This window comes from Struthio camelus, chromosome 4 (genome assembly GCF_040807025.1).
Source record: "Struthio camelus isolate bStrCam1 chromosome 4, bStrCam1.hap1, whole genome shotgun sequence".
NCBI lineage: Eukaryota > Metazoa > Chordata > Aves > Struthioniformes > Struthionidae > Struthio > Struthio camelus.
This window is the reverse complement of record NC_090945.1, coordinates 13,043,034-14,022,824: the sequence shown is the minus strand read 5'-3', so window position 1 is coordinate 14,022,824 and position 979,791 is coordinate 13,043,034. Positions and strand designations below refer to the sequence as shown.

At 37.8% G+C, this 979,791-nt stretch overlaps 2 protein-coding genes and 1 long non-coding RNA gene across 9 annotated transcripts; 1 reads left to right on the top strand and 2 right to left on the bottom strand.

Annotated features, from left to right (window-relative positions):
- Nucleotides 1-152,339: 152,339 nt before the first annotated feature.
- Nucleotides 152,340-858,233, bottom strand: CCSER1 (coiled-coil serine rich protein 1). Of its 7 annotated transcripts, XM_068941561.1 has the most exons (12): nucleotides 857,974-858,225; nucleotides 789,396-790,736; nucleotides 786,581-786,768; nucleotides 735,789-735,882; nucleotides 683,133-683,253; nucleotides 580,359-580,569; nucleotides 521,701-521,778; nucleotides 474,616-474,699; nucleotides 420,012-420,089; nucleotides 288,632-288,677; nucleotides 246,469-246,516; nucleotides 152,340-155,393 (listed from the first exon to the last, which is right to left on the bottom strand). In XM_068941561.1, the coding sequence occupies exons 2-11, from the start codon at nucleotides 790,690-790,692 to the stop codon at nucleotides 246,491-246,493; spliced, it is 2,223 nt and encodes a 740-aa protein (XP_068797662.1). In that variant the 5' UTR covers nucleotides 790,693-790,736; nucleotides 857,974-858,225; the 3' UTR covers nucleotides 152,340-155,393; nucleotides 246,469-246,490. The 7 variants fall into 7 exon arrangements, with proteins under 7 accessions (XP_068797662.1, XP_068797655.1, XP_068797656.1 ...); XM_068941556.1 differs by lacking the exon at nucleotides 246,469-246,516 and having other exon boundaries at nucleotides 155,167-155,393; XM_068941559.1 differs by lacking the exons at nucleotides 152,340-155,393; nucleotides 246,469-246,516; nucleotides 288,632-288,677; nucleotides 857,974-858,225 and adding exons at nucleotides 410,431-411,691; nucleotides 792,641-792,753; nucleotides 857,827-857,865.
- On the top strand, nucleotides 858,130-889,568 carry LOC138067138 (uncharacterized). The gene is made up of 5 exons (XR_011140831.1): nucleotides 858,130-858,201; nucleotides 861,629-861,757; nucleotides 865,887-866,024; nucleotides 888,455-888,565; nucleotides 889,429-889,568. It is a non-coding gene; the product is annotated as an uncharacterized lncRNA (long non-coding RNA).
- A 29,346-nt stretch (nucleotides 889,569-918,914) lies between these two features.
- MMRN1 (multimerin 1) lies at nucleotides 918,915-967,254 on the bottom strand. Its single transcript, XM_009674502.2, has 8 exons — nucleotides 966,596-967,254; nucleotides 949,126-949,245; nucleotides 946,543-946,649; nucleotides 940,902-940,997; nucleotides 936,664-936,837; nucleotides 929,759-931,741; nucleotides 921,812-921,958; nucleotides 918,915-920,620 (listed from the first exon to the last, which is right to left on the bottom strand). The coding sequence occupies exons 1-8, from the start codon at nucleotides 967,138-967,140 to the stop codon at nucleotides 920,199-920,201; spliced, it is 3,594 nt and encodes a 1,197-aa protein (XP_009672797.2). The 5' UTR covers nucleotides 967,141-967,254; the 3' UTR covers nucleotides 918,915-920,198.
- Nucleotides 967,255-979,791: the final 12,537 nt, after the last annotated feature.

The following is a 979,791-nucleotide window of genomic DNA, read 5'->3' as shown; positions in this document are numbered from 1 at the left end:
CTCTCTTTTATATTTACCTTGCTTCACAAAGCAATATTTCAGCCTAGTACAAAGACACTTAGCTCTAACTAAACAGATGACAGTATGAGCCATGTTCATGGGAGCCATGAACAGTTAGGCCCTCTGATGCTGTATTAAATTCTTAGATTAACACTTCAGTCAGCATAGTATCTTGTAGGGCTCTGCCTAAATCACTAGGACATAGAAATTACAGAAAACCAGTTTATGTATCATTCTTGGGTTTATTTCCTGTGGCAGGAAAACTTCAAATTACATGGAAGTAGAAAATTTCAGATCTTGCTTATCTATTTATCACAGATTTTCCAGGAATAGCATCAGAGTCTGATCTCAGGTGTGGTTTTTGAGAAAATACTTTTGTGCGAACAACACTGGAGATTCCATGGGCAATATTTTTCATCAACTCCTCTATAAAATATTTATAATTCATAAATAAATAAGTTTTCTCTATCTGTTAGCAGTGCGAGCTCCTTGGCATATGATGATCATAACAGCTTCTTTCCACAGAAGACGCTAAGATAAAAGAGGGACTGCAGACCCATAGATACATCTGTGAAAGCCTCCCTGACTTCAGCTCATTCACTCAGTTACACACATATATACTATTAAACGGGTTTGCACCCGTATCACAAGGGAATAATCTGAAAAGACTGTAGTTGCACAGAAAAAAAGTCATGGGAAGCCATAGGCTGCAGGTCTTCAGCTACTGTGGATAATACACAAAACGGAAATAAGTCAGTTTGCCTGTTAAATCCATGCTATGCTTGTAAGACAGATTTTATGTTACAAATGAGTCCATTTTAAAAGAGGAGAAAAAAGAAAACAAGTGAGATATAACGAACACAGACGCCTATGAAATAAGTGTACAAATAGCCCATGTTTAACCTCAAGTGACAATTTAGAAAAACACACTTCTGACATCTTTCTTATCTCCTGGCAAGAGCTCACTGTATAAAAATCTAACATTAAAATGCCTGTAGGTTTCAATTTACAGTGAGCTGAAGACTATGCAGGTTCATCCAGCAGTTACATCCTTCAACAAGAAAACAATAGGTCACTAAATCCATAGGCTTTTATTTATTGTCACGGTTTGTGAAAAAGATTTGAAGATTATTTTGCTCTGTGCATTTCAGTGAGCAGATTCTGCTTAATACCAGTTTAGTGGGAAACCATGTGAAAAAATTGAGGTATTCTCTTTGCTCAAACTGCTGGTGCTTTCGAATGTGTCACTCTGTATTAGCAACAGAGATGAGGATTTTCATTGGGATTTGTGCTCCTAAATCAGTTAGGCTTTTTTAAAAAATCCTATAGAGAGCCTTGCTGGTGAAAATTATGTTGTAAACTGTAAATAAATAAAGTGGTCAAGCAAGACCCTATCAACCCATCACTTCACTCCAAAGCTGAAGGAGTCTCTTACCACAAAGCATGTACCATTCATCAATATTGAATTTCAAAATCTTAGTAAAGCACATGACTCCAATTTCTTGGTGGCTCTCCTGATTGATTTTGTGTCAAGTTTACCAGATCTGCTAGAAACCTCTCCAGGGAATCTTTTCTTGGCATTACCGTTTTTCCCCACCATACAGAAACCCCTACGAATAGATCTACATCATCTAACAGGGTAGACTGTGGAAAAAGGACTCCTCCCTGTTCCTGCATCAACACAGGGATTTTAATTCCTTGTTACTGTACCTAAGGAAGATAACACATTCAACAAAATTTTTAGGTAGATATTGCTTTCAATGTTTCTTGTTCGAATATTTTGGCTAAGAGAAAAGCATTTAAGGCATTCAGCTGAGGTATCAAAGCCCAAGACAAAAATCTGCGCTTCAATAAATATATAATTATTTTACAAAATAGGTCACCACACATCCGTATGAAAGACCTGGGTTCACTCTACTTGTTTGAATTATACAGCGCCCAAACTTTAACCCTTCGTCTTTAAGTTACATCGGCAAGGTTTAACCATTGAGCCATTGACAGACTGGCTACACAGGCTGCAGAATAACTAGCTAATCCAGCTTCTCATTATTCAAGGGGTGCAGGTTCAGAACTCTGTGGCATGCCGGCAAAATAACTGAGCTGATAGAGTAACAGACAGCAATCACTCTGTGAGAGAGCAACAGACAGCATATTTTGCCATTGTATGTCATTAGTACTTGCTAGCAAAAGATGAATAGAGAGACTTGAAAGATTTGAGTTTCATTCTATACTTTGGAGGAAACGATAACAAATGGTACCGCCCATGATTTAGGAAGTCTCTGAACAGCAGTTTGGAGAAACTAAGAGCATATTCTCGGGAGGCCCTATTGCATGACTTCCTTTTCTCTTACTTCTCCTAGGTATTCGCTGTCGACTGCCTTTGTGGATGAGATGGTAAGTGAACCTCTGATAGGATCTGCAGTGGCCCCTCTTTTATTCCTGTGTTTTTGTCTTCATGAATACTAAGTCTTCTTTGTAAATACCATAAGCCTGACACTTCTGCTTCATCCCATCTATCTTCCCTGTCCTTTGTTCTGGCATAAGTACCATCTTTTCCTCCTTCCTAACTCCTTGAAGTAGTCCTGTTTGTCTCGACCCGATAGCCTCACTCCTCTTTCTAGTCCCCGTCCTCTAGCCCAGTCAATGTTAGAACTCTCTCTCCTGGATCTCCATCCAAGATCCCAATTCTCTCCTGCCTTTCAGTCTTTTCATCACACCTAGTTCCCTACTCCCACACTTCCATCAGATCAGTTCCTGCAGTTCCTCACCCCTTCAGCTTTCTGTTTTTATTTCTCAGTCCATGTGCCTCCTCCAATCTAGGCCACTGTTCACATTGAGGCAATAATTTACAGGTACATTTTCTTTACCCATGCAGTTTCTGTTCTGCTTTAAGTCAGTTCTCTTGGAGATCTATTTTCCTTCAGACCTACCTCATACTCTGCCTATATTCTCTCTTTGTCTATCCAGTCCCCCTCTTTCCTCCCATTGTCTCCATTTTTGTGTGTTCCCTGACACCCAACATCTATCAAGTCATAATACTAAACCCAATCAGGTTACTACATTGGATCGTAGTCTCATCTGTGTACCAAATTTTTCTAATCTTTTACTTCTTATCTGATGATTCAGATGGAGGGCAGTGTGTATTATAGAAGACAGAGAAGACAGAGCCAGACTCTTCTCGGTGGTATGTAATGAAGGGACAAGAGGCATTGGGTACATATTGAAATACAAGAAATTCCATTTAAATGTAAAAAAAAAAAACACCAAAAAAAAAATCACCAAAAAAATGTTTTCACTGTGAAGGGCAGTCAAACACTGGAACAGGTTGCCCAGAGAGATTGTGGAGTCTCCATCCTTGGAGCTATTCAAAACCCAACTAGACAAGAACCTGAGTAACATGCTTTAGATCACTCTGCTGTGATCAGTGAGGGTTCAACTAGATAATCTCCAGTGGTCTTTTATAACCTCAGTTGTTCTACGACTCTATGCGATTCTGAATATTTGAAATTTTATCCACGATGGTGCCATGGAGAAGACTATCAGGAGCACAGAAGGGGAAACACAACTCCTGGATTGCTATTAAATAAGTTACAGGATCCAATGAAAGTGGAGTAAGCACCACTCTGCAACAGTGACCACAGGATCATATGGTCTTAGATTTAACATCCCTACAAGATCGATCACGTCCAAAAAAACTACTATAGCTGTGCTCATATTCAAAAATGCAACTACCTAAAAAATGAATAAGTCGCTAAAAAGAAGCTGAAAGGGACACATATGAGAAAAAAGAACTTACAAATATTGTGGAAACTACTGAAAAATGTCATCTTAGAAGTAAAGTGCCAGTAGATACCACCAGTTAGGAAGGGCTTGAGATATAGCTAGACAGAGTAAAAGAGGCTATTAGACATAAGATGATGATCTTTGGAAAGCTAAAGATCTAATTGAAAAAAGTAGAAAGGATCATAAATTCTAGCAGCTTAAATGGAAGATTATATAATCAGCAGGCCAACAGCTGTGTCTGAGGCACAGCTAGCTATCTGATTCAAAACTCATACTAAATCCTTTTTCCAACAAAATCAGGAGCTCACCAGAAAAAAAAAAATTCAGGTCCCACATGAGAATCTGTGGAGTCAACTGATGAGCCTAGACTAGAAGGAGAGCTCAGAAAATAAGGTCACTATAGAGAAGTAACATGAATTCTCTGAATCAGTGTTTACTGCAAGAAAATCAAGAATATTTCCAAATGCTAACTCTTTCTTTTTGAGGATGGAATAACACTGATTCTGAAATCAAAGTGTCTATGGAGAAAGTTTATGTAGAGATAGGCATAAAAACAACCACGACTAGATGATATTCATTCAAAACCTTTAGAAAACTCAAGGATGAGATAGCTGAAGTGGTAATATGCAATACACTATGTCTTTAAAACATCCTTAGGACCTGAAGGCTGGAAAGTGGGACAGGTGATAACAATTTTGTTTTTTTTTTTAAACACAAGCTTGAAAATTTGCTATCTGAACCAGACAAATTAACAGAGACAATGAGTAGAATTAATGGATATCTCAAGCAAATATGATATACTTGGAAAGATGTTATGGCTCCTGCAAAGCTTCAAAAATTTTTAAAGTCCTCTGAAGGTGTCAGCATGTACATGGATAACAGCAATCAGGCTGGTTCAACTCTCTGGGATTTTCCTAAACCCTGTGGCTTTTAAGACATCCAAGCGCTTAGGTATTGGTGGATACAGATAACACTGATTTGGGGCATCTCTAAAAGGGTAAAAACATGAGAAATCACAGGATTTTACAGATAACAAAAGGGGAACTGAAGCATACATAGACGGCCCTCCCTGACCTGTGGCTCCACTAACAGTATAGCAACATGGGAAACTGCAGGACACTACAGAGAACTAAAAGGAAACATTAGTTTAACAGAACTGCTGGCCTAAGTAGAAATTACCAGGGTAAACATATCATAAATACCAAATAAGGATATAAAACCAACAAAACTGGGCCTAGTAGGGAAAGGATAAAAAAGATCAGCTGTTTATTTGAGAGGGGATACATAATACAACGAAAGAAATTGGAGGCTGGAAGAGAAGAGGAAGCAAATAATGTGATCAGGGCAGTTTGGGGATACCTGTCAAACAGCCCTACGCTCAGTCAGTGCCCCTTGAAGCAGGACAACCAATCTGTGGATGCTCTAACCGTACTTCCATTCAACTTACTCTCACAGTTGGGGGAACCTGGGTGCTTCCTTTCTATTGGCTAGGGAACAGGCAGAGGGACATCCTGATATCCTAATGCAAAGTAGCCATGACTTTAGGGGCAAGGACCAAGAAAGGTTAAATAACGTGTTTATAGTTAAGAAACAAAAGGTAGAGATAAAGGTCAGTTTTCATAATGGTAGATCTGAAGGGTTCTACGTCGCAGCATGTTTACATTTGTGAATTTAACTTATTTATAAGTGACCTGAAAAAGCAGTTGAGCAGCAAGATGATGAAGGCTGCTGATGATGCAAAGTTATTCAAGATAGTAAGAATGAGGGCAGACTTTGAAGAATTGCAGAAGGACTTTGGGAGGCTAAACGACCAGGCAACAGAACAGTAGGTGAAATTCAGTGTAGGTATACTTAAGATGATGTACACATGAAAATAAGTCCCAGTTTCACGTATAAAATGAACTTTTAGGTGACAACTAGTTGTTCAGGAGTGAAACGTCAGGGTTATGCAAGCATCACAGCAGTACTCAACAGCTGTTAAAAAAACAAGCTAAAGGAATTCTTGAGAAAGAAATGGGAGCCAGAAATAAAACAGCACTCTTTCACAAAATCCATGGTTCACCTACATCTTACTACCGTGTCCACTTTGGCCTTCTCATCTCCAAAGACTGTATTAGACTTGAAAAAGAATAAGAGAAGTAGAAAAGGGATGAGAGGAAGGCATGGAGTAGCTTGCACACAGGAATAACTGAGAAGGCTAGGGCTCTTTAGTTTAGGGGTGTAACAGAGGTTTATGAAACCATGAATAAAGGAGAAAGGGTGAGAATCAATTATACATCGTCTCTTCCAACAGAGGAGCCAGAAGTGCAACTATAACCCAGTTCAAAATACAAAAGCAGAGATGGTTCTTTTAGCACAACTCACCTCTCGAATTCCTTGCTTCAAAGACACACATGGCTATGAAACTCCCATTGCAATCCCTACGCTACGATTGCATATGAGAATGTGCCAATGTGAAAGTAAAGTGGTCTCTATATGGAAGAATAGTGGCCTCTACTCATAATTATCCCTCTACAGTATAGGTACAGTCTCCTCCTTTTCTGCAAAAAATATTTTAGCTGACTTTTTCCAAAGCAACAAACAATAAGCTGGTTGCTAGCTTGCAGTCCAGTCAACGCTCATCTCAGTCTCTCTCTATTTCTTCTTTCATTTAAAGAGAACACATTGCAACCTGCTTCATCTTATGATTCTTAACAGACTGAGCTAACCAGTCTTATCTTCACTATGTAGAAAAATGGGGTCCTGGCATATTGACAGTGTCTAAAACAGTCTACTCACATCAGCTCAAACTAAAGATGGCCCAGTTAATTAGAAGTTTCATCAACAGTTAATGGGGCTGAATGACCCTTCACTTAAAAATTCTCTGCAGTTTGATGAAATTTCTTAGCAAATCTTCCTGTGGCTCATTCTTTTTGTAAATGATGGAGAGAAAGTTTCAATAATCAGCCTGATATTTTGGATTAATATGGTACATTACTTCAGGTAACTGTGGAAAGAATTTTAGGTTTGGTATTACAGATTTCCCTTTAAAAGATTTATTTTATTGGACAACAACAGTTCCCAGTACAAAGTTTCCTATTTGCTGTAAGAGTAATTGGACAAATCTCAGGCAGAGAGAATACTGATTAAATTGTTACTAGTAATTTGCCAACTGTTTCACGGATCTGGGCCCTTTCAGTTGCATGTACAGGTAGATAAGAATCTTTATCTTCACTGCAACAGGCTTCGTTTCAAACCCTTTATTTTAAAGGCATTTCTGATAGAGAATTGACATCATTGAAATAGATGATCAGCTACCCACTCAACAGTGCACCATGTCACAGACAGCCTAATATACTAATATATTCTAATATTCTAATATACTAGTTTAAAAGATTAAAAAAAAAAAAAGCACACACAAACAGAGAAAAGAAGAAAGGTCAAAACATACCATATAAATCTATCCCATCACAGATGACACTGATATTCAACACAGGCAGTGAGTAAAGTGAAGAGCTACCAGGACTTTTGCAAGAGAGAATTTTTCTCACAAGAGAATTAAACAAAAATAAAGCCATAATGCCACAGGGTTTCATTGGTTTCAACGCACTAAAGATCACTTCACAGACTTACAGAGTGGAAGAGAGCTTTTTTGAGAAAAATGAAACTTCTGATATAGCTGACAATTGCATAATTAAGATTCCTTTGGAGTGGAGGAAAAATACATCCAAACTATACTGATCCTACTACTGAGTAGAGATTTTTCCCTTATATAATAAAATAATCATCTCAATGAAGTTCTTGCCTTAATGATGAGATTAAGGCACTCTTCAAACAAGCTCACAAGTGAGTAATGGCCAAAGCAAAATGACTTCAAAAGGTCAGGAAGAACCCTGTTTGCTATTGGTGTGAATGCTAAAAAATGAGGGGGAAGCAGTCTTAAGCTAAAATGGTCTCTTCATAATATACCTGTCTGTGTGAAAAATACTAGACAGGTTCTGCTCTAAACTGCTGGAGGAAAAGGACAGCAGCCCCACTATAGTACAGAGAAATCTGTTACTGTTGCAGTTTGTGGGCAGATTGTTGGCAGATGCTATTAAATTAAGTTTCTCACAAAAAAAAATTATTCCCAATAATTTTTCTCACTTGATATTGCTAAAGAATAGTAGGAAACGGAGGTGGTTTTTTTGTTGAGTATACTGGCCTACCATGTCAATAAACAGTAGCTCTGTGTCTATTTCAATATGTCACATAGCACAGAGATATTCAAACGTCTGAACATTGTAAACAAGGATTATCCATGTTGAGGAAAAATTCTATATACCAAAGACTAGCATTGTTAACTTCTGCAGCCTCATTCAAGAAATAATTCTACAGGCCAAATCCCAAACTGCATTTCCATCTAGAGACCCTCTTGAAGTTTCTGAATAACTCTCTGCTACAGAAACTGCACTGCATGTGTCTTCTACAGGATTTGCCTTCCCTTAGAGTTTTTTTCCAGATCACATTACTTAAAACTGGAATTGCAATTGTCAGACACATTCAGATCAATTCTGTTTTAAAGCTACAACATGCTGAGTTCAGTAGGGTTTGTGGCTTTTCCTCAATTTGTGGAATCATGTCTTGCAACACGAAAGTCATGTCTACTTCTCTTCTCTTAAATTACAATAAAATTATATATTAACATTTTGATTCAGTGTCAAACACTTAAACTAGTTTATATAGGTTATGGGTATTAAATAGTATCACTTTGTAAGTTACTCCACTTACTGTATTTCCCTATGCTTCCTTTCTTAAGTAACTCTCTTTTATTCTGCACACTTTTCAGGGAAGAAACCTTATTTTTACTTTTGTTAGTTGTCCGTGACAAACAAATAATACTTAATTTACGTGATTAAGCATTCTCCCATAGTTTTTTTTAATATTATTTTCATTCTTTCTAATTTAATTGCTGCCTCGTAACTCTCCAGCAGATCTTTACTGATAGACGAATATGCTATGCTATTTTCTGGCTAGAGTATGAATTCTAGTAAATTAGTCAGCAATCATTGCCATACATTTTCTTCCTCAGCTTTCCAAATATGTGAATTCCATATTAATTGTAAAGATAGCTTATCTGCAGACTGAGGTGTCACATGTCAGAAATTTCTCTTATTTTATGTTCTCATAAATAACTTCTAGCTTATTGTATAAAAATTGTTTATTGGGCTTTTCACAATGTAAACAATGTGGAGACATATCGCTTGTCATAAACTTTAGCTAATCACCTGAAAAGATGAGTATCTGTATTAGAAAAAGCATAATTATAGTTCGCATATGCAAAATATAGTTTCCATACGCATCCAGATATAAACATGCAAGAGACAAAGTTAATGCAGAGCATGAAATATTAACTTGATCACTTCCTGCCATCTAGATACTTTCCTTAACCATATTATTTTTAACTTACGACGACAGCATACGATTTGCATTATTTGTGTTTTGGAAATAAGATTTTTTGGCACATTCCAATTAAATTTATAATCACTGGAGCATTCACTTGACAGATTATAAACTACTATTCATTATAAGCTAAGTCATTTCAGAGCTATAATTGCTGAAAAAGTTTTAAAGTATTTTCTTTTGTTCTGAAATGGGGAAGTAGCATTTCATCGTCTTACTTATATTCTAAAGTGACTTAGCTTGAAAGAGCTTATCAAAAGTTATCTGCCTAAAGTGCAACAATTCAAAAAGTTTTCAGTTGTGATTAAAGGGAATTAAAAGTGAAACTTTAATTATAGTGATTGGCACAGCTCTTACCAGCTCAGTCTCTGGTACAGATAACTGTCCTCTCTTGGACGGCCTTTTGATCGCTTATGTACCTTCTACGTTCTATAGCGTGCAGAGGCAACTAACTTATTGTTGCCTTGGGTTATAGACAGTTCTATACAGAACTTTGAACTTCGACTGCCAAGTTTTTCAAAGCCAGACACTTATATGGATATACATACATATTATTTTTTAAGCTTTGTAAGGGAAAAAAAAAAAACTTGAAAGGAGAAAAATATGTCCAAAGTACACAGGGCTGGGGGCAGGATCCCCCAAACCTTGAAAAGTAATTTTCCATCTAAATTTTTTTTAAGATGATCATGACATGGGATTTGCATCTCCTTTTAAGACTACTGTTCAGCTATCAACCAAAAAGAACTTTAAGATCATGCTGCAAGTTACAGTCTGCAACTTTGAAATGGAAATGAAACTTTGAAATGTATTTCTAAAACAAACCCTGAAATGACTTATCCCTTTTTAACTTGACTAATTAGCTTTACTTCCCCTGAGTCCATCTTTAGTAGTTTCTTTAAACTTCAATGTCACCCTTTCACGATGGCACAACCTATCTGCATACAAACCTATTATCACAAGTAGGTTGATGTTTCAGCAGTTAATACAGAGAAAGAAAGGAAATACACAACAAACAGGAGCATCAGCTTGACAGGTGTAATGAATGAAAAAGAGTCTTAAAATAAAAATTAGATCTACCAGCAGAGATCAATCATAAAATTTGTTAACATTAGGACTTGACATATAAAATCTTATCTTTCCCATTTTGGTCCATGGAAAGAACATATATTCACATGAACATATTCATTACAGATTAAATTAGAAGTGACAAAAAATGGTTTATGTACTCTAGTTAGTACTGTATGCTGTCCTAATCTAGCTGTTTTTTTCATTAATACCTTTCTGAATGATTAACAGTTGTTTTCAGATATATTCACAGTATTCACTAATCTATGCAGACTCCTTTCTACAATCAAAGTATCTATTTAATTTGCCTTTAGGGCTTTCCCTCTCAGAATACATTTTCATGAAGCAAATATATTTTAATGGTTCAGAAACTAATGCATGCTTTTGTAATAACTAGAGTTAATTGTTTCTATGAATTTTTCATCTGTTTTGTTAATTTAACATACTTTCCATACCTAAATAGGCCATAAAAAGACTGTGGTAGAGAGTAATTCGTTATTTACAAATCTACAAAGTAAAAAAAAAAAAATCTACAAAGAGAAAAAACTTTGTCCAATGAATTAGTAACAGCTGGTAATGGTAATTTATTCACTTAACTCCTTTGCTCTCTAGCTACTTGCTATTTGGGATCTATTACTAACCTGTTAGGTTTCTTGTTTCAATCATACACTATTATTTCTTCATTTTGATAGGATGACCTAACTTTGCACAAGGGGTTTAGACCGTACTGTTATAATGCACCCTGCTCTGTGAGCAGGGAGGAAAAAAAAATAAAAAATAAAAAAAAAAAGGGAATGCCTCAGTTTGCCCAAGTCCTTGTTTGCTCAGACAGGAAGGGAGGAACTTTATTCTTATCCCTGGAAAGACATCCCTCCCTCCTCCTGTGTGCAAGGAGGGCAGTCAGAATTCTGTCTGACTCCATTCCTCTCCAAACCTATTTGCTCTCACTCAGGAAGCTGGGAAATTAGCTGAGGCTTTTTTTTGGCTTGGCTGGAGTCACAGAGGCAGCTGGGATATGCCAAGTGCTTACTCCTTGATACTCTTTTTTTTACCTCTGGTTAAGTGCTAAGACAGTCTATCCTTAACCGTTAAAGTTATTCTAACCACACTCAGCAGTCACCCTAGCAAAACATTATCTTCACTAATATTAGTAAAAAGTAAACAAACAGTGAGTAGAAACAAAGCTAAGTATTTAGAAGTGATTCAAACATCCAAAAATAAGTTTATCTTTTTCCTTTGCCATTTCTTAAGTTCCAAGTAAAAATTCTGTTCCATGCTTATCAATTAACTGAAAGCCTGATCCAAATTTTTAATTAGCTAATGACAGAATTTCAACTTAACTGGAGTTTTCATTGCTTCCTAGTGACTGTTAAAGATGCTACATCGGGATTCTTGTATTCTATGGCATTTAGATTCAAGTTTTAAGCTGTAAATCAGATGCAATTTTTTATTATTATTATTTTTCAGATGGGAAAGGCATTTACCACTGGTGCAGAATTCCAAGGAAAAGAGGAGTTTATAAGTTTTCAAAATGAAACCAAATACCTTTCTGGAAATTATGCTCAAATGGAATAAAACGTATTGAGCTTTAAGCAGTGGTAACAGGGAAAAATGAAGAAGTGGCCTGTAATACAGGGGATTAATCTAAGCAATCCTATTTGTAACCTGTGACTTGAAATGCACCGTGTTGCTAATCTGCTAGCAGTACCTCCAGTTTCAAAGTTTCTGCCCTGCTGCTCAGGCTTCCAGTCGTTCATTCAGCTTGTCACCTTTGAGCACTGTCTCCTCAGCTGAACTGGTTCAGGAATTTGCACTGCTCATTCTAAACCAAGACTATGAAATAAACTCCTGTGTTGAAGGAGGGGTGGTTTTCTCCTTAGACAAGTAAGCCAAAAAAGCCTCATCAGCATAAAAATGATCTTCAGTAAATCAGAGATATTGGGAGATAAAAACTGAGGACTGCCAAAAGGAGAATATGGTAAGAGAAGACAGAAATGCAGAAGGAGGACACAGAGCTCTTCATGCATTAGCAGGAATAATCAGGCACATAGTAAGCAAGACAGTATTTGAACATGTGGGAGTAAATGTGCAAAAGCCAATTAACATTGTGGGTTTACTGAAATCTCTAGTAGGTCATGCCAAAAGAATATAATAGCTGGATTGTGCGTATGTTAATTTCTGATTTTACTGTAAAAGAGGAGGAGTAGGTACTGACAACTGCGTTGGGTTTGGATTAGAACATGAGAGCCGTTACAGGGTAACAATACAGCATCATATAATAGTGATATTACTTCACGAATACATAATAGGATTCAACCGTAATACAACGTAACATGCTGCTGCCATTGTGTAGTACTGCGTTTGTTTCAATGAGCCACCCTTAACAAGGGCAGCAAAACAAGACAGGAGCAAAGATGAAAAATGTCCTAATGAGATCCAAATTTATTGCATCCGCTACCTGCTTTCTCTCCACAGTCAACTAATTGCCACAGGTAAAAGAGAAATTCGTTTGGCATGGCTCAGTAGAAATGTTATAAACTCATGGTGTTTATCATTTAGACAATTCTTGTTCCCAAATTTTTATATGCTGGCATATACAGAAATGGTTTCAGCCACCAGGAAAGTACACTTGCTTGCCCAGTACACAGCTCATTTACATTGTGACATAGTGATAAAGAATGCTGCATCCAATTGGAATTTCAAAAAAAGTTTTAGGCTGTTAGAATCTGAAAAAAGGCATCTGAAATCTCCCCCTACTAGTATTCTGATGAAAAATTATCAATTATTTTAATTTTTAGAAGTGGTGAATACCTCAAGATTATCTCTCAGTAGAGAGTCAGGATCACAAAGCTGCACATTATTTGGGGAACTTGGCACATGTAGCACACGTCCAGGAAAACATGTCTTTAACAGTAGATTTCTGTCTTAACCATTTTCTACACAGGCATTAACCAGAGCTAAGGGTTATCAAAGAAGGGTTTCAAGGGGTTTGCTTTTATCAAAGGCGGCCTGGGAACTTAGATTTCACAAGACAGTATAGACTACGTTGCCTTCTAAAATACTGATTCCCAGAACTATATCAAACTAGACCAAGACAGTGAAAAAGACCTAATAAAGTAAATGTAACTGAAATTTTACCAAAGTGTTACAGTAACAAAAAGACCTATTTTCCTTCTATTGTACCTTTCTCATCTATCTACTGACTGAACACACCATTCCATCCATAACATGCTAAAACTAAATCAGTATTTCTGCACCTACAAAATATCACTGAAAATGCTTTGCTTTCGCTAACTGTCATTTATGGAATTACAAAGCAATTAAAATTATGTACACTTACAAAGAAATTATATATTGATGCTATTGCTTCAAGTATATGTTGTCTGTAGTGCATCATCTCCTATACCATATGGTATTGCTTTTGCTTTCCAGAGAAGGCTGAAAAGCATACAGAAAAGCTTTTCAAGATTGCCACTAAGCACAATATAATATATCCTATAGATGATGCCATAGAGTTTAAAGCAAAACTGTGAATTCAAGATTAATCAAGTACTATAACAAACGTGTCTCTGAAGTTTAATTCAATTTCATGAGAAAACAAAAAAAATTGAAAGCACATTTCACGTTGGCATGAAGAAAATCTAGAAGCATCTCACTCTTTTCTTATTTTAATTTTTCTTTCATATTTAAAGGCATGCTTCACAAACTCTGTTTATGAACATATAGGCATCTTTCCCAATTGTTTTAAAAGTACTCTGAGTAGACTGAAGGGAAAGAACCCAAGTGAGATTTACCAATCCCATTTAAAATGAATATGAAAGGTCCTATTAATTGATAATTACTTTAATCGCCAAGTACAGGCACCCAACATTTTAGTGAATTTCACAGGTTCTACAGAGCTCTCCTACAGAGAAATTTTCTTCTGAGAAAGGGTCTTTGGTTTTGTCAAAAGTATATACTTTAATAAGATACATATTGATTCAGTTGGAACATTCCTTCCTGCCACCGCAGCCATCAGTTCCTGATTTAACACCTCTTTGTAGTTGCATCAGACTTAATGGGTAGCAGCAATTTGTTCTGTCAAGAAAACCAGAAAGTGAATTTGACAAAGATTAGATGTCAAAGCTGATGGAGCAAACTGAAGCACTAAGAACAAATATGGGACACAACCATGGAAAAACCATTCATCCTTATAAAAATATTTCAGTTAACTGTGTATTTTTTTTTTAAATAAAAATAGGCAAGGACTGCTAAAAAATATTTCAGGTGACAGTGTTAGACAAGTGAATAAATATGTATCTTATTTAAAGTAAACACAACACATGAGAAAGTTTGAAGCTAAGCTCTCAGTACTTTTGCTCTATGTATAATACAAAAAAAAAATTAGTGCAGAAAAAAAGGCAATCAGACACTCTCTGGGTAAATTATGACCTTCAGTACTAGGAATCACATTTTAAATTTAACCTTCCTGAAGTCAGGAGGAAGAGGGGAGAAAACAAACAAACAAACACACACACACACAGGGATTTTTTTGTGTCCTGTAGCTTAATTTCCTGTGCAGAGGATAAAACTCTGAAGTCTAGTTCCACAAGTGAGTATGTGGCCAGAATCCTTTGACCTTCAAATGCAGGGGACACTACTGGGAATTCTTTACTGACTCTGCTTTTGGCAGTGTGCCTTAGCAAGGAAAGCAGTTTCCTGAAGAGGGAAACCCAATACCATTTAAAGTTCTGTAAATTCCTAGCTAAGGCTACTTGTAGTTCAATGGCTATTCAGTGCAGATTGGGAATTACCAATGTGGTTCACATATGGTCTGGAACACCCCTCTCCAAACGAAAGTGTGATGAAAGGAGAGCGAGTAGAGAGCGAAAGCAGAGCAAAAAGATCTTCCTTAAAGGAACAGCAATAACTGTAAACACAGAAGTACCTTCAAAGTACAAACTGCAACAGAAGACACTCCTTAATGATAACTTAATGATAATGAAGTAATAATAATAAATGACTATCATACCATGAATCACATGCGCTTCCTCATTAACTCCTCCAGTCATTCTACATGCACATTGAAGACTGGTGATAAAGAGCTTTGTCTAACCAAATATAAGAAAAAATCCTTACAACCAAAAACAATTTCCCCAAATCTTTCCCCATTTTTGGGGATTCTGAGGCAGAAATATTTTTGAAAGTCAGTGTTGCCTCCTTCCTTTGGCTAATAAGTTAACTCTTTGTTACATTCAGCATATGTAAGACAGCATTTAATAGCATTTGCATGGACATGTGATGGCTTTTCATTGCAAGTAGGATATTGCCTGCCAGTTTCTGAACCACACCAAGGGCTGTCCTAAAACTGGTGTCACATTTGAAACAGACAAATATTATGAATACATCTCATTTCATCTTTCTCTAGAACATAAAAGGGAAAAGAGGAACGTAAGACCGATAATTGCTGAGATCAAATTTTTTGACCACAGTCAAAAAGGAAAGGTCTTTGACTGCCTGACCTTCCTAAAGCATTCACTGACAGCGGCTACAAATGATAGAGATGCATTGCTTTTCTCAAAGAATAAGAAGAAAAAGAGAAAAACGTAGGCATTTAATAAAAACAAATTATGAGTTGCAAACATGTAGCACGATACAACTTTCAGTCTGTCAAGACTCAGATGCATCACATGCAAATTCAAGTGGTAGATGCCCCAAAGACCAAGATAGCTCTTGAAAACTTCCTTACCTCTTTGTCCCCTTATAAGTTTATCTGAGAGTGTTTACTTTACAAAACCTGAGAGCTGATGCACCTTCTTTGTGATTTGCACGCAAAAATCTTCACCTCTAAATTGGATAGGTATATTTCAAGGGCAACTTAACTAAGAGACATCTAGCTTCATCAAATTTGGCTTCAGTAACTCTTTCCGAAAACCGAACTCCTTCACCTCCAAGCTTTCACCTGAGCTTTCATCAGCTTTCGTAAGTTAAGCAATGGGGGTGGGGGGAGGAAATTACCCGACAGTGTGTCTTATTTAATCTGACCTTTTAAATAGCTGACCTTTTTCTAGCTGCATTTGGTCTTTTTGTATCTTTATATGAGTGACCTTTATTTCTTCTGACTAGCTTTTCTTTCCTGGCACCTGTTAAACATTTTATGAAACTACATAAAATAGTTCAGTGATAAGTAAGGCAGGAAAGCAGGTGACAGAAGTTCTGATTAACAGCTGCAGAATGAATTTAACCCTTGACATTTAACTAGAGATTGACCAGCCTTGTCTAACTCAGACAAGAACTGCATCCAGATAAGGTTTGTAAACCCAAAGACATTAAAATAGACAAGATGAAGAATACACATGGATTTAGGATATGCAGGAGAAAGGTAAACAAAAGGCATCAGGTAATACAGCATCAGAAAGTATTATTTTAAAGAGATTAGAAAAAAGACATGGTGAAACCTTAGAACATGAGCACAACTTCTTTCAGTCAGGAATTCTTAAAATAGAAATTTGGAGAGATGAATCTTTTCTCTTTTTACTGTAGGATGCTGTAGAGTAGGCCAAGCGAAGCATTTTACAGAAACCTTCCCCAAACTTTAAACTGAAATGCTGCAAGAAAGATTCCTATCACCACTTACAGAACTGAAGAAAGATCCGTCTATCCACCAGTTTCCTGAACTTCTTGCATTCTTCGTGCAGCCATGAAGGTACAGGGAAATCCAAGTAGGAAAGACTGGCAAGGGCCTTCTCCCCTCCTTCACTGGTGAGCAGGGCTTGCTGTTCTCTGCTAATGGCTCGTTCAAATACGAGTGCCAGTCTCACTGGAAAGGCACACGTGCCTGTGCAAGAACTCCAGCACCATACTGATCTGACCTTTTATGCTTTGGATAAGAAATGAAGGATTATGCTCCCTAAGTAATTAATCCTAAAAATATAACTGTGAGGGAGAGATTCCTATCTACGCTATGCTCGCCGTCCCCCTCACTCCCCCCAAAAATGGTTAAATAGCGTGCTGAAGGTTGTCTGGGAAGTCAATGCCAAAACCATGCCAACTTAACGTTAAAAGAATACTTAACGTTTTGTTATAAAACATTTTTATTCCACTTGCTTCCATGCCTGTTTCTCCCAACCCTTTCTTTGGCAAGCTCTTCCACATATACATTCCGTTTCATGCAAAGCCTCTGGGGGGGAAAAAAGGTTATTCTGTAAGTACATCTATTCCAAGATGGAAAACTCTCTTTAAACTTTCTCAGAAAACACATAACAACCCAGATGAATGAGAAACAACAATAAAAAAAAACAGTAAAAGTGAGGAATCAGTAGCAAATCTATTTGTTTTGCTGGCTAGATGGATACCTCAAACATCTAAGGGAATAAAGAATCCCTTAAAAAAGGGTTAAAACCTCAAGGAAAGCAATTACCTGCATTATAGCAATTAGTAATTTTTTCAGTTATTGTATCCACCAACTGCAAGCCACTAAGTGGTAATCTTGGTAACCTGCCATTCATTACCATAAAGATACAAGAGAAAAACTCAATTCTCAGTCTGGTATAATAGAAGTTATCTCACAGCAGAGATGGATAACAACTCCAAGTCCCAGATGTTAAACCAAGTTCTGCAGGAAAGAATAATCTAAGATTTGATAATCTATCTTTGTAGAGATTGATGTGGGTCCACTCTAGTATAATGAAGCTAGACATATAATAGTAGACACAACACCTGAGCACTTCACATGTTGTTAGGTACTAGTAAGCAGTGCTTATACCCTCTATATAATTTTAGCTCTTTATAGTGAATAAAATTTAGTAGCACCCATGAATTGAAACTCAGAAGTTAATTGGCTAGATATTACAGTCTTCCTCTCATGCATAGTTCATCAGCAGGGAAAGAAAGTACAGAAATGTGCTCAAGATTACATAGTTGCTCATGCAGAGCTGGGAGCAGGAGCAAACAATTATTAGGCCCATCCTTAGTCCTTCAGATTAAACTGCTGTAAACAGGTTTTGAGTTACTCTATGCTTGAAGAGCACAAATACATAAATCTGTCACCTATCCTGTGAGATGAGGGAACACCTTTGCCTGTTCTGAAAACTTCTGAAAGAGTTTCTGAAGTCCATCCTTTTCCCTTAGGGTTTTCTGGTAAAGTATAGAGAAGTAAGAGTCTTTGTGGTGCAGTCTTCTTTGAAGCATTCCCTTTATTCCTTCCCCATATGCCTTTTCACAAGGCATGAGAGTCCAGTCTTTCTTACTGATAGCATCAGTGTCAAACCTCTCAGTTCATCAGAATTGCTGCTCTGCTGCCTCTGACCTCTACTCTGCTTCAAGTAGCAAGCAACCTCTACCTCAAGTGTAGAGTTTAAAATGATGAGGTGGGCAGGAAAGAAGTCATCTGCAGCAAACTGCAGCATCCAATGGCCTGGATATACATCTTGGGGAGACATAAGCACTGTCAAGGTTTTCAGCCTGGCTGCTTTATCTTCTCTGTGGCTCTGTTGCTCCCTGGACCTCATCTTGTATCAGGTTATTGGGAGCAGAATACCTCAAATGTCTTTCTGCAAAAAGGACTTGTGACAGTTACAGCAGCCAATAGAAGATATCGATGTAGAAACCAATGCAGGGAAAGGCTGGGGGCTATGAGAGCGTGTCATAGCAGGAGTTTAGGAGTCCAGGTTATAGGAGAAATGCATTGTTTAAGTCAAACTCCTAACTATTCAAAGTGCAATACATTACATATACAAGAGAAATGCCTGCCTAGGTCAGGAAGCTGAATCAATATTAAAAGGGATCTGAATCAATATTAAAAGGGATCAACTAGGAAATGTCTAGCTGCACTTTGGATAGCTAATTTAAGGGAGATGAATCTTATCCTTAGGGCCACATTTTGCATTCCTTCTTCCTTCTGAGTAGTACATTGCTTAATCCAAAATGACTTCTTGCAAAGTATTTATCTTTGAAAAAGGAGCAAAGGTATTACAAGCTGATACTTAAGCTATAGCTCCGGAGCCAAGGACTACCATTTATTGTATGCAGAACAAGCTTTGATTGTCCTGCTAGGCAACTACTGAAAGTACACATATTAACTATGAAGTACATAATCAGTCTATGCAAGCAAAGAATCCTAAACTTAATATTAGTTTCCAAGTTCTCATATTGACAAACTGAGCAAGGAAAGAAAGATATTTATTACTTTCTGGCTTCCTCCTTCTGGTAAGCTTACGCTTTTAAAATGCTGCTATATTTTTACACATACCAAAGGTCACCGAACCACTGGAAAAAAAAAATCAAGATCTTTGCTATTGTGACTACAGCCTTAACGACAATCGAACAGTTTACAGCAGCTTGGTGATCTGTATGTTGTGTAATTGCATTGGGTTGATTACAACACTGTACACTATAGTTAGGGTTAGAGCATTGAATTTAGTACTATGCAGAACATTAGATTTAATACTGAATAATGAGATGGCATATAAAATATACAGTGTAATTCACAAGTGAACTTTAACGCACAAGATGAAGCTATCCTAAAATGAAAAATACATGTTTTATTACCTTTTGTTGCTTAAGAAATTGACCTATAATAGCATTAAGTCAAGAAAGGTGCAAAATATTAAATAGGTATAATTGTGCAATTTCCATCTCCTTGTAGCTGGATATGAACTGATTAATATATTTATTGACTTTAAGGTATCATTAGATCATCTGATCCGATTTCCAGTGTTTCACCAATTAAAACTTTGGTCATTTTCCCTATAGTACGCCAATAACTAAGATTTGATTCTAATCAATGGAACAAGAAGGAAATTACACTCTACGCTTATTTTAGTCCTCCCACCTCCAAATTCTGGACCAGCGCCACTGCTTCCTATGACTCACTGCTTCTCAACTTGGTTCTAGCCTCTGAACTAGACCAGGGGCTGGTATCAACTAGAAATTACAAGGGAAGTTGGTGTATGATGGTTAGCATTGTGGTTGCAACAGGGTGACTGACAGAGCCAAGACAGACCAGGACAACTGTTAGTAATAGAAATAAAACAAAAATAAACAACACCCCCACCCCAAGTACACATCTATTTGATTTGTAATAAAAGTTGGACTATTTGTGGACTGCTACTAAGCCTAACTGGCAGAAGGAACATCTGGTATTAATGTGAAGTCTTCGGGAAATACACAATTCACACTTCCCATTGGCAGTTTGTTTCAAAGGTTAATCACTCTCGCCACAAAAATGCGTGTCTTATTTCTAATTTGAGTTTGTATCTTCTTTTTCCAGCCATTATTTTTTGTTATGATCCTTCTATTAGATTAATATAGCCCTTTAGTACATTTCCTCAAGTCTGTCAATCCTTTTCTATGGCTCTTTTCAACATTTATCTTGAGGTTATTGTTCCATTAAAGACCAACATCAGATTGTGCAGTGCAGCAGCATCAGTCTCAATATTACTTTTATCACAGAGTAATTGAGGTAAAAATCACTTCCTTACTTCCAATCTACTATCCTATTTACAAAATCTATAGCAAATGTATATTCAAGTGACCATCCCCTGATGCCAAGGTTGAAGCGATTAATCCCACTACATTTCAGTAACCTCTTTCCAAAACCTGTAGTGATATAGATCGTGCAGCCTTTCTTGCAAGGGCTTCAAAGCCTTTTCTAATATATGACCAAAAAAATCTTTACCTCACTTTAAGCTCATTATCTCTTGTTCTCTAGGAGAACTAGGAGAAGAGTTAATTCATCTTCTCACTGCAGTCAACCCCTGTGTATTTGGAACTCATCACCGTGTCTCCTTTTATATCTTCTTGCACTCTAGAATCCGTTGCCTTCAATACGTCTCCAAACCTTACAGCTTCCTAAGCTTCCTACCCTTTCATCAGTGATGTCTTGCAGGCCTTTTTCTCTCAGAGTAACAACTTTCATGAAGTGTTGTGCAAAAAGTCAGAAACAGTAATAAAGCTAGCTTTTATTGGTACCGATAGAGCAGTAGCCAGGTCATATTTGCTCATTTTGCCGATGATCTGTATCCACGTAGTCCAATATCTATCAATTACCAATAATACCACGTCATTCCTCAGAGGGCTACATATGTGACATCAAAGAAAGGCCCAGACATGGTGCACACTGGTAAATAAATAAAATTTATATAAAAATTAGAGAGCATTCAGCAACACCCACGACCAGCACCAAAACTCCGTTCAGATACAGTTCTATAGATTGGTGAAAAGGTATTGTTTCAAAGTGCTTATGCTGAAGAAGTGATGGTGGAATATGAAAGGATGAAGGGGTGAATGAACTGTACACCTGCACCTGTCACATCTCTCACAGCATCTATATCTGTATAATCATGTACAGACATGATATCAGAGATATAGAACTACAATTTCATAAGAAAAAATTTTAGATTTTCTACAGAGTGTGATCATAGTTTTGCTATTTGCAATACCTCCAACAGAAGTCTTGTGTGGATAACGAATTCTATGGCTTAAACATATGCTGTGTTATTCACTGTAAAATGCTGTAATTTCACCCTCTCCCTCAGTTTTAAAAGTAACTGAGGGAGAGTTTTTCCTCTGATATAGTTCCTCTATCATTTTCTATCTTTAATACCGTGTTAAGTACAAGGTCTTGTCTTTTAATCTTATGTCATTATCTTAAGAGTAGAAAGAGTTACTACTATTCTTACAAAGCTTGGTTGAAATGATGAGCTCTAAACTGGAGAGCAGCATATTTTATATGTTGAGATTTTCAATCACTACCGTTATTTTAACTGGAAAAAAGTTTGCACATGTTTTTTCTTCACAAATACAAGTTTATCATGTATAAAAACTTTTCTTACATGTCCTACAGTTCAAAAAGATTACTTAAATAAAGCAGATGGTTACAAACATCTAGAAAAGGAATAGAGAACAAAGACGACAATGTCATTTCGTCACAAATTCATAGTGAACTTGTACCTCCAAAACTGTATGCAGTATGATCTCCTATCTACATCATCTCTAGTAAAACTGGAAAGTGTTCAAAAAGGCTAGATGGAAGGATTAGATGGCTCCCATAAAAAGACCTCCAGAAATCCTTCCAATCAGTCATTATTCTGAGAGTGACTGAATAGATACAGGTTTTTTACCCTGGAGAAGGTAGTCTGGGAAAAGATATGCAACCAAGGGTCTATTAAATCATGAGGGGGCGTGGGGGTGGGGAGAAAACCATGGTATAAACAATCACCATGTCTTTTGATACAATGACTAAGGTGTGTCAAATGAAATAAGTAGGTGACAGGTTTAAAATAACAAAAGAGAAGCGATTCACACACAGCTTGTAGCACAGCTGTGAGATTCCTGAGCACAGAATGCTGTAAGTTTGTACAAGTTCAAGGAAAGCCTGGATTCATGGAAGAAAAAAAATCTTTTGAGGGTTAAGAAATACATAAAAATCAGTTCTTGCTCAGGAACTTCCTGAGCTGCAAACGCTTTGAGGCTCAGAGAGTATTTCTACTTGCCTCAGTCTTATGTTCTTCCTCAAACATTTACTTTTCCTCCCCTGGCCACTGCCAGAAACAGCATAGGGGGCTACATGAACGTTCAGCCTGGCCCGGTACCCAGTTCATTATACCATCATCTTTTGTTCTTACCTAAAATATTGACTAACAATATTTTAACCTGAAACTTGTTTTTGAATCTTTTTGGAAACCCTTTCATTTGTCCACCTAAAACAACCTTCCCTCCCAAATCTTGTCTTCATTTTTGATCCAAAAATAAACTTTGTCAAACCAGGTTTTGCAATTCATTAGTATATTTACACTACACTTAAGAAGTTTCTCAAAGACAATTTATCTGCAAGTATGAGGGCCTGGCAGATTTTCACAGTATGCTGCTAACAGACTCCTACAGTTATCAGGAAAGACTCCTCTGGCATGGTTCACTGGAGTCGAACATTGCTCTCACTGGAGTTCTTGTTGATCAATAACAGGAGCTGGATTAGGCCCATTGAGTGAAATCTTACACTCTTTAAAGACAGAAAAGTCAAATTACAGTTGCAGTTGTGCCCAGGAGGAAAAGGTCACTGGCCACAGGGAAGCTGAACAAAGTGTCTCTAGAGTGCTATTGCTTGGCACCAGAATAGACAGTTTTACTTTGACTACCTTCAGCGTTTCTGTCCTTTCTATTGGGTCTGTTCAATTTACTTCTATTGACAAGACTCTAACAGCGATAGCAACTCCAGGGCTTTCCCTCCAGCAGCTCTACATTATTTTGTGCACCTTCCTTTATATATGTACACACACAAACATACATATATATAAAACAAAACAAAAAAACACTGCTATGGAAGATACATATTCAGAAAACCTTTCCGTAAACCCCAATGGTATCATGGTCATGAAGCCTAGAAACTATTCCTGGCACTAGTTAAATAAATACCTTGATCCATGATTCCATTTTTCTCCTAAGCTCTATACGTTGTTATCTTATCCTCTCTCCTAGCCCTCTGTGACTGGTCCACCCTGTTCTCTCTGCCACGTCCTTTCAGCTCCTTGAAATAGCAAATATATTAGCATTTGTCAGTAAAGTACCTAATACAGTGGTGTCCTACTGTTTCCTGCAGTTTGCAATTACGCTTAATACACACTTTAAGAGCGAATTTAACCTTCAAATTCTTGCTGGACTGTATGCAAAACAAAAAACAAACAAAAAACCCACACACAGATATTTAATACTATCTGAAAATTTTTACCACCAGTTCAATCCAGCTCAACTTCAGGACCTCTTTCCAACTTCAACTTCAGTTCATCTTTTCAGCTGCAAGACTTTGAACATCAGTCCTCTCTTAAGACATACATGGGATTTAAAAGGCACTTAGCTTGTTTGAAAAAACGAAGCACAGCGCAGGGTTCAATACACACATAAAGCTTTGCCTTCTAGCAGTATCTGGCTATGCTAACCCAGCTCTTAATAACTGGTCTTGACAGGATTGAATGCATGCATGCATTTCTTACATTAGTCTTTTCCTTACGTGGCAAAAATTAGGGTAAAAGTATAGGAACAGCTACTAAGGCACTATTCACGTGAGCAATCCTCTATGTTAAGGTAAGCCTCCTGTAGCTGGCTAAGCTGGCTTTAGGATCTGTCCCTCCGTTAAGGTCGATGAACGCATCTGAGCAGTGAAAATAGATTTTAATTAGTATATATTAAGTAAAATGCCATGTTCTATACCATTTTGCTGATTTGCCTTTGATTTCTAAATCTGCTCAAGTTCCTTCCTTTCTGCCTAGTGATGGCTAAAAAACAAAGAAAATGACAGAGCTCTGCACTAATAGTACCAAAGGCCAAACAACACTGCTTTTTTGTTTGAATCCATTCTTATGGACAACAAACCCTTTTTTCCTCACAGATCCATGCTTTCAAACAGCTTTGAGGGACGATGACATCAAAATGTGCTCTTTAAGTTTAGGGTAAACAAAATAAAGGTAAATTTTCTTCGGTTTGCATCATAAATCACAGCTACTGTCTGCAGAAAAGTCTATTCTCTTTCCTGGGTCATCCAATTTCATCACCTTTTATATCTCTCTTGTTGATAAGCCTGAAAAGCCTCTCTAACAATCTACGGCTTCCACGATGCTAAGCGATAAATACAGAAAACTAAATAAAATTGAAGTTTTGTGGCCGCAAGTGAAGAGACAATATTATCCACTTAGAAATTTCATATACTCAGTTGTACAGAGGTCACATTATACACTTCGAGTAGAAGGATTCAGGTAAAGGTCTCATATATGACTGTTTTAGTACTTCAGTGGTTATTGTGGGTTTTATCCTTTCATCAAGTTTTAAGGCACAAGTGTCCAGACATTTAAAAGCAAATTTGTCATTTTGAACACTAGGGAAATTACCATTTAAAATGAAGCCATCTTTCTACTGTCCTGTCTTGCACAGCAAAACGTACCCACATGCATGAGAACATGCATACATAGTTTAACATACAGAAAATACAAATTCTAAAGTATGTTGAACATTTTAAAAACTCAACATATCAGCTGTCTAATTGTGAATCTATAATTTTCTTTAAACAGTCACTTGGGATAGTAATTCTCCCAGGGAGATATGCATTTGCTTTACTGGTGCACTTGGTTTGAGCTTATGGAAAGATCCTTCACTGCTGTAATATCCCTAATGAATTCTACTTCTTCATTAATCTCTGAGATAGTATCTTATGTCCCTACTATTATGAAGGAAAGGTATCATAAAGTATGAAATGTGTGTTATAAGAGAAAAAGTGAACAGACATACTTATATAAGTGTATATAAAAGTAAAAAATAGACAGTTATATTCTGCTTTCTACACAGTAAACAGAAGCTTTTCAGTTTTCCTCTGCATGGTGATGTTTTATAATCAAGATTATACATATAAAATATTTTTCCATTCTGATAGACAAATTCATGTTGTGATATAGAAGGAAACGCTCGTGATTTTGGGAGCAGAGAATTAGAAACAAGAATTTCTATTAGCAACTCTGCTGACTCTCAGGAATGTCACGTTGAAGCAAATTCAAGAGAAATCAACAATGACCAGATTTTCTGTAGCCCTTTGCCTGATAGGAAAAATATCTGTGCAGACGATGGTTGAATTCATCCTAAAAGTTAATTTGGTTTCCTTTTTACAAAACCATAAGTCCGAGACAGCTAGAATTCTCTTATTTACTTGCAAAATCAGAAAATAAGCCAAACCTTTTAAAGGAGGAATTGACACCTTAAATGCAAGCGATTCAGTTATACTCATACCCTTTGTACTTTACCCTAGGTAGCCAAATATTTTAGCATAGTAGTTGCCCCCCTCAAAAAAACCCAAAAAACAAAAAAAACCCTTAAGAAAGAAAGGAAGTTCTAAGTAAACAATATAGAATAATTATAAAAGTTTTTTGAATCTGAGTTATTTTTTGCATTGGAATTATTTTTCCTACTGCAGTCATGAGACTACTTTTGCAATATTGTATTAATATTAACAGTCTGCAGGTTCTTGGCAGTACTTTTGCATCATGGAGCTTTAATAACACACTTGGATTCAATTTAGACCAGAGTCTAATACAGTCATTTGGAAATCCATGGTTTTGAGATTTAAACAGAAGTGCATATTGTGAAAACAACTGATGATAAATTAAAAAAAAAAAAAAAAAAGGCAGAGCTGATTTATATTAGGGATGGAAAAGCCTTTTTTTTTAAGTTACTAGCCTTTTTACAATTGAGGAAATAGAGCTTTAGAGACTAAGTATGACTCTTACCTAACTGTTAAAGTGAACGAAGGTAAGAGGAAGAGCAGATAAGGCTTGACATAAAGTTGATAAAGGGCAAGATCCAGTCATTTTCATGTTATATGGTATATAGGAGCAAGAAAAGCCAAAGCTTTAAGTGACTAAAATCATATATATTGACTGAAGATACAATAGCATTACAATCAATCATTATAATATCATATTCTGCCAGTTGCCCAAAGGAAAAAAAAAAAACCACTGAAAATCCCATTTATCTTTGCATCACTAATACCTTGGAACAATCAGTTGCAGATGATCGATGTTAGCATCCCAGTACATGACTCTGAAGTAGTAAATTAATCAGTTAAACACACATTTTCATTCCTATGGCTCTGAATTACACGGGCTCAAACTGTAGAAGAATCCATGGTTTCAACTGCTGTTGTTCCCTTGAGGGAGGTGCTGGCCACTGGTAGGGTTAACCTTACCAGCCAGAGCTCAAGCCACAGCTCTGCTAAAGAAGTTCCATCTATCTGTAACAATCTGAGCCCTCGCAGGAGAACAGTGCTTCCTTCTCCATTGTGGTCTAGATGGATTATTATTTTAAAGGTGCAGCACCTAGAACTCAAGATCATCAATGTTAGTTGAGATGGTTACATGCTGTTGTATTACAAATAGTAGTATTAAATAACGTAGGACAGGGTTTACTGTTCAGCATAGAAAGCCAAACAGTGGAAGTATTCTTATAATCTATGCTGCCTGCAGCTACAATGGCTTAAAACGCCTTTGCATTCAGTAACAGGAGATTGTGCTGATGAAACAATTGCTCACAAATACTTGAGGAAAAAAATCTCTAGTTCAGAAATTTCAAGTTACTTAAAACAGTAGTTAAAATAATGTCTCTTTCTTAGACAGTTCTCATGCTGGGTACCCTGTAGTGCTTGTAAATAATCACCTGCTTCAGGGGAATGATTCTTATATTTCTATTACAGTAGACAGTGACCAGATGATTATTATAAACCTCTTTCTTAGTTTCACAACACACACATGGGCTTATTTGACTTCTAAAGTAATCACGTTTTAATCTGTTTAAGCTGAAAAGTTCCTACAGCATCCTACAAACACTGACACATACTTCTACATGTTCTAATTGTTTTCTATCCTCTAGTGTTTTGATAGTGTTTTGAGATGTCTTTTTCAGGGCAAAAAAAAAAAAAAGAAGGAATCCCATTTTACTGAAATCAGAACTGACTCATTCTATTAACAAGTCCCAGTTACTGAGGGCCATATTATGCAATTGCTTATGCTATAGCACAAAAAGTTATATATGATCGTAATAGTTTTTGATTAACGGTGCCTAAGAAGAGTATGACATGCCCACAAGAATAGCTAAAAAACATTTATAGTGCCATACTAGAGGTCATTTTCAGAGATAGGTGAAATTCTGCAAAGCACTTGCATTTTGCACGGCTCAAGTTTTTGAAAGAACAAACTCCATGCCACTCACTTTAAAGAAAAGGTAAATATCTCTTTAGCTAAACTACTATTTTTTACAGTCTTGGTAACTATCTTTTTCGCTCAGTTATGAAAAATAAATTTGGTATATCTAATTTATTAATGTCCGCCAGATGACTTAATAAGACAGTTGCTCAAACTGAGAACAGTAAATTAAGACATTTGTAATTTATTAATTGGTAAGTCTGAAACTGCAAATATCCCTGAAGCTAATGCATAGCACAGCTCCTCGTTATTTCGAATATACCTTGTTAAAGAGCCAAGGTCTTGTCTCTTTCCCACGAGAACAATGTTACTTCACATTGTGCACTTGAATTTATAGACGCAGTAACTCAAGTGAGCCAATGTTTCAATTACAGGGCATCAGATGAGTATCAAAGTACTATTTTCTTCTTTCAGTTACTGAGGTTTCAGTCTCAACGGATCCGTGACTTGCTCTACATTGTACTTCCTCTTCTCACATTATAAGTGATATTCTTCAAAGTCAAAGTTCTGCTTGAGCAAAGTATTTCTAGGTCATAGAAACAACTGGGATAAAACACGTGTGTATAGGACAGTTTTACTTGACATAATCGGTCCAAGTCAGGCAAGCAAACAGTATCTGTACAAAAGGAAACCTATTCACTTATGTTCCCAGAGTTGATGAGGTGACCTGGACATAATCAATCTTTACGTCGGTGCCTTTCCACCACAGTAATGAAACACTGTAATAACGCACTAGCAGATACCAGTGCTATGTCCTATGACTCCTAACCCTTGCATTCTGCTCTAGAATCATACTCTAATAATCATCATTATCCTCCTCCTCATCTTTAAGGCTCCCTGCATGGAAGGGCTCCCTGAAGTCCTTCCCTCCCTCTGTTTTCTAATAGTCTTCCAATCTGTTCTATAGAAATAACACATTAATCTCTCCTCCATGTGTTGGGGCTATATCCACTGTGCTTTTTAAGATTTGACTATTTTGGGATTCAGCTCTTCTTCCTTGTCTTAAATGATTTCGGAAGTAAAGAAAAAAAAAAAACAGAGGGAAAGGAAGAATGCAGCACCTACTTTACCTGGATTTTCATTTCTTTTTCCTTGTCTTAAATTTCATTTTTGTGGTAGTCATGGTGAAGATACTTAGTTCATATGAGTGAATAGTCATCCTTTGATGTAAGAAATCCACCCCTTTAGATGAACGCATAGTCTTATTATATTCACATTTGTTAGCTCATTCTTAATACCAACCAAACCTGCCCATCATTTTTCAACTCAGCATAAATCTTTTGTTTCAGAACTGACTTAAAACTATGCAGCATGTATACATACATATATACATGTGTGTGTTCAGATATATATACACACATATATACAAGCAGATATATCTCAACAAACGGTTCCTAATCAAGTAAGTACCTCTAAAATTTACCAGATGCACAGTCTTGCTTCTGATAGTCACTGTTCTCTCCCATTTAGCTCTGTACAGGAACATAATCCTTGGCATAATACTGAATAAGAACTGAGTAATTATTTCTGAGGCCTCAGTTGAGAAATTTGATATGGAAGGCAGGGGAAGCTCTTCAAAAAAGTCAGAGCAAGTTCTTCTACATACTTAAGGAAGGAAATGTTATGATGGATGGCAGCCCTCTTTCTTCAGGTTGATTGGAAGGTCACTCTCCATAATCTCTCTAATATCAATAACTGCACTCAAATCAAGCTTCCACTTGTTTTCCGTTTGACAGATCATCCAGCCTGAAAGGTATTTCTAAGCTTCCTAAGACATTTTTTTACCCATTCTGATGTCTTCTAGATGTCACTCTGAATATAATGTGTAGGAACACCTACATGCTGTTTGTAATGCAGGAAGAAACACTGGAAGGCTGAGATCATTTGGCCTTTTTTTTTTTTTTTTTTGATAATACCAAGTTTTCTGTTGTTTTGATGGGTTCACATGGAAATAAAGAGTTCTTCTATCATTTCTTTCTTTAGATTTTGATCTTCAATTCATCTGCAGTTAAGTGTACAGCTTGCATTTTGGAAAACCAAGAGATTCTGCTAGGTGCTGTTAGTATACAGCATTATTAATAATAATATATTCTTCTGGAGAACATTTTAAAGCCTCTGCTAAATAGTGACATTTATCCACAAGAAATAAATGCTAACTGATGATGGCTTAACTCAGATAAGGTTACTTTGCTTGATTTCTTCAGTGCCCCCATAGTATAATCCACCGCAGTCGATCAACAGCAGCAGATCTTGACTGAAAGTGTTATTTTTGTCTTATTTGGCAAAATACAGGAATGGGCACAGTTAGTGACTGGGGAAAAAAGAAAAAGAAAAAAAAAAACCCTAAAGCAGTCTTGCCTGGGACTGTCTGGAAAATGGTATACGACCCACCAGAAGGCTGTGCTGCCATTCAGAGGGACCTGGATAGGCTGGAGAGCTGGGCGGAGAAGAACCTCCTGAAGTTCAACAAAGGCCAGTGCAGGGTCCTGCCCCTAAGGAGGAATAACTCCATGCCCCAGTACAGGCTGTGGGCTGACCTGCTGGAAAGCAGCTTTGCAGAGAAGGACCTAGGAGTCCCGGTGGACAAGTTAAGCATGAGCCAGCAATGCGCTCCTGTGGCCAAGGCGGCCAATGGGATCCCGGGCTGCATGATGAAGAGTGTTGCTTGCAGGTCAAGGGAGGTGATCCTCCCCCTCCACTCAGCCCTGGTGAGGCCTCACCTGGAGTACTGTGTCCAGTGCTGCACTCCCCAATACAAGAGAGACATGGTACTATTGGAGCAAGTCCAGCAGAGGGCTACAAAGATGATGAGGGGACTGGAGCATCTCTCCTATGAAGAGAGGCTGCAAGAGCTGGGCCTGTTCAGCCTGGAGAAGAGAAGGCTTGGGTGGGGGATCTGATCAATGCATACAAGTATCTGAAGGGAAGCTGTCAAGAGGATGAGGCCAGACTCTTCTCTGTGGTGCTCAGCGACAGGACAAGAGGCAACATAAACTGAAACACAGAAAGTTCCATCCAAACATGAGGAAAGTGGGCAGGTTGCCCAGAAAGGTTGTAGAGTCTCCTTCACTGGAGGTATTCAAAACCTGCCTGGATGCGATCCTGGGGAACGTGCTCTAGAGGACCCTGCTTGAGCAGGGGGGGGTTGGACCAGATAGTCTCCAGAGGTCCCTTCCAATCTTGGTCATTCTGTGATATATATAAAATGAGATTGCTAATATCAGGCATATTCAACTGCTCTTGATTCTGGATCTATATTTAATCAAGGTAAGAAGTCCATGCTAAAATCTTAAATTTTCATAGAAGGACACCTGCTTTCCTACTTCAGACATTGTCTCATCTCTAGAAAGCTAGGGAGTCTTTCCTCTGACCTCTGTTGCCTTCCCAAATTTGAATAAAACAATTAAGACCAAAACAAGATGGCCAACAAAGGTTTTTCTGCTTTACCTGCATTTAGCCCTCTATTCTCTTTATTCAATTAAGAATAGCGCTGTTAGTCTCCAAAACAGCCATAATTTGTCAACCCAAATGCTATAGTGTCCGTCTTCTTGAAGAACTGTGATAGAGGTTTCTACTAGCAGGCTTTGCATCTAGCAAATAGTACAATATGACAGACTGAAATAATATAGATCACACACATCACTGATGGTCAAATGTTACACACAGAAGAGTGAGATGCAATGCTGCATGGCCATTTTTTTTCTGTTTCATGACCTTTTGCTTGAATCTGGGTAATTTTAATGCAACTTTCAATAAATTTTTCAAGTATTCTTATTTTGAACCACACTATTATATAACTAGATTAAATTACATTGATTGAGTTTGAGATTTGGGTTTGTTTCACTCAAAAATTCAAGGCAAAATTCAAGGACTCAAAAATCACTCTTGTGTCTTGGGAAAAAAAAATTAATAAACCTAAGCGTAACAAAATCAACTAAGATCCAAAATAAATACTTTAACACAGCGTTTTTCTCAATACAATCTCCTTACTTTTTTTGAAGTTAATCTAGCAGTCATTGGAAAAAAAAATAAAAAAAAATCATGCGATTGTCCTTATATCCTCTGTAGGCTATATAAATTTATAAAAAACCATGTAAATAATGAATTAAAATCATCAAATAAAGTATAATTTATTCCCTTCATCTGAACACTATTTTAAAACAACTATTTGAAATCAAAACATACTCATTCTTTTCATTTTCATTCATGCATTAGAGACAATGGGATATAATTAGAGAACTGTGACCATTTTAAAACCTTAAAAATCTAACCAACGGTTTCATAATGAACTACATTTATTTTCCTGAGCAACTCTGTCTTTTGTTGCACTGTTTGGCACTTTTTATGCTCACTCAATTTCATTTCTGTTCCTTCAATTTGTTTGCAAGAAAGTCTCTATTCATCTCCTCTGACACCATTTGAACTGCAGTGGAGTCTCTGTAAACAATTATTTGTCCAATAGGTGTGTTAGTTGCTGAAGGTCTACATAAATTTTTATGCCATTCATGAAGTAAATTAACTCAAAGAGAATTTAATCCAAAAATCATGAAATTAACTTTTGCCATTCAAGATATTCTCAAGTGAGTATGCTTTTGCTTTGTCAGGTTCTGAATACAGGTCAAAACCATTCTTTTAGGTATCAGCACCTCTTATGTGCATAAGAGCAAAAGGAACGGTCTTGATCAGGCAGCCATGCCAAATAACACATTTTCAAATACTAAACAAGTTCATTTTCAAAACCAGATACATTTTACCTTTACTGCACATACTGGGTGGCCATTCTAGAATCTTGTTTGATGGCAAGTTTTTCATGTTTGTATCAGTCCTTGTTTTCTGCAGAGCACACATCATCTCGTTTTGATCTGGTGATAGGCCTGTTACCAGGGTTCAGAGCTGTTTACAACACTTCCTCTTGATACTGCTGTGAATCTCCTGTCTTTCTCTTTCCGCTTTTGGTCTGTAGGACATCTAGGCTTTCTATTCTCTTTTCACATGCATCTATTTATCATCTTTGTTTTCCTTTCACTCCTCCTCCCTCTTCATTTCCTTTCCTTAGCCTTTGACTAACTCTAATCTTCAAGTCCTCTCTTCCTGCTACCAATTTGTTTCCACCTTTCGAGATAGCCTATTTCAAGCTTCTGTTTTCATTTGTTCCTCAGCGTAGGCTGCTTATTTGACAATTGTATTGTTTTCTCCACTAGGCAGTCTCTTCATTTGCCTTGTTCTCAACATAAACCATTAATCTCTAGAGTTCTGTCCCCTGAATATTTGGTTCAGTCAGCATCTGCAAATCTTAAGACCTATCATCTACTCTTCTCCATCATGTTCTTTAACTGCAACATGTCACTATCTCCACCTGTGTCTAAACACAATATAAGGAACACTTTATCACCAGTAGAATTATAATGGTATGTCTATTGGCAGTCAAAAACCACATCACGTTTTTGTTTTCCTTTTGAAGCTCTTGCAATCTGTTTACATGGCACAAGTGATGCCTATGCTCTGTATTTCAACAGACATTCAGTAGTTTAATAGTTTCACAAAGGGCACAAGTTAGTCTAAATTTCCCTCTATGTGATTTAATACACATATAGGTAATAAAGTCCTGCACATTTTCACTGAGTAACAATAAAATATAAACAATATATCATACACGTAAGACTCATACCTATCAGGCAGTTTTTCATGAGTAATATCTTTCCTGAAATACTTATTTACATGAGAGCTTTGCATGCAGTCAAAAGTAAACGGGAATCTAAGGAAAGAGGACGTTTCAGATGCGTAGTTGTGACCCAGAAACTGACGCACTGTCACATACAATTAACCTTCCCGCTATATATTTATCTAACCTGCCTCATAAAAACTACCACTTTGCCTCAGTATTTTACTTTCCTCAGTCTGAACACACTGTCTGAAACTCATTGTCTTTCACTACTTCACCATTGTTTTCTTTTTCTTGTCCCTAAATTCAAAGAGGGAGGAGAAACAATTGCCTTTCTAGTTCAACTGCAAACTTCCTTGTTTCCTTCACCCTGCTGGATCCTGTCATTGCTGATTCGCTGGCATTTTAGGCTTATAGTCTAGTCCTACCTTGTTTTGCCCAGAAGCAAATTATTGTGACCTAAAGGAGGTAATTGCCTTCACAGCCAAGTCACTTGGACATCTGAAGAGGCCCATGGCAGGATGTCTACATTGCTGTCAGCCCCTATTCTGCACACATGTGTATGTGCATACAGCACGTCCGGATACTGACACTTCAGCTTCCCTGCATGCTCTGTAGATCATAATTTGTAGCTTGATTAAAACACAGTAAGTCACCAACCAGTGGGTCAACCGTTCACTTTTCCCAAAGGATCCAGAATTAGTCTTCCTCTGCTCTCCATCCCCTGTTTTCTACTCTTTGTCTAATGATCCCCTAAGGCATTGGAGCTATTTACAGCTTCAAATTAACTTATATCTTAAGTTAACTTATATCTTATATAACTTAAACAATAAACTTACATGTTTATTGTTTACATATAGCTCGCTTGTGCAGAAGATTAGTTTGTTTTATCACTATATCTGTAAAAAATATTAAATTTTTTAAAAGTTCAGAAGTAACTAGAATATATACCCTAGATTACTACTCAATCTAAAAATAAACCTGAATTTAGTTAGATAGAAACAACCTGAACTACATGGGGAGGGGGACCCAAACCCCATCATTCCCTCCCATTGTGAATATTCCAATATACGAATATGCGGTCTTAAATATATGGTATATTGCTTAACTTTTAGTGTAGTACATCAGGGACAATGTCTAAGCCTTGATTGCTATATGTGAATGTATAAAATCACAGAGTTGATGTCCTTTTCATATCTATTAGACTACTAAATGTCTACTGAGATACAGAGCAGAAGTGTCACTTCTGTCACATCTACATAAACTGGACTAAACAAAACACATTGAAGGTGTACCTGTATATAAATTAAATTTATTAATGTTTTCTTATTCTAACCTACTTTAAGGAAGGGAGAGAGGCCCTCTACTTCCAAAAACAAAAAAAACCTCCAAATTTGATAGAATTTGCACAAGATTAACAATATAGGGTGATTCAAATAATCATGATGAATAAAACTTTGCTTTGCAAGTGCCCTGAGTTACTATTTGCAGACAAAATTATTACCCAACAGCAGAAAACATGGCAGATTTTGAACCTGAATTTCAATAAACCCCAAATTTGGAAAAAAAAAAAAAAAAAAAAAGCAAAGAAAAGAATGCAATTTGATTATAATTTCTATTAGGAATACCATTATAATAAAATAGTAGTAGAATATTCCTTACACATTGGTTAGACTGAGACCAGCAATTCAACATGCACAGGACTGTTGTGTTTGCACTGAACTCTAATGAATTTGTTGAATCCTATTGCTGAGGAATTATAGATTATTTATTTGTACTTGTTTCTCATGACAAGACTGAATTCTTACTAGGGAAAGAAAAGTTGTGTCCTGTAAGGCTGGATGTAAGCGTGCCTCTAGGAGTCAAACAGCATTTTGTCCACAATAAGGACAACGGGAATAGGTTCAGTTTAGGAGGTTAAATGAAACTTAAACTGTATTTTTTATTTTTCAAGGTCTAGTTTAGAAGTGTTTCTGGAAGGCTGAACTGTCAAACTAGCTGGGTCTCCTTCCTCATTTCTTGGCTTCTGTTATTTGCAGAAGAACTAAAATGATAGTTTTCAGTGGTTACTTGCATAACAAACCTTAATGAGACTGAAGAATTATTATTAGCTTGGAAGAGAGTCTAGGAGGAAACTGGTACACGTTAATTGAAAAATCACTTATAATCACATTACATAGCACATTCCTTGATAAGGGCATAATGAAATCTCATATCATTAGCTGAGTGCCCTGCAATGATCCTAAAGACCTCTGTTGAGCAACGTGCATCATTTTCACAGTGGTTGCGCTAGGCACATTTCCAAACATGAAGAAAATATATCAAAGAAGGATAGACTGATTATGTCAGTTATGTCAAAACATAACAACCAAGTTTCATAATTATTCAGGAAGTTATGTTCTTTTCTGAAAATTACTAGTTTCAAAACAGGTAAGCATCTATAGGCAAAGTTACAAATGTTTAAGACTATCAGCAAGCCCAGGATTCTTTTTGATCAACAATTCTTCATTTTTATTTAAGTAACTAAATAGCAAAAGGAAAACTTTCAGAAAAGGCAGTTGCCTTGCCACTCTCAAGAGAGAAAACTAAGAAAATGTGTTTTCCTTTTACCAATGAAAATTTTAAACATACAGATCTGAAAAAGCTGTTATTTACCAAAATGAAAAAGTGAAAAGGAAAACATGAAAATATTCTCTTACGTGTTGTCACTGCATTCAGAAAAAAGGAATAAAAGGAAAAACCGAAAATGCCAACATGCAAAATATATGTATTTCTACTTTAAAAGTTCAAGAAAATCCTAATTTTTATTATCATCTTCCTAAAAGACATGGAAACTGAAGGACTGTAACAAGAGGGCGTTAGATTACAAATCAAGCACTAGTTTATGTTCTATCCTGCAGGCCCTCATTAGTCATTCACATCCTCTGTTTGTCTTTCCTACAAAAGCTGTCCTACCTTTGGGATGCACACAAAAACAGGGAGAAACAAGTCTGCATGTAGAATACTAAATCTTGCATTTTCTTGCTATCAAATACTTAATTTTTGGTACACATTTTTTGAAGAAAATGCATGACATTATGCATGACATTTTAACCTGGAAATCCATCACACGCTCACTTTAATTTAAAAGCTTAGAATTAATAATATCAGCTTTACAGAGTCACCTTCCCTCAAGGAATCCTGAATCTAACAAACCTAGACTACTGTAAGTGAAAGTTACCAAAGAGGACTCTCTATTAGATCTTCTTTTTATAGGTGAAAACTGCCATGAACAGTTAGCTTAGTTATTTCACTATGAAGTCATAAGCAAATCCTTCAAATGTAGGTACCATATTACTCACATGGATAGTAGTAAATAAGCATCCATCTGTGCAAGTAGTTTAAAAGCATTTCACTGAGGCTTGGATCAGGTGCTTGTCTAGCTAATGCGTTCATGTCACACAGAAGCTAGAGGTAAGAAGGAATCCCTGAAATAATAGCTCAACTGACTGCCAAAAAACACAGAAAAAGAAAACCATAGATTTAGTAACTACCTACACATCCATTCTGGGAGACATCTACATTCTGTATCTTAAGACCTAGAAACTTCAGCAAAATATCCCCTACCAGGCACACTGTGTCATCTTACACACACTTACCTGCCCCTATGCCATCTCCCAAATAGTCACGGAAGTCACATTTGGCAGAACATCTGAGGTCTCTCTTGACCATACTGAATGGACTCTTATCCACACCTTTCTTTTCATTGCTCATGTTATATTGAGGGATAATATAGCTTTCCTACCCAATTCAAACCTCTGTTCAACCTACTACCACATAAAACGCTTCTGATCCTTCACTTCACTGTTCCTTGCATTTTACCAGAGCGTCAAACCACAGATCCATTAGCTGACGTTCTCCTGCAGTAATGCAACTATTTTGGTAAGTGGCTTTTTGCCCCAAACATTAACGAAAGTGCAAGAGAAGATGAAAAGGACAATACATTGCCTGATTGCTCTATTTCTGTTAAGTATTCTGTAAATATGTTAAATATCATGAGTGCTACCTTACCGTGTGAGCATTCTCATGTTCACGGAGCAAGAGAACAAGCACTATGTTTTGGCACATGTTTTTGCAGACCTAGATTGACCAATTACACCTTTAGAACCTATGTGAGGAACCTACCCCAACTTTCTGGAGCTACAATAAGCAACAAAGAACCAAAAGAGAGAAGCAGCCTGCTGAAACCATGATGTGTTCGTGGGCTGCTCCAGAAAGTTGCAGAGCCCTAATTAACCAGCATGGTTCTAGTAACACTAACGCTAGCTTGCTGGTAGCACACATTTGCAGCGCTATTCCGAAAGTCCTTTACCTATCAATTGTGAGTACATACAGCATGCTTTGACGGAGGGTGGTCTTAAATCGTAGGGGCCTAGGGATAGAGAAGAGCGGGCACACTGAACGAGCCGGTATAGTAACTTTAAGTGTTACTCGTTAGTTCTGCAAGGGTTGTTTGGCTGTTCTTACCCTTTTAGCATTGTTACACTGGCAAGGCACAAATGGTCAGGGTCCTGCGGAGCTCTGATATGCTCGAGATCGTTCAGGCTTATATTCTTTACTGATGGCACTAACACATTAATATCTTAAATCTCACTGATAGTAGTGTCAACTATTTGCCTATCATTCTTTCAGGGACTCCACTTTTTTCATGGTTGCAGATGATAAAGTAGAACTCAGCAGCGGGGTACAACAGTCAGCCCCATCAGGAAATATAGTTATATACTAAGCAGTTGCATGAGGTTGATGGAGTGAGCACTTGGAAGGCTGAAGGCAAGATGGCACTAGCTCCCAGTTTATTTGGATTCAACAGCTCAAAACATTATTTACAACTCTAGCCAGCTACCTATCATTAGCACAGCTAAAAGTGGATGTTTTCACATGGCATGTACTCTGCACGCTACTGGTTTGTACAACTGGAAATCTACACAAGTAGCAATATCAGGCTAGGTCCAAAGGAAGCATTCAATGATGGGCACAATATCTGCACATGTTCTAATAACATAATTTAATGGCTATACATCCCGTTTTGTGCATTACCACGGGATATGCAATATCTGCACGGTTTAAGAGTTTAAAATCCTACCCATTCATTTTAAATTTCTGGGACGGTGTAAAGTGTAGTTTTTACAGAGCATGTTGTACCTGTATAGCTTAATCAGCTTCAGGCAAGCGTAGGTGATTGCTACACCAGAATCACAGATTCTTATAAAATTAACTTCCACATGTAATGTAAAATTCTCTCAATAGTATATTAAAAGCTTTTGGCTTAACTACGTCTACGAATTTCCTTACAGATAAGCTAAAAACAGCTCGCTAATAAAAGCAAAACAAAGCACTTGACTTTAATATATTAGAATATTGTAGAAAAAGGAAATTCACAGCAGTGTAGCCCACTCCAGGGCTCTGCATCCCATCCCCAGATTTCAGATAGGTGTATTCCAAACACCATGCACGGTGTCACTGTCCTCCAGGTAATGACTAAAATTTGTGGATGCTCTTCTGACCAGCTACCTATTTGCATTCTCCATCTGGTAAAGCAGAAATTATACTGAAACCCAGGGTGACATAAATAACGTTTCCAGTCCAGAATCCTCCGCAAAGAAAACCTAGACTGAACAAGCCAACACAGAGTGCCATCTGCCTGCCAGAAAAGTGGGTGGAATGGCTGGAAGATATTGACACAGACTCTCCAAAGGAGTCTCTATAGTCATACTATGCTACTGGGATCAAGACAAAACCTGCATCTCTCAATCACTGCTCTTGAATAAGCTAACAAAAAAAAAAAAGTCTTTATGTTAGAGGTGGCACAGACCAGGATACAAGCACAAATGCACAGGTAATTTGGCACTGTTGATACTTGGTGGATCAACAAACACAGAAAGCAATTTGCGAACATAGAAAGCAAATTCTGCTTTTGCAGAATCGTGTTTCATGCTTCATTCCTTTTAAAAAATTGGAAGATGGAGACACATTACTACTTCCTAAAATTTACTTATCAGAGTTGGATAAATTTCTGTGATGTGGAGAATAAACCCTCTATTGCCATTGAAAAAAAATGCTTAAATAGATGCCCTGAATGGAAATACTTACACACACACACACAAAATGTAGAGGAGGAGGGAAATCAGCCCTTCAGAGAGACAAAGAACAAGTGACAAAAAGACAAGATATAACATTTTCTTACTGTGTTCAATTATAGGTGACCAGAGAGTGTCCAGAGCTGGATAACCATTTCACACAAGTTATTGGCTTACAAAGTGACCTTTAAAAAGTTTGGATTCACCTTCCCCTCTCTACCCTCCAGCCAATGCCTGAAAACCTTAGTTATTTATCTAGTTAGTTTATTTAGTTATTTATTATTTAGGTACAGCTTTTTAAGAGTAGTGTATGTACAGCAGACTGTCTTCCTTATGATAGATACAGTTGTCAAAAAACTCTTAAAAAACATACATAAGCTTGAAGAAATCAAGCAGTGGTTATTGTGTGGTTCTTTTTAAAAGGCATTGCAATTAATTCCAGCTGTGAGTTTACAGGGAAAGTGCTTTACACTGTAGTATACTTCTTTTATGTATGACCTTACAGAGAAAGGAGCTCATCACTATTATAATTATATAGATTAGATATTTAATCTTTGGACTACATTGAAATCAATGCCACAATCCTCCTCATGAACTGGTGCATAGCAGTCTGATAGGAAGAACAAGCTATGAATAATGCCAAGAATTCACATTTTCCTCCAGGCCCCGTGAAAAGCGTTTCTCTAAAATTAAGCAATTACAGAAGACTACCTCACACAGAGGTCCCTACCTGGCATTCCTAAGGTTCCCAAGGACAGCAAAGGCAATGCTAAAAATTCTAGCTAAAATGAGAACTGTGGGAGCTGACCTAAAGTTGTTATTATTTGTAGACTTCCTGAAGATCCCAAGTGGTTGTATAGCTATAGCTTTTCCACTGAAGATAAGCAAAACCTCTCACCTCCTCATGTGGTGACAAAGTAGAGCTGATCTCTCCATGGAGAGACCATTCTTTCCAAGCCTTTCTTTCTATGAGTTTTACAAGAGGAGTCAATTTCCCTCATATACTTCATATTAAACATCAAGTACCCTATAACTATGTTCAGAAAAACAGCTCAGGAAAAAGGTGGTCCATCTTCAATATTTAATGTCCTCATTTTAACTTACTTTAAAATATTTTAGAACATTTGATCATGATTATTCTTTCAAAAAGCATTACATTTGTAATATATTAAAACAAGCCATTTTCTGGACATACAAAATATTTTATCTGAAAGATATCAAAAACTGATAGTGACAAGAAAACTGCAATGTGGATATTCATATACTTATAGTGACATTTAATTATTTGGAATAATTTCAGTGCTTGTGTTGATATCTACTGTTGATATCCTCTAGGAAATATTTACAGGGTAACAGTAGTGAAAGCACTGATCATAAAGCCAAATTGCTAAACTAACTGTCATCTTTCAAATCTTCTATAGAAGTTCGAAATTCAAAAGATTTATTCCCACTTGCACCATTAACAATAGTGAAATAAAATGTCAACCAGTGTAATCCTGTCTCCTAAGAAGAAGAAAAAAAACTCATTGTTTTTAGGCAAAAAGCAAGCACAGAAAATTTCAGCCTGAAATAGGAAGACATTGGGAGCTCATGACTTCTGGATGGGGGCAAGGGGAACCCAAGACTGCTACACCACAGATCTAGTATAAGTCCTAACAGGAAACTACAACAAAAATAAAGAAAAATATCTACACTCTGTATTACTACATTCTTCACATATACAATAGACCTCACTAATTAGCATTCTCATAAACGTCACACCCCTCTAATTGGGGCTCCTGCCAGAGAGCAGATTCATCACAGAATATTGGAATGGCTCTAAACAATGGATAAATAGTACACCTGCTCATGACAGACCCTTAATTACAACCCTGCGCCAGGACAGCACTAGACGATATCATTATTTACCCACAAGGGAAGAAAGGCCTAGTAATATGATCTAATAAGTTGGAACATGGTTTGATATAATGCATCTGGCTTTAATTTCCCTGACACAGAGTGCTGAAAGTAAAGAGATTTATAAAATGAATGAGTAGCACCTGCTGAATCACTACTCTTGTTTATTGAAAAAGTATTAAGTAAGCAGCCATGCATTAATAGAGATTAGGTATTGAAATGTCTGATTTTTTCAGAGCTTGGCCTCTCAAGTGGAACCAAAGCCAGAGTTAGGGGCCAAGGCTTTGCATACAACGTATGGGGAAGAGCTGGGCACCTTAAAAAATCCGCACAATGTGTAACAAGGATATCACACTGATCAAAGAAAAACACTAAGCTAACAATGTCTATGAACTACTTCCTGCACTGGGGCAAGCCCCTGAGCAGGGTCAGCAGTGTTCCTGCCCGTTAGCTGCAATAGCCCAAAATCCTCTCCCAAGAGTAGAGGTGGAGGATTGCTTGCAAGGACCTGATCAAGGCTCATTTTCCCCCTCTTAAGTGGGCACTGACTCCGGTGACAGTAACTTTGACTCCCTCATCATATTGAAAAACAGTTATTAATACCTTCATTAAGAAAATTGAAGACCAAGTTCATTCTCTTCCAGAACTGGAAAAGAGCATGCCGCCATATCATACTGCCCAATTAGGATGAGAGAGAGGATAAAAAGTTCTGTTCTCTTTCCAAATCATTTTTCCCAGACATATGAACAGCTTAAAATGTTTGATAAAAACTAAAAACAATTCAGAGAGCAGTATGTAGACTTCCTTTTGTTTCACATCTGGATGTCTTTGCCACTAGCCTACATACCCCTCTTTGTTTCTTGCTGAAGGACCTAGCATGCATCTATGCAGAAAGCATTACACAGCACAGTTCTGTATTAGTTCTGCAACTTTTTCTTTTCAGGCATTTAGGAGATTTTTTGGATCTGCCTATCAAATGAAGCAGCTCTCACTTCCTGATCTCTATAGCTATACCTTCCAAAGGAGTACTGTAAACACAAGCAGAAAGATTATATACCACATTTTCTTCACCAAAATAGAAGATGCGCCCCTGGTGTTCACTCTTATTTTCCTTGCTAGTAACGGACAACAAATCAAAATGAGACTAAAAAAACACAGAAGAGAATGCTATTTTTGTAGATAAACAAATACTATTCAAAATTCTGTTTACAAAGAGCACAGGAATGATGCTGAGAACAGTGTAGTTTCAAGTTACAAAAGACAAGCTGTTTCAATTTGCCCTTTGGTTAGACTTAAAAGACTGGAAATTTTCTGAAGATTCCCAAGTAGATTTAGGAGCAGCCAGGCCTTAGAAAGTAATTAGAAGACTGATAAAGAAAAGAGTATCAGAAGATGGATATCACTCCCAGGGAAAAAGAGAAGGGGGGAGTCAAGGGTGAGTAATGTAGTAAGAAATGATTACCAGTTCTGTGACTTAACTGTCCCTCAATATCTTTTTTGACTACGAGTAAAAAGATCTGAACTAATAATTTGCCAGTATATTTTTGTTTCAATACACTTTGCTATCTTCCTGCATACCAACTGAAAATAGACTGTGGTAAAAATATTGGTAAGGAAGAAAGACTAGAAAACAAACAGCTGCAGCTGTGGTAGCAAATAGTAATATATGTAAATATAGAAAAAGACAAAGTTCCCAAAATAATTATCAAATTAAAACAGACAGTAACTAGCTTTTTATTCTACTAACTGCAGCTTCCCCTGAAGCTTTTCTTGCTCTTCCTGAGCATGTTAGTTAGTGAGCCACAAATAATATCTAGGTAGTTCAGGCATGTAACTAAATAATAGTTTAGAATAGAATAAAACAAGGTCAAACACTAACTAACCAAATAAAATAAAAATACACAGCCCCTAAACATCCACTAAAGTAAACAATTTCAGTCTATTTCATTTTTAAGATGATTTGGGGTTTACTTGTCAGGCGGAACAGTACAGCTGCAACTGTCTCCAATTCTGTTCTCAGCTTTCTAAGTAAAAGGGCCTGGGATCCAACAGATCACTTTCTAAAGGCTTAAAGCTTTGAAACATCATTTTCTTTCATGAGCCTTCACTTCAAGAACTTCCTCCACTGAACTTAGGGAGAAACAGAGCTCTGCAGAATTGAGGAGAAGGGAAGGGCTGGAAAGGTGCATGCCATGCCATGCCCTGCTCCCTCGAGGCCCTGTGTGCTTCCACTTGGAAACATAACAAAATGAAATAGCGGCAGTTCCCCTTAAATCCTTTTTACAGGTTCAGTTAAAAGGCTGGCAAGATCTCTGATTGACCAAAACACCACAGTTACCATGGCATGGAAAAAGTACCTTGCCGCTATGTAGACAGAAAGATTTATCAAAAAGATGAGAAAAATCATTGTATTTAAAGGCTATTCCTCATCAGTCCTCCAGGAAGGGATAGCCTCAGAACGATTATTTGGGGCTAGATCTTATGAAAGCGCCTGGAGATAATGGCAATAATTTTTCACAAGTTCTAAGATAATTTGAAAAGATAATTTAAAACTGATGAGGTAAAAATATTCTGCAGACTTTTTTTAATCCTGTTATATTAATGAATTTGAAAAATACTGATTTGTAGTGTTTGACAAAATGTGGTTTTTCTAATAGTTTTTTTTTTTTGAGTTATTTTATATCTACAAAGGCAACATGCTACTTTGGCTTGGTATCACAGCTAGAAGGAAGATATCATATTCATCCTCAGTTAAGAGTAATGTATTTACTCCAAAAACATGCCATTGGTTAATATTTGAGTAACAACACACTTTTTAAACTTCATAACATTCAGCTTAGAAATGAATTCTCCTATGAAAGGAAATGTTACCTGAAATCCTCTTATGAAAAATTATAATGCAAAAAATTATAATGCAAAAATGACACCTTTCAACTCTCTTTACAAGTAGCCAGTCTCATATCATCTGCTATCAGGCCAAATAAAAAGGTAATACATTTTACTTCAGTTAGTCCTACAGAATTGCCATAGAAGGAACAATCTGGATTCTATTTCTATATACCACTAACAGAACAGTCACTAAGTACTAATCAATTATACTTTGCAAATGTATTGTGTGGCAGGTTTAAATTAGCTTGCAGAACTCCATTTTTTCCAGTGATCGTATGGATGTTTCACAGATGTAATCATGACTGCACCCATAACTGTTTACAGAGCTGGCAGTTAGTTTGCAAGCTGAATAATTTCTAAATTAACTGTACTCAGTTAATAGAAGTAGATGTAGTTGACAGTTATTTAACTCAGTAAATAGCTAATTAACCCTATTGATAGAGAGGCGTATGTAGAATAGATAACTTTCTATCAAAGAAACCAAAGACAGTGATATTTTTACCTGCATGTCTGCTGTCTAAATAAAACTTCAGTTTCCCACCACTGATAACATCTAGGTGCTGAATGAAACAACCACCTTAAAATGTGATTTTTCCTATAACCTCTATAGTGCTGCACAGTCTTCCAAATCTCAGTCGGAATTAAAGCTGTTATGTCAAACAAAGGAACAGCCAGTAACATACAGACAGTGCAACCTCATGGTACTGGGGTTTGCTACGTGACCACAAGATTTCACAAAAATTTTCCATCAGACAGGTGCAAAAGGAAAAAAAAAAAAAACACAGCCAAGAAAGTGGGAAAGTTAAAGTTGGTAAAACCCCATTAAAGCTCCGCTGTGGGTTTTTCTTGCAAGATGTCATTGGTTTTTTGAAAGCATTTTGGAGCTCTTACTGAACAGAAAATTATTTTGAACGTACAAGACATACCATACAGGGAGGTTTTTGTCCTCTAGGATGGACCAACAAAGCATTATTTTGAAAGTCTATTCTTAAGGTCTACTTTCCTTTATAAGGTCAAGTTTTAGAATCACTGATAACTGCAAAAAGAAAGGCTTGCATATGCCCAGATTTCTCCTAGCTACATTTCACTGTGATCACTGACCTGATTTAAGGAAGCAGAGGCTAGACAGCAGCTTCATACAGAATTTGCCTTCAGCCAATAAACTGAACGTACTAGAGATCACAGGTGTGATAAACTGGCTACCTGCATTATCCATCCATGTCCTGCACCTCAGGTGCATTCACACTGTGCAATCATATCACCTTCCAAATGGTGTGCCTATTGTAGACACCTCTAAACTCAGCAGCTGCTGTCAGATCAGGGACACGTGCTTCCTTATGGTAGATCCCACATGTTCATGCCTAAGTGCCAAGAGTACCTGAAATCTACAGGAGAGGAAGACTCAGGATTCAGAGATAGATCTAGCTGCCAATGAGACAGGTTGCACTACAACAGCCGCCAAGAAACTCTGACAACCACTTGTGATATTGAACGCAAAACAGAAGGAGACTGCTGCCTGCCAACACCCTGAATGGAAAAACAATAGCTTGAGGAAAAAATTTAATTGCAAAATTGAGACTCTACCTCATATTTTGCTTTCCTCATGGCCGATAGCCACATCTAATGCATTGACATTATATTTGAACCGAACAACAGCTGCATACCACAAACTCATCAGTGTAGCTTGACTCTAACTAAAAGGTAATAGACCTGCTACATTACACAGAGCTCATGGCAAGGTACAAAACTTATCTGGGAAACATCTTGCCATGATTAACCCACTTCTAACCAAGTTACATTTACTGAAATACATCTGCTAATCCAAAGTCATTGCTTGGGCTATAATATTAGCCTAGCTTTGAAGTGCTGCAGGCTTCTATGTTTAGAAAATGAAGAACGTATCTGTCACTTGACCATACCACCCTAGCTTAGATGTAGCATGCAGATATACTAAGAAAAATGCTAAGAGGTGCCTTACAAGAGAAATAGGGGGCAATGACTTAGAGTTTAGTTGTGCCCTTAACGTGAAGGCTCAAAACACCCATTGACAAAATGGAATCTTGAGAGAAACTTTCACAGGATGGTGACTTTTCCATTTAAATGAAAATGTATGCAGGTTATAAAAGTTAGAGGAGAAATGTTAGGAAGATTATATCAATATCTAGAAATACTGTATAGGGCCATAATTCTTGTAATGCTGACTTAATTATGCTATTTTCTTCCTCTGCTCTGTAGCACTTGAATTAGGCCTAACCTTCTACGCACTTCCTTTAGTAACACTGTCACTACTTACTAGACTGACTGACTGACTAGATTCAAATTACAATTAAAAAGTTACAGGGGAAGGCTTTAATCTTCATATCAACTCCTCAACAATCCATGGCACAGTAAGCAAGCAGGAGCTGTGTTATTGTCACATAGTATCCTAAACACTGTCAGTGACAGGACTGCCTGTAAGGGAGTCCAGGAAAGTTATAGCACCTGAGTGCTAAGGCACTTAAGACTGCTTTGATCCCAAAACAGCTTAGGACTAGGAGAGCACAAAGATTATGTAATGTTAAAGCCTGCTTTGTTTTTCATTACCCAAAGTTCAATCATGCAGTTCTGTGAAAGGCAAGGCAGACTTCCGTCCAAAGTTGTTTTTCAGTGACTGAAATAAAACCGACACTGTGCAATACAAATAGACCAGAAGTGTTTCATACTCTTTCCAGGTGCCCAAAATTCACGTGGTTCCAAGCAGCAGAGGTACAAAGACAGCACACCAAAATTAAGTACTGAACATAACCTGGCAATCAAAGTTGATTTGAAAATGCATTTTATTTCTCCCAGTATAGCATGGCTTCTTGCAGGAAATCATAAAGAAAAACTGTTAGATAATGTAGTAGCACCTGCAGCAAAAAGTTATCCATAAATGTATGACTCATCTTCACAGTTCCATTCATAACATTGCTAGCACCTATTTCTCAAATACACGGCTTTGAGAAAAGCACATGCCACTGAGCAGGCAGAACTAGTTAGATTCACTACATAGCATGCAGTCAGCAGAGGGCAGCGGGAAAGTATCTTCTTCTTAGCAACTTCATTTCTACTTGTAATGCTTCTCTTAGCCTCCTTATTTAGAAATGTTTCATGATCTTTTGTCCTGATCCTGATCTCTCCACCATCTTAAAACGCACTGGCTAGAAAAGCTCCACATTTTTTGGTCTTCTCTTACACCTTTGGGCTTTTGGATGAGGTATCCACCCCCAAACCCTCCTTCTTTTTGAAGTCTGTATCATAATCATCAATAATCTAGGTAATAAACAGAGAGTGACTTTTAAGCCTGCTCAGGTATTAATTTTACCACATATTAGATTGTGACTGTAAAAGACACAGAGCTTTAGATATAAAATAATTCAAGGCTCCTTAGCAACCTATGGCAAGCAATTTCCCCAGTTTGACACTGTCATAGCATTTCTGTAGGCAGCAGCAGTCAAAGTATGACTTTAAACAGGCCGAGTGACTTCATCAGCATAGACACTGCATGATTTAGATTTGCTAAAGCTAAAGTCTCATCCCAGCTATAACAGCAACTACTAATTAAAATAGACCAATTCATCATACGTGGAAATACTTACAGAGCATTATTACATGTTATTTGCCCAAAATCAGCTATCTGCACTGGTAATTTTAATTTTAGAAAGGGCAAATTAAACAAAAGAACAGCAGTATTACCTAATCCACAATTCCTATCTCTACTGTAAGACAGCATGTAACAAACTGAAGTAACTGGCTTTTTACAGAGGAATAATTTAAAAGCAAAGGAGAGAAGACAGCTCCTTCTGCAGTCTCCAAATAACAGATATTAGCCACATTTGTAAGAAACAGCCTTTCCTGGCTGAATTGTCTTCTAGGCTGCTTAAAAAAATAAAGGTTTGAACAGCAGTTTGCCGGGGGGGGGGGGGGGGGGGGGAGGGAGGGAACGACCCAGAATATTGCTATAAGAAAAGCAAACTATTAATGTTTTGCTGTTTAAAAAAAAAAAAAGTTTTTTACTAGCAGCATATGCAGGCAGAATGTCAAGAGCCATCATAGTGACAACTCTGCATCCCTGGAAAGAACTGTAACACTTTAAGGGCACTTCATCTTCTCAGACTTAGAAAACTGATATTTTACCATAAGGCAGCTATCTTAAATGGAGGCACCTACTTTCTGAAAAGTCTTTAGCATGTCTTTTTATCAGAAGACCTTTAATTTTGATTTGATTCATAAGTTGTGGAAGAGAAAGAAGGGAAGAAAGACAGGCCTATCTCACAAGAGAACAGACCTACCACCAGCATCTTCTCTGTAGTACTTTTGTCTTCTGTTTCTTTTCAAACCTCTATCCTGTTTTCAGTTCCTAAAAGTCTGAAGTTTTGTGCAAGTGTCTGCACAGACATTTGCCATCCAAATTCTTCTGTTAATATTTTCATACTTACTCTTTTCTGTAAATAGTGTGTAAATCAAATGAACAAAAACAAAAAAGGAAGTGCTGTGACCAAAACAAAATAGCATTCAACTACCTTGAATAGCAAGGTACAGATAGATTCTGTAACTTGAATAGCATCCTATTCAGCTATATATTATAATATTTGTAGCCTGCACAAATAAAACTTCTTAATTAAGAGAAAACTATTACTGATGATACCAAAATATCGAGTAATTTTCAACCAGGGCCACACAGTGCTAAAACTTCTGCAATATGGACTGCAAATTCTCCTTAGATTTTTATACTGTCACCTGCTTGCCATGAACCCTAAATGCCTTCTGCATAAAATGGATAAGCAAAGGCAAGCCCTATAGCAGGTTTTTTTCTTGATATCCAGATAGAAAAATTTTAAACAACTTTGTCCAGCTAAAATGTAATTTCATTCCACTAAACTTCAAGTTTTATTAGGAGATGAACATCATTTTATGTAAATTGTCTTATCTTGGGGGGTCAGTGCAGACAAACAGACTCCTTTACAGCTATCGACTCCTTTACAGCTATCCTAAACCCCTGATACCCTAACATTATTCCAGAGTCATAAAGCAATATCAAAAGCTTGTCTGCCTACTTTCCTGAGTTTTTTTTTAATTACATTGATATAAAAATCAGCATTCATGTCAGAACATCTTACAAATAAAGCTCTACAAAGATATCAGTAGCTGACAGCAAATATAGACCACAAAGTCTAATCTGTGGAGCAATATACCTCAATGGGGATCGCTGTTATCTCCTCAGAAGCACCACAAAGAGCCAAAATTAACTCAGCCTAACCTTTCAAAGTTAAGCAAGTAGGGCTGGGCAGCCAGGTATATAAAGAATCACCAAACAAAAAAATAAAGAGAAAGAAAAACCTTAAAAAAATACCCCAATCCTGCCAAGTATTAATTTTTCCCCTAGCCACCTCAACCTCAAGGTTTCGAGGTCTTTGAAAGGCTTTTCATCTGGAAAGGAAAATATTAAGTTTTGACATTTTAAGACTAAAGTTAAAATTAATAAAATGCACCCAGTTCTGTTAAGAGAGCTTACAGTCACAGCCATAGCAAAAGAAGGTAATGGGAGCACAGAAAATCTGTCCTATTCTCTATCCCCTTTCCATTGCAGGGTGGAAAGTGCTCTCTTCAAGCAGTTACCAATAGTCTAGCCAGCAGACTTGCTGAGCCTTACCTAAATCTAACCTTGCTTATTTTATAGAAAGTCTCAGTGGAAGTCCCGCAGCCTGTGGAGCAACTCCCCTTGAATAAGCTTACCCGCCAAAACAGCTTCAAAGATATCCATCACACTCTATGAGTTTGTCTCATTCTGAAAGAGCGTGTAGGCACTCATCTGCAAAGGTAATTAAAACTACAGCTCCAGAACTAAGCTAGCAGCCATAAAGAACAGGTAGCGTAGCAAGGGAAGCAGAGTTTACTCAGGATATTTTTTGCTACAACCTGCCTTAGATAAGTCCCCTGTCAGTGCTTGTGTATAGAAAGCTTGCTATTTTCCATGCCCGTGAATCCTAGAGATCTCGTCTCACTAAAATTTAGACTACCATATCTACAGTACAAGGGTTCCTACAGCCATATAGCTGTATTGTAACTTGAACCTGGGGGAGGTGGAGAGAGAGGAGGTTGGTACTCACTTCAAGGTTATATATTCCACCTGCAGATAGTGCTATTCAAGTTAGATGTTGCAAAACACAAATCTGCAGCACCGAATTAATCCAAGACGTCAGCAAAATTCAGATTTAAAGCTTAGACTTCTTTCTCTTGTCTTAACTTTTCTTCACATGCTACTAACCAGAAGGTAACTAGTTTTAAAAAAATTTTTTTTGAAAATTATACAGACTATTTAAAGCTACAGGAAAGAGCGCTTGAACTTTTTCAGTATGCTAAACTATGCTGTGCCTGAAATAGTCACTGAGAATGAACTGCTTTCCAAGCTGGAGTTTACATAGTCATTCACTATTGCACATAAGATTTCTCATATAAAAAAAAAAAAAGGCATTGGCTTCAAACAAGCATTTTTCGCTGTCTAACTTTTAGATTAAAGTTTCCTTTGCTAGGTGTTGCCGCACTGCAGATCTCAGATTTTCTCCATTTCCAAGCATCTGTAGGGTCTTAACAGATTTGAGTAGGCAAGTGAGTCTCTCAACGTATCTTGTTCATATTTCAGGTAAGGGCAGGGAAGGGGAGGGGAGGGCAGGTTTACCCTTGCTAAACAGCATAGCCTCCGTTTTCATGTCAGCAGCATTTGATACTGCCATTTTTAGGCATTATTTGGAGACTCTGCTACAAAGGAACCTAGTTTAAGTAAGGGATTATCTCCTAATACACAGAACCTCTGCAAAATCATCCTATTCATCCAGGGAGCGGGAACAGCATTTGAGAGTTTAAACATGGCAACAGATAAGTGCATCTCTATAAACTCTAGGGAGTTTCACGGAGCAGCTACACAGCTCTCATTGGGAGGACTCTTGCCTTTCAGGTTATCAACTGCCTGCTGTGGCCAAGAGGTACAGCTCCAAAAAGCGTTCTGTTATGGATTATGACAAATCCATGATATGACCTGTAGATAGCAATATGAGAACTCACTAGGGCTCAAGCTTTTTTTTTGTACTCCCCAATTTTCTCCAAGAGAAAACACAATATATTAAAGCAATCTAGTTGAATATTAGATCATCTGATTATCAATGTGTATAAATATCTGAAGGCAAAGTGTATAGAAGACAGAATCTCGAACACAAGAAAAGCCTTTTTTACCATGAGAGTGACTGAGGCCTGGAACAGATTGTCCAGAAAGATTGTGGAGTCCCCATTCTCACAGATACTCAAAAGCTGTCTGGACATAGTCCTGGACAACCTGCTTTAGGTGATCCTGCTTGAGCAGGGAGGTTGGACTAGATGACCTCCAGAGGCCCTTCCCAACCTGTGTGATTTGGTGATATACTAGAAAGTGCCTGTACAAGGAAACCAAACCATCATATAGTATCATGATCATTCAGAATAGGCTCTCATAGTTTTGCCATGAAAGTCTTAAAATATAATCATTGCGAGGCGAATTACCTCATGAGTTAGAGACCTATTTGGCATTGGCTCCTTCTAGTGTTCATGACTTGCCTCCTCTCCCCCCTTCAGTGGCATCTGCTTAACAAGCTAAGCCAATAGTTGTAGCTACACCTTTGGTAAAGAATACAACCTGTACCTAGATGCCAAACATTTAAACACTTTGCATTTTACTCCACCTCTCTACCACCTCAGGGACAGACTCAGGGTCCGTAAATGATCTTTTCTGACCAGTTACTTGGCAAGGTCTTTGGCAAAAAATAATTTTTGATAGTACAGCCACAGTGACAGTAAAGAAAGCTACAGAAGAGTCCCACAGTTGGGTCTGATACCACTTTTGCATAGCCTCTCTGCCTAAAAGAGGAGGTTCTACCACAGAGCAAAATACAAGAGTGTCCTCGAGCTCCAGGATATTACAAAAAGAAAGAGATTTCATGATAAATCTGTTTTAGCAGTCACACCCATTTCCAATAGAGGTATTTCTTTTTCTCGAGCAGACACAGTTGGTGAGAGGAACATGCCAGCCACATCATTCAGTTTTATACTCTTTATCCAGTACTGGCTGACCAATTCCCTTTCTGGAATATATCCATATACACAACACTCGGAAAGATTATGCTCTATGCAGTAGAATCCACTTTATTCCTGTGTATTTTCAGCACCTAAAACCTAGAAGAAAGAATGGATGGGAAATGCCAAAGAAAAGAGTAACCAGGAATGTTTTTTTCTGATCTTTGAAATTAGCCTGGTCAATTGGGTCTCTGCACTGCAAAAGCATGTGCAGAATGGGAGAGAAGCAGTCCTTGTAGCTGGAAAAGGTTTGGCAGTGGCTGAAATAAGTGCTCTTTTTACACCTTGACTGAAAGCAAAGGTGTAAAGTACATGCTATCATTTAAGAACTCACCCAGTTGTTAGAGGTAGCCAGTATACAACAGCGTCTGTGCATAGAGTCTGATATAAAACTATTTGGCGGCAGTGTATCCATAGTCAGAGTTCCTTAGAGTCAGTTTACTGCAGCCAAGGAGAGCCAGAGTTGCACTGTGCCTTTCTGATTCAAATAACCAAGAATTATTCATATTCAGACTACAGTGAACAAGGTAACATGAAGAACACTATTTACAAACTGAATAAGGGATCTGGGTGTGCTCATGGAGTAGGTGCACACATGTACGCAGTCCATTAACCAAAAAATCCGCAGCAGCAGTGACACAGGCTCTTTTTGCATGTAGCATTATCAAGTCACTTTTAAATAGATTAAAGTAAGACTCTAAAGGAATGGATTTGTACACAAGTATCTGTATTAGAACCTTTATGGGGAAGGTTATAAATAAAGGTCATTTTTCATTTCAACAACAGCAAAATCTATCACGCCCTTGAGTCATAATAGTATGAGAATTTTGTTATTTAGTTACAAATACTCTACATGGAATCACAGTAGTAACAGAGGAGGAGACAAAGCCACAGCAGCCTATAATAAAGTAGCAAGTGCTAAGTAAGAGGAGGCAAACAAGTCAGTCTACCATGAGATTAAACCTGTAACATTGTGACTCAAAAAGCCCATAAAACATCTGCTTTTTGAACCTAAATAAAGAGGCTCTGCTGGACAGAAAGCAGGCTCTGTATGAGCAAGACTTCCGCACAAAGCAAAAACAGAAGAAAACAATTTGCCACTAATTTTTATATTTAACTGTAAAAACAAAACAAGTTTAAAAATAATTTTCAAGAGAATTCTATTTCTGTAGCAAGTTTTAAAGAGGCTCTATTTTTGCTGCCTTTCAGATCATTGACTAGAAGCTACTAAATACAAAATATCATCGTTCCTCTACTATGAAAAAATCTGTTTGTTAACCTGATTTTTTTTATTAGGAGAAAAAAGAAAAAAAGTATGCAGCACTTTTTCCCAAAAATCCTTTCCAGACTGGTGGGCCAAACATGAAGCATTCTCACACAAACACTGATTTAGTCCATAGCTCTGCTACCTAAGTCATAAAATGAAGTTGCACTGCCTCTGCTGTGAAAGGAAAGAAACGTACTAACTCTTCCTAAGCAAACGTTAAGGGGTGAAGATTTTTACATCCCAGATATCATTTCGTACTTGATACAAGAATGTATTATGAATTATGTTAAATAGCACTAATGAAACTTATTTTGCTAATCGTATCTTTCTATCCTATGCAAAAAATAGGCTATCAAGTGCTGCATTTTTTCCTTTAGCAAGTCATTTTTAAAAAGCATCTCCTCAATTTGCTGCAACTTGATTTGAACATAATTCGTACAACGCTTTCTAGCCAACACAGCACGCAACCTTCTACCAAGTTTCACCTCATAGCCGCTTACGGTGAAAACTGTAGGTCTAGATACCAACATGCTAAAGCTTCACATATTTATTTACAGCCCGATACAAGACATTACAAGGCATAGGGTCAATCTTGTAGCGTTTCTTTGGGTGAATTACTAAGATAACTTTACCCTCTCAGGAAAGACCAGGCACTGCACCTGCCCACAGAAACACACAGAAAAGGCGTCACCTTTATCATGAGCAGGAATAAACTCATTCAGAATTACCTAAACATACAGGAGGAATGCTTTTAAATGGTTGGACTCCATATACTATTTGTTGAGAAATTAGTTAGGGTGAAGAAAAATAGATGAAGGCTACGGAAACCAGAGCGTGAGAACAGATTATAACGACACCAGAGCAACTCAAAGCAAACTTACTTTAGCCAAGAGCAGGATTTCTTTGTTCATGTACTGCCTTCACTTCTTGGTCCCATAGGCTGCAAACTCTTCCATTTCACTTACAAGTTAAAAAAAATGCCTCCCAAACACGTCTGCTCTCCCTCACCAAGATCTACTCCGTGGGTGCATATTCAAACCATAACAACATTCACCTGTCTTAGGAAACTGACCTAATCTTTTCTCTTGCTTTGCAGGTGTTTCAATTTCATCCATTTAGTTCCTACAGGAAACGCTCATAACCTGACATTGACAGCACACTATCTTCAGACTTCATTATGTTCTTCCCAAGGAGAGTTTTTGTCCCCTAATGCTTTCCACCTGTTTTCGCAGCACACAAACCTCTCCCAGCTTTCTGCCAAATAGGTATCCACAGATACCTGACTGAAGTTAGACTTCATAAATTGTCAGTAACCTCAGAAGACTTCCCGACACATTACCTACCTGATAGCTATGCAAGCATTTCAATACTAGCATAGACATGGGACTTTTGGGGGCACGCAGAAAATGAGAGGGGAAAGGGAAGAATACCTCAGAAAGCCTGAACTATATTAAGAAAACATTACATTACTACATTACTTTTTCTGCAATAATAGTAAGAACAAAATTAAATATATAGCTTATGTCTACAGTGAAATTAGAAGTTAGAACCTCAGTACATACAGACATACTTGAACAAAGCCAAACCTTGCATAGACACAGAACAGTTCTCAAACTCACAACATTGACTGCTTAGAAAACTATCTTAGACAATTATCTCACAATCTCTTTCTTCTCAACAGTCAATTATCTCACAATCTCTTTCTTTTCAACAGTCTTTCTGGTACGTAAGCCTCTTTCTATCAGTCAGAAACTAAAGTGGTGCAGGCTCAAGCCCACTGGAAAGATGCAGACTGAAATAATATCAAGGAGGAGTTGTAAAAGACAAAAAAATAAACAGATCAAGTCACTGTGACCAAAATATAATCTATAAAGCAACAGATGAACTATAATAATAAATCATCTATCACTGAAACCAGTGAAGTATGCATATTTGTTGGAAGGGAATAGACTTTGTTACAAAGGACGAAGCATCTGTGATGTCTTCTATAAGCCTGTAGAGGAACTCTACCTGAAGGGCTTCCCAAAAGAGTGGTGTGGAGCACCTTGGGGAAATGCTGACAGTGAGAGCTTTAGCGAAATCAAGACAGAATTGCATGCAAGAATAAACCAACACATGGCAGTCATCAGCAAAAGCCTAGCCAGCTCCCAGCTAGGAAAACATGCCTTATCCACAGGTTATAGAATAAACACAGATGCAGCAAAATGAGTCACCAGAGGAAAACAAAAATTTAAATTGGAAGCAAATGAAGCTTTTTGCACATGCATGACAAGAAACCCATTGAGCAAAACTAATTTTATATCTATGCTGGAATAGCTGTTTTGCATGTTAAAAATAAAAAGACTACAATGGGTAGAAGGAAAGAACCATAGAGCCTCAGATTCTAGAAAAAGATTAGAAATCAAAAAAGGCACCCAAATAAAAAGGAATGTATTTCTGAGAACTTTATTTCCTAAATAAAAAAAAAAAGAAAAGAATAAAAAATGATTGAGCATTGTCAAAAAATGTGTGAAAGAAAAAATTAGGTTTCATATAAAATAAACATTCATACTACTTTTGCTCATTTCTAAAAATCTTAAATCCCTTTCACAAAGGCTCACATTAATATATCTTACTTCCTGCTTGCTGCAGGCTAAGAACATAGTATGGTCATTCACTACACCTCCATTGATGGGCAGTAACTAATTAATCCACGATAACTCTACTGTGGATCTAGTACACATATTTTGTCTTTTCACACAGACATATCCTACTTTGTTTCAAATGGCAAAGCATGACTAGTGCTACCCTAATGTCCTGAGGCATACAGAAAATAACTGATTTCCAAAACACAACAATACAGCAGGAATACATAGTATTAAAAAAACCATAATGATTATTTTTGTAATGAATACCAGCATTGGTCATGGAGTCAGACCCTTATTCCAGTTGGTGCTTTACAAACACAGAATAAAAAGTCAAGCTGAGTTGCAAGGAGCTTACTTCAAATATTAATCAGGCATCTTCTGAAATGAGTGTTACAGAAAACAAATAATTTCATAAAGGCTCAAGTAGGAGGGCCATTTCCGAAGAATGCAGTGTTTGATGGGGGTACTTCATGCACATTAGATCCTAACCCTGCATTCTCTATCAAGAGGAGTGAAAAACGCTTCCAATAATCTGAGAACATTCCCACTATAAAGTAAAGAGGATTTATAAACTCTTTGAAAAAAAAAAAAAGGAAAATAAAGGAAATAACCTACCATTTACAGAAGTATCTTTTACACTATTATGATTTTATAGCACTTTTATAGCATCTTGTAATAACCTTTCTAGCAAAAAAACTATGTACAGGGCAAGAGCAAACTGCTTGCTACAAGCTAGCGCTACAGAAGTCTGGAAGCAAAACAAGCGTTTCAAAGTCAGTGTCACAAATGGGTTACCTTGCTTTACTACACTGTTTTGAAAAATTGCTCCAACTTTTGGTAGCCATATTACCACCCATGTTTTGTGATGGTGATTCTTGCTTGTCTAATAAACAAGAGAAGGAGCTGAATAAATATTTTGAAAGCAATCAGATATTCTCAGATAAAGGAGGAAACACAGCCAGATTTTAGGAAATATACATGTGCTTATATATACTTACATTTAGAGCATTCTTGGCTAATATTTCACATATTTCGTTCAAATATTGCAGACTTTGGATACCTAAAAAAAAAAAGATATTGTTGTAAAGGAAAGAAGCTTTTAACTTAGATACATCACTTACTTTTAATGCGTGTAAAATCACAACCAGTGAATGAACATACGAATAGAAAACATCCAGTTAACCATGAATAATTGGACCTTAAAAAAAAAAAAAAACCTCTGCCTTTTTATTTGTGATAAATAGTGGTACCTGCAGTGTTATAGTCTTGATTTTGGGCAGAGACCTGTAGGAACTGCTATATATTCTGTTAAAAGGCAGGTCTGGGTTTTGGAATCTCTCTATTTTGTTTGTTTGTGTTCGAAATGGACACAAAATTCCAGACAGACTTGTTTGGGGATATACTTGCAACAAAGAAATAATTGAGAACAGTAAAGGGCTAGTTGCTAAGCAATATACTTTTCATAGTCCAGATGGAGTGCCATCCTGCATAGGAATCTTACTGTTTCCCTTTAAATACTGTATAATACCATGAGTTGAAAACATACTCTCCAAACAGCATCCTGTGAGGGTGTAAAGTGGAGTGCTTAATTCAGCCTCACTGAAGTCATGAGTGCTGCCTGACGAAAGCCCTTCTGTCAGAAATTTCCTGCGCTGAAGTGGTTCAGCAGTCGTCCCATTAGGATCTTGTTGCATTTACTGGGATGGACAATGGCAATCCTAACTTCTCCATTTTCTGTGGTTTTGGTGAGCGTGAAGAAAGAAGAAAAAGACGAAAGGCCCACTGGTTCACCTTAGCCTCAGCACTGCCTAGTGGAATATATTCCTTCTTACCTCTTTATGACCACTCAGGACAAAAACCGAACAGAAAAACTGAAATGGGCACATGCAAAAAACAACCATACAACAAAAAACAAAAACAATAATAATAACAAAAACAGTGTGGAAAAAAAATAGGGAACTGCACAACCCACAGGTTCAGCCTTCGCCCGTTTGCTTCCAGCATTGAAGATGCACCATAGTTTGCTATTATGTTTCAAATAGAAGATAGTAGACCATACAAATGTACCTGCGTATAAGAAACCCTTTTAGATCACCTTTGGCCAGTTGAATTTTCTGAAATATTTAGCAGTATTATCAAATTTCCAACCAGATTTACCAATAAATAAGTTAAGCTTAACAGGCAGATATTTAGTTACCGACATGATTCAAATTTCCTGAATATCATTCATACAAAAATAACTATAAGGTTTAAATATCACAGTGTGTTATTGCTGAGAGATGATGTGTAACAGCTGGCAATCTGCATTTTATGGGTGTTAAATATTACTAAACATGTTAAAAAAACAAACATTCTGGTCTCCTAGGGCCCGATTCTGGAAAATCAGAAGTCTGGCTCCCACGCACTTCACTGGGAGCTAAGAGAATTCATCTCAGAGGAATGCCTTGGAAGGGTGAGCTTCAGATCAGATTATTTTTTAATTATTATTGCATTCTGGATCTATAATAAGCACAGCTGTTTACTTATATGAAAGCTATGTTTAAAAATACATTAGAGGTTAAAATCTAATTTTCTAATTTCAACAGTATGTGCAAATGGGTTTGCTGCTGCCAAAATTTACAGCATGCTATAAAAATCCATAACTTTCCTTATCTCTCTTTTCATAGTGTGAAATAGTTAGAATAGATAAATATGTGCTGACATCAAGCAGCAGCAATGAGCTTTATGAAATGTCTGTTCAAAAATGTATATTGTAGCCAAAATATGACACACGGTATACCATATTTTGCTATGTTTACTGTTATCCAATACTTACACCAAGTACAAACCAGGAAGAGTTCACCAATTCTAAAACAGTTTCTTCTGTTGTTACTCTCGTTCACAAAACACATTGCGCTACATGCAGTCCTTTTAGCTAGATGCATGTAGAGTAATTCATTACCGTATTATAGTATAGGTGTCAGAAGAACCCTTTTTTTTCCCCAGAAACGGGGTATATTCTATCACAAAAAAGGAAGAAATGGATTTTTCCTAATATCTCTTTATTGCAGTTTCCTTATTCTACATGTTGTGCCTGAATGTGTTACAGTCTTCTTGTTAAATAAGGAATTTAGTGAATGTTTAGCATTTGCCTTTTTTTTCATTACAAACAATTCAAGCAATTGGAGGAAAGAATACTCATGCAGTAGTTTCTGTTGCTAAAGCTGGTCTTCTTAAGGTTACTGATGTAAAAAGATGTTTCTTCTCTTTAGAATTCTATTACATTCTGAAGAGCTTGTAAAAGGAGTTTGGATCCTCTCTGTTTTGTAAGTCGTAGGGATACCTTGGTTGGATTTTCACCCCTTCATAAATGTGGCATTTTGTAAACATTGTGTTTTGTATCTAAATTAATATACATACATGTGTTCATGTATAGATATACAGTAGGTAAAGCATAAAGTTTCTGTTATAAAAGGCTAAAATATGACAAACTCATAAATGGTGTCATAAAGCAGTGATAAGGACAGCCTTTGAAGGTTCACAGTTTAACCACGGAGATAAGACTTTTTCAAGGATTAATAATGTTATCACAGCTTTTTTAGTGTCGTAACGTTTCCTTTGTTTCAGTATTTACAAAAGCTTTATTTTTCTGTAATGCCGAAAGAAACATCACAGAAAAATGAAGCAGTATTGAAGTACAGCAAGGCAGAACAATCTAACCTAGGACCACTCATCATCAGAAAATAAGGCTACTGGAAGAGGAGTAAAGCATTCCTTACTCCAAGTGCATGAGTATACTTATATGAGAATATATATGAGAATATTTTCACCTATGTGCTATGTAGGTGGAGTGAAGGTTTCAGACTCAGGCTGTGTAGCGTCACGAAATAGCTGTGAGTTTGGGGCTAATAACTGAGCATGTAGGAAAACTGAAAAGGGAAGGGGTTAGAAGAGGAAATTTAAAGGAGGAGGAGGGTAGGAAATTGTGTGAAGGATCTTAAGTGAGCAGACAATAGCGACAGTTCTTAATGCAATCACAGATCTGGTAAAATTCAAGTACATAACTACTAGATAGTCATGGAAAGAAGGGGCTGAGATCAACCAGTCTTTAAGCGCTGTGCTTAGCAATCTACTCTGCTCTGTGAGCACAGGTGCCAGAACATGGCTCAGAGAATGAGTCCCAAAAATAGTCAAGAAAGAAAAAGAGGAAGGTGTGAAGGAAACAGAAAAGAGAGAGGGCAGCGTTAAGTTGATCAGAGAACACTAGTATTGCATTTCAAAACTTAAAAACTTGCAGAGTGCAGAACTGGAGGTAAAATAGAACACCAACCCATCTCAAGAAATTACAGGCAGGTACTGCGAATAGAGAGATGAAAATTAATTCCCTTGTTACTGAAACTGAGGGCCATTCTAAAGCTGCAGAAAAGGAAGCAATGCAAATGTAACATCAAGAAATTTTTAAAGGGATTGTACCTTACTCCTACTCAAAAACATGGTGAGTGTCTTAGTGTGACATCAAAGGAAAAAAGGAGGAAAAGGCATTACAAAGTTTGGTTCATGGCAATCTTATAATAAAGAGTCATGAGGTGAAACTGAACAGAGAAAAATTCTGGGCAGTAAAGACTATTTCCCAGCAACATTTATTTGATAGTGGAAATTGTTAGAAAGAGGACAACTGCTAATGTAGTCATCAGAGTTCTTTAAAATGGAAATCTACCAAATAGAAAAACATAGGCAGATACAGGCTGGAAGTGGATTCTCTAAACAGATAAAAAGCTATTATATTAAACACATGTAATAAGCAATAAAGTCTAACTTTTGGTGCCCTTCTACGTGCAGGCAAAGACATATTCACATGAAAAATCGCTGTAGCTTCAGATTGACAATTTGGAAAAGTACATTTGTGGATTTTGTTTAACATTTTTATTCATCTGAAAGTTCAAATCACTAAATTATGCTACTGGAAGGGAAAGATTGTCAAGCTGAGCCAAATTCCCTTCTTAAACAACTTCTTACAGAAGAACAGCTTGTTATTGTTCTTCAAAAACTTTTGAAACATATCCTTATAAGTGTTAAGTTCTTCAGAAGACTGGAGCTGTGTAAGCTCCACTGTACCGGGGCCTCTTTCTGTCAAACCAATCAATACTGCCTCCGTTTGCTGGACTCTACAAATTGACTATATTCCCCTCTCTTGTCCTTTGCTGTCCTTAGTTGTTGTTCCTTGCTACCTTATTCCTTTGTTATCCTTTGATTGGAAGCCGTTTGGGCAGGAATTCCCTTTTTGGTAATACTTCTGCAAACCTAGCACAATTTAGACCTATCCGAGAATAAGGATTTTAGATATGGCCATAATCAGCACTAAGAATGACAGTGGCCGGAGTAAAGAAGCCTTTCTCCAGTAAAGCCATGTTGCTTGGAGCAGACCTTAGCAAAACAGTAACTGTTTTTCTGTCTTATCTTCACTTTATCGGTAATAAGAACATAGAACCGTGCAGTACATCACATGCTAACTGTAAAAGAGATAAAGCATCTCCTCACTGGAAAATAGTTATATTTTAAGACTTACTTATGTCACACAGAAGCACGAACACTCATTTCTCTGCAAATGTAAGAAGATACTTAAGACTTAAAGATGTGAATTGCAGTTGAGATATGTACCGTTTCAACGAATTTCCAAAGTTTAGGGAGGAAAAGAAAAAATAACTGCAGAATTACTTGGTTTAAAAAGTGTAAACTGAAATACTTCTTCCCCAATTCATAACTTTGTGAGATGATGTTGGCCATTAAAGTGGAAAGTAAAAACAATTTGTGCAAACTGGCATAGTTTAAATGGAAACAAATGCCAATTCGTGTCAACGTGCAGGAAAATGTATTTCAGTTAGAAGAATGTGAAAGACGATCTGGTCAAAGAAGGTGACCAGCAGGGGGAAAAATATCCTCTTACCAGCGTTTCACACCATGCTAACTTCGAGTTAAAAAGCCTCACTGAAGCTTAAGGTAGCAATCACTTTCTAAGGGTTTAAACTGTTCGAAAAACTGGTGGTAGTGAACGCTTGTTAGGAGGCCCAAGGCCTACCAGAGGGGTCTGCAGTAAAGCCAAAACTAAAGTAGCTTTCAAGATCAATCAGAAATCACTATTTCAGGAGCTATGCCAGAATTAACGCCAAATCAAATGCATGTTACTCCACAGAGATTTTAATGAGCCTGCTTGGAGGTAACAAAATGAAGGTGCTGTTGGCATGGAGTAACCTGGAGCTGGTTGCCTGAAGTCCAAACATTTATAATAAGGCTGAAAAACAGACAAAACAGGACCAGAAACTGAGAAGTTAATGAAGTTCTATACGTAGCATAAATCTCTTACTAAAACATACAGAGAAAACAAGCTACATTCAATTTTTTTTCAAATGGCGTGCAAGAAATTTGCTTAGCTCCTTTGAACAGCTTTGAGCATTTATATTCAGTAAATAAGACATCCAGGGACAATTCAAGCCCTCCTGTCCCTCCAAGCTAAGGTCTTTGGTAATTGTCTCTCCTTTTCTTCTCCATCCATTCCACACTCCTTTTCATCTGTATTCCACTTTCAACATACCACTGGGATCAGCACACAGCAATAGCAGCAGTGTTTCAGTATAACTGTGCTGTGCCAGAGCTAGTTAAGAGTTTATTCACCACTGTACCTGAGCAGTAATTCCAAGGCATTCCTCAATTCAGGTTTTCTGTTTTCTCTTAAGAAATTTCCTTGCTACTCCTGGAATCTGAAACATAAAGCCAAAATTAGAAATGGCACTCTAATCATTGGTACATTTTTCAAGCATCTCAGTATTAGTAAAGTCGATATTTTCAAAGCCAGCACTGAAGAAAAAAGGGGTGCTACAATATACTTCACTTGTCTTTCCCTACTTACGCTGTATATGTCCTGCTCTTAAGAGAAAATGAGCATCATCATCTGGCACTTACAGAGATGAGCTGCTGTTGCTAAGATGAAAATGCTGCTTGTTTGACCCTTGAAGGTTGGGCCAAGTTATTACTCCAGTAGTATTAATGTTGATGAGTTTCAGTTGTACCAGCCGCAATGAACACTGAGTCTTTGTATAATCCTCAGAATGGCTTCTTTATGATATTGTCTACCAAAGCTATGAACACTGCAGCTCAGCTAGTGAAAGCTATGGGAGGAAAGTCTTAGAGGAAGAAGAAAAGCTAGGCCATAAATTGCAGCTTGTTAAGCTACTGCAAACTTTCTAATCTCAGATTTTCCAGGGTAGGCTTTTAGGAAGTTTATTTTTGAGAATAGTCTTTTCCTTCTTTTTCATGCAGGTAGTGCAGATGATACAAATGCATAAGATATGGTACTTCACAAAGTATCTTGCTCTGATGGAACAATTTGTTTTAGAAGAGTTCAGCAGTTAAGACTGTCATCCTGTTGGTAATTAAGATCATGTTATAAGTTTCAGACATCAAAAGTGAGTGTAACATAGCTGAAACAAGCAGAGAATATGTTCACATTTCAATTATATTTTTTATTCAACTTTTTTCTTGTCCTTTTAAACAATGATGTGTTACAATGGAAGAGCGCAAAAGCATTAGACAAAAAATTGCAACATATCAATATTATCACCTCACGAGTGAAGTACAAAAACAAATGACGCTCAAATAGCAAAAAAGTAAATGAAATCTTTGAAATCTTTAATTTTTAGTACTCACATTAGCAAACTGATTTTGCCAATACTCACCGCACACCTGTATTTGAATCTGGGCTAGCTGGAGTTAACACTCTTCTTGAACAACAAGAAACGATAATAATTGATCTGTGCAGCTATTCAAGCCTGGCTGAACATGGTAGGGATGAATGCATTTGGAACAGGTGTTCAGCAGCTCAGACAAACACAGCTTGTTTGGTCAGAATAAGGGAATCTGTTCAGTTATTTTTATAAGTTAGGAACATGTAACAATAAACAGGGAAATACTCCCCATAGCAAACAACTATGTTCTTGACTACATGTGGCTAGCACAAAAGTCAAATGTATCACAAACAGAACAAACTGCAAAACAAGAAAAGTAGAGGCTATGAATCCAAGCAGCATAAAGGAGAAAATACTGTGAGAAAATAAAACACATGCTTTATAGTGGTTCCTGCGTGAGGGTTGGTGAGATCAGTGTGGTTTTGTTGTTGTTGTTATTTTCTCTCTCTTCCTTTTTCAAGCTTTTACAAGCACTGTAATGAATTAAAGTTTGATAAGTTTCTGGATTATTTGTATGGCCCATAACAGGAAAGCTGTGGGAAGCAGTAGTTCTTGGCAAGCAGACAAATGTACAGAAGCTATGAATATTCTCAATAACTATATCCCAAGGGCTACAAACAATTATCAAACACAGTTGAAAAATGTTATCTTATTTGTATTTAGATTCACATTAAGAAATCTCCTTTTGTAGCAGAGACAAGGAAGTGCCCAGGAAGAAAAGAAATAACATATATATGTATACAATGTATGTATGTTACATACATACGTAATGAAATAATCAGAAACTGCCAGCAAAGCAGCAAAGCCTCTTATTTTCTTTAAAAAAATGCACACATGTAAGTCTTGGGGACCAAGCAAAAGTCACAAAGAGCCTTGCTTAAGATGTAGATGGTATAAACAAAATCTCTCAAAAGAAACAGCAGACTGGGTGATGTCAGGCTTAGGATCTCAACAGTCTTTAACCACAAACCTAAAGGATTTCAGGACTAGGCTGCAAAGGCCTTATGAGAGAAATATTCGTTATTTACAACCTTGGATGAGGATAAACATAAACAAAATACTGAAAAACAAACAAAAAGCTCAGCAGACATTATACCATGTGGTTTACTACATTAGGAGTTTGGGTTAATAAAGTAATCTTTTTTAGCAACAATGTAGCAATTTAAAATAATAAAACCTAATAAAAAATTGAACGTAACATGAAATGTTTTAGTAATGTTCCCTGTAATGGCTGTTGACATGGGAAATAAATCATCAAAAGGATTTCTGAAGAACAAATTTAACAAAGAAATATGTAATAAGAGTGGCTTAGATGGTTATATTCGGTACATAGACTTAAAATGTAATTCTATTTCTCCCACATTAAATATTTAAATTCTCATAAGGAACAAAGAGCGTGGGAGTCTGTCTCTCTCTTCGGGCATATTACATTTCAAAGAAAGGATGTTCTTAGGATCCAGCTAAAGTCTAGATCTGCAACTGTTTTACTGTTTGGCCTCAAACTAATTGTAGCAGAAATTAATTATGTCCAACATTTCAAACTTAAATTTTTAAAAAGAAGTTTGATTCTGAAGGGCAGGAGTTGCTCAGCATGTTACATATTGAAGCTCTAGGTGGCCTGATTTCTCAGAATTGCTTGACTTGTCTAATACATTAGCTTTTGATAGAACCAGATGGCATTTAGGTCTCAGTATTTCAAGGCACCTTGACACAGATCTTTAAATGTGTTCCTGTATAATTCAAACTGATTTTAATGCCTCTGAGAATCTGGCCCTTGGGTACATAATGGCAGGTACTAAATGTACCTAACTGTGTAGACACCAACATTTGGAAACTTCAGTATAAGCATTAAAACTTTCTATGTGCGTGCATGTGTCTACATGCATGTGTGTGCAAGTGCACATGTGCATGCACACATATAACAGGTAAGCAGAAAAACACAATTTGAGCAGTAGAGAGCAAAGGAAATAGGTCTTTTTGTATAAATCTAAGTGAAAGATTCTACTAAAATTTTGTGCTGTTTTTTCATTTTACAATCTATGGTTTTTAAAAGAGATTGCAAGGTTAAAAAAACTGTGTGGTAATCTCTATCTGAAGAATTTCAAATGTTATGTCAGAGATATCAGAGCATGTATTTGACTTTTACAATCAATAACTGCACTGGCAAAAAAAAAAAAGCCAAAAGAAATACTATGTATGTAATCACATCATATTTATTTTTACCCAAACTACACAAAAAGCCCAGATTTTAACCATTAAAAGGAAAACAGCTTAAAATTAGGACTTGTAGACTTGCCAGGGTAGTCCAAATTCTTCCAGAATATCTTGCATCCAATAGGTGGAAGAGTCTCAGTTCCTTCAAGAAGGCTCATCCTTGCAAAATGGTTATGGTGAATGTTCTCTAAAAGGACTGGTTTAAAATATAAATATCCTGTCCTTGACTTGACTTGAAACTCCAGCAGTTTCTGAAGTGTATCCTAAATGCACACATCTTGCTTATACTTTCTGGAGACTTTGAGGTTTTTATGAAAGTATTTATAAATCAAAATCAAAAATAATCTCAACTATAGCACCTACTTTGCAAGTGAACCCAGTGTTGTTTTTTGTAACTGAATCTACCTCAAATATCATTTTATAGGCCTATTTGGTTTAATAATTGTGTATAGTTTCATACGGTTTTCTCAGGTTGTGACTTAATATTGAATTGATAACTTCCAGTAGCAGAAAGGTAAAAGATAGATTGTCTGAATTTAACTGAAACAATCAATGAAGTAATGCTAAGATCAAAATCAGAGCAATCTCTGAAGTCCACCATCCATCACAAATAACTCTGTGCATCTTCAGCTTCTTTCCTTTACTACAATAGTCCAAATATCTTTAACAAAATGACTCTCCACACTTCATCCTGCTGTGCAACGAGTTCTATAACCTTTATAGACATACTAAGGACAGCATGTAGCTTGGAAAAAAGTGAATGGAAATAAAATGTCCTACTGTATTTTAATTTTTCTATTGGCCTTTTGAATACTCCATCTTCAGAAGTTAGGTATAAGCAGTTGTCAAGGATAGTAGTTTCTCCAGCTAGCTGTATTATTCACAGCACTGCAGAGTTTGTAGGTGACTCCTTTGCTTTTGTTGCAGATAAATATTATTGAGTTTTATTTTGTATTTTTGTTGTAGACATAATAAAGTAAGGAGGAAACAGTACGTTGCAGAGGAATCAAGATGAAGCACCAACATGCGGGCTGAATAGCATATGCTGAACTATAACCAATCCTATTTTCAGTGCAACATCAAACTAAAGATTTATCAGGCAATAAATGCCTCACTAGAATATCTGTTGTCAGCAGGATTCTCAGGTGGCCCTGAGTGGACATAGCAGGAAGTGTTCACCTCCTTGCTGGCTTTCATGAAAAATCAAATCCAAATGCAGAAAGGCTGCTTGGGTCTCTCAAACTGTCTCAAGCATGTTTTAAGGCTGACAGATTGGCAGCATTCAAACTTTTTTTCCCTTTAATTTTGCTGGATTCTTGTGGCTTTGTGAGCAGATTATGTCTCTGAAGAATTCTACTGTAATAACTTTATTTAATCTTATTTTTTATTCTCAGATTAGTCATAAAATATTTTACATTTAAAAAAATCCTGCTTTCGACTTCAACTCTTCACTCGGTATCCCAGCAGGAGAAAATGCATTTCCTTATTTTGTTTTAGTGAAGCTTTTTTTTTTTTTTTTGGTAACTGTCTGTGCATTCATTTCATAATAGCTCTGACTTTTTATTCAAGATATCAGCAATATAAAAGCATTTTACTATGTTCATTCATTTAAAATTCCCATCAAGGCATCACAAACAAACTATATTTTCTTCTGAAATGTAAGAATTAATGTTTATACAGAATGACCTGCAGAGCATAGAGATTTTAAATTGACACCCACTTTATTTTGAAGGAGAATTATGGAGGCAATTGGAGTTTCACTATAGAAGAAACGAAGTAGTTGACCTTTTTTATGCTGTTCAATATGATCTGTACTGTGAAATAATACTGATAATGATGGCAATGATGACAACACTTACCGATTTGAGCTACTCAAAATAATGAGGAAAAATATATGCTTAGTTCTGACTTACAAGTAAAAATGGACTGTTAATCCTCACAGGATCTCTCTAGTATACAAACAATAAAATTGCAACTCATTTTTTTAGATCAGTATTCCTCATAAAAGGCAATAGATAAGAAGTGAGCATAAGAGCTAAACATACTACGAAGTATTTGTCTAAGAATTCAGCGTTTAAAGCAACTTTTGGGATTAACAAATACAACAATCCATGCAATTTTAACTTACTTAAATGTATGATGCATTTGAATTGTTCTAACTCTGCTCTCATGAACATTGCTAAAAATAATTCAAAGTAACCACTTCACTGTAAAACTGGAGAGAAGCCAGAATCAGGCCCTTGTTAGCATGCTCCACATCCATACAAATAATTATATCTATTAGAGCCTGCAATATTTTTTCCGGTAGAGCTTGGTGAGACACTGAAAATTGGCCTTTGCAAAGTGCTAAAAATACATAGTAAGGAGTGTTAAATGAGCAGAGATGGACAATATGATCTGACAGGCCTTTTCAACCTCTACTTTGATATCTTATGGTTTTATCAATAGGAAATGGAGAGAACTTCGATGACTTGCCCAACCTGAGCATGGCATTGAATGTCAGACTCCTTAAAAAAATAACCAATCTTTAAGGTGTGATAAGCTACATCCACAAAAGGATTTCATTGTTATGGTTGCTTTACGCTAAATATTATATCAATTTCCAATTCTTAATTTGTTCCATTCTGACTAAAATAACTCCCCCTTTTCTTGGTATCATAACTTGGGGAAGAAAACATATGGGGTAAAACCCTGCTTGCCAAAGTCCACTGCAAAACTGGACTTCACTCCGGTAGAATCAAGAGTTTATAGCACTGATGTTAGAAGGTATAGTCTTGTGCCTCAATTCAAAAGTCTTAAAAATAATTTTTTGGTATTTTACATGTCTATAGATGTGGTATACTGATGCAGCACAACTTCAGGAATTGTATATTTTACAGAAGTGTTTTACAGAAGAACATCAATTAGGCTATATCAAAGCTGAAAAAAGGGGTTTCTCAACTTTTAAATAAGCAAATCAGTGATTTTTTAGAAAGACTGAAAGTTCTTCTTTAAGTGTTGCTTAACCCTCGCTGTACTGTGGGGATGACATGAGCTGAATTTTGACTGAAGGGTGGGCAGACAAGGAAAGAGATCTTCTCTCTCTAGACTACTGCTAATGTTGTCTCAGCACCAAACGATAATCCATAGGTGTTTTGATTAAAGAGAGGATAACTCTGCGCAACCTATTTAAAATTTTATAAACCAATCAAGTTAAACTACTTAATATTGGCGAAGAAAGGAAAGCAAGCTAAAGATGATCAGAACAGTCAAGCTCAGGAGTGACAATGCTACTGCATTCTGAACAAGCAGCAGACTGACATGAATAGGGCTTAGCCACCAAAGCTTGAGGTTGGAGAAAATGAGCTATCATGTCTACACTGATACAGGTTAAATACATAGTATTTGCCTAACAATATTTACCTAATACAAATTATTTACCTAAAAGTGTAATCCAAAACAAATATATTTCAAAGGACACATTAGTCAAAAATGACATCAAAGTTTTCTAATGAGACTAACAACCTTGAAGAGAGTCCCCTCTACCTGTACGTAGACAAAACTGCTCCTCTCACAAGAAATAATTCTTGTTCAATTCCATCAGTTCAATCTACACTCAGAACTGGTAAAGCAACTCTGAAGCATTTGGTAATGATGTTATTTAGGCATTCCCATGGAGCCAAAACCAACACCACAAGGTTTTTATATTACAAACTACAAACCAGGCATCCTCCATGTACCAAAGATCTACAGGCTTCATGGCCATATCTGCAGCTGGATCTGTGTAATGACACAGCATATGGAATAAGATGAAACCTTATGGATGCATTATCAACAGCTGAAATTTATAAGGGCAGCTCTATGTATTATATTCAGGATAACTTAAAACCCGGCTGGGAACTAAATGTCATTTATGTGCTATTAAAAGGCCACATAAGCATACATTTGGCATAACTCATAAAAAAAAATCAGACATGGAAAATTATGCACCATCAGGAGGAAGGTTACGTTGATGTTTGTATTTTCTCACTCTTTTGTTTTGTACTTTCTTGCAAAGGCTGAATATTACATTGCTTACTCAGAATAATTATCAGCCAGGTACTTCCTTGATATTCATTAGTATTTTGTTTTTTTCTTTGGAGAAGGATTCATATATAGACATCATCTTTTTCTGCTTTATTATCTTGTACGTAAGACTAACAGAATAATGTTAATTACAGAAAGAATATCATGATTTAACATAAGAAAACAAAACAAAATTGCTTAATTCTAAAGTTTAATATTTAGAAAAATGCTTAATAGCCATAAATGTGATGCTAATTAGGCATAATTTCTTCATATATTATTCTGAATCACTGATGACAATTTGTGTGAGAAAACTAGGCTCCTCTGCATGTTACCATATTTATATTCTATAAAATTTAGAAGATTTTTAAACTGTATGGATTACTATAGATCCACTTTCACTCTTAGTCAGAAATAAAAAAATGATGCTTCTGATCTAGCTTAACAAGTTTTCTGCTGGCAAATGAATTTTGTAAATTGATAAAGGAATGGGTAACTTCAAAAACCCCCGATTTTTGATAACATAACGATGTAGATTGAATTCTCTTCTTATGTCCACAGGAATATAGAACTGGTCTGAAAACTACTGGCTGAAAGCTACATTCACGTGATCTTAAAATAACCAAGATAGCCAGGCTGAATATATACTAGTTCTTTAGCCAGCCATGTAAGAACTATGTATAGTGCTAAATAGTATCTCTTTCCCGAAAAACCTATACATATCAGTAGTTTCAGTTATGTCCCTTGAAATACATTTCTGTAAAAGCTTTTCCACAATTAGCCAACGCATGTGTAAGTAATGGAACGGCAATCGGACATTATCCTTGATTATGTTTTGATCAGCTATAATAAAAATAAATTAAACTTCCTGTTCCCTCAGGTGTGTGGAGAGGCCAGTACCTGCAGATTTATATGTTCTAAGAGACTAGAACACTCAGTATGAAATAGATATTTAAACCCTCATTTTTCTTGGCTTATGTTTTCACATGTCAATAAATGGTTCTCAAAATACACTTGAAATCAGAAATGTTTATATCATGACCTTGTATTAGCTGCATTATACATTATCTCATAGCCTTGAAGCTCCTTGGTGAATTTACACTATGCAGCAGGCATTTTTGTTTGGGCCAGTTTTCTCCTGAACTATTTATTTTACATCTCCAAAAGATTCTTAACTGACAGCAAAAGAATGATTTCCTCTGCCAAAGCGAATAGTTTGATAGGAACTTTGCTTTTGTTATGAAGTAGCCAAGAGCAGAGCCATATAAGCCATTTCTCCTCAAAGAAAATGAAGTCCAGCAATGTTTTGTATTGCTAGAGCTATGTTACTAGCATAAAAAGTCTTTACTGTGAACACCAGACGACTCAAACAGGGTTCTCGAGCACAAAAAGAAGTCAGATAGTCCAGGTATGACTCAAGCTTTAAGCATCAGTGGAGCCTCACACACAAAATGACAATGGTGCTGAAGTAAAAAAACAAAGGAACAAAAGAGTTAAAACTGTTTTGGGATCACAATGCACACTTGAGTCAAACAACAGTAGGATTCTGACCATTTGACTACACAGTTTCCTGCTTTTTCCTTTTCAGTAAATGCTGGCATCTTTTACTTTTGACATAAAACATTCAGATTTTCTATTCTTAACCAACCCTAGCTATTTATTAGCAGCTGGTGAAAAAATAATATAAACTGTATGGTAATAAGCTGAAGTAAGAAGTTCAGAATAATCGTCTTTCTAAAAAGCAACTATTGAGCAAGTCGAGGAATAGAGAAAATAGAAGAGAAGTAGAAAGACACTTCACATAATCAAAGTGTATCGTAAGGCAAAAGCCGTGGAGCGAGAGCACTACTTGCTTTAGATAAAGCATCATTAAAGTATCAACAACTGAAATGAGAAAGGATTATTATTATTACTACTATAGTAGCATTTGGGTATGAACATTGTATAAAATGTATATGCACAGAACAGTGGTAATGATAGCCTCCAAAATCCATATTTTCATACCACTCTATAAATGACTGAGCCAGGAAAAGATTTCTCCCAAGAATACCTATCATGTCAAGTAAAAGGCAAACCTGCAATCATTACAATTGTGTGCAGCCACGAGATGGCACTCAGAGTGATAATCTGTAAAACGGCACTTCATGACTGTGGGATGCCTACAAACTCATTAATTACTGTTTCCACTGAACCACACAGAATTCTTGTTTAGTCAAGGCAGTTGCGCCCTCTGATACAGTAATGAAGGAAGACGGGAATACAATCTTAAAATGCTTACCAGAGACAGAATACCAAATATAAAGGGAAGGGAAAAAGACAAAAAAAATTGCAAAGCAGATGGTGAAATGCATAAAAAGAAGAGAAAGCAATGAATAATTAGAGGGAATATATTCAACCTTTCACCTCAGTCATACCACTTTAAATCTTGCATTTTCCAGAACAGCAGTATTACTGAAACAATAAAAATAAATATAAGACTGAGCCTTTAGCCTGATTATCCCTTGACACAGTACTGGAGAAATTACTCCTTGGGGAGTGTCAGCTTAAAGATAAAACTGTTTCTCAGGAATTTAATAATTACTAACATGGGTGGAAAGAATGGACTATCACAATACACATCATAATTCCAAAAGATAATTATTTTAGACTTAGACAGAGATAATACAATACGAGTATTTTTAGTCTGAGAATGACATGATGTTCCAGAACATGCATTGCCTTTACACAGAAAGTGAAATGAAGCACATTCTTTTCATACGTGTTGGTATAGCTTTTAACTGTTAATATACATGGTCTCTGCAGTAAAATGTAGTTCCTTTACGTTCCTTTTTTTGTTTGCCAAGCATCATCCACCCAAAGGATGCTATAAAAATGAAAACAGTAACCATGGGGGAAGGAAAAAAAAAAAAAAAAAGAGAGAGAGAGAAAAAAGAAAATTCAGATTTCATTGCTAACTTTGCTTTAATTTCTTCTCCATGAACATCAATAAATTTGTCTAAGGAGTCTGATAAGGATCACTCCTGAATATCCCAATTTTAAGGGCCCTTCTATCATCTTATACTATCGTTCCTCTTGCACACTGATGGTGGGCGAGTCTAATCCCTGTCTAGTGAAGCCATTCCTTATAGGCTGCTTACAAATGGCCCGAAATCTAGAAAATATACAGGTGGCTTAAAAACACTGAACTTCAGCACTGATTTTCTGCTAGGCAGAGCTTGGACAGAGGCAGAGTCTCCTGAGACACTTCCTTCCTATTATGCCAAAATCAGTTGTTACAATTAGAAATATAGCAACTCTTTTCAATACTAGTTACTGTGTAATGTCCCTAGCCTCCACAGTTCTTCATTAGGAATGGAACAGAAAAGATATCAAAACTAAAATCTAAATAAATAAATAAAAAGGAGTCCTAGGTGTGAATTCTTTAATAAAATAATTAAAGTAAAATCCATTACAATCTCAAAATCTGCAAGATCAAAGCCAAATGAGCCAAGTCAAACTAAAATAACTCCTGGTCAGAATGGTGCTCATTCAGTATCTGAGATGTTCACTTGTCCTTGATCATGATAATGAAAAAAGTTTCACAACAAAGGGATTAAGAGGCTTGTTATTTCCTAGCACAGTTGCACTCTTCTCCTGAAACAAAGGCTAGAATTAATGATCCGCAAGCATTTACTTTCTTATGATATAACAAAGCAAACATCAGAGGCTGTGAATATTGGCACAGCTATGATTTGATGGAAAATTATTTTAGTTGATAAAAAAAAAAAAAAAGTATGAGGCTATCCTAAAGATTCATAAACTGGAGACGTCTTCTTTTGTCCCTACTAAAAAAATACTATCACATTCAAAGTTGCTTTTATAACTGTTTCAAACCTATATATAAATAAATCATAGATTTACTGCATCATGGCCTACAAAACTCCTGTGAGTTAACGCCCAGTTCCTTTCAGAAGACTGAAAACATAAACCAAAAAATTGCCCAACAATATTAAAATCAAAGGAAAACCTTCCACTGACTTTTATGAAGCCTGGATTTTACCCAAGTTTTCCAAACAAACCAAAATACTTCTCTACTAAAGGCAATAATCATTGATTTCTAAAAAATAAAATTGTCAGCATGAACATCCCAAGCAACATTCAGGTAATGAACAGTTAGTCAGCTAATGCCTGTAGAGAAACGGACTGCTCTTTTTGCAGTAGCACCCACTCATTCTGACTGAGATATATCTTTATGTTTCTTGGCACTCAGAAAAAGGGAGCACAGTCTCTGTTCTGGAAGATGAACCAAGTCGAAGAGGGACACACAATCACATTAAAAATGACTTGTCCAGATTAACAGAGCCGTTAGTGACCAGCAAAAGTAAAGAATCGAAGGCCTTCTAAAGTCCTTTCCAATGAATCAGATTGTCTTTCAAACATGCATACGTATCACTTAGAGGGTAACGCCTTCCTTTATGTTTCGTTATACTGATTCTTCAGAATATAAAAATCTTTCTGGGGAAGTAGCTACTAATGTGGAAATCAAAGATGTGCTGGGCTAAAAGGCATCCAGTGAGATTATGTCGTTCATCTTTCTCCTCTAAGGCAAGCTGAGGTGTATCCCTAGAACACCCCAGAGATGTTTTGAGAGACCTGTTCTTAAAAACTGCAAGGTTACCTCCTTACCTAAATCTTCTTTCTACAAGCTAAGATTGTTATTTCTTGTCCCATGTGCAGACATGTCAAAACCTCCTGATAGCATTTTTTGAGGTGCTGGAAGACTTCTGTTTGTCTATCAACCTTTTCCCATATCAAGAAAGCAAATCCAGTACTTTCAGTTTTCTAAATCTTACTCAATTTTTATTATATTAACCCTATTGCTCTCCTCGAAACTCTACATCATTCTTAAAGAGGGATATCCAAGAGCGGTCATGATACTCTTGGGTATAACGAACCTGTTGTTACATTCCATGCAAAAGGGAAAATAAACATCCAAAGCAGGGTTTCGTGTTAAAAGCAACACAACTACATACCTTAAGCATTATTTTCTCTTACCTGCTTATGGAGATAAAGAAAAATTAACTGAGGGAACTTTCTGGAAAAAGCAAATGCTGCACAGATCAGATAAAAAAATAAGAAATTCGGAAGAGAAGCAATGACAATATCAGCAGCAGGAGAATGTGTTTGTCTTTCTCCCTTGGGAGCAATAGAACATGTGGAAACGTGAGGGCTCTGTCATTCACAGAAAGTGCGGCAATTTTACTAAACGGAATCCATCTGCTTCAAGATGAGAAGTCTGTTTACATGATAACCTCTTTGCATATTGTAGATGATCTCTGGTGCGTTAGAAATATGGAGGAGAGATACAATACTACATTTATTTAATTAGTTGTATGTCAGAGGTGTCAATATTATGGAGAATTTTATATATATTTGAGTTGCATTTAAAGAAAAAAATAACATTTTGAATTACATGAGATTGGGGTTGGAAATAGAAGAACAGACTATTTTCTACTGAAACTTCTGTTTGATGGTGCTTCACCTATGAAGTTTGCCCACTAGTCACAAAACAACCTTTTCACTAATCTCATCTACCATGACAAACATATCCTGAATTCACCTATTTCAGATGCTATGAAGAAAATCTTACTGCAGCAATAGGATACTGGATCAAACGCAGGTGCAGGAGACACATCTTAGATTTGTAACATGAAAATATGAAAAAGCAGTTGTTCTCCAGATTTCTCTGTTTTACTGCACACTATTCATCTGCTATAATAATCACCTCTTATCTCTCCATTAATTTATGCCTAGAATTAGCTTTTGCCTAGTAATCGTTTTAAACAGTATGGACCAGTTATATTCAAACTAAGTTTGGTGGGGACTGTAGTAATACATGTTAAACATGCTTGGTCAATCATTTTGATCTGTAATATCAGATAGAAGTCTAGGAAAAAAAAAGTAAATAAGCCACTGAAGAGCCAAATAAGGCACCATCAAACAAGGCACCAAAACCACCAGAAGATCTTACTTACAGTTAACTTGTATATTTGAAAGCCATTTTTGAGATATTTCTCAAGACTCATGAATTAATTAATGAATTATTAACTAATGTGCATACAAAGGATGGATTCTAACTCTCTTCCACCAAGATACTATGCAAATATACTAACTAACAACTACTCATTCAGTGCTGAAAACATCATCACATTAAGGTTGTGCCCCTCCTTCCTTTCGGGAAATGTTTTGCATATTGGTATGTTGATCTCTCTAAATTGGAGAATATGGTGAAACAGCGAAGCATTATGCCATGCCACAGTGCATCTAATGATACATATGCTGGTTGAGGTTTTTTTTTTTTTTTAAGCAAGTATATAACCTGGCTTTTAGCTGCTGAAGCATGGTTCATAAAGCATAAATTATATTTTTAAAATACTTTGCATTAATCCTCTCCTGGAGTATGAAGAACATGCATAGTCATCCCCACTGCTGTTGGATTGTCTAGTACTGTAAATTTAGAATGCCTCTGATATAGCACACTATTCTATATGACAGGCTCTACAAGAGATTTGCTGTGCATTCCTCTGTCCTAGTAGAAGGCCTTATGCATTCTGCATTTTTACTTATTTCCTCCTTTTTTTTTTTTTTTTTTTTAATAGCGCTATGGACTAGTTGCAAGACTTTCTTTTCAGGACATTAGCTGCTCTTTCAGCATCTGTTTGTAACTCATTTTACTTTCTATTACTAATCTATGAGAATTTCCTTGCATATAGAGTGGTAGTAAACGCTTGCTTGCTTGTGTATACCTGAGCAAATACATTTGGAATATTAAACACTTGCTAATTAGAGGCAGATTTCCAAAATCAACATGTGTGTCTACTTATGTGGGTAAATTGCAAATTTCTCTCCAGCTGGACAACAGAACTGGTTCAAGGACTTTGTTTTGGTAGAGAGATCATAGCTATATTCATCTGGAACTGCTTTGTATATAACGGTGACTTTAGATAGAAAGGATTTAGACTAGCTATTTTTCAATAGCTGCGTCATTAGACTAGCCAAGTGTAAGACAAATTTTCTTCACAGTATTACCGAATATCTTTATTTATCGGTTCATTTTCACTGTCAAACTGTATTTCTTCAATCTCAGTGTTCTTCCCAGGAGACCTAATCTTAAAAAATGCCAGCAAAATGTCAGCTCCTACTGAAGTGCATAGGCACCTTTCACTGCTTGGAGATTCTGAAACAACTAGCAATAGCTTATGATGTTGCCTTTTAATAAACTACTGTTATCTGCTAAACGTGTATCAAGTCAACAGAATTTTAAATGAACAAGACATTACTTTAAAAGAGGGTTCTGGGAATAATATTAGTATACTGTTTGCATAAAGAAAAAAATTTGCTATGAATTAAAAATCAAATCTCTTTTCAATTCAAAATATTGCAAAATTACTCTACTTTAAAACTACAGGTATATCTTTATTTTTATGCCACTTCCCATTTTGTTCCTTGCCTTACTCCTGGTCATACACTACTGAATGCCATTGCTAAACTCAGAAAAATATAACTCTCTGGCTTTTTCCCTTTGCAAATGCATTTCAAGAAAATAATTTTCTTAAAAGAAGAATTGTTGCAAATGTTTTTATAAGGCAGGCTTTTTTTATTTTTATTTTTAAAGTAAATTGCAAACATACCCAAAGGAACACTAGGTTTATCTATAAGTATTTTGCAGCATTTTCATAACATGTGCCAAGCTTTTTTCTATACCAGAATGAAAGAAGGATTTTACAGAAGAAACACTATCTTGCATGTGTTCTTCAGAATAAATATGATTTTTAAAAATATCTATTGTTGAAGGGTGGCATTACTTTCCAAGAGCAAAACATACGTATTCAACCTCTCTCCCTCTCTCCAAAACGAAATGCCAGAGGAAAGAACTGTGGTTCTACCGCCCCACATTTCGAACTGCAGAGAGAATATGCTCCAGAAACCTAAAAATTTCTGCACTTACTTGCTTCCTCTCCCTCTCTTGGTGCCTCTCACTGCCTCACACCTATTTGCTGATAACTCAGTATGGGCAGCCAAAAAAAAAAAATACTGGAGAAGAAGGGAGAAAATTTGAAATGGTACCCAAATTGTTGAGAACAAAAAGTAAGCGACATAGACTAATGCATGAAGACACAAAACCAAGGTGTATATGAATTGATGGATGAATTAAAATGTTAAAATTAGAAGAGTGAGGAGAAAGATGGATAATCTGTCATTTTCATAATACATCAACATTTGCTCATGAGCAGAGACTTTTTTTAAAAGCCAATTTTAGCACAAACTTCATCCTTCTGTTTGACTTAGTAACAAAGCTTCTGAATAGAGGGGATACAGCACAAATGTCTGATCAGTCTTCACAGAACATTACAATTGGATGTTACTATAATAAAATTGCAAAACTGCTCTGAAGTTGAGACAGAACCTCATGTCTGTTACTCGATAAATTTCTAAAAGATAGGTTCAATAAAAATACATACAGTTTTCACACTGCAGAATCTCACAAGGCCACAAAAGCTGTATATGTTTTATTGAATGCTGCCTGAAGCATAGATTTGTAAATGAGAAATTATCTGTTCTTGAAACCCAGTAAGAAGATACAATTTTATTCTTCAAAGTTGATTGTATCCCATTTTTTCTGGACTCTAAAGAGCAGAGTAAAATAGCAGAAGATATTGAAGACTTTCTCAGCTATTTAAAATACTTATCTACTGATCACAAAATTGCAGATGGGTTTTTAAAAGTGAACCCTGCCATGGGATATTGTTACGCTAACATAGGCCAGTCTTTTTAATGCTCTTACTTTGATTTTAAGTAGCTGAGAGTATTGTGTACAGCACTTACTCTGTTGGTGAAGCACAAATACAAAGATTGTTGCTGAGATACAATTACTCTTTTAAAAAGCCTGTAGGAAATTCTTCTTGTTCTTTTTGTTTCCAGCCCTAATGTTCCTTTTACATACATCCATGGGTTATGCCTTTGCAACTGTGCATTCATGCACACTAGTAAAGAGTCAAGTTTACTCTCTGTTTTGAATAAAAGAATACTAAAATTATTTGTTTATCACTCCTGTAGGCTACTTGCTGCCTTGGAATCAGTGGACAACATTTACTGGGAATAGCTATGACAAAACTGCAAGAAATAATTATCAGAATTCATTACATCTTAGCTACTAATATAATAAGACTTTACCTTTCAAGAAATTCAAGGGAGGAAAGAAAAATCATCTAATGAAATTTGGATGCATCTTTCTGAGTTTCTAAACACAGAGTTTAGAAACTACGCTGAGTTTCCTGAGTTCAGAGTTTCTAAAGTATGGAGATTCTGTCTTTTCAGAAGTCCAGAAAACAGTGCTGTAGCCAGAGATTACTGTATGTCCTCTGTAACTTTACCCAATTAGGGGCTGTACAATTCAGAGAAGCAAATAAGAAGACTGGTGCCTCCCTGTGGAAACGCTGCTGTATTTTCACAGACAAATGCCAGACTGCTCCAGCCATCAAAGGCAACGCTGCTGACTGATGCCTGAGCCAAATGCAAACAAACAAACAAATCTAAAGATAACTTGAATGGAGCAAATGTAAAAAGGATCAAAGATGCAGAGGAAAGGAGGTATATGCAACAGTAGCACATGCTTGCAGTTAAACTGAAAAACAAGGAAATTCAAAGAGAGGGAGGGAACATGATTTCCTACTTTCAAAATTTAGATACAAGCATGGCACCTTAAAAACATGGCATCAGGACACAAATCTGGTTCATTTCTCCAACACCACAAAGAGCGCACAGGCAGTGAAATCAGTACAATACCACTGCACTCTCTGATGTTGTTCAGTCTGAGTGCTGGGTGAAAACTGCAACCCTGAAAGCATATTAAAGTCTCAACTACTACCAACTAAATGCTCCATGGGGCTGTCCTGCCAAGAAGTCAATCTCTCCAGTTTTCCATAAACACCACTCGTTATCATGGGATTCTTTCCTAGCCAAGAGATGCAAAGTCATGGGTCTGATGTGCATATGCTACAGGGAAACTGCTAAAGATATGATAAAGATGGAGTTTCCATTGAGTAATAGGACAGCTGGAGAATGACTGTGGATTGAAACAAAAACGGACATGAATATAGTCAAAGCACCATTTAGGGGTTACAAAAATGAGTTGTTTTTAAGGAGTAAATTCTTCAGAGTGCTGTGATCACTGCACACCCTTCTGACAATGCAGGAAGAGCATAAACAAAGGTCGCCCCACCCTAATTCAGGGCATTCACAGCAGAAGTGAACTGATCCCTGCTTAGCTGACTCCTGCATATTCCCTGCTGATGAAAGCGAAGCTTTTGCTCCAGGTAATGTCATCTGAAGAATGGTCTTTTAAGGTCAAAACCAGATACTATTAGGATAAACTAATCTCCTGATCTCTACTTATCTCCATGCTAATAGCAAGAGAGAGCAAACCTCAGTATTTTTGTATGAGCCTTATCATTATTTTAAACAGGAAACCTCAATTTCTTACCTGAAGTTCTTTCTAAACTCATCCCAACTGTGCTCTGCCTAGCTCTGCAGCTAACATATTCCTCACCTTAACAGTAGCTATTTAGCTCTTTAAATAGAATACACAATTAAGATACAATAAAATCAATTTGCAAGTATTCTTATCCCAGTAGGCAAATGGAAATTACTTCTCACAGATTTAGTGCATTTTTTGTAGTAAGAATCATGTTTGTTGACTACAAACAGAAAAAAATGTATAAGTGTAATCTACTCTGAATGTGTTACTTCCTGCTCTTCTTTCATTAGAAAGGGCACTTCAGGGGGACAGTTTGTACCTTGTGACGTTAAGGATGCTAATAAGCCACAAGTTGCATGCTGGGTATTGGCCAATTCCATAATTTACATATCCTTTCAGTAGGGTGCTAAAAAAAAAATCGATGCCGAACAAGGCTTTTGTCAGAACAGGGAGACATCACATGAATTCTTTTTCTCTGGTTCCTTTCAAAGCATTTTGGAATCAGACTCTTTGAGCAGGTCTATTAGGAATGTCTATGCATTACAGTGATTCTTTGGTAAATTCCACTTCCTCTGAGACTGTAGACAGAAATTAACAGATTTTAAATACCTGCCCTTTTTCAGGCTTTAAAAGTAAATTTAAAAACTGTGTTTAGGAGGGAGATGGGCCAATAGCCAGGTTGACAGGAAGTCATAAAAGACCAATTGGAAAAGGGAGTCAGTCTCGCTCACAAAAAATATATATATATATTTTAACACATTTTCAGGAATGTAGTGCACAGAATGAATTTAGGATTGTCTTTCAAGTAAAAGAGAGTTATTTTCAGATTAAATAGTTAAACTGTTTGGAAATAAATCATGATGAAGTCAGTGAGAACACAATAACCAATTAGCAGACAAGTGGAATCTGAAGATAATACTAGTTCTCATTTTTCATTTTGTACACCTCCTTATGTACTATGCAGAATATAGTGGTAGTTAATCAGTCTACAGTCCCATCAAAGATTCAAACATCCAAAAAATTGTTTAGACACTATGCTCATTATATATGTTATGTATATATAATGCTTACCTTTCATGTGTCTTTACTTTCATGAGATGTTAAAGTTCAAACTTTCCAGCTTTTCTCTACAACCCTGAGGTCCAGAACTTTAATGAGTTTCTTCTTCTCCTTCAGCTAGATAGCAAGTTGATATGTGCGAGGAACTGAAAGAATGAAACAAAGTGTTCTTTGTGACGCTAGAACCAGTTCTAGAGAAAGCAAGCACGGTAGGATAAGAACTGTGACTGCTTGCTTGAGTATTGCTTACTGTTCAGGCATTTTTTTCCTCACAATTTCTATACATCCTAAGTAAGTCTATAAAACGTGTAGTTCATACTGCATAATACCTTGATTAAATGCAGTATCGTGCAAATAGTAGTAACAGAAAAGAGAGACTGCATGACTTCAAGAGCTGGCAATTTAATATTACGAAGGTGATGGTAACAGTTACATAAATAGATAATGCTAATTCCAAGCCCCTCAATTTAATCCTCTGTCTCTCATTAATCTCCAAGTAGTCATCAACATTGCCTTGCATGCATTGTATGAAGACATAACAATTACAAGTACAGTAGTCCAGAAATGCTACCTATGTACAATAAAAATTAAATTAGATTGCTGTAGGAACTAAAATTGTGATTAAACATTATGCAGCATGATAACGTTAAGTAGTCCCTTTAGGTATTTGATGCTGAATATTTAACACCAAATTTTCTTCTTTTTTAAAATTAGCAGAAACATTCACCCCCTTTTTTTTAATTAAATTGTGTAAATTTTGTGATAGATCCAAACAGGCTGAAGTTCTAAATTTTTTTTTCACATATTAAGATACCTGTAAGGAATGAATAATATTTTTACAAGTCATATTTCTTTGTATTTCCACATAATGAAACTGTTATTGAGAATGCCATACCCACTGATGATGAATAAAATATTGCCATAGTAAAAGAGAGAGAAAAACAAAATTCGGACCTTATATAGACATAGGAGGTCATATTTAAAATAAAATCCTCATCTAGAGATAAGTTTTCAAGAGCTTAGAATTCAGTAACTTGTATTTTGGTAATTGCTAGCAGGTTTTGCTAACTTTTCAACACCTGAATTAAGTTTGGCTGAAAATACAGCTTCAGCTGTGACGACCGAGTTGTTGAAATCCGGGTTTATCCAGCTGTCAATTATATAATCTCAAGCTGCAATTATGCTTTGTCTGAATGTTATAATAAAGACCTAAAGCAACACTCCTAGTTAATATTGCCTGAAACTTCCCACTGTAAGAGCTTCATTCCAGTAAACTAAAACTAAGATTGGTAGGAACATACGTGCAAGTTTGTAAGTCCTCGTGTTTTCTCCTTAAATTAGGGGCAGTTTGGATCCTTTCTGTCCTAAATTAGCCTAGAAACAACCACAGACAAGCTGTTGAGGTTGAAATTTTCTGTGCCATGTCTACCTTGGGACAATTTGGTTTTCCTTGCAAGTTTAAAACAGCTCAGCTTCCTTTCACGGGACAAAAATGTGGTGCTTTAGACTACGCCGAAAAGCTTTCATGCTTTGAAGCAAAGACTTGAAATCAGGATCTTTGCTACTTAAGGAGCAATATAGAGAGTTAACGTGAGCCATTCAGTTAAAAAATACGTCTTTTTCCACTTTCCTCCATCCCTGCTACTTTTTCCCCACCTTTTGGCTGCAGCTCGCTCTCCCTTAAATTGAGCCAATATATCTGTTCGCGACACCCCGCAGCCCGCTAGATCACAGAGTTCCTCAGCGCTAAACAAAAAAACCTCCCATTTCCCAAAAAGCCACCACATCCATCCCTTCTTCTCCCTTTTCCCCCCAAAGCGGGGAGGCTTTTATCAGCCGGGTTGCGCTTCCCGTCAAGTCACCTCAGGGCGAGCGAGGCCCCCGCCACAAAGACGCGGGAGCAGAAAACCAGGAGCTGCCAGCGCCCCTGAGAGATGGCAATGCCGCCCAGACACGGAGGGAGGAAAAAGCTACCATTTTTTACATGTTTTAAACCAGTTTAAGTTGGTAGTACCTGTCAGAGCCTACCCCCCACCCCCCCGGCCACGAGGAGGTTTCGGTGTGGTGGCCGGGGCGGGGGTTCTGCCCTGGGCCGGTCAGAACCGGTTCCAGCAGGTTCCAGCAGGTTCCGCGGCACCTGCCAAAACCCGCCCTGCGCCACGGCTTGGCCAAAACGGGGCACGGATATACCCTCACAGCGTCTCCCCTGAGGGAGCGGAGGAAAATAAACAGTAAGAAACTAGGAGGGACAGAAAGACCTGAGGGTGCAAGTGCTCAGGCCCCTCCATCTCCTACGCCGCCCCCCGGAGGGATTTGGATGGACTCAGGGACGGCAGAGACAAAATCGAGGCAAGTAGAGCGCGTCTGGGGTGGGGGGGAGGATCTGCGTTTGCCTCAGTGTTTGGGAAAGGGTTTGCATCCTTCTTTTTCTCAACATCCGAATCGATGATCAGGAGTTTGTGTGAATGGGCAATAATTTAAGTAAAATTGCCCAACTCGGGCTGTTTTGCCTGTAATGCTTACTCCCTCAACCCCCCAGCAAGACCAGCCTTGCTCTGCTGCTGGATGCTGACATTAATAGCGCTATACCTAGCCAAGGAAACGGGGCAAAGAAATGGTCTTCGCTAAAAGCTAACCCAGACAGAACAAAAATGTGGGTTTGGGTTTTTTTTTGTTTTTTATTTTTTATTTGTTTTAATCTAGACCTACCCTCCAAACAGAAACTGCTTCTTTTAGAGAGAAGGGCAGTTTATGCCAATTTACAGTGTACACAAAACTGTGGCCTTAGATTTGCCTTTCAGAAGAAGGGGGAAAAAAATCATATTTTAAGTGGCGTTTAACCAGGTGCTAATTAGGTGTGAAACTCCGAGCTGGGCTGCTAGTAATGAAGTTGCCAACTAAAAATTTAAAGAAGCAAAGATCAAGTAAAGATGAAACAGACTGAATCTTGTTTTTATTCTTGCATCTTTATTCAGTAGAGTATTTTATGTTATTTAGTCTTTTCAAACTTAAAGGAAAAACATCACACTTTACAGTTTTGGGAAAGCTGTTCGACAGGACCAAGAACTATCCTTTGAGGTATTTCCAATTATGGAACTGCACCCCTAAATGGTCATTCTGACATGCAGTCCTGTGTAGGGGAGTGTTTTCCAAAGGGAAGACCCAGTTCTTTATAGCTTACAACAAATTTAGTCATAAATATGTGTACCATGGAAAAGGCGATCTTTAGTATAAGTGAAGATCTCTCATGGGATTGTATTCTCATTGCAAATGTGGAAACAAGAATCAAGGTAATACCTTGTAATTCAAGGTACAAATGCATGTCCCTTTCTATTTTTTTTTTATTTTTCATGATGATGGCGTGTTAACAACAAAACATGTAATGACAAGGCATGTGTATAAGAGTGTAATTCACAGGCTGCTTTGTAAGAGCAAGAGCTAGGTTAATTATTTTAGGTAAGTCCCTCCTCCCTTTTTTCTTGCAGTGAAAAATGGTGTAAATGAAATAGGCAAAGAAAAGAATAACTTCTGGTTTGGCGTTTATTTTCCTCCCAGACACTAAGTTCCCTGCGTTCTTCTCATTTTCTTTTTTCCTTTTCCATCCCCTTTTATACTCAATGGAAAGAAGAAAAATGTAAAAACAAAAGAATCATAAACAGTAATATGTTATGTACTATGTATTGTACTCAAGCGCATTGCATTAAAAATCATATTCAAAATATATTTTAGAAGTGAACAAATTTTGCAGCCATTTCAAAGAAAAAAATCATTCTCTGGTTCTGTTCAAATTTTCTAGAGATGACATTATATTTGATGACATTATAGCATTTGCCTTCAGTTACAAGTTTTCAATACAAATTTACAGGTTAGTGACTCATTGTTTACATTTGCATTGCAAATATGCTATTATATTGTAGTCTAATGCCTTTTTGAATCTATTTTGTAACATAATGTTGGTGGTGGTTCTAATAATCCTAATTTTTAAAAGATAGTAAAATTTTTGTTATAATATTACAGAAGACACAAAATTGTATGCTTTACATGCTGTAGTGATCTAACCTATACAGGTCCCAGTAACATTTAATAGTTAGATTTTTTTTTAATTGTCTAAAAATATAGACAGATACTAGAATGTATTTTTGAAAGTACATGTTTGCTTCAGAATCATTGAAATCACAAGAAATGGCAACAACCTTCCCAAGATATACCACTGCAGGAGCCAAAGGACTGACTTGTGTTTTGGATGACTACGCTCTATTAGCAGCATTCAGACTCTTCAAGGAGAGCAGTCTACTGAGAAGTGTCGCAATCTAATTAGGATATCCCTTCTGCAGGGTTTGGACGTGATAAATTAAAAGGTTTTTTTCCCATGTTCAGTGACCAAGCGTCGTAGCTAAACAAGCACATGCTCAAACAAAAAAAGAGCCTACATCCAGCTTGCTTTTCAGTAATCAGGAACTGCTAACTGGAAAGAGATATCAAAAACCAGAGACAATCTATGACAGAATTATGGAGCAGTACATTTCCAATTATTGTGTAGCTGCTATGCCAAATGCTTCTGCAACCCAGATGAAAAATCCTGTGGGAACAGGGCACATAGGTTGCAGCGCATTTTGACTGGCTTAGGGAAACGGTACCACCTTCATTACTACTGCTTTTTTATCTGTATCTTAAATTGTCCTCAAGGAAGGAAAGTGTTGTTCCCATTTTCCAGATGAGAAAACTGAAAAGATTTGTCACTGAATAGCTGGAAGGAGTAGTAAGAGAGCAAGGAAAGTATTTCTTCTATTTACTTGGGTTTTTTTCTGTTTGAATCCTGCTCTCCTTTAAGCTACATAGCATATTCCTTTTTTACAACAATAAGCCATGGCTACTATTATAAATTTTTCTGATCAGAAATTACCTCATTGGAATACTGCGTAATAATTCTTGCAGAGGAATTAAAACCTCCTAGATCTCTCTGTGTCCTTTGCTTATATTGGAACCTCAACAGTCTGAGAGGTGCTAGAAGTACATAGAAGCCTAGTAATTATGTCTCTGTTAAATGGAATTCTAAAGAGAGTTCACCAGGGATGTTTAGAAATTAACTAATCCACAAGATAGGCTTATGAATCTATTTACCATCCAAACATGAATAAAAACATTAAACAGATTATGGTAAATTGCAGCAACTGTAAAATACTATTGTAAACAATGAAAGGAACAAGGGATGACAAGAACAGGACCCAACATCTATGGGGAAAAGGCAATCCTGTATTTACTTCCTTTCAGCTAAAAGGTCATGCTTAAAAATTACTAGACTAGCATTTCCTCTGTCAGCTCTTCCACACCAGCCTGGAAAAATAGCCATAAAAATATCTGAATAGTTACACAATACGACCATTTTCCTACCCCTTATCCTCGGAACACAAGATAACATAGCTAAGATACTGTTGGAACTGGAGTTCAGGTAAAGAAACAAGGACTAAAGAAATATCTGCTACTATACTCCAAAAGATTTCATCTGAGCTTTGGAAGGCTCAGCTTTTATTATAACCTTTCCTTTGAAATGTTTTAATCCTTCTCATTGTAGAGGTGCAGAGAGGTATAATAACATCTGAGCTATTTTGTACTCTGATTCATCTCATTTTTACCTATGTTCTTCAGAGAATGACAGCAATTGCTACTGCAGGAGCATTAGTACTGTTGTTGAATTAAGTAGATAACCCCCAATTTTAAATATTGCCACATTTCTACATGGTAAAATGGATCATGACTGCATGTCACCCTACCACCGCCCTGAGACATTCGGTTTTCCCCAGGATGCTCCTGAATTCCCAGCAGTGCCTGCTAGCAAAGCCATCTGTCTCCAATCTGCCCTCCTCCTTCAGACTCCCAGTGTGGCTGCTGCACCAAAAGGTTGTTGGGAGTTAGACCTGAGCACCACAAAAGATAAAATCACACAGGTGTTTTCAGTAGGGAATGGTGATTTGAACCTGTAGTACAAGAGATCTATGTTTTATATAGGATTTTCAACACCACCACCCCTTCTCCTTTTAAGCCTTGTTCCCTTTTGCAGTCTATGTTAACATCTGTACTAAAATGCAAGAAACTTTTCTACCTCTTCTTATATCCTACAAAGGAGTTGTATAAGCAAAGCAGGTATGTTAAGGACACTTCAGAAGCAAGGAAACTTAGTTATAACCACACATTCCACACATCCAAATTTCCACAGACACCTACCCAAACTACACAAGCTGTAGAATATATTGTGTGTCTCATTATCAAAGTGCCTTGGCTCTGCTCTTCTATTAAACCTGAATTGTTTCTCTTTAAAATACTGCCAGTCTCTTACAGTTTCTATGTCAGTTAGATCACTCTTGTTTTCAATAGCTAATTATCTTGTCTCAGCTTAGAGATATATTGTTGACCCTTCCTGGCCTGAGAAAAGTGCTTCAGGTTTTTTTCTATTCACAGAAAACATAACTAGTAAAATCTTGTATTTCTTTGGGGAAATGCTGTTTGTTTATACAGAAGATACAAACTGTCCTTTTCCCTTAAAGGCCGAGAAGCAAGTTAAATACCTTCTTTTCATAGTAAATACTGGGCTTTAAAGTAACCCCAACAAAGAGACCCTTCTGGAACTTGCTTCAGGGTGGCACTGGCATTGATGCACAGCTGAGAATGATTGACCACTCAGCCTCAGCTGCATTTGTTTTCAGTCCTAGAGCAGTGCCTTATCTCTTGGGTTTTGCTGTCGATCTTCTGAATCAGCTACAGTATTCTAAAAACAAACAAACAAACAAAACCAAAACAAAACTAGTACATAGTACTCTGGTGGTGATGCTATTTGGTGCTTGGAAAAAGAGGAAAGAACTGCCCTTTACCTGAGTACATGACTAGCAGTGCTTAGGAAACATAGACAAAGGGGAGGAAAACAGCACCGTTTTCTCAGAGGAATTCTTGCTGGGAGTGGTAGTCTATTTTAGTAGAGGGTAAAATGGATTTTTGCTCTGGAACTCATTAATTTCAAGTTAGACTAAAGGATGTAAATCTACAATTGCCAGAAATATTGATAACAGCATCAAAAGAAAATCCACATGTGTAAGATTGTATGTTTTATAGTGGGGCTCAACACCCTTAGAAATGAAGGAGAAGGGAAGAGAAAAAGACAGAAGCGATGACAATAATGAAGCTCTCTTCGTACCTTGGCTATATGGAGCAAGAGCACACAATGTCTTTGTGAATGAAACCTTTGCTGCTAGAGGAAAATAGAGAAAAGAGCTCAAATTAATAGGGGAGGGCAGTTTATACATTTGAGTGTCTTTTTAGAGTAAAAGTCATTAATAAGCCTTAGAATAGGAAATGGAACTTAGGCTCCTCTTGCCTCAGCCAAGTGCCTTAAACTATGGTATCATATTTTCCTTTTATTCTTTTCATAGTTTCCTCCATTCCTCTCACTGTGAGAGTGTGATGGAAAACATCATCTTACATAAAAATAGCTCCAATCTCCCCTACAGGGACATGAGAGTTGCCTCAGGTAGAGAGGGAAGCTGAACTGGGTCTGTTACAGTCCTGTACAAAGACATTAAACATGGCTATTGTACGAGCAGGGAAGTAGCAAGAGATGATCCTCTTTCTCTCTTAAATGACCTATATCCTCTAGTAATGACTACTGTGTTAAGGTCCGTGAGGTAGAAAGTGGCAAGGAAAGAAAATAACTTGTTTCAGGATAGTGACCCTTTTAAGCGTTAACTAGAGTATTCAGTTCTATCAAAATTGAAGCCTTTTTAGGCATGAATAGAAGCAGCCTTCTATGTGCTTGCAGAAAACTGAGATAGAAAAGGAAGTATGACTGTATTAAAAGAGTGAGACTGGAGCTGTTCTAAGATTTTTAGGATTGTAATTTAGATTTTTTTTTTTTCTTTTCAATCTCTGGCTTTAATGGGTTTGAGATATGTGACATGCTTTAACGATACTAACACTGCCTTCCAAGTATTGGCCCAGAGGAATTCTAAACTTCTGGAGGTTAGCATTTGTATCAAATTTGGATCCTAAAGGCTGTTACTTGAGCCCTAGATAATATTCACCAAAGCACCTATACGACTGAGAACTTAAGTCGTATTTTCAAAAGGTATTTGGCTTTATTTTCCTGACAAATGAGCGCTTAGTCACTGGGAGAAAGAGATGGACAAAGCAGCGGTAGAGAGGACATTTAAAGAATATATCACTTTTAAAAATGAGCCCCATCTGTACTGTGCAAGGGACTACTGGAGATGTCTGCCTTTGTATTAATTCAGCTGTTATATCCACAATATACTGTGCCTGGAGAAAAAAACCAACTCATGACCTAACATCACAGTGCCTGAACCCACACTGCTTCTCAGATTTAGAAGCAACCTAGCTGGTGCTAGAATCGGGATTCTCTAAGCAAAATAGATGTACCTTTGGTCTCTTTTTCAAAACTAGTTTAAGTACTGAGCCTCTACATCGCTTTTGAAGTAGCAGATAAACAAAAATAATTCTGTCAGTGGGACAAAACCATGTCTGTCTCTCTCTCAAGAAAAGGCGGGGGGAGAAAGGGAAGGAGTGGGTGCTTCACTCTAGTTTATTAATAAGTTTCAGGTTTCTGCCCAGAGAAGTTGATTTCTCTCATGTTTTTGGACTAAGTTTGCTTTTCTAACAAGTACTTTTATGGATAAGGTTTGGAAAGAAAGCCGCTATCAGTTATGTTTTAGAACTTGGTTTTGGCAGAGACATTTATTTTTCTGAGAATTGCAGCCAAATCTGTCTAAGAACTGATAGGCCAAGGTCAAACTGCAGTCATCTTTGGAAAGTAAATAATGAATTTTTTTCAAGTACTTTGACAGAAAACCAACATTTCCAGCTGAAGGTACATGGAGATGCAGAAGATGGAGTTGTGTACATATATATACACATGATTGTGCATTAAGAAGTGGAAACAATTGTGGTTTTTGCTTCTCATGTCATAGTCTAGGGAATCCTTGCCAAAATGTAGTTTTTGTACTATTATGCCCTCATTTCTTTAGAAGTAGGAATGTGTGTGGAATACACTATTCCAAAAATGTTTGGAATGTATCTTTCAGGAAAGTGTTTGTTCTATTTATTTGTTTATTTTGTAGGGATCGGTGCATCTCCTGCTAAAGAGAAAAGTGAAAGTTAGAAATAACAGGGAAAATAGTTTTCCAAGATTCATAGCTTATAGCATTTTAAGAAATGATTGATAAATCAAAAGGATTGTGGGTTACGTGTAGACAGTGTAATCATCAAAACTTACAGACCTAAATATCTATATTGTAAGTAAACCTGAAGCATAACAACAAATCTATGGCAGATGGGTAGTTCTGCCCTTCCGGTTCATGATTCTTTGGGGAGTTATGTTAGTATTGATAGTTCTGTTGTCTTCACAGAAGAAACTGTATAAGATAATGCTGCTTAGTAATGAGACTAGCAAAAAGTAATGCATGGGAGATGAAGCCCTATCCATCCATTCTTGCCTGGGGCTGCACTTCCACACAATCTGTTAGTCTCCTTACAAACTGCAGTGTTGGTGTGCCACAGAGTCCTGAGGACTAAGATGATGAATAGGATCCAAAACTTCTGTTACCAGTTGTAAAGTTCTAAAATTCATTTCCTCCTACTCTGAAAAGCAAGAGACTATCCTTTTTCCGACTCAGGTGGGGGAGTGGGAAATGATCATTGTTGCATTCTCATTCCCAAATATATTGATTCAGTTAAATGTCCAAATGGAAACAACACCAGCAACATTTCTGTTATCCCCTATAACCAACACATAACAGATACCAGCTGGGGGAAAGGAGAACAATAACAAAAACAAATATCCTGACATTTAGTCACATCTAGAAAATGATAGAATGTTTAGCCAGCTTTAGAACAGAAGTTATTATTCTCAAGGCACACTGGACATCTTTTTATTACATGAAATATGCATTTACAAGAGTCAAATGAAAACAAGGTAATATAGACGTTTTTGCTTGAGAAGCAGGCAAATTGCTCCCTTTTTACCATGCCCGTATATGAAAGATATGTTAACCCAGTTTCTTCTTTAAAGTTTGCTCCTGATAGTTTGTGAAAAATATATATCATACCGTTCACAATACATATTTCAAGAAATACTCACAGTATTTACATGGATATTAAAATTAGCAATATGCTTTTGTATTCAGATTTTAAGGAGACTTGAACTTTGGAAGTGCAAAGTTTTAGCATGTTAAAAACACCAAGTACTTCTTCTAGCATCACTGTCAAAACATCTTTTGATTGCAAGGAGTTATTAGACATATAGTTACAGTCAAGTATCACAATGGTATTACCCTTTTATTTTTCCGGTTTTCTTAAATTAGTCAGCACTAGAAATGATGCTTTTCAAGAGCTTCTGGCTTCTGGCAGTTTTCTGTAGCCCCTTAATATTGGCAAAGTTGAGCTTCTTAAAAGAGGTATATTTAAAAAAAAAAAGTCAAGACTTATTTAAAATTTGTCTCAGAAAGAATGATAAAATGCGTTGGCTTGTCTTTGCATGGAAGAATGAGTGATAGGGAAGATGGCAATAGAATCCAGACAAGAAAGACTTGAAACCTGAGGCATTCTCTTCAATTTTCCCACTACCTCCCTTGCTGCTAGTTTGTGTGGAAATCTCCCACTAGTGTATCCCACAGATCCATGAATCAGGCATTCACTTCTGTGTTCAAAACATTAAGAATAAGCATCTGCTACATTTCTCAGTCTAAAAGTTAGCATTATAATTCAAATTATGACACGTTGCACATGTATCTGTACCTATATCTGTATATCAGGAATACTTCCCGATATCACACTGCCAATAACTTTCACTAATCTATGATAAGATATGCTCATTGTAATGAGCATTTGAATAGTAGAAGTAAAATGGCTATTCTACTTAGAAATTCCATTTCATCCATCTAAAATCTTACTAAGAAAATTTGCAATTTTCCTGCTTTTTAAATTCCTAATTCAGGCAATCCTTTCCCTAGCTTTTACGGCTACAGAATCAAATACATTCCTATGATATTATTCCCTAGAGAACATGTAATTTTCTCTAAGATTTCAACCTTTTTGCATATTTAGGGGACATGCAAAGGAAAATGATACAGATCTTGTTTTTAAACTGGAAAAAGGGGCTAAACATGACTCCTAGACCACACACCAAAGTAAGAAAGGCAGGTTACCTTCTTTTTCCTCTACTCTCCTCATCCTAAGGGGCAGGGTTACAGAAATTTAAGTTGTGCTTCACTCTCCTTTTCTCTTCCTTAATTTCTTTGAGGTTCAAAATAATACATTTCATTAAATGGAATAGCAGGAAAGAAGACCACCATAATGTTCCATAAATGGAATAGCAGGGAAGAATATCATAAAACTTTTTTTTTTGCTTTCCTCCACAATATATTCAACTGCCAAGCTTCCCAGCTCTATTCTAATTCAAATGTTTGCTCTTTTCATGCTAATAATTCATTTACTAACTCACACTATTAAAAACAACCAATGTAGAACTCCAACGGAAAAAAAAACAATCTTTTAAGAAAACTTAACAAAAAGAACTGGTCTGGCAAAAGAAAAGAAACGACGGGGATAAAAAACAAAGGTAATTCTTTCTCAGATGCTGCAGCCCTCAATTATCTGCAACATGAAATAGGATACCACAGGGCAACACCGTGCTATGAAAATCAGATCGTAGATCAGAGAATCTGCACTAATGCCACTAAATTGCACAGATTGCTTTATGTAATCCCTTACAGAGCTTTCTTTTTAACAATGTCAGAGCGAACTCACTTGACTTTTGTCTCCTTCTAACAACTTCTCCTACTAGAGAGTAACATCAATAGTTAAAAATGTTCATTTTGGCACAAATGACATCGCACTTCAGGATTCTTACCTCTGCCTGCCCCTCACAGACCACTTAATGAGCCTTGTAAATGATGCTTTTGTATTTCCATTGACCCTGAGCAACGAGCGACTGCGTCGAGATTCTGCTTAAGCCAAATTTCTTTCCTTAGCTTTTTTCTGCTTTATGTACTTCCTTAGGTAAGTGATAGGAAATTTTGTATACAGCACATTTTGAATTTTATGTGACAAATGGCAATTGCAAATAACTATTTTGATACTTGACATAGTAATGTAGGTCGGGAAAGAGGACATAGACTTTGCCAAGTATTCCAAGAGGAGACAGCTAAGGAAAAATAAAAACTTCACAGTGAAAGTCACAAGTCTTTAACTTGTGTCAAATCAATACAAAGTACAAGGTGTAAGCAAGAATAGCTGTTTGAAAGAATGAAACTTTGATATAACCTCCTGGATGCAAACTTTACTATGGCTATTATCACTTTTTGGCTTGTTTTTTTTATGTGAAACCAGAAACGCTGTGCTTAACTCAGTTTTCATTTTATTTATTAGTAGTGGCTTAATATTTTAAAACATATGTTTTTCACAGCCTCAGAAAGGCATAGTCACATTTTATATGGATGCCCTGTAAACTATGTGAATTTTACTTATTATCAATTTAGCTGTTAAAGTATAAGTGACATGCCGTGGGATGCCTTCCAGATTTGGAACATACACTGTCTACCATGCCAAATGCTAGGTCTGTGATGCTTTGAAAGAGCTAAAATTTCGCACAAATCCTTTAGCCTCTAGCCTCAGTGATCAAATCTCAATATGGAGATTTGGAATGCCTAGATATAAATATCCAGGGTTTTTTGCTTTGCCCCCTAATGATGAGAAACTCTGGTCTTTTAATGTCTCGAGTGAAAATATTTCCAATTTTTTTTTTATTTTAAATCCCCTATATTGCATGCCAAAGTTTCACCATACAATTGAATGTGACTGATCTTCTGCCAAGGCCTGGAATAGCAGGGAGAACTGCCTGCAGACATTTTTCACAATTTCTGCTGGTAAAGCACTTGACTCAGAACAGTTTCATATATTCGTGTGTAAAAACTTCATCCCCAAATTGAGGGGGAAAAAAGATTCTAATGCTTATCTTAATTACAAAGTAACAATGTGGTCAATACTTCAGTACAGGTCTGTCAGTGACCTCATTATAATCTCAGAAATTACGCTAAGTTAACTATTGTTTATTTTCAATGATTTTTTTTACCCATTTTTTCCTGCCAGTAAATTTACTGACACTGCTCTGACTTCAGAGGAAGCAGAGTCTGTCTCCTGAACGGCTAGCAGTTTGTTGAACCGGGACAAAACCAAGATCCCGACAGGATGCTCACAGTTCGTTCTAACGTATGCACAATATTATTGTTCCCCTTACTCGTAGTACAGCACTGCTTGCTGCTACCACAACCATCTTGCATTCAAACAGCGCAGGGCAAATCTGGCATGCTGACCCTACTACTGAATAGGCATCTGTCTGTCTATCTCCCTGACACTGTCTTGTCCTGGAAACGTTAACTAAGATCTGTAATGTTCCAAGAAAAATTTGTTACATTGTTGCCTTCCAAACCTTACTCATTTCCTGTTAGCAATAATTTGTTATTTACTTTCTAATGTTTCTAGCTACAGTTTTGTTTTGTGAAGCCTGAAGTTTTTACCAGCTCAGTTTAGAGAAGCATCACTGAGAGTCCATACTTGACAATTTCTGTAGAATCATAATTTTACTTCTTTTGCTCTTGCACAAAGATTCATTGAAGAAATCATTTGGGAATGGTGGAGTTCAGTGAACAACTTCTGGTCGATGAAAAGCCAGCAAAACCAACCTCTTGTTACTGCTGTGGTAGGCTTCTGAAACATGACAAAAGCTACTTAAGGAGATGCCATCCACTTATTGTAATTACATCGTCCTTATAATTCTGTCTATAGCTATTTGAGAGAGGAGGAAACTAGAGGAGGAAAGCCATATTGACTCTGCAAACAGAACTCTCCCCAAAATAATCTGTTTCTTGTTAATCAAATCTGTATCATAAAATTAAAACCCAGTATTGTTCCTTGTTACTCCTGTTAGAAATTATCATATGATCAATACCTTTCTCCCAAGCACCAGTGGGTACCTCGGTATTGGCATTCCAGAAGACCTGTGCCTACATGCCTACAGCAATCAAATTCACACTACTGGTGACAAAGGAGAGAATCTTACTGGCAAGCACCTCTCTGTTATATGGGAAGAAAGCCCAGTCTGGAAACTCTGCTTACCTGGGCAGGGACAGCACACTGTGGGCACAACAAACAGTTATCTTAGCCATGTATATTGCAAAATCTCTGATCAGGGATTCATGCACTCTCTTTCTGGATATTTGAATATGCAGCCCATCATAACTGCACATCTGTGTTTTAGAGTAACAAAAAGTCAGAGGAAAACTTAATTTGGAAAAAAGTTGCAAGTCTGCTATTTCTACAGTCAAAACCCAGTTATTTAAAAGACATATCCCATACAGCATGGTTGAATAGTGCCCAATATAATAAGAACAATACAGTAACAGTGCTTAGTCTTTCAGAATGCTGAGTGGGATCAACTCTAACTAAAGACTTTAAAATTACAAATAAAAATGATCAATTTGAGGAAGTTGCATTGCTGAGAAGTTTTTAGTAAAAGTATATTATACCATGTTAAATTGTGCTGTCAGTACAGGTTCAGCTCTCAGGTTGAGAATAATAAGCTAAAATATATGTTACACTGTACTATATTTATTAAAATCAGATCAATATAAATATCTAGCTTTTTTTTTTTTTAACTGTAACATGAGCTGACCAGAGCAGCTTATCATACCGACATGAATAGTCTACAGTGACTTATATTTCATGTCATGCAGCCCTTCATAGCTTCTTAATGTTAATACTGGGATTCAGCTAGAAAAGAAAACAAAACTCTTTTGGAAGGAAAACATAATTTAGTATGCTTCTACTGAATGTTTTTGATAGACCTTATACAGACTAGGAAGAAGAAAGTCACATTTTCTTTGCATATCCTTGTCAACTCTCTCCTCCCATCATTAAAATGTTTAAACAAAAGAAGCTTCCAAATTCACAAATAACAGCCAGCTGTTTGATTCATCTGAGAAGCATAAGGAGTAAGATGTCTACTTTCCATTGTGGTTTTTTTTCAAAAGTCCTACTTTGAGCGTTAGGAAGAAATTAATATAAAAGGTACAATCCCAAACAAAAGATTGTGGCACAAAACCAAACAAAAGACTGTGGCACAAAACTGGTCATTAGGAGTCCTACGTGGCATCACAAGCATCAATGAGAAACAAAACGAGAAGGGAATGCAAAACAGATTTATCTGAAATTTAAAAAAGATACGATGCAGAAAATGAGTAGAAAAGGCACAGTCATATTATAGGAATATTTGCTGAAGAAATTTTTCTTCTTCATCTTGAGAGAAGGGTCAAAGGTTGGGAGGATCTTTGCCCTAGGAGCTACAGATACCACAAGGAGTTCCTGCAATAAAGGACCATGTTGTGATAACAAAGCAGCTTTGCGTGCACACTGCAGATCTGGCTGAACAGGCCTGAAGAACTCCTTAACTCTCGCTCCTGACCAGTGAAAGTGGGTTGCTGGCTGTGAGCTACTCAACTGCCCTCTCTGCCTCTCTGTTAGTCTGCCAAATGGGGTGAAATGCTTTGGAGATGAGACGTAGCATGTGCTCTTCCTCTGCATGAAGATGCAAAAAAGAGGAGTGAACCCCACTGTCCTGCCTGCTCAAAATCTGGCTCAGCCTGCAACACCTATTTAACAGGGAATCTCTGAAGAGCACACAGCTAATGGTGTTTATTTCATGCTGTCAGTTCAGCAAGGATGGCTGTGCAAAGCAAAGCAATGCAACCAGAGTAGTGCAAGTGTTGGAACTTTTTTTTCTCCACTAACTATATTACCATCTAGATACAGGTCAAGTGAGAGAACAGAGCCTCATTGTACTGGACTTTTCCCAGACACGTTGCAAAGATATTCTTCACCTTAAAGGCATAATAGAAAGATGTGCAGGTAAACAGAAATGAACATGCTGAAATTGAGGAGAGAAGGGAAAAGGGAAATCGACTTTTGGTTTTCTTAGTGTATGCCAATACTGAACAGTCTCAGAATCATATAGTACAATCTGCTTAAAGTCCACTTTACACCTCATCCTCTCAGTGCTAATTATTTTCCTTCCCTTTTCCTAAGAATTCAGCTCACAACTTTAGCATTCTGCAGGAAGACTGGCTTAGTTAACCCTAGTGGCACAATGAAGCAACCGAGGCATCCCTGATGGCCTCATAAAGAATGCCGGAAAGAGAAGCATTCTGATCTCCAATCCCACAACAATTCAGTGCAAAGTCTTTCCTCAGACACCAAGTCTCAGATTTTTAACTACGGACATCACTTATGTATAGCGCTATTGTTATACTGCTCCTAAACTCCTGTTATTTCTCTCTATAGCTAGAAGAACAGCTTTAGAATACATAAATCTACATCTGTATCTCGATACAAAGGTAAACACTCGCTATAAGACATTTTTGGCTGAAGGCCACCAGCAGTGGCTAAGCCGTAAACCTCTGTCTGAGTAATGTGATTTAGAATAAAAACGCTACCAGAGCAGAAACGAATCTCAGTCTTAGGGGTGTGAACAGGAACTGCTGTTGTAATGAATCAAGACAATAATCTGGATAGTCTTGAGAGCAATATGCTCTGCAGTTTTTGGATCGTATAGCGAATCCTATCATATCTTTTTCTATGACTGAAATTTAGAGAGACTTATTCTGCAATTTACACATGGGAATTTAACTATTTCTAAAACCTTACTGTTGAATGTCATTTTATTCCTATCCAGATTTATGCTGTATAATATTCTATTGTCTGTGAGACTGTTGCTGCTAGTGGAACAAATCACATCAGCTTTTCATTACTATTATGGACAAGAATGTAGGTGAAGCAGCAAAAGCAGCACATATTAGTGGCTGGTATTTCAAAGGATTTGTGAAAACTTATTCTGGTGAGAGGAAGGACTAGAGCACATTATTAGGATGACACATCACACTTGAAGAGAAGCAAAATGATCCATTTTGTTTACACTTACTAAGAAAGTGTTTGGATCTCAATGGATCTCTATATTCTTTCCTCCTGTTTAAAGGTTAAATATCCCAAAGGTGTTCCGGGTTTGTGTACCTGCAAATGATTTTTAGTAGGGAAATATGTCAGAGTGGAACTGACATCACAGCAACATACCTTTAGTTATATTCAGTTAGAAAAAACAATTTCTTTACAGCAGGTCAGGAATTCCTGCCTTGAAATAGGTTTTAAAAAAAAAAAATCACATTCTAACTAGATTAACAGTCCTTCACAGGAGCTTTTTTCTACAGAATTGCTACGTAAGTACTGCACTACTTTTCAGGTATCAACCAGAAATACTTAGCAGAGGACAAGAGTTAAAAATTTCATGCTTTCTTCATTTCATTCCTCCCCCCAAAATAAAACATCTCATTTCATTCCTCCCCCCAAAATAAAACATCTCACCTGAGTTTTAGAATCTCCCCAGGGAGACAGGTTGTACTGCTAGCACAAATAGGAACTGTTTCTGAATGCACATGTGTTGAACTGGGCTGTAGTGCTGTGATATTGCCAATGTTTAATGCACCACATTGTTTTGCAGTATTGAGATTGTGAGACTACAACTTGATAAAGGACAGAGGAAGTCAAACGTGCAGGATAGTGGTTGCCTATCTAAACAATTCTTGCAGTTTTCGTCAGTCTGGAAGCGTGGCTTTGCACGGCACTGTTCAGCCCTCTGAACAAGCAGTGAATGGTCACTGGAAGGAACGTTGTTGCCACACTGATTCCAAAGTAGAATTCAGCCTCCATTTCCCACTTTTAGACCATTATTTTTATTAAAATTACCTCCCAGAAATTACAGTACAGAGAATATAATTTCCCTTAAAAGGTCTGGAGATTAATAGAAGAAGAAAAGCTTGCTTGTTGACTAGAGTATTTTATGTTTGACATACTTGACTTGAAAACGGCCTAGTTGGATGATGATTGTTGCTACTTGCCTTCAGAATTGCCTCTCCAGTGGTCACTACTTCTATTTAAGAGATTTATTCCTGACTACATTGGCTTTGCCTTACACCATTCGCCTATATTAGATTTGTCATAGCGATTTCCTTTACTCAGGCAGTAGAGTCAGTAACAAGCATAACACAGGTTACCAAACAGTAAGCCTAGGTCTAAAAGATTTGAGCCTCAACTTCCCTTTCTACAAATTGTATTAAGTTGTTAAAATTTGTTGCCTGGATTTACCTTCTGATTATCTCCCACCATGCAGTTATCAATAGTTTTTAAATTCGCTAATTGCTTTTGCAAGTGAAACACTCACTGAAGGTCCCAGTTATTGGATGTAGTTCATGCAACATATCCTTATATGCTGCATAAGAACAATTGTCAATGTGCACATTCATATTGCATAATACCATAGCCATCCTTATTTTGGCTGTGAGGTACTGTTAATGGTGCAAATGGATGTCAAATGAGCTACTGACTGAATTCTGTTTATGGTCAATTATCTGACAAATCAAGTCTACTACAGGAAAATTTCCCTACGCTTTGACTTCTGCTGTCTTTAGTTGTCAGAGAGTTTGTTTCCTGGGAGCAACGAAATAGTTCAATGAAACGTTGCTTTAAAAAAGTAGAATACAAAAAGAAACCTTAATACATTGAAAAACAAGAGGTTTGCTAATGTTTACATCTACCACGGACTGTAATAGTATATAACGTGATACTGTATAGAAGGCTAGATTTCTTTGGTAATACACTTAAATGAAAGAGAAAAAAAGGGAAAAGGGAGGAAAGGAAAGACCAAATAGCTAGAGGATACAAGAAATAATAGCCTTAAACTAATATGGAGTAAATTGAGGTAGAAAATAGATAGCAGATTGCCCTTTAGGACTTTAAAAGGTTCTACTTTTTGAAATAAATGCCTTGCCTATAGCAGTCTGGGAATTCTGCCCAGAAGCCCTTTGTCCTTCAAGAAAGGTTGTTTATTGTTGTCACTGCTTTGCCACAGCTTGTTACAACTACCAGGTGTCTCCCAGTCTTCAAACCACATAAGCTTCCAGGTGACTTCCATGGCAGAGAGAGGATGTCATAAGAGATTTGAGAAGATCTAATTTAACAAGGCCTGCCAGCTCTTTTCTGCGCATCAGGGAATAACAAAACCAAAACAAACCAAAACAAAAAAATCCCGGAGAAAACAGTTGAGGTAGCTGCGGAAAATTAGTAGCTTTCAGTATCTGGTGATTTCCCTAATACTCAGTTCAGAATCTTCCTCTAGATTCATCTGTCCCTGGATTCACATAGTGATTGCTTACATCTCTAAACTTTTTCTTTGCTGAGCTAATTACCATTCTTCAAATAACACATTTAATATTTTGGTTATCCGTTACTATAGTACTTCTACTTTGTTTCCAGACTATATTCATCTTTGTCAGTCTTTTCAGATATTTTTATTCCTTCAGCCCACCGCTGTGCATACCTTTAAAAAGCTGCTGACTTTTCACTAGGTTTTAAATATATTTGCAATAGTGAAGTGCTCATAAATATAGGCAGTATGATTTTAATGAATCCTATCATTTTCCTGTGCCTTGATTAGAAACACACATCATGTGTTCAGATAGTCTACCTCATCCACAAATACATGAACTGCAAATTTTCAGTAGTTTTCTCTCAACATCATCTCTACTGGTATCTTATGGGAGAGAGGAGGCATACAAAAAGTCACCAGAAGGGAAGGAACCTAGCATTAGAAATAGGAGGAGGGTACAGTCCTAAAATGCTAGAAGTATTCAGTGGTGCCACATACTTATTGAATAAAATTTGACAAAGGTTTCTAAGGGTAGGTCTACAAAGGCATGTAATTGACTTAAGAGTGTATATCCATTGATTTTTTTAATAGGAATGCCATGTAGGGGCTTTGGAAAAATCCTGTTTGAAATGTATTTCATGTCTTGATCTGATTACCAGATGTATCTGACATCTGTATCAGAAGTCAAACCTCTTTAATACTTCTGTCTTATGCATATATACCTGGAAATATTCTCAACAGCAAAGCAGTTTGGAAAAGTTTGAAAGTCAGGAGGAATGCAATTAGTTCAGTTCCCAAGCCCCTGTATGAGTGGTGCTAAGATATACACCTTTCAATAGCACTTTTTTATTAGAAAAAAGAATTTTCTACCATTTTTATCTTTAGTTTCAGTATATTCTTCCTGAACGCTCATATTGACTAACTAGAGCTGTATCATGGTTAGAAATTCATTTCTGCTTTGAATCATTACAGCCATGACCTTTATTTGTTCCATCAGTTTTCTAATATAACTCTAAGGAGTTGTAGTTTATTTTTGAAAGTCCAGATTCCAGGGTGTTTCATTTATTCTTGTCATCTATACTTTAATTAATTTATCTTGCAAACAGGAGATGTTTATTAATTTAAAACACAGTTTCATTTAGGATTTTTTTTTGCTGAGTCTAGTATGCAAAGTTGCTTATGAATTTCTGTGCATAGACAGCCAGAGACAGCCAGAGACAGCATATTAATAATCTTATTAATTATAAGATTATTAATTATATCTATTAACAATCTTATTAAATTATTCATATTATTATTAAATTTATTATTAATAATAAATTAATAAAGTGATATTTGTATAGTGCTGTTTTGCATAGTATTACTCTTGTAATTTTTTTTTGAATTTGCTTTCCTGTCTCTATTTATGTTTCTATTTAAGATTACTCAGAAAAATGTGTTGACCATTCAGTCCAGAATCTTGACTTCCTTTACAAAATTCATATTTTCTTCCCGTGTTCTAATATCTCATGACACATGGTTAGTGCATATAAATTTCCACAGTATTACTGAAGTCAGTGGGCAATTTACACCACTGCTGGAGCTGTACTTTATATGCTGATGCTTTATGGCTGATGAGAGTATGGAATTTCACTGCACAAATGGGATAGACAGATAAAGCACTTTTTTCCCCCTTTTTTTGTGAATGAGAGAGTGTGTGTATGTATGTATAAATATATATGCACACACGCGCACACATACATACTTGTAGACATACACACACAGAGTTCTAACAGAGAACACGAACTTTAAATCATGCAGCTCAGGTTGAAAAAGTAAGTATGAGCTAATAAAAACAAAAGAATTAGGGATAATGCTCAAAATTCCTAAATAATCTGTGAGTTAGGATAACAGAGAAATAAAAGGAGGTAGAAAAGTGTGTCTGGTTAGAACCTAAAATAAGCATTACATTAAGAATGAACCAGAGTAAAATAAAAGAACCACAGTAGTGGCTATACTGAAATCTGCATACAAAATTTTCAAGTCTTTGGGGGTGGGGGAAATGATTGACCCAGGATTTTTGCCAAATGTTGCACAGGTCAAATCAAATTTTACTGTGTGTCTGCTCCCAGTGTCAATAATGTGTGTACTGTTCAGGAATTTGCTCTGTAAGCAAAAATTGTTCCTTACACTGAGAGCAGCAGGTCAATGAAAAACGTCCTTCTTGCTATAGCGTGTCACATCATCTTGATCAGAATTTAACAGGTAACTGGAGAAATTCTCATTTGGAACAGTCAGTTCAGATGTATGCAGAGTATAACAAATGTCATGAGCTAAACTTAAAATAGAAAAACTCAAAAACGGAGACGGGGAAAGCAAATTGAAGCTTACTTTTCTGATCATTGACTAAGAACTCATTTGTGTTTTTGGTTTAAGAAAGGCTATTAAATAATCTAGATGAAAAGTGGTGAAATGAGGTCCTTTTACTCCTCATTCTTGTTGCTAGTTTTTGGTTCCTATCAGTAAGACCCTTACACAGGTTCAAAAACTAGGCTGTGTATCTCTCTAGCACAAAAATAAGGTTATGATCTTTACTACTACCCTTCTCATGTAGTAGCTGTTGGCTAGGAAACCTGTTGACAGGCAGCCTGTGAGAATGACCAAGCCTTCTCAACATTTGCTGAATATAGGAAAAAAGCAGAAAACATACTTGCCTAGGCAAGTACGAAGAGTTTTCAGAACTCTTTATTTTGCCTCAAAATAGCAGGATGGAAGAAGTGAAAGAAATTGTTGTCTTCAGTAGAAGGGAAAAATCCTGTGTAGAAAATGGGAGAAGTGGGTAGCTGCTTATCTCTGCTCAGACCTTGCTTCCCCTTCTGTACCATTAGCTGCCAACAGAGATATAGGTTACCAATTGACAATTGAGTAAGAAGTCAGAACCAGAGTTACCAATCCTATGTTTGATTCTGTTCTCCAAAAACCAACCTTTTTTTGGTTATTTTTTTCTTAAGCTGGGGTTTTTTTTTTCTTAAGCCATTTATTTTATTAGAATTGCAAATTTCTCAAAGAACTCCATATAATAGCCTCATGGAAAAATACTGGCATTTTATAGCCTATGACTAACGCTAACAACACATTGAGGGGCATTACTACAATCTTGTTTAATTAGGACAAAAAAAGGAAAGGAAGTCTTACTTTTTGTAAATTTGTTTAATACATTGATTTATGATGCTACGTTATATAACGAACAATAAGCTTTTATTTTCTCCCTGGGGGAGCCTTTTTTGCCCAGCTTCTTTCAACATGCAATGCTAGCTGACCACCAAAAAATCCAAACCAAGACAAACTAACAAATCTTCTCTTGAACTCTTCATAAATACTATACATTGATTACTGGAGTAAGTTAACAAATTTGTCAAATTTCAGAAATTGGATTGATGGACAATTTCATCACAAAATTTCTTGTAATATATCTTTTTAAGAAGGTTAAAAATAAAATATTAAGTAAAACTAAAGCACTTCAAAGAATATAAATACCATATGAGTCGGCACTTTCTCAGTATTAAAAGCTAAGCATATGCATATGAGAATGACATATTAATGAGAATTTAATTTAGAATAAATCTCATTATATACAAATCATCTACAATTATTTTGTAGCCAGATATTCAACCAAATATGTAACGATAGTCAATTAATGAAATTATATTTGTATTAGGCTGGCGGATAAGCTTTGAGTATCTCAAGTTCTAGTTGAACAGAACTCACATTTCCAATGCTTCTTTGAAATAAAAAAAATTTGATTTGTCTGCCTTCAATATTTCATGGCCCTTAGAGTATTTTCTTAGTGATTATGCTGTACTAATAAACTTGAAGTACTTTAAATCACATATTCCTATCAACTTTTTTTTTTTAATTTACATACTATTTAACACATTTATTTTTTTTTGTCTTGCTTTATTTTTGGCAATACCTTATTAATGAAATCATTGTCTGGGCTTATTTCATTAGTTAGGGATCAATCCTTTTCCAGTTAAGCCAATGGTCAACTTATGCTAAGCAGCATCTAGTCTTTTCATTTTATGAAGCATACTTCAAATATATAAAAGAACAAAAAAGAAGTTTACTCTGATTCATCCCAGAAGAAACAAAAATATTTTCTCTAAGAGATACGTTCATTAAATCAGTGATCCACAATTTGAATGGCTATATATGCATCTCCATCCGTGATTGCGTTCAGACGTGGAATGAGGACCAGATCATGAGGCTGACACTATTTTTCTACAGAAGCACCTGTAACAAGTCTAAGTACTAAATAAAGCACACACGCGCACATACTCAGGCAGCCTGGTCAGTTCAGCTGGTGTCAGTACTGCGAAGTCAATAGAACTGTGCCAATATAAAATAGGAAACAATTCAAATTTGGGCTTATGTATGTATATACCTCTAAGGATATCTTAAGTCTGTATGAGTTATGTATAAATACGGTATTAGTGTGTGCATGTGCAAGAGAGTGCAAGAGATGAGTGAGCGCTCATTGTAAAATAAGTTGTTTTTTTTTTTTTTTTTTTTTCTGGTAGCACATTTCTTTTGTTGATCTCAAAGACCTTTGAAATGAAACATCCAGCTAAGTAAAGTAGTACCAAGCTAATTTCAAGAGTGATTTGAAAAGTGCTAGAGGATGCTTTGCTACAAGCGTATATAGACAGACAAGCAACAGGGAGAACTATCACAATGAATAAGGAGCAGCTTGGCAATTTACTCTTAAGAGAAACTGTCTTTATAGATTGTGAGGAAGAGTTGTCTACTAAGAATATAAATAAAGAAAAATTAAGGGTCTCCAAATGCATATGAAGAAGATTACATCTCATCAAATCATGAACTCGTTTTTACATGATGAAAATGATAATCCATTTCTGATGCTGGTGATTGTGAATGCAATGTAGAAGCAATATTTCCATTCTAGACAGAAGAAAACAGTATAAACTGTTATAAAGTATTAAAGTTAACTGGAAAAGGGAGGAAGAAAAAAGTACATGCTAATAACAAGCAATAGGAACTACACTCAACAAATGGAAAAAATTTAAAACAGACTGTAGTGTTATTAGTACTGGAACTGAAAACTCTGTGGAACAGATTAAAAAGTCCATGAAAAGTATGAGTGCAAACTTATCTTGTCTTATCTTAATATGAATATTGTATTGTATAAGTCATCTATACACTTTTAAAGTAAACCACAAGCTCATATTTTTCTTCTCCCTACCAACAGCATTATTCTGTACACAAGCTAAATTTTGAAACATTTTCACATAATTGACGGGAAGTTTAGAGTGAATAAAAACACAAAATAGGTAATGTGTTTAAGGTGCTAGGCATTTAATAACTTTAATAGCATTTACCTTCCCACAATTAAAGCAACTAAGCCAGTCACTCAGAATTCATCCCTAAATCATCTTCAGAATCAAATTTCAAGCAGGTACTCTGCACTCATTAAGATAACAAGTGTCAAAAACATTAATTTATTTCATTACTTTATAGATCAAGATTCTGTTATTGTTAGAGCTGCATTCCAACTAACAACAAGCATCTGTTGTACCAAAATGTATCTTTGACATTCCTCAGTCTACTAGTAAAAGTGTGAAATGGCAAGCTGCCACTGGAGTTAAATAAAAGTTTTTATTAACTCTTTTTTTTTTTTTTTTTGGTTAAATCTGAGAACACAAATCAGGTCTCATTTTATGCTTGGTGCTTGAAAACTGAATCTTTTTTCAGAGGTAACACAATGTGCAAAACATTATGAAAACATTTTCTGAAGTGCGCTTTCATCTCTCTTTGCAGAAGTTAGGAAGGGCATTCTGTATTGAGAAGAGGAGGAGGAGGAGGGAGAAGTGTCTCATTGTAGTGAATCACAAAGCATATTGGGACAGATTGTCCAGGACCAGAACAACACAAACTGCTACATTGGGTAAAGCACACCTTTAAAAGTTACCTTTGGAAGGAGTGATATGGATGCTGACGTCAATGTTTCTAGCCGTAGTAAGGGTATTTTGCAATAGAGTTAGAGGAGGATTTTAGGCAGGCTTTGCTTCATGGCATTAAAAAAGTATATATTGGATTTTAGAAAATGCCTTATAATCTTCCCTCTTGTCCCCGCCATCTCAGCAACAGGTAAGACAATTTGTCACTGCTGTAGCTGTCCATGGAAGCTAGGAGCTACCTGTAGGTACACAGCCAATATCTCTTTACTGATGTTGTGCACTGTTCTTTCTCTGCAGCATCATGCTAAAAAAGCAAAAACCAGTTCTGTGAAGTGCTTCTTCTGGCAAGGTATATGCAAGATGACCTTGTTCATTAGGCAGGGCCTTTTCATTTCAATGTAATGAGTAGAATCAGCGAGGCACTACTTTATTCAATTTTCTTGTTAAACAGACTTAACCTCGTGCTGCTTTTCCTTTAAGTTCCTTTTAGGTGTCTTGTCCTTTTGACTAGTAGATACATAGTTTCATCAACCAGTTGCACAACAATTCGCAAACAAATGAAAACGCAGTCTTGTGCAACTGGGCACTTCTCTTGGAAAATAAAGAAGTCTTGCAGTGTATTAACAATAAACAGTATTGCTTTCATTCCCTTTTTATAGCAGCTGGCTAATATTACACTACTAGAGCCAAAAAAGTTTGGATTTTAATTTAATCAACAGATTTTTCTTCCTCTCCTTTCAGGGATTCTTTTCTGTACATTCCAGGCTTACAACTAGCTTATATTAAGTAAGATTTCTCATAGAAAAAGCTGTTTGGGGAGTGGAATTTAACAAAACTGAACCGATTTCATTCACATTAGAAGAAGGTCTGTTTACCTAATGCGGAAAGCAAGCTAGTTTGTCATGTCTAGACTTTCAGAAAGAAAATTGTAATCATTCTTGAAAAACATCGTTATTGTACAACAGATAGAAGAGTCAACCCCCCACATATTGCGACTTCCTCATTATTAGTTTTCAGTGCAGTTAAAGTCTGAAAAAAGAAAAAAAGCCCATGTCACTTTTTGGGAAGTAGGTGAGGGTGGGAATGAGATCAAAGTGTAGAATATGAAGTAATATGTTTATTTTAGTGGAAGAAAAAAGTTTATGACTGCAGTAGAAAATGGCAGATGAATTTTACTGCATGCATATCCATTTCTCTGAAGAGATACAGACTCCAGTTTAATCATCCCCAGAAAATACATTAATACATATTAATCAAAAAGGATTCTGTGTGTTAAATATGCATATAATGATGTGAAATGTGGAGACTCTGATGCATGATTGTTGCAGGAATTCACAACATGTTTCACTGACTAAAACAATCAGACAGCTGGAGCTTATTCAGCCTCAACAGATTCACAGCAGACAGCTGCTGGGTATTTTGCTCTTCAGCATAAAGCACCAAACACTATTTCATAAGTAGGTGACAGTGAGTAAAATCAGCTGATGTTCCATACCTACAAACAGTCCTTTGGCAATACATCATTCATTGAATTATGTACAGAAATCACTGAAAGAACCCTTAGTGTAGTTCATTTAAATTGACTTTCTATTTCTCATACTCAATTGTATGATACAGTACAATAAAGCACTTCTAATGCTATAGAGATTCCTTATAGTCAGTATTCTGTACAGTAAAGTAATTGATAGAAGTTTATCTCTAGGTGAATAAGCTGAGTGTAATACTCTAAATAATTTTAATGAAACTGACTCAAATCAACAGTGGGATGTTAAAGCAGAATCAATTTAAATTTAATATGAGGCTGCAAGTGTCAGGTTCAGCCTAGAAAAACATTATTTAAAAGCCTTATTAGTTTTTTATAGGATAGACATAAAAATTAAGATAGCTCTATCCAGAGATGTAGCTAGTAAAATGGCATTCTGTGAGGTATGTAGACAGAGTGATTTTTATTTACTGTATCTCAGCGCCCTTCGTATAATGCTTGCTTGGCTTTTGGAGTAGTGTTGTAGGTTTTAGATTGTTTCCTTTCCTTATTTTGTTACCTGGAAGTGTGATCACTGATGCTAAGCCCTGAAATCCGAATTAGATAATGTTCTTCTCCTGCATCTCCAGCAGTGACGAAGATGCAGCAGGCCAATGAGTGACCCTCAAGGACACACACTTTTGCAGACCCATTGGCCATTAACTCTTATTGTCATAGACCAGGACTGTAAGAAGATAAATTGAAAGGCAGCTGGATCTGCAACAGCTCTACAGAAGTAAATAAATTGCCAGGACTCACAGAATATAGTGAAAGGATTAAGGAAGAATGAAAAAAATGTGTGTGTCAACCATGCTTATTACTGTAAATGCCCTAGATTTCCATTTTAAAAAGTACAAGCTGGTCATAGATGAGAATGAGTGGTTAACTGAAGAGATAAGAACAGGTTCTAAAAAACACATTTTTTTCATTCTTTCTCTGTAATATTCTCTTTTATGTTCCCTGCAATCATTACATATGTTGTATATTCAGATAAACTTCTCTGATTTCCAAACGAGTTTCTCCCACTGTTGGCTTAATCTAGTCTCTTTCACATAACTCGCAACACTTAGTTTCCCTCTCTTCCCCCTTACAAGAGTTCATTTAACCCTCACTACTTTTACATAAAATCTGGACATTTTAATGCACTTAATGTCATCTCAAGAGAGAGTGTCAAAAGCAATGATATCTCAATTCTGTTCAGTCAGAATTGCTTTGTTCTTGAAGCAGGTCAGCATCCTTACCAGTATGTGCATGAGTTTTTGAAGGATTTATGTGCAATTCATCTGCACAATATGGAGAAGTCACGCTTCAAACAGTATTTAGCAATTTTTCAGGTATGTGCGTCTTTGGTGTGAGATTACTGTGCATTATTCTATGATTACAAAAGTATCTAAAAGACAGAAATACCATGTCCTAATCTAGTCTCATTCTGAGCCTCTTCCCACCTCATCCTTCTTTCCCATGCACAGTGAGAGATAGGGTTTGGTTTTTTCCCCCACATGTGCACTATTTGTGAACTTTCAGTTCTTCATTTAAACATATTCTTTTAACCTTCCCAGTAAATAATTGCTGTCTCTAGAAGTAATTGAGCACATTTGTAATCACTGCAAATTACTTTTAGTTACGCCAACTGTATTGCTAATTAAAATCTTGCCATACCATTTGGCAAAATATACAATAATAAATATTTCTTTTCAAATATTGTGCCATTAAACTTGTTAATCACCTATCTAGTGAGAATCAATTCATTCCAGCCCTTTCCTTTCTTCTGGCAACCTAATTTTCCGTCCCAAACTATACCATTTTCTTTATTGTTCCTCCAGTGTCTTCCTCCCCACCTTTTTTTTTTCCCCCCCAGTATGCTTCTTTAGAATTAGAAAGCTACTGCTTTGCATAGACACCAATCAAGGCCTAGATAAAAGTTACATACCATTTGCATCTTACGCCTTAGGTGAGACATAGTTTGGGCACTGTAGGGTTTTCCAGAAGGAGAGAGATGGTTTTTCTTTACCACAGTTGTGCTCCTTGTATTCAGGCTACTTTTTAAATAAAATATACCTTTTTGCATTTTATAATTTCTTCAGTAACACTTTTGGTCTGTGTGTGATGCAAATAAACGTAAAGTTACACTGGAACAAGCACTTAGCAGACACTATGAGTGTACATGCCGTATCTATGCTGTTCTCTTCACCTTTTATAACTTCACACCTTCTTTTGATGGAAAGTAAAGATGTGGAGCAAACAAACAAAAGAAAATCACCCCAAAGTTTTCAAAAGATCCCTCACATGATGAATGTAGAATTACTACAGGAACATCATAAGAGTTTCCTCCAAAAAAAGTCAATGTTCTTGTCATTGCCAACAAAAATAATACATAGATGTTGCAGTACAGTCCAGAGAAAGTAGTTTATTTTCTCTGTTAATTCTCAGAGAAAAACTTGTGGAAAAAATGAAGAGTAAACTACCAAGAATATATTTCTGAGAGTCATTCGTGTTCAGTTCAGAAAAAAAAATGGAAGAGTTTTTAAATGAGCAAAGTTCCTGACATTGTGGGGAGAGGGGTTAGCAAATCAGTTCAGGAGAAGTTCAACAGTGAATAATACTGTAAAGGGGCTAAGCCTTAATCCTCGGTGATTTACTAAGAAGTGGGCTACATCAGAAATCAGAAGGTGCCTAAAACTTTGGGTATACAACATGAGATTCTTCAGAGACCTGACTTTTCAAGGTAATTGGTCCTTGTGTAAAATCAGGCAATTTTAAAACCTTAAAAGTTGAGGAACACTCAAATTACTCATCCGTTTAAAAAAAAAGTGGATGTTAAAAAACCCTGAGAAGCTCCATGTTTCTAGAACTTAATACACCTTTTGGCATACTAAAAACACACTTTGCATACTAAAAAAAGCATACTATGCTACTGCAGTAGCATAGTAAGTGATGTGACAAATAAAAGGTTATGAATAAAAAGCCTGACAGCATACAGGGTAAATACAAAGGAGGCAAGTTGTTATTAAAAAAAGAAGAAAGATGGAAGGTTGACAAATTCCTGTTCGGTCCTTGAGATACACTTTTTAAGTCATTTTTATATAGTCTATATAAAGTAAATATATTCTGTGTACACAAAGCTTAAGTCCTAAGTGGAAGAAACTATGAAGAGATCATGCATTTTAGGTTTCTGGCTAAATGCAAGACAAGGTGGAAGAATCCTGTATAACAAACAGCTAAAAACATAGTCATATGCTTTCCAGTTTTAGTCCCTTCAAAGCTTCCTGTTTTAAGTGCCTGTGTCTAAAAGGTTTTTGAGGGTTCTCAGTACTTCTAATACTCCATACAGAGGCATTCATTTCAAATGAGAAGTGGTCAGCTAGTAAGGCTATCTCCATACAGGGCTTCCGTTCCTACCATTCTTGCCCAAGGGCTGTTGTAGGTTACTATTACCCTGCACAGGTAGACACACTGATTCCTTGGTATACAAAATACTGATTACTGATGATGGAGATGGACATACTTACTCCCAGTGGAGATACGTTTTACTTTTTGAGGGAACTTAGAATAGGGCTTATATCTTTTGGAATAGCGCTGCCCAAAACTTCAAGAAGTGTACTATGGTCACAGGCAAGCAGTCTGGCTAATTATCCACCTCCTTTCATTTAAGGGTGTTTGCAATGGCTTGTAGCAAGGTTCAATTTGTACCAAATTCCCATCTCTTAACCTACTGCAAGAGTGAGGGTAAGAAGGCCCTAAATGCCATTTAAAAGCAGAGAATACACTCAAATGGGCAAGATACAAGAAATGACAGCAGTCCGTACCACCGCTATCCGCACAAAAAGGAGGGAGAGTTTAGATACTTAGTAAAACTGTTTTAAGTATTCATCTCAAGTAAGCAACTGTATTCTAAATAGAGTGTGAATTAGCTATGAATGGAAACACAGATAGGCAGCAAATCCAAAGTCGCAGTGTCAGAAACAAGGCATTTATACAGTAAGTGCCAGACCTGTGGATTCAGACCCCTTGAAATCAGTGATGAATTTTGATCCAAGTGAGTGTACAGTTGTGTATTATGAACTATTTAAGATGTCTCTATACCCACTGCTGTGGTTGTGAACAGTGAAACATGTATTTCACCATGTTAGGACGCCTAACTTTCCAACAGACCTACTAACAAAAATTCTCAACATTTTGCGTTTGAGATGTACTACAGCAAATCTCTGCCTCTTCTGCAGAAATCACTTTAAATTAATGTTTCTCTCATACTATTTTTAAAAAAATCCAACTCACTGAGAAGCAGTCCTACACAGAATAACATTTTTGAACTGGACTGCTGAGATGCACCAGAAGGCTTGTCAAGGATGTGTTTTGCATTACAAATTTTTTAAAGCATCAACCATTGATAGATTGCATAGTGAGATTATATGCTTTTATTCTTTTGCTCTGTAGGCAACAAATCACTGAAAAGTTCATAAGACTGTAGCTTAGAAGTTAAAGTGTATCACACCACATACAGCTACACAGCAGCTGGTGTGTGAATGAGTTAAAGTATGTATTGTACCCACTATCCCATTTACTTATAGCATAACTAATATATGAATTATTTTAAGTGACAAAGCTCCTATTAAACTAAAAATCTCAATGCTTTCCTTTTTTGAAAAGAAAAGGCTTCAAGATATTTATTTACTTTCTTGTTATACATTGAATATGCTAAGAAATGGGTCAGATAACTCACTGGACCTGGATATTTGTCAAATAGTTCAAATTTTCACCATCATGTTAAAGCGAAGCTTCACTTAAAACTAAGTAAAATAATTTGTGATGCTGTCCTGCTTTGAAATTCTGTCTTGACTAAAGTCACCTTCTCCAAATTGTGCTCCCAGTTAGAAATTCTAACAAGATTTTATTCTGGAAAATTGATAAACCTGGACTGTTCATGTACCATCTAGGTAGTTGCAGACCTTGACAGTCCTTCTAGAATTAATCCATTTGAGGAATTCTAGAGTAAGAAAGAGCAAATATGCATATATTTACTATTATAATATGCATATGCATTCAGGAATATATTTGCAGCTTGTCAAAAAATACATCTGTTTCATGATGAACCAGGGATCATTTGTAAGCTTCTCTTTTTGAAGTACTTATAACATGGTATTTGGCCTGAGTATCACAGTTCACAAACTCCCTCTTCTACTACATTTTTCTGTGTCCTTTGCCATTTCAAATTCGTCCTGTGAAATTCATTTAAAACTTCATGACTAGTTTAAGTGCATTTTTTTCCATTGATAATGCATCTCATTCTAACCTGTTTTGGCAAAGAGGCTGCCTTAGTGAAAACAAATATTGCTGTACTGTTCAGTTTCACTTTCTTTCCACAGTTCTTTAAGTACATACTGCCCTGGGTGTAAAAAAGCACTACAAATACTGAATGTCCCATCTTCCAACTTAACTAATAAGATTGTTTTCTACTCTAATCTCTTACAGTACCTTAGGGTTTCAATAAAGGGTCAGAGTTTATCATGCCATGTCCTATGCTAGAACTTCTATTTTGTTTTTCAAAGAACATCCATGGAAACGGTCCTTACTTCAGAGAATTTACAGTTTTGGTGTATTTTCCATGTTTCTACCTTGCTGACAGGAGAGAAGAGATGGCAATAAAAAAGAATGGTCCTGATCTTAGTGGGTGGCTGACTTTGCATCATTAGGAAATACTGTCCAAATGTGCTACCTTTGTAATGTTCTTCACAGATAGAAAATGACCAGTTTAAAAAAGCATTCCTCACATGCTCATCAGAATGCTAGATACAAAGCAGATAAGTCTAAAGTAGTAATTTTTTTTTTTTTAATATTCTATATTCTAGGAAAACTTGGAGGTAAGTATAAATAAGGGGAGAAATCAGCAAGAAGAATATTAATAGGTGCAAAAGAAGCACCATTTTCTGTCTTGATGTACCTAGAGTTAGTATGTAGCACTAGAGAAGAGATTACATTTTATAGATTTAAAAAAAAAAACCTTTCAGTTGTTAGTGCCATAGCTCGTTAGTTTAAAATTTGTATTAATCTGAATAGTCTGAACAGAAACAGCTATTGCACTGAATAACAAGGCATAGAAAGGGATGATAATTAGAAGTGAATATATAGAAGGTCTGTAAGAAGAGGGGAAGAAGTTTAAAGGTTATAAGATAAAAAGTACATTTTCTAAAACAAATACAGTGAAAGTCCATTAAAAAATTTATTCCTCTTAAAAAGATGATTTGTATTAATATTGCACCCTATTCCACGCAATCATCAGGTAAAAAAAAAAAAGCTCCACCTTATAGCATATTTTTCATTTAATATGTGTTTTAAAGGTAGGGCTAGGTATCTGTGTGTTTTTGTATAGGAGTTCAGATGCAGCAGTACCAAAAAAGAATCATTCCCCTTAGCTTTATGAAATGACTCTGCATGGACTGCTATATAGTTTTAACCAAGAACAGGCTTTGTATAGGAGTTTATTGTATACTTCCTGTAGATGACATATTGTAATACTTAAGAACCAAAAAACCCAGTTCTTCACCATTCATAAAATACCTACAGAATTATGTTCCATCATTAAAAATAAAGAGAGTATAGGGTTTTGTTTGTTTAAGTTAATGACTTAAAGCAATTTATATATGTTTGAGATCTGGCATAAGATGTGAAACCCTATAATGAGATTAAAAAAGGACTAGGATGAAAATATATATTTTTAAAGTGCTGATAATAAATACTAAAGCCTTTGCCATGTTTGTTTCCTCCCCTCACATTATATTTTTCAGGTCCACCTGCAGAGACTTCACCATTCAAAGCAACAGCAATGCAGCAAAGGAAGAAGTAGAACGAATCCTAATAGAGAGTTTGATCAGAGTGGGAATGAGAGCAAGAGCAGTAGGCAGATTGAGGTGAGTGACCAAGAGGAGAGTTAAAACAATCCATAGGAAAAAAGTAGCAAGATGACAACAAACATGAGAATTACAGAAGATAGCCTGCGGAAACAGGTGCAGATTTTATACTTTGTGTGGTCAATGATGGGGCTGGGCGTGGGGGCAGGAACTGCGGTTTGCTGAACAGTTTTTATAGCTGGTGAATGATGTGCTAAGCGGGCTTTAACAGATTTGTTTAGGAGCAGAAACTACAACATCCCATAGTAAGTAATTACAAATAAGTGGGAGGATTGAGCAGTGGGGGACCCTGGCATTGAACTTCAGTCAGCAAGTGGCTAAAACCTCAATAAGAAAAAGGAGTAACCTACATAAGAATAGCACAAGAGAAGGGAAGAGACCATTATTAGAAGGTAATCTAGTTTGAAAAAAGACCCACTTGGGTTTAAGACTTGCAGAGTGGCAAGAAATAAATGCAAACTTTTCTATTTGGGAAGAAAGAGTGCAAAAATTTACAATGGCAGTTCTCATCTGTGCAGGAAACCAGGGAAATTAACACTGGACATATATCAATAGTCATCCTTGTGAACCTAGGAAAGGGAAAATAAAAATAAAGGGATATCTCAATTGAGAATGAAATCCATATTTTATTTCATTAAAGTCACATGTAACTTATGTTTTCTATCAGGCCAAATTTAAATATGATCTGAAACAACATCAAATAGTGAGACACAAGCACAGCTACAAACTGCAGACATTAAAAGAACAGGATCATGTGCTAACCGTTTGTTTTCACAAGGCTTGTCCCACAATAAAAAGAACAGGATAGAGTAAAACTATTACATCCTTCCTCAACTGCAGATCTCTATCAAAAGATAAATCACCAGTGGGAAATGAAAATCTAATGAAAATAAAAATGACTAGTAGCAAGGTAACATTTAGACTGTGTGATTAATGCTGGTTCTCCTTCAGTCATCAGCTGTAAAGAAAAATATTGAAAACCAAAGTATATATGTTTCTGTGCGTGAAATTGGAACTGGAGCTTATCTTTTTGATAAACACTGAGAGACATCCAACGTGGAGTGGAGAATAAAACGAAAACAGACAAAGCATCCGGACCGTAATCTAAAGCCAAAAAAATTATTGACCTGGGAAAGTTCTATCATGTGCACTTGAATCAGCATTATCCTACTATTTTTTTTTGGTTATTATTTAGAAAAACATCAGGGAGGTACTATGAAACTTCCAGTACCTCTACATGTTACTTATGAGGTCAGGGTCATCCAATATTCTGTGCATTTTACTTCCATGTATGTCACAAGATAAATCTTAAATAATTTTATTTCATAATGCTGCTTAGCTGTAAGACAGTTTTGTAGCATAAATGAACTTGATGGTTACGTTCAATCTCCACATTACCTATAATGTAAGTGTTGGAATAAGTGTTACTAATTAACATACAAGGCACCACAAATCTTGAAATATTTTTCAGTATTGCATACCATATCTCTCTTTCTTTCTGTAATACTATATGCACTATCCTCCTAATTTACCCTGTACTGTGCTTGTGTACTTTAAAAGGATAAAAAGTTTATACTGAGTATATTATGCATACACTTTTCTCGTTTAGGCAGACAGATACTCGTCCTGTGCTTAATATGTTGCTACATATTCTCTCTCTCAAAAAAAAACAAAGCAAAAACAACAACAACAAAAAACTTCAGAAAACTCCCAGAATTCTGTTTCCAAAGACAATGCTACAGTGTTAGATTAGCATAAGATTATATCTAAGCAAAAAAGCATACTTTAAATTTCAGCTTCCCAGTGATCAGTTTCACTTTGTGCAGAAATAATTTCTGTTAATTCTAATTTCATCTGAAATGAACGGAGAAGAGATGTGAGGTTTTAGTAGATGATTGTCGCTAACTGCAAATTACAAATGAAGTAAACGTTTCCAGCAGGCAGCATGTGGGAACAGGGCACAAGAGTTCTATTACTGACACAAGAAGTCAGGAATCAGGAGCCAGCCTTTGCATGTGACACTATAGTAAATTTCAGCTTAATAATTCAGCTTAATTTTCAGCTTTTCTGTGTTTTAAATATCAAAGGCTGTACCAGAATTCCCAGTGTTTGGGCTTTAAGCTTTCTAGCAGACTGAAAAGTATGTACTAGAACATGTTGTACAAGACAGTTCATGTTATGTTCAATGACTAACAGGTTTCCAAGACCTACTATGCTACAGGTAAAGAAATAGAGCAGTGATACTGGAATCTTTTAAGGCCTCCCCTGACAGAACTGTTGATTAACAGATATTCCTCTTGTGATGACTGGCAGGTATGTATTTTTCTCCTGCGTGCTTATACCAGCTACAAGTCAATAGCTTCAAAGTAGCTTTAATAGCAGCACAAACTATTATCCTTCATACGTTCTGGAGCATGTTTTTGGAGACAAGGCATTTTTTCATAGATTTGTCACATCTATAAAGTGAGGTTTAACTAGCTGTTATATATTTATCTTGAATCTTTACCCTTAAATCAGGTAAAGGGTATTACAAAAATAATAACGTTCATTTACAACATCCAAGAGAGAAGCAAACAGTTGTAACAAATTGTCTCTAGAACAGTAAGGCTAAAAACTACTCAATCCAAAAGCAAAGTTTCATGAGATAGCTAAGCCAAGCTACAGGCTCACTGTTGATTAAAAAAAAAAAAAAATTCTATCCCATCATTTTTCACTTCTATTCAGCTGGGCACTCCCAATGCTTTGGTTGTCTAGGTCTGGCACTTCCTGTAGTAAAATGAATTGATTTATCAAGCTGACAGAAAAGTGGTTCAAAAAAAAGACAAATTGTATGTTTTCTACAGGTTCATTGAGCAGTAGTGGCTGATCAAAGGATCGGTCAAGTGCCAAAGCCATCACAGGAAAAAGTTTGGGACCTTCTAGCTTGGAGCACAGTTTGGAATAATTAGATCATCCCTTTTGGCAGCACAGAGTTTGGCTCAGCTGTCTCATAAAACATCCCTCAAGATTAAATCTGGAAGTTTGCCTTCTCCCTGTAGCCAGCCGACCTGCTATAGATACTTCCCTGACACCCATTCTGTCAGGATTTTTGCCTTCCTGAGAACGGGAAACTTCTTTGGTTGCATCCACTAGAGAGAGCTACCACCTAGTATCTCATGTTTCATAGCTTTTCTCCATTTCTGAATGCCTCCAGGGGCTATAAATAGACTTGCCAACTGTCACCCTTCCTTTTCTGCAAATTGTTACCTTTAACTTACAAGAGTCTTAAAATTGTCTAATGAAAATAGAACTGTCTCACTACCTTGGAGGTATGAATGCAACTTCTTTAAACAGATATTATCTCACATGCTTGGCTGGATAATCAACAATTTTCCCCTTGTGCTTTCAAACTGATGACTCACCCTGAGTATAGAGTCTAGAGTGAAGTGACTCCATCTACTGAACTTCGTGTCAATCTATACAGTAACAAACACACTTGACACTACTATCTAAATGGGATTACTCTGTTGTTCATTATTGAACAGTCATTGAAATCGGAGATTATGCTAAGTGAACACTCTGGAGCGATGGGAGGTTGCATTAACACTAAAATATCCTAAAAATATCACAGTATCATTTTATGGAATTTGGTTGTGGGTGCCTTTCCCAATGATGTACTCTGCCTGTGTGTTATAGCTTCTTTCTACCACTGAGAGGATAACTAGAAAGAGTACACGATTGAAAACTGCACATTGTGCATTTTGTCATATGCTTAATACACATTGTGAACACTGGTAAGGGTTATATTGTACATGTGTTTGAAGTATATTGATAAAGGTACATTCCTATAAAATCAAGACAAGCTCCAGCATTGGTTGCCTAGCTTAAAAGATCTACACTTAATTTTCACAGGGATGAGTACCCCAAATTTCTGTTATTACCGAAAGGAATCTCAAGTGCTTGGCAGAACTGTATTCACTGGCAATCACTCCTGTGTGTAGGATCTTTCTTGTGTGACTCAAAACAGAATCAAAACAGTCTATTACTAGCATTAATAAGATAGTCTGCATAGTATCAGGTTCCACGCTGATACCTTCCTCCATTCTTACCAGAATGAATGTATTGGTACAAGTAGTGTTTTCTGTGAAGAGAATGTAGGACAAAAACCTCGTCTCCTTCAGGACACTACAAATTGTGAACAGCTCTACAGGAAAAGATGGCCCAGAGATAACTAGCCAATCTAGTGTATAGACGGAGTTCTTTTGGTAGAAGAATAATAGCAATTCTGTGCAATTTCTTGTTAAGAGAACAGGGAGATTGTATGAATAAAAGCTACAAAATCTACTAAAAGCAGAGTTTCATGAACAGTCTTAGTGCCTTGTAATACATATATGATAGGAATGTATATCAGTTCTTCCAGTAGACTGAAAGTGAAACATTAACATTCATAGAAAAATTCGCTGCATAAAAATGCTCTTTTTGGTCCCTGGTTAGAACATGCGCAAAAGCACATTGTTTGAAAAGGGGACTTCAAGTGCACTGTTTTGGAATAAACTTACTACAGTATTATGTAAGAAGCAGAATTTGCTCAGAAATATTTTCAGGAATTTTAATTTGTATAAAACCAAGCAAACGTCCAACGTCAGATTCCAAAATCCTCCTTTATAAATTAGTTCTATTTGACTATATGCGGAATAAGGGGCTTGTCAATGAATTCAAGTTCAGTAGTGAGATTATGCACTGCCACTGCTGCTTTTTCAATGTCTTATTCACATGACTATAGGAAAACACTGTGGAAATTAATTTATGCTGTACTTCAAGTATTACCTGAATTGACACTATGTAAGTGAAAGAAGAAATGGTCTGCTTCAACGAGGAAGAAATTTTAACTGAAAGTTCACTGTAATATATATAATTGAAATACCTTATTTTTGTTCAAAATATGAGTCAGAATAGGTGAATAGGTTTAATATTTATGAACTTCCTGAAAAACAAGTGCTCTATGAACACAAATATGTGTAATTTACAGGCATTTTTAAATGGAGTGAACATGATTTACCCCGTCTGACCTTCTCTGCTGAGGCTCATTTTGGTGGCAAACTGAACTTACAATGTCAGACTAAATAGCATCGTTTTTGCCAACACAGCTTTTCAGCACAGTAGCAAGGAGCACTCTGCTGGGCCCCTGCTGCTGCTAAGCTTTCCTCTTATTGTTTGAAAAGTTAAAGTTAGTAACAATTCTTAAACATTTAGGGTCATAGATCTGTAGACCCAATCTTTATACCTTGACATCCTAGTCCTCAAAGGGATATTGCAGGTGACTGAAAACATGTCACACTTAATCAGAAGTTTCCACTAGGCTCCTGAACTTGACACACTTAATTTTCTCTAGGTGAAAAACCGCTTCTGGTGCTAAAATCAGTTTGGTTTTAACATTTCCATGGACTAGAAACAAGGCAGTATCTTCTGTCTGTAGTCATAGAAAAATCTTTAAAAAGGTATGTTTCAACTATGATTATCTCACTCGAGGGCTGTTCCTGTGCACATCTCCTAGATGTCCCTGAAACTACTGTCCTGAACTCTTTTAAATATGCCTAGTCCCAAAGGACTGTGTGAAGTGCAGAGTGAAATAAGGAGACAGTTAGCCTCTTTCAGGGTCTGGCTCTGTGTCTTCATCCTCACTAGAGACAAAATAAAATAAACCCTAAAGGCATGGGAATTAATCAGAAAGCAGTCTGCTCTCCAGATCCCTTTGTGGTGCCATCACACTGTTGGAGTACTTCTGATTTCCCAGATGGCTAACTATATGTTCAATTTGCATATTGGAAGAAGGTTTTTTTTGTTGTTTTTTTTTCCTCCTCTTCTGTCAAAGAGGTGACCTTAAGTTCTGCCCACAACTATTTGCTCATTATAACTGTCCTACTGAAGATATTCTCTCCTACATTCAGGCATTTCTTGAACTCCTTTCTGGTATTAAACTTTCTTTGAAATTAAATGTGTTATTTTTCCATGCCAGCATAAGAGCACAAATGAGGCTTCAGTGCATAGTTGAGTACATTTTTCATTGCTGATCTAACCATATTTACTGAGATTTGTCATTTATATCTATACCACCAGAAAAGAAAGCTCCCTAAGGTCACTTGCTCGCAATGTGGTCAAACTGAAACATTCTGCGCCCCCATTAATAGTTGTCTTTTGTCACAGGAGATTCAATGTTTACTATTACATACACGAACAAATTTTGGAACAAATTCATCTAAGATTCAATGCTTTCTGAAAGTACTAAGCTCTTGAAGGCTTGTGGTCATCAAAAATGATCTGCATCTATAAAAAAACTTGAATGCTTGTAATGCCTGTAACGTACACAATTCAGGTGTAAAGAGCTGTCACAAGCTAGTGTTACAGTTGAATTACCATAAACCAGACAAATTTCCTTTCTGGATATGAGTTACAGGGACCTGTTGGACTGTTTGTCATATTAGTGCATTTACTCTCCTGAAGTTCAAGAACTGAATAATTATGAGTTATTTTCCAATATTTTTATGCATGTGTGGTCCTTCTACCCTCTCCTTGTTATTGTAACCTGGATGGATTAATAGTTTTGAGAGGCGTCGTCTTGAAAATTGCACCTTTTCCAGTTCAGGCTTCTTTTTAATTCGTATGGTCATTGCAAATCTTTTGCCCATTTAAAACCGTATGCTATCCAGTAACTTCCCCCTTCCTTCCTGTCACAATCTCATTGCATGGCTTCAGCAATTACTGTTTATTAAAGAGGACCGCAGACAAGGCATCAGAATGCATCTTTCCAACTTCACTACTTGTTTTTCCTCCATGTTGCTTGAACTACTCCAACTGTAACCCAAAGTTAGAAACAAAAGCTTGGCCAAATTAAATTCAGTTTCAACAAGTTCATATTTTCCTTTCACGTCTGAGTGCATTCATGTCCAGTCTTCCGTACTCATCTTTTTGCCTTCTGTTTCTCCTGGCATTGTGTTCTGCAACTCGTTTATCCCAAGACATGTTATCCAAATGCCTATGAAGTATGCTATGTAAATGAACAATAAAAATTTTCTAAAAGATCACTAGAAGAAAGGAGAAGCTGAATAGTTCTGAGTAACATCAGCAGAAAGTTCAGGTTCCTCATCTTGGTCATAGGTTAAAAGGTGGAGGTTCTCCTAGCCTTTGGCTATTCTGTGGTAAAGCAGGTGAAGCCCTTCAAAGCATAGCATTGTACTATTGCCCTCAGTTTGCTGCTTGTTCAGCAACCTTGTGCATATCAAATTAGCTCTATGAATGCCTCACCAACAAAATCAGAAATACCTAGTCTAGTCACTAGTATAGCAGATTTTGCACCAGGCTCCAAATCTGTTCACTGCTATTTGCAGTTCAAAAAAAACCTGTTTGACCTTGCTCAGGGGCTTCAAAAATACATCAAATCCAGGCATTCTTTAGAAGAGCTGGGGTGGTAACTTTTTGTAAACTAAACTGAGTAGTCACACAAGCACATGCACCTACTGTACGAAGTACAGTTTTTGGAATAAGAAGGGCAAAGCATGCAGCCAGTAGACTTTATGAAATGCTCATTTAAGTTCCTGCTCCAAAACAGAGACAGCAAAGACTAACAGTTTCCAAAATGCATGCCTCTTGAGGGAGACATGAGGGCAGGAAGGAAGAGAATGGAAGAACATCTTAGACTTAGGGAGTATGTAGAAACATTAAATCTAAATTACACCCCATCTCTAACAGTAGCCAGCAAATGAGGGTTTAAGAAGAATAAAAGAAATTGAATATGAATTCTGCGACTCTTACTCTGGCATACCCACTCAACTGACACTCACTAATTTAGGGGCTTTGTAAGCCTGCTTTGGTAGACAAAAGGAACATGTTTTCCATCAGTTAATCTAATCCCAACCTGTATCCACATTTAAAGCTTTTGGCAGCCCTCTCTGAAAAAGAGATATGTTCCTGTGCTTTATTCCTAGAAAAGGTTTCCACTTCATCCTGATACAGGCTATGTAGTTTGAGTCATGGAGTAGAAAATTTTCTGCTCAAATAACTTTTTTTTTTTTTAATACTACCTTATATTGTACATCAGCATAATAGATGTTAATCCATATGAGGTAGAGATCATTTTTGTGTGTTCACCCTTTAATGCCGTGGATTCTTTGTAGGTATTGGGGATCTGAAGTACATTACAGTGGTTTACTGTGATATACAGAGCCTCAGTAAAGAACATTTTCTGCTCTAGAGTGTCCTTACCTAGTTAATCATGAGTTGCTTTCTTTCCCATAATGACTAAAAGAGTAGTAAAGAAACCAATATTCAAAGTCTGCTGGGCTGTTGGCTCCTGTCACATGTTTCTGCTCAGACTCAACCCTTGGTAGACAAGACTGCCTTTGTGGTGCACTTTAAGCAGCCCAGGAGAATCCGTAGCTGAGAACTAGGTTTGCTGGGCTGTCCCGCAGATCAAGAGGGGTGGAGAGTGTAGTGTGGACTCCCATTGAGAGAAGATGGGTTTAAAGTTCAAAATAATTACCAACTGAATCTAGCTAGAATTTGGCTTAAACAATGACAATGGCAAATTGGCTGAGACCAATTTAAGGCCTCACTACTCTTTATTGAAAGTTAAAGGGAACATAAGGTCTGTCTGAAAGGGAGCACAAGTTTATTAATAGGTGAAGAGCAGTCCTTTTCCTTAGCAAATAGTAGAGTATTCATTGAGGTGTGAGCACATGGCCTTTCGGAAACCATAGCTATTGCGGGCAAAACTCATGTCATGCTCCCACTAGAAGGCGGCAGCTGGTCATGGGTAATCACTTAAGTGGGTGTTCAGCTGTACTTGTGCAAATCAGTCCTACCCTCAATATGTATTGAAGCTTCTGGGAAACCAGTAAGCTACTAACTTAGCAATATGAGTGAGTCTTCACTGCATCTGGAAACAGAGAGAAGAAAGTGAGTACAATCTAAAATACAAGTTGAACTTATCCTCCTGGAGCTGCTGAAGAGCGGTCAGTAGTAGGGAAAAACCAATTCCTAGAACAGGATAGTGAAGAAAAAAAAAAATCTAAAAACTAAATTTTTCTTTCATCCTGATTCAGGTCAAAGTCAAGATTTACACACCTGTTTTCTTGTTTGCTTTTATTTGGTTTGTAAAATTATCACCCTTACAAAAGGTTCAGGAAAGCTGCCCTTATTTTCCTAAAGTACAAAGTAGCCAGAAACAATTAAACTTATCTAATGATCTGGGAGTTGTATTGAATCAAGCAGTTCTGCTCAGTAGAGCCAAGCACAGAAAAACAAAGCACAACCAGCACCTGTATTTGAAGTAGCCTTCAGGAACCTAACATAGCCCTGCAGAAAAAGCTCCTTACTATCAGACCTCTTTGGCCGTAATATGCTTATTAATGAATAAAGACTATAGTGCTTACAACTGGGACTGTTGCTGATGCCCTGCATTAAATTTCATATGGCTATAGGATCATACAGCTTTGTTTCCAAAATAAAAAAAGTTAGCAATAAGACAAATGAAAGTATTATTGCTACTAAATAGGCATGCATCTTAACTATTTTCATAGTTTAAAGCAGTCAAAAAAGAGCCCTGTGTCATGGAAAAAGTGTTTTTCCTTGGTTATCTACCGATAAAAATAAGTCTCTGATCTTTGATAGCTTTTCTGAACACACACTAGTTTATTCCTCCTCCATTTCTAGTAGCAAGGGAAAACAAGAGAAAACTGGGTCAGAGTTGAAATACATATGTTATTAACTAATAGGTGCAGATTTTCTTAAATACAAGAAAAACTCTAGAAGAGTTTAGAGTTTTAGAGACATTTTTGGATATTTTGGTCTGAATCACTTTGCAGGTATTTAAGTGCAAATGTGTGCGTGAACAGAACACTAACACACACACAGCTTTCTATGTATAAAAGAAGTCACAGGTATTCCCTAAATAAGAAATGAGAAAGTTTGCTACACAGTTAACTTTCAGAATTCAGCTTTTATCATTTTATAGGTTCACTTAACAGTGAACAAAAAAGTCCAAATTACACTGCCAGTCTCCCAAAAGGAGGAGACAGACCTTGAAGTTGGACAGAGCTACTGTAAAATGAGTCATCTGTAATGTCTCAAGGTACACGAGTAGCAAATGCCATTCAACAGGCCTCCTGTAATAAACGCTGTGGAAGGGGAAAAGAAGGGAAATATGAAACTTCATGGAACAAATCTGCTTTATCCCCCTCAAATGCCTCAGATTTTTCCATAGCAGTAGAGAAGCCATTTGGTTTTTGTTACAAGTTCAGACAATGATTGCAGAACATTAGTATTCAAAGCGTCAAATAAAAAAATGTTTCATAATAAAGGTAAATATTTTTACAACAGCAGTTTAATTATGAAAGCTCTTAATACATATCCTTTCCTTTATCTGTATCTTGTACATTTGTCTACTGAAAGGTTGAATGCAACAAGAAGATCTTTATCTTTTGATTTATTTTTAAGTTGCTTTATTGTGTGATTTGGGGATATTTTTGGTTAAGTAATATTCCTATATATAGGGATAATACTTTACTGGAAGGCTGCCTCTAAACCCATTAAAGCTTTATATGTAGGGGTTTGGTTTTCTAGCCACTCTTTGTTCATACTAAACTTTTAATGAATTTTTATTCAGTTATAGTTTTGTTCTGGACTAGAAAGCAGTACAAAAAGTTAACCTTTTGATCTCAAAACAAAATACAAAAATTGTAGGTCATCTGACTCCCAGAACAGCCAAAGACGATAATTCACATCTTCAGCACTGAATGTTTATGTACTATATCACATAGCTGATGCAAGTCAAAAAATTAAATTAGGCTTTGCACAGTTTTGGTTGTTTGAATCAGAAAGCTAGCTATCATTAACCTGGGCAGAACTAGATTTGCCTTATTACCTATGACTAAGAAATGCAAAAAAAAATAATTCTACAGGAACCAAATTACAACCCTTAGCTACAGCCTAGAATACCCCAAACCCAAAAGAAAGCAAAGCAAGTATTGTTATAAGTGTTGATATGCAGATACTGGCATATCCACATTTCAGACTAATAGAGACTATGACAACTACACAAGCTTGCTTTAAACTGGCTCAGGACTCTCCTTTTCCTAAGGGATTAGCCTGTATTGTGCTTGTATCATGGTTTACACAGGTCTCAGTAGCCAAGCTGCCTTAACTAAAACTAGAAAAAACAGATGCCTTGTTCCCCTTAACTGCAAGGCCTTTCTTGAGTTTACTTATGACATATTTGACACTCTCAAAACTCATTTTTTCCTGCATAACACACCTCTGTTGCCTAACTTAGGCAAAAGGATAAGCTATTGCAATGATGTTAGACACATGCTCAGAGGACAATCACCATTCCAGATGGTCCTCACACTGAGAATGGCACTCAATTTTCTACTACAATAACTTAAGGTTAGTCATCTAAAACATACACCATTCTAACTCAAAACAGTCAGCTTTAAAGAGTTAACTTGGCCGTATGCTGTAACTTACATAGAAAAGGTTTCTCCTTAAAAAAATTTTAGAGATAGCAACAGGCTTGAGAAAGTGATATGCATTACTCATTGCTCTGCAGTGCAGGCTAACATGTCACTGCTATAATCACACATAGGTACTGGCACAGAGCAGAAAGGGCATTGTTAAAGCATGTATACCTAGAGAGGTGAAAGGCAGCATGTATACCTAGAGAGGTGAAAGGAGAAGCATCATATGCCCCTGACACAAGGGGAAAACAATTGTTAACACTACTAATTAAAGGATCAACTTTTAAAAACACTGTATCCTCTCAACATGTTACAGTACCACCTTCTATTCTGGAAGCCCTGCCTGGTATTTTAATACTTGGTGCTTTGGCCCTTTTGCCCAACCACACATGTTCTCAGTGTTCTTGCCTGAAGCTACATATTCTGCAGATGTCCGTGCAAATGAAAAAGGAAGCATATATTTCTCCTTCCTGTTTGGGTGTTCTGCCAGCAGCAAAGCAATAACCTTCAAAAGGTGACTACCAGCCAGATGATCAGCAAGCAACTTTCTTGCAATTCCAAACAGCAAAGAATAAGAGACAAGAGCAAGCACAAGTCTTCCTTTTATCTCCCAATATCGCAATCTGCTTTTGTTTTAATGCAATCACCATCATTTCCACTAGGGCCAAACTTTGAAAAGTACTTAGCCATCAAAGGATAAAACTGACAAAGCAGGATCGAGAATTGCTCCAGACACTGTAATATCTGGAAATTACATGGCTATCTCTACCATTGCACACTGATCACCTTTTACCGTAACACTGATATTGCAATACTCATCAGGGAAAAGCCAATATATATTCAAGTGCCAGTGGCAGCTTATCTTAATTTCTGTAATTGCATTCTGTAATACTATTCCTTGACCCTCAGTGCAGTTTCTGTCACTGATTGTGTATCAAAACTCCTTCCCTGAAAATTCACATCTCTTCTATACAGATTCAGGGGCCCCCAAGAAAAGGATTTCCATATAGTCATATGATTCCTTTGCCCATAGGACAAATTGTATCAGTACAAAGTTTCTTCTTTCTCCAAAAAGAACCTAAATCGATTGTTTTAAGCTAAATTCAGTTACTGTTGTAAGTGACAGAGTGATCAGGGACCTAGGCATGAGAAGTGCTAAATTGGGGATGCAGATGATTGCAGGCAAGAAACTCCTCCGGCAGATATTGTGTCCTTAGTTTTCCACTCATAGATAAAGATCTGTTTTAGGCCTCTCCCTTACTCCCCGAATCAGTACAGCTTTAATACTCAATAAGAATCTCAGTTTGGAAAAAAAAACCCAAAAAACAAAAAATAAAAACAAAACAGCCTCCATTGTTTTCCAAGCTGAAAGCAGTTTTTGACAATTCCATTCTTGTACTTCATCCCATTCAAAAAATAAAATGTTAAATTAGCATTTATTCCTGTTAAGTTTACTGACAAACAATTTCTACATTTCGATTCAAGTTTAATTTCTTGATTTGCCTCTTAAAGAAAATTCACCGAATTTTCTTCTCGAGCCATATCAGGCTCTTAAATGCCTATATTCACACACACAAAAAAAAGCAAAGAAAGATTTATATTAAAAATAAATCTGTAAGAACTTAGAATGATTCCTCAAATTGCAGTGAATGAAATAATGGAGTTTCCAGGTTGTAGTAACTGTTATCCAGATGCTTCTTGTGTGGTAGTCACCTTTAGTGCTTAAAAGTAAGAGCAGAAGTTGAATAGGAAAGTTGAGAAAAGACCTTTTTAAAAGCACCACTCCTGGACTGAAGAGCTACAACTTCAACTTCTCGCTTATGCTAGAGCCACTGAATAACTTTGGAAAAGCTATTGGGGTTAGTTTATAAAACACTGTTTCAAAATGCTGGTTAGCATCCAGTAGGCTTCTCCAGAAAACATAAAAGTCCTTGCCATTTCATTGCATAAGGCTGTTCATTTAGATTAAGCACATGTTTAAGCATTCTACTCAAAGTAAAGTGAAATTAACCTTATTCCTGTGTTGCTTATGAGAATGCAAGCAGGGAAAAAGCTGACTTTAACAAGTTTATTTGAGGCACAACTCTAGGTTGCTTTCCAGAAAGGTTATAGTAATACCCCACTCAGCCCCAAACTGGCTAATGGAAAATATTTGAGGTTTGTGTTAGACCGGGCTGTCTGCTAGAATTATTTTTATGAACTTAGTGAACTGCAAGGTTAAAGCGTGACAGCAGGAGCAGCTATGGTAATAATGTATGCAGCCAATAACAATCTACTAATCAAATGTATAAGTGACTCTTCAGTAGATAATGTGTGACAGCTACACTTAAAGGAGTTCCTCTCCCAGGCCATCCTACAATAGCGAGCCTTCATAATGCTAAGGTCAAGGCAAGTTGCCTCTTCATTTCTGCTTAAGTAAGCACATGACTTTCTGCAGTTGCTTTTGTATGAATGGTGAAAAGCGCACCCAAAGCGTTAATTAAGCCCCATCTAATCTTCATCTAATCCAGTGATTAATAACAACAAAACAGGAAGAAACAAAAGTTTTCCAAAGAAAACCAAACAGATGGAGCATTTTCTCTTTGTTTGTTTTAGAGTTAAAGTTTCTTTCAGTAGACCACACATACAAATAAAGAGACGGTCATGCTGAGCAAAGACAACCAATTTTGAATCTCCCTTCGCTCTGAAGCATTTGGTGCTATAAGGGCTGAGTGTTGCTTATGAGACTTAACTACCTCCTGAACACAACAGGATGAAGAGATAAACAGCTTTGCTTCTTCTTGTGCATTAGGACATTTAAAGAAAAGTATTTGACATTTTCATGAGCTTTGAAGAGCATGAGATAATTATCTTATTTTTTTCCACTATGCATATTTCTCAAAGGAGAAACTAGTTAAGGTGCAGCTTCACGTTAAGTAAGCTAAGGCTTGAGGCTGATGTCACAGTCACGTTTAGCTTGATAATTTTTTGTTACTATTTTCATTTGTTGTTCTTTGAACCTGAGCAAAGGCACTAAGATACAGATATTCCTGCTCTCAGGTGGCAGGAATTCCCTCCCAAGGAAGGTCCAAGAAAAGGAAGGTACTGCTTTTCCCCCTTAAAAGCTGTCAGCAGGAAACAGTGGCAAAGTGCCCATAGACTATGATAGTGTGCCCAGCTCTGTACACAAGAGCACAACAAGAGAGTAAAAACAAAAATGAAAAAACAAAACCCACCTGAAAATCCCCTTGCCTGCTTGGTACGTTCAAAAAAAATTCAATGCTTGAGGGTTTTAGGGTTCCTCCCTCTTCCCTGTCCCCCAGCCAGGAGCACTAAGTTAGTGTTTTATTCAACTTGTTCCTGGAATGAAATATACTATTTTCCCAATTCCCATATTGTAACTTACTTCACTCATCTCACCCAGCCTTTTTCCAGGCTGACCCTTAAAAGCTAGGCCAAAGCTGGGAAAAAGATGAACAAAGTGTCATAGCAGCCAGTGACAAAATACTTAGAAGCTAGAGTTTGCAGTTTTAATTTAATATAAGTGCATCGTGAATTTGACTATATGACTTAAATTGCGTGTAAAACTTTGCCAGGAGTTAGAATACAAGTTCTTATTCCAAAGAAGTATATATAAGCCAGTATATTAAGGAAGAAATTTAAGTTTACAATACTAGCAGCTTCATTGGGCTGTGATGAAATTGAATAGCTCATTGTAATTTACTATAAGAAGTGAGTGCTGTTTCAGGATTTTAGGCAGTTTTCTTTTTTCCCCCCCTCAAGCCAAATTCTACAGATTGTAGTAGTAGTTGCTTCAGAAAACTTGCATTTTTCTTAATAATAATTATAATATCTTCACCATGCTATTTAATCTTCCACATACCATAGTAAAGCATTAAATTCTGGCATTTTTGCCATCACACTGAAGAAAAGGCTTTAGACTGCCCAAAACAGCAGCCATCTTCCCTAAAAGTGCAGATGCAGCATAACAGAAGAGCAATGGCCACAGCCTTAAGACTATAGAATCCATTTGGATGACACTAATTTATCAAGGAAACTACAGTTTTTTGTTACAAGACAAATGTGAGGCCAAAAAGCTCCAGGTATTTTCAGAACTTACATAAGTGATTCCCAGATACTTGTTCTGAAGGACGATACCATTTTCTGCTATTATTACCAAAAAGCACCACAACTGCAGAGCTAGACTGAATGCAGATACAGACACAGCTGCCGGTCCTTCAGCAGGCGTTTGCACTGGCATTAGCAGAACTATTGAAGAACAGTGGCCTAATGGTGACCTTTGGGGCATCTCTTCTAGGGAATGCTGAATTCATGTGGTTCTCCAATACACAAGAAATCGGTGAAGAGTCCCAATCTACCCCACAGCACCTTATACCACTGATAATGGTGGCACTGACTTGGCGTATGACAACAAAAGGTGATGATCAAGCAATTCCATGATAGCAGCCTTATGCTGTAGGGTAATATGTTTCAGACAAGAAGTAGAAATACTGCTTTTGCAGCCATTTTTCTACCCCATCCACCCTCCAGAACACAGAGCACTGATAGGGTAAGCCAGGTTATCTTGCAAATTTTTTATTTTGAGTCTAAGTTATCAAAATATGAGAGATGTGTTAGAGTCTCTTGTGCTTTGGGAGTTCAAGTATTGCCTCCCATCTTTTTTTTTTTTTTTTTTTTTTTTTAAAGTTTAATCAAGACCTTGCTTTCCTAAGGTGTCCTGGGCTTTATGGCCTTCACTTCTGGTTTTGCTCTGAGAGCTACAATTTTGAAAATCTCCATATGAGAGAAACAAATGGTTTTCCCCCTTACCCCTCTATCTTTAAGCATGCCATACAGCTTTAAGTATTACAGATCTTGAGCAACCATTAGTACCATTTTTAGGGCAACAGATGGAAATTGTCATTATTTCTATAAATGTTTCAAGTAGCTTGAACAATTTCTATGAACATTTAGCTGCTTTATAAATACCTTAAGAAATACACTTTCTCAGTTAGCTACAATGACCACAGAAAGTAAAATAAGGGATTGACATCTTATCTTTTATGATATGCTTCTGAAATCAGAAGTGACTGTAGCTCTTGTTTTCCTGTGTGCTATATTTTAACTACACATATGTAAAGCCTATGCAGCAATATCTTTACCTCTTGCCACCAGAAGGTTTTATGCTGGGAAACATACCAGTTTCAGTGATAAAGCATAAACTACGTTTAGTCTTTTGCAGGCTAAAGGTTTGCAGTCTCAAATTATGCTCCATGTGGAAGTGAGATTTGGAACGGTATGCCGTCTCTAATGATGTTTCATTATGTCAGAAGACAGAAGGCCAAAACCACCTGGATAAATTAAACACCCATATGGCAACTCTGAATAATATGAGGTGACCTGGTGGCAACATGCTGATGCTGCCATGTAACAGGCTGCAGCTATTTCAGAGAGTAGAATTTTAAATGACCCGATACTACAGTGCCATAATATACTGGTGGCAAGGTCAGGGCAGGTACTCCTGGTACCCTCCTCTCGGTTTGCTACCCATTTGGTTGTGCTCTTACAGCCACTCATGAAACTCATGAAAAGAAAAGATCCTTGAAGAAAGGTGAAGACGGTTATTTTTAACCAGGATTGTTTATATAACTGTTTTTTAGCATAGCCCTACAGTTTACATGGAGGCAACTTCTTGGAAGCCTTGGACCCACTTTAGGGTATGACTGAAGTACAGGCCAAGTAAATCATGGGCTTGGGCTGAAATAGCCTGTTCGGAAACCTATATTGTTGATTGGGGGACTGACCTGCTGGAAGGCAGCTCTGCAGAGAAGGACCTAGGAGTCCTGGTAGATAACAAGTTGACCATGAGCTAAGGCCCATGATTGTGGCCAAGGCGGCCAATGGTACCCTGGGCTGCATGAGGAAGAGTGTTGCTTGCAGGTCGAGGGAGGTGATCTACTCCCTCTGCTCAGCCCTGGTGAGGCCTCACCTGGAGTACTGTGTCCAATTCTGGGCTCCCCAGTACAAGAGAGATACGGAGCTCCTGGAGCAAGTCCAGCAAAGGGCTACAAAGATGATGAGGGGACTGGAGCATCTCTCCTATGAAGAAAGGCTGAGAGCTGGACCTGTTCATCCTGGAGAAGAGAAGGCTCGGGTGGGGGATCTGATCGATGCATACAAGTATCTGAAGGGAGGGTGTCCAGAGGATGAGGCCAGACTCTTCTCCGTGGTGCCCAGCGACAGAACAAGGGGCAACAGGCACAAACTGAAACACAGGAAGTTCCTTCTGAACATGTGGAAAAACTTATTTCCTGTGAAGCTGACAGAGCCCTGGAGCAGGTTGCCCAGAAAGGTTGTGGAGTCTCTTTCCCTGGAGACATTCAAAAGCCATCTGGACACAATTCTGGGCAACGTGCTCTAGGTGACCCTGCTTGAGCAGGGGGGTTGAACTCGATGATCTCCAGAGGTCCCTTCCAACCTCAACCATTCTGTGATTCTGTCATTTCTTAGAAAGAAATCTTTGGGACAAGCTAGCAGTAAGGGCTTGCTGATTTAGTCCCCATAAATTATTTAGCTCTGAAGTATGGATAAAGACAATTGATCCAGTTTTTACCTCTGGACACAAGCATATAATCAGTTGAATGCTCTTTCTGCCTTCAAAGGCTACCATACACTTTATATAAAGCATTTGGCACCTGAGGGGCTCCCAAAGAAACAAATATAGAGCAAGGAAAGGATGAATTACGGAAGAGTTAAGCTCCATGGCAGAAAGACAGATCTCAGCTCTCAAGTCTATCAACCACCTCTGTCCAACATCTTCACCAATTTTGTAAGCTAGTTGCTATAGGAAGCAGCCCAGCTGCAAATCAGTCTGGCCATAATCAGATTATCTCAGAAGAAGCAGAAGTAAGATATACTACAAGAAACATTATAGAAACAGTCTCTCAAAGGATTTTGTATGAGAACTACAAATTATTTAAGTTTAGGATGGTAACTATGGAGTATAAGGAAACAAAATATTGAAGGCAGTTAAGATAGAGAGAGACATTTCTCTAATAAGCACTAAGGCAGGTAGCTGTTCTCCAAGTGAAACACATGGCTTTATGAACCTACCCCTCTCCAAGTCAGCACAAGAATACCATTTTAGTACAAGCCATCCAGAAGCTCCCAGCTGTAGAGGAGAGGGGGAAATAGAAATTCTTCAGATTTTTCAGTTAGCTACTTACCTTAATATTAAGTTATACGAAATTTCTCTCAGATTTCCTCTCCCACCTGCCTCTAAAGAAATAGACTGGCTAGAAGGAGGGTTTATAATGTTAGGGGTAATTCACTTCTAGTGGCAAAACTGTGCATTTACTACAATTAAGTTTGGTTCCAAGAGCTCAGAGGTCTGCGTACAGCAAGGCAATGGATTATCCAAATCACAATGGCAGCTAGCATGCGTGTTTTCAGATTATAACTGATGCTTGGAATAGACTGACTTGTTAACAATTAAATAAAAAAATAGGTTTACTGTCATCAGCAAATACCAGCCTGTAAAAGAGCTGAGGTGCAGAGCAGAACATCATGTGCCGTTGCTACCGGGGTAACTTAAAACAAGTGAAGTTGTTGTGAATTCCTGTGTCTCCCCAAGAATTGCTACAGCTAACAAATTCTTTTCGAGTTTTACTTTACTAACTCTATTAAGTTATATCATCACACCTAAAGGTGAGAATACATGATTCAGGGGAGAAAAATAAAAGCTTAATGTTTAGGTGCTTTTTCTCTCTCACATCAGTGACCTAAAGTGAATTGCTTTCTAGATATATCTGAACTGTACTGCAAGCACCTGTTTCCTGAAGGTATTTTATATGGCTGTCACACACAGACCACAGGGGAAGTTCTTTTAAGGTATTCTTTACAGCAAAGGTTGCTGAAGGCAGAAATGTTTCCCAATTATTTATCCATCAGATGGCTAGGTCTTCTAAAATATTTTCTTTCCCTTTCTTCGGGGAAGACTATGCTGGTAGTAATCTTTGGCTAAAAGTTTTAAACTGGTTGAGGTAGATAGCATCACAAAGAATTCCTCTTTCAGGGATGCCAAAGCAGTGATCTGCATGTGTGTGCATGTGCAGGTGTGTATTGGTGCAACAACCCTTTCCTTCCATATTTTTTCCCCTTCCTCCAGTCAAAAGAGAAGTAGTCACTAGGAAAGACTTGCAAGCATATCTGAGAAATAAACTCAGCAGTTTCCAGGGTCTGGGATTATCATTTACTCAGAATACACAAACATGGAAATTTGAGGCTGATATTAATAGGCATTCCAATAGAACTTAGGGGTTTATTATGGTTGAAGGGTGGGATAAGGAAATTCATTTGTAATTAAGCACTATAGAAACTATTCATATAAAGTTTCATTTTTGTAATACAGTGGTGCTCAGACATAGGTGTCTACTGCTACTCTAGATGCCAGAGTACCATGCCCAGTTTCTAGCTGTTGCTCTGGAGGAGAAAGATTCCTCCCCTCACCTTTTATCCAGCTGGGGTCAGAGCTGTCAATACCAGAAAAATGCTTCATGCCTTGGAACATCTGAAAGGGCACTACATGTCTGCGCCCAGGAAACAGCCCCCCCCTCCCCCCGGCAAATCGCTTTGCTTAAAGCTTGTTTGCACTGTCCAGTACAGCAGAAAAGCTTTATTTCAAAATATTCAGCTAGCTGGAGAAAAAAATTCTTTTAGCATGCCTATAAATATGGGCCTCCAACTTCCATTATCTCTCATATGGACGTGGAAAATCTTCAGTTACGTCTCATTCTCAAAGCTAACTTTTTGAGCAGGTATCCAAACCTAAAAGGTCTCTGCAGTCCTTTGGAGTCTACTAGGTGTGGAATCTTCTTTTCAGAATAGGAGCAAGAACTTTAGGGCAAATGTTATTTTGGTACATCAGTCTACATTAAAATGCCTTAAAATATTTCATTGCAAAAAGCAATTGTGAGAACAGATATTAAAAGGGCAGTAAATACTATCCAAAAAGGAGACTGGCCCATAAGTTCCTATTACTATAATTTTTCATTTTTAACTATCCTGCCATTCCACATTCCTCTCTGAACCTACTACTCAAATAGAAGCAAGCAGTATCTAACTCTATAGTCAGTCCCTTTCTTCTCACTTATACCCATTCCTCCCCATTTTTAATATATTTATACTTCAAAAATATCTAGTGTGTGCAAACCCCCAGATGAAGCTTTTGGATCATAACAACTCCAAGCTTGACAGCTGTTAAATTCAGCTTTTCTTTTGACAGAATTTGGCCCATTGGTGGTTTTGTATTAAAATTGTTGTCATGTGGTATTATAATCTGTCTTATAGTACAGATGTGGTATTATAATCTGTATTATAGTACAGTACATCCAGCATTTCAGTTTGTACTTAAACAAAGCCAGATATTATTGTGCTTTAACTTTCTCCTGAAGAGGTGCCTTGAGTTAGAGGGAAAATAGCAAGCCTGACTTTCATGAATAGGTGTGTGCAAGCCTTTCTATATCAAACTTAAACATATTAGCATGAGCACCAACGTGAAATTCAGGGATCACAGAAGTTGAATTCACTTGCTATTCTCATGAGATCTTTGACCTACCTTGACACAGATAACTGAAAAGTTCATTTTTCACAGGAATTTTATATGGCATAATGAAGTTAGGTTTGAAACGAGAACTCAAAGCTTTAAGGAAGACCAGTGCAGAATAGAACTACACATTTCATGCGCATAATGTTTTTTTGTTCTGTGTTGGAGCATTAGGTCTCTAAACTGTAGCCTGGATTTAACACTTATTTTCTACATTTTTACTGTCACATGAACTCATACAAAACTTCCGTCACTCAAAACTAACAGGTGATAACATGATCCAGAGCTCCTAACAGTACTCTAAAAGTAGGATAGTAGACATTTCATACTCATCAGCCCTTCCAGGCTCCCAACTTGTGCACCACCACGCCTGTCTTTGTAATCTGCTGTGTACTGGTTTTGGTAAGCAGGACACTAATGCCAGCCATTGCAGTCAGGGTATCGTATCTATCAGCAGAGAATTCTTTTCTCATTACTATATAACCAGGGAATACTTAGGTGAAAGAAAACAAGACAAAAAAAGTAAACCACAAAACAACAAAAAAGTAAACAAGAAAAAAAAAATCTTGGCAAAAATTGAAAGCAACAATATGATGCCAGCAGCTGCTATGGAATCATGATCAGGCTGAGGATACTAGCACACAGGGAAAAATTTAACGGACGGAGTGGCCTACCTCAAAATTCAGGACGAAAACTGGCTTTTTGGGAACAGCATGCCACAGCAGCACCCCACCCTCTTAAAAACACACACTCTTAAAACTAACAAAAAGATCTCCAAAATAACAAAAAAGATGGACCACCTCACAGCTTTAAGGGAATCGGTGGGAAAAGAGTTCGACAAGCTAAGTAACCACAGTGTACATGACCCTCTCCCCCCACAGCTCATATGGGCCAAACCATATATTACTCCCCTCAATGGGAAACAAAGCTCTGCCTTTGCAGATTTTTCACAAGGAGTTTTAACAAAACAAGGCTAGAGACAATATCAGTAAGCCTGGCTCCCTCTGGCATCTGTCATCTAATCAATATCCCCATTAGACTTCCATAAGGAGCAACATTAAAAAAGTAAGTCATATTTTGAATTTAAAAATTGCAAGCAAACAAGGCAGACACTTAGTTGAAGCTGAGGAAAAGGAAACTGGTCTTCAGAGAAAAGGTAAAGCAAGTCAACGGGACTTAGAATAAGAGTGAAGGCACCAAAATAACATACCAAGTTCTCGAGGCACAAAGATGACTATTATGTAAATACTAAGGAATAAAATCAAGGAACTGCCAATTTAAAGAAACTTAATTTATATATGAATAGCTATCATTGCCAGAAAGGAGAACGTCAGGAATTCTCTGAGCAGACATTTCAGCCTTAGAAGAAAGTCACTGAGCCAACACTGTCTTTTGAGAACTACAAAGGGAAGTTCTTTTTCAAGGTATAACCTGGGAGAGTTTCTAACGTTGTTTCAAACGGATATGCCAGAAACTAGTTAGGATTTTTTTATTCTTGGAGTCTGACTTTCAACTCAGGAAACTCATAGTGAAGCAAGAGAATTGCCAAGATCCCAGTGGAATTAATTTTGATTTTAACACCCCTGCCCCCCCTATCAAAAAAGCCCGTTATTTTGCAAGATTTGTTGTATCTACTGCACTAGTGTCAATTTTCCACCCGTCATGAGCTGAAAGGTCTTTTGCAGTGAAAGAAGATTTTTATTTTGCTTTTGTCACTTCTGTATCAAAGCATAAGCTTTATGCAAAATGGTATTGGTCAAGATCTAGCACAGCTGTCCCTATCCATACGGATAGGCCTATGACTATGGTAACGTAGTTCAGTGATACTGTCCCAGAATTCAAGCTCTTAATTTTACAATTGGATTGCTCCAGCTATATATTGCAGTTCTTTGGTGGCCTAACACATCAGGTAACCAGTGACAGTGTTCGCATGGCTGAACTAACCCTGCATTCTGTAGATATATTTCTTTCTTAGCTTCATAAAATGGCATGTTACCATGGAAACTAATAAAGAAAATTACTTATTCATATATACCTTATCTGATGCTTGTCTAGTGCAAGCTTTTCTTAAGGCCGGGTGCTGCTAAGGCACTGGGAAGACTCAACTTCTCTTATTGTCACAGGGCAAAATGGGGAGCAGGGGGAACTCCACAGAATTAGATTCTACTGTCAGAGTCAACTTTTCTCCATTTGCTCATAAGGTTTAGCTTCTTTCCCTCCTTCTCCAAGATAGATCAATAACTGTAGTCTCTTGCATCTTATCTAGCTTGAACCATCTAAAAACTATATTTAGAATCAAATAGACCTGTAAGGAATTGTATCTTTACAGCAAGAAAGCAACAAGACTTCAAGAAGATAAAGTAACAGCAAGCCACAAGAGTGCACATGTGTCTGTCCGTAGGTTAGAGCAGACCACAAATTTGGACCCTTTTCACACTTGACTCCCACAAAGAAAATTTGCCCTGAAGCCATTATACTCTGAAAAGAGAGAGTCAGGTCAAAGCTAAGACCAGCAACGTAGATGAAATAATTATTGCAGGATTATACCACTAGTTACCCATAGAATAAGGGATACAAATCCATATAATCTGTCGCTAGAGCTCTCTCCATCAAGCCATGCTAGGTAAAGAAAGACACATCCCATTTTCATTAGTCCCTGATCAGCTTTAAAAATAACAAGGGGAGAAGGGTACCCTGTAAATGACAGGCCATAAGCATATGCAACTAAGGGATGAAAACAAAGCCTGATTTTTATTTAATAGGTCCAAAAATTCTGGACTCAGCAACATGCAACCATCTCCCAATAATAAAAATTTTGTAGTATTAAAACGTAGGGCTTTAGTGACTTACCAACATCTTCTTTCAGTTGGTTTACGGCAATGTTCTTCTGATGGTGACAACACTTCAATCTTTTGTGTAGCTCTTCATCCCCTCTCCAGAAACAAGTAATTAGTCTAAACCACTGTAGTCTTAAAAAAAAGAAGACAACATGTAGTTCAGCATATGCCACTCCCATGGCTTTTGCCTTTGCTACGATCAGTAAGAATACTTCTAGGCTTTTCTCAGTTTTGACTCAAAGAAATCAACGCTTCCTGCTTTCCTTAAACTATAGAGTCCATCCCTTTCTCCAGGTCATTCTGTGAAGCAGTAGATCTTTTTCATTCTCAGTACTGAACTTCTTTCTTTCTTTAAACTGCTTTCTATGGAGAGTTTATTCCTTATTAGATGTTTTTTTAAGCTAGTTTAGCATCCTGTTTGCATTTTCATCACATAAAGCACACTTTCCCTAGCTGCTTCTGAGTTTCACTTAATCACAGTTTTTGGTATTGATAATAGTAATGGCTTCTTTTTCCCCCACCATCCTATAAAGCCTTCTTCTTAGGCTAATGATCTGGAAGTTAAATCAGGCACAGGTGAAAATCAGTTCAAGAAGCCCTCTTAAGGGGGTTAGGATACCTTACGTTACAGATAGAAATCTGTAACAAAGCGTAAAAGAGATTAAAAGAAAGAATGATTAAAATGATTGAAGCAGTTTAAAGTAGAGCCTGGATCTAGCTGCTTGTGCTCTACAGTTAATAGAAGTGCATATGTTCTATGTTGTGCAACAGCACAGAGCTAGATGCATGTCTATTATTTTAAAATAGGGCTCTGTATAACATCAATTTGCTTGAAACAGTGCTGCATATAGATCAAATTATGCTTGCAAATAAATTGCCTTGCAGTGAATCAGTGTATGTAAGAGTTTTTTTTTTTTTGAAGGAAGTATAATTCTTAGATAAAGTAGATCACATTTGTTGTTAAAACAGATGAACTCAGAGATGATGCTTATTATTAGTGCTTTTTTAACATTTGGAACATCTCTGAGCTTTTATTCAATTGTTTAATAACCTTAGTACTTTTTAAAAATCTGAACCCAGGAATTAAGACTTAGACCATCCTCTTACATGTGTTTTTTCTAAAACAATAACATTCATAATCTTTTTGGAGTTACTGTAGATCATTATAAATAGTAATACATACCAATATTTACTGCTTGTATTATAAAGGTGAACACATATACTGCTGAACACAGTAAGCCACAAGGTGTTGGTTCCACATCTGGTCAAGTAAGTATATAAACACTTCTTAATGTGTAGTTTCCTGACTTCACATATAGTTGTTCATGTAGCTTTGAATGCCTTCTAAGACATTAATTCTAATAAAATGCGACCCTTTTGTCTGCAGGCACAAACAAAAAGGAAGATCAAAGCATTTCAGAGGAACTACTTGAAGAAAATAGTTCTTATGAATATGGTTCTCACAAAAATTGAGATTGTATGAGAATTAGGAGGAGATTTAGGACCTGGTATGGTGAATTGTTCTGCTCTTTGACATACAGTCCTTAGTAGTGGAGTTTGGCAGAACAGACAGAACAATTTTTATTTGCTTACAATTAATGCATATTTTTCATACTGAACTGTCAGGCGCCTTGATATAAAAAGATTGTAACAGAGAAATTCTTTTCAGATATATCATATTAAGCCATTGTAATGTAACAAAGCAAAATGTCATATCTGGTTTAATTTTGGACTTTTTTTTTTTAACCTCATGGATTGGCAAGCAAAGTGTGCAGGGTGGTGTGAATAGGCAAGATCTTATAATCAACAAGGTAGAGATGAAAGGGGCTCACTTCAAGTCTGTGCACATAAATAAGAAAGCGCCCACAGAACAGCATTATGGAGAAGGCTTTCACACCCTTTCTGGGAAATCAACACAACTGGATGCCTCTTTGAACTGCTTATACATTAATGCACACCACATGAGGAAAAAAACACTAGGATTGGAGGGTCTGTATGGAGCTGCAGTGCTACAATTGCATTGGGATCATGGAGGTGTGGTGCGATAGCTCACAAAACTGGCGTACTGCCATGGATGGATATAGGCGCTTCAAGAAGGACAGGCCAGGAGGACAAGGAGCAGGTGTTGCCCTTTACCTGAGAGAACAATGGGAATGCATGGAGCTCTGCCTGGGGACAGGTGAGGGGTCAGCTGAGAGTTTATGGATGAGGATTAGTGGTCAGACTAATGTGGGTGCCACTGTGGTGGGTCTTTGCTGATTAGGAAGAATAAGTAGCTAAGATCTTGTTCAGACAATTGGAAGAAACCTCATGTTTGCTCCGGTCCTCCTAGGGGATTTTAACCACTCCAATAGCTGCTGGAGGGACAAGCCAGCAGGACAACACAGAAGGGTACAAGCAAGCCAGGCAGCTTCTGGGTGCATTGATGACACTGTCCTAAAACAGATGATCAAGAAGTCAACAAAGGGAGGTGCTCTGCTGGACCTGATACTCACAAACACAAAATACTTGGTTGGGAGGCAGCCTTGGCTGCAGTGACCATGACAGGGTGGAGCTCAGGATCCTGAAAGGACAGAGCAAGGCAAAAAGCAGAATCATAACACTGTACTTCAGGAGAGCAGACTTTGACCAGGGACCTGCTTGGAAGAATCCCATGGGATATGGCCCTGGAGGGAAGAGGGGAGCCAAGAGAGTTGGTTGATTTTCAAGGATTACCTCTCCCGAGCTTAAGAATGATCCATCCCAAAGAGCAGGAAATCAAGCAAAGGCTGCAGGAGGCCTGCAAGGCTGAGCAAGGAGCTTTTGACAAAAGTCAAATATTAAAAAAAGGAAGCATATAAAAGGGGGAAGCAGGGTCAGGTGACCTGGGAGGAGTAGACACTATCCAAGTGTTTAGGGATGGGGTAAGGAAAGCCAAAGCCCACCTGTAGTTGAATTTGGTGCGGGACGTGAAGAGTGAGAAGAAGGGCTTCTACAGGCACATCAGCAGCAAAAGGAAGACTAGGGAAAATATGGACCTGCTGCTGAATTGGGCAGGGGATCTTGTAACAAAGCACACAGAAAAGGCTGAGGTACTCAATGCCTTCTTCGCCTTCACGTTTAGTGGCCTCCAGACATCCCAGGTCCCACTGGGAAAGTCTAAAAGGAAGACTTACCCTCAGCAGAGGAGGATCAGGCTAGGGAACATTTAAACAAACATGGAGATGTGTAAGTCCATGGGACCTGATGGGATGCACCCATGATTGCTGAGAGACTTGATTGAAGTAATTGTGAGTCCACTCTCAATTTTCTTTGAAAGCTCATGGTGATTAGGGAGGTTCCTGAGAACTGGAAGAAAGAAAATGTCATCCCTGTGTTCATTAAAGGCAAGAAGGAGGATCTGGGGAATTAGAGGCTGGTCAGCCTCATTTTGGTCCCTGGGAAGGTGATGGAGCAAATAATCCTGGAACCCATTTCCAGACACATGAAGGACAAAAAGGTGACTAGGAGTAGTCAACATGGATTTATGAAGGGGGTAATTTCCCTTCCCCCAGTTTCCTCTTGCTTAACCAACGCAATAGCCTTCTGTGATAACATGATTGGCTCGGTGGATGGAGAGGGAAGAGCAGCAGCTATTGTTTAGCTTGACCTTAGTAAAGCTTTCGAAGCTTTTGCCCATAACATCCTCACAGAGAAACTAATGAATTACGGACTAGGTAAGTAGACAGTGAGGAGTTAAAACTGGCTGAACAGCTGAGCTCAGAGGGTTGTGATCAGCAGCATGAAATCCAGCTGGAGGCCAGTCACTAGTGGTGTACCCCAGGGGTCAATACAGTGTCCAGTATCGTTTAACATCTTCATTAATGACCTGGATGATGGGATCGAGTGCACTCTTTTCCAAGTTTGCAGATGATGCAAAACTGGGAGGAGTGCCTGATACATCAAATGGTTGTGCTGCCATGCAGGACCATGACATGCTAGAGAAATGGGCAAACAGGAGCCTTCTGGAAGCCAACAAAGGGAAATGCAATGTCCTTCCCCTGAGGAGGAATAACCTCATGCATCAGTACAGGCTGGGGACCAACCAACTGGAAAGCAGCTTTGCAGAAAAGGCCCTACAAATCCTAGTGGACAGCAAGATGATCATGAGCCAGCAACATGCCCTTGGGGCACGTAGGCCAACAGCATCCTGGGCTGCATTAGGAAGAGCATCACCAACAGGTCGAGCGAGGTGATCCTTCCCCTCTGCTCAGCACTGATGAGACACCCATTTGCAGTACTGTGTCCAGTCTGGGCTCCCCAGTACAAGAACACAGACATACTGGAGTGAGTCCAGTGAAAGGCTATAAAGATGATTAAGGGACTGGAGCATCTAACATATGAGGAGAGGTTGAGAGACCTGGGACTGTTCAGCCTCAAGAAGAGCAGGGGAACTTATCAATGTATATAAATACCTGGAGGGAGGAAGCGGGGCAAAGAAAACAGAGCTCATATCACTCTTCTCAGTGATATGCAGTGAAAAGACAAGAGGCAACAGGCACAAACTGAAATACAAGAATTTCCATTCCATAATGCAATTCCATAAGAATAAATTCCATAAGAAAATCCTTCTTCCTGCGAAGGTGATCAAACAGTGGAACAGGTTGCCCAGAGAGGTTGTGGAGACTCCATCCTTGGAGATATTCAGGACCCGACTAGACACAGCCCTAGGCAACCTGCTCTAGCTGAACCTGCTCTGCATAGGGCAGTTGGACTAGGTGATCTCCAGAGATGCCTTCCAAACTCAACAATTCTAATTGCTGATACCTTTTGGGTTCTTCTCTTATTCACTTAGCTAAAGCTACCTACTGGAACAGAAATTTTGTGAGAACACTGCAGTATAACTAAAACAGAACTGTGATATGTTTGTCTTTCAGCGTACTTGCAAAAATCCTAATTTGAACTTCACATTAGGCAGCCAAACAACTAAGGCATTACTTTGCTGTTTGCTGAATATTATTTCACTCCAAGTAATCAGTAGCTTTTGAGGCATTTATGTGACATGGAATAAATTCCTGTCATATTGATTCATTAAAGCAGTCTTAGAGGCAAGTAAAGAAACTTCTATAATATGTAAGTGTGGAAAAATTGTTAGGTACTTTACCAGCTATCAACCTAAAAAGGCGAAACTGTCCATCATTTTGGCAACACAGCAAGAAGTCAAGCTTCAATATGCTTCACAGAAGTGTTATCACTTAGGGAGGCTCCTTAATCGCCAAACACTTTGTATAACCTGTGTAAATTTCAAAGAAACTTCTGCTCCTTCAACTTGTATCTAATTTGATTTTCATTTAGCTTCATTGAGTAGAAGGCTGATAATACAGTAATCTAAATTCACAGTAAAGCCTCATTGTTCTCTATAGATATGGACTAGTATAACACTGTCCTGTATTTTTCTACTGCTATAATAATCATGCATTCCAGTTTTATAGTATGTTGTCTTTTGCAGATCTCAAAAACATGTAAAGCGTTATATTCTGGCAAGACATGCACATGCCAGAAAGAATCACTATGCAGGTACACCACTGAACTGGATCCTCTGCATAAACACTGTATAGTTAACTGTAAGAAATAGCTTAGAGTAGGATATATATTTTCAACAGTATTACTGACAGAGTACTCGGGCATGTAAACACTGCAAGATGAGCTACAGGCATTTCTGGATGCTGAGTTGCAGGCCAAGCTGAGACTTTCAAAGTTGGGACTGAAAATGGTATATTGCTAGTGATGCATAATAACATCAAATAAACCTGCTGGACTAAGAATGCAGCCCATAGGAATTATTTACATGCAGGAATAAGCTGAAGTGGCATTTGGCTAGCCACTAGATTATCAGTTATGATAGCATCAGCAATCATTTAGCTCTTCATACTTCTTTTATTAATAGCGCAGTCTTAGTGATGACAAATATTTTATAGTCTTAAAAGTGTGATAATTTGCTTATTTGTTCTATATTTGAATCAAAATAGCATTCATTATTTTGGCCTTTGAAGGTCAGACATTCATTTAGTCATGCTACAGGGAAAACAAAGCAAAATGAGTATTTTGTGACATCCTTACTTGAAACATCGCTATGGACAATAACCAAGTGCACTTCTAATGTAAGCACAGAATATAGCAGAACAGGAAGTTGGAGAGAAGAAACAAAATAAAATTAGGCCTAATTTTGATTATGGAAATTAATATTTTCATACTAAGAACAAGTGGGAAGTGGAACAAGGAACTGAGAACAGCTGTTGAGCCAAAATTACATTGATACTCAGGAAAGAGTGTAATAAGGACTTTGCGAAATTCAAGCCAGAATGGAAAATTCATTCTTTTCTTCCTACAGCAGAATAGGATTGTTCATTTTGTATATACGCTTTCAATTATGTAAAAAGTTCTGAAGAAGCCCTTATAGTTAATTATTAGCGCAGTATCAAATAGCTTCCCTCTATGATTGAAGCGATGAGAGGGCCAACAGGAACAGTAATACAAATATGTGTTTTGATTGTGTCAGATTGCTAATAACTGCTAATAAACTCATGAAAGTATCTGTATTTATTAAAGTGCAACCTGTATTTCACCAGAAAGTATGAAGAAAAGTCAAATAAACGCAAGATACTTCAAACAAAAAACAACACAGGATCATCAGAACAATAGGATTTTTATTAACCAACTTTTTTTGGAAGAAAGGAAAGAAAAACTATAAAAGCCCTTTATGTTTACTTTAAATATGGAAATATCTGAATGCTCACCTCTATAGTAGAGTTTAAAATTAAAATTCAATTTGAATATTCAAAAATAAAATATACTTTTCCCATCAAACTGAACACTAAAAATAATTGGCCTTTAAACAATTACACTGAATGCCAGCTAGAAATATGCACAAATGTCCATTAAATAATTCCAACAGAATCCTGTAGTACTGTTTTATGAGCTGCCATAAATCTTCAAAGTGGCCCACATTTATATCCCCAGTAATTGATAAAAAACCAACAGAACGCTGCTTGATATTCTTCATACACTACAGTGTTTGCATTCAAAGGTTATGTGGGGGTTTTCTTCAGTCACTGCACAAAGATTGAATCTGAAACAGTCAGGTTCTTATTGCACACAGGTTACAAAAGTTCGAAACAATTAAAAAAAAACCCTCAGAATATAGAATAAAAATCATAGGACTTGGGGTGCTGTGACACTAAAATCAAAGGTTAGAGTTAGGCCTTGAACATTTTAAAATCCTAAATAATATTTCACTGGTAAGTAAATACTTGAATTTAACATTCGTGTCTTTGTACGGTAAAAGCACCAAAATTCACCAATGAACTTAGATATCAGATCTCAGATATACTTTACAGCTTTCTACTCAGAACTTAACTGGAAGTTAGCTACCATGGGGCTAAGTAACTTCACTGTTGTCAATTCTATTCCAAACTGATTTTAAGTTATCTTTTAAAGTGTGCTATTTCTTTAAGAAATGTTCTAATTTATTTCTTTTTAAATTGACGTTACCTTCTAAGTTTTCAAAGTGAAATCCTGGACTAAATAAGGCTCACAGTAAAGGGTCTTCCACTGCCTTGCAACAGAGCTGTACTCTTTTCCATACTTTTCAATATCGCATTATTCTATACTTAAACTTTAGGTGACTATTTTCCTCCATTTCTCCTCTTTGTTACAGACCCTAATTCAAAGCCCTTCTATGCTATTGCCAATTACATTAAAAAAAAAAAATCAATGGTATGTAACAAATAGCTTTGCAGTGCACAGCTCTTGAAATAAAATGGATATTTATCAGCATATAATATAAAAGTCAATGTCTTATTAGTCCTTTCATTTTTATAGCAGTCAGTAGATAAAAAAAAATTATCATCCTGAACAGCAAGACACACATAAACAAGCGCACAATGAGAAAATGATCAGATATAACTAGTCTAATTTTAATACTCAAAGTAAAACATTCCACATTCTAAAAACATGTTTAGAGCTTTCTAATGGTCATTGACTATTAATGAATGAGGACAATTTTTAAAAATGCTCAGGCCTGGCCTAATTGTAAGTCACTCAAAATCAGTTTGAATTTCAGATAGGCCAGATAGGACTTACTCAAATATTTTGGAGATACTTCTGTACAAGTTTTTCCAAAAGAATCACAGTCCTTCATTGGAAAGTAGAAACAAAACAGTGACCATGTAAACTAAACAGAGTTCTTGATAGAGGGTCTGGTTCCCATCTTACGTATCTCCTATATACGTACATATATAGGAGTATATATATGTGTGTGTATATGTAGGCATAGTATATATACGTGTATATACATGCGTATATAGGAGTACGCATATACCTAGTGTAAGGATATTACCACATCTGTGTAAAATATAATTATACAAACTTATTTCAGATAGATAAAAATGACTACACAAAGTGCAAGGCTTTAAAGATACAATCTTTTTCTTCTGAATTGTTTCTGAGTTACAGCGCAACTGTATCGGTCTGGTTATACTTATCCTTTAGATAAAGATAACTCAACACCATGGTAATAAAAAGATGTAAATTCACTCAGATGCTACTTGATCAAAATATGGACATACCCTTATTCATACTTTCTGGTGTTACATGATCATTTTATTTTTCGTTTATTTCAAGAGATTTATTTTATAGATATTATTTCAGTGTATTTCACAGAAAACAGCTATGCACTGCCACCCTCAGAACAGAAAAAGAGCTATCAATCTGTTGCCCTTTACCCTTCCATTAGATTTTCACCAGATACAAAACATCTGTTCTCCTCTTACATGGATTTTTACGTACTGTTGAGCCTCTTGCTTAAACAACATTAGATGCATCAATGATTAAGAACTTTGATTTCTTATATTCTCCTTGTAATATTGATCATCCCTACACAGAAGGTGTAGAGTATATAGAAAAGCATTAATTCTTTTGCACTCTTTACCATGGAAAAGAAATAGATTTTTTAAAAAAGTTAATGAGTTGGAAAACAGCCTGACAGTATAATTGGAAAAGGAGCTTGAGCAGAAAGGCTGTTTCTCACCTTTGCTACTTGTCTAAGGGTTTTGCAAATTATTTATGTGTATATATAAAGAAAAATATATTTCACACATCATGCCTTTAAAGCAATAACTATGAATGGGATTGTTTATGTTAGAAAAAATATTTTTTCTTGTTTACCTTTTCAAAGAATCAGGATTTGATTGTTTTACTTTGATGAGATTGTTCACATGCTTAAAGTTAAGCAAAGATTTCTGAACCCTGTTGAAATCAAGTTTAATTAAGAAAAAGAATACAAGCTAATTTTTAATTCGTATTAAGCCCTCATATAAAGTGCATTGACCTAATGGAAAAAAAAAAAAAGACTTCAAAATTCTGCTACTACTGTTGATATCAATATACATTTAAAAGCTACTCTATTTGGGCTTTTTCAACATGATAAAACAGACTCAAATCACACAACGCATTAGTTTATACAGGTGCTTCAGTAAGTTTGCGATTCTTTTTGGCTGGATGTAAATCTGACATAACCACATCTAGTGAACAGAATCCTAAAGATACACAGCCAGGATCAGAGCCTTTAGTTTGGAAGTGGAATTTTTCTGTGACTCTACTAGCTACTACTCTAGCAGCAGCACAACAACATTCTGGGAGAAAACATTAAACATCTTAGTGAGCTGATGTTAAGAAAAATACAACCGAGCCTTCTTTAAGTGGAAGTAATGCTACTTTCTCTGTGGCTACAAAGCAACCTGTCTGCATAATCATCACTCATATTTACCTAAAGGAAACATTTGTGAATGCCAGAGAGCCACAGTGAGGATCACAACACAAAATACAAGTTGGTATTACTTGCATACTAGAAAAACCTCTGTGGAGTGTTCGCTGCTCTATATCCTCTGTATAGATTTGGGAAACCAACAGATACGACACTTGCCAGATCCATCAGCCTCTCACAAATCTTTCATAGTTAGAATCAGTCAGCATAGGTTTTCCATCCCTAGGGATCATGCAGAGACCCTCATGTAAGTTTACTGTGGCACTGCTTTCACAGAGGCAGGATTACTTCTTTTGAAACCCCCAGCAGTCCTCCTTGTGTGTTGGATGTACAGGACTGAGAGGGCACAAGAACGTAACTAGGGTAACAATTTGCTGCTAATTAGGCTAAAAAAAATGTTAAGTCCAAAATTATTTCATAGTAGTACAAAACGCAAGCAGCACCTGTTGCCTACTGAGAACGTCTGATTTATAGGAAAGTTGTGGTGGCAAAGTTAAATTTTATTCTTTTCTCCTGCCAGCCATGGGACATATTAAGCATATTCAAAAAGAATTAGCTATAAAATACTTACAGAATAGATCCATAAGTAAGTTCCCTTACTACTACCCTTGTAACCACAGAAGGCCAATGAAGTTCAACCTGATGAAAATTAAATCCAGAAAGTTACTCTAGACTAGAAAATAAATTGTCTTTTGTAATATAAGGAGTTAGTACCACATGCATCATGGTGGATACAGTCTCACAAGCTGGACAGTCAGTGAACAGGCATGATCCAAATATACACAGTTTACTAGGCATTTTTATGTTTAAATCTGTTGGCTAAATATCAGCAAGACACATTATACAGCTGCTGAAGTTTCCAAATGACCTTAAGAGTGCCTTACGTAGGACACATTAGATTACATTCAGTTTAAAGGCAGTTACGGCCTGCATGACTTGAGTATGTTCTTCACCTGAGGGATGTCTGCAAACCTCTTGCTGACTGCAGAACATTAAAATGCATATTGGAAATAATGCTGTGTAATTCTCCAAGACAGGAGAAAGTCTCCACCGTTTCTTTCAGTTTACTTTCTCACTCTGCAGTGTCTACTTCACCTGGCATGAGCTTCAAACAGCAAATCCTCATCCTGAAAACGATTTAGGAAAGACTGGTAAAATACCTAACGTCAGTAGTGAGAGTGGAAGAAAACAGACTAGAGGACATACTCCGTTCACCCAAGATGTTCGTAAGAGCATTCCACTGTATTTTTTGCTTCAGGAATTCATTTGAAAGTTTTGTTAGAGATCACTGTTACGTTACCGTGTGAGAGGACTTTGTTTACGACCTACATAGGTTTATGAGGATTTTTGTTTGTACATGTACATATACATACATATGTATATATTTTTTCTGTTTTTTACTTTTTAACCTGAAGGAGAAACATTTGCACATCTGCTACAGATTGTGAATTGGTATTTTGCTAGGTCAAATCTTTTCAGATCTTTTCTGTAAACCAAGAAGGATTTCAGAATTCAGTGAGAGCACATATTGAAATTGGTTGGATTAAAGGTCACAATCCCAATCCTCCAGTGATTTAACTCAGTATAGTCTAATTGAAGCCAATGATGCTACACTAATCAAATCAGTGGAGGCACAATGGCACAACAGTTATACAAAAGACAGGACTGATTTTTAAACAGCCTATATCCATTAGTTTACAGACAGTAACAATGTACAATTAGTACATTGTACATTTAACAGTATACAGGGAATCAGTTACAGCAGCCAGAAATCACTACTTCCAAACTAGTTTTTAGAAAAAGGAAATATGTCAATTTTTGGCTTTGCCATCATCTTGCTAAGTGACTGGAATTAAATTGTAGGACAAACATGAATATCCTAGGTAAACATTCAAATGTATATTCAAACCTCATCTGAACAGTTGCAGCCTGGAAATACTCTCTTTCAAAACTTCCAGAAAAAAAAAATCGTAAGGAAAGACCTTCTAATATTTGAGTGAAGCTTTATCTTTTGGCATGAAAAGCAGTGAAGTTAAATAGAACAATCTGAACTAGAACAGGAATCCCTTCCAGCTGTTTCATTTTGCGTAAAAGGGGATGCCCTGTGTCTAAAAGGCAGTAGGTAGCATTGTCTTAATGTTACTGAATGCTTTCAGATGCTGCTAAAGAGCCTAGATAGAGGGGATAGCAGAAAGATTTCTCCCTCCAGTATGCACAAAGTAAACAGTCTGAACTTCATTCACATGCAAAGTATATACCAAAAACCTTTGCACTCCTCTGAAAGCCAAATGAGAGTACAGTACAGGACAGATGTTTTCCTTCTACCTTAGTATTTTATAATTAGGACTGGCCTTAGCATGCTTTGTATGGCATAATACATCCTGATGAAACACATAAGTGGAGGCACTCCAGTAATGGAAGAAAGGATGATTACAGAGATAATATGGCATTTCAGATGTGGCTCTGTTAAATCATTAAAAAATATTTAGGGCACAGAAATAATGTTTCTCATGCCAAGTGATTGTTTTAAAAATGGGACACTGATTCAGATGGAAACAGCTTTTCTTTGGGGATTTCCACCTCCTTAAAACGCCCTCTACAATATGAAAAGATCTGGAAGTAACAAGAAGTAATCTGCAGTAGAAATTTTACAGTTATACTTTGCTATGCAGAAACATCAAGAAAAGGAAAAGAAGGTACATCCGTGGCAAAAACAGTAAGTGCCTTTTCCCCCGGTGTCTTGTCTTTGGATAGGTACAGACTTGGAAAAATGTATAAATCATTTTATACATGAAATTCTTAAAAAACTAGAGATTTTAGTACAAAGGAATCAATTCACTGAAAGAATGTCCACATGCTGTTGCTTTATGATTTACTATATACACAACAGGATCAAACAAAGGACCTCTGTTTTACAGTTACTGCTGTGCTGTACATTAACATGTGGCTAATACCCTTCTCTGGGTGAGATTTACACTTAGTAGTACATATAATATAACAATGCTGAAAATACTGATACAAAACAGCTTCAAGATGACGTGTAAAAATATTCCTCATTTAATTGAACTGTTTCCTCCAGTTTTTTTCTAAGTTTCAGCTTTAAAAAAGATTTTTCAAGAAAATAGTAGCATTTAAAATGTTATTTCTGAAATGTATAGACAGATTTTTTTTAACAAAGTGTAATCCAAAAGTCCATTTTTCCAGGAAAAAAACAACTATAGATACAGTACATGAGTTAAAATTGAAAGATTTTTTTTTTTTTTAAATGTAGTATAGTACATTTGTATCCTGGAAAAAAATTCCTGATTACAATGTGTGTTTATTTACAGATCTGAAATATAATTGCATACATCAACTCTTGAGATAAGCAAGAGTGAAATGTATTGGTGATAATAATCAACTGTCCTTTCAGTCTACCATAAGCTTAAGAAATTGCTCAGAGGAAAACATGACTGAATAGTGAAATTCTGTTACTAGTACTTTTATTTTTTTGGTAGACATTAAACTATGAATTTCAAAGCAGGACTGAAAGTCTTGAATACCCACAGATCATTCAGTGAAGCTGTGTTTGCAATTTCTGCATGTTTTGTTTTGGCGGTAGCAACACACACACAATTATATAAAAGCATGAAGAATTCTGGCAAATGTTTGTCTTGATTCATATGTATCCAGCTATGGACACCCCAAATGATCATTATAGAATACTTGGACAAAACCTGCTCTCCTCAACATCTGATGTCATCAAATTTACTCTACCCTAATTAAAATCCTCAATGAACAGAATACTGGAAGTTCAGGCATTGAAATGGCTTTGCAGAATCTGTTGAAGCTTGTAGTCTAGTTGTTTCTTAACCTAGCCAATGCTTAATCTGATAATTAAGTAGTTAAGTGGGTGTCATGTTTAACACTAAGTAAAATTTGTATCACTAGTTTATTTTGTATGCCTTACGGACTTACTTTTAAAAGTTACAGCATTTTTAGTAGCTACAGAAAATTCTTTTTACTCTCCTTCAATTAAGTCATACCAGGTGCTTGATTTTGTGTGTGAGAATGTGCTACGCCCTTGTCTTTCATTATTAATCACCAGTTAAAGAGAGAGGTGACTTGTCTCAGATCTGTCTCAATCATACTTCAGTGCGCCAGGTTACGTATGAGCTACTAACTATATGATCTATTGTCATTCAGACAGATTACCCGTCATCAGAGAGGTTGTAAACCAAGTGTCATGCTTAGTATATGCCACATGTTCAGAGTAACTTGACTGAGCTACCTCTTTTCAAGCCCTCTGAAAAGGGAAAACAGGGTCTTTTGTTACTGATAAGCTTTTAAGTTCTGTAGTGTCATCAGATGATTTCATATTCCCATGAGCCCAGCATACTGCATGCCAAATAGGACTAAATCCATCTCACTTGTACATAATACATTGAGACTATCAAACCTGCTGAGTTAGTGTAATTCAGGTCATTAAGTTCAGATATAGTCTGCAGAAATTCTGATTACATGGGTAGTTTGGACTGGTAATAAGACAATTGCTTTTATTCGAGTAAAATTTACTTTCATCCATTTTGGGTTTGGGAAGTATATGATGCATCAATAGCATAGAACGTCATGTTGCATCATGAGTGATATATTGTCTGTAAAATCACAACAAATACCACCACAACATCACATGTTATAATAGCACAAAAATAGTAGAAAAGATGTAGTTTAAAAAAAGGGAGGGGGGAGGGAAGGCTGAGGCATCAAGCTGCCATTTTTCGTTTCGATTCCAATTACGGAGTCCAATACCTGGTAAACCTCTATGAACTCTACTGTTGAAGGAAGAAAAAAGTCAGGCATTCCCTCTGCTGGTGCCCTGAGGCATCCTTAAAATACAGCAGGAAGTGGTAACATATCTCTACAAGTGAGCAAAATGTCATTGTATCTTAAAAAAAAACTGTAAAGAGAGAGTCCTCAGATTTCTGACTCCTTATTTCCCTAGTCTCTATGAAACTTAAAGAGTGCTTCCTAATTACTTATCTATTCATTCCTCACATCTACTTTTACAGTAACATTATTAAATGCACACAGTATTATTTACGACCGCCTTCCAGAAATTCAGTGGATCTTAGTGGTTTATAGAGGCAAAAAAGAAAAAAAAATTAGCCAATTTTAGATTAGCGATGCCAACCAAATGGTCCCATTTATTACAAACATGGTAACTTTTGCACGACAAATCAATTTAGCTATTTAACAATCTAGTTCATCCCTTTGCCACAGTCCCAAACGGGGAAGTATGGAACCTACAGACAATGCTTTTTTTTTTTTTTTCAGGTAAAGGTAGCAGCAGATGAAAACTCAGACTGAGCTCTAGATGAGTTTACGTTCCCGTTTAATCAACTCTCCTTCCATGGTAAGAATACAAGAACTCTGTTACCCATCTTGTTGACCTAAAGTCTGCAGCTCTGCTGTGTGTAAATTGTGGTGGAGGAAAACATTTTTTCTGCTGTACATGTGTAAAGAGATGGGTCCCCTCGGAGGCTGTCCAAGTCTCCCTGTGAAAGTGGTATGCTGCCGAGGTACAGCAGTTTGGTCCTTTGGAGCTCCTGAGAAAACAGGGTAGCCATCTGTCTTGGATGCTGGCTTTGCTGTACTTTGTGCAGGGCTGGCCAAACCATTCTGGGTGACCTCCGAAGCGAGGGTTTCGTATGTGCCTCTAGTATGCTTGATGACATCCACTATTTCTTTCTCTTTCAAGAGGTTACTCAGACACAAATTTGACAGCTGACAGCTTTTGCTTTCATAGGCTGTTGCTTGGTTGCCTGATGAATATCTAAAAGGGTCCTCGGTGGGAGTATGTGCTGACTTTCTGTCCCTTGTGTTGAGATTTTGGCTCCCCATTCTGTTTTGATATGTAGCCTGGAGTTTAAAAAAAAAAAAAAGAAAAAAAGGAAAAAGTATTAGCACCATATTACATACAGCACATGATGAGGAAAATGGTACAGACTATATAAAACACACCTCATAATAACTACAGATGCACAGCACACCCGGCAGGTAGACTAAAATGAAAGACAAATCTCGAATGCTAACAAAACGTTTTAAACCAGTGCCAGTGGAAGAACTGTCGATTCATACTTAACAAACCAACACTGAAAAATACTTACTATATGTATTGATTTTAGCCATTTCCTTAAAAATATTGTTTAAATAAAGAAAAGATTATTTTTTAAGAACGTAATAAATGGTTAAAATGTTCCATGTATGCAGATATTCAAGAGCATTTTATTTGACAAAACAAGAATTTTGACTGTATAGAGCTTAACCTTCAATACTTTTAGATTGTTACAAAACGTAAAGAACATCTTTTGTGAACACCTTCATGCCTCAGGTAAGCTCACAACATGCTCAACTTTCAATGTGCTTTGAATCTAGGTATTTTATAGTGTACTTATGAGTTAAATACACGCCCAAGTGCTCTGCTAGATCACAGCATTAATTTCATTCCAGCCGCCAGAAAAAAAATACTTTGTAAGAAGGATTCCAGAATTTTACATTTCTCAGTACGTGAAGTAAAATAAAATACTGAGAGGAAAGTGTTAGCACAGTCAAAGCAGCATTCTGCCTGCTCCACGACTGTCTGCACTAGGTAACTTCCAGAGGTCATGCCAAGGAACTCAGCTCACTGGGAGATGCTTTTGTGGCTGAAGAATTGCACTAGCGAAGCAGTGAAAGTTCAGAAATTTAGTCTCTGGACGAACTTGAGTTTTGAACCCAACTTTGAAAGAAAGCTTCATACTTCACAAAACATATCGGACAGCAGTATGTCAAATGAAAATTAGACATTTTAACATCCAAAATTTAAATATTTGAAGGTTTGAAATTTAAACATTTGAAAGCTACACTTAAGTGAGTTGGAAAAACTATTGCTGTAAGCTACGTAAAATCTATTTCCCTGTTAGTGATCTAACAGAGCATAAAAAAGGGGCGTGGGGAGGTGTTTCATTAATTTCTCCAGATATATATACTGTGTTGCTTCAAGGAAATCTTTAACTTACACTGCAATTAGTGTACTTCAAATTTGGTTCTTCTTTTTTTTTTTGAACTAGTCAGGTTACAGTAATTAAGCTGCAGTTCTGTGAGAAAAGATTCTAATAATAGCATCAATTGCACTTTTTTAAAAGTTATTTTGGAATATACATTTTCCCTTGTTTTATCTCTGTCCCACTTTCCCAGGTATTGTTCAAAGAACCTAGTTCTGGCATTCATTTGCAATACAAGACTAATTTATACTACATAAGTTTTCTGCAACAGAACTCTGAAAGCACTTAGTAGCAGCTTTTTGACATTCATATTGCTGTTCCTATATAGGCTAAGCCATTGCAGCACAAAGCCAAGAGAATCAAAAATACTCCCAAGCCTTATACCAATACATTGCTAAAAAATATTTCAGGTTGTTTCCATGATTCCTTAGGAAATGTAGATGTATTGTTTCAGGACAATTTCTATCACTTCACACACCCTTTGCTTTTTTTTTTTTTTTACTTCAAAAGAAGGATATAATCAATATCCATGGCTTACATTTTATTTTTGTGCTGGCATGCTAGCGATTATACTTCTGCACAGATTCATATGTAGGTATGGACATAAATATTGCAATACATTTTAGACATTAGAGGTCTAAAAGGATTAGTACTGGCGTAACATTTTTCCCACTTAATTCAGCGACGATTGCTCCCAGACTGGGAGCAGAACGCTTCTGAAAAGCATCACTTCAAGTATTCATCTTGCAGCATTATGTATTGAGCTGAAATTCAATTTAGTTCCTAAGAAACCATTCTTGGGGAGACCTAACTGTAGGTTTAATTACTTTTTTTTTTATGCCAGTAAATAAAATCTTTCCACTGGTACAAGGGATTCAAATTCAACACCTTGCCAAAAATCCCTGTTTTTGCTGTAAGGGAATATTTCTGGAGTTACAATCTGAAGATTGATGACACATTCCACAACAGCCATACCTATGTATCTGAGCATGTACTTACTAAAAGTCTTTCATGAAAATACAGGAAAGTATTTCAAGATGTTCAAGGGTCACATTCTTGAGGAATATTTAGATCATTTATTAAACACTATCTCCTTGCAGCTTGTGAACTTATGTAAGTTATGTTTCTGTAATGATAAACCTTTAGGAGCTACTTTTGTGAATGCAAATCTCTAATTTTGTGCCTGAGGGAAAGAATCTGCCACGACATAAGGACATAAAAAGTGGCGGAAATTATGAAATATACCATGCCACCATACTACAGTATCATAGCTCTCAGAGGAACCTCATGAAGGGACATCTAGTCTGTCCTATACTTCTGGTCAGGATTAGCTTATTCCTATGTCATTCCTGACTTTTTTTTTTGTTAATTAGCTGTTAAAGACCTGCGTTGATGCAAACTCTACAGACTCGTCAATATCCTATTCAACTATGTTGTCCTTACCGTTAGGACTTCCTAATGTCTGAACTGAATCTTTCTGGCTGCAAGACTATTCCTTCCATTTCTATCTACCATGGAAATAAAGAAAGGATTGTTCTTTCATCTTTCAATAACCTGTTTATGTCTTTGAAGAATGCTGTCATGCTACCCCTTAGTCTTCTCTGCTGCGGAATTAAAAATATCACTTTGATCTTTTCTTGTCAGACTTGTCTTCTAGACCTTGAGTCATTCTCACTGATCTTCTCTAGATTCTCTTCATTCTAATTCCACATGCATGTTGAAGTTGATGGCCCAAGAGTTACTGTTACGTAAGGTACTGTACCCCTACCACTACCAAGCAAAAGAAGCACTAGCAATCCTACAAAGGATTTCTTTACCTGTTCCTTGTTAATTCACTTCACTGTGAGGTTTATCTTTTTTTTTTGCAATTAGCATGTGTTGACTTCCATTCATCTGACCATCCACAATAGTTTCTAGAGTTTTTTCTACAGAACTGCTACTAAATTATTCATGGGAATAATCTCACATTTCTCTCCACTGAATTTCATCTTTTTTCTCAGATTTTTTTCTCTAATGTATCAAGATCATTTTGAATTCTCATTTTATCCATTAATACAGTCTCCATCCCTCCCAGCTTCATGTCATCTGTAAATTTAAAATGAATATTCTCTATTCCACCATCTAAGTTGTTAATGTATTGAACACTGTTAAAAACAACAGTGATACCTCCTCCTCGATATATCCTTCTCTTTTAACTTTGGGCCCCTAGTTAAGTACTTCCCAAGGACAGTTTTCCAATTTACTTCATATTTGCTTCATTTAGCCTGCCTTTCCCCAGTATGCTTATAGGATAATGTCAAAAGCCTTACTAACAGCAAGAAATTTGACATCTACTGCTTCTCTTCTAGCTAGAAAGGCTGTCACTGTGCTGCAGAATGAAACTAGACTGGTTTAACAGCTGGTTTGATTTGTCATCCAGGTTGGCCCTTGTTCATCTCTCATCGTTTTCTTCTAGATGCTTATAAATAGTTTGATTATCTTTTCCGACATTTTTTTCTGAGAATTGAAGTTAAACTGATGGAAAGCATTACATTAAAATGAATCATAACCTCCCCCCAAAAATGACAAAAGCAAACACTGATACTGCACCTGCTCAGTTTATACTTGCTCTAATAAAGATGCTTCTATGCTTTTCATGGTGTTATACATTGCTCAGTAAAAAGTCTAGGAATTAAGAACCGTTCCTCCTCTTAAACCAGCTACTGAAGTGCCAGTGAAAGCATAACTTAGCTGTTCAATCAGCAACTATTCTCAAACAGTTATAAACAGCATGGCATTTGCATAACCAGGGTTTAAGCATGTTATTGCAGATCCTTGTAGCCTTGTATGATACAGAGGCCATTTCCAGTGATAAGCAAGACCACTGCTGGAGGGGTTGGCTACCATGTGTTTTATAGTCTTAAAAATGGCTTAGCAGGTTTGTCTGTCTCTTGAAAAGCTAAAAGAAAAAATAAAACTTTAAAAAATGAAGAACGTTTTTATCAAATAAGATATGCCAACAAGATGTGCTTTAAAATAAATACAGAACAATTAACTAGTTTTGAATATAAGGAATATAGAAATATGTAAGAGAGAGTTCAAAGAAACTGGGTAGCAGTAAATGGCACAAGGCGATTACAGCATTTTGTATATTGTTATTTTAACTAGATCTAGATGAAATGCTCTGTTTTGAATACCTAAAACACTGCATTTTTTCTTTCCTGTTCCATATCAGGTTATGCTTTGTATGACATATTTTCATTTTAGAAAATAAGTGCTGGGTTTGTAGGTCTCCAAAATACAGGCTTCAGGTTGTAGCTTAAATACACTGTGTGTGTTTGCATCGATAAATGTTTAATAGTATGTATGTGGTGAGGAAAGGTCTTACTCCATTCTGTGAAGCTGCACCTTGCTGAAATTCTTCTCCTACTGAATAAATAAACAAGAACCAGGTGGTGCCAAATTAAGAGCTAATATGCTGAAATTTTAAAACGGCAATAGAAGTTTAGAAGATGTCATCTGCATTCTAAGACATTGGTTTGACCCCATCTCCAGCAGTAAGTCACAGGTTGTTAAACAAGGAAAGACAAACTCATTCCATCAGGTGTATATTTAGTCTTAGAAAGAAAAGAGATTTTAATATGAACTTTGCTAAGTCATTGCTATTTATGACAAACTGCTAAACAACAGTTTCTGATCAGGAAAAGAGAAAATGGTGGTCAGCCGGGAGTGAAAATCAACAAATCTTCCCCCAGCAAAAGAACTACATTATTCTCAGTCAAAAATATTGACAAAACAGTACCTAATGACATCCAATGCTGCTTTGAATTTAAAGGAAGTTATACTTTGCTATCATATAAACAATCACAACAACATACAGAGCTAAAGAAAACTGTATGGTGGTGTTAACTTTTTGAATTTGGATCATTTCGCTAAAAAGAATCCAGTCCAATTGCGTTTTCAACCGAGTAAGAAAAATATTCCATAATGAAATGTGGAACAGTAAAAAACAGATATGCAAGAACAACAAAAACTTCAGAAGAACTTGAGAATTAATTTTTAACACATTTTTTCTCAAAACCACTCATCGTCCTGTAACTGCATCATGCACCCTTTTCTACACTGGGCTATTAGGTGCAACAGCATTCCATATGCATTTGATGTCAGTGAGCAAAGCTACAATCCCAAAGGAGTCGTTTGCCAATCTCACGGCTGAGCCCTGGCTCAAAGCTGAAAGCGTCTCCATGCCAGCCTGGGTTTCAAACCAGCTTAGAGCAGCTGCAGGGCTGTTGTAAACTGTTTCTTGGCAGTGCTCCAAGAAGCCAATATGCCAGCTGGTGACTGCTGCAGCAAAAAACGATTTACTTGTTTCCCCTTTTATCTTTCAGTAGCTCAGTTGGAACCACCCAACTACTCTGCCCTAGAAATCCCCCAGTGCCCCCCCATTGGTCTCCTTATCTGTGAACCCAGGAAATGGGCTGCAATTAGGAGGAAAACGTTACTCCTAAATTTCTTTCAAAATTAGCCCATTTTAAAGGTACAGAAAAAAGCCTCCTTTGTTGTTTCAACAACAAAGTATGTATCCCATGTTGCATGTATCCCAACATACAACAACGCCTAAAACTGAATGTTTAAGAAGACATCTGGATTTGAATTTCCTGATCAGACTGAAAAAAAAGGATGGATGATTGGATGGATGATTTCTTGTTTTAGGTGTCTGTTTTTCAAAAAAAATTTTTTTTTAATGGATTTCCATTAAAATGTTTGGCTGTAAAATTTTGACAGGTTTGTATGTTGATCACTGCTGCGTTATGCTACATGAATATGAGGATGTTCTAAGGATTTTTAGGTTTGATGATTACACATTAGCATTAAATTCATTAAGACCAAACCAAAAACTGGAATTCAATATTCTCAAAATGTTTGTTCCATAAATTGTTTTGAGGGTTCCTCTATATGACTGTCATTCTGGCAACTTTTTCTTGCATTAAGAAAGAAACAACTCCTCAGTGACCCACTTTAAAGTAATGAAAATGTACTACCCTTATAGAAAGCTCCAGAAAGGGACATGTTATTAAAAAAACAGTGAAGCCATTCATCACTTTCCATTTTCAAACTCAGTGAGTGAAATATGACAAGAGTTAACAACAAGACGATACTGCTGCAGGACATTCAAAAATGGATATTGCTGGCTGCTGTCTTGTGATAAAGTACTGATATAAAATAATAGAAAAAGACATGAATTACAAAAACACTAAGAAAAGATGCAGATTTTTAAGATGCCTATGCTCAGAGGCATCTGGAAGTCTTAAATGCCTATAATGTGATTCTTACAAGTAGAGCAACTTTCTTAAATCATTTTGACAGCAGGCACAGAGATTAAAATCAAACAAAACATTCTCTACCCAGCGTACCCAGCGTATACTGACATCCAATTAATAGTGCATTTGAGGAACAAGATTTTCCCACCCCAAAGGATTTTTGTTTTCAGAGATGTTAAAGAAAGTGCGTTCTAGAGAGTAATTACTCTGACAGAGATCTGAAGACATTCTGGATTCCCTCAAGATTTCTACCGCTTACTTCAGTTATGTTTGTGGATATGTAAGGAATGTAAAATGTGTCCTCTAATTTAGTATTAAGTATACATGCCAGCATAGCTCACTTGTCCCTTGTCAGGTCAGCACCTTTGGCAGAACTGCCTTCATCCCCCGTCTAGCTCTGAATTCATAAATGATAAAGGAGCAGGAAGAAGTCAAGAAACAAAATAAGTTAATATGGCTCTATACTTCTCCAAAGGATGAGAAGGATGAAGCCCTCTGCTTTTGAATTTATATCCCTTCAGATGCCTTTCACAGTTCTGACAGTTTTTATAAGTGCAGATCTAATTTACCAACACAGGTTGACTCAGCACTTCGGTATGCCACATCCGTCACTACGTCAACTCCTTAATTTCTACACCTCCTCACTTTTGCGCCCATCGGCTTCCAGCCTATGAGATGATCCAATAGAAAATGTAATTTAGCTGCAGCAGGTAATTGTTCTTCATTTGAGTCTTTTAAAAAGCACTCTTTCACATTGATTTCAGGCAGCACCTGGGCCACAAGGGTAGTTTTTACAACAGCCGAATTATGCTCCTATTGATCAACTGATTCTGCCTCTGGCAACATGTGACACGTTAAAGAAACAAAGCCCCGTGTGCTGAGATAAGGCATGGACTAGTACAAACAGGTTAGGGGCAAGAACCAGCTGCTGATCAACTTGCAAGCTCTGCTGTCATGAATTACGAAAGGCAGTCAACATAAATCAGAAGCATTTACTTCTCTCCCTTTCAGATTTCTCTAGCATCTTTATCTACTCACTAAAAGCAAAAGCTATGACACAGTTTAAAATGCATGCCTCTTATCTTAATGCACTTCTAAACAACAGTCCAGTTTAACAGAAGTGAATGAATACAATGAATGAATACATCCTAAAAGGATTCTCAGATAGTGACAATACAGTGTGATTAGTAGCCCAGTAAGGGATAGAATTACCCCTGAACAATTTAATTTATGTAACTAATAAAACACAATTACAGGCAACAAGGTGTAAAAGGATATAATGCTGTTTTATAAAGTGGGAAGAAAACAGTGAAGAATTTCCCACCACCCTCCAGTAACTTACAGTAAATCATTGCTCTGCGTTCTCAATACTGCATTTCTAGGGCTAACTGGAAGATTTTTCTCACTGCTAAAGCTAATGGAAAATTTTTCATATTACAGCTGTTTATCATTCCTTTTCAAATTAAACATTTGGAACTTTGGAAGCTGTTCACCAGCATTAGTCATATTCTTCCAAAACGATATAAAATTCATTTAGATACTGAGTACCTCTTGTCATACCCTATAGCTTAAAATTCAGATAACTACAAAAACGCTAATGACAATCAAAAGCTATTGAACAGCGTGGATGTTTCAACAATATGACTACAAAGCAATAGGACATACTATGAGATCATTTTTATTTCACACAGTCCTTATGTAAAGAGTTCTCCAGGATCGATAAGTCAGTCCAGAGAGGATGTTTCTTATCAGATAGACTTTTCTTATTTTGGACATGGGAACAACATGGTAAGAAAGATACAGTCAACTCTTACCCCCATTTTAAAAACATCCTGTTTTTAGCAAACGCTAGCTCTACCACTTGCAGTAACTGTCATACAACCTCTGTCAACCTTTTGAATTCATCCTGAGAGGGTGCCTTTAGCATCTGTTTTTTATTGGCCTACTACCCTCTCAGCTTTTTCAGGAAGCCACAGCTACTGCAGCCACTGATGAGGACAGTTATCTTCACTGAGCTTGTTAAATAAGCCCCATCTTTGTTTACAGGGGGCAGAGACTAGAATAAGTTGCCAAAATTTGGCCTTGCTCACAGACCTTCTGAGCTACATTCAAGAGGACTGGACAGGCCCTATGTTCCCCCAGTACACGGGGTCTCACTATCTCTGCGCAGGCCAGGAATTAAGGGCCACTTGTGCCATGGCATGCTTTTAGCCACAGTGTTATAGGAAGTCATAGGTGTCTACACTTGAGATCCTTTTGCATAAATACAACCTAAATGAACTGACAGAAAACAGAGAAGTGGCTCCACTGGAACTCTAGGGTCATTTCAACAGACCGTATTTCCTGCCATGTGAGCAGTGAAGTATGATACAAAGGTCTCAAGGAAACACTCAGTGAGCTTGCTCTGGAATTACAAGCAGGAAAACTGCACCAGTGCTCCTTAGCCCTTCTGAAAGACAGAGCTATTCAGTTGACGTTTACTGCTATGCTACCATAGGTGTTCTGATTTTGCAAGCCAATCTACTCTTTCTGTACAGAATTTGATATGCCATGCAGACATACTGGATTATACTAATGTATCTCCAAGATCTTTACCTTGTGCCTTATGTATTTTTTGATGACCAGCTACCTGCAAGCTATGGTACCTGTCGCAGGTCTGACACTGGGACACTGTGGTCACTTGAACCTGATTATCCTATCTGTAGCTCATCCAAATTAAAGCTGACTTACAGGTGGTAATTAGCTTTGACAACTAGGTCCTTCTATACCCATGTTTAGCTTGTATCAACGTTCTATTCTTAAAGTTATTTTTTTTCCTACTCTAATATCACCTAATATGATTTTCTGATGTAACAAACATTCCACAAGTAGCATGAAGTACATATGACTATGCATTCAGTGAAATGAAATACACAGTGGTCTCAAAAAGATTTAAAGATGCAAAGTTCAATTTTATATTTATCTACATAGCCATGTATCTGAGACATACTTACAGGAAAAGAATGAAAAAATACGATGTCCGCACTAATTGCTTATAGATTCTCATCTAAAAAGCAAGAGGCATACTTAAACGTTATGCTTAGATATGTAATTTGGTTATGTTTAGGATAGGTATCTTAAATACTGTGGCATATGAGGCTTTTGCTTTATCAGCTGGACATACAGGAACTCAAACCTCTATCTCATGAGTGTATGCTTTTATTACCCTACTTTCTATGAAGAAAACAGTCATATGTACTTATCTTTAAGTTTAAGGCTTTATTATCCCTCTTTCAATTATTGAATGTCACAAATCGGATAGCTGCTGAAGGTGTGCCTTCTGAAAAAGGCACTGCTTGATCTAAAAAAAATCAAAAATCCACAAGAAAAAATATATAAACTGTGTTTAGCCTACACCTTTGTACATGAAGCTTTGTACCAACAATAAAAAACCCTTTCATTAAACTGAGTTTCACAGATTAGCATCCTTAATTTTGTCAGCAACAGGCACTGAACTTAGAACAAGGGGGGAATTGCATACATTGGCAAATGTGTTCAGCTCCTGTCATGTTAATCAGTGATGCTATCCCCTCAGCTCAATATACAATCTGCAAAGGAGAAATCAAAAGACTAACAAAAAGGGCAACTTGTATCCCAATGACAAGAAAAAAATCCTGATTACCCTTTAATTGACTTGACTCTCTATTTTTATGATAAGATTACTCAGAGCGAGAGATCCCTGAAGAGAAAGATAAAATAGTCCTTTTTTTTTTTTAAATTTTATATGAGGGCATCTGTTTTAGAAATGAAATATCACAGATTCCACTTATTCCTAAAGTGAGCTTCTATATTTAAGACTTTTTGCATGGTAAGACGAATGCATACCTACAGTCACTCCTTAGCCTTAACTGGTAGACACTGTGTTCAGTAATATGCAGAAATAGTTTAGATTCCTATTGCAGGTGTTACACCCTTTCCCTGTCAGTTTACATTTTCTTTTCTTTACTGGCCGTACTGTATGTCTCTTACATAAAAAAGTATAGATGATTTACCCACTTATATTTATGGGTTTTCAGTTGATGTAAATGCATGTAAGCCAGCAGTAGTGCTGGCTTACTAGTTACTATATACCAGCTGCTAAAGTAGTCCAGTGTTTTGGGATTCATGTGACCTAAACATCGGCTAAACTCAACCTCTACCGTTTGCAATCCTATTTTGTTAACTGCCATTTTAATGGAATTCCTAAATTTTGAAATGGTAACACAATAAGTAAAATCACGGTCCCACTGAATCCACTAGCAAAACTTTCACTGGCTTTAATATGTGGTTAAGTCTTGAGTGGGCATGAAGTTAGGCACATACCTGAAGGTACTTCCTACTATATAAACTTGAAGGGACCAGCTTTTTTTCCCTTGTCCAGGTACTATATGCCGTTGTGATACCAGCTGTTTCTCTCCCCCCATCCCCAAATTAAAGGTATAATTACTTTAAATAACTCATGATCAAAGTAATTTGTTCTAATATGTGTTCTTTGCAAAAAGAAAGCTCTTACTGAATTTTAAGAAAAAAGTAACAAAACGTTTGTTATAAATAACAGTCTCAAAAGATGAATTTCTGATTGGTTAAAGCTGTTTATCAAAGAGGAATTTCGGGGAAGAAAGGTATTTTGCTGATCTGACTGTAGATAAAGAGAATAGGTGAGAAGCAAAAGGCCTAACAGGATGGGGTTTAGGAAGTAACATACATATGAGACCTGCAGCTCACTTTCTACCTTCCCTTTTTATTTGCATCCTACAGCCAGGACTGCAGCTCCAAAATCTGCTCAGCCAGGGCATTGTTCCTAAATGGAGCAGAAGAATATGATACAGCCTAAACTGGCAAGGAAAGGAAATTTCTGTAGGAGCTGAGTTCTTCCACTGCCCCAGCCCTAAACACTGGGTTGCTGCTGTTTCCTCCAGCACCAAGGAGCTCTCAAGTAACTCTTGAGAGATCTCTGACCTGACCATCATACTTCCTCCTGTAAGCTCCCATCTCAAATCCCTATTAAGCTGAACTCCTACATTTTGTAGCATTATTAGTGTTGTAAATGGGCTCAGTGTTGTCCCCCGCCTCGTCCCCAGTCAAAACGCTGCTGTTTTAAAAACTGTGGTTTATCTAAAAAGCATCCACTAAGTGTAATCCACAGGCAAGAAACCTGCCTATTGGTTGAGAGGCCCTGACACTTAAATTAGCCAAGCAGTGTAGCTAAAGAGGCACTATGCTTACAACACAAAAGTACTAGAAGCAAAATAACAAAATATTGCATATAGACAAGGAAACTATCTAGGCCAGCACAGAAGGCATTCCAATTCACTGTACACTGAAAGATAAAGATGGGCAAAGTTTGAAATTCATGAAAGAGTACAACCTGTGCGCGCGCACACCCTGGGGACTGATAAAACATAGCCTCACATTTGACTGACATCGAGCAACTCATAAAAGCTTATAAAGCATACACAAAGCAACTCCCCAGAATATCCCAACAGCACATTCAAAACAGTACTTCTTTAATTCAAAGTGGGCTACATCGGCTATGTGTACAATGCATCCTAGGTGATCACTTTTTGGGAAGAATTATCTTACCAGGGGGCCCTGTCACCTCTGGGCCCTCTCTCTCATAAACATTGCAGAAAACAAGGAGCACAATTATAATTCAGGGCACATATCTACTCTGCTGCCTCCAGGCTTCCAGCTACTGCATGCGATCTACCTTTAAAGCCTCTCAAACACAATCTCCATTGTGATCTTGCAGCTGCTTCAGCACTAGTTTGGCAGTTCTTTGCTCTGATTCCAAAGTAAAAGGCTTCCTCAGCTGTGGAAACAGAGATTAAGCAGGGAGTCCCAGAATAAAAACAAGTATACTGACACCGTTCATGTCTATACCGCTTAGTGTGCTGCAAAATCACCCTTTTCTCCTTAGGAAAATCAGTCTGGTGTTTTGAAAATCCCAATTCACTGACTTTTCCAGATCAATCAGCACTAAAAATAAAGAATCAAGTGTTTATCAGGCATTGCAGCACAACTGAACCTATTCTTTCTAATATATATCTAATTTACTGCCACCAAGACAGGCCCAAGATTGTGTTTCCCTTCAACTGCACCAGTATGGCTGAGTGGTTGCATGCAAAGCCACTAGCAACCTCCGGAAAACTGGCAAACAGTAGGAAAACACCAACTGCTACCTGCTGCGTCTAGTAAGTAGCATGAAGTCACCACAGCAGAGCAGTCTCAACAGTTCACCTCTTCAGGCCAAACAGGTTAACAACAGACTTGTGACTCTTCACGTAGGAATAATCACATACTTCTTGGCAAACTCTCATATTGGTATGCGGCCTGTAGCTGTGCAGAAGGAAACCAAATGCAGAAGCTCTTCAGCCAAACCTGATTACCCTGGATCTGCAACGCAGTCCCTTTTCTACCACTGAGCAGTTGTCTCTTCCTCACTGCACAGAATCATATAGGGCTTTAAGAAATTCAGGCTCAGGCATCATCTCTGTTTCATCTTTCTCTTATCCTTCTTTTTTTTCCACTTAGTCATTTTCCTCAAGATGCAGCTTGAGGGAAGAGGAACTTAACGCAGTTGCTGCTATTCGAAAAATCGATTGTAAGAACAGTCACAGTGACAATATGTCAAAGATGCCAACAGAAACTGTTGAATATGCCTGACTGCCAGACTGCAGCGCAGAGCACTCCTTCTACGAGCTCCCAAGAATTTGAAAACGGGTGCCAAAAGAAGAGAAGATTATCAAAAGAGCAATCAACCAATGAGGTGGAACTCAGTGACTCCAGTTTAGTTTCCACAAGATATCCTGCCTTGGACTGCAGGAAACAGGCTACTTGAAATCTGCTCAGGTGAAATAGTTACACGTGTGGTAGTTCCTGTTGTGAAAAGCTCTGATTGAATCCTTTGCAAACTGGTTTTGAACTGAAATGGGGATCGTTAACTCTTCAGACCACTTTCCTTTAAATGCAGAAAAGCACGTGTTGGAAAATAAATAGGAAGGAACCGGTGTGTGGAAAGAAAAGCTCTCTCCTTTTAGCACCTGAAGATGAATGCTGAAAGTGTATATAAATACAAAGCTTTATATGGGAACACAAATACAATGTGTCTCATGCCTACACAAAAATGAAACTGCTTTTAAGTACCAGAAATTTATGTTCTCCTGACTCTACAGAAATTATTTAATTGAAAAATAGTTTGCATTTAACACCCTTCATTTCAAGATGGAGCACCAGTGCTTTGAAGTCTTAATAGTGGATTTAACAAAATTTATGGTATAAGCTCAACACACACAGTTACTGGAATCTGTAACCAGAATGTCTCATTATGAGTTCTTATTAATATTAAACCATGGTCTCCTCCTGAAAGCTCTGATAAAGGCATCTAATCTTTTCTTCTTTACCTTACAGCACCCATGAAGCTTTATCTTAATAGCATTTGAGTCTCACAATATCATCTTAAAATAAGCGCAAGCAGCCTTGTATGTCCACGTAAGGGAAAACTACAAATGGTACCTCCAGTATGCGCATAGAAACTTCTCTCTCTTCGTACGCAGTACATACATGCCCAGAAAAATATTAATGATTTTTACTTAACACCCTCTTTCATGAAATTACTTCCACTTGCTTCTGCGGAACTTTAACATTATATTGTTTTTAAACAATCTTGGCTGTAATAGATCTCACACATATAGAGAAGAATTTATATAGATACCAAAAAGCAGAAAGAAAAAGCACTGAAAAAAATATTCAGAAAAAAAATACTAAAAATAATTAAAAATAATAAAATACTAAAAATAAAAAAAAACCACAGGCAGGTCAGACTAAAATTATTTGTGTGTATATGTGCACACGTTTGGGTTTGTGTTGTAGGGCTCATGAGAAAATACAGATGTCCCATTATGAAACCTATATGTTGCACAGGTAACATTCCCTTAACGTTGCCAAAAACGTTTACATGATATGCTCGTCGAATTTGACCATTTCTGATGTATGTAGTCAATATAAATGCAAAGTAAAAAGCATGCTAAATCTAACTGGTCCACAGTACCATAAACAATACCTATTATACCTTATTTCAGTCTCTTAGGAAAAAAATACAGTACTTTGCTAAGCCATTTTCACTTCATTCTTTACATTTATAGCTATCACTAGTAGAAAGTAACAACAGCTTGACTTTTTAGCATACAAAATACTAGATCTGAAAAAGACATATAAAAGAAAAATGCGTGCTACTCTCCACTTGTACTGTGTCAGCAAAACCTTTAACTAGATATTCCTAGTAGATGTTGATAATTATAAGTGAGTTCCAGTGCTTACAATTGCCAAGGGAAGAAAAGGAAATGAGGTATGAGAATAAGATAAATTTGTAGGGGTGTGGCTTTAAAAAAAAGTAATGTCCCTATCTTGCCAATGTTTTGAAGGTGAATTATAGCAAATGAACAATATTCGAATGGTGTATAGGAAACGCCCTGTATACCAGACCATGCTCCATACTTAAAAGTTGGGTCTATACTGAGATGGCACATTGCTATGCTCATTATGATAACTATTGTTTTTTTCTAAAATAGCAGGGAACAGGATGTATATATTGCTGGGAATCACCTAAAGCTCATTCTAAAAAGTAGGATATAACTTTCACAGAGCTTTATTAAAACTTCTATTTCGGAGGCTTGGGCTCTTTTCAGAGTATTATTATTGGGAACCACGTTTTCGAAGACGATATATCATATAAAACGGCCGTTGCTATGGTGGCCACAGTGGGGCACAAACTGTGTTGTTTTGGTCATATGCCATCTACACTCTTTAACTTAGAATAAATGTTCCCTGCTGCTTCAGGGGTGGCCTCATCTTGTTCCCAGTCATCCATTCCTGCAGATTCCCTTGTGCAGATATTAGCGTTTGAGTGGTTACGCAGTGAGGTAGATAAGGAAACTGATGTGGCTGAAAACTAAATCCTTCAAATCTCTCCCTGCGGAAGGGTTTTTTTTTTTTTTTTCAGCCAGAACAGTTCACTGATCAAGTGCACTGTGTGGTTGTACAAATGTTTTTATTAGCACAAGGAAATCAGCCAGAATGATGAGGCAAAGGGGAAGAGGGAAAGTAAGATCTCTCCTTTTGGCCACAGGCAGCCCTGCAGTAAATGAAAGTGGTAATGCAAAGCAGCTGGTGGCGATCCCTCTCCTCCGCACCCAAGTTCTACTCCCAGGGGCAGGGCACTTCCTCCACCATGCTGCGATGCTGCCAAACGCACCAGCGGCACTCAGCCCTGAAGGGAAGTGAGACTCATGTAGGGGCAGAGGATTACAGTCTCTGGTGGGAACAGATGCCACCACCTCCAGCAAGAGCTGCCTCTGCACATAACCCCAACCTTCGATCCCCTAAGGCAGTGCCACTGCCACCTCCACCTAGTGTGCCTGGCTACAGGACTTGACGCATTCATCTCAGGGAATTTTGTTCGTAGCTCTGGTTCGTCAAGGTCAAAGTGTGGACACAGCTGCAAGTATGGTCTAAGCCCTCTCCTATATGTGACATCAGCGGGAGTCATCATCAGCTTTGTAATTTCACAAGGTCACCACCTAACTAGTAATTTTGCTGTTGCTGTTAAAGAATTTCTTATTCACTGCTGCGCTATGAAAAAGCCATAAACATTAAGCTCTCTTAGGTCCTATTAGTCCATTAAATGCAAGCCATCACCATGGTAAATTTTCTTGTTCGTGAGAAAATAATGATGAAAAAGATGCACAAAAACTAAAATACATAAGCAGCCCCTCATTTTTCTTGCTAGCATATAAATTATTAATAAACATTTTGTATTGGAATAAACATATTTGCATTGGGTTCCATTTACTTATTTATTTATACATCATCTGAACATACTAAATAGGAAATTGACTTCCACCATGAGATCAGATTTGTTCAGAAGCAGATACAGGAACATTATTCTGTCGGGTGGTTCTTTTTTCACTATCTGTAAACATGTAACGCTGTTATATTTTCCAGATTTGTAGTAAGAAAATGTAAAGATACTGATTTTAATTATGGGCTGCTGATCAGGACTTTGTCCAGATAATTAGAAATGATAAAAAAAAAACAAAAAACTATTCTTACTAAATTTAAGAGATAAAATACTTCAGCAAACATTGCTATGAAAACCTGCTGGTCATAGGAGGATGTAACTTGCTTAAAAATGCAGTTCTCTTCCACATTAGGAAAGGGTCAGTTGCAAGGAGATATCGTTAATAAAATAACACTGGTGTGCTGTATCTTTAGGCAGTTAGGTTTTGAACATTTTTTTATTTGAGCTTCCCCTTATTTTAACTTCTCTACTAATACAACCATTGTCCCCCATTATATAATTACTTCACAGATATTAATATAGTTATTCCTATGAGAACTAAGGGAAGAAGGCAAGAATTGTCAGCTTGTAGGCATACGATATACAGAGGATTGATGACTTCCCTAATTCAACACAAGGATCTTTTGATCCCAGGATTGGCTCATGTTTTGTGGGTTCCACACCAGAAGAACGTTCAAGTACTCTTCTCTCCCCTTCACTCCCTCGAAAAGATACCGGCTTTTACACAGAGTCAATGAAATGTTCATCACTTGTTATTACAAAGAGAGAATTAAATTATTAATGCACTCTTGTATTGCAATGCCTGGCTTCCATCTGTTCTGGTTTGGTAGACATTTGCTTATTTTTAAAATGTGATAGATTCTATATCAGAGTCAATGTTATTCTCAGACACTCTTTGTAGAAAAAGAATAAATAAATAAATCAGCATCACCTCCATGTCATATTACGTATATTGAAAAATGCTTCTCCAGAAATTAGGACAACTTTTAATTATTTCACTACTTCTATCTTGAGACCACAGATGTTAGGTTTTTTGCTTATCTGCATTGCTTACAATCAGGTGACATAATGACACAGACAAAGCTTCTGTCACAATTAAATCTTTCTTTTCTTTACAGATTTCTGCTGGGATATCTTGAATTTAGCCAGATGATTGCAGATAGTGATATGAAGCCATACAGAAGAGGAAGGGAAGCTATGGCTTTCAGGTGAATTTCTTTATTTTGTAGAGAGCCATTATAAGGTCTCCAAAACATTTTATCCCTGACAATAGAGCTTAGCTAGGTTTTAAGTCTTTTGTATATACAGTTGTGCTAGCAGAGAGCAGTGGCACAGTGGAGCTCTTCCTGTATGCAACCGTGTACCTCGATGACTCTTACTGAAGGTTTGGGGCTTTAAAGAAAAAACTTAAAGGGCTTTTTTGTTTTTTCTTCTTCCTTTTCTGATATGTTTTGTATAATGGGAAATATGAGAGCTGCCAACTCTCAGAAGTGTCAAGTGAGAATTTATCATCCTTGGCTTTCTAGATAGCGAAGTATATTACTTAGGAGGAAGAAATTATTTTTCCTCTCCATTATACATAGTGAAATGCATGCATTCAGATTTTTGAGGCAGATATTTTTATCTCAGTAAATGTTGAGGCAGATCGTTAAGTATACAATCACAGTTTTTGCATTTTCAGGCTAGAACACATAACGGAAATCCTTATTCACCTCCCACATTCTCCATTATGATGGAAGCTCAGACACTCTGAAGGGAAGAAATTGTTACAATACAAGACTTCTCTGTTACATTTTTATTTCAAGTCTCAGAACTCTGCACAAAGGCAGCAGAATGGTTTCCCAAAGCTTTTAAGAAAAACTGTATACAGATACATGTAGAAAAATATTCCGTGCATATATTCCTATATCCATTGCACATCCTGTATCCAAAACAATTCTAAGTGCTTATTTCAATGCTGCATGTCAAAACTATCAGTCATTTCGGTAACCTCTTATCTGAGACCTAAACCAAATTATCTGAAGTCCCTGCACACCTCCATTAATGGTCTCAGCAGATCTGGTAAAAAAGCTCAAATTTAAAGTGTTGCACTAATCCTTAAAGAAAAAAAAGTCTAGAAGTATTATAGAGGACTTTCTGCAATATCGATAAGAGTCTGTGTAACTCTAATTGACCCTTTTTGAAAGGGAGATCATGGTTTTTAGTCTTTTGAAAAATGTGAAGAAATGCAATGATGTAGCATTTAAATTCAGTTCAATTTGGACAATAAGTCCTAGGGACTCTTTAAGTAAGCAGGGTTTCTAATTATTATTTCCTGTTTTTATTTTAATAAAAAAGGAAGTTAATTAATTTGTAAGAGAAAGTCATGTTATTTGCCTTAAATTTATTCATGAAGCTGCTGGTTCACACTGGACCTAATTCAGTCCTCACTGAAGCAAATGGAAAACCTTTAACTAATTTCACTGGGTTTTGGGTCCAGGGCCCCAGTGGGTTGTTGTAATTTTGTAGCCTTTGTTTCTTCCATCTCCTTCATCAAAGACTATTAAGGAATAGGCAAAGATTGCACGTAATGCAGAACACACAATCTGTTACACTCTCAACATAAATTTGGGAACCTCATTTGATTGAAAATTGCAGTTCTCCATAATTTTACACCACATAGCAGTCAGTGTGCCATGTTTTATAAGGAAAACAGTGTTTTACAAACTGTTACCTTTTTAGAAAGTGCTCCTTGGCCTATTTTTATTACGCCTTTTTCACATCTCAGACAGACATGAAATCTGTAGGACCCTGTGCAGGTTTGTTTGTTTGTGGGGTGTGCTTGTTTGTTTTTCTGTTTTGCTTTGTTTCTTTTTTTTTTTTTTTTGCATAACACTGTCTCTTTAAAATAAGATATCTCTAGCTATTTCAGGGTATAAAACTCTTTCTTTGTGCTACTGAGCTAGGAATGCCTACCTGTCCCAGAGGTTCCTTGGTTCCTTTAAGGCTAGAAAGAAATGCCAATCCTAAGATTGCAAGTATTTGATATCTGAAAAATGACAGTCTTAGGCTACTGGTTCTTTGTCATTTCCATTGCACAGGAAGCAGGAGTTATTTAGAGTAGAAAGAATAGGGGTAATTTTAAGGCTGTTTTCAATTATAAGAGTTATACTAAAATTGCAAGGACGTAGAAGATTTAAATAATGAGCAGAGTTGTAAGTTCAGTAATTTAAAAAACTGTAAAAATACATTCAACTTTGCTTTTCCATTAAATGCGTTGTTGTTTTAAAGATCTGACATTTTAGAAATATTCCAAGGCCAGAAAGAAACGTTACATTCTATTGCCAATCTGGGAGACTCTTTTTCACATTATGAAGGGCCCCAAGGCAGAGTCCAGCTATTAATTAGCTAGAGAGACCTAACAGAGAATTCCCCATGGGTAATGGTGTTGAACATTCTCATTTCATTCAATCCACCAACTTTTAGGCAAATAGTTTTTGTTTGTATTGCATGTGTTTTTTAATTAAAAATGATTTGGCTGAAAATTATGGGCGATTTCATAAGAGAACTGTGCCAATTTCTGCTTCTGCAGAAGGCTGGCAAATGTCAGAACTGTTCCAAAAAGAGTCCACGTGCTGAGAGGCTTGGGTGGATCAGAGCTTCACTGCACTCGCAGCCGGTGCAGAATTCAGAGCAGACGCTCTGCTGCTGAGACCAGATTGCTGTGGTTTATGACCAGCTCCCTGTGGTCAGCACTCTCTCTCACAATCGAGAATCAGAACCTACCCTGTTCCCTCTCTAACACCTGAAAGTCATTGGAATTAAAATGTAAATGATTTAAAGATAGATGTTTGCCTTTCTGAAACTCCTCAGAGGATAAAATGCCAGAAACAGTACCAAAATGTTTGAGAAGTGGGAAAAACATGGAGGAAAAATTGGAATGTGGTAGCCGTCCTATGACAAACTGCAAAATCCTACAAATTATTTTTTGAAGTATATTAAAAACATCACACTGTTTTATGAAATACTAATTTAGTCAACATTCTACTGTACAACCCCTTCTTGGCCATATATTAAACTTCATTGCTGATCCAGCTAAAGAATATTTTCAGCTGATTTCTTTTTCAGCAAATGCACAAGGTGTCTCATTCTGTTGAGAAGAGCGTTCTACAGCAGCTTTGTCAACAGCCCTTAAATGAAAACAGTATTGATTTTAATGAGTTTACTGTCATATATAAAATTATACTGTATTTTAAACAGTATAGCTGCAAACCTATCATGTCATGGGTGTCCAAATTAAATCTGGACTCAAACTGCAAAACTGAAAGTTTGGAGCCCATCTATCACTCATGATATCCATTATGAAAAGAAATATTCACATTTGCAGTTTAACATCACTGCTCAAATTAGCCAGGAGAAAGACTGAAACAGAACCTCTGTATTTCAAGAGAACACCAAGAGATATAACTACTTACAGCAACCTATTTTGCCATTTTCTTAATTTCCTTCAGTTAAGCAGTAATGAGAAACGTACTGTAATTCTTATGACTAATCAATATTCTGTAATGATCTTGTCCAGAAAACCTCCTGAGAAGAAACAAAAGTCTCAGCTTATGCTATGTAATAAAACGGTCAATTTAAGCAATGCACGCTATTTTCCATTTTCAGTCTTACAATAATATATCACTAACCAAAGCGTTAGTAAAGATTGCATTCTGCAATTTAATGGGGGAACATTCATCTTTGAATCAGCAGTCCCCAAAACGGTCTTTATGCCCTTCAGCGGCTGACAGATTTTACTCTAGCTATGCAGAGTGCACCGCTGTGAAACCTAAAGGGGTTTGCTGCATCCAGGCATGGAGGACTTACACTTAGGAGGAAGCAAAGGAGAAGTCAAGGAAGCTGAAGCGACCCTGGTGTGCATAATCTTTCTGCGTACCACTTGTTGTCTTGAGGCAACTAGATGAATTTAAAAGTTTGGTCCTTAAGTTGCTTTGCTAAGTTCCCATTGATGTAAAGTTCGCTAGCTGACGCTGTCACTTAAATAAGTAGTCCATAAACTCTTCAGGCACTAAAGAGGTCTAAAAATTTTTACTTTATGTCACACAGATGCATTTCATACATCATAAACATGCACAAGACAAAGTACACCTATAAAAATATATACCATATACATACCATACATACCAAAAGTATATGTCAAAGGGAGAGAAAGAGAATATAGAAAGGAAGTGACATACATGTCTACCTATCTCAAATTCAACCTGATTCCCACATTATGTACATATCACAAAATACAGTAATGTCAGCAGGTTAATAATATGCAAAGGAATTCTGTATTAAAAAAAAACCATACCTATGACTAGAAATATCAAGAAAACCAAGAATTTCATAACTATAAATTCTTCTAGTGCTTTTACATATTTTGGATTATAAATGACAAACATTTTCCTAAAATAGAAAGACGGTTCATTCAAATATTATGTTCAAGCTGCCAAAAAATTAAAACATACTATATTATTTAATGCAAACTTCACTATCTTCCCTGGAAGGCGAGGGGAAAAAAGAAAGAGAAAGGCTTATAAAGGGAAAAATTAAAATTCAATAGAATTTTTTCCATTTCTGTGTCTACTCTGTAATGCCATCAATGAAAATTCTTGACACAGCTTTACTGTTCAACATTATGCACAAAAATACACTAAAAGCTGATCTTCAGCGAGTATACTGAAGACTTACAAAGAATAATCTTATGAGATGCATTTTTCAGTACACAAATTCAGTTTCTGTTAATTTAACAGAGTAAGAACACTCAGAGAAGGAATCGGCTTCTAGTAAACTCTTTCAAACAAAAAAAATCAGTGGACTATTAGCATGAAATAATTTCTTTATAGAAATATAAATATTTCGGTGAAGCACATCACTTACAGGTTTAGTACTAGAGCTGCTCAGTACAACCTGAAGTATATTTTCAGCGCCCCAACCCACAAACTAATGTCTTTTAGGTTTGAGAGTAACGTTCCAAACCTCACACTTGCTTTATCAGTGCAGATAATGAAAGAACAAATAAGCTTTTCATAAACCTTACATTCCTGGTTTGGTGTTTTTTTCTCATACCTATAGAAGACAGTCTTGTAGCAATTCATTTCAGTTAAGTGCTGTGCATAGGTCTTTGTTTTCCAGATTTGTTGCCTTAAAAACATTTTTTGCTTCAGAATTTTTTGCTTCAGTTCTTTATTTCATTCTTAACCTGAAAAGCAGTTTCAGTGTTCAGTGGATATGAAAATGGTTCATAATGGAGAGGAAAACACTCCTGGGATATGAAGTGCTGCAGGGAAGAGATGTAATATACATGCAGAAGGTAAATAAATTCCCTCTCACTACCCTCTGATGTGAATTTTAGTAAATATCTACAACCTATTCTGTCAATACACATGTTCAGAACATGTATCAGGCATGTGACATAGAAATGAACAAACCCAAGCAAAATCCATTAAAAAGTCTCTTTTTCTAGCCTAGTCCAAGGAAATCAAGCAATGACTTTCTCATTAACAGAGAAAGTAAATCTAATGGTGCTCTGGTAGCTTCTCATTGCAATGAGCGGTTTTCTGATCCTCTAAAAAAGTAACTGTGCTAAGCAGACTCTGGTTAAAGATTTTTTTTATCCTGTTTCTAAGCCAAAGAAATAACAGACCAGCATTACAAATTATCTTTGCAGGTACTAATATTCTTGGGATAAGACCCATCACAACATTGGTAATATAACGATCATGAAAAAAAAAAGCTAAAGTTGACACAAACGTAGGAGGATTGATTTATATGAATTTTTCCAAATTTGATTTAAACATACAGTTTTCATATGATTCCATGTGGATTCATAATCACTTAAATAGTACTGGCTTTCAAAGTTCCCTTGAGTAATGATAGGGCTATATGGATCCTTATGGCAAGCTTTTGCTAAAATAATTTGGCGTGGTAGGACCATATGCAAATACAGATTATTTCAGACGTTGAGGTGTTGACATAAAAGACAGTGATATGACTAGAAAATCATAGGTGTAAATTTAAGAGCTTTCACAAAGCTTCTTGCTCCAAGGTTACTATTAAAAAAGCATCCGGGGATTCATATAACACTAATCATTACTGTACTGTGCATTAAAAATCAGTGTACAATCACATTTGTTGCTTTACTCCCCCCTCCAGTTGCGCCCTGTTCTATGAAGCTATTATTGACTTTCAATGAAAAAAACCAAGGACATAAAGCTGTATATTGTATATTTTTGTATGTATTTTTTGTTCCAAGTTCCATAGAAAACTTATTTTGATACTTACAAATCCATTTCATATTTCTCTTCATCCATTTCTTTACCTTCATGGCCATTTGAATGCCTTACTTCTGAAAAAATATGTCTTTAAAAACTCATTTCCTATGCTCATATTTTCTATATTCTTTCTATTTGATATTGTAAAACTTAAATTCAGGAAAGAAAAAAAAAATCCTTTTGGCCATCTACACTGCAGCTTTATACATGATAAGACATCAGTGATTCTTAAAAATTACGTTTTGTTTTACACTGCCTTTGTGTGCACTGAGTAGATACTCAATCTGCATGTTCAAGGGAACAAATAAGGTCCCTGTAAGCCCATGTTTAGGGACCGCATCCACACTGCAGGCACCTGCTTTGCATGTGCCTGTTGGCTATATAGCTGTAGGAAAGACAGGCAAGTTAATGCATATAGACAATTAGGTGACTCTGGTTTTAAAAACCTGACTTAACACATAGCAAATACTTTGAGGCCCGTAGGAGACACGTTCTTCAGACAGTATTCTTCCTCAGTAGCTCTTCCAGAGCCCAAAACAAAAGAATAAAAATAACTATCAACTCCTTTATGTGATATTTGGAATACAATGAAGGATCCAGTCTTTCAGATCTGACTAAAGCTAAACTTGCATTTCTTTCAGTGAGCCATGATAACAGCACTGAATCAGATAAAAGTGAAATTGCTTCTGATTAGAGAGAAAAAGTACTCATTACAGCAAGTTCCATATATGGGTTTTCAATATCCAGACACCTTCTAAAAACACAAGCACCCCTGAAAGTGATAAGGAGAGTTAAGTTTTTCATTTCTATAGTAGATTAGACAGCTGATAAAGGTCTTTGTCACAAAGTAAGAAAATCAAACTGTGCACTTCTGTAGAACTGAATATAAGAGGACACAGTAATATCAAAGTAACTAACGGAAACATACAACAGTTTCTAGAGAAGAGTTTGTCTCAGTTTCTGACTTTTTTAAAGACATAGTTTTCCGAATTCTTTTGGCTTTTCAGAATATACAGTTTTACAATGGCAATCTTCTTACAGTAGTGAGAGCCATCATTTTTGCTAAAAGACTTCTGCTCAGCAAAACTGAATTTTCACTTTCAAGAGCAATGTGAAATACTGCCATAGAGACAACCTCTTTCTAAAAAGGAACTTGCACCAAACGTGCAAGTAGAGCTCTTTACTTGATTTTTCTTGATTTAGTAGTTGAATTCTGAAAGGCAAACAATGAGAACTTTCAAATGAGAACATCAAAAATGGGAAAGGGGAGAATGGAAGAGAGATTGGTTTCACTGGGTTTTAATTTTAGAGGTAATCTCTCTCCCCTCACCAGTTTGAAAAATGTTACTTTTCATCATGTACAGAATTCTGATATGCATATTTAAAGTTTAATTACATTTTCAGTAAGCCTCTTTCTAGTTGCGTAATTTCCAATTATCCTCTTGAGGGAGATCAAAACCAGTGCCACTCCTTGAATGCTTTACTGTTAAACCAGTGGACTCATTGCCATCATTTTCTGCTTTCATTTGTTTATATTTTATTATGTAATTCCTTGACTAGACCTTTTCATCAGCTTTTCTGGCATCCATTTCACTGGAACTTGATGGAGGAATGCCACGAAAGACTTAGCAAGTATTATTAAGCAAACTTGTAGTGCTTGCAACCCCTGCAGTTTGGAACTAGCAGAGTATGATTAATTAGAAACAGCTAGGCGTTGCAACAAGCACCTATCTATATTGCCTTGGTTGGGTGAGCTCTGTGATATGAGGGTTTTCTGTAGCTCAAAATCTCCTCTAAGCTGATTCACATAACTATTCTAGGTTGCTTTTGGATGAAAAGTGGTTTTCCAACATCTATGCCATAAAAGCGTAACATCCCACAGTTCCCCGTTCTCCTCTAAACCAAGAGCACCAAAGAAGTCAAGAATAAATGGTAAATGCTGTAGAAAGATTAGGAAGCAACTCAGAAAACTATTTCCACATTTTATTCAGCTAATAGATCTATGACTCTTATTAAATGCCAGCTGTGCCATATGATTGGTCTGAATACTAAGAGCTTTTTAAAGATTCATGCAATAATGAATCTAATCCTTCTGTTCTACCATAAAGCTCTATTAAAGAAAATCCAAAACATTCCTCTTTACTATTTTACATTTTTATCACCTACATATGTGGCATATTAACATCTATTTCTTGCTGGAGACAAATACATAAAAAGATAGATTGTTTTAGTGGCCCACAGCAGAATCCAAGTGAATTACCACTAATGTAGCTTATTGCTCATGGTCCAAAAAAAATTTTTAAGTGGTTATATTCAGAGCTATCTTCACACATTGTTTCAGACCACCATCACAGGAACGGCCTATTGACGTCTGAGCTTCTTCACAGACTAACAGCACTTTTACTGTAACCACACTCACTGTATTATATAACACTTTCACAGTCATTTTGAACTTCCTCACTGCCTCAATGACAACCATTAAATTCAATGAGAGTTGATTGGCAGTAATCCACCAGGGATCTCTGTGTCCACATCACATCTTTCCTAGCAACAAAGTTCATATCAGTTGCTGGGTCTCCTGGAAATGCTGTATAATGTAGCCTTGCTTAGGAAGCTGTTAGAATTCTTCTGCTTTTTACATGACACGCAGATAGGACACCTGTAGCACTTTTCCCACTGTTCATCACAATGTTTGCTGCAAGTTTCTAACGCTAATTTTCATCTCTTCTTTGGTGAGGTTGTGTTGGCTACAAAATTTTCTTAAAAAATTTAAATGGCACGTTGGCACGTAGCCTGCTTTCAACTATTTCACCATGGTTTTCGTAGAAAAAAAAGGGTTTCAAGGTTCAGCAATAAAGTCAAAATTACTTCTTTTTCTTTTGAAGTAAGTACACGCAGGCTTATGTCAGAAATTACTCTAGAAACATAGCACATGAAGAGTGCTGGCAATATGATTTACATATGAGAACTCTAGAAGAGGAAACAGAATTGCATTACTAGTATTTTTCATAAAGGCTCATTAATAAGAAATGATGAAATATGTTCCTTTGAAATTCAGCTAATGAAATCTGTGTTACAGAATGTGCATTACAAGAAGTTACGTTACAGAAAGAGAACCCAGTAACAAAACATGTTTGCAAATTATTTTTAATGTATGGATAAATTTGCTGATTAATATATTTGGGGCAGTGAAAGACAACCGCCTCTATTATACAAAAAATTCTTCAGTTTTTCATCTGACACACCACAATTTTCCCCCCAAAAGAAAACTGAAAAACAGTGCTCAGCAAATTCTGATAGCAATAACTCAAGGAAATGTCAGTGATGGTTCTTCTCAATGCTGCTCTGACTCGCAACCACGAGAAAGAGTTCCAATGACACAGAGCTGTAAAGCTTGAAACACTGGTCATGAAAGCAGAGTTTAAAAAAACTAGCAAGGTTTTCTTCAGGGTGAGAGAAAGATACAAAGTCAAAATCTCCTGAAAGAGCTTCTTAAACGATATCATACTCATAGCAAGGCAATAATAATGCTATAGATAAAAAAAAAAAGCTAAAAAAAAAAAAAAGCAACTGCTTTCTATGTTACACAGAAGTGTTGAACAGAAAATGCTTATGCAATTTATTCACGTGCTAAAAATAATAGTAGCTGTCAGGCCAATGTGACAGAGCAGTAAAATACTTTAGGTTCAGTGGATTTAGATCTCTACGTTTCATTGTTTTAGGATGTGGTCTTCAATATCCCTAAATTCAACATTTACTGCGGTGACTGATTGTAGACACCGTTTTTATTGGAGAGATTATTAAAAATGTGCATTTAAGTGCACTCTCTCCAGTAAAATGATTCTATGTGAAATGTAACGTTCATCTTGGGAGATTTTGCCTTAAGTTTATTTGGGGCTGGGCTGCAGTATGTTGGGCAGGATCAGCATGCTGCCAAATTCATAACTCTTTATGTGGAAAATGAGACAAGCCCAGCAGTTTGGGTTTTTGCCTACGGCAAATGATCATTTATCATAGCTGTACTTTGTAAAAAGTGATCCTTTGATTTGCATTAGCGTATATGACTGTGGAGTCATATACACTCTTTTCTCTCTTACTTCCCAGAGTACCCACAAAGCTTTTACTTAACAAAATTTGTGTCACCAAGAAGATGCTCCAACTTCTGTCCCCCACCAAAGTTCTTGTGCCTTTTGCGACCCATAGGTAACGGCAATAACCACATTTCACGTCCTTCTGAAGTAACGTAAGAGAAGCCACTACTTCCATTCTGTACCATGTGCTATTCTTCCACTATATCAGAAGCCTTTATACAGGATATATAAGCATATCACACAGGGTCTGTCTTCTTCTCTCTTTAAATACTAAATCCTAAACACCTCATTTCTTTCATGATGGAGGGCAATTATGAAGGCACGAGAGAGCACATTAGTTCACATTTAGGCCTCAGATATATAACAGATTAAAGTAATTTAGCTATTTCACACTTAAAAAAACAAGTAGCATTCAGCTATTTGATATTGCCTTTGTGACGAATTACTGGACTAATGATATTTCTGATGGCATTTTGATTTTCATCTCCTAATTATCTAAAATCCTCACAAGGAATAATCTCATATAGCGCCAGTGAATTCATGATGCTTCACTAAATTTACATAAAGGAGAGGATCTCTCTGGCCCACAGTTTTGTGGGAGTATTGCCCACAGTTTGAAGACCAAGGCCTATAAAATCTCTACTTGTTCCCAAGTTTCATTAGACTTCATAAAGCACCTACAGCACATTGAGATAGGACAGTAGCCGATTTCTGTTTCTTCTGACAATGTACACAATACAATCAATGAGCTAATTTTTGTGCCCTACCTGCTAGGTGTGAGGGCTTTGAGGAACTTCTCAATAGCTAGAATAAAGCAATGTTCACTGTTCTGTACATGTTTATGATTTGCAGAGAAAACTAAGGTCAGTCTCGTCTTATATTACCCTCTCTTGATTTCATTTCCAGCCACCACCATCTGCTCAATAAGATTTACATCCACAGAATTTCTTTCCTTTACTTGGTGGAAGCAGGAATTGGGCTCCAAGAATAAATAAAGATAAGAATGCTCAAGGCAAATTCTGAAGAAAAACAATTCCATCCAGGAAGGTAGAAATTTTGCTCTGTTTACCAATTAATCCTCTAATGCAGACCTTAAACATGAATTACCTGAGACAAAGATGACAGTTCTCGGCACTATAGTTAATTTCTTGTGCAAGGGTCAAATGCAGGATAACATGTGACCTCATTAAAAATTCTTAGTATTGGCAGAATGAAGTGAAAAATGAAATAGTAGCAATAATTGTTTGACAGTTTAAATATGACTCCATAAAGGTACTCCTTTGTTTTAGATCTGTGCAATAAACACTTCAATTCCTCACTTCACACTCCACACCCAGCCATCTGGGACTGCCTGGAGCTGCGAATAAGTATGCCACCTTAACAAATAAAAAGAAATGTGATGATAAAAGCAATCAATTTTATCCAGGCAGACCACCATGCTACATATTAATTAGTTTTACTTACTGATATGATACTATTACTCTAAATAGTCCTGTAGTTATTTTGATTTGTTTAAAATCCTACATAATAACTGCCGATAAAGAAATCAGTCACTGACATGGTGATTTGTACCGCATTTTATAAGGAAGATTTTTGAAGATTTGAAGTTTTTTTTAGTTCTGTTAGGTGTGTGTGTGTATTCTTGTATTATGCAGGGAGGGAGATAATCTTGCTAACTGCTGACAAAGATCCAGAGGAGAAGATTCAACACACACACAAGCCCCATAAAGAAAGGTGGATGTCATCTATGATCTATACATTTTGTGGGACGAATGCAAATACAGTCAAGCTCTTAATTTTACCTCAGTTCTTTTCCTGAAGTGATGTAATAGCAAATGCTCCTATCTAGAGGGGCAGAAATGTCCAGCAACTGAAACAGTAGTTGCAAAAGCAAGTTCAAATGGGAGAAAGTTGTTTAGAATTCTTACTTGCAGTTGAGAAGAACACAGAAAAGAAAACTGCTGTCAAGTAACCCTCTGTTTAAACCTGGACAGTTCACATGCTTAGATGATGCGAGTGTTTCAGCGTTTTGCAATGCCTAGACCTTTATGGGGACATTAACCTCTCCATGAGCAGTGTTGGCTCGACTAACTGCAACTTCAAAACCCACCACACATCACTGCCAAGCAAACAACCACCCAAAGCGCAGGAAATGCTCTAGCAGGTAGCATCCATTGTACACTGAGTTAACGAGTAACTTTTGCCCAAGAATATTGTTTTTAATATAATCCATCCTGAAATAACAGCCTAACTTTCATTTTTAATGACTTTCGCTACTCTCAGAGATAAGCACTCTTTCCTTTTTGAAACACAGGAAAAATAGCATACCAATGTGATGAATGTTTTTGCATTCCTTTTGGCAAGACGACTAACACGTATACACATACACACATTTAATAAGAACTGAATTCACATCAGCAATTGTCACAGATCCTGAAGTAACTATTCTATGAAGATATAGTACTTGCTGAAAGAAGTGCTAGATTTCTTTCTTTGCATCTATGTAAAGTAACGTACTGTAAGTATGTTGAAGTCATTTAAAATCCTAGGGTTTTAGGACTCTGGGATTTAGGAACCTAACAGTCTACACAAGTCATTTGCATTTGCATGTACGCTACAGCTTCCAATGCCAGAAACCTTAGGCAAAAATGTTTTTTTGCACAGGCCTACTGTGATTTTTGAACCCTCATAGGATCTGTCAAAGCAGAAGCACTTTCCGTAAGAAAACTCAGTAGTGACTGTCTTCCGGCAACTAAAATTTGTGACCTCTGAAAAACAAGCAGTTTCAGTGACTCTTCCATGACTGCAGGACTGGGACACTGTTTCATAGGAAACTCCAGCATCCTACCTCCAGGCAGTCTGGTACTGAAGCTGCTTGCAGAAGTGATTTTTTTTCTTTCTTTGAAATGACAAAAATGTTTTTCCTCTTCATTTTCTCTCTTGAAAATGGGTGACAAAACGTTTGGCCAAATACCTTGTAAAAACTAGAACGAGTAGTTTCACACATTCCAGAAGTCAGAAGAGGAGAAATGGAAGACAAAAATGGTTTAATCTTGAATACATTTTCAAAAGGGTGGCCTAACTGGGGAAGATTCAATTGAAGGTGTTCTTTCATTACTACTTCAGAACATACATTAAGTGTGATGAATGGAAATTAAAAGCAACAGAAACAGATGCAGATGAAGATGAGACATGCAGAAAGTAAGGAATGGTCCAGGGGAATGGAAAGAAAGTGGGGGTTTTAGATTGGCATTTGTATACTGGATAGACAACACAAAGAAGTGTGTAGGTACTGCTAAGGTGGCAGTCATGAAAACTCATGGAAAAAAAAACACTTGGGGACACTATAATGGACTTAAGCTAGAAGGAGGTGATCCAACATTGTCGATCATGTAAAATCAAATGCATGGGAAAACAGGAACAAAAGCATAACAAGTCAAGCCATCAGAGCTTCAAGATAAAAAGCTGCACTTTTGGGATGATAAACGTTCCTCTGGGGAGACACCTTTAAACTATGCAAAAGTCCATAGGCACAGCCTATGTGAAATCAAGAACTAAGATTAATACACCAGTGCAGAGAAGGTGTTCAGAGATTGCATGTCATTTTAGATTAAGAATCTTTTATATTGTAAGAAACGGATTGCATCTGTGATGTGTAGCAGAAACTACTTTTATGCAGATAACACAATTCAATCCATTATTCTTAGAGCTCTTCACATAGAGTTTGGAATATAGTTTGTCTGTGAAGATCAGCGTGACAGCAAGCGATCACCAGATACACTGCATGGAACATCAAATTGTGCAGCACAGAGACCATGTTTTTCATATGGCAACAGCTGCACTTTGTTCTTAAAATATTCTATAAAAATGTACACAGCTGTTGTAAAGTACTGCTCAGAAATTCACAGATACGCTTTATCTTGGACTGTCCTTTAGAATGTGTAAATTCAGGCAAACATTAACAGATGCTATCCTTCTCATAAGGCTAATGTGCAGGATTACCAGACACTCACTTCAAAGGGACTCTGTGATATAAGTTGGATTCCAACAAGAAAGACAAAAGCAGAATACATTATGAAAATGATTAGCAATATATTTAAGAAAGAGGACACGGAAAAGAATGAAATGAATGTAGAAAAAACATCTCAAGCGTGCTAATTCTATGCTTGCACTGCATCTGGGATTCAGGATCAGATTGCTTTAATAACCAATTTTTAGTGAAAATCTCATTCTAGTTTAGGGTTTTCATATTCAAATCCTCAGCTCAATCAAAAACTTAGCTCAAAAGTTCGACTCAAATCTACTTTTGCTCTGCAACCTGTTTCTGTTAAGACAGCAAATGGATTCAGTAGTTCAAAGCAAGTTTTCAGGCGTGCAGGCATGAATGTCTGGAATGTGTTTTCAGAAGAAAAACAATGTACTGGAATGAAGGCCTAACACACTGCCTTTGCAGCTTGATTAGCCATGGGATCCTGGGCACTAATGAACTGTTGCTTTGTAACGATTCTTATTAGTACCCTGTTCAGGTTCCAGCTTCACTCAAAACTAATAGAATGTAATTTTATCTATCACTTTGTATATATAACTGTAATTGTACAAAACACTGCTTCTTTTACCTTTTTTAATTATATTAGAAGATTAAAATTATACCCTGGTTTTCAATTCTGTGCAACTTTATGCATAAGCAGAAATGTATCCATCTGTGAATTGGGTGAATGCTTGAATATCTAATCGAATAATTTAGGGGAAAAAAAGGGAGCCAGGACAGAGAGAGAGGGGTTCTCTCATGAAGAGTATTCTTAAAGTTACAGAATTGATATCTTCTAACTGACTTTAGAGCTGAGTTCATGCAAGCATGCTGGCCTCGCTCTGAACCTAGAGAAAGTAAATCACTAGGAAAAGAAGATCAGGAGTACTGTAGCCAGAGTTTGGTAATTTGAAGTAAATGTCATACAAGTTGGTGGTCATACAAGTTGGTGGTCATACAAGTTGGTGGTCATACAAAGAGCTAACCGTACAACGTAACCGTACCACCGTTCAGCCTTTGACTGAGGAGGAAGACATTTCTGGAGCATTAAAAAAAAAACAGCCATGGAGAGGCTCAGGGAAAGTGAAAACTGAATGTGCTCCAGAAAGACTGAAGTTCGTAAGAGAAAGAAAAAATTCCAGCAAGTGTTTTTCCTGTTTGATTATTTTAACATTTGGAAGTTCTTAAATCTATCTTTCTAAATTCTTAAGTTTTCCTGCTCTCTCCTTCTCCAAATGTATATTCATTTCTTGAATTTACAGATTCGAGCACATTTAGGGATGAGTAGTTCCCAATTTTTAGTACCTCTACACTACAGAAAGCTACAATTACATTTCCTAATGCCTACCTCAGTTCTCTTGTAGCACCTAGGGGGTATAACAAATTTTAAATGCGAAGTCAAGCCATCCTCTGTTCAGCATCGTTGCTAACGTCCCCTCCCTACTTAAAAATGTCCTAAACATAAAACCTATGCAGAAAAGGAAAACACACGTTTACAGTTTCAAAATATCAGTTGAATGTTGTTTCTCAACATCATCTGGAAAACGTGAAGGGCATAGACTGCACTGGAGACATGTTGTTGGACAAAGATAACTGCAAGCAGGTAAGGGAGTGAAAAAGAACATATGACCGAGTCAGAAATAAAGTAGCTTGTACTAGCATCTGCTAACCTTGTACACTAATGCAGCAACAGACTATTTCTAAAGGAAATTAACATGGCATAATAAGCCATCTGCTTAACGAGAAGACTAAATGCAGTCTTTCTCCGTTTAAAACAAAAACATTATAAGCAAGGTGAAAGAGCTGGCAAGCTGCAAACCTAAATGCATAAGATGCACAAAATAACCAACTTATTAAAGCATCAACTCAATAACATTTATAATTGGATAGAAAAAGCCAATGAATTCCACACATTTTATGGAAACCATACCTAACTGCAATCTTCGTATTTATAATCATCACAGGCATCTGCTGAAAGACTTGTCAAAGTTAATGAACACCGAAAACCATGAAATAGTGTGACCTGTTTTAAGAAATAAAAAGGCCATTAAGTCATTAAATGTAGATGATAACACTTAGAGATATTGGTTTAACTGTGGGGTTTTTATAAACTACTCTGTGGTCATCTAAATCTAGTACTAAAAACAATGTTTCCGGAAGCAGAGAAGAAAACACATATGCACACTACTAAAAAGGCCACAATGCTTATAATTAGAATCCATCTCTCTAGCTAGTAAAAAAGTTTTAAGATACTGAGCACAGAGAAGGATGATGTATTCATTACTCTGGGCATACCAGGATTACGGATTTACAGGGCGAACTTAGCATACATATACCAATATAAAAGTTTTGCAGTTAAACCTACTGTTTCATTACATCTCTTAATGGAAAGAAGGGGACTGACAGCGTAAAATGGAGTTATGATTTACAAGCATTATCATTTTGGCCCACAAGTCTTCCCACATCTGATATTTAGCACGCTTCAGACGTTCTGTCTTGGAGAGAATTTCTGACTCCTTCAGGTTACTGTCAGGGTTAGTTACAGAAAAATAGCTTTGCATTTCCTTTATATTTATGATTTAGTACTCTCTGCTAGAACACGTTCACTGGATCTGTCTTAAGCCATTTATTTGTCATGCGCAAAGGGCCGTAAAGGCTTTAGAAATAATGCAAACAACAAATGAATGCATTGTTTGGGCAAGATCATCAGATACACTATTCTGAGGTGCAGAACTACGGATAGTAAAAACAGGCTGATGCATACCCAAGCAGAATTCAGTAGGAAAGACGGGATCTAGGGCACATACTATCAACAATAAAATCTCCTGCTTCAGCGCAGTCAGAGAACGATCATGCATACCCTCTAAAGGATCATGAGATGTTTCTAGGACTAAAAAAGCTTTTTTTTCTATAAACTAAGGTGAACACAGGGATGCAAAGCACAGGTTAGTACATCACTCACTGCAGTAATCTCAGCTGCGTGAAGACTGAACTTCTTGGTCCAATGGCTATGTTAACCTTTTTCATTTTTTGCTTTTTAAATTAAAAACAGAAACAAAAAATGTTGCTTTCCATTTAATTTCGTAAAATAAGATATCGAGGGGAGTATTTTTATTTGCACATAACATTGGCATCTCTCTCATCTCTGTAATATTTACTGAATTTGACTTAATTTCATGAAGTGAACTTTTCAGTGCATTTAATATTCACTGACTGCTTGTGAAGTTCTACTTAGTTTAGGGCTTTTATATTAAGTTGGATTATTTGGTGAGGGACTAACATACTTTTCTGTAACATTCTTGATCCTTCCTCCTCTAACAAAATCCCCATTTCTGTCAAGCTGGTGAGTTGTATCACATTAGGCAATATTAGAGGAGCTATTATTTTTGTAGGCTGTTTTGATAATGTAGAAAAGTCAGCCCAGTTTTCTACCTGAGCTGCTATGCAGTAGAGGTTACACATGCCTCACGTACTTTAATTCTTCTGAAAACAGGATTTGTTTAACCAGCATTAACTCTTTCCTGATAAATTATTAAGTCTTAAAATAAACATGTACACAAACAATAGTTGACCACAAGTGTTTACTACTGTAAGCCTTGTAAGAATCTTTCAGGTAAAAGCCAGCCAAAAAAAGACTGAGTATTTACTGTGACCACATCTTTATCTGCAGATAGCTAAATTATGTGAAATGAAATTAAATCAAAGTTTAGGCAAAGCTTACTCTAATTATTGATTGCTTATTTGGTTTTTAACGGTCTACATGGGTCTCTTATTTCAGCTATTGGTCATTGTAAAAATCATGAACAGCTACCGTTTGACAGATATGATGCGATTTCGTAGGGACTTGATTCTCATCTAAAAAGCAATTAAACAACACCTTCAATTTTAAGCATTTTAGCAACTGTCATTGACTTTAGCGAGACTACTTATTCACTTAAAATTAACAGTAGTAATAAGAATGGTTGAACTAGAGACTTCTGCAGATTTTTCATCATGGAAAACCAAACCTAAACGCATGTTCTTCCTAAGCTATGAACTGAAAACTGCATGAACTTGTTTTAGTAACTGGAACTCCTACTACTGCCTCTCACTGAAGGGAAAAAAATCAGTGAAAAGATACATAACATACAGCTTGCCTAAGAATTATCACTGTGCTGGGCCATTGTTATGCCTTGTGATAGAGTTCAGCTCTCCCTAAATTAAACTTTTGTCAGTGACAGTTCACAAAGAAAGCAAAATGCTTTGATTCCTCCGTAACACAGGAAGAGAAACCTGCAATACCCTGTTGAATACTGATAATTCTTTAAGCTGTTGGAATAAATTGACATTTTACTGAATTCCAGTTTAGATAAGTTAGCCAAAAAACAGAGCCAAATCAAAAGCTGTAAAACTCTCTCTGCTAACATTTATTTGTAAAATAAACCATTTACTTATCATGTCAGAACAGTTCACCTACAACTTTTCCCATTCCCTGTATATTTATTGGCCTGCATGTAGATTATGTAGGAATGTTTTCATGTCCTATTCACAAGAGAAAAGTATATTGTAGCAATTTCTGTATCTAATGATTGCACTAGGTGTACCATTATTATGCCCTTAGTTCCTAAGCCTCCCTCTGGCATTTTTAAAAGCTGCTTTTGCTAGTAACCAAAACTCTCTTACGCATTACTGGAAAGCAGCTATGAGAAGCCAAGGTAACTTTTTAAATGCTGCTACAAAGTAAAACAAAGCTCAAAGGAAAACAGCAAAAGATGAGAATCCAAGACCCATTATTAGACAAATAATTTCTGTCATGAAGATAGTTAGAGTTGGTAAAAACAATGGGGACCCTTTTTCAAAGAACTGTTTTTAAAAAGAGTTTAATTAAAATCTGTCTGACACACACAGCTTTGAACAAAGCTTTGACTTGTTTCAACTTCAGTGGCATGGCGTTCATTTATGGCATAACTTTTTACAGCAGATAGGCTCCAAATACATCGCTAAATCCATTACTATACTGCCCTTGCAGAGAGGCACAGAAAATTCAGACCAAAGCTCCTTCCATTGTGATTTTGCTGTCTTTTCAAAGTCAAGGACCACCAGCTCAAGCTATTCACAATGCTTAAAACAGGCAGGGGAAATGAAAATTATTCTCAAAAGTTAAAATGTTCACTATTGCACACAATAATTCCATACCTAAGTTCTTCTATAGTATCCCCATGAACTTCCATTTAGCCTACGACTTGCACGTTTATGTGGCAAAGAGCTCTTGCCAGACTCTCTTTCCTCCCTTGTTAACTCCAGCCCTGGTCATTATTTAGAGAGAGGCATCAAATAAATAAAAGTTAGAACAAAAACAAATAAGACAACATAATATTTAAGTTCTCAGTGAATAATATTTGCCTGAAGGCAGAACCTGGTAGCAAAAGAAAATCATTTATTTTATTAATTATGGTATGTGTTCAAGTGTGGGGATTCCGCCGATCAGGCCTTTATGAGAAATAAAACTGTTTCCAAAGACCAAAAAAAATGACAAACATTACTTGTTACTGTACTGTTTACAGAGTGACTGGAACATATGAAACTGTAGCGTTACAGCAAAAAAAGTAGCACGGCATCATGCCTACTGCCTCCTATCTCTTCCTTCCTAATACATTAAAAAAATATATTTGTCAGAGTTGTCCATGAATTTATGAAAATATAGTTTCACTTTTCCCTATTATTTTGTTAACAAAGGTCCAGGCAAAATGGAGACTAATTTATTAGTTAATATACTAAAATATTTAAACTGTAAGTCTGTCATGATTCATAAATGCAAATTCACGCCTTCCCATATATTCCCATTCCCCCCTCAACCCACAGCTTTTCGGAGCTTGTGAAATCACCCTTTTGTCCTCTAAAAGTATTCTAGAACAGTATCTTCTGATGACAGTGACATTTAGTGAAGACAGTAAAGCTGATAAACTGATTATTGAGTTACTATAATCTCCTGTTCTCCTCCTCCAAACCTCCCCTTCTTCTATGAAGCTGCAATAAAGAGAGTCCAGTACATGCACTGCATTAAGTAGTCCTTTTAGCCTACTCTGAAATACTAGCCTTGGTAAAACTGAGCCATTTGCAGACTGAAGCAAGATGACGCTACCAAGAAGCGTTCTGTCTTGTTCATATAAAACCACATGCATATCTACATGTTATCAATGAAAATACTGTGTCACTCATACTACATTTCATAAAAAAGAGGTTCAGAAGTGATTGTGCTATTTATAATACACAGGTGGGTTATCTTTGCTTATAAGGAAGAATCCATTTTTAATGCAGGAACATGCTTTCCACTAGCTACAGACTCTCCTCAAAAGTCTTGCTGTGTATGCCAGTGAGGAATTAAGTCTCTTGTACCTTTCTTGCAACTGTCTGTCTTCATATCTTTGATAAGTTTTCTTAAAACACATAAAGCAAGAAGGGAGCGAAGCACTCTTGTTTTCTGCCTAAAGGCTATCAGTGTCGTTTTTGCAAACTTTCCTTTTTTTCTCCTACTAAACTCAAGCTTCATTTTGTTCACAGTGAATGGACAGTAGGGTATAATCTCGATTTTAAAGTCAGGTTAAAATGCGGCAAAAGGGACCATTCTAGAAGGCATGTCTCATCATGTTTTCATTAATTGGGTAAATATTATTTACTGTTCATTAGGGAAATTCAGGCAGAAGGAGAATCTGACTCATCCAGTGTTGTCTGCGAGTCACTACATCATCTGAGAAAAGAACAAATCAATCCTAACTCCCGCTTGTTTTCAGACTACTATATAACGCTCTGGTTAAGTTATACTTTCAAAGTGCTTGATTAATGAGTCCATATGCAGTAAGATTTAATGAAATCTTCCCATTGCTCCATCTGGGTGAAGGCATTTATGCTTTGGCTAACTGAACTTTTCTTCTCCTTGGAGGCGGGGGGGGAGGGCGGGGGGGGAGGAGAGCAACAAAGAGCTGCAGGAGCATTTGGCAGTGTTCTCTCGCGCAGCAGAGCGCAGAATTTCTCATGAGTGTTTCTCAAAGCCTGACTCTACGGTCTTCTGGCAGTCAGTGCATATCTGCACTTTCTAATGAAAATGCATCAATTTCTATCAACTACAGGCCTGTTCCGTGAGTTTAAACGGAAAAAAGTCTTTTACACCTGCTTGTGGTAAGAATTCTAATTAGTATGAGCGCCTTGTGTAATGGGATCTCAATTAGGGACTCACCAAAGTTAACAGAAGTATGTTTGTTGTCTTCTGTAGAAGCAGATCAAGACTTTCATTAGAAAAGAACATCTTATTTTGTGCTTTGACAAGTAGCGTTACTGTTATTTCAGTGGCGCTGTTGACTTAAGTGGAATAAGATACAGCTGTGTATACTTGGGATATTAAATCTATTTCTTATTTGAAATGTCTCAGAGATGTTCTAGCTATGCGCTTTAGCAGTTCATCTCTTTCAAAAATGCTATGAAATTTTATGCTGTCATTTTGATTAATTTTACTCTTAAGAAATGATAGAAAATGTTCCACTTCTGTCACAGTAGAACAAAAAGGGGACATGTACTTTCCCATGGCAAAGGTGACCCAGGACATGTTCAGCTGAGCAAACAGTCACAACATTAAATAACTGCAAATATATTTATGACTTGAAATTTTTCCTTCTTCTAATAAAAGTAGCAATGCTTTTCAGAATAAACTGATATTATTTTTCCTCCAAGACACTTTCCTTTGACAAATAATAGAACAGTAATGTGTATTCAGTTTCTCAAAATGAGAATCAATGGGTCAGGAAAAAAAAACACATCATCAAGTTCTATTTCCCCATTTATACAAAACATAACTGACCCTATCATCAAGAAAATGACATTGCACTAACATGGTGAGTTAAACCCCAAGTTTCCTTTTACCCCGATTTTATGCATGCATGAAAAAGCAAAATCTTGTTCCTTTTTTGCTTTGTTATACCTCACTTCTCAAATCCATTCTCCCCTTCCCCTCCATACGCACAATTTTTTTCAGCAGTTTTTATTATTCTACATTTCATAACCAAAAATATGGAGAATTTTGCTTTCTGAGACCTGTGCTGTTCCTTGACCGAGTCAGACTGCCTTTCTAATGATTGGAGAGCCTTCATTAATTCCTGCAAAACCAATGCTTTCTGCCATATTTCATATCCTCCAACTAAACAAAAAAAAAATGCAGCAAAGTAGATTCTGAATGAGAGTTGTCTTGTGTTTTCTTCCCTGTCTAGCAGATTAAATGAGACATTTTAATGACAACTAATATGACGCCTATGATTGTGCTAAATAACATTCAAAGATACGCTGCCAGACATTATTTTATTGTTAAAAAATAGCTGCAGTCTTGGAACTGCTTTCTGAAAAGTGGCATACATGACTAAAATTGAAACAAAGCTATTCTGGTGGCATTTAGCCAGGTTTTTTCAGTGAATTCTATAGGCAACTCATTCACATCCACCGACTGAAATAAGACTCAAAACCTATCTCCAGACAATCCAATCCATTTTTAACATTTTAACAAAATAAAAATAAAAACTAATGCAGCATACAGACTAAGGGGTCTAAGCATTCAACTAAATTATAATCCAGTAACATTTCTTACAAAAACGGATACCTAGCTTTTCAAAAACACTTTTCATCAGCACACACGAAAGCATCCTATTAAGGGTAAATCTAACATTCCTGTTTTAGAGAACAGATAGAGAAGCTGAATGTAGAAGAAAATCTGGATCTCCTGATTCTCTCTCCAGCCACCTGTTTGCTCTGTGACACTGTCAATTCAGTGTTGTACAGAGTAACTGAACAGCCAGACTTTCTAAAGCTGAAGTACCCCAAATGCAGAAGGGAAGAAAAGACAGATGAATCTCTTTTCCATACAAGCACATACACGCATATACATGCTCTACAGTGGATCACAGTGCAGCTTCCTTCTACCTTCTCTAGTAGTCTGAGACGAAATACCAAGTTCACGGTTAGGAAAGCAAGCAGCCCTCTCCATGCTCACCTCAATCCAATATTACTCAGTCACGCTCATTATGAAGTTTTTCTACTAGCTGTTGCAAAGGAAGCTGAAACTGGTATTTTTGTAACGCAAGTAGCAAGTGTGAATGGTTTCTGTATAAGAGGTGGATGCATCAATCATAACGACTTGTGAAAAAGAACAAAAATGCAAAGAATTGCAAATATAGGACCAGCACAGAGATGGGGACGCTAGGGATATCTTTTCTGAATATTCCACTGGCGCTTTCCGCATGCAAAAGCACATTGGGAGAGTAAGGGCTTCAGAAGGCCTTAGGGGTTTTCCATACAAGGGTGAATTTGCACCTTAGGAAAGAACAGCAAGTAAATTATTTCCGAGTGCAGTCTCACATTTTTTTTCTGTATTTCAAATTGTACCTCCTATCTCAAAGTACAACATAGGAGCAAAGAAACTGTCCATCAAAAATTTGGCATCCAATTGTCTCTTGATAGTCAGGGCTAGCACTTGAAACTTACACTGACTATCAAAATCCTCTCTCTTGGAAACATCAACAGCAGGTTTGGACTAAACGTTTCAGTTTGAGGATCTTCACTGTCAATCCTTCACAGCAGACATTTTACTACTACTCTGGAAATCTTCAGCATCGTAGCCCTACAAAAAGATTCAATTATCGTAATTTGCCTCAAGATAGATGGTGAGACTTTCTAAAATTAAAAATACACAAGTTGGTGAAGTCAACAATGAAAATTAGTTAAGTGAATAAACGTATCTTCTAAAAAGCAGCGTATCTAAACAGATACTCATTACTGTAAGTCCTGAAAAAGTATTTGTGTGAAGATGTTTATAAAACATTTGAGTCATTCTTTTATTACACAATAGTAAATGAAGCTATGGAATAATAACTACAATTACTGTCGACTGTTTGACCTGCATTTACTCTATACTGACTGTTTCTGAAATATCATAGCTCCCAGAATATCTCTCACCTCTGAAGTTAAAATGCTATTTCTGTGTAGAGTCACTTATCCTGTCAAATCTTTTCCTTAGCTTACTGCCTCATCCTTATCATCTTTTAAGCCTAGAACATCCTTGTGTATTTTACACTTCCTTAAACTGTCTCCTTTTTGAGACTTTCCTCACAGTGTCCATAGGCTAAAATACCCCAGCAAAACCATTATAGCTTCCTGGTTCACTCTGAGCTGCAAACTGTTGCCCTATACAAGTTTGTTACACCAGCCAGGAAGGCTACTACCTGTGTAACAAAACAGGACTCTTCCGTGAAGACTTCCAGCGGGAACATACGCTAAATCTTTTCAGCGGTATGTTTGACATTGCCATATCCATCTGTTAAACCCAGCCTGGAGCAAGGGTCTGCAGCACTTAGTGCAGAGACTCCTATGAGTTAGGGGACTTACTGGCATGTATTCATTTTCCGATATATTCTTTATTGCCTTCTAAGGAGTTTGATACAGAGCAAAAACAAAACCTGCACTACAAAATTAGAGAAAAGAGAACATAAGTAACAGAAGACTTTTATTCTCTGACCTACACGGTGTGCTTTGCCCTTTTTTTAAAAAAGCTGTTCTCTAACGTGGCGATTCTCTCTTAGGCTTGATACTATCATCTGAGTAGCCAAAAGATGGAAACTTGCCAAAAAATCTCTGATCATACTTATAATGTTAGTCTGCTTCATCCAAGGTGTTAGTCCATGCTTTTCTCGCCCGAACCTCCAAATTTCTTCAGGGAGATACTTTTCTAAATTTCACATGGATTCAGGACACTCCTTCCACGTTTTTTTTCAGTGGTCAGCACATTAGCTTTCACTCAGCCTCCCTCCACACTTCTCCAGTCCTGTAAGAATTGTGTGTGTTTTTTTTTAATAAAAACTAAGACAAAGCATATCTTCTGTATTTCAGGTTTTAAAAACAAAGTAGTCATGCTACATATATTTAAACCTACAGGTAACAGAAAGGGCAGTATTTCTAGCGCTAGTGAAACAAAGGTGATGTGAGAGAAAGCAGGAAAAAAGACATCTCTTGAAAATAAAGACTTCTGCATCATTTTGTGAAGGATACGATATAAATAACAAAAACCCTGTCATCTAGTCCAGATTTTCTATTACTCATTCGCTCAGTTTAAAATTTAGCAGCTCCCTCCCTCCATTAGAAGCAATGTAAGATTCTCTTACAAGTGACCACACAACCTGGCATAGCACATGTCAGCCCTGTGGGAGATCATCGCAAAGTAAATCCATTTAACTCTAACTCGTCTTTTATTTCTTCAAAAACTTAGGAAAAAGTATGTACTCTGCCAGAGGAGAAACAGTATATTCATCATTCCTTGGGAAAGTGTTTACAGGAATATGAGGGTTATTGTAACTGACTACAGGTTTTTTTGGTCTGGGAATGCAAGGGAGAAACACATTCATTTTTTATCTGTAACTGAGGCCACAGTCTGCTTTTAGCTACGTACAGTTATTTCTATCTTTTTTCTGTGTTCATACAAGTTACAGGGCAGTTTGCACTGCTATTTCATTCACTACTGATAACATGTCAAAGACTAACTTTAAAGCTAATGAAAGTCTTGCTGCAACTATTAGCAACAATTGACTTTATGCCGTTTTGAAGATGCATCTCTGACATGTTTTTAAAGGAAAACATGAATTAAAAGTTTACACGAAGTATACATATTATGAGAAAATTTTTCTAAGTCTAAGAAATATTTTTATTATGTTTTATGTAATAGTTGAAAAATAATTTTTTTTCAGAAAAATATGAAGTAATTTATCAAATTATTTATTTTTTCCTTTATTTTGAAGAGAACTGAATGTTTTGTACATTTCGATGCGTGAAGATTGTTCCCAGATACAGCATAATCATTTTTTTCCCCTGTATTCTTATTTGTCACAAATAAGCTTTGGCCATATATTATAATACTTTCTCTTAACTTTTTTGCATGAAAAATAGCTATTTATTTAATAATTACACATAAAAGATTTGTCTTTTCTATGTAGGGCTTCTTCAAATGAGTAAAAATTCCTTTTCGTTATCTGCAACCCAGTAATGCTGCACAGACAATTTGAAAATGGAGCTGTCGATAAACAAGAACTAGTGCCTGCTTCATTGATTTGCCATCATTCTGCTTCAAAAGAAAAGATTTGTCAAAAATCAAAAAAAGCATATTATATCCAACCTAAACAGTAAGTACACTCAAATGCAGAAAGTCTATTTTAATGTCGCTGAAGCGAAACATGTAAAAAACTAACCTGGAACCGTCAATTTTTCTTTAAAAAGAACTTTTTGTGGGCAGCCTTCTCTAAATGAATAATGTAAAATGTGAACTTACTTGTCAAACTGAAACGGAAATAATTAGTTATATTCATTCCAGTATCTTAGGGCTAACTTCTAATGCTCTTACTGATCTTGAATACTTCCTGAAATCAGTGTTACAAGTAACATACTTAATATAAGTAACAGGTATTAAAATGGGATTTTAAACCATATTTAGCCTAGACGTTATCTAAAATACACATGCTTCTGTTATTATTACCAATATGGGTCAGGACATGTTCAAGAAATGATTCTCAGGAAAGGCTTCTGCAGTATGTTATTTTACCAAGCCAGATGCAAACAAATACTCAGTTTTGCCTGCCAGCTGCCAGGCAAATTCTTACTGAGCCAGTTTTTTGTAATATAAATGTGTCAGGTAGGTGTTAAGTACAAAGAACAGCCCAAGTGAACAACTTCTTACTGTGGAAAGTTAGATTAATTGCAATTCAGCAGATTTATTATGCCTAGAACAAAGGTAGGGCTGTTTCAGCTTACTGGGAAATACTTCGGTGGAACATAATTTCCTTCCAGTGTTACCTTAAAATTATATGAAGTATATATGCCAAATTCATTTGCTCTAAATGACGACACACTGCAACCTGATAATTCTTCTGACCTACCATTTATGCTGTATCTTTCTTTACCACAGCAGTCGCTCAAACGATTGCTGTGCAATGGCCTATGCACAATGACACTTCATCTTAAACATATGGTGAATTTCAGTGTGTTTCATTTCTTTGGTACAAACTAAGCCAAAAACTGTATTTACATATACAGGGCACTGTATATGTTTTCATCATTTGTTTGTAGAGAACAGGCTGATAGCTACTTCTCGTGCTGCCACAACACTAAACTTAGTCTTGTCCAAAGACAAAACGAAGTGCTTCTTTAATATATTGTGTTGTGTTAATACGATCCATTAAAGTTTAAGTGTTCTGGCTTTACCTGTTTAGCTTAACATGCGCTGAAAAAAATATACTGAGGTTGGGTTAACTGCTTCAGTCTCAAAATCATCTATGCAATGGACAGATTTAATGCTTTTCAGACAACAAATGTGGTTGATCAGTGCTGATTTTTAGCTCATGTTCTCTGCACTAGTATGAAAAGACTTGCGAATAATCTACAAACTACTGAGGTGCTACTGAAGGAGAGAGTAGGCAAACGATTAGAGGATGAAAATTTTTTTTAAAATCAAGCTAATTCAGAGAGTGATTTTGATAGAAATATATGGAGGAAGATTTTATAAAGTTTTATATAGGCTTTTTCCTGAAGCAAGCATTTTGGCTTTTCATTAAAATGAACAAAAAAATTTAGGTATCAATCTGAGAAAAACTTCTTCCAGGTTTTTGCTATCCACAAGACAATTTATGTTTCACCATTTTTCTGGACAGAAACTGCAGCTGGTTTCAATTTTAGTTAAGAACCAAACAAAAAGATCCATATTCACTGAACTTTATAAATCACAACTATACTCAAGTCTTGTACTTAGTTTTCCAGAAAAGTAAAGAATTTGCTACTGAAAAGGAGGCTGAAAAAAAGAGGAGGCTGGGGGTTACCCATGACGTAGCAGATCTCCCCAAATGGACCCAACATGAGTATTTTTTGAGGCTTGAAAAACATTCAATCACCATTTTTTAAAGCTCACATAACTAATACACTTGCTGTCACCCAACTAAGTGCAGTACCCATTCAGCTTCTCTTTTAGTGGTAAATATACAGTTTATCTTACAATGGACAGTGGAGAAATTAATACAGGTAAATGTGGTGCCAGTGAAGCATGAAGTACTGCCAGTGGTCGAAGCAAATTTAGCAAATGGGTAAAATGACAAGATTAATATAATATAACATGAGAAAAAGCATCTACTTTTGGTTCCTTTAACTCTTAACCTTCCATCCGAGTTATAATAAGGAAAAGGATTTTTCTAAGATCACAAATAATCTTAGTTTATACAGAGGTGTTCCTACTCTGTTTGTGCACAAACATACCCTTGGGTTGGTATGAAACATTTGTGAAACATGGCCATCATAAAAATTTCAGTATAACCCTGTATTGAATCTTGTCTAGCATATGTTCTCCTCATAGAACTTAACATCATGCCTTCCAGAGTACCCAAACTCAGATAAAGCTCTAATATTCAGTAAATATCACCTGTCAATTCCACTTTTAAAACATTTTATTAATAAGTTATTAAATTAATTAAAAAATTAAAACTCAAAAGTACATGATTACAGTTATTTTAAAATGCAAGCATCTGATGTATTCTTTGTGCTACAGAACTCTCTGCCACAACTATTTTCCCAGTGCTACTGCAATCAGGATATAGTCAATGAGTGTGACAGCACTTTGTACAGCAATTGTTAGTATTTATGATCCCGCCTTTACATGTTTCAGAGTTTTGTTACAGAGTTTGAGTTTGTCTTAATTGCAGCAGTTAGTTCAAATTAGTACCCTTAAGTGATTAATTTAAACTACTGCAGCGATAGTGGAAAGCTGTGAAACAAAAGCTGAAGTCACAGAGTGATTTCACTAATAGCACTAGAAATGCAACCTTCTATTTAAGCCTTTTTGCTTCTACCCCTTTATTAAATTGCAAAAAATACATTTATTTTTTAATATTTCTACGGCAACAAATCAGGGGAGAGCCTGACCTGATTCTATTAGGTACTGTGCAAAAAAAGCTTCCTGAACTAGTTTATGCCTTAAGGATTTCATGATTTTGGATTTTAAAAAATGCAACTGCAGAAAGCTGTAATTTGGAGGACAGTCAAGCTACTGACATCCAAGCAACCCTATCAGATAACAGCAATCTGTCAAAAGAACAGGAACACAAGTACAGTACTAAAGACTACTTTTTTTTTTGAAAGATAATAAATGCATACCTTTGTGATTTTTGATGGGAGAGAAACGGCACAGGAGAAAGCACTTGTGAAACTGAAGGAAGGGGGAAGTCAAACCTTACTTAATTTTACTGCACTGCTGAAGCAACACTCCATGCAAGTAGCCTTCAAAGTTCACCAGGAACTGCCAATATTGTCAAGCTGAGGATACTTGAAATATGTGGCCCTTGATTTATGGAAATCCAAGCCTTCACGTCTTTGAAAAATGTGCTACATATAGCAGAGAGAAACATTTCAATAGGAGGCTAGGCATACTATGCCTTTTTCTATGGGAAAAAGAAGTTGCTGGTATTAACTTGAGAGTTACTGTGCTATACCCTGGAACGCGAGATGATCTGGGTTCCCTCTCATAGTATCAACCACAGCTTAGATCTTCTAAAGAACAGCTGACATTTGAATTTTCCCCCCAAATACCCCTTCTGTTTAGGTGTGTTGACTTCCCAGTTATAAACGGCAAAGAATTATTCTCTGTATCATATGACAACAAAAATGGGCTGGAAGTAATTCATTATTACATTCCAGGTAATCAGAATATAACATACACATTCCACAGATAACAACAGAGAAAAAGAGAGAGTCTGATTTACTAAGAAGGATTTAGAAATCCTTGGAAAGGGAACAGGAGGGAAATCAGGAAGGAATAAAACTAGTAAGGATCATGGCTGAATATGCTTCAGACAGCAAGTTAGTTACAGGGATAAATTGTAGGACGCTCTCTGCAGAAAGAACAACCAGACTATGAAATGACTGCACTAATAAAGTAGCATTTAAAAAGGTGGAAATGATAGTAGCGTAAAATTTAAATTATCCAGAGAAATAAAAGCCTAGATTACATCTACTTAAAGTAATAAGACCAAGGGGCACAATATGCTGGGCTATCTGGAATGTTACTAAATTCAACATGTACATCAAATTACAAAGGAACAGAAAGGAAGACACAGAACAGATCTCATTTAAGGCAGAGGAGGATCTCAGTAGTACAATTTTGATTAAAAAACAACTTAAGTTAAAGTATTTAAAACCATACAGTTGCTAAAATGAAAGTAAACAGGAGAATGCAGAAAAATAAGAAAAAATGAGAAGGGAGGAACTGAGAATGATTACCTGAACATACAGGTAGTACTGAGGTTGCTTATAGGAGTTAGGAAATAATAGATTGCTGGAATGCCATAGGTCTGTGACATTCGGCTGGGAAGGTAGGCCGACAGAAGGACTGAGAAAAAGTCTTACTGGAAATATCATTGAAAGAGGTTGAGTGAAAGATACATAAACAGAAACTAAATCAGAATCTCTGCATGGATGTGGGGGAATAAAAACAGCCAATATAATAAAAATAGTGCAAAAAATAAAGATGAAGATCAGGCAAGTCTTTTAAATACACAAGATATGAGCACTCGGACGAAGAGACTGTGGGACCATTAAGGGACATGAGTGACATTGGCTACAGATTTTCAAGCCAAATTGCTAAGCGGTTGCATGAATTCTCTGCCTAATTTTTAAACCTTGAAAGCTGAATGTCAGCCCTCAGGAATGAGAGAGATCTTCCTGACAGTAAATAAAACACTCTTCTATTTAATTGCCACAGCGTGTAAGAATACTTCATAATGGGTCAAGATACTAGGCATGGAATAAATATTTAACACTCTGGAATCAATTAAATAGTTCAGTTGCACTGTTAACCAAGACTTGGAAAGATGTGTGGAAACAATTAGAAGGGTGCAGGCCCAGAAATTCAGGAGGGAAACATGTAAATCTTCAGAATATGGTTTTGTGGTTCACAGAAGGCTGAACGGAAGCTATGAGATGGCTATGTGCAGACGTCCCCATAATTAAGGTAAAAAACAAAATCAAGGAGCGCTTTAGCTGTCAGCTGTGTCGTGCTTCAGGACACACTAATAGGAGAAAGGTTTATATACAACACACAAGGAAATAAGGGCCAGTCAGCCTCGATTCATGAAAGAGTATCACACCTGCCAGACGCGCTTGAGGTCCTCTGATACGTTATTGAGCTGGAAGGAAAAAGGTGAAGTAACACATGCAATTTGCCAAGCATGAAAAACAGGCTCATGGTATAAAATCCATGTCTGCAAGGAGGTTTGACCGCTCATGTCAAAGTGCTATCGCAGAAAAGAGTTATCAAAATGAATTAAAAGTGAATTAGAGCCTGTACAAGAAAAAAAAAAAAAATATCAACAAGCAGACACTCTAAGAAATAGAAGATAATATGTGGACCTACCAGTGTCATGGAGCTCAGTCTTAGATTTTGGTTTTTATTCCTTACATATAAATGACCTAGGAAAATACATTACTCCCAAGTGCAGTGGAGCAAAGACAGTAATTTCAGGAAGTGGACACAGTCTCTTCATTGGTTAGGCAGGGTTAAGAGGAAGGCTGAAACTCTCTCCTTAACTGTCATGATATGCAGATGAGAGGTCTCACATGGAAATTTGTCATAAATTGAAAACTATAGCTAGGATTACGATAAGAAAATAGAAACTTACTTCTGTAGCAACAGTGAAAGCCACCTTCAAAAGTAACGATATTATTGCAAATGAGAGGATCTTATTTTTGCCAGTTATAAAAAACCCAAACACACATGCATACATACCCCTGCAACCCTCAAACGCTGAGAATTATTCCCACTTCACACAACCGTTACTGAGAGAATTTGTTCCTTTTTATGGAATTACTATGACATTTTTCAACTGAAAAGTGGCACTGAGTACAGCTTGTTTTAAAATATCCCCAAACTAGCTTTAAATTAATTGGAACAAATATTAGTAGCCACATAGCCACTATTTTCCTTGATCACAATTTAGGCTATTCCTTTTGATTCATAATACAGTTATGCACATGATAATTAAAGCTATTTCATATCCTAAACACATGCACAGCATGGGTTACTGAAACTCTCAAGTCTGTTTTAATCTGGTCCAATAGTTTTAGATCACACTGTAATTCAACTTCATTGCAACCACAGCAGTGTTTTCAGTGCTTTGCAGACAAGACAGAAAAAAGAAAAAAAAAAAAAAGGCAGGGGGAAGAAAACTGCAACTGCAGTAGGTTCTTGATTTTTCATCCTTTGATCTTCTGTGAAGTGTTTAAGGAAAGATTGACTAGCATGAAACTGTTCACAAGTAACTCTTCACAATTGTTTTAAGAAGCTAAGATCCATGCCTAAGAACGGGGTAAACCTTGAGATAATATATTTAAGAAGTGGTCCTGCTTTGGCACCTGGAAAGCCCATAAAACCAAATAAATTACATCTTTTTTTTTTTTTATTACTACATAGCATTTATCCAAAGCACTTTAGAGAAGGGTGGATATCACATACAAACAGGCATTTTTTTTTTCTGCACCCAGGACAGCTGGTTACAATCTTTGTAACAGAGAAGCTAGTGGTCAGAAAATAAAATGCAGCTCTAGCTAACTAAAATGTTTTTTTTAAGAAAATACATTGATTCCACTGAATTTCCATCAGAAGAAGTCAAAATAAATCAAATTCCTCATTCTGGTACTGTTGATGTGTTTCAACTATAATTTAGATATTCTCTTTTGATTGTTGGAAAAGATACTTAACTGTAATACTAAGCTGATAATTTTAGCATAAAATCAAAGCGAAATAACACAAATTAAACATTTTTGCTTTCATGACTAAAAATATTCAGAAGCTTTGTTCTGCAGAAAATTTCATCTTATTCTGCCAGTTTGCAATGGATAGTAAGGTTTCCTACATTTGATATTCCAGCCATATATGAAGCACCACTTCCTTCTTGCAAAAGATACACGTGCTCACTTAAATAGATGCAAGGAAAAAGAAAGAGCTCAGGAAATAGGAGTAAGTGAAAGCAAAATAAGGGAGCAGAGCAAGCGGGTGAACTAAAAGCAGTTACTGGCAAGAAAGAAATGCTTCATCAAAGGGAGAGGGAGGAAGAAAAGATAGGGTAAGAGAAGTCAAACAGGAGGAAAGAGGAATACAAAAAAAACCCCCAAAACACATACGTTCAGTTAATGACAACAAACTTTTACCTTCATCAGCTATGGCCTCATCTTACAAAAGACGTACTTCTCTCACTAATTTGTTTAAACTCTGAGGCCTAAATCATTTACGTGCTGCTACAAGAATTTGTGCCTTTATACAAAACTTGCACTCTTGGCAAAGAAAGGATTTGTGTTACTGCCAAGGGAAACACTGACTGTTTGGAATGTGGAAGGGGAAATACAGTACATCCATAATTTCAGATTAAATCAGCACTCAGTTACAACAGAACCCCACTTGTAAATCCTTACAATTCCCCATTTCACAGTTCTCCAAGGTACTAGAAGTGAAAAAAGCCAGGTTCTGATTTCGGTGCAGTTGCCCTGTACTTAGTGGCTCAGATTAGAAACTGTCTGCACTTTTGTTATTTCCAAAATAGAAGTGGAGCAGCCACTCTTGCTTTTGTTAATTTTTATATTAGCATAAATAGGAGAAGAATTTTAATCCTTGGTCAATTAGATCAATTTACTGAAATATCAGTGCAAAACTAAAAATATAATGCCTAGGTATAATTCTTCCATGTTTATAAAACATAAAAAGCTATTTTTTATTTCTCCAAATTTCCCCTCTACCGTTATTTTAAACTCTGTATGTGAACTTTGACATGTTTTTGGTCGCACAACCCCTGTGAATACAAGTGTACTGCTTTTAAATAGATAACAGGTAAAAATGACCTAATTTTCTATTCCCCTTCATATCCCTCAAGGCAAAAGACACTGCAGAATTTGGATGCAACACTTGCAAACTGCCTATCTTTTGCAAAGAGTTATTAAATTCCAGTAATGCTCTTACATTAAGTAGATAATTTTCCTACGAGCCAGATTCTGTTTGAGCTGTACTTCTTTATAAGGTCGGAAGAAGTGACCTTCCCTTAAATGTGCACTACTCCACATTTAGGAAATAATTCTGCAACTGAAATGCCCATTCAGCTAGGCATTAGATGACATATAGATCTCATTTTGGCTTCTATAACACTAGTATCCAAATTATCCAAGTCAGAATAGATGGTTTGGTATTGCTGCTGTTATATATCAGGCACAAACTATTGCCCTCCAAAGTGAGGTGAGACTGGGAAAGGATATAAAGCCAAAATTCCTGGGAGTACTCCTACAGACAAGGGGATGAATGCCATTTGGCAAAACGTGGCCTTATATCCTTGTACAAAAAGATCATTTGTACCTGGGAACTTTCCCTGACCTAATATGCTAGAGGTGCCTGGAATGAGGCTATAAATGCTGGCCCTGCTCTGCTCAGTGGCAAACCTCTCCCTATACCACCGGCTTTCATGAAATGGGGATTGCACCTAACTGGCTCAAGTGGCGTTTCAAGTCATCACACAAAACCCCTGAAAAGTACAAAACCTTCAGAGCAATATGAACTGTAAAATACTACTACTGAAAAGATGCAAACAAATTAGGAATACACTAGTGCTTTCTACTTTATATGGTATTTCCCTCATTGTGTCTGTTAGGTAATTTGACTGAATAATCAAATAAAGCAATTACTGGCTTCCTCATCATTTCTATATAAACATTCCACCACTTCATTTCATCACTATTTACAGTTAAAATAGTTAAATATAACAAAACTTTGTATATTATTTCCCATGCACTCCTGAATATGCTACTTGAAAAGAATTTTTTTTTTCCAAGAATATCCTCAGCTTGAGAGCAAGTAAAATTGCATTAGTGGCTGACCTTTTTTTTTTTTTTTTTTTTAGGAGAAAAACAGCTTGTTTGTAATATCGTTCATCACTCTTCGTCTGTACAAGCCTAGAGAGAAATATAATTTTCCAGATTATCACCCTGTTAGCACAAGGAAGGAGAAAGAATAATGTATCATAGATTATAAAACATAATTAAAGCTTGCACAGAAGAAACATCATCAAAATTAAGTCAGCCTGCCGTAAAAAAAAAGCGCAGACCATTAATTACAATGGGATGGAAGGAAGAGAAGAAAGCGGCAAGTAACAAACTTATCTTTGGATGCTTCAATTAATTTCCCCCATAAAACTGTCAGTACACCATGGCACATATAAATTCCATAAATATGGTTTGGATGCCTTTGCAAAGACCGCAGTCATGAATAATGTGAACACTAAGTATGCAAGGACTGCAGATGAAGGTTAAATCCTAAGGTCAGAAGTTACCATTGCACAGCTGAATGCGGTACTGAATGCGGTACTTACATAAAAGCTAGAAAGGGTTAATACGGATCAGTTTCCAACCACTGATGAAGGGACTGAAACGGATATGGAAAACTTACAGAAGCATCCCTAGAACAGGAAGAAATCTATTTTCCGGCACAAAAGGAGTTTGTGTGGTCATCATGTACATTATATTATATATTACATTACATATAATCTATTCATGTATATGGCTGAAATCCTTATGCATTTAAACTCCAAGGAGAGCACTGCAAAACTAGAAGACACGTACACGTGTGTGTTACGTATGGATGAATGCATATGGCCGATCTTTCTTTATTCCAGAAAGGCAAAGATCTAACCTAACATAGCAATTTCTTTCGAAGTTGCTATGGAAGAAAATGTTGCACAGCTTTGCAAACAACAAATAACTATAATAAGCAAAAGAAACACTAAGGTTCAGGAAAATGAAACATTCTGAAATAAGTTAAAACCTTCCCGAGAGGAAATGCTTTAAATATTTCTTTTAAATGCTGTACCACAAAAGCTGTCAAAACCCTGTCACCCTTCAGTTTGATTTCTTTTTTTCTACCTAGTTAAACTTATGCTACCAACTCTTAATTTCTTCAGTTCAACAGTATAATTTCAGAACACACCAAAAATTTAACTGTATGCTCTGGTAAACTGAGCCATAAATACAATGGAAAATTTTGAACACTGTATAACACATTTATCTTTATGGTAGCTTTATTTCTCTGAGAAAACTGCAGCCATGAGGGTCCCTATCAGAGAAAAAAAAAAAAATCTTTCAACCTTGGAAAAAGAAAAAAGTGCTTTAAAATTAAAAATAAACAAAACAATCCTACATATCACTTCAGGAAGAGATAACTTTCAGACGCTTCTTTTGTTCTGCAAAGAACTGGTTCTGAGAGCAGCGGACAGTAGCAAATAGCTCAAACTCCAGGCAAAAAAATGATTTGAAAATTTATATTAGAAACCTGAACACGAACTCCTGCATCTGAGGAAAGGTCTTCAGCATGGAGCTACATGACATTCTGAAACAGGCCTCACCCAGCCTCTTCTGTGGCTGTTCCTTTCTTTCTGGGTCTTCCCAAAACACTTGGGCATGCACTGAAATAGGGACTGAAGTAAAGGCATTACTTTCCAAGTGATCACAGCCACCCATATACCTTCTTTTTCCTGACTCAATGATTAAAAAAAAGTCTTTGAAACAAACTGCAGAAAAGAATCAATGGAAAAGACTGAAATTAAGTCTCCTCATAATATAACATGGCTCTAGGGCAGGATGGGAGGCGGAAAGTGTGATTTCAGATCTCTTCAGTCAAGGAAGAAAACTGACTCTTGTGCCCCATGCCTAGGCTGCGCATTGCCTAAACTGAGAACATGATGTCCTCCTCCTGCTTTCTGACATTGTGACTAGCTTTAAAGTTTAGCTCTACAATTCTATTGATTTGCTTCTATTAAAAAATCTTGAAATGAAAAAGCCAGCATTCTAAGTAAAATTAACGTTTCGAAATAAAAAGAAAATAATTGCAATTTTTTTATTTCCAGAAAAAATGGGGAAATGTTCATTGTCACTGGATAAAAAAAAAGTTAGGTGTCCTCACAGAGAGGAAACCTCTCCCCCTCCTCTCCCGTGGAAGGGAAGAAAGAGTACACACTCAGCTATGCAGGCAACAGAGAAAGCAAGGAAACCGTTCTGGAGTGGCTGTAACAGCACGTCTTTACAGAATAAAAAGGCACATCACCTCAGAGGCAAACTGAACAAAAAGAACAAATGCACTCACAAGAACACATGTATGCAGGAATCTGAGACTATAAATAATCTTTCAGAAGAAAATAAAACACAGTAAGAAAAGCCAATCCTCATTTTGTAAAACAAGGAACAATCTAGCATTCCACCTTCACCTGACTCTTCTGAAAACCCAAGCATCAGCCTATCTCATAACAGCTCTTATCTCAAATCAAAATGTTATTTATCAAACTTGCTTCTACCAACAGTTTAAAGTGAATCCCCACTGTGGTGCACAGCGGACTCGGCAGTTCCCAGTTCCCCATCCCCAAAAATCTAACACGATTTTTAGAAAATCTAATCTACTGTTGCTATTTCTTTATTTTTAATGAGGAAAATGGAAGTACCCATGCATCTCTGTTAAAAGACTTCAGTAACTTAGGGATCTGCAAGGAGGGAACTTACATTCTCTTCATTGAGCAGACACAGCAATCTTCCCCAAGGAAACGCTGGGCAATGCATCGCACAAGCGCTATGCACCTTCACCTTTTCATACATCTCCATAACCTGGAGGAAACCACTGTTAAGAATTGGGGAAGATACCAATGTGGAAAACCACAACATTATGCATTTCCGAACGCATACCATACCAAGTATTGCTGTATGACATCACGTTTCTCACCTCAGAATTTGTCTAAATTTCTCTAAACGCTATATAAAATGTTTCTCTCTCTCCATATTGGCATTCTTCTATCTCCCCCTGACATGAACCATTCAAACAGTTATACAATGTAATGCACCAAAAATCTGAAAGTTTGGAGTAAATACTTCCATTCCATCATGAAATAGAGTAATTCAGGAGATTAAGAATGTGATTTTGGAAAAAAACCATCATTTTTAGAGTGCACTGATTAGCATAGGACTTTACAAAATTAAAGTTGCCTGTGATCAGTACTAGGAGTGTTGGAACAAGGCAGCCACTTACATCCTGGTCACTGCGCGTTGTTTTGAGTTTCTGTGTTGGTACTATGCACACTGATCTTCATATGACCTTAGGAATAATACTTGCATAATGAATCATTTCCCCAGCAAACGGTTTGTTATTGTTATATCAAAACACATAGCTGCCTAAAGTTTTGCTTTTCCTAGGCACTACGCTAAGGTTAGCATAGTACGTCAATGAGACAAGCTGCAGAGAAGAGGACGAGATCCACTACAGAGCAAGTCCAAGAAAAGAACTGAGTTCATCTGAGATAAATCTTAAAAGTAGCTACTTTCAGATCCCCTAAGAAGATCTGGAAGAGAAGCAGACAGCGTTGCTTCCTCCCTCTTTTCATCCTCCACAGGCCTCCATACAGTCTCATTTATCTCTTTACGTCTATCTACACTGTGGCATCGGGATTTATTTTTAAGAAAAAAAAATCAGACATTAAATGAAACAAAATAAAAGGACGCAACGGTTTCTGAGGACATAAATAACAAAGTGTACCAGGGTAATTATAACTGACATTTTCATTTGCAAAGGTACTTCTCTAAGTCAGGGACCTGTAGTAGGTAATGGAACATGCAAGTTAAAAAATATATTCATTTAATGTTAACTCTAATTTGAACTTTAACACTGGGTACAAAAGATTGTGGTTTATCAGTAATGAGTAATCAAAAGCTTAAAAGTGTACAAGAAATCAACTCCACTTTTTTACCAGCCTGCGCTCAGTGTATCTGAGTATTCCCGCAGAAGCAGCCCTTGATTGTGTGGCATGTACTCTTACACTGCTCTCCCTTTGCAACAGTATCCATCCATCCATTCTTACATTCTGATTCAGCAAAATATGCTCTCCTTTAAAAAGAGAAAAGCTATCCTTCTCTTTTCTGCAGCACTTCATGACAGTTAGGTTTCAAGTAGTTTAGTCAGGGACAGAGGAGAAGCTCTTTACTTCAGGAACTCTGCAAGAACTAACACAAACTGAAAACAGAGTAACAAACAAACAAAGATGAAGTTCAGTACCAGCCTAACAGTTCAGGAACACAGTCACGTGAAACTCCTTCGCTTCAACAGAAGGAAATCACAATATTATTTGACAGTGCCTATTTTCTTCAAGTTCTTAAGTGGTCTTCATGGTGCTGAGATCTGAGTGGCTAACATATGTTGCACAACTGTGCTTGTCAAAGGATAAATCCTGGCTCCAGTAGCAATATATTTATTCTCATATAGTAAAAGTTGAGCTAGTGAAACAGTATCGTATTTAGGAGTTGTGAACTGAGAACGAAGGCCACAGTCCAACTCTATGTATAGCAAAGGAAAGAAAAAAAAAAAAAAGGAGGAGGAGGAAAAAAAGGAGCTTTAAAAATTAGAGAATGAGATATGCAGGACAGCAATTTTCCCTAATATGTACCTGCACATCTGAGACTGGAACAGAGCCTGCGAGCAATCCCATGCACGGATGCCCCTCCGAAGAACAACGCCTCTGTTGAGGACTTCTTAGTTTCTGCCTTCTTATCATTTCATAACAAGTGGGCTCTTGGCTATGTGATGGCAAAAAGTAGTTTCCTATATGTTGTTACAGAAGATCTGGGTTCTCCTGGCACGCACCCTTCTTTTCATACTTTAAGAAGAAAATGTTAGAGGAAATTTTGTCCACTGAAGATATAAATAACAATTTTGCAGCTAGTGATTCCATCTTTGAGTTAAGACCATCTTCTAGTCAAATATCTAATAAATCATGTTTTGCTGCTGTCATCCCTAGACCCTCAACTAATTCTCAAAAGTTGAAGTGATTTTTTAGCAGTTCTACCTAAAAGATTTTTATTTAAAACACAAGATTCCATGATGCACTCCGAAAGTATTTTCTGTGAATAATGCTATAAACTAAACCTTCATTTTATTGCTGTGCTTGTACAGGTTTGTAGCAAAGCTGTAACTAAAAAATTGAGGAGAACACCTGGTTAAGATCATTTAGTTGTCTCCAGGGATAGAAGGCATCTTTACTAGGAGCCTATATACGACACACTTTTTCCTAGTTTGGGTTTTTTGTTTTTTTTTTTTTTAGTAACTGCAAGATGAATGCTGAATATAAAAAGGCTTAAATTCACTGTCAAACACCACAGTGGATCCAACTTTGACTGATTTTGGCATAACCTTATCAGCATTTGGTAATCAACAATACTATCTGCAGTGGAAAATTGTTAAGACTAGCTTAACTATGTATCAAGGAAGATCTGAAGCGCCCCAACATTAAATGCCGCTTTTACAGTAACGTACCAAGTAGACTTTTTTGTTTAGTTAGAAAAATACATTCAAATCAATTCTTGCCAAAATTTTTCACCTATCATTAGATGCAAAACACCTATAGAAAACCTGTTTTGGCAAACTGGTGCTTTGCTTATTTGTCATCGTATTTTTCTATATTTTGTTCAATTGCATGGAACAAATTTCTATTTGTCTGGCCCTGTTATTGCTTATGCTGGCAACACAGTAATCTGCTCCTAGTATTTTAAGTCTGACTTTTCTTTACTAATGCTAACTAAAAAACAACAACAAAAAAGAAAAGGCACTAGCTTATTGTACCCATTAGAAGTTACTAGCAATACACACTATATTCTCATAACCTCATGCATTTCCTTCTTTAAGGACAAAGAATCAGAAATAATGTTTACCTCAAAGACCTTATTTATGCCAAATAGCTTTACATTATGTAGTATCAAGAACAACAGAAAGCACCAAATGAAATAAAACGCATTAAAGAAATTTAAATGAGTTTGTTGTTGCTGGTTCTGGTGTTTTTTTGGAAGACAACAAGATGACCTAAGGGGCTGGTCAGGCTGGGTTTTTGCTGGCTTTATTACCCAGCAGATGGAATGGCAAATGTGTGACATACGGAGCAAGCTATCTTATATGCCAGTTTGTTAAACAGATTGTCTTCATCATCTGACCACAGTTAGAAAGGCAATTGAAAACCACAGGCTTCTAGCTTCTCCATAATGAATGTTAAAAATGCAAATATGGAGCCATTTCTCACCCTTCAAATGGACTGTCAAAATCACACACACAGTGAAAACTCTGTGCAAGCCAAGGTGGGTCAGTATCATCCACAATCAACATCCTGAAGTCCCTCCATGGGAACCAATGAGAATTTACATCTGTAGGAACTGGTCTTCAGTTCTTCACTGGTATTCAGTGGGAGCAGATTTCATAAGTCTGCCAGTGCAAACCAACAATAAACATTGCCTTAAACTTTCAAAAAAGTACTTTTGGTTTCCATACAAGATCTCTATGTAAGGAAATCAGGGAAAGCTTTTGTATTTCTACGTGCTGATAATGTTCTAGGGTACACTGTCCCTACTGAGCAGTACTGTGCGTTAGATGTGCTGCACTAGTATTAGCATTTGTGTGCACAGTCAATGCAAGCACATGGGCAATAACTGTGAGTAACAAGGCAGTGTGCAAGTGCTCAAATACTTTGAAAAGCAGACTATGGATAGACAAACAGTATCAATAAACTAAAAACTGCTAGTCTTGCAATATATTTAGATTAGAAATTAGGAGAAGAGAGTTTTGGAACTGTCTTCCAAATACTATATATAGCAGGGCAAGAAAATCAATCGTGTTATGCTGGAACTTGAGAAACTTCTGGGAAGGACTGCAAGACAAACACCAGAATTCCTGGATGTAAAAAAATTAGTAATAGGAGCTCACAGTTACCTAGATGTTGCTCTCTCTGAAGGACAGCAGAAGTCTGTACCATGCTTTTACACCATTATTCCTATGCTTATTTATTTTTGCTGGCTCTGCACAGGAGCAACTTGTGGGATCTAGAAAAGAGTACCTTTTACCTTTTTGATGCATAGTTTAACTTCAGTTGCTACAATTACAAATACAATGTAAAGCAAGGTAAACCGGTATGGTTAGTGATACTAACATTTCTCAGATATTTGTTGCCTATCCTGCTGACACGTGTTAAACCAATCGCCAGTTCTGTGGGAACTCTTCACTCCCATCAGGCTTGGCAATATCACTGGGCCTTTATAAGCTCCATTGGATTATAAGGGAGTTTAACTTAATGTAGACCCCGATGCTGCAGAGACATAGGCCATTGCAACATTCCTGTTCTCTCATCTAGTGGCAAGCTATAGATTCAGCTTTGAGCCTCTAACTACAGGTTTTAAGATTACCAGAGACAGTTGTGCCTGTTAGAGGGGAGGGGTTGGAACTTTTTGAACATGACTACGCTTTTCCAGGGTGTTGTGTTCAATAAAGGACATACTCCCTTTCAGCCCTGCATTGCTATGTAATGCAATTATATTTATGCCACTGCTGAAATTATTTGTATTCTTCTCTAACAACAGATATTTAGAAGAGAACCTTTTCCTCACTAGCAAATCTCATCTTTAAAAGTTTCCTTCTTCCCATTAAGCCAAGCCCAAGGAGTTGACAACGGCAAGTCCTATGAGAAGGACAAAGGGCACATATATGCTCAGAAAGGTATTTAGAACTATTAGTGTAGGAGATGCAACTCAACTGTGAGCCTACAGCAATCTCTCTTTAATGCATATGTTGCTTCGCATGTGAACTGTTGCAATACCTTTTAAATCAAGAGAGTAACACTTCCCTCAGGGAATTTCAAAGGTTCGCATTGCTTCAAATGCTTGCAAAGCAAGCTATACGCAGCTCACAGGCTGTTGGTTCATAGCTGAATATAAAGCTGGCTTAAGTGTCAGTTAGAGGTATTTTCGTGAGAAATGTACCATTTCTTCCTAGCATCATTAAGCCACGAATGCAAACAATTAGCAGAACTACAACTGCTAGATTCATGCTGTCTTATCATTTATGTTAGTACATCCTAGTGCAGTGCCACAGTTATACCACCTGTGCCACTGGAATGCCTTCATTAATTTCAGCTTCTATCCATCCTCTCCACTCATGCTCCTAGACAATATTATGATTTTTTTTTTTTTAATTTCAATACCATGTCCATATTGCTTCCTTTGGTACAGGCATAACTGGGCCTATGCCTCTGAAAAAAAATGAACTAAAACTTTTCAGTTGGAAACTTGAGCTTTTTTGCTTTACAGAGACATTTAAAAGAAATAATATTATGTACTCTTTTGAAAGAGATATCTTTTAAGCTGATTCCTCATAATACTTTTATACAAGTAAATATTACTACTCTGCTTTCATAGAAGGGTAAAAAGACAGAAATCAAGTGAGTCTCTCACAGTGCTGCCAAAGGCAAAGGAAAAATAAGAATCAAGGCTACTAAATACATCTTAAAAGTCATATTTAAAGGAAAACTGTTTTTTGATAGGGATTTTTTTAAACAAAAATTTTTTTTCTAGCAAGTTTTCTTTGGAAAACTGAAAATATGAGGATTCTTCTAAAAATACTTTGTGCCTTCAGTTTTCAGTTGAATAGTTCTTTTTTAATGAGGTGGCACAATTTTAAGCTGTGTAATGATACTGAGGTATTTTCTGCCCAGCTCTAAACTAATCTTGCAATTCAATACTCCACCTTCAACCTCGTAGTCTATGTTTTGAATTAGAGATGCTCCAATACACACAAACACATATGACACCCAAATACCCTGTTTCTAAATCTAACTGACCTGTTTCTAACTGATGCTGTTTTCACCTTTTTCACACATGACTATATTCCAAAAGATCCGTAAAAGGGATCTACTCTAAAAGATCTGTAAAAAGATCCTGTAAGCAATTAGTAAGAGCAGATACTGAGATAGCTCAGGAAATATGACAGGTGAACAGAAAAAGCCTGCTGAGCCCAGATGACGACTACAAGACCTGCAGAGCACGCTGTGGGAATGTCCTGCACGCTCCCTGAAATCACAGTCTACAAACTGACCCCAGATCCTCACAGTCCAATTTTGAAGAGTTAGTCAAATCAAATACGATTTTTTATTTTGACTTCTTGGGTTTAGCCATTTTTTAGTATTGTATGATGTGTAAAACAATTACAGTTCTACCTCACTCGGTCTAAAATTAGATATCCTTATGTGGTTAGAAGACAGCCTACTCCTGAAGTACAATTCTACTGAACTTACGGGGAGTACTTTGAAGCAAGACACTATTCAACATCAATAAAGATATCGCAGTTTAAGTTACTATAAACTTCATAAAGAGTAATCATTGCATTCTCTCTTAGAAAATTTATAACCAGCAAGGACCAATAGAGATGCTCAGGATGTGCATGAACAGTTTAAAGCACCACAAAGACAGGAGAAGTAGCCAATGTTAGAACTATCATATTAATCTAATCTAGTATCCTAAATAAAGGTGGAGGGGGAAGAAGGGATTTTTAAAATCACTTAGGTGCCTCCAAGCATCTCTTTTTCTTTTATTTATTTTCCTCCTTCATACGAATTCTGTAGTCCATAAATTATAACAGAAATGCTGCCTCAGCAGCATGTCCCTTACGTGATTTTCAAAATTCTTCCTACAGACTAGATTTTCAAAGAAACCTGGTGAACAAAGCACTCAGATCTCTTTGAAATAAAGACAAATTGGACATCAAACTTCCATGGTTTTCTTCAAAAATTCTCTCCTCAGAAAACTGAAACACAGAAAGTGTCGGATGATACAACTTACACAATTTCTTTTTTTCTAACGTATTTCAGTGACCCTGCTACAAGAAATCCCCCTCAAGAGTGGAGAAGTAATTTAGTTCACTACTTTTGGATAAGCAGAATTGGAGTCGATTGCTATTTCCAGTAAGAGACCAGCTTACTTATGAGGAAAAGGTCTGTTTCTTGTGGCACAATAACTCAGAAGAGGCCCTAGTGAAGAACATCAATGATACTAAATCCATATAATTCTCTTCAAAGGAAATAAGGACACAATGTATAACTTAAATGGTGAAAGACAGTGAAATACATCAGTATTTCGCTCTCAGGTAGGTTGGCTTTAATATCTCTAACACTTACTTTAACCTTTAGTTTTAACTGCAAATGAAACGTTTCCATCATAAACGGTGACACATGCCAATTAATAGTTGCAAGAAAACATCTATTCCTGCTTTGAAGCTATAAACTTATGCTATGACAGGAGAAGTCAGGTTTATGGTAAGATGTTCCTAAGACTGCATCCTCTTCTCTAATTGGAATTTTAATTAAGTTTTGCCTCTTTAAAATTACATTCTATTTAATATTTCCAAAAGCTTTCAATTAATTTGAGAAACTAAACAAATATATCTATATTATATATATCACTCAGTCCATTTGCTGAAAAAAAAAACAAATAACATACGTCAAGGGTGGAGCTGAGGCAGCCTTTTCTTGAAGGCATAGTTGGAATTCACAGTGATTTCAGTAAGAGCTGATTTAGGCCAATGCTGAACCAATCTGAAGATCTGACTTCAGATTCACGATCAGAATCGGTACAAATTGTGATAGAGAAGAAAAAAGCAAGAAAAATCGTATGTCCTCAGTTTTTTAAAATCCCATTGTACCTGTCAATGAATCTTCCTAATTAATAAAAATTCACTTGTTTGAACATTGTATTTTGGTCCAAGCTGTCATGAAAAATCCACGCAGGAGTTGTTAACCTTTAAGGTCTGCCCTTCAGTGCAGCTTGAACTACCTTGCTCACCGCTAACCCAAGGTGCTAAATAGTACAGGAGCTTAAACCACTTAAATTAAAATTGGCAACTGTGAGCAAACATTAAAAGCCTGTCTTGATTTTAGATGCTGAGTTTCTTTTACCTGTATTGTCTCCTCTATGGACAGGTCAACATATCATGTAAGAATTTTTACTTCATTACACCCTCTGCCACTGCAGAAGTTGGTCAAAGTAACATTAATCAAAGTAAAAGCATCAACTGAAGCAGTAAAGCCTCTCTTATTGAGGCTGTGACAAATTTTCAAGCATTCATCACAATTCCGCTACATCAGGGGATTACCTTTGAACTCGTATGCTTTACACAGGAAAATAGATACAACAAATTTTTGACTTATTCAATGAATTACTATAACAAGTGAGCAGTTTTTGAGTGGGATGGAGGGTATGAACCTGAAAGATTAATGAGAAATCTCCTCCGACTACAGGAACCAAGTAGGATTCTGCCACCAGGCCATGTGTGCTTTGCTTTATATAAAACAGCTGCTTTTAAAATGAAAGATACTAAAAAATACCTACTTGTGTGTGAACCCTTTAGCAGGCAGTTTGTTATAGGCAGCTGTTAGCAGGAAACTGATATATGCATTAAGGATCAAATCTTTAGACCTGACTTGTGTGGAGTGAAATCCGATACAATCTGATAAAAGCTATGAGGATTTGGTCCCAAAGGAGCAGATATCAAGCCTGAATAAAAGTTCTGCATCCCAGAGTAGAAACCAGGGACCAAATCACCACAAAATCCTACATCATCAGTAGAGTTTAAAAAAAAAAAAAGTCAAAAAGTTGTACTGGTTTATCCAGTTGAAGCACAATCCTCGCAACTCTTTTTGACTGCATAAAAGCTATCACAGGAAATCAGGATACAGCTACCTGAATTTGAGCTGTTGGTGCCAAAGACTTCTACTACTGCAACAAAGAGAATCAAGAAATTCTGAAGAAATAAGCACGTAATTTATTTGTCGTCCTATGTCTATATAATATAGTAAGATTTATTCAGCATTAACAAATATAGCACAAACTGGCCATTGCTTTCCTCATGTATCTGAAAAACTGTTTCAGGTTTTTAAATTAGGAAGAAAATCTATTCAAGGCTCATTTATGTATGTAAAATGGCTTCTTGCTCTCAGCAGTGATCACGCCGCTGGCCTCCTGACTACTAGTGAACGCTACGCCTGTGCGGACTGGGGGTCTCTCGGTGCCCCGTGGAACGGGTGCTTGCTGCCGTGGCAATGCCACATTACCGCATTACTGGAAACACGTGTCTCCTCAGGCAGCCGAGTATTTCACAATCTGAGCGAGTTTCACTATCGACCACCTCAGCAATGAGCAACAGAGCACAGAGGTAACAACAGCTCACTTACAGACATCACAACTATTACTTACCAACAGCATATTACATATATTGACAAAGAGTATAAAGCAAATTGGGAGCTGAAATAAGATGGTTGCATTTCAATAACCAACTAAGTCTCTTTTTGAATGTCTGAATGCCCTCCCAAAAGGCACATTGCCATATTCCACCTTTAAAACTAATGTGTTTTTGATAGATGGAGAGAGAGACAGACAAGTGGCCACCATGCCAGACTTAAACTAGCTTAAAGTTTATTCCCACTTAATGTATGTGAAAAGCCAGACCAGTTAAAGTGTAACTGCATTATGGGAAGTTACATGTACATACGTACATAAATGAAGCTTTAGAGAGAAAAAAATGTCAGAAGAGGCTAAAAACATAGAATAAAGAAAATACAAGTGGAATTCATACAGAAAAGAGTAACTCACGAATGTGGCTATATCTATACTTCTGCCTTTTTCACTCCAGGCATAAATTTCCCACTGACTTCAATGCACCTCCTATATATGGGTCAATAACATGACACAGAAAACTAAAGCGAGATTTTGATAATGTCATTATCCAAAAAGCCAGTATTATTTGTAGAATAATCATTTTAGACAACTCTTCCAACATAAAACTCATTGTGTTTCTGCTGATGTCATTAAAAATAAAAAGGCTAAAAAGATCAATCACACAAAAATATAACAGTAACAGCCCATCCAAAAAGCTGCGAATTTCTTTTTATTACTGTATCAATTTACTTCCTTTTATTTCATCTACCTCTGTAGAAATAAAGAAGGACAGTAAATTAACAATTTATAGAAACAGTGACTTCCATCTGCTAGAACCTGGAATGGCTGTGTCCCAACAATTCGCATGCTTGATGAGAATCTATTTTTCCTGACGAGAATTGTACTCCGCTTGAGCAGAATATAATTAGGTAGTGTGACCGACGCATAACGTCACTTTGCTCTACAACGCACTGAAAACAAGCAAATAAACAACCCGCCCCTCCCCAATATGCCAGACCCATTGCACATGCTTGGTGTACCCAGATAAACAGGAGCTTTGAAAACTCTTAGGACATTATATGGAATATCACAGTAAATACATCTTTTCCACTTCGGAAAGCTCTAGAAGTATTCCTGTCCACAAATCCGCACGCCATTAAGACTAGCAGTAAGCAAACGCTAATAAGAAATAGTATTAGAAATTATTTAGATTGTGATACTAAGAATCTGGGGAAAACAGAATGCAAAATTCTAAGAGCACAGCTCTTCCCATTTTTAGTCTACAGTATCTGAACAAAAATTAAAATTCTCTGAAGTCCTTAAGTGACCTCGTAGCACCATGTTCCTACTCTTCATGCACCTCTGAGACTTCTAGCGAAGTATCAGTTTAATTGTTCACGGCAGTGCATGCTAGATACACTCAGTGTTGTCAAATGAAGGTCTCACCAAAAACACAACTGGCAGATAAACTGAATAAACTGAATCGTTCATCCGTCTTCAGGCAGATTAAGTACACTTTATTCCTAAATGAGTGCATCAAAACTTTGTGGATTAATACAATAAATACATAAGCTTCACACTTGCCGCTGATTTATCTTACCCTGCTCGAGCCTTTCCAAGCAGAAAGACACTAAGAAATGAGCTCTCTTGGACTTGGAGCACACTGGGAGAAGTTTGCAGTGTCACTATTTAAATTGTAACTGGGCTTTGGAAAAAGGTTCTTCCCAGCAATTTCTATCAGCAGTATTTTTTCACATGAAAGAGGAGGAAAATACATATATATTTAAATATACCTTCAGGTCTAGCAAATAATTTAGTAGCCAAAGTCTTGTAGCAGTACTCAGAAAAAAGAGCACTTCCACTCTCAAATCTGCAGACTTTTATGGGTAGCTTGTTTGTAGCTTGAGGTTTTGCTTATTCAGGAGAATCAAATCTTTTCAAGTTCATCACAGAGGGAAAACCATTCTGATTTCCAGGTGTGCTTTGAGTACTTTATTAAATCTTTTTCCTTCAATGTTAAAATTTATTTTCCCCAGACAAATAGTACTTTTGAAAGGGACCTTCTCTTTTTCTCTTGAATAACTCCAACTGTTAAAACATTTATCTGACAAGTTGGTGACTGAGTGAAGGTAGAAATTTTAGTTTAAATGCCAACAGATTTTCAGCATCCGAAGAATCCAAATGATTGCTCTGCTGAAACAAAATTAAGAGCAAGAAAGCCCACAGAAAACCAGTTTTTATATGATGCCTTCCACGTTCAAGTATATTTCTCATTTATTTAAATCTCTCAAGATATCACTCCCAGTAAGCATTTTGGATTAAGGTAAGGTTAAACAGTTATGATGTTAAATATCATTTGTTATTCACTGAGGACAGCTAACTCTCCAAATTTAAATTGTTTCAAATGGTTGTGGTTAAACCTATCAACCACTTTCCCAAAAAAATTAAACTTGAGATTTTTAATGGAATCTAGACCACTAAATCCCACTGAGTGTAGTGAGATCCAGTCTCCTAAAAGGGTCTGGCACCAGTAGATAAACCCTCGCCTTCCAATATTAAGACTAGATACAACTACCTTGACAATACTGGGAGATGAACCACATTTCACATTATGCTTACTACAGTAGTCCTCACATTTTTGATGAGGACAACTCCTCCAAACAGAAGGAGGTTAAAAAACATCCTTTCTCCTGCTAAACCCTTAGTTATTCAATGTATAATTAGCTGTTAGTGAACTGAAGAGAGTGCAAGTTAACAAGTGGCAAAAACTGTTGACAGTTAAAGATCATTTAAGTTTGTTCAGGCTTCCTCGCAGTGAAAAAAAGTGAGAGCAATACCCAAGTGTCTACCTGCCTGACTGCTTTACTCTAAAAGTAGTCCCGCTGCAATCGACTCACGTACACACAGAGAAACCAGGCCTCATAAATGAAGGACTAAATAGTTCAATTTCTCATCACAATATATGCCGCTGCTTGTGTATAAGTACATACACAGTGACGTGCTCATGACCTTTACAATATTCATCAGTAATGCTCTGCAACTCTACTATATATTTTTAAACTCCCACCCACCCATTGGTGGCCACTGCTGTAGCACAATGAGATTTGCAGGCTTTTTTTCCCCTTTATCTATTTTAACTTAGGAGGGCTGGGAAGGGCTTATTACATATATGCGTGGGTTGCTAAAGCAATTTGTATACATATTTTATTTCTTTCAGTTATTTATTTTTGCTTGTATGTATCTTAAGAAAGGCCAAGCATGAAATTAGAGCTGCAAAGCAAGTCAGAATTTATTGATATGACTCTGCTCTGAGAGCTCAATAGGTGTGCAGCAAAGCAAGAAGGGTGAAGGGGCTGAATTATTCATTGAACCTTTAAGCACCAGCAAATAACACTTGCGGTGAAGAATGTGTGTTTTGCAGCAGTAGGTGTGAGGTGTACACATAAAATAAAACAGATGTTCCAAAAAATATGTTACGAGAACATTACAAAGCCTGTTTTTTATAAGTAATTCTGAAGCAAAATACACTAGCAAGTTATTTACAGGAGGTGCATAGTACAAATGGGTTTTATATTTTATTTAGCATAACATCTTGAACACTGCAGCTACTGTATCAGCTTACAGGGAAAAGTTAAACTGATAAAACAAATTGATAAAAGGAAAAGCCTTTCTCATCAAGCAATTACAGTACTGCAATAAAGTAGCTGTTGCTAACATAAACTTAGTACGAGAAATGAAAATATGTGAACTATACCCAACACTCTCTCTCTCTCTCTCTGCATACATATATCACATCAATGTTATAACACAGGCAAATTACTTACGTTTCAGCTTCCATTCCGATTTCTATTTCTGTGATTGCTAATTTTACCAGAAAAATACTTTGAGTCTGAAATTATCTTTGAGTTCAAAATTAATTGTTTTGTTATTTTTCAGCTATTCAAATTTTAAAAGTATACTTTTCTACCATTATAATCAAAAATAAATCTTCAGTATAAATAATTTAAATAGTCAGGCATTATTTCTATTTTCAAACTTTACTGAAAATGTAGAATGCAAGACAGAAAAGCAAATAAGGTGTAAATCAGCTAAGGATTCATAAATACACAGGCATATACATACCTATTATTTCCAGTTCAGAATCTGACTGGCACAGAATCACTTTGTCCAATTCTCAATTTCTATTGAGCAACACAGAGACCCTGAGTCAGTTTTAAAAAAACACTCCACTTGTGTAAGTTTCAGGTAAAGGGCTGTGCAAATCATGAGCTGAGCTTCAATATTAAGCACTTTCTAAGATTACTGAAATTCAGACACTCCATCCGGGATGCCCAGGAGGATGAGAAAGGATGGAGTGACTTGTCCGCAGCCACAAGGCTGAGCAAATCTGTGAGTATCAGAGACCAATGCAACCCACTGCAAGAAAGGGTTGAGAATCTAAGAATCAGACTCAACATGTTAGTTGATATATTCGTGTCTGTCCAAATACCTGAGCTGTGGAATAAGCACAGAATTAACCTCTGCTGTGCACCCTGTCGACAAGGGAAGAACAAGCTTCTCTCAGGGTTTCAAATATTGACTATTCCACTGTCAACACGGCTCTTTCACAGGTGTAACAGCACAAAACTTGTCAGTTTTGCAAACACAAATTAAGTAAGGTATAAGGACTAAGACTTTATAATACGTCCATTACCTCTATCCCCATATCCACCCCCAGTGTGGAATTACAAATTAGAATTACTCTAGCTCACCTGGATCAGACCGGGGAAGCAGCAGACGGGCAGCAAGGTTTAGTCATGCTTGACAGATAACCAAACTTACTACGGACTCTATCTTTAGGCTTTTTGATTTAGGGCAAAAAAAATCAGATTTGTTTAAGATCCGTTTTGTTGCTGAATGCAAGTAAGCCACTTAGTTGCTAAACTCAAACGGGATCACAACTCCCATTTGAATTAACAGTGAAAACAATGAAGATAAAACAGTGGAAACAGGAGGTGATATTCTACAACAAGACGCAATACTGTTTTCATACTGGATTAACATTTGTCCAAAAATATTCAGCTTGCATTATTTATTCAACTTGAAAATACCTGGTTTTATTACTGTGGTATTTTTGTGACAGATCCAGAAACTGTAATATTTCTCATCTTCAAATAGGTTTCTGTCTCCATAGTTCTGGTCTTGATTTCACCTTTTGTTGGCCTAATCCTAACATCTTAACACTTGTCTACTGCTACATCTTCTGAAGGACCACTTATGGTATCGGGGCAGGGGGGAGAGGAGCATCCAGATTTCCACCTGTTTTTATTTGGGTTTCTTTGAGAATTTGATGTACTAACTGCTCTCATTAACCAGAATAAGAAAGCAAAGCACAGGAATCCTGGCTCCTGTGGACCACATCAAACTTGCTAAAAAATTCAAGTTTCTGCCTCCTCAGAGTGCGCTTACCCTGCTTGCCACTTCTGTCAGAAAGGACTGTACATCCAGCAGAGGCAGCAGGAACAAATGTGTGTCCTTATCTCAACGGTTGCACCTCCCAGTTTGAGTCAGCACAAAAATGACTTGGAGGGGGAACCACAGTCGTTTCTATCTGTTGCTTCTGCTGTGGCATTACTAACCCTTTGACAGCAAGAGAGAGAAAGGGAGACACGGAAAGAGACAAAAACAGAGAGACAGCGGCAACAGGCATCTGTAACATCTTAAACTGCAGCAACTGCAATCAGAGAAATAATGTTGAAATTTGACATCACAGTAAAGACTATCGTATTACTGGGGTAGCTTTGGGCAGAAGCAGCTTAGAGTCCTATTCCGGCATGGGCAGATAGATCCAGCTGGACTGAAACTGAACGGAAATATCAGTGGAGTGGTATTTCTCATATGTGAGATGTTAGACTACTTGTTAAAAGGATATTTAAGATACGAATTGCTTCCCATTTTCACTAGAAAACCTCATAAATTCGCTAATCACAAAAATTAGCTAAATCTCAGAAACCATCACCTCAATGTCCACATGGCACAGCTTCCCTCTTGTGACAAAGGTCACTTCCTCAGTGAGTTATCATCCCTGAATATTTGATTTTCCTATGCCGGGCCAACATACCATCAAAAAGCACAAGAGGCAGTTTATAGCTTTAAACTCTTAAATCAGAAAACAAGGTTGCAATGAATTCTCCCATTTCCTAACAACATATGTATACCTTTTATATAAAAGTAATTCACTTGTTTGGAAGTTTGTACAAAATAAATAGCTTTTCCAAAGAATGGAGTAATTCAACAGGACTTCTATCCTGAATTAACTGCAGCAATTATTTCTTATTTTGCTTTACTACAAAGAACAAGAGCTATGCAAGAAATGAAAGCCATCTAAAATACACCTCTACACTTAAATTCAGCGTTATTTCTTGGCTACAAATTTTGTATCCTCTTTGATACTACTGTTAAAACAAGCAGCTGACTCTTACAGAAAAATTCTGTAAATGACAGTAGTACCTGCGTGTCTCAAGCAAGACCAGAATCCCATTTTGGTAGGACTTTGCTAAGTCATGGCCGGGGGTCAGTTATTCAGTTATCTGAATAACTTCCAGTGTTATAACTGAGAGGACACAGAGGTACAAAACTGTAAAGTGAGGTTGTAAAGCACATCAGGAGTAAAATAGTGAGGGACATATATTTCTAAACCTGATTCACTGTTGCATCCACTAAAATGCTCTGTCCTACCCATACTAGCCCTCACGCATAACCCCCAGGATTGCTTTTAGACAACTTAAAAGGACCAGCCCTTACTAGACTTCTATCTGCTGCCATAGAAGATACTCCAGGAAGATGACAGCACTCCCTTTACAAGCCCTATCACAACAACTAAGAGAACTGGAGCAGGAACTCCCAGGGAGGCAATTCTGCTTTTGCAGAAGCGTGTGAATGACCCTACAGCCTATCCACAGAGCTGGGTAGCCTCTCAGTGTACCCTATTATACCCCAGGAACCCTTTCAGAATAAACTGAGCTAAAATAACCTTAGGAAAAGGTTGTGTGGCCCATGAAATTAGTTGATGGAAGCACGATGCTTTTCCCTCTTACATTTCTATATCATCTTTGTAGCGTGTGTAAGATTTCAAACATAGGTCTACTTTGCTACGAAGATGCAGGTCCATCTAGGATCCATTCCAGCTGACTCATTTTGAGCCAGCAGCACCTCAGCAGAAGTTAGACCTAAAAAGAGAATGGAGCCTCTCTGCTCTATGCTATCTAGCAGAAAGATTTTACAATTGCATCTCCTGCTATCTCCTGATAACACCCTGCTCACTATTTCGTAACTTCTGGCTAGTGATTGCAAGTTTCTTTTTCGTGTCCTTCATCTTGTGTTGTGGTGATTCTGTATTTCTCCATGTGTAACTGAAAATCCATCCATCTAACCTGAATCCAAGCCTGTCTAAATCATTCCAAAGTTTATTGCTTTCTTTGGCAGTTTCAGCTCAGCAGAGGATTTCATCACATTTCAAGTTCTTTCTCTTGAGTCTTTAAACACATAGCAAACAAAATCCTTCTTAATAGGTTTGTGTCTGGAACATAACCAGGTCACTTCGTTGTCTCAAACTGTGTCCACTCACGTATTTTCTGGCTGCTAGTCTATGATACTACCCTTCCCAGAGCCTCAGTCCTTTGCCTCAATTTCTACCTTTGAACTTCAGTCATTTAGGGCTGAATGCCAAACAATTATTCAGACAAATTCTCCCCTTATCATACCAGAGAAGACAGGTGAGAAGTCTCTGAACTTTTCTCCACAAAGTTTTGGAGTATAAAAGCCTCCAAAAGTTCAGGGGAAAAAAAAAGAGGAAAAATTAGATGCGGCAAACAGTTCACTCTCAGAGATGTCTATCAAAGGGATCACTATCTACGCTCCAGATGGCAGGTCTCCTACAGGAAGCAGCTGGCCCTTTGGCAGCACGTCCTCAAAAAGTGCCAATGGCTAAGTCCGTCTGTGGTAATTCAGGGCCACCACAGGAATGTTATGCTGAAATTATTTCAGCTGTGCAAGCTAAGCGAAGAGTGGACCAGAAACAGTGGCCAGACCCACTGCTTTATCGTGCATCATCCATCATACCATACTTTGTGCTCTGTGGGGAACATTCAGATGTACCGTGTGCTTTTAACTGTTTTAACATAACCATAAAAGCATATTGGTAAACTGGATTTATTGCTAGGGTCAGTGTCTGTGATTTCTTCAAGCACTGACACATATTACCGTGTGTGTAAAACTTACAGTACTAAGTTGTGTAAGAAAAAGAACAGTAGATCATCTTTTATGCACAATGGATGATACGCTTGATTCCTTGCTCAATTTTAGTCAGCTCTTAATCAGAATAAATCTTGAAATTTAAGTTCAGTATTACTTGATTTACTGCAGTTCCTAAACTTAATGCATTCCGTATCTAATGTGCTAACCTTAAGTTTTGAATTTTTTCAAAACTTTCCTATTTCCGATCAGTATATTTAAAGCATAGTTCAGCTTATTTCCTCCTTTCATTAACTTTATTGAAAGGCATAATTAATTTGCTTCACCTACAAGTCCTCTAGAATCTCCTTAGGATAGGAGATGGGTCACTTACCTCCGATCACAGTTTTCAAGCCAAACACTACGTACATCCTTTTTCTTCTATAGAAAACTCCCCTCAACATTTTTAAGATGCTGATCAGAGGTTCCTCATAACAGTGTTCATAAGATGACCACCTAGCTTCTCCAAATAGCAGTTTTACTCAGTAGGTGCTCAGCAAATGTGTTTTGTGCTCCTGTGCAATGCACACAAGATTTGTAATGCTGATTTTTTCCTACAGCAACTATATTGGTCAACAGAGAATCTAGTCCCTTAAAAATTAGAACGCCTTCTAGCTTACGTAAGTACATTAATAGCTTAGGAAACGGACAATGACACACAATGTCAACATTTCCAGTCGGGCTACAAAGCCCTGCTAGCTCCACACATCAGTGGCACCAGCTGTAGCCCAATTAAACTCAACAGTGCACAGGTGTTCCCAGAAATGAGTAACAAAAGCAAACTTCCCTTTAGGGTTCTTAAAAAAATTAGAGTCCTTCAGTTTCTTCCAAACACCAAACAAAATGAGAAAATGGGAAAGAGAAAGAGAATGACATAAAGAGAAAAAAAAAATCTGATTTATAACTTAAGTAAATTCAGTATTTTTGGTACAATTAGAAAACACATATACTTACCATTTACCTGTACAAATAAAGACTCACGAAACATACTAGAGCTTTGACACGAAAGTCCGCTTGTGTTTTGGCTCTATTTTAAAGGAGCTCTTTTAAGCTGGTAGAGTAGCATGCATCACCCAAAAGACAAAACGTAACATTTTTAAGTTCTGCTCATCTTAAGCTTCATCTTTTATCAACATTTGAAAGCCACCTGCAGCACAGAAAATTTTGGGTAAAAGTAACTCACCTAACTCCCTACAACTTTTGGTGATGGTTCAATATGTCTGAGTAGCGTGGAACCAATTCATGTAAAATATCAAATATAAAATGAGACTACCTAATTTTAGAAACTTCAAACAGCTCACAACTGCAATATTCCAAAGACCTAATTGAAAGAGGAAAACAAAGAAAATAATTTTATGAAGATGTATTAATAAAGAAAAATATTTAATTCATTAAAAGAAACCCACTTCATTTTCAAGCCAAGAAATTAATCAATTTGGAGATTTGAAGAGTTTCACTCATCAGTAAAACATTATTTCATTACGACAGTAAACTTGCTCTGACAAAATGAGCAAACGTATGTTTATTAATTAAACTACTAGAGAGCCAAGATACTACAGTACAGTTGTTAGCATATAAGAGTCACAGATTAACATTCTCTTATTAAAAATAAGAGTACTTATACTAAGCAATTGATCTTATTCTCTTAATAGAAGCTGTAAGAGAAGCTGTATGACCACATAGGCAGCATGAACAATAAAAAATTAATTACGCTGGAAATGACACAGTCTTTTCAAGTGGAGGCAGTATTTAGCTTTACTGATATGGCCAGCCAATACCATTGCATATCACTGGCAGATAGTCAATTGTCTTATAAATCATCCTAATATACTAACTGGCAATGCAGCAGATTTTCAGCTCATAAAAAGAAACTTGTTAGTAATACCATTAATACTGTGAGTTTGCTTGTGATTTAGCAAGGTAACAGCAATCCTACAAAATGGATTGGTCAGTAAACGAGAAGCAGGTGTTCTAGCATGCAAGATGCCCCAAACCATCACAGTCCACAATCTGGCTACATTTGGTAGACTGTGGGATAACATTAGCTTCCAAAATAGCCTTTACAACAACTAAAGCGTGGTAACGTGGAATATTTTCAGTCCTGCACCTCCTGGATGCAGGAGCTGGATGGACCGGGAGAAGTGCACTGGCTGTCCCTATAAAAGATCTTACAAAGGAGTTTGGAAAATTATTGATTCCAGCTAATAGGTCAGATGCCAAGCTCTGTGATGTTTTACAAATTTATCATACACTGAAATGCAGGAATGAAACAAGGCAGAAGAAACAATACCTTGTAAACTAAAGCTGAAAAAATTGTTCACTGAATCTCTGGGACTTGACACCTGAGTCTTATACTGTGCTGCTTTTCTTATGCTGGTATACATGACTTAGTTTACTGCTCCATGTCCACTGCATCAAACCAAATCCCTTTGAAAGAGGCAGAGGGAGACATACAGCTCCACAACCCCCTTGAAAACCTATTCATATAAAATCCATTTACTCTACTCTGCTGACAGACTCAGAGACAAGATGAGAGATTTCTGCCCTGAGCTCGGATCACATCACCTTCTTTGTCAGTGGATGATTTAAATCGCAATACCCGTGTTGGGAATGTTTTTCAAAGCAATAGCCATTGATAATTTGTTTTCAATTTGTGCCCCAAAATAATGATCCTTTCATTCTTAACGTCATTGCAGATACTGCTTGATGACCACTGTACTTGTGAACAACTCTCTTCTTTTAATTAAGATTGCATGGAAATAGAAATCTCAATGTGAAACTGCAAAGTAACTGCAAAGTTGGTCTGTAAATTTAACAAGACTTCTCTCCGTTCTATTTGTGATTCGGTCTGAAAATCAGTCAGGGAACTTGCTTTTCAAGAAGCATTTCACAAGCTTGGCCCTGTTCCCAGCAAAGTACAGAGCTGCAAGCTCACAGACTGTGGAAAGTAGTTCTATAGACGCCCACAACTGCTGCCTGCGCTTGGTCTGAAAAACTCAGGGTAAGAAAAATTTTAGAAGAATAAAGTCTCCACCTTTCCAGGATTTGCTTTCACTAATACTTAAATGGTCAAAGTCTCAATAATCAAACACGAAATGACACAAAATAGCCACGGAATGACTAAAAGCTGATTGAACTCACTGTTTAGAGCTTGGAGAGGCTGGCACACTGCTAAAGAGACACAGCATTTTAAGACTCTTTTTTGAAGCTGCTCCCTGTTGGAGAACTCTTTTCTAAAAACCTGCTTAACAGCAAAGATTAACTGGCTGAAAAGCAACCAAGAAAGGAATTAATTTTGTTACCCTCTGATGACTTTTTGTTTTGGTACCTGGTAAACCTATTTAATGCACTCTGGACAATTCTAGCTGCAGATGTGCCTATGAGCATTAAAAATATTCTTGAGCAACACCATTAAGAACGCTGAAGACACTACATTAGAGTAAGAATTTCTTGTCGAAACTGTTTTAAGTTCTGCCTATAAAAAAACATTCAATAGAGAAATGCTTGAGATAGCCTTAGGTATGTCACATTTCAAAATACATATTGTACTTTACAATATACTGCAACAATTGACTTTAGGTAGATGTGAACTGTTTGGGGGTTTTCTTTGTCTCCATTCCTGAGCAAGTGGCTGAGGGCAGAAAGGAAAACGTGACTTAAACCAGCAGTTTAGTCATGATTCTCACATGTACAAAAGATAAAAGTTACTAGGATTAGCATTATTATGCTACAAATACTGCCCATTAAATCGAGGAAATGGAGTCAAGTTCCACCATTAAATGCAAATCTCAGGGAACAAGGGAACCTTTACAGACTCTTGCTTCCTTGTGCAGACACAGAGCAGCATTACAATTTGGCCCTTAATTTCAAGAACAGCTCAGTGGTTTCTTCTAGTTTCATTCCACTAGTCCAGAGGTCCTTTTTTTTTTTTTTTTTTTTTAAACAAAAGTTGGAGATGAAACAGAAATAAAATAAAAATCCTTCTGATTGCAAATATAACCAAGGGAGAACCCAATTTTAGAAAGCCTTAAAAGGCATTAAAATGTTATAATGAGATTTCTTTTCCTCCTCATACAACAGTGGGTAATCCTCAGAATTACAAGTCTCTTTTTACACACAGTCATAAATTATGTCATTAAAATATTGATATAGTCAGACCTGGTTAATTTAAGCCAGTTTTGCTTCTCATTAAGGTTTAAGAGAGGCTGAAGCATATACGGTATAATGTCATTCAGACTTTGGGACGCAGGGAATACTATGAGCATGAATTAGGCTGGAATAAAACAGCAACTGAATTGCATGAGAAATAAAGAGAACATCCGATGTGGAGAAAACATTCTTCTCTTGGGCTAACGGTAAGAGACAGAAACACAGACAACCAACCTCCCAAGAGAGTTGCCATGTGCATAAGTCTTCTGCAGCCTTTCTCATCTGCCACTTTCTTTGGCCGGAGGGTGCCACGAGCTTTTATCGGAACACCTCCCTGCACTTAAAGCGCGTCTCACTGTGTGAATATATTCTCTGTGGCTGTCCGTTTCATCCGCAGCGATGCATCACGGCTCGGGGGGAAGGGGGTGCTCAGAGCCACCCAAATAGGCAATGTGATAAATCTAAATGTACCTCTAAACCTATTGTGAAATGAAAGAGCAGTTCAAAGTAACTACATTAAAAAACACTTTACTTTACAAAGTCATCACTTTGCAGAGTGGCAGTACATGCACTGTGGTTTTAGATCAATACAAGATCCAACTTCATTTACTCTGGAAGAAACAGCAGCATGCAATAATTGTGACAACAACAACAAATGTGTTTTTGAGAACTGTTGAAAAGAAGTGACTATTTTGACGCAATCTTCAGTTGTCTGCACTATCAGAGACTGCAGACTAGCAAAGGCAAAAATGTCTTTTGACTAAAAAGTTCACGGAGAGAAAATAAGCAAAACCATTTAATAGCTCAGATCTAGTACCAAGATATTCAGCCCAAGCATTACTGTGATGATGACTGTTATTTACTTATCAGAAAATTGCCTAACCTGAAACTAGGTGACAAGATACAAACTTAAAAAACAACAAAAAATAAAGTTCTACTTTCTGAAGAGTCTATGGCCCAATGACGAATAAAGACATTCACAGGAAAACTGTTTGTTACCAGAGATCTTGGGTGGAAAGCCCAAACAGGTGGGGAAAAAAGAAAATCCAACCACATTCCTAATACAACATTAAACTGCTCAACAAAAATATATAAATATAAATCAAGCATTAAAAACAATAAAAACATGCTGATCTACTCCATGGTCATGCATTATTACCACAACTTAGCTGCAGAAGCACAACAATATCAAGAAGAGATAGAGAAACATTCTGACTACTGTTATGGTTGCAGTAAAATGATGACGAAATTCCAGAGGGAAACCGCAAATAGCATTTTGCATATCAGCAAGCAACCAGTGGAAACTAAGGAAACATTTATTTGAAATTAACTTATTGCATTTATTTAAAAACAAAATTATTTAGCATAGTCTCTCCTAATATTTGTTAATTCTTAGAAAAAGACACCTCCCTTCTGCGTTCCAGAGACTGGAGTCAAGCATGCAGAAAGTCTTATGCTTTTAAACTACAAAATGTGCTGATTACAGCCATGTGTGCATGTTACAGACAGTTGCAGATCTCTGGTGGAGACAATATAGACACATTGGGAATTTAAAAGGATTGCTCAAATGAAACCACACAGCCGCAGGAAGATAGAGAGACTTTCTCTCCAGCAGAACGCCCCTCCGCTCCCCCTGAATCTTAAGTGACAAAACCAGAATTTCCCTGCTCAAACATTTTTCCTTTATCTATCCTGTTGCCTTGTAAACCAGAAGACAGAAGGAGCACATCCTCCCATATCATCAAACTACATCATCTGTTTGACAATTAAACACTGGATAAACACTTCCTTTTTTACTGTACATCAGAAATACGGTTCTTTAAAATGTAAAAGTCAAAGACTGTAACTCGTATTGGGCATGCTAAGTCCAATTACATTTGAAGGCATTTCTGGGCCTTAGAGGAGAATTAAAATTTAACTCCTCAATCTGTTCCACAAGAAGAGCTTGATCATATAGCTCTGTCATTTCTGAGTGTGGCACCACTGCACGGTTCGAGAGAGGTTAAGTGAACTAGAGGGTAAAGCTCGGGCAATCCCTCCTTCAGCAAAAAGCTATGCTGGTGCCACAGTTGAACTGTGATAAGGTTAGGAAAATTTTATGATGACGCAGCAGTTTTCACTTGAACTCTTACTTATGACAAACACAATGTATATGAATAGCAAATGAAGCACAGGCCTCCATTATTTATCAAGTAGCAAACTGGAACTTACTGCTCTGACATCAACAGAAAAGAAACTGAAATATTCACAAGCGTCCCAGTTTACCCCATACACTACCACTGCAGCGTAGAGCTCCAACGACAGCTGGGCTGCGCTGGTCTTGCACAGAAGGTGCAGCTCCCAGCAAGACAAATCCCAACAGATGGTGCCTTTAGAGCAGAATACGTTACATCAGAAGAAGGGTGTTTTCCAGGCACCACTGCCCAGTGGTTATGCAGTGCCTCTGGTTTCACTGACTTCAGTGACTTTGTCACTGGGTTAAGTTCTCAGCTGAGCCCTCCAGCTGCTATTCTTTAAATCAAATTAAAACAGAACTGTTTCAGTACCATTATAGTTTGCATTTCTATAAAAACGTAAATGACAAAATGTTTGGAAGCAGAGGTCTAGTCTCATCAAGACATGTACAAACACTTTTCCCATTATATGCTAAGTGGAATTGTATGCATGCAATAAAGGAAGAGCTGTCTAAATCTCACAGCTATAACACATTTCTTCATCCGTGTCTAAGCTTGTGTCTGTGTGATGGGATCCAGTGTAGAGTCGGAACTAGATACGGGTCTATATCTGAACAAAATTTTCCCCAAAAGCAAGGTATTATTCAAGACTAGGTTTTCTACCTAAGTACGTGTCTTCTGTCTGTTCTCTGAAAAGCTGGCATGAGATCCTTCAACCAAGCCAGGATGCAGTATTGATCATTTTTTAACTCTTTCCCAGAACAGGAAGGTAGAGGGGAAGGCAAGGAGTCTGCTAAATGGCAAAAAGGCTCTCATACTGAAATAAGAAGCTCAAAGATAAGAAGGGAAAAAAAAATCCCTCTAGGAAACTCCCTATGAAGACTAGAGAGGTAGCCACAAGGACAATAGGGAAAGGTTCAGTAAATGGGCATAAGATACACAAATGATATTAATAAGTAAATATGAAATTATCACTGTCAAAATAGATTGCTATTACCTAAAGATAATTAAATGACAGATTAGAGAACAAACGTCTCAGATTTATTGGACAGAGCAGTTAAATAGTTGTGAACAGTGTGCCAAATTAAATGACAAAGATTACATTAAAAAACTGAAAATACAGTGTTCCCAGGTTTTAAGAAAAGTTGAACTATCACCAGGGTTACGTTCATAACTGAATGCTCCTCTTGCAGCTACTTTGCCTGGTGGTTAGGGCTACTCCTTGTTTGAGGGGAGGACAGATCCTCCAGCTCCTGTCTTGTCAATTCGTTTTACAAGAAACCTTACTTTTACCAAAAAAAAAAAAAAAAAACAAAAAACAAAAAACAAAAAACCCACAAAACAAAGCAGATGATGTTACAGGACTTCTACTGAATCAGATGGGGAAACCAGGCCTCTTTTGAAGTGAATCTGGAAGGAGAACTAGGTTAATACCAGAGAAGGTGAAAAACGAAAGGAATGTAATTCAAGCTCAAAGTTTTGCATATCCTGCAAAATGAAAATGACAAACTACTATTGACAAACTGTCTTTCAGACAGAATCTAGCATAGTATACTTTTTAAAACCTAAGATTTAAAAAACCAAAAATGAGGTGTGACTCCTCCTGCTTCAAGCTTTTCAGAGACGGCTTATGCTTTTACCCTTGGTTATCCATGTCTAATAAAATGGCTGGTGTAAAGCTTGATGCTACATGTAAGTCTCATTCTTAAGCCTCATCTCTTGGTCCTTGGCCAGACAGGCTGCAGCTGTGTGACTGTTCTTAACAACAATGGGAACTCCTAGATCACCCAGTAATAGAAATTTGATGAACACCAGATATGAGTCCCAGGCCATATTTTAGCTGGAATGCACAATACAGAAGAAACGGCAGTTGTAATGTCTTTATGTTGGCATGATGTCAGTTAAGAAGGTCAGGCAATGCCTGAACCCATATAAGCCTTCTCATATTCAATTAACCTGTCAAAATTATTTGAATCAAATACTAAATTTAGATTGGATTGGTACTTTACTTGATGTAACTACGCCATTTTTCATTTGATACGAGGAAATCAACACACAGCTACAGATCTTCCGTCAGAAAGCTGACGATTCAAAATTTACTTGGGCAGAGATGCTTAGCTCCAGGTTTTGGTCACTTTACGTACGGATCACTACTGTCTGCAAAATACTTTGTCTTCCACAGGCAAAGAACTGCAAATGAACAACAACTCACCATTCAGTTTCCCCCAAGGATTTATTGTGATGATCCATGTAGAGGCACTAATAGACTGTGAGAGACGTGCGGGCTAAGCTAATTGAGAACTATTGATCCGCTAGCGCCAGAGAGATTATCATGCAACTTTCCTTGCTTAGCTGCAAAGTCTTCACAATATGGAAAATTTCACATGGAGTGAGTGAATCAGGAAAAAAAATCCAACTCTCGAGCCAACTCTCAACACTGCATTTAGTGACCCTGCTGCAATAACACTTAATGCATATGCTGCATAGCCTAATTTATCTTCAGAACTTCACAAATATTAGCTAATTGATCTCTTATCGCTGTAGTTTTACTCAACAACACATCTTAATTTTTCTTTGTAATTGAAGCTAAAGATGCTTTAACTGGTAGAGAACTACCCATTTCTAAAGAGAAAGCTCCATGATCTCATCCTACTTTCTACCACACAACAGGTGAAAGCTTTTAAAACGGACAGAGGAAATACACACGTTTATAGAATGAACTACAACCACTTCTCTGAATAATAATTAAAGTAAAATACATGTTCACAACGTAACAGGCAGTAATGCAGTTTTACTGAACGTTTTACGAGAGACGTGTGATCAAAGTTGGTAGTTGTGCATCGCAGCCAGTTGAAGCGCGCTAAAATGTCAAGCCCTGACTGACTGCTGCCTAATTACCAACCCATAAACAAATTTATATGGCTACAGAACTACCCCCCCACGTCTTCAGTGTTGCAATCGAGAGGGCCACTACTTCAAGAGGGCCGCTTAATTCATGTGCTATATTCGATATATAATTGCATTGTTAGGACTTTTTGTTATTAGCGTCAGTTAAACTCTGGATGGTGCTTCCCCAGCAACCGTTGCAATAAAACTTTCACCTCTTCCATGCAAAAAGATTTGGTTTTTCACTTCTGGTCCTTACTCGTTCTTGGAAACTGAAAATTGCATCAAGAGACATAGTGATTCGGTGACGAGGTAAACGTTCACTCAAAACAAGAAAGAAACCAACAGTTCACTGCAGCCCAGTTGTTAAGGGGCAGAAAGTTCAGTGTATTAGCTCAGTGCACCACCTCTCACTCAAAGCACTTTAAATACTAACAGGATATAATTTGTTTATCCCTACATGGGTGGGAAACCCTCTTAGCAATTCCAAAACTGTATAGGAACTCGTAATATTTTACAATACCAGCAAAGGAGAAGTTTGAACCGCGGGAAGCTATAGCACTGTTCCCTCCAGAACGCAGGTGACATAAAAGAGGAAATAAACAAGCAGAACGAGCCACGAATAATAAAAAAAGGGAGGAAATTCTCTTTTTCTGAGGACAGAAACAAGCTAGATAGTAGTTTTCAAAAGCTTGTTTTTGTAACTTTATCATAAAATCTTTGCCTAGAGTTTTAGATTATCTGACTCACTAAAGTATGTAAAAGATAACAACGCAGTCAAGCAGGGACTTGCTTGCTTAAACATTCAGAAGAAAATTATTGGACAATAGGTGTGCTAGGAAGCTCTGCAACTCTGAATGGCTCCCAAGAACAGAAAAAGCAGATCTTGGTCATAAAATAGCCTCTTATCACTCACACACACACACACAAAATTGTAAATTATTAATACATGCAACGCGAATCTTACCTTTGATCTCTAACTGGAACAAGAATTGCAAATGTAAGATGATACGCTAGCATCAGGCTTTAGGGAAACTATTTACCTGTTTTACACCTCATGGACTGAATTAACTTTTTATTAATAGATCTATTACTTATTTCTTAATGCCTTACTAAACAGCTCATCTCATTACTTGGCTATATCGTATACGTTTTAACAATGACACATTGATGGGTCAGGTAAATGTTTTGTAAAAACAATACAAGGCTGAAGTATATGTTCTCCTTGGTGTATACTTTAAAACCCAATCTCATTTCGGCGTGTTTGACTATTTCGTGTGTTGTGCAAATATGCAAATAAGCTATTAAGCACCTAAGGAAAACTTTGCATTTCCCAACACACTTTCAACTCATTTTTCTAATCTGAAAGAGTAAAGCTGATTTGAGAAATTTATTGTTTTGCTACGCCTGCTGTGTATAATGCATTTCCTTCATATAGGAAGTCTGATTCCACTATAGTTCTCTCTCATTTTTCTAACAAATAGCCTCCCTGTTCTATTTACTGCATATTACATTTTTGTTTGTGTCTCAGCAAATTTTGTTTCACCATCCACATAACGCAAATCTAGCATAAAAATAACAAAGTTTTCACTGCTCTTTTAGGAGCTCAGTACATTTTCTTAAGAACTTGGTTGACTGAATAGCTTAAAAAGTTGCCGAGCATTTGAAAGGACCAGCTTATGGCCACTGTATTCTATACTGCTGAATGTTCTGTAAATCTACAGTTTTCACTTCACTTCTACACAGTTCAGTAATTCTTCAAAATTATACTAGTAACTTTTTCTCTTTTTCTGCCCCGCCTTAACGGCTGCATTACAATTCTGATAAGGAAGCACAGCCAGTCTTGACTACTAAAACCACTGAGATGAGTTCCTATGCAGTTGTGGCACTGAAGTCTGAAGTGCTGTCACAACACTGCTATTTCAGTCTTAATCAATGTGCTTTAATCTTGGCATCTTGGCTGAACTGAACTCTTATGAAGACTTGATTGTCGTTTTCTCTAAATCAAATCCGTTAGGGATTTTGGGCACAATCTTATTCTAAGCTTTTATACACATATTAAAGAAACATGCTTTTCCCCTCTGAAGATGCAAAACCAACGTGGTTTTGTGACTGACAAGGAAGCTGGTTTAGCAAGTTCCCCATCTGCCTGTCCCTTGACTGCTCATTGCTGTCTCCAGGAATGCCAGCATTTGTCTCCACCTGAGTTGTGTTGTTACCATTTACAGTAGAGCTGTGCTGCAAACCAGATCACTGACATGATATTGATAAAAAATAAACTTCAACTTTACTTAAAAATCAGCTCACTTTATTTAAGTTTTCTGGTGAGAAAAAATGATCCCATAAAGCATTGTATCGGCATATTTGACCGTGCGGCAAACACTGCCTGGGATTGGAGACAGTATCTTTTTTTTCCCCCAATCAAAATGAACACATTCTAACTTTTTCTACTATGGTAAGTGATAAGTGCATAGCTGTATCCTTTTCTCCTACTTACAGCTTCTTTTGAAAGGATAAGTGCGTACAGATTACTATTCATACTTCAAAATTTCCTCAACTGGCCAGAGAAAGCAGAGACGTGGTACTGACTGTGAATACTTTGGGGTTTTTTTCTAAAGCTAACTTAACAGAATTACTTAAATACCACGTCTCTTTTTCCTAAGATTAGAGATGTGAGCTCATTTTTCATTTATCCTGCTCTAGGAAAAGGAATAAAATTTTGAAAGAATAACGTTATCATGAACACTCTCATCATGGATTCAGGTTACTTTCCGAGTTTTACTTTCTTATTTGAATGTTTTAGTTTGCTCTGATTATGATTCCTGGGCCTTTAACATTGGGAATAAAATATGCATTTGTGAGCTCCATTTATGAATTCACGTTCTTCCTGTCTCTCCTCTACTATTTTCTTTGCAACTCTTGCATTTTTTCCTTCTTCCTCACATCCTTTTAACTCAGGGATTTCCTTTACAGTAACGAGTAAATCCTTGCTCCATAATCAAGCTGCTGTATAAAGCTAGAATTTCAGAAATTAGCATACAGATATACGTATCTTCTTCATGCTTCTCATACCTGTTTTTGAATTCAATGAAACAATATGGTAAATCCTTTGAATACGCTAATGATCCCTTCTTCCAAATACCATCATTATAACTCAAACTCACTGATCTGCTGATGAATTTTAAATCATAGTATGACGCAAGAAGTTTTGTTGCAAAAAATCTCCCCCCCTCCCCCCCCCAAACTGCTACACAAGAGAATTTTACTCACGAATATCCTTTACTCACAGCCTTCGTTTAGCTCCCTCTCTTTCCTTCTCCAGTTGTTTGGCCCTGTTTAATCCTTTCTGCATCTGACTATGAATGAGACTTCAAAAAAGATTTAGGCACGTAAACGTCAAACAGGGTGGCAACTTATTTTCAGGTGCCTGGCCCTGGCTAAAAATCCATAGCCCTTAATCAGGCATCCAGATTCCTTATTCAGTACTTCATAGCAGTAATAGTCTTAGAGAAGCGCTTCATCAACCGCCTGCTATAGGAGGAGCTAACCCTCTCTCAAGCTACCACCACCAACTGTGAGCATGTGCAGCTCACCCATGCACTGCCAAGGGCACAGAAACCTCTCCAGAAAGGGTGACACCTGCATCAACTGTTGGAAAGACAGATAGAGGCCTCTCACTCTTTTACTGCAAAAGAGGAGGAGGAGGAGAGGTAGTCATCTAGGGGGTTATTTTTGGAATGGTGTTGCTTCCACGCTCTCCTCAGCCGTGTGGTCAAAGTTGCTCACCTCCAAGTTCACACAAAGAGGCCTCACTTAGGGCAGTGGACCAGGAAGAGCTGGAGCCCTGTCCACTCTTAAAAGCTAGTTCTCTCTCCTTGTGATTTGTCAGTTTGTTTCTGGTAACATATTTGTTATTTGTTTGAATGCCTTTGTGCAGACAAATGTCTCCTTTACATTATTTCTGTATATGTTATTCTGTTCTGTTTTTACAGAAGAATATATAAAATATCTAAGGGAAAAAAAGGCTTGGTTAGCCAAACTGGTTGAAGGACATGTTTTCCTGGATGAAATGGTTGCCTACCTAAGATAAATTTATATTTAAAAAAAAATAAAACAAGATGAGAAATAATTGCTATTTTTGAAAGTCAGATGATTTGAAAACTACCTCTGAACTGCAGCAGTATGAGCACACAATTGCAGACAAAAGCTTTTCTTCTGCTCCTGTGTGGCTCCTTACATTGACAAATCCAATTATAAAATCAGGGTGGTTTCAGCAAAACACTGAAAACGCCAGAAATTGACACTACGTGCAGGACAGCAAAAGACAAGGCCATCTGCCTTGATGCATCTTTAAACCAACAGTAAATTATGAACCCCTAAATACCGGCAGTATCAAAGGTCTATCAGCACAGCGTTAATATTACAACTGAGGAAAGGCAACACATTTTCCATGAATAAAGCTTTATTCATGTTGATCCTAACTAAAAACAGTCTTCCCCTCCTTCAGAGTATGACCTGAAATTACAAGCCACAAACACCAGTGGCACTGGTTTTTTTGACAACGTGCAAATTATCACTGAAAGCCAGGCCGTCCTGCTGAGGCCTTGAACACAGGTGCCTTTCTCTCCCCAGACATTGAGAGCTCCCATGCTACCATTCACATGAAACTAATTCTCTGTCAGTGGAAAATCTAGGTGGCAAATTAGCAGTACTCATAAATAACTTCTGTGGGAATTACAAGTTTTGGAACCAGTAACTGGCACATAGCCTAAAAGCTGATTTTCAGTTACACTGCGTGACAAACACGCGCCTGGAAAGAAGAAAACATTCAATGCGTCAGTCTATTGTAGAATCCGCCTAAATAGCTTATAGGGACGGAAATGGAAATAAAGTGATTATTCCAATTATCAAAGGCTCACAGGAAGATATTGAGCTGTAACAAATTCACTCTCATTTAATAAACTGCTTAAAATTAGTACTGTAAAAAGCAGTAAGACAGTCAAAAGCTGTATGAAGTTCAACGGATCTGACTGCAGCAGCGCAGGGAAGCAGGACGTACTGAGCAAACGGGGACGATGCTCCGCTTCCTCAGCTGCGGTGACAAACACCAACTAAGTTCTACAGAGAATTACAACCAGTCTTGAAAACACCAAGGCGACGACATTTGTATGGATGTGGAATATCCTGTATTCGTTGCTTAGGTCTCCTGAAACATTTGCCCTTTGCTTCTATCCTCTGGCATTTGTGTGTTACAGTGGTGTGCCAAAAGTGAATTGTTTCATTAAAACTGGAAATGTATGTGACTGAATCTGAGTTATAAGAACTAATCTTCTCAGAAGAGACTATTTGTTAATAGGCAACACCTGATCGCTGTGGTTCAGTTTTTGCATTTAGTGCTATTACACATTCACACCCTCAGTGCATCTTAAATTAACCCACAAGCACATTTTCAGTGAAACTCCACTAATATTTTCTTTATAAAATAAAATTACAGATAGGTTTCTGTTCTTGTCAACTTCTTACAAGTGTGCAGATTTCTGCTGTTTCATGAGTAGAATTGTGGAGGTCTCCTACTTCAAATTTTTTCTTTTAAATCACATTTTTTCTGCATAAACCCAAGGCAGCTACATAGAAAAACTATAATTTAATCCCCTGTTAGATTTTTAATGATCAGAAGGGAAAATACTTTAAAGTCTCATAATTCGATCGTAGAACGGCACCTGCATATAACTTGAACTATCAATAATATATTGTTTGATGAAAAATTACAATATTAAACATAGGGCATGACGTTTCTACAACAGAGACTTTTAGTATATGTTTTAGAAAACAAATTATAGAACAAGTGCTAACAATATAAAGTACTTAAATGCTAATATTACAATCCACAGAATCTCCTTGAGGTAACTCAAATTGCCAAGATGTGTCTGAAGAAAAAGGTTTTAAAAGTGGAAATACATGCAACAAAAAGTTAAATAGCACAGACTAGCTCTAAATAGTACTGCCCACATGTATTCTATTACTGATTACATGCAAAAAAGCACTAACGCTTCAAAATTAATCTATTCTATGAGACAGAAGGAATAGTTTAGGGGATATCTCTGATAAATGATATAATACCAAGTGATGTGATCAGAGAAGGTTGAGGATCAGGATTTAAACAAGGCCAAGATTTAAATAACCAGAGCTAAACACAACTTTCCTTTTTCTAAATGCACTGCAAATTCACGATCAACACAGTATAATCACACTTTTGTATAAATTGCCTTACTCATTAGCAACACGTAATGCAGAAATTAAGCAGAACTGTTTTGTAGATTTTATTAGCGTACTTCTGAGCAGCGCTACAAGATGAGGCGCTCTGGTGTCTGTCTTCAGACCGTTCCCAGAAACAAAATACAGACTTGTTCATTTCTTTCAGTTCTTGTACTTCTCCTCCTTTATTACGTATATCTTCATTTTACAAATGACTTTCAATACCTAAAATTTACTGAATTGTTGCCACTAGGCTAAAGGTTATGCTAAAACAATCAAATAGCTTCTATTAGGATCATATGGTCCTCATAAATCAGGGAGCAGCTTGAATTTCAAGAGTGATCTTGAGGTTTGCCAAACCCTAGTAAAGGGGGAATGCATAAATTTAAAAACAGATTTAAATCTTTGTTTAAATATATGACAGGTATACTGCATGCATCTTGTAACTCCAATACAGATTATAATGAGAAATTGCATCTACTAATCTGAATCCAAGAATTTTGCAAAATCACTTAGCCTACGGGTAGGATTAGACTCATAGTCTTTTAACTATTCATCCATCCATTATGTACGTATATCTCTAGTTACCTCAGTGTTTCCAGTTCTTCTCTAGGAAGCTCACTGTCCAAAAACAAAATCAATTTTTAATTATTTTAAATCAAATTACATTTGTCCTTTTGCAAAATGTGATTCTACAGCAGGTACCATAACACAGCTATCACCCCACATGATTACCATAACTGAGCCATGATCCTTATCCATTGGCTTAACTGAACCAATTAATATTTGATTTTCTATCCTCCATCTTTTACTTTACTAATAAGTAAGGAAAATCGATTAAGGTAATGTAATTATACAGGGTGGAACATAACAGGGAAGCAATGATAGTTCATTTAGGTTCGACCCCTCAGTAACGTACCTTGCAGTTTGCATTCTATAAAGCTGCAGCTGTTGAGGACCACATCTTATTTATGGCAATGTACATCCTGAATACCTCTGTATAAAGTTGTGAAAGAGGTACTGAGATGAACTTTAACACCTTTAAGTGTTGTTATGATGCAATATGAGAAAAAGTTGCACAAATAAATCCAGCTTTTTCAAAGTATTATTTTAAACAGAAGCTTTGCCACCTCCCTTTCTGACTTCCTAATATTTACTGCACGTTACTCCCTCTGAATTTGAGGGGAAAGACAAAACACCACCTTACTGACCTACAAAGAGAGGAACTTACATCGAAAAATAATTACATTTACATGGGAAGATGATTAGGCTATCAAACAGTTGTCACAGATGCGCTGAAGATAAGAACGGGAGAGTCTAGACTAAAGGCCATGCGGTAGAAACATGCTTTTCTTTTTCAATAACTTTTTTTCAGAAACATTGTAGTATTGAGAGTTATAAGGACTGTAATTTGTTTGAAAACAACTGTTAAAGGACTGGTATCTCAAACAGTATGAGATGTGTCACCATCAGAATCTACCGCATTATATTCATATTTACCAGCCGTGGATCTGGTAACTTGCATTTAGAATTAACTCTTGTGTAAAGAGCATCACTTAGAAACATACGGTGCATGTCTGACATGTCCACGTATGATAACCGTGCATAATAATTTCTTGAATTTAGCTTTCCTTTCCGAAGAATACGTTGTTAAGACTATTTAACTCTATGTTCTGCCATCACCACCAACAGTTTATTTACAACAACTCTTTATTACAGTTTTCTGCTGCCAACGTGCAAAGGTATACTGGCTAATCAAGCTACAAGCCAGTGATGCCCAGGAACATATTAGAAAGTTAGAGAAACTTGCATCTAAGGGAGCACCTTTAGGATCTTGTTGCTTTCTTCAGACAAAACAGTAACACCTCTAGATAAGGCATTTTCAGCTTGCTATATACCAATCCCAGAATAACATATATCTGAAAGCCACAAAAAATAATGATGAACAGTGGTTTGAATACATAGAAATAGAACAATAAGGAACAACAAAACACTTATTTATTCACCAGTGTCTATCACTGAAGAGGTGAAAAGCACAGCTGAATATCAGGCCTTTAATATAAATTGTTCAAGATGACAGTAAAAACTAACTGAATAATGTGGCTCAAGGATTTTTCTAAAGGAAACTCCATAACAGATGTCAACACACTAAAAAAAATTACAGGTCCAAGCCATGAATCGCTGGACTATGAGAAACCTGTGCAATATTGCCTACTAGTGCAGAAGAAAGACATCATGCGCTAGCTCTTCCCTAGGCAGCTAGATCCCTCTTTGCTTCAAAGCATCACATCAAATGCTAAACAAAACAAAATAAAAAAAAGCAAATTATTTTAAAAAATAAGAGTAATTGCTGGAGATACTGCAGGAATGTTAATTCATATCTAATGGGAAAGGAAGAGAAGGAGAAAAAAGGCACATCTTAAAGAGTCTTGTTAGGATGGTATGCAACATTGAAAAAGTTTGAAAACACATACACACTTGTTTTCAGAGAAATAAGACATCGTACCTGGTGATGTGGGGGGCTGCCTTCACACGGTGGTAACGATTACACACACTGTAATCAAGAACGCAATTTGAGACAATGGGTGGATGGAAGAAAAAGAAAGAAAAGGAATGAGAATGATATAAATACGTAACACAATAAAGATGAACAGCAGCTTGAAAACTTCAAAATTAAATGTCCCCTCCAATTCACTTCTGAGACCTCCAAACTAAACTAAAAATAAAACATACCTTTACATTCTGCCATTTGTTTACCTTCTGCTTATCATTTCACTGACGCCTGACTGGCCTTCTGGGCATATAACATTTCCATTGACCTTCCCCCCGCGTTATTACAGTATTATCGATTGTTGAAATGAGTTCCCCCCCTGTCACCTGAGAGCGACCAGGTCTTCTTGGTGACTATCTGGCCCAGTATGTCATATTAGCTTATGAACACACGCAGTGCAATCTTGAGCCTTTTTGTTATAAGTGGAGAAAAGTTTCATTGAATCCCAACATAAATAATCACTTTGAATTTATCTTAAAATTTTTGAATTTATCTTAAAATGTGATATGCCTTTAAAATCATACTAAGTAGCCTAACTCCTCACTTGCAACTACTTTTAAGAGTTTTGTTCAAAACACACTGCTATATAACTTTTGCACCATCTTTGCTTTGCCAGATCCGACAGTCTTCCACCAAAGTTCCTTCCAAAGTTCACTCGTGTTTAAACTGAGCACTTCTCTGCAGTTGAGATGGGGACTTAGAAGGGATCTCATAAAATGCTATTAATTGTAAATAGGTGTTATATGGTTTTGGACAGCCATTAAAGATGAAAAAAATCTTAATTTTTAAAGGAAATTCTTCCTTTACCATAGCCCTCCTACCCAGCATCCAAAATCTAATTTAAAAAAAAAAAAAAAAAAACTTCCACTATTTTACAGCATTAGTTGCAGGCATCTGTAAGAAACGAACAACAAGTAAGAAAAACACAGACCAAAAGAAGCTCTGACTCCCTGGTTCAGGGCCACGCATGCCCCGAAGGGAGCTAAAACACGGGCTGAAAGATGGATTAAGAGGTTCCTGTTGTTTCTTATGTCTCCCTTTCAGTCCAGACCACTTCGCTACATTGGACTACCTCCCCCGAAACGAGCTGCAGCAGTACCATCGGGATAACAACGCGCAGCAGGCAGCGGGAGAGGGATGAACGGCAGGGACGGGAGGAAACCTCTTAAATCAGCTTTGTCACCAAAGCAATGGCAGCATTAAGCAGTGGCAAGACTGTCCACAACTGCCCCCACAGTCTTTCAAGTAACATAGAGTTAGTCAAAAAAATACAACTGCAGATAATCTCATACTACAGTGAGCCATCAACCTTAATTTGTCATTTATATATAGTGTTATAATTGCCTGTGTTGCACTAAGATAGGATGTACAAATTTTAAGATACTGGTCCACTTAAGGAGTAGACTCCGTTTCTAAGATGTTACCACTGCTGAAAACCCTCCATAGAAAGAGGCACAACAGAAACTGTATGCTAAGTAACTCGTATTGTCATTTATTGTGCCTTTTTGCATTATTTTTCTTTCTTTAACAGTAAATAGCCAGATTACTGATGGGGGGGAAGGCAGCACCATATGACTACAGCTGCAGGATTGCATTTTTAGACTGACAATAAGAAATGCAATTATTTCAACAGGACTCCTCGCATTTCTTTATTAGTCTAGGATATAGCTTGATCAGTAATTAAAGATGGAAAAATTACTTGGATTCCTGCATCTTTGATTCTTTCGAATGATCTTTTCTCATTCTGCCATTATCAGCTTCTAAGACAAGAAAATACTAACTGTATATTTTGTTTAAAAAAAAAAGTTAGTTCACACCCAGAGAAGGGCGATTTTTTGAATCGGGACCCCTTTGCTTACCAGTGTTATCTGTATGTCATCTGTGTATATCATATGTTATTGTACGTGTACAATAACACATACACATAATCTTCTGTACACATAATGTGTGCATTTTGTGTATACACAGACCATGTGTTTATTTTTGAACACTACCAGACTGAGCATTTGGAGATAAATGTAAAACTTATGACAGGGGCCCATTAAGCTGACATGCAAATGAAAAGATAAATTCATTATAAGCAATTAAACAATTCTATTTACTAAGAACGCAGTTTGTATCTACCCTTTTTATTTATTTGTTTTTTAAGGAAACTATCATTAAAGTGCTATTTAAGGGTTTTGGTGCAGATGTTTTAGTAGTGTAATTTGAACAGCAGAACAAATGAATAAAACTGAGAAACCAAAAACTAAAATAACCATTCATGAGGAAAAATAACATGCATTTTTCCTGTTACTCAGCTGATTTACCTGAAAAATCATTAACACTATTTTCAAATTAATTTAAATTACTCTCTAAATCAGTAATAATTAGATTATAAACTGAAATCCCAGGTTCAAAGCAGAATTGCTAAATTGCTAATTGACAGCTCAAAAAAGTGAAATGCTGGAATCGCTGCAAGTTGATTCTTTTATGCTACCATTCTCCTTAGTGCATCATTACAGCTTTCACTTACAGAGAAAATAAGCCTGAAAAGAGAACACAGCGCTAAAACATAGGCGCATACAAAAAGCTATGATTTAAGCCGCGCACGGAGCAAAGAACTGAAAGCGGCTGTAGTATCATATAAAGTCCAAGGAGCGTGACAAAACAGCAGTTGAATCTACAGAGACGTAGGCAGCTAAGCCACCCTACCCTCACTCTTTCTTCTCTTTTCATTAAAATTGAGAAATTTAGCAGTAGTTTCAGTTACAGAGATTGGGCTGAAATTTTGACAGCATGCCAGTAAAGCCAAGAATAGCTGATAAAGTTTAAGGCTTTCTAATACTAGCCGGACACTGCTAAGGACTGAAGGGAAAACCCAAACCAACAGCGCTTAAGTGAGTTGCCTCTAACTGAAACGCTGTAAATTCCTCTCAAAAGGCCTGCCAAGCACTGATCAGAGGGGGAAACCCGCAGCATGAAAGAAAGTTATCCTAAATATAAAACCAAATCAAGGCTCAAATTCATCAAACTGCTTCGCACGAGTGGTCCCTCTGGAACGATTTAAAGCTGCGTCAGAGCTCACTTGGCTAGCTGCACAGCACGCGACAGCCTGCGCTGGCAGTATAACCGCAGGCAGAGCCCGCTGCCGTTTGAATACGCTTCACGTTCTTAGGTCTTGCTTTTCAACAGGTACCACCTTACCTTTGACCTTAAGTTTTTATAAAAAGATGAGACTGGCAAACAAATCAGAGAAGTGTTCACTACCCCACTCACTCCTCCAGCCTCTGCACGGGGATATGTATTTCCATACAGATACTTCAGCACTCTAGGGAGGGTTTTAATGTATGATCAGCTGGCGCATCTTTTTTATCTACTGTTGATATTCATTGTTAGAGAGGTTGTGCCACTTAATCACTGCCCTAGTAGCCCAGAGGAAGACCTGGCAGGGGTTTACTCCTCTCTCCCTGCAGACAGTTTTGGGTCAGAACCTGTTGCAACCCTCAGCCCTGGGCTGCAGCCACCTGGGATCCCAGGTCCAGGCTAAGGCAGCGCATATACGTGACCCTCCCTTACTGAGAAAACTGCTGTTCAGGTGTAATAAAGTACACCAGCTAAAGCAATGATTCAAAAAAGGAAAATCGGTTAGAAGTGTAAAGGCTGAGATGGGCATAGTTAGCAGCTGTAGGATTTAAGAGTAAACACGATCATTAAAAGGGACAAAAGCCTACAGGGATGAGGGCGGACCCAGAGAGAGACACAGAAGACAGCAACTCAGCAACAGGATCAATCTGTTCCCGGGAGCAACAGAGGGTGGCTTTTCCCTGCCTGACTCGCCAAAAAGGACTCCTTGGGAGTCTCATCCTCCTGGTGAGCATATTAGTGCTCAGCCGAGTAGGTTACCACTCCTAGCAACGTACTGTGAGTATGAGCTAATGAATGATTGCTTTGTAACCTTATCCTGTATACCCTTTCTTGAAGGCTCTCTTTATGCACAGCAGAAGTGGCCCAACAAAGCGACTCGGAGAGGGAGAGTTACCCTGATACCTTCCAGTATTTCATCACACCTCTAGTCCACAGAGTTCCCTCCCCTTGCTTTTTTCTTTCTCTTAAAGCTAACCTCGAATACCTAGAAGTAATTGCATGATTTGTGCAAACCTCTGTTGATCACAGGTTATTTTATACTTCAAGCTCTCTTGATTTAGTTTTGCTAAATACCTAGAGTAAGGAACACATCTTTTTTGCGCTGCCTTGCAATTGCTAGCAGAGCTCAGATCTCATCAGTGCAAAAGCTAACTGAGAATTCATTCATTATGTGATACAATTGAGGCAGCAAGTACAGTAAAGAAATCATAAAGGACAAGTTCTAAATCCAACTAGTTAAAATGAGTAAGCGTGTTAAAAATTATCTTCCATTTAAGGAAGATAAGAAGCGATATTTTTATAGTCTGAATCTTCAATCTCAAGACATGTATAAGAAGTAAAAAGTAAAGAAACAACGGGAAAAACAAAAGCAAAGGCTTGTAAAACAACCTGAACCACTAAAGAAATGTAAGAGATCGCCCACCTTAACTACAGAAATTATCTATCCGTCCTCAAAATCTAGTAAATTTACTTTGCATCCTATTTTTCACAGAACTTTCTTAAAACAGTATGGGGCTGATTTCCTCAGGTTGTTTTATGATGCCCTTTCAGCTTTTTCAGCCACCAATGTTCTGCATTCACTGTATCAGGTGTCAATCTATTTGACTAGTTTCTGCTGGGTGAACTCTGTTGCTCTTTTATCTGTCAGTTGCCATTCCTTTGCGTGACATGATTTCCAACAGTTTGCCTACAAATTAATTCAGGATCCTTGTTGATACTGCTCCACATCCTAAGCTACTTTTCCCATAAGAAATCATAAAAAAAAAAAAAAGATCTTATTCTAAAAGAAGTTCTGTTCCCTGTTTTTAGAAAGAGTAATCATTCTTTTCCTTATTTTTAGTGTAATTTCATTCTGTGGAATATTATATTATATTTCTTAGTATGTCTTAATTTGAAGAGTTAACAGTTATCTTGGTTATGTCTCCTTATTGGGGAGAAAATGTTTTTGTCTTGAAACATTCAACAACCACTTGGAAACCTTCCATAAAAATTGTTGCGAAATGAATATTTACAAAGACTGCCTTGATATAAATAGATTTCCTGGCACTTCATAACCAATCTCCAAATAAAAGATACAGCTCTAAATAAATACCTAACATTTGGTAAAACAACTCCTGTTATCTCTCTAATGGAGCGTGTATAATAAGTCTTTTGGCATGCAAGCGAACAGTTACAATTACTTATTTCTATGATGGTTAACAGGCATTCAAGTACTGCAAGCTTAATCTTTTGCCAAAAAAAAAAAAAAAACCATATGGCACTGCAGGAGAGAAATTTATAGGAAGACTGAGAAAAGACCTGCACTGGTAAACTGTCATCAGGAGTTATTCCACATGGAGAGTCAGCATGGAAATACAAGGTTAAGTGAAGGTGGGGAGGGATTTGCGAGTCTAGCCTTGTTGAAAGCTTTTGAATGTTTAGGGAAAGCGATAGGATGCAATTTAACACTGGCAAGCTCATGAGGATTTGTATTCAGCCTTGAGCCTGAGAGAGAGGCTTTCACAATTGATTCTCAAAGCAAGGGATCAAAAAATCTGGGGCAGTAACTCCTCATATAAATCATGCTCAAGTACCTCATTCCACAAGTAGACACACTGATTTTAAACAATCAATGCATCTGTTTACAGTCATTATGATGACTGGAAAAAATCTTCCTTTCCAAACTCACTAGGTTCCTCATTCAATTTGCCTTTTTATATAGAACTAAACAGGGATGCTTTGCGGATCACAGAGATTCATGCGCCAAGTTATACCCTTTAGTTATGTGTAATCATGCTCTGCAAGACACAGCAGTCAGACCACTGTGCTGTACAACGAGAGCTGCATTTCAGGTACGTTCAACAAATAGCAAGGTAAGCAGGCTAAAATGGCATTTACAAGCTGCTTCCGCGAGCTCCTGCATCCAGCAACTTTTACCAGGCCCTGTAGGAAGCCACAAAGCCTGCTGCTGTCACTGTATTAAAATCACGCCTGAAACTGAAAGTTTGCTTAGTTATCAGAATCCTGACTGACATTTTTTTTGGAGCTGTTTGGGCAAGAAAGATCGTCCCTTCATTCCATCTTGAAACCTCAAGGTTGCTACCTAAATTGAACTGCAGGAGCTTTTCACAAGAGGACAAATAAGTTTTATGCAGACTTTACATGTAAAGGAATTTCATTTCATCAGAATTATTCCCTCTACACTCTTTACCATTAGTACATACTTTCCTATTGAAATTTTGTAATACTCCTCAACATATGAAACTTAAATTGGACACTGGCACAACTGCAAAACGATATGCAATATCTCAGCTTCCACCAACCCAGAGGATGTGTGTGTGGAATAATGTCTATCATTGGCATGTGCCATACTGTTTCTGCTGTGACTTAAAGAATAAAAAGTTGAGAGTATCAAAAATAAAACAGAATGAAGAAGAAAGGGGTCAGAAAATTGCTCGTACGATTCCGTGTGGAGTGTGGTATAGGCTACGTCCTCTGTGCTTTGGTAGCCAGGGATGCCAAAACACTTTTGCAGAAGCTCTGGATTCTTCAGTGGGGGTAGACCGTTAGCATTAAACGTGGCATATTCTATGAAACCATTTCATAACTCTTCAGCAATAAAAGTCTGTCAAAATCATGAAAGATGCAGTCGGGTACTCTGATTCCCCAAAGCTAGAGTAGCAGTTAGGAGCCATTGCAGGCTGCAACAATTTCTAAGAGGCTTGTGGCTCGTACTAAACTACTCAGGGGACAAAGAACAAGCTGCAGGAGAATAGCTCTTTTCTAATTTCCACGCTCTTGCGGACCTATCATTTGCAAAAAATGTAAATGTCTTTCTATTAGATTCCAGAAGCTCATTAGAGCTTGTCGACCATTATGAACTACGAGCTATGTGTAAATGTACACAGAGGAACAAACTCCGTCCCACAGCGAAATGATCTCCTCTAAGCAAATACGTGAAACAAAAGAAGGTGGCAGAAGGAAGGACAACAACAGAAAAATGTCAAAACACCTCGATAATTATCTCGGGTGCAGAAGTCCCCAGTACGTCAGTGTGAGTTTCTGAAAGGCACTTTCAGCTGAAGCAAGGGATGTTCAGCCATCTCAATACACTCAACACCTTGAAGAATTGGTCCTTGAGGGGTGTTTTTGTTTGTTTGTTCTACAGAAAAAAAATCCTAATTGGGACTGAATGACAAATGGGGGCACAAGGGATCTTAATGGATGAATGGTATACATTTGATTTGTACAATGTGTCTAAACATTCAGCTTGCAGCAATTATTTCATCAGCTCTAGTACAAGATCTTGTTTTTACACTGTGCTAATGAGGCAAGCAGATGTAAATAAAAAGATATTGCTCAGAAATAAAATGTCTCTCATCTCGCTCTCCGAGGATACCGATCAGACAAAAAAAAAAAATCCTTACTTTAAAAGTTTTATTTAATTTATATAATCCTTTCCGGAAAGCTTTTCCCATCCCAGATTTATTAATCCTCACTACAGCATAAAGTCCTAATTATATTAATTTTAAACTACAAAAACTTATCAAGATTTGTTGATATTGTTGCTGTATCGGTCATTAAACTTCTGTTAATCTTATACCGGAAGGATGGTTACAGGCCTCAAACTTCTATGTCCTTTTAACTACAAAAACAAGAATAATATCAGAACCGTTAGCGGAAAACTTGACAGCTTTATCGACAAGATTTCTTCTGCACACACCACCCAAAAGATCTTACAACAGGATAACTTTGAAAACTATTATTCAGTAGCAAAACAGAAGTGTCATGCATGTATATCTTAAATAAATGTTAGGACATTTTAGTTTACACGAGTACACCCCAAACAGAGGAGGTCAGAACATGTCAATTAGTTAAATCTGGCAACCTGCAAGCTTTTTTGTACAACGGCATGCGGTGTTACTAGCTCAGTGGTTTTACTGACCTAGGAGGCCACCACGGGCCCAAGCGCTTGTTTATGTTTAAATTTTGTTGTTGTTGTTGTTGTTGTTATTTTTAGAATATGCCTTCCGAGTCTGGGCTTGAAAAAAAGCAATTTGGGTTTGCAATGTCTTTTGGAGACTAACCAGAATTTTCTTCTAAGAAAAGAATTAAGGTCACTTATTTCATAACAAGGAGCACAGATTTCCAAAAACTAAATGGAAATATTTTGAATGGTATTCAAGTTTTTATTTCTGCATTTCCTACCGAAAAAGCATTCAAGAATCACAGCAATACGTACACTCTGTTTTGTACCATCTTGCTAATTCTTCTGTTCAGCCTCACAGCTAAGCAGTAGGTTTTCCAATATGTAAGTTTTGGGAATTGGCTACATCCAAGAGTTCGAACTGCATGTCATTTCCTTCCTCAATGCTGCTGACAGTTTTATGAGCTGTGGCACACGCAGGATATATTGCACACTTAGAGTATGCTCAGTGCTGTTATTTTGAAAGCACGACAGATGTACAGCCCCGGCAGGATCTGATGCTGCAGAAGCCACAGAAATCCTGTCATGCACTTGCTTCCCTTTGGTCGAGACGCACAAGAATACCCAGGAAAGTGAACTGCCAAAATCCACGCAATCCCAGCACCATTCCTCTAAATTTATTAACCTCCTTTTGAATAACAGCTTAACTTCAGCATTGCCTGCTGCAACTTGTAAGGCCTACGTGAGACTTGCGCAATTACTGTAGATGTTTCCCTTTCACTAAATGCTCATTTGTAACAATAGGAACAAAACGGTGCAGTGCAACCCCGTTTAAAACATAGAAGCTTGGACCCTTGACTTTGGGTACTAATTTGCTGAATAAGTCTGAAGGCTCTGAAGTTCATCACCATCAGAGCAACTTGCAAACTCAATTCTTTCTTCAGAAGCTTACCCAAGATAAAGCCAGTAAAAAAGATGGTGAGTGGGAACTCACTCTATATATTTTCAATAAATATTTGATATAATCAGATGCCAAGGTGATGAACGCATAAAAGATGAACTGCCATAACCAAGAGAACATTAGGATAGGATCTTTTGTTAGCCTCTCTCCTAATACTTTTAACTCAAATACCATCTTTAAAAAAGTTTCTAATATATCCAACTACATATCAAACAATAATCTCTCTACCTCTTTGTTAGAAAAGTGCAATAGTACATTTACATCAAACAAAGACTCGTATGGGAAGCAATCTAACCTAGAACGAAAGCTCTAACATGATAAAGTATTTATTTGTTGAGAATAATTCTTTTGGAGCATTTTTCAACTTCTTCTAAACTAAGCAAACTTTCTCTCCTGAACTGGCTTTTCCCTTGCAGGGAAAACATCAAATCTCTTTGCAATGTTAGGAGGCAGTTCTTTAATTATCTTTTTCTATTGTTTATTATATTCTGGACCAGATTGCCCCAGGGATGTCTCTTCGCAATGCGAACTCCACTTGTGAGAGCAATGGTTTTGACTTTCCTATGGAAACAGCAGCACCGGAAAGGCATTTAAAGTTGTTGTAGGTAGGAGGTTAAAATCTGCTTCTCCTTCTCCTAGGAGAAGGATGCAGAAATCCATTACCCAACATGCTCCCACCTGAGAGTCAATGCAGTGGCCTATGAGCATAATGGCCTACCAAGAGCATCAATGCACAAGTAAAAAGTCCAAGGAAAATAGCTACAGTTGTGGCTTCTTTTGTTAGAAGGGGGGTATAATTCAACATGTTAGGCTTAGTAGCCCAGGGTTGCCTGAAGACCATTTTAATTCTGCTGCAGAGTTGTTAGTCTAAGACAGTAGTAAGTTAGACTTCTCATAATAAAGCCAGCTGGTTTAGAGCTAGTTTAGCATGCAATATAGACAAGCCTAAAGACAGAAACACGAAGAAGGAAACTCCCACTGGCAGCAAAACAACTGAATTTGGATTGCAACTGTTCCAGCCCAAATGGCTGTGCTAACCAACCACATATCACGCTGTTCTTACACCTAGAGTCACAGAGAGGCCAAATACTACACGCCTAAGAACTCAGTAACACTTAAAAGACTTTTCTTGGGGTTTTAACTGGTCAATTTTTATGAACTGAAACCACAGCAGCTGTCATCTACTCCAAGTTTTACTTTGTATTTGCTTAAAAAACAAATGATATAAAAGTGGAATTTACTCTAAACCAGAGATGGGTTCAAAACAGAGTTCAAAGCCTAGTGGGAGCATCTTAAAAGGATAAGGATGCAGGCACAGGACTAGCTTCAGTTTTGACTTACACGTTATGTACAGCGCACAATCAGGTTAGAAAATTCAAGTGTTGATTTTTCCAAAACATGAGAAGCTTTCAAATATTTACAATTTTGTCTCTTAAGCAGAATTTCCTAAGTTATATCCAGAAAGCTTCAGTCAAAGTCCTGGCACCATCACCTGAAATATAGCCAAGGTGTGACACTACAGTTTCAGGCTTAGTGTCAGGTGGCCCATCTTCCCTTGAGAGTGGGTCATTAGCGTGCCTCGCAGCTTCCCTCAACAGCACGGCCAAAGAGCTCTGCCCGCTTGGGCATTCTTAGCGAACGATTTGTCCAGCTGCCTTCAGAAACTTCCCCAGTTAATCAGATACTTTCCCTCCTTCCACAGCAATCCTCGCCAGGTGGATCTGCCATTTTACATTAGCCTTCAGCTGAGGAACAAACACAAACAGGTTTGATGGACCCACAAATCTGCACTATCGATTCCCTGACAGGGCTGGAGTGGTATGAGTGGCAGGATAAAGGCAAGGTCGTGCTCAGGCTCTCCAGGCAGCAGCATTTGCTGATTCAAGGAATTTCAATGACACAAACTTTTTCCACATTTGAAAAGGAGAAACATTTTAGTACTAAACTAAAGGGTGAACAGAAAGAAGGGATTTGCTCCATTTTAAAGATAGACTTGGAAACATAAATCATGGGAAGGAACTGCAGAAGAAAGTATTTTCAATTTTTTTCTTGCTTTGCAATGCTATTGCATAAGCAAAGTTAAAAACAAGAGAGAAACAGTAAGCACTGGTAGAATACTCCTCAGTTTATAGTGCCTCGCTAGCTTATAGGTTGGTTCAAAAAGAGTACTTCCCTGCTGTAAAATCAGTCACTACAGTAAGCAGTTTAAATTTTCATTTAGATGCTGCTTTGGTAAGTAAGCGTCTGAAAGAAAGGCACTGACAGCCAGTTAAGATTGTGTATTACACCGTATTCAAACTTCTCTTCCCTGGTATCAATCCAAGCGTAATGGTATGTTACAGAAACATGCACACTTGGACAACTCCTCTGATACCAATAGCATCCCAAATGTTTACGCATCTGTTTAATGAAGATGATCTTTCTGACAAGAATGGCTGGTTAGATACTTACAACCATCAGGAGCAAACACACATATCAAGAGACAACTTCTCTGTGATACAGCTACTCTTAAACATTCACTGAGTCAAAAATTAGCATGGCTTAAAAGTGCAGTTGAAAGTTTAGAAAACTTCTACATAAGCAAAAGGCTCTTTACCATCAGACCGTAATTTTACCAAAAGACACATTTTAAAATATTTTATAAAAACACTTTAAAAATCTTAATTTAATGATTATGGTATAGATTGAATGAAAGAAAATAACAATGTGGTAACTGTAGTCGGAAGATATTTTTAGCCTATCAGACCATTTGTTTTCTCTTATGCATTAAATTTGCTAGCTCTGCTTAAACTCATATTCTATCTGTTTTCACTTTTACTAGCTTATTTTTGACAAAGTTTGTTCTAAAACAAAAATAATAACAGAATCAAAACTGCAGGCAATGCGTGATACTACTTGCCTTTTAAATGGCACAGTATGCATTTATTTATTTTTTCCTACTAGCATGTAGCCCTACTACAAAGCCATTTAAAAGATGAACTGAAAATTTTAGTTTTGTGAGTTCTAGAGCAAGTCCGGATGGATCTACTTGTGTTAAGTAAACAAGAAAATCATATACATATTTTTGTTTAGAATAAGCAGATTTTTTTTTTACATGTTACACATTATAGATGATATTCTGAAGTTTGCACAACAAAGATCTCGGCTTTTATAAATTTACTGATGAAACTAAAATTCTATATTAGAAATCTAAAACATTGCCTGTAATATAGTCTATTTAGGACTTGCTATAAATTTACTCTTTTTGTTTTAAAGGTATTATTTTAAATTATAAAGATAAACTATAGTTATTTATTGATACAGTCTTTATAGGTGCTCAAGGTTACCTTGGTTGCTACCGTTATCCTGCTTCAGGCTGCACATCTTTTCAACTACGCAATGAGAACTTGAATCTAAATCCTTTGAGATCAGCTGAGAAACTCCCGGGAACGTAATAAACTTGGAATCAAGCAGAAATCCATAGTTTTTCAAAAAACTGTCAGAAACATTTAGAAATGTTCAAAGTACTTTCTCCTCATTTTCTTTGGTCTCAAAATAGCAAAACTCTTTTCCCTTCGATTTAACGGGGGGGAAAAAAGCTAACAGCAAGCAAATACATCCAGGACCAGGTATTTTCATGTTTGTGATTGCTTTCTAGCCTAGACACAGCTATCCAAATAAAGCTTAACACTGTGTTTGCACTGTGAAAACATTGTTTAGGCTGCTTTTATTTAGCACGCATCAGCAAGGACAAAACTTGTATAAACCATTCCCTCTGGTTAGGAAAGAAGCTTCAACTTCTCCCAGTTGGTAAAGCCTAATAGACGAGGAACCAAGAACCGCAGCATCAAGTCTATAATCTATGCTGCTAATACATCACAAATAGCTTTAGAGGGCTCTAGACGCAAAGCCTCAAAAAAATACGTTCACTGAAATTTTCATACGATACATGATTAATAAAATACACTGACATCTTAATTTCTGAAGCACTTTAAATAACAAATACAGCATTGCTTCTCCCAAATAAGCCCTATACGCTTCACCAGCATGAAACTGCCCATGAAATCCCTTTCAATATGAAAAAAACCAATTTAAGGCAGTAAGAGGAAACACTGCAACTCCATTTAGGAAAGACATGCAACACACCGAAAAAAAGGCATTTCTATTGAAAAAACAAATAGGCAATGCAACAAATTGAACTATAGAAAAAGTAAGACACGGGAGAACATCCTGGACAGAAGAAGGGGAGAAGAATACACATCACAGGATCAGAGAGAGTCCACCCAAGAACTCTGAAGGACCTCAAGGATGAAGTAGCTGCACTACTAATTGTGGTATATAACCTCTTGCTTAAAAGAGCCTTAACATCAAAGAACTGGAGGATGATAAATTGATTTCACTGGAAAGAACTGATAGATCTGGAGGCCTACAGATGTTCATGATATCTGTAACAGACAAATGATTAGAAATGCCAAATTGGTGTATGTCAGGATAAACGTTTTCTATTTGAGAGGAGTCAGCTGGCTGACAATTTGCAAACTTTGTTATTTATGGTAAAAAGGGCAAAGACAACTGTTCAGAATTGCAGGACATTACAAGACTCAGTGAATGGGCATGAAGTGGCCAGAATGAGACCATCTCTGGATTAGGCTACGTAGCTCCATGAAACATCAGTTCCATGCTCACCAGCAGTCAACAAAGGAAATGATACATCGGTAGGTGTTAGAGTAAGTTCGAAGAAGGGTAACGAGGATTATCAAAGGTGCGGAAAAGGTGTTCCTCTACAAGGAAGAGCTGTGTAAAGAAGGGCACTTCAGCCTGGAAAAGGAATTATGGTGGAGCATGGAAAAAGTGAGTAAGAACAATCTACTCATTCAGACAATCAAATGAACAAACGAAAGGATAGAGTTCTTCAGGTAGCACATCGCAAGTCGCAAATATGCTCTACCTAATCAATGGGAGGCCTCAAACCAACCCAGACAAATAGCTGCTAGACAGGGAACTAAGGAAAGCTGATCCTGTAACTTGCATTTGACCTAACCCAGTGATAACATAAGCTGGACCAAGGTGGTCTGAAGGCTGCAGCAAGTAGGAGAAAATACAAAGTGAGAGTTGACTATTTATGTGTGGGTGATATGATGAAACCTCTCACTAGGTGGGTATTTCTGCACAGCCCTCAGGCGCCTATGAAGAGTGACAGGTAGGGGTAGAAAGGCAGGGAGGGGGGAAAAAAAACAACAGAAAGAAAGATTCCGACTTCACGTTATCAAGGAGCAGCAGCGGGACCTAAGAAACAACACGAGATCTCAAATTCCCTTACAAAGATACGTAAGATCTGATCAAGCCTCACTTACCCACAGTTATGCTTACTGACAGCAGATACAAACTTAATTTATTGCATCCTATAGTTGTTAACTAAGTAATATCTTTGGCAACTGCTAACATATTGCGTTACCCAGTTTGCACCATGAGGCACCACAGTAAGCTGTAATACTTATTCGCCCTCACTGCAGGGATTCCCTTCCCTATTGCCTTTAAAAACCAACAGGTTCAGTGGGAGCCTGGACAAGCTCATGGAAAATAATCCACTGAGGGTTACAACATACACAAAAGCACACATGAATCACAGCTGGAAATATCTGGGCTGTGGGAAAGTATAGGGGAAGGCACTATCATACAGACTGGCTCATCACTGGCAATAACACAGGGCAAGCTGACTTAATACAGCCTTTCATATGTTCTTATTTAGAAAACTCCCTGCAGAAAGCAACCCTGATTTGGAGAAAGGAGGTCCTCAGATTCCCCAAGTCACTTTTAATTATCTCTTCAAGTTGTATTCAGGAGGCTAGGCTGAGGCTTAATACATGGACTGTCAGTGCTAAGATAATCCGTGAGTTTAAGTAACATCAGCCTCTCACACCCACATTGTAAATACCATTCCTGATATGACTCATTTTCTGTGTGTGTGTTTTAGCCAAGAAATTGAAAGCTCTTTATTGTACACTGAGTGAACTCTTCACGTAGCTCTATTTCGCAATATAATTATGTTCTGCTGCTGGGCGTACGGGTGAAAATGCTCTGCCCTCTCCCTATACATGACTAACCATGCACATAGTAGTTGCTTTTAGTTAATCCTAAGAAAGAATTAAAATTTCTCTTCTACTTAAAAGAGTTGCATTTTAATCAAGAAAAAAGAATGTCAAACAAGGGCTTTTCCAAAGGAAAAAAAAAAAGATTAATTTCCCATTAAACAATTGATTCATAAAGTTGTGACTAATGAATAAACATCTCCATTTTCCAAGATAAAACTAATGAATCATTTTACCATCCACAGTATTCTGAGCTATTAATATTTAATGGTGGTCTTAGATTGTTTTCCTTTACTTGTGTAGGACATAAAGAGAAACAGAATATTGCCAAGTACTTATTCCTAACAAAGAAAAATTAAAGTAATAGAAGAAGAAGGATCTGTGAATTGGCTCATGTATTAACAAGATGGAAGGCTGCCAACGCAAGCAAGCAATGTGCAGCACCACACAAAAACCGGGTGAGACATGAGTCCGATTCAAGACATCGCACTAGGAGGCTGAGCCACATGCTTTCATCTCGGCCTTGCTGCGGAATGCTAACAACTCTGAAAACAACCTTGCCCAACAACATATTTCTGTCTTGGTCTTTTATCTGTCTCATAAAGATGAGGACAAAAAGACTCCTCAGTTTTCACCGGCCTCCTAATTAAATAGGTGTTAGAAACAGCAGAACAGAGAATGAGCTGTATAAAAGGACAGACAGCCTATCTGAAGCATCATTAACTGCTGGGTGCTGCTGATTTTGGTGCTCCACTGCTATAATATATCTTAGTATTTTAGCAAGTCAAGCATAACACTCCAAGTCAATAAACGTGAGAGTTAATGTCACACTCATCTCAAATATATTTGAGATGTCAAATATATTGGGGGTATAGTTTTTCCCTGATCATTGATAAAAACAAACCACCCTCAGCGCTTGCAGTAGATCAACACTAATGGACATTTGCACACACATACTAACTTCATTTTACTTTTTCAAATGCTGTATTGTTTTGACTCCCTCTTTAATATAAACTACTAGGAAACAGAAATAATTAGTCTCAGGACTTGAGAAAGTATCTAGACAGAAACAACATGAGCCAGTCAAGAGCTCGTTGGTAAGCTTTCTCTTTTTCTCTCCAAGACATAGAAAAGCAGCAGCATACGTAAAACATTTGTGAATAACAGTATTGGATTCACTACACCATGACCTACAGCAAACTCCCCTGGAAAAACCTTCTACTCTAACATGGTTATGCCTCATAATACTGTAAAGGACAGGAATGAAAGAAACAATCAGGTATATCATGAGAACTTTAGGAGTTCTGGATTTTTTTGAATCCAACTGTTGCAGTAATTAAGTTAAATCAGATTTCAGGTCAAACTGCCTTGACTATCTGTACAGTAGGGGCAATCATCTGCCAAGACAACTAGTAACCTTTTGGGGTGTCTCTGAGAGCCGCCCTGCGGTTTCCATTTTAAACAACAGTGTCCATCTTTTTGTTGTTGCTCTTTTCAACAAAAATCATTGATATGTATTGCTGCCTCTCTTATTTAAAACATCAGGAAATTAACTGTACAAACAAACTATTATTTATTAGTTATCAAATGCTGAAAGAGGCCAAAGTCTAGCAGTACAACAGTCGCAGAGTTCTGGAAACAAAAGTAAATGTTAATTATGCTTGAGCACTGTTTCTGGGTGTTTTTTTTTTTTTAAAGGCATCTGGAATTATCAGTAAACACAAGGATGGCAACATTGAAACCTGAAGTAACTATCAGATTTTATAAACTGTATGAAAAGAAGCATCAAAAGAGGAAGCGTCAGGAATTACTGTTTCCACTGCTCCTGTACTTCACTTAAGTGATAGGTGTTCAGAACTGTAATTACTGACACTTTCCCACCCTCAGGCCTATTGGAAATACCAAACCGCTTTGTGGCACTGGAGAGAAGAAAGAATAAAAATGCTCATTTCTAACTTTAAGGAAGCTATGAAAGATATAGGTTACCTTATAGCTAGCCGGTAATGAAGAAGCCATACACTGATAATGTGCGAGAACGGCCTGAGTATGATTAGGACAAGCTCCTGTTACTTAAGCCCTGTGGTTACTTAGCTTGTTTTTAAAAATGAAATGGGAAAAATTAAGACATTTGTTGAACAGACATATTCACTAAGTCCATTGTGTGCCTGAGATATCACAATTGTTTCAGATTTTTCAGCAGTGGGCTTATCCAAATTCGGTTTCTGCAATATACAGGATCTACGGTATGTTGCCCCACTGCATTATTCAACAGACATATGCTGTCAAAATACGGCACATTAGAGGCAACTGCAGTATGACCACATCAAGAAAGATCAATTGTAAGTCCCATTATATGAGATTTACGGCACCTACCTTTGCCAAATACAGACAGTAACTGACTGGTATGATCTACCTCTAAGAGGCTTAAAATGTGCTCGTATTTATGTTCCTGCGTGCCTGCGGCTGACTGAGCGTGGGCCGGCACAGCTCTAGATCAGCACAAGCAGGGAAAGAGAACGTTATTCTGGAAATTTCATACAGTGAGTTCCACATATTTTCAGCAGCCTATAATTTGTTTGCACAAAGTAAGAAGAAAAAAAAAAAAAAAAAAGATCTACATGACAAGTCATTAAGAGTCCCTCACAGAAAATAGTTCAAAGAAGACGTAAGCCATGAAAAAACGTGAGATTCCTATATAGGATCCTTTCCTAGTCATTTCTCATAGTCTTACAGGACTTTTACATACCAGATCGCATTATACCTTCGTAATCCTCTTTTAAGGCTACATAATCCAAAAGATTTTTTTCCCACCCCAATATGGACATATTATTTATTTTTCAAGTTGTAAAACTGAATATAGCAACTGCTTCCATGTAATCAGATGAACTTTTAAGTAATTATCGTAAATTCAATTACTATATAAATATTTATTTTTACAAGAAAATTATATTCATCCTGAAAATTAACTTTTTTAACAGATCAAAAAGATGCTATCATTGAAAATTGCTGAGTTTGAAAGGCAATCGTTATTTATCACATTACTTTTTGCACCTCAAACCATTCACAAAACCATTATATGTTGTTCTGAAATCAAATCATTACATATAAAATTCTAAACTTCTGTGAAAACCTGAAAGGCTTTAGAAGTGATTGATGTCTTCTCTTTTTTCTGTAGTTACCACCAGTTCTTGAGCATTGCCATGTGTTAAGGAGTTTGCTAGGCTTCCGAGAATGTGCATTATCAACCAACATCCACTGTTAGATTCACTTCTCTGAAGTACTTATTAGGTTTGGTAGCCACATAACCCAAGTTGTGACAAACCTAAATAGATATGTGAAACTTATCTGGAGGGCTTACGCTATTGTTTCATGGCTTGAATTTTCAGTTTGAAAAACTTAAAATATATCAGAGAATATTTATATCCAGAATTTGACTGTTAGAAAGATTTGGTCTTTTTAATGAAAAGATACTGCCAGCACACTAAGGTATGGTACTCCAAACCCCATGTTTTCATTGTAAACAAATAAATGAGTAGGTAAATGAATGGATTTATGGAGAGCTGCTATTAAGCAAAGTCCGATGCTTTGACCAAATATCATGAAGCTGTTCCTTTGCCTCCGACGTTGTTTTGTTTACCAAGGGGATAACTATCACAGAACAGCTGACAAAAGGCAAAATCTCTCAAAACCATTGCTACAAGTAACAAAACCACCGTATTCAAAGGTGGGCTCCTCTCGAGTCCTAAAAACTGCAGGTGATTCCAGGCACATTTCTGCACGTGCAGAGAATAAACATTGCAAGACCAAGTTAATGCATACTCAGAACCGCAAGTATGCAGTTAATGCATACTCAGGTGTTTGGGCGTCCTTGCTGTTTGAAGACTGCAAAGAAATAGAAAAGGCAACATTGCTACTCTCCCCAGAGGAAGCCGTGAGGGCAGCAGCCCCACTACATATTATATCACCATATAACCTCCGAGTGCCACGAGGTGGCCGAGGAGCACCTGCTCCTTTCCCAGTTCCTAAAGCACTAGGTGTTGTGGGAACCAGAAAGTCAAGCTCATGCAACTCTCACGCATCGGGTAGTCAATCTAATATCCTTACCTTTCCTCTCTTTGCAGTACGTCTCGGGACTGACTTCAGCAAAATAAAACTTCTGTGTTTCTATGAGCTGGACTGTTCTAGTGCAGAAAACCCTGGTTCTAACTCTCTTCAGTTAATGCAAAAATTTAAGAAGCTTTTAATTATTTCAAAATATGTAACAATATTGCTGCATTGTCCTTCTTTGGAAAGGGAGACAAGGTCATGCACTTCTGGTGTATGTCCCTTACATAGAAGATTTTTTTTTTATTTCAGAGAAATATTTACATGCAATATGAGCTTTTTTTCCTGAAGAGTCAAAATTACGCTGCACGTTAGAAATACATGAGATCTACAAGAAAACTGTCTGCCTTTTAATTAAATGCATAATTATATAAAGATAACAAAAGTTTAATAAGGTAGTTTTAAAGTTAGTTTACTTCAAAAGATAGGAGATAGTGTCATTTTCTGCTTCTCATTATTCAATATATTACAGCATCTCATCTCCAAATCTTTGGTTTCATTTTGCAGTGAAATGTTTTCAATCCCTTAACGCTACCACCATCTATAGTAAATGCATTAAAATGTAACAAAAAGTTTCATTCAAGAAGTGACAAGTAATTTGTACGGGAACATTCTGAAAGTCGGATAATACCAAATCATCATTGCCTTATAACTTCAGAGAGCTGAACTCTCCTTCCTTTGGTAGGCAGACACAGTCCTTCATGTCCACGGACACAGCAGCCTTCAAGCTAAGCAGCTCAGCCCCAGGGCACAGACTGAGCGTTTACCCCGACTTTCTTCCTCTTTCATGCTCTTCATAGCACCCGGGCAGTGACCAGCACTGCCTATTAGCATGATTTCACACTTCGAACTAATATACAACTGACCGAGCTGCTGAGCTGTATCATTTCTGGAAATGGAAAACTGCTTAGAGCTAACTCACGCCCTGGTTCTCACAACACCTTTCCCACCCTGTAACCGTGGCTTGTACGCACTGTGCTGCACCCAAATTACGAAGTTATATCCTGACTGTGAATAACTTTTTCCTAGAATTCTGGTCCATAAGAAAATAAATTTTCATAACATAATTAAGAATAACGTAGAACAAGGCAGACAACTCTTAGGAATGCTTTAGGTGCTTGCACATATATATGAAGTTGCAGAACCGCCTCCCAGCACACAGCAGAAGCATGGCACTCACGATACAGATATTTATCTATGCTCTGCTCTACGGAAGAGCTAACTAGAATAATTCTAAGAGATAAGGAATACCACAAACTCCCCAGGCTCAACAACTTGTTTCAGACACTTAATCTTTCACAGGAAGAGCCCTCTGAAAGGAAAGAGGTGTAAATCACATTAGCACGATCAGTCTAGCATACAGCATCCTTTACCGACGAAGGAGCACTTCATTACATTCATAGTCTGAGAAATGAGCACTGATTAAAAAAATCTACTACAAAAAGGGTATGAAGCTATTTAGCCTCTATCAGTAGTGAGCCTCTAGAACTACATATTAACATTTGTTGGTGGTGAAAAATATACTGGACTTCATATGCCTTTTATATTTTTTGCCATCCTATTTCATAATTTTTTAAGAATACAAACTATGCAGCTTTATGTTAATAAATACAAAAATAATCTTGAGTACTTCTGTTACTGGAAGCATTACCTTCACCTAACTAAAGCAATCCTTCATTTTGGTCAGAGCCACCTGAATAACACACAAGAAATTACTTTAATGTGATTAGTGACTGTACACCTTGGATGTCACATACTATCCTGCCCTAGCACCTATACAGCAAGTCAGTACACCTAGTCAGCACCTAACACCAGAAGATGACCCACCCCAGAGCCATGTTTTCTACACTTTAAGCAGTCCACTCTCCACAATAAGCTCATCATCAAAAGCATATTCTGAGAGAATCAACATGCCTTAAGGATAGCTAGACAGTGTCATGTGCGTGCAAAGCAATACGTGCACAATTTGTTGACCCTTTTCCTCAATCACCACAGTAAATACTTCCCAGACGCTCCTCCGTCCTTTCATCCCAAGAGAACATCAAATAATAGCATAATAACCGAATGAGCTCCTTCCTACCTCCATGGTTAATGAGACATAATTTCTCATGTCTCTTTTCCTTAGGCACTAAACATCTTATTACATCTTTTTGCTACTAACATCTCCTCTGCTTCACAAGCATCAGTTACTTTTTCACTCAGACTGGTATACGTCTAAATAAACTCACAGTTGTTGTTTTTGGTTCAGATTTTGTTTTCAAATTTGCTGAATTTACTTCAGATGTAGAAAAGGACTTATGCATGCCAAAACTTGCCTAATTTTTCCTCTCATGCTCAAAGATATAACTAAAGTCATGGAAGAAATTTCATCAGCATTTACAAACCCGGTCTTGAATGCTACATACAATATTTTCGATTATTAACAAGAATCTGCCATAGACTGAGAATATCCTTGTCGAAAATGATACCATCTACAACGTGGTACCTCGATTTAAACAGGGAACAAACACCAACTTCTGTTTCCCTTCAAAAACTATTATTAAATAAAGGTATAATTTTCATGCTTGGGTTGACATTTAAAAGGGCAAGTTTCCCTGAGAGATTGTCTTTCTGCTTTTCCCGCATGAGAATCAATAATGCCAATGTGCATTGCTTTCCACAGATGAAGAACCCAGCGGTTTATCAACTAAATTCACTCCAGGATCAAATGATTGGCACAGACTTTGAAGCCTTTCCACAGTTCAGTAATGCTATCTGAGTATCACCTAATGACGGTATTATATCGGAACCCGCAATTTTCTTGTATTAAAGAGCATATATCATATGTAATGATGTTCCTCAGACGCTGAGGTTTTATAAATGTAAAATAGAATTACCTCTTAGAAGGCAACATTTAAGAAATCAAAAGATCCTTCTGCATCTTAAAGAAATAATAAAGTACGCTACTTCAAACAATCTTTATTCCTATATCCTATATTCCCCTTGTATTTATAGCTCTTATGAAAAAGACTGCAAACAGAGAGCTTCTCTTTTAATAAGCAGATTATTCCAGGATCACCACCTAGAGACACCACCTCACTTTCACTTCACTCCAAGGGAAGGCTATGAGAGGTCTGGTAAGTTATCAGAATAAACAGAGTTTAAAACATCACGGATTCAGCACAGCAGAATATCCAAGATACTTTATGGCTTGTCATGGTACTTTCAGCCACGCCTCGAGGAGTTTCTGGTTTAAGCCAACATGGCTCAAGTGAAGAAATATGTTTGAATAAATACGTATCTACCTAATTTGGTGGGTTTTGCAGGGAGTAGGGGAAAAACCAACATGCAGCTGACGGAACCTAAAATGGTGTTTGAAGAACCTGAAAGAGGAAGACGCACAAAGGTTAAGAGATGATGTAGCACGATGAACTATTTGTGATTTTGTTCTGCTTGCCCTGCGCTTAAATGTACTCCAGTACTGCTTCATTTAGGGTAAGAAATAAAATGTTTTGCAGTAGTTGCTTGTAACATAACAGTTGCATAAAAACAGTCAAATTAAGACAGATAACATCCTGTCTACATCTACTAAAAGGAACCAGATGACCAGCAGCCAGTCAGTATATAGGTAATCCCTTCCTCGGGGAGCTGGAACGGATTCGCACCCAGGAGATAACACGCGTCTGGACAGGCCACAACAGATAAACGCCTGATGAAAAAGCAGAAGGAACCATTTGGCACAGGCTGGTCTGGGCGTCCCGGAAAAGTATTTACAAACACCACTGCCACACAGGGGAGCTCCCCTTTGGGTCTGGCTTCCCTTGTGGAAGGGCTCTGGAGCACAGCCAGCTCCACCTTTGGGGCTAAGAGCTATCAAAGACCGCGGCCATTGGAGCCAACCACACGGCATCAAATCAGCTGTATCGTTTACCGAAGGCTTCACTAATATGCTTGATTAACGCTGGATTCTTAGCTGTTAACAGATTAGTAGATGGGCTTAAATAAATGCTTGTGTGAGGTTTTGACACTTGCCTGGTGTCTCAGTCTCAGAATACAGTCCTCACAGGAAGGCTCAGTTCCCTAAAAAGAACGGCGGCAACAATGATATGGAAGAAATTATTCAAGTTAAGTTTATATATGATTATACGTTTCTAAAATGTATTAAAAGTTCAAATTCGATCTAATCTTTAGCTAGAACAGAAAGATGCACTCCCATTATGGTTTAATAAGCAACGTGTTAATTTTTCCATAGAAATAACATCTTGGAGTAAGTCACGTCAAGAAAGAAAACTTTCCTGAGAATAACAAGTAGTCTGGTCTAAAGGTTACTATGTCTGACCAGGAAAACTATAACACAATATCGAGTCCTTGGGTGAACTCTTTAAACTTCATTGACAACCAGAAATATTTCTTTCATCAAAGGCCTAAATCCTCTTTACAAAACTAGTTTATCTGTAATGCTTAAGGTAAGATTACATCCCATAGACTGTGATATGACTACTACTTATACACCGATATATGCGGGCTAAGTGTTGCCTCAGACAGATGTGCACTGAGGATATGAAAGATGGTCTTTCATCTCTTCTCTTCCCTTTCATCCTGTTAAAAGACCACAGCTTAATGTATATTTAATGGCATCCAATTATATCAAATGATTTATAAGGGTGTGGGAAAGTGCCTGAACTATTTCTCATGATGACGCTTTCAAGAACAGCCATACAAACATATTCTCACTTTCCAGCCTCACCTAGTGCTGGGCACAGTCTAGTAACACAATTTGAAGGTGCTAAGCCTCATCTGAAATTATATTTGAAGTATTCTAGTTAAAAAGTGCTACCTTTCTCATTTTTAAAAAGGTATTTATGCTTCTACCTTAGGCAAGATTGAAGTAGTTCTCTGACTAGATCAGAAAGGCAAGAGAAATTCCAAAAAACTATCCTTCAACTTAGCTATTCAGTGCATAGGTCAGAGAAGGACCCTTGCTTTATGTTATTAAATAAATTGTGCATTAATAGCAGTCCCATGAATTATGGATTTAACTATAATGATAAGCATATTCTGCCTTGACGAGAGAAAACAGAATATCCAATTGCACTACCTACTATGAATCACAGTTGGTCTTATGTGGGTAGATGACGTGAAACCTAAGGAATACATATTTATAAACGTCAAGTACTCACAGAAACAAAAAAAATTAAGGAAAAACAATAACCAACCAAAAAAAACCAAAAGGGAAAACCCTAGCAATGCTGAAATCATTCATATCAGTGGACCAGCAGTTCAGTATCTGGAAAAAGCTACAAAGCTAAGCAGTCAAACTTTCTCCTTGGGAAAATTGTAGTTTATAGTTCTATTAACGTAAATTTACAGGTAAATTTACAATATTCACAGCAAAACTAAAACTCCTGTGGCTGACGGATAAAAAGAAAAATAAAGAGAACTTAAGTACAGTCTGAAAAATGCTGTTAATACATGCCTGAAGCGCAAAGACACATTTAATACTTGCGATGTCAGAATCTCATGGTGAAACCAGCAAGCAAATTTTAGATGTGAACCATCCCGAAGCCTTTGCAAAACGTGTGTTGGATATGGGACGATAACAAATCTTGTTTTACAGATTTCCATTCTTACCATCGATTTCATTTGGGAACACAGAACCACGTGATATATTTCTTGTGTTCCCTCAAGCGTTTAATTGTGTACTATTCTGTTTGCCTATCAGGACTTGCATTGTTTTTGCCTATGGCTGATATTCAAGGAGAAAAAAAGTCTGTGATGAGGCAAATTAATCCAGTATTTGCCCAAGCTTGAGGAGGTTCCCTTTTCAAACTGGTCCCAAAAATATCTTAACTGGGGATAATAATATAAAATTACTGATGAATTTTCCTGATATGATGATAAGCAGGGATACCTACAATCACATAAAAATAGTTCTCAGTAGAGCTTGTGTCAAATGAGAATAGGAGGCGATCCAGAGGCCTGCCTCCATGCTTGCAAGACTGGAATTGCAAGATGCTCATTCAGTCACAATGTGCATCTTCAAGACTGGCTGCACAAGCTTTAGATAAACATCTTAAGCTACTTGATCAGGACTCATATTTACATAGTTCTTGGTAAAGGCAATGAGGCAGCTAGCTGACCAAAACAGTATGTTAAACAAGGAAATGTTTCCTGAGGAAAACGGTCAGATGCCCTCCCTTCTTTAAAATTACATCAGCTACTTCCGCAAGCCAGAAGAATGGACCTGGCAAGAAAATGCAGCTGTGGAGCCAAAAGTATATCCAGGCACGTCTGGACTAAAGGGAACGAAAGGTGGCATTTCACCTTTCATCCTAACTAAAAGAGCATAACTTAACCTATGCTCAGTGCATCTAATATTCCCTTATAGTTCACCTTGATCTAATCAAAAGGGCCTGCATTCGTTATTTTGCCCAGAGAGCTGCAAGAAGAAACATCATGGCACTACAGGTTCACCTCTCATTTCAGCCTTTGAAATGTAAAAGGTTGATTCTAGGCCCATTTTTAACGAAGAATAAGCTGGTCAAGAAATACTGTCTTGGTTTCAGCAACAAGTGATGCAGCATTGGTACTGACAGCTCCGTTCTGACATATTTCACATTTCTGAGAGCATTACCATCTAAGCCATCTAAGTTCGCTGTATAATGGCAGAGAGTAAACTGATATTAATCTTCTCTGTGACTTTACTCATTGCTTTAATTAATTACATTCCATCTTCCCAAAGCTTACTAAAATTATTAGGCCTTTAAAAAAAGGCAAAATAAAACGAGAACTAGTGTTTTTAGAAGTTATTTCTTCCACAAAACATACATATACACGTCTCCAAACTGCAGATACCAAAATTAAGTTCTGTCAATCCAGCTTTTACTAGCAATACAGAACGGTTAATGCCTAATGGGCAATATCTTCAAACACATTAATGTCAAGCTGTACAAGAAAGGGAGGAAAAGCAGCAATTACATGCCATTTTGAGAGCGCTTGGCAAGGCTAGCAGGGGGACAAAGGGGAAGTAAATGGTCAAAATACCAAGAGAATGTTTTGCGTTCTGATTTTTTCCTTCCATTTACGAGGTCATCGGCCCAATTATTTCTTAATTTTTGGCTCAGACTGAATTGAACTACTTGAAAAATCAGCTTGGATACAGTTTTAAAGTATATTTTGTTTCAGATATCTCTAATTCAATTTCAAGGGGATATTTTATCACAAAACAGATATTTCACTCTGAACAAAACTATTCTTAAGCCTTGGATAAACCTGTATTACGAATCTAAATGAAAAGTTCTGCTACCACAGTAAAAAGAACCAAAAGCAGTAGTCATCCATTTCAAGTTATTTTAACTGTTATGATAATAGGGCTTCAACACATTCAAAAAGGTTTATTTTACAGTAAAACCGCTTGTTACAGTATATTTCTAAAAGCATTTTATATTTTCATTGATATCTATTCTGTGATGAGCGACATACTTATATTATTTATGATTTATGAGCACCATTGAAATACATGTTCCTAGGCAGTAACACATTTGAGAGATGGTGAACGTGCTTGGGGACTTCCAAGTGCTTCAGAAACAAGCGGGCCAAATCACAGGTCATAAAGAAACTGCAAAGCACAACTGCTCAAAAAGCAGCTGGACAACGTTCAGTAGGTGACCAACAGGTATCAATAGTAGTGTGGACTGCCAACGTTCTGCAGTAACACAACCATCTCTCTCTTACCTATACAAACGTAATTTAAGCAACTTCAGATTACTGGAGAATAACTGCTGCATCATTCCAAAAACCTATTCCTACTTGAACTTTATTTCATGGACGTATTCTGCACAGTCAGATCCTACCCACAATCCACACACTGATTGCCCACCATTGCATTTATGTCATATTTCAATCCCACAGTAGAAAAAACTTTAAAAAAAAAACCTTTTTGTTCTTTGTTCCATAACTCTGATAAGTTAACTCTGATAAGTTAACCTAGGAGCCAAGAAATGACTGCAATAACATGATGGCATGGCAGTAAGCTACTTTAAATGCAATTATTAAGCATACTTTGGCTTATGGATGTCAAAGTAAATACATTTTCTTCAATAATAGCTTTAAAATGGCTCCAGAGAGCCATCAGTGCCCTTTCAGACTTAGTTGTTCACTTAAAGTCTAGCCGGAGAAATTAAAGGTTCAAAGAAAAAGAAAGTATTTAAACTGGAACTATTTACTACTTAACCTGCAGATAGCCAGAAAACACCACATAGTTTTACATATGTTTTGTTTTTCATTTCCCTGATTTTATTTTACTCAGACTCTAATTTTTACTTTAGTCAGAAAGGCTGTATTTTTCCTCAAGCTAGATTAACTTGAATGGTTGAGAGGAACTAGAATACACTCGAAAATTAAGCTGAATGCTACAAGGCAACATAATTTCATGTAAAGTCAGCATCGCGAGCGTGCAGTTTTGGGGAAGATAACATCTGGCATATGTCCTGATTAAGATCCAACAAACATATAACAAAGCTTGTAAGTTCAAAGTTATATTAGAAAGTCAACAGCAGAAAAGTGATCCTACTCTGAGGAAAGACACCTCCGTAACTTCAATATTGACTCTGTCAGTAGCTTTCTACACCAAAATAATTCAGTTATTTGTTGCTACTGGTCTTTAATGAGAACAAGAATTTGAGCTTAGCATGTAGCATTAATTGGCATGAAATAATAGAGTATTTTACAATAGGAAGAGTCTTTTTCCCCCCCCCACATACATAACTTGACACTGGTCTGAAATTTATTAATGATAGCAGAAAATGAACACAAGCATTTAAACACACCCAAAAATATCAAGTGATTATCCTATAAGACTCGTTATTCTCTAAATATTCCTTTTCAAAAACTGGCAAATCTGTATGGACCATAAGTTGATTGAATTATTTTCTTCCCAAATTAGTTATTTAGCTTTTATTATTTTCTTCCCAAATTAGTTGTTTAGTTTTTATAATTTTAAAAAAACATTAGAAGTTTGCAATTTTTTGACTTCCTAAGAACACATTTACCCATCAGTACATTTTTTCATAAGCGTGCACTTCAGCTGTTCACTGGTGCAGGACTGCTGCTGAGCTACTGTTTGAGAACCGAGCGGACAACTTCACATTCGTCCTGTATATCTATCCTGTATATCTGGACTTTCTTTTTTGAAGACGAGAGCTTCAAATTTCATTGCATTCACATTTCCCTGCATTTCTTTCACAACCTAGCTTTCACTAAGAGATGTCTATGAACAAGCAACGCAGGACTGTACCATACGTTGTTTAATAAGGTGTTATAAAACACGTGCATGTAAAATACAACTTCCTGGCTGCTGATTTCTGTGGAAAAAAGAACACAAATTTGCCTTTTGTATTTCTTGACATATTTATCCAGATTCCAGGGGAGCCAAACAGCCATTTCACACCACACACTTGGCAAAATCTACAGCTGTACTGCAAATGAGGAAACTAGCTAAGCGCAGCAGAGTCCTTCCAGTGCCACTGATCCTTCTCCAACAAGCAGTACTAAACGCAGGGTTAGGAAAAGAGGATGTGCCCCGGGAGGGACTCCACATCATCAGCAATCGCAAGAACTTATGTAAAAATCACATAATATTCAGCTCATGTTATTTAGGTTAAGGACAATATTGTTGCTGACATGTTACTTAGTCATGGTTCTGCTGTACCTTCCCGAAGGGAAGTTTGCAGATCTACTTGGTAGCTATAGAAGATTTTGGCCACCAAAATTTGGATTTGGTAGCAACAGTTTTGTAGAACCTCTTGGCATTTTGTATAAAGTCAACACAGGAAAGCATAACATTTCTCCTTTGCAACTGGAGGTAAAACTAGACCTCATACCTGCAGCAGTCACGTTTGGGTGGTGAGGGTCAGCAGAGATGAATCCCTCAGTGGGATCAGAATGTTAATTGCTACATGCTCAAATTATTTGCTTTCAGCTACTTTAAATACTTCATCCATCAAAGATAAATTACAGCATTTAAATTGCCTTCTGTCTGTTGTTATGCAAGGGAAAGAACAGCCTTTCAACAGTTACAAAAAAAAAAAAAAAAAGCAATATGAAGAAATATTCCTTATCTGCCTTTCTTGATTTTCTGCGTAACTCGGAAGCAAGATAAACGCTTAAACCATACACTAGAAAAACTAAAACAATATAGCACCTCACTCTGATTAGTTCAATATTTGTTGGGTAACTCTGTTCCATGACATTCTAGTCCGTTAGGAAACAATGTAATTAGTCTGCTTTCTGCCGTGCTTCCTTTTGCACATTATAGCTCAAGGTAAACGGAGATGAAATAATACTGCAGGGTCTTTTCACGCTATTGTTTTATTCCATGCGACTTATCACACAAATTGCATTTAAGTTTATTTTAGCACTGAAGTCAAAATGAACTGAAAAATATCCTGATGCAATTCTGATTTCAGTCTGTGGCTATGTTTGACAGTCCCTTCCAAAATATTTGAGATGCTTACATTCCCATATACGTAATACTTAATATCATAACGAATAAATAATAATAGATTGCATTTACGTCCAAAGAGAGATTACATACTTCACAAAGATGACTAAAGGAATAACTTTGCACACTTTGAAACTTTCTTCAAAAGCACCCGTGTTCTGTCTGAACATCTAACTGAAATGCCCAAATTTTAAGAAAACGTTCAGTAGCCAGAAACTCCATTGCTGCTAATGGATCAGCGGGATGTGCAGCTCTCTGGGAAGTATGACAACTGGAAATCACACATTTCAAGTGTTTATAAGCATATATATGTTAATTAAAACACTTTGCTGTCACAGGAAGGCCCTCTGAATGAAGTGGCGCTGCCCCCAGCCCTGACTCCAGTGCCTGAGGCACAAGTAACACAGAATCAGCCACTGTGCGGAGATACCTCAGGACCCCTTCTAGAAAGGCAAACATATTTAGACCTAGGCAGGAATGGTCTCTGTTTGTTCAGTAGCACTATTCACATTCATTAAGTTACAGGAATGCAAGTGCCTGCTTAAAAGGCATGTTAGCAAAAAGAAACATTGTACGCAGACGTTTACAGGACTAATTCACAGCTCTGGCTCAAAACTGCAGCTGATGGCCAAGGAGAGCCAGAAAAAAGGGAGGGGGAGCAGAAAAAGGAGGAAGCAGAAAAAAAGAAAAATGAGAAAAACCCACTAAAACCCCAACCCCAATCCTGTGAGTGTCACTTCTAGGATTCAGGCACTATACCTTTATCGCTAATTCATGCCACATGAAGATGTTGACAATTTGAAATGAAAAATCTACAGCGCTTTTCTACTACTTCAATGTGAGCAATTTAAAAGGAGGAAAAGAAAAAAGAAGATACAGATTAATATTTTTATATACACTCTTTCATGTTATGCTAAAGTACATTATTGTTCCCCACCTAAGTCTTTCTCTTATTGAACCCAATGTACGCTCATACTTAACCATGCAGGAAAGGGGTGACGTAGTTACTGAAGCTAAAATAACTAGGCAGCAATTTTACTCATAACCATACACTGGTCTTATCAGTGTGCAGGCACAAGTAGCACCATAAACGTCATAGCTGAGGGCTACCACACAGAGCAAAGAGATGGGACATCTGCTTCACACAGACTTCCCCAAAGCTTGGGGCTCATCACCTTGCAACTAGCTCTTTTCCTTCTGAAAAGCCTTGGCTTCTAGAGGGAAAGTAAAAAAAAATATATATATTTTTTTCATCTCAGCCAGCGTGCTCTTTCCAGGAAAGCACCTTTTAGATCCCTTCTAATAAAGGCTGAGTGAGCTTATACTATGCTGTTTATAAATCCTTTTGGTGGGAGCGAGTAGGTGAAACTGATGCTAGCAGATGGTCGGCACATGGCTGAGATAAGTAATACTCAAATGAACTCAAACTTCAAAATGCTTCTGCAAGCCCCAGTGAGAAAAATCACAGCATGCTGAAGATCTCTGTCAAGGTTTTATCTTTAAAACGAGTAGCTCTGAGTGGGATTTCAGACACAGTCATAGCTAAGTTGTAAGCTACTCAGGCTTACAAAACACTAAGGACAAGTACAGACCAAGCTGATCTCCAAGAGACAGTATTTCTTTGTTCAATTGACACACTTTTTTTTTTCTTTAAAAAGAAATAAAATTTAAATTAATGTAATTACTATTTATTACTAATTTAATTTCAATTAAAATAGTAAGGCTTTTCACAGAATCAACTGTTATTGATGTTATAGGAGATATAACGTAGAAAAGGTTACATTCAAAGGCCAATCCACAAGTAAGCAGGAACACACAATGAAAAATGACAAAAAAGAAGGAGAACATTGACCTCCTGGGGAATGTTCTGTACCAGTTTGTGCGTATGCAAGTTGATCTGGTCTCCACCACAGCGGAAGCAACGTCCAGAAGACCTCTGCTCATACTGCTGGATTGCTCCTACATCTAACATGTCACGTGCCTTTGCATCCCTGCCTATGCTTGTCTTCCAAATTCTATTTGTGTGGATGATGGCATTTTTCTTCAGTAACTTGCTTCAATGACAGTATTTGGAGTCCTGCTTCAGTTAGCCTAACTGCCCAGTCCCTTAATTTAGGTCTAAACCTACGTATAAGAACCCAACATGAACAGTCCAGAGGAAATAAGGATAACCTGAGGAGTAAAATATGGAATGCTGGGGTAAGGCCAAATTTATACATTTACCCACTCTCCTAACACTGCTAATACTTCTTACAGTTTTAACCTGTGAAAACTAAAGAATACTGTCTCCTTTCCATTAGAGGAGAAGGACACTCAATTGTCTCTACAATAAAACTCATCTAGGATCTGTACTTTTTGGCTCTGGAGTCCAACAGGGCATTTCCAAAATTAAGAAGTAACAGCGAGCATGAGACGGCGGAATGGGAATGACAGTGACTACAAGACTCCATGCTGTAAATAAAAAATGTCTCCCACTACAGAATTGCCATTAAACAAATTTCTTTAGTTATGCTGTTGGTATAAAGGATATGATTTTCACTTCTAAAACCTATCATTTCAAAATAAGTAATAAAATCCCAGTATAACTTTACGGTATCTTGTAGATTTTACTTTTACCATGTTAACTTTTATGCATATTTTCTTTGGAATTATAGTCTTTTAAACAAAAAAGATCAGATAGGAAGACAAATGTCAAAAAATCAACTTCTGGAAGCAGCAAACTTTATATAATATATCTTTAACAACAAAACTAAGGCAATTATTAATGTTTTGGAGAGGAGGGAGACAACAATCATTACTTTACAGAAAGGCTCAACAAGGTTTTGTAGCAAGTACTGCTTTTTGTGTATCTTTTTATAATGAATGCTTAAAACAGCTTCCAGAAAACATTCAGCACATATTTACTTCCCAAAATAGATCACTCGAACAAAGCACACAAAAACCACTCATTCTCTTTCTGTGCGTCTTAGCTTCCATCTATGACCAAATGACAATAATGAATTGACTTTTCTAGAAAAGTAAAGCAGTATATTCTTTCAGGGTGTTAGAAAGGAGTGCATGAAAAGGAGGAAAAGTTTATTAGAAAAATAAATGAAAACAGAATGAACTTGAATAAATTGGGTTAATATATTAGTGTAAAGTATTTACACATTGGTACTTAAATTTGCATGATACTGAATGTTCACGTTCAGTGAATCGTAACACGTTATTTGTATTTATAGTTCTTATGGGTGAACTTGATGAGCACCCCTGAATAACTCAAGCATTTGCAAAGTCTTGCTTTACCACATTAACTCTTTCCAATTACATGAAGTAAAACATCTATCAATTTGCTTTTTCCACTGCTGGTAAACAGTGTTTTTCCTCTCATCTGCGAAAAATCGTGTTGTCTGTATTAGAAGCTGATGAACAGTAGCCAATGGATTTAAGTACAATACAGACAACTGTTAATGGTTTAATCATCAGAAGAAAGAATGAAAAATGGCATCACGGTAAATCAGTTACATTTGTAGTTATGTCAAAGAAAAATGTTTGTAATATACTCTAATAATATATTCCACATAACGGCAGTATGCCAATAAGTGTAATTTCACAGGTTTTCCTCGCCATATTTAACGTACTTCAATACGAGAAAGGCCTGCTAACTTCTTAATATTGACTTGCCCATTAAGCCATACAGTAATTCAAGTAACGATCTTCAGCAGTCCCAGATTCCATTACTCCCCTGAAGTTAGAACTACTGACCAGAACAACGAAGGAAACGGTTTTTAATTTAACTATGCACGGCAGATTCAATGATGAATCTAAAAGTAAATACAGTCTTCACTGTTATTAACACTGAACATCAACAAAGGCAACTAGGATGCAAGCTTGCAAGCTCTAAGTCCTCCTATCATAAGAGGATGGTGTAATTTCTCATATCATGAAATAACGTCACAACTCTCTGCTAATGTACATGATCCAAACCAGAACAGCATGGCTGAATATTTCCCTAAATTCTGCCTGAGGTTGCTTTGCTTCAGCCTGTTCCAGCACCCATCAGAAGGCCGGTGCCTGAAGCCATGACATATCTGACACTCAAAGGTCCTCACAGCAAGAGCCTTCCAGCTAGCAGCGGCTGCAGGCTCTGCATTTTCTCAACCGAGGGCATTCGTTGTTCACATTCACCATAAAGCAGTTTTCCCTACTACAAATTCTTTCACTGGAAATTCAAGCTTTATCTACACAAAATTCCCCCAACTGCACTCATTAATGAGTTAAAGCATCTATTTTGGAAGAGTCATTTCGTTCCTTTTCCTCACGCTCTCCCAATATAAACCTTTAGTAACTATGTAATCACCAGAATATTTACAGTAATAAAGAACTAAGAATGCTAACAGGAAAAGTTTTTGCCAGGAACATTTACAGCAGACACGTTGAAAATATATATTGCCATTATAGCATAACAGATGGTCACAAGGAGAAAGTGAAGTTTTTCCCTGTAGTGGAGTCCAGGAACAGGAACAATACTACAGTGCTCAGGAAGGGAAGCCCTGAACAAGAGAGAACGTTCCACAGACAAATCATCCGCTAACATACGCTGCCAATTCATTACAATTCCAGAGAATAAACACAGTTATAAAAAAAATCACTGCCAGCTTTTAGATATTTCACCAACAGGAAATAGGATTACTTTGACAGGTAATTTATTCAGAATAAACGTATCATTGTGTTTACTCCTGATGGTGATCTATCAGAGATTCAATTTCACTACTCAAAATAGACTTGGGTAAATAATGGATATTGATGTTTCAGTGAAAAAGATCAGATCAATCAGAAATATTTTGTTAAGCCTAAAATAAAATATTTTAAAGCAAGAATTATTTGCCACTGTAGCCTTTTTTTTTTAAGGTTAACTTTAACTGTATCACTACTTTGAAAACTCAGTCTCATTTGTACAATTTAAAACAAATAACTAACTTTAAAAAAAATAACTGACGTCAATAGCTGAAGCTGCTTAGAATAGCTTCTTAGATTAACTGCATGTGAATTTGTAAACAGAAAATAAATTCACAGTGATGATGCAGGTTTAGAGGACCGCATTTTTCCGCTCCTATTCACATCCACCTCCGCTCCCCACATTGCAGAATCAGAATCACAGAGGTGCTGGTGAGCAGGGGCCCCCGGAGGACATCGTCCCCTACCCCCTCTGCTTGGGACTATCGCCAACAAGCACAGAGATTTTAAACCTGAGTGATCTGTTAAAGAGCTCCACCGCCTGCCTACTGAAAAAGTTTTTCCTAATGCTCCCTTTAAGCAGATGAGTAAAAGGCTTCCTGTAGAAATTATTTTAAAACAGTTATAATGATGAGTTATATTTTATAGATGCTTTGCAATACTTGACAGAATGTCAGAAAACATACAATTCCAGCTATAAAATTATTTGAGGTAGTTCAGGAACCCTAGAGAAGCATCTCTCCTGTTAAAACTGTGTACTACTTTTGAATTAATTTCACAAGATTCTATATCATTTCTATAGATGCCCTTACCTTTCATCTTTTAACCTTATACGGAAGCGTAGAAGCACGTATTTCATTTTTACACATTGTAATGGCAGTGACAACAGAAACAACAAACAGAACAAGCAATTTCTCAGCTCACGGCTTCTGTGCTCTCCTTTCCTTTTGCTAAGGTACAGTCAAGCCTGCGAATACAAAGCAGGGCACAACAAACTGATGATATCTTCATTTAGTGAATCTCACTGTTTTAAAGTATTTCTTTCAGTGATGAACGACTAAGCTTTTGAATAAAAAAAACTTACCTTAATTAAACAAAAACATGATGGCTTCTCTGTGCTCAAGGACAAGCTAGCTCAGACAACCACAACATATTCGTTTTATTTCTCCTGCCATATTCATGTGCACTATGCAAACCAACCTTCTCCAAGATTTGTAACTTATCAACGTATATACACCACTCCAACATAAATGCTCTTCTCTCTCATGAAGTACATGCTGAAAATTCAGTTCCTCAGTGCTCCTAGGTATTGAAATACATCCCCTAGCGTAACACCCCTCTTGGGGAGCCCTGTCCTAGCACGCTCCAAATCCAATCACAATTCTTTTTCAGAAGAAACCCTTCCTTGTCTCTAATCAGGGAATTAAGAAATAAACAAACATAAAAACCACATGCTGAGCTATAATATAAAAAGCTTTTATTTCTGTTCTATATCCAAACTCCATGGATTTTTGAGTGGGTTTCAAATTTGCTTAAATGAATTCTCCGGTCCCCAATGTTTTATAATAACTTTTTAAAAACTTTTACTGCGCTAATGCTTGTTTCCATGGAAACAGGACTCAAAGCAGGAGCTGCTGTTAAAGGAATTAGAATTCTCGCCCACAAATGAAAGACTTAAAAATAATAATACATTAATAAAACGATCGTCAGAATATATATTTTCTCATTTTGCAAAAACAGAGCATGATCTTACATCCACTGGAGTTAATGGGACTATAACTCGTGATTACAACAGAATAAGCCTAAATAGCTCAGAACGTATTACTGAGTTAAAAAACCTGATCAAAAGCCTATTCAGTCAAATAGATAATTTTCTAATGAATTTTTAAATTAAATTTAGCAGGTGGCTATCAGATGAGGCCGCTTTTAGAAATATTATAAAAAGAATTATGAGCCAAAAATGTAAAACAATAGATCCTAAGGATTATTGCTTTTGTATAATTTATTTCTATTACTGTTCTGAATTTTTTTGAGAATGAATTACTTCATTAAAACCTGATTCACACCTTTTGCAGTTAGTCAAATATATTTCTAAACTCCAGCCAGCCAGTAAGTGATGCCCATGGACATCACCCAGGTATAAACCTAAACTTCCATAGGATGAAGACCCTACATATTTTACAGCAGTTACAGAGTATTCTTCCTCACAGAATTTAAGTGTACCTCTCCGCACACCTAACACTCATTTGATACTTCATTAAAAAAATAAATAATCTAGAAAATCAGAATTTACCTTCCCTCCAACCCTAATCTCAGTCAAAATCTTGAAAAAAGAGTCCATCCCATACCCGCTAGTAAGATTTTAACTATGCAACGAGTCCTACTGAGATTAATATAGTGTTATTCAGATTCATTTCTGCACGACCAGAATTCTGAGGTCCAGCACTGACCACTTCACTCTAGGGAAGTGCTTCTGTTACAGTGCGTTAATGCAGACAAAGCCTTAATAGCTCACATTTACATTAGGCTTGGGGATTTGCAGTCTGCCCTCTATCATACCATGCAAGAGGCTCCCAGAAATTAGCACTGATCACTGTGATAGCAGCAGCCATAGCTATTTAGCAGGACAGTTGCCATTAAGGTTTTGAAGAAATCACGGCAAACGAACAGCTTCAGGTTTTCAGCATTCTTTCAGACTTTCTTACCTCTCCTGAGTAATGAAACACAGCTACTTAATTCTCCTACACAAGTTTGCTACGTACTTTTTTTCTAGAGCTGCCTAAAATGGCATCTTCTGTGATGAAAACAAAGTATTTGTATCTTCAAAGGTTAATTCTTTACCTGCATTACAGTTCTCAGTCAACTCCATTTCTCATCTTTCTTTCTGCACATTCATTTAGTCTGCTCAAACATCTCGAGTTCTCCTGAAGTTCCCTCCTCCTCCTCCTGACTAACCTCCATAGTGCTGTCTTTGTAAATTTTGCTACACAAATAATCGTTCTATTTTTCAGAGTTAAGGACAAACGTATTAGCATCATTTTGAGTAGAAACCCATTAAACAACTGATACCAGTCTTAACACACACTTTGAGATATGCCACTCAAAGTGGTGACGCTACCTACAATTCAGACATTGAACGTTTTCTCTTATTTAGTTCAAAGGCGCATCTGGGCAATGTATCTGCCGTACGAAGAAAAAAAAGATTGTACTCTTCTGCAAAGGAAAAGTCTCCTTATAAAGCTTAAAACATGCAAAAAAATCCCACGTTCATAATTTTTATGATAAAAAACTCTAGTCTAATAGATAAATATTTGCAGAAAACCTTGTTATCGGACTCTACGAACTTGCAGCTATTTTCAACATGGTATTCTTAGGCGTTATTTTGACCAATCTACTACCAATACATCTTGACTCTATATACTGTGATCACCTCTGTAAGAACTGGCTGCCAGTACATTACATTTTCCAAGTGAAGAGAGTCTGTTTTTACTGATAGGCTAGCCTGCTCATTCCTAAATTATTTTAAAATTTTGAAAGATGTTTTGAATCTTTCAATTTGCAACTTTTACATTTAGCAATTATCACCACCTTAGTTTTTCCTCTGTTTTAAAAATCAATCCACATGAAAAAGGTTTCTTTCCCATACTGTCCAAAATGCACAGGGATTCAAAGGAAACAGTTAACTTATCAGCAATCTACCTACCTTCCTCATTTTCTCCATCTGGTTGACCAAAGGAGCCATCCATCCTTTTGAAATATCTTGACATTGAGGAAGTGCCTGTTTAAGATTGCTGTATACCTTGAACTATCCCGGCTAAGAATTTAACTCTTGTAATTTCCATCCTACATATTTTCTGCTCTAATTTACACTTAAAAAAAAAAAAAAAATCACTGCAGCTGAATTTAAAACACTGAAATATTTCTGTTTGCCTCAGGTAATTCAGCTTTGCCTTGTGAGATTATAACATTTATCAAGAATCCAAGGGTAAAGTCTTCGCTGTATGAAATGCCTAAAGGTTAGTTTAACTGTGTTAGATTTTGGCATTTTTCTTCTCATTAGAGGCTATGAAATTCTTTGGATATGATATGGCGATTTCAAGTGTCTGATCCAATTTGTTCTGCCTGTAAAGTTTATTGTCAGGTACGGTAGAACTGTATTGATTTTTGCCAAGCTCCTACTGTGTTTCAGTAACACCTGTTCCAGCAAGGTTCGCTCTCTGCCTGGGTATTCCTTCTCACTGATTTCTGCTTCTAAGTAGTGCTAATCAAAAATGGTAATCGTTTTTCATCCCCTAAATTACATATAGATGATAATGTATTTTCTCAGAGAGTACTTCCAACTGTTGCCCTCAACTGGTATTTATAGTTGGAGGACATTTCAGCTTAAACTAGAAAAAGGCTTGAAATAAAGGTGCCTTCATAAAAAGTACCACAGATACAGAAACGTTAAAGCTTTGTCATCCAGCACAAGGTCCATCAGCTTAATTCAAAGTTTTAATAGTGGATATAAACTTAACATTGACTCTCGTATGTGTCTTTGCAGGAAAAGAGTATAGGTTTTATTCTTAATGGAATATGTGAATAAATTACTCTGACAGTTTAAATTGCACAGTATACCAGTTTCACTGGTGCGCTTGTGCTTCTGTTTCAGGTAGTAGGTATATACGACTGGAGAAAATATGAATGATCTTCTTTTCCTAGGGCAATTAAACTGCCCCTGTACCTAAGAAGCTGAAGCTGCATTTTGTTTTGATACATTTTGTTTGGTCATGAGTATGTTCTGTAACTTAATTCTATTTTGCTTTTAGGCCAGCAGCACTCAAATGAACAAAGCCAGGCCACACAATTATGGGACTTCTCATGAAGTATATATTCCCCTTGGGTACCCCATTCACAGACACTTTGTTGTCCGTCTTTGCATCTTATTTGGTTGCTAAACACAGACCTCCTCATACATACGGTCAGTTCTGATTGTATGTTCCTCTACTTCCACTTCCGTTTCTGCATTTTATGCAAAACAAAGTCGCAACCTATTTGTATTCAAAGGTTAAATTTTTATCTTGTGGAAAGGAGTCTTAATGCCTATACTGAATTTTTTAATTTTTGCCATTGCACTCACAGTTTACAGACTGAGTGTTAAAATGCACCATTAGTAGAAACTTGTTATTTTAAAATATTATTTAAACAGTATCTTAATCTTGACTACTCATTAAGTTGCCACATTTCACCAGCAGCTTCTCTAGGCCCCGAGCTACCGAGGGCACTGTGGTAACATGGCATTAGCACAGATGCCCCTTGATGTCTTTGGCACCTCTGGTGCCCAAAAATGCGTGACCTATCTGTGACTGTCAAGACCGCCACAGGAGCAGTGGGACATCTCCTCTGCCCATAGCAGAGGCAAAACAGCCACAAGTCCCCAGGTTGAGTGGTAAACCACCTTGCGTGAAGTCAAAGATCAAACTAACCTTGTTTCTTCTACAGCTGTGGTGTTATTCCAGGATCTCTCACAGCACTCATTAAGTTGCCACAGAAAAGATGGAGCCAACTTGTGAGTTTCTGCATAGTAGGACATTTGTCCAGAGTTCCTGGGTTCCTGGACATCTGTCTCTTGTGTTTGTCAGTAAACAATCTGAATTTTCAAAGCTTCGCAAACACCAGAACAATTGCCACCAACGGCTAAAAGACAAGTTTAAAGAGGCCAGACTTAGCCCACTATTAGAAGGGCTTTGCCACAATATATTTTCATGTTGTCTTTGCCTTATAGGACATGTAAAAGCAGAAAATAGCTGGCTGAAATAGCTCCTTTTTTTCCCCCTTCTCTGATATTATTGATTCCCTTATTTATATTTTTCTTTTACTCCTAATGGCTTTATAATTAAGCCATAGACACATTCTATATATGCAATTCGAAACCTACTTCCTACATTTGACCAGTTCAATGATTTTAGTTTTATCCTTGTTTCATATCCTTATTCATATCTTTATTTCACTGGGATTCTCACTGCTGTTTCCTACCTATCCCTTCATACATTGAATCTGGTCATCAAACATTTCTCTCTGTTTACATCACAGTTCTGCACCCTTAATTACGTTCACAAGCCTAATCCTGTCTTGGCCGGAAAAGCACATTTTCTGCCCTTCCCAAAGCTTTCCTTACGTTCCAGTCCTGAATACTTCAGTACATGATACCTCATGTTCACTTCAACCACAGATTCTATAAAATGAAGTAATCAGCAGTGACACCATGCACATTTCTGATTACTTATAGCTAAGCATGTTATCAAGTAGATATGCTTTCAAAGCCCTCGCTGATTTTGTTAATCACAGAGACCAGTAGCAGGACTAGCTTAAATGAAAGTAAGCCAGACAGCAGTTCAAATTTTCATTTTCACAGATTGTTAAAGTGTAATGCATCTTGGACAAAAATAGTACCTTCAGAATATTATTTTTCCCACCATAACTTAAATAAGCATAATGGGAGCACAATTCCAGTATTTCATCTTAATATTTCTTTTATATTTCTTTCCCCCCCACCCCTTAGATATATCCAGTAGAATAAGAACCTCTTAGATAACTGCACAAAAGAAAGGACAGTGAAATACAGCTTATAATTTTTATTACTTTTGCAAGACCCAAATTCACAGACAAATGCTGCATGTTTGCCTACGAATACAGAGAGGAGAGCAGCACTAGTGAATTTATGCAAGCAACACGTTTTAAGATTGCTAGCAATGAAGCATCATTCAAACTGCACTGTATTTCATGAATAAGCCTATAATGTTATATTATGATGAATCTATTTGACGTGCAGTGGTGGTGTGATGCAGTGCATAGTAATTTTATTAAAGTGCCTGGGCAGGGGCTACAGCTTATTATATGCACATGGAATACACCAATGTCTTTAGGATGGACATACAGGTCAAGGCAGGAGGAGAGAGACAGAAATAGACTCAAGGAAGGTAAGAAAGTCCTCATCTCAAAGTCTGATGCTATTCTGAAAATCTACATATTCAGTATACACACACACACACCATGTTAAAGCAGCAGAGAGATCATCTTGATTTAGAATCTAAGCTTTTCTCTTCCCTTTAAAAAAAATTTATACAGCACATTACGCTTGTTTTCTGGTGGAGAGCTGGAGGAAATTTTTTATATATAAAATAAATAATATCTATTGCCAATATTTTTAATGGATTTAAGGAAAAAAAGGAAAAAGATCCCTCTATAAAAGTCCCCTTTCCTTCCTAGCTCAGGGGACTGACTTGCTCTTCAAACTAATTAGAAGGAAAGTCTTGTATGAAATACAGCTGGTCTCAGCAACATCAGCCTTGCACCATGCTGTTTGATTTTTCCTTTCTTAGCTTTCTGAGATCCAGATTCTTTTTGGTTTGTTTGCACAGTGTAGAGATTAATTTGAATTCATGGGTTTTAACAATGCTATTCATTAATATGTTCAAGACCCGATTTTAGGATATTATTCATATTCCACCCAGACTTTTGAGTCATCATGATATTTTCTTCCCCTCTTGCAACTCCATAGTGCATAGCACAGCCTCAAATTATGTGTTGGACAAACACAACAGAGAAATAAAGAGGGGGTCAATAGAAGCTCATAGCTACGAACACATTACAGGCAATATACAACACTGGTGGTTGAATATTGACCTCAGGGCATTAACTCTATTTTGGCATGCCATGCTACAGCACATGAACACATAGTCATCTTTACAACACAGAGCGGAATTTAAGAGACTCACATAATTGCCTGCGAGAAGGTACAGGAGCACTTCCAAATGCTGTGCCCTGTAAACAAAACACATTTTTTTTTTTTTGGAGCAAAGGATGTCAGATTAACAACAGCAGCAAATGAAAAAAATGACAAGACATGAAGAAAATGAAGGCAGTGAAACAAAATAGAGACTGTTTAGATAGAGGAGCTTGTTATTACTGAAGAACTATAGTTCCTATTTTCAGATAAACATAAATCATAGTAGAGAAAGTTTTTATGAGTAATCCACCCATCAGCAGACACAATGAGCCAGAAAAAAAGAGAGAGAGAGAGAGAGAGAGAGAGGGAGAGGGAGAGAGGGAGGGAGGGAGAGGGAGGGAGGAGGACAGAGAGAAAAAAGTATCAGCCTAAGACAGGCATGCTCACACTTGTCAGAAATTAAATTTGATGGAAAGGACAACATACAGAGTATATATTTAAATAGATCCCTTTACCAAAATAAAAAGGCTCCATTACTTCAGTGTCTTAGCTGATACTGTCACTGTTTGAACAGAAATTTCAAATAGGTAGGAGAACTAGTGCAGGAATAGTTTGGTGCCTGTCACTCCCTCCTCATCTCTCCGTAATTCTTGAACAAGTACTCACTGGGGCAGTTTGATGATAGCTAATAGGAAGCAGCTTTATTAAGCCCCTGATCAATAGAGGCAGTGTGCTCTTTCAGTAAAGCGCTACATCTTTTCTTATTATGCCAGTAATTGCCATGCAGCTCTGAAATACCAACTATGCACACAAAGAAAATACGAATCAAATGCCAAGCAAGTTATATTGGTTGGGATGTGCTGCTAAGCCTCTTCTCACCCCCTAACCCCATGCCTCCCCCAAAGACAAACCAGTAACAAAAAGCTTGAGGAAGAAGAGGATTAAAAAAAGAGAAAGTCTACTGCCTCATGTTTGAGGAGCAGTATTAAAACAAACCAGGTCATCTCATTCTGAAACTAATACGTTATAGCTTTGCTTTGAGCTCGTCTCCAAGTCTTCACTCGCCTTCCGTATGTAACTGGGCACTGATCATTTGGACTAAGTAGTCAGCGGTGACTAAATATGGTAATAATTACATTGCATTTATTGCCTACAGAAAAATGAAGCACCTGAATCTTGTGAAACGCAAGTGGAGCTTCACTTCCTTTTGCTATAGACCATTTTGAATTAAAGACCAGCAACTGATCTGCCAGGCATTTAGACACTGCTACACAGCTGTTTTCTACGACTGCTGTATTTTTCAGGTCTTGTAAAATTCTTTTACTTTTACCTGGCAAGGGTGAAGGATAGCTATGTGTATCAGGCAAGCACCACAGGGACACCAGCCTTAAACCACTCCTCTCCACATGATTCTACTCGATGAAAACCAACATCACTCCGACGACTGGTTACCTGAGCCGCTGTGGCCGCGCAGCTGAGGCTGCAGGTCGCCCCGCGTGGGCTGTTTGCAGTGCTAGGCAACACTGCAGAAGCCGTTTGTCTCACTGCGGCCAAAGCCTGTCGAGCCACGACTAACTCCTTCCTACAACCGTCACAAGCGGCCAAGGAAGCAAGCTGGGGTTAACTTGCGTTGGCACTGCGAGAACCTCTGCCTCCCTTGTTCCCGAGGGCGCCTGCTCCGCCACCGAGCAAAGGCATTACACTCTCCTACCGCCCAGTGCAAGAGGGCAAGCAGGCAGCGTGTCCGGAGCCCATTCCTGCAGAGCAGGTAGCGTGCCGTAAACGTGCCACCTCCCCCCACAACTCCACAGCTATTTGGGGAGTTATTTCAGCACTGCTAAAGCCCAGCTTTATTTCCACAAAACTACATAGTTACTGACGGCCAACTATGCAGACTCTTGTTGAGGTACCAAATCTAATTGCACGTTCGGCACTTAACTCCTCCTGCAGAAATTACTAAGGCTTTAAGAATAATTTCCACTGCTCCCAGAAATATTTTTCTAAACAAAATACAGTTTTTGAAATACTAAGAGTGCACACATTCATCTACGAATATCCACTTAAAGCACACAAGTGGTACAAGTGGTACCTCACATTATTCAGAGAAGCTGTCCAGGAAGAATGCTCCCTGATATGAGTTAAATCGCGCACATTAAGACTACTGATTTATCTCTAGAACTAGAATATCCATGGCATTCATTCTTGAGGAGCTCTAAAACTTGGTTTTTACCCTCCTAAAATAACAATTTTCAATTCTTAAATTTAAAGACGCTGCCATGATTTGTGCAAAAAATAAATAAAAATGAAAAACACTAAGTAAACTGATCTGACAGGAGTTAACAGCCCGCCTTTTAATTTAGCCAAAAGTACTTTTTCCCCCATGTGCAGCATCTACATTCTTTTCCCTGATACACTGAAAAGAAAACATTTAAGTGACCCCAATATACACAATTCCTTCGACCAAAGGACTGGGAATTTCATTAATATTATTACCTACTATTATCACTATTGAAACCAGTTAAATGTACTTCTAATAACCTAATACTCCTTTGAAGGGCAAAAAGGAATGAATTTGACTCCATTATTTTTTTGTATTTCTGAGCAAATGGCCTTCTTGCGGAAAGGGACAGATACTCATCCTTTAACCAACGCCTCCTCTCCTTCCTTCCTTCCTCCTCCAGTATTGATGTTATCCCCTTCAGTAACTTCTGGCACCGTGATAACGGGTATTTGCAAAACTAAGCAAAGACAAGTTCACTCTCCATGGAAAACTCAGGCTCTACTGGAACTCTTTATTAGTCACATTTCTCTTTCTGAGTCAATATTGAACTAATGTCTCATCATCCTTCAGAGGACGGTGTACTTTGGGGTATGCCATATCTCTGAAAAAATTTAATAGCCAAGCCTTGGCCACTTCTCATTAGAGATCAATCCCATGACACGTGTTAATAAACAAAAATAAGGAACCTGGAGTGTGGGCAAAGACTGACAATAGGATATTCATATTCTTCTTACTTAATAACCTCCCACAGTTTTACTCACCTATAACTTTTTTTTCCTTCTCTCTCTCTTTCTCTCTTTTTTTTTTTTTTAAATTTCCTCTCTGTGTGTGGTAACACTTTTTCATCCTAAAAGCATACAGACTTCCTTGGTAACTTAAGTGCTAAATACTGTATTAAGTTTTTCAAGTGCCTGTGATTCCTGGAAATGTAGAAGCTTATATAAGCATAAGCTTTTGTATTAATAATGTAGAGGCATATAAGCACTGCAGGTGAACCAGGTTGCCTTGTTGTTACTAAGTGAATGTTTTATAAAGCTAGCACATTTACCTAATGCTTCAAAGGGACTAAACCTTCCCTACCTTTTTGCTGCACAACTTTAATCCAGGGAGGTTACTTCATCTCTCTCAAACACTTGCTTCTAGTATACAGTAAACTTCAAATTCTGGTTCTTGGCATCATTTTTTAATATTTCAGTACTGTGGTACAGTTGCATTAGATGTTAAGTGTTAACTAACACCTAACACCTTAACAGTGTCAAGCATTTACATACCTACTAAATACACGGAATTCATTTTCACTTTGAAATTGTTTTAGAGGATACATAAAGCATGTTAATAATGGTATCTTCTGAACCTTCATCATATAAATGCACAGAAGAGAGGTGCACCACCGTGCCCACATTTCTTGTTTGTTCAGGTTAATAACTCTGGCTATGTCTACCCAAGGTGACCTAATATTTTATGTTAAAACCTAAACCCAGCCAGTCCATACCATTACTGACAAGAAGCAGGAAAAAAGGTTTCATGACAACTATATTTTTTACCTTTCCTAATCACTTCAATTAGTTCTAATGACCTTTTGGTCTTAACATACATAAAATGAGTTTGCCTCCAATACATTTAACACGGAATAGATTTTTAGAATTGTAGTCCTGATAGTACAAAGTACATCACGCTTCCAACAAATACCAAAGCTGTTTAATGAGCGCAGCAAGCCACACTTCATCATCAGCCAATTAACATGCCACTGAATAATAGTTTGCTGTTTGTGATTAGAGACCTTCTGGAGAGATCTGAAAATGGACAGCGCTCAGATTTCACCTTTGAATAAGCAGATGAGGAGAAAACAGTCATCAGTATGTGAAAAGTTCACCGGACCAGAAAGAATCAGTCAAGATCCAGGAGCCTCTCAGAGTGAAGCTGTTCGGATGCCTCATTTCTAATGCATGGCCGGCTCAGTGGAGCGAAACGGGAAACACAACTTTTAGGACTGCTTTGCACAAGAACACAGTATGAAGGGGAAACGCTCCTGCTCAGGTCTTGATTCAAGCCTACTTTTTTATGTCCCTGTGGCACAAAGGGAGTACTGAGATGTGAGCCTCAAGGGCTGGCCCGCTATCTTGGGAGGGCCAGAGCTCCTACTCCAGGACCCACATGCTAAACTGCCTCGCATGTTCCACAGGTAGACCACAAGACACATTCAGACACTTCTTGGAATTCAAAAATTGTTTAAAATCTCTGTATAGCTGTGTTCATTTATTTAATATTTACCAAAACATCAGATGCTGAACTAATTACCAATTAGCTAGTTACTCACGCTTATGGATAGACCCGCCAGTAGATTCCCCAGAAAGTAGGCTTCCTTTGAAAGCAGGGCAAAGAATAATTTTTCTATGCTTTCCTGTACCATGCAGTTCAGTACTACAGCCTTTGTTCCTCTCAAGGAAAAAGAAAATAAAAAAAAGATAAGAGACTTTTATTTTATCTTTTTTCCCTCCATACAAGATAGCCTTGCAGCATTCACTCATTGTTAATGCAGGAATGTTTGATTACCCAAGACATCCCTAAAGTGAATGTGGATTTTATGCGCCAAACAAGCTGATATATTGTTGCTCTGTTTATATTTGTTCAGTCAGTCATTTGTAATTTTTCTTCCACTTCGCTTTCAGAAATGCGATCAGAACATTATAAAACTTGATTCTTCTTGAAAATACTATCAATTTTTAATCTTTTCAAGGTGAGAGTATGACACAGTTTTCATCAGAAGTCAGAGTTAGTACTCACCGAAAGCTCCAGTAAACTCACCAAGGGAATCTGGCATTAAGTTCCCATGGTTATGTTATTTTACACATTTACCAAAACGAGTTCCTGCCAGTTTTTAAAGTAATGACCACAAACTCAGCCAGCCTAACTAGTTGTGACTGTCACTATTCCGGGACAACAGCAGCAAGAAAGTCGGAATGGAAAGGCTTCATAATGCAAGCTATTCAACAAAGCAAAACATCCATGCACGCATTAGATTGCTATTCAAAGCCTTTCAGTAAATATACGTTAGCAGTTGCATAAGTTGCCTACATCTCTCTGAAAAGTTACGAGTTCACCTGTTATTAACTTGACCGTATATTGTGACTGCAGACCTTTGGGTTCACCTTCAGCAACTTGGAAGTCTGAGTACTGCGATATATGAAATGACCAAATCAGTGCGGCTGAACGGAATACCCCCAGTGCAGCATAACTACACATACGCTATTGCTGGTTGTTGGGTTTTTTTGACACCTTCTGTGAGGAATCTTCACCAAGATGTGTATCGACAACAGACCAATCAATGCTGGAAGAAAATGAGAGCTCGCTACCCACCAAATGAATGTTTTTCCAATAAAGGCTCTCCTTTCCTTAGAGCACAAACGTACCTATGACATAGTTAACAAAGTCACAAATAAAAAACACTTTGATCTTTATAGAGGGTACTCAGGGCAGGTGACATTTTCCCTAAACAGAATCGTATAATACTTTGACCTAGAAAAAAATAAATAGCTGTTTTGCTTCACAGAAATGAGACAGATGCATCAAAATATTTCAGAATACTACTTAGTATAAAAAGCACCGCCTTAAACGACAAGCTGTACTGAAGTCTTCGTTATTACCACATACGAAATGTTCAGCTGATGCACCATGGAAATTTTGGTAACCGATCCCTGAGCAATTTGACAGCCTCTGTTGATGAGCTGACAATTGAATTCCAAACAGTTTTTATTGCCTCATGAGCCACCGAGTTCTAAAAGACAATTATTTGTCAGTACATGATGGCATAATATCCATTAAAAAATAAGATTGCCCAGAGATGGAAATTTGTTGGATCACTAACACATTCGCCAGCAAGGGCAGAATAGTTCTCCTTCATAAACAAAGCAAATACTAAACCAGAAAGCCACACTGATATGATAGCTTTCTCTTATATCAAGTAGCACTTCACTGGTTGAGTATATTAATGAGATAATTCAGAGCAGTGTGCTGCTCAGCATGAATAAGTGCAGTAAAGGCTGACTTAGATCTACCACTTCCATAAGACAATGTCAGTGTTTAATTTTTTAAAAAAACATTTAATTCAGTATTGTGCCACTATATTCTAAAAATGCTCACTTCTGCCAGACTACGTCCTTTCTCCAAAGTTCCAGGTTTGGTGGAAGATCCTTATTCATTAATACCTTCTTCACTACTAGATGTCTTGTGCACACTCAACCATTCTAAGTTCTTTTTAACAAAGCCTTCGCACAGCTGAGACCTGTCTCTAGCTCTCCAGTATATCTTGATTACTGTATTACCAACTGTGGCCTTCTTGACATCAGTACTGCCTCTTTCAGCTGCATTTAGAAAGCATCTTGTAATAGTTGATTTTATAGCAAGTGACTCCCTGTTCAGTTCTTCACCTTGGCATTAATGTCCCACCACTTACCTACAATTACTACATTTCTGAGATGCCTGCTGTCAGTTCCTTTATTTCAGATGATGGAAGTTCACCCACTGTATTTTTAAGATTTTTACCACTTGGATGGAAGAACTGGTTCTTTGTCTAGTCGCCTATTTTTGTGCGAATGGATCCAATGGGATTATGTTTGTTAGGACAGCTAAGCACTGCTCTCTATCTGAATTGCAATAACTCAGTTACTATCTATTAGTAAGAATTGTTTATGTTTTCTTCTCCCCCCCCCCCCCTTTTTTTTTTTTTTTTTTGCAGAAGTTACTTGCACTGGATGCTCTACAGCAACTGCTAGCCTTCTTGTCTTTCATTTAAAGAAATTCCCATTTTAAGTGCTGGGACCACTTTTACTTATGCGGAGCTCATCCACCCTGTATAGACAAAATTAGACCTCAGGATCATTTTGAACAGGTTGGAGAAGTGATCAGTTGAATACATAAAGGTGAAGAGTTTGGTACTTTCGGATGAATAATCACCTGCATAAGTATAAACAGAAAACAGTAGTCAAAGTAGCAGTATTAAAGACGACAACCAAGGCATTAAAACAGAACACAAGCAGAACAGGAATTATTATTCCTTTTAGAAAGATAAGATTATAAAATGCTAAAAAAATATATTACATTTCACAAGCAATTGTTTACATCTTAATCTCTTTTATAGCGTTATCCAGCTTTAACAACAGCCAACATCCAGTCTTTACAGTCCCTCTGATGAAAAACTGCTTATCATTTGTGTCTTTTTCCGTTATTAGATTTCAGATTGCAATGTGTTTTGCCTTAAACAAAGAAACAAGAAAAACTATTTTGTTTCTGTGGTAGGCAGAAATACCAACATGTGGCATTCACACAACTCCAAAATATTTAAAGCTATATGCAGTTGCAGATGATAGCATAGAGATCACGCATTTATTTTCTTTTTTTTCTTGAAAGCTATGACAGGCATGAACAAAAAATACTATTAGAAAATAGCCTCGAGAATGAATGCACCTACACAGTCCATAGATATATTAATATAAATCTGTTCCTCTTCCAAATATCTTCCAAGGTGAAGTTATAGCTCAATAAGAAAGGCCTGCCCATCTCAAAGTTATCAGTAAATACTTTATTAGCAGTCTCTTGGCACATTTTCAGCTCCCAGAGAATTAACATTTACAAGCACTTCTCAACAGTCCGCTTCTTCCACGTACAAGTGAAAGACCCTAAAATGTACTTGCACACTACAGTTTGGATTGCAGCCTCACAAGGCCAAACTGCATACACTATATTAATTCTAGATACGATGCCCACATAAGTCAGTCTTTCTGCATACCTACAGTTCATTATGTGACTGGCAATAGGATAATTGTTTTTAATAGATAACCTAACTAATTTTACTGTAGAGCGCTAGCTTGCGTTTGTCAACTGGATGTTTCCTTGGAAGTACCTCACTAGCAACAACAACAATCTGCTTAAATTGCTTAAGGAAAAACTTGTTACAGATAAGTTGTGAATGTGCACTTCTCAACATCTGCTGAAATATTGTTCTTCCAAATAAGTAGTTGTAAACATAGTAAAAATATGAAAAGGAAAAATAGAACCTCACATTGCAGACATCTCACTCACACTCAATGTTACATTAACTTCTTAATCAATGTATGATCTGTCCACCTGATTTTTTATCCTCTCAGGATACTACTTTCCTTAAGAAAACTTGATACTTAGCTATTTGTGCATTCAAACTGGTACATGTTGTTTCAAAATCACTACTTTGCTCATTTAAGTCTTTCATGAACTTGGTCTTCCAGGCCTCTTGGACACTATTGCCTATGACTTCTTCCATTTGTAGCATGTTGGCTGTACTCGCTTCACTAACAGTGTTTCCATTTTAGAGCTGTGTGATGGAAGTGAACTTGGAGTGAAAATCCCAGACGGTCTCAGTCCTAAGACAACTTCCACAACTTTCCTACTTTGGATCAGCCCTCTACTCCTGCTAAGAGCCTTCATTCTGCTGACAGTCTTATCTGGGCTGATAACATCTATTTAGGTCCTCCTACTTGCACTAATTTTTCTGTATTTAGTCATATTAGCAATCTTTTTTCTGTGAACAGCCATTTTTGGTCTGCTTGTACCTGTTCCATAACTATATCACACAGTTCTGCGATGCAATGCTCAGTCTCTGCTTGTACACATTAAAGATCCCATTAAAAACAAAGAAAAGAATTAATTGTATCATATAGCATGACAGGTTAGCTTATATTTTAAGGAGGACAACTAGAAAACTACTACGTAATAAATTGTCACAAATATTAGGCAGTGTGCTATGAATGAATTAAAAAAGAGAGGTGGGGCACAAATCCTACTATTAGCCTACCAGCAGGCACATACTTTCTGGTAGAGAAAACTTAAAAGATATGTGAATAGAACGGGTGAATCTCAGGCCCTGTACGAGTTTGTTTAGTGTCTGCAAAATACTTTTTGCTGCTATTACATTTATTAAGAGACTACAGACGGCTTAGAGAGTAATGGATGCCTCACAGCCCCTCCAGGAGCGTTAAGTTCCTGAATGGGATGGGTGTCATTTCTTATCTGAACCGTTGGTCTCCAAGCAACACCAGTGAATGAATCTGGTAACGTTCAGGAAGGCACATAATGGTGGAGGCATGACTAAGTGGGGTTCTTTCAAAGACCAGTTTTATCTATGCCTGAACCACTCCCTGCTTTAATCATGGGATGCTTCTTTGTTAAATTCAAACAGAGTCAAAAAGTGCAAACGAGCAGTTGTGAAGGTAGTTTGTTCTGTTTTCCATTTTTACCTTTTGCTGCTTTTGTCTACACATTTCTCTGTCGCTACACATACATACACACGTATACATGCACACAGTATACTTGGGACATGCAAGTAACTCATCAACAAATAAATATGGTACAGGTTTGTGCACACGTCCATTGACTGAAAAAATCACAGAATCAGACTCATTCTGTTTGTAACGGACTCAGCTGGACATCTCGTACCCCCTCTTGCATCAACATCGAGCTCTCACTTAATCCAGGCCTAAATTAAAAATTCAATACAGAGAACAACAGAAACCACTGGATGATTATATCTAGATCAGAACATAACACTGCAGTAAATGTCTGTATAAAGTAAAACTGAACCATTAGGGATTCACATAGCAATTTTAATTTATAGTCAGAATCTAATGCTGGAAAATACATTTACTGCTACCTTTTCAGCACATATTTCTGCTAGAGCTCATTTACTACTAAAAAAACCACCAGTGCTTTCATAAAGAATAGCTTTAATGCTAAAACAAAGGAAAAATAAATATATGCCAAAAAACGATGAATGTGTGAAATTTAGATTTTTCTCCCTACTGCAAACTGCAAATCTATTCACATATATAGAAAGTGCAGCCCTGCAACATTTGTTTTGCCATTTTAAATAAATAGTTCTACAGTTCAGTACACTATTTCCTTCCTCTATCTGAAGTATCCCAGCAAGACAAACTCCTTTTCTTAAGAGATGAAAATGTTTGATTATCTTTGTAAAGAATAATAACGTGATTAACTGTATAGGTTGGGATACGATTACATTATAGGTCTAACCGAAAGTAACTGGGAATCTTTCATGTCGCAAAGCACTTTCTCCTTTTGTAAACACTAATATAGTATCGACGTCTAAAATATTGTCCCCACCAAGGCCAGGCACTCATAATCCCAAACCAAAACCAGTAGAGAACATTTTAAGAGAGGTCTTGTTTAATTTAGCTCAGTTTCATTTTATTTGTCATGTTTAGAACACTTCATTAAACTAAATATCCTATTACCATTTGCTACAATTACCTCCTGAAAGAAAATGAAAGCATCATTAAAATCTTGGAAGTGAAAGGCCTAAGTGCACTCACCATAAAGTGATATTGGGGCAAAGCTAACCTAATAGGTAAGAGACTACACCTTTCTTTGCATAAATTCTTTAAAAAAAAATATTAACGTAGATCACCATTAAGCAAATTTCCCCCCCGCAACTGGGTGTGTGACCTCCTACTTCTTGAACCTGGTGTGTTTGAAGGTCAGTGACGTAGAGTTGGAGAGTGCTCTAGATCTAGATGTTGTGAATTCTGGAAAGTCTGGATCCAGCACAAGATGCAGCTCTTGCTCAATGCTATTAAGCATAAACACACACAGAAAAAGACATAAGGCATTTAAAATTTGTCCTCAGATGGAATGTAGTAGAAAGACTCTCTTGTGGTGCCCTTTATTACCCATATCTGCTGAAAAAGCAGTTTAGTGATAAATTCCTGTAGTGTGTTAGGGAGTGTTTAACTAAGCTGTTCTAACAAATAGGAGCAGTTAATTCCACAGAAGATCTCTAACAAATACAGTGAATCTGTATCTCAAGATTGTGGGCAAATAATACAATTAGAATTTCTGAGTGCTCGGTTGCTCAATTAAGCCAATATAATGGTACGATCAGGGAAATTGCATTTATAAGTGAAAAATCCAAACAGATCTTAAAAAAAAAAAAAAAAAGAAATCACATGATAATAGACAAGAAAAACAAGGCTGCAAGGAGAAAAGGGCTGGTTATTAGAAGACATAGATTTCATCCAGCTAAATCTCAGTCAGTCAGTAATGAAAGCAATTGCCGTCGGATCAATGCTCGATCGCTCTCAAGAAGTGACGTTAGGGCTTGTGGTCCTAACGGATAAATGCTCACATGACAATAAAACACTACCGTGAGGGGAAGGGGGGGGGGGTGGAACTATCCTCCCTGCTCAATTAGAAAAAAAAAAACTCAAATTTGATTGGACACAAGCTGTCCTCTAATGGCACAGAGCTGAAGGAAACTGTTGTGTGAGAAAGATTTCAAAGCTGAGATCTATGTTAATTCATCCCATTTTCAAACAGAAGACTTTGTTCTTTCTGATTGTTGATTGAGTTTTGCTTCAAAAGGAAATTGAAATATACATAAAATGCTTACCACACAAGAAAAGGGACATGATTCTGGATGCATCTCATTTTCATCCTTATTTTTACAGGCAGTGTGACTAACTTTCAGAATTTAATTTCAAGTTCTCTGGTAGCAACTGTTTTAATTTTTTAGCTCCCAAAGACAGTTATCTTTGCTGTTTTTCCTTTCCCCTTCAAAAGAAAATCTTCCCTATATTTTCAAAAGGGGTAGATAAGACAGTCATGGTAGTTGAAGCTTATAGAGACTTTAAAAAAAAAGAAAAGAAAAGAAACAAAACAGAGAAATTAAAACAACAAAAATTTTCATGATTCCTGTATCTAAACCACAGCCTGATCCATGCACTCATGCTTTATCCATGTCCTTCAGCACCTATGCTTGCCAACTGTGTATAGTATAATACTTGACTGACTGGACAGTCCATCACAAAAGTTTGCTATTAAATTTAGCTTTCCTACTTTTTTCCTGCCTTCACTTCCATTTACATATATATGTATCTACACACACACAGGCTAATTTGATCTATGCACACCTGAGCTATATAGCGTTTGGGGTTTGTGGGCACGTACTGATAACGTTGCCTTTAGTACAGGCCATCCGTCATCTTTTTACAGAAGCCCTTTAGCATAGTGCTTAATAGCATTTCAGCTGTTGAAGGAGCTCATCGCAAAAAATAAAACAGAGAACCTTATATATGACTGCAGGGGACTGCTCTATTACTAAGCTGCATGGTGTTACTACCTGAATATTTCTGTTGGTATTTGATTTTGTTTCCTTCAGTGTTGAGGGCTGGTAGGGCTTGCAGGCACAATCTCTAATTCCACTCAGTTCTGACCCTTCCTCAAAATTCACCTAGAAATTATCAGTTGAATATTGTTTTTCCTATCTCTTTAACAAAGGGGCTGTCAAAACAAGTCTTGTAACTACATCAACATGTTCTGAATACAACTCAATCCCTTACCTTTGGTCTTTACCAGATGCCGTGAGGTCTTGTGAGTGCATGTTTCCCTAAGAATACAATTCTATCAAGTGCTGCCTGCCTCACACAAAGGGGGCGAGGCATAACAAAACAGAGTTTCCATGCTCCGCAACAGAAATACTTTATACAGTCCCAAAATGGAGAAGGAATTGGGATTCATTACTATAATTAGATTTGCCAATAGTTTATATGCCATAATAAATTCCAACACTTTACTGAATTGATAGCAGGCTATAGGAAAGAAAAAAAAAATCTATGTTACTAAGTAGCTTCATCAGTGAGGCACAAAACGAGAGGAATTAAAGGTGGAAGACCTAAAATGAAGAAACACAAGAAACTGAAAACGCAGGTTCAAATTCACAGACTAATGTCTGTTACTCATTAAAATGAGCAAAAATGCCAAGGTCAAGAAGATCTCAGCTACAGCGTATGGACCAGGTTAGGAGCTGTGCAGAAAATCACTTCTAATAAACACGGCTCCAAAGTAAATTAGAAATGAAGCAAGTGACATTTCTACTTTGAGCTCCAAACCTCTGAAGAAAGTTTGTTTTTGGATTTCTGAAATTCTCATTTGAATAGAACTGGTTCACAGCAACATCTAACTCAGTTTTGCACTGCTGGAGACATATTCAAGCTGGGTCTCATTTTCTAATCGTAACTTCAATAACTTTCCAAAGCACGGCTATAGATCTGCCACAAAACAGATGAGGTTAAATATGAAAAAAGAGTAATTATTGGAAAAGAAGTTAAACATTACAGAAATCAAAACTGTAATGCAAAACAAGATATTGCAAAGGTTTTTTATGGTGAGCGGATGTTAACTATAGACATACACACAAGGGATTAGATACCGTACTGAAGGTTTTACACACACTACAAAAATGACAGTAACATCTGCTTGTTTACTGTATCATTACGACAGTCACACTTACTTCCTGCTATTATTTAGGGCTTTTTTTTTTTTCTTTTTACATACTGACTTTGCTTTGAGGCTAATATAATGAGTTACTGAATGTCAAAAAAGGAAGGCAACTATTAAAAACTAATGATGACAGACAAAACTGTCCTAGAGTAATAGCTGCAAAAATAATGACAAATGGATTTTTAAAATGTTTTCCCTCTCCCTTTAGAGAATGTCTAATATAGTACGAAGGAGATATGTCCAAGAACAAGCGTACATGCAGCCACTTCCCTGGGAGGTGGGGGCATGCTTCTGTCTCCTGATTTAACAAACATTTAAATTGACATTTAAAGTGAAATGAAAAAAAAAATGCTTCTGATTGTGCTCCACGCACTAGAACTCAGCGTCTCTTTATAGTGCCTACAGTGCTAGTATTTTGTATTTGTCAGTCTATCACAGAACTTGTACCTCTAAGTATTTGTTGTCAACATATCTCATTAAAATAAGAATTTAATTAGTACAAACAAAAATAATCATAATAAATGCAAATTTTAATGCTATTTTAAAAGCTGCCAAGGTGTGATTAATAATAACCAATGTCACATTTAGAAATCAAATCCTCATTGATAGTTCATACACAGCCTGAACGACACACATCCAGAGATCCCATCCTTATTTAAACGCTTTTTTTGAAGTGAAATCCATGTGATCAAATTTTTTTTTACTACCCACTAAGAACCTTACTTGAAATTGAAAAATTATCAGCAATTTTGCTGCACAAAGGACTTCAGATTAATTATGTGGTAGTACGTCAAAATACTGAAGTGAAAAGCTGCACAGCTCTAAACTTATGTTATGAGTAACTTTGAGAGTAATCTTTGAGAAGTTTCACTTGTGTACGCTCACGATGCGGATTATAGGATCAAGTCTAAAAAATCAGAGTAATCTTTTTCCCTAGCAGAATATACAGGGCACACTGACACTCACCGCACCTTCCCTAGGTTAGGCATACGAGGGGCACATAGTCCACTTTTTTCACTTTTTTTTTTTTTTTTTTTTTTTTTTGAGTTCTTCAACTTCTTTTTCAGAAACTGAAAAAGAGTCTAATCAAGAAAAGATAGAGAATGGATAGTGAAGAGATAGCACCTGTCAAAAAAGCAGAATTTCTCTTCAGTAACCCTTCTTTCCGCTTCAAACGATCGCTACAGTTGCAAAGGAAAGGGTGGAGGGGAAGGTGTCGAAGGCAACCTGAGCACTTTGCACATCCTAGTGTTGTCAGAAGTGGAGAAGAGAATCAAAAAGAAAATATAAGAATGAATAAAAACTGTGAAAAACTTAAAATATAGAAGTAAAAAAAACCAAACCTGCAGAACCGGCACTGCAGTTTCAAAAATGTCTGCTAACCCTCAGGACTTCAAAATCTTCAGGAAACCCCAGGTTTGGTAGAGGAGAAAAAAAAATGGATACTGCACACCAAGCTTTAACTTTTGAAGTCCAAGAAGGGAATAAGGTGTTTAAAGTACACAAATCCTCCAGTCTGCAGTATTTCAGTGGAGCTCCATCCTACTGTGAAGTAGATGCAAAGAGGCACTCAATGGAAAACCTAAACTGCCCAGAAAACAAACGCTATGTTGCACACTGAGGTAACTTGAGTGACCCAAACCCCAGCAAATTTTCATTATGGGACATGAAGGAAGAAGCACAAAGTATGTCAAGGGAAAGACAAGTTCATAGGTTTTGTAGATCAGGAGAGAAACACCTCCCCCCCCCCCCCCCCCCCCCCCCGCAATACTATAAATAACAATGTACTTGCATTTGGACAAGAGATTAAGCCAGCTACAAAGCAGTCTGAAAAGGAAAAGCAGTTGAGTCTGCTGACACTGCAGTAACTAGTATAGTCAAAACAGAAACGAAGAACGAGAATTTTAGGACTATAGTTGAGAATCTCACCCATTTCCTGCTTTTGGGTGGGTTACTACCATGGCTGAGGCCACCATGCTCAGGTGTTGTTTGTGCTCCCAGACAGATCTTGGTTTGTGCCCAGGGCTACAGAAGTGGCAAGGTCATGTCCTGACTCACAGCACACGCTCACCATTTTGATAAAAACTTTCACAGGCCTGATTTGAATAGCTTTGTGTGTAGCTGAAGTAGTGCTAGATAAAACGTGCCAAAACCAATTAGTGAAGAAAGATGCTGCTATAGCAACAGCTTCTAATTTTCCAATTAGTAATAATTGCTGAAACACCTGCCATAAAACACGCCTACATTTGGATTGGAGGTCTCTGAAACAAACTTTGCTTTAAAGTTTTTTTTAATTGACCTTTACCAGGAAAATGAAAGAGAAGTATGTGCCAGTTCTCTTTCTCCTTCAACCAAATGTATAAAAATAGACCAAGTATTATTTATTTTTAAAGGAGTCCAAAGAATGTGTCCTAAGGTCTTAAGCTCATTAACTATGCTGTGCTTAGAGTTCCCCAGGAAAGAAAAAACCCCAGATGGCAGTCAGTTACAATGAAGAGCTGTACGATGAATGCAATATTGAAATACCAACTGTAAGATGCAAAAGCGCTGTTTTGCAGCGGAAAAAACAAAGCACATAGCAGTGTTACTGTAAACAAAATTGGGATTAGACAAGATAGCAATGACCCTACTCAAGCTAGACATGTTCTGACCTCTAAATACGTCCTTTTTGCGTTTGCCTTTCAGCATATCTGCACCCCACCAGTTCCAGTCACAGAAGGCAATGGAACTCACATTTTTTGTGCACTCTACCCAGAACATTTTCATTCTTGTGGTAACCATTAGCCAGCTGCAAGCTGGAAGCATCTGAAGCTCTGCTGTGCAACAGCATGAAGGCAGTAAGTTGATGCTTATTTCCAGACTTAGGTAACAGCAGTGGAAATTCCCACGGTCTTTACATATTTAAAGCAGGTGAAATTTCGACCATTTCAAATGTTTGCCCTTCCTTCCTCACCCATGGAACAGCGATTACAGAGTTATCATTCATTCACCAAAATTGATTTTGAATTTCCCCACTTTTCAACATAAAAACGTTCACCCCACTGATTACAGAGATGTATCTGCGATCACCCACCTAAGTACACATTCTTACGTGCACGTTCTTAGACACGCTGAATTTAGAAAAACGCCAATGATGCAATGGAAATACAAGGTAATAGCACATTGAAGTTTATAAATAAGTTCCAAAACACACACAAGTACAGGCAACATGCAACCCTTGAGGAGAAAAAAGAAAACTTGTAGTTTTTTGTTTTTTGTTTTTTTTAAATACAATAGTAGTATCCAAAACATTCAAAAAGCCAAAACCACACCAAAAACCACTACGATCAAGCTCTAACAGGTTTCGAAAAGGTTGCTGGGAGAAGAAAGTTTGGGGTTTTTTTCCTCCTTTGCAGTGAAATGATTGATCTGAGAATGAGAGATCATTTCGTACTGGTCAGCAGTTAATTTCAGCTAGTAAAACACCAGCCACTCGTTAGTTCCCTGTTTGCAAGACCCTAAAAATCACACACAAGGATTTTTCCACTGCAGCCTTCTCAGAAATTCTAGCCGGACTGAACATAAGCAGCTAATCAGACAGGCAGGTTTCAAAAACCAGCCACCGAAATGGTCAAGCCTAGCAGCGCTTCTTAAAACATGAGCATCATCAGGTGCTGCAGCAAACACATGCTGTTATTTCACAAAGCCGAGAGAGGTTTTAACAAATACTTTAAGATTTAGCTGAATAATAGTGTTTCTATATCACAGAGTCTCGACTTCTTTTTGGATTTGAATTGAAAAGGCAGCGAACAGTTGTAAAGACAAACCTGCACTTTTAGTGACGGACACTGCTCACTGCACTACCTTTATAAACTAGTTATGCCATCTGTTGGGACCAACAGAAATAATTTCTGCTTTTTCCTGGAGTTTTTTTAGCTCATAGAAAATAAGATGCTCTTTGGTGTCAAAAAATGAATAAACAACCAAAAAAGAAGAACCGAAAAGAATAATTTAGCACACTAAATTCAAATAGTCGACATTGAAAAACTACTTATTGCAGCAGACAAATGGGGGAAATATTAATGGCATTAATATTCTATTTTTGCAAATGACCTAATTAACTTTTTTATACAAGTGTCCTTAAAGTTGCATACTAACATTTTGTGCTTCAGAGTCTCAATAACATGTTAACTTCAATAATTTATATGAAATCACGACCTTTGCCCAGTTATTATTCCTGAAATCCAAAGGGACATCTTTGGATAGAGGGACTTACCTAAAAATTACTACTTCATTAAGCAATTCACTTTACTTTCACTTCACCTTCGAAAGGTGCAGTCTCACTCACAAATACATTTTGAGAGAACAAAGTTTGTGATAAAGGCTTTTGCAGCATTATTAATTATGCCCACTCTCTGAATGCTTAAAAATAAGATATGTTTCCTTTATATGCTTAAACCATACTATGGCACATAACAAGCCACTGAAGCTACTGGAAATTTTACTTTTGAAAGGAATACAAAATTATATCAAAATGGAAGAGAAGCCTCTAAGAATTTTCTAGCTCCTATGAAAAACAACGTTTAAAAGGCAGACGGAGGTTTCTTTCCAACCTGCAACCTGGGTGAAACTTACAGGACCCAACAAACTATATGAGTTTATCTACTTGTTTTCCCTCATTTATTTCAGCCTCTGCAGAACTGGCTTTGCAGTCTCAAGCCGCTTCCCAGGATTCCTGAGAGCGGTAAGAACAGTTAGATTAAAACAAACAAACAAACAAACCCTCAAAAACCTAAAACAGCCAAACAAAAAAAATCCTACTTGTTATTATATTTCAAATTGATTCCTCCACACTGTAATCCTAGTTTATGACTAGCTTTTGCTACAGGGGCTTCCTAGTGTATGCCTGAAGGAGCAGGAAGGAAACCAGATATACCTGAAATCTCACGAGAACTCCCGCAGCTGAAGTTTTCTGGCAGGTTTTAAAATAATTGCATGAGTTTATTTTTGGTCATACGAGTACAGAAATATTTGCAGAATCTTTACACTGGTTCCCCACATAAGCACATTTGCTTTTAAGCACTGGTAATCTCACTGACACTGATAAAATTATGCACGCTTTGGAAAATCAAGCTATTAAGCACGTTCTTACACTTTTCCCTCCACTGGACCTGTAGGTAATAGGCTTAACAGCATGGACTGCACATGATTTTTACATGACAAAGCATGATTTCAACAACACACACAAAACCACCAAGAACCATAATTCTCTCTGAAGAGACTAATATTTCTGAGAATATTAGTCCTTCAGGGGGACAATTATGAATCCTGCTCTCTGGAAATGACTGAGATAGCATGAGAATTAGAGGAGGTGGAAGATATGCAATTACCTCACTAAAGGACAGATCTACTAAGAATCAGTGATGGGCTAACACTGCAGGGAATGAGCATACTTAAGATTTGTACTGTGAATTAAGATTTAATGAATCCCCAGGCAAGTTTTATCAAAGAAACGAAAGGAAAGGGAAAAGAAAAGGACTACTGCTTGATCATGGATTAGCTAAATGAATATGCTATATATGTTAAAAATAAAATCCACCCAAGGCAAAATGACCTTGAAAATTTAGCTATAGTACTAATCATCAGGAGGTAAAACACTCTGTTACTGCAGTGTAATGATGAATTGACTGCCATGAAAAGAAACCTCGGTTGCACAAGTGTTTCAGAATCACAGTGCTGCTTTGGTAATATGAGTTTTACATATTTTTCTGATAATAAGAGGTTGTAAAATATGTTTTTCATTATGGAAAGGTTAAAAAAAGGGAACATCTTTCTAAAACAACTAAAATAATCAATTAAGCGTACAAAATTTTCACTAGAATAACATCCAGTTCTCTTCTTTCCTTACAGTTCTCCCAGAGGCAGTAATCTAAAATTAGATGGGTACTATATTGCACTCAATACACAAATATAACTATCAAACAATTATCTACATGATGGTGCAAGTTCACTGCATGAAGCGATTTTTTCCTTTGATAACTACACTAAATGAACTGTTTTTCAGGTGAGAGCAAATAGAGTTTATGGACTGATGCAGACATATTATAGGCAAAAAGTGGTTATTTGGATAAACATTTTAATCAGTCTATCGCAGAAATAGTTCCACTTCTTATTTCCAACTGTTGATATTTTTATATGTAACTGATGGTAAATGATTTGGGGAGCTGGTAACTAAAGCTTTCAAATTTGTATCCTAAGTTTGAAGACACTTTTCAACAGTTTTTATTTTCTATTGTGCATAAACCGCCACAAAGAACGTTGGGGAACGTTCTGTTCCCGACAAATTGAACTTGTTTGTGCAAGATATAATCACAGACTCAATCTCAAGTACCAAAACTGCTGATTAACAATGCCAGACCAGGGAGAAAAAGCGTGATCAAAAAGTCTTCTGGAAGAGCTCATCGTACTTTACACGTTCTACAAAATAAGAGTAACAATAGCAATTTTATTCTGCTTAAGAGATTCGATGTTCCTCTGTGAAACTGCAGGACAGAAAATCTTCCGTGGGAAGCAAGGAATTTCAAAAGATACAATTCCTGTAACTAGGGTCATCGTCAAAGACATACACTCAGCAGGAAACGTTAAGGCTCCTCCCAGGGACTTGATCCAAGCCTTACGAGTGTATCTGACTGTGCTCAAGTCCAGACTATTAACAGGAGAGCAGGTCCTTTCTCTGCCCAAAGTCGTTCTTCCCCGACAGGAATAACACAGCAATAACCTTTACGATATCCTCGGCACTAGCAAGGTACTATTTAGAATTTAAGGCCATGGAAACTTTTTCAGAAACAAAGTATTTTGTGGTTTGAACTGTGGAATGGGAGAATGGAAACAAATCAATACGTGTCTCATAAAAAGTGGCATCTGAGGATGCCAAAATATTGGTCCATATACACTACTGCTTTCTCAAAAAGCATGGTTCTCAGAGCTCTTGGAAATTATTCTGGAAAAGTGGATTTTTAAAAAGTACAATTTGAATAACAGCGTATTCAGAATCTGCACTTTTTTGCTTAGTGTTTAGTTTTTGTTTTTGAGACCCTAAGGGAGTCCCTTAGGGTCTCCCTTCTAGCGTTAAACTAATACAAAATTGTAATATTATTGCAGCTGGTTTCTTAGTGTATGAACACTGTATTACCCAATGGCAGTATAATAACTACAGTTACAGTAAGAAGAGAACAGCAAAGCACTGCAAACTCCTACCTGCAAATAGGATAAAAAAGTAGTAGGAGGAAAATGGATATCTTCATAATTTCATGTAAAATATAACTGTCAACAGCACCCATCTTAAATTCTATTTCTTTTCCTTCATTTGCACTCATATGAAATATTTGGGGGAGGGGGGGGGAACCCACTCATTTTAATTTGGTACTTTAAGAACCATTGGTCAGTACTACTGTCGTTCTCTGGTTAAGATGCAAAAACTCCCAGTGAAACATGACTTATCAAGAATAGTAAAGAAAGAGCCTAATCCCTTCCTAAAATGATACTTTCTCAGTAACAAGGATGTAGTTCTTATGTTTCTCCTCTATTCAGGCTACATATTTACTGGCAAATAAAAAGTAATTCTACTCATTCAATGCTAGACAAATACTTTTTGAAGCAGTCTTCAAAATCAAGAAATATTTATGCATGAGTACAGGCAGTAAATCATGGCTCTGATTTAAGTCATTTGGCTTTCAGCTTTGTCTTCCTCCTTCTCTTCATAACATGGCTGATAGCAGCTGTCCTTTATTCCAGTAAACTTTTGGGAACGAATCTATCCTTCCCGTCAGTCAACAAGAGCTCATCACAGACAAACAAGGTCCAACAAAATCCAAACAGCATTAGAGACCCGAAATTAAGAATATTCGAGTCCAGGGCTAGTCACCAGAACAACCTGGGAGAAAAACTACTATCTACAATTATAACTATTGATTTTTACAGGGTTCATATCACTATATTACCTTGAAACTCTTGAAACATGGAGCATCACAAGCACTTAACAAACCAAATACAAGAACAAATGGACTTTATATAAATACCAGTAGCAGACCTGCTTTAAAGGACAAAAATGAAAGAAAAGCTATTAAGCAGGCTAAATGTCAGAGATTCCTGAGTGCTTACGCTTAACTACAGGAAATCTTTGTTTTAGTAACATATTCTCAATGTAAGGGGCTTCACAGTTAATTGTATACCTGCAAGAAGCAGCCTCCACAGATTTCTAAATCCTATCAATGTGAAAAATAGAACAAGGCTTTTTTTAATGCACCGCCTATTGCACAGAACTGCAAAGACTAACTCAAGTACACTCCCATACAAATAAAACAGAAATCACCTGAAGATTCTCCAAAAAACCAAATATTTCTTCTTGGTAATTGTTTGCCACCAGGACTTCCATCCCGCAAGCTCCACGCAGAAGCCCTACTGCTCTGTCCATGCTGTGCAGAGGTCTGCCTGTATAGCCAATATTTTGCTGAAAATATTATGCCTATATGGCAGCCACAAGTACTAGCCTAGAACGTACAGCCTATAACCGGTCGTCACGGTTTTGATTCGTAATCCACCCCTCTGAGGTTTGTTTTCTTTCATTTTTTTGGTAGTAATAACAAAGATACTGCACTCCTCACATAGCGAAACGTTATACAGAAATGTTAAAATACCTGGCAAATCCCTTGCATTAATCAGATTAAATTATTCTATAGCAAATTATACTCAACGTCTGCTGAAATTCCAGGTCACCATTCCCTCCACTGTGTCATTTAAATCATGGGTGGTAATTGCCACCGAAGGGATGGCAAGCTGAGACAAGACTGGGTAATGAGCAGTGGAAAAAAGTAAGGGGCGATAACCTCTTACAGCAGCTCTTTCAGAAGAGCAATCATAACTTGATGCTGCTAAATACCGGCAAATATAAAACACATTTATTGCAAAACACCACAAAGGATGCTGTAACTACCATACAGATCATAAGAAAAAACAGGAACAATGACCCATTATGCCTCTCTGCAGCAAGCCAACGATCAACAGCGTGTTTACCACTGCACGGACAAAAGGTAAAACACAGACAACGACTATTCGTGACTGGCAGCATCTGAAAGCAGGATTAGGGTCTTGCCGATGAAAATTTGCTCTAATCAGATACACAGGATTTGTAGTCTTTCCGACCAGCTGTGAATACTGACTACAGCTACCTGTACTTGGATCTAGCATTTTCAAATCCCATGAAAATCAAGGAAAAGTGTATCTTCCTAAGCACATTTATTTGTTGCAAAGGACAGGGTATAGTAACAAGAAATAACCACCCCTCCCACCAAAAATCTATAACGTATGTTAAAAACTGCTGCAGAATAACCAGCGTTCTCTCTCCTTCTTTAACGAGCAACTGATAAGTAACAAAGCATACCCCTTCCTGCTAAACTCAAAACACTGGATACTAAATTTAGAACTTTCCTGCAGTATTTCTTCTCACAGTTCAACTTATCACAACTCAATGATCTTTCCTCCAGCTTAAAAGGAAAAACAAGGACAAAAATCATAGCAGGAACTGCATCTTATTCACTAAGTACAGTGCTTAACCAAAGGGAAAACAGTCTATGAAGAAGAGGCTGAATGACAGGAAAAACAGATGCATTTATGAGGATTCAGGGGTGCGTGTGTGTGTGATCGGCCGCCTCAGTGCTACCCAGAATAGACTCTGCATGGAATTTAATTTGTAGTAAGATGATGACATTTATATACCTCTGATAAATCAATTCTTATTTCCTTCTATATAAAAGAGAAGATTAAGAGAGCAAACACGATACGTTTCACATGCGTTACCTCAAAGGCCAGCGTTACAAAACCCGTAACAGAGGCAGGGGAAACTGAAGGTTCTTCTCCTCCTCATTTTTCTTACTTAAGCCCAGTTTGCTGATGGTGATACAAAACTCCCATAGAAATTTCAATTCCACGGCCTTTGGAGCAGAGTCAGTCTATAGGTTATTAGCCATACTTTCCTCCTTATTTCCCTACTTGATTTAGCTATCTTGGGAGCCATCTCATTAAAAGACAAAATGACAACAAACCGGATTTACGAAGTGACAATGCAGCTTGAGTACTTGTTCTCTTGTCAGAAGAGAATCCAAAAGGTTGGCCAGCTTTTGTGCAAACTGTATTTATTTTATATTGTTTTCACTGTAGCTGCTGCTTATTACACAAGTAATAGCCACCATAACTAACACTTTCAAAAGTAACAAAAATACCAACACCACTACCTTGACCAGCCTAAACTCTCCAAATTTCATATTATAACATAACTGAAATAAAGAAGTTTCTTAGTCTGATGCTAAGCTCTGGACAACACTCAAAGCGGTCACTCCCAACTCTAGGCCAATATTCATCATGAACTGCCCGTCAGTCCCTCCTGTGGTTTTCTGCGCCTTTCAGGTCACCAGCACTAATAGTTTCTCCTCAGTCTTCAATGCTGCCCCCTCGGTTCCTGACTGAGCTGTGGATCCCCTCTTTCCCAGGCTTCATGCAACTTCCCTAGACTTACATACTCCTCTACCCCCGCAAAAGGCTATGATGGCAAACATCTCCCACACCCCGCCCTTGAGAAAAGCTCATTTTGATCTTGTTCCTTGGTTCTCTCTGGCAGGAATTCTTTAACTGGACTGATTTCTGTCTTTCCCCTTCCTTCTATTTTTCAATCAGCTTCCGAGTTAAACACTTCTGCTCCTCTGGCTTGCTCCTCCTGAATTCCCCACCTTGACCTACTGGAGCTTTCTGCATTCCTGGGTTACTCCTCAAAACCTCTCCTCCCCTGGGGCCATTTTCCTTTTTGCACAGAGTCCTCTGTAATACACATAAAAATACTGGCAATGGCTAAGCAGTTGCTACGCTCAGAATCCTTCCTGTCATGTTTCTCACATCTCTCATTTCATATATCTATTATCCATCATCTCATGATTCAGTTTTAGATAATCTGAAGAAAGACCTTCTTTGCCTATATAGTGACATACTATATATCCCAGACACAACAACAGAAACCAATTTTATTGTATTTATTATTAACTTAAGCCATCTCCATCTAAATTAGCTTCCATTCTCATTTGTACTTTGGGTAACCCATTTAGATCAGGAATCTTAGTCACATCTGAGAACATTTTAGGCTTCCTGGAGAGTTCAGCTGTATACCTAGCTAGGCCTACACAGCTAGGGTGACCACTCTTGTAAATACAATCTTTCAACTCAAAGAGAAATCCTTCCCTTTCCCCTGAAAGCTCTTGAAGATACTACTATCTCTGTCATGAGTGATGCTGTTTAGCTTCCCTGCAGTTGTCTCGCTTGGGACACCGAAACTTCGGAGAGTCCTGCATACGTCTGCTGAATCACGCTATAATAGCGGCACACAAATTGTTATGACAGCTGGGGCCACCCTGCCCCCAGATGATCCTGCCAGAGGAACGTATGTCTGTCACCCTGGGACCATACTGTATCAACAACGCATCACAAAGCTGTCCTGTACCAGGAGCATGGACTCCCAGTTTTCAAAGCAATACCCTTTATCGTTTTTATGGTTTTTTAACTGTTCAAGCTAGCGCTCGTTAGTTAAGGTAAACCATATGCTAAAAGTGATGATCCTGCAGCACAGCAAATAAACTCAGTTCCTAAGAGAAGGCCTCGCTTCATTCCAGTGGCACCATTTTTTCCTAAATATGATATTGTAAAGACATGGAAGGATCTTGCTTTTTCTTCCTGTAGCACTTATGATTACCGTTTTTTTTCCCCTAGCCTACTAGAACCACCAATTGCAGTCAAGAAAAGTGAGAGAGAGAAAAATTTTTTGATAAAAAATAGCATAATCAGAATAAATTAATCTGAGCAGCAATTTTTCCAAGTGAGTTGCCAGCACATTAGCAAAAATAGGAACAAGATCACAGTCACAATTCATCACCCTATAATGGGGGACAGTTGGAAGTAACTGTGCTCTACTCCCCTTTTGCAAAGAAATGCAAATCAGATGCTTCCTGTTCACTGAAAAGCTAGTAATATCAGAAGCAAGTATATGCTTCTCCTTCTGTTTTTAAAACTCTCTGCCACACTCTGCAGGTCACAAGGCGTCATGTCATCGTGTTATATTCTCAGCAGAACAGAGAAAAGTATGTTGTGACCTAACTGAAGGAGAAGTAGACTGTCAAGTCTCTTCAAGAGGGAACAGATAACAAAAAAGCCTAAAATGCAAAAATTTTTCAACAGGCATGATTTAAGGGTCTTCAAAGACCAGACACGTGATCAGTTTGCACAGGAATTTAAAGAGTTTTAAAAGTTGACACAGATATTCCACTGCTACATTAGAATAACGGCTTTCTTCTCCATGGCCTGCTCGCTCTCCTTGTCTTCCAAGAGAGCAAAGGGATGCCCTGCACTGGTACCTGCCTCAGCTACCTGGCTCCCAGGAGGGACTGACCGTTGCAGGGCTGCCACGAGGGCAGCCCGCAGACAGCCAAGAAGGCCGGAGAGAGAAAAGAGGGGCCAGGTAGGCAATCCTCAAGCGGCAAAGCGTGGCCCTCTCACAGTGTGCTGAGTACTTCCAGATGGCCAGGGGAACCGCTCCTATTAAAATGCTAAAAGCTAGCCACCGCTCCCCAAGGCACTTTCAACGACACATGCACTAGTCTACATAAAAAGCAATTCCTTTTATTCCTGCCAGAGCTTCCTGGCGTTCGTTCCTCTGTCTCTTTTGCTGCTTGTACAAGGTCAGAAAGTGGATAAAGAGCTTCTCTCTTTGCCAAGTATTCCACTGGTGTAAACTCATCTGCGACCAAACTGGCTAGAAAAAGACAAAACACAAAGATGTGCAGCACAAGATACCGTACAAAATATTTAAAGGTTAGAATAATGGGTGGAACAGGCAGAGACAGTGAATCAAACTCCAATACATCTTGAATGTTATATCCAAGAACTCAATAGTGAATTTAACCATCCTGGGGGAAAGCGAACCTCACAAAGCACCACCAACATTCACGTTAATTTTAAACATCTCTGTGATATTCATAAAGCCTAGAATTATTGAAGTCCCAATGCTAGTTACATATTACATATGCTGCTAGAGTATGCGCTTATGGATGTAGATGTGAAATTCAAGACTACTGGATACACCTCTGATCTGCCACTGCTTCTTTCCCAAGAGGAGCTTTCTCAACCATGGCGGCTGGCTCTATGCAAAGTTTCTCTTCATAAAAGGGACGTCTTTTCTACTTCTCAACAGGACTGACTCTCAGGGAGCAAAGATATTAAGATAATTTCAATTTCCTTATTAGTAACAGGAAAAATTTCTAAGGGCTTATTTTTTATTTCCAACTTACCCAGCACCTAAAAAGTTCTGCTATGAGCAGCAATTGACTTCCCCTGAACTGAACAATCAAGTTTTGCAGACTTGGGTCATACAAACTGATTTACCCATTATTGATCTACATTTCTGAAGTATTAATATTTAATATTTACAGCTGTTTATAAGTGTAATCACTTTCTGCATTTTCTAGCTGTGAGGATTGCTCTTATCATCAAAAATATCTTGATTTTTACCTGGTAAATATTGCTTTCCCCTAATGATTTCAGTCAAGATACCAGGAAGCAAAACTGGTATAAAAAAAGGCAGGCACAAGGTCCCATTACATTACAGCATTCCCTTTCTAAAATTCTTTCCATATATATATATATATGTACATACTTCTCCCAGAAATGAAACCTTGGGCATGATGTATCATTTACAATTTCAGAGATTAGTTTAGTGTGGGAGAAGCCAGGAGGCTGGTTAAAAAATGAGATTTATATAGTGGAAAGTTTGATTCAACCTTAAATATTGGAATAGCTACTGCTGCATTATACAACCAAGATGGATGACTGGATAAACAAGTACTGAAAAAAAGCAAAAGTGCTTTATACGAAGCCAGTCAAACATTAATGCTGAAGTAACGAAATCTAAATCCTGCTGAATTACTTGAAAGGATGGAAAACTTATCATTATGAAAACAAGATAAATCTAAATAATAAAGATATATTAAAATGCTGTAAAGCTGTATTAATTCTTTTTGCAGCGTTGACAGTCTCACGATATATAGGTCAAATTTTTTTTTACATATTGGGATATCTGATTTGAAACAGCAGATCACATTAAAATCTTATCATAATACTTCTTCTTCCCTCCAAGTATACCATCTCTGCATCTTGTGAATGCAACAAAAATGCAACTTTTCCAAAATGAAAGAAATAAGCTTTCAGCGATCAAATTATATAACAACTGAAGTATATTCTTTCATAGAGGCATTGCAGGATAACATTTATTATATATTATGTAGGTAGCCTAATTAGGCTAATCAGTTATGCTGACAATTGCTTAAGTAGGGATGTTCAAAACAACTTGGTGATTATATTCTCTAATGAACCAGCCTTTTTTATTATTTATTTTTTGTCTCACACAGCTTTCAGCATTAACTTATGATGCTAAGCTCCTCCAGAGGAACCTTCATAAAATTAAGTAAGCAGCTGGCTAAAGCTACCTTGTACTAAGCAATTATTTACACCAAGCAACTAGTAAATGTTGTGTAAACATTATTTCAAGCTTTTAAGTTCCTAGATAGAATTACACAAAAACTCCCACATTCTTCTGATTAATTTATATAAAGACACACATTAGTATGCAGCCACAAAGTTCTTAATCATTACCTTATGCAGCAGTAATATTGACAAGACAGAGCACAACCTCTTTTGGGAAGCAATTTTCCACTCTTTAGTCACACTGTCCAATGTCAAATGTCTCACGGATGTTGGGGAAATTTCACGCTTAACTAGCAATACCCGGTTTACACAAACTACAGTTCCCCCCTTTTTTATCCATAAAGCACACTGCAAACTTTACCCTGTCTTTAAATGCACTGACCTTCAGGCATGGGAAATCACAACTGTAATATTTCTTGAATACACTTTATTTGTACTAAGTTGTCAGGTTTGGCAGGGGAAATAAAAACAAAATTAAGGAGCAACATCTTCTTTCGAACGTTTCATAATCAAGCAAACAAATGGGTCTGTGATTTAGCAGTGACATAGTTACAGGAGCATACATTTAAACACATATCTGATTCAACACCCCCATCCTCTGGGAATTTGTGCCCTAGTTTTCTTTGTAGCCTACAGCACAGACCAAATTTGAAACAGAAATGTTTCCCTAATCAGTTAAATCTGGGTCAAAACGTCAACTCAACTTAGGTCTAAGTCAATGACACTTCCTACCTCTGGAACGGCCATAACGAAAAACTGTGCATGTACAAATAATAACGGGATGATGAAATCAAAACATCAATTGCATGACAGTCTCCTAACAACTTCTACACAAAGCAAAAAATATATCCATGCGATATATATATGCTTACAGTTTCCTCTGGTACATGTGGATCTGACCGTCCACTTTTGGAAAGTGAGCATCAGGAACAGAAAGGTTAGAAGCGTTTCTGCTGCCTTAGTGCCCTCTCCTGTAGAGTTGGTCTCAAAGGCTGCATGAGAGTTCCCGTTCCATAAAAAGGCACTTTGCAATGACAGTTCCTGTTGGGTGCAGTTAATTTCCACAGCAGCAGCTTTTGCGTTATAGTTGGAGCAAATTAAAGCCACTTATTTTTAGCCAGTCAACTAATTTACCTTGACTAAAATACATAACACACAACATTTTCACATAAAAGCCCATTTGCAAGGAGGGGGCAGATGCGCAACACTTCACAGGAATTGCTCGACCGGGCTGCAGAGCAGGCCAACGGCAACAGACAACCTAAGCTCCACAGTGAGCCGGTGGGGCTCTCACTGACGGAGAGAGCCCTCTCCCCACTGCCAGTCAGCGCAGACTAAGTGCTGGTTAGCAAAACAAAGTAGTACAGCCACAGTAGGAGCCCCACCTCCCTGCTCTCTTACATTAAATTCAAGGAAAACACTGATATCAAAATAAAACGTTACACAAGAAAACAAGGTCTTTCCTCGGAACATATATGCCAACTAGCTTAAAAAAAAAAAAAAAACAAAACTGGTGATTTACTGCATTACTGAAAAAATCCTCGGTGTTCATCTAATTCTTGTCTTTCAGCGAGTTACACGGAACAACAGGACACAGTGAAAGCCATGTCTTATGCTCTGATTCTATTTTATTATTACTTTTTTTTTTTAATTAAAGTTAGGTCTTACGCTCTGATTTTATTTATACTCAATACCAGCAGCATGCCTAGACCTTCATTATGACACTTCTCCTCTTTTAAGGCACTAATTCACAATGTCAGTACTCACTTCATCTGTTTTTCTTCTCTGTTGAAAAGCACTACATATATTTAATGTGTATGAACACATATATCAGTCATGCTATAGATAAAGACATGGTACAAAAACTTAAACTATACTGTATTCAATCACCTTCCTTTACCTTGCAAAGGGTGCCTGTTTTGACCTAATTGGCTGGGGGGTCAAGAAAAAGCAGAGCAAACGAAGTATCATTGTATTCTTTGTCTCAGGTTACATCACTAGCTACTACTCTGGATGTGTAAAACACCACAAACTATTGAAGGCCTTCACCTAAACTACTGGCAACCCATGTCATACACATCTTGTTGAAAATGGGCTTTTGCGGGCAGGGGCTCTCTCTTACACCAGCAGCAATCTCGCAGAAGTTACTGTACGCTACTTAAGCTGAGGCTGCGAGCAGGCAAGCAGCTTTCCGTATTAACTACTGAGAATACCGTTTCATGGGTTAATCAGCAGGCATTGCTCAAACAGAGAGACATCTGGCACACCTCTCCGCAGAGGCTAAACAAATCATTTCTAATCTCCTCCACTGTAGCAGGGTCTGGGTTTCATCCAATGCTCATTTGCAATTTTACTCTGCATTCTATCATTTCTACAAACCGCGTAGTTAAAATACTGAGCTGTACATTTACTCCAGAGAGAGGGGGAAAGTAGAACTGTAAGTAGAGGAGTTTTAAACCGCTAAAAGACAAAAGAATTTTTTTTTTTTTAATACCTAGCTAGTACTGTTGATGCTGTTTTTAAGAATACATTTGTGATACTGGGCAGAGCTATTAAACTGTTCAAAACCAACACTTTGAAGAATAAACAGGGCAAAATGTTGCAATACAAAATGCGTATAATTTGAGGCAGCAGAAAGGGTGAAATGAAAAATGACACTCCTAAAAGTACTGGCTGCATAAAAATCTAAACCCATCAATTTTAGGTAGAACAGACAAAATTCTACAAGCAAGGCAATTATTTATTTCTCTTTCCTCTAAACGCAGAAGAAATGGAATTAGGCAGAAAGATTGTTTTAGCATAGAGAACATAAAAGCTTAAAGTTTTTTATGTGAAAAGGCTACTGAGCCTTGTTTTTTTTTTTTCCTTACTTAGTTTTTGATTGCTTTGCTCATGCTTTTCATCTGAATATTTTAATGTAAATGAGTCAGAGGATCACAAGAGGTCTTCCACCAAGGGGCCTCAGTGGTAGATATACACAGGTGGAAATTTAACTAGGATAAAATCCATTACACTGTTCTTGAAAGGTGAAGAGGCATGAAGAAAAAATGATCCTCTGAGAAGTATATCACATGGCACCTGTGTCAAGCAGGGTAAGAAATATGACTGTATTACCAAGTTATGCTAGGCAGAGTATGAGAAAACAATCTGAGATTCTGTCTCTTAGTTTCACGTGTTAGGATAGATCCTGTTTTTCAGGGAATAACCTAATATAATAGAAGTAATTTAACTGTAAAGGCCTTTGAACGGATTATCACTTCAACAAGGAAATCAAGTCATTATCTATATTCAGATATATTCAGGGACTGCTTCTTCACAGAGCAGCATTACTACTATGCATCTTGGGAGGCACACCGCATTTTAAAATCTCTCCCTATATTTCAGCTTTAGGACAATAAACTGAGAGTTATAATTATCCTCAAATTTTCTTTTCAAATTGACAGTGTTTTGAAAAAACGCTGGAGGAGGGGGGGAAAATCTCTCTAGGATTTTGAAATTTCGCTATTGTTTAACCGGAATTACGCAAAGGCGGAGAAGCAGGGTTAGGGCACTGACAAACCCCTCTAGTGAATCCCTAAGTTGTGGTAAAACCATTACTCAAGTAAACAAAACCCACTCTCTCTTTCTGAGATAACATGGTGTGTATTTTTACTCCCAAACCAAACAGGAATCAACCCAGACAGTTTAAATAGGGCAGAGTGCATCTATGAAAATACTAACTTCAGTTTATATGCACAGTTCCTCATGCTCACTTCTCTAATATTGGGAACAAGAAGTCGTCATGAGCATGGTAAAATCTGCAGCTATTACAAAACTCATGTTGGGCCAAAACTTCTGTTGTAGACCATAATATTCAGTAAATTCTGATTCTTTTTCAGGAAAAAGAATACAGAATTGCGTTACGGCAATCCACAAACACAGGATTTGTCTAAACTGGAATATTAAGTAGCGTTATGTTGCAACTCATAGGAGAAATAGCAACTAATGTTCCTTAATAATACTAAAATACCTAAAAATAATAGCTGCACTGAAGTCTGTATGAGCTTTGCGACCAGTTTCAGGAGAACCAGGGTTGTACCCTCTGGGTTGAAGAAACTTGTTGCATTCAGTAAACTATCACTGCACACAGGATTAAGTGCACCTACCTGAAACAAAACCTAACATGAAAATCCTCCTGATTTAGGAAGTACTTTATTACTATCATATCAATTATTAAAACAAAACAAGATGCTTGTTTTACAAAACAAAGCATCTGGTAGACAGATAGAGAGACAAATCCCTAAAGCAATTAAGAAGTGTAACTGACCCCTCTATCTCCAGCCAAACAACTACAACAATATAAAAGTAAGATGGTTCAGGCACGATCCTACATTCACCTTGAAGAAGCCTAAATATTAAGAGTTAATCATACATGTTATTGAATGTAATTCAAATCATTACTCTTATTTTTAGAACGAGGAGACTGAACAAAAGCAATAATAATGTGATACTAAGATTGCAAAGTTGAAATGATAAATGGCGTTTACTCAGCAACACCACAGTTTCTGTATATTTAATGGCACACATTAGAGAACCTGCTGACATCTGCCAAGTTAGTGATGTATCACACAGCAAATTGGCCAGGTTAATACTATTAAGGATATGTAATTTAGCCTCTGAAACTTCAGTATTACTGGGAGGATATTTATACATGCATAAACATATACGTATATTGAAATGGGCCTATATATAATGACAGGCCATACCACTAACATTTGCAAGATAGCTACTACCTACCGTATCATTTTTGTGTGTACCATATACAAGAAGAAAGGATTCACACTAGGATATTTACATTTCTGTGGATTTACTTACACAGTTTAATCGCACATCATGGCGTTTGCATATAAATCACTTTTTCCATCTATGCAGTTATACCTCATACATTATTTGTATATGTATTTATACACATATTTAGATTCATTAGATTACAAATATACATACATACAGGTATTATAAACAGAAATAAATACATACTGTCTTTATATGTGCGTACGTCTTATTACTAATTCCGCCAGATCACAGATACTGTAAACAAGCAGAACTTCTACAGACAACTCATCTAATCTGCACCTATATCAAATTAGGATCAGATGCGTCTTTCAAGAATATTTGATTTGGGAAAGCCACATGACAGTCACTGTTTAAGGGCTATCCTGAAAACCTAAAGCAGAGGTGGAAGACTAACATAACCTTTTTGTAAATGTTTCTGATGCTATTAACACTTCCCCAAAATAATCCTGTCCTTAACTCTAGACATCCTTAAATGAATAACAGCTAATTTTCAAATCTTTTAACTACTAACATGATTTTTACATGTTAATTATACCTGACTATGACCTAAAAGCTTTTGAGCAGAACTGCTTCAGTTCAGCTTCTATAACTAGTATTGTTTTGGTTGATAAGTTCCAGTAGCATGGGTCATTTTATTTTGAACTGGAGCAGTGGGAGGAAGGAAGTGAAAAGGCAGCCTGCGGCACAGGGACGCTCTATTCCTTCTGTCTTCCAAACGTAAAGCCTCGGCCATTTCAGCTGCACTTCAAATCGTCTTAGGTAGCCGATAAATACCAAAGTACTCTATGCTATTGAAAGACACATTAACATTTATCCTGGCTTTCTGAAAAATCTATATATACTTGAGAGCAATAAATGTGAATTAACTGCATTTCTGAAACTATACAACTTCATCTTGAAAAACAAAGTTTCCATTTCAGAGAATTCCCTAAGCGCCATCACAGAATAAGAAACCATACCTATTTCCTCCAGTGTATCCAGTCTACCAGCCAAGTCGCAGTAAGGACAAGTTTGCTCCATTTAACAGGCAGTCTTTATAATCTCAGATTGAGTTGCAAGAGGCATGAATAGGGCAGAGTTAAATAGCATTAACAATTACAATCACAATTTTATTTCCTGAAAGATGCAGATTTTCACCATCCAGAAAAGAGTCATAGCATGACAGATAGCGACCTCAGACTGGGTACCACATGCTGGTCATCAAGCTTGACATTTCATTTGCAATAAATGTTACACATACTGGAAAAGACCAGCTTAATTGAGGTGGAATAGGGAGCTCACTGTCTCTAAATATGGTTCATGACATTAACATATAGATTGAGCTATAAATATAAAGGAGGCCCTGCAACCCCCTCCCCCCAACAGAATCCTATTCCATGTTTAGACAATTTGGATTTTCAGTAAATTACATTTCAAAGCATAGTAAGTTTATTCTGAAATCTCTGTATGCACGACAATCTGTCAGATGCTAAAGAGCTAGGAGAAATACAGCATTACAGAAGTAATGATCAAAACAAACAGGTACTTGCTCTGATACTATGCTTAATTATTTCATTCAGAGATTCCTAGCATTCAGAGATATTTAAACTTGCTGAAAACTACTCACAGTTCTTCTGAGAGATGCATGTTCTCATCTTCATCATGACTATCTTTGTCTGAGAGTAGTGAACAAATACCTTGCTAATTAGTTCATTCAAGACGGGTTCCATGTCCGCTACGTGTTTTTTTTTTTAAACCGCAGAGCACACTATAAACCTGGAAGTTATTTGATTCCTTTTTTTTTTTTTTTTTTTTTTTTTTTTTTTGAAAACACTCCCTTTCGAATTGTGGTATCTTTGGGTTAAACTATGGTAAAAATTTTGGCAGATCTCTCCACAAGGGAGAAGCATCTCTACACCAGTACACAGTTCCTTACGCTGCTCTCTCCAGGCAGTAGTCGTCACAGTCTCTGAGCATGTTGGATACCCTGTGAACACCCTGGAAGTAAACAGGTAACCAGCACAGAGCCAAACACAGCGAGACAGGGAAATGTAAATGTAGAGTACAGGATCTGCCTTGCTGCTTTTTTTTTTGCAACACAAAGGCCAACAACCTTTACTTCCAAAAAGGAGGAAGCATTCAGGCCTAACGCTACTCATTCGACAGAGAGGAAAACGAGGAAATTTTATCAGTTTTAAGTCTCCATGTAACAAAACTAGCACAGCAACATATTTTTTTTAAAAACAGGCTTTGGATCTGAAGAATACTGATCTTTCATTAGCAACACATTTAGAGTAGTCATTTTTGTCATTAAGTCGTGTAACAATCTCTGATGAAACCTCCTCAGGTATTAAGAACACTGACCAAAAGCACTTAAAATCTAGAAACACCTTGTTGTCCCTGGCTGGCACATCTAAAGTTGCATTGAATTATACTACAATAATTCAAAATGAATTATATTTCAGTAATTGCTTCTTTTTTTCTAGTATCTAACACCTAAACAGGAGTGCTCACAACTCTGTAACGTTAACAAAATTTTCGGAAGAAAGAGGCTCCGGCTTACACAGGTGCTTCAGCCTTTAAAAGGTTCCATGGTTTAACTAGTATCACTGCAATACTTTTTATAGTCAGCAACATCTTAGCACTACAGCATAGAACATAAGGGAAGAAAAAAGACGTGTATTAGTGTAGGAGAAGGGTTTTGAGGGGGCTACTGCATATAATACGTGCAAGAAGTGGACACAAGAGTGCAAATAACATACACTTCCACTGATAAACTAGTCAGGTGAAATTCAAGATGCTACAAAAATAAAGTTCCCTTGAAGTTTAAACTCGTCATAAAGAGCTGGCTGCCGTAAGACCACCCACTTCTTTCCTCCTCCCAGGATGTGGCATTGCTTTAGGTTAGAAAGGCGCTTCACTGACGCCAGTGTTCTGGAGGAGCCACTGCTTTGCTCTCCAGGTAAACAATTCCAGCTGTGAACTGTATCACTGCGGAAAAGGGCACCTATCAAGGACTTGGAGGGCAATCTTTTTGCCTTTATTTGTTAACCTGTGATGATACGCAAGAAATGAATATATATGTTGCTTATGACACAGAAAATCACCTGACAGAGAGATGTGCTTCAGTCATGCGCATATGACTACAAAGTGTGGAGTATACGGTATAAAATGGCATAGCTTAACTGAATGAAATGGGGCTATGTCATGTTACATGACACAACTGTCTGCCTGATATATTTTAGATACCTAGTTCATTGTTGGCAAAGAACAAAATAACGCTGATATATAAAAGTAATGCTGGTTTATAGAGCAACGTTAACATGAACTTCTTATAATCATTAAGCCTTACAACATGTAAGTATAATACATTTACAGCTGGAGAGATTCTTATTTTAAAAAAATGATTGGGATATTTTAAAGTTCAGGAACTGACACATTTCCTTTTTTATTTCAAAATGGTAATTTGTTTCAAAAATGTTATTTTTAAGATGCAACTTATTAAAATTTTGTCAAGAAACAGAAAATTCATTTCATAACAAAAACTGAAGGATTAGTTATTTACATTACTCTTTGTTCAAACTTTAATTTCAATATCTTCTATCTAAAAAATAGTTCTACAGTGATTACTTTCTGCATTAAAAATTAAATTCTCTAATTCATGAATTTCTCTGAATGATGAACTGAACCATACCCTCACCTCTGTAACCTCTTTCATTCAGTCATCTTTCCAATGTTTACATCGGTAACAGTAGTGTCAGAGTGCTCTGTGTAAGGCTGTAATACTGATTTACAGATTTTATAGTATTTTCTGTATTTGTTATTACCCTGCTCACTTCTGGAGCAGAGGCTGGGGGAAATGCATACTCTGTTTCAGGCAGTACAAAAGCTTGAACCTGACAAACAAAATAAAAAATAAACAATTAGCCCAAGAAACATTACTTGCTTTCTGACATTCAGAAGCATCTCTACTAATCATAAGGTATTTGTACAACAAAAACTTTAAATACAGCTTCATTTTAAGCTAAAGACTTGAAAATCCACAAAAGTGCCAGACAGGCAGTTCTATGACCTATTGTTTCCTGTATCACCCCTTCCAGGTTTGCATGTTCTCATCTTCATCATGACTATCTTTGTCTAATGGCTTTCTGCATAGGGGCTCTCAACGTTTCCCCACTTTGGAGAGACTGGTGTTAGCCCTTATTGTTTCCTGCTTCTTGAAAGCAAGAGTAGAAAGTAAAGTTACAGAAGATTCATGAAGATCAGTGAGGCACATCCTTACACCTCCCAGCTGTGCTGCTCTCTTTGGCCCTGTGTTAGTCATCCATTTACCTAAGAGGTCATCCACTGTGCATCCAATGCACTAAGACACGATAACGACAATGATTTGCATCCTAACAGCACCTAATGCCTTGCATCTGAACAGCAGCAGTAGATTGGGAGAAGAGCACAAAATGCATTTATTAATAAACTACTGAAGCTTCTTCCATCAGGGCAGAAAGCCTCTCATCTAATTTACTAATGCTAGACAAGAACAATTTCCTAATTGCTAGGTTCCGAAAAATGCCTTCTAAAACCACTGGGAAGGTACATCGTACAGACAATAGATACGGCAATTACATCTGCCAATTCCTGGGAGATTACTAGTGTGCACACAGTATGTAAATAAATAGGAAAGACAAACTACTGAAAAGGCATCAAAACAGCTTGAATACTCATTGCAGTACCATACTTGGAAAACGTGGAAGGGTATGATTCCTGGGGAGGCCAAATGCTCTCGTACCAACTTTTAGAAAACACTTTAAATCACCTTTCCTAAAGGAAACAGAGCATTCTAGGTTCTGATCAAAAAACAAGAAATGAAAATAGTTATAAGCGGGCTAACTAATCAACTATTTTTTCCATGAAGATTATTCTGCTTAAAGCTTAAAGCTTATTTTGATATGAAGCGTCTTCTGATATAATCCCACTTGCATCCATGAATTATACTTCATATTTTAAACTAAGGAGGAAGAATGATTACATATTTATTTTTTCCAATGAGCTTACTACATCTGTAAAGACTTTAAAGATCTCTTCTACTAAAAGTCTAGTTCTGCAAAGGGTGGGACTGCCTCTATTCTAGCAGATGGTATCTTCTCCAGAGTAAGTATGTTTAACTATCGCTGGATATGATTTCTTGATTTTCTGTGGCATATTTACGTAGACCAAAACGGGATTTAATTACCTTGCTTAATCAATAACAGGTTACAACAGCACATCATTATCAGAAGGGTGGAGGCGATCAAAAACTATTAATGCAATAACATGGTCAGCAGCTCAACCTCTTGGTGCCAAAATCGGTGTCAACTCAGTCGAATAATTAATTACCTCTAGGGAAAGGCACAGATAGTATGCACAGTTCATCACTGGCTCTTTTCATTACAAATGATGAATTAGGATATATCTGCATTTCCTAAGTTCTGGGATTTTTATTATCATTAGACAAACAACAGAAGAGAGACCTGCCGACAAATATGAAGCTGTATTTCACAAGCTGTAATGCAGGAGAAAAGAACGAAGAACTTCATTTGCAAAAAGATACTTAGTGCAACTCAAACCTTCAGAGATTGATGCATCTTTTACCATCTGTGATGCGTTTTGTTAGCAGATTCCATAAACAGCAAGGAATGACTATTAAAGCTGGGAAAATATATTCATTTGCTAATCTAAACGTGGAGGATACTAGGTAAATATCTGAGACCAGCTACTCCGCTCTATCCTGATAAAAATGCTTACCTACAAATAAATACCACATCTTACAGGTCAGAGCTTGGACCAGCTCTTCAGAAGGCTGTAGCGCTAGCAACAGCGTTTACAGCGGTCATGGTGAGTTTGCTATATCACCTACAGGTTTATACAGCGAAATTTGGCAATATTGTGGCACTGCAACCATTCTAGGGAAGAGAAATTTTAGTGCTTGTATGCTGCTGACAACATTTTGGGGATACACCCCTCATATGTGTTCATTTCCTTCACTCAGGCATCCATTAAGGTAACCAACAAACATGCTTCGGGCCTGGGAAAATCAGGAAAAGGTTCATATATTAACAAGATTGCAAACCCATGGAAAGATTCCTATAGACAACTGAAATGTTCCTAAACCATAATTCTACTACTATTCCTAGTTTTCAGAGGAAATCACTTGCATTTAAAATTAGCTGTAAGATAAACTGATAATTTAAGTTGCCTCAGCACTGGCTTATTCTGTTAAGTAGTTACAACAAACTGAAACACCCTTTAACACTTCTAACGTAAGAAAATTATTTGTTGACTCAGCAATTCTATTCATCTTTACTATAAAATAAAACAGACCTGAATTGGAAATATTTCCTGAAAATATACATTTTATGTACAGCACATTTAGTAAACCCAAATGTAGTCTATCATCCTTCCTTAATAGGTATATGACTAAAACATATGTTGGAGGAGTGTGAAGACACAGGGCTACCCATAACCAGACTGCATTTTGATAACAAATGGAAGTAATTTTACGAGCAGCGTAGAACGCACAGAACATTTACTAACTTCGTTAGCGTTCAAACACATACGCTTCAGAGTCAATACGGAGCCTGGAAAACAATACACAATATCAATAGAATAATAAGGGCTAAATAGTTCAGTTTCAATAGACTTTTATGTATTATAGTTCCATATTACTGAAAAACTTCTGTCTTATCCTAAAGGAGTTTTTAAATTCCAGTTTTTTTTACTTCAGCTAAGTCATTTACTACTATAATAATACCTTTCCTTTTCCTCCATGAATTACCTAAAATTTGTTTGGGAGCATTGGATTTTTAAGTCGTTTCAGAGTAATTTTCGTTTAAAATAACCAACTGAAAAATAGGCTGATTGTTCTCAGGAGAGAGACGGGGCAGGGGGGAGAGAGAAAGAAACTAATTGAGGTTATAATAGAAGCTGGCTTCTACCCAAGAATTCTACCAACTGAACCACTGAATTAATTGATTGGTCTGAATTCTCATTATATTGGTGCAAAATTATACTGCCCAATTAGGCTGGTAATCTAATATTCTAACTATACCATAGATTTCTGTACAGTACCCAGTAGCGAATTCCAAGAACTAATTAGACAATCAGCTTGAAACCTTATTCACTTTTTTAGTAACTTTTTACTTAACTTTTATTTGCTATCTTGCTCCTGCCTTAACTCAAAATCCCCTTTAAGTCCTCCCTACCTTCCAATTTGAAGAACCATGGTGGGAGGATAGCCTAAGAGTGACAGAGAAGTATTTTGACACAGTCTACAAAGGATTAATTCACAGCCAATAATTCAAAATTAGGCCTCCAAGCTAACAGTCACAAGTTTACTCAGATTTTGCTGAAACAGAAACTCAAATTAGAAATACGTGCCAAATTATGAGATGCAGGCCTCAGCTGCGCAATGAACAACCTAATACACTTCTGTGAGCAATCACTGGAACTTTCTCAGATTGCATTTGCTTTAGAAACAGCCTGTCACACCTTTCCACCCCTCAAATAGATTCCTGTTGAATAACGTTTCAGTTCAGCATCTGGGAACAGGTTAGATGCAATGCATTCGTCTGCTAGGGCCAACAGGGTTACAAATGCCTCTCCAAATGCTCACTGACAACACAGCAAATGTCTCAAGTCTGTTAGCTAGCTTTATCACAGACCAGGAAAGTTCTTAACAGCAGTGGGAATATAAAGTAAATGAAAACTGTCAATTCAAAATGACTTTTCCTTTTATAAATTAAACTCCATATGAATGAATCAGTACTTGCTTTCTTCCACACTTAGTCAACAATACTTCTCAGTTCTGGGCTCAGGTCACGGTGCAAAGGAGTAGCAGCAGGGAAAACAGAACTGATGCATTTTCTCCTTGCCTTGCTGCAACAGGTTAGTCCTCAAAACACCCTGTGAGTTACCTTTGCCCGCCAAACGGTCTGCTGTGCATTGCTCCTAGTGGAGGACAACACACACCAGAATAAAACCTGAGCTGAACACACATTTTAACCTGAAAAAAGTAAAGACGCTAATGCTAGAGAATCCAGGGAATAAAAGACAGACACATGCTGTAGACAGAGTCCTGACAGAGTTGAAATCTTGATTTCGGAGGTATCAAATTTAACCCCAAATAGTAGATTTGATCCGGCTTCAACCGTAACTTCTAGACATTGGGTGAGAGAATACCTGCTGTCATATCATGAAGTGCGTCATTAGTGTATCATATCTTACATTCAAAACAGTAAGGACAGGCAGCAGTAAGCATCAAGCCCCCAAAGGAGGTTGTGCAGCAAATTATTACTGGAGTTAGCACATCCAGAAAGCAGCCCTCAAAAAAAAATTCATCTTAAAAGTTAACATCAACCTTTACAAAAATGGAAGAAGTATTTTAGTGAGCTGCTTTAGTAGCCAAATGATAACTGGAAATTGCCATCTTTTTTTTTCTTTTTTTCCTGATGCTGACTGATATTTTGCTCATCGTAACATTGCAGTGCTTGGAGTTAATCCACAGCTGTCTTTTGTTAGGACAAAGTGGAAGATGCAAGGATAAAGGTGGAAGGAAAACATATGGTTCTTAAATGAAAACAGGTCAGACAGCTACGTGGAGGGATGACACTTCAAGCAGAAAATGCTCGTAAATGTGACTGCTAATATAGAGTTTAAGTAACAAACTAACATAAAAATCAAGGACTTAGTTATGCATCACTCACATAACTGGTCCAAACTGGTAAGCTCAGAAATAAAAGAATGCATGGCTTGTTCTCTGAAGCGCCCTCTGCACCGAAATGTAGAATCCTGCAGCAGTCTCCTTCACTGTTGTCACTTGTCTCTTGGCTAATTTAAATCACGTTCTACCGTTAAAAGGGGCCAAGAAACTGAAAGTTTGGAATAAACACCAAAGGCTAACTGAAATAACCAGCATTTATACTGATCTAACATCAGTCATGCTCTATCCAGACAATAGCAAAAGGAAATATTTTATCCTGAGGCACTTGGAACTGTCAAGACAGAGTCTGCGATTCTGAATCTCCCTTTCTAATCTCCCTGCCATCAGGGGCTTTCCTGCCATCATGTGAAGACAGTAAACTTAGACTTACCTGTATTTGAACATCATATTAAGAGGAGATGAAACAATTGCGCAGAACTTGCTCTCTGCTGTGCTTAAGTGAAACGAAAAGTAAACTCCACTCCCTAACACAAGTGAACAAATTGTGGCATGTACTAGACCACTGACACAAATACATTTTTATCACTCTACTTATCAACGTATGCTGAGTAGACATAATGAAATCAGAAGGAATTTAACTGGGAAGAGATACTAAACTACACGTGTAGGAACAACAGGATCTGGTTTACAGTGTCCTGCGCTTTGTTAAATAGATACCATTCCTGCTGTTTCACAAGCAGGAAAAGCACAGTGCCCAAGATTACACCTAACAACCACTCCTTAACAACAATATTTGTGGTGGCATGCACACCGTTCTCTTAGAGGTCCACATATTTTGTGTTATAAAAGCAGCTTTCCCTGGAGGTTTTGATCAGCAAGCCTATAGTTTACTGATGGCTTTTTTTTTTTTTTTTTAAACGGGTGGGAGAGGAAGAAAGCCATTTCAGTTCCAAGCTAACAAGGTAATACACTCAACACTTGGTGCTTTAGCTGAAGCTCATTCCCATTCAAGCTAGACAAACTGCCTAGCACGGGTACTGCTGAGCAGGGTCATCAGCCTCTTCGGGGCTGCCCACGTTCTTTCAAGTGCCTGCACAAACACTCAGGGAACACTACGTAGATTTGCCCTGGAATATGAAACGATGTCCTGTATCCCCCAGGCTCCTGTAAGACTCGGAAATGATTCACCACACAGGTTTGCTGCATTACGTCCTGTTTACTCATCATTTTGAGTACAAATTCAAAGATACATACATGATAAAAAGCGGTTTCCTGCCTCGGCTCGTGTGCTCTCTGGTACGTGCACAACTAAAGGTAGATGCTAGATGCAAGTGCCCCTGGAGGTGCCCCCAGCTCAGTCTTCAGCACCGACAGGGAGAGCAGGGCAGTGCAGTGACCCTGCTCCCCTTCACCCTCTTCTACCTCTCCAGAGGCAGCTGTGACACAGCCCCCAGCAACCGAGGCCAAGTCACAGGCCTTGGCAGCAAAACACTGCGCTCCTTGAGGCTACCTTTCGGGGCTGGGGAAGACAACGCTGTCAACCTCACCTTGTGGAATAAGGCAAGCTATAGGCATTTCTGCACAAACGACAGGCACAAGCACCAGCAAGACACTGAGGGGTTAGGCTCCAGTATCATGAGACATTCAGTATAACTACTACATGTTGAACTTGAGTTTTCCAAGAAATCTCTTATAAGAATTACTTCTGTTATCATTCTTTTAATCCATGGTTTAGACGAAGGAAATTTCAGGGGAACTGCCTACTCTTTTTTTTTTTTTTCCCCTGGAGGAGAATTATACATCCCGGGCCCCCATGTCACTCTTCCGGGCATACGACTTCGAGCATATGCATCCAGTGAGACTGACATGGGCCTGCTGCTTGGGGCAGGAGCAGAGAGAGACAGCACAGTGCATGCAGTGCGTTTGCACTTTTGGGCAGGGGCTGAAGGGATGCTTGGAATCGTCCAATCTCTCAGTGAGATCCGAAGTCTTTTTCTTTGATGGAGTACTTGCTCTTTGATAGCCTACTGAAACTATTTAATGCATTTATCTAGTGAATTTATTTTAAATTGGTACTCTTCTAACCTGAAGTTTGAAGGAGAAGAATATTCTGTCCCCCCCTCCCCAAAGAATACTGAAAAGTAGTCTTGAATTTTATTCAGAATAAACAAAGTACAATTAGATCTTCTCAATCTCCTTTAATAAGGGATATTACTTATGGTATTCCGGATCATTTAAGAATATGGGTGAAATCTGTCTTATATAAAGACAGATTGTGTTTTACCACAATAAGGATTTTTTTCTGCAGTTTTACTATCAAAAATGTACAGGTATATGTAAGTATGTAACATTTCTAACAAATCAGTATTACCTACTCAAAACACACACTGATCATACTCATTTATGAAAAGACCTGTAGAAAATGTAATTAATATCAAATGTGCTCTATGCCAGTGCATTTCTTTTATTATTTCTGAAGATTCTTACTCAAGTGCAAAAAAATTTTTAACATGCATCAGTCAACTTTGACTCCTCTGTGGCTTCCAAACTCACTCATTTTAAGGTACTTACTGATTTCCTTCTGAAGGATGCTGAAATGTGACAGAAAACAGTTGTCAGGGCAAATGAATTTCCCCTCTACTTTATAACACAAGCCAAACAGAAGTACATTGACTTTTCCCAATATCAGTACAATTTTGAAAGCGTTTCTATTGCTACACACAAATTACTTTACACAGATTCCAGCTCCTGGATTTCATGCTATCCAAAAAACCCACAATCAATAAAAATGTTATAACAATACTCTTCCATTTAAACAAAGCAGCTTGCCACGTAGGTACAACTACTTAAGATTCCACTACAGTGAGAGTTTGTGCTAAAAAGTCAAGTCGGGCTGGTAAGCATTCTTTTCCCTTAGACATGACGATTTTCAATAATATTTAGACATGAACCTTCAGGTGGTGAAAATCTCCTCTCAGGCTTGAACTTTCTCAGTTCTAGTTAAGGATAACAATTACTGCAAATGCTCAGATTTAGGATTAGGTTCACGCTGCATTGCAGCAAGAAATCTGCTACACTGCAAAACTTGCCAGTTCTTCTAGCGCTAAATGGATAAGGTTATCTGAAGGCATGAAGTAATTTCTCTGAACTAATTAGAACACTTTGAGGCTAACCAGATTCTGGTGGAAGAGGAAAAGAGGGGCTTAAATTATTTAATGCCTATAATGAAAATACTTGCTATTTTGCTGCATGGCTCAAAAGATACCATTGGGAGCAAGAAAAAAAATAGAGTAATTATCACAGAGATTTCCAACGGTGTTTTAAGAAATAATGGGAAGATATCAGGAAGAGAAGTATTTGCAAGTGTAGCTCCTTCCAGGCTGGTACGGTTTTGTATTTTCCCAGGAATAAAGAGAGTCATGGCATCAGTGAGGAAGGAAACGAGGGGCTTGGGTTAGGAGTGCAGCAGACTGAAGTGTGAAACAATCTCAAAAAAATTAGAAGAACACGCTTTAGAGGCTCTGGGTGTTGATCTAGAAACACATCTGGCTGCTGTGAACTTGCAATGAAATAAGGTAAAAATTGGGCTTAGAATTTTTACGCTGTGTCATGTTTGCCGTGTGTTTTGGGCTGAACAAATCGCTCTTCAGAGGCCTTGTAAGAAAAAGCAATCACAGCTGGGACATACTGGGAAAACTCAAGGGATCACACCTCACAAATCATTTCCGAAACAGCTAAATAGTTGCTTGTCCTATCCTGCCAGCAGAAACGCAGGTGAAAAGGACACTCAAAGGGATGTAACATGGCAATCTTAAGGACTCCCAGAATATTGCCAATAATGACTGAATCTATTTAGTTCACTAATCTAAGCCCAAAACATCAAAAAAGTATTTACATTGTGATTTAGAAAATCCACATTAAAAACATAATTAAACCTATTTTCAACACTGTAGATCCTAATTGTACTACTATCTTTTATTCAAAACCAAGAAACTCATTTGTCTTACTCATATATGACTTGTCTTATGCAAATTATTCCCTGAGGCCAGGGCGAGCTTCTGAGATAGACATGGTAGGCAGCAGGGTAGTGCACTGCAGCAGTCTGACAGGAAATGAAAACAGCAGAAAAGCAGCTTGCCTGAACACCCGCAGCCCAGTTTGGGTACAAGTAACTTGAGCTACCCCCCGCAAAGGCGAGAAACAGGCAGCCCCAGCTCTGCTGTCTGCACTCCCCTGCTCTGCAGCTGCCTTCATCCTTGCTTCTACTGGTGGAAGCTGGTCATTGTCCCTTTATACAAAACCTGCTCTCAGTAATATATTCTCACTCATTTAAATGGGAGACTCAGGTTCTCACCAGTGGCCCCAGAGATACTGTTCCAATCATGCAGATTCAAAAACGTATAAGGTAGTATGATGGGTAATTCTATACTGAAAATAACCCCCCCCAATGCCTTATTAAGAAGTCAACTAGAATATAAAAGAGAAGACGCTTCCTATCACACAGGAGGGCTGCAGTAAGCAAACAAACAAACAAAGCAAAACCACCCAAACAATAACAACAAAAAGAATTGAGCTGTACAAATAACTCAGTTGCTCTCCAGAATGCTGAAGATCTAGGAGTTAGTTTTGGTTTTCCTCTTCTCTGTTACCACTTTTCTTAAATGGCACATGACAGAACGCAAATGAGGTGAAAACGATGAAAAATGCCTCACTTAAATTCCGAGACAGAATTTAAAAACGTAATAATTTCAAAACTTCTGGTATGTAGTCCTTCTCTTAATATGGCAAGGACATCAAGAGGATGCATCACGGCAGTCTCAGATTCCAGATTACCTAAGTGTGAGTTTGTTTTGCCACTGTAAATGGATTTTGCCCTTTGCACGACTACTTTCTCAAGTGACAGTCATTGCAAATTTGATCCCAAATTTCATTTTTTCATTGCATGGCATAGTGTAAATGAACAAAGAGCTCTCTTATAGGTACGTGTGAGAAATGCTCATAAAATTCAAAAGGAAACAGTTGTTTTAATCAAATGCATCTTCAGCAGTAGACAACTTCAAAATTGCAGCGCTTTACATGAGAACCTCAAACCAACAAATCTATTTCAGGAAGCCTGTAGAGGCAGATGAAAGGAGGAAACTAACTACATACTAATGAAGATGGGAACGTTAAATTATAGTAAAATAAATTTTGATGATTAAATATCCATATTGAGCATAAATTAACAACTTTATTTTAAATATAAAAATATTTTGACTTAAAAGTGAATCCCTTAAAAATATTCCTCTAGGTTAATCTTTGAAAATATTTTATAATATGACTACACAGTAAGAATAACCACCATCTGTTTTTTTAGATGAAGGAGAAACATCCCAATGCAACTGAGGAATTCTCCATGATGGAAAATAATGGAAATTTTGTGCTTACTCAAAAGAGTAAGTTTTCCCTGAAAAGGAGGCAATTTCTTAGTACTTCAGGGGAAGTATTAGAGTGACAGTATTAGATGATTGCATTCCGGTAATTCAGCAGAAGAGGAAAAAAAATAACTAAATTTTCATCCTCTACGCTATTTTTTTTACCTCATGTTTTTAACAGATGCATATAACACACAGAATTAAATAGTATCAGTATACGATCTTTTTATTTTTTGAAGAGTATCATAAAAGGAAATTAGATTAGGTCAAAGAGCTGTAACAAAAGCTGAGAATTAATTCCTTCGTGTTGAAAAAGAATAGTCTGACTAGAGAGGGGTCTCCATATAAATACATATGCAAAGAGTAAAAACATATCAACTTGTGCGCTTGATTACTCCTCTGAATTCAATTACAGAGACTAATATTCTAATACCAACTTAGATATATTCGCTTTAACCTAGACCTCACAAATTCAGTAAATCTCACAAATCTTTGCCAGTACTATACAAACAGATACAAAATGTGCTAGTTTCACAAAATATTTAAGTAGGAGGTCTTGTCGATATTTTTGCCCACTAAATTATAGGACTTAAACGAAGAATATGTTATTAAAAGGACGCCAAATTCAGTGCCACCTACACTTTAAAAATATGTCAAAAGTATTGACTGTTTTGCAGTGTTGCAAAGAAAAAGAAATGATTTAAATTAACTTCCCATGCTTTCAACTGGTTGTTTCCACACTTAACTGGAAGTATGCCCCACTGTGAGACAACCATTGCGTGCAGAATTAAGTTCATACCAATTAGATAGCAACGTTTTTAAAAAATGTAAACAACCATAGAACAAAGAAAAGCTACTATGGTTCATGAGAAACTATACTCATTCCAAGGAAGCTCCACTGGTTTCCATAACATTACAAATAGAGAAGTAGTTGTTCTGGTAGCAGCACAAAGAAGAAAACCATCTGTGAGTATAAAATAGCGTATTAGTTCAAGGGATTTTAAGCAGCTGCACTTATTTTATTTTGTTTTTTTGTTGTTGATATAGGTATACATAATGGGGGAAGGGTAGCATTTTAATGGCCAAGCAGCAGTTATCAGATTATAATGATATTATATGATATTAATATGATATTATATCCTCATATTATTTTGACAGTGTAACAGAAAAGCCAGCAGACTTGGGTAACCCACTTCTCTTTTCAGTATGAATTTTAACCTCCAAACTAGCCAACTAGTTATGAGCGTTAATAGCCTAACCTTTAGTGATCAACTTGGAATATTATCCTTTATATCAGTGCTGCTGGTCTAATTTATAAGCTATTTAAGTTTAAACATAGAATAACAACAAATTCTTCTCTCTCTCTCTTTTTTTTTTTTTTTTTTTTAAATCACACCTTCCACACAGCACTTGCTAAAATTCTCTTCAAGTGTCTGCAGAAGCAGAAGTACAACCATTGCAGCTTAAGATGGTCCTTAAAAAGTGTGTTGGTTTGGTAGAGGAGGAGGAAAACTAGAGTTACTGTGCACAAGCTCAAGAATAGTTATAACAGACTATGCTTGCTTTTATTAGAGAGGTGTTTGCAATCAGATGCTACATGATGGAGCAAAAGATCTCAAGATGAAATTTAAGATACCAGCAGGGTAACAGGAGTGAACAATTGTCTACCCATGAAAAGACAAAACAGAAGCTAATTAAAACAAACAAAAAAGGGGGGTGACAGCGGTGAGAGATTTAAAAACACACAGCAAAAACGAAACATGAATTTGTGAAGGGTTTCTTACCACATTTCTGGAGATCTTCTGGGAGAAGGGGTAGCTTACACTATGAAACGGGCAGGACGCTGATGCCTGTTTGCAGTTATCTGCAAGTCTCCTGGATTTTCATGAAAATGGTACAGCTGTAGTAAAGAAATTCCTCTGTTGATCATAATTTCTTGCTTGCCAAAGGATAAAATTTAAAAACTCACTATCCACAGCAAGATGGGAGGGAAAGGGGAGTCACTGCTTTTAGGGCTGAAAACATCTAGGTTGAAAGCCTTTGTATTTCTAAGAACGCTTTATCAACCAGCACATAGATGCTATGAAGACACTGAGAAACCCTCCTGACTTCCAAACCACACGTGTACCTTTTTTCTCTTAATAAGCAGAAGATTTTGCTGATTAGGACTAATCCAGCGCTGTTCAGCAGCATTCTTAAAATGACATAGATATATACACACACATACACGTGCATAGCCTTTTCGAAAGCAGGACAACAGGCTTGTATGAAAAGCTCAGTGAGTGAAGAGGCTGAGACTACAACTACATAGTTCATTTTCGTTAATAAGTTTTCTATCTTTTGTGTCAGAACAAACGCTATGAAAACATTTTTATTTGCTGAGAAACAAAACCAAACGCAGCGAGGATATAACAATATAGCCTACTAATTTGTTGCTAAGGGAAAAGTCCCAGCCAAGGGGGGAGAAAAATTGGCTTAAGAACCTGACAAGAGACCCGAGACTGTAAATCATCCACTTAAAAGCAGGCCTCTGAGCTCTGAGTGACACTGTTGGCTAGATTTTCCTTCTTGCCACACAACGCCTTCTCCTATTTACAGCAGTCATTGCTAAGAAACTGTCTGGGAAAGTCTGCTAATGACTAATTAAAGGGATAGCTTGTCAAAGATGGCACGATGATGGTTTGACCTACCTCCCTCATTTTCATACTTCCCCCAAACAAGTTGCTGCTTTTCTGATTTGTGTCATAACCATTATATCATTTAAATATAATTATATACATGGAAGTAATCTTTCCACAGCATGCTTAAAAAGTATAAATATTAAAAAAAAAAAGATGATTGCAAATGACTTGAAAGAGCAAGTGATTAAGCTTAATGCTTGCAATTTAAAAGGCACTGGCAAAGCACATTCACCTACACATTTGCAGAGTTCTCTTAGTACAAGCTAACACGGCTCACTAGATAATTTTAGTGTTATTTATCCTACAAAGAGCACTAGAGGAGAAGAAAAGCTAAATAATCCTGGCCTCCTGTGGTATCCAAATTCTGATGGCATACGTCCACAAGTACTACATGAAACCACAAAGAGCACAAAACTCAGTTTTCAACTAAATGATACACGTCCACTTCTGATGAGACTGCTATTTGACTATCTTCAGGTAGTACCTGCATTGAATTCTGTACACTGTTGATATGCAGTCATGTTATGTTTAAATATATTTTTAAAGCCATTCCCCTGGGAGTGAGAACAACAGCTTTTTCTTCTAGTGCACAATATAATTTCACACCTCACTATGCATATTCAGTATTTGATATGGCTTTCCTTCTGCATTTTTCTTTTTATTTACATGATGCACTTTATTTTTTTTTAACTTGCACTATCAAGACATATTATGCGAGTCTGGTTTGCATATAGTATGGCAAAAGTAGCTCACTGCTCGCTAGCTTGCTTAGCCCTAATTATTGGCTGCAGCTGGTCATATTCCCCCCCCCCCTCCCTTGGTCCCAGCAGAATGCCATGGCAAAAGTGCCAGAAGTCATAGTAATTAGTCACAGTCTGACAAGAGCAAGAGACACATTTGTTCCACAAAACGCTTTTTTCCTTAAGGGAAAGTAAACTCCCAAACATAAACTGCAACAAAATTCTCTGCGTTTGGAAATTAATTGATTATCACTATGGAGGTGCTGAATATAATGTTCATATAGCAGTCTTTTGAAAAGAAGCTGAGTTGGCTGCAGAAAGAAACAGGAAAACATCAGTGGCACAGTGGGAGTATAGATCTGAAAATGAGATTTACTGCTTAACCACAGCTTGTCAGTTCTCTCGGAAATAAGAAACAATAATGCAGACTGTACCATGATTACAGTGGCTATTTATTCCATAAACAGAGAAGTCAGCTTGACTGTATTTAACTGACTGTTTAGGACTCTAAAAAGGCACTTTTTCAGTTGCTTCCTCTGAAGAAGCTCACCTATAAATGAAGGGCTTGTATCAAAATAAGCTTCTCTTTAATGATTAGATTGAAGATTTATACATAGGTGAAAGTTAACAGGTTTGATTCAGAGAGCTTTAATTCAGTTTTTACATCCTCATCACAAAATTAATAATGAGCTGTTCTCTTTACTACTGATGTAACTGTAGGCATCTATGTAGAAGAGCTGAAGTCTTGTAATTGGCAGGAATAAGCCATCAAATTACTCCTGCAGTGCAGTCAGAAAGCATTCCTCTGAATTACAGATTGCACACCCAGCACTGAAATTAACATGGCTAAGTGAGCTTTTTTTTTTTTTTTTTTTTTTTGCCCATCACACTCTCCGTTTGATGGGCAAGTCTGAGTGAAGATGTGCTCCATCACAGACCCTTCTGACACGCACAGGAGTGGTTCTTGACCTTCTTCAGCCAAAAGGCTCTACTACTCTATTCGAGTATGAGATTCACCTTTTTTAGGTGATAGTCTTTAAGCTCCTGATTGCATACGTGAAACAGAAAAATCACTCCTTTCTGCTCAGCCTTCAGTAGCTGGCTTTTATATGGTAACCTCTCTCTCTCTCATGTTTGAGATTTTTGTTTTACTGAATACTTAAAAATATTGTTGACATCCAATCCCAGGAAGCCAGAGGGCTTTGGCAATCCCAGGAAGGGCCAGAGAAAGAAGTTAAATTGTCCAAAACACTGGCACAGATATATGTGTCCCCAGAGATGTTCAGTGTTATGTACCAAAACAGAACAGCTTTCAGGCTTAAATAATTTATTTTTCTTTTATTAAATAATTCCTACTTTGCCTAGTATTATCTACCTTAAACATGTGTTATACTGAGTATATCCCTCCACAGTAACATAATGTGGAAGAGTAAAGCATCGAACGAGCCTTCCATATAGACCAACATCAATTATGGCCTGATTTTTGGGCATGGGGAACACACAACTCCCTCTGACCACTCTGAGTTTTGTAAAGTAGGACCTGAGTCAAAGCACAGTGGGGTAGACTGACATCTCAATAAGTTTCACAGGAAAGCCTATGATCTCAAGGAAGCCGCTCTCAGCTTTTCACCTATACAAATATTGGGAGAACCACATATCTCAGATCAAGGATGCCTTCTTTTGTGTGTTCCTCTAGGAGAGTTTGGGGAGGAGTAGAACTTGAGTTCAACCACAAGCAAAACACATCGATCAGAAGTTAAAGAAGGGGAAAGCAAGCGAGCAACCCTAATGCTAGCAGTTTGTATCAGGACAGCCGCGCTGTGAGCCAGAAGCAACAGTTACATTGTGTGGGCCAGCATGCTGCACGCAACATCCAAGAGTAAGTTGGTTCAGACCACTTATCTTGCGTATAAATATCCTAAAGATCTTGATAACATAAGAAAATGTATTTACCACTTTTTTTTCCCCTGGATCTTCTCTGGAATGACTATAACTAAACAGTTATTGTTAATTTAACATAGGCTTTTTGTTTTTTAACCTTAGGGAAAATCCTTTTTAGCAGTGTATACTAATGCAGAGGATAAAATAGATTATAGGCTGAGCTAACAGTTCTATGCATTTTTCTGACTGCTGAACACATCCCCAGATAAAAAAAATTCAATTGCTTACAGCTTGCTGAAATTTAAACAGTTGGGCTGAAATTTTTCATGTCTTATGTCTGCCTGAAGCTGACTTTTTAAAAATTTCAAATTAAAATACTTTGGCTAAATTTGAGAATGATATCAAAGCAAAACACTCTTGGACAGAGTTCCCAAATCAACTCCCTTCGCTAAGGAACATTAGTGCCTCTGCGCTTTGGAGAGAGAAGGTGAGAGAGTCCTCTTGGTTTCATGGCTAAGTTTTTTGCCATTCTTATGGAAAAGGATCCAAACTTGGGCAAATTACAAGCCACCAAAAACCCCCTACAGGCAGCTTCATGGCAGATGCATTTGTATTTGGCCTCTAAAAGTTCTTAAAGTTCCTTCTATGCACTAAACAAGCTCCACTTTCTCAGAGCTCAAATGCACTTACCAAGCCACAGGTGGCCGAGCAGGACCTAACTCGCACACTGGGGTGGGTCATAACATAGAATCTGATAACTGCATATTTTTCCCCATAGCTCCTGTTTCATTCAGTGTCCAGGAGACATAGTGCCCAAAGAACACATCACATCATACAGTAAACAAACTTGCTATCTGTACAGATCTTTGATAAGTAGAAACTTGAGGATGTGAAATGATGGAGACAAGGAATTGAGAGAAAAGCTAGTCTAAGTTACTGACAAGTATCTTAGATAATCAGATGCTTGCTTCTACCATCAAGCTTCTAATTAATGGCAGCCAAGCCAAGAAACCCTGAAAATTTCACAGATATCTACCGGCTTTTACAGGTTTTTCAGGGTTGACAGACACATTTAGGGCTTGATTTGATAAAGTAAAGAATGCTAAGGATTGCAAATGAAGTCAGCTGATCCATGCTTCGGAGAGTATAAAACTAACCTCCCAAAAGGCCATAGATTTCACAAACAAAAATTACTCATTTTGGATGATGTGAAGTCTTGGCATATCTTGCGTGAAACAGGCATACAGGATCGTTGTCATGCAGTGATTATTTTGGGGTGCGTTTACCGTAGCATAGCGCTATGAGACAGAACGAAGGTTGCAAGGAGAACTCTAATTCCACCAGTTCTAACCAAATTTGAAACTGTAATATTTGTTTAATATAGCTCTTGAAATGCAATTTCTGAACACATTAACATAGTAAACATAATAATGTGCCATTAACCTTTGCAATCCAGACGTATTAGGTATACACGCATATTCTAATAATGTGCTCTAATTTGATCATCATCTTATTTTACTGGATTCTGCTGACAAGAATTTAAGTTAATACCGAAAAAACAAAACAAAAAACTAACAAAAACCCACCACAGCTTATCACTATAAAATAACAGTAATTCTTCCCATTTGCAACAAGTTTCTAAACATATGGCATATTCCTACCTTAACACATTCACTGAGTGGTTTGCTTCTGAGGCCTCAGAACGGAAACACAGAGGTTCCACAGAATGGAAACTACGAGTTTGATACAAACCAGCACTTTTCCAGGACTGCTTAGGAGAAGAAAAAGCCAATGTAATCTGATTAGAAATGTAATAAGATTACTATGCAAAAATACATATGATTTCTATGCAACTGGGAAAAAGAACTATCCACCTCCACAATACTATCAATGAAAAATTATTACATTTTTTTTTTTTTTTTACATGTGTCTTTCCAACAACCAAGCAAGAATTATGAGATCATACATCTAAGATGCAACTTGTGCTAAGGTACAAAAGGGCAGCACAATTAATAGCTCCTCTACCTGTCAAGAAGTGATTATACAATCTGTCTTTGTGGTAGCAGCATCAGACATTGTCCATTTCCCAAGAGGGACCCTGAAGGGCAAATAACTGAGAAACTGAAAACATATCACCGGATTAATGGTAAGATGTCAGAGGCTGAGAAGAAAATTTTCTTACGCTGCCTTTACAGAGCGTCACCTGCCTATGAACAGGGACTAGAAATTACTGAATTTTATCACTGTCCTAACGAAAGGAGATGAAGATGGAAGACATGCTCCCTTGGCTAATCTTTCAGCCAGGGGCCACTGTTTCTAATGATAGATAAAGCTGAACAAGATAGAGCCCCAGAAAATCTAGTCTTCTCTTTTAGCAATAATCAATGCAACGTTGCTAAGAGAGATCCTAGGGCTGGAAAAAAGCAATTAACACACTTTTTTCTTTCTTTCTTTTTTTCTTTTTTTGAAGTTTCTTCCTTGTTTTAGTTAATGATAAAATATAAAGATAAAATCTGAACTTGATAGGCAGTAGCTTCACTTGAATTCAAAAACAGGACAAAAAATTGGAGGATCTAAACAATCCAAATTCCAGACTTGAAATAGTCCCAGAAAACAAAAAATTGACTTTCTTAAAATGCTGTTTTCCCAGCTCTTTTTTCATGGATACCGTGTCCAGAACATTCTAGTTTTCTTCGGTGGTTTTGGCCACACACTTCAGATCTAAATTTTTCTTCAAGTTTCATTTCATGCGTTTTTCTCAAATGAAGTTTTAGTTTGACCCCATATAAAAATAAGGGCTAGTCACAGATCTGAGATTGTACAAAGGCTAGTGAAAAAAACTTTTTTGTTATAAATTAGAATATGTTAGTTTTCCTACAAAACTAGAAAATGACCCCCTTAAAGACATGGTTGGAAATCCACAAAATGTGCTTAGAAGCCCCAACGTCTCGTATTTTGAGAAATTACCCTTCACTGTATTTTTTTTTTTTTTAAAGATAGGTAAGAGTAGCAAAGTTAAGAAGCAATTAATGAAAAAACCTAAAAAACCTTCCAGTTCAAATAGTCACATGAGTGACTGTTTGATCCACGTTTTCCCCTTGAATCCTATCAGGAAAGTCAATTCTGAACACAGTGTTCACTGAAAACTGAACACTGTGTTCACAATTTTCTTCTGCTTACAGGCATAACAGACTACAAATTACAGCCAGAGAAAGCCAACCCTTTTAAAAATGGAATTTTTAGATATTATTTTCTAAACAAATTTCAAGTTTGAACTGATGCAGTAATTCAAGTCTCTAAAATCAATTATCTTGAAGAGCAAGTGTCAAGTGATCCAGCAGCCTCTCTCAAGGTTGTGGATAGAAACCTGATTTAGATCACCATGGCTGGCCAAAACGTATACTTCCTGCAAGAGAAAGCATCTTCTGAGCAGAAGATACAAGAATGATAGAGATGACCTGGGAAGAGAAGAGGAAGGAGACTACCACCCGACAGGAATATGAATGGACATGTGACCAGAAAAAGAATGGCAGAAAGCCACGGCTGTGGGTTATGTATTCAAATAGAAACTACTGGCTGCAAAAAAAAGAGGGTTAAAATTAGATGGCTATGAATCCCTGTGAACGGGCAAGAAGTCCAAGAAATTACACGGCTTTTGGGAGAATAACTCAGTGTGCCAACCACTACATTGGCCTAGAACGGCACAGTACTTCAAAATAGCTAGCCAACACACAGATCTTGCATATAACAGATAACACAAGAGAGGAGAAATAGGATGAGGTAAACTCAAATCAAGTTTTCCTGTTTCACAGGGCTATATATTGTACAGATAAAATAAATACAAGAGTTACACGCTCTCGCACCCACACAGAACACCACTTGCCCTGTTGCTGCCTGCAGTAACGGTGCTGAGGGTGTTAATGTGTGCATCACTTAATAAACTCTAGCTTATACGTAGTTACTTTGATTTTGGCTCCGAGGTTGGTATTTGTAACCCCACTGCACGTTTCACCTAGGACCACTGCTCTTTAAGGCCAAAGCAATACATGTGATATTTAGAGTGGAACGTATACAAGCACATATAGCAATTTTCCTGCTTCTTTTACGTAAGAAACATCTTCCATGCTCTTCTCCACACACACATGCCATTTTTAACAGCCTTAACATGCACTGGAATGCAGATGGGTCCTTTACCACAAAAGATGCAAGCACACTGCAGTCTCCATGCTTCCTTTGGCACTTCCTGTGTATTCATCTAAAATGAAGAACATTAACTTGTTTGAAAAGACACTCCTAGGCAGGTAACATCAACACCCTCTTGGTTTTGAAGTCTTCCATCCTAACCAGGAGAAACAAAGTAGGGCGCTGTCACCTCCCACACAGCTCTCAGATTCTGCCCTCAAGATCTTCCCTTCGCAACTCCTTGAGGATCAGCAGCTACGAGATTCTGGTGCGGAAGTGCACCCATTCCCATAGCACAAAAAGAGAGAGCTGCTCAGTGCGCTCCAAGTCTTGGATCGCACCTGATTTGTAGACGATGGTGTTTATGACAAGAGCACTAGGAAACCTTTAATTTCACTCTTACCTAGCTGAAAAACTAACAGCATATTAAAACAGATGGAGATTGTTTGAATAGATTAATGCTGGTCATTACACACCAAATTTAAAAACCTAAAAAGAGACAGACCACTCTCCCATGTAACTACAGTCTCAATGACTGCTTATAAAAAGTATTATATATCATGCAATTCATTAGCTTTTACAGATACAGATCTAATGTATAATCCACTTCTGCACTATCCACTTAACTGCCTCATACAGCCACCACCAAAAAAGCTGCTGGCACTTCCACTGGCTGTGGACAGAGTAACACTGTTACCTTTCAAACGGTCTTTAGGACAAGGCTGCCTCTCACAGTGTCCCTGTAGCATAATTATGCACTGAAATCCCAAGTCAGATAAACACAAGATGCTAAAGATGGGTAAAGGAAGACAGACACGTAAAAGTACACGGTATGTCACAAAGCTGTATTACCTAGTCTGTATTTTAACCTCCCAGGAGACTACCCAACTCCTAAAATTATCATAGCACTTGAAGCAGACATGCCAATAGGTGTAAAAAGATGTGAACTGCTTTAGCTTGCACTCATACTCCTTTTGTCATAATTTTTTTTTGCATAAAGAATACACGTTACATTCCCTTCAGTTTGAAATATGGTACTCTCTTTAAAGCTGTTCCAGTTCAAGTTTTTTTTTTTTTTAAATTACATCAACACACATTTATAGTCTACTCTAGAGGATGAGATATTTAGATCCTAAAGCAATATATTTTATTCTAGCTCTATTATTAAAATCTTATTTAGCTTGAGATCATAGGAAAAAAGTAATTGTTAGAACAATGCACAAATCTCAAAATGAAATATATTTTAAATTTGCTTCCTGTCAGTAGAAAGGCACCAAATGTTTTGCAAATAGCCAACATAAATCTGACTTACAGCAACATCTTTTTAAAACACAGGTATGAGTCACAATTTTCCCTGATTTTTCACTGGTGGAAAGGAATATAAAATGACAATTTCCTCTTCCTGTAAGCTCCCAGGTCCAAAAGCAGAAACACAAAGATACATGCCTATTTCCTTTGCTGAGCAGGGAGAAACGCAGGTCTTGGCTTTGAAATGTGGATCTAAAGGCTGTAGGCATTCCTCTGGCTGGGCTGAAGCTGTTACCATGTACGTATGCCGCAACCTACAGGTGATACTCCAACCAGACCACTGAGCCACACTCTCAGGGCTTCCAAAAAATTTTTCATCTTAATCTATCTGAATGTGAGCACCAAGAGTAAAAGGAAGACTATCTCAACTCTGAAATCAGATGTGCAAAAACTGCTGGTAGGTATGTCCAAGTTACCGTTCATTTACCTACCAATTTATCTAGGATGTAGAATATGCACTGTGTCGTATGTTGCTGCTGCTCCATCCCTGGTAACAAGAAACACAATATGGCTCAAGGTAGAAATATAACACTGGCGCAGTCACCACTGAGAATTAGTGATTTTGCCTTGGCTGCAATAGAGCCAGAGAACATAAAAAATAATGGACCAGAAAAATAGTTTATGGGCACAAACACTGGGCTTCCGCTAACATCTCTCTAGGCGAATGACAAGCAGTAACAGGAATTCTTGATAAGCTACGTGAAAGAAGCTTTTGACTGTCCTCTGAAACACCCTTTGAAAAATTCTTTGGGGGGAGGGGGAAGACAGAAGACAGCAATACATATTTTTAAAAATATTTTTTAAAAAGCTCAGGCTAGGTGACAAGTCAATTTAGAATTTTTGTTTTTTTACATTGATATTTAAGTAAAAAAAAATACAAATTTCTACTAATTTGTAATGTGAAAATACAACTTTCAGGGCACAAAATCTGTCCTGCTAAATGACTGTAGAAGATCTGTTTGCAGACCCAGTAACACCAACAAAACCAAATACTTTTCTTACACTATATCGATCACCAGAAAAGAAAAGGCATGAGTTTCAAAGAAAACATGACCACTTAATTGTTGCTTTTATTATTTTGAACCGTAGAATATGAAATAGGCCTGCATTTCTCACTCCCCCCTAAAAAAAAAAAAAAAAAAAAAACCACACACACACATCCAAAACTTACTACAAAGGAGTTAAAATAGAAATTCAATTTTCTTAAGGTTTTTACTTTTGCATGACCATAATTCATATAATCAGCATACAGAACCTTTATTTCAGGTTAAATAGCTTCCTCCATTAAAATCAGTCATTTTCAGCTTTATAAGTGCCACTTGTTGGGATTTCATCTTTTTAAGATCCATTACTACCGGTTACTGAATAGAGTAAGATATTTCAGTCAAGACTTACTAGTAATACTGAATATTAAAGACTATTGACCTTTATTAAAAAACTATTCAGTAAAACCCTAAGCAATCTTTCTAATGTCCCACTGACTCTACTAATAAAATTCATTCTCCTAATGACAACACTTAAGCATGAGCGTCAGTGATATGAACACAATTACTGTTTTTCCCTGTAGCTTGTTCCCTCTGCTATTTCCTTCTGTCCATTCCTCTCATTTCTGTGGTACTAGTCAAAATACATCTGCTTGGTTAAATGACCTGAGCTCTGAATCTTCTGAGATTAATCACAAAAGCAGATCCTTGACCTTAAAACTTTAGTGGTGCACTTACAGCCTTGTAATTCAGGAATAATTTCATTGAGGGTAATTCTCTATGATCAATCAGATCTAAATTTAAAAGCAGGACGGGAGAAAAAAATCAGCAAGTAATGTACCAAAAAGATATTCTTTCATAGGATACCTTTCATTAATCCAAATTCTTAATTAACTGCTGAACACTTGCAAATCAGGGGCCTTGTCATCTAGCGAGGAAAAAAAGCGACTGAGCTTGCCATGGACATCATCTATTAAATTGTGTAATCTGATCTACTATATTCTATGTAGTTGTTTCTGCGAATGCAGGAACCAGAACTTGAATATCAAGCATCAAAGCTTTGGATTCTCATTTACCATTTTTCACATCTGCATTAATCATATTCTCTAAACGATCCCCCTCTCTTTAACCCCAAGATATGCAGAACGACTTTCAAGCTGAAACAAGCTCAGCAGTAGCCACTCCAGTTTAGCCAGAGGCAGCCTTGGCCCTGGCAGAGCCATGCTGATGCCTGTGCCTCAGGACGACCATGGGTCTGAATCTCCACTGTTGTTATGTGCAAACTGCACACTGTGGAGTTTGTGAAGCATGCTTTAACCCAAATTATTACACGGTCAATCACTCCCCACTGTTTATCACTAAAGTGCCTGCTGTATCATTTTTCTATTACTACTCTACTTTGTTTTGACAACAGTCACTTAAATTTTACCCAATTTTTTCCCCTACTGCACTGCCTAAACGCAAAACCACAAACACCTGTCTCTACTTATTGGAGATTGCAAATTTGAATGCAGAAATATAATCACTTGGTGCTGATTTAGAGCTTTCAGAAATCTGGACTGCACTAAGGAGAGAGTAAAGCTACATTGCCTGAGCAGTGTCTTAGGCATCATACCTTGTAAGGCAAGAGCACACCCAAAGCCGCTACAGAGGTGATATGGTTTTTGCACGCAACAGGTGGAGCTCAGACTCCTTCTGGTACATCCACACAGGAAGCAGAGTAAAAGATAATATTCCTGCTCACATTGCAGAGAATCCCCTGCTTGGATGCATTTTTTTCCCCCTCTTTCTGGATGGATTTTAGCAGAAGACATCGCTGCAGGCCCTTGGAACTGAAACTGCAAACACCTATGGAGTTTCTGCACTCTGCCAATTGATTTCCAACCCCACAGAGCAGAAACAGAAGCACAGTATCATCTTTTATAGCTGGTACATCCCAGGTGTGAAGGCTTTTCACATATTTGCATAATGGAATAAGGATACTTCTAAATATTGGGGGGAGGGGAATCCATATGATGATTAATGTGTTATTTAGAGAATGGAAAATGAGATTCTCTAAGGAACTATGAACTTTACATGATAACAAGTAACATAAATTGTTCCGGTTTTCCCAAGGGGAAAAAAGCTGATGTGTCCTATAATGAATAAAGCACTCAGCTGTTAAGGTTAGGGATGATTTAATCCTGTCTTGATTTCTTCTTTTTTTTTTTTTTTTTTTAAACCTCAGGAGAGAATGGTTAGTAACTTGGAAAAATGAAACCAAGGTGATGTTAAAAAGTTGGTAGCAGACTGGTAGGTGGCAAAGTTAGCTTCGCAAACCTGCGTAATTCTCTCTGTAACCCTGCTGGAAGCTTCTCTTCCCTACCCATAGGGTTCAGCTGCCTGGGTAACAAGGACCCAAGGCCTCATTCTGATATGGCCCAGCTGCATAACCTTGGCTCAGATAGTTAAGAGCAAGCTGCTGACCTCTGCAGAGAGGTAAGAAAGGCAAAATGGCAGACAGAGGCAGGATCATTGCAATGGGATTGTTAGCAGCTCAATGATCTGAGAGGGAAAACAACAACACGGAAAAGTATAAAATCCTAACGGGGAAAAGAAAAAAAACACACATATGAAGGTAGCCTGGTTTAGCTGATAACTAGTCAGGAATCGCTGGATGAGTAAGTCTGCTTGTCTGTGCTGACAGAGCTGGTGGGACATGGCTTATGCTGGTCGCAGGGACTCTCTGCACCAGGCTAAAGATGCCCAACAAAATGACACATCCTGCTGGTACATAAATTTCATTTAGTTTGACAAGCAGCATGCAGAGGAGGGAGGAAAAAAAACCCCGCACTTACACATACAGATGCTGTGTAGAAAAGTTTGGTCTGTTCTTTCCGGGCAGTAGCTATTGAGGGTTCTAGCACCTCAGAAAACTGCACTGTGCATGGCCAGGTTACACTATTTCAAACCAGTCAGTTGATAAAAACTACCACGTGCTCTGCTGTAGGTCTGCTGTGAATGTGGCACTGTCCAAATTATACAAGACTATATCTAGCCAAAGTCTGCTGTCAGTGTTCTCAATGCTCCACAACACACTAAGCTCAAACTGCTAAACTTACTATCTCAGGAGCAAAGCACCAACACTTTTTACTCCAAGCAGCCACATGATGCAGGGCTAAGCATATGATCATTTTTCCATTCTGTCAATGTTTCATTTATGTCAGCTAAGAACCTCTCAAAAAAAAAAAAAAAAAAAGAAGAAGAAGAAGAAATCCAGAAATAGCTTCATCTGGATAAGCAACAGCTGAGGGCTCAGCACTTCCTCGGGAAGTGCGAGTAAGGTTCCAAATCTGCCTCATTCAGATGGATCCAAGCTCTTCTGCCACCTACGTTCCAGAGGAATCCCCTGGGATACAGCTACAGGATACTCAGAGACCAGTCTTAGTTTCTCCTGATAGTTCTTTGAATAAGCAAATAAATATTCATAAGAATAGAGAACTGAGTCTTGATCTGCCACATTGCAGATGACTACCATAAAAAGCAGGAGAGAATCGTGGTTCTTTCCACTGCCATCCACAATCACATATATGAATTTCTATTTCATATAAATAATGAAAAGAAATTTAAAAAGCTCTTCTTTCGTCAGAAAATTCCATACCAGTTCCAAGTCAATAGCCTTTCCTTCTCCCAAGCCCGGAGTTTATAACTCCTCCTGTCTTTCTGGTTTACTCACTGTAACAGATTCATTTGTTTTGTTGCGCTCATGGAAAGCTTCTGTGGTGAAGGGAGGCGGAAAGAAAGGGGTTTGACAAAGGCGGCAGTAGAAGAAAGCAAACTTACAGCTAAGATTTTAAAAGCTTTCTAGGGATTTGGACACCCAAATCCATGTTAATTTTTACAGCCTCTTAAAGAAAATATTAATTCAAATTCTTTGGAAAAGCATTGTCTAATCCTCTAGATATGCACAGTTTGCAGCATTTAAGGAAACCGAGCTCTCTTAAGGGAAACAGTGCTTTGATGAAGAAAGAAACAAACTAGAATTGAATTCCTGATTTACCCGTATACTTTCTGTTCAAGCTATTTACATTTACTCTGGATGTAAATTTATATTTGCCCTTTGATAGACTGCCATTAAAGCCCAGGATACATTGAATGATTTTCTCTAGATGATACAATAGGCCTGGAAAATGACAAAACCCATACCTCATGGGTGAAGAAAATGGCTGCAGCACTCAGCCTTATGATAATTAAACAGTTAAGTTATACCACAGGATAAGTGATGCAATTTTAACATAATACATTTGAAGGGATAATAATGGACTATTGCTGTCAGATAGTTCAGATATTATTGGTAATGCTCTATGAACACATGTCTACATACTAAAAGGTTATAAAAATACAAGTAACACCAAAAGCATCCAATTTAACATTATTAAAATTGATAAAGTAACAAACCAAGGCACTATTCTCTATTTTTAAATAAATTAAAATATATTTTAATTTTCTTAATTTATATTTGTACTCAGCACACTACGTTCAAAGTCTGACATCCTATCTAGCAATTAGCTCTCCAGTAGCATTTACCAGTTAGCTGAATGGCATACTATTACCTGCTTGAATTTTCCAAGCATAACTCAGCTGTTGTCATTACCTCCAATAAACAAAATGGAAGAACTTTTTTTTTTCCAGGTATTATTCCATCAGACAGTCAGCAGTCCTTTTATATTACTGACAGCCTGTTATGAGATATTTATACCTATGACTAGCTGCAGTTTAAACAAGAGTACATCATTGCATCATAACAAGTAATCACTGCAAATAAGCTCTGGATTTTAAACTTCATATTCTACAACATGGGAGTGGGACTGAGCGTCGAACATAAGCCAGGGTTGCATCCCGTTCAGCTCAGGATACCACCTGGGGCATGGCTAGATGGCAAGCTACAAAACAACTCATGTGCGAGTCAATCCATGATCTAACAGGACTGAACTTCCTTTTCTTCTTACACTATTGTCCTGAAAGGAAACCACAGATAGACCTTTATGCCTGCTTGCCAACAGCAGGCCATGAGAAAATAATGCTTCAGTGTAAAAGCCTATGACCCCAAGTACTCAGTCTTTCAGAAATAAGACCTATGGTGCCACCCTCTGTGGATATGCATTACCAGCCAAAATGGGAGCTATGAGAATACAAACCATGACTGTTTTATGCAATCAATAAGCTACACTTGACTGACAGCCATTCCTTGATAAAGTTCAAACTTTACAGGACTTCTCAGGACCATACTGTAGCTGGGGAACAGGATAATTCTCTTTTTGGACTCTTTCTTAACTGATCTATCTGGTCACCATACAACTTCCTGAAGTTACATATGGAAAAATCAGTACTGATATTTCTTCTGAGTTGGTGTTCCAGTGCGAGCGAGTTAGTTGGTTAGTTCCAGTGTGAGTAGCGCTGTTCATTTTGCAGAACATCTTTTTAATAAGTCTAACGTTTATCATTGCAGTTGTACACTGAAATGAGGAAAGTAGAAAGTGAAAAGCAGGTAACGCATCCTGGCATTACCTTATTATTGCCTGTTTCTCCCTAGTAAAGATATGACTTTATATAGCATACATGAGTGATTCTTCTGGAAAACATCAGCTTACTACACGCAATGTACAGAAAACCTAGACATATACTAGAAACCTGACACATTCAGGATTCATTAGTCTTCCTCCACAAGCACAGGTGAACTGTAAATCTTGCAAGTGGCAAGTCTGATACTTCCCAAAGGATCTGACTCATGTCACACAAGCTGTGTGATCAGAAATGACATCTAGAAATCCTGGACAAACATGCAAGATTCTTGAATCCTATCCAAACCAAATCTGGGAAATGGAAGTAATCCCTCCCCTCCATCCCATACGAGATCTGGGTAACCTAGATTCATGGTTCAATTCCATACAAAAGCAACATCTCCTGTTGGAAACAATGAAGAAGAGCCGGACCGTGGAGGTACAGAAGAGATGTCTGCATTCAGAAAGGACCAGCTTGTCACAGGCTTACTATCATCAGACATGCTACACTGATGCTCAGAAATTTGGAAAAGCCAACCAGCAGAACTGTCAGCAAGTAACTGATTGCGTTATCAGAAACGGTATACGTTTAGAAGTAATTTTGGAAAGTGTGATGATAAAAAGGAACTATGATGGGAATTGTAATCCTCTACATTTCACCTGTACAGAATGAACTAGAATTTCAATGTGACTGACTTTGGTCTGGCTAGGAGCAGTTACTCTTCTTCTGTATTTTGTCAGTATAAATAGAAAATAAGGAACACGGGAAGTGGCAAAATGATGTATTCAGAGGTGAGATTTTTCCATTAATTTCTTTTCCTGATCAAATTTAAAAACCACTCAATAAAACAATTACCAGTTAAGGAGGATAAAATAGATAATATCAAAAGAAATATTTAATTACAACAGAAACAGTGATTTCTGGTAGGTACCCCTTGACAAGCCAGTTTCCGTACCTAAGAAAACACTTAAAACACTATACAGTAGTGTTGCGTATGTTTCGCTACCACGTTCACTAAAAGTTGCTTCTATGACAATAATTTATTTCCCTTATACCTAGAATAATAGCGAAGAGTATTTCTTTGCTACGCCTGATGTCTGGACAGAACCATCCAATGTCAAAAAAACCTCTGCAAGTATTTTGGGCTTACATGCTCCTCCACGCCCCCACCCCCACCCCAATCCCTTGCCCTGACCTACTTGTGGCTACTTTCTTTTTTGCAAGAAAGTTTGAGTTGCCTGTACAGCTACACTAATCTAGCTGCAAAGATATGAACCATGTATATTTGTACCCTTTATCAGTGGCACAAACGAGATGGTTAGACCAGAGAGAGTATTTACAGTCGTGTACTGCATCTGCAATGGATTTTGAATTAATGTGACCTGCATTGCTAAAACACTTTAAACAAGGTTATAACTATCTTCCAACAGAACACTGACAGTCCATCCTTTGATAAAATTTCAGCTGTGAAAAGAGAATCCATTAAGTGTTACAAGCCCTATTTAAGAGACATTCTAAATATAGATTTAAGGCCATCTCTTCTTGACTGCATCAACATTATCATCTATTAATTCTCCTGTACGTATATTCCCTGTGTCATTTGAACCATCTCCTAGGAAGGCCAAATCAGAAACTAAGCTTTCCCTGGATCTGTTCAGTTCCTTTAATAGAAACATCCCCACCCAACCTCCAAAGCACTTAGCTATGCTTATCAGAAAAAAGAAAGACAAGAAATATGCGTATAACTTGATGATAGCACTCCCATTACAGTGAGGGATCTTATAATGTCAGCTCCTATGCTTTTACTGCTTGAACTCTATCAATCGGAGCTATCTGGTCTGTCACATAAACCAGAACAGAATGCAATCAATGCATGTTTATGAAACGGACTGTGATATTACCCAGCTCTTCCAGTCTCATATTTTAAAGGAAATGAGCTATGAAGGAAAAAATATATGAAAACTTCCAGACAATGGGTTTTTTTGAATGCTGATTATAACAACTGAAAAAAAGAGATAAAGGGAATTCATAACTTTTACTATGTATTTTAAGGTGAACTAGAACAATTTGAAACAATCTAAGCTCAAGCAGTACCAACCTGTTAAAACATTATCAGCATGATTTCCTTAGATAGCGAGCTTCCAGTAAGGGTAACCCAAAGTGGGTTCATGTTACACTGCATATGAAGACACAATTTCTAGATACTACATATTGATATCACATAAGCTATTATAAAATGAGAAGACTTTTATTAATAAAAATCATACATCTGACAATCAAATAATACATATTCTTTCACTTCTATGCAATTTCACCAACTTCAGGGTAATTTATCATTAGAAATTTATTGCTGTTCTGACACACACTAGCCCACAGAAAAATGCCACATCCCAAAGTAGTTTACAAAGAATAAGCTAGACAACTGAACAACAGGAGGAAAAAAAATCATCTTTCTATGAAAATGATATATTGCCCAATGAGGCCCATAAATACTTAAATCATCTGACTGAAGTCACACAGAAAACCCCTGGCAAATTTGAGATGTTAACATAGGTATGCTGAATCCTGGTTTTGTACCCTACCACATAAGCATCTCTCCTATCTGTAAAATTATACCCGTGCGAATCTCAAGAGAAGAAATTTAACATTAAGAGGAAGTGCAAGACATGTATATTAAATTGTTTGGCCTGGACAGTACTTTAGATGTAGTAAAACCAGCTTTGCTTGAACACTTCATTTCTTTTGTTTTAGAATATCTGTTTCAAGAAGATATTTTCCCTGCAACTGACCAAAACTAGAATATAGTAATTTGCTCAGAAAAGGTTTTTATTAAATAACTTTTAAGTATGAAAAAAATCATATGTTATTCAGCTTGTCTGGACTGATACTGTTAGTTCTCTGTTTAAACAGGCAGACAGACAGAACTGCTCATACTTGTTATTCAGTGGGGGAAAAGGGAAAAAAAATGTTAAATTCTGCCAAATATTTGCAAGTGTTATGAATTCACATCAGTTCAGAAATATAAAGTTTTGAACACTGAATTTTAAAGTGGGTTAGATTTTTCCTTCGGTCTTGAAAACTCTTTCCTGTTTAAAAAAACCTCAATCTCACAGTGCAAAAATGAAAAGATAGACTGACTTTTGTAATCTAATACACATGACACCTACACCTTCATGATGAGAGCTGCTAACTACTGTTTGCTTATGCTTAAATTTTTCATCAGCAGACAATGACTTACAGGCCTTCTCTGTGAGGAACACCAGTACTGATAACTTTGAAAGAGAAACATGACCTAGATGAAATCATAGGTGCTGAGATGTTCCTTGTTTTCCTTCCCATATTATCTTGAAAATGAAATCCTTTTCATCTTGCTCTACCACAACAACCTGAGACTTGATCTATAGCTTACTCTACAACTCCTTCTGCAGTCAATACCAAAGACTCAAAACGTCAGTCATATGAGCAAATTCAGCTATCTTGAAAATGGCAGTGTTTAAAACAAACCAACCAACCTGGCCCCAGCTGGCATCTTTGCTGTTAACATCAGAAAGGCAAACACCATGCGGATAACAGAAAACTAAGCAAGAAAATACTGGAAGACCAAAACATCTACAAAACCAAAGCGAAAGCAGCAGACTCGAAACAAAAAAATAATTATGACACGCATAAAAAAAATGTAATGGGTGACTAAATGAATACAGTTTTAGATTCCACACAGAGAAGGACACTAGTACAACATTTTTTCAAATGTTGTACCTGCTATATGGCAATTTTTTAGATAAGTATGAACAACAGCTCTCAGAAGGAAAAGCACTGTTGTTCAGCTGAGACGTCCTCTGTGTTCTTCTAGTATTTAGCGTTAACTACAAATGTAGTTCTTTAAGAAAAGACATAGCCATGCATAACACAAACACTTCTATGTTTTTACCAGTGTGAAGAGTCCCAAGTTTCAGCTCCCTTCCTTGGGAAAAGGGGGACGGCAGGCAGCAATTCCTCCTGCATGTTGCTTCCATTCTAGAACGTGGGAACAGCACTATGCCCCACTTAGCCAGCTAGCCTGTTGAGCAGTGAATCAATATTGGCAGAAGGGTCACGCCAATATACTGAGATCACACTTATTCTCTCTTCTCTCATTCTTCTCTCCGCCCTCACACCCCGGAACTGGAGACAAGCTGGTGAATCAGAGAGGGGCCTGTGTGTGATGCTGATGTCGCTACCATCAGATCACTTCAACCCAAAGCAAAGGCGGCTGTTAAAAAGAATTACTTGCCCCGGGACGCGCTCTTCGCTGTGCCTCTCTACCTCCCATACCGACACCCACACAGTCTAAAGAAGCTTCCGGCTGCTTAATTTCCAGACAATCTAGTTTCAGAGATCATGAGGTAGAGCAAAGAAAGCTGGCACTGAGGTTAAATAAGCGCATGGAATTTTATTCTTCTCTAATGGCTTTTTCTTTAAAAAAGTGTGCGTGCGTACATTTTGTTAATTTGTTACACTGCTGTTTGTAATAAGTAACTATTTAATGGCCTGAGGCCAGTAACACATAGGCTCATTTGCAAACACAACAATATCCACAAACGAAAAACTGCATAACCTGTGTTGTGATTTTATATTCCCAAAGCCCAGCAAAAACTAATTAATCACTTCAGTAGCATCTTGATGTCAGCAGAACATATATTTTATCTCCATTTTATAAAATATAGTAAGGATGAGGGAAAACTGTTTTGACTTCAGACATATAACAGAAAGATAAAACCAGAGCAACAACCCAGCACACCATGAAACACAATTCTCTTACGGCTTAGATTTAGCAGCAAATTACCATAATCTCCTGCATTATCATTAATCAGAAGAACTATCAGGGTAGCAGCAGCTGCATACCTCTCGTCTGACTCAGACTTGTACCAACAGCCTTGACCGGCAAAAACCGAAAAACCAGAGGAGTTTAAAGGGCACATGACTGGGATCTTTAGACTAGCACTGAACTAAGTATCCGACATCAGCATCACAAGCCAGAAGTAGGTGCACAACTCCTTCCGTGAACTGATAAATACCCTTATCAACATTCACCCTTTGTTTCAGCTGGAGATAGACGCTGGGCAGATCCCACAGGGCAACAGAGACAGCAACCCCAGATGCTGTCTTATGTGCAGTGCTAAAAGTTTATTAATGCCTGTTTACAGTTCTACAGTAAACACGCACTGTAACGTTTGCCAGATACTCTCTCTGCAGAAGCCTGTTGCTGTAGCAACCTGCTGTAACACGAACGCTGCCAAAGTGGCCACGCTCTATGCGCACACAACACAAAATAATTTCCGCACAAAGGTGAAATTACAGAACTAATCTAGCTGCAGCACTAATGAATGGAATGTTTCTGCAATTATAATACTATTTAGGCAGCTACATCCACCAAGAACAATTCTTTCTGTACAGGCAACAATCCCAGAAGACCTTACAGAAACGGGGATCAGCCTAATCGTTTCTGGTAAGTTTTCCCTCACTGCAAAATGTGGTTCTGAATGCATCAGAGATCACCTAGGAATGGGTTTATCACCCTGACAACTCCTTCCAAGCCAACTGGCACCTTGATGCTCTTTGCAGTGAGGTCTTCAGTAAACTTGACTAAGTCATATTTATGGTACACTCACAGTCAAAAATTTGAATGTTTAAACATTTACTAGAATTATTTTTTGCTATTAATGAAGTACCAGGCTAATTTGCTTATTACTAAAAACAGCCACAGCAACAGGAGAGGTAGCCCTGATAACTGTGATCAATATAATCTGTGCGACAAATAAGAACTGTATCACGCATGTATTGTTACAACTTCATATTCTAAGCATTTCTCAAGGTTGGGAAACTTAAGATATAAAGGCATGTCTACAATAGCGTCTCCTTAGAACTTCTGGCAGAGGTCACGGCGTTGCATTCTGCAAAACCCCACTTCCTGGCCCCTATTCTTCGAGTTGCATATGCAGGTTTTTCTTCTCTTTTGTTTTTAATTATTCAGGTCATGTTAGCCTCTCCCACGGATGACATTCAAGAAATAATTCCATGCGGTCATATATTTATGCATATGCGTACATACATACTTCTGAAATCATATTCTCTGTGTGCACATATAATTGTGTGATATATACAGGTACATACATACATGCCCACACAGAAAATATTCTGTGAATGTTTCCTCAGTGAAAGAGAGGGATGGAAACACATACATACACAGTATTAGAACCATATGTCAGGATAATAGGATTAAGACTTTAGCCATATCTAGTAGGCTCTTGAGAAACACTGAAAGTATCAAAAATTAAGACTAAAAGATTTATTATGACTGCATATGTAAGAATGGGATATGATCAGTTTTATTCAAAGTGGAATAAAACTTCAGCTATATAACTCTATGAAAGTGAGAGGAAATATATTTCTATGAACAAGGGAGTGCCTATATCAGGATGCAAACAATATGTATACATCTTTATGTATGTACTAACTACATATAAATTAATTATATAGAAATAATTAGTGAATGTATCCATAATTAGTACTTTTCTACAAATCAGAAGCTGAATCACAGGTTACACAAGTTATCTAAATTGGCCAAAAAAATTAACAGAAGTGGAGGTTTAATCCAAACACTGCATCCCAACCTACCGCTCTGTTCTTTAGAGGTGCGTCCTTCTACGCAGCAGAACAGACTGTAATCGTTCCTGTCTAGAATTCAGCAGCAAGAATCCTTCCTTGTTCAGTAGATTTTTCTACATTTGTTTAATCAATAGATTCATTTCATGTAACAAAACACAATCTGGACTTTCAATCAAACTGATATAAATCCCCACTCTTGATTACAACCAGATGACCAATTATAACCAGTGGGAGCTAGAGGAGGTATAAGAGACAGCGGCATTTGAGTCATTTTCTCGTTGAAAGGAAAGTATTTTCTGGTTTATTTTGTATTGTACCAACACTGACATCTGCACATACTGTCCATATTTTAGTAACATAATTTTAAGTCATTATTTAACATTATGTTAACTGTTTTAACAGTATTTTAACAACATTAAAATTGTGATTAATTAAAAAAAGCACAGTACACTTTTTTCCTGAATCATACCATGAAAAAATCCTTCTCAAACGTCTTTTACAAATAGCTTGTTCAAACCTCCACAGGAAGGGCACTGCTCATTGAGAAATAGTGTCAGATCTTTGCTGTCAAAATTACCCACAGGGGACCCGTTTTACCGTCTCATAATGACTCTAAACCTTTTGAAACACTTCCTCGGTCTCATAAAGATTTCCCTTGATACCATGTAAACAAAGGTCAGACCTGCATTTATCCAGGTTCCACAGTTATGGTACATTTATCTCTGCAATATTTGAAGACATGGCATGGGCAAGCAAGTTGGAGCGCTGTATTTCATCTCAAGCAGCCATGGTCTCCAGCTCCAATTTTGCCATTTTGGGAGGTGTTTTTTTTTTTTCCTCTTAGCAGGATGGAAAACACAGACTGTTAGAATACTTTTGATTAGTTTTCTAAATCACCTAAACCATTCAATTAAAAAATGAGAGATAAAACAAACTGTTTATGTAAATAAGCATCAGCTACAACTGTTGGCTTGTTTTGCTGGATTTGGCTGATTAACAGACTTGAAATAAGCTAGTAACCAGGATATATGTTTTTGGCACAGAAATTAGTCCTGATCATCAAGCATTAAAGGGGCAGTAAAAGTTTAAATGTTCTTAAGTGAGCCTGGAAAAACTTTACATGGGAAAACACACTTACTCTAAATCAAACAGACAAAAACCAGTATTTGTCCTTTCCCATTTGTTTACTTTGGGTATATGACAGAACTTTCTGTGCAGTGTGTTCTCTGTACTCTCAGTTCTCTCTAGTGCCTGTACCGGCAGCCAGCAGCAGACATAAATGAAGGACCAGAAGCTATTTTTAAGTCTTTCTTCCACCCCTCACCCCACTTCCCTTAACTGGCTAGGTTCAGGTCCGCAGTTTCCCTTTAAGCTTGAGCTCTTCAGTGTTAGGTTTTTTAGCAACAGATGGTACACTTCCCTCTGAGTTAATTCTGAACCAGTATCTCAGGGTTGCGATTGCTAGAGGTGTTATCTTTCATAGTACAGCAGAGATCCTGATTCTATGATCATTACCAATCCAAAGAAAAAAAAAATTGTTAAGCTGTACTGTGACATTAGTCTGTGTCAAAGAACTGTTTCAATCCATCTAAAAGAAAGATGTTACCAGAATGCTAGAGATAAAACATTGAAATAGGATATTAAATTAAGAACTACGGACATGCCTGTAGAGTAAAATACACTCTCCTGAATTCTCTCACAGACGTCGTCCAAGTCTTTGCAAGTTCTCGCCAACGTCAATGAAGTAGCTTTCCTCAACCTGGAGGCCAGGTAAAAGAAAAAAAATAAAGCTAAAAAATAAAAAGAGGGAGAACCAACTGGAATGAGGAAAAGTAGGAAAAGAAATTAGGTTAGAAAAGAACAATTGTGAGGCCAAAATTGGAGAAGGGTTGAGGCAATTTGATAGAGTTAAAAGGAGAACAGGAGACAAATCTTGGTCAATAAAAAGAGGGGGAGAGCAGTGTAAGAAGCATTCATGAAAGCTTGACAGGATGAGTAAAAACAGTGAGAGTAAGCGAGAGAGAAAATGGGAAGGGTAGATAGCACAAAATTGCCTACTCAAGGAAAATGCCACTAGACTAAACTGTAAAAGTGAGATCTGATATTAGGAAATTCAATAAACTCTAGAAAGATAGTGGAATTTAGCAGATGGCACTATAAATACATATTTTTAATCTAACATGTTCCTACAGTAACTCTAGTATTAACACCAAGGGTCATGAATCCATTAAAAATATGGAAATAAAGGGAAAATGAAAGGAAATGAGCTTGGCTTTCAGTACTCTTGATTCCATCCATGAAGAGCAAAATTCAATTGAAATGTTTCCTGGGGCAGAGAAAGATTAAAAGAAAATTAATGGCACTCTATGGGCGCAAATAACATTTCATAGGGTTTTGTCTGTGCTTATCATAGCTAAAGGCCAAATGAAATATTAAGTTTGAGTGAAAGTTGGAAGCATACAATATGCAATTGCCCTTACTTTTTCTGTTGCATAAATAAATTCCATTGCATCAATGACTTAAGAGTTGTAAGGGTGTAATCACTCGTGGTGTTCTGACCCCTGATCAGAATTTTTTATAATTAGGTATCAGAGGTTAGATAGCCTGGTTTCTTTTTCCCGCAGAGATGCTGCAGATGCTTAATCTGCCCAGTCCTAAGTCAGTAGCCTCTGAATACTCTCTAAGGCGATCTCATTTGCCCTTCGGCTACTGTCTTTTGAGCATTTTGACCTTTATCCTTATTTATGGCCAATACTTTCAAACTGGCATAACGTTATGCAGAATTTATTTTGTAAGGAACTCTCAAATTTGGCTGCAAGCAGGACAGTTCTCTACAGTAATTTAAAATAAAACTTCAACCACTTATTCCCATAAATTAGATTTGTGGAGCAACTGGGAACTCTTAAAACTTGCATGGCATGATGAATAACCGTTGCGCTAAACATTATTTTCTCGTCTCTTTTCCTCCTATCAACCAAAAATTCACTATGCCATCACTATTGGCTTTGGCTGGAGTGCTCTCTCTCTCTCTCCCCCTTTCCCTCTCTTTCTCCCTCCCTCATCTGTTCATAAATCTTGTATTCATCCACTAGCTAAAATCCTACCTTTTTTCTACACGCCAAGAAATTCAAAAGAAATTCCCAATGAGAGAGATAGAAAAAAATACGTATTTTTTCCATTGTAATTTGTGTGGAACTGGTTATATGTTTGTTTTGCTCTGCCAGAGCCTGATATTTGCTAGGAGGAATACTGCATTTGTATTAGTTGCCATTTTGTGACGTAAAATTCAAAGAACACATATAATATTTTTGGTTTTGTGACATAAATTTAACTTACTTTTCTTGTTTTGCTACCCTACTCAAAGTTAAGAGAGAAAAAAAGTTTGCCAAGTATAAAAATAAATAATGCAACCACCATTAAAAATAAGAGAATATAAAAGAAACAGCATTACACCTACTACACTAAAACAGGGAAGACTCAAATAGACTTCTTTTGCTCAAGTACATAAATTCTTACGCCTATTCTCTTTTTCACTGGCGCAACATATTTGCAACACCCTGAAGCACATAAATGACGAGTCAGGGTGTATGGAACAGACGCCCAGGCAGGATTAGGAACAAATCCCCTCTCCTGTGACCAATTTCCCATGCTAGGAGAGCAAAACGTAAGGGCTTCGTGACAGCTACAGTCCATTGCAAGAGGCTCTCCACTTAGGCAAACCAGGACTGTTGTGGGCTTGATGGCCTGCATCTGTCCTGCAATCTAGCCATAGCATCAGAGAGCCAAATTATCCGCTGAAGGCCATCAGTGATGTTCCACCATTAAGTCATTTGGCACAGAATTAGCTCATTAGTTTTCTCCAGAGAGGTTTACAAGACAAACAGGCTAACGGTTTAGCAAATCACCTAGTACTTGCCTTTAAAATAACTACCATAGCCCTTGCTACAGTCTAACCTTTTCACCTTTTGGGGGGCGGGGAATCAGGTAACACTCACTGAGCGCAAGTCACTTGGAAACAAAATAGAGGAATAAGAAGGGAGAGCCAAGCTTAGTTGGGTTTAAGTAAAACATTTCTTAGTTATGCACAAGGTTGCATGATGATATACAGCAAAAACAGAACTGCATTTGTAGAGCACCAGGCAATGCACCAGTCTCACTCCTTAAAAGTATTTAATGGCCATCACCATAAGGAATCTTAACAGTTTTCATTACTGTCCTGTATGTCACACCACTGCACTGCTGAACGAGGCTGCCATCCTCTTCAGAAGGCTGTCCCCAGAAAGCAGATGTTTGTAGAGGCTTTAAGTTATTTATTTATGATTCCATACTAAACACATTATGCTATGAAAAATGTATTATGTACCGGATGTATATGTTCATGCCCTGGTATTTGGTTTCTGGGCCTGTGCCTCTAGATACATTCTCATTAGCATTTACTTCAGAAACAGCAGCAACAGCAGAGGAAAAACACCCACAGTCACACAAAACAGTCCTTTAAAAGGCCAACTCCTAACTCTTGTTGCCCAGAACTAGCAGATAACCCATCCCAGGCAGGAAACTCCTTTTTCAAAATACAAGTTTTCATTCAAGTCACCTTCCAACTGTTGACTCCTAAACTCTCTTCTACCCATGACTGCCTGCACAGAAGTTACTCCTATTCTGTTCAGGTACTATGTTCACGGGAGCCATACCTTACTGTCCACAGTGCTGTTCAAGTCACGTTATTTCTCTGTGATTAATTCTATATAGGCAATTTGTATCAACAATAACCATGTACCAAAGCAGTTTCAAAACAATATTAAAGAAAAAAAAAAAAGAGCATAGTACAAGATTATTTCACCTTAGAGAATCACTGAAAATTAAGCAAATCACACCCTCTGGCCTACTCTAATTAAGAGAATACAATATATTCAACAGCAAATTAAAGGCTTTCTGCAATAGTAAGCAATTTATACTGTCCACTAAACTATGATACAGTGAACAAAGATATTAGACTTGTACTTCAAACTTCTTTTTTCAAAAGCAGTGGGTACTATGTATATTCATCAATAGTGCTGATTATGGATTTTAACAGTCTGTTTTAAAATAATTCTATTTGTTTTTGAAGTGCAGATACATGAAAAGAGGTGCACAGACACCTGCAAAGGCGACCTCAGCCTGGTAGAATTCTCATGCTGGACACTGGACTACACGCCAGAGGGCTTTTGTCAGATGAGTAACATAAGGCTTAAAAGGGTAACCTTCTGAGATCCAGGCAGCAACTCCCTCGCTTCTGTTGTCCTTTCCTCCCTGTAACTATTATGTCTAAACACGTGAGGAAGGCTTCTGAATAGAAGCAGAACACTAACTTAGACAATATGCAGCGCTCAGTGCAAGTTTTTGCTCAGTGTTATGTGTAACCATCTAATTTACCCAGCACATGGCACTAGCCCAAACCTACGCAAAGTTCATTCCCAGATTGAAGCCGTATTTGTCTACTGGTGTTTCCAGAATTTAAGTAGATGAATCCTTACAGCACTTAAAATATATAATAAACAAGTTATATTAAACTGTAAAACTTATTCCCCAAAGCTCATACACTTTGAATTCCATCTGGACTTAAGTATATATTGCTAACAAATCATTCCGTCCTTTCATTCTTTGCCGAAGAAGGTAAGAGCAATAGTGTGTTAAAGCCGGAGCAAAGCAAGAGTAAGGAATGAGAGCAATGTGATGTTTTATAAGGAGGGGACCATCTCGGACAACGTCTCCAGCCTGTTTGGATAGTCTTTGCAAGCTGTAGTTACCAATCGCACAGGACGGACAAAATCAGCTGTCTGAAATCAATCTTAGCTTTATATACTTACATCACGCTTCAAAGACATTTAGGTACCTCGCTCCCAACCAAATCAAGGCTGCCCAAAGGCCTCTGAGCATGTAGCCTCTAGCAATCTGGGACCCCAAGGCTGCGCTTTTTTGGTAACCTTTTTTGGTTACCCCAAACGGCCTAAGCACACAGGCTTTTTATTCACCGAGTGAAATACAAGGGACGGACATCAGAATGGAATCCACAGAAGGCAGCGTGACAAGCAAGACGTTTCCTCAACATGACAGCAGGAACAGGGATGCCTTAAACCACTAACAATCCATAACCAAAAGTTTGGTTGTTAAAATATTCACCTAGATTGTGAGAAAGCACAGTTTGATTTCCCTGCTCAGCCTCAGGAGATTTGATTCTCCAAGCAGGCTGCTCCAATTCGCAAGCTGTCTCCTAGTGCAGAGTGGGAAGCTTTGATCTCTCCCACTGAAGCTATTTTATTTTTCAGAGAACAGGAACACTGCAGCTGCACTGTTTAGCTCAATGCTACAGAGGTCACTTAGGAAGGGAGACTGGAGTTCCTCTCCCTGCTCCAATGGCTACTCACTATACTTAAAACGCATTAAAACACAGAGCAAAATTAATGTTTCCTCTCCCAGACATGTGTCTCAATAGCTATGTTCCAGAGACAAATTCTCCTTACTGGCCAAGCAAGTCCTTAATAGGCTATGAAAAATGCGACAGCTTCAATAGGAGGAACTGCGAGCATCACAGGTACCCAAGGGTTGGTGGTTAGGTCGCCCAGGAGGTGAGTAATGGGCAGCCCCACCTCCCCAAGCAAAAGGGTGCACAGCTGCTTGGTTTCCTGTATCCTGGTGGACAGCTCTATTTCATGGCAGAGGAGCAGCCGCAGAGCAGGCGTAGCAGACAAAGGGGGTATGATTCCGTCCGTGCACGTGCTCCAAGAACGACTACTGTGGGGCTTGTTGCAAAAGACAGAAAAAATAGTGCCCGATTTGTGGATTATGAGGAAGAGTAATAACGAGATAAGCGTCAAGCTGCCCAGAAGCACATCCCACAGTAACTAAATGTCAGAAATGGACGCACCCCCAGGAAATAACAATAGCACAACAGGTCTTTGAGGATGAATCTTGCAGTCAGATGCCCAAAGAAACATTTAAATAACTTACTATTTCTGCAGCTCTCCCTTCTGGGCTACTAGGTCTCACAGAGGATTTTACATTAAATGGCTTTTTACTGATTACTGTGGGCACTGGCCTGGGCAAACAGTCTAAGATGTTAAGCCAAACATTTAAGTGCTTGTTACCTATGGATATGCACTTGAAAAAAAAGAAAAAAAAAGGAAGCACTTGCATTCACCATATTCTTGCATCCATTATACACACAAATAACTCTGCTGTGTTTAATGAGACAACATGCACATTATGTGTTTACAAAAGTGGAAAGGAGGTGTCCACCTTGGAGTCCTCCTGGTACATATGAAATTAAACACACATACACTTGTTTGTATGACTGTGGCCCTAGGAAAACTGTTACAAACGAGTATCACAAAACTAACACACTTAAGAAATAAGCAAAGCTCTTGCAAATGATATTGATGAAAATTTTTTGGTCTGCTTTTCCTTCTTTGCATTATGCTCTGACTTCTTCCTATGCTAAGGTACAGCACCAGGATGTGAAACTTGGTTGTTTTTTTTTTGTTTTTTTTTTCTTTTTTTTTTTTTAAAGTTTGACCTCCACAGAATCACCTTCAAACCTCAATTTCTTTAATTGTTGCTTGACACCGTGGGAACAAACCTGGCTTACAAAGGAGGCCAGGTGAATCCCCAAGGTTTAGTGTTCTGTTTCATTCCTATACTCAGTCACTAACTGTGAGACCATTTGGCAGCAGCAGTCTTCAAGCCTTCAAATAATTAGTTCTTGCTAAGATATGAGGAGATTGTAGGAAGAATATAATATAGTAGACTATTAAAAAAAAAAAAAGAGTACAAGAAAAACTTTTAAGCAATATGCCCCACTTGGAAATACTTTAAGAACATTTTTTTAACTGTAAGTTTGTACCTCTATATTCCCCTACACTCCTGTTAAAAGCAAGGCAAGAGGAAAAAAATCCTTTCTAAGTGGGAAGCATACCAAGGAAAAGGAACAGTTATTCTCAGCAATTAAATATGGCAATAGAGAAGAGAGATACTTTGGGGAAAGCTACTTTCTGTTTAAATATTTTGTATAGTTCCACAGCAACGTTTTCACACATCACTTTAAAGAAATGTTATTAAGTTATGTTTTTCTTCATTAACATTTCCCTTACTTTTTAAAGAAATAAGAATTCTGTGCAGACCTGGGGTTTTGTTCTCTCTCTCTCTCTTTTTTTTTTTTTTTAAAAAGATGATCAGTGTCCTTCGTGTCCATTTATGTCCAAGAAGAAACACAGCTCTTCTGAAATCAACAGGAATTTTCTTGATGACTCGCTGGAAGAAAGATTTCATACCTGTCTCTTCATCTTCTAGCTCTGATGAAAGCAGCCTGTTCAGACACCAGTAACTGAACTAAACACATCTCCATGTCCAATACAACAAGAGGACTGGGGAGGCAACAAAGAGACAAGTCACTAGAGGACCTTAATGTCATCTAGTCCCACTACCTGTGGCACTGGGGAGCGGATGGCTTTGTAAGTCACTAAAACTGCAGACAGGAAAAAGAGTCTTAAAAAAAAAAAAATGCAGATCTGCCTATAAACAATGCCAGAAGCCAGGGGAGGGGGTATTCCTCAGAACCAACTTTTCACCTGTTTGCCTGTTGCACATTTATTTCTACTATACAGCTGGACCCAGCATTATGCTGGGCATAGAAGGTTCCTGGAGATCTTCCCCTCCCTTACAATACACACTGAGCATGCTGACAGCTTCCTTCCATTCCTGGTACTCCCCAGGCAATTCGTTTGTTTGTTTGTTTTTAATAAGTAATTGACATCTAATTCCCTTCTTTGCTGTTACCGATGTTCGTTCTTCACCTTTTCATCTCAAGAAGTACAAGCGTCAGATAACCTGTGAAGTGCAAGGCTAGGTAGTTGTTACTTCTTTTGTTAATAGCTGCTTCTATTTAAGATTTGCTTATTTTAAGGAAAAAGACAGATAGTGTGCTTTTATTTTAATATTTGCTTATTTTAAGAGAACTACCAGAGATAATGAGAGGAAAGCTACTACTTGGATGCATCACCAAGATGGAAATGGGTAACTGTAGATGCTCGTAGCAACCAGTTGTCCTAATTTTTCCTGTTTTATGTGGAGGCTAATGGAAAAGGTTAAAGAACAAATGGTCAAAAGAGAATAGGACAACTTGCTCTCCTTGTTTCTCAACTATATTTATATATATAAATATATATAAATATATATAAATATATATAAATATATATAAATATATATAAATATATATAAATATATATAAATATATATAAATATATATAAATGTCAGTGTTTTGATACCTCAGTTTGAGTTATTTCCCTGCACAATCCAACCTCCACTCCCCAAACACACACTGGTATATTAAAATGCAGTAACAGACCACAGTTCAGAGCGGACTTACTGGTTCCCACTCATGCTGCTCATAGTTTAGATGAGTCATTTCCCTTAAAGGGCATTGCCCATCATCTTTCAGCTTTAATGCCTATATTACAACATCAAAATCCACCAAATATCCAAAATCTCAGATGAAATCTATAATTTATTGAACTCAGCAAATCAGAAGCAAATGACCAAGTTCTCCATTGGCCTTTCTATAATAGGAAGAGCAGTCTCTTTTCTTCTGAATAGCTGTTACATATTCTGCTGAATTCTTATTCCAGCTAGGACACAAGACATAAGGGCATTACCAATGGAAACAATAGTCCTAATTATGCATAACTATGTTATAATGATTTCACACTACTGTCAAGTTTGGAATGTTCCTCAAAATTTTAATGATTTATTCTGTACTTAAACGTCCACCCCCCCACACAAACCAACCTCCTCAAACCCTCATGACTATTGTGACTGACTAGGTACAGGAATAAACTCTGGAAAAGAGCATATTCTCCTGACACTATTAGACTTTAGAAGATCACGCCCCAGTTCGTCTCTTACGCTTAATACCACAAATGTCTAATCTTTGGAGAAAAAACACTGCACCTCTCATTTCGTGTGATTTTTCTAGACTTGTCAGTTGTATGAAACTAGATAAACATATTATTCTTCTATTATGGCTAAGTCGCACATGTGATAAAAACCAAACAAGTCTATTCCTGGAAAAAAAAAATGCACAAAAAACGATGCTGTGATATAGAAGTTCTGTCATTATAAACTGTTGGCTGCTGCATTAGCAACAGATGGCAACATACCCATGACACACACCCCCTCAGTAAGTGCAATACGTATGTCGCCTTACTCTACTATTTGCAAAGAATATGGCATTAAAATATTGCTAAAGTATTTTCCTACTTGTCACTCAAGCATTATTTGATCTTTTAAAAATACTTCTGCATGTAAAGTCAGATACCTTACCATATAACGAGCTTTGTGGCAAGTACAGAAAAGGTATTTTAGGTCTCAAATTTAAATTTTAGGTATTACATTAGGTAATAAAAATATTTCATTTTGAGGCTGGGTAGGATTGAAAAGCTCGCTTTTTGTTACGATATAAGAAGTTAAGGAATATTTTCAAACGGTTGACACTGGGATGTAAAACTCTGGGCACCACAGTATTTTCAATATTTTGTAAAATCCGATGCAATCAAAGGATCTTAAATGGGTATCCAAAAAAATCATGAGCTACCTATAGAAGTCTTTTAGACTGTTTAAAAACAGCAACAAAGTATCAATTTAGAAGTTTGTGACACGTCAATAAAAACAAAAAGAACGTCAGCCATTTACACATGCACCTAGTCGTAAGCAAGAAAACAAAACTACTGCTCTGGAAAACGTTCTGTTTAAAACACAAGGAATATGTTTTCACTTTAATAAGTGCAACAAACTCTGATGAACAGAATGGACAGGAATTACTAAGTTCACATGACATACTTTCCACAGCATGCACTCCAGCTCAATGCGTGTGATATGCTTACACCCAAAAAACCTCACATATACCACTGCATATACCGAGAAATATGAAGTGGCTGGTTTTTGTGGCTTCAGTCAGCTTTAAACACAGGTTTTTAAAGTGAGACTCAATTTAACAACAACAAAATCTACATAAAGCGATTATCTACAAAATTATTAGCTTTGTAAATTAATTATTGTTTGGAGTGCTTGTCCTGGAATATTTTTAGTACCAGGGAAGCATAGCAGATGAGGATTTTGTTTCTTTTAAACAGCTGGTCTAACTCTTCCCTACAAAACATTTAACAATGATAATTATATAGCTTAACCCTTCCCATATATCTCATAATTGCAGTTAATAGCCAGCTATATTATTAAACTTCATATGGGAGATATAGTAAAAATTAATGCACGTTATTCAATTACTAACTAATTAGAAGCATTTATGGTGCTTAACTACCATAATGTGTGATAGCAGAATGGTGATTTCAATGAAAGTGCTAACATATTTTATTAATCACATGGTAATTGTCTTAATAAATTTAAACAAAAATCATATTGAGACATCAATTCTAATCAGTACCCTTTGTTAAAATACTTGTTAAGGTCAGACAATTATTAAGAATCAAGATGAAATACTCTGTGCCGACTGCTCGTGGTAGAAACAATACGATTCCATACAAACCAGAATGAAATGATGACACATGTATAGGCTGCCTCTCTTCAGAATTTTCCAAGGAGGTGCACATAGTCACAGCAGTGACTATAGTTCAACAGTCGCGTCAAAATGAGTGAGCTCCAGAGAAGGGAAAAAAAAAATCTCACAATAATTACAGGTTGTCATCATTACCCTGTCAGGCCTGTAGGACCATGACTCCCATCACAACTCGCTACAACAGCTTTATTTGCTTTATACCCGTTTATATAATCACTGTTTTAAAGCACACAAACGGTTATTGAGGCTGCTGAGAGACAGAGAAGAGGCTCAGAGTTCACTGTTCACGTTCCTTTGTGTTTTAATATGACAATTAAGACATGACTCCTGCATGGGCAAATTCAAAAGACTAATCTACTTGTCTTCTACAAGAGGAAATAATTTGCATGCAAAATAGCATTCAGACATAAACTATTAGTATGTCCACTTACTAGTGCAGCAGTATCAGCCTTTTAAAAAAAAGAAGTTATGCAAGACTCTTGCAGTATGTTGCAACCTTTCAGTATGTTACAAAATCATAACTACATTCTTATTACATCTGGGAATTGCAAATACCTCTTCAGGCCCAAACAAATAACAACAACTAATAACCAAAAAAAGGTAAGACTTTTAGCAGCTCTAACAGTAAGCTGCTCATCTGCATGGGTTATTTATTGCTTTAGAGTGGGTGGAACAACAGATCTGGTTGTACAGATGAGATTTTATCTTGCTTTAGAGACAGCAGTCTCTAGCGGAAAAACGTATGCTATTAAACAAGACGAAGTCAAGGTTACACAGGTTGCTGCTACAGCTGCATGTAAAGGTCTCATATAAACACATACAAATAATTATACTCATGCAGCTATTCTGTCAGATTTTTGTCAGCCTGATGGCACTTGCTTAGCGACAGTATTGGGAGAGTTTGGTTTTGGTAGCTTCTGCACCACACAAGAGGGAACTAGAAAACAGTTATTCAAAGGGACACCACAAGCAGAGACCACAAGGCAGGGGTATCTCAGGTTGTTCCAGAGATCACAAGCAAGTCACCACACACACGTGCAGTTTACACACGAATTGTTCCAACCTTGCGCTGTTTTCCCAGCGCTCCATTTGCGGAACCTAGCGCTAAACGGAAAAGACCTCTCCATCATAAATCATTAAAATACCCTATCATGTCAAATACCTCCAAAAACAAAAGACCACACAATAGCCTGACATCTCATGGTGTTAAAACAAGTGCAGGCTGGTATGTCTCCAAAGCTAATGGAGTCACAGTAGCATGGGATGGGTGCAAAGTAAGAGAGAATGGTGCTCCTGTGTTTCTGTTTTAAAATACAGTAATCCAAGAACCTCAAGTGTTCAGGAGAGTAATTGCAGAAGCTGGAACCACAAAGGATCAGTGTGGCTGGTCTACAGGAGGGTGGAGGGAAGACTGCAACAGCCTACATTAGCATGTTAGAATTCCTCCAGGAGAAACAAACAGCCTGTTTTGCATGCTAAAAATCAAACTACAGGAAATAACCTGGAATTTACGCAGCTGAAAGTCAAAAGGCAAAAGCTTTAAGGCTGACAAACTGACTGACAAACACAATTTTATAAGACACATCTGTGTAGGTGTGTATGGTTTTTCAGAGGAGGAAATATAAGCCATTACATATATTCCAGAAAAATCTATACTCTGCAGTTTGCATAAAATGGGTAATTTTAAAACAGGCTACTAATATAGTGAATTCAGTTTCAAGTAAGATAATCCAAATTCCTCCCCTACAACCATGACAAAATACAGTATAAGCAGGAATATGCATACCAGACTGACATTGTACTATAATGAAACATTCAATAATCAGTCACATTTTACAATTCATTTTATGGCAAGCATTTAAAAAATAAATACCAATATATGACACCACTTTTCTACAGGTGAAGTTGATTAAAAGTCAGTAAAAGCTCTGTTTGCAGCAAAACTGAAGGACAAAAGAAATGTTATTTACTTTTTCTAGGAAGCAAATGAGGGCTGACTTAGGTCAAAAAAATTTATATACTTCACATTTTGCATTAGACACACCTACTCCATGAACATACTTAATTTTTCTCTAGAGTACATTCCAAGACTATCTTTAAATTAATTGACCCGCTCTGCTTTCAGGAACCTAGCTAGATTTCTCTGCTGTTACTGAGCAGATGCAACATAATTTTATTTTAAAAAATGTTTTCAATTATGTTATATTTTGCCTGTACTGAAGCAAATTACCTTACCCTTAGCTATGTAGCAGCTGGGATTTACTTTTCTAAACAGAAATTTTATGCTGGCAGCATCAGTTCTGCTTCATTTGTGATAGACCCTCAGTTTTGTTTTTGTTTTGGTTTTTTTTTTTTTTGGTATGAAAACAAATGGAAATGGAACACCTGGTAGCTGTCATGTCAAAATAATGTATTTCAGCCCCTGGCACCCTCCATACCTAGGGACTTCTCGCACAGTGACAGGAGTACTCTTCAATTCTAGCCTCCTCTTCCCACAAGAGCTTTGCAATAGTCTGTTGCTCATCATTTTATATAAATACCAGGCAATTTTTCTCCTCACCATTAAACTACTCTGGATATTCATCCATTAACAAATGCAACAGAGAAATTACTCCATCAAGTCAGATGCTTGCAACTCTTGAAAAATTTGTCTCTTATGCATCTTAATTTTTGTGCTTATGAAGTTCTCAAAAATTATTTAAGAACTTATACTCCTACCTATAATTTCTCACCTCAGGAATTTTATTTTTCCACTTTAAGAACGTATGAGACTTTTCCGAGTCAGAGTAGAAAAGAAATTCCCCAGGATCTAGACAACCACAAGTGAGTGACATTTAAGAGTTTGACAGTATGCCTCAATTTTCTCTTTCTTGGAGTCTTAACATTGGAATTTTACTCTTTGCCTCCTTCATTTTTCAGGGCATGCCTACTTCTGTGATCTGCAAAGTTTACTTAGATAGTCTATCCTCTTGCCAGCTTAATCTGAGAATGAGCAAAATAGTGAGTGCACACCCATATGTCCTCATCACTTTTCAGTATGCTATGATCTAAACCCATGGGTCCTTGGATTTCACTAAACTAAACCAATCTGACTTTCTCCAGTTCAAGTGTGGGAAGTTATCTTTGTTGACATGGGCACATCATTGCATAGGCGCTGAAGAACCACCACCATTAATTCTGTATATTCTTTGCAGAGAAGGGGACTACCAGACTCAGTAAAAGTAAACGGCTCTAACCCATACACTGAGAGCCTCAAACAGGTAATTTTCTGTAGGAACGGGACAGGGTAAAATACACAACTTAACAAAAGGTACATGAACACAAGTGATGAAGTCTGGGTTAGGTATCAGCTTTTAAAGCAAATCTCCCCATAGCTTAATGGGCTATATGGTTTACACTGTGGAGCAGGATTGGTACATGAAACCAAACTCCTTTTGGATAAAACGAATCCCCAAGATGTGCTCTGGGAGCACACCTAGTCCACTGCACCTGCTAATGGACATTCAGGCCATGGAACCAAGCAGTAGGCAATCTTTTTAGATTAACCTTACCTTTCTACTTCCCTAACACTTTTAAAGGCAGTAGCTATTATTAACTCAGTCTCTGCAAGGCTTGATCACTGGAATCAACATCACCATCTCGCACTTATCTAACACTTGTACTAAAAGAACAGCTCTGTTATTGGCTAGTAATAAGAAGCTGTCATCCTTTACAAGCAGTAGGTCTGCGAAAAATACTAGGTAGAAACATCCTGGTGCAATAGAATTATTAGAATTTATTGAAAGTCAAATCTCAGAAAAAAATACATATATATAGATATATGGACATAATTATATTTTTTAAATCACAACCTACACTTTAAATACTCTCATCCTAAGTTTCATAGGTATTTAATTTTTCCTAGAAATTAATTTTCTACCAAACCTCAACAAAACCCATCCTCCTCCAAGCACTGCATAAAATGAAAAAAAAACCCTCAAACATAAGACAACAGGTTCTCTTTTCCTTTTGATAGCATCCTTTCTAAAATCCCATGAAGGAGATAAAGAGACAGCATCATTTCTAAAAGTGTCAATAAAACAGTCAGAAAGGAATACCAATGGTCAGATCTATAATTACTGTATTTGTTCTCCTCCTTACTCTTTACAGTCAAACTTCTGACAACTTAAACTTTTGTTGCAGCAACAGTTTGATCATTTACTATGAGTATTATAGACAGACATATCTTCAAAGCCATTGTATAAACACAGCCAGGTAGTTTGGGAAAAACATAAATGGGAATATAAGAGGAGCTCTACAGTGTTTTCCCATTTTTCTTGGACTAAGTCACTTTGTACTCGGGCAAACCAAAAAATGTATAGAACAGATTAGGATACACATACAGATTAAAAATTCACAGTCAAAGTTGCTCAAGTCTCTCAACGTAACAGCAGTATTCAAAAGCTAGGAAAGTACATGTTATTTTGAATAAGGAATTTCTGAGAACTGAAAATATATTTTTTCTTTTTTTTTTTCTAGCTGCTTTTAACTGGATACAATGCAACAAACAACATACAATAGTTTTAAAGTCCATTTTAATAACACCATTAAGATTATTTAACCAAAGCATTTATCTGTTTTTAGTAAGTTGTAAGTAAACAAAAAGAAATGCACTGCAATCAGTAACATAAGGATTAATTCTAGACTGAGAGAACAGTATGGATCACCTGTGCAGGAAATCTGCTAACAAGAAATTAGAAAAGTAAATTTAGAGTAACCAAAAAGCAACCTGCCTGTGTAGAGCAGCAGCCAGTGCTTTCCAGCATGGCTTCGATCTTTAAGTCACTAACAACTAGATGACCTTTGGGGGCTCCTTCCAAAGTTAATTCTTCAATGATTCTAGGATCTCTGGGCCTAAAAGCCACATGGACATCAAGCAAAAATTGATAGTACTTGGAACTTATTAGCGAAAACAGTGGCGCTGAACTGCAGAGCGTTCACAAATTCATTTACCGTTTTAGAGATGCAAATACACCTGAAGGATACTCGTCCACGTACTTTCCAAACAATTTATCAGTTCTAATTGTTAAATGCAATTTAAAAGTAACCAATTTATATTCCTTTGTTCAATACTAGGACAATACAACCTGTCTTTAACTTAAGGTCCACAATGAAATCCTCAGTCACATTAATAGATCCCTCAGCCTTGAATTTGAATTCCTAGTCTTCATCCTTTTATATACTGTCTCACCGAAACTTAAAATCTTAAAATGTCTATGCATAGTGCAACTAACAAGTCACAATGCAGAAAAGAATCACACCTCAAAAAAAAAGTTATCACTGAAATCCATTCTTATGCTGAGAGTCATCAGTATCCCAACTCATCATCACTCCAGTGTGCTGATATGTCACTTTTGAAGTTCCTTCGCTGCTCTTTCTTAAGCCTTACCTCACAGAATGAATAAATTGCTTATCTCGATCTCAAAGACTACTTTTTCCTCTTTTTTTCCCCCCCTTTGTTATGCATGATTTCCTTAACCCAAAATGCAGTATTTTCCCTGTCTACTGCTTCCCCTAACTTACTTCTGGATTCCTCGGTTAAGGATCAGTAACAACAATCTCTCCTCAGAACATTTCTTCTTTCAGGCGCAGAAGCAGCACTAACTCACCCGACTCTCTGGCAAAAAGAAAGACAATTTAACCATTCTTATTATTCTGGATTATTCTGTCAAAAAAGCCTATACCAATCTGTGAGCGAGTCACTCTGCTTAGTTTCGCTTCATAAACACATAAAACATCTTCTACTCAGAAAAGGAAAACTTTCAGAAATATTTGGTTACTGTTCCTCAACCACGAAGGAGCTGACATACTCACTAGTTGAGTCTACGCTCTGGGTTATACCATACGCGAACAAAACTAAGGCTAAGAATAATAGAGTAAGGTGAAAGTGTTCTTCCCATCAGCAGTATTGCACAGAATTAATCACTTTCAAGTCTTAAATGCTTTAAGATCTCAGAAATATTGCTCTCCTACCCATCCAGACACAAGAAACTTGATCGTATTCCATTAACGACCAGAATATCAAAGGAACAAGCTGGCACAGATAAATCCGCACAGTCGTCTTCCCCTTCATAGGGCCTGCTCTGGTTTGGGTACCAACAACAGGATTTGTATGCTTTGACACACAAATAGCTCAGACATTTTCTCCTGCACCTAGGGGCAGGTAGGCGGGAACATCATCTGTAAAGATGCTGTCTCAGTTGTTACTGATGCATTAAAAACACTGTGAAACGTTCAGTTTGCTGTGCCACCAGATGCTGGGTTTTCTGAAGAAATTCAGAATAGCAGAAGTAAAAACGTGTTTCCTCCCTTCCTCATCGCATCAGAAACACGTGACACAGTGATGTTTTACTATTGTGATCCAAAGGAAGCATTCAGGACAAATCATCTCGAAGCCTCTGCCCTAAGGCTGGGGGACTCTGAGCTCTGGTAAACGCTCGAACCTCGGGAACACGCGTGCTTTTTATTCTAGAGTTCCTGGTCCAGGAGCTTTCACAGCCCCTCACCATACCTATTGCATGTCTGAGCACTGGATGAGTGAATGCTTTGATACTGACGGAGACAGTACTAATGCTGTAAACATACAACAGGCACTTAAAACACTGAAGTAAACAGGCTAAATAACAGGCCACAATTTGTAAATGTAACTGTGCCTGTATGCAGACATATATACAGATTCACAGGGTGTGTTGGTACTATAGGTGTATGCTAGCCCCGGGACCTTACTGCAGTCAGTCACTCTCATATAAAGTCACTGTAAAACTCGATACAATCAACAACTTCCCAAGAGAGCACGTAGCAGCTGTAAACAGAAAAACGAGCTTGAACGATATCACTAGATCTCACAAATGGTACATCAATTTTGCAGCACCAGTAATCCTCTTCTAAAGCTGATATCCACTGACAGACAAAGTATCTAAACAATTAATGAGGTTTACTCATAATAATTTTGTCCAGGAACTGAAGACCAGGTCAAAAGCACCTATGTAACACTGTATATATACTCATCAACTAGTCAGACCTTGCTTAATTTAGAGGAAAAAGGAAATTTCTTAACCAACAACTACATCAACTATCCACAAAGACGACTAATAAGGATCTTAAAACATCTTAATAAACATATTAAACATTTAGAATAAAATAATCTTTCTTTAGCAGGATGCTTTGACTAATATTCAAATAACATTCTAGCACTCTTCTAGAATTGTTTCACCCCAAAGCTATTTTTAAATGCTAAAATTTCTCATGAAGAGCAATACTAGGGATGGTGTTTGGTTATGTTATGACAGCATTTTAACCTAAAACAAAAAATGGGATGGTTGGAAAAAAAAAAAAAAAAAAAAAAAGGAGGGCAGCATTCTACTCTAGAAATAGCTCTGGTTCATAAATGTATGCACTGACAAGTGATTTAGCTACACTTACAAAAATCAAGTAACGTAGATAGGATTACCCTCTTCTACACAGTTAAGACTGCAAATAAAGGGGAACCTCCCTCCTCCCCCCCCCCTTTTTTTTTTATTTGGTTAAGATTTCTGACACACACCACAATCATTATTTTATCATGACAAAAATCTAACTAGTATTTTTTTTTGGGGGGGGGGGGAAGGGCAAGAACAATTAGGAAAAATTTAGTCACGCTACATACAGTCATTCACAAGAAGCTTATGTTGTCAAAGAAAATCAAAGCAAGCATGGAAGTTACCATTGGCAGCTTTTTCTTCTTTTTACGGATAAATATTCTTTATGCAGTAATCTGACTAAATGACAAATTCTCTAGTAATTTATAATAAATGCTTTTTTAAAAAGAAAAAATTCTATTTTCCTCCATCATTTTAAGCGAAACGTATACAACTTTCATTAAGCACTTATGAAAGACTATTTTTACTATAGGATGAGAAATACTGAACATCACACAACCTGTAGGCTAGGCATAGGAGCTTGGTAGAAATAAAGATCATTGTACTCTCTTCACCTGTCATTGGTCTCAGAGTTGTAGTTTAACTTATCTCTACTACTATTTACCCATCTGTAATAATATTTGTCTACTTCATTTGCAAAGTTTCTTTCATCTAACTCTTACTTTGGGAAATCCTCCCATATTCTGATTCAGAATATCTATAGACTCCACTTACAACCGATTTCCTCACCAACACCTAAAAACTCCTAAAACTTCCAAAGTACTTTAAAAATCCTGGTAAAAAGGATTTTTTTTCTTCTACTCAAAAGGAAAATTTAAAAAAAAAAAGTCAAACCATTTCCATAGTTAAAATAGCCTCAAAAATGGCTTATTTAAGAATAGGATTAGGATGGCATTCATCAAGTCACTTAAATGCTTTTCTGAACTGTGGTACCTTGGCTACAAACCTGAGAGAGCAGGGACCTTTCCTCAGTGTTTCTCACCTTCTTCTACTTATACATTAAGCTGCAATTCAATCCAATTACACGTCACAATACCTAACGTGTTAAAATAATATTATTTAATGAAAATATTTAGTTATTCCAGTCACACCTATGATGCAGACAAATTTGAGGTTCCAGTCCTCAAACGGGGATAAATAAGATGCAAAACGTGATGTAATTTGCTAAGAATAACGTTCACACAGCAGCTCACACTGCCATCTTCAAAACAGAATGCGTTTGATAACTACTAGCCTGTGAAGCACTCTTTTCAGAGACTGAGGCTTATTTTCATTTCACTGTTGTAATACATTCTGAAGGATAACGTTTCCTGTCTTACAACTACCATATGTCTTAATCCATTTCGCAAAAATGTTTGAGATGAAATAACAGGCTATTTTACTACCTAAACTTCCATTTTCAACTCTAGGTGAGGCACTGTTTGTACAGAAGTAAAACTTTCATTATAATCGGGAACATGCATGCACTTATGGTCAAAACTTCTTGCAGATATGCCTTCCCCATCTAACAGGGCTGACGCACACAGACAACCACAACATAAACAAGCTGACACTAGTGGACAGACCAACCTGTTTTGAGCAAAATGGACAGGATAAAAATCTCAGATTGGAAAGTCTTGTGTGAAGGACAGTTTTATGGCTCTTTATACTCTCGTATCGCTGCTCTTCCCTTACAGCCAGTAATGGAACATTAGTTGGCAGAAGATGGCACAGTATTACCGTCTCTAACTGAGCAGCACAGATTTATATCTGACCTCCTGCTCTTCAGATCTTTTCCCTGATCAAAGTTTTAATTATCACTCCCATACTCATGATTTGCAAAATTCAGCCCTTTTCCGTCTTCCTTGCTTGAACGTTATTTTCCCATGTTTACAGCTCAAGCATAAATTTTAACGTTCTGCCCCACAACAGCCACAATAAATCATAACAATATTGCAGTACGTATATTTGGGGGGGGGGGGGTTAGAAGGAGCACTGGTAGGGATTTCATCTGCTAGCACTATACTATCCGGAAAAAAAAATGAATCTGAAGAAACCAAACTGAAAGAATAAGTAGTTATTTTAATCTCATTTGTTAGTACTTTGTAAATAAAAACAAGTTATGCAAAAAAAAGTCGATCATTCTTTTAGCTGCACTGCACACAGTTCAAGTTATTAATTCTCCCTGCTTTTAAAAATATAGTATTTTACAATTTGTCTGTTCTAAAGTAATTGTAAAGTAAGCCTTGTCCCGAGTTACTACTGAGCCTGGATCTTTATCATCTTCCCATTGCGTAAGCTAATAATCGTCTCTAATACATTAATAATGTATATTAAAGATTCTCCAAGATGCTTAAATGGTTTGCTGTGATACTTTAAAAGCATTCCTCCGAGATCAAACTCTACCTTTCCAGAGTTAATAACATCATTTGCAGATCTTTTGGGAGACAGTGTGTCACATTCACTGGATTTGGAGCTTTTCAGATTCATTTCCCATGCACACAAATATAATCAGTAAACTATTTACGTGCATGGAGAAAACAAACGAATAACAAAAAAGATCTGGTACTATTATCCTGTCAAATGTGGTTTCTGTACTAAAAAGCATTTAAAGAAATAAGTGATATCGGTAAGCAGTGTTTGCACGTGGTAAAAAGAACCTGCAAGCTATTCTGTACTCACAAATGCAAATATTAAAGAAACACCACTCTTTCTCCTATTCTTTATCCTCCAACCCCAAACTAAAACCCGCATTCAGTATTTTTTCTTTTAAATCTGTTCATGAAATGGTACTAAACCCAATGAAAAAGACATCCTTCCAAAAACACGCTGAGGGATATCACTTCAAAAAGCTCTTATGCTTGACGTACCACTATCGACATATTTACAGTGCACTACAATGACACATTTGGACACATAGTACAGTTTAGTACTGCAAGAGTGAGATGTTCAGAGACAAGATGTACTGTATTGAGGGACTGTATTATAATCCAATATAACAGGATCCTTACTAGTCCACTAAAAGGTGATTTCAAGAATTGCAACAACCCCTTAATAGAACTGGGGTTTGTGGGATACAGTGTGGTGACAAACCTAGTCCTTCCCTCCCTCTCCAACAACAATAGTGACAAGGAATTCTTAGAAATGTTAAGATATACCAGGAGCACTGGGAAGAGGCCCTCCTCAGGGGTTGGCTTCTTATGATCTGCACTTCAGCTACAAGCTGAATGCACGCTTGAACACATTTTGCAGGAAACTAAAATAAATATCTTTTACTTCCATCATTATTGCCCAATAAACTATACTTTATTATTCATACCTTTCAGCTAATGGTGTGCAAAAACATGACTCCTCACTTCAAACAAGAGGGTTTAAATCTGTTTAATAGCCTTTAAAACTTTATGCTAAACTGTTAACACAGAAAGTACTTACAAAGTTGTAAATTCTTACAAAGACAAGTACAACTGAGGCAAAATTACGAATTTTGACCAGTCAATTTATTTGTTGTTTTTAATAGCTTAGATTTTTAGTAGATTTGTAGTACTCTAATTCCAGGCTATCATTCAGTGTTTTATAGTGACTCAGTTGATCATAAAGGCCAGGAGGACACAGTGGTTCTATGGCAGAGTTATTCTCTCTAATATATTGAAAGAGTACTAAGAGATTCTTTAGAGTATATGCATCAAGAAAACTATGTGCACATCATGAAATTGCTTCGCTAACAAATTGCAACTAACCTGGTATTTCTACAGATTTATTAGCACAGTATAGCCAAAGCTACATACTTTACCCTCAACTACGTTTTTGGAATAGGAATTCATACCACAAGATTGGATGGTAAAAAGACGTGGTGAAAAAATGGTCGTCTCTGAATAGTGCATCATGGTTAGTTTTCAAACATAGTAAATTGGAGGGAAGATTGTTATTTCTTAAGATCCTGGATAACCTTTTAAAGTATTCTGGCTACGTTTCTAGCTCTGCTATAAAATTCCCTTCCTGCCTTTGGATGGACTGTTCAGTGTCTCCAGTGCAACTCAAGACGACTCCAGAAAGCGTACGTGTGCGCACCTCTGTTTAGCCTATCAGCAGGTTGTAGGAAACAAACAGAAATTACTAATACATTACGGAATTATTGAAGACGCTGCTTCTCAGAGACCCTCTCCTGCTTCAGAGGGCTTCTTAAGGGCTTGTCTTAAGGAGCTAGGGTGTGCATATAACCTTCAACTCAAGCGGGTTTTCTTACACGTAACTGAATAATCAAACACAAAGAAACACATTTAAAAATCTATCTACCACATGAAGAAATACTGCTAATGGTTTCAAGTATGCAGCAGCTGTTTAAAAAAAGCAGAGGTGAGAAAATATATTAATAAAAACTAAACAAAGGAGATAGATCCCCTTTGTCCTACATGTAAATGTATTTGTTTAAATCACTGCATTAGATTTATTCTGTTCAGCACTCTTCCATCTTAAAGCACAGCCCAGCAAATTCCAGGCCATTACTGTTTAGAATGCACCAAGAACATCCTGCTCAAAACACAGTACTTACAGAGAAGATAAGCATTTAAGTGAGGTTCTTCGGTTTTCCTGTATTTTTTCCAGTAATTATTTGGTTTACTACTCTTCAGACAGCAAAATTCAAATAGACATTTTTAGAGATGGTCACTACATCTACAAAGACTGGATCTACAGTCCACTTGGTTATTTTGCTAATTAATTGTTTTCATCTCTTTATGCATGAAATTAAAAATAATACATCACTTCAGGCCAGAGAGTTTTCTTATTATTTGAATTTTTTGAGTTGATGGCAAAAAAGCTCTTAAAATTTTATTTTATTTATTTACAAATTATATTTTAAATAAAGCCTTCACAGCAACAGTCAAGAAACTTAGGTATCCTTTCTCTAGTACTTCTTTACATCATTCAATAAAGACAACACTGCTTTTAATCACAGTACCTTTAAACAAGAGAAACTTGGACATATACTTCGAACACTACTCAGGGAGAGTTTAGTCATCTGAACTTAGTTTTTGTCGCCCAAGAACTTCTGTCTTCAGCAACACATTTTTCTAACTGCTTTCTAACTAGGAGCTTTTAAATGGTCTAATTTTCAAAAATTATTTCAAAAGATTTTTAAAGCCTCTGGAACTATTCACGTTGTTCTTGATCTGCAACATTTTATTACATTTAATAAGCAATATAATCTAACTGGTAAATCATGCCAGGAAGTGTAACAAAAAAGTGGAAGTAAGCTGGCTTGAAAGTGTAACTGGATGAATCGTAACCAATGACAAGGTTTATCAGCAAAAAGTAATCATAATAGAATTATATCTAGTTTAGATGAAAAGTCTATGCATCAGTGTCTGGATAAGTGCTACAAATTCAAAGTTCTACAAGTAATTGTAAAATTAAGCCATTAATTAAAACTGAAAATGATGCCATACATCGGAAGATAGTACACAGTAGATGGATTTAAAGAAGAGAAAAAGTGAACCTATGCTGACAAGAATTACCAAGAAGAACGAAAAATGCTACTTAGTGCTTCTAAGGGAGATGCACTAAACTGTACACGTATGAAAGGCATTAGATTTATGTTTCTATAGAAATGTATAGTAACACTACTAATGCTCTTGAAGGCCCAAGACTGAAAATAGAACTGATAGCTTAAAAAAAATTAAAAAAAAACACAAAAAGATCAAAAGCAATTCTGGAAACTGAAAAGCAAGATGGTGTTCTAAAGCAGAGCCTGTTCCTTGGCTTGTAGCACTGAACACATTGTCAAGCTTCCCTACAAACCTGCGTAGTGTTTCATAAGCTGCCTAAAGGAGAATATTCAGAAAGACATTGGCAGCTCCAATTCACCTTTATCGTACTCAGCCAGGCTGACTCATGATTACCATCATCTTCTGGAGTATCTCAAGACTCACAGGAAGCCTGGGTACAGTCAAACGGGAATACTCAGAATGGACCACAGTCTAACCTTAAACTAGTCTCGTCATCAGAAGTTTCTCTTAGCAGCATCAGTTAATGAAGTTTCAATAGCACCTGCTGGTGCTTAAGCTGCCCTATCTAGTAGGATTCCCATAGTTCACTCCATCTCCTCCTGGGAATAGAGAGAACTATCCTGATAGATGGACAGACACACTCTGCAGCCTCAGTACCAACAAGCAGGAATCATATTTGCTGTCTTTCCACACTACCAATCTCCTTCAATTAACGTTTGGTTTTGTTTTTCATTGGCATATAAGTTCTCTGATGTAGGTAAACAAATCACTGTAGGATAGAGAATAATTCTAATTCTGATTTCCCAAGATGCACGTCTGTTTGCAGTGCGGTTTTGTTGTTTTTTCCTGTTGTTATTTTTAAAGCAGAAGTAAAAAAGTCTTTCCTTTTATTTTATGTTAATGTTGCTGTCTCTTTTATGGTGTAACTCTGATTTTATAGGACGTTACTGTCCTGTGCTTCAAAAATAGCATTCAGATTCTCCGCTAACCCTCTACAGTGCCTCACAAAGCTGCATATTTCATCTCATCTTACTCACCATTCATGTCCACCCACAGGAGTCACATCATTCAGATCCAAAGATTATAACATTACTATGCTGATGATGCCTAGATTTATTCTCCTGTTAAACATTAATGACACAGTATCCTGGCATAAGTTTATAGTGCATTTCTAGATGTACAAACCTGAAGATAGCCATGAAATAAATCTGCTTTTCTGCAAACAAGTTTTATACCATCAATATACGGTTAACCATTTCAATCTCGTCTCCTCCAAATAATCAACCACAAAAACATATTTCTATCTGTATTTTAAGCTAGTCTGGGTAACACTCCAAATCAGTGGAAGGAAGTAACCAAAAAAAAACTGTTTAAGAAAATAACACTTCTGTCAAAATGATATGGGAATGAGTTGCATACAGTTATTTTTGAAGACTGCACTCACGTTGGCATGTTAACTTTCGCATACCTTTTAATAACATAATCAGACTTTTGACAGACATTCACAAAAGATGGCAGTATTTTTTCCAAAACTTTCATTTTTTGCATAAAAGTCAAGATAACTTTAGCAATGAAAAATAAATTTGAGTTCATCAGATACCCAGAGGACTAACATTACTTATCAGGCTTCCGCTACTGAGCATCGCAGGAGAGATAGGATATGTAAAATAAGCCCAAACTGTTCTTCGATACTGCCATTTCTAACACTTTCAGTAGGGGACACCTAGTAAGATGATTCGTATTATCTATCACGGAGCACATCTCACAATTTAACAATCTGCTGCCTCAGCAAAATGGTTTGCTTGCAGCTTGAAGGCTCCGTTTTCAGTGTCGCTCATCTTCTCTCATCAGAATCACTTTTAAAAAGCAAAAGTAAACTTTTGGTTTTGCTGTTAAACTTTTAAAAAATAACAACACACGAGGAAGAACTAGGAAGAAAACTAGGAAGAAAAGGAAAGAAAAAGAAATAGGACGTCTCTACCTCCACAGTATTGCTTTTATTTTATGCCCAGGCAATGCTGTACCAGAGGTCAACTTTGGAGTCATCAATTCTCCCAATGAAAAAAAAGACACCTTATTTGGGTTAGTATTTCAAGCAGAAGGTAGACTTCTCATTATACTGGCTGTTACACTTACGACTCATATCCCTGCAAAATAACTTGGAAATACACATATGCAAATATTTGTTTCTTTCTAATAATGAACTATACTTTCCCTGGAAACAAATCCTCTACATATCTCTACACAATGCCTTCTTGAAACAAAGGCAGCACCAGACAGCGAGTAAGAGTACGTTTTGGGTTCGGCAGTGCTTGTTTTTTATTGGAGCGACAACTGCTTTTTTGGTTGCTTTGTTCCTATTCTTTTGTCTCGGCACTGGTTGCCACAGCAATAGATCTGAAACGCTTGAACACCACAAAGGCTAAGTAACAGCAGCAAGGACTAGTCAAGGATGCCGTGATCTAAGCTGGGCACGTTTAGAGACAACGAATCTTCGACAGAAGAGCTGCATGCTACAGTGCAATCCAACTGACCAATTCAGAACAAAAGAAAGTGGGACTCACTGGTTACAAGCAAGTCCTGGCTTTTAGAGTTAAATTTCACTTTTTCATTAAATTCGGTATTTTAGAAGCTCAACTTTGCTATGGAATAGTAGATTATGGCAGCCTACATGGAAAAAGTAGATACATTACATACAGAGAATGACGAATTTGAACTATAAGACGACTCATGAGGTAGGCTGTTGTCCAGATGGCCCATATTTTGCAATGCATTAATCAAAGTAGCAGTATCTACTACAGTAGAAGTTAATCCTATCACAATATGCTAATATAGAACAAGCTGTATAATGGTCCTAAGCCACACTCCATACATCTTCAGTAAAGTAGCAACACAAAGACCTCAACTCCTCTACATAACAGCATACAGTTCTCCATGCATGCTGGGAATTGTGGTTCATACTAAATCAAGGGATGGGTGTCACAAATGTCAATACATCTTATCAGGGAATAATACAAATTTACTTCTGCACATACACTACTCTTTCTGGAGACCAGCTAAGAAAGAAAGTGTGCTAAACTAACATTTAGTCTTGCTATGAAAAGGTTTATTCATTGAAAATGGAAAAAAAAAAAAAGGCACACCCACCAACCACACTCATTCAAAAAAAGTCACACACCCAAAACACCTAGGAGGAAAACTTAGTCTGAACCAGTTTCATTTATGGTCTCTTCCTTTTAGAAACCTATTCCGATTTTCCATAAGAATTCTATCTCATAGATGGGTATTAACTTGATCTAATTTCTCTATCAGAGAATGTGCTTTTGGATAAAAATTCTCCAGGTCTTAGGTAGAAATTTTGTTTCCTAACATGAGATAGAAAACACCCAAATACATTGTAGAATATTCAAACTATAGTGCTAGGAAATACAAAATTAAAAACTGCTTAAGCATAAAAACTGTTTAAGCATATGAACCTTTGATAATCCTTCCAGTTCAAACAGTAGGACCAAAAAATTATCTTGATTCTTCCATTTCTGGATTTTTAAAACTATTGTCTTTTTTTTCCAGAAAACTTTCAATCTGTTCAAATGCACTACCACAGAAGTAGCTATATTAATTTATTTGCATAACGCTACTTACAAGATTCAATATGCTGTTAATAGGCAGTGGTGTCAGACACAATCAAGTGCCATATACTAACAGCAGGCCAATTTCTAATACTGAACACACATGTCATTATTTAATAGTTGAAGCATATAAAACTAAGAGCTATAGCATTTACACTATGCCAATTTATAAACCACTAAGAATCTCACAGTATTACTTTTAAAGCTAGGTAAACACAGACATGGGTTTTGAATTTACCAATTTAAACTGTTAATAATAATCTGATTAGCTAATGGCTTCTGTATCATAAACTCATTTTTATTTTAAAACATTGACACAAAGCCATCACATTCGATACCTACACTAAACTTCTCTAAACCAGTAATGCAGTATCCCAAATTTAAATGTTCATGCAAACGTTAACAGAGATTTCCTATTCTGGCCCTTCAAAGAATTAAGAGCACTTCAATAAACAGCAAATGGGGAAAGTGAGATACAGAAAGGAAAAATGACACAGTAGATCATACAGAATATTAGCAGCAGCATGGGGTCAGAAAGCAGGTCTTCTAAAAATGAATTCAGAAGTTTCACCGCTAAACCATGCTGTAGGGGAAAAAAGGTGAGTGAAAAAAAGATAACAAAATGCCAGAACAATCCTCAGAACACTGAGTGACATTACAGCTACATATACAGAATAAGATGGCAGTGATGCTGAAAGAGCAAAAATACCAATATTAAGATATCATCAATTCACTGCTCCCTTCAAAATCATAAAATATATTAGAGCATTTTATCTCCAGCAGGTATCTAATTAAAATGTTGAACTACTTATGCATTTTTCTAAAACCTATCAATTCATCTGAGTGGTAATTTCGGCAAACTGTAAAAAAACAAATTTTCACATACATAATGCTCAGATAATAGCCCTTCCATCCCAGGCACAGAACTATTTCTGTTTGTATATGCTAATTTAGACTTCTATATCATCCGGAGATGAAGCGAAATGCTCTTGATAAGACTGCACTTCCTCTGCAGCCTCCCTATGAAAATTTCTCCTCCTTCTGATCATTTATCTTCTTTCTTTACTCTTTCCTACCATTAAAACTGCTGTGGACACTTTTTCCCCGCCCTGCTGCTATCTAATGACTGATTTTTAAGCATCATACTTTTCAGAGAGTAACTTTCAACATTCGTATTTCTCAGAAAGAAGCATGTCATCATCATCCCTTACCTTTAACAGCTACCCATAACAGAAGGGAAATCATTCTTAAGGTATTTACATCACTGATTACAACATCAGCAACTTACTTGCAGGCTGCCAACCACTAGTTCTTCTGTAGCTGTGTCCCTCGTTGGTACTCGGGATTTTCAGCACCGCTCCCTAGGAACAGGCACACAGCACTCCTGAGGAAGGTTTGTTGTAGCGCGAGATGAATTCTCCAAGCGCTCTGGACACAGTAGCACGTTTCTCCATGAGTTGCTACGCACCAGAGTCTCCTACTTATCACCAGCCACCAGAACAAGCTTCCCACTCCTGAGAAAAGCGTTTCCTGCAGTGCTATTCTACAACACCAGGTCTCGACCCTGCCCGTGTACCACCTGTGTGTTCAAACTGACAGACAAACTGTGCTGCGAAGCTGAGCACCAGCTTGCCTCAGTCCTTGCTTTCCTCTCACGACCTGAGGCAGTTTTCTGGCACAACAAACCTGCGGCAGTGACAAGCTGCAGCAAAAGAAAAGTCCATGAGTTCCTGTATCCCACCACCAGCTTTGGGCCAGATCTAGAGATCATGATGCTGCAGAATAAGATGGTTCAACTGAACACGCCTCTTCTCCATCCCCAACTATGCAAACTCACTCGTGCTGTGGCTCCACAATCCACAATTCAGTGTCATGTGGAAAGCAGACACCCCTTCAGTAGCATCTTGCTGTTGGAGCACCTTGAGTGTAGTGCAGAACTACATCATGCTTATTTACTTCTCTCTCTTTTTAATTCCCTACCCTAAAGAAAGAATTCATTCAACTAAATTCAATTAAAGTCTTACTGGTACTTTAAGGACATGTTTCAGGAAATGGCCAAACCTGACTATTGCCAAAAGAGGGACGTCCTGCCTCCTAGTTCCTGCAATGTGCTCCCACCTTATCCCAGAAGCACAGCGCTCATTTGAACTCAATCATGCTAGTTCAACTCACTAATTTGGCAGAAAGATAACCTAATAAAAAAGTTAATACCTTTTTTCTGGCCTAGTAAGTTGAAGACTTGTTACATCAGACAAGCCCTAGAGCCAGAGCTAAGATATAATCAAGTACGTACTTTAACAAACCTTTTGATACAAATAGCTAAACAGCATCAACAACAGCTATACTGCCATCAACAGCCCTTAACATGATCACAGCCTCTTTGGAGAAGAGGTAGGCGGGCACGCACAATACCCACTACTTTTAGATGTTGCAGCTTCATAGCACAGATTACTCAGCTAGCCAATGTCAACATTAGTTTCACTGGTTATTCAAAAATCTTATAACAGACTAGCCAGACTTAGTTGAGAAACCTGTGTCTCCTGTCTATTTCCACTGTCATCCTCCTTCAGTAACAGATATAAAAGATTCTTTGAAAATGTCTTATACCACAAAATTGGATGGTCTGAGTTAAACCCTTAACTAAAAGTTTCAGATTTATGGCTTGTGGTAAAATCTAGCCGGTAACCTATGGCTACTCACTAATTTCTCTCCAGGGCCTCACAGTCCTGCTGCTCATTGCACGATCAAAAGCGAGCTATCACACGTACAGGAACGAGTATAGCAAGCAGGGCACAGGGAAGAGGAGGTTTGCATATGGAAGACAATGCTTACTTTTTTAATGCTAAAACTCAACTCACATGGCAAGAAACAAAGTGGACAAATTTCATACGGCCATTGGGACATATCTCTATCTGAAAGCATATCACATATCCCTAGAAGTTGAGCATGAATGCCTCAATCCACATTTTCCTTTTTAGCACCTTTCCTTCATCTCTCTGATGTATTTCTGTGGTTTAGGAGGCTGCAGTCTAATTACCAAAAAACCCACCAAAACACCAAATACCAAAAATAAAATTTCACTGGAGACTGATATTAAATTTCTGTCGCTTCGGCCAACCAAGCGTGAAAATATCATGAAATTTCTGTTCTGAGAGACACAGTAGCAAGTGGAAGCAGAGGTATGTACGTTTTCCATTGAATCTTCTAAGGAGATCTTCCAATTTACAAAGACAGCACAGTAGAGCAAGGTACAGGTTGCTTGCCTTGAGCAGGCAGGACGCATCAGCTGATTCCAAGGGAAGAAAAAAGTGCATCTTCTCATTTACTGTTAGTTAACAAGAAGGTGAATTTGTATCATGGATTTTTTTTTCTACCTGCATTTTGCACACTAAAGGTTGAATAGACTCTCTTTCAATGGAAATGCTTAAGACACTTAATGCGTTCCCTTACAGAGATTCCACATCACCTGGACAAGTCACCTGTTAGCTGAAAGTGTAAAATCATCAGCTCTCAGAAACTATTACAAGCAATGAAAAAACCTTAGAAGAACGAGTTACATGTGTAACAAGGTGGTCTAAACTTTGAATCTGCTGTTACTATAATCTAACAGCTACAGAAGGTTTGCTAAAAAAAACAAAGAAAAAAAATCCAGATATTTTTAACCTTCCTCTTGTACCAAGGTAAGGATGTGGTGGTGCCTTTCATCCCGGCACAAAAAAGGGTAAGACGGAGATCACATCCTTAGATTTCAGATGCATTTAGACAATTCAATTCAGGATTTACCTTGATTTCTACAATACTGACACACAAAACAATTTGATTAAACAATTACCAATTCCAAATCAGCAATTACTATTTTCATTAGGCATAAAAATATTTTTGAGTAGTACCAATAAATTAAACCTGTTCTCCTGCACTTAGGAAACCATCACCGCATAAGATCTAACAACAGTTGACTGTAGAGTTGACAAGAAAAGAAAGAATTCAACATTTGGAGATAATACATCACACAAACAACTTCTTACCCCTACACTCGGGGTTTGCCGGATGCTAAATCACGAACGGAGCTGAAAGACACTTCAGCTGAGTTTAGGGAATACATTTAAGGATGGGTACTTCTGAAATAATTAAGATAAATTTGCCTAAATGAAATATTGATGAACAGAGATACACTTATCTCTTGTCAGATTTACATCAATAGCACAGAGTTTTCTTAGCAAACATTAAACTACATCTTTAAGGCTTCCCCTTTCAATAGCTTCAGGGTTTCTGTGCTATGGTGCATATGGTAACTGAAGTCTTTTTAACGATCCAGTTGAAAACACAGTTAAAATTACTTTCCTATTTATTTAAAAAGCAATTCTGTCCAACTATACTACGTGAAACTTTGATTATTCAAGGATTTAAAACATTAACTAGACAGGCAAGAACACATACCCACAGGTACATAAACCTGAGCATGCACATACCCTCTCCATGGCCTACACCCACACCATTTGCACTGCGTTTAAAATTTGAACCAGTTTTCATTTATTCTATTAAATTCACAAAACAAGGCCATGACTTCTGACCTGCATTTAAAAACATAATGGATCAACAAGAGCATCAAGTGAAGCTCGAGCTCAATTCTTTACAGAGGTGAGGAATTACTCCACACCACGTGGAGTCAAAGTCTGGACGCCACAACCTTGCTCTTACACCAGCAGTGACACTCTTGCAGGAGGTCACTGGCCAGCTGAGTTGCCTGGGACAACACACCACCTAGACTAGTGAAAAACACTGTCTGCTGTAGAGAGATGGCAAAGCCACACAGGGAGGATTATACCATTATACCATCCCTGAGCTTACTGCTTTGCTGGAGCCCTAACGGAATACAGTAGTGAGCTGCCTCCCCCTTCTATTTTTTTTTTTTTTTTTTTTTTTTTTTAAAAACACCAGCACATGTCTGACAGCCCAGGGAGCCACTTCAGGACTTCAGCCAGAGGGAACTCATCTGGCAGAAAAGTGAATATACCTTCCTGTCAACTTCACATCCTGAACCAGCTCACCAGGTGGTCTGGCAAAAGCTGATGCAAAGGCAAGGGCAGAAACAGAGAAGCAAAATGGGACCAGTCCCTTCCATGGCAGACTGCCACTAGACAGCTTTACCAGGAATTAATCACATCTCCAGGGAGGAGCTACGCCTCCCTGTAATCACACTCTGCTCCTGACAGCATGATATCGTCCTTCATTCTGTTGGCCCTACCATTCAACAGACCTTGAACTAAGACAGCAGAAAAGCATTCAGTTTTGGCTGATGACAATTTCGAGTTAGATGTAGGTTTGCAACGTGAGTTAACAGTTCACCACTGCTGAAAGAGGCAGCAGGAAGAGGAAGGTCTGTTCTGTCACGGAACTGAACCCTAAGGGTAGCCCCTTTCCAGGTAACTGCAACCCCAAAACATTAAAATCCACTTTTTGCTAATAAATCTTATTGCTTCTCTGCTTCCTATTAATAAAGAATTATAGCCATTTTTCTTCTTCCCACTTAGCTTCAATAAACTCCTGCCTCAATTCTACCACTGCTCATATGCAGCTCCCAAGTTGTGATATTACTGACACTCGAGCAATAAAATAGAGTTTTTGCAGAGATCCAAGTTAAGAGTTTCTAAGTTCAAAGGTTTAAAATAAGACTTATTTCCCTTAAACTAGCCATATTACAGCAACCTCTCTGCGCAGGTTATGGTTTCTAGACTTTTGATCACCCCCCTCTGCTTCTTTCGGAGTTCCTCAAACTGATTTCATCTCTGGTTTTGAAATGCAATCCCAAAAACGTGACAGTACTCTGAGGAGACCTTATCAATGATGAATGGACTGGAAGAATTACTTTGTATCTTGCTGACAAAATTCTTATTCCTATATGCCACTATAATGTTTCTCTTTCTCACAATATTTACTAATTCAAATTCAATTTGTGTTCCCTTACAAAATACTCAGCTCTACCTAGTCTTAAGAAAATAGAGTGCAAGTGTAAAATTAGATTCCTTTTCTCATAACTGTATGTACAGTTATGTACAGACATATTCATTGCCATAGAGATGGAACAAATGAAGGTGACTTCTTACTGACATTTTTCTAGTACACACAATGATATTGAAAGTTCACATAAATCAGTAAGAGTAGGGAATAATTGGGGTGGAAAATATAGAGCCATTCCAGGTTCTAGCTATAATTCACAATCCCTCCCTGCAGATAACTCATATTGCTACCACAACTATTCTGCTTTCTTAAGGCCCTGATAAAGATGAAACGTTTAAACGTCACGTTCAACTGACATGACAACTCAAGTGAATATCCCAGATGGGGACGTATATGGAGACTCAAACTTCAACAGTGATTGCTTCCAACTCTCTTAAATCCCTCACAAACATTACATAAATTACAGTTGGTTCATATCTTGTGGGCAATCTTTGAAAGTTTAATAGCTGCATCATTGTAAGAAGAACATGAACTACATAGTTTAAATTTAAAAAAAAAGAGATATAGTGACCTAATGAAGAACTGCAATTTATCTAAATTGAATCCCAGCAAAGGGAAGGTTGTTCAACATACTAAACAAAGCACTTTGAAGGTTTCTTCCCGAAAACCTTTACATGGATGAAATCATACAAATTTTGAAGCATTAATTTCTCAGTGCTTGGATTATATTTGCTGGTGCAAATTTGAGTTTCTCTCTTAGGCATCCAATTTTTAAGCCAGGACTCCAGGGAAATAACATGCATTATGTGAGCTGCACAGAAAACTGAAGAAATTTCAGCGGAGCAGCAGTATCACAACACACGAATATGGATTAACATGCCTTCAGTGGACCTGGATAATTAGCAGCAGGTTAAGCAGAGAAGGGCTTCATCTGAAAGAAGTTAACACAAAAGGAGACGAGGTCTGTGGAAGGTAAAAGGACACAACTGAAAATAAAAATTTGCAAGGAGAGGATTGACGTTTTCTGAAATAAATGCTACTTAAAATTCACAATTAATTTGTCAGGATAGCTGTAGCAATAGCTCTTGAGATAATTTGTTAAAACCAATTCAAAATAAAATTGCCCTAAATCAGCTTGTAAATCAGGTCTAAAATTTTTCTGGATGAACGAGAAGCTGAAGCTCACTGTTCTTACTTCTTGAAATGGATACTAGACAACAACTGACTTCTGTAGGTGTATTACCTATGCGTCACCTTTGTACAAAAATATATTCATTTAAATCTTGGGGGGGGGGTTGAGGAAATCAGATCCATTCTCAAATTCTATTGACCCAATAAAAAAAACACCCCACTTCTCTAGTAAAGTGTTTCCTTTAAATCATTTCAGAGAACATGCCCAAGCTGTTCAATTCCAATAATGCTCAACTGTTGCATATAAATTTAGTAATAATTAAAGGAGTCTCTTTTCCTGGCCCTGAAACTGTGTTAAAATACAGTTTTTTGTTGTTGGTTTAAAGAAATCAAAATAAAAATACACAAAAAGCTGAAAATGTCTCAATACTCATAGAAAGACCAACCACTTAAGAAATCAGATCTGGAAATATCAGATAAGCCTCAGGAAATAAAGGCTTTGAGTTTTTTGCTGTTCTCCATTGATTTTTTTTCCCTCCATACTAATTACTTTTTTTTTTTTAACCATCTGAAGATCTGCCCCCTAACAGAAGTATTTCAGTAGCTTTTTACCTATAGATTTGTTTAAAGCAAATAAGTCAAAAGCATATATACACACACACATATACATACATACATATATAAAGTTGCCCTATATATGAGAAACCTACAACAAAAGATGCCCATAAAAACTGATGCTGTTAATTTTTGATTCAGGGAAATGTGGAAAACATTATAAACTGGAAAAAAAATTCTTCTGAACAGAGAATTGGCAATTTTGAAAATGCTAGCAAGTAAAATTACAAATCCTTCAGCATCATTCCCAAAGTTGAACTTCACAAACCAAATGCCAGTCAAGGAGCGGTCCCCAGAAACGTAACAGTGGATCATCATTGCATCTCTTCTACTGAGGCTATCACTCTCTCACTGAGTCACCTCTAAATTGGATTAACCGAGCTACCTCAGCAAGCAGAATTACTCAAAACACATCAAACATGCAGATGTTTCATGAATTTATGAGCAGGCGCTCAATGTTTACAGGTGCTTTTACAGTATAAAGGAATAACAGATCTAAACCATATGCGTCAGTAAGTCATAGTAAAAATCCAGTTTTAGGTTCAAAAATCAAAATTCCTTCATTTACAAATCTGATTCTTCATCATTCTGTACTGTAGCTTTCCATATAGTCAATATAGACAATTTACCCATCACTGATTAACAGAATTATGTCACTGAAGAAAAAATGTGGCATCATTGCTTTGCATTGCTACGATGACGTCCCACTATGAAGCCTAATGTTAACGCTGTCAGCAATATCGAGATCGATCACCTTGTGAGCTTCAGGATTATCTACTTATTTTAAATAATAACTCTCACTAGTTCTGGCAAAAAAAAAAAAAAGCTTTAAAAACATTCAACATCTCAGACTGCCCAGATTTCAAATTCTACTTATCTATTAAAAAGGATAAAAAGTATGTTTACATTAAAAATCTTCATTGTAAAGTATTTATGATTACTGTTAGCATCAATTTCTTATATTGCGCCTTGAGCTATGTACTATTTGTACACTAAGTACAAGTTTATTACTATGAAACGAACCAGCAGCCTAAGAATAAAAAGGAGGTATTTAGGCAAAATGGTAGAAGGGGAAAAAAAACAACAACAACAACAGAAATTCTGAAGTGTCACTCCTTTTCATCTGAACATTGATTTATGATGTTTAAATAAAATGCTGCTGCTTAGTTTAAGTTATGAAAAAATGGGCCTAGATTCAAATCCAGCTTTAAGTCGCATGTTTTGGACCGGTGCCAAAAATAGTGCTACGTGAACAGAAGAAAATAGCATGCTAAGTTGAGCAATGAGAATACACCCTGCTTGCAAGTGTAAATACGGTGAAGCAGTCCTTAATTAGTATGTGCAAGTATAAGTTTTGAAAACTGCTCAAAACATTTTGTCTACAGTGTTCAAAATTGTAACTTCTATTTACACAAATTTAGAGATTATATTCTGTGTAATTAGGTGTAAATTTTAAGGAAATGCATTAATCATATTTTGTCTTTGCAAATAGGATTAATTGATGTTTGTAAAAGCATATGCAAGTGGAGATTAACTGTGAATCATACTCAAAGTAATAGACTGAATGAAGTCAGCATCACTTTTTTTGCTAAAAAAAGAAAAAAGAACAATATGTTTCAGTATCATTTCAGAATCTTTCATGTAAAAAAAAATATATATATATAAGCGAAGATAATGCCCATGCAGAAGACACTGTGATGCATATGGCTTACGATGAACTCGAACGTCCTGGTGGACTACTGTTGATCTGTTGTAGAACAAGCTCAGGATGCCAGAGTGCGGACTGCTAAAACGTGAGACAACTGAGAAAAGAGGACAGAATACTTATTTCTCTCTGCCTCAAAAGTGATAAACGTCTAAATACCCGCATCATGGCCTTCTGTGTAATGCATAACTTTGTTACAAACTCAGTGCGCTCAAAACCTAATTAATTACACTACAAAGGTCATGCAAAGCAAAACAGCCGGAGAAAGCTACTACTTTCTGATGAAAATGTTTTCTTCCATTGTAAGTGAGTCTAAAATTTTAACATTTTCATTAAACAATTTGCAGGCAGAAAAAAAAATCAGTTCTGTTTTACAAAGATAATAAGTCCTCTAAATTCTGAATGAGCAATCCCTGCTTTCTCAAGCACCACCACCTCCCATCTCATCCCAAGTTCTTTTGATGGAGGTTGAGAAAACAAGGCCCTTAAGTACTGTGGAAGGTGAGCAAAGCATACACATTAAGTAATATTTTAATCTGGATGGATAAACCAATGAAAAACGAAAGTGCTGAGCCCCTGCTCTCACAATTTGTAAAGAGCTTTTATTTCAGTCTTCATATATGTGTACACAGGAACTGTGCAAAAAAACCATCTCTATCTACTCTATTTATACCACATAAATAAATGAACAATGTATTCAGTTTCATATCCCATTATGAAAAAAATGAATTGGTCCCAACTCTGGCACCTTTCACAACAGCCTATTCGCACATTACAAAGGCAAAAACAGACTTCTATTCAAACAATGGTGAAAACCTCTTCCAAGCAAATACAGTGGAAAACACTTCTAGGACATAACTACTTCAGCAGTTCATACAAAATGAGAAAGCAATAAATACTCATTAATGCAGGATAAAGTTTTCAGCATATCTCATGTACAAAAGATTCACAAAGGAAAACTTCCATCATGCTAACTGAAAACAGAATGGTGGAAAAAAGGAGAAGTATTCATGAAGCACTCTTTCTCTCAAAACAAACAAACAAAAAAATCCCTCAAAACCCTGCCTGAAATAATTTCTAGTTCTTCCACAAAACTTTTTGTTCAAAACAAAAAAAAAGTTGTGCTCAGCACATTTACATTACAAAAGATATTTAAAATTCCAGCAGCTACCTTGACCCAAACCCACAAAACATACTTAGGTCCTTGCAGGATGTTGACTGCAGCCAGTACTTAAATGCTTCTCTGCATTTGGACTGGTATGCTATATATTTAGCATATTAGGTGTCTACTAATATCTTTCAATTTTCTACAAAATCTTCAATTAGAATAATTATACCTATGTACATATCGGACCCTATTCATCAACAATGTCAGTGCCATTCGGCTTTAGAAATCAGTTACATTATTTTTGAAGATGCTGTTCAAGATGTTTTTATATGCTTTGTTGAAATGAGGGCTTGGCTCTTACATAGACTTTCAGCACAATCTTTGATCCCATTGGTTGAAGTGTATTATGCTGCTCAGGAACTTGTTTTCCAAAAGTAAGAAAATTACAGTAAAATTGTAACCTACTGAAGTTAATGCTTGTTAAGGCAAGTAACTTAATCCTTTCAAAAAGGTAACATTATCGCAATGTTTGGAAGTTGGCAATCTGAAATCTTGATTTTATCAAGATTATTGATCCCGATTATTACAGTACCACTAGAGTACATACGCCACTCCGTGATTTGGATTCCATTTCCCTTTTCAGTCAGTGACAGTTATAATCCTCGACTAGACACTGTAAGTGAACACTATGTAATCACAGATTGCTTTACTAACTTTTCCTAACAATAACACAAATATTTATAATAAAATAACAATAAATAGTAACAATAAAATATCAATACATAATTCAGGCTACAAAGATAAAAATCTTCCAAGTGTGGCATCAGTCATCCTGCAAAAGCTGAAGTTGCTACTGCCTAATTCCTGCCTTGGCAAATACAGCTTCCTTTGAAATTCAAGGGGCATCAGCATATCTATCCAACAGCAGCGTATCTCTTGTCATTACATATACTTTGATCAATTATTTCAAAAAGGGTGCACTAAATTTGAAGCATTTATAGTAGACAAGTAGCTTTTGCATATTCATATATTTATGGCAGCTATATACTGTTTTTTTATCCAGGAAAATAGTTATCAACCAAATGGTGGCTAAATAGGATAAAACAGTTAAAAATCAATATAAGAAGACTCAACAACAGACTCTGGCTCCTTTGTACTTTTTTTCTTAAACCAATCCAGAAAATAGTTCTTATCTAAGACTGAGAATCTGAACTGCCCTGCGGATGAAATATTTTCTCTCCTAAAACTTGTCTCATCCCTACAGATCTCTATAGAGCAATTTTACAGGACCCTTTCAAAAGGAACTTGATGGAGGTGGTGAAGGAGAGTTGCTTGTTTGTTTTAATTGGGACTGCAGTGATTCAAAACCACTGAAATTAGTGTTAAGGAGGTAAAGAAATTATGCATAGGCAAAGAATTACTGCAATTCCTAGGATCACTCAAATACTGTGAAAGTTATACAGGCAACACTTTTTTCTTCAAAAGTGAGAAGCAAAGTGAAAACTGACTCTAAACATATCTTCCAGAAATCAATACAGCAGAAGTTATCCGTTAAGTCCAGAGCCTGTCACACAGATCCTATAGTCCCCAAATAAAGTCACGTGTGTTGCCACAGATGTTGACTGTGAAATTAGACGTTGGCTCCTAAAGACAAAGCAGGGGAAAACGCTAGCGAGTAGCAGGAGAAAGCGTCAAGATATTTCAATACCATCGTTATTATTTCCCAAGTGCCTATGCACCAGTCAAAGCTTACTTGTGTTAATGATACTAATGTACTAATTCAATATGAATTCAGGAAATCTGCAGCTGATGCAGTACCTCAACAATAACAAAACCCTAGAGAATACACTTTCAAAACAAAAAAGGAGCAGCAGTTAAGCATTATGTGACAACCCCTAATCTAGCTTACTTTTTCAATACAGGCATGTACGACCTGTTTTGCGGTAACTAATATATGAGTTCAGTATTATAAAAAATGCCAGTAGAAAATAAGCAATATTTTCTTCCAATTGGAAATTATTTTCTGCACCCAGAAGTTGTCCCTCTCGACTTCACTAGTACGTGCACATAAGACAGACGCACTGAGACTCCAGGTTACTGGTTCTGCACTTTCAGTCCTTGCCAAGAGAACTGGTAACTTCCTTGAGATACTGTCCACAGACCATCTTTTAAATCTATGCAACAAAGTGAACTGTGTTACTATGCCAGTGGTGGAATAATCTAGGAGAAAAAGACCAAAACTCCCAAAGGGGACATGTTTCAAGGAAAGATTTAAGGCAAAGATGGGAAACTGACAGAAGTTGCGAATGGAGAAACTCCGCACAGAAGAAGAGGTAAGTGGAAGCAAAAGTACAAAAGAAAAAGCTAGGAAGTAAAAATATATTTACTCATATTTTTATATATATTCATAAATATTTAGCAAGAAAGAGCAGAGACTAGGGAAGTACAGAATTGCAATAGGCCAGTAGGACAAGTCACAGATTCACAGAACGGTAGAGGTTGGTAGAGATCTTTGGTGATCATCTAGTCCAACTGCCCTGCTCAAGCAAGATCAGCTAGAACAGGCTGCCCAGAAGTCTGCAAGAATAGGTGAGGGAAGGCATTGAAAGATTTCAAAATGAATTTTAAGTAAAGATAAAGTAAGTATGGGAAAAACTAATATTTCACTGAAGATATTACAACAGATCTTTTTCACAAATAACCTACTTGTTAACCTGCAACAACTGAGCCGGACTTTAGTCTTGGAGGTATGCAGAAATGAATGATTTTCATGCCCTGTGGGAGGTTCACACACTAGTTACTTGAAAGATCATCTCTTAGACATGGGAATTGTGGAGTAAACCTATGCAAGTATTGGGTACAAAATAACATGCTGTTTTACTGCTGTGGTTGTTTTGCTGTTGTGGTTATATTTAGTAAGTTTAGTCAATGTTTTTTAGCCAAAAAACTTAATAATGAAATTGGTGAGAGCAAAGATACTCTTTGCTTCTCCTTAAAAAGATGATGTGCAGAAGAGGTTTTGTGTTTCAATGACTCCAATAATGCCTCAGGATCATTCAATACTACATAATGGAATCCCAAATTGAACACTGAAGTTGAATCAGTGTCTCCACGCTTCCTCGTGCTTCAGTCAAAACAGAGCTCCCTCTGGCTACAGATCCTGAGTTGTGCACTGTAAATACTATACAAGTCTTCTTTTAGTCCAGTGGCAAAAAACCAGAAACAAACAAACCCACACACAAACTGAATCTTCCCCCAGGCAAGAACCTCTAGGTAACAGAATATTTGGTGCTTGCTTTACCTTCAAATATTGGCCTTCAAAAAGCCTGTGTGAAAAGGGTTTTATTTTCTGCTGTGCAAAATCTTCAATGGGTGTGCTTTCCCAGGTTTATTGAATAATATTTTTATTTGGCCCCGCAATAATCTAGTCAAATTAATTCACAAATGCTGAGCATTTTACAAGCGCATGGCCTCAAGTCTCTGAATACGTTTTTATGCTCATGCAGAAATAATGGTATTAATCATAACTAAATTTATTAAGAGGAAAGCAGAGCATTACACTCATTACGTACAACTAAAGGGCTAGAGGAAGCAGTGGTAGGAATGATACAAGACAGAAACAAAGTGGAAACAAGCGGAGCAGAAAGAACAGTCCAATACTGTCTAAACATCAAAGCTTCCTATATTTACTATAATGGTACCTCACCTAGAGTTTTAAAACTAAATTTATTTAAGAATGCATTTGTAACTGTGAATAACAAGCCTTATGAGATCTGCATTAAAGCATACAGACTAGTGTTATGAAAGAGGAATATACCACGTCAATACTCTCCCTATACCCTTTGATTTACTGTCATGGGATATTCCACTAATGCATGCCATAACAAACACTCAAGTAGATTTTTGTCTGTTCAGTCAGAACAGCGGCAAGGCTTACTGAAATTTCATTGAAGTATGAAGTATAAAGTACTACAAAGCATTAATGCAAATTAAGCCTTCTGGTAGTCTAAAAACTAGATACTCGAGAAATTTTAATTTCTGGGTTTTTTTTGGTGAAGTTCTCTCATTTGCCTTTATAATCACATTGACAGAATGCAGTTGCTGAACTCAAACTTGCTACAAAACAGGCACAGGACGAATCCAGGTTAAATTCAAATTGGTCCACTGTGATCAGACAGCCCAGGACCAGGCTTCAGAGAGGAAAGACTTAGAACAAGCCATTAGACCTTGAGACAGGGTAAAAGATCTACCCGCTACTAGGCTGACTGCACTCTCACTTCAGACACATGCAAGACAGAGATGTTAATCTTTCACAGACGATAGACAAGTTCACTTTGTTTTGAAGTTTTTACCAGAAAATACCTGAAGTGTAATGCATGTTGAGATTAACTTTGTGACGGTTTCTGTTGTCTTTTTTATCATCTCCTTTTAAAATTTTTAAATCTGATTTTGAAAAGAAGGAACCAGAATCTGAGATTACGCATTCAAGAAAATCAAAGGGCGGGGAATCAAATTTTACAGGAATTTCTTACTTGACACAGGAGGGATGAAACCAATACAATTTTATAGACATCTAACAAGATGTTTAAAATTACCTTAATATCCACATAACTGAATATGGCTTTTTTTTTTTTTTTTCTAAAGCACATTTTGACCACAGCAGCTAGCATTCTTAAATACAGGAAAAATATCACTTCCTACTCCCCGGGAAGCATTCTGTATAGGTAATTTGCCTTAAATGCCTTCTACCTCATCATTTCCTTCTAAAAATAAGAAAAAAATTGAGAAAAAACAGAAGTTAAAAGAAGTGTGACTTTTGGTTTGTGTTATTGTCAAAGTTTAGGAGCATGTTTTATGGACGATAAAAATGATGTTTTATAGAAAAGAAAGAAAGGAGAGGATGAGCCAAATGGGACCATAATGTGGAGAGAGAATAAAAACAATACAGCTAGATAAAAGGAAACGAGCAAAGGAGCAACAGCAGGGGAAAATAATGAGCCAGAACAAAAGCCCCACCACTAACAGAATTTCAAAATATTCCCAACAGCAAGAGACATTTGCAGACATGGCAACAAGAGATTCAAGTCGGAAAGAAAGGCAGAAAAAAAAAATTCCTGTTTTTTAGTTAGCCAACTAATTTGTTCCTTTCCTGCTTAAGAGACTATAAAAAGCTCTTAGAGTCAAGCATTCAGCACCTTATTTTGGCAATATATGCCCCATATATGTAATACCTAATTAAACTGCTTCTAAGTCATAAAGACAATAGCTTTCCTCTTCAGAATTACAATGACACTGAACTACTAAAAATGATCTATTAAAAAGCTTGACAACTGGATATTAGTCATATCATCACTACAGATGATGGGAAGAAAGTTAATTTAGTGAATATTATAAAGATGAATAAAACTTAAAAAAAACAACAAAAAAAACTTAAGGGATAGTGTAGTGACCAAAATAAGATATAGGATCATAAGAGAATTAAAGAGACTAGGCCCATTAGCAGTTATCAAGCTTCTGGTGGCAAAAAACCCTTATGTCCTTTGGTGAAGTCGGTAGTCATACCACACAACATTTGCCCCCCCCTTTTTTTTTCCTACATGTCTATTACTCATCAACATCAGGGAAAGAGCATGGAGCTAGAAAGACCTTCAGAAGACAGATCCATTGCTCTCTCTGGAAATTGAATGCTTCTGTTGCAAAGGGAAATGTTAAAACAATTAAAGGAAATATTGAATGGATGTTGGCGGACTCAGAATTCATTGGGGGTTTTCTTTTCCTCCTTGTTCTCACTGTTTTTGTTCTTGTTTTGTATTTCACACTACTTGCCCGTGTTACTTTACCAGGCACATCATTTAAATCACGAGTGCCATTACCAGGCAATTTTTAGACTATTTCAGTTACTGTTGGGTTCATACCTGTAATTAGGAAATTATAGTTTTAAAAAAGAGACAGATACGAAAGTCGACAATATATTTCTCAGGCAAAACAAGAGCTAGCACAACCATTGTACATACACAATTTTTATTCTTTCATGTCTCTTATAGGCAGTTTTTTTTTTGGGGGGGGGGGGCCAAGTAATTTATTTTCACAGATTAAATTGCTAAGGTTTTATGGATGCTTGTGAAGCAGTTACCACAGAGTCTTGTGACCTACGTTTGGAAAGTAAAACGTAGCTGCTCTTCAACTATTTGACTGATGTCAAGCTTGTATACCTTGAGCGTTGTACAAATTTAACAGAACGCGATTAAGCAGAATCACCACATACATGGAACAGCTAAAAAAACAATATGGCACACTACTAGGTCAAAGATTTTCCATAATAGCAATATTCACTACCAAAATAAAGACAGCATCGCCTTCTTAAAGACAGGCAATCTTTAATCTTATTTGTGCAAAATTTGATTGCTAGATTGTTTTGAAGGAAAACATGGAAAGACTGTATCCCAGCAGAACATGGAGTAAATACTTGTTTCTGCATTTTTTAAATGAAGCCTGTCCACTGACATTTAAGATCATGTTCAGAGTCTATGGTTAAATGAGCATCAGCGGCAGTTTCTCCAAAATAAACTGAATACACTCCCACCTACACTCAAAGAACTGCTAATGCAAACACTCATTCTTAACTCCCTACTACTGAGAAAGAAGGCCAGTATTTATGGAATTTGATACAATACTCCTAACAATTTTTATCCTGTCAACTATCAAATAAAATTCCAATTCTTGTGTAGTTCAGAAAGGTTAATTGTTTTGAGGTTCATGAAGGTTAATGGTTCATCTGACACACCAGATACAACATCCAGCTATATCACTTGTAGTAACAAAACATCTCTTTACCTGAGGCAACACTGGAAGTTCTGCCAAAAGAGTCTGTCTCAATCCAAACTTAATCCACACCTGACAAGATTCCTGTAACAGATTTGTGCCTACATTGGTCTTTTCTCCTCTTTCATTTAAGAGGCTACAATATAGAACGTAGACAGCTAAATGAATATGTATGCACGTGTACACTTTTTAATGCCTATGTATTAGGAAGCTCAGGTCCCTAGTGCGTGCATTAAAAACATCATCTAGCTCATGCACCGTTTCAACTTTACATCATTTAATAAGCACGCATGCATATTATGCATTCCTACCGCTGTGGGGTTTTTTGTGATACATTTGCTAGTAAGCAAATCAAACTTTTTTCGTTTTAGTACTGGTATCCGTGTAGTTTCTCTTTTCAACTTATTGCTTTTTTGTGAACTACAAAAGAAACTTATTACTGTTCCTCAAATCTCATTTGTAATCCTTTCCCTCCATGCTGCTACTTACTGTTTTATCATTAACATCAATATTCTCTCGACTCTTAAGCAGCAGAAACTTCTATTACTAAAAATGAATCAATGAATACTAAAACAGCACTGTATTGAAATGAATGCAGGGTATACAGCCTAGATGCACATTTCTATTGAGAAAAGTACTAGTAACAGGCCAAGGATAGAAATGGCATTTTCCATTTCTATTATTGGTATAATATAGGTCATATACAGTAGGCTGACCTTATCCACCTATGCTCTTTCATTTTTAAGCTTTATGTAAAAGTCTAAAGCGTACTGAGAAGTTTAAACTACAGTCTTGAATTACCAAATCACATAAACATACCTAAAAAAATACTGGTTAACACTAGATAAACTCATCTCTAGTAGCTAAGCCACAGACCTCCCAACTAGTTAAGAAAAACAACAAAATTTCCATCCCTTTCACAGTGCACAAAGCTCCTATGCCCAAAAATAGCTGATTAAACACTGATTAAATTTCAAATTATTTTAGAGATCTGTTTTAAGCACTACAAGCTGTAAGAATCCTTTATTGGCCCAAACACATACTGAGGTACAGTGAAATAATTTAGAGACTAATTTCTATACTGTTCAGCATATTTCTCATATTGAAATTGTTTCAGAAGATTAAGGTCTTGATCAGTGTAGACTTTCTATCACAACCACCATCACTGCAATTCCCTGTTAGCCCTGCTAAACTATGCATGTGGCCAGAAACACTTCCACTGGTTCTGCAGTATCTTCCAAGAATATTCAATTTCAATATACAAGACTAGGGGCATTAACTAATTTAAATATAATCAATAATTATTATCCATATTATCCATAATCCAGCATCTTACATCTCCCAGCTTCTGCTCAACGTAGCAACCACCCATGTTACTCCCGCTGTTCTCAAGGGTCACAAACAATTCTTTAATTTACAGTTACATTTAAACATGTAACTGAACTCCATAAAATCTCTGACCAGTCTAGCGACTTCTATTAATGTTACATTGGCCATTTAAGATGCATGTTTTCATTTTTCTCCTTGTATTAGCTTAGTCAGAAGGTACTAAACTGCACCAATATAACTGGGTTCTGTCATTATCTACTGTAACTCTCTAAATGAAATATAGTCAATGAAAGCAGCATACTTCATTCACAGATAAACCTAGTTAAAATATGGTAAATTTACAAGAACTCATGGTGACAGAGCTCAGAAGGGAACAAGCAATAATGAGAAACTGAAACCCAGACACAAGCAGACTTCGTTAGACAGTTCCTGTACTGTAGACACAAGATCCTACTACGTTATTTATCGATTCTTTTGCTTACTTGCTTTTTTCTGGTGTTAGCTACTCAATGATAAAGTAGATGTTACAGATCACACTTACATGTTTGAAAGTTTCAAAGACAGAAGGAAGGAGAAGGAGAAAACTATGGGAAAATCTAAAAACAAAAAGTAATTTGGCTGGGAGAGTCAAGGTTCTAATCTACTGATGCTGATAGATTTTCCTAGCAGTTCCACACAGTGGTTTCAGTGCATACTGAAATTAAGGTCTCTTAAAAACTGTCTGATGCTGTACACATCGTATAATCCATGGACATTGATCCCAGAAGTCAAACCTCCACTTTACACTACCATTTTTAGCATGCCTCATCATTGCTGGGGGGAGGGGGGTTGTTAAAATAGCACTGTAAGCTGTGGAAATTTTGGATACAGATGAACTTGAACTGAATTAAAGATTCAAAGTAATTTGCAAAGTCTAGCTGCAAATAAATACTCTGTGTCTCTCTCCAGTACTGTGAGAATTGAATTCATAGAATATTTCTAAACTTATATCAAAGTTCTCCAATTTATTTTAAAAACTGACATGAAAAAATCCCAGCTCTCTTCAAGCACGATGCAACCTTTCTACTTCCGTATTCTACCCAGGTTTTTGAGACCTCTCCAAAAGCTTATGATTCTTAAAATTACTCTTCTTCCTTCTCAATATCTTCCATAGAATATTGTTCTAACTGTACCATTTTTGCACCTGTATTAGTTTAAACCCAGTAACTCAATTTCCACTTGTTCCTTCTTGTGCTATATTAAACAGCAGAACACTCGCACATTTGGAAAAACCTTGTTCATCTACTTAAATCCCCGGAGAAAAGTGCAGAAAGCAAATTTCAGTTATTTGGTTTCTCTTGCAAAGAATCAAGTGGAAAAAGAACAGCTTGTCTTAGTTAAAATAACAAACATGAAATTGCCATTCAAAAGACAAAAAGCAGCTCCTGAATCCCCCAAACTTGTTCCATGTCAGTGTTCAGTATGAAAACAACATATTTTGGCACTAACATTTTACCATCGTATCCCAGTAAACACAGCGGTGACGTTGCTCGTAACAGGCCACAGGCTTGGGGTTAAGCTAACAAGACGGGCCTCAGATCTGTTTTCACCTAGACTTGTTTCGTTCTGCCTGGAGATTTGATGTAGCTTGCAACAGCAACTATCTCATGACCAGGTGACTATTACCTGCTTCACATAGCCATTCAGTCTGTACAAGTGCGAGGTTTAACACCTATCTTTCACTATGTGCTTGTAGATACCGTTAACAAGCACTCAGTCTGCAAAGACTGAACTGACCTTCAAACAACATGCTGCACAAAGGAGCAAAGGCATAGGACAGGAGCAAGGGCCTTGTAAGCAGAGGCACTGGAAGACATCAGAGACCCCGAGGCTATAAACAACTCAGCAATGGTCAATTACTGTCTTCCTTTACCCCCTGGGAGCTGGGGTAAAACCTGTTGTAAGGATAACAGAAAACAAAAATGTCATATAGGCTTACAGGCTCATGAAGAAAGAGCAAGGCAAACACATAAATTAAATCCGAGGTGGATCTCAGAACAAGGCAAAAGAAATCATCACGAGAATCCGACTCCTGCCAGGGGGAATTTGGGATGCTGGACTTGCCATAGCCTCCACCTCCCTCCCACCTGGATCTAAAGCCACTGACCTTCAGACCCACAGAAGCTGTTCAAGAGTAAGTATATCTCCAAAGAAAGGATTAGGTATTGGAATGCTTGAGCACATTGCATTTCGAGTGTTGTAAGCGTTAGCATCACCGCAAACCCTAAAAATAATAATTCTTTCATTAGATTGCCAAGACTTTAATTAGACTAACAGTAAATTCTTGGCTTTGCTTATGAAGTGTGTTCCTTTTGCACATGAAAAGATTTTGACTGTAACAAGCTGGTGGTAATTCAACGAACCTATTCTATAACTTGGATGCAACAAATTGACAGTAATCATCAATGGATAAACAGCAGCCATAATTCTTCTCATATGCAACTTAATGTTGTTATACCTCTTTTTAAAAATAGTTCTTTTCCTCACTACTCCTTTATATTCAAAAGAACTAATTTTTTACAGCAATTAAGAACTTTTATATTGCCTCACGTTCTCATTTTAGAATATTGTCCAGTCAACTATTTTTAGTCACTTCCTCACGAAAAGCATAAGAAAACGAATTTTGGAAAAATCTGACTACCACTTCTGCATTGACAGTTACTGCAAAGGCAGCATAAAGAGAAAATCTGCTCTATACCAAATGAAGAGAGATTCTGAAGAAGAGTTTGCCATTTAAAACAGTCTTACAGATCAAGTGACTTTCATGTGTTCTAAGCTTCAGTTGATATTCTGAAAAAATAGATCAGTACATTTTTCATTGATCTGCCTTAGATGAAGGGGTCTGACTGTGTCTCCTTGAAGTCCGAATGTGATTTTCTTCCAGCCTACAGGGATGCTATACAAGTAAAAACTGAAACTTGAATAATTTCTTATTGGCTGATACTGTTCCATTAAATTAGAGAAAACTAGAAGTAAATTAAAAAAAAAGGCACAAAAACAGAAATGCTAGGTAATTTCCTGGGAAAGTTAGAATCCCATCTTTAATGCTCATCACCTCCAAAGTCAAAAAGGCTGTGTTCATTTTTTCGCCGAAATGACTGCTGCACATAAGCTGCCACCTAGTAGAGATGTTAAGAAATACGCTGGTATTTACACAGACTAGCTGCTTGAGTATTTAAAGTACTCTTTCACAAAGACTTAGGAAGAACAGATAAGAAGTTTGTTCATTTGGGAAAAAAGAAAGTAATTTATCTCTTCATTTGAAACCTGAAAAGATTGTTTTTTCGTCCACTTTTCTCCTTTTACTGGCTTACATTATGGTTGTTTCACAACTCCCTCTATTCCCAAGATCTACCGCTTCAAGCGGAATAAAAGATCTCTGCCAAAGCACCACAATGAAAAATGCTTTTCCTCTTCCAGATAACATGACCCTACACAGACTGAAAATATTAGAATAAAGAGGGTGATGAAAAAAGAAAGCATGGCAGACAGCAAGAGGCTGGCATTTCTGTGCTCGCCAGTGATTACCAAAAGAAATCTCAAGTACCAAGAAAGAGGAGGAAGAACAGCAACAGATGAAGTTCAAAAAGGAAGGTAACGTTCAGAAGGGATAATACACACACGCTCATTTCAGTTATTTCTGTGCGTTATGCATTTGTTACTTAGTTGTTTTTTCAAAATGCTTCAAATAAATATGAGAGCTTTGTAACTATACACGCAAAGAAGATCCAGCAAGCCTGACTGAAAGGACCATACAGAATGCTGAAGATGGCTACGACAAACAAAAGACGACAAAGCAAGCATACTGGTACACAGTAGAGCCAGTCAGTGATACAGAAATCAGCCAACATCATACGACAGTATTTGTGAAGAAAGTTCATTCACTTCAAAGAGCTGCAAATATTTAGTTGGTTGACTTTATTATTCTTATGCGGATCTGAACTGAGAACAGGTAATACTTTATTTTTAAATGGGAAAGTATTGGGTCCTCTGTTTGAAACTTAAGCAAATGCTAAACAGTTGCTCAACTTGAACAAATATTCTTATTATATACAATGTGGCCCGAACAAAACAGCACAATAACGAGATTCAAGTATCACCTCCTGTTCAAAGAGGCACATTAAGAGGAAACGTTTAAGCTTACTATTGGTACAAGTGCTTTCTTATCTTACCTGGCACAGGTGGGTGTAGAACATTTTCCCAGGTGGATCAAAACAATCCATGGTTAGGGAACATTGAAGCAACTAACAGTGGTGATAGGTTTGTGCTGAACCCTTCATTTTATTTATGACTTCTGGTTTAATAAAGCTATAGTCTAGGAAAGACTTTCTTTTTTCACAAAGGCTGCTATCTACTCAAGTAGCAGAGTAACATCCAGCACGTGCAGCCTTTAGTTTGCTCACACGTATTAGTGGTATCTTGGCAAAGCCCCTTAAGAAAATGAAGTATTCATGGAAAAAATAACAAAAATACAATAACGCTATGATTCCAAGGCATTCGGAAATCAATGCATGTTGCAGGATCACATCTTCCATTTCCTCAGATGAAGCTGGGTAAACTCTGACCTTGTTAACATTTATTAAACTCCCCTGTAGAAAATGAATGTGCCTCAAATCTGGCATAAAAACGAAAGATCTTTACAAACATAACAAATATGAACATTCTTCTAATATAGCATGGTATTAAAAGGAGTTGACCCTGTATTCACAAATGGTTCAGAGCTATTACCACAGGAAAACAGAAATTAAAGGTTCCTAAAACTATTTCCTTCAATTTAGAAGCCTTGAAGATACATTCTTCCAATCTAAGAGGGACAACAATCACTGCACTATGATCTTATTTGTTGTGAATCGGCAAAGGATGATTTCAGTGGACGCAGTGACAAGAATAATTGAATTTTATTTCAGATAACTTCATGATAGCTTACTAATAATTTACTAATAGATGTATTTAACAATGAAGATACTACTGCAAAAAATTGATGTTTCACTTTTGGTAATACAAAGCCTATGAAGTAGCAGAATTTCGCCAGCAATGGTAACTTGTGACTCATTTCATATACAGCAGTATTTAATTACATCCGTAAGTGCAGAATATCCAGATGCTGCTTTTTAATTTAACAGTGATGGAACCAATGAGATGCTGATAGGTTTGTAAACTAAGCCTTCAGAACATGGTGAATTCCACAGGGCCTTAAAAAAAAAAGAAAAGAAAAGAAAAGAAAAAAAGAAATGAAATGAATTCTTAAAAATGCATGCTTTGATGGTAACACAAAATAAGTTAAATGAAAAGATTTCATTACTGCTATAAGCAGTCCATGCAGGCGGCATGTAAAAATAAAGCTGCTTTCAAAGCTGCTAACAAGGAATTAAGTGACAATACATATAAACAGAAATACGAGTCTTCAGAAGCTTGTGCATTACACATTTCTAGTTAGAAAACAGATATGTACAACAAGATGCCATATTTGTAACAGGAAGAAAGTCATCAGGCTGAGCTAGTTTATGCTAATGGAGGGAATCTACATGCAGCATGCACACAACATGAAAACATTTTCACACAATGATCTAAATGCCTGAGCAGGTTATTCTTCATTAAAAAGCACTTCATTTTAAACATACTAACATGCTAAACCCAAATTAATATGCTTTAAACTACGTTGCTTTATATGCAGTGGCTATCCATGGCTCATTTCTGAAGTCTGCTAGTTGATCTTTTCCCAAGTTTAGTGCAAGTTTTTCTAGTTTTTAAGAAAACATGCTCAAACCCTACTCTGAAATATTGCTATGTTTCAGAATTTCTATTCAGGTATTACTAAACACATCTTCTTACGCTCTTAACTCATCTCCTTGTGATAACCTATTAAAAGTTGAAATTAACTTTTCCTTGATAATTTTTACCCTTTTAACAAACTATTAAAGGAACAAAATTCAAAGGTCTTCTATGCAGCTAAGATTTTCCCAAACCATCCTCTGGCTTTATAAATAGGACTCTGCTACTATTCTGCATAATGCATAAACAAGAGTTAGTAAGGCATGATTCAGTGAGACTACAATGGCTGTTCAATTTCGACAAAATAAAACCCAATGAAAGCTCTTGATGCCTGCGTCCTACTTATTTATTTAGTATAATAGGTTTGAACGTCAACGTTTACATAGCAAAGGTAAGCTTTTAATTCTAGGAACAACCGTTCGTTCAGTACTTGGAGACGGCCTCATATAGACCCTGCATCTTTATGGTAGAAACTGTGTACCTAAAATACAGTACTGCAATAACATTTTGTTAAGTCACGCTCACTTACAGAATAACAGAAATCAAAGGAAAAATATGGAAATAAGAAAAATGACCAAACTGATAGAGCTGCTTAAGTGAAAAGCTATCTGTAACTCACAGAGAGCTGCAAGGAGAAGACAGTGATGAAGCTAAAGTGGAAAAAGGGCAGGGGGGGAAGTACTATCGTCGGAAAAAGCATTTACAGGATGAATAAGTAGCAATACCAAAACTCTCCCCTCTCCTCTTTCCCTTCTTCTCCCCAACCCCAAGAAATATAAGCAAAAAGTTTTAGAGAAGTAGTCATCAGACTTACTGTCACTGAGTACCTCACTTCATGTTTCATTGTACCTTAAAAGCAAGATAGCAAGGGCTATGAAGGTAGAAGAAATGTATGCCAGAAATATCGGATAAGTGGGAAGAAGGAAAACTTACAAGCCAAGAAGAACATTGCCCATTTATTACACAATGTGTTACAGGAAAATAAATTTTTAGAAGATTTTAATTTTAAAAGATACAGAGACAACAGGGTAAAATTAGTTTCTAATCTGTCAGGAAGTTGAACTATTATACCATCAAGCCATACATTACTACAAATATTTAAACTGCACCTTTACAAATGCAACCAGAAGTTAACTTACATTTAACAAATCAAAGCAGAACATCACTGATACTAACTGAGCACCACTACAGAATGTGAAGTTTACTATTCTTTATTCCTAGAGATGACAAAACTAAATGCCTAATACCTACAGATAATCAACCCCAGAATTCAACCTGTTAGTGGAAGCCTGTATTTTCCACACTGCAAGCCCCAGTTTCTGTCCTAGCACCCAGCTGCTTTTGGAGTTCATCTGTACTATATGAGAACCTATATTTCTTTCAGCATTTTACTACAGATGTCAAACTCTCAGCACAAGCAAGAATCCTCTGACAAATTCAGTATTAGATATTTGAACCATTTATCCCCCTAGTGAATAGTACTATTTCTGAAATTTATTAGTGTTAATAGCTTAACAGTTAAAACAGAACTCAAATAGCAAATGCCTAGCTATTTGATGGTTAGGCTATATGTTTGGCAAGAGTTGGCAAGACAATCATAAAACCGAAAAATCTCAGCATAATCTTTTACTATGAATGGACAGAAGGTTTGAAAGAACTTGCACAAACAGAACAATCCACAATACATACAGGAAGTTGTTAAATGTTATTTCATACTGAAAATAAAGAAACTACATATTAAGAAGAAAAAATGATTGCTAGAGGAAGTTGCAAGAAATAAGCACGCCAAGAAACAACTTGGATATCAAAATATGGATAGGCATACAGTAGTACAAGCAAGGAAAAGATTTGAAATGGATTATTTGATTTTAAAGGTACTTATTTTTTAAAAAAACTTACATTAGAGAGGTGCATTAGGCATAATTTTGCATTATACCATTGTATAAGTTAGAAAAGGATCTCTGAGAGAAAATAAGAAATAAAAGGAGGAAAGTAATGTAGTAAGATGCAACGCGGATGTATATAAGTTTCCTAGGTAAAAAAAACAGCAGAGGCAGAATGTATTTTCAGTCTCAGGTGGCAATCCATTTCACATTGAAACAAACTGTATGATACTGTGGAGAGGAATATATTTACATAAAATTGGTGAAGTTCAAGCACTTTGTTACTCTCTTCCCCTGCCTTCCTAAAATAGACAGCACAGCCCAACACAGTCCCTCCCAGCAACCATGAAACCACTCCCGTTGTTTGCAAGGGAGGAGGAGAAGGAGCATTAACAGCACAGGGAAGCGAGCAGGTCTGCCCAGTCATCCACCTCCAGGTCTTCCTCTCCCTACTAGGGAAACACAGAGGCTGTGCAGACAGCAGCGCCCAGGCTTTGGGAGGGAAAGAGGCACGCTGCACAATGTAACGTAGCGTAGGCTACAAGACAAATACCCTGAAAATATTTTAGCATGGGAATCTACTCATTTTAATATCGCATGGTAGTACAGGTAAGTCAACACTTACGATACTTGTGTGTTACCTGGCGTCGCTGTAAACACAATGCCAGTGATCATCAAGCCAACATAATTTTTGTTTCTACATATGAAAAACAAATAGTAAGCAAATTGGAAGTAATAATACCCAACTTTGTTGTCCGAGGCTGTAGAAGCACAGGACAAAAAGCAAAATCCACTGAAGAGGAAAGGATTCTCATTCAATGGGGAATGAAATGAAGACCAGCCTGAAATCCATTAACATCAATTTTACTCTCAATATGAGAGACAAAGAAAAAACAGAATAGCAATTCAGAGATGCCAAATCCATAATACCAGCATAAGGCAAACACAGAAGAGACATTGAGGAAATCATGCCAACTCTTCAAAAATTTTGCTCTAGGGAGAAACAAATTAAGTACAAATTCCTTTCACCCAAACACACTGTATATTGGCAGAGGACTGCTGAGTCCGAATTCTCTTGTTAACAGACATTGAGAATTGTGCTGTGATTGTTTGATTCTGCTTTCAAGAAACATTTTAATAAAAACTTACTTGCAGTGCTACAAGCTGCAGAGCGTTTACAAGATGCCTGCATGATACTTCGGACTACTTATTTAGCTAGTGGCCATTACTAGAGTTGTACTCTAGTACATCACTTAACATGATCTCGTAATCCGTCACAAAGCTGAATGACTGCATCTATTCATCTTCTGCTGTTTTTTAGTAACCAGACCAACAGAAGAATTACTACTCGAGCTCTCAATAAAACAGTCTGTGCAGATAAAGGAAAGTGAAGGAGGTTAAACTGGGAATGATTATTGAAGATACATTCATCGTTTACTACTTAGCAGTCTCCTCCATCAACCTGTTATGCACATGGTTCCTTCTGTTAGACTTTAAGTGATTCTCGGAAGACATTCTGGAAAACAGAACAAACTTAGGACAACCATAAGGTGGACAGCTCTTGACAGTCTGCAGCAGGAAGCAGTTAGCTTTCTGAAAAACCTGAATTACTTTCTAATGTCTTGTCCCCGATACAGACCACAGCTGGCTTGACATTTTACTTGCAATTTAGTCAAGCAGCACAGTGGTCACCTTGATCACTGGAGGCAACAACAGTATTTCTGATCATGGAAGACTTTTCTCCTGCTTATCAAAGCTTATTTAAAACTTGTGTTTTAAATTCTGTAATCAACTATTTCATTAGATGGTTTTAATACAGAAAACAGACTAAGCATTCAGCTTAGTCAATCAAGTGATTCTTCACAATTAACATTATCTTTACTACTTCCACTTCACAGGTAAACTACCACACCCGGCTGGATTTTTCTACCACACCCGGCTGGATTTTTCTACCACACCCGGCTGGATTTTTCTACCACACCCGGCTGGATTTTTCTACCACACCCGGCTGGATTTTTCTACCACACCCGGCTGGATTTTTCTACCACACCCGGCTGGATTTTTCTACCACACCCGGCTGGATTTTTCTACCACACCCGGCTTCCATTTGCTTGGTCTGAAATTGCTTTAGAGCACTGTAAATCAGAAAAATCTCAGAGTTCTGGGTGGGAGAAAACAGAAACATGTCACAAGCATTATCCAACAATTTATACATATTGTAGAAGACTCCACAATCCTATAACTTGCTGATCAGTTTGATAGTCAGAATCCAATGCTAATTATATTACGTCCAGTATCATGTTATGTGCATGATGGACTGCATAATCATAAAATACGCTATGTCCTCTTCCATTCTGCTATCCTCTCAAATACTTACCTACAACATTCACAGTCAATACTTAGTCTACGCTTTTTCAAAACAGCTTCACAGAGAGAAATAAACGTTTCTTCCCTTTGAAGTACTGAAACATTCTTCATTCTTCCCCACTCCTTCCCAAAGGCAGACTAACCTCTAGCCTTTTTTGCTAGACACTGCTGTACACTTTTATGTTTTTTTAAGCATTTCTTGTTTAAAACAAAGCAAGAACTTCCACTTATTTCTATTGACGCAACTCCAAAGCTAAAGAAGAGTGTCTCTTAATTACTGGAGAATCCAGAAGTCAAATAAGATAGAGTATTGCTTTCTTTTGGAGACTAACCTGTCTCACTATCTCAGACTCTGTCATCCCTTCCTTCCTGCCTTAGGACATTCATTGTCAAAGACAAAACCGCAGCACAGACTATTATACATCCTCTTTTCTCTTGCATTCAAATCTACATATTCTGGATTACATATGGCAACTTAAAACACTAACATTATTTCAAAGTAACTGCATTGGAGGAAGGGCCAAAGTCAACTACATAAGTTGCAGACAGCAGAAGAAAAGAAAAATGAAATAATTTCATCAGACATAATAATACACTGGAAAGATAGGTGGTCACTTTTTTGGTTGATTTTCATGAAACTCCAAAGTCTCAGAATCACAGAGAACTTACGAAAAAGCTACAGGATTTTTAACGGAACTATTAAGCTTATACACTTAAACAAAAATGGGAAAGAAGATAAAACAAACTTTTCACAGAAACTCTAATTCAAGGATTTCAGTGATATTACATTCTGAAGCGTATTGCATTTGTACAACATAGGTGAAATAACGTCCATTATTGATAAAGCTCTTACCTGATTACAGATAGCTTTTAAAGTTGCATTAAAGAGCAATAAAACAGGTGACCTTTTTCCTCTCTGGCATTACTGTAACAAATCTGTAGCGAAGATGGAATGAACTTAAATTTTCAGCTTACCTGTTTAATCAGATAGCCTCAGTGTATGGTATTCCCTGAATGTGTGAATAATGGGTGGGGTGAGGATTGCATTTTGCATTCCCTGACCTGTTTTGTGTTTGACTATTTCATCTAATTTCACATTAGCACAATATTCTTGTATTCATGCTAACATGCACCAAAGCAAATTCTATATAAATTAATTTACAGATATCACTTATCAGAGAGAATTTTCTCTTTAAAACTTCATATAAAAGAAAAGAATGCAAATCCAATCGCCAGTTGACTTCACTGGAAACACAGCTGAACCCAGTATTACCTGTAACATCCATTCTTCAAAGAGAAGTCACAAAATCTAATAAATAAAGGTCTGTAACATTTAATATTATGAAAAAGGTTAACACACTATTTACTTGCACATTCTGCTTCATTCTAGCCTGACTTGAGTTTCTTTACGAAGATCACAGTAAACATGCCACATTCCAGGAGAGTCCTGTTCAATTTTCTCCATAATCTCTTCCCTGTGACATAATTTTCACAAGTATTCTGTGCAAGATAAATCAATACAGGTGTGTATGCTGTTTCATGTAAAAATATTCCTCATTTGCTTTTTCTGAGGTATTGCACTACCCTGTATAAGAAAACACATGATTCCAACTATGAGAGAGTAGGTATGTGACCAGGAAGCCTTGAAAAACGTGTCATGCCACTACTGTTGAAGAAACTTCTGGGTTTTTTTTGTTTGTTTTTTTAACCTCAGACCCAAGTCAAAAAACTGTACTAGGGAGGGGAGGGAGGGTAGGTGTTGCTCTTTCCGATTTTACTGCGGGATCAGCAATAATCTATTTTACTGACAGAAAACTCTCCCCACTCCACAGGGACAAAAACTGGAGGAGAAAAAAAAAGTAATTTACTAGCATGGATCACCGCAGCATAAAATACCACATATGTGAGGAGAAAAAAAAAAAAGAAAAGAAAAAAGCAAAACAAACCACCAATCATATGAGTTAAAAAAAAAAAAAAACACACATACACAAATTAACCAATCCCCCCCCCCCACCCCGCCAACAAAAAAGCACAATCTCCTACAAATCGCTTACTCACATTTTTTGTGGAACCATTATTCACCCTCTAGGATGCTCAGTGAAGTACCTCTCAAGAAGTACTAATTTTTCCCAGTAGAAAGAGGTATAGCATTACAACATACAAAAAACATTTTGAAGTATTAGCTAATATCCTGGAATTTTCACCATCAATAAACATACCTCACGTTTTCAAGATATCTAAAAGACACTGCTGCCATTTCATAAAAACACAGCAGAACATAAAGGCTCATATTCTGCAAGCCATGCACAAGAATGAATCAGTGCAGACAGATGCACTGAGCAAAATATTGCTACATTTACCTTAAATGAAAAATATTCAAAAGATAAAATACTAAATAGGTGTACTTAAAAAAAACCTCTCAAGTATTACTATTAAAGTAATAGATTTCTGTTCAAGGTATTCAACTCCACAAAGTTAGTACACCTTGCTTCAAAGAAAGAATCTAAGAGGAAAACCGAGCGTAACTGAATTCAAGAACTTTTCTGATTAAAAACGTGAAACTTATTTTTCTATCTTAAGAAGAATATCTGAAGACAAGTCTTGAACATTCCAACGCTACAAAATATGCTGGAAGGCATTTCAAAACTTTCATTTAGCACCAACTGATTTACCATTCTTTTTATAAATTTGAAGCAGCACATTGATACACATCACTGCAGAACTACAACCTTAGTTTGCAGAACAGTCTTTGGTAACAACTACTGTTGGATTCTGCTCAAATGACAGAAAATAGAAGAACCATGCTAAATATTCATCATTAGAGCATTCTTAATCAAAGATTGTTCAAGAAGAATCACGTACACAAGTGAATCAAAATATATATTCAACCAGTGTTTCATAAGAGGAATACTTTCATAGTAAAGACTTTTTCTATATTTAAGGATTTTTCTTAAAGTATACTTTTGCATTAAGATGCAAATTGTCAACTCACTTTCTAGCAGAAATTCTGACCGCTGGTACTCAAGAAATAAAATTTTAACATGACTTGGCAAAACTGTACTTCTTCCATTATTTTCCAGAATTCAAGTGTTATTTGGGCAGTATATAAACACAACCTCACCATATTGTTATTGAGTAAATTACTTTTGATATTAGGAAAAAAAACAAAAAATCAGAATCCACTTAGATGTATCCTCCACATGCATTTATGCTAATTATCAGCATACTGGAGCTGTTGGTAAAATATGAAATTAATAGGGTATTAGCATGTTGGTAGGTAGTTGTAATTATCTTCTCATGTTGCAAAAGATATCTGAAAATCATTTATGAGCAAAGGACGAATGGTGTTCCACAATCTTCCCTAATCAACGCATGGAGACGACAGCAGTAGAAGCAAATAGGCTGACAAAAGTCCGAAACCCATAAAGGTGATTAAAAAAACAAAACAAAAAACAAAACATAAACAAAACTGCTCAACACAGCTACTTACATCATGGCCTACAACTTCTGTCTGAGTGGATTTATCTGCTTGGGAAGTGAGAGCCTTCTGTAAACACTGGGCTTTTTCCTGTAAAACAAAGCATCATGTTGTGAGTGAGTCATGTTTTTCCACACCGTGCTTTACGGCTAGAAACATCCAGATAAGAAGTACAAAACTCATGCATGGACAGCTGTTTAGAAATTAATTTATCACAGCATTATACTCACTAGGAGGTTTAGTTCCCTGTTATTTTTTCCTTATATCATCTGATCCGTCTCTTAAATGAAGTGTGAGCTCAGAAAGCATGACTATGTGGGAGAACTGGGACCACCGCGAGGAAGTTACCGCAGTGTAATGCGGAGAAACCTTCTTCCAGAGCAGATACATGCCTCAACACACAAAATGCACTAGGGAGCACACATAGTTCTAACAGCAAAGACATCATTTTTAGAAACATTAAGAAATACGTAAACTCTACGGCAGATCAAAACATCAAGACAACATCCCTCTTGCTCAACGTAAACATGTTATGCAAAGCCCAAACGCTTCTTGGCTATGTACTCATTTCTATTCCTCCCTGCAGCTCCTCCCCACCCCAACATTTTTTGAAGTCTTGAGTGGAATCTCTGGCACACACTCAAGCAAACAAACCTGGCCATTTTGGCATAACCATGCTTCACAGAAAACACTCAGAAGCTTCATTTAACGTGTCAAAACTTATCATTGATTAGATATATTGAACCTCATCCACATCTAGCCTCAGTCTGTGTGTATATGTATAAAAATGTGTGTGTGTGTGTGTGTATTTATATATACACACACACGTGCCTGTATCTATACATACATATATAGATGTACGTATGTTTTCTTCACCCCCCCCCCCCTTGAATGTAGGTCTTCTCACCTGGAAAGAATATCATGGGACAACCATAACTATATAAAGGGAAAGGTTGGGAAAATGTGAACAGTAAGATAAAGCTTCATGAATAGAAAAGAACACACACACACAAAAAAACACACCTCACTGCACTGATTTAAGTATTCCTGTCTACCAACTCACACACTTATTTTTCAGCTATGTCCATATGAAATACTTCACTCATCTCAGACTGAAATGCCACAGACCTATAAAAGCATGCTTTTGTGTTACTGATAGCTATGTATTATAGTAAAACAGAATCTTTGTTAATTGAATTTCAGGTTAACTGAATCTTAAACTGAATGAATCTCAATTTTTACCAAAATAAACATGCAGAAATTTTATTATTTTCAGCTATTTGAGTTGTGATTTCCTTTACAAATATTTTTCTATATAATTAAAAAAAAAAGTCGTTCATTTCAAGGACTGAGACACTCATCTCTAAAATAAATTAACTCTCACCAAAAGCATGTACACAACAGAAAGACGACACCCAAACGGCCCAGTCTCTGACGTCACAACTCTTAAAACAATAACAGCAGCATGCACACCACTGATTGATCGCTTCAGTGGTACAGGACAACTTGCTCCCAAACTCACTGATATAACCAATTAGTTAAAACTTTATTCAGAGCAAAGTTAATTTTCTCATTCCCAACAGAAAAGCTTTATCTTCCAGTTTGAACTTGATAGTTCATTGTCCACAGCATTTTAACTTATTTTGTTTAGGTACTGGTCACTTGTTTAGTATTCATTTTCTTAAACATTTGGACAGTAACATTTACTGCTAAAACACTGCCTCAGTTTTCCAGTTACAAACCCTGGCATTCACAGAGACTGAATATTCATTTACGTAACATGCTTGGACTGAAAACAGTATTAGCACGGATCTGATCAAATTTAACATTTGTGTACTTTCTATGTGGATCAACAAATACATATTTTTGAGTAACTGGGGAGGAAAAAACAACCGTAAAGAAAACAAAACCTTCCATAAGGCAACCTATTAATTTGGGAAGCTAGAAAGGTTGAAATAATCAAAAAAATACTTTTTCTGCAAGTAGCTCATTTGACTATGCAGAGAGATCGATTTTCCACATAGTGATCTGAGTTCTGATTTCACATGAATTTAATTACCAGAGGTGGGATCTGAAGACTCCCATGTTGACAATGCATAATACCTCCTCTATACTCTACAAGAAGAATACATTCAATTTTGTTGACGTGAAACAAGCTTCATAATGTGACCTAATTCATTTCAAAAGCATTAAAGATAATAAGAATACAACACAGGTCACCTTATTTCCAGAGATGCAGCAAAAGCCTACAAAACATTTAATATTACAGAGACAGTACTTTTCCATGCAGTGACATGACAAGCTCCAAATTGTCTATAAAACAGCATCCTGCTGGAAGAGGCTACTTGCACGTAACAGTCATTCACCTTCATCTTCATTCTGTATGTTTCACTAACTTACACTACCTCATCTCTATAGAGATGCAAAACTTCTTGCTGCTAGAGTAAAATACATATTCCCCAAGATATACCTTAGCTTATGAAATAATTCCGCTAATATTAAAGGTATTAGATGCCCCAAAACACTGTAAGGCGTTCTTTCTCATCTTCAAATGACAAATTGGTATTTTAAATATAACTTCATGCTGCAGCGACTGTATCAGACAGACTTTATAACAGACTAAAGCAATAAAACGTTGGAAAGAAAAATTTACACCACCACATGAAGTTTACATTTAAATTGTTATATATTATACAAAGCAAGTTAAATGTAAAGCTTCTCTGAAAAACTATCTCTGTAAAACTGTAGCAAATCTTCACACAATAACTACATATTAATTCTATTCTACGCAAAAAGTTGTGTAAAATATTAACAGCCACTTTATTTTATTGCATAATATAATACTGTAAATACCTGACAACCTTCACTAAGTATTTACAACACTGCCTTCTTTTGGCCATACATTTATTGCTCCTATCCCTATACAGGACAGGAATTCAAACAAATTCCTGCCCCCAGGCACAGCCAAACACCCTCTGCAGGCAGGCAGGCTCCCCCAAAGAAGAAAAATTGCTTACAGGAGATACTTCCACCTTTGCCCAAATATTTTTTTTTCAAAATCTCTTATAATGACTTAAATAATAATGATTTTGAAAGATTTGATGTCCAAAACACCTATTCATTTTGCTTTCGCAAGTGCGTTACCTGGTACGCTGCTTGATGGGGCCGAGATCTCCACAGTTCTCTGGTCTTCGCCCCTCGAAAGGGCTGCAGCCAAGCAGTGCTGCTGCAAATGGAATGGCCTCCAGGACTAAGCAAGAGAGAAGCAGTAAAGGAAGGCCATACCTTTTGTTTAGCCAGCTAGCACAGACAGGACAGATGGACAAGCTTCTAAGCGCCCAGGCTCTGGAAAAGGGCTTTTGGAACCAAAACCTTGTCCATTTTCCTCCTTTACAGCAAATCAGCCCAATAAAAGATCGTCTTACCTATTCATTTTGCTTTCACAAGTGCATTTTAAAAGCCAAGGGGCATGCTTTAACATTAATGGCAAAGAAATGAATTATGTGGATATATGCTTTATTGCAGCCTTCATTTGCCATCACCGCATTACTCTCAAAGATAGTTGCTTATTATTATAAAGTAACATTTTAAAACAATGTTTCAAATTCTGAAACTTCCCCTAGACTTTCCTGCCATTTTAGAACACTAGAGTATCTCCTCCTTTCAGAGGCTTCCTAGCTGAATCATTAGTGACCGTTTCCGTAAGTGACGGAGTCTTCCTACTAACTGCATATGTTGAATCCTATAATCCTTTCTCCAATCAAAAAGCTTCCAGAAAAAAAAAAAAAACCAACCTCATTATTCCATGTTGATATGTAAGCATTCTGAAAAAGCTAAAACACAGTATAGGTGCTTCCTTAATCTCTTCATTTGTCTACTGAGATATTTCATAGAAGGCTAAGCCGTCCCACCTCCTGCTTTTTGTCCTTTCCTCGCGTGAATCTTGAGGAGAGTCTGGCGAGCAAAGAAGAAACACCAATATTCCTTGCATTTCAATAGAATGCTAAAGTGTTAACCAGAATAAATTTGCATCTGAGGACAACAAATGATAAAGACTAACACAATCAGAGTGATGGTAAAGACTGCAACTTGTCTTAGAAATGAACAAAACAAAGCTACTGCTTCTCCCCAGATTTTTATATCCCTAAACATGTGTGATTTACAAAATATCAAAGACTGAGCTTGATTGTTGTCAAGATTCAGAGTACCACGCTGAGTATTTTTTGACTCATTACTCTACTCCTCTTAATACCACCAGAAGAGGAAAAAACCCACCAAAATAAACCCCAGAACATACATTAAAACTGCTGTTCAAGACAGGAGTAACAAAGTCATTCTGATGTTCTCGCACTCTAGAGTGTGCTACTGAAAGCCTGCCTGCTTGCAGCTGACACTCATCACGAGATCAATAATCCACCTTACGTCTGTCAGATAACTAAGGCCTTGGCAAGGATGGGGTAACAAGTGACCTAACTTCTCACTGCACTACCCATAAAGCTTGGTCTGTTATGGTGAAAGCCTTCGGTTAGTGAAGAGAAAAAAAAAATAGTAGTTTAGGAATCATTATCTGTTAAAAAAAAAAAAAAAAAAAAAGTCCTTCCCCTACCCCCATCAAGCATTCTACCTAACTCAGCAATTTAATGATCAACCATACAAGGAGCAGGAAATCTCTATTAGGACTATATAGTTTGCCACTCATTTAGGCTTCTGACTCCTACTTTATGCAGGTGCTGACATGTTATCAACTGTTAGAAATCATATCATCAACCGATACAAAATAAGTACAGGGAACAAAAGATTTACATGATTAGGAAAAGTGTCTTTGCAATATAAAGTCATAAAACAGCAGCTCCCTACCAATATTGTTCCTGCATGAGTCCAGGGCAATAGCTGGAACTGCAAACATAACAAATTTTGCACCCAAGAGGAGTCTTGTACATAAAATGACTATATATAAATGCTTAGAAATTACCTTCTATACTTATATTAATCAAACAGAGAAAAACCTTACAAGTTCCAGCCGTTTTGGATGATTCAGAAGTATGTTAACCAATACAGCTGCAGCTTTCCTCACTAAGCAATTTGTTTTGACTAGTTTACAACATATTAAATGACTTATTTTACCTTTTTTGGCTAACAGCTGTTTCACCTTTATTCTTACTTAGATAAAAGACCTCACAACTTTTTGCATTCAAAACTCTTACACTCAAACAACTCAATCTTTCCCACAGACTGTAAGGACTACAGTACTGCTTTATGAATACAAATTTATCTCATTTGAGGTTTGTCTGAACATACACCCAAACAGCCTGTACCTGTCAGCATCAGCATTGCAGTCAGACTTACAGTTCACACACAATCATTTCCTTGGCATTTACCCCACAACTTATGATTGTCACAGAGATCTTAGGGAGAAAAGCTTTTCTTCAGAAGACTTATAAAAAATGTAAAGCCTTTTAATTCTCACGTGCTTCAGGATTAAAAAGAATCAACAGCAGCAGTTAGGTAGTGAGAGTAAACGGCAACAACTGGCATAAAACACTGTTTTCCTATCTAATTTACAAATCACAACCAGCTAAAAAATTAACTATCTGATAACTATTTCCACAGAAATTGAGCCTTATGATATCTCCTCATTTGGGAAGAAAAATTAACTAATGCAGCATAGTTCTAGTGACCAGATCAGGTACAGCTGAACCATATCACACTTGGAAATGCCTTATGGAGCTTAGCAGAAAGCCCGGATGCCTTTCCAGCACAGACAAACAACATGGCTACAGGAAGCACACTCCAAAAAGTACCAAGTTTGCAGAGACCAACTGATCTCAGGTGCTAAAAATCTGGATTAAAATTAGAGTCATTACTCTGGAGTCATAGCAGCAGACAGGTGCAATCATCCACAAGGACACTCGCCTACTGGTCAGAAGAAAAGTGAGGGTGAAGTTAGCAGGAATGCATAAAATTATGCACAGGCAGAGATTGCATCAAGGTTTACACTCCAGTCAAATGACAATAAATGAGAGACCAAAAAACCCAGAGATTTCAACAGTAATTTCAATGAAAGTTGCATAGATTTCATATCATTTTTCATGTAGTATTCTTACACAAGTCAACATAATTATTTAAAGACTGAAAAACTATTTTGTAATTTCATATTCTACAACTGAAATCTGGAATGAAAGAGGATGACTATTCAGCATTAGGTTCTATTTAAATATAGTATCCAGGTGTGAAGAAGAAAGGCTGGAAAAAGCTAGTTTCCAAGCAGTCTGCATACTTCAATAATTACTTACTAGCAATTAAAAAAAAAAGTATATTTTATGAAAAAGCAACTTCAGAGTTATTATGAAATAATTATACTTTCAAAAGCTGAACAGATATTTAGAACAGTTCAGATCTTAATAGTATCTGAAGTCTCACTGCAGTTATGCTCTCACAGTTGAGCAAAGGGTTACTTGATCCTAGCTGTCATGGGGGAGGACGCGCATGCATGTTTTTAAGAAAGTTTGGAAAGCCTTAATCCCAAATATTTTCTAAAACTCTCTATCTCCAGGTTCTACCATAGAAACAAATTATTTTCTTTTGATGAGTGTTGCACAGCCACACACAAAAAAAGAAAGATTTCAAGCTCTTAGAGCACAGCCTATCTAAAGGGAAACAAACATAAACAAGTGAATCACTTAATCCTCAAAGCTGATAAATGATAGAGACATGAAAAAAACTTAGAAACCGAATCTTCTGACTCACATTTCTTTTACTGAGCCATGTGGGTATCCTAATCATTGCACTTTTTAACTTGCATATGTATTACAAAATTAAAACTATTTACAAGCATATGAGACTACCATAGATTTTCAGGATAATGATTTGGCAAACATAACTGAGCGCTTTTTTTTTTTTCCCCTCTTCTTTTAAACTTCTCCGGAAGTTTAAGATATAGTAGGTATCTGTTCATGCTATAAAAAAACGTAACTTTCCATTTTTTGGATCAAAGTTACAGAACAAATCCAATGTCTTGGATTCATTTTCTTGAAAACAAGTGTATCTTAATCAATTATCACCTGTTTCATCAGTTGATGCAACTGATCAGTTGCATCTTCAAGTGGTATTAGAATGAAAAATTCAGTTTCTAAATCAATGCTTAGGTTATTGGTTTGGGTATAAACCCATGACTAGCAATCACTCATTCTTTCAGTAAAACTGTAGAGCAAGTAATCATTTTCTTATTACTTAGGTTTCCCATAAGATGTCAATGCTGCTCCAAGATATGTTTACATACACACATCACAAGGCATAGAGGAACTCGTTCCAGTTATCACACCTCCCAAACAAATCATACATTCATATATGGCCCAGGCGTCATTGCCTGCAGTATAATATGACATTTATAGTGTCACACTGACTAATAGCCACAATAAGTGATGGCAATCTAAAAGCCAACCAAAAATAACCCCAAATCAGAATAAAGAATGGTTATTAGCATCTTCTTGTTTTCTAAAAGCTGGCAAAGAGTAGGGGAAGGAAAGAGAAATGAGCAGTAATACAGTCATAAAAACCTCCAAGGGACAAGCACTTCATCAAGCATATTGACATTCATGCAAAAATTAACTCCCTAAGTACTGATTTGAACTTTTTGCTAACATTGTTATCGATTCTGATTTCTGTTATGGTAGTATCCAGCTGTCCAAGAAAATATCGTAAATCCCATACTAGCTGGCCTAACAAAGAATTACTTCTATCTTGTCTCATATGTCCTTAGACTGTCATAGCTACAATACCACTAGTACCACCTAGGTGAACATAATCCTGTCCCTAAAGATGAGCATGTGAACAGATAAGCCCAAGCTGCAACATTCTACCAGTTTGATAATTCGGAAATTGTGAAACAGATGAAGCCGTAGAGCTATGAAGCACAAAAAGTGTTAGGCAGCTACATAACACCACTGACTTTTTCCCACAAATATTCAAAGAAAATTAGTCAGTGATTTGTTTCAAGGTCCTGTGTGAAGTTACTTGCACAGTTAAGGAGGGATTCATAGTTGTGCAGTCCAATTCCTACATACAAAATCAGTCTTGCACCATTAAACCTTCAACACATTCCCTTTGCATATGAATTGCTTTGCTCAACTATTTCTCAGAATTCTGTCATCTCTTCCATTAAAACACACCACACACCAACACACACACACACAAAACAGTAACCATTGAGTGGTGTTCAATATAATTACATGCACGAGATCACTGCAGAGCAGGACTTTCAGGTTTGAGGATCAAACTTGCACACCTTTGATTTTCAAAGTGGCCTGCATTTCCAGCCAGTCGATTCACAACATTTCAGCATTTTTTTCTAAACAGACATCACAGATACAGCAGTGAAATTCTCTTAATTAAATATATAGTATTCAGTTGCACCACTGAAAATGCAAACCTTCAGAACTTACGTTCTATGCTCTATGCTCTTTTATACAGCAATTATTAACTGTTGGCTGTAGAAAACTTGATCATCAAGAATGAGGTTTTACCTCATTTAAGGTGAGCTTTACTTAAATTTACTAGTTAAAAACAGAGGAAAGACAATGGAAAATACTAGAAACAGAACTGCTTACAAACCAAGTAAATCAGTGTTTGGGATTTTTAGAAAAAAAATTCGAGTTAGCAAGCCATTATCCTAAACCTTAAACAAGGATATAAACATACTTACTTCAAACATTTGTCTCCTTCTACATGGAAGTAGAGGGCTACTCCTATCATATAGCATAACAAGGATTACTCTAAGAAATTAGATTAAAAGGATTACGTAGGTTATTCCCACATTTACTGTTTTCATTAAAACATGCTGCTACAACATAGCCTTCAGTTGGTATGCTCTTTGCTCATGATTCAGCTGACAGAGTCATGTTGACAGACAAAACAGGTAATGAAAGCAAATCTCTTAACTTTGTTTTTATATAAAGCAAGCAGACAGTTTATAACCTTGATCTTTTTTTCCCCCCTCCCTTGTCCCTTTTTAGAGCAACCACGTTTGTCACTTCCATGATGTGCACCATTTCAAACGTTGCCCGCTCTAAAAAGTACAAGAATTCCAGGGCCTGTTCCTAAACCACTGTTTCACAAGGTCTTTTTCTTTCCATAGCTCAGCTTCGTGAGTTTTTGGGTTTTTTTTTGTTTTTGTTTTTTGTTTTTTTTTTTTTAAATCTTTTCATAGCCCAATCAGTTTTCATTGTGAAACAAATACAATACATAACAGCAGCAGTATGGTAATGCTTGAAGATCATGTAGTAATAACTAACAAATGATCCTGCAACATTTAATGTAAAGTATTACTTGAGTAAAATATTTAACTTTTGAAAGAAACAAAGACACTTATTTAATTTTCATGATGACTGTCTTCGTCACCATGTGAAACCAAATCCGTTACACACACTATACCTCAGAGCAGATATTTAAGTATGTTTCATGTCAACCAGTTTGGCTGGTTTCTTCTTTCCTTTCGCTCTATGCGGGGACATTCATGTGCTGTGATTAGTGTCAGGGCCAGTCACCTTCCACATAGATCTAATTGCATATGCATTAGTCAGTCAGTGCAGGAATCATTAACTAAGCACATCCCAAATTGCAACTAATGTTTATTGAAGGCTTCTGGCATTTAAAAAGCCTCACACTGCCACACGTTCACAGTAATTTTACACATTGCTGTTCTGAAGAAAACGTTCAAGATTGCAACATTAAAGCATATACTACAAATAAAATCAAAGTAGCATTTTTGAGGAGTTGCTCCAGTGACTGTTGCACAGGGCAGATTTTGATCATTTGTTGGTCAAAGGAACAGGAAAAAAGACCATCACATAAACCAAGCAATTGCAACAACACCACGCATCAATCTTTGTGATAATATAAGGCCCCAGCTTTATTTATGGATATCAATGTATGATCCAAGTATCACTGCAAATAGGCTTAGCAATAACAAAAACAACCCACAGTTGCCAATTTCTGAGTAGCTTCATGTGTGACATTATATGCAAATACTTTATTGAATAATTGGCATATCCGTAAATATTTTGCATACAACCATCAGCTTAAAAATGCACGGCTTTAGCACTGTTAGAAAGCATCAAATTTAAGGACAACTATGTGACTTAAGTTTGTCCTGCATTCATATGCACATTACGGGGCGAGATAATTTAAGACTACTACTCAGCCTACTTTCCTGAAAGCAATCCCACTGGAAACGATCACATCGCCTCTCCACCGCCATAATAATTTCTGATTACAATGATCCAATTCCAACTAGTCAAAGCAACAGAGGCGTTTAAGAAATAACGTTTCTGTCAGTTTCACGAAAGCCACTGCCTGGACAGACCTAAGCCAGCAACTGCAATGAGTTAAACAGCTTCAGCACAAGCTTTGGGCCTTCTGAAAAACCAGTCCGATGGCCAGCTGGAGCCAGTCACAACACGCGCTGCCTTCAGCCCAGGCAACAGCCAGGAGGACACTTCCTGCCTGCGAGGGAAAGCAGCGCATGGAGACCCACACAGAAACCAAGAACTGTGGTGGAAGCCTGAGCAGACCCCCACACAGTAGGATTAGTGGCATTGTTTATGAAAGAACTCGATCACTAAACCACGCTGTCAGATGTGCGGCAAAGACTTCTTCCTCATCATCTGTTTGCATAAATGAATACTAAAAGGCACTTTTAGCCTTTATGGAGCTGCTCTTGGGAAGCCACAGCAAGTATTTTGCCAGTAACTGATACTGGAATGTTTATTATGGTAGATACTTCTTGTTATCAATTCAGGTTCACCACTCCCGCCCTCTATTTACCTGTTCACCTCAACTGAGGTCCTGGAAATTAAATGCAAAATAAGTGATATTTAAATCATTAAGACAAAGCTAGTACATTTTCATATGCTTCCTCATGGTATTCCAAATACTTCCCCCCCACACACCTAACCAAAACCCATGAGAAATGTTTAGCAGTTTTGTGCTGCTTTACCAAAGCAGAATAGTTTTGATCAGTGAAAACTGACATTTTATCGGCTATGACAGGACCAAAGCAATCCAAAGCAGAGTTAATATTTTCAATAATATTTGACTATGGCATAGCAATGTTCCAGTTGAAGATGGAAGAGAAGTATACCATTCTCCTCCTCTTTTACACATTACTTTAGAAAATTTCCCAGTGACTCAAGTGAAAACTACAGGACTATTTGGAATTCTACAGCAAAAGTACTGATACGTTGAAACTGAGTTAGCTGAGCATTTCCAGTACAAAAGTTTTGGTTTCACTTGATGAAAGTAAAGCACGTAGCAAGACATTTTCATCATCATATAAAAGTTGTGCTAGTCCAAGCATCTATGAAGATATTAAGACTTTTTTATACTGCATGTGGAAAGCAACCATCACATTCTAGCATTTGGTATGCTGCAAAAGCACAAAGAATCTATGGCACATAGAGAACGCGAATCATGGGTTTTCTCTAACTATTTTTAAAGTATTATAGGATCTTGAGGAAAGAGCACTGAAACAAGATTTCTCCTTTCATCTCCTTTTCAAAATATAGTTTCTCACCATTTAAGTAAATGCTAACTAGACCTTTATTTCCCGCTGACATGTATCATCAGCACCACACACTGCAATAGTCCCTAGATTACTGCTATAAAGGAACCACAAAGACGACTTATAATCATGAGCATAAGCAGCTGTCACACAAAACCGCTTGAAAAGGGGAAATAACAACCGAAGCTATGATATATTCATAAAGGCATAACAACTACATAATACAGTTCTTAAGAGACACACTGATACAATCTTAGAGTTATTCAGGCAAAAGAGGAATAAATTCTACTTTTGCCTCAGAAATATAGAAGTGAAGAGAGCTGAAGGCAAACCTATGGCAATCAAAAACATTATTAGCCAGTTTATACTGTAACATAAACTCAATGTGATGAATAAACCCTCTTTTATTGGCTCATAATCAGTCTGTTGGTATGCTACTGTTGAAAAAATTGTTTTGCTAAAACTTTTACAAGTGTTCTTTAATGCAGTTTCATTTCTGTCTTAGGTCATAATTCATGACTACAATTAACAAAGAATTTGTTAGTGCACACAGCCTTTAAGCAAGTCAGTGTTTCCAAAGATGTCTCATTCTTCAAAAGAGCTGCTACTTATAAAAGTTTTGCACAGATGCACAAGAAGAGGGCTGAATTCTGACAGTTAGGCAAAGATCAAGAGACTCCTCCTAGTTGTAAATGTAAACCAAAAAAGACAGCTTTGAAATAAAAGCACTCTCAAACAAGGCACATTTTCTACTTCCTCAACTTATTATATCTGTTAATGATGGCATAAAACTACAAATACTGCAAAAATTTCACAAGTGCAAGGGAACACTGGACAAGTAAGTAAAGAGATCCATTGTGGGTTACTAAATAAACAAGTGTCAAATGGTGCAGGAGATACTTCCAAGCTGAAGAGTGATAGACTGGGGAGAGTATTTGAGGGAAATACCACAGTTTCACATGCCAAGTCTTCTGTAAGCATCTGCCTAGGGCCACTCTTGTAGACACAACAGTTAAATGGTTGGACAACCGTTCTTCCTTAATGTTCTAACAAGCAATACAAATCTGAAGAGCAAAACAAAGAAATGTTTGCCAACAGCAGCATCAGCATCCCAAGCATCCAACACATACCAGAACGTCAACAGACATGAAAAAGTAGTTCCATTTACTTTTCTTCCTATCATTCCTTGTTCTTAGTAAAGGAAATATACTTTGTGTAGAATTTCTCTCATTTTTTTCAGGGAGGCTTGCAGTACTAGGAGCAAAGAATAAAATAAAAATGAGCAAAAGCTACTAAACAGCACATGTCGGGGAGGACTTGTAGGTAACCATGTAAAACCAGTATTCTCTATGATTATGTTACAGTAAATTTTACCAAGAGCTGTTAACAGTATGTATTTTCAAACTGGGCATTATCAAAATAGTCTACATAGCACTATCTGCAATGGAAAATAAACTTTTTTCCAGTTACTTTTATATGCAAATCCAAACTTGACTACTGTTTGAAGATAGAGAATTTTACAAATCCAACATACTTAAAAACATAGGGACAGAGAGAAAAAAGGACTAATATGTCAGATAAATTGATATGATAAGGTGATAGTGAGGAGGGGAGTGTGAATGCTACAGAACATTCTACTTCAGTACAAAAATTTTTTCAGGTCTAATAGGCAACATACAGCGAAAGGCACTCAGTTGAACGTTATGGTCCATGGCTGTTTTACCTATGCACAATGATGTCACGTAACTAAGAAAGACTCTGTCAATACAAAAAGAAAAGAAAAATCAAATAGTTCACTCCATAGTTTGATCTCAAGTTATAAATATTTAGCAACCACACAGCCTTATCCAGGGACTAAGTACCGATTAGCAGTTTTAAAATATAACAAGAAATATCTGTTTAATTAAAAAAAAAAACCAAACAGCATATTTTAACCTATAACATTTTCCCCCTTGATTGGGAACCGTATGGCAGCTCCGGATCAATTCTCCAAATTTCATACTGAACACAAGTTATAAAACATGCTAAAAAACAGATGTTTTACTAATGCTGAAGCACGAAGAGACTCTCCGCAAGTGCCTCTAAGATGCGTCCAAAAGGCAGCAGCAAAGGCGTTTTAGAATATAATTGCGAGACCCTGGGGTAGTGTAACAACCTGTGCAACTACGCACCCTACTACTATTACTTCTTTTGACTTTTACTTGTTTTCTCTAGAAACTTTCTGCAACATCCAGCCTAACAAGAGATCTGTGGATTTAAGGAACCACCATAAAACATACAGCACATACAATCATTAAGTCTAAGCTGTGCAACAAGTCCAGTTCCCATTTTTGGTTATTTCTGACTTATCAAAAATCAAATAAAGTAAAATCTGATTTTGCTTTGCTTATTCAGTGAGCTTTGCAGAACTTCGATGTGAATAAATCTTATTTCTTTCTATCAGGAAATCGGTTCATTTGTTTCCCAGTTTCCTACGCGTTTTCTCAAAACTCAGTCTGACTCAGTAGACTAATAAATCAGAACACCAAATTCTCAAAATCAGGTGAACATGGACAAACCATTTTAGGCAGTGCTGCTGCACATTTGATAGTCACAAAAGGCTTGCTAATCTTTCAATCTTGTGTATTTATCACATGCCCATAACCATGAACAGTAACAAAAACCTCTCTCATCTGAGCTCAATGATGCACTTACAGCAGGCCTTCACAGACTTATCTGCAATTTGTATGAACTATGAAACAAAACCAGAAGGTAAAACATACATAGTAATAAGAATAACTATCTAATTTATGTTATGCTATAACATAAAACTTTCTTCAAACCTTTTGGTTTCTAAATCTTCAAGTTATGGTACAGGTCCAGTTTAGGTTCAATTCAGACACAGAGGCTGTTACACTGCCACAGGGTCTCACAACCAAATCCTACTTGATGACAGCCAATACTCCTTTTTCAATCTTCATTTAAACACAATGATTCAGTCTGAATGATGGAAATACTTGCTGCAAACTTAGCTTTTATAGGAAATGCACCAATCATCACTGTCATCAAGGCACTCAAAAGAATTCGGAGACATGACTTCTGTTTCTAGAAATTCTAGAAATAGTATTACAAAAAGCAGATATCCGATTTCCGATAATCGGATTCTCTCTCGGTTCTTCTCTGCTGAGTTCTTCTCCACTTCTCCCTTTTCATTTGCCCTAGGTTTGAGATAACAGTCTCTCGTACTCCTTTCCACTCATATTTTCCCTGGTAGTCTATTTCTTCTCTATTTGTACCCTTTTCAGTCCTTCCTTTCTCTGTGTTACAGAATGACCAAAAACCTTTCTTCTTTCTCCCTTCGTGAGAGATTTTGCTACTCCCTTTAGCCTTCAGCTTCTGATGCATGGGACACTGGAACTGGGGGGCCCTCCCTCAGCACACTAATTTCAGCTTTAGAGGCAGCCATAATAAATTGGTTGCTAATGTTCCTGGGCTGGCCCAGGGTTCCCAAGTGTTAGCACCTTCTTCCAAGCTCTCTGTGAAGAAGTAAAGATGCCACAGAGAAAAAATAATGGATCTGAACTCACTGCAAAAGTTATCTTCGAATTGAAGCTTGTACGGCCTCAGAACATCCTGACACACGGATATCCAAAGTGAAAGTATATTAAGACATGCTAAAGAGGGTAATAAAGATGCTAGGTGGTTTCTCCACAGAACAGGAGCACCTTTTTTCACCATTACAGAACAGCTTTCAGATCACACACATTTGCTTAGCGTTGCATCCTAAATGCACGTCTAGATCTTTAAGTCAAAATCAGCAGTCCTCCAGAGGGTGAGATGACCCTCCTCACGTTCTACTTCATCTTCACGGAAGACATTTGTGTTTCTTCGTCTGGTAGAATTCCAGGTAACTATACTGTAACCAATAGTCAAGCTGAAGCTAGATTTGTTCCTGTATCCAGGACTCCCACAAAAACATCTAGAATACCAGGATTCTCCAACTACTTTAAGAGCCAAGCAGAGCAGTATAGCCTCCACAACATTGCCTTCCTTCAGCCTCTTTTCTTCTGCCTTCCACACATCCAGAACATCTCTGCATTTCCTGAGGTAGCCTGCGCATTCCAGATTTTATAGGAAGGATGCACAGTAAAGCCAAGTGGACTGAATGCAGCATGTTGACCCTATAGTACAGAGGGCACAGAACAGGCAAAACCTAACTCTATTAGAACTTTTTACAAAACAAGAAAAAAAAAAAAAACACCCCACGATTAACAGGCAGCAAGTGGTGCCTTCCATTTAACTGGCAATGACTGTGACAATTGCACGCTATTATAACTTCCTGTTGTTCTTGATATGGTTCAGTTTAAAGGGAAAATACTTCCGAACTTCCAGTCCAAAAGTTTTATTTACAAAGCCTCTATTAGATAATACAGTTGTTTACATGTGTAACACGATAACACATGCATTGCTGTGTTCTGCGAGATGGCCGTAGCTTTCCAACAGTTTTGCAATTCACTCACATAGTGCAAAAATTTTTGCCACCAATATAATCGGTTATTGTGAGCCAGCAGGACCACTCTACTGTTCAACTGCTCATTGACAAGCACAAGGGCACTTGGGGAGAAAAAACAAGATGAAAACCACCTTGCTACTTTATGCCTTTACTGGCAGAGGTCAGGATTTGGCAAAATTTAGTTGGAGTGGTCCAAAGAAACATAAAAGCGGCATACGTCAATGTAACAGATAATACCGTAACAGTCTCATCTATGAAATTAGTTACGACATCTGTGAATCTTGGACTTGAAAGGAAATACAAAAGTGATATGTTTTCATTAATAAATATTACAAAAGATGAAACATCCTTTTATGAAAATGACTCCAGATAACCAGCTGTGCCATGTAATATGTATTTGTCACTTATAATTGTTTGAGGAAATGCCAACAATTTTAAGTTGTTTTGTGGAAATAAATAGTGTCAAGACATGACTGTAAACCGTGTGTGTGTGTGTATATATAATGTATATATAATATATATATAAAATATATATAAATATATTATATATATATATTTTTTTTTTCTTCTCCTTGAGCCAAATAAAATCTATTCCATGTATCTGAATGGCATTTCTTACGTTCCTTTCTAAGTCACAGCTTATAATCATCCTTTAAAACAAAATCATATCCTATATAGTGTAAGTATCTCTCATGCACTCTTTAAGAAAAGCTCCAAGCTTTAAAATCTAACTTAATACACACTTTTGGAGCATTTTTCTGAGTATTCATTACTAAATCACACTGGCTTTCATGCTCTCTTTCCAGGGGAACTTTTAAATTAGCCACTATGAAAGACCCAGAGTCAAAAGGGAAAGATACAGCTCTGCTATATTGTACCTCTGATTTATCCTTTCCCTACATTTTCATTCATTTTGCAGTTCAAAAAGATAGCCACCAGAAATTCAGTATTCTATACCAATGATTCTTACCAAATTGCCTTGCCTTGTGTATAGGTCACAGGGTTCATACACTCCCCTGCTCTTGTGTTGCAACTGACTACTTTATACAGATGGTTTCTTTACCCATCTCTGAATCTCTGTTCCCTATAGTTACTGAGGGATAGGGCTTATGATGCTACCCTGCCAAGAACAATAATCCCGATTTCCCCAAGTGTGCAGTGTTGTTACGGTCTGCTAGGTTAATATATCCAGTTTATCACTTCTCTTTCTGTCCAAAGATCCAAGCCGGACGCTTTACAGTTACACATATCTGCTAAATTTCTTTTGCAAGCATAAACTGTTAGTCTAAATTTCCATTGTTTTTTAGTCACTATACATTTGACAGCAGAATATTTTATTGCTATTTCTACAAGTGGTATTTGTTTGATAATCTGCGGTGAAAACATCAACATCTTCCTGCATGTTTGAACAAACGTTATTTATGCCATTGAGAAAGCCACTAAGATAGCTGTCTGGACTTCCTAAGGTATGTGACATATCTTAATACTGATGTGTTATTAGGAATATGTTTCTTAAAGATACTTGGGCACCTATGTGAAATTAAGTGTGGTCAGACTTTAATTCACATAAAAGACCCAGATGGATACAGTCTCAAAGAAAATAACTTTTTAAAAGTTCATTTAGAGCAAGTTGTCAGAAGATTTGTACTCTTTGCATGACAGCCAGAATTTCCCCATTCTGGAAATCTTCCCATTCTGCCCCCAGACAGACAGAAGTCACTACTTTTTAAATTCGATTTGTTTTTAATTGAATATCATCATATAAACATTTCTTTCTCTTAGATTTCATTTAATAGTAATGACCTTACAGAACGACAGGCAACCTTAGCTGTTCTCTCAACAGAGCTGTTTTTAGTTTGGCAATAGTTTTGCCAAAGTTCAACTCCTCCACATTTTTCTTGCCAGGTATTGTGTCCTGGACTTAAAGATGTTTCTTTAATGTATTATCAGAAATTAATGCATGTAAGATACAATTTTTTTTAATTGATTTCTAATGCCTCTGTACCTGCAACAGTGACTTCAAATCTAACAGGAAGGTGGAAACTTCGAAGGGCTAGACATGCTGCTCCAAGGATATCTCACCACCTTTAGCTGAGGAAATCGACACTTTTGTGTTTGGTTGAAAAGAGCTCTCAAAAGAAAGTCCAAACTGTATATTCAATGACTAAATTAAAAGCAATGAAATCCCATAAGATTAACATCTCACACTCTTTGTGGTGGGAGATGGAGGAAGGAGGTTCACATAACTGGAAATCCTAGCACTGCCAAGAGGAGCAAGATCAAAAACAAAAACAATCTTCACTAAAATAGTGAATGCTTTATTTTGCAGCCTTCATTTTCCTTCAGGGTTTTATAATTATATTTACACAATTTCATCATATAAACAATATTATCATTTAGGTAGCTTTCTTTAACTCTGTCCCATAAAACAAGATTGATTTATTTATTTTTACTTCTCAGTGTAATAGCTGGATTTTTAAAAACATGTGCTAGAACTAAGTGATAAAATGATATTCTTGCTTTCAGAGGTTTTTTTTTTTAGAAACAGCTTTTGCAAACCTCCTTGTGACAGGGCTTCTTGAACAACCTGGCAAGAGAAAAAGCACTACTTTTCTTTCCCCAGATTTCACTGTACAGTGATGCTACCAAGTTCAAGTTTATGTTTGGTGTACTTACTTGTAGTTCAAAACTATGTAATATTATCATTGCTCTAGTAAGTAAAAATAAATTTATACTGATCACCTTACCTTATTGCTGAATAGAGACTGTCCTCAATCATATTTCCTAGGATCAGCACTGAAAATTCTGATGCTCAGTCTCCAAAACAGGTACTTAAGTGATGAAAAATTGTTTCTTACGAAGTACTGCCAACTAAACTGTTCATCTTAATTAGGATGTCTAGCACTACTTTTTCCAAATTATCCATGTCTGCACTGAGATTTCTAAAGCACCCTAACAGATGCACTTTTTTTTTTTTGGTAAATAGATTGCAAATCTGGAGTTCAGGTATTAAGCCCATAAGCAACTAATTTCTTAAAAGTTTTAAGGACCTGATGACTTATACCAGCTTTGAGACCACAAATACCAATTTTATTTGAAGACATGCCACTTGTGCAGTTTTCAAGGTAAATACACAGAAGCCTAGCTTCACATAATAAAAAAAAACAAAAACCCCAACCCCTTAGCCTCCATAACTTGGCTGTATGATAAATTCATACCCTTAACTCATTTCTCTTCTGTTCAGTTCAAGTATTTAATTTTCTATAGCATCAGATTAAATTAACGTTTACATATTCACAGCACAACATACCGTCACCCACTGTATTAAGTTTTCCAAAGCCAATGAGCAACAATTGTTGCTGTCAACTTGTCAGGTAAAAATCAAACTAAATGAAAACCTAAAGCGTTAACACCAAAGTAGAGGCATTTAAAAATAACATGAATACAATAACATGAATACAATAAATTAACTGGCGGGAAATGAAAGATATTTTAGAAAATATTATAAAACCACATCATGAAGATTTGAGAGCAGGCGCTTTGTGAAGAACGAATTCCAGTGAACCTAACAGTCTGTTTATTTTTATGTAAACATTTAGCAAATAGTACTACAGATGTGTACCTTTTCCTTTATAGACTGAAGTTAAAGTTAATGAATGTACGCTTTATTTCTTATTAACACAGTAACTTTCAATTAAATTCTCCACCATTAAAGTGGTATAAAGATACTGAATGAAAACGTTTTAGTGCAGCATTGTCTCAGATCACTTGCTCACTTTATGACAACAAGCCTTCAATCTAGGAAGGCTGAAGCCAGTTAGACTTGACACGGTAAATACTGAATCTATGCAAATCCAGAAATTATCAAGTGAAATTGCTACAATGTCTCTGGATTTTCAGAGGCTTAACACAGGGGAAAAAAGCATACCTTTGCTTCTGGCTTTCAGAAAAGTTACCTCAGAGAGGCAAAGATTCCTCAACGTGCTCTTGATTTAAAAACTGGAATACCTTTTAGTTACTTTTTTTTTTTTTGTTTTACTAGATGCAGTATTATTCAATACCTTTGCAAATAACCTGAAAGACAGGATTGAGTACACCCTCACCACATATGCAGATAACACTGAACTGGCAGGAGAGGCTGATGTGCTGGAAGGGAAACCTACTACGCGGAAAGACTTTGACAAGTTAGAAAATCAGGCCAACAAGAACAGCATAAGGTTTAAAGATAAACATCTAGTCCAGCATCTGGGAGAAAATAACCCCAAGCAGCAATACAGGCTGGGGGTCTGACCGCCTGGGGCGTAGCTCTGCTACAACAGCCTTGGGGTGCTCCGGGTGACAGTAAGCTGAGCATGAGTCGGCGCTGTGCCCTGGCAGTAGCGAAGGCAAACCGTAGCCTGGGCTGCAGCAGCATGAGCATAGCCACCAGATCAAAGGACCATTCCTGTTTGCCATTTGTCCAGCCACACCTAGAACACTTAATCCAGTTTTGTAGCCCCAGTTCAAGACATAGCAAGACAGGGGCAGACCCCCAGTGGAGGGTCACTAACACGATCAGAGGACTGGAGAGCTTGACATCTAAAGAAAGCTGAAAGCAGGGAAAGTTCAGGGCAGATGTAATCAGCCTTCCAATACCTAAAGGGTCATTGCAGAGAAGATGAGGACACTGCACAAGGACACAGAGACAGGAAAACAGGCACAAGTTGCTGCAGGGAAAATACCATTAGAACATAAAGGAAAAAAGCAAGAAGTCTTCACTGTGAGAACTACTGAATATTGGAAAAGGTTGTCTAGAGAAGTGGTAGGAACGCCCTCGCTGAAAATACTCAAGACTCAGCTTGTGAGGACCCTCCCTGGACAGCCTAATCTAAGACCCTCTTTTCAACAGATGATTGGGACCAAATAGCCTCCAAAGGCCCCTTCCAACCTAGAATTACATACAATTTTCATGATCTCGCCACTTAACACAAATTCATGCAAAAATGCATAGACGTTTCCTGCCTAAGCCTTTTGATTCTTCCCCCCCCCCCAAACACACTAGATAAGCTAAGCAATCAGGTATCACAAGCAAACAGACGCAGCTATACTTCTCAATATAACAGGAAACAACTTTTCTCCCCTGAAACAAAGTTACTTCCATTATTTTACAACCTGAAGCAAAACGTACAAAAATTGATTCTTTCATCTGATATGCAAAGACAGAAACAAGTATAGGTTTAGAACATCCCAATACAATACAGTACTTGGGAGTTAACTTTTGGTGAAAAACAGAGTAAGACAACTGACCTGTGGGCCTGATCAAAAGTCTGCTTCACACAAATAATTCCACTGATAGCAGAAAAAATGAACTGCATCATAGCTGAATGTGTCAACAGAACTATTCTTGCATTCACCTAAGAAAAATCTCCATAGCAAACATTTACTATTGTTAATGTAAATCCTTCCTTAAGATTTTGAACAGTGAAAGTGACAAAGAATTTCTTTACATGGAAAAATGAAGGGAGAGAGCAAGCATCTAGCTGACCAATGGTAAAACATGCCTCTACTTTTTCCTCGTCAGTATAAATCAGCATAAATGGCTATCAGCTCATTTAATCCAGCATTGGGAAGTAACAGGCAAGGATAAACTGCAAGTGCAGGCAAACTGAAGAAATACAGGTTTTATTTTATAATCGGGGGATTTAGTCCCTCAATAATAATTCCTGCTTTGCATTAGTACACAGCAGTAATCAACTAATCATGTGACTTTGATGCCTCGGAAAGTTCCTTATAGGGTGACATATATCTGGGCAAAAATAAAAACCACGCTTCGTTTTACAAAGTGCAAAGAAATGGAAAAGTAAAAATATAAAAATAGGAAAGAATAAAATAGTTTTAGTGTTACAGGGGAAAAAAAAAAAAGCGATTGAAGTAAGCATCTGAAAATTCGGGGAACTATGGAAGATGGTAATTGTTACAGCAGATAGAGTCATTGCTGCTTAATAACTGAATACATAAAGCTATTCTACCAAGAATAGTATCTGCTAACTTAAGAAAGGCTATTTAGATACTTATAGGGACATGCTTTGTACTGAAGAGTTGCTGTACGACCTGGGCTATTTCAGCAGATCAGCATAGGTACAACAGATGCAAGAACACTGGCAAGTTAGATCAGAAGACCATACAAGAAAGGCATAATTAAAAATCTGAGGTCTGGTGAAAGAACCACCCAGACTAACTTACTGGATTGTCAAACATTTGAGTACATATACATGTATAAGAATCAGAAAGAATGATACATTAGCGCAAGCCTTTTCCTCCACTTTTGTCTCACACAAGAAAGATACTAATCAAACGAAATACAATACAAAAAAAGCAAACTGAATCAAATAGATTTCTGCTGCTATTTCTTCAAGCTAAGGCTCCATAAGTCTTGTTCCTCTGAGGACAAGTCATTATCAAAGGTATGAATTATAGCAAGTTTCTAAAGCACACAAAAGTTAGCTGCATTTTATAAACTCCATATATAGGTATGCATATTCAGTACAATTACAGATAGACTACCAGTTCAAATGGATTCTGGGTGCACACTAAATAAAATCTACACAGAATTCCATTACTTTGCCTAAAACAGACTGTAGTTTCAAGTGTACAAAGATAGCCTTTGTTTTCTTTGCGTTAGGTCAAATAAAAGTTTTCTATTACATGGATATGACTTCTTAAACATTAGACTTCTACTGCACAGACACATAGCAATGGTATGTGCTTTGAGTTCCAGGCTTTTTTGAGAAAGTCACTTTAAAGCATAATCTTTTGTGAAGGCTGCTTCCCACTTCAGCACAGAATGATGCATTTTTTCAGTTAGCTTGAAACACAGCTACAGACTTGGCCTAGATTTCAGGTCTCTAGATGCCCAGATTTCTCTTTCTGACTAAGAAAACCCCTAAAACATGGTTGGCATAGCAGCCATACTGACTGCAACACTCTTAAAATGCAAGAAAGTAAAGCTTAATGTAATAAACGGATCAGAAATTAGGATTATAAATGATACGAAACATATATGCATACATAAATATGTATGAAAGAATCCAGAAGATCTGGCTATCCAGAAGACACTCAGATTTTAATTTCCTTCTGAAAATTTGAGCATTGTAAAATTTTGACTTATTATGCCATATTATTTTTAAGTGGAATCAACTCAAAATCCTTGGCTAACTTGTTCTGCTCTGTCAAATTCTATTTCACTAAACTAAGTTCTGCAGAATACATATAATATTAAAAAAAATATGGAAATCACAAGGCACCACGTGCATTGACCTTCGCTCTTTTTTTGAATTTGCAGTATGGTTCATTTTAGTCAAGCTGTTAAAACATTTGTGCTATAATGCATCAAATTAAGGCAGCCAGCTGTGATGTTTAATTTAAGCTGAAAGTTTATGATCTACAACTACACAATACCTTAGGGAATAACTGATATCTCATATTACTAAACTGAATGCAGTTACAAAACATGTAACAAAACGGTTAGAAATTTCTCCACGTTTTACTGAGAGGACTTTTAGTCATTTAGGCTTTGGGTTTGTAAAGAGCACAACCACTCAGCCAAAAATGTAAATTATAAAGAATAACTGAAAAAGCAGTTCTACCCTTCTTTGAATACAGAGATTTGAAGCCTTCTGGTCTAATGTGTTGTTAGATTACTCTTATGTTTTATCTTTCATTACATGTAATGGAGTTTCTCCATTTATGAAAAAGCTAGAATTACGAGAAGTCATCAGCTATTTTGTCATAAGGCACCATTTTTAGCGGCTACTTTGTCAATACAGATAAAATATGCTGTTTAGGTTTTTTGTTCTTTTTCCAATTATTATTCAAATCTATTACCTTTAACTATCAAACACTCCTGAAAGGAAATCCCCTCTGACAATGGGACAACGGTTAACGCACTATTTTGGTCTTGACAATGACAATGTATTAAAAAAACACTGTACCTTTTGAATGATTAAGTAACAATGCTCTTGGAATGTCTTAAGAGATGAACAAAGGAGTACAAAACAAGATATGGCTACACACCAGATACAGAAAGTGTGCAAACTAATGTGATCAAAGTTGAAACTCCAGATTACAAGTCTAGAAAGGAACAATCTGGAACAAAATCAGCTGGACTGTTGAAATAAGGCAAAAATATCATTCATGTTAATTACCTTGATACCTTGTTCATCAGCAGTGAACTGCTCTTTTAAAAGCTGTAAGCTATAGCTGTGATGGTTTGTAAACAGAGGACACATAAGGCAAATAGACCAACTAGAAGGATACGTTGCTAACTTTTACTGATGACGTACCTCAAATGAAATAGAAAGCTGATTGTCATCAGCATCAAAATGCTCTAAGATAATTCTTTAAACCTTTCCTTGGTGATAACTGAATTCAGCAATCAGCTGTAAGAGCCAAAATACCCAGACAAAAACGGGGGGGGGGGGGGGGAGGGGGAGTGTTTCCTCCCCCTGGCCCCCCCCCCCCAAAAAAAAACAAACAAGCAAAAAACAGAAAAACACACACACCACATAACAATCCTTTTTGCTTACTTCAGCTTTCTGGTAACAAGCAACATCTTGGGAAAGATATTTTAATATAAGGATGTGCCATACTGCACACAGCTTCACCACAGGCATATACTGCAGCCCCAATTCTACTACTCCTCTCCCGCAATACCTACATGAAGACCTACATGAAAGTAGACAGCTAAGGGAAATTTAGTTTTTGTTAAACTAAGCATTCTCTAAATTTATTCGGGTTAGTGCAGCTTGCCTTATAAGAAACTGGGCAGTTTATACTACATTGATAAAATTTCTCTGATAGAACTTCTACTAAAAGCACTCTTGCAGTAATTTTTTTTTTACCTGATGAGAAACTTTCCAACTTAAACATCCAAAACCACACAGAAACTTTAAATATATATAAATAAAACAGATCCCAGTTACTATTTCTCTAAATTAATTTTAATCACCTCCCTGCTTCCCTGCCGTATTACAATCTTGCATGATTGCAGCAGGCAACTTCATCATAGGTTCATGGCATTGAGAAAGCCGCACTATTTGAAAGCTGATTACTACTCTGACATCCTTGTGATAGAGGCCATTAAAAGAAATCTAGTGAAGGAAAAAACCAAGCACAGAATCTGCTGCTTTCAACCACGTGTGACTTGATACCACTTAGGCACTGATAAAGTGAACTATATTAACATTTGAAAACAGGAGATTACCTGATAAAACATAAGTTTGTTTTCTACAAAAGTATTTCAAAATCATTCCTTCAGACTTAGTAAAAGTTAAAAAAAAACCTGAATGAACAAAACCAACCTAAAATGGTTTTTAGTATTGCAAACAATTGCTTAAAGAATAGTTTAGTCAAAAATACTCAGTCAAAAACTGAATATTTGAGGATGAATGCTTGACTTGATCGCTAATAACAATTATGAAATGACAATCATTAAAACATTCATGTAAAAGTTTACGTAAGCCATATGCAATCTGTATAATTTCAGGCAAGCACTATAATTTCACAGTAAGAACTGGGAACTGTAGAAAACAAAGCAGTACATGGATACAAGGCATTTGAAGGCATAGATCTCATATCTACAACTTTTTTAACTGATTAAAATCCTTCACTCAACCAGACACTAGTTACAACCCTGAGAGGAACAAAAACAACCCAAACTACATAATAAAAAAGATCCACGACACTTATACTTAAATACAAAATACTTGATAATCATTTCCTCCTTTGCTTGACTGTCAAATACTGAACTCAGAATTTTCTGTTACTCTGGCAACAGTGAATTCGATCAAGTGCCTATAAAAGTAGGCTTTAAATTCCATTACAAGACTGTACAATATCAAGAGTTGCATAGAAACAGAAAACAAATCTGTAACTTTCGGCTTGCAAGGCCAGAAACCGAGTTTAACCCTTTTGTTTGAAAGGGCAATTTATTATGTTTAACAAACACCTAGAGAATGTAAATCATGAGTGATTTTGTTCTGTTTTTAAACAGTTAATGATCAGCATTTCAACTTCAGTAACACGCTGCTTAATGGCCTTGCGAACATAAGCAAAAAGTACTGAAAGAACAAGGTCAACTTCTTCCACTAAGAACCAGCTGCATCTGAGACTTTCTGGAGACACCAGGGTCTTTAAAAATTCAACCATAGCCTTCTCCATAGATGACCATGAATGATTTCAGCTTACTGTAGCTTCTACAATTTTTCTATTATATTCTCCCAAAGATATCAGAATGAAGATGTAGAAGTGTAACTTCCTGCCTGCTGAGAAAACAAATTATTTTATTCACGTGGCAAGGGGTGTGGCCCTTTTCAAGGGGGTAAAAAGTCTCTAAAAATCTGGTAGGAGCAGTACCATTTTCACATATATAGCATTGCCATTCTGAAGAATAATAAATATTTTCAAGCTTAACTTACATACATAGCCTAGTCAGCTTATCAGAGACATATCACAGCAAATTCCTAATACTGTTATGCACATTTGATTCTCGTGTGCCAATTTGAAAGAAGATTAAAAATGTATTGGGAGAACACATGAATACTTATGAGACATGTTAGCGCACATCATTACCCATGAGTCAGTGTTAATTTCTTAATTCCACACTGATGGAAGCAATGAAATTAGAAGTGACACAAATTAGTCATGCTAAATATTGATGGCCTTTTGGGTAGAAATATGAAACAATATTGAAGAACTCTGCATATGTAAATAAATATCCACATCTAGGTTAACAGTACATTAAATAGAAGGATTCAAATGAAGGAACTAATTAAATTTTTAAAAAGCTTATAAAAATATGAATCTCTGCAACGTTTTACTAAATGCATTTTGTTCATATTTAATTGTTATGCTCAATACATTTTCTTCAGTCAGTGTAAGCCTTTTTCTTCCCCTCCCCTTTAGGTAAAAATAAACAGTGAAATTACCACAGGAATGCCGATTTTGTAATTCATTCTGCTAGACAAAGCTCAACTTTGCCTTCCTCCTACTAGGCTTCTATCAAGGTTAGGGTTGATAAACTTACCAGGAAAGACACATCTGAGCACTTGGTGACCTTGCTAACACCATCTCTTTACAGACTGGAAGAGAACAGAAACCTGGACAGAACTGGACTGAAGTACAATGAAAGTAAAGTCTTCGAAATTTCACTCTGAAACCAGACAGTTGGATGGAAGCTAGAAAACCACACATCACTCCGATTCAGGTAACACCTACTATAGTTGTCCAGATGCCTGCGTATATATGAGAGAGGCAGAATAAGAAAATAATATCCAAATATTTCTCAAGAATGCATCTGGAAAAACATGATGACTTAAAAAAAAAAAATCACAAGGTCACCTGAGACTATACTGGAGTCTTTCAAAGCTGACTGCAAGGAGAAAACAGTATCTTCAGTATTCGGACTGTCAACCCCCATCCCTGTAATTTGAGGGCCTCTCTAACCACAACAGCATCTTGATATAAGATGACTTAGCTTTTCAGATGAACGACTGGCGACCCATAAGGGTCAATGTCACATAGATATAAAACCGTAACACTGTCCGCATATACGTGCGAGTGGGAAAAGAGAATTAAGTGGGAAAAGAGAGTTTATTGCTCTTTAGAAAAAAACCTATGTTTTAGGATCCTACATATTACTCAGACTGATGGTTCAGCTTCACGTCACACCTAATCCATAAATGGCATCCTCAGCTCAGCTATCCTTATTCTCCTCTCTCGAACGTTCAGCTCCTGGCTGTACATTTCCACTGTATGTTAGCGTAGTATTTGCCCTGTTCTTATCCTCTTTCCCAAGGCATCTGCTACTGACCACTGCTGGAGACAGGACACTAGCAGAGATGGACCTTCTGTTTGAACCAACTGATCGTTCTTTTATAGTTTCAGAAATATAAATTGTTGTTCTTGTATCCGTATGTTTTTATGATCCCAACCGAGAAGCTCCAAGCATTCAAAAGCAGCAGGCAACATAGCTCACAGCGAATTTCACGGAAATTGAAGTCTAACTTTTGACCGAACACTTAAACATGCCCTAATTTTAAGGTATGACTGAAATTAGTTTAAAATATTACATATTTAAGTCACACACAATGCTCAAGTGCTCGGCTGCAGCAGGAAATGACCCAGAGTATAGGATGGGACTGTTCTACATTGCTCATAACCTTCCTTGACTTTTTTTAGGTTAATCTCTGGCTTATTATACAGAAGAGTTTTTGAATATAGTTGAGACTGTCAGCACCGTAGAGACTGAATGCAACTTTAACATACCAACAATGCCACTAACTCCTTTTGAAAATTAAAAACAATAATTATCATTTTTTAATAAAGATGAAGGAGGGTATCACTGAAGTCATTAAATGAAAAAATTAAATGCATCATTTTCATTTATTATGGTTAAAACAGTCATTTCACAGACATCGGTATTTAAATAGGCTAGTGTTAGGCTATTCTTCTGGAAGCTAATATTTCATATGTAGCCTATAACATGAAAATGAAATATTATTTTTGTTTTATAATTAATATGTTTGAAAGCAGAAACTTCCAGCTTGAAAAAAAATAAGCTAGTATAGCAAAATGTTTACTTTTAAATCTTACAGAGTAGGGATTGTTTTTTGCTTGCTCCATGTGGCCTCAACTGCCAAAACGTGTTTACTTCCTTTAAATTACAGAATCACAGAATCATTTAGGTCGGAAGGGACCTCTGGAGATCATCTAGGCCAACCTCCCTGCTCAAGCAGGGTCACCTAGAGCATATTGCCCAGGATCACATCCAGACGGCTTTTGAATATCTCCAGGGAAGGAGACTCCACCACCTCTCTGGGCAACCTGTTCCAATGCTCTGTCACCCTCACAGTGAAGAAGTTTGTCCTCAGCTTTAGATGGAACGTCCTGTGGTTCAGTTTCTGCCCATTGCCTCTTGTCCTGTCGCTGGGCACCACGGAGAAGAGGCTGGCCTCATCCTCTTGACACTCGCCCTTCAGATACTTGCACACATTGATGAGATCGCCTCTCAATCTTCTCTTCTCCAGGCTGAACAGGCCCAGCTCTTGCAGTCTTTCTTCATAGGAGAGATGCTCCAGCCCTCTAATCATCTTGGTAGCCCTCCGCTGGACTCTCTCCAGGAGGGCCATGTCTCTCTTGTACTGGGGAGCCCAGAACTGGACACAGTACTCCAGGTGAGGCCTCACCAGGGCTGAGGAGAGGGGCAGGATCACCTCCCTCGACCTGCTGGCAACACTCTGCCTAATGCAGCCCAGCATACCATTGGCCTTCTTGGCCACAAGGGCACACTACTGCCTCATGCTTAACTTGTTGTCCACCAGCACTCCCAGGTCCTTCTCTGCAGAGCTGCTGTCCAGCACGTCAACCCCCAGCCTGTACTGGTGCATGGGATTATTCCTGCCTAGGTGCAGGACCCTGCTCTTGCCTTTGTTGAACTTCATGAGGTTCCTCTCCGCCCACCTCTCCAGCCTGTCCAGGTCCCTCTGAATGGCAGCACAGTCTTCTGGTGTGTTAGCCTCTCCCCCCAGTTTAGTACCATCAGCAAACTTGCTGAGGGTGCACTCTGTCCCTTCCTCCAGGTCATGGATGAATACATTGAACAAGACTGGACCCAGGACTGACCCCTGGGGGACGCCGCTAGCTACAGGCCTCCCACTTGACTCTGCGCCATTCACCACAACCCTCGGAGCTCGGCCATCCAGCCAGTTCTCAGTCCACCTCACCGTCCACTCATCTAGCCCACACTTCCTGAGTTTACCTACAAGGATGTGATGGGAGACAGTGTCAAAAGCCTTGCTGGATGATGTAAAAGTCATGGAGACATAAAACCTACAGGTACCCAGAAACATGCAGGTTACACATCTTCCTTGAGTTCCTATACTCATCTCAGTGGAAAAAACAGGTTTGACCTTTTTCATAAAGAAAAGCTGCCCCACACTGAAGTAACTTTGTTATCCCTGTAAGACAATAAGACGCCCAAATGGCACCCAAGCTAAACCAGTCTGATCACACTAAACCGTCCACTACTGACCCTCCTTGATAATTTGAGAAAATCCCATAGTCAGATGAACCTTTAAGGTAGTAATTGACAGACACCAAGTATACCTTGGAAAAAAAAATTCTAAAGTTTCTAACATCTCACAACTGTTTGGTAACACTTCCATTAAAGGCAACCTTTATTGAAGCTTTCGAACATACTGCTTAAAATCCTTCTGTGTAATATTGATATGTATTCACTCATTGCCTTGTCCAGAATATTAATCCAAAGAGGAAATAATTGTTTCAATAACATTTCTCATGGATGGACAGTATCTTTATTTACTATTTACATATATGTGTATGCACATTTGTGTGCATATATATGCATATGTAGCAGGTATGGTTCTCTAGTACAGATTCAAATAACTGGACCAGTAAAGTCCCCTTTATATGGGATAGTTATTTCCTTCTTTCTGGGATGAGAAGGATGAACTATTAAACACAAAGAAATTGAAGAAAATGTATGTTGCATTAACTGCTAGAAACCACATAATAATCTCCAGGCCACAGCTTCATACTCCAGTGAACACCAAAATATGAGCCCCCAGTTGAAAAGTGTGAGGTAAGAAACCAAAATTCGCATCCAGTCCCTACAAAAGTCCAGCTGAAGAGTGACATTATATATATAATTATTATATATATGTATATAATTATGTATATATGTATATATGTTATATATGTATAATTATTATATATGTGTGTATATATATATACACATTATAAATTAAAACTACATCTAATTTTCAATTGTTCCTATCTACAGCCAAGCGTCTACAAGGACGTGTCTTTGATAACTTCGATAACAGCACATGAATTTTCACATAAAGCAACAAATTAAGGGGGAGGCAAAGAATAAATACTAAAACCAGAAGACAGTGCATTTTCAGGAAAGAAGTTACCTCTAGCTCAGCTAGAGAGGCATTTTTGTATGATGGACTCAACAAACACTTGGACACAAATAACAACCTATGGGCTAAGAACACACTGACTTTTCATTGTGAATTGGCATGTCTGAAGCAACTCATTAATTATAACTTCTAGAAGTACAAAAAAACTGTGAATTAAAGAGAATGAATAAATAATCTGAATAAAGTCGAAAAGAAGAGCTTTGCTTCCCATGTTTTCCTCCTCAATTATTGTATCCTTTCATCTTTTCTGCTACAGTCTGCTTGCCTGCCTTCTCCCCCCAACTACTCCCCACTCTTAACCAACTCTCTACAAAAATAATAAGCTGAACAAACTGGAGAAGGCAAACGCCCTGCAAACTTTCGCTGTCCCTACAGGGATCCTCAGAATAGAGGCTATTGATTGCTATATATTGGCACTCTACCTCGCACAGTTAGTGCCTACTCTCAAATTGCTCCTCTGTACTGAAGTAATACAAATAAATAATAATCAAACTGGCCATGGACGAACTGGCAAAAGTTAACTTCATGTGCTAGAAGAATCACTGTTCAACACAATGACTTCCAGAAAGCCTATTTTGAATAGGTTTTTTTGACTGAAAAAACCTATTTATCTTGTTCAACAGACATGAGAATTCACAGCTTCCAAATCTATGACTTCAAACTATGGATTCTCATTTCAGAAGTTATTGTTTCCACAGCTAAAACCAGCAAAAGAAAATTACATTTATCTCTCCAAATCAAAATCAGGAATGAGATCCTCACAGTACTAAACCACTGTCAGAGGCAAATAAAAAATATTCTTACTGCAGACATCAGAAGACCCATTATGATCTGCTTATCTTCATAACTGAAATGAAAAACAGCAACATTTGAACTGATCAACCAATGTATTTTTTCCCTTTTAGGATGGTAATGGGATGTATCAATGAACTACATGAACTGTCACACATAGTAACTTCACACTCTTTCTTTTCACAGAGAGTATACAGTTTATTATCATAAATGTCCTTAAACAAACAAAAAGCCCATTACATCCTTTCAGCCATACAACATGTTTTTTCCTTTTAAACTAGGCAAAGGCTGCTACTGACAAAGAATTCTGAAGCCCCAGGGACGGTTGTAATCTGTGCTACCTTTACATCTATATTTCTTGTAATAAAAACACTTCTCTTAATATACAGAAAGCCAATGCCACCTGGGCAAACAGAGAAACAATTTAAAATCACTATTTCTTTTGCTCATTAGCTATCAGTTCCCCTTGAAGGGCCATTTAAAGGCTTGATAAGTGCGAACACTGGAAGTTGCAAGATTTTCAAGGTTACAAATTGAGCAGTTTTCCAGTAGTCACCAACTAAGCTGTTCCACATGTAAGAGTTGTATTAGTTAGAAATACAACTTCCTAATGAAGCAGACAAAGCAGCGTATTACAGTGTTTGCTACGACTGCAGTTACACTGCCAGTAAAGCCAGCTGGTTAGTCTGGGTGGTGAACGCCTCAACAACTCATACCATCACAGCAGACACGGGTAGCCCCTACTGACAGAACCTGCACCAAATACAGCTTGCATGGAGCATAAAGCAACAGCTTTTTATATCGCGTATTAGTTTGCTGCTGTAGATAGAAGCAAGCTGTGTTCAGCAGATACATCTTTCAGACCTTACTGTTTAGAGGCTTCCAAACTCACACTGCAACCAAGAAATTCTTATATTAACACAGTTCCATTTGAAGAGCAAGCTGTACTCGCATAAGAGCTTTTGCTCTGGTATAAATGGATCCAGAGTAGGATGTGTGTTGTACAAAATTAAGTGTAAAGATTCTGTAGAGAAGATAAGTTTCAAGAGCACAAAGTTCCAGAGTAATAATACCCTCTGTATTGCAAAACAACATCCAGGGTTTCAGAGTGCGCTGATTTGAACTTCAGTTCACTGAATTAGATGAATAGGTCTGTACGGGGCATGAAGACAAAGGTTATAGTCTACAGCCTTGTTACTCTAACTTCATAACCATGTCCTTTCAACTCGTGGAGTTTGGTCAGCTAACTTCTCCAATACATCTGCAGATGTAACGGACATGTTTATAACGTTTACTCACAATGCAACATTTCATTAAAAGATTTCAAAAAATTCTGCTTTCCCGACTAAGAAATGCATTTAACACCTTAAAGCAAACATCTTATTTTTAAAAATTACTCAAAAAGACTAACGTTTTAAACACAAAACATTCCAACAGTGAGGATGAACATAGTCAGCTCTGCTTAGTATCAAGAGGCTTAACGGAAATACTCACTTAATGGGAAAACAATTTTCCATCCTACTAACTCATTTTGCAGTAACAGTACCACCGTACAGGCTGAGTGTCAGCTGTCATTAACAATTTCCTATTTAATGTCAATTGACGTATTACAGACTTCCTGCTTGCAATAACACTTAATGTCAGATACTATGTGTGACACAACATACTTTTTCAGTCTTTCCAAGAAATGCATTGCATTCATTTATGATTTCATTCCAGTTGTTTCGCTTTAATAAATGACTATTTGAAACAACAGCTTCAGAGGACAAGATTGAGAAAAGTACTGTTAAGCAATTATGTATCTATAACCACATAGGTAGCGTGAGAACAGTCAGGCAATTTATTGGATAATCTGTATAGCATCAAAAAAATCCCAGGACAACATGGAATACATTTGGTTGGTTACTCTTACCAGTCTTCAAAATGCACCACAGAACTAGCACTCTTCATCAACTACTCATCTACCCTCAGCTCCCTACATAAAAGCACCATGATTCAGTGGGACTTGTCTTGCCTTCCTTGAGAAAGAAGGAATACATTCTCCCTTTTCCATATTTCAGTTGCAGAGGCAACTTGCATTAAGACCCATGCCACAGGTGAGCACAAAGCTGGTATAAGCCTTAACCTGTGATCCTTGCAAGGTATTTTATTCTCAGTGCGGTGAACCTTCCGTAACTTAAGTATTTTCAAAGTGGTCAGTATCCAAAAAAACAAACAAAAAAAACCAAACAAAAAACAAAACAAAAGCATACACACACAGTAAAGCTAAGCTTCCAAGCATTGAGAAATCCCATGTCATTGAGTACACAGCACGCAGCACCTGGGGAACAAGGAAACTCTTCATTTCCATCAATCTTTTATAAGAGGAAAGGACCTGCAACTATACGGCTGTTCTGACAACAACAGAACTTTTGAATGCAAATGATACAATAATACTTTATCAAAATGACAGCTTAAAGACATGAATTTCTTATATTTTATAGAAGCTATATTACAGCCTCAAATAGAGAGGCTGAAGTTCTTACTTTTAAAGTACCATTTCAGCATCATTAAGAGCTTAAGTGTTTCTAAAGCACGCAAGAAGGAAAAAGACTATTTTGAAGCACTGCCCAAAACATACAGTCCTCCTAAGAATATCACTAAGGATTACATGTAAAAGAATAGGTATGTCTTCAAATTACATGCACAACATTTAGCAGTGAACAGAACCACTGTGTCATTAAAAGGCACAGCTGATTTCACTTTCTTCACAATTCAAGATTTCTAAAGTTTGAGAAACATTAAGCTAAATCCTTGACCACCTCTTAAGAATGTGACCTCCTATTTTAGTGCTGTGAATAGTGCAGTAAAAGCTAGGCTTTCAAAAAAAGCTCTTTGGGTGCCCGGAGATCCAGGCTGAGTTTCTCAAGTAGAATAAACAATACTGTCTCCTCTAATAATATGTCATGTGTTAAAAATGAGAGGCTTAATGAATCCTAAAATTATTTTGTGTTTTAGCATAAAAAGATTGGTTACTTTGTGACTCAAAGACCGAAGATAGGGAATGGGATGTCCAAGTGTAAACGTCTAATTTAAGTGCTGTCCATTAGAACTAGACAATGCTCAGTTATTCAAAGCTTTGGTTTGTTTCTCTTACTGTTGCTCAATTTTAATGTACAGACTCCAAAATTATGCTGGATAGCAACTTACTGTACAGATAGCACCTGCTTTGGAATTAAACATCATTCTTTATAAATACAGAAATCAGATTTTGGCTCTGAGCTTTTGAGAAATGTAAACATAATAATGATAATATCAAGATCTATCTAATGAATATATTTGGTCACATATATAGGAATTGTATAGTGAGAAACAACAGTGAAATGGAGAGAGAGAGAGCTATTTAAAGGCAATAGGGTTTAAATGGGAGCAAAACTTAAAGTCCCAATCAACATCACAAAATAGCAATACAAACCTCCTCCACAGTAATTTTATTTTCTTTGTATTCATAATTGCAAGGGACAAATCTGACCTAATCAGAAATTGTCATCAATTCCTAGAAGTGACTGGTATCTACTTGCTTTAAACTGTAGAACTACAGAGGTTAACATGATTAATCTTTCATAGATAATCACAGAGAATTAAATGAAATCTGTGCTAGTTCCTTCATTAGCAGGAGGATTTTATACTATCGCCCTGCATTCAAGGGTTCCAGCCTCTCTTTAGATCGACACTGATGATAGTACAATGGCATAAACGTAAGCATAAATGCTCAAACAAAAATCCTGTATTTTTATAAACTGATTAGACACTTTAAGGAAGGAATAATGCTCTTTTCACTTGTAACCCGCGCATCTTCTCAGTGATCTACAGACACTGAAAAGCAACAAAACATGAACGTCAATGAACATTTCAATCACTGCCTAGAGAAAGAAGTAGACTTCAAAACCCAAATAGGGTATTTCACGGTGCTAAAAACTTCTTCAAATATCAAGTAAATAACACCTTTAGACCTTATTGAGATAGCAGAATCTGTGTTACATTTGGGTGAACAGTGCACTTCAGATCACTTTAATAAGAAAAGGCAGTGACATATGACATTATACAGCTTTTAAACATATTCAGTTAACTTCATAGCTCTGTGATGAGGGGAATAGATCACTACCTTTTCAATCTTTTTGACAAGATACATAGCATCTTCATGGTTTGGAGTAAGCAGAAGTCCTTTCACTTCATTCTGTGAAATACATCCGGTCACACTTCCAAAGACAAAGTCAAATGCAAAACCCTTTAGCTTACTCCCTCAAAACAAGTCACTAAGAACTTAACCAGTCTAAGAGTGTATCCACATTGACAGCTGAGTTCAGATATAATTTTAAATGTAATTTTGAAAAGGAAACTAAAGAGCAATTTCTTTCTGCCGCCACTTACTTTATTTTGGTTTATACCACATAATGGTCTCGGAGCACATGAATTCAGCTCCTTTCAGACCAAACTGAACCAAAATCCATACTTCAGGAGCACACCCCACATTCTTCAGCTACTAACAAGCATTCAAAGCAGAGGACCAGATTTAGGAGTAGAATCCCACAAAATATGGATTAGAGCGGATACCAGGTCCTCAGGACCAACTGCTCTGATCTTCACATTAATTCCTACTGATGTCCATACATGCTACTTCATAGTACAGAAACAGCAGAAACTTATCAACTGTTATGGCACATACAGTATGGACAACTTCCCTAGCTACAAAACAACCATTTCAATGAACAGTGATTGAACCTTGCCTTATAGTAACAAGTTTTTGCATCTTAACAACTCTTTCCATTTGTCAGGTTTTTAAAAAAGTATTCACAAGGAGGGGAAAAAAAATACAGTGATACTAAAGTTAATTCCAAATGTTTGACATACCTTCAAACTGAAATCATAAATGCATTGGATTTTTTTTTTTTGAGACAAATTTGAATGTTCAGAGTTTTCCTCTTTGAGGCTTCTGAGATGATTTAAACCTGAAATTAACCAAGTTTAAATTTAGTCACAGAACTGAAATTGAAGATCCTTCAAGGCACTAGAGTTGTCTTACTGACTTGGAGTTACTCCTCTGGATTTCCATCTGAGGAGAAACCTTAAAATACCCTCACAGCCATTGTACAAGTTCATTTTAAAAAAAATAACAACAACAACAACAGACTGCCTGTCCTATAACAGACTGCCTGAAAGGAGGCTCAATAAACTATGAGTTTTTTCTGACACGTACCTGAAATAAAAAAATAACTTTTCTAAACCCCCAAAACAACAACAACAAAATCTTAATTTCCAGTAAAAATTACTTATTATGTAAAGGTTTGCACTAAAAACTTTAGAATCAAAGTATCCTGGATCCCAGGAAAGTAAAACTTTCACTTCCAGAAGTCATCTGCAGAAAAATATTACACCTTTACAGAACTGCAAGCAAAAAGCTTAAGACTGCTAAGTTTTCATTTCCGCTGAAGATGAGTTCCCCACAGTGGCTTAGATGGAGTCTGCTGCTATTTTTAGTAGTATTTTAAAAGAATGGCCTGAATGCTATTGCATGTTTAACTATCCTTTTTTTTTAGAATAGATACAAAACTTTCAGTTGTGTTACAGACTTCTCTGAGGCTTCTCAGATGATCGTTTGAAATCCTGTCTTCTGAAGCTTAAAGGATAACACGCCGTCTTTAATCCCTATGACAACATGTTGCACAACTTTCCTTACAAAGTCAGTTTTATCTCTCTTTAGGTACTCATTATATTATATTCTGTATACACACATACAAAATGCCCTGTCAATTAAACTATAAAAATCACACTTTGCTCTTAGTGCTTTAACTGTCTCTGACTCTCTGGCCTTTTTTTTTTTTTTTTTTGAGGGCCGGGGGGGGGGGGGGGGGGCAGAGGAGACGGGGACAATTATAGTCTACCAAAATCATGAAGACAATAAGACAGTTTGGGCAGGCATCTTTTGGATGACCATGGAAAGCAAGAGATGAGAAAGAGCACAAATCCTTTTTTCTTTCACCCTTGCTTGTTTTCCCCATCCCAAAAAGGCATAAATATACACAGTTTTAATATCTCAGCAGCAAGAGAGTCAGCAAGAAAAGCCGTGTCCAATTTTTTTTTTTCCCCCCCACACAAACAGAACTCTCGTACCATTTTTAGCTTTTTGGTAACTCTTCTTTCAAGGCTAAGATGTTCTGACACGGTAAAACACCCTTTTCCAGAGTTAAGTTAATATAAGTGCCTAAAAACCATTCAACGTTATTTCCTACCCAAGCTTCATTAAAGCTAGATGTGTTTTAATGCATTTTTGATTCCTTTGGCTGACAAAAACATTACAGGATTCACAACAACGGCAGTGGAAAGGACAGTAACAATCACCTACAACAGATAACCTTGTAGAATAGAAGACAAATTTTCTCTGTGGATTCAAGCACAACTTTTTCAAATCTTCCCTAAAGGCCATCTTGTCATTCTGGTAAACTTTGTGATTGCCTCTTCATAGCTACTATGTGTACTTCAGCTACCATAAGCCTAAAACGTCTCAGAGAACCAAAAGGATTACTACATCTTTAAAATTATTCTCTCGTTTTCTTCACTTTTACCATATGAATTCTGTGAGATAGTGTTTTTATTTCACTTCAGAAAGATTAGCTTTCAGTTTACTACACAGATAAGCTTTTCTTTCTTTCTCTCTCTCTCCCTCTCTTTTTTATGATGGCATATGACAAGGTCAACCTTTTGGTTTATATTAAAAGCCTGACGTTAAAAATAGCACTTTGTTCCTTTGGTTATTTGGTTAAGGAGGTCACACCATTAAACCTAAAGGGAGATAACACAACTTACTGAACATCGGCCTTTTTTGTACTCATCTATTTCCAAAGCAGTAGGCAAATCTTCTGTACCTCAAGAGACACAATGTGATCTAATGAATGATTAAGCAAGCTGCCAACAATCTTCACATGTGAACTAGTACACTAATATACCTGCCCATCAAAAGCATATTATTAGGCAAATGAAGCATTCTATTGCTCTCTCAAAACAGATACCTACACTTCTCCCTTAGGCATGCAGTGACAGGACTTACTGTAAATCTGCACAGTTCATCAGCGCTATGCTTACTTGCACCAGTTAAAAACCTAGTTCTTAAGGGCAGGTATACCATAACAAGCAAAATTGAGAGCGTTCTTTCCTCTTAATGTTTCAGATTGAAGTTCTGCAGAGGAAAATTGTCAGTCAGCTCCGATTTCAGTCTCAAGTATTTTCAGGCTTCCACTAAACTAGCCATACCCACTACATGACAAAGTGAAAATGTATTTCTTAACTGCAATTTGAAAGCCAGTAAGTAGTTCCAAGTTAAAAGACATACAAATATAATCAAATAATAACTTCCCCCCCCCCCAGAAAAGAAAATGTAAAGCTTTTTCTTCTTTTTTCTTCCCTTTCTTTTTAAAAATATATATTTTTTAAGAATGTGTCATGCCAGTAAGCTTACAGGCTCAGAGAGAAGCTCCTTCTAAGAGAGGAGCAACGAGCTACTAATATTTTTAAGGTTATAAAATGGTTTAGTTGCAACAATGGTAAACAAGTCCTCTTTTAGCAGAAGTTTTTTTTCCTTTATTTACTGTTTTTTTAAAAGGACTTCTCATCTCTGCTAAGGAATGGACATGTAGCCAAAGATGACTGCCCGAGAATGGTTATATATGCAAGAACTTTCTCAACAGGACCTAATGTGCTCTGGGTTGCCCCTTACATAGCCATCCTTCCAAATCTGGTGAGAGAAAGGGAAAAAGGCTCTTCTGGGACCGGCCCAGGGCATGAGAAAAATAGATTGCATCACTGCTTCCAATCCTGCAACAGCATATGAGACTACATGGCTCCAATCTTAAGATACAAATGCGACATGATCAACTCATTTTCTATACTCTATTTAAGGTCAAACCAGACATAATGGAGAATCAAGTCCAATATGATGTACAGCCAACAATAGGGGTTGTTCAATGGTACCTTCTTGAACAAGGACAACCATGCACAAGCATGTACATGGAACTCTCTTGTAATAATTACATGCGAAAAACCAAAGCAGCCAATACTTCAGAGAAAAAGGATCATTATTTTTTACTTATTTCCACATAAAAACAGATGAGCTGTGAAAGACATCTCCTTGCACATGATCATTTTAAATTACATTAATTAGTCCTAAGTATAAAACTATCCCAAGCCTTTGAGAAGTACAGCACTATTTATAGTACAATCCAGGAACTACTTTACTTCATCAAGTGCCTGGTGGGAGAACAGAAACGGCAACATTAAGGAGATATCTTATGCTGTGGTTTATTTACTCACATGAAAATGTATACAAGGACTCTGGTAATAAGAAATGCATTAAAAGGGATGCTAATCATTAACAGAATCCAAGAAAAATAGAAGTGCAATTCACAACCAAATGTTACCTGTAGCCTGGTTTGGTGTTTCCTAAACATTTATCTGTGAAGAATGTTAATATTCTGCAGCCTGAAGTCATTACCAAGAAAGCTGATTAACAAACGCTAAGACATTAGCGAGGCTAAATTCACAGAGCCTATAACTGTGAGGCCCTTAAGATCCCTCTGAGTGATGTTATTCCATAAGTAAAACACATGGTACAACACAGTTATGTAGAGATGTTCACTAAGCTAGATGAGCAACCTTTTATTAATGTTGGTCACTGACACTTTTAGCACACCGACACTTCTAGTACACACTAGTGTTAAGTATACCTGAAAACCTGAAACATTTTTAAAGTTACCTCACAAAAAAGCACTCTCATGTATGCTAGTAGCTACCAGGGCAGGAAACAGCACACTCCCCAGGGAGGAGTGACCAAGCTCCTTATCTTTCTAAACACAAACTTCTCTGTGTTGATATACTTTATTATCATGAGATGACTTTCCTGTAGCTTATCTTATCTTAAGCCTAAACATGATTAAACTACAAAGCATTCTGTGCAAAGAGATGGTCCATGCCAATCAGAACACCTGTAACGGTGAGACAAATGCATTCATAAAACACAAACTTTTAAGAAGTATATGCTCGCCTATCCATGCATACTGAAGAAAACATTAAAAAGAGATGATGTCAACAACACAGCTGGGAAATTCTAAAAAGCTTTTCAGTCAAAGTTGCAGAAAAACAATAATGAGAACAATTCTGCTTTGGAAATGAACCATCGCATCAGCTTATAGTGTCTTATTTTAGAAGGAAGAGTAACTGCATCCTGTTTTCACCATAATGAAGCCCAGAATCATCTGGTTTGTGCACCATGTGTTAACCTAAGTCTGCTGTTCACCCGAATTAGACAGTCCTACATCGCGCAGCAACTCTGAACTGGACTCATACTCTGGCAGTTCTGAAGATAGCTGCATTAATAGGGCTTCCCCTTCTACCTCCTTACTTTGGTATTATTTCATCTACTTGAATTTATATACTCTCGTATACCCAAGATCCAAAAAATATTTTTCCACATATTTACTTTCTTAAAGTCCTATCCTTACAAATACAGTCTACTTCACCTTCGCCTCTGCTTAACTGAATCTTCAGGTATGCCTCTATACCGTATGCAAAGCTGGATTCTCAGTTCTGGAGCGATACCTCCTAACAGGCATCTCTGATTTTACCCACATGCCATTGTCAGTATATGTGTGTGCATGTACACACACAAACATTTATATACACACAGTGTGTATATAAACATATGTATATGTCTCATGTATTATGTGTATGTATACACAAAGACACACACACACACACATATAAATGAATATATATAATGAATTCATATATATATGAATATCCTAACAAAGCACCTTTTTTTTTTTTTTAAATAAAGTTTATCCTCATGCTGAAATTCACTGGAATTATTCTAACTGTTAAAACCCTTGCTTAAGGAAAATCAAATGAATGCTCAGTCTTTTCAGACTACAAAACAACAACCAAACAAACAAAAAAGCACCTATCCACAAAGCTTCTCCATTTGCAAGTTTCTCACATTTTTAGACATAGAACACCAGAAAGCAGAAACATCAGAGTATTTCACCTGCAGGTCAACAAATCAAATCCAGGTCAAGTCCACAGCGTGTCACAAAGCTATTACTCCCTATTATATGTTCAGTGACCTACAGAGAATGAGTTGAATTCTGCTCCTACTGGACAGGTGTCTACATGAGCAAACCATCAATTGTCATTAACAAGCAGCCTTATTATAGCCTAAGGAACCTGATGAAAGATTATATGAGCAAGGAGGCTGAACTTGACTCTTCCACACCAGGTTATAAGTTTTAGTCCACGGCTCTATCACATCACCAAAGCAATACAGAAAAATACATGAGAAAGCAAAATTAAGACAATATTTCCATCACTGAAGAAATACACTGAAGAATAAACAGTATGTGTGGGGTCAGGGAGAGCAGAACTTCATAGAGGAGAAGTACACAAGCATGAAAAAATTGCCCGTAGACAAAAACACTTGAAAAAGAATATACTCTAGCATATTTGCTGGTAGAGATATATCAGTGTAACCAGTTTGAGAAACTTACCCCTTGGGGGAACAGCTAATGTGAGGGGGAAAAAAATATATATATATTTTGTGGATATAACTTACATAGCATAAAGCCTTGGTGTATCTGTATTTCATAAGTATTTTTGTTCCATAGTTAAAAGTGAGTTTTGCAGAAATACACACATGCTTTCTTAATGACATTGCTATGCCAGCAACATTACTGAGTGAAAATCAGGTCACATTCTAGAGGCTTTGTACTTGTGATAAACAGGTTGATTTTTTTAATCCATAGTTATCCCTTCCCAAAGGCCTCTGGATGGCTAAGTAGAACTAAAAATACAAGTGTAATTAAAATTTACAAAAATACCAAATCAATGTAACCGCAACATATTTACCTGAAGCAGAAATCTGCTCTCATTATTTAATCTCTTTATTCAGATCTAGTCTGATGTGCCATTGATCATTTCATATGGTGGTTTTTAAAGCAAATCTTAATGTTGAACTTGTTTGTTTGAAAGAATAAACCCTGTACTATTAGTGCTTTTTTTGTATTCTGAAACAGACTTTAACAGCAGAAGAGAAGAGCTTTATACTATTTTACCGAACAGTATATCTAATAACCATAACATGCTGTACTTTTAAACTTCTCCATAGAAAAAGCAGCACACACAGAAGAATGCAGGTCTGTCTTAAGCCTTCATTTTTTCTGAGTTTCAGTTTATTTTAAGTACATGAACGTAGAGAAGGAAACACTAGAGCAATCAGTAAAAAAGGCGTTGTTTGTGATGACAGTAAGAGATGTTAATGCCTCATCTCAGAATTATATGTAACAGCACATTACCTTGGCTTGTTGGCATCTTTCCCAGATGACAAAGCATTATCTGCACCTTAATTGCTAATGGTAAAATATTAGCCAGCAATGCAGACAGGGAATTGGAACCACGTAGGCCAGCTCTGAATCCCAATTTCACAATTTCTTAAATAATAAGTTCCTAAATAACACCTTGACATCAGATGTTATTAGAATACAGGTTAGGAGTCCAATGAATGGCTAGGTTTTTGGTTCACACCCATGTGAACAATGACAGAAGGTTCTCATTTTCAATAAGCATAAAATTTCTTAAAATACAGTAACGTAAATAAATAATGAAACCTGTAGTTTACCATCAGTCTCAGACCAGACACTGAACAGAGAAAGGACGGTTCCTGCGCCAGGAGTTTGCAATCTATATAACATAGCACCATACAATAAAGGCAAAGAAACATTAAATTCATCAATGACCTGGACTAAAAAACATCACATCCTCAGCAGTTTTGCAGTTGGCACCATATTGGGCTATTGGTTGACACAACAGAGGGCAGGGCTGCTACTCAGTGGGTTTTCAACAAAATGGAGAACTATGCCAACAGGAACCTCATGACAAAGGTAAAGTTCTGCACCTGGGATGGAAATGCCCCTGCATCAGTCCCGCCCCATGCTGAATGCCTAGGTAGCAGCTCTGAAAATCCAGGAAGTCCTGGTAGAGAAGTCAAACAATAGACAGCGTGCTCGTGCTGTGATGAATTTTAACGGTATGCTGGGTTGCACTGCCAAGAACATATCCAGCAGATCAAGGGAAGTGCTTCTCCCCCCCCCCCCCCCCCGGGGGCTGGTGAATCAGCATCTGGAAATAATATGCATCATTTTGGGTGCCCCAGTACATGAGAGGGAAGCACGCTGTAGAGTGCAGCAGCAGGCCACTAAGACAGTAAGAGTGCTGGAGACATATAAGGAGAGGCTAAGGGAACAGGGCCACCATTTCTAGGCTAAGGGAACAGGGCCACCATTTCGGGGCATCTTTATGAAAGTCTAGACAAGCGCTGTCAAGTTACTTAACTCCTTAGGATAGCACCTTCAAGCTTTCATTCGACCATCTGTGAAGTTAAACAAGGCTCAAGCCTCTCGTCACTACTGATTATAAGAATTATTTAAGACAGAATCGTGACTTTGCCACTCTTTCAGAGGTCTTCCTCTCTATGCAGACAAACAGATAATCAGAAACGCACGTGATATTTAGCTTCCAGATTCTCCATGTGATATGTTCATTTTCCACTTTCCAGCTTAATTAGCTGTAAGCCTTAATGGTTAGTCTCTCACTCGCTCTCCTTTTTTTTAAATCTGATTACGCAGAACTTGAGATTTTGGGTCTCAAAGTGTTCTAGTAATAATAATAATGCATGTGAACAAAGATCTCTGGCTGGTTATTTCTTAAATTCCACTGCCTAGGCAGGATGGTCCCAGAATTTTAGGTTTAAGAGTTTAAAAAAAGAGAGAGAGAAATGAATGTACATTATTAATTCTGATTCGACAAAAAGGCCAAATAGTACTAGGGAAGCTGTCTTAATAAGCCACTGAAGGGAAGAGAGAAAGGAGCCGATTAGCCACATCATCCCAGTGGTTCTAACCCAGAGGGAGAGGAAAAAAAAAAAAGGGCAAATGTCTCCGGCCCTTAGGGACCGATTTCTATTTCCATGAATTAAACAAGATGCAACAAAGTAAATCCCACAAAATGCCAAAGATTGATCTAATCTAGTTTATTCACACTGGCTAAGTAAGGATGGATCATCCTCATGGCAAGTTCTTTAAGGCAAGGACACCTATGTCTGTAGTCATCTCAAAAGGTAGCTTTAGGGACAATCTGAAAATCCTTAGTCCTCTCTACACAAACCCTCCTTCAGAATCTATCGCTCTGCTCTGGAAAGTAATAAGATACATACTCAGTTCAGCTGACCAACAAAACAAGCTCTCCTGCTGCTTTAGATCATCCTTTAATCGTACCACTTTATTTTTCCAGCCTATTAACCTGCGCTCCTCCAGCAGCACAACCAGCACACTGAAACAAGTTTACGTAAAGATAGTTTAATTTTTCTTCCTTCTCATCACCATACTACTAGTACAGCACCTACACTGTTCTTTCTGAAACCATAATACAGTGCCCAACTGCCATTGTTCAGCAAAATAGTCATTTGCAAGCTGGAATACAAATCCTACATTGTGATAAAGCCTGGTTTTATAAAGCCCTGTGTTGATAATAGGTGAATTCATATACATACTACAGCCTGCAAACCATATTAGTCTTCCGGTAAATCATGACAGCTCCCTTTCAGATAAACAATATCATCTATAAGTCAAATTGGTAAACATAAGATAAGTGTCTTGCATTACTGCTAGAAAAATAAGAACATTTCAAATACAGTGAGTAATTCATAAACAGTGACTCTGCAAAAAGAAAACAACTCAAAGATATATTTTCACTGTATGTTCTGAGCTGAAAAAAGACTCCTAAGCAACAGTTTATTGCTTTCTATTAGCTATACAGAGCAACCTAAAAAAGCAAAACCAAACAAAAACAGAATTTAATACCGGAGAAGAACACAAACGCAAAATATGTGAGATTCCATTAATTTAGTATTAACCAGTAGCTTATTTTCTTCTCCTTGTAATTTAAAGGAAATATGCGGTTAGAAGTCAGCAAGATCGCTGTTCCTGTATTTTCTGCAATGACCATATATTGCATTCTTATTGTCTTTTAAAATCAAGATAGAGGAGTATAAAAAGCTCATCCAGTTCAATTACGAAAGGAGCTAAATTAGTAAACTTCGTTTAAGCAAGATTTTTTTCAAATAATTTACCAATGAAAATATACATTTGAAAGCTAGCTTTCTGCTAGGACACTCATAACATACTATTTATCAGTGATACCTGGTATTGCACATTTTCTATTACTCAGCATAAATGCACGACAGCTCTTCAGTGATCTGCTTCCTTCTTTAAGGGTGATGAAGCTTTTGTATAAACCGCTGCCTACCTCACCAGACCCCCAGTTTAAATACAGGGTAAAAATCAGGTCATTTATGAAAGCTTTGTCACAGTCAGAATCCACTCTCTCTTACAGTCATACTGGGACATTCTGAAAGCTCATCAAGATTTGAAGATATTACAGCTGAACATTAGTCAGGGTAGCTGAGCTTGAAAACAACAGCAGCCTCCACCCAAAGACAAAAACAGGCCGATTTCTCAAACACACACAGGGGACAATGAAAGGTAGGCTCTTAGTTTGCGTAGAAAAGAAGAGGGAGCAATACTGCGAAAAGGAGGAGCAGAAAATGAAAACAGTAAGAAAAAGACTCCAGACTTCAAAGGCGGAGCACTTAAACAGCTATTTGGAAGAGGCTTGTTAACAAACCGTCAACAAAAACTGTCTATCGCTGTTAAATTTCTACTACGGTCAAGAAAACAGGATCTTATCTAAGTTCTTTTGAAAATAAAGGGCACTGCTTCCCGTCGTTATCTAAGTTTATCATAGATCTCTCTCATCCTACTAAAAATAACACAGACTACCCAAGATGTTAACTACTCAGATCCAAACGATCAATAGTATTTTATTCTATTAATTCACTTTTCCCAAGCATGCAAAGATTTTCTCACTCTCTCTCTTGCACCACCTTACCTCGTCTCCACCTCAAAGGAACTTAAAAAAAACTATGTCAAATGCATTTTCACCATCCAAAAACGGAAACTACTAACACAAATATAGTCATAACTTCAGAGCTCATTCTTTACACAGATGAATCAGGTATACGTCAGTAACAACAGGCTTCGCAAGTTACGGTAAAACTGCATGCACATGTTATAGCTCCAACACTACTTAAAAGCACTGCAAAACTTGTTGCAAAGAAAACAAAGTACTTGAAAAGGTGTTTGAGCACCTTTTGAAGCATGCCGTATTCATGATGTCATAGAATAAAAAGCATCTTCAGTGAGAAAGTACTGGTTAAATGAAACCCCTTAAATCTCTTGTGCCTCAAACAACAGAAAAATATTTCATTCCTTAAGTAGAAATTGCAGTGGCATAACAAGAGAACGACAGAAAAACATGCAACGTTTAGGGACTCTTTATGAAGCCAGCTTCTGTGAAGCAATGTTACAGACGTCCAACAAATACCTGAACACAGCTAATTTCTTATTAGGTTCCATACGTAGGAAAGGATAGAAAATACTGTTCTGGGTTTTCAATGGCTTAAGAAGAGTTTCCCAGTCCTTGCATCAAAGTATTTTCAAACAGAAGTTCACCATTTTTCATGCCAAGAATCGTCTTTTATGGACATGTCTCATTCATGGACTAAAAAAGTTAGGATTTTTAGGATATACCATGAGTGAAGAAAAATATGCAGCAACCTTATTCAAGAGTTAAGGACAAAAACAGCATAATGCCAGGAACTTCACTGGAATGTAAACAAAGATTTTGTTATTAAAGCACAGACGATTCTTCATTTTTAATAAGTTTGCTCTACCAGTGTTTATGCTCAGACAGTTCTGTGAATCATGCCCAAGTATGGTAAGGAAAACTGGGCAAGCCACCAAGCTATAACTAAAAAAATGACGCAAAATAATATTCTTTTATTAGGTCTCTAGTGAATTACATTGACAGACATCCTACATCTTTCAAAGTGCAAAAACTTCCCCAAACAGAAAACAAACTATTGGAAGAAACAACAGTACCAACTGATTCATTAACTATGGCTGTGTAGAACTGAGGATGAAGCAGTTATTAATCTGAAATGCATGTACATCAGATGGCTGCAATAAAAATGTGTCATACAGATGCCTTCAGCAACATACTGAAACCGTTAAGTCATACAAATTAACCTGCTGATCTTGAGAAGCACAACAAGCTTTCTGGCAGATGCACGTCCTTTTTTTTTTTTTTAGCAACTTTTCTTCCCTTTTTGCTCTTTCAAATACATATAAAGCAATAACAGCATGTGGCTAGATGATACCAACAGGTCATATCTTTTAGGCATTCTCATGCAAACCAAACTAACTACTGCTTTGAGAATTTATCCCAAAATCAAGAATATAGGGCTATGTTTAACAACAGCAAGTTTCTGCACTTTTAGAGAACGTTCCTTCTACAGTCGTCTCTGGCATCAAAACACTAAAGTGGAGACTATCAAGTAACTAGCACTGGAGCAGGGAGTAACTACCAAGATGCATACAGGTATAACACGCTGAAGAGAAAATAATAAAAGGAATTTGATCAAGCAAAATCCTACCAAAAAAAAAAAAACACCACACACTGGCTCTTTGCAGCCTTCTTCATGTCCTTTATTCATAAGATTTATTTTAAAAAAAGAGTTTTCCTTTACCTAAATTACCCAGTAAGCACAGGTGTAAATCCTGCTTTCCATCACCAAAATTCCATGTGCAAGTCTTACATGATACTTGCCACTAGACTTGCGGCTGGCTCTGGCCAGCCGCTCAGGTGATGCATATTAGGTTCACTTCTATAGTGCTTAGAGAACACCAGTTAAAGCATCAGTTAGACCATGACACAGTCATAGTACAAGATAAACACTACACTAGATGCTGCTATATAGGAAATATAATCTACCATTCATCACTCACTCAAGCTAAAACTTGAATCTCTAAGAAAATACATGCGCGAGTTGAAAAGCATACAACATTCTCCTTTTAGGGCTATCTTCAAAGCTGATGAACTGAAGCCTTCTTTCCCACCCCAGAATCTGCCATTTTCATTTGTCCTAAAATTAGTATTTTTATATTCTCATTAGAGTTAAAAGCTGGTTAATTCAAGTTGGTTAAAAAAATAAAATAAGTGAAATTCAGACCTACTTTCCATCTTCCCCACAAAAACTGAAGTTCACAGAGATTCCAGAGTAAAAGATCATATGCGCCTGCATTTACTAAAAGACCTGCCTGTGAAATGCTGTGTCTCATGAAGTGACATGCAAGTGACACTTTCGCAGAAGACAAGCATATGCGATGCATTATTATTAAAGTTAACCTGAACATTGTGTCTCAAGGGAAGCTTAGGACATATCTTGTACTTCAAATTTGCTCATTTCTGCAGTGTTATTCACTTCAGTGAGAACATAAAGACTTTATTTTACACCAATGACAATCATCTATCTATGCCAAACACCACAATATGACAATGGTTTGTGATAAGGACTTAGACTAATATGCAGAATCACCTCCACAAGTGGCAAGGAATATTAAAGATTCTATCTTACTGACAGCTTCTCATCTACAGCCTGGAGTACATGAGGAATCAGAGGCTAATCCCCATTGTTTATCATAGGATATTGCCACTTGTACCCTCCACATCTGTCTTGTGGAACTGATTCAGAGAGTAATTACAGTTGAGATAAGTCTTTTGCAGAATACATGCAATTAATTCTCCTGTAAAAAGGGGGAAAGAAGCCTGACATTTTAATAATGTTTAAGTACACCTAATCTATTTCTTCTCTGCTCTTAAGGTTTCCTAAATACGAGCAAGAAAGAGGATTTGAAAGTACTTACAACTGTCTGTTCTTATGCAAATCATCCATGGGTATGTAATATTCCATCATAAAATAACCAGCATGAAATAGTATCACAAAACACTAGAATGTATAATAAGTGGGGAATTAGTGTAAAGATGAATCTAGAATACACTTTTTCTGCTTAAGGACTATTATTCTCTTCAAATAGAAGAGACCAAAAAAAAAAAAAAGTATCAGGCACATGCCTTTTTAAATTTTGAAAATAGAGTGGACTAATCAACATTCCTCTTTTTTCCTATCAATTCCAAAAATGGTCATTAATTCATTTTTCCAAATCTCACTCCTGGCCTGTCATAACAACAATTAAAAAAACCCCCACACACCACACAAAACACACTATGATTCTAGGACCATACATTTCAATGAATCTATATTGGCATAACTACATTTCGAGGCAATTTTTACACTTAACCCAAATGTCCTTAATAAACAGTTCATCAGCAGGATTCAAGTGCATCTCAGGCAGTTACACTTCAAAGCTGGATAGCAAGTACTTGTCTTCGCCATACTTAAAAACAGCAGCAATTGGCTAATTGCACATTAGTCTAATCAACCTACAGAAGAGTTAAGCTTGCCATCGTTCTGCCCTCCAGGGATTCCCAAATTGTATTTTTTTTAAAAATGATTTAACATAGGCTTTGGACAAGGAGGTAGAAATTGTGTGTGATTCACAAAGATAAAACAGATTTAAAAAAATCTTGGTTATTTTTTGATGAGCCAATTCCAGAACATCTGGTTCTGAAGCATTAACTTCTACAGCTTCAGGTAAAGGTCTCCTGGCTAGCGTGCTGTACCTAACTAGTTCATAAAGGGGGGGGGGGGAGGGGGAAACAACTATAAAGTCTGATGAACAACCACTTTTTCAACTGAAAAACATCTCCAACAGCTGGACTATAATGGCAATTCGTTACTTGACTTAACTTTGTCTCTACTTCTACTCAGAATACATTAAAAACGCCTCAATTTGTTTTTTATTTCAGTGGGACAACATAGATGACTGAAATTAAGCAAGTACATCAAGGCTGACAGAATAATGCTGTTAACGCTCATTCTTCGGTATTAATGTAGCTGTACCAATGACAACAGCAGAATAAACGTTACTGTAGGCACTATTCAGTTATTTTTGTCACAATGACAATATTTTCTACTTAAAGTAGTTTTAGCAATCACACTACAGTGAAAAACATTTTAAAACTATATTAACAGAAGGTGTTTCAGGGTAGCACAGGGTAGGAGATGTTTCAGATTCCAAATATCTTTCTCTGTCTAATAAAACAAATTTTGTTTATTTATAAAAAAAACCCCACAAAACAAGCAAAAGAGAATGACTCCTTTTAGCAAACACTGTGTAATAGACTCACTTTGTTTCCTTGATTCTCTTGGATAAGTGGATGTTTTTACCTATCCTGTAAGTGGATATATTTACCTATTTTCACTCTATCCCAGGGTAATCAGCAGCCTATATGTTAAAGCACCGAATGGGATATTTGACCTCAAACTTTCAGCTCCTGCTGAAGTTCACCATTTTCAAGCTGCTTTACAGCAGTTTTGGATAGTAGATACCTTGGAAGCCAAACCTCTGCCAATTCCTGAAACTCCTATTTTTCAGGGGGGGGGGGAAAGGTAATAGAGGTTCCACTGCTCCATGTACCTGTACTTTATTTCTCCAAAGGAGATGATCAGTTTTTATTACTTAGTGTGTCAATCCAATATTTTTCATTAAAATACAAAAATAATTCCTTACCATTTTTTCCCCATAAGGTTTTCTTTGCTTGCTCAGCAGTAGGTGAGGTCCCCTCACATTTTGCCTTTTCTACCTGATCCTCACATCTGAGCACCCAAACCCCTCTTTGCCATCCTCAAAAAAAAAAAGGGCAGGGTTTCTCCTTTCTCCCTTTAAGAGCTACAGAGCAATTAGGAGAAAGAAGAGCTGCAGGTGCTCTACAGCACAGCTGCACCTGGCAGCCCACTTTCAGCCAGTACACTCAAACTCCACCAATGTCTTCTATCTTCAGTGCTGTTCCAAGATTTCCTTCTCTATGTACCCAAGGGTAGTAGAAATCCTTTTTAAAAAGTAAAAGCCCTGGGAGAGTGAGAAAGGAACAACTAGAAAAACAGAAGAAACGAAAGCCCCTAAAGAGCTAAAGCTCACCTAAAGTTCACTTTAGGTTAGCTGCAGAGCCCTAGAGAAAGGCTAATTAACCAAGTGTTCCATAGCTACATGCAAGTAACCAATTTAAAGGCCACAAGGAACTACAGATTTTCACATACATCTTCCACAAATTACAGAACTGACCCAAATTGATCATTATGTTAAAACTCTACCTCTAATCTTTGCATCACGATGCAAGATTTAAAAACAGGCAGGCTGTACTTGCAGCTATTAAAATACCATACTCAAAGGGACGACGAACATGCGGTGGTCCAAGATCCAGAAAAAAAGGAAGTTATCTTAGAAATACCACACCTGTAACATACTGTAGCTAGTTTCAAAGACATTTTATCAGCCCCAAACTGATTTGCTTTAAGCAATCACGCTCCTAAAACTGAGCACCTCACAAGCGTATCAATAACTGTCGCTGTTCAGATTTGCAAATTATTAAGGCATACGCTTCACATCAATATATGTTCGACGCTACAGAAGTGAAGAGGAAAAAACAACTTTAACTGCGCTTTTTCAGCCGTTATTTTAAACCTCCTTTCCTTCTAAGAGTCCTAAAGAGAGAGCTTACCCTCCCCGCGCAGCCCGCAACTGCTCAGAAGTACCTCAGCCACAGGGGGGCGCACGAACATGAGCGGCTCAGGGCTGCCGAGGACGGCGAAAGAGGCGGTTGGGGGAACTGCGCCACGCCCAGGCGCGCGACCTAACGGCCGAGGGAGGCGCGCGCGCGACCTAACGGCCGAGGGAGAGGGGGACATGGGGGGGGGGGATAGCGGGGCTCCCTGTCACTACGCGGGGGCTTTTCAGGGGCATAAGATCAGCGGTGCGAGCGGGAGAGCCTCCCCTCGGGCTGCCTGACTTCAGAGAGGCTAGACAGGGTGGGCGCTTGCCCCCCCTTTGGCGGTGCCAATCCGGTGCGCACCCACTACGTTTTTTTAGTAGGGTTCATAGGCTTGCTAGCTTCTGCAGTGTTAGTCTCCCACTCTTGCTTTATTTGGATCAACAGGAGGAAGCGAGCTATGCCACGTCCCTTCCAAACTTCATTCAAAAAGACTAAGCGTGGTCTCAAAAATCCTACCTGTACTCTTTTTACCAGGTCCTAGAGTGTCAGTACTGAAGCCCCGCTTTAATCCATGATACTCACTTTAACTCTTAGGGAAATCCTTATTTCATGACCTTATTTCGTGAGGGTGATAGACTTTTCTGCCTATTTACGAAGTACAAACACCAAATTCCCTATGTGACTTTTTCTGCAGCTGACATATGCATAGATGAGCTCTGACAACAATTAACAGCATATGAGCTACGGCTCACTGTATCAATGCAGGCTAATTTTAGAGTGGCAAAGTGGTCAACTAGGTAATAGCATATGTTCTGAACTAGGCTGATATAAAATTAATGCTCCAGAAGTGGGCAGAAGCCTGATGTTCCCTATGTCCCATTTTGTCATTTGATTTTAGATAATAATTACATAATACATCATTGCTTAATGTAGCCAAATCTGAAACAAAGAATATTGATGACCTGTGTTTATTTTGCAGATGTTAATACAGCAAAAGCGTGTTTCATCAGTGAGCAGCGCTACATTTTCCCCATGCCACTTGTGATTTATAGCTGCTGACATGCTGTGTAACTTTGCCACGGTCACGGGGCTAGCAGCCCTTGAGGACCTTTCTGATCTCTCCGATAGGTCTGACACTGCCCAGCCAACTTAGCAAAGTCTCTGTCTGGTTCGTATGAGTGCACCTGAATTCATTCTGTCCAACTCTCGACCTGGCCACCACCTGGTGAGGCAAAAAGGCACAAAAAGCACCTGAGCTAGATCAGAAAATTAAGTTCTGGTTAAGGAAACAACCTGGCCTCCAGAAGGGTGCTTACACAAAATCTGAATTGCCTGCACATCTCTGCGTGCCATAGCAGCAAGCGTACAAGTCTTAAGCATGTGCTGAGCTTCTTCTGGAATGTGGTGACCCAAATGCGTCCTTGCGTGCTTTCTCTGTGCAGTCGTTACATAATTAAGTTCTCTATTTGTGAAGAGAGCAGCAGAAAAATTCTCCATCCTTCAATTGTTTATACAATTAGGAATACTGAACACACACTGTTTTAATCATGTTCCATCACAAATGGCTTTTTAAAATTATTTGGGGATAATGTGCCTATGCTCAAAATGGTAGTGCTGAAGCCTTGTTAGGTAAATATAAGGAAAAGTTCAGCAAGCATGACAATATCTTTTTTTTTTTCCCTAGAGTTAAAAACATATCTATTTAAAAGAAAAAGAGTACTTCATTTCAAATAATTTTGTAGTTGTGAAAGGTAGCTCATGGGAGGAATGTTCACAATTCACCATCACGTGCACAAGCCCTTCAAGATTTCCGGCACATGCTAAGCAAGGCATACAGTGCTGTGCTCTTCCTCCACCACTGATTAATGCCTCTTTGATTCTGCAAGACAAGTTTCAACATAGTCTTTTAAAACCAACCTCTACTAGCAGTGCATTTAGATAGTAGCCACTTCAGAGGCTGACGAGCCCCTAGAACCATACAGAGTTATCAGTGTTAATCTGAAAGATTAACATAGCCTTAGGCTAGCCATTCTGCAGCAGGTGTGAAATTGTATTTATTTAGTTTCCAGTCTTGGTGAATGACACTGTCAGGTAAAGGAACTACCTTAAAAAAAAAAAAAAAAAAAAAAAGCATCTCCTGCTTACCAGCTCCTCACGAAGTTGGGCTATGAGTTCATCTCTCTCCTTTAGCTGCAGCTTCAGCACTGAGCATTCATCTTTTATTACATCCTACAAAAACATCAAAAGAGATGTTATAATAGGCTTAACGCTTTTACTTTGCTGTTGACAAAAAAAGGCTCTTTCACACAGTGTGAGATAATTACATTCAAGTAATGAAACTCAATTCTCCTTTGTCATGTGTGATATTTTTAATAACATATTCTAAGTTGCAGTATAAACAAATTAATGCATCCAAGGACATTACATAGAAATGGGAATAGCTCCCTGCACAGAAGTCCATTTTGTTATTTTCTGATTCTTTTAATGCTTTTTATTCAAATTCCTATCAGGTCACTTCTTTTTCAGTTAAGGAACGTCGATGAAATGTCATAATTTTACTCATACAAAACAACTTTAGAGAAATACCAATTTAGAAGCATTATTGTGGAGCTCTCAATCTTAGCATGAAAAAGAAAGCATAACAGACCATCATAGGAAAAGCAAAGCATACATCTTTTTCTCATATCAGGCAAACAACAGTAATTCATATATTAGCTGGATGAAGGATACATCCATAGTGCTAACTATAATCAATTTGATGTGCATGAAAATGAAACGAAATAGCTAGGGCTGTAGGTAAACCCAGATCCGTGAGACAGGCTATGAGCTGCCCCCTAGGGATTTGGGCAGGGTTCATGTAAATCTAACCTCCTTCTCTGGAGAAGAACTATCAATTACATATTTTTGTGTGTTTTTCTGGTAAATATTCAAGAAGGGAAGCTCAAATGAAACTACCAAATTGCTGAAGATTAAAAAAACAACCAATCAACCAACTAAAAAAAAACCAAATTGATAGTAAAGCTGTAAATGAAGAACTATACCACTATGTCCTTCTAGTAGAGAGGCATAACTACAAAATTTGAGAAATTTGCTGGTTTGGAGTATCATTACTTCACCAAAGAAAACAAACCACATAACAAGGAAATACAGTGATATTTGCACCACAGCTTCATCTTTAGTTTAAAAATGTCTTAAAATTGAACCTCTAGCAAACATTAGCTAACGAGTACAACAGTGCAGAATTTCTTTGGGCCATGGAGAGCTCAGGGAGTTCAGAAGTGCATAACCAGTTTGAGAAACTTGAAGTCTGTCAGTGCTAATCTGTTTGCAACTCTAAATAAATATACAAATCCAAAGTGAAGAGTGTGAAGATCTAGGTTTTATTAGTTAGAGTCCATTTTCCTCAGTTAAATGTTCAATTACAGTAATTACCTTTAAATGCGATTATATTGTTTATCTTCTGCTCTGAACTGGAAGAGGAAACGAAATCACATATAAAACCCAAAATATTAACGGCCGCAATAAAAAGAGATATCCCATTTCTGGCAGACAGATAATGAACATGCTGATGCACTACTTCAGTAGTATGTACAGATCTCTTGGAAGACTCAGGTTTAGAAAAAAAGTCAGGACTTACACTATTCTCCATTAGGGGAGAACTCTCAGGTTCCGTTGCTGTATGATACACCAGGATTTCACTCTTACTATCTACTATTATGTAGCCTAGGAATGGCAGCCGAACATAAAGTATCAATTAGCCCACAAAAACATGTGTAGCCCTCAGCACACAATATTTTATTACAATATATTGGACATTTCATTCATCAAAACATCTGCTCACCAAAAATTTAGCTTACAGTGTCTACAACTTTACTAATATATTACCTGAGGCCTTATTTAAAAAAATCGGCTTAAAAAATGATGTCACAATAGCTGTAGTGAAGCTTTTTAGAGTGCTTCGGTGAGCAGGATTTCACATTACTTTTTGCTATCTACTGGTTTTCCACTTTTTAACCAAAAAACGGGTTCATGGAATATGCAGTGAAAAAAAGAAAACAAGTTCCTGCAGCCAAGCAAGGACAGACTATTACAAAAGTTTGAGGGGAAAAAAGCTTTTAGAAAGCATGCTGAGGTAAATACAGTAATGAGGATACCGTACTACTGTATGGTATCTAGAGCAAGAAAGATTTTTGAGATGAGCTTTGGCATTAAGTATTGTATTGGAAGCAGTGAAGGCCTCCCCAGCACTACTGACAGCTTGAAGAAAATTTCCGCCTTCCAGAGCTTCTGAAGACTGAAAAATGATGGTGCATCTCTCCCGGCAAAACGCAGTCATGCACCCAGCTGGATCTTCCTCACCCGTACTAGGGAAATGCAGAACTTGTTTTCAGGGAAGCACAATATGTGTACAGCGACTGGCCCCTCTGTGAGGATTATTGTACGTGCTAAAGGCATCCTCAAACAGAGGCCCACAATAATGTGGGTACTGTCTTCTGCAGTGCAGTTCTCCACCCACTTAATTTATATATTCCACGCAATGATTTTCTCTTACTATATACACTGCAGAGAGACGTTACAGTTTGGAAAAAAAATACCTGGGGCTGAAGTAATTTTCTCCCTATCTTGCTCCATGTCAGTGAAACTCTGATTAACACTTGCCAGCAGGACATGATTATTCTACACCAATACTCTACATTAGCAGCTTCTATGCAGAGCTCTGCAGCTCAGTGAAAGTACATCCTGCAATTTCCAGGTGACCCACGGTGCTGGAATGCTTGTGAGGGTACACCCCATACCCTTCATGCATTTGCCAGCTTGAGAAAAAAGTATACCCATCATTTCCTCTCCTTGCCTAGGTAATTTTCTCTATTAAGCTAGCAGTTAGGTTAAAAAAAAAATGCATTTGACTCAGTTTAATGCTTAGCATATTGGCTATTCTATCTGAGGACGGGTACCATTAATAACACACCGTCAGAACTACTAATGACTTGGATGCTGTTTCTAGGTGTTTTTCAGTTAGCAGACTGTCCTGCCAAAACCAGTGCCAGGAGGCTTTTATGCAATTCTCTTAGCCCTGTGACAGAGTCTGTCTTCTGGTTTTCCCTCCCAGAAAGGAATATTAACTTGGAGTGAAGCTTGTCCAAAAATGCTTTTATTCAATGCTATTTGGTTAACTATAAATTTACCCTGAAGGTCTTCTGCAATCCATGGTCCTCATAATCGATTTAACCAGGGCTGCAGTTCATTTTTCAACACCTTTGCCCCCTGCTAACGTCATATTGTCCAGTACGGCTTGTGGATCATCTGCGAATAGGGAGTGCTCCATTCCACTGGGTGGATATTAATCATCTGGACAGTTTGTTGATTATAAAGACAACTGTTGACAATATGAAAATGCACATTTTCTGGACATTTGTGTTTAATCATGTGACTTCTGAATATACCTGAGTTTAAGTGCGTAACATTGTCAAGAACACATACAAAAAAAAAAAAAAAAAGAGAACAAAAGAGGTGGCTCATTATTAGCTCTCAGTAAAGAACAGGCTTAATAGGAAACAAACATTTGGCATGACATGTCTGTTTAGTAAAAGAAGTACTAACAAATTTAGTCTATATTCTATCTACTCTATATTACACAGGGTCTGCAAGCAGTAAAGAGGTGTATTAAGGTAAACGCCCTTCTTCCATGAACACAGTGTAGGATTAGGATATTATAATCCCATTTTGCTGGGTGGTTATTTGTGCAGGCACCATTTGTCCTGAAAAGATAAGAAAAAAGGAAAAGAAAACGTAATACCGACTGAGGACAGGAGAAGAAGGAAGACAATACCATACATGAAATAAGGGAGAAAAAAGCAAGGAGGGCTGCGGACATGCTCGGGAAACGTCAACATCCCATACACCTGTCTGAAGGCAATACTGACAGAGGAAAAAATATGTTATGGAACCAACTACCTGTTGCCAAAACAGGGAATGCAGTTCTTCCAGAATGTAACTGAACTGAGAGCTAGGGAAAGAGAGAAGGCACCAAAATCACATCTTGTGCAAGAGCTGGAAAATTTCAGTGAAGGCTTGTATGGAGGATACCAAAAAAGTAACAGGTTATTGCAAGGTCTGGGAAAGCAAAGGCTGGTGGAATGCTTTATTAGTCTGGAGGGTAGAGAGCAATGCATACTAACTAGTGTGAGTTCAGAAACAGATCACCTTTACTCTTTAGAGGGACTGGAGCACGTTTCATTAGCCAGTGTCAAACTGTAGCTGGCCCTAGTGCAAAGCTGTTCTGTGAAGACCAAGGAATTTGTTAAGGAAAACTTCTCAAGGTGAATGAGGAATAGGAGACAAAGTCCAAGGGGGATTTATTTAAAAAAAAAAAAAAAAAACCTACCAGAAACAGGAGCTCCCTTCTTAGGAACTGTCACAACAGTAGAAATCAAAGAGGAACGTATTTGGTATGGATATCCTGTTTTTAGCAGCGAGTGCAATTATTGCATTCTGAGTCTACACTGTAATTATAAAGCTGAAAGAAACACTTCCCTCCTTAACAGTGAGGCTTTTACAATGTATTTTGAATACTTTGGGGCTGTATGATTAAGGTTCTTCACTATCTTTACATTCCAGTAGGTCTTTGAGCCACGTATTCCTGTACTGAGAAAAATAAGCTTACTTATAATGCTGGTTATGATCACGTATGCAAAATACTTCTCACCACTTTGCAGCCCTGATAATATTTAGAGAGGGTACTAGAATAGTACATTGACAGGTAAATGTAGCTGAATTCAAGTGCCAACCAGAATCAAGTTAAGAGACCATAGCTTTAAAATTTTTAGGTGACATTTACCGTTCCTATTTAGTATATCAACATCCTTAATCACTCTAGGACCTTCACTTAATCACTCTAGGACCTGACCTCACATCCTTAATCACTCTAGGACCTGCAAAATAAGTTTATACCCATCATCAAGGACACCAGTCCAGTGAGAACATGTATCCTATGAAAATATTAGTCACCATCCCAAATAATCAAATCACGTTCTATGCATTTGTTTAATAGCTATCTGAATATGCTATAGCTTTGAGCACATTGGTTGGGTTTAATAAATTATGTACTGTATGTTACATACAATATTGCAGGCTACAATATTCTCATGGAATTTTTATAAATGTTCTTCTTGACCTCATTAAAAAAAAAAAAAAGAATTCTGCTGTCCAATATAGTAAGCATATAGTAACAGCCTCGTCCAAAACTTTGCAAATACTTGATAAAAAGAGAAGTCAGTTAATAGCTGATTCTTCGTTCAATGCATCATTGATTTTTAAAGAGAATTGTTAGACGATAGGGGACACAGCATGCTCAGTAAATAAAATGCTGCGTCTTCAAAATACCTTATTTTAGTAAATGGAGGTAATTTAAAGTTTTGTATTCTAAATTTCAACTCTGCTTTTATTGCAGAGCAATGCCAGCATACTTTATTAAAAAAAAATAAAAGCAGCTCTGTACAAAATGTCAGTCACATTTTCTTCATTTTTATTCTCTGACATTGCCAAAAAAAACCCCAACAACAAGATTTAGCTGTATAGTTACTATGGATCTGCTGTTATTTCTGCACATCTTCACGGTCAGAACGTTCTTCAAATTATCATCTTTTTACTTCTTCAAATTATCACCCTTTTACTTATTTTCCATTACAGTCTGTGACTCTCATTGCTATGTCTCAGTGCTAGTATTTTCCTGCTATAGTTTAATTTTGTCCATCTGGGAAACTGCTAAACATAATAGTAAATCTGTTTCTTATCAGATTAGATCACAAGACGACAAATTATACTGCATGTGTGAAGCCGGCTGTAACAGGTTATGCCTAAGGGCCCACAAGCATAACCATTTACATTTTGCAAACTTACTTCGTACCTCTTCTACTTACGAACAAATAGGCATATTGTGCTTACTGTAATCACAAAGTGCTATAAACAGAACTAACCAAGTATTATAGGAGATAAATTTACTGCAATTTTACTTTGATACCAAACAAATATGCTGCCAAAATAGTACCATAAAATTTGAATACTACATAACTCATTTGATAAATGTGCTGAATTTCACATGCTAAACAGATTGTTTACCAATTTATGGTAATGTAAAAATCAGCAATTACTTGCAGTTTCTTTAAAATATCATCCTAAGAGGCAACAAACAAATATACTAAGAAATTTAAAACTGAATGACAGGTCCAGAAAGCTGCACAGATGTCATAATACCCAAAGCAGATTCATACAGCAGAATTAACAAAATTCTGGACAACTATCTGAGACATACCCAGAAAATACAGGACTTCAACACATACAGTTTTTTTATGGCAGAAATGTAGGGGCATAGACCACGTGCAGGATTTTGTAACACTTGGCATCTGAAAAGCACCAAGCTCCTTTGTGGATCTTGCAATTTGTGGAGGAGCACTATTAATCCACCCCCAAACAGAGAAGCGGCTCCTGTCAACATGCAACATGTTAGCACACCCACAGTTCTATGAATTAAAACAGGTTCTACTGATTTGAGATTACTCATTTTAGTGGAGTCACAGATATTCAAGTTTGTGTTTTCAGAAATAGGATTTCTGTCAGATAATGAATAGTTGTATTGGTTATTACGGATGATTAGGATGAAGAAAATATTTTTTGTTGTTTTATGACAATCTTAATAACCTGGACATGACACAGAGAACATACTGCATTCTTTCACGTATCACAATGAAGTCACGAGTCCATCTTCGAGAGATGGTCCTTACCTGAATTTATACCACGACAGAGCGTATGCACGCAGTATCATTTATCAGTGGGGGGTACTTTCCCTTTCTGTGTCCACTCTAGCGTGACATATTATATCAATTCATATGTGTCATATCAAATCCTTTCAATCACACCAAGAGACAAATGAATTGGCTGCTGGCTGCAATTCTTCTCACGTGCAAGGCATACTGATTTTGCTTCTTTGGCTCATCTTTGCTTTTGGTACTCCACGCCAAGCAACTCTATCTTGGCCAGAGTCCTGCCAGTGCTCCCAAAGACCAGCTTCCCACTGCTCACTGCAGGCAATGCTCACATTTACTCTCCTGCTTTTCGCTTCACACCACTGTACCAGCCGTCGCTCAGGTCCAGCACAAGGGTGAGGGCAAGTTCACGCTTAAATTCCTGGTAAAGCGTAAAAGGGCACATTGCTCAGTTCCCCGAGGCCATTGTCACTCAGCACAAGCAGAGTCTCGCTACTTGGGGCCTTCCCTGGTCCAGTAGGAACAAAATCAATAAAATCCTGAAACAGGGACTTGCATTTGAAAGATATGGTCACCTCAGAAAGAGCCATCATTATGTGCATCTATTAATGCAGCTACAGCATTTCCAGACCAACAGCTTACATTCCATTTCTTGATCCTAACATCAAATGTAGTTTGGGGAGCACAGGATCTGATCTTAAAATGATAGATAGGGGTGATTAACCCCCACAGAACCTTCTGCGATTCTATACACATGTTCTGCTTGAATTCAATTACATCCAATACCTCAATAAATATTTTACTGGAACGATTTAGGGCAGCTATACCCACTTGAATACTAACATTCAATTGATATTTTACTATGAAGTTAACACACACTAAAAGACTATATAGACTATGCTGCTTTACCCTCAGACATTTATGAATACAGAAATAAATAATGTTTTCTTCACAGTGATCCAGTTGTCAGTGAACTGTGAATTACAGATTCAACAAATTGGGCGGGGGGGGGGGGGGGGTTGCTTCAGCTGAATTTTGCTTTCTGCAGCAGTGACAATAAACAGCATGGAGTTTAAAGGAATGCAGCTTGATTAATAAACTCCAAAACATAAAACTGTTAGAATGACCGTACTAGGTCAAGCCAAGGTGTATCTAACCTGCAGAAAGACTTGAATAGCAGCCAGCAGTGGAAATGTACAACAAGATGAGCATATAAATGAATTTTTTCCTGATATACCCTTTCCTTCCGGCTCTTCCTAAGCCAGAATTCAAATACATTGTAGCACACATCCATTGGTGATACGTTCTGATTAAATTAGACATTCAGTAAGAGAAAACAAACCAAAACAGAAAAAAAAAAAAAACCCTCAACCTCCAAACCTTCCTTTTGTTTCAAACCTGCTGCTGAACAATATCATTGTTCCAGTCTTAAGAAAGGAGTATTTTGTATTCACCTTCCTCTGGTGTCCCATGGTTTTGTCTGTCTGCAGGGTAACTCCCCAGCTTTGGCCATCTCCATTCCAAGCCCAGGAATCATTGCCTATATAACTTTACTTCTTACAGAAACCATTCTGGCTGTCTCATCAAAAAGCCTGACCAGCTGTCTGCAGTTACACTCTATCATTTATTAGAACTGGATCATCAGAATTCTCTGTAGCACTCCAGAAGTGGGTTAACCATCCTCTCACGCAACAGCGTTACAGTATTTTCTGTGTTGTTTTGTACTCCTTTCTAAATAATTATTCTAAGTAATTCCTAAGAGGTCAGATTTATAGAAAAACCCCATGTCTTCCATTTTTCCTGTAAAAGAGGGGGGGAAAGTCCATCATAAACCCTTTTGCAAACCTAAAATCAAAGTTGCAAATTTCAGAATAAACAGTTTGGGGACAATTTCTCTATACATAATTTATCCAGAGACCTACAAGTAGCAGTAAGAATAACTCCTCAACTGTATTTACGTTTTGACTCTTGAGTACTAAACTTGTGTTTTCATCTCTTTCCTGATTTAGCGTTCATCAAAGCAGGGTTGCTTTCCCCTCGTGTATGCCTTTATGTCTATTCACCTTGAATTTCATCTGCCTTTTATCTTTAAATCATTCAGCACAACGAATGCTTTTAATTCTGATTATTCTCAATCTTTCTGGAAGCGTAATTCTTCCTTTAATAAATGACTACTTATTCACACCTTTTGTACTCTATACCTAATGTGCTATTAATCCAAGAGCAGACTTTCCCCCTCATCCTCTTATTTTTTAAAAGCCTTTGATGAAGGGCTTTGTTGAAAGCCTTCTGGAAATTGAGTTAACTACACACAACAGATCATCCTTATTCACATGCTGACGGCTCTTCCAGCAGATTTCTGAGGTATGATTAAAATCTCAGAAAGTCAGGTTGGCTCTTCCTCACTAATTATCTTCATTCATGGGCGAACTAAATCTATTTGCTAGAATCATTTCTACTAATTTGTCTAGTAATGAAGTCAGATTAACAGAACTTTTTGTTTTCTTTTTTAAAAAGGCATTTTATTTCCGTCTGCTGTGTTGCTAAGCTGAAGATGAACTTAAGGTATAGATTAGAGACAACAGTTACTAGTTCAACAAATTCTTATTTCAGTTTCTTTAGAATTACTTAATGAGTACTTGATGCTAGAGATTTTTACTCTGCATTTTCCTATTTTATTCTCAAATATATTCAACTCACACTTCAGTTCAAGACTCATTCCTCAGACGTGTTCCTCCAATGCTATTGTTGTGAGTAGCTACTTATGTGGAAACAAACACAGATCATTTATTTACCTTTTTAATGAAAACTTCATTAGTCAGGAGTGATTCCTTTCACAACAATTATATTTCAGCCTTGCAAAGCCTCTGGAAGGCTTCATGCCACTTAGTAATTTGACGAAAATTTTTTGTAATTAGGGTGGTTTTAACCACATTTTGGCCTTGCTTATTACAGTTTTATATTAGATGCACTAAAGTTTATGAAAAAGAAAATAAATGACAGACTTTTAAATAGGAAATAAAATAAGCTTCAGGACATATACTTCAGCAAGGTTTGGAAGGGGGGAGGGTTACCTTCTTATCAGAAGTGAAGAATTCTGCATAAACTACAACCAAATGAAGATTAGTATTTTAGTATTCTCCTGTTGACTTGTTTCACTAGGGGAAAATACCCTACTAATATCTGAATTTTTGCACTACTACTCAGTCAGCAAAACCAAATCCCCCTTACATTCTTAAAGGCAAAAGGCATTAATCATGAAATAGATAGATAGACGGATTCATGCCAAAGAATACCTGTAAGATTTGCAACCTCGTTTCACTTACAGTGGAGATGCAGCCACTTTTTCACGGATATGTCTCAGTTTAATTGTGCTAAGTTGCATAACAAAAAATTGAGGCCAAGAAGTGAAGGAAAAATATCTGCCAATTCCTGCATCTTCTGAAAGGTTTCACTACAGTCCAGCTAGTAAATGCCCTATGCAAAAAATCATTTCTCTAAACAGAAGAAGACTAGTCTAAAGCAGATACCACCATCACTGAAATCAAAGCAAGAGCAAAGTTCCTTCCAACTCCAACACAACACAGGCCAGAGAACTGAACTTTCCACTAAACTTACTGTAATATTCTACTGTTTGCTTGGAAATGTGACACCTTTCCATTATTTATATTGCGTTCTTCTTGGAATAACAGAAAAATTTTAGGGAGGACGAAAAGAGAGCCTTAAGAGAGAGTAAATTCAGCTCCTGGAATTGTGAGGGAAAATGTGACAAAACAAACTCTCGTGCACATCAGCCAAAAGACAAAATATTTATGTTCATGTTTTGCTATTATTTTTAAGGCCAAGTCAAGACTTTTTTCAGGACCTGAATAAAAATTTTAGATTGACTGAGAAGATTAAGGGAGGAAAAGAATGAGTAAATGTTTAGATCTTCCAAAAATACAGAAATTGACAGAAATAACCTTATTAAATACTATCCAGAGAATAAGAAAGGGAAGTGATCCAGCCACTAACTACCTGTTCAACACATCCAATCTCTGTTATATGACAAAATATGTGGAAACAGAGGGGATGTATTACAAGGAAGCAGAGAGCATCATGACAAAAAGAATGCGTAATTCAGGGAAAGTTTTTACCATCCAAAATACAAATTTTGCATGCATGGATAATGGAGTAGATACAGTCATACATTTCCTGTGTGCCCTCGGAAATATGCAAATCCATAATAAATACAGAATTAACACAGTTAGAGAAGCTACCATTAAATCACCATTTTGTGCAGGGCTGGGGAGAAGTGAAAAGAATGTTAAATCTCATGGTGGCATGGTACCTGGTTCTCTGCCACGGATTTAAACAAATGATTAATAGGGAGAAATACTACAAAGTCTTCAATTTATATAAGCAAGGTATCCTTAATGAGAAAGAATTTCCAAGTTGTTTATCTTTTATCTTTTTAAAAAAAGGGAAATATGCTGTACAGATAAACGAAATTCCTAGGGAAAGTAGGAGGTATTAAAAGACCATATAGACTAGGAGAACAGCAGTGGACATACAAATACACTTCGGAAATGGAAAGTTTATTCCACGTTTACCTAAACCTCTCCTTTGACACTTGCGACTCTAAAGTTTAGATTTGACCACTAATACTTCATGACATGAAGAGATCAACATTTTTAATTCTAATGAAGACTTCTATTCTATTCTATTCTTTCCTGAGACAATAAGCACTGGAGTAGTGACAACACTACAATTTTAAGAAATGAGTACCTCCAAAAAAAATTTATTATTTTTTTTTGAATTGGGGACCTGCTGGCTGAGCAGTTTGAAAATCACTTTTAAAATAAACTTCAAAAACGACATAACATAAACTACATGTTGGAAAGTATATTTATTTCACTACATGCAAGGTTCTTGTTTCCATATTACTACAAAATGCTGCAAGTATTTAGGGAGCCATACATTTTTATATACAGGGGATTTGATAATGTTGTTACACTTTAATGGATTAAAGTGATACTTTAATGGGTTAATGCAACTGACTTCCTTATTTTCCCCTTCAAGTTCCCATGTATCCAGTGTTTTGAAATATGAGTACTTTTCCATTTTAGATTCTAAGTATTTCCATATAAACAGGCCCATGTCACTCCTTTTTTGGCCAAGGAGAAAATTCAGGAATTGGGCAGAGGCGTTCGCCTGGAGTACCCAGAACCAGCAAGAGATGACAGCCGAGCTGTCTGCCTATCGGAAAGGGCTTCTTGTTCACATCACAAGAAATGCCATGTTAAAACCCACCCTGAGTAACGCCTAATGACATCTCTATCCTTGGCCATATTCATTCAAATCAAATATTTCAAAACATAATGGCTTTGCCTTGACCGTACTTAGATTATTTTTCTATCAGCCTAACTCCATCGATTCACACTGGTATTTGTTTACAATGAGAGAGCACAGAAGTACCATAGTCTACATATATAGTAAGGTGGAAAACAGGATGTATATTCTTAAAAACACATATTCCCTTTAATTTACTACTGCTTATAGACTATCAAATAAATTATTATGTCAATAAACACACTATATTACTGATCTAGTAAATAAAATAGGATTGAGCAGCACAATGATGCATAGCATGTGAGCGATACAGTAATTCATTTTGATGTTTCAGAACATCTTACTACACTTATTTAAAGTAAAACCAGCAGGTATAAAACAGGAAGCCCATTCCCGGCTTTTACCACCCTTGCTAAACACACGTAAAATTTGTTTCGCTAGAAGAACAATTTTGCAGCTTCATTACATATCCTTTCCACCTACTGCCATTTAATGCCCAGTGCTCTCAGACATTCATTTCCTACACAGAACTACTGAGGTTTTATCCAGGCTTTCCAGGTAGGCACCAGCTGATTCTAAATTACCTGGAATATACTTTGCAGTAGGTACAGCTGTATAGAGTCAATCACTCCACTCTTTAAAATATCAAAATTGGAGGGGCTCATTTAGTTTTATGTAAATAAATCTGAGCAAATTTCAGGATAATGACAGAATGTCATTTTCAGTGTACGTCTTACCAAAACGGTAATTTTTGTTCACTTCTATTGAAACTATTCTTCCTTCTCATTATTTTGATGCTCTCAGAGAAATAGTCTCCTTTTATTTTCCTGTTCATACAGTTACATCTCCAGCAGCTTCTTGTGTTTTCTTCCATGCAGGTTTCAGGGCAATGGAAGAAACTTAAATAATTATGAAAGATATTTAGGATACCTGCATTTCTAAAAGAGAACTCCGAATTTTCCATGTCATTGTTCAAGTTACTGGGTCACAGAATTAAAAAAAAAGACCTAGGTAGACTATACACTCAGTGTGAATGCCTCACAAACTGCATAACCCATTACTTACTGACCTTAAATGAAAATGTACTTTTCATTTGAGAGTAAACTTTTGTTCAGCAAAGGTGACATTTTGCTGGTACTTTTTATGCAGCTACATCAGTCTTTACATACCACCAACTCTGCATGCATGTAGAAAATCCTCATTTCTATGTTAACATTACGATAATTTCCCAAGAAATCCGGTCTGTATCTTAAAGGGCTTTTAACCAAAAATAAAATAAAATAAAAAAGGCTGTGTCAGCTAACTAAGATGAACAAAATTCAGGTATCAGAAGATACAGTGATGCTGACATAGGATAATTACAGAAATACTACAACATCTAAGTCTCTCAAGGCAACCCAGTGCCAACTAGAAATACCTAGCTAGTTCACCTAGTACAGAAAACAGTCTAGGCTAACCGGCATAACACTCGCTGGCATAATCAGCCTCCTAATACAGCTCTGCTGTTCCTCTTTTCTGAGCCAGCATGCACAGAGATAAATCACCGCACTAAGCCAAGCAGACATAAACTTCTATACATGAAACTATGTATAGAAAGAGAAGGGTTTTTTATACTACAGTCCCCCTGCACAGCACATTTTAAATCTGAGTATTTCCTGTATGTAACAGTCCTGCAGAAGAAACTTAAACTGTACTGGTATTATTTTAGGAAAACCTAAAACTGCACTAAACGTATTTAGGAGCATTTAGGAACATTCTGAACATTTGACAGACAGTCTCTGTACAATTTTTCTCCGTAAAGACAAACAAGAATACCAAAATTCCACGGGAAAGAGGAATGGCCAGGAAACAAAGAAATGCTCCTTTTCTGTCTGTTTGTTTGTTTGTAGCTGTGCTGCCCATTAATCTATTTTTTTTTCTTTAAAACTGAAGGCAATTGGGAACTTTATGACAACGTGTCTTCTCATTTTAAAGAGCTTATTTAATTAGAAAAAGTCCCTCGACTTTTTGGAACAAAAAATCATCAGTTTTGAAAAGTCTTACACCAGCCAAATGTTTTCATCCAGGTTAGCAAAAAGCAGCACAGTCACTACCCTATACCGTTGCCTACAATTAGCTGGGTGGCCGGGGCCATCTCTGGGGATATGGATCCATGCAGGTATGGGCTTCCCCTTCCTCACAATGAGGACTTCAACTGGGGTCACCTGCCTTGAATGGGCATGCCTTGCCCGCTGCCTTACCGACTTTTTGGGGCAGCTCTTACTTTTTCTCTCTACAGACAAAGTGAAACAAAGCCTCAGTAGTTTGCACTAAAATGTATTCTTGTTTTAAGTACTGTATTATTCAAGCGTCTTTGTTACAAACTGCAGAAGAGTATTGAGCCTGTCCCAGACAAGACACCCATGCAAAATTAATATTAGGTATTTGGAACAGCATATTTAGTTTACCTTCTTGGAAGCACACATTTTGCAGGGCTTCTTTTATGAATAACAAAATACACAAAATCAATGGAGTTAAACTGAAGATTTATTTGCCTGGTAATAACATTGTGATTATGCCTTTGAGATTTTAATTAAAAGAATCCAAATGCTAAGAAGAATTAGCAAACTGCAATGGATTAGCTCCAATGGATTAGTCTAGTGTTTAGCTATCGCTAGACTGCATCTCTTACTGATGGGGAAAGTTACATAGAAACAATCTAAGAAAAACAGGTGGTCCTTCTACACAGAGATTCTTATGAATCACGGCCTCTTTCCACTCATAAATCTTACCATTTAATTTTGTAATATTTGTCATTACGGAATTGCAAGCATAAGCTTACAACCTCTTTTCAGCTCAGTTTGAACAAACAGAGAAAAACACTAAGCTCAGCCAAAATTGAGCTCAATGTTGTTTCGTGAAGGAACTTTCCCAGAGAGCCAGTTACAAAGGCATTATTTGTGAGTCACATTTTAAGTGAATTGTGTGCACCACGGAGGCATTAATTATGCTGTCGTTCCCAGCACAATATTACATCTAGTTAAATTCACTCATGATCCTTCCTTTGGCCACTGTTACAGGGCCTTAGCTATTTACCCCTTCCCTTTCTGATTATTTAAAGCAATATTCACTCATAGCAGACCTCTGCTGTCTCCTATTTTTAGTCAAAAAAGAAAAACAGATGCTTTTTCAGCGTCCATTATTTCTGTCCAAGAGTTATATCCTGCCATACCTACAGAGAAGCCTAGCCAATAGATGTGCTGAGTGAGAACGGCTAGATTAATGAGCTCATTATAATTCATTACAGAGTGATGTGGGGATGACTGCCCACTTTAATTAGTTTTATTACTGTAGGAAATTGTTTCATATGCCAAGCCCATCACCAAGCATGCCTGGAAAACATTAGAGTAGTAATCAGACTTGATACGAGAACCTTTCATTAGCCTGTAAGGCTAAAGGCACTTATAATGACAAGGAAGGTATTAAAAAGATGGACATGACAGTGGCTAGCATGAAATAATTTATCGTGTCTAATAATTCAGTGATAAACACTGCAATGATGATCTTAAGTTAAAAATCTGGTAGAACAGCAGTGTTGCTATGGCACACAGCGTGCTCTTCCCGTAACCATGACATGAGCTGACAGTAATAGGTTTAGAAGGTTTAATAGGTCAGGTTTACTCAGATAATAAATCTGAAGGCAAATCAACTATGACTCAAATATTCTAATGAAAATGTTAATCGGTAACTGGAATTTCTACAGAAATGTCCAGGCCTCTTTTCCCAGTCATCCCCCAAATTAGCAAAGGCATTTCCACACCTTTCTTGACAACTGGAAGATGGAAAAAGAAGCACAAATTTAAAAAAGCAAAAAAAAAAAAAGTCAGAATTAGCTATACAAACTGGTACTATCGTGTAGCCTTACAGAAAGAAAACAGAAGGCATGCAAGTCCATCTTTGATGGACTCAGGGAAAATTTTTTTAAATGTTAGTCTGATATTATGTAACAAATGGTACCATAAGACAACTGCCAGTAAATAAAACATACTTCAGGTATGAAACTTTTTGAAGTCTTACTTGAATGAACTCTGAACAATAATGCAGGAGGAAAAAAAGACATGTCCTCACTTGCATACAGTATTCCCCTACCTCTTTTCTCTCTCTCTAAAAAAGATGCCAAGCTCTAGAAACCTCTGTTTTTCCCCCCATGAAGATTTATCCTAACAAGCCTTCAAGTTAAAAGGCAAGATAATCGCCTTCCTAGGGAAAACTATGAAACCAACCCAAATAGGTCTTGCTCTAGGGGAAACATAGCTTTTTAGTATGTTGAATGGCTTTTCAAACAAATGAACAAAACAAACAAAGAATAGCCTTTACATTAATTTTCTGTTAGCACGGGCAATTATACGTGGCAGCTTCAAGTTCAGAGAAAATCAATTCCAAGTAGCAAGACAAAACTGCTCTGACACGTCTGCTTTATGTTACTGCCTTACTTGAGAGTTGTTTTTTAGCCCCAGTTTCACTCCACAGCTCTCAGAAAACTGTAAATAAGTATGTGATGCAAGTGAGAACAAGGTGAGATGACAGTAATTTGACAGTCTGTAAAGTGTGCAGAATGATCAGTCTGCATGGATTAGTTAAGCTACAGCTAGCCTTTTTCAACATACATAAAGAAAGTTTGGTGATGTTAGGCTAATTTTACTTTCATCAAATTCATCTATTCAATGAATTTGTTCTATCTTACATGGGAAATGTTAGCATTAATCACTCCGAAAGAAAATGCCCCCCAAATCCCTCTTCCTGTTTCGGTGATTGAAAATAGACACAGGAATCCTACCGCTGAATATTTCCAGTTTGGCAGCGCTCACTTACCATTTCCATTGTAAAGTAATGGGAAAGCTTTCTGGAATATAAAATCTGGGATTCAGAACCAGCGTGGCTTATAAAACGTATACATCAAGAGATGAGCTGGTTATGCTTGACCCTGAGGTAATACAAGACTAAAGAGGACTAAGGGGTGTGAGAGTGAGCCAGTAACAAGCGGAAGAGAGAAGAATCGTGTTATGATCGGGGCAACAAGTGGAAAATAAAACACTCTAGGTTTTACTCTGAGATTTTTCATCACCCTTTATTTCCAGCTTCCTTTTCTGTAAGATCATAACAACAACCTTTGTCAGAAGATTTTTGTAAGATTTATTTCCTTTGTACTGTAAGCCACAGTGCAGTAGCAAGGAGTACCTTTAAGATAAGAGCAAACAGATCTGTGCAGAAGGAATGTCTCAGAAATCTGTGCGTTTTGGCTGTCTTTCTGTTTCTTTGGGAACTCTCCATTTGTGATGTTCACAGGTATCAAATTTATGACGGAAATGGGAAAAATCAGACAGCCAGATTCCGTTGGCCTGACTCGGGCTTAACAGTACAATACTCAACCAATAATAAGTGGGACTGCTTGTTGAGGGGAATGTTACAAAGATCATATAAAGAAGTCAAGAGCTAGTGTTTGCTACAAAAAGCAAAATAACAATGCACAGTTGATCTATCATAAAGCCAGAAAGGAAGTTGCTTGTTCTGAACTAGAAAACTGAAGTGTAAACACCAATTTGGTTTTGAAAATTTGAGAAGAAAGAAAGGCTTTGACGTAGTGGATATTCAGAGTGGCTGAACAACACAAGGCATAAAAATGTAATGATGTGTGAAAACTGAGATGAAATAGGGTTTTGTTTTTTTTTTACAGTGTTTAATTACTGATATTCGGACGGAAAAGATAAAATGTTGGGTTATGCCACTCCTAAAATCATCTGAAAAGTTGATCTTAAAATGGAAAGCACTCCAATTTCTAAAGATACGCACAGCAATAATTCACTTCACTAACATGACAAACTGTTGAGAAATTTGATCATCTGTGGTCTTACCAATCACTAATTTACAATATAGCTCCATCACTCCTTTTTATGTACACGGATATGTGCATTTATAGATGTTACTTTTACACTTGCATTAAAACAAATACCTGCAGACTGAACAACACTCCTAAGTTAATTTTCCATTTCTTTTCCATCTAAATTCACTATTATTTTATCTATTTTTTTATGGATAGTTTGCATTCTTCTATGACTTTCAAAATGAAGACATAGGAAAAATAAATCATTTACTTGTGAAGGGAATACTTTGAAAATATTAGGTGAAATTTAGGATCACTGAATCTGTAAATGATGCTCATGTTCCCTGTGGTGAATGAATATTCAATTTATGTCTGTTTTGCTATGGAGGAAATACAGCCACACTCCTACCACTCACTGCCAGTACTATCAACTGTAACACTGCTGCTGAAGTAACTTTGCCACATACGATTTAAGAATCTCATTTGATTAATTATTAGGAATAGAATATTCAGCTATTCAGAACTATATATGGACTTAAAGAAACATATAAGCTACACTTACAAATTAGACCTACAAGATTTGTTCCTTTAAGTTTTGCGTGCCTGACTTGAAAAAAATCTAAACAGGGCTCTAGGGTTGCAGATAACACTCAAAAAATCTTCAGCTCAGTATCAATAAACTGGAGCCAGCCAAAGTTACAATGATTTTTGCTGTGTTTTGACTGATTGCATTAATCAAAACTATTATTCTGTTAGAAATAAATACTTTTGTTTGAAGAAACATGTTTCAACTGATTTAAACAAAATATATATGCATGGACAAACTTAAAGTAAATTTTCCTACTTCTCAAATTCTATTTAGCTTTTATAATCACTGAAATGTTTTCTAAACCTGTAATACAGTCCTTCAGTATGTTACTAGCACTACAGTACATTTCATTATATTTTCTCAAGCATGCCTGTTTGCAATCTTTATTGAAAGATGGAGTATCAACCATATCATTCCTCTCTCAGGAAAAATAAATCTACATTTTTCACCAGCATAACCAGTTCATGAAAAATGATTTCTCAGTTCTCCAAACAATACCACAGACCTGTATCAATCTGTATATCAAATTCAGCATTTGGAACTCCCACTCACTTCAAAGACAGGCAAGATCTCAGCCATTCATCAGTATTTATTTTAAAGAACTGACTGTCCTGTATTTTATACTCTACACGAAGAAAAAAGCAAATACAAGCAACAGCCCATCCATGAAGAGCAATAACAAGGCAGAACCTAAACTAAGGAAAATAATGAAAAACAATCAGCAAAATAAGCCTGAAATATTAAAGAGCGCATACTAATTTTTCTTAAAATAAGTAGCAGACCATGCCTATTAACCTTGACCCTAATTTTGCTAGCACATATATGTTTAACTTCTTCTACTGCCAGTAGTGACTACACTCCTGCTTGTAAAGCTAAGTAGGTACTTTTGTGCTTAAAGATTCTTGGTCTTCTTTCTCAGCTCGAATTAAACAAAACAGTTACCTTGTATCGGCAGGTTGGAAACGGGAGAAAGAGTTATTTCCTTCTCAGTTAAGTTTCTCAACTGGAGATTATACTATAACCTGAAGGGAAGAAGACTGTGGCTCTCAGGGCTATCCCCAGCTGACTGGGAGGGAGTACTGCTCAAGTCTTCCTGACAGGCATATCTGTGGTTGCCACTGCTTTGAACACTAGTCTTTCCAAGATCTTTAGTCTGACAGAAAAGCAAACAGAACTTAAGCCTAACTATTCTCTCCAGCTGCTGCTGCATTTGTAAGCGCCATTGGCACTAGCTTTGTCCTAGAAAAGTCAAATATTTAATTCCCGAAAGACATAAAATGGCTGATCTTGCGTTGAGTGAGAAGAAGTTTTAATTATAATTTGTAGAGAAAATCGTCTGAGTGTGAGACTGCTGTGGAAATACACAGGGTTTCATCTGATTTTTTTCAAGAAATTTAGGCTTGTGAAAACCCTTTGACGACAAGTACAGCACGACACAGAAAATGATGCAGTCCCAGAGACCCTGTCCTTCAGTGCCTTTCAGATTGTCAATGAGGAGTTTAATAAAGGCTATAAGCTAGGAATAGAGATGACTTCCACATCTATATGTATGATTAAACATCTGTCCTAATGAGGTCTTGATCTTTAAAGATGGTACTAAGCACTCTTTCTCACATGTTAAATCTTTGAAGCAAAACGTCACAATTTACTGTCGTTGTTCATAAGAGGACTCATTTTCACAGTGAGTTTTCCTCATGTTAAAAGGCGCCTCAAAAGAATCTCTCATGCATGTTATGGAAAGACACTGCTTTGTTTCCTTTGCTTGCCATACCTACACCAAGAATTCATGCAGGAGCCTATGGAAACAATTAACTAGAAATCTGTAGTGCACAAAGAAGCCAGTCACACTCAGCATCGGAGCACACTCACACTTTGAACCAAGTTGCAAACTGTTAAAAAATTCACTGCCATTTTAACACGGTTCCATAGTACAGCAGCGAAGCATAAGTCATGAACTGCACCTTGCTTTTGTTGTAAATGGGAGAATTTTTAAGGACAAACAAGTCTGTGCATATGTTTTAAGAGAGGCAGATGCAGTCGAACTCGACAGCAATAACAGTGCAGCACAGGCTTCTTTCCATCAAAGCTGAAGCAGATCCTGCCCAGGTGAACACTGCTGCGTGTATTATCACTAACCAAAGTAAGTACCTAAGCACACAACTCATCCTCCCCACATCCCCATCAAAAGACAGTTCCCATAAAACTCACGGAGCTAGATTCTCATCCCCTATAAACCACTCTACTTCTACAGAGATGGAGGATCTGCCCTACATATTTTTCCAAGAGCTGCTTGCAACCTCAGAGAAAGTGAGAGTCTGAACCAATAAAAACAGGCTACAGTACTTACTACTAGTGTTAGGAGAATTAATGGGACTATGCAACTAGCAAGCCTGTATTAAATACCTACAGAAATGAGTAGTCATTTTTTATATCCTGCAGAGATCCGAGCGTAGCCTTCTGAGAATAGAAAAAGCCAGATTGATTTTGCAGAGATATCATATAGATGAAAACTCTAGAGCAGAACTTCTCCATTAAAAACAGAGGCATAGATTTTCTTGATTCAATGGAAAGAAGCAAAATTATGAAAGAAACACAACACCTTTTGGTATCATAAAGATCAATTCGGACTACCTTTATTTTGCTCTTCACAAGAGCAATGTGTATTCTGCTAGGCATCTCATTGCTCAGTTGGCAATTTTTACTCTCAGTTGGCAATTACTCTCATTTTTACTCTCATTTCCACAGCCTGTAAAGTTCTTAGTATGCAGCCAAACTCATCAACAAAACAGTGAAGTTATTTTTTACCTTAGAAAACATCCGATGAATCATTTTCTGTCTAAGTCTATGAAGAAATTTCTCCTAATACTCACAGCAACAAAGAAAATCCTTCTGTGCTGATATGAATTAGCAGTTGTAAAATGTTTTAGGAGTGTTGTTAGCTGTTTTACTTTAAGTCCATTTTGGTGAAATCAAATCAGCCCATATGTGTAAAGTATGCATGAGACCAAATAGTATTAACCTTTTAATCACCAAAACCAAATCAAATTCTAATATAATAGCGAAAGAATCATTTGCTGACCATTTGCTGCACTGAATGAGAAAGATGGGAACTTTGTTGACTGAGTCGCCATTCTCAATGCTGAGGAAAGTGCCAATATACGTTTAAAGGAAAGATGACACAACTGACGAGAAACAAAAAAAGTCTCTTATTTCCAAAGGTCATAACCTTTTATTCCTGGTACAAAATCATCTGCATCTGAATGCAGACATGCAGCATACAATTATTTCTGATAGCTACAACTGAAATCAAACATTTCTTCCAAATTGTATGCCATTTATGCAGTTCCTTACTGGATACAGGTAACAAATGATGCATCAGGTAAGGACTGCCCTTTTAATTCACAATCATCCCCTAATTTCAGTTAATGAATCCTACCTCTCCTACCTGAAGTTATTCCAGCCAACTAGTAATCAAATTAGAGGCATCGATCAATATTATATTGCTTTGGACATCATGTCTTCCTACTTGCTCTTTGGTATCCCAGAGGGATGCCGTTTCCTGCTGCAGAAGTGCAGTATGCGACTGCTGTATCTGCTTCCATGTACTGGAGGGCAACTCCTCTACCAACCCCACAGAGAGCTGCTAAAGGCTACCAAGGTGTTAAGGCCAGCCCCAGTTCAGATGCAGTATCTTTAGGGCCTCCTACGGCTTGCACGTACGCACTGTTTATGGCAGAAGCTAAACCACTACAGGCCAATACAGCCACAAGCAGGAGAAAGAGGGAAATGGCTGACAATACAAGAAAAAAATGTGGATTTAAGGGGTAAAGCAGGCCTGCATTCTGCACAGAACCGGACACAACTCCCTTACCCAGTAATATCTCCATGAAACTCAAAATGTCTGGAAAACTTTAGAAAAACCTTTATTTAGGATCCTTCTGCAAAAATTGGGCTGAGAAAAAAAGGTTTCAACTTGTTTCCAAGATGATGCTTTCTCTCCTGCTTCTCAGACCTGGCTGGCTCTCTAGAAAGCCTAAGGAAGTGCCAGGCCTAGTGTACACAGAGGAACAAACAAAAACCCCACATCACAGGGACAGCAAGTGAAGAGAAGGAGACATGAAAGAAGGGCAAATAAGTAATATAATAAAAGAATGGATTAAATAAGACGCAGAGAAAAGACGATGGTGTGACAGAAGATACATAAGGAAAGCCATGAAATAACATTTAATTTACAGGAAGAGATCAAAAATAGTGGAAGAAAAATAAAGAACTTCTGACAGAAAATATAATTAGCAAGAAAAAAAAGAAAAAGAATAAATGTCAGAGAAAATCTGAACTTTAACTTTGTCTGGTACAGTCTGCAATAATCAATACCAACATAGACACAGGAGTGTAAATAAAGCCATATTATATACAGGCAGAATATCATTTTCTCGTGAAAAAAGCTAAAATGAATGTTTCAGCAAAAGTCCAGACTTCTGATGTGTAAAAAAGAAACTACGGTATTCAGCATTCATCCTTGCTTTAGAAAGACAGGCAATCCTGTAAAAAGCTCTAGATGAAACAATGGCCCAAGGAACGAAACCCGGTTAAATGAAGAAATGACGTGGGTCAGAAATTTCTGAGTATTCAACAGTTTGTAAAGAGGCAGCCCCACGGGAAAGTCGCTGCTCCACCGAGAAAAAGGCTCAAATCAATGAAAAGTCAACAAAAGAAAGAGAAAAGTTTGACGTTACAAATCATGAGAGATAAGACTTTTAATGGGTTGGAAAAAGCATTGGTTGGAAACTGGACCTTGTGTAGACAGTTCATCTGGTACTGGAACGTAACCGAACGATGGTTTCCCGTAGCGGGAAGCCGTGGAATTACACACTGAGAATGAAGGGCCGGAGCGTATGCGGCGGCAGCCCGAGGAGGGGAGGAGGCAGAACCTCCATCTGCTGAGGGAGAAGTGTGGGATTTGACAGGAGAGCAAATATGCCTAATACTTCTTTTCTTTCTTTTTTTTCTGTTCCCCAAACAATACTAGGATCGCTGTCATGTATTTCTGTATCATTTGCAGTCTCTGGATACAGACAAAAGGCAGCCCACACACGGCTGGCAGGGCAGTTCCTCACCTGTCTCTTCAATTCAACCCGTATCTTAAAATAGCTATACATTGTGCTCATTCTCCTAAGACAGAAAGGATGGATCACCATTTCATGGGAGCCTCACTACCAGAGTCAGACTAGTCAGATTTCATAAAAGTTTTATAACTTTCTATTGCACCTACTTCAGTATCAACAGATTAGTAATCCTAATGAATTCAACTTCCTGGAGGGATGTGTGTATCCTGAAATAGATTTGACAGTAAATAATAAAAATTACTCTAGGCTTCACACAATAATTGAAACTAAATACCAGATAGTATCATTTTTTGCACTGACAAAAACATTCTGTCTCTGCTTTATGTCATTATAATAATATTCATGAATGAAAATAAATTAAAATATTGATTACAATATTTTCCCTTTTAATGCAGGTGAAACTATTACAAGGATGTATCTGGTTTATTTTTAAGCACAGAACGGCCAAAGATCCATATAGCTAATCAAAAGAAAGAGCAGAGATGCCCAACCTAAGAACCAGGAAAGGGATTACACCTTATTTTATTCCTTTTTTTTTTTATTCCTTTTATTTATTCCTTTTTCAGGCTTTCCAGTGCTCAAAGCTGGCAGTCAGGATGCTGGGGCCTGCTCTCACCAGCGTACTTGGCCATCTCATTGTGTCAGTAGGCAGAAGTCATAGCTTCTCCTCCTCTCCCATCATGTAAAATTATTGTTCAAATGTGTTAACCTGCAGGGCATGCCTTTTAATCCTTCATCTCCCCATTGTTCAACAGCACTTTGCAAAGAGTGGTAAATTCTGGACATTCTTAAAATACACTACAGCAAAACTGTCAGATTATATTTTCAGCTATCAGAATCTGTTCATTAAAGATGTTTTCTAACTGTGTCAATCAATAACAATTCTATAATTTGCTGAAGGATAAACGTAAGGGGATAAGAACAGCACTTTGCAAAATTGGCTAATTTACACAGAGGGAATAAAACATTCTGAAGTGCAATAAAACCAAAAAAAAAAGTTCATTCTTTTGTGGTCTTTTGAGGATTGTTTTTTACTCCGGCTGCTGAGGAGGATGGTGAGATTTTGCTCATAGCATTTATGGGCTAGAATAGGTCCCACTTACGTTGCCATCAGACTGTAATTAGGTATCTCAGAGCTGAGAATCATATGACTGGAAAGCTCAGCATGAACTTGTTGGGGGAATCCCAGGGTCAGGGAAGGGAATATCAGAAACTAGAGCAGAAACTGCAGGGAGGGTGAAATGGTGAGCTAAGGAAGGTGGAGAGCACAGCCATGAAAAACATATGGGGAACTAAGAGCAAGAAGGGGGTGGCTGGAAAAGACATTAATCCAAGGGGAGGACTCCTGTTTCAAGAGAGGCGCCAGTGACGGGGCCAGCATGAAGCCAGGATTCAAGAGACTGGGCTTTTACCTCCAGAGGCTCATTATTTCAGAAGGTCTCTCTCCTGTCAGAAGGTGAGGATTCAGAGACTGAATCACGCTGAAGGCAGAGTGGATTTCTGTAAACCTTGGAGGGAAAATATGATGCAGATTGAGCGCAGTGCCATGCCATAATGATGGATGGTCTGGATTACATCCTGCTATGATCAGACATAAAATACAACATCTAATTTTTTTAAAATTGCAAGTTTATGGTCTGGTATAAAGTTTGGATCTCCCATTATCCAAGCTGCAGCTAGTCTCTTTATTAAAAATGCAGGCAAAACACTTTATAATTCAGCTCTGCAATAAAACACTTAAATATTTGTAATTTCAACTTTCCAGAAAGCATTAATGTTATACACTCTTAGCTAATAAAGTCATAAGAAATGCTGGAGGGAACTAGAAAAATGCACATGCCATAAGTATCTGCCATAAGTGAGTAAAATGAACCAGGAATTACCCATAATGATACAATTTTGAAAAAGCTTGGTTAAATTCAGACGGTTTTCTTAGCTAAAATTACCCGACTCTAATCAACATCAAATGAATACAATTTATGCTCATTTAGACTGTTAAGTCAAGCACTTCCTGAATCTAATTTTTAGTTTTGGGAATCTTTAGAAATTAATGATGATTTGACAGATCTTCTATCTGTATAACTATGTTCCCAAGGTATAAAATACATGTTAGGCATTACTCAGAAATTAAATAATATCGCAGCTAAAAGACCTATTAATCATGTAACTTTTCACTGATTAAAAAGGAACATGTATCTTTTCTGAAATATTAGGTTGCAGCTGAATCCCTATCAGAAAGGTTAAATAGATTTGTCTTGCAAGTACAAATAAGAGGGTGCTGATATTCATCAAACATTCCTTTTGGGATCACAGGTCTTTGCTTTCTGTTAGCAGACATTCATTATTATACACTCGCTTGACAGATGAACAATGCCTGAAGTGTCTAGCCACTATGTGATGCCTATTCATTTGAAACATCAGGTTTGTTTAAATGATTTCCCCAAGTATCTGAGGACACAAGACATCACCTTAGCTCTTTTTTATTGCTTGTATAATAGCACCCTTGGATAAAGACACTAGCAGAAAAGTTGGCAGACTACCACTTTTTCTTCCCAATTTGACAGGACAGCATGAGGAAAGAATGCTGGAAAAACACCGTTTTTAAATGAAATAATTGCTACTACTACAACCCTGACGGTCAGAATATTGTCACGGTACTATATTTCTCCTCCTAGCATTCCAAAGATTTTTAACTGCCAAGTTATTTGAGTGCCGGTGAATTCTACGTTTATGTGCTATGTTCCAATAATTAGGACCGTTCCTCAAGAAAACACCTCAGTTTGGAATGGCTGCTTCATTCAGAAGCAGCTTTCTGAATGAAAGCTTTCCCTGACCCTTGGATTTAATTTCTTTAGCAGAGGTAACGCTCCAATTAACCCAAGCATATATGCAAAGATAAGCACATGCTTGTATTAGACCTATATTTTAAGAACTTAAAAAGAAGCTGTTGCAGTTGAAGTTACATTTTGAAAATATTTAGTGATTCAAAAAGTGCAGTATGTCAAAGTGTCCTCAGAGAGTTTGTGTAGAAAACTTGTTACACATTTCAAGCAAAACATCAGAAATATAAAAATTACCTTTCAAGAAAACTGAAGGATACTTGATTAATACATTTGGGAAAACTACTGTAAAATCAATATCCTGATGAAGACAGCAAGCTTCTATGGACACTTTCAGCAGCCTCTTCAATTTCACTTGATAAATTTATTTAGTAAAAAGCTGAGAGCAATTTAGATATTGTGATGGCTTTATCAAACTGTGAAAATATACAAACTGCAGTAAGCATAGGCTTCAACAAGTTGTCATAACAAAACAGTGAGTTTTATGACATTACTTGCATAAAATTTTACCTAATGTACTAAAATAAGAAGCTACCTTGTATACATCGCTGAACATATATTTGGCTGGGCATTTTACAAACAGTGTACAATATGCAAATTCTTTCTTTAGGCATGCCTTTTTCTTCACATGCTGTGTAAACCGTGCAGCCACTTTTTCTAATACAAATTTAACTTACATAAATATCTACTGTAACTAGCATCAGTTTTTTTTCTTTTTTAACTGCTACCAATGATTTAGTACAGTGAACGCTTTTAACTGATACTAAGCACCTCTGCATATCCAAATGAATCTGTCACGATTTGTCCAGCAACTATTAGATATATTCTTTGGAAGCAAGTGACAACATGCATTTGCATAGCAGCCCACAAACAAAAAGACATAAAGTGACTAATATGTAACAAACTCTTGACATCTTAAGTACGCTACTAAATTGCTCTACTTGATAATTTGCCATCATTCATCTTCTGTACAAAGCTTTGTTTTGCTATAACTGACTGGTTTGAAAAGCAGTTTTTATTTTCTGTGCTGGAGAAGCTTATCATGCTAACTGCAATACGGTGGCAACACAAGGGGATCAGCTTTCCTCGGACCCCGTCCCCGTGGCCTGAAGGAGTCTGAGCCCCAGCACAGCGTTATTAAACGCTAGTCCATGTCGTTTCCATACAGATTGGCCAACTGGCTGGAGAAGCAGCAAACGCTTTCTCTTGGCCTCTCCTCCCCTCTCCCTGTTCATGCTTTCTTGTAGGCTGCGTCTGGCTCAACAACCATTGGATGACTATGCCAAATTTAGATATTTTCAGCTACTTTTTGCCACGTGGCTTTCCTGCTACTTATTATCTCTCTGCCATTCTCACAGAAATGTTTATGTGTTGTGAGGTGTATCATCACATCGTACCTGTGAGCCTTCTGTCACAGTAGGTTTAGAAACTTGTTATCATGATCCAGTAGCTACAGAAATCTCATCTATATATATATGTATATATAGGAGCAAGAAATGAGTGTTGCTGTAACAGAACAAGCATAAGAGACTAGCTATCTTCACAGGCAGTTTCATCTAAATATCTAGTGATGACAGATTCTTGATTTTCATACTAGTATTATAACTCATCTTCCCTTCACTTCCAAGCGAAGCTTTTTTTCTGTTGAAAACATTCAAAATAGGACCAAGTCTTAAGGTTTGGGTTTTTTTTTTTTTAATAAAGTCATTAGAGAAATTAAAGCACATGTCACCTTTACCATTACATTTTTTCTGCTTTACTCCACTGCTTCTCAACCACTTGAGCAACAGAAAAATGAAGGGATGGAAGTAGCAATTTGTTTAATCAAATTTTCATTATTATTTGAATTCCAATTTCATTATCTGTTAATCAAGAAAGAAGTATTTATTTCTTCTTGTGATATGAGGGGAGGGGAAGAGATCTGAAAGGAAAGAAAATCGGGTAATGAAATATTGCTTAGAATTCAATATATTAAACTCTAAAGACGCTTATCCTAAACTTTCAGACTTTGTGTACATACCATAAAATATGGCTACAAAGAAATTAATTTAAAAAAAAAGTTTTAAGATTAGCAACCTTTCTCAAAATGTATTCATCTTCCATTATTTACAGCAGCTCTCTTGTTTCAAACTTTATTACTCATTAGCGGACAATGCTATTTGCAAGGGAACTTAATTTTCATTGAGACTGTCTAATAAGCATGCCATCATATGCATGAAATGAAAAAGAATTAGAGCAAGAGAGTTCCAGTGCGTTGCCTGTAACGTGCGGTGTCAGTCCTCCGAAGTTCTGTTACGTTCATGACAGGGAAAGATGAATTAAGACATAGCTGTATTAGGCAAGACCTCGCCCATCCCTTTCATGCATACCAGATCGGATCTTACCAATCTGATGGAACAGCCTCAGACCTGCCAAAAACCAGTAATTCAGTCATAACCTTCGTAACAAACAGTCAGATGCCAACGTGGATTATGTGATGTAGAATAACGTTCTCATCTTCAGTTAGCACTCCTTCAGTTTTTGGTATGCAGCAGCCTGCGGTACCACGCTCACTGCCCTACTCTTCCGTATTTTAGCATCTAGAACATTTGCAAGCACTAATATTTTGCACATCTACCACGTCTGCCTTCTGAGAATGTGAAACGTACTTCAGAGGTTTAATACAATTAGTCTCACTATGCCACTAAAGAGAATAAATGCACCGTGGCAGTTCTGCAGACAGATTCCCAGTCACCTACGTTACCCCCCCAGGAAAGCAACGCAGCTGCTGGCACAGAATTCCACAGCCTCCCATTTTCACTTCCGGACCTTAAACCCAAGGCCCTCTTTCCCTATAAAGAAGCTACTAAAATAACACAAGACAGCTATTTGCAATTTAAACACATTTGTAAACCTCAAACTGAAATCCCTGCCCGTGCAATCTGCTCCCTTGCTTCTACCAAGAAACAGAAAGAAAAATCCAGTTCTGCTTTTGAAACATCACAGATAAAAGTAGAGCCTTGCTCTGCAACACAGAGCAACACCGGCTTTCTTTTTTTGAGGCACATGTTAAGCACCTTTGACTGACATTTATTTTAGAGGTTTTTTTCCCCTCTTCTTTATTGCTCTCTTCCCTTTCACCCGAAGACACAGAATGAAACAAAGAAGAAAGCAAGGGTGAGAAGGCTGTTGTCATCTAGAGCTACACACATGCAGCTCTGAACAAAAGCAGGTGTAGGGTTTTTTTTTAAAAAAAAGGAACTGACAGCATATTTACAGTAAGTAAATGAAATGCACACCTATATTTGTGGGTGGGTGTATATCTGACAGAGAAGAAAGAGGCTCCCAAGTGAGGCTGCTAGTAAGCTTTATAATAAAATACAGTTTACATTAAACTAACAGAAACTCCCTAAGAAACCTGAAGGGACTTTAAACATACAAAAATAAACCCCAATTCCAAAATACTATGAAGAAAGCAGCAATATTCCAGCTCAATGGGAAAAGAGCATAGGTCCTGATATTTTATTTTACAAAAGCATGGATCCCTGCACATACACCTGGCATCCGCTGCTGACTACACTGGAAGTCAGCGGAGACTCCCACAGCACAGAACATCACTAAAGGTGCCTAATTCCATCAAGTGCATGAGGGTTGAAAAATAAAAGGCAGTGGCTCTAAAACAATAACTCTTTAGGTAAGTTCCCCAGCTATAAAGTGTGAAAAATATTTTGTTTTGATTCAGGGATGCAAGAGATCTGTTGCCCTGAAATTGCGTATTTTTACTTTTTTGGGGTAATTCTTGTTCATTAGCAATTCCTTAAAGATTGCCTCCTGTCCCCTAACATGGAAGTAAGGTAGCAAGTTAACTCAAATGGAGCTATATGGCAAACAGACAAACCACAAATAAACTTGTATCTGACACCCGGTGAGTGGCATGTGTTAGCTAATATGATTTGAGAGTATGTCCTTTTCCCTTGTGAAAATACACTCTGCACATCTGAATATGTCCACTGGCTTTTCTTGGCTTATAGACTTGTTCTTATATTCTCCCATCTGGCACAGCAACAACAGAGGAAACTCTTAAAAAATATAACGCATATTATACAGATTTGTGATGCTCGCCGTATCTTTTTTAACATGAGGAATGAAAGGTAACAGTATGGACTTTTACACTGAATTTTAAAATGTCAGGCGGCATCATCAGTTGACTCTTATTAGTGAGATGATAGCTGTTACACTACTACCCTTACGGATTTCTCATTTTTCTAGGTATTCTTCTTAAAATATTTCATTTAAAGCTATCTCTATTACTAGGTCTGTTACACTGTTGCATTCCTCGGCAACTGAATAGCTTTTTGTACCATGTTAGCTCTTCTGCAGTCGTTTTATCTATCACACTTCTATTCAATACTTTTAAATAATTTTACAGTTAGAGTTGAGTCTTAAATAAACATCTGTAACTTCTGACAGGAAGCGTTTACTTGAAGTATGTTGCATTATTTTTGCTGTGTTTATACAATGATGTCTGTATGACTATATATTAATCAAAACCAGAAACAACTATCACAATTTGTCAATAGAATTAAGCACATTCCTCTGTGCCGAATTACGACGTCAGAAGGGAAGTTCAACCACCTCTGAAGGATACTCCTATAGCAACTCTTTGCTGCACAACCCTGGGGACAAGGCTACACTCCAGCCAAAAGTATCATCCAAGGACGAAATACAACAAGCTTTCTGTTAAAATCACAACAGGCCCCCAAACTCTTAATTTTAAAAATTTTGTTGCCAGAAGAACTGGACAGGAGCAACAGCCTATTTGCAAGAAGCAGGTGTGACCAGGAATCCCCTCTGTGTCCCCTCTACCCATATTAGCAGTGCTCACCCCAGATCATATACCATCCCAGCATTTTTATTTAGAAACAGGATTAACAGGAACTGCCACACTGCAGACTGTACCGAGTCCTTTTTTTTTTTAGGTAAAATGTTTATAGAGAAAAGATTTGCTGGTGTTAGCCATGCGATATTTCCATGTGCAATAATGCTGCCCTATGCGTGTTGATATCACAGAGACAAACCTGAGCCAGGAGGGTGGAATGATGAACACGCTGTTATTCAAGACTACTCAGGGGGGGAAAAAAAAAGATGGAAAGAGAGACCTCATAAACTGAACTCATACGGGGCAAAGAAAGATTTAACACAACAATTGGCTACTTCCACTAAACATCTTGATTACAAACATTTTGGTTACGCTGCCAAACGCTTGGCTTTGCTGAACAGTCTAATGTTCCACTAGTCACACAGTGTGACAGCATCAGGCTTTTTACCCCCATAACTCCCACATGCTGAAGAACGAAGATGTTACTTGATTCACTTAGAAACAAAAAAAATATTTCCCTATCCCAAATGATTCATAAGCTTAAGAGTGATTAAAGGATGCTAACTCACCCTGTCTTATAAAAATTACATCTAAACTATTTAAAAAATGCTGCTAACAGAGTGATAGGGCTGAAAAGTAGCTTACGCGTATTGTACCTTTGCAGATAAATCTTTTCAGCTGAACCCTTTGATGAATTTCCCTAGCAGCGCTACATACATTTTGCAATGCTGAAAAGTCAGGTTAAGAGTATCTCTTCTACATTAATCTGTTTTCAGACTAATTTAATGCAGTTACAAATTAGAACATTAGTCACACTGATTAGGATGGACATTTAAAAAAAATGGCTTGGATATAAACCACTAATTAATACTTTAGTCACCAGCCCAAACCATAAGTCAGTGGTGCCCCAAGGTGTACGCTTATACTTTTGAAGGGATCTGGGAAAGTGTCAATCCTTCATTACACAGGAGGAAATTGATATATTCCATCTGACATTACCCATCCATCCATCCATCTCGAATTGGACACCTTTGACACTGACTGCCCAGAAATGCTGTGACTGCAGGTCCCTTCTGTCAGCTCTTGGTACCGTAAATAACAAGCCCCAAACTGCTGGACTGCTAAAAGCCTACCAAATCACCACAACGGCCTCTCCAAACACAAACAACAAACACTTCATTGGCTGCTGATCTTTTGCCTGACTTACATCACATCACTGTTGCTTGACTACTTACTCCTCTGCCATTAGGCTTGCACTGACATTAAATGCTACATTCGTTTGAACTCACATTTTTCTTAATTTTTTCCCTGACAAATCTCCTACAGTCAGAGGGATACAAGCATCCGACAAAGTGATCAGCTGAACTCCAGTTCACAACATCATGCATAGCTGTAATTTCTCACCTTGTCAGTAGTGCCTGAAGGGATGGACTGGCTGCAATTGGACAGTCAAATAGCAACCTATTTGGATATAACATAGAAGAACCCTGGATGCACTTTAAATCATAATCATAAGCCAATTTATCTGAATCTGTTCCCTGGTGAAGTATGCACTTGAGGTTCAGCTAGTTCTGCCACTTCTGCACACTTACGGGGATACTCTTTTAAGGGATCTGCATTATGCAGGTTGCTTGTACTTTTGCTTTGAATGAGTCATGGAGGAGGGCTAGACATTCCTACAAGCCACTGAGTGATTAAGATTTCCACAAGAAGCAAAAAACAAAAACAAAAAAACCCCAAAGTGTATGAAAACATTAGAGAAAGACTTGAATAGAATCAGACACGTAACACCTCTTCTCTTTGCCGCAGAAGAGTGACTAAAATTTTTAGCAAATATCTGCCAATTATATTTCCTCAGTCAGTAATTTTTAAAGCCCTTTGTGTATAGGCATAGAAAAAATGAATTGGAAGGACTCTGTAAAAAAAAAAAAAAAGGAATTGTACAGAGGAATATTAATCACTGTACATTTCCCATAAAATAATATGACACTGGCTTGAAAAATAGTTTTTTTCAAGTACTCTTTCCATCCCCATGAGCATTGAATTTGTAGTATTACACAGAGAACTGACTAGCCACTCAGTGACCAATTACTTCTTTTTTAATCTGAATTGAAGTTATCTTAAAAAATTACAATATTTCTCAGATACCACTTTTCTGTTTAAGGGAAATTATAATTTCCCACATGTGGCTGTGAATGGGAAGGTCTGTTTGCACACCAATCTTGGTTCCCCAAGTGGGGCAGCAAAGGAGTTGAAGAATCCTTGTTTTGAGCAAGAAGATCAGCCCTCTGAGTACTACATGCTCACATAGATTGGTGATGAATAACTAACAGGGGAATGGAAGGCAGGAAACGTAGAATCTGTTGCCCGTCCTGAGCCCAGGATTATGTGGAACATTAGAATTACATCGGAAACCTCGCTACACCTCCAGCCTCTTTCTGTGAAAGGAAGATAATAACACCCATTCATCCTATAGGAGTGTTATGAGAATTAGTGTTTGTAAGAACCTCAGCACCTCAGAATAAATTAATATTTATGCTCATCAGTCTTCTCAAATTTGTGTGCTGAAGACATCTGGGTGACATGAGGAGCATTTATATGATTGCAGTACTGATTTATAAGAAAAATGACAGCTTCATAACATTTTTAAATTTTTTTCCAATTAATTTCATTTACTCCAAGGACCGCTTTCTGTCTAAGAGGTGCATACTGCTTTATAAAATAGATTAAGCCCAATAATAATGTTGTTTTAATTTATGGACAGATAACTGTTTTTTTCTTGTCATGATAAGGAATTATCATTTTGCTAAGAAATTTGCATTCATCCTCATGCATCACTGAGGATAATTATGGAAATCAAGTAAAGAGTACTAGAATCAACCATTTTGCAGTCGTGGAGGGAGAGAGGATTACGACATAGTCGAAAGAGGAGAGTGAAGCAAAAGGCTTAAAGCTTTAATAATTTAACGGGCCATATATATTATTTATTCAAAATGTCTATAAGCCTGGCAAGAGCCATAAAATGTATTGTAGGACTGCCCTGAAGGATTTACCAGAGCATAAACAAAACTAATGAAGATACCAACAAGCCACAAACACCATCCTGGTCATTTGTAAAAGTGACAAATACCTTACTGTTACAGTAAACAGCTTGGCTGCTTATAATTAGGGGTGGGTGAGAGGTATGGCTTTGGGTCAGTTTGTTCTATGTCTGTTCAGAACAGGAGAATGCTTGAGATGTTTCACACGTCCATGGGACAGAAAAAGCGTTTCTCATCCCACTGTAGTTGTGCATTGATTTGACAATCAGAGCTGAAGTGCCCAGGTTTGGCATACTCCTCTCCTTTCTGCAAAAGGCCTCCCCTCGTAGTGCTGCTCCGCCAGGGCAGCCCAAGACGGACAGAGCAGGGACTGCGCGGTCAGAAGGGTTTGCAGAAAGAAATGGGCCTACAGAGCCTGAAAATACAGGAGCGTTTATTGTCAGTCCAAAAAAATGGAAAAGTTCTCAGACAAAGAAAACTGACTGAGAGCAATGTAATCAATCCCACAAAAACATTAACAAGTCAAAGTAAAATTAAAGTAATCAGAAAAAAGGTAGGAGCTTTGAAACAGTCCTTCATAGACCTGTTCCTTCTTAAAACTGAGAAACACTGCCAATGCTGCTGTTTGTCGCATGACTGTGCGAGCCGGGATTCAGCATATCACATTTCCGCTGTGGTTACTCAAAATATGTGCATCAATATGTATAAACTCAGCCAAGCACTTTAAGCAATACTTGTCCTAACCCGCAGCCTCTAACTTCTGGAGACTGGCTCACTCTCCCATTACACCCAAATACGTAAAGTGCAACATGTACAGCTCCCTGCAACTCAGGAGTGCTATATTCGTTTGGAAGGAGGAAGGAAGAAGAATCCGGCCCAAGTGCTCCGCGGTACTGTTCTGCAGAAGCAGCTGGTATTAGAGGCATCTCCCACTTAACGCCAACCTAAAAACTCAAAGGCAGTTTGCAAATTCTTTGAGGAATGATGGACTTTATGCAGCTTCAGTCATACTTTCCCTGTCAAACAGTACCATAACTACACTCGACTTCACAGGGACATACCAGTGTGAAATCAATATTCTCTGTCTTCACATTAACTATATTTTTTGTGAAAGTCTTAAGAGACTTTCATGCTGACACAGCAAAATGAGTAGCAGCTCACTAATAAAATGTTCTAGTATCTTTTGAAATTATTTTAAACACTGTACTGTCATCAGTTTTCTTCCTAGTTCTCTTTTTCATATTCTTACTGCTTCTGCTTTTATAGGATATATAGTTGCATTCAGTGGATTTTCAGTCAGTGCAGGTTTCCTAGACATTTTAAATTTGATGCAGACATGGTAGGCTATGAAAAAAGTACTAATTTAGATATTTTTTGGTGAAAGGCAAACCCAAAACTTCAGCAATGATGTAATTTATTTGTAAAAGTTTGATATTTAATTGGTTTTGAAAATAACTCTTTAATCCCTCAAATCCAACCTTCATTTGGTTTATTTTTAGATGCGCTGATTTTTTTCTGACCTTTATTTCTATTTATTGATTTATTTAACTAAGCTGGCTATTTAGGCATCTTATTAGGAGCACTAGAAACTAAGACTCTCTCTAAACTGTCCATGCTTCTCTGCCCTTCCATATAAAGATGAAACTTGACTCCATGCTAAAAGGAACCTGGCATGTGGAGAAAAATCAACCACAATTGACAATTCCTTTCTTGCTTATTTAAGATATCTGAATTGGGACAATTACGGCAAACGGTAATGTCGATTTTAAGCAATGGACATAGTCAGACTCCCCTGGAATATAAATTTCTGGGACAGTCTGTCAATAAGACCGTTAGGAGATCAAAAGTGTTTTCTGAAGTGAGTTGAACCAAATTAGGATTGGGACTATATGACATAGCTGGTGAGAAGAGTAAGGAAGGGGCTGGGAGGTACAGGAGGTCCCAGTCATTCCTGATTCCTGAGAGCAAGCGAGCTACAGCGCTGCTCACAGGAAGGAACTCCATTATTTGCTCCCTGGGAATGAAACTGAGCTGTTGGGCATCAATGAAAAAGGATTCCTCCTGTCCCATGCCTATTGAGGCACTGTTCACCTATCCTGATCCATGATGCCCTTTCTAATCCTAATCCCATCACAGACTAGAATTATCTGGACATAAATGTTCTCCGTTCTCTGCTCAGACTATGTGTTTTTCCCTAAGATCAAGAAGGGCTAGGAATTAACTACAAAGCTGAATGCAGTGAAGTGAAACAACCAGTTTACCACAAGGTCAAACAAACACGGAGTTTCACGGATACGGACCTGGGAATCACACCCGTCCACAGTCTGTCATGCACTTAAAGAAAACCTTTTTCCACCGTACCCTCATTAGCCTTAATTTAATCTTTTCGAACTCCTGTTCAAAATGCTAACATCTATCATTTACCAGTGTGCAGCTCTTCCCTTCACAGTTTTATTTCCCTCTCAGCTTATTACAGGGTCTCATAACAACTACCAGATGAGTTAATTGGTAATAAAAACATTTAATTTCAGATTTTTTAACTTTGGGTCTTGTTCTCATTTAGCCAAAACTGCAATGCTCAGGAAGCAAGGGGGTGAAAAAGCGTAGCTGTAGGGTATGCAGTATTCATTATTAATTTTAAAAATGTGTTGTAAGAGACAACACATTTTAAAAATTTCAGTTATGGAAAGAAGACAGAATGGGAATACAAAGACTGCGGACTTCCTTGAACGTGCCAGCCTGGTTCAGTGCACGCTTTGCAACGCTGCTTCATCAGTGTAAACACTCAGCAGTGATTTGAACTTCCCACACCTTCAGGCTTGGACTGAGAAAAACATTCTCCTACTCTGTTTTCTGCATTATTCCTACCAATACAATATCAATCTATCAGGGGCTATTTTGAAAAATCACTGAAGTCAACACTTTTTCACATCACTCCAGTAAGTTGTGAGTAGTATCTAAGGACATATAACCTAAAGACGTTTGAAATACAGATATTCTCAAAATGTCATGGAGGGAAAATTTTGGCTAACAGAACACCAAGCAAAATAAGTTCAAAATATTTAGACAGTATTATCCAAAACAAAACGCCATCCCTTTTTCTCATCTCTAGAATTAATCTTTGGTGTTTGAAGACACCAAATCTAACAGCTGAGAAAAAAAGTTTCTTTTTCTCCGTTAAGTCAATCCCTGTCCATTTTTGTCAGATAATCTGGTGAATGTTTTGTTCGTTATTCAGTTGGCCACAATTGAATGGCTAGCTGTTGAAGGGCTGTGTTTCCTCCCATCATCAAATCCTTTATTCATGAAGGCACTGCTTATTCTTTTATAGCAAATTATAAATGTATCACATCCACAACTGTTCAAATACTATTTCATATAGTGTTTAAAAATATATTACAGTAGGTAAAAAATGTAATACGCAAAAAAAAGTGGCACAGTAATCTGTAAGCTGCCTGAAGGAGCAATGCCATCTTCCTATATGCACACCCCATGTCAACAACGAAACACCACCTCACTACAGCCTTTAGATATTTTAATAAGTAAATGACCAGTACCTTCTATTGTCTAAATTTGCTATATTCTTCGGTGCTCCCATTGGTCTCTGATACATGAAGAAGTCAGACTAAATAGATATCTTAACCTACACATCCTATGAGATACAATTTTCCTGGATTATAATAAAGGGCCAATTCCATGTTTAAGAACCCTTCAACAAACAAACAAAACAGTTCTTGGATTTGTCCCCCTTTTTTAATTTGTGGACAAAAGACAAAAGATATCTTGATGACTCTTGAACGAATGATGAGGCATGCAAATATATTTCATTTACAGATAACCATCAGTACATTGGAAATGAAGAGAAGGGCATAGAGTATAGAATGCAGGTATTACGGTTTAAAATTAGGGTACTTCACTTTTCAGGAACAAGAAACTTACCCCAATGATGCTGTAACTTTTATACCTATAATATTTAAATATAGGGGGAAAAATGTTTTTTTCCTACTAAACTAGCATTAAAATTATGCAACTATGAACAGGGTTGGTGGGGGCGGGGGGGAAGGGAGAGTGGCACCATATTTGGAAAAAGGCCCAATCAAACATTTTAAGTCATGCAGTTCAATTGTTCGATTGTATTGCACATTCAGTCTCCTTGGCAGGCCAGGTTCCTCAGCAAAACCGGATGTCCCCAGATAAGCACACGGCTCAAAAGGGAGATTAGGATTTATCATAAAACGTAGCATGATAAAGGGACCGACCCAAAGGAAAAACAAGGGAACATGACGCAATCAAACTGTTACAACAGGGCAGCGTTCAGCCGATCTTGGTAACTTGTCTGCTCTACTGGAGAAGCAGTTAGAGGAAAGGTAGGATATAGCTGGGTTTCTTAAGCGGCACAAGATGTCTACGTTTCAGCAATTTAATCTTGCCTTTAATTTTAGATGATTAAAATTAACTGAATATATCCCACTCCCAGTAACTGCTGTCTAAATTGCTTACCAGAACGTCTGCCTTTTTAATCTCTAGGATAGCATTATCAAAATCAGTCACCTATTTTTAGTGACTCGCTTTTCAGACATCCAACTTGACAAGAATTTCAAAATGAGAAGCCTGTATTTCCTCCAGTAAAGGATTATGTTTGAAAACACGTGGCTAGGTCATTTTGCATTTCTCATTTAGATGCTGGGAAAGTTCCTTATGAGTGTTTTAATAGAAAAATCAAGGAACTTTTTTTCTGGATGATTGTCATTTAAAATACTTACTTGACCAAGCCAAAATTTTTTTTTCAAAAATGTGTTACTTTCCATGAAAGTTTCTTTCCAAGGTTTTTTGAAAGGAAGATGGAATCACTGGTCAAAAGGAGAGAGAGAGAGACTGCCTGCTATTGTGAAAATACTCATCTGAGATGTAGGAAACCTATTTTTAAATTCCTGGTTTGTCTAATTTTCTCCAAGGTGGATAAAATCTATTGTTCCAGCAAATTCTGGAAACTGATTTATTATTATTAAACCAATTCTTATATTCTTATCAGTCCTAAATTTTAACCATTTTCAAGGAAATATAAGACAACACTCCAGGTGTATCTCATTTACTACAATACAATTATAAAACACACTCAGGGGTTGGAATGGTCAGTATAGATTTACGTTTTCACCTCTGAGATAATCCATGCCGTCCCTGGATTGAAAGCATGTGCCACTGTAGTCAATGAGTAGTTTGTCACTGATGCGTAAAACAGCATTTCATTCTGTTTTACTTGGAATAACGGTATTCACTAAAAGAACATTCATCTTATTTTCTGAATACACATGGGCTCCCCCAGACCTACTTGTGCCTAGCAGTCACTAGCCAAGGTGAGATTAGGAGGATTTACTGTCTGTATTCAGGTGATTAGGATGAAGAACTTTAGGTGCTCTTACTTGGGATATCAGGATCCTCCTGCGGAGCTTCAGGGAAATATTTTTTAATAACCTCTAGTGATAATACGTTTTCAGCAACCTGTAATACTACAAATTTTATGATTTTTCTACTTATATACACAGTACTCAGCAGGAAAACACTTACCCTGCAGGCATGTATCAGAATTCATTGCGCGATAGCATGTCTACTTGAGCAAAGAAACCTAACGGACCTAATATTTACCCTTGTAGCGCTGATTATGTTCAGTTTTAAGGTATACTGGAGACCTTGTCAACTAAAAAGTAATGATGACCCAGCTATATGTCTGTGGTTGAAGAACCATTTGAATTTCTGGTAGCTTTTGGAGAGTTTAATGAGACAGACATAAATCCTTTTCTGTATATGGCTGGCTGGGAAAAAATGTCATGGCATTAAGATCAGCGATTTAGCCAGTGGTTGCAATTTTGATTTCTCAAACAACCCTCACTCTATGAGGAAGGTTTTAATAAAGCAAGAAAAATATACTAATAGAGAAGAGAACGCATGTTCAAAAATTTGGAAAAGAAAGGTACTTATGATTAAGAAGACTCTGTAGAAAGAAATGAGGAGATACGTGTTCAGCTTCCCAGCCTCATTCCTGATCCTTTCAGTAATTATACTAGTGACACTGGGAAGTTACTTCTACTGCATCTAGGCTCCCTGCAATAAAAAAACAGCTTAATCCTTTAATGATTACTAGGATAGCTTATTTCTGAGTCTGCACACGTCTTTTTGAGTGATTCCTCATTTAGGGCATTTGGCCTTCAGCCATTTCCTCTCTTCAGGTAAATAAATGCACAAAATTATTTTGCTCTCAGATCAAACTTTGAGATGCAATCCCTGGAGGCTTAAACGTAATCCCAGGGAAGATCAGCTTATTTTCCAGCTGCGTAAATGTTTGTCTGTCTCATCCATACACAGTATCTGGCAAGTATAAGTTTCCTAGAGGCACACCAAGATTACTTCTGCCTTGGGACGTTTTCTTCCTTTACCATAAATCAGCCACACAGACAAAAAATAACCTTTGAGGGGTTCTTGAGGTTCACTCCAATCAGTTTTTAACAGTTCATTACACTTAGATTAGTTAATTGCCACCACTACCCAACCAAGGATGGAGCTGTAGCCCTGGTGGAAACCCTTTGTCCTAAGCTTAGCTTTGTGTGGGAGATTGCTTATTTAGTCTATTTGTTTCTTCTTGTTCATCCAATTTCCCCTAAGAGAACTAGATCAAGTACTTCCATGAAAGAAGGTCTAATAACCCAAAGAAGCTAGGAGGTAATATTACCTAAATGATTAAATCACATACACCATTCCCAAAATTGTATAGAAGTATTTTAAAATTATTATACACTCTTCTGTATCTCCTCCTTTCAAAAATGGCAGGAAAGGATATATGTGCCTGGTTCCATGGTATACAAGATATCTTACTCATCAGACATATACAAGGTACCTGAGGGTGTGTTCACAATTTGGCCATAAATGTAGTTGCATTTTCTACAAGAGCAAGAGGTGAGAATCATCAGAAGACACAAAAAGCATGTTGGGAGAGACACAACCTGTTTTCTAGGCTCATTTTTGGGGCCTGGATACGCTAAGACCTGAAGGAAACGATGAGGTGAGGAGAAAACAAGTATATATTGTTTTTAACTTTTTTCTTCTAGTAAGCTCTATTTTGATGACGCTATTCTTAGTCACTACATCTTACTAAGCTTACAAAGCTTAAGAGGAGAATTCCACAGCTGTATCCAATCTCGGCTGGATGAGCTGATGCAATTATTTTGACAAACTGGTGACATGTTTCTCCTCAGACAGACTTGCTGACAGAGGCCTGTTCCTTAGGAAAAGTGCTCACAGAGCTGCCAAGAAACAGGTAAAGAGAATGAATGTGTGCACAGATGCAACTTGCAATAGGACCTATAGTATCTACTGCCTCTTCTTACCTTGAGAATAAGCCCAGGGTTTTGCAGCTCTCATATACTACATTGCTAAAGACTAAGAACACAAATTAGATGTATAAAACTTTTCTCAGAGATTACAAATTATAAAATTGAAGGCTTTCACTAAAGCCTTCTGGAAGCCCCAGTAATGACATGACTTTTGAAAGTCTTTGCAAAACCAGTCAAACATAAGGACTCTGAGAAAAAGGGAATACTGTTATGCAGGAAATGAAAGCAAAAAGTGGGAGGAATAGATTAAACCACTAAGAAGAGATGAGAGAGTGGCTTCAAATGAGCTGGAGATCAGTGGGTGAAGATTAGGAGAGGTGGGGTTAGGTGAATCATACTTCTATAACTCTATTCACTTTAGCAGAAATAATGAAAATATTTCCGTAACAGAAGAAAAGCTGAGGCTTCAGACCTTACATGCTGTTCTGTCAAGACAGAACTTCAGGTAGAGGGTGAGATGACAGGGAGAAGAACTAATGAAGCCTCCAGCCCATGAATGAGAGTCACTGAAGCCTAATCTGTATCTGCTCAGTGGGACATAATGCCTATGTAATTATTTCTGGGTATGTTTTTTTTTGGGGGGGGGGGGGAAGAGACCATTAAAAACGGTCCCATTCAAAGATGTGCTGGCAAATACTTTCCAAAAAAATTGGAAACAGTGAGTTTTCATTAATGAAGAGATGGTAAATGGGCTCTGTGTCGACTAGCATAAACAGCTTATTCAGTATAAACCCAATTTGTGGCCATCTTTTCTGACTAACTTTAAATTAGGACAAGGCCTTATTCTTCAGCCAGATCTGTGAAGTCACACTGTCAAGGATACGTTGCCCTGGCCGGCCAGTGAACATTGCGGTAACTGTCATACTGACTATTCCAAACACCTTTATTAAAAATACGAATCTGATTATCATCCAGATGGAAAATTTATCTCTTGGTAAAGTTGTATATACAAATGCCACAGGCTGCCAAAGAGTCACGTCCACTAGTGATTAACAAAGGTGTTGAATATAGTCAGTATTGAAGCTCCAGAGCCTATGGAGCTCCAGGATGAACGTCAGAACTATTAGTATGGACCTAATTCCTACTTTTAGTAACACTGCTAAGGATTGTTCACTTTTGCTATTTGTGTTGGCACTTCTGATTCTCACTCAGGGCATTAGCATCAAGAGTATTAATTACAGAAGTCAGAATACAGTAAGATAGTAAATGCTTAGGAAATTTTCAGCTCTCTCAAAGTAGAATAGAAAGAATATAAGGCTTTTTTTTTTCTTTTGTTTAATGCCAATTAGTAAAGTATAGTTGAGGTTAATGATGGAATGCAAACGCAATTAAATATTTTTTTAAATAAATGAACATTATGATTAGTATTTACAATGTGGTTGTGGCTGAAAACCAGTGAGACTGGGGCTCATTATAGCAGATGATGTATCATTAGGTAATATAAGTATTCTACACTACGTACTAAGTGGCTCTCGTGGATTTCCTGTTTTAAAAGTTTCTGTCACTATATTTTAGAATAACTTTAAAATTAAGAAAATACTATTATAACAAAGTATGATGTAATAACCAGGAGAAAGAAAAAGGCTCTAAAAAAATGGATGAGATGTTGCTCTGTAAGCTGACCTTTCAGAAATATTTCCTCCCTTTACTGATTTTCAAAATGATGTGTAAAGGCAAAATTATTTTTAATTATACCTTATAAACAAAGATATAAGTAGTTATAATTAAATGTCAGTCACATTTGTGCCAGCTACAGTTTTGCTATTGTAAAGCAGAATAACCACTCGAGTTAAGGTTGCATGACACACACCATTCTGCCCTGCTTTTCAAATTCTTAATTCAGAAATTTTTCAGCTGCCATGTCACATTTTTTTCCAAAGTTAAGGCCCCAATTCTCCAGTTCTCCAAGGAATACTGTATAGGGGTAGAAGGATAAATTCCTGTTCATAGGAAGAGTTTTTCCCTGCAAAAAAAGTTGAAATAAAAGACCACCACCAGCAACAAAGGCGTTCTTTTGAGAGAGAGGACATACACTCTTCCCATAATACAGAAAAAGATCTTGCTTTTTTAATAGCTGTAACTGTGGAAAACAGATGAGGATAGAGAGCTGAAATCTGACATAAAAATCACCCTCATGGAAAAGAAATGCCTATGCGTGTTTCATCGAAAATTGGTTTAGATTTGAGGGAGAGAAAAGCTTTTGAAAAGTGCACCGTCTGCATACATGTCTGAACAGGATTTTCTTCTAAGCTTTTAAAGTGCACAGCTAGGGAAGGCTGCTCTCTACGCAAGCGTATAGCTAACTCTGCACAGGGAGAAGTAAACCTGAAGCCACATAAAGAACTGGTTATCTTTCTGACTACTGCACAAAGTTGCTCTTGGCTCAGCCCAAAGCAACTTCCTTTACTGTTCGACTATTTACAACAGTTAGGGAGTGAAGGTTGCTGAATGGGAACCTTATGCTTTCATTTCCTCTGGATTGCTTTTACCTTTAAATGGCTCTGGAGTTGGCTACCTTTAACGTCTTACTCTAATGTCTTCTGTTCTGGTTTTTAGAAATCACTGGCACTTCCTTATAGATGTTGTATTAACACAGATAAAATATAGTGACCCGGGTGGAACATCTCGTGCTGTATTGGAACAAATTTTTCCCCAAATATTCCAGAATGTTGTCTCATGAGATCTGGAGCTGTCAAGTCGTACTGCATGTCATAGCCTACACAGTATAAGGTGAAAAACGGTAGCTGCATTTAGAGCTAGTAGGGCTCTAAACATATAAGCACTCCCATGGGAATTTTTTGAACAAGTTTCATATTTATAGATCACACGTCCCATGGGATTAAAAATCACAAGCATCTGCTTTGGTAAAGTTAGATGCAATAACAGTATGATGATACGATTTGCATTTTTTTTTTTTAAATACAGAAATGCCGACTTTGTTTTGAAGATAAAACCTGATAAAATCCAAGAGGGGACAGTTCTCTTTCCTGGTATAAAATCAGGTACGATTGAGAATAGGGGCTTGGTTTCATTTCAGTGTCTACCACAAAAGCTCATTAGCTTAAGAGATCTTCAAATATTCCACCAAGAGACAAAGCGTTTATACTGCCCTGTTTTGTTACATCCATGTTTTCAGAATCATGAAGTAGATTTTTTTTTTAATTTTTTCATTTCATACAGCAAGGAGGTGGGAAGGGTCATTATCATGTTGGTATGGCAAATACATCACTCATCATCAAAACCCGATATTATATACTGACAGTATTTGGAAAGAGTTATGGCTTGTAAAACCACTCATTCACATTACTACTGGAACAATATTGCTCTCTCTTGGAGCGAGTCAGAAAGTAATAACAGAAACTGCTGCATTTTATATTACTTTTATTTCTACTTAATGGCATTGGTTGTGAGATGTATTCGACTTTTTCTTAGTCCGACCTCAAAATTTACATAAATTCCAAAGGAAAATATATCCTGCTTTGAAAATTGACTGAAAATGAAAGACTAAATAAAGCTGCCTGCCTTCTTTTTCGGTCTCTTGTACTATTTTCTATGATAAAATATAAAGGAAGGGGACTTCTAATATTAAGAAATACCTAATTTCTTTATTAGAGCAACTACTCGACTTCAAAGAAGCCATTCACAACCAATTTTGAGCTATACAAGCACCACTTCCTTTAAAAATAAATAAATGCACTGTGATATATTTGTCAGAGAGTAGTGCAGGCTGACATCAGCTGAGGATGTGAACTCAAGCACTTCTTATAACTATTCCAGGCTAGATTTTCTTACCTTCAGGTGGGCTGAGCCGCCTCTTACTTTGCTGTTTCCAAAGCACAGGGAGAAACAATAACTACAGAATCTGCCTTATAATGTTAAGAACATTTCAACATGCATTTAGCCTGGTATCGTAAGGTAAAAAGATTTGTGTGCTCCAGTGTCTTGCCGCAATATTGCTCAATTTCAGCCAAACTGGACCGAGAGCTAGGGGTCTCAAAAACATTAACTCCCAAAAGAGAAATAAAAATAAGTGGATAGCTGAACACACAGATCCCATTTGTACTTCCACAGATGAAAAAAGAGAGCAAGCTTACTCCTGCGGCAACCGAGAGCATGGATCAAGTGGCTAATGAGCTAGACAGACTGAACATGCACGGTTATGAGCTGCAGCATCTAACTCTTGCACAGACAAACAAAATGTGCGGAAAATGGGAAAAATCTGCAAAAAGAGATGCAGAAACCTGAGTGGGCACAGCAATTGAAAGTACTGTAAGGACACTGACGGGACACTACAGGTACCGCCGGAGTAGGTGAGACCTGCAGCTCTGGAAATCACTATATTTACTGCAGTGAAAGGCCAGAAGGAAAGAAAAAAGCAAAGTTTCCCTAGGGGGTTGTAAAGGACTGAAGGAGGCTAGTATTTCCTGCACTGAAAGCATGTGCAAGAGGGACACAAATGTATAATTAGAAAAACGTCATTAATTCTATTTGTTCAGCCTTACTTTGGTGTCATCACAAAGTGATCTACGCATAACTCAGGCTACTAATTGCCTTTGTACAGTTGTGAGAAACTTGCTGAGGAAAGGGGAAGTTTTAAAGGGAGTATAACTTTGCCCATGGTATGGCCATCTGAGACAACGATGGTGCTGAAACCGTAAGCCTCCTCTTCCTCGTCTCGGCAAAGACCAGCAAGGAACCTGCTTTTCCTTCCTCAGCACTACCTGAAAGAGGTGGGTAGCCGCAGGAAAACTTTCACGAGAGCCAGGCTATGTCAGAGGCCGTTCTGTGCCCCAGGGGTTCTGGAGACAGGATATGTTAAACGAAAAAATGAAGTAGGGCCACCTTTTCCTCACACTGTAAACGTTACAAAGTTGCATATTGCCATGAGAGCCTTGTTACCAAAGTTTCTACGATATTCACTTTCCTTTGCTGAGAGGGAAGCTGAAAACGGAGCGCAGCATCTTTCAGAGTCAATACCACCAAAGTACAGTGATTATCACAATTAACTACAGTGTCAGGCCTGTGCTTTACAATGAAACTGGTTTTTGAGATACCTTTAAGTTTTCTTGTACGTTTGAGAAAATTATGATTAAAATATGTACTTGAAATGTAATGTATAGAGAAATCTGATGAAGAAAAATTATATGCACGCCTATCAAAATGTATCACCAGCAGATAAAAATATACAAAAATGTAGTCTTCACTTTTTTTAAATAACAGTTTTTAGCTCTAGTTTCTTTTGTTAGCGGAAGAATAATCCTTTCACAAACAAGAATGTTCTGCTCTGTTTCTTGAGAAGTGCATCAGAACAACTGATAATACCAAAGTAATTTTAAGAAAGGGAAGCAATAGTTCCAGCACTTCTGAGTATATCAGTATTAGTACATAATAAGTCAAAAGTCATATTCAATATTTATTATAAAACGGATTAACTGTACCTTGAAAAGTAGCGGCTCCTCAGGAAGAGGGCTGACAGGAAGCGAGGTGGTACTGCTAGCTGGACTCAGGTCCGTACTCTGAAAGAAAAGCACACAGGAGTTAACACTTCCAGTTAAGCTTTGCACATGAAAACACCACACTGCTCTTCAGTGACGCTTATGGGACACGTTTTTTTCATTCTGAAAAAAAAAATCCTCAAAAACAACACTGTAGGTATTAAAACTAGAGGAAGATTCAATAGAATTAAATTGCCAAAGCAACTGCAACCTATATTGTATCTTTAATTAGTAAAAGATGAAATATTTCACTAATGGATAAGTATTATGCATTTTCTGAATTCTGAATTAACTCCCTTTTCAAAACGTAAAACACAACACAACTATACAAAACTACTGTGTTTACAAAAGAATAATACAGAAAGATAACTGAGAAACAGAAAGTATTTCATAGAGAACAAACTATGATACACAGCCGTTGTTGATGTCCTGACAGTAAAATTATAAGACAAAAGTTAATATGAAAGCTATATATTACAGGAAACAATGTTTTAAAAAAGATTACTTTAAAATGAGTCTATATATCTTACAAATGAGCATTAATACACGAAAATAAATAGGGAATAGCAAAGTTAATACTGAAAATAGGTTGGAATATCTCAGTGGAGGGATCCAGGCACAATGTCTGAAAGACTGACATGAAAACCCAATCTTTGTTAGGAGATATTTTAGTAACATGTTGGTTGACACAGTAATTACTTTTACAGATAAGACAGCTGCAAAAAGTAGTGTGGAAACTGTGTAATTGCGAAAATCAATGGTAATATGAGAGCAAACCTAGATTTAAGAAAAAACACAAATATCAAAGACTGTTCCAGAGAAAACTAGAACATACAACACCTGTTGGGAAAGAGATTCTCAAGTGTTAAAACAGAAAAGAAAAGTTATAATGGAGAGTATAAGAAATATGTTTGCATGAACGGCCAGGAATGTATTTCCTTTTCATACGGTGCCATTGCACTGCAGAATGATTTAAGGAGTTCAACTTAGGCAACTAACTGATCGGGTATCGGGTCTCACATTGCTATGAACCTCATGAGCACAGATTCTGCACGTGAACACCGCTGTTGCACCCAGGAAGTTGTAAGGACGCAGGCAAGAGAAGATTCGTGTGCAGAGATAACACATATTGTTCAACCAACTGGTGCAGTAAAAAAACAAGGTAAAATTTGGGGCACAAAATCTCTTCCTCAGATCTGAAAGAGAGGGCACTTACTTCCAAGCTAATACCTATTGAGAAAATATACTGAGTTCAGTTAGATATGTATCAGTTGCACCATATGTGGAAGAAAAGATGATAGGCACTTTTTGAAGAAAAGGGATGTTAGTAAAGGGGAACAGAGGGGTGCTGTGGTAATTATTTTCTATGAGGAAGAGGGGTGGACAGCTTCTAACCAGTGGAAGGCAGATGTCAGAAAGCCAGTATCTCTGCTGAATCCATGGCTTTGGTTTACCAGTAAAGTTATGAATTATAACACTTTGACTCCTGAGCTTGTTCTTCACAGAAACAGGCTTCTAATATTTGTTAAAAGGAGGTGAAATACAGCTTTCAGATTAAATTCAAATTGCAGTCAAAACTGGAGACTTTCTCTTTGAGAACAGTCTGTCTCAGAAACAGTCAGTCCAGCTGAGGATAATCTGTCTTACAATATACATGGAATGATAAAAAAGCTAAAAGAAAAAACATCAAGTAGCTGTTTTCCAAACCAAACCAAGCACTCTAATTTGCAATTAGAAGTGAACAGGAAGACAGTCCAATCTTTTAAGCGTTAGAACGGACTCAGCATGAAAGCTGCAAAGCAGATTGGTACCTGCTCGGCTCTCCGTGAGCTGCAGTTTCTGCAAATTCTCAGATATAGTTAGAACCTCAGAAAAGTCAGACAACCCTGAGGATGCCAAAATTGCTTTCATAAAATTTCACAGGGCACATTCACATGATGGCTTCAGAAAAACGTTAAGCTCCTCCATGCTGGATGGCCACAAGGCCTCTTGGGTCTGGAAGGCGGGCTGCTGCAACACCGTGCCCTAGTGGTATGGATACGCAGAGCTTGGCCACGACGACTATACAGCTTCAGGACTGCAGCTTGTTTGAGTTTGGCCAGCTTGGGTACTGGCAGAAGAGCTTGCATCTGGCTATGGCTGGCCATGTATACAGATGTGCAGTGGCCCTTCCAACAACTTTAGCAGTTTTCCTCTGCAAGGAATGCAGAACAGGTTCTCTGTGAGTATAAATTAATTCAATCCAGTGGTGCTAGTAGAGTTTATTATAGGAGAACTGAGAGAGACAGTATCAAAAGGGTTGTTTCTTGAGCTATTAAAAAAAAAACCTCTCCAAACTAATCACTGCTTTGAGAGATATTGTCAACTTGCTCTCTGAAGGGACACATTAACAATTTCAAACTACGTTAACACCTCCCATCTAGGTTTCCCAGCCACAGGGTATTTGTCATAATTACACTTTGCAGTCCAACGCTCCTCATACATTAACAAAAAAAAAAAAAATGCAAGGAATTCATCCAAGGAGGACTTTTTATTTTACATTCCCTAACCCCATTCTCCTCTCAGAAAAGCAGACAGTCTGGCTTAAACTTGATTGATTTTAGTCATAAATTAACTACAAGATGCTACACCATTAGGCTATAATCCTATGTTAAATGTCATAGTAGCTGTTCAACATTGTTCATACCATAATTACACGTATTAGGCAAAAGAGAGGTAAATCAGGACATATCCTACTTTTGCAGTACCTAGCTCTGCAACTGTAACTCTTTTTTTTAACATGTTTTTAACGTAAAATGATATCAACACTGGGTTTTGTAGATTGGGTCTTTTACCTGGCTTGCTGGAAATTTCTTAATATTCTAAAGGACATAGAATATTGCAAAGTTTAAATCACCTCAACTCCATTTTCACATGGAAAATGTCTGAATAGCAAACAATTCAGACACTTCCCAAAGCAGTAGTTTAGAAAATAATATCTTGCCTTGTCAAAAAAAAAAAAAAAAAGCTGTATTCTTTTCTTTGAGAGGTTTTAGACTTTTTTTCCTTTGGAGCTATGGGTTAAAATCCAACAAACGGACATCAGATATTTGCAGATAATTGTTCCAAGATTTCAATGACCAGTGCTTGAGGTTTTTTTCTAATTTCTGGAGCTGATCAGCCTAACCATGCATCATCCTCACTGTGTAAGTGAAATGTACTATGCAATCACTGCTAGGCAGCAGTAATCATTAATCCTTAGAGAGAAACATTAAAAATGTCATTAACTATCAGGAAACTTCTGGAGAATGAGGCAAACAAAGGAAGAAAATAAATATAAGAGAACAAACTCTCCCCACACCAGTTCCCTATTTGATGATCCAGGATGAAGACCTTGCTTGAGGACAGAGTCCCACCTTTTTAGCTGGATAAAACAGAAATAAGCTCTTTCTGGAGCTGCTTTCAAGTGGTTTTAGGCTTAGTGTTTTGTTTTCTTCCACTTCCGTATATCTGTCTCTAAACACAGTAACCACTTCATAAGCCCATATCCTGCAGCAATTTAAATTCATTCTCTAATGACAAAGGTCATCTAGGGTTAAGAGTGAGAAATGGGGACAATGGTACTTCCTTGTAGTGCCCGGAAGGCAGCATCAGATGGAAGTGAGCCAAACAACAGTGAGACAGAGACGCTGTCCGGTCTAGAAGCTGTTGATGAAGGAGAACATTTCTAATGACAAATATTACTGAGATCATCTTTAGTACAGAGGAGGCTGAACCTTGAGTGTCTTCACCCATACTGTAAGGATGTCCTTGTTACAAGTATACTGGTTTGCCTGTTTTGTAGGTACAAGGCATATAGGCATGCATGCGGTTGTAACCAAACTACTTTGCTAGTTGCTTTTGCCTTACAGTGGATCCCTCCCACACACAGTTTTTTCATGCAGACCCTTCTTAAATCCTGAGGCTACCATGGTGACAGCATTTACTAGTACTACTATTATGACACTACTATTTTTCATACTTTGGCATGTTGCTTAACACAGGTAATTGCTGGCAGAATTGTGATCTGGCTCCATAAAGCACACAGTCGTTTTGAATGCACATAAAAACGCCACAGACATTTTATGGGACTGCACACATCTCACAAAGCTGAAGTAAAGTGACGCCAGCACAAGGTTTCTCAGCAGTGAACACTCTATTTCGCAACGATGGCAAACCAGTTCCTCCAGGACCACCTGCCCTGTGTGGCTGAGTCTCGTGAGATGTGCTTGATCCCCACAGGTCCTTCTCAGCCCCAGGCCTTCAGGCCCAGGTCCCCCTGGGCTCACTCTTAACCTCTACCTAAACAAGCACGCAGGCTCTGCAGTCTCAAGGCACGGCAGTGACCAACGCCAGCCGGGGAAAGAGGTGGCAGGTGGCGGACGGCACATGGACACGGGCTCGGATCCAGGCCATGCCCCTAGTCCTACATCCATGAACCAACCCTCCCCATCGCCGCAGCACTGGGGCAGGGCTGGCGGCACTGGATGCCCAGGCCAGGGCCGCCTATCGCAGAGGCTTACCGCTTCACTTTTGCTCGGCTTGCTGAGCTGCTTACGGAGGATGGTGCCAGGGCAAACTCTCTGCCGCTGCACTGACACAGGTCAAACACTACTGCGGGGCCACAAAGAGCCCTTCCTGATTAAGGCAGTGATATTTGCGCATTCATCAATTTGCCACTCAAAGTAACCGCTACTTTCCTCTGCCTAAATATTGCCTTACAATAAGGATTGCATCTGTTGCTGTTTTCTTATCAGATTGATTTGAAAGTGCTGCTCTCATTTTCATTTCTGTCCACCACCCCATACCTTGCCTACATTATTTTCTATTTACAAGGGCTGAGATTACTGCCTCCAACACTTAACTAGTCAAAATGTTTCAGCCTGAAGCAATAACCAATCTTGTTATTTGACAAAATAGATTACTGAGGAAAAGCTATTAAAAAGCACATTCCATTCTGCTCAAATGCAGTCAATCTTTTCCAAGCAGTATTCCAGATCAAGAATATATAAATGCACTTTGTTAAAACCACGCTTCTTAACAACCAGTAGTCATCTTCTAGTCTTTGAGTCTTCAACACTGTTCTTTAAATGAAAACAGATTCACCTTACCTCATAAACAGGGATTTTTCTAGCTATAGAATCTTGCCTTTAATCTGTAGGAAGAGGCAGATGTATCAACCTTAGTTAATTGTACCATAAAATATGAACCGTGCGCTGTATATCACCCAATGACAGAAGCCAATTTAATTTGCTACAACTGCTTTTCAACAAAAGTAAACACTGAAATGATAGCTGGCAGACAGGGACTTCTCTGGAGATCAGTATCACAATTTATTGATGCAAGAAGTTAATACTGACAGAGAAAATCTTCAGTGGCTATTAGAGCTAGAGAACAAATAAATTCTTATAATAACTGAAGAAAATAAAAGAAAGGACAATCTGTGTACTTTACAGCTTCTTCTAAGGAGTAGTGGATGAGTGTTGAACTTGCTTTCAGGGTGATAATTTTAGTTGTATCGTAAGTTACGCCACTAAGTATCATTTTATAATCTAGAGGTTGAGTACAACTAGGAAATTAAGTAAGTGCAGCCAGCAAGTTCAATCGTGACAGTCTGATATACTGAAAGTAATCAGAGAGGTGTAAATGGATTTATTAATGGATATGCAAAGTGTCTTTACGAAATATTGTGCTTAAATATCATTACCCCATTTTATCAACAGTGGAAGTGAAAAAGAAGGGGAAGTGATTTGCTCAAAGCTACAAAAGACCATTAAAAACAAAGTCAGAAGTCAGGAATTCACCAATCCAAGCACTCTGGTTGTGCATCCAGAGCGTGCAACCTTCCCCTATATGCTTTTGGAATGCTGTAATTTCTGTAGTTTTTAGATTATTGAACATCATGAAGACACTTTGCTGATATATAATTTTCCTGTAAACAAAACAACTATAGACAATGGAAGCCAGTAGAATTAAAATTACTTTTGTTAACAAAAAATAGCAGATATATGAAATGAGCTGTCTACCAACTTGCATGTGCATAACCATTACAGAGAAATGATCTCTGGAGTATGGAAAAAACATTAAAAAAATTTTTTGACACAGTATCATGGGCTTCATTCTGGGTTAACCAGGCTGAGTTCCTCCTGAAAAGGCTGCCTGATCCCCTCTAATTTCAACAGCCTCCCCAAGCACGTACCTTGCTCAACAAGGAAATGGTCTGGACACCTCACACAATCCTCACACAGTGCCGGCACAAGCAGTTGTTGTGACTGTACTAAAGACTCAAGGATGGAGAGAAGTGATACTGACTGCAACTCAGGGTGAGTCACAGAGGAAGAAACGAATAGCAGTGACAAAGATGAGAAAGGTAACTATTTGGTGGGTTTTAGCAAATACGACAGTTGCCTGATATTTGAGCACTAGAAGCACAACAGAGCTTTTACTGTTATTATCTTTTCTCAGCTGAGCACTGTCAAGTCCAGAATTGCCTATAGTTAAACACATCAGCACAACTCGTATACACTCTAAAGTCATATACAATTTCAAGGATGTCAGGATGTCACTGTTATTTTCCCTACGGTTTCAGCTTCTAAATTCACGCTGAAGGCTGACTAATCAAATTTAATTCTCTCACTTTCAAAAAAATTCAAAATGAGTGCCACACCAGCGCTATCAGATGGATTTGACTGAAAAAGAAAACATAATTTCAACTCCCACCCCCCTATCACATCTGATTAATCCTCCCCAACACCTCCTTTCTCTCTCACCGGCAAAGAACGGAAGCACCTCCTTTAAATGTGTTTACACCTATTTCCTAACACATTTGAACACAATCTAGATGGTTTATTTATTTATAATCCCACTTCATTTGTCTTTTACTAGTACTATAGGTGATTACACTTATGAATTACGAATTCTTACAATTATCAGCTCAGATACACGAATTGATTACTGCTTTCAGGTACTTCCCTGGTACATTGCCTACAGATTGCTGCTGCCATGGCTTCAAAGGCTGAGCTATCATAGCTCATATCTCAGAGGAGTAGCATAAATTACACTTGCTACAACTTTCTGTTGCCTCTCTTCATGCTAGCATGTGAGGTGTGGATAGCCAAATAAGTTTTTAGTAGTTCAGTTATCTACTGATTCTTAACCAGCAATTCATATACGGGCAGATGAATTAAGACTCGACTCCTCTTCTTAGAATCTAAGGAAGGCTAACAACCTGAGCTGCGAAACGTCAGTGGGAAACTGCAGCTCATTTAAGAGAAGATGCTCATCTGTCACTTCGCAGTGTTTGTATGTCTAGTGTTGTTCATCATAGAAGACTCAGAGCTCCCAGGCTCATGGGCAAATACAGTAAATGTAATATTTTGCACATTAAAGCAAGAAAGGAGCAGGATGAAGGATATTCTGTTGACAGTTATTTGTTTCTACTTTGAATAATAGCTGGGAAGATGCTCTTTTAGCTTATTCATTAGGGTTATAAAGCCCTTAACCAACCAGCAACATAGAGATTATACAACCAGGCCACGGTTTGTTGCAGTGCTGTGGTGGCTGAAATGGTGTAAATCAGATTATATTTTTACGCCATTTTATTTCTATTCTATTTATTCACAATATTTAGATGTTCTTAATTAGCTGTCTCCCCTCTTGTTATACTAAATGCAAAAGTATCAGACCTATAAACTCCTGCTATAACTATCTATCTTTCCAAACCTGAGAGTGGAAATATGAAAATGCCTAACAAAGCATCTCATGGCTGGCACAAGGAGAACTCCTTACTAAATATCTTCTTAAATTTACAAACTTAGAGATCATAAGAAGCTGAAATAAACCTCTGAACACAAGTGCTCGAGAACTGGAGGATGCTGACTTGCAACCGAGCACAAAGAGGGGGGAAAAAACCCTCTGGTTTTAGTGAGCATATCAATGTATATAAATGTAGTATTTCTCATAATAAAAAACATTAAATATATAGCACTACGTAACTAATAGAGTTATACATTGACAGACATTTCTTCGTTTGTTCTCTTTATTCCCTCTTTGATTTTTCATTTCTTATCCTTCCCGTTGGTCTTTATTCCCTGTTTCCTCCCCAAGACTCCTCATAAACAGCAACACAAGTTTACTTGGGCAGACACTTCCATGACACCTAGAGGTTAGATGCAGGGTCCATTTTTATGTTCATTTAATTTCGAAGGGAAAATTACCTTTACCTTCCCAAACAGCATATTGAATCCTAGATAATCTCTGAAAACCCTGTTCACCCCTATCCACAGGCCGAATGTAATTTTGAAAGTAATTTGGACAATGACTTTGGGGTTAACATCTCCTCCCGGTGAAGAGCACTGCAGGATCATCAATGATTGTCACTGTGTGAGCTGGGACTGTTACTATGACGCATTATATTAAATGCTATTCTAGTCATATTTTTTGTCCTAATGAAAACGGAGGGTTGCTTTCACAGATTGCAAACATCTTGTTTGCAAAGAATAACACAGTGGAGAACTGATTTCCTTGAGCAAAACTCTAAGCTCTGCTCCCTCTTAAGTTTCTATTGTTTCTTTAATACTTCATTGACTACACTACCCAGCCTTGACATTGTTATTGTATATTCTCCACTAATAATATCATATAACATCAGCTTCTTCTGTTCTTTCGACAGTCCATTGAGAGAACCAAGTACTCTCCTGGGATTTTAATCTGCAGGCTGCCTGCTTCAATTCCTTTTCTTTCCTCACAAGAGATCTTTTTCCTCATCATAGGTTTAAATATAAGCATTTTTTACTCAAATTGCATTCAGTTTTGTTGCAAACATGAAGGTTGTTTCATATGCTAGCTTCAGTGATGCTTTTTTCGGCGCCAGTCATAAGGACATTTTATCTGCCCAAAACCTGCCTCATAGTTTAAGCACTAAAAGTAACTACATGGATACTCCATACTACAGCCATAGCCTGATGCTGGCAGAAAACATCCACATCAGCCCAAAGGCTGTATCTGCAAAGTAACTCCAACCTGCGGCTCTCTCAACGCCCTGTATCTTACAGATGCATCAATTTTCTGCCTTTCCATACACAGTGCTTAGAAAAGACATGATTAATCAATGAATCTCAAAAGGATCAAATTTTATAACAGAACCACATCTTCCTCTCTCCTCCTTTACGCATTTATGCATATCCTTCATCATTAACATGCCATGAAGTATTGGGACCAAGTCATAAGCTGGATTCAAAAAGGATCAGATATTAACACAAATGATAGGTTTACCTACAATGACATTCAATAAAAACATACACGGGACATACATTTATATCCTTCTGGACATGACGAAGTAGCTGTCTTCATGGGTTAGGAAAAAACTGCTCCTGAAAATAGTTTGTTCTATAAGTTCCTCTGAAGTATCTGCCATTGGCCGCTGCTGAAGCCAGACAGAAATTTAGGTACCAATTGCAGTAAAACAGTTTCTATACTCACATACTAATACAATTAGCTGTTTTCTTTCCATGGAGCTCTGAAAGATATCCATGATGTTCATTAGTAGCAAAGAGAAATAGAAATGATTTTTTCAAGAAAAAAAATCTTGCATTTTCTATTAAAGAATATTTTTCTTTAATGTACCCACTTTCGCATCTACCAAACTCATGACAAAAAAACTACAGAGCCTTTACTGTTCAGTACATCTCTTTATCTATTTGTAACATATCCAGATGTGGTATCTGCTGCAGCTGTGCTGTTATCTGTCTGTAGTTTCCTCACCACATTTTGCTTTCATGTGAATGAAGATAATTAGTTTCATAATATTAATAAATCTTACTTATTAAAGCTGAATTTAAACAAATTCAACCTGATTTTCATTAACTATTCACTGCACAATTGTCTGGTTGTTTTCTATCTTCATTTTATTTTGTAAGTATCATGAATAACACTATCAGATTTTCACATCGGAAAGCTTTTAATGCGAGGTTATGCTTTATTTTTCTGTGCCTCTCAAAAAGATTCCAGTTCTTTAAGTTGCTACATATTTCACTGAGGCTTCAACAAGCCACTTTGCACTTTCTAAATGTTGTGACTGCAATTATTCTCACTTCTTCATCAGTTCTCAGAAGGGTTTTTACAATTTCAGTATGGAACCACTTCTGACAGGTTATTTTAACTTATTTAGATGCAGAGGCTTCATTCTCAAAACTGTCTTGTATTCCCCAATAACAGCTTAAAGGAAATATTAAACATCTGTATGTTTCTGCTGCTAAATCAGGGCACAGCAATTTTTTTCCCACTGCAAAAAAAAAAAAGTAAGCAATATTTAACAATTTGAAGTACACTTTCACTGGTCGCAACACTTCTGTATGATATTGTAGGAATAAAAGACAAAATTCAGTAAGTAACTTCTGCCATGTTACTTTGTTCAGAGTGGTTTTAATAGGAAAGTTCTTTAATGCTTTAATCAAGTTGAATCAATTTGTATAATATGAGGCAGGGTTTCAGCTCCTGAAATGCGGAAGTTGTGATGTTATCATAGACATAGTTTTGAAGTGTGGGGAGCCTGCTTTTTGGGTTAGCAAGCAGGTTTCAAAGTAGAGTTAGTCAAAGCAGAGCAAATATTCCTTGATTTTGTAAAAATGTTGTACGCTGAGTTCCTACCTTCAGGCAGCGGCTGCAATTCTTAAGAGGAAGCTTAGGAAGGGTAATACACGACGGGAACGTCAACTCCCACACTCTCAGCAGGTTCAACAGAAACTGTCCTTGCTGTGGTGAGCTCCCCACAGTCTTTCTTGCTCTATTTGCTCTTCTTCCCTTCCCTATTCCAGTATTTCCTTCTTTTCTCACCAGCTCAAATCAAGATTAAAAGAGCCGACTCTTTCCCACCTCTTACAATATTTGCACGGTGCCCTCTACTCACATTATTCACAACCCCATCCATCCTATCACCATCACCACTCCTACCGTGCCAAAGATCTGAACGTGAAAGTCTCCCACCTTCTCTACTTCTCTCCTTTTCTTTGGCCTATCCCATCTCCTCCAGCCCTACCATCCGTGACCGAGTACTCTGCTGGTGGATCTCACCGAAGGCTTTGGCCAGTCTCACACTGCTGACTCTGGTCTAACCATTGGAAGGGAGGGTGCTGGCATTCCCCTGCCTGTTCCCACTATTTCAACCTCCTTCCCATCACGCCCTCTTGTCTTTTGAGCCATACTGCACCTGACTTTCTTCCCATTTTTTTCCACCTTCATACTATCATCTGCTGTTCACCTACACACTCATCAGCACTCTTCATCTCTTGACTGTACAGCTTGGCAACATGTATTTCTTTTCTCAAATATCCCTTGCCATGAGCAAGAACTTCAGCACCCATGTTAATGCCTCATCCTACCTTTTCATTTCACAGTTCCTCACTCTCAGCCTATTCAAACAATAGCTCTAGTTTAACCCTCCCGCTCCTACATTTAAACTACAAAATGTCTCTGGAAAACATCCTGTCAGATTTCTTCCATGCAGAATCACCTCTGCCCTTTCAGTTCTGCCATCTTCCAATACAGAAAAATTTACATTACTATGTAAGTACTACAATTATTTCCAGAAACTTTTTCACTATCTTTGACTCATCCTCATGGCTTTTGACTCATCCTCCTTACTTTTTGTACTGGATCTTACAGAATCTGTTTCAGTGAAAAAATAAGAAAATTAAAATAATCAATTTTCAACCCTTGAAACAACCATTCTTCCTCTTTTCCCCTTTTTTACCCCTCCTTTCTTTCTGCCCATTCACAGCGGCTGAAATTCCTCACCAGCACTCACTGTCATTGTCATTAGGAAATACAACAATTAATTCAGACTTACTACGCAGGACTTGCCTTTGACACAGATCCCACCAAGACCTCAAATCTAATCAATTGAGCAAAAATATTTACATCATTCTTTGGCTATGCAAAAAGATTTGCAGGATCAAGACTAATGGCAGAAATCCAAATTAATGACATTTCTTGGTGTATGTGTGTGTGTATTTGTGTGTGTGTGTACATATATATGTATATGTATGTAAAATTGACTCAACTTTACAGAAAAGAATCTCTTATTTAGTTGCTCTGGTGTAACAGTCATTTGACTCTTTCAGAAGTAAAATTATCTTTTTGCTACTGAAAAGATATACAGTGACGCTGGTCAAATACTGCATGTCTGAAAAATATGACAGGCTTCAAAGACTGGAGTGAATCTCCGTTTTGACACAGCTGCTCAGCCCCAAGGTCTGTACAGTTTGGGACTGCGTGCATTGCTCAAGAAACTGATGCAACTGGCAAAGGAATGGCAGAGTTAAAAGCTGCCTCTCTCGTACTTGGCATCGCCTTAGTGTTATTTTTAGAGCCCTTAGCTAAACTGAACATTTTGTTTTCGTTTTTGTGTTTTGCAATGGAATTATGTATCACACTTGCTGAGACAACTGAATACCATTTGATAGAGCCATTACCACTAAAATATTCATTTTTCATTTATATTATGTCCAGGAATACTAATGAGTATAATTTCTTCATACTCTTCACCCTTAATAGGGAAACCACGGAGAAAAATTGAACACACCTTTCACATTCATTTAACTACAATAAAATAGGAGGAGTTTGTCAAATAGAAAATATTTTGCTTCAATAAATGCTGTCTGTTTGCTTTGGAAATACTGTTAGATGCATCTCCAGCCATCATATGTTTATATTTATTTCTTTTCCAGTTTGGTAATTTCACAAAAGAAATTTAAGGTATTGGTTCAATCACCATGTGACAAAGTAACATTCTGTGAAATAACTGAGGTAGAACTATTGGAAAAAATAAATTTGCAAGCGTTAAAGCAAATGAAGAGACGTGTCAGCAAACTCCTAGGCTCACAGTATGGGGTAAGAGTTTATTCGTATTCATATTACGCCATAAAGTAGCTGGCACCCTGGCTTATCTAATGGCAATTTATCTACATGGCTCTATTGAGCTCCATTCCTCTGCTTCTTTTCCCTTCGCCATGCATCCACCACTATGATTTACATCCATTTTTCAGCTCAGCAGCTGCCACCGCTTACAAGAATCTCTGTAGGCTCAGCTGTGGTAAAAACAAGTTTTTCTTGGCATCTGCCAGTTGCATCTTTCACTCCTGTGCAGCAGAGAGGTGACGGCAGGTGCTAACACCACTTGGCTGCTGAGCGGAGGCCTCGCGCTTCTCGCTGCGCTGGCTGCTTCCAGGCAAAGGCGAGAGAGCCAACAGCAAGGGCTGCGCAATCCTAGGCAGGAGCTGTCATCTGAGTTCCAAGCAAAACTTAGTTTCCCAGCATCTTCCTAAAACTCCAAGGACTCCTAGGGAAACTGATAACCAAGAGAACATAAAACTATATCCACTGCCTCTTAGCCTGTTTCTCCCGCTAACTTTTCATGAATGCTAAGTTCTTATAAAAATGTAATCCATCTGTTTTTTCATGCTTCTTAAAATTGGGACAATTTTTGATTTGTCCACATCAAATACCACTGCAAAGGGCCATCCTTGAAAGGATGCTGCTCTGATGATGGAAACAAGTACTTTATGACAAAGAAGTTGCACCAAAATACAGGACATGAGCATGCAAAAACATATTACTGGAACACTGCTGTTCTCAACTCAAGAAATCAGTACTGAGGGAATGCTAAAATCAATACAGTCCATGCCTATATATTTTATTATATTATATCTTTTAATTAATGGCCATATACCATTTTTGGCAGAAATGCTGCTTCAATCAGTGCACCTGAAGATGCCTTTTTAAAATTTTCCATATATATATATATATGTATATATTTTTTTTAAAACATATAACATTCATATTGTACCACTCATATGTGCTGGTGCAAAGGGCCTCGAAGCTGACCATACATGGCCAGAAAAAATTCTGGTGTTAGGTTTTAATCTTTTCTAGTATAATGGTGCTGCTTCTTTCACTCAGTTGTGCCTGTCCTTCAGTAATATAAAGTCTAATTGGTTTCTCTATTAGAAGGGCGAGGGATAGGTGCTCCGAAGCAGTTTTAACTCTTATTATAGCCAGAGTCGTCACTGAGATACAGATTTCAGTATCAGGAGTTCTGGGCAATTACACTGTTTGTTACTATTTTAATTGGAAGGCCTTAAGAAAGAAAGTCAGAGCGATCTAGTATTTTATCATTACCTGACTCCCTATTTGTTTACAAAATAAAATAGCATGTTTACCAATTAGCATTAAAATAAAACAAAATTTTTAAAAGTAAAAGTAACAGAATTCTTTGAATCCTAATTGAATACGTCAATTAAAAGGGAGCAACCTGAAAACAACCGATAAACTGAGAATCTTGCAATGTGAAGTAATCAGTTATTGTATCTATAGCTGAGATTAAGCATAAAACATCGATAAGTAAAACTGCATGTACTATTCACTTTGTCTGCCAGTGGAGATTTTTTCCCAATCAATTGATCTGAAATTAAAAATAAAAATCAGGAAGGTAATCAGACTCCAATTTACAATGTCTATCAATTATAGTTCAACGTCTGGTCTACCATTTTGGAAAAGTAACAGATGAGTTTCAATAAGCACATTCAATTATATAGAAGCACTACAAAATCACATTAATAACTCTATCATGTTTAAAGACTAGTAATGACAGAACGAATGTGAAAGAAATATCAGAAATATCCTTTACTGCCTTGTGATACATAAATTTTCATATTTTTACCCTAAAATATTATAATGAAAAACCCTTATGAAAGCTCTGAACACATTTCATAAGGCCAGATTATGAGAACCAACTGAAAGGCTCCCACAAAAATCAGGCTATTATGGAATATCACAGACAGAATTGGCAGTTTGGTCCCTATATTGTAAAAATAGCATTACTGACTGTTTATCTATGTTTAGCTAACGTTGCACGTAAAAAGATAGTTGTCGGGCTCTATTCCCTGGGTCACCATGGATAACTTCCAGTCTAAGCATTCAAATAGTCATGCCCTTTTTCTGCTTATGCCATCACTGCCTTCAGCTTAAATAGTTCTTCCTTCCCAGTGTGTACACTCATAAATAGAAATTAATTCCATTGAAGGAGAAAAATCTTCAGAAACCAGCCTGCTAAACCTCAGTTTTAATCCCGCAGTGAAAGCCAACAGCCACGGAGCCAGGGACAGGAGCGCGTGACCAAAGGAGAAGCCACCGAAGAGGAAGCCAGAGGAAGGACCTCATAGTGGCGTGTGCCGTACAGCAGCTTGGAGGCAGGACAGGGAGCACAGCAGCAGGTGACACCTCAACTGTGCTGCTTTGCAGATACCTAAGGCACCCTGTACTCAAAGGAGTAGCACCAGGTAGAGATACTAAAGGTATCCTGAGAAGAGATGACTCGGGTCGCTATGGTACTACGGCCTCCATATGAGGCTTATGATTAATTTCCTTTCTAGCCCAGATGCTGGTTAGCAGGAGCTTCAGTATCCCCTGCACTGCCTCCACTGGTGTCGATATGCCAAACGCTATGCATACATCTTTAGACCAAATGAACCAACAGAAACGGGTAACTTATCTTCTCATTGGGAAATCAGAAAAGAGGTTGGTACAGTATAAAAGGTGGTTTAGATAATGGACTGCTTTATGGAGAGGTACAGCCTCAACCCACACGGAGCAGGCATGGAAAGGAACCGGGTAGAGCCAACTGGTGACAGTGAATTTTCCACACTGCTAGAGGAAAGAGGAGAATAAAGTACTTTGGGGAATTTCAGATGCTGCCATTAAGGAATTCTTTTATCAGATAGTCATGATTTAAGGTTTTTTTTTTTTACTCATTCAGAAAGTCGTATAGTAACTTAAGCTTTTAAAGATGATAACTTGTAATATTAAAATTTGTAAAATTTGTATATAGCAGGAGCAGAAAAGAAATTTCTTACTGACTATCAGAACTGCAACTTAAGTTCTTCTCACTTATATAAATCCTTTATACTTCATTAACGACATACAAACCTGTGCTTAATGGGGAAAAAATGAGTTACCATTGGTATGAATTACCATCCCCTTTTGTCTCCTCTGTTGACATGATAAATCTTAAGTTGTCCGACTATTCAAGTGTAAGAACCATTCGCACAAACTTCTCTGAGATGGCTGAAATTGGAGTTTCATCAAACAAAGTTGTATTCAGAAAAATATGCTACTCAAAGTTTGTGGAAATATTTTAAAAATTACAGTGAAAACTCTTGCACAAATATCTACTTTTTCTTGAAATTCTGTGTGGATTTAACAATCAGACTTTAATCCTACTGTTTAATATTGTCATACAACGCAGATATTTATTACATGTCCTTATAAATTAATTCCTTCCAATAACCATCTCCTTGCATAAAGTCAACAGAATCAGGGGAAAAAAACCTGAATACAAATATTAATTGTTTCCTAAACTCCATGTCGGAATCATATCTTCCAATGAAAAATAAATATGGATTAAAACATAAAAAATACTGCACTGCCAAAAAAGAATCCCGAGTTAAAACACAACAGGCATACTCATTATAAAAAAAGTTCTTTGGCATTCACATTAAACAAAACCTCATTAACAAACTTCTCAAAATAAGGAGAATTTGCAGCTCTGAAAGACAAGACATTAATTACAGAGGGCTTGCACATGGCTTTTCATTCATTTGCTTTCTGCACAGAAGTTAGAGATCGCCACATCTCAATACAATAAGCAGAAAAAAAAGCTGTTTTGCAGCTTTTTTATGGATGGATGCAAAAATCCAACAGAAAACCTTCATTAGGACACTTGCTGAGTGATCACTACAGGGTGTGGGCAGGTACCCATAATTAAATTCACATAAGAATACTCGTTAGGAAACCTACTTTTTGCAGGATGATTACAACATCACACAAAACTAGAAAACTACTATTTCCATGCGTTTCCCAAGGTTTCCTAAAGCAAAGGGGCTTGCTTGGAAAGAGTCACTAGTAAATGCTTATATTGGGAGTAGTACAACAAGTCTAATCTCCTGAAAAATCAGACCTCACTCTTTCAGAAATTAAGAAGATTCTAAAACCAAGAACCTAAACCACCAAGGCTTAAAAGACGATGGATCTGTAAGGAGAGTTTATAATTTCAGCATGCTTTATGAATCTGGCTATGCCAGAAAGGAACCATCCCTGCAAACACAAACTCAATCTAAGTTAGATCGGTGTACTAACTATATGTAGTAAAAGAAAGAAAAAGCACAAACCTGAACTTAACTATTAAGAGAGTTAAACTGTTCTCAGGTAAATCTTGCATAGCTGCATAGCTATCCTTCAGTCGCTGCCCGGGCCCCAGAAGATCCCTCACTCCCAATACATAACACCACTGGGGTCCAAGGGCCCATAAATGCATTTCTAATGCTCCAAAGCCCTAATTCCAAATAGATTCCTAATGCATAATAAACATCAGAAGAAAAGATATGCAAGACATTTCTGAGTATTACATAAGGAAATAAATGAGTTCATCTGATTTTGAGGATCCATTTAGTCCACTGAAGGGCAAAAGCAATTCATGTCTGAAACATGAAGCATTTTTAGTGAAAAAGGGGAGCTTTTCCTTAAACACAGGTTTTCATATCACTTCAAATCTTGAAAATGGCAGGTGCTGGCCTCCTCCTGATTTACACAGCAGTGACTCATATGCAATAGTCACAGGTTTAAGTGACTGAGGCCCCTGTTTTAAGAGCTATTTCAAGAAGATGAAGGGCACGGCCTGCACCATCATGTGTAATTGGGGCCTGAAGTGATGGACAGAATTCAGGGAATTACAATTACTAAAGTTTAATTTATTAAACTAATACCAATGGAAAAAGCACTGGTGAGCAGTCAGCCAAAAAAAAATCAGGCTGAGAAAAAGGGGTAAAAATGCATGATCATCCAAATAGCATTGATAACTTCCTTTTCTATTTTGAGCGTTATGATAACTCCTGCAGTCACATTTGGATACATTTATAATTAAAGTTGATTAATGGTTCACAGTAGAAAGTGAATAAAAATTTAAATTCTCATGACCATTTAAATACTCTTCAAAAGAAATAGGCCTTTTCTTTCTCCCATCTTTATTAAATCTGTGGTGGGGGTGCACAGACTTAAAATTCACTTGAAAGCATTGTATAAGCAGGGCTAAATTAACCTGTGAGCTAAAGTCAGCGAGTTCCTCCAGCACTAAAATATCTTCTCCCCTATGGCAGGTCTATGCAGGGAGTTAATGCACAGTAAGTTAATACATGAATATACACAGTGAATATGCTCTTCTGGACTAACTTCCTTCCTGAAAACTCTTCACGCAACTGCCAGTGTGAAATGTAACTAAACTTCATTTTAAAACTGACGGAGATCCATCGCTCTGTAAATTCAAATTGTTACTGTGCAGTAAGCTCCTCTTGTGCATAAATCCCCATTTCTTCCTCATGCTCTCCAATAAAACAAAATTGGGAAACTGGAAATTAAACAAGGTCAAAGCATTCTGTACATCATCATGTAATTCTCCAGCTAAGACTACTGTATTCTCAGCGACTGTCTGCCAAATGATTATTATCAGAATAATTTCTAAAAATAGCATCAATTGCTAGCTGCTAGGAGGAAAGAGAAGTGTGTACGATTGCTGAAAAACAAGCTTGAGAAGAGAAACCTATGTCTTCTGCGCTTATTTTGACAAGAGCCTTGAAGCATTTGACTCAATGAATTCCAGCTGCCTACACAGACACCTCACTCGTTTGAGACACTATGTTTAAAGGAAATGTTCCATATTTTACATGTTTCGTGAAAAACGGAATCTCTGTTCTCTTCATCCTAAACAGTCTGACTAAAGAATAAAAAGTATCAGTATGTCAAGGAACAGAAAAATAAGATTCTACGTTGCTATAGGAATGACAGATTCCAGGGATGAGAATCACATCTCTCACATTTCAATTGTACATTAAATATCAGGGGTAATTTGGATAAAATCCAGTATTGCATTTCACGCTTGATAAATTTACAGCCTGACTCTTTTCTGCAATGCTTAAACAACATATATCTACACCAAAATAATTGCCCTACAACTCTATATTCATCAAGAGCTAGAAGAAATTGTTCATTAATAACATTAACTCTCGTTCTTTAGCACAGAGGCCAATGAAGACTCCAGCAGAAAGGATGGGAGTGGAATTTCAATGACGCATGATTATCTGGTGAAAACAAACTACTTTGCAGAGGTGTTCTTTAAGGACATCAGACAAGAACAGATACGTTTTGCTTCTGGTTGCCAGGGGATACAACAGAACCTTCTATCTGACTTTCACGTAGGGAATCATCACTGTACTTAAGAAGGGGCATTAGCACGAATTTCTGTCACGGATACGAGGATGAATCTTATCGTCACCTTAGTGATTCTGCAACGTTCTACAGTACTGATGTGGGACGAGACACTTATTCTGTGGGGTTGGTTCCCAATAATCTTCTTATCCAGGTGGCCATTACAAAGCGCATGTTGTCATTAATACATAGCAAAACTCATATGCATGACTCAAGGGGGGGTGAAAGCCTGGTAACACTTTTTTGAAATACTAACACATTGTATAATCACTACCTATTCAATTTTACAATAATGTAGACGTACAGAGTAATATTTGGCATGACTAAAGCTTTGTAAGACATGATTTTCATGCAGTTAAATGACAGCTGAAGACTTTGTAGACAATGCGGGAAAAGCAATGATATCTGACTTAATCTACTCTAGTGGCTGCAATCAGCCTTCTGACGTGGGCTTTTGGAATCTGGCAAAGTCTAAGCCACCGATGGGAGCTTCCATAAGAAGAAACATCACTTGCAGTTAATCTCCATTGAGCAATATAAATTTGGAAGGGGGAAAGAATGCCTTCAAAAGATAATTGGTCTGAAATGAAAAGAGCTATGCTACACAGAAAGAAATGTGTGTAGCTTATTAAAGGGTAGGTTCAATAAAAGACAATTCCTGGAAAAAGCCACAGTGATATACCAACAATAACAGTTTTGGTACCTCATCCCCATTAATAATTCTGTAGATTTTGTATATTTCATTTTAAGACAGAATTAATATACTCAACGCAAACATTTACAAGATGGTCTTAACTATGGCCCCAGGTAAGCAAGCTGATAGCTAAACTACCTGCTGTAGTCACATGTGCTCCTGAAATCAAGGGTCACTCAGAATAACTTCAGACTAAGGCAATTTACTGGAACTTTTTTGTGCGAGGGTGAGAAATCAGGAAGCCAAATCCAATAGCATCCTAATGATGTAACTGACTCCAGAAGAAGTTGTAACAGTGCACACAGTTTCAGGGGTATGCTGCAAGATATAGTAAGGCTGGATTAATATCACAGTAATAAACACATGGGGTTGACCTCCGGACCCAGTCAGATTTCATTTGAAGAAAACAAAACCGGTCTGGAGAAGAGATTATTAAAGCTCTGAGTTAACCTCATGTATGACAGATTAATATGTTCAATAAGATCATTCAAAAAGCATGTGAAGAAAGAAAGAAAAAGACAGAAAAATGCTTGACCCAGCGCGCTGGTGAGAGAGCCCGGAGATTCCATACCAAAGAAACCACTGAAGAGTCAGAAGCAGATGAGCTGACTATTCGCCAACGCCAGAAAGGGCAGCATCAGCAGAATATCTTGATGTGTGTGGTTGGCAGGTCTCAAATAATGAGAATGAAGTACTGACTTTCCTTTTCTCTGGGAAGTTATCATTAGAGACTGAAGTTGTTTGAGTGGAGGAGATCAAAGATGAATTTGAGGACATCTAGGACTACTGGAAAAGAAGAATTCTAAGCAGAAACTTTAAACAATATTCTTAGAAACAGTGCGAGAAAAGCAACTGAAGTGGTACCAAGGTTGTCACCTTTTAAGACAGAAGACATTAAAGAAGGCTTGTATTGTGACAAGTAAGACATGAAGGAGGTTGAGGAAACAAGGACGTGTGCGACGGGAGTGTTTATATTAGGTTTTCTGTGAAAAGCTCGATGAAATACAGTGGGCTGACTGGGGCCAGTGCGGAGAGCGGAGAGTGCGAACAAGAGAGGAACTTGATATGGGCTGCACAAACAGCAGGGTGGCAGTGTCAAAAGAAAGGACTTCTTTGGAAAAGGGAGGCAGAAAAAGGTAGTGAGCAATGTCTGGTCTCTGGAGGGAGAAGCCAATAAGAAATAAAGCAACATCCCAGCTTCATTTTTATGATGATTTGTTTTGTTTCAGAGATGGACATCTTCTGTTTCACAGTGTGTTAGATAAATTGGAATTTGAGGCTAAAAAAGAGACCTGTGCCACAAAGATAAAGCTCTTGCTTTTCCTGCTTAGATAACAGCATATTTTTTGTACAGTTCCATGTGTGTGCCCTAGCAATAGGGTGATTAGCATGTAGTCCTGCTATACTTGATAATAAAATAAAATAAAATAAAATAAAATAAAATAAAATAAAATAAAATAAAGAAGAAGTGAAACCAGCCTGACACATTAGGCTATCTGAAGGATAAAATCATTTGTTGTGGTAGCAAGCTAACACAAAGTTAAAAGAGCAGTGTCAAATCATATCTCAGTAAACATCATAGAGGAAGCCAAACCAAACCAAGTTAAACCTAACCTTATTAATATAGGTAATTGCTGTTTCTTAAATAGACCCCGAGATTTTTTTGCCTAAGAAAAAAATCTTATGGCACTCAGTACATACATGTATATACTGAAGTACACATGCTTCAGTACCGACTGCTGTTGAACCAAAGCAGAACAAGTGTTTGCACTCTACTGAAGAGCGTTCTATAAATGCTTGATTCACAAACGTGATGCCTTGTGAGGCAGTTTACACTGCCCAGTGCAGTATATTGACGAACACAATTAACTAAAAAATTATAGATAAATTTCATTTCCCATCACAGCCCACTGTTTTCTTCCCTCTCAGTTAATGCATTCATATTATATGCAACTAAACTGTTTAGTTTAAACTACATCTGATTTTGGAAGGCAACATTTTCTCTAAGGCCAAAAGAGTCAGTTTTAGACCAAAAACTGTATCATAGAAAGTAACAGAAAACACAAACTTATAATTATTTGACCAGGTATTGATTTGCTATGCAAAAATAACCCAGTTTAAAGCGTAAAACTAAAGAGCACAAGTATTATGTAAAAGTGCTCTTCAATTTCTTGCGATATAGTACCTAAACTATATCAGACTAGTGTCCCATATTTAATTTATATGGTTTTGTTCTAACAGTGGAAAGGAAACCTGCAAACTAAAGATCTTACAAATGCTGAAATATTTCAATTTGCCTTTTGATTTGGCAGGTACACAATTAAAATTACCCACATGCCTGCACTTAATTGTTTGCAAGAGTAGGCCTCCGGGTACACACAAGACAGCTTGTAATGACACCTACAGGCAGGCTGCCTAATGCTTTTCATTATAAAGAATTCTTGTGACCTTTTCCTCAAAGCTTTTATGCACACCCTCTTCTCTGCAGGTCTTTTATATTTAGTATAGAAATCAGCCTTGAACTGAAGAAGTGAGTTTTCTTTGTCTCAAGAAATCTTGCTGAGCTATAAGCTATTTAAAAGCACAATTTCTCTTCACTTTGCATTCTGCAGGAAAATGTGGCTAGTCCACCAAAACCAGTAACCCCTCAATGTAGAAAACTCTAAGACTTAGGCCACAGCACTGCTAAAGCACTAGTGGCTGCTCCTAACTCCACAATACAGAACAGCTGTGAGCTGCCAGTGAAAGGAAAATGCTCATTTGCTGCATGAGGACCGTTATTTAGAAAGCCATGAAAAAAATGTCACCACAAGTATCACTAACACTGCTAAGACCACTTCAGTGATTTGAAAAATTACAAAAATTTTTAGAAACTCTGAGAAACTCTACGTAACATATCGCATGCATATGCGCACAGAAATATATATATACACAAACACCATGTACACCCCCCCACCCAAACTACGTATCTCTCTCTATATACAGTGAATATGTGTAGTCCTTCCAGGTATTAGCATGCAGATACATAGCATTTCCTGTTGGGATCTGTGTATCTCTGCAATGCAACCTGATGAACTATACATTTGTTTTTAAACTAATAATTATAGTCTGCACAACTTGAAATTAATAGTAGGATACTACAAGAGTTTAGAAATACGGTCACCTTTTGAATTTGCTTGTTTTCATGTGCCATGTTTTTCTTACTCCCCAAAGTAAAAAAAGATTTTGCTGAGATTTCTTTGGTATTCGAAAAAAGTGCAATTCCTAAAGCAAACAATCCTCTTTTTAGAGGGCAACTCCTAGGAGGCAATGATGATTTTAAAACATAAACAACCCAAACTTATCCATATACATTGATTACAGCTTCAACATCTGTACAGTTGCATATAAACGTTAACTCATGTATCCAGATAAGTACATGCTGACGTTGTAAAAAGACATAATGCTACATAACACATATTCTACCAGCAGATTCATAAATTGATCTGCTTAATGGTATGGTGCAATGATATGAAATAGTAAATACCAGGAAATAAAGAATTTTTCAGCTGAATGGAACTATCAGGGGGAATTCACAGAGGCAGAATAAAACTCCTTAAAATGTAACTGCACCAAAGATAATGTACTTAAACCACGTGGACTGGCAGGTGACCTTCATTGCCTAGAACTCTAGGAGCATATATCAGATGCAACATCTACTTATAAGAAAAATATTCAGGTCTGGATAGGACAGTCACTCTGCAGTAAAAAAAAAAAAGAAAAAGAAACAATTTCAGGCTCTAACAGTGTTGCCGACTGCTGATGTGTCTGACTGTTAATTATAAACATGTGGGTACCCGCTGTGAGAGAGCAGGCAGGAGATAAAGGAAAGCATGCAAATGCATTTCTGCAAATCACACACATGACCTGTACAAGGAGAAGGTCAGAAGGAAAAGTGAACTATGTATCTGCCAGCAGAGCTATTTGTCCTTAGGCGATGGGATATATAACACCTTTTTTGATGTGCTTCTGGAAACTCTGAGGGAAATTCTCTGAAGATGAAATGCTATGGCAGGTCCTAGTTGCCTGGTACAGAAGGACACCAACACTGCCCCCACTTAGAAGCTGCGCTTTGAAAGGCAGCACTGGAAAAGGCAGCAACATGCTGAAGCTCCCTTGTGCCTTGATGCTGGTGACTTTCAGATCAATAGCAACAAACAGAGCATTTCTGTCCTGCCCCTGCTCTTTTCCTCCACAGCAGGCAATTCACGAAAAAAGCATCTGGAAGTTACACAGACACCTCAACCAACTCGGCAACGTTCCTTCAGTCTTCTTATCTCACGATGCGGGCAAAAGAAATAGGACTAAGCATGAGAGATCTCACAAGAGATAGATAAATGTTGTGAAAGCATAAAAAACAACTATAAAGCTCTGTTATTACGGTTTAACATTATTCAGCATAGTCGTTAACAGGCTCGTTTATTCTGCACCATAAGTGTTCTTCCCTTGCTCTTCTAATACACAAAACAGATTGGTTATGACTCTTTTTCAAGATGCAAGCAGTTATTATCAAGCCTTGTCTGTTGATCTGAAGCCAGATGGTGATATTGCAGGCTCAAGCTCTCAGGACTGTACCGATCAGAAAGCTTCATCCGACCCCATTATTCTTCCTTCCCAAGTGACAAGCATTTTGGAAGCATCACAGCGGGGAGAGGGAGACACGGCAGGGGCAGAAAGGCAGTGTACACCGAGGAGGTAACGGAGCTGCTGCAGATAGACTGTAGCTGAAGGCTGCTTGCGCGGTTGCTTGCACAGACAGACGTGACTCACAGCTTGGCAACATCCAGGCTTTTTGCTAGGGGCATGCTAAAGCCCTGGTTTGCATATGTAACAGAAGAGCCTAGAAATAGTTACTCACACCAGTACAGTTACAGCAACAGCATTTTCCGTGATCAGTGCAGCATGTTGCCTACTCTGACCATCCTCACCATCCTCACCTTCCTCCTCTTTATGCTACAAACAGCAGTGGGACTCGCTGAAAGAAGGCAAAAACATAACTTTAGGTAGCATAGCAGAAATACTACATTTGTGTTTTCTGTCTTTAAAGCATGAATAAAAGTTACACAAGGGCAAAATACTGTAATACAGGATGTAACTCTCTTGTTCAGGAAGCAGCACCCCTTCTCAGAGGTTTTATTAGCAACCTAAGAAAACCCTCCTCCAAAATCAGAAATGCACCTGCAAATATGGAAACGCTTCTCAAAAACACATTTCTCCAGTTCTGCAAGTGGCAACAAAAAGTAAATCAGAAGACAATGTAAATACTGCTTTATAGTTTGCATATAAACTTTTTATGTTATTCAAAAAATATTCCTCTGTCTCTCCTCCTTCTTTCCGCTAGGCTATTGGCCACGGTGTCTTTAGCATCTCCACGAAGCTAGGCCACAACCAGTTTATGCATGGCCTTGCATTTGAATTTCTAAGTGCAGATGTCTCTGTGAACAGATACATATAACAAATGTGTAGGATACTAATACCTTGTTTTATGTTAAGAAGTTGTTTGTATTTGAATGCATTGCAATGACTGTTCTCCTTCAGCAAAAAACACCCAAGACAAACTGCTCCCTCAGTGATAGCTATGGGGAATAAAAGGAACTGGGAAAGCATAACAAAACAACAATCTTAAAAAAAGGTAAGCTTAGAAGCAGAGGCCAAAGGACTGCAAGTCTTTTTGCTTTGACTGATTCCAACAGTAGGTTTGAGCAGACCTTCAAATCTGTTAAATGAAGAGTTAAGCTTAAGTATCAACTAATATGGTGTAGATTCAAGCACTTTCTTGGCTGAGTGCTAGAAAAGCAAAGAGAGTATGCCAGACTTGCTGCTGTCCTAATCAGTGCAGACCAGCTCAAACATACTGAATAGCAGCTGCTTATGCCAAAACTGAACTTAGTCATCACCATCAAGCCACTGCTTCGCTAACTGGCACTTAATGGTTCTTATCTTTAAGCATCTGAGAGCCTCAAAGCCAATGACCCTTACCTCGCTTGCTATTCTATTGATGAAGACAGGGCTAACTGTGGCATAACAGAAAAAACTGATCAATTAATTCTTTTCCACAACAGTCTATGACACTAAGACGCAAAGAGTAAATAAATGGTCCAAGCGTTAAAGACACCATGGCTGATCCAGGCTCTTAGGGCATATTTGCTAATGTCCTAGATCCCGAGATCTGAGCTTTACCCACACAAACATTTTCCGGCCTGATCTATTCCAGTCACTTGTCGACAATCTGCTAACCACAAGCTTACCAGAAAAAAAAAAAAAAAAAAAAAGAGCAATGCTAATGCACTGCGGTAGTACAAACACTTTCTCCCTGTCAACAACTTATTTCACATACTTTCACATACCTGCGTTAGGCTACATTCGTCAACACTAAAGGAGAATTAAAGTAAAATCTAATAGGCCAGGTGGAGAAAATGAGAGACAGCAGTGGCACATGTTAACAACACAGTTATGCTGATAATATACTTTCATATCCTACTATCTCAGCTGGACATTAGAGTTTGTGGGATGTTTCGTACTGAACTGGGAAAAAATTTAATGCGGTAACTACAGCAATTGTTGACACTGTGAGCAGAGAGCATAAACCACTGAGATATCTGTACCTGAGCTGTCATGGAGGAAAAAGAACCAAAGGCAAGTGTAATATAAAGCAGTATATTATACCCTTCCTCTCTTGCTCTCAAATGAGTTTATTAAAGAAGTGGTTAAAGAAAGTTAATGATATGTTGTACTTGTGTGCAGTAACTATGGTGAAAAAGCTTTAAGGACAGTTACATTTTGAGATCTCAAACTCCCAAAATACAACCTACATGCAATAAATGAGGACCATGCTGACTCTCATCTCAGCAGATCTACATCCTTGTAAAGGTAACACAAAGTGTGCAACCGTAACTTGTAAAGGGTGATCAGTGAGCTTATGCGCTTTCCAAATTACTTCTGCATAACAGCAGAAGCACACAAATCTTCAGAGGCTTTGGCTACCCCCCGCCGACAATCTGCACAGTTCCTCCCAGAATCTGGCAGTCTTTCCCCAGCACCTGTTTCCTGTAAACTGTAAAACTCCCGTTTGTCTCCCCTCCCTGCAGACAATTCCAACCACCTTTTACCTTGACAGCACTCAGAGAAGGGCAAAGGTTTGGATATATGGTATATCCAGAAGGAAGAGATTGAAGAAGGAAAAAAAAAACCCCAAATATCCAGAACTGCATTCCAGTCATCTTCGGTCATCAAGGTAGAAGAGCCTTTCCTCATATTTTATCTTCACTCTCATCCAGTTTTGATTAATCTTTTCCTGCACCACTGGTGCTTCTTTCACCAAGATCCTTTATTAGAATTTTCCCACTGTGTCTCAGAAGCTTGTCTGTATTCACCTTTGCCAAGACATACTTTAGGCTACGGTTTTTCTCCTAAAGCCTCTGTACGTACCTAATACATTTAGGATAACTATCCTATTAAAATGGCTATATGGCTGGGCCAATTAATCACCACCAGACCTCTTCGTCTCGGAACTATGAATTTGCTTCTTGTTTTATAATGTCTCTGGTCCAAGAACTAGGGTTATTTTTCACATCGGGAAACTGTCTCTTAATGTATTTTCCAATAATAACAATATAACATTACACTATTTAACAAATCACTGTTTACACATCTGCTTAAAACAATTAATATTTGAAACTTCAGACTACTATTTTTTATTCAGGTGATTCCACTGGAGCGTCTGAGGTAAGCAAGCCACCATCTAACATAAGAAGGCACAGATTACTGATTAAAAAAACTCTGATAAAAAGTACTGATTTAAAGCAACAGGTTTGGACAAACGGACGTTCCTAAGTCTCACAAGTGGACTCTTTATGCCACCGAATCTCACTTTGTGTTTCCCTCTCCCCTACCTTCTCATCCATTGCAACTTTCTTTTTCCCCTTTTAAACATTATAATTAAGCCAAATATTTAGTAGTCCTGTTCTGGCTGAAAACAGCAACCTTGTTGACAATCACACTGTGTGCAACATGAACACCCACTCTCTTATTTTATAAGTCAGCATGAAAGGGTGAGAATAATATTTAAAAACTTTTTTTTCTAATTTATACACTACCAGTACTAAACCATGACATCAGAACCTATTCAAAAAAAAAAAAACAATTAAAAACATACTATGAATATACTACAGCATATAACAACAAACTATAAATTCTTTTGACTTCTTCACGTGATACAAGAAGGAATGAAAAATAAGTATTGACATAGAGGTGAAAACACACGAAAAACGCATTATTTTAAGTAATGCTCTAGAGGCTGTTTCTTTATTGCTTTCAATTGCTGGTGCTATATTTAGGCTTGTATTAAAATTGTTGGAAATTGCAAAGATGGCCTGAAATTTAGGTTTCAGGTATCTTTCACACAAATGAAAACCACAGATATTTTCATTAGGACAAATATTTTCAGTTAGAGCTTTTTTTAAAAATGTACTTTAAATAACTTCCTTTCTCAATGATGTCAAAGCCATTTAGAAATCTCCTTTTCATTAGAAAGCCCCAGTAAACAGGTGGCACGAGTCATTTCTCAGAAATACATGTAGGGCAATTCAGTACAAAGGAATGCACAAGGCGTGCTATGCCACGTTGTACAGAAACCCACACCTATGAGTCCTTAACGTGGGGCTCTACCCAACCTGCTCCACCATTAACTCGTGCCAGTGGCTACAGTCAAGGTCGGGCAGAGTCCCTTTTTCCGTGCCATACAAATGGCTTTGGCGCCCATAGACAGCTATATCAGATGAGCTTCACCAAGACCTCAAATGTTCATGTGACCACACTGATATTCGAAATTCCAATAAAAAGCTGGTAAGACATACTCTTAAAAACAAGCTGAACTTGAATGAGTTCTTGAACGCTCTGCCCAGTGAGAGGCTGCCTGCCCTGTGCTGTTCCACTCCCAGGTCCGACTGGAATCCCTAAATGCAAAACTCGATGATACATCTACAGGGGAGAGGGGAAGGGGCTGTAAGAAAGGCAGAGGAAGGAATGGAAATCAAGTTCCAGAATTTTTATATCTCAAAAAAAATTCCTTATGAAGATAAAAGGATTAAAAAATGGAGCAGAGTATTCATTCTTTTTAACTAAACAAGTCTGTCCCCGTTTCTAGCTGTTAATATTGTTGTTAATAAAGTATCTCCTTCTGTCGTAGATACCCAAGTAATCAGTATTAAGGCCTTACAGAAAAGAAGAAATTCTGATTTGTTCCGTGTTTTGGAAAGATTGAAATAGGCCTTCTTTATTTGGGCAGATCTTTGACAAAGTTGCATATGACAAGTGCCTGCTTTCGCCATCAGCTACCCAGTCAATAATAACAAATTATTATTTGAAAGGAACTATGCCCAAACTGGAGGCAACGGTGAGCAGCATTCCAAGGGAGACAACCCAGACAGATGGGCAATTGTACTCTAGCTTAACGGACTGACAACATAAAATTGTGGAGAAGAGCATAGAAATAACGTGTATAAAATTCCAAAGACCTGAAATACTTTTCCCCACGAAAAAATAAATTTAAAGGTGCTATTTAAGGTAAATAATACGCGAAATAGAACATTAAAACTACGAAGTTTAAAGAAATCAAAGTACTAAAAAGAGTATCTCTAGTAATACATCAACAGGATCAAAACTGATTTTCACCGGCACACTCCAAGACATCACTCTATAACTAATTTTAGAACCGAGGGCCTCAAACGCACGCTGGCAAGGTTCTGTTATTATCTGCAGTGGAAGAGCACCAAGGACGGTATAGCGGACCATGACAGTATTATATGAAGTCTATAAAAACAGAATGAAAAGATCAGGCCCTATAGTAGTCAGTCATAAACTTGTGCACACACAGATGGAAAAGAAATGAGGCTTTTTAATCTTGTCTTCTTCTGAAAATTCCTTTTTCTAATAAAATGTGAAATAATCCTGCCCCTTCCACCTCAACTTTACTAGCAACTACTAATTTTCGAATTTCAGTTTATTTCACTGATACAAGCCCAGGATCAATAAAAGCATTCTCAGATAACTGCAGCCAACACAATTTATAGAATATATACCATATAAACAGTCATTACAAAAATATATTATCAAAATGCATGGCAATGTGCAGTTTACATGCTCTATAACTTTCATAACTCATATATCCAACGGGTAATAGGACTAGGCTAATATATAATGTTACGTTGCCTTGAGTCAACCTTAAAAGAAAAATGAACAATTCAGTTCATTTTTCCTGTTACACAAGCACATCTACATCGCATTAATAATCTAACTTCTACATACAAATCTGTTATTGCCGTACTTCTGCTACACATTGCATGCCTAATATAATATTAATATATCTAATTTATGATTATTACTTTTAATTGTTCAGTTCAAGCGCAGTGCAGTCAGACTTCTCAAATTTTACCAGTTACAGAAATACACCCAATTCCTAAGCAAGACAGCTTTCGTTTCTTTTTAACTCTTGAACTCTTCTCTATATGGAAAGCCTTATAACATTCTGGAAAGAAGAGTGCGGAGTGAATGATGTAATTGTAGTCAGATTTCATGCTTTCATTAAGAAAGGGATCCAAACACGCTATAACTGTGTAGCAACATAACTTTAACTGTACAAATGCCACAAACATCCTGTAATTCACTTTGAGAAAATGCCTTATCTTAATGAGAACTCTCATTTGGAGAAAAGGCGGAGTTTTCCAACAACGCAAAAAGACATTTTCGTTCTCTCAGCAGCATAAGTCTTTTTCAGTGCACGCTTAACAACACTTACCCATGTGCATCGTTGGTGATAAACAGACTTCAAGAAAGAGGTTGACATTAACAACCCTGTGCAATAACATAATACTACGATAGACAGCAGAGGGGGAAACCATAGCACAGATGAGCAAATGCCTCCAGGCTTTGGAACATAATAGTGGGGGAGGGAGGGAGGGGGAGAGAGAAAGAAAGAAAGAATGAAAGGAGGGAGGGAGGGAGGGAAGAAAGCTGCTGCCAGGAGCCTGGAGGGACATAAAAAAGCCAAGGAGCTTGAACTTAAAACTTGTCTGCTTTAGAATAAAAGGGAAAAATTAGTAAAAGTGAGAACAAATGTTTCCTTAGAAGACACTGAGTAATTGTGGATTATACACGTTCCCTTGGCAGGGAGGCATCCGATTGGTAAGAGGAACCCATGAGTTTCACATCGCAGGTTTTAGCAGAGGGCTACTCACGTGTACAGGAGACTTTCTGCCTCTTTTTAGCTCTGCTTGATGCCGAATACTCCTAGAAATTCCACCAACAGCCTCTACTTCCACAGTTAATACACTGCAGGACGTTTCCCACAGATAGTGCTGACAGGTTTAGCGTAACTTGCCCGAAAAACTCATGTGTACTTGGGGAATAGAGGGAAGGTGCTGTAGAGATTCACATTCAAGCACAGAGAACCTCACAGCAGATTGCGATGAAAAGAAAGAAGGCGGCAAGAACTGATGCTAAGAACACAAAGTTCCACACACTTAAAATAAGCCAGATCCTCATTCTTCCTGGTGAGGGGAAGTCAGGCCCTTCTTTAACAAATTTGTGCATATACATTACTTTATCTGCCTACTTCAAGTCAATTAAATTCTGGATGCAATCTTCAGTCCTTTTGGTTGTTCATTTCCTAAAAGCTGTGTATATCAGAGCTACATCAAAAATAAAGCCCGGGACAAAATCTCTGCTATTTAGTATGGAAACTGTACATTATGAAACGTTTTCACTGCTTTAGGAAACTGGAATTTAATTTTAGTGACCAATTTAGGGCTTCAGACCAAAAGTTAAATGCAGTAATTCTCCTAGAATTGATCAAACTGCCAAATGAACGAGCATATCAACTAGAGACTTCTGTCCTTAGGTGGAAGTTAATGAAGTCAACTCCTGACTCAAGTATTTGACTATGCTCATAATACATGACATGCAGTTTATAAAGTGCCAGGGGAAAATCAGAAGGCGAGATGGACCAAAGTAATATTTTCTAGGATGAACTAACTTAGAAAAAAACAGGGAATGCTTAGAGTTGTTCTTTTAAGAATTGGATTTCTGACTTCTTTTCCTTCTTTTGTTATTCATCTCTCTGGAAAAGATTAAGGCGTATTAACTTCCCATGCCAATATACTAACTTTTTACTTAAGGCTAGCCATCTGCTTTCTACATTTGTTTAGCACAGTGATTCAAAATCATTTCTGCAATGTATCAAATCACTTCTGTACTTTTATGGCAACTCTTCTTGATATGTTAGTCATCCCTAAGAACATAATGTAAATAAAAAGCACTGCATTACATACAGTGATGGCCTCTGGATCAAGAACCAGAAACAATGGCTTTTCCCCCGAGACAAGTGCTGAACAATGATCAATGCAAAATCACACTATCTAATGCTTGGGTTTTTTCTCTATCTGAACCAATGAACCTTGAAATCTTCTCTGCACAGAGGAACAACACTGAAGGGAGGAACGGATTCCCTCCCCGCCCCACCTTCATGAACCGCGTACTCAGAATCCCCAGCTATGGCTCTGAATTTCCTTGAGTACAAGAAGGGACCCATATGTACACACATACACACACACAGATGCACATACTGGAGTTTAAGGCAGTTGTTTTTCATTCCTTTGAAATAGTCAGCGTATATAAGCCAAATATTACTATTCCTTTATTCCAACGCAGTGAAGCACCCTGAAGATTTTAACCAACTACTTATCGTCAATAAATATTTCTGCAGCAAGTGTATGTTCTGAAGATGATCAACTAACTGCTACTCTGAAACGCGCTATATAATTGGGATGAGGGGTGGGCAAATCTATACAGCTATCTTCCTTGAAGAGTCTCCTCTTTTCATTCAGTACATTTGTAAACTGATTTACACGGCTGGTGAACAATTACCTGAATTTGGGTACACCCCCAACTGAACAGTGCCAGAATTACTATTAAATCTTTAGCGTTTCTAGTTTTTTTAATTAAACCTGATAACCTTGAACTAGCAGCTGGTTATTCTTATTGTCAGCAACAGTAATGTAATTAGACTTCTTTGAATGTCATCCAACTGTAATACAAAACAGATTACAATTTTGTGCTTCAGATTTCAGGTTCACCTTAATAAAGTTTAGATTGAAATAATTCATTGAAGGGCCAGTAGGTGTTCCTACAAATAAGAAACCATCTACTCACACACGGGCAGCAAATTTCTGCCAATGCAGACACACTTTGATTTTACGCTTTCATTGACCAGTTAGCAATAGCTATGGCAACAGATTTGAACCTTGTATTCTTTGAAAACAAATAAAGAAATGAAGATAAATCTTCTAGCTAATAATAGCTGATCACCACATCACATTCATATCATTCATACATGCTACCGCTAAAAACAACTTAATCACCACATCTCACAGTCCTGAAGGGGCGTGCCAAGGTAACTTCATCTCCGTGCCATCACTTGGCATCAGAGCGATAAGGAGACCTCTTTGTTCAGTGTTGCAAGCACCGCTTGGCTTGCTGGAAACCCCCAAAGTCTGGAACTGTCACTATTTTGGCAGGGCAGAGCAGCTTGAAACTCGCATCATATCACAGCCCAGCAGGAAGCCATTAAGCAGGTACTCCTCGGGCCCCAGAGACGCCAGGGACAAGGGGCTTTCTCCAGGCTTGCTTAACAGACTGATGCATTAAGCTCTTTGGAGAACAGAACAGCAAAAGCCACTTTATACAGTGGCTGGCCAAAGACAAAGGTCGCCAAATCTACCTTCCTTTTTCTGCAGGGAAGTAGCATGACAGGCTTAAATTCCTGAAATAAGCAATAATTATTTGACAAACAGAAACAAAGAGGATTTCAGGGCTTTTGTTTCTAAAGAAGGAAGGGCCACCTTTACCCAGAATATTAGCATCACGTTCATAAATTCTTTTTATTGACTTCAAACATGAACTTCAGGATAGACAAGATAGAGTTTGCCTTCTTTCTTGTATGTATTACTGTAAACAGGAACAGGGTGGAGTAAATTTTCCCTGACTCTATGGTGGGTTCCCCAACCCACGTTTAACTGGCTCTGTTCCTGGTGAACAGCTATCAGTTTAGAGTCAGTACTTTAACTCTTAATACTAACAAATCCACAATATTGAAGTGCATTCACTGCTATGATTGCAACGTTGTCATATTTTGACATCTTCAAACAGCACTCTGAATTTCTGAGAGAAGGAGAGATTTGCCTGCACTAATATATTTATCTTAATTTCAGTCAATCTTTTCCTAGAAAAAAAAATGCTTCATTGACATTTCTGAACATTAAAAGAGAAGGAACTTCTCTAAGAGAAAATACGAGAATCTGGATAGATAACTAGATTGATAAATTGCCTTTCCTTCCTTATTTGTGTTCCACGAATACTTACAAGTTGAGAGTAAAATAAGATGCTTACAGTATTAATCTCTGTAACAGATTCCCAGGTAACTGCACAGTCCTTTCTTCTATGAACCAAAAAAGTAAGATCCCTCTTTCAAAAAAGAGTAAAATAATAACCATTCCTTCTTCTTTAGATAAACAAATTATATCTAAGCAAGTGTTGGTGTCCCATGGACTTTCAAAAGATTTAAATATATGTTCACATACTAGTTTAAATAAAGGCATTCTCCAGAATTACATGGAATTTATAAGGGGACTGTAAAACAAGTGTTAAAATAACTACTTTAAAGGAAAATAACATTCGTATTTTCAAGACAGGAAACCACGTCCTTACAGTGCCCACGGGCTGAGCCCAAAGGCCACGTAGCTGGTAAAGGACATTTAACTGACTTCAGTAGAGCTTTAGATCGAGCTCTGAATAACTCGGTGAACTCCACAGAAGAAATGTGGAAAGGAACCAGGTGACTGAGTAGCGAATCCAAGCCTAGTGCATTCTTTCACCATTTCTTTTACTCTCCTTCCTCCCATTACAAAAAGACAGAGAAGCAGACTGTTTAAGTTAAAATCAGTATTACACTTAGCCCTGGCGAGCAATAATCATACAAAAAAAATGGGTCCCTTAGGGTCTAAGGAAAGGCTTAACTCTCTATTAAATAGGCTTTATTTTCAACAGACAATCAGAAATTTTAAAAATACCCTTACTGTGACATTCCTAATGCAGGAAGGAGAGCAGCTAGAGGAGACATTACAAGGATAAGAGGAAATAGGTAAAATTAGTAACAGCTAAATGTTTGTACTACCCAGAGAAGCTACTGAAGGATTCTGCTTCTGAACAGTTCGATGGTCTGTCTTGGACTGTCTACTGCCGTTAGCCAGGATACTACTCAACATTAGCAGTATCCATTTCTTCTAATGAACTGAACGCCATCTGGCTCTTGGAACAATAGAGGTTAGAAGAGAGTAACGCTGTTCGTTACAAGCTGACACAAGAAGGAGAAGAGAGCTGGCATCACAGGGGTCCAGAGCCTGATCCAACCCACGCTCCCACTCCCTCCTCCACGCAAGAGGTTGGCTTTCAACTCAAAGCTGGAACGTATCCTCAGTGAGGCTGAGCCAGTTACAATTTTCAGATCAACATCCAAGCTACTGCACAACTTCAAGACTGGATTAGGGAACAGCTTTGGATTCAACTCTTGGAATACATTTAATTTATTTATGTGCACCAGTGCAACTCTCTTGCTTTCTATTACTCATAGATAAATAAGCATCCCTGTTTCTCAGAATTTCAGTAAAACTATTTTAATCACAAAACCATCACATACAATACTGAGAAAGATTATGAAAGCAGAGAGATTTAAAAGACAGCGAGAGAGGAAAGGTACTTTGGGAGGTATGTGAGACAGACAACGCGAGTTTATGGGCAGCTGTTGCCAGTCTAGCCCTAAATGTTCCAAAAACTAGCAAAAAGTTGGCACCTCCTCACAGATAGTAAATTTAAAATATGACTGAATTATGCATGCTCTTTCAGAATCAAAATTTCAGACTCCTAATGGCAGGACAAATTATAATTAACAAGACAACTCACATTTAAAGCTTTTTGAGCACAAAACCTCTGACCATTATTTTAGAGTCTCTGTTGCCTTTGTTGGCATTTTATGCCATATTTTACTCAAAATGTGAGTTTCCTTTCTTGCTTTTTTAGTAGTCTGAAGTAAATACCCACGCCTCTCTTGTTTGCAAGATGAGACGTGAAGGTATAAAATAAGGGACGGTTTCAGGCCTTCTTGACAAGCGACAATAAAATCACGATTTCATAATTTTCCCATACTGCAAATGGTGTAGGCAAAGTAAAAGACATCCAAGCTACTATTATATCATGCTGAATGATAGCAAAGGGCACTCTGGCAAGCTGAGCATAAAATATATCCTTCATTGCAGCAGACAAGCCATATTTAGTAAAGAAGATGCAATATCCTAACATAACACTAAAAATGAATGAAAATGGTGCTTTTTTTCAGGATCAGGAATAAAAGATGCCATCTCAGAAACACAGCATCTTCTAATTTACAGTAATTTATACCATCCAGGGTAATTCATACCAAAGCATCCAGATGGAGGATAAAAAAGCTTTTCTATAAAAATACACAGGGAAATGTCATTGCCGAGTGCTTCAAATTTGACTTGACTTATGGGTGAACGCTCTGTTAGCTTCCAGGAGTCACTATGCTGAAATATTCAAAAATAAATTGTTCAGAATATCCATCTTGCCTTCACGGACAGTATAAGCTGTGAGAGATCTTGTTCTATAAACAAACAAACAAAAACAAGCAAAAAAAAGCTACTCTGGCGATCAACCCTAATTAAGGGAAGACCCATAAGCAGCATCACTCCACAAAACATAACCTCTCAGGCTGTTAATTCTTCCCAGGTAGCCACCAGGCAGTGGAAAGGAGAAGGGAGAAGAGGAGGAGGAGGAAGGAAAATAGAAGGAAGGAAATGAAGATGGTTTGTTTGTGGTCTGCATTGGTTTGTTTATTATAAAACACAATGAAAACCAAGATACTTAAGTTAATTTCTTTTAATGTTTTAAAACAATGTAAAAAAGTCTTGCCAAAAAAAGTGATGTTTCTTGTGTCTACCAAAGAGTAAAAGCTAGAGAGTATGTGTGGGTATGTCCATGCGCACGTATATACACACACAAGAGAGGATGCAGATTCACACTGTGTAATAACCCGCTTGTACGGCACGAGTCCCGTTTTCCTAATTGTTGGGAGATACACAAAGCATCTTGAAAAAGTGAACTTTGCCAGGAGACATAGCAGTCTTCAGACTCTTACAAATAACACATGTCCTACACTGCAGTTTGATGCCTATTTGTTAAGCTATCTGGAGGATGGGAGGTTGCCCCTTGCCTGCTCTGGTTAGAAGCAACATGCAGGAATAAAAGCCCTTGGCTTGGATTTTGCTCTGATTCATCGGTTAAAACTTTTGGCCTACCTTCTGGCCTGTACTCGAGCTTCAGGCATATAAGGCATTTTAGACACAAAATTACTTTGCACTATAGGCAATTAGTGAGGCCAGGAGACCGCTAGAAAGCTGTGTATGATGAATGTAATTGCTGCTGGGTAATTCCGGAGGGTTTTTGACCTTGTTGCTGAGAAATTTTCACTTTCTTTGGGAATACCCTGAAAAATCACACAGTGTGGACAATATTATTTCCTCGGAGAGAAATAGTGAGGAAATTTACTCAGAATGGAGTGAATAGCTGAGAGCCTAAAGAGTTTATGAACATTAATATGTCCTACACTGTGCGCTAAGAAAAATCTTAGCATCACTACATAGGAGATTGTTAATAGCAGCCTGTCCGTCCTTTTTTTTTTTTTTTTTTTTTTTTTTTTAAACACTGACAGGCTTCTACGAAACGCGGACCAGCTTGAGGGAGAGAGCACCTGCACACTGCAAATAACACCGTTTGACACTGATAAAAATAACAGAAACAACTGCGAGGAACGTTGTAGAATTCGCTTCTACATTTCCTTCCAGAAGGGGAAAGGGAAGGGCCTTAAGCCAATGCACCACTGTAACCGTACAAAAGACTACACTGAAAACCCTGTTGCTCAGCAAGACGCCCCCGCCCCCAGCTTTCATCTAACTAATCTGGGCACTGCCAGCGCGGCAGCTGCAGCGGCCTGCGTTTCACATCAGTGCTAAGGCTGCCTCTGAACCCATTCAAAGCCTCAGCTTTTGAAGCTCATGTTGTGCTTAACGGTGTGGCAGCTACATTACTAGCTACCTGGAGTTTAAAGCAAGCTCCGCTGTGTTTACACAAGCTGCAGTCGCTGCACGGCAGGCATATCCTACATCTGCTCGTTTCCAGGTTAACATTGACAGCTCTTTCAGATAGGTTTGTATTTATTTGTGTGTAGAAAGCAGCTCTGAAGCGGATACGTCTCCTTATGTTTCCTACACAGAAAGGAGGATTAACAGAGCTCCTTCACTTGGCATACAGAGAAACTGATAAAAACAAGCATTAGACAAAAAGCATCCAAGTATGACAGGAAATGTAATAACAACACTCCTTGGGTATCCACTAGGAACTGGAAAAAGTGACAAATACGTATGCACATAAATCATTACGACCACATATTTACTGCAGCAGCCGATGACACAGAGAGTGTTTCCATATCCACTTGCAGAGACTCACTAAAAGGAGCATCAAATGCAAGGTTTAATTTTTCATCATCATACAAACACTCCTACTCCCACAGGAATGCTCTCTGCAAAGGCAGGTGGATTGTACAGGCAGAAAAACGCAGCAGACCTATGCCTCATAACGAAATCAAATAGCTTACTAAATCTAATATACACTCTCGCTGAAACCTGAGCTTCAAAAGCAACAGCCCACAACCTCAAAGATTAAACCTAGCAGAAAAGCACTGATGGTGCTGTTAGATGTACTATTTTAGTGTCATTCTTGCCTCACTTGAAAAGTTTCTTCTGAAAGACATAGGCAAGCTGTGAGGGCTTGATACTGGCATTAAGTCTTGTAACTGCAGTGCTTTACCGCATGCTTAACAATGCTCAAAAATGGAAATTTAGGCTTTCTTCTCTAAAAGTTAATGAGACTTGCACATAAAAAGCCAGATTTTATTTTTTGTTTATTTGTTCATTTTCTTTTTTTTAAATTTCTGTTCAAGATCTTTCCTTAAAAAGAAAGACTACAATAAGGAAAGTAGCATTAGGGAAACCAATGATGTCTTTTCTCTTTCCTAGATGACAAATAGCATAGAGATGTCCTCATGGGTAGCCCTGCAGCAGCAAACACATTTGGAGCAAACATTTCCCTAGCTTCATGCTCTGTTGCTGTCTACAGTGCTGTAAGAAAGTTGAAACGCAGTTCCACTGCAGTTGTCTTGACCTGTTCAGTTTTTGATTTGAAATTCTAGGTGCAGTTCAGCTGCCTAAATATATATATATACACACACACATATATATACACATATATATCTATCTATCTACCTATCTAAGAGATATCCTAGGGTATTTGAGTCATACACACAGGCTGACAGATAGCAAATAGGACCTACAGCAGACCCTCTTGACTCTTCAAGAACCTAGAAGCCAGATGGGATACCCGAGCACCTATCAAATGGTATTCAACACTTAAAATCAAGCCCTTTCAGTCCTTAAAATAACTTAATTTATGCCTTGATAGTGTATACAAATTCCAAGAGTGCGGTTTGTGATAAGGTAGAAGTTTGCAAGAACCTTTGCAGGAAGGCAGGGTTCTTCCCCTAAAACGCTCTAGACTCAGATGATAAAATCTTGCAGAGTGAGGTTCAGCCACCTCAGGACGTGCACCAGAGAAGCTAACGTCAAAACTGAAACAACATGGGTCACTGTGACACAGGTGAACTTCAATGCAAATCCCAAGAAGAGTTAATCAAAAAGAATAATCCTTACTGAGGCTTATATTATTCATCATGTCTTTGTCTTAATGTATTCATTTTTTACTTTTCTTGCTGTGTATGCAGTTACAAAAACAGAATAGAAAACTGCATCTCTCTTTCCCCTCCTTCAATCTTTATGGTACATATATACATACATAGAGTCCACATTACATTCCAGAAGCTAGTGGAAGTTCTGGATTTACAGAAGAAATCAAAACTGGTTGAATCATTTTGGTTTTTGTTCAAGTTTATATACTCATGGTTACAGCAAGCCAGGTAATTCTGCCCAAAGCTGTGAGAGTTCTGGAATCAGCCACTGAAAGTAGCAGCAGCACAGAATTTCTAATAGATGAACGAACTCAACATGCCTTTGTCACTCAATCCTATATCACTTTTTTATTTACAGAAATCATACGGAAAAGCTTGAGGCCTCACATGACCATCCTTAACACTGTTTCTCAGAGCTCAGCGTGTCCCATCTGAACATAGACAAAAAGCTCCACCAAAGCCCCATAGTTATAAGTTCCTATTACACATTAACGCTGCTTTGAAAAATGTCTTTCAGTTCGTGTATTCTCATTTCCTTCCCATGTACATACTTGCAAACTCCTTCTGGAAGGACGGTTATCAGTCTATTCCTTATAGTCAGATAAGGACATATACGACAGATATATTTAATTTTCAGTTTCCCACAGCTTACTACTCTATGGCCATACCAAGGCCTTTACCATTCTCTTTCACCGCTCATGTATTGAGGGATTTTCGTCTCCATTCTCTGACTACAGTCTTTCAAATTGAAAACCACATCTAAATATCCCCACATCTAGAAGTCTGTTCTCAGTGAGGGAAGCAGCTATAAAAAGATTCTTTACTATTCTTGAACCTATCATTAAAAATAGCCAAAGAATATCTAATTTTATCCTCTTTTTAGAAAAGTTTGTCTTCCATTTTCTACCATAATTTTGATTTAGTATCAAAATTAAATATCCTTTCAATAATCTCTCATATTGTCTGCCAGAAAGCAGTACACATTAGCTATTCTCAATCCTCCCTCACTGTACTACTTTATTAATGTGAACTCAAGGTCTCCTGCCCTCTTTCATAATTTCTAATTACCTATAGGCAATATTATAAGGAATGTCCATTAGCATAAAGATTATTTTTGGCAAGACAAGACACATTTTAAGGCTATCAATCTTTTTTCCTGACTGAGAGTGATATATTTTGCCATCTCCAAGTCTTTCATTAGAACTTTATGAAAGTAGTAGCCCATTCAAAGAGGTTAGTTTCACTATATTCTGTTTTAATTTTACTCCTAGCTATTTTTATTCCACTAAGTTCCGATTTAAAGTTGAAGTTTGCCATCACGTATAATGACTGACAGAAGTTTAAAAAAGGATAATTTCATCTTCCCCTGTGTTCAGCAACAACGTTTGGAGTTTGGTCTGTCATGCTGTGAAACTTCCTTGGCTCTGCAATCTGCAAATGTACTTGCAAGCATCAGAAAACGCCTGTGTCAGCATCAGACAGAAAACATGTTCACCATTTCAGAAGGCTCTTCATTTTGCAAATGTAAGTAGGACATATGTCCATGAATGCTGGCCCTCCTTGTAGGAAAAAAAGTCTAGTTAGTTGTCTGGTCTGTCTCATGTATTCTTTAATATCTAAAGGTAAACGTGCATGTGACAGGTTTGTGATCACCACTCACAGATGCACTAGAAAAATATACAAGCACATATCGTACATTCAAAGGCCACTTCAAAAAGAACCTCTTTTTTGTTCTGCATGTGTGCAAATGACTTGCATGCTAGTACATGTTGCCTAATGTGAAAATAAAGAAAGGCTTTTTTCATACATGGAAATTTCAGAAGGTCAGATCTTGGTGATGCATTCTCAGCCACGTAGAAGAACAAATTATTTCCTCCCACAACCTTGACCTACCCAGAAATTGTTCTGGTCTAATGACTCCCTTGGTGACTGCCCAGTGAAGTCTCCCTTCCTGCCAAATCTGTGTTGAGGCTATATATCAAGAGAAGGCAGAGGTCTAGTTTCACCAACTTGCCGTCAGTGCAGCAGGACAGGCACAACGTAAGAAATAAGATTCCCTCCTTGAAGAACAGTAGCAGTTTGCTTCTCTTTCCTGATCTTCCCCAGGCCAAAGGAAGAGCAAGGCAGGAAATGGGACAATGTTTCTTCCTTGGGCAGCTTCTAAGAAGAGCAGTTGCCAGCTGCTGCATATGCAGATGTGCTGAAAGGCTGACACTACCCTAGCTGATCTTCTGTAGTCTCAGCATTGAGCAAAACCAATTTTATATGAGAGAATGAGTAAGCACCAGATGAAAATCTCTTGGGTTTCTATCTTTTTCAGAGTGAAAAACTAAGACCACAAGAAACATTTGCTAAAATTTTTGAAACAAAAAGCAGCAGCAGCTAACTAGGATAAATCACCAAGCTCTCACCATCCCATATATTGTTTCCAAAATAACTGCTTCTGCTCCCTGAGGGCATTTCACAGTGGGCATAGTTTAACAGCAGTAAGGATGTAGAAGTGTCTGCTTACAAGTGCCTCTTGGAAGTTTTACATGACTGTTCATCTCACACACAAACATATTTTATAAAAATCTATCCTCTCCAAGAAATAAGCTCAGAAGGAATCTCAGGTAATCTCAAAAGCCTTTTGTTCTCTGCATGCTATAACTCTTATTTCCTTCTTTCCAAAGCTATGTTTACCTTTTCTTCCTAGGTCTACTGCTTCTTCTAATCAGCATCTGAGAAAACTGACCTTTTAAAAAATCATACAGAAAGACAAATAAGCAACAGAAAAATCTTCTAGTGGTGCAAAAACTCCTGAAGATCGGGCCTAAAAGTATGGTTTAATTTAAAGCTATACATTAATTCAGTACATATACACTGGCCTAGTATCTTGCCTTTAAGAGAACTTAAGACAACCTTGTTTCTATTTCCTAAAGTCATTTTACTTACATGCACACACATGTAAGCCTTTAAAATCACTTCAAGTTTCTGTTCACAAGCAATTAATATTACCATTCTTGTGCAACGCTGTGTGAGTATTTGGCAGTAAGACTTGCCTAAGTCTAAAAGTCGTAAACATTTTACAGGATGCAGTGTTGTTAGACAGGCATACAAACGTGTATGTGCACAGAAAGCATATCCTTAGAGACTGATTTTTTTGTCTTTTAACAATCAAAGAAGGTGAGAACAAAACCAAATCAGTGTACAGGGTTCCACCAAAAATATTAAGTTTTTAATAGGCCTTTTGAGTCATACAAAACTCTACATATACTCTTCTATTAATACGTAGAGGATAGACCTAAGAAAAACCTTAACAAAGACTTCTCATTCTGCATTAAATCCTATAGAATTTATTTAAAAGGAGATGGAAGACTCTTTTGGAGTCAATTCTCAGTTGGTGCCTGTTATAGTTACTGGAAAGCCCTGAACTGACTTTTTTGTATCAAACACTCACTGGAAAAGACAGGTAATAGAAAAAGTGATGTGCATATGTGGCGCAAGAGGCCAATGATATATATGGTAGCAGTAAGTTTGCTACGAATTAATCACCTCTGGATGGAGCAAATTAAAATGATATCAGCTTCTTGCAATGCTCACGACACGTTCACACACGTTCACAACATTTGGCAGTGCTCACGAAAGGAAGAGGAGGAATGTTTGAACCACACAGGAAAGACGCAGATCAAGACGGCATCATCCATTTCTCTGACAGAAGACTTAACGGGCCTTTTGCCCAAAGTGATACCTATAACGCAGTGGCACACTGGAAGTAAGTGTCAGAGCCACGCAGCCATCGTAGCTTTCTCTTTACAGTCATCTAACTTCAGGAACTGATTCGGCTTGAGAAACTCTTAACATTACATTAAAGCATGTCAATAATTATTCGAGTTACAGGTGAAGATTATTTTTGTAAACAGAATTAGCTTGAACAAATTTGTACTGTGATAGTTCTGTGCTATAATCAATCAAAATCAGTTGCAGCAACAACAAAGCTTTTTAATTTTCACAGATAAGGATCTCTTCATGGTCAAGTCCAAAACAGAAAACAATTGTAATAGGCAGACTTTCAAAATAAAACCGATGATTGAACTCTTTTTCCATATGGCTGGATTTCACAGTTAGTAGGCAGAAGAATAGAGTTATAAACAAATTGCCGTGCTGAGAATGCAACAGTATCGCACACACGCATATAAAAGGGTCTTAACGCCCACAAAGGCCTTGAATGTGGAAATTCGGTCAAACTGTTGAGATGCTGAAATTCCTAGCTTTCCAAATTTGAACCATATCTGCAGTACTTTTTAGAAGTGTGACAGAGTGAGGGGAGAGGGAGAAAATGTTCAGCAGCAGAGCAGCTAAAGGAATGTAACTATAAATTCATATAGCTGTCGTTTTATTTTCATCTACTACAGCAGAAGTTAAAGCATCATAATCACTGGTTTAAGTCCACTATCTAATGGCGCTTAAATCCAAGTTGTTTCAAAAACCTTCTTTTCTATATATTCACCATTATCAGAATAGCTAAGCATGCGCTTGCTCTAGATACAAGAATGAAAGCAGGAGACATTGCCAGTAGAAGAGGCCATAGCGCAGAATCTCAGATATTTGGTGTCGTGATACAGCTTGGATAGTTGTTTCAGGTGGGCTCTATGGCCCTTATAGATGGTCAGAGCATGAGGTGTGCCACCTGCTGTGCACTGGCTATATTACAACTTGCAAATTCAAGTTGCCAGATTGGCTTCAGCTCAGTTTCATGAAGGCCTCTACAACATACTTCAGCTGAGCTGGTACGTGTTGGACTCATGTAGAAAATTGGAAGTCAGACATTCATGACAAAAACAGCACCGGGGATTATTTAGGCTGTAAGATCACGGCATGAGGCAGACTACTATTTGAAATTGAGAAGAAGGGTAGACTGCCTATTTGTTTTCAGTGAAAATTAAGAGTTGTTCAAATGATTCAACATAAAATCAGATAAATACAAAAAATGCTTGAGCTGTCTGAAAAATTAAGCCTTGTTTTCATTAATGTTATTTTAAGTTCAGCTCTCTGTCAAGCACAGCGTGAAACTAAACACCGTACTTTGGTACAAGCAGTCACTTTGCTCGTATCCAGCGGTGCACAACATCCTCTCTTCTATCTGCCAATGTTACGAGCTATCAGTACGTTCTGCTGGGCAGAAACTGCTCTAAACAAAACTCGTCCTTAACATCTAATATGGGAATAGGAAAACGCATCTTGCTTTAAGTTAATTCTCACAATTTCATTACCAAGTAACCTCCAACTTAAAATAGATCCCATATGTTATGCAATTATGAGCTTCTCTTCCCAATATGTTCTTCCTCACTCCTAAGATATTTTTTCTTTCTAAAAAAAGTTGAGTGACCCTGCTACCTTTGGATGATGAACAAGAAGATTTATGAATAATGTCATTGACCAAATTGTACTTTTAAAATTCCTGCAGTACATTTTCTCCTGTGATACGCACTTCATTTTTACATGATGTTACTGTGCAGCTAATCTGACACAAATACTATAGCAAAAGTTTACTACAGTAAAAAGGTGTTACAAATTACAAAAGCTTTTTACTACTAGAATTTAGACCATTATTGTAGGATGCCTAATAAACTGCATAAGGGCAGATTTTCAAGGCAGGCTATGTGATCCTTTTGCTTGCAATTGGGTTTCTTGGTTTGTTTTCTTAAGTACCTTGGCACACATGGGACAAGACTGTGTGTAGGCAGACCTGCACCTCATTCAAGTACTGCAGATTCTGATCACCCAGTTGGCTCGAGGAAATCTCTTACACATTAATTGCAAATCTGAAGATGAACTGCGTCAATTATACGTTACATTTTGCCAACCATGCTATATCAGTACATATCTCACTGAAAACAAATATTCTACAGCGGATAATTTGAGAATTTCAGCATACAGCATGTAAATAGGTCAAACTCCTGATTTATAACCCGTTTGGAACGATAGCTCTCACAGAGCATTGCCTTCCCCCTTTCCGTTCACACTGAAGCTCACATTTGTATATCAGGAGACAACACTAAATATAGATCTCAGGTGGCCAGAATGAGAAATGTTTTAATGCTAGCGGTATTTGGGACAACAGACCAGAGGTTCAACTGTCATGTGACGCAATGTTGCTTTGCCGAAAAAAAGGGCTCAAGAAAGCAAAAAAGCTCAGTTACGAGATCTTATTACAAGAGTTCATAAAATACTTGCTAAAACACATACACCCACAAAACAAAGCAACACCAGTAGGACAGATGACTAGAAGATCCAGAAACAAGAAATAAAGCATATTTGTCCTTAGAAGCAAGGGAGAAGTTGTTAATCTTTGCGACATAGGATTCTTGCAGTACTGGCAAGGTTAGTGTCAGGATAAATTATTTGCTCCAGCAAGTAGCAAGTAGAGAAGCAGCTCTGTCAGGGTGCCAGACCAGCTCAAACAACAAGCCTTCCAGAGAAGCATTTCTATTGCACACATTTAGTTCTCAATTTGCCACTTCTCTCCTCTTCCAATTTCTGCACTTTTCCTTCACATCCTCTCCTTTGCCCAGCTACACTGCTGAGCAAGAATTTGAAATTTAACATTAAAAACCAAGATGGATACATTGGAAGGTTTTTCTGGTGTAATCTACACACAATGCCTTCTGGAATGACACACATGAATAAAGCTATTAATCATTCCTGGCACTGCATTTCTCAGAAAAAATGTACGAGTGAAAAAAAAAAGTTTAGGGCCAAGAAGATTTTGATTATTCGGACACAGTGAAACAGCTCAAAAAGAACACATATTTTCAAATCCCAGGATATTAAAAAAGATTCATTTCCATGTCGATTCTGTAGAAAATGGAATGAAGAGCATGGTACAGACAAAATAAGTGAGCTCTTAAAAGACAGAATTGAGTACAAGAAAATATTCCCTTGAAGATTCACTACACATCTATTCATATCCCGGTCCTCCTAAAAGAACAAATGAGAAGAACATGAGTAAGTGCTGCCTTTGAAGACCTGGAGTGATTCTGTCACCAAATGACATGGTCAAGGTGCCTTCTCCAGCTCTGACAGAAAGATGCTCCATAAGACTCACACCCTATCAAACTGCCAAAATCTCAACTGTTTTCCAGTACAGTGTGCAGGACCATATTGCATTTTAGCTAACTGTACAAACGTCTGAAAATCACTTATAAATAGTATCAATTTAAACAACGCTATGCTGAACATAGTCATATTACAATATTATAGGACCAACATTAATTCAAGTTTGCTGAATTATACAGCAGAAACTTTGTGTTTATATAGCTTGATTTTTTTTTTAATCTCTAAAAGCTGTCAAGAAATTAAGCAATGCTTCTCTAAGCATTGTTTATCGTCTATAGTACTCTTACGGAAATAAATGTAACCCATTGTAGGGGAAGAAAGCTGCATAATATCAAAATAATGAGAAGAATATTGCATACTAATTCTTAACTTTCTGGCCTATTAAGTAGTATGTAACACAAGTCCCAAAGTGACTAGAATACAGGAAAAATAATTTATCCAAATAATACTACATAATTAAACTACAAGTAAATCTGGGACACAAATATTAAATGATTAGATTTTGATCTAATTAATTGCCCAAGAAGCTGCTATAACATTTAGAATAAGCATGAGATAAACTGATAAGATACTGAAGGTGTGGGAAAATTACTGAATTATATGAATTCATAATAGAGCAACATCCAAATATTGCCTTGTACCAGAAAACTACACTATATGGTAAGATATAACAGGCAAAACTGCCAGACCAAACATACAAATGAAACCTGCATGGTCAAAACATAATGACATCTCAATAAAAAAGGCATAACTAAGAATGACATTAATCATAGAGGTCAGAAGAAATATACAGAAGTTCACACTCTCTGGAAAAGTCAGTCATGAAATAAGAGTCCAATGGCAGATGAAACAATATAGGAAAGATTAATATCTAAAGAGTAATCTAAGAAATATAGATTTTAAAAATATTTTCCATTTGGAATTGTTTTTAGCATGGCTTAGGTTTTTAGCAGCAAATTCAATATCTAAAAAAAAAAGATAGAGATTTTTTTTACCATCATCACTTAAATTATCAAGAGACAACAGTAGGCTTATTTTAGATATATTTGTAAGAACTGTACCCAAATGTGTGTATACATACACAAACACATGTATCTTCATAATTAATCTGATTATTATAAAAGTGTCTATATAATGTACAGCTACACACTTGCGTTTTACCCACAGAAACACACACACACACACACACACACACACACACATAATCACAATTAAAAAAGGCAGGCCAGCATCACCATTTGTATTCAGATTATAATTGCAATCACATACAAATGGAAACTACAAACACACATTCATGTTGATGTCACTGTATTATTCATTTAGGGAGTTATCCAAAGCTTGCTAACATCAATACAGAGCTTTCCATTCAATGAGCTCTGAATGAGATCTTTAACGAAAAGAGAATTAGCCAATTTATACTTACGATAGTTGACCAGTTTTACCACGGTCAATGTGATTAACAATATTTTCATTCCAGGTTATCTTAGATTTTACCTCGAACGTTCAGCTTGGATATGCTAAAGCAGCTAGCTTTCTGCTTAAATGTCAAAGTAACCTGCCCAGAATGAATGCAGTTTCTCCTTCTGATGGAGCAAATCAAGAAAGGTCCCACGTGAATAATACCAAATAACTGACTCCTCTGATTTGTTTAGATTTTCCCTGATGAATTTGGTAAATCTTTTATCCATAATGCAGCTAGACACACTAAGCATTCTCTTTCTACATACACCTTGCTAGTCTGATTTTGACAGGTTCACTGTTCCATAGCGCCGTGCATAAGCAATTGTGAAAATCAGAAAGGCTAGGAGTGCAACTTTAAGGAATCATCTGATCCAGTGCTGCATCATGACATAAAGGTAGAGAAAATGAAAAGAAAGCCTCTTAGGTCTCCTAACCTCCCAGGGTTTGAGAACTGAAGAGAAGGAGAAATATTCATTCTTATAGCAAAGGACTCGCACAAAAATGCTTGCTTTGCCTGCATACGGCCAAGAGTTTAACAGTAGCAGAGGTCTTATGTAGATGACTAGGTATTGGATAGCTATACACTGGAGGTTCAAGCATGAATTTCACCCCTGAGCTGAATTCATAATACAGTTTGAATCCAAAGTGAAGAAGAATTTTAGAAGAGAATTTGCCTGGAGTGGCAAGTAGTAGAAACCTGAGCCTCAATTTTCCACAGCAACATTTTGTAGCTGTGACCTGAGAGCCACAGCTGTTTTCCTCATATTCAAAATAGGCAACCAAAAGGAATAGGAAAAAGAGACCTACTTAAGAAAAAGAAAAAATCCTAGGCTATAAGTGATCCTGGGTTAGCCGTTCATTCCAGTTATCTGTACCCTGCTTGAAAGAGATAAGAGAAGGGGTTGTCATCAAACTGCTTCCTTGTTTAGCTGTTTTATGATACGTTCAGTTTCTACCGAGGTAATATCAGCTATTTCTGAGCATATCTTTGTTCTTAGATAGATTATCTTCATATAGATTTGATATGAGAACTGTTCATAAAAAGAAGAGTCCTGTCTTTTCGGCTCATATGTGAGGAGATTGCTTTCACCTGACAACTTGCCAAATATTTTTACTGAGTCCAGGAGAGAAAACAGATGAAGTTCAGTTTATATTTAAAGTTTCAGTCTATATTTAAAAAATAATTGCAAGTGTGAACTAACTTTGCATTATTCATTGATAAGCTCTTAATCACATGGATGATCATTGTCTCTATAAGGGGAACTCATAGTGAACATGAAAAACTAAGTGAAAGGAAAGATGAAGGGAGTAGCTTCTGAAAAGGCTCCAAGAACCCGCTGGATTAAAGGGACCTCACATCCAGCTGAGGCTCTGACCTCCGCAGGCAGAGAACTGCTTTATTTATAACACCAAGATAGATAAAGCAGAGAAATACAGAGTACTGGACATATGCAGTATTTCTTCTATATGTGTTGATAAAAACTACATGTTCCTACCAAAAATGGCTCTGGACAATTACAAAAGCAGGTGTAGAAAACGTCCCAAACGTGTGACTTCCAGTACAAAAGGAGGATTCTCTTTTTGTCCCTGGGAACCATCATTTTACCCTCCAAACAAATCACTTGATCTTCAAGAATTAAAGGGGAGCCAGATTGCACAGAATCAAAGCATTATTCTGGCTAAATTCATGAATTTCTATAAGCATGGTATCGCTACAGTTTTTGTGTCTTTTCTTTCTTCCACTATGAAAACGATCAGCACTCTACTGATAGCCTGGGCTACAAGCCATTCAGTGCATCTTTTTCCAAGTAATGGCGTGCACCGTGCACAGGAAACATTAAATAAATCTGCAGCACAGAGCTATGCCAAGATCCATGCTATGAACTGTGAGAATCTCCCTTGCGATTACACGAGGGCTTGTTCCATAAACTCTGGCTGATGAAAGATAAGGGACAATTAATTAAGAGATTAAATTTAAATTTTGCCAGAGCATCTATATGCTTATATACAAACACAAATATTTAAATGTATAACTATATGCACAGCTGACCCTCCACTATCTGAAAACTAGACCTACATTTTTACCTAACACATTTCTATTCCTCTTGTACATCCCTTTATGGCAACTGCTGCATACAGTCAGCCTTACTGCTTTATCTACACAAATCAGTCATTTTTCTGTTCCAGGAAGTCTCTGAAACCCATCATGATGGGGAAAAAAAAAAAACATCTTAAAATGGCATGAATACATGACTGTGAAATTTCAAATTGGCAAACTATTTAAATTAGGATAATTCTTGTTTTTAACCTACTGGACTTCAAGTTAATGGCACCATCTATAAGTCTCAGACTAAATTCTTCTTTAAAAGCTGCAAAATTGTTTGACAGGTTGGTATTTTAACATCTACAATCCCAGAAAATGGGTAGGAAAGCCAATTACAGTGCATCTTGGGTGTTTCGCACTCATCTTCATCCCACTCCTATTTCCATTTCCTTTTTGTCAAAAGAACAGGATAACCCATTGGGAACCTTGTTAGTCTGGCATTATGATTTGTTTTCTTATCAGAAGCTCTTCCATCTACCACCCATACTGCGCCATTTAGCTCAAAACCACTCACAGGCTCTTTCTAACAACTGAGTACAATCAATTCCTTCTGTAGACTTCTATGCGCGTTCTGAATTTCTTCCACTGCCTGCTCATTATTTTGCAATGCACTTTTCAGTATTTGCAGACTTATCAGAAAATGTAATTGGTGTGATCAGCTCCATTGCCGAGGAGGGTCAGGTGGGATTTAGCTGAGTGACCTGCAGCAATTGATCAAATCCATGAAAGTACTAAATGGGAAAATGGTTTCGTTTTTGTCGCTTTTATAATTTTATGGTCTTCAGCCACAAGTTAATCACAGACAATTGCACAGAACTGCTGATGTTGGGCCATTACATATTAATGGCACTGCTATTTTTAATGCTTCTCAGCAAGGTGCTGTTAAGACTCGCCTGTTGAGGAGGCTGGGGCAGCACGCTAGGCAAATCTGCAGACCCAGAGCACACCGCAGTGCCATATGAAAATGTTTCCCTCAGGGAACCATAGCAGAAGTTTAATGCACAAGGAAGAAACTATTCAAATGCCACGTGAATACGTGGAGAAGGCACATAAAACAATATGATCTCTACATGTGGGAGGACAAGGTGTTTCACGGTGAATCTGGTCTCAATTTAGCTGCAGGACACAAATGTAGCTAGTCTACAAAGCTTAAGCCACTAGGTCAATGGTGGAACAAATGGAGTAAAAAGGGGGGAGAGAAACACTCTCCCTCTACTTTTCAGTATTAAAAATTAAGTGTATTCATTTGGGACAGATGATCTCAAAGCGTGGCTCAAAAAAGCTTTGAACGTGGCCTGCAAAAGGACTTTGTAGTGGGTGCGGGTAACCACATAACTGAGTTTGACCGTTTCAGAACATCTTCTCGTTGAGCTGAGATTAGCGTGATTACGCAGATACCAAGAACCGCAGACCTGTGTGCCAATTACAGCTTGTAACCTCACACTCATTAAGTACTCACAGAGGGTCAGCAAACGTACACACCTTCAGCAGCACCTGCTGTAAAGTGTGAAGATACATGCATATATAGCTTTTTTGTTTACCCTTCGCCCTTAAAACCATTCCTCCAAATGCCCGACTTAATATATTAAAAGTGGCCTTCTAAGTGAGTCAGTCAGTGGAGAACACATCCCAGTTTGCCAGGGAAATGGCTTTCCAAAGTACCATCAAAAAACTGCTAACAGTTTAAAGAAAAACTTTAAATGTTGTTGCAAGCACCGAAATAAGTCTGATGATTCTCTAGCACTTTTTTTTTATTATTAGCTGAACGAAGGCTTATTCAGCTAAGAAACATAAGCAATAGGATTGAGACTGGGATAACAGCACTACGGCCTAATTCAGAGCTTCATATATGCCCTGCTCTGCATACATGACAATGGTAGACACAGCATTTGCCCTAGATAGCTTACCTTAAAAAATGGTGAAAAAAGGAGTTTTCTTGTACTTTGAGAATGTCTAACACGACAACAAATGCTGGTTTTCCTTGTCACTATTAAATAACTTTTAATGGATTATCTTAGAATAAAACACCTATGCTGCCAAAGAGAACACCTGATTACAGCCACAAACTCCTAGTACTATCAGTTACCCTGACATGAGCTACTAGCAAACACAGACAAACGAAGCGTGTCAGTGGAGTGTTCTGCTTGTTCTTTGCAAGCAGCTGAGCAAAGGTGTACCAAAGTGCATTTCCGAGTGAAAAAGCAATTTTATATGATAAAGTTAATTCCTATTACTAAATCTAGTACCTTTTTATTATTAGTTATTTAAATTTATGGGTATATGCGGTGTCAACACACCATGAAATGAAGGAATTACCAATTTCCAGCGTGAATTACTTAATAAAAGGGACTGCATTAAATGCAGAGTTGTTGAATAAATCAGTAATGCTACACTGGCTAATTACAAAGTTACTCAAAGGAAGAAAACCTGCAGTATTTTACAGTGTATTAAACTTGCAGTTGTTTCTTAAGTGGCTAACAGACAAACGTTAGTAAACTCAATACATTTCATAGTGGACCACAGGAAATACTTTAATGTCTTTAAGAAACATAGTTTAAAGGCCTATTCAATATTGCTTCGTAATCAGGCTGCAAAATATCACAAATGACACTCAACTTGAAGTGCTTTATATTAGTACATTGCAAATATAGCATAAAAGACGACTCTGTAATTATGCTCACTTTACTGATGAGGTGAAAGATGCATGGGGAGAAGTAACGTAGCCAGTGTCATTCAACAGGCTAATTGTGGACTGAGCGGTCTGACTCTGTCCCCCAAGTCTCAGATAACTGTTGTGGCCAGTCTCACAGCGATCCTGACAAAATTTTCCAAAGTTCTCATTTCTTCTAATGCAATCTAAAAGCACTGTTTTGGAAACATTAAATTTTAATGCCAGCCACAGATAGCTGCAATTTCTCTCAGTAAAATAAATGATTAATTAGTAAAGCACAGCATGTAATGTACGTCCAAAGTGACTTATCCTATTGCTAATTGTAGCAATTAGCTTCCATTTCTAAAGCTCCATAGCCTGCATGGTGTTTTGCAGAGTTGTGAAGGAGGCATGGGTACTGCACTGAATAATTTATGCTCCAAATTACATAAACACATAGACAGCATATCTTAATTTGCTAGATTAGCTGCTAGTAAGATCACTTTTGATAGGCTCATAAAAATATCTAATAGTAGAAGAATTATGCAGTACATAATCCATATGCTTCACAAGGAACACAGGGAAAATGTGACCTGTGGAAAAAAGCCTAAAAGTAGGAACGACTTTCTTTATACTGGTACACTCTGCCTCAGCCCAAATTAATCAACAACCTCTACACTTCAGCTTTTAACAAAAACCCATTACCAAGAACTAAACAGATTCCTTCCCAAAATAGCTGTATTCTTTCTGTATGTTTATTTCAGCATAAAACCCCTCTCTTCCCAGACACAAACCTGAAATATTTTTCCTCGCAGGTATCTGCCTGAAATGTTCTACCAATAGTTTCAATAAAGGCAAAGCCCTTAAATGTTCTCTCAATTAGCCAGCCTTCAAATATTGTCTCAGTTAGCTATAACTCAAACCATAAAGAAGTTATTAGACAGAAATCACTTCAATCCCATCTGGAAGAGTACAGGAAAGTCTATATATTGTTTGGGAAAGAGGCATTATATATTCATTATTGTTGATAGCAATAAATGAGCAAGAAGTTACATTTTGATTTTTTCAAGGCTTCGATGCTCACTGATCATATGCAATCAATTAGTGGCCAGAAATGTAATAAAACATAGAAAGTACTTGGAGGAGAAAAGATAAGGACACAGAATGTGATTTGGAGGACCAGTTCAGAATACAGAAACCCATCTGAAACTAGAAAATAAAGACTCCATTTCTTAGTAGAGGACAAACCTACCGATTTTATCCACCCAACTCCCCCTCTTTCTTTTCAGCTTTTTTCATATGAGGGCCAGCTAGTTAATACTGAACAAAGGTCAACGCCAACTAGACCTTGAGAAACAAATGGTTCAATAAACATCACTGCAAAGGAGAAAAGGGAGACCAAGAGCTACTTGTAAATCACAGAGAGGTTACAAAACAGCCTATAACGTTTTATATTCTGAAGTGGCTTTTATCAAGCTTCCTGTGCTGATAATCTCTGGCAATGTTTTTTCTCTGAACTAACTTTGCAGGCCACAAGTCTCAGTTAGTCCATTTACTGTAGACCTATCTATCAGAAATGGAACATCCATGAGGAAAAGCTGTCAGAGGGGATTAAGAAACACTTTCTAGGTCAGTTTCCGTAGGATCATGGAGTTTCCTCCTGTGCTAGGGTCCTCCAGATGATCTTCAGCTTTGCTCACTGAGCTTCTCAAAGCATTTGGGGGCATCCTGCTTTGTAAGACTTACATGGCTGAACTTACAAAGAATTATTAGCAGACCTTTTCAATGCTTTTTCACAAAAACTGAAATGGTAATTAGTTCTCCTAATTGAATGAACATTCATTAGACTTCTACTAAATACATTACCTAATAACATTCTCAATCTTGCCAGTTACTGTCATGTCTTCACTTTCCCTTTTCATGATAAGACTAATAAGCTAAACTCACAGCATACAAGCCCACAGCTCACTACTGCATATATTGCATGTAGTCTTTTCTATATAAATTCTTCAATCACAAGCCATACAACAAAAAATAGTGTGTTGCTCTAGCAAGTATTACATTTTGCCAGATCATAATTAAATTGTTCCTTAGATGGGGCACTTAGTGCTTATGAAGAATCATTATACTGAATAACAGGGCTAATATTTTAACTAAATTGACACGCTACTGTTCAATAAAGAGGTATACACTACTGTAAATTCCTCTTCTATGGATAACATCAGCTATAAGACAGAAATACTGCAGCTTTTTCCAGATAATTCATGTGTACATTTTTTTCCCATGTAGATTGCATGCGTTATATATTTTAAAAAGTGGATTAAAGTATGTGACATACTATTATTCTTTGGAACAAATGTATTTATTTTATATTGCATTAGGCATAAAATATTTCACTTCTATACCATACAAACCTGCCAGAGACTATGTTTCAGTAGGCCTAAATATGCACGAGAATCCCATGGTGAGGAAAGAATTTTTCCTTTATGTCTTTTAATTCTGTACTGTTGTGAGTTTGATTTATAATACTGGTTGGGGCAGAAGGAGTTTTTGGATGAAGAAATTACATCTACTTACAATAGAAGTATGGTTCCTTCTCCATGGAAATTACCTGCCAAATTGCTCAGATGACTTATTCTTCTCATTCTTCAGTTCAGTATTTCAATTTGATTGAATTATATTTTCCTGGAATCTTTCACTAATAATTTAAAAGTGACACAAATGTATAAATGTCTGTATTTCTGAAGATAATCAAGTTGTGTCATTCCAGTATCAATTTGTAATATATTGCAAGGTCATTTTTTCTTTGGTTCTTCACACTGTTAAATTGGGATCCTGACATTCTTTGTAATGTTCTTTACAATCATTTTCCATTCTTGATTTATTTCCTGTATATTCATTCTTGATTTATTTCCTATATATTTAAAGATGCTTGTGAATATTTTATTTTATCGCTACTACTCTTTTAATCTGTTGCAGTTATACCATGGATGACGCCCACTGCATAACGGACAGGGTTTTTTTTTACTCTTTATGGAGATACGAAAACTATGTAGTTTAATAACAACGTTGCAAAATTATTTTTTGTTTTAAGAATTAGTATGTGCATTTATAGCACATTTATAGCAACTGGAGCGTACCACGTATCAAACAGCTATTTCTCATGTAGGTTTGCTAAAAACCATACTCCCACAGTTTCACAGCACTTTCCATACTTTTTCTATCACTGATACTATACAAGTCACTGAATAAACAAACAAAAATATCTTTAAGGTGATGGAAAAACTGGGAGGTAAATCACAGTACATACACACCACATGTCATCTCCAACTGTAACATCAGAAAAAGGCCATTTTTATTTCATGAGATAGGCAAGACAATCAGAAAAGGAAAAGAGCAGAATTACATTGCATTACTCCAGATATGGAGTTGGAAATTACATGGTACAAAGAAAGAGTAAATAGGAGATGGAGTGAATAGGAAAAAAAATGAATACAAGTTATCTAAGGAGGAGTTAGTTAACTGGGTCACATGAAATATCTTGTGTTCTTTTCGCATAGATCACCTAGTAAAAGCTTGTTAATGGGATGTACTATAAAGTGTGGCATATCTCCATATAGAAAATCACAGTAGATTCATACCCAAGTCTAATGGAATTTGGTAAGTTAAAATTAAAATGATTATTCTTACCTTTAGAGTGAGAAACAACTTTTCTGAGCAAAACATAGAAGTAGTCATATTTAGAAGCAACCTACAAATGGCACCAGCTGAAGTACAATTCACATATCATGTGATGTTATAATTCTTATTATTTATCTGCATTTATAATAGGGTTACAAATCCTGCACAATAGATAAGAACCCTGAAAGTCACCCTGATATAAAATAAACTGAAAGTTATGGAAAATTGATTATTTCAATTTTGGATTCAGCAAAACAGAAGGTCATAAGAAAGTTCAACAGCTTAAAGCCTGTAGTGACTGAAGAAAATTGGAAGGCATGGGGCTGACCATCTGGCAGAAACGTGCTGTTGAGGAGGCCTAATGGATAACCATTATAGTTAAACTTTTGATAAATCTTCTAGATAGACAGGACAACAATTGGTTGACTCGGATACAGAGGGTCAAGCAGTGACCAAAAAATCTTGCCAAAGCCTTATTTAGGTGTTTAACTGTCTCAGTTAAATGAACAGCATTTTGTCATAGTGTGAAGTTGCAACAAAGGAAATTCTGATAAGGTATTAGGGAAAAATATTTACAATAATGCAGTCAAATATTGGAACAGGCTGCCCAGAGAGCCTGTGGAATCCTCACTGAGATACCAAAACCTTCACTGGATAAGGCCCTGAGCAACCTGTTCTGAGTTGGTCTTGCTTTGAGCAGAGGGGTTGGACTTCCAGAGTCCTCAGAACCCAATTTATTCTATAATTCCATGAACTGTACAACCAAAATAACAAAAAAAGATCATTCTTGAAGATCTCAAAAGAACAGCATTCTGCAGTACATTGACACAAAAATGAAAGCTTATCATAAATTAATCTGTCATAGCTCCACAGCTGGAAAATGGCAAAAAATGCCAATAATAATTTAGTTTCTTCTAAAATCCTGAAGGGAACTTAAGGTAAAATAAGATTTTCAATGTAGTTCCACAGTCCATGCAGGAGGCTGGACAATACAGCAGGAGTGAACAGGTCAGTAGTCTCAAAATTGTTAGCATGGCCTGAGAAATATAATTTCATCTGTCATTTACAAACCTAAGCTAGTAACCTTTAACTGTACTTCTAAAAGTACAGTTTAACTGTACCTTTAACTGTACTTCTGAGTACTTCTAAAATACTCAGAAGAGAATTCTCTTTCCTTGTGCCTCTCTCCTCTGAATTAATTGCATATGACTTCCTATTCAGTAACAAATGCAGAGGAAAAAAACTGAAAATCTCTTTTCAGCTTTCTGAACTTTACCACATTGAGGCACTATTTATCACTATTGGTTCAAGATACAAAACACAATCTAGAAATAGGCTGACACCAAACAGAACCATGAATACTGAAAACAAAAAAGGAAAAGATGTTCCGCTCCAATCTGATTCATAGCATGTCCCCCCTCCTTTTACACCAGTGGCCACTTGGAGCAGAACTTCTTAAGCTACCTCAAGAGTTTCAGACACTCAAAAGAAATACTTCTGTACCAATTCCATATACTGAAGACGTATTAAAAGACGTCAAGTCCATAGCATTTTTCTGACCCTCTTCTGCTGCTTAGCTCAATAATGCTGAAAAATATTAATGTAACAAATGAATGATTACCTCCTGAAGAACCCTCTTCATTTTCAGCAGCAACGTCTTTACAGCTGTGCAGTCCTGCAGCATCAATCTGAAGGGCAAAGATTCAATGCCTCCTCCTTCCTCCAGACCAGTAAAAGGCCACTCCACCGATGGGCTGCCAGCCAGCTGGCTAACACGAGGGTACCTGGCTTCTCCGTGGTCCACCTCCTTTGATAGCTTCAGGGATAGGTTCCTTACAAGAGAAAACAGAAAGATCAATGTTGAAATATGAAAAGGAAAAAGAAACAATGGTTTTCAACTTTTACTTCCTCTGGGTTTAAAGAGGCATTACACATACACTTTTTGAGACTGCTACCATGAATGGCCTTTATAATGTACATATAACCATATGGTCTTAGCAATAAAATACGCATTTAGAAAAGTGTCATTTTTTACAGGATTTGAAACCAAGCTCTCTCCCATGCCCTTCAGAAGACAGTCATTCTCTTAAAACAAAATACCCTATGGGCCAGACTGCTATGGGTACATCTTGCCTCAGTTCTGCTTTATGAGAAAATGAGTAATGGAACAATCTGCATGCACTTTCAAAACTGTAATCATGTGCTTCCGTATGCTTTGACTCAGGAACTCAGAAAGAAAGAAAAACTACCGAAGAAACTACTTTCTTCTGGACTGGCCTAATGGCCATATTATTCTATAAGCTGGAATTTGAAATGTAATTAATCTTCACTCATCCTTAAGTTTAGTTACCATTGAGGTTATTTAAGTAGAACATGACATGAAACAAGATTAGGTTTTGGCTGAGATCCCATTAAAGACAATGGAAAGTTCTTAACAGATCTTGATGGTCTTTGGAGGTAAAGGCATACCATTATTATGCTTTTTGCACCTGAAATCCTGTTCTACAGCCATACTAACTTCCACTAATATCAGAGTAAGGCATCTATAAAAAAGACTTTAAAATACTGGAGCAAGGCCAGTAAGATCATTATGGGGCTACAGCACATGACATATGAGGAGAGCCTCAGAGAGCTGGATTTATTCAGTCTTCAGAAGAGAAGGCAGAAAGGAGGCCAAACACAGGGACAGGGGCCCAAGGAGCTGCAGGACTTCCATCTGTGGAGATATTCACAATGCAACAGCATAAGGCCCTGAGGAAACTGCTCTAACTGGACCTGCTTCAAGCAGGAGCTTGGACCAGAGACCTGCACAGGTCCCCTCTCAACCATGTGAATCTGTGGTCTAGAAGATTGCAAAAACTCAGTCAAATGATTAATAATGGGGGAACAATTTAAAAATAGATTACTTGACATTTTGGTGAAACACAAAATAAGTAAAAACACTGCAGATATTTCTGGCAAGAAAAGCATTCAAAACTACCATTTTGCATCTGTTTTCTCTTTGACCAGTGGGAGAAAGGAAATAAAAACCTCAGAAAATAAATCTCAGAATGTGGTTGCATTGTGTAATAATGGTATATTAATTATTGCTAAATTACAAAAGGATTGTAACAGCAATGCATATGACACCCATATTTGTACTAATTTAATTCACTATAATTAAAGGTGTTAGCATAGGTGGTGAAGAAAATGAATATTATTCATTTAACGTATAGCTCCAATTTTCTGTCCATTTGAAATTGCATGCAACACAAAACTTTGAATCTGAATTTCATGTATTGCCATCTTTTGGAAGAACACAGGATGTTTTTCCATGTGCACTTTACTTTAAAGTTAACTTTCGTTCCAAAAGAACTACATGCAAAAACAGGATTAATAAGACTTTTTAAGACAAAAAATTCCCAGTGCCATACTAATAAATGGTAAATGAGGCTACTAGAATTATCTTTTATGGATGGTTCATTTTTATATGCCACCAACTATGTAATGTGCAGTACGGACAATGTGTTAAATCAAGGAATGCACTAAAACAGCTCACTGATCTGGACAGATGCTCATAATGGACAATAGAATTTTCTAATCCCGGCTTTTAAAGAGTTTCGGTGAAGGATTAAATTATTCTGTTTCTAATTTTTTAAACGCACAAACAACTTTGTGAATAGCAAATTTTGTGTCCTTTACAATGATAATCTGAGGTGGATGGTAAAACTGCATGAGACTGAAGGATATTAAGCTATTGCCGATTCATGGCCTTTATTAAAACAGCAGGTACAAATCATGCAGAGGGAAAAAACAGCCCTTAACAGAAGTTTCCTAACCTAAACCAATTTTAAGGGTTTATTAAAAAAGTCATAGTCAAACTACAGGAATCTAAACTTCAGTAAGATTTATGTAGCCAAAAAAGAACATTATTTGAGTAAGGTAAAATAGAACTAGGTCTATTTCTTTCCTGCCTGATGCCTGCAGGCTGGGAGATGAAATATTGCTTAGAATGTTCCCCATCTTCACATTGTGAGTGCCTGCAAAAGTCGCATCTTCCTCATGCTCCTGAAGAGATATCTTGTGTGGATAACATCCTGACACCGAGAAAGAACCCACTGAGATGTAACATCTCCCGGAAGGAGTCTTGCACAGTGCGTTTCTCAGGGAGAAGAACCTGGCATCAACAGCAATAGCCTGCTCCCCTTATGACCAGAGAAATCATCAGTACACTTGGAGAACTATCACCTTCTGCTAGATGGAAGAGATGTAGTATTTATGTATGAGCTATAAATGCAGTGAACATTCAGCAGATCTTAATTTCAGTTGAAGGAAATACTTTCAATGACTTCAGTGAGCTTTACATTGACATCCCACTGCTGAACACATGAAAGTATTGTCTTTTTAAATACAGAATCTTGTACGAAAATATGAAGGGAACTATAATAATACATCAAAACTCACAGTTATAAGAGCTAAGAATCTAGCTTGTTTGCTACTAGATAAACTAAAGTCTACGTACATTTGGCACATAGTTAACGCACAGATCATATGGTATCTCTGCAGTATCTGAACAGAATATAACTGATCTGTGACAGAAAAACTCCTCACTATTTGATACAACTGCTTCTACTTGCTGCAGGAAAAAGCTAATTTGAAGTTCATTCCACAACTGATTTTTCATCAAGTTATCATTAACAATGTCTAGGTTGCCTATTACGGTATTATTATGGTAATCCACTGCAATCCATCTCAAAGCAGCAGTAAGGATTTAACAGAAAAAAAGTTCTTACTATAATTAGGAGTTTCCCCTTATTAGTAAAACATCTCTTTGCCTCTGAATTTGGGGAAGGGGCAAGTTCCTTGACCGTCAGTGGCAGGAGCTGCTTAGACGGCCAACCCCCTCCACCTTCCAAAGCAACATTTACTGGAATCAAAAAAATTTCACAAGCGTGTGTTAACGGTGACAAACTTTCTGAACTGTGGATGAAAAAAACTCAAAACGTCTGTTTAATGACAATATTGATTCTTTAATATTATCAAAAGAAAACGTTTCAAAAAAGCAGTTTAGCCACTTTTGAATATATGGCTCCTACCTGGGCTCTAAATTTGCCTGTCACATGCACACACTTAGGCCATACTAGTTACTTATATCATTCCAGAATATATTCCTGAAAGCAGGAAGTCAGTAGTCCTGATAACGTTAGAGTGATTCCTGAAATGGCTCGATCCATCCCAACTATCACTCTTCCAAATGATTTCCAGGCATGGTTTGGTTGTCAGCACAGAAGGTTTGGATGTGACCACTCCATTCTGGAGGTGAGAGTCAGTGGTGTGGATCGAGCCATTTCATGCTCTTTGGGCTAGATGCTGAAGAACAATCCCGCGTGCGTTTGCTAGTGTAGTTATCACCTCAGATTCCCGATCCCAGCTGCAGTACTCCTCACCCTGAGGCTTGAAACCCAGCTAGACCAGTAGGCCAGAGAAGAGGCAGCCTGCTCTGGCAAGCCCTGGTATGAACTGTGGATGCAGTGGCAAATCACAGCTGAGATCAGTGGTAGGAAGCTGCTCTTCATGTCTTCCCAGGTGTTAGCCTCGACTTTCCAGACAACACGTGGGACAACCTCCATGAATGTCCCTTAGTCGTTTCATTCCGTGGCGTGTCCCTCACCAGTCTCCCCGTTTTGCCAGCTGTGTGCAATCTAGCCATTAGAAGGATCATTTTGTCAAAAGCTATGCCTTGACAATCATGCCCTACTAGTTAACTTCAGAAGCAAACACATTGTGTGTGTTAAAAAATGCTACTTGCATATGCAAAGAGCGGCATTTGAAGCATGTGATTCTGCTACTTCATTTGATGAAAACCAGGCACAGTCTGATAGAAAATACACTTAAAACACTGCCCGCTCCTCTAGATCAATGTCCTAGGATCACAGGATATTCAGGTTGGAAGGGACGCCATCTAGCCCAAATACCTGCTCAAAGCAGGGTCAGCCTAAAGCCTGTGCCTGTAGCTACATATTACATCTAAGCGATCTCCAAATGGTAAATGAGAAAAGTAAACTTAATGACAGTAAAATTAATGTCATCTGAAAATTGACAGAAATTTTGTTACAAATTTCTAAGCGTAGAAACGTGCAAAAACCTGTGCAATTTGATGGTACTTCGGGCCTAGTGGCTTGTTTCTATTTTATCTGGACAAACCTACCAAATATCGTAAATATAATTCCGTATTTCAAGCTACAATATCCACATTGAGCAGAGTGATAGTGCCACTAAGGCAGAGTAGGTTCTATTTCAAAAGCAAACTTTATTGAAATAGTGAGATTGCATAAAAATTACCAGAGAAGCTTAGCATTTTTAAGAGCCTCCCTAAATCCAGTGCAACTGCACGTTAAATAACTGAGGAAGAGACACAACTGTGCAGCTCCTTTCAAAGCTTCTTTCCCATTCGAAAGTAAAACAAGAACAAATTTCCTATTCCAAAGCATCTTTAAGGGGTTTTATTGCAAGAGAAAAAACTCAAAGATTTGCACCTTGAGCTAGTTGGAGCTGGTTTTTTTTCTTTCTTACTGATCCTCAAATCAATAATTTGAAGACTTTATGCTAATTTGAACTTCACTTACATAAAGATCCCCAGATTATGTGGAGTTTAATCTTCTTAGTTTTCCTCAACAGTGCTCAAGACGTTGGCATAACAGAATTAGCCTAAACTTAATACAATTGGTCCCATAGACTCTGCACCTCTTGATATCAGCTTAGCAGAAGAGAGGTATCTAGCACTGTGTGCATCAGGAAAGCTCTACAAGCAGAGCAAACGAGCCCAGCCTGTAGGAGAAGAGCTGAACATACTTTCTCTGTTCCCTGAGGGTGTATCTCCTAAAGCAGGGGCTCAGATAAAGCTTTCAATCACTTATTTTAAGTGTTTGTGGGTGCATCTGCATGCACATATGCATTCAAATGCGTACATATAATCACATATGTATCGCTATAAAATACGTACACATGATCACACACACTCATAAGCATACAGATGTAATATATGCACATACGTAAATGTATATATATTCAATCTTCAGGAACATTTCAGCAAAAACAATCTCTTATTTGTTCTTAACCTAGCCCATAAGGAAGTATATTTCCTTTTACACCAGAAAAACGTTATTAGCTCAATATAGAGAGAACATCAGAAATGATCCTGAAAACCTTCTTCATACAAATCGGGATAGTCTTCAATGCCTACTTTTCCACCCATATAGAAATTTGTTTTAGTTTTTCTCACCAACAGCTGAAAGGGATGCCCTTTTAGAAAAAATTCACTAACTTATTTCAAGAAAGAACTCTCAGTTAGATTGTATAAGAGCAATTATATCTGATTTCTAGGGAAAAATATGCCTACCTCAAACAGCTCAAAGCACTCTATGGCCCTCTTAGAATGGTATACACTGCTATCCACTCCTACAGCCACCCCAAAGTAGAACGTAATCTCCAAGTAATCTCTTGCTAATGTTACTTAGTAAGCAATGTTATTTATCCCCAACAGATCACAATTCAAATTTATGGAAAAATGTTGGAATAAAGAAAGGCCTTTCCCTACATTTAGCAGAATATAGAGGCATGCACCTAAATGTTCCAAAAGGCCTATCATGTAATTTACTGGCGGGTGCCTAAATACTTTTTAAACCTTGGTCAAGAAGGATAGAAATTCCTCAACGTCACACTCAATTCTCAAAACGGATTTCAGCCTTTGCAATATTCAGAAGATAAATAGGTAAACAAAACAAACACTTGGCTAATTACCTCCCTGGCATTTTTTGGCATCAAACCTTTTGGCATCCAATTTTTTGGCAATTTCCCAACGTTACTTCTGTTCTAACAGAGAATGCTTCAAAAGTTACAGGGATGACATCCTAGAAAATTAAACTGCATCATGCCACAAGGTATATATCGTTTGACATTTTACAGCTTTTAGAACTATGTATCATTTATTGGTACTCTGATGATGAGATTTTTCAAGGTCAGCCTTTTGGAAAAATGATGTTCGGTATCTGTCATTACTAAACTATGCACACACACACAAATGTGCACACTTACTCTAATGGCTAGTGTTGCTGTAAGTCAAGAGACTGTCAGCCTTTTCCATTATAACCCTTTTTCTTTCAAAGGTTTATATCTCAGCCATAAAGATTTCCTGTGGGCTAGAACTTGGCAATTAAGAAATACGGAATCAAATTTAAAAAAAAAAAAAACACTCCATTTTCCAGCTACTGCTAAAGTACAGCTGCTAAGGGCAGGTCTAACATTTCTTTCTTTCTCTAAATTCTACAGGAGTCGAGAGTTCTGTTTATATTCCCTTGATCTAGTACATGAAAACAAAAAACTTGAGATTTTGATCCTCCTCTTCCTCCTGGAAGCTATGGTGAAATTTAAAAGATGATACAAATAAGATAATGTAATACAGTATAGTAATCAGATAACATCCAAGAAAACAGCTACTTGGAAAAGACCCATGGGGGTTATTCAATTTCAAGTGGTAACTCTGTGGTAGTAAATAAACCATTACAGACAAACCCAAGAAAGGAAATGAGGCTATCTGTGCACTGAGAGGTCTGAAAACCTTGATTCTTTTTAATTTTAAATTTTTTAACAATTCAGTAGGTGATCATTATTTATATTATTTTACAACTGGTCTGCAAAATATGAAGTACAGTTCAATTATGCACAAAATTAAGAAGTAACATTATATCTCTCTATATAAATTATAATAATTTACAGTATACACATATAAACATGCGTTATAAACAAAGGAAGGTTCACTTTTTATCTGGACTAAAGATAAGTCTACCTGCAGCCGTTGCAGCCTTTGCAAAAGTCACGTACTTCAGACTGGACACTGTCGCAGCACACCTGAAGCTAAGGGTGCCCAGTGTCCTCTCCAAACTTTCTCCAAACACGCTCCGCATAACTGACTTAATTCAGGTCACCCAGGACTAGAAAAACAAAATTGGAACTAATCTAGAGAAGATAACAGGTATATAAGCGTCGTGAGCCAATCTGTATAATATTGAAGGAAAAGGAGAAAAGTATATCTGTTTTGCCACTGCCACCTTCTAGATTAAAACATTTCTCATCAGCTTTGGGTTGGGTCTTGCTTTGAGAACTTCTGCAAATAGGATGGAAAACTTTTCAGTCCTCAGGTTAAAACATGTAAAAACAAGCTGGAAAATTAAGGCAGAGAGTGGACATGCTGACTGCCTTCCAAGAAGCATAAGAGGTGCAATCCATTCATCCAGTTATCAAACAAGGTCCCCCGAATTAAAAACAAAATGCTAATTACTTTCTTCTATAGGTCAATTAATAGGTTAATTTTCTTCTATAGGTTAATTTTCACTATCAAGGCTTTTCAAAATTCTGTTCAAAACAATTTATATTTCATACATTAAAAAAGATCTAAAAAACTGTCTGCGAGAAGCTGCAAGAATCCTGTAGGATTGCTAATACAGGCTTCAGTGGGAAGACAAGTATGTCAACAGATAAGATTAGATCCACTAAACGATAAGGAAAGCAGAGCTTGCAACATACATTTGTTTAGCGACTTTCTTGCCTGGTGGAATTCACAGAGTTGAGTCAGACAGCTAAGACGGCCTTTCACTGACGCCAGCAAATTTAGTGGAGTATGCGTATACTTTAGCAAGGAGATAAGCCACCAACCTCTATAACCCTTTATTAATCCTGCTGTCAGATTACTCAGATTACTTCGGGTTCTGTCTGATTGGGTTTTTAAATATTTGGAAGCGCCTAATCACTTCACTATGGGGTAAATCAAGAGTACACCCTGTTCCTCTCTTTGGATGAAACTATTCGGCATTAGAAACACTTCTGTGAAACAAGCAGGCGCTCGTTCTACGCTTTGTTAGTTAAGAGGTTCACATGAGATACGTAACAGTTTGACGGGTTTAATTAATATTTAATAAAATACTCAAAATGGGATACCTGCTGCATCTCGCTTGCTTTCTGTACATCCCACCCCCCCCCAGGTGCCTTCATCCTGAGTAGCCAATTCAGGGACTTCCTCCGGTTTGGGTCCAAACACAGCTTTCCAAGCGAAGAAACTTTTCTACATACTTTAATGGAATCAACACAATGGACTTTGTTTTAGTGAAAATATTTCGTCAAACAAATGTATCCCTGATACTTCTCATTGCTGTCTTTCACAGTTTAAGAATAATGAGTTAAAAAGAGTTGTGTTTAAGTGCAGAGGATACCTGCCATCTACTTGATGTAGAGAATTTGATTAATATGTCAAGAGGAAATTGCAACTTTTAAAGCCATCCTATTTCATTATCCTATAAAATAGTTAGAACCTAGTGTTATTCTTAAAAGAGCTTTTATGTTAAAGCCTCTTTTATGAGCAATAAATGAAAGCATATAATGGATTTAGGGACATAATTTATAAAGAAATCCAGAATATGTATGTCATGGTATATTCATTCTTAAAAACTGCACTCTACTGGAATTTTTAAAAAGAAATTAATCCTTAGATTGGATTCATCTGCAAGGTTTTTAGGAAACATTATGAAATTAAGCTGTCACAAAAGTTCCAATTCCACTGACAAACTTCTGAACAGCCGCAGCGATTTTAAGAGCCTGATTAAAGCGAAGGAATAAAAACATGAGAAATCCAGGATCCACATTAATCAAATACATCAGTTATTCGGTAAGTCTGCTAGTAAGAAATTTAATGCAGTTTTTGGCACAGTGGCTGCAGGCACCAAAGGTGGGAAAGTGGAACTATGACATGGAAGCAGATCGTTCCTTTCTACATATAATCACCTTAACAAGCACGTAAGATATTGTGAGCTTCCCAAGCACAATGACATTGCAGCAACCACTTGCCTTTGGGGGGCACAAAGCCTCCATGTGTCCCCTGAACGCTACACACACAACCAAATCCCAGCTGTATGTGGGATGAAAGCTTGCTAGCTGTGGGAGCTTTGGGGCATCGCTTCCTTGTGAAATATCCTTTCAAACTACTAGAGGGCTTTTATTCGCTCAGAGAGGTTTTACTTACAAAGGCAGGTGTTGCCGTGTGTGCACTCAGATTTTAATTAGTGAAATTAAACCCTTCCGAAAGAGCATGCTCAATTTTTTAACAAAGACGCTAGGGACCAAACAAAAAGAAAGCAATAAACTAATTAATGTGTAAATTAACCTAATTGCGTTGTTCTTACTTGACATAATCAATCACTCAGTGCCACAGCAGAAACGTGTTGTTTTATCATACGGTGAAACTAGCCCGTCTACAGGAAAATTCTCCAGCCTTTTCTAGTATGGCCTTGAATGTTTTTCCTTTTCATTTTAAATAACTCATTCAAAGAATAATCAGAATATTTAGTTTAATTTGACTAAAATACTACAGTGCTATATTCATAGCGCCCTCTTACAGAGGAAGCATTTCTACCCTCTCTCCATTTTACCTTCTAGGCCACAGTAAACCTAAAATTTTGGCCAACGGAGGCCAGAGGCAGATGAAAAAGAAATGTTCAGGTTGGTTGACTATGGAGGCTCAAAGTTCAGATCTCTGAATCATATTTAAATACCTCCAGATATTTATTTGTAGTCCAGTACACAGAAAGAAACAGCACGAAAAAATTTAATAGCAGCACTGAGCTGTTCGTTGCTTACTGTATTTTCATTTTGATGCCTATCTCTCTTCAACTGCAAGGATGTTAGATCCTTTCTCTTAGATTTGGTTTTTAGATTGTCCACATTAAGATCAAATCAGCTGTTTACTCTCTGGTTGTTACATTCTCTACTACTTTAGGGACTTGGCTTGAATTACCAGAATATTTGGAGGTATTGTAATTGCTTCTAGAGTTGCATTGGCAAGCGTGCTTAAAGCCGAGAACAACACGAAGAGAAGCGTTGTGCAAAAAGATAAAGGTTTAAAAAAAGGTGCATCTCCTTGAAAACTTATGGCCTATGATTTCACTTTAATGTCCGAAGTCTGAATTCTTTTGGATTGCACGTATTTGAATTTTAAGCAATTATAATTTAGTAGAATTATTAATTTATAGTAGACGTCATAGCATTTCCTCTGAGAAATATTAAATATATTTTTAGGAAACATTATGAAAAATGTTTCCTAAATGATCACATAAAAAAGTAATTTATAGTTTTATTTTCTTATTTTGCAAACTTTTTGTCATGAGAGCATTATTAATACACAGCCCTAATAACTTTTGGAGCGTGTATTAAAACTTGCTGTTCAAAGCCCTATCTAAACTGAGATTAAGACTGGACTTGCAAACTCTCATTAATTTTCAAGGCACTTAGTATCATTATTCTAGCTTTTAGAATATATTGGATTTTTTGATAAATGTTGATTGAAAAGCCAATTTTTAGCCTGCATTGCTGCCATATACAGCTTGAAATTTTGATCTAAGCACACCCTTTTGAAAGCAGAAGCTAGAGAACTCAAAATATATGCCTATGTACATATACATGCCTATGCACAATCTTTGAATTTTAGCATGGCTTGACTTGTGACTCTGAATCTTTTGGGTTGATAATGCAAGGCCATCCTCTCTCCCTGCTTTCAGGGATGTAAAATCCATCAGACGCAGCCATTAACATTCATATTAAGCTAGCTGCCTAGCTAGGTTGTCATTCTCTAAATCTGACACACAAAAACTTAGGAACAGTTTAGGGATTTACGGGCATCAGGAGAGAAGACGCCCAACAAGTATGCCTGGGACACTAGCAGAAGAGAAAAGAAGGGAGAAAAGAGAAGAGGCTGTTTAGGAGGGGATGACAGAAGGATGAACAACAAGACATTTGTCTGCTATTATCAGAACAATTTTATTCCTTACTTTTTGTTTGAGTTTTTTTGTTTTTTTCATTTTTTGACTTCAGAGTTTTTGTGTTTGGTTGAGAGTTTTTTTTTTGCTTGTGTGTTCATTTCAGTACTATGCTGTTCTCATGCATTTGAATAAGCAGTGAGATATTTTGGGATCAACTGTGAAAAAGAGAAGCAGATAGCATGCCTAGGAATACAGAGGTTTTCTCTGGGCATAAACATGTAATTGGTCTAGGGTGTCTCAACTTCAAGAATAATGTCACAACTTCAGTCCAAGGTACGACAGAACAGACTGTGCTCAGAAGCGCACCCCGTGGGTCCTGCGTTTGGGGGGGGGGGGGAGGTGCCCTTTCTCAGGCTTGCACAGAAGGTGTGAATGCCTGCCTCCTGGTGCCATACCTCTGCTTCCAACTTGGGCCGACTTGAATGTTATCTCATCTTCTCTGCTGTGCACACTGAAGAGTGCTTGACATTTAAAATCAGTTAACACTGGCTGGTAGCAAAGGGGAAGGTTTCTATTCACACCAAGCTGCATCAATACCGATTGCTATCTTTGTTCAGTTGTGTTTGAAACAAAGCCCAGAATGCAAACAACTGCGATGTGCAGAACGAGTCAAAATGATAAAAGTCTTCCTCTCCGCTGTGACCTCTCCCAGGAGATACAACCTCATTCTGATGAATACAGTGAAGGGCACTTGTCATAAAGGGATAAAGTTCAATTTTTCTGACAGGACTGACAAATACTATAATGCCGTTTTTCACCTGCTTTGTGGGGAGATGATAGAGAAAGATGAGGCAGATATCAAATCAACTCCTAAAAAAAAAAAACTTGATGTCACAAAACTCCGGGGAAGCTAGCAGTATTCACTTTAAAACCACAGTTCTCGGTCCCCCAGAATTGAAACGTTGTGCCTTTGAGTCTGCATTTAGCAGTTTATGGAGATTTATAACCCCTAATAAAAAGGGTATTTTACTGGTTAAAACATCAAGTTGATACAAAGCGCGGGCAAAGCGTAAGAGAGGGAAGAGGGCACTAAAGACCTATGACATGCAGAATCCATGAGGTTACTTGCTTCCCAGGGTGGCCAGGACTTGTTAACATTCCTTTGGCTTAGCTTCCTTGTTTTGCACCAGGAGGTCAAGCCTCAAAGAGGTAGAGCGTCCAGACCTTGTTCATCTAAGGATCACTTAAGAAAGTTCAGTTACAGATATCTGGTTCCTGAAAGATGAGATTTGAAAGTTCAAGTAAAAGAGGTTTTACTTAACAATTTTGGCCTAACTTAAAGTATGTGAATGATCCTTGAGAATTTCTGAATTTCTCGTGTGTTTGTGGCAGGTAGTAAAAGGATCTATTCCTTCAGGTTTTATGGAACCACTTGAATTCATGCTAAATCTACAAAATCTTTGCTCGGCAGTATCATCACTTTTGAGTCCATTGTGCAAAATACCCACCGTCTGGAAAATATTTCTGGGAAATGTCACGGCAGAAAGCAGAATCTGCCTGAATCACTTTCCTGAAGACAAAGGCTGACTACTGGTCCCAATCCTAAAATTGCATAACTGGACCTATCAACTATAGGTATTTCAGCTTGTTATAAATAATTCAGCATTGTTAGGGGTAGTTTGTAAGGAAATATAGAGGAGTTTTGGATACCTCTCCTTGGAATTTTTGTCTCCATCTCACATTTTCAGTCTTGTAACATCCCTTCCCCTGTAGCCGGTGAACCTCCATCCCCTATACTTTAACTCCTGGTAGCAACTTATCACAAATACAGAGGTGATTCCAGAAAAAAAGGAAATTATCTCTTTCTTGCCACACTCCCCCCAGAAAAGTGACTACCTTTCTTCTGGTGGAAGACTGCATGCAGCGAGCCTAATAAACGGGTATAATTAAGCACAGTTAAGCTAAACTGAAAATAGGTTGATCTAGGAGATCCTTTAATAGTCACAGGTAGGACGGTTCCAACAAAACTCCAAGCACAACCTGTAAGATTTTCTCCTTCCCCGTAGAACCACTGTCCACCTATTCCTGAACGAAGCTCTGAGCTTCTATTGGCCAGGGTTGTACAGTAAAACACAACGCTTGCCAGCAAAATCTGGCAGGAGGCGATTAAATAAGTTTTTCTTTAGAGACATTTTTATTAGTTTTAGAAGTAGTATTCTCAAATTTTAGTATCATTCATCAGCCAAAATGAACCGTGAAGGGCTAGTACTTTTTTTTTTTTTTCGGAAACACAACACCATTTGTCAAGCTTTTTGTTTAATTTTCAGCAATGAACACAATGCTGGAAAACAGAAATTCCTAGATCAGAGCACGGTTTAAGCACAAATCACTTCTAAATCATTTTATTAGCCCTCTGATATTAAAAATTATTTTTAGGGGACATAAAGTAAAAATTCATTAAGCTAATTCATATTTTTCCCTCATCCCATCACTCCTAAATAAAGCCATCCCCGGGAATAAGTCAGCAAACGCAGCAACTCACTTAAATGACAGAGAAAACTCACTTATGCATGTGTTATAAAACAGGGAAGAATCACTCCAAACCTACTGGATTTGCACTTGCAAAGCTTTCCAAGACACATGATGAAAGGTATGTGACATTTACTCTTCCTCTTCAGAATAAGGCAGTAGGAATTTTTGACAAGCAAAACTTGTATGTCACAAGTCATGTTCTTGCGACAGCAATAATAAAGATAAGAAAATGCCTGAAAATATAAAGTAGAAGATGTAGAAATATTAATTTCTGGATTTTAAGCAAACTAAGTGAGGATAATCAAAGAAAATAATTCCACTTCTCACACCTTTCCGTGGAAGCACAGAAGCCTGCTTTTTACAAATAGTGACTGCTTCACTACTAACAGAGAAAAACCCTACGGATCCTACAGGGCCGATTAAGCTAACACAGGGATCACGATATCATTAGTGCACTTCAGAGTACTAACCAGGGACTGCAATACAAGATAATTGTTGAGGCAATCACTGAAAAAAACAAAAGTTTTAAGGGAGAAAGTTTAAGATGCCATATCATTATTATTCTCTACTATTCTTTGCTTTTATCTTGCTTGAATGATTAAGGGTTAATTTTTGTTAATCTATCTGCTATATAACCTCACTTTTATTCTTGAAAGCAGCAGTGAAAACAATTAGGACCTTGGATAGGTGCACCATTTGTTATGCTGTACACAATTTTAACAAAACACACAAACCTGCTTGCTGCTAAAATGCAAGTTTCTCTTTGTAAACTAGCAAAAATGTCTACAAGTTTTTGAATGCTACATCGTTCAATTTAAGAGCAGAAACTTAGAGATGTACTTCTCAATTACAACTAATAGCTGGAGTTATCATTCCTAAATGAGAAATATCTGGGTTTTTAATAACTTAATATAGGCAAGAATTGTACCTTATATCCCAGCTTAGGATGGCACATTTTATCACCAATGATTGTTGAAACGTGAAATGAAAGTACCGAGTCCCTCATTAGCACTACTGGCTACAGGAGCAGGAACTTTCATGGTCATATGTCCAACTATTGGTACATACATAAAATAGATGTTGAGTTTTTAGAGGGCAAGGGAAATAAGGAAGAAGAGTAGTACATGGAACTACAGTTTAAGGGCATCAGCTTCCCAGCCCAAGGGACACTGCTTCACCTCTATTCCAGCAGTTTATCTCTGTGCAGATTCATTCATGCTCCAACTCAGAAGCAGATCAAAAGCAATTTCATATTCTACTGAGGCATTGCAGAGCTTATCACTCTCCCTGTGTAACTTCAACTCGGGTCTCTCCTGACTCTCTCCACTGAATTTAGAATTTCAGCATCTAAGTGGAAAAATTCCATTTTCAGTTAGCTTTCCATGAATGTAAATGTTTTGAAGTCACAAAGCACAGTTGAAGAAGGGGACTTTTTTAGGGGAAAAAAAAAAAGAACCTGAAGAGTGGGAGCAGCTCTTAGCTGGAGATCGTGAGGTCCATCCCCACTGCAGTGTTAGCAGGTCAACTCAGTAGAGTATTTCTCAATTGTTTTTATCTTGTGCTAATCACAGACAGCAGCAATAAACATGCCAGCACCAAAGCCAACACCAGCGCACTCCAGACCTAGAAGCATATCGTGGCTGCACAGTAGCCTCAGGGCAAGTGGAGGTAGGGAAAAGCTGAATACTTCCCAGCCAAAAAGCATTAGAGCAGCTCCTGCTATAGGGGCAAATTAATTTATTTTGAACAGTTACTCTGTAGCTTTAGAAGACTACTTTTGCTAAATGTTGTTATTTCCTCCCTTTTTATTTCCACCCCTTTCACGGTTGTAGAAATTTTGATCAAAGTTTAGATGCATAAGAGAAGGAGCTTCATGTGACAGACTGCTGGGATCTGATGTGACAAAGGCTACTGCTCCTGCACATACCTTTTTAGGGGGAAAATTTCTTCAAGTTGCATTTATATTAAGGTGTGCTTTTTACCTCATACCACAGCACGATCTCATTTATTTATTGCATGAAGCCGTTATCAGTGTTGGGTGACCAAAGACTCTTGTCTACCATACAGGCTTAAATTGAACTTAGGTGGTTGAGAGCTGTCAGCCACCCACAGGAACAACACAAGAGATCAGGCAAAAACCTACAGAACAAAAGAGTAGACGTACAATCAAAAATACTCCCTTCTCTTAAGGATTTCTATGTGCAGGCAGCAGGTATAGAAGAGAAGTCATCACCTTGTTTTGCCCTGAGAATTCCTCAAACTACCCTTCCAAACAATTTCTGTTTAATGGCAGAGGAAAAGAAAAGAGCAATTTCTGTGGTTCTAGGCTAATATATGCTGCCTAACAGCCTTCCTGTTCATTTGCTTCGTTGATCCTTTGTAAAGACATTCAAGAGCTGTTTGCCTTACTAGTGCTTTCTGGCATTTAGGCACACTGCTCCCATTGTACTTGTTTTCAACAGAGATAAAACTTTGTAAATGAACAAACATGATGGGTACGGGCTTCCACATTAGCATTTATTGGCGCAATACGGTCAACACACTCATAACAAAATATAAATATTGCTTTAAGATATGACTTCTCTTCCTGCTCCGCAGGCAGAGCTTCTTGGAAGCAAAGGACACAACAATAAAGTCGATTCTTTGCTGTCTCTGAATGTAAAAAATAGGAGAGAATTCTTCCGTTTTGGAAATTTCAAACCAGTGATGACAAGACCTGTTCCTGCTATGCTTAGAAAAGCCTATCAACTGCCAAAACCGCCAAGAGCTGCACCACATCACCAACTCACTACCCCCAGCTGCTTCCTAGGAGAATTAATGACTGAAAAGACAAATAAACATCAAGAGAGGCATCTCATAAGGAAATGGAGCATAGAGGCTGAAATAAAAACTCTCACTGCAGCACTCAAATAAATATATAAATGATGATCCATTCCTGGAGAAAAAAAAATCAGTAAGAGAGAAATGAAATTTACAGTAGAAGCAATTTGACTGTGTCTGACTTACAGAATGACAGCTCCAAAGAACAAAGAAAGAAAGAAACTGTAAATACGTGCAGTATATAGAGTACCCACTGTTGTGAGAGATCTGGACAGATGCTCCTACTTATGCCTTGCTCTATCACTCATGACCACACAAAATCCATGAGAAGAGAATGATGACCCTGCTTTAAGAGCTGCGTGTCCTGCAGTGCAAGTGCAAGCATATGTAGTGGCAGGATAAAGCAGCATAAACATAAGTATTTTCAGCTGAGCTCCAGTTTAGCATCACCTGTGCTATTACAGTAGTTCCAAGCAGCCCAACTGAGAACCTACAGCACAAGCTCAGTTTACAGCTGGAGGCAAGTGCTGACTGACAGCTTACAAGCTAAATAGGAGGGAAAGAAAAGCAGTGCAGACACGGTGTACTATTGTCACCTGCGCACAGATGGAAAAGCACAGACAGATTATGTTTCCCGTCAGAGATGACTTGAACAAGTTTGGTGTCAAACATTAAAATTGAAACCAAAGCACTACAATGAGACAAGCAAGCTAATGAATGAAAATTGGTTCACAGACTTTTATTTGTGCTTGTACTTGAAAACAAACAAGACGGCAAAAAAAAAAAAAAAGTTTGACTAGGAATTCACTGCAATTTTAACTCAAAAAATTCACTAGTATAGTGTGAAACTATACCAGCTTTACAGGGTTCACTGAGACCTAAGTAGTAAAGAAACATATCTAATAGAGTTAAGAATCTAATAATTTGTGTTTTTTTCTGTATTATGCTTTTTTTAATTGATTCATTTTAATTTTTTACATAGAGCGCTACCAAAGGTCTTCCCTTTGTGCTGATTTTATACCTACCCAAGTACTTCTCATTTCTTTTAGACAACAGTATAGCACTAAATAAATGCAAGAAAAACCAGGCCATGAGAAGAATGAGCTCCACTATTGTTTTAATACACATTCATCCCTTAAAAAATTAAAAAAAAAAAAAAGAATAATTATTTCAGGCAAGAATTCTGACATTTTTCAGCACTAATTAATCTCAATTTTTGCTTTTGTGAAACCACTATGCTCTGGTTTACTCAAGCTCAGTTTACACACTAGAGAAGTTTAGAAAATACATAAGCTTTAGTCTAGGAAAACAAAAAGTTCTTGGACATACTCGGGAACTACACTAAAAAAGATAAGAAAGTATTAGGAAAATGCAGATTTTAACCATTCTAGGATTAGTCCCTCTACCAAGCGGCCCATAAAGGTTTTCCTAAGGTCTCTCTTCCGCAGCCAAAGACCACTGGGATGCAGCTGTGCCTCAGCAAATCTGCCTTTGGGAAGGGATGAAGTTTTACTTCAATCTAGCAGCAAGTTTATCTAAGCTGCAGCGTTTGAAAATGACTCCTGGAACCAGAGCCTGAAACTCTCACCCTTCCTGCTAATTAATTTAGCAAAATTTATATGCTTAGGTCTCACTCTTTGTAAGAATGTGAATACTAAGCTCATCCTCCTGCCTCTGAAGCTAATTAAAATCTCTCAGATTCCCTCTTCCCACATAAGCTTCATAATAAACTTGCAACTTACGTATTAGAAGTAATAGTATATATATAACCTTAACCAAGGTCTCGATTTCAGACACAAAATATATTAAAACCAGAATACTGACTTAACATTTGGCATGTGTAGTTCCTTCCCTATCCTTCCTATGTTACCATTTGTCTAGATTACAGCCGCCATATTAATCTTCTAATTATGCTGTAATGTTTTAAACACATATCCAGAGAGATTCAGCTTATTAGCTTATATTAGCCTATTTTCCTTAAACACTCCTGTGTATAGCAGAAACAAAGAGCTAGAATACAAGTTACACATCATTCTTGTATGGGCAAAACCGCAAAAAGCAGCCAAGTAGATTTTTCTGTCCAACAGCAATGTAAGGGGGAGGGAGGAATATGTGTGCCTCCGTGTGTGTGTGTGTGCGTGTGTGTGTGTGTGTGTGTGTACATATATGTATATATATATATTTATATTTATATAAAATAATACGAATAATCTTTGAATAATCTTTGAAACTTCATTAAACAGCTACTATTCCTGATTGTGGTGTTGTAATTATTTTCATTTGCTGAATAAATAAATGAAAGGCTGCATGTTCACAGTGTTTCTCCCCAGAAATGAAATTTACACTTGTCTGTCTAAATTCTTGTAGGAAAGATGATTACATAAAAGCAACACGGGATACCAGCCACGCTACACAGTCTCATTCTGAATAAAATCTAATGATTTTATTTCACTTAATGTGAAAATCTTTTTTAACTGTTAATGTTTTCATAAAGAGTTCAGTATCCACAGTTAGAAAAATCTAAACCCTAGAGGGAACTTCTGAAGCATAAACAGGATTAAGATTTCGTGATGCTTTTTATATAACACATTTCATACCCCTAAGATGAAAAATTTCAGTGTATGAAGAGTTCCCTGAAGTCTTTTCTATGCAGATGCTTTTCTGTTTTATCCCAAAGCACAAACACAGTATAAATAGCAGTGACAGACTTTCAGCCTTCATAATTTTAGCTTATAAAATAAATACTAAAGATCACATAAAGGCACACTTTCCATTATAATAACGTACAGCAGATAGCAGGCTTTGGTTCACTCCTTATAGACAAATGTGCCAAACATGCTCTTCTCTATAAAGTACATAGCTGAGAAAGTCTAACTGTGAAACCTTTGTTCTCCTGCCGGTAGACTGTCAGCTCAGTACTGGGCGCCAGAGGGGCTGGCGGTGCTGAAATGCAAGCCGGCAGGAGGAAAAAGAACCAAGAGGGAAGCAGGATGTGAATTTAGGGTCACTCCAGAACATACACACTATATATTTAAAATATGAAAATCGATAAGACAAAGAACTCGATAAGCAACTAGCGTAGCTACTACCGCGTGACGACTCCTGCAGCCAGCGCTAGTGCTCCAGGTACGGCGTGACAGGTTCTCTCTGCAAGTGAGGCAAGCTTGGCAAAGTCGTGGCAGTTCTTCCAAGGTAAGGATCACAGAACAATGCCCAGACAGAGCTGCTAGCAAAATACAAGAGTCGGCTACTGCCTGGCAACGTCCTCGCCTCCTTCGGAAACGCTCCGTGAACAGAGATGGTCACACACCTCCGTACGAACAATTTGCATCAGAAAACGTCCTGATGGAGCAGAACGCGCCCAAAACTCTGTGGTGGCATGAACTTAAAAGGGTATGACAAACGAAACTAAAAATGTGACAGAGGGAGAATATTGAAAAAATGTCTATTTCGTTCATCCATTAAAGTAGAACTTTAATTTTTGTTGTCATGGTCTCACTGTTTTCACATTGTTTCTTGATAATTTAATTACAGTGGCCCATAATGCACGTTACTCCGGACGCATCACGACGGCAACCCTATGTGACACTTTCTAAGTTAGTGTTGCACATAAAACCAAACTTGCATTTTTATGTTCAATTCTAGGAAAAGCAGGTTTTTCTCCTGCTGCCGCCATCACTGCTGCACATTTTTGACAGCAATGGCACTGAAAGCAGCTGCAAGCCCAGCAGCGGCAGGGGGAACGGCAGCCCAGACGGTGAACGGGTGCAGGTTAGGAATCGCCAGGTCCCCAGGGAAAGGCACCTCCACTCCAAGGGAAAAAGTAATCTTTTGACAAAGTTCAGTTATGAGTCAACTTTAAATCAGTCAGGTCAACATTATCTGTGCACCTTACTATCGGAGCTGAAATATTCTACCGTTTTCATTTGGTTTCTTTTTTTTTTCTTCTTATACTGCTCAGTTATTGCAGCAACTATTTAAAACTAGTTGAAATAGCTCACTTCTCCCTGTAAGATGTTTTGGTTTGTGCTGTAGTTGGTCTGAGCTAACTTTTTGGAACTTTTCCCTGGAAATGTAAAAAAATACATATATACATTGAGTCGGACAAAAAATACATTGGAAAATTCAAGACAAGCCACAAATGGAAACGTCCAGTTTTGAGTGCTCCACCAGATTTGTGAATCTGGTATGCTCTGCCCTCATCATTGCTGCCATGACACAAGGCACTACAAATGCATTTTAACTGTGTGAACTAAAGTTTGGTCTGCTTTGGATTATCAGACTAGCAGAAGGTCACTGGAGCAAGCAGGGAACCCGCTTCAGAGCTTCCAATTCTTTGCTCAGCTTTGTTTCATGCTCTTCATAAAAACAGGGTTGAGTTTTCTTTCCTACAAAAACACGGGTATTTTCTGAATTCAAAGGTGTCTTCCTGACTTATACAAACATTTTTAGAGGCTGTTTTCCTCTGCAAGGTCTACAGTTTAGTCAATGGCACGTACATTACTTCTGTGGCATGTAAAGCCTAACCAGACCCAGACTCTCAGACGCTCCCAAGTTTCGCCTCAGTAGTTTACACTCTGCTGCTCTTGGAGGCTTCAGAATTTTTGAGCTTTCAAAATGTGTACATTGCATTGGAGTAACTAAAAAAACAAGTGAGGCCTTCCTAAAAACACGTCACGTATTTGCAAAAATGAACATCTTTGATTTCTATTCATTATTTCTCACTGCAAATATTCCTCATCTCATATGAAAACCAAACATGACGTTGTATTAAAAATTTTCAGTGGGACTTGCTATGTTTTACTTTCGTGTTCACTCCTAACATACGAAAACAGAGTCAAGTGCTTCAGTCCAGTCAAACTCTACCTAACAAAATCTGTTTTTGAAAATAAATGTCAGAAGGAAGAAAGAGAGAAAGGCCAGCCATTTCTGCCCTGGTTCTCTTTTACTGGAGATAAAAGCAATCAAGAAACAAGTTCATGCTCTGGCCCCCAAATAGGGTTGCCCATCACAGAATGAAAGTAGGGCACTTTAGAAAAAAATATATATTTTTAATCTAGTACACACATGCTATAAGGCAAAAAAAGGTCAAACTAGTGTGGCACAGGCAGCCTTAATTACAGTATTTCTCAATTTTTTACTTTGCGAGATGGATATTTTTCTTTTCTAAACACAGCTTTTCTGTGTGCAATTTCCTAGAATTTTAAGAAATGTTGTATAACAAAAAGAGTAAATCAGTAGAGCTAGATGACAATCTGAAGACAACTGAGAAGAAGGAAACAGTCTAGTAAGAACAGAATCTGTATCTGTGTTTCTCAGTTTCAGCAGTTATGCATTCAGCACACAGAAAAACAAAAACAGAGGGGGAAAAAAACCCCACTGAGCAACAGCCACTGCCCACACAGGATGGCTTTATGTACTGTAGAATTCAAGACAGTTTTATAGCGAAAGACAAAGCTAAAATTATACTTGATCACAGAATTCACTAAATAAACTCAAATGACATTTCTTTGCCCACGAAAACTGCTTGCCAGTCGTGTGAATTTACACCCTAAACTATGTAACTGCCTATTGTATACACAGATTTCAGTCATTCATTCCCTGTGCAGAAGAATATAGGCATCTCCTCCAAAATAAGAGCCCTTATAAAGCCACTTAAGATAGACATATCACATGTCCCTGGACATATGCTAAAATTAAATTTTATAGTGCAAAAAGTAAACTTCTCGCAAAGCTTTATGTGTATCAAGATTGTTAACAATAAAGTGGTTGATGTTCAAGATTTTCAAACCCAAAAATATTTGCCTGAGGAAAGAATGCCAGCACTGACACTTCTGCATCAGGACTGAGTTTATCTATTTGAGTTGTACGTTAAACCTCCTGTCTTCAGATGCCCCTGTCCTATTTTTGAATAGAGAAATGCATACACCAGTGATCATTACTACCTCTGAGAGGCAAAATAATTTCAGGAAATGAACCATCAAATTAGAATTTTTTTACCCATTTTTTGCAACATTTCCATGCAGCTGGTTTGATGTGAAATGATGTGTAATGCTTCAAGAATAAAAGGAATAAGAATCCATTTATGCTACATATCAGGAAGGGTAATTTGCTCAAATTCATAACAGTGAACAAGTAAGAAGTTGAACATTTACTCAAGCATAGACAGAATGACAGATTGTACAACAATATATCCAAAAGAAAAGAGATAAAGATGACTAACACTGTGGATGTTTGAACTATTCTTCCTACATACGAGGATACTTAAATGGAAGAGTATGGCGCATGTAAATTCCGCAGTCTACAACCTTTTTTTTTTTTTTTTTTTTAAACCTGTGGGAACATTTTAAAAACTTGATTTAGTGCACAAGAATAAAGTATAAGGACAACTAGAAAGTAAGGGCCGATCTTGCGGTCCATGCTACATTCAGAAGCTTTCTTCAAGAGTAACATTTGTAAGCAATTACAGAATTACTTTGTGGAGGAAAAAGAGGTCTCTGAAAGAAACGAAAAAGAACTTACTTCTTTGTGGGTGAACTCAAATGAAAAAGTTCAAATGAAAAATTTGGAGCTAAGGCTTTTTTTGTGTTGTTGCTTTTAATTAACAAGCCACAGCAACAGCTTCAAAATTACTACAGTTTTTCTTCCTTTTGAGTAAATTTTGTTCTTCTTCTCAGGAGATATTAGACCCCGGTTTGAAAGAGACCCTGGAACCTGCATCATGTCAGCAGGTAGCTGAAATGAGCCCAGTGAGAGGCAGCAAATCACACACATCCCATTTGCCATTTTGAGGCTTCCGAGGAAGGAAGGAAGATGAATGCATGTCAGGGAAGAGGTTAACTCTTAACCTTATCTCTCCAAGTTTAAAATCTATTCTTAGGCTTGGTTGCTTAGTTTTTGACTAATCACTTGTGCTTTAAAACATTTTGTTGTATCTTTATTTCACTAATACCCTTTACTTCTACTGAAGCCACGCTCTCTACTTTAATCTATATCCTTCCAACTTCTCCCCTTACTTTCCTTGCCTGTTTCTACCTCACCAAACTCAGCACTGTCCCTTATTTTGCCAACCTTTATCTTTTGCCATCTGACATCTTTCAAGAAAAATATACAGCCACGTAAATGTCTCCCATTGCTCTTTCTTTCAGACTTGCTATCACATCTCCTTGCCATTACCCAGGGCCTGATTGTATCTACAATAATTTTATGACCTTTCATTGCACTTTCAGCTGATATTCTTCTCCAACCAAGAGCTTTATGTTTTAAAGTGCAGAGATGCCTTTCAGTTATAACTGGAAACCCTCTCCTTTCAGCATTGCACCCCCCCCTCCAACCAGTATCGTATCTGCTCTTTCACTCTACCAAATCCTCCTTTTCAAAGCTTTCCCTAAGGAGCTTTTTTTCCTATATGGCAGTCATATTCATCACAAGCAGTTATCTTCCCCAAAATATGCCAGCTTTCAAGCCTAGACTACATTTTCCCCTTAAACTGGTGCTTCTTTTAAACATGGGAGCTTTGGCCAGGATTCCTTAGGGAGATAAGTGTTTTGCCATCAATTTGGATGAACAGTTCCATATTAATGTTAAATAACTACTTTTATCAGAGGCTAATTTGTCTAACTGGATTAAGGAAGAACTTCAATTTAAGACTGACTTGTGACCGTCCTGCTTCACACATCAGTGCTCCCCAAAGAGCTGTTTTCAGAGCAAAGAGAAAGACCACGCATTTTGGTCTGACACAGTTCACAACTCTAAAGTTGACGCTCACTGCTATATCCAGCTGATTCTGTTATATTTCAGCTCATCTTGACTTTGTCTTCATAAAGACTTCTCACTTTTCTGGTTTATATATCAATGACATCTTAGAGAGCATCAATAAAAATGCTGTCTTCCATTACCTTGCAATTTCACACTTCAAAAAATAAGCACTGTATCTTTAAATAGAGAAGAAAACCTAATCTAAACCAAGAAACAAAAACTTACAAAGAAATTTATTAAGAAATGCCTACAATAGTATAATTAAAAAACAACAACAACAATGACCAGAATGCTTTTTCAAAATGCTTTTCCTATCAACGTTTTAAAGGCCTCTAAATGCTGTTGATTATAGCAATGTTATTAATGTAATAATAACATTTAACATTTACACGGCTACTTCCATCTCAGGAGAAAATGAGTTTTGCCAGTGTTCAGTTTAAAGTTTTGAATCACCAGTCTTGCAGTAAAGAACTCATATTGTCTGTATTTAAGTAATGGAGATACTTGGTGGGGACAGAGCATGGGGAGAAGGGATTCATTACCTAGGGTCAGTTTTGCAGAAATCCTGTAACAGAGGCATTTAAAAAAAAAAAAAAAACCCTTATCAGCAGTCTTCCTTCCCAAGTGGGTTTTCATCACCAAATGGCAGACTGAGGCCACACTCCATTAGCAGCCCTCAGTTAGCTCTTCATTATGGATTCTCTTCTGGTGCTTGCTCTTTCTTCCCTTCTTTCTCCCATATTTTTCCCATACCACAGTTTGAAACAATATCAGCTGTTTCTCTTCATAGGCTTTGTTAAAAATGAATAAACAAATAACCGTGACATGCCATTCCTTTCTCTGATTTTCCCCCATCATGAGCTAGAGGAGTGCAGAACACAGCAACAAAAGAAACACTGCAAGTGAAACAATTTTGCCCTAGCATTATCGTACTTCTTCTATCACTCACCTCATAATTACTTTGATTTGCTTTTTTAATTTCATCGTTATTTCTTATTTCTTCTCCGGTAGCTCTGTGACTTGTTAACTGCGATCAGGAAACCATTTAGGGAGATACTGCGCACACACCCAAAAACATACAGTCCCTTAGTTTTAAATTAAGGAATATCAGCAGATCTTTCTTCAGTCAACCCGTTTCACAGAACACAGTGATAGTTTATTTTCTTAACATTTTCATTTTAACATCTAACATTTCTTTTGACATTTTCTGCTCTTCTCGCTATAAAACTCACTATTACCACCAAATGCTGAGTTCTTTCAAGGGTAACATTACTCAGGAGAAACACAAGAGGGAGAAGACTGCATCAAAAGGGAGGCTCAGTGGGATGATCTGGGTGAATGAGGAAGCTCTAAACTGGAGTCCCAGTCTGACTGTGGAGAACAGCCACTTGTAGGTGAAACAGAATAAAAGTAGCAAAGACAGGTGACAAGTGTTACAGGAAACGCCAAGCCATCTGCGGCACCAGTGGTTTTAAGCACTTCTAAAGCTCAGCTATCATTGCACTTCTCTCATCATTTCACTGTCAATGCAAAAGCGGAAGGTTTGCAAAGGCTGCAACTAATTCTCACGAAAAATTGAGATGAGTTATATAACTGTCTTTGACCATTTCTTCTAGGCATCAGTGTTGTACAGGACTCTGGAGTAGGGGAAAACGTTTTATACCTGCTTTACATTGCAACTGACAAGCAAACATTTCACAGGAAACCGATGTGAAAGTTAGGGTCATGGAAGGAATCACAGCTATTGTTTCCATATTGTTTTGAAATCACTTTTTGCCTTTTGATTTCTAGCTTCCTAAAGGCACTGCTCTGGACTGGAAATTGTCAATTGCTCTTCCTCATTGAAAAGCAAAGGCACAATACAGAAACATGCTCCCTATCAGTAATTTCTACCAGTCCTTTTTTCTTGTCTTGTTTTTTAACACCTGCCAACAGACTGATGGATCTTATCACAATAAACCGTGAATCTGCTCCAGCTGCTGCAGAAATTTGACAATAGGCCTGGGGTCTGCGTGACATATTTGGGATAACTTCTGTCAACAATCAACTTCATGTAGCAAAGTCACTGGCATTATATCTTCTTGTGTTACTGCCTCAAAGCAACAATGCTCAGCTGGCTATTGTAACAATTCAGGACTCACAGGATGACCAACAAGACAGTTAAATCTTTGGGGCAACTACAGGGATCTGAACCGAATGCCTCACACTGCTTCTCTTTGACCTGACGCATTAGAACCTCTGCAGTTCTGCACAGAAGGAATTTGGTTAACTTTCACACCGTTGATTTGAAACAGCTACAAGAGTTCAAGAAGTTGGCTCTTAAAACATGCAATCACAGATTATATACAGGGCTAATCCTATTAACTTCAGGATTACAAACCTAGTCAACCTGTTTCTGGCCTTGCACCTGTTTTTAGTAAGGAGATTAATTCTCTCACTCTTCATTTGTATTGCGGCAGATTCGGATTCGTGCCTACTATTGTATGAACTTCAATCAGAAGTAATTCCACTGAGGTCTAACTAGATGGATACTCAGAACACCACTGACATGAAAGAAAAATTCTACATCTCACCTGTAAAGCTAGGCTTTCCCCTTCTTTCTGGATTTCAGTACTAGTCTTTTAGTGCCTGAAGGTGTCAGTGGTTATTCTCTAATCTGATTCATAGAATAAACTTGACCTTTTTTCTATGGAAACGAGTGCTGGAAATGGTTATTGCTAAAATCTTTATTAATTGCCTCAATTAACAGTCCTAACCTTGGCTAAGTCATTCATCTCCCATGCTCCCAGGCAATATCTTAGAGAAGGAACCACAATCCTAGAACATCTGGCACCATTTCATAAATGTCACCTTGGCTTTCCCTGAACTTTTACAGTCCAACAAACATTTATTACCAGCCCCACCTGAGAATGCATTAAGTGCTGTTTGTACAGGTTCTGTGCTACTTCCCTGCTAGACCTGGAGAAAAAGGCAAATTAACCAAAAGAAGTTTCAGACAGTTAGGTGGACTTGGGTCAGATTCCCAAAATACACACACAGCTCAGCTTCTCAGGTCTGCTGTGCTTTCACCCTGCAATTTGAAGCTATAGAGCTCTACCACTTAGAAAGAATTACCTCAAACAACACGAGAGTACTACATATTTTCTAGATGCATCCGTGCACGTTGGTAATAAATTCTGTCCTATATATTTTAAATTGACTGAGGAGAGTAACTACTAGAAATATCTTGCCACAGCTCCATAAAGGCTTAAGGGACAGATGCCATAGCCCGTGCTGTTCAGAAGGGACATGCCTGGAAAAGCGTGAAAACACGTAAAGATCTATGAAGCGGTGGAAAGAGGAATCTTCAGTTTCAGGTCTTTAAGAGGGAAGGCTCAGAAATCACCTACAACAGCCAAGTAGACATAACCAAGAAACCTCCATTCAGGTACAGAGAACAGGGATGGCATAGGCAAAGGAAGCATCTGTAATTCCTTTAGTTTAAGATCAAAATTTTGTGTTCATTTCTGAGCAGTTTTCATGTAGCAGCACTTTCAGCCTTGATAACTTACAGTTCAGTCCAAACCTGGGCAAATAGCTATGCTCACGTAGCCATCCCAGACATATCAGCTTTTATCAGCTCGTGTAAGTCAGTGAATGCACATGCTCACACACCTGAGGAAGGGGCACCCATAATACAGAATGATAAAGGAAAAATTAAAATTTTTATCTGATGTTATTGGCTCCAGTAACATTTTTAATCCAAATACTTGTATTTATTTAAAAAAAAATTAACTGAAAATATTTCAACTATCTAACACTACGGAGAAGTGTATGTATTTCGAGAGACAGAGGATGAGAGGCAGATGGAAAGACGTACTAATTTTATGTTTAACGTATCCCATATAAAGACCATGATTTCATATGAGAAACCTGTGTTCCAGGTGCTTGTAATTCTTCTAGATTCTCTCTACCATCAGGCCTGAAATTTTTCATGTAAGGCTGAACGCTTTAAAAAAACAACAACAACTTCATGTCACATGTCTACTAAATACACCTTAGGCATCGCATCACACAGTAGCTGCTTTTCAAAATTGTCCCTTTCCCGCTATATTTAACAAATAAATGCAATGATTCCACTGTATGCGAGTTTTGTCAAGGCTCCACATACAGAAGAACACAGAACTGGTAGAAACACACTTGTTGCGCAGTTCAAGCCTCTCCTATACCTGATGATCCAGTCGCAGACTAGAATGCAACTGCAGCAAGCATGGGGCAAAGGCTGAATTTAATGACAACCAGTCTGCTCTGCACTGAAGGTTTTGCTGTGCTGCCTTCCATAGGTATTGAACTGGGTTCCATAACTACTGAAATGGCACGGTCCATTATTTTAGGATTATCTTTACCTGAAGATTACCTTAAAACTATCTTTCAGTGAGATACACTTCAATTAAGAGGTACAGGTCAAAATATGTGGCCCAGAAACCTCTTCCATTATGGATTATCAGAGCAATCTCTTCCTTATCAGATCCCTCAAACTCAAGAGCCTAGGTTTTCACAAAAAGACCTGCAGGCAGTATTTATTTTTGCATATGTAAAGTGGCCTGAGGTTTAGGATGATGAACACGTATTGATTTTCTGTAGAGCACTCTGATCCTGGCTAAAGTGGGCATGCACCCTTGCCAAACTGGACAGTGTTTCTAATAGCATTAGTGCAACTACAAGGATTAGCTATAATGCAAGTCGTACATATGCAGCCCACACAGGTTTGTATGTAATGTTCTGAAGTTTTAGGAAGGGCTTTTCACAAGGGATTGCAGGGAGAGGTTGTTTTCGAGACACGAAAGAACAGGGGAAAAAAGGTTGGTTCATTCACTCATTGTCCACTTGCCAACCTAAATACAGAAAATGGAAAAGGTGTACTAATCACTAGCACAGAGAATAACATTTAACTACAGCAAATTCATGCCACTAAACCTGACAGGGGAAACAAACAAAATTAAACCAGAAGAGGGTCTTGTTACAGAGCTCAATTTTGATTGTAAGTGTCATATTGTGCAACAGGTACTTTCTTGGCAGATCTCTCCTAGTTTCTTAAACGTGTGCCTTTCTACAATGAAAAGAAATTAAACAGCTAGCACTCCTAAAAGGAGCACAGTGCGTTGCATCAACACTTTGTGAGGAAATTGCCCTGCAAAGTAACGTGAGAACCAACATTACAGAAGCAGTTTTAAGTTCTTCAGTTGCTTATCAAGAAGTAACAAAAACTTGAATTCAACTGCCTAACAATCTATTTCTGACTCAATCCTGTACAAACACAAAACCAAAAACCCTTTAAAAAACAAGCTTAATGTCCATCTAATGTAGCCTTTCTTTTCCATAATCTTACACAAACAACAGTAATTAAACCAAACGGCTGAATCATGTTGTTTAAAGAAATCTTCATGTAAATGATGTTATAAAGCCAAATGCTTCCCAGTTAGAAATTTATGGTGGCATATCATTTTATTGGCACAGCCAAAGGCTTCAGTCATGTTAACATCTCTCTGTATAAAATGGTGATCTGTTTTTTAATGTCCATCCTTCTCCATCCCCCTTTACTGGAGAACCATAAAAATACCTCTTTTACTAGCTTTTAGACAATCATGGAATTTCCTGCGTCCAAAAATTTTGATTTACTTCCCTTTCCCGCACATTTGGTACCAGCCATAAAAAGTACAGGAGTGGTTATCGTGTAGCACTTGAAGGATTGTGGAGACTATTTATTTACTCACCTTAACACCCACTTCTAAGCCTTCCCAAAATGTGTCTGCTATTACTGAGACGATACTAAGGGGGTAAAGAGGTAAAAGCAAAACTGAACAGCGTAGCAACAGCTGTCTCAAGTGTTTGTGGCAGAACGACGCCGAGAGCTCCTATTGCTCAAGCGACTCAAATCTTGATTCTTATCAGCGGCTTGCTCTTTTCTCCTTTGGCTGTGTATGTGGCACGTGACCTTGAGAGGAGGATGTCAGCCATAAAGCCAGCTCTCCATCAGAGAGGTCTGCTCCACAAAGGAGCAGTATCTACCAGAAGTCAATGTTGTATTCTTCTCCTCTCCATCTGCAAAGAGTCACACCATCACACCTCCGCTAAACCATCCTGTCTCCTAGCTCTGGCAGTCCAGGTTTACGAACTAAGGAGGTTTTGATTTCATTTGACCTACAGTCACAAGATGTACACGATAGCTTTGGACCCTGAAGCTTCAGGAAAGCTTTCGTAGCCATTAGAAGTATGCAACCCGATTACCTCTTCCAGCTCCTTGACAAGGGGCTCAGTATAATTTCAGCTGTGGGAAAATGAAACAGTGATGGCAACGACCATAACAGAATGAACGGTATGAGAAAGGACTGATACCACAGGCAGTAACACCATCATCTGCTGTGGGGAAGATACTGCACTACAACTCCTGTGGGATCTGCTAAGGTCAGAAAATGTAATGCTAAAATTATACAGCACTTTTCAGTTGCTATTAGTAAAATTATTGCTTTTAAAAATACCTAAGAAACAAGCATTCAAAGAAATTATGAAAAATGATGGCTTTGCAAAGCTGCAGTTCGCTCTCTTCCATCTCTCCTAAGGTGAATCAAAAGAGGACATATTTTACTTTCCAAATCCAAAGTAGTAATAGGCTAGAAAACACCATATTTCTTAGAGTTGTTTAGCAATTCACAACATTGGTGTCAGGTTGCCTAACTTCTTCATAAAGGGAGATTAAGCGCTAGGCACAGTTGCATGATCGTAAGTATTAATGTGAAAGTAAAAAGATAGACCAACTCATTCATTCCTGTTCATTAAAGATAATTACATTATTGGCATCCTCATGCGTCTCCAACAGTTCATATTTTCTGCTGCTAGCTCTCCTCGCCCCAAGACAGCACACCAGCACAGCAAAATGAATACCAGAGCAAGCATTATTATTCAATTTGTTTCCAAATAATTTTGGTAATTTAGAGGAGGCTTGCTATAAAATAAAATATAAAAAAGAATTTTGAGAATGAAGTGTGATATATGGTATATGCTGCCTCGGAGAGCTAACTAGACAATAAAATCTGGGCTAAAGCAAAAGAGAAAAGAAAAGCTACACGTCACACATTTTCATCTCGGACTGACGTCAACTTTTGGAGTAAGATATTAAAATGATACTTTAACAAGAAAATCTGTTCTTAACTGAATTTGAACTAACAAAGCCCATTTCTAACGCCATCAGACATACTACGTATCACAAAGGTGATTTGTAATAACCTTTCTTTTTTCTTCCTGTTCTTAAAAAAAAAAAAAAAAAAGGAGATAAGACAAGCTGCATCTTCTAAATAATCTACTAACATTTTCCTAAATTGACCAATTTGGCCAGACCCATATGTTTATTTTGGAAGCGACAAAAAGAAAAATTAAATTATTTTCCTTATAATGGCTGCACTGTCAACCTTTACATAGTGGTAAATATCAGAGAGAGTTGAAATTAAAACATCTTGAACTAATCCAGGCTTTGGATCTATTCGTATGTATCATATATAATGCTTAGAACTTCAGAAAAAGTCATGATGAAGCCATGAGAGACAAAGAAAGGAAATTCTATTTGGTTGCACTAGTCTAACAGTCTTGTTTTGCTTTCCTAACTCTTTTCATTTACTCCTACCAGCATTATTAAGGCTCATAGCCACTTGCTTTATTCACACTAAACATCCCAAAAGAAGAGATTACCCACGTGGACAAAGCAAGCAAGATTAGGTACAGAATTACTGTCAACAAGCTGCTGAAATTGTAACCCCATCATGCCCTTTAATCCATGCAAGATATCCTCAACATAGGTACCTAATATACCTCAAGTATTCACAAAAATTCCTTCTGATGAACTAAGAGCACTTATAATGTGGAAATTACAGAGACAGAGTTGTTCTAAGATTTGTTCATTATCGTCATGAAGTCAGAAGAATTCCTGGCACCAAAATATAACATCAATGACATGAATTCCAGTTTCCACCTACAATCCACAGAGTAAAAGTCTGAGCTGGCCTATGTTTTGGAGACTATTCCGCTGTGACACTCACATGACATATATCAGACAATTAATTATTCGGGGATTCATTCCTCAATATACAAAGAAATAAGACTGGAACATAAGACTAGGATTTGTGTATGCGTTTCCTTCTTCTGGCAATACACTGAAAGGATTTTAGCTTGTTTAAATCAGTATCAGCTAGTTTTAGCTGGTTTAAATCAGGCTTTTCTGACTACCTAAGGATATTTCCTATCACCTAGCAAAAACTCATCCCAATGGCTGGCATAAAAAATAACATATGTAAGTTGATGCACACATTTAAGCAAACCTGGCTTCCTTAAGGAAACTCACCCTTGCCATGTTATAAGGACATGGGAGGTGAAAAACACCACTTCCTTTTCACACCTTTAGCTCTCTCTGTTACTATTGTAAATGCTTATTTCAGGGCAGGTGGTTGGGGAGGCGGTTGGTTCGTATTTTGGCTTCACTATACCATTCCAGGATGAATCATTTTGATCTGACACATCTAAAGACAGAAAAGACATTCCTACACATTTACTGCCATGGAGACTGCTGACACTTTGGTCTCTGTTTATTACAAACATTAAACTGCATTGTCCATTCACTCACAATTTGCTTTGATGACATATGATTGTCTGAACAGTCCCATTCTGAGTTACTGAAAATAACAAAAAATTCACTTAAGATCTTTAAGATCTAACGCTATACCCCGCATAAATCAATGATGTCCCACTGAAATCAATTTACACTAGAAAAGACTCCGGGTGTTCAGTTCCTACTTGTCATTTATATTTGAATTAATGTTATCCTAGCTGCTTAGAAGTGCCCATACTCTCAGGAATGGTGGTAAATCTAAAACTATTAGGTAAAAACACTTGACAAGATGGAATTCTATTAATCTAAATAAAAAGTCTCCAAAGCTTGTAGACTGTGGCACCACAGAGAGAGACACTGTACACAATTCAATAGTAGGTATCCCAGCACGGTAATGAGGAGGCAGTCTGAGGGCTGCAGAAAAGTCAAGGCTAGAGTTTGTGGCTCTCCCATCCTTGTCTGGAGTTGATCTCTAGCAGCAGGACACCCAAACGCACAGTGCACTGCACTTCGGCTGAACTGTATCTCCTCACGCAGTGGGTGTAAAATAAGCCCTCTGTACAAGCTCTGTGACTACCAAAGAGAAATTCAACAGTAGGCATATTGCTGCATAAAATGTTATTCACTTTATTTTTCTTAATCTTTAAATAACAATAAAAAGATGCCTGGACTACTCAGTACCTTCAAACAACAATTATCTTATACTCAGCAGAATCAAAATGATGAGTTCATTAGCAATTTTGCTGCCACAAAACTCACTTGATATCGTATCACAGTAATTGGAGGCACATTTTAATTTCAGTGAAACCCACTAAGCAGGTGGCTTTTGCAAATAGTATGGGCCACCACTAAATCTGGAATATTATGGCCCAAGGAACAGTAAAAAATTCCAGAATAATTATATCATTAGATGGTTACTTTGCCTATAGCTCCATGACTTTTTCAAACAGCAGACTCCAGTTCAATTACTATCAAATGCAAATGGCGGAGCGTCTTCAGTCCGTTTAGGACTCTCTAAGTCATATATAAGTCTTTCAGTTCTACCCAGATATCAGTGGGAAATCAGTCATGCAATATGATCGTACCAAAGTTGCTCTAGAAACAGTAGTTTGGAGTTTTTTTATTGTTTTGTATCTACATTTTCAACATGATGCTGCAAGAACAATGATTAACTTGGGCATCTGTTATCCATTTTTTTTAATATCCAATTTTTTGTAACCAATTTTTTTTAATATAACTTTTATTTTTACTTTAAAAGAGTCATATAATTATGGCACACCGAAGAGAAACTCAGTAACATCATCACTGTAGACCTCTGAGGTTCACTAGACAGGGCTGTGGTCATCTTTTCAGCTTTTTGCTGATTTCAGCTGAAGCCCTTCAGATTATCATTGATACCAACAGATTTCTCAGAGTCAATGAAGTTTAATGCAAAGAGAGACATTTTTCTTCACATGCAAATATTCTTCATATTTTGCTTCCTCAGAAAAGCAAATGTGGAGGCAAAATAGCATAAATTATGACTGACCTCAGCAGGAATGACTGATGATCCTCTTTATGTGTGTAGCAGCCGGGGTGGGGGAGCTGTTCGACTATATGAATTTTTACATATCTTTCAGCTAATTTGGAGATCCAGCGTGCAATCAAGTACTCAAGGACATCATAAATATTTGAGGCACTCTCTGAAGAACTTTGGGTTCATAAACTAATGAATGGATTACACTGATCCATACAAGTATTCCTCTTCATCCTGGACAGATATGATCTCACTTTTATTGAAGTGCTTCAGCATACCAGAAGAGAGGATAGCTCAAGAAGTGTTTCATATTATAAAATATGGGCATCTCAGTGGAACAAAAGGTAAGCCACATGCTGATCTTTTTTAAGACACGTGAAAAAATATCCAAAGACAGCAAAACGGTGGGGGCATATTACTTGTGATCCACCATAATTATCAGGAAGTTATATCTACATTACAGCATCTGTTAATAGTACCAGGTCTTCTCTTTTTTCAACTTTTCACCTCCCAGTAACTTCTGTTCATCTTAACAATCACTAATTTATCCTTCTATGAACAATGGGGGGCATCTTGGAAAATAGGGTAAAAGCCCCACGTTTTTTTTACTGGATAAACTCCATTAATTTAGAGCAGGCTGATTTGCGTCACCAGAGAATTTGGCCATTCCCTTCAAAACAGGTTACAGCACGACAAAAAGGATCCAAACACTTTTGATACAGGTATGTTGCCGAAAAAACTTGCCCACAGATAGCTGACACACGTTCTGCCTTCTGCCATCTTCAGGCAGAGAACCCCATAATCTGTCAATCAGGGGAACAATCCTCAAAGAGGCCAAATCCAGCCCTAAATGTTAATACAAAGAATTTGAATGGACGTGGTGAAAGTCCAGTCGAAGTTAAAGGAACTTGCAGGTACTGAAACTACCTCCAAAATTTCCTTAATAAATTGTGTGATTTAAATAAAATTAGTTCTCCTCTAGTTTGCTACTTCATACCCTATTCCTCCTTCCTATTTTTTGAGTAACCTATCAGAGGCTAGATTTAATTTACTTAGGAATTTACAAAGGAAAACAATGATGCCAAAATATTCAGCAAGTATCTAACAAACATATAATTATATATCAAAAAGAAAATAATCCTCTCCTATTTTCTTTTGTAGTACATTTTAAAATTACCTCACTAGGTCAAAAACTTGCAGAAAAATTATAGTTTTAAGCTGCCCCATTAAAACGATTGGAAAAAAAAAAAAACAACCTCAACGGTCCAGATGTTGGTTGATTCTGCTGCTGGTAGGGATTTCTTAAAACCTTGAAATGAACTGTATCTATCAGTTTTAACACTCACGTTTTAGCAGTTTCACAGACATTCCCCTACTCCTACACCGGCTGCCTAGTGGAGCAGAACACACCAGTGTTGCAGGAAAAGGAAACAGTTAATTTTAAAACTGAATTTTATCAGCTGAGAAGTGTGGTAAAGTATCATCCAAACAACACCCCAGTCACCATATTAGATTAGTAGGGTAATGCAATGATAGTCCTACATTCACTTCATAGTTGCTGTATAATTAAACAGCATTCTTGAAAGATCCCACAAACATTACTGGGGCCAAGGTTATTATAAGAAATAGCAGCATGTGGTTGTGGGAATGTAAGGTGAAACAAGTTAATAGCTTCCTATTATCTCCTGGTAAAGCTGCTACCTCCGTATGCAGAAATAAATGACACGAGAAAAAAGCTAAATTAAACAATGGATAATTTATATGAGGCAGTAAAAGAGTACAGATGGTGATCCTAAACTGCACATATCATGGTAACAACAAAAATTGCCCCCCTTCTATCTGGAAAACACACATTTAAATGGCTTTTTCAGTGAAATGCATGCTAAGGTAGAAAAACCTGAAACCATTACAGTAACATTATGGTTAAGTATTCATACACTTTAGCTGGGAAGGAAATCTATGCCTCTCTCTGCTCAGAAGACTAAAAATAAAAACTTACATAGAGCATTTAAAAGTCCTGGATTCAAATTCCTCCTCCGCCTGGGGGAATTTTGACCTACATGCTTTGACTCCTCCTCATGCTTTAACCACAAAGCTACAGGGAATTTTTTTTTTTTTAAAAAGTTTAATGCTCCACTGATTATCTGATCATTTTAAACAGAAGAGCTTCAACAGAAGGGAAAAAAAATAACCTCAGAATACTAAGTTAAGTCAAGAAGCTCTCCTTGGAAGTCAGAGTTCATGTTCTCTAAGCCAGAGGAAGGGATTTCCCATTTACAGGTCTCTGCTGTACTGGATGATAAAGCAGAAGCCTAGGATTCAACTTTCACTACGTTTTCTGCCAGGTCAGTTATGGCCTTTTTTGCTAGTAGAAGCCCAGTATGTACCAGCACAGAAATATTCTGAGACTACCAAAACACCAAACAAGGAAACCAATAGAAATATTTCCCCCAAGTTTAAAGAGCTTCTAACAAGAAAGAGTCAACAAAAAGTGAAACAGCCCCTTTGTAGTTCCTCAGTAGCTCTTTGAAAGAACACTTTTAGCGCCTTTTTGACATCCAGTTCCACAACTCCCAACAGAGCCAAAAAAACCCGAGCCAGATGCAGAGCAGCTCACAAGATATCAAGGCTTTGAGTACGCCCAGAGGTATAAGCTTAGGCACCACAATTGAGATAAATATTTTTTCAATACTAGAAGTGCCTGGAAGTTCAACTTCCATTTTAAAAAAAGTATTTAGATAGCTACATCCCTCTAGTCACTCTACCTCAGAGGTTTTCTTTTTCTTCACTTTTTTCTGAGCCTACTATCATGAGTAACCACTCTTTATTCAGTTGTTCAGATGCTTTGTCAATTCTGTAGAAAGGTCATGGTTCTCTGCTAAGTTCTGTAGGAGTTTACAGAAAAGGATGCACTCAAATGTAAGAGTTGTTAATAAACATTCTTTAAACCCAGAAAAATATCAGCAGTAGATTTGCAACAGAGTATGTAATGTTTTCACTAAATTGTTTATCAAACACTGTGCTAACACCTACAGACTTCACAGCTCAAAGCCTGAAGAGACTGCAACTCATCTCGTCTCCATTGTAATGTCGGCCAGTTTAGAACAGATCCATTCCGTTAGTACTAGGCTGAAAAAATGACTCGTCTTTGAAGCAGCATAGTATGAATATATCGCAGTACGCCTACACAAATAACACAAATTGTTTCATGAGAAATTCCTGTATATAAATGTACAATGAAATAATTGCATGCTGGTTATGTATATATAAGCCAGGTTGTAAACTAGTTAGCTTAAGTATAGTGTTATACTGAGCATAGCATGGGCTGCAAAACACAACCGAGAAAATATCTAGGGAATTATCTTTAATAGGGAATAAACTGCAGAAAGAAGTGTTGTAAAGAAAATAGACCATGCAGAAAACACGAGATGGAGCTAATATGAAAGCTATATCCCTTCCTCCTAATATAAAACTCCAGGTGTGGTAGCTCCGCAGTTAGCAGTCACTTAGCTGAGTGGTTACAGCTACCCCAGGGGACACCTGCATGAACCGCAGTCACAGAATAACAGTCATCTCTTGTGTTGCAAACTCTGTAAATGTGCAGTGCCCCATTTTAATCTTGCATGTTCGTTTGACCCCAGAACAGCTGGGTCCTAATCTCTGATAGGGAGATATGTGTATGACTTGTTATGGTGCAAGGACAATAAAAACTGTCCTTAAACAGACTGTAAGAATTATAAATCATCATTTACGAGTGACAGCAGCAGCAGACATGCTCTCCAGGAGCATAGAAAAACTCAAAAAGACAATCTTCACATTCAGAAACTCATATGCTATGCAAAAAAAAAAAAAAAAAGCTCCCAATCCATAAGCAGTATTATGTGATACTATAGATATCAATACTTATATAAATGGTGTGTTATCATTATACCAACCATTAAGGACTCTGGAAATCAACTGGTAAGGTTAAGAGAAACCTAAACATCTTACTGAATAAGCATTTCTCATTTAAACAAGCACAAACAGGTATTATCATTTTCCCTAAAATTCATGACAAAGATGAGTACAGAAAAAATAACTGGCTTGTTGAGAGGCACTGAGGAAGCTGGTCTGAGAACGAGGCACGCAACTTTGCCTTCTGCTTCCACTAATGGCTAGAATACTCCATGTGAATAGCCAGATAAGCTGAGCAATTTTATCTCTGTCCAAAAATTATCACTGATTCAATGGTTTACACAGTGTTTTCCCCAAAGGCTTTCACTTCACGTAAAGAAGGAAAAAATATCTACTAAAATCAATAGAATTCAACATCCTCTTCAAGAAAATAGCCTAGATTCCTGTTGCATGAACAGGTACATAAGGTATCTGTTCTAACTTAGCTCCTCTAGTCCCAAATCTATGTAATTGTTCATATCAGCTTTGATCCTTCCTTCATAACTTGCCCTAATGCCAAATGACTAGGTGATCGAGACTACAAAATAACCTAGCACTGAGAGAACAGTGTTAAAACCCCATCGCCAATAGTGTGGACGTTTTCTGTGAAGTTTCTGGGAGCTTCTGTTAGAAAAGCTGCCCTAGATTTTCCATTCCAAGTTGAATATTATACGCCAAGCTTTTTAAACCTAAAGCTGACAACTACCAAATCAGTTGTCAGGTTCCAAAAGAAATTTTCAAAGGCATTCAGAAAATATTGTGCTTGTAAAAGAGGTGTTCCCTGCATTCAGAAAAACCTTAACATTTACTAATTCACTCCATCACAAAACTACTCCATCTCCCTTCTGAATTAATTAACAAATATTTCTCCCTCTTATCTTCTTCAGACTCTTGGTACCTCCAGACACTAAGTTCCCGTTCTCAAAAAGGAAGCAATATGTCTTTCTCAATTATATACTAATAATACTAGGCTTAAAAAATACTACCGAAAATGTCAATAAACAACAAGTAATATCCTGATTTTATCTATCTCCATTGCTTTCTAGCGTATATTGTCCCAGTCATACACAAAAAATGAAGCTAAGAATGATCTGAATGATCTTACTTTCCTAGTTTTACTCCCTGCTTACTCCTCTGATTCTATGTTTTTTGTCTTGTGGAAAGAGTAACAGAGAATTTAGAAATTCTGGTGACTTCTCATCTCAAACACAGTGGGACGCTGCACACCGTTAGAACTCAGACTCATAACGCAGATTCTTCTTACAGAACTTACTTGCTGCAAGATTTTTGAGAAATCACTTACTGAGCTTCTCCCATCTCTTTATTATTCATAGTGATTCATATCCTATGAATCAATTCATATTATTCACATATTCAAAAAAATAACTATCAACTCCTATTTAATGGTACCTGGAGAAGTATAAAGACAAACTGACCTAAACCCCATTGCAACTCTATAGAAGTTGATGAATTTACTAGGGTTGAGCGTGAGCCACTTTTGCTACAAGGATTTCTCCGCTGCAGCACCGTATCCTTTCAGGGCTTGAGATCAGTAACTCAAGATTACCACTACCATTTGGAGAGGAAGAAAGCGTTGAGAAGTGGTCTCAGATACCTAGAATTCTCTTTTAATTATCAGTCTGTTTACAATACACAGGTAGCAAGCAAATAATGAAAGAAAACAGAACAGAAAAATAGGAATCATGAAAACTCATATTAGATAACAATGTCTCTCACTAAAACGCAGCAACACATGCCAATTATTGTTGTGGTTCCTTTTTCCAGGACTAATGACACTTTAGCACTGTGTTCTGCAAGCTTTCATTGCTGGGAACAGGTAGGATGTTGAAGAGGACATCACCACAATTCAAACTCATGTTACCTAATGAAACAGCCTTACTTTATTCCCTCATACGCTCCCAGATTTTCATCAGCATTTTTAAAGTCTAAGTCCTTTCAAACGGAAAATCACAATTTTCTCTTTGGCTGCAGGAGCTAGCTGAAACTGGATGTAAACTTGATGTAGCATGCCTACTCTATGTTCAATAGCCAGACCTTTCAACAGCTGACAGCAGTATAGGACTATACAATAAAAATGTTTTACTGATAAAAATGATTACTAGTTGTGAACAAAACCACTCTGTAACACCTTGTGATTGGTGTCTTGACATTTCTCAATTCACTACTCTCCATAAGCTCCAAACGATTCACAAAAAAAATCAATGGCTACTGGCAGGACAACACTTTACAAAGGTGACAGGCAACAGGCAGTGTAATGATATCCTTTTTGACCTGTGTGGCAGTATAGATAATATTATTGTTGTATTTCTAGGCATACATGGCTCTTAATACATATAAAGGTATAGGGAACCGTCCAGGTAAATAAATAATGCAGATGTTAGATCAAGGAGATTAGAGACTCAGTGCACATATATCACAGAGGGGTAACAACACAGAAAACATGGTTGAGGTTGGAGAAAGTAAGAGTTACTCAAATATATGATCACATCATCACTTTGTTATGCCTTCCTTTTCCCAAAGGAAAAAAGCTGCACATGGTATTCATATGAGAATATCCATATGTATATGAAAATTTGTTTACAAGCTAAAAACTTCTTTTATATATACTTTTTCATGCAATCATATCCTGCTACGAAATCTAATGTCTATCAAGAAAAGGAAGGACTAGTTAAGAGAGCATCCTCTAATAACAGCTAAATTCCTGTTCCATGATATTTATAAGTACACCCTTTTAGACCCTTATCTTTGTAGTGAATGATTCAACTGTATTATTTGTCAGGAATATAGACAGGTAGGAATAATTGAAGAAAAATTGGCAAAATGAAGAATAGGATAAAGTAAGCTAAAAAACTTACTGGCAGTAAGAAATCATAATCGAGTAGCAAAGTACAGTTCCCACAGTCTGACTTTCCAGGATTCTGCATCCAGCTTCTACTGCTGTTCATTCGGAGCTGAATCCCCTTATCACAGCTGAAAATATTGACCATATAGTGTCAAAAGTAATTTCCAAATTTGAATGGAAGTATGTCTGAACTAAATAGCTAAACAGTTCTTGTTACTTCCCATACCTCCAAAGCATCTATCAGTGAATAAGTGAGTAAGTTCTAGTTAGCAGCAGCATTTTGAAAAATACCAAAGATGAAAGATATGTATTTGATAAATCGATCACTGATATAGCAGAGAGCGAGTCTACGCTGACAAGTCCTCAGCGTTCTTCGAGCTGAACACAAAAGAGAGTAACTGAGAATAGCCAAGGGTTTTCTGAATGTCACTGACACAGGGAGGCAGCCTAAGCCCGGTGACTTTGAGTCAGAAATACATTTACAGGGTGACTGAGCCTGGGAAATAATTACAGAAATAGAAAGGCTGCAGAGATACTTTTTGTATGATGGCGTTCTCTCATTTGCTTACTTTTTGTTTGCCACAGGATGTAAGTTGTCTTTGGTTTTGATCAGCTCTGAAAAGAGAACATTACATGCCTTTAATATCCTCAGGCCCCAAACATTCTTTCTTTGGAAAGCAGTCCAAAACTTTAATAGATGTTATATACTGAGATCAACAAGGACTGAGTAGTTCAGCAACAAACTGGAACTCTATGATGGCAATAATTGAAAGACTGCGTATATAAAAATACTGGATAAATTCTGAAACTAGGCCCCTGGTCCTCTGGAAAATGATGTCCTCTTCTGGTTTTGACATCATCTATAGCTGTAGCTAGTGCCTTAAACAATTCAGTTCTCTGCAAAACATTGGGAGTATCTGTATTGACATAGGCATACATAATTCAGGTAATTGACCTTGTTGTTTGAACTCCACATTATTTGTTAGTCATACCAACATTTATAGTATCATGAAGACTTGCAGTTATTTTCCTAACATGAGTGAAACGAGAAATGCATCAGAAATCCATCTCTCTCTTCCGTAAATTTGTAACATTCTAATCAAGGAAACGCTATTCCAGTTGTTAGGTTTCAAACATGGTGTGTGAAGATTGCATGTGTGCGGAAGAAACTGATGCTGAAAATGAAATAAGTGAAAGTTTTATATGAGCCAATAGTTACCTGCACCCCTCCCAATATAAATTCAGATAATCCATCTCAGATGCAAATTCAAAGAGGATCGTTAATCCACAGCAGCCATTCGGCATCCAGGCTCCAAAAAGAGTATTCTCCAGCCTTTGCTTTGGGGTAGGCGGGAAAAAAAAAAAAAGGGAGGCCTGGGTGAGACACGATGAAAACAGAGTATCACGGAGCATCTGCTAAACCCACAGGGCTCAAGCCAAAAAAGAAATAATAATAAAGGCTCATATGTATTGAGGTTCCTCCATTCACAGCATTCAAAAACAAGACACCAAAAGGCAAAGGAACAGCGAAGGACCTCTGCCCTCATGCATTTTGCTTCCACGCAACCGCTCTGGTCTTTCTGTTTTCTCTAGTAGGATATCTAAATGAAAGACAGTAAAAAGTGAAAGTGTCTGCCCCATGAAACGGAGAAGTATGGGGAGGAGTGAGGAGTTCAGAGAGATCTCCTATGCCAAAACCACTACAATAAAAATAATAAAACAATAAAAGCACTGCTGCGCTGTAACCTTTTCTAAAATCACACAAAACATAGCACCTGATCCTTGTGATCACAGCGCACAAGCTGTAAGACATTAGAGACAAACTTTAGATGTCCTAAGTAATTAAGGTTTCTATATTCTATAATTTAAGACAATTAGATGTTTATCCCAAATCTCATTAAGGGCTCATTGCTTCTAAAATTATTAAATGCCTAAACTACTACTGAAACTAGGATTTTTACTCAGAAGTGCTTGAGAAATATTTGGAAACTTTGATCCTTGATGCTGATATTAGCATTCTGTGACCTCTGCCTGCACCTTCTTCATTAATAGAGCATGCTAATTATCTTACTGACACTGAAGCCCTTTTCAGTGTAAAGTTTACCCCAGATGCAGTCTAAGCTTCCTGATTGTTGAAATAAACTCTCACCTGTTTCATATAAAGCTTCATTACATAAAGAAAATGATCTGATACATTTTGATTAAAGTAGCAACTCCACTGAAGTTAGTTATACGTACACATAGCTATAACATTCTCAGTAAATGAGAAACTGAAAGAAATTCTTGGGCTTATTTTAAGGAAGAGATCAGACATGATGACCTGCTGATCCCAACTGGCTAGTAGAATCTATGAATTATTTAATGTCTTTCCTGCACGATCAGAACGTATAGTTTCAAATGATTTGTGCTGGTGTCTTTGGCTTACTTTTGCCAAATCAATGAAATTCAACATAGGAGGGTTTTCTATTGGCATGGCCAGTTACAGAATAAAACAACGATCAGTGAACTGGAAGAATTAACGGGCTGGAAGTCAGTTTTCTAGTCAAGAATGAAATCCTGCCAGAATTTGAGATCATAACCTATAATACAAAACCTCATAAATATTCAGCAATCTTGTGTACGCACACAGGAAAAAGAAAAAGATCCTTGAGATGGCTTAATCTATTCAAGATTTTTCTATTCTGTTTCACTGAAACAGAGAACAAGGATAACACTAAAAAGAAACAGAAAATCTACCTCTTAACCTATAAGCTCCAGCCAAACCTCTTGCTTGAAAATGATTCAAGTGTGCTTTGATTCATTCAGGCAAATGAAATCCCTGTCATATTTCATAAAACTAAGTTCTTATTTCTAGATAAGATGCAGAAATTTAAACAGTAAGTGTGTCATGCTATTGACATTTAATTAGAGACCCAGCTATTATGAGGAAGAAAATAGCAGGGAAATTTCTTTCCCCTCACGATTTTCTCCCGAGACGTATTCATTAAGAATTTTTGACTGAATCCCAACACGTCCAGTGCTTGCAGCCCTCACTGACATCTGCAAAATGCTACAGATCTTTTCCACAGGAAATACTGAAATAATTTATAACAGATCTCATTTGCAATTTTGGCAAATTCCCTTCAAGCCAGTGACACACATTCGTATTGGGTCTTACCCTAGTGCATTGGGAAGTTTATATTCTGGCTTGTATTTGAGGACTGTCTCTCCCAATTCAGATAAAAGCAAACAAAACGACAAGCACCGCTACAAAACTAAAGCTTTAATTCCTTGCAGCACAGCTAAAGTCTCCAGGGCTTAGTCTTCAACAAAGGGAGCTGGGGGCTGCACGTGAAGCGGGTCGGAGCTTCCTAACATTGCAAGGGGTAGGGGAGCATCAAGCCCTCAGCAGCTTATGGTCATACATGGTTTTCTGTAAACACTGGCAAGCGAACACAAACGCAGAAGACCTACGTGATTCAGGGACTGCCAGAGTACAACACGGGGTGCTTGCCAGGACTTCTCCACACATTTACTTCTGCAGCAAAGCCATACATAAACGCACCCATTCCACAGAGAGACATACAGGGTTTTACTCCCACAAAATCTAATAAACATCAGTTTTACATTGACCAGCACCTTGAGCCTATTCTTTCACTGGCGTGAAAAGCAAGATCTCTATCACATTTTTGATAAGACTGCCGTGTCAGTCATTGCTACTGGATGTCAGTATCTTCAGAAGGTTCTGTACTACACGAGATAACTGTGAAGAAAAGGTGACCGTTCAAAAAACAGACAGGTGTAATATCAGCTCTTCTCATTATGGCTTTTAAGTGAAAAATAATCTGTCCAAAAAGTATATTTTTATGAGGTAGTCTCACATTATTAATATATAATAATAATTTCCTTCATGAAGCAAAGTCTTTCACATAATTAATATACAATAATAATTTTTCTCTAGTCTTGCCTTTAAAAATATTTACATAACAGTTTCGTTCTATAATGACTGAAACACCCATGTTGCTAACGTACACTGCTGAAAATAAAAACAGGGGTATAATTATTATTTTTATACATTTTTACTTTCACAATTTAACTACTTCACTGGGCCTTGGCTGATGTAGTTCAGTTTATCCAACTATCTCACTTCAGTACCCGCTACATTTAGCAAATAAAGTAGAACTACTCTGCAAAGTTACCTTTTTCTTAGAAAATCAATATCCTTTTACAATTATTAGACGGATTTAGTCGCTTCTACATTCAAATACCATCTATATCACTTTATTTCCATAATCCATTACAGCACTGAACTTTCCTCATTCCAAGCAGCACGCTGCCTGTATAAACACCCTGCTCTTTCTAGTCATTTCAAGCATGTCTACTATTATTTCATCAACAGTGGGTGATTTATCATTTCTAGTTTAGGCAAAGCACTGTGTTTAATATGGTATGTCAGAATAAGCTCTATTCTGCATGCCATTACTTTCAAATATTTTTCCCATCTCTTTTACAAGTCGGTCCTAATAGGTTTTCGTGCTTCTGTTTCACTTTTATATTATTACTTTCTGCTTTTTTTCTGTGTAGGTAACTTCAATGTTCCAAGAGAATGACTTATTTCCCCCCACCTTTAGCGTGGTACTTGAGTCATACTCATTCTCCTATCTTTTCTCAGCCAGACTCGCCTTTCTTTTGAGTCACCTTTTTGTTCAACATTAACCTGTGAAGCACCATGCCCAAATAAAACCTTTATGCCAAATAAAAAACAGGGCTTCATATATTCATTTATGTAGTTGTAGCCCCATGCATATTACATCTCACAATTCTTCTTTTTCTCATATGATTTAATAACAGAAGAATGAACAGTGAAAAAAACTTGCAACTCATTTAACTAGAGCCCTGCTCTTCATATAAATATAAAAAATAATTACTCATCAAATAGCATTTGCCTAGGCCAACCAGTTGACAAAGATAAACATTGATTTCTTTTTTTAAGCAAACTGCAGATTCTTTAAATATCAATTTAAGAGCATCTAACTAAAGACTCAGGACAAGGGGAGGGTGAAGGGAGAGACCACATCACCATGTGTACACATATATGCCAACGTGTCCTTTCCAGGAGATATTACTTGTATACATTTAGTAAATTATCCTCTCAGTGAGTGGTTTGAATTTCTTCTCAGTTCAGACCTTTATGATATATCAGCTGCACTCCTCCTTTTCCCCTATAATTTGCCTCCTAACTATTGAACAGTAAAGTGCAAATGTGGGATTATCACTGAAGCAACAAATACTGCATTGCAAAGATTCCTTACTAAATAAAGCAATGCTACTGTTGACAGAGTGTCAAATAAAAGATGGCTGTGGGTGATCACAGCACACACGAGGACAATCCCTGCTTCAAGGAGATTGCAGTATCTGCTGTAATAATAAATGAACATTAATAATAATAACTGAAGCCCTAAGAAAGAAAGCCAAGTTGCTAACAGTCTCTTCTTTGTTCCTCTTAATATAAAGCAGGTGAAGGAATTTGCTGACAGTGGTTCGTGTGTGGTGGATTAAGCAGTACCAACTCTTCCGTGGGAATAACTCTCATGAGGATTTCCATGGTCGGCTCTTGGCCAAACACTGGACTACTGTGCCAAGAACAGGGGTAGGTATTTCAGCAATCCTGGACATAGTTTCAGGAAAAGGACAAGAAGTTATTTCTGTGAGCAGGGTTTCACTGAGCATACTACAAGGGAAATTCATAAGCACTCTACACATATCATTTAGCTAACATATATATATATATATATATATATATATATATATATATATATATATATATATATATGGCAACTACAAATCTATTACACCAAATACATGCCAAAACTTCACTCAAAAATTTTTGGAAGTCTGATCCTATTGAACACCGTTTGTATTTGCCATTCTCTCTAGGGAATTAAGAATTCCGCAGAGCTATTTCTACAAACGTTAGAACATTTTCCCCTGTGGTCTGCTCAAGGCTTCATTCATAACTTTCATGGATTTTTTCCAACTGTGACTGTATATATGGCCTTATATCAAACACAGACAAAGATCAGTGTAATTAAATGGAATTATTACTGTGTGTCTTATTAAACACATAGAAGACAGCTCACAGGATCAGTGCCTGAGGGTATTTTTAAACTATGAGACACAAAGTAACTGCAGTCCTAGCGCAGGACTTCCCCTTTTATCTTTTAAATGACCAGTCTGAGTAACAGGGTAGCAGAGATTCCAGTGCGTGTTTTATTCATCTGCTTGAGTAAAACTCTGTGGAAGAGACATCCACCGCGGTACGCGTTTTGTACTGGCATCCTGTGGAACGTACCTTTCTTTCATACTTTCTTCTTTTATTTCATAAAATTATAATAAGAGTTTCAAATGACAGAGAAACATGTCTAGGGAACATTACCGCTACTTTCATTTTTGCTACTTTCTTCCACTTCCTTTCTGTATTTTCAGTGTGCTTTTAACCTTTTGTGACTGTCTTTTCCTTTGCGTTTTTGCTTTTTCCTTAGCAATTACAATCTTTTTATTATTCTAAAAATTCTGTTTTCTAATTAATCAAATGTATTTCTCCTGCCAAATACAGAAATATAAAAAGACTGGCAAGACCGTGAAGAAATAGAAAAACTAGCAAAGTTGTTCCCATTCAGACTTTCTCAAAAATTCCTCAAAGTTCTCTAGCACAGGTACTTAACGAGTAAATAAATCACGTTTTAAGCTTCATGAACAAATCTATTACATACAACAGAAAGTACCTTCCCTTAAATCCAAAATACCTTAAAATTAAAGTGCATTATTACTCTGTTGCAGCTTCATTACTCTGTTGCCTGCTTATACTATCCTTACTCTTCACCTGTTTGTTTATTGGCCTAAAACAAGTAGTAAACTCGCTCTTCTAAACGTTACTGTGGTGTCTAAAGAATTAACTTGCCAAAACCACACAATCAATCAATCCAGAACCCTTTTGGTCTGAAACATTAGTGTGCTCAGACTCAGTGTGCAAGAGTCACTGTTGATAAGCTAAGGTAAAACTAACCAAATTGCTAAGTAAAACTTTACTAATTAAATGATTTAGACTAAAAATAACAGTCAAAGTGAATTTTTAAAATGCATCATCTTTTTCTTTTTAATTAAACAAATCCGTTTGTTCAAGATAAATAAGTGTATAAGAAATTCTATGCTTACGGTTGTTTTTGATCTCATTGCGATTTTATTTCAAAGAATAAGAGGTAGGCAAATCTCAGACTGAAGGGACTAATATTTCCAGCCATGCACAAGAAATGGAGCTGCATTAAAATACCAGTACAAAGTAAAACCAGTAAAAGGCTCCGAAAAAAAGGAATCCTTCACTTACAAGAAATGGATAATGGAAGTTATCATCAGAAACGATTAAACTACAGTAAGTAAGCCTTTTAGGACAGAGTCATAACGCTAAAATCCTAGACTGTGACTGAGTATGCTTGGGGTCTATTCCTATCTCCATCACACACTTCGAGTGGGACCTCAGGGAACTCAGTTTACTCTTTAGTGTCTCAGCTGTACAGACATGCTGACAATACTACTTTTCTTATCCCATCCTCTTTTCTACCTACTTACAATCTAAGGTTTGCGTTAATCAGTTCATGTTTTTTAACTACCAAGTTCTCTATGGAAAATCATTGTTTCCTGCAGGATCATACAATACCATGTGTGGGCACTTGACTGACATTACCTAGTCTTGGAGATAGAGCTAAACTCACTCTCAGCTGGTTGGCAAGCATCACCGTATATTTTTCTGCCAGGGATTCTTTGATGCCCTGTGGAAAATTCACAGGGAGGGCCAACAACTGAAATGAAATTGGAAATAGGAAGCTAAGATAACGCAGTGCCTTTAATATATGAAGAGTAATACCATATTAGCGCACAGACAGGCACTCAATCAGAAAAAATGCCAGACAAACATATCCTGAGGTGTCTGTCGGAGTGGTTAGCAGATGTAACCATGTGGAATTCAAATTTTGCTTTTGACTGGGATCAGGGAGCGCCTTTGTAGGTGCAAGGATGTTAGCTGGACACCACTTCGGTCTGAATAAAGCAAACGTACAGGAAAAAAGAAAGTCACGCGCATTTCCTGAATTTTAACTTTTCTAGTGTCGAGGGGGATATACTCTAGGATTAAACCTTTGCTATTTAAGTTACAAGGATGATTACTGATTTCAGTGGTTAATGATGTCCTTTAAAAATTCAGGGGTTGTTTAGATTGGGAGCTTGAAAACACGAGCACTAAAATCTATAGCTTTCTATGTTAATTGCCGAATTTACTGACTTCTTCTTTGTACTTTGCAGGAAAAAAAAAAACACATTGCCTGAGTAAAAACCCATTTTTTTTTTTTTTTAACAACACTGGCTAACTACAGCTTTTTCGCCACCTCAGAAATTAGTCTTTCTTTCCTATAATATAATATACTAGTCTTTACTTATTTTAACAAAGGACTTGCTTCCTAAAGAGCTTATTCATGGCACATTAGATAATAAACTTTGATCTATATTATTTTAATGGCAAATTGTTAAATCAAATTTGGACCCAAATTTAAATTCAGTAAATTTAGTCTTCTAATAAGAAGTTTCACTCTCAAAATGCAGAATCTAAGATTTTCTGCTCCATCCTTTGTAGTGTTATTGCTTTTTTGTTACCAAGTCCCTGGACCCAAACTTCTAGTATGACTGAGGAGATGACACAGCACTCCTTAATGGAGATTGAAACAGGAGAATGGCCTCACAACTACATAATCATACAAAGTAACATCCTCACATGGCTTAGATGCATATTCTTATCAACTATAAAAGTACAGCAACACTTCTCCCTCTGTCTTTTGCACTGCAGTTTATGGGTGTGCATGATATTTTGCATCAGTATTCAGCTGTTTTTAAGATCGTTAAGTTAAGAGGCCCTGCTAGGCTTGAAAACAGGAAAATCTGGGAAACTAGGAAATCCATAGTAAGAGAGGACGTACAGAGAATGTCTCCCTTAAATCACAATTCCTGCCAAAGACCAATTGCCAAATGACTTCCGTGACAACCCTCATATTTTTATTCAAAACTGGAGAATTCACAGAGCTCCAATTCTAGTAACTATGCTATGAAACCTGGCTGTCTTCAGTGAATGAAGTAATGGTCATAAGTTTGCTCATCATCTGGAGTTATAGAGCAGAGCATGAGCTGAGTTAGTAATAGCTCAGATACGAATCCTTGTTCATAAAGGCTGAAAAAAGGCATTAGAAATGCAAGAAAATGTGGAGGCTTTGGGGTAGTTTATTGAAAAATTAAAGGCTTGCAAGATAACATAATTCAACAAACATAGAAGGTTCCTGCTTTTTCTCCTGAACTCTCTTTGTCCTATAGAGAGATTTATGGGGGAGGGGTCCAAAAAAAATAACTTTTGAATTGTGTTATTGCAGCAAGTAAAACAATTTGTATTATTACAAATTTTATCACATTTTGATAGTGTCTGATAACCATTCTACTAAACGTTGTTATATTCCCCTGAACGATGCTTTAAGCCAGAGAAAGCAAAAGAATGAAAATATTGTTGAACTGGAATAAAACTTTAAGATATAATGAACACAAAGGTCTACTTAAAACCCTCTTTGTCTGAAGTCAATTACTGAAGTCAATTTCCCATGAACTGCAGATTGGGGTTGTTTCCAAATTCTCACCCACAGATATGTCGAATAATATACATTCAAACCAGCTGCCTGACAGGCATATGAATGTGCCATGGCTGATTGCAATGGCAGACAGTATACTGTACTCCTCTCTGAACAAAATCAAGCCATTAATCTTTATTAGGTAAACAATCTCTCAAAAACTGCACTCTATGCTCATTAGAAAACTTACAGATTTTAAGATAAACACAGCAGTGCCTCACGATCATTACTAACGACTTTAAGGCTCATTTTACTTTATGAAACAAAACTGCGCACAACTTAACGCTAGCTTCAAAGGGAAAGAGAATTAGCAGAGGAAAAAAAGAAAACAGGTAGTCAGTTTTGTTTTCTGCTTCCCATATTTGTACACCAACCCATCTTGACCAGATACACATGCCCTTTTTTCTTACAGAAAATTTTATCTGCAGGTGGCAAGGAGGGTTGGGAGAACAAGGGAACGTGGCTTGGCTTTCTGGACATTTGATTGATTTCTGGACCTCCAGAACAGTCAGAACGTGTAAGATACACTGCCTGTGTACTTCGTCCGTCTACATCAGTCAGCAGAGTTCAGGGGTGGAGAAGGTATACTTTTGGAAAGCGTGTTCTGGTGACCGCAGTCTCTGAAAGAAAGCTGTAAAATCTTCTGTGCCTACATCTTTTCCAGAACTTGTCCATTATAATGTTTTGTAAGCAAACAGCAAAACAAAAACATGACATGGGAACTACAAACACAGCTATAGCAATGTAATACTACACTTAGGTAACTTGCACATGACACTACTGAGTTCCTTTAAAAATACAGCTTTTTGAAAAAGAAGTCATTGCACTATCCTTATTCTTGGATAACCCACACTCCACGTAACTGCATACTGAGGTTTGGAAGAAATCAGAAGGCCAGAAGGGTGCAGCTATGGCAGATTAGAGGGATGACATTGTCTGTGGGTAGGAGGTTCTCAAACCTTCTTCTACAGAAGCTTCAGTGCTACTGAATCATCTTTTTTTTTTTTTTTTTTAAACAGAGCACCTGTGATTTTAACATGAAAATCAGTAACTATCTATTTTAATCCAGATTTTAAAATTCTTAGTGCACGTTAGCTACAGAAAATCAGATAAAGTGCATGCCAGTAAATTGGCACAGAAGTGAAAGTTATATTTGGAAGTAATAATAATTACGCTTTTATGTTTAATATATAACATTACAGGTATACTTATTGCAACACATTTTTAGAATAATGCATTCTTTCTTTCTTAATGCCCCAATAGAGAATGCATTTACTAGCAAATCTTTACAAAGAAGGATAGATTTTTTGAGATGGCTCAGATCAATAAACCAGCAAAGTGAAAGGGAGCAAAGCTCTAGTGGGAGCGACAAAGGTTCAGGAAAACTAGGCTGGGAATCTCATGAATTGGGTTGTGTAAAAATTACCTCCTCACACACATGAAATTCTGGAAGCCTATTTATTATTTCTCTGACCTTTTAGAAGCTAAGTACAGATAAAAAATTCAATATGCTTCTTCCGCAAACAAAATACTAAAGTTTATACTTAATCAACATGTCAAATCCCTGTTCAAATGAAGCCTATGAACAGTTGTGTGTAAACTTGATGAGACCTTACAAACCAGCCTGAGATCAGTTTACAGTTTGGGGAAGAGGGAGAAGCTCACAGAAAGAAACTAAGAGCACCAAGTATTAATAGACATTAAGGGAAAACACAGAAAAAGAAAAACACAGCTTTAAAAGAAAACTGCTTCCTCGTCTCGGGCTTTCTGATGCGTTGTCACAGTGTGCTGAATCCCTCAAAATTGCACTTTCACCGCTGCATTCTCTGCAAAAATGCTTGATTTGCTCCAGCAGTCAAAACAGCATATGATATGATTTAGAGTCAGTCACAAACTTAATACTATCCCAAAGCAGTTGATCACCACTCGGTCTGTTCTCAGTCCAAAACTATTAAGAGCCTTCGCCCTTTGTGTCATGCCCAGTTGTCACTTTACAGGTTAATGTAAAATATAATGTTCAAGCAATGCAGAGACTTTACCACGAAACGTAAATATCGAGTCATCCAGAAATAGAGGAAGAAGAAATTTTTCACTTCATTGAGTGAAGGAGTTACCAACAGACTAGGTAACTACAGGGAATGATACCTGATCACAAAAAAAATATTTGTTTTTCCAAGTGAGACACAGCAGCTCTTAATTTCGTGCTGTCAAACCATCCCCTGAGTCAGAGCGGATGAGCTTTGTGGCAGTGTAAATGCATTTGAATTCAAGTCCTGTAAAACTCTAACAAAAAGGGAAGTCATAAAAGCGAGTACGCATCTCAAGGAGATGAATTAACTGAGGTAACAAAGAGGACATCATTCCCAATGAGCTGGGTCAGGAAAGCATCTAGGGGAGGTCAAAGAAATGTAAGAAGAACAATGGAGACTTTAAGAAAGTGATCTGGTATAAGGTAAATTAAGATTCATTTTCTCTTATTCCTTTCTTATATATTTGTCTTTTTACAAATGGTCTTGTATATTTTAAATACTGCATAGAAACATTTTTTTGATCTTACACTTCCGTGAACTAAAGGTTTCAAGCTATTTTGCTAATATCAGCCATTTCACATGTACAGACATGGCAATACTGAAATGAGTATAATTCTTCAGAAGCTACATGATATTGAAAGAGAAGAAGAGTTTGGGAGTGAATAGTGGTAGTTAGGAAAGCTTGCCGGCATTGAATAAGATAACGAGAAGCTTGCCTGAACTCTGATAAAATCTGTGAAATCCACTCACCTTGATTTTCTATCAATTTTTATCCAGAGGTCCCTTGCAGAGCAAAACAACTGTTTGTGGCTTATCATCTTTACAGAGCTGATAGCACAGGACTCTTAGTCCTCATATCTAACTACTGTAATTACGCTTTGGTTCTTATAAATGTTATCCAAATATCTACTTTTCTTTTAACAATGACAACAGAAAGAGAGAAGGGTAGCATTCATTTTGGCTCCCTGAAGATCCAAGTGAGTGCAATTATAGTTGATAGACTTACTAAATGTTCCTTGGGAGAAACAGCCACCTGCTCCATCAGGAACACGGGAACTCTCCAGGAAAGCAGAAAAGACAGAAGATGGTCAACTTGGAATCATCCAGAAATATTTCATGGGATTCTTTCTGAAAGGTCAATCCCCAAATTACTGTGTAGTCATTTCCTAGATTCATAAATAAAAGGACAGGCCAGTAAATGAAATATGGCATTCAAACTTTAAAAACTCTCTTTTATATAAATGTTGTTCAGTTTCCCTGAACAAAAGAAAAGATGTAATAACGAGCGTAGCTAGTGCAGCTCTAGCAGCCCAGGAGAATTCATCGTTAATGTAGCAGCGACATACGCGCTTGTCTAACGGTAGGAGAGAAGGCAATGTGCTTCTTGTCTGAGGAGGCAGACTCACTATTGGAGCCAGATTCACACTTTCTTTCCTTGGTGATAATTCCAACCAAAATTAGCAAGTTACTAGTAACTAAGGTAATAATAATACTGTGTGTGTAGCGCAGTCGCAAATGAATCTTCCAGAGATGTTTAAAAAAAAAAATATCTCAAAATCACTAGTCAAATCTCTGTATCTTCTTGAGATTAAGGTTTAACTCATGGTCAAAGTTGTCAACTCCCTTGAGCTGTCTTAAGACCCACAATTTTAACTAGCTGTTACAGGACCTCCAAACAGACTCCAGCCTCTCCTATACAAATATCAGAAACACAGCGACCGCCACAGCTGAAAGAGAGCGCTATGCCTTAAACCTTTCACAGCTTTTCAGGGCTGAGGCACATACAGAGGCAGCCAACTGAACAGATGAATGGCACACAGAGCAAGGGGGAAGGTCTGGGGACAGGGACTCAAGAAAAAGCTCCTGGAAGCAGTGCAGTTCCTGTAGAGGAAGGATCTGACCTTACATATGTGGACACATACATGTGCTTTCCAAATTTGAATGTGCAATCTAGGTATTTTAAAGGTAAAGTGAAACAAACAATTTGGTTCTTTGCTGCAAATTTATAATTGCAAATCTTTAGCAATGAAAGCAGTTGTTTGTCTATGCAATTCATCTCCTCAGTTTTCATTAAGCGGAAAAGTTAAAAGGGCAAAATAATCTGCTCTAACTTTACTTGAATGCCAAACAAATTCAATAAAATGAAAAAAAAATGCAGCTATGAGTCAATTTCACTGGATTTGTCCTTTACAAAAAATAGAAATAGCTAGCTTTGTAGTTTTATATAATTTCCCATTTGAAGTAATTCTTGTTATTAAAACTGCATTTTATTTTTAAGAAAGTCAAAAGAAACCATTAAAAGCTCAAAACATAAGTAAAATATTTTGAGCATACTCATACTTTTAATTCCAAATCTGCCCATAAAAGCTTTAATTCCATATTGGAAAAAAATAATTTTAAATTGCCAATGAACCAAAGCATAACAACATGCTCATTTTATACCCAAGCTTTCTAAATTGTTTATTCATAAGCTATAAGTTGACTATAAGGAATGTTGGGTGTTAGTATTGCAGAAAACAGCGTGAGCTAGGTAACTTGGGTAAACTGGCATTCTTACCAATTCTTATCAATCCTCAAATAACACAATTTCCTCAAATAACGTGATATGTCACCTTAAAATACCAAAGTTATACAATTCTTTTAGAGGAAATCTCCACTTATGAGCTCTCAGTTTCAGTATATATAATGATACGTATTTCTCAGAAAAACAAATGCAAAAGCAAATGTATGATCTTTTTATATGTGGAGCAGATCCAGAAAAAGAGCTAAGCATCCTAGCTGCCAACTCACTGTCCTAAATCCAGAACATTCAGTCTTAACATAATGTTAGCCCTCTCACATTTGTCTTTATCTCAGCCTTGCCCACTCAGTTCTTTCTGCTTTAAAACCAATAAGCATTAAGCAGCAGTGAATGATGTTACATTTGTCAGAGAGAAAGTAAAAAAATGGAGTTTATCAATATTAATTGGATCAAGGATTTAGGAAAAGTGATTCTTCCCTTTCTAAAATCTCCCAAAGTGCTTTCCTAGAAAACAGATTTGAGCGTTGGGCCAGCCAGAGTCCAGTGGGACACCGTCTTCAGTAAAACCTCGCCAGCCGCATTGTCGAATCTTGAGGTGAAAAAGCAGAAATTTAAGCACTGCTACCAAGGCACAGAAATATTTCTTTCCATGCTCAATAAACAAACTTATTCAGTAGCGTGAAGGTCCTCAGTGTTGCCAGCACAGACTTTAACTCTGTGTGACTGGTGATATGAGGTGACAGAAACAGTTTACTATATGATTCTCAGGCTCTTTTTTCAACCTAATTAAAAAATACCACCCACTAAGGGCTTGAAATGTTTATTTTCATTGATGGCTGGATTTTCCACACCTTTTCTCTATCCAGAATTTCTAATAGTCAAGAGTCAGCACAGCAATTCACCATTATATTAGCACTGGTGACCTGTATATACAAGGCCAACATTCGTATTCTCCAAAAGTGTGGAATAATATGCCTGAGCCCATTACAGTCTCCTGGGCTGAAATGAAACATTACGCAAACATGACTACGAGAAATGAAAGATTAGATTTAAATGGGTGTGAAGCAGTAATGTGCTAGAGGAGAAACATTTGGACGCTCCTTGTTAAAATTGTGTCGACAGTTAGGTTATTTTCCTCCCTCTGGTGAAGTTTATTGTCTTTTTAGATATTGCTAAAACCATCTTTGTCAGATATGATAATCCCACAGGCAGGCAGCAAAATAATTCTAGAAAGTAAAGTAAGTATTTCAAAATTTGTACAGGATCTGATGGCCCCAGCTAGCAGGTATTTTCCCTGTGTTCCCAGACCCTACCAAGGCAACACCTCTCCCCATGGCCCAGCTGATTTGTTTGCTGGAACCACATTTCAGTACTTAGTTTCTGCCCAAAGTGACGGAAACTGTTCATCACAATCCTGTTAAGGCAGATGTTTTTAGGAAACGTTTCTAAAAGTTTCCTAAACATCTCTCAGGTAAACAGAGATCGGTGTACGAAAATGCCACCGAGCTGCACAAACGCTATGTTCCAAATCCAACTTCAAGGAGCGTAATGCAGAGGACATGACCTGGCTTCACAGAAAATGCACTTGAGGAGTTACGGGGGTACTCTGTCCAGGGGTCTGTGCTACATATAAAGGATCTCAGTACAGCTGGCTATCCTGAAGCATTTCAAAGTTTCATTACAGACAGTCAGAGTTACACTTTTTTTCTTTAAAGATGTTACTGTAAACATCATAATTGTCCTAATTATGCAAAAACCACCCCTCAAGGCTACTAAGCAAGAAGGAAGTCCATTTCTTTATCTTGCTTTACAGCTTCAATTTATCAAGTGTGTTACTGAAGACTGTCACATAGTTTAGTGTAAACTAAAGCAACTGAACACCCTATTTGCATCAAAACAACTTCATTATGGTGTAGGAAGCTGAGCGTGATAGCTTTGCTGTTACTGATGCAACTGCTACAAGCAATGGGCAGAGAAAAGAAGGGAGGGGGAGACAGAGGAAGAAAACGGATGAGAGCAGGAGCAATGTCTGTACGTTTGACTGACATAAACACACTTCTCACTCTTTCTGTTGTGTGAAAACTGTTGTCTTCATCTAAACTACAGAGAGCCTAATGCGGCCTGACAGTCAATCTTCAATTGCGTCATTATATATAAAAGAAAAAAACCTACAAAAACTATATCACCTATCACACTTCTTAGGAAGTTGTATTTTTCCCCTTCTTCTTTTCAAATCTAATAGATAACAGAAGCATTCCCTGAAAAGACTACCTAATAATTTCTGTGTTGCATCCAGTTCTTTCTTGAAATCTGCCCTTTATTAACGAAGCGATATTTCTAGCACAACAGGTAATCATACCGTAATTCTTAAGAAGTGTGATGCATGACGATGTCTCATAAGAAGTGATCTTCTTGGACAGAGATGATGAAGATGACAACAACAAAGATTATTATTTAGTTTACAAAACAGATCGTCACAGCCTCTATTAAGTGACACAGCTAAAACACGACCAGATGTAAAAGCTAGTTGAGGCCCCTTTCCCATTTTGTAGAGCTTATTCACAGGCAATAGTCTTGCTATCATATGATATAATGACTCAAAACACTGAGCAAAATGCCTTACAAATGCCTGTAAGCACTATGGCCCACAGCTTGCTGGAGTCACTTTCCCATGATCTGCCTCAAGGGAGAATGATTTCATAAGCCAAAGAGCTCTCGTGACTATGTCCTGCCTTCAATCCTTCAGGATTTTATTTTCAGAATCAAACAAAAACACTCCAAGTGATGTGGAGCACAGTGACAGACACCACTTCTCTTGAGCACTGCGCCTGTAAACATGTACTGTTGAAGAGCAAAGTTTGACAAGCAGCTGAGAAAAATAGATCACCAAGTCTCGTGTGACTTACGACAACCTTTGAAAAAATGTTGATGCCTAAAAAAGACAGGTCCCAGGTCAAAACTTAAAAATTATCTTAGCTCCTTGCTACCACTAATAAGAGGCAAATTTTTTACAATCCTATTCTTTCTTTAAAAGCTGGCTTTTTTATGGATCTAAATTCCACGACTGACTGATCAGACAGACAAACATGTAAACCTTTGAAGACTGAGACTGATGTCTACTTCTACTTCCAGAAGTAATTAAGCAGGAGAGTCGATGAGATTTAGGTGCCCGGAAGCTTGGATGCTTTGGTAACCTCCCACACCCCAAGACACCCAGGCAGCTAAGTAGGACTGAATATCTCAACCACACACTCTCAAGTTTCTAACTGAATTGGCATCTAGGACAGGTCTACACTGTACACTTCAGGGTGTGCAAAGAAACCCAAGCTGGCGTAAAACTGTTCAAGTACTTGAAACAGGAAAGCATAACAATGTGGCCCTTAGGTCAAACTAATTTACTCTTTCTCGTACTTCCAGGCATTTCTGAAAACATAACCTCTAGCACCTCTAACAAATGTTTTATCATTTAATTTCAATATCTGATTTTAAAAGTATTTTAGAAAATTACAGCATTTTTACATAAGAACTTTTGAAAGAGATTTTGCAAGCAGGCAAGTCTCTTCGGATAGAAAATGCTGCTTCACATATAAGAAGTAGAATGAGGCGAGTAACAAAAAACAAAGGTTTCTCACATATGCCTGCATATAATGTACCTTTGAGGCCAGACGGAGAAAAACAGGGAAGAGAACTACAAATTAAAAATCATTTTCATTAGTATCACATTACAAATAGCCTATCATGACCAGTCCCTTATATATAAGGTAACTATTCATCAAAATATCCTCTTCAGCTAATCAGTTTTGAACACTATTTGTTCTAAAGATCCATTTCACTTAATGCCAAGTACTGTTAAGGGCTGTCACAACATAATACACTAACTCCATTAATTCTGTTGTTCCTAAGAAACTATTAGAGGCCCTATTGTTTAGTCAAATTTTGTTAGAAAATCTACAGCACAAAATACAGCCTGCCTTTGCAGAGGGCAATGGGACCCTTGTGAATGCACTTCAGCGTCCAAGTTTAAGTTATTTGCCAGCTTAATCTACTTGCCCTGAAGCAGAACTTCAGATCTGCTAATTTAAGGCATTTTAAAGGCATACTTTTGGACTGCCCACAGTGATATGCCTCACCATCAATCAAAGAGAGAAATAAATTATAGAAATGGATCAACTATATGCAGTAGTTGACATAGTGAATATATCCTAAGTGGTGACCAGGCAGGTTCTCTCCACGATGCAGAGGCTCTGCAGAGACCACAGGGCCTGCAGAGGTGGTCTGCAGTCAGCCTTCAGCCCCTCCAGCCTTTCATTTCCACAGAAGCCCTGGCACATCGAGGAGGAGCATGCATGCTTATGTGCCATCTCCACACAGAGAGAGGACGCAGCTGGAGAGCATCCTCCCCAGGGAAGCATCTTCTTTTAAACATATCCATACAGAAGAATCTCTCTCCCCTCACCCCCTCCCCTTTTTTTTTTTCTCCTTCCTATCCCAAACAGATCTTTGAGAGCTCCTTATATTTCAACTCTGCCTAGGAAAAATAGAAGAAAATAAATAGCTCACGGTTTGGATCTGGTCTTATACTTTGCTCATATTTAAAGCAAAAGACAAACAAACTCTCCACAAACTCTTCAAGAAAAATCATGCAAGACTCAATATTCTAATATGCAATAAGAGCAGTTTTAGTATCATCAGCATTCAAATGGTTTAGCAAGGCACCCATAAAATGTCAACTTTTTCCCTTTATTGTTTTTTAAATATCACCTTGACATATATATACACACACATACATATATGTAAAAGCCTTATAAGAAGCATTCTTTTCTTTATGCAACAAGGGCATTGTTTCACCATGTCACTCTCAGTGTAGGTTTCTAGACCGTCTATGTAAAACACTAACATAAAAAGGCCACTGTCATAAATGTTTTAAAACATGTCTAAAAATGTGACCAAAGACCATCCTGAAACTGCATGCAACCACACAGGGAATTTTCTCCCGTATTATAATACAAGTAAGACAAGAAGAGCAGCAATGTGCAAGTTCTCATTTCATTATACCGTATTATCTTATACACACAGATACTTCATTTGCTATTGTAAGAAGTAGGAGTGAACTCAAGTGACAAATCAGAAAAAAATTCTTAACTACTTTCATTCCAGCAGTGGAACGTGATGACTGAACAACCTCGGTACTTACAGACTGAACCACTACTAGCACTTCCCTGTCACAATTAAAATGGAAAAAGGACAAAATGTCAAAAAGACTGTAAAAAGACTGGTATAGTAAGAGACACCATAACTGTGAAAATAGGCAAAGAAAAAAAATGACACAAACCTGACCTAAGGTAGTCAAAGTTTATTCATGTAAGTAGCGGTTTGTCAGGACCTAAAAAGAACAGTAACTCTTGTCGAATCAGCTTAGTAGTCTGCCAAACAGTTCTGATCTATTTTCCATTAGCAAGGGCAGCAACTACAGTTTGCATGTATTTTTTTCCATTGATAGCTGTACAGGTGCACTTCCACAGTGACACAAAGAAGAAACAATGAAAAATAGAGGCTATATTTTAAACAAAGAGGTAAAGTGAATACATGCTTTTGTGAAGAATACTGGTCACCTGCCTGCCTTACTAGAGAGAAAGAATCACTTACTCACTCAAGAGTCACTCAAACTGCACAGGAAATACGCTATGCTAGGCTGTGGCCTTCAGCCTGCAAGTAGAAGAATTACATTAATACAGTAAAAGGAATACAAACAGCACCAAAAGGAATAAGAGCAACCACCAACTTGACCAAAAAAAAAAGCACGCTGACTCTAGGGTATGAATTCCATATAATTAAGCCTGTGATTTTAAAAATCACATGGCAAAGCCATTCTTTGAGGCTATTTGAATAGCTCATCATAAATGCACTCTCTTCACAAACAGCAAGAAAAACAAGCTAAGCATGTCAAGTAAATCATGCAGAGTGATCCAGTCATTGGTGCTGAGATCCTGTAAGATACTTACAGGTTGTGACACTGAACATGGTAACAGCTGCTGAGAGCCCAGCTCGCAGGGTAGAAACCACAGCCCAAACCTAGCCACCTAAAAGTTATTATAAAGCAGGTGGAGAAAAACAAGTTACCCAAAAGTCAATCGCAGGCTCAAAACCAGGCTAATAAACCTGAAACACTCAACAGAGATGAATGTCTAAAATCTTTTCCGCTTAAAGTGCCTGAACTGGGTTGCAGAGAGATACTCGAACAGCAGATTGCAACCCACGTCGTCAAGCAGCTGCTCTGTTACTGATGACAACTGTGAGATGCCACTGCAAGTCCCATGCTGTTTATTGTATTTGGGCATCTAAACCACCAGAACACACTCCACCAATCATTTTGCAAAAGGAGTTTAAGCCAGGGGGAGGATGGGAGCATATGACCGTTTGGTATCGCAGAGATTGTGCCACAAACAGCACAGGCTGGGCTCTCACTAGCTAGAAAGCAGCTTTGCAGAGAGAGTCTGGGGACCTGGCAGACACCAAGCTGAGCATGAGTCAAGAGTGAGCGCCCCAGCGGCGACGGAGGCGGCCAGCCGCACACTGGGCTCTACTAGCAAGAGGGCAGCAGCAAGCGGGCTGAGGGAGGCGATTCCTCCTCTCCATTCAGTCACCAGTGTGACCCCACACGCTTCGAAATCACACACTTTGGGTTCTTTCCAAAGCCAGAATTGTTTGCAACTAAACCTCTGGGTTGAGAAACCCAAAGCCACTTCTCCTCTGACCATCTGCTTGCTTTATTACTTCCTCTCTCCTCTTTCTTATCTCCTTGTCTCTCCCCTGATGGATATTGTCTAAGCACATAAAAGTGGATCAAAACTCAGGGATAACCATTCAACAGCTGTACTGCATGGCTGATAGTGAATACTAGCTCAAGTACTTTGATCAACCTCGTGGTTAATTTGAGCATATATACCTTACATAAACCTCAGAATAATTGCAGCTCACTGTTCAAATAATGACACTTAAAATCATTTTTACAGTGTCAAAGAATAGATTAGATTTACACAGTGATGAAATACTGCTTGGCTGCAATAATAGTCCAGTTCTTTTCTCCTTTACATGACCAAAGGAAAATAATAAAGCAAAGACATAAACCTAACTGAATAAATTCTTCTGCTTTGTCATTCTTTAAATTTGCAATTACCAGAATAAAATGAATAATAAAATATACAAGTTATATCTCCATTGTATTTCACAGGTTTCAAATTATAAGTGTGAATACAATTTCATTTTTCTTACAAAAAAGGAAGTGCCAGATACACGCTGGATGTATTTAACAGAGAAACAATGTAGTATTATTATTTCAAATGTGAAAGAGTGAATTATTAATCTACAGTTTAATTGTTTCCTAGCCATGATAAAATATTATTTTAAAAAACCCTAATGTTCAGACTTTTGCAGAAAGTAACTTAACATATTGTACCACAGGATCAACATAATCAGCCCCCAGATGCTGGAAAAATGCAAGTGAACCTGTAATTCTGGAATAGTAGCAAAAAAAATTAACAGACAAAACTGATAAATGCATCTGACATGCCTGTGACCTGAAATATTTGGGGATATAAATCACGTTTAAAAACGCTTCGGTAACGTTGGAAAATATTGCAATGAGCCTAATAATGCTCCAGCTGGTATCAATGACAAAACTCTCATTGATTCCAATCGAGTGCTTGCATTTGGAGAAGCAAAACTCTTTAGTAGCCTGGGGGATCTTAAATTCTTTCATGAGTGTACACAGAAATAGAAAGAATTCAACAACAACAAAAACCCTATGGCTTTCTTTGCACCGCTAGTGTAGTCAGTTCTTCCAACGTTTTTTGCAGTAAAATTCTTCTCTTGGCACATAAATTTAGGCAAGCCAATATGTAAGCTTTTTATAAACAAGTACCACTGAAAGTCATTACACGTAAATATTGAAGCCACCAAAATTGAGTATTTCAGCACAGTTGATCCAAAAAGGCTTGACCTACTGCAGCATTTTCCAGTACTTAAAACAGATGATAATCGTTTATGCAAACCTGAGAACTGTAAAATATTGACCAAAAAAACCAAGATAATAGATTAAAAATATGAGGAAAAAAGAGAGAGAGAGAGAAAAAGAGAAAAGCAAATCAACATGTCACGTAAGCCAGCAGAGTAGATATAATGATATATTTCAAAGTTTTCTCTGGTAGGGAATGCCTTCTTTTAACACTCTGGGATTTTAAAGCTGATGACTTGAAAGGTTTTCCCCACTGCTAACTGCTGTCAACTGAGACTCAATAATTTAGCACTGATTTATTATATGACTCTGAAAAGGAATGTTTCATCTTCCTCATCCAGTTATGTGATGCCAAATGACATGATGAATTGGCAAAAATACAGTAAGATATAAAAAATGACACACATTTCCCTCTGTCTCACAAGTCCAAATGATCTTTAACATGATAATGCACAAAAAGATACCGTCTAAAAATACAGAGAAAAGGATACAGCTATAGGTTCAAATTATAGTTGGTGACAAAGACATGGCTTCAATACAGGTTTCTACACTACATGGAAGGAAACCTCTGCACATGGATCAAACATAAAATACGCAAGAAAACTCTGCCGTTTTGACCAGATACGATAATTTCACTCCACCAGCCTAATTACTCTACTTCATTTTCTCCGTTACGGCAGCCAAAGCCAAAACGTGAGACTGAACCGCGGAGGAGAAATATCAGACTGAAGAAATTTCCTAAATAATTTCTCTCCCAGAAGGGCTGCCTAACCAAGAGCTAGAAAACAGACTGGGTGGAGGGAGCGGGGAGGAGGGGAGTTATTACATTTCTCTCTAGTTATGTTCATATATACTACAGCATTCGCCCCTGGAAATGCAGATATATTTAGAGCTTTCCCACCTCATCTCCCCTTTTATATGCCTTTTCTAAACTCTCCTGAAATCCCATGCATTTCAGAAGACAGTCTTTCCTCTTTTTAAATGTTTGGGTTTTTTTTAATTCATAAAATGCCCATTTCCATAGCAGATAAAATCCAGCATATTAGAAGAGCACCTCTATTTCACCAAGGTGAATTTTATGCTATTGTGGTTTTGCAAAATAACACAGTCTGTTCAAGACTTACAGGGGGCAACAATAACCCTTTTCTTTAAATTATTGTGGCAGATTAGGATTTCCACTTGAGTATTTCTATTCCATAGGCTACCTTCAGTGCCTCTATCTAATTATTCAAACAACTGATGCATATTGTGCAGGGACGTACACCTCCACGAATCATTAGTTATATATATACACACCCTAATACATAGTGAGCTCAAAATGAATTTAAACAAAATCATTAAAAGATATGCCATTTTACGCGTGATGGCAACATCACAGCAGACCACATTAAACTGGTATTGAAAGGGATGCATCAACATGCAAAACTGCCTAACTGGATGCTTATGGTGCTTCCATAGAGCTAACCCAGACAAGGCAGAAAATTATTCATTTCACCTGAGCAACTAAGCATAAGGTAATATAACAAGCATGCTCAACTAGGAAGCTAGTTAACATTTCTTTCTTGAAGCACCAAAACCTCTATTAAAATTCTATACTAAGAGACTTAAAAAGAAAAAAAAAAAAAAGCTAACTCTAAATCTAAGTATCTTATGATTAACTTGTCCTTGTCAGGGAAGGCATTGTAAAACCAGCAACTGCACTGATACAGCAGAGAAGGCTTTAACAAACAAATGAAAGAAACTCACAGCGAGGGTAACCAGCTTTGGCAGGGATCTGCATGCAGAGGTAAAGGTCAGAAATAATATTCTCTTACATCCTTCATGCAACAATAACGGTTGTTTTTTAGGATGCTATTAGCTTCCTGTAAGGTACAATAACGTTGACTTAAGGCCTCGTAAAGGGAGAGGAAAAAAAAACCCTCTCATTTTCCAACATATGGAAGTGAAAACTTCTGTCCTGCCTTTCTTTAGGCATAAAAGTTTCTAAGCACACCACAGTAACGCAGAGTTTTGCAGGGCAGACAGTGACAGTGGATGAGTATAAGGCTGGCAGCCTAAAGGGCGGTATCAACAAAAGTACAGCCAACAGTGCTCCTCTTTATTCGGCACTCATTAGACATTTTTGGGAATACTGCATCCATCTTTAAGTTCACTGGAACAAGAAAGATGATAAACTGGACCAAACACTGCAGGGGACCACAAGGTGGTCAGGGGCTAAGCATGAGCCCTGTGAGGAGAGGCTGATGGACCGCGGCTTCTTCAGCCTGGAGGTGGTCAGCTTCAGGGGCATATCGCAGCAGCCCCCAGTACTGACAAGGAGGCTTTCGAGAGAACAGAACCAGGCTCTTTATAGAAGTGCAAGTGGGAGAAAAGAGACAAACTAAAACAGGAAGGTTCCAATTGGATGCAAGGAAAGAAATGTTTCACAGTGAGGATGATTAATCATCAGAACAATTGCTAAGCCAATAACACCTATAAGAGGAATTAGCCAACAACTTTCACTGAAATCAGTAAAAGTTATGTAGCTAAATACCCCGATCTGCTTTGTGCCATGTTTGTCACCTATGAAGAGCAATGGACTATGCCCATCTTCATCAGTAGTGAAGCTGGCAGAGGAAGATGTTCCCACTTTCAACTGCTCATTTATAGATACGCAGATAGATAGTTCAACTGCATAAACGTGGCAGGAAAATTTGCCTTTTTTTATAATTATTTTCTTAATTCCTGCATAGCTCATCTACATGTAGTTTATTTTCTTACTGGGGTCATAGTACATGATTTGTCCTGCCTCATGTCTCTGAATGTTTAAACAATACTCTACAGATAATGCTGAGGTACCATCTAGATGTGATTCATGTAACTGAACCTCAGAAAATCCAAACTCAGCTGGTAGCTCTGTTCAAGGTTGTTACTGGTATGAAGCATGTAAATCTGGAACAGATCACAAGATTCCTCACCTCTGAAATTATAGACAATGAAAAAAGTACTCCCATGCATCATAAATCATAAGTTCCTTCCTAAAAATATACTTATCAGTTTAAGACCTTAATCACAACTCACAGAATCCTTACACTTGTTCTCACATAAAAATAACTTGCCTCACTTCTTTAAAGTATACAATCCTGGTAGCAGAAGCTACGCTTTTCGGTAAGGGCTTTTAGGCAGCATGTATTAACTCATTACTACTGTGTCACTACAGAAAGCTCACAAATAGTAGTAGTTGATGGAGAGCGTAAACTAGCAGGAAAACATGGGAAAATATAGGTTTGTTAACAGGAAAGCTAAGTAATAACAAGTCATCTTAGACCAGGTACTGAATACATAACTGCTGTCTTCAAGTTCCAGCAATTCATTTCTAAAAAAAATAATCTTGCTCAGGACAGCTCTTACCTAAAGCGACGCCATCTCTCAAACTCTTGAGTATTTACACCATTGGAGTACTTGAAACTATACGTACTTTACTGATGTACTGATTTCCTCTGTTCCCCCAGGAATGTATTCACTGGAACGCCAGACTAACGCCATCAGTTCTCCAGCACATCACAGGTCAGGCTCCAACAGAGAGCCACCCCAGGGCTGCTGAAGGTCTTGATGCTCCACCAATTTTTGACTGGATATGAGTAAAATAAAGCCGTTTTGCAGAACAGCTTGAGAAAGTAGCAATGCAAAACGTTAATTTTGGAGGGTCACCTGCAAACTGAGACAAAGCGAACAAGACAGCAGAAGAGATTCAGGAGCATCACTGTGTCCAGCTAAACTTCTAAAAAACTCAGCCCCTGTCTTCTCAAAACCATAAAATTCCAGCATAAGATGATTTTCTGTTTAAGACTCATGTTGACACCCCCTGTATCAGTACTTGCCAGAAACCCCAGCAAAAAGAGAAAGATAACTTTGCAACATTTCTAGAGTGGCAATTGCCACTCTAGCCAGAAAGCAACCTAAAACAGCACAGAGCAGTTGAAGATTTTTCAAAGAATCAGTTTTAACAATGTTTCTTAAAAACATACCACACCAATAAGGGCATTCATTTTGCCATCCCAAACATGATAAACAAAAGCATCTCGTGACACGGAGAAGAATTCCACAAGGAGAATGGGAGAGCTGCAAAACCAAACAGAAGGAAAAAATAGGGAAGCTAATTCCAGCACTCCTCTTACTGGGCAAATCCTGAACAGCCGTGCCAAGCTCCCGTTTACTGTAAGGGACTAAACCCTGCAGGCAGAGTTTGGCCATCGTTTGCATTTGTTGACGGTCAGGGAAAGCCAGAACTGTTAAATACCAGCTCGACTTTAAACAGGAATTATCATTCCTGTTTAGGACAAGAATCTATAATTGCATTATCTGCTACACGCCTGTATGCAGTTTTGCATTTATCTTGTTCTTCCGGCAGTGAGCAGACACACTTTCATGCTTCAATAACAGGCTCATAAAAAGTGCCTGATGGACTGCAGAAGGTATTTCTACTGCCTGGAAAAATTACATAAATCAAACACTGAGTGATTGCCACTTTCCAGCTAAATACTATTATAAATAACTGTTTGTATGGCCTTACCATTTTTTTCTGCCTGTCAACTACTGATAAAGACTCACTCCCTAAATCACTGTAATTTCCTTTTAGCTGTCAGAAAGGAGATTTAATATGGTGATAAAGAAATGGATGAAAAAAAATGTGCTTTACTTTTTAAAACAGTTGTATAATTTTTATGTAGCTGTTTCAAAAGCACTGTACTTCCATTTTCCAGTTCATGTCCAAACAATGACACTAATTTATTGTGACACATGATATTCTCTTGGAAAGCTCTGATATAAACAATTAGATTACATTTCTTCTCCCTACTAAAACACAGCACAATAATTTTAGTTTGGAAATAATGTATATATTATCAGGCTGATTTTAGATTTTTTTAAAGCAGAATCACAAAGTTGGTCATTTACATCATAATTTTATTAGAATCAGCATTCAAAGCTGAATATTCCTTCCTCTTGTCACTTGAAATGTCATATTGATTAGCTGAATACCATTTATGCCGAATACCTGAAACTACAGGTTCTGCCAGAGATGCATAAGGATTCATGCCTTCTCATCACTATAGTTAGATGAGAATGAGTTAGCTAAACTGTTCAGAGCAACGTGTGAATGGGAGGATTAACATATAAATTTTGAGGGTAGGAATTATGTTGACTATGTAAGACCGAATGTAAGAAATTACATCTTGCTCACTGGTACAGCTTCACTCCTGCGTTCTCACATGCTATCTTCCACATGCAGTAACTGCTAGAGTAGAAGCTGGTAATTTTTTCATCCCTCAAATATTTCTTTTACAGTAAAAATGTGAAATATGAATTACACTGTGAACTGTTGATTGCAAATATAAAGGGGAGAGCCTTCAAACTGTGGTTACTAAAAACGAAAGTAAATTAATGTTGGATGTTAGTCAAGAATTTTCAAAGGAGGAAGTCATATTTATACATTTAAATAATACCTTCAAGCTGCGATCATCCTTTGGCAGCACTGAAACGGCATATGTAATTGCTAAAGTCAACAGATTCTCTTCAAGAGCTTTGCTGCTTATGTTTACTATCCAATTTTATAGAGATTAATTTCACAAAAACAGAATTTTTATGTGGCAATATCCCCAAGGGTGTGCAGTCATTAGTTCGCATAATGATATTTTAGTAGGTAGAAGAATAACTCAAAGAGAGCCTTACAAAGAAAGAAATGCAGCAAGTCTTCCTAAAAAAAAAAGAAAAAGAAAAAGAAAGAAAACAAAAAAACGCATCTAGAATATTTTAATCTTATTTCCTCCCCTTTATGAAGGCTGAAAATAGCAATTTTCACTCACAAATGTTATTTTCAACATTTCAACAAATAAGACAGCCTTCCTTTGGAATTTTCAGCATGAATATATTCATCCTCTCAAAACACAGGGTTTTGTGGTTGGCTCCACACTTGGTAGCGAAAAATAATTCAAAGCTGCTTATTTGTTCTGTGGCAGATAGCAACACCAGTGATGCCTTGTGCTGTTCCACGTACAAGTTCTGGGGGTATTAGGATGGCTATTTCATAGTAGCTCCTTTTCAATTTCCTTTTGTTCCTGCAATGTTATATATTAAATAAGCTGCACCTTACCTACTATATAGGAAAAATCAGTTATCATCTGCTTTCCATATCTGCATTTGGAAACGACAGAAAATTGGTTTCCAAACAGACCTTCATTTTCAGTTGTTCTTTATGTCCAACACGGGTTTACTAAGCAGCCTTTCTTGCAGTGTTTTCTTTCATTTGAAATATACTCCCCTTCTTACAAACACAAGGTGATGTATTACAGAGGGCAATTCGGCAAGCGTTGGGTTTATGAGGACGTTTTCACTACTGACTTACTAGGTGAACGATTTCAGTCGTGAAAGAAGAACATTAAACAAACTGACTGGCAGATCTCAATAGGCAGAAGGGCAACACCAACTTTTCCAACCTTTACTAGTAGTGCTTTGTCCTTCCAGCATCTCTCAGCTTCTCAGGATACGGTGTTCCCACAAAATTCCTCCCTGTTATCACTTTGTCAAATTATCCTTCCTGGGATAGGGTCAGTGCTCTCGTCAGCCCCATGAAGGAGGCCACACAGCTGTACTGACCTGACTTCCAGGGTTTTGTAAATGACAGGTTTTCATCATGCAGGATACCACCAGTCAGCAACCTAACCAAGTAGATCTCTCAGCCTGACTCTAAGGATACGGTCTTTCAGGGTATAGCATTTGTTGCCCTTGCTTACTGATGGCATCAATATGAATTTGAGCTACTGTGTGAAAATAAAAATCACATGTTAAGAGATGTCTTTGTTGCCCTGGTAAAGCCATTCAGATTCAGTACTCAAGTCCTTGTGGGAAGTTCTTAGAGTATGATTCTCATTAAAGGACTTCATAAACCTGAATAATAAGAGGACAAAATATTTAAGTGTAGAGTATATGTAAAGATTTCTCTGGAAGGCTGAGGAACAGCACTTTGAAATCTGTTCTAGATTTGGCGGATAAAGAATCTACTATTTCCAGTCACTTAAAGACTTCAAAGAGCATGCCCACCAACAGTCCTAATAATCACTTTTCTAATTTAAAAAGAAATCACAGATTTATGCTAGACTTTCCTCTGTTAGCAAATGACATTAAAAGATAGGCAAAATAGGATGGATGTCAAAAATAGTTTGCTGTTTCTGTTCTTTCAACTTCTCTTCACTGTCCTGTATGTTTTCTAAATTCCTGAGGCTCACAAGAAAGTACGCTACTGTATTTCATGTTGAATTCAATGAAAAGGCTTCCATCAAACTCACTGGGGTTTTTTTTCAGAATTATAACCTGTTTTTTCTTTTGGTAAACTGTGTTTCCTTTTCATTCCTTTCCTGTGAGTACTGGAAAATGCTTTTATACTTCTGAATTCTACGCTGTAGTAATTTTTTCTATTTTTAATATCCTGCCACAGGAAGCAAAATGCTCCATACTATTATTTGTTCTGGCATCAATATGATGTTAAAAAAAATCTTACAAAAAATCACTCTCCCAACGGTGTAAATGCTTCTCATATCATCAAAGGATTAGACACAATTAAAATGCTCCTTTAAATAAATACTGTAGCCAGAATTGCTTTCTGGTATTCAAGAAAAACTTGAGCTTTGAAACAACCTGATCTGAAATGGCTGAATGTGTTTGCAAATCCAATCATTCAAATAATTTGGTGGGCATCTCTACCATAATCTGCTGGGAAACATTTTCTGGAGGTAGCATGGTAAAGAATATCCGGTTAGCGCACTCCTACAGCATTCGGTGCCTTCAAACGTCACAATGATGCTTAACACCTTCCTCCAGCCTAACTATCCCACGGTTGATTAAAATAAAAAACTATTATAATATCAAATTATTATAAGAGAGCAAGGAGAAAGACAGCAAGACAGTTTTTAAATAATACATTTGAAAAAACTAGATGGTCCTTCTGTTCAGTCTATTCGTCTGTCACTAGTGAGGCATAGGTATTGTGGGCTAATTAAATGTTAATGAAATATAAATAATCTGCTGGTCCCAAAGCATTAGCTAAGGAGCAGTAACTGCTCAACAGCTGCTGCAGCTCATGGAAAGTGCTCATGTCAGCACCTCAAACATCATCTAAAATCTGGCTTCAAAACATCTGAATGAAATAATAATGACTTTTCTGTGTAATTCATTTCAGAAGACCTGTAATTACTTTTGCTTAAGGCACAGGTGAAAGGACCAAGTCACAGAAGTAAAAGCTGAAAAGTTTCACTGTACAGTGCAATTAGGTATGAGATTTATCATTGCTGTTTCACTAAAACCTCTGCAGGTAAAGCAGAGTTTCTCTAAAAGTGCTATTGCCTTCAGTTACTAACAATGTTAATAACAGAAACTTATGACAGAAATATTCATGTAAGATACCCAAAAGTTCCATAGCATCATGGACAAACAGCACATTGGGCAAAGCTAAGGTTTAAGCTCACTCGCCTTTTAAAGTCTGATTTTTACCCACAAAACCTCCTCCTCTCCAGAAGGAAGGCTTATGTTTTCGCTGTGGTCCAGATGGAGAGCACTGTGAAAGACCTGAAGCACTGGCATGAAAACGTCACGGTGTGAAACGTCACACGCAAAACATGCAGGAAGCCAAGTTACAGCTTCACACAGATCGCAGCACATACTGACGTGGAACAAAACCCAACAGGTCGTATCCATTTTAAAGGCCAGTCCTAAAACCTCATTTTTACATTGTATCCTCAAAATGGAAACCCTACTCAGAAAGGGCAGAGGAGTTCCCTCAGCTCAGGCTGCGCGCATACTCTTACAGCTTCTTTCTGCAAGCTAGCAACTGAGTGGGTTATGGGAGCTAATACGGTCACAAATCAGAGGGTCCTGTGCTCCCTATCTGACCTAACTCTAAAAGGTTATTAATTGATGACTTCCAGGGACCTTCTGAGCAACCTGTAAATATGGGGCTGCACGAAGCTATATTTATATCAGCGCTGCCTATGACACCTGTCATTAATCAAGAATTTGTACTCCAGATCAAAACCCATTAACCTAGAAGGACAAAAGCCATTATTACAAAAATATAATACTTTTCTTTAAAGGTACAGCAAAAATTGTCTTAACATGCAGACCAGCAGTCCAGAAACTCTCTTCACAAAATATTAGCAAAGCCCATCTGACAGAAACTGTCATTTTGAAACTAAAAGGGAATTTTTGTTACTCTGCTGTTGCATAATTTTGTCATCTCTTCAGCAAGAGAGAAAATTGTGTGAAATGAATTGAGAGACTTGATAGCATGCTAGTCACATTCATCCCTTCCAAATAACACAAAGGAAAATTAAACAAACTACAATATTACAAAGAGACAATGTCATAATCAGTCATAAACTTCAGTTTCCTTGGTGTTCTGTTATCAGGGGACTCCTTGTTTCTAAAAAGAACGGTCTACACAGAGGCAATAATTCCTTTCATTGTAGGCAGGGCACATCACTCCATAAAATCAGTTTATACGGGGTGGGAACATGCATAAATACAGGTATTTGTCATATGAGAAGTCCACACTTATTGCATTTAGAAAAAAATCAAATATTGTTTTTGAATCGCTAATGAAGCAATTTCCAGGAACTTCTTGTATTTGGAAAATATCAACTATTTTCACCTCTTGGCTGAGATTAGCACACACACATAAACAGCATCAGAAGGTGTATGTTTGCGCCCACGCGTGTAGCACGTGAGATACAGTCACCATTTCAAAGAATCAGATTTTTAATAAGAACAGGCAGAACACTTGCCTTGCATACGTAAATTCATGCTGCCTGTGACGGTATTGAAAGTGTATACATACACATATATATATATATATCTCACATGAACATTTTTCCAAATACATATAGGAACTTCCTAATTTAATAACAAACACGAAGCACCACATAACTCACTACTGAACTGCAGGCCAAAACATACTGACTAGGCAACAAAGCCCAGTGATTCAGGAGGAACGTCGCATCTAACCCAAACTACGGAGAGAAGGCAGGTAGTCACTTGTGTAATTGGCCAAAATGAAATGTGGCCAAAACAGGAGGGTTCTTACCCAAATGAGACATGAGACCTTTAATGACCACAAACGATCAGAATTACGATCTGACACTTAAAACCCAGCACGTTGACTCCGAGTCCTTAAGACTTCACTTCGCAGCTAAGTTGTAAAATGGCATCCATTAAATCACCAGTATCAATTTCCCTTCTCTTTAGCGATTCATCACCTAAGCATTCAGCCAAGCAGAATTATTTGAAGTCTAACAAGCCAGTATCTTTAGTTATTATGGCAAAAAAAGTAGAAGAACATGTTATTCAGATTGCACTTTCTATTACAGCTTCTTATGTAGTCCTAAAAACATCATTAGGTGATACACTCACTCCAGGTTTCAAAATCTGTTATTACGAAGAAGATGAAACACAACGGAGTATTACTGTCATCCTCAAAGTTTTCCTACTTAACTTGGGCGAAACACAAAGAGATTTCAAGCTTTTCTCCAATTTTTTTTTCTCTTAGATAATATCTTTCATCTTTTGAATAAGTCATTATCCTCTTTCAATCTTTCTTATTTTGATTCTTTTTAAGCTCTTGTCCACATGCAGGGAGACGATTATTAAGGAGTTTTTTGTGTGCAACTACAAACAGGTTTAATGAGAGTCACTCACTTATATCACCGACTTCTTTGATGAAAGACATGTTGCAGAATGTATTAGCCTTCATATTGAGCAATATCTACGAACCATAAAAAAAAATCCACACGACAATTATTTCTGTAGAGAAAAGGTATTAAAAAAAAAAAAAAGGCGACATCCACTTTTTAATTTAACTGTCTAAATTTCTCAGAAAATCCAACAATCTTCCCTAACCTTTTCTATCAAAGGAGCCAGTGAAGAGAGTCTTCACAGACGTGACAGGGGTGAAATTTCCACTTATTTTAAGTATGATGAAAATATATTTTATGCAGCACGCTGGAAGACAGATGTGGCTTTTACCTTTCTTCCTCTCAAGATGCAATCTGACCTCAGACTTTGATTCTACTTACAATTATAGGAATACAGTATATTAGACTAACACAAGGAGTTATTTAGTATTAAATGTCTTCTGTACATGAAACTATACAAATGCACAAAATAGCATCTATTTGAAATAACAAATATTTATTGCTAGTAAGCTACCATTCCTATTAAAAAAAAAAAAAAAGGAATTTAAAATCAGGTTTTTTTCCCTTTTGATGGACTGGGAGACTTGGAAGTATCAGGAATTACCCCAGTTATATCAGTTGGAATAATACTTTCCAAAAAGCAGTTTAAATTTCTTTTTTATATTCTGGAGATATTCCTCACTCTTAAGGTAGGGCTAATAGATTCTGCTGTGTGTTTTCCACTAAAGCATTGTGTCATAGTTGTTTCTGATAGAAAACAAATTTGTTTCCCCAAAGCTACGTTCAAGTCTTTGTCAAGTAGCATTTACTAACTTCATTAACTTCAGGTATTTCTACAAATTCCTAATAGAGCAAACCTCACATTCTAAGAATCCGTAGTTATGAATGATATTAACATTTATTTTTCCTTCATCATAATCAGTTGTAAGGGAAATATTTTATTTGTAGACTAAGAATTATCACCGTATCACAGAATGGTTGAGGTTGGAAGGGACCTCTGGAGATCATCTAGTCCAACCCCCCTGCTCAAGCAGGGTCCTCTAGAGCATATTTCCCAGGAAATCTTGGCTTCTGAATTTCCTCTAGAATGCTTTACTTGAAATCACTGGCTTTTCAGACACATTTCCTTTAGCCTGTCTTCCACTTTTTTAAAGTCTTCTAGCATTTGTCTTTAAAATTAAAGACTCAGCTTGAAAACAGGATCCTAATATAATTGCTTTCTTCCCCACTCCCTTCCCTGTATGTTATACAATTCCATGGAAGGCCATCACTGGAGAAGGCCTGGATGTACACCGTGAGGCTCTAATGCTTGCTCTAAAAGGATAATACCAGGAAATTTCCAAGGAGAGAGATTCCTACCCCTCATTAGGTCATCTCATCATCAATGAAGAGCCAAGGACTGTATACACTAGAAGCAGGCTCTTCCAAAACAGTACTGGAGCAGACTGGCAAAACTCCTATGCAGCATTTAAATATTACGCACATCCTGCACATATGGCTGAAGTTGTACTTAACTGATGAGCTGGTATTCCAAATTCCACCCATAACAAGCAACAGCACATAGATTTCAATGTGAACACAGAATAGTTTAGTTCAGTATACAAAATATCCTTGAGAACATAGTGGAAGAGGGATAGTATTTTCTGTAGCATTTCTGCTGGTCTATTCACCAATCATTAATTCAAATAGAGAATACAAAGTTAGGCTGGCTACTCTCTCTGGCTCCAAGATGCACATTTTTAAATACGTCTCTATTAATGAAACTATTTCCCCTCTTCGCCCATATCATGGTTTTTCATTTTGTTACGTTCCTTGTTAACGTTTCCCTAGTATCCATCCACTGTTAGAAGCAAGGTACAACTTAACTATATTGCTGCTATACAGCCAGTGCCATGAAGTGGCATGAGGTTCAGAGCAACACGAAAATGATCTGCCCAACCAGCAACTCTGACCCAAAAATGTTGTTTCATGACTTAGTGTTGTATAAAAAAGTACAGAGTATCACGTGAGCAGATGGTACACAGGTACTTATAAAAGCTATCGTAAGCAGGCAGTCTTTCATTCCAAATTCGCCTCTCCATTTGTTGATTCACTGGACATCATTTAGGAAAGTATCTTAACCACTTCAAATGAATAATAGCGATAACGACAGTATTGCCAAACTGTGAGCCTTCTCCAGCTCGTGTGGTTTTGGGTGTTTTTTTTTTTTTTAAAAAGTTTTCATTTTTGGTTACTTTCCTTTTGTAGGGCTTAGGTAACTGAAGAGGTGGCTTAAAAAAAAAGTCACAGAGACCTCCAATATTCTTTTCCTTCTCAGCATCAAACCTTGTAACTTTTTACTGCTAAGAACTTAGTGAAGGAGAGTAACACAAGAAAACTTTAAATTTCAGTATACTGTGAGATTAATAAACCATGAAAATTTGACATTACTGCAGATGCAGAGGATTAATTGCCTTCAGACAAAGCTTTAATCACCATATTCCATGAACATCTAGACAAAGAACTTCATTTTATTTGGGGTGAGGGGGATGGAAGCCACTGTCGACTTCCAAACCACCTACGTTTTCCTGAAACACTACCCTAGCTGTACAACATATTTTTATATGATAAAGTAATTAAAATTAAAATTAAAATTAAATTATATTAAAATAATTACAGAAAAAACTGTATGTCCAGGTCAACAGAGTTTGAATTTGCAGAGAATCGAGACTGCTCCCACAGCTCTGCCATGGCGCCTACCGTGTTACAACATCCTGCTGTGCCGTCCCCAGTAAAGGCAGCCAGTCACAGCTCCTTCTGGAGCCCAGCAACCCAGCTATCCCAGCCACTCCCATCCACTTGTCCATAACGTCTAGATCCTTCCACGTTTTTGCTACAAATTTAGCTTCCCTACCCACTTTAGATAGTTGCTGCTCAGTATAATCCTATCATTTGCCAAGGAATGCAGCTCTCCATCTGACACCTATCATGAACAGAGACTAAAATTCAGGCAAGAGAGAGTTTATGGCTTCATAGAAAATATTTTGAAATATGAAAGCCAGCATGTTAATTGCCAAGCTAAACTCCATCTTTAGTATTCTTTGTAAACTGTGGCAATATATATCTGTAAATTGGGATTCAATTTTAATTACCATTAGAAATAACTATATGATAAATATTAATTTGACAATAAACAATTTTACAGCCACAATCCTTTTAAATATCAGGTTCTCACTGCAAAGTTTTTGATGCAATTTTATAACGTCAGTCGTCTTTGCCCATCCATCTTATTAGAAGCTACCACGAGGCTGCTGCTGTCCCTAGAACGTGCTACCACTATAAAACCTCCAGCTGGATTCGTGCGTTTCACTTCCATTCCCATGCTCCCAGACATAGAGTGCAACTCTGATTAAGCTACAGCCCTTTTATACCCAGCGGCATGAAGACGAACTGCACAAGTTAAGTTCATCTTCCCTTAGGACAAAACCTACATCAATTTAAACAGAGTAGTATTCAGAGAGCGTTACGCTGCTGTAACATCAGTTCAGTTAAAATAATTCAGCTTTGTAAAATACAGTATGTCTTCAAAGAACAGGACTTAGCCCGAGAAATTCTGGGCGAGTAGTGCACAAGTTGTATCATATGCTTTGCAGATATATAAGTCAGCTTACTGAATCTGCTGATTTGTGTATATCTGTAAAATATATGTTTGTAAATAACTTTCATATAATCTTAAATTTAATAGCACGTTCTGGCCAAATCATTAGGAGCTGAAAGGCATGGCTAGGAGATAGAAGCTGGACAAGTCTTGGTACTTAAGTAACTGCATATTAGTTCACAGAGCCTATGACTGGAGGGCCTCTGTTCCTTTATTTTGAACGTGAAAAGTTGGTAAAAGAAAGCAAATCATCATAGTTATTACAAATGCGAATAGGCAGAAGTGCAACTGGTAGAAGTTAGGTATGGGAAGACCGGAGTGGGGCCAAAACAACCACAAGAGGTATCAAAGGCTAGTCAATACAAAAAAAAAAATCCTCATTCTCATCTTCAAGAGGATTTTACTGTCTCGATGTAGAGATCCTACAACTTACCTGCAGTGACATCACAAACTGAAAACAGGCATATTAGAAGTGGATACCAAGGGTTCATTGATGCTGTTTACGTTTGTGAGTTTTTGTTCACTTTTGCGTTACTGTAGCAAGCATTATCAATTGCATGTGGTAAAAGGTATCACTGTTCATTAAAGTAATACAAAATTGCCTGACATTATCATATTTTTTCATTTACAGAAGTTTACAAAACTGAAATAAGTAGAAATACTGAAGCAATTTCAGAACACAGTATTAGAAATATATAAATTTAAAATTAGTAATATGTTTCAGTAACAAAACAATGCTTCTTGCCCAATCACAGATTCTACTGTGAAAAAAGTAATGACTCGGTCATCTCGTCTGGTGTTAAGTTTTGCTGATGTTCCCCAAGGTCAAATATATCCACATAAGCAGATGTTTTTGTTTTAAATGAGTATTACTACACAGGACATGATGTTTTACATTACTTTCATGGCGGGGGGGAACTTTTGTTTTCAAGTAGGGAAGTGAATCTTCAAAGAGCTTGCACTGAATGGCATATATCTTAACAAGAGCAGAATTTACAGCAGGGAGTTTATCAGTGGTAGGCATATGCATGCCTGGCATCTAAAAAGGCAGAAGCTATTCTTCACATGATATATTTTCTCCTCATACTCACTTAACTTCTAAATTTAGATATACAAACTTGGAAATATTAATTTTACATTAGATGTTAGTCATCAGAACAAAGAGGGGAAAAAAAAGAACAGTTCCAGAGATTTCATATGCTTATATTGGTCCACATCACTCTGGCTTTGAATGTCATAAATATATGTTGTCCTACTTGGAGAGAATTTACTCTGGAGAAAGGGACAAATTTTTACCCCCAAGTTAAGTGAAGTTATACAGCTGACCATTTAAAATGACCGGAAAGGAAATGCCGGATTTTCACAAAACTCTACCCTCAAAACTCTCCCAACGGACAATCCCTACAACCCCAAGACAGACAAAAGGTCCTCACGTAAGCAAGTTAAAGGCATTATATCGTAAGAATCAACTTTCACCGGCTGGACAGAGGGCATTAAAAACCTTCGGAATGCAGTTTTTTCCAGTGTTTTCACAGGTGTCCTATACCATCTAAAAATCCTATGCCAAACTAATAAGGTATTTATATGTTGCTGAGCTAGCAAATGACTTCTCTGCTCCTCAGATCTCACATATTACTGTACACTAACAATACCGAAATCCTTGACAGGGAACATTTTAACATAGCTCTTTTCTTGCAGAGCTTCTTTTTCTCTGTGATGTTTATAACAAAGTGCTCACAACAGTGAGAAAACAGATTTAAAGCAACGTTGTTAGGCTTTAAATAGCGTAAGTTCACTGGAAGTTGAAAAAAAACTTTAACACAGCAACATTGATTCTACTAGTATCTCATGCTCTCTGGATAAAACAAAAACAACAAAACAAAAAACTACTTTCTAGATTTGCAGAGACAAATAGGAGTAGGAAATTTTAAAACTGCAGAATATGGCTTTTCAGCAGCTTAAAAGAGAGCTTATTTTATACCAAAATATATTTGACTGATAAAAATGAGTCTTTTATTATCTGCCTAATAAGGATGCCATGAAGTTTCCTTAGAGAAGACCGAGGAGGATTATCTATGGCACTGAGGTGCAGATTAGTTTCCATATCCTCTGAGCTCAGTATGAATAAATATTCCCTTAGGTTATGTTCTAAGGATACAAAGACTACAGATTATGAGAAATCTGGATTTTATTCTGAAAAACAAAAAATCTCTCTTCAACGGGCTGAAAAAGACTGCATTATTGGGGTTAAAAGTCTCATCAAAATTTTAAGAGAAAAAAGGTGTTTCTGCCTTTAGACAGAGAAAATAAATCACGTTTATATAAGTCATCTATACAACCAGGGATTTCCTAAGAAAGTCTCTCCACAAGCTAAAATAGATACTAAAGGAAGATATTAAGCTTTTAATACATCAGTGACATCAAGCAGAGCTCTACACACTTACCTCAAAACGGGATTAATACAAACACATTCTGTCTTTGGCTGGGGCTTTTTGAATGGAGCTGCTCTTTTCCAAAATACGTCCAACAGTTCAAGTCCAAGGTGGAGACGAATTTAACGTGCAATGAATATGCACACTATGCTTTAGGGAAGATTTTCATCTAAAGGGGCTAAAAGGCACTTTATGACACTGATGTAATAGTATCTTTAAAAATGAGGAATTTGATTGTGATGTACCCCTAAATTATCAGTTCAGTTTCAAAAGCAATCGTTTTCAAAAGCAAAGAATGAAATCTCAAGTTGCATTAAAATCTTTTTGACAAAGAAAAGGTGAAGGTTTCAAACTCTAACAAGGATGGCATGTACACTGTCAAGCTTCCACTGTATACAAACACACCTATATGCTAACATATTGACCTGACTTGAATCTACATTTCTGTGGTTCTCTTCGAAACAATAGCGTGAAAAATTAGCTAGAGGAACACTGTTTTGCATGACCGTGAACAGTTCGTGCAGGACCAACAAATATGTTTGATCCAGAACTCAGCAGGTAACTAGATATGGAGCCTAGTTTCCCAGATCTTTTTAAACGGCCTGCTAAGCCTGTATACCAAAATTTCTTACGACTTGAGATTTTTCTAATGATTGTCACACAAAAATGTTTTACATGGGGAAAAAAACATTTAAAAAATGTAAAGAACAGTGCAATATATTTGGTCATTCTGTTTTACTACGTGTAAGATTTTTTTTTTTCCAAGGACCCTGACTTTGACAGGGATAGGTGCTTACACAAATTCCACTCCTTACTAACATCTACTATAGCATGCTAAATTTTCTATATACATAATTTTTCCGCTCCTGAAAATCTATGAAAATAAATGTTTGAGAAAAACAAATACTGTAAACAGCGCTACACCTTACAGCCTGAAAACATCTGTTAATTAAGGCTTAAAACACATCTGTTACCATGTCTTCACCAAAACACCTCCTTAAAACTCAAAGCTATAACTTAGCTATGTAGTGCTTGGCTGGGGATTCAGGTTATAAAGGCAAAAAGCTCCTGAAGCAGATTTGTCACTAAAAAGAAAAAAAAAAATAGCAGCTTTGATTCCACTGTCAGCTGCTATGCTTTAGAAAGTTCCTGATTCGCATTCCCTAGCTCCCAACACCCACTCCTCTCCCTCAATCATCTGCTTTAGCTTTCTTCTCTGAATGATGCTGAACGCTGAATCAAGTTTTTGGGTGGCTGTATCCTAATTTCAAGAGGGAGGGGAGGAGAAGAATTCAAGAAGGCATCAAACCCACTTTTTATAATCTGTATCTAGGAACAAGTACGGTCTAAATAGTTGCTGCACAAACTCCGAATGCTCTTCCCAGTTTTCAATTGCCAGCTTGGTGAAACTGTTAACAGTATTTAGAAATCTTTGTGTAATGCTCTGGTAGACTTCAAACTAAACTACAGTTTAGACCTCCCTCGATGTTGCAAGGTTTCCGTGCAATGCCAAAGCATAAGACACAAGGTTTGGAGTTTGCAGAAGGTGACACTTCTCTCAGAAAGCATCTATAGAAGGTTTAAGGCTCCTGCCTGATTCAATTATACTACTGGGAATAACATCGTTACTTCTTCAAAAGGTGATTTGAGATCTTCATCAAAAGTGGTTAGGATCTAGATTAAACATTCCCATTCGGAAGAAAAAAGATCTTAGGTATCTAATAACTAATACCTAGCTGGAGCTCCATTACCATGAAAGATTTCAGTCTTCCTCCATGAAATCACTATGGATAGCAAATGCGTTTATAAGTATCATTAATATCTAAAGTGAATTTTAAATGCACATGTAATAAAGCACAGAAAAGGTAAGAGATGACCAAATTTATTTTTAATGGTTAAAACGGCAGAAGAGATTCTTTCCCTCTAAAATCTTTGCCTCAAAAGACAGAAATAGTTTACATTATTCAAAATTAAAACAGAGTGCACTTTCTATAAGGACACCACTTTCACCTGTTTGAATTACAGCTTTCTCCTTTGTCTCCTTCCATTGAACAGATTTTCTATTTCCAGTAGAAGTAGTCTGAAATTTTCAACTTCAACTGTTTTTCTTTCAGTTTTTAGACTGATTTCCCTAAAGCTGTTTAAATATTGTCATGCAAAAATACTTATACTTTCTTTTCATGGACTTAAGTAATCAACCCAGTTTGCTTGACTGAATGAAAGAACACTGGATAAAACAGCACAAGCTTGCCACAAAGACTTAAATTTCAGTAGACCAGTCATTTGCTTAAATTTGAATAAGTATGCAGATCTTCATAACACTAAGGGCAAATTTTGAAAAAATTTTAAAGTATATTTACCTCATTATGCGATTTTCAGACTTCAGATTAAAGTATATTTATGGTAAGCTTCATTTCCTGCAAAACTAATTACACCAAAATTTGTGATGGAGTTTCAAACATGGGGGAAAAAAACACAGAAAAAGGTTTTAAAATCTTCTTCTCCATCTGTTTTTTTGTCTCTTTTCAATAGAGAATTTGAGCATCAACAAAGTTATATGAAGCTAATCCCACAAAGTTAGCTGACTTTGTAACGTTCTCTCTAATACATTTAGCCATTGTACGTTAACATTTTTTAACATAGGAATTTAAATCTTTATCCAAGGAACTACTCACACATGCTAAAGGCCCCAGTCTGACAAGCTCACGTGTATAAGGACAGCTGTTCTCCTCTAGCTCTTGGTAGGCAGAGCAGCCCTCTTGCGCAGAACAAATTACTGGGCAGGAACGCTCAAGCATAATGCAGGAACCAGACACTTCTTCATTAAATATACAGACTTATGTAATGTCAGCAAATTAAAATCCACAAAGCAAATCTCAACTGTTAAGCTGTTTTACCTAACGACACTGTATTTGCATTAATGTAAGAAATGGGAAGGGAGATTGCAATCACTCTTTCAAAGGCAGTGTGACAGCTGTCATGCTTTGTTCTTACTTAGCTATATAACTCATGGGCAAGCTACTACTTTTAGCTACCTTTGTTCATTGCTACCTGGAGGAAGGACCAAGCGCAGGACGGGCACAGTCTTCAATCAAAACTTCCATACAAATTTTTGCTGACCCAAAACTTTTCATTACTTTGGCTTTGTCAGATAGCTAAAGCTATTGTGAACTAAACTTTAAAAAACCCAAAGTCTTTGACCAATATATGATGTGACACACTCACATGGCCACCAATATGTATCTGAGGTGACAGATCTTTAGAACACACATGAATTTTTCATAGGTGTGCTTGAACGAACACATTTATCCCTGTGTCATCAATATACAATGGGATTCATAACCCCAAGAAACCTGAGGAGAAAAGGCAAGACAGCAAACTTGCTTTTTGCTCATTGGCATTCATTGAATAGAGAGGGCTGAACTGCATCCCTTTCCAGCAGTAGCCCTGGTCACAAAACACATGTGCCTGTTAGAAAAGGATGTCCTAACGTAAGCAAGTACAGATTCAAGATTTCATGGCTCATAAAATGTAGTCGCCCTATCAAAATGAACTACACTTAACCCCTGTTGGAACAAAAAATGAGGACTTACTAGAGATCAGCACATGTTCTATTCACCATCAATAACGATGAATATTCATGCATTATATTAATCAGTACAGTTCTTTCCTTCCAACTCCATGGAGAATCTATAGAAAAAGGGCTACAAAGTAAAATATACATATTTATACATAAATATAGATCAGACTTGATAACAGCATCTCAAATGCAGAACAACTGTATCAACCATAGAAATAAGCTATAAATATTAATTCTGCATATCAGTCCTATGTTAAAGTTGGCGTTAAGTAATTATTTACTTATGCCAACAGTGCTATTGCAGAAATACCACAGACATGTTAGGTAGTACTCCATTCAAACTCAAATACTCAAATTTTCAGCAAAACTAATGAACAAACACTAAATTATAAAGGTAACTGGTTTCTAGCGTCCAAGGAAGCTTGCTCAGGAGCTATTTTAAGGTTTCTCTTCATAGCACTGTATTGAACCACTGACACCTACAGGCATAGTTACATATATTCATTTTTCAAGAACGTCCCTGTGGCTTCACTGTGACAAGACGTGACACCTCTGAGGGTGAGCTACGGGACTGCCTTGGAAAGCCTCATATTTCTGCAAGGTACATACGAACCCAATATTTTTCCCCATTTCAACACTGAAAATGAAGCAAATGAAATTCTTTCTGCATTATCGTAAGTTCCCTGAGCCTATGTCTTTGTTTCTCTAGTGTAAAAAAACACAGGCAACATAACTGACCCTTACAAACACCATCTAGGGTTAGTTAAAGATACAGTGCCTATATGTATTTCCTGATACATTAGAAATCTTGTCCATCTCCAGGAAGTTCCTGGTTTGGGCAAGAGATGATAGCCCTCTACTTACTTGCTGATGATCACAAAGAAGTGTGATGCATTATGAGCACATTTATTTATGATCTTTGTTGTTAGTTGTTTACTAATGACTTTCTTTCATTACAAAGAATAAGGTGGATATATTTGCAAAGTATTTCTGGAGTATGTTCAGTGTCTGAGGAAAATTAGTTCAGGGTGCATGCTTTCTTCACCCAATTGAGACTACACCTAAAGCAACCCGCAGCACAGAAAAGTAACTTTGACTACCACACGAAATATATGTGTGAAAATCATAGATCCATATTTTTAAGATAATATAAAAAAAATAAACTGGTCTCATAGTAATGGTTTTTCGCAGAATTTGCGTAGAAGTAAGCTTCCTGCGTAGTCAGTGCTAGCCAGAACAACAGTGCATAAAAATAAGCCTTATGAAAGATGTGTTTTGCCCTGTATTTATTTTGCAAAGGCTGTTTAAGAAAATAGGTGAATGGGGTAAATCAGGACAACGTCATCTCTAAGAATAATTGAGGTCAGGCTGCTTTTATTTCATTGAAAAGAAAGTAATCGCTGTATGCAATATTGATTGCTCAAGTCACTCGAATACCTGTTACCCCATTTAGGGATCCTTAGTGGCAGCGAGGCTCAAGTTAGCTTGTTGCAGCTCAAGTTATAAAAGCAAACTACAAAAATGTACTCATTATTTCTTCTTCACTCTTGCCAAACTTCACGTTTGCCTTTTATTAGGTTTTTGACATGTTCCAAGGTCATCTTTAAAGCAGGTGTCACCAAGTGAAGAAAAAAGAAAAAAAAAAACACCTTACTTGCTGTCACCGTTAGAAAAGATAGGGGCCGAGGTACAGCAGTAAGAGCTACTATTGGTACTCTCAGCTCTCTACAGATCCTTGTTTAGGCGGAACGAGCAGCGCCTGTATTCTCTGCGTACCCTCGCCATCAATGATACTACCCGGCTTGACGTTCTGAAACGGGCATCACACAAGGAAGTATATCAAGCAGATAATGCTGAGCCCTAAATTCATTTCAGTTCTGTTAGCAATTTGTCTGCAGACTGCACAGCAGATTTGTCTCAATTCCCAGTAAGGCTATTTCACAAGCTTTTCCTCTACTGCCCTGAACAGGCTCAGGCTGGTACTGCAGCAGCACATAATACACCTGGTAGCTGCACGTTTGGAGCACGCGGCCTTAGCAGTGGCACTCGGGGGCAATTCCAGAAAGGTTTGCAAAGAGCTACTGACTGAGGGGAACACAAAACCACCCATAATACATAACTTGCTGGTTTCAAAGCCCCCAAGTCTGTCTTGTCCACAGAAAAGAAAGGCAAGGCCGATGAAGCCTCGGGAGGCTGAGAGCAGGCCCCGGAGCTCAGTCACACACAGCATTCCCTCTCTCCCTAAGAGCTTTCTGTTCATTCAGCTTTGACAGCAATTTGGAGTTAGATGAGAAATTTGAATTTATTAAGTGCTCTAAGCACATGAAAATAGGTGAAGACCATGGTAAAACTACCCTTCGAAGACAAAGCTGTCACTAAATATTGTAAGATCAGGATCAGGTTAGTATCAATTTCTGAACAAAGTAGTTTCTTTCAGTAGCTAGATATATGCCTATGATTTGAACGATGCATGTTCAATCCTTGTCTCTTATAACAGAGACTGTCTATGACACTCCTGGAAAATCACTTCACCAGGAATTTACAACACATTTTTTGTAGTATGGAGATAATTTGTGAGGATAAACACAGAAAAATATTTGTTAGGCACTGAGATACTAATGTAAGGGAGGCCAGCTTCTAAGGCAGATTTGTCATTACTAATAGCCTTGACTGATTTAAAGGTAACTGGATGCTGTATAAAAAAAACCAAACAAGTAGAACTTGAGAAAGAGATGTGCTCTCTTTTCCCAAATTGCAGAATCCAGAAAATTTCAGTTTTGACAATGTGGCTACAAGATACGAAACACTTCCTCAGCTTTTCAAGGTAAGATGTAAGAGAAGAGGAACAACATGCAGGGGCAGAGTAAAGATCCCAAGCACTCAGGCAAAAATAAGTCTAAATCCAGAGCCTTTGCTTCACTCTTGATTGCACACGCATGTGTCAGTTGGTCCCAGCTCTCTCAACTACAATACAGAAGCATCTTCCAGAGTCTTTCTTTCTTTTTCCTCATACATTACTGTGAAAAACGGTGCTCAAAAGTTTAAAGACTTTTAAAGATACAGCTTTAATATGCTCCTGCATGTGTATTTCTCAACTTATGGTACTCTTACTTCAGTAAGAGTACTGAAAACAAACATGCCATATGGTATTTCACATGGGAAATTATGTCCTTTCACTTCACAGGTTAGCACTGAAAATTAGAGGACGTATTTAGCAAAGTTCATGTAACTGCTGGGTTGTAGTTCCACATTAATACACTCAAATATATAGAGTTTTAAAGAGAGAAATACAGAACATAATCCAGTATTGTTTAAGATATATTTAAATAATAGTTGATTATATCTCTTCTAGGCATTTTCTTTCTTTTAAAGGCAATCAAAGAACCTTCTCCCTTGAAAATTCAATGGCATATCATGAAAGTAGGTCTGCTAATTGGCTTCAGCTGCAGATTCCCTTACTCCAAGGGAAGCCAACTTTTCAGATGTTGCAAACTCTTACAGATTGTGCCAGTCTGAGTACAGGACTCAGCATTCCTGAGGATCAAGCTTCTAAAGCAACTCTCCTCCTTCAATAGGTACATAAAAACTCTAATTTAGATCAAGTATACACAAAGTGATTTCAATATTTTTAATTAACATTTGCTCTATGGCAAGCTTGATGTTGTAAGTACCCTTCCTGTCCGACATCACTTCCATTAACAAGTATCAGAACTGGTGTGTGGATAAGGTGAACAGCCAAAAGAGAAAGAAAGAATAATAAGGTAAACAGCTGGTTTAACAATATTGTTAAGCAACGCATGCATAATATTGCTGTGCAACCCTATTTTGAAAGCACTTGGACACTTCTGAATGTAATGAATGGGGGCCAAACACAATACAGAACAGATACAATTTTTCCTTATTTTTTCCTCTCCATCCTATACATTCATCATTTCCAGGATAAGAGAATAAGGAGAAAAGAACACCAAATAAAGTGTGAAATGACAGTACAGACACCCACAGCTAAGTAAGATTCATGAGATGGGATTAGACCTCTCATAAATGGTCCCAGAAATAAAATAACTTGTCCACATCGCTGTTTCAGTCACTAATTCTCTTTGCAATGTGTTTTTCGCCACGCAGCTCAAAATTCCTAACTCCAAAAATTAGTGGCAAAAGAATGAAAAGGCAAGGGGGGGGGGGCAGTCAAAAAACCACTGACATACTGTGGAGAGACATTCAAAAGCTTTTGGTTCAAACATTTTATATTATTTAGTCTTTTCCCTAAAAACCTTTCAGGGGTTCTTTGATTGAGAAGAACGTTATTTCTCTTGTATACACATAGCTGTTTGCAACGCTGAAAAAACTCCTTCTTTAACTGTTCCCATAGTAACCAAAACCATTCTATTATATGTATTTAATTGTTGCCTTTTCAAGTATAATCTATTATTGTAGCTGGAGTCAGCATGTTCTGTTGCCATCTAAATTATGGATTCCCTGAAGTCTGTCAGACATTCAGTATAAATTCAGGTTCTTTTTCTATAATTCGGAATATAAAGCACTTAGTACATTTTGTTACGTACTATCACATCAAAAATAATTCAAGAATAAGCATGGAGATACTGAAAAGGTGGAAGCATTAAATATAACTTTCAATAGGTGAATTTTAGTGATTTAAACTTTAAGTATTAGGACAAACAAGTCCTCATAGAGCTAATATCGTAGATCCCTATGATCTGAATGGGGATATAACTTCCTTCCAAGACTTCTTGAACTATGGCTCAGCTTTGTGATGCAGTTCTGTAATGGACTTCTACTGAACTCCAAGTTCTATAAAGGTATTTGTGTTTTTATGCGACACCCTTAAAAGCAGAAGTAATTTCTGGGAGAATAAACTAAAAGTGATTATATGCCTTTGCTTTCTTAAACAAAACAAATTTTTGTTTCAGCAGTGCATTCTTTAAATGTTAATGGTGCTGGCTGAGTTTAAAATGCGGCCATCAATTGGAGTACAGTACTTGAAAAAAACTACAAAAAATACTTATTATTAGACATATTTGTACTGCTTCATTCCAATTCCACCTATATTAATACCTTCAATTCCTAAAGTAAAATATATTTAGTGTATTATTTCTATTTCTATTTGTTCCCACAATCCCAGCACGTGATTTGGACAGGAACACGGCAGTCCTACTTCTGAGCGCTTGTGCTTCTACACTGATCCAAAATTGCTATTTTCCGACTCTTGCATTTGTTACACCAAATAGACTATACTGTCCCTTGGACAAAAAACAGAGGAGTTTTTATTTACATATGGAGGTACCTGGCACATTTTTGAGTACTGTAACACAATTTGATCTAGTGACCGTTAATTGTCAACTCTGAGAATATTATCCAGACCATTAAATTTTTTTCCAGTCCAAAAATATGAACCACTTATTTATCCAGGTCCAGGTAAGGATTAGAGAAGTAAGGCTCAAAGTACAACCGCATTAATATTTCTAAGGGACCCTAACGTGGGACAAAATGACTGGGCATCACCTTACTGCTAGCTTATCTGTCAAAAAGGACTTCTGTTTTTGCTGTTTTGGCTTTACACTGTATGTCTGAGACATACTGATGCAATTAGCATTACAAAAAGCGCTCCTTAAAATAAAGGAATGCCTCTCGTTCTTGCTTCTCCTAACTTTCAAGCCTGATTGCTTTGTGACTCTGATTTGAGGTCTCTGTCATCGCTATTCCTGCTACTGCCAGCAAAGATGAGTCCTTTTCAATTCATTATCTTCCAAGAAAGTAAGCTAGGCACATAATAAAATAGTGTATAAAGAATATATTATACAAGAAGCCTTAATAAAAAAGGTACTTGGAAGTGGGACTAGAATACTCTTGAAAATTCAATGTTAAGAAGTTTGAATAAAAGGCTGGGGATGGAGGAATCAGTCAGTAGGACAGAGTTAGCTGAACATTATCATACTTCTAGGTAAAAATGCCGTAGGCTTTTTGCTTATACAAGCAAACAAGTAATTTACCAAGAGTGTAGTTTATGAGTGATTTAAAACATGGGAAAGTTTACCTCAGAACTAACTCTTCTTTTTCCCTTTCCTATACTTGCCTCGATTTTCACTGCAATAGCACATTCCCAATAACTTAATAATCTTTTTTATCTGGGTTTCCCTCCTACCACTTCTCTTGCTCATTCCAGGAATCCTCCTGGGATCCAGGGGATTTGCTGAACATAAAACAGCTGATCCTGGAGCGGAAAAGGAAGAGAACTGCAGGTTGTTTAAATTGTAGCCTATGTTGTGCTTTGATCTATACGTGCATGCTTCTGAAAAACCCACCTCTTCTGTCCTATGTATGCTTCTTAGTAGCTAGCTATATTAATTTGTGCAGGTGAAACAGGCTCTGCAGAGAGCTCTCTGGGACTCACAGAGGTTTATGAATTGCTTAACACCACTGCAGTGCCTGACATTGCAGCTCAAATATATGCAAACACATACAACTATTTACATATTGCCAATACTCGTAAGTAACTTGTAACATGTATTTAAACAGTTCAACAAAGAAACAGGTATGATGCAAGCAGTGGCCTCTTTTTCTTTCCTTCTTTCTCTTTGAAGACATTTATCCAAGCTGTACACAACTGATGCTGTGAGTTGCTGTGATGGAAGCTCAAAATCTAGATTATTAACGGGTGGATATATTTTCAATACACACCGAAACATTTTTTATCAATGTTGCAGCAGCAGCAAATACATTTGGTGCGCACCAAAAGCTCCAGCCTACTCCACTGTGTAACGATACAAAGGATCAAAGTACCAAAAGCAAAACAATTTGCACTCTTCCTTTGACTCAAATCCTACCACACTCACAAAGACCCAGTAAATGGACCTGGCACAGGAAGCACATGAAATACTTGTAAGGATAGCACAGGAAAAGAAAAGAAAAATTCTTCCCTCATAAAAAAAAAAAAAAATCAGTAAATTATTCCATGGTGGCTACTGCAGCTGCTACTGATAAAAAGCAGCTTGGCCAGTAGATCTCCTTGGTACTCCCCAGCTTAACCCTGCTCCTGGAGCACGGGAGGAACCAGTCTGTACAGTTCCTAACTGTACGGATAGCTTTTTCGGCCTTCGGCTATCCGAAATTCACTGTTGCTTGACACAATATTTTGTCTTTACCACGGAATTGTATTTCAATATAATTGTAAATGCCTGTCTCAGATGACCCAATTGCCCCAATGCTGCATGTGTCCTGATGTGTTAATGCTCTGTCCCTTCCCTTCAGCTCCTGTCCTTCCTGCCTCCCCAGGAATGAGGAAGAGCAAAAAGGAAGGGCAGTACCACCACTTCGCCCTTTTAGCTGTACACCTTCACCCCTGCTATCAGCAAACCCATGCCAGTAAATCACAGTGTATTCAATATTCAATGTAAACATGTATTTCAATTGGTTACTAAAATCCCTACTCCCAGAGCTGTTCATAAGTACATTGAAAAAGTAAATACAGGAGTAAAGAGGGATACTGCCTCCCTATCTTCATTCCATCCAGGAAAAAACAAAGAAAAAATAAACAAATAAACAAAGGAGCTGGAGGGGAGGGAAAGGAGAATGCTTTCAAAATTATTTCCATCCTTTCCCTAATACCTTTTTTTTTCTCTGCAAAACAGAACAGATCTTGCCCTTAGAAATACTAATATTTAGACTGTGCACTCTTCCGGAACCTCTCTCTCTATTCAGTTTTTGCAAAACAGAAAGTGAAATGCCCACTGATGGTAGGGGAAACATAACTTGCAAGTAATCTATGTGTTTTCATATAATTCATTCCTTCTACGATGCAGCTAATGCCTCAGACTTGAAGCCTCATGAGGCAATTGTAGCAGCACACTGATTGAACCTCGTTTGCTCCAGTGGTATTACTATTTTAAGTCCCAATGATATGACACAGATTAGTGTAATATTTTATAACAAAGTTAACTCTAAGAACAGCCACTGCACAGGATGACCGTTTTTTAGGAAGGCTTTACAAAATGCATGGCTTAGAAAACCTTTCAATAAACACAATAACATCTCCATCACAATATTACTGTTTTTCACTGATCAGATTCAAAAGAGCATCCGATAACGTTTTCACAGGAAGCACACAACGAGCTATATCACACCATCATAACTGCAAATCTGCCTATTTCTTCTCTGACATCTCTCCTCTCCCCATCTTCCAGTGAGACTGCCTAGAAATGCTGTTCTTTCTTACGCTTCAGTGATACTACGAAATTACTGTGAAAGTAAAACCAGTACATATCTGCTACGTACTTGACCTGTTTTTTTCCAGTTTTAATCTACGATGCATTTGTCTAACCACATTAAGTACTTCGCAATCTTAGCATTACATGTACAAGCCTATTTCCTTCATCTTTGCTTTCCACTTTATGATGCTTTAATTGTTCACAAGTAATAACGTAGTTGATTAATTTTTTACATTTGAGCTGCAATTATGCTTGGAAATCTAATTTCTAAGAACTGGGGTTGTACTTCAATACAAACACCCCAGACTTCTAAATTACAAAACAAGTTATCCTCCTCAGCCTCTTCTCCCTTGCACCCCCCTTCTTTAGCACTCAGAGGACACTACCACACACTGATGTTTCTCCTGCACAGAAGCACGGGCCCAAACCTGCTTTCAATTTCTATTGAGACGCTAAAGCTCACGCAGTCGCTGGCGGTGCTTCAAACAGAACTTTAAGTACTGTCCAGCATCAGCAGATGCGTTTACATACCAGAAATTATAATTCTGGTTCTAGAGCTGCTGTCTATTACTAAGCCCTTCCTCTTAGTTTTCTGCAAGCTTGAGGTGAAGGTGTTACATTTAAGAAATATTTTTGCCATAGTTTCACAGGATGTAACCACTTAAATTTTCTGGACATAGGAGCCCACAGGAAAGGGGAATGGCCACAGCCAGCATTTGACTCTCTCTCCCTGCTTGAGTTACATGGGCTTCCTCCCAAAGCTCTCAGCCGCGTGCTTGGAAAGCCTGTTCCCTCCACAAATTCTCACGCTCCTGTAAATTCTCATTGGACAAAACTGGGCATCAAGGTTAAACATGAGATTTAGCATTGCCCTTCCTATTGCAGCTAGCTCACTTTATTACATAAATCAGTTACTGAAATACAAATGTAATAACCAATATACAACAAATGTGCATATGAACTACCTTTACACTTAGACTATCATAAAAACACCTTTTTAAAAATGAGGAGAAAAACCAGACAACAAGACCACAGCATTTGTTCTGAGATTTCAGTGCTCTGCCATGAGTTCACGTTCTTTCAGCCCATAGCGTAAGTAGGTGCTAAGTAAATCTTTACATCTTATATGTATACATCTTATATGCTTACATCTTATATAGTGTATTATAAATGCAACTGAAGCTCAGAGAGTAATGATGTTGTTCATTTTTGATGTCTATGTTTGACAGGAGTCCAGATAAAAATGAAGTCCCTGTTTTCCACAGGAAAGTGTGGTTTTTTGGTTGTGTTTGTTGTTCTTTTTATCCTAACGTAAACGAGTGGTTCATTTTCCACATTCCAAACTGTAGCCTCGGCTCTGAAAGCTGCTGTTTTTGAATGGTGTTTTACAGTCATTCCAGTAGGCAATGCGGTTTATAGGGCTTAGGCAGCTGCCACATAAAGTAATGGAAAGCATCATAATTTTATTAGAATAACAAATCTTACAAGAAACTAAGGCTACAATTTAGAACAGCAATTCTTTAAATGCTGAACCCCAGAGAAAAAATAATTGATGTTTAATTGCCTAAGCCTGTTCCATTTGCTCAGTTTTGTAAAACCTCTCAACTGTTTCTGCCTGCACAGGGATATGGTAATGTATCTTACCTGGCTCTTAGAAAAGGATTTTATTTACTTCAAATAAATCACCTTTTCAGGTGATTCATGTTCCAGAGGTTAAAGACTCTCAATATATATGTAATCATTCGGATTTAATTCCATGATAAAATTTCAATACAAAATTCAAACTGAAAAGAATGTCCTATCTAGTCATAATTATGAGTTATGTTTCACTGGTCTCATTATAACGTATACGTCGAGAATGGTTTTCAATGATTATTCAAGGCCATTAGCTTAGAAGAGTCCTTTGCATTCCTGTTGTGCCTTTTCAACATCATCTAGCTCAAGCCGATTGGGTACACTTTTGATCCATCTATTTCATGCATTAAAAGATACTTTACCAAAAGAATTGCTTCAATACTGTTATGGTTATTTGGTACACTACTTTTTTCGCTAAAATAGATTTCCACTGGGTAAAACTCTTCTCATAATTTGCATGTTAAAGAACACATCAAAACCAGTGCACCAGTAGTCTTTTCCAAGTTAAGTCTATATGACCATTGGCCAAAGCAGCCAGTTTTTTGTTGCTGAGTGTTAGGCATCAACGCCCTCTTCTGTAATCTAAATAAAGCATACATTTGCAGATGCTGCAGCACACACAAACTAAATTTCCATCCTCGCACCAAGCATATCTTAAACATCTGCTTTACAAGTCTATCTGGTTGACAACTGGCAACTTTTCAAATAAAATTTAAAATTTTCCAATTAAAATTTGAAATTAAACTGAAAATGTTCAAATTAGAAGCTGCAAAACTACTAATTTTGATGTATTTCCTTTTGAAAGATTTCTGGAGTAGCAGAATGAGCAAGTCAGATGACTAAAGCATCTACTACTGTAGAAATGTCAAATGCAGAAAAAGATGGTTCACAGAGAACGGAAAAGGAAAGATACGTGGAAATACATCAATTTCAGTTTAATTTAGGGAGAAAACTATCCCAAGAGTGAGACATCAGTGGATAATCCTACTCCAAGAAACATTCTATTAGAGTTATCCTCAAAAACATAATGGTATTACAGTATCAAAAAGGTATATAAGGTTAGGGATGTAAATGGAACAAAGCTGTATTTTATTGTTGCCTCATGCTAAAGCAGGATTGTTTTCTAAATGTAACTGTGGTTCAGTGACAAAGATTTTAGTACAGTGACTTTAGGTCCAGGTAAAAAGTTATAATAATTGAGGCAATTATTTTGTCCACTGTTTGCTGCTGAAGCAGGGAATAGCTGCATTCCCTGTTACTAGAACTGCATTCTTCCTAGTCTGCAGCTCACTGCTTTAAGTCAACTTTGGTCATATCTTTGTCAATGTAAATTAACATACCTATTTTGACTCTGCAGGAGCTTTACAGGAATTTTCATCATTTGAAGCTCAGACACGTTATATTCCAACAAAGCTGTATTATCCTTTGATGTTTTTATTTTCTTAGTGTTCTCTTTTATTGATAAGGATTAGCTACACAATGATACAATGCACTAGTCTTATTTTGAAAATGCAACAATTATCTCCACACGAAACAGCCCTGGTGTTCTTGCTCTTCTCTGCTTTGATTCCAATGGACCTAACTCGGCACCATGATTGATATTCATCCCTACGTCTTTTCATGATACACCATGAAGTTTAGTCATGTCAGTAATACTTCAAAGGCAAGGACTGACACACTTACGGTTGAATGCCCATTACAAATCAAGTCTCTCGAAGGAGGAAGAAGCATTATAAACAATGACGATATTTAAAGGATCAGAGTGTTTTGGATCACGATGCAGATTTTGTTATGGCATGGTTGCGGATAAAATCTGTATAGCATCTTTCCTCCACAGGACAACTGCAGTCATTCCTCTGCCTCTTGCATTACTCACCACCACACAGAAGGAGACAGGATTTGAACTATAAATGACTGAAAATAATACTGAATGCTATAATTACAATTAGTTAGTGGCTCTCAAAAAACAGCTTTTTCAACATTTGCCACTACAGACCAAATTAAGCTACAAAGAACTTCCTAATCCTTTAGCTGCAAACAACTGCCTAAGGTAATTAAAGTACTTAACTAGATTGCATTCCTGTTGATCCTTCCTATAAATTGCTGGCTACAATGACAGAGAAGGAATGTGAGAACTGCTGATACACTCTCATTCTATAACCGGATACAAATTTTGTTCCACATTTGCTTTGTAGTCCAATTATACTTCCTTTGCACAACCATTATTTCTCTTTTAATTTTTTTATGCAAAATGATAACTCATTTTGGCAGTGGTAGGACGTAGAGAAAACAATAGAAACATCAGAATTTGATTTGTTATTGCTTATTTTTTCCCCCAAGAAAAGCAGAAAGGGGTTACCAATCTGAGCTGCCTAAATCAATGTCAGGTAGGAGCTTCAGCTAGTTTCCCCTAGTTTTCAGGAGTTTCAGCTAGTTTCCCTTTCCCCTAGCTAGCTAGCTAGGGGAAGACAGACAGTAAAAGAAGTGCTGATAATATATTTTGTTCTGTTTTCTGAAATGTTTTCCGTTTCAAAAAAACACGTGTACTGCAAAATTACCGATTTTCCCATTATGTGCAAAAAGCAACACAGGGTGTACCACGGAATTGTTAGGGCCGTGGGTTATGGTCTAGGTTTGTTTTTTTCTCTGCTTTCAGAAGGACAGGGCATCAGAATCATCCAAGACGAGTTTTTGATCAAACAAAGGAGCTTAATACTGCCCTTTAAGTAATAAGTTGATTTGTTTTCTGTATTCAGATTATGTTCTGGGTATTTATTAATTCCTTTCATAAGCAGTATAGCTGAAGTTACATGTTTTCAATATGCTCTTCTTGCCATTACAAAAAAATTAAAGACCCAAAAAACTAACAGGAAAAATTTTTCCCATAAATGGTTGCTTTTTCAAAAAACAAAACAAAACAAAAAGTAAAACCCTCCCCTTCGTTTCATTAAGCATAATTTATCAAAGGAAATCGACATTTATCACTGTGGGGAAAAAAAGAAGTTCATCCTTTCTTCAGAAGATTTTTATATATCCTAATTAAGTAATAGGCCTATGAAAAATACAAAAGCTTCTGTTCACTAGGGTCTTGAAGCAAATCAAAGGTTCTGCTGCACTTCACAATTACATTCCCAAACATATCTACCATAATTTCCAGTGTTTGTAAGTGGCCTGTCATAGAAATGCTAGGTTATGCTCCTTAACAGCAATACTTGTATATATTCTGTCTGCTGAAGACAGGCAGCAGTTAAGACTCTTTTTCTGCAGGTGCAGGAAGGAAACCACACTGAAAGTTTCCTCTCTCATGAGATACATTCATGTGCATTAGCTACACTTACATCTGCAGAGAGGACAAGCTGTACACCCACCAGAAAAGGATCATGAAGTAGGTGGGCTGTAGGGTCCCAGGAGGAGCGTGAGTGACAAGGAGAAGGGACTGCCAACTTCCTCAGGGCTGCTGGGCACAAATGCGTTGTGAAGTCGTCAAGAAAGTGGCCTGCAGAGTGCTGACGGCAGGGATAGGTGAGCGTTGGAGATGGGTAGCTCATCCATACGTGCACACCCAAGCATTGTGGCCTGGGCCCTGGGGAGACCTAGGCCTGGCTGGTTTGCTGCGAGGCATCTCAAGCACCCATGTCTCTCAGGCCATTCAGAGAATGTATCTGGCCCCTGCAGAAATGTATTTGCTTCCTACTAATCCAGGAAACAATCGTTACTAGCTCATTTGACTATTCACAAAATAAGCATATTGTATTAGAAGTTCTTCACTAAAATTTTAAGTACATGTCTTAAAGAAATGCATATGAATTCTACTTCTCTGCCTAAGTATCGATACAATGTTACAGCAGAAAGTATACTATAATTGAGGTGTGGTGTCTTTTACTGTTTTAAACTGAGTTTGAATGAGAGTTTTCAAACCAATGTAATGCCAGAGCAACAGTGGGCATCCCTACGCTATCAGTCTTACCCAAGGAGCAACACTTTCATAGTGTATCATTGCAATTATATAAGAAACTTGAAACAGTTCAATCATCTTTTAACAGGTTGTCCAAACTAGTCTGAAAAGCATTCATTTTTCATATTACCATACTACCTTCCTGAACGGACTGTCAAGCCAGATACAAATCTGCAGGGGGACACTTCCATCCGACAAAGCTGGCTGCCGTAGAGACCACACTTCCTGTCACTGTGAAGGAGCAATGAGTAACACAGAAGTAAAACAACAACATCGTCACACTGAGGGAGAATTTCTTCCCAGAGGCATATCAAAAAAAAAATTAAAAAGAGGAAGAGAATGAGAGAGAAAAAGGAAAAGAGAAAAGAGAATCTTTAACTGAAAGCATTGAAGAGTAGACGATCATCAGGTTCTTCTCTACTCCTTATGAAAGGAACTAGGCAAGGCAACAAGGACCACCAGAGTCTCCAAATGTAACGAGATCACATTTTTACAACTTCAAGTTCATACAGAAAAAAAGGCTCCTAAACTTAGCTATAAATTTACTACATCTAGCAGTAGTAGTAGCAATATGGAACATACACGTACCAAAACCTTTCTAGTTCCCAAACTGAGTATCTGTACTTAACAGTTCAGTACAGAATTGCACTAAAGTTAAAATTCTCCCATTTACCCTGTTGTCCACCAGTAAGTACCCAATCAATTGCTGTGACTCCCAGACTAGTATTTGAAGCTGAATTCATGCATGAGCATCTTGGCCAGGTAAGCACAGTTGCAAGGCACAAATTAAACAGCTTCAGCACAGTTGGGCTATTAAAATGACTCACCATGTAGGCGCACTGATGTATTTATCAGAAGAAAAATCTGACTTGATTCTTTAGAGGGTAAAGTGATGCCAGAGAAGTTGTAGCATTTACCTAAGAACTTAATCTCGAAATTTCCCTTAAAGTTCATGAAAATATTTCTTTATGATATGGCAAACAGTTGGTAAATTACAGTATCTGGTCCACGACATAACCAGTAGCTCTAAAAACAAATCAATAGACACAGTATCTTTGGGAAAAAAAAAAAAAAGGGCAAAATCTACGAATGTGACTGCAGCTGAAGCACAAATGTACAAGCCAGCTTTAAATCAGCCAGCTCAAACGGCTCTATGTTGCCATCACTCCTCTGCACTGCAGGACAGTCTTATCCAAGGATATCATTTAAAAAAGGACACAAGCACCTGCTTAACTTTTAATTAAAAATTAAGCACCCGAATTGCACTACACTTTTTTCAAGCACTGGTAGCACATGAACAGGTTTTACTCATTGTTCACATATGAAGAGCACACAGCAGCAGAATATTATCTTCCCCGAGACTGGTGTGTTTGAGAAATTTCCATTTCCGTATTGTCCCTTGTAGTGTGAGCATTCAGCTGATACTTTGATCACAGAGCTGAAGCTAAGTTGTTTCAATATATAACTTCCAGTTGCCTGGCCTTGCCTTCTTTCCCAGGCACTCTCTAAGAACTTGAAACGGAAAGGAGGATTCCTCGTGTCATTGCTCGGCCTCAGCAGCTGATTTATTTTTATTTGAATTCAGATAAGGAGAACTAAAGTTAAGACTACGCAAACAGAATAAACTGCTCAAATTATTGCAGCATCTGTGCACCTTCACTAGAAACTGACTGAATTATCACCACAGCAACACAAACAGGCCTTGAAAACTTGAACTGTTAAGCCAGCATGGGTTTGAAGTCTTGTATTTCTACAAAATATAACAACAAATTAATTCAATATCCTAGACAAAGTGGAGGGCGCAGAGGAAGAAGTAAGCTAGAGCTCACAGTTCCTGTTTTCGTCCTGACCTCGCACTGACATTCAGACTATATATTTCTCTGCATCGCTGCCCGCTGGGGAGTGGAAGGCTGAGAGCTATGCAGGGGGGCCTCTTGCTACTGCCAGTTGGACACACAAAGCATACTTTGTTGAGCACAGAAAATAAGACAAATTGTGCATTACTCCTCTAGAGAAAGCAGAGAAACGCCCCTCCATTCCAAAATTCATCTTTATGGAAGAGCAGCGAAACGCTGTTGTGCTCTAGCAGCCTCCAAAGCAACACAGAAAAATGGCCAAAGCACCTAACAAGGACCGCACCTTCCTCCTACAGGTTTTACAGCTTCACCAAACAGGCTCCTTCATGCTTGTTATGAGCAGGATACCACTCCCAGGCCTGCTAAAGATAAGATGTTTGCATGGCCTGAGGAAAGCTAGAGCTTTCTCTGCTTACTTTGCTGCTGCATTCTTATATTATCACATTACTCAGGCAAGTGCACCTCTGCTGAGTGACAGAGGGAAGGATTCTGCCCACAGTGCACAAGATGCACAACAGTTAGTAATTCCCTACATATTGCTAAGGAATTGCTTTCTCATGAAATGTTTATGAACTTCAAGAGAAAATACAGGAAAAAAGTAAATAAATTGGCCTTTTATTCCTCCAATCCTGATAATATCTAATTACTGACACTTCAAAGAATCCTTAAGCCTTGCTGCTACCACTTCTGGCATGTTTATTTGCTACTTACAGTAAAATTACATTAAGCAAATACAGTACATTATTTAAAAACACTGAAGAGTTTCCTACTAAGGCAAAATAACATCATTAGTCAAATATTACACAATTCACATTAAAGGCTCTTTTCCCCCCAGGCTACATTTACAGCTTCTTGCCTCCAGAAGATCTTACATACAGCTCTACTGCAGTTCACAATATAATTGTTTTTAGTTATTTGTAGCTGTTTGTTAACATTAATATGCATTTTTATTTGTTTTAGATTATATAAAATTTCCTCATCTAGCTTTCGAAAGCATTTCTTACTCTAAACATACTCTGTCCAAGCAATGTTCTTTTCCCAAGACTTAATGGCTAGAGAGCTGGCCACTGCTCAGCCCTCTGTGATATTCACAGTTTCGGAAACGTATGCATCAAAACCATTGAGATGCACAAACATAAGCATACAAATCAAAGCATCTATGTTACTTTCGGGAAAGGCAATTAGGAATGCCAATAATCATACTGTAAATTATATTGTAAAGATCTGTGCAGATCAGCTCACAGCTCTGCACTCAAGTCAGTGCAATTCTGCATGTGTCAAGGGCTTCCTCTTGCTTGATATTCACAGGGGAGACAAAGAGATGACCTTGGCAGATTTAGACAAAGGAACTGGTATCTGTTCTGCTTTCATTAAAACTGGATATGGGGAAAACAATCTACATGTAGAAAGCACAGGGATGAAATTAGAAGAGGAAAGTGAAAGGAATACTGATGTTTCATAACTCTTGAGATTTTCTTGAATCCGTACGCTTTAATCCCCCTACAATTGCTTTGAAAGTTTACTCAATTCCTGTACTAATAACATGCAAAAGATTTCTGAAAAGATGTTTCATTCCCCACATATTTGTAAGAAATATTGGTTTAAAAATATTAATATGGTGATGCTGTTTTAGGCAAAGAAGTTCAAATACTAATTTGTCTAATTTGTCTAAGCACAAGCTTGTTTTCTTTTTAAAAGAATTCCAAAGACCTACAAGACTAACAAATTGGAACAGCAGCAGAAGTCAGAGCATGTTTCTGAGACTCGAGTGCATGAAATAAGCATAATTTATGTGACTATGTGCCACCAACGTGATTTAAAATACAAAAAGCAAAAAGCACGCAAACACAAACCAGAAAATAGCAGATGAACATACTTCCTAATATCAATAAGGTGAAGGGCGAAAAAAATCTAGGAGGTGACACCACTCAAGTCCTCAAGCACACGCTAACTGCATCCAAGAACTGCCTTACTTTGAATTCATAAAGGTTTATGAAATGCTAAAGTGGCTGATAGCATAGAAAAAAGCCAATCAAATAACAGTTCGTGTTTGTCTTTCAGTGGAGAAGAGGTAAAAGCTTAGTAAGCTATTTGAAGTAACCATAAAAAATACTCTGAGTTTCCATGTAGTATTTTGGGGCCTATTGTCTTTCCAAATCCTTAGTATTCCAAGAGCCATATGATCAAAAGTCACAGCAGTAAGCCAGTAATTAGATGCTAACAGTATTTCAAACATGAAGTCATTGCAACAAGAACTAGATGACGGACAAAATTTGTGTTAAACCTTTAGATACAGGTAGTCTGGGAAGGAAGCAATGATGCTTTAACTTGAGACATTATCACCAGAGTGAAAAAGATGTTGCAGTTAGATACAGACTTAAGCCACATACTTGCACCAAGGCTAGATGCATACGAGGAAGACAAATTTCATACCTTATGAGTATACCTTATTATAGCTAGTAACAGATATGATAGTGTGTGTATATTTTAATCTGACTCAAGTATTCGCACCTACGTTTCAGGTCTCTCATATAATTCACTGTTCTTGGTTTTTATACTTAAAAAGCATTCATGCTAAGATTTTATAGAAAAAGAATTACTGATATGTAAGTTTTATTTCTATTATGTTTTCTTCCTTTTCCTGAAAAAAAAAAAGTTATTTTCAGTTGTTAAGAAATAAAATCTTGTTTCTTAACAACAATAAAAGTTGTTAAGAAAGAGATAAATCTTACAACCCATGCTGTGGTTACCATTGTCATCTAATGCAACAGGACAAGATATCAAATTACAGTCTATTTAACTTAATAGTTTTTCCTTGGAAGACCACTACCACACTTCTGAAGATGCCATCATAGCTCATATCACAGCAGTAAAACAGTCATTCAAAAATACTGAAATATCTAAGATTAGCATTTAGGAGTCATATTCTTTCTAAAAATCAACTGCTGACTAAAAAAACGGTGCAAGAATAAGAGAACTATTTATACAAAAAGAATAATCTTAATAAGCCGATTAAAAAGTCCATTTCTCAAGAGTATAAGCGCCCATTTCCTCTGTGCACCTCATTACAAAAAGTCAGGGAAAAGACAGACTAATGAACAAAAGAAAACCTAGCCTCAGACCGGTTCCTGCTTTTGGAAATACCAACATAACCTCCAGTGAAACAGAAGAGAGGTCTACGTAGCTATGCACAAGAAAGAATCTGGCCTGATGTTTAAACTGCACTTATAAAAGATCACGTTATTTGAAGCAATAACTCACTGTTTAGACACATCAGGCATTTTTGTCTGTTCTTTTTTCCTTGTATCCACTGTCGGTTCTACAGGGGTAAGTACTACAGCAGCACACGAGACTATCGACTGGTATGAGTCTTCCCGGCAAACTGCAAAGATAAAAATCTCAATGTTAAAAAGTGAACTCAGTGTGTACGTTAAATGTTTTTTAAAAAGCAGAATATATAATCAAGTCCTACTGAAACAAATAAAATTGCAAAAGATTCATCAGACCTCATTATGTTCTCCTGCAACGAAAAGCTTCATTATTTTTCACATTTCCTAAGCATCGGCTTGGCACCTTTTTTGCCATAGACTGATGTGCCCATCATCACTCACTAAGGTTCAGCTAGCACAAGATAGGTCTAGCTCACTGGTGTGTCCAAGTCCTTAAGGAGTCTTATTTTCACAAATAAGGTTAGAATATGATGCATTTCTTCTTTTTTTTTTTTTTTTGGTCACAAATTAAAAGCGAGAGCGTAAAGCAAGAATGGCTTTCAGACAAGCCTCTCACTGTTAGGAATTTCAGATTTGGTAAGAGACTAGTTTTGAGAAAGTCTGACTTGTCCGGTTCTTTGGCTTCAACGACTCACTTCAGTTCAGAAAGGCCAAGTCCAAACGGCCTAAGAGTGATATCTGATAGGTTGATTCATGTTTTCCTTTCATACAAATTATTTATGCATCATTGTGCTGGATGATATGACTCAGATGATATTTAGAGCTGGAAGAAGGATCGTTTATCTCAGCTGAGCATTTGACCCAATTAGAACTAAAGTACCTGATCTCCAAAGAGAAAGCTATACTTGTTAATACACACACATTCTAAAATTTAATTCACAAGTACTACTAAATTAGCGCTTAAGTAGACACCACTCACTGCTACACATTTTGAAGGTATAGATTTCCTTAACAGCCAAGGTCTGCGTTTATGAGCCAAATAAAAGCTGGAAATAAGAGCTAGTTGTATTGTACAAACCACAGCACCTTCTTGTATTATACATTTGCTGAACTATACATGTTGCACATAAGCAAGAAAGAGTGTGATGACTCATGATTTAAGCAGAAAAAAATTACACAAGATTTTACATGTATAACATAGAAAACTATTTTACAGTGTACACATGCACATATACAGCCAGTAACAGACAGTAAAACAAGAACAACCACCACACTTTGACAGTGATTCTAAGCTAGAAATAATCTTTTTTATTGGTGCATACATTAGTGAAAGGTTGTGACAGCTGGGAACACTGAACTGGGACATTTATCAATGGAAAACTTGTTTCTGATGCCTCACTAACCTTCTACCCTCCACAGTCACGTACAACCTCCTAATTACCTACAGGTGACCTATCTTTTGCAGAGCCTGTTCTCCTCTAATAAAATTCTGCAGTAAAACTTTCTCCATATTACCTCCCTTGAGCGCCAGCCCAGAACAATTCACAGGAGACATACAGTGGCCGTTTACCCTGAGCGCTCAAATTGCGCTCAGTACGAATTCAGCGCACATCTACAGATACTGCATGCCGGACAAACACCCTGGAGTGAAAACTTGTGCCTTAAGGCAGCTACCGAGCACATTCAATGGAAAAGGTCAAAACCTGCTTGGATATTTGCACAAAGGTCTGAAATATGCAAGGGGTTTTTTGTTTTCAGAGCAATTCTGAGCCATTCTCAGCAGGTTCTGATAGGAAAAAAAATCTTTCTATGGAGTACAAATAATTACGTTGAACACATTTGGTGCTCTCCAGCATTGTTTATGCTTGCACATTTAAATACTAGTGCCCCCTCCGCACCAGGTGACTAGACACAAATTAGCCAGTCCTGAATTGCCAGCTTCATTTTTCTTTGCAAGTGTTATTCACAACTCATTCACTATTAGACACCGATCTCCAAAACAAGATACCCAAAGAGAACCTGCTCAAAGAGAACTTACTACATCGCGTATTGCTATATGAGTGGGATAAACATTACAAGTTGCTACTTTAAAAAAAAAAATTGAGGGAACTATGCAAAACACAAAAAAGTGAGAACACAGAAGAAAATATGAGTTTTAGGTGAGTTTTATCTTACTGTAAATGTTACGTGCAACCAGCACACCTCATCTTCGAGAGATGCTATTTGGTTGGCACCAAGCAATTCAGTGGCAGTATCTTCAATATCCTGTATGGACAAATCAGTATCTTCTCTTTACAGTCACTGACTGCAAATGAGAAGATTTAGGTCTGATTCTTGATTTATAGCTGAATTGTAAAAAGACAGGTTTGTCTAGGGGCAATATTGAAATTCATTATCTGATTTTTAACCCCAAATACCAATTAAACAAAGGGAGAGTAAAGGATGAAGCAAATAGGTATTTCTCTTTAAAACAGAAGAGTGGTGATACCGCTTGAAGATTTAGTTATTAACTGACAACTCGTAAAAGGTCTTGTAACTATGAAAGCATCGTAGGGTAGGATTTTGCCTGGATCACCTACTATCCATCAGAGTAGTTACAAAGACAGATAAAACAGTAAAAAAGATGACACTGTTAGACTCACCCTTTACAGAAATTTCACATGAATGAGCAAAATTCTGAAACTGCTTTTGTTTAATAACCAAGGCTATATTGGGGCTGATTAATCCCTTAGTTTACAGTTGAAGACAAACCCAGTAGTCTGCCAGTGAACTGAGCTTGAGGAGTTTATTATCCTCCCACTCTAGACAGAAATATGTTTTGGCATGGCTTTTTAAAGCCACTACAGTTCCTCCTTTTTATCTCAAGTCTCTGCGCATGCAGCCATAAGTCATTATGGGATAATTAACTAAAATGTCATGAAATAGTGACAACACAGCAGCAAGTAATTTTCATCTACTGGAGTACATTCTTTATTATCTGTTCATAGGTTGTGTTAAATTAATGAGAACGTCCTTGAAAGCAGAACAACAACTCTGGTATTTAACACTGATGAGGATGGGCACTGTTCTACTCAGGAAGCCCGTTTGGTTTTCCATTCTTCACTTCAAGTTTCTCTTAAGTGTAGTTTCTTTTCTATACCTCCACCTTTTATGCACTGTTGGCCTACACTTCACTAAAAAAAAAAAAAATTGCTGATGTCTACCTACTGTACTCATCATTAATCTGAGTCTCTCAGATTCCCCAAATATTACAGACCTTGGAATACCAAACCAATACACTAAGGGATTTTCCCCTCTTTAACCATAAGTCCTCTCAAGGGTACAATTTTATCAGTCAGTAAGAACTTTAACATTTAGCCTTATCAAGCAAAGGGGTAAGGAAAGTAGAAAAAAAGTAAAATTTTTCATTACATGAGTTGGTATACGTAAAAGCCATCAGTGTCAACATCTGCCCCAGGCTACAACAGTATTTCGGAAGTGAGCGGGCAAGTTAGTTCTATGCCTTCCTGATCGACTCTGCTAGCTGTTCACACCCTCGTGGTTTATGGACAAAAAGGAGAATTGATATTTTTAACCTGTAAAAAGAAAGTTTCCATAGCTGCTGACTGCTCCTCTTTCCTCTGTATTTTCTTATCAGCTTGGTTAGATTTCCCCTTCAATACTATTGATGGTGCTTTAACTTGAGAGATTTTACTAAATGTTTTTACCATGTTATTTTAATTCTATTCTTCTTGGATATCATATAGGAAAGTTTGCAAAATGCCTGATTATAGTCATTCATCTAGCTGTTCTATTTCCCTAACACTGTGCTATGTAAAAAGCAAGTGTTTTTCTTCAGTCTATGAATAAAAAAATGTGCCCTTTGCCTACAGTATGTAGTAAGTGAAGGGAAACATGTTGAATCTAATCACCAACAAACATGCTGGGAATAGGACAAGTAAATGCCTCTGCATCTAAAAAAATGTCCCCAAAATGCCTTATGTCCCAAGCATATGTATTGTATAGGATCACTATCTGAGTTCACCACTTCCTTAACCTTTATTTTCCAGCTACAGAAAAGATAAGTAAGTGCTAACAAAAATTGCCTCATGTAGCTGAACTACTGCTATGTTTGCATATGCTGTCTTAAGGGCCAAAGTCCAGTTCCCTTGTTCGCACTGGGTAGTATCTTGCCCCACAAATGAGGGCATAAACTTCTAAACAGTGTGCATAGGTCTGCCAGGAGTGGACTGGGCAATTCAGGTTATTATTTATGTATAATCAACAATCACTTCATGAGAGGACAGTTGTTGGTGATGCATTACCTCTAATCTGGCCTGTTTATTATGAATTCCCAATATCACTTCATGTAATTTTTTTTTTTTTTGGAGGGGGAGAAGGAAAATTATTATTTTAATTCTTTCCAAAACAAGAAAGTAACAACCAATAGTTTTCTGGTGCATCTGTTATATTTTCACAATGGCACACACACTTTCAGTACATGCTGAATCTAGAGTTACCTTAGCACAGTACCTGTTGTATACCTCGGAAAACTGTGGAAACTGCAAGGAAGCAGCACTGAAGTGAACAGTGATCAGCTAATTTTATACTAACTGCAAAAATTCCTTTAAATGCAAGGGACAATAATATTTACTATCTCAGGGAATGTCTTCTGGAAAAAAAATAGGTAATTCCCACGCAAGTGAAATGGTTCTTTCCAGTAATCGCATCCCCTTTATTCCTAATGTAACCATTATGTAACCAGTCAATAAGTGTAGTGAAATAATACAACTGGAAGAACATCTTTGCTACGTATTAGCATTTTAAAAATTTGTTTCTCTTACAGAAATAAAGACAGTATGTATCAACTCATATATAGGAAAACTCTACAGAAACAATAAAAACAAATGGACTAACTTCACATAACAATATTTTAAGAGATCAGTACTGCTTTTAAAAGTGACATAACTCCTCCTCCAGATTCCTCAGTTTACACTTTAATGAAGCATGCAGTTTGTTTCTTTCATTGCCAAGTGTTTTAGAAGTACTTCATATATTTATTATTAGGAAGGCTGACTTGGCCTAACACTAGTTGGTTTAAGCATTCCCAAAACATCATTTAGTATCAAAAACATCATTACTATCAAAATAAATCTACACATTTGGAGAAAAAATAAGCGCAATTTTTTGTCTTTTTCTTTCGAGAACAATGAGAATGACTAATTTAACAGTTACTTCAAGTTAGATCAACTAGAGAAAAATTTTTAATTCTCTGAACAGCAGGACCAGTAGGAAACCTTCAACGCTACTGAATATAAAGTATATATCTGGAGAATAAAAAGATTTTAAGCTCTAGGGATGTTTTCTCCAGCATCTACTGCAAATACTCTGCTAATTATACACTTTTTTTTTTAAATTAGAAAAAAGATGAAATCTGGCTAGGCAAAAAAAAAAAGTCTCCTTTGATACAAGAAACAAGAGGTCATTCAGTGAAATTAATAGTAAGTACTACACAATGTAGGGAAAATAAAAGGAAAATGTTCATATGCGGTGTATAATGGATGCACAAGGGATTCATGACACAGGCAGCCAAGGACAATGAAGTATTCCTGGATTTAAACAAGCTGGAAACTAACTCTAACAATTCAATTATTTGCACTTCTGATTTAAGTTCAACCATTATTGAAGAGACAAACCAAGTCTGGAAACAACTGCTGTTTTGTAACAAAAACTTTTGCTTTTTTCCAGTAAAAAGTTAGGCAATCAACTAGGACCATGGAGGATCTTATCCCTTTGACCTATTAGTCACCTGCCACTGCAGGAGGCAGGGCACTGAAACACTGGGAGCAGTATCTGGATCCAAAGTTTCAACTACACATTTCTTTTTATATTTGCTGGCTTTCCATAGTATTTTAATTACTCCAGAGCACTAACTCCAGAATCAGGCATTTGCATTTCAACACACTGTTCTCTGAATTTAGCTCTGCCATAACGAGGCTTAGGAAGTGAGCCGAATTCTGAGGTGACCTGAATGAATGGAAGAGTTGCAATATCCCACTCATATGTGCACTAGTATGTTCTATGAATAAAGCAAATAAGAAACGACAAAAAACTGTTTTACAGGTAAAGCAAGGAGTAGGTCATACAGATTCCCCTCCCCCAAAAGAGGGGGGGGGGGTTATATTGCAAATTTCTTCCGTTAAATTATTTCAGTTTTGAAGAGAATGAATGAATAGCTGAGGGAAGAAAAAGGAACATTTTAAACACGCAGCTCAAGCTACCTTTCCCAGGAGCTGTTGATACCAGAAGTAGTTCATTAGAGAAGACCTTGAAATCTAGCGTATTAATTCCAGCATCTCCAGTAAAAACTATGGCTAAGTTGGACAGGTTTTGAAGACTTAGACTCATTTATTTCTACTGACATTTTGAATTCAATGAAAAGCTATGCTGTTTCCGTCCCTCTCAGTAGTTCACCAAAAGAATCCTGAGCTGCTCATTCTGTTGAGTTTTTCCTCATATACCTAATCTTTTCCAGTTATTGTATTCTAACTTTTTATATACTTCTCAATTTTAACATTTTTTTAAATAATGCTGTATTTGAATTAAAAAGAATCAATTCTTAAATTTATTATAATTCAGTTTTTCTAAAACATACTTCTAACTTTTTCCAAAGATGTTCTTAGTATTTCTAAATAATACACACTTAAGTAGAGAAGTAAACCTCAAGTAGAGAAGTAAACCTCAAAGGTTTGAGATGCTTCTCCCAAATTTTGCGTGTAATTGTCATTTCTCCCTAAATCAGGAAAGAAAGAAGAGAAAGGGAGGGAGATGAAGATGAAGCACTAAGAAACAGTTTGCCACTTGCAGTTTCAGACTTCACTCAAGTTAATGAAAACATAGAGGGAAAAATGCCCCAAAAGTAGTCTTAAAATTTCAAGACATTCTGGTCTGAATTGAGAGAGATATTTGGGGTTTCACGTGTCATTGATTTTGTTAGTTTTCAGTTCCTATGGTTTACTTACACTGTGCCAACTCGCAGAATGTTAGAGAAGTTTCAACGCAGTATCAAAATACTCCACTTCAAGCAGTAAAAAACCTCAATGTCACACTCCTATAGCAAGTCATCCCATTACCTTTTCAAATCACCACCATATTTTTTAGATTCCACAGTCATTTTCTTAGGAAGCTTTATTTGCCTTTTATTATTGCATCTTATAAATAGCCGTTTTTACAAGTCTTTTATTCCTTCCTCACAACACAGACCTGTTGTCCATTCACTGGGCTCAAGAAAGAACTATTATTCCGACCAATATCTTTGTCAGCTAGAAACATCACGTGCATTAAACGCTTCAGCAAAACCAAGCATCCAATTTCACTTCCATAACCTCAGAAAGTCCCAGAAACACAAAAAAATCTTTGAATCCTGTGTTGCTAAACCTTAGAGCCCAAGGAGACTGTTGACCTCTTTAAAGTCATGCAAAAGGCCACGGTACTTTGGATGAAAACCATTTTTGACAATCTACTTTTTAAAAAGCCTAAGAGTAAAAAAAAATACCTGATTTTCCTGCTTCTTGATTCTAGATTTGATGAGGACCTTAGGGGGAAAAAGGGGGTGGGGAGGACTAAATGTATCACCACTTTGTTTTTAGTTCAACAGTTATTCTAGTGCCTCTTGTCCCTTAGAAATAGCTACATTTCACAACACTGGCCAAATGAATGCCTAAGAGAATGAGACTATATATTCACAGTCCCCAAAGGGTTTGCTGTAATAATTCTGCAATAAAACCACAGGCCCAATTCTTAAATACAGCATAGTCACAATCAGAAAATCTGTAATGGCCCTGTAATTGTCGCTATTACTGGCGAATGAATTACATTCTATCAGCTTCTTATGTTTTCTGGCTCTTTTGTAGCATTCACAAAGGCTGCACACCCATATCTGCTTTGTGTTATCTACAGTGGAAGCCAACTGCGAAGGGTATGTAACTCAGCACTATTCAGAAGTCAGGTAATGCTTCTAATACACTACCAATTCCAGAGTGCGTTATTTGCACCCTTACGTTTGTATTCAAAGTTTATTTATTGTTATAAGTCACTGGAATAATTTAGTAATAGCCATATATGAAATTCAGGCCTAGTAACTCCATAAGAAATTAAACTAAAAGAAGCAGTTCATGCTGCTTCTTTTAATGTTAACGCCTAATGCAATGGAAATCCTCAGGCTTTAGTAATCTAATCATCCTACAAAGAGGAAAAATGATGAAAACATTCATTGATAAAATAATCACCTAGATAATGACGACACAGGTGGCAACGTCTCATACATTTTGTGTTAAGTGCACAGTATTGACAGATTGACTGCAGTTTGGTCTCTCTCGAGAAGGAAAGCGTATCACCTTCGCTCCTGTCTAGAGTGGTACCTCCCCAAAGCTCACAATGCTTTGTAGACTTCCTTAACCAGAAGGCTTGTCTCTCTATTTACCCATCCCTGATGGGCTTTACAAATTTGTTGAATTACTTTTGCACCTATACAAACTTCTGGCATCCACAACACCCTGCAGAGTTCCAAAGCTTAAGTATATGGTATGTGAAGAAGTATTTCCATTAGTTCATTTTAAACTTGCCACCAACTAGCTCCATTCAGTTTCTTCCCCTCCCTCCCCCCCCCCTTTTTTTTTCCACTGAGAAAGACAATGCACAACTCTCCCTTCGCTTTCTTCATTCCATTCATGATTGTACAGATCTCTCCTCGACTCTTCATCAGTCATCTTTTTTGCAGGCCACAGAATCTGAGTTTGTTCTCGCAGAAACTATTCGGTATCTTTGATCACCCCATTATTCCCCAAACTCCTGCAGTGATGGATCACTGTAGCAACAGTGAGAGAAACTAACCTTATTCACTGAAAAATAAGTAGGTTAGTTTTTCAGCTCTAACTACTTTACACTTAAAGCATTGTATATATCTCTAAGTCTATCACGCTTGAGGCTGCTTCTAAAACATTTTCTTATTAGCAAGGAACTGCTTAGAGCTAATATTGTTATATTATACCTATATAAACACATGCAGAAATTAAAACATCAACTTTCAAAGCATAAAATAAAAGCATATTGTATGTCTAATAGGTCGGTATTGCTTCCCAATATCAAAAAGCAGTGTTTAGCAAAAGATATGAAGGAGAACTTGTATTTTATTCACCAGATAGCTCTCCTCTGCATATTCACATGGGAAAAAATGATGGCCACACTTGTATCTAACCCATGCAACATCTGTGACCCCTAGTCCTATAAAATCATTGCCTCACAGAACACCATGGATAGGAAACTACCTTTAACCTGAAGAACAGGGAGATTTCTAGGTATCACTGCAGTGCCACGGACCAAGATCTCACTTTGCCAGCTAATTACAAATATACAGACCAAAAGGCGAGTTCTGCTCCAAAGGCTAAGCAAAGGGATCACAAACAAATTCACGATGGAGCAGGAAGTTAAGGCCACCTGCCCAAGGTCCCATTAACTTTGATTAGTGAGTTGCATTTCTTCTTAAAACCTAGTTTTAACATTATAAAAACAACCAGTTTTTGCTAGTGGCTCTTTAAAATACCTGATTTTAATACAATAAATTCCAAGCGCTTGGTAAATATGCCTCATTGAGTAATTAATTTAATAGCATTTTAATAATCATCCTGCGATCTTTCAGTAGCAATATTAACTGTTAATTTTAAATAGCGTACATCAGATCTTTAACTTGCAGACAAAACTACAGAATACTTCCCAAATGGAGCCTTCAAAGACTGTTTACAAACTCTATTTGAAAAATATTTTGAAAAACTGAAAATGAATATTATATTACCCCTGTAAACGTTGCATCCAGCCCAGAGACCCAAATACCCAAGACAGGTTTCAGGTAGAAACCTAAATTTATCCTCCACCTGCAGCCCCTTCCCACTGTCGCTCTTTCTGGTTTTAAGCATTCCCTCCTTCGGCGCTGAGCCTACCAGCTGCACAGCCTTGGCTGGGAGCAAACAGAACCACTGCCTGCAACCCAGTCTTCTCAGTGGCAGAGGTGAAGACAAAACAGTCTACACTCAGTTGCCACATTTATTTCATTAATCCATTTTCATTTTTAAGAAAACTAGATCGATTCACAAAGTCATTTAAAAAAAAAGACTCTGTTTTGTTATGATGCACTAAGGCACTGAGGCACATCCAGCTATAATCCACTGCTTTGAGTAGCATTAGTTAATGGATACCTTTGCTGTGCTGTAGCACAATTTAGTCCTCTGCTCACATCAAGAAAACTATTCAGTTATTGGAAAAACTTTGGTTGATATATAATCTCAAGAACACCATCTCACACCAGTTAAATGAGAACACCAAATATTTATACGCCTAGCTACTATGATCATAAAGGCATCTCTACAAAAACGTTTATGCTAGAAAATAACTATAACATAACTATATGCAAGAGACTATAGCTTTTCATCCTTCCTTGTTTATATCTGAGTAGATAAATAGTATAGAAACGTCAGAGACACGATCGTGAAATAGGATCCCTTATAGGAAGGTATTGTAATTTAGGGTCTGACACTGAGAGAAAACATTATTCTTACTTTGAATTAGTTACATTAAGAGTTTAAAAAGCAACCAACTTTCACTAGCTTTTCGCAATACGCTATCAGTCAGAATGATTGCATAGCCTTGTATTATTAGCACTGCAGTCTGCGACTTGTTTCATCACATGGACATCAATAAAAAGCACATGCAGAAATGAGTGAAAGGTTGCGATGAAAGACTAATGATCTCAGCCCCAACAATCATGCCTAATTCTGCCAAATGGCAAGAAGTACCATAATTTTAAGTTCTGAATACCTATTAGCACAAAAAGCACAGCCTTATTCATTCCCTTTAAGGGATAAGGTAATATTCAAGCTATAGTTCAAATACAAGCATCGGTATATTCACAGAGGCTTTGAAGGTAATCAGTTAAACTCATTTTGCACAGAAAAGAGTCTAAAACATCTGTAAAACATGTATCAGTATACAGATTCACTTAAACACTAAAACCTTTAAGATAAAACTACTATGCTAAGTTAAAAAAGGTACTAATGCAAGTGGACGGGAACTTCAATACAAGAGAACACAACAAGAACTAAAAAGAAAAGCTAGATTTTCCTAACAGCTTTGTAAGTTATTCTAAGTGAATAAAAATGTATGGTAATATTTGGCAATAGAATCACTTTTCCTGACAATAACAATCTCAGGGATAAAGAGAGAGAGAACATAGTAACATTCAACATGTTGGAGCTCCCAAAATATAATGAACACGTGCCTGTCCACAGAGCTGCTCAGAGTCATTGTGGATAGGTTTATGGGGCAAAAATGGTTGACGCAAACCTCCTCCACTGGCAGTATTTCCAAAGCTCTTGGCCTATAATCAAATTTTAACAAAAGTACCCTTTTAAATGATACTGGAAAGAGCTATGTGACCTGCTTCTAGAGCCAGCTGAAGAGTATGGGAGGAAGGAACTAAAACTTTAAGATTTAAAATTTTAAGATTAAGCCCAGTCAAAAGGGCAGGACTCACATATACTACTCGATAACCCTCAAAATGCAATGTGTCTACATATTTCATAATGTAGACTCTAAGCACTCAAATAACATGACCCAGGCTTCGGAACATGACACATTACCTTAAAAATGCATAGTATTACTTTAAAACAGAAAATACTTGTTTATTTCTACTCGACTTCTGGAATTTATGAGCACTCATGGTGTACTCACATCTTTTTTTAAACTTTTCCATTATCAAGAACTAGAAACATACTCAAACATAACAAAAGCTGTGACTGACAAATCTATGGCGGCAAAAGCTGGAGCTCTTGGGAAACTCGCATGCAGTAAGATTTTCATTAAAAGGACAAGAATTAGCAGCTTTGCACAAAAATGATATTAAGCACTAGTTTAAAATGATCTCCTAGCTTCTGCAAATTTGCTGGTCTGATTAAATCTAAGAGATCTGAGATCTAAATCATGCTTAGATGTAGCTGTTTCACGATGTAGTCATATATTTATAGGAAGGACTAGAGTGGAGAGAGAAACAGGCAAACAGGCTTCCTTTCTTAAAACACTCTAATGCCCTTAATTCCCCTCTCCCCCAATCTTTCTGACTTCTGCCAAGGCTATGAACAACAGCTGCCCTTGATGACCCTGCTGCATTACTAGCTTTCTCAAACTTCTTTTAAAACTGTTTTTTGTTGTGTGTAGTCTTGGATTTTTTTTGTGTTTTGGGTGTGTGTGTGTGTGTGTGTGTGTGTGTGTGTGTGTGTGTGTGTTTTAGCCTTAAAGCATCCTCTCCTACATGAACACATCATAACAGTAACAAGACAGAAAAAACTAAAAGATTTTAAAAAATAAGTTTGTGAAAGCTTACCTTGTGAGTAAGGAATCTCCTACAACTGCTGGTGCCTGCTCAGTGCTGGCAGGACAAATTTGAAGAATTGGTGAAAGAGGATTAATAGCAAAGAAAAGTCACATAAAGCTATTTTTTTCCAAACTGCAACTTCTGCCCCTTTCAGGCCCCAAGCAGCTTATGAGATATGTGACTACCAGGTGGGTTCTAGCTGTGGGCAATAGCACCTTTTCAAAGCTCTCAAGGGCATTAACTGAAGCAGCTTGTGGTTTTGTGCACTCCTTTAAACTATGAAACAAAGATTAGTTAGAACTGCGGCGCTACAGAAAGTACACGTGAAGTACTGGAGCACAGGAGCACAACACTCCATAGAGGGGCTGAGCCCTGACCCAAAGTAAGGCCACTCCTGAGATCTGGGAGTTTATTACCACTAATACCTGTTGGGTCAGCAGTTAGAGGTATCTAACTAGAACTCCTAGGCCTTTATTGGTCCCCTATGGAAGGTTTAGGGCTCACGGTAGGTGCGGCAGAGGCTGGTAGGGCTGCGCCCCGACCTATAGCCTGAGCAGAGCCTTCTGTGGGGTTGGGGGTCAGCCAGGATCAGGGGCAGCCCTGGGGGCAAGTTTCCACATGGCCCGAGAGCCAGGCTCCACAGCGCTCAGCCCAGAGAGAGCTGCAGGGGGAGCAGACCCCATGGCACGTGGGGTTGGAGAGCTGCAAGGGCCAGGCCCTATAACGCTCAGCTCCAGGCTGGAGCAGGCCAGGCTTACCATGAGTGGGCAGCAGGCATCAAGGCACCAACATAGGCAGCATGAGGACCTCATTGACAGCTCCATCCTGGGCAGGGCTGGTGGCAGCAGCAAGCTCCCCCCTGCCCAGCAACCATGAGAGAAACACACGGGGATGAGGCAGGCCAAGGTCACGGCAGGGAGCCCCTTTAGGAGCAGGGCTGCGTACAGGCTGCTGCCCAAGCCCCCAGCCTGAGTGGAAATGGAACCCCAGGTGAGGCTCCTCAGGGCAATTAAGGCCGTCAGTACCCTCCCAGCCCCACCAACACACCTGGTCAGGACTGCTGGCTGTGAGGGGATTACTGAACAAGACAAGGTACCTGCAATAAAAGGACTAATAAGATTTCTTGAGTAGAAAATGCCTCACCTAAGTCCCTCCAGAAACATGAAAGCAAGTGGATTTAAGGGGTGTCTCTTCTGGGATCACACAAACTATTGAGTTTCTGCAGCTTAATGGAGTTGCTTTATGCCAGCTGAGCCCCATAACTGCCTGTTAGCCCGTGGCAGTCCTGGGACAAGGCACGATATCTGACTCCTCAGTGAAGTGGCTTTCGCTAATGCATTTTATCTCACAGTTGTGAATGGCTGTAAGTTCAGTTGTCTGATATGGAGAAACTCTTGAGGCTGCAGTAAATTCATGGGTAGACCTGAATCTGCAGACACTAAATGACGCAGATTGCTCTGGGACGCCTCCGCCCTGACGTAAGGCTGAACAAGGGCACGAGGAGGAGCCAGGCTGCCTGCAGGGTCACCCTGTGCGGGTGCGCTGGGTCTCCATGTAGTGTCCCAGCTTGCAGCCAGCGTGGCTCTTGGTGGTGGGGAGAACTGTGGATTCACAATTGCTGTGTTCCTGTAACTCAACATATCTGAGATATATCTCTCTGCCCAGTTCTAATTGCAAAATGAAAACCAGCCCTGGCTGATGGAAGAAAGAAAGAAAAGCCAAAACCTCTGCTTTTCCCAGAAGAATGCAAAAAGTATTATTGAAAGCACCATTTCTAGATGGAAGCATAAAGCCACCCCCTGGCAATTTTGATAAGACAGCAGAAACAGAGCAACCCTTCTCTCTTCCCTTAAAAGAAATGGAGAAATTCGTAACAGTGATTTTTTCCAGCCATAAGAACAGGCTGCCTCAAAGTTCCCTTTTCAGCCAAAAAGGGAACGATAGTTTTAGTTCTATTTTGTGATCACGTTTGGGTTTGAGTTTCTACTTGAGCTATGTGACGCCCGCCTTCAAGCAGAGGAACAGGGGTGCTTGTGACACTGGCATCTTAACAGGAGGAATATAAAAAGAGCTGCAGGGCGCTTCTGTAGGCACAATACAAGCCCCTGAAGGAATGACTGCTTTAACAACAACATCCTCTACTGTCATTTGCCACAAGTACAATTGTCAAAATTCAACAGCAAGTATTTTCAGGCGCATGGTCTCTTGGCCTCAAATATTATTCTTGGCCTACCTAAAAAAAGACTGACAGGCAAGCAAGATTAACTTACTGTTGTTTGTATGGAATAGTTATAATCACAAGAAATTAATTTATGCAATTAATACGTAAATAAATCTCCAAAAGCACAGTTTTCCAAGAAAATCATTAAATAAAATCGCAGCGTCAGCTCTTCCCCCTTGCGGTTTCTAACAACAAAAACAGGTTGGGAAAATATTATGAGATATTTTTGTTTTATAAGAGGAAAAGTACAAGGCTGTTTGGCATTTTGTTATAAAGGTATTGGCACCTGCTAGCAGGAACACTGAGTATAATGGCAAATAGAGCTGTATGTCTTCTCAGACAGAGAATGACAGTATTTGTCCACTTCAATGACAAGCAACTCGGTGAGCAATCCCTAAAGCAGCGTATGTGTCACAGCTATTCCAAACTCTTTCATTCTTTTGCATAAGTCACTCCCACAGCATGTATTAGAAATTTGCACCAGACATTGAAATGATTAGAGGAGCCGTGAAGAAAATGCTGTCTCTTCTCTCAAGAAAAGGATCTTCCTTATTTATTTTGAAATACAAACAATATACTTACTCTTTTGCCCGTTTTAAGGTTGGTGAGGGGTTTTTCTACTTTTATTTTTATTTAGCTCTTGAGAGAGTTTTTGTTTAGTGATTAAAACTGCCCCAACCCTGCAACCTTGCTTAGTTAATAACTTCAATATTTGCGCATCTCCCTTGAGAAACTTCAAGAACACTGTGTACTTAAACTGGAATTGAGTTTTTGTTTTGTTTTTCTTAGAACTAAAGTCATCAAAATTGTATAAAATCACAGGTTTTTTATATTATTTAATAAATCTACAACAACACATACCAAATAAAATCACCCTCTTCGGGAGGGGGGAAAAAAAAAGTTAATTGGGGAAAGTCGACTCCATATTATGCTTTGAACTATGTCTGGAGCGGTGGCAGGCCTTCCCTGGGCTCAGCTGCAGCCTGGCCTCTGCACTTGCACAGGACAGCACAGGAAAGTTGAATCAACTCTAATGCCTCTGCAAGCGCCTGACAATCTTGCCTTCAAGCACACATAACTAAACAGCTGAGGCTCACTATCCCAGCAGCGCAACCTCAAAGCAGTGGGGAAATACAGAAAACGGGTAAAGCTTAACCCACAGTCTTAGCAACCAATATACCAGCAGCCACTGGAACAGGAGGGCAACATTATGATTATCTATTGATATACCTCTGAAGCAAGAGGGAAAATGGAGAGACTTAAGAGCAGGTTACATCACGGAATGAGCAGAATACACCAAACCCCATAATATGGGCACCTACAGTCACCAGTTAGACCTCTGTGCCAGAGAGAAACACTTATACATTGACAAGAGTGGGAAATGAAGCATCTTCATCGGTATGTTGTGACAGCAAGCAAGAGATGGATTCTAAAAGGCAGCCAGAATATGAATTTCCTAGGCTGTTTATACAGCTTTTCAAGCAACACCAGGGAAATAAATACGTAAGTTAGCTAGGTGACAGGAAAGGTCAGTAGCAGTTGTGGAAACAGAACGTGAAAAGTCTTCCATGCCAAGAAGACCACTGTGAAGCAGAAGACAACTGGCTGTCCATCTGCTGTGGCAGCACTTTTAGAATTCTGTTCATTAACATACCTTGTAGATGTTCTATACTTAGTGTTTACTGTCTTACGCTGTTGCAAAACCTTGGTGGAGATCACTGGTATGTCAAATTAGTAAGCAATCTGCTGAGTTCTCCCAATAAATGGTCAAAATAACAGCATGATTTTTCCAATTCATTTTCAGAATCACAGAATGCTACACATAGATCTATGCAGGATATACAGCACATGTCAAACAAAATGTGCATCTTTCTGAAAAGCAATAAAGCAATTGATTACATTTATGCATTTTCATACTAAAGGTCTTATATACTTTTTAAAAACCTACATGTTGAAATCTAAGTAAGTTTTGAGGTAGATGTATTTTACTTCAAAGATATAAATTGAAGTATAAATGGATTACTGCACGGTTGGCAGAAAGGGCCAGGACCAAAATGATAAAACAGGCTTTGCAGTCTATAACAGCAAATAGGCTGGCTAGTTCTAATAAAAATGTCTGAATATGAGCAAATGCAATACCCCTAGAAACAAAGAACGCAGACTATCACTACATTTCTGAAATGGAGTTTTGGTTCACAGGAAACCAGGAATTCAATACACTCTCTCTGCAAAATTTCCAAACACAAACTTTAGTCGTACAAACATGGAATTGGTGACTCTGAAGTCACGGAAGGCAGGCTTGACTCTTTTTCCCTTTTCACCTTATCAAAAAGGCAACTGAAGCGTGAGTTCATTATGGTGTATGCAATCCTGCATGGGAGAAAAATCTTGGGGGAGGAGACCTCCTTGAATATGCAGAGGAAGATTTAACAGAAGAGTCAGAATTGCGGGCATTAACAGCAATTAAGCTATCGGAAAAACATACCATGAAATTGCCAGATACATGTCTTTAGACATGTTTAAAATTAAGATCAATGATTCCTGAAAGATATATGTGAGGCAAGTATACGTTATAAGGTTCATTAAAAGCAGAACTAAGCAATAGATAATTGCTTTGATATTCAGGAGAGCAGACTGGATGAAGCGAGGACCTCATCTACCTGTAAAAGTCACAAAAGCTGGTTGCTCAAGGTCATAGACCAAGGGTGGGATATAGCTGTTTCAGATATCCTGACCTGCAAACTAGTGTTTCTAATTATATGACCAGTCTTGGCAGGTGAACTAACATGAGAATGTTTGAGGTATTTTGGAAGCTTCCTATTGTTTTCCTTTAGAAAGTTATTTAAATCATTTTCCTCTTCATATTCCTGTATTTTTCAAATTTGACTCTGACATTGCTGCCCCACAGAGCTCAACAGAGTGAAAGAAGAATCAGATTATGTATCAGCAAATTAGAAGTAAAAATACATGGCTTTAAACTCGCAACAAAATATTTCCTACTGCACAGGTCATATCTCCTGAACTTGCAGATGTCCGTTAGCTGGCCAATTGCTAGGCATCTATAAGTCAACATGTCCAAAATACTCCAGATGCTTCAGAGCAGGCTACCACCATAGGACAACGAAGCATCATATAGATGTACTGTTCCTGGAAGCAAAATGGCCACAATTCAGCGATCTCTACCTGGGCCTGTACTGGATATGCTCTGTGCTCTTGTTAAGCATCAGAAATCATATTAGTCAGGAGTATTTTGAAATTCCTAACATGAATCAAATAAACACTACAGTGCAAAGAAATTCACTTGTTCCTCCTCTTTTTTGAATAATGCATACATTTCTTTACAGAAATCACTGCTACAAACCTACTAATCACCGCAACACCTAAGCCATTACAAATTCATCGGAGTCTGTTTAGACTCTGCCAGTCATAACAGCAGCAAAAATGAATAAGCAAGCCCCTCTTCTCTTACTAGCAACAGAAGATCTGGAGACTAGAAAATGAGAAAAGACACATTTGCACATTATGCCTCCACCTTGATTGAGGCACCTTTCCTCTGTTTCTGATTCTAAAAAGGAAAGAGTGCCATTTAGCGGCCAGGTAGATTTACTACACCTTTTAAGTTGAATGTGATACTGTATACCAGCAATATTTGTAAGACAATTATAAATGCTGAGCAATGGCACTGTTATTAATATTGATCTTGTTGTTACCGGATCGAATACAACAACTGTTTTTTGGAGGGAAGGATGATGCTGTATTTAAAGCATGATTTGGAACCTGAACTTGATCCTTTTGTGCTTCATCTCCCCCGCTGCGAAAGAACTGATGTCCTTTCTCTTACATTCCAGCAGACGATAATCTGGGCTATATATTTTATGAATACAAAAGAGGATACAGGAAAATTCTGTAGGTGCCAGCAGAAAGATAACTTGAAGATCTGTTCCATGGAAGAAGTCATTACGCTATAAAACAGCAGAAACTGCACAGTAAATAGGAGTTAAGCACATATTACTGATTTTCACAGGATAACTCTCCAGCTGAAGATAAAAGTGAATGGCCAAATTCACCTGAAGCTTTCTTCAGAATCATCACGCTTAAGATTTCTGAGCCCAAGGTGAACTGGTTAAACAGAAGGAAAATGATGAAAGCTCAATTCTCAAATTGCACCATTTGTCAAAGCAGATGAAGTGTGTTCATGAATATGGAAGACTGGATGTGCATCTGTGAACAGAGCAGAATCTGGCCTAATGACTATTTAAATAGCGAGAACACATTTACAGTCCCACGTTCCATTTTCCCTTGGGAAATCTTCGATCTTTACTTTGCATGTCGTGCCAGAGGCATGCTAGTAACTGTTCCAGTACAAGAGATCCTTTTGAAAGCTAGCATAGTGAAAACAGATCACATTTCTGGAGGTACCTAAACACAAAGACGAACCACTTCTTTCTAAATCACAGTGATTTTGGAGATTTTTGATCTTACAGCTGCCAACAAATGCCAGGCAATTTGGCCATATATAAAATTGGGTGCGTGTGGTAGCGTCCACCATTTGCGTCCATGGGACGCCAGTCCTTTTTCCTACATCTTTATGTACCTTGTCACTAGAGTGGACCATACAGTGACGTTAAAAAAAAACCCAGGTTCTAGAGAAATGGTAACCTACATAGTGAAGCTGGACGAATTAGCTCCCAGGTTTCTAAAATACAGGGTGTAACTACTCTTCTTTTCCAACAGAATAACGTTTCAAGAATCACAGCCTTCTCTGGCACCTTTCCATTTTCACCCAAACGTCAATAGCTGTAACCTCCACAACCTAATTTAAAACCTCAGCGTTCCTTGGAAGTCATCCCACTAACTTGAAGAGGGCTACAGACACAAGGCACAAAGGTTATCCTTGTCTCTCCAAAGGGAGGGTGACTAATGTCATCTATTGCATGCAGATCATTTACTTGCATTTTGCAGTGCATGACCACCAATTCTTACACTGTGGTGTGTAAGAAGGTAATTTACTTCACTCTCTGGTGAACAATTACACTCTTAGCTGATTGTAATTTAAAAGCAAGTCTAAGATTAATACTTGACATTTGCTGAAAGCTCTCCAATTTAAAAACAAGAATTATTTGGAAGTTACACAATATTTTAACTATCATATGTATTAATCAAAATGAAATTTCACTTTTGACAAAAATCTTAAATATGAATGTTATATATTGCATTTAAACTACAGTTAATATAATATATAAAATATAAAGATCCAATAATTGAAGGAAATACACTTAATACATCATCCTCCTTTAAACAGCCTCTCAGTCGCCCTACATAATTAAATTGTGATTCATCAGTGGCTTTTGAACCAACCAGATGCTTTACACACTCAATATTAAAAAAAAAAAAAGTAAACACAGTTATCTAAAGCAATATGACTACATATGAAAAAGTAGTTCTGTTTCAGTCCTAAATTGTGATTCATCAGTGGCTTTTGAACCAACCAGATGCTTTACACACTCAATATCAAAAAAAAAAAAGGAAACACAGTTATCTAAAGCAATATGACTACATATGAAAAAGTAGTTCTGTTTCAGTCCAAATATAGATCACAATAAATACCAAAAAAAAAACGCTATTCAGATGTGAGATTAGAAGCATAAAAATTGCCTGAATTACTGTGTTCACACCAAAGTATATTCAGCATCTATTTAGAGTCAAGAAATAAGTAATGCATTTTCTACTCAACAAAAATTTCTTATTATAAGGTTAGACATCTTTTAATTTTCTTCAGTATGTTCAGTTTATCTTTACTAGCACAGCGGCTTTGGTTTCAGAGATGTTCTCTAGTATAACAATACAAAATATAAACTACTGTTATGAAACAGCTGCAATCCCCTGCGATTAAACACTTGACACTTTCACAAACACCTTCATTTGACTACCATCCCATGTCTGCCTTAGTACAACCACACAAGAAATGAGAATAACAATGATTATATAAAAAATTAATAACAACAGATGAAGAATGCTGTGAAACAGCAATATATTAAAACACAGTATTGATAGTGCTTCTGGATCCTGCGCATCCATTTTGATTTTTAGATCTGCTAATGGTTTTGTCGCTGAAATGTGTTTTTAATATGAAGTAATATATTCAATATTTTGCAACCTGTCAACACTGAGCCAGCAGACAGACTGTTCAATTTAACTACCAAATGATTCCCAGAGCTGTACTGTCAGTATTAATGATGTCAGGCCACAAGCATGAGAGAAAGGCATGATTACTTACTTTACAGAACTGTGATTCCTTGCGATAGAGTAGGTAGCAAAGATTACACAGTAAGGTATGGTGCATTGCGGCTCCAGGTAGGATATACGTAGCCCTCCATCCCTCCCAAGCAAGAACAAAAATGACAGAGGGACCAAGACTCAGTCCATTGAAATTCAAAGCATGTAATAAACAGCTGAAGGCTCTGACAACTAAGTTTGGATGATTGTGGGACCAACGTTGACCATAAAAATCCCAAAGACATACAGTTACTGTGGGGTACACATAACCTTCCTCCTTCAGAGAAATATTTCTTAAATAAAGCAACCAATAGGAGGTGCCTTTTCCAGATGGTGGAAGCCAAGATTTCTGGCTGAATCAGTCAGAAATAAGAGCCCTCAACTTGGTGTCTGACGAGGAACTAAGATCTGAGGTAGAGGTAGTGAGTCTCAACTCACACTACGTCACTCTTTGCATTTGTCAAGATGTTGGCACAGTCCTGAAGAAGTATGGGGAGGTAGCTTGTGTTCTAGTTACACAAACATGTTGAGAGCAGGAGGAAGAGAAGTAAGTTGGAAGTAAACTGTGACATAAGATAGTCTTCATTTCTGTATTTCTATGCAAAAATGGCTTAATGTTTAAATCCTCCAGCTATACCTCTAAGTAACAAGGAAATACACTGAAAAGGTGTACAGAAAGTGTATCTAAAGTACAACTTTATATGAAGTCCTGCATAGTGCTCATGAACCTAGCTGCTGTCCTCAGTAGGAGTTTCCCACACCTCAGTTAAAAGACTAAAACCTCACGATGGGGAGTCTGCTGTGGAGGTTAGCAGTGATGAGGTCCTTGTGCTGATGTACAAAGGGCTGTACACACAATTATCACATGTAGTAGCTATCTTTTCTCTTCCTTGATTGCAAAATATCTAAGTCGCAGAAGTCATGAAGATAAAGAGAATGAAGAAATATTTCTTAATAAACTAATCAAAAAGAGTTTGACGTTCAGCATGCAACAATGTATTAGGCAATCTCCAGGTTCTGTCTGCCTGACACAGGGCTCAGGGAAAATGAGTATTTTTGTTGTTTATAGTTTCTCGTAGGACAAGGAAAAGTCACAAGAAATGTATGCAAGCCAAGACAAAGCTGCTAAAAATTCCCTGGTCACCTGCATTTGGAGCACATACGCCATCATACAGGGACATCCCCAGTGACATGCCCTTGGAAGACAGCAAAACACAGTCATCTTGTGTAAACTTTTTGAGTAACATGTACCAATACTTACAAAATGTCTCCCAAAGAAGTAAAAACAAAACTGAGGGAAACGATGAATTGCTTTAAAGAATAGAGCATTGGAAATAGCATGGAAAAACACAAGCCCCTTAGCAGGCTCCCCAGTAAATGCAGTCTCAGCAAACACACTAAAATTCAAAAAATCCGCTGGGATAGTATTATCACTTTCCAGCTTCTATGTTTTCAAATCTCAACAAAAACGGCATTCTGCTTGCTAGAGCTACTGAAAGGAGAGGCAGAAAATTCATTTGACACTCTGTCCGGTTTTCTAGTGGATACCTAATATAAGACACCAAAATAAACACTTTGGTTTTGATAAGTGCTTAACATCAAGCAAGCATCACTTTCAGGCAGTGAATGCTCTTTCTTTTGAATAGTCCATACACAGGGACCTTAAATAGAGATTCACAAATGTTAGTTTAGACTTAGAAGAGAGACGGAGATGGAGGAAAAAAAAGCCTACCCCCAGGCTTTGAATGGTATCAAATATATTCTGGATGCAAGGCTGACCTGTTCTAGACACACTCGCCCCCCAAAAAATCCCAGAAAACAGCAGGGAGCGAGAGGGGATAAGAGGCCCAGTCGCATGTTCCAGCGCTGTTCAGCTCGATCTTCAGGGCTCGGACTCTGGGAGGAGAGCGGGCTCCCAGTGGTTGCTGGCTACTCCTGCAGGCAGCTGAGCCAGGGGTGAGGGGGCGAGCAGGCCCAGCGCCCCAGCTGTCCCCTGCTGCGAGCCAGCAGGCATTGCTAAGGTGATAGAAGGGCTCCAGCAAAGCTCTTTGCCCAGCTGAGCAGAGGGAAGTCAGGAATCGACTCTTCCTTTGAGTCAGTGATATTTCCTGAGGCATCTTTAGAGGAAATACAAGCGCCGAGCTGCTTTATTACATTTACCCTGGAATGAAGGCTCAGTCTAATTCTTCCTTACAGGGATGTGTTTGCTGTAAAGGAAATGGGGTTTAGTAGACTGAAATGTGTTATGATCTAGAAGCTATAGGTGAACAACTTTCTATGTAATTAACTTCAATATTAGCTTGCCTCTCAATCCATATGACAGCCCCTCATAAGATGAGCAGCACTCTAAATCTGTAAGTTTTATTGCAAGTCTCATAATTTTTGTTGGCTTAAAGCATCAGCTTTGAAACTCAATGTGCGGGAGTCAAGCCCTCATTTGTTTTTACAGGCTTATCTGTGATAGTGAATGAAGTTTGAAAATATGACTTCAGCATATCACTGAAACTGGAAGGCAAAGAAAAAAATGCAAAAAAAATCTGCGCATTTAAAATCTCACAACTTTTAAACTAATTTTTTTTTTTTGAGTATTTGAAGTTGCCAGTGCTTTGTTCAGACCCCTGCTAACAGAACCTTCTTCCCTGACTGAGATCTCTTTATGTTAATGAAGCATGAATGACAACGATATGCAGAATTTTAGGCTTATCAACAACAGGTTTTTGTTGTTGTTAATGATTAATGGGCAAGAGTGATTTACATAGCTCAGCTGCAAAAGCATATGCAAGACAAGTTTAATAGCAGCTATGCCTTGGCTTAGACAACTGCAAGTTTTAAAGAGCTGTACATAAAAATTGAATATGAAAACTTTTTTTAAGGTAAGAATTTCCAGGAATTTTATAAACCGTCTACATTTGTGTATGCATACAATGATTTGAAGGCTAATACTGGGCACTCTTATTTACAGTGTATCACACATGCTCCGAAACAGCTAATAATGAAAAACATGCTGAACAGATACTTAGACCTCAGCTAATTTCTCCTTAATGTTAAAGGAATAAGGGGGAAAGGGCTCATGAGAAACTTTCCTTGTGTCAGGAAGTTTGGTAAAAGGCTCTATCTAATCCATATTGTGCACGTTGCCTAGAACGCTTATTCACAAAAAGAAAACGATTTATTGCATAAATGAGGGGACTTCTCCCTCCCTTCCTTCCTCCCACGTCATCAACTTTGCAGCTAAATGATCTGGCAAGCTTCAGACCCCCAGGCCTGAGAGGATGCTTGGGGCACTTGTTTCCTTTTAGCCTGTGGCTCCATGTTTGCAGGCAGGCAACATTCAAATCTCTCTCAAAACAGACTTCCCCAAACTATGCTACTGCTACTTCTCTCTACCTACAAAATAGGCAACTGTTCCCTTCCCAACCACAGAGTCCCTCTACTCTGATATTTAGGAAAATGTGCTGCCTGTTTAATACCAATTTTCAGTTTTCTCACGGAGCAAATAACCAGATCAAGAACTGAAACCAATTTAGATGGAATCTCTTGCAAATATTTCTACAGTGAAAATAAAAGTCTTTCCTATGTTACATACTCTATTTGCAGATACAGTATTACCATGCTGTTATAAAGGTATTTCACAATTTTGATTACAGAGCTGCACTCCCTTGAGAAGTATTTCCACAGTTTAGTTACTATGATTACAGTGTGAGAACACTGAGGTACAATATAATGGAAATTACCCTTGAATATAAGTTGCAGCAATGCTTTATCATGTGCGTGAATTCGTAATATTATTAGAACTGGAGTAGTCAACAACAGCATTCAACTTTAAAAATATTACCTAGTAAAATTTACATGAACACAGCACGAACTTTGCATTTTTAAGAACCTGGAAATCAGTGATGTAGAAGTTAGTAAGTAATTCACTTAAGTTGCTCACATCATGTATTTAGGTGCACATTCAAGTGGGTAATCGTTTCAAAAAAACTCCAGTTCCTATTCAAATCAGGTGCAAAAACTTTCTAATACTAGCAGAAAAAAAAGTACAGAGAACATACATATGCATTTCATACACTGATAAAAACAGGCAAGCAAATGCTCATTTCTGTAGAGTGCTGTGGATTATTTCTCTTCCTAAACATTAATAAAAGTTTGTAAAAATACAAAAAAGATTTACTCATTCATTGTTCTTGTGCCTTTGAAATTAATCCAATATGCAATTAAATCATAAACTAACTCTCAGGGTCCATACCTAATCAGCAAAATCACTACTAATGTCAAACTTATTTTCACTCACTGAGAAGGAAAACATGATTACACCTTAAATTTTCATTTTTTTTTTTAAATCTTCTAAATGTTAATTTCTCATAGGCTATAGATACATACCCTCGCCTCCTCTGATGCAAAGTGCACATACCATGGAGACCTTACATTCGAAACAAATCTCAAAGATCCTGGCAAAAGTACAAGTAGGGCCGTGACCCTGAAAGATAATGGGACCAGTGGCAGACGTACACTTTGTGTAAGAATCTCTCATTTAAGAACCTGATTAATCTTTACATAATGGATAAAGAGGGATTATCACTCAACTTCTCAGTAATTTGTTGCGACGTTTTTACAATAATATGACTAAATCTGTAGATGCTTTAAATGCAAAACTTGTTTTTGTTTTCTTTGGTAATGGCTTTTTAGGGACACCGATATACATTCTCATTAAAAAGCATAGCCTCTATAGACAGAATTACCTTTTTACTGGGTTGCTAATTACTGCTGAAATTAACTCTTAAATTTTATATGATACTATTATTATATAAAGCACTGGTCAAGTTTAAACTTACTGACACATAAGCAAATAAACACAAGCAGAACTATGCCACATGCAATACGCTCTTTGAGGTCCACAGTTACAGTCCAAACACATACACAGTCCCATCAACTTCAGCGCGTTCGTTCCACCTTCCGGTACTGGGATGGCTTCAGGGTACATATTAATACTGTTGCTGGGCAGCTGGGAGGAAAGATGGGATACAATTTCTCCACATTTTGTAATATGCCAGATAATTGAATGATATACGTTCTCCCTCACATTTGAGAATACAATTAGTTGTAGAAAGTTATTCAAAGGACAAATTTGGCCTTTTGCGTTGCATCTCCATGTTTTTGAGCAAAAATGTTGAGCGTATGCTGTATCATAAAGGACAAAATATTCAGTGAGTTCTAAAAAGATCTTTTCTACAAAAAGAACAGTTTCACTTATCTATTGCTAAGCTCTGCCATGTAAAAAAAGGAGAAGAACGAATGAGAACAGACACTGTTCTGATCCAGAACATAAGCTCCCATGCTGTCATGTTATGCTATCCTTTATATTATAACATCTACACTTAAGAATTTCCCTTGCTTACCAGAACAATTTTCCTGAAATGAAGCATCGTCTCTCTCCTATATTGTATGTATCGATTCCTCGTTATTCTGAATGCAGGTAGAGTATGGACAGAGGTACAAGTAAGAAATAAAATACATAAAAATTCCCAACTTTTACCAAAACATTCACATATTCCTTTCAAGCACTTTATAGCCACTGAATCACAGCTTTCCTTTTTATCCTCATCATATTTCCAATCAATGGTTGCAATTGAAATCTGTATTTGCAGGATCATAAAAGTATATTCCCTTATATAGTGAAGAAATGTTTTCAAAGAGTATTTTAAACTCTAAGAATTTTTAAAAGTACTTAAGCTTATGAGATATCACAATTAACCTCAAAGTACATTTTGCGGGAACATAATCTTCTTCATACAGAACTGGACCGCAAATGAAGATGCTAGAACAGGAAACAGCTATCATTCCTAAATCCATCACTGATAACAAGACTCCAGTGAGCAGATCATTGAGTGCACGGTGCATGTATTCTCTAAATTCCAGCCTTCCACATTGTTTTAGACGTGCAAAGGTAAGGCTTAAGGCCCCAGTTACTGCATGTTACTTTAGACTGTAAGACCTAACTGAGCCAAGCTTTAGTAGACCAAAAAGTTTTACAGCTAACCAAGAGAGTACCTAGTTCTGTTTGGGTGCAGGACTTCTGCTTTCAACAGTCAATTAGCCTCTTGGGAGCTTTTATCTCACCAAAAATCAATGCAAAGCCCCTAAGTAATTATGTGATTTTTTTTAAATAAGACTTGGACTCTGAGATCAATTAGGTTTTGCAATGCTAAGCATAACAATACATTTGAAAGTCTGAGCACAGAATTTAGCTGATGAAAACCGGGATAACTCAAACTGAGCACTTCATATTAAATATTTGTATAGTTCAACATGGCTGTTTAATTAATCCTCTCAGTTTCTGAAAAAAAGCAATGTAAAGCATCCATATAATGGAAACAGAAATAGTTCATCTAGCTAGAACAGGTATGCACAATGATATAGTTCTATGTGCAAGACAAAGACATTTCCCCTCAGACATGTATAACTGGAGGGTGGGAGCGACAAGAGGACCAGGAAACAGCCCCTTGCTTTGTGGGTGTTCTCTTGGTAGCAACAGCTTTGCGGAGTAAATGTTAATGTTAATTTTAATTTAAGTAACACACTTTGAAGCCACCATTTATTACACAGCTCTGTAAAGGACAGCTAACACCTTAAAACACTACAGCATTAATTATGCATATAAATCACTAAACAAAGGACACACAGTTAATTTTTAATCATTAATTAATTGTTTGTTGTTTTCGTTACAAAGACTCAAGGCTTAATTAAGTACCAGAGGAATACTCTTTCATGTTTTCTGACAGCCACTGTCACAAATGAAAGTGTTCAGAGATTCCCCCCCCCCCCCTCCTCCCAATTAGGCTTACATCCTCTACAGGCATCCAACCAGTTCAAGGCACTATAACAGAGCATATTAAGAAACACCACACTGAGATACACATGACAGAACTAGCTACCTTGCAGTTGACCGCATCCCCCCCCAGAGCTCTTCCCTAAAGCCTCTGGGAATCTAGTGAGCCCTCATTCAAACAATTATATGCAACTGTAACACTATTTATGCCACACATAGTAGGGCTATATCTTTTTATTTTTCAGCTTCTCTGAAATGTTCAGGGAAGACCATCAGAGGCCGTTACACAGTTGTGGCTGCTGTTCTGTTACAATGCAGTGACTTTGGAGACCTGCTCATTGCCAGAAGCTCACTGTGCACGAGTGCTGTTCAGATAAAGTATTGAAAGAATGACCCAATTTCTTTTATTAAAGAGTAAAGGATAAGACTGCACAGGTCAGCTATATACCACAGACAGCTCCAACAACAAAAGTGGTAATTAACTGAACAAAAAACAACACGGCACTGTGAAAATAAAGAAAGAGTGTGTCCCTCGGTGACATCAATTACGCTCAGCCAGTTTCTAAAACAATAATTTTAAGGTGGGGCAATTTATCACACAATCGATGTCACGAGGTCTCAAATAAAACTTTTCTAACTAAAAAGCTTCATAGAAGCAGTTAACAGACATAACTTTATTGCTCTGGATCATGTTGCCAAAGATCACAGAAAAGATGAGTAAATGCCAGCTTGAGGTCCCTTCTAACCTCAAAGACTCCGCCATTCTGTGAGTACTACCTCGTCCCCTCAAGGCATTAAAAACTGAAGTACTGAAAAAGTTTCTCTCTATTAAAAGATATCAAAAGATACTTGTTCTGCACCCTAATTTTCAACAGGAATCCTTCAACTTCACCTAAATTCTCTCTTGCAAAGGTTATAAAAACAGACACATGTTAAACAGATGGGTCTTTCTTTTTCTTTCAGGATGTTGTTACTTATTTTATTATTTCTCAGTGGCATTATTCATCCAGAGTAGTTGACACTAGCAGTGTATGCTGAGGATTATGCAAACACAAATCAAAATAATGATTTCTACCACAAAGAGGCTCCTAAGTCAAAAGCACATTAACCGACGCAGTCGTCTATGAATAATGAGCTGATTAATGTATGATTCTAACTTACATGGCCACAGATGTGTAATTTACATTGCTAAGCTGCTGATCTTCACCATTAGCTCTGGAAGAGTAATGACATTTCTTTAATACTTCTGAGATCTCCAACTTCGTGAGCCTAGCAGGCAGACTCACAAATCTAAGCGTTTCGCCAGTCCTTAGTCTGTCAGTTGAGTTCTGCTATCATTTATTCTCCATGCGACCCTGGAACACTTTGGGAAATATACTTCATTTAATAATTGTAAGGCTGAGAAGAATAAGTTAACTTTTAAAAGTAACTTGAATACTAAAACCAAACTGGTTGAAATTAGTGCTCTTAAAGCTTACATTAAGGCACCTAGCGGGCATTCAGAGACGGTAGAACCTACAAACCCAAAGACTTAGTGCTGATCTTCAAAACACTCAGAAGAGACAAATTGTGCAAATCTAAGTCACAGAAGCCAAACTACTCACCTTCTCTATTCAAATACTATAAGGTATAATTATAAGAATATTCATATTATTTGTGGGACTGATGCATGCGTTTACCAAATGTATAAGCTCAGAGTGACTGTGTATGATTTAGTCTCATGAGGTCTCACAGTTATTCTCAAAATGATTCTAGGCCAAATACACTACATTTGTTACCAAAAACTTTCTTTTCTCTCATGGCCAGATTAGAATGCTTCACGTAACATCGGGGTTTCTTTTTCAGGCTAATGAATTGCAACTAATAATAAAATCAGAAGGTGGTCATAGTTTTGTTTATTGAAAAAACTGTTGATTAAGAAAGAAAAAAAAAGTTAACTTCCTCTCTTTTGTACTCTCTCCTCCAACAACGAAGACCAAACAAAATTTTAAAAAATTAGACACCTCGCTTTCTAAGCAAGTGAGCATATGAGAACCAGAATATGCAACACAAGCTAATTCGTTGAATAAGGTGGTATTTTACCTAGACATTTTCCTTAGTACAATGAAAAGTCGTATCGCTTTGCATCACAGAAGTCGTGAAAGAAAAAACTGATACGGTAATTGCTTTGTATTTATAGCTCTGTATACATTAAGTATCAGAGACTGAAATAAATCTCTATGAAGATGTTTAAACTGTCAGTTGATTAGTAATATGGTAGTTTCAAGATCATCTATTTTACCCAGAGTTCATACTCATATAAAGAATAGCTTAAATAATAATGTTGCGCACATTGGAAAAAAGCTGTTACAGATTTCCATTTTAGGCTAATATCCCTTATGCTTAAAATAAGTCTCTGTTACAGAAAATCATAAAAAATGCAATTTTGATTAAGAGTAATGTAGGAAAGAGGTGGAATGCTATACACACTATCTTGATTCCCTTATCTTACTATGTATCTTCCGCATTACTTCAGGCATCATACAGAGAATAAAGATCAAGGAATTCCTGACATGCGTCAAAATAAGGAAATACTGAAATGCGGGAAACTCTCAGGGCACCTGGCAGCAGTCTCACAACTGAGGTAGTATAAAGCTGACAGGAAGTACACTGTAGGAAATATTCTGCATTGGCAGGCAAAAAAGGGGAAAAAAGGAACAACCCAGAAGAGGTAGGTAGCTCTTTCCATCTGTAAGTTCTGTGTTATCCAGCCTTAACTAGATGAATGCTCCATGTGAGGTGATTAAAGTAAAGGAAGGAAAGCTGGCATTTAAAATTCAAACACAAAGCTTCAGGGTTATTTGCCTACTGCTGTCAATGGACAGTTTATACTAGTTAGAGCAATCATGACAAATTCTTTTTCGGATATATAGGCTTTCACTGTGGATTTCAGGAAACAGCCCAGTAAAACGTGGCTTGTTAGGCAGACCTGGAGACTGACGACAGCTTTAGCTCGTATTTAGGAAGTCATCTTCATAGATGTTGAAGTTAGCAACTTAATTTACTTCGAATTTAAAAATTAAAATTAATGGCAGCAAAAGAGAACAATTCTCAGCTCAATTTCAGCATCATGAACAAGAGCTGCATACGTAAACAACAAAAGTGGTCTCTGCATTTCAGGATTACATAGTGAACTTGATTCTACAACAGTTTTTCAAATGGAATTCCCATTTCAGTCAATTACAGGCTGTTCACTCCATTGCTTCTTTAGCTTTCAAACACCATTGGGTTTAATTAATTAAGCAAATAGGCAACGGTTTGATTAATCAAGAGCACAAGCAAAAGCCATTGAAAAATCGGGATCAAGAAAATCTTCCTAGCAACTTCAAGAAGCTTTGTGATCAGGCGCTGTAATACCACATAAATTACGGTCTAATAGGAAAACAAACAAACAAACAAACAAACGTTTAATGCAAGAACTGAGATTCTACAGGTAAGGATGCGTTTAAGTGGTGCTATCAGTAAATCACCTCCTGTTAGCTATGTCAACTAGCTGCTGAGGTGCTTCCAAGCACTGAAAACTGGGATGCATCTAAACACCATACAACAGTTTTAACGCTGTTGTGACACATCAACATTACGTATAAACGGTAGAGAGCAATTGCGTATGTATGTGCATTAAAAATACATATTGCTGTATTTAAATAAGAGAATATGAATGCATAACTTAAGAGAATCCATAAACGCATACCTGTTGAGATGGAGCACGCAACTACAGCTTTACCGCAAAACCTAATATTCGCCTACTTTCCAAATACAAACCGGTAAAAGATGAAGAATTAAGAATTAAGACACAGGCAGAGCCCTCAATCTGTTTCAAGAAGTCAAGGTAGAGTCCAAGAAAACTGCAGTGAGATTCACTTCACCTAATCTCAGCAGGCGTCTACACCCGGGTCAGCTGTTCAGACTCCTTGTACAGCCCGTGCAGAGAAACGGGCCGTTCTGAAGAATGACTCATCTAACCAATTTTACATGCCTATATATATGCCTATAAGCAGTGGCATTTATACACCACTGAGTAGAACGGAGTCCTCGATGACTAGTTCGAAAGTAGATGTCTAAAACTGGCAAAACAAACTCCAGCCCTGGGCAGTGACAGAGAGAAAGGAGAGAGAGATTGACCCCATGCAGAGGAAACAGTTTGAGGTTGCCTTCCTGGGCAACGAGAGAAACAATGGGACAATGCGAGGTATCTCTGGATGTTTCTCATTCAAAAGCAACACAGGCACTTAAAACGTCCGCTGTTAATAGTGACTAAGAATTATAGGTAAGGCCGGTCCCAGGGACTTGGCTTCTGCCAGGACGTTTAGGCAAACAAACTGAAGGCTCTGTCTGACGAGCAGAAATGGCTTACTTGGGATGGCTGGCAAGGTCACCACTACCATGCTCTCTGCTCATGCCAAAAACATCTGAGCACCCCATAAGCCATCTCCTGATCCTCATTTTAGGGTAAGTTGCCACTGATCTTGATTTACCTTAAAACGCTGAGTTGTAAACTGCAGAGGCTCAGGAACAGATTCTCTAACAGCTCAGCCACGCAGGCTTATCAACAGGACAGTTCTCAATATTAAGGAAGCCACATCCTAGAACTATGGTTCCACTTAACTAGCAGTTGTAAAATATAAAAAGATGAGCATTTTCATGCCCCTCAAGATCTTCAAATATGGGCCCTCAAGGTCAAGAGACTTTGAGCCTGTGTGCAACCAAGGCAGACCCTATATGGACAGATACTTGAAGAAATAAAAAAAAAAGTCTCTCAGTAGAAGTGAGATTGCAAGTACATATGACCAAAAAAGAACTGCAATAACTGTATAAGTTTGAAACATTGAATAGAACCCATTGTGTAAGAGAGACATGGAACCAAAAAAAAAACTCTCAAAATTGAGAATTACAGTTCACCTAAATGACTGACATTAATTATTGACAATGACATGAAACTACAATGCACGAATGATATTCATCCTACAAAAATGTTTCACAGTTAATATAATTAGGCTACATTCATATATCAATAATTGACAACACTTATTTCTTCCAGCTAAATGGCTTTAAATGACTTCTTATGAAATGCAATGAATGTAGGTTACTATAGTGATCAATGTAATTCAGGAATAATTGGTTTATATTTTAAATAAACACTTTCAATTCTTCATCCTTAGGCTCACAGTAACAGCTTTAGTAACAGCCTTGAACTTTTCCTGTTTAAAGTCCATGATGTGCTAAGGGAAGTACGACCTCTTGAAAGCGAATAATGCATTAAGATGATCAGTCCACAGAGCTGAATGCGTACAAAACCAAACCATTCTGCCCTTGACTCCTGTTGAGCGATAACAGCTGAAACTTACCACGAAAAGTATCATGCAATTTTCCTGCAAAATGATATAACTGCATATAACAGCTCAGTTTTCAAGCACTCTGTGTCATTAACATAAGCCCAACACCACTCATTTTTTCCAGCACTACAGTGATTTACACTGACTCATAAAACCTGTATTTGTTGGCTGCATGTAAACGTGAAAGATGTCAAAATATTTCTCACAGAGGTAGAGATGATCAGCTGTGCCCTTTCCAAATTTCTGTATTTTCTTCTAGTTTCAAATGAACTCATTTTCCCACTTCTGCAGATACGATATCAGCTATATAATAATTAATCATTTCTACAGCAGAAGCACAGTGACCCACAATACTAGTGGATGCTAGGAAACAGTATTTTATAACCACAGAATCCAAAAGTCACAAAATAAATCCATGTAAGATTGGGTACAGCATGTACTGGTATAGGTAGATGATGAGAATGGCTCAGTTTTGTCATCTCGATGGTTTGGGGTTTTTTCCTGGTTATACTTTGTTCTTCAAATTGTGTTTTAAACTAATAAGGGATACAATTCCATTAATACTGTTGCTATGTTGTGAAATGTTTTGAGACTCTTTAAACGTAATTTCTTCTTGTAAAATATGGATGAATGGATGGAAATAACTTCTGTGAGGTAAATATGTTTTACCTGTTGATACAATACTTATTAAGAGATCACTTCTATAGATCTGTCAAAGGAAGAATCACAGTACTGAGCACTGCAGCCCTTGGACTAGCGCCTTCAGCGTAGGCTCATTTATATAGCCTGAGGATGTAGCTGAAAGATTGTCACTTTTGATATTCCAGATCAGAATCTCCTGCTTGCTTGTATTTGTTATCATTCATTATTATTTGTTGTCAATCAAGAGACAAATCTTTCTTTAAAGCATTTTGTTTTATCACTGTCAATTTTCAAGCTATTTACTTTCTCTTTTATTAAAAGTAACTCTCTCTTGCACAATTACAGCCAAAAAAACGGGTAAGAAATTTCTCAAACCATCGAGTTGGTATCAGAATATTATTTACAAAAAAGTTAAAGTTATTCAACTGTAGGATACATTATGGCACTTGGAATCACTATATACAAACACATGTGAAATAAAGAATGCATCCCAACAGGATCCTTTCACTAGCAATAAATACTGATGAGCAAACATACTAGAGTAACTATCTTGCCCAGTATTATATAGGTAATTTGTTGCAGAGATAGAAGCAGAGCTCAAATTTTCTGAATCCAGATTATATACCTTTCCTGTACACTGAATGATTTATTTCTGCTTGTTCAGAGTAGGGCTGTAATTCCATCACAGTTTCTAGGAAGATCAAAAAATACACCAGAAGAGAAGCTGAAGTGATTTGTTCAGAATACAAAAAACTAACCTACGAATGGAAGGTCAGTGCTGGTCTCATTTAGCCTATTTATCAAACGTAAACAGTTTAAAAATATATTCATTTTTATTTCTTGAAGTTTACACTGCCTCTACCTGTACCTAGTTTAAAAAAAAAAAACAAAAAAAAACACACTTTTCCCTTTCCCTTCTCTCCCATACCTTCCTTTCTTCCCCCTCAGAAACCCAAAATCCAACCACCAAAACCATGGTGTCTTATTGTCAGTATAATTACTGATTTCTGGACTCAAGGTACTCCATGGAATTCACAAATCTGCATGATGCCCAAGAGTGCTAGATGCACTGTTACATCTCTGAATTATGTGAGGGACAGATGAGATCTCACATAACCAGACAGCTCCCTATCAGGTAGGGATGTGAGGAGGAACTGAACGAAAGTCACTCAGTTGTGCTGAGTTGTAAGCATTTAGTTGGAAAGTTCCAAAGTCATTGGAAGTAAATTCTTTCATTTCAATATGCATATATTTAAAATGGCAGTATTTAACCAAATTAAACCTCTCAATGATATTTTGCATCCATGTGTTTTGTTATATATAACACACTACATCTCTCAGGAAACAGGCATGCCCATACTGTGGGCTGTGAACCTGTGAAATTCCGAGTTTCTTGAATTCTTGAATCTCACCGTTTTCATTAAAGTCGAGTCAACTCCAAGGCCATAAAGCATCTGGCAAAAGACAATGATTGGACCGTGCAATACAATAATACAGTTAAGCTGTTTTGCATTTTACAACTGGAGCAAAATTAGGACTTTACCAATCTACTTGCTAAATATAATTTCAAAAGCAAAATATAATCCTACATTTGTTTGGAAAATGAAACCAAGTTCCTAAAATAAATATTTCTTTAAGGTAGATCCACACTTATAAAGCTATGCAGAGAATGAAACATTTTTCACTCTTCTCAAAGCCAAAAGGCACCTAAGAAAGTTTATCACTGTCTTACCGGCATGAGTTCTCCTATAGGCAAAAAAGTTGGAAAAAATCCTCTAATGAAAATAACGCATTTAATGTCAAGATCTTTCTAAACTACATTCCAAATCCTCAGCAACAGATAAGGAGATGAGGAAATTCCCAGAGCACAGCCACAAAAACTCCATTTTCTACCGTGACGGGAAGAGAAGACTTTCTAAACGAGTGAAATATAATGCTATTTATTAATTAGGACTTCTAAGAAAACCCTGATACTGTTCACGAGAACATCCTTTTAAAAAGAGGCTGTAATTTTCAAGCAACAAAATGTGTAAGCAATAACCAGTAGTGACGCAGCAGCATTGTTTTGCTGCTCAATAGAGAAAACAAATTTTCAACTTTATGTAATATTATTCAACAAAAGTACAGTTAAATCTTCTCAGGATAGCACACAATAATTTCTCAGAATGATTCCCAGTTAAGAAAAAGGCTTTGGAAAAAAAATCACAGAGAAAAGTCCAAAGTTGTATAATAAGGATAGCATAATTCTTCCCATTACATAGCTGTTTGCCATGTAAAATATTTTTTTTAGCTATTACGTTATATCCTAAGGTGTAAGACTGCCAAAGTCAGATAACAATTTCTAAATCCTATAGTTGGCTTGAATAGCACAGTAGCTATTATTTTTTTAATATCTAGGTAAACTAAAAAGGTGTGACAAGCTATCAGTTTACTCTTGAAGTCTAGACAGCTATATTGCACAGAACGATGCATGTGAATAGCAAGGAAAAACCCCAGATAATACTGAGATCGCTGAAGAGCAAAAAAAAACAGGCCTGGCTGCTGGCTGAATGGCCTTAAGTATGGAAAATTGCCTCAGAACATGAAAAATTACAACTCACTATATTGTTGACAATCTAAAGAATAATGGTTTCATAGATTCTGTTCTTCCTGTAAATAGGCTTTACCCTAACCTACTTCCTTTGTGCATCCATACATATCCTATTTATTATGTGTAGGAATGCACTACAGCATAAATATCAGAAAAAGAAAGTACAGTTAGCATTCTGATTTTCTTCAAATTATAACAGCCAGCACTTGAACAGCAAGTGGCTCCTTAACTCCAAAAAATGTTTTTAATCAGCGTGTGAAACTTCCACAAACTATTTGATTATTTGTTCCTTCCCAGAAGGGTGGAAGCAGAGCTTTAAGCACTGTAGTAGCACAGACGGCATAGTCAGATAGGAGCAGGGATACCATTAAATCTTAGTAGTTTTAGCCTTCACTTGCTGAGACAGAACTGCTTTCACGGAAAGTGTGATTTGATCCTATGACACAAGCTCTTCCAAAATAAATTAATTCAAGTCTTTCACTGGAGTTTTGACTGAAACTTGAGTTTCCTACTGAAAGTATTCTAGGTGTTCATATAGGTCACATCAGAGATGGAAAATCTTGTAAAAATCTTGTGCTCAAAAAAATCATTTAAAAATGTGAGCAAAAAATAGGAATATAGTTTTAGGCACTTATCCAGAACATGTATGGCAAAATAAGGGCTCAGGAGACGAAATTCAGCAACAGAACTGTGAGATCACGGTCTCTGGTTGAGGACAAAAATTGAGCATCCTCTTTAAGAGTCCCCTATTCAGCCTTATTGGGTATGCAGGAGACTACCTATGTGATTGAGATTTCCATGAAGGACAAAGCTTCAATTAATAAGCAAACTAGACTGTAGTACTTTCTAGGCTAACTAGAAGCAATTTCAATGGAGATGACTACAGAAATAATTGACTTAAGGCCTAACAATTTCTTCTGTTAATACAGAATATTTAGAAATTATTTTCATGGAAGATAAACAAAATGAATTCTTTAAGGAGAGACATAGCAAGGGATCTAATCTGCATGCAAAAGTTCCTACTTTATTGAAGAAGCCATCTCTCACCACTCGTTAAAAAGGAGTCTAGTGGGTTAAATGGTATGCTGTGATTTTACGAGAACCTAATTTAAACAAACCTTGAATAAGTTTTTGCTTGTTTGTTCTTTTACATAATTGAATTCAAGCTCTCCTCAAACTACTTAATGTATCAAACTGGTAGTGATTAAGGAAGCTGTTTAAAGAAAAATAGGAGTAAAGTCTTCATATTACCAACTTCTATACTGGCTGGGTGATTAAGAATGAACCAGGAATAATTCCCCTCATTGCTTTGGGAAGATAGAGGCTTGTATGAACTAAGTCTCACCGGAGAAGAGTGCCTCCTGCAGGAGTTTGTTCTTGAAAATATATTAACATTTTAACTTACATAAACATAGTGCACTTGGCTGCCAACTTTAATTTTCCTTGCAATATAAATAATAATTTTGTAGTAGCTTCAGATCTTTTTCTTTTGCCACCATGCCTATAAACTACATGAAATTAAACAGCTGGGCTGCATCCCTATGTTTATTTGGGGGAACTTGATCATTAATCATTTAATAATGTGACCTTTCGTTCTCTAAAACCATGCTGTGGCTAGTACCACTGTTCTGAACAGATTAATTCATATATTAGCTATCTGTAACCATACCATTTCCTCAGCCAGGCTACACAGCTTTGTCTTCTACCATATCTGTTATCTATACTGCACTCACAGAGAGTTTTAGCCACAACTAAGTATATTAAAAGCAAATGATGGCAACTGAATAGCTATAAAATGTGGTCTCACAGGAGGCACTGTATGATCAAAGACCAAATGCCTAGGACCAAGGTCACTTATGAATAAGCTTAAATCTAATGTGCATGATCCCACTGACTTCAGTGGGGATACTGATGTGCCTTAGGCTAAATAAATGCTTAATGCTCCACTGAGAAGCTTTCACAGCAAATTCTTCAAGGACAGAACAGTGCCTCTCTGTTTCCTGAAGGAAAAATGTCTTTTTTCTAAGTGCTCTGTGATACACAGTAACGTTTCCCCCCCACCCCCAAAACTAGTGAGGAGGTTAACAACATGCATATATACTAAATGAATAATAACACAGAAGAGATCTGAATGCATAATGAACTTAAAAAAAAACAAAAAAACAAAAAAAAATCACAAAAGGATAAGTAGTAAATGTAAAACGTGCTGAATCATCCTTGATGAGATAGGAATATGAATAGAACAGTAAGCACAGTGACCTAAATACTGATATCAAAATTTCAAATATATTTTAGTAGCAATAAATAAAGGGACAAATCATCCCCACACATAATTAGCAAGTAGGCTGATCTCCAAGGAATTCTGCCAACTCCAGAATGCCTAACCTACAATTTAAAACTACTGCTAGCATTATTAAAGAACGAACCATGGTGATACAATTCTACAATACAAGAAACAAAATAGTTTGCTAGGAGATGGGATTATTCTCTATTATTATATCTACAAAAATTTGATAATCTTAATTAATTTGTCAGTGGTGTAGACTTCTAAGCATGGATGCAAGCAGGATTTATCTTTGGCCTATAACTTAAAATATAATTCTTAATGAAAATGCTGTTATCTGAAATCAAGAACTAACTTAAAGTTGGAAAGATCCATGCTGTTTGCATCATACCTCAAATCGCCACTTGGGCAAGAAAGTAAAGCAAAGAGAAGCCCCAACAAAACACTTTTTTCGTTTTTCTAAATAGAAAGCAAATGGAGATACGTCAAGAGAAGAGCTACAGATGAACAATTAAAATTTTTGCATGACAATGATATGACAAATTGAACCTGCAAAATAAATAATGCATTTTATAGCCTAGAGCTGTAATCATAATAAATCCAAACAACATCTAGCTCCTGTATGTTCTAGGACAGCACAGAAAGCTGGTTAGGAAACAAGAGAGATAAGACACGCTAAATATGAAATAGATGGACACCCCCCCCCCCCCCCCCCAGGAAAAAAAAAAAAAGACTGCTATGGGACCTAAAGTGTCTTCTTTTATCTGCAGTTATAAAATCTGGGAAGGACAAAATCTTTCATTGGAAGAAATTACAGCCATTTCCACCAGCAACTCTGGCCTCACACTGCTCTCTGCCACCCTTTGCACACCTGCTACAGAGCTGATTCACCAGTGGCTTACTACTCCAGTATGCCAGCAGGAAAAATCCTCAGGAGCTCTTCTTGCAGGTTATACAAGAGTACGGAATACTGTGAGGCCAGATACACCATTTCACGCACCTCTGCGTCAGTTCTTATCCATATTAAGTGTTTGCTGTGGGGAGCAAAGGGAGCAATGCACAAACAAGCAAGCAAGGCTGCCTGTACCATAGCTAACTGCTCCAGGCAGCGATGCCGATACCTACAGCAGTAGCTCTGCAGTTTGAAGAACCACATGCAACTTGTTCATTTCTTTTCAGAACAGAGGGGCAGAACAGGGAGGTGCTGCTGCTGGTATTGGAAATCCGGGAGAGTTCACAGTCAGAAGCCACCTCTTTCAGAGGCGCGGGGGTACAATCACCAGCTTCTTCATGTGAAGAACTCCATACGCCACTACACAACTACACACACGAATACCTCCGTGCTCTATACACACACTGAGGGGCTTAGACTACAGGTTCTCTGAACCAGGAACTACTTGCACTTAATCCAGTATACACTGACAATAAGATGGTTAAGTAACTTGACATCTATGCCACTCTAGTCTAAATACATAATTCACAACAAATACATGTTGGCTGACAGCAATGTTATTTCTAGAAACTAAAGAATACCTTTTCCTGAACGCCCCAATCCTGCAAAAAACTCCAAATGAAGCTGAACAAAGTAAAGATCAAGTAGGGAAGAAAGCAACAAAATCAAGCCTTAGAAATAGAGTTATTCCATCTTTTATTCATGGGGAAAATGTACTAGAAATACAGAGGCTTGTCAAAACTATTTTCTGTGAAATTAGCAGTTTTGGGGAAACGCACAAGAATAAAAATAATATTACAACACAGCTGTACTTTCATTTTATCTACTGCTTGCTTTTCAACCACCAAATGTATTTTTAAACTAAATTGCTTTTTATAAAGAAAAACTTACGTGATAAAAAAAAATATGGTCTAGGCAGGAAGATACTCACCAGGTTAATCATGTTGCCTGGCCTTTTGACAATCAGCAAAATTATAATCATAATAAAGGGAAGTTTATCACCAATGCATTTTTTTCATCTTTGTTTTTCAGGTCCTAATGCCTCTAAGGTTTCCTTAACCTTTGGAAGGATACAAGTTTAATTCTTATTTCTTAAAACAAAAGAAAACAAAACCCAATGAGCTGTGTTTGCAGGGCTGGAAATATTCAGAGAGAAAGGAGAGAATGAGCACATTATCCACGCTGCAACCGAAAAGCACTACATTCGTTCACGAGCAATTCTGTTCTATTTCTCGCCCTTGCAGCTTCAGCAGTTCCTGTGTGGCAATACAAAACCTGTCACTAGTTCTGAAAAGTGTGTTTTTGAAGATTTTGAATAGTTGGAGGAATCAAAGCATGTAAAACCTGAACTAAAAACTGAAATCTCTCAAAGAAATGCCTTTGCTTTGTCTATTCTGTCACTTAAGGTTCTGCTACTTCAAGCACATACACACAGTAGCACATGCTAACGTAATCCTCTGCCCTAGCATCTGCTTCAACAAGTCATTCACTTTTATTTGCATCTTAAGCGGTCTTAATACCATATGTCTCGCCACAGCTAACCGCAATGTCTTTTCCTCATCACACAATGCATTGCCTACAGGAATATGGCTATTTTTCATTTTTGTGCAGGCCTGAAAATTTCATTTTCCACAACTGTTCACAATGAAAGAGAAACACTTTCCATGGAGCAAGAATCCAAGTGCTCTCAAGTTACCCATTCATCAGAGTACGTATTTGGAAGGGGGAAAACGTATGCTGGCAATCAACTTTTCACAGACACACGCTTGGATCAACTACTCTTAACTATTAAACTGATATATGTGTAGTTCTATGAAAAAAGAGAAAATGAGATGCATACCCATAGAGTCACTGTAATACACATTTGTGTGAACCTTGCCTCTTGCACCTGCATCAGCACACGTGTCATCCATGCTGCAATAGAGCACTTGTTGCTACTTTTTAGAAGCACATTCTAAGTATTCTGAATTGCAACTGCACTTTCCTTGAAGTTTTACCTGGAAATAGATTCTCTATCCTAAAAACGTTACAATAATAAGGAAATAGGAAAAAAAAATCATTTCAACCAGAATGACTAGGATTGATGCCATTCTCAGTACACTTAATGAATGGACTGTCTTTTTCAGATGAGAGCGGTGTGGAGGCAAGGAGATGCTTTGACAAACTTTCATTTTAAGGCTGTTCCCTAAAGTAAAGGTTTTCTGGAAGTTTCAAAAACAGACAAGTGAGAAAGAGATTGTCTAGCGTTATTCATTACAAGCCAACTGAACAACCCTAAAATAAACTTTAGTACAGAAGGTAAAACAGAGAAAAATTCTTCAAGCTCACCTTTCAGACTTCATCCCAAATTGTTCCTCTGGCAAAGACAGGTGTATGATTTCCTCCTTAGAACATACTACACAAATCTAGTTAAGGTGTACAAGTGCAAAAGCATCACGCCCTTCTTTTAGAAGTCTCCTAGAGGCCAAAGTCCTTCTTATAACACCCCTCTTCTACCAATCTACCTCCAAAGCCTTCTTTACCTATTGATCCACTTCTGACAGCTGAAGCAAGGCTGCAGAGGATCTCGAGGCTTTTTTGCCCAGCTTGGCGCTTACTTGTGACTTCCTTCCTCCCCAAAAGAAGTTGGAAGCAAAAGCAAAGAGAAATCAACAAAACCTAAGCAATACTAAAACCTAAGCGATAAGTATTTGTCAGACTCCTCATACAGACAAAGAGGGGACAACAGGCTCTCACATCACAAAAGACTCTATTACAAAAGATACAATAAAGGTAAATAATTATCTTTCAGGAATGATGTACGGTAGGTATAATTTTGAAAAGGTTTAAAAAGTCATTTAAGTCCAGACTCCAGTGGATGAGCGCGACAGGCTCTTGCAGAGCTTTTTTCTTCCTGTGATAAACTTGTGGGGTTTTTGGCATTTTTTCAGGAGAAGGAAAGACAAAAGACTCTGCATAGTAACAGTATCAAATGCACTAGCAACAGCAATGGTAGTATCTAGATCACTTCGTGGAATGAGGTACGAATTGGCACAAAATACAACATGGCCTCTAAAGATTATATTAGCTCTAGATATTAACGTAGCTCTAACCCAATACTATCTGAGAGTATGTGAAACTTTAGTACCAAATCCTTGTGAAAATGGAAGTATCACTTTCTGCACATTACACGTAAATTAAGTGACTAGCCCAAGGTAGCACAGGAAATCTGTACAAAGAAGGCAGCCCAGCCCAGGAGAGCTAGACTCTTGCTGGAAATATTACCTCATCCTTCCTTTCTTTACCCAAGAGTGGAGTTAGAGATCCAAGAGACAAAAATATTTCAAAACACCATTAAAGTACACCTTCTAGAGGCACACAGTTTTGGTCTGATCAGAAGTGGGACAATTGCAGAAGCTGTGTGGAAAGCAGTTGTTTTGATATGAACTGAGTTAGGTCTCTTCTGGAGAATTACTGTGGGCTCCTAATTGTCACGCGTAGTCCCTAAGCCTTTTGGCCGTGCTCATGAAAACCTGAGAAGTAACGCTGCCATTCCCGACCTTTGCAAACCCACTAAGCAGGACATAAAGAAAAGCAGCATTTCGCACAGGATTCAAACTCGGCCATCTAAAAATGCCGAGGACAAATGTTAGAGGATATGTTTTGATTTGTCATAATGTTTATTATTGCATTTTCTGCCTGCAGATATTGAAGATGTTTTATCTCGGTGTACGTACAAAAATTAAAGGACTGATGGAAGGCTGCATGCCCAGTTTAATTGCTGTCCTGGTTCTTTCAGTAAATGAAGGCTGAGCATACCAATTTGAATAAGGATTTGTAACTAAATGTCACACTGTAATTATGAAAGGGCAGGAAATTGAGATACAGACTCTGATTCTAATTGCTCCGTGATAACCGCACAAATGCATCTCGCTCAAAGTATTCTCTCATGACCCTGGAGTTCAAGACTGTGCTCTTTTGCCCTTCTTGTCTATTTATGAAGCAGAAAGCTCTTGGCATCTAAATTATTGGTGCGATTTTCTGTCATGCTGATCTTCTAACTGTCCCACTTAAGTGAACAGCATTTACAAGTGCATATCATTAACGAAATTCAAATCAGCTAGAAAGGATCCAAACTTACACTCACCATTTGAAAATATCAGCCCCTCCCTCTCCCTCACACAAAAAAGACAGCTAAAACATACTATTTGCTGAAGAAACTGAACGTTTCCCTTGATCCACCGAAAAAGCTCAGCATAAGCAAATTATCTGTAATATCTCAGACATGTTTTAAACATGTCCAAGTGAAGCACAGCTAGAAACTAGTGTCTCTGTGCCTCTCATAGATCATGGATTAGGCTCATTTGTAACTCAGCTTCTCAGGTGAAACAGTCTGAGAAACAGCCTTTTAGGATAACGTTAAATTGGTAGCATTCACGTGTTGTGATTTTTTTCCTCAATTAAAATTGGCATTAGATTAGTCCATCTACATAAACAGCAAAACAGAAATAGAACTCAATTGATTACTTATTTTCCAGAATATGGACCAGAGTGCTCCAAGATGCTGGAGAACTAACCTTACATAGTCAATTATTTCTATTATTTCATTCTCATTTAATACAGTATTAACGTCTTCTATATTACTTTTTTCTTTCTCTCCTTGCTTTCAGTAACTTCCGCTTTAAGATTCCTAAAACATCTAGCCACAAGCATGCAACGATTATTTTTGACTAACACAAATATGCTGCTTCATTTGATAATGCCGCCTATTCTTTCCCTGCAAAGCCCACAAACATCCCATTCCTATGTGCCCAGTGTTCTTCCAGAAGTTGTAGATCACGGTTAAAAGAGTCTGGAAGACGCTCACTTTTATTTTATTCACTGGAGACCTTCAGTTACTCCATTACTGTGTCAGATTTATCGTATAATGCTTCAGGGGAAAACGTATAGCTTAGTAGAAGAGGTTGTTCTGGAAACACAAAAACCTCTCTGTTTCTACATTTTCTAGCTAGGGAGAAACTAGTCTTTTCACAAATAACAGCACACAACACACTGTACTTCCAAACAAATGCTATCTACTCTTTCACTAAAGAAAAAGTTAAATAGCCATGTTCCAAATGTGAAACCAGTTTGGTCAGAGCTCTGACTCGCGCTGCTTTAAAATACTTTCATAGAAGAATAGCAGGCGTTGACTCAGTGAATCTTTTTCCTCACAGGAATAAAAACTAACAAGGATTTATTTTTATATTTTTTCTTTCCTTTGTTAGTTTTCACTGAAGCATGCATTAGTTCTTGTCACGTTCATTAGTAGTGCTGCTTATTTTCTGCATTATCTTATTGTCTAAAATCTCCAGTCACAATCTAAGGCGCTACTGAATGAAACAATCTCTGCATCTCTTTTTTGGCACAGACACGGAGTTCTTTGTTACTCTACTGCCAAGGTTTTTATTTTGTTCAAAACCTGTAATCAAATGTCATTACATATAGGAATTTCAAGCAGAAAACTGAAATGATGCTGCCCTAGTTTAACCTGATAATTAACATATAAATCACTAAAAGGTGGCATCTGGGGATAATGTAACTTTGGAGAGGTTTAGTGCCCAGCTCCAGTTAAAAATCAAAACATGCCGTTGCTTTTGTACACAGAGACATAAGCTGCTGCCAGTGATTACTGCCAGTGTCACCATTATTATCACTTGTCTTGATTCTCATCAGTTGGCTGACAAAAATATAAACTTACGATTTTTTCCTACTGCCTATTTAAAAGCAAATCAAAAACACTGTAAAATCTGCTTTCCTTGAACTAACAAGAATACATTTCACAGGCACTTTGTTAGACACTCAGAAACAACTTGGGAAACCAGGTCTGCTTTGCTAGAAGTCTCAGAAAACATCCACCAAGCAGTATTTGTCCCTTTTGAGATTTTGTCCTGGTGTTACTGTCTTTGAAAATGACACAAGAGCTAACGAGATGAAGGTCGCTTAGTGCCAGAGCCTCTTCCAGTGCCGGCTCTTGGGCCTGGCCAGCTGGCAGCACCCGCAGGCTGCCCACCCTCTCCTGTCCGCCACAATAGACAACGCTCCTTCTCAGATTTTGACGTGGGTTACCCTTTGTTTGTTTGGCTGCAGTCTGGCCCTGTTCTCTGTACCTCCCTAGACTTGGGGCAAAACTCCCAGCAAGGCTAAACTGCCTACATAAGCCCTGCTCGACCAGTTCGGTACTTTTTTTTTCTTTTTTTTTCTTTTTCTTTTTTTTTTTTTTAAATTTCCCCTCCAATAGAGGAGGGGCTCCAAACCCACTGCAGAATTTTCACACTGCGTGTTCACCAAATTCAAAATAACTCAGCAACTACCTAATTAATTCCTAACTGACATCACTGGGCCAGGCCATTACATCAACACTTTGGTTTGGCTATGCACTGATGGCGATGGGCCTGCAGGCTATCCAGAGTCAAAGGAAATGAAATACAGATTCCTGACTTTTACTTTCTAAGAAACAACAAGTGCACTGCATTTTTCTTGATGAGGCTGCTACTTATTAATGTAAGTCAATTGCTAAAAGATTGTAGTCTGGTATGGTGATTGTCATTTCACATTTAAAATAAATATCGCTAAGTTTTGCAGCCATACCCAAACCCCAAACTCTATTTCTACCTTACACTAGGAAGTTTGCAAAACTCATTTAATTATCTGCTAACTTTATTTTATATATATACATATACAGTTATTATATATATATACACATATACACACACATACATATATAAAAAAGCAGCATTGTGATAGAGCGCTCCGGCCCAACAGACTATATTCTGGACCGTACTAATGTTCACTACATGAAAACTCTATCTAGTAGAAACATGTGACAGAAAGATAATCTCTTCATTGACATTTTACTTTCCCTGCTCATTATTTCCAGTGCTAAACAGACAACATACCACATCATTACACTTTACACATAAAAATACTTATTCAATAACCCTTTTTGATTTTGTAGTTATACAGGAACAAGCGTTACAACAGTGATATTACTACATCAGAACTTCACATGCTTATTCCTTTCAGTTATATTAATATAAAACTAGGCAAAGAATATGCCCTTCTTTCTGACCATCCGCTTAAAAAGAAAGCAAAATACCATATAGAGCACATAATAGCCATTTCCACCATTTTGAAATTCATTTTGCCAAGTCAACTATACTCCGTTACCTTCGCAAATCTGGAGCCTGGAAAACATATGCCCCAAAACATATATTGCCACATACATAAAATTAAAGATGCACTTTAAAAGCTTCTAACATAGAAATGGGCTTAAGTTAGGTTTGCATGAGAGTGCAAAATCTCTAAAAGTCTTATTTTTTTAAGAGCTGAAAAATATTTAGACTGATACTGAAGTACATTTTCACATTTCCATTCTAATTCATTTTTTTCCAATAAGTGAGACAATTTCATTTCTGAAATATAGTGGATGAAATAACTATGCTTTACATGCATGTTGGATCGCTGCATTACAGACGAGACTGAGATATTAAATCTGAAATGCCTAAAGCTCTGGCTGAAGACAAATCTCTTCTAAAAATTATAGCAAACTGCATTATTCAAAACCATTCAGCAGGCATTCGAGTAATAACATGATGGATGCAGCAGGACAGTCTGGGTACACAGCTAATCAATACTCCACTCTTGAATAGTCACTGCCTAATTTAGATCTTGATGTTGGGAAGACATTCAGATGTGCTTAATATTGTATACAATGAGCATTCCTCCTGATTTCAGCTGGACTGCTTCCCAGGCGCACACACACTCCTTTGTGAAAACAGGGTTGGCAGTAGTAGTTTTATGACATTGACAGCAAATAGTTAAGAAATTACAAAATATTTTGGATATCTATGGCTTTGTGAACCTCTAGAAAAGGCATTTGCTGTAGTTACAGTTTAACAAAGCTAAACATACAAAAACAACTATTTCATTTTTCAGTAGACTACGCATAACATAAGCGCACATATCACCCATATTAATGTGTACTGCTTTAATAAAGTCTCCACAGCTTACGTCACTCAAGATAAAGGTCTTCGTTATATATTTGAGTAATCAATACTTGGAATCAAATAAGCCATGTTTCACTGGGGAAAATGAAAATGAATAAGGCTAAATTAATGCTGTCACTTTCTATAAACAGTCAACGGTTTCCCGCTATACAAACCACTAACTTCATTATTTTACAACAGGAAATCAACGCTGTAGCATATTTTAAAAGTCTAATTTACTTCAAGTAATAAAAAGACAACCCTCAAGGCTCATCATGTTTGTCATATTATGCCTAGTTTTGAACATTTCAGCTTAAGAACAGTACGTAAAAAACTAAGCAAATCAAGCTGATTAATATTTAGCACTTGTATGCAGTAGCGCTCTCCACTCACCAACTACTCTAGAAATATGATTTCATTAAATTTCAAAGCAATTGTATTAGGCGGAACAATAAATGTCTATCTTACATTCTCTATAAAAAACAGAAGTAAAATAAGTAAATTAATAAAGCAAACTCACTAACAGAGGGAAGGTCAGAAATGAAGGATTCCAGACTTTTAAAGTTGTATTAAGTCTATTCGGACATGGAAATCTACACCCAAAGTAGCAGTATCTGCACCAGATTTGCAGGGATCTCCTCATTAATTATATGGTTAATGTTAAAGTTACATAATAAAAACATAAGTTTTTGGTTGGTTCGTTCATTCATTTTTTTCGCTTGTGTGAAAGATCTGCAGCGGAAGAACCTATATTTTATGGTACTGTACTGCACCAGAATAAACTCTCCATCCGAATCTTAGGTATTGTCTTTCCACGGCTTGTCAAAGATGGAGGAAGAGAAAAAGGTAGGGATACATTTGTATTTCTACAACTCATGGTGCCTTTTGCAGGAACCCCATTTCATGCACCATTACAGAAAGGCTGAGAGAACAGAACAAGGACACAAGGAAAAAATTAGTTGGGGTAATAACAAAAAAAAAAAGTTGCAAACACCACAAGATCCAAGAGATCTTTTTCTCCTTTCTAGTGCTGCATTTTAATTCATAAACAGTTTCACTTTTTGCAACAACCTCCCCTTGTCTGACTGTCAAGTATCTCTTAGGTCCTATTTTAAAATTCTCTCCTTAATAAACACACTTCTCCCAGAAATCCTTCCAACAGCGTATGATTTTCTATTCACAAAAAGTCACTAAAATTATGGCAGAGCAACATATCATAATTATTCTGTTTTATTATCAAGTTATTGTCAGCTTCAGCAGAAACTGGAAAAGACATATCCTCACCCTAATAAATACTATACTTTTCAACAACAGCAGATAAAAGCTGAAAGTATTGTTAATCTGGCCTTACCTGCTGAAGTTTCTTAACTGTCATCAGCAGCTCCAGTTTTTAAGAAACTTTCTCAATTTCTCATTAACCAGCCCATCCACTGCACTTTACTAATCGTGGCGGTACACCTGAGAATCGCCACGTTCCAATGTCACAGCTTGCTGCACATAGCCTCCGGACAAAGAAACATTTATTGATATTCAAGTCAAAGGACTTGACTGTGGTATCAGTCCTCATTTCCCTGCCATTTGTTATTTCAGAGATTTTTCTTAGGAACTTGAAGAATAGGAACTTGCTTGATTCATTAGTTGCCCCTCAGTAAGAATCTAAGAACGGAATACTTTTTCAATTACACCTCTGCACAGTTTATGTATTTATTAAATTACTGAATTGAACTTTTCTTGGAACATTTCTCATTATAGTAATTCCCCACAGAATTCCTTATAAGAAGCCAAAGTGCAGTAGCAGGGCACAAGTGAATTGTGATATGGCTCCAGGACTGATGATCTGAATCAGAAAAAACACTACCATCAGAATCAGCGTGTAAACCTCAACAGGATTTTCATTACACTACAAATGTCACAGTAGCGTTGGTATGTTTGATTTCCAGAAGGGGATGTTTTTAAGATTTCCATGCAAAAGACATCCTCACGTCATATTCTGACGCTCGTCAACACGATCATTTTGATAACAGATCTGGAAGCACATGCATTAATTTCCAGCTGACTTCAGTACAATACACACGTGACTGTCACATATACAGATCCCTTTGTAGTATCAGAGGAGCTTAAGGAACTTATCAGAAATGTAAATGAATATTGCCACAAAACTGTTTAAATATGTAAAGTTTAGATAACTCAAGGCTAAGGCCTGTATACGATGGGCAGTACATACCAGCAGGGAAGAAGAGGCTGACTAATCATTTGGGGAGGGGGAGGGGGAATGAAAGCACACACCTTTGCATGTCCAGGCTTGTCTTGAATGATCCTGGTAAAGCGAGCCACGTATAAAAGATCAAGCCCATTGCCTGAAAGGGCTTTTAAGAAAAATCTAAAAACAAAAACAAGCCAAAAAAAAGACAGCTAGCAAATTACTTGATGTAATCTTGTTTTCAGGCAGGTCACATACTAAAAGAATTAAAATAGCCCCTCGCTTTATATAACCTCTATTAGAATAACAAATTCTGGCATAACAGTACTGGTTCATCTTCAGTGCAATATGTGTCGTCATCTTGTTTATGAAGGATGCAAGATTAAAGATCTTTTATAAGTATGCTGCGTCCCAATTATCTGCAAGGGCTGATAGGTGCATGCCCAGAAATATGATCACTTCCATTCTGATGGGCTGATAAAAGTTTAAAGCTCTGCATTAAAATAGTTGTATATCTTGCATGTGAGCGCTTGATCACTTCTGTATTCAGCTGCTCATAAAAAATTGCATCTATAATATTTTATAATGTTTTTAAACTGCAGCAGGTCAGAAGAATACTAACTAAATATGAATGGAGTGGCCTTTTGGGAAAAAAAAACAAATCCCAAAATCAAAACAAACAGAATAGATTGATTCGAAATTACTAAAAAGAATTTTGTTTGAAAGGGATTAATCTTGAAAGTGGGCCACACTTTAATAAAGCAATCAGAATAGAAACCTATCAAAGATGTTTAGACGTCAGTAACTAATTTTAGTATTTTATATACCTCAAGTGCCGAAAGTCTCTAAAAATCAAGCCTTTTATTTCAATATCCAAATACGGATTAAGATGAGGACTTTTAAGCAACAAAGTCTAACCATTTCGTGCTGGATCCTAAGCTAGTATAAACAAAGACATCAGCTTAAATTGGTGAATTTCTATCAGCTTATACTGTAGATCTGTCCTTTCAACTCTTCATTCTAATCTAGCAACAGCGACAAAAAACAAATCTTGAATTTTCTGCAGCTAACAGCAACCACGAACCAAACAAATCACAGAGTAAATATTAATAAAAAGAACTCCTTTGTGTTTAAAGATGATGCATATACTGCAGTGTAGGCCTCTACGTTAGTGCTCAAAATACAAATGGTCATCAGTCTTCCAACTGCAATATAGATAGCTCTGTTTTAAAAGCCTCTTATCTGCTCTGGATAATAAGCCAACAGTAGAAAGATCATGTACCATATCACACCTCCATCTTAATTATTTTCCATTAAGTGTATTGTCATTTAGGCATTAGGATTTCAGCTGTTCCAGAAGCTGCTATTAAACCCTTATAATAGTATGCGGGACATAAATTTTCTGTCACTGTTAATTCAATACTTTATAAGCAGAAAAGAAGAAAACACAGGTGAGGTAAAGTACAAAACGATAGGGGCGTTGATTTATAGAAAACGGTTCTGCCAATGAATTCATTTCCAAAACGGCCAAGGAATGAATAAGTCTAAAATTATGATTTCTCACAAACAGCAAGGCTTGTTTTGCAGTTTTTAAACCCGTGTTCCTACACCCATGAGTCATCTTTCTGTAAACAGTTTGTACCATTACTCAGTATTGGTTAGAAAGGGCGCTCTTCAGGACAGCTAATTTGTTTCATCCTCCAACTTCTAGCTCTCAGTAACTTAGAAAGCTATGGTCACATTGCTGATACAGCCTTGCATTTCCACTGGTTACTCTGCCTTCTACCAACTAATATGGAACAGTAGGTCAAATTTTTGTCCTAAAAGCAGATATGCACACAGGTTTTAAAAGCATAATACAATGATAAAATACAAACTTTACAGAACTATCATACAGAGAACAACTGAAACTGGAGCATAATTCAACCAGCTGAGTTGTAATCATTGCCAAATTTGTAGCAAAGAAGGGACCTGAACTGAAGTTAGCATACAGCTGCAGGCCCATCTGTCATAAACAACCCCCACTCCCCCCGCATGAGTGTCTGAGAATGTGTCCTATAGGTAGCTACACACGCAGATGGAGAAATAAAGTGTCAGAAAATAGCAGGCCAAAGAGAGGTTCAGAATTATTCCCGCTTATAAGCATACCCATGTCACAACAAAACACAAACACAGAGCTCTATCCATGATCAAATCCAAAACTCACATAAATTCTTAGCCCCTCGGAATCCTTTGCAATTAGTAGGACTCTTCTGGTTTATGGACTAGGTCCTACATCATTCCACATCACAGCAAAAGGAATACAAAATTCCCTGCTGCAGGCGACACTACATACTAAGACTTTGTTTCTTATGACACTTCATATCAAGTCTTGTTTATCATAAAATTGTTCTGAATACACCTTGAGTTAACCTTGGTTATTGTTATTAATCGAAGCAATTCTAGTTAATTCAAAGTGCTTTAACTAACTATGAAAGAAAGGATCAAATCACGCTCAAGTCTCAAGTCAACGCTTCCTATACGCGAAACATACTATTCTGGCACACACAAAACAGGATCACAATTACATCAGCAACAGTCTTTTTGGTAACTGCCCAGGAGGCAGCAGTCATTTTAAATATAACACCAAATGGGTCTGTTCTTGTGGCTGCACAATTGGAAATCTTCTGTATCGGCAAAAATCATTTCCATTTGATAAAGGACCAGATGAAGTGATCCATGGGAAAAAGGCCAGATCCTCAGCAAAGACAGCATCTCAAAAAGCAACAAGCAACAGATCAGCAAACGCAGTGTACCGAGCATCTTTTTGTCAAATGTCAAAGGCATTCAGAACTGTCATGCTACAAAATGATATTACTCTTCCCTGCACAAAAAAAAAAAAACTTAGCTATTTCCAAGTAATTGTACTGAACACATTTCCTTTGTATTTCTAAAAATATAATACCTAGTTGAAGACATCCAGCATTTGTCTGACTTACCAGAACGATGATGATGATGTTCTTCTAGGAACTCCAAGTCAAGCATTAGGTCATCTTCATCGAGCTCACAGGAACCCAAGTTATTCAAGACATCCTGATATAAAAAGCAAAAGTAAGCATTTAGACAGCTGGGTAATCAAACTCTTCTGCACAATTTAGTGAGGAATCAGATCTGGGAAATCAGTTCAAAGAGCAGCTATGGGAAATTTTTCTATTAATTTTGCACCAGTAGGAACATTTATGAAATGTCCAAGAAGAAATGTATTTGTCACTATCCTCTGGTACTAAAAGGACTTTGAATATTTAACTAAAAAACAGAATTAGAAATAACGCTGTCCATCTAATTTCAATTTTTTCTTCCATTCAACTTCAACAATAATTTATATCTTTGCTAGTTTAATCACAACTTTTTATGAAGCCTAAAAAAAGTTATTTTAACATAAAATTATCAGTACTTGTTTTCCACTACATTTTTTTATTTCTAAGCACTAGAAATGCTGTTCCGTTTTTCCAAGGTATAAAGAAACAAATTTAGGATATACAATGAATTCAGGCAAAGAGAATCAATTCATGAATTATTAAGGTGAGCGTAAAGGGTTATTACATTGTCAGAGAAGAAAGCTTGAAACATGCGGTGTAGCTGCCTAGCTCTCCATTCTCTTTTCACTATTCATTTTGTTTTCTAAGTTTCAATTACAAACAGGTAAGTGGGGTTTACACAACACAACCTTTGAAAGTAAAAAAGGGTCTGGGGACTACATTCAAAAGACAGTGAAAGAGTAACTTTTGCACTAAACTTTCCTCTACAGAATTAGTTTCTCAGAAGGTAAAACGACTAAGTTGCATCTCAGGCAGACATCTGTAGCCTGTGATTTCCAAGTACAGCAAAATCACTTTTTAGACTTCATTTGTGGTCCTGGAAAGGCATTCAGCCTCTTGTTAAGCCCCACTTAGACAATCAGCGCCTGCAGCCAGACACAAGGATGACAATCAGACTCCGACAAGATGATCAACTAACAGGAAACAGAGCTCAGCACAGGGAGCCATTTCTGAAGAACGGCTCTCCCCTTCTCCCATCCAGAAAGAAACAAAAGCAACTTGCTGGTAGCACAGCAGCATGCAGAACTCAACCCAGAGCAGAACTGTTGATCTCTTCGTTATTTCCCATTCCTGTACCTACAGCAGCAGCCACTTAGGGAATACGAGGAAGAGGAGGTAATTGTTTTCTCTAGTCACTACCACTCTGAAGTTGCTATAATCTCTTTATAAAGGTAGACATTCATTTTGCAATTTTCTTCTCATGTATATTTACTTTATGGTCAAGCATTTCTAGTTAGTATGATCGGAGGAAAGGACAGTGACTTAAAGAATGGTGAATAAGTAGCATCACATACTGTCAGTTATAGGCTCTACTTTTGACTTGATAATATCATGACTTTTGTAACTCTTTCTACAACCACTAATGTCTAATCAAAGATAATTCATGCAGTCTCCATCCGGCATTTTGTTTGCAAATCTGCAAGTGATATTGCAACAGGCATAATTCTTCAGTTCAGGCATAATTCTTCAGTTCATTCACAGGCAAAAATCCTCCTAAAGTTAGTCGATTCTGCATCAGATGCTGGCATTCCTTACGTCCCAAATGTTCCCAACACAGATTTAACCGAAAGAAAACTGGAAATCAGTGTATATGAGTCTGGGTGGTCATTCTAATGTAGCAAGCTATTCATGAGGCTACAGGTCTCTCCCAGTAAACATCAGTTTGCTGCACAGAAAGCAGTGACGTAAATACATGTAGTAGTATACATCAAACTGGCAAATGACCTTTACAACTTCGAGCTCAAACCATTTCTTTGAAGGATTTCCCTAGCCCCCCATAACAGATGTCAATTCTTATTCCCACTCACAACCTATACTCAGTCACCATTTTGAGTAACAAACTCCATAAATTCTGTTTTGCTCTTTTTCAGAGCAACGTATGGGCAACACACAGACTTTTTCTCGCTTTGCTAGAATACCTCTTCTGAAATACAGAGCCCGTTGTTAACGCTGCTACTACTTTTACAGGTGCCAGCTACAGAAAGGGACAACTGCCAAGTGTAGAAACCTCCACACATTCACTGAGCAGTACAATACAGAAGGAAAAATAAGTATCATGCAAGCCTTATAATCACATGAAAAACAGACCATCTTATTCCCTTTATTTTACTGTTCAATATTTAACTCACAGAGCTGCTGACAAACCTGCTTCATAATGACTATTCTCCTCATGCCAATGAAACACAGACATGCAGTAATTGTTATGTACTACTATACAATAAGTATAAAAATAAAACATGAAAAGTGCTTTACAGAGATACATCGTATCACAGTACTCTAACAGATACAAACTTTTCTAGTCTGGATGTACTTTAACATGTAACAAACCAGCCAAAACTATTTACCAAAACAGAAAAAAAAAAAAGAAGAAGAAGAAGGAGGAGGAGGAGAAAAAAAGGAGTCTCTATTAAATGAAAGTGGGAGAACACACATTCCTCAACGTTATAGCCTGGAACTTAAATGGCTTTTGACTCACTGTTGGAGCTAGCGAAATACTGAAGACCGAAAGTCTCATTTAGGGCTTATGTGTATCCTTTAATACCTAAATATCTTTCAAAATAGTAGCAGCAAGACACTAAAATTTGTACTCTATTCTTTCTCACAAACTCCTGGTCTGAAATATTTAGGAGATTGCATGTGGAAATGCAGTGATCCACAGAACTGCAGGGCTGCTGTGACAAGGCCAAGCTGTGACTGCAGCTTTGACAAGGATCTGCCCAGATCTTGTACAAATACTGAGCTCTCCAGAAAGATTTTAAAAAGGCAGCAAAAGCAATAATGGCAGCGATAGCTATTGGACTTAGGAAAAAAAAACAAAACCAAAAATACAGTTTTCTAAACAGGAGAAATTCCAGGAAACCAAATAAGATGGAAGAAACCTAGAAGTTTGTATAGGAGTCTTTCCTACAGACTATTACCTTTAAAGAAGGTCCTTGTTTGCAGTTACTTTGAGTGGAAACAAACCGTGCTCCATCTATCCCCTCCTGCCCTTGCCGAGGAAGCTCCTCGGCTTCCCGTGAGGCCAGGGTGCGCTCAGTCCCTTGCAGCAGCACCCCTGCCTCTCTGCTTGGGCTGCGGGCTCCCAGCTGCCTTCCCAGCAGGGCTGTGACCCCCTTGCCTGCCCTGTCCTACAGCCTCCCCAGCTGCGCAAACTATGTTAGGCAAGATATAAGTGATGCTTGAAAAGCTCCCTGACACGTGTTCGTCTCAGAAGTACCTCCACCGGGCAAACAAGCCCCTTCTTTACCTAGGAGTTCACTTCACTCGTTCTTTTCCAAGGAACGAGATAGAAAACTTGGAACAAACAGATAAAACGGATAATATCCATCACAGCTAGAAGGAACACTTGACAGGGAGAGTGCCTCTATTTATAGATGTGCCAATTATGTTAATTCAGCTGCTTCTTCGCTCGAGTCATCCACCACTGAGAAGTATTTGTTTGTAATAAGTCATCCCACAGATGTAAAAGACATACAAACTCATGAACGGATATAAAAGCACACCCAGAGAAACATTAGTTGGGTTCCCAGGGCTACCCTAAATGCAATTCTTCAGAGAAGATACTAAAAGATTCATCGAATAACCTGCCTAATGCCACAGAATAGATCCGCGGTGCGGCTGTGAACACACCCCTATGTCCCCTGCTTCTCTGCCTCCTTGCTCGACTACATTACTTCTGGCGCGCTGTTTCTTTCCCCCACTGAGCTACAACAATTAATAACAAATTTAATTTCTTTTTAAGTTTAATATTTCTTGACTCCTTCCCCATTCTCCTCCTCATCACTGCTACTACATGCTTTGAAGAATAACACAATTAAATAAAAAAAGAGAGATCAAGCCCTAAACAGGGTTCAAAGTGAATAGTTTCAAGGCTTTGTTATATAAAGAAAAAGAACTGAACACTTTCATCAAGGTTCCAAGGAAATGTTCACTATCTATTTATGGTGACATATGATTTTCTTGTTCCAGGAGGCAAATCATTTTGTGAAGGCAGAAGCTCTGCAGCAAAAATCTCTTTAGTGACTTTGTAATAGCTTCTTAGAAGCTTAAAGACATTTTCCCTACTTCTGGTGTCTTTGTTTCCCACTTGACTTCTACCAGCATTTTGCATTTATAACGGCGCTGAAATTAACATGATTGTGTTCATCATTTTCAGTTTATCTAAACTTTCGTTATATCACAACGTCTCTCTCTGTGTGACAGCATCAAAAATTACAGCTCATCCCTGGATCAACACTGGCTGATCAACTGCTGCAAAGAAATACTCAGAGTCAATCCCTGCAGTACTAATTTGGGTAGAAATCGAATGTAACGCTGGACATAAATAAGTTCTGAATGGGGCCTGATTCAGCGTGTTTACAGACTGTTTTTACTATGGTCCTCAAGTACATATAATCTAATACATGTGTCCTGATACCATCTCCCTTACTGTTATTTTAACAGATTAAGAAGTAAGACAGAGAAAGCTCAAGGGACTTGTCTGAGATCATGGAGGTAGCGTGTAGCAGAACAGGGAATAAGTTTAGAGCTACAGAATTATGTCCTACAAAATACTGCCTGCAGCCACTCTTAGCAACCTTTTTAGTAATGGAGAAAGAGTGGAAAGAGTGCTTAGTCATTTGTGAGAATACTTAGTTGATCTTTTGACTATGTCGCAGTTATAGATTTCCCTTACTTTTTCTGCTTAGGATAGACTTCAGTCCTAATTAGCTTAGGTTCTTCTAACTTTGACTTGGTAAAATACCACTGTTAAATATTTAAGCAAGCAGATGAGCAAGAATTTAGGGGTGATATTTTAAATATCACTAATTCAGATCAAAAGTCAGTAATTTGTGTATCAGTTAAGACTGCTTCTGCTATGGTACATACTTTCTCTAAAGGCTGTAGCAAAACAGGATATTAATCCAAGCATATTTCAAGGCATCAGTAATTTTCAGCAACAGCTTTTGTATCACAAATTCTTTCAGCAGCAACAAACAGAACAAACTACTCTTTTTTTCATCCATATCTTAGTTACCTTATTCAAAACTCACTGAAATCAACAGTATTCAATTTAGTTTCACTGGACCCTGATGTTCTTAACTAAGAAACATGGCCTAAGAACAGTTTTATTATAGAAAGAAGAGATGCAAAGATTTGCATGAATATATTTCATAAAAAGGTTGAAATATTGCCCGGATAGAGACATATTAGATACACAGCACCTATCAGCCAGTAGGTGCGCACAAGTCTAGAGAGTAAGTTTATTCAGGGTTGCTGAAAGGGATTTCCTTCCCACCCACCTTCCCTCCCTAGCTCTTTTTTTTCCTCTCTCTTTCTAGCCTCCTTTCTTATAATCACTCAAAGGAACCCTAAGGCATAATATATGAACTCTCAATCCTTTTCCCAAATAGTCAAGTATTTCATTATTTTTAGCACTGTTCCAGCTCTCAGGCCTTTTGAGAAAGAGTTTGAAAACTGGAATAAATAAGAACAGCTTTACTAGTAAGTACATGCAAAGCGCCCAACATAACAGGTCTTATACCTACTGTTAGGCTTAACCAAACAAGAAAAAGCAAGTAACTCTCTTTATGAAGCCCCCTTTACCACGGCAGGTTTTTTTTCAATTGTTCATCCAAGTAACCAATTTACGCATAAAAGTAACTAGTAAAATTGTTGCCTATAGAACTATACTGTACTCATTTAAAAATGTACTACTCTAACACTCAAAAATGGACTATAAAACATATATGTGAATATATAAACACACTGAAGCACATAATTTCATTAAACAATGCAATTCAAATCCAAAATGGATCTAATTAATTCCTATTAATTGCCCAGTGTATAAATAAGGCATGGCAAACCCACATAGAACTGAACATTTACAAATACTATTCACAACCAAGATGAACATATGGTTTCAGGAGACAAATTTGCACATTTTAAACATTCAGCAACAAATGGAGCTAATTAAAAAGACTCATTTCTTGATTTTGTTTTTCACACATTTCTATTCTAGACGTATAGCTCCATCACCATTGAAATGATATAGTACTAGCAATGTCCTAAAGACAGCAGGCACAGGTTCTCTGTCATTACCAGGATCTTTGCAGAGTTTTACACATTATTTTGCAATTTTATTCTAATTAACATGCAATCCCTAGTCAATATGATTTTTTAATTACTTAGGTTTCTTTTTCATTTTCCAAGCTGGTAGCTGGAGGGAGATTTTGCTCCAATAAAATTTTTGTTTTCCTAAGCAAGGGGACGCAAACTTCTTTCTGACCACTGCTTTTCTGTATCCACGCACAAGTCACCACTCACACCTGACATGCTCCACTATTTTTCATGTTCTTTTACACAGACACAGATTATCATTTCATCATAGCAATACTGCAACAAAATCTTGACTATTGCTTGGAGATTGTTAAAGACCCCTGAGGTCTTGAGGTCTAGTAAGCAATTTAATGAAGCTACAAGATTGAAGCACTAACATGTTTCCAGTTACCCAATTCATAGACATACCTGTCAGATACATATACAGTCAAAGATATCATTCATAGAAGTTACTGACAGCTAACTTGGGTTATACCTTGATATAACCTTATACCACGAGCATGAACGTATGGACTACGTTTTTATCTTTAATGTTTCTTTTGATCAAGCTTTGCATCTGTAATCATGAAGATCAACTGTCAGACTGAGACCGAGGCTCAGTAAACACACTGTCGCTGCTAGAATTCAAACTCAATAGATGAGATTTGGTCGTGGGAATCCCCTTTTGAAATCTCTTTCATCATCATCAACATTCTATAGAGATGGATTTTTCCTCAAGAATCTATATTCCCACTTTGCTACCACTTTAGACTAGACCAAGAAGCTCTATAATCCAGGAGAACAACTGAATAATTTTTGAACGTTTTTTTCTGATATAAGGGCCTATGTGACATTTGCATAACTGATTAGGTGTTGGTGACTGCATTTTCCAAGATAGTTTAGAATGAAAAGAATCAAAAATCACTTTTAAAAATATACATTAGGTTCTGTTTTATACTGTCATACTGGCATTGAGATATCTTATCTTCTTCATTGGTGTTCCTATTTTTAATCACTTTCTGAACACAGATTTTCATATCCTGTTGATTTTTTCCAAATACAAGGGCTTTGTGATAATGCCACTCAATTGAAATGATGTCTACATGTGGTTTATAAAATTTACATTGGAAAACAATTTTAAAAAGTAGTATTATATCCGTAATAGTATGCTAATAATTAATATTAGAGACTCCTTTTTCACTCCCTCACTGTAGGAATGTGGGGGGCTATTTAATACCAATGCTTTTGCAAGAGCAAAAAGAGAACATACTCAAGAAAGAATTATTTGATTCTTTTGCCAAAACTTATGTATGACAATTCACCTGTATCTACCCAGCTTTATTACATATCTGATGCCAAAAAGATCAGAATTAAATACTTATTTCAAGTTCGAAAGGATTTCTAGAGATTGCCAAGAGATAGTACTTCATCAAAATTGTACTCAGCAAAGAAACATGGCATACAATAAGCATAAGAAAGAAAAATCTGAGACACACTCAAGGAAGAAAAAAAAAAAAAACCCTTGAGCTATTTAAAGTAATGTTAACTCCTAGAACTGTACCTGAATAATTTATGGACATAATGAAGTATTTCCCCTTCTGCACTCTCCCACATACTTCAAAGCGGAAACAAAAAAAAAAAAAAAAAGTACATGAAACCCAGCAAACACAAAAATCTTCAAAAATACTGAATTCCTGCCAACATTCAAAAAATTGCTGTACCAAATGTAAAGCTTTTAGATGTCTTTCATATACCAAGAGCAGCTTAAAAGTCTTCTTTTTTTTCTGAACAGCACCACCTAATAAGCATATTATTCCCTAACTGAACACACTTCAGAAAGGAAAGAATATATCTTGTAACATTTCACAAAAACATTTTCTGTAGCTAACGTGGAAATCCATTTGTATTATAAATTAATGTGCTCTTAAGACTGAAAGACAGAGAATATTAGCAGTGGAGGGAACTGTCTAACCACATATCTCAGATCCATCACAATACTCTTCAAAATACTTTTTTCATATATGCTCTCAGCTGTGTAAGGGAAGCGCATTATTTTCCATCCTGCTCTTGCTTCTGCCGTTTCACTCCTCTCTGTTCGTTAAACCAATGTCTGCAATGATTCTTCTTTTGCCTGAGTGATTATAACTAATAGATTCTCCTAACACATCTTCCTTTGCACTCACCCAGATGGGGTTCATTCTGCCACAACACGGTCTGCTCACTGAAACCACAGAACCATAATACAACGCAGAACCCAAATTTCAGCAGGAATAGGATCTGACAGTACTTCTGTCAGGCCATATACTATACTGTCAATCAGGATCAGACTACAGAGGGAAACAGCACCTAACTTCAGAAGTTCACAGGCAAAAACACTGGAGCAAACAAGGTGCTGATGCACAGCACTATCTTTCACTCTCTCCAGGTTAACATTAGTTTTCCTGTCACTACAACAACATATACAGGGATCATCTGTTAAGGTACTTCAGCACCCGGAGGTCACGAGCATGCCTTCCTTACTCTGCCACTGCCAACCTGCAGCTGCACTTTCCAGGCAGCAACTGCTGCTGGCCACTCGCAGATACATTTGCTACTATTTGGTCCTCCACTCTTGCACTCAGCACCGCTGAGGAGAGCAAGGGGTCTGAAAGCCACAGGCTGGCGAGCATCCTGCAGTGCTGATCATAGCGCAATATTGTTATCTGCTCATTCTGCTTGGGTAGCTAGCAGTGGCCTACCTGCACCAATAAAGTAAATGGATGTTACGGAAGACATATATAATATTTGCTTGCCTTGAAATCTGCCATAAGAATGCTAAAATAGAGTGACAATCCCGAGTATACGCGCTTTCTGTAACACTGTAATACTACCGATAGCATAACTGGTAACAACCTGAGTACTTTGTAAGATAGCTAAGTTTAGGCATATAAATAATAAGTAACCCCAAAGATTCAGAGACTCGTGATATAGTTGCACAAACAAGGAACAGAAAAATAAGAACAATGCATGTAGAACAGGCAGGAAAGAGGTGTGGTGGCACCAAGACTTGTTAAAATAAGATGATCTGTGCGAGGAGCAGATAAGATCTCCTCCCTTTTCTTTTGGGAAGGAGGCTGAGAAGCATAAAAATATCAAGGATAAGTGACGAAAGATGGAAAAAGAAGTTCCAACTTCCCTGTCCAAGAGCTCTGGAGCCTGGCTCCGCAGCCTCAGCAACTGAGGCCAGCACGGCCCACAACCATCAGTGCTAGCTACCCAGCATCCACTTTGCGGTACTGCAGACTCTCAGTTAATATGGGATGCGATCATTAAGGACTGACTGCTCTCCATACATGGTGATAATGATCGATAACACCTAAGAACTCATCGTTGACAACTTGGCGGGGGGGGGGGGGGGGGGGGGAGTTGTATTTTTTTCTATTTTAAGGAATGACAATCCAGTGAAGTGTTGCTTGTGAGTTTGAAACTGGCCTGGTTTGTCAGCCTTCTGAACGCTCTCATCATATTGATACAACTCCCAAACCTATATACATATGTACACACACCACACACACTCATTTGCAGCCCGTAGGCTACCTGCACGGATAAAGAGCTCTTAGAGAACAGGGAGGCAACAGTCACTCTAAGCATTTAAATTTCATGATGCTTCTTTTTTCTATTACAGTCTTCAAAATGATCCAGGTTCAAGTCATGTCTTAGATAAGAATCAGGCCTTGACAGAGCTGATAAAGACAGCCATCACTCAAGGCTGAATTAACTAGCAAGCGATAGACTATAAAAGTAAAAATCACATTAAAATACTTCTATGCACCAGAAATCTTGAGATTTGAGTCTGTGAATAAAAGAAAAAAAGAAACCGTTTCAGTAAGAGAGGCACTAACGTTTGCCAATTTTTCAAATAATTCCAGAGCACTCAGATTCACTTTGGTTGTAATAAAACGATGACAACTGGATTTTCTGTGCGTTCAAAAAGAAAAGGTGTGTACATTTTCATATATCAATCTGTATTTGCACTAACAAAACCCTAAGAAAATTTCTTCTGTTAAAAAAAGTATGAAGAGTCAGTCAAAGAAATATCTCTCAGTAAAGCTTAAAATGAGCAAATAAAACCTCCTTTAACAGATTTTTCCTCCTCATCCGTACGTGCATATGCTTTCCTCCCAGCAGAGGGATACATCTGCAACACATAATTTGCTTTGTGGATTAGTTAATGTTTTTACAGCTTTTATAATATGCAAAGCACTATGCGAGCCTTCTAGTACAGCCATTATCATCATATAGCTTTGGGAAAGTTTTCTGCATCTCATGTGCCAAATTTTACAGCCAAACGCAGAAAAAGCTCCTTGGGTATCTCTATCCTGCATTTATTTGGAATACAGTTTAGACCATTCTGTGAAGCTTATTCGTATGTACCTTAGGGATATGAGTACAACAGGTTATTCCGTGCATAGATTGGTCAGGCGAGGTTTTACAAAAACTCTCAGATCAAACACACCACTTAGGGCTGAATCTTTTGTCCACTGAAAGCTGTTACTAGAACCTTCCGGCTGAGTCCTGACAGCACTCAAGTCAATGCTCCTACCAGCATTTTAAGAGTCGAATATAGTTTTACAAAACTAAATCGACTTTGGACTTCACCTTGCCTTCTTGCTTAGTAGGACATATGGGGGGTGGGGGGGGAGATGCAATTATATAACTAGTGAGGAGCTGGCTGCCAAAAAAGACACATTTAAACTCAGGGGGAGACAAGGAGGAGAATCTCATCATTTATAATCTTGATAATCCATTACCAAACATAGCAATCTCTTTAAAGATTAAATAAAAATAAAAATAAAGGCAACAACAACACAACAACAACAAAACACGAGAACAATACTACCTCTGCCACCATCCAGAACTGGCCAAATTCATTTAGCAGAGAATTTATACCGCTGATGGAATTTAAGGCTCATTTCTCCAAAACAATACAAGTAGCATTGTTTAGCATGTCTTTAAGCTGCGGAGGAAAAGGTATGTATATGACACAAAGTTCAAGAATTCGATTAATTATTCTTGCAAATGTTTCTCCCAAAATGTCTCAGCTTTAAGTTGTGTCATCTACACTACTGCATTCAGCATTTCTGGATGCCAAGAGAAGAAAATCTCTTTTACAGCCTGAAATGACAGCATTATTTTAAGAAAACATTATGAACTTGTTGCATTCAGAAATCTCAAAACTCTCATACCTATGTGTTTAAATAAATACAATACCTCTTTCTAGTAACAGAAAAATGTAATACTATTATAAGCCAATTCAAGGCTGAATCTTCTGTTTCTAATTCTAATTTGCAGCCTGCAATATTGGTGATAAATCACTCAAAACTGAGCCCTGCATATGAAACCACAACTGACCCTTTACTATAGCATCATTAATGCAATATCATAATAGATATGCTATTGCTAATATTATTTGAATTCTTTCTGTTTCCATGGTTACTTTGGCCTACGGCTGCTCTGGTAAACAGGGTTTTAAATCATTCTTTGAGAAAGGCTTTTGCTCAAATGTCATTTTTCCCTACCGAATATTTTTCCTAGTTTCTTTGTTTTGTTCTTTAAAAAAAACTGTAATGGCAATTACCGATCCAGAAAATGGATTTTTTTGGTTATTACAGTTGGATAGGCAGTGAAGCAGGAACCTGAAGAAGCTAGACATCCTGTAACAAGCTTCGACTAACATCAGCGTCAGCAACACAAAATGTAATACAGTAATATTCCACCCTGGAGAGGTATCTAAATCTCATGAAGACTAAGGAACAACAATCCCTTTTTGGATATTCTGCAGTACATATGTTTTACAGGCTTTGCTACTTCTCCTCTTTACTTTTAGAGCACTTTGATGCTTAAAACAACTATTTCTTTCTGTATCTATACATACATTTTCTCCTAACAATTTTATTTTTTAAGCCAGCAATGTGCCAAGGCAGCCAATGGTATCCTGGGCTGCATGAGGAAGAGTGTTGTCAGCAGGTGGAGGGAGGTGATCCTCCCCCTCCACTTAGCCCTGGTGAGGCCTCACCTGGAGTACTGGGTCCACAGTTCTGGGCTCTCCAGTGCAAGAGAGACATGGAGCTCCTGAAGCGAGTCCAGTGAACAGCTACTAAAATGATAAAGGGACTGGAGCATCTCTCATAGGAGGAAAGGCTGAGAGAGCTGTGACTCTTCAGCCTGGAGAAAAGAAGACTGATGGGGGATCTCATCAATGCGTACAAGTATCTGAAGGGAGGGTGTCGAGAGGATGGGGCCAGACTCTTCTCTGTGGTGCCCAGCGACAGGACGAGAGGCAACGGGCAGAAACTGAAACACAGGCAGTTCCGTCTGAACACGAGGAAAAACTTCTTTCCTGGGAGGGTGACTGAGCGCTGGAACAGGTTGCCCAGAGAAGTGGTGGAGTCTCCTTCTCTGGAGATATCCAAAAGCCGTCTGGACACAACGCTGGGCAACGGGCTCTAGATGACCCTGCTTGAGCAGGGGGGTTGGACTATAGATGATCTCCAGAGGTCCCTTCCAACCTCAACCATTCTGTGATTCTGTGAATTATTTAGCCCCCTAGATATCAGAATGAAGGAAAACCATGAATATCTGTATGAAGATAGGGCCAAATTCTTTCCTATAATTTCCACCGGTGCTTAAATCGAATAGAAGAATTTGGTAGGCTGTGTATGCCCAAATCAAGGAGCAGTGCAGTATGCTGGTACGAGAGGTCACATGGCTGTTATGTCCAAATTCAGAAACTACCAGAATCTGTCCCGTCTGCTGCCAGTCATCTTGCCAACAGCAACTGAGAATAAGTAGCAAAACCTGGTTATGCCACAACATTTCCCGCTAAAAATCTGTCACTGAAGTCAATCTGTGATTAAGCAGATTATTTCCTTGTAGGTATAAAGTGGAAGCACCTGAGAACCTGCAGCTCACAGAGAGATAATATACTTATGGAGCTACTTAGGGCAGGGAAGAACAGACAATTAGTCTAGTCCTAAAGCTTTTTTTGTCTCCTTGTGTGTTCAGCCCAGCCCAATAACAGCACTGTGGCACTAGAAAAACACCATGCTTTTTTTATTATTGCTACAGAGCCAAAGCAGCAGCAAAAGATGATTGCCATTGTAAGCCTACTCACAGAGGTTCATTTTCAATACAGAGTAACATTTAACAATCTTGATGCATCACTAACTGCTAATTGTTGGTAGGTCATCAAATCCTTCATTAATTTCCTCAAGTAAATATAGTTGTTTTACAAATCAGATTGATATTAGGTTTACCGGGAAGAGAAAAAGTAATTGCTGGTACTTTCTAACCAGTGACAGACAGCTCAAATAGGAAAATGCATTTCAAAAGGGTTTGTGTTATATTTGTGTTGTAGAGATCACAGCAATGTCTGGTTCTCTAGAAGAAAACTTCCAAAAACTATGCGCTAGGTTTGCCCCAAAGTGAAGCACAAAGCCGATTCATCACTCTGCTTATGGGCCTTTTATCTGCAACTCGGCCTCTGCTTATTTCTGTTGACTGTGTGGTTTTGCATTTTAACAGTTTAAATGGCATCTGCAACACTTCTTCAAAAGTTCCCATTCTTTCCATAAATTTAAAGGGAATAACATATGTATAATAGAAAATGGCAAAGAAATAGCACACTTTTTGCTTAAACAGGCAATGAATCGAAATATGCACTCACTTAATAAGCAAATTACTTGCTAAAGACTCTCTGGATTGCCATTAAATATCATATATCAAGTCAGAGGATTCCTTCATTTTGAGCACAAGATTGAGTCTACTATTTGAACAAATGGAGATGGACAGCTTATTATACTAAACTGATAAGTTAGGTGTCAGAACTGAGATACTTAGGAAAGACTTAGCTTCCCTAAGAAAGGGCTCCAAAGTCTTTATACACCAATCCACATTTACACATCTTCAGTACAGAAAGAAACTGAAACTCTTTGAGGTCACAGTGACACTGTCAGAAACTTTCGCAAAACTGCAGTCCAAAAAGGACTGTCATTGTAATGATTTTTACTTGCCATTAATTCCCAGCTGCCTAATTCAGTGGGGTAGAAAGCAATCCCCCCAGTACTAATTGGAATAAATTTTTAATTTAATAGTCTAATGCGCTCCAGTTTTTTCTTTTCAGTGAATCAATGCTCTCATTATTTGTTAACGGCTTTGTGCTCAGAGCAATATACTGTAAGAGGCCTAAAATAAGACAGTCTCTTGGTCAAAGTCTAAGTCGAAAAAGAAGCAACAATATCTGTATCATACGGTAGGTTGCTTTTTAACACTTATTTTATTTTTTCCAAAATAGGTGAAACACAGCCTTTAGTTTTGTTTTTAATAAGTACAGCAGCACTCAGATTCAGCTAATGTAACGCTGCTGCTTCTTTGCCATTCTAAATGGGCAATACCACAAAAACACAGACATGCTCAGCACTTAAAACTCCACAGCTTTATATCTCCTAAGGTGAATTACCCAGATCCTTACGGACTAAGCTTCAGTAGGGTCACCACTGAAGGGCCACCAAAAATCATTTGGGGAATACTTACCAAGATAATCTATTCATCTTATAACAGCATATAAACTTGATGTTCAAATTTATGCTAGGAAAAGCTTGAATTCTTAAATGAGACAAGTCTTCAATGTCTGTGTAGCCAAGACCTTACAAAATAAATTGAAGTATTTCACAGTAAATATTTATCGCCTTAGCAACAGTAGATTGCTACTGTTTTAAAATATTTATTAGAACGAAGAAGTACTTGTACTATCCTCTGAGAACATTAGTGTTGGTAATACCGCTATAAATCACTTGATTTTCTCTAGTGCTTCAGTTATGGCCCTGATTTAAAGCTCATTTTAGTCAACAGGTTCTAATAAAGCCTCATACAAGGATAAGGAAAGCTCTTTCCACATCCAAAATAGCTTAACATGCACTGTCTTGGTCAACGCCCCTATTTTTAACATGCTTTTCTGTATTTAAGCATCCTTTGTAGCTGCTGTTGCTTTTAGGACAAAAAAGAAGCAAGTATAGAGGAAATGAGTTTTTAGAAGCGTGCAGTAAGACTAGATATTACTGAATGTCCTGGGTTAAAAGAAACCCGAACAAACATAAAAACCCACACCTTCTGCAGCCTTACTTCTGTATATACAGACTGGATTACGGCAAAAATGAGTTATGATTTTATTTCTGTTTACTGGAGTCACAAAGTAAATACTGTTTTGATGAAGCCAGAGCATGCAAACACCAGCTCTCAGTACTATTATCCCCAGCCCTTCAATGAAAATGCACACGTATTTTTACAGATGATAACTTATTAGCCTACTTTCCCAAAGAACAAGGTTCATGTCATTCTATTGTCTAAGCACAATTTTTTTCATTCTTTTTCCAGTGAACTTTGCACCACTTTACCAACATTAACTAAACTGGACAAAAAGGTGGTGATCTTACTTATAGGTAAGAAGCTGAGCAAAAGCAGTTATTTGGACAAAAGAGTGAGATTCCAACAGCATACCTGCAATGAGCAAAACTACTGTAGACACTCATACCTTACTATGATAGGTATGAAACATCTTTCTTACCTCAACTTAAGGAAAAGCTTCAGTTAAATTCTATGTCCTCTTCAATACTATCGTCAATCAGTCAGCCCCAAAACACAAATCCACTTAAAATCAGGCTGCTCTATTTCCAGTGCTCATAAAACTGCATTTGCTCGCTATACAATGAAACAGTGAGTATTTTTTTTAATAACTTTGTATACACTAAATAATATAGACGAATTTAACATCCTATTGTTTTTAGAAGAGGAATCACAGAGAGATGAAATTATTCCACAGAATGAAATGGCTGCACAGTTGGGACCAGAATGCAGAGCCACTAGCTTTTGCTCCAGCCTCATTCAGCCATATCAGGCTATTGTCTGCTTTTATTGTATCTTCAAGTAAACTAGTGGAGCTGGATTACAAAAAAAAAAAAAAAAAACCTCTCTTCAACAGGTGACTGTACTGCCATATTAGCAGCTAAATCCCTGTATTCTTTCTTATAGCTCTCAAAACAAAGAGCATGTACTGGCATAACCATATGCCACCTGCTGCTAGCAAGAGAAAGAAGAGGTTTTTCTTCTCTAATATTGCATTCCAAAATCCATTCACTTCAGATGGATTAGGATCCTAAACCGTTGGAGAATTATAAGCAAATTATTGTAGTTAAAGATTTACTGTGTCAAAGGTTAGGTATAAACGCTACAATTATATTACTATAGAAGTGTGATTATTGAAAATGACCTAGGAACAGAGACATGCCCTTTCAATATATTTAAACTGACACAGAACACACCAGCTCATCTACTTCAGTGGCACTTGTCATCACAAACACATAATTTCAGCACCTTCCTCCCTGCTCTGCCTCAACATTGAATAGAGTCCTTTTACAGGTCAATGACCAGGCAATAAAGGGTGTAGGGAACAGTCTTACCTGAGAAATGACTAGCTTTTTATGACTTTAACTTCCTAGAACAGCTGTGCTGCATTGACCCAACAGCCATATCGACCAACTGACAGACATCTAGGAGTGCAAGAGGAAGTCTTTTAAAAATATGGGGCCAGGTTTACAACATTCTTTACTTCAGGAGTTAGTACTTTTATGAAGCTCACTGTGGATGGAGAGAAACGTGTGTAATTTCTTCTAGTTCTCACTCCCTAAAGGAGTTGCTCACACTTGCAGATAAAAAAAAAAAAAAAAGTCCCTCGTACCTATTCACAAATATAAGCACCCTGAATTCATCTGTTCTTTTAAGAAATAAGCAAGCAAACACGTACAAAGATCAAAACTTCATGTTCCTTCTACTGCTATCTAGGCAGCACTCCATCACTGGTGTGATGAGATCACACAGCTCCCAGCTCTAGTCCCTCACGTTAGCTGCAAGACAAGTGCTCTTCTGCACTCTGAATAATTTTACAGTATGTGCTTTCTTCTTTAAGTTATGAAGATTCAGACTAACCTCAGAAATATAAAATGCAAAGACGTAATGGTTTTGTTGTTTTCCTTCCTCAAGGTGTATAGTAGACTAGCACTGCAAAATTTGAAAATACAGTAGGTCAAATGAAAGTCTGATATTCCATCCTTCGGGATAAAGTCCATTTTAATCTATATGAACATAAACATCAAGTATTAAAAACAAACAAAAATCTATGTGTGCAAAAACATGCATCGCAGTGTTTTTCAGGTTACGTTAGGGGACTCACAGTTTGTTGGTGTTAAAAAAAATAAAAAAATAAAAAAAAAAAGCAGCCAACAGGACACACCCTTATATCAGGCTTTGAATGTTTTCCAATATAATGCTACAGTATCATGCTGTGGTTGGAAGATACACTTCCTTTGATGAAAATGGCATCTTTCCATACGCGCATTTACTACATGGGTAAGGCTAAGTGTTCAAAGAAAAGATTTCATTTCTTTCTGAAAAAAAGGTAGGTGATACCTGCTTTTAGTCAATGACTATCTGCTTTAAAAAAAGGCCTGAAGCAGCTTGGAAAGGCATTTGAAGTGGAATTCAAGCCAATATTTTATTCGATTTGTTACATAGCTTACAGAAGCCTTTTGATTAAATACAATTAATATTAACCTTGTATCTTTATCTAGTTTTGGTAGCAACAAGAAGTTTGAAAGTATGACAAATCCAGCTACAAAAAGTGTATGTTAACCTTCCTTATTAAGGACTTTGGTGTTAGATTTTAATGAGAACGTCCCAGGATAACGTGCTTTATTATAGCTTTAGACAAATAATTCTCTTGTAAAAATAAACTGAGGTTTAAAACAGCATGACAATGATAAATACATTTTCTAAATGGTCTTAAAAAAAGAAACAGAAAAAGAACAGCAGAAAAAGAGGAGAAGAAATTTTTGTCTTATCATCATTCAGCTCTCCTGCCCTCTTCGGAGCTCAGCTCGTAACAGCACTAAACTGCTGCAGTTACCACCTCTGCTGGATACACTAACCTTGGTATTTAAAAAGCAGCAAGTTTCTTTTCCTCCCTCTTGCTGCTTACAGAGTCAGAGTCACAATGTTCTGAGCTGGCCTGTCAACTGCAGCATTCAGAAACCATTTCTGTGCACTTCAAGGTGTGCACTGCAAGGAAAATCCAAGCCTACTGGTTGTTCCGTGTCTTTAGGTCTCACTTCCTCATATGCCACAAAATATGATTCTGAAGTTTAAACTTGATGTCTGATTCTGTGGAGCTTTAACATGATATTTGACTTGTAGTGGTAATTTACCTGTCAGGCTTCTTTCCTGATGAGTGATCTCTGATACTTCCAGTCCTGAGGACAAGATACTGTCAATTTCATAACATCACAGGTTTACCGCTTTGTGGGTACAACAGTGGTACCATCAGTAATAAAAGCTAAAAGAGCCTTCTTTGTCACGGGCCTCGACTGCTGAGAAACTATAATTTAATTTTTTGCTTGCTTTTTTCGCCACATCACAATACATTTTCCTATGCTCCAGTGTGGTATGTTTCCACTAAATGCTCCCAAAACATTATCACATAGTTATTTGTACAAAAAAAGGAAAACATATTTATATTTTAATCAGAAGGCTTATCTGTTCTACTATGTGAGAAATCAAGCAGCCTTCTGTTCTGGGAAGCACAGACCCATTTTATAGCCACATTTCTTGTTACAAAGAATCCTACTGCCACCAAGTGGCTAACAGAAAAATAAATTTCTGGTGAAACGCATCAAGTTTGCAGAAAGCCTTTAGATCCTGATCTTGAGGCATTTCCCAGAAGAATGATTTTGAATTGCAGCTGATGGCCTGTTTGTGGTAAGAAAATAAGGTAATCAAAAATTCATTTAAAAGCACATCAAGCAGCAGACATCCAACTTGGACTCTGAGGAGACAAATGGTGAATTGATACCTTAGCATAACTGCCTTAAATTTTAGCCTCAGGGTTTTGTATCATAAATTTACTCTAGAATGGAAAGATATAGGAATTTAAATATTAATGTTACCCACAATTAAAAAAGCACATCATTACTGCTCATCAGTGGCAGACCCAATAACTCTCTGGCATATTTTTAAATGAACTCCACATGTAGGGATTCCAAATTCATTCTCTGCTATAGTTAGATTTCAGCCAAACACACACATAGTTGCTTTTTACACTAAATAAAATAGGATAATTTTGTTCTGCCTTTTACCCAGCAGCTGAAGGATACTGTTCACGCAGACTCCAGTACCTTAGACAGTACTCTATCTTTTCTTAGCCATGGTGGAAAGATACCCAGCGGGCCTGGGGGACGACAGAGGTCCTGAAAGACTTACCATTTCAAAAACTCACCACAAAAAAAAAATCTTTTATAAAGTGAACAAATAAAAAAAAAAAAAAAAGAAATCCTCAGAACACAGATCCAGTTGGAAAAAAAATGTCACTTGACTTCTGTCTCACTGCTAATTTCTTCATAGGAGTTCGTGCACTAAGCATGGCCACGTCATGGGACAGTGGCCCACTTCTACGGATTTTAAGATAGCCCTAAAGAAGAAACTTTGCAAGTTCTCCACGTATTACTGATCATTTTCACTCATTGATATTAAAAAAAAAAAAAAAAAAAAAAAGAAGAAAGAAAAATTAACAACTTCCTGCACGTATTTGCATTATACCATGTCACCACTCCAAACTTTTCTGTTCCATTCTCAACAATGACAATTCTTCTGGATGGCAAACACACTCTCCTGTTTCACGTGATAATTTTAACTCAACAGCAACAAACAAAAAGAAAACATCAGCTTAATTTTTGCATGCATGAACTCCTACTCAAACTCAGAGAAAAATAACAGCCTATGACATACGCAGTCTTACCGTACTCTGAGTTGGCAATGGGGAAAAAGAGAAGTTGTAAGGATTGTTTCATTCTTTGAAGACTAAGAGGTAGTTATATTCTATATTAAGATGAGTCTATTCATAGATCGCCTATGCACTCATAAAAGAAGTTAAATCTGTGCTATCTAGCCAAACAATCTTTGTTGCTTTCAGCTGATAAGACCGCCCTTACCATGATGTGATAGAGATGTAAGTACCAGAAAAGTCTCAAGACCCAAATGGGTGAGGTCCTGAGCAACTTGGTCTGAACTGTACAGGTGGCCCTGCTGCACACAGGAGGTTGGACTAGAGACCTGCTGAGGTCCCTTCCAACCTGAAGGATCCTATGAATCTTATGTACACATAAGATGGACAGAAACATGGGACTTACCTTCCTATTACATTTGCTACATTAAGGTAGTAAGAAAATGACAAGAAAACATCATAAGCACAAAACATCACAGGTAAGAGATGATCCAGCATTTCCAACAGCAATATAAGTGAAATAAGCTTGACTGAAAATAGCAAAGTAGGTATATCTCTATCTTTTATAGCATACTATGTTTTCCTACTACTGATAATGTAATAAAAGTAGAGTTCCTTTTGAAGGAGCAGAAACGTATTCTTTCATTTACTGTCCCACACTCTTTATGTTGCATTATTCTTTATCAGCTGTATTGTGCGTTCAGAATTAGAAGTCCTTCCTTTTCTACCGTTGTGAAAACTTGACCTCTGTTCAGAGGATTGTTCAACTTTCTTGGTTCCTAGCTCATGGCTGGGGAAAACACATAGTAATTATAATAAAAATAAAAAGTACCTGTTTCCTTGACAATACCATGCAGTAGGAGAGGTTCAATCACACAACATTCAAATACATGAGGAAAGCATCTTTTCCACTCCTCTTCCCTCCCCTGCCCCCTTTTTTTTTTTTTTTTTTTAACTATTAAATAAAGGACAGGATATTTTCTAGGACTGTGAAAAAGTCTTCCTTCCAAAGCTAAACTTTCAAACTTTTCAGTTATGAAACCACTTTATGACAAAATTACTACACTGTTGCTGAAGAAAGAATTCAGATTTGTTTGAGTCTGCTGATACAGTACCATAAGATTATGTTTAGCACTGACAGATAAGGGAGATCCTATTAATACTAACTTCTATGAATAAAAGTTAACAAAAAAACTTGAAGACAAATTGGGTTTTGCAATTAATTTTTAAACTTGATTTTATGGACCCTAAATTATAAAGAACAACAGAACTCTCTACGTGAAATCCTAAAAACTAGTGGAATGTCTAATGGTATATTTAGAGCTTATACTACAGGGAAGTCCAAAATGTAGTAGGTGCTCTGCAAACTTATCCAAAGACAGTGTAGTGGCACTAGGAGACTTGCTCATTTCTTACAAAAAGCAAACAAAAAAAAAAAACACTAAAACCAAACCAAAACAAAACAATCTCACTGAACCTATAGTTTCGCAAAGACAACAAAGTAGTTGTGAATTTTTATGCACTGTCCCTCGGGCTGCCTTGTCATCCCAGGCTGGCAATTTATTTAAATACGTTCCAAGAACAAGACTTTCAATCACTCTTTACCCACAAATAGGGGTCATGCAATTCCATTAGACAAAATTTGGCCTTCAGGACACAGGCTAATCAACTTCAAGGAAGGGTTTCTGGAGTGGAACTATGCATTGACCAACAGGAGCCACGAACAAGACCAATAAACAGTGCTTCTGAATTGGTTCACTTATTAACTAAATGACTGCAACAACAACGCAGTCTCCAGTGGCAAAAACCTTTACTCTTAGGGAGAACGAGTAAGCGGGCAGCAGTAATGTGCAACCACCAGCTGAGCAAAACTGCAACACCGCAAAGTGCTCATTCTGAGGTAAATGTGCATTTGAGCATCTCACTGTCACTGCTCCTTCCAGATGTTTTAGATGGGCCACTCCACTTGTTCTTTCAGTGAAATCTGTTCCATGACGGACAGTTCCGCGTTATTTGGGAGTTCTGCTTAAAGGTTTCATTATTTAAGCCAAAGTCATCTTCTTACTCTTAAGAATTAAAAGGGAAGTTCAGTAGGAGGGATTTTCCTTCGTACTGTCACCACAGCATTTTCCAAGTTTATTTTTCCTGTTGTAGATGTTTTCTTTGCAGACAGCAGAAGCAACACAAGTTTGTTATGTTCAAAGGTGAAATTATAGACACGTTAAGCAAATCCTAGAGAAACACAAAATAATTCTATATTATTATGAGCCAGATCATCTGCCTTTTCTGAAAATGTCCAAGGTTATAAAGGGGATAAGAGAAGAAGCCTTAAGAATTCCAGTCTGAGCATAATTTGACCATATGGAAACTTCTGAAAAAGTTCTGTTTTTTTACTCAATTGATTTGATTACCATCACATCCTAGTCCCCAAAAAACACAGATTAGCAAGCATCAATTTTTTGCACTTCTTCAGTTTTTCACCTCCAGATCACAATAACTCAGGATATGCACTACACTACAAAGCAGGCAGAAATAGGATCATGTTTTCCTCAGATTCCCAGGGGTTTTGTTTAGATAGTACAGTAAAAAGAAAATTCAAAGTCTTCATCGCTATGCTACAGCTACCGGATCACCCTGTCTCCCATAAACACAGGTCTATAAAAACAAGTCTCTCCAAGTTAGGTTTAAGTAAATAAAAAGCTAGAAGTGTTGTATTGCTACTATTTCCCTAGCATTAGGTTTAGGACCAAGACGTATTCCCCAGTGAAGACATAGCATAAGTGAAAAAAGTCACACTTGGACTAGTGGTCATCATAGGAGTAAAAAAGAGAAAGGTAAGACCTTTGTCACCGCCCAGTAGATGTTTTGCAGGTGGGGGAACAAATGACCCATATATGGCATTACATCAGTACATCATTAAAGGGAAGTTTTGACTTGAAATTAATCGCATGCTCATAAGGTGGCACATTGACTAATAGGAGAAAGTATTTGCTGGAGGCAGCAATTTTTTCTTATTAGCAATGCTTCTGCTCATCCCAATTATTCTCATGAGCAGCACAACACAGTATTTAATCAAGGGTAGAAAGATAAAGGGAATAGAAAATTAAGTGGTAAATGTGAGGAGGAAGAAAAAAAACCTTAACTGAGATATCTCCCATCTTAAAATACTGGATGTCTTTCTTCGAAGCTGGAGCTCATGAATTCAGTGAATACTAATACATTCTTTTAACTAAACTGAAACGCAAGCTGTTTGACAAACCCATTCCTGCAGGACTCTCACCCATTTCTATAAAATCAGAGTGTGAGATGGTATTTTTACGTTTTTTCCCCTGTTTAAAACAATACGTTGTTCACTGAAGAGTTTTGCCAGTGGTAGTGGGGGGAAAACGTGAAATATATTCCTGAACATGTGGCCAGTTACCACCTTCTCCTCACAGTAAGAAAAGAATAAAAGCATTTTTTTCATACTCAGATCCATATTCAGATTGCCTCAACTCCATCTAAGTCACCTTACATAGTTCGTGCTGTTCCTGATTGGCTCAAGGATCTGCAGATGCTTGTAGCCAACAGGAAGCACTGAAGACAGAGAAAGTCAGTGGGAGATGACAGATTCTGCCAGAATGATTTGAAACATACAAACCCTCAAAATAGAAAGTCCTGCTCCCGGAAAGAGAGAGTGGGATTATGTTGGTTTGATAGACAAAATGGAGAGTTACTGGTTTTTCCATTAGTTTGTTGGTATGATAGCTTACCTCAACACATATCACCAGGGAAGTTTATAAAAACACACTGCTTGCTAAAGTTTGAAAACCTCTAAGGCTTTTCTAATATAACTTCCCTGAGCAAGCGTGATACAGAGACATACAGTGTTAAAGCTGTTACTTTTGGACATTTGAACCCTGACAAATTCATCTAAGTAAATTATAGATGCACACACACTAGGTCCCAGGCAGCACACTTAGCAATATAAAATCCTAACTTCGCATATACATACATTCCCCAGAATCTCTCAGACGGGAGATTTAAGACCACTGACATTTAACAGCAATGACTGCAATCTAACGGGAAGGATAATTTCAGTTAATGGAGACACCTTAAGGTAATTTAGCAGTGCTGAAATGAGTATTTCAGGTCTTGCCGATTCTCTGGTGTTGGCTCCTCCAATAACAGGGTTTTTGCACCTGTGACACATGCAGACAGCAAAAGAATCGTCAGAAATCCTGCTTGTTTTGGTTTCGACTTTGCACCTTCTATGTACATCAACCATACCTGCTGGTACGTCATGCTGAAGCCTCCCAGCTGCCTGCAGAGTGCACAGTACATAACTCAATCACAGAATCAGAAAGACTGAAACAGGCTAAAAGCAGTCACCTAGTCAAGTCTGCTGCCCAAATGCAGTGTGAAAAACATGCAATAATTCCTAGCCAATGTTCAACCAATTTATTCTTCGAGGTTTCCAATTACGGAGATTGCACAATACCCTTAGTCAAATTATTTCAGTGTTTTACTACCCCTTACTATCAGCAAATGTTTCCTAGTACATATTCTGGACTCTCCTAATGCAAATTAAATCAATTATTCCTTGTCCTAAACATTTTGGATACAGAGAACTGATTATTTTCTCCATCTTTCTAGCAGATTTTAATGTATTTGAAAGTAATTATCATTTCCTCCTCAGACTTCTCTTCTTTAGGCTATTCAAGCTCAAATCACTCAAACATTCCCCAGAGTTTCCTTTGATCATTCCTGCCACTCTCCTTTCAATTTTTCCCATGCTCCACGTTTTTCGATGCATGGCTGCCTAAACTGAACACTGTACTCTTGTGTTGTAAACTGAATTTCTGTTTATGTATCCCAAAATTAGCAGGTATCTCTTCTAAGCACCAAGGGGTTTCCAGCAATAGTTATTCAGATTTAGGGAAATTTCAGGACCATGTTTTAACTACCACCATAAGGTATTTTCTATAAATCTGAATACGAATATTACGGCTAAGATCAGTTCAAAAGAATGTCTCCAACTCAGCAGCTTGCTAACTTACAGATGCTAAATTCTACGCTGAATCAGGGTCCTAGAGCGTTAAGAACTAAAGTACGATCCCCTTAAACTGCCACGTAAACAGGCACAGTATGTGCTGGACTATCAACAGTGCTTCCCAGGATTGGAGCTCTATTACAATCTCAGGGTTATACTGACTTAAAGAACCTGAAAACTATCCTCACGCAGTAAATCGCTGGTCTCTCCATCAGCATAACCATGCATTAAATTTATTTCTGTGTTCTCAGCTGAATAGAAATTAAAAGAAATAAATTAAAGGAAACTCCTCAAGAAACATAAAGGCGCAGAAAACCAGAATGTGCAGTGATGTGTTTTTTTCCTGCTAGATCCAGTTTAATATAACTGACAATTGTGTTCTAAAAAACACTATTCCTGATTTGCACCTGAAGCACCAATATTTTTGAAGAACTTTGTTTACCTGTGGCAGACTACATGGAGCTCAGAACTGGTATCTCTTAATCTATAAAGGTGTGTTTCATTACTATACTGGTGAGTGAAAAACTAGCTGCCTCCTAGTATAATATACTCTCAGTATTGCAAATCCAAACTCGAGCTGTTTCTCATCTGCAGCTTTGCAGTCTGTGCTGATCTGTAAGATTAGAGCAGAGCCCAGTCAGAGAAGATTGCTCCCCTGGTGATACAGAGTTTCGTTAACTTGATCAAGGGCCGTATTAAGGCAGTAAGTAAAACCTTAAATCGTTGCCTGTTGTAGCCCTGGCACAGATACACACCTAAAGTTTATTAGTATAGGCAACCAAATTGACCAAAACAACATAATACACAGCAGTAAGTAAGCCCATATAAAATTCCAAGTTATAATAGGTTTTGCACTTCCCAGTGAATATATAGAATTAACACCAGATTATTGTCCATAGGAAAATTCAAGTCTTTTCCTAATATTCTCTCTCTTTTTCTTTTTCTTTTTTTTAAGAAATTATAAAGGCAAGAATCACCCCCCCCCCCAGGTGACTCTATATCCTGCAGTGGGAGATTTAAGTGCTACACTCTGCCTGTTCATCATTGTAGTCCAATGTGGGTACTCATTGTATCATGTCCATAGTTAAAATTATCTAAAGACGACCAAATGAAAATTAGTATTAGGAAGAAGGAAGCAAAACTCACCACATGTATTCACCACTATATGCCTGCATCAGTATCACTACAGACCTCAATTCAAGTTATTTCAGGGGAAAAAAGAAAATATTGATTCAGTAATCCGGAGAAAATCACTCTTCTACATAGAGCATAAAGAACCAAATTAAGTCTAAGACCAGAATTTTTCATGCAGGCTACTAAAGATTCCAGCTTTTTTTTTTTTAATTATACTAATAAAATTCAAATTTTTTGTCTCCCTTGCCATGTCAAAATAATTCTCCAAGGTTTCCAGAAAAGTAAAACTTGTTTAAAATAAGCTATACTATAATACTTTTCTGAACTTCAATTGAATGTTTCCTCTGCTTCAATGAATGAATATTGGACCCCAAACGTCCCAACAAGCTACAGCATCTTACTATGTCTGACACGCAAAAATGCAATACACTTTATATGCCTCCTTCAAATAGTCTCTCTAGGGGCACTCCAGGACAAGCAAGGCCTTGTTTTTCTTATAAAAACAAAACATTCTTGCTCACCCTCAGTTTTTTTCCATCCCAGCTGGCATATATGCAATAGCAACTATCACGTGCTTTGACTAGCACCCGCAAAATTAGTGCCGTTTTTAAAACTGTGGTGGATCTTAATATTATATTGATACAAACAACAAGAAATACAAAACCTTTATAAAATAAAACAAAAAATAGAGACACTGACAAACTGCACCTCTGACACTAGCAGGAACACCTCTAATTGCCAGAGAAAGAGATTATTAGTTCATCTTCCTGGTACTCTGCTACATTTCTGTTATAGGCCTGCTTTGTCAAATTTGTTCTACATACACGTAATTTTTTGTTCCATATAAACAGCTTGGGTTTGTCATCACAGTTCAGTCATGCATACAGGCTAACTAGAGTCAGAGTTTTCATTTTCAACCTAAGATTGGATGCGCTTGGTCAGTCAAAGCAGCACAGATGTCTCTTTTTTTTTTTTTTTTTTTTCTTAGCTATATAAAGGCAATAGAGCCAGTCAAGTCAATAGAGGTTTCCACTACAGTAAAAACATGTAAAAAGGAGCGTAGAGCTGGTAGGTTAGAGGGCTGGCTATTTTTTTATTTAGATGTAACAGGAAGGTGATATAAAGACATTTTTCTTCACAGATGAAGGAAAAATCTTAGCTTTTCCTTAGGCAAATCACGTAAGCATCTCCTCTCAGAAAACTATTAATACTTGGAATAAATGTTTGGCTGAGATAAAAAGAAGATTTTTATGTATCGCTTGTATGGCTGACAGGGAAAAATTGACTTTCCTCTTGACAAATGCCACTGGGCTGAAATGTCAATAGACTCATAAAATTGATACCTGTAATTAGCTATGACATTTATAATTAATGGAAAATTAATTCTGAACCTTATAATACTAATTTTACTTGTTGTAGCAATGCTTTGAAGTATTTTTTCAGTCTCAAAGACATCAGAAATCCGTGGAATTACGCCAACAATAAAATCAGAAATATAACATGAAATAGCTTGGAATTACAAACACAAATCTTTGTTAATCTTCCCTTTAACATTCATGTTTAGATGGCTGCTTCCAATTCTATTCATCACAGCAAAATTCAGAATGCACAGAGGCTTTTAGCTGATGCATATATTCAGACATGAAACTGAAAAGGGCAGATTAAGCGATAGCAATACCCTCTAGTAAGATATCTTTTATCATCTTATGCTTCTAAGGAGATAATACCTCATTACATCAGAATTGTCAGAGCCAACAGGATGATCACATTATTTTTATTTTTCAGATGAGGGAGGGTGAGGGGAGAAGGAGGCATTTAAGCGACTCAGATCAGGCTACACAGCAAGTCAATGACAGAAACTAAGAACTTCGGAGTCAACAGCTCTCCATCGTTCCACAGACTAGAAAACCACACATAGCAAAACAAAGTCCTTTTTCAACAAAACCTTCAACCTCAGAACATCTGCCTAGGTGTTATTACCATCCCTTCACTACGGTATCTAAGAAACGCAACAAAGACCGATTCATATTACATTGTACCAATTGAACATACAGTTTGTTTTATATTATTATGAAATACCTTCTTTCTATTACGGCAAACAAAGTAATACCACCCAGAGATTTAGAATAAAATATCATATATATTTTAAAAGTTTGTACTGTATTCCAAACACGTCACAAGCTTTGTAGGTAAATAAAGGCAATGCTATGACAACAAAGTCTACAATTTAACAGAGAACAGATAAATGGGGAAGAGTCTTCATTAGTCCTGGCTACAAAAAACAGGGAGGAAAAATAAATATGAACATGACTGGCAACCTTCCATTACCGACTGCAGCGCAGAGTTCTCAATGAGAACACTGTGAATGAAGAACATAGAGAGCAGAGATTATGGGAAGAATTCACCAAAAAGGGAATGGTATTATATAACAACTAGACTGTAACTTTCTTCTTACAAAGTAAGTTAAGCTTCAAATTGGTACGATACATATTGGTGTTAAGGAGCCAAACGTCTGTAATATGTTCTCACTGAACTGCAAGTGTATGTAGCACTAAGTGTTATTGGAGACGTAGCCAATTGTGCAGAAAGGGTTTCAATGCACATATTTTCTTTTTTCTCTCTCTCTTTTCATTATTTTTCTTAAATAACTTTATTCAAAATTACAATACATTCTTGACCCTCCTTCTCCTCACACAGTCTTTATACTGTGGGAAAGAAGGACCGAAAGGAGTTTCTAATTCCTAAAGGTCCTGTTTATCAAGAGTCGATCTACAATCATTTGTCTTTCTTGAGAACGTAATCGGTGAAATATAGTGTATGAAACCTAAAAGAGATTTCACCCTGGAACCAGTAGGCAGGAACATTGATAACACGATATAGTGAAATATAATATTCATGCCAATGAATAAATCCCAAAGGCAGCAGCAAACCAAATTACCCTAATACATCAATCAATAGAGGGAAGTAAGTAATGGAAGAGTAATATCTGCTCTCTAAACATTAAGCTGTTAGTTACTTATCCGTTAGTTCCATATTCTTTCTTTCTAGCGCCTTTTGTATTTTCAGCTTTTTGGCTAAATTGAGACAAAATCTGATCTGCCATTAGAAGATCCCTTTAACTCCTGCATTCAATCCCTGCCATCTCCTTCCTACTCCTATTGCATCCTTTTCCAACCCCCAATGAGAGTCCAGTGACACAGCAAACGTCCCTCATATTAGATTCTTTTTCCAGAAGTAGGAGTATTTACCATAACAAGTCCTGAGCAGTTATTTTGCAAAAATGAGAAAAAGAAATTCTCATACTATCTCAGGTATTTTTCCAAGCAATGCTGCTTCTTACTTCTCCTGACCCCTTTCTCCTAGGGAGTTTTCTCATGCAAAAAGGAAGGTGCTTGCTTAGTGACTGATGTTTCAAACTTGAGGACATTAAAGGTTTGTCCAATGTAAAACAAGAACACAAAACAATCATCTTCAGTTGCATTGTAAAGGCACAAAGATTCAAATGCCATGGCAAGACTTTTCCAGATGAAGCTCCTTAGGGAATTTATGGCTCTGTTCTACCTCATGCTATGGATAACAACAGACAAATTAAAGACTAAAAAAAAAGTCACGTGTGTGTTTGCGTGTGTGCACACACATATGCGAATAAGAAAAGGTAAAAAAAATTATCAACGAAAAAGAAAAAAAATGTAATTATGTCCCTATATGACAACAGTAAATTCCCAGCAGAATTGATTCAGAAATATATTGACTTGATACTGATCACAGGTGGGGTTCTGCAGGTTTCCTCAGCAACTCAGCCACAACTTTTAGTGCCTGCGTGCTTTCAGTGCTCTCTGTTACACAGTGCTCTAGATATACTTGGATCTAGCTATTTGAAATGGAGCAGAAAGAAACATCCCAGAGAGGACAGCTTCTGAAGAAAGAAAAAGGGGAATACAATTCACTAGCCAACTCAAACTAATTACACCTACAACACCTCTTACAGTAATAAGCTATTTGCTCTGTTTTAAAAGAGCATCTCCTCTCTGTAAACTGAGGTCAACAATTCTACAAAGACATGGCAGGTTTCTGTAAGCTGTCTACGTTTCTGAAGGTGACTTCTGATCCCTGAAGCTTAATATTAAGCACCTGAAAAAGCTGCTTCCGATTTTCAGAAAACAGCTCCACTTCTGTTTTGTGAGAGAAGGACCATTTAAGGGTGGCTGTATACACTCGGAGACATATATCCACTGAACTATCTATCAGGAACCATTTCTAGCAATGCTTCTTTGAGAAAGGTAAGTTTTCGTGATCTAATTTCATAATACAATAACATTTTAGAGCTACGTAAAACTTGGATTATCCTGAAAACCTATGGCCTAAATTCTGCTATTTGGCAAAGAGCATAAACTTCTACTATCTTCAAATTGAAGGAACAGCTGACTCTATACTTGTAGGTAATTCTGCAGTAAGGTAGCAGAAGACATAGGATGTTGAAATAATAAAAAGAGTGATATTTAAATAAAAACTTTGGAGGAGAAAAAAAAAGATCAATAGATAATTTCCACCTCTACACTCTAAACAATGTACCTTTTGAAGGCCTGACTCTTCATGGACTTCTTAATAAAAATTAAAAAAAGAAAATCAAAAAAGAAATAACAAAGTTCAGCTTACAGTATCAACTATGACATGGAAACTGCACTGAATAAACATCTAAATCAGATATATATATAATCATATAAATTATCTTCTTAATAATTTATCTCCCAGTAAGCTGTCTGGAATACTTACTTATAAAAACATTATCTTTTTCCCACCCTTAACATGTTGTCCGTAAGTGAGCTTACTTTTACTGGAATTAGTCTGATTAAGTCTGATTGTCTTCCAGTTCTTTAAGCGTTTCTGTAGGATATTGGAATTTCCAGAAGACATTTCCTCTTGAATAAAGCTGTCTTCCCTCTCTCCTCCCTGACTTCAACTTCCACCCCTTTACCAAAAGAACTTTAAGAACAGACAAATCAATGCCAACCTTAAGTGAATTACATTCAACCACCTGTTGCTTTTCCTCTAATATCCTTCTAGCCAAGATATTTGGATAATTCATTGAAAATGTTTAGCAATAAGGCTAAGAGGATTACAGGAGGCAATACCTTTTGCACAGGAAAAAAACATTTCCAGAGAAGAGATGCATCCAAAACTGCATAGTAAAAAAAAACGCTGGCTCACCTCTACTTCACATAGCTTTCTCGTGGCAGCACAAGTCAGCCCACTTACAAAAAAAAAACCTCTACAAAGTGTGGGTTTTTACTCCAGTAAGTTTTTATTTAGCTATATTAAACTCATTCCCATCTGAAAATATGAGAAATGTTACGCACAGACTCTCAAGCCACAGTGTAAACTGACTCGGATGAAATGAAGTGAGAAAAGTGTCCGACTTACATAATGGCTACCAACACACCCAACAGGTGTGCAAGAATCTTGAAAGAATCTGGCCATCTAAACATGAAAGAGATGCACGGGGCCAAACGCTTTCAGCTGGAACATGCAAGCATGGAGAATGCTCAAAAAAAGGGCAGGGGAAGAGGGGAAGAGGGGAAAGGGGCTTCATCAAAAACAGGTTGAATGCTTTAATAATAGGCCAAGTTTTGAAACAAGTACTAGCAATTCTCTAGTTCCTCTCAAAAGTCAGCAAGAGAAACAAAACTCTCATATGTGTGGCTCTGAACGGAGCCCGAAATTAGGCACTATTAATTATCTCCTGGGGGAGCCTTTCTCACCACTGACTGCCAACGGAACCTAGAGAAATTAGCCACAGGTTTAAGGTAAGCTCTACAAGCTGGGCCTACTGGGTACTTGCTGTACAAGATCAGAGGACAAGTGTCCAGCATTAGTTGATGCTTGGTCAGATCATAAGATGTGAATGCATGTGTGGTTCAAATAAAATCAATTTATATTTTAATTATTTATTACACTACAGATAATACAGAAGATTCTTACAAGTTTGCTGAAGTTTCTCTTCCTGTAGTCCTAGACTCAAAGATTTGCTCTCAGTAAAAATCAGAAGCGTAATCTTCAACATATGAATGAGAAATTTCAGGAAGCTATGCAACTCTGCTTGCTATTTGCAAGAAGACCCTGAAGGTAATGAAGTTGTTTAGGTCTCTCCCTTGAAGCATTTGGTTAAGAAAAGCCCAAACTCACCAAGCCTTTCAAAAAGATCACAGGCAAAAAGCAGCCAGGGAAATATTTGCTGCCAAAACCCCTGAGAGAAGAAAAAAAGCATCTCTCCTTCAGCATGGAAGAAGCTCTTGCATTAGTGAAGTTAAATGTCGGATAAGACAAATCTCTGGGGCTGACATAGATCTTAAGAGACAGCAAAGGGGCTCTCTTAAATGAGCTTGTGCTTTTGCATGGGCCTTTTTTTGTCCTAAAAGGGGAGGCTTTCCTGGGTTCACAGAGAGAGAACTAAGCCAATTTACCATCAAGACAAAAGAAAGGAACTGTCATATTACCGCACCCACTAAACAGAAACAGCTACCCATCCCCTTTATAAGCCTCCTCTATAAGGGAAAGGAAAGAATGATAGACAAGTGCAATAAGAAATGCAGTAGACAATGGCTTTGCTCTCTAAAGAGGTAATCAGAAACAGCACAATAAAACCAAACAGCCCACAGGTTCTCAACAACATCTGGTACAGAAATCTTCATCTCTAAGAGCCATAAAGGTTTATTTTGCCATCCTTTTATAAGACAATACGTTATAAGCTCTCTGTCTTCGTGCTTTCTCATTAGCATTTATTCCTGTGGATATCCATCGTTATTTAATTTTTTTACTGTTACTAAATGAGAAGAGGAATGCTTTTAAAAAAGGGGCCTGCAGCCATTGCATCCACATCTGCCTTGTAAGGCTGAAGATGGGATTTTGATTCTTAGTCATGAGTGATATGCCTGTGATTAGCAGAGAAGCTTGCAATCAGCCCAGATAGATTGCAAACCTGCTCAATTGCTCTCTGCTGTCCACATCTCTTAGTAGAAGGCAACCTGTCAGACAGGGTCTGTGAGATGGCAGTAGTGTCTGCAGCTATCACACTAAGATATACAAAGCGTTGTTAATTATAACGCAGTCAAAGCACAAGTCCCTGAGCTCATCACTTCTGCTACATACAAATGAGATTTTGTTACCATGAACTCCTTCCATTAGCTTATGTCACCTCTAAACAGTATTTCATGTGCAAATGTTATAAGAGTATTTTACAGGTTGACAGTTTGAGTTAACAACTGTACAGAAAAGAACTTGAAAAAACGTGTGGAAACATCACAAATACCCCCTTGTGAGTTTAGCCCCTTAATAAAACTTGGCGGCTTTTACCTAAAAGCATAAACGATGAAAAGTGTCAAATTAAGAAAGGTATCATCTTGTTTTATCAGCAAAATAAATATGAAGAAATAGGAGCTTACAGTGAAAAGCTGCCGAATGGGAAGAGCAACAGCATCTCCTTTGTGAAAATTAGTTGTATAGGAAAAGTTTATTAAAAAGGTGTATTTTTAATTTTTCTGATATAGTTCAGCTTTTCCAGACTTTCACATGTGTAAAAAATCCATAAGCCTACACGCTGCCTGTGTCTACTGCAGACACCAAAGTGAAGAGATGAGAAACCAAGAGCTACTGAAACACTGCATTAGCAGAGTTGCTGTAGCCTCAACTGAGTATTAGAGGTAGTAATATTTTTTACTGGATCAACTTTATAGTTAGAAAAAAAAAACAGACAAGTTCCCTGGACAGAAACACTTCTTCCCGGATAATTACATATTACCTAAAGAACAAGCCCTGAAGAGAAGGATTTATGTCCCAAAAGCTTGTTTATTTTTTTGCTTCTATTTCAGTTGGTCCAATAAAATATTGGGCCTGTATTGCTTGCATTTTTCTGCACATTTAAAAATTTGATCACTTCATCTGACAAACAAGTATCTTCAATACACTTGTGGAATTCCACACAAGCAGCGTGTAGATGAATTAACAGATGTGGAATATGCAGTTAAGGACTGACAGACAAAACGTTACAATCAGCAGCCCTTCCAGAAGATATACATGTAGCCCTCTGAAACAAATCAAAACCGTTAAGAGTAGCAGAATAGCTGCAACAGAGAAAATCTGAAGTCACATCGTTTCCCATAACACAGTGGAATAATTTCATATAACATCCAACTGAGCTACATCAGGACTCCTCCTTCAGTGAATACAACTGATGCACTAAATGTGTTGCTGTCTGTGCTCCGCTTTCTCTAACGCATAAATGGTTGCATTGGCGTTTTGGAAAACAGCTAGTACAGTGGAAAATTGCCAGCTCTGCACAGATTTTAAAAGAGCTACTCCCTTCACTGACCAAAATGCTATATGAGGGACTAGTTGTTCATATCATTTGCTCGAGTAACACCTAGGTGATGTGAATATACTTCTCATGAGAGAATTCATCTTCCCAGGAGATGCAGCGTATTTTACTCTCTGCAGAATTATTCACTCTTACTGTGGCTATCATCTATATGAAGGACAGTAAAACAGGAATGAGGCAGTGATTTCTGTCTGTCTGTACCAGTTATTTTCACAAATGGTTGACAGGTTATTTTTATTAATTTTTGTTGGAATCTACAATAGATTTTTTTTTATTTTTCACTTTCGCTGAACCAACCCTCCCCCACTCATTCATATAGCCAAGCAAAAAGCTACCAAAAAAACAATAACATGTCTCAAAATATTCTACAAAGTAAGATCATGTAATGTCCTCAATGTGCTCAACTAAAACAACAAAAGACCAACAAGGTAACCTTGTTTACAATTTATAAGCAGCTTTAATGGAGAGAAAAATGCCAGGTACTAAGAGAGACACTTATTCTTACTATGCAAGACTAGAAGGGCTGGAAGTCAAAACACAGATACCATTAATTTAGAAATGGAGCACCATTTTTCTGTTCCATTTCTTTATGTTTAGGGGTATCTTTACTCCAATACATCACACTGTCCTTGACACAGAGGTAAGTGGTAAAGTGTTATGTCACGTGCTATAAAAAAGGTCTAGCTAGAAGATCCAACGGTCCTTTCCAGCTTTAGAAACCTTTTTTTTTCCTCTGTTGAAAGCTGTGCCTCTATACTTACCCGTAAGTTGTTTGATACCACCTCTGTGTACACATAAGCAGTTTGCTCTGCTCTCCTTTTTTCAGTGACCCTGTTATCTCCAAAGTTTTCTCCTACTGTATGCACTGCTACTTGCCTTCTGTTTGGACACAGCACCACCTCATACCTCAGTAAACAGAAGTACATAAACAAAAGTAGCCTGCTTTTGGTCTAAAACTAGCTAAAATAGAAAGCACATTGGGTAATGTGACATGATTTTTTCTTCTATTCATAGCAGCTGCCTATCTTTTTAATTTACACTCAATAATACCTTTAAGTACATGTCTTGTCCTATTCAAGTTCATCACCATCAACATAAAGCCACTCATGGAAAAAAAACTTCCATGATTTCACTTCCTCTTATGTTATTATACTGCTTGAATTCGGAAGTACAACCATTCCCTAACAATACATATTAGCATGTAAAATTTATAATGCTGCAGTGTGCAAACCCTGTACGTAGCAATAGCGTATCAAAATGGAATGCAGGCCTGAACTGAAATTCTAATTCACGTTAGGTTCTGCTAATCTTATCTGCTCACCTCGGAGAGGAAAATAAGTTGCAGTACATCTGTACAAAAATGTTGCCTGAAGCTGTATCTTTGTACCTTTGAAATATGTAGAGTTAATAAAAACTGTAATTTCCTTTGCTGTTTGCCAAACAATTCTAAGCTTGATTAAAGCCCTGGACAGAATCTGTCTGGTGTTTGTTCTGTTTTTTGTAAACAAATACTATTTGCCATCATAACTCAGAGAGAGAATAATAAGCAATGACAATTTGTTCACCAACTACTAAAACGCACAATTGTGATTAAAATACCCAATCATGAGAAAGTTCTTGATTTTATTTTTCACTTACATGTAGGATTGTTGGCTCCCCCCCAACGACAAAGCTGAATAACAATTTAGCATTGACAGCTACATGTGTTAGCTCCGAAGAGAGAAGCTCCATTGAACAGAAACCGAAACGTGCATTATAGAGACAACAGAAGATCCTAAAACCTTTTATCTGACATCCTGCTGAATCTAACTTTTTAAACTAAACATTGAACAATAATGAGCACCTTTGAATTTCTCTACTTACTAGACCTTACACAGGCCCCCTACAGCGCAGCAATAAATATGCCGTAAGAAAAGAGTGCATCACTTCATAACATTTAATAACGCCACAAATGCCTTCGTTACGCAGGACTGCATATAAAGGTGAATGCTATCTGAGACCAAAATCACGCGTAAGAGTTCCTCTCTTTCTTGTTTTAGTAAGCACAGCATCCCTGCTCCAGTTCTGTTTTCTTCTACCTGTAGATCCTTCCAGTGGACTGCAGAGTCCACTTAAAGCGTTGAGTTCAGAATAGTTTAGTATCTAGTTTTCTTATTCAAGTTTTTAAAACAAGAATTGCTGTGATTCACGAACTGTGGCCCAATGGCTGACAATTCCTTTTGCTTAACTTCAAGATTGGCATTAATGTATCTGCATCTCCGAAATAAAAACCTCCTAAAGACACCAACATGCTGAGATGCAACGTCTCATCTTATCAGTGCCTAATATAGGATATGAAGAACCTGACATCCAGAAACCTCCCATCCTAAATCTGTACATTTCAAAGATTTAGTTTCTACAGACAAGCTTTGTAGATCACTTCTCAATGGATTATGTTATCCCTTGTGTTGCATAAGGGCACATAAAAGTAACCTGGACATTTTGGTTTTCGTGCTTTGCTTATTTTAGAAAGCCTGAAAAGTGACCACAAAATTACAATTGCATCAAAATGAAACAGTGAGGAAAAAGCCCTGCTACTTCCCGTCTGCATTCATCAGTCTTTAAAAAAAGAATTTTACTAACTAGTACAACTGGATGCAAAACATTTTTTTCTTCATTTTTCATACCAGAATATGAAACAAACTGACATGACACACCTTAATACATACAAGCACATTAGGAAGACATAGGCTTTAGAAAAACATATGCTTTCCCAATGCTCTACAACATTCTTAATATCTTAAAAAGTCTAAATGGCTTGAAAGTATTTGTCATTATATTTTAGTTATAGTGAAAAATGCCTGTATTAAGCAATTCTTTTTTTCTAAATGCGATTTAACTTGTGAAGTTGAGCCACACATGAAGTTTTATAGATAGATATATAAAAATATATGCATGCTTATGAATGTATACGTTCACATAAATTCAGTAACATTCTACTCTGTCTCAATTTGCCAGTTCTGATCACATCCTTTTAATACATCCTGCACTGTTTCAAGGAATTAATGTTACTTCTGCTTTTCTTCTGCTCTTAGAAACCTGAAAAGCAATTGGATTGCTAGACAGCTTGTCTTTGAACTAAGTTTTGCTGGAAATATATCTTAGTCAGTAGTGATGATTCTTGTTCGTTTAGGAGAAGACACAAATTTTCCACACGGCAATGAAATCACAGTAAATAATCTTTTTCTAACCTCTTTTTCCAATAGCAAACTTAACAAGTGAGTTAGTGTAAAAACAAATTAATCTGCATCTTACATTAAGTAGACATCGTGTTGCTTAAAAAAAATACTTCCTTAACTTTAACATGTCCCTGAGAGCAAACAGCATCCAGAGCCCGGTCATGATTCTATCGTCATTTCCGTTATTCATTTTTCTTGCCACATAATCTTGAATGATCGCACCCTCTGCCTCTGGCACAGGAATAGAGAATGCAGAGAACCACACCCTAAGCTACAGCAAAAGCAAAAATATCCCAAGAGTTAATTTCTGTCTGACCCAGGGAAAAAAAATTTGTCCTGACTCAGTATTTGGTGATTGGTTTAATAGCGTAGGTGTGAACAAGACATAGCCATTAGCTATCTCAGAAAACAACCCTCGTCTCACTGAGAGCGCCACCTAGTATTGCATCACCAGCTACAGACCTCTGATCTGCAGCCTGAGGCTGTAGTTCGACATGCAATTTAAGTTAACAGTGATGCCAAAAAAGTAGTTTTCTCTGCTTTCTGCTCTCAGCTACCTAAGACCTTATGCCCCCATCACTCCCTAAATTGTGGCAACATAAGTATAGTGAACCAAATCAAGCTCAATTAATCCAGCACATTGGTTATTTTTTGACCATATAATTCCCTGACTAGCAGAAGCATAGCATTAATAACATAAAAAGATGGTATGAACAAAGAGGTGATTCAACTGCTTTTCGTAATTCCTTAGAAACACTAACTCATTAGGCTCACAGAACCCATTTCAGAAGCTTACTTTTTTATCTGCAGGTATATGCTGTCCTATACACAATTCTGCCCATAAAAAGCTTGTAGCCCCACCTCTAGTGACTGTTTTTCTTCTTTCTGTCTAAATCTGTATAACCCACCTCAGTCCTGTTCTGAAACGGCTTGTAAGTCCACTTTAGCACTTTACATTAAACATTTTTAAATACTTCCCCAAAGACTGCCAAATCATTTTATGATTCCATTCATCACATATGCCATAATCAGAGATTTAAGGGAAAAAAAAATCTTCCATATTATATGCATGTTAACTGAGGAACAGAAAGGTGGAGCCTAAATAACAGCCATAGAAACAGTTGCAGCCCTGCCTCTCGTGAGCCAGATCAGAAGTAGAAGGATAAAATGATGGAGAAAAGCTAAGTTTTGCGGCCTAACACGAAAAGAGTGCGTGTCACTTCAGAAAGGAAAAGTTTATCGTGAAAAAGGAACTATATTAACAAATTAAGAAAGATTTCAGTGCTGTGTATACTCTGTGATTTAACTGTGATCAGAGTTAACATGAACGGAAATACAGGCATAAACTTCTATGAATCAAGATGCAAAAATCTTCCTTTTTTCTCCTCTCTTTTACAGGCTCCTATAATGTAAAGTACTTCCAAAGAAAAGATACGGTTTTGATAACAAGACCAAACTGCTTTCCATGTCACATCTGTCCTTAAAGAGTAGAGACAGAAATGATAACTCTAACTTATTCCAGTCTGGAAGAAAACTCTCTTAAAATGTGAGTAATAAAAATACAAAAAGAGTTATAATACTGTGCACAATGCCACATTTACAGCAGCAAAATTACATTATTTTCCTCTTTCAGCTGAAATGCCTGACGGTTTGTTGCCAACAATGCATGTTTTACCGGCTGCCTTCTTTTCCTCTGAACAATGCTCCTTAGAGGGAATAGTCACAGAAAACGAGACTAACTCCTAGATTTCAACACTTCAGGTAAGAAAAAGGTTACGACTATTTCTTGGCAACCATTTCTGTCAGCAGTTGACCTTTTTAGTTCCCAGCTTTTCCCTGAATTCCTGCCTAGTAAAAAAAATACAATAACAAAAAAGCTTCTCACCTCTCCTTCTCAACTACTTCCCATGCTCTTACTCTCAGAGGTCTGCTACCCCCAAATTTCCTGTAAACTTCTTCGCTTACAGATGCTTAATCATTTTTTTCCACATTACCTGCAGTGAACTCCACCCCATAATCTCAGTTTTGTTACATCCAGCTCTTTCTCTCTGATTATCAACATTTCATAATCCGTTTTCTTATGGTACCAAAGCCCATGCTCCAGTAACTCCTAACCTTTATTTATCCTCCTTGTTCTTTTCTGGATCAATTCTCCCATTTCCCTGTACTTCCATCCCCTCCACTCCAATAAGGAGTGGGGATTACAAAAGTATCTGCCAAGTCTGCAGATTTATAAAGGCAATTTCATTTCGCTAAGTGCTACATCCCACTGTTCATTCATTTTACTCGATATAAGATAAATTTCACACAATGCTTATTTTGGGATAATTTCTTTAAAACGTATTCCAAACACTTAAAATCTGATCACTTTGGGTTACAGTGAGTGAGTCAAGCTGGTGGGTTTCGTTTTTCCCAACCGCAACAGGTCAAAAAGGTTGCCAGGAGATTTTTCATGCAAATACAAAAATCTGATTTTTGGAACAGTCAAAGCAAGCTTAATTGCATTTAATATATTCCAAAAAGTTATCCAGTGAAGAATTTCGTAGGAGTCACTTCTACTGTCTATTTTACAGTATCAAACATAACAGAGTGCATGTGTGGGAGTAACTTAAAACATGCATGTGAATAAAAAACAATTAAATTAGAGAACTGGAAGTCCTTCTTGTACAACAACCTCCTGAGCAAACACCAGAACTGGCCTTTGGTAAACAATCTTCCATTAGCTTTGTATTGATTAAAACTCACCATTCCATTTCAAATGCTTAAGATCCCAAGACAGGCTGTTTATTAACATTTTGACTCCCCTCCCCAGGTTTTCTTTGGCATCAAATACTGCATTTTAAATAGCTGGAACAATTACACATCATTTATTACTAACTACTACTTCTTAAGTGTCACGGTTCCTATGACTGCCAATCAGTCCTGAATTGTAACAGCTATCCAGACTATAAATCCTAGAGAATTACCAGACATTATTATCCTTCAAAAGCAAGTAAGCTTCTCAAAGCACAAGAATACAAAATGAATTTCTTTCTGTACCAAGATTTCAATTGCAAATACATACATTTCTGTCCAGGCAAATCCTGAATTTAAGAGTGTAATTGTTTCAGAAAAGTTTGTGGGTTTTTTTGTCTTTGATTGTTTTTTTTTTAAATAAAAAAAAATTACGTGAGCTACAAAAAATTAGAAAAGAAAATTAAGATATTCACCAGAACTATATTTTTTGAATGAATTTTATTAACTTTACTGAACGAATAGTATGAATGCACAGCGTGATCTCTGAATCAGAGAAACGTGCTTTAATGTCCCACTCCTTTCTTAAAGGATATATATCTTTGCCTCTTCGTCCTTTATAAGGTGGATTAACCACGTAACTATTCCAAACCTAACCTCCTCGTGTCAATCAGTAAGATACCATGCAAAACATGAACCTGAGTCTTTAAACTGACTAGCACGCACTTGGTTCTAAATCAGAAAACATTCTCGTTCCAAACGGCAAGCCTTTCGGGTTTGCAGCTAGTTTTCCAGCTGCTGACACATCCTTAACCAAGGGTTCATTTAGCCTTGCCTGCAGCAACACACCCAGCAGGACAAGGAATACTACAAATACAATGACCAAAGAAGAGGTAAATAAAAGAATAAAAATAGGCAGCTCGGGGGGGAAGCATGGTGGAGCGCTCTTATCATGAGATCCTTCTTGGTCACTTACTTGAAGGATCTATCAAAACAGCAAAGCTAGTAAGCACAATGGGAAATGATGTGCACAATGAAGGACAGGAGCTAAATTAGTGGAGAGAGCTCAGGGAAAAGCCACAAAGGTGACTAAGGGACTGGAACATCTCTCATATGAGGAGAGGCTGAGAGAGCTGGGACTATGGAGCTTTGAGAAGAGCAGGCTTGAAGGGATCTTATCAATTTGTATAAGTATCTGAAGGGGAGTAGTAAAGAGAAGGGCGCTAGACACTTCTCAGGGAAGCCAAGTGAAAGAACAAGAGGCAATGGGCACAAACCAAAATAAAGGAAAATAAGAGGGGTGGAAAAAACAAAAAAAAACAACCTTTTTTTAAACTGCAAGAGGGATTAAACACTGGAACTGGTTGCCCAGAGAGGCTGTGGCACTATCAGCACCATCTTTTGAGATATTCAAAACCTCACTGGACATGGCCCTGGGGAACTTGTTCTAGCTGGTCCTGCTTTGAGCAGGGGTGTGTTGGACTAGGTGATCTCCAGAGGTGCCTTCCAACTCCAACTATTCTGTGATTGTATCCCAGCCCTACTACTGATTAAAATATGGTAAGAATTGGCAGGAATATTGATTAGATTTGCTGGAGGATTGTTTAACGCTTGGTAAATCCCTGACCTCTCCCACACTCAAGCAGCTTGGCAGGCAGTGAACAGAATAAACATCTTCCTCACAAGTGAGGCGTCTCTTTGGCCACGGCACATAGGTGATGACATACAGACTTCAGTAGCCCATGTGCACAAACACACTGCAGACCATAGAATAGTCTTTGCCAACAATAGTGCGTAACAGTATTTGCTTACATTCAGAACATATTTGTGGAAAACATAACGGTAAATAGGAAATTAAAAGGTATAAGTCAAAATAAAACAGAAAAAGATCAAAACTTCTTTTCCTGGACAAACATATTTATCTCTTTAAACAATAGAGACCATTATTGCATGTTTTAACACTTCACCAGATATTTCTGCATAGAAGGCAATCTTTCATTTCATATCCTTCGAAATAACGTCACTTCCTCACATTAATGGGACGTAGCTAGTCTCAGAGAACTGTGTATTGTTAGAAAAACCCACGACTGGGTGTAGTTTACACTTACACTTTTGAATCTCAACACATAGCTAAACAGTCAAGAAAAATATGAAAACAGAAGAACACACACAACATTATAGAGGACAACTACGTGTAGCTTTAAAAGTCAGGTCACCTGTAAATTAATTCAGACAATATTTTTAATAGGTATTCTTATATCTGAACTTCTGAAGAAGATACCAGATATTCAGCTGAACAAGTTATTTTCTATTTTCACTCTGTAGCAATACATTCATCCACTACCATGTTTACTCTGAGATTTACAATCACTAATAACTCACTTCACCTTCTACCTGTATTAAAATAAATGCATTCAATTTGAAAAATTACACCTATGTTAAAACTATTGTTTACCCTTTTCTGGACTATAATGATTGTGTCCTTATGGAACTGCACAGTACATTACAGCATAAGTATTTAATTGTGTAATTTATGTTAGCTGCATCTCACGAATGTATTCAAAGTGTGTAATGATAGCAATTTTTTTTTTTTAAACAACTTCTTAAGAAATGTCTACTACACAAGAGAGATAATTTCCCATAAGGTATTTAACTGAAAAGCTTCTAGTTAACTTGCCTAAAAAAAAAAATAAACACACACACACAGACAAAACTCTTAAATCCCAGTTCACCATTTTCAGCTTTCTTACACTAAGTATCCAAAAGGTGCTTTCTCTGTGCCAAATTAAGAAAATGAGGCCCCAAAGTACTACTTACCTACAATCAGTGGTTTATTCTTATTTAAATAGCACTATTCAGGGTTCCCCCCCCCCCCAGTAGACCTGACAGTTCTTTCTTTAAGTGGCTTTCAGAGTTTCCTCTGCAAAGAAGCAAAATATCATACTCTTCACAAATGAAGAAATCTTGTTAGGTTAGTACAAAGCTAGTTATAAATGAAGGCTGTCAAGTTCGCTTCACATGAAGGGTGAACTGCAGCCTTACAGAGTTTGCTTGAACAGTTCAATAAGAATTGATATTCCTAAATATTCTCCCTTGAGAAGACCAACACAGCAGAGATGAATTTGAATTAAGTAAAAATCCCATAATTCAGTGACAGAACAGAACCTAAAGCCTACTTTAACAACAACAAGAAAAAACTGTGTGAACATCACAGATACTAGAGGTAATACAGATTGCAGTTATTCAGAGAAACATAACCTTTTTTTGTTCTATAGGTTGTCGAGAAATCTTTAAAGGAACGTGGACATCCTGCTTACCTGGTTCATATTTTTATAACACTTTTAGAATACCTAGAAGAGGCTGTTCTGGTTTTTTTGAATCTGAACTGAAACCCTGAGCACTCAAATCCTCTCCATAACCTTTAATTCACTGCCTTGCCAGCAAAGGCTGTCAAGAGAGAAGCTTATTTGCTGTTAAGACATCAATCATTAGTGCATTTACAGCCTGCAGATGGAGAGAGAGTGTATCCCACAGGGATGTCTCAAGCTTTTACAGGTCACATTTACAGGACACAAAAACAGCTACCTTCAATTCCACTTTTAAGCCTACTGGTCATCTGCTTTAGCTCATAAACCATTCAACTAATGTATTTTTGATAGCATCCTCTACCTAACATGTTGGCCACCAGATTCCATAAAATGTCAGCTTCCAAATAGACTCCGCTTTGGATGCTTTAGAAGGAATGAAGCAGAAAGTCAAGTCTATGCTCAGGGAGAAAAGAGTGGGAGAAAGTAATATAAGAGAACTGGAAACAAATATCAAAATCACCTCCATTTTATCTAGACTGGCAGCCAACCTCATTTTAGCCATGCTCAGTGCTTCATCAGATACTGGCAAAACATCATGCTATCCAGCACAGAGAAGATGAAAATAACAAAACCATTTTAGCCCTTACTCTTCTGCTCTTACAGCAGCCTCAGATGTACATTCAGTGAAGGCCATAAGGGGTACAGAACCCCGTTGTCTCTCCCGTGATGTGGCAGCCAGGGTAGGAGACCTGATGCTTGATAATAGGACTCAAACATTAATAAAGCCAGAGAAAGTACTGCTCACAGCCAGAGAAGTACTGCTCACATTTTCATGAGTTACAGACTTAGCTAGTACTTCGTTACATACAATACAAAAGGCAAGGGATAGATCTGAATACACTGGCTTGCATAACTGTTCTAACACCGCAAGTATGCATGCTGAAGCGTACCGGCAACCTGATTATGAATTGCCAAGTTACCCCAAATAATCTAGATACGGTGACTCATACAAAATATTCAAGACACTTAACTCAAATTTGGATATCAGCTGCTAATTAGACAGATAATGATTAAAACCAGATGATATTCTGAAGAGGGGCCATAACACACTTTCACTAACGTGACTTAGATTTTGCCGTTCTGCTCCCTCAGAACACATGGCAAGAATCTCAACCACGTGTAGTTCATAATTCTTTTGCTAGTATTTCACTATTTCTGTGCCAGTTGTTTGCCTGTTACGTTCTTCCAAATTTACAGACAGCCCCCTCTACACTAAATTAGTCGATCATTAATTTAGCAAATGTACTGTCTAATCTCCCATGTGACTGACATATTCAGCTCCTCCCATTATCAAATGGAAGCCTGCAATAGCCCATGAAATACTACCCTGTATTCCAACACAGTATTTTGCGTATACTTACTGAAGCACACTATTAGATGGTAGATAATCAAAGTATGCCTATATAACAAGCATAGCGCAAATATAATGACGAGTGGACTTTGACCAAGCATCAGCATTGGACTGGTAAGCAAAAAAACCATGTACACAGTATTGGCACGCATCTTGCAAAATGCTCATTTCAACAGTTACCCAATCGGTGTCATGTTACTGGTAGGCTAGGCAAAAAAAAGCAAAATAAAATTGAAGTGGAGTATGAAGAAAGAGAATACGAGGTTTTGTGGCAACAGCAATTACTCCAGTGCATGATAGGCAGTGTGAGAGAAAGCACGAATCCAACTGTTAGACAGTTGGACAAGTGGCTAGTGAAGACTTGCATCACTGTCAAAGTTGAGGAAAAGATCTGGGGTAACCTTAAGACCATGACCTGGAAACAAATTCATCTAATATACTGAAATCCTGGGAAAGATACAAAGATATGGGACAGTCAAAGCAACAACACAGAAAAAGAACTCGTGCAATCCTATTTGGAATGACACAAGTAGGCAAGGCGGCCTTACTTCAGGCAAGTAAGAAGAGGAAGATGCAGCAATGAGGACAAGAATAAAAATTTCTGCCTGCAAGGATGAAAACCACAGGCTGTATCTGAACCTAAGAAAGGAAGAACTGGCAACATTTAGACATGATTCAAACATAAGAAACTCGAGAAAAATATGTGCTTAAGGGAGTGTCTAAAGATAGGGGCCAGGCAGAACATAGAGGACAGTGGTAACATTCACCCACAGAGAAAGGAAAAAGCAGAACGATTAGGTCCCTTTTAGTCATGTAGAACATATGCTGATAGCCAGGTGTATACAAGGAAGAAGTCACGAGGACAACCAAAAGTTGTCTTTCTAATAGAGAAACACAGAGGCGGAAAGGCAGGTCTGTGACAGTTCAATGGTTATGGATAGTCTCATTCTACTGCATGTATTCAGTTGCATTTCTAGTCAGATTAAGAACAGCTCACATGCTGGAGATAAGCTTTGTGGCCTAGCGTCTCCAACAGTCCCCATATTTTTTTAAATTCTGTTGTTACCTGAAGCTACTTTCATTCATGTCTTCCTCTAAGATTATCTGGTTCTAGTGACTGATTATAATTTAAATTAGCATTTCAAAATCTCCATTAGAAGCTTAATTCTTTTATTACATCTCCTTTTTATTACTAGTAAAGATGATGTCCGGGATAGTCATCTTTCCACATCAAACACTACTATGAAAATGGATGGATAATTTTGTTGCTCAAACTCACCTCAATTTCTGCTGTTAATTCTGTATGTTTTAGCACAGCTACTCATTTTGCCCTGGTGTTGTGTCCCCTGATGCTCTTCAAGGATTTACTTACAGTGATTCTGAGGTCTAACCATTTTATTTTCAATTTTATTTTTGTTATTCTCATTCTCTCCTATGTATCAATAGTCTGGGTTTATGTTCTTCTCATCGGTCTTGCACAGTTCCAATGTGGCATGTTTCAGGTCATTCTTTTACTGTGTTGTCTTGCATTTTTCTTGCATTTCTATTTTCTTTCTTTTTGCTTATCTTACACATTGGAAAAGACGGGGAACCGGAGTGGAGAACAGAGCCACAGGCTCTGCCAGTCTTACAAGGCATAGTTAAGGCATAGTTACAAGACATAGTCTCCATGTCTAAATATTTAAAGTCGTAAACACCAACTTAATAGTTTGAACGTTTTAATGACCAGACTTTCTATAACAATATGAATCCCTTTAAATTGCAGCAGTTTCAGCCATGTTTATTTGAAAAGGTTCTGTTAGAGTGCATGGGCTAATCAACATCTAACTGTTCCAAAAACATGTCCTGAACTTTAGTTTTAATCTTTTGTATTACTATGCAATACTAAAGTCTAAAACTATTTTTAGTCAAATATTGACATCTTGTGGCATAAATTAGTCACTACAAGAACAACTGCCTCAAAATATGTACTCAGATTTAAAACACACATAATTAGTAATCGGAGTCGTTAATCTGGAGTCTGTGTCAGTTCAGTTCTTTATCTACATTGCTGTGAAGTGCACAAATTTGCATAGAGTGAGTTACTTTGAAACACTTCTTTTTTCTCCCTACACTTTAGTTTTAAAGCATTGCTCTTACCTAGTTTCTAAATTCCTTTCAGTATCTCAGAAGTGAATTAATTCCACTTCTGGGGGAGTTGGTGACCTCCCTTTGTAGGTTAGATTAATGTTCTCAGTATTCAGAAGTTCCACACAGCCAAGGTTTTACCTAATATCTTAGAAAATAGCACTGACAATCACGTAAGAATATTCTGTTCAGTGAGTTGTTTAGGAGGAATAACAGTTTCTCAGATGTCAAGCTCTCCTTTCTCCCTCCCCCCCAATATCCTGTAAAAATTCTCAGTTCCGGCTCTCAATGGCCTCTAGCTCACTCAGGAGAAGAATCCCACATTGTTTGCCAGCAACAAAAAGAAAAGTAACAGGGTCCTAGAGGGCTTCCTTCAATTTTTTAAGGAAAGGGTATCTTACAAGCAACAAAGCTTCTTCAGGGTAACATGAAAACTGGCAACTGTAGCTACTTGGTGCCACAGAATAAAACTGAAAAGCAATGCTGCCCTCATCAGGGAAACCTAGGCAATCTCAAATGAATTTGCAATCAGTTAAACCTCAGTTAAACACCTTCAGTTAATTTTCTTCTAAATTAGAAGAAATGAATATAAATATCTGTGGATTAGGTTTCTTTTTTTTTTTTTTAATAGTACTTAGTTTAGCAGTTCCAATTCTTCTTTACCTAGCAAATATTTATTTTCCATTATCATTATTCACTGGTAACAGTCTCTGATGTCAAATACAGAACTGAACAGTAATTTTTTGTGACAGCTATTTTCAATGGGTCTTTCACTGTTCAGGTATGCATTATTATCAACATTCAAGCTCCTCCGGTTTTTAATTTCCTTTTCTTCCAGGAACCTCTGCTTATTTTTGTCTTCTGCTTTTTTCCCCCTCTTCTTCTTCTTCCTGTTCCTCCTTATTAAATACAAAAGTTTTCATCTATCATTTTTCTTAACATATCAATATGGTCACATCATGTATGGGTGAAAAGCAGGAATAATTTCATTTTCATTTATGAGTATGCACAGTAATTCTACATTAATGTAAAAGCTCTTGGTCTGTGATTGTCATACAAATAAGCACAAGCACTCATGAGTGAATTTGTGAACAATCTTGCTAACAGAAGGAAAAAAAAAAAAAAAAGAAAAAAGTGGATTTAATACTCAAAAAAAATGCAAAGAAGCCCTAAATCACAACACCCCTACTCTTCCCCTCCTATTTTTACAGTGTTGACATCAATGACATTGTCACTTTCCCAGTTACATCAGTAATACAGAGCTAAATAGAATGAAGTGCTAAGGCATGTCTCTAGCCAACTATTCCAATGAGAGCAAAGATCTGCCTAATAGCTTGGGCTTAACGACCCAAATAAGGTTTACAGGCTTGGGCCAGGGTTAATGAGCTTCTTAGGGCAGGAAGTATATCTGCATAATGCTCTGTATGCCTACATGAAAACAGCACCTTTAAATGTCAAGATGTTGTGGTTTTGAAATATAAAATATTATTTATTGATATTAGGATATTTGCTTTATTTGGATATGCACCAATAGAGAAACATGCTGTGGACTAAGTTTTCCTCTCCTATCTAGTCATTCAACAGCTTTATTTTGTATCTCTTAGTATAATCAGTGGTTAAAAAAAACAATTTTTTAATTGACATAATTTTGCACTACTGTGCTAGATCATCTGACAAATTGGTAACATTCTAGGTTTAAAAAAAAAAAAAAAAAGGGAGATAGACAAAAATTTCTCTTTCTTTCTTAAAATGAATGTTTACTAGCTGAAAAGCCAGTATAAAATTCTTTAGTTAATATTGATAAATCTGAAAAATCTGATACTGCTAAGGAAAAAATAATCCTGTTGTTCAAGTGCAGGTAATCCATTTTGCATAGGTTACATAGAGTGAGCATATAGGCAAGTGTTTCTCCAGAACAATTGAGTCAAGTAACTCAATTGTTCTTGCAGTTTTAGTGACCACTGCTCAAGGACACCAGCAAAGAGGAAAGCCTGCGGTACACTGGTCATACATCATAAGAATGCCCTCATTACTGACATAATTGTTCCCCCGCCATCCGAAGCCACGTTTGTGAGCTCAGCCACAAAGGACCTTTAGATGATACTTTTAGACACGTGGGTGAAATTTACTATGACAAAAGACAAACTTCATGTCACCTATTCTTAAGTTACCAACTAGGAACAAATATGGGTGAGTCTCAAGAGGAAGAGAAATAAGATGTTACATTCAGTAGCAGCCAAAACTGCACACAGTCATAGAAGTTGCCTGAATAGTAGGCACTAGCTGTTCCATTTTTGTGTGTAAAATTACACAGCAAGAGCATACAACTGGAAATCTGACATTAGCTTGGAACAACCAGTTTCAGATCCCTGAAAAACTGCAAAAATTCTCTCTTACAAAAGGCAGATATTCTCATATCCAAGTCCCTTAGGAAAGCCTTTGGTCTCACACCACTGCAAAATACTGGCTATTATATAAAGGGGCTTTTCCTTTTCAGATCTATTTATAGACCTGGTTAATAACAGTAAGCAAGAGTGAGAAACTTCAAGTTTTTTTTTCTTTCCATGGAAGGCTGTTTCCAGATATGGGTACAAAACGAATCCTCCTTTGTTCAGTTAACACGTTGAATAAAATATTTCAAACTGATAACGGCCATAAAACTTATTTTAGGGACTTCCATAAGCTAAAAAGGAGAAGCACTGCTCTTTCTGGCTTCTCTTTTTGGAGTGTACATGCATATACGTAAATTAAACTCATTTTAAGATGTTTATTCTCAGTGGCTATAGAAAAACAGACTTCAGTCGATCAGTTGCTTCTATTTACTTCACCCAAAAGGTTTCTGAAGTACTCTCCCGTACTTATCAGTTCCTTTTGAAAAACTTTCACAGCTTTAAGGATTCTCAGACCAAGAGATTCTTTCCTCTTCTCCTTGCCTTTTGCTCAGAGTGAAAGCATTTAACCTTGTCACCAATTTTAAGGGGACCGTTCAGACCTTTGAAATTAACCTCATTACAAACAACTTTCTACACAACTTTTGGTCTGAATCTCCTCTGATTAATACCAACAATGATTCTATGAAATAACACAGTAACGCTGAAAAAGTTGCATAAGAGCGGGGAATTAGGTGTACTGAAGCACAGTAGTCGTCGACTAAATTTTGCTACGCTTCACTCTCCCCTTATTTGTACTCCCAGGCAAATCAAAGTATGACTGTAAGAACCCCTTCAGAGAAAGTATACCAACCTGTTCACATTGTCACAGTCGGAAAAAATACTTTTCACCTCCGTACTTGAGCTTCAACTACGTTCATGTGAACATGAGCCAACGTCTTGTATTCCGGCACACTATTTGTAAAGTTGCTGCTTATTATAGTTAGAGTAATCACAGAAAAACATACACATATGAGAATGAACTCACCATGCTGTTCATTTTTGAGGAAGATGAGCTTGCTCTCTGCTGTCGTAGAGTGTTAACTTCTTCTGTATTTCCATCCCTCGGTTTTATGATCAGTCGACCGCTTCCAGCAGTACCTTCTGAAGAGGATCTCAGTCGTTTCTCAATAAATCTGCCTTCTCGGTACGGACTGAAGCTATTGGCAAGATCAACTATGGAAAAAGAAGCAACCAGCAATCACCACGGAGAATTATTTTCTACAAATACTTTCTTAAGGAGAATACTGCTCTGCTTGAAATGCTTGCGCTGAACGGCAATAGCTAATAGTGGAGCAACAACAATTATTTAGGTGACTTGGAGAAAGTGGATCTAGTTTATCTAGATAAAAGTGCAACTTAGGCCACTAGTTCAGTTTTCAGCTCCCACTTAGTGGTAGGCTCAGTCAGTCCACTTCTTCAAGAAATCCAGCAGGACCTTCACTCCTTCCCTTTCCTTCTCTCCTCGTTCTAGGGAGTCTCCCAAACTGCTGTCCAGTAAAACCTGCCAGAGAAACTATCACTGACACAAAATCCAACCTCTCATCCTTTGTCTCAAAGCAAGTCCACGTCGTGGACAGCCAAGCCCTACATTATCACTGCATAAGGCAATGATACACATTGGTCTTGGCTTCTGTGCAGTCTTCCTAGGTCAGCTCTGCATCTCAGCTCTCCTGCAGCCAGCAGGCTGAATCCCACTTTCCAACTACAGTTAAAAAACAACACATTGGGAAAGCAGAAAAAAATAGGTTTTGTAGCCATAGGGCAAATTTAGAGATGGGGAAAGAAAAAAGCATAATAGTATAGTAAATATAACACATAAAAGCTTATCTTCTTTTACAACTGGAGAGAGAACAGACATTTTTCTAAGGCTGTTCAAAAAAAAAATCTGTTATCACACAGAAGTTTCTGGAGGTACATTAAGAAATATATGACTTGTCATACCTGCTCCTACATTAATGTCAAGTTCATTGTGCTATCGACAATGTAATCTGCAATAAGACCAGCTATGAAAGTGAAAGTAACTATTACCAAAAGAAAATGCACAGAAATATTTTTGGTTTCACATTTGGTTTTAAACACTGTTTAGTAAAACTAAATGTACTAAAAATTCCTCCAAAGCAGTCTGTTTACAACAGACACAACTACTTACAGCCTATATTATTGAATACCACATAACATCTTTCTGTATTTGTTTCATTTTATGTATGGCTGGATTTTATGTCCATTTTAATGGTCTCCTTCTAGAGTCCAGTTCCTAATATTAAATATATTTTCCCTACAGAAGAAAGAAGTTGAAAAGAATTACATTTTGAACTGGAATATAAAACCATAAAGATTAATAACGGACTTGCATATAGTGCAGTATTAGCTCTAGTGATTCTGTGAATTTGACTCCATTTACCGAAATTTCTGTATTGCAGTTTCAACTCCAGTGTACTGCCTTCCAGATGTACAGATTAAATATATATACCTTCCGCTCATGCATAAGTTTGAAATGGATTGTATATTCCTTCTAGAAAAGTCACTGAGCTGCTCACGTATCATTCTGCAGTACGACCACTCCGCTGTAAGGCAGATTGAGAATGAACTAATTCAAAAGACGACCTACCTTTGCAAGGAAGGTCAAAGACAGTGTTCAGGACAGGTAAGAAAAGGAAATATTTTTGTCCTAATTGACTAAGTTTCTGAGGTGAAGAGGTGCCTTCTCATGAAAGCTAATTTGGTGGTTTAACTTAACTTCATATTGCTATTTATGTACGAGATATCCAAACAAACCTATGCAGGGAGAAATAATTCAAAAAGTAGGATTCCATGCTTAAATACATGCATGTATAGGCTAAATACCTAGCTATCCAAGCAAAAAGATGGGTATTAATTCATACAAATTTACACTCCTGTTCCAATACTAACACTATATATAGTGTTAGTAGTTTTATAAACTCTCACGAATTTTGGCACACCCAGAAGCAGCCTCACGATTAAACAAAAAGCGCATCAGTCTTTAGGTTGTTTTGAGGAAAAACTATCAGAGGTAAGTGTCATCTAAAAGGTGTCCTTCATTCAAAGGCCTGGTGCCTTTATTCATCTGCCACTCTACAGGCTGTGATTTTTAGACACAGCTTTTCTACCTAATCTTCCTAATATTTCCAAACACTTCAAACTACTTCTAATAAACCAAAGACCCAATACAAAAATTCAGTGATAATTAACTCCCGCCATTTCACAGATTATGCAATGAAAACTTGCACAATGTTATTTCAGATGGAAACAGAATCTAGTCATGTGTGCCAGTAATACCCATTCTCAGTTAGCCTGTAACACTGTTCGAATACAGCAAGTAAGAGTTGGAAACTCTTGAAACCCACACTGCTATAAGATATCTATGTTATCTTTCATAACCAGACTACAAAAGCAGGCTTATTTCTCTGGTGATGTTTCCATCTCAAACAGTGTAACCCTTTGGCGTAAGTCCATAATAGGCATGTCTCAAATATCCTGGGCTCAGTCTTCAACAAGAAGTGAGAAACAATACACTTGTAATTCATTTTCACAGAAAATGATAGCTACCAGCAGCACTGACGGGTTAGTAAATTATATAAATAAAAAAATTAAAAAAAAATAAAAGGCTTTTTGTTTCATTTCTTTTCATAATTTTGAATTAAACATGGCTTTGGGAGAGCACAATTCAGAATTTTTGAACTTTCTAGCATTGGTAAGGTTACCAAAAAAAAAAATTTTTACAACTAAACATTTATTACAGAAGAACTAAGGCCCCTCCTACCCATCCCCAAAAGACATACCTTTAGAATAGTTTGTTTCATATCCCTGTTGTGTTTTAAAGGACTGAGGTTCAGAACGTGATATAGACTCCATTACAGGAATTGTTTCTCTTATGTGCTTAGACAGTGTTCTTTCATCTTGGTGCCCACCTAACCCCCGTGCTTTTGGAGAGCACATCACTGGTTCATCTCTGTGATGTAACGCAAACATCTCTACATTTGCATTTGCTGAGTTAATGTCTCCTGTGTGCCTGGCATCTTTAATAGGTAGTTCATTGGCTTGCAACAATACTTGTGTTTGATTAGCAGCAGTGGTTTTCAATAAGGTATTAGATTCAGCGCTACATCTCACAGGAGATACACCAGCAGACTGGCAAGTACTTTCCACATGATCCGTTTTCCTTACATGAGCAGCAGCAGGATTAGAGAAGATCTGAGAGGTAGAGACATCGTGACCAAAATCCTCTGTGAGAAGCACTCCATTTCCGCTGCCCGGCAGTGCATCAACTTCCGAAACAGAATCCTCCGTCAAGGCTACAAACTCCGAGGGGGTCTGGGCGGCCGTGAGGTCAGCCGAAAGCAACGAGGACTGCAACGGACTTCCCGCACATTCTGTCGTCTCAGCAGAACACGGAGGAGAGGACTTCACCATTAGAGGTTCACTTTCAACATATGATTTAATCTCCAACAAGCATCCAGACTGTTGCACGCACGAAACTGACTGACTCTGCGGAACTGGTTTGGAAAATTTGTAGTGCGATGAAAAAGATTTAGGGAGAAGTTTTCGCGTGGACTGTTTGACGGAGCATCGACTTTGCTCCTCTGCAAAGCCAGAATCATCACCCTCATTTTTCCCAGAACTTATACAATTTATAAAGACATTCTTATTAGTTGAAGGCTCCTTTCCCTTTTCAAAATCCTCTGTCAAAGACCTCGTTATCTTCTTGCTTCGCGAGCTGCCAAAGCTAACTGAATGCCTCCCTCTGCTTTTAATGTGTTCATCTAGGCTCAGTTTTTGAAAACTATTCAGAGAGGACTGGGCACCATTTGAGATGTTAACATTTTCACTAGCAGAGTCGGGCTTCTGCTCGCTCCCCTTCCTGTTATGGAAGCTAATGGAAGGAGTGCGGAATATACTCCGGCGCTTGCCTGTGCTCCCTGAGCTGGAGTTAGTGCTGGAGGGGGAGGAAGTATGGACACCAACAGTATTAACAGAGGAAGGCGAGGATGGAAGAGAGTCGTGTCTGCGGCTAATACTTCTCCTGAATATCGGCAACCGAGATACTAGAGTCGATCTTCTGGATCCTGAGTCCCCCATCAGGGCCTGAAGTGTTTGTGGCTCTTGGCAGCCAATACACTAATCTGGGATGAGAAAAAGAGAGAGAGAGAGAGACAAATGATTGAGCCTTGGAGTCCAAGTGAGCAGGCTTTAAGTTAGTCTAAATATATCGCATGTCAACAGCATTTTCAAGTAGAGCTGCAATTTGTTATAAAAATTGAAGGTCTTTAGAATTTCAAAGCGGCATTCAATTTGTAGCCCTGAAAATCCAGCAGTCAAGCAAAAGATGTGGCTCAAAACATACTCTACACAGGAGATATACAACAGTATATAATATACAATGCAGTTTATACCGGGTAATAGTTTAAAATCTGCTTGCCAGCAGATATACAATTGTATCAGCCAAACGTCCTTTATTTCCACAAGTTCTTGGGACAAGTCAACTGCAAGCAAGCTAAAAGGTCTCTGAGAAGCAGCTAGAACTTCTTCATGACCCGAATAAAGCTAAACTTTATTCTGGATTCTTAGATACCCAGATTTTTGCCAGAAACCACAAGATTTAAGTATCCCAACTCACTGGGAACTGGATTTTTAATTCCTTTGTGTGTTCTGACTAAAGGCCGCCTCACAAGAGAGAAAATGCTAATACTGCCGTCCAACTAAAGTATGTACCACCACAAATTCCTAGAGCAACTTTAATTTCTAGACAATTATTGTTAAAATGTTTGATCTCATTTCTAGATTTGCACACTAAGACTTCCTTTTAACACTTTTCTGAAACCACACTGTAGCCTACTTTTCTTTCTATAAGAAAGAATAAACTTTTTTTGCAGTTGTACAAAATTAGTAAACACTAGGCGTTTTTTAGAAATATTTAAGCAATAAAACCTGACTGTGAACAGCACAGCAGATATGCTAGAGGAAAACTTATGTTTAGGAAGCATGTACTAGATTTATCTTCTTTTTGTTCTTCTTATAATAAACTACTGCTGTGAGTCAGGACCACAAGGAGAGCAATAAAGACACGTAATGTGCAATCACAAGAACAGGAGAGGCTGCAGGTATAATGCCCAAGTATAACTTCAGGAGCTGCAGGCGTTTGGCACATTGGGATAAAATCAAGTCCTTCATCTAAATAATCTTTGTATGTCAAGTGAGAAAACAAATGCATTGATCACATGAGCAATTTAATATGCTTTATGTAGCTAAAACAAGCAAATATCTATGAACAATGTGTATGTGGGGAGGGTGGGGGGTATGTGGTGAGTGAGTGAGTGGGTGGGTGTATAAATTGGGAACAGAGCATTTAAGACTTAATAAAACTAAATGTATGCAATATTATCATAAAGTGTAATGAATAAGTCCAGATATACTGTTTCTGACTAGACATCGGACTGCAATTTCTGCTCTGTTAAAATTTTTAAAAAAGCTAGTACAGCTGCAGTCTGAACATGTACTGCCAAGCAGCCACAACAGAAGGATTCACAAGCATCAGGAATCAATAAGCAATTTGGTAGTTTAAAATAAAGAGAAACAGCTTGAGAATGGTCACTAATTTTGAGGACTCACGGGTGGTGGTTGATGACAAATTAAAACCTGAGCTAGACAATACTGAGATCCTGCAACCGAAACAAAAATTTCAGTCTTATAAGGATAAAGTGGAGGGTACAGACATACAAACAGGTTATTATGATAAGTGTAAAATCCACAAAATGAGCTGAATCAAGGCTAGTTGTCCCATTTCACTTATAAGGTAGTTCACATTTGCAGCACTCTAAGAGCAAAAGCAGAGGCAATAATATAGAGAAACTGAGACCCCGTGCACTCACATATAGGCTTACGTTGTACCAGCTTGTTCATGTGCCCCTAGTTCAAGCTACTGAAAATGTGCTTTAGAAAGTCACATGCAAGCCATCCTACTCCATATAAAACCAGTTATTTATCCACTTTAAGATACATAGTGTTTTCTGTTTTTGTATATGCGTACTTGCAGACATGCAGGTCTGTAGAGATAGGTGTATATGCACAACACAAAAACGTTCATTTAGAAATTGTGAAGATTCTTGCTTGCAAGAAGGCTTCAAGAAGGCGTCGTAACTGCTGGGAAGAGATTTTAGAACGCAGTTTTACAGCTGCGGTGGATGAGTAAAATTTTTTTTAAATATACTAAACTGCTGTAGGCTTTTTTATGCTCACACCAACTTTCTCTGTAAATAAAAAGGCTCTGACTAGAAGGCCAAATGAGCTTACTCCTAACAACTGGCCTATGGATACACATAGCCCAACCTTTCCAGGTAGTTACAGCTTTACTAGAACACAACACTTAGTTACCCCTCTAACAACGGGACATAAAATGGGGCATCATAAAAGGATTTATTCACTTATTCTTCCCTGCCTCTTGAAGAAAGAATACAGACTGTCAACACTTCTATTGCTGGCTAAGCAAAAAAATAAACAAACAAATAAGCAGCACACAAAATATAAACTAATTTAATATGTTGGTCTTTCTAGATATACCATGGCTATCAAAGGACATTTCTCAAAACATGAAAAGCATCCATGTATACATACATGTATATAAACATACATGATAGTTTTTTGTATATACAGGGCAGTATAAAAGTGACCAAGTTTGGCATTGAGTTAAAATGACAATACTACTTAACGCAGAAAAAACATTAATAAACTAAAATCTTCCATTAATTTTGATTCTTACTGCAGGGGAGATGACAAACTGCCATATATGACCTACTATTAAAAAAACAGGAAATATTATTAATATAGATGTTCCTCTTCAGTCTTCACATTTAACAATTACCTGTGCTTACTGCTTTACCCATACAGAGTGAAATACAATTCAGCTACATCATTATTTTCTACCAACTCACCAGTTTTCTGTATACAATTTCCTTATCCCTACTGATATAATTCTTAAAAGCTGCAATAAGGGAAAAAGAAGGCAGCACAGAAAGACACCGTTGCAATGGTACTATGTCATCCTAGACTAATCTTCCAAATTCAAACCAGAGTGCTCACTAAACTTATCACAACAATTCCGATCCTGCAAATTCAATCTGAAACCTATATGAAACTCGCTGTCTTTTAAAGAAACTCGTGTTTCTTTAGAACACTAGCAAGAAAGCAAACAAACAAGAAGGAGGCAGAAGAGGGAAAGACCAAGTCTAGGAAGGCTTTCAACTATATCAACTACACCAAGCACCTTGTTTAGGACAAAGTATATGCTATGCCATTAGCACATGGTATGGACAGTCAAGAACATTCTATATGGTGGATACGGGAATCCGATTACCTGATTCAGCTCGAGTGACCAGGAATCAGACTAATCCGGACAAATTATACATAAATTCCCTTCACTGTAAAATTATAGGTGTGTTGGGTTTTGGTTTGGTTTGGGGAGGGGGAGGATTTTTTTGTTTTACATTTCAAATGATATTATTGTCTTGCCAAAAAAGTACACTAGGATTGATTCTTATCATGCTATTATACACTCTTAGAATAACTTGGTCAAATACATAAACCATTACTTTTTAATGTTTTCAATTCTAAAATCCAAATATTGCTGAAACAAAACATTTACACTTCGCATGAAATGTTTACCGTTTGAGTGCTACAATAGATAGACACTCAAATTTTGCTCCTTATGCAACTGACTTGGCAGATACTGTCTTGTGTAATGCCAGTTGCAAAAAAGTAGGAGATATTAAAGAAAAATAAGCATTTGGAAAATATTTCATTGCAGCATGAATAATTATCTCATGCTCTGTTCTTCCTCATGCACCTAGCTACATCTCAGAATCTACACGCTCCTGCGTTGAAACCAGTACAAATGAAAAACAGGTAAAGTGTGAACAAAATGTTTTCCCTCTTACTACCAATTTAAGAAGTAATTCAAACGAAATAGTTTCTTTTCACTTTGCTCTGCAGCAAGATGCTCCAGAAATGCAAATACTACAACAAGTCAAACCTCTGATTAATCTGGAAAACGTCTCAGACTCACGTGCTTGATCGCAGGAGAATACAAAGAAGCTGGGCGTTTTATACGTGAGGCTTATTCTTTAGCCCCCACAGGAGTCCTTAAGAACCATCCAGCTACACAATATTAGCCCTTGATCTTGCCTACAGAAGTGGTACGAGTAGAAAAAGATATCAATAAATAGGACATACAATTTTACAAAAAGTTCCACATTTATTTAAAAAATAATTATGCTTAGTTAAGAGAAACAAATTGCTCAACTTCAGGACAATGAAAGTAAAGATGGAAAAAAAGAAAACGCAAATGTCAAAATGGGTGAGACCATCAAATCTTAGGTCAATGACTCTAGAGAAATCTACTCCACTAATCCACCAACTGAAAAATGAAAAGTGGTATTTTTAAGTTCATCTTCTGTCAGCTCGTTACACACCAAACTGTGCTGGAGTAGAGAGTATATTTAATAAAGAACAACTCCTGAGGATGTTTTTGAACACCAGTAGATGGAGCAGTGGATCTAATTTTTCATTGCTTACAAATATGAAAACGTTTTTACATTTATCATGGCCTTTGAGACAAATTTAGGACTTGAAATTATTTGCAAATTTTAGCATCATCATAATTACACGTAGAACCAAAAGCTAATTACGCTTATTCAGCAAAAAAAAAAAAAAAAAAAAAAAGCAATACACGTGTAGGCCAATAGAAAATGCAACCTTTATAAATAACCACACTGCTACTACCTGTCAACGTTTTTTAAAAAACGATTTCCTAAAGATGTTTTTCTTCAACATCCACCTCCTAGAAATACCACACAATATCTTCCATGCAAAGAACAAAATAGAACTATATATTTAAGTCTAAATTGAGAGATAACACGATACATAATCTTGTATATTTTATTCATTATGTGATTACTGAGTCAAAGCATTAAAAAAAAATGTGTCATCTCTCTCCTCTAACATGAGGTCAGCCTAAAAATCACACTGCTGTGGGGCAGATTGGTAAGGAGCCGAAGAGTATTTATGTATTGTTCTTTGATTTGAGACTTTCTGATTAACATATATGAATGTTTTAACCTAAGCACATTCTCAAATCCTCATTTGATCACTACCATAAGGTAGAAGGCAGGGATGCACGATTTGATACAAAGGTCTACGTAGACTAGCTGGCTCCAGAATTATACAGGAACTGCAATTTACCCAAGCATACTACAAATACCTAAAACAAAAATCAAATAAATAAAGTGTTTTTAACTGTTGGTAAGTCACTGCAAAAGAGAAGCCCTAATGCCTCAATCCTATTGCTGCTTCTAAATGGGTATACTCACGCATTTATAAGGAACTCTCCTTTCTTTATACCAAGGGATATCATTGCAACATGTGGTTCCCACTAGTATAATTAAACTTCCAGGATTCAGATCCTAGTGCTATACGGTCCTTAGCATTTAAGTTTTACTAACTTCCGATATTAGTTGTGTCTCTAGCATATTTGTGACTTATTTTTATCCGTATAGCTCCCAGAGGTCCCTGTGTGGGATCCTGTACACAAGGAGAACATAAAGGCCTAAGACAACCATTAAACAAATTTTTTTTAAACATGTAAAACAACCAAATAAAATCACCTGCACATAAAAACATCTAACTTAACAGGTTATTAAGGATATTGCTAGTAACAGGATTTTTAAAAAATGTCTCCTTGGAAGTACTAGCAAAATGAAAGGTCTTTACAAGAGAATACATTCACCAGCTAAGAAAGGTAGGATTGCTGAAACTGAAGCAATTTGCTTTTTTAAATGAAAAGAGTGAAATTCCCTCCAATGTTTAACAGCTCCATTTTCCTTTACGGATAACACGTTTTCTTTTCTGTGCGTATGCACCCCTTCAAGAGCGCTACTGAGCTCAAGAATTTCTTCTGTGAAACACTGGCAGCAGCCATCTCCTCTGGCACAATTGCTTAAACTACTTTGACATTTGCAGTTGCTTGGAGTTTCTTTTTTCTGAAGAGTTTATTATAAACAAATGAAGAACATCTAACATAGGGTGTTAGGCAGACCTGTATAGAATTATGACGTTTACACATGTGCACACGCACAAGTTCATGTACAATTTCACATACATTTTCTCTCTGTACTGAAAACTGATTGTGAAAAATAACTTTTAGGCATCCAGAAAGAAAGAACACAGAATCCAAACGCTGAGGTTTCTGAAGGTAAGAAATTCCTTTCAACTGTATCTGTACTGGAGTCCAAGTCCAGGTCCAAGTCTTTACCTTCAAATGTACTTTCAGAAATCAAGGGGAAGCACGCAGATTAATTTGCACCAAAGCCACGCACACATTAAAATACCTTCTCCAATTCTGACTGGTCAAGTACCAACTTAAAGCAGTATTTTATACGCCCGTAAATACTATTGCCATTCAGATTAAATTAGAACTATAACAAACATACAAGGAAGAAAATCGCAGATAACTTATGTACTTCCTTTTCCAGCTTTAAATTGTCCAGAAGGCAGATGTTAGCATGAGGTAGGTCACAGGTGATTCATTCTTTAGGTTCATTATCACTGGATATGCAAATTCATCTCATTTATACTAGGTAAACTGAGTTTACTGAAAGAGAACCGGGGAAACAGATCTCTAGAAACCTAGGGGTCATCACTCTTTCCTACCTGAATTTAAAACACCCACTACTTCAAATACTTCTGTATCACACCAAAAGGTAGCTCAACAAAAAGAGAAAGTCAAAGACTTCGGCCTGAGTGCAAATGGAAATTATACCATGCTGGGTGCAAACACATTGACTAGTAGTGAGACATCTTTGGTGGACGCAAAAATGGCAGTTTGTGACAAGTAACTCTGGCTAGGATTCAACAGCACTAAATGGCATCCTTCTTCCCTCGCATCATCTTCTCCCTCCCTCCCCCTCCCACTGATAATGCAGATGGTAGTGTTTTGGGGATGCTTATAGAAGGCAGAAAATCTTGTTCATTCCACGAAAGCTTTAAGAAATATAGTTATGCTTGTACTTCACACTAAATACTAGATACAGTCCTAAACCCGGGATGTGTTTGTTTATAGATAGTGACTCACATCTCAGCTGTAGAGATTTTGAGTCCTCTGTTTTTGACCTGTATGCACACAATGTTCTGCTCTTTGCTTACTTTACTGTATGCTGAAATAATTGAAACTACCCAAAGAGTGACCTAGAAAGGATCTTCTCTTTCCTTCATGCAGGAAGACCAGGTGTACTGTGCCCACTGGAGCACTGACTCATCTGTACTTTGGAAAAAACAGATCTAACAGTTCATTCAGCCCAGGACGTTTTTTGCTCTGGAATTCAAGTGGAACGGATCACCAGTGCGCAAGCAAGCGGGCTTTCTCAGGGGGAAAATAGAGCAAACAACACAGCTCTCACTCTAAACCCACACTACACTGTTTACAACATAAAATCTGTCAGTAGCATAAAGCAAAGCACCAGTACTGGCTACAACCCCCATGGGTATTGAAATCACCTCTGCCAGCTCTCCACAAGCAAACACACTTTCTTACAGTACTTTGCTGGCTCACCAGGCATCGTAAAAGTCTTTAAGCATTAGCTGGCTGATTTATCCAATCACTAGTGATTTCAAGTACCACTCTAACGTGTTTCTTCCAAAAATTGTCTTTCAAAATACTACAAATTCCTATCTCCTGCTCTCTTCAAGCAACCATCCCGCAAGTGTCTTAGCACTATGTAGCCCCAAGAGAACTGAGCATCTTTGTTCTATGCTCTCTCCTGTCTATTCTGCTTATCTTCCAGAACCACAAGTTCAATGTCATCGTTAATTTATTTTTCTGCCTAAACTTCCTGCACCTTTTCTAGTCTGGCTGCATTTCGTTCCCAAGTGTTGCCTGCTGCTGCTGTGTATACGGCAACCACAGTGACAAAAAGAATTGGGGTCATTTATTACTGCTGTCACTGGCTGAATGTGTGACCTGAAATGCATTATGAGGAACCAAATCCTCAGCTGTTGTAAACCCATGTGGCTTCACTGAAGTGAATTATGCTGATTTAAACCATTTGGCCTTTCATCTCTGCGAGCATCAGTCACCCCATCTGTAATTTTTCTTTAACTCTTGCAAAAGCAATACCTGAACACATATGATCTAACCGCTCCTAGCGCACAGACTCCTGATTTGACTGGATCTAAGCAGGATATTTTCATTTGTGTCTTTTTTTTTTTAATGGGATTCTGCACTTGCTCAGTATTTATATTAAATTGATAAATCCCCAACAAAATAATCATACAGTTAGGAAGATTCGTATACCCACTTCCCTCGTTGTCTGTTTAGGGCTGCTGTTGGAAACAGCGTACTGCAATAGATGGACCCATAGTCCATCTTGCATCCTTACAGTCAGAAGGGCTGGGCAACAAGAACTTTTCCAGGAGACCCAAGTAAATGAAAGGATTTTAAAATAAAATAAATCAATGTAATCAATAGTGTTCATGAAAAAACATGAAAGCTTTACCTAACAGATCAATTCGTTTACAGATTTATCTTTGATTAGCAATAAGGTAATTGCAGTACATGGCTGGAGCAGCTGCTGACTATGCTACCATGAAATAATGCATCATTAACAGCAACAGTAGCTAGAACTTGTGGGAGTTTTTCTTGCTCTTTTCTTGCTCAGTCTTTGTTCAAGAGTCACATCAGATTCAATGGAATCACAAAAAGAACCTTCTGAACAAGTGTGCTACAGCTCCATTTTTCTTGTGCTAACTCATAGATGCTAACTCAATTCAGCAAAGCACTTAAGCACATGCTTGACTTTAAGAATGAGAATAATCTCATCCTTTTTCAGTAAAACACTTAAAAGCACATACTTAACTTCCGAAACATGAGTGGTCCCATTGACTTCAATAGGACATAAGCACAATGCTGAGTGCTTTGCTAGATCAGTGAGCAAGGATGTTTTAGTCTCCTTCACTGGATGAGTTGGACATCCCGTGTCTTGCTATTTCGCAATAAAGAATAGTTCAATGAACCTTAAAGGGTGAAAAATCAACTATATCGTAACTATAAACCAAATTGCCCTATTTCAAATGCTTTTTAGGATTAGTATAAAAGCTGTAATGAGTTATTGGTGTATTTTATACAGTAAGAACAAATGAACACATTATTTCCTTAAATTTATGCACAAGCCTAATTGCTATGGAGACACAATTGAAAAGATCTAAGAAATGTAAAGTCAAGATACCATACGGTTCTCAGTTCCAAAAATCACAGACATAAAAGCAGATTTCACACTTTTGTGTATGAACATAAAACTCTGATTAAGAGACAGTGAAATGCAGTTCTCCATGCTTTTTTCTTTTTTAAAAAAAAAAAAGTTTTCAATGCATATGAGAAGGTGTCTTAAAATCAAGCCTGGGTATTCCCCCATTACCTCAATTGCACTTCATAAGAAACCATTTTGCACACTAAATCTTTAAAGTGTAATAATTTCAGGTGAAAAAAGGACTGCTGTACAGATAAATAAAATCTTCAGAAGCACATCTTACTCTATTTCTACATAGATAGTCATGAAATACAAACATTATATATCACTGCCCTCCAATTCTATACAGGGCTAAGATTTTGCTGATCTGGCTGTGTTCTTTTCAGATAAGTGAGATAAGTAGTTTTGTACACCGTCCATTGTACACAAGCATATTTTGGCTGATTTGTCAGCACAGGTGAGCCCGAAGAAGGTCGGGGGAAGGGGATGCGACAGGAAGGTATTAGTAAACAGTAGATAAGAATGAGAAAATTAAGCTATATGATCTAATTGACTATCGCAGGCCCTCACAACTGAGTAAATATGAGCCCACAGCTGAAAGTCGTGAATTACTTTAATTTGGGCTGACAACAGCACCTACACGTTCCTTAACTCCTTCATACTCAAGTTCTATAAAATTAAATAACAATAATGCCTCCATACTTTTAAAGTGACCTACAAATATTGGAAAGTGTCCCGTGAATACAAATGCATAGTTTCTCAGCTGTTGCACAAGCACAGTTACCCCAGCTTCATCCTTTTCTCATGGCCCCGAAGTGATGAGAAATCAAAGCTCACCCCCAGTAGTGATGATCATTCCTATGGCGAGTGGCTGGCCCTTCCTATTGTAAGGGCTTTCTCTTACATGTTTACATCTCCAGTAATTTTAGCTTGGGTGTATCTGCTTTAAACTGGATGATGTTGAGAAAGGTCAGTCAAAGCTTTGTTATATCTGAAAACAAAGCCAACAAATGATTCCGCCCAGTTCCCAGAGCTGTGAGGTAGTACAGAAAGGCAGCATATAAAATCTGGCAGCTGCAAAAAGCTTCCTAGAAGGACGCTGTATGCCAAAGCAAGATGTCCTGTAAAGTAGTGTCAAACTTAGATTATAGGTGACCGATAAAGATGCCCCAAAAGTGATCCTGAGACATGCAGCTTTGAAAAAGTTGGTCCTGAATGAGCAACGTAAAAATGAACATCAGCCAGAGAGATGATTCAAGCTCTGCACACTAGGAAGGGAAACATCTTCTGTCTGGAACAGCTAGTTAACAAGGTTGCTGAATTGGTCTTTCTACACTGCAGCACAACATGTGCATATATTCCCAAAACAGAGTATATTTACATTTGAATATAAAAACATCTACTGATCTCCACATACAGTAATTTTCATGGACTCTTTGATCTTTTTGCTTGTTACATAATGAAGCTTTGAAACTGGTAAAAACTAATAATTAAAAAGCCAAAATAGGGACACTTAAGCTACTGTTGTTATCAGCTTCTGTGAATAAGAAGTCCTGTTAACACACGAAACAAAGGTACTTGCTCAACAGTGAATCCCTTCATATATTTGCAGCTTTCCCCATATCTTCCATAAGTTTATTTTCCAGAAATGTGCCATCTATTCTTCTTCAGGAAAAAGGACCCAAAATAAATATCTGACCAAAATGCTCTGTTATGCCTTAAACACAAAGAAGAGTGCTCTGTTAGAAGATGCAAACTGCAGCCAAAATTCAGAATAATAGAATAACATTGCTTGAATTCCAACAGTTGTCGTCAAACTAAGAAACCTCATTGTGAAACTACGATGCAGCCTTCTAAATACTGGTACAGTACACTTGCTTATCACTCCTGTGGGGATATACAAAGATAGTACAACTGAGATACAGACAACATGAACCAATAGACAGGAAAAATTAAAAAAAAAAAAAAGGTTCTTCCATGAGCTACTCATTGCTTTATTTATAGAAGGAAATCTTCTCTAAAGACAAGGTGTATTAATTTGTATTTATTAAATCTCTACATTTTAATATACATTCTCAACTCTTCAGCAACATTAAGGATCAGCCTGTTCCAAGGGGCAAAAAAGAGCGACTCTCCCCACCCCTAACTGGCCAGTAAAGCCTCCTTAGATGTCTCATCTGGATGGCGAGTACATTAATACTTATCCTAGCAGCTCATTAGTCCTAGCTGTCAAATGCATGGGTTAGACAGTAAGTAATTGCTTTGCACTTGTAAAACATGCATATCCTGATTGCAGACTCTTTGCACACAGTAAAAGTTGTGAAAACAAAATGACGCAGGAATGAGGAGTTACAGTCCAGAGGTGAAACGCTTGGAAGCCCTAAAGGAGAGCTCTGCCGCCTTAGAGCAGATGGCCAGCTTCAGAGCAAGCAAATCTCCCTTCTTTAGTGGAGCGGATGTATTTTGTATGAAATTTCTATTATTCAAAAAGTGCGACCAAGAAATTCAAACAGTGACAGCTCCGTGCTGTCTACTAGCACGGATGAGATATTGGGAGGCATGTGACATACAGCAGTCTCAACAGGTCACTTTTACTGAGATCTTTTGAAAGAAATCGGAACGTCTATATCGAGGGGCAATGAGTACTTTTAAAAATCTAGTACATCTAACTATTGCTACAGTAGACAAAAAGCAAAAAGCTGGATAAACTTCATGAGATAACATTTCATACAGTGTTAAATTTAATGCCTACGCATTTGGTGACGACAATAGGATGACAAAGGCAGTCCACATTCGTTTTCCTCTGTCACGAGCGTAGGTCATGAAGGCAGGTCTCAAGATGACAGAGAAGGGAGGAAAAAATCTCCAGCCTCTGACAGGGGCAGGTGGTGTCAGCTAGTGAAAGAGAATACTGAATGGAAATGAAGTCTCTTCTTTAAAAAAACAAACCAAAAAAATGTTGCTAACAGAAGCATCAAGATGTTTCATCATCTTCTATGTTCGACAAGAATTTCTGGTATAAAAAACAGGAGCTTACTGTTTTCGAAGTTATTTATTATTTGGATTAGATCAGTGCCTGAGGGTCCTCTCTGAGGCCCCCTGTGGTACATATAACACCTAAGACAGAAAACATATGGTCTGTACTTCAATGAGCTTATCACTTAAAGACAACCTAGATGTTTGAACATAAATGAATGTGCAGGAATGCAACAGAGTAAGAATAAGAATGAAATTGGAACATAATGATACAGAAGTTATATGATTATTTCGTCAAGGTGTAAAGTTTTCTATTGTGGTTCTGACTTGGTTTTATAATGAAAAAAATCACAGGCCACATAGCTGACAGAAGTCAGTGGAAATCAGTCTTCCTTTTCCTCTGTCTTGACTCCAAAGATCCTACAGTAATTTTATAATTTTTAAATTTGCCACTATTTCTGTTTTTCTGTTAAAACCTATTTTACTCATCATTTATAATGCAAAACAGGATTTCTTAAAAGTCCTCTGTAGTCAACAAAAGCCTTGACAATACATAGGAAGTCTCCTGCTCTTTATTTTGTCCTCCTAATTGCATCCACTAACAACCTTAAGGCAGTGGAACTTCACTAAATTTCCTGCATCTTTTTTCCCCCTTCTCACTGGCTTTTAACATTCCCTGTCAGATCTGTGCCACAGTCTCTGAGAGATTCCAAGACTGTGCCTTAAGATGTTTTTTTTTTTTTTTTTTTTTTTTTAAGTCACACAGGCAGAGATTGGACTGTACACTACGTTTCACGCACACTATTGTTCTAATAATTACGTCCAGGGTTCCACCATTTTTAGGCTGCGGGACAAAGGCCATTCCATAATACATTGTGTGTTTTCTTTCTTTCACAATTCTTCACCACGCTACAATATTAAACATATGTCCTAAGATCCCTGAAGTCAGGATTCGATTTCCCTCTTGGATTTACTTGTGTGGCTTTTCTCATTTCAAGATTCTAGCTGACTACTTTCATGTTCCACTTGGTCCTAGATTCAAAACTCTTCCAGTTAATCGTCTGTTTTCTTTTTTAAAGAAAAAAAAAGTTTTGTAAAACAGCCACGTACATTTTTACGGCAATACCTGCAAATATGACCAAGGGTAATATTTCATCAATGACATCTTCAAACAAAACTTTTTTTTTTTTTTTTTTTAATATTACGGTCAAAGCAGTGAACTCAAATCCCTTGGAAGAGATCTCAAAGTTGTCATGTACTCTCAAGTATTCATCACTTCCAGAATAACCTTATATTGCTTTTTGATTTATCAAAATAAAAACATGCGTTTGCTCTCTCTCCCTCTCTTCTTTCTCCCACAGGACAAATCAGAAGGGCTCAAAACTAAGTGCCTTTTTCCACCTTATTTTCTGGTGATGAATTTTTCCTCCCACAGCACTGTCTGCAGTTGCCAGCCGTAGCCTAAGGGAAACAGAAAGACTGAGCACTGCTTTCAAAAGGGTATGAACAAATTTGGCATATTATCACCATGAAGAAATTTACATCCTGAAGAGGGAAGCAAGGCCAGTAACTAGTTTGTTCTTCACACCCACCACCAGGTTTAGCCACCGTGTAACATTGTTAGAGTCACAATAGTTACTAGGAAAGAATCTGCCCCAGGACGTTACATTTCTGAATTCATATCCATAAATGAAGGCAGACAGATAAGAAGAGAAAAAAATGAGAGGGAGAGGAAAAAAAGAGGGAGGGGGGAAGTAAAACTCTTCCACTTAGTAAAAAAGGATATTCATATGCTCATCTGCATGCAATTTTACCAAACATGACAGATTATATATATACACACACGCATATGCCTAAAATATAGAATAAACACGTGCTACCTTCTCTCCAGAAGTAAGAAAGATCATTCCTAAATATAAATAAATTTTAAAGAAATGTAGCTTGCTAAACAAAAGCAAAGGAACTAATCACAGCATGTTTAATTTCTCTCTGCTAGATTTACACCGAAATAATTCCAAGGGCAGCTGTGCCCAAATCACTTGCACATCAGTTATTGCTACGTACACACATGTACTGCTCTTTCCCTCAGCACTACAGGCTTTATATGAAACTATCTCCAAGCTAATGTAACATCAAATTAATGCTCTAAGATACACAAGTTACTCTGTACAGAGTTCTTGCAAAGTACCTCCCAACCAGCAAAAAAAAAGAAAAAAAAAGAAAGAAAAAAAAAGAAAAAAACACTACCACCACCACACACAATAATTATTACTCTAAAGAAAACGCAGGAAACAAGGCACAGTCACAAAATCAGACTCCTCCAACAGTGCATGTGGACAACATTATTCTTGTAATCAGTCCCACAGGGTTAAGTGACCATGCTCTCACATGCAAAGTTGAATACATATCCAAATGCCTGCACGGATCAACGTAAAACGTAAGATTTACTAATTTTTCTTACTAGTTCCACTTCCAAAATGCCAGCTTTGTTCCTATTATCATGTTAACCATTCCTCTTTACTCACACAAAAAATGCTCCTCTCCTCAGGTGAGGTGACAAGTACTGCAATTAAGTATCTGACTTTGATTAACTTTTAGCCAATGTATTACCACAATTAAAGCAGAGATTTGGGAATGCATCCCTGTAATAGCTGTGACTTTGCACTGTCCCAAGACTGACCATCTTTCTCAAGAAGGGAAAGTTGCCTGGCTCAAATGTAGGGCCACTGGACCTGAATTAGGGCAGAAAACAGGAGAACGGACTGGAAGAAGTGCAGAAAGGTGGGAGCGAATGAGACAGAAGATAGACTGAGACTCAAGGCACCCTGCTCCCTGGTCAAACAAAAAACAGGTAGAATTTGAAATGAAATTCTGTTATTTCCAAATTTCTGGCACACTGTGATGAAGATTACTCTCCCAATGAGGTATGTGTGTGCACGTATGGACGACTGGTTATGTGTGCATACACACCAGAAGCCTTTTGGGGGGACCAGAAGTTATAAAGACTGTATCTTTTATCATCAAGCACTCCCTACGGTGATGGATGTATGTATCTCGTTATGCAAGAGTCACAAGCAAAAAAATGTAGTCCTAAATATTCCATTGGTAATCTCACCAGCAGATGAACCTTGCGCTATTCATAACGGTTAGCAATGTATCCATCAAGACTTCTGGATGGATTTTGCCAATACTGCACAGTAGCTCTGCAGAAAAATGTATATGCATTACATTCTGGTTTTAAAAAATAATGATTTTACCATAGCATTACAGCCCTGAAATTTGTTTCTTTTTCTTTGCTTGAATTATTGTGGTTAAAATAGAACCTTATTACAAATTCAGTATGTTTGGTTATACCTCAAGTTTAGTTTTGGGAGTTTGGGGGTTTTTTGTTTTTTTTTTTTCTGCCCACACACTGCACTCTCTATCAATATTTTCAGCAGTTCAGAGGAAGTAAAAGGTGAGGACAAAATCTATAGTATTTTTCTTTATCTATTTATTTATCCATCTCTTTATCCATCATACATCTAATTTCAGAGATCAGTATTTTGAGATACATAACTGGCCTGTGAAACAAATACCATTATCAAAGACAGTTTTTTCAAACGAGTTCTTCTTCTGTGCAGGCCACAACTCAAAAATACTTTGATATCATTAAGGAATAACTTCCCGTTTCCTATCCAATAGCCAAAAAAGGGAAATTTGAAGTCTTAATTCTTGGATGAAGTTATAGACACTGTGATAGCTCAACAGATGTGCGTGTGGTCCTTCTAGGCCAACTGAGGGGAAAAATGCTTCGAGTTTCCAAAGGTATTTCACAATGCTAGTAAGAGAAGTAAGGCTCTGAAGTATGCAAAATTAATCTAGTTAAAAAGATAGGACAACAATTCTTAAATAAATATAGCTTTAAGATTAGTGATGCCATGCAAAGCTTACTCTGAAATACAAAGTTTATGAGTTTCACCTTCTAATACAAAGGAAGAGAATTAGTCTTGGAAGAAAAAAGAAAAGAAAAACAGATGTTTTTCAAAGCCAGAGCTGTTTGACTATCTTAAGGAAAGGAAGGAAAAAAAAAAAAGGATAAATACAGTGCGCCAAAGTAACAGATGCCTTTAGCAGACAGAAAAGTTAGTAACAGAGAAACCATCTCCCCTCAGAATAACTTCAACTGACCTAAAACTTATCTTCATTAAACTGCACTTCATTCTATTGGTGATTACAGTCAAATCTGTGCCGGGCCAGCATCTGCTGTTTGTATCTAATACAAAGTTTGTTTAGATCAGTAGCACGTTATTTAGCACAAGAGGGAAGGGGGGCAAAAAAAGACACTTCTGGAGAAGTAAAGAATGATGATTCCACGTATGCAGCTGTAGACAAACACAGAACAAAGTAACTGAACAGCAAAACCCTCAATCTTTGGTGAACCTCACAGCTGGACAAATCCAAGGCTAAAAAGAGGTCCATATCCCTAGAGACAGCAACTCAATAGGACTGGGGCAAAAAAGGCCAAAAAACCTGTGTGGAATACTCTGAAATTAAATCTGACTGGGAGAAGATCTGGGATTGTGTTAGGATCTAGACAGCAGTTGCAAGGATTTTGAAAAACTACTCCTTCCGCTCCTTTAGGGATAGTAATGGAAACAGCTGGACAGGTAACATGTGCTGAATGCCAGATTTAGTTACTATCTTCCTGGTAAAAATAATACGCAAGTTTTATCACTAGAAACGCAATGCAGAATGGAATATTAGTGCAAATAATTCAGTCTTAAATAGTTCACACATCTAGATATCATCAAGAAATATTACTAAACAATGGTAGGATTCCCCCTCCCCTCCATGCTTTATACTTAGAACAAACTTTAAAGTCCACAGTGATCCGATAAGACAAAACGTCTACAATGCAATAAAGAAGTCTAGTAGAAAGCTGTCCACATATAAAAAAACATGCTATCGTTTCCATTTATTGGGGTCTTGATTACTTTGTGAATAGTATTGTAGCAAAGAAACGAGCACTCAGCCTTGACTGGTCCTCAATTAGATCGAGGAGAGTGAAATCAAACATCAACAGCCTACTAAGTTGCTATTCATGAAAGATCTGCCAATTGTTCACTAGCTTCGTCAGAATTAAAAAAAAAAAAAAAAAAAGAACAAATCATGGATTTCTAATGCATTGTAAATAAGTAAGTGTGAAAAGAGGAGACAATAACACTTTCTAGGGAATATATCACGCTTGACATTTGACAAAACTGCTGAAAAACTTTTAGAGTTAAATGAAAAATATAAATTAAAAGAGAAATATTTTGCCTTATTTTTAAACAGCTTTGACATTATTTGTAGGAACTTCAGAATCAAAATCTTGTAAGACTAAATCTCTAGCAGAGGGCTATATAAGAATATTATTAGATAATCGGTTTTCTGCTGAAGGAAAAGGTGTATATATTATACACATTTTTCTACATAGCACTGTAAGGCTGAATTAGGAAAAGGAAGTTAATCAACACATTCCTCAAGAGGATATGAAGGTTAACATACTATTCATAAGAAACTGTGCAAGATTCCTTTTCAGAAGAAATAACTAGGCAGGAACAATTCTAATTAATGTTTTTTAAAACTATACCTTATTAAGCCAGTCAAGCGTTTTCTTCTTCTAAATAGCAAGGTTGACTGCAGCGGACTTTTAATTCGGATTACATCCTTCAAACCACTCTAGGGCTGAACTCATCTATCAACATTTGCGGTGGTAATCTGGCCTTTTTCCCTCCCCTTATTATGTTGTGCCCTATTTTGACATAACTTTATATCTGCCTTCCATCGTCTCAATATTCAGTGGTCTTAGAAAGAAGCACCTTCCATCAGGAAAGAAAACTGGAAGTAACAGCCAGTATTTGGAACTCCTTTTATTAATGAAATATATAACATCCAAAAGGGGTAGAGGGACTAAAGAGGCAACCTCTTTCAGCACTGCCTCCAGTGCGGTATTCTGCGTGACATGACAAATGCTGTGCTGCTGGGCAGCTCCCTCATCAACACTGCAGCTACATCTGCCTTTGCAGAGTGATTATTCTTCAAGGCAGCTGTCGTCTTCCCCCAGCTTGTCTAGGGTATCTTCTGTGATTAGGGGGAAGCCATCTAGCTATTCAAGTATTAAAACGGATAAACTGTTCAGAGTTGTTGGAAAGATTTAATGTAATATCTATTTAAGAGCTCTCAAATCTTCAAACACCTTCTGCAACACCAAATAGGCACAGCAAGCAGTGGGAACAAATAGTATCAAAAAGAAAAATCTACCTTACGAACGGAACACAAATGAATTACGAATTCTCTTAGTGTTATCCCAAACCCTCAAGTGGGAAAGATCTGTTGCTAATTGTTAGACCATGCATCTGCTGTTTTCCAAGAACATATGGTGCAAAATTGTAACAGAAACTGCTGACTAAAGAAAGATGGCACTTTATTTGGATAACGAAGCACAACTTGAGAAGCACTTGCATTGTTCATCATCATCTTGCACTAACATCAACACAAAAGTTGCTCTCTCGCTGAGTATCAGGCTTTGGGTACATGTTTGCGTGGCCCTTTTTGAACTGTTCAGCGAATATTTGTAATTTTTTCCTTCCGAATATGTAGTTAACGGTCCTGAAGCCATTCCACAGACTAAATAACACAGAACACAGAAGTTAAGGACACTTTTACATCTCTAAGTTAGCTGGAAATAGCTGTTTAACCTCCAGAGGGAATAAATACTTTCAGAATTATCTTCACTCTGATCATTAAAAGAAAAGAAAAGTGGGGGAAGGGGAGCAGTGTCTCTGAGAGACAGCCCCAGAACTATGATCTGAACTGCAAATCTGTACTGATCTCTGCAACCAAAAAACTGCCTGTCAAAAACTGCACGTGGGTTCAGTAATTTGAAATGCATTACTGTGTGTAAATGATTTCCTGTCTACTTTAACCTCTTACTGCTTCCACTAACTCCAGTCCTCCACCACTACCCATTCTTTAGCGTGTAAGACACTCCTATGTTTACTGGGCCAGATGAATCCTTTAATTTGACACACAAGTGAATGGATCTATTGGACACTATGTATTAGTCCTACTGTGCTTCACCACTTTCAAGGGATAAGTAGGATATTCAGCATCTTAGTGCTCCTTATACTAAGAGTTCTGTTCTTGTTATATTCTTTGCAATGGTTTACAAAACACGTTTTCCTCTTATTCTGCTTTGGCACGTCAGCAGTGTGAATTTGCCAAGCACAGTAATTCATTGTTCCACAGTTTTTGAATGAGGAAGTCATTAGCAGGTCAAAGCCCAGATGTTGGCGTGCCTGTTTAAAGTTACTTTCATTCTTCTGCAAATACTTCATGGGCATGCAAAGAGTGCTTTCACACACCTGCCTCATCTGATTTGAGGGAATTGTGTTACAAGAAAACATTTGCAACGTTCAGGCCAATAGGATATATGAAGTATTACGATCTCTTCTTTATCCATTACAACTCCAGCTTTAAGAACCTACTTTTATAGCGAGTATCTGAAGGAAGTTAAAAACAACTAGGTAGACACACCCAAGACGCAGAAGGCAGCTAACTACGCAGACTTTAAACTTTGCCCAGGAAGATGACTATTACAAAACAGGGAACAAAACACACAGATATTTTAAATAGAAAATACCAAGAAAAATGAAATTTTTTTACAAGGACCCAAACTGTTCAAGTATTCCTCAAGACATGAGGAGGACACAGCTGGACAGACAGTTCAGTTTATACCAAAAACTTAAGTTATTTGAAATAACATCACAATGGATAGTGTATTAAGATCCAACACAAAACATCCTACAAAAATAAAACATTCCCGGGAACGTCCATGCCGCATGATACTGGTAAAATCCAGAAGCTTAATGCCAATCTTGTTGTAGCTGATTTTAAGCTATTACATATCTGTATTTAATATACATATGACTCATTTGCTGTATTCTGAACTCACTCAAGTTAAACGGCAGCAGCAAAGCCTCAGGTGCTCATCCTACCACTGATAAACCACCTCATAAGTGTCATCCAGAATCACTAAACATGTTGTGGTAGGATAAACTGTTCTTTGAAAGAACAGATGAGTCTGTGTTTTTAGCCTTCTCTTCTCCCTGACACTCATGCTCTGACCTTCCTCTCTTCAGGCCAAGTTTTATATACTCTGTAAAGTTATCAGACTGGGCATATCAGTGCACAGCACGCACCTGCACAGCCGATCCTGACGCTGGCCCAATGCTTCAGCGGAAACCTCTCTTACTGTGCCCAGAGACCCCTTCCAAAACACCTGCCCAGCCTCAGCTCGTACCATCTAAAAGACCACTGGCAGCTCTATGAGTGAATAGCTAAAGTGAATACTACAGTCCTCAGGCTCTGACAGACAAAAATTGAAAAGAGAGATGAATTGGCTGAAGAGCACAAACCTGAGTTTTCCTCAGCAACTTCTGAAGCTAACAGATTCAGCTGGAAAAAAAAAAGGGGGACTGAAATAGAGCAGTAGATCGGGTTTCTGGAAGGGCAGTAAATGCAAGAAGTGCTGTAGAAAGTAAAAGCAATTCACTGAGACACTTAAATTTCAGGGCAACATGGAGGATTTACAGGTGATACCACTATAACCTAATGTCAGCAGCTCACACTACTACTGCAGAGATTATGAGAATATCAACAGATAAAGCTCGTAATGTAGTGCATACGAGTGCTGAAATAAGTAAGGTAGATTAAGCCAAAAACTTAGGAAAGACGTTGCCCAAAATCTATCCATCTTTTCACAGAACTAGGACTGTTTAATAGTAGTCACAGCACATGCTGAATGAGCGAGGGGAAGGCATGTAACCTCAGCCACAAATACTTGCTTGAGTCATTCTGCCGTTTAGGAATCAGCTGTACAGGAACACAGTACCAGGAACAGAGACAGGATACACTTCCCAAGGTCCAAACTAGAAGAGAATCTGGTATTAACTCCCTGATGTTCGCTACATGAAATACTTTTCTCTATTTCCGGGAGGCAGAATTACCTTAGAGAAGTATTATCCCAGGAACAAACATAATAGTGGGGCTCTTATTCTGAGAGCCTCTCGTCAAATTGCACCAGCAAAGCAGATTTGAAAATACAACATATTAAGCTATAGCTATTCATTTGGTCAGTAAAGAGTGAAATCAGCCCAAATTTCTAAGAATATATGCATTCCCAATATGAGGAAGGAAGAAATACGTTATGTGCTGACCAGCTTCTCAGGATAACAGGCCAGATGCAACAATGGCACAAAGTTGCAGAAAGCTGCACTGCTCCCAAGAGGAGGATGGCCACAGTCTTGCCACAAGAAGATAAAAGTGGATATCAACGGAGATGACAATATCACCCAGGAAGGATTCAGCAACACGAGTCCTATGGAACCAAAGCTGTAAACACATTCCACGAGTCACGGTCACAATAGCTTTGATTCGTATGCATGCTTTACAAATTTAGGCACACTTAACTCTACCTGAAATAGACACAGATGCGAACTACCAAATAGTCAAAATTTTTCTAATACATAAAACTATATAAACATCCTGTGATCCCCTCAGAAACTTGCTGCACTTCAGCACTTGCTAATGTGACAGTAGTTATGACTGTGAGCATAGTCGGGACTGAGTCAGAGACCTCAAGAACTAAAAGAATTAATTTCTTTAGAACGAGTCCTTTGGCCAAAGGTCAAACTATGCAGAAATTCAGTTCTTCCACAGACAGGACCCAAAATACACGCTCCTCCAGAGGGCTGCATTTACTAGAGGTCACTCCCCATTATCTGCCCCATTCAGACTGTAGAAATAAGAAAACAATAGCCAAAAAACTCTCTACTCTGCAAAATCAGAACAAATGCTCTACCTATGACTTCGACCAGTATTAGCGATTGGATATTTTCCACAGAAAGGGATAGGCCAGCAGCTTGCCAAAGAAGGCATAGACAAGCAAATGCAAAACAGACATTAAATGAATTAAAGGTGCCAAGGTTTTGTCTAGGCCAGAGATTAGCATCAAAATTAGCAGCAGGCACCCAGCCTCTGGAAAGCAGAAAGCGTATACTACAACAAATGCCAGAGAACGGACTTGTGGAACCTAGCCCTTAGTCTAAAAATATTTTTGTCACTATATGCACAGTTTGCCTCATTGAAGAAACTCCCATTGCCAGTCACTGAATGCTGAAAATCAGATTCACCTCCTCTTTAAAGTAAGGATTTCAGCACTGCTGTAAGCAAAGTGGAGAAAAACGTACACCAAAAATATTTTTTAAAAAAAGTTCCAAACTGAAAGGAGAAAGAAGTGAGAATAAGGAAGGCTGCTGAGGGGGATTAAGGAGAAGAAATAAGGGAATGAACACACAAATTATTCCTATTACCTAGAGAAGAAACCTTTTTGCTATTTTTTCTTCCACAGTGTTATTTCGGGCTTCTTTTCCATCTTACATCAGCAAAAAATTGAACAAATCACAACAGAATGCAAGGAAAAACAATCTGAAATTTGAATCCACTAAGCTGAAAAGCAATACGCGACAGCCAAGCTCGTTTCATAAACTAAGAACCTTCCCAGCCTCATGGATGATCATCGATATCTCAAAATGAGCCATTTAAAATATTTCAAGTATTCTGGCTAACACTAGAAATGCCAAAGAAATTGAAAAAGTCCTATTCTTGCCTTTTCCTTGCTATGATCTAGCATGGAAGGACCTGAATTTTTGTCACATCACCGTACCACAGTGGCTTGTCTGCAGATTCCATGACGAAACTGAAAAATCTTTGATGCTGTTTGTAGTGTTAAGATTCGTATTAAAGGTATTAAATAATGCCCATTACATTACCACAACTATCGATATACAACAAACAAAAAATAAGAAATTTGAACAGCATTTGACAGTAAGTGGTTGTTTGTAGCTTCAACTGTCACTGCTTCATTTGAACTGTGGTTTTGGTGATACCCGCATCAAACGCTAGAAATGACTGACTGCTATCAAGTTGAACTGTGCACATGCACACACTCCCTAGCACCTAAAAAAAATCAATGCTGATACTGAGTTTACTAACAGTGAACTGCATGCACTGCTCCTAGGCTAGGCTCACGGGGTAAACACCATTTTCCTACCTGCTTATACAAGAGCATAAAAATGGTTGCAAGTCAAATGCAGCTTATTGATACTTCTGTGGTTCTGCTGAAGAAGGTTTCTCAAGGACTTGACCTGAAGGTGCAGCTGTCCAATCAAATGCAAGCCTACAGCTTCAGACTTGAAATCTTTATTAAGTGTTTTTCAGTCCTTTTTTCTCCAAATGCTTGCTAGGAGGAGAGAACGCTGAATAGCTTCAAAATAGATATAAGCATTTTTTTAAACTTACAACTTAAAATAAAAGCGACTTTGCACTATTACAATTACAGCCAATCTTCTTGCAAAAGCAACTTGTTCCTTTCCTCTCTAAGAAAGACAAAATGACAGAACTATGTTTCAGTCAGCACTTAAGTGCTTACCTTTAGGAGGGGGGAAAAAAAAAAGGTTTTGCTTACTCTTTACAAATGTAGAAATGCTAATTAAATCCCTATATCTAATAAATGCCAAATAAAACTGATTTTTTGAATATTAGTAAAGACTATTTTCCCCTAAAACTACTTCCCTTGAAAAATAAAAATAAAATAAATTTTATACATACCTATTTTCCCAAAGACGACTCACAATACTACACAGCAATGCTTGAAGCACAGTACATGTCTCAGCAGCACTGAAGTGATCAACACCACTGGCTAAAGAGGCATCAGAAAAGCTGTTATTTTTAGGAAGACCAGCTCCTAAAGGAAATGTACAGACCCTACTTCCTGACTGATATCTAAAATGCCCTGTTTACTAGGCAAAATAACTCTAAAAATATACTTCATTATCTCATAGTGCAAAAATGTTTTAAAAATCCTAGGCAAACCCAGAAGACAGTTGTTTAAATCAGCAATCTTTTTCCTAACCCAAAGGTCATGCTGCAGATAAGACTGATATTTAAAGCTCAATTACATCAGTTCTTAGATGAACAATGACAAGAGAAGCTTCATTAGCTAGCCTAAAATGAGGTATTTTTAGGAATAAAGAAATACAATAGCTGGTAATCGCATATGTAATTGCTAGTACGCACGTACGTATTTTAAAGTGTTAGCAAACCAAATTCTTAAATATCCATGCTAAGATGACTTGTTTGGCATTATCAGGTATTGTGCTGGTAACGTGTTCAGCACTAGCAAATATGGCAGAACATCAGCTGGTCCTGAGGGACTGGAAATAACAGTGGCCTACCTACAATAATCGGTGCAACCCATTGCTCACAGCTGGATGGCAGTTTATTTGGGAAGGATTTGTTCCTGAAGTGACCTTTCAGCACCTGACATGCAATAGCGATTTGAGGCCCTCACTCTCACAGTCTAACTTGATTAGCAATTTTCTATAATCTAAAATAAACAAGTTGTGAAAAATCCTTACTTGATGACACAGCAGAATGGAAAATGAACGTCCCTAGGAAAACTGGGTCACTGGTGTATCAGTCTTCCAGCATGTAGGCAGATATTACTAAGAAGGTTTTGCCATTATACCCTATGAATAACTCAAGTGCCAGTGTTTCAAAGTAAAGCTTGCCTTAAAGACCTTCTAAAGAAGAAGTAAAGAAAAAAGAATCTTTTCTACTTTTGACACCAATTCTTCCAATTTGCTAGAATAATACTGGCTTTTATCTAGTCCAAGAACTAAATGTTTTTTTCTGTTAAAGAAGCAGAGACACAAAACTACGCTTAAACACTCTTTCTCCAGTGAGTCATGCAGCTGTTATGCTGGGAAAGCACCACTGCACATATCAACAAAAGGTGCTCACTAAGAACAGCAGATGCAAGTTGCCCTTGAACGGCATTACACGGACTCACAAAGGGATTTTTGCGAGCCTGTTTGACAGCTGACACTGCAGCGCAACAAACTTGAGTGCTATCTTATTATTACAGGTTCTGCTAGAATCACTATAATTAAGGAACTATTGGTGTAACCCATTATGAGTTCTTTTTCAAGGGCTGATAACTGAGCTGTAAGATTTGCTTTGGCAACTTGGCAGCCGGGTATGAATGCCCACAAGAAAAAAAAGTCTTTTTTTCCTCTTCTCAGAATATTAATAATTATCAGTTTTGCTTAAAAAATACGTCCAAAAGCATTCGGAAGTGCAGCACTTGCAACAGAGCAGCCATTTCAGAGTTTTTAAGAAAACAATTAAACACAAATGGCTTATCATGGTTCAGTGGACAGACTACAGACAAGAGATTTACGAGATGGGAAGTCGGCTCTTGCCAGTGGATTCTCTTGCGACTTTAGGCAGGTAAGCTAACGTCCCTGTGCTTCCCCTTCCCTGTCTCTGGAAGGGGGATAATTGGCGAAACGATCTACAAATGAAATGCAATCACTAAAAGCTAGGGAATACGCTGTGTAACTGACATGTCCTTTCTAAATATAATAGGTGACCCTCGACCCTTCCACAACCACAAATTCTACATGCTTCACATAAATGCTGCACGTATTCTTCCTTGCTGAAGCTTCAGGCCACCTATGGGCATTCAGTGTCAGCTTAATAAATAAATCTGTTCCATATAATCAATTAGAGGGTTAATATCAAAGTTTCAAGATCCCAATTACAGCTGAACCTTAGAGGCTTAATCTCAAGAGTCTAGACAGCTTTAACACACATCTCACAATATGCTAACCATTTGTTACTGCCCAAATAACTCGACTGGGAACTCATCCTAATGGCATAGTACTTCTGATGAACTGGGCCCTTTAACATCTGTTTAATCAAATATAACACAAGTGAATAAGGCTACTGTTTATACCAAGATTTTCAAACTTTTGCTATTACCTTTTGTCACCTTCCTATGTATGACTGATCAGAAATCTGTGGTATAAACACTGCTTTTTTTAAATCCTGAAGAACTTCTTTCCCCTCAAACAGGAAAGGCAAATATGGAGGGAGAAAATGACAATCTAACAGCTTTTGGAAGTAGCACAGTCAGCATAATTGCCCTACTTTCAAAACTCTGAGCAAATTAATCCTTCTAGGCAGTATTTATAGGTACACTTTTCCCCCAAGGACTTTTAAACACAAAGACTCAAACCAAGAGATCTTAAGTCATGCCATTAACAGAATCTCACTAGTCTGTGAATGGGATTTTGCAGTACCAGTCTCTTTAATATCGTATTTTGTACGCCTAAGTTGATTCACAATGAGGATTGTGGTGTAAATATCGATGGCACAGCATAGACCAGAACAAAGCACCATTATGTCTGTATGGTGAAAATAAGCTTTGGGCTTTAATCCTCTGTCACTATATTTGCAATCCCTTAATATTTGTAATGCTTCTTTTCAAAGAGTAAAATCATATCTTTCCAGAAAAAAAAAAATGCATATCAACAAAAATCTGAGTGGTGGGCTTCCCAAAATTTGGGAAGAGGCAGTTCCATAAGGAAAGTACTTCAGGCACAATCATTGACCACTGAAATTAAAATAGGTGAAGCAGCTGAAATTCACACTTCATTGTGCCAGTGCATCTTAAAATGTATGTACATACTCACTTTGGAAAAAAAGTGATATATTTGGCCATAACTCCATTTGGCTTCAGAATCCATGTTAAAAGTCTCTGAATTAGTACTAGGATAACACTAATAACTTCAACCAAAAAGAGAATTCCTCGTTTCACTACAAGTAAATATAAAGATAAAAAATACGTTTTCAATTTAAGTATTCTTTCCTGCCATATCAGAGCCTTTGAATTTCAAAATCCCTGGCTCACTTTCAGAACTGTGGAACTACAGGAGACAGACAGAGGAACTACCAGCAGGCACCACAATTATGGGCGCTTTAATACAAGAAATTCCCCTGTTTGTTTTTTCCATACCTGTCCTCTGATTTGAGAAAGTAAAGATGAAAAGAAAATCTGATCTAAGTCATTGTTTGCCAACAAAAACCTAACATAGGTTTAGGTTCTTTACTGAACGGAGATAACTTTGAAACTAAGTCTACAATAAAGAGCCTTGTTTTAAAAGCCAAAGATAAACTCTATTAATTTTGCCTTAATAATAAAATGTCCACACCCATCTTTCCTGAAAAATCTCTAGTTCCTACTACCTATTCTTTTTCCACCAAAAGGCCAAAACTTTTAATGTCTTGCTGATGTTAATATACCACTCAATCACAACAGGAAGAATAATCCTGAACTTAACAGATCACATGAACTGTACCGCAGAACCTGGCAGACCTTTTGTTTGCTTCAGCCTCTTTAGTACTTTTACCTAGCCATATAAGAAAAAACAGGAAGCACAGCTCCCAAAAGCCTTGTCCACAAGCAGAGCAAGAATCCCTCACTACACCGTCTTTTCGCTTGCTCAAAAGCAGGACTAGCTTACAGAGTTTACCAAGCATTAGTTTTCATATTCTACTAAGATAAAATTAACGCTGGTTGTGACCCAGCGACATACAGGAACAAACCAAGATCACATATTTTAAAATAGAATTCGGATTCAGCTAACATATAGCATGAACTTTGCAAGCAATAAGGAATTTGCAGCAAAGACTGTTAAAAAAAAAAAAAAAAGAACAAGAAAAAGAAATTTGAACACGGCCAAAGTTATACGTTTTACTTAAATTGTAAGATAATGTTTCAAGAGGCAACAGAAGTAAAAAAAAAAAAAAAAGAAAAAAGAAATGCTGGGTTTTTTTTTTGTTTTTTTGGTTTTTTTAAACAAAGTGTCTTGTAAAAATGATCATTTGTTCATAGATTTGTCAACTTTTTTTCATCCAAATGTGCTGGGCTACTTTATAGGTGTTAATGAAGCCTCACAACCCCTTTACAAATATTTATGTTATAAAAGAATAAACTGAGACAAAGGATGCAAGTTTCAGGGTCAAACACTGAATCAGTGTCAGAATTGGAAGCCGTTTCCCAATTCGGAATTTGCAGAAAGATTTCACAAACTTAGGCATTTTCAGAATCAAATTCATTCATTCTGTTAAAAATAATAAAGGTTCAACAACTGTGCATTTATGTATATTTGTGTATGTCCTATGTTAAATTTAGTCATCATGCAGCAAAGTACCTCAAGATCTCAATTTACAAATTTTTCAGTATTTTCTAAGACGCAGGAAAAAGCTTGTTGAAACTTTTTGGAGAGTGGAAAGTTCACAGACAGCTCTTTTAGTCCATTATTAACCTTACTGCCAAATTACAGCTGTAGTTTGAATGAAGGAACAGGTCAATATGCACTGCTTACCCTATTCCTTTCTGTAAGCAAATAAAATAGGAGATGCCTGTGTCCCTGAAATCAGTACTGATAAAAAAAAAAAAATCCATACTGACATAGAAGGCTAATATATTGTGGATTTAACTAAGTGAAAAATTACTGTATCTTAATTTTTCACCTGGGAAAAAAAAAAGAATAAAATATATATTTGTATAACGACTTCTGTCTATAAAGTGGCATTAGTTAGTTATTAAATTGTAAATGCTGCATCACGATCTATCTTATTAATAACTAATATCTAGCATTTTATAATGCTTATACTGAATAGCCTATTTCTAAAAGGGATTTATAGCTAATCCATTATTCTAAAGAAGCCAGTTTCCTAAAGCAAAAAATCTCATTCTACTTCAAATAAAAAAAGTACAAGTCACCTCACAAAGTTTTACTATAAGTAACGTGAGTAATGCTTGACATTCGTTCAAGCTACAAAATCTTGTAGGGCAAGGAAACAACTTTTAAACATTGTGGCTTTGCTATATTTCTCTTAAGCAACTTGTCTGTCATAAGATTTACTACAGATATGCAATAAAGCATCAGAGGATACTGTACCAAGTAAAATTAGCATAGTAGGAGCCTAAAGCAGAATTCCACAGAAAACTTATCCCTAGAAACAGAGTTTTAAACTTCAAGTTATTTTTTTTTTAATTAAGCAGCAGGGCATGTGGAATTACGTGGCTGCATTTCTGGTCCACACAAACTGATGTGCACACTTTGTTTTTTTTTAATAGTGGAGAAATAGTATTTCTTTTGGATTCACGTTCAGCTAACTATGCCCCCTTTAAGGCCACCCAAAGGCAAATGAGTTAACAACTGTTCATCTAGGTCTCAGCTCCGAACCATTCCAAACACGTTTCTGGGTGGTGTCAGACAGAAGGACTGTAGAAATTAAAGAGTAAGCATCAGAAGCACAGTCATCAATCACAAGACAGTGAGCGAAAGTAGCAGAGGTAGCAGGGAAGGTTACAGCTAAGAATCCTACAGGGACCCTCAGGAAAAAAAAAAAAGACTGGAGGAAGAAAGAAATAAAAAAAAAAAGATGATAAAGGGAACTAAGCTTCTAAAATGAAAATGAGTATAAGGTAGATTAGAAGTGACAAAGACTATGGCATCTGAGAGAGAAAAGGTCTTACTGCTAACAGAGAAGTGCAGAGGCAGGATTTTATTTTTCTTATTATATTTTTGGAAGCTCAGCTATCTCCTAACTTCAGTCCTTCAGCTGTTCATGGACAGACGTACAGAAAGCTCAAAGGAATTTAATCAAACCCAGCACTGGTCCATCTGCACAGGTTAGACCAAAGAAACAAAGCCTGATGCACTTTCTAAAATCCACAGCAATTTGATCCATTCTGGGGATACAGAAGTAATTACTAGAACTGGGATAACAGCGTAACCTCACTCCATAATTGTATATCAACTGCCTCCACCTTGTTCACCTGCCACATACACTCTCATTCCTTCTCCCTCCATCCCAAGTCCACACACCCAGAGTGAATCCATTAACTCAATTAGTCTGACCACAATTTTTGTCATCCATTGCTTCACTGTATGGGCTATAATTCTGCAAAGTAAAAACTAAATAAAATCATTTTCTTGAAATTGCCCACTACTTAGTAGGGAAAACTACAAGAACTGTTCACCTCACAGAACTGCCCCTTTGCTCACCATCTGTAAGAGTTCCCCCCTTTCCTTGTGGAGCACTTCCTGCTCTTTCTCTCTGACCTCTCATGCAATAATTTCTCTGGCTAATGCATTTATCTTCCGTTTGTAACTAATTAGGTAACAGCCAAACACAGGACCCTTCTCTGCAGCCATGCCATTTCGTACAAAATATTTAGTTATCCATTGAGAAAGAGAAAAGAGTGGGACTTACGTCCAACTTTCACACTGAAAGGAGCGATCCCAAAGCAGTGCGCCTCACAGAAGTTAATCATGGCACCAGAAGACGGACATAAGTATCATCAAGCCTATCTTTACCTATAAACTACATTTTCACAGTTGAAACTATTTTTAATCATTACTTGCAAATGTTGCTTTCCCAAACTTGCAGGCATTACAGTTGCAGCTTTGAGCTGCAATAAAACGGCTTGTAGCAGGAGCATAAATCGTCACTATCACAAATAGATTCACAGGAGCCATAAAAAAAGATTTTCTATACCTAGTGAATCCATGCAACTTTGTCACTCAGAAGGAAATACAAACTGTTATGTGTATCACTTAAGGATCCACTTCAGCATTCACTTGAAGGATCAATGTAAAAACCACATCAAGTCTTTTTCTTCATGCTAAAAACATGAGGTTAAGAGTTTTGCCAATCCATTGTGGGATCTTTTACATATTTTCCAAAACACATTTATTTCATGCCTTGTACTAGTCATGAATTCAGAAAAATGTTTCTATCAGTTTTAATTTGTAATCTGTAATAAGGTACAAACAAGAGACTATCATTTATCAATTAACATTTATCATAGTAAATCATAATTCAGCTGTGCTTCAGACAAAGCATTAGAGGTAGCAATTTCAATGAATAAATTCATAAATATCATTTAGCTCAGTCTATGCTCTTAGAACGCAATTACAATGATCTCAGCATACAGTAAGTCTGAACTACTGAACTAATAAGCAAAACCCTTTTCAACTATGCCATATGGACAGGAAAAAAAAGCAGCACAAAATGCATACCCGATTTAGAAATGGACAGCCAATTTACACTTAGTAAAGGACTAAATTAACCAGAAAAACACATGAGCTAGCTAAACGTGTTTACTGAACGTTAAAAATATTTTATAAGCTCAAGCTGTTTAAAAAAAAAAAAAAAAGAGTTCTCAAACAAACAAACAAACAAACGAACCCCAAAGTCTACCTGATAGCAATGCACCGGCCACACAGAAGAACAGTTACATGTTCGGCAATGCCCTAAAATACAAACGTAAAGGTCAGATAATCCCAGAGTTCTTAAAAAGGGAAATTCCCATGGAGCCTAACATTCCTCTGTTGTAATCCGTAGCAGAAGTCCAGCTGAATGAAGGTTTTAAAGATCAGTACCAGGACTTCAATTTACTCCGGAATTCCACAGGGAGTCAGTACAACATCTGGAGCACAAGGCACAACCTGCATTCTAATCAATTTACGCTGCTTAGCTGGTGTACCACCATATTCTGCGCCAGCTGGAAATTCCTCATAGCTGTCACACTGCTCTCCAGACAGGCTGCTTTCCAATAAGAAAGCTTATCAGTCATAAATGTATTCAGAAACTAAAGGAATAAACAGTGTTTCCAGACCAAATCCAGTAGTAAGAGTCTGTTCCTTGTCTTCAGTACTAAAGGAAATATTACATCATTTGGTTTTCTCGATTTTTTGCCTTTCTTAAAATGTCTCTTTAAAAAACAAACACACACAGACACACATAGGCAGTTTTTGGTTTTCAGGTCTGCCAAATGCCCCAGTGAACAATTACAGAGTCACTACAATTCACGCTGCAAACGGCGCTCTGGCCTCCTCTCCCACCAACTGGCACTGGCATTATCTGACCCGCTCCCACCTCATCCTTTCATGCCAGCATGGGTGCTATTAGGCATGAATCAAATCAGAAAACTCAACTAGCTGAAAATTAACTAGATAAAAACAAAGCGAGTTTTCCGCAGGCTTAGTTATGACTCAGCTATGGTAAGAAACAGTCAGACGATGCTAGTGCCTGGAACAAAGAAGATGGCAGGATCATGCCTCTAGTGGCAGCATGGACTTTTGATGAATTAAAGTGATGCTGCAATCATGACTACAACATGTGAGAATCCCCAACAGTTAATACAGCGGTAGTATAGCGCCTTATTATAGGCACCGCTCAGTTCAGTTTTAAAACATGTCTCATACGGTTTGTTCATCTTCACACTGTAGGGGATGACAAACAAGGCTTTATCAAAAGCACTAAGGATCAGTGTTATTTGCTGCTAATTTGCTAGCCTTAGGAAAAGCATCCCTGTCCTCCACTATGCATTACACTGAAGAAAAATTCTGTGGCATTTAAGAAAATAAATAACACTAGTATTATAAATGACCAGTGTACCACATGACCGGTAAGCTGCTCATTACTTCCCCACCAGTAAGCTTAAGAAAAACAAAATTCATTCATCATCTGCTTGGCTCCAGAGAATGCCCAGAGATATGCAAAACTGTATGTTAATACATGATGCCCTAGGTTAATATAGGGGTATATCACATTCTGTGCAGGAAACACCTGCATACAGGCTAGGGAACTCCAGCATTTCCGCAGAGTTTCAAACAAATTATTCCTTCCTTCCTCTCAGAGTAAATGGCTAAAATTTGTCCTTTTGCAAGATGAGTAATAGGTAACATTTGAACCTTTATATGCTTCCAGATTTTTTAGAGGAAGCTTTCAAGGTACTCCCAGCATCTTTTTCCCGTAACCACAGGGCTACACAAAGGCCTTTCTCTCCTTCACACACATTCTGCAGCAGAGAGGTTCTGCAAATTGATCTGTGCTATTTTGCAGCCTTAAATTCTCTGCACACTGGAAGGCTGCCTGTCACTCCTAACTGCATTCCAGATACAGTAAACATGCAGTTACCACAAATCTAGGAACATACAGATCCTTGCGCTTACCAAATCCCATAATTTGAGTAGATGTCAAATCTTATCCTCCACTTCCCTTATTCCCTCAATAACGTATGGCACTGTGAGTAGTTCCAAGGGGGGAAGGGGAAGATCTCATGAATTTTCACATCATTTCCTACTAAGGCTAGTCTCTGCTCACATTACCTCAAGAGAATGGTATTTATCCTCTCAAGCGCAATGTTATGAACCAGCCTGTTAGGCTTTGAGATACTTATAACATTTCCAGACATCAGGGATGAACAAGGGAGAAATTTCTCATCTTCCACATCCAATTTTATGGGTCACTTTTTGTACCACTTCTACAGGAAGGGGCTAAAGAACTTCCCAGAGTATTCTATTCCGAGGACTTGAAGGAAAGACATGTATATTATTTAATGTTTAGATACCATTTCATAGAAAAAAGAAATATCCAGAAAGTTATTAGGGAAATAAATTCCTCTATCACATTTTATTTTAAATCGTCTATAGGGGTTTTGTTTGCTTTATACCTTGAAACAGTAATTTCAATTCTTTAGACTGGATAAACAAACTGTTCTATTGCACGGTATCTTGTATGGTTCCAAAAAGAATCACCTTTGTGCTAGAGGGAAATCAGCTCTCAAGAGAAAAAGAAACACCACAAAGGAAAGCAGCATTGCTGTTACATACATTCTCAACACCAATCTTCACTTTTTTCCCCACCTGTTTTCTTCCTTCCTTCCCCAATTTCTACTGCACTCTGATGGCAGGAACATTTGCAGAATTCTGCGCTGGCCCTGAGTCTGAAGCACAAATGACGGCTATTTTCTCAAGGGCCATTTGCCAGAGGAAAAGGCAGTGAAAAAACCCTGCTTTTGCCAAAGCTTCAGCTCCCCTTGGCTCATGCTGAGGATAGCAGGAGGATGGCACAAGAAAGATTTATGTCTCAAACTGAGATGTCTGGAAGCTTTTATCGTGTTCCTGTCGGCAGTATGGCAAAAAGGCTCCAAAATGGTAGAAAAAAAATTTGAAGACACGTTTTTTTTCTTTCTGTTCCATCTATACCGCTACAAGAAAATTTTCCTACACCTTTACTGAACCTGACATGATAATCAGTATAAGCAAATTTCCACTTACTGTTTTGATTATTTATTATTAAAAAAGGATAGAACATCAAAACACAAAAACAAGGCCAATTTTGAGCCCTGAAAACAGCTCTCAAATGCCTTGACTTTTTTTGCCTTTTTTTTATTCTAGGTTTATGTTTTTAGGGTTTCTATTACAATTGCTTAAAGAAAAAAACAAATCACAAAAATCCTACAGTATTCTTTTCTTTCTTAAAAACGTTCCAATATTTAAAGGTGCTTTGTAGACAACTAGTGAAAATATCAATGAACAACACAGGATTCCCACCCACCATCCTCTAATATGAATGACTCAGGAGGAGTCCCTAAGAGAAGAAAGGTGCCACTATTTAGTGGATTTCTCATTGCAGACACTAACAAAGATGTTCAACAGCACAAGCTTACCTGCATGCAAAGGAACAAGCCAAGAGCAACAACTCTTTTTGTGTCGGTGACCGAAAAGCTGACAGATGCCAACTGTATGCTGCTCACAAGACTTAAAGAAAATATGAAAAAAATAAATAAAATAAAATAGAAAGCCAAATCCCTTGAACTGTACAAATAATTGCCTCAACTAAACACTGAGGCATTGCTTCCATTTGGTTCTTGAAGCAATACAGCCTACTGTCAGCATGCTGAATGCTACAGCCTCTGACCTAGCTCCTTCCTCATGCTCGCTCTCACTCATAGACACACAATATTGAAATAAGGCCCAGAAATCACTTTCAAAATATTCATCAATTGAGTGCTTCAAATAGCAGATGAGCTACTTACTCCAGCTGCAAGATTCCTGCTTTGCGTGGAAAAGCTTTGACTGTTGTAACAATGCCTTTAATTTTAACATTCGTCTGCTCATACGGTTTCCAAAGAAGGTACAGTAGTGCCCATGACTAAAGCATCCAGCACAAATGTATTTTTTGTAAAGTCGGAAACTGGGAGTAAGTTTAATCATACCAAAGCGTTACTGGGAAGATCTCGCTTTCAAACACTTGTCTCACAATTATATCACGACATTTCAGTGAAATAAAAACATTAGAGTGATGCTTAACAATTATGGTGCTTCCATCAACTGGAGATAAATTTGTAGTGTCAGCTACACTTGATCAAGTGTAGCACATCTCAATGTACTGCACCAAACAGACTGTCATCTTTTGATGCTTATGCATCTTGAGGGAGTAAGAATCCTGCAGAGAACTGGGTTTGGAGTTATAGGGCGATGAACTGACGTATTCAACACAAGCTGGGCTCTGCAGGGGGAATGTTTATCAGTTACCTTGCTAGCATCTCTTTTCCTTGTAAAATAGTGGCATTCTTTCTTCACTGTTGAAACACAACACAGCTAAACGACAGGTACTGAAGTTGATTTTTATTGATTCTGCACCATTTCATCATTGTACCTCTATGTTCAGACTGCATTTTAAATATATAGTTGACATAATACCTATATATCTGTTACTGATTTGGACCGCTATACAAAAAGCTAGAAGGTCACAATGTGATGTTCAGTTGTCACTCGATCTTATCTTAAAGAGCAGAGAAGCTGAGGAAACACATTTGAAGAAAAGGCTACTTAATTTAATAGATACAGTTAGCTTTCAACTAAATGAATACGAGAAGAACCCAGAAAGAGATTCCAGTAAGGAGACTGCAAACCACTCTCAACTGCTTTTTGGTAGTTCTCTCAATCTCGGTACTGGCTACATATGCTTACAGATGTGATTTGATGTGCCACTTCAAGGAAGGGGGAGATGCCTTCAGGGTACATATAGTCATACAGAGCATAATTCAGGCTTGTTCAGAATCTAGCAATTGCTTTGCAATGGTCTGATCCTGTACTGCATAGGGAGTAGGCTCATGGAAGGCTTCAGATGTGTTCAGCTCTCTGCTTGTCTCTTTGTAGTACACAACAGAAGCCTTACGTAGCATACTTTCACAGCAGTATTAAAAAACAAAACAAAAACAACAAAACCACAACTTCCATTAAAAAGTACACGCTTGTTCAACAACTTGGAAAAATTGGCTAAACTCAGGTCACAATACTAGGATGTGGTCACACAGCAATTTGGTTTATTTAGATCTGCTACTTACTGACTTTTCATATAAGCAATATCTGTAATACTGCACCATAATAGCAAGCTGGACGTTCCATATTCTTACTGACAACAAATCTACACCAACATCAAAATACTATGCATTATATTGAGAACAGCCATACAGTCTATCCAGTACCTGTGAGAAATTATATAAACAGTAAGACTGCGGAAAACTTTGAATTATTTTGTGGGACTCATCCAAAAAAAGTAATTCACTTGAAAAAAGATGCCAGCTTTTCAAAGTTCAGCCATCTCCAAATGAAAAGCAGAAGAAAGTTTATGCACTTTTTATTCTCCCTGTCAGTTCACGACTTTTGCCTTCGTAGTTGCTGCAGACAGAATCAGTGAGAGACCCTTGAGTAATCCTGTAATGCATTCTTTTCCCTAATTGTTTCTTTGAAACATTTGCAAGTATTTCTAGCACATTTTTGGTATGTCTGAGCAAATGTCTCTGAATGCAAGAAGATACACCTCCAACAACTTGGATTGTATACTTATAAACACTACGTGGATGAATAATCACAACAGACTGCAATTAACCCAGTCACTCCCTGTTTCGTCTTCACAGTTTGGAATGAAATCAGCAGCAGTTTTTAAGTGAAGTGAATCTTACAGGGACCAAAGGTATTTGCAAATAATGAACAGAAAAGAATATTCCACAGACATAAGCTTAAGTGGAAATTTCATCCCATTCAACGCAATGGGCTTCCAAGACCAAATTTGATTATTTGTAGAAATCACTTGTTTTCCTTGGAAAATAATCATTTTTTAAAATCTGAAGGTAGAAATGTCTGCTAATTTGCCTTCACTTCTAAAAATATATATTTTTTCATTTCACACTAATAATAATTGCTTTTCAAGTAACAGATGAAAGCTTCCATAAAATGTTTTTCAAAAAAAATACAGATTCCATCCAAACCTTCAGTAAAAACAAAAACTCAAACCTATACTCTGCTTCATGATCCTACTTAGCCGTACAATATTAAGTCATTTAAAAGAACTGTGCAGTACGTTGGCCTTCGAAACAGAAACAATTTTAGTAATACCAAAATCAGATTCCTATAAATCAAAGAGCTTGCCACCTTGTTTTAATGGACTGCTACTAATACAATTTTATGTATTTAATATCTTAAATAAGTACACACTTGTATGTCTACAAGGGGTATCAAATAATGGGTGTGACATTCAACACACTGTATTATCAGCATTATTAATGCAAGATTCAAGGAGGAGTGTCAAAATGCGTAACCACGATTTTGTGAACTTTGTCATCTTACAGCTTATATACATGCACAATGAAACCAAGGTTATGTTGTCACTCCTTCAAACATAGTCGGTCACTATAGTACTTTCAGTATCTGCGAGCCCAATGTTATTAGGCCGCTATTAGCCTAATAACCCAATTCAGACAGATTTGTGAACTTCTAAAAGTTGTTTTTACGAACACGTAGGAAGCACTGCACAGACAGCGAGTCAGCTCAAACTTGATCCTTAACTGCAGCCAAGCAAAGGCTGCACCGAGCTGGAAGGAGTTTATACATTACAGAGCACTGACTGCCAGAGGAAGGCACACTCCCAAAACGCACGGGGTCCTCAGTCAGCTCAGGCGTTACTACAAGACAGCCACATAGCAACACCCTAATGCTCAGGCCCTGTTCTAGTGTTTTTCCAACGAGTTTTGCTGGTATAAACCATTTCTCAGCATGGAGGGAAGCAAAGTATAAAGTCAGAAGCTGTGGAGCCTATAGGTAGCTCAATATTCTCAGCAAGACTTTGGCTTCCTTGGTTCAAGTTCTCTATTTTTGCACATTTGCACTTCTGAGAACAGGACAACTCCTAAAAAATCAGTCATTCAGACACTAACTATTTATATCTCCAGATATATATATCTATTATCCAGTGAAGAATGAAGATTTGAAAGTCCACTGAGCCCGCTACCACAGCTTCAGGTAAATTATTCTAAACAGTATTTTATATGTTTTCTTATATTGCAAACCCGAGTTCACAGGAAAAGAGTTACAGTGGATTAAAATATTTTTCTGTTTTATGTCCTTTTTGACAAGCCGTGCTTGTCAAACAAATGTACTACTCTCCGATTTATGTTTTTCATGTTACTTTCATTATGGCATTATACAGAGATAAAATTCTATATTTCAAATGGACTACATATCCTTCTAAGTGTTTTCTCATTTAATACTCTTGTACAATCTCAACCAAAATGTCTCTGGCTCTTCTGCTGCTCTCCACGGCACGCTTCTTTTACGTGAAAACACCTGCTATTCTTTGACTGAGAGCACTGAGAATATTCTACTGCAAGAGCAAAGACCAACAGATAATATAAATATCATCTACTTGGAAGAAATTCTTAGTATTTCTTATTTCATATGAAAATCACTGAGGCAAGAAGTTTCAAGAACATATTTTTAAGTTCGAGTGTGTTTTATTTTCAGCTTAGTGAGCAATTGTTTTGTTAAACAGAAATAATTGAATCAAGATGTGCACATGCTTAACTTGAGCAACTGTGTGATCTTACTGCAGCAGCCTTTGGGCTTCCCTCCCTGGCCCGCCCAGCTGAACACTGCCTCGTCTTTTCACGTTGCCTCCCATCAGGCTGCAAGCTCCTTGAGCTAGGAAGTTTATCTTCCGACTTGTATTTTAGGAAATGCAGAACAATCTCAAATAAAATATTAGCAAATGTCTGACCTTAGACAACTTGCTTTAGTTTTGGTTTATTTGGGTTTTTTTTTTTTAAACGTGTCCCCCTTACAGATAGATTATGATAAACAGCAGTGTGATCCCTTGAGGAAGTGAGCGTGCTGGCCCTGATCCAAAAAAACACTTAGCCAATGATTAACTTTAAGCAGATGAAGTGATCCTGTGAAACTCACTGGAACTATTAAAAATAAAAATCTGCTTAACTGTCAGCCGTCAAAAAAGTCAGACTGTTCACAGTTGTCCTTTCAGTTGTGCATCAATTCTGCCAGTCAATGTTAAGAGATCCAAAAGCAATGCTCCTTCTCTTACACACTGTACACATTACCATTTTAACTTATTAGTAAATCAGACCAACGTCACAACTTGTGCACACATCCTTAAAACCTGCCCCCTAAAGTTTTATTGAAGCCAGTAAACTAATCACTTTGTATAAGTAAAAGCATGTCTAATATTTTCCAGAAGTCTATCTGACCATTACTCCCTCTCAATTTCAGAACATCCAAAGCTGCAATACATAAGTCATGAACAGCATTAGGTCTATGGGCAGACACAATACACATACTACTTATGACTGCCTAAGACAGTAAGTTTTGTTTGGCCCCCATCCCTTGTAATGATATATATTTTCAAATATGTATTTGATTATCTCACCCAAAATGAGATTTTCAAGAGCATTTGGCATTGGTTTGTTTCCACTGCTGACAAAATAAACATCCTCTGCTTTTCAATGACAGTATAAATGGACTAATACTGAGATATTTTGAAAGTACTGTTTTATGGTGATTGCAATATTTCCAGACTGCTTATCACCAATGTTTTATGGAAAAGTTTTTCTAAAATGAAAGGGAGAGGTGTAGTGTTACCATACTGAATTTCTTGTGGTTTTCCATCATATAATGTGAAAATATATTAATATCATTAATTAAGTTGGGTAGGGGAATTCCAACATATCTGACTTAGGACTGAGTATATTAGGAGACTAGCTTCCCTAAGCTCCCTCTGGTGAAGAAAGGTGGGCTCCAGCAGGGCAGCAGATCAGAGAAGTAATCTACTTTAGATGCTCGGAAGTTTTGCAGAAAAGCCTGTCTCCATTGACTATATAGGAAAAAACAGATTCCTAATGTAAGCAACCCAGTTAGGTGATTGTAGTTAGATGATGCGGATGTGTCCTCCTCTCAAAAAGGCACGCGTTTAACATCAAAACACAGCTACTTACTTATCTGTCGTATTCACAAAGCCCAAGACACATCCTAAGAAGGTATGTGCTGTGCCTCTTTCCCACAAACTTTCTGTGCAAGGTAGCGTTTTATTTTAGTTCAGTAAAACTAAGACATCTATAGTAATCGCACTGTCCCTGCTCTCCTGGCTGAAGATTCTCAGGATTATTCTAACCTTGCAGCTGCAGTAAATCATCATAGCCCCAGAGAGGTGGACGCTGGTGCTCTGCATTTATTAACACTGTAGATTAGGAGGGGCTATGGAGAAGACATCACTTAAAAGAGTTTGTGCAACTTTTCTCAAAAAAATCCATCTACCAACACCCTCTTTAGCATCTTATGAACAAGGCCAACCATATTTTCAGGGTATCAGGATTTTAAGGATATCAGGAAATACTCATGGAATACCGTAAAGCATATGAGGGGATTAGACTCAGAAATGTAACATGCTCAGCCATATTAAGCTTAGTTTGTGTTAGATCTAACTAACCCTCCTTCACCAACAGGAAAAATACACTAAAATGTGTGTGTGTGGGGGGGGGGGGGGTGGAATCTATATCCCCTGTTTTGCCAAACATGATATATATTTTGCCAACATGATATAGCTAATTGCATAAAAGTTCACAACCGTTGCACACACATCATACAAAAAGTGCTTTAAATAAGGATATTAAAATAAAACATTTCTCCTGCCAAAACATTTTGATGCAAAACATTACAATTATCAAATACAAGGAAATGGAATTCCGTGGTAGAAAATGGGAAGACTTCCTTTCAGAAGCTGTTTCTGTGTAAATAACAAAGAAAGGACTTGATGCCAATTTTTAAGCAACAATTTCACTTGTTGTTTTATTTTTTCTTTTAAAAAAAAAAAAAACTACAGCAGATGCTTTAGGAGGAAAACAAAGGGAAAGCATTATCTTCTTCCTTCAATTTTATTTGACACACAGCCTAACCAAGCTCTTTCTAACCTTTGTTCCGGCCTCCATTTCTGTAATTTGGCAAGTTGTGTAATTTGCCAAGTTTATCATAATTGTGCTAAAACACAATTTTTACTGGTTGCACCAGTCCACCTATTTTTAGAAGTCAGTTTGGTTTTCAGGAATGGTAATTCCTTCATGCTGATTTCAGATATCATGTGAGCTGCTACTACAGGGCAGGGAGGCTTCCTTACTGCCAGTTAAGGTCTACAGTATTACACTTTCTATGTTTAAAGGCTAAGCCATTTACAAGCGTGGCAACTATGCAGTAACTTTAACCTCCCATCAGGGTAATAGGGAATAAAACTCTTTTGCCCACCTGCTATAACTGTCATTCCCAAGCGATGAGCGTTCAGCAATTTTGTATAGAAGACTCCATGTACCATCCTCACAAAACCAGCTTGTTAATTCCAAATAACCTGCTGCTGGAGACTTCCTATACAGATCTTCGGCTGAGATACCTCACTTGCTCTTCCTTATTGATAAAGATTAGGTATAAACAAAGAACACACCATCACCTATTCCAGTAATGAATATATCTAACAGAAATTCTGCTTAGAGTTTTTCCAATAGCAGTATCATAGCTGCAATAGTAAATCATGTTTCTGATATAAAAATCTTGCACTCAGCATACTCACAAGTTACACCTAACATACATACAAATATATTTGTGTTCTGTTCTTTCCAAAGTTATGCAACACTTTTGGTTAAGGAATTTCACTCTTCTTCCTGGACAAGTCAGTTAGCTTCTCCCTTCCACAAGAGGCATAACAAGCTCTAAAGCTTTTTCAAAATTTCTAAATTCATCATATATTTAAAAAAAAGCTTTTTAAACAACAGTCAGGTTTAAAAATAATTCAGGTATACCATGTCTAATAGTACCACACAACTGATAAATAGAAAGCTATCAAAATTACTACTTCAGTTATTCAGTTAACTCTGTTATTTCAATATCTCTGTATGAATAATTACCAATTTTCACCAAGTTTTCACTAATGAAACAGAATAAAAGCGCCAGTGTTTAGATTACTGGAGGGTTGATATGGACCAACAGAGCCACACTCAAAGCTAAGCCTTCTTTCTCTCCTCTATGCACCTAATCTAGGCAAGCAGATTTGAAAGGTCTCGGCAATTTCACAGACTTAGGTAGAAATCCTTGCTGAAACCCTAATTTGTGCGCGCTGTTCCTGACATTTGACAATGAGACCAGACAAACTACATACTCTCCGAGAGATCAATCACAGCTAGATCGGCAGTCATTTACTGTTTCCCATAAGAGACCACTAGACCAATTTCAGTACATAAGAATTACAGTAACCTCCAGCATGAAAAAGGAGTTAGATATCCAATTAGATGAGGGGATTGTTTTTGCTCTGCAGCTTGAGGTTGAGAAGGGGGGAGGGAATGCTGATATAGCAAGGCTCGAGGCATTTGCGTATCTCTGGTTTCTGTGACTACAAAAACTGCACAATTCAAAAAAGTGGAAGTATGGGAAAAAACAGGAAAAATTAGAAGTCCCTCTGCAGTCCTCCACAGTTTTTTGTGAAATGAAACAAAACTATGCACATTTTTTATGCACTTGTCCATTAAATGTGTTTAGCATGAGCCTTATCTTATTCCTGCACTAAATCTCCTTGAAATATCTGTTGATCAGGACAGCGACTGATGGTAAGGAGACATTTTGATGCCTGTAGCCCCACTGCACCAGTGGCTAAAACGCGTGTTCTGCTCCGATCAAAGCAATAGACCGGAGAAGGCAGGGTACTGTACACACTAAAACATCTGAGACTAAGCAAATTCTGATTTTTGAGTGAAATATACAATGAAGAATAAAGTTCAATTCTAAATGGCTTGAGACAGGGGTATGCATTTTTCTTTGATAAGGTTACCATGTTTCACTGCACTGTATGGCAATGTACAGTACAACTAAATTTTAATTCTACGCTTCAATATTCCCTCTTCTTCCCATTAATTAGGGAAACGTGAAAGAAAAGAGGAAACGTAAAGAAGGAAACGGATATCCAATAAAGTATGGAAGAAAAGTAGAAACATAGTATAAAGAAGGAAGTGGACTATGAGAACAAACACTGAGTGCCAAAGTACTTATATTTGAAGTTAGTAGCTCCTCCCTCGGTGTTAAAAAAACAGCAATAATGAAGTATTCTATATACTCAGACTAGTTACCAGAATACAATACATTCAACACATACTCAGCAGATGAATCAGTGTGCTTGAACAGCAAGTAATAACCTCTTTGCAAATGTGGTTTCTTCCGTTCAATATTGGTTCAGATCAACAGAGCACACTTGACATTGCAGCTAGTCCTGAATAAACAGATACTTGAGAGTTAATTTTTTTCCTAGTTGACTGTGTCTTGCTTCCGCGCTTTGCCTCTTTTTCTCACACCACTAATGGACTACAAATTTTCTCCTAAAAAGTATGCTAAAACTCAACAAACAAGAAACTTCTTATTACTTTTTAAATTTAATTTTTATTCCAAGTTTCCTTGCATGGACTCTTTCGGTAGTAAACAAACAGATTAAAGCTGTTCAGCTCTGATTAGCTCTTACAGTAGTCTCAGAATGGCAGTTATGCACATCTTTTTCCAAAAGCTTACCAGATTCTCTCAATCGAGGTATCCATCTGTACTGGCATGGAGAGTTCCTAATCCACTTTTAAACTCTCTTACTCATAACAAGCTGCCGCTATTACTTTATGCTAATAATTTTTTTGGAAATAAAATCAGACATAGCATTTTATCTCCCCATGGTGCTGTGCTAACATTAATCAATCCTCACAAACACCCCTACGTTGCAAGCATCTCATTGGTACAGATGAAGTGATGAAAGATTCACTATACAAGTTCAGATCACTGAACCTTTAAGTCCTGTATCTTTCTTCTGAAAGGTTGATTCAGCTGTAAGAAAACCTTTTCCTCCTTTAATGCCACTGGCTCTTGTGCTGTTCTAAAGTGAACAGAGGAGGAAAGCAGCATCACAGGTCCCTACAGCAATCAGCTTACACAGCGAAGCATGATAACCTTTATCTTAGCATGCATAACTATTAATGCTGTTATGGGTTATTAGACTATCTGGCCTTGTTAGAATCCCGCTCCAATATTTAATTCTCTGACCTCCAGCAGTCAGTCTGCGGTGACATTGCCTAATAGAATATGCATCACAATTTAAATTGCAAGAACTGCTTGGGTAAACAGTGTTTATGTTCAATGCTTAGTATAAAATTCCATGAAAAATGTTCAAATATAGATGGAAAAAAAATTCTCAGCATTCTCCTCAGAGTAACATCCCACACGCTAGAAAAAACAGGCTGCTTCTATCATGTGCCTTTCTACATTCATTCACTTTTGATTACTTAACACGGATTTCAACATTTACTCTAATAAAGTAAAAAATCCTTCAATTTATCGGTTTCCAACTAGTCTTTTCATATTGGATAATCAGTTATTTAGATGTAAACACGGAATAAACCTACTGTTTTTGGCAGAGTCACTACAGGTTCATACTAGCCTGAATTTGAGATAAAAATTTTACACATTATCAGACTTCTCACTATAGGAGGTGTTTCAAATGACCCCTGACCAGTGGCCAGTAGCATGCCTATTTAGCTATTGGACAGCATATGCTTATTTACGTGATTGTACAAAAGCCCCAGCATGTCTTTTGAGATCTGTAATAACCCACTATTCCAAAATATAAATTTAGGCTTATTAGATGCCTTCATTTCTGAAAAGCTGCTAGCCATATTGTTCGCAATACGACTTTGATAATTAAAAAATACCATACAAATAAATCAGACCTGACATTGAGAGGATTAAAACCCTTGGACTTGTAATTGGCAGGTTTCAACATCATGTCACTTCTGTAAATTACGCTCAGGTAACAGGGAAATTGAGCTTTCTTAATAAGTAACAATCAGGGCCTCACATTTTCAAGAACTTCAGACTTTCTAGTCTGACCACAAGATTTACCATCCCTGCACAATCTAAGCTACAAAGAAAAGAAAGAAAAGCCTGCGTGCTTCCAAGCTAAGTTTCTCAATATGAGCACACAGAAAGGCAAGCAGAGTTGTTTCTCTCAGTCAACAAAAAGACTAAAAATATAGGCCTACGTGCAACATGGAACTGCTAGCATTCATATAGAAAATGTGTTAACTTAGCAACCTAAATATCAACTTGAGAAAGAATTTCAACATTGGTTAGGTCAGATAAAATGTTCAGGCAACATGTTTATCCAGTGTCACTGGACATAGCACAGCAAGACACCAGAAAAGAGCGGAGTTGCTGCATACCAAGGTGACCAACTGGTAGTTTATTTACACCTCTTTAGACCAGTCTTAAGGAAACAAACAAAAAATTCCACTAATATTAGCTGTTTCAGTCCTAAACCCCCCAAAAAAACTTCTGAACATTAGCATACGCTGTCATACAGAAAGCTTCAAACACAACAGGGACTTGAAAAGAAGCAGAAAGCATAATTAAGCAGAAACGCATACTAAAATTAAAATCTCATAGACAAGGTGAGCTTATTCCTCACAAGTGGCCGGTGCATATACATTTGCCTTAGCCTTCCAGGGGGTTGTAATTTTTACTGTGACATAGTGCTTCTAACAGTGGATGTTCATTCACTCTTCCCTGCCTCTGGAAGGAAAAATACTAATAGACTGTCAGCACTGAAGACGCATAAATGCATTGTGCTGATGATGCTTGTTTAGCTGTCTTTTTAAATTCAAAAAAAAAAAAAAAAGCCCCTTGCTATTTAGCACAAATCAAGATGCTGTACATCTAATGATCAAAGCATGTAACTTCAGAGGAATTTTAGCACATTCATATATGCTTTACAATACAGCAAAGTGATTTGCGCTTCCAGTTTCTATGTCTTAAGGCATCTTGGGTATTGGAGGTACCTGGCCCATTCCTGGTTACTAAGGCTTAGAACTTAGGAAAGAGTCAAAAAAAGTGTGTCAAAGTTTATGGATAATGTTGATGACTACAGCATTTAATGCTAACATCCTTTCCAAATATTTCATTAAATCTCATCCTTCAGGGCTTCGGCAAACATCAAAATTGCAAGGAATGAAAGCACTGCCTGTAGAGGAGTCAACCCAGGAAGTCATCCTGGAGCACTTGCTGCTGGTTACTGTGCAACGCAAAACACTGAATTAAACAGGCCATGGATGGATACATTTCAAACGTATCTATTTACTTTGCAACACCTTAACTAAGTGAAAGACAGCAAAAAGAGGCAATAACACACAATACTAATTATTCTCAACTAACAAAGATGATGAAAAATAACCATCATTTCAAGTGAATCAATTTGACTTCCCAGGAAATCATTATTTATCATAATCATCAGCTAATCAAGTTTCTGCTTCTGTAAGGTCAAAAAATTTGACTTTAAATAAAAAGCAAAGCAACTCTCTTTTAATGTTTAAATGCTGGTACTATTCCCTGAAACTACAGCAGACACTGTTCTAAAAAAACTAATTCCAAAGGAAACAAGGTCTGACATATTTTCTTACTAATAATGAACTTCTAGAAGTCTTGAAACATCTCTTGGACAAAGCCTGAGCAGTCTGAATTCTTTGAGCTGTAACAACTCAACAGAAGAAAACAAGAAACCCTCCTTTCCTGATTTCATCTGCCCTTCTCCTCCTTCTTTGACACCTTCTTTCCGTTCTTATTCTGCCTTTCATTTCTGCGCCCTGTGGGGTCACTGGAAATGACAGCCTGTTCTTGAACTAGAGGGGGCAAGATGCATAAAGAGGTGCACTCAAACTTATCAAGCTGTAGCCCCAGCAACTATTACATAACCTAACAGGCTTGCCAGAGCCAAGGACATGCATCATACTCATACTTCTCCAAATGTGGAGGAGCACAACACTGAAGTTATGCTTATAATTGGCAGCTGGAGGTGAGGAAAATCAGTAGAAACAGCAGCCCTGGTTCTGATGTACCAGGGCAAGAGACCACTGGAAAGACACATTTCTAGTGCTTCGGAAACACTCAGGAGGAATGGAGTTGAATGTACTTGGTAATAAAAACAAGGATTTAAACAGAGATTTGTGCCAGTTCCTCAGTTTACACAGATCAGCGTAGGTCTACCCAAGCACATGTAGCAATGGAGATTTACGCTCAAATAAAGGCTGTGGTCCAGGACAGTATTTTTTGCTGTTGGTATTAAGTCAGCTTACTTGGCCCTTGCCTTGCTAATCAGTCTGCTAATGAAATTAAATAACAATGGTAGTAATCATTTTTCTGCTCCAACTCCCAGGGGTACCCACTATCTTACTGAGAACACAGTTTGACATGTATGGATATGCTGGCTTTTCCTACCCCTAGACCTAAGCATGGGACGTGAAATCTAGTGCACCTTTTTAGTCCTGTAATCTTGTTCTATCTCATAATTCAAAATATTTCAGCTTTCCGTATTTAGACAATCTTATTCATTCACTTCAGAAGGAGCTATTTGCCAGAAGACCAAGATATTACTTCCAATCCTGCTTCCTTTGAGGGTTTTTTTTTTGTTTTTTTTATTTTTTAAAAAACACATCTGCGAATCGAGGAAAGGCCAACTTTGTGAGGCTTTTTTCAATCACTATTTGGAAGATAACCTACAAATGCTAATCATTCCTTTATTTCTAAGGATCTTTTCAAAACAACATCTGTATAAAACAGAGGCCTTGAAAGCAAAATCTTGTCAGTTTTTAGTTTGAGGTATACTAAGAGAACATACAGCTGTATTAGCTGGTTTTGAGTGAAAAAATCTCAGCATGTCTTCTGTGGGCCTACAGGAGGCAAAGCTTTCATGGTATATTGTCAGGAGAGAGATTCATTAAAGAAATACGCAGGGTAGAATCCTCAAGATAAGAGCTATCAAAAGGGAACAACTATCAAAGACGACTATCACCTCTGACAATAGTTTTTTAAATAGGAAATAATGAGATGTGGCTAGACACATTTTGCTCTCCTGGCCTGGCCGTTTCCAATGTTCCAGCCCATGTTCTTCACCGAGTGGCTTTCTCGATCTCAGAAGACAATTAGTTAATATTTGTAAAGTGCTTCTGGAAAGGTCAAACACTGCGTCAGCACTAAATGTTATTGCCACAGTAAGGCGATAAAAAAGACTTCAAATCAGTTGGAAAACATATGCCATATTCTTGTAGTAGAGCAGATACTTGTTCTTAAGTTTTAAGCCATCCTACTTTATTTGTATCACAGCCACGGGGGGGAGGGGGGAGGGGGGAAGGGGGGGAAGGGAAAAATCAAAGAACTAAAAAGGAATTTTAAGATCTAAGCACCTCTAATGCAGAAATCTCTCTTCATAAAAACGACGTTTAATCAAACGGAGCACATGACAATTTTCAACAGGTATTAGCAAACACTTTCATTGTCCTGCATACAGAAATCATGTATGCAAAAGGGCATAAGCTTATGCAGATTTATATGTTTCTTTACAAAACATATATACACAAACATTATGTATGTATGTTTGCTCAGAAATACAGAGAAGCAAATACACATTCACTGTTTTCTACCAGTGTCTGTCTTTTCTGTGAAAGCCTGTCCTGGCCCGCAATTGAACAGGTTCCTCCAGAAAAGCTGCAGCTGTACAACTGTCATATGGCAAAAGGAGCATCATTCAAGGTCGGCGATTCTGCTCTTGTCCTCCGAGATACAATCAAGCGCCTGGCACACTAACTGCTCGCACACACACAACATGTCACTTGTTCCTTGCTGCTCAATTTCTCCATTCCCTCTTCACGTGCTCTTAGCACTGCACCTCTACCTGTATTACTCATCATCCACGTTTTTCTGATGCCAGGCACTGTCAGAGTCCCAAGTATCTTTCTGATCTTTTATGTAACAACATTTGGAACATGGTATTGAAGAAGTTGATAAAAAACATGCCAGGAGTACAGCTGAATGGGCAGAAAAATGATAATCCTTAGGACAGGGCACCCCCATCCCAGTCCTTCAGCCACCAAAATGCTTGGGAGTAGCTGTAAGCAACCAGTGCTTCCACTGTGGCCAGGCGAGACAGAGAAACCTAGCAGTTTTAGCCTATACCCAAAAGATAGCATTCGAACACACACTTACGATATCCTAAACATCTATGACTTGGATTCTCTGCGGATGCTGCATGTTTGCGTCTATTGACCTGTTTTCACTTTTTGTCGCATTTCATTAGCATAGATTTTCATTTGACTAAATTATAACACCATTTTTAATTTAAAAAATAAATATTTGGGGGGAGGGGCTTTAAACCTCAAAGTTATTGAAACGCTGAACTTTCCACTACATCATTAGCTGCATATGTCTCCTGAGTTTTTATTCATATTTTGAAGAAAAAGAAATCACAGGCATGGAAACCACCTGAGAGAAGTGGCCTCGATCCAAAAGGAAATAATGTATCATACTAAACTATGTAACTCAGTAGTAGTTTAATTATAGCTTTCATAATTATACCTTACAACACTACTCTATGATACTGTACTATAACCAAATCTCCCATATATACACATACACAAAACCTATATTAAAAAGCATTATGTCTGTGCTATATACTATGAAAGTCAGGAGTCTACAGTCAGCTGAGAAACATGCCATATGTCCTCCATTCACTTCACCCAGTGAAACGCTACCTTGACAATCTTCTTAAAAACCCAGCTGTGACAAGTGGTGGACAACATATGGTATGCCTCAATTTTCTACAAACTTTTTCAGTTTGTTTTCCCCTTGAAATGCCGACGTGTTTCAATGCAACTTTTAGCATAAAAATTTCTTTGGTGGAGTTTTGTTTCGATGAAAGGAAGAAAAATTCCTACACTAATGGAAAGTCCTAAAAATACAGACCATCTTATTGGAACAGAGAATCACAGTGAAAATAAATGAGGAAAACCTGGTTAAATTAGGGTTTTTGTACTGGCAGCTCCGACAGAACGCTGGTAAAGCTCACCTTCTCTTTCTGTGGGTTCAGCTTTATGGATGAGGTATTCAGGTTTCCACAGCAGTGTGAGAAAACTCCAACGCGGAGACATGTTCTAACAGTTTCAGGCAATATAGCAACTGTATAAAGTTCCTCATAAGACTCCAAGTCAGCAATGAACCTGATAGAGGGGTATTGAGCCAATACACTAATAAAGAGGAAAGTAAAACTATTTCCCCCTTTAATCTCCACATAATGATGGAGCTGGTTAAACTGATACCACCCATCTTTCAGTTCTTCAAATCAGCTAAAAGAAGCAATTAGATGCACCGTTTCATAAGGGTACTGAATTCAATGTGAAGCTTTGTCTAACTACATGCTTGTACAGCAAAGCCTAAGCAGAGTTAAGCCATGGTCTCTGAGGGCTCCTTCTGGCACAGAGTGCTAATGGAGGGTAGGGAGTGACTGATTGTAACTGCATGTGTCCACAGATGTAAGAGGCAAAAGGCCAGCCGACAGCAAGGAAGGCAGTTGCAAGCATGAGCAGGGGTGCGGGTGGAGGGCATAAGTTTCAGGTTTCCAAAATCTATAACTACTCAATTTCTGATTGCCCTTTTTCATTATTACTGTCATTATTATCAAGAAAAGAAGACTTTTAAGTGTACTGTTGCACAACAGAATTGCAATCTTTTTGAAAATCCACCTTCACTTATAAACATACCATGAGGGCCATGGACACAGGCTAACCGTTCGGATGATCCGGAGGACAGCCTGCGTGCCATACCTGGCACATGGGACACTTCCATCTGGCCTGTCACCTAGAAGAGATGCAGAGCAGCTGCACAAGCAATGAACACAGCCCTAGCAGCTGAATGCCTCCTCTTAAAACGCAGTCAGGCATACAACATAGATGCTGCTTATGCACGTTTGCTGTTAAGGGCAGAAGGAAGCACTTGTCTGGACCTGGATCCCTCTCTCTACCCCATAAAACTTGGGCCATCCTATCACTTGTGCTACATACAAATAAGTTCCCCCCATAAAGATTTTAAGCAAAATTTAATCCAATATATAGGCTTACAGAAAAGAGTCTGCTATGAGAAAACGAACTGTATCCCTATTTATTTTCAAGTTCCACGGAAACTAATTAAATGAATTAGCCTCTCTCCATCAACTTTCTTAGTAAGAGATTGTCCTAGTGTGTAAGAACAGGAAGACGGAAGAGGTTGGATCCTTTTCCTATTCTAGGCTGTAAAAAATGGAGAAAACAATTAGCAGGAATGGTGAAAAATACTTCTGTATTAAAATTATTGTAGTGTTAGACAGAAGATATCTGGACTGAGTACTCCTTGAAAATAATCTTTTCAATACATCCTTCCTTTTTTAAATCCTTTTTAGCTATGTCATAATCTTTAAAGGCAAAAATCCAGATGAACATCTCTTATTATCACTTTTATCATTGAGTCACAGAAAAAAAAGCGTGTCTGAAGAGCCAAATTTGACATCTCTAGTTTATCCTCTCTTTTAATTTCTCATATAAAAACGACTGAACAGAGTTTTACAATAAAACTTATCACGCGATATTATTCCTCTTAAGAACAACTCTGTTTTTCTCAGCTTTTAGGGACAAAGCAACAGTCACGAGCATCTCATCAGACCTCAGTCTCCACAACTTAATTCCTCTGTATGCAGATTGCAGATTTTATAGAATCTCATTATGCTTCCAACTGCTAAACCATAACTAAACACCCCTCTATTTCAAGAGGCTTCCTCCTATCTACATTCATATTTCTATATTCATATTTATTAGTCCCACCTCCCCCACGTTAACCCAGAGAGACCTTTTTTAAACCCTCAGGGTAAAACAGATAGATTTCTGATTTTTGAACGAGCTTCCCTCACTTCCTTAAAACCCTTCTCAAGTCAACATCGTATTTTTCAGTCTAAGACACCAAACAGACTCATTCCAGCAAACAGTCTCACTTACAAAATATATAGCAGGAAAAGCATCTCCTCTATTTCTGCTCCGTATTCCCCTACATAGAGGCATTCTGCAGTCACACCCCCTGCATGCCATGGGGATTGGTTCCCACCATTTCGGCAAGACAGTGTTTTCCAAATGTAGTTTAATGGTGACCTAAATCTTTGCTTCCTACTCATATGATGTTTCATTTAGCTTATTAAAAATGAACACTGTACAACTGAGTTAGTTCATCTTATTATGCAGCTCAGATCACTCTCTGAAAGTGAATTCCCCTTATTATGTATACACTACCAACCTTTTTGTTCATGCAGAATCTGAAAGGTTAAGAACTGATATTTAAAAGAAGTGATGCTAGCATTGTGGCCATGCTGCTTTTCACACGGTTACCTGTTAAGGGATCAAAACGTGGCACACACACATGCTGTGTAAGAAAGTAAGGGAGATTAGATTTAAACAAAAATACCTCAGAGAAGACTTTTCTTTCTATGAACAGAGTTCAGAGGCTAGAGCACCTTTAGCTATGAGAAATGAGATGTTAATCTGAAGTCACGTTATGGAATATGAAATCAATTCAGCTGCTGAGAAACAGTTACCGTCATTTGATACACAACAACATTTCCCTTGTTCTGCCACATGGAATAGTGGATTGCCAAAGTTCAAAAAACAGAAAGATCGCCAAGATTCCCTGAACTCCCAGGATGAGACTGTCAACTGGTGTAATTTTGCATCATCTTGGGTACTGTTTACACAACTAGCTCTCATGAAGACTTTCAGTTCTTAACCTGTGCAATTCTAAACACTTTTATCTGAGGAAACTGCGCATAAGAGCTTGCAGCTCTTATCACAGCCAGCCTACAATCCTGCCTCAGACACTGGCAAAATCCTGTTTCCAAGAAGGATATAGGATACTGCCCCAGAACATGCTCCCAGTCTCCTACCACTTTCATCTCAGATTGATTTCCACATACTTGCCTAGGGGATGGCTCTTCCATAAACTTGTCCCATATTCCCTTGAAAACATATCAACTTTTAACCTTCATCACACCCTTCAGCAAGAAGCTCCCTGTTCACCTATCCATTGCATGAAGATCATATTTTAAAGGGGTATGTTTTGAAATTAGCTACACCTAATTTCATTTCATTCATCATAGCCAGTGACAACTAATAAACACAGCTAACGTATGTTAAACATACAAAACACTTCACCAATACGTTTTTGAACTATATTTTTACAACACAATCGATCTTGAGAGGGTACCCACTGAGGAAGCAAAAATCCTCTAAACCAAAAATCTAAAAACTTGATAATTCTGCTTTCTGAGAGCACTCATTCCTTCCATCCAGCTGCGTGAATAATTCAAATTAAGCAAGGTCTACTCTCCTTACACCCACAACTTTAAAAGGACTTCCCCCATGAAATTTAAAATCTTTCAGACATCTGTGTCTTCTTATCTGTATCTGAGTAGTGACATTACCAATTTCATGTCTTGAACTAATATTTTATTTAAATACAGTCTATGGGGAAAAAATAGAGCACATCTGAGTCTTCAAATTTGAATAAGGAAAAGTAATTAAAAAAAAAAAAAAATCCAAAGAAGCAAGTGTTGCTGAAACAGTGTTTAAAAACGCTTAAATACAGGGATTGGTTCTCAGATTTTTTATCTGTAGGTTATTCTCTCAATCTCCATCACTTCACTGGTCTATGCTTTCTAGGGAAAAATGTTAAAACCACAGTAAAGGCCTGAAATACTTATGGATTTAGGGAGAGATTAACCCAGCTTTTCAGTAACGACAGTATTTTCTGAACAGCCCGCAGAGGTCATTACTAGCTTTAATGACATACTGTTTATTAAATTCAGGACATTGCCAAATGTGATTTAGATGAATGAGGTTCTTCAGAACAGAATACATTGCTGTGCACTGTACGCCTCACCCAGCTCTTCAGAAAGAGTCTGCCCCTCCACAGCAATCACAAGTAATCATATTCCTTTCAACTACGCTAGCTCATATACACCATAAAGTAGGCCAGGAGTTGCCAGAAAGCTATTGTCTTGCGGGAAGTATAAACCAAACCCACTCCTGCAGTTTCAAATCTAGCAAGAGCTCCCCAACAGATAGAAACAGTGAAGTGCGAGATGAGGACACAGGATGAACGCAATCCAGAAAAAACAGTTGAAAGGTACAGTCTAAGTAGTTCTGATTTGGAGAAGCAGTCAGCTAGCAAGGCAAGCAGTGTAAAACTAGCCTGTGAGCGCTAAGATCCCAAAAACGGGCTGGAAAGCACACAGTTCCATTTGCTGCTGTTTTTATAATAGACCTGGGAGACCTGTTCCTTACCCAAACTTCACTGTGAAAGGGGCTGTTCGGATAAAATAGAAAAAGAATGTCCCAAATCCAAAGCTGTTATGCTGGGCAACTGAGGCAAAAGGATCTGAGAATAGGTATGGTTCTGGTGAAATGCAAGACGCGTCCTGCTCCCCTAGGAAAGACAGAGCCCAAAGGACAGACAGAAGATAAATACAGCATAAAAGGTTACAATACACTGGGAGCTTGTCAAGCTGCTCACAATACATCCTTATGGTGAAGGAACGGAAAGCACCAAGAAGATGGCAGAAACTTTTAAAACCTACTGGTGTTTTTTTTCTTCTTTTGTAATCAGATGTAGCTGGAGAGATCAGCACAACATAGTAAACAGTTTGGGGATTTTATTGAAATTTGTCTTGGCATGCATCTATTCCTAGACAAAAAAAACAAATATGAAATATACCATTTCATCTCCAGCCAGGATATGATTCCAGTTTCCATCAAACCTGACTTCTCAGGTAAATGCCATTCAGCAGGAAAACCAGAAAGCCATTAAATGGACAAAGTGAGCCATACAAACATTCCACTTCAGCAAAAAATGTATTTCCAGTGGGTCTTCGATTGATTTGAAACTAGATTCATGACAATAAAAAAAAAGTCGCACCTTTTATAGAAGTCCTTCCAGAATGATATGACAGACTATGACCTAGCATTCATTACAGGAAAAAAACTTGTTTATTTTTATTGCATTAATTAACTAATGCAAGTAATACACTTAACAGAGGGGAAAAAAACAGCAAAACATCATCTGAAATATCAGTGCATATGCTTCACCTAAACATACCACAGTGACTGGTATCTTTCCCTTAATATCATGAGCGAACGCAAAATATGATTCCGCAATTATATTGCCTTCACTAGAAGCATACTTTGAGTAAAGATTATAGGACAGGGAGTAAAGAGAATTACATTTTGTTCATAAAAGCTTTTGACTTGGGAATCCAGAAAACATCTAAGCAGCATATTCTGCTTAATTTACTTTGATATGTGAAGATTAACTCCAGGGAAATAACAATAATAACATTCAAGGATTCTTTCCACACCCTCCCCCCCACCAATTGTTTCCATTGTCACAGATTCATTAAATCCCTCTGGCAAACCTCTGAGCCTTATAGGTTGGTGGTGTTCCAGACAATAAAATATCCCTTTAAACAATTTTCCTGAATAAAAATAATTCATAATTGATACATTACAAAAGGTCCATCTAATACATATACATAATAATCTGACTGCAACTGAAGTGCAGCTAACACAGACAAATGCAAAACAATCGCAGTGTCAAAGCAAGAACTCCAGTTTAAAAAGGATGCTTCACCCTTGAGTCATTTTGTTGCACCCTGCATTCAAGTTCATTGGAATGAAAATTTCAGCTGAGATAAACAGGTGCATCTGTCCGCACACAAGCTCAGCAAATGCTTTTACAGGAACACAGCAATACACACCTGCCTAATAGAGCAAACCAAGCTCATTTTATGTATAAACAAGCCCTTGAATAATCACTATACAGTGTTCTGTCCAACCTGCTTTCAAAAATAAATAGCCACATGAGAAGACTTTTGTTTTTGTTATCGTGCCAAACACTCACACTGAATCATTACTTTTCACAGTCTAGGGCAAACCTCTCCTCAGTATCTAGTCTGTATGTTGTTCTTCATCATAACTTTTGGCAGATGCAGTCGAGAAATATACTATGCTTTCTAAATCTTAGCATAAAGACTGAAGTATTGAAACTTACAGTTCTGTATGCCTGATGATTTTCTTTTGTCACAAAGTCTCCCTTGCTTTATGTTATGCTCTTTTCCTACCACAGCAACAAACTATTAAAAATGTTGTTGGGTTCACACGCTGTGGTGTATCTGGAGTTCGTACATGCTACCAAGTGGCAAGTCTTAAAATTTTGTTGCTGTTCCACAGGAAAACATTCCTCTAAAGTTTATTCCTACTTCTCTATTTCCAATGCACCTCCTTAAACTAAAGGTAGCAGAAATACGTTAAATGGTCACATAACATAGTTCAGATATCGAGCTGAAGATGGGAAACCAGCGTTCGTCGGATCTTGCCTTTAGTTTCCTATGCTACAGCCAGCCGCCAGATTATTTCTCTATGCTGGCACGTCTTCTGCTCTCTTTCCAAGCATTTAGCTGCGTTAGTTCAAAGGAAAAACAATTAATTTGCACCCTTTTCTTGAGGGTATCTCAGAAGGGTTTGTTTGGGCTTCCCCCTACCCCTTTTCAACACTATGCAATGAAAAAGTCAAGTCTGGCCCTCTTTGCTTCTGCTGACAGATTTGCTCGATGTCAATAAAGACGGACCAATGTAAAAATACAGTACCTCTTGCCTTTTCAGACAAGAGCTCCATAACAAAACAGGAAAAAGTTGTCGTTCAACAAAAGCTCCATATCTGCAAGATGCTTCCCTGATGACTTCAGGTAGGCAAGTATTAAAAACTGAAACAAAGCCGAAACTTCAGGTGATGTAAATGGATACAGCTATATGGGTTTAAACAAATCCATTCTCACCAGGCAGGCATTGGTCCAGTGCTCTGAACGAGTGTTCCACCCTACACTTCTGAATAAGTTTGTATAAAAATAATCTAGGGGGAGGGAGGAAGACCATCAAAAGAAAACCTTAAGAAAACCTCTCAGGCTTCTTTCTCACACATCACTATGAATGCCAAATCTAACAAGGCCTCGCTTCCTATGGATTTGCATGTTGTTGGTAGTTCATTTGAATGTCTAAGCAGCTACCAGCAACCAGGACGCACACAAGATTCCCCTCCCACGTTGACTTCCGGATACTGAACACCGAATGAGCTTACCAGGACAGCTCTTCTCTCAAATACAGAACTTAACAAAAGTCTGTCTGTCCCCTCAGATTTCATAAAACTTATTAAAACTTAACTAATTTTGACACCTTCTATCCTTTTGTCAAATATTGCTGAAAACAACTAACAAGTTCAAAAATATCTAGTGGGGATAAATGTACAAAGGCCACACAGAGACAGTAGGACAGCATAAGTCTTGTTTCCATATGAAAGCAGGATAAGCTATTTTCATGCTATTGTGTTTTCATTTATCCTCTGAGCAACACAGAATTTGACACAGGTATGCAAGCCTCCTTCTTTGATTTCCAAGACACAGAAACAGGTTCAAGAGGAATGGAGGAGAACCAACAATATACCAAGGGAGAGGTGCTAGAAGTGCTGTACTTCAGAAACTACTGCATTGTCTGCCTTCCCCATGTTTCTTTCACTCAGCCCTCAGCAATCACTGCCTAGAATAAGAACCGATACAGGGCCAAACAGGAGCTACCAGCTAAAGGTGCATTTGGCTCTGCTGAAAGAAGCCGTACTACAACTGTAACACTAGCTGAGGATCTAGTGCTGGGACACACACTGACGCACCCTTGAGAACAGCTTTTAGTTCCCTCCCTATTTATTACTTATTAAAAAAAGTTTCTCCACAGATTTTGTACATTGGATAGAAACAGTACTTTCTGAAAACTAGTATGAAAAACTTTGTATAGGCAAAAACTCAGTTCAGATTACTGTATCTTTGGGGAGTTGGGAGGGGGGGGTCCTTTCAAGCCTTCCTCGAACCCTTGACTTTAAACAATGGTGCAGTTCCTCACCAATAGCTCTCATGCTTCTCTCAAGCTGTTCTGTGTCATGTCAAGTCTTGTTTTATTTAGACTATATAAACTCTTTAGGCCAAGGACTAAGTCTATATTTAGACAATGCTGCATAAAGATATAGTGCTGTTTAAGTGTTTTGTAATTTCTCCAGTGTTCAGCTTCAGCATTTTGAAAGTTACATGCATTGTCCTGGCAACTGCAAACTGTAAGGAAGAGTCATTAAGCTGAGTTCAGCTGCTTGAGTTCAGACACATACATTTTTCCCTTGACTATTTTCAAAGCACACAGAATCACAATAAACTTCTATGAAGATAACAACTACACTGTAGGATCACAGTCTAATTCAAATGAAAGCAAGAAATAAAATATAGAAAAAGTCTAAAATTCTCATACCCCCTTACCAACAGTAACTTCTTGTTTACCTTTTTCAATCAATATTGTCATCCTGAGCCCCTATGAAACTAAGGGTGTAAGCTAAGGTTGCAATGCGAGTATTGCCAACATGCACATTTCAGAAATACCTTGCACATAAAGCATTAAACTCCCTAAAAACAGGATACTATTTTTGTTATTTTCTCTCTCTCTCTCTATATATATATACATAGAGAAATACCCCGCTACCATTTTTAGTTTGAAACCACTATATGTATAAATTGTGTGCCCCCTGACAAAGACATTTCTGATGCATAATCAAGTTATTAGGCCTTACCTACGCCACATGAAGTGACTACTTGGATGCGCTTAGCTCATACCAAATACTAAATGAAGCAAGTTTAAACTGGCTTTTCTGTATGTTTAAAATGTACACAAGTGTACCAGAGCTGCACATATGACAGTCTAAAACAGCCCTATAGCTTCTGGGTCTGACTTCTGCACATTAAAAAGCTCTATCTAAAACAAAACCTATCGTTAATAGACAGAAGGCCCTATTTGTCTGTTATTCCCTTATTAAAGGCTATGAGCCCATACTGAAGACTGGTGTGAAATTTGCTGAGACATCACCCTGCCCCAGCCAGGCAAAGCACATTTTTTACCCAGACCAAGATGTTAAAATAAGGGCTGAGACAGAGGACAGGGATTACCTTGTGGCTAATGTGGCTAATCCCTGAATTTCTTCTAACAGCCTTTTCAAGGTAGAGTAGAACAAAGACACAGAGCTGGGAGAATCTAACAGATGATTTTTCTTTCATTCCCCACCACTTCTCCTTTGCCTCTTTTTCTTCTCCCACCTCAGCAGATGGCCAAGAGTTTACCAGCTGTAAAATAAAGATTAGCAGACAGAAAGAAGCCATTTGTGGTATCAACTTGAACAGCTGATAAACTAGTTTCTCTATATTCCTCATCCTCTGAATGTTTAAAAACTAGGGAAGCCTTTAACATCCCCTGGTCTTTTTAAACTCTGCTCCAGCTGGACTTTATAAAAACTGCAAATACCCTGTTTCCCACCTGATATTGTGCCCTTGCATAATTCCTGTTAGTATAGAATAGGTGCTTGAGAGTTTCTTTTCAGAGGCACTGAAATTACGCATGTCAATTTTATCGGCAGTTTCTTGACCACTCTGAAAATCCTATTCCTATTGTTCTGCACTCTCCACACATTGTAAGAAAATTTTTGATGACTTAATTTTTAGAGGTACTGAGAATTCAATGATCTAATAAAAAACATGAGGACTAGATATGCTCAGTAACTTTTACAAAATGAGTCCATGGGAGGGGGAGGGAAAAAAAGTTGAATAAAGCAAACTAACTGAAAAGTAACTGACATGAAAATATTACTGAAGGGTTAAAATCAAGGTCTCATTCAAATCAACAGCAGTTTTGCCACTGGCTTATGGCACTAAAATTTCTCACAGAACTTAGAGTTCGTACATAAAAAGCTGGATTGAAAACACTAACAAATAAGGATGACTGAGTCTTCTGTTCGCAGCATAATCACTGCTCTAACTGTAGCTAAAAGACACATAAACACAAAACAAAAAACACGTTTTTTTGCTACTTACTGCAAGGACAGCACCTACCATCACTTTTGCACATCACATTCCTTGTATCTCATCTATTTTTACCATTGAAAATGGCAAAAACAGAGAATAGAAGATATCTACATTGTTATCCCATCCAAGATTCCTCAGCAGCTCATTAATCTCTAAGAATAAAAAAAAGTACGCAGAACAATTAAGTAGAATGCCTCCACAGAGTGCCTCTGGCAGACACATACGTGTGCTTCCACACTTTTTTTTTTTTTTTCCAAACTGCAAGTAGTCATCCAACAAGGGATTATGCCCTAACCTTCGCATTTCTGTACGTATACTGAAGCTAATGTTTGTATTACATAATGTGAGTTTGTAAATAATGTTTCCTGTAGATACTACATCTTTCAACAATACTTGTTTTAAATTTTTAACTAATATTATTCAAACTTAACAGGCATTGATATGGCTAGTTTATCACTTTAAGCACAACTAATACTTCGCACTCACAAACGGAGGCATGATCTGCTCTCAAGGTATTCTGAGAGGCCTGTGAATCTGAAAGAACGTACGTTGACTTGCAGAATCACTTTGCTTTAAATAAAGACGGAGGAAGACATATCATTTTCCCTATGGCCATTTTCTGTCGGCCACTTCCCTTCAGAGATCTCAAGAGGAAAAAAAAAATATTTATATATCACTGGAAGAATCTGCTTACCAAGGCAGTTTCTTAATATTTCTGAATACCACAAATAAAATTACCAATGTTAACACCTTCATAGATTCAGTATATACATTACTTTCTTTTTAACAGCTTGTGTGTTCTCCCTGGTAAACTGTGATAAACAATAAAAATAAGTACTATTTGTCTTGTACAGGCTAAAGTAATAGGTATGGTGACTATTAATACCAAAAATGAAAGGCAACCTTATTTTCAACAGCACTGATTCTTTTTCCGTTGTACTTGTCCTGCAACATGTTCAGTTGGTCATCAAGCATCAAACTTGTATATGTAATTTTAATTATCTTTTTAAAGTCATAAAGCAGCAATAAAACCTGTTAAAACAGTCACCAAGGCCCCATCCAAATCAGAATCAGCTCTGGCTCTGGCTTACATGGCCAAAACTTCTCAAAGAATTTCCAGCAAAGCTTCACTCTTCTCCTCCTCTCCACCCACCAGTTATACAGTTCCCCCTCCCCCCCGCAAAAAAAAAGATGGAAAATACATCCACACACAAAAAATAAAAAAACACCCCACGACCACACAGGACAGGTGAGTTGTATACCCATAGTATAATCACTACAGCTACAAGACACTAAAGAACTAGGACCTACCTAGGATACAGAGCAAAACACAAAGTACTTACAAAATGCTGTTATTTGGTTACTTACAGAGGGAACAGAGCCTGCCATAGTCACTTCAGCACACTATATCCCTTGTACCACATCCTGGCGGTACTACTTGACTCCATAATACAGCGAGATTAATTTTCTTTTTTACAGTCTGAGATTTTGCTGGCCACCATGATAGGTTAACACCAGTAGAAGGTGACCGTGTATTTATGTTATTGCTTCAGAGGTTCTGCCTCAATGTATAATATAATATGGTTTAAACTATGCCACAAGCAACGCCTGGATGAGGAACCTGTTGAGCACTTCCACACTCTCATCCAAATGCTTATGTTTCCCCACTAAAACATTTGAAAAGATCACATCAAGATGGTACATCAAAGCAGGAACGGGAACAAGGCCTAAAAACAAGAAAGAAAGAAGCAAAAACAGAAAAGAAAGCCAAAGGTGTGAATACACTGGAATCAATATATTTTGAGAAGCAGTGATTTGCGCTACAAACCTATGGCAAAGAGTATTTTTAAAGCTTCCTACCGGCCTGTCACAACTGGTTCTTCACATGGGAAGACAGCTGTGACCCTCAGAAGCATTACTGAGCAGAGGATCTCAAATTCCTGTTATACTAGAGCATTATAAAAAATTAAGTGGTATTTTCTTAAATAATGTAAAAGTGTCATTACATTCCAAAAGCGGCTGCTCTCTCTCAAACTTAACAAAACAAAACCGAAGGAAAACCTTTTCTCCTAGACTGAAAAAAAATAATCTGCTAATAATTACAGAGAAAACGATGCATAACTCTATGCCCAAATCCTGGAACTGGATCTGCAGGAAGTTTCCACATCTATGCCAAATTATCAAAAACACTATATGAGTATGGTTAAGTCATTAGGACAGTACCGTGCGAGCTGCAATACGTGGTCTAGTTCAATTGTCTTCTCTATCACAAATCATCTGTGTGACTTCAACCCAATCACTCGTTCAATTCCTCATCTTTTTAAAAAAGTAAGAAATTACATATTCATACCTCAAAACTCACAGGGGTTTTAACAGCAATAATTAGGGCAAAAAATTAGTACCACCTGTAGACAGCCTAGTACATTGGGATATAGAAACTTTCTGGAACACCTATTAAGACTAGCTTTTAACATCAATACAGATACATCATCATACAGATCCTATAATACACCTCAATAGTGCATTCAGGGTCTTTTTTACTGTAGTTATTTTTGTGTAGAATTACAAAATGCATACAACAGTCTATAATGCAGATATTTTTAAAATTTCTTGCTTTTTCACATCCAGGATTTTTCTGCATTTATTGTTTTGCTTGCCTGTGGCTTCCCTTCTCTTACACTATCCTCACATGTTTCATGTGACTATCATGTATAAGGCAGATGACATTTCAGATAAAAGCAGCAGCCTCTGTGTGAGGCACAAACGTTTTGTTGTCATACAATGAAGAAACCATACAACAGTTTTCAATCATGGAGCCCGAGAGTTTATACTATCTAAGTGATACACCCTGCCACATAGTACAGTGACAGTAAGTCAAAAAGCAGTAAATAAAAATAACTACATATTTACCTAGTGAACAGCTATGCAGGTTTTTAATACAATTGCATGTAAAATATATGGCTGTGCCTTCTGTTATCTCAAAGTCACAGGCCCTTGCTGAAGTATAGGAGTATACATGAAATATTACAAGTACAAATCATGCTGCATGTACTATTTTAAGTGTTTAGGAATGCTGTATTTTACAAGTCATCTTACACAGCCAACACATTCAATAGGTAAAGTCTTATGCAAAAACCTATCGACTTCACCAAGATAGCACAGTTTACTATCATTGTAGAAAAATCTCCAAATAAATCTAATAATGAGAAAAAACCTGATGAAGTTGCAAAGCTATTTCTCAAGTTACAAATCCAGCCCTCACTTGCTGTTATTTATATATATGTTTCAATTTTTTTTTCCTCTGTGACTAACCCCCTGACCTCAGCACAACTTCTTGCAAGGTGGAAACATGAGGCACTGAATTTTCTAAGCCCAGACAAGCCTTAACTTCTGCAAGATCCACGATACACTTCAAACCTCGTCCTTAACAGGCTGCCAATTCTTCCAAAAACAAAACTTACAGCTCTTACCAATTTGTAACCTGAAGTTACAAATACATAAGGTTCCCTTTGCATGAATACTTTCCCAGATACACAAAAGTTACTTCATCTGATGCTTTACCCATATTCATCAAACTCAGAAAAACAACTGTACAGTTTCCTCTACTGATCTCTTCTCAAAGGTCTGTAATACCTGGTAAATACACAGCCACCTTATCGTTAGAACATCTCTGGAAGTACAGTGAAAGCAGTAGACAATCTAGGAACTAAAACTCCATGCAAGCGTGATGCCCTGAGAATGTGCAGATTTCTGTGTTTTTCAAAACAAATCAGTAAGTTTATTTGGACAAAATACTTCTCTGAGAGACTTACAGCTCTGCAATTTACAACTACACGTAAAACTGTACATTAACCCTACTCAATTCTGACCTTTCAACTAATTCAGAAGGGCTAAGCCATCAAAGCCTCAGTCACTTCCATAAACCTTCACGAAAGAGTAGTAATTTGCCCAGATATGGCAGCATCTCCATGTCTCTTATATAATTTATGAAACAACTCGTCTAGCAAACAAAAAACTGCCAAATTTATCACAAGTTATTCAATGCCCAGCTATTAACTACAAAGGCTCATGTGGGGCATTAAGCTTCAATCAGGAAGGAGAAATTCAACCACACGCATACAACTCACGTGGCACGAGAGCTCAAACTCGCACACAACCATATGCTGACCTGAGGATAAAAGGCAACTCTTCCTCAGCACCTACTGTGACCAACAGACTTAAATACCAAATGCTTTCTCTCCATGTAACCCAGACACAGTACAAAGCTTCCTACTTTCTGATTCCAAGTCCTCCTTCCAGAACAGCTCCATGTTTATCACTCTACTCAGGCATGCACCAAGCTCTCCAGAAGGCAGGCCCTTCCTAAACCACTGTGTACAAGCTACTCCAAAAAGTCCTGCCAGGGAGTACAGCTTGGGGCTTTAGGATTCCACCCTATGGGCTGACAGATAACAATCCCACTGAACTAAAATCATAATGAAACTGCCAGAAAAAGTCCCTGCAAGAATCCAATTTCCCTCCAAGTAACACTGGTGACTTTCCTCCAAGCTTTCACAAGCTTCAACAGGATCTGGATCAGTTTCTGCTGAAAAAATACCTAAGTAACTGGCTCCAACTTCCCAGTAGGGTTGGGTAGCTTCCAGTTTTATCTATTTCTTCCTAAGGAATAGCAATGAAAAAAAAAACACAAATGAACAGGAACATCCTGGCAAGTTAGAGACAAATCCTCCTTTCACAAAAAGAACAGAAACTGAGCTACAAGGAAAACACATAAAGAGCAAATTGACATCTGCCCAATCTCTTTCCATTTCCCAGTGCTGAACTGATGAGATCCAGGCAGCCTTGACAAGAGCAGAGAATTTGCTTCTATTATTTCTCAGTGGGTATATCTGTTCATATAAGTATGAAGCAAACTAGAAGGCGGAAATACAGTTTAGGATTATAAAACGAAACACCACAGGGACCCTTGCACGACGGATTCCTGTGGGTAAAGGAACTCCAACCTGTAAGACAGTATCCCCTTGTCTATGTGGCACACGCTTGCAGCATATCCCGGACAGTCATGTACCACCTTCTCCTGAGCCTATACTGCCTATTCAGGGAACGTTGCTCTCCACCTGGGATGCTAGAGAAGAAAAATAATTTTGGGATGAACAGAGTCATCATCATGTCTTTAAGACAACTTTCTAAGGCTTATCCTTCCTCTGTCTTATTCCAGGACTGAGCCAGCCCTTAGCATTTCCATTTCTAGGAAAACAGTCTTGAAATTTTTTTTTACTGCTTCTGCAGTAATTCTCAGTCCTACAGCAGCCTCTAAAATCAAGAGTAAGGCAAGTCCCTACGGAGAAGATCACCAATGCAAAACATGTTTATGTATTATTATTACTCCTAGCTAGATAGTAACAAATCTTGCTGCCCTTTTTATTAATTGTATTTGTACTACAGAGACATAGTCCCACATGCAACAAGGAGTTGTAAAGAAGACAAGAATCTTCTTGAATGGTCTTTGCTATCTAAGCTTTTCCAGCTCATTAATATTTCACTTCTATATATTCCTCAGCTGCTTTTACAACATGTTCCTTTCTCCCCTTTTTAAGTATGAGCAAGAAGAATTGTTTGAAGTAACTAGTAGACCTTGCCTCATATCCCCCCCTCCATGCCCCTTGAGAGTTTAACACTTCAAGTACAATATATACTCAATAGAAAAAACACATCTGGCACAGAAAAGGATAAGAAGGATAAGAAGAGATTTTTCAAGATTCCCTTTTAGTTACATTCAGCTATAAAGGTGTGCAAAAAGAAAATAAATTTACCACAATTTCTCTCTATACTGAGATGTTTACTGACAATCCCAAAGGCGAGACAGAGCCACAGAGCTGAGGGGTTCCCTCTCTGTGGGAAAGTAGAACTACCCCGCTCCTTAGCGGGACAACTCTCTTTTCCCTGAAGAAAAATGAAAGATCACCTCTTCCAGCCAGGGTAAACACCACAAAAATTATGGGTAGGAAAGGACAAGATTTCCACAAACCTCTTCCGTAATAAGCAGTACCATCTCCACCTGCTCTATCTTTTAAGTGTACCATGCGTTTTCGGAAAACACTGGCAGCATCCTCCAACCTCTACATCCAACCCCACGCGAAAGCTGCTAGCCCTACCCATTCACACCTTTCTGAAAACCCTTCCCACCACATAGGTTAACTGCGGATTCATTAATAAGAACAGGGGAAGGGGGGGGATGGTGGAGGGGGACCTGATTTTCTTCCCATTTACCTGCAGCAGCGAGGCAGGAGCTGACTCTCAGAAGGGCGGCCGCCGCGGCACCAGCTCCCCGCACGGCTCCCCTCGGCGTGCCCCGCCGCAGCCAGGGCCCGCCACGGCCCCGGGGGACGCCGCCGGCCCTCCGCGCCTCCACACCAGCGGAGCCCCTCGGTGACACCTGCGGCCACCGGGCCCCTGCCCGCCCCGCCACAAGAGCGGTTGGTGCCTGCGCCACCTCCCAGGAGCTGCCGGGGATCAGCGCGGACCTGCGACACCGGCAGCGCCGATCCTCCGCCGCCTCCGGCCGCCAGTGCAGCCGCGCCTCGGGCCGGGAGCCGCCGCCCTGCCGGCGGAGAAGGGAAGGGAAGGGAAGGGAAGGGAAAGGAAAGGGAAAAGGAAGGGTCGGAGGTGGGGGACGCCCGCGCTCCCGGAGCAACACCCTCCCGCATCACCTCAGCGCCCGGGGACAGCGTGAGGCGAGGCTAACCGCCGCGCGCCCCGCAACGGCCGCAAGCTCCTCGCCAACCGCCGCGCGCCCCTAACCGCCGCCAGCCCCCCTCAACCGCCGCGCGCCCCGCAACGGCCGCGGGCTCCCCGACAACCGCCGCGCGCCCCTAACCGCCGCGGGCTCCCCGACAACCGCCGCGCGCCCCTCAACGGCCGCGAAACCCCCCACCAACGGTCGCCCTCCGCCCCCTCGCCTCACCTCCCGCCGCGACCGGCGTGTCAGCAGCCCGGCGGCGCCCCGCGGCCTGGGCCGGCCCCCCTCCCGCGGGTAGGCTGAGCCCGGCAGGGCTGCCCGGGGCTGGACGCACCCGCCAAGGCGGCGGCAGGACCAGGGAGACGCACATACCTGGCCGGGCTCCTGCAGCGCTCGGGGCGTTTGCGGTCCGCTGTGGGGAGGTGGGCGGGGGGGGGGGTGGGAACCCTCCTGGCCCCCTTCCTCCCTCCCTCCCTCCAGTACCACCGTCGCCGCCGCTGCCACCACCTCCTCCTCCTCCTCCGCCTGCGGGTTTGCTCGGCTGCTTCCTGTAAGCCCCCGCCGCGGGGTGAAAAATCCAGCCGGAGCGACGGCGTCCAGGTCAGTCAGTCATGTTGTGGCCGTGTGTGTGTGCGCGGCGGGCGGATTGGCAGCGGGCGGCGTGTGAGGAGAGAGAGGGAGCGGGCGGGGGCGGGCCGGGGCGGTGCTTCTGCCTGTGTGTCTGCGTGGTGGGGGGGGGGGTTGTGTGTGTGCGGTGCGCTGCGGTGTGTGTGGTGGGGGGGGGGGGTTGCGTATGTGAAGGATACGCGAGGGTGTGTGTGGTGTGGTGTGGTGTGAGGGATGTGGGGGTGGGCTGCGAGGGGTGCGGAGGGCGTTTGTGTGTGATGTGAAGGGGTTGTGGGGGTGATGCCTGTGTCCGTACGTGTGTGTGGTGTGCTCTGTGTGTGCGGGGGAGGGGAGGAGGGCTGCGCGTGTGTGGTGGTTTGTGTGCGCGTGGGGGGGGTGACGTGTGTGTGAGGGGGGGTTGTGAGATGTGAGTGTGTCTGTGCACGTGTTTTTTTTTTTTTGGGGGGGGGGGGGTTGCGTATGTCTGTACGTGTCCCTGTGCCTCTGTGTGTGTATGTGTGTGCATGCCCATGTGTGTGTTGTGTGTTGCCACCTGCCGGCGAAGCCCCCTCTGCCGCGGCGGGAGCCGCCCGGACCGGGCCGGGGGGGGGGGTGGGGGGGGGCGCCACGGGACTGTCCCCTCGGCAGGCTTTGAATCAGCGCGGGGGTTGGGGTCTGCCGCCCGAGCCTCTTCAGAGGAAGAGGCAAACGCAACGCCGGGAAAAATACCGAGTCACCCAGGCAGGAATTCAGATCTGCTCCAGTGTATTACGCTCACCATCTGCTCAAGGATTTTTTTCCCGTTGGGTAGTGGAACAGTCTGATTTCACTTCCTCATCCTCTTTTCAGCGACGCGTTTGGTAATTATTTTTCAGTTGCTCTTGTGAACCTATCACAATCCAGACACATGGTCATATTTAAAAAAGGAAAAAGGGAGCAGTGTTTAAGAAGCAGGCACCATACCGAAGGCGAGGTCGTGTCTGCACCACTGTAAATGCAGGAATGGTTCCCCTGCAATACTGGGTAGAGGTCAGTTACACACCATTTAGTGTAATGAATTAAGTTTCCAATTCAATTCAAAATAGAAACAGAGAAATTACACTGTTTTATGCAACTGACATTTAGGGGATGTGATTGAGTTTTTGTACTGTGGTGAGTTTTTTGCCAATTTATACAGGATCATTCCTGCATCCCTTATCAAAGTAAACTATCTTGCCTCACTAGAGACCTCATTTGAGTATATACATGTAAATCATATGAGCGATGATTCACAAGGGTGAAAGACTACAGATATGTGCTCTGTGCCCTCATCTTACAAAAAAATCCCATACATAACTAGGCACTTAAGAATCACATTTACTTTGCAAGCTTACGTCTTCATGGGAACAGTGTTCCTCATTCTATAACGTCATTGCTCATTCTGAAACTGAAGAAAAATTTCTAACATTAAAAGAAATACTAAATTTTAGGCTCTGTGAAATGCAGATCAGAACAAAGGCAATGAGAGTTTTGCAGAATTTGGAGTAAAATCTATTTTGGTAAAATATATGCAGCTACAAGTCAATAGCTACATCAAGGCCTATTTCTGCTGAAATTCTAAATAGGAATTGCATGAGAATGCAGAAGGAGTTACGTCTGGTCAGTTTTGGTGTGAAAGTGTCAGGAAACTGAAGGGTTATAAACACGTCTTTAGAAAAGATAAGCTTTCAAACAAGTTGAGTTCACCATATGTAATTATTTATAACTGTGTCAATCAGTCATATGTTTAAGGTTGTTCTGTGAAATATAACGACCAAACCTAAACCCCCTCTCATCTTATCCTATTTCTTCTTCGGCTAGATGACAAACTTAAATCAGATAAGTCCTAAGAGGAACTACATAGCACATAGTAGTATCGCAATGATGCTACATGGATAGAAAGACTGACTTTTGGTAACCCATATTCCACATTAACAAGGCTGAAAAAAACCTTGTGTGACACCGTCTCAGGGGAAGTTTTTTATTATTAAAAGTACCTATCTTCCCCAGTTATGAATCTCAAACAAGAACATGCAGTAGACATAGTATTATTGAGAGCCAGTACACAACTCAGCAAAGCGTTTAAGCAGGTACTTAACCCTATGTGCATGAGTAGTCTCAAAGAAGGCTAAGATTTTTCCCATAACTGAAATTGCGTGTCTGCTTAGCCACTCTGTTAAACTCATACAGCTTTGAAGTTAAAGGCAGAGGAATAAGCGTTTTGCTGAATCAGGATTCTCCTAAGAGTCTTGCATGTTTTTCCCACATCGTTTCTCTCCCTCCTCCTTCTTTCCTGGTTCAGCAAGAGATACTCAGAGCCTCCTAATGGTTAACTCTGACTCTCTAGCACGTTTATATAAGCTCTCCTGTCTGCTGTTGCCCTGAAAGGTGAGCCCCTGTGATTAAGCAGCACTTCCAGAGACACTGGCAAGTGATGCTTCTAGTGAAGCAGGCGAGGCTTTGATCAGTGCAGTGACACAGGCAGAAGAACAACAGCCAGCAGCTAGAGGTTGTGCAGAATAATGGCAGCTTTCCGAACACTAAATTGCATTCTAGTGAATGGAGAAAAAAAAATCCCTGTTGTAATAAGTTTAAGCATCAAGCAGCCCTATGTTGAAGTAGGTTGCTTGCTGAGACACAAGCAAACAACTATGGGAGGAGGAACCCATGTGGCCACCACACCCTGCATCTTTCCAGGCACACGTAACCTGATTCACTTCTCCCACCAGTTTCCTAATGGTGTGGCCCCAGTAACTTCAGCAGAAAGCCTCTCTGTATAACAAACAGGTTACTTCGTCATCAGGTTATTTTACTAGCACAGTGAAGCCTGAAGAGAAAATTCCAGATTCAGAGATATGCAGATTCATCACGAACAAGACATTCTTGCTGACTGAGAAGTAAGCGTAATGAAAGTCGTTACAACTGGCATGTCTAATTCCCTCGCGTTGCCTTTCTGCTCTCTCTGTTCCTCCTCAGTTTGTGTTCATTCCTTGTTTCTTGACCAAACTGGCTGATTCCCCATGATCCCCCATGCCTGATGCAGCCTCCTTCCTAATAAATAAGAGGGCTGTGAGTTTTTCACGTGTTTTTTTCACGTCAGTGTGGTAGGTGCAGAGGGAGCTTAGGCACGTAAGAAAAAATCAGTTTGAACGGCAATGTCCGTTAGGGCTGGGCGTGCATCCCTGTGTAAACTTCTGCAAGGCCTCAGCCCCATACACAGCCATATAGATGTCTCAGTATTCCTGAGGCAAGATAGAGAAATAGGTGCTAGTCTGCCTTATTCGGGAGACAGAACAATCAGTGACTGTCTGCATGAGTGATCCTAATTCCATGTAGTTTTGAGCGGGCCATAGCTATTAAAAAAAATCTTTGGCGTAACAATAGATTCATGTCTGTTTTGTAGGTGCATTTTATGAACCTTTAAGGAGCCAATTCTGCAAGGACAACTCAACGCACCAAGCGGTGACTTTCAACTACAGGCCAGGAGAGTGATCTGGCATTGGTCTTGGGACCCTCCTAGGCATCCAGAGAGGTATGAGGGAGCTGTATGTCCTTCACTAAAGGGTTTTCTCTAGAGGTAATATTTGAGCCAGGGCCAGGTTGGCACTGCAGGGTTGCTGCCCCCCAGATCCCAGGAAAAACCTGGGTCAGTCAGGCCAGCTTACTTTTCCTGTCATCATGTGAGAGACAGCACAAGGCAGGCCTCCTATACCAAATTGCTTCCACTCTCCTTTCAAGAAACAGCTGTTTGGTGGAGCACTGTAATGCTAATCAATATGTATTGGTTTTGTGTTGCCTTGGATCATATCCACTTACACCTTTGGAGCAAGGATTAATCGAATGACCTTCCACTTGCTGTATAGTGCTATGCATATGCAATGTACTGAATAAACACTGTCATGGGAACCAGTCTGTCTGTTAAAAGTGTTGGATTTCATGATGCTAACATTAAAATCTCAGCAAAGGAGGTTAAAGTCCAGTTTAGTTAATCATAAAAGAATAGTAATTTCAAGCACTTTTTAAATTAATGTTCATGGATTTTGTCCCCTGCTTTTAAGCAGGCATAAATTGATTTATAGTCTCTGGCACTGGACTCCTGCAGTCAATGGCACAAATGACACCACTTTTTAGCAAGATAACCACCTTCAGTAGTAAGCTCAGAAAGAACAGTTACAACTGGGAATGTAAAATACACTTCCATTCATTCATAAAATGAGTGCTATTTACACTCTCAAAATTTACTTTTTAAACTGAACAAAGAGAGGATTTTTAAACTAGCTCTGCAGTGAGATATCTGACATTAATTTAACTTTGATGAAAAATCTCCAGTTCAGCATTTAAAAAAAAAAAAAGAAGCAATCCCCACACCCTTGCTATACTCCTTGTTTTATCCAATAAAAGTGCCCAGTTCATCTTATTTTGTCTTTCCTATTTTTTCAAACAGCTTTAAACAATTAACACAAATACTGTCATCATGCATCGTGCACTAGTTCCAAAGAAGTCTCTTAAAAATTGAGTGGGTGGCAAAAAAGGGTGAAAAAAGCTTCTATCAATAAGAAAGCAAGCTTTGAATTATTTTCTCTGGAATAGAAGGACCGAGTCTGAAACTGTGATGCCAGTGAGTGTACAACTACACTACAGAAGAAGGGCAGTGAAGAGAAGAAAAATTCTCTTCAACGTAATCCAAACCAAAATTTGCAAATACATTGCTGCAGCTAGTACCATCTCAAGTACTGTCTACATGCAGAAGTTCCATGCTTTATAACTTTATGGGTATAATGAAAATAGTAAAAATCCAATCAGCTCTAATATCCACATAAATTAGCTCAGTGATATAATTTGTTTACATTTTCATATAGAAATATGCCGTAACTGGAGAAGACATCATTGTGTAAGTATAACTGTATTTCTTTCCATGTTACGCTGACAAAACTGGAAAAAACTCAGAAGGATATTTTCATAGTAAAATCTGTGCACAACCAGGCTGAGGCTCTCATCCTGCGGTAAGCAAGCAAACACCTGTTTTTACACTGGGATCCCTGAAGCTTCATGTGAATACAGAAATCTGAAGGATTCCAAAGGACTCCAGCTTAATTAAAGCATCCAATTCACACATCCTTGTGCATTTGCATTCCTTTTTATTTGGACAACCAAAGTCTGTATAAAGTCAGTTTTACTCTTCATTCTGAACTCTCTCCCTTCGAGGATCCCCATGTCAAAATATTTTGGTTCTCCAGGCTACTAGGGTTTATTTGTTCCTAATTTGTCTGTTCAGCCTTGTCTATTCTTTATTCTTAAATTATGGAAATATTTTGGTTTGTCTAGGAATTTTTTAACATTTATTTTTATTATATTTACCTGTTTGGCAAAATTGAAGTTGAAAAGCATTCTTTTTAGCATTGTTATTTATCCATTGTACAATATGTGAATAGGAAGGAAACCTGCTGGAAGGGAAAATCAAATTTCTATTTGAAACATACTGAATGTTAGCATTAACAGAGTCTGAGGGTGGTGTTCTGTACCAGAAAATAGAGGATTGTAAAAGAATAATATATGCCTCATTTTATCATATCTGTGACTCTAATGCATCATCACAGCAGGAGCTTTCTACAGTATCATTGAACCTGGGGGTCTGAGCAAATTCTGCATTTAACTCTCATTAATTAGGTTTCCCTTAGGCCTAAATACACCTAAGGTTGTTCAGTTAGCATGGAATTATGAAAGTTTTCATAGTGTTTAGTGAGCAGAAGCTTCTCTGCTTTGCAGACAAAAGACCACATATTAGGCAGATAAAGAGGTATAGACCTCATCTGAGGTTATGCAGAGGAATGTACATTAATACATGAAAACATGTCCAAGGTGTGCCCATATTTTATGCAGCGCAACACCCAAAAGACAAGTTAATGAAAAGATAAGGCTTCCAGCAGCATATAATTTCTGCCTTCCCACAGATAGACTAAGGGCCTCAAAATCTACCTTTACAACTATTAGAGGCTCTCCATATCTCAGATTACATTTTGTAACATTTACCAAATAGAGCAATGCCAGCTTTCCAGCACTCCTATCCACCTCTGCTACTATAGATCAAACTTCTCTCCCCAAATGCTCATTAATCATCTATTCTGACTCTCAGAGAAGAAAAAAAAAGTTGTTTCTATATTTTTTTTGGCAAATTAAAGAAAAATCTACTAATAAAGAGCATCCAGGTAAAATTTGAAGATTGGTAAAGGAATAGGAATTAATACCAAAAGTAGGATAATAATTCATATATTTTATTTTACTTAACTGGCACCTAGTTTATATCATCTACAAGCTTTGTCTTGGCAACACCCAGAAAAATATATAAGTTCATCCAGGCACTGACATTCTTCAAACAGCCTTTCAGTTACATCTTCAGCAGGAGGAAAAACATCCTGGAAATACATACACAATTTTCAGTCCCCTAAAGTTGTTGTCCCTGTATACACCCTCTGTAGCAGTCACATAGGGAAGTATTAGAATTTTTGAAAGCTGTACATAGATATCACTAGTGCATTTTTCAGAGAGGCAAAGGACTTGGTGTTCATATAAAACATTAGCTCCATATTTCTTCAAATAGAGGAAAAAAGCAGTGTAGTCTCTAGGTCTTTAGCAGTCATGTCTGGCAAAAACAAAAAAAAACAACTGTGGCAGCCCTTGAATGCCAATACAAAAGTAAAAACAAATCTAAGCAAAAACTAAAGCATTTAGATTTAACTATCAATTTGAATTTTTTTAATCCCAGAGGCAGACTGTTCATGGACTACTATAATAGGGTGTGCCTGAATGTTCAGTGAACACATTGCTGTGCCATACCTGTGCTTGCAGTCAAAGAGTGGACGTGTGGGATTAAATGAAGTGACAGTTTCATGTTGGAAGCCCCTCGCTGAGGTGGAGTTAGAAGGAAGTTTTCTGAATTCAGCCCTGTTGCCTTTTCCGCAGCACCACCCTTGCTTTTTATTTGCTATTACCTGCAACACAGTCTCGAGAAGATGCATGTGAATGAGAGACAGCAGATTTTATATCAAATCTGCAAGGGATTAGTGTCTTGCATTTCTCTTCAGGTTGCTATTGTAGCAGGGCCAGCTTTGCCTTATCAGGCATTGCCCTGGCTCACGCGATCATGGGGCTCCAGAGGAGAAAGGCATCAAACCACAAGTTCTCCTTCACACTCTCACACTGTGCAATCAGAGATGCGAAGACATGCTAAGATGCATATTTTCACATTCATGCCTATTGTACCTAGCTTCATATTTAGTATATATGGAAGAGAGTTTTCTTTATTCGGAAATCTCATTTTAAAGTCAGCTTCCAAAAATATTCTAGACAGCATGCTCTGTTGGACTCGGAGACAGTCAGTCATTGAAACCCATACAGTGATTCTGATTTAAGTCTGCTGTTAAAGGCTGGAAATCTAGTCTTCTTACTGAATTCAGCAGGCTTTGGCTCATATCCCAAAGGTGATTTATTACTGCATTACATATTGTGTTATTATGCAGTATTGTTAGTGCTTCACAAACACCCATGATGTATATCACTATCACAGTTAGTATGAGAAAAAAAGAGCACGTTTCCCCAAATATAGACATGCTCAGTGTTCCCTCATAAACTGAATATCTGACTAGGCTCATGTTTTGGCTCAGGTCCTTGAAGCACATGCCTCTGCGAGGGAACATGCATCCAGAAGAGAAGAGCTACGACAAGAGGGTGAGCCAAGGGCAGCTTCCCCAACCCAGCACCCTCGAACAAGCAATGACTACAGACGAGTGTTCCAGCGCAAGGTATTCACTCCCTATCGTGGGCCACTGCTATTCTGCTGTGGAAGTTTCTTTCCCAGTTGGCGAGCAGTTTAAATAACCTGGGGAATGGCACCAGCTCTGTTAACTTCATCCTAGATAATTTAATTACTTGTGTCATTTGTCATCACATAAAAGTGATAACTGGCATTAAACAGCCAAATTTTTAATAATGTGGATTTCAAAAGCAGTAGCAAACATAGCAGCATAGAAGATATGGGTAGAAAGGTATTAGAAATCTCCGGAGTTCAGCAGGGCCCAAACATTGCCAATTCAGTCCACAACTAAATCAATAACAAAAACTGTTCAAAATGCAGAACTTATTTCAGATACACAGTGATAATAACGCATGTGTCACAACATTTCCTGACTCTTGTATCCCTCTTTGCTCTTCCCCTGAGTATAATTTTATATTTATCAGGACAACTTTTGAATCAGGTCTCAATAATAAATAGGCTTCTTCTGAGATACATATATGGAGTAGTTATGAAATAAACACACACATATTTATAAGCTCCATTTAATTTTCAGATTTTTTTTGAGTTTAGTTCATCTGTGCCTAGCGTCTAGATAATTAAATGCCTTTGGAATGGATGTTAAATAAAAAGGGAAAACGAAAAACTAGGTGTTGTAGCATGTAAAACGTGCCAGTATATTAAATATATGTTCATTAACACACACACATACACACAAAATGTAGAGTGTCTTTCCTTCCCAAGGGCAACAGTAGGTTCTACCTCAACAAACAGCATGAATTTATGTCCCTAAATGCTCTCTCCACAATAAACATTTGTATACTTGCCATGAAAGCTGAGGAATCATATATCCATTAATTAATTCCAAGATACTGAATTATACTTTGAGAAATACCTATTAGATATTTCTATTCATTAAATGATGATTTAAAAAAAAAAGTTAGGACAAGCCAAAATAACCCCAAGTTCTAACATTTATGCCGTATTGTTGGAAGAAAGCATTTTTACACAAACATATGATTTCTTTTCTTTTAAAAAAAAATGGATCATATTTTCGAAATGATTATACACAGGAATCTTTCAGGCAGAAATTCTCACTTATTCTGTGTTTGTACAGTTTTCAGCACAGCAGGATTCTGGTCTTCACTGAAGATTTTGGGGCGTAAATAAGTCTGAGACTTGTTCTGAAGACTATATAGGAGTTAGAGATCTAAATCCTACCAAAATTACTGGAAATTGGATACTAACTCCCACAGACTTCTTCAAAAATTCCATCCTAAATGGATGTGCTCTTTAAGGCCACCCCTTCCTCTGAGTCTATATGAAAGGTTTATTTTATAAAAAGTAAGACCTCTGAAAACGCCAACGGATGACCACAGATTTGGTTTAGAAATGATTACTTGTGACTGTCTGCATTATACAAGACCACCAAGGAAGGAAAATTTTTGGCCTATAGAAGATACACGGACTCGCTCAAAAATAGTGAGCTTGCTATGGAAGCTCATGAGCAAATAGATATATTTTGCTAATTAGTTTTAGTGAAGAACACAAACTAGTATCCACTGAAACTGATGGCAAAGGTCCCAGTAATTTTAATGGGAGCAGCACTGGAGTTGTATAAGTGGGTGAATTATCTATAACCATACTACTAAACTCATCCCCCCCCTCATGGATAGATGCTTATATTTAGCATCTCACTGCCCAAGAGCTTCTCACTGCCCCTTTGAAGAAAAAAGGAGTTTAGGCATTGACTCATAGGAAGAGAACAAGGGCTGTAGCATGCATTTTAAAGCATCTATAGTATTAATAGCCAGAACATAAAATCCAAATGGGAGAACTATTACACTCTAATATCTTTAAAAGCAGAAAGGTAATTACACATATCTGAGGCCCATCTAAATACTGCTAAAAATATGTTGAGAGAAAAGCTTTGCAGAAAGCAGCGAGAGTTATTGAATCACTATTCCTTTACTAATTGCTTTCTCAGTAGTAGAGGTAACGATAAAGATGAAATATTAAAATGTGTTCTTCTACAATAATGGCTTTTAAACAAAAAGAGAGTAATAAGACATTAAATTTTTTTTAAAAAACTACAGGTATCTAAATCTACAAATACATATTTGTAAATCTACAAACACATCCCTGTGAGCAGAAGCAGAATTTTATCCTGTTCCAGATTCACCACCTAGCTCCACTACAAAAGCATGATCTTAAAAGCATCAAACTGAACAACTGATATATTATTTGTAAATGGAGAATTATGTCTTTAAAAATTAGTTAGACTTGCCTTGGAAATACACACAGACATTTCTGAATTACCACTGACAGTATTTGTTGTGTTCAAACAAAACTTGCTGTTAGGCTCAACTATCAACACCACTCTGCTTTAGCTCTTAAATAGTGTGAAAAGAGAGGGTGGGAGAAAAAAGGCAGCAGAAGCGCTAATGCAATTGTTTGATGTGTGGATTCAAGAGGGAAAGAGGAGGCGGCAGGCATTCTGCTACCCAGGCTGCTAGCAATGAAAATAGTTTTCCTTTTTTATGCTTTTCCCTTTCCCTCACCCTTTTTAGTGGAAAATAATTACAGCTATACATTCAGATTGTAATATTGATTTTATTTGTCTAATATCACTGTTACTTTTATCGTCCCTAAATTGTCCATCTTTCACCAATCTTTTTGTATATCCCTCATAGTACACTACTACACAGCATACACTGTGAAGAGAGCTGTGAAAGAGACTATCCTTATATGATTCAGTATGGCATCTTGCCAATGGAGAGTAACCGACTTCACTTCAAAATGTTTTTCCCTTTAATTAGTGTGAAAAAAAACAGCAAACCAATTATCTAACAGGACCATGTGGATTCTCCTCACAGTGAGGAAAACAATGCCGTAGACACCCTATAGTGCAGCAATATCCAGATCATTTTATCAGAAGACTCACCGTACATTGATATTTAATGGTGTATTCTTAGAATAACTAGTTTGGCTATATAGCTTTGAGTTTCATGACTGGCCCGTTAGGAGGCTGCTGTATTAGCGTTTGAGCCCTTAAAGTCTGGGTTCAATCATTTCTTCTGTGAGAAAACCTACCAGGGCAATGAAAGGAATTTGAAATGAAATGAAAGAAACAACACGGCGCTAACAATAGGAATAATAGAAATAATGTCATTTTCTACTTTCCTTCTTGGCTCCAACATCCTATTTCTACGAAAATCAATGACAAAATTGCCTTTGACTTCAGTGTTGGGTCCACTGCAATCTATTCTTTCCTTGGACTTGATCCAGACTCACTTACATTAATTCCACTTATATTAATGTAACTATGCACAAAAGTTGGGCTGAAGGCTGAAGCTTTTTTTTTGCAGAACTATTCCTTTTCTAGTAAAATGCTGAAAAATATGATTTCCACATGTTGTATATAAACTAGTCTATTGATTTATGATTCATTTAAAGTGCATAATTTGAACTGGACAGTGACAATGAAATGTTTTACTTTTCCAAGCCAGAGTCAAAAAATTAATTTTCCTTTGCAGTAGAATTTTGTGTGCGTGTAAGCTGATAGTTTTACATCAATTACGTGCATTTTACTTATAACATTGTGGGAATATGCTCTGATCTACTGCAGGACAAATTTCTAGAAACTCAGATTCTAGTATTTATTCAGCACTTAAAGGAAAGATGATGTTCAGCATTGGTTAGAAAACTCATTTGGGCCCATTATGGCAGTGTTTATAGAAGAAAGCCTCCTGATACTCATTGTAAAGTAAGATTTTCCTGGGAAAAAATATGCAGAATTGAGCCTCCAGGGCCTGATTGCAGGGACAAGGGCCAAATTTGCAAAGATATGCACACACCTTTCAGCTCCAGCCAGGGACTGCTGGTATCCCTTTGGTGTAAGCTGGCTGCCGCTGAAGCCTATATGTAAATACGTTTCTGACATTGGTATCCACTTAACTGCCTACATGCTGACGCTGTCACAAGAGCTAAAAAGCTATTGAAGCAATGGCACTTGCCAAAATAGCTACTAGTCCAATGAGTGGGTTAAGCCAGGAGGTCAGAGGGTCACGGTCAAATCCCTGTTCAGCCCAAGGGACTTGCATCCCACGTTAAGTGTGGTAACGTGGAAACTATTTTCTATTCTTTCCTGTCTACACTGCCTAAATTAATTTATTATCTCAGTCTTTTACATCTGTAGGCAAGCGCACTAACCTATGGAGTCAGCATCCAGCTGGCTCTTTCTCAAAGTATATTCAAGTACATCTCCAAAAAAAGACGCCAAGAGAGTCCACCCTCTGCCAGAGTGTGTATTAGTCTGCTGGTTAGGACAGGGAAGTAATGTGACCTTGGGCCTCTCACATGTGGCCACTTTAACCACAAGCCATTGGATAGCCCAGCAACATCATACAATATGGAACTATTTCTCTCCACCCAGGCCCCAGTGGCTGGGAGTGATATAGGCTGGAAAGGACCTCTGGAAGCCAGCTGAACCGACTCCTGATCAAAGCAGGGCCAACTTCAAAGAGAGATCCAACTAATTTCATGTTTCAGAATAAATTCCAGGAAAAGGGATACTTCTTTGGATCCTGCTTGAAGGGCAGGGGAAGGGAGCAGGTAAATTCCAGTTTTCTTCTATTTTTCACTTCCAAGACTGTCAGAGCAGCGTGGGCTTTGCTAGTTTCAGAGGATTTCTTTTGTTTCACCTTTTCGAGCGTTATACGGGAAGTCTGGAAGCCCAATTTGAATGCTGAATGCTAAATACACATCAAACGTTGAGACATATGAAGAAACCCTGAGAACATAGCCCTGACATGCAGAGCACCCAGCTCCTCTGGAAGCACGAGAGCACGCCAGAGTACCTTTACCAAGCTGGGCATTTGGCTGCTGACCCTATAGTTCATTAGATCAGCCCCTGCAAAAGGGAAACTGCCAGGGAAAGCAGCTAGGCAAAGGAGAGCCCAAAATCAGTTCAGTGGCTCTGCCATCAGAGCTCTAACTCTACTCTTACAACACATATTCCACTCCAGATAGTAGGGATGCCGTATCCACCATTTTTCACAAGGGATTTTATGAAGCATGCTGCTTGCTGGTTACCAATGTCAGTTATTTAAAAAAGAAAAAAAAGTCTCTGAAAACTAAGTAGATCTTCTATTATAATATGTACAAGCTGAAAGCTAAGATCTGCTCTTTTGGAAATAGACACAAACAAAATCTCTATTAGTATGCAAATTGTTATTTGAATAATGAAAATATGGGATGTAATATGAATGAAGACAATTATGGTAGAGATGCTGTAGCTACAGTAGAAGAAAATAGGTCTCAATGGCAGTTACTCTAATGTGTATGATAAAGCTGGTGATATGGCAGAGGGCTGGTGGAGAGAAAAAGGCTCTGGACTAACCTGCCTCTTCACAAGATGACAAAAAGGGAAATATTGGAAAATGAACAAATAAAAACCTCTGAACATAAGCATAGTAACCACCCAGTTAATTAACTACAATGGGTTCGGGCTAAAGGATAGAAAGTTTCTAACTTTAAGCAAGCATCATCTCTTTTCAGTAAGGAAGCCCAAGCAACACTGAACTGGCCAGAGACAAAGGGCCAGCCATACACCTACCCATTACAGCTACAGCTGGACACAGCTTTAATTCTAAGCTGAGCTGAACCACATTTTACAGCACAACCTTAGATGAGTCAGTTGATCAACTTGTTTCACAATTATTCCATCTGGATGCCTGAGAGTCTGAGAAAATAACTTTTGATTCGTAACACAACTATCAAAAATTAAAAAAAAAAAAAAAGGCAGAAGAATTAGAAGTGCCTGATCATTAAAAATAGATTCATATGGAAAATTGCTCTGATAGCTAAGAGCCTGTTTCTGGAAGAGGCAATGAAGGGGCAGTGAAGTTTTGATGCAGCTACCGGGAATGCAATGATCAGAGGGATCACCCATGCTTTGCTGACATACAGCTGCAGGAATCTGCTTCGGTCTCACCACAAATAAGTACCTTTTGATCTCCTCCTTAGCCAAGAGATCACGTGAATTACAACAGAACCAGATATTCAAGTTTGTCCGCCTCCCAGGAAACCAGACACCTCTCTTTGACCCAAGCGTCCCCTCTGCCTGCAAGAGGCCAGGCTAGGTGTGCAGGTGGATGCTGAGGCAAAGAAGAGAGGAGGGTCCTGGCCTGCTTGCGGGGAACTGCAGGTCTGCTTTACCCTGGCTGTGCTCACAGTGCTTGCCGCCTCCTCCAAGTACAACCCAATCGGAGGGTGCACTTTCTTCCTCCTTTGCCCTGACCTCTTGCTGCTTCCCATTGGCTCAGGATGAAGCCAAGGCCTGGGGCAGACCCTCCAACAGACACCCCTAAAATTTCACAATGGCCCTTTCCGGCATTTGTAACGTATTTGTGTGTGAACAAATGGAGAACGCTTGCGTTCATGGGGAGGAGTTGTTAAGCAATGCTCTCAAAATATTCAGTCCACTAGCAAATAACTAGCACGGCAATAATTTTGTATAGGCTGGGAGGGAGGGTGGTACATGAGCAGGACAAGCTCACCTTTCTATTCACGCTATGAAAGCTGCCATGTTCGTAACACAGGAACCCTTCAGAGCAGTTTTCAGTTGTTCATCTGGCCCCTCTGCCACTGTGAAATAAGGAAAGCAAGGCTTTTTGTTTACGGGAGCTGGACGCCAGCAGAAATGCTTGTGATGCACGGCAGGAGGCTCTCCAGCAAGTGCTCTAGCAGCAGAGGAAAGTGGACGTGAGCCCCTGATCAGAGGGGTGAGGAGCAAAGACAAGGAGGCCCTGCTGGAAACACTAGGAACAGGCCAAAGGCAACCTCTCACTATGCTGTTTTTTGTTACCAAACTCTAATGAATTTATTTTACCTTTTAAATAAGGCAAACCTTATACGTGACCTTTCCATAGCATCTCCTTATTCTTTCTTAGATTGTATACAAAAGAAAGTTGAATCCCACACTGCCTTTTTTAAGAGAAAGAACATTAGCTGACAAAACTAATGCAAATCCACGTTTATAAATAACATCTAGTAAAAACATCGTACACTTAAGATGTTCCCTTCTGTCTGCTAATCATAATACAGAGCGGAGTGAAATTATGATCTATGATACAAACCAAAAATATCACTTAAACTAGCATTTCCTAGAAAAAGAAAGCATATTTAATTGTTCTTTGCCATTGTGCATTCAATCAAATCCTTTATCATGGTTGACAAGGCCAACTTTGCACCTTCCTGTTGTTTGGTCATATAAAAACAGGATGTCATTCCACCAGGGAAATAACTATCAACACTAAAGAGGGGGTTTCTTTGCCATTTGCTAGGATATTGCTGAAAAGTCTCTTTAGTATGGATCACTTCACCTCACCGAGTAGGAGAACCGACTAGAAAGTAAGCTCTAAAACCTGATGCCTGCCATTGTGCCTAATATGAAAATGCAACTTCTACGTTCTCCATAGCTTAGAGAAGACATACCCCCTACCAGGCAAAATGCACATATACGCACTTGGGTCTCTCCACCTTCAGTTCCCGCTGCAGCCTAACAAACAGCTGTTCACAGGTACTTAAATTCTAATGAGATACAACTGAAATAAGAGATGAATTATTAAAAAAACAAAATAAATAAAATGGAAAAAAAAGGAAAAATAGTGCTAAGATCAGGATGGACATATCTGCAATACCAGGGTAATTTTCAGACTGCTTCAGAAAGATAATGTTGAAAGCCAAGATCACACTCTAAAGACATAAGACTCTTCTGTTAAAATAAGGTGTGGGATATAGCCTGTGACTCAAGGATCAATAGATTTGGGGGGCAGAGGGAGAAGGCATCTCGATCAGATGGCCTGACCCGATTCTCATTTTCCAACAGTGCACATAACGCATTCACAAATTAAAGCCACAGTTTTGTAGGGATCTTCAATTTTCTTAATGTCATGAGAAAATTGTTATGCATTAGACCATGAAGCAAACGGTCAGGTAGTTTGTCGATGGCTATCAGATAACATGTGACATTTTACAGTGGTGGTCTACAGAGCTACACACTTGCAGTGTCATCAAAAAAAAATCACTGAGGTTTTTTTTGACATGGTAATTATAAGGAAGATGCTGCAATTTTTTTGAACTCGGGCAGATGTAAGAAGAGTCTTGCAATGTTATTTCATCTTTTCCTTTTCTTTTCTTAAACCACCAGCATGATTAAATGGTACATGGGCTTCCTCACTCTATACAAAAATAACTTAAATACCTGAAAAATTTTACTTTAGTGCACCCAAGATCGACCTAAGTCAGCAAGTGCATAGAAGGAGCAAGACAGACGATCACCTCCCTTGGCTCCCTTGTATTTTTGCATTAAAATACATTATCAGTATCAGTTTGTATTAAAACACTCACAAACAGCAATGGATATTTCTTGTAGCTGCATGTGGGTTGTTTTAAATTCTATCTATTTACTAGCTAAGCTATTCACATTATATGTGAATTCAAGGTAAACTAATTTAAGAGTGCACTGATTAATACTACTAGATAGCTGCATAGCATAAATGGAAATGTAGCCAATGTCCATATAAGCACTAAAAAAAAAAAAAAAGTAGTAATCAGTGCTGTTTCAAAGCAATATCAGATTAATTCAGAAGCGAGACTTAAATTGGTATGCCTTACTTATGATTTAGATGCTGAAAACACAAAACAAATGAATGCTTGTCCTTGGCATTTGTTCTGCTCAATACTTTGCTTTTCTTAAAACCCACAACTTGTATTCATTCGTGACCTACCCCAGTGTAAATCAGACAACACTTGGCAGTGTGTTTGTCTAGTTCAGCTTTTTAGTAAAACAGAACAGCAATTGCCAAAGATCACCAAGTCAATACACAAATGCACAGAAAGGACAGCAAACGTATCCTCAAAAATGCAATCAGCAACTTCTATTGTTATTGCAAGCATGTGAGAAGACAGACCTGTATTTCACACTTAACCTGTTTACGCTCCATTTTATGCTTATGAAATTGAGCTGACGGGTGCAGGTGGCTGCAGAGTGCGTTGTGGTTAAGAGCCCAAACACAGGTTGGGAGCTCTGGGCTCTACATGTGGATCTTCTGCCGGAGCTCTCAGTAAGCTGAACACATTAAATTGACTTGTACCTGTTTTGCCATTTAAAATTGGACAGCGATACTGCCCCATCTCGGTAAAGCCTTTTGTGTTAATTAAATAAAAGGCAAGATATGTTTAAAATAGTACTGTAACAGTCAGGGTCTAATTTTACATTGATTGGATTAAACTCTTCTTGGCCTATCTTCAGTGACTGGTATAATTAGATGAGTGGCACATTTAGCCCATACTTCCCCTCCCCCACATTGTTTTTATTTCTCATGAGAAACAACAGAACAATTCAAATGCTTAAAAAAAATCTCATTTTAGGACAGTTCTGAATAGCAATGAAAAGCAAAAATCCTACCATTTTACCCTTCTTAATCTGCTGTTTGGCTAGAATACAGCATAAAAGAGTCAGCCAAGGATTAGATCATCATGTAACTAATTTAGTGAGTTCCACATGGTGAGGATTAGAAATAACGTGTCCCACCATACAGACTGAATAAGTTAAAGTAACAGCACCAAAGGTTAAGTTTTCATTTGAAAGTTTTGCCAGGAATTGGAAAATAAGAAATTTAGTCAAGCTTTTTTTTTTTTCAGGCCAGAGACAAGTCTCTCTATTGGCAGCTACCGAGCAGTTTCATTTGTATCTACCTAAGCCATTAGGATAAACAGAGGAGCTAGAAGTCCCCATAGTGGTTAACAAGTCCATAGTCATAAATCTAGATGTACCCACTAAGCCGCTGTTACAAGGCCACTGCAAAGTCACTTTGGCAGGGAAAAAACAAAGCAAACCATTACGGTGTCAGAGGATGAGCCTACAGCGAAGTACCGGTCCTTGAGAGTGAGCTAAAAGCAAGCAGTCGGGAGCTGCTGACCCCAAACTTAATCAGGAGCAGTCTGGGCAGGCTGTGGTGGGTTTAAAGCCATAACGTTCAACCAGAGATATCTTCCTTAGCAAGGTCATTCACTCCCGGACTTCCCAGAGCATGCCAACTACCAGCACTTTCAAAGGAGGAAAAAATAAAGATTGCATCCAAATCACTGTATCCAGCTTCCCCAAGGCTCTCCCAGAGACCAGACTTGGTGACTGTACAACAGGGTGGCCTCAAGCATGACCCCGAGCATTGCCACAGGCCATCCGTCAGATCTCCTGCAGTACGAGGTAGCTTAAAACGGAGGCAAACTGATGCTCGCAGGCAGGGTGTCAGCGCCTGGCTGCTGGGAGGTGGTTGCCTTGCGGAGGCTATGCAAGCCTATGGCTGTTCTCACTTCTTCCTGTGATCGTATTATAGGCGCTGACGATGTGCATTGTCAGAAACGCGTGTGTTTGCAGAAGCATTAGCTGTAATAAAACTCCTCTGCACCAGCAAACCAAAGACAGGGATGAGAAGAGGTGTTTCTGTGCGTAACCAATCTTGTCATCTTTCTGCTGAGCTCTACCCTCATTTTCATAAGCAGCAGAGGATTGTAACTACAGTTAATGTTAATAGGAGTTACTGTAGGCTGACATATCACAAAGAAAACAGAGCCCTTTATCTTCTCAGCAGACTCCTGCTTTATTTTCTTCTGCGATGAAACAGAGATTTTGTGTAGCCTATATGATAAAGCTAATTTTAAGCTATTTATTCTAATGCTCCCTTTCCAGAGCCGCAGAAATCTTCTGCAATGAATAGTTAGCAGCAGCAAAGTGCATCATTTATATTTGTTTTGTGGAAATCAGGTTTGCTTCAAAGAAGCAGGGGGAGATTGGCTTTGGGAGGCACTTCACATCTGCAGCTTGAATGTAAAAAAAAAAAAAAAAATTTTGAAGAACTGTTGGTATTAACTGTTTGGGACCAGTAGCAACCTGCTTCATAACGGGGGCTCTACATTACTCTCCCTCAAGCCCGCTGTCTCTGCTACAGGTAGCAGTACTGAAAAGGAAGATGGCTATATGCAGTTGCTATATCTCTTCTGCCAGAGTACAGGTAACTCCTTCCCTAGGCTGCTTCAATCTATAATATAGGGATGGGAATATTTATGTAGCCCACACTGAATACTCACTTAGATGGTTTGGATTTACTTCACTCCTTCCTGATGTATTCAGAAATTACTCGTTTACTAAAGAATCGAGGAATATATCAGGGCTAATCATAGGTCATATCATCTAAGCATCTGTTACACCAGAAATGTCCTTAATGCAGTTCTTTCAGTAACAGACAATACTCCCTGCTAAAAAGCAGCATAAAAATAATTATCTTGAGCCTGGACTGCACATTGGATAGACACATGCAGAGCAACTGTGGGGCTATGCAAAGAAAGCTTTAAATCATTTTCACATCCTGTAGCTCTAGGCCAACTCCTCCCATCCACGGTCCTCGTGCGGCCATCACAGCATCAGCTCTGACGGAAGGGTGCAGGAGATTTCAGAGCTGTTGCTCCTCTGCCTGCTCCATTGCCCTCTCCCAGAGTGGGCAAAGGCCCAGGAAATACTGCACTGACAATGTGACCTATGGCAGCATCCCCACGACCCAAAGGAGATGCATCTAGTTCTACAGGGACACACACCAAATACCTTAAAAATGCCCATCACAGCATCTGATCTGTCATATACACACTGATCAATAGGGTCACATAACAATAATAAAAATGTATTTGCTGGCTAAGACCTGGAGCTAGTGAAATGTTTCAACTGCGTCATGCAGTTAAATCATCCTTTTTGAACTGCAAAATATATTTCAGAGTTTGATCTGATGCCTCTGGTTTCAGAGCTCTGGAAAGGATCCTGCATCAGCTGAAGCAGCCTCACATGATGCTTTTTTCTAAGTGTTGCTTAGTCTTAAATTCAGGTAATTGGTTCTCACAACACATTTTTATTGACCACAGGAGAAGACAACACCACCGTTCTGACAACTGTGGTAACAAGAATAGGAAATAGCATTTAATCCTGCTCTGAGACTGCAATCTTGTAGTTCTCTTCGCATGAGAAGAACGCATGCATTTTTAAACTGCACAGTGGTCACAATGGTGAAATAAATATTCACCACTTCACAAGCTAAAGGGTAAAAGGAGCCATGGTAAGCATGTTGTATGAACTCACATACGTTATTAGATTAGGTGTTAAAGCTAATCTAGAAATTTCTACATTAAACTAGCTTTTGCTTCATGAGCAATAGCTTCTCTTTTAAAAAGATACCCAGTTCTAAAGACATCAAATGAAGGAGAATCCATTTTTTCTCCAGGCATTTTTATTCCAATGACTAATTGCTCTTAAGGTAAATATTAAAATTCATAATTAGCTTTCTTGATTACTCAGAATAATTTGACTCTCATGTTATTCATTTTTGTTATTGCTTTTAAAAGCAATGGGGAGGGGGGCATATGGGGGAGAGGGCAATCTATTTTTTCTGCAGGGACGGTAGGGGGGAACCCGCAAAGAAAACACATACCTGTCACTGAATAGCAAAATTTTCAGAACGTGCAAACCTAGAGAGCTCCACAGAGCTCACTAATTGTACCAGTTAAGGCCAGCTGATAACGGAATATTTTAACACTTAAATCTTTCTATATGAACTTAACAGGTTTCTGCAATTACCCATCAAAAGCCTAAGTATCTGAGCAGACTCTAAAAAGGGTTTGCAGTTTTCCATCAATAATTTTGTAGCTTGCAGAGAGACTCTCCCAAGAACCACTTCAATTCTCTCCAAGTAGAAGTTTTACATTTAGATCTAGGAAGAACTCCAGTTCTGATATATAGAATATAGATGCCCACACAAGATATATTTATAACCATAATTCAAGTCTGGCTGCAGAACTCTGAAAACCTAAATTAAATCTTGACTTCGTAGGTTTTGAATCTTATACTATCTAATAATCTTATTATCTGAAAATAATTCTTACAGATAATAAATCTTACACTATCTAGTAATCTACTAGTAATTCACTCTCTCAGACTAACCTATGTAATTGAGTCATATGCCACTGTAGCATCTGAAGAACCGTAGAGAGGTTGAAAATAACATTTACCTCTCTACAGCAGGAAGCCAGTAGAGGCATGGTGAAGGGATCAGCAGCTCTGTCACTTACTGAAACAGAGGTATCTGTGATAATTAATGGTTAGATATTCTCCAGCTTGAGCAGTCTTTCACAAACCAGTCTTAATTTTTTTTTTTTAAACACATTTCATGGGTTTGCTCAAAACTTTATGTCTGCTTATCTATTTAGCATTGGGGGGATTTTTTAGTATGTGTTAACTGGAATATGGACAATTGCACCACAGTTTCAAAATGGGAATAAAATTCTAGCAGGAACTCCTGGAGCATCAGTAGTAGATAGCCAGCAATCTGTTGTTCCTGATGTGGTCTGCCTTTGCAGAACAGATGTCAAGTTCATTCCCAATGCAAAACGTCAATTTCATTCCCAATAAGTTAGTGTCATATTCATTTTTTGCATCTCAGGGTGAGTTGACATAGCAAAATAATTGAGACACTTTTATACCGGTTTCATAGATGAGTTCACGCTTCAATTCAGTTTTGTGAAAACAGTTACTTTCATTTAAGGCTAATGAATTTCTAGCTCCTTTATTTATTGGTGGCAACAGAAATGAGTATGTCTTACCCATATTAGCTTGATAAGTCACTAGCATGGGCAGATACTTTATAATCTGTTTTATGAACTCTTTGTCACCTGAATCAGGGAATGTGATTTTTAGACCAGAGAGAACTGGTCTTTTGTAACTCAGTAATTTTTTCCAAAGAAGCACCTATTTCATTTAATTCACCTTAAAACAGTAGAAGCAGCCTTTTTGGGGATCAAGTCCTCACACCAACATATACACATTTTGTTATGTGGAAAGCACAGACAGCACACATTTGTGCTAGGCTGAAGAAATGAATCCATGGAAAGTAGACTGTAGCACCACAAGCAGCAGTGGATGATATCACGTGCTGTATGTTGTCCGGGATCTATAGACGAGATACTACTTTCTTTAGGATCTCAGAAGCTAAACCTGAAATCATTAGAAAATCAACTCCCAGTTTATGCGCCTTGCATGTTTTAGTAGAACATAGATCAGAAACAGACTCCAACTAGTCGTGCACCCTAGCTATGGGCATCAAGGGCAATCATGGTGCTGCTACAACACAGCAATAAAGTCATCACGGAATCTGAGAAGTCCTCGACAGAATATAGGAAAACCTGCATCTCGCTTTATTTGCTGACTTCACAGACCTCATGTATCTCTGAAAAAAATTTGCGCTTTCCTGTAAACAATCACACAGAGGAACCGTTTTCCTGCGTTCTGCATGTTTTCTTCATTCTTAAGCAGTAAGTTACCTTTGCATGATATCTTTGCAGAAATAATCGTGGAAAAAAAAAGCCATAGCTCTCTAAAAAGAGGTAACAATTTAGTAATAATGATATTTCATTACTAGAAATGGAATCTGTTAAATAGAAGTGTCTATCATTATCATACAGTACACATACGTCAGCAGAAAATAACCCTTTTACCCAAGGTGGAATACACATATTTCATTCACTTTGTTCCTAAGAATATTGCATTTCATTACTTAAAACCATCTATCTTCAAAGCAAATTTTTACAGCTGTAAGTATTGTACATCAGGAATGAAGAACTGTAAGAGGAAAGTTTTAGAGAGAGCTTTGAGCATCCTCTCTTTGTCAGTTTTCTGCAAATGTGTCTGCAGAAAGCAATGCATATCCTTCATTTTAGACTTCATCATCCCCTACATACACGAGGGGGATGGAGGCCAAACCAACCATGGAAGGGAAGGGAAATCCTCTAAGAACTTGAGAGCTAGGATAACTCTTCTGCATGATCGAATCACTGGTTAAGTAGTGACATCCTAGGACACAGAGTCATGCTTGAATAGCATCTACGCTGATGCATGCAAATATGTTTGCAGACATATGTATATGCATTCTACATGCTAAAAGTATTTTGTACAGATACGTAGCTGAATTCAAGAATAGCTACTTTTTAATTATTTTGGATTATGGGAAACAAGAACAACTAAAATATCTGTGACTGAAAATGTGAATTCACACCTACCTTGTTCTGTGAACATTTGTCTGACTAACAAGTGTTTTGAGTAGCTTGGTTACACACATACAAAACTTCTTTTTCTAGATCTAGCCTTTAAAAGCTATGATATCTATATTAATAGTATTAATTTCACAGGGAAGACTATGCAATTGCTTCTACACAGAAATAAGCTTCAGTAGCTCTCGAGGCACAGCCCTGTCTGAGCTAACTTTCCAGCATCTAGATTTACCTATTGTATTTCAAAAACAGCATAGAGAGCTAGGATGTTAAATAGCAACATTTTTCACTAAATCTTTTGTCTAATTTTCTTCCATATTCTCAGTTTGGTCCCCTTAGATAAGTATGCATTTTAATTTCACGTTCTCTTAATTAGCTATTATCATAATAACCAAGGTATTATGGATCAAGTTGAGACTATAGCATGAAACGTCACATCTCCCCAGTATACCAATTTGAAAATTGGGCAGAACATAAGCATAAGACTGCACAGCAACTGCACAAACACTTCAAAATAAGAACAGGTTTATGCAGATAATGAAATGAATGCAAACAGTCTCTTTAAGAAAGCATGACTATTTGCTACTTTCTCCAGTTACTTTGTGCCAGGCTGAGCAACTAGACCCCAGTCCCTGTAAACCGATGGATCTCACCACCTCTTCCTTGCTCCGTTTCTACTCAGCTAAAGGAGTGATTTTCTATTCGTAGCTCTTTGGACTTACCTCTGCACTGGGGCCTCTGTCCTTTGTTGGGGGGGGATCAGAGGGGCAAAGCTCTTTGTTGCTTGCAATTGTGCTGTCTGGATGCCAGGCACAGTGTCGGGGCCCCTTCCACCTCACCAGCTCTCTGTGTCTCATCCTTGATCCTTGCTTACAACAGGCATAGGTAGTTTTGAGCAGAAAGGTCTGCTACAACTATCCCTTCACATGGTAGAGGGAAGACCACTCTTCCTGCTAAGAAGCACAGAAGAAAAGCAAGACCTCTTTCTCCTAGCATATCAAGTGCACTGTTAATGAAAGAGCCTCGTTACAGAGCCCTGTGTTGCTGGGAAAGATCACAATAACAGTTTACTGCAAGCATGATTTTCACTGTTCCACCAGCTTTTATGGGGAAAACGCTGACCTCATAATTTTGCAACTATTTCTGACGTCTTGTAAAACAGCATTAATAGTAGGAATTCATAGGAGAAGCAACTAAACATTATTAAAGCCCCTTAAAGGAACAACGCTTCAAACTCAAATTCTGTTAAAACAGCACTATTTTACTACTACTACTTAAGTCAGAATTAAACTGATCTGCTGACTTTTTCCAGGCATGAGGAACTGAAAAAGGGCATCATACTTTTCTCAGCTCTTGTCATTTTGTTTCCTTCCATACAAGGCTGGTTACAACTCTTAACCAGCACTAGACTACAAATGCCAGAGCCAGTCCACTTAGCCAGACTTTTACAACATAAATAAAATAAAAGGAATTGGACAACTATACCCATTGAGAGAGACCGGAAAGGGGGGGAAAAAAAAGTCTTTTTATCCTCATTTGGTCAGGCTACAGTAGTCTTCAAGTGATAAAATGGGAACTCTCCTATAAGTGAGCCCTAGAGCCAACCCTTAAACACCTGTTCCCACCTGAACTAGGACCTGAACTATTTAAATCGCTCAGCTGAGCTGATTCACAACGCTCATGGCTTATTTTATTACAGAACAAGGCTAGCTGCTCTGCCAGGGCCAAGTTAAGCCTGTTTAGGCAGATAAGCAAAAAAGTGTTCCAGGAACAAAACATTTTTTGTGCCCTCAGGTTGAATTTAACAAATATTTTTGCTGCAAAAATAGAAAAGGAAGGGGGAAATTTTTTAGGAAAAGGCAAAAGTTTTCAGAGCATTTAACTTGGAGATAATGTATCCATTTCATTAACCAAAGATGGCTAAATAGGCCAAAAGTGGAAGTCTTTAAAAGAAATATTCAATGTTGGACAACACTTTTGATTCTTAATTTCTGTCTGGACATTTGGACAAGCATCATTTTTGTACACGGGTGAATTCTAAGATCAGAACAGGAATCAGCAAGAGGGAAAGGAACTGGATATTACAGAAAGGTAGTGAGGGCTGGAATCTCGTCACACTAATTCCTGGGTGTATTGCAAAAATTAATTAATTTTCATTGCACCCTTTGTGAGATGAGGGAATGATACTCTCTCTGTGATACAGAAAAGGAACTGAAGCACTGACAGCAGAAAAAAAGGACACACTTTCACCACGGGGATTTAATTTGGTAGACATAGCACATTATTTCACACTACACAGTATTACATCGCACTTAGTATAGTTAAAACATAGCCTTTATCCACTAGTTTGTCTAAAAATATTAGTATAATATAATCAATCAGCTCTTGCCAACAGTATGAGTTAATAGCTAATAACAGAGGGCTTTGACTAGTTCTTAAAAACTTTATGATCGTAAGAATCTACCCATTGTTTCTCCAATATCCCGAGCTTATGAAGCACTTAGTAAGACAAATTATTATAAGAACAGAAGCGAGAAGTGAACTTTTTCAGATAAAATAGTCTATGTGTGAGTTCACACAGAGTGGTCTGCTTTCACTACTGTCTAGCCTTCGTTTGCTGAAAGCTGTAGCTGATGTTAGTGATACAACAGGAGCTAATTAGTGAATAGTCAAGTATGTACCAGAGAAATCCTACCTTTTTTTCCACTTTTCAACTTAAAACTCATGGCCATTCCCTGCTAATTACCCTGTATGGATTACTTAAGTGCCAACATAAGCTGCATGAAAAAGATAACACTAAACTGGGAGATGAGTGAAAAGGATCTGACCTTCTTAGTCAAGGTCATTGATGGTGTAATTATTCCAATAGGCTAGGTGTAATGATCTCATGTGCTATCAAGACACCGAGGCTATTCAGTTCGTCCAAAAAACATTGTATTTTTCAGTATGCAATCTGTGCCCGTGGTTTTAACGCATGCATTATAGTTAAAGCTGCCCACGCCTGAACTGCCTGAACAGCAATGTTTCTGGAGAAAGGAAATATTTTTGATTAAACTTGCTTATACAGCCAGAAAGAGCGGACAAAACAGATAGAGTATATGCACCCAAAACTTACTGTTTTTAGACATTTGTATCAACTGATTAAATAAATGCACTTTTTTTTCAAACTCCACTTCTAATCTCAGTAAAACGACAGCAAAACTCTCTGTGGAGCTCTGAGATTTGGAGGGTTTTATTGTCAAGAGTTTTAAATCTACCTGCAGTTGCTCACGTTTGATCACTGAAAGGATGCCTGAAAGGAGACAAGTGTGATTAATTATCATGTAGCATATACCCTTTTCAGATGAATTGATCAGTATATTTGGCAGTGAATAGCATTGACTGAGAAGTCAATGATCACATAATCTTTCCTAAACTATTTCGGTTTTGCAACTTTCAGGAAATTTGAGTACAGGTCAAAAGCCTGATCTAAACTGCACTCTTAGGGCTCATTTACCTTTCCTTTTCAATAGTTTTTGCTTTTCAGTTTTCTAAATACTGTATTATTAATTAAATCTACTGCTCTCTGGCATACCTCCATGCTACAGGACAGGATTTGTTGGGACACATCAGTAATCATCTATAGGATTCTACATGCTCGAAGAGCAGGTGAATTGACTGGGAGCAGGGAGTTACAGTGAACAGCTGCTGCGGGAATTCAGAAGCGCTCCAGCACGTGCAAGTATTTCTTCGACTTAGAGGCTGAAGTTTCTGTATAATGCAGAATTTCACAGACTTCCTCTTACCTTTAGTATTAATGAAGGCTGTGTAACAGCTGGCATGTCACATTCAACATTTTTTTCCAGTTCAGAACAAATGATCAGCAGTGTAAAAGTGCTGTACTCCTGCTGAAGAAACAACATCCAATTTACTGTGAATGTGAGTAGGCCAATCTGATCTCGGTTTGCACTTAATGGTGGCCTGATTTGTTTTCTTTCTTTTTTCTTTGAAATACATTGGGTTTTTTCTCCAGTATTGTCCAAAGATTCTGGGAGCTAGTCTGATAAGATCCAAAAGTATTAGGACATTTAAAAAAAAAAAACAAACCAAAACCAGGCACCTCAAAAAGTAGAAGATAACTAAATAGTTAAGAGAATAAGGCTCAAGGTTCATAGCTTCCCCATAAGAGGGCTGAATACATCTGTGGTTAAGACAGTGCCAGTGTATAAGCTTTGGGAAGTGCTGTCAAATGCCGCAGAGACGATGCACCAGCAGCAGGAGCAGGATTCAGCTGCCGTGCGCTCCTTCTCGGGACAAAGCCAAAGCTGAGGAACGTACACGTCCCAGCCCCTGTCGAGAAATCCTGGCAAAATCACCCCTTTGCCTGGAGTGGATTTTCAGTACGCTGTCCCACCAGCTCTGCAAACTATTGCCAAAATAAAATGACCAAATAGAAATCACCTACTTTGTGCAACTGGCCCATGTTTACAGAAGCAGATGAAATGAGTTCGTGTGGGTTTATTGTGGGTCCTAAAGTGCAGATGGAATTGCTCTCACTTTCTCCACAAACAGTGGGTTGAAAGAAAGCTCAATCCTCAAATAATCCCTGAATTTAAAAAAGCCTTATTCTGTATTCACAAAGACATTACTTATGCATGCAATGTAGACAAGACAAAATGCAAAGTTTCATTGAACTTCAGGCTAGCTGCCCTTTTTTTTTGATTCCTTAGGCTCTACAAATAAATTTCAACACATCTAGGAAAAACAATGGTTATCATATGGGTTCCTATAAAACCAAAGCAAGGATTTTCAGCACGTAGAAAACACACTGAACACGTGACTAAGGCAATAACAAAATACTGCAACGCTTACAAGGACCCATATTTAACACATGACCAATCACTGCAGATTGTTCTGTGTGACAGGCAGGAAATTATGTATCCGCCCCACAGGACTCCTATCACAATTGAAAAAAGCAGCTGGGGAAAGGGCTGGGCAGCTAGTGGAAATGCAGACAGCTACCAAGTGAAAGGCTTCAGAGAGAATCAGCTCTCCAAGGGCATATGGAAACTGCAGCCTGAGCTGGAAGCAGGCCTATGACTGTGTGGAGAAAGAAGGGAGCAAAGAAAGGATTCCTTTTATTAGGATGAAATCAAAAGAAGTTGATTCCAACAAACAAAAGCAGTGAATCATGTTCCTGAAGTTTTACCAAAAATTGGATGTATTTTGGGCTCCTTTTTATGCTGCATTGATAATGGAATACGTGTTTCTTTGATGGGAACAATCTCTTTCTCACCTCAGAAGGAAATGCACAGTTTCCCATTGCAGATGTCAAAATTAATTGCTGAACTGGGACTTGTCCTATATGTTTCTCTGACACCACCACCTGGGTTTTCTGGAGTGCAGGCGAGCAGAATGTGATTTCCATTTTATAGGTAGATACAAGGAACTGAGGAAGTGGGTAGCTCAAGATGAAGGAATGGGAACATAGTTATAGGTGGGCCTGATGAAGATCACTACAGACTTTTTTAAAAGGTCCCTTGTGTGGTACAACCGAGCAACACTTGAATACTTCTCCCCCAAAAGAGGGGGCAAAGAGGAAGGCCCGAGTGGTCTCATGCAGTGCAGGTGCTCTCCTCACTCAGGGCTGTGCCACTGATGGTGCATGCCTGGGTACTTTTCCCAGCGCAGAGACAGGACACAAGTCTCGAAGTGGAAAGCTCTCCAAGGTCCTGTGGTTTAGATGTTAGACAGCTCAGAGTTTGCTTAGAGGCAAATACTTTAGTGCAGACAGAAAACCTGATCCCAGCACCCGACTTGACTGCATGGCCAAGATAACATCTGGCATGACAGAGAGTAGAATATTCCTACATATGCAGTGCATTATACTCTGTTAACCTCTTTTCTTAGGAAAAGAGGTTCTTCCTTTCTTTTCAGTAGCCTCCAAGCTGGGATAAATCAGTGCAACTCCGATGATGTTTGTAGGGCTGTGCTTAATCTTCATATCTGATCAGCATGTCTTCTTGGTTACCCTACCTCTCCTGTGGAACATGTCAGCCAAGGGCAAATCCGCTGGTTTTGATTTACAATAAGTTTTTTAGTTGTTTGTGCACAAATTTAAGACATCTTTGTAAGTAATACAATACAGATTTAAACATTTTCATCCTAAAAATCATCACCCTTTAGTGGAACGTTTTTCCTTCTGTTTTTTGCACAGTCTTACTACTAAAGTTATATTAGAACCACTTCAGCTGCTAATAGTGCTTTCACCCATCCACAAAAGTGCAAATGGTGACCTAGGAAATATGCAAGTGAATGGATAGACCTTCGTAACAGAGCATAACAGACAACATCATTCCCTATACCAGTACAGTTCCTAAATGACATTCTTCTTATATTACTAAACGTTGATGTTTTTGTTCTTTGTAAACCACTGATGCTGGCTGAAAACCCTTTGGCTGAGATTCAACAACTCACAGACAATGCTGGGACAACATTTCTGTCTTATTTTCAGAGCTGGCTCATTCTGAGACCAAGGCGAAAAAAGCCCAAAGGCACTGTGGTACACCAAGGTTTCGGAAAATATTGACCATTTGATTTTCTCTTAGCTATAGTCCCAAAAGGTGGCATGTGTTTCTTCCTCTGTGCTGTTCCTGGTTTAATCCTTGGCTACAGTCTATCAGCTATTCTTTTTAATTCTGGGATATTTGTTTTTTGACTCTCATATAAAATATTCCTTCACCTAAATCCATGCAGGTATACTCTCTCTGCTTCATTCCAGGTCAAGGGAGGCAGTAACTTCACTGTACACAATAGAGGTCTCCGAATTGCTGTGTAAGCTGTTATGAAAATTAATGTATTCAAGTCTGTGCAAACCTCGTTCGTACTTAATCCTCATTTCTGGATTGGCAAATCTTCTTTTCCTTGGTGATTCAACCTCTCCTTTGGAATATGTATCTTTAATTACATTTTGCTATACATAATCCAAGCTGTCCTGTGTCAAAGATGCGACAACATAGAAAAGTGCTTCATAGCTAAGGTGGCAGTTAGGCAGAAAGAAGGCTGTCAGGAATAAAAAAAAAAAAAAAGGCTGCGCAGGGTTTCCTGTATTTTAGAAGAATCAAATATTGTATGTAAAAAGAAAAGCAAAAATCACAGTATCATTTTAGATTTAACTAAAATAACTGTAACATGCTCATGGAAAAAAAAATCAACAAAGAGACTTCAAAACTACAGTGAAACCTGCCTTAAAAAATATCTTCACCTTCTCTTTAGATTTCTACAGAGTACTTTTCCTTTTTTGCTTCCTAGAAACTTAAGCTTTCCATGGAAAAAAAAGTCTCTTGTTGCATGCCTGAACAGCACACTTCGCAATGAGGTCCACAGTAGCTGGGATCTTTCAGTCCAATGGAAAAAAATCAGGTAAAAACTATTGTTTTTAACAGGAAAATCATATTCCATAGGCTCTAATGCATCCATTGTCTATGAGGACTAATCTGAATATATATGAAAAAACAAATGGCTTCCAAGTGCCACGGTAGTAATCAAAGAAATTACCTGGGTCGGATAGGGAATCCAAAAACGTGACATATATGTAAGGCTAAGACCCAAGCTGGAGATATAAAGTAAAGAAAAGAGGTGTTAATGATAGGTCTAAAAGGAAATCTTGCATTTGCAGAGAGGCACCTCTTGTCAAGTGCGTTGTCCCAGATGGCGTGAAAGTGGCTTTATAAAAGAGAATACAGGGGAAAAAAATAGATGGGAGGATTAAGCAAGCAAAGAACCTGTCATAATTGGGATGTAGCTATGTCATGTTTTACAGTACACTCCAGAGAAACTGAGAGACCAAGACATGCTTCTGATAAGAGGCAACCAAGCTTAGGAACACTGGGTTAAGTTCATGTAGTCCTGCATGTGGGCAGTTTCTCCAAAACTTTTTTTTTTTTTAAACATGGGATAGACACTATGAACTATTCTCCATGTAGTAAAGATGCATTGACAACACCGTACAAAACAAAACTACTGACTCTTCCTTACGGATATAAAATGTCAAATAGCATACTTCATTAAAAAACTTGAACTGTCTGAGAAAGGGAGCTGAAAGCGTACACCCCATGACAACTAATATCCATGCATTAATGAGCTGTCTGCATATTCTGGATTATTCTACTAATCATGATGTTCTGTGAATGATGAATACAGATATTATACCAGTAGCAGCTCTACTGCATTTTCAAGTCTTGGGATAGGGGCTTTTATTTATGCTGTGTGTCTTCTCTCTGCAGCATCCCTGCATTCAAAGAGGTGAGCGGGCAGGTGTTCCAGTGAAAATGCAAAAACTCCACAACTGATGAGCATTAAGTGTCCTTATTTCCAGGTGTCAACAAGGAAACACGTAAAAGACAGTCTTACACTAGGGAGTAGCTTATCAGGTTGGTTTTTATCTTCTTCCAGGTATATGGATTTACACAGAAAGTGCTGGATGACGCCTTGGTTTCTAGGATCTGCATATTTGTAGATCAGACAAATCTAGTTGCTAATACCTTTCTGGGAATGGGCTCATGGAATCAGATACCTGGTAGAAATCAATGTAACATCATTGCATCAATTAACACATCCAGTCTTACAGATTTATCATTAACCTCATCCTCCAGGTTAAATTTTTACTTCATATTTGCCCAAGCTACTTACAGTCTTCCCTCCGTGCAAGCAGCGATCTAACATATTCACGAAAGTGGATTCTTGTGCCAGAGCAGCCTCAGTCTGTATAGCTGTTGGCTCCAGTCCATGCCATCCCTCTACGAGCCATGACTTCTTATTTATTTGCATAGCGCTCTGCATAACATTTTAGGCCCCTAGGGTTTTGCCACAGAAGAGTAATAATAAACAAAGGAAAATATTACAGAAGTGGAGCAAGTGCTCTGGAACAGGTAAGTTCTTCCTTTTTGTGCAAGTGAAGAGAACCACAGCTCACCTTTTAACCAGTGATTGACTGCAAACAACTCTCTTGATAAATACGATACTCAGCAATCTTATGCCAGTGATATTTATATAAGCAGAAGAGGCTGAAGTGGATCCAGCTAATAGAGCTGTCTATTTGTGGTTTTGCTTCTTCCATTTAGTTGCAGGATTTTATCTTGCTTCGTTCTTTTGTGATTTGTTCTTTAGTCATGAATTTTGAAGATGAGGAGGTTTTAACATGATGAGGCACCAGGGAAATAAACAGTAGATTGCTTATGCCATTTCTGTTGAGAATACTTCTGTCATTTTACTCTAATGCTAGTGTTTTGGTCACATAAATAGAGATTACGTGAAAGAACACAAAAGATGTTAAGCTACAGAATTTCCTTCCTCTTGGGAGCACAGACTGGCAGTCCTGGCACCACCTTGGCTGTAAATCTTTCAGCTGTAGGAGATCAGGAGAGGATAAAGCAGGTTTCTTTTGAGTGATCTAGGCTAGGCTTCTTTTCAGATTTCAGTCCCATCACTCAGGTTAATAGGGAAGAATTAACAGCAGCCAAGGGAGCAATCTGCAGGGGAGCTTTAGCAGCTGCAGTTCTGCATTTTGTGCTTTATGCAACATCTATCATCAGTATTCAGTAAAAACATCTTGGAGGACAAAGACTCAAGAATGCATTTGCTGAAAAGGACATGTGAAATAATACGGCACAGGAAGAAAGACCCCCAGAAACTGCCTACATTGTACCTACTTGTTAGCATGATCATACAGCTAAAGTTTGAAAAAAGCAGGCCTGCTTTCCACCTGTGGCTCAGTCAGCAGCAAAGCTAACGAGGCCTTTCTGCCCCATTGAAATTAATGGCCATGTTGCAGTTTTACTTGAATGAGAAGCAGATGTCTCACAAAAGCAACTTGCCCAGCAGTGTAATATGTCCCCAAACATGAGGTACAAAAATAGTGGCAGAATACAAGAGCACTATGGGATTCCTTCTTTCCTTCCTTCAACATTTAAAAAAAAAATCTCTTCTGTAACTACATCTTTACAATTCTTGATTTCTAATGTGATCCCATTTTCAGCACTAAAAACGAATGGAGCTCCCATTTTGCCAAGAGTAAAATCAGCTTACTCTTGAAGCTGATGTGCTCTGGCTCTCTCCAAAGGAAGATTAATGAAGGGTGAAAGACTTCTACAGAGGAACATGTCCAGGACACCTCATATCTTGTCCATGCTTTCAAAGCTGCCCAGAGAGGGCAAGAATCACCATATCACAGACAGCTGTCTAAAACTCTGCGTATATCATTGCTTCACAGAGAACTGAAATGAAAGGAGAAGCCACACCAGGAACAGAGGAAGAAAGAAAATAACCAGTCATGAGAAGTTTACAGGAGAAGGTGGAAAGAAAAAAAGATGCATAACATGTTATTGACAGCTAACAAAGCTAAGGGTAATAATAAAAGCTTGTTTAATGGAAGAGGCATAAAAGAACAACCAGGGAAAAGTAGGTCCACTGATAAATGAGGGGGATAATCAAATTAACAAGAACTTTATAATGGCAGGGTTAATGAACTGTTATTTTGTATTAGTCACCCAGAAAAGAAAGAAGGTGAAGAGCTATAGGCAATTATGCATTAATGAAGACCTAGATAACAGGGTAGAAATAGCTGACTGAAGCAATGGAACAATGTTGTGGAATATTTAGGATGAGATGTTTGCTAAGAGACAGGAACCTGCATTAAAACATCTCAGCTCTCAAATTCCAGCTACAAAGCACTCAAGAAAATTAGGAAAAACAGCTTCAGTGATGGTCTGATTCAAAGGCTGATGGAGATAACACTGCCCACTAACAGTGGGACACTCTTTCATTGTCTTCGCTGCATTTGGATCAAGAACTGAATAGCTGAGTGGGTTGTGAGGGTGCTCAGTCCTGCAAGGTGGGGAGACCGCTGGACCCTGTCCAAAAGCACTTAAGTATGGGATACATTCTAAATACAAATGTTGCTTTTCTAACTGCCATATGACTCTTAATTTGCTTATAGTTAAGCATGTGCTTTGCTGAACTGCAGCCAGGTTGCTCTGCAGTTACAGGACTGACCCCATCCTAATCTGTTATTTCCCTCTTCCCAGCTTTGTAGCCCAAAATGGTTGGTAGCTGATACAGGGAACCTGAAGCATTCTGTAACATGTCTTTCCCAAAAGGGAAAGAGTGAACTAAATCCATAAATATACTGTTTCAGGAGACTAATTCAGATGAGGGTTATTTGTTTTAAGAAGAGTTTATCCAGTTTCTCTTTTGTTTCTATAGTAGGAAGCCATCAGCTTTTGATCAAGGTAAAATTTAGTTTAAGAAAGTGAAAGGTAATTAGTTCTTGGCACACATAACTGAACTGCCATTTCTGTGGACATAGATTTATACTTGCATTAAAATAAGAAATACACTGATGCTGTTTTTACTGATTTTTACAGAAAGAATTTGTTCAAATTGCAAATGCATGAAAGAGACAAGAGTGGGAACAACAAGACTGCTCTCTAGCTCAATGCTTATTTAATATGTGGAATTGAAATCAGAATAGCAATTGCTAATTAGGAAGGGGACAATTCCTTAGCTAGGAACACATTTCTATGCAAATTCATATATTTCCCCATTAAAAAAGGATTATCAAATTATCAGCCTTTTGGTGTTCCAGTTAGCAATCATATTTCCTAAGCATCTCAACATTTAAATGTAAAAGGTTTTTATGCACTGTCTAGAAAATGATTTCTATAAATTTTTTTTATAAGCTATATTGGAAAAGGCAGACATTCTGCTGTTTGCAAGAGGCAATTCAAATCACCTTTACAGTCCTTCTAATCTAATTGTGTGTTTATGGAGTAGAAACCTGCACATAGGCTCCTTGCATTCCTAGCATGGTAAGGCTGCTGGAACTGGAGGGTGTTTTGCCAATGGACTTTGTATTTTGCCAAAATATGGCTTTTCCAATAATATAGCTGTTTTTGTGTTTTCACTTGTTTCTGGTGCACAACATGGAGAAGTTTCCTCTGGAAGTAATGCGGCAGATAGCTAAGAACATTTTGATGGGTGCTCTGCTGCTCCCAGCACTGCTGGCCAGCAGTCAGCAGGGCACTTCCTTCTGCTATCATCCTATTGGTCAGATGGGAGCTGGAGACAAATCCCATTTTCTCCGCCAGGTCTCCTCTAGCAGTCATCCTGTTCTATATGATTTTCTGCTCCGTACATTTACCTGGAACACCTTAGATTCAAGCCTGCTTGTAGAAGGCTCTGATTCTATCACTGCATTGTAGATGGGCTCTGTTATCTGACCTCCAACATGTTTTCAATGATGGGTACCATGTGTATTACATGGTAAGATGGGGCCTCAGTCCAGCAAGCCCAATTTAATCTTCTTCCTTTCTTCAGTTAAGGTAACTCATCCTGTGAGATAAAACAAGATTCTTGTTTCCATTATTCAAATGCTTTAAAGGAATTTTGTGGTAATGAGGTCCAGTGAGGACATGCACTAAGTCTTCCACCAGACCTTGAAGGAATATTTTAGTCCACACTTACTGTGCTCAAAAAAGAAATCCACACCCAAGACCCCTGCTCTTGAAGCAGTCATGCTGAAAAGCATGAAAACTCGAGCAGTTCCACCAAAATTCAGCATAGTTTGTAGGGTGTTTTTTTTTTTTTTTTTTTTTAAAGCAGTAGGGCCCTTGTGGAAACAGATTTCATCCTGCATGAAGTATCAAGTTAGGTTAATGTCAGCTTCATAAAAATTATGATATTGCTAGCAATTGGCCAAGTGGATAAGTTACCCAGAGTTTCATATATAAGCCTTTTTGAAAATGATCTAATAATTTCATTCTTCTATTTGTGTTAAGAGCGTCACGGAACACAAAGTAGTTTCTCCAGTCTAAGAGAAAGTCTAAGATAAATGCATTCATTCAAGTCCCTAGCATTTCAAATGAATGACTGCTCTTCAAAGGAACCTGATCATCTAGGAGCTATTCCTTCCTGCCCAACATGACTTATTTTTCAAACAGTCTCCTGATAAAATGATTATATTGTTTCTCTGTATGAAATACTAACTCATTTTATAACTGACCTGGTTGCTTTTTTGTCAAAAGCACTGTCAAAGAACCTCAGAAATTGCTTTTCTTACTAGAGTGGAAAAGAGAGCTTTCAGTGACACATGCCATCATTCTCATCTGATCTGAAAGCAAAGTGTCACTAGACATTTTTAGAGTAAGATTTTAAAGAGCGAGACTTATGCATTAGTCTCTTCCCAGTACTGTTTTAACCTAATGGCTTAAATTTCTAAGGTTACTTTTATATAGATATCTACAGTACCTTTCCAAACACAATATAACTTAAACTTTCTTGTTTCTCCCTCCACCCCAAAAGACCCTTGCAATTTTCCCTGTAAGCCTGGTTTGATGGTACTGTGCTGTTAAATATATTAACATACATATCATGAGTCTGGTGTACAGGAGAGAGGTCAGCTAGTATAGCAGCATGAATAAGACAGATGCCTGCATTCATAAAGGAGCTATTCATTAAAACCATGATGACCTTTATACCCATGATCCAGGGCATTTGATAAAGTTCATTTTCACATGGCAAGAAGACTAAAGAAGACTCAGAAGATGAAAATTTAAGTTCTACTGAAGTCCATTTCTAATATTTGATTTCTGGAGCAATCTTTTCAAAAGTGCAACAGACACATCTGCTTGAACTCCCATCAGTGCTTTTGAAAGCACCTCCATTCATGCCTTAGTGGTCTGATTTTACAAACATTTCAGACCTCTGCTTTGTAATACATAAGATTAAGGCCAATTTCTCCATTTCTACTTGAAAGGAGAGAGAAATACCCCTATCACAGAAAAGGGCAATATGCACTATGTATCCAGTTTTCCACCTTACCCAAAATTCTTATTTGGATAACTTCTGATAAACTTGGTTGGTTATTACACCACTCCTGAATATTTTGAAGGAGTTTTAAAGGCAATGGAGCAGAGATTAGAAAGGCAAGACCTCTGCAGAGAGGCACTAACAAGATGCAATATGTAAAATGTTCACCTAAAGACTGTATTGATCATAGAAGATCACCATAATAACAGGCAAAAGAATGTCAATAGTAGTTAAATACAAGAAATAAGTGGTAGAAAGGAGATGGGCCTTATATTACATAAATCAAGATATTTTGAAATCATACATTTGGAGGGTAATACTTGCAGAAGAGTGGTACTAAGCCTTCCCAAAAGCACATAAAATAACCATATTGTGATTCTTCAGCATGATTTTCAAGCCTCTAGGGAAGAGGCAAGATAGAAAGCATGGCTGTGATAATAAAATAAAAAAATATCCCAGTGAAGCAGTGAAATGAAGTTACAGGCAAAGATGAGGACACATTCTGTTTAAAAGTCTTGCATAACAGTCAGGAAAGAGCATATAATACAAGATCTCTTCTGCTGCACTCTTGCTGCAAGTCTAAACTAGACCTGGCAAAAGGGATGAAAATATTTGGCAAAGGCTTTAGGGAATTCAAAATCTTTCTTGGCTTCAGTATGAGCTACAATAAAATCTGATAACTTTGAAATTCCTGTGAAAAATATTTTGAAGAGAAAATCATTTTACTTTGGAAGCTCTTTCTGAACAAAGAAAACTTTTCATTCTAAAAATATTTTAAGATATAATAATAAAGAACTGGAAATGGAAACAAAAATCATTCAGATAACTAACTCATTACAGAAAATATCAAAATGGCAAGAGCTTTAATTTTTACAGTCAATATTGGAGAACATGAGCGTTCAAGAGATTTGGAAAATGGCGAGAGCATCTGCACTTTAGAGGAAGAAGGTACCAGGAAAAATAAGATTAGTGCTTTTCTGACCATTTCAATTGAGGTAGACACTGCTTAGTAAACCAGGATTGCAGAATCAGAAATATTACTAGATGAGCTCTATTTTGTCCTTCTAACCACCAACCAGTCTCCCTCCCTCATGCTCCCCACAGGCTTAACATTCACAGTGGCCTGCTTTCCCCTACCTTCTCTCATTAGTAAGATCTTCAGTTCATGCCTGTGTCTCTCACTTAGCATAGCTGCTGTCATCAATAATATATTCTCTTTGATTCCCTTCCTCACTTTCTTCCCTCTATGGTCTCCCAGAAAACATTAGGAAATTTGCATTTCTGTCTTAACAGTGCACAGCACAGGAACAAAGATACTTCATGACACACACAACCAGGAATGGCATCGCGAGCAAGTCTTACTTGACATATACACAGGCATGCCATACATAGTTCTTTTGGCAAAGTATTCTTCCTGAACCAAGCGGATGCTTCTCTTGTGATTTTAGCCATTCATTTAGGATTTTCAAAATAACATGTGTACTTTCAGCAAAGTGGAAAAAAAAAACCAGTGTTCTTCTACTCCTACCTTCTCCCATCCCTCCAGTAGACGGATTTACAAGGAAATACTTTTAAATTGGGCATTCAGATACTATGGTCAATTTGTACATAAGCACAGAGATCAAGTGCTGGATATGTTAACATATCTGTACAATACATGTTATTATACACTATTTACATCAAAACTGGTTTCAGGCAGGCTTATGAGATATTTTCTTACTTAAAAAGCTAGTGCTCAGTAACTTCTGGATTCCTTAATTTCTCAGAAGGAAACAGGTATTTTGTAGTTGACATTACTCCTTAGATTAGTCACTAAAATAACAGATTTTGCCCCTTCGTTTCCCCAACAGTGGTTGTTGAATTCCAAAATAAAGATGACTAGAACTGTGCAGTTGTATTTCTCAGACTCATTAATATAATGGGTTACTTGTCAACAGAAAGCACCGAGTCACAAATGGTGTGACAACAGGGCAATCACATGAGCTTTATAATGAGGAGATTAAGTCTAAGGTGTGACTACCTGCCATTTAGAATGATTTTACAGCACTTGCATTTGAAACTTAAAATACAACCTCATAAGGTTACAAAGATGAAGCATGTGATTAATACCGTCCAGAGTTCATCTGCGGATAGCCAGTATTTAAAAGGTAAAAATCTAGCTCAAATGCTGTAGATAAATACAGCTGAGTTCAGTGCAAGGAGTAAAAAGTTATTACATCAATGCAGACTCCTAAAGGATGGTAAAAAAAACTTCCTTTCTGATCACAAACCATTAGTAGCTGGCTGACATCCCTTCGCATTTTTAACCATTTGATCATAAGTGTAAGTAGCATTAGTATTTATCTAGGGCCCAGTTCAAGATAGCACTTAATCTTATCAGCAGGATTTCTACGTGCAACATACGGCTGAGGCAAATAGGTTAGGAAGATTAAAAAGCAATTAGCTCTTTGCAGCCACAATTTGAGAAAGTATATGCATTTACAAAGAGCACTTGTGTGTGTTCTGGAGATACTTCATCCAAAATTAACTGGCTGGTATTCCTTTGGGAAGGGTGAAGGAGCGGGGATAGCATCTGCTGAATGGAGCAGCCTCCCAGCAGATGCTGCAGATTCTTGGGAACAACTTAATCAGGTAAAGCTACACTGGCCAAACCAGCTAATGGCACAATTTTACCTTCTTTTGGCTTGCTCTTTGCTTGCCCTGCCAAGTCCAACTTGGCCACATCAACAGATTTGTTTTAAGCAGCTTAGTTCAGGCCACACAGTTTACCACTACACCATTCTCACTCATATGCTTTTTTCAGCAATACAAAGAAGCCACCAAATAAAGTTATGTACTTACACTGTAGACGCAGTGTATTTACTGATCTCAACAGGAAACCTGATGGCACACAAATGAGAAATGCAAGTGAAGCCACGCACTATATAAGAACCTCAATGTTTTTTGTTAAAAGATTTTTTTTGGTCAAAGCTTAGTTTCCCCTTCTGCAATAGTTTCAAGACTTATCCTTGCTTTAATAGTTGTGCCTTCTCAGCTTCCCTACAAGAAAACTTTGCTATATTTCTTATTTTCCTCTTGAAACTGCAGTCCTTCAAATTCACTGTTTCCATTTACTGTATGGTTACCTTTTCCTGACCATTTGGATCTAGTTGAAATGGTACTGAATAACTTTACTTGTTAGATGTTTATGCTTTCTCACTAAACTTTTATCCTTATGTCCTCTTTCTCCAAATCTGTTGTTACTAAAAAGAATATTTATGCAGACTTTTAAAGTCCTTAATTTTGACCTTGAAAAATCCTTAGCCTTATGCTTTAGGGTTTTCCTTTGAGATACAGTTTCAGTTTTTGTTTGTGTAAGGAAGAATCAAAATGAACACAAGTTTTAAGGGAAAGTTTTATCAAATCACGTGTCTCACTACATTAGCCTTCTTATATAGCTCTGTTACACTATTTCTAGTCTTTCATCTGCTTTATGGTGATCTGAACACTCAAGATCATTTCAGAGGAAGCTGGAGCAGTTCAGAGTTGCTGCCTAACTACTTCATTCTAACTTTTCAGCTAAGCAGCTTTTCTAGACTGTATGAAGGCTTTGGGTCTACTTGGGGAGAAGTTAGCCCAGTCGTTCTGAAATGCCTTCAGTGGTGATTTAAATTAATTTGGCTGATTGCTTTGAAGCAGGTTAAAAGTTCTCCCTGAGCCTGTCAAGGCACGCTGCCTGGGGAGGCATGTGTCTCCAGGAAGGCTGGCTGCACAGACAGGGAGATAAAACTTCTATTTAGTTACACTGTCACAAAAAGACAAATAAAATAAAAATAAATTAAGTTTGGACAATTAACCTCAGCGCTCTTCCCCTGCTCTCTGGGTATCTGCCTTGCTCAGTTAAACAGTAAGCTCTTCAGGTGAAGAGCTACCTTTCAGTGTGTTTGCACAGACTTTTCTCCATTGACTTACTCTGGGCTGGTGCCTTCAGTGCTACTGGCGTACAAAAAGTTGCATTTATGAGGATCTGAAGCACTTGGTGTGCATTACTTGGAGCTGAGGTTGCCTGGAGGCAGGTCAGATCTTAAAGTACACATACTGAAATATTCCTTCTTGCAGACACAATATTACTCATGCCTTAAAATAGCAGTACAGTATGCAGGTTAAAGTTCCTCACTGATAAGAAAAAAAAAAAAAATCAAATCAGTCAATCTTGACAGCTGAAGTGTGATATTGTGTATTTGTTCATTTTTTTAAATGACCTGATTCATAATCCTTAACTTCAACATACAGTATGTTATCTTAGCTCTCTGTACAAGACTTGATTAGTACATGGTGTTCTGTGCTCTGCAAAAGGCTAAATTCCCCTTTAAGTTATTGATGTAAGCACCTATATATATATCATTATCACCTTGAAAATGGCTGAAGGTGCACAGCTTTGGCACACCTTCCTATATCCGTGCGGCATTTCACAACAAATGCTCTTGACACAGAAAGAGCCAAAGTCACATGCTGTAATTGGTTAAGAGATACAGCAAGGTGTGCCAAATACCTTCTCAGAGCAAACCATCCCGGGGTAAACGTCTCCTTTAATGCACATAGCACCCTACAAGACCCTTGTAGAGGTGTTACAGTGGGTAAAGGGCCTTGTACAAAACCCTGCAGAGAGGCAAATTTATCTTGAGGAAAAAGACTGATTCAGCCCCCTAGAGGCAGAATTTGGCCTGGAATCAAACACACAACAGCACAAATTGACACCTTGTGTACCTGTCTCACTGACCAAGATGAATTTTACCTGCTGTTAACAATACAGAACCAATGTCATCTGCACTTTATTTCTGCCAACAAAATTATCAACCAGGCTTTGTTATTTCTTGGCAATTTAAAGTATGAAGACTTCCAAGTGATTTTTCTATCTCAAACTGAATTTACAGAATAGGCACAAAAGCTAAAACTTCACATAAACCACCCTTTCTTCCCTATGCAAAATCCAAATCCCACACAATCACTGGCATTTTCTCTCCTTCACTTCAGAGAAGGAACAGTGCCTACCTCCCACAGTTTTTTCGCACAGAGGTTCTGAATCTCCAGACTTACAGCTCTCCTTTGCTTCAGTCAAGCCTCCTGAAGCCACAGCTCAGGGACAACAGAGGAATCTCTTTTCCAAACTGAATCATCTTCTCCATAGGATCTTAAAAAGGACAACAGAAAGTGATCTAAGAGCCTACATTCAAAACCTCCATATGAGGCACTCTACCAAGGGATAGCCCTGTGTGGCTTTTGAAAGACTAGGATCATGCTAAAGCATTAACAGAGCCTTGCAAGGAGACATTTCTGCTCTCGGGGTTGGTGGCCATCATTCTGGCCAAGAGAGCAAGCATTTGGTTAGAACTACAAACATTAGCTATTGCCAGCTGAGCAGGCTTTCCTTAGCAACATTGCAAGATTCCTGCCTTCGCTGAGTATCATTAAAAAATTGTGAGCTTTATTAAGCAGTGGATTACCCACAGGACTAAATACTTTGGACCTTACCACGAAAACCACTGAAAGGCAAATATGGCACTCAGTTATTTCAGATGCACTTTTTGCTAAGAAAATGTTTTATTGTTAATATACATATTGATGATTAAAAAAACTCAGTTAAAATGTTGATTCAAGTAATGATAAATATTGTAAAATAGATTCATTTAAAACTATGCAGTGTGGACTTAACTTGGAAATTTCAAAGCGTCATGAGGTGCTTTGAAAAAAATGCTTCAATCACCCTTCACATGGCTCAAAGGCTCTCTATTCTTATTTAGCATAAGCAAGCTTGCCCTGTCCTTACTGATGCAGCAAAGACTACCAACAAGGTGTTAATGAGGATTTTCTTCGTTTTTTTTGGTGAGCAGGGACATGCCTTTTCACAAAAAGCTTGACTAATCTGACAAAGTCACTTCTATATAAGCCCTGAAACATCTGTCAGCCCATAATGACTTCTTCAGATCAATAATGACACGGCCAGATTTGAAACCAGCTACCTAGAGGCAAAAGGCTTTGTACCCTATTACTAATCTCCTGGGCCTTCCAGTACCCTCCGAGGTGCTGCTTTCTAATGAATACATTCTACATTCAAAATGACAAACGGCTTCAATTAAAAAAAGATCTTTGGGAAAACATTCCTGTTTAGTGAAGAACTCTACAGTATTACTCATTCTTTTAGGCCACTGAAGTTAATATGTCAGTTTTGCAAATTAAATGTTTGTGTGAATCATGAAGAAAGATGCCTAAAAGCCACATTGCCTTGGGATGTGAGCAGTTCCTTTTGCACTAACAATTAAATAAGTATGTGCTGGTTCGGGCTGGGAGAGAGATGTGCCTTAGAAAGCATCACTGATATTTATAGAATTGAAGCCCTACCTCTCTTAAGGCTTTAATTACTACAAATGTTATCATAAAAAATGGCAAGTAAACACAGCAATATGGAGGGAGCTAGATGAGTTCAGTTACTATGAGAGTGAGTCCACTGTTTTCTCTGATTACTGTGGAGCTATAGAACTGAGGTAAGAAAAGCCACCTGCTGTAAAACTGAGCTTTAAGATATTTTACTTTTTTACTCATCCCAGATAATTTTTCCTACTGTTACCCAGTGCTGTGGAACACAGGCTCAGTCTTTCAAGCATGTCTGCTGGCAACAGATGGAAAACTAATGCAGAGGTCTGAGGACAATGACTTTCTTTGCAAGCTTCACAACCCTTCTGACCACTTTTTCTATAATGATTTTTCAAAATTAAACCTCTCATCCAGATACTCAGGGTCCAATCCTGAAGATCAAACCTGATGTCAAAAGAAAACTGTGCTATTGCTGGTCAAGTCTTCCCTCAATATTACCTCCATATCTAGGCTTTAGAGGTACTTTGGTTGTATATTGCAAGCAGTCCTGATTTCATGCGAGTCCAGGAGTAGCAACTTCAGAAGGTGAATAGAAAGGAACAGAAACTATTCTAAGAATTAAAAATCCTTAATTTTAAGCACATAATTGCAGGGCAACAAGAGAAAGCGGGAAGCAAATTTATTGGCTCACATAACTCTAATGATTAATGATTTGATACTTAACCATTTGAGTGAGTGGAACATGGACGAAAGCAGACAGACTCTGCAGCAACACTGAAGCTGTTGGACCTAAGCTCTTCACTGCCAAGTTACACAGTATTTGGACCCATCCTGCAGATCCTCAGTTAGTCAGGATGTGATCAGCAACTCTGGCATGACTTAGAGCAGCCTCAATATGTCTCACAGCAGGAGGCCACTGGAGCTGCCAACATATCATCCTGCTTCCCTGAGCTCTGTTGTGCAGGGATGTCCTCAGAAATGTCCTCTTCATGCTACAAGTGCCCTGAGCTTGCTATTTCAGAAGCCACCATTTGAACCTTTGATGGTTTGTGCCTATTGCCTGTGCATTAAATTCCACCTGTGTCAAGCTTTTTCACCAGAGGCACACTGAGTAAAGTGTTACTGAGCTGTTCCAAAATGTTTCATAACTTCTATTGGCCTAAACAGGAGAAAAACAAGGTTCTAGGAAGTTAGACCAGAAGTTTTAAAGAAGCTGGAAGCTGATCCAGAGGGTTATATTGTCTGTAAAAAAAGGACCTAGAAAAGAAATCACATCATAGCTTTGAAGCTTCTATTCATGATGTTGCTATGAAATAAGCTTTCCATTCTTCCTTCCAAATTGTCTGTAGAGTTTTCTATGGTTTGACTTTGCTGAAAGTCACAAATGAGAATCAGGAGTCCATACACCAATGTGGTGTGTCACTCAGTGCTACAGCAGCAGTTTAAAGTCTGCTACCCAAAGCATCACAGTAGGCAGATATAAACCACAGCCCAAGGAGCTTTTCAGCTCTGACATAGAAAAACCGGAGCCCAAAATCCACATTACCAAGATACTTGTGCTGTTATTTTAGCTTTGTTACAAATTTGACTTCCATGATGCTTCTCTTCTGCTGTATGTTATGGCTGAAGAGTCTGACCAGATTTACAGTTCACTGATCTGTGCTGCAAGTACCTACCATTATGATAAGCAGAGGAATGAATGGAAGGGAAAATTATCTATCAACACTCAGAGGCAAGGTAAGAACAGCAATCATGAAAGTTATAAAACAGCTACATTTTGCAAGTGTACATCTGTGCATGTTTCCCCATCAGCTCTAGTAAATTGCATTATACTTGGGTGTTATCTGTCAGTATATTAATGTTACTATTAAACATTGATAGAAACAAAACATCAGCAGAGTTCGATAGTATGAGAAATGAACACCAGCAATGAGAAGGAAACTCAGTGGTAAATACATTTTGATTTAGAAGCAACAGTACACAGTAATCTCAACCCTAATTCAGAGATGATATCAGGAGCATCCAGAGGACTTAAACCTGAAGAAACACCAGATACCACTACAGCTACTTACACAGAAGTCCAAACTGACAAGAGGCCATTTAAAGGCTTAAGGTAACTTAGGGATTTTCTTGATGCTTACACCAATATTGCCATGGCTTCAATTTAGTTTGCTACATTTTTTTTTTAAAAAAAGATGATAATCAACCTAAATGCAAAAGGCTTAGACAAATCAATAGAGTTGTACTAACTACAGTCCTGCAGTTTTGTTTCATGTATCAGCTAATTGGTACAATCAGAAGAGTACTGAAAAGAACAGAAAGCCACCTTATTAGCCAGCTTATCTATCTCCCTAGACACATTCTCAGAGTCAGGATCCAAGGGGCTGATACTTTTCAAAATTGCATTTTGCTCCTGTGAATGCAAGTTACCTCAGCAAGGGAAATATGACAAACTGCCCTAGTTCACACATCACATCAGTGCTAACCAAGCACTATTTGCAGGGCATTCAACTAGCACAAGTCTGTACTTCAGCTGCACCTTAACACCTGGAATCAGGATTACTGGCAACAACTGATTTATTTGATTGTATCATCCAAGGGTGGCACCATCTCCTTCCACATCTGTCAACACTTAACATACAATAGTGCTTAATTGTAATTAGTAACAATCACCATGCCTGTGCCATAAAACTCAGCTTGACTTCATATTCCTGGCTAAAGTACTAGCACAGTGCTAGGTTGTTTCAACTCACACATTTGTGCTACTTCCTCCCCAAAAAAATCAGAGGCTTTTCACTGCTCTGGGCCAAATCAGCTGGAGGAGCCTCATGGGATCTCTCACATGGTGATTACCTTTTTGCTAATCAACTCTTCCATAGCCTCTCCCTACCTCCGAGTCTACCCAGGTGACAGAATGAAGAAATAGGCAGTCAGCACATGTTTTCTGTAACCTAGGTATTCTCAGTAGGTGACTGGCCCTTTGGAGAGGCTGCCACCTGGCATTTGCTCTTTTTGGCGCTGTACAGTCACAAGTGTGACGTTACAGGAACAAAGAATAAAAAGGCCTAAATCTTATGCACTCTTCTCCTGCAGTGTACACTATGACAGCTGTACCTCAGTTTCTTGCCAGCTGTGTGGCAGCCCACTGAATGGAACAGGCAACTTTGAAAGAGCCCTCCTACATCACTCCTTCAGACTGTTACAGGTATAAGTTAGCTAGTGGGAAAGGAAGCAGACTTCAGCTCAATTTTCAAAGGACATATCAGCATCATACCATCATAACTAACATTGAGCATCTTTGACATCCTACAAAAGGAAAATAGTTCAGGGTCCAGTGTAGAATTTAGGGTGCATCTATCCTGTGCAATGACTTGCATATTTAGAAATCAAGCTACATCCAAGGGAGTTAGCTCAGACAGCTGACAATATAATCATACTGTTGTAAAGCAGGGCTAATCAGCACAGGAAAAGCTGGATAATATTCCAACTATCATGCATCCAGCACTGTTGGCCAAGCAGTCTGTAGGTGGCATGAACAATGCAACTAATCCACAGCTGAAACACCCTAAAATTAGAAGAGTAGCTGCTATTGCATAATTAAAGCTTCCCTTCCCTCCTCTGTTTTGCCTAGGAAGTCTCTTGGGAAAGATCAAGATACAACTGTGTTTGGAAACACAGCTGCAGAGGTAAGCAGGGACATTACCAGCCTCAAAGACACAAAACAACAAAAGGTGAGAAGATCAAAGTTGTGAACAATTTGGACTCAAAGGTGCAGAAGCCACAAGACCCTCTGCAGTTTCCCATTGCTAGCTTCAAGGCTCCCAGGTCATCTGGCTGATGGACTGGCGAGAACTTGGTAACAGGGACTATGCACATCGCTGTTGCTGCTCAGTTACGCTCAGTTACATACATATTCAGTAACATTTGGTTATTAAAGAACAGATTTTGCTTAGGTTGTGACTGCTCAACTGATTGTTACCCAGATTTGTCACAGTGCATGAGCTAAATATACACCAAGACAAACTAAATCTGTACAATCAGTAAATACTGCCTTGTTAGTATCCACATTGTAACTGTTGTTACAGTCAGGAGAGGCGAGCACCAGCCCACAGGCTTCTCAGCTCACAAACATTGTTACATCCATATATCAACAGCTCATTCAAATATGAGTAACTCTACTCAGGATTTCCAGATCAGTGTGAACGTAGTACATGTACAGACTAATTCTGAATGACTTACTGTTCAAAACAAATAAAACAATACAGAGTCCACACAGGTGGATTTTGGACAATTGGAAGAACATTTGAGCTGCCTTGAAGCTAGCTGAGCAAGGAGTGCTGCAGTCAGCATGCAACGCAGATTTTTCTCATTTTCCTGAGATTTTAGTCAGAGAAGAACCTGCTGGGAACAGGGAGGTTTCTCTCATTTTATTAAATCACAGCAGTGGAGCACAGCCTCCCACTTCTGCTGCTACTTCTGGCCAGATGCATAGCACTTCTCCACTTGGGCTGCCAGTAACGTTACTACTGGAGAAACCCCTCACCCCCTCCCCAAAAAGGAGGAACACTGACAATTACCATATGCCTGTTCAAGCATCTAGCATTGACTGCCCAACATGGCGCCACTCCCCCTCTCTTTAGCCTCATTGACAGGGTAAAAGAGAGAACTCTCTCTTTATCTCTGTATCTACAGACTCCTCATTATGGCTGGCAGTGTGGTGCCCTTAAATAGCACCCCTTTTGATGTAGGTCTAATTGGCCAATATACAGTAGCTTCTATTGGCTCCTTTTAGTACTTACACAGTACACTGGGCACACGTGCATATAATTTACCGTGTCAAACTCATTTTCTTTTACATACGATTGTTCTTGCCTTTCTTCTAGAGGGTTATTATTTTATGTGAATTTCCTTTGTAATTAAGTGGCTTGGTTGCAGTTCCAACCTCTAAAATGACAAAGGAAAAATTGAAATAGCTGCCACATCAGATCATTTTACATTCAGCAGAGATGCCTGCCATTTGCTTAGACCAGCAGATGTCAGCCTAAATTGAAAAATGGAAGAGAAATACTGTATCATAATGTTAGTGTCTCACACGCCAGATGGGAATTTTACACAACATGGCAGCAGCAGTTAGCCAGTAGTGGTTCAAATTCAGTGCTGGAACAAGTACGGTGACACTGCATACACCGATAGCACTTTGATTATAGAACTTAATTGTATCATAGATCAATGATAGTTTAATTTATGAGGATTGATTTTGTTAATTCAAGCAGTTCAAAAGGCCCTGTTAAAGCTTCAGCCCATTCAACTGTGTCTGACTTAAGCTTTGCTCATGCTATCAGAGGATAAATGACTGCATATAAGCTAATAGCATCCTCCACTTATGTATTTATTTCAGCATCTGTCACTTACTGTGAGTTACACTTAAATGCAAAATGGTATTGGGAGAGGACACAATATTGGCCTTTGAATACTTAAAAGCCAGTAACAAAAACATCACGATTGCTGCACATGCACATTTACAATTCTGTCACTTTATTGCTGTATCACTGCATTAAAACTTCATAGATATTGTCACATTCATATTGACCCGTACAACAAAACACTCATGAATCGTGTATCAGAAGAAAGAGACAGGGCCCATCAACATCATGGTTTTCACAGATCACAGCTTACCTGGCTGCAGTTTTGGCACACAAACCTGGCATCCCATACAAGTAAACATGCTGCTAAGTTTCCCAGCTGACGATTTTCTGGCAAGTCTCCTGCCCTTTGTTTTCTTGACCGTCTAGATCATAAAGGCATGAAATGAAATTTATCATGAATGAAATGAAAATCTTAACATTTGCTTAAAATTAAAAGCCCCCTCTACATTTCTATCCTTATTTTTTCAGGTAAAAAATTTTGTTTAGAGGGGAAAAAAATCAGGTAAATAAATCCCCAACCAAAAAAACTTGAAAATTGCTTACGACTGATTTTTATGCCAGTCCAGCACATTTTTCAGCTCTGACCGGCCAGTTTGGAACACTTGCTCCTTAGCACCCGATTCCCACCCTAAATAAAAAAATTTCCAGAAACAAGTCAAATCAGATGGAAAGATTAGTTTGTTGGCTTTAACTAGATTACATTTTTTTAAAAAGTCTTTGTAGGTTCCCCTTACCTTCAGATTGATTCTTACCTTCCTCTACCTCTTGCTTAACCTGGTAAGATCAGTCAACATTCCCTCCACTCGTGCTGCCTGTGGTAAACCAAAACTACATAGGATGGATCTTATTGCAACCTCTGCACTTTATGAAGACTTTCAGAGCAGGCTTTCATCAGCACAGCCAGGCAATCAATAAACAGGGGTTTTTACTTCTTTGTTTTAATCTTTAATCCCAGGGTTATCCTGTATCACTTGCAAAGGAGTTGCAGGAAGGAAGTGTTTAATCTTATGAAACAGCAAGAAAAGGAGATGGGTTTTTCCCCACAGAAGACCAGTGAATCAGAAAGTCTTACCATGTGACAAGCATCATACCATGAATTGCTAGGAGATGCTGGAAATGCATGCAAGTCGTTCTTCATTAAACAAAGTGTCATATCACAGGAGACTAGAAAATAGAAAACTTTCCTAACATGTATTCCAATTCAACAACATCAAAGAGTGGGAACAAGAGTCTCATCACTAGTAATTTTGTGTTTGTAATATTAAGGGAAAGTTCCCCTTCCTTTCCATCCCTCTGCTGTACTAGCTCCTCAGGCTAGCTTTGGCTTACAATTGTAATCAATTGAAAGATGCTGATTTAGGCCATTTGACACTTCAGATACTTTCCTGAGCTCTGAAAAAAACTGCAGAAAAGAATTCATTGTGTAGTCTACAATCATAGCATTGCCAAAAACAAGTTACAAAATTAAGTCAGAGTGAAAAGAGACAGGCAAACAGGAAAAGATTAGCCTATTCTTTCCCTGGAAATGGGAAACTGGAGGGGACAAATCAGAATAGACTCTCTGATCCTTTCCGTTTTCCTGGTTTGGGCTGAGATGTTTGTTTTTCAGAACAATCTCAGCAGGTCCTATGTTGCTTCATCTTTTTTCAAGTTTTACCTGCAAGGGATATTGTCTTGCTCTTTTCTGCCTCACCCAAGTTCTACTTTGTCTCTCTTTGTTTCACAAGCTACAGTAACATACATTTATGGAAAAGTAACCAAGTATTAGTAAATTGTATTATAGAGTTGTATATATTATCATGAGTAAGAATTCATCTATCTCAAAAAATTCAGAAAAATAGGAAAACATGCTCTGCTCTTCTGCAGGAGCTTTCAGTTCCTGCCATGGTATTAATCTGGCAAACATGTAGAGAAAAACTTCATTTTGGTCCCACTGGTACTCTTACTGGGTAAAATGGTACAGCTTGGCTTAAGAATTGCTCAAGCCACATGAAGAATCAGTGATGGATCCTCAACACCCCACCCAAAAGCAAGCATAACAGAAAACATAGAAACTACACTAGGAACTCATTGAAGACAGATTCACCAGTGAAACTGAATCAAGAGAGAAGTTACACAGCTACTTTGTGCCTCTATTCCCCGTCTATAAATGGGGATAATGGAATTCATTACCCGACAGCCTGTACCTTGAAAACTTCATTCAAAAAAATCACAAAGTGCTCAGGCGCTGCAGTAATAGGTAGTTTGTATGCCTATGTATTCTATTACCTATGGTTACCCACAACAGCAGGAAAAAGCTACTGTTTAAGTGTTCCTTCTGTTCTTTTTCTAGCTCGAGCTCCAGTTTGTCTCATTCCCCATTCCTTCAAAAGACCCAAATCCTGAAGTACACCTTGAGCCAAGCTTCAGCCTTCTGGAAACCACCCAGACCCCATGAATGCTAGCAAATGAATCACTACCCGCACTCATTTTCCCACCTATATTCCTTGCTTTTCTTAATTCTCCTTCTCCTATATTGTGGCCCCCTCCTTTTCTCATCTGCTTCAGTATTGCCTGCCAAACAAAGCTTTGTCTTCCCTTTGTCATGTCCTGCTTTCCAGTTGTATATGTTCTCCTCTAGCAGCTTTGCAGTGTTCAGCTTATAATGCAGCTGCTCTCCTTTCCATGTGAGGAGTTTCCCTTAACACTGAGTTCTCACTCTGGTAACACTTTCTTTCATCCTTATGAGGACGCATCTCCCACCTGGGCCTTAAATTTTTATGCTTTACATTTTCAGCCTCATTTCTTCGTTCCTCCCTTGCCTGCTTTCATTTTCTGGTTACACTCCTAGGCTCAGATCCTGCCGTGCAGCCACCTGTTACAAAGCAGAGCACAGCAGTCTCAAGAGAATGGGATGCAATATTCATCCGCTTAGTGCGGAGTTAGTGATGGGCAGGTGGTGTGCAACTCAGCACTGCATGAACAGAAATGTATTAGCCTGATAGCAATGTTGCAACCATTTAAGGGACACAGATCCTATAAGAGAAAAATTGAAAGTTTGAAACAGAACCACATGACTGCTGCTGGAACATAAGTGAACTCTGGTAGTCGTAATTATTTGCCAGAGTGCTCTGAAAATAATTGCTATCCTTATAATCAAGCTGTTCATTTCAAACTTAATTGGAAAAACCTTTTAAATAGTACTAGTACAAAGGAAAAACATACCACAAAGCAAGATGCTTTCCTGTTTTATTAAGTATTTCTTTAAGTCTTGAATCGTTACTCTTCTGTACAGCTGCACAACATAATGATTAACAAATTAACAACTGTAAGAGCACAATTCATTCCATATGGTAGGATAAAACCATCATGAGGGCATGGGCCTGACTTTACTGGACCTGTAAGAATATCTGTAACACACAACATCAGCAACATGAGTAAATTTCAGTAAGCCCCCAAAGCCAGATTTTGCTATCTTCCTTAAGATTATAGCACTTCAGTAGTCTGCAATCTTACAGGAAAACTGAGTTCACAATTCCTAGTAGAATACAAGCTCCGTGACTCCAAAATGTGCAATTTCAACATGTAAGTTGCAAAAAGAATTAGTATGTCTTGTAATGGAAGATTGTACGAAAACAAGGGAATTTAAGGGTTGCAAACATTTCCATGAAAGCATTTTTGTATCTCTGAGCTTGAGCAAAGCCTCTTTGATCTTTAAAAGTGCTTAGCTTCAAATATTTTGAGGACTCCAGAGGAAAAGCATTTCAAGTTAACTTTTTAAAAAGCTGTGACAAACATTTCCATTTCCACAAGACAGTATCAAACATCAGAACAGTTCCCAGAAGGGAAAACAATCATCCACTCCATTTTAAATTACTTGTTTTCACAATCAGAATGTCTAAAACAATACGATATCAGATTAGGAGCTAGATTGTCTGTAGTTACATCCTACATGTAGCTCCACTGAAATTATTTTTTATTCTAGGAAGACTGGTTGATAATTTTTCCTAGAAGTCTCACTTGCCTTTGCACTCTCAGTATTTACAGAATGACACTGATAGCTTTTTGGTTCTCATGCCAAACCTGTTGTATAGAAATTGTTCTTATTTATACAGCTCTAAAGCCCGCTGTAGGAAAGCACTGGCAGGTCAGATGGAAGTTACATGCAGTCACCATGTGAGAACTGTATGGGATTTACTGAGATTGAAACACTGGAAATACTGAGTACTAGACATGTGAACTCCTCCAATCAGTTCTGTCAAGTCCAAGAGATAAGTCCAACAACACTAGCGCTTGCAGCGTGCTGTTACAAGCATACGGTGCTATAGCTCTGCAAAGGATAGTCATCATGCTAGGGGGAAAAAAAAAAAAAAACAAAGCCCAAACAAAAATTTCTCATTAAAGGTGTTAGCTGGTAAGCAACTTTAACTGCTTTTGTTAGCACTTCCAAAAATTGTTGTAGGAGGAGAAGTTGCAAATTAGATGGTGATTAAAGATTACTCCAAGACAATAGCCCAGACATTTTATTCAATAGTTGAGAAGAGCTATCCAGTTTACAAAGACAGAAGCAAAACTAGTTATAGACAACATATCCTAAGATCAGACTGATCCATACTAACATTCAATAGCTTAGGAGTAAGTTACCAGAATTCCCTAGTCCAGATCACCATCCTCATAGAGAGCAAACAGATACTGCTGTTCATAATATTCACATTAGTTGCAGAATATGGGGCTCATGATTATACCTCAAAGTGGCTTGAAGTTAGAAAGGTACAAATTAATGGAGATGAGCAAGAAAGGCTTCTTACTGAAATATGTACCACAGCTAACACTGACTTAAACAGGAACCTGGCTCTATTAATACTGTCAAGCACTTCCCAAACTTCTAATTCTCTGATACTTCAAATTTCTGTATGCTCACTGTAAATGTTGATTTTCTTCTGCCAAACAACATTAGTCTTTTTAACAACATTGCCATAAAGTACCTGCCATCTCTGAGTTCTTCTCTATAGGCCTATTTTAAGATAAAGAACACGCACAGATAGTTCTATATTTATTCATAAGCACCTGCCCATACCCACTGCTGTAAGCTACAGAGTCTGAATTTTTAGAGACTTCACCACGCTAACCCAGTGCACAGAAAGAACACCCTTCCCCCTACCTACAGGTTCATTGCAGTTAGTGGAACTAAACCCAACCTCCTTCCCACTCTTAACTTCCCTCAATATCTAGTGAACAATTGTTTGACCTTCTTGCTGTAATTTTTCAAGTCTAACTTGGGATTTTACTACAAAGCATAGTTTCATTAATGCTTTCTGTAGCGGTTACTCCTTTGCTTAAACTCCCAGAGGTTCTCATTTAGATAGACTCAATTTTTTACTTTAACTTATTGCAAAACTGTATTCAGAATTGTACATACCTAACACCAGCTAATTTGAAATAAAATTGATAGCTTCACTTATGACTTTATTTTGATCAGTACTGATAAGCTAAAGGGAACCACTGTAAACACCCATCAACACATAAGTTACAGTTAGGCATGCTACATGTCTCCTTGTAAGTTATACCTCAATACTGTTAGAGATAACATAGTAAGAGCCAAGATTGCCCAAGATGCCCTAATGTCTGCAGCTGGAACAGCTTAATCATGTTCTTCCCCCTAAAGAAATCTTACACCATTCAGGTGACCTCAACTTCACTTGTCCCTGTTTCCTTTGATACTTCTGCAAGTTTCAGAAGTTCCATGACTCCTGATCCTGTGGCTAAGTTTTACTTTTAAATGGACAGCAAGACTTTACTTGTGGCTAAATGCTTTAAATATGAAAATGCACTCTACACCTCTATATGTTTTTCATTCATTTGCTGTCCTCAGTAAAGAGGAAGTTTTCCTGATCAATACATAAGAGAGATATCTAAGAGTTATTCAGTTGGGGTAATCAGAGAAATTAACAAAACAGAAAGAAGGAACATAAGCTGGGGATATTTTATGGCTCAGTAGCCATCTGAAACAACAAGTATATTACCTCAAACAGTTTCTAAAGTCAGCTAGGTCTGACTGCTCTCAGAAATCAGCTGGAAAGTAAGAAGAAATGCAAACTGTAAAATAGGGAAAAAAATGAGAAAAGGCAAGGCTATGGTTCAGGTGAGAAGTATGTCACACAGACACTGGTGGTGAACAATCTAAATGCCATGGAGCAGACAGGATCAGGCTACTCTGACAAAGTACCTTTCAGAAGAAAAACCATATTCACAAAAATGGAAATTTTGATTTACTACATGCATGTTGATACCTGCTATATGAGGAAAAGACAAGACTTACCAGCTTTACTCAGCACACAACTTAACAGGAACAGTAGTTCAAGCTCTCAGCCTTCCCTGGAGTCCATAGTGGGGCTCTTTACTACCTGTGCTGTAGCACTGCACATCCACTGAATAAGCTTTATGTTGTATAAGAGAAATGAAGCCACACTAGGAAACCTATTTCACATACTGGAAAACAGAAGTTACTTTCTTAGATAACAATTCCACAAAGAAAACCTATTGTTATTCCACGATTATTAAAGACTACAGCCTTTCTACACAAAAAGGCCACCTTGCTTTGACAGCTCTACAGTCTAAATGCTTCAACTTTTATACTAAGAAAACATAGCAAAAAAAAAAAAAAAAACTACCCCAAAGTAAATGAAAACAACAGTGAAAAAGTAGAACTTCCCCCTATGATGTCAGACCAGCTTGTTCCAGGCCTCAAAAGAAACAGAGACCCAAAGAACAAGCAGAAAAGAAAAAGCTCCTGCTTTGTCCCTGTCCCTTTGTAGGGCAGCACTGTCTCCATCTGTTCCCACTTTTCCAATTGCTGCCACATGTGACTCTTTCAGCTTTAGAGAGGAGCCTATAAAAGCTCACCTGCCAAGTTAGGTGCCTTATTTGTTGGTAAGTGCTCTCTGTTATGAGTTGGGCAGGCTTCAATATCTTAATTTTCTTCTCTTTTAGGGTTTCCTAGTCCTTGTTTAGGAAGGTATTTGTTCCTTGTTTAGGAATATACTGCTGTTGATGTAGTGTCTTTAGAGCTTTCATCTAAGTAGCTTTCTGAGTATTTGCTGTATAAAATACATCAACCAAAGAGAGAACAGAAGCTTGTCTTCTTTTTATCGGATGTAAGCAGCACCTAAATTTTTCCCCCTTATTTACATCTCTATACTTTTTCCTCAAGAATATTTTAAGCACCTTCCCTTTCATTAGTAAAAGGGCTATATGCAGTGATTAGGTTAATTCCAGACCTTTATAAATAAGACAAGTTCATAGAAAAATTGAAGAGCAGAACTTGATCTGTACCCTTCTACCCTAGAAGGTAGTGGCCTGTCATAGCTGTCATCATATATCTATTTAGCTCACACAAATTAACACTGAAAGGGATGCGGTTCTAAGCTTTCATCCATCTTCTCTTTCCTTATACCTACATAAAAGTTATTGTCCATTAACACTTTTTGGCCAAACAAGGTGTGTTTAATGTATTACTGGTGGCAGTTCTAGCATTTTCCTTTGTTGTTTTCTAAACTCTTAGGCAGATCTCTTTCTTTGGATGTTACCATGGTTTCTGTTATTCCAGAGTTAAATGTATTCCAATAGTGTGTCTCTACTAACAAGTTATGGTACTATCTAGCTGCCGGGAACAAGTTAACAGTGACCAACCTGCAGAGTTCAGCTTAGACCCTAGGAATTTTTGAAGAAAATGGTACTAGAGGTCTACTATGTTTTTCTTGACTGTGCCTTACAAGGCAATTTGTAGAGGGGTCAGACAATCAGGTAGAGCTGAGGATAACTTACTAAACATGTCCATCATTTTAGCCTTTTTTTAATTGCTATCATTCTTGACTTTGTCATAAGAAGAAAGGATGCTCTGGCAGATGTTTAATGTCAGATGTGTGATTTCATCTGAGAAATCAAGCCTTCATCAAACTAAATCTATGTGGATATGAGATATACTGATTTTCATTTTGCAGAGCTTTCAAAAGGCTCTCGCTACTTACAAAGAACTTCTATGCGCTTCAGAGTTACCATTTGTACAGTCTCTTTTAACTCCTGTGGGTCTGAATAGCAAACTTTCTGGGAGTAGTTGTATGCTGCTTGTAAATAGTCAAGTCTTTGACCCTGTTTTGTTTGCAGCTTGCATTTTCAAAGATGAAAGAATTTCTACAATAAGCATTTTCATAAACATTTCTGTTTGTTTACATGAAATAGGAGAATGCAGAACACTTTTTTCATTTACCAGGCACCACTATTTTCTGAGAGTGGGGAAGCAGGGCAATGAAGTTCATTACAAGTCAGTGTGTTCATCATAGCTTATCTACAGCAATCTCAATATAAGGAAGCAGCTTGCTAGTGAAGTTTTCTTTCCAAGCATTCTTTTTGAGACTAGAGTCCCATTTAAAGACAACATTTCTCTGTTTCTCGCCTTTGGCACCTGTCCTGTCATTACTGCTATCATACAAGGAGAATACTAATTTTGCAAAAAGAAAATGAGAACTAGGCTTTTCCTGTACATTTTAAATACAAAGTGGTGATAAGTACCTACGTTTCATATTGAACTCTGTTGAAAACATGACTAGCCTAGTAAGATAGTTTACTGACTACAGCAACTTTCTCCCAGATCACTCAAAGGGATTCCTGTCTTGTACTTTTGATAACACTCTAGCATGGGAACAATTGTGTGGGGCTTGTGCATTTTACCAGTAAGTGGAATGTATAAAGAGGTATGAATGAAGCAATTTAAAGCTGGATGAAAAAACATGCAACCTGCCAACTCTGTTGTAATACCTCTGATGGACTAAAATGGTTAACGGAATACATGAGGTTACCAGGCAATACTTCCTGCAGTCAGATAGTAGCAGTCAGAGATAGATTTTATTTTTATAAGCTCGTCTGCGCAATATGTGTCCATGGTTGTTTTGTGTGATATATAGTGTTGTGCTTGTTACAACTTGATAACAAAAACGTGTAAATCTGTGGTCTTCCTGGGCCCATTTTTCGTGTATAACTTCTTTGGGAATGTCAGAAGTGGTTGTTGTTGTTGTTGTTTTATGTCATTTTCAGCTCTTCTGCTCACCTGTCTGAATTCAGCTGCAAGGAAGATTACTTTTCCAAATGTCTCAAAGCACTTGATATCCCACTGTCAAAGGTACTTAATCATCAGGTTCCCACTGATTTTGGCAGGGTCTAGCTGCAGTGTTTCTTCTACTAGATTCCTACAGCTCAATGCCTGAGTGCAGAAATAATGCCTTTCTTCCTGCTTTTTGCAAGTTTAGATGTTCTCCTAGAGAAAAAAAAATTTTGAACGAAAAGAAAAAAAAACCCAGATAGATGGACAAAAGGTAATACCCATAATTTGGCACCAGTCAGGCATACGTTAACAGAGGAGTTTGACATGAGCTGGAAAGAAGCAGGGTTGTGCTGGCTGTTCAACTAGAAAAGGGTCATGAGGAAAAGAAAGTGCTGGTCTCAGCATGAATGCTAAGTATATGAAGGGCTGGGGAATGCTTTCAGTGATAACTAGGTTGGTGTAGGTGAGGAAATGATAACGCAAAACTCCAGACTAAATTGGATGGGCTTGTCAAAGCCAAACCAGACAAAATGTTGCCATGGTTATTGAGTCACCCAAAGAAAGAGAACACTGCTCACTCTAAAGTACAAAGGATCAGGATGGCTTTGTGGTCCCTTACAAGGACTGCGGGAGGAGACAAACATTCAGATTTGCTGCCTGGTATCATTAGGGAACACAAATCAGAGAGTAAAAATGAAAGTGGAGGGGTGACAAAGCACCTTTGCTGGATGACTCCTCAAAAGGTCTCATGTGAGTTCAGGCTGATTGATTTGTCGTTGTCTACTCTGCATAATGGGTAGTCTGACTGATGTTATTGATCCTCAGTTATTTTCAATATTGTATGCTTCATTAGTTCAAGGAGCCAGTATACATAGTCACATGCCCACAAATAAGCTGCTCTAGCCAATGCAAATCTATACTCATGGTGAAAAATCTGCAAGACAATAGGTAAAGCCCAGTCTACTTAGTTTCAATACATTTGAAGAAAAATTGTTACAAATTATTGCACAGTATAAAAAGTGTACATTCATTATATTCTTAAAGGATTATTTCTTTTATATATGAAATAGTATAAGAAGAATAAGCAGCAGTCCTACTCCGTATTATGATTTTCTATGTGCTGCTCCTACAGACCTGACTCTAATCAGAATTCTTTTCCTATAGCCAGTGAATTTGGAGTTTTGAGAGAGAAGAAAAAGGGGGGGGGGGAAGAGGAAAGAAAACCAGTACAATGACCTATCAAGTATCTGGCTGTTGGAAGAAAAATAATTAGCGCCTATGAAGATGAGGACCTAGCTTGAAGAATTTAGTGGCAAGGGTAGTAAGGGCAAAGAAAGTCACATTAAAACAAAGATGCAGTCTCTGGTGGATCATTTGAATTTTATCTGCAAGGTAATTTTCACATCATTTAGCCATAACCACAGCAGGAACAGAGAGGACTAAATGCATTATTAAAACCACAAAGTCATACAAGGAGGGATCAGGGCACGCGGGCATTACATTTGATAAAATTCAATGATATGGTAGGCTGAGCTAGTGACAAATCAAGGATTTCAAGTGTTTACATAAAGATATGGTACACCACAGGAGAAGGGTCTGTCGCACGCTCATTTAGGGTTCATGGTGTATTAAGAATCCATTAGGTACAAAAAAGAAAGGATTTCTGGCCTCAGAAACCAAAATAAACAACAAAACATCCCAACCTGTTAACAAGGTTTGCAGCTGACACTGAGCGTGGTGGCTCTGTTTATTTCAGATAGTTCAATGAAACATAGGATATTTTAATGCCTATTTATGTGCTGTAAGACCCATTAACAACTAATTAGTGGGTTTAAGGCTTCAGAAAATAGGCTTTTATTCAAAATATGTGCTTCCCTTGAAATTTCAATAAGCCTTTCAGAACAGAGCACGAATCACAGTCATGTAACCAAATGGATGATGTGGGCAAAGAAAGGATAAGAGGCTTTCTTTCAAATCGCAGGATTCAGAGGAAAAACAAATGCAATTGGACAAATTGGTCTATAGTAGGCTTTATGAGATTCCCTAGTCCAAACAGGCTTCCTATTCTGCGCAGGATTAACCCAAGATTAGAGCAGATGGTGATATCACTGTCTGCCCTCCCTTGCGATTTCCAGCATTTAAGAGCAGCCTTCATTTTGAGGGTAGGTTACGCGGGATCTCTTCTTGATGCGGTTGCTGCCACAGGATGCTTTGAGTCCCTTCACCTCCCAACAGGCTCAGTAGCCCCTCACTTGGCTTATGCTGAAGTCTACTGTGTAATGTGGGATTTTGATTTTGTGAATCAAGCCTTTATCACTGAGAGTAAGGTGCTGATGTGGAAGCAAAGTTAATGCACTGTAACACTATATCCAGCTGTACAGACACACCTGATACTGTCCATTTCCAGGATGAACCATGCTTTCAGGTCTCATTCCACAGACCCCTCTCCATGCTTTGACAGAGCAGCTTTGTATGGTTTGGCCCAGAAAGGTTATTCATGCTCAGCATGAACATAAGAGGCTTTCAAAGGGAAACATCTTGCCTGCTAAAGAGAAAAGCCTCTATTTCAAGTGCAAATTGCTGTCCCAAACCACAGGTCACAGTAGGATGCCACTCTCTGAGGCAGAGAGAATAGTGTTCAGTGGTGTGTGCTTCCTGAGCTCAGTTAGTTGTCCACAGACAAGGTTCAGAACCCGATATAGATTATTTTTGTGGTGAAGAACGTGCATTTTAATTTTGAATAACAAAGTCTCGTCTACTTAGTTTTCACATCTGAGGAAAATGCTGTGAATTATTATACCTGGGATATATAGCATGGAAGAATTCTCTTTCAGTCATTTCTTGGACATTCATCATCTTAAGATTTTATAAGGTACAATAACAAAGTAATACTAAGAGCAAAGGTGAAGATTCACATATATTTTAAAGAGGAGTTCCTGACAGTGGAAAACACTATAATTCAGACAGCTTCAAAACATTCTCAGCTTCTATAAGTTGCCACAGTTCACTGGAACATGCTGATCAAGAATAACTGAAGACCTGACCCACCACCTAGCAGTGAAAATATTTAATAAATCCAGAATGCAAAAAATTAGAGATCATGAACCACAATACCTGGTGTTCCTTATGAAAAAGTAAGATCCAACTGATTGTAAAATTTTACCGGGCCATCGCTCCCTCGTCATTTACGCTGTGGTAGCATTTTGCTGGTATAAGAACATAAAATTCAGTCATCTTATTTTTATCTACAAGGTTGTTTAGGCTACTACAATTTTAGGCAATGTGACACACTTGCAAATAGGCTTTCATAGCATGACCTGAAAATGCTGTTTTTATTGGATTGACACTTGAAAATTATGTCCTGGCTTATATAGACTGGAGTTCATTTCATCTTGCTTTAGCAGTTAGTGGATATGATGAAGAGACAAACAAGATGATAGATCTATAGAAATCAAAGTTAGAAAGGACTATGATTATCTCATTTAACCTTGTGTACATTATAGGCCAAAATTTACATACTAAAATGTGCATCAGGCCCATATAACCATGTTTGCTCAAAAGCATATCACCTAAAGAAAACCCACTTTGCTTTAAATTCTTCAAGCAACAGTCTCCACCAAATCCATGGCAATGTTTTCCCTGTGACTAATTATATTCACTTTTTAAAATGCACACCTTATTTCTAGTTCAAACTTACCTATATGCAGCTTTAAATGCTGCCTCTTGTTATGCTTTTTTTCTGCCAGATTAAAAAGCAGTTCATTATCATATTGTTTACATACAAAATTGAGAACCAGTTAAAAATTGATGTATCAAAAGATTCGCTGAATAACATGAGGCAAAATAAGATAAATAGTACTTTTTCCTAAAGGAATATATACACATTATGTTCACCTGATACAATGAGATAAGTAGCCACACAACATCTGACTCATCAAGACCTATCCATCACCTTTGGCATGATTTTAGGTTGCAAAGGAATAATCAAAATCAGCTTTCACTTGCCTTAAGAAATGATTTTCAGCCACCTTTTTTAAGCATATGTTTATGCAATGTAAATGCAGAACATAATTAGATTAGTGCTTCCCACTCACGCTTGTCCAAGGAAGGTGCTTATATTCCCCATGTCCCTAACCTGTGGACTGTCTTTGTAGATGCACACGTGCTTACACATAAGGAATTTCTTGGAGAATCGGCCCAATAGACACTTGAAATGCCATTGATCTGTTTACTTCAGAAACTTACTGTAGTGAAAGACAAGAAATATTTAAAGATAAAGATAAATTTATATGCCAGTTTCTTCATATGATGATAGCTGTTTACATTTATGAATGATTTAGGTACGATATAACAAGTAACCACTAAATGTAGTGACTGGTGGATACTTGGCCGGGATAGAGCCTGCTGCCAGTCTGAGCCACACTTCCTGACCATAATTTAATTCTAATAAAGCATTTCCAGTAATTACCCTGTCAGTGTACTTGTTACTATTAATATTTTCAACCTGAAAAGTTAGTTTGTCTGTTCCATCAATGACCAGATAACCAGAGGCACGTGGACTAAATGATTCAATGGTATATTCAAAAACATAGACCCCAAGATACGGAACGTGAAACTTCCCGGTTGCTGGGGCATATGATGCTCCGTAGTTGACATCCAGATTGTTAAATCTGATGGGTCCTGGGGTTGTCATCCCATAGGTATGAGAGGCAAAAAAAGCCACCATTGGTGCATATCTGTATGATCCTTTTGAAAAATCTGGAAAGGAAAAAAAGAACAATTTCAAATAATATTCTTGGTCTTTCTCTCCCATTCGTCATATTACATTGTAGAAAGGCAACCTGGACTCACCAGAAGATCGGAAAGTATACAGAGCTTTTCTGAAGTCACGCTTTCAATTAGCATGAGCAACTAAAACGAAAGCTAAATAAATTTTTCTATATTATAGAAAAAGTAATTTTCTTCACAATTAGCGCCAAGTGTGTCCACAAAAGACAGATTTTAGAAAGAGCAAGGGAAGTTGATGCTTGATTGTACTATGTTATTGTTAAGAGAACTGGTATTTTTCTTTTCTTTCTCTCCACTCTTCCCCTCCCACCCCACTCTGTTCCTACCCCAGGATCTCTTTCACTGTGTCACAAATCTTTATACTGTGTTTGTACGTGTGTGCTGAAGCCAAGAAATTTCCTCACAAGTCTTAGACAAATACTGGAGAGGTTTAGCTCTCTTGACGTTCAGTGGGGGAATAAAAGTCTACGTTTTTCTATTACAGCTGAGCATATACACTAAGAGTCCTGCCACTGTAAAAATAATATTATTTACTATTTATATACTGTCATGAACGAGAATCAGCCAAACAGCTGCTGAAAGCTGCATTAAATTCACATTTCATGTGGCCAGGATGTAAATTATTTATTTGTTTTCCAGACTGAACAGGCATAGTTTCCACATTCCCTCTTTGAAACATCTTTCAAGGGCTGCAACCTTTTCTGGTGAAAATCAGTGCATGCCTAAAATTACTCCTTGAGGCCATAGTCCCAGATATTACAGGAGCTATCGGTATTTATATTGCTTTTCTTGCAGTGCTGAAGCTAGTATTCCCCAGTGATGCGATTTCATGTCCCCCCTTGAATTCTGTGATGTCGTGTCCAAATATATCTATTGCATACCCTCCCTCAGCAACCCCTGCACAATTCAGCAGGGAGCTTTCTTGCTATTATGGTTGATCCCAGCCCAATTTAATCCCATCATTTGGTCATATTAGAGAAAGAGATCATGAGTCACCTGCGGGGATTGATGTCTTCAGCACCAAAGCACAGGACACTGCTACTTGAGCCGCCACTCATTAAAGTGAAATGTGAGACCTTTGACCAGCAAATGCTGTCTAATTAGACCCTGGGGCAGAGACCCATACAACTAGCATATTGCACTATTAAATTTTTTACTTGCCTACACTCAGAGAATTGTCATCCACCAACTTCATACTGCAGTTGACTCCTCCAAAGGGGTGGCGACAAGCACAGATAAAACTCTGTCTGTCATTGATACAGGTTCCTCCATTCTGGCAGGGGGAACTGATGCAGGCTGAATATTGTCCTGTGGTAAAGAGGGAGGAAAACCAACAACCTCAGCTGAAATGGCATATACATACCCAAACATTCGTTACAATGACATTCCCTGAGTTTTTAGTACTTTGGAAAACCTCTTTATTAATTCATAAAGCCAGTGAAAATTCTTCGGAGGCTGTGTGTGAAGGCCAAACTCAGATCCTGTTCAGCTTGCTCAGAGTCTTTGCTGTTCCAGTCTGCTTCTCTGCATGGACACAGTATACACTCAGCTAGGATCTAAGATACCCAGAATTACCTACAAATACTGTGTTCTGCTTGTCTCGGAGTGTCTGGTACATGTAGTAATATGAAAGATACTACACATCCTCCTTCCTTGGAGCAGATGACTGGATAAACATTATGAGAGCCACCCAAAGACTGGGGCATCTGAGCAGCTGCAATTGTATAGTCCAAGAGATCCCTTTCAACAAATAGCAACCTTTGTTCATTTCTTCCTTTCTTTCCTCCTTAATTTAAAAACCTCCCTGGAATAAAAGTTTAAATCCAGTAGAGCCTGGTTACAGCCACAGCATTAGGAAACATTCCTTCTGCTGTTCCCAAGAAGAGTCTTTATCATAATAATCTAAGGCAAAGATGGCCATACAGGTAGACCTCAAGACAGATTCCATTTGGAGGATTCTCAGTCCGTCCGAAACAGGGGTGGCTACTGAGAATCCATCTCATCTTGTCACGGCCTGACACAGAAACCTGCAACCCACCCTGCTCCAGCTACTCACTTCCCTCTTCCAGCTGGTGGCCACACTGGCAGCTGAGTTTTTGTGCTGACCACCACACCGCTGGCTTAGCCCATTTCCTCTCTTCTTGAATGATAGCTCTCAGACACCACAGCAAACCAAGACAAATGTGAAAATCAGACAGTCTGCCATCGTGTAGTTAAAGAAATACGCTGCATGAGCTAGTTAATCTTTACCAGAATGGGAATGTGCTGAGAGGCTTGGAGCTGACCGTACTACAAGAGCCCTTTTGAAGGAAACCGCAAAACTTGGAAGAGGCAATGGAGATGTACCCCATTTCATTTCCTTCTTTTGGTGAAGCAAAATAAATAATTATTTTCCTGCTACTTCAGACAAACCTGTGCTTTTGCTTGGTTTCCTTAGTGCAAGCACAGAAGGCTGCCCTTGCACAGCAGAGGTAGCTTTTTTTTTTTTTGGGCATATCAAAACTCTGCTCTTGTGCAGCCAGTGCTGAGGCTGGGCCATGCTATCTATGATATGACTCACCCAGATGTGTTGCAATAACTGGGGAAGAGTCTGGCTATTGGAGATGACAGATCTTCAGTGCTATCCAAACCATTTGCAGTACTTGCCTTTACCTATAAATAACTCGATTCTACTCTGATTTCTACTAAGACCACTGTAGAAGTTTTACAGAGACTGTAACTCACATTGCAAGCAACACGAGTTATACCAAACAGGTGTATCTGCAGAGCACCCTCACTGAGAACGCCCTTGCTGCTCTTCCTAAGTATGTCTCCACTGGCCAAATTATGCCTAGATGGTATAGAGAAATCTGTTAGCTTCAGAGCTCTGAGGGACTAGCTGTGGACTGTAGTAACATAACATTTTGTTATAACAGTTTTGGGAGGAAAAACACTCAGGCTGCAATAAAAATTAAATATTGCTATGAAAAAACCTGAATATCAAGCATACCCAAGCCATCTACAGATTTAGACATTACTCCCAAGACATGAAGTTGTACATTTTTCCCCTCTTCTTGCTTTCACACAGAATCACAGAATGGTTGAGGTTGGAAGGGACCTCTGGAAATCATCTAGTCCAACCCCCCTGCTCAAGCAGGGTCCTCTAGAGCATATTTCCCAGGATCGTGTCCAGATGGGTTTCGGTCAAATAAAAGTCAGATGTTTTAGAAAATGAGTTTTTCCTTTGCCAGGATCTACCAACAGAGACCTAGAAAGAGAATCCCAGAGTAGAAATAAGGCATAGTTCTATGATGGTATAAATCTAAAACTGGTAGGTGGGAGTTTCATTAAAGGGTCTTCTTATTGCAAGGGAAGTGCTGAACTCCATTTTCACATAGACACTTCAGTAATGCCCATAGTTATCTTTAGATTCCAGGCGACTCATTACACAGACATTAGGGCAAACTATTTCTATGAGATATTTTAGTTCAACAAGCAGAATGCTAAAGCACATTGTATAATGCTACTTGAATTTGGACTGATGGAGCATATAGAGTTAAACACAAAACAGTATTTTTTTTTGGCTGAAAATAATGTCCAGCCTGAAATAAAGCAATTTGGAATTGCCATGACAGGGTAACAGCACAGGCAACTGGACTTGAGGAGATTATGTGTTTCCTCCCAGATAGAAGTTTTGCCTGTAGACTTAACTGCAGTTATTTTTCACTCATATTTATCATGTATCCACAACTGCTTAGGAGCTGTATGAAAGGAAAGCAGGAAATAGGCAGAACAGCTGATTGTGCTGACTGTATCATATTCCCAAAATATAATAGCTCTGTGTAAGAACACACATCAACCTCTGTTAACTGGCCTCCACTTATCATAAACAAGAACGAGTATATCCAAGAAACACGAAAAAGATCACAAAAAAGGAAATCACAGTGAGATTAAGACACGTGTTTTAACAGTCTGCTGAGGGATGATTTTGCAAGACTTCAACCTCAGAGTTAAATCAAATTCAGGCATAGCTTTATGTAGGATAAACTAACTGTAATGAATCCATACTGCTTAATAACAGTTAGGAGTCTCCACTTTCTACAAACTAGGAAAAGCTATGAGGAGGCTGAGTCAAGTTGGGATTTTTTGAATAAAGTAAATGCCCTGGAACTCCTCTGAGCAGGTGATATCTCTATGTCTTTTCCATGTGGTCTTAAAACACCATGTTCTTTTTGTAGTTTCTGACCCAGCCTGCCCCCTCGCCCCCTGTACTGTTTTCTTTTTCTTCTTCCTTGTTGACAGGCATCCTGAGACAATACGTCCATGCTACAATTATCTGTTGGTTGGGGTAATGATGCCAAGAGCCTCAGATTAGGAATACCTTTCCAGCTATAGAGCATACCCGATTTTTACTTAAGCTTTCACAAGTTAGTAGGGTAGACGAGCAAAAAAGAGAGACTATAAATTAAATGAAAGACTTAAACTGCAGATATTAAGAACAGAGGATAAACTAAATGCAGTTGCTATTTACACACAGTACGGTGGGACTGAGGATAGCTGGTTAATGCAGGGTTTTGTTCTCTTTCGGAAGGCAAGCAGCCAGAGGGTATTTTAAGGAATAGACTGCCAACACTATACAAACAAATCTTCAAACAAATCATGAAGCTCTGTCAGTATCTACTGGGGTGTTGTTTAGAAGCAAATCAAATATTTAGTGTTTTAATAGTCTCCTTACGGAAAGAAGCGACTCCAGGGATTCAGTTTGGAAGTTTGAACAGGAAGTGACTTACCAACACTTTCTCAGTATTTAGTTATCAGTGACTGTCTCCCTGGAAGTACTGAGAGATGGGAAGAGTCTGGGAATCTACAAAATTATTCTGGTAGCAAAGCCTCGGACTCGTTGTCCATCTCCAATTATTAATCACTTCTGGCTTTACTCTGTCACTGTGACAGTGATAAAAGCAACAAGCTCCCCCAGGAGCCTGGGTGCAACGAGTGGCCAGGAGCAGCAGGAGCGGGGCTGCCCCACCAGGACAGGCAGCCAGGAGCAGAGGGTGACAGCAAGGTGGGGCCTTGCTGCCGCAGCACAGTCCCACAGCGCTTGAACAAGGAGAGCGGGCAGGCTGGTGATGGTAACCAGCACCAGCCACAGCCCAGCACAACTTAGGAAAGCCCTGGAGGCAATGGCCTGAGTGGAAATGGGGTTCCTGGGCCCACAGACAGGGGGTGCAGGGTGGGGGCCAGGTGAGGCTGCTCTGGGCCCTGGTGGGGAGCGCAAGTTTAAGTGCTGTGGGGGTGTCCATGGTACAAAAAACAGACTCAACCACAGTGCTATCAGACAAAAAGTGGGGCAGATGGAAGGCCCCTTGCCTCACTGCAGCTGTGCTCTCCAGTTTTGGGTGGAGGCACGTTGTTGAGATGGACTCAGGTGACTTGGACTCTAGCAAGTCTATTGAAGTGGTTCTTTCTTAAACAGAGGTATCCAACATTTCCAGTGTGATGCTTTTTGGGATCACCAAATTAAAAACAGCAAAACTGTTCCATCTACCTGTAAGTCTAATACACTAAAAATACAAAACTGAAGTATATGTCCTCAAACTGAATTAGAATAATCAGTCTTGTCCAATTAAAACAAAATGCACAGCACATGCAAATAGGCTTATTCCTCTGCAGGCTTGAATGATAAAGTAACAATGGAACATTTGGAGAAAAGCAACAATTGCATTTCTGCTCGTAGGAGTCAGAAATTACGTGAAATTGTAAAATCTGACAGAAAAAAAGCCAAAAAAATTTCCACAGATACAAGTGTAAACTTTTCCACTTAGGCCTGAGTGAGCGTGCCGTCACTGATGAAACAAACGTGAGCTTGGGTTAAAATTAAAAGATAAAGTGTAGCTTTTTGAAAGATAAGAACATACCATATAGCCATTATTTCCGTACAGTGGGTTGCCATGCTTCTGGGAGTTTGTGTTAGAAGCACGAAGATAGAAAATAAAGCACAATCATTATTGAAACATCAGTAAACTTTAACTTCGTGGATGCTTGATTCTCCAGTGAAGTGAGAAGGCTGATTTTAGTCATGTGCATGTGAGTGCACTGAGATGGAAGGACTGGAAATAAGATAGAGTAGATTAAAATGAAAAGGAAATGACCTTTCTCTTTTTGTGCCTCCTTTCTTTCTCTCACACTGATGCACTGTTTTAAATACATAAATACAACACAGCTGTACTCTCAGTTGTTCATGATAATTTGAGGGTGGAATAATTTGAACAAAGGAAATCCACAACTAATAGAAAATATATGTAAGAAGAAAGTGCATTCACCTTCGAAATCCATGACAGCCACTAGATCATCTAGAGAACAGACATGGCGTTAAATGGCAACGGGCAAAGAGTAACTGAGCTAAGCTGTCTCAGTTCTGCATCATGCCTTTCTGCAGAAGAACAGTGTATTGGGCAGTAGGACCGTATGTAACACGTAACTAAAGCTAATGAGGAGTCTACTACACACTTTTTCTTTAAAGGCTGTTATCTCCCCCATATTAGCTACCTGAAACCGTCTTAAGACCGTTGCTTCTTTATTCACCTCACATTATCGTTACACTTAGCATCAGGTAAAGTGATAGGGTTTTCTTCCCCTGTAAACGTATTCTAGCCTTTAGCTGACATAAATCTTTTCTTTTGTCCACTCCACAACATGAGAATTCTTCAAACGCATACCTACTTGTGTACATTGTACAAGCTCACATTGTTTCCCCTTGATTTCAAATGACTATTCAAGTGAGCATTACCTCATGGCCAAATACTGAGCACATTAAAGCCAATGAAAAATTCCAGACTTTTACAGTAGGATCAATTTTTAAACACGCTGGAATCGATGAGAATTATGTCATTCATCTGTGTGCTGGTTACAGCACTGATTCGAATCTTCGCAAATTAAAAAAAAAAAAAAAGATCATCTCAAATCTAATACATTTTATAATTACCCACTTGTATCTTAGAATTTTCTCTAGAAACTTTAGTAGAGTTGACACACAACTCTCGTCTCTGAAACTGAGAGAGAAAAAGCTTTTCTGCAGAAGTAAAATCTACCCAGGTAGAAAACAGATACTTGTAAGTTAGGATAATGAGAATACTTTCTTAACTTATAGAAATGTAGTGTGTGACTTTGCTAGGCATCAAACTTCAGTGAGTGCAAAAGCTCATTAGTAATGGAAAACTTTACAGAAACATTGCTATGTGAAGACTTGCTTAAGCATAGGATTTCTCTAGATCTGCAAAGATCTCCATTTTCTGTAAGAATAGGCACATAGCCAATGTTATCAAGCAAGCTTGTTAAAATTCAGAACAAGATAAATAATAAATAGGAAATATATTAATTCATGAAGGGCAGGGGGCGGGGGGAGGGATGGACCCTTGAAGCAGGTGGCAGCTTCCTGTGCTCCAGGCAGGTGGCACTACTAACAGTTTCCAACAAAGCCAAAGATTCAGGAGGGATAAAACACATCAAATATTTTTTTTCCTTTAGTTTGAACTGTGAGCAAAGGTTTTGAATTTGTATCTCATGCAGTGTCAGGAACAATGAGAAAACAAATGACTGAGAAAGAATTGTCATTTCTAACATGAAAATAATTGAACTGTTTGCAGGGAGGATTTGGCAAATTTCATTGCATTTTTAAGTGTGACCACTTGTCAGAATAGCTGTGTGTCCTCTCTGCTGAAAGGACAACCAAGGACTGAAATTATTCAGTGGGGATTGATTTCAGCAGAAGCCGAAATACACGCGTGGTAGAGGCTTTAACGAGCATTCATCTGAGTGCTTACTTAAAATGTTGCACCTAAGACAGGAGGAGAGGAATGAAAGAGGGATAGATTGCTCATGGCAAGCAAGCAAGTGGTAGCTCTTACTGCCTCTACATCTGCTTACAGTAGGAACCAAATACAGCTTAAAAAATTCATAAGTTTAAGAATCCTTTACAAAAAAGTACCTAGACATCTACCTCATTTAGGACTCTGTCTCTCACTTGTTTTAATGTGAATTAGAGTCCTCCCAGGATTTCTAGTCACTTCATCACTTTTCAATTTCTATATTTTCTCAGAAACGATACTTCCTCAAAACACTTGTTTGTGCTATTAATTTTTACTCAAGTCTGATGCCAAAAGGCCTAACTCCAAGTTTGCATTTCTGTGAATTCATCCATATGAATTCATTTCTTCTGATGATGCCTGAATTTCATTTAGGAAGCCAATTACACTGAAAATATTCTTTTTAAGAATGGCAGTTTTAACTCAGCTGAGCTGTTCTCTGGATGGACTCAAGAGTTAAACCTGCTTTATTGGCTGGACTCCCGAATCTGCAAGAACACACAGTTACGATTGTAACTGAACTAATAATCTTAATGAAGTCCCAAAGGAGCTAGCAAAACTCTCATGACAATCATTTCACTTGCTTTAGGTTTTAGATACTTTTTATCCCCACTGATATTGCAAAGTACTGATGCAGCTCCAGATTTCTCTCCTTGGGTTGCACATTTTTACCAAAATTACTAAGATGCAGGCACAGAATTGTTATAGTTTAGATTTTGTCTAAATTGTCAGTTATGCTTGAAAGATCAGGTTCTGCTCAGTGTGTGCGTATGCACACAGGTATTTCTTAAGCTGACCAAATGTGAATTTATTAAAGAACATTAAATGGAGTTTCTGGATGCTTTTGTGCAGAGTCTCCTTATAGGCAAAACATATTCTCTTATAAGTAAGTTCAGACTAGAGTAACCTCCAGTTCCTCTGGTACACTCTTTATGACATACTTTGGACTTTTTATTCACCTTCAGTCAAGTTCTTTTGCCGCCTCCATTAGGATTACCCTTTTGACTCAATTCATCACTTACTGGAACAGGTTGCCCAGAGAAGTGGTGGAGTCTCCTTCTCTGGAGATATTCAAAACCTGCCTGGATGTGATCCTGCACAATATGCTCTAGATGACCCTGCTTGAGCAGGGGGGGGTGGACTAGATGATCTCCAGGGGTCCCTTCCAACCTCGGCCATTCTGTGATTCTGTGCTCACACTGATTACATAAGCCTTTATTATGAGGTAAAATACCTGAATTATTGGTATGGTAAAATGCATTACCTGAATCTATAGTATTATCTGTGTTTCTCTGGCTTCGGCCTGCCAGGCTCACGGTGAAGTTTGCTGTGCCTTTTTTCCCTGGAACCGGTTTCTTTATTACTGGTTTCACCTGCTTCTGAAGTTTGGTGATGTTATTCATTGCACTTGCCATCGATATGTCAACATGCTGGGTTAAGTTTGCCAGGATAGTCTCTGCTTTTATTTCAAGCACAGATTCAATTAGCTCTTTGAAGCCTCTCTGCAGCAGGGGGATATCTGGCTGAGTAAGTTTAATTAGCACAGGTAAACTTGCGTTCACTTTTTGGATGCTGCTGGCGGTATCCTGACACAGCCCCCAGGCCTCATGAGCAGTCTTGTTCAGGAGTGGCAGGCTGTTTGAGAAGCGGATTGACTTGGCTTCCAGGGCCTTAATCCTAGAACTCAGCGTCTGAAGCTGAAGCGAGACCACTTGCTCTTTCTCGGTTGAAGCAGCTTTGTTTTTTTTCAGAGAGATGCAGTTATTTGCCAAAAACTTGGAAATTTTTGACTCCACGCTCTGGAGACGAACTTCATGGTCCTTTGATTCCTCCACGGAGTCAAACAGTTTTTCTTCCAGGCGGCTGATATCTTGTTGCTGATTGTCCACTTTTGATGAAGTTTCATTTAAAATATAGTAAACTTTTCTTAAATTGTGGAGGATACTCTTATCAGACTCCTCATATGGAAGATTGGAAAGGGACTGAGCTACTTGTGAAATGAATTCATGCTGCTTCTTGTCAATGAGCAATATCCGAAAGGATTCATTCAACTGTTGGAACTGGGGAACAAAAGCCAGAAGGCTGTCCAGCTTCTCAGCTCTGCCACAGCAGACCTCAGTCTCATTTTTCAGAGCACTTAGTGTACCTTTCAGTACATAGTTATCTTGAATAGAGTCAACAGCACTGTTTATAACTATCATGGTCTTGTTTAATCCATCTTCTAGTTCCATGGAGCATTCATTAATACGACTCTCAAAGAATTCCTGGTAAGCCTGAGATTGATTTTTAAGGTCTTCCTGAGTTTTGGAAAGTTCCTTAATTGCAGAACTCATTTTGTTAATGACAGTCGTCAGGTTCTCAAGCTTCTTGTTTATTGCTTCAGCTTCAATTTCTTGTTCGTATTCTGGCGTCAGACTAAACGGTGCCCCTTGTTCAATCAAGGGTTGCAGAATCTCCATATCATAGCACAAATCATTAATTTGCTCATTCATTTTGTCCATCTTACTGTCCAATGGAAGGACCAGGTCAGAGAGACTTCTGTTTAGCACAAGAACGTTCTCTTGGGTTGCTGCCAGCTGTGCTCGGAAATCCTTTCTGCACACGGACAACATGTCATCACAGACTCCCAGAACAGAGTCTCTCTGAATTTCCAATGTGATACTGAGATTGCTGATCTTGCTATCCTGGACTCTTAACTCATCATAAACCCGCAGCACCATCAGGCTCTGTTTCTTTACTTTTTCATGCAGTGTGAACATGTACTCTGTAACATTGTATTCTGTGACTTTATCTGCTGAGGGGATGTTTTGGCCTGAAGACTGTTCAGCGGATAGCAGCTGTTCATGCACATCTTTCATTTCAGTAAGAGTCTTATTTAGAGATTCATAGTAAATGATGCTTCTTGACTGCTGCTCCTCCAAGTTATCTTCCAAAGACTTCTGTTTTACCTGTAGAGCTTTTATAGGCTTGTCACAAGTGAGGCTCATTTCCTCTTTTATCTGAACCATATGGCTCTTTAGCTCCAGAATATCAAGCTTTGTTGGCCCACTGTCTTTCTCCTGAGCAAGCTTTTCTTGGGTTTCATTCAAATGCTTGACTAATTCTCTTGTACTTTCGAGATCTTCTGATAAACTAGACACAGACTTGAAAATTTGAGCCATGCTCTCCTGCATTTCATTTTGAAATACTTTTAACTGTTCTTTGACAATGCCTTTGACTAATTCATTAATAGTTCCGGATTTCAGACCTTCGAGAAAAGGAGAAAGACAGAAATAATTAAATCAATTTTGTTAGTAATATTAACTTACTTTCACAACATGAGGAAATACGCAGTGCAGTACGGAACTGAAATGTATTGGGTGGCCCCCTCTGCTTTACCCACCCACACAGCAATATTTAAAGCTGTATGCAGAAGGTACCTAATACTGCCTGAAGACTCATTCCTCTTTGCAGTGAAATCAACAGGAGTTTTGCTGTTGATTTTAAAATGGCAAGTTCAGACCCTGCATGCATGGTATCAGCTTTGATCTCCTAGCTAAGCTGTTCCTGAGCATAGAAATTGAGAGATCTGTGTGCTTTTGTGGCTTGCTCAGAAGAAATGGAGAAACGTGTCCTTTCTCCATTTGCAAAGTAAGCAGCAAACACCTCCTGCTTTGTCAATGTTCTAGTCAAGAAGTAAAAATAAAGGAAAACTATTATTACCTTGCTATTGTATCATACGTGGCAAGCGATCATACAACACAGTATAGGGAGAAAAGAGAAAATAGGAAGAACAGGCCTATGGAATACCTAAAAGTAGTATATTACAATTCCTACAAAGGGCAGACATTTTAAAACATACGCCTTTAGTTAGTCTTGTAGCTCCTAATATAGCTCCTAGGAGCACTGATCCTAACAAGCACTAGGCAAAAAGAGGTGAACGTGGGAGAATTCTGGTCCTGTGAATAATACTAAAATACATCTCCCATATAGCCTTAAGTGGGTAAAAACTCTCAAAAAAAGTGTCTATCAAGCCTACCGCATGACAAATTCAGGCTTATTAGAGCAGTAATTCATCTCCTTTTTTGAGATTAGAAGGATTTCATTTCTTCAGTTTGTTCCCCAAAGGTAGCCACTATATCCCATAAGTTATAGGACTGGAGCATTCTTCGCAGGTTTCTTTCTAAACCCTGTGCACCCTTGCAGCCAGCTTGCCATATAACAGCCAAACATATGATGGTTAAACCTTTTAACCTTCATAACTCCTTGATGACCATCACTTTTGATTAAAATAGTCTTGATAAGGGCAGAAATTCTCCTGCTGACTTCCTCCATTTTCTTCCCATTTTACTGCTGTTGCCTGGATTTTATTGCTTCATCTCTAAAACAGCACAGCAAGTTCTGAAACCATATCTGAAAGCACATTCTCAGCAAGAGCAGTACAATGGTAAGAAATCAGACCCATGAAACTCAGTGGTAGTAAATATCCCTGCAACTTCTGGAAATTATTTGGACTCCAAGGGTGCCCAAATCCAAAAGATTCCAAATAAAGACGGTTTTGTTCAGCAAGCTAGAAACAGTATAGTACTTTTTCTATTCAGGAAATCCTTTTGAATTGTGTGGTTCCAGCTGGAAACAGAGCTAGAGTAATTGATAATAGTTGCTTTTTAGGAACTAAAAATGAGTCTCATTCTTTACTGTGTCTGGTAAAATGGACAGTAAACACCTCCGATGCTCAGGGGAGAAAACTGTCACTTGCTCAGTGTTTTTTTCAAGGCAAGGTATAATAGGTAGGTGCAATAAGTTTAATAGCCTTGAAAAAAGACACGTAAGAAATAGCATGAAGTTTCCCAAGCAACACACTCAATTACTGTGCACTATGGTCACAGATGTTACAGTGATTTTTACACAAAGTGCAAAAAACAGCAAAGTGATAGCATTTCTATATTTTTTTACTTTTACTACCAGAACAGCGAGTACATGACTAGACAAACATGACCATGCAAACATATGGATGTGTACTCACACATACCACAGAGCTTTGTCATTGAACTTTAGGGAAGTAAACAGTCAGATGCCTGAGAATGAGGATATATTGGCAGCTGAGAAGAGGAATCAAGATATAGATGAAGAACAAAATAATTGACATGTAAAAAAAAAATCTGTTGTCACTAATGATTTGGCCAGGTTACTTAATGCTGCTAGAAAACGTTCTGTGGTTGTAAGAGATACAAGGAACTACCGAAAAAGTTTAATGGCTACAGAAAGAGGCAAGGTTACCCAAAGCCTTCTTTGAGGAGCTCATTAAATGTCTTCATCTGTGTCAACTCTTGATGAGAGGCATTCTGCAGCAAGAGGTCTTGCACAGGCTCTATACTGGCCTTTTCTTCTGTGACAGTCAAGAAACAGCCTTGCTCTCTCCCATTCCTACTCTATTTAGTTGAACCAGGGGTGTTGTGTGTAGCTCAGCTTCTGCTCTTCAGATGCTCCTTTTGTTATGCAGGGAGCAGAAACTGACAAAACAGACAACTTTGGGTTTCCCTCACTTATTTGCTGGCTAGGATCAGGTACCCGGTAAACAAGAAGTATTTGGCAGTTCACTGGGAACTGTGGGAGCATGCTTCTCCATGGAAAATCTTGAAGAGAATTTGTGCTATAGGTGACAATCAAAGGTAATCTTAGCTTGAGCTAAGAATACATATAAGTACATTCATGGATGTAACTTCATCTTTCTATTACTCGTTTTGAAATAGGAATGTCCAAAGTACTTGTGATCATTACAGATCTCCTGCACTTTTTATGAGATTATAAATTTTAATTCTAGTTCCCTGGCTAAAATCCAAAGTGTGTAATTACATTGGGTCAATACATATTCCCTTTGCAGTTTCAACTATTATTTGAAGAATAATGTGCAAAATAATGTATGTACACAGAAGATTGAGTTAAGGTTATATATCCAGCTGTAAATGACATTTCTGACTTGGAAGTGATTAATTCTCCATTGTTAGGTTCATTTTTTAAGAGTGCACATTGTGCACTGAAGGGGAAAGGAGCCTATGAAAAGGCTAGACATGGGTGAAGGAAGGAAGGAAAGGGAGAACATCAAATTATTTTCTCTAAGCAAATGACAAGTGAGACCAGCCTCTTGACTACGGAAAACAACCTTTTTGAACGCACAGTAGGTTTTGCTAATGAAATTAAAGGAGCAAATCAATTACTACAGCGATCATGGCCCTGTATCAACAGACCATGTATGTGAGACCAAAGTCTGTCTGCAGATGAAAACAAAAAATAAAGACTTTGCAAACTGTATTGTTTGTCCACAGAACAGACCTCAGGCCTAACGAACCTTGATACAAAGCTGGGTACCCATTAAAAGTTCTGTGATAAGAAGGTGGTGAAAAATGGATGTGAGCAAAGGATCAGGGCACCATGGGAAGAAAATGGAAAGGAAGTGAAGCAGCAGAAAGACTGACTAGCATGGAGTCATTACAGACTTAATCGTGCTTCAAAAGCACACTGCTTCAGGATGGCAGCAGTGGTGGGGAAAGCCGAGAAGCGTTTTCCTTCTGGTGAGCTTCTATGCAAGCAAGTCTTGCAATTCTGACATGTATGTGCTGCAATATGCTGCATATCTGTAATTCCCTTATCTTAGCATGCTCTTTACCCACTCAAAGTATGACGGAGTGATACTCAGTGGACAAGAACTACAGCTGCCCCTTGACATTACGTATACAAGCCAACAGAGAAACACAGACCTTGTTCTCTCTCCCCTCCTTCCCTCATTCCCAATGTTTATCTACGTACAAGTCAAGAACAACCTGTATTGGAGTGCCCATAATTACAGCTAAGGAAAGCAGTTGATAGCAACATTTTCATTAGAGCTACTTAATTAGGAGACGGACTGAGAACATAAATCAAAAAAGCACTAGCAATTGGAAATTTCATCTAAGCAGGTATAAAACAGGACATGGCAGATAAAAGCAATAAAGGCTTAAAACATTTGCAGACAAGCACGAAGCAACGTTTCTCATACTGTGCATTTTAATTAGAACCTGGACCCAAAAATGTGGATAGGGAATGGAGAATCGGGGGCAAAGGATGCAGCAAAACACCTCTTGGAAGAGCATGAAAATGACAGCTAGAATGAGCAGAATATAAAAAAGAATGAAAAGAAAGCAGAAGGGAAATGGGAAATATTCTAAGACAAATTAAATGTATGCCCAAGGGTCAAGAATGCCATCTAGCAATATGTGGAGAGGTGAAAGCAGGTCAGAGAGAGAGAGAGAGATGGGATAAATGTGATCCAGGGTACAAGAGAGCCATCTAGCAAGTAGCACAGGTAACTCAGGAGACAGAGGACGACTGAAAATACAAGAAATGGGACCACATTTGATAAATTTGAGGGAGATACAAAAGCATTTATTGTTCTGAGTTTTTTACATTGAAATAAAACAATGTAAAGAGCTCCAGTTTGGTGAACATTCCTGCAAAAAAGAGGAAAATACTGCATATTGAGCAAATGAAAGCTTCAGTTCTGATCTGTTTGTTAAGTACCTTTTGTAATTGGATAATGAATAGCTCTTACTGCAGAATTCATGAAGAAAGGATGCATAATTCTGCTGCCCAGCCTTCTGATCACCAGCCATACCTTTCTCATCTACCCAACAGACCAGGGATAGCTTTTTACTTGATTTTTTAACTCATGATCACAGGTGTTTATCAAAGTTAGCCTACTATTATCATAGAGCCAAATTATTCAGCAGGATGGTTTCCACATTATAAATACAGCTTAAATGTTTCCCCTGCATAGGTGAATTATTTATTAAAGACTACTACTTGGACTTTGCAGCCAAGCAAATACTACCACCTTTAGCAGCTGTTAAGCAAACAAAAAACAGAAATTAGAATATTTGTACAAGGTCTAAGTAAGTGGAAATGCCTTAACAGTGGTTCGACTTAAGTTACCATGTAAATGATACAGCACAATGTAATTTGTTTTTGTCACTATAAAAGACACCATAAGAAATGTTTACATGAAAAAAATCCCTCTATTACGATATGAGGCTAAGAAAGAGTTCTCCTTGCAAATGTATAACAATACAATAGAACACTATGAATGTTTTTAACAGTATTTCTTTTCTGGCACCTTTAACTGGGTGAGTGATTACATTAATTTATTTTTCTTACCTTTTAGAAAATACTGGAAGTCTCTGCCCTTATCTTCATTGATTTTGCCTTCTAGAGAGGAAAACATCTTGTTCACATCACTCATGGCAGCAGCAATGCTGTCAACCTTCTTCTGTAGAAAAGTCAGCTTCATCTCCTGGCTGCTAATCTTCTCATTTATTTTTTGGGTAAGTGCTTGATTAGAGAATATAACAAGAAAAACAGATAACATGATGAAATTGTGGAGGTGGGGGCAGAAAGTATAATTGACTTGAGAGACATTAGCTGAAAGGGGAGTGAAAAGTTTCTGAATTTAGTCATGAGTGAATCATCTTGATTTTTGTCATGTGTCATGTATTAGTGACATTCAGCAGCACAGCAGTAACTAATTACTGAAGCATCTGTATCCATTATAAAGTATTTATAATTCTAGAGGAGTACTTGGAATGGTTAACATATTGTAATCAGCATAATGCCAGCCCTCCTCCATCTAGCCCCCTACAAGGGATTCGGTTAGCCCTTATTTATTCTATCTCCTTTAATATAATCACAAAAGCATTAATTTTTAGTTACCATTCATAACGTAACTACATAAATTTGCAATGCTTGTGTCTGAAGGAATACATCAACTTTTCAGCGTTGGGGTCAAAATAAAGACTAGATCAACAAAGCAGCAAGGAAGAAAAAATACCAGGAAAACAGCTAATAGATAAATGTCTTCAGAACGACGACCAAAAATGGTCCAACCCATGAAGTTCAGTTTATTTTAAAACCTGCACAGGTTGTTCCTGACATATGTGGTCTCCTCAGGTGTAAGAAGGCCTGGGTGGATGTTTTCCAGTTAGGCAGTGGTGAAGAAGGCCCTGATCTTGCAAATCGAGACACTGCATGACTTTAGGCATCCATTTGAGTTTCACTGCTTATAGGAATAAGACGTAGCCTGGGATTTTCACAAGATGCTGAAAGAATTAAACAGTCTAATTCCTGTAAACTAAGCTACAAAATCTCTTTGGTTCTTTCAACAATTCAGCCTAAACGGCCTACCTTATACATATGATGCTACCCTGCATGACCCAAACCATGCTATGACTTAATAGATTGCTATGCGAGAGACTCTTTAATAGTCCACACAGATAAATATTCGTGTAAATTTATAGTATTACTATTGATCTTATGTCACTTTTCATTATGACATCAGTGTCTTTCCCCATGGCAGTAAACAGTTAAAATCAGAAACGATGTGGAAGCACAGGATCCTAAAGATTACACAAAGAAAGAGCAAGTGGCATGTAAAAGGGCATATCTCCTGACTAGACTTTCATTCTTTAAAATTCTAGTGTGCAGAAGACAAAAACATCCAACTCAGTCGCACTCAGGAAAATTCAGAAAATCCATTAAATACACCAAGTCAGTGCAGCTAAGTGTGCCAACATTCACAAGAAAGCTTTCATGCAGAGGCATCTTGGTTGTAAAACAATTAATAGGTAGAGCCTGGTGGATATAGCTGTTTTGGGTTAGGATGATCAGCTATCCACTCTGCCCATCCAAGGTGTTTGCTTCCATAGAGGCAAAATTGTGTTTATGGCTCAACTATCTGGTTTGAAGTCTGGCCATTTTAACCTTTCCTCAATGTCCCCGTGGAGACAAGTCAATTCCCCCACGGAGACAAGTCATTGATGTATTTTCCTTGTCTGAATACTCTTCATAATACTACACTGTCTGAGCAGGAAGGAAGGAAGGAAGGTCTGGATGCTTCTGCTCCTGGTTGAATTGTTACTATGAGAAAGCAAGCTGAATTCATTACTGGCTCATGCATGGTTACCAAAACGGATAACTAACTCCTATCTGCAGGGTGCAACACTTTCCTCAGTTACGTTTCTGGGAGCTCCTCTTGAAGGGAATAGACAAGCTGCATAAATGAACCTGAAGGTCTGGTTTATAGATGACATGGCTGCATAGTAAGAGTGGAAAGAGAATTTGGCTTGTAGAGTCCTGGCTGCTGTCAATGGAGCAACAGCCCAGGGTAGTCAGATAGTTCTGGCCTCACGCCGCATTTGCAGGGCTGGCAAATAGAACAAGTATCTCTGTACTTCTAATCTGACTCCATTTGATTTAAAAATCACTGAAAGGCAATTAACACAGAGTTCTGAGATGCCAGTTTTAGAAGGGTTTTTTTTTTTCAGAGCAGTATTGCTACTAAGAGAAGGGGCATATTAACTTAAATGCTATATTGATTAGGCTCACTTTTTCATATAGGTCCCTACAACTTGATAACTTCCTCCAGTGCTGAGAAACTTGGTTGTTCACACAGCATCACCAAAATGCAAGAGCCTTCTCCTTTCTAATTCCCATTTGAGATTGCCTTTCTAGATCTCCAGGTCACAATGAGTCTTTCCCTCCACCTATGCTTTCTAATTTTTCTCTTTGTCTATTATTATTCATAGTAAAACACATGCATGGCCATAAACACGTACACACGTACTCTCTCTTTCTTTAGAGCCACGTAGCAGTCTGCATTTGGACAATGTCTTCTCCCTACCTGCATGAATAACCCAGTGTGAAAGCAGTATATTGACAAATGAAACATATAGACCTGAGAAGATAATTTGCCTTATTATTTGGTTCTGTAAAGCATTTTAGGATATACACCAATTGTGTGAGGGACAAGAACAGACTGTAACAGGGTGGAGGTTACAAAACGAGCTGGTGAAGACATCTGTAATCGAAACACCAACAGGATCAGAAGAAAAGGAAGGTAGCAAGAAAGTTCAAGGAACCTACCTTCTTTACCTTACAATGTCTTTCACCTCTTGTCCATCTTCTGGCCCCTCACCATGTAAACTACACAAGCTCATTTGACAGTATGTAGATAACACTGCCAAATAATTTGCACACAATTTGCCAAAAAAATTTACCTGGCAAATGCAGTTTCACTCACTACAGGTGAGTATACCACAAGCAGAGAATAATTTATTCAGACAATTTCCTTGTTCAAATACATTTCATGTATTTCTTTTGTTGTTATGTAATCCCATGATATGCTGATTATTAGCAGTTCTCTGAGTACAAAGACTTTCTATTTCTAAATCATTCTGCATTATCAACATCTCTGCACCCTTGAAGATATACCTTCAGGAGATACAGACTAGAATACATTACAGTCTATCAATTACTTGAATACCTCTAGCGGATGGGTGTCTTTTCACGTTTCTTTACAGTGAACATTTGATATTTGAATTCTTAGTTAATTAGATTGATCAGATAAATCATATCATTGTTTCTGTTCCCAGTTTAGAGAGTGTGCAAACACGCCTGGTGTGAATAAAATGCAGTTGCTATGAATGCTTATGCAAACAACTATGAAATTAATTTTCTGGAACATTTGCGCTGGTAAACTTTAAATCACACAGATGGTAATGGAAAATAAATAAAAAAGGGAAATGACACACCCAACAACTCAAGAGTTAAAGCAGCTTTCCATGCAGCAATCACCTAAGGTAACTTCTCAATGGAGATAACTTAGAACAAAGGCTTTGTTGTTCCTGACTAGCTCTGACAATGCTGACCTCGTACACACACACACAAGAAAACACCGATCAACATGCTCCAAAACCTTACAGTCTAGACAGACAGAAGTAAACACAGTAGTGGGCAGACGAATATTGCAGTAAGAAATGGTCACATAAACCTTTGCGTTATAAAGCTATAGACTGTCCCTACCTTGCTTAGCTATTTCATCATCCTAGATGGAGTAGTTTAAAATAAACTTAAGCTGCTCTTGCCAAAGTTTGAAGAGTCATCGTACTGTACCGATTTCGAATATAGCATCAGTTTTTGTAAGAAGATACATAACAGCAACGATCAGGTCTTCAAATAATATAATTAACTCTATTTTCTTCTATGATACAATGCTGGTCTATACTACTGCTCCTAGATTTGGGTTATTTTCTGTGAATTCATCTATTCTACCCAATAATATAGTGGCTTAAGTCCTGCTGCGCAGAATGACTTTCCCCATTTTTATTAACTTAGCCATAGACACTCTATAATTGCTAAACTATCAGTGTCTTTAAATTCAGTTTCTTCTCCCTAAATTTCTCAGAGGAGTGCATCACTGAACTCTGACCACCAGAAACTCTAATCATTCATTCAAGTCTCTTCAGCAGACAGGGATTTTTCTTAAATTATTTTTGCAGTGATCTTGGTGAGTCATGTGGTCAGTGACTGGGCTAAAGATTATAGTAATTATAACAGCTGACCTGGCTTGCTGAGGTCCTGTGGAGCTCCTGATGTTCTCTCACTGACGGTTCGGCTGCTTTCAGCCTGGTTGCTGTGTATAAATAATTGTCGTTGAGCTAAAAGAGGGAGAAAAAAGGAAGGAAAGTGAATGAAACACTGAGCATGATGAAATAAGGATTCAAAAACCGCCTTCTCTCTCTATTCTGTTCCAACTTTACCAAAGCCTAACAATCTGCAGTGATTTTTGTGTGATCTGCTTAGTCCATCTATAACAGTGTAGGACCATAATGATGAAGATCGCAAAAGGCTTTATAAAATGCCTTCCTGAGATTGCAGTTGCTGGCAATTTGCAGGGGTTGGTGTTAATACTCAAAGGTCAAAGCTTGCCCTATAGCAAGCAGAACTTGAAAATCTCCAAGGCTAAAAATTCTTGAGGAAGATTTTAGATCGATATAAAACAGCACTACAATATATTCAGTGTACAGACTGTCAGCTCCAAAATTGATTAGATATTTTTCACAGGTGTGAAATTGGCCAAATTTCTTGAAATCGATTTTTTTGTGTGTGGATTACACAAAAGCTCAACCGTGAAAGTCTCTCACTGAAGGTAGTGGTGACATTACATTGTTGCAGCAGTTAAAAAAAAATTACAAAATGCTATTAAATTTCAAGAAATGTCATTGGAGATTTGCAACCGATTGGTACTTACATTAACGTACCTTCCTTCAGAAAGATGGTTAGCTTGAAAGATAATTTCCCTGTTCATAGCAGATGAGATATTCCGTGCTTATTTTACACCTCAACCCAAAGATCCCAAAGCACTTCACAAGAACACAGGCAAACATTATGCCAGTGTTGCAGCTGGAGAAGCTGAGGCCCAGAAAAGTGAAGCACTTTTACCCACAAAAAAAATCAGGGACAACTGACAGAGCAGGGAACTGAAATGAAATTTCCACTTTCCTGACTTCCTTCTATAACCATTAGGTTTAACGGCCTCTCTTTCATTTCAGTATTGCTGAACAAAATGAGATATGTACAAAGTAGACTGTAAATTTGCTAGTGTAAGTTCATACTAATTTTTATGCCTGTCCAGTTCAGGAAGCATTTCAAAGTGGATGTTGTTCTAGTAAGAGTGTATCTAAGGGATGCCACTTTAGCTGATGTGATTTCCAAACTTTAGTACAGTACAAGCAGATAAACTTAGCATGGGGACACTTTTCTGCAATCCAAGCACTAAAAATGTAGACTGGCCATAATGTGAGTTTCCAAGGAAACTGAATGAAATCCTGAATCAAGAAATTCACTACATATCATCAGCCTCTTAGTAGTATATATGAGAATCAATAGATTATATTTAAGGATGATATAATGTGTTTGAGGTTGTAAATTAATAGGGGAAGTAACAATTCGGACAGAGACTCATCAGATTAAGTTATCATATAGACTGAAATTTTCATGGAATCTATTGGAGTTGACTGCTTTAAAAGAAAAAAACAAAAACAAAACCCTCAAATGTTTATAATTTTAACAGCTTCCGTTATCTTTCTGTGGCCATGGTTGTTGACAAGAGTTGAATACTTCCATTCAGCCCAGTTCATTACACAGTATTTATCAGTTGGTGATGTGATGATATAACCTATGACAAGGGAGTCAGTTACTTGCCTGTGATAAAGACCGGCTGATAGATGTCCTTTTATTCTTTCATTTACCAATCTTTTTGTCCCTTTGTCTGTCCCCCCCCACCCCGTATTCACCACTGTTACTGCTACAGACCCCATTATATATTTATATATATACATATATATATGTTTTACACTATCCATCTTAGCTTTAATCCTCCCTATTAAATCAAGTGCCTCATTCACAGCTGTAAATTACAGAATTCCCAAACTCTTAGGGTCATTTTTATTCACTTTTAGAGTTTCAGGAATATATATTTATCATTGTGCGCTTGTTTTACTAATGTTTTAAACTGTTCACATAATTTAATCCCTGTAAGACAGGAGACATAGATATCACCCTGTTGGAGCAAAGCAGCAACACCACTGATGCGGTATCCTGCTTTTAACAAAAGCAAGGACTGTAGCCAGGGATGTGAGCGCACACTTCCCCCACCCCCAGACCAAAGCCAAAATACAAAACCCCACTTTGTACAGTTAGGGAATATCATAGCCGTATGGCAAAGGTACTTCTTGGGCAGCCTTAGAAAATCAGTGTCTTCTTTCATGAAACAAATTCAGAGCAGTCAATGGCAATATAGTTTCTCCTATATCATTCTTCTAACGTGCCTCAGCCCTTTTCCAAAGGGATCACCCTGAGACAGTGGTAATCACCTCACGTGGTGATTAAGTCTTATGGCCTTATTGGTCCTGCAGCTGAGATCCCCATCCTGGATGGGAAACAGCAGCAGACATGATGGGAGCACCAGACTGAAACCCTAACACATATATTCCTTAGGTTAGCAACAGCAAACAGATAACTTATATCTGAGACCAATTAAAAATTGGATACGCTATACTCAGTTTAAGATAAACCTTCAGAAAAGAAAGCATAAAACTGAAATCAGACTTCTAGATCCACCTTACAGATGCCATTTACAATATGAAAGCAACAACAAAAAAGCGGCATTTTAGAAATGCTGAGCAATGAGGAGCTCTTCTTGTTCCTCCAGGAGTTTCACGATGCTCAGCACTTCTGAATATCAGATAATGCACATAAAAATCCAATGTTAGGCTGCTACCATTGAATATATTGGCCTAGATGTATAATTTATTGTCTCATGTATTTTTAAATTCATAATGTGCAAAATGATTTCAGGGAGTATTAGAAATATGGAAATTGGATCTTTTTCTCTCAATATATGTTTGATGAATCTGTAGTAGCTAAAGGGAATCACTGAGGGAAGGTTGGTAGTTTCCTCCCGTTTCACCTTATAATGCCTCTGTGTTTAAAGGTGAAACAGTGCCTTTTGTGTCTGCAGCACACAAAACGCAGAGGAAACCACTCGCTTCGGTGAAGAAGATTTTAGAGCCATCTGCTGGAGAAATTGTATCACCACGAGGCTAGAGATTTCAGCACGAACAATGGCTATGATATTGTAAGAAATTCTGAGAATGAGCTGTGTGCTGTAAACCACAGCTAGGGTAGATGAAAGTGAATCCACGCACTTTAAGTCTCCTCAGCTTCCCTATATAGCACAGTGTGACCTACATTTGAAGATGCATCTTCTGGTTTTTGAAATCATTTGTGGCACATTATATAGTATGCATAGACCATATGTGCAAGAGTGAACCGGGAGTTCTCACAGTTCTCACCCTTCCCAAAACGTTCTAATAGACATTTGCTCCGGAACAAGGACGAAAAGTTGAAATATAAAGCTGTGCTTGGTAGAAATAAAGCGTTATGAACATTTCAAGTCAGAACTCAAACACTTCCATTTTAGCAATTTTATTCCCACTGAAGTATTTGATATTCCTGATTCAAAATATTTTTATTTTGTTGAACGGTCTAGAATGTCTCAAACTACACTCTTTCCCTATGCTGTTGTTCTGTAAGACTTGTAATAAGTAATCTATGTCCACACTGTTCCTTGCTTAACAGACTTCCTTGTAAAGTTGCGTTGTGCACACTGGGCTAGGATCCATGTCATATCTCAATTTGGCCATGTGCTGCCGCATGGCCAGAAGAATTGGAGACAGTGGTCTGAATCCTTATCTCTTTCCAGAGGCTCTTTTATCTCACTCACTACTATATTACCTGCAGAAATACCTGTGACCAAGCAATTGCAATGAGGCTACCAGATCTGGTTAACAAACATCTAGTAATAGCGGTCAGATGACAACACTTCTTTCCTGACCACATTGTCAGACTGAAATCACTACGCATGATAACTCTGAGAGAAAAGCTAAACCAGGAGGAGTTTTAAAATTATTAGTGTTTGCTACAACCAGCCCATATCACCCTAATGGTGCATCCCCAGCATCTAAAGCATACTATCAGAATATCTCCGTTCCTTTAGCACAGAAATGGTTAAATCACAGTACTGTTGTGCAAGTAGAGGGGCCAAGGGGAAGAGTCTGTGACTCTAACTCTGCAGAGCACCAGCCAGAGCTTACGGAGTAACTCTCCCCACCACTGTATAAATGGAGTGCCTGAAGACATGACTGCTGGGATCCCAGCTGCTCAAGTTCATTAGCTGAAGTCCCTTCTTGGGAATTGAACAATGCAGGCAGGGCTTGCGCTGGTGGTCTGTTCCTCCTGGGAGGGAGGATTCCAAAAGAAGGGAAGAGGAATATTTCTACATAACACCTTTCATCCCAGTCTCTTTAAGCATTTCTACAAGCATTAATTAAATCTCCCAGTGCCCCTGTGAGATAAGTGTCATCCTAATTTTCTAGATGGGTAAACTCGGGCATGCAGATTATAAGTGACTTCCTCAAGTTATTCAGCAAGTTAGAAGAGGTTTGAGAACAGAATCCAAGAGATTTATTATCAAGCCCATTGTTGTAACACTTGACAACATATATTCCTTTATTCTGATTTTTATATTATGTCACTACAAGTTGTTATATCCTGTTTCCTGACTGATGCTTCCCTGTTGTTTTGATGCTATATCAATTGTATCAGCTGTACTCTCTCCCCTTTTAAGCTATTTTAAAACTATTTTTGCGTATCTTTTTTTAAAGTGAACCTTTAAACCATTTGATCCACACTCGCTGGACAGCCTTGCTTACCGACTGAGCCCCACATGAATATCTGACTCCATGCTTAGTTGCACAGAACAGAATTCTGTGCCTGCTGAGATTGTCTCTTCAGCATTGAAATTTCCCTCCTGGATGTGAATAAGAGCGATTTCTCTTCATTCCTCTACATTAATTTTTAATCACAGCCTCTACTTTACCACTGCTGATTGAATTCCCTACCACATCTAATGGCCTTTCTTGTAATATTCATTCATTTAAAGTGTGTACGCTGATGCCATATCTTATTTTTCAAGGGCAGCTTGTTTAAGGCCAGGAGCAAAGAAATAGCTATTATACAGATGTTAAACCACAGTACATTGCCATATGTTTGATCACCAGGGCAATGGAAAAACACTCCATTCTGTCTGAAAACAAGGGCACAATTACGCATGGATCATGTATAATATCAAGTAAAATTCAGTCACTGTTGAATTGAACAATATTTCTACCCAATTTAGAGGGAAACATACTTGGCAGATTATTTTATCATGTCTGAAATATATTCTTAGAGCCTGAATGTGAACCAAAAGCATCACAGTGCTGCAGACGTTTTATAGCAAGTATTCGGTGAAGGACCTGGATTTAACATCATCAAGACTGCAACACTCAACAACTAAAAGGTCAAAAGTTGTGAAGCACTAAATGCAAACTCCATATTTTAGCAAAACAGAATCAGGTTGAAGATTATGAATTTTATTTAGGGCAGAAGAGAGAAAAGGACACTGCTCATCTGGTTGGGAAATTCATGCAGGGTAAACAGTCAACATCCCAAAATATTTTAGCCTACTCTGCATTTTTCCTGGCTTTGAATTAACAAACAATTGTATTGATTTTCAGCAGAGCCATTTGCTCTCAAATCAGACTGTATTGTTTTCTTTTGTGGAAGTGAAGAGGTTTCAAACCACTACAACTTACTCACTTTTGGGCTCACAGTTTTGACCACTGTACCCAGGACAACACTTCCACTCCAGCGATGTCACTATTTTATGTTTCACCCTGTAGGCTTGGAGCGTTCTTGTCTGAGACCTGCAAAACAAAGATTTTAAACCTATTTTAGGTAACTGTAGAGGAGCTGTAGGAGTTATGTATCAATACCTTACACATTCTAACACGTTAGCTGTATTCTTTCATTAACAGCTTGAAACCGAAACCTCACCAGGGTTTGGTGTTTCACTAGCAATCAGAGTTTTAATATCGCACCTTCATTTCCTCTGGATATATCTTAAAGGAGCCTGATGTCTATTCAGCACTGTAAAGCTTCTTCCCCGAATATCTTACTGACATGCTTGATTCTACTGACAGTTATGGAAGATATTAATTATAATATCTTCCTGTCTAAACTGGACAGAATGAGCCAAAAATACCATTGTGATATGCTAGCTCCTTTGAAATTAGTGACAAAGCCTCTGCTGCAGTTTGTGGGGCCAGACTTTCAAGATGACTTTACACCACGTTGATTCGTATTTAGTGCATATTGGAAGTCTTCCTTTCAATTATTTACACATTAATCTGATAAAATGTGAAGATACCCAGTCTGCAAGTCAACTGAAGGAGGTATAGCTATATAGTTGTGATGCTTCAGTTACTACAGTTAAAATATGTGACTGCAGAGGCAGCAGCAATTTTGGTTTTGTGTTCCAACACATTCTGTATGCCCCAGCTGCTTCTTTTAGCTTTCTTAATTTCAGAGAAGTCAGTTTAGAATGAACCTGCTGCTACAGGGCATACAAGAAAAAAGCTACAGCAAGTCTGCTTGCCACTTTTAATATGTTAAATACAAAGTTGGAATAAAGAGACTATCAAACAGTTCTGGCAGTTGCCAAATGCTATTACAGAGAATAACATTTCAAAACCCAAAAAACGTGACAACAAGAAATGCTACAGAACTTTTGGACGCACAATTCTTCTTTAAGCCATTGCAGACAGAAGGTAAATTTGAAGACTAACTCCAACTATGTCACACCAAAAGATATCTTCCCAGTGAATCAAAGAAAAAAATGCCATCTTGTTTTATGGTACAGTTAGCCTTGTCACCCTTCCACAAGGGATGCAATCTTATATCTTTAACTTTATAGCAGTTGGCAGGAGCTTTGCATGCCCCCAGTCTGAGTAAAGTAAACTAAAAGTGAGAGCTCTTCCTAATTCTCTTGCTGTATGGACGCTTTTATTTTATGATAGAAGTGCCATATCTGCATTAATCTAATCCATTGCTGAAAGTACTCAAAAAAGTATCCAGGAGTTAATGAGAAATAGCTATATCAAAATAACAAGCCCCAGAACTGTATGTAACAGAGATTTACTTATAGAAGCAACCTGAGGAACCTTTTTGATTAAGGAGTTATTCTGAAGATTGAATTAGGACAACAAGTTGCCCAAATCGCAACCGCTTATGCTACAACTGTGGGATGCTGTTGGCTAGACCTCAGAGTCCCCAAATACTCAGAGTCCCCAAATACTCAGGATACTATATTACAAGTTTCACATCAAAGTCTTACGTGTGTTCTGCCATACCACCTAGAGGACAGTTCTCAGAACAGTCATACTGACTGGTAAGAGGCTTTTGAAATTTTTCAAGAGAAAAATTTTACTATCTTTATTTTGTTATTGTTCAAGCGGCTGTTTTCCAGTCTCGTGTATTTAAATCCATTTATTATTGAGGTTTCTAACATACACAGAACACAATGAGGCACCCAAATCACAAAGGACAACATGGATATTCTTAGCACAATCTTTATTTACAAGTTATGTCCAGGCCCATTACTCTCCTAGGTTCACTGCCTCATCAGCAAAGTCCTGGCAAAAATAAACACCCAGCAGATAGATAACAATATTTATGCCATTCAGGGAAAGCCTTATGCTCTGACAGCACACCAACGTGGAAAGCTACAGAGGGCATTTTCTTTCCCACGTGTGCTTGAAAGCTTTGTACATGTGCACCATCCTTGTGGCACCTCAAAAGAGGTGAGCGGGCAGCAGGCCTACTGGATGGCTTTGTACTGACCAGAGGGTGCCAGAGCAAGGGCACGCCAAGTCCGAAATGCAGAGCTCAGGGGCATTTCCCAGACATAAGCTTTTATACTTGCTTCAACCACTTGTTAGGATGAGACCTGGAAGGAAGCTAGTCTGCTTCCCCCTCTCCTCCCCACTCTCATTTCCACAGGAAGGAAACCTGGGTGTGTAGGGACAACAGGATTCAAAACATGCTCCAGCAGCCTCCAAGCTGGCTGATTAGGTAAGTTAGGTGAACTTAAAGAGCCACTTTTTTGATGTAAGAACTGGTTGGAAACCAAAAGATTATACAACTACCCCAACTTTTTTAATTTTTAAATTTACTCCTATAAGCAGGATAGGGGCAGTAGAAAAAGCACAACTGTATTTTTCATTTTAATATGTTAATTCAAATGCATTCTTGATTTCATTTTTGAGGTCTCAGCTGTATTAATTGGCCAGCTGGTGATAATTAAAGTATTTGCAAGTACGGTGTCTTTCCAGATCTACACACCTCTGAGCACAGGATCCAATAAGCCAAGTGCAAGGCTTTGTTCTGTCTGATGAGAAGGTTTCCAGGTTGTCTACTACCACGGTAGGTAAGAGTCTAGTGTGGACATAAGCACACCAGTTCCTGTAGGAGACAGAAGGTAAATAAAAAAATCAAATATACAAATAGTATTAGCCAAAATATGATGAAGACATGATACTTACAGGAAGGTTAATCCCATAATTAAGGGATAGGAAAAGTTATGAAAATTAAGTTTAGTTTCTCTCACAAGCTTCCAGATAGTCTTTGCCCAAGACATTTAGTCTTTGGGCTTCAATTACCTACTAACAAAGAAAATAGCCAATAATTTTCTCCACCTCTGCGTATTTATACTGCAAATCTAAATCTTCCTTTGTAAATGTTTGTGGAGCACCAAGTACAAAGGGGCCTTCCTAGACTGCAGTAATAACAGCACTTAAAATACACCTACATTTCAGACCATAACAGACTGTTTCTTCACAGTTCAAACGAAGGTTTAATAATGTTTTTACACACCCATAACTATCCATCCTTCTATTTTATGGATAAACATTTCTACTCTTCCTCCCTTACCCAGAAAAAAAAACTCTAAGTATATGTAGATCGCATGACTATTTCGCATCGCACTCTGAGCCCCAAGCCAGACCCAGCCAGAACGTGCCACCAGCTCCATGGCAGCCTGTGCCCCTGGCAGTTCCCCCTTTTCCCTCCCCCCTCCCCCAAAAAAAGAAGTCACATATGAAATGATTAAACTTAACTGCAGTACAGGACATGAGAGTTGGCAAGAGTAAGGCAAATTTTTCAAAGGATTAGGTGATTGCAAGAAACCACAAGCTGTTAAAACTGATTTCAACACCGGCCAGGTTGGTAGAAACTGTAGTAAAGAATAGAATGAAGTGGTAATTATTAATGTTATAATGGCTCAGAATAGATTTCATACAGGGAACTCATGCCACAGATTTATTAGCATTCTTTGAGTCATAAGCATGTGGATAAAGGGCAATTTTCAGAGGCTTTTGGCAAAGTCACTCACTAAAAGCTCTTAAAAAAAAAAAAAAAAAGGAGGTTGTTGAATAGTGAAAGAACAGGTACTCTTATAGATTAATAAGGCCTTAAATGAAAGCAGATAACAACTAGTCAGCTTTCTCGAGAAAGGGTTTATCAGTAGGATGCCACATGAATCTGTAACAGACATTATATTCATTACTAATGGGGAAGGTGGGTGAATAGCTTTTTGTATACAAAATCATATTGGTAGTAAACCTAAAACTGATCACAAAGAATTGCTAAAATCTCATGATACTAAGTTTCCAGTTAAATAAGTGGCAGAAAAGAAAGTCATATAATGCAGAGTAGTGCACAAAAAAGCGTACATGCAGTATGACAATACCTACATCAACTCTAATCAGGAAAAAGGTTTTGGAGCCATTGCAAGCATCTCTTTAAATATGTCAATTTGATACTTTGCATTAGTCAAATTAGCAAGTCAACAGTTAGTTCTTCCCTAATAATTCTACAAAACAAACAGAAACTACCTTTGTTCCAGTACATGAATTCCTTCTGCACAGGGAATTATGTTTTGCTCACATTTGGAATACAGAATGCAGTTTTTGTCCCTGCATTCTAAAAAAGAGGAAAAGTTTCAAATAGAAAAGATATAGAGACAGGTGAAAAGGGTAAATGAAGTACTAAGAAGTTCTCTATGAGAAGATATTAAGCAGTGCCTGACTCCTTCAACCTGGAAGGCTTGAGGGATGGGAAGTCATGGAGGTCATTATGCACTCTTTCTCATAACACAAGACCAAGAGGCATGAAAACAAAACAATCAGGTCTAAAATTGAAAGAGGAAAAAAATTTTTTCATGAAGTTAGACTGTGTGCCAAATTCGGATGTTTTGGAAGCCAAAATAGAAACAAAAGATCAACTGATTTCATGAAAGAGTGCTGTTGGAGCTCTTTAACATAAAGAGGTAAGTATAATCTCTGGCTCACTCAGTCCCTCAGCTGCAGATTGGAAGGCAGGCTGAAGAAAGTACCATTGCATATTTGCCCTTCATCTCTCCCCCTAAGCATTTACTGCTTTCTACTGATAGAGCACTGCTGATGTGGCCATTCTTAGGGTCATGCATGATTTCCTTGTTCATGCTGAAACGTACTTTGTTTCTGACTAGGCAACTAAGCAACAAGATTTGTAGGACTGGTGAACTTGCAAGTACTTCTACACCGATACTTGTGTATGAGAACTGAAAGCTTGCCTTCCACTGTCATACTTTGATGTTAATACTTGCTTTCAGCTGTTGTAGTTCTGTATGTATATATTAACATTACCCAGCTGGCCCTAAAATCAGTACTTAGCTATGGGCTGCTCCAAATACAATTTCAGACATTAGTTCCATCTACTTAATTGGCATTACTACAAATTTACACTGCTGCAAGTGAGAGCATAAAACAAAAAGCAGAGTATCTAAGCCAATCCCCAAGTGATTGCTTTTGCCTTCAGAGGTCCTACTAGTGCACTGCTTGCATCAGATTCACTAGTGTTTTACTCAGAAAACCATTCCTGAGAAAATAGTAGAATAACCTAGGAAATAAAATGTTAAGTAAAGACACTAGACTGAACCTCTCTGTATTTCCGTTGCCAATAACATACTGTGGTGCTCCCTCACACAGGCATTGTTTAATTGATGAATAATGCATTTCATGCGGAAGTTTTTTTGTTGTTGTGGAATCTCTTTGATCTGATCTCACCCACTCACTCTCTGCTTTCTTGACACTTTTCATTAGGATATTTCCTTTAGCTGAGTATAAAGGGCCTATGCTTTTGTTTGATGCTTCCTTTATGTTCTCTCTCTTCTGGCTATAGCCTTTTGTCCAAGTGTACAAATTAGAAACTCTATGAATAAAGGTTTACCAAAGATTAAATTCAGCTCTCAACCATAAGCTTAAAGATCAGGTTCTCTTCTCACTACCTCTGCGAAAATCAGAAGGAATTCTGTGTCACTTTATGGTGTTATATACCCCTATAGTGGGCAGAATCAAAAGGAGACTTATGCCTTTTGAGCTTCACAAACAGATCATAAGGTTACTTACAGTAGCACTGTGGTTGGGATGCATGGATCATATACAATCTCCTGTAGGCCGAGCATAAACTAGCAATAGTAGTAACTAAATAATAACAGTATCTTCAGCAAGACATCATCACAGCTGGGCACACCAATTAAATGACAGTGGAAAGAGTGCAAGTAGCCCCATCCATTCCAGCACATTCCTGCAGAGAATATAGGCACCCCACCCCACTAAGCATCCAGTCAGGACAGGAGGAGGTAAGGCACTTCATGGAGGTCCTAGTTTTTAGGAGCACAAAGAAAAGCCCAGTTTCTCACATGGCTTTCTTGCCCAGCATCAGGGAACAGCATAGGCAGGGCTAACTCCTCAGGGAAGCTAAGCAGGAAGCCAGTGGTGGCTACTACTTAGGCCAGGTACTAACCTCACTGAATGGGCACAGTCCCACAGCACCAGAGCTAGGTGAGCACAGCAGCATAGTGACAACAACAGGTCTTACTGACAGACCACTGAGCATCAAGTAAAGGCCAGGTAACAAGTCAGGTGCAAGTTCAAGCCAGGAAAGCCAAACAACAACTCAAGAGCAAGGCTAGAGACAGGCACCCCTACAATATAGCTCAGACAGAAAGTAAAGGCCTAGACCTGGGTTTAAATGGAGCCCCCGAGCAAGGGGGGCAGTGTGTGGGGGAAGCTCCAGGTGAGACTGTTCAGGGAAATTAAGGTGTGTTAGCACCCTCTGGGCCCTGACACTGAGCTCCTTTCTTACTACAGGCATCGGGCATCCTGCATGTCATAGCTGCTGTGAGAATTCTGCATATTCATACCTGAGAATAAAAACTGTATTTTTCTCAGCAAAGAGATTAAGGAAAAAAAAGTCTCTCAGTGTATGAACGGGGTACTAAACATCTTCTCTTAACAGATACAGAAAGCAATATTGGGTCAGATTGACAGTGGTTTATTTAGGAGGAGCTCTGACTGCAGCTGGTGGTTTACTTATGATTTGAACTTGGTACAGAGAATGTAAAATCTAAATTCTTGAATAATTCTCAGCAGTTAACCAACAACATGGAAAGTCTGATCAGAAGATGTATGAAGTGATAACACCACCTCAAGCAGATGTTTAGTATCTCACTTCTTGCACTCTAAGAAGTTAGCTGTCTGGAAAATGAGGAACTAAGAGCTAGCACCTTGGGCAGGTAAATTCCTTAACACGTCTGTAAATCAAGGTCCCCAAAATAGGAGTCAGATTTAAAAAGCTGGCAGTAGCTGTTCATCCCAAACTGTAGTGAGCCAGTGCTGCATACTGTTTAGATATGATTTTTGATAACAGGATTCATTTTACATCTGAGCAAATGTTATTAGGAAAAGATAAAACAAAGAAAGCAGACATAAAAAGCTGCTGTAATATACATGAAAGGTCTGGAATACAGGAAGTTTGAAAAAACCCTACTTTTAACATGTAAATTCACTAATTATCATAATGATTGAGAGTGGCTAACTTCAAGGTAACAGCTACAGGATCTTGCCCATTTGGGAGCATGCACTCCAAAGGAAAAAAGCAATACAATGCACTCCACATAAGGACTGCTGTTAAGGGCTGCTGTTGCTTTTGGAAGACAGTTTGAACTCAATCTCTGATCTCTGCCAAAAATTTAACTGAACTTGAACAGATTGTTTCTATTTAAAATAGTTAACTCATTCTTAAGCTACATCAGTGCAGCATCGGAAGCTGTGGTTCTCTCATGGCCGGGCAACCTTTGATCAGGCTAAATTGAAGAAAACAACCATGGCAAAAGAGCTCCTGGTGTGACTCGTAATTAGGTTTATGCTACCAATGAAATAAGCTCATTAGGAGATGTTAAGAATGTAAATATAATTTTGAAATCAAATTGTCTGAGAAAATGTAGATTTGGAAATAGAAGACAAAGTGTGGCAGAAGGACTATGACAGGCTATGTTAATGCAATGGGAGAATACAAGACAACTGTTTTGCATAACAGGGCTTTAAACCTGAAAATCCTCTTTACCTTTCACAGAATAATATATTCCAGATTAACAGCATGGGCTCCTAACATGTAGATTTTGTGGAGAGCTGCAGGAGCCTGTTCTTTCTTTTGCATTGCTCCTGATTTCAATCAGGAAAGCTGTATTTAAGAACAAAACAAAATCCTCACAGCATACAACAGCTTTCCCCACCCTGGAGAAAGCAGTGCAAGTCCCTGACTGGCATAAAGCCCATGTGACAGATTTCATCCTTCTCTTGCATTTATTGGCCAGGAAAAATCACTGATAGCAAAGCATGGCAGACTACTTCTGAGTCCTCAAACCTTAAAATAGCCTCTTCACTTGTATTTACAACAGGATTTTCAGCTCAAAGCAAAATATTGCTGCCTCAGTTCTGTATAAAGTGCAGTTTGACCATATCTGAGAAGCGGGGCATAGTAGCAAGTGCAGTATGTGTTCCCCTTGCAACTAAAATGTATGTCTACGCTGTTGTCTTAGCAGGCCAGAGTCCTATGGGTTGTACGGCCATTACGACTTCAAAGTCTTGAGTAGCTCACGGGCTGAGGAGTCTGCACACATGGCTGGAGCAAAGGGCCTACATTTGGGAGAGTATTAATGAAACCTAAATGAGGTTTCATTAAAAGAAGCCTTTAAGTTTCTATATAGCTTTCAGGATCCTATGTGTCCTAAATGGCTTTTTCAAATTTTATGTTAACACTCTACTGGGCAAGTTTTCTTCTCTTCTGCTTGCACCAGTCCTTTTTCCTTTTCCACAGAAAAAAGACTCCAATGAAGCATTTCTTCATTTCTATAATCGGTCAGAAAATAGAAAGGCTGCAGCTTGGATATAACTGTGAAACAAAAGTAGTTTCAGGACAATTGTAAGCAAGAATTGCTCACACCGCATATCCTATGTGGCGACAAGCCCACTGCCCAGTCTACACAAGCACATACATTTCCCTCAGTTGGAGGAAAAAACTATTTCTGAAAGTAAAAGACAAATTATTGGAGTTTTCCCCCATATTTAGCTGACTCATCTTAAGTGATTTACATTAACTTCATGATATAATGGTTTATCAAGTGAATTATGGACAAAATTTCTCAGCTTCAGAAGGATGCTATCCCTGGAAAGAAGCACCTATTTTTCTGTGGAATAAAACCACGTAGCTGATTGAAGCCTGCCTGTGATGCATAACTAGTAGACAAATAGTAGCTAATGTCTCCACAGTTGTTTTTCACTTACTGTTGTTTACACTTTGATAACCAGCAAATGTGGTTTCTCCATTTACTACACGAATTTCTGAAGCTGCACTTGACTATACATGATGAAAAAGGCAACACTTGATTATGAAGTAGCTGTAAAATCAGGTGCTCTTTTATATATTCTTAGGTCCTGATTCAGGGAGCACATGCTGACGTCTTAACTGCAGCCAAGAGGCTGAAACTCCTAACTGCTTAATCGGGGCTTTGCCGCCGCTCTTAAAATCGTTCCGTTGGCAAAGCTTACGCTCTGCTTCACCTTGCCTTCGGCGGCCGCTGGCAGTCGGGACGCCTGGCCGGAGCTGCGCGCTCCCACCTGCAGGAGCAGCGGGAGGCTGCCCCCGCGTGGGGCCGCCCGCACCTCCTGCCGCCGCCGCGGCGCTCCCGGGCAGGGCCAGCAGGTGGCGGCCCTTGCCCGCACAGGCAAGCGGCCGTGCCGCGGAGCCGCTTTTCGGCCAGGTCCCCCGCCGCGGTCGGGCGTCGGCGGCCGAGCGGGGCCTCTGCGCGCCGCTCAAGCGGGCTCGGGGGGCCAAGTCGCACGGGCTTTGTGGCTGCCTAAAAATCCACGTATAGCGCAGGGTAAAGCTGCATCGCTGCATGCCGCTTACTGACATAAACAGGTACGGAGAGGCCTGCCACCTTCTGCTACACTCCCACGAATTTATTAGGGAGAATAAAGGACCTGGAAAAAAGGAAAGTGGCAAAAGAACACAGTATTTTTTTTTTTAATTCCAAAGGCTGAGGAAAAGGGATGCTATGACTCTTACTCTTTTTTTTTTTTTTGAAGGCATGCTCTTCATTCCTTTTTTTTTAAGTAAAATAACTCCTCTAGCTTTGCAAAATTATGTCACAAGGATATAGTAGCTTGCTGATAAAATTATCTGGTGTATGACGGGATTGTTCTGAACACCTTTGCAGTCAGTGGAGGTATTTCCACTTACTTCAACAGGCTTTGAACCAGTCCCCTAATCACTATGATATCTGATGTTAATGAAACGCAAGGTACAGTTTACACTGTCATCAAAAAGTGATTTCCTTAGGGTGAGAGGGTGACTGGAAGTTTTTGAGACTGCAGTGACCCCTTCCATAGCATGTTTCCACTGTAAACAGTTCTTTGAGTGCATTGCCAAGAAAAAAAATCCACAAAAACTGCAAACTAGACTGGGCATGTGCCTGTAAGCACAGCCCATGCTTTTGAACAAGCCTTGTAAGTGGTTCAAAAGCCGCACAAAAGGAACACCAGCAGCAGCTGAAACACAAAGGGTATAGATTTTGTTCTGTCCTTTTATATCAGCTCTGAAAATGGGTTATTTTTAACCATGAGTATATTAGATTACTTGGCTTTTAATAGAAATTACATTGAATCAGCACAGCTGAACATCACTGAATCATGAATATGGTATTACTGTGTAGCTAAAGGAATACAAAAGGACCTGGGTCTAGAGCTTTTGTTAAGCTCAGTGCATGACTTGGTGGTCATGCCTCATTCAGATTATTTGCAGTGAATGGATATTTCATAGAATAGTTTATGAAATATGAATCCTGATTCTACATTTGCTCTTTCTTTGTATTGTCCTTGATGCTTAGGCAAAGAGACTGCTGAAAGCTATTACAAGCAGCTGGAGCAGAAGCCCTGCAAGGAGGGCGGCTGCAGGACTGGGCCAGCTCTTCAGCCTGGGTAAGGCCGACTTTGGGGGCACCTCGCAGCAGCCCCCACTCCCTGCGAGGAGGCTTTCGAGAAGTTGGAGCCAGGATCTTCACAGCAGTGCGTTAATGGGAGCACCAGAGACAACGGACGTAAATTGAAGCAGGAGAGGTTCAGACTGGCTGTAAGGAAACACTTCTTCCCCATGTGGATGCCTAGGCATTGGAAGGGGCCCAAAAAGGCTCTGCAATCTCCATCTGAGGAGGTTTTTGAGACCTGACTGGACGAAGCCCTGAGCAACCTAGTGTGATCTCATGGCTGGCCCTGCTCTGAGCAGGAGGTTGAACTAGAGACCTCTAGAGGTCCCTTCCAACCTGAATAAGCCTATGGTTTTGTGATCCTTTGATCTCTGCTTATATATATATCTCTGTTGGGTGATACACTTGTTCTTCTGAATACAGTAGTTTAAGTGTATTCTTATATAAAAACATACACTGACATGGTGTGGCAGAAACCCACACTTGTGAAATTCCAGAAATTGTTCCACTTTTTAAAGCTAGGATCCTTCCCAATCTGAAAGACTGTTATGCAAGGAACAGCATTTAAGCACAGAATGAGTAAGGCCCCGAATTTAGGTTGCATAAAAGTACATTGCTGTAATTAATTTAAAAACATATATTTTCAGTTTGCTTTAAAATCCTGCCAAGTTTTGATGAGGTGAGATAATGTTGACTGGCATAATGTAAACACACAGATGAAAAGGATAGAAAGCACCCTTAAAGTTCTTTTGCTGTTGCATGGGAGATCAGATTTTGGTTTCAACAACTCTTTTTGAACTCCGTTAGGTCACTAAGGAGACGTCTTACCTGTTCGAAACTACCAATATAGTAGATTCTATATCTTTAAATGAATATCAGATATGTTTCTAAAATATAAGCTCTAGTTCAAACAGAAATTATAAACCTGAATCGAAAGTGATGAATTTTCTATATTCACTGCTCTGCTTCCTTTCATCTGAAATGTATGGATCTACTAATCTCAGCTGAAATAAAAATTAACCAATACTGTCTAGGAACAGACCATAAGCAAAAGTGAAATTGAGAAATCTGTTTTCCATGCGGAATGGAATGAAAAAAATGGACAGTCTCTGAAAAGTGCCTTTGTCTTGAAATACAGTGTAGCATGTGATGGTAAAATGTCTGGCAGGAGATGTTTTTAGCCCTGATAACAACTGACTTGTTGACATGGGAGTATCAGCTGTGCAGAGTTATACTGTTTGGTTTATGGGTTTTTTTCAGGATTCAGGGTCCTGACACTTTGTCCTGCCTATTCCAAAATACAAATTCTACTCTCATCATTCATTTCCTTTTTTTGTATGTACAGTGCTGGAACCTTGGACTGTGAATGGCCTCTTTGTCCTATCCAAATTTTTATTTACTCTTGTGACCAATTGCATGTCCTGCCCTGTCCTGCAACATTAATTAACAATTTCCACTTACCTAGCATTTCACCAACCCTTTTCTAGCATTAGAAAACTGTCTTGTTTCATACCAGATCAGCTCTTTCAGACCTTATTTCACAGAGCCCCTCAAAATAATCAGAATTTCTCACAGATGGAATTTGTATTTTGAAAAGATATCCATTAGTCTGGTTTGAGAATCATCCAGTAAAACACATTTGAAAACCCAGTCAAACTGCTTTTTAAAAGGGTCTCAAATCCAAGATTTTACTTCTGGAATATAAACTTATTTTCCATCATCTAATTGGTTCAGAGTACAAAATTCTGTTCTGGTTTACCGACACTGCTTCTCAGGTGACAGTGAGCGGTATAGGTTTTCACTGATTTGTTAGTTCTTTTCTAATCTACAGAAGAAGAGATTGCAATATGGCAGTAATGACTTCTCCACTTTTGGAAATACTGACAATGTCAGAAAAAATCCCATCCCAATTCCAGGGATGAATGTCAGTCCTCTTTAATCCCTGTTTACGGTGTTGTTTTGGGCAGCTTCTCTTTTCTTATTTAGCTTCATTAAATGGTTAAATTGCCTTCCCAGTTGCTTTGTAACTGATTTGCCACTTACTCATGCAGAGCTGTGTCTTCTCTCTGTCATTGATTGATTTCTGTGGGGCTCTTGAGCAAAAGAAATCTGAGCAAAAGTCCATGAAATTCAAGGTGAATTTTCCCTGACCCTCCAGCAGGCTTTTCCGCATCACCTATGGTGTTACTTACCAGAAGTATAATACACAATACATGCTTTCAAATTTGGCAGTAGAAAAATTGTCTTTTGAGTCACTTGCATTTCTCAGTTAGGAACACAGATAATGCCTTTGGAAAACATATGGGGACACCTTGCTGCTGCTCTTTTTCTTGCCACTTCTATTCTAGGATTTAGAGTGTCAGTTTTCTGAAGTGTTAATTATATTCAGATTCGTGAGAATCCGTATTCTGTGTGCAAATTTGAGCAGATGTTTCTGATGTACCCTAAAGATAATGCTGCAAAGAATGTAACATTTGCAGTGGCTGGGAACTAAATCCTAACACAGTGTCCAGTTTGTTACAGTAATCCTAATCTATGCAATGGGATGGGGAGATATTACTAGGAAAGAAAAACAGTCTGTTCTTAATCCTCGCTGCTCCCATGGTGCACCGACAAAAAGCAAGAGCAAAGATAAGCATCAACAGTAATGCAGTAGGTAGTGTAATGAGAAGAATGAAAACCTTTATGTTTTCATTAAAATTTTGTGGATTTAGGAAAGAAATTGTCAGCATAGTGGTGTGCCTTATCTGAATCTGATCAGAGGAAAACTAAATAATCAGACTCCAAGGAAGCTCAGAGAAAAGGTGCTGGAAGACTATTAAGTACCTTGCTAGCATCTCAGAAGTGGTATGGGTGGAGATGTGTTCCTGTTTTTTTCCCTAGTGCTGTGTTTCCTATGCTATTGAAAACAGGCTGTCATGTCTCTGCAGAGCCATCGTTGCTGAAAGGTTGAGCCTCAGAAATCCAGAACTTTGAATTTTGTTATTTCCTGAATTTTTGTCTAGTTTTCACATTTTATTATTGTTTTCACCTGCAGTTCAAAATTGTATGGATGTCTGTCTACCATTCTCTCCCTTAAAGACAAAAGATCCTAAGAATCTCTCTGGGAGGCTGTGCAAGCTGCGTATGCCATCTTCTGCGGCGACTCCTTCAAAACCAGGTACTGGAATCACTTGTAATACGAACAACACGTTGGAGCAAGCGGACCCTTAATTCATTTCTGTGCATGGGACATCAGTAGCGGGAGAGATTTCCTCAATGCCTATTAGTGCTGATATAAATGAAACCTCTGTGAATAGTGCTGACGCTCTGCAGCTGTTGCCCCATACAAATATTGCTGTTCAGTATGCTATAGTACCTAATCTGTACAATGCAGCATGGTTCTTTTGTTACTTCACACCAGCGCTTTCCGTAGCCCATTAACTGTTTTACATCTGTGCTCATCAGAAAAGAGCACCAATCTTCAAATACTTCCCTTAAAATTCTCTTTGGTCACTTATATCTTGGTATCACACCACACGCACGATTATAGAAATAGTTATATCTTTTGCCCCTTTCATTCTGTAGATGAAATATCAGTAAAAGTAATGAATAGCAGTACCTGGCTAAATTTGGTCTTTAGGACTGCCATGGGAAGTAACGCTGCGTTCAGCTTATGTTCAGCACATCAAATTGTGGGCTAGTAGCCAAACTTTGGAAGTACTTTCAAGAACCTGACACTGCTGAAAAAGAGGGAATCACTGCAAAGGTCTTTTGCACATGGCTGGAATACAACATTGGGAAAGCAAAGCAAACACGGCTTTGTCTGTGACAAACTTCTGACACTTAGCTACTAAAGCAACCTAAGTACTAGTGTAAGAGGATCTTCCTTCCAGGCCCTAGTGAATATACCTAGTGAGGCAGAAATCTATGCCATGCATTCCTTTTATTTATTGTAAATGCACAGCGATGCAAAATCTTCAGAAATCCATTCAAGAATTTTTCTCTCTGCTCCATTAAAAAGTGATATGATCAAAAGAGACTGCGAACCTGTAATTAACCAGGCAGTTAAATCAGGTTTCTCTGTCTTGTGCATTTGAACCATCTACTGAGCTTAGCCACTGATTTTATTTTAACTAAACATTAGAAATTTTACCAGGCTCATAAAGGCTCATAAAGGCAGAAGCAATTTCCAGGGAGAAATCCAGAGGTCTGGACATGAGAATGAAATATTTCAGCACTCCCACAGCATGTGACAGCTGAGCAAATCTGTCCCTAGTGCTGAGATTATTAAACCTTTCTGTGCTTACAGATAAAATAGTATCACCTCACCACTACCCAAGGTAGGGGAAGTCCAGGAAGACCCTCAGTGGATTCATGATAATTGGAAAATTTGGAATAGGCACATACTAAGAGAAAAGAGTAACGTGGAGACACAATGTGGAGACAGTGTGGTTAATTTACAGCCTAAATTAATGTCTCGTGGATTCAGAAGCTGCCTTGAATAGTAATTAATAAAACTGGGTTCAAAATGGAAGGATAAGTGTACCAGTCTCAGGACTTAGCCTCAGACTTGCTCTATAGTCCCACTGTTAATTAAGCTGTTTTATATAGTAAAATACCGCAATAGTTTCTTCTCCACAAATTGAAAAAAAAAATGCAAGTCTCACATAAAGTCAGTAGAAAAGGATGTAGCATCAGTTTTCATCTTAGATGCCAAAGTGGTGCTCATATCTAAGTTTACCTTTGAAAAAACTCAGGTTAGGCTCTATCCCTGCTGCTGCAGCACACTTGCAAGCCCCTTGACAGGAACACCCTCTGATTTAAAAGGCTAGACCTGGCTCTCACACCTAGAGGTGTGGTCAAGTAGTCAGCTGTTATAATAGGACAGGGAAGCCTTTGTAGGAGTTAATATGTTTAGATTTCTCTAAGGTAATGCCTTTCCATACAAGATCTACAAAAAAGGAACCTAACAGGAAAATAAGGAAAAACTAAAGAGCACTCTAACTCAAGAGTACTCCTGTCTGAGGCTTCTCCATACATCTCTTCTTCTAGGGGACATTCAGAAATTGCAAAGTAAGCATTGTAAAGGAATGATTTTCCTATGTGGATGGTGAAACTTGCTGTTCCAGGATTTTCCTCAGAATCAGAGGTTTAAAAAATGACATAAGGTATGAATAGAGGATATTGATATGGATAGCATGAAAACTTGGAGACTGAAAACTAGAAATACTTAAAGAAAAAACAGATTAGTTTGTAGACATGCAATCCTTACATTTCAGAGCTCAAATCAGAATCATTACTGGGAGTGAAAAAAGGAGTTTTCCTTCAGCTCCAGCTGTCCCAGATTTGTTTGCTATAAAACTTCCTATCCTTCTTAAACCTCAAGCACTCCCTCTTAGAAGATGGGATACCTAGCCAGCAAGACCCCTTCTCCTGAGATGGTGTAATAGTATGTATGTTATGCTGCTGGCAAATGAATATTAAAATTAATGTCTCACTTAAAGAATCTATAACTTATGTCCTTATGCAGCTATTCTAAGGTGGACTATAAAACTGTTCTAATTTACTGCAAAATAACAGGATTTTAACCTGCTTTTGCATTCCAGTGAGGAGTAAAGAAGACTTAAATGTTTTCAGAGATATGGATATGCCTAATAGTCAGCGCTTAAAATAACAAATCAGATTGTGATGTGGGAGGGGCTCAAAGCCAGGCTTGGCCTTATTTACAAGCAGAATCTTCAATCCAGAGTCTTACTGCCCTACTGCATATACTAATCAGGCTACTTCCTGTTGCAGTGTGTCTGTGTGTGTCTCTCTCTCTGTCTGTCCCCAGAAAGTCTCCTAAAACCTGAAAAGCCAACCTGAGAAAAGCTTTTAAAATAAAGGCATAGTCTTTTGCAAAGATCGGTCCTGTTTCAGCAAAAAAATCATCAATTTCTTCTGACAGTTCAAATACTCAGCCCATTTATTTCAGTACTAGTAAAGTGAAATAAAAAATTGTCAGGGCCCTGAGTGCCCTAATGGGCCTTAGTTGCCCTGACCATCCTCACCTGAGCACCCCAACCCAGCCCAAGGGCCCAGGAGCCCCAGTAAAGCTCAGGCCTGGCCTACATCATAAGAGTATAGGTCTTCAACGGCAGCTGTGCTTGGCTGCAGGCCCTGCTGTTCCAGATCTCTGCCCCATGGCCTGGTGGCCCGGCCTGGCCTTGGCCCTGCTATGTCACCGTGGCCCTGCCTGGCTATCGTGGGCCTGCATCTAGTCTGACCTTGGCTACTCTCATGGGCCCATTCTGGACCCTGACTCGCTGACCTGCCTCCCCAGCTTGACCCTGCCATATCACCACAGGATGTCTGGCCTTTGGGGCTCTGGGCTGCCCCCAGCCTGCCCTGCTCCCTTGCTGGGGCGTTGTAGGATTGGCCCTAGCAGATGCGGACCTGCTCTGCCAGCATGGGGAACCCCAACTCGCCCCCAGCTCCCTGTCCCTTAGGGAGCAGTCAGCCCTTGCTCTGCCTTGAAAATACTATTTAAAATCACCAATCCAGTGTTTAATTTGTTGTCTACATAGGATAATAGGTAATAGGTACCACTTTGTTTGAAAACTTGCTCTTTTATTCTGTGTTTGTAATTCAGTTTTCATACTGGTCTTTATACGTAGCACTTCTGCTCCAAAGCAATCTAAGTAAAATTATTGCTAACAGTGAGCGAATGCAATTGACTTAAAATTAGAAAAAATATTTTTTAAAAAAATATTTTTCAGATGCAGACTCTCTAAATCTGTATTTCCAAATCACACTCTTATGACATCTTTTCATGAATTTTGCCAAAAAAGAATGAATTAAAAAACAAATCTAGAAGAACTTTTTTTTAATCTAGCCCTAACATCCATGTGATATGTATACATAATATTGTCCTCAGATAATCCAGGGTAGAGCTAACTCAGGGAATTCTCTTAGTAATTAAGCTAGCAAGGCACACAACCTCTTTCAAAAGGAGGGTATTTGGGTAATTAAGCTTATGCCATGCACACATATTGTACCTTGCGGGTAATCTGATAGCCCTGGAGACTGGGTTATTCTCTCCACCAAAGTGTGTGTATTACTCCTTTTTTTTTTTAACTTCAAAAATATTGAAAAAATGCACATTCTTTTCTTTCTCTCCCTCTCCTCTCTCCGTGTCCTCTCTCTATTGTTCCTTCTATATGGAACCTTTTGATATCAGCATCTCTGCACATATGGTAGCACAATGGGTTGCCATAAAGAATTAGAGTCATGCCGTTCCTACAAGGTCACTGGAAAATTCAGGTTAAGATACAGATTATAACCAAAGAGTTGTCTCAATTCAAAGTAAAATCAAAAGCAAATTGTGCTTCCAAATTTCCTCAGAGGTAGTATACTTTACAGCTATGAAATCTGCTATTGACTCATTCATGCTGTTCTCAGGCATTAAATGAGTAAAGCGCAAAGAAAGTTGAATATATTTATGGGAAGTTTTATAGTATCACTTTTAGTCTATTTGCAATAAAGATGCAAAATTAAAAAAAAAAAAGAACACACTGGAAATGGATTTACTGTGCTGGCAATAACACCTGCACATAATAAATATAATAAATACAAACACTTGTGCTTTTATGCATAGTTTTTTGGCAGTAACGTTCCAGGTGTGTTGCAGTAGTGAACAGCAACATTGAGCACACTATACCTGGCATTTTTTTCATGACTTTACTGGGAAAAAATTGAGTCACATGAGACTTTATTATTCATCCAGGTCTAATTCACAGAGAAAGGGAGACAGAATAGTGAAGTGGCTTACTTGAGCTGGTCTAGGTCAGTGGCAAACCTGCTAGAGAGAGGCTGTGCAGCCCAGCAGTTTGAGAAAGCGTGGGGATTCAGCATTGCCTTAGGCTGGGGTTGCATGCTGCTACACATTACTGTAGCTTCTAATCCTACCTCTATTTCTAACTTGCTCCATGAACTCAAGCAAAATAAGACCCAAATAAGCATGTTGCACAGCAGGATATTCCTCATTCACTCATGAAACAAGGTGCTAGACAACACAATAATTGATTATTTTGCTTCTCTGCAATCACAACAACATCCTATTGCAATAAGTAAAATATGAACGCTTATTCACCTAAGATTAAGAGAGAGTTGCTCTGAAGACTTAATTTCACTGGAATAGTATTCACGGCAAAAGCTGAGAAAGCTTGACTCTAGGGTAGACTTTCATTTAAATAGAAAAGTTGTTGTAAGATCTCACAAATAAAGAGAATCTATTTAATTTTGGTTAACTCAAACATCCAGCCAAACACTATGGTAAGGTGTTGTCACAGATAACATTCACTTCTTAAGTATTCCAGGAAAGCTGTCTAAGGAAAAACAGCTCCTTACTCTGTGGTATGTCTTTTAAGCTGAGGCAAAGGACTCCTGTCCTTGGGGTCTCTGTGGCATCACTTCACTTCAAGCGTGATTCAAAATACATTCAGGTCAATGGGAATCCTTTCTTTGACTTGAAGGAGCATTATTTAATACCTATAAATAGCAACATAATTGTAGGAGTATTTCTAGGAGATGATTTACTCCTTTTTGTGCATGTGTGTGAATTTAAGAGGGGAAAAGAAAGAGTTTCTTCCATGTTTTGGATGCTAACATCTGGACAAGTAGTATCAAAACAAGAAATCTACATTCTGAAAGCCCCCTAACCATAAATACTATGGAAAAATACCAAAGCCTTAGGTCTTCCATTTTCTATCCAAATATACATCAGCAATCAAGTGAACCTTGCAACAGCTCCAAGGTGAGTAAATATTAACATCCCCATTTAGAAGTGAAGACATAGGAGCACGAAGAGGATAACTGACTGTTCCAGAGCCATAAAACTAGAAAGGACAAGTTGATATTCCCTGTTAAGGACAGCTATTGGGTATCAAGTTATACAATTCTGAATGCACACCATCCTGCAATATCCCTTTTGATCGTAGAATAAAGTGTTTCCTAATTGTCAGACATTGACATATTTTGGGTTTAATTGCTTATTTTTCTATTTAATGGGAATTTTACAAACACAATAACTTTTAACAGGTTCCAAATGTTTAACTGTCCACTGGCTGTTTCTTTTACCCACAAGAAAGAAAACAAGAAAAGTTTACTGGGCATAAAACAGGAGGCATCTCTTCTAGTCCTTTCCTACTCATATGTGGTAATGACTTTTCCACTCGCTTTGAGATAACTACTGTGGGGAATTAAGTATTTCAGCCTTTACTCTGTTACAACTGTGTGGTTTTGACTAAGTCAATACTGCAGGCTTGGTTCCTTGCTTGTTTTTTGGTGGTCCTCCTTAAGTTCAGAAATTAGTTTTACAGAAATTACTAGGAGTTTTGCCAATTATTTAACTGGGACAAGAAAATAACCAATAGGTTTCCTAAGCAGTATATAAGAGAGAAGAAGAAAATATGTAACTTTCCTTACTTTCCTCTGGTAGTTTCCAAGCCAGATGCTTTGAAGCTGGCATCCTGCTGGGTGCTGGTGATATCAGTGCTGTGGGCTGACTGCTTGAGAGATCTGTTCCCTGTTGCTGAATGCTGGATTTTATTGACCTCTTGCAAGAGAGGGACTTTTCTAGATTCGCTCTGTAGAGATGTCCCATTGCTGCTAGACGAGCTTTCGATCTTATCCTTGTCAGGGTCACTGTCGCTGTGTCCATCTGACTGGCTTGTAGGAGTAGAGGTTGTAGGACTGGAGGTTTTCTTCATTGCATTCTGTTCCAGAGTCTTGCCTGACGGTGCAAAAGTGGGTCTCTGTAATACACTTTCTTTGGCAGCTTGGATCTCAGAATGGGGAGACTCCACAATTGTCACTGGGTTTACAGAGCCATGCATTGCAGTAGGAGATGGAGTCAAGTCTGAGTGACTTGTCTGGGATTCACCATCCAGAGCTGCGGTCCACAGCTTGTGTGGAGTATTAGCTCCACCACTGCTGCTCTGTAGTAGAAGCAGTAAGATTACCTCCTTCATTCTGCTGGTTTGTAAAGCCTACAAGATCTCACATGTATTCCCCAAGCAAGGACCCTGCTGCTTCTTCCTTCTCCTGTGCTGCTGCTCATACATTGAGTCTATCCAGAGAAAGCCCTGCAGGGTTTTTATTTTGTAGGAAGGAAACAGGTTTTGATGTTTCAAAACTGACTGAGGAAGCCTGGTTTCCTGTTTCTGTGGATTTCTCTGGAACCTGTGACCAGGAGCCTGGCAGCCTTTGTGGGAGGGAAAAAGGAGTTTCTGCAGAAGCTACAGGATAAAGGATTAACAGCACAATAGAAATATGGAAAAATAGGTACAGTGAAGTAATCCTGAGGGATCCAAATTGAAATTATTAGGTAATTTTCCTCTCATATGTACATGTTCAGAGAACAGAAGTGACTTGTCACATGAGGCCTTTGGATAGCTCATGCTTATGACCTTGTTATTGAAATGGACCTGGCAAATCTGGTGTGCTACATAAAGTTTAAGGTTTGTTGTGTCTCCTATTTTACTTTGACTGCTTAAGCACACTGCTGCCACAAGTTGGGAGATGCTGAGGAAGAGATTCGCATTGTATTCATCATTGTACTTAATGTTTTTGAATGTATTTACTTTGTATATATCTTTAGCCATGTTTTATGCTCCAGCTTATGCCTATAGCATTGCTCTGAAAGCTCAAAATATTTTGAATGCTATTACTTGAGAAATACTGGAATCAAGTCCTGAGCTAATGCTGCATGCCAGTGGTATGTTCAGAGCCTTCACTGCCTATTTAGCTCTTCGTTTTACCCTCTTTCCACTGGAAAAAGAGAGAATTTCCTAATGTACAGTAAAAAAAGAACTGTCTTTGGAAGAGGAAGTGTTTTAGGAGAGACTATTTATTTTTAATTGATAATGCTGTCAAGGAACCATGCGACACTGATTATATTGCTAGCAGTAAAAAGGACCTTTACTACAAGGAAGGATAGTCCTGTGCTCAGCTGCCAGCATCTGTGTTGGCCCTAGACTTGCTGGAGGCGCTTTTGGTAATTTTGCTGGATTGCTCTATGGCATGTGTAGCCCATCCACATGTTATAATACTCCATGTCTCCCTTGACTCAACCTAATCTAGATGGATTAGGTTGAGAAAGCTTCACAGGTTGAAAAACCATCATTTAGATGTCCATGTGTAGGTGTCTATATATGAAGTAGGTGTCTAAGCAACCCTATAATCAACACAAATGTATTCAAGGGAGTCTGAGGGCTATTCAGATGAATAAATCAAGATGTATACTTTAGGATGATGCAAATAGCTCTTTAGATTCATTGGCTTATTGACTATTTTGACTAGGGGCTCAGCTCAAGTGCCCACAAATATGTGTCCAGTGCCATCTGAGATCCCCAAGATATGAGAGACATCTCTATGGGCCTGGCAGAGATGGCATACAATCTATGGGAAACATGTGCCTTTCTGGAGGGGCTGGTGGTAGGATACTTGAGGGCATTTCAAACAGTGTTAGAAGCCTACAAAGGAGCAACTGAATCCCATCCTCAATTCCCATTTTCTGTAATGGGAGTTTTGACACCTAGTTCATATGCAGAACTCTAAATCCGAATGTCTAAATCTGTTATCTGAATTCTACCTAAAGACAAGAGTAAGAGGAGTATCCTGAATCACTGAGTCCATCACTTCCCTTTTATTGCATACTCTAAATTCCTGCAACGTCTTTCATAACATTTCTCTTAAGCTAGATCTTAATTTTAAGGTTGTTTTGGGATACTTTTTCCTACTTCTTCTACTTTTGAGTTGTTTTAGTACCTCACAGGACACGAAATTATTCTCCCAATAGAGGCTAAATAATATAAGGTGCTATTCTAAGACAGTATTAATTGCAGTCTAAACATTATAATGTGAACTTTACATGCAAAAATGATCTAGGGGAGATGCACACCCAGTATAAGGAGTAAAGATAACTTTTTTCACCCCAAGGGTAGACAAACACTAGAGCAGGTTGGTCAGAGAGGCTGCAGGATCTCCATGCTTGGGGATACTTAAACTCAGCTTTCAAGGCCCTGAGCAATGTGATCTAAGCTGATCCTGTCTTGAGTGGGTGCTAGACTGGCTGACTTAGAGATATCCCTTCCAAACTTTATTTTCTATGAAATTATGCTTAGCAGCTCCAAGGATGAATAGTGCAGTCAGGAAAGAGAAAAGGAATCTTTTCTCCTCTACTCCCATCTCCCAGCTTTCTGAGACTAAGAAGAGCTAGTTTCTGGTAGGGAAAGAGAGGAGAAAGGTCATTGCCCAGGGAATTGCATAGAGAAACAGAACATGAAGTTTTAAAGCAGTGACAAATCAGTGACAGAATAGATCTGTCAGGAACAGAATAGATCTGACAGTATTGTTGATCTGTTCAGAACATCTCTAGCCACTGACACAAGGGCTGCATTCAGGACTATGGACAATGCATATACGAAAGCAAATATACACGCATGGGAACAGAACAGCATGTTCTGGGCATGCTACCTGTTGTTTGGGAAGCAAATGGAAGCAACAAGGAAAGCAAATCTTAATTCCAGGAAAGTTTCGTGAATAACAGTGACACTATGGAAAAGCTGATAAATGACTTGCCCAATAAGTTTTCCTGAGAAGATATTTTCAAGAAAAACATCAAGGATAAATAAACTAAATCTTATTGCAGTCAAGTAAATTAGTGTGATAGCTCTTCCTGTTTTGAGATGCTTGGATCTCAAAACAGACATCTGTTGGAACAGATGTCTGGCCTTCAGTTCCCAGATGACAGTTTGGCCCTTTAGATGTGCTAGTAGGTTGGGTTTTCCATTTGTCACTTTTATTTTTTCTGTTCTATTGTCTCTGTAATTTGTAGGATTTTACTGTGCAGATAAAACAGCTGCCATTTTGTGATACAACATGCTAGAGAAGAAATACAGTTGTGTTTCCTTTAGGAGACTTTATTTTCCCTCTTTTTCTCATTCATACTGAAATTCTGTAAATGCCCTTTGTATGTAGAAGGACACAGGAGACAGTCTGATGAGCAATCTCATTTAAAGGCTAACATAAGCTATTTTATGAGAGCGCTTCTCTTTTTGATCTCTATATTTGAGATTTTGAATTAATACTATTACCTGAATTATCATTTGTCACCTGATATTTTTAGAAGTGTCATGATAAAATGAGGTAAATTAGTTTTAACCATTTTTGCATATTAACTGTAAGCTAACTTTAAAAAAAAGTGCAACGGCTGCACTGTGCTTATTTATACAGTCAGAGCACCTAATAACAAACAAAGCTTGGATTCTGTTTTGAGTTACTCCACTGCAAGCATTAATTATGCCTCTAAAGTCAGTGGACCAACTGCAGATTTCCACCAGGGCAGAGAAGAGCAGTGTAGCAGAATCTGGCTTTTGGTGATTGTTAGATTTCATTTCAACAATGTTTATTTCCCTGTCTGAATACTCTTCAATGAAAACTTATTGAAAATTTAATTTTATTAACGCATGTCTGGGTTGTTGATTAGAAGATGAAATCTGGTGAAGCTGATTTTATTTAGCTGAAAGTTCTTGGGACTATACGAAACTCTGGATATCACCTTTCAGATTGTTGCATGCTGGATCTGAATCCCAGGCTCACAATAAAAGTTATTGCACATCTGAGTGCGACTTGCCTTGGTGAAAATTGAGCCCAGGAAAAGATAAGTATTTGGATGCATTTGGTAAAACTTAGCTGGAAATAGGTTCAAAATTATCCTGAAAACTCCCACTCAACCTGCTGCTTACTCCCATATGTATATACCCATTGATGCCAAGTTTTTTTATTAGTTGTGTTTAAATGTTACTGAAATCCCTGCACATTGAGCTGGCCTCATGGACTTCTACTGTAAAATTCAGAAGCTGACCTTGGAGCAGGGGCTGGACCTCAAGTTCCCAGTTACTAGCAAGTGCCCCATCACCATGTGTACTCATGCTTGCTGTTGAATGCATATTCTTTCGCCCAGTGAATCCTGGCTGTTACATATACTGGCACATTCAGCAGGAGGGATGGACAGTCTCTCCATCTCCCATGATAGCACAGGATGGTACTAGAAGCATTTTGCTGAGAGGTGGAAGACATGGTCTGAAGATGTAAATGAACTCCTGGTAGGTATTCAAATTACCAGGATACATTATACAAAAGAGCAATACCCTTCTCCTTGTGAAAGAGCCATCTCTGGTTTTCTGGAAGAAAGAGAATAGTGCTTATCGGCAGGGTCACAGCTATGGCTCTTCAGATGAGGAAGGCACTCTACTGAAGCCTGAGCAAGCTGAGAAAAGGCTGGGATTTTAGATACACTTCTCTACTTAGCATCTGCTAAAAGTTGCACATTCCATGCTGTGACTTCAGATCAATCCCCACTTAGCTCATGGGCTCATTTGAATCATCTTTGGAGACTTTTGACTCCCCCACGCACTGTAAAGGGAGCCTCAGGTTTGCTCTCCTCTGCAGGTATCAACTGAACAACCACTTTGGCAGAGCTACTGTTGATTCACCAATGAACTGTTTATAAGCTCCTGTCTGCTACACTGCCACGCTGTCTTACTGCTCTCTATCATCCTCCTTCTTTAGGGTTTGCCAGTAGTGAAACTCTTCCTAGTCTCAATCAGAAAAGTTTGAAGCTATCTGGAAGCTACAAGGGCCAGAGGGCCTGGAACTATCCAGGCCAAGGACTGCGCAGCCATATCATTTTCTCTAGCTATGCTGGCAGCTATAGTAAGTGCTGTAAAATACTGCTCCAACCATTGGTTGTACACCTCCTTACCACCTAGTGTGGCAAGTAATATGGGTAAAAAATGCGAGTTTCTATGTGAGAGAGCTACTACTGAACAGTGTTTTATTCCACTTTCATGCCTATTGCTGAAAGAATTTGGCTATCCCTTGCCCCAGGTAAACCAATTTGTGTTTGAGATAATTTTTCACATTGCTTTCAGTACTTCTCAGTACCAGCTGAGCTGGTCCAGTGGATTAGCTACTTCGCTCTCTTCTGTTGTATCCAGACCCTTAAAATAGGATAAGGAAGCATTAAGCATATGACGTTAGACACACTGGGATCAGAAAGAAGAAATAACTTTGCTTTTAAAAATAACCTTTCAAAACAAGTTGTCTTGTGGATACTAATATTGCCACTCTGTCATGATGAAGACAATTTTTGTCAACTCAGACTTATATAAAGATCTCTAATACCCCTCTACAGAAGAGAAATGAAAGTCTCTTCTCCTCAGAACATATTCTCTGTAGGCCCTCAAAGCATACCCAAGGCTTCTGAGAAATTTTGAATTCCCACATTTAATTTTTTTTTTAAGTTAACAGCCCATATCCAATGCATATGGCTGGTTAGTATGAATTAAAGGGGAATGACAGAAGAGTCATGTTCATGCCATCATGTTCAAAGTGGCTGCATTTTGCTGATTATAACCATTGTGCAGTCAGATAATAATACTTCTTCCTAAAAATTAGTGTAGTAAATTCAAATTGTACATCTAAAATAAGATTTGAGGAATTAAATAATAAGATTGCTTTAAGTTCGTTTTCATTGCACAAACACAGACCAGATCGTCCCTCAAAAAAGAACTGCTTTGAATCTTACTTTGCTTAGAACAGTAGTAAAAGGAAAAACTAGTACCTTGTGTAGAGAGGACATAACAGCACAGGCATTTTCTGATTAAAGGTCAGTATGTAAAGTCTGCATGACTACAGAATGAATTCTTAGTGCTCTTGATGACTCAGCTAAAATCTGCATCCAGTTAAAGCACAGTCATATCCTGTCTTCCGTAGCACTCCTTGATCAAACTAGGCAAACAAAATACCCTGTAGCATTTGGGTATATCTTTGCTATAGTATCATGTATTAGCTATGCTTTTAAAGTGTATTCCAATATATCCTTTTTCTTAGCTGGCAAGCAAATTTTTCATCTTCAGAGATGTTTTTATATAATGGGACCATATATTATGTGGGAAATGCATCAGGTAATGAGGGAGATGATTGCTGTCTGCTTTGCTCTAACTTCAGCCAGTTCTTGGGGTAAAGCTGACATCAAGGAACTGGGCATTGGCAGTGGTCTGGGATGTAAATAAATCAAATACCACTAGGATTTTCCCAGAACAAAGGAACAGCAACACTGGTTGGTGCTGAGCTCTAACCTTGGCCATTTCCCTCCCTGTACTATCTCCTAAGAGTGATGAAGGCAGTGATCTTTGAGCATCCTAGCCTCTACTAGGAGGTGTTGCAAAAAGGCGGTCTAAGCTTAGGGAATGCTTAATTATGCTGAAGATCCAAACATTCCCAAGTGCCTTGAAATCAGTAAAGACATAGGGAAGCAACTGTTTCTTATAAATCCTTTAAATCCAGCACTAAGAAAAGCTTGACAACACTCTACCTTACTTACGTTTAATTCGGGAGAGTGTGGCAAGCTGGGGACTAACTAATCATTTCTGAAGGACAGAAACTTCCTAGATGGACTTTTCATCTGTCTGATGGTGTGAAATTTCCACACATCCCTGTTAGTGACAAAGCTTTGTTAGCAATACTGTGGAAAACAAACAGGTGCTGCTAGAGATAAGCAAAGAAAAACCGCCATGCTAACTCATTTCCTCGTACATTGATCAATAATACACTGTGGAAAGTAGAAGGAAGCCAGAGCTGTGACTAAAGACTACAGCATCAAGAAGTTCCTCTGTTGGTAGCATACATTCAAATCTGTGCTGGGCTGCTTTCTCACAGGTGAAGATGGCTCTGCAAGAGTGTAATCATTAGGAACCCTTCTGAACAGCAGTGCTACAAATGGCTACAAGAACGGCATTATCTAACACTGGAAGCAGTCAAACCTTATGGCATACTTATTGTGGGCAGGACATCAAATACTGCTAATTCCTCCAGATTGTGAATCATCTCTGTTTTGCAGAGTCTGGTGCTAACAGACTGCATTCAGCATCTGTCTTTCCTTTGGCAAAAATGGTTGCTTGGTTTTGCTGTATTTTCGCTCACATCAATAAGGAGGAGAAGGGAGAGCAGGAAGCTGCCACTATAGCTTTGGTAGCAAAAAGAAGGGAATAATAAAGTGAGACCGAGGTGACTGAAGAGGAGCAAGGCACCAAACAGAAAGGAAATCGAAAGAGACAAAGAGCAGAGATGGCGATTAGGGAGTAGTAACAGTTCTGGAAAGGGAACTCTGTGCTAAAATTTGGATTTGCAACCAGGATTAAGTTTCCTTAGAACCTGGAGGTGCTGTTGGTTTCAACCTTTTCTTGACAAAGATGAATCAAAAACCTTCAAAAAGTAGAACACTACAATAAGACCTACACTGCTTTGTCTTCTGCAAGTCTCCAAGGAGTCCCTCTCTTTTCTCATAACGTGTGCCTGTGCAAGGAGGTAAAGAAACGGGAAGATGAAGCTCAGTAAATGAAACGTGCATTTGGGTTAACGCTGGCCTCACAAAAATGAGGTGAGAGTCCAGTGTTAGGTGAGAGCCCTTTCCACCCTTGCCTCCTCCTTTTCGTTTTATTCCTTACAGTTCCTGACTGTAATGAAGTAAAGAATACCTGGGACATTTCAAAAGTAACAGCAAGAAACAACCCATAATTAGCATGCTAATAAAATTAGTGAGTCTATCAAACTGCATAAGGAATAACCTACAGTTGGTTATGTCTGCATGGTGGAATAATCAGACTGAAGTGATAGCTGATATTCCTCCCATCACTGTTTCTTATAACTGCTGTTTCCATGGCAAATATGCAGACTTGGTGTTCTACCTTTTTTATCACTTTTCATGTATTTCATGGAAAAATAGATTTTTCTTTTTCCCCCTGAGCAGCTCAGTCTGGAGTGAGAGTCACAGTTTCTTAAAGGAACAAGGAGAGGCCCAAAACACGGTTCTAAACAATCAAATAAGGTTGAGTTGTGTGGCAAGAGCTTTGCAAAGGAATCTGAACTTAATGCTTTTTTTTAAAAAATCATTCTCCAAATTTACTTTTAAGCAGAGGGATCGTTGTGCAAGATAAGCAAAAAGCAAGTCTTAATGGATGTGTTCAGATAAAAAATTTTTTTACAAAAAGCCTTCCTGTGATTTCCTAAGGCTCTAAGATTTCTGATCTTTGTTTTGTTTCTCTGCATTCAGCTCCTCTGGGGCACCTGTGGGTCAATTTAGTTCTTCATTTTACACACAGAATTGCTCTGTTTCAGTTTTTCAGCACTGAGGTCCCAATATTGCAATTGGAAGCACACAGATAAGTATTAAGGTCTTCAATTATGTATTAGGATATGGCCTAGTGTAAAACAATGCTTGGGGCATTTGAAATGGCTTAGCAGGATGGAGGTCTTAAAAGCGAAGACGGTAATACAGATGTGGGCATTTTAATATACATAAATTTAAATTTATCCATAATTCTGTCTCCTAACTTTCACTGCTATGCTTGAAACTTGTCCAGGTTTGATTGTATACATGACTAAACCTTGTTACTGCTCATAGGGTGGGCAGACAAATTGCGCAGGAATAAATGTGTCACCCTCTAGCTTTTGCAGTGAGCTTTGGTTTGATAATGATGTTCCTTTTCCCTAGGGAAAGAAACTTGATTTGCCTGGTGTTTCCCAACTGGAATCTCTGTGGCTGGAAGTATATTGGGTCAAGGTATGACAGTATCTTAATTTCATTCAGATGTGACTCGGGGGCAAGCTGGGTATCACAGAACCGAACCAGTCAGCTGCATGTTGCAGTGGGAGCTGTAAGAGTAGTCCTCTCTAGATTGGAGCAGACCTGTGGCAGAGAGATGTTTTGTCTGGCTAGATGTGAAAACAGGACTTTAGACAAGTAAGGTTGGTAGAAGAACTGAGGCTTCTGCATGCCAACATGAGAGATTAATATCGTTTGGAATGGCTAGCAGGAGTCAACTTCCGACACAGATTTTGATTTAGACCGCTCAGTTTCTTTTATAGACTTTATGTTATCATGTTGTCCTCCCTTCTTCTCTACTTTCAAAGATACCTGCGGACCTATGTTCCTTAAAGATTCAGTGTTTGAAGGCAGGGCAAATCACCTCCAGAGGTGTCCAGTGAGATCTTATTTTAATTTTCCACAGTCAGAAAAAGGTGCTTAACCATGAGGAAAACCTTAAAGTCACAGATTTATTTTGTCAGAAAATAATCCCAAACCAGCTGAAACTGACTCTTCATTGTAGCCTGTGGCCTTCGACAGAAGTGTTTCAAAAATATTCTTTGAAGCCTCTGAACTTGCAGATTTAAAACCTTACATTTTGTCACTGTGTGGATTGCTAGGAGTGCATAGGGTTGTGTTCTGTTTTCCCAGAAACCTTGATAATATGTGAAGCTTGTGCACAGTCTCACAGTTTTCTGCTCTTGCAGGGAGAAGGATGTAATTTCAAGCCCTGGGAGCGAACCTTCGGCTGTTTGCAGAGTAGCTTTTCCCAACATACGGAAAATAGAGCTATAAGACTTTTATCTGGCCTATGCCATTAATTCTGTTTCTAGAAAATTAGTTAGTGGTCTTGACATGTCCTGGGAGAAAAAAACCAAAGGAGGGCAAAGGGAACCTCTGTGTTTAATCCCAATTTGAACAATTGTAGATTTGTTGTAGTGACTAATTTTTTTCCTTGGAACGAAAAAGCAAAGGAGGGTTGACTAATGCACTGTGCAGTGGTTGCTGCAGCTGGGAGTTTAGAGTTGGACTGGAGCCTGAAGGAGCCTAATTTAGAAAATAATGAGCTCTGGGAGTGAGCACTAGATCTAAATACACGTGGCTTATGTGTACGACAATTAAAGTGCCACATGAGTGGCTGGATTTGAAAGGTGTCTCTCCCCTATCTGTATCAATAGGAGGAAAAGTGGAGGTTAATCAAAGGTCAAAAAAGGCAACAGCAAGCAGCAATGGCCACCAGCAACTGATTTCAAATGCGTGGGCTGGAAAACCTTGTACCAGGGCTATAAGCATGATCTCTTACTTCCCACCATGGCTCCTCTGCTTTGTTCACACATCAGAATGAATTCCCAGTAGCATGCCAATAAATCTACAGAATAGGTTTATTTATATTTTAAAAAGGTAAGAACCATAATGAAGACTTATTTCATCAAAATGTTTGAGGTTTTTTTGGTTCTTAAAAAACCTCCCAATTAATTAAAATGTTATTTTTAATCTCCATGCCATTTATTAATGTTGAAAAGATGAAAGAGGAAGAAAAGGAAGAAAAACAAATTGAATAACTGAGAAAAATCTTTCAATACCTCCCTAAACAAACAAGCAGTGAATGTAAAATTGCTCTACCTTGTAAGCTAAGATTTTAAGTTGCAAAGCTTCTTGTGAAACCCTTTTCCTTTCTTCCATCAGCTCTGCTACAGAGGTAGACTGGAGACAAACTGAACCTGATACGTTTTATCATGTGTAGTTGCAAGGTTATGCCTGTTACCAACTCTTTTAGCACTTGAGTAATATAAGACTTCAGAATGGCACCCAGCACAGTGTTCCTACAGGGGGTATAGCAATATGGGCAGAGAAGCACCTGTCTGACCTATCTTCCAGGAGTGCCCTTAAATGATTACGAAAAGATCAGGCAGCCTCCCAGACCCTTGCAGGAAGTGAGATTTGTTCAAGCTTGCTACATAATATTCAGACAATGAAAAAGAAAAGGGAAAGACATTTTCCAAGCATTGAGCAACTGCATTACTCCAACTTGGTGCAGGTATAGCAAAGGGGCTTTGGAAACACAGCCAATTGCAGTGCCCAAGGTGACGCAATTTTGGGACAGATCACAGGAAGAATTAGGAATGAGAAAGGCCTCACCTTCTCTTCCAAACTCAAGCTTAATTCATTTCCCTTTCCAGAGGGAACAGGGATCATCTCTTACAGAACACTCTGGGGTTTCATTGGAAGTCATATTCTTGGGTCATAAGCACCAGGATCTCTCAGAGACCCAGAAAAAACAAAGCAGCCACTAAACGCTTTAGTTGCTTTTTGGCCTGGGAGGAGGATACCCTGGGCTTCACATACAGTACCATAGTGAATATCACTTGTGAGGAAAGCCCTGTAACTTTTCTACATGATCTTAAGCTCTTCCCATGTAATTTGAATAGAGAGAGATATCCTGTTCTTTCAAAATCTGCAGATTTTCTTTCTCCAGTTGATCCTACTGCATGTGCAAGCATCTCTCTGCTCCTAGGGAATGCCAGGGCTCTGAGCAATTTGGAGACTAGCTATTTCTATCTTCCCTACCTCTTTTTTCTCTTCAGAGGAAGGAGGCTGGGAGGTGGACTGAGTGTTTCACTTCCCTTCCCTCTGTGTACCAAAAAGCATTTCTCAAAGGTTGGAGGTGGCTGAGATACTTGGCTCTGTGCTCAATGATGCGCATAGCTATAGCCTTATAGAGTAGCAAACAGGGTGTTGCCCTTGCTTGCAACTGGCCACAGGCCTTTCACCTAACATGGGCCTCAGGACTTGTCAGACTTTCGACTTGTCTTGGCCTCCCTAAAGCTTTCTTTTAGTTTGTTTGGTTGTAACAGCAATTATATAATGACAAGGTAACTATTTACCAACCTTGTTTTAGTTTTTGCTTAGCTTTGTACAATTGTGTGATGCACCACCTATTGTTATCTGTAACTAACCCATAGCAATAGCAAACAGTTATGCATAGAATGAATTATCTATGACCTTCAAATAAAACACAGTGCAAAAGAGCACAGGCGTGGGATGAGAGCAGGGACTTTGAAAGCACAGGCACAGGATGATTTCAGAGGCCAGATGGCTAAAAACAACTCAGGAACAGTCAATTATTGGTCATGAAAAGAAAGCAACCTTGGGAGCTGGGTAAAAACAGTTCTATCGGTAAGGGAAGAGAACAGAGAATTAGAACGTAACCTATGTGAAACACACAAACACAGTTGTAACGTGGTATCACAGAGCAAGGAAGAAAGAGCAGGGTGTAGACCCTCTTAGCAAACACTAAATTCACCACAACCAGATCCTAGAGTGAGAAGGAAGAACATCAACATCATACTCCTCCCAGAAAGGACACATTGACCGTGCTGTAACTCCCTGCCTGCCAGCCTGAACCATCAGCCGTCAGACTCAGAGGGGCAGCGCAAGGACCAGAGAAAGGGGTAGGTATTAGGAAGGTTGTGTATATATCATTTTAACCATATATAATTTGAATTGTGTAAGCATCTTTGTAACTGAGCTAAAAATAATTCTTCGATTAGACTGCTTAGACTTTAAGTAGGCTAAAAACAAGTTCTCTGCTTTGCACATGAGATGCATTCCCCTTTTTGCTCATGACAACATTTTGAGTATAACAAACTGATGGAGATTTTGGGCAGTCCAGTCTGTAACTTGGGTGCAACAAATTGGTAACATAGTGCAGAGCAGAACCCGTACCCAGAAGAGCACATTGGAAATAGCAGAGAAAACAAGCAGTGTTTGTTCCAGTCCAGCACAAGCCTTGCCCTTAACTGGGGCCTTTCAAGGGTGTGTCCAACTCCTGGAAGTGGTTATCCAGTAAACTCTTTCCTTGTAAAGGGACTCACCCTTAATGATGTGCATTTACACTAAAAATTCAAACAAAATGTAATAGAACAGAAGATGCTACAGGGTGCCTGGCTTCCTGGGAAGCTCTAGGGTT

What these genes read in the sequence shown, in the direction of transcription:
- CCSER1 (XM_068941554.1), bottom strand. Translation starts at nt 790,692, where the DNA reads ATGGGGGACTCAGGATCCAGAAGATCGACTCTAGTATCTCGGTTGCCG. An exon ending in CCTCAAAAATGAACAGCATG is followed by an intron (nt 735,883 to 786,580) that starts GTGAGTTCATTC and finishes TTTTTATATCAG; the next exon opens with GATGTCTTGAATAACTTGGG. An exon ending in AGGAGCCGCTACTTTTCAAG is followed by an intron (nt 474,700 to 521,700) that starts GTACAGTTAATC and finishes ATGTTTTTGTAG; the next exon opens with GATGTAATAAAAGATGAATG.
- MMRN1 (XM_009674502.2), bottom strand. Translation starts at nt 967,140, where the DNA reads ATGAAGGAGGTAATCTTACTGCTTCTACTACAGAGCAGCAGTGGTGGA. An exon ending in ATTGGATCCTGTGCTCAGAG is followed by an intron (nt 946,650 to 949,125) that starts GTGTGTAGATCT and finishes TTTGTTTTGCAG; the next exon opens with GTCTCAGACAAGAACGCTCC. An exon ending in AGATAATACTATAGATTCAG is followed by an intron (nt 921,959 to 929,758) that starts GTAATGCATTTT and finishes TCTTTACCACAG; the next exon opens with GACAATATTCAGCCTGCATC.